Source organism: Sus scrofa, chromosome 3 (genome assembly GCF_054392235.1).
Source record: "Sus scrofa isolate SSC_HxYL_T2T_F1_AM1 chromosome 3, Sscrofa_HxYL_maternal_Yorkshire_Landrace_v2.0, whole genome shotgun sequence".
Classification (NCBI taxonomy): Eukaryota; Metazoa; Chordata; class Mammalia; order Artiodactyla; family Suidae; genus Sus; species Sus scrofa.
In genome coordinates, this window is record NC_139385.1 from 81825931 (window position 1) to 82979363 (window position 1153433).

Genomic DNA, 1153433 nt, shown 5'->3' on the forward strand with positions numbered 1-1153433 from the left:
ATAGCTGTGTAAGCATTTTGTGTAGACATATGGAGGCAACCACCAGGCCTGAAATACAAATGACTGTAAGTGGTTATCCCTGGAGTGAGGGGTAGAGAGGGAGTTTTTTGCTTTTCATCATAAGCCTTTCTGTCCTGATTTTTTAAAAAAATCTGTATGTTATATGTTATTTTAAAAACATTACTTTTAATATAGGCTCTGAAAGTTAAAAAAAAAAAAAAAAAAAGCACAAATTTTCCCACCTCTGGCAGCTACGGATCTTGAGCAGGTTACTTTCTCTAAGCTGCAACTTTATCTTCTCGAAAATATGGATAAAATCCATACTCACCCCCAGAGTTGCTTTGGGTGTAAAATGAGGTACAGTATATAAAGCACACGAACCAGCCAGCACTGGCTGAAATTCAGGATCTGTGATTATTAACCATCGTTATCATTCTTACCAATAAACCAAGCGCAAGCAACACCCGCGGCTCTGCACATAGTAGGCGCTTAATAAGTGCCTACTTACACCCCCACCAGAGCCTAGAATTTCTGCCAACTCGTGACGCACGAGCCCCAGCGCTCCGGGTGAAAGCTTAAATATTGATGTGGTTAGTCATTTATTCATCACTCTGCTCTGCGCCGCAGTGTCCGCCGAGGGCGAGCCCAGCTTCGTGGACTCCCGCGCCGGGTTCTGGCCGCCTTTGGCGCGGGGAGGTGGGAGACAGCGGCAGCTCATCCGCTTTCAGGTTTCTGACGCGGGGCCATCATGTGGCGTAGCGGGAACCGCTTCTGGTTCCATCGGGCATCTTTCCCCGAAAGGGCAGGCTGGAAGAGGGAGAGAGCCACTCGAGTTGAGAGGGGCATCCCGGGTCCGCAACACGCCCACTAGCCAGCGTCAAGGGGATGACTATCCCGGGAGGGGCGGGGCAGTTTGAGGGCGAGGGCTTTCCGGAGCTTGGACGTCTTGAAGGAAGAGTGGGGATTGGCCAGGAGACGCGGAGCGGGCATTTCATACCCCGCTGAGGGTGCAGCGGAGCCCCCAGGCGAGGCAGGGTTTCCCTGGCGCCCCCAGTAGGGGGCGGGACCAACGCCGGAGCTCCGCCCCGCTCTCTGCGGAGGCCGCGCGCCCCGCCCCCGGTTCGCAAAGCGCCCCGCGGCCCTCCAGCTCCTGGAGGGTCTGCGGCTGCGGGGCGAGGGCGTGGTGGTCCGTGTCCCCCAGCTCTGCCGCACCGCCGCGCGGGTCCTGGTCCGAGTCGCGAGTCGCGGGTCACCGGCCGCTGGGCGGGGCGGGAGGCGGGGCGCTGACGTCGCGGCGCGGCCGGCTGCCAGGGAGGCGGGGAGGCGGCGGCCGGCTCGGCCCAGCCTAGCCCGCAGCTGCAGCGGCGGCCGGGTGTGAGGGCGGCAGCGGCGCTTGGAGCCGGCTCCTCACTGCCCTCTGCCGCTGCCCAGTTTCTCATTTTGTCCGGGTGTCTACGCCGGGTTCGGTCAGTCCTCGCTCGCCGCCGCTTCCCCCGCCATGGCCCTGGTGCGGGGCGCCGAGCCGGCGGCGGGGCCCTCCCGCTGGCTACCCACGCACGTCCAGGTGACGGTGCTGCGGGCCCGCGGGCTGCGGGGCAAGAGCTCGGGCGCGGGCAGCACCAGCGACGCGTACACGGTGATCCAGGTGGGCCGCGAGAAGTACAGTACGTCGGTGGTGGAGAAGACGCCGGGCTGCCCCGAGTGGCGCGAGGAATGCTCCTTCGAGCTGCCGCCCGGCGCCCTGGACGGCCTTCTGCGGGCGCAGGAGGCGGACGCGGGCCCAGCGCCCTGGGCCACGGGCTCTGCAGCCGCCTGCCAGCTGGTACTCACCACCATGCACCGCTCGCTCATCGGCGTCGACAAGTTCCTAGGCCAGGCCACGGTGGCGCTGGACGAGGTCTTCGGCGCAGGCCGCGCCCAGCACACTCAGTGAGTGAGGGGCGCGGGGACGCGGAAACGGTTAAAGGCCTCGCCGGGCGGGGCTGGAGGACGCAGGACCCCGAATCTCTGCCCGGGCGGTGCGCCCTTCTGCCTCGCGCTCAAGGGCGTGAACGGACAAGTTGATTCTTCGCATATCCGGGTCCCCATGAGATCGCCAAATTTGCGCTGGTCAGTGCTTGGCCCCTGGTGGGTCCTTGAGAGGCCTGGGGTAGGTGAGAATGGTGGTCTACTGTTAGGGGTAGATTGCCAAGTAAAGTTAGGAGTGGAATCCAGAGATGCGTGGACTGCGGGAACCTCAAGGAGGATCTTGGGGCCATTCCTAGGGCCTATGGGCTTGTCTCACTTTCCTGGAAGGGGAGGCGAATTGCCTGTTCCAAGCCAGGCCCGCAGGGGAGCGGAGAGGCACTGCCTCGCCCTGTGGGGGAAGGAAGGTGCTGTGTTGTCCTGGAGGGCGAGATTGAACGGAAGCGCCCCACCAGATCTAGAGACTGCAGAGGGCATCTGCATCTTGCCTGGTACTTGGATGCCCTCTGCTGCTTAGAGACGCCCTCTTGTCTGGCCCTCTGTGTCCCCGTCTGAGAGCAGGAGAACCTCTAAGGAAAGGGAGGAAACCCTTTAGTCGGTTTCAAGCCTCCTGTTGGAGGTGGAGCAGCCTGTGGTTCATGCACAGCAGGAGGTCATCGCCCAGTCACGTTTACCTAGAAGGGCCAGTGGGTTTACCAGTAGGTTTTTAAAAAAATCATTTATTTTGGCAGCGTTTAACTTTCCCTGTGTTAAGATCAAGGCTTCAGACTTGGAGCCTCATTTCCTGTTTTGGGCTTGGGCAGGTTCTGGAAGCCAGTCCCCAGGGCTGACAACCTGCTGTGGATCACTCAAGTGGTTAACTGAGGTGACACCACCCCTAGACCCTGTGGGGCCCTCGATAGGGAGGGTAAGGGGTTGGAAGCAGGAGTGTACCCAGTGTGTGTAGTGGTGCTGGAAAGGTTTGCCCAAGGCATTCAGCTGAGTAAATCTAGGAAGCTTTGCTGGAGAAGGACGAGCCTGCTACAGACCCAAATGAAAGCAGGATTGGGATAGAAAAGGATCTGTCTGACCTTGAACATTTAAAAAATGTGGGTAGAGAGGGCCTTCATGGCCCTTTGGGGCTGGGGTGGGAAGCAGATTAGCACAGGGCAGGTCCCAGCAGGGCTGTGACCTAGCTCCCTCTTCCCCTCCCCTGGCCTTCTCTCCTTCCCTCATGACTTGCTATTTGGTTGCTGGGTGTGGGATCCTGTGGTGTAGTTTGGCCCTTGTTTTGTTTTTTCCTCTTCTTTTCTGTCCTTTCCCTCCTGCCTGGCTCAGGGAGCCCAAGGAAGTTGCGGGTGGGCAGAAGGCTCTCCTCTGGCTCTCTTAGCCCTTTTTCCAAAGAGCCTCCTGTTCTCAATTTCATTCCACCCCTGTCTTTCCCAGTCCTTGAATCTCCATCTCTCAGCTAATCTGAGCAGGCTGGCAAATAACACATCTGGGGCAGGGAGCAGGGGGAGGGGGAGACTAGAGGGGAGGCAAGAGGGGGACTGGGGGGCAAACAAAAAATGTCTTTAGACTTGTGGGGAAGGGCTTCTGTGAGGTCATTGACTTGCAGGATTGGGGGGAGGGTGTGGATTTTTTTCAGTTCCTGCTCTTGCTTTCCTCTGGGCTCTGCATCTTCCTTAACTGAGCCGTCTGCCTGAAGGCCCATGTGCGCCTGTTTTCAGCCAAGGACAGTCCCTCTTGGAGAATTTGACTTAGCACCCCTTGATCTGAATGGGAGCCTTAATTTACTTTATAGAAGTCATGTTTTCCACCAGGATCTTTCCACACCCACCTAGCTGCCTTTCCTCTGATGCACTGACCTGGGTTATTTATAGAAACTGGAGGGGGCAGGAGGAGGGGGACTTGTGGTGGGCAGCAGAAAAATCTATGAAATCAGCCTGATCCTTTAGTTTACTGGACATGGCCACTGATAGAGGGTGAGGGCTGCTGCCCCGCTCTGGTCTGCACCTTCCGCCTCTGGCTCTAATGGCCACTCTTGGTGGCCTTTCCTGGAGCACCTTGGCCTGAGCTGCTCAGACAGTGAGTCTGCACATTTTCCAGTGGGGAGAGGACTGGGGTGTGCCCTCCTCAGCTTTGGATAGTGGTGGCAAAGAACAGTACCCACTCTTTAACTCCAGGAACCAGCTGTCGTGGTCTCAGGGAGAGCAGATGACAGCAGTGAGTTGCCAAGACTGAACTGGGGAAAGGCAGTCTCCTGGTTAAGAAGAGGGGCCTGGTGGAGTTGAAGGTTCCCTTCCCACACCTGCCGCCTTGTGGCCAGTCATGTAATCCCTTTGTTCCTCAGTTTTCTCATCTGTAAAATGGGTCTAATTTATACCTTCACAAGGATGATGTAAGGGATGAAATGAGTATGCAGTTAAAAGACCTAGTGTGGTTCCTGGGCATGGTTGATGGTCAGCGAACAGCAGATGGAGGGAGGTTTTGGTAGCTGGTCGCTATGGCTGGGGGATGTCCCTTGTTCTAGAGGAGCCTATCTCATGTGATGGGAGCCTGAGAAAGCCCCAGGTCTGTGGGTGGCCCAGGTACTCACAGAAGTATGAGAGTTCCTGATGAAGTGAGCTGGCTCTTCACAGCCATCCACCATTCTCTTTGCTGCTGGAGGTTGGAGAATGGAGGCTGTCTTGGGAGACCTCTGTAGTTCTGAAGCCAGGCTCGGGTCAGCTTGCAGCTCTGCAGCTCCCTCTGGGGCAGGGCAGCATAGTGTTAAAGAACATGGAGACGGAGGTTTCATTCTCAGCTGGATCATTCACTAGCAGGCAAGTTACTTAACCTGTCTCCTTGTTTTTAAGAAGGCCAGGCATGATAACAACCATAGCGTTGTACAAATGAAATAAGACAGCATCTGTAAAAGCTTTAGTATCATTCCAGACACACGGCAAGCTTTTCCAAGTGTTGAGTTACTCTCAGGGTCCTCCGCATGTGATGATGGGGGCTGGGGTGCTAGGTGCCTCAACAGCCCCTGAAGCTCCTTTGTCAGTAGGGTGCTCTTTGAGGTGTGGGATTTCTGGAGGCTTCCAACTGATTGAAGAGAAAATTGTCAAAGCAGAATTTACTATAACATACAAAGAAACTGATTATAATCCTTTCTCCTCAGTAAAACCATACATATGGATCATTATGGGTCTAAAAGTCCCAAGAGATGCTTCTTTAGCTTCTGAGATGTATCCTTTCTGGTTTTTACCCCAGCACCATCCCTAGTACTCCCCAGTGGGTGCTCTGTATGGAGTAAAACAGTCTCTTCTGTAAAGAGTCCCCCATCCTGGCCTGTTGGATGGATGGTTAGAGTCTGGCCCCTGGGTAAGGCCAAGTCTTGGGTTAAAAAAAAAATATCTATGGACAGGCTGCAACTGTAGCTCCTTGGGAGGATCTTTCAGCCCTGTTCAGACCTGTGCCATTGATTTTATGGGGGCCTCTGGGCGGCCTGTGGCCCAGGAGGACTTAGGTTAGAGACAGTCACCCGAGTCCTCCACGAAGAAGGTGGGTTTGGGGCATGGTCTCTGAGGGCCTCCACGTGGCCTGTGTGTTAGTGTTGTAGGTAGCCTCTCTGCTGGTTTCCAGCTGTGACTGCTCCTCAGGAAGCAGCTGAGGCCACGAGGGTCCTCGGCTCTGGCTCCTGCTGCAACCCCAGGCCTGGGGGTGGAGGCCTGCGGGGCTGCTGGGGACGTCTGCTCTGGCTGCCAGGAAGGGTGTGGCTGTACTTAAAAGCCCATAAGGACGCAGGAGGCTCCATCTCCCTGAGTTATGGGGTGGTTTTTATTTGGGGTTGCTGGGGTGGCAGCGTCTGGGGGAGTGGGGAAGGCTAGGAAGTCAGCCTGGGCGGCTCCTCCTGGCCAGCATGGCAGCTTCCCCTTCCTCCCGCATCTGGCCCCGTTCTCCCCTCCCTGCAGGCAGCCAGGGATGGGCGGCGACCTTGAGAGCTGCCCCTTTCTTTTCTCGGGGGCTGCCTGCCCTCTTGTTCTTGCTGCCACCCTAGTATTGTGATGCTAAACGGCTGGTCTGGCCTCGGCCAGATGTTTCCCTTGCCTTCCCACCCTGGGCAGGGACAGATAATCAACACAATGACGGGAGCTCACTGTGCTCTCTGGGAATCAGTACCCTTTTTTTTTTTCCTGTGCAGGGCCAGTCCTCCGCAAAATGGTGTGGTCATCAAGACGCCCTGCCCTTCCCCACAGCCAAGTAATAAACAGAAGTCCCCAGTGTGAGTCTGTCATGCACCTGGCAGTTCTGTCAAGGAAGAGTCTGAGGGTTTCGCTCGTACTGAGCTGGCCGAGGCTCCTTTAGGTTCTTTCCTTCCTGGGCTCGCAGGTCTTGCCGAGGCCCGTGGTTGTAGGGTGGGCTCAGGTCTCTCCTCAGGGAGCATAATAAGCAAGCTCGGCTCCCAGGAGGCAGCGCTGCAGAGCTGCTGGGAGGGCTTTAACCTTCAGCAGACCCCGGGAGAGGGAGGGGAAGCACAACCCTTCATCACGGAATTCTAAGGTCAGAGCCCCGAGGAGTGCTTAGAAGTGCGGAAATTGAGGCTGGGGAGGGACTGTGACAGGCTCTCCGCCACTCAGCAATTAGGGAGGTGGGGCTCCCTGTGGTTCCTCTTAGGCCCTGGCAGCCTGAAGAGCTGTAGAATGGAGAAGAGATGGCATTTGGGGCCCTGAGCGTACATCACAAGGTTTCTGTTGAGAGTGCCTGGGGAGCTTTTAGGGAGAGAGGGACTTTTCAGCTGGGCTGGGAGAGGAGGCCCTGGGGCTTATCTGAGACCTGCAGAAACAGTCTAATCCACAGGCCTTTCTGCCTGGGCACAGGCCGAGGGGGGCCACAGGTTGGGTGGGGGGCTCAAAGGAGGGGAGAACACGGGCACCCCAGCCTGCATGCCCAGAGGGTGCAGTCTTATTAGGAGGATGGGCCCCCACATTTGGAGGAAGGGCCACAGCAGGTGCCATGTTTGGGGGCCTAGCCAGGGAGCTAGGGAGGTGTCCAGAGCAGACAGAATTGCTGGGCTCAGCTCCAGTCAGGGAAGGCCTCCTTAGGGAGGGGGACGTACACCAGGCCCATCAGCCTGGCCATCAGAGATCCCTTCTGCCACCCCACTTCTCTGAGTTCCCGTACCAATAGCGGGTAGCACTGTTTCCGAGCATTGTCATTAGTGTATTGATCTAGCATGCCGTTTATTAAGCCCGAAAGGTGCTGGCACTGTACTTGGGACTTGACTTACATACACTTATGGCAACCCCTAGATGTAGGTATGTTACCGTGGTTAACAAGTGAGGAAACTGAGGGCAGAGAGGTGAGATGACCTTCCCCTCCCTCCTCCCTCCCTCCTTCTTCCCTCCCTCCCTCCTTTCCTTCCTCCCTTCCCCTCCCTCCTTCCTTCCTTCCTTCCTTCCTTCCTTCCTTTCTTCCTTTCTTCCTTTCTTCCTTTCTTTCTTTTTTCTTTTAGGGCCACACATGCAGCATGTGGAATTCCCAGGCTAGGGGTCGAATTGGAGCTGCAGCTGCTGACCTACACCACAGCTCACAGCAATGCCCAATCCTTACCCCACTCAGCGAGGCCAGGGATCGAACCCGCAACCTCATGGTTCCTAGTTGGGTTCGTGACTGCTGAGCCACAGCAGGAACTCCCATTTTTCTAAAGGCAAGCAGCACATGGCAGTTAGGATTGTACCCAGACAGCCTGGCTCCAGATCCTGGGCTCTTTGCTGCCACGCTGTCCCGCCCACCTGAGTCTTCCCCGTGTCTCCCATGGTTCAGCTTTGCCTGGAACCCGGTGCTTAGCAGCTGGCCTCCTGAGGGTTCCTCCCTCCTCCCCAAAGCCAATCTCTGTGGTTAGCCTTGGGGGCTCGCTCCATAAGCATAACTGCTTCTCCTGTGTGTGACCTTGGCTGATTGAGGGAAGTGCATTTAGTCATCAGCTCCATGTCTGCTCTTATCTGTCTTAGGGGATGGAGTACTTGCAACATGCTGGGTACTTTGGGAAGGAGGGTATCACTGCCACTAAACTGTCTCTCAGGAGCCGGGGGAGGCTTGGAAATCTCTCCCCTGGTCTCTGGGCACCCTCCCGCCACTCCCGCCCCAGGGAGATTTGCTCCCATTGGCTTGTGCATTGTAGCAGGGCTTGGGAGCCTCAGCAGATACGAGACTCCTTGACCTTTCCCAAGAAATCACATGCGCGTTTTACTGCGACAGAACACTGAGCCATCCTACAGTCCCATAGCGGTGTGCTTTTCTCTCTTTCTTTTGTTTGACATCTAGGGAGCACTTACTCGGCCACCACTGTGCCTAGGTCAGGGCTTTGGAGGAAATAATAGAAAGAAAATAAATAGCTAGCCCTTTCCTTAGAAGGGTGAAAATATGTTTGAGGTGGAATTTAACCCAAGAAGGATGATACGCAAAGTATGAGGAAGGGAAGGAATGGGTTGGAAGAAGGGCCAGGTCACTAGGGTTGGATGATCAGGGTGGGCTTCCTGTAGGAGGCAGGACCTTGAATGCCACGCTGGGGTGCAGTGGGGGCTGAGTGAGTTTCTGGGAGGGAGACTGGCCCTGGGGAAGGGAAGGTAAGTGTGGTGGGGCTGGGCCAGGAGAGGGAGTGGAGGGGAGCCAAGCTTAGTTTCCTATGTGCCTCTCTCAGCAAAACAGGCCTGACTTGCTTCACTTGTTTATTTTTGAATAGTTCACCTGGTTCAAAACTCTAAAGATACAGAGGGTACACAGCGAAGAATCTCCCTTGCCCCAGCCTCGAGTCACCCAGCCGCTCTCTTCAGAGGCAGACAGCATTAGCAGTTCTTGCATGCTCTGAAAAGCAAGTGCATTACCGATTGTCTTCTCCCCTCCCTCTTTGTTCGCCTTCTTCACACACACACACACACACACACACACACACACACACACACACACACACGTCTGTGCCTGCTGTCAGTCTCCCTTTCCCACATAGGATGTTATTGCTTGTTTCCACCTGCTCTGAGCCTGGACTGAGCCCCTGGCCCGAGGACAGCCGCTGCATAGTTTTGTCCTCCGTGACTCAAGACTCCTGTTTGGGGTCAATGTGGGCTTAGGAGCAAACTGGGGAGGGGGCTGTAGATGAAGTAGAATTTCTTTCTTTTTTTTTTTTTTTTAGAATTTCTTCCTTATCCCCCCATCTGCCAAAGACTCCCTGGAAGAGGTCCTCCTGCTGGTTTTCTTTTTTCTCCTGAGCAAGGTCATCGCTCTTTGCTCCTGGGTCGCCTCACTCCCGCGGGGCAGATGACAGCCCATAAAAGGCCCCGACAGACAGTAAACCCAAATCTTGCAGTGTGGGTTGGCCTACTTTTCCCAGCGTCACCTCATTTCATTTTTCCCTGAGGGCAGGCAGGGTGACCCCCATTTTTACTGATGCGGAGACTGGGGTCTCAGGCGTGGAATGACCTTTCCAAGGTCAAGCGACTTGCTAGTGGCAGCCAGATTTCTGACCTCCAAGGCCAGTGCTTTTCCCCTACATCATGCTTTCAGCTGTGCGTACTTCCTACTGCTGTGTGGTTAGACTTGTCCCCGAGCAGGCATGGGTCCTCAGCTTCTGTCTGAGGCAGGCTTATAGGGACAGACCTTGGAGTCTCCAGCATGAGGAGGAATGAAGTATTGGTGTCCAGGAGAGTGGGAGCCTGGGCCTGGCCGGGCTCTGAGGTGAGCTGAGCAAGCCATGTCCACAGAGGCAAGGTAACTAATGAAAGGACATTTCTGGGTTCCGAGGAGGACTATCAGTGGCAGCCAGGAGCCAGAGTAAGTGATAAGAATCATCTGGCCTGATAAGAAGCACTGTCTCTCCTGCACTTGAGTCTGGCTTGCAGTTCTGCCGGTGATACCAAATCAGAGGCAGGGTTAGGTCCTGAGTGTTGGGAGCCTAAGGGATTGGCCTGAGGCCCGCACACCTCCTGTGATGGAGTGTGAGGAGGACGGCCGAGGAGGGGCTTTGGCTTTGGAGAGGAGGGTGAGCCTCTGGGGACAAGGCTTTTCCAGCTCTTCAAACTCTGAGTAAGAACAGTTTTAGTTGGCATCTTTCTCTGTACCTAACTGGCTTATTTTATCACCCCCTCCTCTTTAATGGAGGTGAAATGACTGGTTGCAAGCCTCTCTGTAAGTCGGATCTAGGACTAGAACCTGGGTCTCTTGTCTTCCAACCTATTGGGGTTTTTCTATTATTCCCTTAAAATCATTTTTTTTTTTTTCAACTTCTTTTGGGACTGAAGCTAAGCCCTGCCGGTGCCATCACGTTTATCCAGCAGATTGGAAGGTGTTCCATGTATTAGGCCCTGTCCCCAGGTTGTGGGGGATAAAAGGTGAGGAACATTCCATGCCATCAGTAAGCATTGAGAGCACAGGCAGAGTGGCTCTGCCTGAGGGCCACTGCAGGGGACAAAGAGGAGGACTTGGAGGAGGGCGCTCCTAGCCCCTCCTACCTTCCCCATTGCTCCTGTCTTAGTTTAGGCATCTCCTCTGGCCTGTTAGCATAGCTGCTACAGGTTTTTTAAAAGCCGCAACGCCAAGGATGAGAAAGACCTGCTAAGGCACAAGGAGTCGCCTGGGTTGGCCGGCTTGGTGTCAGGCTCTGCTGCCTTACCTGTCTCCCTGATGTCCTGTGCTCTTCCTGCAGCCCAGCAGCCAAGGGTCTTCTCCTTGTGCGCAACGCTGTAGTGCTCTTTCGGGCCTAGAGTGAAGTTGCAGCTCTTGAGTGTGACATCTGGGGCATCCTCCTATCTGCTCCGCAGCACCTTTCTGCCTGTCTTCAACCATCCAGCCCTGGGCATCTGTGTATTCTCTTCTCCCACCTGGACGGTCTCTCTGCCCGCCTCCTAGCCTCCTTCCTGCCCGACATTCAAGGCCACCCTCCCCCCCCCCAATCACCTTCCCTTTGACTTCTCTGTGCATTTCATTTGTGTGTGTTTGTGGTGTTGATCGCCATCCCCCTCTGTTTCTGTGGCTATTTCATTTTCCCAAGATGTAAGCTTGGACACCTGGACACTCCCTTTCTTATTCTGACAGACACTTGGGAAGTGTTTTGAGCCTGACCGAGGCCTCCTCTGGTTGGATGGGGTTTCCCCGGCCAGTTCCCTGTGCCTCTGAGACATTGTGAATGTCGGGATGGGCTGTCAGGATCTCACGTGCCAGGCCTTGTGCTGAAGCTACGATCTGCACAAGGCTCAGGGACGAGACCAGGAGTAGGGCTCAGTTGGAGGCCAAGGAGAAAAAGCCTGTGTCCTGGCCCAAGGTCTCCCCCTGGCCTCCACAGGAAGTTAAGAGAAAGGCACTGTTAGTCTCAAGTGGGATCAGAAGGAGAGTATAGATGAGTCACTGCTCCCTAAATGCTTCAGTACTGTTCCCAACCATCTCTAACAGATGTGGGTGCTTTTTAAAAAACGTGACCGTGAGCCTGTGCCACTCAGACAGAATCAGCAGTTCCTTAATAATCATCCAGTCCGTATCCAGTCCATTGTCGAACTCCCCCCTATCGCTGAACTCTCTTTTCATAGGTGGCTGATGAGTCCGGACCAAACAGGGCCCCCTCCCATACTGCGCCCGGCTGTTAGGTCTCCCATGGTGACAGTTCCCTCTTCCTTTATTTTATACCCTTACCTGATGGAGGAGCTGAGTCACCTGTCCTTGGGAACCTCCCGCGTCGTGGCTGTTGGGCTCCTCAGGGTGCCCTTCACCCTAATTCTGCAGCCCCTGGGCGCTAGTTGCTGGGTCTGGAAGGCCTGCTCCCCAGGCCCTGCCTCCTGCAGGAGTTCTTCTGCTTGGGGAGGCTGGCTCCACTCTTGGCCTCAGGAGGCGCACTTGCTGAGATTACGTGGTGGGTTCTGGACCATTAGTCTGACCTAGCCATTGTGATGTTCTCCAGTCAGCCTTTGTCCTGGTGGTTTTGAGTATCCATTGATGATTGCTGCCTGGGTCTCCAGGTCTGTCTTCTTTACCAGCAAGACTGGCATCAGGAAGAGTTTTAGTTAGTTTTCCCTCTCAACTATTTGGTCCTTCTGCCTAGGAAGGGCACGATGGCACAGTTTACCCAGGAACAGAAGGAAGGGCAATTCTTTGCCATCATTTTTCAATTTGTGGTGACTTTCAAATTCAAAATCCATGATAGTGTGCATGACACCAGTCCTTTACATGGCAGGAGCTTCTTACCAAAGCAGAAATTGCAGGACCTTGTGAACCTGGGGAAAGGGGAACAGGTGAAGGAAGCTTAAGGCCTTTGGAGGGGCAGGTGATTTCATCAGTACAACCTTCCTCGAAGTGGCTGATGACTGGGCTGGAGTAGGAAGGTCGGACAGGAGGTTATGTCCATCAGAATGTTATGGATATATAGCTTGGTCTTTTCTCCTAGAGTTTTCCCCAATAGCTACTCTCCCCCCCCCCCTTTTTTTGGCCACACCTGTGGCATATAAAAATTCTTGGGCCGGGGATTGAATCCACGCCACCTCAGAGACAATGCAGGATCCTTAACCCACTGCTCCTCAGTGGGAACTCCGCCAGCATCTACTTTTTGAGTTTCAGGTCTTCTCCCCTCTGGAACCCTATAGCTCCTCTATTTGTGCTGACTCCCTAGTGGAGCTAGATATGGACAGAGTGGGGCTAGCAAAGAAGTGATCAGTATGTCTTTCCTTCACATTGGTTCTTCACTTTTCCTTCTAGAAGATTCTGCATCCAGTACATTGGTCAGTACAGTTGTCTTCTTAGGGCCTCTCGTCTTCATTTGTCTTAGAGTCAGCTTCGATTCCTACAGCTGTCAACTTTGCAGGTCCCTCATCCCTAGCCCGGTGGTAGCTGTTCCCTAGCCTGAGATAAGGCCTTTCTCTGAAGAGGCCAGGGTGGTGGCCATGCCAGAAAAGAGAAGCTGCAGACCTGGTGGGCCGTAGCCATAGCAGGTAAGGCTCAGGCGAGGACCAGCCTGGGAAAGTTAGACATTGCAGTAATGGGGACATGAGCCAGACAAGCTCCAGGAGCACCTGACTGTTTTTGTTTCTCTGGAGTCACCTTCATTGGCATGCAGGTATTTGAGGGTCAGGCTGAGCACTGTGGCGTGACACTCTGGAGCTAGTTCCCTGCCGCTCTCCAGGCTCTTGCAAGGCCCTCTGGTACCCTAGTGGGACCTGAGGTGCAGTGCTTATCCTCTCCTTTCAGATTTCTGCCCCAGTGCCATGCGTTGGGGCAGGAAGAGGATGAGCCGCCTGTCTGCCGCCTTGCGTCCGCCCTCCTCTAAAGCAGGTGCCTTCACCCTTTTCTTGCCGTGGACCCTTTAGCATCTGGTGGAGCCTGTGGACCCCTTCTCAGAACAAGATCTTTAAATACAAAGTCCACCAGTGATCACTGAAGCACATTTATCAATATAGTAAAACATTTGCTGAAGGAACATGTACCTTATTACTGTATTAAATAAAGCCACCCATTTGTGGTCCAATACAGATATATCCCTGCTTTTTAAAAGTTTGCTTTATGCCACCCCATTTTTACACTACATTTGTACCTGTATTCACTATCCAGAAGGAATCTGAAGAAGAATTTTCCTCTTACAAAAAAAGGCAGAAAATGCAAATAGCACTTAGTGTGTTTTTCAGCAAGCCTTACAGAGGCCGTGCATCCGAGCAGTGAGAGTGGCACCGCTCAGCATCTTTTCCCTGAACTACACTTGGCATCTCATATTAGGTCCCTGCCTTAGCTTTGAACCGTGTCTGTAAACACTGGTGCTTTATCTCAATTTATTTTGAGCATCCATTAGCAAGATGCGTCCTAAGGTAATTGCTTCTTCACTTTGTGCCATTTCAGTTTAGGAAAGGGTCTACAAGAATGCTGTGCTTTTAGATAGTGGGGGAAGCCTAGAACTTTAAAGTTCAAAGTCGTGATGAATGTAAACACTATTTTGTGACACTTGCCACAACTGTGATGTGATACGAAAATATCTGGTTTCTCTTGGTGAACATTCATCTTGCCGCTCTACTACTGCTGTTGCAAAAATTCATAATCGGAAGAAATGTTAAATTTCCGTTAAAAATTAGGGGAAATAAAGATGTAATTTTTCTACTGTTTAACACATTCCCTGCTTTAGAGAAATTCCTTGGGTGGGGATGGACATGAGGGTTTCTGAGCCTGGATATGTGTGTGTGCACTTGCAGAGGGAGGCAGTCTAGTGCAGTGATCGAAGTTGGGGGCTCTAAAGCCTGAGTTCAAATCCTGGTTCCCCGATATACTAAAAAAAAAGCATGTGACTTAACCCAGTAGATTTTTCTGTGCCCTAGCGCTTGCATCTGCAAAAATTTATAAGAGCCGACACTTGTGTGGCACTTCCTGTGTGCCAGGCCTTGTTCTGAGTTCTCTGCACATAATCCAGTTAATCATCAGAGTGATCTTGTGAGCGGAGCTGACATTCATTACCCCCACTCTTATAAATAGGTGCAGAAATGTGTAGAGAGATTGTGTGATCTGCCCAAGGTCATGCAGCTGGTATGTGGTGGGCTGGGACTTATACCAGGGAGCCTGGCTCCAGAGTCCATGCTGGTAGCCACACTTAGGTCCTCCTCCATTTGCCCCACTGGGCTGTTACGAGGAGTATTAGGATCAGACTTGGTCTGCTGAGTGCTTCGGATAGTGCTCATATGCAGTGAATGCTAGTTATTAATGGTGATAAGATTTATGGCCTAGTGATGAGCTACAGTGAGATCAACACCCAACCTCCATTCAGGAAGTGGGAACTTCCCAGACTGGTTGGTATGTTCTCTCAGGGAAGTTAAAGAGATTCTTAGCTCAGAGATAGGAGATGAAGGCTTCAGGGTTAAGGAAGGTCCCCTGTTGAAACTGCCCAACTGCATCAACCCTGGCACATGGCTTCTCCCTCAGGGGACTCTTGTTGGGGACAGGAGTGCAGGGGACAGTCTCTTTGCTCTGGGAGCTTCTGGTTTCATGGCTAATACCTGTGGGTTTGTGATGATAGAAACATTACACAGTTGTTCAGTTGTGAACCAAGACAAACAAGTTCCTAAGTTAATTCATGGATTAATTTGTTAGTTCATTGAAAAAATATTTGTGTCCAGTATTTATTTAAAGTCTGGTGACGTAGAGATGAGCTGAATAAAGTTGCTGCCTATAGACCAGGGGAAGACACACATTAAACAGGCATGTGTACATATATTATTTACTATGTGGATACAAGTGTGTACACACACACACACACCCATGTCAAGTAGTGTTACGTATGCTAAAGAAATAACATGGAGTAAGGGCAGTTGTAGTTGGGGTACTCAGGGAAGAATGAGGGGGTTTAGATGAACTGAGACCTAATGAGAGTGAATGAACTGCGGTCTGAAAATCTGGGCCTATGCCCTGGGCAGAGGGAAAAGCAAGAGTAGTGGCCTGAGGTGGGGACACACTGAGGGCTAGTGTGGGATGAGAGATGCAGAGACTCAGAAGACCCAAAAGATGAGTCCTTTCTGCCAGGCTGAGGAGTGGGGTGTGCTGCGCTTCAGTCTCACCTACCTGCTGGGTGCAGCATGGATGGCAGGAGGCAGGGAGGCAGGAAATTGTAACTTTTGGCTTGAGGTAGTGGTGGAATATACCATAGGGTGACAGTATTGAGAAGGGTTGAATTCTGGTGTAGGTAGAACCAACTGAATTCAAAGTTTAGATGTGGGCTGTGAGGGGGAAAGAGAGACAAGGATAGTTTCCGGGTTTGGAGGTTCAGGAAGGCACCATTATTTGGGTCATAAGCTGAGCTTTGGACAAATTATTTTGCTGAACCAAACTTGAGTTGGCTTGTCTGATGTGCAGCAAAGCCAATCTACTGACATTGGGTTGTGGTGAAGGAAAGTACAGTGTTTCTTTGCAGGGTGCCAAGCAAAGAGAACAGGCAGTTCATGCTCAAAAGACCTGAACTCCCTGATGGCTTTCAGGCAAGGGTTTTTGTTTTTGTTTTTGTTTTGTATTTTTAGGGCTGCATTCATGGCATATGGAGGTTCCCAGGCCAGGTAGGCCTCCAGCCTATACCACAGCCACAGCAACACCAGATCCAAGCCACGTCTTTGATCTACACCACAGTTGATGGTAATGCCGGATCCTTAACCCACTGAGCGTGTGCAGGGATTGAATTTGTGTCCTCATGGTTACCAGTCAGATTCACTTCCACTGAGCCATGATGAGAACTCCCAAGCAAGGGTTTTTAAAGACAGTCTTAGGGGAGAGGGACATAGGATGCCTGATCAGCTCATGGACCTTCTTCTGGTTGGTTGGCAGTGAGCTAACAGGGTGAGGTTTTGGGAATTTCAATCACCAACCTTCTGGTTCCAACCAGTCTGGGGTCTGCATGCTGTGGTTATTGTGTAGTCACCATCCTATACCAGGTGGCAATGGTCCTTAGTTTCTGCAGAGTGACTTGAAGATAGGCATCAGACTGTTAATCTACATCCCTTCAGGAAGAACTCCTGAAGTCCTGTGATTCTGCTGTTCTAATCATTAACTGCTTGAGTCTGCTCTTTGGAACTCAGGGAAGGTCTAGGAGACTAAAGCCTTTTTTTTTTTTTTCCCCATACAAATAAGAAGCAGGGGACATGGAGGGGCTTTTGTGCCTGGGAAGTCCCTGCAGGATCCTCCTTGGTTTAGTTTCCTCTTTTCTGTGATACTTTTCAATCCTGGGGGGAATAGGGTGGGACAAGGAAGGGAATAAAGTTTTGGAGAGAGAGAGGTTAATTATAAACTTGGCAGGGGAACTCAGTTTTAAGGGGACTTTGTTTCAATCCCCGCTCATGTTTTAGCTTTATATAAACCTTTGAGGGAATGGGGAGATGACTTCTTTGGCTACTTCCTGCTAAGAAGGGGTGTAGTCCTGCCTTGGTCTGGGGAATGGATGCTTGAGTTGGAAATATTCCTGAGCTTCAGGTCTTGGATCTGGGTCTTGTATGATTAAGGTCTTAGTCTCCTGGTCCACTATTTTGGTGCAACAGACCCAGTTACAAATAGGAGGAAGAATGACGACCCAAACTTTAATAATAAACATTGGAAAACAGAGTTCATTCCTTGAGGAATTCAGGAGAATAATTCTGAAAACCTGTCTGGATTTGGTACTTCTGTTGAGACTTGTCATAGCCAGGTAGCCTAGCCACTTGCCTAATTTTATCAAAGTAGGTTTCAACTTCAGATGTGGTATTAATATATACATAACAGGAGCTATTGGCCACTACACATGTCTCCTTTTTCTGCTAACATCTAATCTAAAATGATTTTTATTGTATAGTACTATTCTGGCCAAAGAATCTAGTGTTTTCTTCTAGGACACTATGACTTGAACTGTCTCATTTGTTTCTGTTCCCAAAGTAAGAAAAAATTTAATAATTACAAGAGAAGACCTTGAGACTGTAAGATTGCATTTGGCAGCTGCTAGCAGATATTGTTTTTGAGAACTGCTAGTGGTGTCCTTGAGTCTGATATAGTTGAGAAAATTCAAGGTCTCTAATGCAAGAATGTGTCTAAAACCAAGTCCAGTGGTCTCCCAGCTCTGTTTTGGATGCCTGAACCTTGGTTACTCTATTTTGATTTTTAAATGAATTCCTTTCTTTAATAGTTAAAACAGGTGTACCATGCACGTTTGATAGGCCACAGGCTGTTTTGGTTAGCACAAAGTTCAAGTTAAATCATGTATTAACCAAAATGACTTGCTCAAACCTCAATACATGAAAATTTCTTCTATCGTTTACTTTTTTTTCTTTTTCTTTTTAAAAAGCGTTGCACCTACAGCATAGGGAAGTTCCCAGGATAGGAGTTGAATTGGAGCTACAGCTGCCAGCCTACACCACAGCCCCAGCAACGTGGGATCTGAGCTGCCTCTGCGACCTACACCACAGCTCATGGCAATGCCGGATCCCCCGACCCACTGAGCAAGGTCAGGGATTAAACCCGCATCCTCATGGATACTAGTTGGATTCATTTTTGCTGTGCCACAATAGGAACTCCCTATCATTTACCCTTTTGATTGCACATCTCTCAATAGTTCAAAATATTTGTCCTTTGATGCCAGAGTGGTTGCTGCCTGCCCTGGGTGCGTCATGTCCCTCAGTGCTAGGCCACCTTTTTGTTTATACATATCTGTCTATCCATGTTGGGGAAAATAAATCAGACATAGTGAACAAGCTCAGAGGTATGCTAATGGGGAAACATTTTAGAGGCTATACATTTTATCAGGTATACCAAATTGTCACACAAGCATTGTACATGTGGTTTTAGTAGTAGACTAAAAGCAAGCGGTGATACATGTCATAAGTAGTTATTTTCTATGACAACTTTACGCTAGAGAATTTTCTTTCCATTCTAAACATTGGAGTCAATAGTATGGTTAGAAGTAAAACAATAAATTTCAGTGTTGATAATAAGGAAATAAGCATTTGGTAGACAGTTCAATTGAATTAGTAGGTAGGGTCTTAATAGGGCTGGTCGGGATTCTTGGGTCAGCTGTCTACCACTGGGATTGTCATCTTCTCATCTAGATGTTAGCGTCATTTAGGGTCAGCTGTCCTTTTGTTGCCGAAACTTGGCCTCTCTCTGCCATTGCCGGATAGAAAAGTGGAGACAGAGTTTTGGGTGAAGGAGAAAAAGATAGCTTTATTGCTTTGCCAGGCAAAGGGGGCCACAGCAGGCTAATGCCTTAAAGACTGTGCCCCCTTTGGAAGGGAGTAGGTGGAGGTTTTATAGTTTGGGGAGTGGGAAATAAGGCCCCAGATAGGGATGGGGTAGAGGCAAGCTTGTATTGTCTTTCAAAGCTGGTGTTTAGTGGCCCCAGGAGTGGTTCTGGGGGTCCCCTTTCTTCCCAGAATGAAGAATGCTTCATCAAATAGTTCTTCCAGTTGTTGGGGGTTTCAGATCCACAGAAAGCCTCAAAGATATTGTTATGTATATTCCTTAAGGGGGAACCAGGACCCTGCCCCAAGGCTGCACTATTGTTTCCTGACTGCTCCTCCCTGGTCTCTGCATCCCCTCCCTTCCCTGATTAGCAGCTTCCCTTTGGAACTCGGGGAAGGTCTTGGAGGCTAAAGCTTATTCCCTAAAAACAAGAAATGGGGGATACAGAAAGGTTTGTGTGCCCAGGAGCCTCACAGGACACCAGTTCAGTTACACTTTCTTTTGACAAGCCCGGTGCCGGTGGAAAACAGGAATCAAGAGTCAAGTCTCTTTAAGTTTTGCTGCACAAGAGTTAGTTAAGAGTACCTAAGGGTCCTTTTACTTAGGTTGGAAATAATCTTTTAAATGAGGCATTTTCCAGTATGCATAATCCCCTGGTTATATAGGTCGTGGGGCATGTGCTCTTTATCTAAAGACAGATTACCGGGATAAGCTTTAGAAATAAAGTTAGGGTGTTCTTTTAATAGTTAAGGTAATTTTACAATAATATAACAACAAGAAGCTAGCTGGGAAGCGAATGTTAGGAGGTAAATACAGACCCTAATTAACAAAATTTGAATTTAATATCCACTGAAATACAATCTTTTGTCTCTCTAAAGTTATCCTCTTTTCTACCAAATATAGTCAAATTAAGACTAGCTTGTTTGCAAAATGTTTAGTTAATTATTACATAGGCTCTTTTTTTTTTTTTTTTTTTTTTTTCATTTTAGGCCCCACCTACACCATATGGAAGTTCCCAGGCTAAGGGTTGAATCAGAGCTATAGCTGCTGGCCGGAGCCACAGCCACAATGACACAGGATCTGAGCCACAGCTTTGACCTATATATACCACAGCTTACTTTGCTGTATAGTAGAAATTGACAGAACACTGTAAACCAACTTTAATGGAAAAGATAAAAAAACATTTAAAAAATTTAAAAGAAAAAGTCTTAAAACACAGTCAAATAGGAGCATAGGTTACTGTGAAACAATCCTGATTCACTTTAACCAAAGTGACAATAAAAAATTTCAAAGGCACATACAGAAAGTTATAATCAGTTCACTTAAAAGGTGAAGAAACTCACAGCCTGTTATCAAAAGCAGCTCAAGGGAGTTTGCATAGTGGCTCAGAGGAAATGAATCCGATTAGTATCCATGAGGACAGGGGTTCAGTCCCTGACCCTGCTCAGTGGGTTAAAGGATCCAGCATTGCTGTGAGCTCTGGTGTAGGCCACAGATGTGGCTTGGATCCTGTGTGGTTGTGGCTGTGATGTAGGCCGGCAGCTGCAGCTCTTAATTCGCCCCCTAGCCTGGAAACTTCCATATGCCATGGGTGCGGCCCTAAAAAGACAAAAAATAAAATAAAGACATCTATATTAATTAAGCCAATAAACTTAAACTAACTTTAATACCAAATATTAATTTTAAAAAATTTTTTGTTTTTTAAGGCCAACCTGTGGCATATGGATGTTGCCAGGCTAGGGGCCGAATCGGAGCTGTAGCCACCAACCTTCACCACAGCTCATGGCAATGCTGGATCCTTTACCCACTGAGCTAGGCCCGGGATCAAACCTGCAACCTCATTGTTCCAGGCAGCTTGTTTCTGCTGTGCCACAATGGAAACTCCCCCAAATGTTAATTTAATACTGCATATTTTCCAGATACGTGAACCTAAAATTCATTTGGGTTAATTTCTTTTTCTGAGAATTATATAAGTGCTTAATTTCCTCCAAGTCAATTAAATAGAGCTCGTTTACAGATTAATTTTGGTAAGATCTTCCAAAGATGAAGACATATTTATAATGAACACATATACATACATCCAGAGATCTCATAGCTTCATTTTATTTTATTTTAAGTTTATCTATCTATTTTTCTTTTTTGGCCTCAGTCTCAGGAATTGGAGAGGGTCTAGATAAGATACAAGTTTCTGAGAGCCCTGGGGGAGCATTTACATCTCAAGGCACAGAGAGAGAAAAGCGAGTTCTCCTAGAAGGACTTGTTCCCTTAGGGTCAGAATTCTGAAAAGGTTATTTATGAGGCTGGCAGAACTAGTTTTATGTTGTCAAATGAGCCTCATCTTGGACGTTTTTCTCCAGAGTCTGGCCATGCAAGGTTACCCAAAAAATGTGTCATTTTGGCTTTAGTATGGAACTATAACTAAAAGTGGTCCAGTTTTGTAGGATGCATTCTATAGGGCTCTTTCTAGGAACCAAACTTTTTTTATTTTTTGGTCTTTGTAGGGCTGCACCTGTGGCATACAGAAGTGCCCAGTCTAGGGGTCGAACCTGTCAGCGTACACCACAGCTTACTGCAATGTTGGATCCTTAACCCACTGAGTGAGGCCAGGGATTGAACCTGCATCCTCATGGATCCTAGTCAGGTTTGTTACCACTGAGCCACAGCAGGAATTCCTAGGAACTGAACTTTTTGTTGCTTATGCATGCTAATTATAATAGTGCATCTCCTTTAACACACACACACACACACACACACACACACACACACACACACACACACACACACACACACACACACACATGATAAAAGCCAAACGAATTTCAAAAGTCAACCAGTTCCAAAAGCTCACTTTGATACAATAGCATAAAATCCTATTCATAGGAATTTCATCTCATTTTCTTTCCCTTTTACAAAACAGTTTGGTTGGTAGATGGGTAGATGATTCTGGTAGGTAGATAATTTAGAGAGCCAGTAGGGGCCATTGTTCTCCAGAATTTAAGAAGTACTGAGGGGAGTTCCTGTTGTGGCACAGTGGGATCAGAACCCGACTCATATCCATGAGGATGCAGGTGCAATACCTAGCCTTGCTCAGCAGGTTAAGAATCTGGTGTTGCTGCAAGCTGAGGCTCAGATGTGGCGTTACTGTGGCTGTGGCATAGGCCAGCAGCTGCAGCTCCAATTCCACCCCTAGCCTGGAAACTTCCATATGCTGAAGGTGTGGCCCTAAAAAGGAAAAAAAAAAAGAAGGAGAAGAAGAAGAAGAAATACTGAGGACTAGCAATGTTACACTAAAAACCATTTTTCCTTTTCAGAGCTGCACGACTATTTTCCCAGTTCTTCAGAATACACTCTAGAGATTTTGGATGGAACAGAGCCCTGATTATCCATTCTAATTATTAATGACTTATGATGTTAAATATCAAGCAAATAGCCAAATCACTGCAATGTCTCTCAGGGTCACCGTTCCCTAATTTAAGGCGGTAAAATTTCCAGTCACCAGTGCAGACAGCGACATATGACTGAACCCTTGTCAAAAAAAGGAGACAAAGCCAAAACAGCTCAAGTCTCAGCCCAAAAGGAAAAGTCTTAACCAATGCAATGCAGTAGGGAAGAATACCCCGGTGTCATTCCATGTGAGCTGTGCCATTTACCAGAGATGTCTCAACCAGCTAAAGCCTCTTTCTTTCATCCCAGAAAGCAAAAGCACTATGGGCTAATGATGCCCAGTTGGTGGCAAGCACTGACCCTGAGACAAAAGTACTCAAGTAGCTGCTGGACTAGATCTCCAGGAGCTGCTACGGGCTGGGGGGCCAGTGTGCCATGGGCCAGATGTCCACGGGGATGGTAGACTCTTTGTGGTTACCAAAATTGTTACCAAACCAAACTCAGGTCCCCTTGCCTGATGTGCTTCAAAGCTAATCTGCTGACACTGCTTGTTATGAAGGAAAGTACAGTGTTTCTTTTTCTTTTTTTTTTTTTGTCTTTTTGCCTTTTCTAGGGCTGCTCCCGCGGCATATGGAGGTTCCCAGGCTAGGGGTTTAATCGGAGCTGTAGCCACCAGCCTACGCCAGAGCCACAGCAACCCAGGATCCGAGCCGCGTCTGCGACCTACACCACAGCTCACGGCAACGCGGGATCCTTAACCAACTGAGCAAGGCCAGGGATGGAACCCGCAACCTCATGGTTCCTAGTCAGATTCATTAACCACTGTACCACCACAGGAACTCCGAAAGTACAGTGTTTCTTTGCAGAGTGCCAAGCAAGGAGAATGGGCAGCTCATGCTCAAAAGACCTGAACTCCCGGATGGCTTTCAGGCAAGGCAGTTTTTAAAGACAGTCTTAGGGGAGAGGGACATAGGATGCCTGATCAGCTCATGGACCTTCTTCTGGTTGGTTGGTGGTGAGCTAACAGGGTGAGGTTTTGGGAATTTCAATCACCAACCTTCTGGTTCCAACCAGTCTGGGGTCTGCATGCTGTGGTTATTGTGTAGTCACCATCCTATACCAGGTGGCAATGGTCCTTAGTTTCTGCAGAGTGACTTGAAGATAGGCATCAGACTGTTAATCTACATCCCTTCAGGAAGAACTCCTGAAGTCCTGTGATTCTGCTGTTCTAATCATTAACTGCTTGAGTCTGCTCTTTGGAACTCAGGGAAGGTCTAGGAGACTAAAGCCTTTTTTTTTTTTTTCCCCATACAAATAAGAAGCAGGGGACATGGAGGGGCTTTTGTGCCTGGGAAGTCCCTGCAGGATCCTCCTTGGTTTAGTTTCCTCTTTTCTGTGATACTTCTCAATCCTGAGAATGGGTGGGACAAGGAAGGGAATAAAGTTTTGGAGAGAGAGAGAGATTAATTATAAACTTGGCAGGAGAACTCAGTTTTAGGGGGACTCAATTGCAGTAAGAATTGGAGACAAGTCAGGTGCGTGTGAGCCTGTGGCTCTCGCGGCTCCCAGTCTGACAAGAGCCACCCCGACGTGTGTGTGTGTGTGTGTGTGTGTGTGTGTGTGTGTGTTTGACAGCTGCCCTAGGACTGCTTTCCCAGAGTGTTGGGCTCCTCTGGTTTTGCTGTGTGACAGCTGTTAGCCCAGTTTACTGAGAAATGTGTGGAGAGCTGAGTATATGGTGGGCCTGGGAATAGGACTAACTAGGGTCATAATCTTGGTGACAGGTGAAGCAACTACCCCTTCCCCCCTTATCCTGCCTTTGTCCTCTGCCCCTGCAGAGGGGGAGACTGAGGGCTGAGTCCTAAGTCCACACTGGGCTTGCTGAACTTCGTCAGGTGGCCAAAGCTTGGGGTAAGTATTACAGCTGAGCAAGAGCCCTGTCAGAGCTTTTCTGTGGTTCTACCCTATTCTGTCCCAGGAAGTCTGGATGCTATAGGCTCCTAGGGGAGGCTGGGCTGCTCTCAGACATGGTTTCAGTGGCTGGAGACAGGATGAACCCTAAGGTCCCCTTAGTGACCTTTGAAGGGGGTCTGGTCTTCATACCCCACTTCCATGTCTCTTCTGGCCTCTGTGCTGTACTCTAGACCTTTTCTAACTTTTGTCCTCTCAGGGTGTCTGGAGGCCCAGTGTTTGCATTCAGTTTGATGGGAAATGCTGCCCTTGAAAGTTAAGGACATAGGCTAGGAGTTAGGCATCTTCATGTTCAAGTTCTGAACGTATCAGTTACTAGCTGTGTGACCTTGGGCAAGTCACGAACCTCTGTGACTTAACTTTCCTCATCCACAGATTGGGGGTAGTGGATCTCGTCTCCTGGACTGTGTAGATAATAAAAGAGCCTGGCACTCAGCGAACACACAGGAAGTCTAGCCCTGCTGATTCTTTAGCCCCAGTCCCGCCACTCAGGTATGGTCCACAGGCCAGCACCCCTGGCATCTCCTGGAAGCTGGGTAGAAATGGAGGCCTCAGGCCCATCTGCACCCGTTGCATGAGACTGCATTTTAACCAGACTCAGCAATCCTTTTGTACTTGGCGCCGACGTGTGTCACTCCTGGAGAGCAGCGGTGCATACCTCTTGGCGCGAGGCCATAAGGTCAGTCCTCTCTTAGGTGCAAGGCATTTTCTCTTACTGCTCCTTTCCATATGGTGTCCATGATGGTCTTGGCTACAGGCATACCTGAGACAAGTCCCAGATAATGATCATCCTCGTCAAAACCCTTATTTCTTGAGCACGTGCTGCCTGGGCCTTGGAGAGTTCAGGTTCAGGGGCTCAGACAGTGCAAGAATTGAGGTGGGCGCTGTGCAGGTGGAGCAGTTAACAGGCTGCTCTTTCACATGCTGTAGGGGCTGAGGACCCAGGCTTCGCGAACTGGGCGTGTGTCAGGGAAGCGTGTTGGGCCAGAATCTCTGTCCTTACCCCCCTTCCTGGTGAGAGCCATTTCAGAAGTGGCTTTGTAGGCCAAGGGCCTTGTTCGTTTCAGCACTCTTTACAGAAAGTCCTTAACGATGCCTGCCCCTCCCCCATGGATGTGTTCCTCTGGTAAATAGTCCCTCCTAGGGGCGGGATGAGCGTGTCTAGGGTCAGTCCTCTCAGAAGAAACTAGTTCTGTGGCCTTTGGAAGGAAAGTCTTAGCAGGGCAGGGGAGAAACGCAGATTTCTTCTGGGCACCACTTGAGTGTCCTCGATGAGGCACCGGGTGGAGGGAAAGTTGGTCTCTGATCCCTGAAGTGATGCAGGGCAGGCAGGGGACCCTCCCACTGTGCTTCTGGCACTGGGTCAGGTGAAATATAGATTTCAAGGCCTGGCCCTTTAATTCAGTGGGTGCTAGGTGGTGTCTTGGTGTATATATAAAAGAAATCCCACACAGATATGTGCAGGTTCAGAACTCTGAAGATGAGACGTCTGTCTTTCAAACCACCATCGAGATGTGTCTTGGGACCATGGTCAGATCCTGGTTGGTTCTGGCCAGATCTCAGCCATGGATGGAGTGACGGGCCATTGTCTGGGAGCTGTTGGTTGTGCCCTTGCCATCCAAGCCTGGGTGGGTCGTACTCCTGGGAGAAGGCCTTCTCTGGTTGAGTCCTAGGGGTGCTCAGGTACCGGAGGGTCCAATCAGTCCTGCTCTGCCCGATAAGGAGGCAGACAGTGGCAGTGACTGGGGGTCCAGAGGCAGATCCCAGCCATTCTAGCCTCACTCTGCAGTGGATGGGGAATCTCAGAAAACGGTGAAGGAAGTCTTTTTTTTTTTTCCCTCCTGGCCTCCCTGAAAAGAGGTCCAGAGAAGTCTCCAAATTCTCGGGGAAGAGCAGGACAAGCAGAGATGACCTTAGAGGGGAGGGAGTCGGGAAGGGTGGAGAACCTCCTCGGAGCCTCAGCCTGGGCTAGCACGGCATCCTCCTTCATCAGGGGGTTGGCGGTTGGAGGGAGAGGCAAGGAGCACATTCTGTCTCAAGCAACGGAGGGGATAGGATAGGATAAGAATGGGAATTTACTTTTGTCTCTTTTTTCTATTATGAGAGTAATCCATGCTCCTTATACAAAATTCAAGCAGGACAAAAATAGACAATGTAGAGAATGACAGTTCCCTGCACTCTCACCCCTCAGAGACAGTCACTGTTAACGCTGTGGGTGAAGTGTGACCAGATGGGGCTGCGGGCCCCTGACCTTCACGCTCAGTGAAGGATGTCTGCCCCTTCCAGTGACTCGGGCCTTGGTAGGTTTAGGACTAGAGTTCATATACTTCTCTTTTGCCTGCCCTCCCCCCCAAGGATCTTTTTGAGCTCAATGAAGCCTACTCCAGACTTGGACAAAGTGACTTGGCCTTGAAAGCGTTTAAGGGTCAGGCCCCTGGGTTGGGCAGTGGTTTGAGAGGCAGGGGTGTGAGGAGGTTGGTGCTAGTTGGTTTGTTTTTATATCAGTGTCTCCTTGTGCCCCAGACACCTCCTCTGCTCTTAGCATCCTTCTCTGCTCCCTTCTCTCCCGGTCCCTCCTCCCCCATCTCTCCTTCCTTCCTGCCCCAGCTTATTATGAGAGCACAGAGACGCAGACACACCCTGTGAACACAGCCCTCCGCCCTCCTTGCTTGTGCCACCATCTGACCCAGCCTTCCCAGGGGAGGGTCTCTCAGGTTTGGGAGGGAAAACCTGCCGCCCAGGCTCACTTCACTCAGGCCATCCAGCAGTCACCAGGGGGAGACCAGGTGCATAGCCCGAGGTGGGCACACAAGGGCTTAGTCTTGATGGACTCTTCCAGAGGGATGGGACTGAAGTGGCCCTGGGAAGACTTTTCTCCTTCCTTCCTTCCCTCTGGTCCCTCCCTCCTTACAGCATTTATTTAAACCTACCACCACGTCCTTGCAGTGACTTAATTCTGGACATTTGGATGTATAGGGACTTTTTATTAAAAAAAATCTCCCACTCCACCCCTTTGCGTTCGTGAGAAGCTCAGGGAGCTGGTGCTGTGGGCTCAGCAAATCTTAAGTGGGAGATGCCTGAGCCAAGTGGAGTGTGGTACAGTGTGTAGTGTGTAGTGTGTGTGTGTGTGGTGTGATACGGAGTGAGGCATGTGTGTGTCTGGTGTGTGTGTGCGCTGAGGGACTTCAAGGTCTGCGATGACCACTTTGACCCTCTCCACCAGGCTTTATTCCATGTTCTTGCTTGATTGACTGGATCTAGAAGACTATGCCAAAAAGCTTTTCTGTCATCATTTTGAAGGCAGGACTCCATGTGGTGCCTGGTCTTGCTAATGAGCACCTGATACTATTCTCATTCCTGAGTCTGTGAACCTGTCGCCCTCTTTGGGAGCCCTCTTTCAAGCCTCTTGGGGCTTGAAACCTCACAGTGATACCTCTTGGCTGGGTCTTTCTTTGTTCGTTGGGCTGCATGCTTGTGGGCCTTTCTATGCTGGTGCTCATGTCCTTCAGCTGAGGAAAACTTTCTTGTATTATTTCTTTCATTGTTTCTTGCTCATTATGTTTTCTGTATGCTCACTGTGTCTTCTTTCTTTAATTAATAAAATTATTTTAGAGCTCTAGTTTCCTCTGTTATTAACATTAGTCTGCACATTTGTTGTAATTGATGAGCTGATATCGATGCGTGGTTATTAATGAGTGCTTTCTTCCTGGTTGCTTGGTCTTGGATGCGTTACTTTACCACTGAGCTTCTACCTCCTGACTCCCGATCTGTAAAACCCAGGCAGTGTCTTGGGCCCGCCAGACTTGTGAGGTGGAAGTGGAAGTGAGATGAGAACCCCTGCAGGCCCCCATAGACCTGGTAGATGCGCACATATGAGTGCGTGCTCTTTCCCTTGCCTGCGTCTCTTGCATAAGGCCCCTTTATGGGCTCTTGTCTGCTCTTCCTCCTTGTAAAGGTGTCCTGGGGCGGGGGGTTTGGGTGAGTAGCTGAGCAGGTGAGGGGTGTGCGCACAGGCACTGGTGTTCCTGGCCCTGGGCCTGGTGAGCTGTTCTTTCCAGGGCTCACTGGTGGCTCAGAGCAGAGCTCAGGCTGGGACCAGCCAGAGGAGATGGTGGATCAGGGGAAATGTGGGTAGGTGTGTCTATACCTGGGGCCTGGAGTTGTCAGGATTCCTCAGAGTTTCAGGTGCAGGGGGACAGGGCAAGGGAGGCTGGCTGTCCTTCCTGGTGGTGCCCAGGATCTTCCCCTACTCAGGATGTGGTTTCCTCCACGACGGAAAAGTTGGCACAGTTTCTTAGCTATTCTTGCGGCCCGGGAGGCAGTGCCTGTGGGTTAGAGCTGGAGCCTGTGGGCAGAGGCTGTGGTGGCCCCCAAAGCAGGGAGGGGCTCTGCGAGGTGCCTGTGACCAGAGCCCTGCCACCCCCGCTTCTCACAGGTGGTACAAGCTGCACTCGAAGGCAGGGAGGAAGGAGAAAGAGCGCGGAGAGATCCAGGTCACCATCCAGTTCACACGCAACAACCTGAGTGCCAGCATGTTCGACCTGTCCGCGAAGGACAAGCCACGGTCCCCGTTCAGCAAGATCAAGGACAAGATGAGGGGCAAGAAGAAGTATGATCTGGAATCCGCCTCCGCCATCCTCCCCAGCAGCGCCCTGGAGGACCCCGAGCTGGGCAGCCTGGGCAAGATGGGCAAAGCCAAGGGCTTCTTCCTCCGCAACAAGCTGCGCAAGTCCTCCCTGACCCAGTCCAACACCTCGCTGGGCTCCGACAGCACCCTGTCCTCGGCCAGCGGGAGCCTGGCCTACCAGGGCCCCGGTGCCGAGCTCCTCACCCGCTCACCCAGCCGCAGCAGCTGGCTGTCCTCCGAAGGGGGTGAGTGAGGGGGCCTGCCACCCTGGGGAGGTGGTGGAGGAGGGCGGTCTGTCCCCTCAGTGCCTGGAGGGCCGGCGCAGGAAGCAGGGCTCCAGTTCAGAGCTGATTCCCCTGTGCTTCCTTTGCAGGCAGGGACTCTGCACAGTCCCCTAAGTTGCTCACCCACAAAAGGACCTACAGCGACGAGGCCAGCCAGATACGAGCCGCTCCACCCCGGGCCCTTCTTGACCTTCAGGGCCACCTCGACGGGGCCTCTCGCTCCTCTCTGTGTGTCAACGGGAGCCACATTTACAACGAGGAGCCCCAGGGCCCCCCGCGGCACCGCAGCTCCATCTCGGGCCCATTTCCCCCATCCAGCTCCCTGCACAGTGTCTCTTCCCGGCCCTCGGAGGAGGGGCCCCGGTCCGCAGATGACTCCTGGGGCAGAGGCAGCCGCCGCACCAGCATCTCAGAGGCAGTACCCGGACAGGAGGAGCTGAGCTCGCAGGCCAAAGTGTTGGCCGTGGGAGCCAGCCGCTCTGGAGAGGAGGAGGGGGCCCGGCCCTCAGAGGGAAGGCCGGTGCAGGTCGCCACTCCCATGGTGGCCTCCTCTGAGGCTGTGGCAGAGAAGGAGGGAGCCCGGAAGGAGGATCGGAAGCCCCGGATGGGCCTTTTCCACCATCACCACCAGGGGCTGAGTCGGAGCGAGATGGGGCGCCGAGGCTCCCTGGGGGAGAAAGGGGGTCCTTCTCTGGGGGCTTCCCCCCACCACTCATCCAGTGGGGAGGAAAAAACCAAAAGTAGCTGGTTTGGCTTGAGAGAAGCCAAGGAACCAACTCAGAAACCCAGGTACGTCCTTAGCAAGACTGGCTTTGATCCTTGGGGAGGATGCTGCGGTGTTTGCACTGACCCCTGGGGCAGGGAGGCTGGGGTAGGTGGGGCCCTTGGGCAGGCTGCTGGGTCTCTGGCTTTGCATGGCTGGGGATTGGGGGTGGTGGTGGGGGAACCCTGTCTCCCTGAGCCAAGGCTTGTTTTCTGCACCTGGACATAGGTGAGTTGCAGAGGCACAGCCTCTGACGGTCCTGTGGGCCTCACTTGCTGAGTTGGCACACCACCCCTGTGTGGGCAGGGGATAGGAGAAAAGCAGGAGAGGCCATTTGTATGAATTCTTTGCTTCCCAGCCTCTGCCTCTTAGCCACTGGCGTCATGAAGCTTTGGCAGGTAGATAGGGAGGGATAGGGGACTGCACCTCGGCCTCCTCTCACCCTCTCTGAAGCTGGATGACTCCCACCAGCTGTCCCAGCTGGCTCTGCGCTCTCCCCCTCTCTGAGACATTGGCGTCCAGTAATTGATGTGCTCACCCCTCCCCCATACACGCACCCCTGCTTGCTACCCTGGCCTGGCCAGCGGCTGCAGGCAGCTCCCCTGAAATCTGCGAGCCACCCTGTGTCCTTGGAGCTTCTTGGGGCTCTGGCCCACTCTGGTGTCCCTTGGTCTTAGGCTATGGCAAGTGCTGATGGCTGTCTGCTCTGTTGTGACTACACCGAGTCCCACCAGGAGAGGGGTGCAGGAGTCTTTCAGCCTAAGCTCTGGGCAAAGCCCCCAACCCCCACCCCGGCCCTTTGGCCTTTTCAGTGGAGGCTGCTGCATTGTCTAGCAAGGCCCAGGGAGGGGCTCTGGGCCAGAAGCAGGTGGTCCCTCCTCCCAAGGGCCTGGGACAGGAGGCCCATGACAACCCCAGCCAGTGTGGCAAGGATGGCTGGCTGTGTTCTCTCAGCCAGCCCGCCCCCTCCACTCGGTGAATATATGAGCTGGAGGTGGGGTGGAAAGACTGGACACAGTGATAAAGGGCCACAGATGGGACAGAGTGAGGAGCCCTGAGCCTCTTCCCCAGCAGAGGGGAGAAGATTCCTGAAGCTCTGGTTCTCCTTTCCCTGTGAAATTCTGAGTTGGCTCAGAGAAGCTGGGAGAGATGGGCAGGGCCTTTCTAGGTTGGGCCCTGGCCGGCCAGCAGCCCTCTATACAGTCACATGGAGGGTGTCCGGTGGGTCAGTCTCTGGGTGGTCCCTCCCCTACCTGGGAGCCGCTTCTGTCCCTACTGCTGAGCTCCTACTCCTGGAGCCCAGGGGAGCTGCTGGCCACCTGTAGCCTAGGGGAAGAGGGGGACGAAGGGGATGGGCCTTTCTCAGATGCCTGGGCTGAGCCTCAGGACCCCGTGACAACTCAGAGCTGTCAGTGGTGGGGTGGAGGGAGGTGGCAGCAGACCTGGGAGGAGCTGGGGGGCTGGGCCCGGAAGGGGCACAGACCACAGGCAGTGCTATGGTCCGAGGGCTATCTCTGGGCCTTTTTCAGGGTCGCACGGATGGGGGGCACGTCTCTCTGTGAAGCTCTTTCTAGGCAAGTGCCAGGCTTTGGGCTTAGAGCTCTGCAGGCCATGACTGAGTGATGTTGGGATTGACGTTGCTCCTGCTTCGAGCCTGTGTTTTCCTTCTGTTTCCCCATGTCTCCGGATGGTCTTTCAGAGTCTAGAGTTTCCCTAATGGACTACGAAAGCTGATGTTGTGTCTTTCTCACACTTGAATTCTGAGCTCATCCTCAGCAGGTTGGAGGGCAGGTGGCTCCTGCCCTCCCCAGGGCCCATTCGCAGACCGTGGCAGCGGGGCCCCTGTGACCTTGCATCCAGACGAGGTGGGAGGGACTCTTCTTTGGGTAAAGTGGCCTGGCCTGCAAAGGAGTGGGACCTGGAAGTTGAGCCCGGTCAGCATTGGCTTGTCTCTGTGTGCCTTGGAGGGGAAGGCTGGCCTGGAACAAACAGCCCTTGCTGCTCGCCCGCAGGGCTTGCTTAGGGTTTCTGAGGAGGAAGCCAGAAGCTGGACGTCTAGAACTGGACTAACTGTAGCTGCGGGCCCCCTTTTGGGCCGAGGGAAACCTGTGTGGAGGCCCAGAGGGCTGGGTGTCTCTGCCCTGGGGCTGCCACTGCAGGTGCTGGGTGTGCCTCACTAGGCAGGGTGGCGGCGCCCTCTAGCGCTCCCACATGGTACTGAGGCCCGTGGTGCAGCCGGAAGCAGTGTGTGCTGTGCTCTGTCTGGAAAGAAGCCGCTGCCTTTGAAGAAGGCAGCAGCTGGAAGAGTCTTCTCTTCCATAGAGACGCTCCTCCTGTTCCTCCTGACCTGGCCCTCGCCTGCCAGGTCCCAAGACTGTCACTCTAGCCCCCACCAGCATGTGCTGGGCAGTGGCTGAGGTCTGGGCCACGGGCCTCATCCCTGCTGTGAGCCATTCCCCCTGAGCTGCAGCACAGGCTACTTAAGGTGTGTTTAGGACTGCCAAGATCGGACGTGTTCAACCCACTGTGCCAAAGTGGGTTGTCTTGTGCGTATCCCTTTCTGACCCCATTAGGGTATGTGTAGACTTCCTGAGATCACCTCAAGCTCCCTGTCCTCTCTCACCTGTGAACTTTGTGCACAGTAGGAGACCAAGTGTTGGAGACAAACATTTTTTTTTTTCAATTGGGAGTAAGAGGCAGGTTTTTTGAGGGGGGCCCCAGCCCCTTACCAGGTGGTGGATAGCAAGGTCCCCATGAGCCTGGAGGGCGCACTGGCTGCTGAGAGAGCATAGGGTCTCAGTGGCCTTCTCAGTGGTGTGATGTGTAACGTGTGTGGCCAGTAACTTAAAGTTAGTGTGGACCATAAGTGTGGCCATAAGTCCTGTTTGTGCCTGTTTTCCTGGCCTAGTTAATAGTGCCCCTTTAATATATTCAAAATATTCTGGTCTGGAAGTTAAATTATATAGTGTCCCTGCTTAGAGCTTACGTGGCCCAACTGTCTCACCTCCTTGTGCCCAGATGAAGGGGGAGGATGTGTCTAGTCATGTTTCCTGGATGTCAGGGCCAGGAGATGGAGTCTTAGGAGGGCCAGCCGAAGGCATGCTGGCTGGGCTGGGTGTGTGTCAAAGGTTGGCTCTGGCCTTTTCGGGGACTGCGTGGTGGAGAGCCTTTGCAGACCCATGAGCCACCTCTGAGACCAGTGCATGGAAATGACAAGGACACAGCTCAGCTCAGCCTAAGGAAGAGCTGTCCACCAGTGAAACCTGGCCTCTAGCTATGGAAGTGGCCTGGTGGTATAGTAAGTTACCCATTGACAGCCGTGTTTAAGAATTTGAGGGGGGCTGTCGGAGTGAACAGATGACTGCTGCGTTAAGTGGCAGGTTCGTCCAGTTGCTCTAAGGTTCCTAGAGGCCCTGAAGTTTTATTCTCTCAGGTGGAAGGGGCAGAGACATTTGGGCGGTGGGTTCTGTCCTCAGAGCATACCCTGCAAAGATCACGGCACTTGAGGACATCCTTCTGATCTGTGCCAGGTGGAATGGTAGGGAGGGGACTTTGAAAAGTGAGGACCTTCAGAATGTGCCCCTGGTGTGAGGCAAGGCCAAGGGAGGCATGGGGGGTGGGGGTGGGGTGGTGTTCCTGGGTAGGAGGGATGAACAAGACGCTCTAAGAGGTTGTGCTGGCTCTGGGGAGCCTGCCAGGCCTGGCACCCGGAGCACCTTCCTCCAGGGAGAGTCCTTTGCTGGTTCCATACCAACGGGTTTGTGTGCACCTCTGGGGAGCCCGTGGCTCCCAGCTTTCCCTGCTGCTCCCCCGCCCTGCGGTTCTGACCGTCAGCCAGATCGCTGCAAGGCTGTGAGGGTGAGTGGGGCCAGGCCAGGGCTTGGGCTGGAGAGCTAAGCTTGGTGCTGTTGGATGTTGATGGAGCTGCTTCCCTCAGACCCCTCTGAGCCACTGGGGAGAGGGGGCTCGGAGACCCCATCCCTGTCCTTGGGGACAGAGACCTGCTGGCGGGGTTTGGGCTGTGTCTGGAATGGGTGCTCCTGTAGTGGGGAGGGGCTGAGGGCAGGACCTTACCCAATGTGATGGCGGGACGTCGCACTCCTCAGTCCCCAAGGAAGCTGTGTCTGCATGAAGGGAGAAGGGATGTATAGGGGTGTTGGGACTCTGGGCCCAGGATCTAACCCTGTTAGTGGCTTCACATGGAAGCAGAGCCGTGCTGGGAAGCTCGGTGGGTGAGAGAAGACAGGACTTTTTACCTCCCCCTTCTCCATCTTTTGACATGGGCATGAGACTGAGAACCCACCCTTGGACGGGGAGAAAACAAAGAGCCAGGAGAGTCTGGAAGCTGCAGAGAAGCCCAGGGGGTTGGGACCTGGCTGTGTCCTGCCTGTGGTGCTGGTTGAACTGGACTTCTTCCCATTGCCCCTGGTGTTTAGGACACACTGGCTCTGCCTCTGTCTGCTTCTCTGTGGGGCCTGCTCTGCCTGGGCCCTGAATTCACAGAAGAGTCCTGGCTCCAGGCTCCTGGGCCCCTTTCCATAGGTGCCCCTTCTACCCCAGCGCTCAGTCCTCGTGGGCTGACTGGTGAATCGTGGCTTCTGCAACCTCAGGGTCGCCCCCAGCACTTCCGGGTGGGAAGAAGCCGCTAGAGTGGAGAAGATGGGTGTGTAGGAGTTCCCCCGGATGTTTCTACCTGGGCTGGCAGGGGTCGAGGAATGGGTCTGGAGGCTTAGAGTAGGGGCTGGAAGATGGGCTCAAATAGCAGGTGAGGCCACTGAGGTCTGAGTCTGACAGGTGGGCTCAGCTGCAGGGCAGTCACAAACTGTTGTCAGACTGATGAAAATGGGGGTATCACGCCCCCCACCTCCTTGCCCTACACTCTTTCTGGCCTCTCTCTGTGTCCTAGGAGTATCCTGGGGAAGCCAGGAGCTCTAGTTTTAGAGTCTGTCCCCTCCCATTCCCCTGAAGCCAGCCTCATGCTGTAGATAAGGTACAAGTGCAGGATGGGCTCCCCCAAGAGGACCCCGGAGGGGACACCCGAAGGCCAGCAGGTGTCTGGGGGAGTGTAAGTGTATTGTCAGGAAGAGGATTTCCCAGGGGGGCCAGGGATTCGTGTGGGGGACCCCGGGAGGCCCCAGGTGATATCCAGAGGAGCTGCTGCTGCTGCCTCTGCTGCTACATCTCAGCCTTTGTCTCTGTGGCAGCCTTGCTTCCAAGGTGGGCCAGTGGGTGCCCTTGGCGAGGGGCACTGCCTGCCAGGTGCCAGGCCAGGTGGATGCCTGGCAGCAAATGTCCTCAGCAGTGTCTTGTCCTCCTGGCCAGGTTCCCTCCAATTGATGCCTTGTCATGGCTGATAACAGCCCCGTCATTACCTCCCATTTCTGCAAGGGCTCTGGAGAAGCCCGGCTGTTTCAGGAGTCAGGATGCCCGGTGCCTGCTGGGTTCCATTATTGTCAGCTTGGTCCCGTTGGATACTTGGGCCTAGCTTTCCTCTGGTCTCTTTAACCCATCCAAGCCAGCTGGGATTTCATTTCCTCTGTCTCAGTCCCTAAAGGGATGTGAGGTGCTTTCGGTTGGTTCTTTAGGTGTCAGTCTGGTGTCGAGTCATCTTCAGCAGGGGATAGTGGTTGGGATCCTGCCTGTTAAATGGGATTATTGCTCCTCAGGGTTGGTGTGAGGATTAAATGGCTCATTAAATGGCCTCATCACGAACACATCAGGGTCCTCCCTCTGTCCCCTGGCCCACGTCCCCGAGCCTAGCCCATGTGGCACTGTGGCACCTCTTCCCCAGGCGGGGGGTGGGGGGCAGGGGTGTGGTGTTCAGCAGGGGCGTTTCCAGTCTTGGCATTAACCAGGAGGCTCACGGTTTTGTCTCCCTCCACAGCCTGGACGTGTCTCCTCAGGTAGAACCTGACCCAGCCGCTCTTCCTCACCACCTCCCCTGCTCCCCCTGTGCTCTGGCCCCCCCCACTCCTGCTCCCACCGCTGCTCCCATGCTAAGCACTAACCTTTTTGCAGCCGCGTCCCCCGCTGCTGCCACTGCTGCCGCTGCCACCGCCATCCCTGAAGCCACCCCATCTGGATTCTTGGGTCTCACCAACCCGTTCCTCACCTCCCTGCAGAGCAATCCTTTCTTCGAGGAGCTCATAGCCGACATAGCACTAAACTCTCCACCTGCTCCCTCTCTCCCCAGTGCCTCCAGGGCCAGCCCCACCCCCCTGGCCTCCCCTGAGAAAGCCCCGCCTGAGTGGGACGACACCTTCAACGTCTTTGCTGCCAGCAGGCTGCGTCCAGAGGCCAGGTGTGAGATCCTGGCCCCTGCAGGAGTGGGGCTGGAGGCGACTGGGCTGCAAGACCCAGGCCCTGGGGCCATGACAGTGAAGGCAGCTGAGCCCCAGGGGCCCCCTGGGGGCGGAGGAAGAGGTGGGAGCAGCGTGTGGCTGGAGCCCAGAGTTCCTCTGGACTTGGGACTGGACCACCAGAGCACAAGTGCAGCTAACCTGGGGCGCCTCGGGTCAGAAGGGGCCCGCCTGACCACCACATCAGCCCAGCTGCACCCGAGAGCCTCGGACTCTGAAGCAGACAGGGAGTTGCCGGCCCCAGGAGGGGAAGCGGGGCAGAGTCCAGCAGACAGTGCGACGACGTCTCTGTTTAGCTCCCCAGAAGTGATCAGCGTGTGGGAGAGACTGCCGGACCCAGACGGTGCCCCCGAAGGCCAGGACGAGGAGGCCTCCCAAGGTGGGAGCCAGCTTTTCTGTGAACTCAACCCCATTGAGGACCCCTGGCCTTGGGATGTGGTCACTGTTTCTCCTGCAGCTGAGACTTCACCAGTCCTGCGAGGAGAGTCTGATGAGCTGCCTCCTCCCCTGATGCAGCCAGAGTCACCAGAACCTGTGCGGCCAGAGTCACCAGAACCTGTGCGGCCAGAGCCACCAGAACCTGTGCGGCCAGAGTCACCAGAACCTGAGCGGCCAGAGTCACCAGAACTTGAGCGGCCAGAGTCACCAGAACCTGTGCAGCCAGAGTCACCGGAACCTGAGCGGCCAGAGTCACCGGAACCTGAGCGGCCAGAGTCACCAGAAACTGAACAGCCAGAATCACTGGAACCTATGCGGCCAGAGTCACCAGAACCTGTGAGGAGTGAGGGGTTTCCTCCACTGGAGCCAGAGCCCGAGTCCAAACCCAAATGGGTGTCGGACAAGGGGCTGCAGCCCAACACACCACCTCCCAAGCCACCACGCCTCTTCACAGCCTCAGATTCCCAGGAGCAGGAGGAGGCAGCGGCAGAGGACGAGGAGGAGAAGGCGGCAGGGGGGCTGAGTAGCAGGGGGTCAGAGACAGGAGAAGACACCTTTCCGAGTGCGCTGGTTGCTGGTCCCCAGGAGGCCACGGACGAGGCCGAGAAACCCGAGGTGGAGTCTGACAGCCATTCTTCCGCAGCCACGCTGGGTGGGCCAGGCCTGGAAGATCCAGCAGAAGATGCCAGTCTTCCTGTGTCTGGGCCCTGCCTCTCTCTGCCCACTAGCTGCCCTCAGGGGTCTGCCCCCACACCCTCTTACTTAGAGAGCTTGGCTCTTCAGAGTCAGCAGATCTGGAGGGCTCCGGAGAGAGAAGGCCCTGAGGCTCCCGAGGCACAGAGCCAGGAGCCAGCCAGAGAGGAGCTTGGGTCCCTGACTGGCAGCTCCCTGCAGGCTGACCTGTGGGCCTCAGAGGAGGCTGCTTTGGACCCCTTCTTGTCTCAGGGGAGCCAAGACCCTCCCAGCCTCCCGTCCACATCCCCTCCAGGGTCCAGGGAATCTTCCATCCATTCTGGTCCAGAAGAGTTGCCCACCCCCCCAGAACCTGCCTTTCCACCGCCCCCTCTCCCACCCTGGGCCAGCCACCGCCACGGGGGACCCAGCCCTCCATGCCCTCCCCTGCCTGGAGCCTGGCCCTTGACCTCTTCCTCCCCACCCCCCGGGGAGCCAGCCTCCCCCACTGGGAGCTCCTCCCCCACCCTACTTGGGGAGGACCGTGCTGCAGTCACCCCAGCCTCCCCGCTTGCGCTTCTGCCCTTGGAGACACGACCAGCTGCGGAGCCACAGCCCAGTAATGCCAGGTGAGCAGCCACCCCAGAAAACACTCTCCAGGAAGAAGGGGAGGGGGGTGCACAGCAGCCCCTAGGCTGGAGCGTCCACATTCCAGCCTCAGCCCCTCCAGGGGTGGCTGAGAGGCTCCTTCACCCCAAGGCAGGATGGTGGAAGCTTTGGAGACAGGAGTCTTCCATGGTCCTGGCTCTGAAGCTGCTTCCCTTGGGATCTTGGACCATCAGGTGCTCCCCATGAGCCAGGGGTCTTGGGGATGATGATGAAGAAGTGCAGGGGGTGAGGAATAGGGTGGGGAGAAGCAACGTGGGCCTACAGGGGAAGGAGGAGGAGAGCTCTGGGGGCGGGGGCCTGGGGGCAGTGTGGCATGTCAGGTGGGGGCCCTGTCCTCCCAGGCAGGCCCTGGGGAGCAGATCATTGAAGGCTGAGAGCCAGCGGGGAGGGCCTGGTACCGAGGTGGGGAGGAGAGCCACGATGCCTTAGAGGACAAAGGCTCAGATGCCCCCCACATACACGTCTCGGAAAAAAGCTTTTCTAGCCCTTCAGGTGCCCTTCATGGGGTGGTCCTTGTGTGCCTGGGATTGTGCTGAGGGACAGTGGATTGGTCTGTTTTGAAAGGATTAGGAGGTCATGACTAGGTGCCTGGTGAGGGGTGACCAGAGCTGAGATCTGGAGACACAGGTCACTGTGGGGACCGAGGTATGACTTAGTGGGGGCAGCAATGTTTTCAGAGGGAGTCTAGCGCTGTAGGAGACCTGAGTGCAGAAGTCGGGGGCTGCAGCCCTCTGGCTTATACCATCGTCATCCAATTTCACTGAGCGTCCACTATGTGTCAGCCACTAAACAGAGATGAAAGACGCTGCTCTCCCCGCTGTGTTCCCAAGGAGGTCCCAATCCAGTAGGGAAGACAGAAGTGAACCTGGGAAGGGAAGCCCCTGGGAAGGGAAGCCCCGGGGCAGCGCTGATACACAGGAAGTGGTGGGAAGGAGTCTGGGCTGTTCCAGTGGGAGGCTGTGATGCTGCTCCCAGAGGTGAGGGACGGGAGGTGGTTACAGCTTCCTTGCTTTGAGGACAGCATCCTCAGCCAGCCCTGCCGAATTCCAGCACCACTTCTAATTCTACTCACCACTTTCTAGAAGTGTATCTGCTTCAGAGTTGGTGTCACCCCTGTACTTGGCACGTTCCTCACATCATAACGTAAACAGGCCACGAAGAGTGGTGCCCATTTCTCAGATGAGGAAATGGAGTCCGTGAGAGTGGCAGGGCTCAGGGTCCCTTGGATGTAGGGGGGCAATCAGACTGAGAGCCCAGACCCCTGGCCCCCATTCAGGATGTTTTCATGCCGCACCGGTTTGCCTCCTGCCCCTCAGCCTAGCCCTCAGGTGGCATGAGGGCGCCTTTACACCCTCATCCTTAACGTGAACTCTGAGATGGGCAGGAGGGACCGGAGTATGTTCTTGTCCCCACTGTCTGCCCCCACCTGGGCTGTGACAGTGAATCCACAGCCCTGCCCCGAGTCCCAGAGCTAGGTGAGCGTCCCTTCAGTGGTGTTCAGGCCTTGGGTCACCTTGCTTCCTAGTCCTAATGGTCCAAATCCTCGGGAAAGTAAGTGTGGATTTTAAGAGGTCTCCTGGGGCGGGTTAGTTGATTTGGAGGCTAATGCCTGCCGTTCGGGGACCTGTGACGAGTCCAGGGGCTGAGGGATCCCAGAGAAGAGTCACCTTAGCCAGCATGGGGGCTTCAGGAAGGGTTCCTAGAGGCGTGGACGGGCACAACTTTGCAACATGAGGGCAGCAGGCAAAAGGACAGTGTTCCAGCCAGAGGAACAGCTTATATAAGAACCTAAACATGAGAGGGAGCACGTTTTCCTTGGGCTGGAGTGAGCAGTGGGGGAGTAGAGGGCCAGGAGGAGAGGGTGGGGCCAGGTGGTGGCAGAGATGGTATTTTCTTAGCCTGCCCGTGGGGAGGCTGAGAGCATTATCCCACAGCAGGATGGACGGGCGGCTGGAGGTGGGCAAGGCTGCCTAGAAGAGCTGACTTAGCCACCGGGTGTGGCTGGGAAGAGGTCCCCCTGGTGCTGGCTTGGAGAGGAGGGGATGGTGCCAGGAGACCAGATGGTGACCTTGGGGGAAGGAGGGCAGCTCACAGGCAAGAGGAGTGGTCCAGGGGTCACCTCGCAGAGAGGTCAGTGCGGTGACAACTGAGGGGTTGGTGGCCTCAGCAGGAACACTTGTGACAGGCCCATGTGGGCCCCCGCCCTGTGCTCATGGGTTGCGGAGTCAACAGAAGGTGGGAGCTTGTACAGGCAGAATGTAGTCCACGTGCTCGGGAGGCTGGGCGAGAAGGAGGAAGAGGTGGGGATGACAGGGTGGGTGCTTGGTAGAGCCAAGGTCAAGGGAGGGCTCCTCAGGCCTGTGTAAGTGCTGATAGCAAGCAGCCAGTGGGGAGAGAGCTGGGCGGCCAAGCATCCTAGTTTCCTCAGACCTTTCCTGATTTTAGCACTGGAGATCCCACATCCTGGGAAGCCCTCCTCCTGGGAAAATAAGCAAACTGGGAGGGTTGATGATCCCCCTAGAGAACTGTTAGAGTAGAGAAGTGAAGGGATTGGCGAGGGATGGAGGGGCTCTGGCAAAGACCGGGAGAAGTGCAGAGAAGTTTGTAGGACCGCCGCTGCTGTCCCTGTGAAGGGAAATGGGGTGGGCAGGTGGCAGAGTGAGGGGGGCAGCCACCACCAGGAGACCTGCTAGCCCCACAGAGAAGGTGGCCCCCTCTTCCTTATGCCACCCATCCCTCCCCATAACGCATCTCCCGTCTGTCTTCACAGTCCCCACCCTGTGAAGCCCCTCAGTGCTGCCCCAGCAGAGGGCAGCCCCGACAGGAAGCAGTCCCGCTCCAGTCTGAGCTCAGCCCTGAGCAGCGGGCTGGAGAAGCTCAAGACAGTCACATCTGGTGGCATCCAGCCTGTGGCTCCAGCCCCCCAGGTTGGCCAGACCGCGGACACCAAGAGGCTGAAGGTGAGGCCTGGCAGGGGGCCAGGGGCAGCAGACCAGACCAGAGGTGCTGGGAAGAGATAGGTGTCTCCAGGTCTGGGGTACAGGGCCGGGCAGGGTGGAGCAAGGAGCGGGCCTGGCTCCCGGAGCCAGAGCCTTGAAGCCAGTTAGGCTGTCTCTGGGAACAGAGACAGCTCCTAGGGCCTGTGCAGGGGAACGGGGTGTGGAGGGGGTGTGGGGGCAGGGGCGTGGTAGGCCTGGGGCTGCCCCGCTCACTCTCCCTCGTCTGGCCTCAGGACTCGGGGGTGCTGGACCAGTCAGCCAAATACTACCACCTGACCCACGACGAGCTCATCGGCCTGCTCCTGCAGCGGGAGCGGGAGCTGAGCCAGCGGGACGAGCACGTGCAGGAGCTGGAGAGCTACATTGACCGGTTGCTGGTGCGGATCATGGAGACCTCGCCCACACTGCTGCAGATCCCCCCCGGCACCCCCAAGTAGCCTGCTTCACCCTGCCCCCAGAAGGGTTGGCGGCGGCCCACTAGCCAGTGGGGCTGGCGCCCTCCCTCTGTCCCTCCCACTGAACTTAGCCCACCCAGACCTGGGTGCAGCCCGGCCTCCGTGGCCACCCCTCGTTTTCTGTCTCTCCTGCCTCGATGGGGCTACTTAGGGCTCCCACTGGCGACAGCAAGTTCTGTGTGCATCGTGTGTCTTTGGGAACCCTGGGTCTTTCTCATCTGCCTGTTTTCATACCCTTGGCTTTGGGGGGGGTCCAAGGAATTGGAACAAAGAATTTCGCCCTCCAGATGGAGCGGGGTGAGCTGCAATTTGATGTGGTATGTGGGACATACTTTATTACCCCTGTTTCCTCCACGGCTAAACCCCTGTCCTCGCCGCCTCCCTCCAGCCCTGGGAGGGCTCCTAGTATCCCTGGGCTGTGGCAGGGACCCAGCTGCCCAGTTGTCTGTGAGTTATGGGCAACCAGGGCACCTCCTCTTCAGCCTCCCGGCCGTTCCCCCAGGAGCAGGGGGCCTGTATGGTCTCGTCTCGTCTCTGCCATGTCTGCTTGTTTTCAGCTGTTGTGGAGTGCGGTGTGGATGGAGGGAGGTGATGTGTGTTCTCCAGGCCGCTCCCTGCCCTCCTCTTCTGACTTTGGCATTGAGAGTGAGTGTGTGAATGGGTGGAGAGCTGGGCCAGGTGTGGGGAGAGCACCTCCTCACCCACCCACCTCTGGGTTTTGGGCTGCTTGTGTTTGGGGGTCAAGCCTCCCACTCTGTTCTCATTGCCTGTCCAGAAGCCAAAAACTCTGTGCTGCTGCAGGGTTTGAACTTTCGAAAACCAATTAAATGTGCCTTTTGTGGGTGGGGTCCAAAGCCTCTGGATGTAGACCTCTCCTCCATGGGGGGTCCCCCTCCCTTCCCATTGAGCACACGGGGTTGGATCTGTTGGGGCCGTGGGGGTGGGAAAGGAGAATGGGGGCAGCCCTGCTGCACACTCTGCCCTCGCCGAGAATTCATTTCAACTAAGGGTCTAGCCAAGCTGCTGCTGCTGCTGCCTCAGCCTCCCTGCCCTCCTCTCCTCCTCCCTCAACCCCAGTTGATAAAGATCCTAAGATAAAAACTACACTCTGCAAGAGGGAGGTCCTACTCTGCGTACACTTAGAGAAAGCCTCTGCTGCCCTCCCATCCCTCCACTAGCTGCTGACCAGCCTGTCCCTCCCGGCCCATGGCCTTGCCTGGCTTGGCTGCAGTGCACTTTGAAACAAAGTGTCTGTCCTTTGGCCCTGCCTCTGGTTTGCTCCCAGAAAACACGACAGGCTTCCCCATGGCACTTGCAGGGCATCTGGGCTGGGGGCACTCTGTCTTAGCAAACAGTGTGGGGTGAGGAGGCGAGGTGGCTGAAGGGGCTATCTTTGGTCTCCGGAGGAGGTGAGAGTTCCTGAGACCACCCCTTCTTCCTGAGACGGCCTGTGGGATCCCTTGGGAAGCCTTGGAAGATGATGTGCTCTGTAGGTGACGTCTTCCTTCTGCCGGGATGAAGCAGAGGAGCCCCGCGCAGGGGGAAAACCCCTGTCCTGCTATCTACCTTAAGAACCCCTCGTCAAAGTTGAGGAGTGTCCGCAGGTGCTCAAGACTTTGGGTGGTCATGGGGGGTTGGATGGGTCTCTCTCCAGGAGGAAGGGGATCACTTTTCCATGAGATGTTCCTCTGGGCCCTGTTCAGGTCCAGACCCTGGTCTTCCACTCACCCTTGATCATGGGCTTCCAAAGTGCCCAGGACAGGGATGCCTTCAGAAGAGTTCTGAGTTGCAGCCCAGGGTTCTTGTCGGCTGTTTCTGCTCCTAGCCACAACTTGGAGGAGAGTTGCAGGTGGCGTGGGCAGGGAGCAGGCACAGTTCTGCTTTGCTTTTGTCTTCCTAGGTGTACCTCCTGTTTATAAAGAGCTTGTTCTTCATGTTTTGAGCACTTTATGAAGAATAAAAAATTAACATACTGCAGGTGGCTCTGTTGTGTTACTCTTTGGATAAGTATATGAAAGGCTTCCTGGGAGAGAAGGAAGCTTTAAATCCAGATGATGGGGTTCTTAGATGACATCGCCCCTGTCCTAACCTCAGAGGCAGCAGCACAGTGTTGGCCAGTGGGCTGGACGCAGTCTTTCTCATTTCCAGGATACCCACACATATTGAGTAATGTGGGGAATGCAGAGGGTTTATAAAAGGCTTGATTCCTACTCTCAAGCTTCTTAGTCTAGTAGGGAAAGATGCGATACAAATCCAAGATACAAATGGTTCTTCCTCGCCCAGCTAGAATCTCTCTCAGCTAGTAAGTTCCATTCCTTGTGATTTAACCTGGATGAAGAATTCACTGCTACAAATCATGCAGTGTCCAGAAGGCACGAGCCAAACTTGCACTTCACCATAAGCCTAAGGAGCCTGGGGGTGGAGGGTGGGGAGAGGTTCCCTGAGGTCAAAACCAGACGTTCCTGCTGCCCTTTGGGGCAAAACAGGCAGCTCGCCCTCTATCCTCCCTGAGTCTGGCTCACTGACCAGATAATTCAGCTGGGAATCTGCTACTCTATTCTGCATGAGTGTGTGCACTATCCACACTGGTGCCTTGCTCTACTGTCTGCCTGCTCCCCTTACCTAAAGTCCTTGGTACTGGTGCTTGTTAAGCACTTCTGAACCTCACCGCCCACTCCCAGTTCTCTTGCTGCCCAGGAATTAGGCCCAGGAGAGATATGTGGTTGGCCAGAGGAAAGTAGAGGTTGCCAGGGCTAAGCCCCTGCTGTTTAACTCATAAAGCAGCAAATATTTGAGCCCCTTCTGTGAGCCCACTCCTGCCAGCACTAAGGACTTAATCAAAAAGTCACAACTTCTGCCCTGTGGCTCTCACAGTAGGAAAGGCAGATACTCAAAACCATAAATATAAATGCAAGGGCTGTAAAAGGAAAGTGCTGGCTACTCTAGGAGCACATAGTGGATTTTGCGGAAGCAGGGTGAGGATCGGAAAATGCAATGTTTAGGCTGAAGTCAGGCGAAGATAAAAAGTTAAGTTCCTCTGGGCAGGGAATGTTCAAGGGGAAGTGGCGGCAAGCACCCAGCTTGCTCCAGGAACTGAGTATCACGGTGGCTGGAGAGCATCGAGGGGCAGGGTAGCGACGGTAGAATCCGCATGAAGATTCCGCAGTGCAATTCTTTGTAGAAATCCTCCCAAGATAATCCTACTCCGTCTGGAGTCTTTGCCCATCTGGTCCAAGGGTCAGCTCCACTTCACTAGGACTCTTCTGGGCTGCAGCTCCAGGAGCGACACCCACTGCAGCAACTCAAACTTCTGGTCGCGTGGAAGCAGCGAGGGGTCTCCCGGTGGTCCCCTATCGAGACCTTAGAGTCGGGTACGCACACTCTTGCCGGACTGCCGAAGCCCGGAAAATCAGCTGCCTGAACCGAGACCTGGTCTAAGTCCTTGCAACTCTCCGCTGTCTGGGGGTGTCAAGTTCCATGACGAGAAAAACTACACTCCCCACAACCCCTTGCGCCTCCGGCTCGCTGCGGTTGCTTATGGCCAATCGGGAGAGGCAGCTGTGGCGGGGGCCGAGGAGGGACATTTTAAAAGGGCCGGAGATTGCGGGCGTCAGTGGCCATGGCGGATACAGCGACTACAGCATCGGCAGCGGCGGCTAGTGCCGCTAACGCCTCGACCGATGCACCTCCTTTCCAGCTGGGCAAGCCCCGCTTCCAGCAGGTGAGGACCGGATTGTGGTTTGCGGGCCGGTGGGTGGCATAGGGAGGGCGAGCAAACTCTTCTCCAAAATCCTCTTTGGCCCCAGGGTCTCCAACCCGCGGCCACCCGGGAGCTTGCAGCTACTGCTTCAGGGGACCTTGGCCAGAGCTGCCTCTTTCTCATTGGTCAACGGGGTGGGCGAGGGCTCCCACCTTAGCTCTCTATTGGCCATCCGCGCCGTCACTCCCCAGCGGCCCGCACCCTCCAGCCTTTGCCTCCCGAGGCGCTCTGTGATTGGCCACTGCCCGCCGCGGCCCGGGATCAGAGCTCCAGGGTGCGAGCTTCTAATGCAGGGTCGCTTGGGCAGTGCTGCCGTGCACTTCAGGTGGAAAGTTGAGTCTGGCCCTGGATGAGAAGTTGGCATGGCCTAGATGCCTTCTAACTTTTTCCCCGGGTGGTGACTGACATTCTTTCCGAGCGCTCACGGAGCCTCTGGGCTGCATCGGGGCCCCGCGGCCCCGCTCCCAGCCCTCCACCCCAAGCTGGTTTCGCGGTGCGCGATGGGTTAGGGCCTCGAGCCTAGGGTGCCCGCCCCTCAGTGACCCCTGTCCCTTCTGGCGGGGGACACGCTGACGCAGATAGTCGGCCGGCTGGTGCCCTGCCGGAGATGGAGCGAGGACGTGGGGGAAGAGCCTGGGTACCGAGGAAACGCTGTGTCATCCCGGGGGAAGGCAGGTGGGAGGGTCCGTGTCCCCGGGAGCCCGTCCCAGCCCCCTTCCCCTCTGCGACCTCTACGGAGGGTCTCTCTCACCTGGGCCCTGTCGCCGTCGAGCGCTTGGCTCTGTCCGACTGGATATGATTCTTGGGGGCACGGTGACAGTGGTCTCTTTCCTTCGGGATCCCCGACACGGCGTCGCTAACTCGCCCTCGGCCCAGAAGACTGGGGTCGAGCCCGCAGATCAGATATACAGCCCGGGCTGGAGGCTGGGAGGGGCCGTTCTCACGCTGCAGACCCCGGTGACCTGCTGCCTCCAGCGCTAAGGAAATGAAGATTGTTAGGAAAAGGGGCAAAGAGACTCGATTATAGTGAACCAGGCTTGCCTCGTGGAGGTGGACAGATAGAAGTTTGCAGGAAGAAAAGGAAATTGCACAAAGGTCGGTGCGTGGTTGGTTGGTGGTTTTGATGGTGGTGGGAGAGGGACGGCTTCCAGCAGAGTGGCGCACTGAGCTTTGCTGATAATTAAGGAGTTGTGCCTTTGCGCCTTCTGAGAAAATGTCCCGTTGTTCTAAAGCAGGACTTTAATCCTTAAAAAAAGATCTCAGCATGTAGGTATCTGAGGCAAGACTCTTGTCATCCTCCCAGGGCAGGGTGCCACCTAGTATGGCCTTTGGGGGCTGGGGGACTAACCGCCTTCCACGCCCTCCACACACATCCTACTCCTCCTTCAAGACTGAGTTAAGCCCGCCTCCTCCTAAATACTTCCTCCCTTCTACCTCTGTGACTTACCCCCTGGTGGGGCCAGGTCTCCCTCCTGCCTGCCTCTTTGGCAACCCCAAATAGGATCCTCAAAGGTCAGCCAGCCCTGTGGTCCTCTAGTACTTTTGTGTCTGATTTCTTGGTCTCGTCAACCCCTGTGCACACCTTTTGGGAGGGGAAGGGTGATCTTGCCTTTTCCTTGTCTCCATCCTACCCTGAGATGGGCTAGTAATGTACTGAATAAAGATTTGTGGGTTGTTTTTCTCCCTGTACCTGTTCTGGGACATTCAGTCACATGACAGACACTTGAGAACCTTCTAGTGGCCTTAATGACTGAGGCCTTTGCTGTGATCACCACTGAAGCCATAAATGCACATTAAAAAAAAAAATTAAAGCATATTTGATATACAGTGTTGTGTCAATTTCTGCTGTACAGCAAAGTAACCCAGTCAAACATATGTATCATAAATGCACATCTGAGGCTACTCTGTTCAGGCAGTCATTACTGGTACGTTTTTGCACCACTCTTGAGGGCAGTAAGTGGTATATTTGCTTTTGAAGCACCGCTCCTCCCGCATAGTGCCCTGCATAAAGCACAGTGCATGTGATATTCATTCATGTTAAGGAACTTCTCTTTCCTCCGAATCTGTTCCTCCCACGCCACTCCCTGCCTGTGTGGCAGCCCAACCCGCCAGCCAGTTGACTCCCAAAAACCTGGGAGTCACCAGTATGCTTGCTTTCCTCTCCTTCACCCTCTAAATACAACCAGAGGCCCAAAGTTTTATCTCAGACAGCTCTCAAATCTACCTGTCTCTACTGCTAGAATCCTAGACCACGCCCCCATCACCTAGCTCCTGAGCCACTGCAGAAGCCTCCTAACTGGTCTCCCTTTCTCCACTCTGGCCCCCTTCCAATCTCTTCCTCTTCCTCATGGCAGAGTTCCAGCAATGCAATTCTGATCTGGTGACTCCCCACCCTCTCTGTCAACATACACACTTTCCAGTGGCTTCCCCCCCTTCATATATATATATATATATATATATATATATATATAGGGCACCTTCACAGCACATATAAGTTCCCAGGCCAGGGAGTGATCCCGAGCCACAGCAGTAACTTGAGCCCACAGCAGTGACAATGCCAGATTCTTAACCACCAGGCTACCAGGGAACTCCAAAAGACCTGTTTTGAAGGGCCTGCATGTCCCACTCCTGCTGACATCTTCTTCCTCCAGGAGAACCTCCACCCATCCTCTCAAACCATGCTTCCCACCACAATGGCTACTTTCAGTCCCTTGAACCCTGAGTGGTTCATAATCTAGGATTCAGTCCCAGAGCCCACTCCAAGAACACCACACTCAACCCCCAACCAGCATCCCTGCTTTCTCCAAGACTGGCGCCATGGTCTTTCCTTATTTCCTGGAATCCCCCCAGAACCCTTCTTCCTTTTATTCCTCAAGGATCTCTCTGTGCAGGGGAGAGGGGTGGAGGGGTGCAGAGCAGTGCCAGAGAATGGAGAAAGACAGCTTTCCTTGATGGGCTTTTGTCCGTGACCATCTTTCTCCCCATAAGTTGATGATGCTAGCCAAGCATTGTTTTAACCTTTTGGGGAATTGACCTAATTTAATTTTCATGACAACCATGTAGGACAGATACAGTTATCCCTTATAGGTGAGAGAACTGGCACACAAATGGATTCAGTAACTTCCTAGGCAGTCGGGCTCCAACTTTCATGTTTGTTTGTTTATGGTCAACTTTTTTTTATTATGGAGGTTTTCAAACATACAAAAGTGGAGGCAATCGTCAATGAACTCCTATGCATCCATCTTCAAAAGCTTCAACAACTACCAGTGTAAGGCCAGCCTGATTTCATCTGTATGCCTTCCATCCCTGATCAATGAATTATTTTAAAGCAAAATCCATTATTTCATAGTACCTGCTAGTAGACGTGTGTGAAAAATAGACTTTTTTGGTTAGTTTTTCTAAATAAACTCTTTAAATTTTGAAATAATTTTTTTTTTTTGGACGTTTTAGGGCTACACCCGAGGCATATGGAGTTTCCCAGGCTAGGGGTTGAATCAGAGCTGTAGCCGCCAGCCTATACACCACAGCCACAGCAATGCCAGATCTGAGCTGTGTCTGTGACCTACACCACAGCTCACGGCAATGCTGGATCTTTAACCCACTGAGCAAGGCCAGGGATCAAACCTGCGTCCTCATGGATGCTAGTCAGATTAATTTTGAAATAATTTTGTATGTATAGAGTCAAATAACAGAATTCCTGTATAACCCCTATCCAGTTTTCCCTAATTTTCTCATCTCAGATTACCACATTACGTTTGTTAGAACTAAGAAACCAACATTGGAGAGTTCCTGTGTGGCTCAGCAGGTTAAGGATCCAGCATTGTCACTGCAGTGACTCAGGTCTGCATGCTGTGGTCGTAGCCAAAAAGAAAGGAAACCCCATTGAAACATTACAATTTTTTTTTTTCTTTTCAAATGCCCCCTCAGCTTATGAAATTTCCAGGGCACGAATCCGAGCCATAGCTGATCCTTAACCTACTTTGCCACAGTGGAAACTTTTGGAACTCTACCATTAACTAAACTCCAGACTTCACTGGATTTCACTATATTTTGCCCTAATGTTATTTTTTCTATTCCCAGGATCCCACATTACATTTAAATATCATGTCTTCTTAGACTTTCCTCCAGGCTATGGTAGTTTCTCAGACTGACCTTGTTTTTGATGACCTTGACAATTTTGAGACATAGTGGTCTGGTATTTTGTAGAATGTCCCTTAATTTGGGTTTGCCTAGTGTCTTTCTCATGGTTGGACAGTTTTGGATTTTAGGGTAATTTTCATCACGAGGTGAAGTGGCTTCTTTTTCACATGGTATCAGGTTTTTTTGAATACTAGGAGCATAAACGAATCAATACACCTAAAATAATTATTTCTTAATATCATCAAACTAGTCATTATATTTGTGTTTATCTGGGCTGCTATAACAAAATACCATAGACTGGGTAGCTCCTAAACAACAGAACTTTATTTTTTGCAAATCTGGAAGCTCCATGATCTCAAAGCATTGGCAGATTCAGTGTCTGATGAGAGCTGGCTTTTTTTTTTTTTTTTTTTTTTTTGCTTTTTAGGGCCATACCTGCAGCATACGGAGGTTCCCAGCCTAGGGGGTCAAATTGGAGCCACAGCTGCTGGTCTATGCCACAGCCACACTGGATCAGAGCCACGTCTGAGACCTACACCATGGCTTATGGCAACGTCAGGTACTTAACCTGCTGAGCGAGGCCAGGGATCAAACCTGCAACCTCAGGGTTTCTAGTCAGATTCGTTGCTGCTCTGCCACGACAGAGAACTCCGAGAAGCAGCTTTCTTTCTTTCCTTTTTTTTTAAATTAATGTAGACAGTTTTATTTAGAAACAGATAGGGGGAGTTTCCGTCGTGGCACAGTGGTTAATGAATCCGACTAGGAACCATGAGGTTGCGGGTTCGATCCCTGCCCTTGCTCAGTGGGTTAATGATCCGGCGTTGCTGTGAGCTGTGGTGTAGGTTGCAGACGCGGCTCGGATCCCCCGTTGCTGTGGCTCTAGCGTAGGCTGGCAGCTACAGCTCCGATTCGACCCCTAGCCTGGGAACCTCCATATGCCGCAGGAGCGGGCCAAAGAAATAGCAAAGAGACAAAAAAAAAAAAAGAAACAGATAGGTACCTGTTTGCATTATAGAAGATAAAGCTGGGTTTACACTCTATAAAAAATAACCAGTATCCAGATTCAAGAGAGCTAGCTAGCATTCACAGTACACACAATGTAGGTATGTAGCTACTGTTCACCATCTTCAGGCTTGATTTAAACAAGCGAACACGCCAAAAACCAAAAACAAAACAAAACAAAAAAAACAAAAACCAACCCAGGGGGATCATTAGAGTACAATGCTTCCTGATGAGAGAGGCAGCTTTCTTGTTCACAGACCTTCTAGCTGTAACCTCCCATGGCAGAGGGAGGGGTCTTCCTGGGATTTCTTTTGTAAGGGCGCTCAGCACAACCATGAGGGCTCGCCCCTCATGGCCTCATCACTTCCCAAAGGCCCCACTTCCTACAACAGTCATTTGGGGGTTAGGGTTTCAACATGGGGGTAGGTTGTGGGGGAGGGGAGGGAACACACATTCAGTCCATTGCCCTCTTCACATTTCCCTCATTGTCACATTTCCCTCATTGTCACATTGTTTTAAAATAATGCATTTGTTTCAAGCAGGATCCCAAAGGCCCACTTGCTATATTTGACTGATGCGTCTCTTTTGACTTGTCTAATCCATTGATTCTTCCCTTGTTCTTTCTTTCTATGTGTCGAATAAACTGTTTTTTTTTGTGGGTTTGTTTGTTTTTTTGTTTGTTTGGTTTTTGTCACCCTGGGCCAGGGAACAGATCTGCGGCAGCACCAGATCCTTAACCCACTGTGCCTGGCTGGGGATCGACCCTGCATCCCAGCACTCCAGAGACACCACTCATCCCATCGTGCCATAGTGGGAACTCCAAAACCGAGTATTTTGTCCTGTACAGTTTCCCTATTCTGAATGTGGCTGAGCCATCTCTACGGTATTATTGAAGAGGGTCCTCTGTCCCGTTGTTCTTATGAACTTGAAGTCCATGCTTTTAGCCACTGTCCCCTATTGCCTAGTGAGGGCAAGATGACCAGAGTGCCCGAGGGGGCCCTGTGGCCTGACTGCTCCCTTTCCTCCTCTGTTTCTGCTATTTCATCTCCTGAGCTCATTCTTTTCTTCCTTCAGGACTGACACTTCTTTTGGCAAGTTGGGGCCCCAGGACAGGAAACAAACACACATGATTCTTCCCATTTGTATTTCAGTCTATCCAGAAATAAGTTTGCCTTATTATTATTTGTCTTTTTGCCTTTTCTAGGGCCGCTCCCGTGGCATATGGAGGTTCCCAGGCTTGGGGTTGAATCAGAGCTGTAGCTGCTGGCCTACACCAGAGCCACAGCCACAGCAATGCCAGATCCAAGCCTCATCTGTGACCTGCACCACAACTCATGGCAATGCCAGATCCTTAACCCACAGAGCAAGGCCAGGGACCGAACCCACAACCTCATGGTTCCTAGTCAGATTCGTTAACCACTGGGCCACGATGGGAATGCCATTATTTTTTTTAGAGTTGAAAATAAAATTTTATTTCTGACCAGATATTATTATTATTTTTTAAACTTCTTGTTCCTTCAGAAATCTCACCTATCTGCTAAGAGGACAAGGTGCACAGATGTGCCAACTGTGTACTGAGTCTAAAATCCACAGAGCGGGTGGGCTGCCTAGGGCTCCCTCTGAAGCCCAGGGAGCCTGTGGGCAGGAAAACACGCTTCAAGGTGGAGAGGTTTGTGTGGGTCAAAGAGTCAGGAGGCAATGGGGAAGTTTCTCCTATAGTTTGCCGGAAATAAGTCCTAAAGTGAAAGTGCTTTGCAGGTAGTTATGTTTTAATCATTTACATCCTATAGGCTAGAGAGTGACTATCGCCCAGGCTGGTCCTGTGCCTTGATTGTGCTGTGAACAAGGTCAACCCCTTCTAGTCCAGTGGCTCTCAACCCCTGCTGCACGCACAGGAATCACCTGGGCAGGTTTTTATGTCTTTTTTTTTTTTTTTTTTTGTCTTTTAGGGCTACACCCATGGCACATGGAGGTTCCCAGGCTAGGGATCTAATCAGAGCTGTAGCCACCAGCCTACGCCAGAGCCACAACAACTAAGAATCTGAGCCATGTCTTCGACCTACACACTGCTCACGTCAACGCCGGATCCTTAACCCACTGAGCAAGGCCAGGGATCAAACCCGCAACCTCATGGTTCCTAGTTGGATTTGTTAATCACTGAGATCCCACTGGGCAGGTTTTTTTTTTTTTTTTTTTTTCTGTCTTTTGTTGTTGTTGTTGTTGTTGCCATTTCTTGGGCCGCTTCCGCGGCATGTGGAGGTTCCCAGGCTAGGGGTTGAATCGGAGCTGTAGCCACCGGCCTACGCCAGAGCCACAGCAACTCGGGATCAGAGCCGCGTCTGCAACCTACACCACAGCTCACAGCAATGCCGGATCGTTAACCCACTGAGCAAGGGCAGGGACCGAACCTGCAACCTCATGGTTCCTAGTCGGATTCGTTAACCACTGCACCACGACGGGAACTCCCTGGGCAGGTTTTTAAATAGACACTGAGGCCTGAAGCCTGCCCCAGGCCAATAGAATTTGAATTCTTGCTCATGTACAGCCTTTTTTTTTTTTTTGCTTTTTGTAGAGCTGCACCCCTGCAGCATATGGAGGTTCCCAGGCCAGGGGAGCTACAGCTTCAGCTGCTGGCCTACACCACAGCCACAGCAACGTGGGATCTAAGCTGCCTCTGTGACCTACACCACAGTTCATGCAACGCCAGATCCTTAACCCACTGAGCGAGGCCAGGGATCGAACCCACATCCTCATGGACTCTAGTTGGATTTGTTTCTGCTGCGCCACAACGGGAACTGCCTGTACAGCCTGGTTTTTAGAAAACTCAGGTGATTCAGTGCAGCTTGGTTGAGAACTACTGAGCTGGTCCAGACTTTCTGCGTTTGGGCTACAGGTTCAGTGCATATTTTATTCCTCATCCAGAAGAATGGTAATTTAGACCTCTGGGTACAGGTGGGCCATCAGTTTCTTCTCAGACTTTTGTTCTTGGCTGCTGCCGCCAAGGCTGCTGTCTGGCTCTGCACCCCCAGGGCGAGGCTAGGGGAAGGCCAGGGCAGAGCTGGGAAGGCAGCCTCCTGCCGCAGGCCCCCTGTCCCTACTGAGAACCAGCTGACTCACCTTTCTTGTGAGGGGAAGGAATTACTTAAATGACTCATCTGGTATAGAAAAAGGGAAAGAAAAACATCCACTGACTGTCTGATGGGATAGAAGTGGGGGCTGAATTTTGGAGGGGAAAAAAAGAGGCTATTCATTTTAAATGACTGAGAAAATTAAAACTAATCAAGCTGAGAAGGTAGAAACCTCCCCTGCCCTGCATCAGGCCAGGAGGAGAGACACACAAAGGCAGCTTCAGATAAGCCGTGTTTCACCCTGAGGCCTGCTCAGCTCTGAAGTATCCCAACCATCTCGTTCTTTGAGTAATTACTTTTTCATAAAATGCACTGAGAAACCACATTCTTCAGATCACAGATTGCCAGAAACTTGGCTATTTAAAAGATATCGGGGAGTTCCCGTCGTGGCGCAGTGGTTAACGAATCCGACTAGGAACCATGAGGTTGCAGGTTCGGTCCCTGCCCTTGCTCAGTGGGTTAACGATCCGGCGTTGCCGTGAGCTGTGGTGTAGGTTGCAGACGCGTCTCGGATCCTGCGTTGCTGTGCCTCTGGCATAGGCCGGTGGCTACAGCTCCGATTCAGCCCCTAGCCTGGGAACCTCCATATGCCGCGGGAGTGGCCCAAGAAATGGCAACAACAACAACAACAACAACAAAAAAGACAAAAAGACAAAAAAAAATAAAAAAATAAAAAAAAATAAATAAAAGATATCGGTAGGAGTTCCCATTGTGGCTCAGTGGAAGTGAATCCAACTAGTATCCATGAGGACGGGGGTTTGATCCCTGGCCTCACTCAGTGGGTCTGGGATCCAGCGTTGTGAGCTGTGGTGTAGGTTGCAGATGCAGCTCGGATCCCACGTTGCTGTGGCTGTGGTGTAGGCTAGGAGCTGTAGCTCCAGTTCGACCCCTAGCCTGGGAACTTCCATATGCCTAGGATGTGGCCCTTAAAAGCAAAAACAAAACAAAACAAAACAAGTATATATATATATGTATATCTCAGTAATGTTGACTTAAAAAAAAAAAAAGCACACCGTGTAAGAACTGAGTTAAGTTCATTCAGTGTCTTACTAAGGACTATAGCCCAGGAGACAGCCTCTCCATAGCTCTGAGAAACACTGAGGTTGGGGGAAGTTCAGTGCATATGTGATTTTGGCAAAGGTATGTGTCATCAAGCACACATTTCTGGAGAAGTTTGCTGCTAGGACCAAGGAACTGATAGCGTCTTTATTTGGGGGTAGGGTGGCAGTGGGGGTCATGCCCAAGGCATGCAGAAGTTCCCAGGCCAGGGACAGAACCTGAGCCACAGCAGTGACAATGCCGAGTCCCTAACTGCTAGGCCACCAGGGAACTCCCAGAACAGGTATCTTAGTTAAGAGTTTTACTGCTTTTCTAACTATAGGAAGATGCAAGGATCCAGGTGTGGCCCTAAAAAGGCAAAAGACAAAAAAAAAAAAAAAAAAAAAAAAAAAAAGAAAGAAAGAAAATTTACTCCAACCTTTCTCCAGAATTCTGCACTAACTCAAAAATTTCCCTTTATTTGACAAAGTGCCTCATAGTTCCTCTACTCTGTGGCCTCTTTTTTTTTTTTGACTTGTCTTTTTAGGGCGGCACTTGTGGCATATGGAGGTTCCCAGGCTAGGGGCCTAATCTGAGCTGTAGCTGCCGGCCGACAACACAGCTATAGCAACACCAGATCCGAGCTGCATCTGCAACCTACACCACAGCTCACAGCAACGCCGAATCCTCAACCCACTGACAAAACCAGGGATTGAACCCACAACCTCATGGTTCCTAGTCGGATTCATTTCCGCTGAGCCATAGTGGGAACTCCCTCTGTGGCCTCTTTTATTAAAATGAATCAGTAATCCCGACTTTGTCTGTCCCTGGGTGGTGGTAGGGTGTTCTTAGGCTGACTGGGTTGGAACATCATCATGTATACTTAGCATTTCCAACTCAGAACCCGTTCCTTGAAACTCAGACCTATGTCTGACTAGAAATCTAGGCATTGCCATGACTGTGTTCTTCCTCATTCCCCCAATCAGGCAACCTTGCTCTTCTCCCAGAACCAAGTATAGTCCTGGGCACACAGTAGGTCTTCAATAGCTATTTGATGAATGAACCACGGGAGCCTGGTGCCGTTTCTGATGGAAGCCTCATGCTTCGGAGCTCTTGCTGATACTCTCCCCTGCCTGGTTAACTCATCCACTCGCCATCCCAGCTCCTCTGGGAAGCCTCCTGACTCCCTCGGGAGAAATAATCTGTGTCTCCACTGCACGTGATGATGCCTCATTTAGGCAATGATCACAGTGGTTTACAGTTATCTGTTTACTTGTTTCTCTTTTTTTTTCTTTCTGCACCTGCAGCATATGGAAGTTCCCAGGCTAGGGATTGAATCTGAGCCACAGCCGTGACCCACGCAGCTCGGGGCTGGGGATCGATCTCACGCCTCCACAGCCACCTGAGCTGCTGCAGTTGGATTCTTAACCCATGGCACCACAGCAGGAACTCTACTTGTTTTTCTCTCTGGATGGTCCCCGCTGCTTGCGGGCTCGTTCATTTTTACTGCTCGCTGAGCTAGTCCAGGGTGGGTTGGTAGATATCTGTGGAGCCAAATGTTTTACTTAGGACTTTCTCCCAGTGGCAGAGGCAGAACGACACAGGACGGCTGGCAGGGCCGGGACAGGAGGAAGACAGTGGCGGACCACAGGGCAAGTCAGAGGCTGGAGATTTGCACTGGATCGTGTTCGGGAAGCTGCTTGCCTTAAGCCAGTCTCCTTCCTGGCCCTCGTCTCTGCCCCTGCTGATCCTCTTCCCTCCTGGGGCCAACAGCTGCTGTACTCTTGTTCCTTTCAAATCCTACCCTCCCTTCAAAGCCCAGCCCGGCTTCACCACTCCCAGAGGCCTCCAGGCCCTTGGCTGCTGGCCAGCCTACTCATTCACCCCTGTGGCTGGTGTGTCTGTGAAACCTCTTCTAGGTGTGTAACACATGATCGGGAGCCAGGGAGGGCACAGAAGGACCTCTACTAGCCCACATCCTTTAGGAACCTGTAGTCAAATAATATATCAGCTTGTATTTAAATATGTATTTTTAAAAATAGCACTTTTTTTTAATGATTTTCATTTTTTTCATTATAGTCGATTTATAGTGTTCTGTCAATTTCTGCTGCATAGCAAAGTGACCCAGTCACACACACACATATATACATTCTTTTTCTCACATTATCCTCCATCATGTTCCATCACAAGTGACTAGATACAGTTCCCTGTGCTTTACAGCAGGATTCCATTGCTTACCCACTGCAAATGCAGTAGTGTGCATCTATTAACCCCAGACTCCCAGGAATATTACTTCTTATACTCTACATAGTGCTGATTTTTTTTCATTTTATTTAATTTCTTAAAAAATTTTTTTTTCATTTTAAAGGCAATGTAAAAGATTCGGAAATAAAAATCAACCCTGTTCCTATTACCCAGAGGCAAACACTGTTAACATTTTACTATATTTTCATCCAGCTTTAAAAAAAAAAATACAATTTTGAACTTTAAAAAATTGAAACAGTTTGAGTCTTACAGAAAAATTACAAAGAGAATACGGAGACGTTCAAGATATCCTTTGCCTGGATCCGTCGGTTTTTAACATTTTGTCACATTTACTTTATTATCCTCTTTGGCAACAGGTAATCAGAAAGTCTGGGAACACAGCAAATGTACGTGCTCTCATCAAGAACATCTCCAGGGAGTTCTCTGATGGCCTAGCGGGTTGAGGCTCCTGCGTTCTCACCGCTGTGGCTCTGGTTGCTGCTGTGCGGTGTAGGTTCAATCCCTGGCCCAGGAATTCCCACATACTGCCTGTGTGGCAAAAAAGAAAAAAAAAAAAATACAAAAAAAAAAAAAAAAAAAAAAAAAAAAACAAGAGAGAACCTGAAATAAACGTTGCAACTCTCATTTTCTAAAAAAAAAAGAAAAAAAAGAACATCTCCAGTCTGTAAATAGGCTAATTGTACTTCTGGATCCTATTGCTGCCCTGTATATTTACACTTGTTATTATTTTTTTACTTTTTTTTTTTGTCTTTTTGTTCTTTCTAGGGCTGCACCCGCAGCATATGGAAGTTCCCAGGCTAGGGGTCTAATTGGAGCTGTTGGCTGCCGGCCTGCGCCAGAGCCACAGCAACACAGGATCTGAGCCACATCCAATGCCGGATCCCCAACCCACTGGGCGAGGCCAGGGATCGAACCCACAACCTCATGGTTCCTAGTCAGATTCGTTAACCACTGAGCCACGACGGGAACTCCTACACTTGTTATTTTTTATCAACCATTCGAGAGTGAGTTGTATTCATTAACCTCTTAACACTTCAGTGTATCCTTAGAACAAGGACATTCTCTTACATTTCTGTCTTAGTCTGTGTGGGCTATTATAACAAAAGTATCATAGACCAGGTGCCTTATAAACAGCGGAAATTAATTTCTCCCTGTTCTGAAGGCTGCGAAGTCCAAGACTAAGTCACTAGCAGATTGTCTAGTGAGGGCTTGATTTCTGGTCATAGACAGTTGTCTTCTCACTGTATTTTACATGATGGAAGGGACCAGAGATTTCTCTGGAATTTCTATAAGAGGATTAATGGCATTCTGAAGGCTCTGCCCTTATTTATAATCACCACCCAAAGGCCTGCCTCTAAATACCATCACTTAGGGGGTTAGAATTTATTGATTAATGGCCATGCCTATGGCATGCACAAGATCGCAGACCAGGGATCGAACCCATGCCACAGCAGTGACCCAAGTCACAGCAGTGACACTTGATCCTTAACCCACTGAGCCACCAGGGAACTCCAGGGGCTTAGGATTTAACATGTGAGTTTTGAGGGGACACTGATATTCAATCTGTAGCAATAACTATAGTATGGTTGTCCAGGAAATGTAATATACAAGGCTTTTATGAAAGGATACAAGGCTTTTATTAATCTGTGATCCTATTCCAGTTTTGTCAGTTGTCTCAGCAATTCCTAGTCCAGGATTCAATCTAGAACCACATGTTGCATTCAGTTGTCTTGTCTCTTTAGTTTCCTTTAATGCGGGGTGGTTCTTCCAGCTTTCTTTGTCTTTATGGCATCAACATAATTGGTGAACAAGGCCAGTTATTTTATGGAATGCTCCTCATTTTGGGTTTGTCTGATATTTCTGCACAAGTAGACTCAGTCCCTCCAGAATACTAAGCAAACACTACAGGGACTTCTCAGAGCATCACATCCCCAGGGTCCCTCTGCCCCTCAGTGTTTTTTGTTTGTTTGTTTTTTGGGTTTTTTTTGGGGGGGGCTTTTTGCCTTTTCTAGTGCCGTTCCCACGGCATATGGAGGTTCCCAGGCTAGGGGTTGAATCAGAGCTGTAGCCACCAGCCTACGCCAGAGCCACAGCAACGCGGGATCCGAGCCGCGTCTGCAACCTACACCACAGCTCATGGCAATGCTGGATCCTTAACCCACTGAGCAAGGCCAGGGATCGAACCCGCAACCTCATGGTTCCTGGTCAGATCCGTTAACCACTGAGCCACGACGGGAATTCCTCAATGGTCTTTTGAACATGCCCCCGTCATTTTGGGGAGTGGCACTTTGTTACTTTCTAGCATAACAAAGTGTGCCAGTCTCGTCCCCTGCCCCAGCCCTGGAGTCAGCCACTTCCTATCTCCTTGCTCTCCATTTAATACCCATCTAGCTCTATTTACTGCTTGTCTATTAAGTTGGAATCATACATTTTTATATGCATGTCACAAATCATTAGCATTATGGCATTCCATGAACATCTGAAAATGCTATTTAAATGGCCACGTAGTGTTTGATCATGTGCATGGACCGTCGGTTTAACAATCCACCCGTATAAATAATGCAGCAGCAGTGTCCTCCGCTCAGACCTCTGACCACACCTTTGAACGTCTCTGATTGAGCATCATGTATAAGTTGGGAACCAGTTTAGGCCGGTTGAGTTATAAGAGGTTAGAGAAGCAAGTGTTTTCGTTAGGGGTAGTGCAGAAGCCTGATGGCTGGCGAAAGGCTGGGGGTGGAAGTGGGGGTGGGGAGGCAGCTGCTTTGGCGGGGGGGGGTGCCAGGGTGAGCAGAGTTGGGGACAGGCATGGGGCCTGGTTTGTGCAGGGAAATGTGCGGTGACCCAGGGCCCATTTTGTTCTTTATTGGGAGGGGGAAGGAGCAGAAACTAGCTGCGGGGTCTGGCATCCTAGTGAGAATGGGGAAGAGTGTTGAGGCCTCTGTTTCCTTCGCGGGGCGGAGGATGGGCTTGGAGAGCTGCTGGGCTCTAGGGAGGACTTGGGGCAGAGCCCGGAGTGTGGTGAGCCGTGAACCCCCAGCGTTTGCAGCATTCCTCTTTGTCCCCTCACTCAGCGTCTCTCTCCTCCCCTTGAGCTTGGCTTTGCTGAGCTGGCTCTGTCCCTAGGGCAGAAGGCCCAGCTGTAGCAGCGTTGCTCGGTTTCCTTTCATTGTGCTTTAATGCCTGGGGTCTGTTTAGCACAAAGCCATCCTTTTCCTGGGCCCCTGATTTGGGCCAAGGTTGGGGGAGGGTGGGGATTGGGCCCCTGGTCCCTGGCCTCACAGCAGCAGCAGGGCTATGGGTGCAGGAAGGCCTGCCATGCTTGAGCTCTGCCTGTGGGGAGCTTTCCCTGGGGGCAGAGCCTGTGCTGGATTTTGGAGAAGGACCGTCCCTCACTCCAGGGTCCTAAGCAAAGCACGGAGGCTGGGAGAGGGCTGGGGGCCCAGCTTCCTTTCCGGCCTGAGTGCCCGGTGGTTCTCAGGAGCTGCCAAAAGGCTTGGAGTTGATCTCTGGGCACTGGTGAGAGAGGTTGGGGGGAATGGGAGGCCTGCGGAAGAGATGTTGGGACAGTCACTGAGTGTCCTAATGGCTTTTCTGAGTTGACTTTAAAAAGCCCTCAGACCACAGACAGCTGCCCTCAGGTCACTGAGAAGGGAGGCCTTGCTGGCATTCATCACCCACTGGGGAGGAAGGGTGAGCTGTGGGGGGCGTCCCCTGGGGTCGAGAGGATGGGGTACAGCCACTCATCTCCTCTTCCCTCCCACCCCTTCTCCAGACATCCTTCTACGGCCGCTTCAGGCACTTCTTGGACATCATCGACCCGCGTACACTCTTTGTCACTGAGGTGAGTCATGGCTGTCACCCTCGATGGAGGCCCCTTGGCCTTTATACCTTGTGACTTTGGAAGACCCATAGGTCATCTGTGCGTTTGCTTTATGCACTTTGTCTCATTTCATCTGGAACTCACAACATCCCTTCAAGGTAGGTATATATCATTATTATTATTATTATTATTTTTTTTTTTTTTGTCTTTTTAGCTATTTCTTGGGCCACTTCCGTGGCATATGGAGGTTCCCAGGCCAGGGATCCAATCGGAGCTGCAGCCACTGGCCTACGCCAGAGCCACAGCAACGCGGGATCCGAGCTGCGTCTGCAACCTACACCACAGCTCACGGCAACGCTGGATCCCTAACCCACTGAGCAAGGGCAGGGACTGAACCCGCAACCTCATGGTTCCTAGTTGGATTCGTTAACCACTGCGCCACGACAGGAACTCCCATATATCATTATTATTATTTCAAACTTCAATAAAGTACTTACTCAGTATATGGATGATATGCTCATTACAAACATTCCAACGGTACAAATGTATTTAAGCAGAACCAAAAAAGGTCCTTCATACACTCTCCCATCTCAGTTCCCTCCTCTGATAGGTAAGGTTGGGTTTATGAAGGTGTAACGTACCTTTTATCGGTGAACCACTCTGTGAAGTTTTTTTTTGTCTTTTTGCCTTTTGAAGGCCGCTCCTGCGGCATATGGAGGTTCCCAGGCTAGGGGTCGAATCGGAGCTGTAGCCACCAACCTGCACCAGAGCCACAGCAATGCAGGATCCGAGCCGTGTCTGTGACCTACACCACAGCTCACGGCAACACCGGATCCTTAACTCACTGAGCAAGGCCAGGGATGGAACCCGCAACCTCATGGTTCTTAGTCGGATTTGTTTCCGCTGTGCTACAATGGGAACTCCATTCTGTGAGTTCTGACAAACATATTCAGTCATGTATAGACCATAATGAAGAGGTAGAACATTCCTGTCGCCCCAAAATATTCCTCATGCCCGTTTATAATCCATTTCCCCACCCCCAGCCGAGCCCCTGGCACCCGTTCCTCTGTTTTCAGTCCCTGCTAGTTTGCTGTTTCTAGCACATCGTATAAGTAGAATCCTAGAGGAGGCAGTCCTGTGGGTCTGGCTTCTCTCCCTTAGCGTGATGCTCTCCAGATGCGTCTATGTCGTTGCAGGGATCAGTACCTTCTCCCTCCTTTTTTCTGAGTAGCATCCCATGGAAAGGATGTTTCCGAATCTATTTATCCATCCACTTGTTGACGAGCACCTGGGCTATTTCCATTTTGGGGTTATTATAAATAAAACTGCCCTGAGCCTTCTCTGTGTGGACGTATGCGTTCATGTCTCTTGAGGGCATCACCAGGATTGGGATTGTGGTAAGTGTGGTAAGTACATTTAACTTCATAGAAAACTGCCAGACTGTTGCTCAGAATTGCTGTTCATTTTACATACATTCTCATCCACAGGGTTCCAGTTGCTCTGCACTCTCACTGACCCTTGATGCTGTCAAATTTAAATGTATTGTCAAATTTATTTGAGACATTCCAGAAGTGTGTCTTTATATCCTTTGTATTGTGTTTACTGATGTGTATAGGAATGCAGGCCCATAGAAAGTGGCAAATATTGGAGTTGCCATAGTGGCACAGTGGGAACAAATCCGACTGGTATCTATGAGGACTCGGGTTCCATCCCCCGGCCTCACTCAGTGGGTGAAGGATCCGGCATTGCCGTGAGCTGTGGTGTAGGTCGCAGACGCAGCTCAGATCTGGCATGGCTGTAGCTGTGGTGTAGGCTGGTTGCTATAGCTCTAATCTGACCCCTCGCCTGGGAACTTCCATATGCCACGAGTGTAGCCCTAAAAAGCAAAAAAAAAAAAAAAAAAAAAAAAAGTGGCAAATATTTCTTAAGCACTTTCTGTGAGCAAGGCAGTGTTGGAGGCATTCTATAAGTATTAGCTTGTCAGATAAATTCAAAGCAACCCTAGGAGGTATTTTCTTCTGAGTTTCGTTATGCAGATGAGGAAATAGGGAGGAGTTAGGTCTTAGGTACATGGTACTGGCCAGTGATGGAACCAGGGTATGAACCCTGGTAAGCTTATCTCCAGAACCCTTCTTTTTGGCCAGTTAACATTCCTGTTTGGGTAACTCAAGTTTAGTGAACTTTCCCAAGATTACTCAGCTGGAAGAAGCCCTGAGCTCCCACCCTGGGGCCCTACAGACCCTGAGGCAAGTCATTGAGCCTCTGCATCAACCCCTGAGTAGACAGCACTTCTCTGCTCATCTTCTCTGTGGGGAGCCTTGGTTTGCTTCAGTTCTGGGAGGGAAAAGGAGCACAAAGCCTGTTAGGCACCTGGACCTAGAACCCTCCCCTCTGTGCCTGGGAGAGCAGCGCAGGAACAGGAAATGTAGGAATTACCCTGAGATGTGATTTCCTGCTGCATCTCAGGAAGGATGAAGGACTCAAGCATTTAACTGGCTGAGCTTACCTGGGTGTACCGCCTCTTAAGGGCAAGGCTACTATACTGGGCCTCATCTGCATTCTCCTAAGGAGTAATCCATGCAATCATAAAAAAAGTTGGAAGAGGAGCTCCTGTTGTGGCGCAGTGGAAACAAATCCAACTAGGAACCCTGAGGTTGCAGGTTCAATCCCTGGCCTTGCTCCGTGGGTTAAGGATCCGGCGTTGCCATGAGCTGTGGTGTAGTTCGCAGACAAGGCTCGGATCTGACGTTGCTGTGGCTGTGGTGTAGGCCAGCAGCTACAGCTCTGATTCGACCCCTAGCCTGGGAACCTCCATATGCGGTGGGTGTGGCCCTAAAAGGACAAAAGCCAAAAATAAAATAAAATAAAAAAAGTTGGAAGAGCACCAAGCTAGAGAAACTACTTACCTAGCCGAGATTATGGGTCTTTCACGAAAGCTCCAGAATGGTGCAGATCAAGAGAGAGTGGCAACATAAATCCGAACGTAAAAGCCACCTGCTTGATAGAGGAGAGGCAGAGCCAGCACTTATTTCAACAGGTGGAGGTACTAGTGGTGGACTTTGAAGCATGTGAAAGAGCCTTGGGAGGTCAGGAGGTATTTCAGGGCTCCCCAGATTGCCAGGAGCAGGTGGGGATTTGGCGGGGGTGGGGGGTGGGCAGCTGCAGAGCTCTCCCCAACCCCCTGCCCTGGGGCAGGGGGCTCACAGCTCTCTCCTCTCTATTCTGCACTCCTCTCTCTCCCAGACCCCCTCATTTTGTTCCTCTCTTCCTGTCCCACATCTTTTTTCTTCAACTCTTGCGTTTTGAAAGGCTCTTGCGTTGCTGTACATCCCTAAAGCATCTTTTGCCTATTTCCCCATCAGTCAATCAAAAAAATCTCATACTTCTTTGCTGTACAGCAGAAATTGGCACAACATCATAAATCAGCTCTACGGTACAACAGTCTCATACTTTACTATTAATTGAACTGTCAAAGCAACTTAGCTGCTTAGTGACTAGAAAATAACTGATGCAACAAACATTTAAGAATATTTTTCAGACTTCACACGTTTCTTCCCCTTATCATAGATTCTGATAAGCTTCCTGACCCCCACCCCACATCCCACTTAGGGACTGTTTCCAACAGTCCTTTGGAAAAGGACTCCCCGCTGACCTTTGGGAAATTTTCTGCCCACGGAAGATCTTCTAGGGCCTAAGAAATCCAGAAGGGCCATGAATGGGCCCTTCAGGCCCTCACTGGGTCCAGGCAGGTAGCTTACCAAGGCTGCCCGCATGGAGGCCATGAGAAAGGAGAGGCACCAGGAGGAAAGGGTCTTTTATCCGAGCCCTCCCCCCACACACTGAGGGGTTGTGGAGGAGGGGCAGGATCCCCCTTCTGTTGGGCTCAGTCCGAAGACCATGGCTCACGTCTAGAAAACACTGCTTCTCTCCCGGGGCCCTTGGCTGGGGTCCTGTGGTGGGGGGGTGGCCGCCCCAGCGGAGGCGATCTGGACAGGACCCTTTGCCTGTGAGGGCAGGAGGATAGTGGGGAACATGAAGAGGTGGCTCTGGAAGCCAGAGTTTCCAAATGTGGAAAGATTCTGGGCAGCTCAAGCCATCTGGTGACCCGGTTCTGGGGGGCATTCGCTCAGTCAATGGATAGACTCCTCTTCAGAGAGGTTTGCCGCTACTTGTTTGCCATGTATAATTGGCCGAGCTTTAAAAAGACTCCAACCCTTATATGTGTAATGAGGTGGAGCAAATTTTATGCACCGTAATTTCTCTTAGGAAAAAAGCTGTCTTTGTTCTAAGACTGTCTGAGCAAGTCTTCCGAGAAGGAGGGGGTTGGCCTGCTTGACAGAGCGGGAGGAATGATGTTTTTTGATCCTCCCGGGAGAGAGGAGAAAGGAAGAACAAGAGGGGAAAATGGTGGGAAGGAGAATAAGTAACCATGATGGACTGAAAAGCCAGTGGCTGGGGGCTCTTTTGAGACTGGTCCTGCGTGCTTGTGAAAGTTGTTGACACGCTGCACTGATGTCCCCTCCACCATCATTCCTATGACATTGTCATAAAATCTGCCTGGCTCATGAAAACTCTGCAAGAGCAAATTCTCTATCTCTCCAGTTTTTTTTTTTTTTTTTAAGGGCCACGCTTGAGGCATATGGAGGTGCCCAGGCTAGGGGTACAATCCGAGCTATAGCTGCCAGCCTATATTGTAGCCAAAGCAACGCAGGATCCACTCCACATCTTCAACCTATACCACAGCTCACGGCAAGGCCGGATCCTTAACCCACTGGGCAAGGCCAGGGATCAAACTTGCAACCTCATGGTTCCTAGTCGGATTTGTTCCTACTGAGCCACAGTGGGAACTCCCAAGAGTAAATTCTTTGGCGGGATCCCGAGGGGCTGTGAGTCTACTGTCAGGGGGCAGAGTGTGCAGGATTGGGCCTGGGGAAGGAAACCACTGGGAAGTGGCAGAAGCCCCAGCTTTGTCTCCACATAGGTCATGGGATTGACTCTAGACCTCTAAGGGCAAGGCTGTACCAGTTGACATCTAAGTTACATTTAATTCTGAACTGAAAATGAAAGGGGGTTTGCTATTCTGAATTCAAAAATTACTTAAAGGAATGAATGGTTGACAGATTCTCATTCTGAAAGACATGGAAAACTAACTGAAATGGGATCACTAGTGTTGGCGTAGTAATCTGAAACTATGTTGGGTGGGTAAGACAAAAACAATCTGATGTTGTATTTGAGTTGGAAGTATCAACATGCACTCATGATTTACACACACAAGCACATATTTCCCAATTTCCTGGCTCTGTTCACTGAAAGTGCCTAGAAGTAATGACACCCCAGTTACAAGGAACACACTTAGCACTCAGATCTTGGTTTCTAAATACTACGACTTACTAGAAGGACCCAGGGCTTCTTAGAGAAATGGCCAAATCCACACCTAAGGCAGAGAGTGTTGCTCTAGAAAGTAAGAAATTATTCATCGAATGAGGGAGACACGGGAACAGAAAGTGGCTACCTTTGGGACAATCTGAGCATTAAGAAGAAGAGCAATGGATTACAAGACATTGAATAATAGTAAGAAGAAGAAGAATCCATGGGTCCATAGTAAAACTAAAAATTGTGGGAGAGAGAAGGTCTTCCTTACAGAAGCATGTCAGCTAATAAATGTAGAAGGAAATAGACATTGTGTAATCCTCAGCGAAATAACTCATTTCGACCCAGATCCATTAATGGATGCTGTTTCCACAGAGTAAAATGTTGTTGGGAAACAGGTTATTCTTCTGCTTTCAAGTGAGTATCACCCCAAAGATTACTTAGCAATTGCAAGGGGAAAGGGTACCCTTAAAATGGAGAGCTTGCAGGACATCCCTTTAACCAGGTGACCAAACAGCATCATTAACAATGAAAAAAACCTGGCATTGTGTGACTCCCGACGTGATGTGATGCTGGTAGTGATCACTAAAACCTGGAATATGTGAAAGTCTAAAACTGAAAATAAAAACTCACCTGCAAGAAATAATCACAATCAACATTCTGGTGTATGCGTATGTACAAAATTAGGATGGTTTTTATAATGTGCATCTATATGTGTCTACAGCTCGCTCTCTCTCTACATGGACAGTCCTCAACTTAAGACAGTTCTATTTATGATTTAGGGACTTTACGATGGTGTGAAAGCAATACACGTTCAGTAGAAATCACACTTCGAATTGTGATTTTGATCATATGGTGGGCTAGTGATATGTGTGTTCTGACCCTCTCTTGTGAGGCTGGGCCATGACAGCCGCAGCTCCCAGCCAGTCACATGATCACGAGGGGACACCACAAGATACTTAAAATCATTCCGTACCCGTACAACCCGTCTGTTTTTCCCTTTCAGTATAGTAGTCAATGAATTACATGAGACATTTTATTGTAAAATAGCCTCTGCGCGAGATGATTTTGCCCAGTTGTAGGCTAATGTAAGTGTTCTCAGCACGTGTTAAGTTAAGCTCAGATGGAGTTCCCGTCGTGGCGCAGTGGTTAATGAATCCGACTAGGAACCATGAGGTTGCGGGTTCGATCCCTGCCCTTGCTCAGTGGGTTAAGGATCCGGCGTTGCTGTGAGCTGTGGTGTAGGTCGCAGACGCGGCTCGGATCCGGCGTTGCTGTGGCTCTGGCGTAGGCCAGTGGCTACAGCTCCGATTCGACCCCTAGCCTGGGAACCTCCACATGCCGCGGGAGCAGCCCAAGAAATAGCAAAAAAGACAAAAAAAAAAAAAAAAATTTAAGCTCAGCTGAGCTATGATATTTGTTAGGTTACATGTACTAAGTGCATTTTCAACTTGAGATGTGATATTTCCGTGTATGGTGGATTTCTCAGGATGAACCCCATCATAAATAGAGGAGGATCTGTGTCTGTGTATTGTGAGTGTGTGTGTGTATATATACATATACATAAATATATGTATATTTAAAATTGTGATCTATGTGTACATGATATATATTGCTTTTTCTGTGTAGCATGTTGTGAGCATTTTTCCTCATCCTTAAATGTTTCAAGATGTGTTTCATAACTGCATAGGAATCCATCATGCGGTTATTTTATAACTTAATCATTTGCACTATTGAGCATTTTGGTGGCTTTGTCTTTTGCCATTATAAATAATATTTATATCTACAAGCAATAGATATCCTTGTACATAAATTCCCCATGTTTCTCTTTATTTCCTTCGGATCAGTTCCTTGGAATGGAATTTCTGAATGAAAGGCATTTTAAGGCTTTTGATGTATATTGCCAAATTGTCCTGCAAATTGTACCAGCTCGTATCTAGACAGTATTAGTTTATGCTCTCAATAGCAGTGAGGAAGGGCATCCATTTAAATGCATTCTAGATAGCATCAGATAGTCTAATTTTAAAAAATTTAGTGGAATTTTTATCTTAAAAATACCCAAATGTCAGTACCCTTCTACACTTCAAGTTTTTGCCCATCTGCATACATTTTTGGCATACTTATTACATTGAACATAGGCTTTTTTTTTTTCTTTTTTCATCTATTTCCAGTCTTTATAATTTTAGGAAATCGAGTCTTACAGTATAAATAACTGTCCCTGTTAGATTTTAGGTCTAACAGGTAGGTAGTTTCCTATTTTACTTTCCTGCAAAAATAGTCTCAGGTATATCACTTTTCACTTCTGCTAAATGTATTTTTTAGAACAAAATTCCCAGTAGTAAGGTATCCAGACTGGAGACCATGATTATTTTTTATAGTTCCTGGGGTAGCTGTACAGATTTATTTTTTTCTTTCTTTCTTTCCTTTTCTTTTTGTCTTTTTGTCTTTTTTTAAGGGCCGCACCTGCAGCATAGGGAAGTTGCCAGGTTAGGGGTCTAACTGGAGCTATAGCTGCCGGCCTACACCACAGCCACGGCAATGCCAGATTCAAGCCACGTCTGCGATCTACCGCAGCTCATGGCGACGGTGTGGATCCTTAACCCACTGAGCGGGGGTATGGATCGAACCCAAATCCTCGTAGATACTAGTCTGGTTCATTACCACTGAGCCACAAGGGGAACTCCCTGGACAGATTTATTTTCTAAAGGGCTCTACTACCTGTCTGCTGCAAGAATTGTATCGGTTTACTTACATCAGTGCCCTAAAGGTGACCAGAGGTCAACTGTAGGGAAACCTCAGAGCCTCTCCAGTTGTGTCCCTGGTTTCCCCTTCCCTTGAGAGGGCAGCTTGTGGCTGGTGGGACCCAAGAACCAGTCTAGCGCAGATAACTCTGTGGATCCTGGAACTGCCAGGAGGGAGCAAGAAGGGGCTTAGGAAGGCCAGGGGAAGACCAGAGAAGTACTCGAGACTGCCTGCATAGAAATCATTAGCTTTGGCCCCCAAGTCCCACCACTAGAGAGCCACAAAGGAATGGTTCAAGCTGTGGCTGCAGACAAGGTAGAAACGCATGTGTTCTTTTTTATGGCTGAGTAGTATTCCATTGTGTATATGTACCAATCTTCTTAATGCATTCATTTATTGATGGACATTTCGGTTGTTTCCATGCCTTGGCTACTGTGAATAGTGCTGCAGTGAACATAGGGGTGCATGTATCTTTTTCAATGAAAGCTTTATCCAGATATATGCCCAGGAGTGGGATTGCTGGATCATATGGTATTTCTATATCTAGTTTTCTGAGGAACCTTGATACTGTTTTCCATAGTGGTTGTACCAATTTACATTCCCACCAACAGTGTAAGAGGATTCCCCTTTCTCCATAATGGAACACTACCCAGCCATAAAAAAGAACAAAATAATGCTGTTTGCAGCAACATGGATGCAACTAGAGATTCTCATACTAAGTGAAGTCAGAAAGAGAAAGACAAATACCATATGATATCACTTATACGTGGAATCTAAAATAGGGCACAGATGAATCTCTCTGCAGAACAGAAACAGACTTGTGGTTGCCAAGGGGGAGGGGGAAGGATTGTGATGAACTTGAATTTGGGGTTAGTAGATGCAAACTATTACATTTAGAATGGATAAGCAATGAGGTCCTACTGCATAGCACAGGGAACTATATCCAGTCACTTGTGACAGACCATGATAGAAGATAATATGAGAACAAGAGTGTGTGTGTGTGTGTGTGTGTGTGTGTGTATGTGTAACTGGGTCACTTCGCTGTGCAGCAGAAATTGACAGAATGTTGTAAATCAACTATACTTCAATTTAAAAAAGAAGAAGAAGAAGAATGCCCGGCTCTGCCCTTGGCAGATTCAAGGCTGGCTCAGGTGAGAGCCACAGGACAGATCTCAGGGCCCCCACCCTCCTCCCACTCCCAGCCCCCCCCACCAGCTCCGTTCCCTCAAGCACAGCCCTACTCTTCTGCTTGCTTATTTATTTCCCCCGATCACTGGCACTCCTTTTTTTCTTTTCTTTTTTTCTTCCTCCCACCTCGCTTTTAAAAGTTCTGCAAGCTTGGGACTCCTACTAAACTTTTGAGTTTGCGTGAAGTGCCCATGTTTCGATTATACCCACTTTTGCTAAACATACTGTCCAGTTTCTCCGAGTCAGGCTGGGCTCGGCTTTGAGTAAGAGTAAAGAAGGCCCTTCTTTTCTGTACCCAGAGTGCCTGGTCCCCATGGGCATCGGCTTTGCAGGTGTAGGCATTGCTGTGATTTCTCTGGAAGATCATTCATTCTCTCTGTTACCCTCATGAGGCCAGGAAATGGCCCAGAGTTGGGATGGAGGGGACTTGTGGCTCCTCAGGGCCACCCACCCACCCTGTGGCCCTGGGCACTGAAATGCCCTTCCCACTTGGGGCCCCAGCTGTCTCAGAGAAAGGAATATGCCCACTCGGTCCTGTCACATACACACATGGGAGGGTATTCTTATCTATGTCCTGTGTGAACCGGACATATCTCTTGGAATCCAGAGATTCTGTAAAACCAGCATCACCATCAAGGGAGTCTGGCCTGCTCGTTTTGGAACCTGGATCCCGAACCCTGACCATACCCTTCACCTCTTCCCCCAGCAGCCTCAGGCATTCATTTGTGTTAAAAATCGTTCTGCAGAGATACCCCAAACCAGTCCCCTGCTACCTGTACTTCATAGTCTCTGCCAGAAAACATGGGCACGTGGCAGTAGGGGGTCAAGGACCTCAGAGAAGGGCAAACCAAATGTTCAGAGGATGGAGGGAGCATTTCTGGAAGATTCCTGGAGAAGATGGTCCTGAGCCTTGAAGAATGGCTGGGGATGTTGACAGACTGTTGGAGAGAAAGGGTGTCTGGGTGACTTGAACAGTAGAGGCAAGATCGGGAGGTAGGGAGTTCCCATGGTGGCTCAGCGAAAATGAAACTGACTAGTATTCATGCAGACAAAGGTTTGATCCCTGGCCTCACTCAGTGGGTGAAGGAGCTGGTGTTGCTGTAAGCTGTAGTGTAGACGCAGCTCAGATCTGGCATTGTTGCAGCTATGGTATAGGCCGGCGACTATAGCTCCGATTTGACTCCAAGCCTGGGAATCTACATATGCCCAGGGTGTGGCCCTGAAAAAGAAAATAAAAAAAACTTTAAAAAAAAAAAGATCTTAAAAAAAAAAAAAAGATCAGGAGGTAGGAACCTGCAGGTACCATCTGGAGAGGAAGTGGGTCCTTCCTCAGGAGGTGGGTGAGAGGTTTCTGGGTACTTCTCACATCCTGGCCAAGTGCCATCGCTCCTGTCATACAGTTAACATATTAAATGTAATTATAAGAAATTAAGTAATTTAAATACTTAAATAATTTAAATCATTTTGACATCCTCCCTTAGCCAAGCAGGGATTATACTCTGCGTTTAGCTTTGGGAGTGGGCTCTAGTGTCCTCCTTTCCTCCCCAAAAAGATCAGTTTTGCTTCTTCTTCTTTCTTTTCTTTTCTTTTTTTTTGTCCTTTAGGACATATGGAAGTTCCCAGACTAGGGGTCGAATCGAAACTGCAGTGCCAGGCTACACCACAGCCACAGCAACGACAGATCTGAGCCGTGTTTGCGACCTACACCACAGCTCATGGCAACACCAGATCCTTATCCCACTGAGAGAGGCCAGGGATCCAACCTGTGTCCTCATGGATACTAGTCAGGTTCATCACCACTGAGCCAAAGTGGGAACTCCAAGATTAGTTTTGCTTCTGATGACTTTCCTTGTCTTTCTCTTTTGTGCCTTCTGTTCCTGTGTCCCACCATCCCCATTCCTGTCTGGCCGGGTCTTCTGCCCTCTCTGCCGCCACCCTAACACTCCATGCCCACCTCTGCTTCCTTCTGCTCAGGGTCTTGGGGTGGCCCTCTGTTCACATTCTCTCCCCAGGAGCAGACCTCCCAGGTGCCTGTTTCCACAGGGACCTTCCGGAGACCATGCCTCATCGAATACAAGGAGAGGAGTTCCCGTCGTGACTCTGGTTAATGAATCCAACTAGGAACCATGAGGTTGCGGGTTCCGTCCCTGCCCTTGCTCAGTGGGTTAAGGATCCAGTGTTGCCGTGAGCTGTGGTGTAGGTCGCAGACGCAGCTCGGATCCTGCATTGCTGTGGCTCTGGCATAGGCTGGCGGCTACAGCTCCGATTCAACCCCTAGCCTGGGAACCTCCATATGCCGTGGGAGGAGCCCTAGAAAAGGCAAAAAGACAAAAACAAACAAACAAACAAACAGAGGCAGGCAGGCCAGTGATGGAATCTGGGAAGCAACAACTTAGACCATCCCTCCCCCCAGCCCGAGACTCCAGAGCAGGGCCTGCAGCCTTGTCTCCAGGCCAGCTGGGCCCCTCTCCATCTTTGCATTCAGAGTCTGGCTGCCTATTTGTTCCTGGTTGAAAAAGACTTCCTGCAGAATTCATGCTGCCACTGACCTCCAGCTTTCCCCAGGCCCAAGGCTTTCCCATCCAGCCTCACAATGCCTAAGGTCAAGAAAGGTTTCCTCCCACCCCTCCAGTCTCCCTGAAAACAGCCCCTTCTCTGCAGGGAGGCATCCAGCTCCCAAACCAGCCTGTCCTCAGGGACTGCTCAAGAAAGTGGCCTGGGGTCTTGCCTGTCCTATAGCCTGGCCACGCTGAGGCCCAGAGGCAGAAAAGCACATGCCAGCTTCCCCGAGTCCTGCATTCTCAGACTTGTCTGGAGAAACAAGTTTTGGTTCTTTCTCAATCCATGCCAAGATCAGGGCTCTTTGGAAGCGTCCTCTTGGGGCAGGAGGCCTCCCTTTGAAGACTGTGTCAAATGAGATGGAACCTGGCCAGGTTGTTAGAGGAACTCGGGAGGATCTCTGTTAAGTGGGAAAATAATGAGAAACTCGGGGGCCATTCACCATTCAGGGTGGAAAGTGGGGCATTCATTGTCGGGGCAGAGGCTGCAGCGGGGAGTAAGCAAACTGGGGCAGGGGACCTTGGCCCATCTCTGGGAGGCTTTGGCAGGGTTGTAGGGACAGCAAGGGTCTGACTAAAGTCTGTGTTCAAATACTGAAGCGCTCACTTTCTGTGTGATCTGAAGCAAGTTAAAACAAACGATGTGAAAAACCAGCATGTTAAATCTAGAAGGAAAGTCATCACCTTTGCAGTGGTAGCTCCGTGATATGTTTACTGGTGATTACAAATTTGTGTGTGTACTTTCAATTTTTTGGACATTTTCTCTAAAACACCATGGACTGCTAGTAAAACTGGAAAAAATGCAAATCCACAAAGCTATCTCTCCTTTGGAAACTAAACAGATTCTGGAAAAGAATTCAGGGATTGATGTGCATGTATTTGAAAGGGGAGGGGCAGTACTTTCCAGCAGTCAGGCTGCTCCCAAGTAAGAAGACTTCCTGGCCCCCTGGTTGCCCTGGGTTAGACCAGCGCTGGCCGCAGGTACTTCACACAAGACGGCCCGGTGGGGCAGAGATGGCCCAGCTGGCTTGTATGGACTGGCAGTTAGCTTTGCTGTTACAGTACAGGAGGTGGCTGTTGGATTCCCATCCTATGTGGCTACTGTCAGCCTGCTCAGCAAATGCCTCATGGAATGCCTCCCCGGGGCTGCATCCTGCCTTTAGATCAGGGGCTTCTACTTAGGTCTCTCTGCACTGCCATCCTCAGCCAGCTTTGTCCCTCAGTCACAGGGGAACAGGGTGGCTTCCCTGGGTTTCTTCCCCCATGATGAGCATTCCTGATGCCTGGGTTCCTTATCTGACCTTGACATAGGCTGCCTTCTGCCCCTGTTGACTATTTATTGTTGATTTTTTGAGATACACCATACATGTAACAAAATACACAAATCCTAAGGGTAGGGCTTATGGGATTTTGACATGTTTATACCACGGGAACCACTAGTCAGATCAAGACGTTGACCTTTCCATTATTCTAGAGGTTTCCCTCATGCCCTTTCCAAGTCAGGATCCCCCACCCAAAGTTAACACCGTAATGACCTCTAGCACCATGGGTGGGTTTTGCCTGTTTTTTTTGCATTTTACATATACTTTTTTTATGCCTGCCCTTTTTTGGCTTCGTATTATGTGCATCAGCCTTCTATTACTATGTAACAAATCACCCCAAAATTGAGTGGCTTAAAGCAGCAAGAGTCAATTCTTTCGCTCACTGATCTTCGGTGTGGGCAGGGCTTTTTCGAGGAGGTGGTTTGTTGCTGCTCCGTGCAGCCTCGGCTATGGCAGCTTGGCTGGAGGGACCATTTCAAGATGGCTCACTTTCATGGTGGGCAAGTTGGTGCTAACCATTAGCTGGCGGCTTAGCTGGAGCCGTGGGCCAGGCCCTCAGGTCTTATCCACATGGGTCTCTCTGTAGCCTACATGAAGATGGTGGCTGAGTTCCAAGAGAGTGACCCTCCAAGAGAAGTGGTATTTTTATAATCTAGCCTCACCTTGGCCATCCTCCATCAGTCACAAAGTCCTGCTCAAGATCAAGGGGAGGGGACAAGGATTCTACCTCTGGATGAGGATGTGGGAAAGTTCTAGAAAAACATGGGGGATGGGAGATATTGGGGTGGCAATTTTTGGAAAATAAATCCTGCCATGTTATATTTGTGAGATTCAACCACATTGTAACATGCATTTGTGGTTTGCTATTTGAATTGCTGTCTAATTCTTCATTGTGTGAATATACCACATTTTACTTATCCAGTCCACTACTGACATTTGAATTGTTTGGCGTTTGGGGCTATTTGAAGAGTGCCACGATGACCATTCTTATACAAATCTTTTGGAGCCAAAGGCTGCCCTCTATTACTATTGTTGTCTCTTTAGCTTTTAAGATTTAAAAAATCTGGAGTTCCCATCGTGGCGCAGTGGTTAAAGAATCCGACTAGGAACCATGAGGTTGTGGGTTCAGTCCCTGCCCTTGCTCAGTGGGTTAATGATCCGGTGTTGCCGTGAGCTGTGGTGTAGGTTGCAGACGCAGCTCGGATCCTGCGTTGCTGTGGCTCTGGCGTAGGCTGGCGGCTACAGCTCCGATTCGACCCATAGCCTGGGAACCTCCATATGCCGTGGGAGCGGCCCAAAGAAATAGCAAAAAGACAAAAAAAAAAAAAAAAAAAAAAAAAAGATTTAAAAAATCATGCAATTGTTGGAGTTCCCATTGTGGCTCAGTGGTTAACGAATCCGACTAGGAACCATGAGGTTGCGGGCTTGATCCCTGGCCTTGCTCATTGGGTTAAGGATCCTGCGTTGTGGTGAGCTGTGGTATAGGTCGCAGACGCGGCTCGGATCTGGTGTTGCTGCGGCTGTGGTGTAGGCCAGCAGCTACAGCTCCAATTAGACCCCTAGCCTGGGAACCTCCATATGCCGCGGGTGTGGCCCTGGAAAAAGGCAAAAGACAAAAAACAAAACAAAAAAAACATGCAATTCTTTTTTCTTTTATTTTTTCTTTCCCCGCCCGTTACTGTAGCCATATATATTTTAGTATATAAATCTCTGCTAGTGTTTTTATTTAAAAAATTTTTTATTATAGCCAATTTACAATGTTCTGTCAATTTCTGCTGTACAGCAAAGTGACCCAGTTATACATATATATATATACATTCTTTTTCTCACATTATCTTCTGTCATGTTACACCACAAGCGATTAGATGTAGTTCCCTGTGCTATATCTGCTAGTGTTTTTTAAATGTTGAAAAGAAATTATATAAGTATTACATAAATATGTTTTCTTTATAACAACTACCAATATTGCAATTAAGATTGAAGTCCTTTCTGAGACTGCTTGCCAAGTCTGGGCCCTTTCCTCCTACCCCAAGGTAACCCCTGTCACCAGTATGGTGGGTCTCCTTCTAGAGTTTTTCATGCATTTACTCACACAAATATTCTCATGGGAAATTTTGTTTTCCGTGTGTGTGTGTGTGTGTGTGTGTGTGTGTGTGTGTGTGTGTGTGTGTGTGTGGTGGTGGTGGTGGTGGTTTGGTACAAAGAATGGTGTCATACAGCTCTGCAATTTGTTTCTCACTTAGAAAAATACCTTGGAGATATGGCCGTGTAGATCTACTTTCCTATTTCATTTTTTTAATTTTTTTTAAATTTTTTTTGTCTTTTTGCCATTTCTTGGGCCGCTCCTGCGGCATATGGAGGTTCCCAGGCTAGGGGTCGAATCGGAGCTGTAGCTGCCAGCCTACGCCAGAGCCACAGCAACGCAGGATCCGAGCTGCGTCTGCGACCTACACCACAGCTCATGGCAACGCCGGAACCTTGACCCACTGAGCAAGGGCAGGGATCGAACCCGCAACCTCATGGTTCCTAGTCGGATTCGTTAACCACTGCGCCACAAAGGGAACTCCTACTTTCCTACTTCAACTGCTGAATAATGTTCTACAGAATTATTATGTCTATGTCACAGCCATTTAGCTATTTTCCCTATGAAAGGACATTTAGGTTGTCACCTCCTTTATTGTTTCATGTGTGTCCCTTGAACTGGAGGACAGGCCTTGCTTGGCATAAATATTGTTGGTACTTGATCAACACTGATGCACCCCTGCAAGGGAAAGTGTTGCTGAAGTCCTGGATCGGTGACCCTCAATGTCCCTTTTCTTTGCCTGCAGAGACGTCTCAGAGAGGCTGTGCAACTGTTGGAAGACTACAAGCACGGGACCCTGCGGCCAGGGGTTACCAATGAGCAGGTAACTCTGCTGGAGGTGGGGAGGGGAAGGACAGTGGCAACTTCAACACCCCTTCCCTTCAGCCAGAACCACTCTCTTCCCTGCATTGTCTGCTTCTACTGCTGCTATGTCCCCTGTGGACTACTGGCTTTTTGGAGGGCAGACTCAGGTCTCTCCTGTAATCTGAGTCTGGTGGGAAGTGCGGAGGTTGAAAAGGCCAGAGAGGCCTAAGGCAGTAGTTTGCTGGAGCAGACACGTGCATCTCTTCCCAATTCCATATTCAGTGACCTCACAGTGATAGCTTGCAATCAGCCATGATGGGAGAATTTACACCATGGAAACTGGCAAATGCTATACATTAGGAATTGTTCTTCAAAGAATCAAGTGTTGAACATTTACCAGCATGCCACTACCCAAAAATTTAGATTGAGGGTGGGAAAAATGGGGGAAGATGGTGGGAATTAGGCTAGGACACAGCAATTTCATTTTTTTTTTATATCATGTTGGAACTTGAACTAGAGCTAATTGAAATGTTGATGGTTTGGTAGGTTTTGGGAAAGGGTAGGGAGATGTAGTATAGAGCAACTCTAGTGATTGCAGAGATAGATGGTTGATATGATAAAGTTTTTCTTTCTAGGAATTCCCATTCCTATTCTCCAGAAGCAAATAATGTTAGCTGTTTCTTCAGATAGAAACTATCTTTTCTCTATTTCTCACCGATATTTCTCAACTAGTTCTTTTGCATTATCTATTATGGTAGTCGAGGATTCTGCTATCTTATCATTCACCTCCATAAACAAATTTATCTCCCCTACCCTCATCACACTCCCAATGTAGTTATCATAGTTTTGGAGTCTATGGATATTCAATATTCACATTATTACGGTTATATGAATAACATTACAAGTTTGTTGTATATGATTGTGTTTCCCCTCCTTTTTGACTTTATGTTTTATCTAGATTTAATAGTTTTTCTATTTCATAATTATTTTATTTTAATCATTTGATGATTTTATTTTATAATAATTAATTAAAATTTAATAATTTTTTTTCACTGACATAGTTTTTTTTTGTACCATCTATAATTCCTACCGCACCCACTAGCAGCTTTTTGATATTTTCAGTGCCTCCTTTCAATCCAAAGACTTGTCCTTTAGTTCCACTTTTTTTCCCCTGAAATTTTCATTTCTTGGGCCCCTCCCGCCAACTCCTTTTGGTGTATACCTTCATTTTGGTGGAATACCTCTTCTGGTAGCTTCCTGAAAACAGGTAAATAGGAAGAAAAATTTGAGTCCTTTTATATCTGAAAAAAAGTAATTTGGGGAGTTCCTGTTGTGGTGCGGTGGTTAATGAATCCGACTAGTAACCATGAGGTTGCGGGTTCGATCCCTGGCCTTGCTCAGTGGGTTAAGGGTCTGGTGTTGCCACGAGCTGTGGTGTGGGTCACAGACGCGGATTGGAACCCGAGTTGCTGTGGCTCTGGCGTAGGCCAGTGGCTACAGCTCTGATTGGACCCCTAGCCTGGGAACCTCCATATGCCGCAGGAGCAGCTCAAGAAAAGGCAAAAAGACAAAAAAAAGAGTAATTTGTAATTGTAATTCTGCACTCGGCTTTAATTGACAGTTTGGCTGAGGAGAAAATTCCAATTTTTAGGTTGACAATCATTTTTTCCTCAGAATTTTGAAGATATTCCTCTTCTGGCTTCCAGTACAGCTGTTGAAAAATCCAAAGCTATTTTATTCCCAATTCTTTGCAAGTGACCTCTTTTCTCTCTTGGGGAATGTTTAGGATCTTCTCTTTATCTATAGAGTTTATTTCTGAACTTCCACAATGCCGTATGTTTAAAATTCATTTTTTAGGGAGTTTCTGGTGACCCCTTTCAATCTGAAGAATCCTGTCTCTCAATTCTGGCAAGTTTTCTTATACTCTTTCTGTGATAATTTATTCTTATTCTGGAATTCCCATTAGTCAAATATTTAACATCTTAGATGGACACCCAGATTGTCTTATCTTTTTTTCTCTTCTACTCCATCACTTTGTCCCTCTGCTTGGCTTTTCGGGAAATTACCTTGAGTTTATTTTCAACATGTCTATTGAATTTTTAACTTCAGCTAGTATAATTTTAATTTCTGAGAATTATTTGGTTGTTTTCATTTTGTTTGTCTTTCTGTTTTTAGGGCAGCGCCCATGGCATATGCAAGTTCCTAAGCTAGCAGTCAAATCGGAGCTGTAGCTGCTCGCCATAGCAACACCAGAGCCAAGCCGTGTCTGCAAACTATACCACAGCTCACGGCCATGCTGGATCCTTAAGCCACCGAGCAAGGCCAGGGATCGAACCCTTATCCTCATGAATACTAGTTGGATTCATTACCACTGAGCCATGACAGGAACTCTGGTTATTTCTTTTCTTTATTCGTTTTAATAGGATCCTCCTTCTGTTTTGTAAATATAGTATCATTTCATCTGTCTGCATTCTGGAAGCCAAGTAGGGGAAGAAGGCTGGAGACCCAATATTCACTTTGCAGACTTTCATTAATGTTCCTGCTTTTAGCCTCACCTGCCCCTGCCCTCCACTGGAAGAGTGTTCCCAAGTCTGGAGTCATTTGGATTCAATGTCTCCAGAAAGATGATAAACTTCCAGTGTCTGGGGGATGGATACAGGTGAGGGTGGTAAGAGTCCCCTTGCTGGGAGGGAAGGCCTATGGGTTCTACTGCTTTGAGTACAGATTTTTCAACCAACTCCCTGTGTTTAGCCCTGTGGTTAACCTTTTCTTCCTGGAATGCTTGGTCTCTGCAAGTCCTGAACTTTGCTGGTATCTTGGAAGGGATGGCCTAGCTTCCTAAGAGTGCCTTCTGGAGTTCCCATCTTGGTGCAGCGGAAACGAATCTAACTAAGAGCCACGAGGTTTCGGGTTCGATCCCTGGCCTCACTTGGTGGGTTAAGGATCTGCCGTTGCCATGAGCTGTGGTGTAGGTCACAGACGCGGCTTGAATCCCGCGTTGCTATGACTGTGGTGTATGTCAGCAGCTACAGCTCCGATTGGACCCCTAGCCTGGAGACCTCCAAATGCCATGGGTGCGGCCCTAAAAAGATAAAAGACAAAAAAAAAAAAAAAAAGGGCCTTCTGCAGGTATTGAGGGCTAACTTCCTCTTCTGTTGGGTCAGTTACTAACACTTTACTCACTTTCCATCCAAAATCATGTCTGCTTTTGCCTCCTCTTCTGTTCTGATTGTGACTCTGTGAGGCATCACTCCTGCCTTCTTTAAACATGAAGCCCAAGCTGAGGCCCTGAGCTGCCCGCACAACACACTGGTGCCTTGGCTGGGTATTCCCTGGGGCAGGGATCAAAGCTATCCACCCTCCCCAACCCAGTTTGTTTCACAATGTATTTTTTATTTTTGGCCACACCTGCAGCATGTGGAGGTTTCTGGGCCAGGGGTCAAACATGCAGCTGTAACCAGAGCCATAGCAGTTACAACACTGCATCCTTAACCTGCTGAGCCACGACGGAACTCCCTCACTATGTATTTATGGAGCATCTACAGGCTAGTGTTGATGCCTCGTGGACTGCCCAGAATCTAGGCACTGATAGTGAAAACACGTGATACTGTGGGAGAGTAGAAAAAGGAGTAACCTGCCCAGACCAGGGATGTCTGGAAGAGATTTCTCACTTGAGATCTGAGGGGTGAACAGGATCTGGTGAGGAGGAGGCGCTGGGTAGGAGCAGTCCAGGCAAGGAAGCACATCATGACCACAGAGTGAAGGGGGCCTTCCAGAGGAAGGAACAGGTGAATGTGCTGAACTGCAGCCCTCACTGTGGATGAAGGGCAGAGGTACCAAGAGAGGCAGCCCCTTGGCCGGATGTGCCTGTGCAGGGCACCGGGAATGATGGGAGATGCTGCCATGCTGCTTAGAGAGGATCCATCTTTAGGCATCTGTGTTGCTGGCCCAGTCGGGGGCAGCTGTCAGCAGAGAGGGTGGGCCCAGATCTCCTCATTTCTCAGCTTGGTGCCACCCTCTGCCTGAGGGCAAGGAGGAGCCTGGCTGATGGTGACCAGACACGCCCCTCTTTAGGCAGAAGTAGTGCTCGGACTGTGGCAGTTCCTTATGGACCTGTCAGGGGTGGTTCAGCCTCCAGGCCCTTCCTGACCTGTGTTGGCTCCCAGCCCAAGCTCCCCTCTAGCTTGTTTTCACCTCCTGGGACTCCTTCCAGCTTTCAGGGTTTGAGGAACGAGGCCATGTTTCTCCTTTTCGCTCCCTTCAGTAGCTTAAAGCTGCCCGTTGTTTTCTGCGCCTCCTTTGTTTTCTATCCTGAAAGCCCCCATGTGCCTCCAGGGAGCTGGGAGGAGGGGAGGTTGGGGCGGGGGAGGACCCTGGCACTAGCTGTACTTCCCAGTTCTGGCTCCTGTTGGTAGTGCCTGCAGTGTCCATCTGGAGGCTGGGTAGCACAGTGCTCTAGGTGTGAGCCTGCTACTTGATCCCACTAATAAGCAGATCCACCCCCCTCCCTGCCCTGGCTCCCCAGAGCAGCGGGATTGGACTCTGCTGCCACTTTCCCAGTGCTTCCCTCCCTGGGCCTCATCTCCAGAGCCATGCCCCCTCTGGCTTCCACCTGCTGCCACCGCTGCAGAAAGAGGGGATAGGTGATGATGTACCTGCTCAGAGTTTGGGGAAGCTGCAAGATCGGGAATTACTGAAGTCCTCATTCCTGGTTCAGGCTGGCCCTGCTCAAGGTCACGCCTGTGCTGTGAGAAGAGGCCCAGGATAGGTCTTGACCTCAGTCTGGACAACAGCTCTGCCTGCTGTGAGATCCTTTGGCAGGTGTGTGTGTTAAAAGCCTGTGGCTGTGTCCTGATGCCTGTGGGCCTGTCCTGATGTTGTGGGTGTCACTGGGTATCCTAAGTGCTAATGTGTCACCTTACCTGCCCTCCAGTTCAATGTCCCACCGGAGGGTTGTGCAAGTGGATTGATAGTTTATTTGCACGGGTGGCTTTGGTGAGTGAGTGGCTGATATCTCCTCCAGAGACTGTTAATGTGTAGAAAGGTTGCTCTACCAATGAAAAATTTGTCCTGAGGATGAAATAAAAGTATAATTTACTCTCTGGGCTTGACAGGTAGAAATTTGATGTGCTAGGAAGCCTAATAAGGGCTGTAACTGTCCGTTAAATAACAAAGCCACAGATGAGAGCAAAAACGTAAGCACAGACTGCTAAGTTCCTGGATGTTTGCTGTGCTGTGTGCATTTGATGAGGCTTTGCTGGAATGGCCTGGGCTGGAGGGAGACGGGTGAGGTTCAATATGGAATGGTAATGAGCCATCACTCACTGCTGGCTCCCCTACAGCCCTGTGCTGCGCTAAATGTTTGCACTTTATACATATTATCTCAATTAATTTTCACAGAAACAGTTTGGTAGATGCCTCTATTAGCCCCATTTTACCAGTAAGAAAACTGAGGCTCAGAGATTCCATTACTAACCTCAGGTCACATAACCAGTATGCGTGGGGTGTGACCCTGGCCCTAGAAGATCTATCTTTCACCCACTACCTGAAGGTGGATTTGGAAGGAAGGTGATACCCTGTGGAGTGGAACGTGTGTGCAGACAACGGGCAGAGTGGGTGGGTGGGGTGGGGTAGGGGTACTGTCAGAGGAGCTCCATGTGTGGGGGGTTCTCGAAGCCCCAGGTACACTGTGCCGTTTATGCTGCCAGGCCAGGCCCAGGGCACCCGTGGGGCACTGGGTACACGAAAGGTGCAGTGGGCAGGGCAGGGCAGGGCAGGGCAGGGCAGGGCAGGGCAGGTGGAGGGATCCTACGCCTGTTTCCTGCCCTCAGTCGCTGCTCTGCGCAGACGCACAAGGAAGCTGGCTGCTGGAGGCAGGCGGGGGCGGGGCGGGGCGGAGTTCTGCTGAGAGTCCTGAGAACGAATGCTGATGCTGAGGGAAGGCATCACCGAGGGAAACTGAAGTGGTTGGAGGTAGAATGTAGGGGGAGACCCAAGGCGGTGGGAGGGACGTTCCCTGTAAGTCACAGGCAAAAGCCCAGTGGTAGAGAGGGGCTGAGAGACAGAGCGTGATGAGAGAGAAAGGGAGAGAAGATGAAACAAAAAGGTGGAGAGGAAGTTGCAAGTTATAGGCCAGATTGTGAAAGTTTTTGAAACCCAAAGGAGATGCTGGCCGTGTTGCGTGGGGCAAGAGGAAGCTGCTGGTGCGGGGCAGGAGCGGGCCAGTGAAACTGTGGTGCAATCATTCTGGGCCAGATAGATTGGGAGGTGTAAGCGCTATAAGGAAGCCAGCTCAGGAGGGGCCGAAGTGGTCAGGAGTGAGGCGGCATGTCTCTGGGAGCCACTACAGGCTTCTGAGTGGTGGTTCTGGTCCCCCATTCCACATTTCCCGGGGCGGGGAACCGGCTTCCCTTATCACCTGCCCACTCAGCATCCAGCACAGCGTATTGGTTGCTCAGAAGTCCCAGATTCTGCCCTGCAACCTGCCAAGGAGGAAGGGCAGCTGAGATGTAAGCGATCCGGCCAGTCTCTTCCTCTGGCAGAGCGGAATTGGGGTCAGCTGTGTTTGGGCTTTGCTGAAAATAGCAGAGAAAATACCAGAGAGTTAAAAATACTTGCACCTGGAATCTTCCCTGGGGATCAGCAGGTTTGTCAGAAGCTGAGCTGACACCTTCCCCCTGTCCCTTACCCTGATCCCTAGGCAGAGACTTCTGGGATCCTTATCAGCACCCAGCAACTCTGAGGCAGCCCCAGGTTGGCCCTTAGCGTTAGCTCAAATCAGACAAGTGATTAGTATTAATTGAACAGTTTGTATGAAGTGCTAGGAGTTTACTGGGTGCTGTAGATACATCTCTGGGCTGGGTCACTGTGGCAGCTGCCTGGGTAGTCTCCGCATTCTACCTGGGCCCCCTCTGCTCATTCCCAGTTCAGCCCTCAGAGTGGTCTGTGAAAACGTCTGTAAGAACACTGTTTGTTCTTCTGCTGTGGGGTTTCTCAGCCTCAGCACAACTGGCATTTGGGGCTCGATAACTCTGTGTTGCGGGGGCTGTCCTGTGCACCGTAGGATATTGAGCAGCATCCCTGGCTTCTACCCCCTGGATGCCAATGGCACTGCCTCCCAATCCTAACAACGAGACATTGCTAAATGGCCCCTGGGTGAAAAATGGCCCTCCTGTTCAGAACCACTGCCACAGTAAAAACTCAGAGTAAAAGCCCCAGTCCTTAGTACAAGCTGCAAAGCCCCCAGGCCTCTGAGATCTTATCTCCCACTCCTCTTTCCCTATTCAGTCTGCCTCGATCACACTGGCCCCCTCGCTGTCCCTCACACATGCTGGAGAGGCCCACTTCTGCCCCAGGGCCTTTGCACTGGCTGTTCTGCTGGACAGAACAATCTCCCGCCAGGTATCTTCACGGATCACTCCCTCCTTCAAGTATTTCCTCCAGTGTCACCTCAATGAAAACTACCCTGACCACCTTAATGACCTCTGTCAGGCACAAAACATCATTTTATTTGGGAATCTGTCCGGGGAAGGGAAAGCCAAGGGGAGCAAAAGAAAAAGCCATTAAGTGCTAGAGGCAGGATAAGAGATGAATCTTAGGGAACCATGGCCAGTGGGGGGATCCTGGGACTAGAGGTGCTTCCTGGGAGTTGGGGATGCAGCCACAGGGTCACCCCCTTCCCACATCCACTGCAGCAACAGCCCTGGCCTTTTCCTTTCATCCCCTCGCCCATGACAGGAGCCTTGGTCATGTCATTGCATTCGTATGTCTCCCAGTGTTCACCATCCTTCACCCCCTCTTTTTGCCAGGACCCCACTATAATAAATTCGTTTTAAAAATCCATCCTGGAGTTCCCGTGGTGGCACAGTGGTTAACGAATCCGACTAGGAACCATGAGGTTGCGGGTTCGATCCCTGACCTTGCTCAGTGGGTTAAAGATCCAGCGTTGCCGTGAGCTGTGGTGTAGGTTGCAGACGCGGCTCGGATCCCGAGTTGCTGTGGCTCTGGTGTAGGCCAGTGGCTACAGCTCCGATTCGACCCCTAGCCTGGGAACCTCCATATGCCGCAGGAGTGGCCCAAGAAATGGCAAAAAGACAAAAAATAAAAATAAAATAAATTAAAAAAAAAATAAAATCCATCCTTTCTGCCAGTACACACTCCCTATCCTTACCCTGTTCTGTTTCCCCATGTTTCCTAAAGCACTCATCCTTCTAACATATCAGAAAACTTCTTTATAATTTTTATTTTTCACTGCGCGTCCCCACAAGCATGTAAGCACTACAAAAGCAGAGATTTTTGGCCTTTTTTCACTGATATGGTCTTAGTGCCTAGAACTGTGCCCAGCACCTAACAGGTGCTCGGTAAATATTTGTTGGATAAATGAATTTTCTTTCATTGTCACAATAACCTTGAGAATAAGTATTCATATTCCTACATTACAAATGAGGAAGTGGAGGCTCAAAAAGATTAATTTCCCCAAATCACATGGCCAACAAGTGGGCAATCTGGAGTTCCAGTTCCCAGAAACGTGTTTGAGTCCAGGGTCCAGCCTCTCAATGGAGAGAAGCTGCCTGTACACGGAAGTCGTGACCGCTGCTGTGTGTTTGTGCAGCAGAATGAAGCAGAGCTTCTCTCTCTTTTCATCTGTGGAACTGGGGGGTACCTTTGCCCCACATAGATTTGCATGTGTACATATTACCTGGGAGTAACCATGGCAACAGAATTAATGGTGAGGAATAATGGGATTGGCCCAAATGATAAATTAAGAAGATTTCTTGTTGTTTTATGGAAGCATCCTCTGCTTTACAGAGAGATCCCCTTCAGGCTCTATTTAATTACCTTCTGGAGGTTGTTTTAAATAGGCTCTGTCTCGTCTGCTTGGAGGTTTGGAGAAGCAGCTTGGAAGGAGGCAGAGGGGAAGGGGAATGAGCCAGACCAGGGACAAGGCCCGGGCAGTCACTCCTCCGTCTGGAGTCTGGGCACTGGAGGTGTGCCCTCTCTGCCCCTCCCTAGCCTCTAGCCCAGGTTCTAATATGTTCAGATGGCTGCTCAGCTGTGACTTAGGCCATTTCTGAAATCAGCAAACTTCTGCATTGTTCCAGCAACCTTTTGCCCTGTTTCCCCACGCCCCTCCCCCGTGTCCTCATTCTCCCAGTTGCAAAATCAAAAAAGGTCCAAAGTCTCACACCCACACTGGTTTGTTGCTGCAGCCAGTAAGTTCCAAGGGATCAGGGCCTCACGTTTTTAATTTTCAGCCCGAGGAACGGAGGGAGATGGCTGAGCCCAAAGCAGATCAGGTCACACTGAGGAATTGTGATTTAAAGTGGAGCTGCTTCAATGGGCTGCCCAGAAGACACCGGGGGCTCCCTGTCCTAGATTCTCAGTGTGGATGGACTGTCTACTGCAGCTCTTCTGGCCTCCCGTCAAATGCTTTCTATGCAAATAATCCTCACTTGTAACCTTGTTGCAGGGCTTTCTTGTTATACTTCAAATAGCAATGAGCTCTTGGCATGTGGGTGGTACCTACCATTTCTGCATCCAGGGTCTGACCCATGGGTCCAGCAGTCCCCAGGGAATAGCCAGACCCAAGAGGTCAGACTCGAGTCCTGTCTTGTGCTCTCTATAAACTGGATCTGACATCATCAGACAGGAAGGGGCCCTGGAGAGACTTGCTTCTACCTCCTGTATGATTAATTTTTTTGGCCACACCCACAGCATGTGGAAGTTCCCAGGCTAGGGATCGAACCCACAGACACAACCAGAACCACACCAGTGACAACACCAGATGCTTAACCTGCTGAGGCCACCAGGAAACTCCATCTTGTCTGATTAATTTTTTTTTTTTTCTTTTCTTTTAGGGCCACACCCACAGCATATGGAAATTTCCAGGCTAGGGGTCGAATCAGAGCTGCAGCTGCTGGCCACCACCACAGCCACAGCAACATGGAATCTGAGCTGTGTCTGCAACTTACACCACAGCTCACAGCAGCACTGGATCCTTAACCCACTGAGCAAGGCCAGGGATAGAACCCTCATCCTCGCGGATACTAGTAGGATTCGTTTCTGTTGCGCCACAACAGGAACTCCCTGTCTGATTAATTTTAAAAAACAGTGTAAGTCTAATGAGTGAAGTGACCTGCACAGGAAGACCATGGGAGTCAATAGCCAAGCCAGCCTCTGCATCTGTGACCCTGACTCTTTTTGCCACAGTCTGGAGATGGGATAAGCCCAGACAGGATCAAGTTGTGACTAGGAATTTCACTTTAAGATGGAACTGTCCCTTCTACCTCACCCCAAAACCTCCTGAGGTGGAAGCATTGCCAGATGCCATGAGAAGAGCTTCAACGCTACTCAGTGCTCGTCCCTTCTTTTCTCTTCTTGAGAGTCTTCCCTGATATCATGGGAGGCAGTTTCCCAAAACCCCAAATGGGTTATCTTAGTTAGGGTTATACTAACTGCTGTAATGAAGTGATCTCAAAACACACCAGCTCAAATAAGATAGAAGTTTAGCTCTTTCCCATGTAATAGTTCAAATTCCAGGTAGGCAAGTGGCTCTGCTCCACAAGATCATTCAGAAACCCAGGCTCCCTCCATCATGGTTCTCCCCCATCTCCTTGGGTCCTCCTCTCTGCATGGGCCAGGCTGGGCTGTAGCCACATCCTTGTTCTGGCTCACAGGCAGATGATGGAAAGTATGGGTTTACTTGGGATGGGATGGACGTTATGGAGGTGCTAGCCAGAGAAAGGCACATCTCACTTCAAAGAAAGGCACATGCCACTGGGGGACTCAGTCGTGGATAAGCCTAACTGGATGCAGCTCGGCTCTGGTGTTGCCACTGCTGTGGTGTAGGCCTCAGTTGAAGCTCCGATTCGATCCCTAGCATAGGGAACTTCCATATGCTATGGGTGCGGTCCTAAAAAAGAAGAGAAAAGAGTGGGGTTTATGGAACCAGCCCACTTGGGTTCAAATCCCAGTGCTGCTGTGGGACTTTGGGCAAATCACTGACACTCTCAGTGCCTCAGTTTCCACACCTAAAAAGTGGGGGATACACTAGTCCTTGCCTCATAGGATTGTTGAGGAGATTAATAAGTTAATATATACAGAACTCTTTGGAGGGTGCCTGACACATAGTGCTTGTTCACTAAATGTGAATGAATGAATGAGAATGAATGAATGAGCAGATCTGAGTCACAGGTCCTGAGCTGTAGGTCTGGCTCCACCTCTAAGACCTTGGATGTGGCTCTGAGCATTGCTTTTCTCATCTGTCCTATGAAAACAGGTTTCTGAGTGTGAGACTCAAATAGTTCATAGGACAGTCGCCTCTTACCTGTGGCTGCATATGGGGGTGTCATTGTGGGTGGGGAACATATGTTGTCTATGAGCTCCGGGCTCCTGGCCTTGCCTGCTGACACCCCTGCTGAACTTCTGCCTTTGCTGCCCAGCCAGCACCTGCTTGAGTCTCCCATCACTGCTCCCTAGGTGGGGGTGGAGGAAGCAGTACTTGAACCTGAAGGACACAGGCACAGCCACAAGTGCTGCTTGGCTGGACTTGGGTAGGAGAGGAGGAACACATGCCGGGGAGGACTGTCTGCTGCCTAGCTACAAAGAAAGGTTCTGGGCCCTCAGATGATGTCAGCCTCTCCTCTTCCTCTTCTTGTGCCTCAGGCCTGGCCTTCATCACCCTGGCCAGATCAGACTTCAGTCTGCTCCAGAGAGCCCATGGAGAACAGGGGGGTGCATGAGCCTGGAGGCCAGGAGCCCTGGGTGCCCAGTTCCATCATGCCACCTGGCTCCTGGAGCCATGCCTAAGTCACTCAGTCTCTCTGATATGAGTTGCCTTGTCTAAAAGTAGTCCACTCATCTCACAGGCATGTTGTAAGTATAACACAAGCGAGATGGAGTTTTTTTGAAAAATAATTCAGTCCTTTAAAAATAATACTGCTCTTTTGAATGACTTCCCCTCTATGTTAGGCAGTTATGGAGCATGATCTATGAGACAGGTATTTTAGATATGCATGTTTTGGGAGTTCCCTGGTGGCTCTGTGGGTTAAGGATCTGGTGTTGTCACTGCTGTGGCTTGGGTCACTGTTGTGGCTCAGGTTCCATCTCTGGCATGGGAATTTCTACATGTCACAGGTGTGGTCAAAAAGAAGAGAAAAAAGATACGCATGTCTCAGTGAACCTCTGTATTGGTCAATGTAAACCAGGTACTGTAACAAACAATCTCTGGATTTCAGGGACTTATAAGTAAGGTCTGTTTCTTGCCCTTGTCAGAGTCCAGTGCAAATCAGGGACTTGACATAAGCCATTATCCAAGGGCCACGTTTCTTTCTTTTTCTTCCTTTTTATGGTTGCACCTATGGCATACGGCAGTTCCCAGGCTAGGAGTTGAATCAGAGCTGCAGCTGCAAGCCTATGCCACAGCTGCAGCAACTCTGGATCCAAGCCACATCTGTGACCTATACCACAGCTTACAGCAATGTTGGATCCTTAACCCACTGAGCCACAGTGGGAACTCCCCAGGCTCCTTTCACCTCATGGCTTTATTGTCTTCTACGGCTTCAATCTCCTCCACCAGATCCTCTGCGAGAGGCTTTGGGGCCAAGCCTGGACGTGGTGAACTCCACTTCCACCCATAGTCATTAGCCTGTGAGCCCACCTGACGGTGGGGGAGGCTGGAAAGTGTGACTTGGGCTGTGTGCCCAAAGGGAAAGGCCAGCTGCTGGGAGCATCAAGCATAGTCCCTGCCCTACCCTTATAACAACCCATTGTACTGATGGAGATCTGAGGCGTTGAGGCCAAGTAATTTGCCCAGGGCCATACATCTAGTAGACAGTTGGAATGCAGGCTGCCTGGTTCTAACACTTGCCCTATATGTTGTCCTTTAATGTCTTAGATCACTGTTTTCAGGCCAGGCTGTTCATCAGAATCATGGAGATTTTTTTGCCTTTATTTATAAGGATTGTATAAAGAGATCTTGAATGTTTTAAAATAAATAGCTGTAGGAGTTCCCATTGTGGCTCGGTAGGTTAAGAACCCAACATAATGTCCATGAGGCTTTGGGTTCGATCCCTGGCCTCACTCAGTGGGTTAAGGATCTGGCATTGCCAAGAGCTGTAGTATAGGTCGCAGATGCAGCCCGGATCTGGCATTGCTGTGGCCCGGCAACTGCAGCTCTGATTTGACCCCTAGCCTGGGAACTTCCATATGCCACAGGTATGGCCATAAAAAGAAAAAATAATAATAAAATAAAATAAAAAGATTTCAATTTGCTATGGGCTTGGCTCTTTGGGATGTGCTGGGGGCTGACACTCAAAGGCAGGCCCCTGCTTTGAGGAGCTGAGCTATGACTCTGCAAGGTGAGGGGCCTCAGACCTGGGAGATTCTGACGTGGGTGGAGACCATGGGGTGTCAGGAGTCTGCGCCTGGGGACAGTGCTGGGACTTGGTGGGGTGCACTTCAGGAAGGCAATTTCTGGACACTGAAGAATTAACCTTTTATTTTTATTTTTTATTTTATTTTTTTACCTCTTTGCTGTTATGTTCTCCGATACCGTCTTTGGCTAACAGCGATTCTACATTTGGTTTTTCTTTCTTTAGTCCCCTCTGTTCCCCAATTATAATTTAAAAAAAAAATCTACTGCCTCTAGTCTTTCTGGATCTGGAACAGCAGACAATCAAATATGTTTGAAATGTATCTAAAATCAGAGTAATTAGGCTGTGAATTAGGCTTGAGCGACTCTGCTGTTAGTAAAACGCATAAACTTTAATACAGATGGTCCTCAGCTTATGATGGCTGAACTTAAATTTGTGGACTTTATCATGGTATGAAAACGGCATATATCCAGTAGAAACTATACGTGAGATTGTGAATTTTGTCTTTTCCCAGCTCACGATGCGTGGTCTGATGCTCTCTCATGAAGCTGGGTGGGCAGTGAGCAGAAGTTCCCAGTCAGTCACGTGATCGTGAGGGGAACCACCGATACACTTAGAACCATTCTGTCCCCATACAACCAGTCTGTTTTTCACTTTCAGTATGGTATTCAATGACTTACATGAGCTATTCAAAACTTTATTGGAGTTCCCGTCGTGGCACAGTGGTTAACGAATCTAACTGGGAACCATGAGGTTGTGGGTTTGATCCCTGGCCTTGCTCAATGGGTTAAGGATCTGGCATTGCCATGAGCTGAGGTGGGGGTCGCAGACATGGCTCGGATCCCATGTTGCTGTGGCTCTGGTGTAGGCCGGCAGCAACAGCTCCGATTAGACCTCCATATGCCGAGGGGGTGGCCCTAGAAAAGACCAAAAAAAAAAAAAAAAAAAGAGAGACTGTAGGCTAATATAAGTATGCTGTGCACATTTAAGCAAGGCTGGGCTCAGCTGTGATGTTCTGTAGATTAGATGTATTAAACAAATTTTTTACTTAATGCTAATTTCAACTTACAATGGCGTTATTGGGACATAACCCCATTGTAAGTGAAGAGGATCTGTATATCAATTTTCTAACTCTATTATTGCTACCCAGTAGCATTCTGCAGCTTAATTCATATAGCAGAGGACAACAGTGCTGTATAAATGAAGTGTAACTATTCTATTCTAAAACTTGAAACATCAATACTGACCACAGTGCCGGTCTTACCTTATACTCTTCTTGCTCCATTAGAAATGCATTGGCCTCTGGTTGGCTCACAATGTAAGTTTTTATTTGCCACATTCTCTTGATTCTAAAAAGTTTATTTTATTACATTTTATCCTCTCTTAACTGGGACATATCTTTTAATTGATGGGCATCTTGGCAGTATGCCAACATTTTCTTTCTTAGTGGAACATAATATATGTCTTGGGATCAGCAATGTCTTAGAATCAATGAAATATCGTATTTTTGTCATTTGAAGGAATTGGCAAATTGTTCTGTTTCTCCAGCCTATCCCCAAGCTGTGCTAGAGGAGACAACCCACTGATTTGAAAGCACACAACCTTCTTATAACAATAACAAAAATAGGAATAGTCATATGCACAGGAGTTAGCACTTGTAAAGCACATATTATGTGTCCCCAACTGTTCCAGGCACTTTTCATGTGCCTATTCAACAATGTTAGAACATAACTATTATCTCCACTTTACATATGAGGAAACCAAGGCTCAGAAATGGCAATCTAGCTCTGAAAAATTATGCTGTACTGCTTCTAGTGATTTTAGGAGACAATTAAGTTAGGGCTTCTTACCTGGCTGTACCTTAGAATGAACTAGGGAGCATTTAAGAAAATGCTGGAGTGCCGAGAGACCAGCTCAGCAAGATGGGGCTGAAGAACAGGTGCTGTGAAACTTAAGGAAAAAAGTTAACATAAAACAAGACACAGAGACATTTATCTTAAGTAAAGGTGGGAACCGGGGGACTCAAGGTCTCAGGGACCAAGAGCACAGCCTCAAGAAACCACACCGCTTTTATTGTGCTCTTTAGGACAGATCAAGTGAGGAGGGGCTATGGGTGGAGGATATAGGGTTTGTTTACTATTTTATAAGTTCTTTTACTATTTTAAAAGCCACTTAGCTGGTAAAAGGTTAAGCCTTTACTTTGACCTTTACAATCATTAGCATTTGAGTTAGCTATCTATGCATAGCATTCCAGAGAATCCTCACTGTGCTTCCGCAAGCGGCACTGTCTATTTGCGGCCACCCAGCGTGCCTAGGTTTGCACCTTTGGTTCTCTTTGCTAATGACTGCTCATAAACCACTTGGCCATGGGGTTCCTCTTTCTCTTATTCCTTAGAGGACATATCATGCTCGTGCAAACGCATGCCAATCTGCACAGGTCCAGCATGCCTAGACTAACGCATTATGTCCTCATTCAGCTGACCCTATGACTAGCTTATGCCTTTACATCTTTGTTCTTAAGCTTAAATTGTTTATCAGCACTGTGACTGTTATTCAAGCAGGAAGAGGGGATAAAGTAAAGCAGGACAAGATGGAGTTTTCAACAAAGAGGCTAAGAAAATATTGTAGAAACATGTCTCGTGACACTGGACGAGTTCCTGTCGTGGCGCAGCAGAAATGAATCCGACTAGGAACCATGAGGTTGTGGGTTTGATCCCTGGTCTTGCTCAGTGGGTCAAGGATCTGGCATTGCTGTGGCTGTGGTGTAGGCCAGCAGCTGTAGCTCTGATTAGACCCCTAGGCTGCCAACCTCCGCATGCTGCTGGTGTGGCTCTAAAAAGCCAAAAAAAAAAAAAAAAAAAAAAAAAAATTGCTGGAAGAATTCTTCAAATAATTTAGTAATTTTGTTTTTCTTTTTCTTTTTTGTCTTTTCTAGGGCCGCACCCATGGCATGTGGAAGTTCCCAGGCTAGGGATCCAATTGGAGCTGTAGCCTCTGGCCTACGCCGCAGCCACAGCAACTCGAGATCCGAGCCACATCTCCAACCTACACCACAGCTCATGGCAACGCTGGATCCTTAGCTCACTGAGCAAGGTCAGGGATCAAACCTGAAACCTCATGGTTCCTAGTCTGATTCGTTAACCACTGAGCCACGACGGGAATTCCATAATTTAGTAATTTTGAAGCGTGGCCAGAGTTGAGAACACTTGTTTTAAATTGTGAGGGAGTTCCTGCTGTGGCTCAGCAGGTTAAGAACCTGGCTGGTATCCATGAGGATGTGGGTTTGATCCCTGGCCTCACTCATTGGGTTAAGGACCCAGTGTTGCTGCAAGCTATGGCATGGGTTGCAGATGTGGCTCAGATCTTGGATCTGGCGTTGCTGTAGCTGTGGTGTAGGCCAGCAGCTGCAGTTCTGATTCAACTCCTAGCCTGTGAACTTCCATATGCCACAGGTGTGGCAAAAAAAAAAAAAAAAAATCAGTGTGAGACCCTAGCCCTGCTCTTTTGGGATCCCTGGTCCTATCCCTGGCGTAGATGCCACACCCCCAGGATGCCAGATCTGGGGCAACCAGGACAATCTGAGCCTCTTAAGCCCTTTGGAGCCGGATTCCTTGGTTAGCAAATGTGTCTTCGAGACCTTAAAGTGATATCTTTTTAATCTTTATTCTTTATTCTCTTTTCCTTTCTCTCTCCCTTCCTTCCTTGCAGCTCTGGAGCGCACAGAAAATCAAGCAGGTAATTCAACTTTCTTTTCCTTCCCTTCTGCATGTCTCAGAGACCCTGCCCCACCCTGCCCTCTCCCACCCCAACACTTGCCCTGGGCTGCCTCACCCCTCCCTTCTTCCCCAGCACCGGGGGCCTGAGTTTCTGAAGACTAGCGCTCAGGTCAGCCTGCCTTTCCCTGGGTCCCAAGCTCCTTCCTCGGGAGCTTCCACAAAATCCTTATTATGTGCCTGCTGTGTGCGAGGCATGGGGGACAGAGAGCCTACAAGGCGGACAGTCCTCTGGGATGCATTCAGCTTCAAGCATTGGTCAGGAGGGGAAGCTCCATTTGCAGCCCATGTGTGGTTTTCTCTTGCCCCGAGTGGTGGGGGAAGGACTGACTGGCCACAAGGCAAAGTGGGATACAGTCACCGGCCCCCTGAGTCTTCCTGATGGAGCACTCCTTACCCCCCCTTCCCATGTCCCTTCTCCCGCCCTGACTGTTACCCTATGCTGTTTCTGGTTCTTGCCAGGCTATTCTACACCCGGACACCAATGAGAAGATCTTCATGCCCTTTAGAATGTCAGGTAAGCCCTTGGGACCCTCTGGTTCTGCCCAGCCTGGGCCACTTAACTATGGTCACAGCTCCAGAAGCCTCTAGATGCACTGAGGCGGGTATGGAGTCCATTCCACACAGAGCCACACTCGTGCCTACACTAAGTCAATCACTTTGGCTCAACCTAACAAGACTCTGATCAGGTCTCAGGGTCACCAATGGAGCTTTTATTTTTTATTTTTTGTATATTTTTTAAATGTTCAACCGCACCCACGACATATGAAGTTCCTGGGCTAGGGATAAAATCTGAGCTGCAGCTGCGACCTAAGCACCACAGCTGTGGCAACGCTGGATCCCAAGAGAGCTTTTAGAATGTGCCTCCCTGGAGTTCCCATCGTGGCGCAGTGGAAACAAATCCCACTAGGAACCATGAGGTTGTGGGTTCAATCCCTGGCCTCGCTCAATGGGTTAAGGATCTGGCAGTGCTGTGAGCTGTGGTGTAGGTTGCAGCCATGGCTTGGATCTGCTGTTGCTGTGGCTGGGATGTGGGCCAGCAACTGTAGCTCTGATTTGACCCCTAGCCTGGGAACCTCCATAGGCCACAGGTGTGACCCTAAAAAAAAAAAGAATGTGCCTGCCTGCCTTTTCTGCCTGAGCGGTTGGGGTAGAGTGGAGGCCTCCACAGGGGAGTCTGATGCCCCCAGCTCAGGTTTATCCCCCACCACCACCTCATATAGCAGCAGCCTCAGGCAGGCCTGCCTCCCTTGAGTCCCTCCTCCCTGACCTGTGCCCACTGCACATGCCTTCCATGCCCTGCTCCCTGCTCAGCCCGTTCTAGCAGTGACTCCCCAGACGAACTCCCTGATTTCTGATCCTGCTTATAACCCGCCCTTCTGAATGGATGCGCTGCATTTGTACCGCTACACACCAGGGAGGCGGATTCCTATTCTGTGGAGACCAGTAGGCAGAGAGCGTAACGGGAGAGTGGGTTTAAGATCCCTGCCCTCAGTAAGTCACCACCCTGCGGTCACTAGAGGGACAGCTCTGTATGTATGAGCTTAATGGCCTAGAAAGCACTCGTCTGCACACTGGCCGGGGCTGGTGTGGTCATCCTGCCCATAGTTCTGAGAGGCTAGAGTCCTTGTCCAGAGTCACACAGCAGAGGTCATACCCACGCCAGTGTGCTGATGCCTCATCTATGACATTTCTCAGTGCGATGGGGTGTACCCGCCCACCCCTGAGTCACGGGGTGGGTGGGAGGGCTGCTGGCTGCTGCCTTGGGAAGCCCTCGGGTGGCTGGAGAGAGGGTCTCTACCTGTGGAGGTTCTCAGCCCAAGGCGGGCAGACAGAGTCCCCACCCTCAGAGAGACTGACCTCACGGCGTAAGAGAATATACAACCACGTGACATCACTGAGCCCAGTGACCCTTGCTTTGCCGTGAGGAACTCTGAGGCAGCAAAGTCCCTGAGCACCTTGTAGCCACGGCTGTCAGCACTCCCCAGTGCCTGCATGGGGCCACAGCAGGCTTCACCCGAGCCTCGCAATCAGTCTGTGGACCTCTCCCCGGAGGGCGGTGGGTAGGAGAGTGGTGGCTCGCGTGTGCAAGTGTGCACACTTGGGACAATGATCTTTGCTTTAGATGTTAACTCATGCACACGTGGTTCTCTGCTGTCTGGCCAGCTGACTGGCTGCCATCAGTTGAAGGCTGGGACAGGCTGCCTACTTATAACAATGAAGGTGGATGACAGAGGAGCCTTGCCTTGGTGTGGGGTCCAGGGGCAGTGGGGAGATGATGCCTGGGGCTTGACTGGTCCGCATGCCAGCCCTTTCTGCATCTGTGAGGATGTCCAGCCAGCATCCTAGAGATCCAAAAAGCTCTGGCCTGTTGAGGCACGGCTCTCTGGCAGGCAGGGAATGCCCTCTCCAGAACTGCTCATAATGCCGGGGGAGACAGGGTGTTTGCTAGGACAGGCCGAGGGAAAGAGGACATACTGGGCCTTCAGAGACATTGTGGTGAATGTGGGCAGGGCTGCTGTGCCTCATGGGAGGACCACCAAGTGCAGAGTGGCCATGCCCCAGCTGTGGGCAGCCTGCCCTTGGGAATGGGGCTAAAGGGGAGCAGAGTCAAGGAGGTTGGGGACCCAGGGGAGCCTCTGTCTTGGGGAGAGCTGAGCTGCGAAAAGGTCTGGGGGCTGGAAGTCCCTCCTGCTTCATTGACCTAAGCCCATCAATTGGGACCCCTGCCAAGACCAAAGCTGAAGTCTCTTCTGGTATCTCAGATGAGAGGTAGGTGGGGCAGAGACAGGTGGGATTATAAAACCTGACTCTCGGAGTTCCCATCTTGACTCAGTGGAAACAAATCTGACTAGGAACAATGAGGTTGCAGGTTCGATCCCTGGCCTCGCTCAGTGGGTTGGGGATCCGGCATTGCCCTGAGCTGTGGTATAGGTCACAGATGTGGCTCGGATCCCACATTGCTGTGGCTGTGGCGTAGACTGGCAGCTGTAGCTCCAATTTGACTCCTAGCCTGGGAACCACCATATGCCTCCGGTGTGGCCCTAAAAAACAAACAAACAAACAAACAAACAAACAAAACAAAACAAACCTGACTCTTCTCTGTTCTCTACAGGTTACATTCCTTTTGGGACACCAATAGTAAGTATTACCGTCAAAGGATTTTCTTTTTTAGAAAAATTTTTTAATGTCTAACTTTACATCATCCTTCATAAATATGTGACTGAGTTGTTGATTTAGGATAAATCCCTGGAGAGGAATTGTTGGAGAAAATCTCATATCTTTCTTTTTATTTCTCTTGATGTGTATTGTCAAACTTCTCTCCATGGACCGTGTGCCCGTGTACACCCAGCAGAGCCCTGAAGTGCCTTCATCCCTGCACATTTTCCATTCTGAGTATTGTCATTAATTAGGACATGCTGGTTTGATCATAGGCAAGTTTTTCCAGAAAGCTTGGGAAGTTGGAAAATAAGGGAAAATTTCAGTTTTCATTTTCCGTTTTTTGTCTTTTAGGGCTGCGCCTGTGGCATATGGAGTTCCCAGGCTAGGGGTTGAATCATAGCTGCAGCTGACTGCCTATGCCACCACCACAGCATCGCCAGATCCTTAACCCACTGAGTGGGGCCAGGGATCGAACCCACATCCTCATGAATACTAGTTGGGTTCGTTACTGCTGAGCCACAATGGGAACTCTTCAGTATTCTTTTTGTTCAGTTTTGAGACCTGGATTAAATTTACTCTTAATTAATATTGGAGTAAAACAAATGTACAGAGAGGTTGCATTTATCATAAATGTACACAAAGTGAGCTCATTCAAGTAAACATCACTTAAAGATATAGAGTATTATCAGCATCTCAGAAACTTCTCATGTACCCATCTCAGACCCTGACCTCCCAGAGAACCACTTTTCTGACTTGCCTCATTATATTCTCATTTTGCCTGTTATTGAACTTTATATAAATGGAATCACTTATATAAATGTACTTTTTTGGGCTTGGCTTCTTTCACTCAAAATTGTTTGTGAGGAGTTTTTGTTTCAGCATAGTAGGTGTCCTGACATAATCTCTGTAAGGATGTACCTTCGATCCCTGGCCTTACTCAGCGAGCTAAGGATCTGGCTGGCATTGCCCTGAGCTGTGGCGTAGGCCTACAGCTGCAGCTCCAATTTGACCCCTAGCCCGAGAATTTCCATACGCCACAGGTGCAGCCATAAAAAGGAAAAAAATCGTGTGTGAGATTTGTTTTGTATAGTATGAGTTTGTTCTTTTTCATTGCTGTGTGGTATTCCACTGTTATAACTATGCTGAAATTTCTATGCTCCTCCTGCTGTTGGTGGACATTTGGGTTGTTCCCAGTTTGGAGTTTACAACAAATTGTCTGCTTTGAACATGATTGTACAAGTTTTTTAGAGGATATATATGGAGATACACACACACACACACACACACACACACACACACACATGTCCTCATTTCTCTTGAATTACACCTAGGAAGCTGGAGAGATAACAACTAAATGAAGTGTGTGATCTTAGAATCAGGATTGGGGAGCTCCCGTCGTGGCGCAGTGGTTAATGAATCCAACTAGGAACCATGAGGTTGCGGGTTCGATCCCTGCCTTTGCTCAGTGGGTTAAGGATCCGGCGTTGCCGTGAGCTGTGGTGTATGTCGCAGACGCAGCTCGGATCCCGCGTTGCTGCGGCTCTGGTGTAGGCCGATGGCCACAGCTCCGATTCGACCCCTAGCCTGGGAACTTTCGTATGCCGCGGGAGCGGCCCAAGAAATAGCAAAAGGACAAAAAAAAAAAAAAAAAAAAAGAATCAGGATTGGGATCAGGACAGGTGTGTATATAAAACAGTACTGCAGTTTCTTTTAAAGTTAAATATATACCTACAGTGTGAGCCAGCAATCCTATAGTTAGGTATTTACTATAAGAGAAATGAGTACATATGTCAACATAAATATCTATACATGAATGTTTATAGTAACTTTTTTCATATTAGCCTAAACCTGGAAACAGACAAGAATGACCAACAGATATTAAAACCACTAAGTACGAAACTGATTGGGAACAGGATATTTACCTAGTCTAAAAATTTCCTTTATATTTTATAAACAGCATTCATTCTATTTTTATTAGTTGGCAGCCTCCTATAAATAAAGGTTTTCCCCTCTGCCTCCCACTTTATTGTTTTTTATTTTTTTAAACTATCAGTATGGTCTCAGTATGTTTTGTATTCAGTGAATAATTTTTGTCATTATTCATTTTACATACAAATTATGCCAAATTTGACCAATTAAAACTCTTCAAAGCAGTTTCCCTCCATTTGACTTTTTATTTTATTTTTTTTTGGTCACCATGCAGCGTATGGTGCTTCCAGGCCAGGGATCAGATCCCACATCCAAGCCACAAGCTTGAACTAAGCCACAGCTGTGACAAAACAACGGATCCTTAACCTACTGTGCCAGCTGGGGATTGAACCTGCATCGCAGAGCTCCCAAAAGGCTGCCTATCCTATTGTGCCATAGTGGGGGCTCCGACATGTCTTTTTTATGTTTGTTTTGTTTTTGTCTTTAATTTTATGCCACATCTGCAGCATATGGAAGTTCCCAGGCCAGGTACTGAATCCAAGCCATAGCTGTAGTAATGCTGGATCCTTTTAACCTATTGCACTGGGCTGGGGATGGAACCTGCACCTCAGTAGCAACCCAAGCTGCAGTCAGCTTCTTAACCCGCTGCACAACAGCTGGCACTTGACATGTCTTTTTTATTCTTTAAGTATGTGTTTCAGTACCTTCTGGTACAATGTATGAATATTCCAGATTCGTCTTGTAGTTTATCCTAATGCTGGAATCATCCATTTCTCCATAGAGCCCTGAACCCTTTCAGAGGGGAATGGTATTGAGAATCAAAATCTGGGTAGCTAGATATGCTTACTGTTATTGGAGTGTTACTGTTTCTAGGACCTTTTAGCAGAGTTGGAACATACAACTTTTTAAAAATCATGAGTTCAGGAGTTCCCATCGTGGTTCATTGGTTAAAAGAACCCAACTAGTATCCGTGAGGACTCAGTTTCGATTCCTGGACTCGCTCAGTGGGTTAAGGATCTGGTGTTGCCATGAGCTATGGTGTAGGTCGCAGACATGGCTCAGATCCCATGCTGCTGTGGCTGTGGTATAGGCTGGAGCTACAGCTCCAGTTCGACCCCTAGCCTGAGAACCTCCATATGCCACAGGTGCGGGCCTAAAAAGACAAAGGACAAAATAAAATAAAATACAAATCATGAGTTCATACTAATACTTCTAAAGTCAACCCAACATCTCAGAGTTTGTTCCCTCCTTCCATTCCATACATACGTCTTCCTTCCCCTTGAATGGGACTCCAACAGCAATGTATTTACTCACTTACTAAATCTTACACCTACAAATAAACGAGTTTCAGAATTGCTATGTTAATGCCTCTCAGACATGTATTAATCTCCCCAAAAATGTATTAAGTAAAGCTCAAGATTTCTTTGAAGTTCTTTTTGTCCATTGAATAAATGCTACTGAGAGTACACAGTCAGAGAACTGCATTCAAAAATTATTTGGATTATTTTCTTCTGTGTATATATGTTGTTATTTGACATACAACTAGGTTTATTTATTTCTGTTGCCATTCAGTTTCAGATGTTTCCCTATTCTCATTGATTTATTTTTGGAAATATATAAAATATCAACACAGTTCAAAAGTCAAAGCTATATAGTGAAGTTCCCCTGTAGTGCAGCAGCTTAAGGATCAGGTGTTGCTGCAGCGGTGGTGCAGGTTGCAATTGCAGCGTGGGTTTGGTCCCTGGCCTGGGAACTTCCACATGTTTCAGGTGCAACCAAACAAAAAAATTAATTAAAAAAGTCAAAGTTGGAGTTCCTGTCCTGGCGCAGTGGCTAACGAATCCGACTAGGAACCATGAGGTTGCGGGTTCGGTCCCTGCCCTTGCCCAGTGGGTTAACGATCCGGCGTTGCCGTGAGCTGTGGTGTAGGTTGCAGACGCGGCTCGGATCCCGCGTTGCTGTGGCTCTGGCGTAGGCCGGTGGCTACAGCTCCGATTCAACCCCTAGCCCGGGAACCTCCATATGCCGCGGGAGCGGCCCAAGAAATAGCAACAACAACAACAACAACAAAAAGACAAAAGACAAAAAAAAAAAAAAGTCAAAGTTACATAAAAAGGCATAATAAAAGTCCCATTCCACTCTGTCCCTTCTATTTCCTTCCCATCCATCCTTTCTAAGTAAATAATTTTATCCTTCCTATTTCTTTTTGTAAAAATAAGCAAAAAATTTCCCTTTCTTATATAAAAGGTAGCACACTGTAATACCCTTTTAAGCAATGTTTTTTTCCACTTTAGTGATATATCCTGGATATCATTTTGTATCAGTTTATAAAGATCTTCCTCATTCTTTTATTTTTTTTTAAAGCAGCATAGTAGTCTCCTATGTGGAAGTACCATAATTTATTCAGCTAAAATTTCCTACATATGGACATTTAGGTTATTTCCATTATTTTTCCAATATGTATAATGCAAGAATAGATAGTCTTGTACAAATATGTTTTGATATTGTTGGAGATACATCTTGAGGATAAATTCCCAGCTTCTATGGAAGAACTAATTAAATAGACATTTCTGGCAACACTGAGCAAGAAAACAGAGAGAAGATGCAGGAGTTCCCATTGTGGCTCAGCGGTTAGCAAACCCGCCTAGCATCCATAAAAGTGTGGGTTCGATCTCTGGCTTCTCTCAATGGGTTAAGGATCATCTGGTGTCGCCATGAGCTGTGGTGTAGGTCGTAGACTTGGCTGGGGTTCTGCATTGCTGTGGCTGTGGCTGTGGCATAGGCCAGAGGCTACAGCTCAACTGGACCCCTGGAAACCTCCATATGCCATGAGTGCAGCCCTAAAAGACAAAAAGATAAAAAGGCAAAAAAAAGAAATGCGAATAAACAATATCAAGACTAAAAAGTACAATAATTACAGATACAATAGAAGTTTAAAAGATCTAAGTGTATTGAACAATCTGGGGTAGTAAATTTGAAGACTTAAAAGAAATGGACATATTTCTGAGAAAGTGTGGTTTACCAAAAACTGCCTCGCAAGATGGTATAGAACTTGAGATGACCTATAAATAGAAAAAAATTAGATAGATCACTTGTTTCAGATATACGCACCAAAGAACCAACAAACAAACCAAAAATTACCACTAGCCTCCCATGACCTTTCAAGTGACTATACTCAGAGGAATAGCCAAACTCAATTTTTATAAAACTCTTGAAAGAGAATAAAAAAGAGGAAATGTTCCCCATTTCATTTATGAGGTACTTTGAGACCATTACCAAAAAGTAATTATGAGAAATAAAAATGACAGGCCAATATCATTTGTGAAATTTCATGTAAATAGTCTAAATAACAGTAAGTTGAATCCATTAATGCATTAATATATCAAATAATTTCTATCAAAAATGGTAACATTAGAGAATGTACTATCATTCACCACATTAATGACTGAAGAAGAAACATGATAATCTCAGTAGATACAGAAAAATCATTTGATAAAATAACATAACTCCAATTAATTTTTTTTTTTTTTTGTAAGCAAGCAATGTCTTTGTTATAGGAAAGCGAATAGCTCCCAGGACAGCTGGGAGTGGGGAGAAGAGCCCCCTTTTCTATTGTCTTATAGGGGTTTTTATCCCTTAAAGATGGGGGGGGTACCAACGTGGGGTCCAGAAAGATGTGGTTTTCTCCCATTGGCCTTGCCCAGTTACCTATATCAGTCCTTGTCCAGTAGGGGTTTTAGGAGTGGAAATGTCCAATAAGTCTCATGGTTTCTTTGCTTTTTTCTTCCTGTAAACTGTCACAGGGTGTTAGAGATTAATGTCCATCTGGGCATAGGTACAATTACAAATTTTTTAAAGATAAGGTTAGTTAGGTCTAGAAAGGGGCTTCATAACTTGATATAGAGTATGCGTCAAAAAAAATCCCAATCCCATAGCAAGTACCATTCTTAAAGATGAAACAGATAAAGGTAAAATCTTAATGTCTGGGGCAAGTTAAGAATATTAGAGGGAGTTCCCTTTGTGGGTCAGCGGTTAGCAAACCCAGCTAACATCCATGAGGTTGTGGGTTTGATCCCTGGCCTCACTCAGTGGGTTAAGGATCCGGCGTTGCTGTGAGCTGTGGTGTAGGTTGCAGACATGGTTTGGATCCCACATTTCTGTGGCTCTGGCGTAGGCCAGCAGCTACAGTTCCAACTGGATCCCTAGCCTGGGACCCTCATACACCGCAGGTGCAGCCCTAAAAAGACCAAAAAAAAAAAAAAAAAGGAATACTTGATAATGGTGCAACATTCTCCTAGGAGACTAACAAGTACAGTAAGACATGAAAAAGGATGTGACTAGCATTAGGATTGGAAAGGAAGAAACAAAATTATTCACGAAAATGGGCAAACTATTGGAACTATCATTTTAAAAGATTTCTGGGTGTGAGACAAGTATACAAAATAATTGTCGAATGCCTATAAACGAACATGATTTTTTAAAGAAAGAAAGCATTTATAATAGCACTTAGAACTCTAAGTTGCCTAAAAATAAATTCAAGAAAGGATGTGCAAAATCTTTATGGAGGAACTTATAAAACTTCATTGCAAGACATTGGCAATAACGAGGTGGCGGGAGGGCATTCACCATATAAACAGTATAACGCAGTTTAGTTTTGGCTTGGAGAAAAGTAAATAGATCAATGGAACAGAATAGAAAGTTTGGAAATGTGCCAATGCCTATGTGGAAGCTTGATCTTTGACAAATCAGTGGAGAAGAAGGATGCACTATCTAACAATTGGTAGTACGACAGTTGGCTATCTATGTGGGAAAGAAAGAAAGTTAGATTTCACCTCATACGTAAAATAATTTTAAACATAAAAAGAAGATATTTGCAGCATTGTTTATAATAGCAAAAAAAAAAAGGAAACCACTGCTATGACCCAAGCTGCAAACAATGATGAAGGAAAAAGCAATAACAGAGTAACAGTGCTGTCTGGTGTCATTTATATAATGTTTTAATATGCCAAGCAATATTACATATATTGATGGGCATATATTTCATGGATCCATAAAAGCATTCATAGGAATGATTAACAGCAGATTCATGATACTTAGCTCTGGAGAGAGAGAAAGAAGGCAGTGGAATCTAGCAGGAGAACAGGAGGTGCTTCATTCCTATCTGTTATGTTTCATCTGTTTTTTCTTTAATCTTTTTTTTTTTTTTTTTTTTTTTTTTAGGGCCACACCTGGGGCATATGGAGGTTCCCAGGCTAGGGGTTGAATCGGAGCTGTAGCCGCCAGCCTACACCACAACCACAGCAATGCCAGATCCGAGCCATGTCTTCAACCTATACCATAGCTCTCAGCAACTCCAGATCCTTAACCCACTGAGCAAGGCCAGGAATCGAACCTGCAGTCTCATGGATGCTAGTCAAATTCGTTTCCACTGAGCCACGATGGGAAGTGCCAGTTTCATCTTTTAAAAAGATAAAATTTGGGAGTTCCCTGGTCACACAGCAGGTTAAGGATCTGGAGTCATCACTGCTGCAGCTTGGGTCACAGCTGTGGTGTGGATTCAATCCTTGGTCCTGGAATTTCCTTAAGCTGTAGGCACGCCACCCCCAAAAAATAACAAAAAAATAAACAAAAATTTTAAAAAGATAAAATTTTCACCAAAATCGACACAATGATAAGATTTGACAATAGGTGAATGTTCATTATGTTATCCTCTAGACTTTTCTGTGTGCTTGAATTAGCTCATCTTGTACCTATATTTTAAATATACATCAACATGTAGAAGGAGTATCATTCACATCTCTGTCCTTCTTGAGTTTCCTTGAAGCTACTACATTGTTCTGAAATATTCTGAAAATGTATTATGAGTTTCTCCCACCATAAGTGTATGTATTTAATTTCCTTGCATTTTTTAGAGTCGTTGCTATATATACTTTAGTGCAGTGGGGTTTGGTGTGTTCATGACATTTTTATCTTTTGATGTTATAATTTGCACCTTCCCATCTCTCGCTGTCTCTTTCTTTCACACATACACACACACAAAATATCTGTTTCATTGAATATTGTGTTGACTTCTACTTCATCTTGTATTAATATTTCTATCCCCATTTTGCTATCTGCCTTGTAAATTATTGCCTACATACTTATTTATATCAGAATGATATTTAATTTGTGTCATTTTGCATATGTATCTCACAATTCAGCTGAATTTTTTACCCAGGTTGAGAAACTGTCTTTAACTTTAATAATTAACAGAACCCGTTCATGTTTATTCTACCACTGGTGATTGTGGTATCCCAGAGATCAACTGGTTTGTTTGCTAGATTGTTTATTAAGTTTTGTTATTGTTTCCATTTAGTTTCCTGTTTTGCACTAGAGTGATAATTTTCACTGGTCCTTTGGTTTCTTTTTTCTTTTTTGTCTTTTTTGGGGCCGCACATGTGGCTTATGAAAGTTCCCAGGCCAGGGGTCTAATCGGAACTGCAGCTGCTGGTCTACACCACAGCCACAGCAATGCTGGATCCGAGCTGCATCTGGGACCTACACCACAGCTCATGGCAGCACTGGATCCTTAACCCACTGAACGAGGCCAGGGATTGAACCTGGGTCCTCATGGATAACAGTTGGATTGGTTACTGCTGAGCCACAACTGTTTCTTAAGCAGTTGTTTGGGAGGAGAACATTCTAATTCTCTCTACTTACCATTCACCTGTAATATTTTACAGAAAGGTTTTGTTTAGTTACCTATCAATATTAATCATTGAATAATAAATAGGACCTCCCTAACCCTTTGCATAAAGGAAGACATTTTAGCATACCATTTTACTTTCTAATTTACCATTTCACCCATACACACCTGCCAAGATTTTGGAAGTAATCTGAAATCTCACGAGATTTTTGAATCCTTGCTTAATACCTATATTAAACTTTACAATTATTGATGCTCTTCATCTGTGTGCGCGCCAACATGCGCTCTGTTTGGCTAGAGTACTTCTTTGAATAATATTAAGAGTGTGTGGGCAATACTTTCTGAGTCCTTGCATATCTGAACTGACTTTTTTCCTCTCGTACATGAACAATAGTTGGCCCAATTCTCTTTTTCTTTATAGGTAAACCTCCCCCATTCCCTTTGAGATACTTTTTTTTTTTTTTCTTTTTATCTTTGGAGTTCAGAAATACCCTCAGGATTTTAAAAAAATCTTCTCTGTATACTTTATAAAATTATACATGTAATACATGGATATGTTCTTTGGAATTCAAAAATATCACCAAGAATTTTTTAAAGAATATTTTTAAAGCTCTACAAGTAATACATGAATATGTTTCTCAGCTCAGAATTCAAACAATAAAAAAAATGAAAGTTCCTCTGACGACCCTCAACTCCATCCAATTCTACTCCCAGAAATTGCCTCCATTAGAAGTTTGGTGTGAACTGTCAGGCTTTTTTTCCTAGGCATTTTACATACATCTGAATCATCACTAAAATTTGGGGTCTTTTTTGTATTTTTTCCATGAAAAATATCAAAATATACTTATTTATCTACAAATAGTTTATTACACTTATCGGTTTGCCTACATAAAGAAATCCTCCCTCCCCCCCTCCCTTTTCCTTTTGTGTGTGTGTGTGTGTGTGTGTGTGTGTGTGTGTGTGTGTGTGTGTGTGTTTTTGCTATTTCTTGGGCCGCTTCCGCGGCATATGGAGATTCCCAGGCTAGAGGTCCAATCGGAGCTGTAGCCTCCAGCCTACGCCAGAGCCACAGCAACGCGGGATCCGAGCCGCGTCTGCAACCTACACCACAGCTCACGGCAACGCCGGATCGTTAACCCACTGAGCAAGGGCAGGGACTGAACCCGCAACCTCATGGTTCCTAGTCGGATTCGTTAACCACTGCACCACGACGGGAACTCCCCTTTTCCTTTTTGACTAGTATTCTTTCCCATAGTGATGGATTTAGATTTAGGTTGTTTCTGATTATTTGCTATTAGAAATAGTTCGTGAAAAATCCTTATAAAGCCCTTTTTGCACAAGTATGAGGATTTTTCCAGAGCCCATTCCAGGAGTGAGTTTGCTGTGTAAAGGCAATGCACATTTACATTTTTGACAGCTATTGCCAACTTTCTCTTCAGAAAGCCTATATTTCACTACAACTTTGTAATTCAGGTATTCATATTTTTCAGGGTTTTTTTTTGCCAATCTGATGAGAAAAGGATAGCATCTCATTATGGCTTTAATTTTTATTTCCCTGGATGCCAAAAAGATTTCACTTCTTTGCATGTATTTATTGGTCTTCTACATTTCTCTTCGATGGATTAGCTGTTAACGTCCTTTGTCTGGTCTTCTGTTGGCTTTCCTAATTACTTTGTAAGCATTCCTTATCTATTTTGGATATTAATCCTTTGATTTACATATATTGCAAATCTTTCCCCAGGTGTTTTTCTTTTACCTCCTGGTGTTTTTGTTGTAGGAGAGTTTTAAATATTGATTTTTAAAAATCAGAATCTTTCTGTAGATCGATTTTCGAGTCTTGTTCCTATTTCTTACCTCATCTCCTTTAATTAAAATAACTGGATTTGTGTGAGTTGTGTCTGGGAATTAGGTCTTGGATGTATTTATTACTTCTGTTTGCATTTCCTAATTTATTCATTTCTGCTCTTGTTTTTATAATATCCTTTTTTCCTCTTTGATTTGCTAGTGGTTGGTTTTTTAACTCTTTGCTTTGAATTTATTGTTAATTTATTTGTTCTTATTCTTTCCTTCTAATGAAACTGTTTAGGGCCCTGAATTTGCTTCTAAGTGTATCAAATACTTGGCTGTGTCTAATATGTTTTCATATATAGCCATCTATGTTTTTATTTTCTAAATAAGTTTGAAATTATAGCTTTGAATCCTCTTTAATCAGATAGTCAGAAGAATGCATTTTAATTTTTTTTTTTTTTTTTTTTTTGTCTTTTTTGCTATTTCTTTGGGCCGCTCCCACGGCATATGGAGGTTCCCAGGCTAGGGGTCGAATCGGAGCTGTAGCCACTGGCCTACGCCAGAGCCACAGCAACGCGGGATCCGAGCCGAGTCTGCGACCTACACCACAGCTCATGGCAATGCTGGATCCTTAACCCACTGAGCAAGGGCAGGGACCGAACCCGCAACCTCATGGTTCCTAGTCGGATTCGTTAACCACTGCGCCACGACGGGAACTCCTGAATGCATGTTAAATCCAAAGTGGTTGGATTTTTAAAGTATATGTTCTTTTGTTATTATTTTCTAGTTTATCTTATTTTCGTAGAGAATGACCTCCACAAATTTGCCATTTGAGATTTATTATGGTTTTCTTTGTCACATAGTACATGATTACATCAGTTAGGAGTAGGACCATTTGCATATATCAAAAAGTTCAAAATAGCAGTAGCTTAAACAAAAGAATTCATTTCTCTCTCACATCAAAGAGGTTTGGAGGTAGGCAGATCTCACCAATGTCATTGGAAACTCAGTTGTCCACTTTTCTACACCATTCAAAGTGCTGGCTTCTACTGTTTGTCACCTCATAGTCCAGGATGGTGGCTGAAGTTCCAGTCATCACATCCGCATTCCAGGAAGGAGAAAGAAGGGAGGAGTAAAAAGAATGTACCTCCTTTCTGAGTTAGTTCTCTTTCAGTCGTCTTCATCAAAGTCTCACAACAACAGTTCTGTTTATATTCCATGTAGAATTTAGCTGGATACATAGTCAATCCCCAACTAAAGAGGTTCTGTTAGTGAGAAGGAAGAGAATAGCTCTAGGTCAGTAAACAAGCATCTGCCATAGTAATTTTTTACCATAATAATTTTAATAGATACTCCATTGATGCTTAAAAATAAAAAAATAAGGAGTTCCCGTCATGGCTCAGTAGTTAACGAACCTGACTAGGAACCATGAGGTTGCGGGTTCGATCCCTGGCCATGCTCAGTGGATTAAGGATCCAGCGTTGCCATGAGCTGTGGTGTGGGTCACAGACGCGGCTCGGACCCTGCGTTGCTGTGGCTCTGGCGTAGGCTGGCAGCTACAGCTCCGACTAGACCCCTAGCCTGGGAACCTCCATGTGCCGTGGGTGCGCCCCCACAAAAAATAAAATTAAATTAAATTAAATAAAAATTAAAAAATGTCACTTGGTAGTTTCATCTCTCCCAAACTAGAGAAGTTGAGTTTGGGTCTTATTCCTCATAAGAGGCCAACTGGACCCTTTCAAAATTAATGGCTGCCATCAACTGGGATAAACTAGCTAATCCAAGGGATCACTGACTCAAGTTCACAGGTGTTACTGAGAACACCCCATAGTTTTCCACTCTCTCTTCTTCTTCCTAAGGCAAAGCAATCCATTCAGGGTCCCTACGGCCTCGTAGGCATCATGGGAACTTGGGTGCTGATCCACTCCCATGTCGTTCAGGAGTTCACAACTGAAGTAGATGCTGTGAATGCCCCATCAGGACCAGCCCTCTCCCAGCCTCGAGCAAACATCCCTCTGCAAATAAATGTGCGAGAAGAGGAATCCCTGGCCTCTGAGATCCTGTAGGAATACGGGATTGAGGTGAATGGGCAGTATGACTGGGATGGCCTTAGGGCAACCAGAGCCAAAATGACAATGCTTGCCTAGCCCCACTTCCTAGCTCCAAATCATATTCCAGGATTCAGAACAGCTGGGCCAGAGATCAGGTCCCAGGAAGAACCATTGGTGGTGGAGGACCGTAGCCTTCCATCTGGGCACTTTGACACGGATGAGCTGTATGAGGACTCACTGGCCACACTTCTTCCCAGGGCTGCTGCCTCACCAGCCACTGGCTTTCTCGCCACTTCCACCTGAAGCTTGGCTCCCCTTAGCCACACCACTTCTCCTAAGACCCTGCCTGGTAGCACTGAACATCTCAGCAAATGCCTGGTCTGAAGGGACGTGAAGGTTCCAGTCCATGCCTTAGGGAAGCCCCTGCTGGGATAGAACGGGTAAGAAATATACACATGCAGAAACCACTAAAATGCTTACCAAAATAGAAACGGGGTGCCAGCGAATGTGCTAGGAACTGGATCCCTGAGTGATAAAGGGAAGGGGTGAGTAAGACTGGCAGGTGCCTCGACTAAGATGCTTCTGGAAGGAACATCCAAGCTGCCTCCTACCCAGGTGAGCTGCCCTGGCCTGACCCCACCCCCAGCCCCCACGCAGTTGCCACCTTGCCTGAGGGTAACCCCGCCCCCCTCCCTGCTCACTCCCAGAGCTCAGGAGAAACGAGCTGGTTTTCTCCCAGAAGCTGGTGCCAGTTTAGTCAGCAGATTTCACAGATCTACTGGCACCCATGTAGTGTCTTATTTTAAACTTAACATTTGAAGATGGAAACTTTTCCCCCTTTGATGTGTGGCAAAGAGATCCCAATTTATACATAAGCATGGCGGCTAAGCCAGTGCACCAAGGCTGTTCCCGAGGCTGGTGTAGTTCATTCTCCCCTTTCTTCGGGTACCTTCCCAGAAGAACCCCACCAACTGTGGTCACTTCTGAAAATTGGCATCTCAGGGGTCAGGTTTCCTCCAAGAGATGTGCAGTCCTGTCCTTTCCGGGCACATGTGGCTGGGGAGAGGCCGGGCCAGTGTCCTGGGCCCCATCCTGTCCTTTGCATTTCCCCAGCTGCCAGCCGCGGATCCAGCCTGTGCCCTTGGCTCCCGCAATGTCTCATGTGCCAGGAGCTGGGTTTCTCTTGTGGGCCCGAGCATCTGCAAGGTGGCTTTGCATCTGTGCCTCCCTTCTCAGCCCTGAGGTCCTGACACTGCTTTCCCCCTTTCCTCTTGCTCTTTCCTTCTGGGACTCAGGGCCCCAACCCCCACCCCACCCCCCACCCCCGTATCCAGCTGGGAGCCTGCAGAGGGCAGACTGCGGCCCAGGAGCATCGTCTCGGTGAGTCCAGAGGCCTCGGGTTACGTCAAACTAGATTTCTGTCTTAGAATGTGCAGAGCTTAGTTCACTCTGAACCCTCTCGTTGCAACGCTGCAGGTGATCATATGGGCTTTGAAAGCCTGTTTCTCTGGAGGCGCAGGTGTCAGTCTCGCCGTCTCTGTGGGGAGGAGGGGTGAGCCACAGAGGGTTCAATTTGCGTGAGGATTTGGCTGAGTCCCAGGGTCTTTCTGATGTCTCCCAACCCTCCTCATCCAGACTCTGCTTTTTCACACATTTCAGCCCCACCCCTAACTTTCTTCCTGACCATTGTAATTGGACACCAGTCGTTTTGGACTAGTTTATCCAATCCAAGAGGTGTTGCTTAATTAAGCTGGAATTGACCAGTCAGAGACAACATTTGACAAAAGATAATATTTTCTTTAACTGATTGGGATCCTTTAAATAACAGCACTCTTAAAGCCCTGAAGTGTTACTTTTCAGAGCATTAGCTACATAAATCAGAAGAAAGGGGTGAAGTAGAAGGACAAAATTGTTGAGACTAGGACCCATGTCCAATCCCCCCCCCACCTTTTTTTTTGCCACACCCATGACATGTGGAAGTTCCTGGACCAGTGATCAAATCCATGCCACAGCAGTGACAACGCTGGATCCTTAACCGCTAGGCCACCAGGAAACTCCTTATGGCAGATCTTTTACGAATGAAGGGGAGCCGTTTAGAATTGAGTGAGTCCATGTGGAGGAAGAGCTAGGATGCCAAAGGACTGTTGCTTTACTAGGGAGGACTCGCAGGTGTGTGAGAAGTGAATGTCAAGCTTCCAGAAGCTCTCGAGGAAGACAGACGTTAAACAGATACTTACTGCTGAGGGATGCATCTTGCAAAGAAGGCAGGCAGGCTGCTTGGAGAGCATGAATACAGGGCCTAGCATCATCTTGAGGGTCAGGGAAGGCTTCCTGGAGGAAGTGGCAATGAAGCTGAAACCTGCAGGATGAGGAGGGATTCACCAGGTGGAAATGGGATGGAGAGTTGGAGAGGACTAGCCATTCCAGCCGTTATCTTGCCAAGCAAGATAATTCCGTACACTTGTAGGCTTCCCCAACTTAAGTTTCTGCTCTCAGTTTTTTGATACACACCCTATTTTCCCGTCTGGATTCTCTACACTTTAAAAATTTTTTTCTTTCTCTTGTCGCTTGAGTCACTTTTGTATGAGTGGCAGCCAAAGGGGTGCAAGTGGGGGGGGTTCCCTCAGTTCTCTCCTATCTGTGCACAGAATTGTGACCAGCAGCCTTGTTCCCCTGTCCTTGTTGGCAGCTGTTTCTGTCCCACTTGTGGCCTAGCAGGTTTAGCTGTTTGGCAGTGCCTCCTTCCCACCCGGAGACCTTATCTTTCTGCAAAGGTTAGAACCTTCTGAAGGAGGAGACCTGAAGTGAAGATGTGACTTTTCATGTGAGCCCATTGCCATATGGGTGCAGTTGGCCCCATTCCTGACTCTGTCCTGAGATGAGGCTCTATCACAAACTTCCCTTCTTCCTGGACCAGCTCGGGAGACCCCAGAATTGGGCCAATGGTCAGCAGGTGGAGTGGGTAGATAAGCTAGGCTGCTCAGGAACCAGCGTCAATAGGGAAGACATTATTCTAGGTACATTAGTGATGGTACAGAATTTTGCCAGGAAGGCCAGCATATTCACCCTTCAGATGTGGTAATTCCTGTATTAATCTGCTGTTGTTGATTATAGTGCTGTGTAACAAACATCCACAGAACTTCAGTGGAAGCCATAAGCATTCATGCTTAGGAATCTGCAGTTACCTGGGGTTTGGATGGTCTAGGTTGGGCTTGACCGAGGCAGGTCTGCCTCTTACTACAGATCTGGGCTCAGCCCCCCAGGCTGGACACTGCTCCTTGCGTCTTATCTTCCTTGGACAAGGACACTGGTCGGGACGTCTCCTCTTGGCAATGTGAGCAGCACAGGAGTCCAGCAGAAACACATGAGGCCTCTGGGACCTGGGCTCAGAACTGCCACACTACCACTTTCTCCCATGTGCCATTGGCCAAAGCAAGTCATATGGCCAAGCAACCCCAAGAGTATAGAAATATATTCCTCCCTTGGCATCAGTATGGATCCAAGGAGGAATGAAGATTCAGGGGAAAAGCTCAATCTACCCCCCTCTCCAAAGGCCAACACCCCCATGCAATCTGACTTTAATAAAAGAAGTAAGGAAAAGATGGGTGATGGCGGTCCTGATCACAGCTCAGCATAGGTCTTTTCCCTGCCAAAAATTAATTCTCTCCCCACCTTTATTTTTCCTTCCTAGGGCCACATGTGCGGTATATGGAGGTTCCCAGGCTAGGGGTCGAAGCGGAGCTGTAGCTGTTGGCCTCTACCACAGCTCACGGCAATGCCAGATCCCCAGCCCCCTGAGCAAGGCCAGGGATCAAACCCACATCCTCATGGATGCTAGTCAGATTCGTTTCCGCTGCGCCACTATGGGAACTCCCTAATTCATGTTCTTAATAATGAATTAGCAATGTTCTTGCAGGGTGTGTTGCGGGTCCAGCTTTATGCTGAGTGCTTTGGGGACATCAGAGAGAAAAGCCCTGGGTCTACTATCAGAAGCTCACCATCCTTTGAGGGATAAGCCTTGTGTTTAAATATAAGATGGGGCTAAATGATACTCAGTTGTATGATGCACGCTGTCGAGTTCAGAGAAATGGGACCAGTGATGACTGGAAAAGAATGAGATGGAAAGAGAGGAATGATACTAACACCTAGCGAGCACTCGTGTGCCAGATACCAGGCCACATTCTTTCCATGCCTTCTTCCTCTCGTGGTCATGTAGAGAAGTCCCAGGATCATCCCCATTTAACAGATGAAAAAACAGAGGCACAAAGAGCTCAGGTTACCTGTGTGTGGTCACACAGTGGGTAAACTCTAGAACCAGGATTTGAGGCCATCTCCTTCTGCAACCAGAGCCTGAGTGTTTATCCCCGGGGCCCCAGGGCTGCCCATCCAAGGGGCAGGAAGGCAAAGCTAGACAGATGTGCCGAGAGCATGGCTGCCGGGGGTGGGAGCTGTGGAGGGGACCCCAGTCGCATTAGGAGCTATAAATGGGAGCAAAGAGAGGATGTGCGATTTGGCCGGGGTCCTGCAGGCTGGGCTGGAAATTCTGGCTGCCGGCTCTCCTTCCACGTTCCCTGGTCCCAGGCGTGTTCTGGGCTCTCTCCACCCGCCTCGTGGCCACGCCTGAAGCGTTTCCCTCTTGGAAGAGGTGCAGCCCATTGGCATTGGAGCCGGTGGACTGGCTCCCTCTATTCATCTCTTTCCTTCTTTCCCCTGCCATGTTCTGGAAAGGGCGGCGGGAGGGAATGTAGGCAGGTTGCACCAGAGATATACATCTGAGAACTGAAGGAACATTTATTTTTAATTTAGACTTAAAAAGAAAAAAAGGAAGTTATAAAATATCTGCTCTTGCTCCTGGGATTGTGCAGATGGTGCCGCGTGTTGCCTAATAGGGAGCGAGGCTGGCGCCCGTGTGCTCCCGGGCCCCCCAGCCTGACGGTCGGACCCCGAAGGCGGGATCCCTGCTCCTCTTGCCTCAGCCTCTGACGGCTCCCCTGGGCCCCTCTGGCCGGTGCAGTGTGGTGCTCGGCTGCCTTCATCCCTCACCCTTCCTGGACTGCTTGCCCCAACCTCCTCCTTCAATGAGGCCAGTCTGTTGGCTGGTCCCAGTTCCTGAGCCTGCACAGGCACCCCTCGGCCCCATCCCACCGCTGCCTTTGGCAGAGAGCCAGGGCACACTGATCTCTCCCTTAACTCCTGCTTTGATGTTAAACTTTATGCATTTTATACACATCCAAATACCTAATTAAACCACCTTGTCATTCCCTTCCTTTCTTCCTTCCTCCCTCCCTCCCTCCTTCTCTCTCTCTCTTTTTGCATTTTTTAGGGCCGTACTTGCAGCATATGGAAGTTTCCAGGCCAGAGACTGAATCTGAGCTGTAACTGCCGGCCTACACCACAGCCACAGCAACAGGGAATCCAAGCCACATCTGTGACCTACCCCACAACTCACAGCAATGCCAGATCCTTAACCCACTAGCGAGGCCAGGGATCGAACCTACCTCCTCATAGATACTAGTCGGATTTGTTACCACCGAGCTGCCACAGGAATGCCTACCTTGCCATTTTCATGCCCCGGGAGTTGTAAAAGTTCTCATACATTTTCCAGACTGGTCTTTGTGTTTACTGTGGTTAGGCTGTATATCCGCCTCTTCTGGCAATCCCCACTGGGAGCAATATGGAACTCGGTGCATAGAAGATGCTTGAAGATGGGCGTGGAAAGTGACTCTGTATTCAGGGAGATGAGCTGGAGAAGGGGGCCCTAAAATCAGAGTCGAGGCCCCCAAGCCAGGAATCAGGTGACCTGACTCTTGCTCTAGTTTGCTTTGAAGCCTTGGGCAAACCACCGAATTTCTCTAAGCTTCAGTTGCCCCATTTGCAAAATATAGAAAGTAATCTCTAGTTTGAGCTCCCGAGTTATAACGAGGGTATGGTAAGTGACATAAGGAGCAATGCTTAGTAAAATCAGTCAATCCATCTCTTTAAGAAAGCATGGGGAGTCACAGGTGCCCAGCATGACATCAGGCTGTGATAGGGCAGGAGTTTGGGATGGAAGCTGAACACACTGGCCAACAAGATAAAAAGCTCTGTGTGTGTGTGTGTGTGTGTGTGTGTGTGTGGCATATCCTGGGTACTAGTTTGGTTAAGTTTAGGGCTCTGGTTTTTTCTGGAAAAGACGAAAAAAAAATTATTTAAAAAATTTATTTAAAAAAAAATTATGGGCCACAAGAAAAAACAAGTGAAGATGAAAATGAGACAAAAAAAAAATTAGGGAAGGAAGGATAAGATGAAACCAGGAGTGAAGTTTGGACACAGATACACACAATGACATCTGTACCCTTGGCAGGTGTGGGTCATGGAGATCCCACCTGGGCTTCTTGACAGTCAGGGCTAAGAGTGACACAGGTCAATGCCCAATGTCTGCAAGACAGATGCAAACCAGATGTTCAAAAGCATCAATTTCTGATCCTGAGATCAGGAAAATTTCCCCCAAGAGGCTTCATAAAGGGACCCTGGGACGTCATGAGCAGTGAGTGTCCTGGACAACAGCTGTCTGGTAAATACAGTGAGTCCCATAGGCTGCATCTTATGATGCTCCTGGTGGCCCAAGCACAGTAGGGGGGTGTGCCATAGGGACTGAGGGGATGAAGGCAATGTCTTTCATAGCACAGGGTGCTTATAAACCTACGGATTAGGGGGAATGATGTGCTGAGGTCCCAACAGTGGAAAAACAGCTTTTATTTCTTCAGACTTTGGGAGGCAGCCAGACAGACAAGTGTATCCGTACATCCACGCAGGCTCTTGTGCGCATGTGCACATGCGACACACCCCTTCAGGCTCACGCTCTTTCCAGCTTCAGGCCTCTCTAGGCCCAGCTTTCTCTCTATGGTCAGGCTCCTGCACCCAGGGACTAGGAGAGGATCTGGTCCCCCTGCGTTCCTTCTCGGCAGGACCGATGGGGGTGAATTCCCTTTACAGACAATGGGACGGTCTCTGTGGATTTCACACCTACTCCGTGGAACCTGAGACTAGGATTCAAACTGAGTTAAGACTCCAAGGGCAGCCTCTTCACTCTGTAAGTGAGAAGGCTGGAACCCCAAAGGGGAATGTCTAATGCTGGAGCTCAGGCGGGGTCAGAGCTGAGGCTGAGACCCAAGCTCTCCTGATTCTCACTCCAGCACACTGAGCTGTCGTTGCAAAGGAACATCGAGTTGGGATCTTATTTTGGGGAGAAGAGTATCAGAAGATAATTCTTCATCGGCACCATGGAATGGCTTTACATTATGTAATTTTATTCAAACTGATATGGGCCAATAAATATAAATGTGTATGCATGTTCGCTGTTTTAAAACATTTTAATGTTTAAAACATGATTTACTAATGCTGCTCAGGATGTCTAGAATTTGATTTACTGCATAGAATTGAATGTTTATACTTGTTCCTTACAGGAATTCTTGCCAAAGAGCCATTTTATCTACAGGAATAATAAATAAGTCAATATGTGGATGGTTGTGCACATTTTTTCCATATGCAGCAGTACTTGGTAGATGTTATTTTGCACACGAGCATTCAGAAGGTAAAATTGAGAGAAGGAGTTCTCTTGTGGCTCAGTGGGTTAAGGATCTGGCATTGTCACCACTGCAGCAGCTCAGGTCACTGCTATGACACAGGTTCAATCCTTGGCCGAGGAACTTCGGCATGCCGTGGGTGTGGCCAAAAAAGAAAGAAAAGAAAAAAAGAAGGTAAATTGAGAGATACCCATGGATCCGTGATGTCCAGGATTTGGTCAGTGTCAACATCACACAATTCATCTTGACTTAAACCTAAAAAGCAAAGACAGTGAGTCTAGATCTAAGGTGATACTTAGGCTTTGGAAATAATGGAGCCACGCCTATGTCACCAGACTTGGCTATATGTACATCTTCGTTCATTCTCTCACACATTCAACAAACACTCATTCAATGGCTTAAACATAGGGTAGGTTTTGCTTCATGGGGGCCCAGAGATAATATACAAATTTCCCAAAATTTGTCTTTGTAAAACCCTTAAGGCCTTTGAAATGAATTTTTCTTTTCTTTTCTTTCTTTCTTCTTCTTTTTTTTTTTTTTTGTCTTTTCTGTGGCTGCACCCGTGGCATATGGAAGTTCCCAGCCTAGGGGACGAATCAGAGCTGTAGCTGCCGGCCTATGCCAGAGCCACAGCAACGCAGGATCCGAGCCAGGTCTGCAACCTACACCACAGCTCATGGCAACGCTGGATCCTTAACCCACTGAGCAAGGCCAGGGATCGAATCCGAAACCTCATGGTTCCGAGTCGTATTTGTTAACCACTGAGCCATGATGGGAACTCCTGAAATGATTTTTATTAACCCTCACAAAAATCCTATTGGATGGCTAGGCTGTGAAGAATTTGGGTTACCTGGGTGGAAGTGAAGGTGATCCTTTTGTTTGTTGGTTTGTTTTCATTGGTCCCCTGCCCACCAACTATGAAAACATGCATGTCTGCTGTTAAAGGAATACAGAAATATTCAAGAAGAATGTGAGAAAAATGCCACGTCACCTGACCTTCAGGGACACTTATATGCTGTGCTACAGATTTTCTTATGCCTAGAGATATGTATATGTATGTGTGTTTGTGTATATGCATATATATGATGAGATTTCTCTTTTTTTGGCCATGCCTGAGGCCTGTGAAAGTTCCAAGGTCACGGATCAAACCTGCGCCACAGTGATGACCTGAGCCTTAACCCCTGAGCCACCAGGGAGCTCCAAGATTTCTTTTTTTTTCTTTTTTCCTTCTTTCATTAAAAAAATGGGGTATATGCTTATAATGAGATTCTATAATTCTGAAACCAAGTTTTTTTCATCATACACCATCTCACTGTGGGCAGTCCTTTTTTTTAGGATTGTGCCCTCAGCATAGGGAAGTTCCAAAGCTAGGGGTTGAATCAGAGCTACAGCTGCCGGCCTGCGCCAGAGCCACAGCAACACAGGATTTGACCTGCATCTGCGACCTACACCACAGCTCATGGCAGCACTGGATCCTTAACCCACTGAGCGAGGCCGGGGATCAAACCTGCGTCCATGAATATTAGTCGGGTTTGTTATTGCTGAGCCATGACGGGAACTCCCTGTGGGCAGTACTTTGTGCGTACACATCATACATATCTGTTTGTACAGATCCAGCTCCCTTTTGTCCATGACTGTGTCATTTTTCTTTGCAAAGGTGTAGGGAATTTTTTTTTTTTTGCCTTCTTCAACCTTTTCTCTCTCTCTCATAGGTGGTTGGTCTTCTCTTGCCCAACCAGACATTGGCGTCCACTGTCTTCTGGCAGGTAACAGCTTCCCAGCAAGCAGAGGGCTCCTGAAGGGGGGGGGGCCTACCAAGTGCTGGTTAGAATGCTCTGTCTCAGTGTCTCCTCTCCATCCAGGCCCCTTGGGGAAAGTCTCCCTGCTTCCTCCTCCTTCCCAACCCAGAAGTCACTGGGAGAAACCCCAGAACTTTGGGCCCTGTTGAGCAGGTCCCAGCAGCCTGAGTCTTGGACCATTATGTATGCTCTAACCTTTGCATGGGTGGCAGGAGGGCTGGCTGGTGCCCTCAACAGGATGCTCGTCCCATGGCCAGTGGCCTCAAGGCCGACGGCCTCATTTTGCCATCAGCCTTACCCAGCTTTGCGGGGAAGGTAACCCCAGGGGTGGCTGGATGGAAAAGCATCACAGACCCTGGTCTCTGCCCTTGGAGACAGTGCAGGTTGTGGCTCTCTGTGTGTGCTGTGTAGAGGAGGGGCAGGAAGAAAAACCTGACTGTCTGCAGAAGAAAATGTCAGCATCTTTCCTGAAAAAGACTCCTCCCAGTGTCCATGTCCGGGCTCTGCCGCTGGAGCAGGACACAGGGCTGGGTATTTCTGGAAGAGCCTCAGGGCTGTCAGTCATTCCAGGACCTGCGTGTCCACCTTCTGTCCAGTAGGTAATGTAATAAGGATGATGTGGCAAAGGCAGCGGGGCCCATTTGGGGCGAACACCGTAAGTGGGGAGAGAGGAGCATCTCTGGCTTGAGATGGGCCACTGGGCTGGGTGGGACCCGTGTCTTGGTTTGCCAGGAACTAAGGGATTTCCCAAGACAGGGGACTTTCAATGCCCAGACCTGCACAGTCCTGCAAACCATGGTGACTGGTCATGCTAACTGGTCAGACAGATGGAACTACCATGAACCAGAGACCCAGGCCTCTCTGGAGGGATGAGGTCTCCCAGGTGCAGGCCTGGCTTCCAGGGAGGTGACCACACTTCCTCTGACTTCTCTTCCCTCCCGCCCCCGCCTTGCCTTTCAGTGGCTGAACCAGAGCCACAACGCCTGTGTCAACTATGCAAACCGCAATGCTACCAAGGTAAGCACCGCAGACCACCACCTGGGGGTGGGCTTCAGGCTGTGACCCTCCCCCTCCCTAGAATGTGGCATGTCACCATCAGGGCTGCCTCCTCTGGGCTCCACTGTCAGGCTTCAGGAGGGCCCCCACTGGGGAGGCCCTCACAACGCGGGGATGAGGAGTTCCCGACATGGCTCAGCAGAAATGAATCTGACTAGGATCCATGAGGATGCAGGTTCGATCCCTGGCCTTGCTCCGTGGGTTAAGGATCCAGCGTTGCCGTGAGCTGTGGTGTAGGTCGCACACCCGGCTCGGATCTGGTGTTGCTGTGGCTGTGGTGTAGGCCGGTGGCTGCAGCTCCGATTAGACCCCTAGCCTGGGAACCTCCATATGCTGTGGGTGTGGCCCTAAAAAGCAAAAAACAAACAAAAAGAAACAAAACTCGGAGGTGAAGAGGGGGCAGTGAAGGGCTAAGCCCCATTGCCTCACCGTTCCCTTCCCCAGCTCTTATACCCAGATCTTGGATCAGGACAGCATCAGCCACATGGGGGCTGAATTCCTCTAAAGTGCCCTCCAAGCTTCCCTGGAAGCTGCCTTGGTGCCCCGGCTGCAAAGCTAAAGGGCTTCTCTTGGGGGTGGGGGTGGGGGTCTGAGAGGATCTTCGTGTCCTCCCCAAAGTCCCCTGCACTCCTGGGACCAGCTCACAATGGAGGTCCTGGCCTTTTTCTCTTGTTCGGGAAGGTGCTGGGTCCCTGCTTGGCTGGCAAGGCTGCCTCTCCTCTTGGTCCCAAAGGCAGGGAGAGCAGAGGAGGATCTAGGTCCCCCAGGGCGGGGGTGGGGGGTGGGGCGCTGTTGGTTTGGAGAGGAGTCTGTGCATTTTCTAACGCTGAGAGGAAGAGGTGGCAGTGGGAACCTCAGGACACCCTCCTTCCTCCCGTCTAATCCTTCCATCCGCGTCTCACTCATGCTTCACCCATGTCCCTGCTTCACTCATGTACGCCTCTGCTTGGATGGCTCCAGTTTACCTTAAACCAAACATCTCCAAAGTTGCTGTTATTGCGTAGGCAAGTTCCGTGGCTTGCTCTGCATTTTCTGGGTTGCAACTTGAGATCCGTTTTCCCATAGAATTACTGAGCGACCGCCTTTGAGGGGCCTAGAAGTCCAGCTGCAGCATGGTTGACCAGACCTGAGAAAGCCAGCCAGACTGTGGCCAGTCTTAACACTGCTATTTTCACCTAGAAAGTGTTCTGGGTGCCACATTTAGCTTCCCAACCTGGAAATGTCCCAGCTGTATAAACGTCTCATTTTGGCCCTCACTATTCTGCACCTCCAGGCGGCAGGGTCTGCCAAGGACCTTTCTAGAATAGGGCAAAAGTGCAGTGGGCCCTTCAGCATCTCTCCAGACACAGCTGCCCTGTGTTTCCATGTGTGGAGCTGCACTGATGGAGGCCTGGATCCCTTTGGCTTCCAGAGGGACTTTCTTCTCGCTTACCCCTCCAGGCTGGTGGGCAGGAGTGCCTCTTGTTGGCTGGGGCTATTTGCAAGGGTGGAGCGTGGGGGCTGCGGGCACCCAGTGGACCTGAAATGCTGTGTCTGTCTTCCAGCCTTCACCTGTGTCCAAGTTCATCCAGGGCTACCTGGGAGCCGTCATCAGTGCCGTCTCCATCGCTGTGAGTAGCCTCGAACTCCCCCTCCCCCCATCTTCTGCATCCTGCTGCTCTGCGGTTGCCCCTCCCAGTATCTCAGGCCAGACCTGGTCTGAGGGTCAGGGCCAGGCAGCGGTGGGGGAGATGGAAGTTTCTGTGTGGGGGCCGTCAGGGCCATCTTCCTAGGCAGAGGAGGGTAGGCCCTGGTGACACTTTCATAGAGCGAGAACACAGGCTGGAGCTCCAGGTTTGGGAGAGCAGGCAGGGAGGTGAGGTGGTGCCCAGGGGCCATGGGAAGGGCTACACACTCCAGCAGGGGCCAGGACGTCTGCCCTAGGGGGGCCCGGATTCACCAAGCATCCTTCTCAGAGGAGCTGCTCTTCGTGCTCAGTGATGTGGCTGTGATGCAGGAGTGGAGGGGCTCGTGATCCATCCCCAAGGTTGATCCAAATGTCACCTCCCCTTTGCTCTTTACCTGAGTTCCCTGAGTCCCCTCTTGGTGGCCTTGGTCATGTGGTCACATGTCTAAGCCCTCCCAGAGTCCTGTGAATTCCTCAAGACAGGTGAGGGAGGCTCATTTTGAATCCCAGAGAGTTTTGAGAATGCAGCAGCTAAGTAGGGGAGGTTTGTAGATTGACTGTGTGAGCACAAGGATGTATCCCAGATGAGGGCAGAGGGCAGGTGACACTGTGAGGAGACTGGGCCAGAGCTAGAGTGGAAGCCCAAGTTCCCAAGACCTTGGCCTGTTCATCCCACCCCTGCACCTCCAGCTGGTCCTCTCTCTATCCTGGCTGGGTGGTCTCCTATAGCCCCCTCCAGAGGCCAAAGTCACAACTTCAATATTTTTATCATTATGTATCACTATCCTTGCATAATAAATACATCTACTATACACGTACTTATTGAGAAAAATAATAAGGAAATGCAAATTATTTTTAAGACTTTTTTTTTTTTTGTCTTTTTGTCTTTTTAGGGCTGCACCCTCAGCATATGGAGGTTCCCAGGCTAGGGGTCCAATCAGAGCTGTAGCCACCAGCCTGCACCACGGTCACAGCAACGCGGGATCCGAGCCGCATCTGTGACCTACACCACAGCTCATGGCAATGCCAGATCCTTAACCCATTGAGCAAGGCCAGGGATTGACCCCAAAAACCTCGTGGTTCCTAGTCAGATTCGTTTCTGCTGTGCCACGACGGGAACTCCAGGGAATGAAAGCTTTTAAAAATTCACAGATAATAATCTTTTTTATGAAACCCGCTTTTCTCATCTCCCATGTCATTAAATCGGTGTAATGACTGTTCATGCCTGGGTACTTTTATTTCACTCTTCTCCTAAAATAGGGATTTGGAGCTGTTTTGAGATGGTCTCGTTTACCCTGTTCCCACGGGGACCAGATCACCTCCAAATGGCTCTTAAGTGGGGTTGCTCCCCATCTCATGGCCAAACTCACTCTCCTTCCCCGAATCCTTATGTCTCACCCCAAGCACGAACGAAGCCAGACCTTGCCCAGTCTATTTCAGTGGCTCATCAGGAGATCACTCACGCACCCTGGTGGTCCCACGGCCTAGCCTGGGACTTCATTTGAGGGTTCTACATATTGGAGATCTCTGATTTTGGGGGGTTACTGCCTGGGGCCAGGAGCTCTTGTGAGAGAGGGGAAGGGCCCTGTCACCTTCTTCCTGCTCCTATGACAAGAGGAGCTGATGGCTCTGTTTAGTTTAGCAGCTTGAAAATCCCATCTTCCTTTTTTGAGGTTCCAGGGAAGGAACGGGGAACTGGGAAGCCACTTGGGGAGAATCCTGAGCTGCCCTGGCCGAGAGGGGCTGGAGTGGAGGGGATCACAGTGGGGGACATCCCCCTTCTGCAGGCTGGGCCTGTGGGCTTCTTCCTCCCAGGCTCTCTGCCTACCCTGGCCTCGCTGTCCCACGCAAGCAGCCCTGTCATTCCACCTGAACCACTTCATAAGGCCAGAGCCAGCCCAGATCGTGGGGTGGGGGTTCTGATGCCCAAGCTGCAGCGTTATGGGGGGCTTGGGTCCCTCTGGGGCTCTCAGACCCAGGGCCTTACCCGCAGGGCCTGGGGGACCCCCCCTTCCGCCTTCCCACCTAGCTGGAGGTGTTCCCTGACCACCCCAGCCCCAAGTCCTAGAAACTTCCATCCTTTTCATACAGTCAGTTATGCCCCATGTCCTGTCCTCTTATTTCAAGCTAAGCAGGGACAGGCCTTGTGTCCTCTCCCCCACAGAGGGGGACCGAGCAGTGGGCCATAAGTACTCGTTCATTAGATTGCTGACCCATTGCGGCCTCCAGGAGGCCCCTCTGAGCTCCGCCCGGAGTGGCAGTGTCCCTCTGCCTGACACCTTCCAGCCGTGAGGGTCTAACTTCGGCAGATGGAGTGGAGTTTCTGACTTGGAAAATTTGCAGCCTGCCTGCTTTTCTTTTGTGTGTGTAAATCACAAAACCTCCAGAAAAAGAGGCTTTATTTTATTTTCCTTTGCCTTGCTCTCTGGAAGCCCAGGCCCCGCAGCCTCATTAACTGATCTCTGCTTCAGTTTGTGACAGGTCCTCCTGCCTGCCCCTCCCGCCCCCCGGGTGAGCCTGTTAAGAGGAGATGACCTGCAAACAAGTGTCACGGCCCCAGTGGTTGGCCCCGTTCTGACATTAATTAAAATGAGTCCCTACAAGCAGGCGGCATGGATGGGGGCTGACAGGCCAAGGGCAGATCCCCGGGACGGAGGACCAGCTGGAGTGGAGGCCAGCCTCCTCTCTGGACCCAGGAGAGCCCTCTTCCCCTCTCTGGAGGGCCCCCAACCTTGGCCAGCAGCCCCAAGAATCAGGGATCCCCAGGGTGCATATCCCCTAACTGCGGCCTCACCCTGGTGGCAGGACCCCCGCCAGGGGCGGTGGGGAGGGGTTAGCAGCCTTTTGGTGAACCCTCTAAATAGATCTGGCAATGTCTGGCTTCTTGCTTGGGAATAAAAAAGAAATTTCGTCTTAAGTTATTTTTGAAATCTAGCAGTTTGCTGTCTTTTAACAAAGGAAGTTCTGTCAGCGCTAACTGTGCATGAGTTTGGGTGTGTGTGTTGAGCACGACTGTGGTGGCCCCCCTGAGCCCTGGGGGAGACCCCGTCACTCTCTTCAGGGGGACAGGGGTGCCAGGCAGTTTGCAGGGGCTGGGGGTCCCACAGACTGGTGTGTCCTTCAAGATGCTGAGAGGGGAAGCTGAGGATACTCTGTGGTGTCTCTGTCATGATGACGAAGGTGATGTGGGTGTGGGGGGGCCCAGGGGAGGGCCCCCGAAGTCACACAGGGCTGACGCTTGTAAGATAAGACTGGAGAGAGGCGAAGGCAGGCTTGGGGGGGTCCAGAAAGAGGGCACAGCACACAAAGAGGCACACGGGAGAAGGAAAGCCTGGCAGATCCTGGAAGCCGTCAGAACATGAGTGTGGCTGCCATGTAAGGAGTAATGGTGATGAGGTGACAATGAAGCGGGGTGGGGGTAGCAGGGACCCATCACGAAACACCGTGACCGCCTTGTCAGGAGTCAGGAGCGTCAGGCCAGGAGCCCCCGCCTGGGCTCAGGGACCTGGGCGTTGCAGAGGGTGCAGGCAGAAGACAGCTGGAGGAGAAGTCGCCGGGGGTTGGCAGGCCCAGCTGAGGAACCCCCCCTCATGGACACAAGGTCCTGGATAAGAGTGGACCTGGGGCTGGAGAGGAAGGCTCAAGGCTAAAGACCCATGTGAACAGTCCGCAGCTGGATGATGGAGCCAGAGTATAAGAGTGGCCTCGTGCCTGATGGTCAGATGCTTCGCCTTCAGCCAGGTCCTGGCTGGCCAAGGACTTTGGCTGGTGGAGAAGTGCTGGCTTCTTTTCCTAAAGGGTCTGGTCCCTGGGGGTCCTTTCTGTATAGGATGCAGAGATTGTTAACCTAGACAGTGGGCACAAATGGTATCCCGGGGGTCCCTGGGCTGGACACCCACCTCTTCCAGCTCCCACTGCTTCCTGGAGCTCCGTGTCCCCGTGAGAGTCATAGCTGCTAACACTTATGGAGCGCCTACGGTGTGCCACATGCTGTTTGGGTGTCCCGCTCCTAAGGTACACCCGAGATACCCCTTGGACCACAGAAGACACCACGAGGGGACCCTGCTGAGGACACTGAGGCACAGAGGTGAGGTCAGTGCTAGAGTTGGGATTCAGTGCAGGCTTAATCAGGAGTCCCTGTTGTGGTGAAGTGGCAATGAACCTGACTAGGATCCGTGAGGCTATAGGTTCAATCCCTGGCCTCACTCAGTGGGTTAAGGACCCAGGGTTGCTATGAGGTGTGGTGTAGGTCACAGATGAGGCTCGGATCCCACGTTGCTGTGGCTGTGGTGTAGGCTGGCAGCTGTAGCTCCGACTCGACCCCTAGCCTGGGAACTTCCATGTGCCGAAGGTAGGGCCCTAAAACGACAATAAAAAAATAAACATCAGGCTTAATCGGACACTACCCTGCTAACAAAAAGACACATTTTTCTTCCTGCTCCCCTGTGTCGTGAGGAGGTAAGAAAAGCTGAGCAGTGTTCTTGGCTTCAAGTTGGAGGAGCTATGTTACCATGTCCCCCGGTAGACAAGACCCTCTGCAGGTGCCCTGAGAACACTGGGGACTGGAAGAAAATTCTTGACAGGCTCTTTAAGTATAATGAGAGGTTGCGCTTCCACTCACCTGCACGTTTGGTTCCTGGGCTTTCTGCAAGACTCTACCTGGCTGGCTCTGTGCTTGGAGGTATAAGTCGGAGTATCCTTGTGATCCAGGGTTTAGTTCAGTGTGTGTTCTGTGGTCCAGGGTGTAGCTCAGGGTGTCCTCCGTTATCCAGCGGTGCCTTGGGGTGTTCTCTGTGGTCCAGTTGTGGCTCAGGGTGTCCCTCATGGTCTAGGGTGTCCCTCCCAGTGTCCTCATGGTCCATGGTGTGGCTCAGGGTGTCCTTCATGGTCTAGGGTGTCCCCCAGTGTGTCCTCATGGGCCATGGTACAGCTGTGTGTCCTCATGGTCCAGGGTGTAGCTCAGGGTGTCCTCATGGTCCAGGGTGTCATCCATGGTGTCCTCCATCATCCAGGGTGTGCCTCAGGGTGTCCTCTGTGGTCCAGTGGTAGCTCAGGGTGTCCTTCATGGTCTAAGGTATCCCTCAGAATGTCCTCATGGTCCAGAGTATAGCTCAGTGTGTCTTTGTGCTTCAGGGTATGGTTTGGGGTGTCTTCATGGACCAGAGCATGTCTCGGGGTGTCCTCGTGGTCCAGGGTGTCGTTTTTGATGTTGTCTATCATCCGGGGTGTGCCTCAGGGTGTCCTCTGTGCTCCACTTGGTATCTCAGGGTGTCCTTCATGGTCTAGGGTGTCCCTCAGGGTGTCTTCTGTGGTCCAGGGTGTACGTCTGGGTGACCTCGTGGTCCAGATTGCATCTCAGGTGTCCTCTGTGGTCCAGGCGTAGCTCGAGGTGTCTCTAGTGGTCCAGGGTATAGCTCAGACCCAGATATTCTTCTCTGAGGCTGATGGACGTAGGAGGCCAATTGCCTGAGAATACAGACCACACTCTTGTCTCACCACTTTCACTCTGCATGCCTTCCAGGTTGGAGGGCCCTCTCTCAGAATCTGAAGTTTTCTGGAAGCCGGCAGATGGTGATGCTGGCCGTGTCAAGTCTGATGCAAATATCAACTCCACAACTGTTTTGGAGAGGGCAAGTTCTTGCCCCTTCCTGGATGCAAGGGGTCTGATGTGACTGGTTTTCCAGCAGGTGGCCAGCAGGTTCCTGTGGGGCATGGTTCAGGGGTCAGGGCTGGTCACCGTTGCAAGCAAAGAAGCCACACAACTGCAGCTGGAGCTGACAGGTGTTTGAACCTCCGCATAACTCTGTCCTGGCGACCTTAGCCCTTTGCTCTTGAACATGCTGCCAAGCAACAGGCTGGCTGAGATTGCAGGATAATTGACCTCCAGAGAGGGTCTTGGTTATTACCAAGAGTTTAATTCTACAATGCACGCCCTCTGGTGGGCATTTTTGGTACCTCCCAGATTCCTTGACCTGCCCTAATCCTTGCTCCCCAGGACCCACAAAAAACCTCCCTGACCATTTTGTTGTATTATTATCCACCACCCAAGAGTAGATCTAAATTCTGACCTAATGCCATCCCTCCTTTCAGACAGGCCCCTTCCATTGTTCTCCAAGGACCCTCGGTCCCACTTATGGCAGCTGCCAGTAGTCTACAGAGCCAGCTGCAGAAACCTGGTATTTCATCCTTCTGAAGCCCACTGAGTCCCCCCTCCCTGCTTACCTGGCTGCCTCCTGCTCTCCCTCAGGGCTCAGTTGGGCTGCCCCTTCCTTGGATGCTTCGTAGCCCCGCCCCCAGGCCCCTCCTACCTCCTCTAAGGCCATCTGCTCAGGTGGCCTTAGAGTTGTGCCCTGCACTGCAGAGCTGTGTTTGCTCAGGTGGATGGCGGTGGTTGCACAAGGCAGCTCTCCTTCGTGGCTCTTTTTTTTTCCTGCCCCTGAAATCATTGACTTGATTTATCTAGCAACATTGATTAAGCACCTACTCATTTCACCAGGCACGGGAGACTCAATGAGGAATGAGTGTGTGCACAGGCCCTGACCTAGCGCTTAGGGCCTATCGGGAGAGACAGGATTTAGTAGAGTCCACAGGTAAAAATATTTCTGTGTGATTCTTTTTTTTTGTCTTTTTTTGCCTTTTCTAGGGCCTCACCCACGGCATATGGAGGTTCCCAGGCTAGGGGTCTAATTGGAGCTGTAGCCTCCAGCCTACACCACAGCCATAGCACCTTGGGATCTGAGCTGCATCTGCCACCTACACCACAGCTCACAGAAACGCCGAATCCTTAACCCACTGAGCAAGGCCAGGGATCAAACACGCAACCTCATGGTTCCTAGTCAGATTCGTTAACCACTGAGCCACGACGGGAACTCCCAGGGTGATTCTATTTTTACTAATATCCCTGTATTACTTTGACTCCCAACATTTTCAGAGGGTAAATGAATATACTTAGAGACTGTGAAAAGTATCTGGAAGGAAGCTTTCCAGCCTCTGCGAGAGGCTGCAAGAGGGGAGCCCCCCAGGGAAGAGGAGGCCTCCCTGAAGGCCTGACATTCAAGATGAAAAGTGAGTAAGCCAAAGGAGGGCAGGGCTGGAAGGTCAAGGACAGAGAGGGGGAGACAGAGAAGGGAAGAGGGACTGGCTCTTGGGCTGAGTGGGGTGGTGGCGAGATGGCTGGAGGCTTGCAAGCCTGTCCAGGCAGTCCTGCAGGGCTGGGTGGGTCTTTAAGTGTGGGGGAAGCCACTGAAAGGCTAACACACATTGGAATCCGTTTTTATTTATGTATTTATTTAGTCTTTTTAGGGCCACACTCATGACACATGGAGGTTCCCAGGCTAGGGGTTGAATTGAAGTTGTAGCTGCAGGCCTACACCACAGTCACAACCATGCCAGATCCGAGCAGCATCTGTGATCTACACCACAGCTCACAGTAACCTGGATCCTTAACCCACTGAGCGAGGCCAGGGATCGAACCCGCAACCTCATGGTTCCTAGTCGGATTCGTTTCCGCTGGGCCAGGACAGGAACTCCCTGGTATCCATTTTTAGAAGACTGCTCTGTCTGCTGTGTAGAGAGTGGATTAGAGGCGTCAAGGGGGGCAAGCAAGGAGCCCAGTTAGGGGGTGAGTGGTTGTCCAGGGAATAAGTGACAGGAGCAGCTGCAGTCAAGATAACCACAGAACACGGAGCTCTGTGCTGTGGGCTGGGCCAGAGCTGGATGTGGGGGGCCAGAGGCTCCTGTCCAGGTTGACCCCTGTGTTTCTGACTTGAGGCGCTGAGCTGGGAATGGGAGAGGCGGCCAGGGGTGGGTGAGGAAGAGCAAGATAACCATTGCTTGCTGTGGCTGCAGGGCCGGCAGAGTGCTTGAAGCCCATCGAGATGGAGGCATCCTGCAGGGGACCGGATGTGTGGGCTGGCGTGGCGACACAGCCTGGGTGATGCAGGCATTGCTCCAGCCCCATCCAATGGCTCCTCGCTGGCCTTGCAGAAGCTGGGCTGCTGTTGGCCTGGAAGGACCTTCCTACTCAAGGAGACGGCCATCAGCTGTCCCTGAAGGTCTGGTATCACGGGAGCTCCCACCCCTCCCCAGTTCTTGGTGCTGGTCAGCACTTACCTCCATTGTGGAGGGAATTGCAGGAAGCTGGTCTTCCCTCCTCTTTCTCTGGCCCCGTCAGTTGCCTGTGGCAAATTCACTGGTCTGGGGGCCAGAGCTTGGAGAGAAGGTAGCCAGAGAGCAGGTAGCCTGCTGCTTCCTCAGGCCAATTCTGAGCGCTCACTGGTCCTGGGCTCTTGGCTTCTCCTAGGACCCCTGTCTGCTGACCACATGGGGAATTCTTGTGCGGAATCCACACCCTGTTTGTGTTCCCTTCCACCGAAATGGAGCCCCTGTTTTGTTCATTTCTATTTTGTGGCTTATCTGGAGGCTGTTAAAACAGACCCCAGGGGACCCACAGCAGTGATTGTTCCATATCTCATTATCTTTCCCGAACCTGATTATTAGCTCAGATTTTTCTGATCGCTAGCTGCTGTTCGTGATGAATTGTGTGCCATTAATGCCAGCTGGTTCCCTTAAACAGGACCCACCATGCCAGGGAAAGTGGGCTGCCGTTCAGAGCCACCAGCCACTTGGCTTTTTAATTTTAATGGGCTCCACCAAATGTTCCAGGCCAAAGGGTCCCCAAGGAACCAGAACAGACGGGCTCCCAACCCCCAGTCTGCAGCCCACCCTGGTTCTCTCCCAGGCTGTGGCCATCCTAGCTGCAGGAACAGTAAGCCCTGATTTGGGGGGTCTCCCCTGAATGCATGCCTTCCTGCCATCAGGCGCATCCTAGGCGAGTGGATGGGTGACCTCACCAACTCTTAGTGAGCCTGTGGCTGCACATGTGCCCAGGCCTTCTCCCCACTTTGCTGGTTGCAGCCCCTTCCCTGGGCTCAGGCCTGTGGGCCATTGCATTTAGCAAAGTGTGTGTGCCTCACTAAATTTCACCTGTCCATACTGGGGAGACCCAGGTGGGTTTCAGGGAAGAGGTGGCCAGAGAAGGGGGACCCAAGCATTGTTTTCTCTCTTCTTTCCTCCCGCCTAGCTGGGGTGGGGGAGACAGGCTGAGTCACTCACCCTGGGCTGTGTCAGTCCTACCTGGTGGCAAGAGCAGCCAGCCAAGGAGGGGAAGGCTTGAGGGTAGGTGGGAGGGTTGAGGGTTTGCTGCAGCCAATGGCCGTTAATCCTTCTCGCCCTCCGCCATGCCTGCCTCCAAGAGGCAGTGAGGGGAAGGGTTCGAGCTCCCTGCTGGCTTGTCTCCTTGACTCCTGCTCCCCATTCCTCCAGCATCTCCTGCATCTTTCCAAACAGATGTGTGAGGTTTTGGACCCAGATCTTCTGTTTTCTAGCTACTGAGGGCAGAGGTAGCTCTGCCTGGAATTGCCTTTCACTCATCTGGGCCCCAGCTCCATGCAGGTCTTTCAGGGAGGCTTTTGCAGTGCACACAGCCAGTTTTAAATGGCATTTATTTATTTATTTATTGCTTTTTTTAGGGCCACACTTGCGACATATGGAGGTTTCCAGGCTAGGGGTCTAATCGGAGCTGTAGCCACTGGCCTACACCACAGCCACAGCAACGCCAGATCCAAGCTGCATCTGTGACCTACACCACAGCTCACGGCAACGCCAGATCCTTAACCCATGGAGCAAGGCCAGGGATCGAACCCGCAACCTCAGGGTTCCTAGTCAGATTTGTTTCCACTGCACCACAAAGGGAACTCCTGGCTTGTAGTAATTTAAAAACAAAATGGCATGTCAGACATTGCTCGCGGAGATGGAGGACCATTGGAAAGCAAGTAGCACAGCGGCTGAGTGAGGCTTTGGAATTAGCAGACCCTGGGTTTGGATCCTCGTTTTACCTGCCTCAGTGTCTGAACTTGGGCAGAGGGACTTAACCTCTCTGAACCTGTCTGAATGTCTCTGAACCTGTAAAAGGGGGTGAGGTGCCCTATCCATAAGCCTGTAGTTAAGCTGGGTCACATGACGTGGTTGGCCCGAGGCATGCCCTTTTCCCCTCCTCTGCTTCACCCCTGATGCCCTCCTGTGTGTCCCCTGGCCTCTCTCCACACTGGCACTCTGAGAGACATATTCCCTGGTATTGAGGGGGGCGGTGAGGGGGACCATTTCTGAGTCACAGAGATAGTCACTTGCTGCTGCGACTTGGAGAGTTCCATCTGTGTCCCAGGGGCAGCCCTGAAGCATCAGGGCTGCCGGGCCCAGGGTGGGCTGGCAGATCTCCAGCCTGCCCCGGTACACTGAAGTGTGTCTGAGCTGCCACGAGTCTCTCTGCCTCCCTGCCTCCCCTTGAATGGGCAGAGAGAATAAGAATTGGGCACTGACCACCAGCTGGAGGCTTCAGATGAGCACCTGAGCGCCCAGGCTGGGTTTGCCTGATGGTGCTCTGGCTCCAGGGTCAGGGCTTGGGCTGCCCGGTGGCTGGCGGTCTAGCACTTCTATCTTCCCAGGTCTCACAGTGGCAGCCTGGGCTGGGCCATTCCTGCCATGCCGTGCTCTGATTTGACTGCTGCGGGCCCCCCACAGCCCTGGAGGCCTTCCCAAGGCTCTGCGGTTCCCCCAACAACCCAGAAGGTTGAGGCCAGAGCCAGGACCTGCTGAGCCACCGGATGCGCCAGAGCCGAGAGCAGGCTGTCCGGGCAGTCAGGCCAGGAGGCCCACAGCCGCCCCTGCTGCCCCTCCTCTCAGGAACGATGGATGGGGGAGGGCTGTCTCTGGCCTCAGTTCGGGGGAACAAAGACCTCTACACACCCAGCTTCTGGTCTGGCCACAGGCATCCTCTTTTGTCTCTGTGCTCAGGCTGTTTTCCTTCCAAAAGGTCCTTCTCCCCAGCCTAACCCTCCCCAGAATAACCCCACCTCCTGCTCCTCCAAAAGCCCCTCTTCCAGCCTTTGCTAATCTCTCCATCTTTTCAGTCGTTCCTTGCGTTTATCCCTCAGCTGCTGCTTTACTGAGCATGTACTACGGGCCATCCATGGCCCTAGGGACCCGGTGTGCAAAGAAGAAGGCACGTCCCCTCCCTGTCACTGCGGAGGGGACATCAGACCGCCAAAGAGGGTTCCTAGAGCTGGGAAGGAGGGGCTGGTGATGTGCCAGGGGGCGGCTTTCTGCCTGGGGGAGGTGACATCATTCCTATACAGCTTCATTTATTGAGGTCTTTTAGGTGCTCATGCTGAGCACTTTACAGCCACTCCTGGAACAGCCTCGGGACGGGACGCTGGAGCTATTACCGTCCCCTTTTACAGACAAGGAAACGGAGGCAGAGAAAGGGGAAATGAGTCCCAGAGTCAGTGACCCTGGAGGCGGAGCGCAGAGGTGGGCCTTAAAGAACAGACGTGGACTGGAGCACAGGAAGGGAGGCACTTGGGGCTCGGGGACCTGCACGAGCAAAGGCCCCAAGGTGGGAAATTCACGCAGCGTTTCAGCTGACTGGATGGGGCAGACAGAACATGGGGTGATGGGGGAATGGGGAAGTGAGTTTATGGAGGCCGAGGCGGCTGCATGAAGGAGTCTGCACCGTCTTGCACAGGCCAGGGGGAGGTGTTGTCCTGGTGGAGGGGACTGGACCTGTGTTCCAGGAAGATGCAGTCAGCGTGGGGGATGGAGTGGAGTGGGAGTGCCCAAGGCAAGGGGCAAGGGGGGCCCTGGTGGCCTGGGCTGGGAGAGGGGAGCTGGAGTCTGAGTGGAGATGGACAGTGAGCCCAGGACGTCCGCTCTGGGCGGCTCTGCTTAGCTCTCTCGTCACCTGTGGGTCTCCCTCTGCTGAGTCCGCCTGCTCTGGCCGGGCCCTGGAAAGGTGCTGCTGAAGAGGCTGGGTGGGAATGACAAGGTCCTATGCTTCATTTATTTGTAGATTTTGTGTTCTAATAGCAGCCATCCCACCATCACTTTTCCTCTCCCCGGAGAGGCTGTGTGTGCGCGCCTGTGTGTGTGTGTTTGTGTGTGCGACTGATGCTCTTCTCCCTCTGGGATGACTGGGCAGTGGTACTTTAAATAGCACTGCGGCTCTGCAGCACCCAGTCAGGCTGAGGATTGAGGGTCTGGGGTGCAGGTGCAGGGCAGGCTGGTACCCCTCAGTCGCTGCTCTTCCCCTAGCCCACCCCGTCCTCCCACAGGTGCTGAAGCATCACACACCCTCTCTGTTTTCTCTTTCTAAGGTGGGCCTTAATGTCCTGGTTCAGAAAGCCAACAAGTTCACCCCAGCCACCCGCCTCCTCGTCCAGAGATTCGTGCCATTCCCCGCCGTAGGTAAGACTTGTGCAGTGAGGAGAGCGTGTGCGTGTGGGCAGGTGGGGCTGCCAGCCTCTGGGGAAACTGGACGGTCCCGCCACACCTCTTCTGCCCCTGGGGGCCTCCCAGCTGGGGCGACTGGAATAAAATGCATGCAGATAGAAGAAAGGGTGACAGGGGCCCCACCTTCCAGCTCTGCCTGAGATACTGCTTTTAGCACAGGGATTCTTTTTTTGTTTTTGCTTTTTTTAGGGCCACATCTGCAGCACATGGGAATTCCTGGGCTAAGGGTCAAATCAGAGCTACAGTTGCCGGCCACAGCCACAGCAACACAGGATCTGAGCCGCATCTGACCTATGCCGCAGCACGGGATCCTCAACCCACCGAGCCAAGCCAGGGATCAAACCTGCATCCTCATGGATCCTAGCCGGGTTCTTAACCCGCAGAACCACCCCAGGAACTCCAGCACAGACATTCTTAACCCGGGGTCCTCAGACACCCTCTGCCTTGCGGTCCGTAGATAAGATGCAGTGGATCTCATGAACTCCGTTGGGAAAAGTATACTAACCTTTAACTGAAATTTAACATTTTCTTCCATCGTGAATATAGGCAGCAAATCACAGTAACAAGCAGGACCTGTGACTGTCAGCAGTAGAAATCACAGATAATTTCATGTCACATTACAGTCGTTACAGAGTTCTTAAAATATCACTTATGCTCAGCACTAATTCAAAATCATGGTACTTGATAGACCCACTGGCAGATCTTGTTTTTTAATTCATTAGTTTTTTTCTTTTTGTCTTTTTTGCCATTTCTTGGGCCCCTCCTGCAGCATATGGAGGTTCCCAGGCTAGGGGTCTAATCGGAGCTGTAGCCCCTGGCCTACACCACAGCCACAGCAATGCGGGATCCAAGCCACGTCTGTGACCTACACCACAGCTCACGGCAGCGCCGGATCCTTAACCCACTGAGCAAGGCCAGGGATCGAACCCGCAACCTCATGGTTCCTAGTTGGATTTGTTAACCACTGAGCCACCACAGGAACTCCATTAATTCATTAGTTTAAAATCACATCTCTTACTGTATCACAATTGAAAAAAAGCATTTGGATAGCTTATTTCAATATAACCCCTTTGTGATTTTACATATTTTGTTTTATGCATTCAGAGACATTGTTTTGGGAGGGGTGCATCGGCCTTACCAGCCTGTCACAGGGGTTGCTGACACAAGGGAAGGTTCAAGGCTCCCGCTAGTCTGGGGCTCCAAGCCTTGTGTGGTGGGCCCTTTGCATTTCAGGAGCCTCCACTAATAGGAAGCTGCATGCAGGGTGTGTGTGTGTGTGCGTGCATGTGTGCACTTGTGCATGATTTCAGCAGAGTTTTTGCTGCTCTTGAAACCCTGAGCTCACAATAGATGCCCTGGGCCTCGGCCCTGGGGTTCCCTAAAGCCCAGCCTGGCCCTTAAGAAGCCTATACCTTATTTTGCCACAGTGAAAGTTAAAAAAAACCCCACAAAACTACAAAGAAATATACAACCCTGAAAGAAACACAAGGCCGACCACCATTAGTCATCAAAAGAGAACAAGTGTTTGAGTCATGACACCAAGTTCCCCATCTGATGGCGGAGGACAGAGATGGGGCAGGGCCAGGAAGGGCGTGAGGTCCCATGTGACCTCCCTAGTGCCAAAGCTCAATCTGGAGAGCCTGGCCTGAGACCCGAGCTCATGGTCCCAACCCTGTTCTTTACTTCCAGGGCTCAGCTTCCCCATCTGTGATATGGGGGCACCCACCTCTACCTTCCTCCAAGCTTGAGCTGAGGCTCAAATGAGACCACAGACCCTTTCCATTCATAGGAAAGTGCTTTGAAGCACCTGCAACGCTCCTGCGAGAAGGTGGGAGATCATTATTGAGCAGCCCCACCTCCTCAGGAGCCCAGAGGCTAATGAACTCCCAGGACCAACCACCCGGCTGGTCCTCAGCCGACCCAGATAATTGCTATAGCAACTCCACACTTTTAATGAACTCTCAGCTATTTCTGGCGTGGGCCATTAATGGAATAACTCTTTAGATCTGACTTTGTTAAGGAGCCTAATTGAGTGAACACAGCTGCCGACCCTGCGTTCCCCGCCATCCCGAGCGGGAGGGTCAGATGCAGCCTGAGGAGGGGCAGCTCTCAGCTGCACTGGACTGGATTTTTGGTCTCCATCGAGATGTAATCTGTCCTTGAGCCAAACTTCAGGTAAAGACTCTGCCAGGGTCCCATTCCAGCCCTGCTCTGCTGGCCGTCTTGCTGTGTGACCTTGGAAGGGTCTTAATCTCTCTGGGGCTCCCTCAGGAGGAGGGTCCCGGCATTCAGGTTGGACCCTCTCTGCCGCCGCCACCTGAGGCTTTCTGGCTGATCCCTCTTTGGGCTCCAGCCATTCCTCTCCTGCCTGCTTGTCAGGGAGGAGCCGCAGCCACTCACGCTGGTCCGGCCACCACGGAGGATCGTGAGATCCTGCGTGTTCCTAGCTGGTTGCACAGGGTGTACACAGGGGTGGTTGGCCGCCTTGACGGTCCCCGCTCGCCAGGATCCTGGGAGAAGCAGGCCCTTTCTGGCTGCTTCCTCAAGCACACTGCCCAAGACCTGGCTGTGTGCCTGCCTGCCTTCCACCCCTGCCCCAGCCTCTCCTTCACCACAGGTGGGCTTCCATCTCTCTGGCCCCTGGTGTCCATCCCGGGCCACCTGTAGATGGGCACTTGCCAACCCCCAGTGGACGCTGATGCCGTGGGGTACAGGGTGAACAGGCGTGCGCCTCCCCCCATCCAGAGGCTTAAAAGGCCCCTGGTCTTCTCAGGCCACCAACTAGTCCTTGCATGTGGCTTCCCTCTGCCTCGGGCCAGACAGAGTGTTCCTCAGCCCCATCATAGGGCCAAGGTCCCGCGGGCGCCCACCTCTGCTTCCCACAGCAAGTGATGCCAGACTATGCCAGGCCACCATTAAGGCCACAGAGAAGCCTGCTCAGGACTTGCTTTACTTTGTAGAAGGTCCTTTGGCCCCACCCTCCCCTGCCCCCTCCCCGACCCCGGCCTGATGGAGAGATAGGACTCACGGAGCCATGAGTGCACACAGGGAGGGGGTGGCTGCAAGTGGGACTGATCGGTTGTTGGGGTGGGGTGGGTGTGGAGCAGAAGGAGGTCTGCAGTTCAGGGTGAGAGAGGGTCGTGAAAGGGCCTGTGTGCCCTGCGTTCAGTGGCCACAGCCCTCCTCCCTCTCCCCCACAGCCCTCCTCCCTCTCCTCCAGTGGGAAGGCGGGTGGGAACCCAGGCTGCTCTGCCCAGCTACTCCCGTCCTGCTCAGGCTCTGGCTCAAGGTCAGGAGGTGGAGACCTCTCTTCACCAAGCTCCCCTGCTGCCCAAGAGAAAGGCCTGACACTCTGGGCATAGGACCCCTGGCTCCCACACCTGATTCCACTACTCCCACCCCTCTCCAGCCTCAGGACAGACCCCCATCAGCCCCTTCCCATGGGGACCTCGGTGACAGTCACTACAGGCCTCCCTGGGTGACCAGAGCCCATGCCTTGGGGCCTCACAGCTCTCCACGTCTCCCCATCAGGCCTCTGCACCCCACCTTTGTCCTCATTCTCTCTCGAGGACCTTCTAGCAGAGCGAGGCATCCCCCTTTACAGAGAATAGACAAATGCAAGCTTGCTATGAGTTACCCAGAGCTGGCAAAGCCCGGGCTGCCCAGGCTCTGGCCAGGGCTCCTTCAATTTCACCCAGCAACTCCCCTCACCCCTGCAGCCGAGTGGCTGAGGGATATGGTCCAGGGGCAGCCAGGGTCCTCAGCATCCCACCAGGGCCCCTCCACCCATCAGCCCCTGGTTTTCCAGCCAGGGTCACGTGCACGTGTGTGGGACTGGTGTGTGCGCATGCGTGTGTGCTGAGCCTACGGGGAAAGCTCCGAGGATGCTCCCTGCAGCCAATTCTCTCCCTCAAGGTGGTGTCAGAGCCTCCCTGTGCCCTGGTCTAGAACAGCAATCATGTGGGAAATCTCAGTTTCTATTTATACAGGGAGATGTTAGGCAAGACGGTGAGCCCAGGAGCATGTGTGCTGGCATTGGAATTGATTGGGGACTGGTAATTAATTTGTTTAGACCTTAATTAATTCTTCAGTTCTTTCTTATTTGTGGACTGTCACGCTTAATTGTGTTCCGGAGCTCGAGCTCGGAGCAGGCCCTCCATTAATTGACGTGTGGTTGCTGTGAGGTGGAAGTTAATGGTTTGGGGAGCTGGGCAAACAGCGTAATTAAAGGTCAGTCGAGGAGGCGTCGGAAAAATTACCCTCGCCCCCAGGTCCAGCCACCAGTCTCCAGGAGCAGACTCCATTCCAGGGGAAGGCAGGCTCCACAGAGTTTTTGTGTGTGGCCTTTGGGGTGGGATGGGAGGAGTGGCAGGCAGGAGGGAGTGACAGGTCCCAGGGCCATGATGAGGCACCAAGAAGAGGTGGACACTCGCCTCGTGAGGAATGGGCAGGGCAGGGGCTGGTGTCACCTGGATGCCAGCACGCCCATGTTCCCAGGCTCTGTGTATGGAGGGATGGGCAGGGTGGGATGCTCTGAGGTTGCCTGGTGGAATCCTCGTGGAGCAGGGGCCCAGCAGTGTTGTGTGCTACTCAAGAGCCCCATCTGGGCCTGAGCTCCCGGTGGGGGAGGCCTGGGCCTCAGCACCAGCTGACCCGACTCCTTGCACAGGGAATAACCCTCCTGCAGCCTCATCATCCCTTGGCTGGGAGTGACTTGGTCCTGTGCTGTCGGCAGCGGTCCCCTTATGTAAAATATAACAGCTTATTTCATCGCCATGCAGATGTCCCTGTGTTTTGCAGTGTGTCCACTCCGGGGGCGGGGGGGGGTGTGTGCCTGGGCAGCCTTTGGGAACGGTCTTCTGTTCGTTCATGCTTGCGTGCCCCACACCTGCCCCCCCCCCCCGCCACCATGCTCCAGACCTGTACTGCTCTCCTCCTGGTGCTCACGCCACCCTGCTTCCTTCGTGGGTGGTGCCCTGGCAGTGTGCCTGAGCCCCACTAGTTCCCAGACCCGTGCTTTTTCCATCCCTCATCCCGTGGCTAGAAGGCAGCAGGGTGAGCCTGTGTCCACTGTGTCCTGGGCCTTGTGACTTACACTCCCTCTTTCCAGATCAGGGATAGTTAATGTGGCGTCTGCAGCCCTTGGGCTCAGGTCCTGGAAGCCCTTGAGTCACCTCCTGGCCGCTGGTCTTGCTCGCACTCCATGGCTCTGTGGCGAATCTCGTGACTGGCTCCCTGCCTCTCTCTGGGCTCCAGGCCTTTGTGTGTGGCCCTCCTTGAGTGGAGTACCGGCTACCTCAGTCCCACCCTCTGCCTCCTCTTGGCTGCCAGGCCATCATTTCCCATTTCAGACACCACCTCCTCCAGGAAGCCCTCCTTGGTTGACCCTGTCAGGGTTAGACCACAACACGTCGCGTGTGTCTGTGTCTATCCTGGAACTACCCATTATGTTTCCCAGTCGGCCTCCCTCCTCAGACTGTGAGTTTGCCAAGACAGGGACTGGATCTCATTCACCACCAACCTCACCCCCCTCTGTGCTCGGCCTGCAGCATTCAGTGTGGGTTTGTTCAGTGATCCAATGAAGGCTTTGGTAGAAAAGATTTGAAACTGGGTTCCGGAGAGTGAAACCCCACTGTGATGATGGTGATTGCATTCTATGGATCTTTGGACATTCATTCTGGTGGGTTTTTTAAATTATTTTTTGCTGTGAGCCACACGGGAAGTCCTTAAATTCTTTTTTGCATGTTCTATTATAGGAGTTTTCGCTGTGACAGTCATTCACTCAGTCAGCCGGCCTAGGGTGGATGAGCAGGTCATCCTGGGCAAATTCTTCAGCCTATCTGGGTTGGATCTGGATGGATAGGTGGGCCATGCTAGGTGCCAGAATCCAGGGCAGCCCTACAACTGGCCAGTGTGTGTCAAGCCCCAAGAGGACAGGGCCAGTGGGGCCGAGTCAACCAAAGGGACGTCTCCAGTGAGGGGTCCTGGGGCTCTGCCTTCAGTCTTATCCCCTTCATTGATCTTCTCACTGCCTTGGTCACTGGAAACCGATGGGTCACGTTCAAGGATCAGGGAGATCAACTTGGCAGTGACTATGAATTCATGGGCGAGAATGCCAGGATCCCAAATGATCTCACACGGTTTGATGTAGCGCCTGCTCTTTAGAAAAAGCAGCTGCATGAGCGTAGAGGCGCTGAGGCCTGATGTGGCTGGAGTGCTTGGGATAAAGATCCAGGGATTTTGTGGGCTGTTGGCTCGGAACTGGTCCACAGTGTGGCGTGTGTCTCTGATGAGGCTCCCTCCAGCTTGAGCTGCATTCTTAGAAATAGAGGGGTCAGAACAAAGGGGTCTGAGTAGTTCCGGAGCCCACACATCCCGACTAGCACGGGTAAGTGGAGCCAAGGAAGAGGAGCAGGATCGTTTGAAAACCTGAGAGTCTGTTCTTGGAATAAGCTGCCTGACCCCTGCATTAGGGAAGCATCCGCATGGCAGCCTGGTTCCACCTGAGAAGGGCACTTATGTGTGATCAAGGCACCCATTCTGGGCAGCTTGCCCAGGACCTGACATATAGTAGGTGCCCAGCGTACGCTTCTTGAACAAATGGCCTCTTCCTTTCGGCTCTCATCTGAAGGGGGAGGGGAAGGGCGGCTCGGAGCCTTGAATGTTAGCTGAGGGTTCAAGATTTTTCTCTTGCTTGATGGGGAACCATTGAAGAATCTCCGTCGAGGGAGCAGCTGTGATAAAAGGGCGCTCGGCAGAAAATGAGTGTATTAGCAGGAACCTTTGATTAGGAGATCCCAAACCTCAGAGTCCACCTACACCGAGATTTAGAGGCTGATCTTTCAATCCAGAAATTTCCCAGTCCTGAGTGTGGGACACTTCAATATGCATTGTGAAACTCTCCCCAAATTCTTGAGCTATTTAAAAGAAAAACTGTGCCATATAGCACTGCCTCTCAGGCAGAATGGTGAAGAATATCATGACATCCAGCAAATATTAGGGTGTGCAGCCCCCTCCGATAACCATCACTCCTCTAAAGACAGATGGGACTCTGATCTCGTGCCATTTGAGTGTGTGCGTGTGTGTGTGTGTATAACAGGTCATTTCATGCATATCTGGCAGGTCTGGCAGGGCCATGAGAATTTGGCTATGGTAGTTGCCTCTGGGGAGGGGATGGAAGCTAAGGGTCAGTGGAAGGAGACTCACTTTTTTTTTTTTGTCTTTTTGCTATTTCTTGGGCCGCTCCTGCGGCATATGGAGGTTCCCAGGCTAGGCGTCCAATCGGAGCTGTAGCCACCTGCCTACGCCAGAGCCACAGCAACGCGGGATCCGAGCCGCGTCTGCAACCTACACCACAGCTCACAGCAACGCCGGATCGTTAACCCACTGAGCAAGGGCAGGGACCGAGCCCGCAACCTCATGGTTCCTAGTCAGATTCGTTAACCACTGCGCCACGACGGGAACTCCGAGACTCACTTTTTATTATTTACCCTTTAACATGGTCTGGATTGTTTACTGTAGGCACTTGTTACCTACAAAATAAAAGAGAGAGAGAGAGAGGAAGCAGAGTCTGGAAAACTTTGTCCAGTGTCAGTCTGGAGGCAAGATGGGAGCTCAAGTCTCCTAGTTTCCACTAGAGTGTTTTCGTTTCAATAAAAATCATCCTAGGCTTTTCCACTGTGGCACAACGGGAGGGGCTGTCTCTGCAGCCCCAGGACACAGGTTCGATCCCCAGCCTAGCACAGTGGGTTAAGGATCCAGTGTTGCAGCAGCTGCAGTGGGGGTCACAAGTCTGGCTTGGATCTGATCCCTGGCCCAGGAACTCCATATGCTGCAGGTGTGGCCCTGAGAAGAAAAAAGAAAAAATTTCCAGATGTATTGAAGACCTAAATGTGTAAAGTAAAAGGCTAAAGGTGGCCAAAAGAGAAAAAAAAAAATTCAATTTTTTTCTGCTAATACATGATCCCTATGTAAGTCAAACAATTGCACTTCTCTCCCTAGAGATATGTTTGTATCTCTCCTTCCAAGTTCAAATAAACACCTAAAAGTGTAGAAATCTCTGCCTACTTATTGCAGCTCTATATCATATAACTATGCCTCTATAAATATCTATTTAATACAAATGAGATCAGATTGTGTATACTGTTTTTCACTTTTTAACCTCACAGTAAATTTGGGGTGTCTTTCCATGACAGCCCTAAAATTCCCACTTATCTTTGTAACAGCTACAATAATTCATTCCGTGGCTGCTTTTTAAAGATCATGAAAGATTATTTTTACACATGGACTACTGCAGAAACTAGAGAAATAAAAATGTGAGATGCACCCAAAGCCTTCTGTGCCCTCTGCCTTTCTGACTCTGGCTTCTTCCCTCTCTGGGGGAAGGCTGTTGACTTGTGTCCTCCGCATTTGTGTTTTTATATTGCATTATTTGTGCCTGTACCAAAACCTGGGCATCGTATTGTTTGTGTGTTCAATTTACTCTGTGTCGTACCATACATATCCTTTAAAACCTGCTCTTTGGAGTTCCCGTCGTGGCTCAGTGGTTAATGAATCCGACTAGGAACCATGAAGGTGCGTTCGATCCCTGGCCTTGCTCAGTGGGTTAAGGATCTGGTGTTGCCGTGACCTGTGGCGTAGGCTGGCAGCTACAGCCCTGATTCGACCCCTAGCCTGGGAATCTCCATATGCCACGGGAGTGGCCCAAGAAATGGCAAAAAAGACAAAAACAAACAAAAACAAAACAAAAAAACCCTGCTCTTTCTTTGTGGTTTTGAGGTTTCTCTGTGTTAATACGGACAATTTCATTTCAGCTGCTCTGGGCTGTGTAGCTCTTCCGCAGACTCACTGGGAACATCTAGGTTGTTCCCAGTTTCTTGCTGTCACACATCATCCTGCACCAGACAGCCTTGTACACATGTCCATGCTTAAGTAGGGCCTCTCCAGGCTAGAAGTTTTTAAACGAGTACCTGGGGAGCTTTAAAAAGACAGGCAGGCATCTGGGTTGTACCTCAGATTTGGTTTCAGCTGTGCAGGCGTTGTTGAGAGCCCCGGGTGTAGGGTCTGTACCTGGGTGTGGAAGGCCCGTGTCGGAAGGCGGGCCCATGGCTGCTCTTCTCCATGCTGCTGCTGCCACATGGGCACACTGGCTTTTACTCTGCCTGCATGGTTTGAATTTTTGCTTCCCTACGTCCTCTTCAGCATTTGGTCTTATCAATCTTTTAAACATTTTATGCATCTGAAAGGGTTTTTCTTATTTTAATTGGCATTTTTCCAATTCCCAGTATGGTTGAGAGTCTTTTCTTAACTTCATTGGCCATTTGGGTTTCCAAATAGGAGAGAGAGACAGGGACAGAGACAGAGAGAGGAGATCCTTTATAACACACACACACACACACACACACATATGCACACACACACATACGTGTGTGTGCACACACACGCACAGATTCCAGATAGAAGTTCCTATTGTGGTTCAGAGGGTTAGGAATCCAACTAGTATCCGTGAGGATGTGGGTTCGATCCCTGGCCCTGCTCTGTGGGTTAAGGATCCAGCATTGCCCTGCACTGTGGTGTAGGTCGAAGAGGCATCTTGGATCTCGCATAGCTGTGCCTGTGGTGTAAGCCAGCAACTGCAGGTCCAATTTGACCCCTAGTCTGGGAGCTTCCATTTGTTGCAGGTACAGCCCCTAAAAAGCAAAAGGAATGAAGACCTAAATGTATAAAGTAAAAATGTTAAAGCTCCCAGAAGGAAACATAGAAGAGCACTGGAGTAGGGGTAGAATTTCTCAATGACACAAAAGTATATATCAGAGAGGAAAGAATTGCTTATTTACCAATACATATTTTGTTAAACTGTATGACAAGAGACACCATCAACAAAGTGCGAAAACAAGCCACACACTATTTGTAAACCATTAAACCAATGAAGATTAGTCTCCAAAACATATAAAGCACTCCTGCAGATGGATTTTTTTTCTTAGACTCAAAAATCTGTCTTTAACTATTAGTAAGTTCATGTTCATTGATTTTTAAAAATATTTAAAAATATTTCTTTTATGAATTTTTACTCGAATATTTTTCAATGATTTCAATTGTAACTTTTTCTTAATAATTGTTGCAACTTTTTCTTAATAATTGTTGCAGCTCTTTATGCATTTTGGGAATGTGTTTGGCTGAAAGTAATAGAAACCCTCAACTCAAACTGCCTTAAATAATAAAGGGATCTAGGAGTTCTCACTGTGACTCAGCAGGTGACGGACCTGATGTTGTCTCTGTGAGGATGCAGGTTTGATCCCTGGCCTCACTCAGTGGTTAAAGACGTTGCCACGAGCTGTGGTGTAGGTCCCAGATGTGACTCAGGATCCTGTGTTGCTGTGGCTGTGGTGTAGGTCGGCAGCTGCAGGTCCGATTCAACTCCCAGCCTGGGAATTTCCATATGCCGCAGGTGCAGCCGTTAAAAATAATAATAATAATAATAATAATAAAGGGATTTATTACTCTACCGAGGTCAAGTCTCCAGTGAAGCATCCAGGGCCATTCCGTCCATCTCTCTGCTCTGCCAGGGGCTTCGTCTTCAGCCTAGCTCCCCTCCTGGTTGTGAGATGGGAGCCGCAGTTCCAAACATCCTATCCAAACCCACCGCTGACCAGAGGACGAGAGGCTCTGTCTGCCAGCTCTTCTTAAATGGGAGGAGACCTTTCCCAGAAGTCCCCTGCAGACATCCCTCCCTGGCTAGGATGGCTTCCTAAATCAATCACTGGCAAGGGAGGGGGTGGTTGTTGCAACTAGTTTAGACGCATCTTTTGGGGGTAGAGTAGCTACTGGGAGTCAGTCACCATGACCCTCCATAGGTTAGTATTGGTAGCCCTTTGTCATATAATATATGTAAAATACATGTATTTTCCCAGTTTCCCCTTTCTTATAAGGAAAATAGATATCAAATGTTACGTTTCTCAGTTGTAAGAGGCCTTGGTTATTAGATGTAAGGGTACGTGTCATAGCCTTTCAGAAGAGGAGAGGACAATGTTTGATACGCATTTGAAGGAATCAACAAGCATTCACTACACATTCAATCCAAGTCGCTTTCTTCAGCACCGCAGAGTCCGAATCTCAGCCTTTTCACACTTTGCAATTCTCTTTGGACATCGACTGTTAAACATCACAGCCCCCGTTGCTTTTTTTGTCATTTCTTGGGCCGCTCCCGCGGCATATGGAGATTCCCAGGCTAGGGGTCTAATTGGAGCTGTAGCCACCGGCCTACGCCAGAGCCACAGCAACTCAGGATCCGAGCCGCGTCTGCAACCTACACCACAGCTCACGGCAACACCGGATCCGGATCGTTAACCCACTGAGCAAGGGCAGGGACTGAACCCGCAACCTCATGGTTCCTAGTCGGATTTGTTAACCACTGCGCCACGACGGGAACTCCCACCGTTGCTTTTTTGTAATTCCTGCCTCCTAATCTTGATCTCTTCAGCTTTATTTATTTATTTATTTATTTATCCGTTCTTAGGGCCACACTCACGGCATATGGAGGTTCCCAGGCTAGGGGTCCAATCGGAGCTGCAGCTGCCAGCCTACACCACAGCCACAGCAACATGGGATCCAAGTCGCGTCTGCCACCTATACCACAGCTCATGGCAATGCTGGATCCTTAACCCACTGAGTGGGGCTGGGGATCAAACCCACGTCCTCAGGGATACTAGTTGGGTTTGTTACTTCGGAGCCACAGCAGGAACTCCTTTTCAGCCCCTTTTAAATTGGCAGTATAATTTCCGAGCATGTACAAGATTATTGGGATTTTTTTTTTCCATTTCCCATTTTATTATACTTGTGATTTCATTTTTTTTCTTTACTTGAAGGAAAACATAGTCTTAAAGTTAATCAGCTTCTTTAGGAAGTTTCTCACCTATAGATGCCTATGTGTAAGACCCATGCTGGCTTTAAAATTTTTATGCTCTTCTTCAAGAAGTTTGACATTTTCTTTTCAATTTTTAGACAAGTAAAGTGCGATTACAGTTTCCTTGTACAAATGCAGGCAGTATAGAAAAATTTAGGGTAAACAAGTGGAAGTCCTTCAATAACCCCTACTTTCCAAATTTCGTTCTCCTTCCCAAGGGGATCACTTGATGAGGTGTGAACCTTCCAGAACCGTAGCCAAGGATTTATGCACACGCCTGTGGGTACATGTACCAGTTATAGGGTTTTACATGCAGCAGATCATCTTGTGTATACTCAGTAACTTTGTTCATATAAGTTTGTTTTGGCAATCTTCCCATATGAGTTCCCTAATGGTGGACATTTAGGTTGTTTCTAATTATTTGCTGTTACAAACAGTGCTATAATTACCATCCTTGTAAATGTCTCTTTGTGCATATGGGCAAGCATTTCTTTAGGGTAGCTATCTATGGTTTGGCAATTTCTGCTGCCTTTAATTGCATTGCCTGGTATCTGGCAGACGATTTTCTGCATGTACAATAACTTTTCATGTCCATGCTCCATTATAGTGTAAGTTTTAAAAAGATGTTTTAGGCAACAATTAGGAATCTAAGTTTAAGTTCAGATTCTGTGTGGATTGCTGTGAGCAGCTGAGGTGACACTGCATGAACAGAGAGCTACCTCTACACGTGGCTGAGTTTACCCAAGCACAGGCAGTTGTGATGGAGAGCAGGTAAGGTCCCCCCTGTCACATGCATTGTAAAACACATGATGATTTTTCTAATGCTATTTTTTAATTTATTTTTTATTTTTTCTAGGGCTTCATCTGTGGCATACAGAAGTTCCCAGGCTAGGGGTCACATCGGAGCTGGAGCTGCCAGCCTACACCACAGCCACAGCCACACTGGATCGGAGCCACATCTGCGACCTATGAGGCAGCTTGCAGCCATGGGGGATCCTCTACTCACTGAGTGAGGCCAGGGATCGAACCCCCTTCCTCATGGATACTAGTAGGGTTCTTAACCCGCTGAGCTACAACAGGAACTCCTATAATGTTAAAATATGAGTAACGGCCTCATAGAACACAGGCGTTGTGGGTTTGATTTTCCCTAGATGAGTAGCCCATTGCTCCACCCCCGTATCTGAATGCAAGTTGACACACAGCCACGTTAACACAAATCCATTTTCCCTGCAGAAGGGGGTGTTTCTGGACCATTAACTCCACTGATCTGTGTGCCTGTTCTTGTGCTAGTTTAGGGGGCAGGCTCCCCTGGAGTCTTCTTTTTGAGAACTTTCTTGCACATTTGTCTTTCTGTCTGCTGCTCTCTCTTCCTCCCCACCCTGTACCTCTCACACGGGCACTTCATTAGCTGTTCACCATCTGCATGATTTTGCATCATGATGGGTCTGATGTGAGAACATCTGCAGCAGCCAAGAGCATGTTTTCCTCAGGACTTGACATTAAACTTACCATCAGCACGAACCTCTCTCTCTCTCTCTCTCCCCACCTCCCTCCCACTCCCTCTCTCTCTTTCATCCACTGACATCTTCCAGCATCGCTGCTCCAACATCAGTTATGCCTGAATCTTGAATGGTGTCAATCTGAGTTGAAAATGTGCCAGCTTTCTTAACATGATCACTAACAGACTGCTTAATTAACCTGCTGATACTGTCAATAATAGATCTTGGGGGTGTGCTAGAAAGGAGACCCATAGCCCATGGTCTCTCTCTCTCTCTCCCCTTCTCTCTTTGCTTAGTCTCTCAGCATCTGTGTCGCTGGAATGGGACTTTCCAGGAGGGTTTGAAAGGAAAATGGCAGAACTGAAAGTTCTGGAAGAGATCGTGGAGATGAAATCACTTTCAGAGGCTGCATTCTCATTTCGCAAAGGCAGAGATAGCTAGTAAGCAGTGCATATAGCAAGTGCTCAATAAACGGATAGCCATTGTATGTAGTCAACAGGAGTGGTTACAGAGTGTGCGCCATCTGAGTAGGCAGTGAGAACTTTGGGTGTTCCGAGGGAGGAGCCTGGGGTCCCCATCATTCAGAGGTGGCTCGCGGGGTCTTCTTTGCCTTTTTTCCATCCCGGTAGCTTAGATGAGAGGGGAACATTGTCATCCCCAAATGCGTCCCAGAGGATAGGGAGGCTGGGTTTTCACTTCCTTTCATGCTTTGTCCTCTTTCGTCTTGAGTGGTTTTTATGTTTGAACCAAAGGCCTGCTCTGTCCTGCTGAGCAGCCAAATTGCATGTTCAGAAGTTTCAGAGAGCAGGTGAGATGCCACCATGAGCCTGGGGCAGCTCCATCACCTCCAGAACAATGCTCTCTCTTGTCTTTATCTGTCTGTCTGTCTGTCTGTCTGTCTCTCTCTCTCACACACACACACACACACAAGTGCGCGAGCGCACAATCGGCTAGCCATGTCTCAGCTTCCCTGACTTCCCTCTACCTAGCCAGTGCCTTGAGATCCTGGGGAGACCCTAAGTGCCGCCGTTCCTTTTACACCAGGCAAAGCCAGGCAGGGGGTGGGCGTGGGGGGCGCAGAGTTTGAAGAATGAGCTGGAGACTTCTGGCTTTAAGCAGTTGCATCATCCCTGGACCACATTCCTGTGGCCTTGCCTTTCTGGAACAGTGGTGGTTGTGGTAGATGCCCTTCAGGGCAGAAAACCACCAGCAACCTCTCTGATGGTTTTGTCCAGTCTCCTGGGTGCCAGAGCGCCAGGCAGTCCCAGGGGTGTGAAGGATGCAGTACATGCCTAATACCACTAGAGGGCGAGTCACCAACACACAGGCCAGCTGCCCCTGCCCAAGGCCACTCTGGGGCCCTTCTGGGCCTTGAGCCCTAGGGGACCCTGGTCCTGTCAGGAGCTTACCTCTGAGAGTGAGGAAGGGGAGGTGCAGAGCCAGGATCGGAACCCAAGCCCGGCTGGTCTGAAACCTAGGCTTGAATTTGTTCTTCCTTTACCTCAGATTATATAGTCTCTGGATGTGTATAAGGGCAAGGGTTTTTCAAGGTCACCACTACTGACATGTTGGGCTAGTAATTCTTGGTTGTGGGGGTTGTCCTCTGCACTGTAGGCTGTTCGGCAGTGTCTCTGGTCTCTACCCACGAGATGCCAGTAGCAACCCCCACCCCCAGGTTGTGATCATCAAATCTGTCTCCAAACATTGCCAAATGTCTCATAAAATCGGCCCCGGTTGAGAACCTCTGTTTAAGGCAGGAGAGTGTGCCTGCTGTGGAGACAGGAGGGACCGATGCCGAAAAGGTCTGCCCATGGTTCCCACTGTGACTGAGTGTCGTGTAGAAACACGAGAGCTACTCAGAGACGGCATATGTGCTGTAAATACATTTTGAAGCTGTATTTGGTCTCCTGCTTTCCTCCTCCAAAGACTGCAGAGCATCTTGGTCCTTCCCTCTGTTTATTCCACCTCCCCACTTTATTGAAACCGGAGATCAAGGCTCAGAGACCCCCGGGGCCTCAAGCTGGCCCTCACCTGCTGAACCCCGCCCCCAGCTGCAAGCGCCCTGGCCCACGCTGCTCCCCCGTGTTGGCCTGAGCACCAGGAGCATCTGCGGTCCTCCGCCCACTCCACCTGCCCACTAGGCCCTGCCGCCCTCCAGCTCCCCAAACCCTGGGGCCCCCCCTCCACTGGAGGGAGTGGGGAAGCAGCAGGTGTTGATGCTAATCAGCGTTCACAGCCCAGAACTGCAGTCGCTCCCAGGCTCACACACTCCCCAAAATTAAACACTCATTATACAAAATTAATTGACATTAATTAGCAAAAATTAAAACTTTAAACACAGCAAGGCGCTTTTGGGGGAGGAGTGAAGCAGGCGGGCTCCACATTTGTCACCCCCCACTCCCCACCCCTCCAACCACCCCCAAGTCCCCCGGCTTCCATCCTGGAGCTGGGCGGTGGGGTTCAGGTGAGGTCAGCCTCCAGCCCGAGGTCAGCCTCCAGCCCGAGGCCAGGGCCCAGCCCCGTGAATTCCAGACAAGGGGAGCTGAAGGAGGCTCCCTGTGCTAGTCACCAATGGATGGGTGGCCCCCCAAACCCTGGCATTCAGTGCTCAGCTAAGGAGCCAGGAGCTCTCCTCCCAGCGCAGGTCCCCAGGGTCTCAGCTGCGATGGGGAGGCATGGCCAAAGGAGGAAACCTGTCATCTGAGCCGTGCCTGACCGCCCACCCCCAAAACTGTCCTGGGTCCCCAAAGGAGTAGGCACTGTAGCCTTTCAGCTCTGTCCCACTTTGTGACCTCAGATAAGTCCCCCACCCCCTCCCTGAGCCTCCCTTTTCCATCCATATGATGAGGGGGCGGTGCTGGGTGAGCATTGAGGTTCCTGCCGGCTCTGGCACCTGCTGTCAGGGAAGCAGATCTCTGGGAACTTGATTTACTCTGAGGAGCGAGGGGCTCAGTGTGGGGGAGGGGGGCTGGCATTTTAAGAGGATGCCCGGAAAGGCAGCCTGAGGGACTGAGCTGCTGCTGGTGAAGCCTCAGGCACCAGTGGGAGATGTGACTTCAGGCCAGAGAGCCCCACCCCTCCAGCCACCAGCACATGGGATCCCCTTTGGCTGCCTGCGGGGCCTGCCCTGAGGACAGAAAAGCAGCCTGGATAAGCGGCTGTGCTCTAAGCCCTGACCAGTTTCCCCTTCCTCCCTTACCCCAGTTATATGCCCTTCTGCTCCCCAGGTGCCCCAAGGCCCCCAGATCCCTCACCAAGCTGAGAGGCAGCAGAACCACACTTTCTCCTGCTGTTTCAACAGGCTGGGTGTTTATTCAGAACCTTTGTTGCCTGGTGTGGGTGGAGCCAGTGGTCTCCACGGGGTGGGTGGAGGGCCATCCTCCCCACCTCACACCCGCTCCCCGCTCCTCTCTCTCTCTCCAGCCAGCGCCAACATCTGCAACGTGGTCCTGATGCGCTACGGGGAGCTGGAGCAGGGGATCGACGTCCTGGACGGTGATGGCAACCTCGTGGGCTCCTCCAGGATCGCAGCCAGACACGTGGGTCGTCTGGGGGCTCGGGGGCTGGTGGGGAGGCTCTGGCTGGTGTGTCCTAAACTTTTTCACTCCCCAGGGGTTTCTGTCCTTGGCGCCCTGGCCTTGACCTCTTAGGCTGGCCTCCCCACCCCGCCCCCACCCCCTCTGTATGAGCCCCAGGCCTCAGGTGTGGCCTCAGCCACACCTGCCCTCTGGACATCCTTGCTTCTCTCCAGCTGCCTTCCTGTCACCACTGAGGAAAGTCCCCATCTCTTGTCCCTCTTGTCCCAGCCCCTCAGGACAGTTTCTCTGACCCGTTAATTGCTGAGGGCAGAGGAGAGCCCCCTGGAGCTTTCCCTTCCCCAAGACCGAGGCCCTGCTCCCGGGGCCCTCCCAGCCTCCTGGGAAAGAATAGTTTGCCAACGGGCACGATGGTTTGTCATTCTGTGCTAATAGGCACTTCGGCAGGTGCTTCCTCACCAGGGAGTGTGGCCAAGGTGGAGGGATTTGGGGCTTGCAGCAAGCCACGGGAGTGGTTCAGGGAAGAATATTTTGTTTCAAGAAGGCCCTCCTTCACTGAGGTTTCACCAGCCTCACCCACTCTAGCCATTATAATTTTTTTTATTCCAGTCTGTTTGTATATCTCCCTGTGCTTTCCAACCTTCATCCTGATGGGGATTAGTGGCTCGTTCTGCTCCGGCCTCCAAGTTCTGGGGCAGGAGGTCCGCCGGGAGGTAGCCAAGCGTTCACCTTGGCTCCAGCCACTGTCCCTCATCCCCGCGGGCCCTCCAGCCCCACTCTGTCCGTACAGCCTTCTCCCTAAGCCCCCGAAGTGGGAAGACCCCTCTCTTGTCCTGGTCCTTCCCTCCCCACTGACCTCAGGGGGAGTCTGTGGCCGTCCAAGGCTTGTGAGGGGCAAGGGCCAGCCCTGCATCCTCTGCTGCTGGCACTGGGTCTGGGCCCCCTGTCATTCCCACCCCTGTTCAGGAGACTCAGTGTGGGGGAAAGGGGGCTCTCCCAGGCCTTCCTGAGGCTGATCACGAAGGATCCAAGGTCCGGGGAGAAAGTTTCAGCCTTGAGCCCATCGTCATCCGAGGGGATACGGCCTCAATTTCCCACCTGCCCCTCACCTCCTAGCCAACCCTGTCCTCCTCACTGATTTGCTGGGAGGGAGGTAACTCTGTCTCATGGTCCACACAGCAGGGAACCAATCCTAAGTACTTCTGCTTTCCTCCCTTATCCTCAATTTTTCCCTTGCTCTCTGGGGAAAGACTCTGATGGGTTACAAGCCGTTGCCGGAGCCTTCTCTTGAGGGCCAGGTGCCCAGGAGGTTAAACAAACGACTCTCACAGTGACTGCCACTGATCTGGGCCTTGACCAGTCCTCACCTCCCAGGCACCCCCCTGCGCCCCCGGAGCAAGGCCCCAGGCAGACCCCACCTGGAGACAGCAGATACTCAGCAGAAGCATTTCCCACTTACGGACCTCTTGTCACTAAGGCTCTCATCCAGAGCCAGGAGATGCAAGATCCTTCAAATCTTTGTCTTTGAGGGATGTCAGAAAGGAAAGGAGTCCCGCAATCCCTGTTCTCCTCAGGTGCTGAGCCTCACACGGCTCGGTTGGCCCCAGCTATGGGTTCTGGTCCTTCCAGCGCCTGCTTTGTTTTCGGAGCATCTCGAGTCCTCCGTACACCTCCTCCCCAGCCCCTGTACCCCTGCCACCCTGAGCGCAGGCAGTCCCCTTCCTGGGGCTCTGCATCTGTGTTGCCAACCCTCCTCCACATGTGGCAGGTGACAGGGATCTGCTCTTTTCAAATGTATGTGGTGGCAAGATGGGGGTGGCTTTTTTTCTGTCGTTTGAAATACAGCTTCGTGAGCACTTCCATGAATTATTCCATTCTGCCAGATGTGCTAGCAGGGTACACACCCCTGGGGGCTCCGGGGTGGAGTCTGCTGCCAGGTGACTCTCCCCTCCCCAGGACCTCCCCCCCAACTGCCGCAGCTCATCACAGCCTCTTGTTTGGCCCTCAGGCCCTGCTGGAGACGGCGCTGACACGAGTGGTTCTTCCCATGCCCATTCTGGTGCTACCTCCAATCGTCATGTCCATGCTGGAGAAGTGAGTTGGGGCCCAGGGCAGAGGCCATCGTGGGGGTGGGATGGGGAACCTGCTGGCCCTGGACAGGGACCCTGGTTTGTTCAGACTCTCCCTGGCAGGGCTGCTGGAATCATCCCGTGAGAGCCCCGGGGTCGGGTGCTGGGGGTGCTGTCCAGACAGACAAGGCTGGTCCTGCCTTGGAGCCAGTGGTTCTGGGGTGTGCGTGTGTGCGCATGTGCTCTGTTAGTGCGCAGAGCAGGGCGGGGCGAAGAGAGTCTGAGAATTTCGGTAGGAAGAGTAGCCTGGGAGCCAGTGCACCCCTTTCGAGCATCTGCCATGAGGCAAGTCAGCACCTCACTGAGTCTTGATTTCTCCAATTACAAAATAATAGTACTAACCTCCCTGCCTCCCTCCGAGGGCTGTTCTGAGAACGCCCGTGTCCTGACTGTAAAGAAATAGGGGATATAAGAAGAAGAACAATGATGGAATGATTCTATAATTAATGAGGGTGAAAGTGAATCATGAAGCCCAAATTACTGCTGAAAGGAAAGGCTGAGGAGAGAAGGGAGGAAGCAGGACTGATCTTCAGGTAGGTTTGGGCAGGCCCTGAGGACTGGGGTCAATCTAGGGGGATGATAAGGAGCAGCGACCGAGTTCTGGGTCAGGGGAGTGAGATGAGCAAAAGCCTGGAGGTCTGGTGCAGGTCCTGGGGGCCCAGCCTGGGAGGGAGTTCCTCAAGGTAGCAGGGATGGGCTTGGGGGCTGTGCAGGGTATGGATAGGGTTGGGGACACTCCATCCAGCATCCTGGGGCAGGGGCTTTTCCCCAGTTTGGGGACCTTCTTATTCCCACAAAACGAATTATAATAATAACTAACACTTACTAAGCACCTACTTCCTCCCAGTCATTTCTCAGCCAGGTCTTTGCCCCAGTGCCATCTCCCAAAAGAGCTCCCCCCACCATCCCACGGAGATAACAGCTGCTGTGATTCCCTACCCCGTCAACACTGCCCTGTTTCCGCTCACAGCACTTATCAGTATCCGAGATGCTTCATCTAGTGTATCTATCTTATCTCTTTGGTCCACTAGAATGTCATCTCCATGGAGGCAGGTAAAACTTTTTGTGTACTGCCCTGTACAGCATCTAGCATAGTTCCTGGCACACTGGCACATGGTGGAGGCTCAGTGTGTGTTGAGTGAATGAATGATCTCTCTTAACCTTCGCAACAGTGCAGTGAGGTGAGTATGGTACCCTGATTTTACAGATGAGGAAGAGAAGGCAAAGAGAGGTGACAGCATCTGCTTATAGTCACACACTAGGAAGGGGCAGAGCCAGGCATGGCTCAGGAATACAGCAGCAAAGCTGGCTCTTCCTATCACACTGGCTGCCTCTTGGATTTTCAGATGACACCTCATAATCAGCACGTCTTTGGGGTCCTCCAGCCTGCATGGAGACAGGAGAAGAGCAGATTTGGGGGGCCTGACCTCAGAAAGACTGTGTTTTGATGAGGGCATGACCTACACACAGGTCAACTGTAAGACCCAGCAGTGTGTGAACAAGGTCAAGATGACCTTCAGGGGAGGACTGGTCCAGAGGAAGGGGACTGCAGCTGTCTGAGAGCAAAGGAGGATTCTGGGGGGAGAGAGGGCTTTCTGGGCAAGGTGCAGGCCTGTTGTGTGGACATGGAAGAGCCCAACCTGACCGAAGGAAATCATGCTCATTGGGCCCATTGATAAGGGGCCCTAGGTCCAGCTGAGGGATGGGTAACCCCTTTCTCCCCTAGAAGAAGGGGGAAGTGGGTACTGCGCAGGGGACAGCGTGTGGGACCCTGGGATTTAAGAAAATTCATCTCCTCGTGGAAGTTGCAAACAGAAATCCTGGGAAGCCATGGCTTTTGCGCCCCTGAACCTTGCATATGCATCTCCCTGGTGACCTGAGGCTGTCCCCAAATACCAGCGACTGCAAGTGCCCACCAGAGGACCACAGGGCAGATGAAAAAGGGAGGGCCTCAAGGCTCTGGAATTTGCTGGGGGAAAAGTATGGTCTGCCTCCCTGGTGACACCTGCACTGAGTTTGCGGGAGTGGAGCCCATTGGTTGGGGACTTAAACGTAGCTTTGGGAGGCATGGGAGGTGGGCTAGGATTGTTCTAGCTCTGAATGTCCTGGCCTGAACTCTACCTGGACTCTGGGCTCCCTGTGTCTGGCTCAGCTCAGGGTCTGAAGAAATCCCTCAGGCAGTAGAGGCAGGTTAGCCATCGATCTCCTGGCAGCCTTGTACTCGGTTGGTCCTTCCCTTGAAGCTCGGCGTGGGAGGGTCCCCAGGGAGGGTCCCTGGGGAGTCCAGCCTGGGATCCCTGGGAATGTCAAGATGAACACGACCCAGTTTTCGCCCTCAAAGATACAACTCGCCTCATGGAAATGGGGGGAGTTACCAGAATGTGAAGTCAGTGGAGAGCAGGGAAGGGAGCAGCTTCCATGAAGACTCCTAGGAGGAGTTCCTGCTCCATCACTGACCTGCGGGGCTGGTCAGTTTCCCACCTGGAGAACAATTGCCCCCTTCACCACCTTGTTGCTAGAGCTTGGCACTTTGCACCATCCAGGAGGTCCCTGGCACCCACAGCCTTTCCAGGCAGGGTGGTCACGGCAGGGCCTCTGCTGATGAGGCTGCTGGGGGAGGCAGCCCCACCCCTCGGGGGAGCCCCTGTTGGGTGAGGGAGTCAGGACAGCCAGGGAAAGAAAGACAAAAGAACGCTTACAAAGCAGCCTACTTGCAAATTAATGGAGCGCAAACTAAAACCGCTCCAAGTGCTGAGGGAATGCACAGCAATGGGGAGACAAGCTGTTGTGTGGCGGCCGCGGCTGGGCCGGCTTCACCCCTGGCCTCAGTGTCTCCCCTGGGGAGGGGCTCTCAGAGCCAAGGGCCCCGGCTTTCCTGCTAGGATAGGCGCGGTGGAGGGCTCTTCGGGTGTCCCTCTCTCTGAGACCGCCAGGAAAAGAGTCTCAAGTCAGAAGCCGAGGAGCCTCCACCCCCAGCCTCTGAGAGCTCCTGGGCTCCTCTGACGGGCTGCACCCACCTGCCCACTGAGGCCCTTCACTCCAGGGGACTCCGGGGGAGGGGGGGCTCACACTCCAGCTTCATCATCCAGAGGAAGCAGGTTTTAGACTCAGGGCTGGGAGAGAAGCCCCGCCCCCTGATGGTCCCCACCCCCAACTCAGAGGCAGGTGTGGGGACTCTCTCCCCATGCCCTGCAGCCCTGACCCTGGCCCTGGCCCTGGAGTTCACTGCCCCCAGGCTGGGTCTCCACTGGGCCGAGGTTCAGGCCACACCCTCGGCGGTGGTGCCTGAGGCCGCTCCCCAGCCTCCCTCTCTCCCTGCGCTCCGGGTCTTTCCTCTCTCCCAGGCATTCGCACATCTCTCCATCTGCATATTTTAGCTCCCCCAGCTGCCTTTCCAATTCCTCCCTGCCATTTCTCTCTCCTCCTCCCCTCCCCCTGTCCTGCTGTGTTCACTCTCCCGCCTGGGCTGGGACTTCAGAGGCTCCCCTTGGCTGCTGTTGGAGCCTGCCTCCCTCCTGAGTGGGGAGCCCAGGCCTGGAGCTTCCTGGATCCCTTTCACCTTGGGGACTTCAGCCAGCCACCCGGAGAGAGGAGCCAAGGTCAACGCCCGCTGTGGAAGGGATCTGTCCAGTGTCTCCACCAGAAAGAGCCCATGGCTTGCCCCTCACCTGCCAGGGAGGGAACCTCCCTCCACGCCCCTTGGGGCTGTGCCTCCAGGGACTCCATATTCTCCTGTCCCCTCCCTTGTGCTCTGGTTCCCCCCGCTTCAGGGACTGAGATCCCAGCCACTGCCACCGGGGCAGGAATACCCACTTCCTGGTCCTGCTGGAGAAGTGGATCTGAGTTGACAGTGATCTCAGGCCTTATTCCCACCCCCTCCATGACTCCCATGGAAGCCCAGGAGGCTGAGTCCATGGGAAGGGGGGAGGGGTGAGGCCCGCCTGGAAGAAAGTGAGACCATGGGGGCCCTGGACAGAGGAGAGGCCAGCCCGACTTGATTTAGGCAACTTCGTCCCACTGTTCTTAATCCTCTGGAAATTCCCCTCCCCAGGAGCTCAGTTCAGGCTTAAACCAACAACTGGACAGATCTTGGGTCTGGGCCAGTGGGGAGGGCTGCAGCCCAGCCCAGTCCCCAGGACCCACCCTACTTCCTGCCCCATCAATGGCAGCAATACTCACACACCTACTGAGCACTTACTGAGTCCAGGTCTTATACTTGCATAGAATTTACAAGGAATTGGATCTTTTTTTTTAACTATTCAATGAATTTTATTACATTTATTGTTGTACAACAATACAAGGAATTGGACCTTTATTGGTACCTCAGCAGGTACATCCTGGGCCAGAGTTTCCCAGAACCATGGTCTGGGGATCACCTGTTTTAGACTCATTGAAGATTCCCAGGTATGGTGCCAACTGAATCAGGATCTCTCAGGAGTAAAGGAATCTGCCTTTTAATTTTTTTTTTTTTTGCTTTTTAGGGCTGCACTTGCAGCTTATAGAAGGTCCCAGGCTAGAGGTCGAATCAGAGCTACAGCTGCCGACCTGCGCCACAGCCACAGCAACGCAGGATCTGAGCCGTGTCTGACCTACACCACGGCTCATGGCAACACCGGATCCTTAACCCACTGAGCGAGACCAGGGATCGAACACACCACTTCATGGATACTAATCAGCTTTGTAACCTGCTGAGCCACAGGAAGGGAGTCTGCATTTTTAACCAGCTGCCTAGATACTAAAGTTTGAGAAGTGCAGTTCCCAATTTTGCTGTCAGCTTAGAGCCGGTTGCTCTTGGAATTGGTGTCCCAGGAGGTGAAGGTGGCATGCTTGGCCTGTCCCTGCACTGAGGCCTGCCCTCCAGGAGGGCCTCTCCCCTGCCTGTGGCCATAGTGGCCCCACTCCAGGAGGGCAGGGGCAAGAGCCCTGGTTATATTTCTTCAACTCAGTCTCGGTCAAGTGAAGGTCAGCACTTCCCAAGGCCAGCATGAGTGCCCACCCAGCATTCCTTGGCAAATAATCCATCCTGTTGGCACGTCCCACCCCAGGCCTCCCCAAGTAGGGTGACTGGTGGTCTTCACCACAGCCTGGTGGATTCTACATAATGAACACTCTGATGGGTGACAAAGTAGAGGTGGGCTCTTAGCTGCGGTGGCCTCTACTCTGGAGAGCCCATTTTGTCATGGGGCTAGGGACCCAGGGCCCTGGAGGGAGGTTTTCTTACCCTGTCTCACCCAAGAATCACACCTCTGATGTTTGCCATGGGGAGAGGTGCCAGCTGTGAGTTGGCAGTGAAGCTGGCAAAGGGTCCTTCAGGCAGGATCTGCAGCAGCTCAGTGATAGCGTTTGTGGGGAGACCAGACTGCCGCCCTGCCTGCCTCCTGCGGACTTGGCCTTGGCCTGGGCCTTGGAAAGGTCACTGCCTCTCTCTGTGGCTCTTGGATAGAAGGTGCAGTGGTGGTCATTGGGGTAATATAGGATTGTCCCCTCCCGGCTATGCATACGAGTGTGCGTGTTCGTGCATGCGGTGTGTGAATGTGTGTGTGGTTTGTTCACTATTTCGATATGCGCTGCCTTCAAGAACCATCTTCCTCTGCTGTGTCCCTGCATCATTCCCCTTCCCCTCCCCGCACAGGAACAGGGCCCGACAGCCTCCTCCATCAGCTCCTCCTCATGTGGCCTTTGCCCAGGGCTGGATACACAAGTGCTCATTTATGATTTACGGTTAAGAATTCAACCAGCCATATTCTTGGGGCAAGGCCTGGGGAGAGGGCTGCCAATGAGGGCGGTCCCCAAGACAGAATTCCTGCACAGCTATTGAGCTATGGGGCTGGCTGGCATTGGGACTCACTGGGATCCAGCATGGTGGCTATCGGCCAGCTCACCCTCACTTTGCATCTCATGGGTCTCCCCACTTCTCTCTCCCCCAACAGGACGGCTCTCCTGCAGGCCCGCCCCCGGCTGCTCCTCCCTGTGCAAAGCCTCGTGTGCCTGGCAGCCTTCGGCCTGGCCCTGCCACTGGCCATCAGCCTCTTCCCACAGATGTCAGAGGTCAGTGGAGGGAGGGACCCAAGGACGCGATGGGGAGGGTTGCGATTTGGTGGTTTATGAACCAATGCTCAGTGCTGATTCCTTAGTGCCAGGCTAGGCCCCGGGGTTAGAGCCATGAGTAAGACAGGCCCAGTTGAGTTGAGAGTCAAGCAGTGAACACACGATGAAACAGGGACTGGAAGTTGTGGGTGAGGCATGTTGGGGGCAGGTGTTCCGCTGGGTGTGGAAGGAGAGAGTAGGTGCCCAGATGAGGGCATTGGCATTGCACGAAGCCTGAAGGATAGGCTAGAGTTGGCACAGTCTGTAAGGGGGTGAGGGATCATGTAGCCTGGGGTCCCCTGTGTGAAGGTTCTGAGGCAGGTGGCCCACAGCTGAGGAAAGGCTGCATCTTGAGCAGAGAGCAAGACAAGGTGAGGCGGGCTGGGGAAGGGGGCCGGGGGTCAGGAGGTGCTGGGAACTTGGAAGCCAGCACGGAGGGGAAGTGATACCAGGATTGCTGTGCAGAGCAGAATGACAGAGTCCTGGTTTTGAATGGTCCTGTGGCTGCATTGTGAAGCTGGGCTAGAGCTCTGGAGGAGAAGGAGCCGTCAGGAGGCGGTGGCGGGTGTCCAGCGAGAGAGGATGGCGGCTTGGACCAGGCTGTTGGCAGTGGGCATGGAGGGAAGTGGGTCCTTTAAGAGAGCGTTAGGAGGCAGCTTCTTCCAGATTTGATGAAGAACTGGGTGTGGCAGGAGGTCAGGGAGCAGGCAGGATGCGTGCCCGGCTTTCTGCTTAACAAGATGCTGATGAGGAAGGAGGACAGTGTGGAGATGGACGGGCCCATGGGCTTTGAGGAGCCTGTGGAACATGCGAACCGAGGTGCCCCGTGGGAACTTGGCTTTGGGTCTGGAATCCTGGAGAGAGGCCTGGGCGGGAGGGTCAGAAGTAGGAGCCACCAGGGTAAACAGGGATGGGAGCTGGGGTGGTGAGTGGAATTAGCCGAGGGGCATGTGGAGGAAAGAGGCCCCTGGGAGGGGAAGGGTTGTCCAAGGACAAGGGGCCAGGAAGGTAAGGACAGAGTTGTGGGCAGGGGGAGCGTCCACAGGGTCAGGCCCTCCCGAGGGGTCAAGTTCCATGAGGTTGCAGAGCGTCCATGGTGTCTCAGGCAACGAGGACAAACTCCATCCTGACAGTGGGGCCCACGGGGTGGCAGGCCGACCATTGGGTCTAGAGGCTCGGCACCTGGGGACACAGAGATGCAGACCCACAGCTGGAATGAGATGCGGGATCAAGAGCGGCTTTGTTTATTTTCACCTTTTCATTTTACTTTATTTTATTTTATTGGTCTTTCTGTCTTTTCTAGGGCCATACCCATGGCATATGGAGGTTCCCAGGCTAGGGGTTGAATCAGAGCTGTAGCCACCGGCCTACACCAGAGCCATAGCAACGCAGGATCCGAGCCATGTCTGCAACCTACATCACAGCTCATTGCAACGCCAGATCCTTAACCCACTGAGCAAGGCCAGGGATCGAACCCGAAACCTCATGGTTCCTAGTCGGATTCGTCAACCACTGAGCCACGACGGGAACTCCCATTTTCACCCTTTTAAATGGGAGAAGACTGGGGCTGTGTACATGCGAAGGGAAGGCACTGGGAGAGAAGGAGGCCACTGGAGGAGGAAGACAGAGCACAGAGTCCAGGCACTGGGGGAGGCAGAGCACAGACAGGGGCTCGGAGGACTCACCTTGGTGGGGGAGACCCCTCCCCACTTTAGATGGAGGTGGAGGTCGGGGTGGGGAGGTTAAGGACAATGTTCTTTTTTAAAAAAAATATTTATTTATTTATGTATTCATTTTTGTCTTTTCAGGCCTGCGCCTGTTGCATATGGAGGTTCCCAGGTTAGGGGTCAAATTGGAGCTGCAGCTGATGCCTACGCTGCAGCCACAGCAACGCCAGATCCGAACCTAGTCTGTGATTTACACCACAGCTCACGGCAACACCGGATCCTTTAACCCACTGATCGAGGCCAGGGATTGAACCTGAGTCCTCATGGATGCTAGTTGGGTTTGTTACCACTGAGCCACAACAGGAACCCCGAGGACACTGTTCTGATGGCTCCTGTGATCTCACGATCCAGCAGAGAGTAAGGAGGAGGGTAGGAAGGGGAGGTCAGAGGTCAGAGGACCATGGAGAAGGTGGAGACAATCAGGGGGAGAACAGAAGAGGAGGGTGGGCCAAAGAAGTCAAGGAGCCTGGTGGGCAGTGGCAGGGCTCAGCCGAGGGGTGGCTGAGGGCAGGCACAGGTCTGTGGGGGTAGCCAGGGCACCTCTACCCAGAGGTGCGGGGCCTGCTCCCATTTTGTCTGGCTGGGTGAGGATTTGGGAGGCTGGAAGGAATTCAGGAAGAGCAGAGGATCCCAGAGTTGTAGCTGGGGTGGGGACAGGGGTGAAGAGGCGCGAGCCAGCTGTTTGGTGCAGAGGTAGACCCAAGAGACCGAAGAACGACCCTGGTACTTGGAGTCCACGGGAAGGTGGAGGCCCTGGCCCTTCGGAATTTGTGATTGCAGGTCTGAGCTGCTCCGTCCTCGACAGAGGGCATGGGAGGGGTGCAGTGTCCTTTAGCAAAGTTGGGGAAGGTGAAAATCAGGGTCCCAGGGTGTCACCTGGGTTGTAAGGCTTGGAAACCCAGGGTCTTAGAGGAGGAGATAGCGGCCCAGCCTCCAGGCCCCGAGGTCTGAGGAAGGTTAGGAGGAGAGACACTTGCCTCCACTGAGCCCCAGAGTCTTAGGAGGAAAGTATAACGGAGTGGGGCTCCTGTCTTCGGTGCCAAGCCAAGGCACCTGGGATGGGAAGCCTGGTGCGCGATGCGTGCCAGCCGCATCCTCATACCCATAGGGCCCAGTCTTGCCAAGAAGCCAGGGATACCCTCCAGCCTCCCCCTCCCCCCCAAAGCTGAATAGCTATATCCTGATGTGTGGGGACTCCAAAGGGAGCTTGAGGTTCCAGGTAGCCTGGAAGCTCTGAAGATGGGAGGGAGGGCCCTTCTCAGTGGTCCCAGCATCCCCCTCTGGAGGGCCTAGGCCCGGCACACCCCAAAGCCACTGCATCTCTTTGTGCAGTTGGGCCGAGTCTGCCGTTCTGAGCAAAAGTCAGAGACCCCATGTGCCTGTAGGCGCCACTGTGTTCAGAAGCTTCAAGCTGCTCCCATTGTTCTATCCCGTTGTACTATCTGGCTGCATGGGGGTGGTTGCCGGGCGGGCGGGGGGGGGACCCAGGGCAGAGAAACCCCATGATGGAATTGGAGCCTGTCCCATTGGAAGGATTTTCAGGATCATCCAGTCTACGGCCCTCCTGGCTCTGTTGGGGAGATGGTGGCCCAGAGCAGCCAAGGGTCCAGTCCCAAATTGTGGAAGCCAGGTGCTGCTATGGGAGGATAGCTCAGAGGCCCATTCCCTGTCCTGAGCTCCAGGAAACACTGCATCTGCTTGTTCTGGGGGATTTTCTCTTCTCATTCAACCACCCTGAGGGTAGAGAGGAGGGAGCGGGGCGCCCACTTGTGGTGGGGAGGAGTCTGGGAGTGCTGTGGGTCTTTGGCAGGTGTTCCTCGGAGGCAGATAATGGAGAGATGGCCACAATCCACCCACTCTGGCCTCCAGCTCTGGCTGCAGAGAGGTGGTCTAAGTGAGCAGCCATGGCCTAAGTGAGTGAACGTCCAGGCTCCTTCCTCCCCCTAGCCTGCCTTAGCAAGGCATAGAAGTTAGTTCTTCAGGATGTCTAACCAAAGTCCCTCTCGTTGCCACCCAAGCCTCTTTCTCTAGATTGGGGAGAATAAGAGTAATTTCTCTAGATTGTGAAATAAGTCTCTTCTCCGGGAGAAGAGGGTAGGGATATGATTTTCAGAGCCCCTCCTCACCTGCATCAGCGCCAACAGGATGCAGGCGGGCCTGTGCATTCTGGGATGTTTTGAGGCCCGTCTGTGACCTGCAGCACCAAGGCCATCAGCCAATTGGCTGAGAGGATCTTGTTCTCCCCATTCTTCCTCCAATTAATTCTCTTTAACGAGGTGCTGCTTCTGCCGTGTGGGAACCATGTCTCACATCCCAGAAGCCAGTGGGATTTGCCACCATCAGTCTGGACTTGCTTGGGCTGGTGACCCAGCCTTGCCAAGAGCCACCAACATTGTCAACAGGAGTGATCACTGGAACATTGATTAATTAATTAGGTGACTTGGAGATAGAGTTTAGGAACTGGTCCCTAGAAGGGCTGGCCTGCGGTGATTGGTGTGGGGTTTCCAAACCACTAATCCCAGAGGTTGAGCAAAGAATCCCCTCTTCAATCCCTGGGCCAGAGTTTTGTCTGGTCTTTTCAAGTTCATATTTCTCCCTATTAAAATGGTGCTTGTTTTAAAATTAAAATAGCAAATAATAATAATAATAGCTACCGCTTGTTAAACATCTACTGGGCCAGGCAGCATGCTGGGAACTCTGCATGCCTCATTGTATTAAATCCTCCTAATGTACCTCAAGGCCAAGATATTATTGTTTATCAAGGGTGGTTGCCTAGACAGTTAGATGTGTGTGTCTCAGGCTCTGGGGAGAGAGTTTGGCTGGAGACATGGAACCTTTGATGCATGAGGGAAACTGCAGCAGAGGAAGGGTTGAGGTCACTATGGGAGGAAGAAAAGGTGTCCAAAAAAAAATAAATAAATAAAGCAGAGTTCCTGCTATGGCTCCTTGGGTTAAGAACCCAGCATAGTGTCCGTGAAGAGGTGGGTTCAATCCCTGGCCTCAGTCAGTGGGTTACGGATCTGGCATTTCCACAAGCTGCACAGTAGGTCCCAGAGGTGGTTCAGATTCGGTGTTGCTGTGGCTGTGGTGTAGGCCGGCAGCTGCAGCTCTAATTCGACCCCTAGCCTGGGAACTTCCATATGCTGCAGGTGCAGCCCTAAAAAAACAAGAAAGACGAAAAAAAAAAAAATGGGCAGGGCTAGCCAGGGGAAGAGCCTCGATGAGCAGTTTCATGGACACAGAGGACAAGGGCGTTTCAAGGAGGAGGGTGCTCTCTGCGAATGAGCTGCTGCAGAGAGGACCAGAAGGAGCCGACAAGACTTGTCAGTGGGGATCTAGCTGGGCAGCAAAATGGTGTCAGGTGCCTCTCTTTGTTCAGAGAAGTGAGCTCAGGGATGGGAAGCCATTGAGAACAGCAAAGAAAATTTCACTCCCAGGGTGTTCTGTGAGATGGGGAGTTGGGAGCCTGGAGAGAGGACAGTGATGAGAAAGGGATGCATACAGCCCAGAGTGGAAAGGAATGGCCTCCTGAGGGGTCCCAGGGTCTAGTAAGTAGAGAGACCTGGCTGACTCTCGTGGTGAATGGGGATCTGGAACCTGACCGTCCTCTGAGGCAGGTACCAATATTATTCCCTGTTTACAGATGGGAAAACTGAGGCATATCACGGTTAAGTGTCTTGGGAGTTCCCATTATGGTACAGTGGAAATGAATCTGACCAGTATCCATGAGGATGTGGGTTTGATCCCTGGCTTCGCTCAGTGGGTTAAGGATCCGGTGTTGCCGTGAGCTGTGGTGTAGGTGGCAGATATGGCTTGGATCCCACGTTGCTGTGACTGTGGCACAGGCTAGCAGCTATAGCTCTGATTCGACCTCTAGCCTGGGAACTTTCATATGCCGTGGGTGCAGCCCAGAGTTGAGGTGGGGTCCAGTGGGCCAGCAGTTAGGGTGGGGAGCTTCCTTAGGAACTTGGGTGTGAGGATGGGAGAGCAAGGTCTGGCCTCTCTTCTGGGGCCCAGTCATGCTGCCCATGCAGGGAATGTGTGGGGTGCCCCGTGGACCCTGTGACCTGCCAGTTAAGGCTGTGGGGCAATAGCCAAGGCCATTTCCGTCGGGCTGAGCTCAGGCATAGACGGGCTCGTCCACACCCAGAATCTCTTCCCTCCCATGGATACTGAGGGGCTTTCCCTTTCCTCTTATAACAGAGAGGCCATGCCACAGCCCCTGGTCTCAGGGAACCTGTGTTCTGGTGGGGCAGACAGGAACCCAATAAACAAGGAATGGCAGGTGATGACACAGTTCTGATGAAAATAAGGCAGAGGAGTGCCTGCTGTGGCACAGTGGGATTGGCAGCGTCTCTGGAGCACTGGGACGCAGGTTCGATCCCCGGCCCAGCACAGTGGGTTAAAGGATCTGGCACTGCCGCAGCTGCAGCTTAGGTCACAACTGCGGCTCGAATCCAGTCCTTGGCCCAGGAATTCCATATGCCAAGGGGCGACCAAAAAATGAAAAAAAGAAAGAAAGAAAAGCAGGCAGAGAGCTGTGCTGGAACTTGCCCAGGGCTGTGCTGGGTCAGGTGGGTTGTGGAGGCCTCCCTGTGGCATGTGGGGACCTGGTTTGTGATGACCTTTCTGGCCCTGCCCTCTCTAGAAGTTGGGGCTCTGGGTTGAAGGCCAGTGTGGTCATCTCTGTTCTCCCGCAGACACACACACACACACACACACACACACACACACTGGGGTCTCAGATCCCCTAAGGGAGATGTCCAATTGGCTGCCCCAAGAGGCTAGATCTGGGGATGGTGAATGTCCCCCAACCCTGACAGGCAATGTTTTGCACCTGGGAGCACTTCCAGTCCCATCTGAGAACCTCATGTCTCCCCGGGGCAGGAAGCAGTACCTTGGCCAAGTACCCTGCCTGTGCCCCTGCGGCTTTCCGGGTTTCCAAGTCTCTCTCTCTCTTTGTGCCTCTTTCTCCCTCCATGCATCTCAGGCTCTTCCCCACCCCATTCCCCTCTCTTTCCTCCGCGAGCCCCCCGGGAGCTCGGGGGGCTGGGGAACTGGGCTGCACATACAAGCCGGAGCCATTGTTCGACAATCTGTTTTTGTCTTCATCTTGTTGGCAGGCGGCAGGAGAGGAGCAAAAGGTTAATGAGACACTGTGCAGCGGGATTACCGCGCGCCGGCGAGCGGCGGGCGGGCGAGCCAGCGTGGTGACAGGGAACTAATTAGGAGCAGTTTAACAGGAGGAAAAAGTGAAATCTCCTCTTCACCAACTGTCAATAATTAGCTGATTTGGTGAGGTTGAAATGTGTCCACAGGAAAAGGTGGGGCTCTTCTGGGGATGCGGGAGGCAGGAAGGTTGGAGGCCACTGGGGGCTCTGCCCTGTCCCTTGGCAGGGGGGGCGGTTTGAGGCCGGGGGCCTGCCCCCTGTGCCCCAGGTCTGCTCTCCTCCCCTCTGGCTGGCATCTGCCAGCCTCAGCTCTCTGTATGACCTTGGTGTTCACCGTAAAGACCTCAGTTTCCCCTGCCGTAAGATAAGGTGTTGGAAGGAAGTGTCTTCCTGGCTCTGCCCACGAGGGTTCTGTTAGTGAAACCATGAACCAGGACCCTGGTTCTGGAGCAGGGAGAGCTGATGGCGGGCTATGTGACCTTAAGTCAGATGCTGACCCTTGGGTGACTCTCTGACAGCGTGGGTGTGACTTCTGAGAGCCACCGCTGGGGCCAGGCATGGCTGGTGAATGGTGCTGAATGGCGAATAGACAGAACCTCCCTTGCAGCACGGCTTGTAGCCCCCAGACCCTTACCCAGCTCCTGTCCTCGCAGCGGCCACAGGGGCTGTGGTTGTGGCACAAGAAAGACCCGGCTGGGTGCCTCTGGGCTGGGCTTCTTCTGCAAGGGCTGCGGGCCCTCTCTCTGCATCAGCTTTGCTGGGGCCGCGTGGAGGCAAGGAGTCAGGTTCACTAGCAGTGAGGGTTGTTTCCTGTTGGGCCTGTTGGCTCTGTCGGCCTGTCCTTGTTCGTTTGTTGACCTCTGCCCTTTGGCTTTCCCTGACATCTCAGCAGGACACCTCCCTCCCCACCCTCCCTCTGCCCCTCCAGCTTCTGCCAAACACTGAGACTGGAAGAAAAGACATCATCTGAGTCCCCCAGGGCTACCTGCTCAGGACCTCCCCTCTCGGACCAGCTAAGCCCCCCAATCCTGTCCATCTCAGCCTAGCCCCTCCTCACTCAGCCCTGGAGGGTCCAGGGCACCAGAAGTCCAAGCCCTCCTTATGTCCTCACGCTATTCACCCTGGCCCCTGAAGTTGGCTCTTAGACGTCACACGTCTACCATAGATGAAGTTCCTGAAGGTCAAGCTCAGCTGACCCCTCCTCACTGCCTTACCCCTTCCTTTCCAGCTTTCATGGTTAAGAAACAAAGAGGCACCCGATCCCTGTGTGTGGGAAAAGAATGAGGGTACCCCCCAGTGACACCAGGGCCTCCACCATCTCTCTCCCTCAAGAAAATGGTGGGTTTGATGAACCAGGTTGGCCGGGAGCTGTGACCTACCGGAAGCAAATGTCTCCCCCCAGCTTGCTTCCTTTTCTCTGAGAAAGCATTTGAACGTTCAGCCAAGAATAGGGAAGAGTTGGGAACGCGCTCAGGTCCACAGTCCAGCTGTTCTAGCGGCCATCCCTCCTCCAGGAAGTCCTCCCTGATAAGCCCCACTAGGATCTGTTTCACTCCATACATGTAGGCTCGGGTCCCATGTGTTTCCTGCATCCCATCTCCCTCCCCAGGACAACCATCCTTTCCCCATCCCTCAACTCAGAGCATGTCCCTCAGGCTGAGAACTGGCGCTCTTTATCAACACCCAATACAAAGCACGGCCCTTCGGGGCTCACCTTGACCCTATCGCGTCCTGCCTTTCCCGCTCTTCCAGGGCTGATATGAGGTCAGAGGCAGTGTCCAGGGCATGACGTGTCCCTCTTGAGTCCACAGAGGTTCCCCATCTCCCGGAGTAGGTGCCTCGTCCCCGCCGATCTCAAATCCATCTCCTCCTTCGCTTGGAGTTGTGTGTTTGGGGCTTTTCTCCTTTACTGCTTTAATCAGTCCCTATTGAACTCCGAAGCGGGCTATTTTTGCCGTGAGAAATCTGCCGCCTCCCCGCCCGCTGCTTTCTTGGAGTTTGCCCACAGGACCCCCCAGGAGGGACGGATGGGAATGGCAAAGCCGCTCGGAGCCCAGGAACGCCAACGCCACCTGTCATGTTGCCTGTTCCCCACACCCCCACCCCAAACCTGCGCGTGCACGCAGGCCCACACACGAGCACATGCACGAACATGCACACACGTGCCCTAGTAACAGGGCTCGGCAGGGCCAGCTCTCAGCCTAACCCTCCCCAGTTCTTTCTAGAACCTTCTAGAACACCTACCTGAATAGAGGACAGGGAAGGAGGAGGCTTGGCTGTGCAAAGCCTCTGCTGAGAGGATTGAAAGCGTCCGTGTGTGTTTAGAACGTGCCTGACCCACGGCAGGGTCTCGGCCCTGGGAGCCATGAGGACACAGGCCAGCAGCCCCGGCCTATGCGATAACCACATGGGATAACCACGGAGTCCTTTTCTCAGCCGCCGAAGGGCGCTCTCATCCTCTCTTGATATTATCCACATCCCAGCCCCAGGAGGAGAAAATCTTCCCACTGTGCGGAGGGGAAACTGAGACCTTGAGACTGAGAAGGTGGAAGACAGAGAATGATTTTGAGATTGGGGCCCATGGGAGGGCACCCAGAAACAGTGTGAAGCTGCAAAAGGGGGCGAGGGGGCCTGAGCATCCCCTAGGTGCCCATCACACCAGGGAGATGAAAAAGCATAAGATAGAATCCCTGGACTCGGGGAGTTTGGATCAGTTTGATGCAGCTTTTACCAAGGACCAGCTATGCACATAGCGCTAGGTGACATGGGCCACCTTGAGTGGCACACGCTGGGGTGGGCTGGGGGACCACCGTATTCACAGCTGGCTGGAGGACAACAAGGGCTGGGGACACCATGGGCAGCAGCAATAGATTTGGTCTGAGAAGATCAGGGGGAGCTTCCTGGAGGAGGCAGGCAGCCTTAGGGGATGAGGCCTCAAAGCCTGAACATACAATGTAGGGGAAATGGAGAGCAGGCAGTGGGTGAGGAAGCTGGAGAGGGTGGCAGAAGGCCTTGAGTGACCATCCAAGGAGCCTGACATGTGTTGGGAAGGCGGTGGGAACCTGCACCAGCACCAGAGGCCTGACCCAGATGAAGTTCCTGAACGTCTTCGGGCCTCAGATGCTCCCCAGCCCCGGCCGAACACTCCCGTCCTCCAGCGACACTCGGGCTAACACTCTGGCCTGGATGTGTGTATCTGAGCCGGACCCGAGGTGAGAGAGGGTGGTATGCAGCTGCCCAGGAGGCAAGTTGGTTCCAGGCCTGGCAGAGGCCTCAGGCACACGGGGTCAGCCAGGTGCTGGCTTGGGCTTAGGACCTGTGTCAACGTCGCCACCACCTGCGGACCCTCAGAGGCCCGGATCCCTGGCCAGGAGTAGGAGGAGGCTTTGAGCCATGTCACAGGGTCATGCTGCACTCCCCACCCCCTAGCCCTTTGCCTTTGAAAAGGGGGCAGAAAAGCCACCAGAAGAAAGGCAAGGAGGAGGAACCTCTTTGTAGTAGGTAAAAGCCCCCGAGAGTGGGGCTTGGGCCGGGGATCCAGTTTCCTGTTTATGTCTCGGCACCTTGGCTCCAGGTTCAAATATGTAAACTATCCCCTGGCTGCTGGCTGCAGGTGTGTGTGCTCCCAGAGGCCACAGAGGCAGAGGTGGCCCCAGATGCATTCCTGACTCTGGCCCCCCACCCAAGATGAGCCAGGAGACAGAGGCAAATAGCTCAGGGTTAACCCTTCCAATGCCACAAAGGAAGCCCATCAGGCTGCTCGAGGGGCCTCTGGGGCCAGCTGGGCCTTGGGGTGCTCCGGGGAGGCTGGGTACTGGATGTGGTGCTTCGTGCTGCCTCTGACCTTAGATGCAACCAGAAGTCTGGGGTTATCTGTTTCGAGGGTCTGAGCTGGGTCCAGAGGCTGAGGTTGGGGCTCTACTAGGGGAGGGCATCTGGGGGAGGCCGTCTGGGAGCCAGGGGGCAGGTCCTACCTCCGAGTCAGGGGGTGCTAGCCAGGCCACGCTGCTCATCTCATGGCAGAGTGGGCCCGTTCCCAGCAGGCCCCTGGGCACCCCCAGTTCTGGGGCTGGTGGGGGGCTACCATCAGCCAGTGCTGACTGATCACTTCAGCCAGGGCTCTGGCTCTCCGTCCCAGAACCCCCTTCCCTCAAGGGCCCCTGCTTACTAGCCATCAGGCCCCTGGGGAGGAGTTCACCTGATGAAAGGAGGGACCCATATGTTCCTGCCGCCCCTCGTCCCCCACTGGATGACCCCTTCTCCCAATAGCCACTGCTTGCCCAGCCTTCTTGCCCCTTGCCACCTTCTCCCCAGAGGAGGCCCCTCCAAGCTTGTCTGTGGTCAGAACCAAGCCCCTGTCCTTGGCGCATTACCCTGGGGCTCCAGCCTTTTCTGGGCTGATGCCAGTGGCCCCTCCTTGCTGCGCCTGCTCCGCTCACTGGGTCTTGCTGCCTCCTTCTGTCCACGAGCCACCTGTGAGCCACTGTGACCACCTCACCATGTGTTCTGCTGCTGACATAGAGCATGAGGCCGGCTTCTGCTTGTTCCATTACCCTAAATAGCAGGGGGACCCCAAGAGAACAAGAGAACAGCCCCCTGCCTGGTCCCTACCTCTTGGACCCTAGAGCTGGTTAGTTAGCCCTCTCTCAATTGCATTCCTTCTTTTTTTTTTTTTTTTTTGTCTTTTTAGGGCTGTATCTGCGGCATATGGAGGTCCCAGATACAGGCTAGGGGACTAATGGGAGTTGCAGCTGCTGACCTATGCCATGGCCACAGCAACTCAGGATTCAAGCCTTGTCTGCGACCTACACCTATACCACAACTGACGGCAGTGCCAGATCCTTAACCCACGGAGCGGGGCCAGGGATCGAACCCACATCCTCATAGATACTAGTCGGGTTCTTTACTGCTGTGCCATGACAGAACTCCCTGAATCACATTTTTTACCAGCATGGCCCTGAATGTGATTTCTGTGGAGGAGACTCAGCCCTCCCCCACCTCAGAGAGGTGATCTTCGAGGGGTCCCTGCCCCAGCCCCCCGCTGGCTGAGCCCAGTGGTGAGGATCCCTCCCTGGTCCCAGCATCCGTGAGCCCTCCAGATGGTGGGCCACTGGCTGAACCCCCAGCTATGACCAAAGGGCTGGAGAGGTCTTAACGAATGACCAGTTGGGTTGGCCCAGGATGGAAGTGAGAGGCTCAGCACTGAGTGGGGCTTAGGAAATCTAGACTCTAGGAGGTCACCAAATCCCACTGCCAAGACTAAAGGTTCTCAGCCCTCACTGGGGCCATTTGGGAAACTCTGTTTGCCTGGTGGCCCTGCCACCTGTGGTCTGTGGTCCCTCTCTCACTGCCTCTACTCCTTGGGCTGGTCCTCCAAGGCCGCCATCATGGGCTTGTTCCCTACACCCGCCCCGCGAATGTGCCTGTTCCCCAGGCCTGGCGCCCTCCCCTGCCATCTGCTCTTCTGGGCAAGCTCCTCCACTCTGGGGCTCCGGCTGCGCTCACGTCTCCAGGCTCCCTCTTGTGCCCAGGCCCCTGTCCAGAGCTCTGCACCCAAGACCTGTCTGCTTCCCTGGCTTCTCAACCTCAGGGGCCTGAGCCCATCCCCCCGCCACGCCCTGACCCCCGCCTCCCCCCTATTCCTCTGCCTCTGAGAGTGGCGTCACCAGCCACCCAGCTCCCGAGCTAGAATTAGGAATCATCCAACGCACAGTCGTCCTCGACACCTCCTTCTCACCCCCACATGGAATTGGTCATCAACTCCCATGGATTTCGTCTGCAGAAAGGATCCCCAGCACGCCCTCCTGTCCATCCTCCACCCACGAGACGGGGATCTTGGCCCACCCCTGCTCAGAAGCCTGCCCCCGGGGCTCCCCACGGCCCTCAGCTAAAGTGCCGCCACCTTCCTGTGGCCCCACCTCCATTTTCTGCCGCATGCCCCCCCCCCCCCATTGCTCACGCCAAAATGCCCTGCTGGCTGGTCAGGGCCCTCAGCTGAGCAAGCCCTTAGCTTTCCCTTCCCCAGCTGGCTTTTCCTGCCCTCTCTGATCAGACTCCTCCATTTCTTCCTGGCCTACCTCCTCTGAGAAGTCTTCCTTCTTGTTCTTTCCTCAGTGCACGGTCGCCCCTACCCCCTCCCCAGTTTCCATGGCACTTTGTTTGTCTCTCTGGGATCCATCTGCCTTCATATCTGACTCCTCCCCTAGACTTGGAGCTTGTCAAGGGCACAGGCGGGTCTTGTCCATCTCCGAGTGCCCAGCCCTGGTGTAGGGAGTCGGCAGCCATAAACACCTGCTGACCTGAGAGCCGACTGAATTGCAATGAGAGGAAAAGCCTTAGATGCCAGCTCTGCCCCCAGGCGCCTGCTCCTCCTGGGTTGGGGGCCTCGACCACCACCCTCCCCCACAGCCTTTCCGTGGCCTGCGTCTCCCACCCCGGCTTCCCGCCTACCTGCAGCCTGCGGCGCAGTGGGGAGCCTGTGGGGGAGCCTGGTTCTGCGGCACCCCCACAGGGAGGGTGAGCCCTCGGTCTCCCCCGGGGCCAGTGCTCTCCAGGGAACAGGCCGAGTAGGCCACGGCCCTGCCTGTGGTCCTGCACCGTGGCGGTGAGCAGCCTCTCTGATTTTAATGTGGGCCTCAGTGCTTCAGTGAAAGCCGGCATGGGAAGTTGCTAATAATGGCACTAAAATAAAATATGCTACATCTGTTATGGGTAGCAGAACAAAATTAGCTGCTCACACCTCTGACATCCAAGATGTCTTAACTTAAAATACTCCTTGGCTTACTTTACATCATTTACTGATTATATTTAAAAGAAATACAATTTTGCAATTACTGTTCTTTCCAGCGTGATATCTATGCATCATTTTCCTTTTATGTTTATATATTTCTCCTTCATTAGTGCAGTCTGAAGGGTGATTAGGATTCTTCAAACATTTTACAGAGGTTAAACGTTGATTAAGATTTAATTATTACTGTAAATAGCTTGGAATGACATATGGTGCAAAAGCCTGACATATGTGCATTTGAATAAATGAAGTGCTATTTCCCAGGATGCCTCAGTAGCTGTTTAACAGCTTTCCCGAAGGGTTATGTTACACCTCATGGTAAGATTGCTGGGATGTTATATTTTGTTGGTTTTTGCAGCTGAAAGCTAAGAACAGTTTTCCAGTTTTTTAAAAACATTGAATATTTTAAATACCTAAATTGTTTTGCACAAATTTTTGCTAATTTGTCTAACTAGGTTAAACATTTTCAAAAGCATTTAGATTTTTAAGCGTGGGCGCTGTGCATTGTGTCAGTGGCAGCATGGGGACGAGGGGAGCTCGTGGGGTGGAGGGGACTCGGAGGCCGGCAGGGGTGTGGAGGGAGGAGGTGGTTTGAAGAGGGGGGTGGGGAAGAGGCCTGGGCCCTGAGCCTAGCTCTTGTCTCTTTGGCCTGTTCAAGTGCCCTGGGTGTTGAGGTACCAGGGGACTATGGGGAAAAGGACCCCTCCTCTGGGAATGTCACCATGCCTACCAGCTGTAGTCCACACCGAATTCCCTCTTATCTAGCCTTGGACATGACTGAGTTCTCTGAAAGCCAGGCCGGTCCATGGCACCTCTTGCCTACTCCCCAGGGTTGACATGTCTTGACATAGAGCAGGCCCCTGGGACCAAGCTCAGCTGAGCTGGGTGACAAAGGCCTGGGGCTTCCTTGACTCTGCCCAGGGCAGGGGTCAGGCTGGGGCCCCTCATGGAGGTAGCTCCATCCAGGCTCCCTCAGGCGTGGGGGCTCCAGCATCCCCACTGTCTCCGTCCCCAGAGCTACAGATCAACATCTGGGCTGCTGCGGAGCCTGTAGGGGGACCCCAACCTCCCAATGCCTTCTGCCTCTCTTCTCTCCACGCATTGGTCCAGCCCTTATGAATCCACTGTCTCCCGGTTCTGGGCCTGGAGGAGGCAGAGACGAGCACGATCACACACGAGCTCAAGCCTCACAGAGCTTGCTCGGAGATCTAATGCGGAGAAGGGGGAGATGAACGAATGAAAAGTCGGCCCCAAACCACGTGCTCTGACGGGCATACAAAGTGCAGGGCGGGTGGCACTGGAGACGTGGCCACCCCCAGCCTGGAGGAGGGAAGACGGCTAAAGCTGAGGCCTGGAAGATAAGCTCAAGTCCAGGGAAGTTGGGTGTGGGTGGCGCGGGAAGAAGTGGCAGAGGGGCAGCTCAGGCAAAGACTCGTGGTGGGAATAGCCCATGGGTCTGAGGTACTGTGATAAGTAGGTGTGCTGTGTCTCCCTCCAAGGCACAGAGTGGTGAGGGGTAGGCAGGGGCTGGATCTTGAGGGATCCAGACTGGGTCCCCATGGGCACTGGAGCCACTGAGCCATTTCATAACAGAGAGAGGCATGATCAGACTTGTAGTTGAGGAGGCTCACACTGGCGGTGTGAGATGGGCTGGAGTGGGTGAGACTTGAGGGAAGGGAGAGAAAGGGGAGGCCCAGAGGCTCCAGGGTCTCTGGCCGGAGCACCACTGTGTGGCTGTGTGGGTAGCCAGGAAGGGGCAGAAGATGAAGAATTCAGTTCTGTTTTATTTCTTTTTTCTTCTTCTTTTTTAGCCATCTGGTGGCACATGGAGTTCCTGGGCCAGGGATCAGATCAAGATCTGAGCCTCAGTTGAGACCTACGCTGCGGCTGTGGCAACGTCAGAGTCTTTGACCCACTGTCCTGGGCCAGGGATCGAACCTGTGTCCTGGTGCTGCAGGGACATCACTGGTCTCTTGCTCCACAGAGGGAACTCCCAGTTCTGTTTTAGATGGATTGGGTTTAGGTACCTCTGGGGGTGTATGCAGGGAGGAGATCCAGACGGAGCCCCAGGGACCCTGCAAAGTGTGCAGTGGGTGTCACATAAAGGGAGCTGGCAGTGACCTTGGAGTGAGAGATTTCTGTGCCGTGTGGAAACAGAAGGCAGATTTGCTGTGGGTTGGGGAGTCAGCGGGTGGTGAGGAGGCGGAGCTGGCCAGTGTGGACCAGGCCAGGTAGAGAAGTGTGGTTGTTGGAGGGGGAAGCGACGAGGTGGTGGCTGGAACATGGCAGGGGCTTCAAGGGAGGTTTTATCAAATGGGAGGTTCTAGTCCATGTTGAAATGCTGATGAGCAAGAGTCAGGGGGCTGCAAAGGTGGGGGGGGGCAACCTGGGAGTGGTCTGTGGAGTGGGCAGGAGGAGGGGGTGCTGGGGAGAATCTGCCTTCCAGGGGAGGGATGGCCGCCTTGGGGCAGCTGGAGGGCCGGTCAGGAGCGGGGCGTGGAGCAGAGTGTGGACACAGGTAGGTCGCTGGTGTGATGAGAATGACGCTCAGGGGTTCCTCCTGATGCCTTCTGTTCCCACTCCGAGACTGGAAGATGAGTGGGAAGCTGAGGGTCAGGGGGCTGAGGAGAGCAGGGGGGATTTAAAGTGGCCTCTGTGGGGAATGGAAGAGGGAGGGGACTGACCCGGTGGCTCAGGGGTGGACATTTTCTGAGCCACTGTGAGGACCCAAAGTCCGGGACAGTGAATGTTGAGTGATCGGGTTCACGTGGAGAGAAGGTGCATGCGTGACTGGGTTTCTCCGAAGCAGGGCTTGTGCCAGTCTGGCTGGAAGGGCCTCGCAGCCCCGAGAGGCTGCAGCCGTGGCCCCTGGCATCCATCGGAGGCGGAGGATGTGAAGACTGAGCTTAGGGAGTCTGGGCCCTGGGGGCTCAGTCTGAAAACAGATAAGGAGAGTGAGCAGGGTGCAGGAAGGATGGGGACTGAGGGATCCAAGAAGAGCAGCCCTGGGGAGTGACCAGGTCCAGGATGTGGCCTGGGAGTGGGTTTGTGCAGCGTTCCAGACAAGGTCCTTGGAGAGAAGACACAGGACTCAGAGGGAAGGACGTTCCCCTGGATAGACGTGCTGGCAGAGGAAGGGGCATGACCTGGCTGGAAGGGGGCAGAAGGGCAGTAAAGAAGGAAGATGTGTCACGTGGTGGCACATGTGGGCCCCGGCTGGGGTTGCAGGGGAGGGGGTATGGAGGGAGAAGCATGGACCCCTAAATGCTACTCCCAGCTCCCCTCCCTGTCTCCCCACCCCCTCAGCCCTCCTCTCTCTGTTCTCACTCTCTCCTCAGATCGAAACGACCCAGTTAGAGCCTGAGATCGCCCAGGCCACCAGCAGCCGGACGGTGGTGTACAACAAGGGGCTGTGAGCAGTGGCCGGCTGGCCTGGGGACAGAGCGTTGTCTGGGCCAGGAGCTGGGGGCAGGGAAGAGCTGCACCTGCAGGGAGAGACAAGCTGACTCCACCCCCACCCCCGAGTCCTGGGCCACCTGGGGGAGCGACCCCCCCCCCCAGTGGTAGAAAGACTAATCTATTCACGCGTTAACACAAGGGAGAGAAATTCTGACACATTTACTATAAAAAATAATCAAGTGCATTTCTGGGCCTTACATAGGGTTGTCAAAACTCTACTTAGCACAATTATATGTGAAGCTGAAAAATTGGAGAGTGCCCACAGGGTAGGATTCGGGTTCTTTTGTACTTTGGTTTCTTTTTTATTTTAATTTTTTTTATCAGAATCAAGCCTTGGTCACAGCTGCCCAGATGCAGCAGGTGGACAGGTGGTGCGAGTGGGAGTAGGCGTGGGAGCTGGTTGATTTGGTGGCCAGTCTGGTAGATTTAAGATAGGACCATGCTCAGGCCTCATAGCTCCCTGGGCTGGGCTGGGCTAGGCTGGGCTGGCCTGGGCTGGGGAGGGGAGGCAGTCTCCACTTCACTGGGTGAACCAGCTATGATTAAGTTCCTTAGGAGGTGGCCCAGGAAGGAAAGGGGCACTGGAAGCCTCTGGAAGCTTCTGGAAGCTTCCTTGGGTAGCTGGCTCTGTGTGTGGCCCGCCTTCATTCATGCCACACCCGCAGAACCAGTTCTTCGGCATGAAGCCCTGTGACACACTGGGGCTGGCATCACCCTTCACGGAGCCACGATCCATTTGAGGCCCTTGCGGTGGCCCCAGCTCCAGGCAGGAAGCCCTGAGAAAGGAATGACATTTGACTGGAACCAGGCCCGCCCTCTGGCCTCTGTGGGAAGATCTCCCCCCAGGCCCAGGCTGGAAGCTGGGTATGGGGCAGAGGATGGGGCTGGAGCTGAGGCCTCACTCCTGAGAGTGCAGAGCCCAGTTCTCTAGGCATCTACTTGAGAGCATCACCCCAGGAAGAGTGGGCCCCCCCTCAGGCTGTGTGACCCTGGACAAATCTACTCGCTCCTCTGAGCCTCCACGCCCTATCTGGAACCACGGAACTGCCCTGAGGGGTTCCCACCTGCTCTTTCAGCTAGACTTCGTCTTTGCCTGTCCTGCTCCGATGCTGGTCATTCCAGGCACATCCTCAGCATGAACACTGGACTGGGAGTGGGGCAGGCTCCTTTGGGAATGGCCAGCAGCTGTCCTCGGAGCCTGGACCTTGCCCTTCTGCATGTGAACGTGCATCCCAAGAGCCCTCAACCTTGGTCAAACCCTTCACCACGTTCTGAAGGAGGAGGAGTGTGCATGCCTGGGCCTGAGAGTGGGCCTGCTGGGGCTTCTGAGGCCCCTTGCTGCTGGCTCTATCTCCCTCTCACTTGTGGGCCAGGAAAGAGCAGGCCTCAAGGCACCGCTTACCCGACCCCAGGTGGAATGAAGCCCTTGATACACAGCTGAAGAGCCTCTGCCCACCCCTGGCGACTCTACCTGGGAGAGACCTGGCTAGAGAGGAATACATGCACTTGCAGGAAAAGGCCAGTGCAGAGCAGCAAGGACGTGGCCACAGGCGGCTCTTGCCATCCTGAGGGCGGGGTGGTTGTAATGAGGTAGGTCCTCCAGGGCGCTGACACCATGCACGCCCCTGCCCCTGAAGCTCCTGCTGCCCTCACCGCCCAGCCAGGCCCTGGTGCCCACCCCAGATAGTTCTTCAGGGTATTGTCCTGTGGGGTCCCCACTCTCCTGAGCTGCAGCCCACCCACTGCCCATCAGGAAAGAGAGAAGGAGGAGACAAGCACAGAGGACTAAACTGCAGAGGGGGTACCACGGTATTGGCAGGGCAGGTCGTTTTTCAGCTAAGTTCGCCAAAATGTGAATGTGCCAATGACTGGGCAGGTGAGGGTCCTCTTTTGAAAGGCTCACTTGGAGCTCGCCTCGCCCCACCTCTCATAGGGTCTTGTTCTTGTGCACTTTACCTTGGGACCAAAACTGCTCACCGCAGCCCCACGCCCACCCTCTCCGGGGGCCTGGCAGAGATGGGGTCTTTCCAATCCACCTCCCTGTGAGCTGCCCTGGCCCAGCCCTGCCCCTGCCCCAGCCCTGGGAGCCCTGTGGCCTCAGCATCTCATAACCTACTTTGTCTCCCACGTGACGTCTGGATGGGCTCCCAATGCAATTTCCCAGGAGCCACGGGTGTTTCTCCTGGGGGCATAGGAGGGGTGGAGGGTGAAGGATCCTTGTAGCTCAAGGTCATGGCAACCAAGGTTCAGTGGGCCATGCTGCTAAGTCTTGGTCTGGCTGCGAAAAATGTCATGAGGGGAAACGCTTGGCCGACATCCATCCTGCACTCTGCTGAGGCCAGAGGAAGGGAGGCCTCGGGGAGCAGACTGGTTCATAACTGGGGGGAGGCTCAACCCCCTGCCCCCCCACTGAGGGCGGGGCCTGGCCTAGCTGGGCCGGAATATAGGGCATTCCTTCAACTGGTTCTCTAGCCCTAGCGTGCCTGCCCGCCCTCTGGTCACATCAAGCGTTCCCTCAGGCTTGGGGGAGGCCCTTCCCTCATACCAGAGAGTAATCTGAGAGCCCAGGCACCCAAAGCCCACGATGTCAAAATGGCCAATGGACCCCTTTCCAATTCCTGACCGTGAGCCAGCTGGTCCCCTGTCCTGGGCCTCGAGCCCGGAAGCAGGGTGACATTTTGAAAAGGAGAAGGGCCGGTGGTTTTCCAGCTCTGGGCCAGTGTGAGGCCCAGTGAGGCGCTAACACACAGGCCTTGGCCACTCCCAGGGGACTTTGCAGTGTCTTTTTAACCTTCTCAGAAAATGTCTCAATCTCTGTGATGTATGTCATACTAATGAGCCGTGGGCAATAAAGGGTGGACTTAATGCCCCAGATCTTGGTTTTGTGAATCGTGGGTGGGAGAGGTGGGGGTGGGGAGACGCAGTGGGAAGGGGCCAAGGGCTGACCGAGGATTCTGGGGGAGGCCCCTGAGGATCGTGCAGACCGAGGCCCGAAGCTCGAGGCAGGGTCAGGCCCTGTGGGAGGCCCAGAGGGAAAGGGAGAGGAAAGGATGGAAGAGCAGGTGAGGGCAGGAAGCTGGACACAGCGGACGAGTTGAAACTCTGCCGAAGGACCCCCTTTACAGAGCAATTGCTGAGTGGACTAAAGGCCCCACTGCAAGAAAGTGGGGAGATAAGGGACTTTGGTAGATTTTTGCACTGCAATATCCAGGGACCTGGGAGGAGGCGAGGCAGGGCCAGGAGCATTCTGGACTGACTGGGGGCTGGGAGCAGCTTCACTGGGAGAGGAGGTTTGAGCCAATTGGAAGGGTACCTGATGTTGGCAGTTGTGCATGGCACCATTCCTTGGAGCTCTGGCCCTTTCCAACTCCTCTGAAGTCCTTTGGGGCCAATCTCAACCACCTCCTGGTAGCTCTGGCTCCTCCAATTCCAGGGAGCCCCAGGGTGCCTGAGGGAGTGAGGCCTGGCCTCTTCTCTGGGACCCCCAGGCGTCTTCCACCCCTGCAGGGAGAAGCCGATGGCTTCCTGTGCCAGGGGGACCGTGTGGTGGAGGTGGGGTTGATGACTGGGGTCAGGCAGACCAGAATTGCAGCCCCAGTTTGGCCCCAGCATGACCGTGACTTCTAGCCAGTCACTTCCTTTACTCACCCATTCATACAGTCAGCAGCACCTTGGTGTCCTTGGCTATAAAATGTCAAGGACAGCATCACTTACTGGACTGGTGTACGTATTAGAGAGATCAGATGAAGAACACACCCAGACTCATCTCGCACCTCCCAGGGGTCGGGGGGCTGCTGCCTTCCCTTGCCTGGGCTCTGGCCTCCCTAGGAAGGTGGGAGCGCATGGGGGAGGGGTCTGTTCTCAAAGTGATCAGGGAGAGTAGGTCAGGGGGCTTCTGGTCCCCCGGGGAATTTCTTTGCTAAGAGCCTCACTGACCACAGCCCCCATCCGGACGGAAATCCTTGACTCACAGGACAGACACAAATCCCTCCTGGGAGCTGTTTGTTGTTTTTAGCTGGTTTGGGGGCTCAGCTCCTGCCCAGCCCGGATCATTAACACCTCAGGAATGCTGCTTCCCCTGGTCCTATCCCCACCCACTGGCCCCGAGGGCCTCCCTCTTCCCACTCAGGCCATGGTTAGAAGGAGAGTCAGAATGCTAGGGGAGGAGGGCAGTGATGAGTGACCCTGTCCCTGGAGAGCCCGACCTCATTTTCAGAATGGAGCTTCCTCCAGTCTCCCCCCGCCCCAAGCTGCTGCTACTCCTGCCATCTCACCCAGCCTGCTGCCACTGATTACAACCCCCCACACTGCCCCAGACAGGAAAGTCTCAGCCACTCCTGGAAGGCCCATGTATCCCTACAGTACCAACTGTCTCTCTCAAGCAGTGGCCCAGAAGTGGTTATTCTCCATGTCCCACCCCCAGGCAGCTGCTGGCAGCCTTGTCCAAGGTCCGAGGCTGGTTCCTTCCTGACAAGGACGCCTCCTCAGCCAAAACAAGAATCTGGAGACCCTCCTCACTCCAGTTCCCTGGGCCTTGCAGAGGGGTGGAGAGAAGGAAGGAGAGAACAAAATAGGGAAAGAGAAGGTGTACAAGTGGGCAGACAGAAGCAGCTGACCCCCCCCCCAAAGACCCCGTGCAAATCCAGTGGGGAAGTGAAGACAGGGGGCCACATCAGTCCCTGGCCCCCTGGGCTGGTTCTCCTCCTCTTCATATGTAAGCACGACAGTACAATGAAGCCCTTGCTCTCTCTGGAGGCGATCTGCAAGAAGCCCAGTGCTGCTAGAGAACAGAGGCTGAGACACTGGGGATGTAAGTGAGCCAGCAGCTGCAGCGCCAAGGACAGCTAGGAGGCTTTAAGTTGGGAAGTGGTTCGTGCAACAAAATGAGATGTAGCGTGAACAGACAAGACTGCTGGGGAGGCCACCGTGGTGGTCAGGGTGAGGGAAAATGGTGCCCCAACGGGGTGTTGGGATGAGGATGGAGAGAAGTCAAGAGATACGGGACTGCTCAGCTCTTGGTGATTGATTGTGGAAAGGATGGCAGGGAAAAGTCAAAGATAGCCCTGGGTTCCTGGCTTGGGCAGCTTAGGACATTGATGAGTGGTGCCATTTCTCAAGTTAAGGAACAGAGAAGGAAGAACAAATCTGCAGAGAAGATGATACATTAAATGTTTTTAGGAGATAATCAAGTCAAGATGTCAGGAGACAACTGGGTATGCTTGTCAGGAGCTCAGGAAGCAGGGTCAGATTGGATATGTAGATTGTTTGGTTTTTTTTTTTTTTTCTTTTTAGGGCATGTAGAAGTTCCAGGCTAGGGGCCAAATCAGAGCTATAGGCACTGACTTGCACAATAGCCACAGCAAAGACAAATCTGAGCTGAGTCCATCCTACACTGCAGCTCATGGCAATGCTGGATCCTTAACCCACTGAGTGAGGCCAAGGATTGAACCCACGTCCTCACGGATACTAGTTGGGTTCATTAACTGTTGAGTCAAAAAGGGGACTCCTGGATATGTAGATTGGCATGTTATCCATTTATTGAGAGCACCTGGAGCTAAAGGAACAGAGGCCACCATCCAGGGAGAGAATGCAGGGAGAGAAGAGGAAGACATGGGTTGGAACCTTGAGGAGTCCCCATCTGTGAGGCTTGGGCAGAGACAGAGCCTTCTAAGAAGCTCAGCCACAATAAAAGTGAATTTTGTCCCCCCTTAATTCATATGTTGAAGTTTCAACCCCCGGGATCTCAGAATGTGACTGTATCTGGAGGTAGGATCTTTAAAAGAGGTAAATTAAGTTAACATGAGGTGAATTAAGGTGAGCCCTAATCCATCATGACTGGTGTGCTTATAAAAAGAGGAAATTTGGACACAGGCATGCATAGAAGGAGAACACTGTGTGAACATGAAGACGGCCCTCTGCAAGCCAAAGAGAGAGACCTCAGAAGAAAACAACCCTATCAGCACTTCCATCTCAGACCTCTGGCCTCTAGAACTGTAAGAAAATTAATTTCTGTTGTTTAAGCCACCCCATCTGTGGTTCTTTTCATGGCAGCCCCAGCAGATGAATATAAGAGGTAAGAGGAAGAGGAGTAGAATGTGAAATCCCAGAGGACCAGAGATAAGAACGCTTCGAGTAGGAAAGATTGTCCACATATTCAATAGGTGCCGAGAGCTGAAGGAAGATGAAGATCAACGTGTGTCTCTTCGAAGGACCTGAAGAGAATGGTCTCAATGGAGTGTGGTCAGGGCAAAAGCCAGATCTCTTGGGTTGAGGAGTCAGCAGGAGCCCCACTGACTGACAGTATAGATAATTCTTTAAAGACATTTGGTTGTGAGTTGGAGGGAAAGACATGGCGATGGCTGCAGCATGACGTGGGGCTAAGGGAGGCTCTTGGGCAGGTCAAAACTCTAATGGGCAAGAGTGAAAGAGACTATAAAGAAGAAGAACCACCCAGGAGCGAGGCCCAAAAGGGCGGGCAGGGAAGGGCCTTCTTGGCCAGATGGAGAGGAAGTCTTAGGTGCTAATAGGAGGCTAGAGGAGAGGATGGGTTGGATGCAGGCAGTGTGGGTCCAAGGCTGAGAAGCTGGGTGAGAGGTTGGCTCCTCTGGCCCCTCGGGATCCACTTGGTCACCTTCTCCACCCACCCTCCCCCAGGAGGCTGACTCGCAGGGCCTCGCTCTCTGGCCCCTCCCACTGGGAGTCACTGGCAGGAAACCAGAAGATTAGCAGAGAGTGAGACTGGGGGCTTTATTAGCAGAGAGTGAGACTGGTGGCTTTATTCCCCTGGACTCCGCTGCAGTCTGTCGGCCTCTGACTCCTGGAGGCCACAGCTCCCATCAGGGCCTTCTCCATCCAGCTGGACTCTTGGGTTCTGGTAACTGTTCTGCCCTTGGCCTCTTCAGGATTCCCAGTGGTTGCTAGTCTTTGGGACCTGCAACATCTCTTGTTCATTTCCCAAAGCTTGTTAATTGTTCCTTTTTTTTTTTTTTTTTTTTTTTTTTGTCTTTTTGCCTTTTTCTAGGGCCGCTCCCGTGGCATATGGACATTCCCAGGCCATGGGTTGAATCGGAGCTGTAGCCACTGGCCTACACCACAGCTACAGCAACGCCGGATCCCAGCCACATCTGCGACTTACACCACAGCTCACGGCAACGCCAGATCCTTAACCCACTGAGCGAGGCCAGGGATCGAACCTGCAACCTTACGATTCCTAGTCGGATTTGTTAACCACTGCGCCACGATGGGAACTCCTGTTAATTGTTCCTTTATTCAACTTTCTTCAAAGTGCTCCATTTGAAGAGACCGTCTCTTCTTACCGCGCCCCTGACTGACATGAAGGTGTTTGCTTCTAGTCTTTTTTCTCTCTGAAGATGGACGTAAAGTCCTCTGCCGAGGGTAAGGGGGATGAGGGGTTTGGGGGAGAACCTTGGGGAGAGGTTTGAGACACAGCTGGGGAGAATGGGAGTGGGCTTATTGACAGCGGTGAGGGCCCCCCTGCTGAGGCCAGGACCTCGAACTTCGAGGGGTGCCATGCAGCCCGCTTGCCTGCTGGGAAAACGGGTTCAAGCAAGTCTGTAATTTTGCCAGGCAGGTGCAACGAAGGCACGATGGGACAAGGGGATGTCAGAGAGAAAGACGAGAGGGGCCCTCGAGGTCAAAGCACGGAGGTGGAGGAACACTGTGTGTGTGACAGGGAAGAACTTGTGGTCTGAGAGGAAGGGACATCTGAACATGGGAGTCGAAAGAAGACCCACTTCTGGGCTCCGATACGCCCTGAGTGCAGGTGGTGATGAGGCGAGAAGGGGATGAGAGGCCGGGGTGCTGGCTCGGTCGTCCATGTAGACCCCCAGGTATTGGGGAGACAAGACCAAGAGCTGTGGCCACAGTCTTTGCCCAGCCACTCCCCCCCCCACCCCCACGCGGTCACACACACACCCCCACAGCCCTCCCAGACACTCCCAGACACCCTCACATGCACTCACCCTCACACACACCCCAGACAGCAGATGGGGCGCGCGGGTAATTGGTGAAACCTGTTCCCGATGTCTGGCTCCGCACTGGCACCGCCTGTCTGACAGGAAAGCTGGCTGGGCCTGCACCGCTCAGCCTGCTGGCCTCCCTGCCCCTCCCCCGGGGTGGCTGCCCCCACCCCACCCACCCCCCAAGCAGGGTATCCCCTGGCTCCCCCCTGAACAGAACGCAGTCCACGAGGCAAAGCTTCCACGAAGCCCCAAAGGAAGCAATCACAGCACCGGCAAGGAGGAGCGGACTTAAACCAAGTGCAGAGATGCCAAGAGCAGGAGCCATGCTGCTGCAGAGGCCGTGAGGACCAAGCTTGGAAAGTTCCATGGACCAGGGGCTGTGTGAAGACCATTCCCCGGAGGTGAGGTGCGTGGCTTAGGCCCTCAGGGCTGAGACCAGCCCCCTGCATTCCCTCCACCTCAGCCACAGGCAACCTGGGCTTCTCAAGGTGCCCAGCAGCAGCTCAGCCCGTGGGACTCTGCCGCCCGGAGGCCAGCCCAGCAGAGGGGCCCTGACATCGGCAAGCTCAGGGAAGGCCTGCTGGGCAGCCTCTGCCCACTGTCCCCACCTCTGCAGGGCCCTGCTCTCCATGGGGGCGGGGCGGCGGGGGGAGGGAAGGGAGCATCATTCCACGGCTCTTTCTCCCCTTCCCGGCTGCATCTGTGTCTCTTCGAGAGAGACTTTGGTTTGTTCCCTGGAGAGGGCCCAAAAACTCCCAAATTAGCAAACCTGGCAAGCCCGCAGCTCAGAAAATAGTTCATCCTGATTCCATGTTTTTCAGGCTCACAGAAGCCTTTATTAATGAAGTCACAACACCAATATTTACCGTCTGCGGGGAGAGGCACAACATGGGTGCATGGATGGGAGTGCGGCGGGGACTCTGGGCCCGCCCCTCGCGGGTCTGGCCTAGGAAGATTGGCAGGTTTCCTTGGGTCCTTTCCAGCCCTTTATCTGGATGACAGGGGGTGCTCTGCTGTGATCATCCTGCACCCCTCCTCCACCCAGAGAGAAAGGACAGTTTACCCATCCTCTGCTCAGCCCCCTGCTGGTGCCCAAGAGATGCCTTTTCTTCTTACCTTCACCCCACATGGGTGTACACGCTCCCCAGAGGTTATCCCACCCATCTGGCAGGGAGAGTCCAGAGGTTCAAGGTAGGACTTTGGAGATGTGAGGGAAGCGTTTTCCTGGTTGATTGGCGGGAGGCAGGGCTGGGTGTGGAGGGGGATGGAACACAGCCCTTTGGTTTCTAGCATTGACGGGACCCCAGAGAGACACGGAGAGTCCCAGCAGCAGGACCTTCTGTGCTTGGACCCCTGCATGTGCCCCCAGGTAACCAGGCTTGGCCTCTGCCATCTTGCCAACGACTTCAGTATCGATCAACCCTCAGGACATTCCAGGCGCCAAGAATAGGACAAGGAAAGGCACTGGGCAGGCAAAACCCACGGCTCCCTGGGGGACGGGGTCGACATGGGCGAGACTGAAGCAGAGGGCAGCAGGAGCGAAGCAGGAGAGCCCAAAGGTGGGAAAGAAGGGAGCAAAGGGGGGGCTTCGGAAGGGGGTGACATGGTCCCATTGGAGCTCGAGGAAGAGAACCCTCACAGGGGTTTGCAGCATGGAGGTCCGCCTTTGCAGTGGGCCTCACCCTCGATATCCGCACACACCTCATTATGCCGCCCACCCCTTCCGTCCCCTCCCAAACCCCGGGATCCATGTACACTGCTTCCCAAGGTAGGAGAAACCTTGGCTGTCTGCGAAGGTGGGCAGTCCTGGCGGACAGCAGGTGGGGTGATGCGTCAGCTGTGAACATGTCAGGTTGGAGGGGCTGGGGGCGTGGAGTGCAGCCGATAGCTGCCTTGGGGGTCTGCAGTTCAGCAGAGGTCTGCTGGAGGCATCGGCCAGAACCAAAGAGAAGTCCTGGAAGCGGATGTGAAGGGCCTGGGCCGGGGGCCGGGGCACAGTAAGGGACATAGGAAGAGCCTGTTCTGGCCCCGGGCGGGGACAGAGGCAACAGGACAGGGATAAGACTAGAAAGACTCAGGAAGAGGTGTCCGAGGTACTGGAGTGAAGGCGGCAGGGATGGGGGAGTCTAGGAGGGAGTGGCCAGAAGATGGGGAGCAGTGAAGTCAGATGAGGGGCCGTTGAGTTTGGCCATAAGGGGGTGGCGGTAACCATGGTTATTGTCATCACAGTCAGCATCAGCCCAGGGGTGGCGCAGAGACAAAGGGCACGGGGGCGGGGGTGGGGGTTGAGGAGCACAGAAACGATGAAGAGAAATAAAGAGGCAGGTGTGGACGTCATAAGGGAAAGGGTGTTAGGAATACAGTCTTGTTTCTTAGGCTGAAGGGAAATGGTATGTGACAAGCAGGAAAGACAAGTGGACAAACTGCAAGCAGCTGAACTGATGAGCGGGCCCTGAGCCTCAAGCCCTGTCTCTGAAGCTCTCACCTGCCCCGGGGCGGGGGTGGGGTGCTCTCAGGGTCAGGTGAGCATCCCAGCTCTTGGGGCAGGACTGCCAGCCTTTGCGAATGGTGCCCCTGCCCCTCAGCCCCCAATGCTCCCCGAGTCCTTTGGTTTTTCCCCAGCTGGAGAAGCCACCAGAGCTCTAAGCATGGGGACGTATGGATGCTCTCTCCTCCCCGACCCATCTGGACCTGATTCCCACTGCTCAGTAAGTTTGGAAAGATTTGAGCACGGCTTCCCTCAGGACACAGGGCAGTCCCTCTCTGTATCTAACTTCCGTTTCTCTTGCTGTGGAGGTGGAGCTGAGACCAGGGTCAACCACCAACAGAGGAGAAGAGTTAATGGATTGACTCTCCAAAGCCCCACCCCAGGCTCCCAGGCCCTCAACAAGCTCGCTTTGCCAGCCCCCCTGGCCCTCAGAGCCAGACAGCAGCCACCACCACAGGCTCACGGGCGCTGGGGTTGGGGCTGGATGTCCATGTCATTAAGAGAGAGACCTTTATTATTCCCATAGGGAAGGGAGACACAAGGGGATCACTAAGAACTACAGCCGGTGCCTGGAAAATAAATTAAAACAGAAATGCATTGAAACAAAAAGGAGATAAGAGAAATGGAGAGTGGCTGGGAGACTGCAGTGGCCGGCAGCCTGGTCAGGCAGACAGGCTCTCCAAGGAGAAGCTAGAGCAGTCCCGGGCCTCAGCCAGCCCATTTCTTGTCCCTCTGTCGGTGGTGGCCCCAGGGTCCAAGCCCTCTGGGGCCATGACCTGAGGCGTCCACGCAGCCCGGCCAAGGAGTGGCCAGAGTCCTGCTGGGCCCCCCGAGGGGGGACCTGGCCAGCAGCGAGCAGCACTCCGCCCTCGTGGGTTCATGGCTGCCCACCCTAGTCATTGGAGGTGACGTCGATGTCCTCCCCGTTGGCCTGCTTCGTGGCGATGCGCCACCGGTTGATGTGGTGGGAGCCCTTCTTCTTCTGCTCCGACTCAGGCCCCTCCTCCTCCAGCTTCTGCCGCTTGTATTTTGTCCTCCGGTTCTGGAACCACACCTTCACCTGGGCCGGGGAGGGAGGGGCACAGGTGAGAAACACCCAGGAGGCCCCCAGAGCAGCCACCAGGGCCTCGGCACTCCGGCTGAGCTGGGAACCGAGCCCAGGGTCCTCTCCTCTGGCGGGTGCCACCTGATGGGTCTGGAGGACCGCCCTTCCAGAGGCAGGTGAGGGGGGCCAGGGAGGGGGCACAGCGGGCCAGAGAGAGGCCATTTTCCTGTCTCTCTCAACAGAAGGAAGGGCGGGGTCATGGAGCTGCCAAGCATCCTGGTTCCCCAGACACCTGGGTTTCTGCCCATTTTCTTTTCTTTTCTTTTTTCTTTTTTAGTCTTTTCGCCTTTTCTTGAGCCGCTCCTGAGGCATGTGGAGGTTCCCAGGCTAGGGGTCTAATTGGAGCTGTAGCCACTGGCCTACACCACAGCCACAGCAACGCCAGATCCGAGCCTCGTCTGCAACCCACACCACAGCTCACGGCAACACTGGATCCTTAACCCACTGAGCAAGGCCAGGGATCGAACCTGCAACCTCATGGTTCCTAGTCAGATTTGTTAACCACTGCACCATGACAGGAACTCCTCTGCCCATTTTCAGAGAAGGGATTAATAACTGCTCCTTCACAGAGTTGATGTGAAGAGTAAAAGGGGCAACATAGGAAAAACCATCACCTGGGTCTTGATGGGATCCCTGATGGCCTGGAGTGGGCCCCACGCCCTGGGCCACCCTGGGCCCTTTGTGGCACAAAGAGGTAGAGCTGCATCACCAAGAGGTGGTGTCCACACCCAGAGCAGTGCCCAGGAGAGCCAGCACTCCTTTGGTCACCAACCCTGCCATTCAAGCCTCTAACTTCTCATGCCACCTAGGGCATTCTGTTTTGCCAGAGGACCCTGTCTTAGCAACCTCAGGTGGGATCCCTGCCTTCCCACATAGGAGGCAGAGCTGGGTGGGTGGGGAGTTCTGGCCAGCTCCTCAGGATAGTCTGAAACTCACCAAAAGGAGGCCTCACCCTCCTTAAACATAGGGAAGTCTGCAGCCCCAGCCGGGGCAGCGCTTGGGCTTTCTGCCCCCACAGCACTGGTCCCTACAGCCAATCAGATAGAGGAACAGGTCACATAAGGGATGGTCAGAAGAAATCCCAGGGGACAGAAGTGAGCTCCTCTTTAAACACAGACAGTCACTTACTTCTGCATGAGGCTGTGAGAGCCCTGACAAGCGGAGGGGTCAAACAGACCAGACGACCATCCTTTGTGACGGGGAGGCAGCGGGGGTCGGGAAGGCAGGGGCAGGTCTGTGATGCTAAGGTCATCTCTTCCCAGAAGGCTCCCCAGATTTAGTCCCATCTCTCATCATCCATCCCTTCTCCCTGTCCCTCCAGCATGCGCTCCGTGTCCAGGACACAGACAGCCCTTAACATCCTCTTGCACATAATCTGGGAGGATCATGCTGATTCCTAACTAGTCTGAGTTCTTGAGGACTCTGCAAGAAGCCTTGGTCAAGTTCTCCTGACTGCAGACCTTGATGCAATGCAGACTTGCGGAACTAGGCCAGACCAGATCACCCTCCCGGGTGGCAGGAGGGGCCCGGGTGCTGATCCTCTGCTACATTCCCTCCCCTCTCTGGACTCAAGTCCCTCATCCACAGGAGGGATGCTTTCTGGGGCCCTTGCAGCTCCAGGGCACCTTCTGGGCTTTTGTTCCAGAGGGTCCCTGGGGAAGGTGATGGGCGCAGGCCAGGGCGATGAGGCACGGATGGTTTCCCGGGAATGAGCATCTTTGAAGAGCAAATAGAGGCTGCCGGCTACAGTCGCAGTGACCCATGGTGCCCACGAGTGCTGAGTGCTAAGTCATGTAGCCAAATGACAGCACCTTAGCTTTGGTCGTAGCAGTGACTACAGAGGGAGAGCCTTGAATCCTGGGTGGGGCTAAGGGCAATCCCCAGAAACACCACCCCGTTCTGCCCCTGCTCCCTGAGAATGGGTGGAAAGCACTGGCCTTCGCCAAAAAGCCAGGCAGTGGCCGCCAAAGCGGGCCTCACCCTTCCTAGACACTCCCTCTGGCCCCTCCATGGAGCCCACCCCACCGGGGGGCTCCCCCTAACAGCAGCCCTTTCCAGGGTTTCCATGGCACCACCTGCCCTACCCATCGATTTTCAAGCATGAGGATTGGTGTGAGGGCAGCTGATGCTCAGAGCTACGCTGAGCAGCCAGCCAGGCACAGGAAGAGATGAGAAACCCAGCCCTGGTGGATGGAGGGAGGGGAGGCCTTCTGCCCTGATTTCCTGGGCAGGTTCAAACCCATTGCCTGCATGGCCCACCTCAGACACGCAGGGAGGACAGTAGATGCTCTAGGTGCGGGGCTTCTGGATTCCATGCCCACCTTCCCCTGGCATGGCTGGCTGGGTCCTGGGTGGTTCTCAGCACAACCAATTGGCAGCCATCCTGGCCCCTGCCCCCCGCCCTGAAGTCCACAGTGACTGTGCCAGCCCGTAGGCGGGTGAGCTCGCCCAGCCTCCTGTGCAAGGCATGTATGTATGTGACTCAGCCTGGATGCAGGGCTGGGGCGGTATTCCTGAGAGCCCGGGTGGGCTGGCTGAGGGCTATGCATGGCCAGCCCTGGGCAATACCAGGGACAAAGGGCTCCTTTCTGCACCTTCTCCCTGCCCCTCCCCTTGCCACATACTCCCCAGTCTCTTTCCAGAAAGGAGATGCGCCTCTAGAGGGATGGACCCAGGCTGCTACCCATGCCCAGCATCACTGACCCAAAGAAGGAAAGCTTCAGTGGTGGAACTTCAGGCACAGGCTATGTTCTCATGCCAGGGAAAGCTTCCTGGCACACCCACATGAAACACGATTCTGAATATTCTCGCCCTGAAAGCTACTAGGGTCAAGGAGGCAGCTCTCTAGAAACAGGGATGAAAACTCTCTCCTCAGGCAGCCTGGCTATCTTCCGGAGAACAGCCTTGGGCTGAGTGTCCAGATGCTGTTTACAAAGACTGTAATAACAAGGGGATGCTTGTGACTTAGAAATATCAGGGAGGATGGCAGGATGCACTATTCGGGCACAGTGTGATCACAACCACAGAAAAACAAAGCCTATGCATGGGGAAAAAAAGACTAGAAGGAAATGTACCCCAAGTATGGATAACTTTTTCTATCTTCTTTCCACTTTCTGACTTTTCTTTAATGCACTACTGATAACAATTAATAGTAATTTTTTTTTTTTTGGTCTTTCTGCCTTTTCTAGGGCTGCTCCCGCGGCATATGTAGGTTCCCAGGCTAGGGGTCGAATGGGAGCTGTAGCCACCGGCCTACACCACAGCCACAGCAATGCCAGATCCGAGCCGCGTCTGCGACCTACACCACAGCTCATGGCAATGCTGGATTCTTAACCCACTGAGCAAGGCTAGGGATCGAACCCTCCACCTCATGGTTCCTCATCAGATTCATTAGCCACTGAGCCACGATGGGAACTCCAATTAATAGTAATTTTTTTATTTGGAAAAAGAAAAGGAACTGAGTGTAGTAAAAGGTAAGAATGACACCCATGAGTTCTTGAGCCCAGCCAGGCAACTCTGGGGTCACCCCAGAACCCCCTCTCTAGAGAATGGAGGATCTAGAAAGGAACCAGATCATGTGCTTATGCTGCACCTGCCACGCTCTGACACCTTTCTTTAAGCCCCAAGGCACACGTGGGATGCTGGCTGGTGGCAGGGGTCTCACCCATATCTGAGTCCTCTGGGTTTGAGGAGAGGGTCCTTGTGGTCTCCCAAGTCCCCACCTCACTCAGTGTCACTCAGTTTTTCTGATAAGCAAGATCCTTCCAAGATTGTCCACTTTTGTCTGAGTCACACCATCTGGAATACTCTTGCTTGGCCTTTGACACACTGTCCCTCCTGTGTCCCTAGACTAGAAGTGCCCCATTGCCCCTCTGTACTTCCTTAGTGCTTTTCTCTGTCTTGGTAACAGCGACCCCAGCAATGCGTGAATTTATTTGCTCAGACCTCGCTTCCTCATCAGACGATGGGAACCTGAGGAACGAAAGCAGTGTATTAACCCGCTTTGGTGCCCCAGTGGGCATGTTCCAGGTGTGCTCAGCAAGCAGGGTAGAGGTGAAGTGACCTAGCTCTATGCTCTAGGAAAGGGGTGCTTGGGTCAACCTTGGAAAACAGGAGAAAATCAAGAGCAGAGGGAATGTAGTCTAATTGGAAAATGGGTTTGGAAAGTGTTAACCACTGGAGAGATGGGATCCTTTTTCTGGCCTCGTTCAGCAGGTGCTTCCACAAGAGGGTCTCTTCTTAATTCTTCATGCTGTGGATTGGAATAACTACCTTTTTTTTTTTTTTTTGGCTTTTATAGGGCTGCACCCGCGGCACATGGAGGTTCCTAGGTTAGGGGTCCAATCGGAACTGTAGCTGTCAGCCTACACCACAGCCACAGCACCACAGATCCAAGCCGCATCTTTAACCTACACCACAGCTCACGGCAACGCCGGATCCTTAACCCACTGAGTGACACCAGGGAGGGAACCCACGTCCTCAGGAATGCTATCCAGGTTCTCTAACCGCTGAGCCATCATGGGAACTTCTGGACTAACGACTCCTGAGGGGGAAGGTGGAGAGGAAGATCCATGGCTGAGGGGACAAGGGTCACCTTGAGTGAGGGAAGATAAAGAAAGTGACACTGCTGTGGATGAATGAATGGATGAATGAATGCAGCGACGGTGCATCCGTGGATTGATCATTGTGCACAGTAATGAATGGAGATATGCTGAGTGAATGGACACATGAAGGTACAGGCAAACTACAGCTCCAGCCACTGGTTCAGAATTTACCTGCGAATGAACCAGGTCTGGATCCCTTCTTTTCAACCGCTCCCCAGTCTGAGCCCATCCCAAATGGAGGAGTCAGTGGCTGCTGGTCCCTGCATACTTTCAGGTGAATACCTGTTCCCTCCTCAAGGAGTTCATCAGATACCTCTATCAAGGGATGTTTGAGTCTTGTAACTCAGATGCGAGAAGTTCCTCCTTATGCCCCGCTGTTATGTCTTCTGCTTTAGGAAGCCTGTGTTCACTTGTTCTGTCATCCTCAGACACAGAGAATGGCCCCAGGCTGGACAGCAGCTTGGAGACATCCGTCATGCCATTTCTCAGCCTGCTCTCCTCCCTGCCCTCTCCCCTGGGGACCCATTTCCTAACATCTGACCATGCGAACTGCCCTTACTCTCAAGGGCAAGCCCGAGGCCAGGCTAAGCTAGACCCTCACCAAACTGAGGGCAGCTCTGACTCCCCATCAACCAGAGCCCTAATTCTCCTTAAGCCTTCCTGTCGCCTCCTCTCTCAGACCACCCCGGATGCTCGCCCTCACCTTCAGGGAGACATCACAGGATGTGCCTGCCTCCTCAGGACCACACTCTCAGGGAACCACTCTGGTCTCCCCTATCTCCCCTGCCTTTTCCCAACTTCAGAGGTACAGAAGTTCTTGGAGAAGAGCCTAGACTTCCCGAAGGGATGAGGCTATCTTGCGACATGCAGTGAGCTAGTAACAAAGGTCTCTTGACTTTTCCCTAAAATTCAAGTTCCTCAGCAATCTCCCTCTCATCTGTTCCTCAAAAGGCAGAATACTGCAGGCAGGAAGTCTTCTTACGATGCCCCCAGCCCCACAGGCAGGTGACCACATACTCCTGTCTCCCAAGACTTCCCACCTTGCTCTCTGGCCCCAAGATGATGACCAGACTCAACAGCTCCCGCTCGTCTTAATCTCAAACCTTCCTCTTCCTTCCCACCTATTCGAACCCTACGCATCCTGCCAAGCCTTCCATGTCTGCGGTCTCCCAGGCACCTCCCAACCCTGAAGCTCTCCCCTGTCCCCCTCAGTCCACAGCTGTGGCTGCTGTGGGACTCCAGTCACTCATTCCTTGCACACCCCACAAGCATGTGCACTTGGCATTTAGGCTCCAGAACTGAATGAGGAATCTCCGAGGCCAAGGACCACATTTCTGCACTCTTTTGCCTCATAAACTCAGTCACAGATGGTCAAGAAACACCTCCTGAACTATTCAGAACAGCTGGAAACACAAATAATTGATCAGCCTGGAGCAACCAAATGCTTCTGTCACTCCCCCTAAAACCAATGTGCTCCTCCGCCCACATGCAATGATCCCTCCATGTCATGTGCCCACGTGACAGAATGTGACTTTTGGGCATCAGTCACACTAAGCCCACCTCTGCCCGCCTGTGGGTGCACACCTATTACATACACCCATTGCACACGCGTGCACACACATTCTCACACTCAAGGCTCTGATCTGACCCAGGCCCAAGTCTGCCTCACCAGCCACCAGGACTGAAGCTTGGATGGGTTCCACCCTGGTCAGACTCCTGGGCTGCATGGCATCCATGAGGAGCAAATAATTAGAGCCTAAGGGGAGAACTGGCCCTGGCCCAGGGTCCCTTCCTCCACTTCCTGGATTAGCTCACAGCCATCCCAGCACAAATACTCCACTCCCAACCAAACTACAGCTCTATCCCAACAAAGAAGCCCAAGTTGTCCACCCCCAACACTCTATCCTAGAGTCTGGGGCACACAGATACCCTTGAACTCTGAATTAAGACCCCCACACTGATCTGCTTACCCCTCCTGAAAGTTTTATCCATAAACTGTAAATAAAACTTGATCATCTAGATCAACAATCAGCTATGAAAGTGCAAGGGAGTGACGGAAGGAAAGGGGCAGAAAGGGAGCAGTGACAGCAGAGAGTAAGGGAAATGATAAAGTTAACAAATGGACAGGTATACAATCTAGAGAAATTTGCCCATTCATTCAGTACCTGTCTATGGAGCTTCTAGTCCTTGCTGGTCCCTGAACTGGGCCCTGGGGCACAGCAAGAAATAGGAAGGCTTGGCCTCCGCCTCCCAGAGCTGAGATGCTCAGGCATATTGCTCATCAAGATCACCCAGAAACCTATTTGCAAAAACTTTCCTGGGTCCCAACCTGGAACTCTTAAGAGAATCTCCCAAGCAGGGCTTAGAATTTGTATTTTAAGATTTCTTTTGAGACATGGGTTCAACCAATGCACAGACTGACATTTGGACATGGCAGATTATTAAACAACAGCAAAGTCCTACACATATGATGACATAGGGGTGATATGCTGTGAGGTCTGAGCACCTGGAGGAGGGATGGATTATACAGAAATACAGAGAAGTAGAGTATAGATGGGCCAGAAGCTCAGGGCTGGAAAGAACCCCAGAGTTCATGTCATTCAATCTTACAGATACAGCAACTGAGACCCATAAATTGATAACCATTACAGACAGACACAGGCATATACTAGCTGTCAACTGCTAAAGATCAACAGAGACAGAAGTTTGAGATGGACGGTAGACATACAGAAGAGAAAATGAGTAGATGATAAAGAGATAATCAACAGTTGGGAGAATAGGAGTTATTGTTAAGAAGATAGAATTAATAGGAAATAGGAAATATAAATTAACCAGCTTTGGGGAGGCAATGTAATGAGAGCAGACAGGAAAGAAGTACCTTGGTAGATATAAAATAGCTATCTGCAAGGGACAGATTAGAGAGCTCTGAGAGACAAATATAGATATTGACAGTAGAAATAGATGGCAGGGGGTTGATAGGAGTGACTGATGCTTGACAAATAGCTGATAGCTAGAAATGACAGGTAAGCTTGCCTGGCAAATACTGAGAGGTGGATAGATGATTAGTTAATTATCTAGCCTAGGTCCAAATGATAGTTATAAGAGGGACAGAAAGACAGTTCTGCTGATGGAAGACTGTACAAAGAGTCAGGAAGCCCAGGTTTGGATCTCATTATAACACTAAAGTGACATATTTCTTTAAACAAAGGGAAGGGAAGCACTGGGGATGAGAATGAATATTATTCGAGTTCATATTAAGCGCCTTTAATCCCTAAGCCACTTATTTTCTGGATGATGAAACCAGAACTCAGAGAGGTTGAGTAACTGGCCCAAGGTCCCACAGTCAGTTAGCAGGGAGGCAGATACTAAAATGCCACCTGCCTGCCTGGGGAGCTCTGCCCGGTTCATTTCTCCATCTTAAAGGCCTTACCTGGAAAGACAGGTGAGGTGGTATAATCTCTATAAGAAGATTTCTCAGGCTCAAACCTCCCATGGGTCTATTATTTTTCTGTTTGTTTCATATGTTTAAACCAGCTCATTTATAGATAGAACAAGATTAGCCATGAGTTTTGAGAGTTTGTGAAGTTGGATATTTTCTCTCTGGTTTTGTTTGGAATATATGGGTAGGCATCTTATAATAAAAATGGAAGAAACAATCATTATGTTTGCTAACTGGCATTGTTAGGAGCAAATATTGACAGGCACATAAGTTCAGTTGAAAGAAAGTCAATTAAAAATGCTCTCACTGAGCTAAAAAACTGCAAGTTTAAAAACAATGACATTATCTCAACAAGTGTTAATCTGTGGGCGGTGGGCTTATAAGCGGTTTTGTTGTCTTACACTTCTGCAATTAAAATTTAATAACTATTACTTTGTAAATGAAGTTAACTATAAACACCATTCTTAAATTGACATCTTGTTTTAAACAACAATTTAAAATAAACAAAGAACAAAACAGTTTGCCAAGAGGGAAATGGGGGTATTGTTTTACCAACTTGACTTTTAAAAAATACATCCTTCTTTAAAACGTTTTTAAAATTAATTCCGTTGTTTTGTAAGCATTATCTCTGCAGTAGAACAGCCCAGCTAGCAAATCTGGAAAAGCCCAGGGTCCAGCAATGGAGACTGGAGCAAGGCACTGATGAAATAGGGCATCAGATAGACAGGGATGGAGCGGAAAGGGGGGGGGGGCAGGGAGCTGGGGACATAGTCTGGGTTCGATTCCCCACCAAGACTTCTATCTAGCCTCACTGCTATCAGGGAGATACCAGGCTGTACCCTGACTCCACCCCAACCCTGCACCCAATCATTGGCTTTGTCACTGTCCCGGCTAGGATGGAGGATGGTACTGTAAATAGGGCGAGGGGAGCAGAAGATGAAATGCTGGCCACAGGGGACGAGTTGCCGAGCCACTCAGGCGACCCCTCTCTTTGCAGATCTGGAAGCTGTCAGGGAGGAAGTGAGTCAAGGTCTCCCAAAGCCCATCCAGAAACCAAAATCTGCCTTCAGGGCAGCAGCCAGCCACACCAGCGCATTGGCCTCCGGCTGGACCAAGAGCTTAGCGGTGCTTCCCAGACAGCATTTATTTATGACAAAGTCTTTGCTTAACAATAAACCCAAACTGTCTCCCTATAACTCCCATCTAGTTCTGTACATATTTTTTCTTAATCATCAATTACAAAAATAACTACGTGGTGATTGTAATTTCACCCAGTTCAAACCCCTTCAATGCCATTGGAGTTTATTTCCGCCGCAACTCAACAGCCCTGCAAGTGATTGAAAACAGGCCCTGAGTGCCAGAATCTACTTTCCCACCATTCCCAGCCCCCCCCCCCATGCCCGCTGATACCCGCGCACACAACCACAGTTGAGAGCCTTGCCAGGCGGCCTGCGCAGAGATCAGAGCCTCCCTCGCACCCACAACAGGGCTGCGCGCTCTCTGGCTAATCCCTCTGCTTCCGATGTTAAACCTGAGGACCCTAGGGCTTGCTCTCCACAGCACAGCCGATGGTGGGCAGTGGAGCCCTGCGCCCGCTTCGCCTCTGCGCACAGCAGCTAAGCCAGGGCGGAACAGGCCTGGGCACCCCGCATATCCCTGAGCGCCCCCAGAACAGTGGCGAGGCAAGGGCTGCAGTAACCGCAGAACTGAGATGGCACCAGAGGGCCCCGATGGGCTCAGAGTGACCGCGGCCTGGGCGCTTCGCGCTGCGCTGGCTCCCGAGGCCGCCCGCGGCCTCTTACTAACTGGCACCTGCTGCGGGCGGTGGGAGCTGGGTCGGGATAAAATTTGATCCCAACCTTCTGGTGAGCCCTTAACGGCTTAATAAAAGTCCTGTGGCCTCGGCGGGGCTGAACGCAGTCGCAGGGAAGACAGGCGTGGCACGGAGAACTGCCGGGGTGGCGGGAGAAGCTGGGGAGGGCTGGGGGCGAGGCCGGCCCCTCCCGCACCCGCCCGCCCCGCCTGCACCTGGCCCCCGGACGGAGCGCGGATCATTACCTGCGTCTCGGAAAGGCTGAGGCTGCCGGCCAGCTGCTTCCGCTCGGCGCCCACCACGTAGTGGTTCTTCTCGAAGGCACGCTCCAGTCGCAGCAGCTGCGAGGGCGAGAAGGCCGTGCGGATCCGCTTGGGCTTGCGCGCGAAGGGGCCGTGCAGAAGCAGCCCGTCCTGGGGCACGTCGCTCGCTGCGGCCGCGCCGCCGACGGCAACACACGCAGATACAGACAGAGAGAAGGGCGCCGTGAGCCGCAGCCGGCTGCCCGGCCGCCCGCGGGGGTCGGCCAAGCCCAGCCCTCGCGCCGCGCTCGCACGCGCCCCGGAGCGCTCCGCTGCCCTCGACACACACACCCCCACTTGTCCCCTCCCCTTTCGTCTCCTCTCCCTGAACTCCACTGCCCTCCCCAACACCTCCCGGATGAGAGCCATCGGATTGGGGGCCGCGCGGAATCGCAGCGGTGCGGATCACTGTTGGGCCAGGAGGTGGGCCCAGGCCGGGGAGGCGCCAACTGGCTCAAATCCACAGGGCCTGGAGCAGCCGAAGAGGCCGAGGGGTGGGAAGCTCGCTTGGTGCTTGCCCCGTCTTATCTCCCTCAAAGTGGACCAAAAGTGGACAAGGGGCTGGGTGTGGGGACGGTGGGAAGAGGAACAGCCAGGCTGCTAGGCATCCCTATCCCAAACCCAGATTCAGGAACTAGAGGGGATGCTCGAGGAACTCTCTGTTCATACTGTTTCAACCAGCCTTGCAACTAAATGCTCAGGCTACTAGCCTGCAGAAAATTCCTGCCAATCAGGTGGGTCTCCACCTTGTAAGCAGTTAGGATCGGCCAGGGGCTTAGTTAACATCCAGGCAGCACCTGGAGGTCTAAAGTCAGGTTTCTTCTTCCCCCTTCTCCCCCTCTCCCCTCCTCCCCAGGCCTTCAGATAAAATTCTCTTCCTGCAGGAGATGCACTGCTCTGTGGTGGGAAAAGGCCCTGCTTCATCCCTGATTAGTTCCATGCTGAAGAAACGTGTATAAATATCGAGATGTCATCTTTCTCTCTAATATATATAGATATAGACATATTGGTTTCTGCATGGGCGTGTGTAAATATATGCTCCAGCCTCCCTACTGTCTTTTTCTCCTATCTACCACACAGGATTTTCAAAGAGTGTACCTGTCCCTTGGCCTTCATGGGGACTTAGCTCCTACAAGCAGGGGGAGGGGCTGACGTTGGGCTGGATGAGGCTGGGGTGATGGGGTCAGGAATTACAAAAGCTGAAACAATCTTCCACCCACAGCTCCTGTCTCAGTGAGCCCCCTACCAGGCCCTCACACAACCTCTGGCTTGGTTGCACTGGCTAACAGTCTGGACATCAACCCTTGGATTCTTAGGCAATGGCACATAGCAGTACCCTTGACCCACCAACAATGCAGAGCATTAGATGAAATGTTTTGACAGAGTTAGCTGTTGGGATTGACTGATCCAATTACTTTCTTCAGGAACAGCCACTGGTTTGACTCAATTTGATTTGTTGTGTGGTTCTTAAGACAATTGTTTGGATAATTCTGATGTGATCTCCCATCTCTGGAAATATCTCTGTGAGTGAAGCAAGGCCCCGTCATTGAGAAGCTGTTGCTGAAACTCTCCAGGTAACTGTTTCTGTCCCTCTGCTGGTGGAAACTGCCAGACATTACTTTCTCCAAGTCCGTGGGCTTTGGACATCTACACAGGCAAACTTTATTGCTGAGGTTTTCTGTGGCCCAGGTGTTTTCTAGGAATGAAGGACCTGTGCCTGGGGGTGGGGATGGGGAGTCTCCGGAGAGGGAGAAGTCACCAACTTCCTGTTGCCTTCTCCATTTCAAGTGGCTGGATTTGTGTTGTTACAAAAACGGAGTGAGATCATATCATGGGGGGATGGGGGGGGTGACACCCTGCCCAGTGGGGCCTTCAAAGTGGGGGCAGACCCAGGACTCTCAGGCCTGCCATTAAGAAGTTTAGCTTGTGGTGGCAGAGGGGAGAGATGATCAGGCGAGGTGGTCTGGCAAGAGGAGTAAGAGGGAGAGAAAGGAGGAGAATGATTCAGGTAGGAATAAGACGGATTAAAGCCTCAAGAAGGGGCCACTATGATAGGGCAGAGGAAGGCGGGGAAAGTGGGTGGGAAGCAAACACTTCTTATTGATAGTAACATGATTTGCTTCAAAAAACAACCTCACTCTGAGCTCAAGTCAAAAACCAATGGGACAAATGAGCTGAAGAGGGAGAAAGCACACCCCTGGGATCGCAGGGTTTGGCCTCAGCAGCTTGACTGGCCCAGGCTGGTCCAGAAATGAGGTGGCAGAGTGGAGAGGCCCCAGAATTGTGCATGAATGGGTTGCAGAGGTGTGAAGGGCAGTGTGCAGTGCTGCCTGGCTCAGCGTGTGTGATCTGATGGCTGTTTTGTAATTCCATGGTGTGTGTTGGTGACTTTGTGGTACGGTTCTCTCTCTGTGTTTGTCTTTATAAACCCAAAGCAGAGGGTGGAAGCAACAAGATCCTCTGTCCTGACATACACATGCCCCTTTACCTCAAGCCTGGCTATTTTAGGGGAATGCTAGGTTGCTTGGGGTCTCCTTCAACTGGGGAGAGAATGGCCCTAGTTCATTGTCACATCCTGAAGGGACAGATAGCACATATTTTGCAGTTTACGTGTGCATGTGCAGAAACACAGGAATCCTTCTCACCCAACCAAGAAGAAGTGGAGGCCAGGAAAAATTATTCAAGATGCTGATTAGTGATAACATTTGATTTCAAAAGAAGCAGGGCTTTTCCCTATAAGGAAGAATATGTTTAGTACAAAACTCACCTTCCTGATAAACTAATCAATAGCTACAGCTTTCTGTAAGAACCAAGGTAGTGCCTAGGTGCCTATGTGCCTGGGCGGCTCTCATTCTGACCTATGGGAAAGGGGCCTCAGCCATCCCTACCAAGGCTTCAGTTTCCCTTACTTGAACCAGAAAGGCAAAACAAGCTTGGGGCTGAGGTGCGGTGTGGCCTGCTTCCATGCAATAATTCTGGGCTGTGAAGAGTGGGCTGTCAGTTTTATACAAGCACAGGTGGAAAGTGGGCTAGGGAAGTCTAACCTGGAGCTAGTAACTGAACCCCACCCCACCCCATCTTCCTCCAGCCTTTCTCTGCGGCCCCCGTAAGGCAACGGCAACGGAGGTTCCCAGGACGAAGGCATCACGAGGTGGGAGGTAGGGATTCCAAGGCCCGGGGCTCAAGCTGCAGTCCTTCCAGGAGAAGCTGTGGCAGGTTGGGGGCTTGGGCCGGATGGCAGGGCGGAGGGGCCTGAGGCTACGAGAGAGAGAGGCACGCCCGGCAGCGGAGATAACCTCTTTCCCCCCTCCTCCTGCTGGAACAAAGGCGCCCTTTGAAGCACCGGCCCATTACCCAGAGGGCCTAGTCTCCCACGGCCCCCTCCCGACGCTGCTCCCCAGCCTGGAAAGTTCCTGCAGTCCAAGGGAAATAGTACCGAAGTGCGGCTATCTCCCCCTCTCTGCCAGCCCCTCCCCTCCATGCCTCGAAAGCTGTCCCCGGCTTCGGGGTCCGGCCGCCTGTCCTGACCATCCCGCGCTGGCATTTCCTCTCCCACCGCCTTGCTCGGCGGAGAAGCCGCTTCCCTGCGCGCCGGGAACGCGTGCTGGAGAGCGCTGCGCACAGAGCGCAGACGTGTTCCTTTTCGTTCGTGTAGGGTTTCGCTTCTTACACTAAAACGGGGCTGAAAAGAGCAGCGCAGAGACCCGGTTCTCTAGAAAACGCGGCGCCGGAGGGCCTGAGATGGCTCGGCTTGCAGCCCCGCGGGACCGCAGGACGCAAGGGCGCCGGGGTCGCAGGGGTCTGGCCCGACGATGGCTGCTCCGAAGCCAAAACGTCTTAGGGTTCAAAAAGCCCTTCAGTGCCCAACGGATTTCGGTGTTCAAAAATGCGGCCACATTTGGCTCCATCTCCGCGTCCAGACACAGTTCTTGGGAGGAAAATGCAACCATTTCTGCAACTCGACAACGTGCCGCCGGGACTGATGGGCTCAGGAAGCGGCGGCAATTTCCGAGAGGGTTTTGCGGAGGATTTATTCGGTCTCGCCTGACGTGGGATTCTCGGAACCGGAGGTGGATCTCTCTCGAGGCGCCCTCGACCCTTGGCGCTCTCGGCCCTCGCACCCCAAGCCCACGCGGGCGAGGCCAGAGGCGGGAAAGGTGGTGCGGAGGCCGTGGGGAGTAGGGTCCAAAGCCGAGGGCGTCGCCGGGGAGGCCATCTCCGGGTGAGCCAAGACCACAAGGGGTCAAGACCGGCTCTGCTTTCTCCTCTTAGCCCCTGATCCTCTACTAGCCTTCTAATCGCCTGTCCTTCAGCTGCCCCGGGCCCTTAGGTTCACAAACAGCCGCGACCCTCAAACTGGCCCGCGGTCTCCAGGTTTAGAGACCGAGGCCTGGGACCCACACCAGAGAGGACTGAGGTGGTTTGCTCAATTTTAAATAAAACTTCATTTTATCAGTAAACATTGGTTTTAATTGACAGGTTTCTTGCCCATAGCAACTGACACCATGGGCATTTTTTTTCCCGATGATTTGGGCAAATCTTTCAAATCCCCAGGGCAGGCTCTTTCTCGAGTAATTACATTATCTTATTTAGTGGGATCTGCTGGGTCAGTGTCTATTGGCCAAATGGGACTGAGAAAATTGTCTGATAAATCGGGACGGGGAAAGCAGCTTTAGGTGAAACAGTTAAGCAACTACAGCTAAAGCTTCAAGGGATCATTTTTCTTCTGATAGCTAGATAATTGTACCAAATATCCAGTTTATTTTGACTGTGTAGACCCAGTTTACCATCACAGTAACTCCAGAAGCTGAAGCTCTAGCCATCTCCTTTTCATTTGTTTCGCTAAAAGCCAGGTTACCTAGCTCTGAGTCATGGAACCTCATAAGACTGAGGTGTGGTCTACCTAGCAAAATAAAACCGGAAACTAAATCAATCGCTTCTCAAATTAAGGCCACTCCAAAAAAAAAAAAAAAAAAGAAAGAAAGAAAAAGAAAAAAAGCAGGAAAGAAAAGAAAGAGAGAAGGAAGAAAGGAAAAAAAAAAAAAAAACTCCCAACAAATTCAAAGAAGACGACGAACTCAAACTAAAGGAACTCTTTCCTTCGGGAAAGTCAGATCATTGAAACCTGTGTGTGTTTGTGTACGTGTGTGAGAGAGAGGGAGAGAGGGAGAGGAAGAGAGAGGGAGAGAGAGAGCGCGAGCAGTGGGTGGGGGGGATCTTCTTTAGCAAACCCATCGCCCAGTGCAGACCTGGGGGCTCAGACTGCCTACGACCTTAAAAGCCCTCTGCCCCCGCCCCCTGCCTGGGAGGACTGCAGTCGGTTCCCCAGCGGCCGGGTGGGTTCCTAGAGTCGGCGAGCGGCGGAGGAAGCCGGTTTGCTACTGCAAACCTTCCCCACCCTGGGTCCGAAAGGCACGTGTGACTTGGAGAAGTCGGGCCGAGATTGCTGAGAAACATCCCAAGACAGCGGAGCACTCAACAGTGAACATTAACTCTCCAGTCTGCCCTCCCCTCTGCCCCTTCTTCCCACAGACCCAGGGCGCGCAGGTGGACTTTCCCCTGCCTCGACGCCCCAGCGAAGGCGGATCCCTGGGAGTTGGCTAGTGGAAGTGCGAACGAACGAAGTATGGTCCCGAGTCCAGCTGGGTCGGAAGGAGGGCGGTGGACTCTGCGTTCTCTGGGATGGGACTGGCCCAGCCGGGAGAGATGAAAGCAGGCCGCGGGGAGGACGAGGAGAGGCTCCAAGGATGCATCCGGACTTGGCGTCTCGACAGGCATCGTTCCTGGGAAAGCCTGGAGGTCCACCTCGTCCTCTGAGAGGGAACCCCGACCGAAGAAGCCCGGATGGATCTGGGGCTACTCTTCCCGGCTTAGGCATCGGCCTCTGCGGACCCGCAGCCTTCTCAGCAACAACTTCTGAAAAGCCCCGTACGCCCCCGAGCCTCCCCCGCTCCACCGCAGCGCGGGCGCTGGCGGACCACCTAAGCGGACACAACGTGGGCACTCACCCTGAAAGCGGTGGCCGAAGAACCGATTCCGCAGCACCCAGGGGTAGAAGTGCAGAGGGTCCCGGTGCTGGGCGCCGAAGAAGGAGTGCGGGGGCTGCAGCGGGGAGGCGCCCAGCTGGTGCGCCGGGTGCACAGTCAGCGCGGGGTGGTTCATGGCCTCGGGGAACACGAGCTCGGGCCCGCTGTAAAGCGAGCGGCCCGCGCCCGCGGCGGCGGGGAAGCCGCTCACGAAGGCCGCTTCGGCCGCGCTGGGGTGAGGGTAATTGAGCGCCGTGGGCCGGAGCGGCTCTTCCGAGGCAGCAGCCGCCAGGGGATGGGAGCCCGCTCCCGCGCCGCCAGTGCCCCCGCCGGTGCCGCCGTCCTTGGCCACCAAAGATTCGATGGTAAAGCCGCGCTTGGCTGTGGGCTGGAACATGGTCGCAGCCGCCAGAGCCGAGCGAGGCAGCCTGGCTCTGGGGAGCGCTCCGCGTCCAGGCGCCGCCGCCGTGCGGGGTGTGCACCCAGCCAGGCACATGCACACACACCAGCACCCCTCACCTCCCCCGCCCGCCCGCCCGCGCTCAGCCCCTGCCCACGAGCCAGGCGAGGAGCGGCGAGGGGCGTGCAAGCCAGCAAACGCGGAAACGGGCCACCGCGCGCAGCTAGGCGCGCCGGCCTCTGCCGCCGAACGGGCAGCTCCCGGCGCTCGCTCTGGAGCGGGCTGGGTGCGATGCTGAGAGCTGCCTCAACGGCCTGGGGGCTGAGCCCGGCCCCCTCCCTCTCGAGTCCAGCCAGGACCGACCCCCGCCCCCGGTCCTCCCGGCACCGTCCAGCCCGGCCTCGGCCACCGCGCTCCGAAGCGAGAGTTAGCGGGCACCTGCCCGGCGCTCGCCCATTGGCCGCCGCTCACCTGCCCCAAGGTGGGGGGCGGGGCGGGGCGGGGCGAGGGACCGCGGGTGGGGAAAGGAGCCAGCAGTCGGAGGCAAAAACCGGACTGGAGCTTGTGCGGGGCGATCTAGGCCTCCTACCCATCTCGCGTCTTCTCGCATCTCCGCCCTTCAGCGGAGTCTGGCGGCCGTCTCAACAGTGTCAACCCACGCGGGAGCCGAAGGAGGAGTCCGAGGACCCTGGGTCTCGGGGAAAACTCCAAACCCACTCCCCAGTGTGTAAATCAGTTGAACCCTCTCCAATTCGTCCCAGGATGCCGCTTCAGCTCTCAGATAACTTGGATCCGAGTGGAATGTAGGTGTTTGGGGTCCAACAAATAGGTTCTCCCGAGAACCAGCTCCCTGCTCCTTCAGCAACCCTCAGGATCACCCACCATCCGTCTCCTGGGCCGCAGTCTGAAGCCGCGGCCTGGTTCGTGAGGTTTCGTATTTTCTGGGTGTTTGGGGGGACAGCTCCGGGAAGGGGACGCGCAGTATTTTTCACAAGGGTCCAGGCCGGGGACAGAGCTAGAGGAGCTGGCGGAGCGGTCACCCTGCAGTCCACAAGCTGCAATACTCGGGGCTCGGAAGCCCCTCCTAGGCCCTGTCAAGGGCACCGCGCCCGGCTGACTGGTACCGGGACAGGTCGATCTGCTTTCTTCGTCTCCTCTGGTCCTGGGGCTCAGGTGCAGGTGGGTCCAGCAAGGCTTGGGCCTTGGCGGCATTATCTTAAATTGGAGGTGGCCGTGAGATCTGAGTCCTTGTCCAAAACATATCGGCTATCCCGGGATCTTAGCGGCTGCCTGGCCTCCCTCGACCTTCGCCTTCCCGCGGCGACCACGGAGCAGCGGAGCACTACTCCAGCCACTTTCCATTTCGTACACTGATTCCCCGGGGTGAGAGGGCAGTTGGGAAGGAAAACTAATGTTCTTCAAACTTTCAACTGGGCCTTTTCAGGCCGCTGGAAACACTGCGTCCAGGTCTAGGAGGGCGCTGGCCGGTGATGAGGGGCTGGGACCGGAAACCTGCCAGTGCGCTGCGAGAAGGGGACCGAAGGGCGATCACTTCCTGGCCTCTGCCGGGGTAGGAGCGGCTTGGCCGTGGCCCGGTGAGCGGATCCGAACTGGACCTCACGGCGCCCCGAGGCCAAGGGGGTCTTCGTGTAGCCTGACTACAACACTCCAGGCCGGATCTTGGGAGTGGCCCGCCTGAGCGCCCGGAGCCTCGGTCCCGGAGAGCGCTCCGGGCGCCCTTGTTGCCACAAAGCGGGTTAAAGTCTATTTTCCACTCGACTGCTCCGAAAAGCCCCCGCGCGTCGTAGCCGTTCCGGCCCCCTTGGGCGAGGTGGAGAGGGGACAGAGAGGGGGTTGGGGGGAGACTGCCGCACCCTGCAGCCGTTCGCTTCCTGGACACACCAGGGCCGAGCACCTCCAAGGCGCCCCAGAAACGCCTGAGGAAGGATTCGTTACCGAATCCATGCGAGCGCCTGTGTCTCTTTTGCTGGCCTCTCTGGATCTTCCTGGCTCACTGTGCTGGTCTCTCCCTCTCTCCCGCTTCTGTCTCAGGCAGTCTGTCACTACCCCGCTTTCCTGTTTCCCTACCCGCACCGCCCTCCACCCTTTCCTCTATTTCCTCCCCCTTCTCCCTTTGCCCCATCCTCAGTCCTAGCTAAAGGAAAGCGGCTCCAAGCTGAGTGGGGACAAGGACCTACCAGGCCCTATCACTAGGGTGGCGAGGGTGCTGAACTGGGCAAAGACATAGAACGAGATTTTCGTCCTATATGAAAGGAGACAACGGGGATTTTGTGGGAGCAATGTCCCCGCAAGAGCGCGGGTTTAGTTGGATAAGCATTGCCTGGGCCTGTGCTCTGGGGCACAGACCAAGTGTTGGGCCTGCGACAGAGAAGACAGGAGCCAGATCAAGATGAACTCGGCCCCAGGGCTTTGTGCCCCTTGCCAGAGGTGAACCTCACCTGTCCAGTTGCAGGCCCCCCATCCTCTACCCCACTGCTATCCTGGACGTTGGGCAGATAGAGGAGCTAGGAATCTTCTGGGCCCTTCCTAGACATTTCTATACTGGCCACATCCACTTTCATTTGTATGGCTCTCCGTATATAAATCGATTGACCTTTATAATAACACCTTCCCTTGTGGTGCTTTCCAAGTACTCTGACATCCAGTTGTCTGTAATGAACCCCACTTACAGATGAAGAAACAGAAATGCACAGGACCAGTGACTTGAGTCTGGTCATGGTCTGGGGTGAGGTAGCACAGGTCAGTGGTCCTGACCTGGCTCAGGTGCCCCCACTCCTCCCCCACTGCACATCAGACTTGCATCAGACTCTCACCCGGTTGGTGATGGGGTACCTGGGTGCCCTGGGTAATGGGAGTTCTACCTTCATTCCCCCCCTTCCCCTCTCCCAGTGCTCCTTTCTCTCATTTTCCTTTCTGGTAATTTCCTAATTTCCCTCTTTCCCTTCCCTCTCTCTGCAGATATTTATCCCTTACTGGTTTCCTCTATTTCTGCTTTCCCTGTTGCAGGTTAAGAGAAGAATTTGTCACACTCAGGAGGTCTCTAAGTCTACCACCGTGATCTGGATCCAGCATAAATGCCCCCACCACACCCCAGGCTTTTCTTGGGCCCTCTCCCCTGTTCAGTCCCTGCCAAGCTCTAAGACCTCTCCCCAAGACCTCTGACTGGGCACACTCCTCTCCTCATCGTGGACAGCTGCCCACATTAACCAAAACCTGTGGCCCCTCCCCCACCTCCATTCCCCAGCCCTTCCTGTCCACCCTTCTGGCCTCCCTCTCAGGCTGCTGAGTTCTGCTGGAGCTCCCTACAGTCTTACCTTTCATTTGGCAGCTGCCAGAGGCCCAGTCCCTTCCCTGGGTCCCCATCTCCCCAAACCCAGCGTTTCTGCAGAGGGGTCAGATGGATGCTTACTCAGAGGATGAGATCCAGACCATCCAGCCTGGCTCTCCCCCCTCCCCCCCACATCAACTTTTCTCCTCCCTCCCTCCATCTCTGGAATAACCTGGGCTCAAATCCTGCCTCATCCATCTACTAATAGAGAGACCTGGGGCCGACAATCTTGCCTGAGCTTGCACCTTGGTGAAATGGAAAGCATTATATGGGACCTCTGCGAGGACCGAGTAAGTCTGTGGTGCACAGGACCAATGCCTGACTCCAGAGAGGCACTCCATGCTCTTGGCCATGCGGGAAACTCGGGAATCATCCCTAAATCCTCATTTTCACTCGTCCTCCTCATCCAACCAACCACCAGGTCTGGTAGTCAAGCACTTTTCAAGCCTATATCCTCTCCCTTTTTACTTCTTTGCTGGCCCACTTCCTTCTTCCCAACTCAGTTCAGCTCCTCCAGCCTCCCCACTCTCACCACTCTGTCATAGCATTTACCCGCTGGGTAGAGGTGTCTTTGCGTCTGGCTACCACCCTCACCCCAGCCCCACCCCAAGCTGGGAAGCTGCGGTGAGCATCCTGACCCCTAGCACAGGCCAAGCAATGTTTATCCAGCAGAGCACCTGCTCTTGAGAGATTGGTCCAAAACATCCCCAGCCATCTCCCTTTTACCTTCCATCTCCCTCTTTCCTCTTCCGCCTACTTTATCTTCATGTCTCTATGTCCTCCTCTTTCCCTTACTCGGGAACCTGTTCTTCATCACCAAACTTCTTGAATAACTTTCAGTCTCTTCCTGGCTCCCTCATTTCCCCTTGACTCAATAAGCCTTTGCCCCCTGGCGTCCACCCCATCACATTAGGAAAATGGCTTGCAAAAGCGCCAACAGTTTATTATGGTGTTATTACAATAGTAACAGGTGCTTATGGAGACAATAATAAGCACATTGACATTGTGGCGCTATCCCGAGATCGAATGAGTTATAATTCCCACCCAATGGGCTTAGAGCAGTGCCTCACATACAGTAAGCACTTGGTAAATGTTAGCTATTATTTTACAGAATTGAGCTATTATTTTATAGAGTTGAGCTTTCCAATATGGAAGCCATGTGGCTGTTGGGTGCTTGAAATGTGGATGGTCTGAGCTGAGATATTCTGTAAATGTAAAATACCAGATTTGGAAGGCTGAGTGTTTTTTTTTTTTAATGTAAAATATCATTAATATTTTCTGTGTTGATTACACATTATGATACTAATATTTGGGATGTTTGGAGGTTAAATAAAATATATTAAGATTATTTCTATCACATTCTTTTTACTTTTTTGGCAAGAAACAGATTTATTAGGATAGGATGCCTATAAGAGGTGCAAATGGACAGGAAAGGAAGCTCTTCCTCTTTTTACTTTCATTTATTTATTTATTTATTTATTTATTTTTGTCTTTTTAGGGCCACACCTGCAGCATATGGAAGTTCCTGGGCTAGGGGTCAATTTGGAGCTAGAGCTGCTGGGCTATGCCACAGCCACAGCAATGCCAGATCCAAGCCTCATCTGTAACCTACACCACAGTTCATGGCAATGCTGGATCCTTAACCCGCTGAGCAAGGCCAGGAATTGAACCTGCGTCCTCATGGATACTAGTCAGGTTCATTATTGTTGAGCCACGACGGGAACTCCCTCTTTTTACCTTTTAAATGTAGCTACTATAACATTTACAATCATTTATGTGTCTCACATTACATTTCTATTGGACATAGTTGCTATAGAAAATACAAGTAATTCAAAACAGAGAAGGAGGGTGAATAGGTGCTGGGGAGGTGAAAAGAGAGGTCTTGTAAGTGCCAAATCTTCTCACTAAGAAACGGCCCCTGGGAATTGCTCCTTCATGGGCTGCCCTTCCTCCTCCTAACAGAAGGTGTAACCTTCCAGTTTTTTCTCTCTGTATGTGTCTCCCTTAAAAGGGAGAGGGTGGTGTCATACTGTAAACAGTTTTGTAAGCTGCTTCTTTATATTTATAACCATCACAAGCATTTTCATATCCATTAAATATTCTCTATTGTTGGGCATTTGTGCTGTTTACACATTTTCAATATTTTTAAAACGATGTATTGGGAGCTCCCATCGTGGCTCAGTGGTAATGAACCCAACCAGTAACGATGAGGATGCGGCTTCGATCCCTGGCCTCACCTCATTCAGTGGGTTAAGGATCCAGATGTGGTGTACGTTGCAGATGCCCTTCCAATCCAGCAATGCTGTGGCTGTGATGCAGGCTGGCAGCTGCAGCTCCTATTGGATCCCTAACCTGGGAATCTCCACATGCCACAAGGTCATACATAAAAAGAAAAAAAATTTTTTTGGCCACAGCCACAGCATGCAGAGGTTCCCAGGCCAGGGATGGAACTGGAGCCACAGCAGTAAACAGATCCATGGCAGTGAGAGAGCTGAGTCCTTAACCATTAGGCCACCAGGGAACTCCAGAGTTTCCCTATTTAAAACAAAATTTTGACCAAGAGCTCCATACCTCTATCTTACCACAAGTCCATGAGTATTACTTTTTAATATAAATTTCTAAATATGTAATGTCCAGATATGCAATATTTTAATTTTTTTGATCCACACTGCCAATTTGGCTCTGGAAATGTTGTACACATTTATTCTCCTAAGAGAGAATTTAAGGGCTTCTCTTCATCCTCTGCAATGCTCATTAGGACTCCTTATTTCCAAATCCCAATCTTTCTTATTTTTTTTGCTTTTTAGGGCCACGCCCACAGCATATGGAGGTTCCCAGGCTAGGGGTCGAATTGGAGGTTCCAACCTACGCCACAGACACAGCAACATGGGATCAAAGCCGAATCTGCACAACCTACACCACAGCGATGCCAGATCCTTAACCCACTGAGCGAGGCCAGGGATCGAAGCCACAACCTCATGATTCCTAGTCGGATGAATTAACCACTGAGCCACGACAGGAACTCTTCCAACCAATCTTTCTAATAATTTTCTAAGATTCCCTTCAGCATTTGACTATCTTCAACTCCCTTTTGTTTTGGTAAGTCTCTTCCCTTCATTTCCCTTACAAGGTACTTGCCCAGATCTGCAGCCTCTGGGAATTGCTCCTTCATAGGCTTGCCTTCCTTCTCCTAACTGTGGGCATCTACTAGGCATCCTTGTCTATTTCAGCCTTCTTATCTGTGTCTGTCTAACGTCATTTACTGCCACAGCTTCAACACCAATACCTGAGGCAGACCCCTTATAGGCTTGTAACACCAACTCCTTAGTTTGCCCAGATCTAGCCACTAATTTTTTGAATGTTTAAAAAGATGCCTTCCCACAGGCTCCTTAGACACTCACAATACCCCTAAACTTAGCTCACCATCTTTCCCACCAAATTTGTGCCGCTCCGCCTCTTCCTAAATGGCTCCACCTTTCTCCAGGACACCTGGCAGCTAGGGGGCCTCTGTGCCATCTCCCTCTCAGTCAGCACCCAGCGCAACCGGGCTTTGCATCCATTCCTCTCTTTCTGTCCCCCATCACTGGCCTACTTTAGACTTGTGTTACCTTCCACAGTGACCCTCCTAGGATAACCATTTGTGGTCTCTCCTCTCTATGATTCCTCTTACACACGACTGCCAGCTTTCTACAACACAGCTCTATCCCATTAAAATGTTTTCACACAACCATGGGATCCAGGGTGGTTTCTTTACCTCTTTCTGACTCAGTTTTTCATCTGCAATCTGCAGATAATAACAATACCTGGAGAGTTGTTGAGAGAATTAAAAGGAAGTGATAGGTCTTAGCTGTACATAGATTTTAGCACATAGAGTAAACACTCAGTAAGTATCGCCCGTTAGTGTCACCATCTCCAAAAGAGTTCAAGCTCCTTAGCTCGGCATTCAAGGCCCTTCATGCGCTCATGTTGTCTGCTCACCGATGGGTAGCAGCCAGCACGGCAGCAACACAGCTGCCACCCAAGGCATGTTAACCAGAGACACTTGCCCCCTGGGCATGCCTTACACATTTCCCTTCCAAGCTTTGCTCAAAAATGTTACCCTAGGAGTTCCCTTCGTGGCTCAGTGGTAATGAACCCAAGTAGTACCCATGAGGATGCAGGTTCAATTCCTGGCCTCGCTCAGTGGGTCAAGGATCTGGCATTGCCATGAGCTGTGGTGTAGGTCTCAGACTCGGTTGGGATCCCATGTTGCCGTGGCTGTGGTGTAGGCTGGCAGCAACAGCTCTGATTTGACCCCTAGCTGGGAGCCTCCATATGCCACATGCAGCTTTGTCCCTAAAAAGACCACCCCCCAAAAAAGTTATTCGAGAGCATGTGTCAGTCCAACTTCTGAGAGGAGGAAAACTATCAAACGTGCACAAATTCAACTGCATAGAATACCAGCTTCATGAGAACTTTATTTATTTTGTTCACTGCTGTGTTCTCCATACCTCGCACAATTGCCTGGCATACAATAGATTCTTCTTAAAGACTGTTGACTGAACATGTAAATTTGGAAAACATAATTTAAGATTATGTTTGTTCTGAGACAGCGTAAAAATGTAAATTTTCTTTTTTTCTTTTCTTTTTTTTTTTTTTTTTTTTTTTGCTTTTTAGGGCCGCACTGGCGGCATATGGAGGTTCCCAGGCTAGGGGTCAAATCGGAGCCGTAGCCACTGGCCTACGCCAGAGCCACAGCAACGAGGGATCCAAGCCACATCTGCAACCTACACCACAGCTCACGGCAATGCCACGTCCTTAATCCACTGAGCAAGGCCAGGGATCGAACCCTCTACCTCATGGTTCCTAGTCGGATTTGTTTCCATTGTGCCACGACAGGAACTCCAAAAGACTTAATTCTTTTTTTTTTTTTTCTTTTGTCTCTTTTGCTTTTTCTAGGGCTGTACCCATGGCATATGGAGTTTCCTAGGCTAGGGGTCTAATTGGAGCTGTAGTCACTGGCCTACGCCAGAGTCACAGCAACACCAGATCCGAGCCGCGTCTGACCTACACCACAGCTTACGGCAACGCCGGATCCTTAACCCACTGAGCAAGGCCAGGGATCAAACCCACAACCTTATCGTTCCTAGTCAGATTCTTTAACCACTGAGCCACGACGGGAACTCCCAAAAGACTTAATTCTTAAATGGAGCAATCCAAGATCCCACGACAGTGTTCTGCATAATGAGAAATGTCTTCTAATAGGATGTTATCTTTGCAGATTACTAGTACTTCAGGGAAGTGTTTTATTTCAACATATAGGTCTATGCTGCTCTGCCCCTGAAAATCAGAGCTCTTTCTTGGGAGCACATATGTGTTCTTATTCCAATAGTTCTTCCATAGAGCATGAAAATGGAGGGCAAAGAGACCTCTGTCATCACCTCCCACTAGAGGGGTCTTGACCAGAAATGCCAAAACTCTCCCTGAGCTACTGATTCTGCTCAATACCCACTCAGAGTTCCAGAAGGAATAATTTAACTTTTTATTATACGCATACGCAAATATACCCCAAAGTAGACAAAATGTATAATGCCCACCCATATTCCCAGTCACTTAGATTTTACAATATTTCTCCATTTTGCTTCATCGCTTTTCCTCTGAAGTATTTAAAGTAGATCACACATTATGATGTGTCACCCCTAAATATTTCACTGTGAATCTCTACGGTGAAATTTTTTTTTTTTTTTTTTTTTTTTTTTTTGTCCCTTTAGGGCTGCACCCACGGCATATGGAAGTTCCCTGGCTAGGGGTGGAATCGGAGCTGCAACTGCCGGCCTACACCACAGCTTCGGTAACACGGGATCCAGGCCATGTCTGTGACATACACCACAGCTCATGGCAACACCAGATCCTAGACCTACTGAGCAAGGCCAGGGATCGAACCCATGTGTTCATGGATCCTAGTCAGGTTCATTACCACTGAGCCATGATGGGAACTCCTCTATGGTGAATTCTTTTTTAAAAAACCAAGACTTGGGAATTCCCATCATGGCTCAATGAAAACAAACCCGACTTGTATTCATGAGGAGGCAGGTTCAATCTCTGGCCCCTCTCAGTGGGTTAAGGATCCAGCATTGCCCTGAGCTGAGGTGTAGGTTGCAGGCATGGCTTGCATCCAGCGTTGCTGTGGCTGTGGTGTAGGCCAGCAGCTGCAGCTCCAATTTGACTCCCAGCATGGGAATTTCCATATGCAACAGGTGTGGCCCTAAAAAAAAAAACCAAAAAAGACCTTTTATTATGTGAAATTTCAAACATTATAGAGAGAATGGTATAATGAATCTCCACATGTTTATCACTCAACTTCAATTATCAATCTTTTGCCAGTCTGAAAAACATCTTTTTGAATGATGGCTGAGTTGGCACAAAAATAAGGAAAATTCTTAATTGCCCAGAAATCATAGAAAGCTTAAATCGAGACAAGAAACTCTTATTTAGAAATAAGAGTTCTGGAGTTCCCGTCGCGGCGCAGTGGTTAACGAATCCGACTAGGAACCATGGGGTTGCGGGTTCGATCCATGGCCTTGCTCAGTGGGTTAAGGATCCAGCTTTACCGTGAGCTGTGGTGTAGGTTGCAGACGTGGCTCAGATTCCATGTTACTGTGGCTGTGGCGTAGGGCAGTGACTACAGCTCCGACTGGACCCCTAGCCTGGGAACCTCCATATGCCGCAGGAGCAGCCCAAGAAATGGCAAAAAAGACAAAAAAAAAAAAAAAAAAAAAAAAAAAAAAAAAGGAAATAAGAGTTCTAAAGCAAGAGTTTATGTTGGAACAAATTCTAATTCACCAATGGTCCAGCACTTGGGCTTTAAAGGGCCTCAATTGAGAGGGACAGGGGACAAAAAAATGGGATAGGAAGTCAGATCAGAGACCTTTGAAAGGTGACATCTTTACTGAGTGAATGAGAAAAGATTTCACCTGCCACAAAGGGAGGTTGTGGACATAAGAATCTGGCTTATCTCTGGCTCTTCGTGGAGGGGCTAAAAGAAAAGAAAACATGTTTTCTTAAGAGTTCCTAACTGTAGCCCCATTATTCTTGGATTTGGGGCCAGAAATTTTAGGAGATCCTAAAAGATTCCAAGCTGAAAATTTAGTATCCACAGAGACAAACAAGCATATTTATCCTCTTCTTTAGAGGAATACACTTGAAAGCCAAACTTTAAATAACTTCCCCAGACAAAGTTCCAAGGAAGATAAACTCAATCAAAAATCACAACATGCACGGGGAAATAAACTACCATGAGAGTTAGCAGATACCACAGACTACAGAATCAGACCTGCAGAGACAGCATATATTAGAATTATCAGATGTAGGACATAAAATAATTATGTTTAATACATTTTTAAAATAAAAGAGAGTATGAAAAAGAAACTAAAAATACCTAGCATGGGTATGGAAAACAGTAAAACTTTGGAATATTACTTGGCAGTTTTAAGTAAAATTAAAATATACCCATCTAGCCATTCTACTTGGGTATATACCCAAGAGTAATGAGTGCATATGTCTACAGAAAGACTTTATTCATAATCACCAAAACCTTGAAACAATCTACATGCCCATCAACTGTAGGATGAATAAATAATTAGGTTCATACAGTGGAATGCAATAAAAATCAACAAAGGCTACATGCAACATACAACAACATGCAACAACATGGGAAAGTCTCTGATACATTATTGGGTTGATAAAAGTCAGAATAATGCTTACCTCTGAGGGATTACTGACCAGAAAGTGGTACAGTAAAATATTCTGTGGTCCTAGAAGTGTTCCATATTTTACTTTGTGGTTTTTACATGGATATACACATATGTAAAAATTCTTCATGAAGTACACTTGAGATTTATGGATTTTACAATATGTAAATTACATCTCTATATAAACAAAAGGGACCCAGCCAACTGGAAACCTACCAGGGAGAAATCTAAACTAAAATCACCGAAATTAGAAACTCAATTTAGGGAATTCCCACTGTGGCACAGTGGGTTAACTATCTGGCTTGTTTCTGTGGAGGCTCTGGTTTGATACCCAGTTAAGGATCCGGTGTTGCTGCGGCTGTGGTGTAGACCGAAGCTCTGGCTTGGATTCCATCCAAAAAAGAAAAAAGTAAAAAAGGAAATAAACTCAATTTATAAGAAATTAGTAGATTAAATATAACAGAGGAGAGAGAAATCATGAACTGAAAGACCCAAAGAATTGAAGAAATATAGCGCAAAGAGAGGCAAAGGTGTAAAAATTATTGAGATGTTAAGAGATAGGGAGGATTGTCCATGAAAAGATTATATCTAACAGGATTCTAGATATAGAAAAGAAAGGTAATGGGCAGAGGCATCATTTGAAGAGCTAAATGGCTAAACATTTTTCAAAATCAATGAATGACACCAATCCTTGGATTAGGAAATTCCATCAAATTTCTACAAGATAAATAAAAGAAATCCACACATAGACAATGTACTTGCAGAACACGTAAGGCAAAGAGATCTTAAAAGCAGCCAGGGCAAAAAATCCAAAGTGATAACAATAGGGCTGACAAGCAACTCTCAATATGAATGCCAGGAAAGGGTGGAAGAGATCTTCAAAGCACTGAGAGAGTTACAATCCAGAACTATAGTATTTCTAGCTAAAAATGGTCTTTCAAGAATAAGAGTGAAATAAAGACATATTTGGGCAAATCGAAAATGAAAATTTCTGCCACCCAACCCTCATTGAAGGAATTTCACGCAGAAGGAAAATTATTGCAGAAGGAAAGTCTGAGATGAAAGGATGAATGATAAGTAAGGTTAATATAACAAATATTGACTGATTCAAAAACAGGCAAAGACTTGAATAGACATTTCACCAAAGAAGGTATACAAGTGGCCAACAAGTACATGAAAAGATGTTTAACATCACTGATCATCAGAGAAATGCCAACCCAAACTACAATGAGATACTGCCTCACACCTGTCAGGATCACTACTATCAAAAAAAACCCCCAAAAAACCAAAAAACAAACCAAAAAAAACACAGAAAATAGGAGTTCCCGTTGTGGCGCAGTAGAAATAAATCCGACTAGGAACCACGAGGTGGCAGGTGTGATCCCTGGCCTCACTCAGTGGGTTAAGGATCCGGCATTGCCATGAGCTGTGGTGTAGGTCGCAGAATCAGCTCAGATCCCGCGTTGCTGTGGCGTAGGCTGGCAGCTGCAGCTCTGATTAGACCCCTAGCCTGGGAACCTCCATACGCCGAGGGTGCAGCCCTAAAAAGACAAAAAGACAAAAACAAACAAACAAAAAACCAGAAAACAATAAGTGTTGGCAAGAATGAGAAGAAATTGGTTGTACACCGTGGTAAGAATGTAAAATGGGGTAGCTGCTGTGGAAAACAACATAGAAGTTCCTCAAGAACTTAAAAATGCAAATGCTACGTGGTCCAGCAATTCTACTTCTGCGTGTATTCCACGAAGAATTGAAAGCAAAGATTTGAAGAAATATTTGTACATCCGCATTCATTGCAGCATTAGTCACGATAGCTAAAATGTGGAAGCAACTCAAGTATCTATCAACAGATGAATGAACAAACAAAATGTGCTAAATGCACAATGGAATATTACTCAGCCTTAACAATGAAGGAAATTTTGCAATATGCTGCAATGTGGGTGAACCTTGAAGACATTATGCCAAAATAAAAAACAATCACAAAAAGTTAAATACTGTGTGATTTCACTTAGAGAGGGTACTTAGAATAGTCAAAATCATAGAGAAAGAAAATAGAACGGTGGTTGCCAGGGACTGGGGGGAGGCAGAAGTGGAGAGGTATTGGTTAACCGGTATAGGCTTTCAGTTTTGCAAGATGAAAAGAGTTTTGGAGATAGGCGGCAGTAATGGTTAAACAACAATATGCATGTACTTAATACCACTGGACTGTACACTTAAAAATGGTTAAGATGGTAAATTTCATATGTGTTTTACCATAATAAAAATTTTAAAAATACATAAATAAATAATAAACAAAGAAATAAAATGATGGTAATAGCAAGTAATGTGTGTAGATTGTAAAATATATCTTTCTGGAGCTCCTGCTATGGTGCAACAGGATGGACAGGTCTTGGGAGCACTGGGATGTGGGTTCGACCCCTGGCCCGGCACAGTGGGTTAAAGATCTGGCATTGCCACTGCTGTGGCTTAGTTCGAAGCTGTGGTTTGGATCAGACCCCTGGCCCCGAAGCTTCATATTCTGTGGGGTGGCCAAAAAATAAAATAAAATATAACTCTGTGACAAAATAAAAACTTTGCCACACACTCCTCTAAAATATAAATATTTGTTATACAATCTTAGTGTTCCTGCATAATCTGTAGGACTAAAAAAAAAACAACCTAAATATTGAACAATATCACATAAATTGGGATGGAGTGGTGACTGATTAAAGCCTATTTGGATCATGAATTTTTCTGAAGAAAGGTAAAGACAGTGATTAACTTTAGATTTGGGGAAAGTACATATGCCTGATAAAATATCTAGGATAACCACCACAGGAACAGAAACTGGGTATTATTTCCAAATCAGTAAAAGAGGGGAAAAATAGAATTTAAAAAATCTAAGCTGAAAAATAATTAAATAGTAACATTTCTTCATAAAACCTGTAGTCAGTGGAAAAATCTGAAACCCATGGTTTCTAGGCTGTAGCAGTAGAATGCCGCTAGGCTGAAAGAGCCCTGCTTTGGGACATTAATCTGGTTAGAAAATAACTGAGAAAACATGGAAAGTGTCATAACAAGAAGTGTTAGAGAATCTGTCATTGGCATTCTCTTCTTGGAGATGGAACACAATCACTGAGCAATTCTAAATAAATACTTAAATCACAGGAATTTAAAAAGTGATGTCAAAACAAAAGTTTGAGTTTCTATTTTTCACAAAAATTTCCAAGAGTTTACCATCAAATTATGATGCCAATAGTACTGTGAGGAGTAATCGCGTATTTCACCATCAAGAGTTAATCAGGGTTGACACAAGGACTGGTAGAGAGAGTAACACATTTCAAGCCAAGATTCTGTACATGGTTTGAAATTTATGAAAGAAAGTAATAGGCCTTATCAATCCAAAAGTACCTTCGCAGCACAAAAACTTCAGGGAAAATAAAAATATTCTTTTAAAACCTTTGTATTCAGATCCTTGATGCATGAGACAGAGCATTATAAAAAAAGTGGCATATATATTTTTTTAATTGTTATTTCCCCGATAGTTTTTTTTTTTTTTAATGCATTCTATGGAATGGGTGTATTTTGTTATCCTCCTGACAAAAATTCAGGCATGAAATAGCCATTGAAAAAATTGCCGGGAATTTCAGACCACCAGAAACAATGTGAAATACATTTATATTGGTGTCTACCTTTTGGCGACATTGTCTTTTGGAAACTATCAGCTGATTAACTGAAGCCTAATGAGGAAGGGAGAATGTATCTGTTGAAAATGAAAACGGTGTCTGTCAAGAGGCTAGAGAATCTAATTTGTGAACAAAAGGAAGTATTTTGAGTTGGAAATCAAAGAGACATATCAGCTGATTTAGGTTGGTATCTACAAACTGTGCACACTTAATATGAAACTTTGGCAAGGTGCTTAATCTTTCAGAGCCAGTTTCCTTTTTTGAAAATGGAAATAAATCATAGAATTTGCCTTAGTGTTGGTTGGGAAGATTCGATGAGTAGATAAAGGCAAAGCACAGAGAGCAGTGTCCAGCACAGAGCAAGTATTGAGAAGTAGTAGTGAAATGGTAAAGCTGGCCGTTGTTTCCGTACATTACTCATGAGATACCATGAGACAAGTGATAGTGTAATAACATTCAACTCTCAACCCCTGCAAAGTTCCTGCAGAAAACCTTGGTCCCAGACCATCTTACCTAAGCAGACCTTCCTGGGTGCCTTAGATATGGATGAAACCATGGGGAGGTTCTTATGCGGGATGATTATGGAAGCTGACTGCAATAAAATGCATGGCTGTGTCTACGTGGGAGCTGCTGACACAAGTGAAAGATTTAATGTTGTTGCTACAACGTTTACGGAGGATGAGCCAAGAGCTTTATACACACATTGTCATGCACATCTTGGGGATTTAATGGTGTTGAGGTTTGTTGGGATATGAAAGAACTCCGCAGTGATCTCGGTACTGTCAAGTCTTTGTATGACACTATTCATGCATCTCTGAAAAGCTGGCAAATTTTCAAAACATTTGTAAGCGGAGTGAAGGCATAACATACAGGAAGCTCTCAAGGGTTGTTGAAAACATGTTGGATTGTTGGTTGTGATTGAAGGACTTCTGCAGACTATTCAGACATGCGAAGTTGTACCAAGCTAGTCTTGAAATGTGCAGGTGGCTGGTGCTATGAGGTCTTGCCTGACTGTGGTTTCCAAATTTGAATTCACCTTTTGTTCACACATTTTACCAAATTTTAAACAATAGAAGCATTGCGGGCAATTTTTTTTCCCCCTAAGGAGCTTCCAAGGAAGCTATAGACAATTTTCTCTTTGCCATCAAAGTCAGAAGCAAAATTTCATGGTTTATCATCTGAGATAAGTGATGAATATGTCAAATCCATTGGGACAGAACAGAGAAATTATGCTAAAAAGCAATCCCCAAAGATTGCAAAGCAGGAAAACTCACTCTAAGGAAAAAGAGTTCACGGTAATGCAGGTAAGACATTTCCCCTGGAATCCCCATCATGGCTCAGTGGTTAAGGAATCCTACTAGGAACCATGAGGTTGAGGGTTCAATCCCTGGCCTTGCTCAGTGGGTTAAGGACCCGGCGTTGTCATGAGCTGTGGTGTAGGTCGCAGACGCAGCTTGGATCCCGAGTTGCTGTGGCTGTGGAGTAGGCCGGTGGCTACAGCTCCAATTCAACCCCTAGCCTGGGAACTTCCATATGCCACAGAAGTGGCCCAAGAAAATGGCAAAAAAAAAAAAAAAAAAAAAAAAAAAAATTCATTTCCCCTACTATAGAAAAAAATTATAATACATATTTATTTCTCATATAGTAGTCACATTGCTAAATTTGTGTTTTCAAAACAAGTAATAGCAAAATGGAAAGAAATTTCAGGAGTTCCCGTTGTGGCTCAGTGGTTAACGAATCTGACTCGCATCCATGAGGACGCAGGTTCGATCCCTGGCCTCGCTCAGCGGGTTAAAGGATCCCACGTTGCCATGAGCTGTGGTGTAGGCCAGCGGCTACAACTCTGATTCGACCCCTAGCCTGGGAACCTCCATATGCCGTGGGTATAGCCCTAAAAAGCAACAAAAAAGAAAAAAGAAATAAATTTCAGAAACAGTATACTATGGAACAGTATATTAAATGAAGAAACAGCTAAACAGGGGCAAGGATTTTAGTGTGCCTGTCTGCTTGCCATGCCCACGCCTCCACACAACCCCAGTGTCCTGGATGGAGCACACGGCCCTCCTCCTGGCCACAGACGGACTGAGGTGGCCACCGTGAGCTTGCCCATGACCTTGACTTGGGGCTGGACTCCAACAATGAGATTGTCTCTCAGGCATCTGAACTGGGTGACGCAGAGAGCAATGACACTTGGTAGTGAGCAGAGGGGCAGAGGATGCTGCCAACCAGGGAGGTGGGGACAGTGCCTGGAGCCCCTGAGTGCTGGGCCTCCGCGTGAGCCTAGGGCAGCAGCCGCTGCAGAGAGGCCATCCTGGCTTCAGTCCAGAGGCCCCGTTGTACTTAAGGTCAGAAGCATAGCCTTCATCGTGGAACTGCTCCCTGATGTGTCTGTCTGCCTTAAGTCTTTGAGAGCAGTCCTTAGGTTTTATTATCTAGTGTCCTGCAGGAGCCGTTCATCAGGCTTCTTGGGAAATGGATGCATGAGGGTCAGAGGACAGTTAGGAGACCCGCTGGGTGAGGGATGTGATGAGTGTGGTAATTCCTGCAGGAGAGGACCCTTGGCCTCCCATCGGATCCCCTGGAAGGTGGCTCGAGCAGTGGTAGCATCAGTGGCTGGGGAGAGGCCTGGAAGAAGACAGGCTTGAGAAGTCTCAGGAGCCTGGTGATGAGGACAGGGGCCTGTTAACACAGACCTTCACTCACAGGCGAGCAGCCCCACCCTCGCCCAGTGCCTCAGCCTCAGCACCTCAAACATATCTGTCATCCAGCCTCACTCACTCCCAACGGACCACGGGCCACCGGGCTAACTGTGTCCCTATCCTCACACAGGGCGCCCATCCTCCCCTCAGGGCTTTGCACCTTCCTCCTCCCCACAGATGCCAACCCTGCTCAACGTTCAAGGCCTGTTCTAGTCTCACTTCTTCCAGGCGGCCTTCCCCACTCTCCTTCCCTAAACAGCACCCCTTAGAGTCTTCAGGCCTCCACATACACTTATCTTGTCTTTTTTTTTTTTTTTTTTGCCTTTTCTAGGGCCGCTTCTGAGGCATATGGAGGTTCCCAGGCTAGGGGTTGACTCAGAGCTGTAGCTGCCAGCCTACGCCAGAGCCACAGCAACACGGGATCCGAGCCGCATCTGCGACCTACAACACAGCTCATGGCAACGCCAGATCCTTAACCCACTGAGCAAGGCCAGGGATCGAACCTGCAACCCCATGGTTCCTAGTTGGATTCGTTAACCACTGCGCCACAACGGGAACTCCCACATACACTTATCTTTGTTGAACTCAGGAAATGCATGTGACCTGGGACTCCCTGGGGCCACAGCAAGGAAAGAACAAGGCAGCCACTGCCCCCTATTCCTACGCCAGGAATGCAGGCCCTCCTCACGCCCTGTTTGCCTCTTGCCACGACTCCCCTTCCCTCCCCCAAAGAGGAAGAGCTAGAAGTTCTTTTTCTCCTACATCCCTGTCTGGGCTCCTGGTCCTCTTGTTCCCATGTCCAGGGAGCCTCTGGTTTCAGCTCTTTTCTCTCCTTCTGCCGCCGCAAAGGCACAGGATGCTTCTCCCAGGTTGCAGCCCATCCACTCACCCAGCCCCGGGACACCCATCTCTCGCCCATGCTGCAGTGGCACCCCGGCCCCACCACCTGGCAGCCAACCACCCTCTAATGAGCATGTTAGTGCTCAGGTGCAGCCAGCCCAGGATTCTCAGTAAGCTGGGGTGGGCCCCTCGTTATCCTAATGAGCTGCCTGGCGGTTCTTCTGGAGACCCCCCCTCTTTCTCCAGGGATCATGGACTTGGTCCCCTCAGTGACACCACTGGGTCTGCCCTGCCCTTCCCTCCCTACCACCACCTGCAGCTCGGCTCTCAATCTTGCTGCTCCCATGCCCTGTATTCTGGAAGTCGGATTCCAGACCCTGACCTGTCTGATGTCCTCAGTACTGAAACTGAGCGGCAGAATTTCTGGTTGCTTAGGCAAAAAAGGCCAGGGCATGCTAAGCCAAGCTCACTCAGTGAAAGCCACATTTCACTTCCATCAGTGCAATTCGCTCCTCCTCCAGGAAGCCTTCCTGAGTACTCTAAATCTAACTCACCTGGATCTGCCTGGTCACTCTGGAGAAGTCTGAAGCCCACAAATGGTTCTGTAACATGTGTTCACCTTTTGCATCTCTATAAGACCTTTATTAATAGACAGTATGATGCGATTATGCACTCTCTCAATATTCAGCAGATGGTGTCTGATGCCCTACTATGTGCTGAGCATTGTGCTTGGTGCTGAGGACAAAGCAATGAGCAAAACAAAGCATGGTAGTCCGTATCATGGAGGTTGGTGTAGCACATTGGTGGAACAGAATGGGCAACCAGACACTGATGGTCCAGTATGAACAGTGCTGAGTGGGTGCCCAGAGGTGTTTGGGGAGCAATATTGAAGGAGCATAATATGAAAGATGCCAACTGTTTCTGGTTCCACTCAAAGCCCGATCTGAGGCAACTTGGTCCCAAAGAGTCATATTCTGTACTGTGTGAGCCGAGCCACACAACCCCCCAGTGAAGGAGACCCAAGGAGACAGGCCCCCCGGGCCAAGCTTAAGCAAGGAGTGGGCCAGGGCCTGGGAATGTGAAGGATCAGGAAGGGAGGAGAGGGAGGGAGTTTCCTGGCGGTAAGAGTACTTGTCATGGCGTAAGACCTCGGCGGGTACGGGCCCCACAACTGCTCGCATCACAGCGTGAACAAGCAGTAGAAATTTAATAGAAACCATAGAGTGACATTCGCTTTAAGCAGAATGCATCTTCCTTCCTCCATCCCTCCCTCCCTTCTTTCTCTGTGTTTATTCTTCCTTTCTCTTCTTTTCTTTTTCTTTCTTCCTTCCTTTTTCTCTTTTTCTTTCTTCCTTCCTTTTTTTCTTTCTTCCTTCCTTCCTTTCTTTCTTTCTTTCTTTCTTTCTTTCTTTCTTTCTTTCTTTCTTTCTTTCTTTCTTTCTTTCTTTCTTTCTTTCTTTCTTTTTCTCTTTCTTTTCTTTCTTTCCCCTTCCTTCCTTGTCACACTTCTTATTACTAAAGAAATGCATTTTCACTATGGAAAAGTTTCAATATACAGTAAAGCAAAAAAGAGCTACATCAAAATTCCACCCCTCTGATATCATTATTGTAAAAAATCACACTGTTCTTAATATTAATAATAGCTAGCATCTATTGAGCTCTTTCCAGATACCAGGCACTGTCTTAAGACTTTCCGTGCATTTATTTACTCCTCATGACACTAACGACAAGTACTCTTTTTTTTTTTTTTCTTTTTCTTTTTTGCCTTTTTAGGGCTGCACCCATGGAGGTTCCCAGGTTAGGGGTCAAATCGGAGGTGTAGCCGCTGGCCTACACCACAGCCACAGCAACACCAGATCCGAGCCGCATCTGCGACCTACACCACAGCTACATCATGGCAACGCTGGATCCTTAACCCACTGAGGGAGGCCAAGGATCGAACTCGCAACCTCATGGTTCCTAGTTGGATTCATTTCCACTGCGCCACAACGGGAACTCCCAAGCACTCTTTTTTTAATTTAACCTAACAGATGAGGAAACTCAGACACAGTTTAAGCAGGAGACAGAATTGCAACATGAATCCAGACTTGAACGGTGAACAGGGTTAAATTTTTTTTTTTTTGTCTTTTTTGTCTTTTTTGTCTTTGTTGTTGTTGTTGTTGCTATTTCTTGGGCCGCTCCCGCGGCATATGGAGGTTCCCAGGCTAGGGGTCGAATCGGAGCTGTAGCCACCTGCCTATGCCAGAGCCACAGCAACGCAAGATCCGAGCCACATCTGCAACCTACACCACAGCTCACGGCAACGCCGGATCGTTAACCCACTGAGCAAGGGCAGGGACCGAACCCGCAACCTCATGGTTCCTAGTCGGATTCGTTAACCACTGCGCCACGACGGGAACTCCTGGGTTAAATTTTTGTTGTATGTATTTAGATCTTTTTAAAAGGATTGTAAATGCATATGGGCTCCTTTTCACAAATGTATTTTGCAAAAATCTCAAGTAACATAGAGTCATACTTAACATACATTATATAATTCAAGTTACATATTTGCACTGCAGGAAAAAATACAGAGGATTATAACAAGGAAAACAAAAACCATTTGTGATCCTCCCACCCAAAAGACCACTGTTTACCCTTAGGCTCTATCCTCCATTCCTGGAAAGAATTTGGGATCAGGAAGACAGCTACAGCTCCTAAACCGGGCAACCTCACCCAGGGAGTCTGTTCATGAGCTGGGAAGCAGCGTGAGCATTCAGCCGTCGGGCGCTCACTCACTGGAGGATTACGCTTGATATATGAATTATGTTTGAAACCCTGAAAAACACTTCCATCTGATGCAGATGAGGAGGCTACAGGCTATACGGTTAAACACCACACGGTCTTTAGAAACACCGGGGTGGCTGTGGAAAGAGAGCTGGTCCAGGGGGTCCACAGCGCTGGACTCTCCTCCAGAGATGCGTCCGCGGGCGACGTCCCGGCCTGCCTGAGCCTCAGTTTCCTCATCTGTACAATGAGCGGCTACGTTTCCAAGAAGGAGCGCACATCAGCCGTGTTTCACTTCTGGGGTATCGGCTGTGTTTTGGACGACTCCTGACACAGTTCCCACCCAGCTCTGGCACGAGAAACAAGAGGGCCGGTATTATGAAAGACGTTGGGGTCAGGGAACACCAAAGGCTTAAGGACGCCCAGAGGAGGGTGTGAGCTCTGTTTCCCTGGAGGGCTGGGCCAGCCAAGCCGATTAGGGGCCCAGAGCAGCTGTGGGCAGAAGGAGGCCGCTGGGAGTGAGGGGATTCAAACGGCTCTTTCCCACCCTCTCCCCCACCAGCCTGCTCTGTGTAAAAATTCCAAACTCCCAATCAAACCCCCATCTCTTTTCTTCTTTCATTCACCTGCCCATCTTCCTTTCCTCTTCTCTCCTTTTCTATCCAAACTCATAATTAATCGCTCAAGGCAAAAGTAATGAATGTTAATTGGCCATCTGTAGGAAGACTAATTAAAATCTACCACGCTGGGGTTTCAAACATACCTATAGCAACGGAGTGAATCGGGAATGAGGCGAGGAGGGACTGAGGTAACAGCTGAAAGACTGCAAAACACCATTGGGCTTAGGTGTGAGGGAACGACGCCAGAGAAGGGCTGTGATGCTGGAGAGAGGGAGAGAGAGAGAGAGAGGGAGAGAGAGAGAGAGAGGGAGAGAGAGAGAGAAATTTAGTTGATTTGCTCGCACCACTGCAGGACCTGGCATTTTGTGGCTTTCTGTTTTGTATTTGATAAACACATTTACACATTTCTTTCTCACTGGACGGGGCTTAAGAGGTGACTGGAGTTTGTCAACACACAATTATTGTCCCTCAGTCACAGACCCGAACACATCTCTTTATCCAAGAACACTTACACCATGTCAAAAATCACACACACACACACACACATGCACATATGCCCACATGTTGATTAAATCTCACACACAGCTTTGCACAGGTTCAGACTTGCAAGGTCATACTCTGTTGCATGCACACACATGCACATCCAGTTATAAACTGAGAAGAACCCAGGGACACAAAATGTGGTTACACACAGTCACACATAATCATGTCTGCATACAGCTGTAATGCATACAATAGTTTAAATATACACATCAACTGTTATGCAAATATAAGTGGGACAGGGCCCTCAGGGTAGCTTATACTTACACTCACATTCACATAATAGTCTACGAGGTATGTCTAGACAGATACCCGAACCACATTTGCATGCACACACTGGCATCTGGCAAGTTCTACAACAAAACTCTTAGACACAGGTATACGCGCAATTACACAAACTCCTCTTCCATGTATAAGCACAGCCAAATGTTGAAGCACCCAAATGACCAATATTAACACAAAGGCGGATACCAATGAACTTATTCGCAGAACAAAAACAGACTCATAGACTTGGAAAATAAACTTATGGTTGCCAAAGGGGACAGGTGGGAGGGGGGTGGCCTAGGGGTTTGGGATGGAAATATTAAAAAGTGAGGTAGTGATGATGGTTGTACAACTAAAAAAAAGAATAAGATTCATTGCGTTATTAAAAAAAAACGCTAAAGTGGTGAACAGTGACACACACATGTGGCTGGGGGCCAGGGCAGGCCTTGTGGGGTTCATATATGTCCATATATGTGCACGCAGAGACCCAGGCTCCAGGAAAGAACACACCCCAGATAATGACTGCTCATCTTCCCGAGGACACAAGGTTGGAGCCACAGACACAAAGCCTAGGCCACCTCGCCTCTCTCAGAACACCCTGCTTAAGCAACACAGGCACCCAGAGCTGCTACAATGTCCCATTCAATCCTTGGGCAGAAAGGATGGTGGCTCTGAGAAAGAGGGAGAGGTGGCTTTGGGGAGCAGGCTGGGCTTTGATGAGGCAGGTCAGGGACGAGGATGGCAGCCTGTGGCTGGGTGGCAGGGCCTTTGTATTCACCATATCTTGACAGCATCAATTCAGTGGGTCTGGGGAGGCTTCTCCTGGGAGGCCTGGCATTGTGGGAAGAGATCTGACCCAGGAGCTGGATCCCTTCAACCAGGGTCCCTGTCTTCTCGTACTTGAGTGGGAAGGCTGCCCTCCTTTCTGCATTGTTTCTGAGGCCTCTTCCTCATTGCTACAAAAATTCCTTTAGGATGAGTTTAGATGAAAGCAGAGGGGGCATTCTGTCGTGGCTCAGCGGGTTAAGAACCTGACTAGTATTCATGAGGATGCTGGTTCGATCCCTGGCCTCACTCAATGGGGTAAGGATCCAGTGTTGCCGTGAGCTGTAGTGTAGGTCGCAGACATGTCTTAGATCCCGACTTGCTGTGGCTGCAGCTCTGATTCGACCCCTAGCCTGGGAACTTCCATATGCTGCACTCTAAAAAGATAAAAATAAAAAATACAAAAAAGAAAACAGGAGGGAGTGCAAACATGAAAAAGAACTCCCTGACATGGGGGCCAGGGGAGGAAAACCTGGAATAGATGAGTCAAGAGAAAGGAGACAGGGCTTCACACAGGGGCAACCCCTGGGACTTTATGCCCTCTGCTCTGGATCTGAGGCTCTCAGACCTCCGCAACCCACAGTCAGTGTCAACTGCATCCTCAGGTCCAGCAAGAAGAGCAGGCCAGAGGAGGGCAAGGCCTAGGTGCTCCAAGAGGGACTGCACACCATATGCGTCCCCGGGGAGTCAGCCAAAGAATCCCCAGCTGTAGGAAGCAGGCTGCAAAGAAAGAATCCCTGAGGCCCCAAGAGTGCCTGACACGCACAAGGCCAGGCATCCATTGCCACCCTCTGGAATCCAGGGGGTTTGGCTGGAGTTCCCTGGTGGCCTAGTGGTTGGGGATCTGGTGTTGTCACTGCTGTGGCACAGGCTTGATCCCTGGCCAGGGAACATCTGCATGCCGCAGACATGGCCACAAAAACCCCCCAAACAAAACGGGGGTAGGGTTGGCTGCTTTACATCCCCACCTGGGGATGGGGGAAGTCCAGCTGCTGCAATTGCCCAGGGCCACCAGCTGTAAGAGGCCAAACCAGGCCACAGAAGCCAAGGCAGGGCGCTGGGCCTCTCCCCATGCAGGCCTACAGGTCCAGGAGGGAGCAAAGCTGCTTCCCAGGGTATGGACTTCCTGGATCCCCTCCGGGCCCTCGGGGATCTCCCTCTGCCAGGCTCTGGCCTCAGCACTCTCCAGGAGGAACAGGCGCACACACACTCTCACACTCGCACTCACACACACAACCCTATGACAGCTTCTACATTTGGAGCTGACAGATGTGCAAGGTAACAGCTCGGCACCGCCTGTGCAGCTGAGGCCCCGCGTCGGAGTGGGATTATTTCCAGCGAGGCTCAGGACGGCTGCATAAGCGCATGCCCGGGTGTGTGTGATTATACGAGTGTGTGTGTGTGTGTGTGTGTGTGTGTGTGGCTTCTCTTGCTCTCTCTCTCCTTCCATGTAAATCTATGCTTCTAATCTTTCTGTCTCTGTTTTCCTCCCTGTTTGTCCATCTTCCTCTCCAGGTCCTGCTCACTGTCTCTCACCCTCGCTGTCTGATTTTTGCCGTCTTGGCCTTGAGATTCCACAGAGGAGGAGAGACCTGCCTGCTCTCCACTCCCACACTTAGTCCCTTTCTGGTCACACTGGGGAGGCCTCAAGGGTGGACTCTGAGAGCAAGCCCGTTTTGTTCCAGATGACAATGCAGCTGTCCCTGCCCTGTGCACAAGGCTCCTGCTCTGGGGGGCTGTCCTGGGCCAAGAGCAGCTCCCCGCCTCCCTCCTTGGTCACTGTCTTCAGGCTGGGCCTACCTCCTCTGCGGAGCTAGCTCGCCCTGACCTCATCATTTACGTGCAGGTCTTTCCCCCCACCCAGTGTTCTGTTCTTTTCTTTTCATGGAGATTTTTTCCTTTATTAAACTCAAGACTTGGGTACATCAAATAAAACCAATTTGTTCCCCAGTTTTCTATCTCCGTCTTGTTATTCCCAACTCCCAGCACAAGTCTCGCCTCACCATGCCCTGCGCTGACCCCACATCTGGACTCACAATGACCCTGACCTTGGCCACACACGGATCCTTAATTCTGACCTCAGACTATCCCCAACCCTTAAGCCTGACTCTGTCCCTTGAACTTCCCCTTCTCTGAGGGGCTGCCTCCTTTGATCACTGCCAATATCACCTGGGTTTGCAAGGTTCACAGCCCACTTTTTAAATGAATGAATTCTCGCAGCTCACTTTTGAATGCTCTAGTGCAAGTGGGGACATACCTAGAGCCATTAATTGGAATCTGTAGTGAAAGAGGGAAAAACGGGAGAGTGTTTCTTAAAACTCCCTGGGCGACTCTGACACAAGCCAGCCCTACCCATGTCTACAGTACCCACGAGGGCTTTCCTTTAGGGATTCCAATGAGGGTTTGAGCCCCCATATAGGGATGTCTAGGCTGGGTGGGGGTTCGTCTACAGGACCCTGACTCCCAGGTACCAGTCATCACAACCAAGCCCTTTCAAATGCTTAAGTACAACCTGGCAGGGGGCCCTTAAAGCATTCACTTGCTCACTCTCATTCATTCATTCATATTTTCATCAAACACTCAACAAGGCCTCAGGAGATGAGGTCTTGGTAAGGTCTGTGGGATACACAGAGCTCCATGAGCCTGAGGCCTGGGATCCCTGGGGTCAAGCTGGGCCTTGGGAGGGTAGGGCCTGGGCAGGAAAGGCCTCTGCAGCAGTTGGACCAAGACCAGAACAGAGTGTGGGCCAGACAGACTCCTACAGCCCTGAGGCGGCACCAGATCTGGAAAGTGGGAGCTGGGCCCCTCTCTTCCCTTGCCCTGGGGTTGGGAATGGGGACATGGCCTATGAACTGAGACCACCTGACAGACTGCAGTCAGGTGGACTCACCTGAGCCCCTGGAGTCAGCTGGGGGTGGGCCTGAGAGGTGGATTCTCTGAAGAAAAAAGGAAACTTCCTTCTCCCTTCTTTATTCCTAAACCTCCCTGAAAATCAAAGCTCACTCCGGCTCGCACACACTAAGGGCAGTTAGGGTTGAGGGGCTGGGTGACATGGGAGCCTTATGGGAAGTTAACTATAATTCTGGGGGGCAGTAGGGAAGTGGGCTTTACTTCCAAAGTCCAAGAGCCCGTCCAGCATTTAGCCCCGCAGACAGAGCTCAGCACTGGGCCAGGGGAGCAAAATGTCTCACTCCTTCCTCTTTCCAGCCACCCTCTAACCCTTCTCACACTAGTTCCAGAGGCTCGGAGCCCTCCTCAGCTAACTTGCCCGCAAGCAAGCTGCTGGTGGCTTCAGGTCCACTCCCCTCCACCCCTCTGCCCGGGATCCCACAAATGCTATGGGGACCCCACCCCGGGGAATGGACGTGCCCTTCACCCACCTCCCTATCACCACACAGGATGTCAATGGTGCGGGAGCGTGGCTGGGTGCTACGTGAGTGGGAACTACCGCACACATACTAGCAGATGAGGCCACATCCTGCAATAAAAGGCCACATTCTGACAGGAGAGGAGGTGGGTGAAGGAGGCCAGAAGGTGGCATCCCAGGAAGCCAGCCCTGAGGTGAAAGGGGCAGACAGCACAGTGGAGCAGAGCCTGAGGAGCCATCCTGGTAGCGAGGCAGGAGCAGCAGGGTGCCTGGCCTCAGCTACGAGTGGCCCAACACCAGCCTGCATTACCTTCCCAGGACGAAGGACAGGACTTGGGGGTGGGGAGGGAGCTCCTGACCAGCCCAGTGGCAGCTGGTCAGGTTCACGGACAGAGGTGCTGGAGCTCCCTGGAGCCGGCCTGGAATATTCCCCCTACTCCTCTGCTCCCCACAGACCAGCTGCTGGCCTCCAGCTCCGGGGTATTAAACACAAAACTGAAAACCTACCCAGCTCTTTCATGCCACAGACAAAGAGCAATCTTGTTTGTCTTTTGGCTAATCCGAGGCCCTGCTCGGCCAGCAGCTGAGCTCTGGGCACGTGCAGGCGTGTATTGTGTGTGTGCTTTGCGGGTGCTTGTGCGTGGTGGCCAAGGCCAGGCCGTGCACTCTGAGAACACACATGGTTAGCCCCTGGAGGCTGGCAAGGAGGTCTCTCTGCCCCAGCAGTGAGGCTGAGTCCAGGACGAGTAGCAAGGCCTGGAAATCCCAGTGGCCAGAGGCCATGGAGGCCTGGGCGGGGTCAGGGTTGGGGGGAGTCCTCCTGGGAGAGTGAGCCCAGCTCTTTCGGCCTTCTTGCTGCTTGGGGGCCCCTGAGTCCAGAAGAGACAGGTGTAGGGTCCTACTCAAGGCTCTTTAATCTCGGAGCTCAGAGCAGATAAGAGTCAGGCATGGGAGGGCCTCGCCACCTTGTGGGGACACACGGTATTCCTCCCTAAGTCCTGGCCACCCAGCCCAGCCAGTGGAGAGGGAGACAACTCCACGGGGCATCAACTGGGTTGTGTTGGTGCCAACTGCTCTCATAATCCCTCGGGAGAAAGGGGCTGGGCCAGGAAATCTGTCCCACATCCACCAGCCAGAAGAATCTAAGAGCTCATCTATTTTTTTATTATTATTTTTATTCCTTTTTTAAACATTATTTTTTTTTTTTCAGCTGCACTTGCGGCATATGGAAGTTCCCGGACTAGGGACTGAATTCAAGCCGGAGCTGCACTATGCCACAGCTGCAGCAATGCCAGATCCTTAACCCACTGCACCGGGCCAAGGATCCAACCAGCAGAGATGAACCCAGATCATTAACCCATTGTGCCACAGCAGGAACTCCAGAGCTCATCTATTCTAGGGAAACTAAAGTCCAGAGAGGAGCCCTGGCCTGAGACCCACATCTCCATCGCAAAGGGAAGTGGGACCGAGGGTTCCTGGCTCCAAGGCTCAAGCATTTTCCTATAGGTCCAGTGCGTTCAGGACAAGCTGTCCAGGCTGAACCCCAGCCCCACCGAGACCCAGAATAGAGGCAGTGGACCCAGAGTTCCTGCAAAGGGGAGGGTGTCTGGGCCATGTGGAGAAGGGGCTGAAAATGGGGCTCCAGGATGATCTGGATCTTGATATTAAAAGGCAGTAAACTGGAGTTCCGTAGTGGCGCAGTGGTTAACGAATCCGACTAGGAACCATGAGGTTGTGGGTTCAATCCCTGGCCTTGCTCAATGGGTTAAGGATCTGGCGTTGCCGTGAGCTGTGGTGTGGGTTGCAGATGTGGCTCAGATCTCTCGTTGCTGTGGCTGCGGCGTAGGCCAGTGGCTACAGCTCCGATTCGACCCCTAGCCTGGGAACCTCCATATGCCATGGAGAGGCCCTACAAAAAAAGGCAAAAAGACAAAAAAAAAAAAAAAAAAAAAAAAAAAAGAGGCAGTAAACAGGAGTTCCCATTGTGACTCAGCAGGTTAAGAACCCAACAGTTTCCATGATGACTCGGGTTCAATCCCTGGCCTCGCCCCATGAGCTGTGGTGCAGGTTGCAGACATGGCTCAGATCTGGCGTTGCTGTGACTGTGGTGTAGGCCAGCAGGTGCAGCCCTGATTTGACCCCTAGCCTGAGAACCTCCATATGCCATAGGTGTGGTCATAAAAAGGCAGAGGGTGGGGAAGGCAGTAAATATTAGCACCTATAGGCACTTACTGCACTGTGCTGAACATTTACAAACATTGGGTCTTTTAATACTTGCAATGCCCCTTTGAGGGAGACATCATTATAATCCACTTCTTTCAGATAAGGAAACAAGCAGAGGAGAGATGCAGTTTGCCCTGGGTTACTAGCCCGGAAGCGGCAAAGTGGGTTTCTGAGCACAGTGATTTTGAATCCACTGAGGGCAAAGGCTCTGCTGGGCAAGAAAGAGCATGAGCTGCTCACTCCCTCTTAGGGATCCTAGCAGGGCTCTGGCCAGGGCCTGCCTCCAGCAAGGTGCTGCCACTGGTTCTCCAGGAGGCACGGCCTCGGTGCGCCCTCTGCTGTACACGAGGAGGAGCAGAGAGAGTTCTACCCTGCAATGAGGGCTGAGGCCTGACATGGCTGGCAGGTGGTCTCTCCTCTCAAATAAGGAACAGGGGCAATGGGCTGATGGGCAGACACCACCTCTGCAGAGCTCTGGGCCCAACATCCCCTGACCTGCATAAGGATGGGTTTGGTCACACCCTTGGTTTCTCAGGGCTTCTCCATTTTAGAATCTTGCTCACCTCCCCCAAAGGCATGGTGGTTCCACCCCACTGAGGACCAGGACCATAGCCAGATGGACGTTACCAAGCCCCCTTAAGAGCTGGGATCCATTCAAGCATTGCCATGTGCGTAAAGGGCAGAACTGGAAATCCAAGAGAGGTGGGGATAGGACCCCTCCCCAAGGGCTGGGGTGGCTATGAGTCAGGCCCTGGAGGCTGGATATTCTTTGGATAGGTCAAGGGTGAAGCAAGGGTAATAAAGACAGGGGTAGGAATAGACTAGAGCATGAAGGAGAGGGTGTCTGATATGTCCACCTAGGCCAACTTTGTTTGCTACCAGGTGAGGCTCAATGAGAAAGAAAGACAGCCCCAAGACAACCCCTGGGAAATGACGACAGCACCCCAAGTTTGGGTTAATTGCCTCAGGAACACCCCTGGGCCCACCAAATCAGGGAGTCAGTCATGGGACCTGTATCAATGAAGAAAGCGACAGGAGTTTCGTCATGGCTCAGTGGTTAATGCATCTGACTGGGAACCGTGAGGTTGCAGGTTCGATCCCTGGCCTTGCTCAGTGGGTTAAGGATCCGGCATTGCCGTGAGCTGTGGTGTAGGTTGCAGACACGGCTCAGATCCCGCGTTGCTGTGGCTCTGCCGTAGGCCAGTGGCTACGGCTCCGATTGGACCCCTAGCCTGGGAACCTCCATATGCTGTGGGAGCGGCCCAAGAAATGGCAAAAAGACAAAAAACAAAACAAAACAAAAAAAAAACAAATAAGAAAGCAACAACCTACATTTTATTTGCAGCTACCATTAACACGTACTTCAGCTCTCAGGGCTCCTCTCCTCATGATGGGGATGGACAGCAGGTTCTGGAGAGAAGCAGCAGCAGAACGAGGACACAAAGTTGAAGAGAAGGTCCAGGAGGCATCCCTGTGGGCTGGGACTTGGCTGTCCTCCTTCCCCTCCAGACCAACTGTGAATCTTCATTTTGACACAAGCTCCCCCTCCTCCCTGGGGACTGACCAGGGGCAGGAGACCCAACTTCCTCTCCTCGGTGTTTCAGCTTCTTGTCCTGCTTTTCCCATCCCTAATATTCTACTCCCCAGGAGAGAGAAACACCAACACCCCTAACTTGTCTCTCTCAAGCCTCCTCCTCACTCAGGGTGCTCAACACCGACTCCTGAGAACTGGGACCTCTACCCAAGGCCCTCATAGCTGCTGGCTGGATCTGAGAGCAGGACAGTAGCAGGAAAGCTTATCTGCATAAGGCTGGCTTGTGGCAGGATGTGGGGATCTAGAGGGCTCCTGGGTGTGCCTGAAAGGGGAGGAAGAAAGCCCCAGGAAGCCAAGCACATGGGCTTATTAATTATAGAAGTCGACATGGGCTCCAGACTTGAATTCATCCTTTTGCAGCAAGTTCAGCAGTTTCTGGGCTGATACCTTGCAATCCACAAGTTCCCCCTTTCTCTTCAGCTCCTGCAGCCTTTTTCGCAAATCTGGGTCCACGGAAGCCTCCCGGGCTATCTGCTGCATGTCTGTGTCCAGGGGACCTAGGGAACAAAGAGCACAAGATAAGGGAACACTGCCGAGGCAGTGGCCTCTATTGTGTGTGAGGACTGGGGTAGAGTCAGATCTGGCCAGAAGGTAACACCTCATCTTGGCTGACATGTGTGGTCAGAATCACCTGTGGTCTCTTCTCCCAAACCTCAAACCTCCATCACTTCCTCCTCCCACCCACTCTGCCCCTACAGCCAACTAGTCACCAGGTAGGACCCTTCTGCTTCTATATTCTACAAGCAGGGCCCTTACTCAACACTGGTTCTCTCCCTGCTTCAACTCCCTCTGTAGCCCTCTCTAAAAATACCTTGCTAAGTCATCACTGGGAGCAGCAAATGGCAGCACAGCAATTTCTAGCCCTGCCCGAGAGAAACATCCATTTGAATAACTAATTGCACATGGAATCATCTTCACCAGAACCAAGGATTCCAGGTGAGGGACTATACCACCTGGGTTGAATCGGAGAAATAAGAAGGGAGGTGGGAAAGCCAGATTCACATGACCCCATCACCCCTCCCCCAAGCCCGGTGGATGAGTGTGGACAGAGACACCTTCCCATGGTAGGAGAGTGAACACCCAACTTCCTTGGGGGCTTCAGAGTCAGCCTAATCCAGCAGCAGACCCACCGCTTTGACCCTAGGTGGCTCCCTGTGGGCTCCTATGAACCCAGGGCCCCAGCTCACCCCAGTGCTTACCAGCTGTAGTGGTCCCAGAAGCCCCAGGCAGCTCCCTGGGCTGCAGGCTCCCACAGGGCCCCTGGGAAACCAGGCCCCTGATCCACTCTGGCTCTAGCTGGCTCCAATGGCCTCCACTGGTTCCCATGGCATCAAGCTCCTGTGAACCCAGGCTTCTAGCACATCCCAGCACTAGCCAATGCCCATGACCACAGATGGCTCCTACGGGTCCAGGCTTATAGTCAGTGTCTGTGAACCTAAGCTTTAAGTGGGTACCCACAAACCCAGGTTGCAGCCAGGCCCAGCACCAGGCTGACCACTGTGGACCCAGGCTTTCGATCCACTCTAGCATCAGGCTGCCGAAGGACTCTAGCAGCAAGCCTGCCATGAAGATCACCAGACGGCCTACCCAGAATCACCGATGGGTCGACTGGTGAAAGGCTCTGCCCACTGAACTCAGTCTATAAAGACTGGAAGAAATGCCTGTTTCCTCAAATGCACAAACATCAATCCAAGGCCACGAGGATCATGAATAACCAAGGAAATAGGACACCACTAAAGGCAACTAATACAGCTGATGCCTGACCCTAAAGAAATGAGATCTATGAACTGCCTGACCAAGAATTCAGAATAATCCTCTTAAAGAAATTCAGTGAGTTATAAGAAAACACAGATGTCTAAATGAAACCAGGAAAACGATGCATGAACAAAATAAGAACCTTGGCAAAGAAATAAAAACCACTAAAAAAAAAAAAAAAAAACAAAACCCAACTAAAATCCTGAAGAAAACAATGTCTTAAGAATTTGATAGAGAGGTCACTAGCATAAAAAACTAGTGAAATAGAAGACAGATCATCTGAAATCATCTAGTTAGAACAGCAACAAGAAAAAAGAATGTGAGCACGAAGAAAGCCTACATGAGGTAAGGTTTACCCTTAAAAGAAACAATCTGTATATTAGGGAGTCCCAGAGAGAAAAAAGAGGAACAGAAAGCTTCTTTAAAGAAGTAATAGCTGAAAACTTTCCAAATCTGGGGAAAGACTTATACATCCAAGTTTATGATGCGAATATATTTCAACCCCAAACTATCTTCTCCAAGACACCAGGGCTAGATGGTTTTACTGGTGAACTGTGTCTGTTTTATATGCCAATACCATACTATTTTGATGTCAAACTATTTCATAAGATAGTATGATAGCAGAGAGTGTGATGCTGGAGAGTTTTGTTCTTCTTCCTCAAGAATGCTCTGGCTACTTAGGGTCTTTTTCTTTTTTGGTGGGGTAGTGCCTATGGCATGTGGAAGTTCCCAGACCAGGGATCAAACCTGTGCCACAGCAGCAACCTGAGCTGCTACAATGACAACGTCAGCTCCTTAACCTGCTGCGCCACAAGAGAATTCCTATTCAGGGTCTTTTGCGTTCTCTGTCTGTGAAAAATGGCACTGGAATTTTGACAGAGATTGCATTAAACTTGTAGATTGTTTGGGTAGTAAGGACATTTCAACAATATTAATTCTTCCAATCCATGAGCATGGCATCTTTCCATTTATTTTGTATCTTCTTCAATTTCTTTCATCAATATCTTATCTTTTTCAGTGTACAGTTCTTTTACCTCCTTGGTTAAATGTATTCCAAGGTATTTTATTGTTTTTGATTCAATTATAAATGGGCCTGTTTTCTTAATTTCTCTTTCTGATAGTTCATTATTAACGGATAGAAATGTAACTCATTTTTTATATTGTTTTTGTATCCTGCAACCTTAATGAATTTATTAGTTCTAACAGTTTTTTGGTAAAGCCTTTAGGGTTTCCTATATATAATATCACCTGTAAATAGAGTTTTATTTCTTCCTCTCCAATCTGGATGTCTTTTATTTTTCTTGCCTCACTGTTCCAGCTAGGATTTCCAATACCATGTTGAATAAAAGTGGGAAGAACAGCTTCCTTGTCTTGTTCCTGATCTTAGAGAAAAAGCAGCTTTTTATCATCGACTATGCTAGTTGTGGGCTTGTCATATACAGCCTTTATTATTTTCGGATACACTCACTCTATACACATTTTGCTGAGTTTTTTTGTCGTTTGTTTGTGTGTCTTGTTTTTTTTTTTAGGGCGGCACCTGCAGCATATGGAAGTTCCCAGGCTAGGGGATGAATCAGGGCTGCAGCTGCTGGCCTACACCACAGCCACAGCAACGCTAACAATTAGACAGCACTTCCCAGTGAGGCATAACTTTCACAAGTATTACCTCCTTCAGTCCTCCAAACTGCCCTGTGAGACAGGTAGCAACTGCCCTGTTTCACATGAAAAAATGAGGTACAGGCCTGGAATTCAAACCCGAATCATCTCTCAGACTCTAACATCTCAGACTCCCTGGCCCCACTTTCAAGTCCAGGCAGCTCCCACTCTCAATCCATACCCTCTAAGTACAGCTCCCTGACCCTGCTAGCACTAACTTCCTTGAAGCCTATATTTCCCTTATTTTCCTGGAAGGGTTAGCAAGAGTAGGCTCCTTGAGCAGGGGTCAGAGAGTAACCCCCTGCTTCTGGAGACAGGGATGGCTGTAGTGCTTCACCTACCTGGGGCATAGCTCAGCACTCTCAAACTAGGGTCCTCTGCAGCCAGAACCTGATATATCATGTCACGGGCAGCCTTCCCTGCACAGTACAGGGCCCAGCCTTTGAAGGGCTTCACAGCACAGATTGATGAGATGTTAACCACCATTCTGCTGAGGCCAGGACTGTCAGGAAAAGCCTTCAAGAAGCTGGAAGTCAGGCAGAGCATGGACGTCAAGTTCAGAGCCCAGTAGCTGTTCACTTCAGCTGAGTCAGTCAGGTCCACAAAGCTTTTGGACACATCTCCAAGAGAGGCTGCAAAACAAAACCTTAGGAATCACCCAGTGTAGGCAGAGTTTTCCCTTCCCCCAGCCCCCTCCAAATTCTTCCAGACACCCCCTTCCCATCCAGACCTAAAAGAGCAATCTCCCTAGTGCTTCCAAAGACGCCTCCCTCTTCCCAGCGCTGCAGACATACATACCTGGGAACCTTCTCACCAGAAACTGCAGCCTGAGAAAGCGCATGCCCTGCTCTGGGACTGGGACTGGGGTTGGGGGGAACCCTGAGGGGCATTTGGAAAGGGGGGAACTGACTTCAGCTGGGAGACCTCACGCCCTAATTCATGCCTCCGCCAGAGGGCACTGAGCAAGACAATCAGAAAAGTTCTACAGGCGTTTTGGAAAACATGGAGTTGAAACGGGGGTGGGTGCGGTGAGGAAGAGGGGAAGGAGCAAGAGGTCTTCCTCAGCACCTCACTGAAACCAGGACTTTCAGGCGTCATTTCTAACTCCCTGGCGGAGGTGAGAGGGAGAGAGAACCAAAAGAGGCCTGCAACAGTATCCCAAGCGCTCACCCTGGGAGTCCGCCCCCTCCGAGGGGCCTCTTACCCGCATTGTTGAAGAGCAGCACTCGCTGCAGGCCCTCGGGTCTGGGGAGCTCGCGCAGCGCGCCCAGCAACTGCTGCAAGCCGGCCTCGGCGCCCAGATCAGCGGGCACCCGCACCACGCGCAGGTCAGGCCGCTCGGAGCCCAACTCGGCCTCCAGGTGCCGCAGCGCCTCGTCGTTGCGGGCGGTTAGGACCAACACGGAGCCAGGCGACAGCAGCGGGGCCAGGAGCTGTGCCAGCGTCCGTCCGAAACCGCGGGAGGCCCCGGTCACCACGCACAGGGCGCGCCCCAGGCCGCCAACCTTACCGACGCCATGCTCCATGCTTCCAAATTCGACGAGTAACTGCTGCGACCCGAAACCAGTCAGGGGTCTGGGCGGCCGTGGTGGGCGGGGCCTTAGTGGAAGTAGGCGGAGGCCCCGCCCCGCGGGGGCGGAAACCAAAGGCGCCAGGCGGAGAGCTGACCCCGTTAGTTTCCTAGGCAACTAGCGGTGAAATTGGAGCTAACTGCGGGGTCCCGGCAAGCGCAGAGCTGCTAAACCCGAGGCTGCAGGAGGCGCAGCCCCCATAGGAAATCCTAACCCAGTGCGGAGAGAGGAGGCGTTATCCTTCGCCCCGCGCGCCCGCAGTTTCAGTCCTTGGCTGGGACGCATGCTTCTCCCAACTCCTGACCCAACTTGCTTGCACAAATGACTTCCTCCAGGTCAGGCAGTGTTGCTCCTTGCCGGGCATCCCTGCACGTGGCAGATGCCATTGTAGGGATAGAGGTCCTTACTGGAACTCACCGCCCCAGGGTCACTCGAGCTACCCCCTGGGGAACACAGTCGCTCCTGCACTCATGTTGCACTTTTCCAAGTAGGCAATTCCATCTACTCCCACCGTCAAGGTTTTGCAGTCATTTGTCTACTTAAGCCCTGTGCTTCACAAAAGCCACATTTCCAGTTTTTTTGTTTTTTTGTTTTTTTTTCCCCGAGAGCGGGAAGAGGGGAAAGTTGGCAGACTGCTACAGATCTCCTTGAAGAGGAGTCTTTTCAGAGTTTAGCAAGGGCGGTAAGGAACCTCCATAGCTCAGGCCGAACTTCACAGGGCTGGTCCCTGCTCAGGGGACAGACTGCAAAATTGCCTTTCAAACTCCTAGTGAAATGCATTTTGCTCCCCTGTTCTGTGGGCTGTCCTTATGAACATCAAAACTATTTTGGAAGCTTTTCACTTTCCACTTAGGTGCCTTTACCATAAACTTTTTGTAACATGTCCAGCCCAGACTGTACATCATGGTGGAACATATTCTAGGAACAAATGAAATAACAAAGAAACCTTAACTTCATGCAGTAGATTTATTTGTTAATATGCACAGTATTTTGAAACTATTTTCTGTAGAATAGAAAAATAAATAATTATGCTAACTGATGTGAGGAGCTGAGATTTTTTTCAGTGTTAGAGAAAAGAGACCAACAATAAATTCAAGGAAGTTAGTAGGAACAATCTCTAAAATGAGTTTGAATTGGAAGTCAGTGCACTGTAAAACTAATTGCAATTGCTTTTACTTTTACGCATTGACACCGGAAAGTTTTCCTTTTTTTAATTTTTATTTTATGTTTTAATTTTTTTAAAAAATTTTTTTCTTTTTAGGGCTGCACCCATGGCATAGGGAGGTTCCCAGGCTAGGGGTTGAATCTGAGCTGTAGCTGCCGGACTATGCCACAGCCATAGTCCCAACCGAGTCTGCAGTCTACAACCACAGCTCACAGCAACACCTGATCCCCAACCCACTGAGTGAGCCCCGGGATCGAACCTGTGTCCCCATGGATACTAGTCAGATTCCTTTCTGATGAGCTGTCACAGGAACTCCCAGAAACAGTTTTCTATTGTGTGACTTATTCAATGCCTATTGTTACAGAGAAAAACAAATCTGATTCCATATTGGATGTATACCTTTAGCTCTAACCCCTGTGCTCTGTTGCTTGTGCTTTGTCATGCTGGCTCTGCACCTTTTGTAAAAAAAATGTTGCCTGTAGTCTGAAATATACAGGGTAGCACTTTCTCACGTCTCCAACCTTTAGAAGTAAAGTATTTTCTCATTCAAATAGAGATAAGAAGTTGCAGGACAAAGAATAATATTTATCTGTTGGAGGTTTATAGGAACAAAGACCAGAGTTCCATGGACAACTGCAAGAATAAAGTCCAGTACAAGTGTGCAACAACCAGCCAAACTCTTTCCCTTTTCAGTTTATTTTTTTTTTTATTTTTTATTTTTTCCCTTTTCAGTTTAAAAGAAACCTGAATTCTAACCTGGGTTCTTGGGACACTAGTCCACCATTTTCCTGTCTGCTGGCTTTCTGAATAAAGTCACTCTTCCTTATCCTCTCTTGACCTCACCTCTCTATTGACCTGTCCTGTGGTGAGCAGTCCAAGCTTGGACTTAGTAATGCTATGATCACCTTTTTAAAGTGTTCTCCTTACACCAATGGCAGAGACTAAAGTGGTGCACAAAGTCTACACTTGTGTTTTGTTTGGCCCATTAACCCCCTTTTTTTCTTTTAAAATTCGAAGTAACATTTCTAAAGTGGAAGATTTTACATCATATCAGAATTTCCAGTTTCTTTTGAATTTGGGAAGGTCTGGCAAATTGGGTACTTTTTTTTTTTTTTTTTTTTTTTTTTTTTTTTAGTGGCCACACCCAGGGCATATGGAAGTTCCTGGGCCAGGGATTGAATCTGAGCCACCGCTATAATCCTACCACAACTGGAGCAATGCTGAATTCTTAACCCACTGTATCGTAGTGGGAATTCCAACTTTAGTTTTTTCTTTTTTGTATTTTAGGTTTATTTGTTTGTTTGTTTGCTTGCTTATTAGGGCCTCACCCACAGCATATGGAAGTTCCCAGGCTAGGTTCAAATTGGAGCTATAGCTGCCAGCCTACACCACAGCCAAGCCATAGCAACTTGAGGTCTGAGTCACATCTGCAACCTAAACCACAACTCATGGGCTCAGGCAACACCAGATCCCCAACCCACCGAGCGAGAACAGGGATTGAACCTGTATCTTCATGGAATCTAGTCGGATTCATTTCCACTTCACCACAAAGGTAACTCCCTCCCCCCACCCCCAACTTGTTTTTTTTCCCTCAAGAGTTTTCTCTAGTAATATTTGAAAGCTCTGCAGGTGATTCTGAAACTGACAGCATTGATGGCTTGAACCTAGCCAGAACCCAGATTGGGACTTGAACCCACAGTTTTTAAATTAGAATCACTCACCCAGTGTCTGAACTTCATGAGGTTCAGGTTCTTTTTGCCTCAGTGCACAAAGGAATTCAAGGAGACAAAGTGATAGGCAAGAAATAGATGTATTAAGATAGGATGCTTGGAAGAGATACAAGCAGGCAGGCAAGGTGACTCTGCCCCAGGATGAGGTGGGCTACAGTTTTATGATCCAAGGGGAGTGTGGGGAGGGGGGGACTACCCCCACTTCCTCTTTGGTCTCCAGTAGCTCCTTCTTGGTCTCCAGTAAGAGAGTATTTGACCTTATAAGGTCAAACTAGGACTGTAATGGTGCTTATTCAAATCAGCAGAAGGGCGAACCTTAAACTCCTGCCCTTGGTCTGAACCTGAAAGCACAGCCCCCACAAAATGACCTTAGGCATAACCCACACCTCCACTAGTCAAGCAAGCCTGCCTTGTTCTGATGGCTTTCTTGAGCAGTTAACTTACAGTGATCTCCCAAAGTTCCCTTGGTTTTGTCTAATCTATGGTCCCTTATTGGGACTTATACAGCTACCTGTGTTACTATCCTACTTTGTCCCTCTCTCTCCTAATGTGTGGACAAGTTTGGGAACTACTGCAATAGTAATTGGCAGTAACGTTTTGGTTTTTTTATTTGTTCTTTTTTTTTTTTTTTTTTTTAGGGCAGCACCTGCAGTATATGGAAGTTCCCAGGCTAGGGGTTGCATTGGAGCTAGAGCTGCCCGTCTACACCACAGCCACAGCAACATGGGACCCAAGCTGCATCTATGACTTATACCACAGCTCACTGCAACGCTGGATCCCTGACCCACTGAGTGAGGCCAGGGATCGAACCCGCATCCCCATGGATACTAGTCAGATTCATTTCTGATGTGCCATGATGGCAATTTCCAGCAGTAAGTTTTTAAGGGCACAAATGCCTGAAAGGTAAGAGATATGTTAAGGTAGATGTAAAAACCTAAACCTGACAAAGGCCATTAGAAGAAAAACTGTCAAAATTTAAATAAAATCTATAGGTTAGTTCCTGACACTGAATTACAGTTAAAAAAAAAAATGTTAAGCCTTGGAAACTGGTAAAAGAACTGGAAAATTCTACATTTTAACAGATATTTCCTGAAATAACTCTTAAAATGTTAGAATAATTCTATACCCCAACAGGTAGTATATATGTATGTCCATTTCATTTTTCAACTCTTTACATTTTAGTAAGATTGTGTACTTTTATTTCTTGTGTGAGTTGATTGCTCATGCTCTGCCCATTTTTCTATTAAGCTTCTTTGCGGTTTCTTTGTTTAATTTTTTTTTTTTTTTTTTTTTTTTTGGTTTTTTAGGGCAGTACCCGCAGCATATGGCTGTTCCCAGGCTAGGGATCTAATCAGAGCTACAGCTGCCGGGCCACACCACAGCCACAACAACGCCAGATCTGAGCCACGTCTGCAACCTACACCACAGCTCATGGCAATGCTGGATCCTTAACCCACTGAGTGAGACCAGGATTCAAACCCACAACCTCATGGTTCCTAGTTGGATTCATTTCCACTGCGCCACGACGGGAATTCCTAAATTTTTTTTCTTTACTCAAGTTTTCTTTGTTCTACTTTTTTCCCTATTACTTTGGAAATTATAGATCCTACTTTTAGTCTACCAATGGTTACTTTTGAAATAAAATTATAAATGTGTGAACTTTTATCTTTCCATCAATATCAATAACAAAACATACTTAGGGGAAAAGAGTGTGACTCTGGTTTTGGAGGTAAACAGGCCTGGTTGGAATTCTAGTCTTACCTCTTACTGTGCAAACTTGGCCAATTCATGTAACATCTTTAAATCTTGGTTATTTAATAGGCTTGTTTATTCAACATTGCACAAATATTTGTTAAGTGGCTGTTATGAACCAGGAAATGGGCTAGGCTCTGGAGATGTAATTATGATTAACTCAGACAATCCCAGTGTTCATAGTGGATGGACTGAGGCAACTAAATATAAAGCACTTAATACATTGCTTGATAATACAGTAAATAGTAGATATTATTATTATTACACTTCTATATTATGAGAGATTTAACATATTTTAATTCCTTTCTCCAAGCCTTTCCATGTACCAGCTTTAGATTCAACTTAATAATATTTTGTTATTATTATTTATTATTATTGTTACTTATTATTACATTATATCTTCTCCTTCAGGAATTATTTTTGATATCTTTACTCTTTCATCTCATCAGCATGGAAACAAAGTACTTAAAGACTACCTCTAGGTTGCAACTAGAGATTATCACACTAAATGAAGTAAATTAGAAAGAGAAAGACAGGAGTTCCCGATGTGGCGCAGTGGAAAAGAATCTGACTAGTAACCATGAGGTTTCAGGTTTGATCCCTGGCCTCGCTCAGTGGGTTAAGGATCCGGCATTGCTGTGAGCTGTGGTGTAGGTCGTAGATGTGGCTCAGATCTGGTGTTGCTGTGGCTGTGGTGTAGGTGGGCAGCTCTAGCTCTGATGCAACCCCTAGCCTGGGAACTTCCATATGTCATGGGTTCAGCCCTAAAAAGCAAAAAAAAGAAAGAGAAAGACAAATACCGTATGATATCACTTATATGTGGAATCTCAAATATGGCACAAATGAACCTGTCCACAGGACAGAAACAGACTCAGACATAGAGAAGAGACCTGTGGTTGCCAAGGAGGAGTGGGATGGACTGAGAATTTGGGGTTAGTAGTTGCAAACTATTACATTTAGAATGGATAAACAACAAGGTCCTACTCTATAGCACAGGGAATTAACTATATCCAGTCTCCTGGAATAATCTTTTCCATGATGGAAAATATTATTTTGAAAATATGTATGACTGAGTTACTTTGCTGTACAGCAGAAATTGACACAACATTCTAAATCAACTATACTTTAGTAAAAAGAAAGGCTAACTATGTTTTCTGGTCGCATGGCTATATATTTCTATGCTGCCACATCTTCCATATGCTTTATTTTGATTCATTCTTCAGTCAACTGGAGTACTTCTTTGAAGTTTTGTTTTTTTTTTTTTTTGGAGAAAATATATAAGTTGTTTACTTTTTGAGGCCTTGAATATATAAAAATATCTTCTGTTACTCTCCTTATGAACAAGACCGTGATAGGGCATAGAATTATTGACTAATAATATTTTTGATACTCTGAAATAAGGCTGTATCACCTTTCTAATATTTAATGTTACCTAAAAAAGAAGTCTGCTATTACTGTTTTTTTATTTTGTAAGCAGTCCATTTTATTCCTGACTGTTTTCATATAGGATCATTTATTTATACCTGAAACTTTGAGTCTAATTGGTATGCCTGGGTATAGGCTCATTTTTATCATTTATTAATTTATTACACAAAGTTTTGCCTTCATTTTTGCTTTTTAGGGCCACATGTGCAGCATATGGAAGATCTAAAGTGGGAGTTCCCTTCATGGCTCAGGGGTTCACAAACCCAACTTTTATCCGTGAAGATGTGGGTTTGATCCTTGACCTCGCAGTGGGTTAAGGAGCCGGCATTGCCGTGAGCTGTGGTGTAGCAGATGCGGCTCAGATCCTGAGTTGCTGTGGCTGTGGTGTTGGCTGGCAGCTGTAGCTCTGAGTGGACCCCTGGCCTGGGAACTTCCATATGCCACAGGTATAGCCCTAAAATTAAAAAAAAAAAAAGGTTCCCAGGCTAGGGGCCCAATCAGAGCTACAGCTGTTGGTCTAACCACAGCCACAGCCACATCCACAGCAATGCGGGATCCCTGACCCACTGACTGAGGCCAGGGATCAAACCTGCATCCTCACAGATACTAGTCCAGTTCGTTTCTTCTGTGCCACAGTGGGAACTCCCTATTACACAAAGATTTATTGAGCATTACCATATTTTTGTGGTAGCTTTGTGGGTGTTTTGTTAGGGAAATTCAAGTCTTTCTTCAGTTTAGGGACATCTTTCTATAACTTACTTCATTATAGTCTCTTAACTAGAATCCCACTGTTAGTTCATTAATCTCCTGGGTCTTTCCCCAATTGTTATATAGTTTCACTTGCTATCACATTAATATCTTTATCTTTTTTATGTGAATTCCATAAGTATTTCTTGAACCAGCTTTTATGTATTTATTTAGAAGCTTTTTTTTTTTTTTTTTTTTTTTGCTTTTTAGAGCAGCACCTGTGGTATATGGAAGTTCCCAGGCTAGGGGGCAAATCGGAGCTGTAGCTGCCGGCCTACACCACAGCCACAGCAACACCAGATCTAACCAGCATCTGTGACCTACACCACAGCTCACAGCCATGCTGGATCCCCGTCCCACTGAGCAAGGCCAGGAATTGAACCCACATCCCTATGGATACTAGTTGGAATAGGGAGTTCGCCATGAAGGGAACTCCCTATTCATGCAGCAGCTTGATGTGGGATCTCAGTTCCTAGACCAGGGATTGAACAGGGCTGCAGCAATGAAAACACTGTATCCTAAACACTAGGCCACCAGGGAACTCCCCTGAACCAGCCTTTTAAATTACCATAGCATGAATCTGTAAGTCTCCTTAGGTTTACCTTGTTGAATGTAGGGCTTCAGATGGCTCTAAGGCATAAAGATGGAGCTCAGTGTAGCAGTCAAATTCAGCACTTTGCAAAATGGATTATTGTCATATACAAGGAGATTATGAGTTTTATATGAATTTTTTTCTGTGCCTGTGGCATGCATGTGGACCCTCTTCACAAGAGAACTACAAGAATTTGATGAAGGGTGTGTGTGTGTGTGTGTGTGTGTGTGTGTGTGTTTAGGAAGTGGTTTCTAGGCCTGTTTTTACTGACCATGGAGAGAAGATACTGATAGTTTGCAAAGTCCAAGCACTCCAGAAACCTTTGAATTAATAGCAAATGGAAAACCCACAGATACAACACAAATAAAAGAAGTATCCCAAACCTCTGAACAAAGAGTGGATTAAACATAACCATCTAATCTTGCTTCCTCCTGAAATATCACTAAAACTAATAAAGCTTTTTCTTTCCTTTCCTTTTATGGCTGGGACTGTGGCATATGGAAGTTCCTAGGCCAGGGACTGAATCTGAGCAGCAGCTGTGACCTAAACCCATTGTGCTGGGTGGGAGATTGAACCTGCACCTGCACAGCAACCCAAGTTGCTACAGTTAAATTCTTAACTCACTGCACCACAGCGGGAACTCCTTGTTGTTGTTTTAAAAGACACAAACATATTTGGCTTGGGAGATGGGAAAGGAGGTGATAACTACAAAATTTTGGAGGCCAGAAATAACACGGAGACCAAAGGAAGCCAAATTGTTGGCAGAAATGGGGAGCACTGAGATCCAACTCAATCTACTGGAAGAATTCTAAAAAGGATCAGAAACTGGTAACACCAACTATCTCTAGATTACAGGTAATGAAGCAGGCTACAACAAATGGGTAACAGCTATTTAAAAGCCAGTGAGGAGTTCCCGTCGTGGCGCAGTGGTTAACGAATCCGACTAGGAACCATGAGGTTGCGGGTTCGGTCTCTGCCCTTGCTCAGTGGGTTGAGGATCCGGCGTTGCCGTGAGCTGTGGTGTAGGTTGCAGACGTGGCTCGGATCCCGAGTTGCTGTGGCTCTGGCGTAGGCCAATGGCTACAGCTCCAATTAGACCCCTAGCCAGGGAACCTCCATATGCCGTGGGAGCGGCCCAAAGAAATAGCAAAAAAAACAAAAAATAAAAAAATAAAAGCCAGTGAGATCCTAAATCCACCCCTACATACACACACACACACACACACACACACACACCCCTATGCCCGTCTAATCCTCCCCTGCCCCAGATGAAGACTTTTATGGACTGAATATTTGTTCCCCCCTAAAATCCATACGTTGAAATCCTAGCCTCAATGTGAAGTGGGACATTTGGAAGGTAATTAGTTCATAAGGGTGGAGCCATTATTAATAGGATTAGTGCCCTTATAAGAAGGAATGCAAGAGCTGGTTCTTGTTCTCTGCCATGTAAGACAATGAGAAGGTGGCCGTCTGCAAACCAGGAAGGGGGCCCTCACCAGACACGGGATCTGCTGGCACTTTGATCTTGCATTTCCCAGCCTCCTACCTGTGAAAAATGAATCTTTGTTGTTTAAGCCACCCAGCCAACGTAATTTATTACAGCAGCCCAAACGGTCTAAGATGAAGACTAAAGGTTAATTTTCTGGAAAGGAACAAACATAGGCTCTCTAGGCTAGAGAGTACCAAGTACAGTTGTGGGTACCAGCACCCCGATAAATGGAGAGGAGGGAATGAGGAGGCAGGGGTAAGTGACCCCCAGCCTTTTCTCCCCCTGGGCCCTAAGAATGATGACAGCCAGGCCTAGATCCTTCACACTACAGATTGGAAGAATCTTCCTTGGGGAATCTAACCACACCAAGAAGAAAGACTGAACATCAGGAGTTCACCAACAAATGGCCTAGCCAAATCACCTTGTAATGAAGTTCAATGTCAACAAGCCCCATTCGCTTACTCACGGTTTTCAAATAAATGTTTAGTTCCCTTACCCCAAGTATAAAATAGCCTATGAATGAAATGAGAACAAGATATTATAAAAAAGGATATTCAGAGAACAAAAGAGTTGTTGGAGATTAAAAATATGATAGCAGAATTGTTATAAAAATAATAGACTGGCAGGAAGATAAATTTGAGAACATTTTCCAGATAGTAGAGCGTAAAAGATAAAATTAGGTAAAAAAAAAAAAAAGAGGCAAGAATATTCGTGGACCAATCCAGGAGATACAAAATTTGAATGATAATCATTTTATAGGAGTTCCCATTTTGCTAGCAGTTGCAGCTCCGATTCAACACCTTGACCGGGAAATTCCCTATGCCACAGGTACAACCCTAAAAAGAAAAAAAAAAAATAGAAAAAGAATTCCATAAAGAGAGAGAGAAAGAAAGGAAAAGGCAAAGAAAAAGAGGAAAAGCAATCATTAATGAAATCATTCAAGAAAAAAGCCCAGAATAAAAGGGCGTGAGTTTCTAGATCAAAAACCACATGAATTTCTAGAGTTCCTGTCGTGGCTTAGTGGTTAATAAATCCGACTAGGAACCATGAGGTTGCGGGTTCGGTCCCTGCCCTTGCTCAGTGGGTTAACGATCCGGCGTTGCCGTGAGCTGTGGTGTAGGTTGCAGACGCGGCTCGGATCCCGTGTTGCTGTGGCTCTGGCGTAGGCCGGTGGCTACAGCTCCGATTCAACCTCTAGCCTGGGAACCTCCATATGCCTTCGGGAGCGGCCCAAGAAATAGCAACAACAACAACAACAAAAGACAAAAGACAAAAAAAAAAAAAAAAAAAAAAAAAAGAATTTCCACTGAGTACCCAGCACAAAGGATGAAAATAGGCTATATGGCAAGGCTTTGAACAATGGAAGTAAAGGAAAGATCCTACAAACTTCTAGAAAAAGAAGTAAAAACAAAAAGAAACATCATGTAGAAACAAAGGATTGCAGTCAGGAAGTCTTTGACGTCCAGACAGCCATGCCAGAAATTCTGAAGAAAAATGATTTCTAATCTTGAATTCTACACCCACACAAACACTAAGTATGCATAAGGGTAGACGACAGGGCCTTTCCAGTTGTACAGCTCTCAAGATAGTTTCTTGCATACCCTTCATCAAGAAGTTCCCTGGGGATTATGGCACTAAAATAAGGTAAATCCAAAAAAAAAAAAAAAGGGAGAGAGAGAAAAGAAGAAGAGGACATGGGATGTAGAAGATAAAACACAAAACACAGGAGAGAGGTACTAGGAACTCCAATGATACTGGCTGAATTACTTGACCGCAGATGGAAGTGTTTATTTCTCTCAGTCAGAGGCAGATTGCTCTGCTAGGAATGTAGGGGGCTCTCTCTTCCATGAGATGGTCCAGGGGCCCAACTCCTTCTTGTTACTTGGCCATGAACATGGTTGTTGTCCTCATGGACATGGTTGAGTCTGGCTAACCAGCACTCCATCTACAGTTCCATCTTCAGGAAGAAGTGGGCAAGCAGCTCCCGCTCCCATCTCATCATCCAGAACTGACTGCATGATGTATGTGCTAAGAACAAAAGAAACCGCATGCTCCTGGGCTATAGCAACATTCCGACTTCATTACTGTCATTGCCCAACAGCTCCTGCCTTTCTTTAGCCGCTTGAGGAAAGGTAAAAGAAATCAGAGCCGATCTGCCCTCCTCTCTCCCAGACCATGTTTGTCCTTCTGCCTCAAAACTCATCTTTTCTGGAGTTCCCGTCGTGGCGCAGTGGTTAACGAATCCGACTAGGAACCATGAGGTTGCGGGTTCGGTCCCTGCCCTTGCTCAGTGGGTTAACGATCCGGCGCTGCCGTGAGCTGTGGTGTAGGTTGCAGACGCGGCTCGGATCCCGCGTTGCTGTGGCTCTGGCGTAGGCCGGTGGCTACAGCTCCGATTCAACCCCTAGCCTGGGAACCTCCATATGCCGCGGGAGCGGCCCAAGAAATAGCAACAACAACAACAACAACAAAAAAGACAAAAAAAAAAAAACTCATCTTTTCTTTATTACCTCCTTTGACCTGGGATTCCTCAACATTTGGCTACCTGGTGACAGCTGCTTTTATGTGTATTCTTTAGTTTCACTCATTCATTTATTTCTGCATTCATTCATCAACATTTTTTTTCTTGTATCCTTTTAGGGCTGGACCCCATGGCATGTTGACGTTCCTGTTCCCAGGCTAGGGGTCAAATTGGAGCTGCTTCAGCTGCTGACCTACTCCACAGACACGGCAACACGTGATCCGAGCCGGCTGCAACCTACACCACAGCTCTTGGCAACCCGGGATCCTTAACCCACTGAACCCTGATCCTCATGGATACTAGTCAGGTTCCTTACCCCTGAACCACAAGGGGAACTCCCCATAACCATTTATTGAATGTCTGTAGAGAGCACTGGGCTTCCAAGACCCCACATCCACACCACATTTAGGCACTAAGGATACATCAGTTTAAAAAATAGGCTGAAACTGGAGTTCCTGCTATGGTGAGATGGAATCCAAGGCCTCTCTGGAGCGCTGGAATGGACGCAGGTTCGATCCCCTGCCTGGCACAGTGGTTAAGGACACAGTGTTTCTCCAATCCCTGCGAGGGAACTCCATACGCCCTAGACAGCCAAAAATAAAAATAATAAAAAATAGACTGAAATGAATGTGATGCTGGAAGTCAACTTCATATCAACGATACCCCAGATTTTTATTTGTTTTCATTTTGCAAGGCACAGGTTTACTGGGGGCTCCATGCACACACAGCATCCCATGAGGACGGCATGGGTACTTGGTAGGTGAGGTGGCCTCCGCCAGCAGAGGGGGCCCAAGGGCCGTGGGGGGCGGCCTCCTCCCTCGTGGCCCAGACCCAGCTGAGTGCCTTCCTCCTGGGCAGCTGAGGGAGGGGGCAGCAGGAGTGGTTCGGAGGCCTGGGAAGGGAGAGCAAGCAGGCTAAGTCCCAGGGAGGAGCCGGGGCTGGCTTGCCCTCCAGGGACTCCAGGGATGGCTGCATCAGCTGCTGTTTAACCATCTTCCTCTGGCTGGTCTGCCCTGTCAGGAACATCTCATCCATGACTGTGTAAACCTTGTACAAGTTGAACACCAGGCCCAGTTCACAGACATTGTGAAAATATTTGTTTAAGACGTATGCAGTGTGGCAGATGGCCTCCAGGAAGGCCAGGTTGTTGCCACTGATGTCCATGCAGAGGCAGAAGCAGAGGCCGGCATATCATCGATGAAGCACCAGACCTCCACAAAATTGATGTATTTGGTTTCATGGACAGTGGCCACGGCGCACACCTCCTCCGTCAGCTTCTGTTTCTCATCATCCTCAAACTGCATGTACCACTTGGGCAGGCGGGTGTAGCCTGCCCACTTCTGGATGAGGATGAAGTGAATCATGGTGACCCCCATCTGGACCCCAGTAGCCCTGGTCCCATGGCTTCTGGGCAATTGTGGCTCTGGCAGCTGCTGGGGCGGTGGGGGGGGGGGGCTTCAATTTTTTTTTAAAAGATGGAAATTCCTGTCTTCTTGAAGCATCCTATAGGCTGGTAGACAGAAACACACACCCGGTAAAACCTGCGGTATGTTGCATGGTGATAAACATCAAAGGAAAATCAAACTAAGGTGGTGAATGTGGAGTGCTAGGCTGCAGGGTGCTTGCAGTTTATTAAAGGGTTGACCAGTGGATGCCACACTAAAAGCACAGTATTTGAGAAGAGAACTGCAGGCAGTGAGAGAGTGATCCAGGCCAATGTCAAGAGGAGGAATAGAATATTTCAGGCATAAATATCCTTTCATGCAAATGCAAAGACTCTGAAGTGGGAGTGTGCCTGGATTGTAGGAAGAACAGGAAAAGGCCAGGGTAGTTTTATTAGTGTTAGAAAGGTGGAGAGAATTTGGAGAGGAGACCAGAGAAATCATGAAAGGCCAGATTTGTATAGAACCTTGCAGACATTTTGCTTTTATTAAGAAATCACTTGAGGGAGTTCCCGTTGTGGTGCAGCAGAAACCATAAGGTTGTGAGTTCGATCCCTGGCCTTGCTCAGTGGGTTAAGGATCTGGCATTGCCATGAGCTGTGGTGGAGCTCGCAGACATGGCTCAGATCCTACGTTGCTGTGGCTGTGGTGTAAGCTGGCAGCTGTAGCTCCGATTTGACCCCTAGACCAGGAACCTCCAAATGCTGCAAGTGTGGCCCTAAAAAGCAAAAAAAAAAAAAAAAAAAAAAAAAAAAGCAAAAAAGAAATCACTTGAAATTATTGCAAGAGTTAAAATTTGAAGTAATTAATGGTGACTGTAAAAGTGGTTAATTTTTAAGTATCAAAACAGCTGTTGAGGAGTTCCTGTCATGGCACAGTGGAAATGAATCTGATTAGCATCCATGAGGATGCAGGTTCAATCCCTGGCCAGCATTGCTGTGGCTGTGGCTGTGGCTGGCAGCTATAGCTTTGATCGGACCGACCCCTAGCCTTGGAACCTCTATACTGCTGGTGCAGCCCTAAAAACAGCAAAAAAAGCAAAAAAAAAAAATACAGTCATTAACCCTTCTTTTCTTTTGTTGGCTTGCTGGCTCATGGCTTGATGGTAGGCAACAATTTGTTGTTTACTAAAATGTCAGGCAACATTTTTTTTTGTCCACACTGTTGACAACTTAATTTTAGACTTTGCCTACCACAAGTGGGAGAGAATAAATTTCTGATCTTTTAGGTCATCAGCTGGCAGTAATTTGTCATAGCAGCCCTAGGAAACTAATGTATACATTAGTTACACACAAAACAATAATTTTGCTAAACATAGATATGTGGATACAGAAAAGATACGAAATATATTTTCCACAAATTTCCATATTTCTTCACAATGAAGTATATTATTATTTTATTTTTAGGGCCACACCTGCGGCATATGGAAGTTCCCAGGCCGGGGTGGAATTAGAGCTGTACCCACTGGCTTACACCACAGCTCACGGCAATGCTGGATCCTTAACCCACTGGGCGAGGCCAGGGATTGAACCTGTGTCCTCATGGTTACTAGTCAGATTCCTTTCCGCTTAGCTACTCTGGGAAATCCTGAAGTATATTATTTTAAAATGTAGGTATAAAGAAGACTAACAAGGGAGGTCCTGCTGGCGCAGCCAGTTAAGACCCAGTGTTGTCTCTGTGGTGTCTGGGGTTCAATCCCCAGCTAGGTGCAGTGAGTTAAGTATTGCTGTAGGTAACAGGTGCAGCTTGGATTTGATTGCTGCTCCAAGAACCTCCATATGCTACAAGTGCAGCAAAAAAAAAAAAAAAAAAAAAAAAGCTACAAGTTGTTCCCTTGTGGCACAGTGGGTTAAGGATCCAGCATTGCCACTGCAGAGGCTCTGGTCACTGCTGTGGCATGGGTTCAATCCCTGGCCTGGGGACTTCCACATGCCAAGGGCATGGCCAAAAAAAAAATGAAACCGGCTACCAAATCTTATGACAGGCAAAATAAAATTTAAGCAAAATTGCCCAGTATTCTCATGGGCAATTCCCTGTGAGAATGCTAGCCACAGTGACTCAGGAAGCCCTTCCAGCCTTGTCTCCTCTTTGCTGCTTTTGATGTTTGGGCTCTTGTTGGGTCTTCCCACTTTCTTCAGATATCTATTTCTCTCTTCTTCCCATCTCCTTTACTTTTATGTTGGGATTGGGTCTCACTCTTCTCTCTGCTGCCTTGGTTTCTACGATTCCTGGTTGTCTGAGAAAAAGAGAATCAGACATTTACAGAGAGAGGCTATTACCCTCTTTCCAATGCCCATGGGTGGTGTCCCAGGCAGGTGGGGGATCAATTGCAACAGCGCCACCATCCCAAAAAGGGTTTAAGTCCTGCCTGTCACACCACCACCAGGAGGTGCCAAAGCGCAACCAGACCTGGGGGTGATTCAGCTGGCACAGCCTCAGACTAGAGATGTCAGGAAAGCAGAATCAGACACTGCAAAGGTCTCCTGAGAAAGGGTCCACCCTGCCCTCTGCCCCCTACCCCCAGAATCAAAACTCCCCTTAGGAGGATCTGAATCCCAGAATCAGAAGTCCCTACTTAAAGATGTGAGATCCCAAAGTGCAGATTCTCTGGGGAGAACTGGGAGGTGTCAACGAAAAGACATATCAGCAAGCAAAGGATGTTATCAGCCATCACATTACCTGATGGTGAACCCTGAGGGAACTCATGCCTGCCACCGAGCATTCCGCCACTGCACCCCACCCCACAGTGTACCATAGGAGACTCAAGATAAGAAAGCACAGGATACTGGCCCCAGATAGCTGAGGTGCACATCAAAGGAATGATTTCAGGAATCCCAGTCTCTTGCATCTTCTCATACATAGAAAAATTCTAAATTCATTAACTTGAGATATATGGTTTTTAAAAAATTAGCAGTCATCTTTTGATGTTCCTACTCCCTGCTCTTTATTGTAAAAACTCCTATATATCCTGGCCCCTCACTCAACCTCTTCTGAGCAGCCCTTTAGAATTATCTGAGAGGCTGCATCTGGGCTTAAGTCCTCAGTCTGTCCACCTAATAAAACATAACTCTCAACTTTTAGGTTGTGTTTTTGTTTGTTTGCTTGCTTTTTCCAGTTGACAGAGGCAGCAGGTCTTGCAGAAGTGAGCCCACGGCAGTCTGGTGAGGTATCAAGATGATGAAAAGACTGAAGGACCTATATTTGCAAAGGTTCCACAAAGGTGGCTGGGAGAGGGCTGGCAGAGTGGAAGTGGCCTTGAGGTCTGGGGCAGGAGTGCGTGTACCAAACCTGCGAAATGTGAGAAACAGCCCATTGAGTTCATGTCTGCCTAGTCTGCAGCAGGTGACAGGTCTAGGAGGGGTTTCCAGGTTTGCCGAAGTGAGAGGCTGTGACCACAGAGCATTCAAGTGACTTCCCTTTTGTTACTGAATCAGGGCTGGTTCCTCACTGCTCAAACATCAATACTGGAGAGAGGCAATGTTGGTAGAAAGGAAAGTTGCTTTTAATCAGAAGGCAGGCAATCTGGGGAGATGGTGGACTCAGCATCTCACAGAAACCACCTCTGAAGATTCTGCTTGGCCATGACAGTTTTTTTGTTTTGTATTGTTTTATTTTTGTTTTTTGTCTTTTTGCCCTTTCTAGGGCTGCTCCTGCGGCATATGGAGGTTCCCAGGCTATGGGTTGAATCCGAGCTGTAGCCACCAGCCTACGCCAGAGTCATAGCAATGCAGAATCCAAGCCGTGTCTGCAACCTACACCACAGCTCACAGCAACACTGGATCCCTAACCCACTGAGCAAGGGCAGGGACCAAACCCTCAACCTCATGGTTCCTATCGGATTCATTAACCACTGTGCCACGATGGGAACTCCGGCCGTGACAGTTTTAAAGAGAAAAGGGAAGTGATCTCAGTTAATCATTGAGATGGGGGTTCAGAGTCATCGCCGTCCCCCACTATGAGCGGGCTTGTGTGAAGGCTTTGTCAACACCTTGTGATCTTCCTCTAAATGCTGTTTTGTTCACATAGTTTGTGAGATTACTGAAGGGGAAGAGATCTGCTCATCTGTTCAGACTTATTATTTTTACTTCTTTGATTGACAGAAAGAAACGAGTTAGGCAAGGCATTGTGTAATCAAAACATTTGAAAGTTGTGCTTGGACTGGAGCTGAGTAGAGCATGGGGGTGCCTGGTTTAAAAGTTCGTTACAATAGAGCTTTGTTAAAGTGACAAGAATAGGGGTTTCCTACTAAGGGGGGGGTTTCCTGCTGGGGGGGGGGTTCCTGCAAAGAGTTGCTTACGCTTTAATGCTACAAAAGTTCCTTGGAGTTCCTGTCGTGGCTCAGTGGTTAACAAATCTGACTAGGAACCATGAGTTTGAGGGTTTGATCCCTGGCCTCGCTCAGTGGGTTAAGGATCTGGTGTTGCTGTGGCTGTGGTGCAGGCCGGTGGCTACAGCTCCTATTAGATCCCTAGCCTTCGAACGTCCATATGCAGCGGGTGCGGCCCTAAAAAGACGAAAAGACAAAAAGACAAAAAAAAAAAAAAAAAAAAAAAAGAACCAAAAGTTTCCTCTGACATAGATACGACCTCCAGTACGAAGGTGGGGCAGGGGGGTATAATTGGTTGGGAAAATCTTGAAAAACCAAAAATGACTGTGTTTACCTGGCAGTGACAAGTATTTGTATATGGTTGGTGGGTTTATTTTTTTAATGGCCATTAGGACTAATAGCCACTCAAAACAGAGGAAAAGTTTTGTAATAGAAAGATAAAGTTACATTTTGTTTTATCAAACCTGGATCTGTGGCCTGTGAAATGCAGTGGGCTAGAAACATTCATAAAAATTGTTGCATGTAAGAAATCTTAACATTCCAAAAGCAGAAATTGTATTGACTGCATTCTGTCTATATTGCAACCAATAAATTGTAACCAATTTATTTCCACTAATAAATATGCCAAAACAAGAAAACGCAGCCACTTGGAAATCACAAAAAGGGGAAAATTAGCCTAAACAACCCTAGAGTCATAGAGAAATCAAGATTACAATATCAGATTCTTGGAGTTCCCGTCGTGGTTCAGTGGTTAACAAACCCGAATAGGAATCGTGAGGTTGCAGGTTCCATCCCTGGCCTCGCTCAGTGGATTAAGGATCCGGCATTGCCGTGAGCTGTGGTGTAGGTTGCAGATGCAGCTTGGATCCTGAGTTGCTGTGGCTGTGGTGTAGGTCGGCAGCTACAGCTCCAATTAGACCCCTAGAAAAGGTGGATTCAGCCCTAGAAAAGACAAAAAAAAAAAAAAAAATCAGATTCTTTAGAGAAAGGATAAGTTGAGAAAACACATCACATCAAGTCCAAGACATATGGACAAAGTTATATTTTCAGAGATAAATTAATAGCTTTAAATGTTTTTGTTAGCTGAGAGAAAGAATTAATCATCTAAATATTCCACTTAACACTTTAGAAAAACAAAGTCCTTAAAAAATGAGTAAAGAAATAACTATGGGAATTACCTGATACCTCATCCAGTTAAGGTTTTGGTGCTGTCACTGCAGTAGTTCGGGTTGCTGCTGTGGTACAGGTTTGATCCCTGGCCGGGGCGGGAACTTTCACATGCCACAGATGCAGCCAACCGCCCTACCCCCCCCCAAAAAAAAACCAACCAAACAAACAAAAAAAGAAATAAAGGGGAGAAAAAAAATTTTTATGGAAATAAATTAATTAGAAAAAAGTACAGCATTAGATGTTTTGTTTTGTTTGTCTTTTGTCTTTTTAAGGCTGCACCCTCGGCATATAGAAGTTCCTAGGCTCAGGGTCGAATTGGAGATATAACCGCCAGCCTACACCACAGCCCCAGCAACACGGGATCTGAACTGGTCTGCTATCTACACCACAGCTCATGGCAACACTGGCTCTCTGACCCACTGAGCCAGGCCAGGGATCAAACCCACATCCTCATGGATACTAGTTAGATTTGTTACCCTGAGCCACAATGGGAACGCCAGGTTTGTTTTTTTTTTAACTAGTAGACAAATTACACTAAGAGAGAGTGCAAAATACACACCGCTTACTTACCTTGTCCTTCAGAAAGCACTAAGCCATCATAAGCCCTTTTATCCCTCCAACTTGCCCACTCTGTCCTCAAAGGAGAGTCACAAAACACCCTTCCTTGCAGCTTAGAGCTCGCTCCCACAGGATCTAATGCAATCTTTAAAGCCCGGAATTTCCCACACCTACACAGCCCAGCCGAGACAAGGAACAGTTCCTCCTGCAGGAAGACAGCAGGATAATAGGAGTTTCCAGGTGGAAACTGCTCATGCCTTTGTGTGTGTGTGTGTGTGTGTGTGTGTGTGTGTGTGTTGTGTGTGTGTGTGTGTGTGTGTGTACAAATGTGGGTGTGTGTTGTTTTCGTTCATTCCTAAAATTGTTCTAAATTGTTGAATCCAGATAGCCTCTGAGCCTCCAATCCCAACACATGTCCCATGACCAGGGATGAACATGCATTATAACCAAGGATTTGCATTTTTCTTTGTTTTTTTTTGGCTTCACCCAAAACATGGAGAAGTTCCTGAGCTAGGGATTGAACCCTTGCCACAGCAGACAACCCAAGCCACTGAAGTGACAATGCCAGAGCCTTAACCTGCTGCACCACAAGGCAACTTCCGTTTTTTTGTTTGTTTTTGTTTTTTTGGGGGGAAGGACTTTCTGATTGAATTTTTTATTCAAGTACAGTTGATTTACAATGTTGTGCCAATTTCTGCTGTACAGCAAAATGACCCAGTCATTTATATATACACATTCCCTTTCTTGTATTATTTTCTATCAAAAATATGGAGTGCTTCACAAATGTGTGTGTCATCCTTGCACAGGGGCCACGCCCTTCTTCTCTGTATTGTTCCAGTTTTAGTACAGGTGCTGCTGAAGCGAGAGCAGATTTTGATTAATTCAAATTGTAGGAGGAGATTGTGGCGTAAGCTGGTTCCAGGTGACTTGAGCTCCAGACAAGATGATCGAGGTTGTTTCCAGTGACTGTCTGGGGAAGAAGGTCTGAGTTCAATGCAATACAGATGACACTATCCGGGACCTTAAGAAGCTGATTGCAACCCAAACTGGCACCCATTGGAACAAGATCATATTGAAGAAGCGGTACATGATTTTTAAGGACCTCGTGTTTCTGGGGGAAATCCATGATGGGAAGGACCTTGTGTTTCTGGGGGAAATCCATGATGGGATGAGGCTGGAGCTTTATTACCAATAAAGCAGAATTCCTTCCCCCCTGCCCTGCCCTTCTCTCTTACCGCATCCTCACCCACTACAACAGTGTGGCTGGTTGTTTTTTGAAAACTCATGTTAATAAAAACTTAGACACTAAAAAAAAAAAAAAAAAAAAAAAAAATTTGTTCGTCCCCCCACCCTGCCCCTAAAAAAAGGATTCCCAGAAAGGAACTACTCCAGTTTCCTCGTCCAACTATATCCATCATCTGTTACAACTGACCACCATATACCAAGGGCTCAGTGCCAAAAAATCACTATCTTAGTTAACCCTTTATTGTGCAGGAGATACTATTATTATTTCCATTCAACACATTGGGCTCACGGAGGGGTTAAAGTGACTTGCCCTGATCACATAGCTTGCCCAATACTGAGCCTAAATGAAGTTTGAATGGCTCTAAACTGGCCTTATCATCAAGCTATAAAAGGTACTACAAGTATTTTTGTAATAAAAGATAAAATATGTTATTTTTTTTCTTTTTTCTTTTTCTTTTTTTTTTGCTTTTTAGGGCCTCACCTGTGGTATATGGAGGTTCCCAGGCTAGGGACTGAATCAGAGCTGCCACCGCCTGCCTATGCCGCAGCCACAGCAACATGGGATTCAAGCTGCTTCTGCAACCTGTGCGGCAACTCACAGCAACACCTATTCCTTAACCCACTGAGCAAGGCCAGAGATCGAACCTGCACCCTCATGGATACTAGTCAAGTTTGCTACCGCTGAGCCACAATGGAAACACCTCTTCTTTGCTTTTAAATGTGTTTTTCCTCTGTTCTTGTTGTATGCATATAAAAAAATAATATGTATGCTTGCCTCGGTCTTTTGGGCCGTAGGTGTGACTGAACCAGGAGCCCCAGCACAATCGGACACGCTGTTGTGGTCTGATTGCCATAAGGTGGGGGCAGAATCCAAAGCCTTTTCATGGACAGGCAGGTTTCTTTCCCTTCTTGTCCTGCCAGAATTCACCCAGGCAGAGGAGCCCTTCTTGACCTCATAATCCTCTGGTCCCTAGTCTGGCTTCAGAGTTTGCTTTTCATCATTCTGCTGCTCTGCTCCTCCCAAGTGAGCAAACACAGTGCTGACTTGCATTAAATCACCACTGTTGCTAATGTACAGTGAATTTTCTATGCTTGAGTCCTATTCAAGATGTAACTTGTATAAAACCGCTACCTTTATACCGAGTGTTATAGAAAGTTACTTATTTTATTTCACAGAGTGTTTAGTTTGATTTAAGTATAAGGTTCTTCTGATCTGCCACTTCAACACTGTCCCCAAGTTTTGGCACCCAGTCTTAAGCAAAATCCACAGACTCTCTAGAACTAGCTAAGTTTGAGTGTTGGGAGAGCATCCCAGGGGTGAGAAGACTAAAACTCCTGAATCTGGAGTTCTTGTTGTGCTTCAGTGGATTAAGGATGCGATATTGTCTCTGTGAGGATGCAGGTTCGATCCCTGGCCTCACTCAGTGGGTTAGGGATCCAGCGTTGCCACAAGCTGCAGTGTAGTTCCCAGATGTGGCTCAGATGTGGTGTTGCTTTGGCTGTTGCGTAGGCTGGAAGCTGCAGCTCCAATTTGACTGCTAGCCTGGGAACTTCCATATATCGCAGGTGCAGTCCTAAAAAGAAAAGAAGGGAGTTCCCACCTCAGCTCAGTGGTAATGAAACTGAATAGTATCCATGAAGATGCGGGTTAAATCTTGGGCCTTGCTCTGAGGGTTAAGGATCCGGCGTTGGCATGAGCTGCGGTGTAGGCCAGTGGTTACAGCTCTGATTTGACCCTTAGCCTGAGAACTTCCAAATGCCATAGGTGCTGCTCTAAAAAGCAAAAAAAAAAAAAAAAAAAAAAATTCCTGTAGCTGCCTTGTAGCTGAGGCTTAGCAGAGCTGGCTCTATCTGCCTGTTAGTATCACCAGTTCTGAAATGTGGCATGAGCTTGCAGTAGTTTGTGACTTTTCTTTTTTGTTCTGTTTCATAGACCCTTACTGAGAAGTTAGAAGCAGCTGCATTGAGGACTGCCAGCTGGAGCATCCTTTTAAAACAGTTGAGCTGGACCTTTGACAGTCCCATGAAACAGCCACATGCTGAGTTTGAAGGTTTCTGCACCAGGGGCAGCAGAATGCAACCCTCCCTCCCTCTGTCCCCACTGTGCTCACTTCTCACCTTCTTGGGAAGGCAATGAGGTCTGGCCTGATACAAGTGTCTGAGAAGAGACTCTCCAGAGTGTAACCCCAGGAGGGAAAAAGCCAGAAGGCTTAGCTAGATGGGTTTCCAAAAAATTCTAGTTTTCACTCTGTGCCGTTAGGGCAGAGGAGGCATCTCCTTGTAGCCCCTTCTCGTTTGTGGTGCTCTAACTGAGCAGGACCTGTGTTCCTGACCTCGGATGTTCTTCCACAGCTGGGTGAAGCTCCCACCCCACAAAGGTCCTTGTCGTCACTGCAGCCACCCTGTCATGACATCTCAGACCAGCATTTGGGAACTTCTGTTTTTTCAGTGTGAGCTGGGCAGAGAGCGGATGACCCCACTTTGAATCCCCTCCTACCGCCATCCTCTCCCTACAGCCAACTGTCCCCACCCCTGACAAGCCTCTAGGCTTCTTCCCCCTCTGAGTTTGGTGGTATAAGGAAATAACCCCATGTTACACTCATTTAGCAGACCCTTTAGTTGGTCTGAGGGGAACAGGAATGAAGAGATAGGTGTTGCAATGGAAGGAAGGTACCTCAGGTGAGGGGCCAGTGTGACGCACAGCTTCAGGGGCTGGCACTTGGACCGTGAGGAGGGAGTGACACAAGGTAAGGCACAAGGTGGAGTAGGGAAGCAGGGGCATGGTGTGTACATTTTTGGTCTTTATCATGATAGCTGCGGCGAGCCATTCAAGGGCTTGAAACAGACTGGTGATATAATCTGATTTGTGTTTTAACAGATGATGAGTCTGTGGAATGATCTGAAGCGCGATCAGCACCTTAGGAGGCTATAGCTATGGCCTAAGTGAGAGAGGATGGTGGCATGAAGGTGGTGGCAGTGGAGATGGAAAGGAATGAAAGATGCGGTCCTTTTCCTGTGACCACACCTACCCTTTGATATGCACTCACACCAACATTTACACTCTCACTCCACCTTCCACACTTGGGACTTAGCTACTCGCATAAACACATGGATGCCCATATCCCTGCTGCCCTTTCTCTGTCAGTCTTGGGAGGGGACTTTTCTCAGTCAGCTTGGGGAGAAGTTGGGAACCCCCCCTCCAGGGCGGGGTTGGGGTAGGGAATAAACCTAAAATAGGTGAGATGAAAAAATCAGATCCCACGGTGTACGTCACTCTAGGTCAACAAATCTGCTCAAGTTCATCTAGCCAGGTCCTCCCTGAGGACCCCGGAGAAAAGCTAGCCAGCTGCTTCCCTGTAGACCCAGCTCCCTGGGTCCTGGTCCCTGGAGAAGCTGCGTCAGTGTGCCATGGTGACAGGGTCACATGACAGGTGTAGGCCCCTGTCTCCATGCCCCCGGTAGCCCAGTGCACCATGGTTAGAAGGAGATTTGGGAGCCGGACCCCTGGGCCTTCTGGCAGGGCCTCTTCATTGTCTAGGTGACAGACATGGCTGAGGTGTGGTGTTTTCTGACTTCAGCCCTCCACCAAGGGCTGGTTTAGCTCAGCCAGAGACAAGGGTTTGGGGGGCTACCGGCCAAAGGACAGGCAAAGCTGGAGGGTGGGGAGGAAGAAGCCAAGTGCCAAGAGCAGGAGGCAAGCTGCTGGCCTCTAGGCAACAGAATTAAAAGTTAAGGAAATGATCAAAAAACAACAAGGAAAGGACCTAGAAACTGACCTGAAATGATCAAAAAAACAACAAGGAAAGGACCTAGAAACTGACCCGAGGATCAAAGCTAGAACAATATGATCAATAAAACAAAATATATTGTATTGGATTATTATCCAAAACATAAACTAAATGCACATGTGTCCATAGCGATAAAAATGTATGTTTGATTACATAAATAAATGGGGGATGGATAGAAATCTTCCCCCAGGAATTTCATTTAACCTAAGTAACCTGTCCCTCTTCTAGGAGGCCACTCCGTTCCCCTTCCACACCTGAGGGTGGACTTGGCAGTGTGTGTACTCCAAAGAATAGAGTTTGGAATCATAATCTATAGGAGAAAAAAACCTGAAAGAGAATGGATGCGTATACATGTATAACGGAATCCCTTTGTTGTACGGCAGAAATTATCACGACATAGCAAATCAACTATACTTCAGTAAAACTTTAAAAATAAAAAAAGAAAGAATCAGAGAAGGAGATGTAATGGTAAAAGCAGAGGTCACAGTGACAGGGTTGTTTGCTTTGAAGATGGAAGGGAGCCCTGAGGCAAGATAAGGAAATGGATTCTCCCCTAGATCTTGCAGAAGGAACAAAGCAGGGCCGAGACCTTGATTTAGTCCAGCGAGATCCATTTCAGACTTCTGACCCACAAAACTATAAGATCAGACATTTCTGTTGTTTCAAACCACTAAGCTGGGGCTTGCGGTAATTTGTTACAGCAGCAATAGGAAACTAATACATAGTAGTTGTGGTCTAATTTTTATATTTTTGAAAGATGGCTCCATCACCTCTTCACAACCGTATCCTCAAAACACTTGCATCTATATACTACTCCCTGTTTCAATGGGAGTAGTCTATCCCTGTCCCTCTAAAAAGCAAGCATTAACTGTCAACTCCCTAAAAGACCATCAGAAAAACCTGTTTATCAAGTTAAGCTTAGTTTGTTGAGCTCTTTGTGAGAAGGGAGAACACCACTTGTGAGAATCTTAATTGTGTCTCAAAATAGAGAAATGAGGACAGACTATATTTTACAGAGTCGTAGGGCCTGGGCTAGATGATTTTAAGGTGGGTTTTGAAAGGAAAAGAATTGGTTAGGATTGAACAGAGTGTATAACTGCTTTGGAATGGTGGACATGAGGTGAAGCCTTCAGTGAGGTGAAGGTCTGAAGGCGTCCTGATGAACAAGTCCTTTTAGGTGGCTCATCGTTTTTTCTCTCTAGAGATCCTCCCCCAGGAATTTCAATCAAAAAAATGAGCAATCAGTAAATTATTTGTACTTGATCTTGTTATTGTTTAACAAAAGGGCAGGAAAATATGCCCAGTCCCAATATTATTGAATATAAGAACAGGAAATTGTGTTGGTATCAACTCTCATCAAAAACTTCCTTGTAAAAGACAAAAAAAAAAAAAAAAAAAAAAAAAAGTGGAGTTCCTGTCGTGGTGCAGTGGTTAACGAATCCGACTAGGAACCATGAGGTTGTGGGTTCGGTCCCTGGCCTTGCTCAGTGGGTTAAGGATCCGGCATTGCCGTGAGCTGTGGTGTAGGTTGCAGACGCGGCTCGGATCCCGCGTTGCTGTGGCTCTGGCATAGGCCGGTGGCTACAGCTCCGATTCGACCCCTAGCCTGGGAACCTCCATATACCGCGTGAGGGGCCCAAGAAATAGCAAAAAGACAAAAAAAAAAAAAGATTCTCCCCTAAAAAAAAAAAGAAATTACTTGTGCAGCTTCTTTTATGTCGCTCCACTTAAAAAAATATACTTGATTTTTATTGTAGCAATATATACATAACTCAAAATTGACCCTTTTAACCATTTTAAGTGTATCATTCAATGACATTAAACACATTCACATTGCCGTGTAACCATCACCACTGTCCATCTCCAGAACTTTTTCATTTTCTTAAACGTAAATTCTGTAGCTAGTGAACAATAACTCCCCATTTCTCCAGCACCCCCAGCCCCTGGCAACCACTATTTAATTTCTGTCTCTATGAAGTTGCCTATTTTCCGTACCTCATGTAAGTAGAATCATATAGTATTTTTACTTTTGCCTCTAGCTTATTGCAGTTAGCATGCCTTCCTGTTTCAGCCATGTTGTAGCATGTGTCAGAATTCTGTCCCTTTTAAGGAATATGTTTAAAACAGATAAATGGAAAAACACAATGCGATACATTTGCTTATCTGTTCATCTGTTGGTGAACATTTGAATAGATTTCCTTCTTTTGCCTATTGTTAGTACTATTGCCATGAACACTGGTATGTACGTATCAGTTTGAATATTGGGTTTCAATTCTTGTGGGTGTATACACAGAAGTGGATTTGCTGAATCATATGGTAATTCCATGCTTAATTTTTTGAGGAACTGTTATACTGGTTTCCACTGTGGCTGCACTATTTTACGATCTCATCAACAATCACAAGTCTTCCAATTTCTTCACCTCCTCGCCAACTCTTGTTATTTTCTGTTTTTTTGTTTGTTTGTTTGTTTGTTTTTTGTAAGAGCCATACCAGTGGGTGTGGAGTGGTATATTACTTCATTTCGATTCTCTAAATAACACTTGTAACTCGCTGAGATTTTACACAGACATAGATACACCACACACACTTTTCCCTCCACCAGTTATGTTGTGAGCTCCGTAAGAAGAGGGACCTTGTCTCTCTTGTTGATCACTGTATCTCCAGCATCTAAGAGGGATGGGCAAGTTGTATAAATGGCAATGATAACAACAATAGCTACAACAAACATAATAACCAACATTATTATGTGTCAGGCACTATTTTATAACAATATAACAATTCTACAGGAGAGGTATTATTATTATCATCCTGATTTTACAGATAGGAAAATGGAGACACAGGGCATTAAGTAACTTGTTCAAGGTCACATGTTGGTGTCACCTTAGTTGATAAAAAAAATATTTTTTGAATAGAAGAGCCAAGAAATGAACGATGGGGAAGGAGGATTTCAGGGAAATGAGTTGGTAGATGATTGTGAAAGTCCTGGCACAGAGGTCAGACCTTGACTTCTGGTAGTGGCCGTGGTGATGAAAAGGGTGGGGAGAATGCAGGCCACTGTGGAAGGAGAATCGTTGACAAGAGTTCATGGTGTGAATGTGTATTCAGTGATGTTTCTCTAAAGAATATTAGATTGCTGAGGTTGGGCACCTAAGTTGTAAGAGGGGTCTTGAGATAGACTTAAGGAGCCAAAGGAAAAACCAACCCCAGACACTCCTGATGACACCAGACATTTTAGTACACATTTAGTGGTTGTTTTCAACTAAGCCCATTGTTGTATTCTGTCTTTGGAAGTTTCCTACTGAAGGAAGAGCAGGATAATGTACTGAGTTTCAATCCTCCTGTCTTTCAATATTCTGATTTCCTTTCCATTCCAAAGAGGCTGTCTGGCTTTGGATATCATTGCCTCAGAGCCATTTGCATATGAAGACAGAAATGAAAGTAGTCAGGAGTTCCCGTCGTGGCTTAGTGGTTAAGGAATCCGACTAGGAACCATGAGGTTACGGGTTGGATCCCTGGCCTTGCTCAGTGGGTTAAGGATCCAGCGTTGCCATGAGCTGTGGTGGAGGATGCAGGCTCGGCCCAGATCTGGTGTTGCTGTACTGTGGGGTAGGCCGGCAGCTACAGCTCTGCTTGGACCCCTAGCCTGGGAACCTCCATATGCTGCAGATGCGGCTCTAGAAAAGACAAAAAAAAAAAAAAAAAAAAAAAAAAAAAGAAATGAAAGTAGTCAGAAGGAAGTCTCAGTTCCTTGATGGGTTGATGATAGGCTATAGAAAGAGGGAGTGTGCTAGTCTCTGAAGGGATCAGGCTGAAGTGGAGAGGGGAGGGGTGAGGGAAGGATTCTACATGATTTGGGGGGTAACTTGGGGGTTCCCAAACATATGGGAACCCTGGCCTGTCCCCTCGAAGCATCCTGCAGAGGTGGTGTAGAAAAAATGGCCACGCAGTGCACCCCAGATGCCAGGGTTACCAACTCCACGATGCTTCTTCCTAAGGGCAAGTGCCTGGAAGATGTGGAGCTGCTTCACAGGACCCCTGGGCTGAAACAATGAGCATCTCATTCCAGCTTCAGGGAGGCCCCCTGGGCTTTTGCTCAAGCCTGGATTGAACTGCATTTTTGCTACCTGGAGGTTGAGGGTTTGGAAGTAGATCTAAAATGGATGGATGGAATTAAAGCAATGCACCATTTCTTGCAAACCAGTTAGTAAAGCGATATTTATACCTGCTTTGGGTGTGCTAGTCAGCTGCCCCAAATAGATGAGACATTTTCTAAATGCAGGGATCACTTTTTATCATTCATTTGGCCAACAAAAATTTCTTAAGCACCTTCTACATGGTAGGTACGTCTAGGTACCTGCAATAGGAATCTAGTAATCTAGATATACATTAAATAATTCAGACATGGTCCTGGCACCCTTGGATTTACAACCTAATAAGGGAGGAGGAAAATAAACAGAGAAACAAGCAAGTATATAATTTTTTTTGTCTTTTTTTTGCCTTTTCTAGGGCCGCTCCCACGGCATATGGAGGTTCCCAGGCTAGGGGTCCAATTGGAGCTGTAGCCACCGGCCCATGCCAGAGCCACAGCAACATGGGATCCGAGCCGTGTCTGGGACCCACACCATAGCTCTTGGCAATGCTGGATCCTCAACCCACTGAGACCAGGGATTGAACCATGGTTCCCAGTTGGATTCGCCAACCACCGCGCCATGAAGGGAACTCCCCAAATATATAACTATAAACTGGGATGAGTGCTATGAAGGAAAAGAACAGGGTCTTCATTATTGTGGCAGAGTACCTAACTCAGAACCTGGCTCTGAAGCCAGTGCTGTCAGTGCTAAGAACTTTGTGTGCTAATATGGTTTGTGCTTTGGCTCCTGGGCTAGATCAGCATGTTGATCAAACTCCAAGTCCTTGAACTTGATGCTGCTTTCTGAATTGCCCAGACCTATCAGATCTTTTCTTTTTTCTCCTTCTTTCATTTTCTCTTTTTATGGCCACATCTGTGGCAGATGGAGTTTCCTGGCCCATGGGTAAAATCAGAGCTGCAGCTGCTGACCTACACCACACTGCAGCACTCCATCTGAGCCGCATCTGTGACCTATGCCGCAGCTTTCAGCATCACTGGATCCTTAACCCACTGAGTGAGGCCAGGGATGGAACCCACATCCTCACAGGGACAATGTGGAGTCCTTAATCCATTGAGCCACAATGGGACCTCACGGATTTTCTCAGTGTGGACTTTTAATACTCAAACACCATGCTCAAGTTGTCAGGCACATTCTCTTTGCTATTCTCTCTGAGGGGGAACTAACGTAGGACCTATTAACTGTGACTCATCGTGTAGGTCTCAAACAGAAATTGCAAAGCCTGAAGTAGTCAAGGTTTTGATGTGTTTGAGGGACTGAAAGAGAGCTTATGGCACTGGAAGTGTTGAACACAGGAAGAACAGGGCTAGATGGGGCTGGGGTAGCCAGGGGGAAGGTGTACAGGGCCATGGTTTAAGTTTAGATTTTGTTCTAAGTGCAAGGGGGAACCGTGTGAGGATTTTAAGTTGAGAAGGGCCTGTCTAATTTTTCTTTCAAACCGTATCCTCTCGTGGGAGGTATGAGGGTAAATGACTGTGTATTTGGTTGTTTGATGGTTTGATGATTACTTGCCAAATTGAATTAAGCTAGGGGTCGGGAGACGGAGGAGAGAATCCCTCTATGGGGATGGCTTCGTCTTGGCTAACAAAGACTGGCAAGTTAAAACCCCCAAAGTTCAGAGCTGAAGGCTTTTTAAGTTTCCAAGCTTGTGACAGTCAGATCCAGGAAACGTTGACCAGTTGTCCTAGTTTCCTCTTGCTCAGCTTTTCCCTTTTCCAGTCTGACAAAACCGCTAGGGAGTTTTTTTTTTTTTTTTTTTTTTTTTTAATAATTCTCTTTCTTGATTTATATTATTGTGTCAGAAATTCCAGGCAGGATGTATATAGCAACGTGCTGAGTGAAGCTTACAATTTTAGGGGACTGGCCAGTGATGCTGGAAAAACAGAAGGAAAGTTGCCCCATATGGAAGGAGACTTCTGGGCAAAGAAAAGGACCCTTAAAATCATGGTCACAGAAGTAGTCTCAGGCAGGGCCGTGTGGGTCTGAATTCCTATGAAAACCCATGGAAACACAGGTGATGTCGGTGTGACTGCAGCCTCTGGGACTTGGCAGAGCAGGAGGCTGACATCACCACCCAGGTGACCCAGTGAGCTCAGACTCCAGGGAGGCCTCCTCACAGCCCCCAAAGATGCTGGAACAGCAAACATGACCAAGAGAGCCCTGGGGACGGAGCTGCTTTCACCTGCTATCCCATTAACAGGCTTCAAGCTTCCACCAGCAAAGACGCCTACCTGAGCACTGTGGAGAGAGAAAGAAGGAAGGAGCAACGGCGCTCTGCTCCCAGAAAACTTTAGACCTTATGGGAAGGCGTATTTTTTTCCCCTAAGAGAGCCATCTGCTGGGACAGGCTCCCGCCTGCAAGGAGCTCATGGAATGTGTGATGAGACAGACTTGAAAACTAATAAAAGCCATCAATGAACGTGTATGAGCTTAGAGGTTAGGTCTGGCAACTAACTTCATTCTGTCGCTTCGTTATTAGCCACTTGACCTTGGGTAAGTTATTTTAACCACACTGGGCTTCCGTTTTTTTCAGCCATTAAATGGAGACAATTTTTGCCCTTAGAGCAGGGAGATTGTGAAGATGAAATGAGAGACATCATATTCTGTTCCTGGAACCCAGCAGGTATTTAATAAACGATAGGTGGTATTATTGCCACTGCGCAAGATTACACTGTGTGACAGGGACAATGTAGAGTCAGGTATTAATACACGATAGAGATAGTGACAAAGGATCCATTGTTCGACTGCCCGTGTTAGGAAGGGAAGCCGTCTTTTCACGGAAGAAGGTCACACAAGCTGGATCTTGGAGAATTATTTCATCAAGTGAGCAAGGAGGAGGGAGGGGAAGAGTATTTCCTACAGAAGGAACAGAATTGCAGATGCAAAGACTGAAAAAGGGGACAGTTCAGTTCAGTTTCACTCAAGCTACATGAACTAAAAGTGCCTTCTAGTCTATATTCTAAGCCCTTTGTTAAAGTGCTGGGAGCACAGAGGTGAGTAATGTTAACACTTATTTTGACATTCCCTTTGTGGCTCAGTGGCTTAAGAACCCAAGACAGTGTCTGTCTGTGAGGATGCATGTTCGATTCCTGGCCTCCTTCAGTGGGTTAAGGACCTGGTGTTGCCGTAAGCTGTGGTGTAGTTCACAGATACAGCTCCCATCCGGCATTGCTATGACTGTGGCTATGGCATAGGCTTGCAGCTGCAGCTCTGATTTGACCCCTAGCCTGGGTGCGGGTGTGGTCCTAAAAAGAAACAAAACAAAACATTTACTTGAAGTGCTTTGTATTTATTAGTTCATTGTAACCTTATGAGGTAGGAACTATCCCCATGTTACAGATGAGGAAACTGAGGCATAGAGAGATGACCATTTGCCAATCACACAGCTAGAAAGTGGTAGAGTGAGAATTTTAATCTATGTCTGAGTCTAGAGTGTCCTCATTACTCCGCTATAAGAGGCTGAGTTTTCCTCAGGGGAAGACAGCGGCAAAATCACATGGTAACTCTTGGGACCAACCAATCCACAGGAGGCTGAGAGCCCAATTGGAGGAATGAGATCATAGAGCAGACTCCCCAGAGGTGAGGGTGATTCTGGAGTTAAGTCTTAAAGAATGAGGTAATTTTTCCAGGTGGAATGAACAACATTAGCAAGATTGGAGGCAATTAGACTGGTGATAACAGTCCTGGTACAAGGTACCAGGACCTGAATTTGGTAGGGCAGGGATGGATGAGACAGAGAGAACTGAACAGATGAGTAAAATTAGCAGGGCTTTGTAGTCTATTGTATGTAAGATATGAGGAGAAAGAAAGAGTTTAGAATGACTCCTGAGTTTCTAGTGTGAACGCTGAATGTCATTAACAGATGGATTTGAGAAGGGAGAGAGTATAGAATCACAGCGAGTTGGAAGCATCTGGAAGATATTCAAGAGCAAATATTCATTCAACAACAGTAGTGGGAGGCTTCATCATGCTACTTTCTTTTTTTTAATTAAATTAAAAAAAATTTTTTTTACAGCCACACCTTTGTCGTACGGAAGTTCCCAAGCTAGGGGTCAAATTGGAGCTGCAACTGCCAGCCTGCACCAAAGCCACAGAAACGCCAGATCTGAGCTGCCTCTGCAACCTAAGCCACAGTTTGCAGCAGCGCTGGATCCTTAATCCACTGAGTGAGGCCAGGGATTGAACCCGGATCCTCATAGACACTATTTTGGGTTCTTTTTTTTTCCTTCCCTTTTTAGGGCCACATTCATGGCATATGGAGGTTCCCAGGCCAGGGGTCGAATCGGAACTACAGCTGTTGGCTTACGCCACAGCCACAGCAACGCCAGATCCGAGCCATGTCTGGGACCTACACCACAGCTCATAGCAATGTGGGATCTTTAACCCACTGAACAAGGTCAGGGGTCAAACCTGCAACCCATGGTTCCTAGTAGGATTTGTTTCTGCTCTGCCATGATGGGAACACCTATTTCTGGTTCTTAACCTAATGAGCCACAATGGAAACTCCCATTAATCTACTTTCAAAAATGGCTAAAACAGCTAGGAACAAATTGAATAGAAGATTTGAACAACAACAGAATACACATTTTTCTCATCTGCACGTGGAACACTCTCCAGAATAGACTATCAATAAATGTAAAAAGAAATAATACAAAGTATGTTTTTTTGCACCACAATGGAATGAAATTAGAAATCAATAACAAAAAAATCCAGGAATTCACAAATATGTGAAAATTAAACAGCATGTTCTTAATACCTTAGTGAAAAAGATCACAAGGGAAATTAGAAAATATTTCAAAATGAGTAGAAACGAAAATACGACTCACCAAAACTTCTGGGATGTAGCTAAAAAGCACTAAGAGGGACATTTATAGCTATAAACACCTATATTAAAAATGAAGAAATTTCTCAAATCAGTAACTTAAACTTTCACCTTAAGAAACTAGAAAAAGAAGAGTAAACTAAATCTAAATCAAGCAGAAGGGAGGAAATAATAAAAATCAGATAAATAAGTGAAATAGAGGAAGTTTTCACGTGGTGCAGTGGGTTAAGTATCCAGTGTTGCTGCAGCTGTTGTGCAGTTCACAACTGTGGCAGGGGTTCAGTTCCTGGCCTGGGAACCTCCACGTGCCTCAGGTGCAGCCAAAAAAATAAAAGAGAGATAGATAGATTGGTAGAGAGAGAAAGAGAGAGAGAGAGAGGGAGAGAGAAATGAAATAGAGAATAGAAAAACAATTGGGCATTAAACCAAAAGTTGGTTCAAAAGTTCAACAAAAATGAAAAACTTTTAGCTCGATTGACCACTCCTCCACCTACAAAACAAAGAGAAGAACTAAATTAAAAAGAATAAAATATTTAAATTTAGTAAAAGAAGTGCAGGACTTGTCCATGAAAACTGCAAAATGTTGTTGAAAGAAATCTAGAAAGATCTAAATAAATAGAAAGATATCCCATGTTTATGGGTCAAAAAAATTAATATGGTTAAGATGGCAACACTCCCTAAACTGAATTATAGAGTCACAAAATCCTGATCAAAAGCCTAGTTGGTCCTTTTTTTTCCTGCAGAAGTTGACAAGGTTATCCCAAAATTCAGTTAGAAATGTAGGCACTGGAATATCTAAACAAACTTGAAAGAGAACAAAATTGGAGGACTCACCCTTCCTAAAATCCTATTACAAAGGTACAGTAACCAAAACAGTGTTGCAGTGTCATAAGGCTGGACATATGGATCAAGGAATATAATTAGGACTCTAGAAATAAACCCTTGCATTTACTGTCAGTTGATTTTTAAGAAGAGTGCCAGTACCATTCAGTAGGGAAAGAATAGTCTTTTTCACACATGGTTCTGAGACAACTGGACATCCACAGGAAAAGAATGAAGTTGGAGCCCAACCTTACAGTATTTACAAAAATAAACTCAAAATAGATCCAGACCTAAATAAAAGCTAACTCAACAAAACTCTTAGATGAAAACATAGGATAAATATTTGTCATCTTGGCTTAGGCATGGTTGTTAAATGTGATACCAGAAGCATAAATAACAAAAGAAGAAATAGATAATTGGACTTCATCGAAATTAAAAACTTTTGTTCTTCAAAGAACACTATAATGAAAGCGAAAAAAAAAAAAAAAGGTAATCCATAGAACTGGAGAAAATATTTACAAATCATATATCTGACAAAAAAATTATTTCCAGAATGTATAAAGAACTCTTACAACTCAACGACAACAAAAATTCACATAAACGAATAGAAATATGGGTCAAGGACATGAATAGATATAGCTTTAAAGAAGATGTACAAATGACCAGTAAGCACATGAAAAGATATTCAGCATCATCGGCCATTAGGGAAATGCAAATCAAAACCATAAGAAGGAGTTCCTGTTGTGTTGCAGTGGTCAATGAATCCGACTAGGAACCATGAGGATGAGGGCTCCATCCCTGGCCTTGCTCAGTGGGTTAAGGATCCGGAGTTGCCGTGAGCTGTGGTGGAGGTCGCAGATGCGTTTCAGATCTGGCATTGCTGTGGCTGTGGCAAAGGCCAGTGGCTACAGCTCCGATTGGACCCCTAGCCTGGGAACCTCCATATGCTGCGGGAAGCAGCCCTAGAAAAAGCAAAAAGACAAAAAACAAAAAACAAATAAACAAACAAACAAAACCGTAAGAAGATGCTATTTCATACTCACCAGGACTGTTAAAATGAAAAAGATATACAAAAACAAATGTTGATGAGAATATGGAGAATATGGAGAAGCTGGTGAGAATGTAACAGGACGCAAACACTTTGGAAAATAGTCTGACAGTTCCTAAAAATGTTTTTTTTTGAAGGTTCTTTTTTTTTAAATTATAGTTGATTTATAATATTCTGTCAATTTCTGCTGTACAGCAAAGTGACCCCAGTCATACATATATATACATATTTTTTTCTCACACTATCCCTCATCATGTTTCATCACCAGTGACTAGATATAGTTCCCTGTGCTATACAGCAGGATCTCATTGCTTATCCTAAAAATGTGAAACATACTTACCATATGACCCAACCACCTGGCTCCTAGGTACATACCCAAGAGAACTGAAAACATGTGTCTGCACAAAAAAGTTTATAAGAATGTTCATAGTGGCGTTATTCATAATAGTTAAAAATGGAAAACATTCAAACATCTGTCAAGTGATACATGGATAAAAACATAAGTGGTATGTCTATATAATGGAATAAATACCTGGCCAAAAAAGAGATGATGTGCTGACATATGCTACAATATCAACCTTAAAATCATTACGCTAAGTGAAAAAAGCCAGTCACCAAAGACTACATTTTGTATGATTCCATTGATGTGACACATCCCAAATAGGCAAATATGTGAGTCAGAGAGTAGATTAGTGGTTGTCTAGGGCAGGGGAGATTTGGGTAATATGGGGGTTATTGCTAATGGGTGTGGGGTTTCTCTCAGAGGTGATGAAAATATTCTAAAATTAATTGTGAGGGTTGTTGCACAATTCTTTGTATATAACAAAACCCACCAAATCAAGGAATTTGTGAGAATAAGAGAAAGGTTGTTGCTTTATGCTGATAAGTTTGGGATGATTTGTAGCAGAGCTATAGTAACTGGAACAGAGCAGTTCTCACCTAATGATGTCTTTTATTATTATTTTTTTTAAGGAAGGGGAATTGTGGAGTGTGTGTGTGTGTGTGTGTGTGTGTGTGTGTGTGTGTGTGTGTGTAATGGAGTTTTAGGAATTGAGCAGATTATTGAGGTGTCAAATAGCTGCTGAGTAAAATGTGAGAATTGACTAAGGACAGATACAAGGCAATTGTGGGGTGGGGAGTGGGCAGCACAAAGACCTTGGCAGAGATTGGTAAGTCAAGCTGGTGGCAATAATAGTTTGCATGTTTGTGCTTTTTTTCTCTAGTTGCCCTTGGCACTTCAGGTGTAGGAATGGAGAATGAATCGATCCCAATTGGGGTCTGTAAGGAGGACAAGGACCAGGCATTGACGGTGATGGTGGAAGAATAGAACTGTCAACCTTCCTTGCTGTAAGGACAGTAGTGTCCTCAAAGAGAAGTCAAAGATATTTAAGGTAGAAGGTGGCAAGAATGTTCTGGGAAAATGTTAAGGGAGCCTGGCTTAAAGCAGGGGTCAGCACTGGGGAAAAATTCTAGAGCATGAGGGAGAGTCAGTCTGATTAGGATTGAAAGCAAAGAAGAAATCATCCTGGCTCTACCTTCTGAATGAAGCTCAGAGGGCAAACATCAGGAGTCTCCTCCCTGCCCCAAACATGTTGGCAGAAGGCATCCAGTCAGTGCGTCAGCTTAGGTGCAGCTATTCACCCCCGGCTGCCCTTGGTTTTGTCAGGACTAGGATGGACCTCTCCAAGTTTATGGCTATTGACTAAATAATGGGTGGCTTTGTTATCTGTCAGAGGGAAGATGGGAAAGAGTAAGAGCTGATTCTATCAAGAAATTTAGAAATTTTTAAAAATATCGAGGTTCGAAGTGGTAGCAGGATATTAAATAGCAATGTCCAGAAGGCAACCAGAAAGCCGGGTCTGAAATTTAGAGGAGAGTGTTAGGAGTCAGCAGTAGATATCATATTGGGAACCTCCAGGATTAAGTGGGATCACTTGGGAAGACTGTGAGATGGCTAGAAAAGGAGGTTGAGAAGAGAACCAAGTGGGTATATAGAATAAAAAGAGTGGTGAAGAAGATTAGGAAATGCAAGCACTGGAGTTCCCACTGTGACTCATTGTGGTGAATGAACCAGACTAGTATCCATGGGGATGCTGGTTCGATCCCTGGCCTCCCTCAGTGGGTTAAGGGATCCAGCGTTGCGGTGAGCTGTTGTGTAGGTCACAGACTTGGCTCAGATCCCACAGTGCTGTGGTTGTGGTGTAAGCCAGAGGTTAAAGCTCCAATTTGATCCCTGGCCTGGGAACTTCCATGTGCAGTGGGTGTGGCCCTAAAAAGCAAAAAAAAAAAAAAAAAAAGGGAAAGAAAGAAAGAAAATGATGCAAGCACTAAAATTACAAGTGAGCCAGGGGAGTCAAGCATCCCAGAAGCTAAGGGAGAAGAAATTTTATAAAGGGAGGTACAGTGTATTAGATAGCTATTGTCACAAAAAATCTGCATAACCAACAACCCAAAAGGCAGTAGTAAAAGTACTACAAGTAAAAGGCAACAGAAGGTAATTTTTCACTTTGTGGTCAGCTGGAGTAGCTCTGTTTCAGGCTGCAATGTGTAGATGAGCTGGGTAGCACTGTTCCATAAGCCTTTCTTTCTTCCTGGACCAGTAGGGCATGCTTTTTCCATGGCGATGCCACAAAGGCAAGAGAGAAAGCCCAATCATGGAAGTACATTTCAGGCCTCTCCTTATCACTTGTTTAGCCCATTGTCCACACCATGTGCCATGATTGAGTCCAAAGTCAAGGATCAGGGAAGCACACTCTACCTGAGAGGAATTGTAAAGTCGCATGGAAGAGTGAAGAACTGGAAAGAATAACGCAATGAATGACATAAAAGTAGTCAGCCAAGCCTGCCCCTTAACATTTTGTGAAGACTTGGGATAAGGGTATGAAAACAAGTCTGCTTTCCTCTCTTCTTATTTCCCGCTCCACTCAGCATGTGGGATCAATGCACTGTTAAATAATGGATAGAGATTAGGTAGGAAGGAGGCTGGAAAAAGCCTTTGGATTTGGTGATTAAGAAGTTCAGGATCTTCTTTGAACAGCTATTTTCCAGGAATAATTAGAGGGAAGACATTAAGGATAAGTGAGAAGTGGAGAGAAAGAGCAAGGATAAAGTACATTTCTAAGTTGTAAAGAAAATGGAGGAACTGGGTAGTTCAGGGATGCAGGATTGAAGGGGAGAGATTTTCTTTTTTTTCCTTTTTCTTTCTCTTTTTAGGGCCAAACCCACGGCATATGGAGGTTCCCAGGCTAGGGGTCAGATTGAAGCTTCAGCTGCCGGCCTGCACCACAGCCACAGCCACGCTAGATCCGAGCTACACCACAGCTCACAGCAATGCCAGATCCTTAACCCACTGAGCGAGGCCAGGGATGGAGCCCTCATCCTCATGGATACCAGTCGGGTTTGTTACCACTGAGCCAGGACCAGAACTCTGAGATTTTCGTTTTTAATTTTATTTCTTTCCAGTTTTATTGAAATGTAATTGACATATAACATCGTGTAAGTTCAGGGGTACAAAATTATGATTTAATACACTTATATATTACAAAACTATTACCATTATAGCTTTAAATAATACCTGCATCATGTCATATAATTACCATGTATTTTTTTTGGCTGTGAGAACATTTAAGATTTACTCTCTTAGCAACTCTTCAGTATATAACATTATATTATTAATTATAATCATCATGTTGTACATCCTCAGAACTTACCTTATTCGTCTGGTTACCAGAAATGGGGGGTAGAGGTGGGAATTGGATGAAGGCAGTCAAAAGGTACAAAACTACAGTTATAAAATAAGCAAGTGCTAGGGATATCATGTACAACATGATAAATATAATTAACACTGCTCTATGTTATATATGAAAGTTGTTAAGAGTAAATCCTGAGTTCTTATCACAAGAAAACATTTTTTCCTACCTCTTTAGTTTTGTATCTATATGACATGATGGATATTTACCAATCTTATTGTGATTATCATTTCATGACACATGTAAGCCAAATCATTATGCTGGACACATTCAACTTACACAGTGCTGTATGTTCATTATATCTCAATCAAATTAGAAGGAAAAAAAGAAGGAAAATGTCTATTTAGATCTTCCGCCCATTTTTCAATTGGATTTTTTAAAATATTGAATTGTATGAGTTCTTTAATCAGATAAATTGCAAATATTTTCTTCCATTTGGTAGGTTGCCTTTTCATTTTATTTTATTTTTTTTTAATTTTTTTGTTTTTGTTTTTTGCCTTTTCTAGGGCTGATCCCGCGGCATATGGAGTTTCCCAGGCTAGGGGTCTAATCAGAGCTGTAGCCACCGGCCTATGCCAGAGCCACAGCAACGCCAGATCCGAGCTGCATCTGCGACCTACACCACAGCTCATGGCAACGCAGGATCATTTAACCCACTGAGCGAGGCCAGGGATTGAACCCGCAACCTCATGGTTCCTAGTCGGATTGTCAACCACTGCGACACAACCGGAACTCTGCCTTTTCATTTTATTGATTTTTTTTTTTCCTAAGCAGAAGCTTACACAGGAGATAATGAGTTGGATGAAAAGATGGTGAACAGTAGGGAAGCTGACTTCGAAAAAAGAATGGTGGTCATTTCAATGAAATGGGAGGCAAATGCATTTTGTAAGAGTGAAAAGGATGGGAGCAGGCCTAGGATTTTAAGTAGGGAGGAAAGGATTGTAAATGAGTGCTGTGAGCAGGAACAGAAGTCAAAGTCAAATGATGGTTTGCAGCCTTGAGGATCCCAAACATATTCAACAACACAAATTTGCAGTGGTGTCTGTTATCATGGTCACAGTTTTTTTCCCCATTAGAATAGAAGGGGGAGGAATTGTCAGTGTTGGTACAATGGAGATTAGAATATTAAAGGAAACTAAAAATTTAGAAAGGGTTTAGACAAATTAGTGGTTCATGGGAGTACATGTGGTGAGTAACTTCTATCTAGTATTTATTCTGCCAGGCCCTGTGCTAGGCCCCCTGACATTAAGTATTTCTAATTCTTACAAATGGCTAAGGTATATGTTATAAACTCCATTGTACATCTGAGGAAACTGTACCTTATGGCATCCTTACTCAAATTCACCTGCTGATTAATGGAGAAGACAGGGATCAAACTCAGATCTCTCTGAATTGGAAGCTTGGATAGAAGAGAATCCAGGGTAGAAGGGAAAAATGCCAATAGATTTAATGACAATCAGGATTAGAGTAATGGGTGGGCCCCAATGAAATTAGACAGAGGACGAAATGGATGGAAAAGGAGCAGAGAGAAATTTCAGAGTGAAGTCTTGGGGACAGAGCAGTGTTTATAGAATGTAAAGGAAACAGCGAGACTGTGAATGCAATGCCTTGAACATGGCTGGCACGGTTGAGGTTCAGGAGGTCAGGGTATTCGGTAGGTTATCCATGTTGATGTTGAAGTGCCTCAGGATGATGGCAGAGAATAAGGTGGATAGCAAATCTGTGAGCAAAGGGGTTAAATTTCTGAAGAATACGGGCGTTAGAAGATGACCATGGATGGCACCACCTGATGCCTTAGACTTCAAAGGTTGAGGAATTAGGCTGTCAGAACAACAGTTTAAAAGTGTCAGTGGGGGAGTTCCCATCGTGGCTCAGTGGTTAACGAATCCGACTAGGAACCATGAGGTTGCAGGTTTGATCCTTGGCCTCGCTCAGTAGGTTAAGGATCCAGTGTTGCCCTGAGCTGTGGTGTATTTCGCAGTTGCAGATCGGATCTGGCGTTGCCATGGCTCTGGCGTTGCCGTGGCTCTGGCGTAGGCCGGCGGCTACAGCTCCGATTAGACCAGACCCCTAGCCTGGGAACCTCCATATGCTGCCGCGGATGTGGCCCTAGAAATGGCGAAAAGACCAAAAAAAAAAAAAAAAAAAAAAGTGTCAGTGGGGAATAATGAGAAGATGATGCCGTAAATCTGCTGATGCAAGAAATGAGAAAATCGGTTCATTTAAAGTGGAAAGAGGTAGCTTTGTGAAGAGGTCTTCAAAGTGATTTAGAAGGGGTCTGAGAAATGGTACAATCCATGGTACCAATGCAGAAGTGGATGCAGAGAGAGAGAGAATGATTTGCTGAAGCTCAGACAATAAACTCATGGCGATGGAGGGAGTGGGTGGGAAAGGTAGGCTGAATGGTTAGGTAATGGGTCTTGGAATGAGATGGACTTGAGTTTGAATATCAGCGTCATCACTTATGCTTTGAGACTTGCGGTATTACCTAATCTTTCAGCTTCCTCATCTGCAGAATGAGACACATCTATAGCAAAAGATTGTTGAAGGACTTAATGAATCAAAGGCCCTGGACTCCTAGTCTAATCCTTTTCTGGTCCTTCCACACAGAGCTGACACTTTGTCTAGTTAGAGGACACCAACATTGGACAGGCCATTATCACCATAATTTGCCTGAACTAGTCACTTCAGACTCGCACACCGTTGCTGGTAACACATGAGATCTCTGGCTTCTGTCTGGGCTAAAAAAAATCTCTGCTGGCTGGTTTAAACCACTACTATACACATCTGGTCTACATAACGTCTGCTTCCTGTGATAGGCAAAGAGTTTTTGCTGAGTGAGACACTGAAATGGTGATTGAAGGGACCCTTTCTCATGTATTTCAAGAGATCTTTAAAAGTAAGAAAGGCTCCTTACTCTCCTGATTCCTTCTCCGTCTATCTGAAATTGAGCATGAATAATGAAATCAAGTGAGGACAGCCAGAGATTATCTCAAAATAGACAGGTTTAGCAAGTTGCTCTGCTCCTGACAAACCAGGATTTGCAACCCATTCTCCTATTTATTTTTAAAACATGTTTTTAGTTAATAACTACTATTTTTTTTTATTGAAAAATTAGTGTATACACTAGGGAAAGAATTCCAAAAGTGCATACATAATAAAAAATTATCTTCTTCCGATTTCAGGCCCCTTCCAGTCAGTCTCCTGGCTGCCACTACTGTTGACAGTTTCTTGGATATTCTTTCAGAAACATTATAGCTATGTAGTATTTTCTGTTTATGTAAGCCTATGTATGATTTTTTTTCTCTGTGATTTTATTATTGAGGTATAGTTGACTTATAACATTAAATTAATAGTTTCAGGCATACAACACAATGATTTAAAATCTGTAGGTGTTGTGCAATGATCTCTGCAATAAGTCTAGTTAACATCCATCACCATATGCAGTTACAGAACAACTTTTTTTCCCTTGAGGTGAGAACTGTTTAACTTAGCGACTTTCAATTATGCAATACAGTATTATTTTGTGTTGTTTTTCCCCTTGGGGTATAGTTTCTGTCTAATATTATATAACTTTCAGGTGTACCACAAAGAGATTCACAATTTTTAAAGGTTATGTTCAATTTATAGTTATTATAAAGTATTGGTTATATTCCTTGTGCTACACAATATATCATTGTATCTTATTCATTTTATACATAGTAGTTTGTACCTCTTAATCTCCTACCCCCAACATTGCCCCTAACTGCTTCTCTCTCCCCATTGTAACAACTGTGAGTCTGTTTCTTTTTCTTTTCTTTCTTGGTTGTGGCATGCTGTGGCTTGATGTGGGATCTCAGTGGATTGAACCTCACCTGCAGCAGTGAAAGCACTGAGTCCTAACTACTAGATGGACCACCAGAAAATTTTGTGTTCCTTTTTTCTTATATTCGCTAGTTTTATTCTTTTTAGAGCCACATATAAGTGAAATAATACAATATTTGTCTTTCTCTGTCTGACTTATTTCATTCGGCATAATACCCTTTAAGTCCATCCATGTTGTTGCAAATAGCAAACTTTAATTATTTTTCATGGCTAAGTAGTGTTCCTGTGAGAGTGTGAGTGTGTGTGTGTGTACACCATGTCTTCTTTATCCATTCATTTGTTGATAGACACTTAGGTTTCCTTAATATTTTTTTAGTGAAGAAATTCTCTATATACAGTTTCATGGATTTTTTTAAAGTCAATTCTCCAATTTGAAGAGTTTCTTATCTAATATAGAGTATTTTCTCCTTCTCCTTAATGAGTGCATAATAATCTATGACATGGCAGTAGTACAAATGACTTAGTCTCAACTTCCAGTTTGGTTCTCACATGGCTTTTTTGGTTGATGGCAACACCATTCTCCCAGCCAAACCTTGCTGCAAACCTTGGAGTAATATCCAAGATCCTCCTTCCCCATACCTAGTAAATCATGCCAATTCTGCTTGTACAATGTTTTTCCTATTTGTCCATTTTTTTTTGGGGGGGCGTCCCATGAATATGGAGTTCCCTGGCCAGGGATCACATTGGAGCCACAGTTATGACCTGAGCTACAGATGCCAGAACACCAGATCCTTAACCCACTGTGCAGAGTGGGAATTGAACAAGCATCCCAATGCTCCCAGCTGGAGCTCCTTGTCCATTCTCTTTTATTCTTGTTGTCAATTCCCTGGTTTAGGCATTAACATTTTCAATAGCATTTTCCTGTCTCCAAATTTTCTATTTCTGTCCACCTTGCACACTTGCTTTTGATCAAGTTTCCAAAGGCCGAGTTTTGGTTTTCGTCATTATACTTCTTAAAAACCTTCAGTGGATTCTCATTCATCATGTTATGTTTTAAAACTGAAGTAGTGATCAATAAGTATGATTTAATATTCTAATCTGGCCATTGTATGAAATGTGGATGCCTAGATAAGAATGTCCATATGTAGGACCTTCGATCAGGATTTAAAAAGAAAAAAAAAAAAAAAAAAAAAAAAGGTTTCCAGGTGCTTCTGATGCAGTTGGTTACTGGGCCAGTGGAACCATTAGAATAAAGTAAAAATTCTCATCCCCCTATTTCTTTTCCAAGGTACTTTTCCAGCCCCATCTCTTACTACTACTACTCTACACTGCAGTACACATAGGGTTTCTCTTTGGCTTTTTTGGTGCTCCTCACACCTTCCAACCACACCTTTTAAAATGTTTAGGCTTAGGAGTTCTCCTTTGTGGCTCAGTGGTAATTAACCTGACTAGTATCCATGAGGACTCAGGTTCAATTCCTGGCTCCAGCTTAGTGGGTTAAGGATCCTGCTTTGCTATGAGCTGCAGTGTAGGTCATAGACACCGGTAGGAACCAGCGTTGCTGTTGCTGTGTTGTAGGTTGGCAGGGGCAGCTCAGATTTGACCACCCCCAGGGAACTTCCATATGCCATGGGGGTGTGGCCCTAAAAACACAAAAGACCAAAAAAAAAAAAAAAAAAAAAAGAGAGAGAGAGAGAGAAAGGTTTAGGGTAGTTACTCCACGAATACTTCGCAGGCAGAAGTGATAGTTGTCCTCGATTTTTTTGAACTGGCTTAGAGCTACATTACTTTTGGATTTCTCCAGCTTTCTCCCCCTGATAACTTGTAAGACTGCTGTCTGCAGAATCTGTTAGTGCTTTCTTGATATTTGCGCCCACCGAGCAGTTTGCACTTTGTGGCAGGGTCTTAAGAATTTGTAGGACTAGTGTCATTGCCTGACTTAATTACCGTTGCATATGCAGTCGTTAAACTTTTCTGCCTTATAATGGAAATTTCCACACGTGTTTGTGGAGCCAAGGTAAAAAACGAGGGTAACACACGCTAACATCACTCAAGAGAACTACAATCCCAGCGGGTATTGCGCAGAACGTCTGCGGACGTGATGACGCTAGGGGGCGTGCCGAGTCTGAGGGAGGGGTCGTCCTGAGGGTGGCCGGAGGCCGGGGCGGCTCTGTAGCCTTGGGTGAGAGAGCTAGCGTAAGGTGAGCTGAACGAAAGAGGGGGACGCGCTGCCGGGCGCCCCCAGTCTATGGAGCGGGGTAAGATGGCGGAGGCGGAGAGCCTGGAGACAGCGGCGGAGCACGAGCGGATCCTTCGAGAGATCGAGAGCACCGACACGGCCTGCATCGGGCCCACGCTCAGGTACCCTCGGTACAGGGGCCACAGATGGGCGGGCACGGGCGGGACCGGAGGGCAGGCTCTCTCGGGGCTGTATGCCGGGACAACCGACCGCTGGGCCGACGCCCGCCCCTCCCTTCGGAGAGGCCGGCGATCGACCTCCACCCTGGGCGAGGCGCTTCCCCTCCGCAATCCCTACGTGGGGTCCCTTCCCGATCGTCGGCGCCCGCAGCCGGATTACTCTGTAGGTTCCCTCTGCTTCCCTCCGGGCTGGGGCAGCCTTCGTTTTCCCTCCGAAGCTAGCCCGGCTCGAGCAGCTAGATCGCGCCCGACAGATGGTGGCTCTTAGCAGTGCTTTCCCTGAGGACATCACCCTTCTCCCTCGGCTCAAACCCGGTCCTGCTCTAGACCAAGTCCTGCTCTTCAGGCAGAGCAGAATTCGCCCCCACGATCTGTTGCTCGGAAATTAAACTTTTGCCTCCTTAAAATCACAACCACTTCTCAGAAACGAGTTCCTGAAAATCCTAGGCCTGGAAGGAAGTAAGTTTCCTTCTCCCCGCGCGCCCCTCTCTTGGGAGGGGGTGCTCGCCGAGCCCTTCAGGAGGACGACTTCTCCCAAAGGTGCAGCCCTCATGGTCCTCTTATCGCTGAGAAGTTACCTTCCCTCCGTACCCCCCTTATCATTACTTCGTCCACACACTCCTCTTTTATATGGAGAAGTCAATGCAAGCCCCCACCTACCTGAATCTATTTAACAAAACTTAGGTACCACTTATTACACACAGTGTAAGACATTTATTAAGCGATTTTCAGATATAACATACTCAAACCGCAAAACAATCCTATTAGGTAGGTGCAGTTATTACCCTCATTTTACAGATGAGGCACAGAGCGGTTAAGGGACTTGCCCACGGTCCTAGAGAAATAAAGTAGGAGAGTCGTGATTCCTACTTAGGCAGGCTGGGTCCGGAGTCTGCATTCTTAACCTGTCTCGTTCGGCCTCAGCTGAGGATTGCCATCTACCTGTACTTTCTGTTAATTACTCATCGAGCGCAATTTCCAATTACCTTTCTCTTTCCCCTCGGTTTACTTGGTGCCTTAGAACTAAGTCTTCATCCTTCCTGTGGCACCTTCAGATCTCTGTGCAGCTTACAGCTAATTATCTTATCTACCTTCTACAGTCTTGGAATAAAAAGTTATTCCTCACTGTTTGTTTGTTCCTGGGAGAGCTGCCTTATCAAAGTGTTTGAAGGAGGGGCAGGCTGGAGACTTTCCTCCTCATCTCTGCTTGCACGGCTTCCTTCTCCAACTGGGCACGGTGTTAGCACAGTTCTCCCAGTACATCCTTGGACATGGGACTTTTTATCCCTTACTGCATTATGATCATGACCATCATGCTCCTCTCTTTTCCCATTTTCTTGAGCTCTTAAGGATGAATGACCCTCATTTCATTATCTTTTCTAAAAACTAAGGACCGCTTACTGGTATTCTACATGCATTATTAGTGGTTATTAATATTTGCGTTTCATAGAACAAAATGGTATTAGAGTTACTGAGAATGCTGTTTCAGTATTCTACAAGAAATCTGGCTACTGAGCTATAGTTGGCCGCCAACAAAGCTCCCACTGAAGCAGTTAGGATTACCAGAGTTTTTAGGAAGGATTCTTCATCAGAAAACCATCAGTGTTGTCTTGAGTTGGTTGTGGTTTTCAATTGCTGTCGGTTCTTGGTTTATATGATAAGTGACTTCATTTAGTGTTATCAGTTTAGTTTGCTTTGATTTATTATGTTAACCCTCTACTGAATAGTAATGCGTATTCGTTCAGCTGAATTTTGGCCTGTAATCATCCATTATCTTGACTTAAGAGTATATGTATGATACTTAAAATATGTTACCCATTCCCCCTAGAACTTACTTCGTTGTTATCACTGGAGTTCTTCCCCTGGAAAGTGGGATTTTGTGGGGGTAACTGGATTAGGGATCTTTTGTCCTAAGGGGACATGGTTAAAAAAAAAAAAAAAAGGTTTGAGAACCACTGCATTATCCTACTAGTTTTAGTTGCTTTTCCTTCATTATTCTTTTCATCATTAGTGGCTTTCCATTTTTGGCCTCATCCTGTCTTTGTCAGTTAACCCTAAATCTTACCATCAGAGCCAAGGTTCAATCACTTGAACATACTATAGTATAAGTAGTACCCTCTGTCTTTGTCTTTAGTCTAACTTGTTCCTGTCCCTATTCATGGGGATGATCTCATCTTCGTTCCTTATCCAATTCGGAGGCAGCAGCATGCACAGACATGAGGTTTCAGATCCCGTGCCTTACCCTGGGTGCACCTCCATTGTCATCATCCTGGTTTTCCATCACAATCATTAAACAGGTTTCATTAAGGCAGTAGGCGCTCTTTGCCAACTTTATCCACTATTGTACATCACAAAAAGTACTCCTTTTTTGTAGTCTTTCCAATCTTTCATCTTTTGAGGTAGCTTTAAAAATTCTTTTTGTCTTTAGGGCTGCACCCACAGCATATGGAAGTTCCCAGGCTAGGGGCTGAATCAGAGCTGTAACTGCCAGCCTACACCACAGCCATAGAAACGTAGGATCTGAGCCACATCTGCGACCTACACCACAGCTCACAGCAACACTGGATCCTTAACCCACTGAGTGAGGCCAGGGATCAAACTTGTGTTCTCATGGATGCTAGTTAGATTCGTTTCTGCTGAGCCAGGATGGAAACTCCTTTTTTTTTTTTTTTTTTTTTTTTTTTTTGAGGTAGCACTTTTAAGGCACCAGATTCTTACCTGTTCCTGAGATAAGTTTTATAATTGAGGAGGAACTACAGAACAGAGAAAAACAATAAATTGATAGCAGATATAAGCTTAATATACCCATCCCTACAGTTCCTGCTTTTCACAAAAATCCACTTAGATGCATTGCCTAGTCAGACTCTTTCGTTTGCCAACTATTATTTGCGAACCATTACTTGGTTTCTTTTCCTGCTGTGATACCAAATTATTCTTCTAGTTTTATCCCTTGTTTGAAGAGCCACAGTGGCTTGACTTTTCCATTATATGACTCTCCTTACTTTAATCTCGAACAGTATATGCCATGTTATTCCCATGTATCTTAAGGGAATGCCTTTCCTTTTTCATTGTACTTCTGAAAGCCCCAAGTTTATCCATGCATACAGAGGCCGTTGCCTAGCAAATTCTTTTGGGAAAGCAGCCACCTCTTCTCTGCCTTCATCTCAAAAATTATTTTGTTAGCTGCAAGTCCTAATTTTGCAGATGAGGAAATTGGCCCGTAAGATGTTTGAGTCTGTCTTGGTTTTAAAATAATATTGATTCCTGTTTGGAGTTCCCACAAGTAGAAACAAAGCGGACTAGTATCCACGAGGATGGGCTTCGATCCCTAGCCTCGCTCAGTAAGTTGGGGATCGGGTTTTGCCGAGGGCTGCGCAGTAGTTCACAAACCCAGTTTAGGTCCTGTGTTGCTGTGGTTGTGGTGTAGGTTGGCGGCTGCAGCTCTGATTTGACACCTAGCCTGGGAACTTCCATATGCAGCACGCGTGGCCCTAAAAAGCAGAAAAAAAATTGCTTCCTGTTCTGTAGCGCTAATACTAAAATATTGATTGTAAATCACTCATGAAGCATAGCTCCCTATTTTCATTTTTCAAATCCCATCTATATATCTCTAGTGTTTTTTCATATCACTTATTCAGAAGAAGCCATTTCCTCACTATTCTTTCTGGATACTAGCAATTAACATTCAGTCTTAATTGCTATTTAAGATTTTGTTTTTAAACTTTTTAATTTAACACTGAAGTGCATTGGTTTTACTTTTGTGTGTGTGTGTCTTTTTAGGGCCATACCCGAGGCATATGGAAGTTCCCAGGCTAGGAGTCGAATCGGAGCTATAGCTGCCAGCCACAGCAATGTCAGATCTGAGCCATGTCTGCAGCCCACACGACAGCTCATGGCACTGCTGGATCCATAAGCCACTGAGCAAGGCCAGGGATCGAACCTGCGTCCTCATGGATACTAGTCAGATTTGTTTCCGCTGAGCCACATTGGGAATTCTTACATTGCCTTTAAAAAGTAGCTTCATTGAGATAAAATTCCTGTACCACACAGTTCACCCATTTAAACTACAATTCAGTGTTTTTTCATTGTATTCACAGAGCTGTGTGACAATTACCACAATGTAACTGTAGAACATTTTTGTCACCCTCAAGTGCAACTCCGTGCTTATTAGCAGTTACTCTTTATTCTGTCCCCATTCCTCAGGCAGTCACTACTTTCTGTATTTATGGGTTTGTCTATTCTGGACATTTCATATGAATGGACTCATATAATGCATATTTTTATAGTGACTCAACACAATATTTTTAGGGTTTAGCCATGTGGTAGCAAGTATTGGTACTTCATTTCTTTTTGTTGCTGAATAGTATTCCACTGTATGACTGTACCACATTCTATGTATTCTATAGTTGATGGACCCTGAGTTGTTTCTGTATATGGGCTGCTATGAACAATGCTTTTATGAACATTTGTGTATATTTGTTTTTGTGTGGACATATTTTTATTCTTCTTGGGTTTATACCTAAGAATGGAATTTCTAGGTCATCTGATAACTCTTTGAATATTCTGAGGAACTGCCAAAGTGTTTAACAAAATATCTGTACTATTCTGGGTTCCCACCAGTAGTGTATAAGGATTCCAGTTTATCCATATCCTTGTCAGCACTTGTTATTGTCTTTTATTTTAGCCATCTTAATGGGTATGAATTTGCATCTTGCTGTACTTTTGATTTTCATTTCCCTAATGGTAACCTTTTCCTATGCTTATTAGTTATTTGTTTATCTTCTTTGGAGCAATGTCTCTTCAGATCCTACTCAGTTTTTAATTGGGTTGTCTTTTCACTGTTGAGTTTTAAGAGTTCTTTATATATTCTGGATATAAGTCTTTTACAGGTATTTAATTTGTAAATGCTTTCTCTAATTCTTTGAGTTTTTTTTTTTTTTTTCATTTTTCTCTATGGTATCATTTGTTGCACAAAAGTTTTAAATTTTGATGTAGTCAGTATATCTAGTTGTTATTTTTTTCTTGGGCCTTTTGGTGTTGAATTGAGGAAACCTTTGCTTAACCCAAGATTATGAAAATTTGCTTTTTTTTTTGAGTTGTATAATTTTATCTCTGCATTAAGATCTGTGATCCATTTTGAGTTAATTTTTGTCGATAGTATAAGGAAGGGTGTCCTTTTTACATGTTTATATGCAGTTGTTCCAGCACCATTTGTTGAGTGCCATCTTTTCTTACCCAGATATATTTCTGGCTGATTTATCTTGATCATTTTACCATGAAATTTGTGTTCCTTGTTTATAGCGGAAATGTAACATTCAAGACCTTGTTATTGTGTTTATTTGACTTTGGTGTTTGGCCTGATCTGGCTCTTGAGTGTTGTCACCTGGGAAGAAGTTTCCTGTAACGTTTTCAGCAAAAGATTTTCTCTTTTTAGCTTAATTGATGCTTTCCATTTCCGAGGTTCCTGTGTTATAGTAATGATGTGATTACTATATTTGATCTTGGAAAAGAACTTTACTTTAGGGACTGATTTTTGTCTTGACCTGATGGAATTGTTTTGTGTTATATTGCTCAGTTTTAAGATGGACATAAAGCGTATTAATGATAGAATATTTTTAATCTTTTTCACTGTTAAAACATTATGTCAACATTATAAGAATTTTGGAAACTGTATTAAGAATTACTTATAATCCTATAACACAGCTGCTGTTGTTTTGGTTGATTTCCTTCTAGACTTTGTTTTGTATATTTTGTTGTTAAAAAGCTATATTCTTGCTTTTCTATCTTGCTTATTTAAATAAGTTGTTTGTAAAGCTGGCTCTTACAGAGAACAAATTGGGGGGATATTTTCAAAATCTGTTTTGCTCAATATCATTTGATAATTCAGTATGGAGCACTGGCTTAACCAGTTACTACTTCTGTGCCTTTGACCGTATAGCTGTGTTATCCATCCTTTGCTCTCCCCCATAACCTAAGTTGTACAGAAACCAGTTAATCATAATCCTTGGTTCATGACACTTTGTCATTTTTGGCCCCTGCATGGACCTCTTTAAGCAATTAAATAATTGTTTTTATTATCAACTTACCACTGGAGTGGATAGATTTTTCTCATCTTTAAAATGGGGATGGGGGAGTTTCTGTTGTGACTCAGTGGAAACGAATCTGACTGGTATCCATGAGGACACAGGTTTGATCCCTGGCCTCGTTCAGTGGTTTAAGGATCTGGCGTTGCCCTGAGCTGTGGTGTAGGTCACAGACGCAGCTCAGATTCTTCATTGCTGTGGCCGTGGTGTGGGTCGGAGGCTACAGCTCAGATTGGACCTCCAGCCTGGGAACTGCCATATGCCGTGGGTGCAGCCTCAAGAAGCAAAAAAAGAAAAAAAAAAAAAGATAGATACATAAAGTAATGATGCTGTTTGGCGATTAGTGTTACATATGGTGGGGTATTGTTTTTGATTAGGTGGTTAGAAAACGTTGTTTGGCAAAGGTTTGGTTTGAGAAGACTGAAGGAGCAAGCCTCTGGGGGTTGTACCTTTCATACAGTGGACACAGTGTGAAAACCCTTAGGAGAAGCATAGTGGTGGTGGGGGGAATGCGATGGTAGGAGACATTACTGAGGGTTCAGAGCATGTAGACTAAAAATGAGACTTTGACTATATTTCTAAGTGTTATGGCAAGGTACGAGAAAGTGACATGCCCTGACTTTAAGGTTAAACAACATTGTGGGGACTGTGTGGAGATTGGAGTACAAGAGGAAGCAGGGAAACTAGTCCAGGATGTTTGAGGTAATAAGAGCATAGTAGTAGCATGCAGTAAGGTTGGTGGGGAGGTCATGAGATTGGATTTCGAATATATTTGGAAAGCAGAGCCAGAATGTTGGATTAGTTATGGATGCTAAAGAAAGAGAGGAATCCAGCATGGTTCCAGGGCTCTTGGCCAAAGTGAATGAATGGTGGTCCCGTTTATTGGAATAGAGAATAAAGGGGGAGGAACTTTTTCTTCATAGCACTTACTACTGCCTGACGTATATAATTTTTGATTGTCTTCTTCATTATAATGTGTATTCCAGGAGGGGAGGAATTTTGTTCCTTTTGTTTGCTGTTGTGTCCTGGGAACCTAAAAGAGTGCCTGACAAACAGTTGGTGCTCAATGAATATTTGTTGAATGAATAGAAGAATAAAATAATTATGCCATGAACTGTTAATTATCTGGGGGGGTTGATTAACTGATTTGCAGATTAACTGTCTTAAAAAATATGACCAGGCTTTTGAAAAAAATTAAGCTGCTGAAAATCTTGAAAACCTCAGTATCCAAAGTGTTTATTCTTTGGAATTACATATGATTTTAGAGTTCTTCTTTCTCTTCATCAAAAGCATAATTTAAAATAATTAGCCTCTAATGCCTGTCATTCTTCAGTATTTTGTACAGTGTTAGAAATTTTCAACTTTATAACTCTAGTGACTAAAATGTTGTAATCTAAGAACACATTGTATGAATAAAGCTTAGCATTTGGCAGTAGGTTAAGATTGTACACTTGGGGAAAAGGAGGTGGATAGTGTTAAATAAATCTCATTACAGTATGGAATAGGATAATGAATTTTTTGTGGTTTGATAAAGAGAAGTTAGGTTTTATTTTAATAACATTTAATTACCAAGCAAATTTCAGAAAAGCTGGAAAAACCCTCTTGTAGCTGATGAGACAATGCTGATTTGGTTTAATCAGCATTGGGCTCTGTGTCCGATTTTATTTGAGCTAAATAAACAAAAATTTTCATTGATGCTCTTCCAGTGGAGGATTATTCTGATGTGTTATCTGATCAATTAGATTCAAACCAAAAAAAAAAAATATTAGTAGTCACAGGGGGAAATTAAATGGGAGGAGTGGCAGTTGGCAGTTATTCCTGTGTTGAAGAATTTATTAGTTATCTCCTGGAAATCTTATCTACTATATAATTCTGAAAATAAAAAATGAATAAGTAAATTATGTTTATTTGTCTGGGCTTGGAATATTTTAACAATGGAGAGGGAAGGATATGAATCATAATAGATCTAATATTTTTCCCATTCCCTCTCTTCCCCCATTTTATTAGTTTGTTGTTTATTCTTACATTGCATTTTTAATGCAAATATAAGCATATAGATTTTATATTCTCCCCGTTTTACAAAATAAATAGTGTACTGTATATACAGTTCTGCAGCTTAGTTTTTTACTAGTCAGTATTTTGGAAATCTGTCCATATCAGTATGCAGAAATTTTCCTTATTCTTTCTTGCAGCTACATAGTGTGAATATACCCTGGTTTATTCACCCAATCCCCTATTTCTGTATACTTGGGTTATTTCCAGTCTTTTGTTCCAGTCATTCCAACACAGCAATGAATAACTTGTAATATTTGTCATTTCTTATTGTACATTTCATGCTGTATCTGTAGGATAGATTCCCAGAAGGGTAAAACATTGCTGGGTAAAATGATGAATGTATCTGTACTTTGGTATTACTCTCTGTAGAGGTTATATTCTTTTGTTCTTCTTCTGGCAGTCTTTGACATTGCTCATTTTTCTGCAGCTTTTTCAACATAATATGTTTTAGACTTTTGAGTTTTTGCCAGTATAATAAATGACAAATGCTATTTCAGTGTAGATTTTATTTGCACTGTATTTCTTACTATGAGTGAGGCTGAATATCTCTTGATATGTATAAAGGCTCTCTCTGTGTGTGTATGTGTACTATCTGTCCATGTCCTTTGCTTATTTTTCTATAGGTTTTTTTTTTTTAATTTGGGAGCACCAGTAAAGAAGCTTTGGTAGTTATGCTTTGCTTAAATGCATCAGGAGTATATAAACTAAAATGGGTTGTGATTACTAAAACAAAGAAACCATTGTTTCTAAGTAATGAAAGCTTCAAACCTTCCTTTTTATTATTTTAGTCATAAAGGGACATGAATAAGCAGACATTTTAAAAGAATTAAAAAAATCTTATGCCAGGAGGTAATGATAATTTGAAATGAGGAGATTTTTTGGGGGGAATGCAGTAACATTATTAAATAATACTACTTTGTATACAAATAAAATTCTTAGCAAATCAGAGGATTTCAGCATTTTAATAACTTTTGTTACTTTAAAATGTTATGGCATGTATTCGTAATGTTTGTATAATTTCTAGTATCAACACAACTAGTATATTAGTTGCAAAAAGTTATAAGGAGACTTATTTAGTATGGTTATGGAAGCACATTTTAGATAATATTTATGATATTACCTTAGTTTGGAATATGATATGTGTGGCTATTTATTAGGTCATTGAGGAAAATAAAGATTTTTGATTCTTTACATCATTGAATTTGGTAGTGTTAGTATTTGCTAATTCTTTAATAATTAATTACATACCAAAATCAAGCTACCAGCTGAAAACAACCTGAAGAAATAAAATTAGTGGGTAGCTTATCTATGAAATGTTTGCATCTAGATTGAGATGCTTAGCAATTATGACATTTAATATTTGCTTGGGGGAAATAGCAAAAATAATGATGGGGGAGGGGTTAGTAAAAGCCAAGATAAAAACAAGAGCTGAGCTTAAACACTTGAGACCTCAGGTGACTACAGTTATTTCTTAGAAATGTCTGCTATAGCTGTGGGAAAAAAGAGTGAAGCCTTTTTTTCAGTGTAGTAGTATCTGCTGGAGTATTTAGAAAACCAAGAAAACAGTTTGCTAACTAGCTGGTATTGCATGGACTTTGAATATTTGAAATAAGTAGAGGTCAGCTGGAGTTTCCGTTGTGGCTCAGTGGTTAAAGAATCCGACTAGGAAACATGAGGTTGTGGGTTTGATCCCTGGCCTTGCTCAGTGGGTTAGGGATCTGGCGTTGCCATGAGCTGTGGTGTAGGTAGTAGATGTGGTTTGGATCCTGTGTTGCTGTGGCAGTGGTGTAGGCTGGCAGCTACAGCTCTGATTAGACCCCTAGCCTGGGAACCTCCATATGTGGCGGGAGCAGCCCTAGAAATGGCAAAAAAGACCAAAAAAAAAAAAAAAAAAAAGACAAGGTCAGCTAAGAAATAAACAATGATCATGAAATATTTTAATACTTTGGCTATTTTAAAAAAGCAATTTGTGATGTGTACCTGTAAATTATATTTATATTATATTTTACATATCTAGATGTCCTCAAAATGTTAACTGGTTTCCTTCAAATTGTGGATAACAACATTAATATTTCCTCCACATTTTAACTAATTTTTAGAATGGTGATTAATTTTTTAAAATTTAATTTATGGCTGCATCCATAGCATATGGAAGTTCCTGGGTCAGGGATTGAATCCAAGCCACATCTGTGACAGTACTGGATCCTTTAACCCATTGCACTGGGCTGGAGATCAAAACCGTGCTTCCACAGCAACCCCACTGCAGTTGGATTCTTAACCCACTCTGTCGCAGTGAGAACTGGAAGGGTGATTAATTTTGTCTTAACTATTTTTGGGTTACTCTCAATCTCTTTCACTTTTTCTGGTTGACAATTGCTTGTTCTTTTTCTCTGATTTCCCCCGGCCTTGTTCTAGAAAGGAATTAGATGGTTTCCAAAAATCTACATGATTTAAAAAATACACATAATAGATATATCAGCTGGCAAAATGGGGTAAGGGAAAGCAAAGATAGGAAAGAGACTATGAAGCCAAGAGTGAGAGTAGTTAAAAGATTATGTTTGTAAAGGTAGGCCATCAGTTTGGCTCTAGGCTTTCCAGCAGCTAGTGCAAAAAAAAAAAAAAAAAGACATGCTTCGTTATTTGAGTGATGGTGTAAAATTAAAAAGTAGTTACTTTGCAGAAGCACAGCTATTCTTGGTTCTGAGTAAGACCGGAGAACTGTTTCTCCCATATGTCCTCACAAAGAAGGCCTTGTATAATATAACTTTAATATCCATATAGTAAATGCAGCAATATGTGACAGGCTGTTTCTTATATTGTCCTTTAGTGAAAGCATATGGCATAACCAAAGCACCAGTTAGTAAAAGCAGTTCTGCAGGGAGTCAAAGGAATGTAGTTCTCAGCTGGTCTTGGTTTCATCAAGGCATAGATTTTATCATACCTACAGTGGAAGTTGAAGGGGCATTATCCCTCTTACTACCTCTTGATTATTGATCACTTACGAATGCTATAGACTCTTTTCTTAGTAAAATGCATGTGACCAGTCTTCGTAATTTCTAATCTGGAAGAGTGAGTGTATTGCATATACATTAGTGAATTCTTTCGTAAGTACTACTTTTAGTAGTTAGTGTTTTTGATAAGTGATGAATATCAGTGAGTTCAAAGGTATGTATATTTTTTGCCTTTTTTTTTTTCCAGCCCATGCCCGTGGCATGTCAAATTCCATGAATAGATTCAAATTGTTGTGTTGTATCAGTAGTTCATTTTTTTATTGCAGAAAAATATTCCATGGTATAGTTGTAGCACACTTGTTTAATCATTTACCCATTAAAGGATATCTAGCTTGTTCCCAGTTTTTGGCTATTAAAATGAAGCTACTATAAACCTTTATGTAAAGGTTTTTGTGTGAACATACATTTTTAGTTCCCTTGGCTATATAGCTACTAGTGGAATTGCTGGGTCATATGATAACTCTTTTTGAGGAACTACTAAACTTTTCCAAAGTGACTGTACCATTTTATATTCCCACCAGCAACGTATGTTTGTTCCGTTTTTTTCAGATCCTTGCTAGCATTTGGTATCATTGTTTCTTATTTTGTCATTCTGACATTTGTGTAGTAATATCTCATTGTGGTTTTAATTTGCATATTTCTAACTGCTAATGATGTTGAAGATCTTTTCATGTGCCTATTTGCCATATGTATATCCACTTTAATTTTTTTTTTTCTCTTTTTTTGGTTGTACCCATGGCATGTGAAAGTTCCTGGGCTAGGGATGGAACCCACCCCACAGCAGAGACCTGAGCTGCTGCAGTGAAAATGCCAGTTCCTTAACCCACTGTCCCGGAAGAGAACTCCTATATCCACTTTGTTGAATTGCCTCTTCAGGTCTTTTGCCCATTTTCTAATTGAATTTTTAAAAAACTGTTGTGTTTTAAAAACTGTGTATTCTAGATACTGGTCCTTTGTTGGATGTGTGATTTACAGACATTTTCTTCCACCCTGTGACTTGTCCTTTCATCCTCTTAACAGAGTGTTGCAGATCCCAGGTTTTTTTATTTTGGCGAAGTCCAAGTTACCTGTTTTTCCTTGTATGGAACATGTTTTTGGTGTCAATTTTAAGAACTCTTTCCTTAGCCCTAAAGCTTGAGGATTTTCCCCTGCAGCTTTTTTCCCCTGAAAGTTTTATAATTTGTTTTTTTTTTTAAATATAAAGCCTGTGATTCATTTTGAGTTAGTTTTTGTAATTTTGTAATTTTTGTATGAGTAGCGAGACTTCAAAATTTCTCTTTCTCTTGGTCTATGGATATCCAACTGTTCCACCCCCATTTATTATTAAAAAGGCTGTTTTTCCTCTACAGAACTGCTTTTGCACCTTCGTCAGCTTACTTGGTGTATTTCTGTGGGTCTCTCGTTTCTCTTCATCTATTGTGCTGGTATGACAGTCTTAAAAGATTACTGTAACTTCATAGAATAAGTCTTGATAATGAATAGACTGATTCTTCTCACTTTAATCTTCTTTATCAAAATGGTTCATCTAATTTAGGCCCTAAGCTTTTCCATATAAATTTTAGAATAATTTTCTATATTCACCAAAATACCTTACTGAGATTTTAATAGGAGTTGCATTAAACCTGTGTATAAGTTTGTAGAGAAGTAACATCCATGAGTTTTCTAGTTGCAGACATAGTATGTCTCTCAATTTAATTTAGCTCCCTTTTGATCTATTTTCATCAGCATTGTGTAGTTTTTAGCATACAAAGTCAGTCCATATTTTGTTGGATTTATACTTCACTATTTCTTTTTTTTTCCAAAGTGATCATAAATGATACTGTGTTTTTAACTTTGATGTCAGTATATTCATTGCTAATATAGAAATGCAATTAATTTTTGGATGTTTAGCTTGTATCTTTGTAACTTTCCTTTTTAATCTAGGAGTTTTTGGGTAGATTTCCTTGAAGTTTTCCATGTGGATAAAAGTGTTAACTGTAGTGGAGATTGTTTTAATTTTCTAGTCTATATGCTTTTTCTTTAACTTCTTTCATTGCTGGAACTTCCAGGACTATGTTGAATAAGACTGGTGAACATGGACATCTTTGCCTTATTCCCAGTCTAAGAAAGCGTCAGTCTTTCTCCCATTAACTATAACGTTGTTATAGGATTTTTGCAAATATATTTTATCAAGTTGAGGAAGTTTCCTTATATTTTTATTTTCTCAGAGTTTTTATCATGCAGAAGTGTTGACTTTTGTCCAATGCTTTTATTGCATTGATTGATATGATCATGTGATTTTTCTTCTTTAGCCTTGTGAGTTATATTGATTGATTTTTGAATGTGGAATGAGCCTGTCTTCCTGGAATAAAACCTAACTTAGTCATTGTGTGTATTTCTTTTTATATACCTTGAATTCTATTTGCCAGTGTGTTCTTAGGCATTTTTATGTTTGTTCTTACAAGAGATAGCGACCTGTAGTTTTATTTTTTGTTGTCGTCTGGTTTTGATGATAGGGTAACAGTAGCTTCGTAAAATGAATTGGGAAGTGTTTCCTCCCTTTTATTTCATGGACGAGATTTTAGAATTAATTCGTGTTAGATTAATTCTGCTTTAAGCATTTTGTAGAATTCTCCAATTACACCCTCTAGGCCTAGTGGTTTATTTTGGGGGAGATTTTATATAATTTCCTTTAGAGTTCTAAGGTTATGTAAATTAGTATTTTCTTTTGAGTGAATTGTGATGTTGTGATTGCTGAGGAATTAGTTTAGTTCATTGAAGTTATCAAATTTATGTCAAAAGAGTTTACAGTTCTCTTTCATTATGCTTTTGATGGCTAGAGGATGTGTCGTGATATCTGTGTGTTCATTTGTTATATTGGTAATTTGTGTCTTTTTTTTCTTTGTTAGAGATTCTGTCAATTTTATTGGTGTTTTTAAAGAACCAGACCGGAGTTCCCGCTGTGGCTCAGTGGTTACCAAATCCGACTAGGAACCATGAGGTTGTGGGTTTGATCCCTGGCCTCGCTCAGTGGGTTCAGGATCTGATGTTGCTGTGACCTGTGGTGTAGGTTGCAGATACAGCTCGGATCCTGTGTTGCTGTGGCTGTGGTGTAGGCCGGTGGCTACAGCTCCGATTCGATCCCTAGCCTGGGAGCCTCCATATGCTGCGGGTGCAGCTGTAGAAAAAGATTAAAAAAAAAAAAAGAACCAGACTATTTTCAGTATTGTTTTTCTGTTTTCTATTAATATTGATTTCTGCCGTCATCTTTATTATTTCCTTCCTGCTGCTCATTTTTTGTTTTTGCTTTTATTTTTTAGGTTCTTGAAGTATAGGAACTTCAAATAGTGATTTGATGTTTTTCCTCTTTCCTAATGTTATAAAATATCTCTGATGCTGTAAATATCTCTCCTAGCACTGCTTTACCTGTGTTGCATAAATTTTGATATTTTCATTTTCATTCCATTTAGTGTATTTGTTGATGTCCCCCCTGCCCTTTTTTTTTTTTTTTGCTTTTTAGGGCCACACTTTGACATATGGAAGTAACCAGGCTAGGGGGTAAATTGGAGCTATAGCTGCCAGCCACAGCCACGCCAGATCCAAGCCATTCTGTAACCTATACCACAGCTCACAACAATGTTGGATCCTTAACCCACTGTGTGGAGACAGGGTTCATTTCTGCTGAACCACAATGGGAACTCCTGTTGATTTCCCTTTAGACTTTCTGTTTGACCCATGAATTATTTAGAAGTGTGTTGTTCAGTTTCCAAGGATTTGAATATTTCCTGTGATCAATTTCTAGATTGATTCCATTTTGGTTGGAGAACACACAGTATATAATTTCATTTCTTTTGAATTTATCAAGGTTTGTTTCGTGGCCCACTATATGGTCTTTCTTGATACATATTTTTGGGACTCTTGGAAAGAATATGTATTCTATTGGGTAGCATGTTTCCTAAGTGTTGATTAGATTCCCATTGGTTGATAGTGGTGTTGTGTTCTCCTCTATCCTTGCTGATTTTTTTTATCAATTGTTGAGAGAGTGGTGTTGAAATCTATTAAATGTAATTGTGAAATTGTCTGTTTTTCCTTTCTGATCTGTCTGCTTTTGCTTCACATACTTAGCAACTCTGTTGTTTGGTACATATACATTTAGAATTGCTGTGTCTTCTTAGGGGATTGAGCATTTCATTGTAGAATGACTTTTTTTTTATCTCTGATAATTTTCTTTGCTATGAAGTCTGCTTCATCTGATGATAAATATAGTTATCCCTATTTTCCTTTGATTAATGTCTGCATGATATATTATTTTCCAATCTTTTTTTTAACCTGCCTATATCATTATATTTGAAGTGAATTTCTTGTTGATAGCTTATAATTATGTTTTTTCATCTACCCTATGAGTCTCTGACTGGAATATTTAGAACATATACAGTTAATGTAATTGTTACATTAAATGTAAAAGGCTTAAAAAAGTTAAAAATGGCTTAGCTCTGTTGTTTCACTTGTTATTTTCTGTTTATTATCTCCTTTTTTTGTTTTCCTGTCTTCTTTTTCATGCTCTTCTTTGACTTTCTTGAACATTTTTATAGAATTCCTTTTTTGATTAGCTAGTGTTTTTGAGTGTATCCTTTTTAGCGGTTTCTCTCTCTAGTGTTAGCATTTTTATTTAACTTACCATTTTTTATTAGTGTGATCATTTCCGCTAGGAATGAAGTGCTGAAACCTTACCTTCCTTTATGTTCTTTTATTAATCCATATTTTTGCTGTGTCTTTTTTTCCTTTCTGATATGATATTCTTAAGATTACTGTTTTTTAAAAAAATCATTTCCTTTCTGTTTGGAAAACTTCCTATAGCCATTCTTTTAGAGTAGGAGTGCTGGCAACAAATTCTCTTTACACGGAAATGGCTCAGTTTCCTTCGCATGAGAATGTCTTGATTTTGCCTTCATGCCTAAAGATTTTTAGGAACATCCTGGGTGTAGGATTCTGGTTCGACAGTTCTTTTCTTTCAGCCTTGAAAAGTATCATGTCAGTTCTTTTTGGCCTGCATAGTTTCTGGTGAGAAATTTGCTGTCATTCAAGTTATTTTTCCTTTATAGGAAAGATGTCATTTTCTTCTGGCTACTTTCAAGATTTTTTTCTATGTTTTTAGTTTTCAGGAGTTTAATTATGATGGGTCTTGGCATGGATTTCTTTGGCTTTATCCTCTTTGGGTTTTGCTGATCTTTTTGAATCTGTGAATTTATGTTCTTTGTCAAATTTGGGAAGTTTTTAGCCATTATTTCTTCAAGTATTTTCTTGCCTTACCTTCTTTCTGTCTTCCTTCTGGGACTTTGGTGTCACAAATGTTAGATTTTCTTCGGTATAGTCCAACAGCTCCTGAGTTTCTGTTCCTTTTTTTTTTTTCTTCCAGTTTGTTTTCTTATGCTGTTCTGATGACAAATTTTTTACTGTTCCATCTTTCATTTCTCTGAGTTTTTCCTCTGTTCCTTCCATTTTGTTCTTTTTTTTTTTTTTTTTTTTTGTCTTTTTGCCTTTTCTTGAGCCGCTCCCACGGCATATGGAGGTTCCCAGGCTAGGGGTCTAATCGGAGCTGTAGCCGCCAGCCTACCCCAGAGCCACAGCAACACGGGATCTGAGCTGCGTCTGCAACCTACACCACAGCTCATGGCAATGCTGGATCCTTAACCCACTGAGCAAGGCCAGGGATCGAACCCACAACCTCATGGTTCCTAGTCAGATTCGTTAACCACTGAGCCATGACGGGAACTCCTCCATTTTGTTCTTGAGTCCTTCCACTGAATTTTTAATTTCAGTTATTATGTTTTTCAGTTCTAAACTCTCCATTTGGTTATCCTTTCCTCTGTTTCTTTGCTGAGGCTTTTTGTTTGTTTGTTTGTTTCAAGTGTATTCATAACTGTTGGAACATTTTTATCATGATCACTTTAAAATCTTTATCACATAATTCTGACATCTCTGTCATCTCAGTTTTGGTATCTAATGGTTGTTCTTTTTCATGAGCTTAACATCTTCTTCGTTCTTGGTATGAAGAAGAATGATTTTTTTTTTTTTTTGGCTGCACCTATGGCATATGGAAGTTTCCAGGGCAGGGATTGAGTCTGAGCTGCAGCTGCAACCTGTGCCACAGCTGCTGTCTGTGTCACAGCTGTGGCAATGCTGGATCCTTAACCCACCGCACTGGGCTGGGGATCAAACTTGCACCTCCATAGTGACCTGAGCTGCTGCAGTCAAATCCTTAACCCACCATGCCGCAGTGGGAACTCCCACATGATTTTTGATTGAAATCTGTACATTTTCATGTTGTGAGAGCTGGCTCCCTTTTAAACCTATTCTTTTAGTTTTCTTTGACACCACTTTGGTAGGAGAGGGTGTGGGTAGTTACTTCATTAATTCTGTGTGGAGTTTGATGTTCATGTTCCCCCTCTTGGCCTCAGTTGACATCTGTGAGGGGCTCCTCATTACTTCTGGAGATGGCAGTTCTGGCTCCTACTTGGTCTTTGCTGAGTGTGGGAGAGGAGGTTGTTACCATCTGGTGGGAATGAAAGTCTCAGCTCCCTTCTTGGCCTTTTCTGACACCCTGACCTGGGTGTTGGGTGCTTTGTTTATCACTTATGAGGGTAGAAGTCTAGGTTTTTTTTTTTCTACCTGTGCTGGTGTGGGTGTGTATGTGGCCACAATTTTTTTTTTTTAATCTTGAATAGAAAGGTGATTATGTTACTTCGTTATCACAACATTGTGAATCAATTATACTGTAGTAAAACTGTAAAAACTGAAAAAAAAAGAGTAGTTTTGTAAATATTTTCTCTCTATTTTCTGTATTTTCTTGGTAGGCTACCCTTTTTGGTTAGAGAGAGCAGACTTTTGTTGGGGCTTTGGCACCTCTTTGTGTTTCTGGGTTGCCGGTCTCTTCAGGTCCAAGTCTGGGACATGAAGCAAAAAGAAAACCTGTGCAATTTACCATTGCGTCATTTCTTTAGTCCTCATGTCCCAAGCCAGTTCACTACCTTCTTCCTTCCTTTAAGATTTTCCTATGTTTGTTTTATATATAATGTGTAGTGTTTTTAGTTATACTTAGTGGGAGGAATGGGAAAAACTATGTCTGCTGCATCTTCCCAGAAGTGGAAGTCCTTTTATAAGCCTTTTAATTTTCAAATTATTTTTCATTTTATAACTATGGTTCATGCTTATTAGTGAAAATAAAATGAAGCAGTATAGAAGAGTATAAAGATAACACAAGTACATATAGGCAAAAATATGCTTCTGAGAAATAGTTAACTTCATGTGATCATCATTCCAGATCACCATCACTTTACACAAATATACAGCAAATAAGAGGAGGAGTAGAAGTGAGTAATTTTTGTAAGATTGGATATACTGTAATGTTATATCTAATTAAAAGTATTATATATTTCTTTTTTTGTTTTTTCTTTTTTGGCCACCCAGAGGCCAATGGAGTTCCCAGGCCAAGGATCAGATCTGACCTGTAGTTGTGACCTAAGCCACAGCTGCAGCAATGCTGGATTCTTAACCCACTGTGCCGGGCCGGGAATCAAGCCTGTATCCCATTGCTCCCAAGACACCACCGATCCCGTTGTGCTATAGAGAGAACTTCAAAAGTATTACATTTAATATCACATGAAGAGGAAACTGAAATGAATCTTATAGGTTTACTGAATTTGAGATAAATGTATTTTTTGTCACAGATGATAATCATTTTAAAAGATCTCTTAAACTTAAGGTAAAAAGTCAGTTAACATATTTTTGATTAAAAAAATCACATCCAATTTTAGGCAGTATTAATTGATTTCCCATTATGGAAGAAAAGAAAAATTATTGTTTTTTCTTTTTTCAAAACAGAGTTCACATACTATCCAGTTTACTCATTTAAACTGTTCAGTGATTTTTAGTATATTCTCAGGCTGTGTAATTTCTTCAGAGAAAAATCCCTGATACACTGTTAGGTGTTTGGCTGCTGGAGTACCCATGTATGGGGTGCATGTATATATAGGTGTTTGGCTCTTCTATATTCAGTCTTTCAGTTAGCTTGTTTGTGTGCAGTGCTTTCATTATTCTTGGCATTCTAAATCCTGACCTTCCCATTGGTTATGGCTGGTAACCAGACTTCCTTTTGGATTTCATTCCCTTGGCAGATACTCTAGGCTCTTTTTTGAACTATTCTGCTTTATCCTCATTGCCTTTTAACAGTTTTTGTCTTCCAGAAATTTGTTGCTGTATCTTGGTAGCTACGAGCTCTTTTCTTTTTTTTTTTTTTAAGTTGTTGGTGTTGTGGGTTTAACTTTTCCTTTAATAGATCTCAGGAGGGGGAAAGATGCAGGCGTGTGGCTGTTTTAGCACATTGAAACAGAAGTCTGGAAGGCAGAGTTAACTCCTGCTGGCTTAAGTTGTTACCCTTGAGGGTGAAGCCAGTATACGATAAATAGTGGATACTTAACTAGATTTTTAAAACTGAAGGAAATGACCCTCTCCCATTTTGGAACTCTTTTACTTTCTCCTAATTTTCTTTTCATATGTGTGTATGTGTATATACATACATATACATGTATAAATGTATATATACACACACGTGTGTATATGTGTGTATAAATATATATATACACACACACTGTGTGTGTGTCTGTATATATTATATACATATATATCTATACATAGCTATTTTTCTCCCCTGTACCTGCATCATGTGGAAGTTCCTGGGCCGGGGATCTAACTGGCACCACAGCAGCTACCCAGGCCACTGCAGTGACAGTGCTGGATCCTTAACCTGCTGTGCCACAGGAGAACTCCCACATATTTTCTTTTTCTCCTCTTGCCTTGTTTTATGCTGGGAGTCATTTCTCATCCAGTGTATCTCAGTTCTCTCTATCCATGATTATCCTGTAGAAGTCTCATTCTGTGTGTTTCCCAGTGTTTGCATGTCTTCTTTTTCTTCCATATTTTGTAAAAAGTGTATTGGTTTGCATGATTTTCCTTGAAACCTTATTTCCTATTTTATGTGAAAATATTTTGTGTCCTATCTGTGAGTGTGTGACAGTCCCGAAGTAATTCTTTTATAGTTTCCTTTTGTTAGTTGAGTAACCTTTATGTTCTAGGTACTTTATTTTTAACTGGGATGGCTTTTAAATATTTAAAAATTTTATAAGCTTATTATAAACAAGAAACAATTTAGTATATAATGTATTTAAGTAGAATTCCCTCTCTTCCCCATTCTGAGCTCACCCCTTCAAAGCATTATTAGTACTTTGATGTGTTTTCTAGACTATTTTCTGTGCTTATATAAACATGTATATATACCTACTAATGTTTCTATATACATTCATAGTCTTGTACTTTTTCTTTTAAAATGAGAATTACCATATACATTTTGATACACCTCAGTTTTTTCTACTTAACAGTATATAAACATGCCAGGTATCTTTATTAATTGAAACGTCTAGCTCTACTTTCATTCTTTTAATGACTGCAGAATATTCTGTTGTGTGGAATTACACACTCCTTTCTTGATGGGCATTTGGGTGGCCTCTTTCTTTTCCCTGCCCACATGGTTCTTATAAAAAACCTTGTATTCTTATAAATATCTCTTTACATGTTGATACTGGTATTTCTGTAGGATAGATTCCCAAATGTGGGACTGTTGAATATAAGCTTCGTGTATTTAAAACTTTGATAGGTATGACCAATTCCTGTCTTACTCTTTTTCCTTCCGAAATTAATTTACTGTGGAAAATTGAAAGCATACAAAATAGAAAAGATAGGATAATAAATTCCTATGTACTCTTATCACAGTCTTAACAGTTATCAGTATACAACAAATCTTCTTTCATCTAATTGTCTCACTGCCTACTCTTTCTTCCCCATGACAACCTTTGCTAATTTGGAAGTAAATCCTATGGATGAAGTATCACGTCATCCGTAAATATTTCCGTATCACCTGTACTACTTCTGGGAAGTTTTGCTTTGACTTATAAATATTTATATCTATTTGCTTCACATCTAGGCTCTCAGGAACTTATTTGAATGCATCAAGGACTGACTATAGTTGGTCCGAAATAATCCTTTCTGGCAGTAATTACACAGCAAAGCCAGTTTTCCAAGGTCATACCTAAAACTATATAATCAGCATATAAGATTAGCATTTCTTTCCATTCTCCTTGGAAGTGGCGATGGGGAGAGAAAGAAAGACATACATTCAGCTCAACCAATAAGACTAAACAACAATAACAAAAATTCTTGTTTATCTCACTGAAAATTATCTGATCTTTCAGAAGGCCTTGCCTGTAGTTCATAGCTCCTGTGCCAGATTTTGGGAATAGACTGTTAAGTATCAGGAAAGGGCTTATTTTGAGCTCATAAAATTTTTATCCAGAGTCAAATTTTATTGAAGTAAGGGTCAATAAAAGCCTATGCAGTTGATATTCTTTCTAATGATTTATTGCATTCATTGAGGATGCTGGCATGTAATTGTAATACATTGTTTAGTCCCTACTAATGGATTATTTAGTAATGTACCGCTTTTTTTTTTTTTTTTAAAACTGAGGATGAGCAAAATGTTGTTGTTTAAAGTAATGACTCAGGCGCTACTCTCCAGACAGAAAAGACCATTCATGTGGAGGAGGCATATTGGCAAAGTGGCTCTTGAATAATTCTGGAAGAAGAACATCTTTCTAAGGCTTTATCTAGCTGGAACTTTTAAATCATTTGTATAGTATGGGGGCCTGTAACCGGTACTTAGAAAGTGCCCTCTTTTCGACATACAAAGTTTTTGAGACTTTATAGAGTTGGGAAAACAACCTCCCAAAGGTATACCAGATTTAAACTGTCATCGTTCCAATTATCAAATTTGGATAGGATGACCCAGAATTTGCCCTTCTTAACTAGACTTACTAAAAAAAAGTCAGAAGTTTATAATAAATTAATTCTTAAATTTCTCAGGTGTCCTTTTTGAGGTTTTATTTCCCATGTCACTACACAAACTTGGTCAAGAGTTTTACTTTTTGCTACCTGAAAGTCTTTGAAAAGCAGGAGAACAAGGTCCATGTCACTTCCTGTCAGTTTTAAATAACCACAGTCATTGACAGAAGAAGCAGAAATTCCTCAAGATATGGAGGCAGAGTTATCAATAAAGGTTTCATTGCATTACAGGTTGTTAGACTGTATTTATTTTTTTATCTTTTTGTCTTTTCTAGGGCCATACCCGTGGCATATGGAGATTCCCAGGCTAGGGGTCTGGTCTAATCTGAGCTGTAGCTGCCGGCCTATGCCAGAGCCACAGCAACGGGGCATCCGAGCCACGTTTTCGACCTACACCACAGCTCATGGCAACCACAGCTCACGGCAACGCCGGATCCTTAACCCACTGAGTGAGGCCAGGGATGGAACCTGTAACCTCATGGTACCTAGTCAGATTCCTCAACCACTGAGCCACAACGGGAACTCTCAGGTTGTTAGACTTTAAAACTCACTTGATCCTCCTGGTTTTCCTCAGTTTGCTAGTCTTCAAAGGCCAGTTTACATGGAGGTTCCTCTGATTCTTTTAAGAGTTAAATGAAGGAGAAATGGTTATCTGTCTGGTCCAGGAGTGTGGAGGGTTTGCAGAATACTGCAAATAGTTGTATACCTGAGCAGATTTATTTCTGGTGTTACTATTTTGCACCATTAGGTTCGGTTCATCAAAGTAAAATTTTAAAGACTATTTCATTCAAGTCATTGCTTCACTGTAGTAATTATTTGCTAGTGATCAGACCACTCATTTCTCAACAGCCTAGGATGGGCTGCATCAGATCCTTTTCTTTCTTTCTTCCTTCCTTCCTTCCTTCCTTCCTTCCTTCCTTCCTTTCTTCCTTCCTTCCTCTCTTTCTTTCTTTCTTTCTTTCTTTCTTTCTTTCTTTCTTTCTTTCTTTCTTTCTGAGACCCTTTTCTATTGCGGTGTTCTTGTTTTTAGAGATATAACAGACAAATCAGGAAACCAGACTTATTAAAAACAAGTAGATAAAAATTAAGTTGGCTCAAGCAAATGAAGAATGTGAATCTGCCGCAAAATTCTCAAACCAATTTTGCTTCCGAAAGTAGTAGAATCCATAGTCAAAGCAGCATCATCCTGTTTGCAGGAAAAGCCAAGGATCAGAGAACAACCTGCCGTTCATTATCTGCTGGAGGCTAGAACCCCAGAGCTATGTAGCTTTGTCATTAGTTACTTGGAAAGATGAGGTTATAGGTTATGTTCGTAGCTGGGAGAACCCTGTCAGTTTAACCTGTTAACTTTATGGTCAGACATCTTCAAGATTTCTAATTCACCATGAAGGTTCAGATGTGATATAAATTAGGTTAATCCTAAGTATGTTCGCATTTCACACTTGTGCAGGTCGTGTGGTGCATAGCTGGGCCATGTCAAAGGTGCTGCTCTTCATCGCACACATAGTGTAGGTTTATATATTCATTAGGACAGTTTTCCAGCAGATGGCAGGCAAGTATCTTGAAGAGGGGAAAGTTACCATATGGTCAAATGTAGACCCTATTTTTAAGTATATAAAAATTTCTTGTGAAACTGTAAATGAGAACTCTTTTTAAAGTTATATTTATAGATGCAATAATTTTAAGTGCACTGTTCATATATATAACTGCTCTTTTCTGTATTTATTGTTTTTCTTACATTTTCCTCATTTTAATACTGACAGTGGTCCCCCCCGCCCCCACCAAGAAACAAGCTCTTAAGTGACTTTGCTGTGAAAGTGTTTGAGACTTATTTTTCAAGTGTTTAGTTTGTTCACAATTTAGCAACTCTAAAGCCTTAATATGGATGTTCTTGTTATGTTGAGATGACTTAATGCTTGGATCCTGTTAATAGCTCCATTGTATGTTGAATAAACCTCACATCTTTGCCAGAGAGGTCTGGGTGTTACTCAGTGGTGATTCTATCAGTACGTGGTCAGCTGGGATTCTAAGTTCATTTGTTATTGCTTAGAGTTTCCAGAAGGTTGCCTTGGGTAGCACCAGGCTTTTGGTAGTATTCACCATCTGGAGCTGCTGTTTCTAATGTTGCATTTGGAAAATTTTGGTATTCTCTTTGCCTGGAGACTAGTCACAGTTCAGGTGGGGTGGTTGTTTCTGATATTACGATTATTTTTGAGGCCTCTATGCCCAAAGTTTATCAGCAAGCAGGCTCTCCTGGTGGAGACATCACCTACATTTGTTTGGATTTATGTGGCACTAGCAATACCAAAAGGAGTTTATTTTTATTTTTTTAAAAATTTTTTGGTTGGGCCTGTAGCATGTGGAATCCCATTTTCCTGGGATCCAGGCAAAGCCATGGCAGTGACACTGCTGAATCCTTAACTGCTAGGCACCCCACCAAGGAACTCCACCAGGAGTTTAAATTGGCCTTTCAGGTCACCAGGTTTTGAGTTTGTCTTAAACAGCGGTTCTCAAACTAGAGCGTGGCTTGGAATCACCAGGGTTGTTAAGCTATAGATTGTGAACTCCATCCCTAGGTTTTCTAATTCGCTAAGTCTAGAGAGGGGCCTGAGAGTTTGCATTTCTTTTTTCTTTTTTGTCTTTTTAGGGCTGCTCCCACAGCATATGGAGTTTCCCAGGCTAGGGTTCGAATCGGAGCTATAGCCACCGGCCTACGCCACAGCTATAGCCACAGCAACGCCAGATCTGAGCTGCGTCTGCGACCTACACCACAGCTCACAGCAACGCTGGATCCGTAACCCACTGAATGAGGCCAGGGATTGAACCCACAACCTCGTGGTTCCTAGTCAGATTTGTTTCCACTGCGCCATGATGGGAACTCCCATGAGAGTTTGCATTTCTAACTAGTTTGAGGTGATGCTTGATGCTGATGCTGCTGGTTTGGGTACCACACTTTGAGAACCACTGTTCTAAGATGAAATTATTTTATTCTTCTCTAAATTTATAGTACTTAGCATTTGTCATAGAGGGAAGTAAGTTCAAGTCTGTGAGAAAACCATCCAAATAATAGATTTCCTTTTTTTATAAGATGAAAGGAATTTTTTCTCTTTGATTTTTAAAATAATATACGTATACAGGAAAATGCAAATCAAAAAGAAAAGCTTAAAGAGAAAAGTGAAAAACATTAAAATTGAATTATCAATACAGTAAACTTGTTTTGGTATACTTCATTCCAGATGTTTTTCCATCCATTTATATACTTTTATATCTCATTTAAAATGATTCAGTTTAGGAGTTTTCACTGTAGCACAGTGGGTTAATAATTCAGCTTGTCTTTATGGAGATGCCCTTTATCCCCAGCCCTGTGCAGTGGGTGAGGACCCAGCGTTCCTGCAGCTGTGATACAGGTTGATGCTCCGGCTCTGACTCATCTCTGGCCTGGGAATTTCCATAGGCCCTGGGGGCAGCTAAAAGGGGAAAAAAAAGGTTCAATTTATATCTGATATTTTGTAAGCTACTTTTAAAATTCAACAATATATAGTAGACACACATGTACATTAAATTAGTATTCCATTATATAGGTAACACAAGTTATCAGTGATAGTGGTAAACATTTCAGTTGTTTTCAATTTTCTAGTGGTTACAAGTTAAACTACACTGTTCTCCAAGGTTTTGCCTGGAAACTGAAAAGTTTTTAAAGATAGTAACTTTCTTTACTCCAATCTTTGTGTGGTTAAAAATGTTTTCTCTCAGCTGGACAATGACTATTCTTGGAGCAAATAAAAATTCTAATAGTTCTGGGATAGAGAGACCTTAGCTTTATCCCCTTAAATTGCATCATAATTCTAATAAGATTACTTATGCATGGTGAGCCTCCAGTCGCTGTCCCAGATATATCTTTATATTCATGGAACAGAAAGGACCTTCTGGATGACGCCTGCACTATCTGTCCTTCATTCAAGTTTTGTCGAAAGTTTCTGAGAAGGACCTTTATTTCAGGGTGGGGACAGTCAACATAAGGCTTTACGAATTTGGTGACCAGTTAAACAACTGAAAATATCCTGAAACTTTAGGGTGTAAAAGAAAACCTTTAAAAGTCAAACTGTCTTTACAGTGTCATAATTTTTTTCTTCTGCTAGTTGTCTGTTCTTTGACCATGTATTCCTCTCAGCAAACAATGAGCACACTTAGCCGCTTAAAGTATATGTATTTGCATATGTGTGTAATTTACGTATTGTAAAACACACAGAAAAATAGAAATTAAAAAGGATATTGACAGTAAGGATGCTAATGTTTTCTTTCTGAACGTCAGTAGAAACTGCTATTCTATGCAGAGTTTATCTCTTAAGCATCATCTTCTGCAGAGAACAAGGGGCTTCCTGATTTGTTGCGTATATCTGATCTGAATTGTTATACCTATCACAGTCATTCCAGGCCCAAATATCTATTTTGGTAGTTTTGTTGTTGAACCTTATGGTGCACTTTATGTTCTTGAGCCCCTTTTGAAAAACTGAAGTTGCTTGTGATCACCACAGTGGAGAATGAGAAGGAAGAAGATACTACTTGTTCCTTTAGGTAGATGGAAAAATTCTACTATTTAAAATCATTGATAGAGAATATATTACTTTGACTTTAGATCCAGTTCTGTTCAGAACAGTAGCGCTTATAAAAAAGTATTGTAGGAATCAGTCTTTTCTCAGAACCCAATCCCAAATTCTGGAGTTAGACTATTGCGGATTCCATTTCTGACTCTGTTGCTTAGTCACTGTGTGATCTGAGTAAGTTACGTTCCCTTTTGTGCCTTACTTTCCTCATCTGTAAAACAAGGCTAATAAGAGCATCTGTCTTAAGAGGGCTATAGTGAGAAATAATGTGTGTCTTGTATTCAGAGCTTTTACTAAATGTTTGCGATTTTTATTACTGTTTATTCATTATTACTACATTAACCTCAAAGTAACATAAAGAGGAGTATTTAAATTTCATTATAAATTAAAGAATTCACTTATAAATATCCCACCAGATATATTTTATGACAAGCAGAATGGTGTATCTATCTGGATATCTGTCTAACTGCTTGAGTTTGAACCTTGGCTTTATTATTTACTAGCTATGTCACTTTGGTCCCATCAGCTTATGTTTGCCTCTAGTTACTTATCATTTATTTATTTATTTTTTTTGCTATTTCTTGGGCCGCCCCTGCGGCATATGGAGGTTCCCAGGCTAGGGGTCGAATCGGAGCTGTAGCCACCAGTCTACACCAGAGCCACAGCAACGCAGGATCCGAGCCGCGTCTGCAACCTACACCACAGCTCACGGCAACGCCGGATCCTTAACCCACTGAGCAAGGGCAGAGACCGAACCCACAACCTCATGGTTCCTAGTCGGATTCGTTAACCACTGCGCCATGACGGGAACTCCTAGTTACTCATCATTTAAATGAGAGATAATAATGTGACTATCCTATAAAGTTGTTATAGAAATGAAATGAATTGTTGCATTTATAGAGCTTATAAGATTGCCTGGGTGTAATGAGTGAACAATAAAATCTATATATTTTATTCTTTACAGATACTTGAAAATATATTTATAAATTTTAATTTTTAAAATAAGTTATTTCAGATTCTTTTAATGCTTTTATTTGATTGCATTTATAATTTCTAGTATCTATGTAGTATTCTACTGAGATACTATGAACCCTAAACAATAATTATCTCACATTTATGTTAGAAGTAAGTTTTTTGCTTTGCTTGCTTCATTTCTTCAAAAAATTTATTATTTTTGTAAACATTTCAGAAATACAGTTTCTCTTGCATACATTTAGACATTAAAATTCAATTTTAGGAGGTCCCATTGTGGTGCAGTGGAAATGAATCCAATTAGTATGTAGAGGATGCAGGTTTGATGCCTGGCCTCCCTCAGTGGTTTAAGGATCTGGTGTCACCATTAGCTCAGATCCTGTGTTGCTTTGGCTGTGGTATAGGATGGCAGTTGCAATTCCAATTCGACCCCTAGCCTGGGAACTTCCATATGTTGTGGTTGCAGTCCTAAAAACCAACCAACCAACCAAACAACAACAACAAAAAAAAACAAAAAACAATTTTAAGCCTTAATTTATTTTATTTTTTAATTTAATTTTATTTTTTTTGTCTTTTTGCTATTTCTTGGGCCGCTCCCGCGGCATATGGAGGTTCCCAGGCTAGGGGTTGAATCGGAGCTGTAGCCATTGGCCTACGCCAGAGCCACAGCAACGCAGGATCCAAGCCGCGTCTGCAACCTATACCACAGCTCACGGCAACGCCGGATCGTTAACCCCCTGAGCAAGGGCAGGGACTGAACCTGCAACCTCATGGTTCCTAGTCGGATTCGTTAACCACTGCGCCAGGACGGGAACTCCTTAAGCCTTGATTTAGAAAACATTTCACATGATATTGAATGTTAGGCTAGATGACCACATAAAATAATACTTGGAAATAGATTCATTGTTGTTGTTATATTATTGTCAACTTTTTCTTGTTTACCTAGTTGCATAGGCTTTTATGTTACTAGGCTGTTACTGAACTTTGTATGTGCATGAACTATTACCTGCATGTTTTCATGAATAATCATGGTGCTGCTTTGGCCTGTGTTCTCTATCTTGTGTGGTTCAGTCTTCAACATTTAAAACATAATTATATATGATATGAACTATTTTACCTAGTTACTATTTGCTGAAATATTGGACCTGGTTATGGTGTATGGGAAACCCATGAGACCAAGTGAGAAAATCTAAACTGTGTGATCATTATATGTATACTTTTCTCCTTAGTGTTAGAACCTGCTTTGCTGTCTCATAAATGTATGGTATTTAGCAGTTTGGGTCTCCAAAAGTGTATTTGATTAGTGATTATAATATCTAGCACATTGTTATTTAAAAATGTTTTAAAAATTAAAGTATAGTTGATGTGTACTATATAAATTACAGATGTACAGTATAGTGATGCACATTTTATAAAGGTTATGCTCCATTTATGTTATTATAAAATAATTAATATATACCCCATATTGTACTCCCCCCCCATATTGTACTTTTCCCCATGTTGTATCTTTGTAGTTTACCTTATACATAATAGTTTGTTCCTCTCTCTTTTTTTTTTTTAAGGGCCACACCCTTTGTTTGTTTGTTTGTTTGTTTTTGTCTTTTTGCCTTTTCTAGGGCCGCTCCTGCGGCATATGGAGTTTCCCAGGCTAGGGATTGAATTGGAGCTGCAGCTGCCAGCCTACTCCACAGCCACAGCAGCACGGGATCTGAGCCATGTCTGCAACCTAGAGCATAGCTCATGGCAACACCAGATCCCTAACACACTGAGCGAGGCCAGGGATTGAACCTGCATCCTCATGGATGCTAGTCAGATTCGTTAACTGCTGAGCCATGATGGGAACTCCTAGTTTGTACCTCTTAATCCCCTGTCTTTATTGTCCTTCCTACCTTCCCTCTCCCACTGGTAGCCACTAATTTGGTCTCAACATCTGTGAGTCTGCTTCTTTTCTGTTATATTCTCTAGTTGTTGTATTTTTTAGGTTCCACATGTAAGTGATAGCATATAGTATTTGTTTTTCTCTCACTTATTTCACTTAACATGATACCCTCTGAGTCCAACCATGTTGCTGCAGATAGCAATATCCCATTCTTTTTTGTGGCTGAGTAATATTCCTTTTTGTACATATATGTGTATATGTGTGTGGATATATATTATATTTGTGTATATATTTACACACTTTTTTAAAATCCATTCATCTGTTGATATACACCTTGGTTGCTTGTGTATCTTGGCAATTGTTAGTAATGCTGCTATGAACAGATACCTTTTCAAATTAGTGTTTTTGATTTTTTTTCGGATATATACAGGAGAGTGAAATTGCTGGATCATATATGGTAGTTCTAGTCTTAGTTTTTTGAGCAACCTCCATACCATTTTCCACAGAGCCTGCACCAAGTTACATTCCCACTAAAAGTGTTTTAGAGTTCTCCACATTTTTGCCAATACTTGTTATTTGGGGGTGTCCATCGTGGTGCAGTGGTTAATGAATCCGACTAGGAACCATGAAGTTTTGGGTTCGATCCCTGCTCTTGCTCAGTGGGTTAACCATCCGGCGTTGCCGTGAGCTGTGGTGTAAGTTGCAGATGTGGCTCGGATCCCGCGTTGCTGTGGCTCTGGCGTAGGCCGGTGGCTACAGCTCCGATTCAACCCCTAGCCTGGGAACCTCCATATGCCGAGGGAGCAGCCCTAGGAAAGGCAAAAAGACCAAAAAAAAAAAAGGAATTCAATTTTTATGTGCTTTTTTCTTTCTTTCTTTTTTTTTTTTTTTTTGCTATTTCTTGGGCCGCTCCCGCGGCATATGGAGGTTCCCAGGCTAGGGGTCGAATCAGAGCTGTAGCCACCGGCCTACGCCAGAGCCACAGCAACGCGGGATCCGAGCTGCATCTGCAACCTACACCACAGCTCACGGCAACGCCGGACCGTTAACCCCCTGAGCAAGGGCAGGGACCGAACCCACAACCTCATGGTTCCTAGTCGGATTCGTTAACCACTGTGCCACGACGGGAACTCCGCTTTTTTTCATTTTGAATTTAGGTAAGGTGAATATGAGTTCAAAGCTTAAGAATTGTGAAGGTCATAGGTACTTATTTTTCTTTGCCCTACAGAGTTATGCAAAATAGAATTATCTTTTCTGTTTGTCTTTTCCAACAGCTAAATTTTTGGGAATGAAAATGGATAAATTTACTTTACTATCCTTAGAGGTGTTCTTTTAAATTTGTTTGGTTTATAAACATTTCTTAAGTATCTACTTTGTCAGTTACTTTTAGTCTCAAGGGATGTAAGGACAAAATTAGGAGAACATAGTTTATTGAAGTTTTCTTTGGCAGTACACTCAGATTCTTAAATTGAAAAATTCTTTTTTTTTTTTTGTCTTTTTTGTTGTTGTTGTTGTTGTTGTTGTTGCTATTTCTTGGGCCGCTCCCGCGGCATATGGAGGTTCCCAGGCTAGGGGTTGAATCGGAGCTGTAGCCACCGGCCTACGCCAGAGCCACAGCAACTCCAGATCCAAGCCGCGTCTGCAACCTACACCACAGCTCACGGCAACGCCGGACCGTTAACCCCCTGAGCAAGGGCAGGGATCGAACCCGCAACCTCATGGTTCCTAGTCGGATTCGTTAACCACTGCGCCACGACGGGAACTCCGAAAAATTCTTAAATTAAAATTTGTTTGAGTAATTTTTCCGTAATGTCCATTGTTTTTCTTTGAAAGGAAAACAACTGTTCACAAAATATTAGGAATATGGGAAGTGAAATAAGAAGTAACATCCTTTATTTTGTGGTTAGTTTTTTCCAGTTGAGGGTGGGAGTAAGGATGAAATAAAATTCTCCACATGCTGATAATTACTGAAGTTGGATGATAGGTACATGTGAGAGATTCAGTTAATCTAGAACTTGAATCAAATGAAATGTTGCTTTGGCAGATGTGGTATTTTGGTCCAGCTTAGTATTTCTAGAAAATATATTTATCTAATTTGTAGTAAATTCCAACATCAAATGCTTTCTCTGACATGTGGAATCTGAAAAAAGGACAGAATGAACTTCTTTGCATAACAGATACTGACTCACAGACTTTGAAAAACTTATGGTTTCCAAAGGAGACAGGTCAGGGGGTGGGGGGATGTGCTGGGGTTGTGGGATGCCAATCCTATAAAATTGGATTGTGATGATCATTGTGCAAGTATAAATGTAATAAATTCATTGAGTAATGAAAAAATAAATAAATTTTTCTTTGTGATTTAGCATTTGACTCAGTTTGCATTTTGATAAAATTAATATTTAGTTTTAACTGAATATTGAAGTTGGAAAATAGATTATTAAAAATCAACATGGAATAATATATTACTTAAAATGAAGCATGTTTTTCTTTTTTTTTTTCAATACACAGAATATATTAAGAATACTGGTGTTTTCTAGGTAATTTTACACTATGGAAATTTTTCAAGCATGCACAGTAGTAGAGAGAAGGCATTGCTTATCTGTGTAGCTAACATGGAAGGGTGAAGGGGGTCTGGCTTAATTTCGGTAGACTGTACAAATGTAAGGGAGGCTATTAACTTGATGGCTGTAATAGATAATAAGATAATAAGAGGTAAGGTGATAAGTTTTCAAAGCACTGAGCAGAAAGTGAACTCTAGTATCCTTGAAACTCATTTCAAACTCTGCATTTCTTGTAAGAGATAAATCAAGGCCCACAGGAGTGAAGTGAATTGTTTGAGGTCATAGAGTTTAGTTAGTTGGAGAGATTGGATTTAAGTTGTTTTCTCTAACCCAACTATGGTGACTTTTCATAACTTTGGCTGTTGGCAAAGTATATTGCTTTAGCTAAGTTTTCTGTGGCTTTGAGTTTATGATAATTTTTTGTAGTGGTGCTGTATTGGAATGACTTTTGAGAGAGTCCTTACATTTCTGTTTGCTTTTTCTTTAGTCTTTTCCCTCCAGTTTATTTCCAACTTAATCACTCCTCCTCTAATACAAGATTCAGATTCTAGGATATTCACCTTTACTCTGCTTTGGTCTTCTTTTCTTATCTTTTCATGAGCTTTTTGCCTGTATTGAGCTGGGAAATTAGGAGCTCCCATCGTGGCACAGTGGAAATGAATCCGACTAGGAACTATGAGGTTTTGAATTTGATCCCTGACCTCACTCAGTGGGTTAAGGATCCAGCGTTGCCATGAGCTGTGGTGTAAGGTCGCAGACGTGGCTCCAATCTGGCACTGCTGTGGCTCTGGTGTAGGCCTGCAGCTGTAGCTCCGATTAGACCCCTAGCCTGGGATCCTCCATATGCTCTGAGTACGGCCCTAAAAAGCAAAAAAAAAAAAAATTGGGAAATTTTATGTGGCTAGCTAGCGTATCTTCCTTTAATGAGGGGATCAGAGAAAAAAGGGACATTTTTGTCTGGACTAGATAGAGGTATAGCAAGAAACAGATACTTTGTAAAAGTTCTTACCTTGTCCCTTGAGAAAACCACCCTTGTGAGGAGGAGGAACACGCTAATGCTGCTTATTTAATATGGGAAAGGATGAGACAGAGAAAATGTTGGCGTGGTCATTGGTGCCACTGGCCTCAGGCATGATGATTCCAGTTTTGGGATTTTCAGGGGGAAGCCATTCCTTTGACTCATGGCACTCCTCCCATTTTTTTTGTTTGTTTGTTTTTTGTTTTTTTTATACCTAAAGTCCCTTCCCACTAGGCTACATGTCAAAAGGGAACTAAGGTTATTGGTGGAACTGAAGTGATTAGAAGTCCTCCCAGAAGCTTAATTTATCTACTCTGTACCTTTTCTCCTGAGCTATACTGTAGCCTGAGGTATATTTGTACATTATTAATTGTGCTCTTTTGGGAAGTTTACTTTGAAATATAACCTTATTCCCTTTTGATAAATTATCTTCTTTTCTATGGGGTGCTCTCCTTCTGTGACCTAAATGAAATGGACTCCGGTCGTGAATTGAGCTAGTTGTGACCAGTGGGGATGCCTGGGAGAGTTCTTCCCCCAAATCTTGACTATCTGGAGTGGCATATAGAGGTAGAGGGCCTATATGTACTGGTAGGGGAAGGAAGGGGACTCCAGAGACATGAAAGTGGCAGTGACGAGAGGGATTCGTTTGTTAAGTCCTTATTTTAGTGCCTCATAAATAATTAATAGTACCTAATAGTTCAGCATAGAGAGGTGAATAAAATATGGTCCCTGTTCTTGAAGAGCACATTGTCTCGTGGGGAAGAGGATTATATAATCATCTGATTGTGTTATAATAGAATAAGTGTGTGTATGTATAAGGGAGGACAGATAAAGTAGTGATTAGTTCTTTGAAATGAAGTACTTTTTTTTTTTTTTTTTTTTCTGGCTGTACCCGAGGCATGTGGAAGTTCCCTGGCCAGGGATTGAACCTGCACCACAGCTGTGACCTGTGCCACAGCTGTGGCAATGCCGGACCCTTAACCTGGAATTTCCTAAACAGAGGTACTTTGTGAGCTGCACTTGACATGTTGAACTCAAAATTTATTTTTAAATAAGCAAGTATATTAATTTTCTATGGCTGCTGTAATAACTTACCACAAATTTATGGCTTAAAATAATGCAAATTTGTTATATACTTCTGTAATTCAGAAATGTGACATGAATCTCACTGAGCTAAAATCGAGGTGTCAATAACTCCTTTCTGGAGGCTCTAGGGGAGAATCCATTTCCTTGCCTTTCCAGCTTTTGGGGGCCATCTGTGTTCCTTGGCTTGTGGCCTCCTTCCTCTGTAGCCGAAGATAGCAACAGAGCCTCTCTCTGACCCTGCTTCCATCCTCATATCTCTTTCTCAAAGTGTCATAGTCTTTCTCCCTCTTCTGCTTTTCAAAACCCTGATGGTTACATTGCATCCATCTAGAAAATACAGGTTAGTCACCTTATGTCACAGCTGATTGTCACTTCAGTTCTACCAATAACCTTAGTTCCCTTTTGACATGTAGCCTAGTGTATTCACAGTTCTGGGGATTAGACATGGGCTTCTTTGGGGGGCCATTACTCTGCTTCCCACAGGAAAGGATAGTTTTTATGTCATTCCCCTGTTTAAAAATTTGGACTTGGTTAACTTTATTGCTTATAAGAGAGGTTGTTATTTTGGGCGCATCCAAATGTGATGAAATGTGTGATTCCTTTCACTGCAGTAATGATCACGTAGAAATTTTGTAAAAGTTTTGGGAGGACCTGTCAGAGGCCTAGCCTGGCTTTGCAGGCCTTTTCAGTCTAGCCCTGGCCTGACTCTAGCTCTCCTTTTCTCCCCACCCTATCTCCCACCCTGGGTAATCTGTCTTTGTAGCCTCGTGCTTCTCAAACCTGGCTATACCTCAGAGATGTGTGTGAAATGCTATAAAATTATGTATCCAAGACTCCTTCCCTTTCCAGCCAGTGTTGAGAACCACTGATACAAGCCACACTGGATTGTTATTCCTGGAGAATTTCATTGCTGTCCTTTCTTCCCCTTTCCTCTACTGGATCCACTCCTAGTATTTTTTTCAAGGTCCAGGTGAGATAGCGCCTCTTCTGTGATGTTTTCTTGACTTACTTCCTATTAGGACTTCTCTGTTCTTTCTTTTTTGCTTAGATTTCATGCTTTCATGCTTTTTGTATTTCTCTTACAGCAGTTAGCTCCTTATGTTTAGTTCACGTTTGTTTCCTGATTAGGCTATGAATTCCTTGCTCTAGCACCCAGTACAGTAAATGAGTCATGTTAGGTACTCACTGTTTATTTTGATCATTTATCAAGTAAAAGTCACTAAACTCATTAGTTTGCTTATGTTTAGTCATAATATATCAGTACTTTCTCTAGGAAGTAGACAGGAAATAGAAATTTATAAAGTGGTAGGAACTGAATAAAGTGTTTCTGATTATTAGGGTGCTTTATATGAGTAAACTTTCTTTTTCTGTTTGTGGGTCCGCACCTCACCAACATATTTGCGTGATATTCACTAAATTTCAAGATTACATTTAAGATTGTTTGACGTTGACTTAGGGGAGCTTCGGAGGGAGGATCACTTGAAAGCTAGGCAGTTATCATTGCAGGGCAGCTGATACCGAGTTAGGTTAAGAGGTACATGTGATGGCCAGTCTGGAGAGTCGTGCTATAGGTATTAAGATGCCATAGACAGAGAAACGATACTTTCAAATATGAGCTCCAAACCCAAAGTCCAATGGCAGTTATCTATGTTTAATCAAAATTGAGCTGCTTCTAACAAGGGCAGCTCTATACAGCCTGAGACAGGATTTCTCTATTTATATAATAGTTAATGAGTTCACTGAGCAACCTGGCAATGGTTAGTGGGAGGGCAATTAGTTATTCATAAATTTTTATTCATCTCTTATCCCTAATACGAAGGAACACCTACCTCCCTTTTGGAATGAGATTTAGAGTAGCTCCTGCTTACACATGATGGCTTTGGTGGAAAGATTGAGGCTGAGTTTAGTTCTCTCAGTATTTCTTCTCTTCCATTTTATTAATACGTCTTCAGACTATCTACCAGCTTTTTGCCCATGTCCTATTTATTGTTCTGGGTACAAGTTATTCTGGCATCTTTTTCTCTGATACACCTTAATCTTCCTGGTCCATCTTTACCTGCCCAGTGGCAAAAGGGGCTCATCCCCTGGTTGAATTTTCCCCCTTGAATGGTGTTTCCTGAAGCTCTACCTGATGATTTCCTCTTATATCTCATTGTCCTTTCAACCATTTTCTGCCTCACAACCATACCTACTGGTCCAGGCCTACTTCAGGTGGCTGTGATCTTTTTTTTCCTAACTTCTCCAGCTGGTTAAGTAGTTGATTTTCTTTGCTTCTAAAGAATATTGTTCATATCTCTGTTACTTACAACATTATTTTTACTTATCAATTCTTCCTTTCCTTCAAGACTAAACATTTTATACTTCTGCGAGTGTTATATTCGGAATCAGTGCATCATAGTAATATTTGGGATGGGTGAGGGGTAGGCCTTTATTTTCTAAAGTTATTATTGTGAGTGCAGCCTGTTCTTAGGCAGATCAGTTTTAAGAAATAGTATATGGAGTTCCTGTTGTGGCGCAGTGGTTAACGAATCCGACTAGGAACCATGAGGTTGCGGGTTCGATCCCTGCCCTTGCTCACTGGGTTAACGATCCGGCGTTGCCGTGAGCTGTGGTGTAGGTTGCAGACGCGGCTCGGATCCCACATTGCTGTGGCTCTGGCGTAGGCCGGTGGCTACAGCTCCGATTAGACCCCTAGCCTGGGAACCTCCATATGCCGCAGGAGCGGCCCAAGAAATAGCAACAACAACAACAAAGACAAAAAGACCAAAAAAAAAAAAAAAAATAGTATATGTGGGAGTTATGGGTCTGAGGTGGATTTTTTTTTGTCTTTTTGGGGCCGTACCCTCAGCACATTGAGGTTCTCAAGCTAGGGGTTGAATCAGAGCTGTAGCCACTGGTCTACGCCACAGCCACAGCCAAGCCAGACCTGAGCCATGTCTGTGACTTACATACACCACAGCTCACCGCAACACTGGATCCTTAACCCACTGAGTGAGGCCAGGGATCAGACTCGAGTCCCCTTGGATACTAGTTGGGTTGGTTAACCACTGAATCATGACGGGAACTCCTGAGAAGGATTCTTGAGAGGCTGTTTGTCCACTTACTATTTGAAAAGTCTTTGCGTATTCTTTGTATACCTTTTGTGTGGTCTGTGTCTGAAGATCACTGCCTTGAAGTAATCCTTGTGCATCAGGTTACATGTAAAGGAAATAGTCATAGCACCAATGTACATAATACCTTAAAACATGGAAACAACTTAAATGTACAGTAGCATTGATAAGTAAATTATTGTATGTTCATAAGGGAGAACATTATACAATAATGAAAATGGATGATACGGTAGAACAATACAGATCGGGCTCTTTATTTGGGATAATACAGAAAAAAAAGAGAGCACAAAAGAATATAGTCTTATATTCCCTTTGTATAATATTCAAGAATAAGCCAAATAACCAGCATTGTGCCTATGTGTATGGTAGAATATAAAGAAGAACAAAGAAATAGTCATCACAGACTCAGGGTAATGGTTACCTCTGGGAGAAGAATGTGAGATAGTGTTTAGGGAGGGATTCTTGGTAGGGAGCAAGTAAATTTGGGCAAATCATCTAACCTTTTAACCTCATTCTCTTTGACCGTAAACTGGAATAATATAACTACTTTGTGAAAGTTGTGAGAATTAGTGAGATAAACTATATAAAGCAGTTTGTGCAGTCTGGATGATAGTTAATACTAAATAAATGGTAATATTTTCCTGTTTTTTTGTTTCTCTCCCTGTAACCTGAAAGCAGATGCTATAGGCTTTTGGTAGGGAGAATATATTTAAAAAAAAAAGTGGATGAAATTGAAATAAGAAGAAAACCTAGAAATAAGGATAAGGAAACTCTGTTATGCAGCTTTGTGTCATATGTTTTGCTAGTTTGGGCACATCATTTTATTTAATCTTCGAAATAACCGTGAGGTCAGATTCAGTTATAACAGCCAGAGTTAACATATATTTTGCGGCACTGGTTTCATTTTCACCATTTTTCATCAGATTGGTTAAGTAACTTTCCCAGCATTCTACATACAGTAAGTGGTAGAGCCGAGATTTGAATCGAGTTTTTTTTTCCACTGTGCTTTTTATTAATAATTAAATATGACTTGAAAGTTGCTGGAAAATAGCTGGTAGTCTACATTCATTGTACATATAAATGCTCACAGAAGAATTTAACTGAGATATATTCCAAGAAAGAGCTATTGAAGAATTTTATTTGTTTGTTTGTTTATTTGGTGTTTTAGGGCCGCACCTGCGGCCTATGGAGGTTCCCAGGCTAGGGGTCGAATCGGAGGTGCAGCTGCTGGCCTACACCACAGCCACAGCAACAACGCCAGATCTGAGCCATGTCTGCACCCTCCACCACAGCTCACATCAAGGCCGGATCCTTAACCTGCTGAGCAAGGCCAGGGATTAAAGCCACATCCTCATGGGTACTAGTGGGATTCGTTTCTGCTGTGCCACAATGGGAACTCCTATTGAAGAACTTTAGATTATATGCATTTCCAGGGAGGGACTCCATTTTCTGTGGCTGTGCAGGAGACGCTGGTCAAACTAATGTAGTTTATTCTGGGCCTCTGGGATTAATTCTAATTTAACAGGATCTATTCTGGAATGCTGAGGCTGGAAATTATTTGAAATTGAAATTTTAGTGAACTCAAGATTACAAGGCAAAAACTAACAACGTCGATTATTGAAGAACAAACGTCTCATATGCTGACTGTCTTAGGTGTTGACCGTAGTGAAGCCAGACGATAGTGTGCAGTCAGATTTACAGTATACTCCAAGGATTAAAAAGATGACTTCATCGATAATTGCTTATCTACTAGGTGCATATCCTTTGGGTATTGACTCCTTCCCAGCTGTGTTTGATCTATCGTCATTGTTATTTCTTAACAAGCGTTTATATAGCCCTTGGTTTTAAATTCATTTTTAATTGGCCTGTTTTCAGTTCAGACAGTATGGTTACTATTGCTTTCAATTTAAGCAGACAGATAAAGTTAAGTGGCTTTTAGAAACCATTCAGAGAGATGTGGTGATATCAAGAAGTATATCCCCAGCTCTAGTTAACTTTTAGTACCAACAGCAATCCTCTAGTCTAATTTTCTAGACCTTTGTTTTCTACTCAGCACTTAGAAAAAAGTGGAGAAAAAAGCTGTTAAAATGGATCACTTGCATCTTGCTTTTTTGTACATTACTTAAGAAATGAGCTATGAACCATTTGTTTACTATTTTAGCTTAAAAAATTTTAGGAACCACAGTAAGCTGCAAACTTTTCATGGAACCGCTTTGTGTCCCAGAAACTATTTGCAGGATCTTTTAATAAGCTAATTATTGAGCTTTTAAAAAAGTCCCCATTTTTACATTAATTTAAGTTTGTTCTCTGTTGAAGAACATATTGTGGATTGGGACGCCCCTGCAGCAGTTGAGGTGTTTGTTGATGGATACTAAGTACATCATTTTTTTCTTATTTGTATTTTATTGGGAAAAAAAAGATCCCTCTTTTGGTTGTAGAAAACTCCTTCCTTACTGCATCTATGTAACTGGTTTTTCTTATGGTTTATTTGATTGTACTCAATAAATCCAAATTAAATCCAAATTCCTTGGATTTAAGCATTAAAAAAGTTATCTCAGGAGTTCCCGTTGTGGCGCAGTGGAAACGAATCTGACTAGGAACCATGAGGCTGCGGGTTTGATCCCTGGCCTCGCTTAGTGGGTTGAGGATCCAGTGTTGCCCTGAGCTGTGGTGTAGGTTGCAGACGCAGGTCAGATTCCGCGTTGCTGTGGCTGTGGTGTAGGCCAGTGGCTGTAGCCCTGATTGGATCCCTAGCCTGGGAACCTCCATATGCCGCTGGATCGGCCCTATAAAAGGCAAAAAGACAAAAAAAAAAAAAAAAAAGAAAAAAATTATCTCAGTAACTATTTCTAGTGCTCCCTTGGAGTGGAGATGTTCTTTGTGGTAGAGGCTGGGAATACACTCAACAGACCAATCCATTTCAACTGTTAGAGAGCAAGGGGGTTTATGGCTGCCAGGTAGAAATTCCTTTTCCTGATTAGCTTTGTGCTGGTCCTGAGTGTGGCACCCATAAGGGGTGAGGGGCTATGAACATCTATAGTTTATAAAATTTATAAAAAAGAAAAAATCAGAGATTTTGCTTTCTGTCAATTTGATGCTATAAACAGTAATCTCTTCCCCCTGAACTCTGGGGAGTATTAGTGTATGAATGTGTCAAGTTCTGCCATTCTGCCTTCTGCTGCCCCAGCTTTTTATCAAGCAAAATTCCTAATTTCCAGAAACATAGAAAGCCGAATCACCTAGATTCAATAAATATTAACATTTGCCATATTTACTTTATACATATTTTCCTCTTTGAGCAGCAAATTAGCTTTTTATTTTACAGTTGAGAGAGAATTAATATGGTTGGTATTATCAGCTAGTAGTTCTGATTTTCACATTCTTCCTGAAAGGTAGAAGATTTTGACTTCTGAGTCAGGAAATGAAGCCGTTTTCTTTCTGAGGCTAATCCTGGTACAGACATTAAACATATAATCACACCCACCTTTTAGGAGCTTGGGAGGCACAGCTAAAACGAGGATGCAGGAGACTGATAGCGTTAGTTCACATTCAGCTCAGGAGATATGGAGTCGTTGTCAAGAACCCCGTGGTCTCCAGGCTGTAGCTCAGCAGGTTAACAGCACACACCCATCCTAGTCTCTCTCCCAGACTTTTTCATCCTCTATTCCCTGGAGGTAGGGATGAAGCAGGGAGAGGAAGGATAGAAATAAACTAGCATTTATTGATTGAAGTTAGATGGATTACAGATCTTAGTTCATTTAATATTATTATTAGTGTTCTTATAGATATTAATATCCCCATTTTAGAGCTGAGGAGACTGAGGTTCAAATAAATAAATAATTTGCCCAGAGTCACATGCTGGTAGTAAGAGGAGGAGGAGTATTTTTGAATTAAAAAAAAAAAAACCCAACCTATATTATTTTCAGGTCATTGTTATGAGAGGATATCAGGCATATTTGAATTAGGGATCTCAGGTGAAAAATGGTTCTTTTAGCATCTTATAGTTGGATAAATTGTTTAAGTCTCACGTGATTTGGCAATCTGGGTGGGACTTGTTAATACTGCTTAGAAGATAGTTGACAAAAGTTTTAGTTCCTTTGGGACTTGAGAGGGCTTGATAGTGCTAAGTGAAGAACTTACAGTTATTCATGTTATGCTTTTCCTCACCCTGATAAAGAAATAGTGGAAAATTACAAGCTAAACCAGCCTAAATGTTGCTGAATTCCACTACATCAGCATTCTCAGAAGAGATGGTGCCAAATATGGCACCACACCCAAAATCAGCCAGTCACACCCAATTAAACAGCCTAAATCAGGACTTCAGTGGAGAGGCTGTGACTCATCCCAGGATCCTGGAGAAAAAGCTGATACGAAGATCTAAGGAGGAAACTCAAGCAAAGAATGCTCAGGGTTTTGCTGGTAAAATGGGAACATTCTTGATATTTCTGAAGGATATAGGTTGCTAAGAATCTCCAGTTCTCTGGAATTCCCATTGTGGCTCAGCAAGGTTATGAACCTGTCATAGTGTCTGTGAGGATATGGGTCGATCCCTGGCCTCATCCAGTGGGCTGAGGATCCGGCGTTGCCCCAAGCTGTTGCTGTGGCTGTGGTGCAGGCCTGCAGCTGTAGCTCTCATTCGACCCCTAGCCTGGAAACTTCCATATGCCACAGGTGTGGCTATAAAAAGAAAAGGGGAAAAAAAAAAAAAAAAAAAAAAAGAATCTCCAGTTCCAGAGTGCTGCTAATACAAGTGTTGATGCAAGGTAGTTTGCTAGGTTCATGCACAGGCTAAATGGCCATAGCCTTCACCTTCATCTTTTTTTTTTTTTTTTTGTCTTTTGTCTTTTGTCTTTTGTTGTTGTTGTTGCTATTTCTTGGGCTGCTCCCCCGGCATATGGAGATTCCCAGGCTAGGGGTTGAATCGGAGCTGTAGCCACCAGCCTACGCCAGAGCCACAGCAACGCGGGATCCGAGCCTCGTCTGCAACCTACACCACAGCTCAGGGCAACGCCGGATCGTTAACCCACTGAGCAAGGGCAGGGATCGAACCCACAACCTCATGGTTCCTAGTCGGATTCGTTAACCACTGTGCCACGACGGGAACTCCAACACCTTCATCTTAATACCGATATTTGTACTAGATATTTTAAATAACAAGAATAGATGACATTTATTGAGTACTTACTTTGTGCAGGCCCTATTCTAAGCAGTTTTACACATATTAACTCTGTTAATACAACAGCCCTATGAGGCAGATCCGAGGAAACAAGCTCAGAGAGGTTGAGTAATGGAAAGATCATGGCTAGGTAAAGAAACTGGAATTTGAATCGAGGGAGTCTAGGTCTAATGTTTTTGCTTTTAACAACTGTGCTGTATCAAAACTGTTATGCTCTATTAGAAAAACACTATAAGATAGGTATTATCTCATTTTTAGTAAGTTTTTTAAGGTGAAGCTTGAATAGGAAAAATGTGAATATTGAGTATTAGTAAATTTTTTTAATCATGTCTTTCTTATCTATTTCAGATGGCTTGAGGAGTCTTTCTTTTAGTCTTTTGAATTTGTAGTACCGCATCCCAGAAATTAGACAAGTAATCTCTTTCTGGATCTTAACTACAACCTTCTTGAAGTTAGTGTTATAATTAAAAGTAAATTGTAATCTTGAATTTCACTCTTACGGAAAATGAGGAAGAAGAAAAACCTTAGAGATTGAGGCCTGTAGGCTTTTTCACAGATCTTCTGAGATGAATTCACAATTGGTATTAGTTGAAAGAGTCACTGACAGTATGCAGTATATTTAATGTTGTTAGGTACTTGTTCAGAGTTCTCTGTGAGGTATCTTTGTGACCAGATTGCCTCTCTAGTTTCTAGCTGTTTTCTCTAAGTTTCTATAGCTCATAGGACATAGAACTTAGCATTTAAAGACTTAACTCAGTGTTGATGTCATCCTCACCGACCCGTCATTAGCCTGATTAAGGTGCTTATGTTCTACTTGGAAAACAGTGTCCTTGCTGGTGTTTCTGCTGCATTCTTTTTTTTTATTTTTTCAACAAATATATAGTTACCAATGTCTGCTAAGTTTGAGATGCTGTGCTCAGCACTGAGTGTATCAGCAGGAAACAAGACAGATATCATCTTGCCCTGGCAGACTCTATTGTCTGCTTATTTGGTCAGTCCATTTTCTCTACCATTGTCATTCACGGTTTCTAAAATTCAGGTCTGATCTCTGCTGGTTCTCTTTTGCCTACATCAGACTTGTCATCATAGTCAAGTTGTAGCATACCTTAACAATTCAAGTGACTTTCCCAAAGAAGCCATCCTTGATCTCTCCTCAGAAGCATAAATAATTATTTTCTTATCCTTATCCAGAGAACTTTGTAAAAATTCTTATCAGAGTATTTATTGTATTATATTATAGTTGTTTGTATCCATTTCCTCTCATAGTTTATGAGTTTCTTGAAATCAGTGATAGTATTTTATTTATTATTGTTTTATCCTCAGTGTCGAATATGGAATCTGTACTGTAGGTGCTCCGTGAAAATTTGAATTAAAGTATATTCTTAGTACTTTCTATCATATCATGTATGTGTCTTGTTTTTCCAATTACTAGGTTATATAGACTGTCTTATAATTTCTTTGCATTCCTTCTGATATCCAGGCTGATGCAAAGAACACAATATGTCCTTAAAAATATTTACTGATTATTATTAGTCTTTCAGTATCTTCCATTTTACCTCTGTTGTTTAGAGACCTCTTGTTTTACAGAATGCCTTACTATATTTAAAAAATCCAGTTTATATAAAAGGGCCTTATTTCTATGATGTTCCTGTCTTAAACAACAGCTTGTTGCTATTGTGGCTGGTAAGCTGGATCTTGCTTGCTTGCTTCTGTTTGGCTGCTAGAATACTCAGAAATTTGTGGCTCACCTTCAGAAAAGATATGATTTCTTGATACACATCTTGTGTATCATCTTCACTTTTAGTCTGAGGTTGCTGCCCTTTGTATTGATTGCTTTCCTACTTTTAATTTTATTTAATGTTATATTGTTTATATATATCTATATAAAAAATATACATGTATATATTTTTAGGGCCACACTTAACGGCAAATGGAAGTTCCCAGGCTAGGAGTTAAATTGGAGCTGCAGCTTCCGGCCTACAGCACAGCCACAGCAATGCCAGATCCGAGCTGCAGGTGTGACTTATGCTGCAGCTCGTGGCAACACCAGATCCTTAACCCACTGAGCCAGGCCAGGGATTGAACCCACATCCTCATGGATACTAGGTGGCTTCTTAACCCCCTGAGCCACAGTAGGAACTCCCTCAACTAGGAACTTTATCAATATATAAAATGACAGTTCTTTCATTACTAGTATTAAAGTATATTATGATTTGATTTTAAGTCTCTTTATTATTGTGCTCTGCAGAATGACCAATTTGTTATTTGCGCTACACGTGTGGGATTTACTGTTGCTGCCTGTTTATATATTTATGGATATTGAATGTTACCCTCCTAAAAGATTGCTGGTATTTATGAATTTTTCATATAGAACTGGGTGGTGATGTAATGAATTGAATAATAAAATATGTCAACACTGGCAAGATCTGCAAAACCCAGTGAACCAGTGTTTTTCAAATGACCAATGCCTGATGTTATAAAGTCATGCATGGATAAACGATTCATTTCACATGTATGATGGATGAATGAATTTAATCTAAAACTCATCAGGAGTTCCCGTTGTGGCGCAGTGGTTAACGAATCTGACTAGGAACCATGGGGTTGCGGGTTCAATCCCTGCCCTTGCTCAGTGGGTTAAGGATCCGGTGTTGCCGTGAGCTGTGGTGTAGGTTGCAGATGTGGCTTGGATCCCATGTTGCTGTGGCTCTGGCGTAGGCCAGTGGCTGCGGCTCCGGTTCGACCCCTAACCTGGGAATCTCCATATGCCACGGGAGCGGCCCAAGGAAATGGCAAAAAGACAAAAAAAATATAAATAAATAAATAAAATAAAACTCATCAGATTTTGAGGTCGTATCATAAATCTGTAGATATATATATGTGTGTGTGTGTGTGTATATATATATATATATATATATATAGAGAGAGAGAGAGAGAGAGAGAGAGAGAGAGAGAGAGAGAGAGAGATCTGAAAAGGCTTTAAAAATACTTTGTTTTTTTTCCAACTATGCAAGCCTGGGTTTTCTTTATACTCAAATCAAAACCCCATATTTTAATAGATTTAATGCAGAAATAGTTACAGAATCCATGTCTTCTGATAAGCCAGATATTAAAGATATTTGCACAAATGCAAAACTCATTCTTCCAACTATTTTTTGTTTATTTCAGAATATGTAATTTTTCATAAAGTATATTTTTTGATAATATAAATGTTAATATTAAATGAGTTAATACTTTCTGATTTTCAGTTTTCTTTTCAAACACGGGAAATATTGATATATAAAATCAGTGTAAATAAAAGTTCTTTAGGGTTATCAATTTTCTTAAGTAGTATAAAGGGGTTCTTGGTTTAAAATGTTTAAGACTAAAGGAAACTTAAGAGACATGACAGCTGAAGGTAATTCATGATTCTGGACTGGATACTCTCCAGGAGGAAATGAAAACTCTTTAAAGAACATAATTGGGACAGTTAACAGGATTGGAATATGGACTGTGGATTAATTATAATTATATCAATTAAATTTTTTGAATTTAATAACTATTATAGTTAGGTAAGAGAGGAAATACACACTGTAGTTTTAAGGGTATAAAACATGCAACATATTCTCAAATGGCTTAGAAGAATAAACATACATGTATATAAAGAGATTGATAAAACAAATGGCAAAAACAAATTGGTGAATTTGTGTAATGGCTAAATAGGATTTCTCTGTATTATTTGTAAAATGTAAAATTATTTAAAAATAAAAATTAAAAAATTATGAAGCAATGAATCTCTTAGAAGTAGATTTTACAGATTAATTGGTGAGTATTTTATTGTACTTGTAAATGACAGGTTTTGAGCATTTGATAGCTGGCTGAGTCCTTTGGCGTTTTCACCGTTTTTCCTTGTACTCTGCTGCCCCCTAGTGACTTATATGCTCATCAGCAATTCATTTTGCAGGCACAGTAAGTGGGGAATTTAAATCACTGTAGTCATCATTTCTTTCCTTTTCTTTTTTTTGCTTTTCAGGGCTGCACCCACAGCATATGGAAGTTTCCAGGCTAGGGGTTAGATTGGAGTTGGAGCTGCTGGCCTACATCACAGCCACAGCAATGCAGGATCCGAGCTGCCTCTGTGACCTACACCACAGCTCATGGCCATGTAGGATCCTTAACCCACTGAGCAAGGCCAGGGATCGAACCCTCATCCCCATGGATCCTAGTAGGGTTCTTTACCACTGAGCCACGACAGGAACTCTTGTAGTTATCATTTAAAAATAGCTTAGTAAAAGTAAAAAAGTAAAAAAAAAAAAAATTTTTTTTTGGTGGGGGTTGAGGAAGATACTGCTGTGAAGCCACATTTCATGATCTTCTTTTTCTCCTAATTTTTAAAAAATCGTGTTTTTGTTCTTGTGGTTCCTCTCTACTTATCTCCCTTTTTCCTCTTCTTTTAAAGATAGTATTTATTGGTTCCTCATCTGGCAGAAATAGTAAAACTCACGGTATTTTCTTTCCCTCTCTCTTTTTCCTTAACACAAATATTAGTCAAAAATGCTATCTTAATGTTTTACTTTATAGTCTTAAAATGTTTAGAATTCTGCTCACCCATAATCTCTTATTTGCAATTTGAAAATTCCAAAAGCTCTGAAAACATTTGTGGTTAAAGCTGTCTAAATTCATTTGACCACAAAACCTGATGTTAGTTGACATGAGGCAGTGAATATTTCCTATGTTTTGTTGCAGAGTTACCAATGTGATTGATTGGGGAATGCTTCTTAAGATCTCCCTGGGGATGTTATGTATAATAAATGATATGTGCACTGTATTTGCTTTTTTTTTTTTTTTTTTGTCTTTTTTTTGTTGTTGGTTGTTGTTGTTGTTGCTATTTCTTGGGCCGCTCCCGCGGCACTTGGAGGTTCCCAGGCTAGGGGTTGAATCGGAGCTGTAGCCACCGGCCTACGCCAGAGCCACAGCAACGCAGGATCCGAACCGCGTCTGCAACCTACACCACAGCTCACGGCAACGCCGGATCGTTAACCCACTGAGCAAGGGCAGGGACCGAACCCGCAACCTCATGGTTCCTAGTCGGATTCGTTAACCACTGAGCCACGACGGGAACTCCCGTATTTGCTTTTTAAAATAAACAAAATTCTGAATTATGAGGAATTTCTGCCTCAAGGATTTTAGATTAGGGAATGTAGACTTTTACCTATAACTTAGCTTTGACTCCCAGTTATTAGGTATGAAGCACCACTAGCTTATACTATGTTCTATCTTTTCTCTCTTATTTATTTCTTTATTTTTGGCTCTGGGCCAGGGTTTGAACCTGTGCCACAGCAGTGACTTCAGCCATAGCAGCGACAACATCAGATCCCTAACTTGCTGAGCCACCAGGGTTCTAAGTTGTATAATTTCCACATATTGTTTTTATTTTTATGTATGTATGTATTTATTTATTTATTTTACTTTTTTATTTGCTTTACTTACGCTGTTTTTAACAAATAATGTATTACATTACAGAATTTTAAAATGTACAAAGAAAATAAAAATCTCCCATAATTCGAGCACCAAGACATAATTAGTATTAATGAAATTGTAGTATATATTTCCCTGCAGACATTCATATGTACATAGTCGTATTTTTAAGATTTTTAAGACCATTTTCTGAACATCATCAAAGAATTATCTAAGAAACAAAACAGAATAATTTTGAGAAGCAATAGAATTAAATATAAAATTTTAAATTAGTTTAAAATATTTACAAATTAGTAATATAAACTAATTCCAAAAGTTAAAAAAAATATGTGTTCTATTTGTGAAAGAAAATAAACCGAAATTCAAAGTTTTTAAACAAAAATTTGACAACCACCTCCTGAGTTTTCCTGCAGTCTTAAGGTCCCTAGAAGAGTTAGGATACTTTCAATCAAAGGAAGAAAGAAAGGTATGTATAATAGTGATATCCCAAACTCGAAGGTAATGCTAATTGCTAAACCCTTGGGTTGAATAAGGAAGATAATTGTAGCAACCATGTTTCCCACCATTAACTCCAAGGAAGGGGCTATCATAGCATCAAGAGCTATATAGCTTTAACATTTAGAAATACAGCCTGGTTTTATGTCTGAAGAGTCATAATGGGGCGGGTGGGAGAGTCGTTACAATAGGACACATTTTACAAAAGGCCTCACTGTTTACTTTACTTAAATGGCAAATTAAAAATTAATTTACAAAAGCTTTTAAGGAAAATATGACATATAAATTGGATATTAAATTTGTTTTACTGTACTCTAGATCAATTCAACTACTAGCATTTTTAAATTAGGACATTCCAAATATACTGAATCAATATAGCATTATAGAGTTTCTGCTGTGGCGCAACAGGATGGGCAGCGTCTTGGGAGCACAGGGAGGAAGGAACAATCCCCGGACCGGCCCAGTGGGATAAGGATATGGCATTGCCACAGGCTTAGGTCAAAGCTGTGGCTCCGATCTGATCCCTGGCCCAGGAACTCCATATGCTGCAGGCCGGCCTGTAGCAGGGTTAAACAAAGTTTTCCAGCGCTAATTCAAGAACACAGATGCCAACAAGAACAAAGGTATCACCTGGGGAGAGGAGATGCTGATGGAGTTCTTGGAGAATCCCAAGAAGTACATCCCTCTGAGAGAGATGCATCACCCTTGGAAGAAATTTTCAGGTCTAGCCATGGCTGGTAGTTTTCAAGGAGCAAGACAGGCCTATGTCGTTTACATTTCACTTCACCACAAACAGCACAGCTACGACTTTGAGGAACCAACTCTTGAAGTCCTCACTGCTTGGGTTTATATTTTATCGTGAAGAGTATATTTGAAGAGGGAATCAGGTTCTAATGAACAGTAGAATGTGACAACTCCAGCAACAAATGACCAGAAGATCATTAAAACATGAAGATAACCTGTTGAGCAGGGAGGCGGCGCTGAGGCACAGCGGCAGCAGGCAGAACACTGGGTACTGGCGACAAATCTCGCGTCCCACGTCCAGCCGCAGACGCTGCTTCAGCGTCTCCCCCATCGTCCGCATCCAGGGCGCCATCTCCGTCGGCGTATCTGAAGCTGCACTGCAGACTGCGGCTGAGGTCGAGGGGAACCCCCATCAACCACCCGCGACGCCCCCCCCCACCCCCCCCCGCCTCCCCCGAGCACCTCCGCGCGGAGAGCTGGCGACCAGCAGACGGTCAGCGGGCTGCAGCCGCCCACCAAAGCCCCACCCGAGGGCGCCCCCTCACATACATACTCTTTTTTCTATACTATATTTTGTCACTCTTAATCAGATCCTCTTTTTGTCTTAGAGTTGCAGATAAATATGTGCCTTGATTCCTGCCAGTCTTTTGTTGACGTTTCTCCTGTCATTTAGTTTGGTTGGAGTTTTCTTCTCTAGCAGTTGCCTTCAGAAGGACTTATGTGAACAGCAATTTTTGAGTTATTGTATATTCAGAATGGCTGCTATGTTGACTGTACATTCAAAGTACAGCTTTGTTGAACTTAAAATTCTTGACTCATTTTTGTCTTCTGGTGTTCAGTGCTGTTGTGGAAAGGTCTGATGCCTCTGGATTTTCTTTTTCTGATAATTGACTGATTTTTTTCTCTTTTTTCTTTCAGTGTTTCTTTTTCTAATCTTTAAGAATTACTGTAAGGGTTACAACATGCATCCTTGTCACATTAGAGTATAATATAAATTAATTCTTTTATCACTTCCTTGACACCACTAACACCATATAGCACTTCATTTTCATTTATCCTTTCCCATGTCTTAATCTATTGCTGTCATGAATTAAAAAAAATTTTTTTTCCACTATGTCCATGGCCTGTGGAAGTTCCTGGGACAGGAATCAAATTTGTGCCACAGCGGTGACTCCAGCCACTGCAGTGACACCCCTGAATACTTAACTGAGCAACACAGGAACTCTATGAATTTTAATTTTGCATGTCATTTAGTGTCCACAGCACATTATGTTTATTATTTTGTAGAGTCAGCATTCACTTATGTTTACAATTTTTGGTTTCCTGCTACATTTCTATGCCTCATTGTGAGATTGCTTTCTTTTTGCATGAAGAACTCTTTAGTATTTCTTTGAATGCAAGCCTAATACTGACACATTCTCTCATTTTTTTGCTTGTTGTGGGAAATGTGTTTTAATTCTTTTGAAATTCTGGTAAAACATACATGACAAAATTTACCATTGAACCATTTTTAGGTGTACAGTTTAATGGCCTTAAGTGTATTAACATTATTATGCAATCATTGCCATCCCCCATCTCCAGAATTTTCCTAGTGTTCTCAAACTGGAACTCTGTACCTGTTAAACAATAACTCCTCACTCTCTCCCTCCCCCTGCTCCTGGCAGCCACCCTTCTTTTTCTTATCTCTATGAATCTTACTATTCTGTGTACTTTATATAAGTGGAATCATGCAGTATTTGTCCTTTTGTGACAGGTTCATTTCACTTAGGATAGTCTTCAGGGTCCATCTATGATATGTGTCAGAGATTCCTTCTTTTTAAAGGCTGAGTAGCATTCCATTTTATGGATACACATTTTGTTTATCCATTCATCTGTTGATGGACACTTGAGTCGCTTCCTCCTTTTGGCTCTTGTGAATAATGCTGCTATGAACATAGATAAGAAAATATCTCGAGTACCTGCTTTCACATTTTGGGGATATGTATCCAAAAGTAGAATTGCTAAATCTTATCGGCAAATTATTTTTAATTTTTTTAGGAACTGCCAAACTGTTTGCCATAGTGGATGTACCTCTCTATTTTTTTATTATTATTTTTGCTTTTTAGGGCCACACCCAGGTTAGGGTTCCCAGGTTAGGGGTCAAGTTGGAGCTACATCTGCTGGCCTATGCCACAGCCACAGCAACGCAGGATCTGAGCCTCAGCTGTGACCTACACCATAGCTCACAACAACACTGGATCCTTAACCCATTGAGCAAGGCCAGGGATCAAACTTAGAACCTCATGGTTCCTACTCTGATTCATTTCCACTGTGCCACAATGAGAACTCCTGGATGTACCATTTTACATTGCCTGCCTTGATTTATAAGGAACTTTAAAAAAAACTGGTTTTAGGATTCTAGGCAGTTCATTTTTCCCCCCTGCACTTTAAGGTATCATTCAATTGTTGTTTGACATATATTTTTGGTTAAAAAGTCAGCTCTTAATGTTGCTCTTTTAATTTTTTCCTTTGTTTTTGGCTTTCTGCAGTTTTACTATGAGGTGCTTAGGTGTAGTTTTCTTTGTGTTCATCCTGGTTGAAGTTTGTAGAGCTTGACATTGGATTAATGTCTTTCTTTTTGGGCAATAGTTGACCGTGGTATTTTAAATATTACTACTGCCCCATTACAGAAAGACTAGACCTCTTCCTGGTGAGTTACAAATTCAAAACTATTTTATAGAACCACTAAGATGTTATTTACTTCTTTTATTCACATTCTTGAAGGAGAATATACTGAAGTATCCCAGAGGTTATAAAGTACATGAAGACAATCATTGTTTTAATAAATGGCTAATGTAGTATTGCTTGTGCATTCTTATGTTTAAATTCTTATTCAGTTTTAATTTTTAATGTGATAAATGTCAATAAATATAACCACACATATAGAAGTTCTCAGGGACCTCTGTATTTTTTGAGTATGAAAATGTCCTTAAGCCAAATAGTCTCAGAATTGCTGAGATAGGCATTTTAACTCTATCCCATATATTTCATATTTTTTGTAGTCTTTGTATTTTACGTGTTTTTATTTTCCTCTTTATGCTTTAATCTGGATATTTTATTTTATTTTGGCTACATCCATGGCAAGTGGAAGTTCCTGGGCTAGAACCCATGCCACAGCAGTGACTTGAACCTCTATGGCGACAATGCCGGATCCTTTACCTGCTGTGCCACAAGAGAACTCCTAATCTGGATATTTTCTATTAATTGATCTTTAATAATCTCCTCTTACTAATAATTTATGGAGCTCCTAATTTAAAAACTTACGTTTTTCTCTTCTGAAATTTCTGTTTTTAAATAGCATAGATTTCAAGGCTCTGGATTGAAATAGCATAGATTTCAATTCTCCATCCTTTCATCTGTTTTGTTCATCTTTTTCTTTTTTCCTAATCATTTTAATCATAGTCATTTTAAAGTCCTCTTCTCATAACTTCAATATCTGGATCATCTGTGGATCTTGATTTTCAGTCATGTGTTCCTGTCCCTTGGCATATGTGGTAATTTTGGACTGAATGGGGACTAAAAAATTATGGAGATTCTGGATAACCTTATCTTCCTCTCTCATCCCACTCCCCCTTTTTTGGTAAGGTGGATAGAGTTGCCGTGATCTCAGTCCAGTCAGGGACAGAGCTGACTACCTCTGGTTCAGTACTGCCTTTCCAAAGAGCTTTGGAGTGATCCCTTCCCAGGATCATCAGGGTCCCCTCCAGGACTAAGTGGAGAAAGCAGCCAGCCCAGCACACCTCTGCTTGATCGCGTTCCTCAGGTGGACACATTCTATTTTTTATTTCCTCCATACCTCGAGACTACCCGAAACCGTGCTCTGCTTCTCAGAGGCTTTTTGCTTGTCTTCTTAGACATGGGAAGAGGGAAAAACAGAAGAGTCCCCAAGCCAGGGATCAGATCTGAGCCACAGTTGCAACCTAAGCCACACCTGGTCCCTAACCCACCGTGCTGGGCTGGGGATCAAACCCGTGCCCCTGCATTCCCAAGGTGCCTCTGATCCTGTTGTGCCACAGCAGAACTCCAAGAATATACATGTGTTTTTAACCATTTTTTTCCTCTTCAGGACCTTTACCTCTTAAGTCTGTATTTTATGTCACTTTAGTGCCACAAAACTGTCAAAAACTGATTTCTCTACCTCTTCTGCTCAGTCCCTTTACTGGAATGTAGCTGCTTGTGTGCAGATTTGGCAGATGCCTTAAGTGGAAAAAGTGACTAAAAAATGTTGGTGCCCCCCTTCTCATTCTTCCCCTCGCCTCCAGCATTCTGTTCCCATAATTTCTGATCACCTTAACAGGTCTGTGTGTCAACCAAGAAGGAACATCACAAATAGGTATACGGAAAGCCTGGACAGTTTTCAGTTCAGATTGGAGCCGGGGAGCCAGGAACATTGAGAGAGTGTTTCGGAAAAAGGGGGGTTCCAGTAAGAAAGGAATGTAACCTTAGTATACAACTTGGCTTAAAAGTGAAGAACATTTATTATAGTTAAAATAATACAAATGTTGTTTATTGGTTTTCAAAGACAAAGCATTGGTAAATCATAAAAGACTATTATGATTCTGGAACAAAATATATGTATTATCAACCCAGTCTATGTAAAATCATTTCAGCAGTTGGAAGAAGGTGAGGCATAGAAATAAAGAGAAAGTTAGGGAGAGCTAATGCCTCACTTTTTATAGTTAGAGGGTCGAAATCTATATCTATTATCTATTATCCATAGCTAATGATATAAGAAATAAAAGTATATTATTAAAAAATATAAACCATAGTAGTAAGCATAGTATATTAAATTACAAAAATAATCTTTAGAAGAACCAGAAGTGGTATAAGTATATTGAGAGGAGAGAAAGAGGAATCATATAATATGAAGAGGTAAGTCTCCTCTGATTATAGCAGGAAGTAGACAATATCTAAACTGAGAAATAGAAAGCAGCCATATTATCATATTTTTTACAGATACGAGTTTACCTCTCCAAAATTAAAACCAGAAATATTTGTAAAAGCTCAAAGTAGTTTTCTCTGGCATATTAGAATGGAAATCCAAGAAACTTAGATGTCCTTAAGCAGGAGAAATACAAGCAAGAAAACTACAGAAAGGTACTATAGAAGGAGTCACAACAGTAGCTCAAAAGACGAGAAGGGGGAAATGGAAATCTGCTAATTAAAGCAGGAAAAGAGGAAATCATTTACATTAATATAATTACCTATTTGACTAGGTTTTTTATTTTATCTTATTTTGTCTTTTAGGGCCGCACCTGTGGCATATGGAGGTTCCCAGGCTAGGGGTCGAATCGGAGCTGTAGCCACTGGCCTACGCCAGAGCCACAGCAACGCGGGATCCAAGCCACGTCTGCAACCTACACCACAGCTCACGGCAACGCTGGATTGTTAACCCACTGAGCAAGGGCAGGGATCGAACCTGCAACCTCATGGTTCCTAGTCGGATTCGTTAACCACTGCGCCACGATGGGAATTCCTGACTAGGTTTTTTATTTTATCTTATTTTGTCTTTTAGGGCCGCACCTGTGGCATATGGAGTTTCCCAGGCTAGGGTTCCAATTGGAGCTGCAGCTGCCGGCCTACACCATAGCCACAGCAATGCAGGATCTAAGCACGTCTTTGACCTACACCACATCTCACCGAAACTCCAGCTCCTTAATCTACTGAGCGAGGCCAGGGATTGAACCCACATCCTCATGAATGCTAGTGGGGTTCATTAACTGCTGAGCCACAGTGGGAACTCCCTGTTTGACTAGGTTTAAATTTATTATCTATTTATTTTTCATTTGTCCCATCTGTTCTGTCATTTTTTTTTTCTCTTTTCTTACTCTCCTTAGAAGAGTAAATTAGGTTAACAAATGTATTTTAGGATTCCATTTTTCCCCACTGTTGTCTTATTCAGTATACCTTTTTTTTTTTTTTTTAGTATATATTTTTAGTGACTGCTCTAGGGTTTATAGTGTGCGTCTTTAACTCATAACATATGCTATTGCCTGAAAGTTTGGTATCCCTTCGAAAATTGATATATTTATATCCCCCCGCATGTGATGGTGTCGGAATGTGGGGGCCTTTGGGAGTTGATTAGGTCATGAAGAAGTCACGAGGGTGGAGCTTTCTTGAGTGGGATTTGCGTCCTTATAAGAAGAAACATGAGATCTTGCTCTCTCCTTCTCTGTTCTCTGTGATATGAGGATACAGTGAGAACACGGCTGTTTGGTAAACCAGGAAGGTGGAAATACTGGATTTTCCACTACCTTGATCTTGGGCTGCTTAGTCTCCTGAACTATGAAAATTAAATGTTTGTTGTTTAAGACACTCAATATATGTAATTTTTATAACACCTTGACCTGATTAAGACAGCAGTCTACCTTTGAATGATATCATGCCTATTCGTGTCTAACATAGATCCTTATGACAGTATACTTTCATTTCCTCCATTGACCTTTGAGATATACCTAACATATATTTTATTGTTACCTATGTTATGAAATTCACAATTCATTGCTATTATTTTTAGTTTTAACACTCACTTATCTTCTAGATAATTTAAAAAAAACGATAATTATCTTTACATTTATTGTTTCCTGTGCTCTTATTCCTTTATTTTTATTTTTGTCCTTTTAGGACCACACCCATGGCATATGGAGGTTCCCAGGCTAGGGGCCAATTGGAGCTGTAGCCGCCGGCTGAGGCCATAGCCACAGCAATGCTGGATCTGAGCTGCATCTGTGACCTACACCATAGCTCACGGCATCACTGGATCCTTAACCTACTGAGCGAGGCCAGGGATCCAACCCGCATCCTCGTGGATGTTAGTTGGGTTCGTTAACCTCTGAGCCATGATGGGAACTCCTCTTTATTCCTTTATGTATATTTTGACCTGATTTTATTTTTTTTTTGCCTAAAGACTTACCCTAATTTTTCTTTTAGTGTAGGCATGCTGGCAACAATTTCTCTAAGATTTTCATCTAAAAAAAAAATCTTTATTTGACCCTAGGTTTTGTAGAATATGTTTGCTGTATATAAAATTCTAGGTCTACAATTTTTCCTTCAGTACTTTAAAGATATCTTCTCATTATCTTCTTGCTTACATAATTTGGATGACAAATTTACAGTCATTTCCTTTTTCTTTCTTTCATTTTATTTTGGTTTGTTTCTTTGTGTATAAAATGTTCTTTTTTCCCTTCTCTACTTGGTTTTCAGCAACTCCAAGAAGCTTTTTTTTTCTTTCTTTTCTTTTCTTTTTTGGCTTCACCTGCAGCATATAAAAGTTCCCTGGCCAGGGATCGAATCTGAGCCTCAGCTGAGACCTACACCACAGCTATGGAAACACTGGATCCTTAAACCACTGTACTGGGCCAGGGATCAAACCCATGCTGCCTCAGAGACAATGCCAGATCCTTAACCTGCTGCACCATGGTGGAAAGTTCCAAGAATCCTTTTCCAATTAATCAGTTCCACACTGAACATTATTTTGCATTATTATTATATAAAATGTATGGATTTAAGTGTACATATTTAAACATTGTATTAATTTCTATACATGTTTATAATTACCTTTAATTATGTTTCCCTGGGCTTTTCTTTACTAATTATAGTATGTGCTCACTCAAAGGGAAACATTCTTGTCATCTTTTTAGCAAATTTTCAGTAAATGCTTACTAAATGAGCCTGTGATGGTACAATGTCAATACCATCTGGTATAGACAGTTTTCTTAAGTTTCTGAGAAAATAGTTTCTATTTAACTTGCTGTGGTCATTTTATTTTATTATTTGCTTATTTTGTTGCTTAATAGTCAGTTTTCTCCTGCCTGCTTAAAGGTTTATTTCTTCTAGTTTACTGCATCTTGAACATTAAAAGAAGTTGCTCCCATTTCCCTTTGTTAAGTAAATAGTCACATTACTCCTTAGATCAGAGAACTAGAGTGTGATAGAGATATTTCATAGCTTTGGGAGAGTGACCTAAACATAACCCTTTGGAAAAGTAATTTACTGGTAAGCAATCTTTGTTTCTGTAGTGACGTTTGGGGCCATGATAATCATTTTGTTAACTTCAGAGTTGACCTGTATAGGGTGTCAGATTTTCCAAAGAGGTTATATGATCAAGTCCAGATTGACTGATAATAGGTAATTGATAATAGATGAGTAATGAAAAGGCACTAGGCCTCAGACAGATATCTGAAATTATCTAACAAATTTTAATCATAGGGTCATTTCTGAAAGGAAGGCAATTTACTTTCCCCACAGTTACCCATTGTAATTTCTTAATGTCTTATATTGAATTGATTGTGCATATTTAGTGGCCTCTTAACAGTAAGCTAGTCTGTATCCAGTCTATTTTCTGGTTTGAGTTTTAGTATCGCTCATTCTGTTAAAGTTTATTTTGATTTTTTTTTTTTTTTTTTTTTTTTTTTAGGGTTAGGGCCGCTTCCCACGGCATATGGAGGTTCCCAGGCTAGGGGTCAAATCAGAGCTGTAGCTGCCAGCCTACACCAGAGCCACAGCAATGCGGGATCCAAGCCGAGTCTGCGACCTACACCACAGCTCACGGCAACGCCAGATCCTTAACCCACTGAGCAAGGCCAGGGATTGAACCCGCAACCTTGTGGTTCCTAGTCAGATTTGTTAACCACTGCACCACGACGGGAACTCCTATTTCGATTGTTTATGGACCATTTTTTTCCCCCAAATAAGTCCATATAGATCAGAGCTGTTTCAGATCTTATTTTTATCTTTTAGAGTACTAAGATTAAGATCATTTTAATATCATTTATGTAGTTGAACATTTATTTCTTGGTCTAGGTAATAAAGCAGAATTATTGATTAGAGTGGATGCTAAGATGACTCCATGCAGAGAAAGTTAATGACAGAAATAAAGTATTAAAGACCATGACCGTCATTTAAACCAGTGCTGTTTTGGAACCAAAGGACTATATAGCAAAGCGATTGTGATGTGCCATTGTTTTAGAAGTATGATCCAGATCATTGGTTCTGGATGCTAACATTTGAAAATGATTTCTTGATGGAGCATATGTGACCGAATTATGAATTGTCTTAGAATTTCTTTTCAAGGGAAGGAAGCATATGAGTGGGAGAGTAAACAAAATATTTTGTTAATAATTTGCTGTAAAGATGATTTATTACAGTTTAATATTAAACAGCTCAGGAGGCCTAAAATTTATCTCACTTGGGTTCTAACTGGTGTTTCTCTCTGACACATGGTGTGAATCAACTGTCCTTCCAACTTGAAAGAACAGAGAGCTCGCTGACGCAACTCCTTTGTTCTGGGGAATTGTTTCCACTGTGCCTTCAAAAGGGAGGGACATTAAAAGCTTTGGCTCATACTAAGTTCTCTCTAAGTTGGACACAGTTGGGGGGCTGAATGTTGGCTAAAAGAAGGTGGAGTTGGTGATTTGTTCTTTATCCTAGACTTTTTTTTTTTTTTTTTTTTTTTTTTTGAGATTAAACATTAACTTTTTCAACTCTCTACTAGACTTTATGTGATTAGCAGGCTTTCCTTCCCCCTTAGAATAGAACCAGAAAATCTCATAAATGTTGGCGTTTTCCAGGATTATCTTTTCTTAGGTCCTAGAGTTGCTTGGGTTTTTGCCCTTCCCCACAGCTGGGTTTTCTTTTCTTTTTTCTTTTTTTTCTTTTTAGGGCCGCATCTACAGCATATGGAGGTTCCCAGGCTGCAGCTTCCGGCCGATACCACAGCTACAGCAACGCAGGATCTGAGCCGATTCTGTGACCAACACCCCAGCTCCTGAAAGTGTTGGCTCCTTAATCCACTGTGTGAGGCCTGGGATCGAACCCGCATCTCTGTGGATACTAATTGGGTTTGTTACTGATGAGCCACAGTGGGAACTCCCCTCTCTTGTGTAAATATCCATGTACCTACTTGACAAAGTGAAACATGGAAATGGAAGATTGAATGACAAAATCATGTCTCAAAAGATCTCAGAAGACAGGAAAAAGAACTTTAATTGTATTAAGTAACAAGTAGCAGATTCAGAATATCAATTTAAAAGAGTATAGCAATATATGAAAATAAAGTTTTATGTGACTTTAAGCTCAATATACAGTGTGACATGACTGCCAAACCTGCTACAGAATTATTGTTAGGCCCTTTTTAATAAAAGCCAAGTAACAAAGTTAGAGGAGATGTGTCTTATTTTCCTAGTTTAACCATGTTTGATTTTAATTTTAAAACTGCTTATATTTATAGCCTGCTTTCTGTGTGCCATGTACTGTTTTGAATGCTTTACTCATATCATACTGTTTAATTTTTATACAGCAACTATATGAAGTGGTTGTTATTATCTGTATTTATAGATGTGGAAACTAAAGTATAGAGACATTTAATAACGTTTTCAGGGTCACACAATAACTAAGACTTGAATCCGGGAAGATTGGCTTTGAAGCCTGCGCTCTTTACCACTGAGCTATATACTGCCTGTTTTGTTGTCCTTTAGGAATGCGGACTGCCAGAGTGTGTCCCAAGAGTAAAAGCCTGAATTGAAAGGCTGTTGGTGTGTAGAACAGTTGAATAATTTGGATTATTTAGTCTGGAGAAGGGAAGGAAGGGATCAAGGACTTGTTTTTTATGGCCCTTTGAAGGTCGAAAGTAAAATAAATGGTGCAAATTATAGGAAGGCACATTTCATTTTTTAGAAGAACTTTGCAGCAGCTGTGGAAATGGGATTGGTTGCCTTGTAACGAACTTCCCATTACTAGAGATGTTTCAGCAGAAGCTAGACAAGTATGTGATAAAAATGTTCAGTAAAATTGAACTCCTGTCTGTGAATTTGGGCTCAGTCATCTCTGAGTTTCCTTTTTTCTATACATTTCTATATTTCTGTGTTAAAGAGAGAGCGTTAAAATGAGCTAGTCTATATTGTTGTAAAGCAAATGCTTCTATCAAAAAGACACAGTATTGATTTCTAATGGACATGTGGACTCATAGTGTGAGAGGGGTGTGTCCTGATTTATTTTTGTCCAAAACATGAAGGTTTTTTGTAGAAAACTTTATGGTATTGGTAAGGAGTCCTTTGCATATCGTGTTAGTGGTGTAGGAGACAACAGAAAGTGGCCTACTTTTCCAATTCAGAGATTCCATCAGAATAATTATCGAGGCTCCCTTATTCCCCTCCCATTTGAATGATCATGAAAGAACGTTAATTGGTAGACTTCATAGTTACTATGATGCGAGGGTTCTAGGAAACGGCCATGTCATTTTTCAAATTAAGGATTTCAGGGTATCAAATATAGGTATGTTTTAAATACATTTTGAGATTGTGGTCAATAATGAGAAGGTTAGAATATAGAAGAAATACTGAATTTAAAAAATTCTGATCAGTAGTTTGGGTTTGTACGTGACAGGTTGTGAGAAGAATCTAATTCTCTGTTCTATTTTTTTACATTTATTGGATTTTTGGGTAATTTTAAAAATTAGCTCCCAGGTTATGCTAAAGTATTTGTTCTTACTTGCCTTTTATTTCAATTAATATTTCATTGAGCGTCTACTATCAACCAGGTACTGTTCTAGACTTTTTATTATTTTTATTTTTATTTTTTTTTGGCTGTGGCATGCAGAAGTTCCTGGGTCAGGGATCAAACCCAAGTCACAGCAGTGACAATGCTGAATCCTTAACCACTATCCCATCAGGGAACTCCAATTTTAGACTTTTTAAAGTGCATTTCCTTTTTCAATTATAAAAGCAATACATGTTTAAGAAAATAAAAAGTATAGAAAAGCAGAAAGAAAAAAATTACTTTATTCAGACATTGTCATTTGTATATATATATATATATATATATATTTTTTTTTTTTTTTTTTTTTTTTTTTGGTCTCTTTAGGGCTGCACCCGAGGCATATGGAGGTTCCCAGGCTGGGGGTCGAATCGGAGCTGTAGCTGCTGGCCTATTCCACAGCCACAGCAACACCAGATCTGAGCCGTGTCTGCGACCTATACCACAGCTCACGGCAGTGCCGGATCTTTAACCCACTGAGCGAGGCCAGGGATCCAACCTGTGGCCTCATGGATGCTAGTCAGATTCGTTTCTGCTGAGCCATGACAGGAACTCCTGTTTTGTTGTTTTTCTCCTCAGCTTTCTCCCTCTTGTCCTCATCGTCTCTGTCTCATTTTCCTTTCCTCTCTTTCATCCTTTTTCTTTCATCTTTTCCTTGATATAATTGCAGCAACCTGGAGAAGGTAGACGTTTTTGTGTGTTGGCAATGTCAGAAAGGCTGCCTCATGTTTGAAATAATGATAATGATAACTACTCCAGTAGGATAATTTTTGAACAATGAGTGAGTGTATGAAGAATGTTCAACAGAGGACATGATACATGTTTTAAAAATGCTTATGTTCATCATTATAATTTAGAGCTGGGTTTATCTTTTAATGTTCTGGAGGATGTTAGATTTCCTAGACTGAGTTGGTGGGTGATTAAATGGTTGGCCTCTAATTTTCTGTTTCTCTTATAAGTAGATACTGTAGGTAACTCCCCCCCCCCCCCGACCCCAGTGTTGTTGAGCCATCATTACAAACGCAGGAGCACGTCTCAGACTTTTTTCAAAATCACGATCAGGTATAAGTCAACTTAGCTGCCCCACGTGAAGTGTGGTAGGATTTCTCCGCATATCCCTATGATGACCATTTAATAAAACACTTGATCCCAGTCAAAATAAAGTGATGAAAAATTGCTAAATAGTAAGCCTTACAACATTGCCCTTTGCTCAGTTCTCAATGATTGTACATTACAGTGTCTGGGTATGAGACTGATGTTTATTATTACGATACAGAATTCTTCACTACTTTTATGTTCTACCAAATTCAAATCTTTAACAGACTCCACTCTGCCCTCCCCCTAGAAAAAGAAAGACTTTGCCAACAAATTTTTCTCTCCTTTGAGAGTCAGCTTGGTAATTTGGAGCATATAACCATGATGTTTGGGAGCTATCTAACTGTTTCCATTGTTGCTGCCTGATTGTCCATGGTTTAATCATCAGTAGTTAAGAAGGAAAGCAAAAAATGGCTCCAGGCTGCATAATACCATAAAAAATTTCCACCTGGAAGCAATTTTTTTCCCCAAAGCCCTTAGGGACTGCTGTCACCCTCCCCCTTCTATTGGCAACAAGGCCCAGAAATATCAGTTCCCTTCAGAGCCAGGTCTTGTTGCAATTTAATCATCTTCCTTTCTCTTAGCTTCCAGAGAAGGTTTGTGGAGAGCTAGGGAAATAACAAATTATTCCCAGACACTTCTCTTTTCCTACGGTAGATTTCCTTGAACCTTCTAAGAAGTTCCTTCTTCCTTCTTTCTTCTAATTCCTTCTTTTTCTAGTTAGCGTCTTAGCTGAAGTACAAATTATTTGCACTGCGAGAACTTGCATTTACTTTTTAAGCAAGAATGTTTGTTATTAACTCTAGTGCTTGTCTTTGGAGAAAGTCTCAATGTTGAAACATTTGTGGGCACTGCTTTATGCCGTTTGTTACTTTGTAATGTCTTCTCTGTGGGAGGTGGGCATTGTTCCAGGTGTAAACCCTCAAGGAACTCATGGTCCTGTAGGGCAGATAGACATATAAATAAATCATTACTGTTAGAGGGCTCAGTATTGTACCCTTTCAAAAATATGAACAAATAAACATTTCAGAACAAAAGAGTATCAACTCAGCTCTCCATCAGTGGATATCATTAGTGCTGGTGCCCATTAATTTCTAGGATAATACTAGGGATTTGTTCAAGAACTTTAAGGCAAAACAGGATGATAGTACTGCTGATGAAATTTACCTCAAACCACACATGGTTTCATAGGTTCAAGGACAGTTCAGCTTCACACAGTGTCAAAATGAGAGCCAGATGGCGAATGAGGATACCGTGACTGTTAAGAAGTACCACTTACCTTGCGGCACTTCTTATCAAGGATAGGGCGAGGTGTTTCAACAGATCTTGTGTCTTCATTTTTTAAAAATAGAATTTTAAATATAGTCCTTAAAAATAAGCTATTACATGCTCTAATGGGTTTTTAAATGTTGTTGAAGTTGGCTTGAGAAAAAATTCATAGCATCAGCATATCTGTGAGTAGGAGAAAAGTAACTTTCAATATCAATCTTCAGATGTTCAAAGAATGGACTCATAATCCTGTCTGGTGTAAATGCCTCCAGAGAGTGCAAGCTTAAATTTGTTCTGGCTTTATGAACAGTTTCTTAGGTTCTGTGTAGTTTGTAAGGCGGGGAGTTTCTATACCAGGTTATCATAGTTGTAGTAGGAGGGGAGGTTTTACTGGATGGGTGCTTTGTGAGCTGAATCTTGAAGGATGAGAAGGAATTTGCCAGATAAAGTGATAGTAAGGAGATTCTGGGCAGAGGCACCACGTGGTACACTCAAGGAGCTTTAAGTAGAGTCGTAGAGTGAATGTGGAAAATACTCAGAGATGAATATGTATGTGGAAGGGTCTTATAGACTGCTAGGGACTTTGGACTTCATCCTGAGTTGTGTGTGTTTCATGATCATATTTCATTTAAAGAAGATTACCGTGAAAGAAATATCAAACATGAATTTTTAGAGAAATAGGAAGAGGGAGGTGAAAACATTTGCTTGGGAGAGATAATGACAGGCAGTAGCAGGGAAGACTAGGAGGAAGAAAAGCATAGAGGAGATATTATGAGATTAGACTTGGGAGGTCTTAGAGACTGATTAGTTGGAGGTGGTGTAAAGTGGAGTAGGGAGTCAAGGTTAACTTAAACATATTTCTGGTTTGGGTAACTGGGTGGCTGGTGGTAGCTTTGCTCGAGATGTTGAACATAGAAGGGACGTGTAGGTTTGGGTAGAAAAACTAACTTGACATGCACAGTTTGAGATGTTTTTGAGGGTGTATGGTGGTTGGCTGTTGAGGTTTATAGAATTTGACCAAGATACGCCCTGTTATTGATTTGGCAACCAAAGATATTTGATGAGCAATGAAAGCTGAAGAAGTATTGATGGTGCCTCTAAGGGAGTAGGAAGAATGAGAGGAGATGAAGTCCAAGTAGGTTTTGAGGGCCAAAATGAAGAATTATTTGAGATTGAGAGAGGAATGTAACGGAAGCCCTGGGAATAGATATTTAAGAGGGAGGAAATGGTTGGCGGTGGCACAGACAAAAGAGGAGTCAAGTAAATGATGAACTAAGAATGAATATTTGATTTGACCTTAGTAAGAATAGGCTTTTATTAACTTTAGTAAGAATAAGTTCATTGGGGTGATGTGGGTAAGAATCAGGCTGAGTAGAAGAGCAAATCCACTTTAAAGAGATGGAGGCACTGCATATAGACTGCTCTTTTTAAAAATTAATTAATTTTTCTTTTTAGGACCATACCTGCTGCATATGGAAGTTCCTGGGCTAGAGTCGAATTGGAGCTGCAGCTGCCAACCTATACCACAGCACAGCAACGTGGAATCTGAGCTGTGTCTGTGAGATACCCCACAGCTTACAGCAACCAATGCGAAATCCTTAATCCACTGAGGGAGGCCAGGGATCTAACCCACATCCTCCTGGATACTAGTCAGGTCCTTAACCCACTGAACCAGACGGGAACTCCAAGTCTGCTCTTTTTATTTATTTATTTATTTTTATATTTTTTTGTCTTTTTGCCTTTTCTAGGGCCTGGCATATGGAGGTTCCCTGGCTAGGGGTCGAATCAGAGCTGTAGCCACTGGCCTATGCCTGGCATATGGAGGTTCCCTGGCTAGGGGTCGAATCAGAGCTGTAGCCACTGGCCTATGCCACAGCCACAGCAACTTGGGATCTGACCCGCGTCTGCAGCCTACACCACAGCTTATGGCAACTGGATCCTTAACCCACTGAGCAAGGCCAGGGATCGAACCTGCAACCTCATGGTTCCTAGTCAGATTCGTTAACCACTGCGCCACGACGGGAACTCCCAAGTCTTCTCTTTTTAGAATCTTAACTGTAACAAGGAGAAAAAGAAAGGATGCCAGAAAGAAAATTATTGGAAGAGATTTTAATTTAATAGTACTTTTTTTTCTTTTTTAGACTGAGTCAAGTTATCGTGAGAGGGGACATATTTTATTAAGAAGTCATTAGAGCTGAAACATGAAAAGTACAGAAATTTTAAAAAGTATCGATGGGGTAATATTCCTGGGGTAGAGGAGAAATAAGATTTTTTGAACATGAGATTAGTTTTAGTAAAGTAGGATGTCTGTTTTATCAAGATAGGGATGCACAAGTGTAAGAGTAGATTGAGATACAGATAGACTTGTTATGTTGGAATGCAGGAAATCAGGATTCTTTGTCTAATAAGCCTACATTTTCTTTGTGAGATAGGTGGCAAAGTCATTTATTGTGAAAGTAAGTTGCAGGATCGAGGTTGGGGTCTTAAAAAGAATGGCAGCAGTTTGAAAAAATGCTGTAGTTGTGGAAGAATGCATTCATAAAAGACACACCAAATGGTGCTAAGGGCCCATGTATTTGTATAATTAGCTCCATCAGTGTAAGGATCTATACGCTACTATAGTTGAGTCATGACGGGAATGGCAGCCTGTTTCAGTGTTGATAGATGTAGCTGAACAGAGAGGAGTGCCTTTCCTCCATTGTGAGACTCCTTTCGGTGAGGCTTATAGACCTGTCTTTTTATTTTGAGGATAACAACTTACTTGTATTGTTTATCAATTCTGGGAAATCCTCTGCTATTTCCTCGAACATTACCTGTTTGTTATTTCTTCCTAGAGCTCCCATTAAACCCGTCCTGTTCTCATGTTCTCTGTCTTTCTTTAATGTTTCCTACTATAAATCGAGTTTTTGTGTCCCTTCAAAATTCATATGTTGAAATCCTTACCCCAGAGGTGATGGTGTTAAGAGTATTAAGAGTTGGGAACCTTTGGGAGTGATTATGTCAGGAGGGTGGAGGCTTCGTGAACGGGATTCATGTTCTGACCCTTTATGAAGAGGCTCCAGAGAGCTTGCTTGCCCCTCTGGCTACCCAGAGTGGGTCCTCACCCGACTCTGCTGGCACCCTGATCTCAGGCTTCCATCCTCCAGAACTGAGAGAGAGAAGTTTTTGTTGTTTATAGGATACTCTATGGTATTCTGTTATCGCAGCCCTGTAGACTAAGACATTTTACATCTTTGGTGCTGTGCTGCATTTTATGTAAGTTTTATATCTACTTCTGGAGTTCCCGTCGTGGCGCAGTGGTTAACGAAGCCGACTAGGAACCATGAGGTTGCGGGTTCGGTCCCTGGCCTTGCTCAGCAGGTTAAGGATCCGGCGTTGCCGTGAGCTGTGGTGAAGGTTGCAGACGCGGCTCGGATCTGGTGTTGCTGTGGCTGTGGTGTAGGCCGGCAGCTACAGCTCTGATTCGACCCATAGCCTGGGAATCTCCATATGCCGCGGGTGCGGCCTTAAAAAGCAAATAAATACATATATGCATACATACATATATCTACTTCTTAGCTAAATATTGTCCCTTCCCACTTCCTAATTTTAAAATATCAGTTATAGTTTTTATTCAAAAATTTCTCTTTTTCAGTGTGTCTGTGTTTGTTTTTTTTGGTGAGGATAATCTTACATTTCTTTAAACATATTACACATTTATTTTAAACTTATAGATATTTATTTTCAATCATTTGCAAGTCTGATTCTGTTGTGTTTTTATTGATTCTTGTTTACTTGCTTTGTTTCCTGGTGTGTTTTATGGTGTTTGATGCTTGAGTTCAGCTCCAAGGAGTGTTATTTGTGAGAATAATTAGAAGTATGGGTTAAGATGTATTCCTCTGCAGAAGATTTGCCTTTGTTTCAGTTAGTTTTCAGGGAACACTATAACAACCAGACGGGGACTACTTTTAAAATAAATTATCAATTTGAGATATCTCAGACAACACAGATAATATTATTAGTATGAACATGGGCTCCCCTTCTTTGGGTGAGAAGGCCAGGTTGTGGTTTTAAATTATCACAGGAATCACACTGCATCCCCCCACCCCCCACCCCATGCCCTTGCAAGGCAGGTGTTTCCTTTCAGCCTCCTTTTATGGGGAAGAATTTTTCTACCAAGGGCTTTATGCATTTGGAGGCTTCTGATTAGAGTCACCATCTCTTGTGCAGCCTAGGTTTTGTCTCTTGTTCTCTGTATGGCTTTAAAATAGAGACATTAAGTTATAGGGGATTGGTAGAATTTGGATTCCTGTTCCAATTTTGTTTTGGCCTCTGGAAATTTTCCTTATTTTCTTTTTTTGATTAGCCATATACTAAAGAAGATTTAGAAACTTAATCTAGCAGTTTTAGGAGTTTAGTAGTATTAAAGTTTTTCATGGTATATCCAGTCTTGCATATTGTTCATGAAACTTTATCCTGTTTTCCCTACTCTGCTCTCTCTCCTTCATTTTTTAGGATGGAAACTGTTCAGATACCTTTTATCCATCCTTCTTTCAGGGTCTTCATTGCTTATAGGCTTAAGATGCCTTAAATCGTAGTCATTTTTGGCCATGGGGTTCAAAATTGGACCAGGAATTGAATGTGATGTTGGCAAGTCTGTTTCTTTCTCAGAAATTGAGAGAAGTGTGTGTGTGTGTGTGTGTGTGTGTGTGTGTGTGTGTGTGTGTTTGCTTTGTGCATATATGTGTACAGCACACACATACGTATTGTATATACACTATGTAATATACACATGTATATGTATAGAATGTATACCTATGTAGGTACATATATATTATATACAAAATGGCTCTTTGGCTAGATGCCATTTACAAATGATATCACATTTATTATAGTTTGATTTAGTGATTCTAGGAAACTTGGTTGTTCTAGTTTTGTTTGGCCCACATTAAAACTCGATGCATAAGGAGACCAGGACTCCCTCACTTAAGTGTTTCTAATACCCAACCCCACTGGTTTGTTTTTCTGTATTAATAGTCTTATGATCCTGTCATTGGAGCCATAAAGATAGTTTAAAATGTGGTGAGTCTGAAGTATTTCTTCAATTGAAGAGGAGTCTTTTAAAATATTTTTATAGCTCTTCAGAATAATGATTTAAATTAAATACTTGATATCTTTTGTGAAGGATATTGAAAAGTTTTACTCACATACCCTAGATTCAGACACATTACAATGGCGCTAGATAGTAAGTGAATCAGTAGTTTCATTTAGTTCCAGTGGTGCATGTTTAAGTATGACGCTTGACATTTTGAATTCTGTGCAATGAAACTGGAGCTAACCTACCAATGTTACTTACAACCCTGTGTATACCAACTATATTACTACTCTGCTTTTTAGCAGTTTTCCAGGTTAGCTTCGATTGGTATCACCAGGCTGTAGATGGATTCTTTCTTTTATTTGGCAGCAGCATCTGAAGCCCAACTTGTAGCTGCTAGATTTTATGACCACCACTGAAAACTGCTGTGGAATAAATCTTTTTGCACTTAATACAAATTGACACAGCGGCCAAGATGAAGCCACTAGCATACCTGTAGTGCCTTTGGTATCTTCAGTTACTTATGATGATTAATTGTTCGAACAGTGTGACATTATCATGGTAGTAATTAGGGCAGTCTCTGTATCCTTAATTTGGTATTTCCTTGCTTTCATTAGTTTATTCCTAATAGTCTGTTGGTGATTTGACTGGAGTTTTGTGACAGGGTCCCCTTTTCCACTTTTCCTGTGCTCTCTAACCAATACCAGGTTTTTAGTAGGCTCTTTGGCTAGAGGCCATTTGAAACTTCTCTCTCTTGTTTTTATCCCTTTGAAAAGAGCCATCATGGAAATGTGGGGTTCCCTCCTGCCTTGAGGGAAAGCTCCATTCCAACTTCTTTGAGTTGAATGGGCTATCTTGGTGAAGCCAGTTGGATACCACTGGTATCTTCAAGGGTGGAAAAAGGATTTGAGTGATACCTTGTGGCAGTACAGAAACATTTGGATATAGTGTTCAGCTTAGACTTCATTAATTTGCACATGCTTTCCCGTCATTGCTGATGATATACAGTGATCTACTTTCACCTTACACAGAGCATCCAAATTCCTTAGTAGGGTCTGAATTGAATTGGTAGACAAACTGAAGTAAGGAAGGGAAGGGACTTTAAACTCCTCTTGACCTCCTGCAGTGTCTCTTTCAACATCATGCTCAAATCTGTTTTTCCGCTTTATTTTTAACTTTTGGAATAAACAGAAATACTAATGATGCTTTCATGGAGCTTAATGAGAAGAAAATGTTTCAGGACTAAAACCATGACAAAAATTAAAAAACATATATATGAAAAAGAAAAGAACAAAACAAACTCTGGAATTTTTTCCTGGATTAATCAAAAACAAAAAGCAAAATGTTCAGTCTTTTGTGTCTTGAAGTTCTCCTTGCTTCTGAAAACATCTCAGCAGATAAACTTTGTTATGATCTTCTTTTGCATCCATTTTTGAGACTATCCGAAAACCACATCTTAGTTTACTGCCCTTCCTTCTCTTTCTCTCTTTAGCATACATGGAGGATCTCTTCTGTGCCAGGCTCTGTGCTAGGAGCTGGAGATAATATGGGTAAGACACAGTCTCAACCCACAAGAAGAGTAACGTTTTAGTATGGCGAAATTGTCAAGTGAATGGGTATCCACGATATGGTTAAATTCGGTGATGGGGAGTTCCCGTTGTGGTGCAGCAGAAATGAATCCGACTACTATCCTTGAGGATTCTGGTTTGATCCCTGGCCTCACTTAGTGGGTTAAAGATCCAGTGTTGCAGGTTATAGACGTGGCTCCGATCCTGCCTTACTGTGGCTGTGGTGTAGGCCAGCAGCCACAGCCCTGATTCGACCCTTAGCCTGGGAACTTCCACATGCCTCGGGTATGGCCCTAAAAAGCAAAAAAATAAAAATAGAAAATAGAAAATTCTGTGATGGTATTAATTACAAGAGAGGAATGCATAGCAGAGTCTGTGTGATTACATTTTTTCCAGCAAAAGTAAGGTGCAAGCTGAGATTTGAAGAGTGAATGCAAGTTAACTCTTTTTTTTTTTTTTTTTTTCCTTTTTAGGGCTGCACTTGCGGCATATGGAAGTGCCTAGGCTATAGGGGTCAAACTGGAGCTGTGTAGCTGTCGGCCTGTACCACAGCTACAGTAACACCAGATCCAAGCCTCGTCTGTGACCTACACCACAGCTCATGGCAACGCTGGATCCTCAAACTCTTAATTAAATTGGAAGAAAAAGGGGAAGATCAGTAGAGGTCCTGGGAATACGATTCCTTAGCAATGTGTAGACTTTGACTTGCTGCTGGTTGTTTGATTTGCCTGCTACCTTTGAAGAATGGACAATGTTGTACATTGAGGATACTTTCCTTTGCAAATAGCAGAATATTGAGACAAAGTGGAAATAGAAAATTTCCCTTAAAACAGGAAATTTATTAGCACGTTTAACATGAAGTCTGGGCATAGGACTATTTTAGGATTGGTTCATCATTAAGGACCAACATGTTTTCCATCTTTCCCCTTATCCTCAAATTATTGGCAATATCTCTTATCGCAGGATGGTTGCTGTACAGGACAATGTCCTGCATCCTTCAGGAAAGAAACCTTTTCTTGGATCCTCATTTCCAAACATCCTTTTACTTGTATCAGTGAGTTGTGTCACCTGTTAACTGGCCATGGACATGGAGAATGGAATTTCCATGATTGGTTTACAGATTAATTAGTATTTACCCTTGCAGTAGGATGGAAAGATGAAATACCAGAACAAATTGGGACTCTTCCAATAGGAAGAAGAATAAATATCTCTTGTATAGGCACAACTAACAGGAGGTTGACTCATCTCGAGGTGTGTGCGTGCGCGTGCATGTGTGTGTGCGTGTGTGTGTGTGTGTGTGTGTGTGTGTGTCTTTTTTAAAAACCACTTAGCTTTGTGTCAGGCTTCATATTGCATTAGATTTTCCTAACTGTGTTTTCTTTGGGAGTCAGGCCCACATGTATCAGTAACAAGCAGTGTAATTTTGATTAAGGCATTTAACTTTTCTTGGCTTCAGTTTCCTCCATTGTACAATAAAAGCTTTGTATTCCATCTCCAAGGCCTCTTTCAAGTCTAATGTTTTTGGGGTCCATGTGATTTTCTTGCTTTCCTTTGCTCTGAAAGGAGACAGACTGATGTACGACAGAGGACACTCCCTAGCTGTGTGGATTTGGCAAGTTACTTCATCTTTTTGAGTTTTAGGTTCTTTAATTATAAAATGGGAATGATGTCTCGTTTATAAGGTGCCTGTGATTTAAATGAGATAACATTTGCTTATTACATTATTATTACTTTTCTCTTTTGACAAACAGATTGGAGCTGATATAGGTTCTAGCTGGTGGTATAATCCTGTAATGATTCAGTACCAGGGAATGATGGAATGATAAATATTTTTGTTGAATAGAATTCCTGAAGTGTTTTATTTCTCTTGTAATCTAGGTGGAATGTTTAGAAGTATGTATTAGATATGGACACTAAGATAAAACATTTTACTTTTTGCAAAAACCTGTGGTTTACTTTGGTTTTTTGGGGAATTAGACTCCATGGGGCAGATTTATGTGGTCAAAATTTAGGCCATAAAAAAACTGATAATTTTCCAGGAAGTCTTTTTGTTTACCTTTTACTAGATATTAGAATATCCTTTGGATATCATAAATAATTAAACCAGTGGTAGTTTATTTCGTAGGCTTTAACTGTGGCACACATGTGCCAAAAGCATATGATTTTGTTCTCCTTTCTATTGGAAATTTAAAGATTAGGGTATTTTATATAAAATATCATTTAACAATAAGTTATAAGACTTTGCCTAGCAAGTATCATAGAACATAGTTTTTAGATTTTTAAGCAGTCTCTTGGCTACATCAAATTTAAGTTTCAAGGAATGCCGTCACTAGATGGCAGTCTTTCTCCAGTTTAAGCCATTTGTGGTGGAGGAAGGAGATACCCTGTTCAAGAAGTATAATTTTTTTGACAACCAATATTAGGTTAACTTCAGGAGATCTATGATCTTTCCAGAATTTAATGCTTGTTTGTTTCAGGCATTTTTTATCTGATAGATGTGTTGGTTAGGACTAAGTCTGAGTTACATGTGAAATGCTAATGTAAGTTGAACTGTTAGGTACTGATCTATAATTTTTTTTTTCTTTTTTTGGTCTTTAGGGCTGCACTTGCGGCATATGGAGGTTCCCAGGCTAGGGGTCAAATCGGAGCTGTAGTCGCTGGCCTACATCACAGCCACAGCATCGCAGGGTCCGAGCTGTGTCTGCAACCTACACCACAGTTCATGGCAATGCCAGCTCCTACAACCCACTGAATGAGGCGAGGGATCAAACCCGTGTCCTCATGGATGCTAGTAGGGTTCGTTAACCACTGAGCCATGATAGGAACTCCCTGATCTATAATTATAATTGCCTTTTTCTATGTTAGGCAGTTTGAAACAAAACCTTTAAATCAGTGTTTTTCAACCTTTTTGATAACCAGATGAAAACTGTGGATCATTTTCCCTTAAAATTACATTTCTGTGCTTCTGCCTCTATGCATAAAATCCATATAAAATCTGGAAATTATGGGCTTCCTGATGCATACTTATGGAACACAAGTTAATTAAATATAGTCCCGAACTCCTGTTTTAAATGTGTGGGTTTTACATTCTATTCTAACTTTTAAAATTCCCAAGATACTTAAAGGATCCACTATAAACTTTTCATTTTATTCAACATTATTATAATTAAAAAGAATATTAGAATCATAAAGGCACTAAGGCGAAACAGGTGAGGCCCAGTGGTAAGGATGTAGAAAATTCATTAAGTTGTTTTGACCTACCCCTTTACACTATTCTGAAAATATATGGTCTTTACATTATTAGTGACTGAACTTGAAAGTGGAAGTGAACTGTAGAAATTTAGAGCTAGACTTCTACTAAAGAGAATTTCTAATTGATTGCTTCCTATTTTCTGATGAGAAAGGGTCAGAGAGATCAGTTGAGTTGGCCAAAGACTCGTTAGCCAGTTAGTTACTTGCATTGCTAAAAGCCAAGGCCACACAGGCAGCTAAAATCCACTTTTACTTTCTTTTATTTATATATTATTTATAGAAAGTTCACAATGCTAGGAAGGCATTATTAATGTAAGTTATGAATGTCTGAACTTTGGGATTTTCTTCTCTTTGAGGTTTTTTTTTTTCATAATCACGTAAATCTTTGTAGGGAAAAAAAACAAAGTTTTACATTGTAGGTGGAAGTATACTTGTTGCTTAGAAGTATTATTGGGTCAAGATGTACTGAATTTGAAACCAAGAGGTTGTGTAAATATTGAATAACATCTTATGCCGTTTACTTTATTTATTATTTTTCTTTTTATGCTTCCACCTGCGGCATATAGAAGTTCCTGGGCTGAGGGTTGAATTGGAGCTGCAGCTTCAGGCCTATGCCAGAGCCATGGCAACAGTGGATCCAAGCTGCATCTGGGACCTATGCCACAGCTTGTGGCAATGCCAGATCCTTAACCCACTGAGTGAGGCCAGGAATTGAACCCACGTCTGGAGAGAGACAGCATCAGGTTCTTAACCCACTGATCCACAATGGGAACTCCCACATCTTATGCCATTTAGATTGATGAATTTTCAGTGGTTATCATCTTCTTCAAATGGCAGGACCTACTGGTACCTTCACATGGAAACCTTTCTTTTTCTTTTTCTTTTTTTTTCCTTTGGAAGGGAGAAATTATGCTTATTTGAAATTAGTTCAAATGTCAATGGTAGATTCTGTCTTGTGTTTTCTAAATAGCTCTTTTAAGGCAAGTAGTTATTCTACAGTGTGTCTTAATTGTCAAAACAGATTATTTTAATTTATATAAAAATCTCTTCCCTTTATTTTAAAGGAGGAAAATGAGTTGTTCTGCTTTTTCTGAAGTGTTCAGAATTTTTACTGGAAGCGAAACTTGTATGTGTATTTTCTATGGTTACTACGAGTTTTGGGCAGTGGAACTGATCTGCTCTCTTATCCACAGGATCAGGGTCGTGATCTGGTACCCACAAATGATTATGAAACCATAAAATGTTGTTAATGAGCAAATGCGTATTTGTTGAATAAATGTCAGAGATCAAAGTGGCTTTTTTAAAAAAATTTTTTATTACTCAAATGAATTTATCACATCTGTAGTTGTATAATGATCATAACAATCCAGTTTCACAGGATTTCCATCCCACAGCCCAGGCACATCCCCCCACACCCCAAACTGTCTCCTCCGGAGACCATAAGTTTTTCAATGTCTGTGAGTCAGCATCTGTTCTGCAAAGAAGTTCAGTCTGTCCTTTTTTCAGATTCCACATGTCAGTGAAAGCATTTGATGTTGGTGTCTCATTGTACGGCTGACTTCACTTAGCACGATAGTTTCTAGGTCCATCCATGTTGCAAAAAATGCTGGTATTCTCCTTCTGGCACCCCTATAATACGGATGTTGGTGCGTTTAACGTTGTCCCAGAGTTCTCTGAGACTCTCTTCATTTGTTTTCAATCTTTTTTCTCTTTTCTATTCTGCATCCGTAATTTCCACTAATCTGTCCTCCACCTCACTTATTCGTTCTTCTGCCTCCTGTATTCTGCTGTTAGGTGCTTCTAGTGAATTTTTTTATTTCAGTTATTGTATTTTGCATCTCTTCTTAAGTTTTATTTCTTGTATCTCTTTTCGTCAGTGTTTCCTGTAAGTTATCCATCTTTGCCTCCAGTTTATTTCCAATGTCTTGTATCCTCTTCAGCATCAACAGTCTAAAATCTTTTTCCTGGAGACTAAGAATCTCCTCCTCACTTAGCTGTTTTTCTGGGGTTTTTCCTGTTCTCCCTCATCTGAGTTATAGTCCTCTGTCTTTTCATTTTTATAGGTTTTTGGTGTGGTGACCTTCTTACAGATTAATAGAGTTGTAGCCTCTCTTACTTCTGATGTCTGCCCCCCTGTGGCTGAAGTCAGTATGGGGGCTTGCTTTAGGCTTCCTGATGGGAGGGGCTGATGCCTGCCACCTGCTAGGTGGAGCTGATTCTAATCCCTCTGGTGGGTGGGGTTTAGTCTCTGGATGGGATTAGAGGCAGCTGTGTGTCTGAGGGGTCTTTAGGTAGCCTGTTTACTGAGGGGTGGGGCTGTGATCCCACCTGGATTGTTGTTTGCCCTGGGGCTTTTCAGCAGCTGACTGACAGGGGGCCAGATTTTCCCAAAATGGCCCCCTCCAAAGAAAGGCAGCTGCTGAATATTCCCGAGAGATTTGCTTTCAATGTCCTTCCCTCACAATAAGCCATGTTCACCCCTGTTTTCCCAGGATGTCCTCCAAGAACTGCAGTCAGGTTTGACCCAGATTCCCTTGGAGACTTTGCTTTGCCCTGGGACCCAGTGCATGTGAAAGTCTGTGTGAGCCTTTTAAGAGTGGGGTCTCCGTTTCCCCCGGTCCCGTGGAGCTCTTGTGCACAAGCCCCACGGGCCTTCAATGCTCTGGGGCTCTTTCTCCCAGTGTTGGATCCCTGCACGTGAGGGTTTGATGTGGGGCTCAGAACTCTCACTCCTGTAGGTGAGTCTCTGTGAACCAGTTTCCAGTCTGTGGAGCTTCCCACCCAGGAGGTATGGAGTTGTTTATATCATGAAATCGCCCCTCCTACCTCTTGATGTGGCCTCCTCTTTTTCTTCTGGAGTAGGGTATCTTTTTTAAGGTTTCCAGTCCATTTGGGTGAAGAGTGCTCAGTCTTTAGTTGTGAATTTTGTTGTTTTTAGGAGAGAAGGTGAGCTCCAGCCCTTCTATTCCACCATCTTAATCCCGTCCCCCAGAAGGCTTTACTTTTTCTGCTCAAAGTGGTCTTAAAGATAATGTTAGTTATTCATTTAGTCGATGAATGTTTACTCATTGCCAACTACTTGTCTGGCACTGTTTTAAGGGGACAGTGGTGAATATGGCAGACAAAGCTCTTGGCTGGAGTTTACAGTCTAATTGGGATGTGTTGAGGGGAAGATAAGTAACAAAACATGGATGATGGGAAGGAGAAACTTGTTTGAGGATATAAGGGAAGGTGTTACTAGCATAAGAACAACAAAAACAGGAAGGAAGAAGGCTGAAAAAAAAAATCCAGTGTAGCAGGAGCATAGAGGATGGAGGAAGACAAGGCTAGTGGTGGAATCTAGAGAGAGATGAGGTTAGAGATATAATCAGAGACTAGATTATGTGGGATCTTAAAGGCCATGGTAAGCATTTAAGATTTTTATTCCTTTTTTTATCCCCCCAGGACTGCATCCATGGCATACGGAGCTTCCCTGGCTAGGGATCGAATTGGAGCTATAGCGGTTAGCCTATACCACAGTCACAGCAACATTTGATCCATGTCTGTGACCTACACCATAGCTCACGGCAACGCCGGATCCTTGACCCACCCACTGAGTGAGGCCAGGGATCGAACCTGCGTTCTCATGAATCCTAGGCAGAATCATTTCTGCTGTGCCACGACGGGAACTCCAAATTTTTTTCCTTTTTTAAAGAAGAGGTATTGGAGAGATTTAAGCAGGTGGATAAAAACTGAACTATTGCTTTATAAAGATCATTTTTTCTGCCGTGTGCCTGCATTGGGATAGGGAGTAGGAGGGATGTGCAGTGCAGAGTAGAGACTTTTAGGAAGCTGTTGCATTGGTTCATTGTGGCAATGATACAGGTTTGGACTAGGGTTTTAGTGAAGTGGTGGGATGTGGTCAATTTTAAGACATCTTTTGGAGGTTGAGTTTTCAGGGTTTACTAATGAATTGGATGGGGTGTGTGATGGAAAGAGGTGCATTGGGAGTGACTCCTGGATTTGGATTTTTGACTTAGGCAACTGGATAGTGCCATAGCTGCAATGGGGTGGCTGAGTGGTAGGACAGCTTTTGGGAGGAACAGGTTTGGGAGTAGAGAGGGTTTGGGAGTAGAGAGTGTTTGGTGATAGATGATTGTGTGTGTGTGTGTGTGTGTAATTTGAGATGGCTTTTAAAAATCGAATTGGAATGGTATATATTAAACAGCTAGACATTTGAGTCTAGTGCTCAGGGAAGTGCTCTGAATCGAAGGTGTGGATTAGGAAATCATCACTGTATAAAGCCATGGGATTAGCTGGCATTGCTTGGTGAGAGAATATAGGTAGACAAGAGAAGAGATTTTAGGAATATTTAGAGAAAGAATAGAGGAGGAGCCCAGGAAGGAGATTGAGAAGGCAAGTCAGCGAAAGGATAAAAACAATACTGTGGTATCACTGATGTCTAGAGATAAGAGTGTTTGAAGAAGGAAGGCGTATTTAAAGCACAGCAAATGCAGCCATCAGGTACAGTAAAATGAATGCTAACTATTGGAAGGTGAGGAAGTAGAAAGAAGTTTTACTGGGAAGAGGAGCAGAGAAATAAGTTGATAGCTGGAGAGAAATGTGTAGGTAAGGACAGGTGTCTTAAAATCCTATTTTTACCCACGATAATAATTTAGCAGAGTGGGAGAAAATATAGAGTAGGGATAAAAGGGAATAGTTGCAGGAGAAAGTTCTTAGAGGCAATAGGAATGGATGACTATAGATAAGAGCTTGAAATACTTTTTTCCATTGTTACAGGAGGGCGGACAGAGTAGGAGTTTCAGATGTAAGTAGGCTGGTTGATTTCAGTGAGAGAAGAGGAAATATTTTTATTTTTTTCTTGTGATGTGTATAGTTAGTCAGCAGCTGAAAGTGAGAGGGTAGACACTTGAGGAGAGCAGAAAGCAAGGTTTTCACACATTTTGGAGACTACAAAGTGATTTTTCAGTGGTGATGTTGGCGGGATAGTTTTAGTAGTAACTAGTGAGCGGTGTTGGACTGCCCAATTAAAATTTGTCATCAGATGGAGTTCTCATCGTGGCACAGTGGTTAATGAACCCAACTAGCATCCATGAGGACACGGGTTCGATTCCTGGCCTTGCTCAGTGGGTTAAGGATCCCGAGTTGCCATGAGCTGTGGTGTAGGTCGCAGACTCAGCTTGGATCTGGCGTTGCTGTGACTCTGGCGTAGGCTGGCCGCTACCTCTCCGGTTGGACCTCTAGTCTGGGAACCTCCATATGCCGCAGGTGTGGCCCTAAAAAGACAACAACAACAGCAAAAAATTGTCTTTAGATACCTAAACTGAGTCCAGCAGCACAGCTATGTGGTTTTTCTCCAGCAGCATCAACTTCTTGGGTATAGTCTTGTAGTGATTGGATAGTTGGGTTTATCCAAAAGTAAGCTTTTCTAGATTAGTTTAATTGAGAAAGAAAGGTTCAAAGAGTTTGTAATTCAGTCCTTTCATTCTATGATGAGGATTCTGTAATGAACACTCTTGAACACTTAAATATAAAGAAGCAAGAATTTAGATTTTCCTAAACAAATACTCATCTAGCATTGGGTCAACATTAATACAATTGGATTACACTATGGATTGTGTAATTTAAATATCTAATTTCTAAACGCATTTGCTTCTAACTTTGTAATTCTGTTTCTCTCTCTTAGATATAAATCTAGTATAATCTTCATGCCATTTTTTAAAAGGTCTGTCTATGATGGTGAGGAACATGGACGATTTATGGAGAAGCTTGAAACTCGTATCCGCAATCATGATCGAGAAATTGAGAAAATGTGCAACTTTCATTACCAAGGCTTTGTGGACTCTATAACGGAACTGTTGAAAGTGAGAGGAGAAGCCCAGAAACTCAAAGTAAGGAGACTCTAAGACTTGTTCCTCTGTTCTGTGCTGGGGTCCTAACATATAAAGAGGAATACATTGTGGGTTACCTATTTATACTAAAGAATTTTGAATAGTTAAGAAAGGAATTTGTACTGAAACATCGATAATTGGGAATATGGCTTTTAGCTAAAAAGAATACTCTTTTAAGTTAAAATTCATTTGGGGCATTCCTGTTGTGGCTCAGTGGTAACGAACCCAACTAGTGTCCTTGAGGACACGGGTTCAATCCCTGGCCTCCCTCAGTGGGTTAAGGAGCTAGCATTGCTGTGGCTGTGGTGTAGGCTGGCAGCTACAGCTCTAGTTTGATCCCTAGCCTGCCAATTTCCATATGCTGTGGGTGCAGCCCTAAAAAGACAAAAAAAATTTATTTGGGATAACTGCATGTGGATGAGAACCAGTAACAAGAGTCAGTAACAGTTTCTTTCAAACAGAAACTTGGTTGACTCTGATGTCACTGTCTACTTCCTTGCTAGATAAAAGCCATCACTGCTGAATGACAGAATTGCAAAGCATGGCTGTAGAGGTCTTTGTAGCATGGTCATCTGAGCTAAAAGAAAAAAATTAGTGATAGTTGTGGAGTGTCTTCTACCAAAACACGGTCTTGATATGACAGATTCGAGTTTAGGAAAGAGGCTGGCCATATTCACTTTTCTTGAATAATTGACTTTGCTACGGAAATATTAATGTGTTTGATTATGAAATGCTGTCCTACTACCCATTGAGGGGTGTTATATAGTAAACAATTTGTACCGTATTATCTGCGTAAAATCTCCAAAATTCTGAAGTCCAAAACAGTGGGCCACAAGGTTCCAAATAAGAGTTTAATGGACCTGTACAACTCTCCAGCCATCTTAAGAACTGTATTGCCAAGCAAATTAAATCTCTCTTTGTACTCTTCTCAGTGGCTTTCTTCACCATCCTCTCCAAAAGTAGCAACTCTTCTGATTTATCGTTAAGGTTCTTTAATACGTAACTGTTTTAATTAAGTTAGACTCCTTTCTTAGTCAATGTACCAAATTTAATTTCAGATGAATTAAAGAGTTAAGTGTAAAAGACAAAATCATCACAGAACTAGCAGAAAATATAGGTAAATATTTATGTGATTTTTGGGAGTGAGGTATACATTTCTAAACACAATTCTTAAGCCAGAAAGAAAATGTTGATACATACAGCAACATTAAAATGAAAAAACCTTTCTACATACAACTTAAAAATTACAAAGTAAATAATAAATGAAAATATTTGTAAATACATATGACAAACCTTAACATAGAGAAAGTCTTTGTAGGTTAATAGGAAAAATGTGAACACTCTTAATAGAAAACTGAGAAGTACATATTAATATTAAGTTTACATAAGAAGAAATACAAAAGAACTCTACAATTGAGAAATAATAATAATAATTATTATTATTATTATTTTTTTTGGTCTTTTTGCTATTTCGTTGGGTCGCTCCCGCGGCATATGGAGGTTCCCAGGCTAGGGGTCCAATCGGAGCTTAGCCACCGGCCTACGCCAGAGCCACAGCAACGTGGGATCCGAGCCGCGTCTGCAACCTACACCACAGCTCACGGCAACACCGGATCCTTAACCCACTGAGCAAGGGCAGGGATCGAACCCGCGACCTCATGGTTCCTAGTCGGATTCGTTAACCACTGCGCCACGGCGGGAACTCCACAATTGAGAAATAATTAAAGGGATGCAAATTTAAATAACAAAATGCCACCTAATAAAATGACAAAGATGAAAATGTTAATTAAGATTGGAGATGATACCTATCAACTTGGGAATGGCTGGTTGGAGTATAAACTACTTCAACTTTTAAGGAGAGCAATTTTATTTGAGTACTGAAAATTCCACATAGTTTTAAGATTTATTCTAAAGCTACAGGTGCATGTATAAAGATGTTCATACGATTTTTTAAGAAGATTAAAACTTTAAAATGTCCCTGAAAGTTGGGAGTTCCTGTTGTAGCGCAGCAGAAATGAATCTGACTAGTATCCACAAGGATGTGGGTTCAACCCCTGTCCTCTTCAGTGGGTGGGAGATCCGGTATAGCTGTGAGCTATGGTATAGGTCACAGACACAGCTAGGATCCTGCACTGCTCTGGCTATGGCATAGGCTGGCAGCTATAGCTCCCATTCGACCTCTAGTCTGGGAACTTCCATATGCCACAGGTATGGCCCTAAAAAGCACACCAACCAACCAACCAACCCTAAAATGTTCCTGAAAGTCATTTAGCAAAGGATTAGCAAAATAAATCATAGTACATTCATTTAAAAGAATAATAAATTACAATATATTCTAGAAGAGTATCTGAGATGTGAAAGTATTAGAAATGTTTGCTTAATGTACAAAGCAGATTACACATATGAACAATATGATCTTATTTAAAATAAAAAGTTACACCAAATTTTTGGGATACTAAAAAGCCCCAAGTGGACAAAAGTGACTGAAATGTGTGAGAACAAAGATACGGGGCTTTTGCAAGAGCAGTTTGTCCTCACTGAGCCATCCCAGCTTCCCATTCATTTATGCTCACTTTGGGCTGTTGTTGGATACCTGTATTCCAGACTTCTCCTTCTGCTTCCTGGGCCCCTGTTCCATGATGGGCAGCAGGGTGCTCTGTGCCTGGTTACTGAAGTGGTCATATGGAAGAGTATCTGAGTATTGCCTGTAATGCTCACCAGTTGCTGATATGACCTGCTGGCTTGTACTCATCTTGTCTTCCTTCTTTCAGATTTCAAGTTGCAAATTCTCTCTCATTACTCAGGATGCCCCTGAGTGATGTTGCGAGCTAGAGACTACCAGTTAAAGGTTTTGACTGTTTCAGGTTCCACTCACTTTGAGAGCTGAGGGGATTAAAGTGTACCAGCAACATCTGGGAGACTCTGCTTTAGGGGGATCCGTTCAACCTGTAGTAAAAGCCTGTGAAAGATTCTTGAAGTCTAGAAAAGAGTTTACAAAATGGAAAAGGTTAAGTATTACCTACTGTCAGTATTATTTGAACATAACAATGAAAAGAAAGTATACTCTTAAGGATACCTACTATTTCTTTTGATTCACAGTATGTATGTATGTATGTGTGTGTATGCGTATGTGTATATATATCCATATATATGTTCTCTGAATCAAGAATAGCATCCTTGATAGGCAACATAGTTTCTTCTCATTGTTATGTTCAAATAGTATTGAAATAGTATTTTTCTTTCTCATCAGAAGCTTTGGTTATGCTCCTGAGGATGTTTAGAAATATGGTTTGCATGAAATCAATTTAGTGGGCCAGGATCAGTATTTTTAATAATAATTGAAACAGAATAGAAAAAGGAATAGTAAGAATGAACATTGTTTCTTGAAAATTTTGTTTCAGCTCATATTTGTGTGTGTACGTATGTATGTATGTATGCATGCATTCCCTATACTTGTATATTGGGTTGCAATGTAAAATATATTTATTTTCTTTTTTTTTTTTTTCTCTTTTTATGGCCACATCTGCAGCATATGGAAATTCCCAAGCTAGGGGTCCAGTTGGAGCTGCAGCTGCTGGCCCTATGCCACAGGCACAGCAATGGCAGATTGTAGGTCACAGATCTGGGCTGCATCTGTGACCTATACTGCAACTTGCGTCAATGCCAGATCCTTAACCCACTGTGTGAGGCCAGGGATTGAGCCACATCCTCATGGACACTATGTTGGGTTCTTAACCTTCTCAGCCACCATGGGAATTCCTAAAATATGTTTCTTACAGTGAGTTTGAAGTAGAAAAAGAAAGTTTCAGAATTGGTATCTTTATAAGGTAAACAAAGTATTCTAGTAGAGCCAATCATGCTGAATTTAGTAGTATTTATGGAAGGTTGAATTTTGTGAGATCTCCTGTTTAAGATGAAAAAAATTATTTTTGAATAATGATGACTCAAGGCAACCCACCCCATTTTTTGTTCACATTACTTAAAGACTTTTTCTTATATTGAGTTGATATTAATGCTATTTTTTAGTAACAGCCATTTATTGGTTTGAATAATAAACTCTTCAGATATCACTTATTCTAGACCAAGGATCAGCAAGTTATGTCATATTGCAGGCCAAATCCAGCTTGCTGCTTCCTGTTTTTGTAAATAAAGTTTTATTGGAACACAGCAACTCCCATTCATTTATGTTATGTTTATTGCTTCATTTTTGCTATAATGGCAGTGCATGTGGTAATCTGCTCAGAAAACCATAGTCCAGGTATAGTGTGTGGTGTATAATAGTTCAGGGCAAAATTTTCAGGGGTGTGTTCCTAAAAACCTAGTTTCTTGAGATGATCTTCAGTAAAAGGGTGTTGTAGAAAATAAGTTGGAAAACACTGTATGATGGTTCCTTCTTGGGCATTTACAATGCTGTAGAATATCAAATGCTTCAAGAAGTCCTGAATAAACCTGTTTAGCAGTATGTCCCATATGTATTAATATGTGTATGTATGCACACTTGTGCACTTCTCTGTGCATGTGCAGAGTACCTATTAATTAACATTTCTTGGTGTTTTAAGGGAAATAATAGGAAATGCTGGATTAAGGGAAAATCTTAAATGTGTAAGGAGTGGCAATTGTTGGTGAGAGGGTAGGAAGCCCATTAAAGAAAGCTTTAGAAGTTAATGTGGCTCATGTTATGCTAATGTTTCAGAAAGTGAGGAGAGTGTTATTCTCTATACCTAATTTTGCTGTACAGTCAAAAATTGACAGAACACTGTAAACCAACTATAATGGAAAAAATAAAAATCGTTAAAAAAGGTAAAAAAAAAATATCAATTAAGTCTTCAAAAATGGCTACCAAAATAAGGAGTGCTAGTCCTGTAAATTATGAACTCTACATAGTATTAAGGCTTGTGCACTTGATTTTGACTGTTTGATGGAGAGATTAATTTAGAAAAATGGAAGCGTTAGGAACTGGTTTTTTTTTTTTTTTTTTTTTTTTGTCTTTTTGCCATTTCTTGGGCTGCTCCTGTGGCATATGGAGGTTCCCAGGCTAGGGGTCTAAGCGGAGCTGTAGCCACCAGCCTACGCCGGAGCCACGCAGAGGCCGCAGAGCCCGCAGAGCAGCGCGGGATCCAAGCCGCGTCTGCAACCTACACCACAGCTCACGGCAATGCCAGATCCTTAACCCACTGAGCAAGGGCAGGGATCGAACCCGCAACCTCATGGTTCCTAGTCGGATTCGCTAACCACTGAGCCACAATGGGAACTCCCAGGAACTGTTAAGAATTAATGATACCCCAAATTTAAGATGAAATGTTTTCTAAAATTTAGAATAATATGTAGAAAACTTTGACCTGAGTTAAAAAGTTCAACTTATATTCAAGTTTTCCAGGAATACATTGGTGAAGTGAGGAGTATCTGTCATAAAATTTGTTCTTTCTATATGTAATAGAGATGGTAAGGTTCTTTATGGGTTATTTTTCCTGTTATAATGTTTTTCTTTCCTTTTTTCTATTTCCAAAATTAAACTGTGATCTTTAGTTGTTATATTATTTTAATCTGTAATGTTTCAAACTGAACATATTTTTTAGTAATTTTTTTTTATTGCTTGAAATGTCATACAAAAAGTGGAAAAGTTGATATCATTTAATCCCAAGAGAATGCCACTAAACCAAAATGTGGTGGAATATGGAAACTATCCGAATACCTATTCTTAGTCTTTTCATTTTAACATTTTGATCATCTCCAACTATTGTCTGTTTATGAATTTGATTGTCTTCTCTCCACAGAATCAAGTGACGGATACTAATAGAAAACTACAACATGAAGGAAAGGAAGTAAGGCCAGTTTATCTTTTGAAAAAATCTTTTGTTTCTTGTAATTCTGTTTTTATGGACTATGTTCTTGACTTAGTGGCTTATAAGACCATAAGCAGCATGTGGGAGGAACTTGGACATTATGTTGCTTTTCCTATTTATTTGAAGTAAATGAATATAGCCATTAGAAAGCTTAATGAGAGAGTATGTCACCTTCCTCAGCTATGTTTTTGAGTCAGTTGAGTGGTTGTAATATGAGCAATGCTGTTTCCTCTGCCTGGAATGTTCTTTCCTCAGTGTCTACCTATTTCAGGTGTTTGCTATGTTAGTTCCTTAATGAGGTCTTTTCTAGCCACTGTATTTAGAATCGCAGTCTCATTTTCACCTCCTGTATCCTTTTTACCTTTCCTGCTTTATTTTTCTCCACTGCACCTATCATGCTCTGATATTTTAGAGTTTCTTTATATGTTTGTTTTTTGTCTGTCTCCTTTCGTTAGAAATTCAGCTCCCTGAGGTCGGGATTTTTTATTTTTATTATTATTATTTTTGTCTTTTCAGGGCTGCACCCGTGGCCATATGGAGGTTCTCAGGCTAGGGGTCTAATCGCAGCCACAGCTGCCGACCTACGTCACAGCCATAGCAATGCTAGATCTGAGGTGCATCTGCGACCTACACCACAGCTCTCGGCAATGCTGGATCCTTAACCCACTGAGAGAGGCCAGGGATCAAACCCGAAACCTCATGGTTCCTAGTTGGATTCATTTCCACTGTGCCACGATGGGAACTCCAGGATATTTTTTTTTCCTTTTTTTTTTGTAATGCATTGCCGTATCCCATCTACCTACCTAAACAGTGATTGGCGCAACATGAATGCTCCATAAATATTTGTTAAAATATTATTGATTCTATTAATTGATATACTCACATTTAAGTCATCATAGTTTGTAAGATTTTATATCCATTTTCTCATTTAATCCTCATGGCAGACCTAAGACAAAGTCAGGACAGGTATTATCACTTAATTTTATGGATTAGGAAAGCAAAACAGAAGATGTTCTAAATTTTACATAGTAATTGGCAAGGCTGGGACTAAAACCCAAAGTTTTCTGACTTGGAGTCTATTACTGTTCTCTATATCAGAGACCTTCCTTATTGCCTAATACTTATTTAATGTTTAATTTCAATAATCTTTAAGGATAGCCTTTGATTGTTTTATCAGTACATTAATCAGGACCATTCGCTTTTGTTCTTTTTTGCATGGTATCTAAGTGGATAACCTTTTTAGATATGGGTATGAGATGAATACTGTAAGAGACTGTGTAGATTATTGCTTTTTAAAAGTTTGTCTCACATATTTTAAATTAAGGAGTGCAATGTAGTTATATTGTGGTATGACCTCAGATGGAAGACTTTAAAACAGCTATGGGAAGAAAAGTGAGTTACTTTTCACTAAACTGGAACTCTTGGAAAAGCCACAACTTCTAAGTGTGTGGTTTATTTGTTGAAATAGAGATTTAGTTGAAGATTATTTTCCAGATTCATTTGAAGCTGTATGGCAAGGACTGTTTTCCTCTAGGAGTCTAGCACTGATGAAAGAAATATAGGATCTTCTCAGAAGATTTTTACAATCGTAAATCATGAAGTGTCTGAATAGGGTTTGGAGCAAAGTCTGCAAATTTTTTCTTTTCTCCTGGAGAGCCTCTGAATTTTAAGATTTCATTTCACCTAGCTTTTCCTGGTTTAGTATGTATGGATCTTGGGGAGAAAGTGGGAAACCATGCAGGGATGTTTTACTGGTTGAGAAAGGCAGTACCTTAGTCTGCTTGGCAGGTCTTACTATGAAACTGTCTGGAATTTTCTGATGAATTGAACATAGGGGGGAAAAATGTGACTGAAAGCTTTTTATTTACAGCTGTTGGCATAATTCAGTTTTTTTTTTTTTTTCCCCTCTTGCCAAGCTGGTAATAGCAATGGAAGAGCTGAAGCAGTGTCGACTACAACAGAGAAATATTTCTGCCACTGTTGATAAATTAATGCTGTGTCTTCCAGGTGAGGAACTGGAAATAGAGTAGGATTCTTGATGTAATTCCTTTAGCTTTAATTAGTCTTTCACTTTCTCTAAATAATGCATGTGTGCTCTTTTCTCCCTCTCTTTCAAGTCCTGGAGATGTATAGCAAACTGAGGGACCAGATGAAAACAAAAAGGTAAGATTTTTTTTTTTATTGAATACTTTTTATTATCTAAAATTTTTGTTATTTAGAATTTTTTGAAAGTCCATATTAAGCATAACATTTCAAAAAATAATTGTCCGTATAACATCATCTCTCTCCTTTTGTATATCTGTTGACTGGGACATATTTCTGAGACATATTTACATATGCTAGTGGTATGCTGATGTATTTTGTCATGTTTTATGTTTAATAAAAAATGCTACACATAGTTTGATTTTTTAGAAGACCCAACCTTTTAGGGGAAAAACATGTAACTGTTTTAGTGATAGTGAATTTGAGAAACATACTTTGGTTTAGTATTGTAGTAGAAAAAATAAGTTATTGGTTCTGGTGCAGGAGTGAATCAGTCAGGGTTCTTCATTTAAGCAGAACCAATATGGTGTGTGTGTGTGTGTTGGGGGAAAGGGGGGACAGAGGGGGAGAGAGGAGGAGTCGAAGAGAGGGAGAGGGATACTGATTTTTATCCCTAGGGAACCGGATCAGATGATCAAGCATAGCTGGCTGGGAGGCTAGTGTCAGGGAAGAGTTAATACTATTGCCGGAGTCTGAAGACAGTCTGCTGGCAGAATTTCCTCTTCCCCTGGGAAGGTTAGTCTTTGTTCTATCAGGACCTTTAACTGATTGAATGAAGCCCACCTACATTATGGAGAATATTCTTCGTTACTCACAGTCTACTGATTTAAGTGGTAATCATCGCATGTGAAAAATACCTTCCCAGAAGTTATCTAGAATAATATTTGAGTGAATCTCTGGGTACCCTGGCCTAACCAAGTTGATATATAAAGTTGACTGTCACAAGGGGGCAAGGTCAAGGTTAATAAATTCAGAGGACTCCTCTCCTGTGTGTTATTTTCATCTGGTTTCATTCCAGAAGAAACATTATAGTGACTGGCTCCTTTTTCCAAATTGGAGTAAGCATCCCTACCCTCTCTGCCCGGGGGGTGCCTTGCAGTATGATGAGAGTATGTGAAGCAATAGGATAAATAGGACACATCTCCCAGAATGTTAATTTTACCTAGTTTTGAGGGAAAAAAGTCTGGAATTTAAATGTATTTAATACTGAAATAAGAATAAAAATATTAAGAATAAAGATTCTAAATTCTCAAGAACTTGAAAGCTAAAGTATGAGGCATGAAGAGTTTCTGAATTTCTTAGGATTGTTTCCCAGACTGCCTTCTCCCCAGGAAGACATGTTCATGTCAGAGAACAGAAGTTGAACAATGTGAGAAATTCTGTTCAATGAGATGGAAAGTAATATGATTTTCCTGATAACCTTTCTGTGAAGTTCTGAAGTTATAACAGCTTTTCTGACTTAACAGATAGTAATAATTTTCCAGTTTTGATTCATATGTATGTTAATATTTATGGCATCTATATTAACATATTCATGGACACAGAGAGGTAAAGATGAACTTTTAAGAGATTACAGATAAAACTCATATCCCTTTCCTCAGTCCTATTTCCTCCCTACTCCCCTGAGGACACCAGTATCATAAGTTTGGTGAGTGTCCTTCTTGCCAATGTTGTTATATCCATAAATCATATATTGTATTTTATGTTTTTAAAAACATTTACATGAGTAGTTTTCAGTCCTGATTTTTTTTTAAACTTTATTCGTTCATTCAACAAAAAATGAATCGAGTACCTACTGTATTGCTAGGCGTTGCTCTTAGTCTTGGGGTTATGCCTCTGAACAAAATAGACCAAAAAATCTGCTCTTATGGGGCTTACATGCCAGTGAAGAGCTGTTTAAAATTTATCCATAGAGATCTAATTCACTTATTTTAATTGCTCAGTAGTGCAATATATAATATATAGTGCATTATATAAATCCACATTTCTTCTCAATTCCAGTGATTGTTATAAGTGCTGTTCACCAGTATTTCTAGCTCAGCCTTCTTCTGGCACATAGTAGGATTATATTTCCTGGCCTTCCTTGGGCTATATCAACTCCACATATTGAGTTGCTCTCCTTTCTGTTATCCTCCTTACTCCAGTTGGGCTCTGATACCCTGTGTTATGCTTCTGTCCTGCCTGAATGTCCTCCTCATCCAGTTTCGCTCTGATATTCCCTGCCAGGCTGCCTTCCTATGCAGACATTCTTACCTTACTAGGTCCCTTGTATCCCATGATGGTCTATCTTACCCTCACTCATCAGTATCGTAATTTTTTTTTTTCAGCAATATTTGTAGTTTTTAGTGAACACGTCTTACATTTTTTTTTTGCATGCCTGTCCCTAAATGTTTCAAATTTTATGATGCTTATTTTAAATGATACTGATTTTTAAGTTTTAATTTTCAGTCATATATTACTAATATACCATTAATTTTTGTTTATCTTGTATTCTGTAAACTTACTAAATCACTCACTAATTCTAATAGCTTTTTTTGTATATTTCATTGGATTTTCTATGTAGATGATTATCTTGTCTGCAAGTGAAGACAGATTTCTTTCTTTCCAATTGGGATACTTGCTTTTTGGTTTGTTTTTCTTGTCTTTCTGAACTGGCTGGAGTCTCCAGTGCAATGCTGAATAGAAATGGTGAGAGTGGATGTCCTTGTCTTGTTCTTGATCTTAGGGGAAAAGCATTTCCCCATTAAGATGCTTGGTGTAGTTTTTATGTACATGTTGTTTTATAAAGTTGACATTTGCTTCCATTTCTAGCTGTTGCAAGTTTCTATCAGGAATGAATATTGTTTTTGTCTAACGCTTTTTTTTTTTCTATGTCCGTGAGATGATCATATGTTTTTAATTTCTTTTTTAGTTTATTAGTATGGATTATATTGATTATTGAATGTGAAACCAAACTTGGATTCATGGAATAAATCCCACTTGGTCATGGTACATTATCCTTTTTCATATGATATTGTATTTGATTTGCCAAAATTTTGTTGAGGATTTTTGTGTCTGTGTTCATGACAATATTTATCTGTAATTTTCTTTATTTGTAATATCTTTGTCTGATTTTGGTATTAGATTAATGCTGGCCTTGTGAATAACTTGGAAAGTTTTCTCTCTTTGGTTTTCTGGAAGAATTTGTATAGTGTTGGCATTGTTTTCCTTAAATAGTTGGTAGAATCTACCACTGAAGCCGTTTGGACCAGGAGATTTGTTTTTGGTGAGATAGTTGCTAACTACAAATTTAATTAAAAAAATAAATACATGGATGTTTGCATTTTGTGTTTCTTGAGTAAATTTTGCTTATTTGTGTCTTTCAAATAATTTGAGTCGTTGAAATTCAAGTTGCTGAATTCATTAACAAAAGTTATTCATAATATTCCTTTATTATTTCAACATGCGTAGGATCTATAGTGATACTTTCTTTTATTGCTTATATTGATAATTTATGTCTTTTCTGTCTTTGTTTCTATCTCTCTGATTATTTTGGCTAGAGGTTTATCAATTTTTATTATTATTTTTTGTCTTATTAGGGCTGCATCCACGGCTATGAAAGTTCCCAGCCTAGGGGTCGAATCGGAGTTGTAGCTCCTGGCCTATGCCTCAGCCACATCAATGCCAGATCTGAGCTGCATCTGTAACCTACACCACAGCTCATGACAATGCCAGATCCATAACCCACTGAGCGAGGCCAGGGATAAAACCTGCATCCTCACGGGTCCTAGTCACATTTGTTTCCGCTGAGCCATGATGGGAACTCCAATTTTTATTAATTTTTTTTGAAAAAAAGCATCTTTAGGTTTTGTTGAGTAGTTTTCCTTACTTTTCTATTTTACTAATTTTTGCTGTTATCTTTAGTATTTCCTTTCTTCTGCTTACCGGGGGTTTAGTATACTCTTTTTTTATTTTTTTATTTTTGTTGTTGTTGTTGTTGTTGTTGTTGCTATTTCTTGGGCCACTCCCGTGGCATATGGAGGTTCCCAGGCTAGGGGTTGAATCGGAGCTGTAGCCACCGGCCTACGCCAGAGCCACAGCAACGCGGGATCCGAGCCGCGTCTGCAACCTACACCACAGCTCACGGCAACGCCGGATCGTTAACCCACTGAGCAAGGGCAGGGACCGAACCCGCAACCTCATGGTTCCTAGTCGGATTCGTTAACCACTGCGCCACGACGGGAACTCCTATACTCTTTTTTTAAATTGAAGTATAGTTGATATACAATGTTGTGTTAGTTTCAGATGTATAGCAGAGTGATTCAGTTATATGTACATATATTCTTTTTCATTATAGGTTATTATAAGATATTGAATATAGTTTCCTGTACTATATATAGGTCCTTGTTCATCTATTTTGTATATAGTAGTGTGTATCTGTTAATTCCAAATTCCTATTTATCTCACCTTCTTTCCCCTTTGGTAACCATAAGTTTATTTCCTGTGTTTCTGAGTCTTTTTCTGTTTTGTAAATAAGTTCATTTGTATCATTTTTTAGATTCCATATACAAATGATATCGTATAATATTTGTCTTTGTCTGACTTCACTTAGTATGATAATTTCTAGGTCCATCCATGTTGTTGTAGATCGCATTATTTCATTCTTTTTTATGGGTAACGCATTGTGTATATATACCACATTTTCTTTATCCATTCATCTGTCAGTGGACATTTAGGTTGCTTCCATGTCCTGGCTATTGTAAATAATGTGCTCTTTTTCTAGCTTTATTAAGTGGAAGCCTAAAGCATTGACTTTGGTTCTATTTTCTAATGAAGTGTAGTAAATAAAACTGTACATGTCTCTCTAAGCAGTCCTTTAATGGTATCTTAGATGTTTTATGATGTTATGGGGTTTTCTACATTTATTTCAATTATTTTCTAATTTTCGTTGTGATTTTAAAATTTTATTGCACTGATTATTTAGAAGTGAATTGGCTAATTTCTAAATATTAGAGGATTTTCCAGGTTTTCCAAAATCAATTTGTAGTTTTAGTTCATTGTGTTCATAAATGTAAAATTTCAACCTTTTATGTCTGTTGAGACTTGTGTTATGGCCTGGCATATGGTCTGTTTTGGAGAAAATTACATGTGCGCTTCAAAATAATGTATGTTTCATTGAGGAGAGCATTAAGTCACTTAGACATACTTGGTTGATGGTGGTGTTCAGGTTTTCTACATCCTGATGATTTTGCATTTGTCATTTACTGACAGAGGAGTGTTGAAATTGCCTATCATGATTATAGATTTGCTAATGTCGTCTTTCCGTTCTTTCAGTTCTTGCTATGTGTACTTTGAAGCTCTTTTATTGGCTGCATACACATTTAGCATGGTGAATCTTTTTGATGAAATAACCCATTTATTATTAGAGAAGATTCGTTTTCCTTGATAATATTCCTTTTCCTGAAATATGTATATTTTGGTATTAATACAGGTAGCTGCTGCTTCTTTCTTTTGGTTTCATTTTTTACATTGTCTATTTTTAATATCCTTTTTGCTAATATAATATATATTTTGATTTTTTTTTTAGGGCCACACCTGTGACATATGTAAGTTCCCAGGCCAGGGGTCAAATTGGAGCTGTAGCTGCCTGCCTACACCACAGCCACAGCAACGCCAGATCCTAGCCACGATTGCGACCTACTCCGCAACTCATGGCAATGCCGGATCCCCAACCCACCGAGCGAGCCCAGGGATCAAACCCACCTGCTCATGGATACTAGTCAGATTCATTACCCCTGAGCCACAATGGGAACTCTCTCTAAAATATTTGTAACAGCTTCATTGAGATAGAGTTCACATCCTTTTCACTTCATCCATTTAAAAAGTACAATTCGGTGGCTTTTATTGTATTCAGAAATGTGTGACCAATCACCACAATTAATTTTGCAAAGTTTTTATTCTTCCCAAAAGATACTCTGAGCCCCTTGGCCATAACTACCCAATTTTCTCCTGTCCCATTCCCCTTTTGCAACTATTAGGAACCACTGATTCACTTTCTGTCTCTGCAGATTACTTATTCTGAACATTTCATAAAAATGGAATCATGCAATAAGTAGTTCTTTGGATTGTTTATAATTTGGAGCTTTTGCAAATAATGCTGCTATGAATTTTTGTTTATAAGTTTTTGTGGGACATACGTTTCATTTCCCTTGACTATATATATACCTAGGAATGAAATTTTGCTTGATCATGTGGTAACTCTGTTTAACCATTTGAGGAACTGCCAGGCTGTTTTCCAAAGCAGCTGTGCCATTTTACCTTCCTACCAGTGGCATATGAGGACTCCATTTTCTCTGTATTCTAGCCAATACTTATTGTCTATCTTTTGATTATGGCCGTCTTGGTGGGTGTGAAATGGTATCTCACTGTTCACCTTCATTTTTTTTTTTTTGGTCTTTTTGCCATTTCTTGGGCCGCTCCCACAGCCTATGGAGGTTCCCAGGCTAGGGGTCAAATTGGAGCTGTAGCCGCCAGCCTACACCAGAGCTACAGCAACGTGGGATCTGAGCTGCATCTGCAACCTACACCACAGCTCACAGCAATGGCGGATCCTTAACCCACTGAGCGAGGCCAGGGATCGAACACGCAACCTCATGGTTCCTAGTTGGATTCATTAACCACTGAGCCACGACGGGAACTCCTCACCTTCATTTTTAAATATGTCTTTGATGGGTATATGATGCTAGGTTTATATATTTGTTAGTTCTTAAGATGCCAGTTCTTTGTCTTTTGTCTTTGTCTTTCTGAGGGAGAATTATGTGAACAGTCTTAACCTTTCTGCCACTCTGTCCTTAATATGTCTTTTTTCCAGCTGTTTTAAAACTTTTGTCCGTATAATTTGGTCTCAGCAATTTGATATTGATGTACTTCGGTGTAAATATGTGTGCATGCATGCACGTGTGTGTGATTTATCCTGCTTGTGGTTTGTTTAGTTACTTGGCTTTGTGGGTTTATAATTTTCATAAAATCTGGAAAATGTCCAGAAATTATTTTTCCAACCTTTTTTTGTCCTTTTTCCATCCTCATTCTGAGATTTCAGTTATATCTCTGTTGGACAACTTCATATAGTCTCACGGGTGACTTGAGGATCTTCTTTTTCCTCAGTCTTTTTCCTCTGTGCTTTATATGGGATAGATTTTATTGCTGTTTTTCATGGTCTAGTCTTTTAATCCCATCCAGTAAAATTTTCATTTCACATGTTTTTCATCTTTAGGAGTTCCATTTGGTTATTATGTTAATTTCTCTTGTTATTTTTGAATCTTTCTTTAAATACATGTTGCAGAACTCTAATATTTATTTTTATCTACTTTTTTTGCTAGTTCTGTCACTCTGAAGACTGATTTTGTTTTTCCTACTTATAGGTCAGTTTTTTATTCTTATCTTGCCTAGTAAGTTTTGATTGGATCATAGTCAGTCTATTATGTTGCTGAGTATCTAGATTTTAGGGGGCTTTTTTTTTTTTTTTTTTTTTTTCCCCCTTAGGGAGTGTTGGTTTTTGTTTTGGCAAATAGTTGAGTTGTTTGCAGATCCATTTGATCCCATCAAACCCCATTTTTAAGCTTTGCTAGGCCTTCCTTCATTCCAGGGGTCGCTCAGAGTAGTATTTATCTATTTTGAATAACTCAGAAATCCCCAGGGACTCTTCACTTTGGCTGTGCAGAGTTCAAATGTTTCTCTGCCTTATCTGAGCTTCTTGAACTGTTTATCTTATATCTTGCTGGTATCTGTCTCTTCCTCCTTCTCTTCCCTCCTTGCCTTCCCTTCTCTTCCTTCTTTATGCCCGTCCATGTGGAATTTCACTTTTCCTGTTTCTGACCTAGTACTTGGCGAAGACTCAAGGGAACCCTTGTGCAAATTTCTGGAGGTTTTTTTTTTCCTCACATTGCTCCCCTCTTGGGGGGAATTTTGCTACAGGACCTTAAGGTTCATCAGCTTTCCTGAACTCCTGTCTCGCGTGCTAACTCTGCTAAGTTGCTGGGCTCTGTTTGGGTTTTCTCTGACTGTGTCCATGATCTAGAAATCATGTTCAGGCAGACAACCCAGATAACTCTTAAATTCACCTTGTTCATTTCACTTTTTTCAGAGATTACAGTTCTGTATAATTGATAGGTAGTTGTTTTATAATTTTAGCTAGTATTCTACTTCCTAATTTTTTTATTTTATGTTATTAATTTTTAAAGATTTTTATTATTTCTTAAATTATAGTTGATTTAGAATGTTCTGTCAATTTCTGCTGTATAGGAAAGTGACCTAGTCATCCATATATATATATATAAACACAGACACATACACACACACACACACACACACACATTTTTTTCCTCACATTATCCGCCGTCATGTTACATGTTGGAGCATTCTACTTCTTAAGAGTGAGAGTTCACGTCCGTTCCTTCATAGCTGGAAGCCTAGATTTTTCTCTTTTTTTAAATGCTGTAAATATTGATTATGCTACTAGGTTTTATACTCTCTAAGGAGAGATATCTGACCACCTTTCAATCTCTAACACAGAGAAAATATTAAATATTTGTTAATGATGCTCTTTGATTAGAAAAAGCACTAATATTTTCTGTCGTGAAACCTTTTGTTTCATATTCTTATCATATTCTGAATTTTAAAAAAATTCTCGTGGGTAGTTGTGACCCACTTTAAAAGATTATTTACTAGAATTTTAAAAACCATCATTGTGAAAGAGTTCCATACCATGGCAAAAATACCAAGATTTAATTTGCCTAGAATCAACATTCCTCTTCTCAGGATAGCATTCGACCATGTCTAAGTTATTCTGACCTGAAGTTATCCAATTTTTAGGATTATTCAGACCTCTTTTCCTGCCTTATTATTATTATTTTTAAAATGGCTTGCTTTTATTTCATTTACTTTCTTTCCGCTCATATCTCTATTAGGAAGCCTGGATGAGGGAGACCAGGGAGGGAGGGGGAAAGCTAGCACACGTGCAAATGAAACTTAGGAATTTTTGACTCAGTTTTAGTAATGTTTAGTGGTTATTAGAGGTGATGTCAAAATCTTTTTTTAGATTTCCATGGCCCTTGGAAATAGATTTTTTTCTTCTGGTGTCTGCTATAAAATGTTTAATTGGCTATCATTTTTTAATCTGTCACGGATACTGAAGTACACTAGAAATTTGAATGAATCTTCTGATCTGTTATAGTTGGAATATGAGTGTATTATGGAAAGGACAATGGGGAAATAAAGCAACATTCTTTATTGCCAGAAATCACTGGTTTTTGTACTAATTAGCTTTGAAAAATGTGGAGTTATTTGACAGACCAGATGTTTTCAGCTTGCAGCCATGTGTCTCATCAGTGAATGTGCCTTGTGTCCGCAGGCAACACTGTTAGATTTTTCTCATTCTATAAACAATGTTCCAAAATATAACTAAACCCCAAAGTGTGTTTATCTTTTTGGCTTAATTTCTGGCTTTCTATCCATTCTAAAGTTTCTCTCTAGAGGAATTGCATTTTATTGCACATAACTCTTCATACCTAATTGTAGTATAAACACCGTTCTGTTTACACTAAACCATGTGAATTGTACTGTTTTTGAGTCTGCAAAATTTTAATAAAAGCAACCATTTCAGATTAAACTAAATTTGTACTTTTATTTCTAAATTTAGAGGAAACAAATCTCTTTTATCTTTCACTTATTTGGACTAAGATTTTGATTTTTGGAACACAGGAAGGAAAAACATAAAAAATAGGTAAAACCAACCTTTAGTCTTCAGTGTTTGTGGTATTAAGTGCATTGGAGTAAGAAGACCTTATGTATCTACTATGAGATTCATTCTTAAAATCTAAAATAGAACTAAAGTTCTTTTATTTACAGAAATCAGGATCTGAGTTTTTCCTATACTAAATATATCATGGGAAATGTGGAAATTAGGAAATTAAAAATATGAAGAGAATATTATCAACCATAATGTTTCTACGCAAAGGGAAAAAAATCATGGTTGACATTTTTGTATATGTTTTCCTAGTCATTTTCTGTGTACTTATGTTTGTGTGCTTGTAATAGTGTAGTGCACACGTGCATACATATTCATAATTTACATACATATTTGTAATATATACATATTTGTAAAATATTATGATACAATTTATATTTTTTGAAATAATTTTCACTCAGCAATATTGTAAACACTTTGCTATTTTATTAGTCTTTGGATATGCATATTACATGGATATATCATATTGTTTAACAAATTCCTTATGAATAGACATCTAGATTAATTTTTTATTTGCTAATGTAAATAACTGCAATTCAAGAGTCATACATATTTTTGTATATCTAATATTTTTTTGGGGAAATGCAAGTTTAGAATACTTGTTTAGTAAAATTTTTCATTATTTTTCATTGAAAGCTTGTATCATTAATACAAATTTGTTTACCAGCAGACTGTGAATTCTTTTTTTTTTTTTTTTTTTTTTTTGTCTTTTTTGCCATTTCTTGGGCCGCTCCCGTGGCATATGGAGGGTCCCAGGCTAGGGGTCTAATCGGAGCTGTAGCTGCCGGCCTACACCACAGCTACAGCAACACGGGATCCGAGCGGCGTCTGCAACCTACACCACAGCTCACGGCAACGCCAGATCCTTAACCCACTGAGCAAGGCCAGGGATCGAACCCACAGCCTCATGGTTCCTAGTCGGATTCGTTAACCACTGCGCCATGATGGGAACTCCTATGAATTCTCATTTATTGAAACTCCTAATAATAATATCCATTATTTTTAAAGAAATCTTTGGCAGTTTGAGTGACAAACTTTTTTTTTTACGGCTGCACTTGTGGCACATAGAAGTTCCCCAGCCAGGGATCAAGCCCCCACTTCCACAGTGACCTGAGCCGTTACAGTCGGATTATTAACCCACTGTGCCACAGCGGGAATTCTGACAAAATTATGTTTTCGATTTGTATTTCTTCACCTCCCAACTTCCCTTCCCATTAGTTAGTCTTTTTTGGGGGTGTTTTGTGCCTTTTCTTTGTTCTCTGCTTAAAAAAACCCCTCAAGTGTATGTATTACAAATAATCTTTATTCTTATTCTTATTATGTTTTTACTTAGTTTTACTTAGTTGTTAGCAATCTTAGTTTTATTTGTGCTTAAGGAAGTTTTCTTACCAATAAGATAAATATTGTCCCTTTTTATTTTTTGTCTTTTCAGGGCCACACCTGAGGCGTATGGAAGTTCCTGGACTAGGGGCCGAATTGGAGCTACAGCTACCGGCCTACACCACAGCTGGAGCAACACAGGATGTGAGGTGCATCAGTGACCTACACCACGGCTCATGGCAACGCTGATCCTTAACTAACTGAGCAAGGCCAGGGATTGAACCTGCATCCTCATGGATACTAGTTGGTTTCATTACCACTGAGCCACAGTAGGAACTCCTCTATTATTATTGTGAAACATCCTTCTGCGTTTCCAGCAATATTTGTTGTCTTAAAATCTGTGGTATCTGATGTTAATGTAGCCTCGCTTTTATGGTTACTTCTTGGGTATATCTTATTTTGTCTTTAACCTTTTTGTACCTGTGAATCTAAAGTATATTTCTTGTAGGTAACATATAGTTGGATTATACTTTTTAAATCCTATCTGACAATGTCTGCCTTTTGATTGAAATGCTTATTAGTCCACTTGCATTTAATGTAATTATGGATATAGTTGAGTTTTACTCTTTGTTTTCTATGTTTTTCATGTCTTTTTTGTTCTTATTTATCTTTTACTCCTTTTTGGTACTATTTTAATTCCTCTATAAATTTTTAAATGATATTTATTTTTGAGTTCTTTTCTTTTTTTTTTTTTTTTTTTTTTTTTTGTCTTTTTTGTCTTTTCACCACACCTGCAGCATATGGCGCTTCCCAGGCTAGGAGTCCAATTGGAGCTATAGCTGCCGGCCTACGCCAGAGCCACAGCAACGCCAGATCCAAGCCGAGTCTGTGACCTACACCACAGCTCACGGCAACGCCAGATCCATAACCCACTGAGCAAGGCCAGGGATTGAACTTGCAACCTCTTGGTTCCTAGACAGATTCGTTTATTGAGTTATTTTCTTAGCAGTTACTCTGTGAATTATAATCTTCTTCTTCCTTTGTCACAGTCTGTTTTAGGTCATTGCTGATGTAGTTTTGACATTGTATATAGAGGCAGTTTTGCTTCAGTTTAACTCCATTTCTTCCCTGCACTTTTGTGCTATTATTGTCATTTATATTATATCTATATATTTTATAAACCCAATAATACAGTGTCATAATCACTGCTTCTAAAAAAACTTGTCCTTTAATGAAATTAAAAGAAGAAAAGAGAAAAACTATCTTTGTGCAGTCTTTTATGTTTAGCATATATTCATTGTTTCCTATGCTCTTCATTTTTTCTTCTTCTTTCTCTTTGTGAATTCAAGTTACTGTCTGTTATCATTTCCTTTCTGGCTTTTTCAAATATTTTTTTATAAGACAGATATGCTAGCAAGGAATCCTCTCAGTCTTTGTTTATCTTGGAATATATTTCACCGCCCCCTGCCCCTTTTTTGGCTGTTCTTGTGGCATGCAGAAGTTCCTGGGCCAGGGATCGATCCTGGGCCAGGGATCGATCCTGTGCCTTAGGAGTGACAGTGCCAGACCCTTTAACTGCTAGGTCACCAGGGAACTCCTTCATTTTCATTTTTAAAGGAGAGTCATCAGCTAATGTTTTTTTGGTCCTGCATGCTCAAAGAAACATGAGCTGATAAGGTGTCTACCCTTTGCCAGTGGACTTGTTATGTGGGTTAGGAAGTCTGCTGAGCTTTTATTTTCTGCCAGGCCTTTTCTTATGCACATGCCTCCTGGCTTATACTCATCCAGGGCCCTTTTAGGTGTTCATTACTTGTGCACAGCATCTCCATTAGCTAGGGCTATACAAAGAGCTATCAGGTGCTTCTCTGGGTCTCTTTTTTCTAGGACTTCCCTTTTTTAAGTTTTTGGTTAGTCCTTTGCTGTACTCTTTGTCCCAACCTAGAGAAACTTCAGGCCAGTAGAGCTGGAGGCTCCTCCCCTCCTTTTTTTTTTTTTTTTTTTTTTAAACTATATTTGCTACTTTTCCTAAGAGCACCAATCAATTTTGGATTTTCATCCTCTGCTTCACATCGTGTCGGCCCCTAATGGCAGAGAAGCTGCTGGTTTTCCTGACAAGTTATAACCAATGATGGGATTGTGGGGGCATCATGGAGAGGGTGTTGTAGGTAGCCCCAGGCAAAACCACCAAAGAGTCCCTCTGTTTAGCAGTCTTCATGAATAAATCCTTTCCAGTTTGTTCTCCTTTTCAGAGTTCTTTCCAGTTTTCAGAGTCCTGAAATGGTTGTTTGGTACAGTTTTTTCTAGTTTATATTTGCTTTTTGGGCAGAAGATTTGCTAAGTTCTTCCTTATGTCATAGTTGGAAGTCTCTCCTTGGGTACTTTATTTTATAGAATTATTTTTGTAGCATTGATGTGATTATTTTATGTTTTCCTTTATTCTTCCCTTCCCCATCATTGACCTTTATTCTATTCAGTGAATATCATTGATGGATTCTCTCAGTTTTCTGTATTCTTGGGATAAAATCTTTTGTGATTATAATTTATTAAGTCTTTAAAAAATTTTTTGGCCGTTCCTGCAGCATGTGGAAGTTCCCAGGCCAGGGATGGAACCTGTGCCACAGCAGTGATCCAAGCCACAGCAGTGACACTGGATCCTTAACCCACTGAGCCACCAGAGAACTTCCATCAAGTCCTTTAATGCATATTTTAATTTTTAATAATTTGACACTTATTTCTCCATTGATGTTTTTATTGAAACAATAACTGGATTTATCTTAAAGTAAAAACTAATTCAGGCTAGAAATTTTGCCTGAGAAATATATCTGTGGCTCTAAAGGAGATTAAGTTGAGCTAAAGGTGATACAATTCCTTTTATAGGCATTATCCTGCACTGAAAACTCTGGAACATCTAGAGCATACCTATCTGCCTCAAGTAAGCCACTATCGATTCTGCAAGGTGATGGTGGACAATATCCCCAAGCTTCGAGAAGAAATTAAGGATGTTTCTATGTCTGATCTCAAAGACTTTCTGGAGAGTATCCGCAAACATTCAGACAAAATTGGAGAGACTGCCATGAAGCAAGTAGGTCTTGGGTTTATAATAGATTGGCCAATGACTTTGCAAGTATTGTGTTAAAAACGGGTTTCTCTCTGTTAAGTGCCTTAATTATTTCTTGTCATTTTAAGGAGGACCTTCATCTTTATGGGAATACATAATTAAAAAATATATTTTATTTTCTTAACAGAGCAGTCTCCCATTTACTAGTATGTTGTTTTGCTCTGTGGCTGTTCAGTAAATAATGATCGACTGTGGTGCTTTATATTGGGGCTTTGAAGAGGTTTTTCTGTATTTTGAATACTTTCATTGGCTTTGGTTTAAACCCCAAGATTTAAGTTCTCTTTCTAGGTAATGAGCTAAATTGTGCTATAGGCACCTTTGGTTGATTATTTACTATGTAAGCAGGATGTCATGTTATATATGAATGTTTCTGTAATTGTTATTTCTGATATCAATGGGCAACAATGAAAAGAGGCCTACTGGGAAATGCTGTTAGTTATGGTCACAGAAAGAGATTTATTTACAGCTTATAAATTAACAAATGTGTTGGAGATATTTAATTTTTTTTTCTTTCAATATTTTCATTTCTAAGTTATGAAAGCCACAGGAACATCCAGAATTACTTTGTTCTCATGAATAAAGAATAGTAATAATTTGCAGCATTACTTGCTCTTTTGAAATTTAAATCACATTGATTTTATTAAAATTTCTCAGTATACCTTATGATGTAACCTGCAATAATAAATAGAAGGTTCAGTTGTTTATGGAAAGTGTTTTTGGTTCTGTAAACAACTGTGTTCTTGACTAAGTCATTTGTAATTCTTATCATTCTGTAAAGAATGAGAGAGTAGTCATATTTTGGGTCATATTTTTGGTCTCAGCTATAGCCTTGGTAATCTTTCAGGTATCTATTTGATTCTGCAAAAGAGATCTGCCTATTGGAAATCTCTTCCCTAAGGAGATGCGGATATTCTTTTCTCCTTTCTTCTTTTACATTTTCTTCATGTTATAGTTTATAAAGTGGAAAGTTTAAAGCTAGTTGATGATACACCTGATGGAAATAGTATTATCCTGTCATTTTTTTTTCAGTATTGAAGAAACAGAATTAATCATTGAAAATAGACTTTTTTTTTTTTTTTTTGCCTTGCTGTGCATATGTTTTGAGTATAGGAATGAAGGTATCTTGTAAGATAAGTCTTTATGGTGGTTGATAAATTTTTACTCAGCTTTCAAAATGTGGAAGAGTATAGTATAAAACCTCAGGAATCTTCCTTTTTAAAGTTGCTTTTTCTAGACCGCTGCTTGAGAAATTACTTCCTCTTTGGTGAAAAAGGGGATTCCATGAAGAATATTATTTCATTTAATGTGAGATTATCTGTTCACTCCACTTAATTATCTGAAGAAATTAAAGCCTGGTACGGGGAAGTGATCTGCTCAAGTTCAAATAACTTGTAAAGGTCAAACCCATAGTAGAATTCAAATAACTTCTACTGCTTCTAGTAGCTAAATTCTAATAGCTAACAGTTTATAGACTGTTAGTTATTAGCTATATTTTTGTCATATAAAGAAATGGTGAAGAAACCTTTTGTGAATTTAGGACTTTTTAATTAACTGACAACCCTTTCTTCCCCGTGTGTGTGTGTGTGTGTGTGTGTGTGTGTGTTTACATGTATTTGTTTATCTCAAGTATAGCTCTTAATGCATGTTATTACTCTCCTATGCTATGGTATATATAAAGTCATTGAATAAAGACATCTTATGCATTTAAAAATCTTCTGTAGTACTTAAAAAGTAAGGAAAGTAGGAGGGAGAGAAACTACTGTATACTTTGTACAAATAGGTATTCAAGAAATATTTGTTTAAATTCATGGATGTTGGAAAAGAGGGAGAGGATCTGGCTTATTTCTCACTTCTGTTAAGGCCAAAATGATGTTTCTTATTTGCAGTGGTGATTTAAGGAAACTTTCTGCTATGTGGCTCTTCTATTTTTAATATGGTTTTGAAGGTTGCTGCAGAAGGAGAAAGACCAAAGAGTATTGCATGTGGCAGGGTTTTTAAGGGCAAGGCATGGATATGACACATCATCACTTCTTCGATTTCATTGGCCAGAGCAGCATGGCCATACCAACCTGCAAAGGAGGCTGGGAAATATAATCTCACTCTGTCCAAGAGAAGAACACAGGTTTGGTGAATAGTAGCTAGTCTCTGACACAGTCTACCCTTTTGGTCATTGAGTATCTCTTGACTCTTCCTCTCATCTGTAGACCATATTTGCCCCTTCCCTAAGGAATGTAATCTAGTATCTCGTCTAGTCACTACATCCACCTCCGAGTATGGTTATCTTCCAGGGGTGCTCAACACTCTCATATCCAAATGTGTCTCTTCAATGGGCTGCTGACTAGGAAATAGAATGACAGGTTATCTGCACTCGTGGCCCTCCTGCCCTTCCCCCCAGTATACTATGGAGAAACTGGAACAGTATAGCTAAAACAAAAACTTCCATTTAGAAAAGGGAAGAATGGGAGATGTATAGTATTCCTTGCTTCATAGCAAATCATATAATCCTTTTAGACCGTTCATTGGGAAATCCTTCTGCATTTGTAACAGGGGAACTTCCTTGCTTAGATGTTGACTCTCTAGAAAGAACTCCTTTGCGCATTGTTCTCCTGGACTCCTGGCTGCATCCTGGTTTTTCTTTCCCTATTTTTTTCTGTGTGCATTTTTGAAGTGGATACTGGGGTATATAGATTTCTTTGAAGACTTCTGTCTCTTTCTCTGTAGATATACACATACATCTCTATCTATACTTATATCTACAACCATATCTGTATCTCTATGTATCTTTCACTGCCTATTTTCTGCTTCTGCAAGTTTAGGAAGTTTAGCTTCTGAACAAAGATTTATTTAGTCCAAATTTGTGGGGTTTTGGCATTAGCGTTGCCTCAAAACTTAGTAGGCCTCTAATTTTCCTCCCCAATAGATTCTATTCAGACCTTACCCAATGTTCTTTTCTAAATATAATGTTCAGGAATGATTTTTTTCTCCTTCCCTATTTGGGATGGTAGTGAAGTTGGGGGTGGGGAGGTGCATAGCCCTTGCCTCATGCCTCTTTCTTACTTTAATGGCCCTACTTTGAGGTTATATGGAATACCTGAATCTAACTTTTGTCTTAAGATTAAGTTACTTTGTTCAGAAATCTTTGTACTTAACTGCTCCAACTTTACCATCTTTTTCTTTTACTGTTTGGGATCTGTATGTGTTTACCTTTCTAACTCTCTGAAGCCCAGGTTTTATATATGTGTATATATATATAAATATATATATACACATATATATATATATTTTTTTTTTCTTAATTGTCCAGGCTTGTAAGTGATACTTATCACTGCTGCCAACATTATACTAGCTGTAGCTTACACATTTCAAGCAAGGCTTGGAAATACAGTCTATCTGTGTGACCAGGAGAAGGAGGAAATAGATTTAGTGAATAGCTAGTCTCTGCTACAACCTGCTGTTTAATTGCCTAGAAAAATTCATGTTTACATGTCTCTTGCCTTTTTTCTCACAATTTCATCTCTTTGACGTTTCTTTCTTGTATGTTTGCCTTCTAAGTTACTAATCCAGTTTTTAGTATTGTCTATGCTGCTATTCAGAGCCTTATCATCATCATCCTTAGTTCAGCAACTGCAGTTTTGGCTTTAAAAATATATTATTGTCCTGTTAAAAAAGTATTCTAAGCATTTCTGCTGTGGCGTGTGGGACTGGTGGTGTCTCTGGAGTGCCAGGACGCAGGTTTGCCCCAGCCTGGCACAGTGGGTTAAGGATCCAGTGTTGCCACAATTGCAGTGTAGGTTGCCACTGCAGCTTGGATCTGATCCCTAGCCTGGGAACTCCATATGCTGCAGTGTGGCAAAAAAAAAAAAAAAAAAAAAAAATCTAAGTAGCCTTCTTTAGAATCATACAAGTAAACAGATTTGAAAGTAAACAGACTTAATATTGATAGCTGGTTTGGGTTCTTCAAGAAATTATGTAAATGATTGTGCTTTTTCTTGGTGGACATCTCTTTTTTTCTTTTTTTTGGTCTTTTTTTGCTATTTCTTGGGCCGCTTCCGCGGCATATGGAGGTTCCCAGGCTAGGGGTTGAATCGGAGCTGTAGCCACCGGCCTACGCCAGAGCCACAGCAACGCGGGATCCGAGCCGCGTCTGCAACCTACACCACAGTTCACGGCAATGCCGGATTGTTAACCCACTGAGCAAGGCCAGGGATCAAACCCGTAACCTCATGGTTCCTAGTCGGATTCGTTAACCACTGCGCCACGACAGGAACTCCTCTTTTTTTCTTCTTCCACTTATCGTATCCTGAGTCGCTGCCTTGATCCCTGGGTGGGTTTTGTCCTTTGTAAAGTAAAATGATGGTGGTAGGTTGTAGACTGGCTTCTGTTTGAGATACACCAGTCAAACTACCAGAAAGACGCTACCCTAATTAGGGTTTAATGAGCAAACCAGGCTCCAAACTTTTATCTTAGATTATAATCTCAAACTATTTGTTATCCAATTTTATCAAAATACATGATGCAAAAAGCACTGTCTGAGGATGATCTGAAGGAAATGTAGTTTATTCCTCTTAGTCCAAGTACTATATTGTCTCTGGACAAAGCTTTATCTGCAGGAAGCTCTTTGCTTTGATTGTATGTGGAAGGCAGCATTCTAAGATGGTCCCTAGGATTTCTGCCCCCTGGTCCGTGCATCCTGTAAAATCCTTTCCCTTAAGTATATGGACCTGATGTATAAGGTGAGTACCTTTAAAAGAGGATCTGGAGGTCAGAAATAGAAGTTGGAGAGATTAAAAACTCTAGCAGATACTTTACTCTTGGTCTTGAAGAAGCAGACTGCCATATTTTGGAGAAGGCCATGTGGCAAGGAACTGTAAGCAGCTTTAGGTTGCTGAGAGCTATTCCCAGCTGATAGCCATTGAGAAAATGGGGACCCAAATCCTATAACCACAAGGAACTGAATTCTGCCAACAATATGAGTGAACTTAGAAGAAGCCCTGAGCTCCAAATGAAACCATAGCCCTGACTGACACTGTGATTTTAGCAAAAGACCCTGAGCAGAAGGCCCAGCAAAAACATGCTAAAGTCCTGATCCATGGAGACTTTGAAAACAATTGTGTGTAGTTTTAAGCCATTAAGTTTGTTGTAATATGTTACACACAACAGTAGAAAACCAATATATTCTATTATTTTGACCTTGAATAGAATTACTTTTTATTAAACTGTACATTTTAATTTTGCCTTTGAATCTAGGAAACAATGGTATAGTCAGTCTAGTTTAAAAGGTATCTAGCTAGAAGTTTCTGAGTCTTTCATCAGACTTCCAGTATACCTGGGAAGTTGCAGAAAAGTAAGAAAATTTACAAGTATGAAAACTAGGATAGAAATTCAGTCATTTAGCAGAATCTGAGGAAGAATTAGAAAAGTATTCATTCTACTGTTTATTACTATATCAAATTTTAAGTTAGGCAGTTATATTTTCAAAAAATCTTTCATATTCCAATATATATCTTTTTAACATGGCAATGGATTAAAAGCATTTACTGGGTCCCCTCCCCCCCGCTGTGGGTTCTGCCATGGGAAAATGAACCATCTTTAAAGCCAGTAGAAAATTCTCTCTTTTATCCTATCCCATTTTCTATGTTGATATTCTTACAGTGTGTTTCCAAAATACTATTTATGTCTTTTTTTGGAATAATCAATTTAGCTTGAACTGATTTTATTAAAAAATGTCTAAAGTAGTTCTTTGTTAATTGTCTACTGTTTTCTAGTTCTTTTTAAACTGATTTCTGTAATTCACTTGTTATGGAATTGATTTGTGCAGGAGTGAAGTTCTGTATTTCTTATTTTGATTAGTTTGCCTTAGGCTTTGCGGGACTAAATAACATTTGTAATGTAAACATTCTTGGCTAGGTTGATTTCTATGTGAAGCCCTTTAACAAAGAGAAGGATTTATTTACTTTTAAAATTCTAACTTGGCGTTGCCAAATTATATGGGTTATATAACCGATGCTTAGAAAAGCAACTGGTTGCTCATAAAAGAAATTGAAGGCTCCCAGGCATTCTTCCTTTAGTAACTAGTTTTAAAGAAACTGATCCTTGTGTAAGATTAGTTGTCACCATGGTTCTTTCAGCCCAGAACTTTGTTTGGTTAAGTCTTGACTAGAGCAAAATGTGCTCTTTCATTTATTGGGTAGAGCATCTTTTGACTTAGATCAGGCACGGTACTACTGACTGAGTTCACATAGGCCATGTAATGATGCCAAGTAAAAGAAGTATTGCCCTTGAAACCTCTTTTGTGCTGGATGCTATGCAAAACTCCCACTGAATAGGGCCTTTAGAGTCAAAGAAGTTGATGCTCACTTGGTTTGGTGTTCCTGGATTTACTTTTTATTTTTTCTTCTTGATTTTGTTATTTATATATTTGTATGATTTCTTGTTCCTTACTCTTTGATGATGTGGATGGCCTGGAGGTAAGGTTGGGGGGAATGTGAGAGCTGTTTTATAGGGATTCTTGGGTAGGCAACAATCAGCTTGTGATAGGCAGTACAATTTTAGAATCTGGAGGATAGTGAGGATTTAGTTTACTGTTAAGTAGTATGATAATTAACAGAATAGACTTTGGCATTTGGGTTAGATGCCTAGATTTTCAATTTGCTAGCTGTGTGACAGTGGGCAAATTACCGAATGTCTCATTCAGTCTTCATGACTCTGTAATTGGAATTTTTAATCTTCTTTTCAAAGATGTGGAAACATTTAGGGAAATCAAGTACATAGTTCCAGGCTTAAAATAAATGTTAACTTGGAAAAACAAGAACTCTTCCAGATGAATGGTGAATGCATATTCTAAGAGTATGGAGAAGGAGGTTAAAATTCAACTTGATGATTGTAAATAGATAATGCTTAAAACTAAAAAGAACACAGTAGCCGAAAGGTAGAAGCAACCCAAGTATCCATTCATAGGTGGATGGATAAACAAAATATGGTATGTACATATAGTGGAATATTGTTTAGCTTCAAAAGATATAATTTTGACACACACTACAACATGGATGAACCTTGAGGACATGCTAACCTTAATGCTAAGTGTAATAAGCCAGGCACAAAAGGATGAATATTATATAGTTCCATTTTTATGAAGTTCCTGAAGTAGTCAAGCTTATAAAGACAGAGAGTATCATGATGGTGTCCAGGGCTAGGGGATGATTCGTGTTTAGTGGGTATATATTTTCAGTTGGGGAAAATGAAGTTCTGAAGACAGGTGGTGGCAGTGGTTGTACAGCAATGTGCAGGTACCCGATACCACAGAACTGTACAATTAAAAATGGTTAAAATGGAAAATTTTATTTCATGTATATTTTACCTCAATTGAAAAAGCCTAAAGAAACAGACAGTGGTACACACAAGCATGGTATGTAGAAATAAAGAGGTAAGCAACAAAGCAGTGCTTGCTTCTGGAGAGCAGGATTTGGGGGCAAGGAAGAAGGGAGGAAAGTCTTGTTTCTCAGAGTAAACTCTGTGTGTGTAGTGGCTATGCATAGATTTGTAAGTACAATTTAGAGAAGACATATTGAACAAAAAAAAAAAAAGAAAAGAAATATAAGTCAAATTTGGTATATGTATAGCAGGCAGGGTCTGTTGGTGGACTGGATATGAAGGTGGTAAAAGGGTATAAAGGAAATGTTCCCTTATTTAAGGAACTATTTATACCTATCTATGGCCTTACTGAGTTTCTTTTCTGCTTTGTGTGGGTAATTGAGGAATCTCCAGTTTTTCAGATTTAGAGCTGTAACAAGATGGACTACGAATTATGTGTTAGATATAAATTAAATAAATTTGGGTCCATTCAAATCTCTGTTGTATGTATGCCTTATTAAAAGAGTGAACAGATAAATTTGATAGAATGGGTAACAAAGCAAGTGTTTCTTAAAATAATATAAAAATCTTGAGGGTGATGATAAAAGTTGTAGGTTTGTGATAACCAGCATGTCTTTTTCCCTTGCCTTTTTTCTTTTTTAAAACATTTATTTAATTGATTTATTTTATTTTATTTATTTTATTTTATGGCTGCACCCACGGCCTTTGGAAGTTCCCGGGCCAGGTATCTGAGCTGCAGCTGCAGCAATGCTAGATCCTTAACCCACTGTGCTGGATTAGAGATTGAACCTGTGCCTCTGCAGGGACCAGAGCTGCTGTGGTCAGATTCTTAACCCACTGTGCCACAGCAGGAACTCTGCCTTGAGTTCTCAAGATAAATATTTATCCTTATTCAGAAGAAAGTATGAGTTCGTCAACACTCTGTTTTGATTGCAAAATGTTATACTGCCTCGCCCCTGCTACTACTGCAGGCCCACACACTCATTTTGTACTGGACATGTACTCTGGTGTGTGAATAGTACCTGTGCTGCTGCAGGAGAAGATGGGGAAAGAGCAAATTAGAAGTGCCCTGGGAGTTCCCGTCGTGGTGCAGTGGTTAACGAATCCGACTAGGAACCATGAGGTTGCGGGTTCGGTCCCTGCCCTTGCTCAGTGGGTTAACGATCCGGCGTTGCCGTGAGCTGTGGTGTAGGTTGCAGACGCGGCTCGGATCCCGCATTGCTGTGGCTCTGGCATAGGCCGGTGGCTATAGCTCCGATTCAACCCCTAGCCTGGGAACCTCCATATGCCGTGGAAGCGGCCGAAGAGATAGCAACAACAATAACAACAAAAGACAAAAAAAAAAAAAAAAAAAAAAAAAAAAAAAAAAAAAAGAAGTGCCCTGAAGGAAATGATGCTGATAGGCTTTCATATAATTGGCTTGGCCTCAGAATCTTGTGGGAGAGAGCCAGTTGCCTCGTTATTATTTCATTGGGAAACTTAACTTTCTGTTAAATTTGAAATAAAGGAAAATTACTTACGCTATGAAATTTTTCTTGGGTGGTTTGTGCAATAACTGTACTTCGTTCCATTACAGTACTCCTGGGACTTCCCGCTGCCTCTAAATATCGTGAATAATTGTACCAAACTAATGTGGAAATGTTTAGTTTACTAAACTCACTGGAGACCAGTACTATAAAGTTTTGAGGTGGAAATGAATTGACCTTACTGATGTAAATAAGATGCTGTGTTTTTATTACATAATTTAGGCTCTGAAATATGTAAAGATATGAAAGATTATGTAAAATGTTACCTCAAATATAACATGCAGATATGTAGCCTAAGTGCTGTTAAATATTACCATACAAGGGGCCGAGAACAACCATTTTATTATCTTTATTATTAGATTAAATTTAGATCTTGTCAGACACAACCTCTGTCTGCCCTTGAATGGAAGCAAGATATATTTGTCACCTCATTGGAATGAATTATTAAAGCTTATGTTTAATAGACAGTGATCTCTCATTACAGGTCTGAATGAATCTGTATTACAGTTATTTTTAAAGTTATGGAGTTCCCTTTGTGGCTCAGCGTTTAACGAACCCCGCTAGGATCCATGAGGATGCGAGTTGAATCCCTGGCCTCACTCAGTGGGTTAAGGGTCTGGCATTACTCTGAGCTGTGGTGTAGGTTGCACATGCAGCTCATATCCACTGTTGCTGTGGCTGTGGTGTAGGCTGGCAGCTGTAGCTCCAGCTCGACCCCTGGCCTAGGAACCTCCATATGCTGTGGGTGCGGCCCTAAGAAGCAGAAAATTAAAATAAAAAAATAAAGTTACTATCTTCCTTTGCTTGTGAATGGATGGTGCTTTTTCAAGTCAGATATAATAACTGCATGGTTGAAATATGGAATATATATTTGAAAACAAATACTTGCTTCTCTTTTACTTGCACCTGTTTATATGGTTAGAATTACCTCCCTTTCTTTTTCCTTCTCTCCTTTTTTCCATTTTTACTTTTTCTTTTTTTTTCTCTTCCTCCTTTTCTCTCTTAGTTCTAGAAATTCTGCTTGTAAGACACAAGAATTCAGCCTCATCCTGAGCAGCCTTACATGCTGACCATCCCAACTGAGAATCTTTATTTTAAAAAATCAGCCATGATATGAAATCCGAAACCATGATAAAATTCAAATCAAGTTTGAGAATCATGGTATTTACTCTCTGCTATATATTTGTTTAGCTCTGTGGATAATGAATGGTTCTCTGGTCTAGAGAACTGTTCCAAGTATGACATTTTAAAAGGATTTAAATTTAAGGATAAGGACTAATTAGTTCTGGTTCTTCCCAGATCCCATATTTCCTTGATGGTCTGATATTGTGTCACTGTTAATTCTAGATAGATGCTAATATCTAATCTTACATTAACACAGTGAAAAATCTGCAAAGCGAACAAGGACACTAAGGACATGTTTTAAAATGATTGTAACTTCCCGTTGTGGCACAGACTACTATCCGTGAGGATGAGGTTCGATTCCTGCCCTCGCTCAGTGGGTTAAAGGACCCAGCATTGTCAGGAGCTGTGGTGTAGGTTGCAAACGTGGCTCAGATCTGGCGTTGTTGTGGCTGTGGTGTAGGCTGGCAGCTGCAGCTCCAATTTGACCCCTAGGTGGGGAATGTCCATATGCTGCAAGTGTGGCCCTAAAAAAAAAAAAAGAAAAAGAAAAAAAAAGAAAGGTTGTAAATCTTGCCCATTTTTACTTAAATGTGATTAATCCTTGGACCCTGCCTACAGATAGTAATTTATCCTACCATTTGAATTCCATCTTAAATTTGGCGACTACTTTCTCACATTTAGTTCTTTATACCCTAAGTTTCGATCTGTGTAACATAATTTTGTAAAGTAGATCTTGTAGAACATGACTTGTCATTTGGTCTTTTCAACTTTTATTTTTTTAATGCTTTTACTGGGTTAGCAGAAATCATTAATACCCAAGAAAATAGGTCTCATGTAATTGACTATTGAAGTTACTGTGACATTTTATAAACGGGAGAATTATGAGTTATAAAATGTTATAATCAAAGGGAAATTAGCACAATCAAAGGTATTTTTATTTTAAAAGGATTGAGTTAGATTATATTGGTTATAAGAACACTTTGAGATAGTATTTTAAGAATGTAGACCCTTAAAAAGATTAGGAGAAAGGAGACCTGATCCATTGCCAACCTTCTCAAGGACCATAGGCATTTAATTATTATCAACTTGGCTGCACTAATTGTAATAGAAGAGATTAGGCCTTACCATGTCTTTGTCATGCAGTTAATAGTGATAATACAGAATGCAGAGCAGCAATCACCCTCTTTGTAATAATTTTTTAGAGAAAGTAAGCGTATATCTATTACTTCTGGTCATTATTATGAAAAAATTGTGTATCTTCAGTATTAAAGAATGTAGGTTTGGAATCAAGGAAGCTGCATTGAAACCTCTCACTTGTAATGTGTCTGGGCAAAACACTTAATGTAAGCCTTAGTTCCCTATTTTATTAGTAAGTGTCAAATAAGATCATGTATATAAAAAACTTAGCACTGTGTTCAATATGCAGTAGGCATTTAATAAATATGGCATTTTTGGATGTTTCTGTTTTGAGATCTATGTGATTTTATCAGGCAGTTAAAATCCTCACTTGGTGTAGCTTAGATATTGATAGTCTAATACCATCTGTCTACCATCATAACTACATTTTCCAGGAGTATTTTAATTTATGTATATATTATTTTATTATTTTATATCAAAGTATAGTTGATTTACAGTGTTGTGTTAGCTTCAGTTGTACAGCAAAGTGATTCACTCATACATATATCCATTTGTTTTCACATTATTTTACTATATAGGCTTTTACGGAATATTGAGTAGAGTACCTTGTGCTATGCGGTAGGTACTTGTTGATTATTGATTTTGTATATAGTGTTAATCCCAAACTCCTAATTTATCCTTCCTCCCATCTTTCCCCTTTGGTAATCATAAATTTGCTAAGTCTGTGAGTATATTTCCATTCTATAAACAAGTTCATTTGTATAATTTTTTAGATTATACATATAAATGATATCATATGATATTTGTCTTTCTCTGACTTACTTCACTTACTGTAATATTCTCTACGTCTGTCCATTTGTTGCAGATGGCATTATTTCATTCTTTATTATGGCTGAGTAATATTCTATTGTATGTATGTACCCCATCTCTTTATCCATTCGTGTATCAGTGGACATTTAGGTTGCTTCTGTGTCTCGGGTATTGTGAATAGTGCTGCAATGAATAGTGGGGTACATACATCTTTTCAAATTATGATTTTCTTTGGATATATGCTGAGGAGTAGGATTGTTGGATCATGTGGTAGTTTGTTTGTTTATTTATTTATATTTGGCTTTTTGGCTTTTCTAGGGCCGCTTCCTGCGGCATATGGAGGTTCCCAGGCTAGGGGTCCAATTGGAGCTGTAGCCGCTGGCCTACGCCACAGCCACAGCAACGCAGGATCCAAGCTGTGTCTGCGACCTACACCACAGCTCATGGCAATGCCGGATCCTTAACCCACTGAGCAAGGCCAGGGATCGAACCCACAACCTCATGGTTCCTAGTCAGATTCGTTTCTGCTGTGCCACGACGGGAACTCCGGTAGTTCTATATTTAGTTTTACCCTTCCTCTTTTGATCTCTTAGGATTTTATGACTATCTCTTTTTTTTTGAATTTTTAATTAGAATATAGTTGATTTACAAAGTTGTGCCAATTTCTGCTGTACAGCAAAGTAACTCAGATATCTATATCTCCCATCATGTTCTGTATATCTTTCGTCATGTTCTGTCCCAAGAGATTAGATATAATTCCCTGTGCTATACAGTAAAGCCTCATTGCTTATCCATTCTCAATGTAATAGTTTACATTTACTAACCCCAAACTCCTAATCCATCCCACTCCCTCCCCCTTCTCCTTGGCAAACACAAGCCTCTTCTCTGTCTGTGAGTCTATTTCTAGATTCTATGTATAAGTGCTGTGATATGGTATTTGTCTTTCTCTTTCTGACTTACCTTACTTAGTATGAGAGTCTCTAGTTGCATCCATGTTGCTGCAGATAGCATTATTTTATTCCTTTTTATGGCTGAGTAGTATTCCATTGTATATATGTACCACATCTTAATCCATTCATCTGTTGATGGACATTAGGTTGTTTCCATGTCTTGGCTATTGTGAACAGTGCTGCAGTGAACACAGAGGTGCATGTATCTTTCTGAATTGTACTTTTGTGTGGATATATGCTCGGGAATGGGATTACTGGATCATATGGTAATTCTATGTTTGATTTTCTGAGGAACCTTCATACTGTTCTCCACAGTGGTTGTAACCAGTTTACATTCCCACCCTTTTCTCCACACCCTCTCCAGCATTTGTTATTTGTAGACTTATTAACAATGGCCATTCTGACTGGTGTGAGGTAGTACCTCATTGTAGTTTTGTTTGCATTTCTCTAATTAATGATGATGAGCATTTTTTCATGTGCATACTGGCCGCCTGTATATCTTCTTTGGAGGAATGTCTGTTTAGTTCTGCTAATTTTAGGACTGGATTTTGTTGTTGTTGTTGTTGTTGAGTTGTATGTGTTGTTCGTGTATTTTGGAGATTAGGCCCTTGTTGGCTCATCGTTTGCGGCTATTTTCTCCCATTCTGTGGGTTGTCTTTTCATTTTTCATATGGTTTCCTTTGCTGTGCAAAAGCTTGTAAGTTTGATTAGGCCCCATTTGTTTATTTATTTATTTATTTTTATTTCTAAAAATAAAGACTTATCTAAGAAAACATTTGTACAGTTATGTCATTTTGCCTCTGTTCTCTTCTAGGAGTTTTATGATGTTATGTCTTATGTTTAAGTTTTTACATCATTTTGAGTTCATTTTTGTGCATGGTGTGAGGGTGTGTTCTAGAGTCATTGATTTACAAGCAGCTGTCCAATTTTCCCAGAGCCACTTGCTAAAGAGACTTTTTCCCATTTTGTATTCTTGCTTCCTTTGTCAAAGATTAATTGAGTGTAGGTGTCTGAGTTTCTTTCTGGACTCTCTATCCTGTTCCATTCATCCCTATGTCTGTTTTTGTACCAATACCACACTGTTTTGATTATTGTAGCTTTGTAGTATTGTCTGAAGTCTGGGAGAGTTATGCCTCCTGCTTTGTTTTTTCCCCCCCTCAGGTTTGCTTTGGCAATTCTGGGTCTTTTATGGTTCCATGTCAATTTTTGGGTTATTCTAGTTCTGTGAAAAATGTCATGGGTAGTTTGATATGGATCTCATTAAATATGTAGATTGCTCTGGGAAGTATGGCTACTTTAACAATATTAATTCTTCCAATCCAGGAGCATGGGATCTCCTTCCCTTTCTTTGAGTACTCTTTAATTTCCTTGATTAATGTTATAGTTCTTAGTGTATGTCTTTTACCTCCTTTGTTTGATGACTATCTTTAATGCTGCATTTAGATTCCTTGTGTGTGTGTGTGTGTGCACATGTGTGTGTGTGTGTGTTTATTGTAGATTTTTGTTTTGTGACTACTGGAAGGTTTTGACATAGCCGTCTCTCTCTCTTTGTATGTGGTTATATAGATATATAACAATATTGTTTTTAGGTGCTGTTCTCTTAATTTCAAATGCATTTCCAGTATCCAGCATTTGTTTTGTCCTCATGATTGCTGGTTTTGGTATCATATTTGTATGTGGATGATTTCCTACCTTTACTGTATATTTGGCTTTACTGGTGAGCTTTCCTATTTGTAATTGTCTTGTTTCTAGTTGTTGCCTTTTCTTTTTGCCTAGGAAATTTCTTTTAGCATTTGTTGTAATGTTTGTTTGGTGGTGCAGAATTCTTTTAGTTTTTGCTTATCTTACTTTTGCTTTTGCTTTCATTGCTTTAAATATATTGTGCTTGTCCCTTCTGGATTGCACAGTTTCTCCTGAAAAATGATGGTCTTAGGGGGATTTTCTTCTATGGTATTTTTTACTTTTCCCTTTTTTCTTTTGATATTTTCTCTTTGTCTTTAATTTTTGTCAGTTCATTTAATATGTGTTTTGGAGTGTTACTCCTTGGGTTTATCCTGTATGAGACTTTCTGCACTTCCTGTACTTGGGTGATTGTTTCCTTTCCCATGTTAGGGAAGTTTTTGGCTATTATCTCTTTAGTTATTTTCTCAGAGCCCTTGTCTCTTGTTCTTCTGGAACCCCTATATGTGAATGTTGCTGTGTGTAATGTCCCAAAAGTCTCCTAAACTGTCCTCCTTTCTTTCCACTCTTTTATTCTTTATTCTGTTCTGTGGCACTGTTTTCCACCATTCTGTCTTCCAGCTCACCTAACCATTCTTCTGCTTCATTTATTCTACTGTTGATTTTTTTCCAGTGTATTTTTCATTTCACTTATTGTATTATTCAACTCTGTTCTTTAAATCTTTTAGCTCTTTGTTAAACATTTATTATATCTTTTGGTCTTTTGCCAAGATCTTGCATCTTTGCTGTATATTTCCTGTCTCCACTTTACTTAGTTGTTCTTCTGGGATTTCATTTTGTTCTTTCATCTAGAACATTCCTCTGCCATATGTGTAACTTTCTGTGTTTGTGGTCTCTGTTCTGCAGGCCTGAGGATTGTGGTTCCTCTTGCTTCTGGTGTTTTCCCCCTAGCGGTCGGGGTTGATCCAGAGGCTTGTACAGGCTTCCTGGTGGGAGGGATTGGTGCCTGCCTACTGGGTGTGGATCTGGGTCTTGTCCTTCTGTTGGGTAGGAGTCAAAGGGTGCTTTCATAAGCCACTTGGGCTCAGGACAACTTTAGCTAACCTATCTGCTGATGGGTGGGGCTGTGTTCCTGCCCTCTTGGATTTTTGGCCTGATGCATCGCACACTAGAGCCTGCAGACTTTTGGGTGGTTTCAGGTCTTGATGGCAAAATGGCATCCTCTGAGAGAGGTCATGCCAATGAGCACTGTCTGGCATCTTCACCATCAGTGTCTTTGCTCCCACAGTGAGCCTCAGCTGCTACCTGCCTCCCCAGGAGACCCTCTAAGACTAGTAGGTGAGTTTGGTGGAGCCTCCTATGAAGTCACTACTCTTCCTGGTCCCAATGAGCAATGGACCTTGTGTGTACCCTCCAAGAGTTTCTGTTTCCCCCAGTTCCTTGGAGCCTCTGTGATCAAGCCCTGCTGGCCTTCAAAGCCAAATGTTCTGGGGGCTCTTCCTTCTGATGCCAGACCCCTCAGCTGGGGAGCTTGCCATGGAGCTCAGAACTCTCAGTTTTGAGGGAGATCCTCTGTGATTTATTGAGTTTGTGGGTAGCCCACTAGGCTGGTGTTGTATCGCAAATGTGCCTTACCATCTTGTTGTGCCTTCTTTGTGTTTGGATGTAGACTGTATTTTGATAAGTTTCAGCCTTTTTTGTCCGTGGTTACTCAGCAGTTAGTTGTGATTTTGGTATTTTTGTGAGAGGAAGTGAATTCAAGTTGTTCTATTCTGTCATTTTGTCTCCAGCTCCCTTCCGTGAGTATTTTTAAACACACTGATGTGTGAAAGCATGAGCCACTACTTTCTGAGGGGAAATTTTTTTTTTTAATCTTAAATGTTTTCCTTATTTTTTTCATATTTCAGTGTGAATAAATGTAGGGTTTTTTGGTTTGTTTTGTTTTTTGTACTATATTTGCAATGATTGCTTTAATATCAGTGAGAAACCAAACTTTACATCTGCTTAAGTGAGCATTTCAGACCATGGAAATTAGTGAGATTTAAATAGCTAGCTTTATTTTGTTGTCGGAAATTGGATTTTGGGCTCTGAGCCTTTCTACAGTCTCTTCGAATAACTTCAGCATGCTTCTAGTGATTGAGCTGTATTTTCTAGGAGCACAGTGTATTTTCTTATTTCCTGTGCTGATAATTCTTGGTATGAAAAAGTCAGTTTACCGGTCTGTTGTAATTATTATTATTTTTTTTTTTTTGGACAACTCTAGACCCTTGTCACGTGTATAAAGTGTAGTGTAGTCAAGTTTGAGGTTTGGATATACAGCCCTCCTCAAATCCCCATGATGTGCCCTTTGACCTGGGGTAGTTCTTACTAGCCCTGGAGAAACCCAGTTGAAAATTCCTAAGATTATTGTGCTTTCAGCGAGTGCTTTATTCTGGTCCTGGGCCAGATGTTTTCTTTACTGAGTACAAAATCTCCATCAGAATAATGGTAAGGGAAGTGATATGTGAGAAAATATTTAGGAGGGCCAGAGAAATGGACCTTACAAGTTCTAGAACAAGAGGAGTCTATTTCTCAAATCCTTCTAGATCTCCCTGATAAAAGTTTTAGCAGATAACTCTAAAGTAGCTTTCAAGTTTAAAAAATTTATATTCAATAAACTGCTTTGTTTTTTGTTTCCATAAGTTTTAAAAACATGCATAGATTCATGTGACCATCTGCGCCATGAACAGAACAATTCCATCACCTCCCCACATTCCTTTATGCTACCCCTCTGTAGTTAAACCTTCTCCATCCCTTCTCTGGAGTTGGGCCATGAAGTATATCAAAAGTATAGAATGTGGAGTTCTCATCGTGGCTTAGTGGAAACGAATCTGACTAGCATCCACGAGGATGTAGGTTCGATCCCTGGCCTTGCTCAGCGAGGTAAGGATCTGGCATTGCCATGGGCTGTGGTGTAGGTTGCAGATGTAGGTTGGGTCTGGCATTGCTGTGGCTGTGGTGTAAGCTGGCAGCTGTAGCTCTGATTAAACCCCTAGCTTGGGAACCTCCATGTTCTGTGGGTGAGGTCCTAAAAAAAAGACTGAAAAGGGAAAAGTATAGAATGTGAAGCACATTGAACATGTAATGAGGACTACCAGAAATTGGTTAATTAATTATTGCTAGGCCACTCACTGATTGGAAGGAAATATGGCATTTCTCTTATTCCCTCTTGTTTAGGATCTCAACAGAGAAGTGAGCCCTAAACTAGAAACACAGAAAAATTAAATTTTTGGGAGTTCCCATCATGGATCATTGGTTAACGAACCCAACTAGCATCCTTGAAGATGCAGTTCAATCCCTGACCTTGCTAAGTGGGTTAAGGATCTAGCATTGCTGTGAGCTGTGGTGTAGGTTGTAGATGCAGCTCAGATCCTGCGTTGCTGTGACTGTGGGTAGGCTGGCAGCTACAGCTCCGATTGGAACCTTAGCCTGGGAATCTCCATATGCCACAGGTGCCTCTCTAAAAAGTCAAAAGACCAAAAAAAAAAAAAAAAAGGAAAATTAAATTTTTGCAGTGGAATAGCAAGCTATGATCACCTAAGCTGTTGCTTTTTCTAGGTCTTTATTATTCAGAGCTTTTGGGCTTTATGATCTTTGAACCTGGCTGTATACAGCTGGATTCTTTTGGTCTTCATTAGAAAGTAAATGGGGAGAGTTCCCGTCGTGGCGCAGTGGTTAACGAATCTGACTAGGAACCATGAGGTTGAGGGTTCGGTCCCTGCCCTTGCTCAGTGGGTTAACGATCCGGCGTTGCCGTGAGCTGTGGTGTAGGTCGCAGACACGGCTCGGATCCCGAGTTGCTGTGGCTCTGGCGTAGGCTGGTGGCTACAGCTCCAATTAGACCCCTAGCCTGGGAACATCCCATATGCCGCGGGAGTGGCCCAAGAAATGGCAAAAAGACAAAAAAAAAAAAAAAAAAAAAAAAGGAAAGTGAATGGGGTAAGTGACTGTACCAAGATGGCTGGGGAAATAAGTGCTGACTTAGGAAGTGGTTAGATCTTTGATTTTTTTGCTCACACACTCCTTTCTTTTTTGTCCTTTGTGAGGCTCCTGAACAAAGCAATGGCAAGAGTTTATACTGTGAGCTGAAAGATTTCAACTGACTATATTTTATTTGTTTTGAAAGCTTGCAAAAAAAAAGGTTGTTTTGTTGACGAGTTTAGGCTACTTTACCTTCCTGACATAATTTTGTAATTGCATATCTATAGCAAATTGAGAACAGCTTTCAATTATTTCATTTGTGTATGCATGTAGAAGAGAAAATTCTCTGCAGATCAAGGCAGTTGTTTGGAGGGAAGGAAAGGGCTTTGTCAGGTTGTGGTGCCTATTTGTACGTGTGCGTTTGTTTAAGTTCAGAATTCAGCCAACCATTGAGGCCTCTCGTGTGGTTAGCCATTAAAACCGAACAGTGATAATGGATCTTTATATAAATGTTTAAGTATTTGGAAATTTTTAAAAATTGAGAAAGTACTATTTTAGAAATCAGGGTGGCCTGTCAGGGGAGATGATTACAGTCTATAACAGTGAGATGTTAATGAGTTTGGGAAGGAAGTAGGGAATTTAAGAGCTCTTATTTTTAAAAAAGCCTTGCAGTGCCAATGCTTAAGATGTATTCTGTGGCACACCATCATAAATCACAGGGGACCCACTTGTAAAATATTAGGTAGTAAAAAGAATCTGGGTAGGTGTTTGGAGGAGGGGAACCTATAGCTAAGATAGAATCCAGGAAGTAGACCTAAGATGATAATCATTCACTGGTATTTTCTTGAGGGCATGTGTTGGAATTGGCTCCATCTTTTTGTTCCCGTAGAACCTAGAACACTGCTTTTTACAAACTAGGCATTTAGCAAATTCTTGTTATATTATACATACATACACTTTCTTTTTTTCCCATTGGCAGGGTACTTACACATTTCAGGAGAGAGAACTTTCATGACTATCGTTAGAGTTTTAATATTTTCCTGGCCTTTTTAGGCTATTAATTTGCTGACGAAACCTATGACTGTTATGGTAAACCTTGATATCTCAAGATACAAATATCTTTGAAGTCCCACGTGAAATTTTTTCACCTAGATATAATTTGATCCTGATTGTTCTCCAGTGAACGTTTCTCACTTTTGTGTACCAGTGCTTTTTTTCTTTTTCCTAACTGTGGTAAAATATGTAAAACATGGAATTTACCTCTTTTTTTTTTTTTTTTGCATTTTAGGGCCAAACACATGACATGTAGAAGTTCCCAGGCTAGGGGTAGAATTGGAGCTACAGCTGCCGGCCACAGCCACAGCCACGGCAATGCCAGATCTCAGCTGTGTCTGTGACCTACATCACAGCTTATGGCAACGCCGGATTCATAACCCCCTGATTGAGGCCAGGGATTGAACCTGCATCCTCATGGATCCTAGTTGGGTTCATTACTATTGAGCCATGATGGGAAATACAAATTTACCTTTTTAATAATTGTTAAATGTGCAGTTTTTGTGCCATTAATTACCTTCACATTGTTGTGCAACCATCACCACCATCCATCTCTAGGAATTTTTCATCTTTTTTTTCCCTTTTTTGGCTACCCTGTGGCTCGTGGAATTCCCATGATAGGGATCAGATCTGAGCTGGAACTGCAACCTACACTTTAGCTGTGTCAGTGCTGATCCTTTAACCCACTGTGCTGGGTTTGGGATTGAACCTGCATCCTGGCACTGCAGAGATGTCGCCAATCCCATTGTGCCACAGTGAGAACTCCTTTTTCATCTTCTAAAACTGAAGCCCTGTAACCTGTGAATCATAAGCCTGTGATTTGTGCTTCAGTACTGATTGAACAAATAGTCTTTTATATATGTGTTGAGGAACTTGTGATATCTTTGCAGGGAAGAAGGAAAGGCAAAAAGCAAGACTGAAATTCAAACAGATTTTAAATTTAATTTAATGAGAGGTAGCTTGTAGTTCTTGAATTTTGTGGATAGGTTTTTCTTTTCCTCAGTTTCCTTAAGGAGTTTGTTGAGAAGCAACAAATTGGGATTGCCCTTACTCTCTCAAAGTATTTCCAGTTTCTCTGTGTGTATTTCTATAGTTTGTGTATTATTAAGAGGTACAGAAAGCTATGTTTTTACCTTAGATTTTGTTTTTAGTGCCATTACTGGCTGGCTTGAACCATGGTGTTCTTAACCTACTTTTGAAGGCTATGCCCTTGAAAATGGTGCTTTTACTCTGTTGTTAGAGAATTTAAGGATCAGTACTGTAATCTTACTTTTTGACTTAGGCTGAAGTCTGTTATTAATTTGTACCTTTCCCTTACTTTTGAATAACCCATATACTAAAACAAACAAATGCCAAAGTATAATATAGCCACTTTCCAACAGAATGACTTTAGCTCTCCTCAGTTCGTTAAACGTATGAATCTCCTAGCTGCCCTGATGAAGAGGATGTGATCTAGCTGGGCATGCGTTCTGTTTGTTTTTATTGGTAAATCTTCAAGCAGAGTTGGTCTTTTAATATTGGACAAGAGAGATATCTATAGCAGTAGTTCATAAACATTTTAGGGACATAGGGGGTTCTGTTGTGGCTCAATGGTTAACGAACCCCCCTAGCATCCATGAGGATGCGGGTTCGATCCCTGGCCTCACTCAATGGGTTAAGGATCTGGGTTTGCTGTGAGCTGTGGTGTAGGTCGCAGACTCTACTTGGATCTGGCGTTGCAGTGGCTGTGGTGTAGGCTGGCAGCTACAGCTCCGATTCAGCCCCTAGCCTGGGAACCTCCATATGCCACAGGTGTGGCCCTAAAAAGACAAAAGATAAAACAAACAGACAGACAAACAAAAAACCAAAATATTTTAGGAACATAAACCTTTTGAGAATCCGATGAAAGTCATGAGCCCTTTCCTTACAAAAATTTTTGTGTGGACACAAATTTTTTATAAAATGTCAGGGGATTTAAGCTCCTTGTGGAAGCCATCTGGACTGTTAAGTCCACTACCAGTGTCACTCACATTCAGTAGTGTATTCTGCGATGCTCCTTTTCTGGTTTCATCTAGTGGGAAAACTTGATTAAAATTATAATAGTCTCACAGTTCAATTTTACATCATTAGTGAAATTGGATGCTATTTTTACTAATACATTGACAGGTGGTTTCAAGATGTTGTTAAACATTTATGAGTTGCGCAGAGGAGTTTAGGTAGGAGATAGGTGTCTGAGAATAAGTTGACCTATAATGTATACTGTAAAAGTTGGTTAAGGTTGTATTTCCAAACTTTGGCTTGGCTGTGATTTCTCATTACGTATTTTATTTAATTTATTTTGCTTCATACTTCTGTTGTGTAGGTAGTACAAAAGAAATAGAGAAGGACAAAATAACAATGAACAAAAATCAATTTTGCCTTGAAATAACTAGAAATGGCATAATATGAGTAAACTTAAAATTGGTATCCATTTAAATATTCAGTATGACATAAAAAGACATTGTACTTTGGTGAAGACTTTACCTTTTTCTTCACAGAGAAAATACTTCTCTTTCTAAATCGGTGGTCTTACCTCTTAACCAATGTCATAGAAAAATGGAGGGCTTTTAAGCAGAAACTCACTCGGCTTTCAGTAGTCTTATTCTTTTTTTTTTTTTTTTTTTTTTTTTTTTTCTTTTGTCTTTTTATGGCTGCACGCGCAGCACAGGGAGGTTCTCAGGCTAGGGGTTGAATCAGAGCTGTAGCTGCCGGCCTGCACCACAGCCACAGCAACACCAGATTCAAGCCACATCTGCGACCTACACCACAGCTCGCGGCAACACCAGATCCTTAACCCACTGAGCAAGGCCAGGGATTGATCCCGCAACCTCATGGTTCCTAGTCGGATTCGTTTCTGCTGCACCACGACAGGAACTCCCTTTTTTAAAATTTATTTTTTTCTTATTCTATAACTATATTTTCCCATTATTCTTTATTGCTTCAATTCCATTTTCAGAGAAAGAGCATATTCCTCCAATTTAAGACCATTTCTTCCACTGTGCTCAGATTATTTCTTTGCTATGTCAAGTGTTCTTTCTCTTCCTTCCTTTTTTCGGCAGTCTTTTCCCTTTCAATGACTCTTTCCATTTTACACTTGACTTGCTTAGGTCTCCCTTTCTTTCTTTTCTTTCTTTTCTTTTTTTTTTTTTTTTTTTTGCTTTTTGCTTTTTGCTTTTTAGGGCTGCACCCACGGCACATAGAAGTTCCCAGGCCAGATGTTGAATCAGAGTTACAGCCTCAGGCCTATACCACAGCCACAGCAATGTGGAATCTGAGCCGCATCTACAACTTACACTGCGGTTCACGGCAACACCAGATCCCTGACTCACTTGAGTGAGGCCAGGGATCGAACCTGCATCCCCATGGATACTAGCTGGATGTATTTCCACTGTGCTGCAACGGCAACTCCAGGTCTCCCTTTCATTGGTCATATCACCGTAATCCCTCTTCCTGTCATGAGACTGTCCAATGCTTTTTTTCCTGTCTGATTATGTGATATCACTGTTCATCCATGATAGAAATCTGCCATGCTTGAAGAATTTGATAGTTGCGTGATGATCTAAGTGCAGGAAGTAGTTTAGTAAGTAAACTATTGTGGGATGGGGAGAAGTATATATATAATATTGTAAAGTGAAAATGCACTGTATTAGTGAAAGCAAAATATTAGAATTAGGAAGACTCTTACTTCCTGGGATAGTTTGGAACTTGTAATGTCTGGTGATACAGGTGGACTGAAGAGCCTGCTGAGGCTCTTTTTTCAACTTTTACCTCATGTACTAGTGCATGACAGTTCTTGAAACTAGAATTTTTCAAAAATTTTTGACATCCTTCAAAAGAAAGTGAGCATTTATGCCCAATAGCTGTATATTTGTGTTTATAAATTATATGTGTGTTACTTTCAGTTGTTGTACACATATGGTTCTAAACTTTTTTGATTATGGACTGCCTTCAGCAAAACATTTTTGTGTATACATACCTTATGTACGTTTATGTTATTTATAAGTGGTGTGTGTGTGTGTATCCATCTACATATGTATATATATATGTATGTACTACTATTATTTGCTACTCTCTTAAGGCTATATATGTGTGTGTGTGTGTGTGTGTGTGTGTGTGTGTAGAGAGAGAGAGCATGCGCCACCATTGTTAAGAACTCATTTAAAAGCCCTTTTCAAATAGTCGTTTTCATAAGTTCAAATTTGGGGTGTTATTTTCTGTCAGATCTGCTTTGATCCATTCTCATATTTGCCACATGATATATTTAACAGGGGACTCTTATCAGGTATATCAATTATCTATTGCTGTTTAACAAGCCACCTCAAACATAATGGCTTAAAATAACACTGATGTTTTTTCTTATGATTCCTTGGATCAGCACTTCAGCCCAGGCACAGCTAGAGAGTTTGCAATCCTCACTTGGAAATCACTCATGTGGCTGACAGGCAGTTGGTGCCAGCTATAGCCTTGGTTCTGTACATGACTTCTCCCCTCCCCTCCTCTCCTTCCATTAGGCCAAGTTGTGCATCCTCATAGCATGGTGGTCTCAGGATGTAGACAGACAAAGAGAGCTGAAGCTGCTAAGCCTCCTAGAACCTTGACTCCAGAATTTGGCAATGTCCTTCACATTCTGTTAGCCCTAAAGCCAGTCCAGATTGAAGAGGGTGAAGAAGTGTTCTCTACCCCTTGATAGAAGCAGCAGAGTCCCATTGTTAAGGGGCATGCACACAGGAAGGCTTGATTCACTGGGGATCCTTGATTCATAAGGATCTCACCACACTAGGATGAAGACAGGTGTTAACCCCATTTGTTAGTATTATTTCAAACTACAGTTTATTTGTAGGAATATGGTATAATCATTTGCCCATTTTTCTACAAGTTTAAAACTGGATAATATATTCTAATTTTATTTAACTGAGCACATGTGATCTTTTATATAGCACAATGAACTGAAAGGAAACAACAAATGAGGATATTACTATCAACTACTCTGCACTGTTTTTCCTCAGTATAATATATCTTGAATTCCGTAGGTGGTGCTTGACTCTGTCAGAGAGTGAGGGTGTCAGTGTCATTTCTTAAATCAAATGTTAATAACTTTGTTTCTTTCTTTCTTTCTTAAAACAAGTGTATATATATAAATATTAATAGATTGTTTTTGTGTAACCTTGGGGACAGGCACTGCCCCATTTTGGAAACCATAAGTCTATCTGATACAGAACAGTTATATGCCACAAGTCTGTGGCACTGGTATGCCTGGTAGTGTCCACTCTAAATGAAGTCAATGATTCACCATGGCACTCTTGCCACTACCCTAGACTAAGCCTTAGAGTCCTCAGTGGTCTAGGCCAGCCGTTATCTAGGGCAGCTTTCACAAATAGATCATAGATGGCATATGAGATAAAATGAGTTTGTTATTCTGGTTATAAGAGGTTAATTTTCCTTGTAGAAAGATAGAGTGTTCCTTTATTTTGTAGTTGACATTTGGGAACGATCTTATTAGCAGTATGTGTGAGGTGGGGAGGGTTTGTATGAGGAATTTAGGGAGATAATGGCCTTCCATCTGTGCTTTAGTAAGTGTCTTTTTTTGGATGTTTGATCATCTTTTGGTAACTTGCCTTTGGTTTCCATATTCAAAGAAACTTCAATAGTACTTTAATATATTTTAAACTTGTGTTTAGATAGGAGATGAAAACAAGTGTTTATTTCCAATATATGAGGTTTGTTTTATTCCTTTGTTTCTGCAAAATCCAGTTCACAGTTACAGTTTCCTGATGTGTGAGAGTTTGCTGATCTGAGTTCTTCAGCTTTTGATATATGATTGTCCTATTGTACTGCTGGAGTTTTGAGCTTTTACTAAGGAATTTACTACTTAAAAAGCTTTGATAGAATTCTAATGTGCTCACAGCTCATTCTCTTATAGCTGTGGTTTTCTATGTCCTGGTGACTATGGAGAATGCTTCTTCCATGCAGCCAGCAGGATTAACAAATAGCAGGCTGAACCCTAAAGCATTCAACCTTTTTTCCTGTTTTGACCCCATAACCTCCCTCTGGTTGGCAGTGTGTTGGTGTTGACAGTTCTCCTGGTTCAGCCAAAGGTGAAAGATAATTTGCTTGTGGAATAGTGGCTGGGATGGTATGTGTTTTTGCAGTAAGCACCCCCATCCCCGTCCCCAGGCAAAGCTTTGGATCTGGTGCACATTTCAAAGCATGTGTTAAACTTTATGTGATACTGATTAAAATAGAGGGCTCCAGGGTGAATTGGCAGAGCCCCACAACTGCATCTGCCAAATGACATACAGAGAAATGTCTTGCTACAAATGGAAGGGCTGAATTCTGTCTGTCTTAGCAATATGTAAGCCTGCAGAAGGAAAGGTGACTCTGGGCATGTATACACACACAGCTAGTGGAGCATCCAGGATTCCTTAGTAACGCCTTTGTTCCTATGACATTTTAACAGGAAAGAAAGCCTTTTCATTTTCCTTCTCTTTTAAACAACAACAGCAAAACTTATGTGGAAATAATAGTTTGTATTACCATTGAACATTTATGAAAACCTAACTTGGACTAAAGACACAGAGGTGGAAGAACTATCTACCTTCTGAAGCTAGACTTATGGATCTTTGGGATGAGATCTATGAATGTCATTGTTGAAGGAAGCAAGCTTTTACAAAGCAGCTAAGTTTTGTGCAAAATGTTTTAGGTTCAAGGTCTCCTCAGGATTTTTTTCTAAAGATGTATGTGTTTTTGTCATACGCATAGATCAACACTTCCCCAAAGGGAACATAAACAACATTAATATCTCAGGTCACAGTTCCTTAAATATCTTACCCTGCTTTTATGACAGGGTTAGGATAGAGAGACCATCAGTTCTTAATGAGATTTAGACATTTTTGTTAGGAAAATGCAAGGCATTTAGAGGAGTAAAAAGTGTAAGTGGCACACATGCATGAAAAAATAGAAGAAGAAGGAGGTTGAAGAAATTGGTGGAAAGAGGAGGGTGAATAAAGAGATCATCCAGGCTTCTAATTCATGGGTGAACCAGAGCGAACAAATATTAGGGCTTACAAAATGTGGAGTGGGTTTGAAGTGGCAACAAAAAGTCATAACTGTATTATATTGATTCATGGATTTAAATAACCCCACTAAACATAGATGTGTTTCATCATATTCATTCCCTGCTCCGGAGAATGAAGAATTGTTTGATCATTTGCAGTATCCCCTTCTCCTGAATGGTGCAAAAAGATGGCTTTGGGGACTTACTATAGGACTTCGTTGTCACCTAAGTTTATACTTGAGGCATAACACGAACAACTTCATAGGCAAGGAAAAGCACTGTGTACAGCAGAGCCTGGATTGGGAAAACAAATACATTTTATTGTTCAGAACTTGCTTTTATAAGCTCTATGTAAAAAAACAAGCACAAAAAAGCAGACACTATAGACATGGATCTATTCCAGTTTTCCAGGTAAGACCATCAGATCTGTTCTGCTTTTAAATGTTTTCTGTGATGTATCATATTTCTTTATTAAATCAAATTTTGTCCTCCCCTCCTCCTCCTCCCCCTCCCCTTTCTCCTCCTCCTTCTCCTTTACTCTTTTGAAGGAAGGGTGGAGAATGTGCAGGGAGCAGAAAGAGAAAATGCTGGCTGTTTGCCTACCATTTTGGAGCTTTTATTGAATTTCGTATAGTTTCTTTGTTTTTCTCTGATATTAAAGCTCAGTGTTTCAGTCATGAAGTTATTTATTTCTAAAGAGTATTCTTGACTAAACTTTTGTTTAAGAGTGGTTTGGGGGTAGGAGTTTGAAAATCTGTTTTTCTCTCTGCTAGAGTTTTGGTAGGGTCAGATACGATTTGCCCTGAGGATATTAGTATTGACTTCATGTAAAAGATGTTTGAAACCTAAGATTCCACTTAGTTTCCTCTCCTGGGCTTTTGTAGAATATTTTGCACAGAAAGAAAAATGCAACTGGAATGTAGTTAGCCACCAAATCTTAGTGAATGCCACTTCTTTCCAAGGATCATCATCTTAGAGTTTCAGATGGGTCGGTTATTGAATGGAAGCTTCACCTTATATACATAAGCAATCTTAATTGATGGAGAATACTGTGAAAACAGAAGAGGAAGATTCCACACACTTCTTTGTGTCGTCAACGTTGTAAAACAAAAGGAGGAATAATTGAAAAGGAATTTGGAACTTGTCAGTAATCACATAGTATTCTCCTTATATAACACATTCGACTCACTAATTTATGTGTCAAAGATTACCCTTGCTTAGAATTTGAATATAGTTAAAAAAAGGTCAAGATTAATATCTTGATGCTTTACACTCATTTATTATTTCAGTCCATAAGTACCTATTGAGTGTGTTTTAAAAAAACTCAGTTTAGTCTGTCAGATGGTGATATTTGCTATGGAGAGAAATCAAGCAGGGAAAGGGGAAGGTTTAGCTATTTATTTTGAGGTTGGGTGAGGTGTTCAACCCTTTAGTGTTTTATAGCTAGGTTGGTAGACACATTTGTATTGCACTGCTTTATTCAGGGCTGGAAAGTTTCAAACCATTCAGTCTTTCGGTTGAAACTTCTAAGTTTTCTTGTTTTACTCTTTAATAGGGTTTTGGAGATGGATTGGGTGAACCCCTTGAAGTGCCTTCATATTTTGTCCTTCTGTGTATATGTGCATTATCTTGGCTCATAAATTTTATGGACTCTCTGAGCAGTCTGTGCATCAGTCCAGGTTTAGTCAGAGGAGTAGAACCACGAGCAGGGTGCATACCCAGTTCTCATAATTGCATAAGTCAGTCCTTCTGTAGAGCTGTTACCTTTGTGTCTGGTATTGGAGTTTGAAGTCCAAAGGGAAGGTAGTCAGGAAGGGAAAGTAGATAGAAAGATAGAGAAGAACAGGGACAAGTTGGAACTCACAGGCATGAATGGAACCCAGGGGAATGGACTGAAACTCATTACTTTTTGCTGCTTCTGATCTTGATGATGTGCATACACTGTAGGAGAAACTGGTGCCCTTTATCTTGGAGCTAAACACACACCTGGCCTTGGAGAAGCTGAAGGCAGATCCAGGGGGAAGTGGAGTAATTGCAGGTTTGGCTGCTGTCTTCATGCCAACAAGCTTAACTGGCAGATAAGTGCAACGTGTGTGAACTACAGATGGCTGCTGTTTCATTTCTAAGTCTTGCACAGGAGTATCTTTTAGTGCCTCACTTTTAAATAGAATCGCATAGGGAGGGGAATTGTGGGAAATGTAGTTCAGCCTAGCCAAATGGACTCATTACAACTCTGTGTCTGTGATTCCAGGACAATTAAGAACTATTACTATATAGCTGGGGTTGGAAGTACAGCCTATGGGCAGACCACCTGTTTTTGTAAATAAAATTTAGTTGGAATGCAGCCTTGCTAATTTGTTTACATGTTGTTTAATCTTGTGCTGCCAAGGCAAAGTTGATGGTTACGATAGCCACTGTATGGCCTGGAAAGCCTAAACCATTTGCTCTCTGGCTCTTTAGGGAGAAGTTTACTGACCCTTATTTTGTGGGAACTAAGAGATTCTTTGGATCCCAGAGCACTCATATCTAGAAACAGTTCTCAGGAGCTCTAGAAAATTGTATTTATCCCTAGAAGACTTGCTAGTTTATATTTTCTTTTTGCAAGCATTCCTGTTAAAAATTTGTTTTTCTTTACATGTGTATTTTTTAAGTTTTCTGAAATATTCAGTAATAGAATAAAGATTATTTATAAAATATTATTGATTGACCTTTTATTAATGATTTTTTTTCCATTGTAGCTGGTGTACAGTGTTCTGTCAATTTTCTGCTACACAGCAAAGTGACCCAGTCACACATTCTTTTTCTCACATTATCCTCCATCATCCTCCATCACAAGTGGCTAGATATAGTTCCTGGTGCTATACAGCAGGATCTCATTGCTTATCCATTCCAAATGCAATAGTTTGCATCTATTAACCCCAGATTCCCAGTCCATCCTACTCTCTCCCCCTCTCCCTTGGCAACCACAAGTCTGTTTTCCAAGTCCATGAGTTTCTTTATTGTGGAAAGTTTCATTTGTGCCGTATATTAGATTCCAGATATAAATGATATCATATGGTATTTGTCTTTCTCTTTTTGACTTACCTCACTTAGTGTGAGTGTCTGTGGTTCCATCCATGTTGCTGCAAATGGCATTATTTTGTGCTTTTTAGTATTCCGTTCTGTATATATGCCACATCTTCTTAATCTGTTCATCTGTCGATGGACATTTAGTTTGTTCCCGTGTCTCGGCTATTGTGAATAGTACTACAATGAACATACAGGTGCATGTGTCTATTTCAAGGAAAGTTTTGTTCAGATATATGCCCAAGAATGGGGTTGCTCGGTCATATGGCAGTTCTATATTTAGTTTTCTGAGGTCCCTCCATACTGTGTTCCATAGTGGTTGTACCAATTTACATTCCCACCAGCAGTGTGGGAGGGTTCCCATTTTTCCACAGCCTCTCCAGCATTTGTTATTTGTGGACTTATTAATGATGGCCATTCTGACTGGTGTGAGGTGGTACCTTATAGTAGTTTTGATTTGCGTTTCTCTAATAATCAGTGATATTGAGCATTGTTTTTTCATGTGCTTGTTGGCCATCTGTATATTTTCTTTGGAGAAATGTTTATTCAGGTCTTTTGCCCATTTTTCAGTGGGGTTGTTGGTTTTTTCGCTGTTGAGTTATATAAGTTGTTTGTACATTTTAGAGATTAAGCCCTTGTCAGTTGCACCATTGGAAATTATTTTCTCCCATTCTGTAGGTTGTCTTTTTGTTTTTTTATGGTTTCCCTTGCTGTGCAAAAGCTTGTGATCAGCCTTCTTTTTAGAGCTCTATAAATTTATTTATTTAATTAATCTATTTATTTTTTACTTTTTAGGGCTGCACCTGCAGCATGTAGAAGTTCCCAGGCTAGGGGTTGAATCAGAGCTACAGCCATAGCCACAGCAATGCGGGATCAGAGCCAAGTCTGCCGTGTACACCACAGCTCATAGCAACGACAGATCCCTGACCCACTGAATGAGGACAGGGATTGAACTCACATCCTCACTGATACTAGTCGGATTCGTTTCTGCTGCATCATGACAGGAAAATTTAACTGCATATGTATCATGGTTTTTCTATAAGCTTTATAGCTATACTGTATTACCTGTGGTTTTTTTTTTTTCCTTTTAAATGTCTTCCCTTAATTTATAGTTAAATTTCTTAAAGTAGGTGTATTAGTTTTCTAGGGCTATTATAACCAAGTAACACAAATAAGATGGCTTTAAAAAAACCCTGAAATTCACTCTCTCATAGTTTGGGGAGCTAGAAGTCTGAAGTCGAAGTGTAGGCTAGGGTTGATTCCTATCTGGAGCCGGAGAGAGAGAATCTGGTTCATGCCTCTCTCCTAGCTTCTGGCAGTTGCCAACAATGCTTGGCCTTCTTTGGCTTGTGGCAGTATAACTCCAATTTCTGCGTCCTCCCTTACCTGGCATTCTCCCTGGGGGTTTGTGTCCCTTTTCCTCTTTAAATAAGGATTCCAGTCAGATTAAAGCCCACTCTGATGATCTCATCTTAACTTGATTATGTTTGCAAAGACACACTTTCTAGATAAGATCACATTTACAGGTTCTGGGAGTTATGACTTCAACGTATATTTTGGGGGGACATAATTTAGCCCATGACAGTAGAATTTAAGTTGTATCGAATGCCTGACATGCCCTTCTTAGCAGATTTCTCTGTGTTGTCATGCTACAAGGAAAATGTAGAACTGAGCTCTAAACACTCTAGAAATTTTTAGCAAAAGAAATTTGTACTTTACAAAAAACTGACAAAAACTAAGTGGGAACAACCGGCTCTACATTAAGAAACTCAGACTGATACAGTATAAAGAACATTGTCAATTGATTAGAAAGACTGATTCATGATTTATTACTGGTGTTTGTCACCAAGCTGTGCCTTACTGCTGTCAACAAGTCAATAGTGATCAGTCATTGACATTTTTGTGTGACTATTAAGTACAAGGACTTAAAAAAAGAATCTCTTGAGAACCTTTTCAGGAATGGTGAATTGATATATGATCAACTGATATAGCTATTGAGACAATTTGGGAATAAAGGAATGATGAGGTTAGTTTAATTTAGAAATAGGATACTCCTCTTTATTTCTTGTCCGATGGAAATAAAATGATGGGAGTATGCATGGGGATATGAAGAAGGCCATTTGTTAATTTGTCATTAGTTAATTATAATGTCGCTATCCTTGGCTATCATGTACCCAGATGGTACTCAAATGATGAAAAGATTATGGATGATATGAAACATCTGTTTAGAGGTTTTGTAGTTACTGTTGAAATTTTTGTGAAGTAGGTCAGTGTTTTTTCCTCTTTGCCTTATTGGCTGTGAGGAAAAGCAGCTTTTTTGAGCAGGATGACTATAGGAACTTGATAATAAACTGATTTGAGCTGAGGGTTTAATTCTTGAGTTTTAATAAACCATCTCTGCCTTCCTGATGTGAAGACTTCAAAACTGTATAACAGGTTGTCTTATTTTGGCAGAGTCAGAGCTAGAATAAATTAAGCAATAATCCCTTGGATGTCTTACTGTCCCAGGAATCTTAGGGACACTTAAGTGGCACCTAGCTGTGTCCCTCTTCATCTGGTACATCATGGACCACATAGGAAAGAAAGTAAACACTGTGCACAATTGTGCGTACTTAAATTGAGATAAGGCGATCAGATTGCAAGGAGGCACAGTGGAGCCCCCCAGGAGAAACAAAGGATCCTGGCATAGTGAGCCAGACATTGCCCCAGGACCTGAATATTAGAAAGGGGCATTGATCCAGTCATTGTGATCTAGTCCTCTTCCTTAACCGCTCTCTGGAGCCAAGCAGTTGTATACTTTGGGATATGAAACTTCAAGATTATATCATTAGGAATCGCAGTCCTTCTACTGTGGGGTACCCATCTTTAAACAAACTACCTACTAAAAGAAGAAACATTTCTACAAAGAGGAGAGATAGAGATTCCGGCAAAGTGGGCTCTGAGTGAGAATCTGATGCGTGGAAACTGAGGTCTAGCCACTTTAATACTTGAAGTTTTTGAGCCAGTGGGTTCAGAGACATAATATTGTTAGAATAGCCTAACAGGATACTTAGGTTGAGGAGCCTAGGAGACATTCAGGTTGCTTTTACCTTTCAGAGATTTCATGTTGCAGCCAGGTATAATTTTTAGTTTTGTTTACCTGATTGTGAGATAAAGTAATGTACCTCTCTGGCTCCCTGCTCTGGGCTACAGTTCTTGGGGCTGGGCATTGGCATGTTCATGTGAATGTGAAAGTTATCAGGCTATACGTTTTGAAGTTTAAAATGGGAGCTATGAGTTTAATTTTACTTTAATTTACTTTTGAACCTAATGCATCTCTCTGCTTCTTTGGACTCATTGTCCCATTGGTGAAATAGGGATGGTTAATAGTATAGTACAGAGTGGCTATCATTAGTCAAAATAATGTACCGTTTTGACTAGGTAATTTCGTAAAAGTGGTTGATAATGTTGAGATTCCTATCATTTACTTCCAAAAGACAATAAAGAAAAGTATTCAAGAGTGAACCCCAAAGAGACAGTGTTTTACGTTGAATCAGATAGTGATACAGATTAGCTCAGTCATCATGATGGATGCAGCTGATGCTGTCTGTGACCTGTTTACATCCCTTTAGATCTTAGCCTTTCAATATGTGCCTACTGAACTGCCAATTCCAGTACCTGCATTTCTTTGCCTAAGGGCTTTCTTTGGATGCCAGAAATGGGGAATTAATGCCACTTCCTCCTCCCACAGCTTCCGTCCCAGTAGCTCTTGATCAATAATTGGTAGAAGTTGGGGTGTAAATACCTCATCTCCCTTGCCTGTCAGGTGGGAGGGTGGTATAGAATACTACTGAGGGAGGTATTCTGTATTATTTCCGAGTAGCTTATGGAATTAAGTTTCAGTTGACCTTACTTGATTGATAATAAACTCTTCATTGGCTTCTTTCTTTTCATTGTCTCACTTACTTCTTCATATCCTTACCAGTCCTTCCTGGGATCCTCTCCTGAATAAATTCCTTAGACTGAAATTCTTGTCTCAGGTTCTCCTTTTGGGGGAATTTAAATAAGACAGTAATCAATAGCAATAAGAAGTCTGGACCCTGTTTCTCAGCAGTAAATGTGCATTTCTAGCAGATCCAAGACTAAGTGTACTTACACAGCTGCTTAACTCTGACTCCTGTTGAAGTTATTCACACATCTCCCCCTCCCCATCCCCCATCTGTAGGGTGATCTGGATGGACAGTTTCTTTAGGGGGAAACTTCCTTTGTCAGATTCTTTTTTTGCTTTTTAGGGCCACACCTGAGGCATATGGAAGTTCCCAGGCTAGGGCTTGAATTGGAGCTACAGCTGCCGGCCTATACCACAGCCACAGTAATGCCAAATCCGAGCTGCGTCTGCAACCTACACTGCAGCTCATGGCAGTGCTGGATTGGATCCTTAACACCCTGAGTGGGGCCAGGGATTGAACCCTCATCCTCATGGATACTAGTTGGCTTTGTAACCCGCTGTCAGATTCTTGCAGTGATTGTGTGTGTGTGTGTGTGTGTGTGTGTGTGTGTGTGTGTGTGGCGGGGGTGGGGGGTGGGGGCTGGTCAGAGTACCCCAAGTAGAAGCTTCTGTAATCCTTCTTGCCTGTCAGCATTTTAAGGAGTCCTGGTGGGAGGAAAAGATTGGGTAATCTCAGCATTCAGTAAGAAAACTCACAATTAATCTCCCATTTTCAGAATGAAACTTATGTTCCCATTTGTGACAGCTATCCCATAGTCCAGAGGCTTTCTAGCCTTTTGCTGTATGTAGGGAGGGAAAGATAGGTAGCGCCCAGATGAAATCAGAAAGAGGAGCCTGAGGGTCTGTTGCTTCTCAAGCACAATTCCAACTAAACCTATTCTGTTCTCCCTTCTGGAGATACACCTAGTGCTACCGATAGGGTGTGAGCCAGGCTACCACTTGGCTTTCCCTACTACTTGCTCTGTCTGGTTACCAGCTGGGCCCACTGCTTTCCAGCTCCTAACATTTTGTTGCTGTTGGTTCTTTTGTATTCTTTGATTTTTGTGGGTTTATGCTATTTTAAAGAAAAAGGCTGTTTTCGGTTTTACTTGAGTGGAATCTTGAGGAAAGAGTGCAGCTCAGTGCACAGGCTCAGTCTCCCATCTTTAACTTGAAAGCATAGAGGTTAGTTTTCACTAAAGAAAACAAAATAAAAGAAGGTTTTACAGCCAGCAGTATTGAAAAACATGGCAGGTCATGTATAGTGCCCAGTAGTTAACAATTTATATATATCTGAACATCTGAGGAAAAACATTCCAAGAGATTATTTCTTTTCAGACTATAAGATACTATTAAGAAAAACATAGAAGTGATGAAAGTGAGGGAAGAAACTAAGGTCTAGGATTTTAGCTTGCATGGGATGTGTTTCTCTATCTGTATAGATATTTGTGCTGAGTATCATTGTTTGGGATGTAAGTACTATTCATAGGTATTGTACAGGGCCTCTTCTTTTACAGTGGGAAGAAATAAAACTATAGCAACAGTACTTATCTACTGTTGCTTACATGAGATTCGAAGTCTTTAAACATAAATAACGTGGAAAGTTTGGTTAATTTTATTGATGGAGTGAATAAAGAATTCAGAATCTTGCTTACCGGTACGCAGAAGTCTCAAACCAGAACACTAATCCTTTATTTCTGAAACCTCCACTTTTTAAGATACTACTGCTCCTTGGGAAAATATCCATGCCTTATTCATAAGTTGCATTACTTTAGTAAGATTTATCAGATCATAATTGTACATCCTAAAATACCTGTCGACTAGTAATTTTTCCCTAAGAGAATATCTTCTCCCATCACCTGTGGTATTGTCTGTTTTATTCTGTCTTAAACTTTATTAACTCAGTGAATTTTGTGTATGGCATATTTGTTAAGTTCCAGAATTATGTGGGTGGTTTTTCTATCATGACTCTTACCTCTTAGACTTAAAAGCCTGAGCCTACCTAAGGAAATTCACTTTCCAAAACTCCAGGCTTCATGTATGATGGAACTTAAAAGAAAAACTCTTGGCTGAGCTTGAATGCTGAGAACCAGCTAAGTGGTTTTCTCTGCCTGGAGAAAATTGGGAAAAGGGAATTATTAAGCCCAGCAAATGTAGTTGTTGATGGAAATGCTGACAGACTGGTCCTGCTTGGTGCCACTGTTGTAAGAAGTCCATCAATATTAGATGTATTGTAAGAGCTGCTGCTTATGTACAAGTTGTGTCTTGTAGACCTTGTCACACATAAATAAACCCTTTCAAAAAATGTTAAGTGATTTCCATAAAAAACATTTATTTTGTTCTCCTTCTTAAGCCAGATTCTTGTTGTTTATGGCTTCCTGTACCCAACAGTTCCTGATTGTCTCAAAAAGCAAAACATGTCCTATGTGGATTAAGCTGCTGAAATGCCTTTCAGGCATTGTTTATGAGTCTGCGCTCTTTATTTTCAGAGAGAAAGCGAATACTTTAATGTCTTCCATATTCCATAAATCTGTCCCACGCTGCAATTCAAAGCTGTGTGTGTTTTTGTTAGAAGGTACTTCTGGTTGTACTTAGGGAAGAAAAACTGCTGAAGAATGTTAGTGAATATTTGGGTGGTGGTGGCAGACTCCCCTAAAGAGGATTTGTACTGGTTGAAAGTGCTCTTGATTTTTTAGCTCAAGAAAGAAGTCACCAAATGTGCTGTTACTGGTAGTAGTGTAGTAGCTCTTTGATTGCTTTGCACCAGTGAGTTTCCTGTTTGGCTCATCCTTTGGGACCCGTCTTCGTCCAGGCAGGCTTGCTGATTTACCACTTTAGGCTGCACTGCTAAGTAGCATATTGAGTGGGCCTGTCTAGTGGTCTCAGTAGAGGGAAGTTGGACTTCACTAGCCCCCAAAGGAGGTCTACCTCTGGAGACTGAGCAAAAAATATTTTGAGTTGGAGGTCCAAGTTTACTTTTTTTCTTAATATTTTAGTTTGAAAAATTTCAAACTCACAGGAAAGTGAGATTAATTGTACAGTTAACACCCATATTTACACCAGCCGGATTCTACAATTAACATTCTACAATAGCTGCAATAATAATCTATTTATTATTCCTTAACCCATCACATCTTTTTTTTGTTTTTCAAAGTAGGTTTGAGACTTCAGCATGTGTAACATTAGCTACAGTTCAATATTTAATAATTTTTTATTTTGAGGTAAAATTAAAATGTCAGAATGTACACAAATCTGAAGTGCATTTTTTTTTTTTTTCCTTTTTTGGCTGCCCAGTGGCATGTGGAGTTCCCTGGCTAAGGATCACATCTGAGCTGCAGTTGCAACCTAAGCTGCAGCCGCAGCAACACCAGATCCTTAACCCACTGGGCCAGGCTGGGGATCTAACCTGCATCCTAGCGCTCCCGAGACGCTGCGATGTTGCGCCGCAGTTGGAACTCCTGAAATGAATTTTTGATAAATGTATACACTTGTTTAACCTAACCCCCTGTCAAGATACAGGACATTGCCATCTCCCCAGAAAGTTCTGTCATGCTCCTTTCTTCTCAGTTCTCTATTCTTTTCTCTCTAGTAACAACTGTTTTTTTTTTCCATTTTAATGAGTAGATTAATTCTACCTGTTGTAGAACTTTATATAAGTGGAATCATACAGTATGATTATACTGTTATAAAAGCCTTTCAGCATAATGATTTTAAGATGCATATGCATTGTTACATGTCTAAGTAGTTCATTCTTTTTCATTCATTTCATTCTTACATGAATTTAACAGTTTGTTTATTCATTCCTCTATGGATGGACACTTGAGATGTTTCAGTTTTTGACTGTTGTGAATAAAGCTACCCTGAGCATTCTTGTGTAAGTATTTTTGTGGACATGTTTCATTTCTCTTGGGTAAATATCCCTGGGAGTGGAATTCTGGGTTAGAATTTTATGAGTTGCTGCTAAACCTTTTTGCAAAGTGGTTGTACCATTGCATGTACTTTTAATATGTGAAGGTTTCAATTGCTTTACCTCCTTGCTAACATTTGTTGTTGTCAGTCTTTTAAATTTTAATCATTCTAATAGGTATGTAGTGTTATCTTATTATGGTCAACATTTATTTTTGTTTTAATGTGGGAATGATAAATAAAAGATGGAAGGGACATAAAAATAAATTGGTAACTGCCCACATACTGAATTTTCTGCCCTGCAGTTAGATGTGGATGAAGCTGTGAGTGAAGAAAACACAAAGAAAAGTCAGACAGAAGGTGGAGTGGTAAGGCAAGTGACAAAGGACCCGAGGGCTACCAGGGCTGAAGTCACTTCAGGGATTTAGGAAGAAGAATAATTGTTAACTTAGAGAGTTAAATTTAGTTGAAATTTTTTCCAAACATGAAAACATTTTAATTGTTTTGATATCCATGGCATGGATTAATATTCATTATTTTGAAATTTCATAACTATAGAAAGGTGTATATAAGTAGGAATGTGAGAATGATTAAAAAATCCCACTGTTCACAGATAACCTTTCGGTGAAAAGATTTTTTATTTTTATCTATGGATAAATGAGAACCATATATAGATGTATGTGTGTGTGTATACACAGATATATGTAATATATATATACACACACATATGTGTATATACATTCATATAAAACACACACACATATATATCAGTATATACATATATACAAAAAAATGAACTTGAGCTATATATACAAATTATATAGCCTTTTCATTCACATCTTAAACATCGTTAAAGTCTGTAAGTGTAAATATACCAAATCACTTTAAGTATTTTATATGGTATTTATATAATGATTTATATAATTATGTAAATGCCATAATATAACTTTTCCCTCTATTTCTGGACATTGGATTGTTTCCGTATCTGTAACGCAGCCCTTTTGTTGTGTGTAAAGCTCTATAGTAGGCAATGGGTGGGCAAGGTTGAGGAAGGCAGAGAAATCAGAAGTGAAAAAGACATAGTTCTGACTTCTAGGAAATCGTAATCCAGTAAAGCTGAATCAGATGCTAAAAGCTTTCAACATAAGTATTTTTCTTACTTTGAGTGTGCAGAGAGTGTGTGGTAGTTTGTGCAAACACTCTTTAAGTCACACTTAATTTGACTCTGTTGCTTGCCAGTCCTTCGTTGATGTACTTGGGCAACAAGGTTGCCAGATCTTGATAGAGTTTGGTATTATGAGAAGTATTGTGAAATAGTTGCAGTTGTGAATGAAAAACTTTTCCTGTGGTTTTTGGAGTTTCTGTCATGGCGAAGTGGTTAATGAATCCGACTAGGAACCATGAGGTTGTGGGTTCGACCCCTGGCCTTGCTCAGTGGGTTAAGGATCTGGCGTTGGCGTGAGCTGTGGTGTAGGTTGAAGACGTGGCTTGGATCTGGTGTTGCTGTGGCTGTGGTGTATGCTGGCGGCTACAGCTCCGATTAGACCCCTAGCCTGGGAACCTCCATATGCCGTGAGAGTGGCTCAAGTAAAGGTAAAAAGACCAAAAAACCCCCCCAAAACAAAAAAACCCCTTTTCCTGTGGTTTTCATATGTGGGTCCATAGAACCCTAGAACTGCATGAGAACCTTATGGGGGCTCACTGAAAGAAAGAATTTTAGAGAGTTTGTCTGTTCCAGTGTTTACATGTAATCCCACACTAGGGTTCTAAGATTTAGATTATAAAGCAATACCAGAGAATAGCTTTACTGTATATGGAATCAAGATGGATTTCTTCTTTATGGTTTTCTTCTACGTTATGCTTATAAAATCAGAACAAAATCAGTTCAAATATTAACATTTGGTAATTTTGTTATAAGATGATGATTTTTAATCTTTTAAAATTATTGAATGAGTGAATAGTTGGTTTTCTCCTGCACTTTCTCCTTATCTCTTACGGTTATCCTCTGGTTTGTGTTTGAGCTCATTGTCTCTCCTTTCAGAAGTAGCCTGAAACATGCTTCCTCCCCCGCCCCCCAAGAATCTTCTTATTGAGTTTTGTTATGGAAGGGATAACAAAGGCAGTGGAGAAAATAATATAAAAGGAAAAGCAATAAAATATGTCTAGAGGTTGTGCACTTTTAATCTTACTACTGTCTGAATTTTATCTGGTTTAAATTGTGACCTTCAACTTTGAGGATCTTGTTTCTTGTATGGAATAAATAATTTCAGCGTATCCATTTGTGAAAAAAGAATCTTAGCAAGAAAGAGCAGATGGTTGGAGCCATTGTGTTTCTTACCCAGCTGGGAAGGATCCTATTTTCAAATGTTATTTCCATTGTGTTTAATATGGCTCAAGGGCCTATTTCCAGCACCTTTTTTATTTGGCCATGTGTTTTGCCCAACTCATGGTGCGAAAGGGAACTCTGGTCAAGACTTTGATTATAGGAATTAACCAGGCATTGTGAATCACAAGATTAAAAGCCTGTGCAGACAGATTGTACTAGTTCTCTTTTTTCAGATAGTCTATTTAGAAATAACTTCATGAATTGAAATTAGACTGTCCTGTTTCATTGCCAGTGGAGAGAAGGCACTTAGAAATTTGTCATTTTATATGCATGCTTCTGGCAGCAAAAGCATTTTCAATTATTAATATTGTTTTTAACAAAATAAGACCACAACATTGCTGTGACTGGTGTATATTTAAAAATCATTGAGCATGTGTTCGGGGGAATTGCCCTCTTACCAAACTACACACTGCCATCTATATTTTCTGAGCTCTTGAGACGTGGAGCTTGCTTTAATGGACACTTGTGTACCTAACATTTTTTGTGCTTGGTTAAAAGCATAGATTTGACTTAAACATTAGTCTTCTGCTTTCAGCAAATACATTCTCATGCTACTCAATAGATATCCTGTGTCTATTAGAATACCTTGGCAAGATTCTTTTTTTTTTGTCTTTTTAGGCCCACATGCATGGCATATGGAAGTTCCCAGGCTAGGGGTCAAATCAGAGCTTCAGGTTCTGGCCTACACCACAGGCACAGCAATGCCAGACCCAAGCCATGTGTGCAACCTACACCACAGCTCATGGCAATGCCAGATCCTTAACTTGCTGAGCAAGGCCAGGGATCAAACCTGTGTCCTCATGGATACTAGTCGGGTTCGTTACTGCTGAGCCGCAGTGGGAACTCCTCTTGTCAAGAGTCTTATCAAGAAATTCATTCACTCAACACTAATTGAAAGCCTGTATTATATCAGGTTTTGTGCTTGGAATTCAAAGACTTAATGTACATAGCTCTTGCCTTTATGAAGCTTAGAACCTAATGAACATGATAGACTGATCAGTGATTAAAGTATGATACCATGGTGGAGGTGTGCATGTATGGTTTTTGTGTGCTCAGAGAGACATCTACATCGGACTTTTTTGTAATATTTGTAGTGAGGCCTGAGTGAAGGGTATATTTGTGGCAGTGTGTTAAGAGATGAGAAAAGGTATGCTGTAACTAAATCATGGTAGGATTTATGTAGTAAATTAAAGGAGTTAGAATTTTATTCTTTTTTTTTTTTTTTTTTGCTTTTTCAGGGCCACACTTGGGGCATATGAAAGTTCCTAGGGTGGGAGTCGAATCAGAGCTGTAGCTGCTGGCCTATACCACGGCCATAGCAACTCGGGATCTGAATGCCATCTGAGACCTACACCACAACTCACGGCAATGTCGGATCCTTAACCCACTGAGCAAGGCCAAGGATTGAACCTGTGTCTTTCTGGATACTCATCGGGTTCGTTATCACTGAGCCACGATGCGAACTCCTAGAATTTTATTCTTAAAGCTAATATTTAAGATTTTAAGGAAGGCATCATCAACATATCAGCATTGTATGTATAAAAAATTGCATATGTAAAACCCCATTGACAGCTCTGATTCAACCCCTACCGTGGAAACAGGGAGCCCATGCAGAGGATCACCTTGAAACTAAAGATGAAAAACCATGACTTTTTCCACTGTTTGTTTTGGTCTTTTTTTCTGTAATTAGTTTGGTCTAAGACAGAGAGTGGTAGGATGAAATGGGGCGGGAATAAGAATAATATTTGGAACGGAATAATAATAAAAATAATGATTAAGCTCGGGGTGTTTATTAGTCAGACACTGTTCTAATAAACACTTTACATGAATTATCTCATTATCATTTTATTCCTTACAGTAACTTGGGGCAGTATGATATTATCCTTATTTTATAATGAGGAGACAGAAGCAAAGACAAAGTTAAAAAACGTACCTAGTATCACATAGCTAATGAGTGACAGAGCCAGGATTTGAACCAAGGCAACCATGCTCAGAGCAGATGATTTTTAAATATTTTTTTTCAAATAATTTCAGACTTAAAGAAAAGTTACAGAAGTTGTACAAACAAGTCCAGTATACTTTATCCAGATTGCCCAAATGTTAACATTTTACAATTTTTGCTTTATCCTCTCTCTACAAATAATTATACATATTATTAGTTTTTTTCCAAGTGGTTTTAGAGTTAGGTGTAGATTCAATTCCCCCTTTAAAAAAATGCATTCTCATATATAATCAAATTATCCAAATAAGGAAATTAATGTATGATCCAATCTACAGATCTTTTTCAATTAAAATTTTTTAAAAAGGTCTTCTTTGGCTTTCTTCGGTGATTCATGAATCAGGTAGCATCAAATCTAGCAGATAGAAAGGAGCTCTACCAAGTATTATAAAAGAAAAAAAACTTGATCCAAAATCCAACCCAGGATCACCTGTTCAGAGTTTGTTCTCTTTTTTTTTTTTTTTTTTATTTTCCCACTGTACAGCAAGGGGGTCAGGTCATCCTTAGATGTATACATTGCAGTTACAGTTTTTTCCCCCACCCTTTCTTCTGTTGCGACATGAGTATCTAGACATAGTTCTCAATGCTATTCAGCAGGATCTCCTTATAAACCTATTCTAGGTTGTGTCTGATAAGCCCAAGCTCCCGATCCCTCCCACTCCCTCCCCCTCCCATCAGGCAGCCACAAGTCTCTTCTCCAAGTCCATGATTTTCTTTTCTGAGGAGATGTTCATTTGTGCTGGATATTAGATTCCAGTTATAAGTGATATCATATGGTATTTGTCTTTGTCTTTCTGGCTCATTTCACTCAGGATGAGAGTCTCTAGTTCCATCCATGTTGCTGCAAATGGCATTATGTCATCCTTTTTTATGGCTGAGTAGTATTCCATTGTGTATATATACCAAATCTTCCGAATCCAATCATCTGTCGATGGACATTTGGCTTGTTTCCATGTCCTAGCTATTGTGAATAGGGCTGCAATGAACGTGCGGGTGCATGTGTCTCTTTTAAGTAGAGCTTTGTCCGGATAGATGCCCAAGAGTGGGATTGCAGGGTCATATGGAAGTTCTATGTATAGATTTCTAAGGTATCTCCAGACTGTTCTCCATAGTGGCTGTACCAGTTTACATTCCCACCAGTAGTGCAGGAGGGTTCCCTTTTCTCCACAGCTCCTCCAGCACTTGTTATTTGTGGATTTATTAATGATGGCCATTCTGACTGGTGTGAGGTGGTATCTCATGGTAGTTTTGATTTGCATTTCTCTTATAATCAGCGATGTTGAGCATTTTTTCATGTGTTTGTTGGCCATCTGTATATCTTCCTTGGAGAAATGTCTATTCAGGTCTTTTGCCCATTTTTCCATTGGTTGATTGGTTTTTTTGCTGTTGAGTTGTATAAGTTGCTTGTATATTCTAGAGATTAAGCCCTTGTCCGTTGCATCATTTGAAACTATTTTCTCCCATTCTGTAAGTTGTCTTTTTGTTTTCTTTTGGGTTTCCTTTGCTGTGCAAAAGCTTTTCAGTTTGATGAGGTTCCATGGGTTTATTTTTGCTCTAATTTCTATTGCTTTGGGAGACTGCCCTGAGAAAATATTCATGATGTTGATGTCAGAGAGTGTTTTGCCTATGTTTTCTTCTAGGAGTTTGATGGTGTCCTGTCGTATATTTAAGTCTTTCAGCCATTTGGAGTTTATTTTTGTGCATGGTGTGAGGGTGTGTTCTAGTTTCATTGCTTTGCATGCAGCTGTCCAGGTTTCCCAGCAATGCTTGCTGAATAGACTTTCCTTTTCCCATTTGATGTTCTTGCCTCCCTTGTCAAAGATTAATTGACCATAGGTGTCAGGGTTTATTTCCGGATTCTCTATTCTGTTCCATTGGTCTGTCTGTCTGTTTTGATACCAGTACCACACTGTTTTGATGACTGTGGCTTTGTAGTATTTCTTGAAGTCTGGGAGAGTGATGCCTCCTGCTTGGTTTTTGTTTCTCAGGATTGCTTTGGCGATTCTGGGTCTTTTGTGGTTCCATATAAGTGTTTGGATTGTTTGTTCTAGTTCTGTGAACAATGTCATGGGTAATTTGATAGGGATTGCATTGAATCTGTAGATTGCTTTGGGTAGGATGGCCATTTTCACAATATTAATTTTTCCAATCCAGGAACATGGAGTATCTTTCCATTTCTTTACATCTTCTTTGATTTCTTTGATTAAAGTTTTATAGTTCTCGGCATATAGGTCCTTTACCTCTTTGGTCAGGTGTATTCCGAGGTATTTGATTTTGTGAGGTACAATTTTAAAAGGTATCATTTTTTTGTATTCCTTTTCTAGTGTTTCATTGCTGGTATACAGAAATGCAACTGACTTCTGAATGTTAATCTTATATCCTGCCACTTTGCTGAATTTATTAATCAGTTCAAGGAGTTTTGGGGTTGAGTCCTTAGGGTTTTCTAGGTATACTATCATATCATCTGCATATAGTGACAGTTTGATCTCTTCTCTTCCTATATGGATGCCTTTGATTTCTTTTGTTTGTCTAATTGCTGTGGCTAAGACTTCCAAAACGATGTTGAAGAGCAGTGGTGAGAGTGGGCATCCCTGTCTTGTTCCAGATTTGAGTGAGAAGGCTTTCAGTTTTTCCCCATTGAGGATTATATTTGCTGTGGGTTTATCATAAATGGCTTTGATTATATTCAGCAATGTTCCCTCTATACCCACTTTGGCGAGGGTCTTGATCATGAATGGATGTTGAACTTTGTCAAATGCTTTTTCTGCGTCTATTGAGATGATCATATGATTTTTGACCTTTTTTTTTGTTAATGTGGTGTATGATGCTGATTGATTTGCGTATGTTGAACCATCCTTGTGAACCTGGGATGAACCCAACCTGGTCATGGTGTATAATTTTTTTGATATGTTGTTGGATTCGGTTGGCTAAGATTTTGTTGAGAATTTTTGCATCTATATTCATCAATGATATTGGCTGATAGTTTTCTTTTTTGGTGGTATCTCTGTCTGGTTTTGGAATGAGGGTGATGGTGGCCTCATAGAATGTCTTTGGGAGTACTCCTTCTTCTTCAACCTTTTGAAAGAGTTTAAGGAGGATGGGCACCAATTCCTCTTTATATGTTTGGTAAAATTCACCTGTGAAGCCATCTGGTCCTGGACTTTTATTTGTAGGGAGTGATTTTATGACCTCTTCAATTTCATTTCTAGTGATCGGTCTGTTCAGTTGGTCTGTTTCTGCTTGATTCAGTTTTGGCAAGCTGTAAGATTCTAGAAAATTGTCCATTTCTTCCAGATTGTCAAACTTGTTGCCATATAGTTGTTCATAGTATTCTCTTATGGTTTTTTGTATTTCTGCTGTATCCGTTGTGATTTCTCCTTTTTCATTTATAATTTTGGTTATTTGGGTTCTTTCTCTCCTCTTTTTAGTGAGTCTGGCCAGGGGTTTGTCAATTTTGTTCACCTTTTCAAAGAACCAGCTCTTGGTTTTATTAATTTTCTCTATTGTTTTTTGAGTCTCTATTTTATTGATTTCTTCTTTGATCTTTGTAATTTCCTTCCTTCTGCTGACTTTAGGCCTTTTTTGTTCTTCTTTTTCTAATTCGTTTAGGTGGAGGGTTAAGTTGTCAATTTGGGATCTTTCTTCTTTTTTGAGAAAGGCCTGTATTGCTATAAATTTCCCTCTGAGCACTGCTTTCGCAGCATCCCATAGATTTTGAGAGGTTGTGTCTTCATTATCATTTGTTTCAAGGTAGTTTTTAATTTCCTTCTTGATTTCCTCATTGACCCATTGGTTTTTTAGTAGCATGTTGTTTAGTCTCCATGGAGTAGGTTTTTTCTCTTTGCTTTTCCCATGGTTGATTTCTAATTTCATGGCATTGTGGTCAGAGAAGATACTTGAGATAATTTCTACGTTTGTTCTCTTAATCGCCATACTGTACAGCCTTTCCACTGGCTGGTTGCCATTGTACTATCAGAATCATTGTCTTGAGCTAAACGTTGATTATATTCCATTTTTCCTAATAATTTCAAGGTTTTTTTTCCCCCCTCATCTTCAGATTTTTTTTTCTCCAATTGTAAATGTACATTTACTTTTTCTGTCACTTTCTCTCAATTCATTTTCCACCTTTTATACCATCAGTGAAAGTCCCATGAAATGATCAATGTTTAAATGTTAGAAATGGTATTCTTTCTCTTGAACTTCCTTTCTTCTCTTATTAAAAATGTACTTCCAAAAACATAATCTTAACAGATTATAACAAGGAAAACCCACATTTCCTTTGTTTTCCTTAAAAAAACTTTTTTTTTTAAAGAATTGGAATTCTTAATTTGTGCCCAATGATCTATAGGTCCAGGAGGTCAATTAGCCCTCTGTAATATATATATATATATATACACACATACACACTCTCTCTCTCGTTTTTTTTTTTTTTTAGGGCCACGCCTGTGGCACATGGAGATTCCCATACTAGGGAGTCGAATTGGAGCTGTAGCCATTGGCCTGTGCCATAGCCACAACAACGCCAGATCCAAGCTGTATCTGTGACCTACACTGAAGCTCACGGCAATGCCGGATCCTTAACCCACTGAGCGTGGCCAGGGATCGAACCTGCATTCTCATCAACACTAGTCAGATTCGTTTCTGCTGAGCCACGACGGGAACTCCAAGCAAGTATTTCTGAAGAGAGGGTCCTTACCTTTCATTTTAAAGTAATTGATTGCCCAGACAATTTAAAGAATTATCCTGTTAGTTTGTTAGCTTCTAGAGGAGAGAGATTACATCTTGAAGTATTTTTGTGTGTCTTATTAAATCCTAGTAGGCAACAAACATAGGTCCTGGCAAATTCTAATAAAGTGCACATTTTGAAAATTCACACTGCATGCCCGTTTGATGTGTGCATGTCCACATGTTAGTATATCTATGTTGCTGGTTTAAATAGACTTCTATTGTGTCTGTTTTAGGTATTAGTTAGCTTCAGTTCCATAATAGGCAGCCCTATCTGCTTCCCATTGTTACCTCTTCCAGGGAACCAGTGCCAATCCAGCCACACCGTTTTACCACTGGGCAGTGAAATCAGAATGTACACTAGTGGCAGCAGCATTCATAGTTATTGAAACAGAAATTGGTAATCACATTACAGATGTTCAGCAAACCACATTTCATGACCAGCTTTACAAGAAAAAATTGAAAGTGTGAACAGCTGTTGGTTCATTGCATTTGCATTTCTGAAATTTCAAGTGAAGATAAAACATTAGCAGCTGTGATAGATAGATTCCTGCATTTGACCTTGTGCCTCGGGGTGTGTAATACATTGAGTCATCAGGTTGTCAGGGTCCTGGTGAGAACTGTGGCGAGAGAATCTAAGTGATGAAAATTAGGTTTATTATTCTTTTAGGTTTTTACTTTTTTTTTTTTTTTTAAATCTAGATAGTCCTACTGGAATCTAGCAATTCCCATAGTCAGTACAGAGCTTTTGATATAGAAATTCCAGTGAGTGATTGTCCTTAGACCGTGTATGCCTTAAAAGTATTAAAATAGTTATCTCTGTCATGGATTGCCCATTTAAAAACTTTTTCTATCCTGAATTGTATGCCTTTATGAGATTTTAATTCTGCTTTCAATGTGTTTGGGTTTCCTCCTCTGTCTTCACTTAAGGCACTGTTGAGGTACTCTCTTATGAGATCCAGTGCTTGAGGGCAGAATTAAACTTTATTGGTGAAATTAGTTTAAGCCTGCTTCTCATAATATTTATTAATAAATTATATTTTCTCTCTCCTCTAGGAGTTATGAAATAAACTGTCAAGGAATATACCACTTTTTGACTTGTGAGCCCACTGAAGCACAACGTGTAATGCTTTGGAGAGGGTCCAGATAAAACTATGAAACAAGATTAAAAGTGTGAAGGGTAGCCTTGAAGGTGCTGAGTGCCTGAAGCTGTTAAAAAAAAAAAAAAAAAAAAAGGAATTGGGGAGGGGCTGGAAAGGATCAGCCTTCAGTATTACAAGCATCTGTTTCTTAAAAGTTTGGAGGTACTTAGTTATTTTTTACTATTGTGTACTCTTTGTGCCCACCCTATTGAACTACAGAAAGGAAGGTCTAGGGTTTATGATCTGATAGCTTAGAATCAGGTTAGAGATTAGCACTGTACGGATTCTGAAACACTGACATATATTCCAAGAATTAGCAGATTTTTGATCCAGCAATATTAAGAAGAAGAATAAATCTAACGTTATGTCTGGAATGGCTTTGTTTTGGAAAATCCTCGAAGACATTTTAGCCCAAGATTATTTTAGTCTTAGGTACTAAGACTTAGTGGAACTTAGGGTAAGAGTGGAAAGTCATTAGAGGTTTTGTTTTTTGTCTTTTAAGGGCTGCACCCACAGCACATGGAAGTTCGCAGGCTAGAGGTCGAATCAGAGCTGTAGCCGGTGGCCTACACCACAGCCACAGCAACTTAGAATCTGAGCTGTGTCTGCGACCTACGCCACAGCTCACAGCAATGCTGGGTCCTTAACCCACTGAGGGAGACCAGGGATGGAACCTTTGTCCTCATGAATGTCAGTCGGGTTCGTTAACTGCTGAGCCATGACGGGAACTTCTCATTAGAGGGTTTTTGTTTGGTTTTTTACTCCCCCTTCTGGTTCATTTGAGTCCATAGTGTCATTCTGATGTGTCATTAGGTGGGTTAACCCAAAACTTCTTTGTTTTTGTTTTTTTTTTTTATGATCCTTCCCCTCTTTGACTGCTAAAACAGTCATGCAGTCAGTGGTGGTGTCTTCTTCAGCTGTCGAGGAGGCAGGGAGATCTTATGATCTGAGTCATTTTTCAAGGATACAGTTGACATCTGATTAGGTGGAGATGATTTTTCTTGCCTTCTTTTAGTTTTGAGAATAGTGTTTGGTGGTTCCCCCTCCACTCTCAACCACTAGACCTGTTAATGTTATGGAAGACTTGAGATTTTATGTGCAGCCTGTGCAGGTAGCCAGATGCCATATGCTGTTAATTTCTGATTCCATGAAGGCCAGATCACACAGCTGGAAATGATTGAAAGGAAAAGCATGTTCTTTTGTTTAACAAGACAAAGCCTATTGTGTACTCTGCTTCTGATGCTTAAAAGATGTATTTTTTTTTTTCTTACTGCATAGTATGTAGGGCTAAAAGTTTTGAACTCTTCACTTCAGAAATTACTTTTCCAGACAAAAGAGCAAAACAGTGTTTGTTTAAATTGTTCTCTGGAACATGACTGATAGTGTTTACAACATTTCTATGACATTTTGATCCAGTGGGGAGTACTTGGAGAGGTATTTAAAGTGCTTTTCACTAAATCAGATGCTTTGTAGTGTTTGAACCTTTAAAAAAAAAAAACTATTTGAAAGGTTGAGTTGAGAGACAGAAAATGGCCAGGGCATTCTTTAAAGACTAAGGATGGCTTATCATAAGCAAAACTAACTTTTTTCCTTCAAAAATAGAAAACTACTTCTTTTTTAACTTGAACAAGACATACACATACTGGTTCAGAGCTTCGTCTGTTTATGCCAGCCCTTTCTTAAGGATTGGTTTTCAGAATCTACCTTCCATTAAGTGAGAATTTCTTTGGCAAATTTGGCAAAAGCCATTGAGAGTGTGTGGAGTGGTGTGTGTGTATGTTTCAATTCTGCTACAGAGGAAGCTATAGCTTGATTCTGGTAACAGGGACATATTAGTGGAACATAGAGACAAATACTACTACATAAGTGTCTGTATTGAGCCAGAGAGTATGTGTAGAGAAATTTTTGTTTTGCACCTCGTTTTTTCTGATCCTAATGTTTGACAGGTGAGTTCAAGGCATTTAGCTGTTTGAAACTGCCTCGGGGAGCTTAGGAGCATTAAAGATTCCACAATGTAACTATTCAAGTAATTGACTCAGTTTTTATAATCTGTTACTTACGGAGAATCCCAGTTTTTAATGGTAGATTTTTCAGGGCATTCTATTTAATAACATCAGACTAGTAGAATATTAAATGCTGTCTTTAAACTGGGAGAGATCGTGTTCAGCTTTCTATTTTATTTTTTAATCAGCTAGAGAAACGTTGCATTATGGAATTTCGGATGTCAAAGTCAGTATAACTTTCAAAGAACCTGTTAGTGATATGCCCTGATCATTTAGCATTGATCAGAAACACCCCTTGGGATTGGACTATGCTGTGTATTTACCTATATAAACCATGGCGGTGCAAGATATTTTAGTTTTGCTTGTTTTGAGTGGCATATAATGAAACATGCCAACCTGATTTTGTAGATAGGATATACAATTGAGGTGGCTATTGACCTAAAGATGTGAAAGGAATGTATTTAAGAAGCATTCAAGCATCATTATTAAACACACTTATTGTTGTGTATTGGGTAATTTAGATAGTTAAATTGACATTGTCTGCTCTCTAGGCTTTTGTAGCTAAAACAGATAAGCATTGTTTAATATTGTTTTTTTTTTCTTGTCAAATGCACAGCCTTTTTAAAGGTACATAACTCATTACTCCTGGATAGATGTAAATGATTGAAATAAATGGGCATTTGTAGAAATGCATCTTTGTGTGTGGAAGAGTGTGCAAAGTAAGTGAAGAGCGTCAAAGGTTGAGATAGCATTGGTTATCTTATTAATGAAATGCTTTGTATTAGACTTAGGACTCTGGATTTGAAAGAATGTTGAAGGTGGGGAGCTTGATCATTTGTAAAAGACGGGCCTTTCCTAATTGCAGAGCAAGACCTGAGAGAAATCTCAGAAGAGAGGTGATGTCATTGAAGGGAGATTGTGAATATGCTTTACTGACAGCTATAAAGGACCATACTGGGACTTCCTAGTGAAAATCACTGAAACAAATCATAGATTTGGATTTACCTGGTGGTGTAGTGGGTTAAGGATCCAGCATTGTCAGTGCTGTAGCTTGGGTCACTGCCGTGGCATGGGTTCGGTCCCTGACCCAGGAACTTCCATATGCTGTGTGGGTGTGGCTAAAGGGGAAAAAAAAAGAGAAAACATAGATTCATAAAATCAAAGTGATAAGGGAAGTCTTTTAAGTCACATAATTTAACATTTCTGCCAATGCCGAAGTCCTTCTTCAGTATTACCGGCAATTGAAGGGAAGGTTTTTTTTTGTGTGTGGTTTTTTTTTTTTGTTTGTTTGTTTGTTTTTTGTTTTAGTGTCCACCCTGTGACATATTGAAGTTCCTGGGCTAGGGGTTGAATCCGAGCTGCAGCTGTGAGTGCACTGCACCAAAGTGGGAATTCTGAATGGAAGTTTTAAATGCTTTTTTTAAAAAAACTCTTTTGGTCAGTTGATACATATTTATTGAGTAGCTGTTATGTGTCAGACACTATACATGAATTTTACTAATTGGAAATCGATGGTGGAGAAAGATAATCTTATGAAATTTAGAAACTAAGTATATGCTTATAATTGTGATAAGAATTGTTTTTTTTCTAGTGATAGAAATCTAACTCTAATTACCTTCACTGGGCGGGCGAGGGGGGGAAAGGGACAGGGAGTTTACCATGTTCCTAATCGAAAGTTCCAAGAATGGATCCACAGATGGATCTAATGTGCATTTTATATCAGCTTTTCTTTGTGATGACTTAAGGAGACTTTTTCTATAGGGTGGCAAAGATGGCTGCCAGCAGCTCTAGCCATACATAATGTTAAACATTAACCATATACAATAAAAGTTCAGAAAATAATTCAGCTGGAGTCATGTGCTCAGTCTAAAACCATGACCGGAAAAATGGGGTACTCTGGGTAGCCAGTGCCATATTGGCACTTCTGTGGTGGGGAAGACAGAGCATATCACTGATGTCACATTCATTCGTTCATTCTATAAATACCAATATCCTACACTCTAGACCAGTTGAATCTGAGTCATTGAGGATGGGGCCTGGGCATTGGTGTATTTTAAAATTTTGTCAACTGATTCTGTTTATCCAGCCTTGATTGATACAGTTGTAGGCCTTGAGAGTTAGTATAAAGACTTACTTTTGAATGAGCAGAAAGCCATTGGAGGGTTTTGACCAGGAAAGATTTGACTCCTTTTTTGACCCTTTGGATATATTTCACTCTCACTGCTGTGTGGAACATAAAGAGAATAAAAGTTGAATAAGAAGATCAGGTAGGAGAGAATTTTTTTTTTTTTTTTTTTTTTTTTTTTTTTTTTTTTTGTCTTTTCGCCTTTTCTGGGGCCGTACCCGTGGCATATGGAGGTTCCCAGGCTAGGGGTTGAATTGGAGCTGTAGCCACCGGCCTACGCCAGAGCCACAGCAACGCGGGATCCGAGCCTCGTCTGCAACCTACACCACAGCTCACCGCAACGCTGGATCGTTAACCCACTGAGCAAGGTCAGGGATCAAACCCACAACCTCATGGTTCCTAGTCGGATTTGTTAACCACTGAACCACGACGGGAACTCTGAAGAGAATTTTAATATTGCAGCCATGAGAGAACTACAGCTTAGATCAGACTGTAGTGGTAGAGATGTTTAGAAGGATTATACTCTGGGTCTAGTATATTTAGAGCCAATAGGTGGATTAAGTAGGGTTGTAGAATAAAGAGAGATCAGGAATGTCTCTAAAGCTTTTGGTTTGAATAGCTCAAAGAATGGAATTGCTCTTTACTAAGAAGGAGAAGAATGTGGGTTTGGTTGGGGAGGAGGGGTTGGGAGAGGAAGTCAAGAGTTTGATTTTGGGTATGTTAAGTTTGAGATGCCTGTAGGACATTCAAGTACAGATGTTGAGTGGGATGATTGGATTTATGAGTGTGCAGTTCAGGGGAGAGGCCTAAGCTTGTAATGTAATTTAGAGACTCATCATACAACTGGATGGAATCACCTAGAAGGGCAAGCGTTGAAAAAGAAGGGCTAAACACAAGAACCTCTCCAACATGGAGAGGATTTAGAAAGGAGGTGTAGCCAGCAAAGCAGACTAAGAATGGCATTCAGTAAAGAAGCAGGAGAGCTAGGAGAAAGAGGTGTTCCAGGTTCTTTCATCGTGAAGACAGTTTTCAATGTGAGGGGAGCGAAAGTTCCTAAGAAGAAATATTGTTGGGCAAATAATAGTATCATATTATATAGGGTCTTGAACGCCATTTTGAGGAATTTGGGCTTCAGCCCTACAGAATATTTATAAACATCACAGAGGCATGACAAGGTTTGCATTTTAGGTAGGCTTACCGGTAAGCAGTGTGATGGCCAGATTACACGAAAAGGGAGAGACTATTGCAGAATTTCAAGGGAGAGGTTTTAATGTACTTGTTCACTTCTGTCAGAACTAATGCTGCCTATAAGGAATATTTTGTAATACTCCCTTTATAATCTTTAATAAAATAAGTAGATGATATAATCTACCTCTATACATAGTTCAAAAACTAATATAATACTCTAACTATAGTATAAAGGAGAAACAAAAGCAAAGTAATTTATAGTAAAACATTATCATTACATACAAATCATATTATGATATAACTTACTGACTTGTATGGTGTTGTCATTACAACCCATTCTGGCGGCATGAATGAATCTGAAGCAGACACCATTTAAGACTGGTGATCTATAACATAATTCCTACAGATGTGAATCCAGAAAATGGGACTGATCCTGTGTCTTTTAAGAAAGTTTATTAAGCAGCTTATCCCAGTGAGGCTACCACCAGAAATTTTCCTATTTGGTCTCTTCTGACACTACAACCTTGAGGAAATGATTAGTAATTGGGAACTGAGCGTTTATAAGATGGGGGTAGGAAGTATTACTGTGGTGGATTCTGGTCATCTGTCTGTGAGGAGAGCTTTGCTTCAGGGGCAGGGGTCTTATTTTATCTCTGCAGTCTGAACCCACTTCCCTTTCTTAATATACATATAAAATATGAATTCTGGACATATTTATATAAAAGACTCGCTTAAGGTTTGTAGAAATGTCATTTATAGATCTTCTAATATAGAACACAAACATTCCATAGATAAAATATTATGTATTTGCTATCTAAAAATGCTTGAAGACATTACAGAATATATTGAAGACATAATGAAATAGATACTTGTTAACTCTGTATATTATAGCTATACATGCAGACTCATACCAGCATGCTGTTTGTAACTTAAATACCAGAAGCAGCATTATCACTGATGCTTAATTTTCTGAATTAGTGAACAACTCTTTGTAAAGTTCTGGATTCCCCACAGAACACAGTTTTCCCTCAGTTTACATGGTCCCTGCATTTGAGAGAGTTCAGTGTATATTAAAGCTGTGCGGAAGCTTTAAGTTGCATGTTCTGGTAACTAATTATAGTTTTTTGGCTTACGGGAATGTGCATTGGGGCCTCAGACAGTTAAGGGTGATGTGGGCCATTTCTTCCTTTTGTGGGACTCTTCCACATATTCAGCATGTCTAGCCTTGCTGGCCCTGCTCACTAAGTGTTAGTAGTGTCTGGCTGTTGTGATAGCCAGACTTCCACCACAGAGTTCTTAAATGTCTCATTACACACACACACACACACACACACACACACACACAGAGTAGAGATTCTGGCTGTTGTGATAGCCAGACTTCCACCACAGAGTTCTTAAATGTCTCACTCCACACACACATACACGCACACACACACGCCCAGTAGAGATTCCCTAGTTTAAGGCATAATAGTACGTTTGATTTCCTTATGTCTAGGGTTCCTCTCCCCCACCCCCCTTTTTTGGCTGCACCTGTGGCATGTGAAAGTTCCTGGGCCAGGGATCACATCTGAGCTGTAGCTGTGACCTACACCACAGCTGCGGCAATGCTGGATCCTTAACACAGCAGGAACTTCTAGTGCTCCTCTTTTTAAAGAACTTGGAGGGGAAAGTTATCCCATTGGATTATAGTGTTATGTTGGAGCTTTTTATGTCATCAGAAATGATCCTGTTTGGTTTGGTGTTTCTATAATTGTGTAGATGTACATTTAAATAGTTTGTGACCCCAGGGTTAACTATATATTTATTGTAGTGTTAATTCCTCATTTTATTTTGAGCTTTGAAGCATTTTATAGAGAAGAATCATTTTTTTGACTTTGATTTTTGCTCTTATTTTATAAAAGTTTGAATGCTCTTTATTAGTGTAGAGTACAGTTACATTTGGGGTAAGAGAAGCTTGACAGTGAACCTCCCGCTTGTTCCTTGAGCATTGTGAGGATTCCTTGGCCGCTTGTAGTGGTTGGAACTTTCGGCTGCTGTCTTGTTCTTGGTGACTAATGTTCCCAGGATTTATAACTTTTTTTCCATATTTGAACAGTGGGTGCCTTTTTCTCTTGTATTTTTAGAAATAATATTTAAATTTTAATTAAATTGAATTGAATTAAATTTGATTAATTATAAAATAAATTAATTAAATAAATTAGACTTTATTTCTTAGAGCAGTTTTAGGTTTATTGAAAATATGAGCGGAAGATACGGAGTTCCCATACCCTGTCATTGCATCTTGCATTAGTGTGGTACCTTTTTTGTTCGTTTTTTTTGCAATTGATGAGCCAAAATTTATACATTACTATTAACAAAAGTCTATAGTTTACGTTAAGGTCACTTTTTGTATTGTATGTGCTATGGCTTTTATAACAATATGACTAACAAGTATATAATATGTATCCACCATTTGGTATCATAGAGAATATTTTCACTGCCCTAACAATTTCTGTGCTCTACCTATTCATCCCTCCTCCCTCTCTCTTCCACCCCCTGGCAACCCCTGATTGTTTTACTGTTCCCATAGTTTTGCCTTTCTATAATGGCATGTATTTGGAATCATTTACATTTCCCTGTAATCACTATTTTTCTGCATCATACAAATTTTGGTAACTTGTATTTTCATTTAGTACAATGTATTTTTTTCATTTTTCTCTTGAGAGTTTCCCTTTGACTCATGTATTATTTAGAAGTGTGTTTTTTAATCTCTAGTTATTTGAGGATTTCCCCAGCTGTCTTTTCTGTTACTGATTTCTTTCCTTTTTTTTTTTTTTTTTTTTTTTTTTGGCTTTTAGGGCCTCAGGTATAGCATATGGAAGTTCCCAGGCTAGGGGTCCAATGGGAGCTTCAGCTGCCAGCCTATACTGCAGCCACAGTAATGCAGAATCCAGGCTGTGTCTGTGACCTACAGTAATGCCAGATCCTTAACCCACTGAGCAAGCTCAGGGACTGAACCCACATCCTCATGGATACTAGTCTGGCTTGTTCTTGCTGAGCCATGAGGGCATTCCATCTGTTATTGATTTCTAAAACTCCCTTGGCCTGTTCTTATAATTTATAGTCCTCTCCCTATCACTGACAACCACTGATCTGTTCTCTATCACTATAGTTTTTTCTCTTTGAGATTGCCCTATAAATGGTATAGGGCATACATACACTTTGGAGGCTGGCATATTTCATTCAGCATAATACCTTTGATATTCTTCCAAATTGTTGCATGTGTTGATAGTTCACTCCTGTTTATTGTTGAATATTATTATTGCATGGATGTACCACAGGTTGTTTATCTGTGAGGCCAGGGCTCATTTCCGCTGCATCGTGATGGGAACTTCTGTCTGGTCAACTTTTAAAGGAATTTGGGTTATTTTCATTTTGTTAAATAGAGCTGCTATAAACAGCTGTGTACAGGATTTTATTTGAACATGTTTTCATTTAGCTAGGATAAATGTGATGGAGTGAGATTGCTGGTAGGTGTATAGTTAACTTTATAAAATATGGTCAAACTGTTTTTAGAATGTGCCCCACCAGCAGTGTCTGAAAGTTCATTTCTCTACATACTCCCCAGCGCTTGATATTGTCAGCTTCTCCTCCCAACCCTGGGCCCCTTCTGTAAATTTTCCCTGTATGGTGTTATGTTACGGTTTAACTTTGCCTGTCTGTACTGGCTAATGATCTTGACTATCTTTTCAAGATATCCAGGTGATTTTGGGTTTTGTTTTTTTGTGAAGAGTCTGCTCAAATATTTGTCTTTTTTTTTTTTTTTTTTTTGGTCTTTTTGTCTTTGTTATTGTTGTTGCTATTTCTTGGGCCGCTCCCGCGGCATATGGAGGTTCCCAGGCTAGGGGTTGAATCGGAGCTGTAGCCACCGGCCTACGCCAGAGCCACAGCAATGCGGGATCCGAGCCGCGTCTGCAACCTACACCACAGCTCACGGCAATGCCGGATCGTTAACCCACTGAGCAAGGGCAGGGACCAAACCCGCAACCTCATGGTTCCTAGTCGGATTCGTTAACCACTGTGCCACAACAGGAACTCCTATTTGTCTATTTTTAAATTGGGTTGTTTGTGTTCTTATTTTGATATTTGGGAGTTCTTTTTGTATTCTGGATACAAGTCCATCATCAGATAAGTGAGTTGCAGATAGCTTTTCCCAGTCTGTAGCTTGTTTAAAAATTTTTGTGTGTGTGTGTGTGTGTATATATATGTATAAGATTTATAGTTAATAATTGGCTCATAATTATGGAGGCTGAGAAGTCCTAAGATCTGCAGTGTGCAAATTGGAGACCCAGAAAAGTTGGTTTAGTTTTTTTTTTTTTTTAATTTTTTATTGTAGTTAGTGTGTTTTACACAGCAAATGTTTTTTTTTTTAATTTTTTTTTATTTTCCCACTGTACAGCAAGGGGGTCAGGTTTTCCTTACATGTATACATTACAATTACATTTTTCCCCCAGCCTTTCTTCTGTTGCAACATGAGTATCTAGACAAAGTTCTCAATGCTATTCAGCAGGATCTCCTTGTAAATCTATTCTAAGTTGTGTCTGATAAGCCCAAGCTCCCGATCCCTACCACTCCCTCCCCCTCCCATCAGGCAGCCACAAGTCTCTTCTCCAAGTCCATGATTTTCTTTTCTAAGGAGATGTTCATTTGTGCTAGATATTAGATTCCAGTTATAAGTGCTATCATATGGTATTTGTCTTTGTCTTTCTGGCTCATTTCACTCAGTATGAGATTCTCTAGCTCCATCCATGTTGCGGCAAATGGCATTATGTCATTCTTTTTAATGGCTGAGTAGTATTCCATTGTGTATATATACCACATCTTCCGAATCCAATCCTCTGTCGATAGCAAATGTTTTTAATATTGATGGAGTTCAATTTATCAGATTAAAAAAATTGGTCATGATTTTGGCCATGAAGATTTTCTTTTATAAAACATTCGTATAGTTTTAGGTTTTGCCATTAGGACTGTGATTCATTTTTAGTTTATTTTTATATAAGGTATAAAGTTAAGTTCAAATTTTTTTTTTGTTTTGTTTTTATGGACATACGAAAGTCTAGGACTTCCAACATCATTTGATGAAAAGACTATTTTTTCTCCAATTAATTGTTTTTGCATCTTTTTCAAAAGTCAAATGGCTGAATTGATGTGAGTTTATTTTTGTCATTTCTATTCCATTAGTTTATGTATCTATCCCTTCACCAATAATATACTGTCTTGATTACTGTAGTTTTAAAGTAAGTCTTAAAAAAGTAATGTAATTATTCTTACCTTATTCTTCTTTTTTTAAAATTAAAAAAAGTATTCTAGTTCCACTGCCTTTCTATATAGAGTTTAGAATCAGCTTATCTAATATCTACAAAAAATTTTACTGTTTTGTGTGTGTGTGTGTGTGTGTGTGTGTGTGTGTGTGTGTGTGTGTGTCTTTTGTCCTTTTTAGGGCCGCACCCATGGCATATGGAGATTCCCAGGCTAGGGATCAAATTGGAGCTGTAGCCACTGGCCTACGCCAGAGCCACAGCAACGCCAGATCCCAGCTGAGTCTTCGACCTACACCATAGCTCATGGCAACGCCGGATCCTTAACCCACTGAGCTAAGCCAGGGATCAAACCCTCAACCTCATGGTTCCTAGTCAGATTCGTTTCCGCTGCGCCATGATGGGAACTCTTGGGTTTTTAAAAATTGATATTGCGTTAAACCTATGATTCAGTTCTTGGGTCGTCTAACACATTAATGTGGTATATCTTCATTTTTTAGGTCTCCTTTGATTTCTTTCATTAGCATTTTAATAGTTTTCAACATGTGGAGGCTATATATATTTTGTTAGATTTATACCAATTACTTCATATTTCCTTTAAGCTGTTATAAATGTTAAGTTTTTTGCTTTCCAGTTACTTATTGATAGTTTGTAGAAGTGTAGTTGATGATTGTGTGTTGACCTTATATTCTCAAAGCTTGCCAAACTCACTTTTTGTTGTAGGAGGGTTTTTTTTTTTTTTTTTAATGGATTCTTTTAAAAGGAATATTTTTTTTTTAAAAGGATTATCCTAGGTAGATAATCATGTCACCTGTGAAAAGCAATGTTTTTTTAATTTTTTTCATTCTAATCTGTATGCTTTTAATTCCCCATTCTTGTCTTATTGCATTGACTAGGTACTTTTCAGTTCCCAGGCTTTTTCTTTTTTTTTATTTCTCTGGCTAGAAAGCTGGGACTTTTGTTACTCTACTTTGCTGGGGGACTTCCCCCCTCCCCATCCTGAGCCAAACAGTGGGAAGACTGAAAGAATTAAGAACTGGATTTGGCACTGGATTTGGCCCCACCCTCTTAGAACCACAGCTCCACTGTATGAAGGGCAAAGTTCCTCTTCTTTAGAGTTTTATTTCTTGTGGGCTCCCACTAGTGACTAGGGCCACTGTTGCTTAGATATTGCTTATAGGCCATGGTGGGATGGAGAAGAGAAAGAGAAAAAAGGTGGGATATTTCTGTACTCTCTGAATGTTAGGTAGTCCCTCTCCTATTTTGCAGCCAGAATCAGAGGGCGGGTCCTGAAGCTTCGTTGCTCACTTCCAAATTCCTGGTACATTTGAGTTCAGGCTAGAAGGTTCCAGAAGGAAGAAAAATGTAAATTTATATCAGTTTTGTGCTTCAAATTCTGGTTCTCTTCTCCAGTCAGCCTACTACAATTTAGTTTTCAAAGTCCTCAAATTGCTGCATCCTTTGGTCCATATTTTATAGCTGTATTCAGTAGGAGAGATAGGTTTGAGTGTGTTTCCTCCATTTTACCTTACAGATGGAGCTAACCCATCTCTCTTGTGTAATCAAGAATGAATGAGCTTATGAGGTTGCCATAGTTATAACTGAAAATATTCTGTGATAGGGCAGTTAATAGACAAATGCATTGATGGAGACAAAGTTGCTGTTAGGAAGAATTGAATCATGTGCTGATTTCAATCATGTTCTGATTCCCTGCTCCTGAAGGGAATTTCAAGGATACTGTAGAGAATTTATCTTTATCATGCCATTAGAAAAAGCTACATTTCTATGTATTTTTTAATTGAAGAGAATAAAAAAAGCCTAATTATCATTAAGACTGAGAAATGAGGGAGTTCCCATCGTGGCGCAGTGGTTAACGAATCCGACTAGGAACCATGAGGTTGAGGGTTCGGTCCCTGCCCTTCCTCAGTGGGTTAACGATCCAGCGTTGCCGTGAGCTGTGGTGTAGGTTGCAGACGCGGCTCGGATCCCGCGTTCCTGTGGCTCTGGTGTAGGCTCGTGGCTATGGCTCCGATTCAACCCCTAGCCTGGGAACCTCCATATGCCGAGGGAGCAGCCCAAGAAATAGCAAAAAAAGACAAAAAAAAAAAAAAAAGACTGAGAAATGAGAGTGTTTTCTGAATACCAGTCTACAGATGTCCCTGGAAGTATGTGCAATAAGTATGTATTGTTAACGATATTCAATATAATGAAATAATTACAGGATTTTTTTTTTAGCTTTTTTATTAGATGTCATAGTTTTTAAGAATTTGGATAGTTCTGCCTATTGGCACACTGATCCTTCATTCTTACTCTAAAAAATATTTATAAAAGGAGAGAGTGAGATAGTATAGTAAAGAAGAGTATTGCACCATTTTATGCTGTGACTCCTTATTTTTGGTTTTGTTCAGACCCATCTACATGGAATAGACTGTTTTCAGATTTTGCTGTTTTCAGATTTCTCTTTAGTAAGCTAAAGCTTTTAAGAATTTAACATTACAAATACCTTAGGTTCATTGGCATATGCAGAACAAATGTGAATCAAACACAAAAATGATTCTTTCAAGAATTTTATTTGTTGATGTGGTAGCGAAATACTACACTGTTTACAATAAAGAACTAAGTGGGATTTTGGGTATGCTGAGAAGTTGACAGCTTGTGGGTCTTGAACAAAAATACTGTCTCTTGTGGGATAAAAGAAGAAGAGATTATGTTCTTGAAATGATTATTTATAAGTTATTTGAAATCTTGTTCTGCTTCCAGCTCAGGAGGCCTTTGCCAGCATTGTGGTCATTGCAATAGTGAATTTTGGATGCAAAAAAACCAAAAAAAACCCCCAAAACACAAAAATCCAACCCAAAAAAACCCCGCACAGAATTTGTTTGCATTTGAATAACAAGATAAAGAACTCTCATGTGGGTTCTGGTAAACAAAATATAGTTGTTTACACAATTCTTTCACTTTCTTTTAATGGTAAAGTAATTATGAATTAGAATGAAAAATTGTAGTAATTCAGTGAAAACTGAATCATAGTTAGGTGGAAAGGATTTTGCCTTTTATACAGTGGGTAAGAGATTAGCAGTCACTTGATTGAGGGATCCCATGGAGAGATTTGCTTCTTGTGTGACTTTATCGTCTTCAGAAGAGAGGATAATATCTCATTTTATTTTTTTTATTTTTTTATTTTTTGAACTTGGGCTATAGTGAAAAGACTGCGTTATTTTCATATTGTGTATATTTCATTTTTTAATTAATTTATTGTATGTTTCTGCCTACTTTCAAAAACAATTTGAGGTATATATGGGAAAAGACAGACCTACAAATACTGGGGTTAGATGAACAGTAATATAGTAATGTAAATGATGGTGGAGGAGACATAACTAAAAGGAAGAGGAAATAATTATACCAGGAAATTGATTGTCAAATAGTTATTGTATTTCTGTATGTAACCTTACCCTGAATTTTCTATCAGTTAAGGTTAGAAAAAGACAGCATGGGTTGTGTAACTTTCATCATTATCAGATAAAAAGTGTAACTTTTTCTCCTCGAAGTTTCTAAGAGAATGCAAAGGTTGCTTTTTGTTTTGTAACTAAAGATTGCTCTTGATCATTGGGAGAGGGCATGTACCACAACTCTGGTTAAAACCAGTTAAAGTATATTTGTGAAAAAAATGAAAATTACTAACTCAATAAAAATATATACTTAGGAGAATTTTAAAAAAATTTCTTGAACTCTCTGTTGCCAATCAGAATTGTAACCATCAATAGCCAGTCACATAGGCAAGGCAAGCAAAAGCTTTCTCTTCTGTAGTTCAAGTGTCAGGGCTATGAAGGTCAAAGAATTAGATGATGCAGGAAAGAAACACAATGGGAAGGAGGGAACATTGCAACTGGAACTGAGTCTTTGCTCCTCCCTGGATCCATTATAATATTTGAAAACAAGAGCTCAGCCATGAAACTAACAACGATTATTTAAACACATTATTTTAACAGATGGAAACATTTGTTGCACTTTGCCATCAAGAAAATTTTTTTTTGAACTTTTATTGATTTAAAATTTTTAAGTTGATTTTTTTTTTTAAAACTAGTTTTTGCTTTTAGTGTGAGATGCTATTACCTTCGATTTCACCCATCTCCTGCTCCTTCCCTCCAGTTATCTGAGAATACACCAATCCTTTAAAAGTCCAGAACATAGCTATATTGGGTCTTTGAATATATTTTTGTGTGAACTTCAGTATAGTTTGATAGAGAAATTTAGAACTAAAGAGCTGGACTGGATAGTCAACCTCCTCTTTGGATATTTTCAATATCTAGTGCCTTATATTAATTATAAATTATAAAAATAATACTGGTTTAGGTCAGGGCATCTGGAAATAAATGAAATAAAAATTGCATATAATTCATACTTAGATGTGACTACTGATAATATTCTTGTGTGTTCTTATGATTCCTTATAAGTCTGGCTTTTAAAATCTAATAGTATGTTGTGAACATTTTTTGGGTAAGAAAACATTCTTCAATAATAATAATTACAATTTTTATTGAGTACTTTATTTTTCTCTTATGTGAAATTCTTATGGTAGGCTTTCTAAGACTAATGTAATGATTTTAGTCCATAAAAAAAATCAGAGAGCCAGGCTTCTTCTAGCTTATGTATGCTCTGTCATCTGTCAGTGCTACCTCAGGTTGAAGATGACTATCTGAGTTCCCTTTGTCTTAGACATATTCCAGCATGGAGGAGAATTGTTCAAAAGTGGGGGCGGGGGGAGGTGGAAAGGAAAGGTCTAACATTGAAAAGTCTTGGTAATATGGCTGAGTTCTTAATAAAATAGATATTGATTTGAAATTTCATTAATTAAAAAATAACAGATTATGTACAATTGGCCCTCCTACTCAACCAATTGCAGAGCAAAGATCTTTGGAAAAAATATTCTAGAAAGTTTCAAAAAACAAAACTTGAATTTGCCACACTCTGGCAACTATTAATATAGCATTTAGACTATATTTGGTGTTATAAGTAATCTAGAGATGATTTAAAGTATAGGCATATCTCAAAGATACTGTGAGTTTGGTTCCAGACCATGACAGTAAGGGAATATCACAATAAAGCAAACCACACAAATTTTTTGGCTTCCCAGTGCATGTAAAAGTTACATTTACACAATACTATAGTAAGTGTGCAAATAGCAGTATGTCTAAAAAACCACAATGTACATACCTTAATTAAAAAATACTTTATATTGCTAAAAATGTTAACGATCACCTAAGCCTTCAGTGAGTTGTCATCTTTTTACTGGTGGAGGATCTTGTCTTGATGTCGAAGGTTACTGACTGATTAGGGTGGTGGTTGCTGAAGGTTGGGGTGGCTGTGGCAATTTCTTAAAGTAAGACAACAGTGAAGTTTGCTCCATCAGTTGACTCTTACTGATTTCTTTGCAGCTTGCAGTGTTGTTTGATAGTATTTTACCCACAGTAGAACTTCTTTCATAATTGGAGTTAATCCTCTCAGACCTGCCATTGCTTTATCAATAAACTAAGTTTATGTAACATGCTAAATTCTTGGTTGTCTTTTCGATAATCTTCATGGTGTCTTCACTAGGAATAGATTCAATCTCAAGAAACCACTTTCTTTGCTCATCTATAACAACAACTCCTCATCCATTAAAGTTTTATTATGAGATTATAGCAATTCAGTCACATCTTCAGGCTCTATTTCACATTCTGGTTCTCTTGCTATTCCTACCACATCTTCAGTTCCTTCCTCCACTGAAGCCTTGAACCCCTCAAAGTCATCTGTGAGAGCTGGAATGAACTTCTTCCAAACTCCTGTTAATGTTGATATTTTGACCTCTTCTCATGAATCAGGAATGTTCTTAATGACATCTAGAATGGTGAATCCTTTCTTGAAAGTTTTCAGTTTACTTTTCCTGCATCCATTTGAGGAATCACTGCCTATAGCAGCTATAGTCTTATGAAATGGGTTTCTTAAATAATAAGACTTGATAGTTGAAATTACTGCTTGATCCATGGGCTGTAGACTGCAGGCATGAAAATAACAACCTTGCTGTCCATCAGAGCTCTTGGGTTATCAGGTACATTGTCAATGAGCAGTAATTGTTTTTTTTAATATTAGAATTAAAGTACAGCAGAAATATTTCAAAGGAATCCTTTTTTTCTTCTGAGCAATAGGTCTCAACAGTGGGCTAAAAATACTCAGTAAATCATATTGTAAACAGATTTGCTGTCATCCAGCCTTGTTGTTCCATTTATATAGCACAAGCAGAGTAGATTTAGCATAATTCTTATGGGCCTTACCTCAGAATCCTAGGTAAATGAACATTAGCTTCAACTTAAAGTCATCAGCTGCTTTAACTCCTTACAAGAGAGTAATCCTATTCTTTGAAGGTTTGAAGCCAGGCATTGACTTCTCCTCTCAAGCTATGAAAGTCCAAGATGGCATCTTCTTCATTTCATTTTGTTTACAATGAAAATCTGTATTTAGTATGGCTTCCTTCATTAATTATCTGAGCTAAACCTGGATAACTTGCTGTAGCTTCTATATCAGCATTGCTGCTTCACCTTGTACTTTTATATCATGAAGATGGCATCTTTCCTTAAACCTCACGAACCAACCTCTGCTGGTTTCAAACTTTTCATCTGTAACTTGCTCACCTCTCTTATCCTTCATAAAATTGAAGAGAGTTAGGGTTTTGCTCGGAATTAGGTTTTTGGCTTAAGGGAATATTGTGGCTGGTCTGATCTATCCAGACCACTAAAACTTTTTCCATACCAGCAATGAGACTCTTTTGCTTACCATTTCTGTGTTCATTGGAATAGCACTTTTAATATCCTTCAAGAACTTTTCCTTTGCATTTACAACTTGGTTGATCCGAGCCATGTCTGTGACCTACACCACAGCTCACAGCAATGTGGGATCGTTAACCCACTGAGTAAGGTCAGGGATTGAACCCACGTCTTCATGGATGCTAGTCGGGTTTGTTAACCGTTGAGCCATGATGGGAACTCCTGGCCTCTTTCAGCTTTAGACATGCCTTCCTAAGTTTAATCATTTCTTGCTTTTGATTTAAAATGAGCCATGTGACTCTTCCTTCCACCCGAACACTTAGAGGTCATTGTAGGGTTATTAATTGGCTTAATCTCCTTGTTGCTGTGTTCCAGGGAATAGGACGGCTCTAGGAGAGGGAAGAGAGGTGGGAAATGGCTGGTTGGTGGAGCAGCCAGAACACACAGAATATTGATTAATTCACTATCTTATGTGGCTTTGGTTCTTGATGTCCCTAAACAGTTACAGTGGTAGCATTAAAGATCACTGACCACAGATCAGTATAACAAAAATAATAATAATGAAGAAATCTGAAATATCGCTCGAATACCAAAATGTGACATGGAGATGCAGAGTGAGCAAATGCTGTTGGCAAAAGGGTGCCCATAAACTCGCTCAATGCAGGATTTGCTACAAACCTTTAATTTTTAAAAACGGTATTATCTGCAAGGCACAATAAATAAATACCCGATTTTATCGAGGTATGCCTGTATACGGAAGGATGTGTGCAGGTTTTATGCAAATACTATATCATTTTATATGAGCGACCTGAGTGTCCATGGATTGTTGTTTATATAGGGGGTCTTGGAACCAATTCCCCACAGATACTGAAGGACCAACTGAATTTGTATGTGTATGTATGTATAAATATATATATATCTGCATATACACCCACACACCAATATCATATTAGTAGTTACCTCTGGGTTGCAACTTTATGCATTAAAAAAATTTTTTTTTACAGTCCTGTGAGGATCATCCTGGAATGGATATTTCTTAGTTTCATCAGTAAATGACTGAGTGTGACTTAGGTAAATGAGTGTGACTTTTTGTCCACACTGTTGGCAGCTTTTAAAAAAAAATTTTTTTTTAAATTTTATGTTTTTTTTTGTCTTTTTGTCTTTTCTAGGGCCATACCCGCGGCATATGGAGGTTCCCAGGCTAGGGGTCTAATCGGAGCTGTAGCTGCCGGCCTTTGCTACAGCCACAGCAACATGGAATCTGAGCTGCACCTGCAACCTACACCACAGCTCATGCCAATACTGGATCCTTAACCCACTGAGCAAGGCCAGGGATCAAACCTGAACCCTCATGGTACCTAGTTGGATTCGTTAACCACTGAACCACGATGGAAACTCCGGGTTTTTTTTTTTTTTTTTTTTTTTTTAAAGTAAACTTTTTTTCTCATAGAAAAAAGAGAAATTGTTATCTTACTGTTTTGATTTGTAATTTTGGGGACTATTTTACTTCGTCTTTTGTGAATTGCTTTTCTTGCCCTTTCCATTTATTTGTTGGAATTTTTGTTTTGTATAATCATATTTGATGAGCTCTTCTTTTGTTTTCTGTTATAAAGTCTTTCTCCCTTAAAAGATTAAATAGTTGTTCTCCTTTATTATGGTATGAGATAGAAACCTTGGCATTGTATATTTTCACTAAAGTTTGTTCATTTATTCTATTTACTAAATAATTAATCTTTTTCTTGCTGATTAGAAATAATACCTTTAGAGAGTTCCTGTTGTGGCTCAGCAGTAAACAAACCCAACTAGTATCCATGATGACAAGCATTTGAGCCCTGGCCCTGATCAGTGGGTTATGGATCTGGCATTGCTGTGGCTGTGGCGTAGGCTGGCAGCTGCAGCTCTGATTGGACCCCTACCCTGGGAACTTCCATATTGTGCAGGCACGGGCCTAAAAAAAAAAAGGGGGGGGGGAGAAATACTACCTTTACAATTTTTTTCTTCTGTTTATTGCACACCATTTTAACCATTATTGCTTTAAGTATACTCTAACATTTGGTATTTTAGTTTCATTCTCATTATTCTTCAGTTCAAAATGATTTTGAGTATTTTCATCATTTATTTCTTCGTTTCCAATATTGTCTTAGAAAACATTATCACATTTCATTAGAACTTTGTTAAATTTTTGAAAGAAATTACCTTTTATTTCTAATTTGTGAATGAATAGACATTTTGCAGTAGGGGTGTCTTCATTTATTCTGGTCTTTTTTATGCCTATTATCTCCATGTTTGGGCTCTTAATTTTGATGTGTTTTTGTTTGACTGGAGTGTATCTTTGAATATTTTTTCAGTAAGTTTATATGGAGTGGAATTTCAGTAAGTTTATATGGATGAAAATCTTTTGCAACTGTTGTATATCTGAAGAACTTTTTTACGCCTTTTTCTTTCTCTCACAAATAACAACTTTGGAGTTCCCTTTGTGGCTCAGCAGATAATGAACCTGATTGGGGTCCATGAGGATGCAGCTTCAATCCCTGGCCTCACTCATTGGATTAAGAATCCGGTGTTGCCTGAGCTGTGGTGTTGGTCACAGATGCGGCTCGGATTCCATGTTGCTGTGGCTGTGGTGTAGGCCAGCAGCTACAGCTCCGATTTGACCCCTAGCCTGGGAACTTCCTTATGCCGTGGGTGAGGCCTTAAAAATACAAAAAAGGAAAAGAAAAGATAAATATATTGGTATGTAAAAATAAATTAATTCTTTATTACTACTTATATGATGTTATTTTATTTCAGTCAATATTCCTGTCTCTTTTTTGGAGAATATTTAAGGTAGTTCATGTAGAGTAAAACCCAAGAAAACATGTTCAGCCTGTTTTCTGCTTAATTAACCTGTAAAATCAAACAGCCTACTAACTTGCTAAGAGATTTTGTGGTTGGAGCATTTGTGGCTATCTTGATGTGTGGGTGATAACAGCTGTTGCGAATTATATTGGGGAACTTTGAATTTAAAATAATCCTTGCATAAAGATGTGTGGTCAAAAAGAAAAAAAAAAGAGGAAGAAAGAAAAAGAAAGATAAAGAAATTACTTTTGTGTTCAGTGTATAAACATTTCATGTATTCAGAAAGGAATTGTACTTAGTTGTTTAATTTGTATCTCTGGAGGGTGTCAGAAATAATAGGACAAACTCTATATTTCAGTTTTAAAATCTAGTCTGCCCTCAACCCAAAGGATTGTTGTTAAATCCTCTGAGTTTTCCTTGGTTAACCCAGGTAATTACCAACACAAGAGAAATTAGGAAACTTACTTCAGGATTCAATATATACACCTTTGGGTAATAAGATAGACTTGTTAGAAGACAATTGTTAAAGACTTCTATGTGGTTTGAAAGCAGGAAGAAAATCTAATGTCTAAAAGTGTGTTTTTAAAAAATTAAATGCAGGATATTGTGCAATGGTATGTTACCAAAGATAGTCTTGTAATCTTTGGGATATTATTAATACTCAATATCCATTTAGATTTGTTTCTAGCAATCCAAAATTATTGCCTAAAGAAACTTGAAATACCCACTGAGATATGTATGTGGGAAGATTTATATTTGACAAAGTGTTGCTAAATGTTAGGCTCAAATATTAGTTATCAAATCAGTAGCTTTGCTCAGCCATTACTATTATTCCTTCTTTAGAGAGTTTTTCTATACTCAGGATGAGGAAGTAAAATCAGGTGATTTTTTAAAAGTCTCAACTCAGTGTCAATTGAAAGTCATTGCTTTAATATTGCTTTCTAGAAAAAGGCAGAATGATTATATGAGTAAGTAATTTTGGGGAGTTCCCTTTGTGGCTCAGTGGTTAATGAACCCAGCTAGGAGTCATGAGGGTGCAGGTTCGATCCCTGGTCTCACTCAGTGGGTTAAGGATCCAGTGATGCCGAGAGCTGTGGTGTAGGTCACAGATGCAGCTCGGATCCTGCGTTGCTATGGCTGTGGTGTATGTAGGCCAGCAGCTGTGGCTCCAAATCGACCCCTAGCCTGGGAACTTCCATATGCCTTGGGTGCGTCCCTAAAAAAAAAAAAAAAGAGTAAGTAAAAGTAAGTAATTTTTCCTTTTCTTTATAGAATTATATATATGAAATGTTTTATAATTATATATGATATGTACATAATGTATGTGAGTACAGCATTCCCCCACTATCTGAAATTACAGCATTCCTATGAAACTATTTGTACATGTAAATGGCAAAAAGCAAAGAGTATGTTCCGCTTCCTGAAAGTTAACATTACACCACTTCACTTTTATGAAAGTACAGTAATGGTTTTTTGCCATACAAGCAAAAATCTTCAGATTTGTTCCCATTGGTGTAAACAGATATGTATGTAGCTTATTTTTGTGGAATTTTTCCTACTTAGGTAAGCAATAGACATTATAATTAGATTGTTTGGTATAGCAACAAATAAGCTTTTTTTTTTTTTGCTTTTTTAGGGCTGCACCTATGGCATATGGAAGTTCCCAGGCTAGGGGTTGATCTCGGAGCTGCAGCTGCCAGCCACAGTCACAGCCACAGCCCCAGAAACACAGGATCTGAGCCACATCTGCAGCCTACCACAACGCATGGCAGCATCCAGGCAGTGGAATACCATTTAGCGCCAAAAAGAAATGAACTGTCAATGCGTGAAAAGATGTGGAGGCATCTTAAATGCGTATTGCTGAGGGGATGAAGCTAGTCTGAAAAGGTTATTTACGTATGATTCCAACTATATGATATTCTGGAAAAAGCAAAAATATGGGAGACGATAAAAAGATCAGGGGATGGGTCTGGTGGAGAGGTTGGATAGGTGGAGCATAGGGGATTTTTAGGATAATAAACGTATTCTTTATGATACTGTAATAGCAGGTACATGGCATTATGTGTTTGCCAAAACCTACAGAACTATACAACATGGAGAGTGAACCTTAATGTAATCTCTGAACTTCAGTGAATAATAATAGTTTATCATTATTGGTTCATCAGTTGTAACTAGTGTACCACACCAATGCAAAATGTTAGTTTAAATGCCTAAAAAAATCAAAGGCAAGACAACTGGAAAGCGTTTGTATTATGGAAAGTAAAGAAATAGTTAATATCTTTAACTTTAGAGAACTCTAAAGACAAAGAACCTCATAAAATGGGCAAAGAACATGAACAAAAGAAGATAAGTTTGGAAAAATTAATAGAAATGTACTATGTTCTAATATGATGTTATTTGACTCCTGTGAAACTGGCAGAGGCTTTCAAAAAGTGATAATGTACTGTGACCATAATGTAGAGAAACAACCTTTCTTATACTTCTGATTAGAGGAAGTAGTAGTGAGTGAAAGAAAATTTGAGAACACAAAACAGAGTTTTAAAGCCTTTACCTAGAATTTCTAGGTTGAGGGATTATCCCAGTTAAAATGATTAAGGATGCACACCAAGATCTAGTTATAAAGATATACTCTGCCCTACGACAGTACAAATTGGAAACCACCTGAATATCCATTAAAAACGTTATTGTATGTTTATACAGTAGAAAAATATGCTGAAATAGTTTTCTAGAACAGTGGTTTTCAAACTTGAATGTGCCTCAGAATTTCTAGAAACCAATCTCCAGAAGTTCTGTTTTGGCAGGTCTGGGGTGTTAGCCGTGAATTACACTTGATCAGCATGTTGATGCTGGTCTGGGACCATATTTTGAGAAACACTTTTAAAGAGGAATATTTAAGGAGAGAATATAGATTATAAAATAATGTTTATGATGTGATTCTACTCTTAGAAGTGAAATAAATAACATAAAAATGTTGGAATAATACACACCCAAAATGTTTGCAATGGTGGTTTTGTATGATGGAAAGATGAGTGATTCTATTTTCTGCTTTATGTTAATGAGTTCTTAAACTTTCCATAATGAAGAAATTTTTAAATAAAGGAACAAATTGAAACAACTTTAAAAACAAAAACACAAGGTAGAAGACAATTCTTTTCAGGTTCAGCATGAGAACTAAAAATTTTAAGCTAGTCAGGATTCCCTTCTCTTCTATCATCTGCCAACACAGTCACTTATAAAAAGTATCAATTTTACTTCCTGAATGTTTCTTTAATCTTTCCTTAGTTTGCCATTCCTTCTGCCATTACTTCAATTTAGTCTGTTAAAACTTGTTGGATTTTTGGAATAGACTCCTAATCTGGTTCCCTTACTTCCAGTCTTAGTCCCTTCCAGTCCATTCTTTACACAGCAGACAGAACAATCTTTGTAAAATTCAGATTTGAAGCGTTAAGCACTTCATGTGTCCTTAGCTGCCAGAATAAAACCCAGACTCTTACCTCTCTTGCTTGTCTTTCATAATTCTCCAGGTATACTTTCCAGTCATTGTGAGCTCCTTTTTTTTTTTTTTTTTTTGTCTTTTCTAGGACTGCTTCCCACAGCATATGGAGGTTCTCAGGCTAGGGGTCTAATTGGAGCTGTAGCCGCCGACCTGTGCCACCACAGCACAGCAACACCAGATCTGAGAGACCTACACCACAGTTTACAACCCACGGAACAAGGCCAGGGATCAAACCCGCAACCTCATGATTCCTAGTCGGATTCGTTAACCACTGAGCCACGATGGGAACTCCCTGAGCTCCTTTTATTTTAGATCATGTAAAATGCATTTTAGTTTCTCCATTCAGGTCTGAACACTCCCCCCACACCCCCCACACACCATGTGGGGCTTATCCTCCTGCTTTACCCCTGGCCTGATTAACTCCTAATGAATTCAGCATAAATATTGTTTCTTTTGGGGAGCCTTTTCTTTTTCTTCCCCACACTTATTCCTAATTCTACACCAAGACCCTTTCTGTGTACTTTAATGGCATTCTTATTATAGGACCTTCCACATTGCATTTTAGTTGCCTCTTGTCCGTATTACCTGTTTGACTATAAACCCTCAGAGGGTAGGGATCAGTGCCTGATATAGAGTGGGAGCTTCAGAAATAATTTTGATGACTGAGTGAATGAATGAATAAATGAATGGAATGAAAAATGAAACATGAAGATGAGATGTAGAGATGCATTGATGCATGGGCTTTAAGTATAACTCATATAACCTGCTCTGGTTAGACTGGAATTCTGTTTACTTCTTTTGCGCTCCCAGAAGTTAAACTTGGAAAAGAATTTGGGAGAGAATTACCCTGATGATTGAAGACCTAGAAAGTAGAACCAGTGAGGCAAAGTTAAAGGAACTGAGAAAACCATGAGTAGCCTGAAAGTTAGCAGTAGAATCTAAAGCCATATTTACGTATAGGCATGCGCAGTTAATTTTCTAAGAATATTGATCAGCTATTCTTCACGATTGCATCAGGAAAAATGGTTGATTCTCTAGCAGAATTAAAATTCAGTATATGGTGGAAAACTTAATGACTGACAATAAATCCTGGATTTATTTACTAAGCGAGGCAATGGGAAATGCCAACTTTTGTTTTAATTTGTAAAAATCCTTATAAATAGAGAAGTATTGTAAAGAAAATGGATAAAGATGGTTTCTGATGTTTATTTTGTCAGGCAATAAAGTACAGATAATTATCGTACCTCATATACTATGGAAATTTAAAACTAAAATTTCTCCTCCAAAAGAGCTGTTCAGAATTCAATACTGGAGTTCACATTGTGGCGCAGAGGAAACGGATCCGACTAGGAACCAAGAGGTTGTGGGTTTGATCCCTGGCCTTGCCCAGTGGGTTAAAGATCCAGCGTTGCCATGAGCTGTGGTGTAGGTCACAGATGCGGCTTGGATCTGGCGTTGCTGTGGCTGTGGTGTAGGCTGGCGGCTACAGCTCTGATTAGACCCCTAGCCTGGGAACCTCCATATGTCGAGGGTGAAACCCTAAAAAGAAAAAAACAAGAATTCAGTATTGTTGATAGGGAATAGTTTTCTGACTAGTCTCTAGGGCAGCCTCACTAATTTCCTCTCAAGATTTAAGAAATTTTAGTCTTAATTTATGGAAAAATTCTGTCAAAATCTGAGATGTTACTAATCAATATATAGAAAGCTATTTTTGGGGTAACATGAGCCTCGCCAATGTTGACTTGAATGAGTGAGTGATGTGTATCCTATATAATCAGTAGAATGTAAGGCTTAACTTTCTCTGCAGCTGCAGGGGACATAATTAATACCGATGCAATTATCTTGACAAGTAAATCAAATTCAATTAGATCTCAATTAGAACATTAACATTTTCTTAAATATTGTATGGTTGCCAGATGGTTACACTTTTTTTTTTAACCCCTCTACCTCCTTTTTCTTCTTTTAATGATTGACTGTCCCACAACTGTGTTTATTAAATATGATCACTCAGTTTTGTTTTCTTATTTTTGGAAGGAGATTTGAAATTTAATATATATCCAAATTCTCTTCTTATCAATATGTGTTTTTTTAATAGAAATTTGCAAAAGTAACAAATATTGACTCATTTATAAAATTAACAAATTCTAATTACAGATTATGGATCATGTGGGAAGAGATTTTTAGAAGGTTTTTAATCCATACCGCTGCCAAAAGCAGCTCAAATTACAAATGTATCTATATGTCATTATGTCATTCCTATATTTTGTCTTTGAGAAGAATGAAATCAGTGTTTTTTAGCCTTATATATAGGCATTCGGATTATAAACTGTTACATAATGCCCACTTAAATAAGAAATTATTGTAATGTCTTCTACTAACCGGTTATACATAAAACAATTTTGTCTTCAGAGGATTTCCATTCAAGTTTCTTTTCAGAGGTCACCTAAATTTATGTCAGTTCAGGTCCTGCTATGTCACCTCAGTCATCAGCTTAATTTCTTACATCTTACTTGGTAGCTCACTCACAGATAATGGTGGAAGATAATATAAGAGAGGCAGTGTTGAATCATGTATAGAACCTGAATTTTGAGTCCTGGCTTTCCCACTTCTTTATAGTGAGGCTTTGGGCAAGGAACTTAACTTCTGTAATCCACAGTTTGAGGTAATAACCCTAACTTAAAGGATAGTTGAAGACTTAAAGCAGATAAAGCGTAGACAGTGCTTATTGTAATTGCTGGTACATAGTAACATTGAATAAAATTTTTTTGTTGTTTTTGTTGTTACTATTCATTTACTTAATGGTTGGTTTTCTTCATTTACTTTTCCAGTGAACACTTGGGTATACTAGTCTTTAGATAATATTAGTTCTTAAACTTAAGTATTCTAGATTTTATTGCTTGGAATATGTATAAGATTTTCAGGAAATATGAAATAGTCTCTTAAATTATTTCCTTGTTTCTGTTTTTGTTACTCTTCTACCCCTTCTCCAAATACTCTACATCAAGTGTTGGCATATACTGTGTTTAAAGAGCAAGAGAGTAAATACTAATAGTAAATATTTTAGCCTTTGGAGGGGCACAGTGTTTGTCAAAAATATAATTATTTTAACTTTTTACTCGGACATGATTACAGATTTATGGAAAGTTACAGAGAATACAGAGAGGTCTCATATACCCTTTGCACACTTTCCCCAGTGGTTACATCTACCTAATTACATTATAATTGTAAAAGCAGAAAATTGGTATTGGTATGTGTGTACAGACTTGTTATTTTATCACATCTGTAGATTCCTGTACCTACCACCTCAATCTGCAGTCAAGATTCAGAATTATCTCATTAACTGCAAAGAACTCCCTCATGCTACTCCTTTGTAGTCACACCCACCTCCTCACCACCTCTAACCCCTGGAAACCTCTAATCTGTTTCTGTTTTTGTCATTTTGAGAATTTTATATGAGTTGAATCATACAGCATATGACTTTTGGGGATTGACCTTTTTTGCCTTTTTTTTTTTTTTTTTTGTCTTTCTAAGGCTGCTCCCGCAGCATATGGCGGTTCCCAGGCTAGGGGTCTAATCGGAGCTATAGCTGCCAGCCTATGCCAGAGCCACAGCAACGCCAAATCTGAGCCGTGTCTGTGACCTGAACCACAGCTCACACAATGCCGGATCCTTAACCCACTGAGCGAGGCCAGGGATCGAACCTGAGACCTCATGGTTCCTAGTCGGATTCGTTTCTGCTACGCCACGATGGGAACTCCTGCTTGTTCTTAAGATACATTGTCTTTTGTTTTTATGAATACAGTTTGTTTATTGTGTATAGTTTTCGAGGAATTGATCCATTTCATATGTTGTATAGAGTTGTTTGTAGTATTGTCTGTACAGTCTGTGGTGATGTCTCCTGATTTCATTCCTGAGTTTCATTGTCAGTTTCATTGATATTTTCTAGTGGATTACCTTTTGTTTCATTGAGTTTTTTCTTATTATTTTCCTGTTCTTGGTTTAGTTGCTTTTATCATATTTCCTTCCTTTTGCTTGTTTTGGGTTTATTTTGCCCTCCCTCCTTTCGCGTCTTGTGTTCGATTTGAAATTTTTCCTCTTTTCTACTGCTTACATTTAGTGCTATGAATTTCCTCACTCTCTTAGTTGTATTCTACAAATTTTGATGTGCTTTATTTTCATTTTCATTCAGCTCAGTGTATTTTTGAATTTACTTTGAAACTTTCTCTTGACCTATGTGTTGTTTAGAAGTGTTTTGCTTCATTTTCAGGTGTTTGGGAGTTTCATTGTTTTCAGAGATCAAACCCTATTATTTCAGTTCTTTCAATTTGTTGCCATGTGTTTTATGGCCCAGAATATGGTCTTAGTATATGTTCTGTGGATATTGAAAAGAATGGATATTTTATTGTTATTGTGAGGAGTGTTCTATGAATGTCAGTTAGGTCTTGTTGGTTGATGGCATTTTGAGTTCTTCTCTATCCTTGTTGATTTTCCGTCTGTTGTTCTATCAATTGTTGATATAGAGGTGTTGAATCTTTAGCTATAAGTGTGAATTTGTATATTTCTCTTTCTGTTCTATCATGTAATTTCCAGTGGCACTGTGCAGGAAGAGATTGTTTATTACTGCCCTGACTCCCTACCCTGCCTTTTTGGACAGCATTTGTAAATGAGGGAGAAGTTAGAGCACCTCATTATAGTCTGGCAGGGTCAGATGGCTTGGCTCCTCACTAGGCCTTTGATGAGGTAGTGGTGGGTGGGACTGCAGTTTTTTCTGTGGTGTTTGTCTGTAGTAAAGTGGGTACTGTGTTAAGTTTTCTGTCTTGGTAGACTGCTCCTTTCCTGGTCCTTTGACTAGAGACAGGGAATTTTTGGACTTTTTTGGGTCAATTTTCATGGGCTCTTCCAGATTGCTGGCTTCCCTAGTATTCAATATGGTATCTATGGTCAAAATGAAAAAAAAAAAAACCAAAAAAGAAAAAAAAAAAAAGTTTCTGTTGGAGTTCAGAGATAACAAATTCAACCAATAATCATGGGGACATGGGTTTGATCCCTGCCTCCCTCAGTGGGTTATGAATCTGGTGTTGCTGTGAGCCGTGGCTCAGATCCCACATTGCTGTGGTTGTGGTGTAGGCTGGCAGCTACGGCTCCAGTTTGACCCCTAGCCTGGGAACTTCCATATGCTGGGAGTGTGGCCCTAAAAAGCAAAAACAAACAAACGACAAAATGAACTCACTGCCATATTGTTTGTTTCTATGTAATGTTTAGAATTTTTAGCCATACTTGGGAGAATAGGAAAAAGTCTATCTATTCTGTCTTTCTGGAAGTGGAAGTCTGCTTTTTTTGTTTTGTTTTGTTTTTTTCCCTAAGACTTAACTTTTTTTAGAGCGGTTTTAGGTTCATAGCAAAATTGGGAAAAAAGTACAGAGATTTCCCATATATGCCCTGTCACCACATATGTGTAGCCACCCCTTTATCAGCATCCTCCACCAGTGTGGTACATTTGTTAAAATTGATGGGCATGTATTAACACATCATAATCACTTAAATTCTATAGTTAACGTTATAGTTTGCTGTTGGTGTCACACATTCTATGGATTTGGACAATGTATCTACTATTATAGTATCATGCAGAGTATTTTCACTGCCCTGGAAATCTACCATTCTCATCTATTCTCCACTCATTTCCACAGCCCTTGGTAACCACTGATCGTTTTATTAATTCTATAATTTTACCTTTTTCAGAAGAATATCATGTAGTTGGAAAGTAGGTACTCTTTTCAGATTGGCTTTTGTCTTTTAGTAATACATGTTTAAGCTTCCTTTATGTTTTTTCATGTCTTGATAGCTCATTTCTTTTTAGTCCTGAATAAAGTTCCTCTGTCTGTACGTATCACAGTTTATTTCTGAATTCACCTACTAAAGGACGTCATAGTTGCGTTTACATTTTGGCAATGATGAATAAAGCTGCTGTAAACACTCCTGTGTAGGTTTTTGTGTGGACATAAGTATTTAGCTCCATTTTGGGTAGATACCATGGAGTGCAGTTGCTGGATTGTATTGTAAGGGTGTGGTTAGTTTTGTAAGAAACTGCCATACTGTCTTCCAAAGTGGTTGTACTGTTTTGTATTCTCTTCAGGAATGAATGAAAGTTCCTGTTGCTCCCACATCTTCCTAAACATTTGGTATTGACAGTGTTCAGGATTTTGATCATTCTAATAGATAGGTAGTGGTATCTCATTGTTTTATAGTGTTTTTTGTTTTTTTTTTTCCTCTTTTTGCCATTTCTTGGGCTGCTCCCACGGCATATGGAGTTTCCCAGGCTAGGGGTCGATTCGGAGCTATAGCCACCGGCCTACGCCAGAGCCACAGCAAGGCAGGATCCAAGCCGCGTCTGCGACCTATGCCACAGCTCACGGTAACTCTGGATCGTTAACCCACTGAGCAAGGGCAGGGATCGAACCCGCAAGCTCATGGTTCCTAGTCAGATTCGTTAACCACTGTGCCACGACGGGAACTCCTATAGTGTTTTTTTTTTTGTTTTTTTGTTTTTTGTTTTTTTTTTTAAACAACCTTTAGAATATTAAAAAAAATTTCTTAGCTTTAGGACTACATGAAAAACTGTGGAGTGGATTTGGGTCATGGGACTTAGTTTGCCAATATGTTAGCTGTCTTTGTCTTTTCAGTCTCATCCTGAGTCTTCCTCCTGGTTACTCAGTATATTCTAGCCACTTGATTTTTTTTTTTTTCAACCTGCCAAAACTTTGCTGTCTTTCAAACTTCCAACATGCTCCTTCATTCATTGGGATCATTCTTATCTCCATTATCCCCCACGATATCTCCTATTTATCCTCTTGGCTTCAGCTTAAATATCATCTTTTTAAAGGAATCTTTCTTGACCTTAAGCAATCATAAGATAGGTCCTCTACACTACTTCATAAAACTGTCTGACTTTTCTTTTATGGTGCTTAAGACAGTATCTTACTGTAAAAATTTAAAGTGTGCCTATTTGTTTAAACTTTGTTTTTATTCTTACAAAGTTTAGTGTTCTTCAGTGGAACAGACCCCATCTGTTTTATTTAGCAGCGTACACTGCCCTAGCACAATACTTCGTTGTTAATGTGGTAGTTGACACTTCTGCAGTTTATTAAGGGGACGCTCAAATTTTCATTTGGCTCCGCTCCAGGATATTGTTTTAGGTGTTTCACCCATGTTTCCTGATCTACTATTTATATAAATCTAGAAGGCAAATATTGTTATTCCTTTTTGTAGGTGAGGATGCTGAAGTTTAAAAGTTAGAGAGTTAGAAAGGACCAGAGTCAAGTGGTGGCCTTAATCCAAATTCATTTTCTTTTTAATTACACCAGTAGTTCTCACTGAGGTCTTAGACTCTTGATGGCAGTAGGGAATGGAGAAGTGATATTAAAATAATAGCAATAACAAAACCAAACACTGTATGATCCGAACTCTTTCCTTTCCCAGTTTGGGGGTAAGAAGACAGGTGGCCAGGAGTCTGCTCCTTTGTTTTAGAATCCCTGCACCTCCACCTGCTGGCAGACAGAGTACTTTTTTTTTTTTTTTTTAATTTTTATCTTTTTAATTTTTTTTGTCTTTTTGCCTTTTCTAGGGCCGCTTCCCGCGGCATATGGAGGTTCCCAGGCTAGGGGTCTAATCGGAGCTGTATCCGCCGGCCTACGCCAGAGCCACAGCAACGCGGGATCTGAGCCACATCTGCAACCTACACCACAGCTCACGGCAATGCCAGATCCTTAACCCACTAGCAAGGCCAGGGATCGAACCTGCAACCTCATGGTTCCCAGTTGGATTCGTTAACCATTGAGCCATGGCAGGAACTTCTCTTTTATTTTTATTTTTTTATTTTTATTTTTTATTTCAGAGTACTTTTTTTTAAAGGGCTTAATATTTGGTGAGAGAGAGACACGTTTTATATTTTATCTTTTGTTATTGAGCCAATAAGCTAATGAGGCAGAGTCAGATAAATAATATAAAATAAAAAAGGATATATTCAGGGTTATTATGAGGAGGGTACAGTTACATTCTAGCTGGACAGTTTAAAGAAGCCTGTTTCCATGCCATTCCCTTCATTGGGAAGCCATGGTATAAATTAAGAAGCTGGTATCTGGGTGGGACTTACTTCCTAGAGTCCAGTTAGTATAGTCTCTTAGCGGATGTAACATTGGGTAGAAGGCAAACCAAATAGACTGTGAGATACTACTACCATTACTGAATTTGTGCTTATTTTCCTTGAAAATTTTTGTCTCCCATGGCTGTGCTTTTAAAAACAATTATACTTAATTAAACTGTATGTATTTTATACACATCAGTTTTTTTATGTTGTTACAAGTGATTCCAAGTAAGCATCACTTTTAGCGAATGTTCTGTATTCATCTAGAGAGCCATTATGCTATATGTTAATTATTTTTACTAAATGAGGGATATTTAGATTGTTTTTAGTTTTTTAAATATTAAAACATCAGTGATGTGCCCATAGCCTTTTCCATATTAAGATCACCTCTTTTAGATTCTGAGAAGTGGAGTTATTGAGGAAAGAATATATAAATGTCTTTAAAGCTCTTGCTACTTATTAAAAAATGTTTTCTAAATTGATTTTCTGAGTTTCTGTTTCATTGTACTCTTGCCAGTAGCATGTATTTTTATTTTTACACCCTTTTAAAATTTAATAGACCTTGTTTTAGTTTGCACTTCTCTAATCACTAGTAAGACTAAACATTTTAACATGTGTTTATCCACTAGTTATATTTCTCTTTTGTGAATTGTGTGTTCATTTCCCTTGTTCATTCTTCTGTTCTACTGGGAGATAGTATCTAGGTTTTTTTTTTTTTTTTTTTAATCATCAATTTCTGTCCATTCCAATATTTTATTCTTTTTGCTTTGTGATTTCTTATTGTTTTAATATTTGGATATTTATATTTGATCCTTTTTTTTTTTTAATGGTTTGAGTGTTTTTTTCTCCCTTAATTTAACTCTTTAATCCATCTGGAGTTTATTTTGTTGTGTGATATAATATAAAAATCTAAATTGCTTTCTGAGTTAGCAGTATCATTTATTGGATAACCCTTATATTCTGTTATGAATTTGTGCATTTCGCAGGTTTGATGTTAAAAGTTATGACTGGATGTAGTAATGGAGTAGAGCAGTTGGGGTCCTTAATATTAGTGATGTGGGATTATGGATAATTCACCTTTGACTCATTTAAGTTACATTCTTTTATATACACAGATATACATGTACATACATCTATAAACACATAATTTTATGCTTTTGAACGATTAAGTAATATTAACTCTGCCATATTGCCTTTTTACACTGTGATATATTTTCCATTATAAATAAACATTAAATTTGGTAGGATGATCTGATTAGTGATAGTAATGCAAAGTCATGATGAATGTGCTATTATGTAGTTTGCTGTGTTAGGACATCACTTTGGGATTATTTAGTTTCGTTTGCTTATTTGATGTGGTGCCAGCATTTCTCCTTTAGGGTTGACCTCTAGCATTATTATTCATTTTGCTACATTCTCCTGAGATTTGCACTTGAGCATTAGAAATTTTTTTTCCAGGGCAAAAATACAGTTAATATGGTTTAGGATTGCCAGTTCTTCTACTGTAATTGTTTACTTAGCTAGCGTGGGATTTCTTTTCTCTCTTATTTTACTTGAGAAGTAATCATGTATTTCCTAACTTCTGATAGCATTATTACTTTCAAAAATTTTAAAAGTTTTTTTTTTTTTCTGTTTGGGAAAATATACACACATTTATTGTACAGAACAGTATGTAAGAGTTTGATAATCTCAGAATAAGATTAAGAGGTCACAGACATGGATAGGGCTAGGTCATATTGGGACAGTGTATCACATTTTCAGTTAACTCCAGTAATTAAGCACATGTGTAAATGAATGCGGTAAGGATTGCGCAGTTCTAAGGGGATTAGCTGCTATTTAGCTCCAGCTGATTATTTCAGTGAGGCTTCATGCTACCAGACTGTAATTTTTTTTTCTCCAAGAGATTTTTGGAAACATGGATATTGTGTGACTTCTCATAATTTTTAAATATTGGTCGATCATAATTTGTGATCTCTTAGGAGATCTCGAGAACGTGTGAGGATGGCAGTCTGAATGATTACAAGAGGGTTAGACTTCAATTACTGATGTTAAGAGGTGTGAGGTGATAATTTGGTCCTTGAAGCTTTTGAAATGATAGTGGGTAACTAGATTTCTTGCTCTGGTCCTGAGTATTTCTTTCTGAACTTGTTGGCTCTTTGATGCTTGGACAGAAGTAATGATACCATGGCTAAGGGTGCTTCCAAACAAAGGCCTTCAGTCTGTTGAATATAAAAAACAAGTAAAGAAGAAATTATAACAAAGTGCAGTGAATGCTGTAATAGAGGAGTGTTGTAGTAGAGATTTCTGAATCTCAGAAGAGGGATAACTAACCCAGCTTTGGATGATCAAGAAAGACCTCCCATAAAAAGAACAGGTGTATTTGCTGAGAAAAAGGCATTTGATAAAGGTGGGGTGGTGGGCAGGCATGTTGGAGATAGAGGACAAAGTTTACAAAGGCCTGAAGGCTACAGAGGATGGTGCATTTAGAAATTGGAAAATAAGTCACTTTTTGTAACTATTTCTGATTTTTAACATTTTAAAAATATCATTGGCATCTTAGTCACTATTTATAAACAGTGAAGAACTATGAGTTGAGTAAAATTACCAATACATAGCCAACTGATTGAATATAAGGTACAGTGATAAATGAATCTGTAAGAATAAAAGATTGTTGCTATTGCTACTGTTGTATAGTAGGCTTCTTTATGTTTAATGCTGGCTTTTCGTCAGAATAAAGATGTAATGAATAGCATGAATATCAGAATCAAGATTCTGAAGGCTCTTTATAGGGTGATGTATCTGTCTTCATCTGATAGAACAAAATTTTGTCTTAAGTTAAAATTTCATCTTGAGTACCTTGAACTCTCTTAAATCTGCAATAATTATCTGTTAAGTACAGTACAGAAAAGTTTATAAGCTGTGTGTATATGTGTGTGTGTGTGTGTGTGTGTGTGTGTGTGTGTAGGTGTGTGTAGGAATGTTTTCATTCAAGAAGCCAAGGCAACATGAATAGTTTTATTACTGAATGAGGGTTTTCTGTTTGGAATACACCTGGAATGTTATATTGAGCTTTTGGTGCAGCACTCGGATAGGCTGCAAGTGAAGTACAACATCTTCCGGGGAAAGGAAATTGAGTAGCTATCCGGTAAAGCACCATTGACTATGAGTAGTAGTTCAAGGACTAAAAGAGGTTTTGAATTTGAAAAACGGAGAACTTTGTGGGCCGTTGAGGTGGTTTTATATTTTGAAAGGGTTAAACACGGGAAACTGATTAGACTGGTAATATTTCTGCACTGAGAATAGCATTATATCAGATGGATAGACGCTTTGGGGTTGGGGAAAAATTGGGTTACAGGAAGAACGTGAAGGGATGGGAAGTGACATTTCATACTTTATTATTATTTTAAAAATCAGGTTTATTTATTTATTTATTCATTCATTTGTTTATTTATTTATTTTTGGCCATGCCCATGGTACATGATCATTCATGGACCATAGCAGTGACTCAAGCCACTGTGGTGACAATGCCTGGTCATTAAGCTGTTGTGCCACTGGAGAACTCCATTTCATACTTTAAATGTATTATATAATATAATCCATAGAACACCTAATACATTAAAGATTATTTTAATAATAATTTAATTTTGTATATAAATATTTTTATAATACAAAATATTTTTTAAAATTTGTGAATTCCGTGTTTGCTAACAACTGCATTTAAAGGCTAATCCTTGGGAGTTCCCATTTTGATCCAGTGGGTTAAGAATCTGACTAGTATCCATGGAATGTGGGTTCGATCCCTGGCCTTGCTCAGTGGGCTAAAGGATCCAGTGTTGCAGCGAGCTGCGGTGTAGGTTGCAGACACTGCTCAGATCCTGCATTGCTGTGGCTTGGTGTAGGCTGGTAGCTGCAGCTCCCATTCAGCCCCTCACCTGGAAACTTCCATATGCTGTGGGTGCAGCCCTAAAAATACACCCCCCCCCAAAAAAAATAAATAAATAAAAGAAGCTAATCCTCTACTTCAAATGGCATCTATGCTCTGCTTTGCAAAACTAGCAAAGACCAACAAATTCATCTACAGGAATAAATTTAATCACAAAAATATCTCATCAAAAAAATGAGAAACTGAGAAATGTTAGCCTTCTACACACTTGCATGTGTTTCTTGTGAGCAGATTTTCTACCCTTGGGATTTAATGAATACAGAGACCTAAAGAACCAGGGATACACTCTATCATCTTCTTTCCAAATAGAAAAAAAAAGAGCTTCTGCCAGGCCTCCACAGAGACATGCTTCCAAGGTAGCCAAATTATGTATGGCAGTTCAATAACAGGAGCAGAAGCAATCAGTGTTTTTCATTAACAACTCATGCAAGAGTTTTTATTAGTAACTTTTTAATATTTTCTTTGCATATAAAAACATAGCATTTTCTGCTTGAAGCTAATGCCACCAAAGAGCTTTTATGCCTGAGGAATGATATCTGTGGATGAAGCACTGGTTGCTTAAGAGTGTACATCATACTCTGTTAAACTAGAAAGATTCTGCTCTATGAGTGACAAGTTATTATGCAATTGGACAGTGATCTTTAATGTGCCACCAGAAAAGAGAGCACTGCTGAAATTGAGAGTATTTTTAATATGTACATTTTAAGGGTCTTAGACTTAATTAGAGAAGGAGTTTTGTTTGTAGTTTTCCCTGACTTTCAGTAACCTGAGAAGCAGAGATGAAGAAACAGTTTTGCATGCAGAGTAGCATTCAGAACAGCTAACAACAACAACAAAAGACACTGATTTTTTCATTTTGCTTACTAAAAAGCCTGTGCATGAGTTCTGTCCCCATCATCTATCTTTATAATAGCTTAGAGGGCAGTTTCTTTTTATGCAATTGCAAAGTATATGATACTTAGCAATATTTCATGGTATGTGTAAAGAATTGTGTGAATTAGGTGCCAAAAAATTATTAAAAGGTCATGATGTTGTGTTTAATACTGTTATAGTCAATGGGAGGACACAACTATTATGTGCAGAAAGAAACAAAGATGATTTTATGTATGACAGTGAGAGATCACTGGTGGTGGAATGGTCAAGGAAAGCTAAATCAGAGAATTCCCAGAATTACATAGTTTGAAAGGACCCAAAAAATCATCTTGTCTAGTAACTCATTTAAGGGTGACCGGTCTATAGTTATATACCTCTGAAGATTGGAAACCTACATCTTTGGATGAGACTAAATCATAAAATATTCCTCAAAATAGATTCGGGAGCTATTATGCCACCTTTTTATTATCTTAAGAAGAAGTGTATACAATTAGGGGTCTTTAGTATTCCTTTTTTTGGGGGGGGGGCTTTTTAGGGCTACAGCCACAGCATGTGGAAGTTCCCAGGCTAGGGCTTGAATCAGAGTGGGAGCTGCCTGCCTATTCCACAGACATAGCAATACGTGAACTGAGGCGTGTCTGCTACCTACTTCATAGCTCACGGCAATGCCAGACAGATCCTTAACCCGCTGAGTGAGGCCAGGAGTCGAACCCGCAGCCTCATGGGTACTTGTCAAATTTGTTACTGCTGAGCCACAGCGGGAACTCCATATCCTATTGAACTCATTTCCCAGAAATGAGTTGTGGTTTTTGAGAGAGGCAATGAATTGGAAAATTTAAAAAAAAAGGAGAGTTATTTCCTGTGGAAAGTTGATTTACCTTTTTTCTGATTCAAAGACTAATGAAGAGGATAAATCAGAAATGTAGCATTGTGCCTTCTTTTTGGACTGTATCCAAACATTTAAGCGGATCATATTTAATTAGCAGATTATCACTGTTTCCATTCCCATAAATGAGATAGTAAGATTTTTAACTTTTCCTAAAATTTTGATTTTTTTTATGTATGAATCCAGGCACAAATGAAAGATAATTTGGCACGCAAAACTTAGCCCATAAAATTTGGTTACCCTGAATAATGTTTGCTTCTTCTATTAGTTAGCATTCATTAAAAATCAACAAATAATGCCATTTTTAATGTCTTGAGACATTCTGATGGCAATATCTAAGACAGATTTCCCCTTTACTCTTTTTTTTTTGCTATTTATTTTCTCTATTTTTTATTGAGGTATATTGTTGATTTATACTATAAAGTTTTGGTTGTACAACATAGTGATTCACAATTTTTAAAGATTATACTGCATTTATAGTTATTATAAAATATTGGCTATATTCTTTGTGCTATACAAATATATCCTTTTAGCTAATTTATTTTCTATGTACTAGTTTATACTTCTTAATCCCCTACCCCTTTCTTGCCCTTGTCCACCTTCCCTTTCCCCATAGGTAGCTACTAGTTTGTTCTTGATATCTTTGGGTCTGTTTGTGTTTTGTTATACTAACTAGTTTATTTTTCATGATCCAAATATAAGTGATGCTATTACAGTGTTTGTCTTTATCTGTCTGATTTACTTTACTAAGCATAATACCCTCTAAGTCCATCCGCATGGTTGCAGGTAGCACAATTTTATTCCTTTATATGGCTGAGTAGTCTTGCATTTTGTGTGTGTGTGTGTGTGATGTGTGAGTGAGACATCTTCTTTATTCTTTCATCTGTTAATAGACTCTTAGGTTGCTTTCACATCTTGTCTATTGTAAATAGTGCACATATCTTTTCATTTCCCCTTTACTCTTAAAGGATAATTTTCACTGGATATAAAATTTGCGGTTGACTTCTTTTCATTTCAACACTTGGAAGATATGGTATCATTTTCTTTGTTCGCCATGGTTTCTGATATTTATCTATCTATATCTATATCATAGATTATGTATGATATATATATATATAGTATTTAAATTGTATTTTTCCTATGATAAGGTTTTATTTTTCTTTGGCTGCTTTGAAGACTTTTTCTTTGCCTTTAATTTTCAGAAGTTTAATTATGTGTTTTTGCATGGATTTCTTTGAGTTTCTCCTGTTTGGAGTTGACCCAGTTTCTTGTATCTGTAAGTTTGTGTTTCCTGCCAAATATGGAAAGTTTTAGCCATTATTTCTCTAAATACTTTTCAGCCCCACTCTTTTTTTCTTTTCCTTTTGGCATTCCAGTGCTAAGAATATTAGGTCTTTTGTTACAGTTCCATATGTCCCAGAGGCTCTGTTTGTTTGTTTGTGAGTCTCTTTTCTCTCTGTTGTGTAGGTTCAGTAATTTTGATTGTTTTGTTCTCAAGTTAACTGATGTTTTTCTCCCACGTCTTCTCCATTTAGCCGTTGAGCCTATCCATTGAGGCTTTTAAGTTTCTTGGTTATTGTAGTTTTTAATTGTAAAAATATTTTAGCTTTCCTTATTGAGAGGAACAGGGAGAAGTGCATCCTTTTCATGAGTTGGGTTTTGTATAGTACTTTACAGTTTACAGTCCATTCGTTTCAAGCATGATTGTAATTGTTTGTTGAAGCATTTTTATGATAGCTGCTTCAGAATCCTTGTCAGATACTTTCAACATCTGTGCCATCTTTTGTTGTTTATTGATTGTCTTTTAAAATTTTTCCTTTTAAGTTCAAGTTAAAAGTTTCCTGGTTCTTGATAGTATGTATGATTTTTGACTTATTCTATGCATTTAATGTATCATGCGAGTGGATCTTATTTACATTTTCAATTTTAGCAGACTTTTTGGACAGCTATTCAGCAGGGAAATTGGCTACTTTTTGTTGCCAGTGGGAGTGGGATTCTGGGTTCCTCACTTGGCTTCCTTTGACACCCTGGAAGGAGCAGTGCTTTGTTATAACTGGGGTGAGGGGTGGTTCCCCTCTAGGCCTCACCGATGCCTTCTTGGCTGGGAGGGGTAGAGTCACCTTGTTAGTGTTCCTCAAGTGGCCTGTACTGGCACTGCAGAGAACAGGATGATAGTGAGAGTTCTGACTTTCCACTAGGCCTCTTTTGACCCCACCATCACAGAGGGTGGGGTAGGGAGTACCTTACTACTACTTTATGGGGTTGAAGTCCAGGATCCCCTCACGACCTCCACTGACACCGCAGAGACGGACCTCGTTACTGCCTGATGAGGGTGGAAGTCTGTTTCCCACTTGGCCTTTTCTCATGAGGTAGGAGTGGAGTTTGCATTTTCCCTCTGATTGTTTGGCTGGAGTAGGAATGTTACTTTCTAGAAGTTTACTGTCTTGCCCATTTCCTAGTCCTTTGGCTAGAAAGAAGGGGCTTTTCTTTGACCTTTGTCCACTTTTGTTGGTTTTTCCTGATCCTTAGTTGTTTCTCTTAGACCCACTCTGGGATATATGAGACCAAAACAAAGCAAAAACAAAAATAACAACAATAACAGAAACCCCAGGAAATTTACCTCCATGCTGTTCCTCAGTTTCTGAAGTTCCTAGGCAGATTTTCTCCTCTGTACATTTCAGAATCTTCTTATGTTTGTTTTGTACATGCTATTCAGGATTTTCAGCTCTATTTAGTTGAAGGAATAGGAATCTTTCATTAGTTAACTTGTGTACATTACTTATAGTTTGGCAAAATACTGTTAAATACATCATCTCACATGATTCACTTGAGAAATTAATGTGGTATAGCTGTTAATATTATCTATTTCTCATAGATTTAGATTTGGGTTTGTAGGTTTAAAGAAAAATTAAGGAGCAGAGCTAGAATTAAATATTCAGCCTGCTTTGATGCACTTGTAATAATGTCCAAGTTTTGTTCTTGGCCACTTTTTAAATTTGTACTGTAGGTTTTCTGCCTAAGGAATCGTAAAAACTCTCAGGACTTCAACTGTCATTTCTATGTCATTGACTCCCAAATGTCTTTATGTGCTCTGAACTCTCACCTGAATTCCACTACTGTTTTCTGACTGTTTGAAGGACAGCCTCACCTTGATGAAACTCGAAATTACACCCAACATCCAAAATGTGTGATATTAAATTTATATTCATTCACCTTGTAATCTTGAACAAAGCTTTCTCTTCTCTTTTCTTTCTCAGTTGATGGCTGCACTAACAAGTCTTTCAAATTAGGGACCTAGACATTTGTCCTTCTCCCTCTGTCTTTTTACATCTGTTTCATTAATATAGCCTGCACTACCATTACTACTGCCACAGTTGCCAAACCAATTTTAGGTATTTCTGCTTTGGCACGCACTCTTCCTAGCTCTTTACATGTGTTCATTCTAATCTTCACAGCACATCTTTGAAGTATGTGCATCTCTATTTTACAGATGAAGAATCTGAGATACTGGGTGGATAAATTGCCCAAGATTATATAACTAGAAAGTGGAAGAGCTTGGCAAATTTTGACAGTCTGGCTCTAGAACCTCTGCTCTTACTGAGTCTTAGAAGATATTTTTTGAATCTTCCACTTCATACCCACCTCTACTCCTAATGCCTTAGTTTAGACTCATCATCCTAGGTCTAGGTTAACCACCTTTCCAGCCTTCAATTGATTTCTCCCTCAGGTCCATTCTCTACATAGTCACTAGCATGACAGCACTAAAGAGCAACTAGCGGTGGCTCTGAACACCTGAACGTGATATCCAGGCGTCCTAACCCTCTACCCAAGGCTGTCCTGTCTAGTTCTGTTGTCCTTCTTCTACCTCTTATGTCTCTTTTCATTCTAGCATCTGTGAACTTGCTGGTTTCTCAAGTTATGTTGACCAGAAACTCGTTATGTAAGCATTCTTTTTCTAGTTGGTTCAAGGACTCTTTGGTCATCCACTTTGGATGTCCCACTTTAGTCTGTGAATCCTCTTTATATTCTTGCCACTATACCCTTTCTTGCATTCTTTGTGCTTGGTTATGTTCTTTTCTTTTGGCTGAACAAATGTAGAAGATTCTGTTCCAGGTCACCTCATCTTAAAAGCCTTCCCTGAATTCTTTCTCCCCTTTCCTCCCTTTGTGGGCTAGTGTAGTGCCCTGTACGAACCTCTGTCATTGCACTTAGTCTCCAGTGCAGTGATTTGGTTTTGTTGGTCTTGCCCACATACTCGGGGCTCTTTGAGGGTAAAGACCATATCACAGTGATACTGTATGTAACATTGGCAAAGTGCTTGACACACAATAGGTGTTTTTAATAAAAGTTTGTAGGATTGAACTAATTGTTATATTCATTTTTATGTTTCTACTGTTAGCCACTATATGTGTCATATACTTGTTGCTGTCTTGATATGTGTTGTACAAATTCAGTTGTTGGTATAGAGTTGTGAGTTTTTTCATTGCACACAGAAATTTGACACTAAACAGAAGTACATGTGGTCAAGTTCATTGCTAAAATAAATTTTGAAATGTTTAATTTATTCTTCTGAATATCAGGAATCAATCACTTTAAGGCAAGTAAAATGCTTTTTATAGTTTTTCACTGGACACATGGTAAGTTGGATGTAGTAGTTCATAGCTTGCTTCTGCTTTGCTAAGTGATGGTAGACCAGTATATGTTTCTTTGAACTTTGATTTTCTCACGTGGAAAAACGGGCAGTTATTGCTAATAGCCCCCATGGACCAATGTAAATACATGCTATGGGAAATTGCTAGGCTATTATCAGTACTTTCATGAATGTTTATTTTTATCCTCATCTATTCTGTGTATATTTTCTCAAACTTTGCTTTTTCTTATGGCGACTTGTTCATTTCACTGAGTTGTTTTTTTTTTTTTTTTTTTTAGGATCTCTTGGGAATCATTTAGCCTGTGGTTTTTGATGATTCTATTTTATATATAGTCTAATTCTTGCCTCTGCCCTTGTATTTATTTATTTTTTGGTCGGTTTTCTCTCTTTGTCGTTGATGACATCAGGACTTTGTTCCTCTAGGATAACAGCACTCCTACCATATCCCACCCAAATTGTTTTACAGCTGTTTCAATCTGGTCAAATAATACCCCATGTTATTTTTGGATACTTGGCAAGTAGAACGCTGAGAAGAGCTCTTCGCATTTGTTACATAGCTGTAATCTACTCGTGTTCAAAGTCTTTGCATTGACAGTATTATCACTCTCACATCTTCATGATTTATATTGGATAAGATGAAAAAAATGACGTGATTAGCCTTGTGCTTACCAAATTTGTCAGAAGAAAAAGAAGTGCTTAGCTTTTCTATGCTGTGCTTATTCTCTCTTCTTTGAGAATGACATTATCTAAGACATTTTTACCATATTAATTTTAATTGTTTGAGTTTGCTGTCCACTGTCCATATGAGAATATGTGTGAAGCAGTGTATCGTAGATATTATGGGTAGATCCTAAGCAGTTTGCATAGCATGTAAAGAAGAATGTTGTAGATGTGTTAGATTCTAGTTTTGCCCTAGACTTGTGACTTTAGCAAAGTTATAATTTAAAATTCTTGAATGTGTTTACTCAACCATTACCTGAATAGGTCAAAATTGTGAGAACTGCTAGCAGCATTAACAAGTCTGGGAATACTTGCTAAATTCTTTGAGAGTGTAAGCCCTAACCTTTTTGATCTTTAATCAATAGATTCTAGTATAAACTTTTAGGCTTAGCCTTCAAACTCAGGTGACTTTGTATTATATTTGCACTTTGCCTTCTTATTCTTTGCACCTTTTTTTTCCCTTTCTTTATCTGCTTTTCTTCAGCCTCATGCTTCTTCCTACAACAACTGACCATAAAATGAGTACTTCATCTCCTTCCATGACTATGAGAGTATAGAATGATCCAAGGGATAAAGAGAAGGAAGACAGGATATCAGCCTTTGTTTCACCTTTTATCTCTTGGGAATACTTTAGCTTACTAAATTGCCTACCTGTTTGTTGACCTTTGTTGATCTTGCATGGACATTATCAGTGCTATGTAACATCGGTAGATAGTTAACTATCAATTTGCACAATGTGCTTTTAGGAGTCATATGTTTTTGACTTTATCAAAAATAGAAGTATATGTTAAGAATATTTTTTCTACATCCAATTTCAATTGTGGCTATTTGGAATAGTTTGTTACCCACATCTTTTAGTTTTTGTTGGGGCTCTTGGCCTGAGAACATTGTGACCATTTTATTTTGGTATTCCACTATTTTCTAAAGTGTACCAAAGGCTACATGATTAGGACTTTCCTTATGAAAGTGTTGTTGTTGTTTTTAAAATCACAACCATTTTTAAATTAAAATCACTTGCAATTCCAGTGAACAATCAGTCAGTTAAATTTCCAAACATTTGCCTTGAGCTGTTGTTTCTATTTTTAATTTTATGGAAACTTTTTTTGATTATAAAAGTAATATATGTTCATTCTAGAGAACTTGGAAAATGCCGAGTTAAAATGAAGAAATACACATCAATAATGATATATAAACCAGAAAAAGATTGTGAACATTTTAATAGGTTTTACTTTTTTGAAAGATATATAAGGACACATTTATTTATTAAAAACATTGTCATATTTATAAATAGGTTATTGGAAAAAGTTTAGTATTTACATATTTAACTTGTTATGAAATATATGATACATTAAAGTGTAAAATATTTGTAAATTATAAAACATAAACATAAGCTATCTTTATACTGTGCTCTAGCTTGAAATAGATATTTTATGCAACTTTGAACCTTTCTGAGCAAATCAGTTTCATTATATCCCAACTTCCTCCTCTACAAGAGATAACTAGTATGCTGTTTGTGTACATCATTTACCTCTGTTTTTTGTAGTTAAGTGTCTAACCATCTATAACGTATTATTTAGTTTTCCTTGCTTTTGATCCCTTTAAAGGGTCACACTCTTTCCTTATTGCACTACCCCTTTTTCATCTTGCTTCTCTAAATTTTACCTCTCTTCCCTCTTCTCTGCATTCTCCTCCCCTCCTCAGAATTGTATTTTATAGTCAACATTTTGTTGCTACCATCATCTATTTCTTTGTGGCTCATTTATTTTTATTGCTTTCGCACAATATCATCATGTACTTCACCGTTTATCTGAAGGTGGACATTTGAAGGTGGCAAGTTTGATGACCTGCAGGTAATATCTTTGAATCATATTGTAAGATTATTTTTATTTTCAGCAATGCTTTTGTCTTATATTTTGTATGATATTAAAAGAACTATGCTCATATGTATGTATCTTTTCACTTCTGGTTAGTATTTTTATTATTTTCAGTTTTTTGGAAATAAGTTTTTAGATGACTCTCTTGTGAATAGCATATGGGTGGACTTTGAAAACAATCCTGTGTGATCTAGTATCAGTGCTGTTTATTATTTATTAGCAGGGGCATTCAGTCTGTTTGCATTTAATGGAGTAGTAGTACAGTCACATTTTTATCTACCATCTTAATTGTTCTGTTTTTTGGATCCTCTGTATTTCTTTTTCTTTTTCTTTTTTTTTTTTTTTTGTCTTTTTAGGGCTGCACCTGTGGCACATGGAAGTTCCCAGGCTAGGGGTCAAATCTGAGCTACATCTGCCGGCCAACACCACAGCCACAGCAACGCAGGAGCTGAGCTGCATCCTCGACCTAACCACAGCTCACAGCAACGTCGGATCCCCGACACACTGAATGAGGCCAGGGATGGAACCTGCGTCCTCATGGACACTAGTCGGATTCGTTTCCATTGTGTCACAGCGGGAACTCTCATCTAAGTTACTTTCTTACCTTTTCTGGCCTCCTTTTTGGATGGATTTTTAAAAATCATTCGTGCACCACCACTAAAACATTCCTCTATCTTTTGAAAGTTTTACACATCTTTTATTGTTTCCCTAGAAAATGCAGCATACACCTTTAACTTATGAAAGTCTAAACTTAATCAGACTTTTACTTTCCTCCCATATAAGGGCCTTTGAACACTGGAATTCATTTTACTTTCCAACTGATTTGTGGTATGATTATTTTATATTTTAATTTTCTTTTTATCCCTGCTAAACATTTGTTTTGTAAAATAGCATGCATTTTAGCTCTTTATTCCTTCTTTCCCTTGATCTTAGACATCCATTTGAGACCACTTACTTTCTGCTTGATGAATGTCCTTTATAATTTCCACTGATGGAAGTCTGCCTGCCCCTAACATCCCCCCTCCCTTTTTTTTTTTTTTTTACATTTTTCGCCTTTTATTTGGCTTAAAATTTCTTTATTTCACCCTTATGGTTAAAAGTTAGTATCTAATTTTAAGCTTGCAGTTATTTCATTTAATTTTTTTTATTTCATTTAATAATTTACATACAGTATTTCTTGTCTTGTAGCTTCTATTTCTTTTGCTGGTTTCAAGTTAGCTGTCGGTTTGACTTCAACTGAGTGTATTTTTTCTTTTTTCTCTGTCTGCTTTAAATTTTTTTCCAGGTCTTTGGTTTTTATTTTTATTTTTTGTCTTTTTTTTTTTTTTTTTTTTGCCTTTTCTAGGGCCGATCCCACGACATATGGAAGTTCCCAGGCTAGGGGTCTAATCAGAGCTACAGTTGCCGGCCTATCCCAGAGCCACAGCAGCTCGGGATCTGAGCCGTGTCTGCAACCTACACCACAGCTCATGGCAACACTGGATCCTTAACCCACTGAGCGAGGCCAGGGATTGAACCCGCAACCTCATGGTTCCTAGTTGGACTCGTTAACCACTGCACCACGACGGGAACTCCTCTTTGGTTTTTAGATGCTTCATTGTGGGTAGTTTGTGAGTAGATTCCTTTTCATTTTTACTATTTTGGTTTTATCGTGTGGTTGAATCTATGGATGTCTATTAGAGTTTTTATCGTGTGGTTGAATCTAATGAATGTCTATTAGAGTTTTTCATCAGTTCTGGAAAATTCTCAGCTGTTCTTTCTTTAAATATTTTCCTTGCCTCAGTTTGTCTGCATTCTCTTTCTGGAAATTTATTCAAATACATATTAGATTAATATCACTCTAAATTGCAAGTTTGTTATTTTCTGCTCTATATTTTTCATTTCCCTCTGATTTGATTCTATATAATTTCTTCTGATCTATTTTCCAGTTAATTTATTCTTTCTTCTGCTGTGTCTCATCTTTTACACTGAATTTTAAATTTCAGTTTTTTAACTATTTTTCAAAGTTTTGTTGTTTCCCCAAATTTGGAATCTCCCCTCCCAATAATTTTCTGTTTTTTAAAAATATTTTCAACAATTTTATTTTCTTTAAACTGATTGAGTAGTTGTAATATTTGTGCCTATTAATTCTAAACCTCGAAGTCTTTTTTTTTTTTTTTTTTTTTGTCTTTTTGCTATTTCTTTGGGCCGCTCCTGCGGCATATGGAGGTTCCCAGGCTAGGGGTCGAATCGGAGCTGTAGCCTCCGGCCTATGCCAGAGCCACAGCAACGCGGGATCTGAGCCACATCTGCAACCTACACCACAGCTCATGGCAACGCCGGATCGTTAACCCACTGAGCAAGGGCAGGGTCCGAACCCGCAACCTCATGGTTCCTAGTCGGATTTGTTAACCACTGCGCCACGACGGGAACTCCTAAACCTTGAAGTCTTTATGATTATTTTTCTCCTTATTGATACTCATGAATCTTGATTTTTTTTTTTTTTTTTTTTTTTTTTGCCTAGTTTTCTTTGTCTCACTCATGGCTATTACCCTTGGAAAAATGTATGTGTATATATGTGTGTATTCCTTGAGGCCCAAGATGAAAGTTCTTCCAGGGCTGAATTTTATTTGCTTCTGTCTGATAACTAGTAGCACTACCAATAAGGAACTTTCTTAATCCAAACTCATGTGGTTCATCCAGTTATGGGCTCCAAATTCTTGTGGGGCTTTGGCTATTATGACAGCTTGTTCAGCATCTTTTGTTTGTTTGTTTGTCTTCCTTCTCTACTCCCTGTCCCACGATCTTCATATTTGTTTCTGTTTTTGTTTCTGTTTTTATTGTGCTCTGCTCTACACAAGGTAACTTGCCTTGGATGCCTCTTTGGATAAGAATTTAGTGATGTGCTCTTACTTCTAGGGTGTAGGGGTCCTTTGAAGCTTTATGTGGAAGAGAAGCTTGAATTCTTGGATGGTTTTGAGCCTTAACTTCTGCCTTCCTTGCCCTTTCAGGCTTCCAGGATGAACCCCAAGTTTCTGGAATTGCAATTAGCAAATGTCTTTAATTCAAAATTAATTTGGTTCTCTAGTATTCTCCTTACTTCTCTGGGTGTAAGAATTCTTCTGGAATTGCCATTGGCAAATGTCTTCAATTCAAAATTAGTTTGGTTCTCTAGTATTTTCCTTACTTCTCTGGGTGTAAGATTTCTTCTGGAATTTGTCCTGGCGTTTTCCCAGTAGCTTATTAACACTTCAGTGCTTTCTACTTGATGCTTTAAATCTTTTAGCTAACATTTACTTATTTGAAGAAGAAATAGTGGTTTGAGTACCAAGCTTTCCAGTATGAGAAACAGAATTTCTGTTGTGATTTGTTGTTAGTGTTAACTCGATTTCTTTGGAACTTTATTTATGGATGCGACAGTCCTTATGGGAAAGGTGTATTAGCAGGTGCCATGGAGTGGGGACACTGATTACTTGAGCCCAATTTAAATTAACTTTTCAACTTGGTAGTTTTTGAGCCCCAGATCCACAGGCAGACTGTGTAGAGGCCCCAAATACTCAGGGAAAGTCCTCTTCTTATTCCCTAGTCACCTGCCCTTGCTCCTTGCTCCATGACAGTTACTGTGGAAGCAGACATGTTTCTGTGCTATATGATTTTTGGGGACATGTATTTTTCTAGTTCACTTTTGATCAAGTGTGTAGCCCTTTGTTGTTACTGCCTTTTTACCATATCTCCAATACAGTTCTTTGCCTTGTGTGAGCCAGGCTTTGTTTCCTGTCCCCCCTTGTGTAGTCATTAAAAATGAAGCTCTAAGCCAAGGGTTGGCAAAATTTTTCTGTAAAGGGCCAGATAGAAAATGTTTTAGACTTTGCAGGTCATGCAGTCTCTACTCTTGTGATATGAAAAGTAGCTGTAGACAATGCTTAAATGAATGAGCGTGGGAGTGTTGTCAAGACCTTCATTGATGGACACTAAAATTTGAGTTTCATATAATTTTCACTGGTTAAGATTTCTTCTTTTTTATTTTCAATCATTAAAACATTTAAAAACTATTCTTAGCTTATGACGCTAAGCTGGATTTGGCTTGTGGACTGTAGTTTTCCAACCCCTGCTTTTGGCCATTTAAGATCTATTTCCTCCCTGCTGCTCTCATTCCTGGCCCTTTTAGAATTTTTCTCACTTCCGTGGAAGCTTAGAAAAGCTTAAAATTCATTTTAATATGAAATTTAAAAAGTAATTTTATGTTTTATCCAGCATTTTAGGTGTTTCGCAGTGAGAACATTTCAGTATGAATATATATATGTGTGTGTGTGTCAGAGTGTTATGTATTTCATTTCATATTAAGTAATAGATGGTGAAATATTAACAAAAAGGCAAAACAATTCCTTTTTTAGATTTTATGACCCTGTCTGAGCCTTATTTTACATTCTTTGTTTTTATACAACTGTAAGAGTGTATGTACATTGTTTTTGTTCTGGTTTTCAATTAAAATTCTTTGGGTGTTTCTACACATGTTTGCAATCTCCATATTTATTATTTAATGAATGTATAATATCCTTTGTCTTACTATACTACAGTTTCCTCAGTTAACTTCCTTACTTGGGAATTAGGTTTTTTGCCCCTTATGTGTTTGTTTTTATTGTTGGTTGTAACTGAGTAATAAAGCAATTTGAAAAAGTGGAAATGTCTTCTGTCTCCCATCATGGTTCATTTTATTAAGATTTTTAAAAAACATTTAAAAGTAGGATTATGAGCTTCCTAAAGGGAGAATCTTTTTTCATTCCTTTCTCACTCTAAATGACGTCTGCAGAGCAAATGCCTGTTTAATAAAATGTTTTGTTAGATGAACACTAATCATGAAGTCAGAGTAAACTGAGAGATTTATCTCTGGTTTCATTGTCATTGTTTTAATGATAATAAGACAGATCTTAAGTTGTTTGCCCTTAGCCTTCTCCCAACAAGGATGGAACAGTTCCTCTTCCATCTGTCTCAGGCAACTTGAGCTGGTATTTGCTGAGGCTTCACAAATATCAGATACTACTGAGCTGAATTACTTTCTTAAAAGTAGATTTTGGTTCTCTTTTCAGGACATCTCATTAGAAAACTTCGTGGTATAGGCATCAGTTCTTTCATGTTTGGATTGTATACATGTACTCAGAAAAGAAAATTTGAAATAATGGTTCTTAAAAAATAAGGGGTTTTATTTTTCTCTTGCAACACAAATTATGGAGGGTAGGCAATCCAGATCTAATGCAGCTGGGGCTGAGGCTGCTTCTGTCTTTTTGCTCAGAAAGCCATAACTTGTAGCTTTTACCCACATGTGTTTTCTTCTTATAATTTCAACATGGCTGTTTTGTTTGTAGCATTATATCAGGAGGAAAAGTAAGGGTAAGAGGCAAAGGGGAATGCAAACTGGTCTAAGTCTTTACCCTTTTAAGGAACATTCCTAGAAGCCTCATCTAATGACTTATATATATAATCTCAAAATGTAGTTTTTTTTTTTTTTTTTTAACCTAAGCACACTGCTACTTCTAACAAAATTGGAGATCTTTTCGAATGGAAGCAGAGAATTGACCATAGATAGGCAAATATCAGCCTCTGCTACTTTTGTCAAAATCTCAAAGGAGAGGTCATAAAATTGGAATTTTTACTTTTGAGCGTTTTATGCTCATTAAGAGAATTTTAAAAAATATTATGTGAAAAATATATAGATTCTTTACTTTGTTCCTTTTCCCTTGCATTTTTGTCAGTGTTGTCGTGTATACATTTTACAAGATTTATTCATGTTATTCATATAGTTTTTAATCTTTATTTTCATACAATGTTATTTAATAAGCTTTTACCACATTAAAATTCCTTTTAAATATTTAAAGGCTAAACATAGTATCCTGTGATATGGGTGGCCATAATTTGTTCATTGGTTCTCTTACTATTAAACATTTATTTACTTATTTTGATTATTTACCATTATAATTATAATTTGGTGGAAATAGTTTCAAGTGTATGGAAAAGCTTCAAAGATAATACAGAGAGTTCTGGTATGCTCCTCACCCAGTTTCTCTATTGTTAACATCTTATATTTACACTCACCAAAACTAGAAATTAGCATCAACATATCACTGTTACCCTAACCTCAGAATCTATTTGTATTTTACCAGTTTTTCCATTAATGTCTTCTTTCTGTTTCTGGATTTAGTTCAAGATAGTACATTGTTTAGTTGTCCTGTCTCCCCAGAACTGGGGTTGTGGGTTTGCGGAAAGAATGCCACACTGCCCTTTTTAATCTCATCATATAGGAGAATGTGTGATATCACTGGCATCCACTGCCACTAACTCGTGACATCACTGGCAGTGGTGACCTTTCATCACTTGGGTAATGTCTACAGGTTTCTTCACTGTAAAGTTAACGATTTTCCCTTTCCTTCCTCTTCTTCGGAATCACTAAGTGATGCTTATACTTAACATGTATATTGGAGGGTGGGGTAAGGAGGAGCAGATTAAGCTTCACCTGCTGGAAAGAGTGTCTATATAAGTTATCTGGAATTCTTCTTTCAGGAAGACTTGTCCTTCCTTATAAATTAATAATCCCCCATTATTAATTTATTGGCTAAATCTTTATATCAGCATGGACTCAAGTATATTTTATCTGTTATACTTTGAATTTTAATCCCAAACTGTGTTACTTAGTTGCTCAGATCATTCTAGTTTAGGCCATTGTGAATTCTTTAAAGACTGCTTTCTATTTTTCTTTGATGTACTCCCAGGTTTTTTATTTTTTAGCACTTTCTTACCTTTTAGTACTGCAAGATGCTCCAGGCTCATCTTTTGTTTTTTCTTTCTTAGTCCTAGAATCTTCCATTTCTCTGGGTAGTCCTGGTTCCTTTTTATTGGCGAAAGATATTTAGAACCCAAAATTTGGTTGCTAGGAGTACTCGTTGCTACCAGGGTATTATTACTTCCAGTCTCTCAGTGGATAGAGTCCCACTGTGTGGAACTCATGAAAATACACATGTGTATGCCAAGTTTTATTATGTCTTTTAAATGGTTTGACCATTTTATTATTATGAAATCTACCATTTTCTCTCTGGTAACATGCTTTGGTTTGTCTTGAGATTAATCCTGGGTCTTTTATAGTTCTATATAAATTTTTGGATTGTTTGTTCTAGTTCTGTGAAAAATGTCATAGGTAATTTGGTAGGGATTGAATTGAATCTGTAGATTGCTTTGAGTAGTATGGCCATTTTATCAAGATTAATTCTTCCAATCTAGGAGCATGGAATATCTTTCCATTTCTTTGAATCCTCTTTAATTCCCTTGATTAATGTTTTACAGTTGTCAGCATATAAGTCTTTCACCTCCTTAGTCAGGTTTATTCCTAGGTGTTTAATTTTTGGGGGTGCAATTTTAAAAGGCATTGTATTTTTATATTCCTGTTATAATACTTCATTGTTAGTATACAGAAATGCTATATGATTCTTTTTTTGAATTTTATTTTTTATTTTTAATCACTCAATGAATTTATTATGTTTATAGTTGTACAATGATCATCACAATCCAATTTTATAGGATTTCCATCCCACAACCCCAGCGCATCCCCCCACCCCCTGAACTGTCTCCTTTGGAAACTATAAGTTTTTAAAAGTCTGTGAGTCAGTATCTGTTCTGCAAAGAAGTTCATTCTGTCCTTTTTTCAGATTCCACATGTCAGTGAAAGCATTTGATGTTGTTGTCTCATTGTCTGACTGACTTCATTTAGCTTGATAATTTCTAGGTCCATCTGTGTTGCTAAAAATGCTGGTATTTCATTCCTTTTAATGGCTGAGTAATATTCTACTGTGTATATGTACCACATCTTCTTTCTTTTGGATGGAATATCCTATAAATATCTATTAAGTCCATCTGGTCTAATGCTTCATTCAGGGCCTGTGTTTCCTTATTGATTTTCTGTCTGGATGATCTGTTCATTGCTGTAAGTGGGGTGTTAAAGTCCCCCACTATTATTGTGTTATTGTTGATTTGTCCTTTTAAGGTTGTTAGCAGTTGCCGTGTATATTGTGATGAACCTATGTTGGGTGCATAGATATTTAAAATTGTTATATCTTCTTCTTGGATTGATCCTTTGATCATTATGTAGTAACCTTCCTTGTCCCTTAAAATATTCTTTAAAGTCTATTTTGTCTGTTATGAGTATTGCTACTCCAGCTTTCTTTCGATTCCCGTTTGCATGGAATATTTTCTTCCATCCTCTCACTTTCAATTTGTATGTGTCCCTGGAAGTGAAGTGGGTCTCTTGAAGACAGCAAATATATATGGATCTTGTTTTTGTATCCATTCAGCCAGTCTATGTCTTTGGGTCGGGCGTTTAGTCCATTAACATTTAAGGTAATTATTGATATGCATGTTCTTATTGCCATTTTATTAATTGCTTTGGACTTGTTTTTGTTGCTCTTTTTTCTTCCCTTCTTCTCTTGTTCTCTCTTCTTCTGGTTTGATGACTCTCTTTAGTGTTGTATTTGAGTTGATTTTTCTTATTTGTTTGTGTATCCATTGTAGATTTTTGGTTTGCAGTTATTCTGAGGTTTTGATATAAGAGTCTACATATATATATGAGATTGTTTTAAGTTGTTGGTCTCTTAACTGCAAGTTCATCCTCAGTGTCCTGCATTTGTACCCTCCTCTTCTCATGATTTCTGATTTTGGTGGCATAATTATGCATGGATGATTTCATACCTTTACTGTATATACACCTTTACTGGTGAGCCTTGTCATTTGTGGTATTTTTGTTTCCTGTTGCAGCCTTTTCTTTCTGTCTAGAGAAGTTCCTTTAGTATTTGTTGTAAATCTGTTTTAGTGTTGCTGAATTCTCTTAGCTTTTGTTTATCTGTGAAGCTTTTGATTTCTCCTTCAAATCTGAATGAGAGCCTTGCTGGGTAAAGTCATCTTGGTTGGAGGTTTTTTCCTTTCATCATGTTAAGTCTATCATGCCACTCACTCTGGCCAGCAGAGTTTCTGCTGAAAAATCTGCTGATAACCTGCTGATAATCTGCTGGATTTGTTGATCAGTTTGAGTAGTTGTTGTGTGGATTCCTTAGGGTTCTCAATATATAGTATCATGTCATGCATAGAGGGACAATTTTACCTCTTTTTTTCCAATTTGGATACCTTTTATTTCTTTTTTTGTCAGATTGCTGTGGCTAGGACTTCCAATACAATGTTTAACAAAAGTGGTGGGAGTGGGCATCCTTGTCTTGTTTCAGATTTTAGCAGGAAGGCTTTCAGCTTTTCTCCATTGAGTATTATATTTTCTGTGGGTTTATCATAAATGGCTTTTATTATGTTAAGGTATGTCCCCTCTATACCACTTTGGTAAGAGTTTTTATCATGAATGGATGTGGAACTTTGTCAAATGCTTTTTTTTGCATCTGTTGAGATGATCATGTGGTTTTTGACTTTTCTTTTGTTAATGACATTCATTGATTTGCATATGATGAACCATCCATGTGAAGCAGGGATGAATCTCACTTGGTTGTGGTTTATAATCTTTTTTATATGTTGTTGGATTCGGTTGGCTAAAATTTTGCTGAGAATTTTTGTGTCTATATTCATTAAAGATATTGGCCTATAATTTTCTTTTTTGGTAGTATCTTTGTCTGGTTTTGATATTAGGTGTCATCATAGAATGTCTTTGGGAGTGTTCCTTTTTCAACCTTTTGGAAAGTTTAGGAAGGATTGGTAGAAGTTCTTCTTTGTATGTTTGGTGGAATTTGCCTGTGAAGCCATCTGGTCCTGAACTTTTGTTTGTAGGGAGTGTTTTTATTACATATTCATTTTCATTTCTAGTGATCAGTCTGTTCAGTTGATCTCTTTTTCCTTGATTCAGTTTTGGCGGGCTGTATGTCTCTCAAAAGTTGTCCATTTATTCTGGGTTATCAAATTTGTTGGCATATAAGTGTTCATAATGTTCTCTTAGAGTTTTTTTTTTTGTAATTTTGCAGTATCCATTGAGATTTCTCCTTTTTCAATTCTTATTTTATTTGAGTTCTTTCTTTCCTCTTCTTGGTGAATCTTGCTAGAGGTTGGTCAATTTTGTTTATCTTTTCAAAGAACCAACTCTTGGTTTTCTTGATTTTTTTTTTCTATTGTTTTTTGAATCTCTGTTTTATTGATTTCCTCTCTGATCCTTATGATTTCCTTCTTTCTAAAATACACAAACAACTGTAGTTCCCGTCGTGGCTCAGTGGTTAACGAATCCGACTAGGAACTATGAGGTAGCGGGTTTGATCCCTGGCCTTGCTCAGTGGGTTAAGGATCTGGCGATGCCTTGAGCTGTGGTGTAGGTCGCAGACGGGGCTTGGATCCTGCGTTGCTGTGGCTGTGGCATAGGCCGGTGGCTATAGCTCCGATTAGACCCCTAGCCTGGGAACTTCCGTATGCTGTGGGAGCAGCCCTAGAAAAGGCAAAAAGACAATAAATAAATAAATAAATAAATAAAATTAAAATAAAATAAAATAAAATATACAAACAACTTATGCAACGCAATGGCAAAAAAACAACAACCCAATTGAAAAAGGGGCAGAAGACTTGAATAGGTATTTCTCCAAAGAAGATATTCAGGTGGCCAATAGGCGCATGAAAAAATACTCAACATTACTAATTATTAGAGAAATGCAACTCAAAACTACAATGAGGTACCACCTCACAACAGGTCAGAATGACCATCATTAACAAGTCAATAAATAAAAAATGCTGGAGAGGGTCTGGTGACAAGGGTACCCTCCTTCACTGTTGGCGGGGATGTAAATTGGTATAACCACTATGGAAATTAGTATGGAGGTACCTCAGCAATGGTGCCTTGCTTCTCCTGTGGGCCCAGACCTCATCCCAGGTTCCCTCAGCTGTGGTGTTCTGCTCCCCAGCATGCAGTGTTCAGCTCCCCAGACCATGGTGCATCACTCCGTAGCCCCTCAGGCCACACAGCCAACCTTAGCCCTTCCCTGGAACTAGTCTCTGGAGTCTAAATGTCAGCGCCCGGCCCCTGCCTGATCGTCTCAGGTTGTGGTGTCCAGGGTTGGTGGCGCAGATGCTCCATACAGCTCTCACTTTGCTTTGCTCTCCTCTGTCCAGCTGCTGCCCTTTTCTTCACAACTTTGAGGTCTCTCTGTCTCGGATGATCTCCCTTTCAGTTACGTGGTTTCCCAGGGTGTGGGTTCCTTTCCTCTTTAACAGCTCCCTCTCAAGAGTGCTAGTCCCATCCTGATTCCTTTTCACTTTCTTTTTTGTTTTGTTCTACACGGTTATGTGGAGGGTTTCTTGACCTTTTTGGAGGTTTAAGGTCTTCTGCCAATGTTCAGGAGATGTTCTGTGTGAATCGTTCTACATATAGGTTTTTTTTTTTTTTTTTTTTTTTTGGATGTGTTTGGTGGGAGAAGGTGAGTGCCAGGTTTTACCCCTCCGTCATTTTGATCCTTCCCCCTTATTTATGGTCTTTTGATGATAGCTTTTCTGACACACGTAAGGTGATATCTCATTGTTATTTTGGTTTGCAGTTTTCTGATAAATGGTGATGTTAAACATCTTTTAATGTGCCTGTTGGCCATCTGTATGTTTTCTTTGGAAAAATGTCTATTCAGGTCTTATACCTATTTTTCTCTCCTTTCCTTCTTTCCTTCCTTCCTTGTCTTTTTAGGGCCATACCTGCATCATATGGAAGTTCCCAGGCTAGGGGTCGAATTGAAACTGTAGCTATTAGCCTACACCATAGCCATGCAGCACAGGTTCTGACCTGTGTCTGTGACCTAAACCACAGCTCATGGCAACACTGGATCCTTAACCCACTGAGCTGGGCCAGGAATCAAACCCACATCCTCTTGGACACTAGTTGGGTTCATTACTACTGAGCCATGATGGGAACTCTGAACACTAGAATTTCTGTTTGATTATTTTTAGTTTTCATTTCTCACTGAAATTGCCTTTTTTCCTCTCATTTCTCTCGTTTCTAAATTCTTCACATATGCATAGTACTTGCTTAGGAGATGTGTCTGCTTATTTGGACAACTAGGTTATCTGTGGGTCTTCTTCTATTACTGTTAGTTCTCTTGATTGTGAGTCACTTTCTTTTCTTTATTACATGTCTCATAATTTTTGCTTCTTTGCTCTTCTAGCAAGATCTGGGTTATAAGTGTTGTGATGCTCTAGATTTCCGTGTGTTTTCCAATATCATCCTTATCTTCCCACGTGTTGCTCACTTAGTAATGTGAGCAGAGGTTGGATGGTAAGAATAACTAGTTTTATATTTGAGTCATCTGTATATCCCAGGCCTTCACAGCAGCCTATGTGTTAATGTGAAAAATTTGTGTGGTTTCTCCTAGCCCTACCAATGTCTCTCTACCTATGGCAAGCTTACTCTTCTTACCTGTGATCTGGACTTGACAACCATCCCTGTTGAAGACACTGGATGCCATTCTCTGCTAACCTTGAGAAGGGCTTGTCTTTCTGGTTCTTTGTTCATTTAAATTTTTTTTCATCCTTGTCTCTTGTATATTTTTAAAGGAAAAATATACTTACTTTTTAGTGTGTATTTTTTATTGTTATTAACATGGTGAAATCAGTAATTGTTTGTGACCTTCTATAGCATAAATTGAATTGAAACTCCTTTTTCTTCTTTGAATTTAGTTCCTTCTTTTTTTTTTCTTTTTAAAAAAAATTTCCTGTGCATGTGGCATGCCGAATTTCCTAGGCCAGGGATTGAATCTGTGCTTGGCAAGGATCTTTTACAATGTTAGATCCTTAACCCACTGAGCCACACATGAACTCCTGAATTTAGTTTTTAAAAATTTCTTTCAGCTTTCACATTTATTGCCAAAACATTGTTGAGGGAAAATAGTCCCAAAGCTCATGATCTCACAGCTGCTGTGTGTGTGTGTGTGTGTGTGTGTGTGTGTGTGTGTGTGTGTGTGACTATTTTGGGGAGAAGAGATGAGTTGGATTTATCAGGAGGAAATAAACCATTAAACTAAGAAATGCAAAAGTCTTATTCGGTTATTTCTGATGTATGAAAATTCATTACTCAGTGAAACTACTCAGTGATTTATAAAATCAAAGATTTTTTACTCCTTATAAGAAGGACCTTCTAGAATTTAATTATCTTTAATATCTGGAAATCTTTCAGCTTTATTGTTTGTTCTTATTTTCTGCTTTTTACACCCATTTCCCTTTCATATTTTCTTCGTGATGGTCCTGAGCACCTTATTAAAAGGTTCCTTAAGGTTTGTGCCTTTGTGCTCTAAATATTAATGCTCTGCTCTGAGATCCATGAAACTCATTAGTTCAGAGAGAGAATTTTAGAATCTTTTATATTGTGTTCTGTTTTCATTTATTTAACACTGTGCATTCAAGTCTAAATAGCATTATTTAGTTCATTTAAACTTGTTATTTTTGATGCCTTTCTTTCATATTTGCTGGATCTATGTAAAACTATCATTTCTTCAAGTAATATTCCATATGTTTTGGGTCATTTCTGGTAATTTACTTTAATTTGTTCACTTTGAATTGGAATCTTTTTCTTTGTCTATAGCAAAACTTTCATACTTAGTCTTTTAATTCCATCATCCAAACAGTTATGAAAATTTCAGTTCTAGACTTCTGACCACCCACTAGAAAATCTTATTATAATTGTATCTGATGTCTTTGAAAATTGGGTATGTGACCTATCAGCTAGCAGACTAGTTTAACACTGCTGTAACCATGTTTTCAAAGATTGTCACATTGAATACAGTCACATATTTGGTTTATCATATGTTGGCTCTTTATTAAGAAAAATACGTCTGTCTTTACAAATAGACATTTTTTCAGCTTTTGAGGTATAACTGATAAATAGAATTGTGAGATATTTAAAATGTGTAACGTGATGATTTGATGTACATGCACATTTTGAAAGGATTCGTATTATTGAGTTAATGAGTACATCCATCACCTCACATATTTCCTCCTTTTTTTTTTTTCATGAAAACATTTAAATTTTACCCTCTTAAAAATTTCATTTATTATGAGAATTCCTGTCGTGGCTCAGCAGAAACGAATTTGACTAGGAACCATGAGGTTGCAGGTTTGATCCCTGGCCTTGCTCAGTGGGTCAAAGGATCTGGTGTTGCCGTGAACTGTGGTGTAGGTTGCAGACACAGCGTAGTTCCTGTTTTGCTGTGGCACTGGTGCAGGCTGGCAACTGTAGCTCCGATTTGACCCCTAACCTAGTAACCTCCGTATGCCGCGGGTGCAGCCCTAAAAGGATAAAAAAAGACAAAAAAAAAAAATTCATTTATGTAGTGCTGTGTGATCAACTATATTTGCCATGTTAGAATCTAGATCTTCAGACCTTATTAATCTTATAACTGCAAGTTTGTACTTTTTAGCAACCTGTTCATATTTCTCCCATCCCTCACCTTCCAGCACCTGGCAACCACTTTTCTGGTCTCTGTTTCTATTATTTTTTTTTTCAAGCTACACATATAAGTGATATCAGCACATAGGCATTTAATTGACTTATTGTGTTTTAAGAATCTTAGAAATGTTAATTTATATATAAATTTTTCTGAAGTTAGGAAAATTTATCATGTTATTAATTGTCCAGTTATGTATATCATTAAAAAGGAAGAATGCTTTTTTTTTTAAAATATCTATGGACCAGGGAATGACTGACTGTCTGGATTCCAGGATAAACATTCATTTTTCAAACATTCACTTAAAGACTTAGATTGAACATTATAATATATTTTAAAGATGTTGCTATGGCTTCAGAGAGAAAGTTTCTATAATGTAGATGATTTAAAAAAATTGAACTGGGAGTTCACATTGTGGTGCAGCAGAAACGAATGCAGCTAGTATCCATGAGAATGTGGGTTCAACCCCTGGCCTTGCTCATTGGGTTAAGGATCTAGTGTTGGCATGAGCTGTGGTTTAGGTCGCAGACACAGCTTGGGTCTGGCGTTGCTGTGACTGCAGCATAGGCCAGCAGCTGTAGCTCTCATTTTACCCCTAGCCTAGGAACTTCCATATGTTGTGGGTGTGGCCCTTAAAAAGAAACAGAGCATAAAAAATTGAGTAGATACATTTTATTTTCAACAAATTATGAGATACAAGGCTGTCCTAATTATTTGAGGAGGTAATTTGAGATTTAAAGCTAGATTTAGGTCACATCTAAGTGTATTTGGGAAATAGCTTTTTAAAAAAAATTATAATTTGTGTTCACTCTCTTTCTTAATGCTATTCTGAGAATGACAAAATGTTTAAAATGCCATGAGAAAATAATTTCACTGTAGTAAGCTTCTTATTTTCTTGCGTTACATGCATTAGTCAAAATGGTAATTTTATTAAGTTTACCTGGAATATTTGTTAGATTAAATTGTAGTAACAGGTTAAAATAATGTGAATGTACCGTATTTATATTTTGGGGAATTGGTTATCTTCTAAACTTTTTATTATGTATCATCAATAATATTTGGTTTATTGTGGAAGGAGGATAGGTAGAATATTATCCTAATATAGAATAGACTTTTAATGTTTAGTCCATAGGCTTATCTAATAGTATGTGTGTATTTATTTATTTGTTTATGGAGTGTGCATACACTCATATATATATATGTCTGTGCACATATATAGTTGTATATAAAAATCCTTTTTTCTTAATAAGACATTAGATTTAAATAAGTTTGGTAAGTGACCTTATTGGACCCTTAAACAATTTCATTTAAAGAGTCGAAAGCACATAGAATATTTTGTTTGAAACTTATGTAGATTAAAAATGAGAGCAATTATTATTATCCTACCTAGAAGATAAAATTGTGTTAATGTATGATAACTGAATATGAAAAATCTTTATTTGATTCTCTTTTCTGATTCATTCCACTAATGGCCTGTAGAGGGCATTATGTGAATAGTAAATACTGTTTTGTATTTTCAATTTTCTTTTGAAGTCATTGTACAAAGTGAATAGGTTCAAAGTTACTCACATATTCTATGATATGAAATAAATATTAAGATTATTATCTTTAGTGATATTGGATTGAGGTAAAATATAGCTATGAAACTGTAAATTAATTACCATGTATTTTTTGTTACAATATTTTTCATTAACCATGATTTCATCTTTTCTGAGGCTAAATGCGTAAAGTAGGCTTAAAGGGATTTTGAGAACGTATTCAAAAAGCTTCCTAAGAGATGTTTGCCTAGAATGGATTAGTTAATAAATCAGGCTTTTAACATATGTGTGCTAGACTATTCTTTCTGAAATGCCACCTGAGCAATCCCTCCAACCGAAACACAACAAAAAGAGTAAAGGTTTTTTTCTTATTGCAGACATTTTGTGAACTTAAAATGCAAAGAAAATAATTTAGTTCTCATCTTTGAGACAAGTTAATATGATAATAGTTAGAACTAGTAAAAACTTATAAAATGCTTTTCCTCTGGGCTAAGAGAACTGTTATACAATCAAAATAAGAATAGGAAGAGTCTGTTAGACCTGAAAGTTATGAAGCCTTCCTCCCCCCTTTTCGTCACAATGGAAGCTGATTAAGTGACATTCCTTCTTACCCTGGGGTTATATTGTTCCTTTCTGTGAACTGGAGATTACTAATTGTAACCTTTATAGGCAGTGTTTTGCTTTCAAATTTTATAAGGTCCTTAAGTGCATTAAGAGATGCTTGTATTTTTGTACACATACCATTGAATGATTACATACATAGGGCTACCATTTTTTTTTTTTTTTTTTGTTTAATGGTGTCAGTAATTGGGAAACTGAGTAAATGAATGAGTGATTTTGGTAAAAGTTTGTATTAACAGAATGGAAAGATTTTTTTCTTTTACCTAGAATGTTTTAATTTCTCTTATCCTTTGGTATAATGTATGCCAGACTCAGGATTAAATAATTTTAATCTGATATGATCAGTAAAATATGTTCAAATATTGTGCACATGATAGTATAATTGTAGGTGATTGTGTATAGTCATTATTGTTAGTTTTGTCTTCAAATCTTGGTTGTGCTGCTCTCTGGGGTTTGTAACCTATGGCCAATTAAAGAAACCTTTAGATTCCTTTTCTCTAAAGTGGGAGTAACAAAAGTATCGACTTTATAGAGTTTCTTTGTGGTTTAAATAAAATTATCTGGATTACGTGCTTAGTATAATGCCTGGTGTATAAAGCACATACATAAACATTTTTATTATTATTATAGGATTCTTTCTGTAATTTTTTAAGGCAAAAACGAGATTTTCCTAATTTTAAGGATAAAGTGAATATTGTAAAGTATTTTTGAAGGACCTGAAACCAGAGTTCATTCACAGGTTTTTTTGATAGTCAATTTAAGACTGAAAACACTAACTCTCATGGGGCAATCTCCAGGCATCTATGATATCTATTTCAATAACACTGACTTTGGGTTTTGTATTATATTTCTTCCAAAGGTGGTTAGGGTCAGTAAATCATTTGGGGAATCTACAAGATCAGTGTGACAAAACCTTAGATCAGCACTAAGTGTCCAGGCACTAATAAATCTAAGATTTTTTTTTTTCCTGGTACAATTAATACTTGTTCAGAAACTGTCTTGATGGAATGTACAAATGAAAAAAAAGTTTTAACAAATCAAGAATCTATTCTTGATATTAAAAAAAAAAGTCCATGTCATAAGGGGAAAATGGAGGAAGTCCTTGAAAAGTTGTTAAGTTGGATAAGGGAAATACCAGTATCTCTGTAGTCTTTCAGGAACAAAAAAACATCTTTTGCAGAGAGGGCCTAGAGTTTGAGCCAAGGTATAAAGTGACCTTCATGGCTGGCTCAACCTCAGGTTTTTCTAGGGAGAGTCAGTTAGCATTACTTCAATGCTTGACCGTGGGCAGCAGAGCATTCATCAGTGGGAAGCAAGGAAATGATGGCTGAAGCAGGGAATGGCTCTTATTTCTCACCAGCAGATAGGTACACATCACTTGCTGAAATGATTCAGCAGTTTAAAGTTGAGAGCTGTGAGACTTTGTGAGTTACATGTGGGGAACACAGGACCCAGGAGGGTCAGCTCTGTTGGAATACTTGTGGGATTGCTTTATTCCCTTCTGCTTTGAATCACAGGCTGATGTCTGTAGGCTTTTTCTTCTTTTTCTCCTCCCTCCTAGCCCTACCCCCAAGGTTCCTTAACTGTTTATAACAGAGTATTCTAGACAGCAGCAGGTAAAAATTTTCAGGTGCGAGGGGGCCAGGGGAGGGTTGGGAGAGGAAGGAGGGTGCTTCAGCTATCCCACCAGTGTTTCAGGGACTTCCATCTTCTCAAACTGACATCATTTTGTTCCACCCTCACTCTGTGGAAAAAAACAGGCCTCTTGTCTGGATCTTTTCGTTTTAATGATTTCCATGAAAAAGCTTTTACCTAGGCTCTGACATGACTGTCAGAACACACATTTAAATAAATATGAGACTACTTTAAAGGCCATTGATATTCCCTGGTGGAAAAGAAAGTGCTTAAAAAAACTCCATCTGTCCATACACAAGTTAACCCTGACTATTTATTATTCCCTTTATCCCTCCCTCCCTCTCTCTCCTCCTCCTCCTTTTCCTCTTCTCCTCTACCCCCTTTTTTGGTCAAAGACGTAGTTTAAAGCCAGATCCTCTGTCTCACAAAATTCATGTGTCACCATCTCCTAGAAGCTGTCATTTTTATACATGGATGTCGCTGATTAATTTAATCCAGATTCAAGGCTATTGAATAGGGAGGAAGGATACTTAATTTTGACCTAAAGCTGCTCATTAGTCTCCGCAGACTGTTCCTTTTGAGTCTGGGGCTCATTTCTCTTTGTCTCAGCTGTGTTAACAGAAAGTCAGTAATCTGTGAGATAAGATGCTATATACAACAGGAATTGTATATAGTATTTGAAATAAAAAAACATATTGGGCATGAATTTACTAAGAGTTAGTGGGAACGAAAGTTCCTGTCAGATTGCTGTACTATGTAAGCAGTCTTGTATGGCAAATGGGTTCTGAAGTAACAACCAGGTATTTGATAAGATTTTAATTAATTGATAGACATGAGGATATGGATCTCTCAACATAGTTTGGCTGTTCTGCTGATGAGAGAATGTTCTGTTAACCACTATATGTTCATTGCTGCCCTTTCTTCCTCACATGGAGAATGATGGTTTTATTGAACAAGCAGGAAATGTAGGCAGTAAATTCCATAGCAAGAAAAAAAAAAATGTTGCTACTGAGTATTCCTGCAAAAGGTAATTATCCAGATTGTATCCATTATAATCATGCTACCTGAAGTCACTTAGATATTTATGGCTACTTATTAATATTTATAATTATCTCAAAGGTCCTGATTTCTTTTTCTGGGATGACTATTCTAAATTTTCTGGGGAGTTCCTGTGGTGGCGCAGTGGTTAACGAATCCGACTAGGAACCATGAGGTTGCGGGTTCGGTCCCTGCCCTTGCTCAGTGGGTTAACGATCCGGCGTTGCCGTGAGCTGTGGTGGAGGTTGCAGACGCGGCTCGGATCCCGCGTTGCTGTGGCTCTGGCGTAGGCCAGGGGCTACAGCTCCGATTCAACCCATAGCCTGGGAACCTCCATATGCCGCGGGAGCGGCCCAAGAAATAGCAACAACAACAACAACAAAAAAAAAAAGAGACAAAAAAAAAAAAAAAAAAAAAAAAAATAAATTTTCTCATGTTATTTAATCCCACAAATTTAACTGTATCCTGTATTTCAGCAGATGATCTTTTACTTAGAAAAGGGAATGATTACGTGGAGGCTTAAAAGAGATCTAGGCCATTTAGAATAACTTTCTTAAATTCCTTCCTTCCTTCCTTCCTTCCTTCCTTCCTTCCTTCCTTCCTTCCTTCCTTCCTCCCTCCCTCCCTCCCTCCCTCCCTCCTTTGTTTTTTGTATTTCAAATTCCTTCTGGATCATCCATCACCCTTCTTTTCCTATTTCACAGAAAGAAGTGCCTGGCTTCTTTACTGAGGCTAATAGCTCAAGCTTTTTGATCTTGCTTCTTCCTCATTTTTCTAAAACATTGTTTCCAATAGTATATTCCTGTTTTCTTTAATTTTAAGTCCCTTAGTTGTTCTGTTCTCTATGTCTGTGAGTCTGTTTCTATTTTGTGTATAGGTTCATTTGTGCCATATTTTAGGTTCCACATGTAAGTGATAACATATGGTATTTGTCTTTTTCTTTCTGGCTTCACTTAGTATGAGAATATCTGGTTGTATCCATGTTGCTGCAGGTGGCAATATTTTGTTCTTTTTTATGGCTGAGTAGCACTCCATTGTGTGTATGTATCACATCTTAATCCATTCATCTGTGGATGGACATTTAGGTTGTTTCCATGTCTTGGCTGTTGTGAATAGTACTGCAGTGAACATAAGGGTGCGTGTATCTTTTTGAATTGTAATTTTGAATAGAGGTATGTACTCAGTGCAACAGGAGGGTACCCTGGCACTCACAGCATGTCCTCAATTTGGCTTTTCACTTTTCATGACATGCTGTTGAATATTTGATGACTCTCTGAATGAAGGATAAATAAATTAATGCACTTATACCGTACCTGTTTTCTTTTCGTCTTTTTTATTTTTTATTTTATTATTTTTTTAATGGCTACATCCGCTACATATGGAAGTTCTCAGGCCAGGGATTGAAGCCAAGCTGCAGCTGCAATGTTTGCTGCAGCTGCAGTAATGCTGGATCATTTAACCTACTGTGCTGGGCCAGGAATTGAACCTGCACTTTTGCAGCAACTCAGACCGCTGCAGTTGGATTCTTAGCTCACTGAACCACAGTGGGAACTCCTCATCTCTCTTATTATCTTTTTTCTTTTGGAGGGCATGAGTTCTGGCTATAATGGTAATTAAGTTATTTTTTTATGTAATATGAAGTTTAAAAAATATTATAGTTTTTATGTAATATAAAGCTTCTACTAATTACAGTAGTTTCATGTTGTTTTTTCAATGTGTGATAAATTATTTAGAGCAAATTCAATTTTAAAGTAATTGTTGTTGCTGTTAATTATTTCATAGCCAACTTCCTTAGTCATAGGTACTTTATTTTGAATCAAGATTAGTTGCATTTCTAACTTCAAGTCGAGTTTTCAAGAAGGATTCATAAAATATGATTTTTTTTTTTACCCCCTAGGGATTTCTTAAAAAAATATATGAATATGTCTCCTTGATAATGTTATTTTTAAATAACTTCTTGGCTTAAAAAAAATTACTAGACTGTATTTTTGGTAAGTTTTAGTTTTATAGAAAAATTGAGCAGATAGAATGTTCCTGTTACCATGTACCTCTTCTCTCCATGTCACGATTTCCCCTATTATCACGCTCTTTCATTAGTGCAATATGCTTGTTACAACTGATGGATCAGTATTGATTTCATGAGATATAATTATGTAAGTTTAAGGTGTACACCATGTTGATTTGATCCATTTAATGTGATTATCACCATAGTTTTGGCTAACACCATTACCATGTCACATAATTATAATCACTTTTTTGTGGTGAGACTATTTAAGATCTAGTCTCTAAGCAGTTTTGACATTTATAATACAGTATTGTTGACCATAATCACTGTGTTGTTCTCTAGGACTTATTTATCTATTAGTTGCAGATTTGTACTCTTAATATCTCTCCAAGCTCCCTCCTGGTAACTACCCTAGTGGTAACTACCATTCTATTCTCTGTTTTTGTTTTTGTTTTTTTTTGCTTATTTTTAGGGCTGCACCGGAGACACATGGAGGTTCCCAGGCTAGGGGTCAAATAGGAGCTGTAGCCATTGGCCCACACCACAGACACAGCAATGTCAGATCCGAGCTGTATCTGCGACCTACACCACAGCTCATGGCAATGCTGGATCCTTAACCCACTGAGCGAGGCCAGGGGTGGAACCTGTGTCCTCATGAATCCTAGTCAGATTCGTTTACACTGTGCCATGATGGGAACTCCTATTCTCTGTTTTTATGAATTCAGCTTTTTAGATTCCATATATAAGTGATATCCTACAGTATTTGTCTTTGTATTTATCTTGCTTAGCAATAATGTCCTCAGAGTCCATCCATGTTGTTGCTAATGGCAGGATTTATCCAATTAAATGAAAACAAGATATCAAAAAGATAACTGCCATCCCATTTTTATTGCAGCATTTATTCACAGTAGCCAAGATATGAAAACACTTAAGTATTTCTCAGTGGATGAATGGATTAAAGAAGATGTATAGAAATATATATAATGAAATATTACTCAGCCATGAGAAGGAAGGAGATCTTACCATTCGTGTCAACACGATATATTATTATTAGCTAAAATTCATAATTTATAGTAGGGTTTATTCTTTGTTTTGTACAGTTCTATAAGTTTTGAGAAATGCATAATATCATATATCCATCATTGTAATATCATACAAAATAATTTCACCATGCTGAAAATTGCCTATGCTTTACAACTGTTTATCCCCTCCTCCACCCTAAGCCTCTGTAACTCTGATCTTTCTGCTGCTTCTCTCTCTCTCTTTTTTTATTAGTAATGTTATATAGTTAGAATCAATGAATATGTACCTTTCAAGCTTTTTTCACTTGACAGTATGCTTTGAAGATTCTTCTGTGTCTTTTGATGGCATGAAAGGTCATGTCTTTTGATTTCAGAATAATACTCCATTGTATGGATGCACCACAATTTATTTGTCCTTTTATCTCTTGAGGGCTATGTTTTGGCAGTTATGACTATAGCTGCTATAAATATTTTTATATATGTAAATTTTAAACTCTTCTGGGTAAATAAATTGGAGTGCAGTTGGTGGCTCATATGGTAAGACTATGTTTGGCTTTGTTAGAAATTACCAAGCTGTCTTCCAAAGTGGTTGTACCATTTTACATTCCCACCAGCAATAATTGAGAGCTGTTACTCCACTCCCTCACCAGCACTTGGTATTGTCAGGTTTTTTTTTTTTTTTTTTTTTTTTTTTTGGTCTGTTGTCTTTTTTGTTGTTGTTGTTGCTATTTCTTGGGCCGCTCCCGTGGCATATGGAGGTTCCCAGGCAGGTTTTGTTTTTTTTTTAAATTTTTTAAATTAAATTTTATTTTCTTTGCTTTTTAGGGCCATACCCACATCTCGTGGAAGTTCCCAGGCTAGGGGTTGAATCAGAGCTACAGCTGCTGGTCTATGCCACAGCCAAGAGCAATGCAGGATCTGAGCCGTGTCTGTGACCTACACCACAGCTCATGGCAACTCTGGATCCTTAATCCATTGAGTGAGGGCAGGGCTAGAACACGCATCCTCATGGATCCTAGTGGGGTTTGTTAACTGCTGAGCCATGAAGGGAACTCCCTTTTTTTTTTTTTAAATTTTAGCCATAACAGGTCTATAGTAGTATTTTGTTTTTGTTTTAATTAGCAATTCTCTAATAACAGATGATGTTGAGCATCTTTTCATATGCTTATTTGTTATCTTTGGTGTAATTTCCTTGGTGAGAATATTTGCTCATTTTGTAGTTGGGTTGTTTTTTGTTGAGTTTTAAGAGTTCTTTACATATTTTGGATATCAATCCTTTTACAGATATGTGTTCTGTGGAGATTTTCTCCTGGTCTATGGGTTGTTTTTTAATTCTCTTAACAATCTCTTTCACAGAGTTGTTTTTAATTTTAATGAATTCCAACTAACCAATTTTTCTTTCATGGATCCTGCTAAATAGTTATCACTAAACCCAAGGTCACCTAGATTTTTGTCTAATTATTTTCTAATAGTTTTATATTTTTGCATTTAACATTTAGATCTGTGATCCATTTTTATTTATTTATTAATTTTTGGTGAATGGTATTAAGGTCTGTGTCTAGATTCATTCTTTTTGCATGTGGATGTGCAGTTGTTCTAGTACCATGTGTTGAATTGGCTATCCCTTTCCTATTGAATTACCTTTGTTTACTGTCAAAGATCAGTTGACTCCTTGTGTGGTTCTCTTTCTGGAATTTATATTTTGTTCTATTGATCTATGTGTTCTTTTTTAATTTAATTTTTATTTTATATTGGAGTATAGTTGATTTACAATGTTGTATTACTTTCAGGTGTACAGCAAAGTGATTCAGTTATAAATATACATACATCCATTCATTTTCAGATTCTTTTCCCATATAGGTTATTACAGAATATTGAATAGAGTTGCCTGTGCTATACAGTAGTCCTTATTGATTATCTGTTTTATATATGGTAGTGTGTATATGTTGATCCCAAATTCCTAGTCTGTCCCCATCCCACCGCTTTTCCCTGTTTGTCTGTTCTTTTCCCTATACCACACTGTATTTATACTCAGTGCCAAGCTTTATAATCAGTCTTGAAGTTGGTCATTATCAGTCATTTAATGTTTTTGTCTTCAGTATTACTTTCAATCTTCTGTGTCTTTTGCCTTTCAGTAAATGTTAGAAGCAGTTTGGTGATATCTACAAAATAACTTGGTGGGATTTTCATTGCTATTGTATCGAATCTATAGAACAAGGGGTGAAAAACTGATATCTTAACAGTGTTGAGTCTTCTATCAATGAACATGGACTATATCTCTGTTTGTTTAGATCTTTGATTTCTTTCACCAGAGTTTTGTAGTTTTCCTCCTGTAGGTTGTGTGTGTGTGTGTGTGTGTGTGTGTATGTTGTTAGGTTTATACCTAAGTATTTCTTTTGAGTGCTAACTTAGGTAGCCTTGTATTTTAAATTTCTAATTCCAATTATTCATTTTGGGAATTTAATGAAGCAATTAATTTTGGTATATTCACCTCTATCCTACATCTTTGCTGTAATCACTTAGTGTTAGAATATTTTTGTGTTGTTGTTGATTTTCTGGAAACTTTTACATAGGTAATCATGTCATCTCAAACACAGTCTTATTTCTTTATTCTCAATTTGTATACATTTTATTGCCTTTTATTGCTGTATTGCTTTAGCTAGGACTTCAAATATAATGCTGAATAAGAATGGTAAGAGGGACCATCTTTACCCTCTTCTTGATCTTAGGAGGAAAATGTATAGTTTCTCAACATTAACTATAGTATGCTATAGAAGGTTTTTTTTCTTTTGTCTTTTTGCCATTTTCTTGGGCTGCTCTCATGGCATATGGAGGTTCCCAGGCTAGGGGTTGAATCGGAGCTGTAGCCACTGGCCTACGCCAGAGCCACAGCAACGCTGGATCCGAGCCGCGTCTGCAACCTACACCACAGCTCACTGCAACGCCGGATCGTTAACCCACTGAGCAAGGGCAGGGATCGAACCCGCAACCTCATGGTTCCTAGTCGGATTTGTTAACCACTGCGCCACAATGGGAACTCCTATAGAAGTTTTTAATACATGTTTTTCCTTAAGTTTAGAAAGTACGTAATTAATACATGTTTTTCATTAAGTTTAGGCAGTAAATATCTTTATCCTTGATAATTTTCCTTGTTCTGAAGTCAGCTTTATCTGAACATAATATAGTTGCTTGATCTTTCTTTGGATTTGTGCTAGCATGGTATATCTTTCTTTATTTCTTTCCTTTTTTTTTTTTTTTAAACTATCTGTGATATTATTTTCAAAGTGAGTTTCTTGTAGGTAACATATAGTTAGGCCTTGTTTTTAATCCATTCTTTTGGTCTTTGTATTTTAGTTGGTGTATTTAGACCATTTACATTTAAAGTGACTATTGATATAATTGCATTAATATTTGTTCTTGGTTTCTTTTCCAAAAAAACCTCTTTTTCTGCCTTCTCTAGCTGAAACTGAGTATTTTATGATTCTACTTTGCCTCTACTCTCAGCAAATAATTATACATTATTTAAGACACTTTTTACTGATTGTTCATGCCTTTGCAGTATACATTTATAATTAATCAAGTCCACTTTCAAATAAGACTGTAACACTTCTCAGGTTGGGCAGATATCTTAAATCAGAGTATTCCAAGTTCTTCTTCTGTTCCTTATATCATTATCCTGTTATACATTTCTCTTACCAATAGACTATAATAACCCAATGGATATCTTTATAAAAATTTTAAAATCTATTTGTTTAATTGAGGTGAAATTCAGATAATGTTACAGTTAACCATTTTAAAGTGACTGATTTAGTGGCATTTAGTATATTCTCAATGTTGTGCACCCACCACCTCTGTTTACTACCGAAACATTTCCATTATCCCCAAAGGAAACCCTGTACCCATTTATTCCCCATTTTACCCTCTCTCTAACAGACATGATGTATCATATAATAGGAACTGAGGAAGATTAGATTTTAATGTGAGTGTTTGTGTTTATATGGGTAGGAGTTAGACTGTATTTAATGTTTTCTATGACTGTTGTTGTCAGAAGCTTCAATTTTTTGTTTTGTGTTTGTTTGACCTTTAGTCTCTGTATTTCCCTAGTCACTCCTTTTTAATTAGAATTATTTGTCTTCTAGCTCTCTCAGTTGTAATTCACTAATTACACTGGAGCCCTTTTGATGTGGTGGTAAGGTCTTGGGAAAGGAAGTATTTTGTAGTCTTATGATTAGATCTCCATTTTTTTGTTTTGTTTTGCTTTGTTTTAAATTGGACAAAAGTCTTTAAGCTGTGAGTTTCTGAGTTTCTTAACCTTTATTGTTCTCTCTCCTGTGACAAAGCAAGGCTAGAGGGGGTGTATTTCAAAATGGTTATTTTTCCATTTCTACTGAGGTAAGTATGAGAGGATTTTTCTTAGATGTCCTCCATGAGAGCCTTGAAAGGTTTCTGAAGATAAAACTCACATATGTGTAGGTAACCTTTTGTGACTGAGTCCCGAGGAGTTTTAACTCTCAAGCTGTCCCAAGCCCAGCCTCCATGACATCTTTCATTATTGAGGAGAAGCCCGAGATATACTTGAGTTTTCCTTTCTTCCCTCCTTTTTGATGTTGTGTGCTCCTTTTGACTGAGTGATAATAATATCTTTAAGCTTAAACTTTTGGAATCTTACTATGTCTTATCTTGGTATTGATTATTTTTTGGGGGTGTCATGGTAGTTTTCTCTGACATAGAAATTTAGAACTTTAAAAGCTTTATACACTTCAACATTTTTATATTCTACTTGTTCTTTTTCTTAGTCTGAAATAGTACTAGCTGTGTTAGTATTCCATTGTTAGTTTTCAAATTTATCATTTTACTATTTTTTTCATATTTTTGTCTGTTATGTGTGTGTATGTTTTCCCTTTAATTTATGTCTCTGCTTCTTGTCTCTAACTTCTTCCTTCTAATATGTTTTCAATTATGTAATGCTTTTAATATTTTACTCAATTTCTTTCACCAGCTCTCATCACTCTTTAAAAAGATATATTCTTATGACAAGTTACTTTTTTGGTATATTGTTTATCTTCTTTGATCACTTGTTTTGTAATATGTATGTTTTCTTAATTTCTGTTTTTGTTTCTTTTACTACATCAAATTGTTTCTTTTCTTTTCTTTTCTTTTTTTTTTTAGGGCCTCACTTGGGGCATATGGAAGTTCCCAGGCTAGGGGTCAGATAAGAGCCACAGCTGCTGGCCCATACCACAGCCACACCAATGCAGGATCCACGCTGTGCCTGTGACCTATACCACAGCTCATGGCAACATCAGATCCTCATCCCACTGAGCAAGGCCAGGCACTGAGTGCACATCCTCATGGATACTCGTTGGGTTTGTTACTGCTGAGCCATAATGGGAACTACTGACAGTTTTTTCTTTTAACAAAATTATTTTTATTTAAAAAATTATATTAGCCTGTCTTTTGATTTTATGTCTTTACTTTCTGTTACTTTTTTCCTTCCCTATTGGTTTCTCTCCACTTATTAATTATCTTTGAATGGACATGTCTATTCCTAGTCCTGTAATTTTCCAAAAAATATTGTGAATAGATTCTCTTTGACTTCTTTCTTAACTGTATACTATTTGAATCGTCCTTTTTCACTTGAGGTAAAGAATTTAAAACTTTGGTTTCATCACTACTCTTGTGATTTACAGTAATTATTAAATAAAACAAGAGTTACTTGAAAACAAACACTCTGATACTTAAATAGTCAATTTAATAACTGAGATGGCCACTAATTGACTAGTGTGCAAGATATGCTGGACAAAGAGACAGTTTATGTCTTGGGCAGAAAGTGGGACAATGAGAGATTTCATAATGCTACTCAAAATGGCATGCAATTTAAAACTTATGAATTGTATGTTTCTGGAATGTTTCACTTAGTATTTTTGGATCTCTGTTGGACGTTGGTAATGAAAACATGGAAAGTGAAATGCAGATAAGGAGGGACTGTCGGCATCATTTCTTGAACTGTCTGAGATATTCTAGCAAATTTTGGAACCTGAAGAAGGGTCATGGGCTTGTTGGATCTGTAGTGATGTCCTGCGTTTGAATCTTTAAAGCCTTTATCTAATAATTACAAAATTTGGAGTTGTGTTATATTTTCTTCATCTGTCTCTTTGCCCCCTGTTGCCTTTTATTCATGTTGCCTCATTTCCTTATATGCTTGTTAACTTGATTGTGTGCTGGACATTGAAGTTTTAAAACTGTTTGTATAGACTATTTAAAGTGTAAGATGATAATATCCTTCTTTGGAGAGGAGTCATTTTTGCTTTATCAAATACTAGTAGACAGTATTATTCTGAGATGGTGGGTGACAGTGGTACTTTGGGATCACCTTTATCCAATTTAATGCTTAGTATGAGTCCCTACAAGGGCTTGTCTAATCCTAGCTTAACTTTGTCAAAGAGTACAGTGTTCAAGGTTTTAGCCCATAAAGAAGTGTATTCCCAAGGCCATTCCTCCCTGATGAAATTTGACTTTTATACCCTTTTCTAATCTTTTGGCATTGCAAAAAGTGACATATAGCCAGTTTGTTACCCTCTCAATATTGGTAAATGCCTTAGAAGGAAGAATGGCTATAGATGTTGGTGTCTCTTCCCCATGCGCCTTCCATTTCTGATCCTGGCCTACCTAATACATTTTCATCATCTGTTACTTTCTGACTTTTATAGTTTTTTCAGTTTTTCTTATCCAAATTATCTAGTTCACCACTACATGAAGTGGGTATTTCTTTACAATTGTTTATATTCACATCTATTTTATAAAATTTTGATCGTATTTTATATATAAACTATATCTTGATTTTTAAGCTTAATATTTTTTCTCCATACAGCTAAATATTCTTTAAAGACATATTTAATATATTTATTGAATAATATTTCTTAATATTAATGTTGTATAACTTTCCATTAATTTTTCTGATTTAATTTCTTATTAGTAGACATTTTATATTCCCTCTTTTTATTTGCTACATAGTGCTATTTCTATATTCAAAATTATTTAGAGATCCTCTACTTTACACATTTTATAAATGTAAACTTGGTCCTCCTTACTGGAATAGATATATGTGCTGTGACAACAAAATTGGATTTTTTTAGGAAGATGCATTGAAACTTTTAATATCTTAAGAAACACCTGCCTTTTAAGTTAAAACTGGAAACAGAAGCTTGTGTAAGTGTATAGTTTTACACCTAGCAATAAGAGAACACATGTCCATCTGATTTGAGGAAGATTTTATGTTTCAAATGGGTCTTTGGCTTTGAGCCATTCTTGCTGTCATTTTTTATTATCTTTGTTCTCTTTTTCTTCTTATAGAATTCCTGCCTTTTATAATATTTAAAAATACAATTCTGTTTATAAGGATATTGTAAAAATGGTATCTTAAAATAGTGTATCTCAGTCTATTAAAAAGACTCATAAAACATCATAACAAAATATCCAGTAACTAGTCAGAGCTGCAGAGTTACCTTAACCTTCTTTTAGCTATTTCATATTTATCAGCTCGCAATGATTATCACAAAACAGCGGATTAATTCGTTTTTCTTTTTGAAACAAGCAAGATAAGAATGAGGCATTTAAAATCACATTTGGTAGATGGATGGTCCAAATTGGCAATTTTAGTAATTGAGATTAAATCTTACAGCTTGCTACTCAGTTTTTTGTGACGTTTACATCAGCCTTTTAATTTATTTTCATAAACCAGGTCATATTTCTAATGTTTGGTCTTTCATAGATTGGCTAAATCTCAGTTATTGCTCTTCTTTTTTCTGGCACATTCTTAGGAGTAAGTATCATGTATGTTCTCTCTATTCTATCACACTGTCCCTGTCCACTATGTTTTTTCAAAACTCAGCATTGTGGGAAATTGGGCTCACTTTTTAATTAATTTTTATGAATTAGTTCATGGTTATATTTAGCAGTTTTTCATAGATTGCCTAAATTGTAATTATGCTGTTCCTTTTTCTATGGCACTTCTTCAAGAAGTGGGTAGTAGAGATATGCTCTTGCTATCCTGATATTCTTAGTACCTGTCTAGAGTGGTTCATGAAAAACATATCTTCTGTGTGATAGAAAGCAGTTGATAAAGAAGAAAACAATATGTTATGGAAGGAAGAAAGAAACTGTTATTTTTCAAATTTCCTTTCACATTTTACACTGTGCCAATTATAGTGCTTGGGACTCTCACATAAGATGAAGAGAATGGTTTGCTTAGAACTGTTGATATTTTAATGAAAACTTCCCAAAGTGGTTGGAACTTAGCTTTGGAAACCTTAATTTGTGCAACATTTTCTTTGTAATTTTTATTTTTTCCAAAGGCTATGAATTAAGTACAGCATAGTAACTTATGTAATTTTTTGTAAATATCCCTATTCTTCTTTTTTTTGGGGGGGGTCTTTTGTCTTTTTTTAGGGCTGCACCCATGGTGTGTGGAGGTTTCCAGGCTAGGGGTCTAATCGGAACTACAGCTGCTGGCCTACACCACAGCCATAGCAACGGTGGATCCAAGCCGTATCTGCGACCTACACCACAGCTCATGGCAACGCTGGATCCTTAACCCATTGAGTGAGGCCAAGGATTGAACCCGCAACCTTATGGTTCCTAGTCAGATTTGTTTTCACTGAGCCGTGATGGGAACTCCCCTATTCTTTATAGATTGGATCCCTTAGTAGCTTTTCTTTAAACAATCTTTGTATTACAATATGGACTTAAGCTTAGTATTTTCACAACTTTCCCATTTATATCATATTTATATCATATATATTATATTATATTTATATTATATTGTATTACTCTGTTATCTATATTATTTTTCCAGATTTGCTTTATTACCAGTAGTTTATATAATGTATGAACTTTACTAGGATTGTAACCAAGTTTTTCCTTCCATGGAGTTTTTTGGTAGGGGAAATTGTCTTATATACATATGAATCCCCCATCCTTGGTCTCATTAGCACTCTTCATATCCAGTGAATTGCAGCCAGTAACTTTACTGCAGTCCCAAGATTGTGCCCCAGAGTCAAGGTAATTTATAGGATAGGAGAATCATACCCTGGCTTTCCTAGTAAACCACACTAAAGGTATATGGGTTTCCTCTGTTAAAAACTGGCTTCCTTCATTATTCTCCCCTCTTTAGAGGGCAGTTTGGAGTATTGCCCTTCACTTTGATGTGGTCTCTAAATTTCTTCTCTTCATTGGACTTCTTACAGAAGCCTTTATTTGAAACAGAATGTTTAAATCCAAATGTGGGTTTCTAACACATCATTTTTTTTCATTCAATACCAAGTCAAGTAGGGTATGTTGGATCTGCTAAATCATTTTCTTGGTGCAAAGCCATGAGGAGAAGAGCATATGTAGGTAGAACTACTTCCTACTACCACAAGGAAGTAGTTCTAGTGACTCAATGCATGTACTTGGAGCAACTTGCTTTTAGATTCCTCTTAATTTTGCTACCAGAAAATTAATTTTTAGGCAGACAGTATGTCATATTGGATCTATTAGGTACAAAGTAATTGTAGATATACCTTAACTCCTGCTTCTTTCCAAAATTTAAAACTTTTAACAAGAGAATAGTCTTCTTTAAACAAAAGAATTGTTTTCTTTATCTAGACCATGTGCTTAAGTGTTTCAGTCAACATATACTATTGAATATTTTCTATTTTGATAATGTTTAAGAAACTCAGAGCTCTTTGTAACATTTTATTGAAGAAGATGGAAGGAAGAAAAATTTCCATTTACTTAGAACTGCAGTTACTATCTTGACTTCAGTTTTTTCGATATTAATGATTACAGCAGTAATTAGCTTTGTGTCATCTGACTATGGTACTATAAAAATACTGATGCCTTTCTTCATTTTCAAAGTGTGATAATTATTTGTTATACACCTTTTAAATAAGTTTATGTTCTTCCAGGAGTTGAAATAATAAATATGTACAATTTTTAAGCTAAAATTATATTTAGAGACTCAAGATTTTCATTTTTTTCAGCAAACAAACCAAAATTATATAAGGCTATACAAATAATGAGAGGAGTTAGAACTACAACTTATATCTCATGACTCAGTCCAATATTTTATCTTTTTAGTCATGCCATTTTTCTGTTTTGTCATAGAACTTTCTTAATTTTAACTTCCTTGTGAAGAAATTGGTCATGAAAAAAATATTCATTCTGACAGACAATTAAAAACTGGGGCATAATTGGGTCCTTTTCTTGTAATAGGTAGGTCACATCTTTTCCAGAGAGAAAACCTAATGGTAGATTTGAAAGGAAGTATTATACTGGATTGGAATCTTCAATATAATGTTTTTACAATGAAAAGCATTTGTCCTTTGGGTTTTATTAATAGTGATACCTGATTTTTTGGTTTTTTAGATTTACCTAACATTATTTTCCCGCCTCTTACTCCTACCCTTCTCAGCTCCCTTCCTGCTCTACCTGTACTCAAACAAATAACAAATAATCATAAAAGTTTGGAAAGGTTGACGAAATGTGGTAACAATACTTGCCTTTGAGTAAACGACTTGTACCTGAGAAATTTTGAAAAGATAGGTATCGGAGTTCCCGTTGTGGCGCAGTGGTTAATGAATCTGACTAGGAACCGTGAGGTTGCGGGTTCGGTCCCTGCCCTTGCTCAGTGGGTTAATGATCCGGCGTTGCTATGAGCTGTGGTGTAGGTTGCAGACGTGGCTCGGATCCTACATTGCTGTGGCTCTGGCATAGGCTGGTGGCTACAGCTCCGATTGGACCCCTAGCCTGGGAACCTCCATGTGCCGCGGGAGCAGCCCAAAGAAATGGCAAAAAGACAAAAAGACAAAAAAAAAAAAAAAAAAAAAAAAAAGATAGGTATCTTCTCTGCTTCTGAGAGCTCTTAGGACTCTGGATTTTATTATGAATACCATTCTAGAATTTAAAAGTACAGGCAAAGGCAAGAATTACCTAATTTCTGGAAAAGAAGAGCATAAAGATTGATAAATTGCATAAAGAGTTTATACGTTGTGAAGAGATATCTCAAAAGTGGTTAGGATTAGGGTTAGGGTAATGATTAACATCATTAATCATCATTTTCCTGATGATTAATGATGTTGGATATCTTTTCATGCACCTCTTGGCCATCTTTTTGTCTTCTTTGTAAAAATGTCTATTCATATTCTCTGCTCATTTGTTTATTGGGCTTATTTTCTCTTTTCTGTTGGTGAATTATATGAGTTCTTCTTCTTCTTCTTTTTTTTTTTTGGTAGTACCCGCAGCACATGGAAGTTCCCAAGCCAGGGATTAAACCTTTGCCATAGCAGCAACTTGAGCTGCTGCAGTGACAATGCCAGATCCTTGACTTGCTGCACCACAAGGGAATTCCATGAGTTCTTTATATATTTTGGATATTAACCCCTTATTGGGTATACTATTTGCAAATATCTTTTCCCATTCAGTAGGTTACTTTTTTATTTTATTGTTGGTTTCCTTTCCTGTGCGGAAGCATTTTAGTTTGATGCAGCCCCATTTGTTTATTTTTTCTTTTATTTCCCTTAACTTTGGAGTCAGATGCATAAAAATATCTCTAAGACTGATGTCAAGGAGCTTAGTATACCTGTGTTTTCCTCTGGGGGTTTTATGATTTCAGGTGTGACATTTAAGTCTTTATAATCAATTTTGAGTTATTTTTTTATATATAGTATAAGATAGTGGTTCAGTTTTATTCTTTTGTATGTAGCTGTCCAATTTTCTTAACACTATTGAAAGGGTTGTCCTTTCTGTATTGTGTATTCTTGTCTCTTTTGCATAAATTAATTGATCACATATGCGTGGGTTTATTTCTGGGCTATTTATTCTATTCCATTGATCCATATGTCTGTTTTGGTACAAATACTACACTGTTTTTATTATTATAGCTGTGTAGAATGATTTGAAATCAGGGAGCATAATACCTTCTGCTTTGTTCTTATGCCTCAATAGTGCTTTGGCTATTCAGGATATGTTATGGTTCCATACAGATTTTGAAATTACTTGTTTTGCTTCTGTGAAAAATGCCACTGGAATTTTGATAAGTATTGCATTAAATATGTAGATTGCTTTGAGTAGTATGGACATTTTAACAATATTGATTCTTCCAGTCCAAAGGGACAGATTAACTTTCCACTTATTTGTGTCTTCAGTTCCTTTCATCAATATCTTACAGTTTTCAGTGTACAGATTTTCATGTCCTTAGTTAGATTCATTTCTAGGTATTTTATTCTTTTTGATGCAATTATAAATAGGAGTTTTCTTGATTTCTCTTTCAGATAGTTCCTTATCTATAAATACAAAAGACTTTTGAATGTTAATTTTGTATCCTACAGCTTCAGTGAATTCATTTATTAGTTTTTTTGTGGACTCTTTAGGTTTTCCTACATATAGTATCATGCCATATACAAATAATGACAGTTTTACTTCTTTCTTTTTAATTTGTATGCCTTTTATTTCTTTTTTATTTCCTAATTGCTATGGGTAGACTACCAATACTATGTTGAATAAAAGTGAGTATATTTCTCCTGTTCCTGACCTTAGAGGAAAAGCTTCCAGCTTTTCAATGCTGAATATGATATTAGCTGTGGGTTTGTCATATATTGCCTGTATTTTCTGAGGCCAGTATTTCAGTAACATGTTGTTCAATCTCCACATTTTTGTGGTTTTTCCCGTTTTCTTCTTGAAATTGATTTCTACTTTCATACCATTGTGGTTACAAAAGATACTCGATGTGATTTCAGTCTTCTTAAATTTATCAAAAGTTGTTTTTTGGCCAAGTGTGTGGTTTATCCTGGGGAATGTTCCATGTGCAGTTGAGAGGAATGTGTATTTTGCTGCTTTTGGATGGAGTGTTCCGTACAAATCTGTTAAGTTCACCTGGTCTAATATTTCATATAAAGCCAGTGTTTTCTTGTTTTCTGTCTGGATGATGTATCCATTGCTGTAAGTGAGGTATTAAAGTCTACTTTTATTGTATTGCTGTAAATCTTCTCTTTAATTTTGTTAATATTTGCTCTCTATATTTGGTACTCCTATGTTGGGTCCGTACATATTAATGAATGTTATATCTTCTTGCTTGATCAACCTTTTATTGTTGTATAGTGCCTCTCTTTGTATTTTATTTCAGTCTTTGTTTTAGAGTCCATTTTGTCCCATATGAGTCTAGCTATACTAGCTTTCTTTTAATTCCCATTTGCACAGAATGTCTTTTTCCATCACTTTACATTCAGTCTCTGTGTGTCCTTATTTATGAAGTGAGTCTTTTGTAAGCAGCATACATATAGATGGGTCTTTTTTTTTTGAAATCCATTCTCATTCTGTCTTTTAATTGGAGAATTTAGTCTATTTACATTAAAGTACTTATTGATGGATATACACTTAATGGTATTCTGTTCTTTGTTTTCTATTTTTATTTTATTTCATTTCATTTCATTTTATTTTATTTTATTTTTTGCCTTTTTTTAGGGTTGCATCTGCAGCACATGGAAGTTCCCAAGCCAGGGGTTGAATTAGAGCTACAGCTGCTGGCCTACACTATAGCCACAGCAAGGTGGGATCCAAGCCACATCTGTGACCTATACTACAGCTCATGGCAATGCCAGATCCTTAACCCACTGAGCGAGGCCAAGGATTGAACTTGCAACATTATGGATCCTAGTTGGTTTGCTAACACTGAGCCAAGAGGGGAACTTCCTTCTACTTTTATAGTTTTTTTTTTTTTTTTTTTCTTTCTCTCTTCCCTTGTGGTTTGATGATTTTCTTTAGTGCTGTGTTTAGATTCCTTTCTCATTTTCTTTTGTGTATTACTGTAAGTTTTCCCTTTGTGCTTATCATAAGGTTCACATATATCATCCTGTGCATAGAAGAGTTTAAGTTGATAGCAATTTAAATTTGAGCATATTGGACAGTTCTACATTTTTTACTCTCCCCAACTACATTTTATGTTTTTGATGTCATATTTTACATCTTTTTATTTTATGTTCTCTTAACAAATTACTGTATTTTTAGCTAATTTTACTTCTTTTGTCTTTTAACCTTCATGGTAGCAGTATAGTACTTGATGTGGGGCAGCAACCCCTCGCTCCTCCAGGAGAAGCACTGGGCTGTTATGATCTCTTCATCTTGTGTGTCACTGCACTGAGCTGGGCTTTTTGCCAAGACCATGTCTCTGCCTTTCCTGTCCATCTTGATGTGGTTCTTCTATCCCTTATTGTGGAGAAGAAGTTCATCTCATTTTCAGATCTTTTCCATAGGAAATGATCCATATGTAGCTGTAGATTTGGTGTGTCTATGGGAGGAGGTGAGTTCAGGATCTTCACATGTTGCCATGTTGACTCCCTGTAATATATCTATTAGGTGCTTACTTTTTAGATTTACTTCAGTTGGGGCAAACTTAAGAGGTGTAATTTAAAAGTCATGTGGAGTTCCCATCGTGGCGCAGTGGTTAACAAATCCGACTAGGAACCATGAGGTTGCAGGTTCGGTCCCTGCCCTTGCTCAGTGGGTTAAGTATCCGGCGTTGCCGTGAGCTGTGGTGTAGGTTGCAGATGCGGCTCGGATCCCGCGTTGCTGTGGCTCTGGTGTAGGCCGGTGGCTACAGCTCCGATTAGACCCCTAGCCTGGGAACCTCCATATGCTGCGGGAGCGGCCCAAAGAAATAGCAAAAAGATAAAAAAAAAAAAAAAAAAAAGTCATGTGAGGAGTTTCCTTGGTGGCTCAGCAGTTAATGATTCTGAGTAGGATCCATGAGGATGTGGGTTCAATCCCTGGCCTTACTCAGTGGGTTAAGGATCTGGCATTGCCATGGGCTGTGGTATAAGTTGCAGATGCGGCTTGGATCCAGCATTGCTGTGGCTGTGGTGTAGGCCGGCAGCTGCAGCTCTGATTCGACCCCTAGCCCGGAAACTTCCATATGCCATGGGTGCAGCCCATAAAAGCAAAAAATAAAAATAAAACAAAATAGAACAAAATAAATAAAAGTTATGTGAGTTGTTAAACTTTACCACAGAATATGTATAGTTGGTGGATATATGCCTGTATTCCCCCACCCAATTTTAGCACTTGTCTTCTGAACAAAAAATAGGTTTCATAATCTTATTTTTTGGTATAATTTTATTCCATTATGATGAAAGCCTAGAATTTGGATGGAAAATTGGCAACTTGGCGTTCTCATTGTGGCTCAGCAGGTTAAGAACCTGAAATCTTGTCAATGATGATGCAGGTTCAATCCTTGGCCTTTCTCAGTGCGTTAAAGATTTGACATTGCTGCAAGCTATGGTGTAGGTTGCAGATGTAGCTTGGATCTGGTGTTGCTGTGGCTGTCACATCAACCTGCAACTTCAGCTCCATTTTGACCCCTAGCCTAGGAACTTCCATATGCTGCAGGTGCGGCCATTGAAAGAAAAAGAAAGAAGAAAATTGAAAATTGGCATCTTTGTTGATACCATAGTTGCAATTCAAAATATTGCTTCCATTGAAATATTGATTGAATAAGTAGTTTAAATTATAACTATTTTTGCCTTTTTCAGTTGGGATGGGGTGGTCCTTGGGGGAAACTGCTCATATATGCCTTATCTTTTCTGGGAGACTTGGTTAAACCATAAAATATTAATTGGTACTATTCTAATAGTAGGTATTTTCTACTATTGATTTTTTTTTCTTCCCAGCTTTACCTATATTTTTGATATTAGGTGGTCATTTTTATAATCACCTAAAAATTGGCATTGGTAAAGTGTATAAAACTGAAACTGATGTATGGTAAAAAATATTATAGAGAAAAGTTAAGGCTGTTTGCTAATATTAAGGTTTAACTTGAAATTTAGTTTATTCACTGACCAACTTATCTTAGAATAATACATGGTGCAGTGGAACGAATCTGACTAGTATCCATGAGGATGTGGGTTCGATTGCTGGCCTTGCTCAGTGGGTTGAAAGATCCGGTGTTGCCATGAGCTGCAGTGTAGGTTGCAGATGCTGCTTGGATCTGGTGTTGCTGTGGCTGTGGGTAGGCTGGCAGCTTTATTTCTAATTCGACCCCTAGCCTGGGAACTTCCACATGCCATGGGTGTGGCCGTAAAAAGCAAAAAAAAAAAAGAAAAGGAATAATGTATAAATGATTTGAGTGATCTTCTGATGTGCTAGACATTTAGCAAACCTACCTTAATACACCTGTCTTCAGGTCACTGGCATTCTAAAACAATGTTGTGTTTGAAAATGGCTGATATTCTTGAAATATGATTAACATGATAGATATTGTCATATATATTACAATATATTATAATGTTTACAGTAGTTTAAAATCTGTGTAAAAATTTAGGATTAACATATTAACAACACATATGTCACTCTTTTAAGTCTCTACCAATATTACATAAATGAGTACTAATGTTTGAAACACAAAAGCCATTTATGAAAGATATTCTCCTTGATCACTCAGTATTAAAAAAGCAAGCTCTCTTTTCTTCTTTTGTAATTCCTAAACTATTTTCCATTTTCTATGCATTCATTCATTCATTCATTCATTCCTAAGAACCTGAGTTTCCATCTGAAATCATTTCCCTTCAGCATAAAGAACTTCCTTTAGCATTTTTTATAGTGCAGATGTGTTGGTCTTAAATTCGCTTAGTTTTCTTTTATCTGATAATGTTTTCCTTTTGCTTTTATTCCTTTATCAGTTTTCTAGGGCTGCCATAACAAAGTACCACAAACTGGGTGACTTATTAAAAAAATTTACTGTCTCATAGCTCTGGAGGCTAGAAGTTCAAAATCAAAGTGTCAGCAGGGTCATGCCTCCTCTGAAACCTGCAGGAGAGAATCTTTCCTTGCCACTTCCTTTCCTCTAGTGTTTTGCCAACAGTCTTAGCATTTCTTTGATTGTAGTTACAGCACTTCAATATGTGTCTCCATTTTCACCTTATATTCTTCTCTATGTCCTCTATCTTTGTTTTCACTTCTTCTTACAAGGATATCAATTATATTGGATTAAAGGCCCAGCCTGCCACAGTATAACCTTATCTTAAATACATGTGCAGTGACCCTATTTCTAAATAATATCACATTCTGAAATGCCAGGGGTTTAGGACTTCAATCTTTTTCTTTCTTTCCTCTTCCTCTTCCTCTTCCTCCTCCTCTCCTTTCCTTCCTTCCTTCCTTTCTTTCTCTTTCTTTCTTTCTTTCTTTCTTTCTTTCTTTCTTTCTTTCTTTCTTTCTTTCTTTCTTTCTTTCTTTCCTTCCTTCCTTCCTTCCTTCCTTCCCTTCTTCCTCTTCTCCTTCTTCTTCTTCTCCTTCTCCTTCTTCTTTCTTCCTCCTCTTTTTCCCCTTCTTCTTCTTCTTTTTTAAAGAAGACATGATTCAGTGTATAACAATTTCTGTAGGGTATTTGCTGAATTTAAAATTCTGAGTTGATAGCCCAGCCAATCCTGCTGTGGCACAGAGGGATTGGCAGAGGCTTGGCAGTGGCTTGGGAGCACTGGGATGCAGGTTTGATCCCTTGCCCGGTACAGCGGGTTAAGGATCTGGCATTCCTGCAGCTGTGGCTTAGGTTGCAACTGTGGCTCAGATCTAATCCCTGGCCCAGGAACTCCAAATGCCATGGATTGGCTAAAAATAAAATAAATAAAAATAAATAAAATAAAATAAAATTCTATGTTGATAATTTTTCCATTTCATTTTTATTTCTGTTACTTTCTGGCCTCTGTATTTTCTAATGAGCAATTAGTAGTCATTTGTATTGTTTGTCCACTGTATATAATGTGGTGTTATTTTCCTGTGGCTTTCAAATTTCTCTCTTGTTCTTTGATTTTCAATTGTTTGACTGTGATATTCCCATTGAGATTCACTGAGCTTCTTGACTCTGGTATTTTATGTCTTTTATAAAATGTGGTAAATTTTTATCCATTATTTTTCAAATTTTTTTTTTGCTTTATTGTTTCTGTCTTTTTTTCTAAGACTCTAACATTCTCAATATTCTAGTTCTACTTAGATTAGACTTTTAAGTATCGTCGCCCATATTCTTGAGGCTCTTTATGTTTGTTTTTTTTTAAAATCTTTTATTTCTTTTTTTCCTCCCCTGATTGGATAATTTCTGTTGATCTGTCTTCAAGTTCACAGATTCTTTTCCTCTTTTATCTCTATTTGATTGCTAAATGATAAATACTTCATTTCAGATAGTATATTTTTCAGTTCTGGAATTTACATTTGGTTGTTTTGCATCATTTTTATTTTTCTGCTGAGATTTACTGTCTTTTCATTAATTGTGAGCATATTTTTATTTACCACCTCAAGTATAGTTATAAGGACTGCTTTTAAATTCATCCAGTGAATGAATGGAATGAAAATGATAAAGAGAATATAAAGGACATAACATATCTTTGGCAGAATGAGAGTGGAAGTACACTCTCATTCTGTTAAAGCACCTAAATATGTTAAGCAAATACTAACAGTTTTGAAGGAAGAAATAGACAATAATATAGTAATAATAGGGAACTTTAAATATCCCACTTTCAGCAATGGTTAGATCAACCAGGCAGAAAATCAGTAAGGAAACATTGAACTAGAACTAAACCTTTCACCAAATGGGATTTAAAAAAACATATACTGATTGTTCCACCCAATAGTAGCAGAATACATATTCTTCTCAAGTGCACATGGAAATTTTTCCTGGATAAATTATATGTTTGTTCACAAAACAACCCTTAATTAATGTAAGAAGTTTGAGATCATACTAAATATTTTGTACAATCACTATAGTATGAAACTAGGAATAATTAACAGACGAAAAACTGGAAAATTCATAAATATGTGGAACAACCTAGCAATAATGAATCAGAAAGAAATTGAAAACTTGAAAGAAAAGAAAATTATGAGTCAAGAGATTGAAACAGTAATTGTAAACCTCTCAGCAAAGAAAGGCCCAGGATCAGATGATTTCACCAAACATCTAGCGAAGAATTCACATCACTTCTTCTAAAATTCTTCTAAAAACCTGAAGAGGAAGGAACATTCCCAAACTTACTTTAGAAGGTGAGTCTTACCCTGATAACAGAGCCAGGTAAAGACACCACTAGAAAAGAAAATTACAAGCCAATATTCCTGGTAAATATAGATGCAACAACTGTCAACAAATACTTGCAAGCAGAATTCAACTGTATATTAAAAATATCATACACCATGATCAAGTGTGAGTCGTCTCTGGAATGGTTCAGCATAGGCACATTGGTAAAGTGCTATACACATTAGTAGAACAAAAGTTACAAATTACATGATCATCTCAATAGCTGAAAAAAAGCACTTGACAAAATTTAACATCCCTTCATCAGTAAAACTCTCAATATATTGGATATAGAATAAAATATACCTCAACATAATAGAGGCCATATGTGACAAGCCCCTAGCTAACATCCTACTTAATGGTGAAAACTTTCCCACTAAAGTGAGGAGGAAGACAAGAGTACCTATCTCACTACTCCTATTCAACTGAGTAATGAAAGTCATAGCAAGAGAAATTATTCAGGAAAAAGAAAGAAAAGGCATCCAAAGTCATAGCAAGAGAAATTATTCAGGAAAAAGAAAGAAAAGGCATCCAAATTACTTTGAAAAGGAAAAAGTAAAACATTATCTGGTTACAATATGATCTTATATATATAGAAAATCCTTAAGATGCCATTAAAAAAACAGAACTAATAAATTTAAATAAATTCAGTATGCTGGTGAATACAAAATTAACATAGAAAAAAATTGGTTGCATTTCTTTACAGTAACAGTGAAGTATCTATAAGAGAAATAAAGAAAGCAATCCCATTTATAATAGCATCAAACATAAAAAAAATACTTAGGAATAAATGTAACCGAGGAAGTGAAATATCTGTACACTAAAAATTACAAGAGATTAATGAAAGAAATTGAAGCACAGATAAATGGAAAGATATCCCATGTTTATGGATCAGAAGGATTAATTTTGTTAAATGTCTGTCCTACCTAGAATGACCTACAGAGTCAGTGCAACCCTTATCAAAATACTAAAAGCATTTTTCAAAGTATTCTCAAATTTATATAGAAACTCTAAAGAGTCTGGATAGCCAAAGTGATTCTGAGAACAAAAAAGCTGGAGGCATTAATCACAATAGCCAAGATATGAAAAAAACCTTTGTCTCCATTGATGGATGACCAGATAATGAAAACATGACCTATGGAATATTTTTCAGCCATAAAATAAGGAAATCCTGCCTTTTGCAAAATATGGAATGACTTTGAGGGTGTTATGCTAAGTATGTCAGGTAGATAAAGACAAAAACTCCATGATGTCTCAGATGTTGAATATATAAAACTTGACCTTACAGAATTAGAGAGTAGAATGGTGGTTGCCAGGGCCTGGGAGGTGGGGGAAATAGGGGAGATGTTGGTCAAGGCTACAAACTTCCAGCTTTAAGGTGACTTAAGTTTATAATTCAAAATACTTTGATATATACCTGGAAGTTGTTAAAAGAGTAGGTTGTAAATGTTATCACCACATACAAAAACGGTAGTTATGTTAGGGGATGGAGATATTAAATAACCTACTATGGTAGTCATTTTGCAATAAATATGGGTCTCAAGGCAGCACATTGTCTACCATAAACTTTGTCTAGATACTCATGTTGCAACAGAACAAAGGGTGGGAAAAAAATGTAATTGTAATGTATACATGTAAGGATAACTTGATCCCCCTGCTGTACAGTGGAAAAAAAAAACAACTTCCATATATTTATGTCAATAATTTATCTCAGTAAAGTTGGAAGGTAAAATAAAGAAAGTGGAGGGAAGAGTGGTAGCTAATATACAGCAGGGTCTATTAAACCATAACTGAAAGTACAAACAGGTACACATGGAATGGAGAAAGCTGTTCAATACTGATTACTCCAGACAAGCTGATTCTTTAGAAATGTGAGTTATTATAGATGATGAGGGTAATATGAGGGGGCTTAAAATTGAATGATTTGTTGAAAATTAGTATATAAAACAGTTAATTCCTCTACTGCTTCTCTCCCTTGCATGGAATATTTGCATTTATTTTCTTAAGTGGGAGATTGGAAGATGCTTTTGAGAAATTAATAAAGGACTACCACAGAGTGCCATTTGGATTTCCTCATCAAAGAGGTGATGTCTTTTGTAGAATTCTCTAAAGTGAAGCTTGCTAGTTGACAAGTCTTCCTACGCCCATAGACTATTCTACAAAACTCTTAAGTGATTTATTACTAAATATGAATAACTAGCCAAGGATCAGTAGATATTTGAGGAAAATAATGAACTGGAAAGAGAGAGACAATAATACCTGTATGAGAAAACAAGTAACAATAAAAAATACCTGGATGGAGCAAATAATGGAGAAAAAAATAATATGTCAGAAAAAGTTCATTGGTAATCTTAAAAATTAAAAATTACTATTTTGATTAGTTATATAAAAATGTTTCAAAGATCATAGGAGGCATACAAATGTTTTCTTAGGTTATTCTCCTAAGGCAATAGAAATAAAAGCAAAAACAAACAAGAGGGACCTAATTAAACTTAAAAGCTTTTGCACAGCAAAGAAGACCATAAACAAAATGAAAACCACAGAATGGGAGAAAATCTTTGTAAACAAATCAACTGAGAAGGAATTAATTTCCAAAGTATACATCTCATGCAGCTTTATATTAAAAAAAACAACCTAATAAAAAAATGGGCAGAAGATCTACAAAGACATGTCTCCAAAGAAGACAGGCAGATGGCTCATTGGTATGTGAAAAGATGTTCAACATTTCTAATTATTAGAGAAATGAAATCAGAACTACAGTGAGATATCATCTCACACCAGCCAGAATGGCCATCATCAAAAAGTTTACAAACAGTAAATGTTGGAGAGAGTATGAGGAAAAAGGGGACCCTCCTACATCGTTGTTGGGAATGTAAATTGGCGCAACCACTATGAAGAACAGTATGGAGGTTCCTTCAAAATCTAAATACAGAACTATGATATAATCCTTCAAAAACTAAATACAGAAATATGGTATCATCCAGCAATCCCACTCTCAGGTGTATATCCAGAGAAAATCATAATTTGAAAAGATGCATGCACCCCAGTGTTCATTATTATTTAGAACCCCAGCACTATTTACAATAGCCAAGACATGGAAACACCCATTGACAGAACAATAGTTAATGAAGATGTGGTATACAGTGGAATATTACTCAGGCATAAAAATAATGGCTAAATAATGCTGTTTGTAGCAACGTGGATAGACCTAGGGATTTTCATGCTAAGTGAAGTAAGTCAGAAAGAGAAAGACAGCTATATGATATCACTTATATGTGGAATTTAATAAAAATGATTCAAAGGAACTTATTTATAAAACAGAAACAAACTCACAAATTTCAAAATCAAACTTATGGTCTCCAAAGGGGAAACCACAGTGGGAGCATAAATTAGGAGGATGGGATTAACATATACACACTATTATATATAAAATAGATAACTAACAAGGGCCTACTATATAGCACAGGGAAATCCACTCAATATTTTCTAATAACCTATATGAGGAAAAAAGAATAGATATATGTATAACTGATTAACTTTGCTGTATACCTGAAACTAACACAATATTGTAAGTCAACTATATTCCAATAAAATTTAAAAAACAAATAAAAAACAAATGTTATTCTCTGTTCTGAAACTTTTAAATCTAATAAACAAGAAAGGGAAAGGGGACATTAATTTCGTCTCCATGCTTCCTTGTGGCTTTTAATACTTTTTAACGAATCCCATAAGCAAACTGACATCATTATCCCTTTTACTTGTTCAGGGTTCTAAGCATTGACTTTAGCCCTCTGAGGTCTAGGTCCTGGCTGAGAGGAGGGCTCTCTGTGTGGGTAGGTTACCTTGTTCAAGAGCATTTGTTCAGCACCAAATCTGGGTCCTCCAACCAGTGCGCTGGCCTGGATGAAGAGGTAGATGTGAGCTGCTAGTGCTTTCTGGGCCAGGTCCTCAGGCCCTGCTCAGCTGTTATCACTGAGGGTTGCAGGTTGCCCAGGACGCAGCTGGCCTTCAAGCTCCTCAGGCCAAGCACACTGTGCCCTGGTCTTGTGGACTGTGACCAAGGGAGGCACTGTAGCCATTAGGTTATGGAGGTGGGACCCAGTCATGGCCAGTGGGTGGCTATAGGGAGGGCTTTAGAGCTCTGCAGGACACAGTTTTAAGCCTGTTCCAGGGCCCCCAGCTCGTCCACTGGCCTGAAGCCAGAGGGCCTGGAGGGCACTGAGATCTGCTTCTCATAGCATTCTCCATCAGAACCACTTAGAGACTCACTGTTGGCAAAGTGGGACCTCTGACATTTCCATGCTAACAGCCAGGAGCTAATGGTCTTGCATTCACAGCTGCCTGTTAATGGCTGAGCACCCTTGTTTCAAGCTTGGTTCTGTAGTTCATGGGACTCACCATGGGAGGGATGAAATGGGGATCTGTCAGCTCTTTGGTCAAGGTTTGCCACACTTCTGGTTTGAGAATCATCAATGCTGGAGTTCCCATTGTGGCTCAGTGGGTTATGAATCTGACTAATATCCATGAGGATGCTGGTTCCATCCCTGGCCTCACTCAGTGAGTTAAGGATCCAGCGTTGCCGAGAGCTGTGGTATAGGTCGCAGACGTGACTCAGATCCCACGTTGCTGTAGCTGTGGTGTAGGCCGGCAGCTGCAGTTCCAATTCGACCCCTAGCCTGGGAACTTCCATATGCCATGAGTGTGGCCCTAAAAAAGAAAAGAAAATTAAAAAAAGAGAATCATGAATGAATGCTAAATAGTTCTTGTGGGAGTCCACATTGTGGTGTCAGCAAAGCCTCTGGGCAGGAAACTAGAGGTGTGGTATAAATGCTAGAGCTGGTTTCAGTTTACACTATATGACACTTCCAAGGCTGCGCAGAACAGGTTGCTGTTGTTCTAGCTGGAATAAGAGCTGAAGTGAAAGTACCTGAAGTGGAGCACAAAGGCGTGCAGTCCAGATAGCTAATATTTGGAATGTAGTACAAATACAAAATTAAATGGCAGTGTGAAGCCGTATTAGATGTCATTAATGATTATGTGTCAAGTATTGCTAGATCTAGGATACTTCCAGACTAGACAGTGAAACAAGATTCCTATTTCATTTTTCAGAGGGAAGACAGCTTAAATTTTTAGTAATTTTTTTGTTTGGCTTATATTTTAACTTAATATACTGTATGTATATCATCTCATTTAATACTTGTGGCAGTTTTGATGTGTATTTTATTAATTTTTTAAATGGTTGTTGAATAGAGAAGAACCTTCCCATGATTATAGAATTAATATTTTTCAGAGGTTAGATTTAAATACTTGTCTTACTCCAAGGTTTCTTCTTTCTCTTCTTCTTCTCCTTCTCTATCTTCTCCTCCTCTTTCTCCTCCTCCTCTTCCTTCTTCTCTTCTTCTTCTCCTCCTTCTCTTTCTCCTCCTCCTCCGTATCTTCTTCTCCTTCTCCTCCTCCTCCTTCTTTGTTCTTCTCCCCTGCCCCCTTTTCTGTCATAGCACCTTGTAATTGAAGTCCATGTAACTATATGAGGTCATAAACCTCTATGCCTAGACCTCTCTTCCCTTTGAAGTAGTTTCTGATTCTCAAGGTCATTTGTATGTGTTCCTGTTGTCCACTAGAGGTCAGTATTTGGTTGATAAAGACAGGAACCTTTGGCATTTGATTCACAGAATTTTAACTCCTTGAGTCTTATTTTTAGGTGTCTGTGTTTTATTTTTATTAACAATAAAACTTTATTTAATAGTGTGTGTAATGACAGTTGTAAAAGTTTGAATAGCTGCGTTTTTAGGTAAATAATTTGGATTAGGTAATTCTAATTGGTTTATTCCCCTCTTCTAATACATATGAGAATATCCAAATCATGTCTTTTACAGATATCCCTTTCTTTTATTGGGCCAAATCTCATTCTCACATAGATTTCTTTTGTTATCTTTTGCCATTTTATAGTAAATATTTATCTGAATTTACTGTGTTTTTTCACTATATCTGGACTTGGGGGAGTCTACGAATAGCAAAATATGTTTCCTATCATCAAAAACAAAAGAGTTAATACACTGAAATACTGTACTGTCATTTTTACCTGAAAATCTGACAGGTTGCTGAATTCATCTTCTCTATCTTGCTCTCAACTTATTATTTCCATGTTTCCTATCGTTTGGAGTGACTTCATCTTATAGTCATGAAGACCAGAATACTTGGAATTATTATTTCCGTCCCCTCTTCCATGTACTACATTTAAATCAGTAAATTCTGTTGCTTTTACTGCTACCTTTAATTCAGTCTTCATATTGTTATTTGGACTGTTTTAGTGATCTATATTGGTTTGGTTTTCCTGTTTCTGCTCTTTATATTCTCTCAGGTGATCATTCCTCTGCTCCTAGAGGATTTGCCTAAATTGTAAAGCCGATCCTGTTCTTCACCTGCTCACATTCTTGTGTTGTTTCTCCATTGCCCACTAGCCATCCTCGAAAGGGCTTTGTATGGCATCTTTAACTTTATCACTTGTTAGTCCTTCATAACCTATATTTTTAAACAAAATTACTTATTCCTTGGGTGGATAATGTTATTTCAAATGTAGTGGTCTTTTCTCATGTGATTTCTTTCTCCTGGAATGGACCCTTTATACCTGCTTCCATTTTGAAAAATCATATTCATCTTCTAAGGGCACAGTTTGCCACATCTTTTTCTGTGAACCTTTTCCTGAAATCCCTCCAAGCAGATATGATTACTTTCTTCTTTGTCCAATAATTGCACCTGTGTTTATTTCTACCATTATACTCATTGCAATGAATTTCAGCCATTAATATGCCATTCTATATCTAATAATAGAATGATACATGGTTCATGAGTCAGAGAATCCGTCTTATTCTTTGTGTGTCTAGTATGCAGCGCAGTGCCTGATGCCAAGTAGATAGATATTCAATACATATTTGACTGAAAGTAGGAATACAGAGGGAAAGCACTGTGAGAACTGTGAGAGGAGGCTTCCTAAAGGTAGAAGAATTTTAGTTCGGTTTTGGAGGAAGGGTTAGAACAGGCAGAGAGAGGTCATCTGGTAGGGAAATGGCAAAAGCAAAGACACAGTAGTGGAAATATTCCAATATATTATAAGGTAGAGTCTGATCCAAGTCGGCAATTCATGTTGGAGAGTATTGGATAATATATTTGAAAATTAGGTTCAGTTTCTATAATGGGGGAGTCTCAGTGATAAGATTATGAAATTTGAATGTGTACTTATTTAAATTTTTTTCTCCCAGTTTCCCTCATACGTAGGGTGATAAATAATGTGGTTTAAGAAGAACCAGTGTTCATGGGTGTTGTAATGAGAAGGTGGTGAGTTCCATTTTAGGTCTGTTGGAAGTGAAGAGGTGTTTGAATACACAATGGTAATAGGAAACTAGAGATACGCTATTGGATATTGGGAGAGTGGAAAGTGTGGTAGAAGAAGAGGAGTTGAGGAGTAAACCTTGCTTACTTTCTGTGCATTAGGAAACCAAAGAACATGTAAGAAGTTATCTTAAAGAAGAGGTTGTTAAATGTGTAAAGATTATTCGTAAAGAGAGTGAATAAGAAAGAAACACCACCTACATGCTTTTTAAGGTTTTTTTTTTTTCTTTTTTCTTTTTCCCTTAGGGCCACACGTGCGGCATATGGAGGTTCCCAGGCTAGGGGTCTAATCTATCTAATCTTGATACCCTCTTTCCCCCACTCTGATCTAGGCAGCAGAAATCAGTCAGCTCCAAGGTTATCTTCAGGGGGACAGAATAAACGATGCTGGTGAGATGGCTTAGCATGTTAGAAAAGAGCTCTGAAGAGCTTTTATTGTTGTTTTTAAAATAGACTTTATGGAGTCATTTTAATTTTAATATATATTATGTATATGTACATATTTACATCTATTTTTATGCTTCCTCATTTCCTATCAGTCCCGTATTTATTTTTTGACTAGATAGTAGTTTTATTTGCTTCCCAGTGGGTAGTATCTGAGTGTTTATTTCATTTTTCTACCTGTTTTAGTGTTTCTAGCTTGGCCACTTTCTGCTTGGCAGATCTCCCCTGGCTGCTCCTTTATGGACTGGAGAAGTCTTCATTGTTGTTGGTGGTGTTGTTTTTTAATTTTAATGATTTTCATTTTTTCCATTACAGTTGGTTTACAGTGTTCTGTCAATTTTCTCCTTTGTAGCAAAGAGACACAGTCTCTCTCACACACTCACACACATTCTTTTTCTCACATTATGCTCCATCATGTTCCATCACAAGTGACTAGATATATGGCAGGATCTCATTGCTTATCCATTTCAAATAGACTAGTTTGCATCCATTAACCCCAGACTCCCAGTCCATCCCACTACCCCTCCTGCCTTGGCAACCACAAGTCTGTTCTCCAAGTCCATGCATTTCTTTTCTGTGGAAAGGTTCATTTGTGCTGTATATTAAATTCCAGATATAAGTGATATCATGTGGTATTTGTCATTCTCTTTCTGACTTACTTCACTTAGAATGAGAGTCTCTAGTTCCATCCATGTTGCTGTAAATGGCATTATTTTGTTCTTTTTATGGCTGAGCAGTATTCGAGAAGTCTTGATAATTCTGAAAGAGACCCCAATTTCTTATTGAGCCTTGGAATAAAACTTGCAGTGCTCTCATTTCTAGCATAGGGTTTTCTGTTTTAATTTGCTGTTTGGCCTAAACTATCTTATGCTTCTTCAAATTGATTGCTAAACCAGGCTACACCTAGAAAGAACAAATCACATAAGATCTAAAATTACTTCCATAGGATGCTTTCAGCTTTGTATCATTTCGAGTACTTAAGTGTTGCTCCTCTTGATTGCTTTTGGTTCATTGGTAGTATTTTATTAATTATGAAAGAAAAACATTTAACTTCAGATTCAGTAAAATAGACCAACTTATGAAAGGTTTTTGTTTTGTTGCACTGAAACAGAGGATAGAGTTAAGAGAGAAATGATCACTCTTTAGTTGAGGGGTTGCTTTTTTAAATATGAAAGCTTTAGCTCTCTAGGGTCCTTGATCCCTTTTTGTGTGGTTTGCATTGGAGGTTAGTGGAGAGAACTTACTTTTGAGAGGAATAGAAAGAATGTTCTATCTAATTTGGGGTCTCAAATGCTTGGAGGATATGTATGTCTTGTGTACAAATAGATTAAATATGTTTGGGTACCCTCTGTCAGTTTGTTACTGAAGCCATGTGTTTTATATAAGTCAAACCAAAATATGGACGAGTCCTATGCAGAGAAACAAGTTAGTCCATTGATTCAAATCTCTGGAATGTAGATTCTTTTCATTTTCTTGGCAGAAACTAAGTCACATAGTTCAAGTTTTTCTCTGTCCTGTTATAATTGTCTCATTTAACCAGTACCTGGACTAACACATTATTTTTAATACATGAATTCCTTGATCTCATTTAGAATCTTTATAGATTCTGATTTTCTCTTGAAGTAGTGTCCACTCATCACTGAGAAATATCATATATTAAGGAATGTATATTCTGTATATTCTGAGAGGTTACATTTCTTAAACTTTATTTCTTGGGATAATACTAAGTATTATCATGATTTCTTTTAAAAAAGAAAGCTCCATTGGGAAATACTTTGAAACATGCTGGGTTAAATCATATTAAAGAAGTTTCCTTAAAATAGGACTTCTCCCACTTTTTATTCTGTTAATATACATTGAATAGCTACAAGAAGGACTGCATAACATATAGTTTTTCCCATTTATTTGACCACAGAATACTTTTTTTGGGAAACATTTGGTCATACTCTGAGGGACTCTTGGTGTATTGGGAAGATCACTGATATGGAATTTAAGGGATCACACTTTGGGCTTCTGATTTACCACTTACCAGGTTTGTGACCTCAAATAAATCCTTTGTCTTCCAGTCTGTTTCCTGAGTGGTGACTAAGGTCCCTTCCAGCTCTAATACTTTGGTTTAACTTCTGCTGTTGACTCTTTATAGTCACACTTTCCACCTCTTTGGATCTATGGAAACCACACCATCATTCGAATCTGTTTTATTAAGCTGAGGGAATTATACTTTTCCATAAAAGTTCAGAAAAAGAGATGATTAAAACTCTGTTTTCCTCAGATGAAGGTCATGAAATCGTCCTATTGGATTCTTTACTTCAAATTACTCTATTAGGATATTTCATTCTCCTGGTTACATTTTATTGGTCTCTTATGTACACGTAACTGTGTTTAAGAGTCCGCTAAGCTTAAAGGCTCCTGTCCCTCTTCCCCCAGTCACAGTGGTTCTAGTATAGCACTTAGCTATTAAGATATAAACATTAAGCCATTTGCACTAATCTCTTGGCTATTTAGGTGAAAATTAGTAGATATCATTTATCTTTTTTGAATGGGAACTGGGAAGATGATGGGTTAAAATCTATACACTAATATGTTTGGTTTGATTTCTGGGACTAAAACTTTATGTGTTAAGGTATTTTGTTGTATTTTATTTAAGATAACAGTTAGTTCGAAACCGACATTCTTTGAATGTTTAATTAAATTTTGTTCCTCTTGTTTCTTTGTGTGTGTTTCTATCCTAGGCCCAACAACAAAGAAACCTGGATAACATCATCCTGCAACAACCGAGAATAGGTAGCAAGAGAAAATCTAAGAAAGATGCATATACAATTTTTGATGCAGAGATAGAAAGCACTAGCCCAAAGTCTGAACAGGATTCAGGCATTCTGGATGTTGAAGATGAGGAAGATGATGAAGAGGTAATCAGCATTTGAACTGGGGAAGTGAACCTATTGTTGCATTTAAATCTGGTGTGTTTGAGATGTGATCAAGAGTATATCCATATAATAGGAGTTCCTGTTGTGGCTAAGTGGGTTAAGAACCCAACTAGCATCCATGAGGATGTGGGCATCATCCCTGGCCTTGCTCAGTGGGTTAAGGATCTGGCATTGATGTGAGCTGTGGTTAGGTCACAGATGAGGATCGGATGCCATGTTGCTATGGCATAGGCAGCTGTAGCTCTGATTCGACCCTTAGCCCTGGGAACTCCCATATGTTACAGATGTGGCCCTAAACAGAAAAAAAAAAAAAAAAAAAAGAATATATGCATATAATAAAGCTTGTATGTGATCTCCTAGATGTTAAGTATATTAAGTACAAATAGGCCCTGATTCAAGGAAATTGAAGATGTACTAAGATACCTTAGATTCTAATTCTTTAGATTTTAATTAAAATTTTTTTTTATTTACAGTTTATTTTAAATAGACTCATCTCTCTCTTTTTTTTTTTTCAAAGTTTCAGGGATCTGCCCCCTTCCCATGCCTGTAGCATGTGGAAGTTCCCATGCCGGAAAACAAACTGGTGCCACATCAGTGACAATGCTGGATTCTTAACCTGCTGAGTCACCAGGGAACTCCAGTTTCAGGGTTTTTCGATTGTATACTGACCTGGGTACTATAGTAAGGGAAGAGTAGAGTTTACCTGACCTAAACAAAGAGATCTCTGGTTTCCTTTACTGAGGGAATACATTTCTATAATACAAGTCAATAATTATATTTATAGTTTATCAGGATGTATAGAATATGTAAATGGGTACCTTAGTAATTAAGCATGTATGAAAATTTCATTGAAATCCATTTTGTACTTAGGTAGTAAGAACTTTTATTAGCAGTTCCCATCATGGCGCAGTGGAAACAAATCCAACTAGGAAACATGATGTTATGGGTTCGATCCCTGGCCTCATTCAGGGGGTTAAGGATCCGGCATTGCCGTGAGCTGTGGTGTAGGTTGCAGACATGACTCATATCTGGCTTTGGCTGTGGCTCTAATTAGACCCTTAGCCTGGGAACCTCCATGTGCCGTGGGTGCGGCCCTATCAAGACAAAAAAAAAAAAAGAACTTTTATTAACTCTAAGAAAATGCTAAAGAAAATCCCTGATACCTATGGAAACAGAAAGGGACAAAGAAAACTTGATCTTCTGTGTATTTTTTAGCATTCTCTCTTGCCTGGAATAATGGATATGGTTGGATATAGATTCACCCTGATGACCAGATTGTCAGATATTAGGCCCATCACTGATGACTTGTTAACAGTAGTAATAAAGAATCAGGATCAAGAAAGTCCAGTTAACACTTTGAGTTCACACTTTGGGTGCCCATCAAGGAAATTAAATTCTATTGAGCACTGTAGCTCAAGGAAACAGTAGTTAGATGGAGTTTATACCCCTGGAGAATACACACCCTAAAGAGATGGTTATGTGGTAAGATGATGAAAGAATAAAATATGTACACAGTTGTGAGAACCTTCTGGATAGGAGCCATTCTTTATTGTTAGCTCACTGAAGATCCTGGGCAAGTCCTTTTTAATTTTTGTGCCATATTTCTTCATTGTTTTTCTTCTGAGGTTCTTAGAAAATGACTAGTAAAATGTGTTGGGCTTCCTCATAAAGGAAGTATTATAAGAATGCACTTGGAAGTTAACATTTTGAAATGGCTGTGTATCCCAAGTCAAACAGAATTTGTATTAGATTTGCTGATTGAGCTCTTACAACAAGAATTCAGCAGTTTGCTGTCATCTAATGGTATCCTATCTTAAAAAAAAAAAAACCTATCTTATATTTATTTACTTCTCAGTTTGAATCTTCTTCAAGTGCACATTCTTAATCTCAAACCTCATGTAGAGAATTATTTATTTAGATGTCTCCAAACTGGTTTCTTGGCATAGTTCTTGCATGGTGTGAATAAATTCTGCAGATAAGGTCTTCCGTGACCCACTGTGACGTTCTGACCTTCATTCTTGTCATTCTTCAACAGACCTCATTGAGAGCAGCGTAAATAGTTTTTGAAATATTTTGACTTTTAAACTGTGGCATAGAATAATAGTTCTTAATCTATTTGGAGGTCATATATTTCTGTGAGAGTTAGGTAAAAATATATGGAGTCTTTCCCAGTAAAATCTCTATATATTGACTCACAAAAAGTTCTGCCTGAAATTTCAGGGAATTCATGATACTCATGTTGCCACTGGGACCCATAGTTAAGAACTCAGATTGTAGGGCGAGTGCTTCTTGAACTTTAATGTGCATAGGAGTCACCTTGTAATCATATAAAAAAGCAGATTCTGATTCTGCAGGTTTGAGGTGAGTCCGAGAAACTGCATTTTTAACAATCTCCTAGGTAGGGTTGGTGCTTCTGGTTCCTGCGGGGTGGGGGGGCCACTTTGAGTTGCAAAGCTATGGTGGGCCATGAGGAAGCATTTTTAATACATAAAGAAAACAAACTCATTAACATTTGCAGCATTATTTTTTATGAAATTTTATGATTCTAATTTAATATACTTAAGTGTATTCTTTTTTCATTCTGTGAAGAACTTTTAAATCCTTTTCTGTCCTTTTAATGGAAGTATACTTAATATATTCTTTGAGTCAAGTGACATTTGTATATTATATACTTTGTTTCTAGCTTGGTGATACTTAATAGCAGACCATAGAATGAGTTGGGTAAGGAAAACCAAACACCTAGAAAATAGTTTTGCACACAGTAAACAGATAGTATATTGTTAAACTGAAATGTAGTTTGTGCCAGAAATGGCAAAAATTTAATAGGCTGGGGAACTGAAGATGAAGTCACAGTAGTAAATTGTCATCTTGGATGAAAACCTGACTACATGTTGAACTGACTGACAGTCACACTCTTGATTGCTGAGGAATCTGTTTCAGGAAACTGTTCCCCTGTAAATTCTCTTCCTATTTATATTTTGTTTTTGTTTAAACTAATGAAAGAGTCATCTTAAGATAAGGCTTTTTGTTGTTGTTTTCACTTTTGGCCACCCAGTGGCATATGGAGTTCCCACGCCAGGGATCAGGTCCAAGCTGCAGTCTTGGCCTAACCCACAGCTGCCACAATGTGGGATCTTAACCCACTGTGCTGGGCCAGGGATTGAACCCGAGTCCCAGAGCTCCTAAGATGCTGCCAATCGTGTTGCACCACAGTGGGAGCTCCAAGTAAGGTTTTTTTTGTTTTTTGTTTTTTTTAACTTGTCATATATTAAATTTGAATCATATAAACATAATATTTGACTATTTTGGATCAACAACTTAATTCTGTTAGTTTTCTATGGAAATGTGTATGATTTTGGGAATTTAAAAGTTAGATAAATTTCAAGTGTACAGCATTATAATTTTAGATCTATATACACTACAAATTGATCACTTTCAAAATAGTCACACCTGTCACCATACAGTTGACCCCTTTAATGATTGCGTTCGTTCCCCAACCCATTTCTCCTCTGTTTACCACGTATCTGTTCTCTGTATCTGTGTTTGTTTTTGTTTTATTTGTTCTGTTCTAGATTCCACATGTTACTGAAATCATACAGTATATGTCTTTTTACTTCTGACTTATTTCACTTAGCATAATACCCTCAAACTCTGTCCTTGTTGTCCCAAATGGCAAGATTTCATTCTTTTTACATAGCTTTATAGTATCATTGTGGATATACCTGTATATCTATATCTTTATCTAAATATCATATCCCTTTTTTTTTTTGGTCTTTTCAGGGCCACACCCATGTCATATGGAGGCTCCCAGGCTAGGGGTTGAATTGGAGCTGTAGCTGCCAGCCTACACCACAGCCACAGCAATGCCAGATCCAAGCTATATCTGCAACCTATATCACAGGTCACGGCAACAGTGGATCCTTAACCCACTGAGCAAGGCCTGGGATCAAACCTGCATCCTCATGGATGGTAGTCAGATTTGTTTCCACTGAGCCATGACAGGAACTCCCCATATATTTTTTATCCATTCATCCATAGATGGACACTTAGGTTGTTCCCATTATCTTGTAAATAATACTCTAGTGAACATAGGGGTACATATTTATTTTTGATTTAGTGTTTTAGTATTCTTTGTATATGTATCCAGAAGTGGAATAGCTGGACTATGTGGTAGTTCTATTCTTAATTTTTTGAGGAATCTCTGTATTGTTTTCCATAGTGGCTACACCAATTTACAATCCAACCATCAGTGTATGAGGGTTCCTTTTCTCTATATCCTCTCTAATAACCTGTTATTTCTTACTTTTTTGATAACAGCTATTCTAGCAGGTTTGAGGTAGTATCTTATCGTGGTTCTTATATACATTTCTCTGGTAATTAGCGATGTTGAACCTCTTATAATGTGCTTTTTGGCCATCTCTATGTCTTCTTTAGAAAATTGTCTGTCTGGATCATTTTCCCATTTTTTAATTGGGCTATTTTTCTTTTTCTTTTTTTTTTTTTAGTTGTATGACTTCCATATATATTGAAGATATTAAACCCTTATAAGATATATGATTTGCAAATATCTTCTCCCATTCAGTAGGTTGCCTTTTTGTTTCAATGGTGGTTTCCTTTGCTGTGCAGAAGCTTTTTAGTTTGATACACTGCCATTTGTTTATTTTTGCTTTTTTTGCCTCTTGCCTTTGGAATCAGATCCAAAAAACATCATTAAGACAGAAGTCAATGAAATTGCTGCCCATGTTTTCTAACAGGAATTTTATGGTTTCAGGACTTAACATTTAAGTCTTTAAACCATTGTGAGTTAACATAAGGTGTATGGTGAAAGATAGTGGTTCAGTTTTGTTTTCTTGTCTGTTACTGTCCAGTTTTCTCAACATGATTTATTGAAGAGACTGTCTTTTCTCTATTGTATGTTGTTTGCTACTTCATCATAAATTAATTGTTCATATATGTGTGCATTTATTTCTTGGCTTTCAATTTTGTTCCATTGATCAACATGTCTGCTTTTGGGCCAGTACCATACTGTTTTGATTACTATATTTTTGTAGTATAGTTTGAACCTGGGAGCATGATACTTCTAGCTTTGTTGTTTGTCAGGATTATTTGGCTTTTGGGATCCTTTGTGGGGTTCCATACAAATTATGGATTTATTGTTTTAGTTCTCTGAAGTATGCCTTTGGAATTTTGATAGGGATTGCTTTGAGTCTGTAGATTGTTTGCAGGTGTTAGGAACATTTTAACAATATTAAATTTTCTAATCTACGAGCATGAAATGTTTTTTCACTTATTTGTGTCTTAGGTTTCTTTTTTTGAAACTTTTAAATGTAACTTTTTATTAAATATGGTTGATTTAGAATGTTGCACTACTTTCTGCTGTATAAAGTGGCACTCATACATCTATATATCTATGTTTATATCTATATTTATACATTCTTTTTCTTATCTTCCGTCTTGCACTATCCCAGGAAATTGGATATAGCGCTATATGGTAGGACCTTATTATTCATCCATTCTAAATGTGATAGTTTGCATCTACTAACTCCAAACTTCCAGTCTATCTGATTCCCTCCCCTCTTTCCCTTGGCAACCACAAGTCTGTTCTCGGTATCTGTGAGTCTGTTTATGTTTTGTAGATAGGTTAGCTTGTGGCATATTTTAGATTTCACATAAAAGTGAGATCATATGGTATTTGTCTTTAACTTGTATGATCATCTCTAGTTGCAGCCATGTTGCTGCAAATGGCATAATTCTGTTGTTTTTTTTTTGTGGAAAAGTAGTATTCCATGTATATATGTACCACATCTTTTTAATCCATTCACCTGTCAGTGGACATTTAGGTTGTTTCCATGTCTTGACTATTGTGAATACTGCTGTTATGAACATAGAGGTGAATGTATCTTTTTTTTTGTCTTTTTAGGGCCATACCCACAGCATACGAAAGTTCTCAGTCTAGGGGTTGTAGCTGCTGGTGTGCACCACAGTCACAGCAATGCTGGATCCTTAACCCACTGAGTGAGGCCAGGGATTGAACTTGCATCCTCATGGATACTAGTCAGGAACATTAACTGCTGGGCCACGGCAGGAACTCTGGCCTCATGTGGCTTTTTAAATTTTGGTTTTGCCTGGATATATACCCAGGATTGGGATTCCTGGATCACATGGCATTAAAAAGAATACCTAGGACATAAAAGGCCTGTACACTGAAACACAGATGAAAGATACTAAACAAGATGGCAGAGGAGTAGGATATAAAGCTCACCTTTTTTTTCACAAAAACATCAAGAAAAAAATCTACATGTGAAACAAAATAAAGAAATGAAAAAGGAGAAATCTCAATGGCTACTACAGAAATACAAAAAAAGTAAGAGAATACCATGAACAATTATATGCCAACAAATTTGACAACCTAAAAGAAATGGACAATTTTCTAAAATCATACAGCCCATCAAAACTATGATCAAGTGGCATTCATCCCAAGTTCAAAAGGATGGTTCAACATACGCAAATCAGTCAATGTCATAGATCACATTAATAAAAGTCAAAAACCACATATCATCTCAATGGATGTAGAAAAAGCATTTGACAAAATTCAACATACATTAATGATTAAAAACCTTTCCAAAATGAGTATAGAGGGAACATATCTCAAAATAATAAAAGCCATTTATGTCAAACCCACGGACAATATAATACCTAATGAAGAAAAGCTGATAGCCTTCCCACTAAAACATAGAATAAGACAAGGATGCCCACTGTCACCATTTTTATGCAACATAGTATGGGAAGTGTCAGACACAGCAGTCAGACACAAAAAATGAAAAGAAATAAAAGGTATTCAAATTGGAAGAAAAGTGGCAAAACTGTCACTATATGCAGGTGACGTGATACTGTGTATAGAAACCTTAAGGAATCTACACAAAAACACACAACCTGATCTACAAATTCAGCAAAGTAGCAGGATACAAATTAATATTAAGAAATCAGTTTGTGGAGTTCCCATCATGGCTCAGCAGTAATTAACCTGAGTAGAATCCATGAGAATGCGGGTTCGATTCCTGGCCTCACTCATTGGGTTAAGGATCTAGTGTTGCCGTGAGCTGTGGTGTAGGTCTCAGACTTGGTTTGGATCTGGCATTGCTATGGCTGTGGTATAGGCTGGCAGCTGCTGCTCCAAATTGACCCATAGCCTCCCAAGGCAACAGAAATAAAAATAAACAAATGGGACCTAATCAAACTCACAAGCATTTGCACAGCACAGGAAATCATTAAAAAAGAAGAGACAACCTATGGAATAAAATAATTACAAACTATGCAACCAACTAGAGCTTAATCTCCAAAATATATAAACAACCCATACACGTCAACAACAAAAACAAAACAACACAATCCCGTCGTGGCGCAGCTGAAATAAATCCGACTAGGAACCATGAGATTGCGGGTTTGATCCCTGGCCTCATTCAGTGGGTTAAGAATCTGGTATTGCCGTGAACTGTGGTGTAGGTTGCAGACACAGCTCGGATCTGGTGTTGCTGTGGCTTTGGCATATGCCAGCGGCAACAGCTCCGATTTGACCCCTAGCCTGGGAACCTCCACATGCCACAGGTTTGGCTCTCAAAAAAAAAAAAGAGAAGAAAAACAGGCAGAAGACCTAAAAAGACATTTCTCCAAAGAAGACATATGGATGGCCAGTAGGCACATGAAAATATGCTCAATAACACTATTTATTAGAGAAATGCAACTCAAAACTACAGTGAAGTACCAACTCACACCAGTTAGATTGGCCATCATTAATAAATACTCAAGTAACAAATGCTAGAGAGAGTGTAGAGAAAAGGCAATCCTCCTACACTGTTGGTGGGATTGTAAATTAGTACAACCAGTATGGAAAACAGTATGAAAGTTTCTCAGAAAACTAAAAATAAAATTTTTGATGCAATTGTAATTTGGATTGTTTCCTAATTTCTTTTTCAATATTATTGTATAAGAAATGCCACACATTTTGTTTTTTTCTTTTTTGGCTGCTCCATGGCATATGGAGTTCTTGGGCCAGGGATATGATCTGATCTGAGCCACAACTGCAGACTGTACCATAGCTATGTTAGCACCTCATCCTTTAACCCACTTTTTCTGGCTTGGGATCAAATCTGCATCCTGGCACTGTAGAGATGCCACTGGTCCTGTTGTGCTATGCCATAGATTTCTACATATTGATTTTGTATCTTGCAACTTTGCTGACTTCATTGTTTAGTCTAACAGGGTTTCTTTTTTTTTTTTTTTTCGTACATTATATAGGGGTTTCTATGTATAATATCATGTCATCCTCAAACAGTGACAGTTTTACTTGTTCCTTTCCAGTTTGAATGACTTTTTTTTTTTGCCCTTGCCTAATTGCTATGGTTAGGGCTTTGAATACTTTGTTAAATAAAAGTAGTGAGAATGGGCATCCTTACCTTATTTCTGATCTTAGAAGAACAGCTTACAGCTTTTACTTTTGACTATGGTACTAGCTGAGGGCATGTCACATGTGGCCTTTACTATGTTGGAGTACATTCTGTGTGTACCTGCTTTATTGAGAGCTTTTATTATGAAAAAATCTTGGATTTTGTTAAATGTTTTTTTCTACATAAATTGGGATGATCATATGGTTTTTATTCTTCATTTTATTTATATATTTTTGTCTTTTTGCCATTTCTTGGGCTGCTCCCGCAGCATATGGAGGTTCCCAGGCTAGGGGTCGAATCAGAGCTATAGCCGCCGGCCTATGCCACAGCCACAGCAATGCGAGATCCAAGCCACGTCTGCGAGCTACACCACAGCTCATGGCAATGCTGGATCCTTAACCCACTGAGCAAGGCCAGGGATCAAACCCACAACCTCATGTTTCTAGTCAGATTCATTAACCACTGCACCATGACAGGAACTCCTATTTTTTGTTTTATTGACATTGTATATTATATTGATTGATTTTTGGATGCTGAACCATCCTTGTTCCCTGAATTTAATCGCACTTGATTGTGTTGTATAATTCTTTCATTGTATTGTTGAATTCAGTTTGCTAAAATGTTGTTGAGGATTTTTATATATGTGTCCATCAGGAATATTGCCCTGCACTTTTTCTTTTAGTGTTGTCCTTGTTTGGCTTTGGTATCAGGATAATGCTGGCCTCATAAAATATTTTTGGGAGTGTTTCCCCCTGTTCACTTTTTGATAAAAGTTTGAGAAGGATAAGTTTTAAGTCTTTTTTGATTAATATTGGCATATTATTGTTCATAGTATTTTCTTATCATTGTTTGTATTTTTGTGGTATCAGTGATAGCTCTCATTTCTGAGTGCATTTATTTTAGCCCACTTGCTTTTTTTCTTGCTTAGTCTAAAGGTTTGTCAATTTTGTTTACTTTGTTAAAAAGCCAGCTCTTAGTCTCTGATAGTTTCTATTGGCTTTTTAGTCCCTTTCATGTATTTCTGGGCTAATTTTATTATTTTCTTCCTCTTACTAACTTTGGGCTTTGTTTGTATTTTTTCTAGGTCCTTAAAGTGTGAAGTTAGATTTCTCTTATTTCTTGAGGTAGTCCTATGTTGCTATAAACTTCCTTCCTAGAACTACATTTGCTGCATGTTACAGATTTTAGTACATAATATTTCTTTTTTCACTTATCTCTAGGTATTTGATTTCTTTTTGACTTCTTCCATCATCTACTGGTTGTTAAGTAACATGTGGTTTAATTTCCATGTTTGCATGTTTGTGTGGTTTCAGTTTTCTTCTTGCAGTTGATTTCTATTTTCACAGCATTTTGGCCAGAAAATCTGCTTGATAGATATTTCGGTCTTCTTAAATATATTGAGACTTTTTTTTTTTGGCCCAACATGTGATTTATCCTGGAGAATGTTCAGTTTGAAATTGAGAAAAATGTGTATTCTGCTGCTTTTGGTTGAAGTGTTTTGTATAAACCTATTATTTATTTTATCTAGTTTATGTATCCATTGCTGTAGGTTAGGTGTCAAAGTCTCCTACTTTTATTTTATCACTGTTAATTTTCTAAGTTTGTTAATATATGCTTTATATATTTTGGTCTACTTGTGTTGGGTGTTTGGTCTACTTGTGTTGGGTGGCTACATATTTTAAATGTTATATATCTTTTGCTGGATTGATCCCTTTATTGTTATGCAGTGTCTCTCTTTGTCTTTTATTACAGTCTCTTGTTTTCAAGCCCATTTTGTCTTATATTACTATAGCTGTACTAGCTTTCTTTTCAATTCCACTTGCATGAAATGTCTTTCCCCACCACTTTACCTTCAATCTCTGTGTATCTTTACTTATGAAGTGAGTCTTTTGTAGGCAGTAGATGGGTCTTTTTTTTTTTTTTTTTTTTTGAAATCTATTCTGCCCCTCTATCTTTGATTGGAGACTTTAGTCCATTTACATTTAAAGTTGTCATTGATAGATATGTATTTATTGGCATTCTGTTACTTGTTTTTTGGCTATTTTTATAGTTTCTCTCTGTTTTTTTTTTTTTCTTTCCTTGTGGTTTGATGATTTTCTTTAGTGCTGTGTTTAGATTCCTTTCTCATTTTCTTTTGTGTATTATTATAAGCTTTTTATTTGTGATTATTTTGAGGTTCATATATATCATCTTATGTATATAACAATCTATTTTAAGTTGATAGCAATTTAAATTTGAGTACATTTCACAATTCCACATTTTTTACTCTCCCCCACTACATTTTATGTTTTTGATGTCACATTTTACATCTTTTTATTTTATGTTCCCTTAAGAAATTATTGTATTTTTAGCAAATTTTACTTCTTTTGTCTTTTAAGCTTCATGGTAGCAGTATAAGTGATTGATCTGTTTACCTTTTTCCTGTGTGACTTTTACTTTCATATGTTTTCTCTTTATTAATTAGTGCCTTTTTAAAATGTGTTTTGACACACTGTGCTGGTATATACTTTATTTTTCTATTTTTAGTTTTTTTTTTTTTTTTTCTTTTGTCTTTTTAGGGCTGCACCCGTGGCACATGGAGGTTCCCAGGCTAGGGGTCTAATTGGAGCTACAGCTGCCGGCCTATCAGAGCCATAGCAACACCAGATCCTAGCCACATCTGCGACCTACACCACAGCTCATGGCAATGCTGGATCCTTAGCTCAATGAGTGAAGTTAGGAATCGAACCCACAACCTCATGGTTCCTAGTCAGATTTGTTTCTGCTGCACCATGACAGGACCTCCAGTGCCTTTTTTTTTTTTTTTTAAAGCTTAGACAAGTCTCTCTTATGTTTCTTTTAAGGCTGGTTTAGGAGTGATAAACCCTTTTAGTTTTTGCTCTTTTGGAAAACCTTACCTCTCCTTTAATTCTGAATGATAACCTTGCCAGGTAAAGAAGTATTGGTTGGAATTTTTTTCCTTTGAGCTTTTTGATTATGTCATGCTATTTATTTCTCTTCTGCAAAATTTCCTCCCAAGAAATCTACTGATAGCTTTATGAGATTTTTTTTTTTTTTTGGTAAGCAATAAGGTGTTTTTCTCTTATTGCTTTTAAGATTCTCTCATAGTCCTTACTTTTATCATTTTAAGTATAATGTGTTTTGGTGTGGTTGTCTTTGATTTCATCTTGGAATTATCTGGGCTTCCTGGACCTGGATATCTTGTTTTCTTTCCTAGCTTAGATAAGTTTTTCAGTGATTATTTTTGCAAATATTTTTTTCTGACCCTTTCTCTTCTCTTTGCCTCCTGGGACCTCTGTAATATGAATGTTGTTCCACTTGATGTTGTCTCAGAGCTATCTTAATGTGTACTCACTTTGTAAAATTATTTTTTCGCTTTGCTGCTTTTTTTCTGGCTTATTTCTATTGCTTTTTCTTCAAGCACATTGATCATTCTTCTGCTTCATCCAATCTGCTGTTGAACCCCTTGATTGCATTTTTCAGTTGTGTTAAAACAGCTATTTGTTCGTTTCTTGTATTTTCTCTTTTTGTTGAGGATATCACTGTGTTCATTCATTGCTTTCCTGAATTTGGTATATACCTGTATGGCCATTACTCTAAACTCTTGACCAGGTAGGTTGCTTATATCTGTTTCATTAAAGTCTTTTTCTGGACATTTGTCTTATTTTTTTTGGTTTTGGACATGTTCCTCTGTCTCCTCATTTTATCTGAGTCTTTGTGCTTGTCTGTATGTATTAGATGAAGCAGGTATCTTCCTCAGTTTTGAAGGCATGTTCTTGTATAGGATGTGATCCAAGGAGCCAGGAAGCAGTGTCTTCTCTGGCCACTGGAGTCTGGTGCTCAACAGTTGTCCTTCATGTGAGTTGAGCATGCCCTTCAGCTCTGGTGGGACCTCAGCTGCTGTGTGGGGAGGGTGGGATATGGTGCACTTGCCTGGCCTGGTTATCATGTTGGAACTCTTGTTTTTAATCTCTGTATCATAATGTAGTATATGCAGATGTTATTGCTTTTCTCTAAATGTCTAGACAGAACTTAAAAAATATTTTCAAAAAAGGTGAAAATTTTTTATTCAGTATATATTAGATTCATTAAGAATATTATTTTTGAAATAGTCAAAGATCAACTATCAAAGAACCATTTAAGGTGATATATTAGTTGTGAGAAAACAGATAATAATACCTATAGAGGAGGGTAGGATTGTTGTGAAGATTGACCAAAGTAATGTATATAATGCTCTTGTTACAGTGCTTGGCACATACAGTGCTGCCTTTATATAAGTGTTTATCATGGCATTCTAACTAGTGCTTTTTTGGGGAATTAAAGGTAGAATATAAGTTGGTATGGTTTTTGATGATGTATAGAGTGTTGAATACCATTTACTGTAAACAAAATTGGCTGAAATAAAGCAGTATTGAATAAGAAATAGCTTGAAGAAAGAGCTTATGATTTATCCTTTGTTTATATGTTACTTCAGCTTTTCTGAACTCTTTTTTTTATTTTTTATTTTTATTTTTATTTTTTGTCTTTTTCTTTCTTTCTTTTTTTTTTTTTTTGTCTTTTTGGTATTTCTTGGGCTGCTCTCGTGGCATATGGACGTTCCCAGGCTAGGGGTCGAATCGGAGCTGTAGCCACCAGCCTACGCCAGAGCCACAGCAACACTGGTCTGAGCCACATCTGCAACCTACACCACAGCTCACAGCAACACCGGATCGTTAACCCACTGAGCAAGGGCAGGGACCGAACCCGCAACCTCATGGTTCCTAGTCGGATTCGTTAACCACTGTGCCACGATGCGAAGTCCCAAGATCTTAAATTTTTAAGGTCATTGATTTAAGATCTTTTAATTTTTTTTTCATTTTCTGGTAATATATAGTTCTTATTATGAAATTATTTGCCCTAATTATAAAAGCCTACCTTCCTTTTCAGGTATTCTCAAATTTCTCCTTTATATACTCATTGCTCATTCAACCACCCTCTTCACTCTGTACTAAGTTGCTAAAAACCCCAACTAGGGAAAGTACTCCTTTTCCCCTGCTTCTTTTCTAAAATACCAAATTCTACCTTTCCTTGAGGACTAACTCAATCTCACCTCTTCTGTAACATCATCTTTTTACTTATTTATAAGAATCTTTAATTGTGGTATAATTGGCATATAACATTATATTAGTTTCAGGTATATAGTGTAATGATTTGGTGTTTCTGTGTATTGCAAAATGATTGCTGTTAAGTCTAAGTTAACATCCATTGCCATACATAGTTGCAGTTTTGTTCCTGTGATGAGAAATTTTAAGATCTACCCTCTTAATAACTTTCAAATATGTAACATAATATTATTAAGTATAATTGCCATATTGTACATTACATGACCCTTACACTTATTTTATAACTGGAAATCTGTACCTTTTGACCTCCTTCACCCATCTTGCCCTTCCCACAACCCACACCTCTAGAGTAATACCCTCTTTTTAAAAACTTTATCATTTTGGCCACACACATGGCATATGGAAGTTCCTGGCCAAGGAATCAAACCTCTGTCATAGTAGGAACCCAAGCCACTGCAGAGACAATGCCAGATCCTTAACAAACTGTGCCACCCACTGCTGCCCTTTGAAAACTTTTTTATAAAGCATTTTAAATCCTTAGAAAACTTACCAGAGTGGTAAAATAAACATCCATATACCCTTTACTTAAATATTCCACTTTTTAAATTTGGAGCTTTTTCTCTCAAAAAGTTGATTTTGAAAGAGTCAATTTTATTCCCCATCCCCCCACCCCCAGCTATAGTTGAGTCATTTGAAAGAAAGTGGAGCTTTTTGATTCAAAGGGCATGTATAGTTTTGCTCCATAGAGGTTGTACCATTTTCTATACCTCCCTGCTACAAGTAATGTATGAGGATCCTATTTTCTTACAACTTCTTTAAGAGAGCATCTCGTTAAGTTTTTGAATTTTTGCCATTGCATAGATGAGAAATGTTATCTCTGTATAGTTTTAATTTGCATTCTGTAATAGGAATATATGTTACCATACATAGTGATAAATAGGTGAAATGTAGTCTGATAAATTTGAAGGCTTTTTGTATATTTTTTTCCCAGTAAACTTCTCATGTTTATTGACCATTTTTAAAATGATTTTTTTTTCCTTTCAGTTTTTAGGATTTCCTTATATATTAGTTATATTCGTTCTTTACCTATAATAAGGTTTTTTTTTCTACCTACTTTTTGGTCACCTAAATTTTTCCTTCTCTTAGAACTTTCATATTTAACACCATGTAAAGTGCTAAATTTTCTTTTTTGCCCTAATAGTTTAGAATTTCTTAGCGTATATTAGACCAATGTTAAATAAAGACCAGTTGAATTTGTATTACCTAAATGTTTAGCTTCAAGCAGAGAATTCTTGAGGGATTATCTTGATTTTTGCCAGAGGTTTTTTGTGGTGCCTCAGTTAACAAAAATGCTGATCCCCCCCACACCCTGATTTCTTTCCATTTAGTGCAAATACTTGAATAAATTAAGTGGTAATCTACTTAGGGATTTCTCAGGAAGAATCTTAGTAATCTGTGAGAAACTCAGTAGAAAAATTCTGTTCTTCTTAGGTTAGGGCTCTGCTCAGGGTATTCTTATACATTTTCAAATGCTTAAACTTTTTTTATACTTTTTGCTAATTCTTGTCAGTTAGAATCTTAGGCTTTCTGGTTTGTTGGTGTGCCTGTGTTTAGTCCAGCTGTATTAAAGCTTAGGTCCAAATGATGTCTATCCTTCTTTTCTCTGAAGTTTGGAAGCCAAGTAGTTCAGAAAAGCACAATATGAAAAATGTTTGCCAGATATTTCCTGGTTTCCAAATATTATGTGGACAATCAAAATTATCCTCTGGGAATTCAAAGGCAGTGCCCTTTTAGCTAATCATTTGTTGTTTTCTCCCTTGAGAAAAATGTCTGGTACATTTTAATGACTTGAAATCCAACTAATAGTTGCTCAGTAATAGGCACCCAGACCCTACATTTATTTACCAATACCAAGAAACCAAAACACTGTTTTGTGTTAAGTGGTAATCAGGAGTATTTTCAAGATGGAGAATGACTCAAATAATTATTGAGAAACATATCTAAATTCCTTGCAAACTTCCATCATACTCTTTTTGGATGATCCACCTACTTTGAAAGCGTTCTTAAGGGAAAAATAAATAGTGTGTGTGCCTGAGTGTGTGTGTGTGTGTGTATATCTCCTGGGACGCCTGTGTGAACACTCAAGCTCACTAATGCATTTCTGTTTTCATGTGCTATCTTTATCAGCAGCCTAGGCAAATCTCTCTTAGTTACACTTGTTACTCTTCTCGAGTGGAGGGAGACAAGCGATCTTTTCTTGTACTCTGTTCCTCTTTTCTAATGATACGCTTACCTAGTAATGAAGCAGGTAGATTTGTCAGATTCTTACCTGCAGGCACTCTCTTCCCTTCACTAGTGAGCCTTTAAAGATAGTGGAAAGAACTACTAACTTCTAGCTCCTTTTTTTTTTCTTTTTTGAGGTGGGGGGAAATATGTATTATTAAAAATATTAGATGAATATATCTGTTAGAACTTGAATGTCATTTACTTTAAAATCAAAATAGCTTTTCAAAATAAAACTATTTTCCTTATCGTTTATGAGAACTTAGCCACTAACCTTCCCATTTTCAGAGATTTTTTTTTGACTTGACCCAAGCTGTATTAGAAAAGAAGAAAAACATCATAAAAATCAGATGCTAATGTTTTATAAGAATTTTCATGACCAGTAATATTCATGTTTCTTTTCTTCTTGTCCTATATTAATATTTCCATTTCGCCTCTGAATTTTTTTATGATTAAAAACTTGATTAGTTGTCATAGTTCATGCATGTATAATGTTTACCAACTTTATCCTGTCGTAAATGACATCACGCAAATCTGAGTGGAAAAAAGATCAAAATCATAAGGAGTATGATTTTTCCGATCACGGTTCTCCTCTGAATCTTTATATCTCCTCTATATGGTATGCAGAGGTTCATAAGACTATATTTTCAGGGTACTGTTCATTAATCCTCTTTATGAATTTACTTTTCTTCCTCTGTCTACAGACTCTTTTTGCCATCTGTACAGTGGCATCATGTGATAGCTGGTGTATTGGTGGATATAATGATATTTAATGACAAGTAGTTTATAGGCAGTAATTAGGAAGTATTACTTTGACTGAAGTTGTTAATATTTATCATAGGAATATAAGATTGAAACAGACAGGTTAGCCATATGTATGGTATCTACTGGTATATGATGTCTAGTGAGTATGTGAATGTATCATTGTTGAATGTAGTTGTTACCTCCATGATAGTTTATGGCAGTTCAGTCCCCCATAAATTCTTTTAAGAGCTTATTATTATCTGTTATTTTAAAATATGTCCAAGTTCCCTTAATTTATAGACTACTATAAAGTGCTCTGAGGCATAGATTTCTTGTTTACATAATCTAAAATTTTACCTACTATTTGCTCCTCCCTGAATATAAAGAGGTTTGAAGCATCAGAAGTCACTCTATGCAGAAACTATATAGAGAATTAGGCAGCTGCTGTCCTTGGTGATGAAATTATTTCATGTGGCTTAAGGAAAATAACAAGTTAAAAAAGCAGGGTAATGATAAGTATATTGTTTGTGGCTACTGTTGGTAGGAGGATAGATCTGTTTGAACTAGAAAAATACAGACTCCAGTATCTTAATGTCTTGAGTTCCTGACTGCCCTGCAGAGGAAATGTTTAACTATTTTAATCATGTTTCTGTATCTCAGAAAGAAAGCCCTTATGAGAGGAAATGACAATGTCCCACCACAAAGTTATCTCTTATCAGTTATAGTTTCGGTCGATAATGATTTGTCAAACTTGGACATGTGTAAAATGCAAGGGCTGTGTTATTTACTTTGGAAAGGAAAAATTAGATGAAGCTGATAAAGATGGAGTCATGGCTTTTGTTAGGAGACAGAAACCATTAGAGGCAGTCATTGTTAGCTTAGGAAAGTGTCCTTGGACCCCTCCCGCTGCCCCAGCTGAAACCTAAACCTGCCTGAATCATTCTTTGCAGCTTGAGGGGAGGGAGGGCAGTGGAGAAGAAGGAAGACAGCGCTGACAGAGATTTAGCATTTTAAATGAGAAGCAAAATGTGGACCTTAAAGCAGACCTATTTATTATGTGAGTCAGGAAACATTCCCTTTTGTTCTCGTACTCTTCCTCACTCCTATTTATTTAGATTTTTGGAAGTTCATTTCTTATCCTTCCAATCGTGAAGCATTCCTTCACGTACAGTGTATGTTGCTCGCCTCCTTTCACCTTTCTGTAGATGTAAGTAATTCTTTTTCATTAGTGGAAGCAGAGAAAACACATCTAGCTCAAAGCAACATGAGTCAGTGCATGCTTTACATGCCTTTCCCCTCACAGCGCTCTTCTGGGTTCCTCGCAGTGTTCCTACTGTTCCTCACAGAAGGGAGCATGGAGGAAAAATGATTTCTAAACAGTAGGCTGGGGGTGGAAATAAAGTTTGTGAACTGAAGCCCCCTTCGGCTCCTTCTTGTCTAGATTGCTGGGTACCGATTTCAAAGCAGAAAGGACTTCACTGCTTAGGAGGACTTCACTGGATTATGATTTCAGAGGCCGAGAAATAGCAAAGCCAGTACTTCCAGGTCAGGGCACTTTTAAGCAGCTTAAAGCTGAATATGATGGTGTTAAGGGAGCCTCATGGAGAATAGGGTTGGTCGTAAATATTTGTTGGAGATGACAGGAAAGGCCTTTGTCTCCTCTTTAATTATATCTATTTTGTGGTTGGCCCACATAAACCAATCTTCTTACCCATTAGTAAAGTGCCCCATTATTTATCTGTCACATATTTCTGTGGAAACTGTCCCCCAACATGTATGTTCATTCTGTAAGAATGGATCTGACATGTGAAAAGGCCAAGGCTCTGTCCTTGGAATGGCTAGAAGCAAGTTCCTTTTGAGTGAAAATAGGACTCTGAGTTCAAAGCAAAACATAAGAAATAAATTTCACAAAGAACATGTAAACAGTTGTGAATAAATATGTTATTCAAAATTAGGTAAATTTTTCTTAAACTTCTTGTAAGTGTATATTTCTAATAAATAACTTTATAATCATTCATTCTAAATAAAAAGGTTTCATTTCTTACACAGATTAAAAATTTTTTGTGCATTTCTTTCTTGGCTTTTTTTTGTGTGCACCTGTAATTTTTAGATAATTTAAATACTATTGTAAATATAATTTCATGGAATTCTTCTATGTTTCTTCTTATGAGATCATATTTCACTTAGCTGTCCTTTTCACTGGAAGGCTCTGGTTTTCTGGAAAAATAAAGTAAATTTTCTTCAAATCTCCACTTCAAAATCAGAGGAGAGACTGTAAAGATAATTTAATGCTATGGTCACTTCAAATAAGAATACCTGAAATGACCATCTGTGGCTCTTTCGATGAAAATAAGTATCTATTTGTACTTTAAAGGTAGAATTTTCACATGCTTTTTATTTTTTTACCTCCTTTAGGGCTATTCCTGTGGCATACAGAGGTTCCCAGGCTAGGGGTTGAATTGGAGCTGCAGCTGCTGGCTTACATCACAGCCACAGCAACACCGGATCTGAGTGGCATCTGTGACCTGCATCACAGCACATGGCAATGCCGGATCCTTAACCAACTGAGCAAGGCCAGGGATTGAACCCGCATCCTCCTGGATACTACCAGAATCTTTACCCACTGAGCCACAGTGGGAACTCCCTTTTAGGTGCTTTTTAATCTTACTTTTTCTTTACTTGCTGTCCATCTGCCCATAAAATGTTTTTTTTCAGTAAGTTGTCAATGCTAACCTAAAAAAAAATTTTTTTAAGTAAAAGTATTCTTTGGCCATGGTGTAGGATCTTGAATCTTTGGATTCACAAAAAAATTTGTTTTGAGTGATTACAGAGTGTGTACCACTATGAGGTTCCCAAACATAGAAAATTTAATCTCTGCTCTCTTGCATGCAAAATAGATGCATAGAATGGTCAATAAATTTGAACTGATATATAGAGAGATGTGATGCTTTTGGAGGAAAAATAAAGTAGGTTTTGTACTGTTGAATTGCAGAATAAATAGATTTCATTCGGGAAAGCATCTTGATGAAGAATCTGTGACCCAAAAGATATGAGGCTTGCTTTAGGAAATAAAGGAAACTGACCCTGTACTCATGGATCAGCCCAACCTAATTTAGATGTGCTTGTGGCTTACAGGCTGATGAATCATACAGTTACCATTGTTACAGAAAAATTTCAACTAGGTCTTTATTTTGATTATTTCTTTATGTAATTTTGTCTTTTTTGTTTCATGTCATATTTGCTTTAACTTTTTCCTTTTATTCTTGTTCAGTTCCTATAGGTCAACTAATAGTTTCTTTTTTCAGATAAGGAAATTGAAGTCAAAGTGAATTGTGAATTATACATTGCCATGAATTTAATGAATCAGTTTTAGCACTGTGACTATACTGCACTTCTTAACGGATGGTTTTTGTTTTACTTTCTTTTTTGGTGTATAGGTTTAATCTGTACGCATTGTTCATGTATTATAATTTGTTGACATTACTCTAGGTTTGACTTTTCCATTCATTATCTTATTTTTTTAAAATGTTATATCCTCTCTCTTCCTAGCATATTTTTAATTGCATGCTGACTTAAGTAGTCACTGATTTGTATGCCCTTCAGAAGTTACCTGGCAGGCCATTCAAGTGGCAAGTTTTGTTTTTGACCCCTGAAACTTAGTTTTTTATGTAGAGTATCATGTATCTAAGAAGACAAAGTCAGATCACCCAAATCGCATTCTCACCTTCTTTTCCTTCAGAGGCTTAGGACCCAAAATGTGTCTCTAAAAGTAGATGCAGAACCAGTGATACCCATTACTGTTCTCTACTATCTATTCTTTTGTTCTGTGTCCCAACTTTGGGACATAGCTTATTAATTCCATGACTAAAATGCCAAAACTAGGTTTCTGGAAGAATAGTTTGTTTTTTGTTTTTCTCTTAAAAGCTAGAACTGGCTTTTTTTTTTTTTTAATGCCTGAGTGTTAAAATTGAGTGAAGTTGCTTTTAGTAGCCTTGTTTGAATATTTTGTGACAATCTTGATTGTTTTTCAGGTACCTGGGGCCCAAGATTTGGTTGATTTTTCTCCTGTTTATCGGTGTCTGCACATATATTCTGTCCTGGTGAGTCTTTATTTGTCTCTGCCTAATAAGTTGTTTATTGAATTCAGAACTCTGCTTTCTAATTTTTGATAGCTTTTCTTTTTATTACCAAGAGTTAGGAATGAGAAACCATTATTTAAGGAGTATCAATTATAAAAAGTTCCTTTCTCTTCTTCTTTAATATTTTATTTATGATTGCCATGTGATATGCTATAGCTAGTAACATCAGTCCTCAATAAATTATTTGGTTTATAGTGACACACAAATTCAGATTTCTATTCTTAATTTAATAATGTAGTTATTTATTTTAAAATAGCCTTCTTTAAATATTAAAATAATATTTGTAAAGACTGTTCAGTGTTTCATTCTTGATGGCAGTTATTCTTTTGGAACATACATATGGAAAGAGGAACCTCTCTGGGGAGAAATATTATGGGTATTAATGGTAGTTTTAAGAATGGCCCTGTCTTTTTTTTTTTAGGGCACCCTGTAGCATATGGAAGGTCCCAGGCTAGGGGCTGAATCAGAGCTGTAGCTACTGACCTACACCACAGTCACAGCAATGCAGGATCTGAGCCATGTCTGTGACCTATACCACAGCTCACAGCAACGCCGGATCCTTAACCCACTGAATGAGGCCAGGTATCGAACCTGCATCCTTATTGATATGAGTCAGGTTCAGTTCTGCTGAGCCATGACGGGACCTCCAAGAATGGCCCTATCTTCTTCTTGGTAGTATACCTACTTGCAGATATGGATACATACAAAGTCAATCAAAAAATTAAACTATGAAGTTAAACTATTATCAAGGACAAATTGATGAGAGAAGTCCATTATTAATATATTTTATAGCAAAATTCAGTGAAACGTCAACCTGAGTTGTTTTGAGTATGTTTGAGTATATTTTATTATCCAGTGTGTTATCCATTTTCTTTCCTCATATGTTAACATAGTGTCAGTTGGTCATTACTCCAGACACTTTGGGTGGACTTTATGGCCTGAAGTATTTTTGGTGATCTCCAGTAGTTTGAGCAAAGACCTGGTAGCTTCTTCTCCTCTCTTTTCTTTCCCCCTCCCATTTCTCTTCTTCTTCCCTCTTCCCTTCTCTCTCTTGTCTCATTCTGTATTCCTTCTATTTATCATTCTTATTATATAAAATGAAGCAAGATATAAAGTTGTTTGAAAGCCTCTAAGTAGACACTTTATTTTCAATCTCATGTACAGAAAATTAAATAAATTATATTAGTTTGTGAAATACTGTTCATCATTTCATACACAGTCCCCTATTTTATTTTATTTTATTTTTTTCCGTAAGCCCACTTGTCTCTTATCCCCAAGTACACTAACTCTAATATGTTTAATACGTAGTGATTGGTTATGTTTGTGTCCTTGAAAAATATATAGTGACTGTGTATGTATATGTTTTTAACTTGTTCTAATGGTATGTTCTTATGGACCTAGCTCTATTACTTATATCTTCTTTGGTACTATTTTTAATATTTATTCTCATTACAGTCTATATATCTAACTCATTGCCTCGCAGTTCTGCATGATATTTGTTGGTTTGTATGTAGTGCATTTTAATTATCTATTACTTTAGTGATCAACACTTAAATTGCTAATGACATTCAGCTGTAACAAATAGTTTCCTCTTATGGACTTGTATATAAGTTTCTGTGGTTTGTATACCTAGGTATGGAATTCTTGGGTCATAAAGTATATAGATATAATATTTAATTTCACTGTTTTCTAGTTTCTGCTAACCTGATGGATATTGATATTGTTTTAATTTGCATTTCTCTTTGTACTAGTAACATTGTGCTTCTCTTTATAGACTTACTAATCATTTAAGATTTTTCTTTTCTGAACTGCTTCTTTTAACTTTTGCTTAATTTTTTATTGGATTTCTTGTTTTTGTCTTTTCTGTTTGCTAGAAAGAGAAATTTCAGAAATTCTTTTCTATGTTGTTGATATTGACAGTTTGAGATATTGCAAATATCTTTTTTCCACTTTGCCACTGGACTTTAAACTATATCTATGTTTTCTTTCATGAAACAGAAATCTCTTGATTTTAATATAATCAAGCCGATATAACCTTATATACAGTCTGTGCATTTTGATTCACATTTGTAAAAAAAATCCTTCTCTCTTCCAGTGTCCTAGAGCATTCCTCTCACATTACCTTTTACATTTTACCATTCACATTTTGATTTTTAAAATTTTTATTTTTATAATGATTTTTATTTTTTCCACTATAGTTGGTTTACAGTGTTCTGTCAATTTCTTTCTTTTTTTTTTTTTTTTTTGGTCTTTTTTTTTTTTTTTTTGTTACTGTTGTTGTTGTTGTTGCTATTTCTTGGGCCGCTCCCGCGGCATATGGAGGTTCCCAGGCTAGGGGTTGAATCGGAGCTGTAGCCACTGGCCTACGCCAGAGCCACAGCAACGCGGGATCCGAGCCGCATCTGCAACCTACACCACAGCTCACGGCAACGCCGGATCGCTAACCCACTGAGCAAGGGCAGGGACTGAACCCGCAACCTCATGGTTCCTAGTCGGATTTGTTAACCACTGCGCCACAACGGGAACTCCCGTCAATTTCTATTGTACAGCAAAGTGACCCAGTCACACACATATATATATACATTCTTTTTCTCACATTATCCTCCATCATGTTCCATGATAAGTGACTAGATATAATACCCTGTGCTATACAGCAGGATCTCATTGCTTATCTACTCCAAATGCAGTAGTTTGCATCTATTAACCCCAAGCTCCCAGTCCATCTTACTCCCTCCCCTTCCCCCTTGGCAACCACAAGTCTGTTCTCCAAGTCCATGAGTTTCTTTTCTGTGGGAAGGTTCATTTGTGCTGTATATTAGATTCCAGATATAAGTGATGTCATATGGTATTTGTCTTTCTCTTTCTGACTGACTTCACTTTGTATGAGGGTCTCTAGTTCCATTCATGTTGCTGCAAATGGCATTATTTTGTTCTTTTTTATGGCTGAGTAGTGTTCCATTGTGTATAGATACCACATCTGCTTAATCCATTCATCTGTCAATGGCTATTTAAGTTGTTTCCATGTCTTGGCTATTGTGAATAGTACTGCAGTGAACATACAGGTGCATGTATCTTTTTCAAGGAAAGTTTTGTCTAGATACATGCCCAAGAATGGGACTGATGGGTCATGTGATAGTTCTATATTTAGTTTTCTGAGGTCCCTCCATACTGTTTTCCATAGTGGTTGTACCAGTTTACATTCCCACCAACAGTGTATTTTGACCCATCTTATTTTCACCATTGTGTATAGTATGAAGAAGGAATCCAACTTAATTTTTTTCTATATGATGGATTCAGTTTTACTAATTCTATCTACTACATAATCTATACATCACCCAGTAATTCCTGGTAGTACCTCTGGCATACACTAAATATTCATATTTATACGAATCTGTTTATTAGCCTCTATAGTTTGTTATATTTGATTTTGTAATATATCTACTACATGGTAAAAGAAGCACCCTCTTGTTTGCTCTCTTTAAATTGCCTTTATTTTATAGACCTTAATTTTTTGTTTATATTTTAGAATCAGTTTGAATTTACATACAAAATCCTTCTAGAATTTTTATTTGAATCTGTTGAATTTATAGGTAAATTTGGGGAAGAAGTGACCACTGTATAATGCTAGGTCATCTCAATTTTGGAAGAATAAGATCTACTCCCTCTCACTCCTTTTCAGCTTTACCTGCAGCATGTGGAAATTCCCAGGCCAGGGATGAAATCTGAGCCACAGCTGTGACCTGTGCAGAATCCTTAACCCACTGCGCTGGGCTGGAGATTGATCCTGAGCCACCTCAGAGATAATTGGTTGTATCCTTAACCCACTGAGCCATAGTAGGAACTCTGAATAAGATCTACTTTAAAATTATTTAACTGAGCTTTTTTCCCCTATGTTAATAGTCTTGGGCAGTCTTTGCTAATATCAACATACAGTTTTTCTTGCTCTTTTCTACTTTATTTTCTAATATTATTGCTGATATTGATAAATGCTATTGAGTTTTGTAAGTTAATCTACATCTGGCAATCTGCTCAACTCTTGTGTTAGTTTTTACAGTTTGTTTTTTGTTTTACCATAGGTTTTCTATGTAGTTGATCATAATGTCTGTAGATAGTGACTTTGTTTCTTTTCTTCCTAACAATTTGTCTTTCTTCGTTTTACTGTTTTATTGTATTGACCAGGATCATCATTACTTTGTCATTCAGAAAGGTGATAGTGAATATCCTTCTCTGATTTCTAATCTCAAAGGGAATATATCTAAAGTTTCTCCATTAACTGATGTTTTCAGTAGGATATTGGTGAATATTCTTTGTCTATTTATTCCTAGACTTGTGAGAAGTTTTAAACATAAATGTGTATTGAATTTTATTGAAAAATTTTTCCAGATATATTGATAAAATCCTATGCTTTTTATCCTTTAATTCAGGAAGGTAATAAATTTCATTGATAGATATTTCTAATATTAAACAGTTCTTGCATTCTGTAGATAAATCCAACTTGATGATGATGATGTATTACAGCTTTTTTAAGAAATACTTTGTGGAATTTAACTCCTTTTAGTTTATTTTAAAATTTTAATCCTTTTTTGTATTTTTATGTAAGGTCATAAGCAACAGGCCTATAATTTTCTTTCCTTATATTATCCTTATGTGGTTTTTAAGTCAGTATTATTTTAATCTCATAAATTGTTGAATATCCTTCCCTTTTTCCTACTTATGAAATGACTTATATAAGATAGGAGTTATCTTTTTATTGAAAGTTGAGTAGAAATCATACATGCAGTAATATGCATTTTTCCTTTGCTGCACACTTCCTCCTTTCTCCTTATCATCTTGCTTCCATGCTCCATGATTTTATTGTCTCTTTAAATCTGGTTAAAGAACCATATTTGCTCATATCAGGTTTCAAAGTTTATTGTAGTCCTTATAATTGCAAAATCAAGTGACTCTTTCCCCTCAAATAGTGTTAAGTCCATGAAAATGGGTAGTTTGTTTCATTTAACGTTATATCCTCACTGCCAACCACAGTTCCTGGTGTAGTTAATAAATATTCGTTGAATGAATAACTAAATAAGTGGTACCTAAAGAACATAGTACAGTTATCTCTTAGTATCCATGTGGGATTAGTTCTAGGAATCTCCTCTGATACCAAAATTCTCGAGTGCTATATAAAGTGGCATAGACTGCATATAACCTCCACATACCCTATCATATACTTTAAATCATCTCTAGATTACTTAAAATACCCAATACAATGTAAACGCCATGTAAATAGTTGGAGAGTATGACAAATTCAATTTTTGCTTTTTGGAACTTTCTGGAATTTTTTTTTTTAAATATTTTTGATCCGTGGTTGGTTGAGTTGTATGTTTGTTTGAACATATGCTAACTCAAATTTTATTGTTCATTTACTTAGTAAGTAAACACATTGATTTTCTCTTCTGCATGAATGGACTTGGAGAAGCAAAGATAGATAAATTTGTCAAGGATTTATGCTTTTACAAAATCTATAATCTACCTGGAGAGATGTTATAACCTTTGAATGATTATAATATGACAGTACTATATTTCATCACTGTGTGTATGCTAGTATTTTAAGTTTCATTAAGATTCAGTGATACAGAAAACGTAACAAATTTTCCTCAAGATCACTCTAATAGCAATTCATAAGAGTACTGAAGTAATTTGTTTGCACACTAGTGGTATTAAGAAAGTCACCTAAACCTTAGCTTTCTTATATATAAAATGTGATAATAATGACTGCTTAGTGCAGTTATAGATACTGTTTGAGGGTCCCTAGCTCAGTCCCTGCACAGAGTTGACATTTAATAAATGGTGGTTAATTTGGCAAAAATTACGTGTGTCTGATACTGGCTATTAGTTACATTATTGGTATTTTTCAAAGTATATGACAAAGTGTAAACATATTGGTAGAGGTTCTAGTCTCTGCCATCAACATGCAAAGTTGATCAATTATTAAAATTCACACATTCACAGAGACTATGTAGTCTTAATTCTGTAAGAACAAAACAGAAGGACCTTAAACTTCCAGTTTCAGAATAAACTGTACACAGTGGTATCCTGTAACATTGAGATATTTAGTGTTCATAAGTTTTAAGGCATTTTTATTGCAGAAACAGGCCTCTTTCTCAGTTCATAATGTTTCAAATGAGATTAAATAGGTACAATTCTCGACTAGAGTGGTGAGAATTCAGCTCTCTCTCTATTTTTTTTAAACTTAAAACATGAAATATAGGATGCTTTAAATAAAGTGAAAGAAAAAATAAAGTTAATAAATCCCAAAAGAAACAATGGCAGGGGAAGGGATTTAAAGTTCAGGTGAGGGCGTGGTTTCATGGTGTAGATTCAGAGCTGACAGCCATGGCGATTGCAGAGATGGATCTACCCAGGGAGACAGTGATTCCTGACACATTTCTGGGTCTCCTACAGGTGCATGTGTAGGTTTTCCCTACGGGAGTGGTGGGTTCTCATCTGGCTCTTGGTCAGCTCTATGTTTTTGGGAATACATATTTACTTTTTAGACATTGCTGCTGTAGACCTATAGGGACTTTTACAACAACTCAAATATCTCATTTGCTAAAGCAAAGCCCAGAGCATTTTTAACTTCTAGGGTTGACTCTTTTCATAGCTTCTTGGGGGCTGTAATTTGTCACTTTTCTGTATTTGTTTTCCCCTTCTCAAATCACTATTTATATTATTGTGTGATGAATGATAACTCCTCCTAATAATAATGACAAAGATATTTGAAACAATATAAATATTTGTAATATTTTCTTATTTCCTGATATTAACATTAGGCTTTAAGAAAAGATATAATATTAACATTAGGCTTTAAGAAAAGATTCAGGAATGGAGAAATGAGGACTGAGGAGAAAATAAACCTCTCTCATTCCTTTCCATTTCTAAACTTCTACTTCTTCACTCTTCATTCTCTCATTAACCCGGTATATTTATCTTTTGTTCATACCGCTACCCTGAATCTGGACCTTGCTGGACCTTGCAGCATCTTTTGACTTTGTTGATAGTTTACTACTTAAAACTCATAATCCCTTCCTTTTTTTCTCAATCTCATATCTAGATGTCCAGATCTTGCAAATGTTACTCCTAAATGTAATTTTACTTCATCCTTCCCTATCCTAAAATGATTGCCCCAGCTCAGATTCTCATCAGGATTATTGAAAGCAGTCTCCTAACTGTTCTCCTTACCTTTTATCACAAACCCCTCAGTCACTTCTCAGCGTATTATTAGTGATCTGTCCTACAAATATGATGTATATCGTCTGCTTAAAATTCTCTAATTGGTCATCTGTGGAGTAAAATAGAGCAATATAGAATATATAGCTTACAGAAGTACAGCAGGTTTTCCATGTCCTGTCTGCTGTGTTTCCTGCTACTTAATCACCTTGCCTCAGTGATACTGAAATGCTTTTAGTTCTTTGAATGCACCATGCTATTTCATGTAGCTCATCCTTTCCTCATGCTAGTCCTTCTGCCTGAATTAGTATTTCCATTTCTCTTTATTTTCCTGATTCATATTTATTTCCTATGTGTTTCCTCCAGAAGATTTTCCTGATGTTTTAAGTTGAGGTCAGTGCACTCTCTTCTTTGCATTATGATAGGACTCAGTATATATTTGTATTAGTGGTTGCTATATTATATCATTGTATGCTAAGTATATATTCTTTTCCTTCAATAGACTACAAGTCTTTTTTAGGGCAGGTACCATGTTTTATTATATATATATATATATATATATTTTATCATATATATATATATTTTTTTTTAGTCCTAGCACTTAGCACTTAATATTAGTTGTATATAATATTAACGAAATGTTTGCTTTTTATTTTGAAACATAACTACCCTCCTTTTGGCCTGAAAATTAATCCAGTGTTCTAGTCTCAGTCAGTGTTATACAATATCAGGGCTGGGACTTATACAAGGGGAAACAGTTCTATTGGTGTCCAACGGAAGGTTCATAACAGAAGTAACAAAAAGTTCTAATATTTGTCATTTACAATAGTGTTTATCTGAACTTTTGGCCTGGAGGATAACAAGGCACACTTTGAATAAACATGGCAATATTTATTATTTTTAGTGAAACCGACCTTCCATTCACCCCCCTTTTATGGCTGTGCTGCTTATAAATTCCCAAAGGATTATTTGAAAAATCCTACTTATATCTGCCAGCCTTATCAGTAGGGCAGGAGTTCACGTATTGTAACAGGAGGTCAGATTTCGGTCATGGTCTTATAGATGGGGCCAAGCACCTGTAAATTCTTCCTTTGGTGACTAAAGTGAAGTACAATATCAAACAGGCTGTGAGACTTTTCTAGGAAGTGCTGAACTTTGGCAGGAAGGGCAAACTTAGGCAGGAGGAGGGGAGGGAAGAAAGTGAACAAGGGTCAGATAGTGGTTAATTGAGACTTGGTCCTTGATGTAGTAATGCAAATGGAAGTGTACAGGGCAAAGGTAGGTGTATTTTATAGAGTTGTTTTAAACAACTTATACTGTTTAATCTTCATGTGCAGTTTAGAAATGGGCAAGTAAGGGACAGTATATAAAACATTTTACAGTCATTAAAGATAATATTTTTAAAATGGGAGAAAATAACATAAACTAAAAATTTTACTGGGAGGGAAATGATGAGTAATAATATCTGAGATTCTTTTACGTAGTGTAGTCATAGTTAAAAAGATGGACGGGCTATCTGTCTAATGAAACAGAAACCAATCTGTCTTGAAGATTTTTTGAAAACTCTATCAACACACTGGTGTCTGCCATGTTTATGGGCTTCAAGCCTTGAACTCAGCTCAGTTTGGACAAAGATTTATATGTACTTTAAGCTTCTCTGTATACTGTAACATCTTTCTGACTCTTCTCCAAATTTGCTGCTCACTCAGCTTTCTATCGCTGAAAGGATATACATGCCCCATAACAAGGATCTTGGGTACCACTAAGAGATCTGAGGAGCAAATCTGTAAATATAACTATACTCCCAGTTTGTGGGCCTCATTTATGATCTTTTTGTGGTATATTGGTCACCAGTGATCTGCTTATTAACAATTTATAGCACAGGGAACTATATCCAGTCACTTGTCATGGAACATGATGAAGAATAACATGAGAAAAAAAAATATATATGACTGGGTCACTTTGCTGTACAGTAGAAATTGACAGAACACTGTAAACCAACTATAAAGGAAAAAACAAAAATCATTAAAAAATAATAAAAGATTTCCAGATTTAAAAATGTTCATAAATGCCCACCTTTGAAAACTTTTCTGCATGTGTGTTATGCTTTCATAAAAAATTCACTTTAAAGATTTCTGACATCTTGGGACTAGGGATAGCAATTGAAGCAATGTATGGGCTTTTTTTTAAGTAGGCATTGACCCCTCAATATTACATAAATCATAAGAACCATAGTTTTATCTGATTCTTCTTTAGTTACTAAAGGACACTCTTAAATAGCCTAAGATATAAGAAGGACGTCAGTGTACAATGAATTCATTATTATAAAGGCTCTAGCAATTGCAGTATTTCTTTCAACTTTCTTTGCCAAGAGACCTCTGAGAATTTGATGAAAGCTGTGAATCCTTTCCCCAGATAAAATGCACATAAATACATGCATCTGATATTTTGCTTAGAATTTCAGAGTCTTCCCTGATCATAACTCCTGGATCTTATCCATAGACTTAGAAAGAATTCCTCATCTCAAGGGAACTACAGATTGAGTTAGGTTTCAGGTACTGACTACAGACCTATGCCCCTGAATAGCTTACCCCAATTCTATTTGAGTATCCCCCTTTTTAAGCCTCCTCCTAAAGACTCCTTACCACCTTGTCTTTTTCTTAGATTTGGAAGCCTTGCCCAAATCTAAATTTAAAAGCACATTTCAAAGTGACCTTATTTCTGTGTCATAAATCTTTATTCCCTGGGCAGTCATTATATATGGCAAGCTGACGACCTGTTTTTCTGTTAAGAATGTTAGCCCTTGCACCTAAAGTGATAGTTTTGTCCTCTTTATTCTTCTCCTTAGAAAGATTCAGAGCAGAGATTTAGAAATAATTATGAGGACTTTAGTTAGTAGTTTATCTCTGGGAACATAACAACAAATTGTGTTAAATTTCAGAATATTTTCTCTCTTACTTGCTTTTAATAATATCTCTTTTTAAGTAGATGGCTATAATTAGGAGAGGTGAGTCAGCAGCAGAGTTAGATTTTTACCCACAATCTCTTTACAGTCCTTCATGGTCATTGCTGTGGCAGGGGATGAAGTGGGGTGGGGTGGGCAGGAATCTTCCTGAAACATGTTTTTCCCTTTATGATCTGAGGATTTCTGCTGGTATGGTCTGTACTGACAGCTGGGAGAACTTACAAAATCCATGGTCCTGCAAGATAATAATAAGGATAAGATAATAGTAAGGAAAGGATTTGGAGAGTGGAAAAAAGTAAAAGACATAAGCAGTTCTGAGTGACACATGTTTTCTGAGGGGTTAAGGGAATTAATTACTTGATGAAATTAGTTAAAGAACTTTGTGGTAGCAATTGGCTATTATATAAAAGTACTTGAGGAATAAATATTTGAAATGTCTAAGACAGACACTATTGGAATTTTCAGTTAAAGAAAAATTATTTGTTTTGACATTCTCCAAGTTAGACTTCATAATCCTTCAGTTGCAGTGTTGTTGCTTATACATGTATTTATAATAATATCTTGGATTTTATATAATACTTTGTTCAGCAGTCTCATACATAGTGCTATACAAATTTGGCTACATTAAAAATGTGACTCATTCCTATGGTAAATGTGAGGAAAACCCCACTTGGTAGAGAATAGCTTCACCACAGGTAAGGTTTTAAGGTTCTTATTCCTGTGCTTTTTATCAGAAGGCACGTTTTCTCTTTAGTAAAAAGTAAATTTAGTAGCAAGATTTGGAACATAGACCTAAAGCAGATCAGAAGGATTGGGTGTATTTTCGGCCATCAGATTTTTTTCTTATTTTTATTGATTTTTTAAAAAAAGATACCCCCTTTAAAAAAAACAGCACAATATCTCTGCTACATCATGATATTAAGATGGTCGATTTGCAGATAATAAAAAAAGATATTCATACATCAACCTCACGTAGCTTTTGGAATGCTTCTCATTGACTATTGATCCAGCAGTGAATGCTAGTAAATAAATTGAGCTCTGACTGGGTTTTTAGTTTTCATTAAAATTGATTGTACTTTTACCATAGTCTAATGTGTATATATATATATATATATGTATGTATGTATTTATTTGTTTGTTTTAGAGCTGTCCTGATTCTACTTAAACATTGAGACCACTGACTTATATTTGTTTTATATAACTGTATTAAAAAATCCATTTTTTAGATTCTTTAAATTTTTTACAGAGATATTTGAATAAACATTTAAAAATGTGGTTTGAGTATAAATACAAGTGGGGTCATTTACTACTTCTATGGTAGAAATTAAGACAAATGAGAAAGGCCTATGCGCAGAATTCTAGGTGTTTAGAGTTTGTGAATAAGGATTTTTTTTTTCCTTTCTTCCTTGACATTTCTAAAGATGGTGATACAGAGAGAGGGAAACATCACTTTATTTTGTCAGTCACATGAAATTGAAAATTGTATATATAGAATTTCAGCATTGCCAGAGGCATATTGCTTAATGATCTAGGTCTCCTTAAAGTTATTTATGGAGCTGTGTTTCTGGGGAAAACCAGTTTTGTCAGTTGATCTCTTTAGAGGGGTGAAAATGAAAGAGAGGAGGGAGTTCCCCAGTGGCCTAGTAGTTAAGGATCCAGTATTGTGAATGCTGTAGCTGGATTCAGTCCCTGGCCTGGGAACTTCTTTATGCTGAGGGTGCATTAGAAAAAAAAAAAAGGTGGGGAGCCCTGTTTCAAATGGATTAAAACTCTGTGTACTTTAGTTATGTCTTATGTTTTTTACAGTTCACTTTAGTATATTCTGAGAAGATCTGTAAATAAACATGTTATATTTTATTTAAACATGCATTTCCTAATGCTAAAGATGTGGAAATGATCGGGTTGCTTCCTATTCTCAAAAAGTTTATAATGTAATGGATCTAGAGAAAAGCTTCTTTGTAAGAGACCCTGAAGAGGCTTTTTTTTTCTTTTTAATCCATTATGTTTATTTGAAATATATATATATATATATTCCCCCCCCCCCTTTGGGAAATAAGAAAAGAAAGTTGAACTTTTCATCACAAAGCCTTCCTGAGAACCGTAGTTGGAAATGAGTAGGTACGTTTTTCAAATCTTTATATCGTTAGAATAGAGCTGGAGGCTTTCTGGATTGTTTCCATGGTGACCTTGAGTACTTCTGAGCAATAAAATGTATTTTAAGTATTTTCTTTAGAGAGATATATATATATTAATGTGGAAAGTTTTGCCCTGAAATATTTGGTGACTCCTAGTCCATCTTTGACACTTAACAGATTGTCTCAGCACTCTCCTGCCATATCTCACTGCCTCCTAGTTTTACTGACCTACCGGTGCCTGGTGAGGTTAGATAGGCGTAAACACTACATAGATCATAGAGAAAAGCTGAGGGTGCGATACTTTGTGCACTGCATTGATAAGGACACAGGAAAAGCCATTTTTTAGTGATAACTTTCCTGTAGTATGGGCTAATGGGCCCTGGTTTGTAGTAACTGTAATCTAACTTTTTATAATTGTCATATTGCTCTTTTAACCTGGTGACCTTATTACCCATGGGCATACATATCATTTGGCTGTGAATAAAACAAGGCGCAAAAAAAAGTGATTAAAAATCTTTTTTTTTTCTAGATTTGCTTGCGTCTGTTTTTCAAAATGCTTACTTAGGAAAATAGGAGTTTTTTACGTGTGCTTTTTTTTTTTTTTAACAATAATATCTCACTTAAAACAGCTTTAGACACCACAATGATTATTTTTTAAACCCTGACAAAATGAACAAGAAATAATTCACTTTCCATATAATGCCCAGTAATCTATCTAAACAGTTTAAATCATATCAAAACTGTGCTTTAAATACTTGAGTTTCTCATTGTTCTCAGAATAAAGTGAACTTCTTGATTTTGTCTATATAGTTTTCCATATTTTTCTTAGTTCATTCCTGGTTGCTCTTTTCCTCCTCCCTGCTCATAGTATATGCTCCAGATGTGCAGACCCCAGTGTTCTTTCTCTGTGATTCATTTGCACAAGCAGTTCTTTCCTGAAACATACTTTATATTTTCTTTTTTTCTTTTGATGTTTCTTCATATTTATTATGCCAGATCTTGCCATTGCTGAGATCTCTGGATTTGGCTTATATAATCGTCTCTCCCTCATCTCATATATCCAGCCACATATCTTACATCTTTTTCTTCCTTTTCTTTTCTTTTTGGTTGTGATTGCTAGGTAGGTTCTTTTTTTTTTTTTAATCAGTTTCTAATTTTAAATTTTTAGTTTTTTTAAATGTTTCCTTAAAATGCCTTCTATACTAGATCATTAGTTTAATACATTGTCCTAACAGTTTTGGATATTGTGAGGAGAGGGCCATAAATGTTGCCAGAATCTTGTGATCTAAGTAAGTAAGAGGGGATGTAGGGGACAAATTTCCTTTTTTTTTTTTTTCCTGCTTTTTAAGGCCACGTCCGTGGCATATGGAGGTTCCTAGGCTAGGGGTTGAATCGGAGCTGTAGCTGCTGGCCTACACCACAGCCACAGCAACACCAGATGCATGCTGCATCTGTGACCTACATCACAGCTCATGGCCATGCCAGATCCTTTACCCACTGAGCAAGGCCAGGGATCAAACCTGTGTCCTCCTGGATACTAGTCAGATTCGTTTCCACTCAGCCATGATGGAAACTACTCCTTTTATTTTATAGGGGAAATTTAGTCATTCATTTATGTAAGTTGTATGTGCCAAGATGATCTTCTAATGAGAAACAAAGCATAGCTGGAGCTCATGTTTATCTGTGATTGGTTGTAGCTGGTATAATGAAAATTTTGTTTTTAAGCTACAAATATAGATGATTTATTTTAATTGTGGGGGGTTATATTTAGTTACATTTAAAACTAAAATCCAAGTAGAATGGTTTAAACAAATATAGAATTTGTTTTTTACATGTATGACAAGAAGTCCAGGTGTAGGCACTTCACTGTTGGTATGGTGGCTGTACACTGTCATCAAAGACTTAGATTCTTTTAGTTGTTCCAGCCCCCCTTCTTTAGCATATAGTTGTTGTCTTCATTCTTGAAAGGTGGATCATTTTCATATTTTAGAAAGATGGGAAGGCCAAAGTGCAAAAGCTGCATTCCATCTGTGTCTAGTTCTATTCAAGAAAACAGTAACTTCAAAGAGCAAACAATTTTGTAAAAATGCTGAAGTCTTTTGTAATTTTGAAACAATTAAAATTAGAAACTAATTGATTTCTAAGTCAAGGTTTTTTTTTTTTTTAAGTTGGGGACAAGTCAGATAAGCTTGAATATAGATCTTTTTTTTTTCTTTTCTTTTTCTTTTTAAAAATTTTTTATTTTTATTTTTTTATAATTTTTTAATTTAATTTAATTTTATTTTTTTTTGTCTTTTTGCCATTTCTTGGGCCGCTCCTGCAGCATATGGAGGTTCCCATGCTAGGGGTCGAATCGGAGCTGTAGCCACCGGCCTACGCCAGAGCCACAGCAACGCGGGATCCGAGTCGCGTCTGCAACCTACACCACAGCTCACGGCAACGCCGGATCCTTAACCCACTGAGCAAGGCCAGGGACCGAACCCTCAACCTCATGGTTCCTAGTCGGATTCGTCAACCACTGCGCCACCACGGGAACTCCTAAAAAGGACTTTTAAAGAATGCGGTGCAGAAGGAGTAAGGGACTAGGAACAAGGCTAATGCACGTGTAGACATACAGACACAGATGTAAGAAACAATACAAGAAAACCTGTACACGTCCTCCCGCAACCCATCCCCATTTAGTGTTACCTTTATAAAAATTCTAATCTAGAAATTTAAAGCCATGATCTATTAGGGCTTTGTATACCCTTTCTTTTAATCATCCCTTTTCACAGAGGGGGAAACCTTGGCCTGGGACACTTAAATAATTTTCATCTAAATTCACCTAGTGGTAACTAAAAACTAGATAAAAATTCTGTCAGTTTTCATTATCATTAAATCAGCTTAATGTAACATACCTCGTGTAAAGTCCTGTTCTGAGCACTTAAAAGAGTTAAGCTAATCAGTGTATTATATGGTACCTTAATGTGGTATATAATAAATATGTGGACTTTATAAGCCTAGTCAGCCCATGTTTTTCTTATTCTACTATAGTCAGGGACTAGAGTATAGTATCACTATAGTCCTATCACTAATGCCTGGAAAATAGAAGTGGAGGTGAGAAAGCCTTCTACATTTATTAGCCTACCTTAAAAAAAGTCTTTTCTCTTTCAGCATTACCTTCAGTATATACTTTAATATTTCTGTCTTCTCAGTTTTTATGTAACTGTGTTTGTCCAAATTCTTACTCTGGTTGTCCAGAACCATCTTTTGGGGATGCCTGATGACTGTCATTGTTGTAGGGAAAATAACAAAATTTTCCTTTCTTACACAGTAAGATTGGTTACTTTTCTTCTATGAAATGGTCTTTTACCTCCTAGTTCTTTTTTTTTTGCTCTTATAACTTAAAAAGACACCATTAAGGAGTTCCCAGTGTGGCTCAGTGGAAACGAATCCAACTAGTAACCATGAGAAAGCAGGTTTGATCCCTGGCCTCACTCAGTGGGTTGAGGATCCTGTGTTGCCATGAGTTGTGGTATAGGTCGCAGATGTGGCTTGGATCCCGTATTGCTGCAGCTGTGATGTAGGCCAGCAGTTACAGCTCTGATTTGACCCCTACTCTGGGAACCTCCATATGCTGTGGGTACAGCCCTAAAAAGCAAAAAAAAAAAAAAAAAAAAAAAAAAGAGAGACCATTGAAACCAGTATCTATAAGAGAGTGGCTAGTCCTCACCTGACCACACTTGGTTGCAACTGGTTTTGGGCTTAAGCAATCAACAAACAACTACTTGTGAGTTTGTTTTTTTTTTTTTTTTTTAGCTTATTGTTCAGGTTTTTAGGAGGGCCTTGAGGTCACTTACCCTAAGTTTTAGTTGCATGTGGCCTATTGTGTTTCTATATTTTCTTATTCAGAAGTTGACAAATATAATTTCTTCTGAAAATGACACAAAAATGTAGTTAGGCCCTGCAATCTTAATGACAAATACAAAAATAGGAATATTTGTGAATTTGGGTATTTTTATTGGGGAAGAGTAGAAAAACCAGGAATCTAATAGTAAACAGGTATATAAGTGAATGAATGAATGAATGCATATATACATACATGCATGTAGAAATAGAGCAGAATGCTGTGGTCTTATAGTAGGATGCTACATGTTGTCTGTTGGGAGACACTTATGAATGTCTTGTCCCTCTGTTCATCTTGTGAGCAGAGACATAGACTTTGTTCCAGATCATTTTTTCAAGGTTGTTTATGTAGTCAACAGCTTTAAAGGTAGGGATGATATCTCCCACCAAAGACAAAAGCATGCATGCTTCCATGGTTAAAAGTTTGAGATAGTGTTTTCCTATGGAATAAAGATATTTGGGTTCTCTACCCTCAGGGATTCTCTCCTTTGAGCAAACCACCGTGTGCCCAGGTGTCATCTGGATTCCTTCACATTGCCATGTGGAAATTGGGACTCTGGGGAGTAGTATAAGTATATAGGCTGATACTCTGGCCAGGGATCTTGATACCAGTAATAAAATCCTTTGTCTCTGATCCAAGGACTTTTTTGCCTTAGGCTAGCATCCATGAAACTGTGACATGCTAATTTGTTGGCTTCCAAGTAGGTAAAATCTCAGACTCTTCATAGTTCTTCATTTTGCCGTCATTGTAATAAAGCCTTATCCAGGCAGAAGTCATTAACAGATATTAAATCTAGTGGGAACATTGGTAAAAGTGGTTTATTTGTATAAATTGTGTCCCCAAGATTGCTTATCAATAACGAGGCAAAAATTGTAAGCGGATACCATCTTTACCAGGTGATGAAAATTAACATCACAGCGGAGGATCATCGTTTGCCTCTGAGTGAGATGCCCTGAGAAGGATACAGCATTCCTTATATATATTCTGACCTGGAGTGCATAACTGAATCTAACTTATGAGGAAACATCACAGAAATCTAAAATGAGGAACATTGCATTATGAAAGAAAGAAAAGAAAGAAAAGGATGCAGGGAATATTTTTCAAAAATACCAGTCGTGAAAAATAAAGAAAAGCTGAGAAACTGTTTCAGGTTAAAGGAAGCTAAAGAGGCATGACAGCTAAAGGCCCTAGATCTGGGATTAGCAAACATTTTCTCTAAAGGGCCTGACAGTAACTCTTTTAGGGCCATAAGGTTTCTGTCACAACTACTCAAGTTTACTGTTATAGCTCAAAAGCAGCCAGACACAATATGTAAAAGAGTGAATGTAGCTGTATTTTAATGCAGCTTTATTTGCATTAACAAGTAACGGGATGGATTTGACCCATGCAATACAGAACATTTTTGGATTCACTGACAAAATGAGAATACAAAGAGTGGATTAAGAAAATGTTGTATTTTGTGTTTAGGAGTAAAGAGATCTAGTGCATATAACGTACTTTCAAATGGCTGAGGAAAAAATATATTTAGAAAGAGCAATTGATTATAGGATATGGGACAAAATATTAACAGTAGGTGAATTTGAGTAGAGTATATGGGTGTTTTTTTCATGCTATTCTTACTGTTTTTCTGTAAATTGAAATTGTTTCCAAGTAAAAAGTTAAATGAGTAAATGAGTAAATGTGTTTATATACGTGAATTTACACATATATGCATTGCCCATAGAGAGAGAAAAATATAAAAAATTTGGTAGCATCTTTATACTCTTTTGATAGATACCTCTAAAAAAAGAGAAATTAACCAGAACATGAATTGAAAATAAAAATCTGTGATTGATGTAACAAGGGAAGCCAGCAGACATCATCCTTGGCCTAATCTGAATGCACTTAGTTACCAAAAGGCTGTAGTCTGGGGGCCAGAGGTTTTTTAGTGCGGTCTGAAAACGATGGTGGAAGCCACATTTTCCAGACTCTGAAACACAGGGTACCTTGTTTAGTCAGCACAGTTTAGGTCAAATGTGGTTATGAAAAACAGATGAATTCTGGTGATCAAGTTGTACTTTGACAAATATTCCATTGTTTGAACATGCAGTAATTTCTGAAAAATGTGAAGCAGCCTGGACTGCAGAGATTGAGTTCTCTCTTCTCAACTCCCTTGCCTGCTCACAAAGGTCTTGTCATCATGGGGAGTAAAAATAACAGGGCAGAAGAAGTATGTTAGATACCACCCCCCCCCCTTTTTTTTTTCTTTTCTTTGCTGTACTGGCAAATCAAGCAGTTTGGGGCAGGCTGTTTTGTCAGCTGGAGGTCTTGCACTACTCTGGACTTTGGGGACAACTTTTGCCCTTCAGTTTTATGGGTAGTGGTGAGGTCTAGTGAATTAGATACTTTGAATTTATCCTGTTAATAGGAAAATGGTACTTGAGGTTTAGTGAGACATTGCTATATTTCACTGGCTCCTCTGGTCATGACGTGGGAGTCATGATTTCATCTGAGGTCTACCCCTAGCTCAAGAGGCTCATCGATAGAGCTCTGTTCCCATAACTTAAGAGCTGGAGTAACAGCAGAGCAGGCCAGAGATGCTTGACGTAGAGAACTCCACATAGAGTCAAGTCTTCTCTGATAGCTTCTTTTACCATTTATATACCTGTCTTGTACTTTTTTTTTGTTGGTCCTTTAGGGTTTTTTCTTACTTTACTCACTTTATTCATTCATCCATTCAGTAAGTATTTATTGCATACATACTGTATGCAGAGCACATGATCCAGCCTTCCGCCTTTGGGTAGACTCTTCATTTTGGATGATTTAGACTTGTGTTATTCAACATGTTGGCCACTTAAACATGTGGCTTTTGAGCACTTGAAAGGTGGATCAAGATTTAAGTTTAAAATACATGTCAGATTTCAAAGACATATAAAAAAGGAGTATAAAATCTTTCATTAATAACTTTATATTGATTACTTTTTTTTTTTTTTTTTGTCTTTTTGCTATTTCTTTGGGCCGCTCCCATGGCATATGGAGGTTCCCAGGCTAGGGGTCGAGTCGGAGCTGTAGCCACCGGCCTACGCCAGAGCCACAGCAACGCGGGATCCGAGCCGCGTCTGCAGCCTACACCACAGCTCACGGCAACGCCAGATCCTTAACCCACTGAGCAAGGCCAGGGACCGAACCCTCAACCTCATGGTTCCTAGTCGGATTCGTTAACCACTGCGCCACGACAGGAACTCCTGATTACATATTGAAATGATAATGTTTTAGATACATTGGGTAAAGCATATTATTAAATATTAATTATATATCATATCAGTACATTTTTAAAATTAAATTTTATATCACTTTTTTTGTTTTACCGTGGCTTCTAGAAACTTTAAAAATTGCTTATGTGACTAACATTTGTGGCTTGCATTATATTGCTTTTGAACATGGCTGCTCATCAAATATGAATAGGGTATTTTTTTTTCTCCTTTCTCTCTTTTTTTGTCTATGCCCACAGCATGTGGAAGTTCCCAGGCCTGGAGCTGAATCTGAGCCACAGCAGTGACAATGCCAAATCCTTAACCACTAGGCCACCAGGAAACTCCTCTCCTCTGTCATGTATGAGTGATCCTGGTCATTTCTAATATTAGTATAATTAACATTTTTACATTAAGAATAATCATCCACAGTTAGTTTACCCTTTTTTTTCTTGCAATTTTGATGATGGTCAGTATATCTCAAAAATACCACTACTTCTTGTCAAATTGGTATATCATTTATGAATAAATTTATAATCTTTTTTTTTTTTTTGGTCTTTCTGTCTTTTTCTAGGGCTATATCCGCAGCATATGGAGGTTCCCATGCTGTGGGTCTAATTGGAGCTGTAGCCACCAGCCTACACCAGAGCCACAGCAACACCAGATCTGAGCCACATCTGCAACCTACACCACAGCTCATGGCAACGCCGGATCCTTAACCCACTGAGCAAGGGCAGGGACCAAACCTGCAACCTCATGGTTCCTAGTCAGATTCATTAACCACTGAACCATGACGGGAACTCCTAAATCTACAATCTTGATGACTGTTTTAGTCAGATACATTAATAAACTGACATTTGTAAAAATGGTGAGTATTGCCCAGAAATCTTGAATGTAGTGTGCTCATGAATTCTGCTTGAACTTTTATATAAGCTACTAAAACCTTAAGGAAAATTTCCATTTATTTTTTTTTTAAACTACTCTAACTACAGGGAAGTAAGATCATGGTAGTTGCATAATACAATTTTATTGTAAATTATGAAAGAAGGAACTCATCTCTAATCTTGAACATTTAGTCATTTATAAAATTAAAAGTAAGTACAAAATGATTCAGTGCATGGTTAATATTTATTTGTAAAGATTATATTTTGTTGTTGAAATCTACAGTGCAATCTGCTCTGAGAATAGACTGGGGAAAGTTTTTTGATGGCTGCCTGGCTGAGTCTTTGGAAATGTTGGTTCTTTTATGCCCTGGGAAGGCTGCCAAGATATAAATGTATTGCAGTGCCCTACAGATGGCTTTATTTTTTAGAAGCTAAATCTTCATTGTATATATTACATGTGTACACACACACACACACACACACACACACACACCAGTGTTGGAGCTCTGCAAATGATTGTAGCAATCTTAACATCTTTTGTCATTATAGCCCCATGGTTTGGATTTAGTTTGCCTCTCATTAAGTAAGTCATATGTGGTGTTAGTGGCATACATGACTTTGGGAGAGTTTATAATCACTCTAAGTCTCAGCTGTGGTATAGATACTTTTCAGGGCTGTAGGGGCTTCTGTGACTTGAGGCACCATCAGGGAGTCTTGATGAGGAATGATGCTGTGGACATGAAAGGAACTTTAAGGGGGGAGAGAAAAAATAAACTCCCACTATAGAATTGTTTAAGCCGAGGGTAGATGCATGATTTTTAGCCAAGAAGAATAATACCCTTCTGGATGAGGGCAGCTCCATAGTAGGTAGCCGGAATAGGAAATACTATCTTTTTGTTGTTGTTATTATCTGATATTGACACATTTTTGCAATGAGCTGCTGGGTGAAAGACTAATCAGCCTGAGAATATTACTTTTATACCATGTCTTACACATTGTGGAGAGGCAAGAGGAGTTACACTCAAGAAAAATTGATATAGATAAGACATGAGATGACTGCTAGTATGTACAGAAGTTTCTTAATTTGGTGAAGGGCATGTTTGAAAAATCCATGGCAAAAGTCATACTTAATGACTAAACTTTTTTTTTTTTTTTTTTTTTTTTTTTAATGGCTGCACCTGTAGCATATGGCATTTCCTGAGTTGGGGGATTAAAATTGGAGCTGCAGCTGAGGCCTATGCCACAGCCCGAGCAGCGCCAGATCCAAGCCACATCTGTGACCTCTGCTGCACCTTAGAGTAATGCAGGATCCTTAACACACTGAGTGAGGCCAGGGATTGAACCCATATCCTCATGGAGATAACATTGGGTTCTTAACCTGCTGAGCCACCACGGGAACTCCTAATGACTAAGCTTTAGGATGATTCCCAATAAATCAGGAAAAAGACAAAGACAAATACTTATTCTCAGAGAAGGATGTCCACCACCACCCATCGTGATAACTTCCCAAGGTTCTAGGCCAATGAAAAGGGGAAGATTTGAAAAATTATACAGCATAACCCAGTAGCCATTCTTTAAATCAGTTATATCCATCAAGAAAGTACAACTGAACATAAACTTTTGATAAGTTATATATGAATTAACCTGAAAAATGTACAGCACCTTTGTGGTGAAACTTTTAAATTTCTGTTAAATGACATGTAGGAAGTATGAATAAATGAAGAGAGATACTCTTTCAATAGATAGAGTGTCTGAACATTGTAAAGTTGTCGGTTTCTCCCTAATTTCATTTGTAAAATCAATGAAATTCTTATCATAATTCCACTAGGAATTTTATGGTAACTTGGCAGCCCTTTAATTCATCCGAAGTTACTCTATTGTATGTGTCAGCTAGTGGCTTGCTCTCAAGACTTGAGGCCACATCATGATGCCCCCTATCTCACACAAAGCTCTTCTTTATTTCCATAAGGATACATATATGAGGGTGTTTATTTTGGCATTGTTTCTGGTAGTAAATAGTGGAAGTAATCTAGGTGCTCATCACTGGGTACTAGATAAGTAAAATTAGTATTTACACATGAATTTACATATAATTGAATGTAATATGAAGCATATACCAGGCAGTTGTAAATAGCGTCCAATACTTACACATTGTAATATGTTATAAAGATTTCAGAAATATGGTGCTGGGAGATCAAAGTAAGAATCAATGCACTTGATAGCTGAATATCATTTATATACATTAAAGCTAATGTGTAAAATAACCTCATCTGTATTTCAAAGACACGTTTTTATATAAATAACTATCTAAAAGTTGTTGAATGACATGTCATATATAGTAAGATGGGCACTTGTGTAGACAAGGGGAATGGGATTAGAATGGGGCCTAAAAGAGAAAAAAATCAAAATGTATAATATTACCTTCTTCAACAGTATGCCTTGAACTAGGGTAGTGTTATGAAGTCAGTTCTTTGCAAGTGCTGCCCTATGAAGTCAGTTCTTTGCAAGTGCTGCCCTAGTAAGGTGTTGTAAACTGCTTCTACTTGACCATCACATTATCAGAGAAATCCCATTAGCATTTGTCAAAAGGCTGCTGGGAATTTATTGCAGCACTATTTTTACCCTGAAAATCTTAACAAAACTGCCCCAAAACACAGGTGGAAGATTTTGTTTATTTCTTTTTCTTTTCTACACTTGAAAACCAGTAGTTCTTTTTGAGGTCACTGATGTACATGTCAGGCCACTCAATGTGGTTTTCCTTATCATTTTTGAAAGGCAGCTTTGCTCACCACTGTACCACCAACGCTCCTTATCAGTTTTAGAAAATGAAAATAGAAAAGACTGATGCTCACTCAAGGAGTGTGTACATTTCTATATTCCTACAATTAATTTTAGTCACCATACCTTCTTTAAAGGTCACTTTTTCAAAGGAAAACAAGTATACCTAAAAACTAAGTTAACTAATGATTTAATATAGTTACTTTATTTATTCAATAAATTCTTACTTGAATATATTTTATTCTTTGAGGGTGGGTTTTAAACCAAGTAACACTCTGGATTCTGAAGAGGTATTAGAAATTCCTTTCTTTGAAAAAATACAAAGTCATTTATTTGCTGAAGGTCTCACCACCTTTGTAAATGTAAAATGGCCTTGAGAAGGTTTTTGTACCTTTAAGGAGGGAAAAAGATAGAAATGATATGGTTAGCAAGTTTTTCCTTTTTATTTTAAGCTTTTCATATCTAACAAAGGGGTGAAACATTCTTTCATTAAAACAATTTTGATGGAAGTTCCTTGAAACCACACTGGGCCTATCTACTTCCCCTGAAGTTTAGTGACTTAGTCTCAGAAGTGTGATTGGGGGAAGGGAGAGTTTCAGGAGAAAATCTTCATCCATTCCTGAGGGAGAAGAAAAAAGCTATCTTTATTAGGTTTCTGGAAGTAGAGTGTTGGGAACTAGGCAGAACAACTTGCATGAAAACGGGTTCAGTAGAAACAATGTAAATTAGTATCAGAGAAAGTTGTCTTGCTATCAGTGAACTTTGTAACTTTGGTTTCCTTATGGGGTAAGAAAATGTACTTGAAAGAGTTGTTGAGAATAATAAATGAGATAAAATTGTTTTTATAAAGCATGTAATAGGTATACTGGTTGCTCAGTATATATTGTTTGTAATATTTATTTCTTCTTAGTGCAACTGTAAGCTTGCCTCGTTCACTTCATCAAATCTTAAATCTAACCCACCTCATCAAGATTCTTAGGTAAAGTTTATTTTTAACTATATATTTATGTATAATTTTATGTAGGTATATATATTTATATGTATGTATATATTTAACTATATATTTATAGTTAAAATGTACCATCTTTAAGAGGAAATTTTACTATATGCTTTTTAAAACCCGAAGCATAAGTTATTTCAGTTTTCCTTTCTTTTTTTTTCAGTATAGTTAAAAATATTTCTTTCCTTATTGCTTCTATGAAATATTCTTTGTGAAAATGGCAAGCACAGAAGATCCAGATTAATTTTGAGCAATATCTATTTTCTCCAACAGTTTTTGAAAGCATGAAAATAGAAAAGGAGTTCCTGCTGTGGCATAGTGGGCTGAGAATCCAGTTGCAGTGGCTCAGATCATTATGGAAGCCTGGGTTCCATCCCAGCCCTGCACAGTGGGTTAAAGAATCCTATATTGCCGCAGGTGTGGCATAGGTCTCAGCAGCTTGGATTTAGTCCCTGACCCAGGAACTTCGATAAGCCATGGGTACAGCTATTAAAAAAAAAAAGCTCAAATTATAATCCTCTTTAGAGAAAGTTAGACAAAAAAGTCTTTTTTTCTCCATTTGACAATATGAGCTATAGCTGTAAGGTATTCTACTGTCAACACCCCAAACTGCTGAGTCCTTTCATGCTAGGAGCTTTGGGTTTTTCCCACAGCACTTTCACACACTTTATCTCATTTGAGCCTCAGAATACCAGTCTGACATAGTGAGCAACTTACATTGACTTGGTGGTTGAGGGAACTGAAGCTCAACAAGATTAATTGAGCTGCCCAATGGATGACAGTGCTAGTGATGGGCAAAAATAAGAGCCAAGCTTGATTTCACATTGTGTTTGAAACTTCTTTTTCAAACATAAAGAGGTTTTTTTTTTTTTTACTTCAGTGTATTATTAATTGTTCTCTTGCAGGGCAAATGTACAGTAAGTAAAAAGACTTTTTTCATAAATATACATTCTGAATGTATTACTAAAAAATAAATGCACTGCCCTTCTTTTACATTAATATCCAGTCTTTGAAGTTTGAGAAGGTTTATTGTTTATAAAATTTTTAACTGAGAAAGCAATGCTCTTGGTAGTTTCTGGAAAAAAATATGTTGAAAATAATTGTAATGGCCTATCATGTAATATTGGAAAAGACCTGGAAATTAGGTATGAATACCTGGAGAAAGTCAGTCATATAAGCCACATAGGTTATGGCTTAGAAAAATGACGGGGGTAAAGAAAGAAGATGGACAAAATACATTTAATATTTTGCCACTTATATTGGGAGTATTGGCTTATGAGGAACTCTAATAATGTGTTAGTGTCGTCATAAGGTCTCTTTGGGCCTGTCAGGGTTCTGCCACTGCCATGTAAAATTTCAGCTTTGCTGGAGTAGTTCTCTACAGTTCATCCTAAGGGTTTGTTTTTAATTAGAAATTACCCTGTGCTCTCTCTCTGCTCTTCGCTCTAAACCTGGCTTGGGAAAAATCAAGAGGGGAGGGGCAGGTGCTAATGATGCTGTTTTAAAAGGATCACTGCCAGCCCTAGGTTAGGCAGAGCCAAACTCAGTCTGGACTACTCTTAGGGTAGATCATCCTTCCTTGAGTTGCCAAGTAGCCTTTCATAATGCCAGGTTATTGTGCAGTTTGTTCCAGGATCAAGCTTCATTTGGACTTTGCCATTCAGAAAAGAGCAAAAATTTCCTCTTTCCAGGCAAAAGCTTTATTATTTTCTTAAGGGAAACTTTCAGATCATTGGCTATTTCAAAAGACCTTTTGTTGAAAGTTTCTACTGTGTAGGTTGTCTTCTGTTGCCTAAAATCATCCTGTATAGCTATGGTAGAGTTGCATCCTTGATGTTTACAGGTTTTGATAAAAAAAAAATAGAATTGGTAATGTTAACACTAATGAAGTAGACATCAGAACAGAGAAGATTGCCAGAGACAGAGATACATTATATAATCATAGAAGGATCAATCCATCAAGAAGACATATAAGCCTAGGTGAGTATACCCCAAACAATAGAGCTGCTAAATTGTGAAGAAAAAACTGAGAGAACTGAAAGGAGAAAGAGAAAAAATTTGCAATTAAAGACTGATACTCCCAAGCTCTTTTCTCAACTTCGATAGATAACTAGACAGGAGATCATCAAGGATATGAAGAACTTAAAGACACCATCAGCCAAAAAGGTGATGGCCATTTATAGAACTTTGTACCCAACAACAGCACAATACACATTCTTCTGAAGCATACACAAAAAGCACATACCTAGTTAGACCATATCATGGGCTACAAAATAAATCTCAACAAAATTTGAGATCAGAACAATGAAATTAGACAAGAAATCAATAATAGAAAAATCTACAAATGCTTTGGAGGTAAATAACGTACTTTGATATAATGCTAAAATCAAAGACGAAGTCTTCAAGGGAATAAAGATATATATTGAACTGAATGAAAATGAAAGTCTGTGGAAGACAGCTGAAGCAGTGTTTGGAGGGAAATTTATAGCACTTAATTGCATACATTAGAAAAGAGGAAAGATCTCAAATCAGTAATATATGCTTTCACCTCAAAACCCTGAAAAAAAAAGGCCATCTCAATGCAAACAGAATGAAGGAAATAATAATAAATGCAGAAATCAGTGAAACTGAAAACAGGAAAACAATTGAGAGAACAATGGAAGAAAGAGCTCATTTTTTAAAAGATTGGTAAAATGGACAAACCTCTAGTAAGAGTGGTATAGAAGAAAAGAGAGGAGAAACAAATGATCAGTATCAGGAATAAAACAGCAGGTATCAAGGATATTACCATATAAATTACAAATATCAAAAGGCTAAGTGATCACTGTGGGCAGCTCTACACACATACATTTGAGAACTTATAAAATATCAACCAATTCCTTGAAGAACAGTACCTGCTACAATTCACCTATTATGAAACTGATAATTTAAACACTACTGTAGCTATGAAGGAAACTGAATCCATAATTTAAAAACTCCCTTATATTTCTAGGGCCAGGTGTTTCATTGGAAAATTTCTTCAAACATTTATAGAATAATTAACGCCAAATTCCATACAGTCTCTTAGATGATATAGGAAAGAGCCCTTTCCATTTTACTTTGTGAAGCTAATAATACCCTGATACAAAACCAGACAAAGATAGTACAGAAAAGTACACACCAATATCTTCATGAATATAGATGTAAAATTTCTTAAGAAAATATTAAGTAGAATTTAGTAATATGTAAAGAGAATATATTACCAAGTAAGGTTTATTTCAAGCCTGATAAGGCTGGTTCAGTGTTTAAAAATCAGTCAATGTGGAGTTCCCCTCGTGGCGCAGTTGTTAATGAAACCTACTAGGAACCATGAGGTTGCGGGTTCGACCCCTGGCCTTGCTCAGTGGGTTAATGATCCAGCGTTGCCGTGAGCTGTGGTGTAGATTGCAGACGCGGCTCGGATCCTGCGTTGCTGTGGCTCTGGCGTAGGCTGGCAGCTACGGCTCTGATTAGACCCCCTAGCCAGGGAACTTCCATATGCCGCGGGAGCGGCCCAAGAAATGGCAAAAAGACAAAAAAAAAAAAAAAAAAAAAAAAAAGAAAAAGCATCTGACACAATTCAAACCCATTCATGATTTAAAAACAAAGCAAACCCCTCAAATGAATAAAGAGCATATGCAAAAACCTACAACTAACTTTGTATTTAAGGGTGAAAGACTGAATGTTTTCCAAGATCAGGTACAAAGCAAAAATACCTGCTCTCACCATTCTTTTTCAACACAGTGTGGAAAGGTCTAGTCAGTGTGGTTAAGACAAGGAAAGAAGATAAATGGTGTACTGATTTGAAAGGAAGAAATATATGTCCCTGTTTATGATTATTTATGTTGAAAATCCTAAAGAATAAAGATAAAACCAAAATATGATTATTTATGTTGAAAATCCTAAAGAATAAAGATAAAACCACCTGATAAAAATAGGTAAATATAGCAAGGTGGCAGGATAAAAGATACGAAAGAAAAATCCACTGTACTCCTGTGTGCTAGCCATGAACATATATATATATACCAGTACTAAAAATACAATACTATTTATGATTGCTTTTTTAAAAGATATGCTTACATGTAAATTTAAAAGACCATGTACAGGATTTGTATGCTGAAAAGTACAAAATGCTGATGGATGAAATCAACAAAGATACAAAGATACAAATACATGGAAAGACATATGTTCCAGTCCTATGTTCAAGGATTGAAAGACTCAACACAGTAAAGATGTCAGTTTTAGCAGCTGATATTCAGATTTAATGAAATTCTTATTTAATGAAATTCTTATCAAAATCCTTAGGAGTATTTTTTGTGGATATGGACAAGATTATTCCAAAATTTTTATGGAAAGGGAAAGGAACTAGAATAAAAGAATTTTGAAAAAGAAGAATAAAGAGGGAAGAATCAAAGAATAAATTTCAAGATTTATTACATAGCTACAGTAATCAAGGCAACATGCTCTTCTTATACCATACCCCAAAGTTAACTTAAAATAAACTACAGACTTAAATGTAATCATTGAAACCATAAAATTCCTGAGAGGAGACATAGGCAGTAAGCTCTTGACATGGGTCTTGGTGATGAATTTTTGGATTTGACTACAAAAGCGAAGGCAACAATAACAAATGGGACTACATCAAACAAGAAAACTTCTGCACAGCAAAGGAAACAACAAAATGAAAACACTGTCTACTGAGTGGGGAAAAGTATTTGCAATATGAATACTCGGTGAAGGATTAATATCATTAATATGTAAAGAACTCATGCAACTCAATAGTAAAAAACAAACAATTCGGTAAAAAAGTGGTCAGAGGACCTGAATAGATTTTTTTTTTTACTTTTCTTTTTTTAGTAGCTGTACAGGGTGAATGGAAATTTCTGGGTCAGGGATTGAATCTGAGCCTCACCTGTGACCTATGCTATAGCTATGGCAACACTGGATCTTTTAACCCACTGTGCTGGGCCAGGGAGCAAACCCATGCCTCCAAAGTGACCAGAGCCAGAGCCACTGCAGTTGGATTCTTAACTCACTGTGCCACAGAAACTTCCTTAATAGATATTTTTCTGAAGAAGATATACAGATGACCAACAGACATGTGAAAAGATGCTCAATGTCACTAGTCATCAGGAAAAAGCAAATTAAAACCACAATGAGCTATTATCTCACACCTGTTAGAATGAGCATTACCAAAAAAGGCAACAAATAATGAGTGTTGGTGAGGATGTGGGAAAAAAAGGAACCTTCCTGCATTGTTGAAGGGAATGTAAATTGGTGCAGCCATTATGGAGAACAGTATTGACTTTAAGAGCATGACTTTAAGTATGACTTTAAGAGCATGATGCTAAGCAAAATGATTCAGACAGAGGAAGGCAAATCTATATGTTTTCACTTACATGTGGAATCTGAAAAACAAAACAAACAGGCAGACATAACAAGTCAGAAACAGACTCATGGGTTCTAAGAACAGAATGGTAGTTCCCAGAGAGGAGGAGCGTGGCTGAGGAGTGGGTGAAGTCGGTGAAAGGGGTCAAGAGATGTAAACTTTCAGTCATAACATTAAAAAATCTTAGGGATATAATGTACAGCACAGTGACTCATCAGTAATATTACAGAGCATACTTGAAAGTTTCCATGAGAGTAAGTCCTAAAAATTAAGTTTGTGTGGTGATGGATTGTAGCTGGACTTACTGTGGTGATCATTTTGCAGTGTATGCTGATATCTAATTATCATGTACACCTGAAGCCAACATAATGTTGTATGTCAGTTATATCCCAATAAAAATCTTTTTAAAATGTCTACTGTTGGCAGAGGAATGGACAGATCAGTGGGAAAGAAGAGAGAATTCAGAAATAGACCCATTAAGATATTTGATAGTATTGCAGAAGCAGTTCAACAAACGGTGCTGGAATCATTGAACATTCATACACCAAATAGTGAAACTTGAGCTACTTCTCACTTCTTTATAAAAAGTAATTCAAAGTTGATCATGACTTAAATGTAAAATGTAAAACTATAAAATTTTGGAGAAAAAAATAGGAGAAAATTCTCAGAATTAGAGGTAAGCAAAGAGTTCTTAGACTTTACTCCAAAAGCACTTAATAGAAAAGAAAAAAATTGACAAAGTGGACCTCATTAAAATTAAAAGACCCCAGGAAGAGGGTGAAAAGCCAGGTTACAAAGTGGGAGAAAATGTTTGCAAACTGCATATCCAGCAAAAGGACTAGAATCTAGAATGTGTAAAGACTTTTCAAAACCCAACAGTAAAAAAAAAAAAAAAAAAAAAATGGAGTTCCCGTCATGGCGCAGTGGTTAACGAATCCGACTAGGAACCATGAGGTTGAGGGTTCGGTCCCTGCCCTTGCTCAGTAGGTTAACGATCCGGCGTTGCCCTGAGCTGTGGTGTAGGCTGCAGACGTGGCTCGGATCCCGCATTGCTGTGGCTCTGGCGTAGGCCAGTGGCTACAGCTCCAATTCGACCCCTAGCCTGGGAACCTCCATATGCCGCGGGAGCGGCCCAAAGAAATAGCAAAAAGACAAAAAAAAAAAAAAACCAAACAAAAAACCCAACAGTAAAAAACCAAGAAGTCCAGTTAGTATATAGAAAAAAAAGACATGAATAAACAATTCAATAGCACAGATATACAGATGGAAAATCAGCACACGGAAACATCTTTTGTTCAGCATCATTAGTCATTAAAAAGAATTTAAAGCCGCAATGAGCTATTGCTAGACTTCTATCAGAGTAGTGGCTACACCAAATTCCATTAAGATTTCTGGTGGGAGTTTAATGTTTCAGTTACTTTGGAAAACAGTTCGGCAGTATAAAAAACTAACCATGCAGTTACCGTCTGACCCAGCAATTGCACTCTTGGGCAGTTATCCCAGAGAAAAGAAAACTTTGTTCAGGTATTTTACATGCCTAATAGCAGCTTTGTTCTTAGTAGTGCCAAATTGAAAACAATTTCCATACCTTTTAGTAGGTGAATAAACTGTGGTACATTCATATCATATCATCATGGCATATTACTCAGCAAAAGAAAGGAAAGAACTGGATGAATCTCCAGATAGCTGTGCTGAGTGAGATAAGTCAATCTCAAAGGTTATGTATGGTTAAAAATTCCATTTATGTATCAGTTTTTAAATAACAAAATTATAGAAATGGAGAACACATTACTGCTTGCCAGGAGTTAAGTCAAGATGGTGATGGTGGGAAGTAGATATGTCTATAAAGAGGACTCTTGAGGAATCCATAGTTTTGGAACTGTGTGCCTGGAATGACTGTATCAGTGACAATGTCTGGGTTCAGTAGTGCACTCTACTTCTCTAGGATGTTCACCATTGGAAAAATCCAAGTAAAGGCACATGGGATCTGTCTCTGCTATTTCTTATAATTGCATATAAAACTGCAATTCTCCCATAATAGAAAGTTTAATTAAAAGTTGGTATTAAAGTAAATTTTATTCGATTTTGTTTCCTTTTTTTCCTCTTGTATTCCTACATTTTTTAACCAAATGTTGGCTGAATATGTGTACATTTATCCATTTTTAGGTAGTCTATTTTTCTGCACATCTGAAGTTCAGTATGACAGATTTTTTTATTCTTACATTCTGAATTTGTCTCATTTCTTAATGGGGAGAAAAGGCATAGTTTTATTTATATAAAATTTCCCCCATCCGCACTTAACTGTATAAAGGGCTACTTTTGGGGGTGTGTGTGTGGCAAATTTGATTTTGAAATGTAGGGAGCAGCCATGTGTCTTTAATAAAGCAGCCATTACATACATTTATATATCATAAAAACAACGTGTATAGCTCTTTCAGTTTATAAAGTACTTAGGCTGAGCCTCAGATTTTGTGCTTTTCCTGGCATTGACTTCCTTTAATATACATGAGAAGTCACTTAAAAGCTATATGCCTAGTTCTTTTTGTATAAAATCTTATATTGTCCTTAAGCCAGCACTTTCCATTTACTTATTGTTAATGGAGAACTATTAATAATGTCTCATTGCCTTTCATCTCCATGAAGTGACTGTGTGTAACAACTGTGACATGATGGTATTATTTTTATTTACATTTTTAGATGCTACATTTTCCTGTGAGTTCTTTTGTAATTTTTCAGAGGCCCTATTCATTTGGCAACATGAAACAGATTAAGAGATTGTCTGGGAAATTTTAAACTTCTAAATTGTGACACACTTCAGTAGTTTTTAAAAGATTGACAGGTGTGAGTTAGCAGAGACTTCTAGTCATCATAGTCAAACCATCATGCTGTACACCTTAAACTTATACAGAGATGTTAAGTCAATTATTCCTCAATAAAACTAGGAAAAAAACATGAAAAAAGCAAAATTCTCTTGCTAATTGTTTATACATTAAATTATAACATGATTAGCACATTGTATGTGCATATAATTGTATGTATATTCAGGTTATTCAGGTTAGCAGTTCCCTAACAAAAGGGACACTTACCTTAAAAGTGAAATCTAGTTCTTTTTCCTAATCGATTACCTTAGTCATAAAGGAAGTCTGGGTTTTTGTTCTAGCCAGGTAGGTAGGCTGTAATTTTAAGCAGTTTGGTTTGCTAAGCATGATTAAGACACTGTTCCCTTTGAGGTCTACCCTTTTGCTTCTAAGGTATGACTGTTTATCATCTTGGGTCAGAGGTTATAAAAAGTAGTCATCAATTAAAGCTTTATTGGTTGTAATTGGTAATGCTATGAAAGGAGCCAGCCAAACTGAATCTGATAATAAAAGACTCTTTGTTAAAATATTTAATAAATTAACACTCTCTCATGAAAGGGGGAAGCTAATTACAAAGCCCAAGTTTGTTAATCATAATGTTTACTTTCTTCAAAAACACAGACTCAACTACTCCATAATCATTAGACATCAGATTTCTTTCTTTTTCTTTTTAAAAATTCTGCAGACTTCTGTCCTTCCCGGAGGGGATTGTTTTTTTCTATAGCTCGGGCTTAGGATATGGCAGAAAGAGGAAATGCCAAGACAAACATAAGTTACAAGAGCCGTCTTAAAAATAAACAGGATTCTGTTGGAAAGAGGGACTGCCTTTGCACTCTTCAAAAAGGGTCAGAAGTTTATATAGATTTACTTTGTAGCCTAATTGAGTGATATCAAGAATTGCGACATTTGGAAAGTAATGGTTTTTTTTGTTTGTTTTGTCTTTCATAATTATCTAAAATGGCAAGTATCCTTTCCTCATGCTTAGATTTTTTTTTTTTTTGAGGTGTTTGACAGTGTTGTGGTTCTTGAACTCTAGACATTTTTCAAAGCCCTGTTATAGGTTAAGTGGAGCTATGACACATGCCATCTCCACCACACTTGAATGACCTTGCCATGGGAACTTTCCGAGTGGGCTTTTACATCTGTGAATCAAATGAATGTTTCTAGATTTAAGCAATAGGCGACATCTTGGGTTGGTTCTTTACATGTGTTTCTGTAGTCTGATCTTTAGGGCAGTTCTAATGAAAGAAAATCCTGCTGTGCAAATTAGCCATATGGTGAAGTGTAATATCCCGCTGAATGTCATTACAGGGCCCTATGATATGTGCTCCCCTTTTCACAGGGAAGCAAATTAAAACGGCCCTTTCAGGGTTCTTTTTTTTTAAACACTCTGTATAAACCTGTCTTCACTTGGATGCTGGACAGTTAAAAGGGAGTTCTCCAGCTGCAGTCAGGGTGGTGAAATTACAGGCTTTGCCCAAAACCAAATGGAAATATTGCTTCCTGTAGGCAAAGCCTGAAGAACAATGGTGTGTGCTTCCTTCCTTCCATTTCCCTCCCTTGTTCTTTGTGTGCTTGTCTTTAGCCATTTCTGAATCCAGGGGTTAATTTTCTGTTATTGTGATGGATGAGAAGTACTCTACCTACTCTCTAGTAGACCTCATATCCATCTCTACAGGAATGCAGCACTAGATGAAGTGCTGTTTAGCCAGATAAATGGCACAGTAAATATTTAATGAAGATAGAAGGTCTGTACCTCTTTCCCAGTTGTGTAGACATATTGCCCATATGAAGTAGTGTTGTCCCAGCATAAGTTTTTTTGTTTTCACAAAACTAGACATGTAGATTTCCACTAATGTCTGGAGACGTGGGACTTGGAAATTGTATGAAATGTTCAGGATATTCCTGTGCATGGGATACATTGTTATTTTTATGACGAAAAAGAAATCCAGGGAAGGTCTTTCATTTGGACTTCTGTTTCCCCACTGTGACCAAGGATCACATGCACCTGACTTATTTGATTACTAGGGCACCTTTGTGGCCTATAGCAGCTAAAATTAGACTTAGGTTTGTTAGTAACAGATTTTGTCACTTTTACATACAAAAACAAAAAGCCTCACTCATTTGCCCACATTAAGTGGCAATACTGTGTATGTTTCCTATGTTTATATCCAGACAAGTGTCTAGACGCATGGGGAATTCAAAGTTGTCACTTGTGTTTTTATTTTTATTTTTAAACATTTATTCAAAGCCCATGTTTGTTCCAGCATTTTTGTGACAGTTTATAGCATGTGTTTGAAGAAAGGAAGTTGGAACAGTGTTGTGCAGGAAAAGTGGATCATACTGAATTATGGTGTTCTAGAAAACATTTTTGCATGCAAAAGTGAAAAGAGTATGTACAATATGATCCTACTTGTATATGTGTATATGCACATGTGTGTATAAGTGAAATATCTGTCTGTTTGGAATCAAAAAATATGTGTGAGGGAGTACAACAAATTGTAAACAGCAGTTATCTCCAGGTGATGGGATACTGAATGACTTATTTAATAGATTGACGTACAGGTGATTTTCAGTATTAGTTTAAGGTATACAACATAATGATTGAAAATTTTTATAGGTTATGTATATGTATTATAAAATTTTTTATAGGTTATATCCACTACAGTTATTAAAATATTGGCTTTGTTCTCTGAGCTATACAATAAATATATCCTTGTAGCTTATTTATTTTATACCATTGGTGGTTTGTACCTCTTAATCTCCCACACTTATCTTGCCCCTCCTTCCTGCCCTCTTCCCACTGGTAACCACTAATTTGCTCTCTATATCTATGAATCTGTTTCAGATTTGTTGTATTCTTTTGTTTATTTTATTTTTTAAATTCTGCGTATGAGTGATAACATACAGTATTTTTCTTTGTCTGACTTATTTCACTAAGCATAATATTTTCTAGGTCCATTCATGTTTTTAAAAATGGCAGAATTTCATTATTTTTTATGGACGAGTAATATTGCATTGTATGTACCATGCAGTCTATCCTATGATATGTATATATGGCAACTCATCTACTGGTTGTGATTTAGTTTGCTTCTGTATATTGGCTATTGTAAATAATGCAACTCTGAACATTGGGGTGCACGTATATTTTCAAACTAGAGTTTTTGTTTCCTTCAGATGTGTACCCAGGAGTGGAAATGCTGGATCACATGGTAGTTCTATTTTCATCTTTTTGAGGGACCTCCATATTGTATTGCATAGTGACTGAACCAATGTACATTCCCACCAATAGTGTACTAGGGTGTGAATGGCCTATTTTTCCCCCTCTTTGCCTGATACGTATTATCTGATTTTTAAAAAAGTTACATGTTTTACTTTTGTAATTAACAATAATTAAAAAAGAGGGAAACAGAGTTCCTGTCGTGGCACAGCAGAAACGAATCCGACTAGGAACTGTGAGGTTGTGGGTTGGATCCCTGGCCTTGCTCAGTGGGTTAAAGATGTGGCGTTGCCATGAGATGTTGTGTAGGTTGCAGACTGGCTCAGATCTGTTGTTGATGTGGCTCTGGCATAGGCCAGTAGCTGTAGCTCCGATTCGATCTCTAGCATGGGAATCTCCATATGCTGTGGGTGGGCGACCCTGAAAAGACAAAAAGACAACAAACAGAAAAAAAGGGAGACAATATAGAAAACACAGCTAAAAGCAAAAGATTTAAAACAATAACTATTTCTAGTGTAGCCTGAGGAGAAATAGGTTATTTCCTTATAAAATTTAGTGCTAGAATTAGATTTAGATTAGATTTGGGGAATTGGTAGTAGCTTTTGGAGCATTTGTGTTTTAGTGCCTTTCTCCAAATTTATCATACAAGGTGATATCATATTTACATTAAATATGAATTTATAAAATAAAGCACCCAGTGAAGTGAAGAAGTGGTTAACAGAATATGGATAATATTTTTTTCTTTTGTTTTGGCATTAAGTAAAAATAGAATACATTTTGGAGTTCCTGTTGCTGCTCAGTGGGTTAAGAACCCAACTGGTATCCACGAGGATGTGGGTTCGATCTCTGGCCTCGTTCAGTGGGTTAAAGATCCAGCATTGCTGCAAGCTATGGCATAGGTCGCAGATGCGGCTTGGGTCTGGCATTGCTGTGGCTGTGCTGTAGGCTGTGGTGTATTCTAGTTTTAAAAAACTAGAATGTGTTCTGTGACTATTGAGCTCTTCTTACATAGTTGTTCTGTAAGTGAATGATAAATTTGTCGTGAAGACTTCTTTATAATATAAACTATAGTATTTAAGTTAAATTTCAGATGTAATGTACACAATGTTAGAAAACATTAAATAAAGCCTTGGCTTCTAAGTCTTTATTAACTTCTAAAATAATGTAGATGCATTAAAGTCTGAAAACTTGTAGCACTCGATAAATAGGCTGATAATTCACATGACATTGAATTGAAATAAAATTTTAAATAAAAATGGGACAAGGGGCATCATCCTAAAAATTGAGAGGAACCATGATTCTAAAAATGATTTTCTGTAGGAACGAAAAGAAAATTTAGGAAATTTGTTTGATATGAAAAAGATATAACCTCCGTAAAATGGGGACACAAATCTTTAAAATAATAGAGATAGAAAAACAACGGGATGAGTAGGAATAATTATAAAGAAATAATTATTGCAATAGCAGATAAAATACATATATAAAAATGGAGTCATAAAATATTGAGTAATATTTTATTCATACTTTTAATCAACTTTCAAACAAATATATGTTGAATGGCAGTTATTCTAGTGTCTATGAACACAACAGTAAGAGAAACAAGAAACTTGTTCTCGGGGAGCTTGCATCTTAGTGAAAGGAGGTGGGCAATAAACAAATAAACAATATAATGTCAAAGGGAGATATGTGCTATGCAAATAATTCAATGAGGTTTATATATTAAGTAAGACTTTCCATTTAAATTGCGTGTAGAAAAATCTTCTCTAAGCAGGTGATATTAAAAGTTATATACTTACTATAAGAAAGAGCCAGGCATATCCAATATGGAAGTCATTATTATCAGTTTTTCCAAGTACAGTCAATTTTTGATATTCATGGTAGTTATATTCTGTGTAGTTACTGTAAATACTGGGTTAACGAATACTGAACCATTGCTCTTAGGAGAAATACAAGGTTAAGTTCCTATGAGCTTCTGATCCCAACATTTTTTTCAACCAATCCCAAACCAATAACCTTGTTTTGTGTGTGTGTGTGTGTGTGTGTGTTTCTCTTTAAAGATACCTTATTTAACATATATTATTGATTGATCAGCATTGAATTCGTGGCCAAAAGAACTATAATTCATGCCTGAATAAGGCTTACCTAAAATGTGCTTTCCCTGTAAGACACATCTTGCCTTCTTGAGTTTAAAGCCCTAAATAGCACTTCAGTACTTTGTTTGGGGGCTATTTTAAATAGCAAAACCACCAGGAAGAAATACAAAAAATGCAAGGTATACTGAGAGCCAACAGGTACATGAACAGGAGCTCTATATCAGTAATTATCAGGGAAATGCAAATCAAAACCACAATGAGATATCACCTTATCTGTTAGAACAGGTGTTATCAAAAAGACAAGAAATAATGTATTGACGAGAATGTCGAGGAAAGGGAACTCTTGTGCACTGTTGGTGGCAATGTAAATTGGTTCAGTCACTATGATGAACAGTATGGTGGTTCTTAAAAAAATTAAAAATAGAATTACTATATGATTCAGCAATTCTACCTCTGGGTATTTTTCCAAAGAAAACAAAAATAGTAACTTGAAAAGATATTTGCATACTCATGTTCCTTGCAGCATTATCTATAATAGACAAGATATGGCAAGAACCTAAATATCCATCAGTGAATGAATGGATAAAGAAGAATGTAGTATATATATACAATAAAATACTATTTATTTATACATAGGAATGATATCTTTACATTTGCGATAAGTGAACGGACATTAATAAGTCAGACAGGGAAAGACACATACTCTATAGTGGCTCACTGTATGTGGAATCTAAACAAATGAACAAAACCCATCTAGACACTCAGATACAGAGAATAGATGGGTGGTTGCCAGAGACAGATGGTAGGGGTTGGGGGAATTGAACGAAGGTAGTCAAAAGGTACAGTCTTTCAGTTATAAAACAAATAAATCCTGGGGATATAATATATAGGATGGTGACTATAGTTAGTTATACTACATTATATATTTGAAATTTGCAAAGAGTGTAGATCTTAAAAGTTCTCATCACAAGAATAAAACTATGCGTAACTATGTGGTGACAAATGTTAACTCGTGATCATTGGTGATCATGGTGATGATTTCACAGAAAATACAAATATTGAGTCATTATATTGTACATCTGAAACTAATAAAATGTTGTCTTATTTATATCCCAATTTTTCAAGAAAGCACAAAAGTTTGAAAAACTTGGCACTACATTGCCCATGAAAAGGCTAATTGTTTATAGTTTGTGAACTGAAATAAGAAGAGAGAGTGTTGCCTTGCTTGGCTACAGCTAAGAACATGTGCATTGGGCAACTCAGAATTTTCACCCCTCTGAGCATGTCCTTGAATACAAGTGACATGAGTACTGATTTTGAGGATACAAAGAAATTTTAGCAGGTAAGCAAATATGCAAATTTGGAATCCATGAATAATAATCGACTCTATATCCCTTCAGTTTCCTCTCTTGTCAAATGACACCACCAATCAAACCAGTAACTTATGTTAGAAACCTCACATCAGGCTTCTTTCCTTTATGTCCTTTACCACATATATTCACTCAATCATCAGCTTGTACCTCCAAAATGTACCTCAGACTCTGCCGATGTTTTTGTAGCTAATTTTTCCTTCCTTCCCTCTACTCACTGCATTACAGCTTCCAGGTGTCTAAAACTGAAGTCCACATATCTTAACATTATTTACAAAGTCCTCCAGCCTCATCATGACAGGATCTCATCCCTCTCCCTTACACTCTGAAGTTCCAACCATGAAGAATTTCTTTCAATTTACGGAATATGTGATAACATTTGTCTTTGAACCTCTCTGTCTCTACAATGAATATTTTCCCCCCTTTTCTCCTTACCTGATTTATTTCAATTATGAGTGTAAATGGAATTTTTTTCTTAACATCTTTCTCTGACATTCCTCTTACACACACCACTCATACATATGACTCCAATCCATAGGATTCTCTAGTTTATTTTGATATAATTACTTGCTTAATTTCTACCCCCCACCGAAGACTATAAATTCAGTGAGAAGATTCTCAGTGCCTATCACATGGTAAGCACTTTATTTACATTAAGTGACTTATTTTTCTGTAATATTGTGTGTATTGGTGCATAAAATTTTACCCAGCCTTTGGAGCACTGCAATACTAATGACAAAATGAAAAACAAAACAAATTTTGACTTGCCTTTCTATTGTTTTACAGCCATTTATTTATATCTTTTAGGCTTGAGGTAGCTTTCTTTGGCTTGTGTTTTCTTTGGTTTTTCATGTGAGTAATTAAAGTAGCTTGAGGCAAAACTCTATAGTTCATTGTCTGTTGACCTATTTGTGAATAGGCAGGCACTTCATCAGTTGCTCAGCTGGATTGGTCAGACATCTGTTTCTCAAATTCCACCTGTAAGCATTGAGTTGACAAAATTGGCAAAGGAAATAGAATAATCAGAGGTGAATTTATTTAGCATCTGCTAGGGAAAAATCTAACTCATTTTCGTAAATGGGGAAGCCACACCTATTAGATAAATTGGTCTTTTCTTATGTTTTAATTTTATTGAAAGGCAAAATATATATAGTTTAGAATTAAGCAGAGGTTCATGATTTTTTTTTATATAGAATTTCATCTCGTGTATTTTCAATCATTTATGGCAAATAATTAACTTAGTATACTATGTTCTAATTAGGAGGTTTTCCCTAAATTCTCAGCTAAGTGTATCTTGGCTCCAAAACATGTTGAAAGTGTAACGTCACACTAAAATAATAAAGGGCCTTTAGGGCTGTTAACCTTAAAATGAAAAGCCCTTCAGTGTGTACAGAATGTAATTGACATTTAATAATACCACTATGCTGTGAAATGGTGACAAGTTGGGAATAAATTTAACAAACCAACAGGCAGTTTCCACTTCTTATTTTTAAATAGAATTATTTGCTACCTCACTCACTTATGGACTAAGAAAGCCTTGAAATAACTGTCTTAATGCTTGATTTTTCTCTGTTATAGGCAGAACAATTCAAATGTGTATAGTTATAATCAATTTAGTGTTTTAAAACCTTTGTTTTTAAGCTGCACCAGGGGTTAACAAACCATGACTCATGGGCCAAATCCAATGTGTATGCAATCTGTATAACATGTAAATGTTTACATTTTTAAATGGTTAGGTTAAAAAAATTGTAAGAGGAATTAATATTACATGACAGGTGATAATTATATCAAAGTCTCATTTCAGTTTCCATAAATAAAGTTTTATTGGAACACAGCCACACTCATTTATGGATTGTCTACGGCTGCTTTTGTACCACAGCAGCAGAGTTGAGCAGTTGCTCACCAAGTCCATACATACTATCCTACTGTTTATAGAAAACATTTGCCAACCCCTGAGCTACCCTATTGAGTTTGCATGGTTTAGTACCTTAAATCAATATTCCCAGTTTAGGGATCCAGCAAAGAAGTCACGTTGAATAAAATTCTTCACACTTTTGGGAAAGTGATGGAAACTGAACTAGGTATTGCATGGAATTTATCCTCACATGGGCAGGGCTTTCACTTCATCACTGATTTTCATCTTACTTATGTTTTAAGTAAGCACTTGCGTGGTGGTTATTATTTATCAGACATTATTCTAAAAGCTTTATAACTCTTCTAAATCCTTGTAAGAACCACATGAGGCTGGCATCTCTGTTCCGCAAAGGTATAAACCATAGCTCCTCTATTAGCGAAAGTTAAAGAGTTAAATAGTGGAAGTTAAATGAATGAAAGGGAAGTTATACAGCTAATCATATGAGCTATACAGCTAATAAGGGGCAGTACCATGATTGGAATAAAACTTTCTGCCTCCAAAATCAGCACTCTTTCTTAATTTTTTTTTTTTTTATGTTGTGGCCACATCCATAGCATATGGAAGTTCTTGGGCCAGGGACTGAATTGAGCTGCAGCTGTGACCTATGCCACAGCTGTGGCAGTGCTGAATCATTTAACCCACTGCTATGGGCCAGGGTTCACACCCACACCTCTGGAGGAACTGGAGCTGCTATAGTTGGATTCTTTTTTTGCTTTTTTAGGGCTGCACCTGTGGCATATGGAAGTTCCAGGCTAGGGGTTGAATCAGAGCTGCAGCTGCCAGCCTACACCACAATCACAGCAGTGTGGCATCTGCAACCTACACCACAGCTCGGGGCAACGCCAGATCCTTAACTCACTGAGCGAGACTAGGGATCAAACCTTTACTTCATGGATACTAAAGTTCGTAATGTGCTGAACCACAGTGGGAACTCCATGTAGTCGGATTCTTAACTCACTGCACCACAGCAGGAACTCCCCAAATCAGTACTTTTAACCACTGTACAATACGGTCTCTCCCTTTCTACTCTTGTTTATTTAGAAAAGTTTTGGGTTGAGAGTAGAGTTTAATAGTAGGGATGCATCATGTTTTAAAAGCTTTGAGCCTATATCACTTTCCTAGGACTGCTGTAACAAAGTACCATAAACCGTGTGGCTTAAAACAAAAGAAATTTGTTCTGTCACAATTTTGGAGGCTAGAAACCCAAAGTCAAGATATTGGAAGGCCATCCTCCCTCTGAGATTCTAAGTAAAATTCTTCCTTGCCTCTCTTTGTTTCTGGGGGTGGCCAGCAGTCCTTGGTGTTTCTTGGCTTGTAGCTCATCACTCCCATCTCTGCTGGTATTACCATATCATGTTCTCTCTGTGTTTCTGTCTTCATACAGCGTTTTCCTCTCCTCGTGAGGACACCAATCATATTGGATTAGGGCCCACCCTACCGTAGTATGACTACGTCTTAATTTAACTAACTGTATCCGTAATGACCCTATTTCCAAATAGGGTCAGATCATGAGATTCCCAGAAGGACATGAATTTTGAGGGAGCATTATTCAACCCCAGTTATAGGGCTCATGAGTTTGCTCTATTCTCTAGAGCATGTTTCAGTTTAAGCCCGGAAACCCTAAATGAAAGGTGGAAACTGTGCACTAATAATTTCCAGGGGTTTGTTTCTTCCTTTTTGGTATTAATTCTATGCTAAATTATATTCCATCTGGGAAGACTGAATTATTGTTCTCAGATCATACCTTTTTCCTGCCTCCCTTTGGCCCTTCGCTCATGATTTATTTGAGACTAGTTTTCATTTTGCATTGTTCTTCTGGAATGTTCTATGAAATTTTTTAGAACTATTTAACTATTTTCTCAACAGTTATAACCTATAAGACTGTAGGTTTGTCTTCATTCTGTGAATCTGTGATAATTGATCCAGAAACCAGCTTTGGTGTGTTGGGCATTGAGTTCTGGTAGTTTCTTCATAAGAATCTTTTGTATCCAGATCTATTGGGATTTATAACTAAGGTTCAATAAATTGTGATAATTATTTTTATTTTTCAATGATATCATTGTTAAAATAGCCAATTTTGAGAAATATGGGCTGCTTCAATTTCAGATCTGGGAGTGTCTCTTTTTCCATGAAATACTAAAATAAGCGGCCCTACTGCATGAACCCATTTCCTTTCGTTTGTTTTATAGGGTGCCCGGGAAACATTTGAGAACTACTACCGAAAACAGAGGCGAAAACAGGCTCGTTTGGTGCTCCAGCCTCCATCTAACATGGTAGGATCATCACCTTTACTTTTTCCCCTTTTTCACTTTTCTTCTCTGGTATCTTTTTAATTATTTTGCATATGTGCTTTTTCTTTTTTTAAATTTTTAAATTTTTTTATGTAAAGATGGTTTTTTTTTTGGGGGGGGTCTTTTGTCTTTTGAGGGCTGCATCTGCAGCATGTGGAGGTTCCTGGGCTAGGGGTCTAATTGGAGCTGTAGCCAGCAGCCTACGCCAGAGCTACAGCAATGCAGGATCCGAGCCATGTCTGTGACCTACACCACAGCTCACGGCAATGCCAGATCCTTAACCAACTAAGTGAGGCCAGGGATTGAACCCTGCAACCTCAAGGTTCTTAGTTAGATTCATTTCCGCAGTGCCATAATGGGAACTCCTGGATTTATTTGTAAATGATTTTTTTTTCCCATTATCACTGTTTTACAGTATTCTGTCAATTTTCTACTATACAGCAAAATGACCCAGTCACACATGCATATTACATTCTTTTTTCTCACATTATCATGCTCCATCATAAATGAGTAGATATAGTTCCCAGTGCTGTACAGCAGAATCTCACTGCTTCTCCATTCCAAAGCAATAGTATGCATCTATTAACCCCAGATTCTCAGTCACTCTGGGGACCACTTTTGGTAGGTGTGACTTGCACTAAGAAAGTAGCAGCTAACATCTGTTGATTGCTCTCTGTCAGGCATTGTTCTAAGTACTAGATATGTATTGTTCCATTTCAGCCCCACTGTAATGCTATAAGAGAGGTGCTAATAGTATATTTAACTTATAGACTTGGGAATTGAGCCTTAAGAAATTAATTAGTTGGTTTTTACTGTCTTAATGTATCAAAGCAGAAATAACCTTTTTCTTCTTTGCTTCGTTGCAGCATGAAACTTTAGATGGCTACAGGAAGTATTTTAATCAAATTGTAGGGTGGGTATATATGTGTGTATTTTTTAATTTATACACTTTCAATATTTTACATGCTTTTTGTGAGACTTGAAAAAATATCACAAGTGTTCTTTGGGAAATTCTTTTTCTGTTTTAAAATTCTTAGAACAAGATTTAGTTTTGACTATGATGATTTTAGAGGAATGTCTATTGGTTTCAACATTATATTGTTGGAGAATACTTTTTGTGGCTTAAGGGAGAAAAACATTGAATTGTAATCTTATTATATTTGATGTTTTGTTTCCCCATTCTTGTTAAGAGGGAACCAAATAGTCAGCAAAAGCTGGCAAGCTTTTTCTAAAAGGGCCAAATAGTATAGTATTTTAAGGCTCAGCAGGCCATATGGTTTCTGTTATAGCTCTTCAACTCTGTTATTACAGTACGAAAGAAGCTATAGATAATATGCAAATGAGGGATCATGGCTATGTTCCAAGTAAACAATATTTATGAAAACAAGCAGTGGGCCTTGTCACCTTTATCTAGAGTATATATGCTAGTATGGAATTGCAGTTCCCAAATAAACATCCTAAATATAGGCAGCTTATTCTAGTTGCAAAGAAAATGACTGCAGTGAGAAGAAAGGGAAGTGAGTTAGATTGTTCCATAAGATTTCTTTTTTTTTTCCAAATTTAGATTTTTTCAATGTACTTGACAGCTTCGATTAAAATGTATCATAACAATTTAAAGAATTTTTAAAATTAGTATACATATTGAGGCAAGATAGCTGAAGACAATTTAAATGCATAAAAATTGGGAAGCCGCAAAAAATGTTTAGTTTTTTAAATTGGCTTTTTTTTTAAAATTTTTTTTTACTTGTAAACATTTTTCATCCTTTTGAAATTGCTGGATGACATGGTTAACATTTAATAGAAAGGTAAGTCCAATTTTTGTAGACGTGGTTAGGATGATATCATGATTAGGGGTATAATTCTAACCCTAAGAAATCTGATTTTGTTTGTGATATCAAGCACTATCCTTAAGAGAAAATGACTAGTATTAACTTCAGATTTGATGGCAGCTCTTAAAATGTTTGTCATATCCTGAAGATAGTAGTCAAACTAATTTCTGACAGCTGTGCTTTCTTTTTTCCTCAATCTTAGCTTTTTTGTGGTTGAAGATCACATCTTACATACAACCCAGGGCTTAGTAAATAGAGCCTACATAGATGAACTGTGGGAAATGGCACTTTCAAAAACCATTGCAGCACTCCGTACTCACTCGGTATGTACAAAGCCCGAGAGAAGTTCTTACTTCAAGCTGATTATCTCTGTACCATTCAGTCTTCCTACTGCTTTAAAACCATCATATGTGTATTGTTTGGAATCACCTATTTGGAGCCATTTCCGTCAAAGATACTAGAAGTAGCCATTTAAAACTGCATGTTCTCTAACACTAAGCTCTCTTTTGTGGATGCTCTATGCAGTAAGAAAACAACAGCTAACATTTACTGATTTCTCTTTATGTCTTAAACATTGTCATTATATTGTGTACTTCATATGTATTTCATTCCCAATGCATCCCTATAAAGTAGGTGCTATTTTTATATATACCATATATTCTGGGGAACTCAATGTCAGAGAAGCTAAGGAACCGGCCTAATGTCACCCAATAAAGATGGAGCTTGGTTTCAAACCTTGATGGTATGATTCCAGAGCCCACTGGCATTCTTAGCCTCTACTCCATACTGCCTCTAAAATGACTATTAATACTCATTTGGAGTTCATAGATTTATTCTTACTATACAGCATTTCAATAAGTTGCCTAATTATGAGTTTCCACAATCTATTGATCTATTTTATGATAGCATAAATTTTTGATGATAATCTACTTTATTTCAGGTAGTGAATTAACTATACTTTTATTCATTGTGTTGCTATCAAAGAGTTATATTTTAATTGAGGGACATTCCCAATAAATAAAAAGAATATCAGACAATGATAATGCAATGCAGACAATTTAAAACAGAGTGATAGATTAGGACAAGACACTTGTTTTTGACTGGTTTATCTGAAGTGGCATTCTGTGATCTAAATATCAAGAGTCACTATTTATGTAAAAATCAATTGAGAACATTCCAGGTATAAGGAACAGTAGTGCAAGGGATTTGAGGTACTCTTATGTATGAAGTGTTTGAGGAATAATAGTGAGGAAACATAAATAAATTAAAAAATAAACCTTTGAAAGAAACAGAATTATCATTTTTGCAAATGATATATCTTTATACAATGAGAATTCAAAGCAATTTATAGAAAAATTACAATTAATGGAAGGGGTTAGTGAGTTTACTGATACACAGTCATTATGTGAATTCAATTGTTTTATAAACCAGGAATCAAAGTTGAAAAAATTTAAATTTTTGAAAAATCAAATTGATTCAATAGCATACATAAAAAGTAGTAGAAATATCTAGCAAAGATATTTAAGACCTCCATGGATAAAATTCTAAAATGTTTTTGAGAAACTAAATGGATTAAAGAAGAATTAAATAAAATTGAGAGAAATACCATGTTATTGAGTTTTTATTGTAGCTATCTATTCTCTCAAAATTGATCTATAAATTTAATTAAAAGTCTCAATAATTTTATTTTTGGGAGGGTGAGTACCTTTCCAACCTGATTTAAATATTTTTAAGCCAGTACAAAATCCAAGAACAGCTAAGAAACTCCCTAAGTTTGAGATAAGGTAGGTCATTTTCCTCTACCAGTTATTGAAACATAATTTCAAAATCATATCAATATAAGACACTCTGATACTGTCATTAGATAGGCAGTGGGATAGATTATAGAGCCTCTGAAAAAGATCTTTGATATTGATAGAAGAGATGGGATTGCAGATCAGTGGGCAGAGGACAGACTTTTCAATGAATAGTACTAGGACAACCAACTATTAGTATGGAGACAATAATATACCAACACATGGGTTTCAGGTTGATAACATATCAAAATGTTAAGTAAAACTATAAATCTTTTAGAAGATAGTGTTAAAGAATATCTTTATGATTCACGATAGGGAAGGAATTCCTAACTAAAATACGAAAGGCACTAACCATATAGGAAAAGATACATACATTAAATGTCAAGCTACATTAAAAACTATAAGAAAAAAACAAAAAGTGTAAAAAATAAGCTATATAATGAGAAATTATATTTTTAACACACAAAATCGGCAAAGAACTTACATAAAATATATAAAGAATACCACTACTTATCATTAAAATAAAGACAGAAATCTCAATAGAAGAAACAAGCAATGGATTTAAAGAGGTACCTCACTAAGGAAGGAATTCACTTGGCTGAGAAACATGTGAAAGGTGCTCAGATTTAGTGCATCAGTGACATGCAAATTAAAACCAAATGAGGTAACACATAAGAGTTAGTAATAAAAATGTTGATAAAGACATGAAGCATTTAGAACACTTATTACTACTAAGGGAATGAATTTAAATTGGTAAAACCCTTTGAAAAATTTTAACATTATCTTCTAAAATTAAAGAGCCTCATGAACCAGAAATTCTTTTCCTAACTATACTCACTTGAGAAATTTGCCCTAATTCACCATAATACACATTCAAGAATATCTATTCTAGCATTGTTGAATTTTCAAAATTAGAAATGATCTAAATGTCAGTTGATAATAAAATGAACAATTTGAGTTAAACTCTTAACAGAATATTATACAACATGAAAGTGACCATACTATAGCTATATACAATAGCATGGATGAATTTCACAAGTAAATATTGAATTATAAAAGCAAGACATAAAATTATCCATAGTTTCTTCCATTTACATAATGTTGAGAAAGAAAATATTGAGTGAGGCCGAGTATTTATGTGTTACAAAGAAATAAAGAGAATGAACTGACAAGCCACAAACTGGGAGAAAGTCTTTGCAAAACATATCTGATAAAGGACTGGTATTAAAAATATATAGAGAACTCTTAAAACTCAACAGTAATAGAGGGCTGGTATTAAAAATATATAGAGAACTTTTAAAACTCAACAACACAAGAAAGAAGGGACAAAAGTTCTGAACACCAAATGGCAAGAAAGCATCTTTTTATAAAAGATGCTCAACAACCATGTCATTAGGGAATTGCAAATTAAAACAACAGTGATCTACCACTGCACACAACAAGGAGCCACATTAGTATGGCTAAAATCCAGAATACTGACAACACTAATGTTGAGGAGAATGTGGAACATCTAGAACTTTAATTTCTGAGAGGAATGGAAAATGGTACATCCAGCTTAGAAGGAAGTTTGGCAATTTCTACAAAAGAAAATAGTCTTATACAATCCAGCAAGTGCAATGTAGGTATTTGCCAAGTAAATTGAAACTTAAGTTACCACAAAAATCTTCCCACTCATGTTTGTAGCAGCTTATTCATGATAGACAAAACCTGGAAGCAAGTTGTCCTTTGGTAGGTGACTGGATAAAGAAACTCTGGTACATCCTTATAATTGAATATTATTCAATGGTAGGGAAGAAATAAGCTATCAGTCCCCAAAAAGACATGGAGGCAGCTTAAATGTATATTGCTAAATAAAAGAACCCAATCTGAGAAGGTTATAGTCTCATATGATTCCAACTATAAGACCTTCTAGAAAAGGCAAAGTTATGGAGATAGTCAAAAGAGCAAGGTTGCCAGGACTTGGGAGAGGGGTGGAGGGATGAATAAGTGGAAGACAGGGAATTTCTAGAGCAGTGAAGCTAATTCTCTATAGTATAGTAATGGGATGAAATATGTCATTATACATATGTTAAAGCCCATAGATTATATAACACAAAGAGTAAACTCTAATGTAAACTATGGACTTTAGTTATTAATAATGAGTCAGTATTGGTTCATCAGCTGTACCACATGTTACCACCAAATGTTATGCAAGTTGTTATAATAGGGGAATCTGCGCATGAGTGTCAGTGTAAAGATATACAGGGGGACTCTCTGTACTTTCTGCAAAATTTATCTGTAAATGCAAAATTGCTATAAAATAAAGTTTCTTAAAAGTACAAAGAAACAGAAAATGAAGGAAAAACATGGAAATAATTATCATATATGTCATGATATTGGTTTCCTGAGTGGGGAGGAAATAAGTTGTGTTAGAGCATCTGGGTGCTTCTGGCATGCTGGTGCTGTTCAGTTTTGTTTGCCTGGTAAAATTGTACATACAAGTTCTATTCATTATTTTTTATATGTTCTATATTTATAATTTAAAAAAACTATAGAAGAAGGAAAAGGAAAGAAGGAAGCCAAAAAAGGGGGAAGTCAAAAACAAACGTTATTTTCTTTTTTTTTTTGTCTTTTTTGGCCGTTTCATGGGCCGCTCCCGCGGTATATGGGAGGTTCCCAGGCTAGGGGTCTAATCGGAGCTGTAGCCGCTGGCCTACGCCAGAGCCACAGCAACGCGGGATCCGAGCCGCGTCTGCAACCTACACCACAGCTCACGGCAATGCTGGATCGTTAACCCACTGAGCAAGGGCAGGGACTGAACCCGCAACCTCATGGTTCCTAGTCAGATTCGTTAACCACTGTGCCTCGACGGGAACTCCGACAAACATTATTTTCTTGGAAATTTATGACTACCATAATAGAGAAATTTAATTCAAAGATTAAGTAGATAAAACTCTATATCATTCTCTAATCAAAAAACAAAGTCAGATATATATCCTAAAATATAGAGCAAAGACATGAAGAGTTGGAAAATACGGATGGAAAATTAAGAAACATGGATGATCGATGTAGATTTTTGGTTGTATTTAACGGATATTTAGAAAGAAGGGACCGTCACAAGGAGGGGAATTTAATAATTAAAAGAAATAAATTTTCCTGCAGTGAAAAAAGACTAGATTATGAAAGTTGAAAGGATGCATGTTTTTGTCAGGCCGGGTAAATGAGGGCAGGTAGTTTTCTCACATCTGAAATTGTGTATTTTAGTTTGAGTTAAAAGAAAGGCATTTCCAAACACACGAGGATTCAAAGTTTACTTTTCACCCATCCTGTCATATTGGTGTTTTACCACAAATGAAAAAGAAATCCAAAATATAAGATGGAATAGGATTAAATAAGATGTGTGTAAAAAATGAGCATAAACCTCATAGATAAATCTAAATAACTGATTGTTTGATTATTTGTAAAGTTTAATGTTATTAAGAATCCCTACAACCTATTATATTGAGATAGGTGCTCTCAGTGCCCACTGGGTTTTGTGTGTATGTGTGTGTGTGTGTGTGTGTGTGTGTATCTTTTTTAGGCCCACACCCATGGCATGTGGAAGTACCCAGGCTAGGGGTCAAATCAGATCTTCTCAGATCCACCTCCTAGAATAATGAAAATAAAAACAAAAATAAACAAATGGGAGCTAATTAAACTTAAACGTTTTTGCACAGCAAAGGAAACCATAAACAAAATGAAAAACACCCACAGAATGGGAGAAAATATTTGTAAATGAAGTAACCAACAAGGAATTAATCTCCAAAATGTACAAACACTACCCACAGTCCAATATTTAAAATAACAGACATCTCAATCAAAAAATGGGAAAAAGATCTAGATAGATATTTCACCAAAGAAGACATACAGATAGCCAAAAAACACATGAAAAGATGCTTAACCTCACTAATTATTAGAGAAATGCAAATCAAAACTATTATGAGGTGCCAACTTACACCAGGCAGAATGGCTATCATCAGAAAGTCTACACAAGATATGGAGTTCCTACTGTGGTGCAGTGGGTTAATGATCCAGCATGTTTCTGTGGAGGTGACCGTTCAGTCCCCAGCCTGGCACAGTGGGTTAAGGATCCTTCTTTGCTGTGATGTAGGTTGTAGCTCTGGCTGGGATTCAGTCCCTGGCCCGGGAAATTCCATATGCTGTGGGTGTGGCCCAAAAAAGAAAAAAAAAAAAAAGTCTACAAACAATAAATGCTATAGAGAGTTTGGAGAAAAGGGAACTCTCTTTTACTGTTGGTGGGAATGTAAATTGGAACACTACGGAAAATAGTATGGAGGTTCCTCAAAAAACTAAAAATATAACTACTCTGTGATCCAGAAATCCCACTCCTGGGCATATATCTGAAGAAAACCATAATTTGAAAAGAATTATGCACCCCAATGTTCATTGCAGTATTATTTATAGTATCCAAGATACAGAAGTAGTCTAAATGTCCATTGACAGAAGAATGGATAAAGAAGAGGTGGTACATATATACAATGGAATATTATTCAGCTGTAAAAGTAATGAAATAATGCCATTTGCAGCAACATGGATGGACCTAGAGATTATCATACTAAGTGAATTTATTCAGATTGAAAGACAAACATCATGTGATATCACTGATATGTGAAACCTAAAAAAAAATATTCAAGTGAACTTATTTGCAGTGCAGAAGAAACTCACAGACTTTGAAAATAAACTTATGGTTATCAAAGGGGACAGATATCTGAGAGGGGTAGACTAGGGGTTTGGGGTTGGTATATGCACACCATGGTATATGGAATGACTGGCCAACAGGGACCTGCTGTATAGCACGGGAACTCTATCCAGTATTTGTGATAATCTATAGAGGAAAAGAATTTGAAAAAGAGTTCATGTGTATACACAAAAGTAACTGAAGTACTTTGCTGTACATTGTAAATCAACTATACTTCAATAAGACTTTTTAAAAAATGAAAAAAAAAGTATCCCTACAAGAAGAGAGGCTTAATGTTTAAAACATTTTTAAAATGAAAACTCCAGATTGTTTCAAATAAACAGTGGGCAGAAAGTATATAACATATTAATAACCAGTATAAGATAATTTGACAAAACTAATCTGGTGAAAAATGTGAAAAGAAGTAAAAAAAAATTAGAAGAAGTAATTGAAAATAGAAAACTTACAATAAGATGGCTGGAATAGGTCCAAATAGGTCAATATGCATGAGAAATATCAGACGTAGAAAGTTTTATAGTTTCGTTCCTGAGATATTCCTCCGTTTAGAATGCACAGAAAGATTGGAAATAAAGAATGAGAGGCAGAAACAGCACTATTCTACAAGGCAAACAGGATTGAAATTGAGGACCATTAAGAGAAGAGTGAAACTTTTTTTTTTCTTTTGATACTAGTTTTAACCCACCAAAAATAAACAGCACTTTTACTGTTTAGGAACAAACAAGCATCAGTAGGTATATAAACAGGAACTGTTGATAGTGGGAAGAGAAACTGATGGGCCAAGCCATTGTGAGAGAATTCAATGCACCTTGTTCAGGAATTGAGTGATTTAGTAGAGAGCAAGTATAATTGTGAGATTTTGAATGTCAGAATCACAGAAAAATAATAGCATATGTGTCTTTGTAGCTTGCCTATAGGAGATGTCCTCCATGTTATTTCAGTATTCAAATTTGCTGATAAAAGATTGTACATGGGCTTTATTTGTAATTTTCATTTTCCTCTGTATTTATATTCATCTTTTTTATTCTTTGCGTTACTTAGTTTTGTTTTCTCTTCGTTGTTTAATTGGACTTACCTATGATTTGTCTACTTCTTTTTGTCTATTTTTAGGGCCGCACCTGTGACATATGGAGGTTCCCAGGCTAGGAGTCAAATTGGAGTCATAGCCGCCCGCCTACGCCACAGCCACAGCAACATGGGATCTGAGCCGTGTCAGCAGCCTACACCACAGCTCAAGGCAATGCCGGATCCTTAACCCACTGAGTGAGGCCAGGGATTGAACCCGCATCCTAATGGATGCTAGTCAGGTTTGTTAACCACTGAGCCATGATGGGAACTCCCAGATTTGTCTATTTTATTCATTTTATTTTAACTTGAGCTTTTGGTTTCATTGATCAAATCTTTCATTTCTTTTTTATGTCATTAATTTCTGCTTTTTATTTTATCACTTTTGTTCTCTCATTTATTGTTCATTTTGGCCCAGCTTTGTGAGTTAAAGTGCTTAGTTAATGTGTTAAAAATATAGATCATGGCTCATTGGAATCTGTACTCAGCTCTTCCCTGGTCGAATCTGGTGTTAAACCAGGAAGGCTTTCCAGAGAGCCTTCACCAGGTGAAGCATTAAACAAAGTAAATCAAAATTTAGTTTTATTTTTAATAAAAACGTTTCTTCTCATTGTCTTTTATTTCCTTTAGTCTTACTGCTCTGATCCAAACCTCGTGTTAGATTTGAAGAACCTCATTGTGCTTTTTGCTGACACACTTCAGGTTTGTAACTTCTGTTTTATATTTTTATCTAGATGAGTATTTCATCAGCTGTAAATCTTTTCATTGTCTGTCTAAGGTTGAGCAAATCTCTTTTAGTTTTTAGTTGTGTTTCTTCTTTTCCTAGAGCTTTTTATCTCTTTTTATTTCTGTTTCCTAGTCATCACCTTGACCATTCATGTTCTTATAAACAGTTCTTATCCCCCTCCTTTTTTTCCCAAATCGAGTCAATTAAACTCATTACCTTAGTTCTTCAAAATGTCCTTAATTTAGATGTAGTGTCTGAGTGGTTTTGGAGTTCCTTAACTACCATTTTGAATACTGATTGTTGTTTTGAACCACATATTGTATACAACAGAATAGCATTAGGAGTGGATGAGATTGGTAGCATTTTCGTTTTTTCTCCCTACTCCTAAAGGTTGCTAAGAGTTATAGAAGGTGTTGTAGAGGAAAACTTAGCTGACAGTTATACCCAGTGTATATTATCTTTAATGTTCATCTTTTAATTTTTTTTTCTGACTGGCTTGGAAGTTTGGGTATACATCTTTTAATTCTGGATTAAAAACACTAGGTATTAGGTGAGAATGAAAGATTCTTTTATAATGGTTTTACTTCAATTGATCAAAAAACAATATCTTTCAATGCCTAATCTCTCTCATGTTGCTAAAAAAAAAATCACCTTATAAAAAATGAAGCTATTTTCTTATTTTGTTTCAGGTGTATGGTTTTCCTGTAAATCAGCTTTTTGACATGCTCTTAGAAATCCGAGATCAATACAGTGAAACTTTGTTAAAGAAATGGTCAGGTATTTTCAGGTAAGAAATTATCTAGAGTTGTGTGAGAATGTATGTGTGCATGCATCTACCTTTGTACCTAAGGTTTTTCAGATGTTATAAGCAATAAGTATATGTGGCTTGTATTTTCTAGCTGTGATCCAGGTTATGATTGGGAATTCAAGTAAATTACAGTGGTGTCCTGAATATATATATCTTATTTAAAGAAAACCGCTTTGCCTTGTCCAGAGCTCACATTCCTTTTTCTACTTCTCACTTACCTTAAGTCATTAACATGTTGCCTTAAATCTTCTGTCTGATCTGTGAACCTCAGGTACTTTGAGGTCATGTTTATAATTGTATTCCATTTGTTTCAGAATATAATTTTCTTTCTGTCTTCTTTTAAAGATGTTTTTACCTGAAACCAAATAGTTGTATGGTAAAAAGGAATAGAATAGGACAAGGAAACGTTTGAGTTGTGTTGTATATACATACAACTATTGGAGTTCACCTGAAAATTACTTAAGGTCATTATAGTGATTAAGCCATCCCTCTTTCCTTTTTCCCTCCCTCCCTCCCTTCCTTCCCTCTTTTGTTTTCTTTATAGAAACATACTTGATTCTGACAACTATAGTCCTATACCAGTAACAAGTGAAGAGATGTATAAAAAGGTGATAGGACAATTCCCATTCCAAGATTCAGAGCTGGAAAAGGTAAGGAGTACTTTAAAATAAGTTTCTCTGATTTGGCATTCTCTAAAAGCTTTCATTGTATGTCTCATTAACTCAATGGTTAGAAATCTAGAACACCTTCAAGGGATAAATTTTGGTCTTAGAAGAACAGAATTTCCTGTTTTCATATCAGTAAGTGATTTTGGGGTCCTGTCACCTCTGAAGTGCTTGGGGGATTTCTGGGAGTGTCCCATTTTGGCTTGCACTTTGAAATATTTGCTTTCATTATACTTTTAGGACATCTTAGCCCCAAAACATAGAGTAAAATTTACCATATATGCTGTATAATTCTGTTGGTTTTGACAGTGTGCTGAGTCGAGTATGTGCTACCACAAAAATTATACAGAACAGTTCCATCATTCAAAAAAATTCCTTCTTAATGAAACCCTCCTCTAACCCTAAGCCTTTGGCAACCACCAATCTGGTTGCTTTGTATCTACTTTTAACTTTTTGAGAATGTCTTATAAATGGAATCATACAGTATGTAACCTTTTGAGACTGACTTCTTTCAGTCAACATAATTCTTTTGAGCTTCATCCAAATTGTTGCATGAATCAACATATCATTCATTTTTATTGCTGAATATGTATCACAGTTTATTCATCCTTTCAGGTTTTGGAGGACATTGAAATTATTGTTTATTTAATTTTATCTTGTTCTTTTCAGTATCAGGAAACTTTTAGAAATATTTTTAAAAATTTGAGATTGTTAAGCATACAGTTCACATGTGGAAGAAAATTTCTTTTTTGTATTTTAAATAATTTAAATATTTTCAATGTATGTTGGTTTGTGATTTCCTCTCATTAATTCTTTTACAGCAACCGTTTCCAAAAAAGTTCCCATTCTCTGAATTTGTGCCAAAAGTTTATAATCAAATTAAAGAGTTTATCTATGCCTGTCTGAAGTTTTCAGAAGATCTTCATCTAAGGTAGAGTATGAAACTATGGGGATGTAACAGATACTGAAATTATGGCTCTATGCACATAAATATTCTGGAATTCTTTTGATATTCCCTTCAGCTCTAATTTTGAAAGTATTAATATTAGGTCATCACAGTATGGCACTGCTTTATTTGTATAGTCATGGTGAAAGGGAAAGCTGAAAATTCTTAAACAATTTGTTTTTGTTTATATTATGTATTTTATTCCCTATTTTCCTTGCAGATTTGCATTTCAACACTTTGTATCTAGTGAGAATTCACTGGAACAGATTAGTATACTAATTTTTACATTCTATTTGATAAAATTTTAGGTTCCGTAATAGTGAGGAATATTAAATTAAATTAAATCCTTTGGACATACTCTTCTTTCCAAATGTTCTCTGGACTTGTTAAAGGAATCCATGTCTCCTTTAATTTAATTATTTAACTGACATATATTTAGCCTATTTGTGTACCAGATACAACCTGCTTTGGGGAGGGTACAGAATTAAAAGATACACTTTTTTTTTTCCTTAGATATCATATTTACTGATGAAAATAGACAAGAAAATAGACCATAACGAGTGTTGTAGTATGTATAGTGTGCTTTCAAAACATGGAGAAAAATACTTAATTCATCTTAAAGAATTTGAGGGACAATAGTTTTCCTAATTGGCTTTCTAAAGAAACTTTCTCCTCTCAGTGAATGATACCACTCTTCACCCAAAGTAGACATCTGAGAATCATTTTCAACTCCTATTTTCTATTAATAACTTTCTGTAAGCAAAGTTTCAGGCATTGGGCTAAATTTTTATAAACGCTTCACAAATATGTTATCACATCTATAAAATTCAAGGTAATACTTCCCTTACCTGTGATGTACTAGGAGGCATGCTCCATTGTTACAGAGGAGGATGTAAGGCAAAGAGAGGTTAGGTAATTTCATGAAGGTCACACAGAGAGTAAGCATTCAAGCCAAGATTCAAATCCAATCAGCATCAGCATCAACAAAATAATTATTGCCATGTTTATAAATCTTATTCTTTGGCAGTCATCTTATTAATGTATTTTATATACATTAATCTCAGTTGTCTATTTCTTTTGAGTTAAGCACTAATTATTCCCCTTTAATGAGAGCAGTGCTCATTTGTAAGTGAGCCTCTTTAAGTTTAATTGATGACAAAATTGTATGGATCTGTTTTTCCAGTTTTTTTTTTTCTTTAAATTTTTCTCTTCCCAGTATGGCTGCTTTAATTCATGTTCTAGTCATTTTTGTCTTGGACTGTTTAAGTAGTCTCCTAGTCGTTCTTCTGTCTCTAACTTTACTTTCCCTACGATCCATCTTTTTGTTCTCATTCTATTCTGTATGTCACCTAGAGTAAGTCTTCTGAAATCTCATTATTTAACTTTATTCTTCTCATCTCTTAAGGGATTCCTCATGGCATAGAGGATAAAGTTCATATTCCTGACTGACATATTTATCTGTCTGTCTGCTCCCCCATATCTTGACCTAGTCTCCTCTATACCTTTTCCAGATTCATATCCCAGATGTAATTTTTGTGTCACCCCATGCTTAGGTCATCCCAACCTATGTATTGTTTTCTGATCATAACATGCTATTCTATATCTCTCTTACTTTGCTCATGACTATCTCTCTACTTGAAATAATTTCTTCTCTTCTGAAGCTTTTGACTCAATTCTAACCATTCAGGACTGGTTGGTCCTGAATGAAGCCTTTTTGACTACTTCCATCCCTAATGGAGTTGATCTACTGACTCCTTTGTGCTTCTTTTCTGTACAGTATGAGTACTATCATTATAGCTTATCTCAGATTTTATTGCTCTACTGTATCTGTGTGTTTCTGTGCTAGACTATAGCCTCCTTTGTTTATTAGTTTATTCATTATGCATTATGAGTATTCAGTTATTTGTCAGATGATGCTTTGTAGTAAGGATGTTAAGATCCTGAAAACATAGTCCATGTCTTCAAAGAGTGCCTACTCTAATTGAGAAAGTAGACAATTATTGATAAGTGCTGTGATGGAAATATATAGGAACAACATAGGAACCAAGCCTGAGGACAAATTGAAGTTGTGAGAAAAGGCCTCTTGAAGGGTAGAAACATTTAAAATTTTTTCAGCGCAGTATCCACGACACCAACTTAGTATATTAAAAATAAAAAAGGAAAGAAAGAATGAACGAATGAGTGGAATGTAGGGCATGTTAGGCAACTGAAAATAAACAATTGGAAAATAGTTTGGATAACTTGTTTGATAGCCATTCTTACTAGGTAGAAAATGAAACGGGGTTTGTACAATTAATTTGTTCTTTTCTCTGAAAATGAGATTGATTTCACTGAAATGTTTTCTTTGGAAGTTATAAACCAAAAGTGTGTTTAGCCCTCAACTTGATGTATTTACCCCATCAAGTTGACCTAGTACCAGAGAATGGTCTCTAAGGTCATGTTAGGTACGCTACCGTATGTAAAAAGTATTTATATTGCTTGACTGCATTAGATATTCAGTTGGGAGAGGGATTACAATTGCCTTTTTCTCTTCCGTTGCCATTTATCTTATTTCCTGGGTTATGTTTACATTTTAACTTGGACTGACCAAGGTCACTTTGACAATCATAGCTGTCATTGTGGGGAGATTATAATATAGGATGTAAAACATAATATGTATAAAAATAATTAGTTCTCTTAAACATAAGGTTTTCAGATAAGAAAAACTGCTCCATTGAGATTTTTATGAAATGTAAGGACAGTATTCTCTTAAGTCAAATTTCATTTCTTTCTAGCAAGAATTTTCTCCTTTACATTCAACAGAAGGAAGCAAATAGGTGACATATATTGAATACATACGTAATTGTATGAATTCTAAGGACATAAAATTTTTTCTCTTGCAAAGTTCTTTTTGAAAACAGCAAATAGTGAGTTCTTTTGTGGCTCAGAGTGTTAAGGATCTGGCTTTGTCACTCCTGTGACTCAGGTTCAGTCCCTGGCCCAGGAACTTCTGCATGCCATGGGAGTGCCAAAAAAGCAAATAAGTCCCTTTTATATAGTAAAATAACATTCTGACATTTGCACTTGACTGTAGATGTATTTTTGATGTATTTGTGGGAATAGATTAGCTTCACATCCTATTTTTCCACCATCTTTTTTATTTTCTCTCCAATCTCTTTCCTTTTGCTGACTTTAGATTTTGCCTGTTTTTATTTTTCTATTTTTTTAAGGTCATAGGTTAGGTTGTTTATTGAAGTCTTTCTTGTGTTTTGAAGAAAGTGTGTATCACCATGAATTTACCTCTAAGGACTACCTTTGCTGCATCCCATCAAATTTATTTGGTTGTATTTTTATTGTCCTTTGTCTTCAAGTATTTTTTAATTTCCTCTTATTTCATTATTGACACATTGGTTTTTATGTTGTTTAATCTCCAGTAATTGTCTTTTTCTCATTTCTCTTTCTGTGGTTGATTTCTGGTTTCATGGTGTCGTAGTTGGAAAAGGCTTGAACTAATTTCTAACCTTTTAAATTTGTTGAGGCTTTTTTTTTTTTTTATATCCTCATATGTGATCTTTCCTAGAGAATATTCATGTACATTTGAAAAGAATTTGTATTCTGTTTTTTTGGATGTAATGTCCTGAAGGTATCAATTAAGTCTTAGTGTTTTGTTGTGTCATTTAGGATCTCTGTTGCCTTATTGTTTTTCTGTGTAGAAGATTTGTCCACTGAAGTGAGCAGGGTGTTAAAGTCACCTTCTGTTATTATAGTCCCATCAATTTCTCCTTCTAATGTTTGTTTAGTTTGTTTTATCTATTTAGGTTCCCCATATTGGTTGCATATATGTTAATGAGCCTAATATCCTCCTCTTGTATTTATTCTTTTATCATTATATACTATCCTTCTTTATCTTTTTTTTTTTTTTGTCTTTTTGCCTTTTCTAGGGCTGCTCCTGTGGCATATGGAGGTTCCCAGAGTAGGGGTCTAATTGGAGCTATAGCTGCCAGCCTACGCCAGAGCCACAGCAACATGGGATCTGAGCCATGTCTGCAACCTACACCACGGCTTACGGCAACACTGGATCCTTAACCCACTGAGCAAGGCCAGGGATCGAACCTGCAACCTCATGGTTCGTAGTCAGATTTGTTGACCACTGAGCCATGATGGGAACTCCCACTATCCTTCTGTATCTTTATTTATAGCTTTTGTTTTAAAGTCTATTTTATTCTATATGATTACTGCTATGCTCATTTTCTTATCATTTCCATTTTCATGAAATCTCTTTTTCCATCTCCTTACTTTCAATCTATTTGTGTCCTTTGCCCTAAAGTGGATCTCCTTCCTTTTTTATCAGTCACACCCATGGCATGCAGGAGTTCCTGGACCAGGTGTCAAACCCATGCCACAGCTGTAACCAGAGCCACAGCAGTGATAATGCCAGGTCTTTAATGTGGTGAGCCTCAAGGGAACTCCTAAGATGGGTCAGTAATAGGTGGTATATTATAGACTCTTGTTTTATTATCCAGTCTGCCACCCTATGTCTTTTGATTGGAACATTTAGTCTATTGACATTTAAAGTGATTATTGATAGATATGTATTTATTGCCATTTAAAGCCTTAATTCCAGTTGATTTTGTATTTATTCTTTGTTCCTTTCTTTTTCCTTTTGTTTTTCCACTTGTGGTTTGATGGTTATGTTTGCATTATGTTCTGTTCTTTTTGGTATTAGTGAATTTATTGTATGATTTTTATTTGTGCTTACACTGTTTTTCAGGAAAGTTAACCCATCACTATATCTGCTTGCTTTTAGACTGGTAGTCATACAAGTTCAAACACATTATCAAAATGAAAGACCTTCATTTTCATACTTCTCTTCCCCACATTTTATGATTTTGATGTCACCTATTACATCTTCATGTTTATCTATCCTTTTGCTCTTCATTGTAGTTATTGCTTTCAGAAATTTTTAAAAAAATTTATTTTACTCTGTATACTGACTCATTTAAGTGATTTACTTTCCAATTATGATTTTCTCTTTTCTATAGATTGTTCTTTTTTGTGTTTAGAGAAGACTTTTTAATACTCCTCTTAGGATAGGTTTAGTATTGCTGTATTTTTTTACTTTTTGCTTGTCTCAGAAATTCTTTATCTCTCCTTTTATATATGATAATCTTCTGGGTAGTCTTTTTTGCAAGTTTTCAAAGGATTTTGAATATATCTTGCCAGGCCCTTCTGGCCTGAAAGGTTTCTGTATGGAAATCAGCTGCTAGTCTTATAGGATTCCCTTATAAGTAATTCTTTGTTTTTTCTTGCTGCTTTTAGAATTCTGTCTTTAACTTTTGCCATTTTAAGTAAAATGTATCTTGGCGTAGGTCTGTTTGGTTTCACCTTCTTTGAGACCCTTCTTTAGGTTTGGGAAGTTTTCATCCATCATTCATTCAAATATATTTTGTATCCTTTTTTCTCTTTCTTCTCCTTCTGGGATTTCTATTATACATGGATTGACATACTTTATATTATCCCTTAGGTCTCATATATTGCTTTCATTTTTTTTCATTTGTCTTTCTATCTGCTGTTCTGATTGGATGATTTCCATTTTTCTGTCTTCCAGATCACTTATCATTCTTCTGTGTTTTTCAGTTTTCTGTTTATTGCCTTTAACTCAGCTTTCATTTCAGCAGATGAGTTTTCCAATTTTAATTGGCTCCTCTTTATACTTTCTAGGTCCTTTTTACAGTAATCTACATTTCTATCCATAGCCTTTCTTAATTCCTTCAGTATTTTTCTTACCTCTTTTTTGAATTCAGGGTCTAATAAACTGGAGATGTTTCATTTTTTATTCTTTTTTTTTTTTTTTTTTTTGTCTTTTCTCGAGCCGCTCTCACAGCACATGGAGATTCCCAGGCTAAGGGTCCAATCGGAGCCGTAGCCACTGGCCTATGCCAGAGCCACAGCAACGCAGGATCTGAGCTGCGTCTGTGACCCACACCACAGCTCACGGCAACGCCAGATCCTTAATCCACTGAGCAAGGGCAGGGATCAAACCCACAACCACATGGTTCCTAGTTGGATTCATTAACCACTGTGCCACTATGGGAACTCCTCATTTTTCATTCTTTAGGGTAATTCTCTTGATCTGATAACTGGGAGCATTTCTTTTTGCTTCATAATTTACCTCAATCTGTGATTTTAGGAGAAATATTTTTCTACTGTGATCTTGAAGGTTTGTTTTTATGTGGGAATGTTCCTGTGTAGTCTGTGTGAATCTAATATTTTTGACATGTGGGCTGCCATGTCTTTCCTCAGTTATGCTGGTCATTTTCCCCTTGGTAGAGGGTATGACTTGTGTTGTGACTAGAGCATGCTGGGGCCTCCTCTTTGCTCTGTGGTTGTCACAGTTCTTTCAGGGGCAGGGCCTGCTGCCCAGTTGTTGGAGTGGAAACCCCCAGATCTATTTCTGAGTTGTAATGTGAGCTAGCACTCCTGGTGGTAGAGTAGCCCCTGAATATTCCTCCATAGGAGCTGTCCACTGGGAAGTGTGCTCTGTATTGTCACCTGTCACCCATTGTGTAGATTCAGCAAGATACACTATTTTTGGTACTTCCCTTGGCCCTGCTTTAACCATTGGCATGCAAGCATTCAGGCAGGGTGTACCTCAGGTGCTGTGCTTGCAAAGCTACCAGTGCAGAGCTGTTAGTCCAAGTTAGGCACTGGGACCACTGAAATTGTGCCCTTGGACCCACTGTGGGAGCTATGGAACAGCCAAACACCAGCCATGCTTCTGTATGCATACACAAACAACACCTGGAGAAGCTAATGCCAGATCTTCCCCAGCCAGAGGAGCACCAGTAATCTGCACAGATGTCTCACAGGTGCTGATTTTACAAAGCTGCTAGCTGCAGAGTGTATCCCTGAATCAAACAACCTCTGTGATACTGCTGAGCTTTAAGTCATGCCTTTGTTTGTGGGCAACCAGCCAGGGCTTGAGTACTCCCAGAGCTCATACATTCAGAGCTATGACTGCTGTGAGCATGCCACGACTCAGGCTGTTATGGTGGGGTCCCACACCACCCTTCGCATGCAGTAACAGTGGTGATTCTATGGCAGACCTGGGCTTTCTCCTGCACACACCCATCATTGCTACTCAGACCACACTTCAGCCCTTTAGGCTGTCTCTGGGCAGCCAACCCTAGTTTTCTTTCCTGGTCTATCTGGTGAAGCCCAAGTTCCAGCACCCAGCCCCCTGTGCACCAGCAGACCTGAGACTCAGACTGGGAAGCGCAGGGTGGTGGCCAGGATAATCTATGCTGGACTCTCCCTGTTCTCTCCGCCACAAGCTGGCTGTTATACTTTCCTCTGAGCCTCTGAATCTCTCTATTTTGGCTGATCTCCCAGCCCATGAAAGTGATTCCCTGTGTGAAGGAACCTTTCCCCTTTCACAGTTCCCTACTAGGGACACACTTCCCATCTTGATTCCCTTTTCTTTTTCTTTCATCCTACCTGGTTACTTGGTGATCTTTCTTGCAGTTTTGATTATATGTTATCTTCTGCCAGAGTTTGGTAGTTATTCTGTGACAGTTGTTCCACATGAAGATGTGTTTTTGATGTATTTGTGGGAGGAGGTGAGCTCCATGTCCTTCTATTCTGCCATCTTGATCTGCTCTCCCATTCATAAAATTTTTATCCTTTACTTTGTTAATGTGGTATATCATGCCTATTGCTTTGTAGATGTAGAGCTGTACTTGTATCCCTGGAATAAATATCACTTGATTGTTGGGTATGATTGATTTGATAGATTGTTGAATTCAGTTTACTAATATTTTGTTGAAGATGTTTGGCTCTATGTTCATCAGTGATATTAACCTGTCATTTTTGGAGTTTTTTGTGTGTGTTGTCTATGTCTAGTTTTGGTGATGCCGCCCTCAGCATCATCTAATTTACCATTGATTCCTTCTAGGTTATATTTTATTTCAGTTATTTTATTCTTCAGCTCTGTTGGGTGATACTTTTTATTTTTTAGCTCTTTATGAAACCTCTTACTGTGTTTATCCATTGTTCTCAAGTGTTTATCAAGCATCTTTATGAGCATTAACTTATAGTCTTTATCTAGATTGCTTGACATAAGCATTTTGCTTTTTTATTCTTCTCATGTTTTGTCTTATTCCTTCATTTTGAACGCTTTATTCTGTTTCCTCATCTTGTCATATAATCTCTGTTTATTTCTATGCATTATGTAGGTTAGTTATGTTCCTAGTCTTGGAGACATGGTCTTATGTAGCTGACATTCTGTGGTACCCAGCAGCACACTCACCTGAGCTACATGCACTGGGGCACCCCACTTATGGGCTCAGTAAGCCCTGCTGTTGTCTTAGGGCTGAGCACTCTGGGTACACTGGCAGAAAAGGCTTGCTTTTGGCCCTTTGGGCTGTTAGGGCTTGCTTTGTGCAGTGGCTCCTGAGTTTTAGTGGACTGTGCCACTAATACTCCCTGTATTCAAATCTTTTTTTGTTTGTTTTTGTTGTGTACTCACTCTATGACCTTGAGAAAATTACTTTTCTTTACCTTCATTTCCTCATCTGTAAAGTAGGGATAATAATACAACTACTTTATATGGTTATTGTGAAGATTAAATGAATTTTTATACATTAAAATATTTAGAATAGTTTGATATACCATAAATGTTATTTCTTGCTATTATTATTATTACAACTACAAGTACCACTGGTACCTTTTTATTTGCAAAATAATTCTCATGCCTTGACACTTCCTTTTCAGCTCAACTGAAGTTGATGACATGATTCGTAAATCTACAAACCTGTTGCTAACTAGGACTCTGAGCAACTCTCTACAGAATGTCATTAAAAGGAAGAATATCGGACTTACTGAGGTAAAGCTACTCTTATTGGAGGTATCCAAGGCAATATGTACACAGATGTCCTAAGCTCTGGGGCTTAGGTATGAGTTATTATGACTTTCTATATGTTCTGTCATGTTCTTTCTGATGGACTCATAGTGAAAGTGCATAATAATTCCCTTGTAGTTTTCTTTTGTTGCCTTGGAGAAATCCATTATTATTATTGTATTTTTTTGAAAAGTCATTTTTTTTTCTCTCTCTCATTGCCTACACAGGCTTAATTGGTTTTCCTTTCTGAAACTGTTGGATTAAATTTGTATTTTTTGCCACTGAGTATATTTTAAAAAGTGTTGGTTGGTGAACAGAGTCAGCATCAGGGCCCTATTGAAAATAATGGCAGTTCAAATACAACATACAATATGAAGTCACATTTTGTCTGCATATGTCATTGATGTCAGGCATCTTGGCATTCATAGTCATTTGTTAGTGTTAGACTCAGATTTTGTTTTTGAGATACATCAGGTATATGAGAGCTGAATTACTCTTTATTAGCATCGAAGTCTGGGGATATATCACTGAGGAAACATGAGAGAAAGGCTGTTTTCTTGTTTCTGTAGAAGCTTGTGCAGTTTCACAAGGGGTGGTGGGATGTTGTACACATGTTGAAAATAGTATCTTGGTAAAGTGAAGATTTGGTGCATTGTTGTGAAGTCCTTAAATTTACAAGAATGTGAAGTTTCCCTTCTGTTAGAAACCCAGGTTTGCTTGGAGCCTCAACCTACCCTTTTGTGGAAATTAGAGTGCCCAAAGTGAAAACTTGGAGGAAATTTTTTGCAGGTAAAGAGAAAGGCTGTTGACCATCTGTTTTACCTATAGAGGTGATATAGTTCCAAAGTCAGCTGGTCTAGGAAAATTTAAAATTCTCAGATATATATTGTCAAGCATTATAATGAAAGTCAGTAAGTGGTTAATGATACTGACTCCTAGGTGAGTACAGCTGGAAGCCAGGTGAACATCTACTTCTGATTTTGGAATGATTGTTTCTATCCCTGTGTTAAAGATTTTTAAATACTGTATTATAATGTGGGACATTGGCTGTGATTGAATTATATTTATAACAGTAGATAAATTGATAAGTAAATAGATAAATTTAAAACAATAGTTTTTTAAAAAACAATTTAGGAGTTCCCGTCGTGGCGCAGTGGTTAACGAATCCGACTAGGAACCATGAGGTTGTGGGTTTGGTCCCTGCCCTTGCTCAGTGGGTTAACGATCCAGCGTTGCCGTGAGCTGTGGTGTAGGTTGCAGACACGGCTTGGATCCCGCGTTGCTGTGGCTCTGGTGTAGGCTGGTGGCTACAGCTCCGATTCAACCCCTAGCCTGGGAACCTCCATATGCCGTGGGAGCGGCCCAAGAAATAGCAAAAAGACCAAAAAAAAAAACCCAAAAAAACAATTTTAAGTCAAATTTGCCATCATTTGGGACAATCCCCTGACTTTGCACAGCTTGCTTTCTCTTGCCTGGTATAGTAATAGTGGGTATTGTCTTTGTGTGTCAGAGAATAGGCTAACTTCCTTTTGTAATCAGGAGTGCTATAAAAAAGGAAAGTTGGGGTGAATATTCAGATATCCTCCTGGTTTTGTTAGATTATGCTGCTCTCCTTTTCTGAATACCAAGTACAGCTGGAAATTTGTTATTTATTTTATGAACCACTTCGACATCAAAACTCTTGATATAATTCTTATAATGCCATTTGATTTAGCAGTCTCTTAAAAAGCTATTTTATTTGATTAATTTATTTTTTATTAGAGTATAGTTGATTTACAATATTGTGTTAGTTTCAGGTATATCAAAAAAAAAAAAAAAGGCCATTTTAAACAATTAGCATAGCAGGAACACGGTTTATAGAAACAACTTTGGCCTCAGAAGAGTCTGGAGATTAGTTGTGACTATGCCACTGATTTACTGTGGCATCTTGAAAGAAGACCTAACTTCAGTTTTCCTGACCCTTTTGTCCTTTCACAGGTGCTTACAGGTCAGGTAAGAGAGGAAGAGGCAGTAGGAGCTTATCAAAGAAGGACTATGTCATAGTTCTTGGCATCATTTCATGAATGATAAATGTTATTTCTGTCATTGGATCTTTTTAGGCAAATGTACTTCCATTATCAAAATCTTTGCTTAAGAATGAAGGAACATCCACACACATTTATTTATTTTGACTCTTATGGTGGTATGTAACAGTATAGACATATACACAACCATAAATTGTATCTATCAGTCTATCTTTGACTAACTGTATTATTCACCTTTTTTTTGAAAGGGAGCACATTATATCCTTCTTTAGAGGTAACGCAACTAAGTTCACATCTGGAATCATCATCATAATAGTCACATTTGTGGAACAATTTATATTCTTCAAAGTCCATTCACAAATGTCACCTCATTTAGTACAGTAACATTTGAAGCAGGCTGGGCAAGTGTTCTTATTTCCATTTTACAGAAAGTGTAATTAAAGTTCAAGGAGAATACCCCAGCTAGCAAAATGTTAGAAATGAGACCTAAGTTCAGGGTTCCCCACCCCCCACCCAATCTTACTGTTACTAAAATGTACTACCCTCCATATTTATTTAATTATTTCATCATAGCAAAGAGATTTTTTACATCATAACAAAGATGGAAATTGTTATAGTGAGAGATGATTCTGTAACAGGGAGCAGATTTCCACTCAAATGATAGAAGTATTAAAAGTATTCAAAAGTCACAGAATCCTATTTCAGGTTGCCAGAGAATTCTTTTAGTACTTAAAAGTTCCTATAAGCTAGTGTCTGTATGCCTGCCTTGATTTGAAGTTATATGGTCTCATCTCTTATTTTTTTCCTGTCCATATGTTCTATCCTTTTATCTTTCTGTATACTCATTTCCATGCCTTTTTTTTTTTTTTTTTTTTGTCTTTTTAGGGCCACACCCACAGCATATGGAGGTTCCCAGACTAGGAGTCGATTTGGAGCTATAGCTGCTGGCCTATGCCACAGCCACGGTAACACAGGATCTGAGCTATATCTGCAACCTATACCACAGCTCACAGCAATGCCGGATCCTTAACCCACTGAGCAAGGCCAGGGATTGAACCCATGTCCTCATGGAAGCTAGTCAGGTTCGTTAACCACTGAGTCATGATGGGAACTCCCTTCCATGCTTTTTACATGCCTTTTTTTACTTCCCCATCTTAAGCCAACTGAGCATTACCTTTCAGTTCTAGTACCTCTTGTAACTTGAACACCTTGTGCTCTTGGATCCTAAGTGGTGATCTCAATCAGTCAGCAGGTACAGCTGTTTTTCTAGGGCTGCTTCTTCCAGGTGTATGAGAAGATCAGGTGAGCAGTAGTCGAGAGTGTATGTTCTAACGCAGACTGCCTAGGTTCTAGTTCTGGCTCTCCCCTTAAATATGTTATTGGGCAGATTACTTGACTTTATGTGTAAAATGGGGACCATAATAGCATGTATTTCATAGAATTGTGAGGATTAAATGAACATGTAAAATGCTTACGTTGGTGCTTGGTTCATAGCAAGTACTCAGTGCATATTGCTTAGTAATAAGAAAGAGATCTAGGGAATTTGCTTGTGGTACACTGGGTTATGGATCCAGAATTGTCACTGAAATGGCTCAGGTGGCTGCTGTGACATGGGTTTAATTCCTGGACAGAAACTTTTATATGCCACGGCACAACCAAAAAAAGAAAAGAAAGAAAGAAATAGGTCTGGGCAGGTAAACAGTGGTCGTTAGGGCTAGTACAGAGATGGAGATTTTCAGTTAAGACAAGTCAGAAGATTAGAACAAAATGTCCTGTTAAAATAAAAACAATTTTTAAAATTAACTTTACCACAGTTATGAGTACCTACTGTGTGATAGGCACTGATCTAAGTCTTTAAGGATAAATGAGTGAACAACAATAAGAACAATAATGAAAGAGATTCTAGTGGTAGAAAATGATAATAAATGATAAACAAAATAAATAAGTAAATCATCTAGTATGATGAAAGGTTGTGAGTGCTCTGGAGAAAGAGAAAGGACCTGGATTAAGGAAGTTAGGAGTCTGGTGAAAGTTCAAGGTTAGTCTTATTGAAAAAGAGCAGCATCTTGACAGTGAGTTATCATTGAAGAGGAAGGAGCATTCTCGGCAGAAGTTAGGAGTAGAGGAAAGGTATGAAGGTAGTTAAGTTATTGGAAAGTCCAGGGAATAATAAGGAAGCTGGGATTGCTAGAGTGGAGAGGGCGAGGGGAAGAGAAGCGGGAGATTAGATTAGAGAGATGCCAGGGGTTCATGGTAGGCCATTATAAAATGTTTGTCTTTTATTTTGTGTGAAATTGAGCCATGGTAGAATTTTGATTATGGCATGATCTGACATATTCCAGAAGGATCACATTGACTATGGATTGAGAATAAACTAGCATACAGATGGGGAGACCAGTTAAAAGGCTTTGACAGTAATCCAGCAAAATCTGATGCAAGCCTGGTGATGCAGTGGTGACAAATTGTCCTATATGGAGTGTACAGCCAGCATGATTTCCTAATGGTTAGATATAAAGGAAGCAAGAGAGCAGGAATTAAGAGAGCAAGGAGTTAAAGATAACTCCAATTTTTTTTCTTTATTTGAGTAATATACATATGTACTATATGTAGAAGGCTACAGATACCATGTACTATGATGGCAAAAACATAAAATAGTGCTAAATTTGGGGTAGAAGAATATTGGGAATTTGGTTTTGGACATACCAAATTTCCAGTGTTTATTAGACATACAGTTTGAGATATTGAATTAACAACTGAATATATGAGTTTAGGGTTTGAAAAAGCAGTTTGACCTGGAGAAAAAATTGGGGAGCCTAAAAACTATGTTTATAGCCACTTGATTGAATAATATTACTAAGGGAATTTGTAAAGATGGAGAAGATTAAAATTGAGCCCTTGTGTTCTTCAATAGTAAGGAGTCAGGAGAGGAGTTCCGTTGTGGCACAGCAGAAACGAATCTGACTACCATCCATGAGGACGCAGGTTCTATCCCTGGCCTTGCTCAGTGGGTTAAGGATCTGGCACTGCTGTGAGCTGTGGTGTAGGTGGCATATGCGGCTTGGATCTTGTGTTGCTATGGCTGTGGGGTAGGCTGGCAGCTACAGCTCTGATTCGACCCCTAGCTTTGGGAACCTCCATATGCCATGGGTGCGGCCCTTAAAAAAAAAAAGAAAAGAAAAGAAAAGAAAAGAAAAAAGAAAAAGAAAAAAAAATTCAGGAGAAGATGGGAATCTGGGCTGGAGTTTGGGAAGGAGCTAGTAGGGAAGTAAGAAGAAAACAAACAAAAGCAGAAATAAGACAGTATGGTGTCCTGGAAGTCAAGTGAAGAAAGTATTTCAATGAAGGAGTGGTCATTCATTATAAACACTGGTGATACATCTAGTAAGATGAAGAGTAAGACAATGGCAACTTGGAGTCAAGATAAGAGCATTAGAATAGAAGCAAATGATGGTAGGAAACTCCTGATAGAGTAGATTTAAAAGAGAATGAATCCTATATAGAAGACTTTCAAATAACTTAGGTGGATATTATCCCCTCCAGGGGTGCAGTTTAGCTTCACCCCATTCCCTTCTAGATTTTTCTTAGTGACTGTCTTTCTAAGAGCAGATTGTAGAAGGAGGGGGCAAGTTACTTTACAGTGAAGAAACCTGACAAACACAGGTTAGTCAAATGGTAAAGGTTAATATCATCTGTGTTAAGTTATGTTGATGACATGTGCCTTTGAGTTGATGTGATGAGATGGCATTTCGCCTCTGTGTTCTTCCTTCCAAAACCCATGACTTTTGTCCGATCATGGGACAAACGTTAGGGCAAGTCCAATTGAAGAATATTCTGCAAAATACTTGACCAGTACTCCTCAAAACTTAACCGTCATCAAAAACAGAGACTATGAGAAAATGTCACAGACCAAAGGAGGCTAAGGAGACAGGACAGAACAAATAAATGTAATGTGGTAGCTTAGATGAATGCCTGAAAAAGGTAAAGAACATCAGGGGAAACCTAGTGATGCCTGAATACAGTGTGTCATTTCATTAATAGTGATGTACTGATGTTGGTTATGGCAGATGCAACCATGAAAATGTAAGATGTTAACAGTAGGGGGACTGGAAGTGGAGTATTTGGAAACTCTTTGCAACTTTGTAAATATAAAACTATCCTAAATAAAGTGTTTATTTACATTTAAAAAATTTAAAGAATGGAAAGAGAGGAATTGGAGGCAGTGAATATGAGTCTTTCAGGGAATTTTGTTACACAAGTAAGGAAGGAAATGAGGTGGTAGCTGGCAGGGGAAGTGAGTTAATTAAATTTATTTTTTCAAATAGGAGAAGTAACAGTGTATTATTTCTGATGGGAATAAATGGAATAGAAAGGAAAATGTTGATGTAGAAGAAAGGGGAAAATCTCTGGATTAATGTGCTTGAATAGGAGAGAGAGTTTAGGATCTCACCCACAATTGAAGGGATTGGTTTTAAGTGAAGTTCAGCTGTGGTAACCGATGAGCAGCAGGTGCATGGATGCAGACGGTGGTGCTTGTGTATATGTTATGGTGGCAGTGTCCAAATGCTCAGCTTCCCAGTGAAAGAAAGGCCTTCAGCTAAAAGTGGAGATTTAGCGCAAATGTTGGATTTAAGGGGAGAGACAGTATCTCTGGGCCTTTGGAATAGCATCATGCTCAATACTATGATTATTTCCTAGCTTTAAGTGCCCACTTTGGCTAGTGGATATGAATTAAAGCGAAACTAGCCAACATGGTTATGTATTTTCTTAAGTCATATTTAGCTGGAGATATAATAAATAGTAAGTCCATATCAATAATAGTTCCCATGAATTAGATACATTTTATATTCAACACCTTATTATTATTATTTTTGGCTGCAGCCCCAGCATGTGGAAGTTCCTGGGTCAGAGATTGAACTTCCACTGTAGTTGCAGCCTGTACCACAGCTCCAGCAATGCTGGATCCTTCACAGACTGCATGCCACATGGGAACTTTGACACCTTATTATTTATTTTAGTATTTGTATTTAAGTATTTATAATATATTGTAATATATTTATTATTTCATTGGTATTACTTCAATGCCATTATTTTGGTTTTAAGATGATGAAAAATACTACCTTTGCTTAAAGCCACCCAACTGATAAGTAGTTTGGAAATAAGATTTGAAATAAAAAGATTGAAATACATTTTCCTTTAAAAATAAGATTTGGGAATTCTCATTGTGGCTTAATGGGTTAAGAACACAACATAGTATCTGTGAGGATGCGGGTTAGATCCTTGGCCTTGCTCAGTGGGTTAAGGATCTAGCATTGCCACCAGCTGTGTCATAGGTTACAGATGCAGCTTGGATCCATTGTTACTGTGGCTGTGGCATAAACCTGCAGCTGTAGCTCTGATTGAACCCCTAGCCTGGGAACTTCCATATGTCATGGGTGCAGCCATATTAAAAAAAAAAAAAAAAAAAAAAGGATTCGGAGTAAGTTTAGTTTTAAAATAAAATTTCTTTTGTTCTAAAATTTTGCTTTTTCAGTATTTTAATTTAAAAACTGTTTTATGGAGATAAAGGAAATAAGCCTCTAGTTTATTAATCTCAGAACATCAGAGAATTAGTGAAATTTGAAAGAAGGTTTTAAAATGAATCGGAGGATATTCTACTTTGCGAAGACTATTCTGATAGAAAGGCTTAAGGTATAAATTAGATTAAGAAGATTATTTATTACAGATGATGGAAATTTACCTTCGCTTTATTTAAGTCCCTACTCAAATGTTATCTCCTTGAGGAGGCTTCCTTGACCTCCCTATCTCAAAATAGCCTAGATCTACTGTCCTCATGTAACTCTTTATCCTTCCCTTCTATTCCCAGTGCTTATTCCCACCTCTATTATACTGTATGTTTACACGTGTATGTGTTTACTATGAGCTTCGTAAAGCCAGAGACTTTGTCTTGTGTATAATTGTGTGTCCCAATTCCTTTGGCACATATGAGTCCTTAATTAATGAAAGAAGAAGGGAAAAAAAAGAAAGTAGGCAGGTAGGTTCTTAAAGTTAAGGAAATTCAGCAGTCCTGGTAGTGGTACCATATTGAATACTTAGATTTTTATGATTACAGTAGTGCCCCAGGTCTGAAAAAATGACCAGTGCTTTGCATTCGCCCTCTGTTTTTACTGTGGTCTAGATTGATGACCTCATGGCCCTGTCCTTAGTTATTTATCTCCCGCAAAGCCTGCGTCTCCATCTCCTGTTGTTAACAGCAGTGATATTGCTAATATTATGTTAAAACATTTTATCTTGTCAAATATAAGCTTTGTACTAGACCTTTGAATTTGAAACCAGTGGTTCCTAGTATTTTAGGTGTTTGCTTTAAAGATAATATAAAATAAGTAGTTGACACAGTTTTTGGTCCCCTTGCTGGGGTGAAATGGAGGTAAAATTCTTGGAAGTCTTAGGGACAGCTTATTTTTGTGAATGAGAACCAGGTTTATTATTTACTTCTTTATCTTTGTGCAAATCTGTAGTTGAGAAGCATTGGTGGTGTGGAGAGGGGTCATTTTCTTGGTTTGGATTAGTCCATTTGGAGGTTCAGTACACTAAATTCTCTGCTTTGGGAAATAGTATTGACCCTAGTATAAGTAGATGTATGTACCCCAGAAGTCGTTTATAACTGGGGATAGAAACCTCTTCTTGGAATTCAGGACTAGTTTTAAACTGTTGAAAGAAAGTGATGAAGACATTTTCTTTTCTGGAGTTTGTCAATAACTTAAGCATCTATCTGTGATCCTGGTTCAGACTCTGCGCGGTGTTTGGAGCAGGGTTGGAAAGGAGGTGACCTCCATAGTGTAATCTTTGCCTTCCTCATTAGATTCTCTTGGATGCTGAGAAGGAAAGACAGAAGAAATATCTTCTTCTTAATGATTTTTAGCATAAGTGACTTCTGTCATTTTGTTTTGAGAGGCATTTGCTTTATAAAACTGTTTTCTTTTTTAGATGATTCTCATAGAACTTCACTTTATATAAGACATAACGCGGAGTTCCTGTCCTGGCTCAGTGGTTAACGAATCTGACCAGGAACAATGAGGTTGCGAGTTCGATCCCTGGCCTTGCTCAGTGGGTTAAGGATCCGGCGTTGCCATGAACTGTGGTGTAGGTCACAGATATGGCTTGGATCCCACGTTGCTGTGGCTGTGGGGTAGGCCGGTGGCTATAGCTCCTATTGGACCCCTAGCCTGTGAACCTCCATGTGCTGCAGGTGTGGCCCTAAAAAGACCAAAAAAAAAAAAAAAAAAAAAAAAGACATAATTCACATCTTAATATGTTTTTAGTTCCATGAAAACTGTTTTCTTTTTAGATGATTCTTATAGAACTTCACTTTATATAAGACATAACGCTTATCTTAATATGTTGTTAGTTCCATATCCTTGAAACAGTAAGGACAGTTTGGATATCTGCAGTGGTATATATTTTTGTAAGAGAGTGGGAAGTAGGGGGTAAAAATATCAAAGGAGCTCCATCCAACTCTGATGGAAGTTGATGTCTGAAATTGCTCCATTTCATCCTTAAGTTCAAAATTACTCCCGAAGCATCTGGCTTTACATTTGTAAATGCCCTTGTAAGGATTTTGGTTAGCTGTCATTCAGGAGTAGACATCACTTAGACCTCATTAACAGACAATATTCCCTTAGATAATGACATGGTATCTACTGGAATCTAGAGTGTTTTAATAGTCTATTCTATGCTCAGCAATGAAACATTTCAAAAGTGACTGACAGCCAGTTGATGTAATTCATGATGATCTTTTGTGTTGACAGATCTTTAAAAAGTCATGGGAAATTACTACTGTACCCAGTGAAGCCGCCTCCTTTTTTTTTTTTTTTTAAACTGCCAATATCCTGCAAAACATGACAATTTTCTCTTTGACTGCCACTGTTTTTTATTTCTATAACATGACATGATTCCTCCTTATTATTAGAATTTCTTTTGATAGATAGAATGTGTTCCCTCTATGTAATGCTGATTTTAAAGTAGAAGTTTTCAGTTCCCCAAATTAACTCTCTTACTTTTCTGACATCCGCATCAAGACAACCTTGCCAGTAGCCACTTTCCCACTCATGAAGAAGAGTGATTTAATGTAAACCATTTAAATATTTTAAATGATTTAAGTCTTCTTCTGAAAGAGAAACATGTTGAAAGGAAGAGGGTGAGGAATTAATTATTTTGATGAATGTTTTTTTTCCTAAAGAACTCTAAAGTTAAAAAGCTGGTGTCTTGGGTAATTTTATAGGTGATAGTATTTGTGTCCAAAACACAAAGTCTCCAGATTCAAACTACTGAATGAATGGAAAGGGACTAGTAATTAATATGAACTTGTCTGATGAGTTGTGGGGAATAATACAAAAATTTAGTCCTAATGTTTCCCTAAATTTTCGTCTTTAATTGGGTCTTTGACCTTTGTCTTCATGTTTCAAAAGCAGCTGTTTTTTTCCTCAGATATTCTGGCTAACCTTGGGTGGGGAGTAGAAGTTAACTTTTTTCCTTACTCTAATCTATTGCTAAAGCATTGTCATTATGAGTTGAGTTAACATATATTTTTGGACAATGAGCTGTGTATTTATCCCTGGGCTTAGTGCTGTTGAGATGGTAAGAATGTATTTTCTGACTATAGTCCTATTAATCATTTTGTTTAATATTTTGCGGCATAATACAGTGACTTCTATATAATTCTACCTTCTAGACATTGTTTTGAAGTATCATTTTATTATAAAAATGTGTAGTACTTCCTTTCATCTTTAATTCCAATTCCCCCCTTGGGTCATCAGCCCATTCTCCCTGGGATTAAAATTTCATCCATCGCCTTATATACCAAAACTACCCATATGTGCCACAACCTTACCACTTGACTTATTCTTGTAAAAAGGAAAAGTTAAAGATGTAGAAAAAGAAGACCCCCCAAAAAAAGTTCATTCCACTTTTTAAAAAAATTTCTTTTAGGCTTGAAAATATGAATACCTTATTATATCATTGAAATAAGTATAGTAGTTGTCACTCCTTTAAAATTTAACATACTTTTTTACATAGAGTAGAATCAAAGCATGGAGAGGTCTTGTTGATGTTAGACCCTGAATCTGATAGTTCAGCCTAAGGAACAGAAACCTGCAGCACTTCAGGGCTGCCCATCTTATGCTTATGCTAAAAGGCGCTAGACAGGCCCATTACTTGAAGGTTGATGACTTTGATTTGAATCCCTTGTTTTAAATGTAATGTGATCTAGAGAAAATTATTTCATTTTTGTTTATCTTACAGTAGAATGGAAGTAATAACTATTCTTACTTCTTCAGGTTGCTGGGAAAACAATGTAAGAAAATGAATCATGAAGTATTTTACAAACCTTAATTCTATACTGACCATAATATTCTTTCTCCTTCTCCTCTCAAAGTAATTTATAGATGACTCTTTATGTTATCAGTACTGTCATCTTTAAGGATCTGTTCCATAAGAAAAGGAAAGTAGTATTAACAAAAGGATATTTAATCTTCACAATAACTCTGTGAGTTAGAAATTATTAACATTTTACTGATAAAATTACAGACTTAGAGAAGTTAAGAAACTTTCTTTGGATCAATACTTTATAAGTAATTAATCCTAGTTTCTCTGACTTCAGTGCTCATGTTTTTTCTTCCATAAACTAATGTAGTTTGTTAATATTCTGCAAGCTATTCCAGTATTCCTTTGTTCATTATGCCTACTTTTGAAACTTCTTGCTATTTCAGTCACTCTTGTTTTTTTTTTTTTTTTTTTAAATTGCGAGTTCATTGATTTCATTATTTGGCAGTTATTTACTGCTAGGCACTATGTTAAACACCATCAGTTTTTGATCTTAGTGTAGTTGTTGTCTTTTTTTGTTTGTTTTTTTTGTTTTTTTTGAACAGAAGAAAGCCAGTTTAGGAGTTCCCGTCATGGCTCAGCAGTTAACGAACCCAACTACCATTTATAAGGACATGAGTTCGATCTCTGGTCTCGCTTAGCAGGTTGAGGATCCAGCATTGCTGTGAGCTGTGTTGTAGGTTGCAGGTGCAGCTTGGATCTGGCATTGCTGTGGCTGTGGCCTAGGCTAGAGGCTACAGCTCCGATTCAACCCATAGCCTGGGAAAAAGAGACAAAAAAAAAAAAAAAAAAAAAAGAAAGCTAGTTTAAATAGTGACAATTGCTTTGATAGTAGTTGGAATTACAAGGTTCTTTGGGAAGTTAGGAAAGGCTTCATGGAGGAAGTGATACCTAAGCCTGTGCTGTAGCATACTTTTTATAGAAAACAGATTGTTTCTGCCATTATGCGTTTTGTTTTTCTTATACCATCAGATGCATATTGAGCCATTCATTATGGTGTAGATACTCAAAAGACAATTACATGTTCTCGTTATTTTCTAGCTTGTCCAGATTATTATCAATACAACCCACTTGGAGAAATCCTGTAAGTACTTGGAAGAATTCATCACCAATATCACTAATGTGCTTCCAGAGACAGTACACACCACCAAGCTCTATGGCACTACAACTTTTAAGGTGAGAAAGCCCTGTATTACTATAGAAGTGCTTCTGTGGGCTGGGGCATTCTACCTAATATGGTGTTGTTTTTGCAATAGATCATACATGGTCTTGAGAATAAATACTCATGATTTTCTTAGAAAAACAAGTATTAATGAGAATTTTGAAGAGAAAATCATGGACTTGGAGAAGAGACTTGTGGTTGCCTGATGGGAGGGGGAGGGAGTGGGAGGGATCGGGAGCTTGGGCTTATCAGACACAACCTAGAATAGATTTATAAGGAGATCCTGCTGAATAGCATTGAGAACTATGTCTAGATACTCATGTCGCAACAGAAGAAAGGGTGGGGGAAAAAACTGTAACTGCAATGTATACAGCTAAGGATGACCTGACCCCCTTGCTGTACAGTGGGAAAATAATAAAAAAAAAAAAAAAAAAAAAAGAATCCATATAAAAAAAAAAAAAAAGAATTTTGGTGTGCTTAAACAAACTAATACCTACAAATGTGTCCACTAATTCTTCCTTATATTTTATACATGAAAATGGCTATTTCCTCAGTTGACTTCCTGATAGTCAAGGATTCTTAAGAATGGTCTAGATAATAGTAGTTATAATTGAAATCAACATCAATTAAAAGTTATATTTATCAGTCCTTTCCTATGTCTGGTGTCCTTTTTTTTTTTTTTTTTAACCCTACTTTTTAGTGAGGAAGTTCTGTCTCTTGCTATTGTAGTTAGCAGTTTTATAATCATCTCACAAGATGAAAGCACTAGTTTTCATCTAATGTTGGATCAAATAGGAAGAATGACACTCTTGTAGAGCAAAAGAAGAACTGACGGTAGATGAGTTTCTGGAGAGTAAGTGCCTTTATGTTAAAGAGCCTTAGGAAAACTCCTTTACACTGCCATGTGAACTTTAAATAAATATTAAGCAGGAAAAAGTAACAGGGCAATATCCTAAACTAGAACAGTAGATTGTGACTTAAAGGACAACACGTATGATTTGGGTTTTTGTTATTGTTATTATTTGATTATTTTAGTTTTGAAACAAATTTATGTCATCATTTTGGAAATCCATAAATTGATGTTATGTTGTTAAAATCATGGCTTATGTCCATGTGTCTGCTTTTTCTTATCATTTTATTCTCTTTCCTTATTTACTGGTATCCTCCCTTTAGAATAGGCTTAATAGAAGTCAGACTTGATTCGAATTGCTTATTACACTTTATGAGATATAAAAGTTTTTGGTATGTGCTCTTTTTCTATGATAAGAAAAAAAATTTGAAAGATCCTGGCCAAAACAATTTTGAGAGAGAAGAGCAAAGATGGGAGCATCACACTTCCTGATTTCAATTATATTATAAAGCTACAGTAATCAAAATGATATGATATGGGCATAAAAACAGACACATAGATTAATGGAATAGATTGGAGAGCCAGGAAATAGACCCATGCGTATGTGGTCAATTAATTTATGCCAAAGGGGCCAATAATATACAATGGGGAATGGCTAGTCTCTTCAATAAATGGTTTTGGAAAAACTGAACAGCCGTATGTGAAAGAATGAGACCATTAATGCAAATTGACTAAAAATGCATTAGAGGCTTGAATATAAGACATAATCCTAGCAGAAAATGTAGGGAGCAGCTTCTGTGACATTGGTTGTGGAGGTGATTTTATAGGCTTGACACCAAAAGCAAAGACAACAAAAGCAAAAATAAAGAAGTGGGACTTTGTTAAGGCAAAAACTTTCTGCAAAGCAAAGGTCACTATCAACAAAATGAAAAAGCAACCAATGGAGTGGGAGAAGTATTTGCAAATTCTGTATCTGATAAGGAGTTAATATCTAAAATATATAAAGAACTCATACAACTCAATAGCAAAACCAAAAAATCTGCTTTAAAAATGGGCAGAGGAACTGAATAGACCTTTTTCCAAAGAAGGCATACAAACAACCAGCATGTAAATGAAAAGATGTTCAACATCACAAATCTTCAAGGAAATGCAAATCAAAACGACAGTGAGATAATACCTCACACATATTAGACGGCTATCATCAAAAAGACAAGAGATAATAAATACTGGCTAGAATGTGTAGAAAAGGAAATCCTGTTCTCTGTTGGTGGAAATATAAGCTGCTACAGCCACTTTGGAAGACAGTATGAAGTCTCCTCAAGAAATTAAGAATAGAGCTATCATGTGATCCAGCAGTTCTACTTCTGGGTGTGTATTCAAAGGAATCAAAATCATTATCTTGAAGAGTTACGTACACTTCCATGTTCATTAATCACAATAGTCAAAATATGGAAATAATATAAGTGTTCACCAACAGATTATATATATATTTTTCTCAGTATATGAATCTGTGTATATCTATCTATGTGGATAGATATGAATATTACTCAGCCATGAAAAATAAGGAAATTCTGCCATTTGTGATAATGGGGATGGACCTTGAGTGCATTATGCTAAGTAAAATAAGCCACACAGAGAAGGAAAAATACTGCATACTATCATTTATATAAGGAATTTAAAAACTAAGAAAAGAAACTCATAGAGACAGTAGAAAAGTGATTGCCAGGTACGGGTGAAGTGGGTTTAGCAATTGAAAGAAAGGTACAAACTTTCAACTGTAAGAGAAATAAGATTGAATGTAAAACAATGTAAAAAATAATTTCCATAGTTGATAATACTATATTGTATAACTGAAATTTGCTAAGAAAATAGAACTTAAATTCTTCCCCCCTCAAAAAAGATAAATATACGAGTTAACCAATGTGTTAAATAACTATATGATGAAAGTTCTTTCACAGTATATGTTATATCATATCACCACAATGTACATTTTAAATATTTTCTTTTTTTTTTGCTTTTTAGGGCCACACCCACGGCATATGGAGGTTCCCAGGCTAGGGGTTGAATCAGAGCTGCAGCTGCCGGCCTATGCCACAGCCACAGCAACTTGGGATCCAAGCCATGTCTGCGACCTACGCTGCAGCTCACGGCATCACTGGATCCCCAACCCACTGAGCGAGACCAAAGATCGATCCCGCATCCTCGTGTATACCAGTTGGGTTCACTTCCACTGCGCCTCAATGGGAACTCCTAAATATTTTCTTTTTTGTTTTTTAAATTAATGATTTTTATTTTTTTCCATTATAGCTGATTTACAGTGTTCTCTCAATTTTCTACTGTACAGCAAGGTGACCCAGTCATACCTACACAAATACATTCCTTTTTCTCACATTATAATGCTCCATGTTAAGTGACTGGATATAGTTCCCAGTGCTATACAGCAGCTAAATATTTCCAATTGTATCTCAGTGAAGCTGAAAAAAAAAATGAGATATTTAACAGTAAAATATTCTTTATATATTTATGATTAGATTAGCTGCTAGAGGAGTTGTATTTTCACAATGTGACTATGGGTTTTTTCAAATCATCTATAAATTACTAAAAACAATTAATTATACAAGATATTATATTGTTATCACTATTTGTAAACTTTTCAATAATATCTTAATTGTATTAATATTGATACCCTTTTAGTGAGGGAAAGACTTAATTAATAAAGAGGCCCTAAATATAAGTATGAAAATGACAAGAGTTTTAGGAATTTCAGGATGACCTTCAATAGTTTCATAGGAATTATAAGTACTCTTAAATGTTAACATTACTATGGAGCATGGTTAATAATTTTTTCAAAAATATTTCTGCATGATTTGCTATGGAAGCCAAAATTTCTCCAGGAAAGAAAATGAGGGAGGGGCTACAGTTGAAGATTCAGCAGAAAATAGGAGTTAGGGATTTAGAATATGGTGTTCATTTATACTTAGTTATCATATGGGGAGTATGTAATATGTACAGCTATTCTTCCTCTAACCCATCTCAATTTTCTTATTTCAGGGGCTTTTCAAATTATGGCCAGAAATCCTCCCAAAGGATGGCTTGTGTATTTTGTTGTTGAGGGAAAATTGCTGAGGGAAAATTAAAGGCAGACAGGAAGCCATAGGGGTTGAGCAGCCAGTTAAATACTTAGTAAAGGAGAAATTCTGGAGACCACTAAATGTCATGTTGACACTGCTTATTGGAAACACGGATTGCTTAAAACACATTGAAAGTTTATTTTTACCAGGACTATTTCAGACTAGCTAACCCAGAACTCAGTATAAACATGGCAATTATAACAGCTACATATTGTGTATTTTCCTAAGCTACTGTTTCCAGAAAACTTTCCTTTGCAGATGGAAACCTTAATTCCGAAAAAGGGGGCAAGAACAATCAGAAGGTCTTTAAGGTATTTTCTTAGAAAATTCCATTTTGTTTTCACCATATGTGACCTAATCAAGCTGGCATCCTTAGCTTTCCTTGTTCATAAAAATTTCCACACTCACAAAAATGAATAAAGATATTTATTAATTTACCTCATCACAAATATAGTGTGTGTGCCTACTATAAAATCTGGTAGATTTTTGGATAGAGGAAGAGAAAATACTTACTCCTTTGGACTTAAGAATTTATAATCTGTGGGGTGAACAAACACTGTAAGTTCTGTAAAAACCTGTGCAGAAAATGCTAGAATACTTCAATAAATACATTCCATTTCTCATTGATTCTATAAGTTTTTAGAAAACATCTACTACATACCAGGCAATAAACCAGTCTCCTGACTTCCAGAGCTTATATTCTAGTGGGGATGATAGATGGTACCACAAACAAAAAATATAATTAATGTCAGATGGGTTAAGAATTCAGAAGGAAAACAAATGACCTAAATGGAATAAGAAATTAATCACTTGAATTTCTGCTAGGTAGGCATTCTAGATAGAGGTAAAGTGCAATAGAAAGTATTGGTATAGTCAAGGTGATTGATATGGAAGGGGGTCAGTGTGGCAGGGATGTGCTTATCCTTGGTGGTACAAATGGTAACAGAAGCGTTGTCAGGAGTCAGATGATTTCTGGACCTGTTGGTCACAGTAAATACTGTTGATTTTATTTTGAAATGAAATGTGAGGCATTAAGAAGATTGGAAATGGTGGTGATAATCTGATTTTTACTGGGTAACAGTGGCTGCTGTGTGGAAGATATGCATGAGGTCTACTAGTAAGAGTGGCAGAGGAGAGTCCAATTCAAAGGTTGTTTGGTGGTCTAGGTAAGAGATGATGGTCACTTGGCCTACAGTGATAGAGGTGGAAGTGGTAAGAAATTTTTTGAATGTAGTGATGGCAAGATTTACTGCTGATTGGGTATGGGGCTATAAGAGAAAGAGTGGAGTCAAGGATAATTCCAAGATTTTTAAACTGGATGAATAGTGATGCTATTAACTGAGGTGGGACTAGCAAGAAAATAACAGATTTGGGAAGTGGCAGTAAAACCAAGAGTTCCATTTTTGACATATTAAGCTTGAGATATTTGGTAGTCATTTATCATAGCGTTATTAAATTGACAGTATAAAGCCATAGTTGGAGATAGAAATTTAGAATTCATAAGGGTAAAGATGGTATTTAATGGTATAGAACTTACTATCTTCTGGAAATTGAATATAGATAAGAAAAAAGATGGGAGGATTAAGCTCCAAGGAAAATCAGCATCAATAGGTCCAGAAGAAGTGAGTGGTGCTTATCTCAGCTGTAAGCCCTTCAAGGAGGATTTACCAGAAAGGGCTCAGTAGGAGGTGTCCAGCAGGAGGATCTTGGAATTAGCAGAAGGTGTATAGACAGAAAAAAGATGAGCAGGGTGTAAGGGACATTTGTAGGAAAGGCAACTTCATGTACAAAAATGAAGTAATGAAATAAGACCAGGCATTGCAATGTAGGATACGGGTAGCAATGAGAAAAGTAGGTAAATGCCGACTTCTGAAGCACTTTGTTATATAATGATAGATAATTTGGACTACTAAATTACCCTACTAAAGTCATTGAGAGACTTCAGGCCAGGCTGTGTTGCACTTTAAAAAAATCATCGTTTACCTTGTCTAATGAGAAAGAAAGAAGAAAGTAAACAGGAGAGAAGTACTGAAGGAAGGGTGGAAGGAAGGAAAGGAAGGAGAAAAGAAAGAAGAAAGAAGGGAATAAATAAATCACACTTACTTGAAATTCATAATCAGGGAAAATTAAATACCCAGTATACTTTGTGTAACTCATTGTTAATTGTGGATTTATAGGAAAAGAATTGATTAAAGAGTGATTCAAGAAGACATAGAAAATTGACTAGTACCTATGAAAAATATGCAAAAGTTATTAAAGACTTCTTACAATTGAGGAAGATTCACACGATTTCACCAGTGAATTCATTTGGGCTTTCACAGAACAGACACACACACACACACACAAACACACACACACACACACAACTTGGTTATATATATGATTCAGTATATGTCACTTTGCTTCACACCAGAAACTAACACAACATTGTAAGTCAACTAAACTTCAATAATAATTTTAAAATAGACAAGAGGTAACAAATGCTTATAAGGATGTGGAGAAAAAGGAATCATTGTACACTGTCAGTGGGAATGTAAGCTGGTATAGCCACTATGGGAAATAGTATAGTGGTTCCCCAAGAAATTAAAAATAGAACTACCATATAATCCTGCAGTTCCACTTATGGGTGTATATTCAAAGAGTCAAACTGTCTTGAAGAGTTATGTATATTTCCATGTTCATTACAGCATTAATCATGGTAGTCAAGATATGGAAACAATCTAAATATCTATCAATGGATGGATAAAGAAATTATACACAGACACACACAAACACACACACACATACACACAACATACACACATTGGAATTTCATTCAGTCTTTAAATAGAGGAAAATCCTAGTCATTTATAAAAACACGGGTGAATCTACAAGATATTATGCTACATGATTTAAACCAGACAGAGAAGGAAAAATAGTTCATAGTATCACTTATATGTGAAATTTTTAAAAAAAAGTTGTATTCATAGAAATAGTAGAACAGTCATTGCCAAGGGTTGGGGGTGAGGGAAATAGGGAGAGGTTGGTGGAAGGTAGCAAGCTTCCAATTATAATATGAATAGGTTCTGACGTTCTAGTATATGACAATGTGACTATCGTTGATTACACTGTATTGTATAAATGATAATTGCTAAGAGAGTAGAATTTAAATGTTCTCACACAAAAAATAAATATGTGAAGTGATGGATGTCTTAATTTACTTGATGTGGGAAATTCTTTTGCAATGTATACCTATATTTAATCATTATGTTGTACGTTTTAAGTATCTTACAGTTTGTCAATTATACCTTAATAAGCTGAAAACAGTGTACCTAATATTTACGGTTGAAATTTTACCATCTCTCTATAGTATTCTCCAGAAAATAGAAGCAAAAAAATATTTCCTAACTCACTGTATGAGGCCAGCATTACCCTGATACCAACCAGACACATTAGAAATGAAAACTAGACTAGTATTTCTCATGAACATAGATGTAAAATCTTCAACAAAGTATTATCAATTTGAATCCAACAGTGTATCAGAATTATATACTATAACCAAGTAGGATTTATTCTGGGTCTGTAGGGCTCATTTGGCATAAAAAATCAATGAGTGTAATCCATCATATCAATAGGCTAAAGAAGAACAGTCATTGGGAGTTCCCACAGTGGCTCAGCAGTATTGAGACTGACTAGTATCCATGAGGATGCAGGTTCGATCCCTGCCTTGTTCAGTGGGTTAAGGATCTGGCATTGCCATGAACTGTGGTGTAGGTCACAGACTTGGCTCGGATGCAGCATTGCTGTGACCAGCAGCTGCAGTTCTGATTTGACCCGTAGCCCTGGGAACTTCCATATGCTGCGCATGGGGCCCTAAAAAAGCAAAAACAATAAGAATAAGAATCGTAGAAACATATCCATAATTGTAGAAAATGCATTTGACAAAATCTAACACCTATTCATGAAAAAATCTCTCAGCTAACTAGAGAGTGGCCTTCCTTAGCTTGATAAAGAGCATCTACAAAGTCGTATGGGTAACATCATATGTGGTAGATAGAAAGTGGAAGCCTTCCCGTTAAAAAGGACTTGGGATAAAAGATTTACAAATTGGGAAGGTAGAAATATAAATGACCTTGTTTACAGAGGACCTGATTGTCCAAGTAGAAAATATGAAAGAATTAACAACAACAAAAATACCTGGAAGTAATCAGCAAGATTCAGGATATGCTTGATACACAAAGTCATTTGTTTTATCATTATACCAATAGTGAACAAGTGAAATTTGTAGTTGAAAACACAATAACATTTATATTAATAGTGAAAAAAGAGAGAAGTCGATGTAATTCTAATAAAATAAACAAGATAAGTTTCCTTTTACAAGGAAACCTGTAAAACTCTGATAAAAAGAACTCAGTGAGTTGCCATCATGGCTCAGCGGAAATGAATCTGACTAGCATCCATGAGGATGCAGGCTTGATCCCTGGCCTTGCTCAGAGGGTTAAGGATCTGGCATTGCCATGAGCTGTGGTGTAGGTCGCAGATGCGGTGCGGATCCTGTGTTGCTGTGGCTGTGGTATAGGCCAGCAGCTACAGCTCTGATTCAGCCCCTAGCCTTGGAACCGCCATATGCTGCAGATGAAGGCCTAAAAAGACAAAAGAAAAAAGAAAAAAAAAAAATTTGAGTTTGTTAAACTCGAAACATTTGAGTTAATTGAGTTAAGAATTAACTCCAATGAGATCATGGATGTACATGTAAAACAGAACACTGGTTAAACCCCTTGAAGATGGCATAAGGGAAAATGTTAGTAACCTTGGGTTTGGCTATGACTTTTTTGATACAACAACCAAAACATGATCCTTGAAAGAAAGTATTCGTAAGTTAGACTTCCTTAAAATGAAAAGCTTCTTCTGTAGAAAAGACACTGTTAAGAGAATGAAAAGTCAAGGAGAAAATGTTTGCAAAATGCATATCTAATAAAGGAATTTTATATCCAAAATATACGAAGAATTGTTAAAACTCAACAATAAGAAAATTTAAAAAGTGGATTTAACATGGATTCACTTTAAAAGTGGGCAAAAGCTCCGAATAGATATCAGATGGAGAGGGAATTATAAATTAAAACAGCAGTGAGATACCACTGTATAGCTCTTAAAATGGCTAAAACCCAAAACCCTGACAACAGCAAATATTGGAGCAGTTACAGCTCTCGTTCATTGTCGGCGTTAATGCAAAATGGTAGTGTTATTTTAGAAGACTGTCACATTCTTATAAGGCTAGCAGAAGTAGTCTTATCATTCATTTCACCAGTCATGCTCCTTGGTAGTTATCCAAGTGAGTTGAAACCTTAAACCACACAAAAACTTACACTAATGGTTACCACAGTTTTATTCATAGTTGCTAAAACTTGGAAGCTACCAATAGAATAGGTGAATGGATAAACAAATGGTGATACAACTTGACAATGGAATATTATTCAATGATGAAAAGTAATGAACTATCAAGCCACAAAAAGACACGAAGGAAACTTAAGTGCACATTACTAAGCAAAATAAGCCGATCTGAAAAGGCACACACATGCTTTTAAGACATTCCAGAAAAGGTCAAGTTTTGGAGAAAGTTAGAAAAAAGAAAATCCGTTGTTTCCAGAATTTGGGGGGATGAGCAAAGGTGGATAGAGCAGAGTGGAATTTTAGGTCAGGGAAGCTATCCTATATGATTCTGGAATGATAAATACATGAGGTGTTTTTTAGTACCTATAGAACTGTACAATGCAAATAGTAAATGATGATGCAAATTATGGACTTTAGTTAATAATAAAATATCAACATTGGGTCATCTGTTGTAATAGATGTTCTACAACAATGCAAAGGCTTTTTAAATAGGGGAAACAGTAGGAAGGGCCCAGGGCTTCATTATCTGCAAATGCTCTGTACTTTCTGCTCAATTTTTCTTTAAGCCCAGATTTCTCAAATATGATGTTTATTGATGAAAAGAAAATTTAGTAAAATGGGAATTTAAGGTCAGTATTATATTATTACACACATATGTAAAGATGTAAGCAAAGAAATGCTCTTGAAACACTGTTCAAATAAATAAACATAGCCAATTCCTATATATAGTATGTAAATACCTTGCAAAATTATGCAGCCATTAAGAAGGTGAAAATAGAGATGAGGGAATGATTTAGAATAGAATTTTGAGGTTAGAATTTGTGGATCATAGTGACTGAATATGGAGGAGTAAGTGGAATCTGATATGTTGCTTAGATCTCTTCCTTGGACTGAATGAACAGGTGAAGAGTGGGGATTATGATCATTCTAGACCTGGAATGTGTTTAAAGTATCCTTTGTGTCATATGCGCAGGAAGCAATCAGATGTATGGGTCTTTAACAAGCATAGATTTGGACAGAGATAGTGGAAGCCATAAGAGGTGATGAAATCACCCAGTGAAAGTGTGAAGATTGGAGACCAGAAAGGTCAAGGTAAAACCATGTCCTGAATGTCAATGGAGAAGAGGGTTATAGCAGAGAAGTTTTAATAGAGATCAAGAAAGATCAGCTGAAAAATGAATATTCGGTGTGGTAGCACAGAGGTCATGGGTTACTCTGGAACAGTCCATGTTGATGGGTTGTTAGCATTGCAATGTAGGCTTTTTTGTCCTGAAAATGTTTTCCTTGAACTTTAGTCCCATTACACTTCTCAGAACCTTTTATATGCCAGTGTACTTCTTGAATCTTTTAAAAAAGGGTTTCCCCAAACTTATTTGATCTAGGAACTCTTTTGCTGTTGTTTAAGCATTTTTCAGGACTAGTGTTCATTGAGCACAGTATTGGAAACATCAGAGTGTACCATTCTTTGAAGAAACTTGATTACAGAGTATCTAGAAAGGTAGGATAGTAACTTGTGGGAAATACAGCATTAAAGTTGAAACTTCAGGATACTTACAGTAAGCAAAGTGCAGAGTCTAGTGATTATAAGAGAGGTTGAATTGCAGGAAGGGAGGTTCTTGGAGTCCCAGAAGAGAAGAAAGAGAATAAAATCCTGGGAACAAGTGTAGTTTTGAACTGAAATAAGAAAGTGAAAAGAATGTGGATAGCCAAGGGCAGTGAAGGAAACTAATCTGTTTGATGAACCCAAATAATAGCTTGTCTTGCAGACACGAAAATGGAAGAGGCTTCATGGTGCTTTTGAAAATAGAGGAAGTAATGGATATTGTGATATTAACAGTTATGTTACTTAATTTGAGTTGTCCCCAAGGAGAAATTTCTGCTTTACTTTACTGGAAGTCTGAATGATTATTAAAATTTCATATTTCACAGGATGCCAGACATGCAGCTGAAGAGGAGATTTATACCAACTTAAACCAGAAGATTGACCAGTTTCTACAGCTGGCTGACTATGACTGGATGACAGGAGATTTGGGCAACAAAGCTAGTGATTACCTAGTAGACCTCATTGCCTTTCTTCGTAGCACCTTTGCTGTATTCACACACCTTCCTGTAAGTGACAGTTTCTTTTATTTTGTCTGTCATATACAAGAATGTTTTCTTAAAATTAAGGTTGGTGAAAGGTATTTGTTTTTGCTTTAACTAGTTGGGAAACTGTGGATTTAAAAGCTCACACTATAATTGTAATCATTCCTTAACAAGATTTAGAGACTTCTCCCATCATCTTTGCATTGTCATTTACATTTTTTATTCTCAAAATAATTCCTAATATTATGTTTATTTGCATCCTTCCTAACTTCAAGGTAATTTGTGCAAATACGTGAATACCTTGGTAGATGTATAGGAGAAACTTAGGAGTTAGAATTGTAGATATATATCTTTTATATCTAGAATGTCCATTAAAAGTTATTCTTATAAGCGCAAATTCTCTGGTGAAATTACCTTTTTTTTTTTTTTTGTCTTTCTGCCTTTTCTAGGGCTGCTTCCCGCGGCATATGGAGGTTCCCAGGTTAGGGGTCCGATCGGAGCTGCAGCTACCGGCCTACGCCAGAGCCACAGCAATGCGGGATCTGAGCTGCAACTGCAACACACACCACAGCTCATGGCAACACCAGATCCTCAACCCACTGAGCAAGGGCAGGGATTGAACCCGCAACCTCATGGTTCCTAGTCGGCTTCGCCAACCACTGCGCCATGACAGGAACTCCCTATCCATCTTTTTTTCTAATTTGTTTATCTTTTCTCTATTTTCTTGAGCTTATTTATAATAGCATTTTTAAAAATGAAATGTAGTTGATTTACAATATTAGTTTTAGGTATACAGTGTAGTGATTCAGTATTTTTACAGATTATATGCCAATTAAAGTTATTACAAGATAATGGCTATAATTCCATGTGCTATGCAATATATCCTGTTGTTTACCTGTTTTATACATCATAGTTACAGTTCTTAATCTCTTTTTCCTTGTTCTTCCCTCTTTCCCCCTCCCCTCTGGTAACTACTAGTTGGTTTTTGTTAGTTTTGCAAAATACATTCTTTTTTAACACTCCACGTGTAAATAATATTATATAGTATTTGCCTTTGTCTGACTTAGTTCCATTCATGTTGTTGCAAATAGCAAACTTTTATATCTTTTATGGCTAAATAGCCTTCTATTGTGTATATATCATATCTTTGTCCATTCATGTATTGATAGGAACCTAGATTGCTTTCATATCTTGGCTATTATAAATGATGCTGCTATGAACATTGGGGTGCATGTATCTTTTTCAATGCGTGTTTTCATTTCTTCAGATATATACTTAGGAGTTTAAGTGCTAGTTCTATTTTCAGTTTTTTGAGGACCCTCCATACTATTTTTCATTCCAACCAACAGTGTACAAGATTTCCCTTTTCTCCACATCATCTCCAACATTTGTTTGCAGACATTTGAATCATAGCCATTCTGCAGATAGGAGGTGATATCTCATTATTTTGATTTGCATTCTCTGATGATTAGCAATGTTGAACGTCTTTTCATGTCCTTGTTAGCCACCTGTATGTTTTCTTTCGTAAAATGTCTATTCAGATCTTCTACCCATTTTTTTCTAGTTGAATTGATTTTTTTTCGATATTGAGTTATGCGAGCTGTTGGTGTATTTTGGATATGAACCCCTTGTCAATGCCATATTCCGCAGATACTCTCCCATTGTGAGGTTCTTTTCTTTTGTCAATGGTTTCCTCTGCTATGCAAAAGCTTTTAATTAGGTCCCATTTGTGTATTTTTGCTTTTATTTCTTTTGCCTTAGGACACTGCAAAAAACATATTGCAGTGACTTCTGTTAAAGAATATCCTTCTAAGAGTTTTATGGTTTCAGTCTTTAGATCTTTATTCATTTTGAGTTTATTTTTAACATATGAAGTGAGGAGATGTTCTAATCTCATTTTTTACAGTTCACTGTCCAGTTTCCCCAGCACGCTTATTGAAGAGACTGTCTCTTGACCCATGTGTCTGTTTTTGTGTCAATGAAATGCATTTTAGCTTTGTAGTATAGTCAGAAGACCAGGAGGATACCCTCTAGCTTTGTTCATTCCTTTCATAATTGTTATGGCAATGCTTGGTATTTTATGGTTCCATATAAACTTTACAATTGTTCTAGTTTTATGAAAAATGTCATGAGTAGTTTGATAGCAATTGGATTAAATCTCTAGATAGCTTTGGGTAATGTGGACATTTTAACAGTATTAATTCTTCCAATTTAAGAGCATAGGATAGCTTTCCATTTCTTTCTGTCATCTTCAATTTCTTTCATCAATGTTTTATACTTTTCATAGTCTTTCACCTCCTTGCTTCAGTATTCCTAGGTGCCTTTTTCTTTTTGATTCAATTTTTAACAGGATTTAAAAATTTTTTTCTCTTCCTGAGAGTTTGTTATTAGTGTTTGGAACAGCAACAGATTCTGTATATTTTGTCCTGCATATTTATTGAATTATTTATTAGTTCTAATTCTTTTGGTGGAATCGCGAGGGTTTTCTTTATAAAATATCATCCCATCTGCATATAGTGACTGTTTTACCTCATCTCCTCCAATTTGGATGCCTTTTATTTCCTTGACTTGTTTGATTGCTGTGTCTTGGACTTCCAGTACTATATTATATAGAAATGATAAGAGTGAGCATCCTTTTCTTGTTCCTGAATTTAAAGGAAAGGCTTTCATAGCTTTCACCAGTGAATATGATGTTAATTGTAGGTTTGTCATAAATGGCCTTTATAATGTTGAGATATGTTCCTTCTACAACAACTTTGATGATAGCTTCTATCATGATTAGATTTTTTTTTTTTCTCCTGTCCTTTTAAGGCAGCACCCACAGCATGTTTCTACATGCTTAGTTCAGGCTAAGGGTTGAATCAGAGCTGTAGCTGCTGGCCTACACCACAGCCATAGCAATGCAGAATCCGAGCTGCATGTATGACCTACACCACAGCTCATGGCAATGCCAGATACTTAACCCACTGAGAGAGGCCAGGGATCAAACCTGCATGCTCGTGTATGCTAGTTCCTGAGCCACGACAGGAACTCCCTAGATACTGCATTTTGTCTAATGCTTTTTCTGCTTTTATTGGGATGATCATGATCTTTATTCTTCCGTTTGTTAATGTGGTGTTAGCACATTGGTTGATTCACAATCAATCCGTGCTTCCCTTGAATAGATCCAACTTGAGCATGTTATATGATCCTTTTAATATATTGCTGGATTCAGTTTGCTAATATTGTGTCAAGGATTTTTGGATCTGTATTCATCAAAGATATTGGCCTATAGTTTTCTTTTATTGTATTGTCTTTGTCTAGTTTTGGAATCAGGGTAATAGTGGCCTCATAGAATAAATTTGGGAGTTTTCCATTCTTTTCCTTTTTTTGCTATAGTTTGAGAAGGGATAGGTATTAGTGCTTCTTTATGTTTGGTAGAATTCCCTGTGAAGGTGTCTGGTCCTGGACTTTTGTTTGCTAGGAGTTTTCCTACTACAAATTCAATTTCACTACTATATCAAATCTGTTCAAATTGTCAGTCCTTGCAGGACTTATGTTACTAGGAATATGTCCATGTCTTCTAGAGTGTCCAGTATGTTGGATTATAACTGTTCACAGCATTCTCTTATGATTTTTTTTATATCTCTGTGCTGTCAGTTGTTATTTCTCCTGTTTCATTTCTTATTTTGTTTATGTAAATCCTCTCTCTTTTCTACTTGGTGAGCATGGCTAAAGTTTTATCAATTTTATCTTTTTAAAAAAATCAGCTCGACTTCATTGATTATTTCTTTCTTCTGTTTTTATCTTCTGTTTTTATCTCCATTTATTTTCTCTCCGATCTCTATTATTCCTTCCTTCTGCTGACTTTTGACTTTTTTCTTCTTTTTCTTTATGTGGTTGACTATGTATTTCAATTTAGGTAAGTTGTACCCATTTTTGAGAAAGGTCTGTATTGGTGTAATCTTCACTTTTAAAACTGTTGCGCATTGCCATGGGTTTTGGAGTGTTATGTTTCCATTTTTATTAATTTCAGGGGATTTTGTGATTTCCTCTTTGATGTGTTCATTGACCAGTTAGTTTTTTCGTCACATGTTGTTTAGTATCACATGTTTGTGTTTTTCCCCTTTTTCGTCCTGTACTTCATTCCTAATTTCATACCATTGTTGTGGGGTAAAATACTTGATATAATATGTGCCCTCTTAAAATTGTTCAGCCTTGTTTTGTGGCTGAGCATAGGATCCATCCTAGAGAATGTTCCATGTGCACTTGATAGAATATGTATTCTTCTGTTTTGGGATGAAATGTGCTGTAGATATTTTTAAAGTTTAATTGTTCTCATGTGTCATTTAGGACCTTATTTATTTTCTGTCATGATGATATGTCCATCGATGTAAGTGTGGAATGAAAGTCCCCTATCAGTACTGTATTATTGTTAATTTGTCTTTATGTCCTTGAACATTTGCTTTATATATGTTCAGGTGTTCCTGTATTTAAAGTGTAATATCCTCTTCTTGTATTGATCCTGTTTTCATTATAAAATGCCCTTCGTTGTCTTGTTATATCCTTTGTTCTAAAGGCTATCTTGTCTTAAATGAGTATTGCTACTCTGGCTTTCTTACTGATTCTGTTTGCATGAAATATCTTCCTTCATTTCCTCACGTTCTTTCTGTATATGTATTTGACTCTGAAGTGAGTCTTGTAGGCAACATTTAGAAGGGTCTTTTAAATTTTTTTTTATTTAATCAACCACAGTATGTCTTTTGATTGGAGCATTTGTCCACTGACATTTAAGATAATTAATAATAGCAATATGGTACTTATTGCCATATCATCACTTGTCTCTGCTCCCCCCATGCTGTGGTGGAGCCACACTGCAGAGCCGTTGTTGCCTATGTGGGTTCTTGAAATGTATTAGGAGTTGAGCTGTGGTCAGGTGCCACCATCAGAGATCTGGACTACTTGTTGATAATGTTGCTTGAGTAAGCACCAACAATAACTGCAGTCTCACCCAGGTTCTACCCAATGACCAGTTGTCTTTGTACCTCAAGATCAAGGTTTCTCCAAGGTCATGGCTGCCCCAGATTCAGTGACCAGCTGTAACATGGAGTTAGCAGCACTGGGGTGTTGGCTTGGCTCAGGCTGAGGCACTCACCAAGGTGATTGTTGGAAACTTGGCAGCCACTAGAGCAGACGTTTTTTCCATCATGCCTAGGAGCAGCCCAACATGTGTGTGCTAATGAGCAGAGTCCAGGCTTTCCACTGCCTTTCTCTTAGTCCCAGTGGCCCTCCAGCCAGCCAAGGGGACTTGTCTTCCCTATATAGGACCCCAGACTGTGAGGTACAGTATTCTCCCTTTTCGCCTGAGTCACTTTCAGGAACATAGGTCCACAACCAAATGCTTTCTTGCCATTCTACCTGAATACTTGTGTATCTTTTTTCTAGCCTTGGTTGTACTAGATTCCTTCTGCTAGTTTCCAGTTACTTTTCAGTGAGAATTGTTCCACATGTAGATGCATTTTTAATATGTTCATGGGGAAATGTGAGCTCCATGTCCTCTTACTTCCACATCATGATCCTCCTCTGCACTTGTTTTTTAAAGACATTTATTAATGCCAGTGTGTAGTTTCACTTATATATTCATTGGATTTGTTCTGAGGTTTTTTTTTAATGATCAGTCATGTGGTGCTATCTCTTCCTAATATTTTTTAGTGTATGTTAGATATTGTTTGTAAAACATGTAGAAGTTCCACATGATAGCTCCCCACTAGAATAGGTTTACCGTTTCCCTTACTAAGTATTTAGAATATGTGAGTGGGTTGTGGTTAGAACCTCATCACCTTAATCCAATCATGGACTGAACCTGGTTGAGCTGGGGTTGCACTTGTACTTTTGCTTGGCCCCTGTTGCTAGGATTTGATTCTTCAGAGCTTTCAGTGACAGCCTGCCACATCACTGTCTCTTCAGTACCAAGAAGACTAGGGACAATTTCTACTTTTCAGAGAAACTTACTTCTTCAGTCCTGCTTTTTACAATTTTAGAATTTGACAAATATCTTGAATAGGAGTCTTACTCAGATTAGCAGTTACCAACAGGAAGAAAATGTGGTTGTTGATTGTCAATATCAATTCGCTACTCCCTCACGAGCTTTCAAGCTCCCATCTGAGATTTTCATGAATCTTTTCACCAGTGAGTCTTTTATTCTGAAATACTGAGACTGCAGGAACTCTTACTTTAGTTTTGAAAAGTTTTGGGTTAGACCCCTATTTTCCTCAGCTGTGTAGCTTTAGAATTCAGAAAATGTCTTGAGAAGAAAGTTGGCCCTCAGATCTCTAATTTTGGCACTTTACCCTCATAGAAGTGACAAAAATTCATTGATTTTTTTTTTTTTTCCTGATAGTTACTCTTTGCCTGGATCCAACCCACATTCTCAGTTGGTTCCTATTCCTAGGTTTGCCAAATGCCTCCAGGGACAGCATCAGATCCTTAGCTAAGCTTTAACAGGTCTGCCCTCTTTGCAGTTTTATTCCCTTTAGTCTTCTTTGCTTCTCAGCCTTCTGATATGTTTAAATATATATTTTCTCTGAGTTTTTTAATACCTCTTCTAGATTTTATTGGGAGCAGAGGCCTGTAGAAAACTAGGTCATTTCATTAAGATTAAACTTGTTTAATCTTAATACCAAAGCCAGAAAAAGTAGCATAAAAGACAAAACTGCAAACTAATATCACAATTATGAATTAAAAAAATTAAGCAAGTTAATTCAAAATGTTTAAAGAAAGTAGTACTAGAGTGTAGGTTTTACTCTAGAAATGCAAGGATGGTTTGATAATTTAAAATCTGATAATATAATGTATCACATTAGTAGCTGAAGGAGATCAGTATATGATCATCTTTATATATTCTAAAAAGACATTGTGTAACATCCAGCCTGCATTTCTGATTTTTTAAAAAAGTTACTAAAATACAAGCAATATTTCAACAACATGATAAAAACATCTACATGAAATTCAGCAGCTACTATAGGCTTAATAGTAAAACACTAAAAACATTTATTTGCATCAGCATTGGAAGAATGGTGAAGACGCTTCTCACCATTGCTTTAGAATTTCTACCAAATAAACAAGGTAAATTACAAATATTCCAATGATCAATATATATTATCATTATTCATTGATTTTTATTGTGTAAATGGATAACTCGAGAAAATCAACTGAAAAATAATTAGGACCAATAAGACTTTTGGTTACATGGTACGCTTAGAAAACAAATCAACTTCTCTTATATTATCAATACCCTTATGGAAAATGTTGCCCCCAAAGTGCCCTATTTGCAGGTATACGATCTCTGACTATACCTAATAAGTAATATGTAGCATCAGTGTGAAAAACATGTCAGAGAGTAATTTAAAAGATACTTCATTTTGTATAAATACCTATAGTTTCTCAGATGGGAATATTTAATATTGTAGAGAGTTTTCCCCCAAAATTAATCTTACTGAAATTAATATCAAGCAAACTTGATGGTGGTGGAGTATCTTAATGAAATGATTCTAAAATTCACTTAGAGACAAAAATGGACTATATTTTCCAAAAAAATATCAAAGAGAAAATTAATGAATGTGGTCTTTTCCTTTCAAATATATAAATGTTATTATTAACCAAAAATAATGAATTAACATTCTTCCTATACTGTATATATTAAAGGAATAGTTAAATATAAAATCTATAAATATTTCAAAGTATAAGTAAGAATTTAACATATGATAAATATGGCACTTAGCAGTTGGCTGTTACCAGTACTGTCTGCTCATTTGGTTAAAAAAAATATTAAGTCCATATCTCATATATCAAAATGAATTCTAGATCAAATTAATGTTTATCCTTTTTAAAAGAAAGAAATTATGGAGAAGCCAGTCAACATATTAGCAGATATTTCCATTATCTGAAAGGACTCACCATCATAAGGATGACACTAAAAATTGAGATCATTAAGGAAAGGTTAATGATTTGACTACAGAAAATGATTTTTAAAGTACTTAAAAAATATTAATGAAGAAAATAGAATGTAAGCTTATTAGTAAAAACAATTATGTTGAATATTCCCAGAGGTTAATATCTGTAATGTACAAAGTAACACATTCTTTCACATTTAAGAAGAATAAGACACATAACTTGATTGAAAAGTTTGCAGAAGTTTGCAAGGTAAATTAAGTAAAAGAAAGACCGATGACAACATGATCAAAATGTATAATTCTAGTAATAAGATATACATAAACATTGTAGGACAATTTTGCCTATAAACTTGCCAAAGTAAATAAGAAAATCATGACATTCAATATTTGTGATTAATATTTCAGGAAATAGCTATTCTGATACATTTCTGGCAGGTGTATAAATTGGTAGAGCCTTCTTAGCACTTAGTTTTTCAATGTCTCTAATAAGTCTCTTAATATTTCTTTTTTTTTTTTTTTGTCTTTTGTCTTTTTGTTGTTGTTGTTGTTGTTGTTGTTGTTGCTATTTCTTGGGCCACTCCTGCGGCATATGGAGGTTCCCAGGCTAGGGGTTGAATCGGAGCTGTAGCCACCAGCCTACGCCAGAGCCACAGCAACACGGGATCCGAGCCGCGTCTGCAACCTACACCACAGCTCACGGCAACGCTGGATCGTTAACCCACTGAGCAAGGGCAGGGACGGAACCGCAACCTCATGGTTCCTAGTCGGATTCGTTAACCACTGCGCCACGACGGGAACTCCTCTTAATATTTCTTTACTTTTTATCCTGCAGTCCTATTTTTAGGAACTTACCTCAATGAAATCATAGGTTTATTATAAAATTCAGATGTAAATATGTTCAACATAATATTATCTTTTGTATAATTAAGAGTTGGGGATAAATTAAAAGCCCAATAATGGTTATATTACCTAAATAAATTATTGTATATTCACATAATGTGATATAAATCATTCATTAAATTAATATGAATGATATTTATTCATTTCAAATATGTTATTCATCTCTCTCTTTTTTTTTTTTTTTTGTCTTTTGTCTTTTTTGTTGTTGTTGTTGTTATTGTTGCTATTTATTGGGCCGCTCCCGCGGCATATGGAGGTTCCCAGGCTAGGGGTTGAATCGGAGCTGTAGCCACCAGCCTACGCCAGAGCCACAGCAACGCGGGATCTGAGCCGCGTCGCAACCTACACCACAGCTCACGGCAACGCCGGATCGTCAACCCACTGAGCAAGGGCAGGGATCGAACCCTCAACCTCATGGTTCCTAGTCGGATTCGTTAACCACTGCGCCACGACGGGAACTCCTGTTATTCATCTCTTAAATTGAAAAGCAAATTGAAAAATACTGTAACAATATGATCTCATTTTTATTAATATAGATATAGGCACATTAATCACCTGTATCATGTATAGTAAAAATCTAGAATTGTATACCCTAGTTTACCTCTACTCATCTCTGCATAGCCTATAGTTTTCCCCTTTTGTGTATCTGTGTTAAAGAATTATTATTCTGTCATGAAATATTTGATGCTTTTATAATCCTAGGTTTGAAGAAGAATCATTTAGAATCATTTCTCTCTTTCAAGGTATTAAAAAGTTTTATTGATGAAAGACTATTTTTAAATGTGTTTCATATTTTGAAAGGAAAATGGCCAGTGGTATTTTGGTTATTATGTCTCCCCCCTGCATTGTACAGTTATTTGAGTGAGTAAGATTTTGGAATATAGTAAAGTAAGAATACAGTACTTCAAAGTCAAAACTATCCTCTATAGGTGTTCTCTATCCAAATTTCTCTTTTTTAAAATTTCTCTCTTAAAAAATAAAAATGAGCAGTTCCTATTGTGGCTCAGTGGGTTAAGAACCCGGCATGGTGTCCATGAGGAGGTAGGTTCAATCTCTGACCTGCATGAAAATGTCATCCATGTTAATTTAGTGAATGATTTATATCACATTATATGAATATATAATAATTTATTTACATAATACATCATTATGGACTTTTAATTTACTCCCTCTCAGTGGGTTAAGGATCCGGCATTGCCACAAGCTGCGGTGTAGGATGCAGATACAGCTCTGATCCTGTGTTGCTGTAGCGATGGCTTAGGCTGGCATGCAGCTGCAGCCCCGATTCAAATCCTAGCCTTGGATCTTCCACATGCCACGTGTCCAGCCATAAAAAGAGACACTTAAAATAAATATTGCTGTTTATATATGTTATATAATACAGTGGTTTCCATATAATAGCTATCATGTGTCAAAACCGTACTTCAACATCCAGGCCATTTAGAAGTAGTACTCTGAATTAAACTCATGTCTAACTCCAAATACATGCTTTTTCCACCTGTAGAGTTGTGATCTTTGTTACATGGCTGTACTGTAAGTAATTAGTTGAGGGTTTTTCTCTTTTTTTATTTGTTCTGAGGTGCCATTGCTACCTAAATATATAGCCTCTTAGTGTAGATTGAGTTGATCCTATCATTCAGAATCATCTCACCACCTACTATTCAGAATCAAAGTGGGAGGTAATTCACAGCCCTGAAGCCTCAATATGGCTTTCATAATTGCCACATTTCTGTCCTATCTAACATAGAGATCTCTTTCTGAAGCCACACTTTCAGCAAGTAGTCATATTCACCAACCATCATACTCATTAGGATCAAAGTAGAATGACTTCTAAAACTACCCCTTGTTCTGGTTTTCCACAGATGGGAAATAAATCACTTAGCATTTATGTTCATGTTCCCCCACATGCTAGATAACTTCTTCATGGAACCTCATTTTACTGAAATGTATTAGCAAAACAGAGCTGTGTCGGAGATTCACTCTTTTGCATTATTAGCCAAAAATCAGAGTGGAGAGAGCTAGCTAGTTCTGAGAAGGAACCAGAGTCATTCGTCTTTTCATTAATATGGATACTTCTTTTCATTTTAAAAAGTTCCTAGCAAGAATGGCTGTCTGTCAAAGAGGGACTGAATGATAGGAAATATGGATAAGGAAAGAATTGTAAAGAAAAAGCAGAGATTGTCTTGTTCTCTTATGTTTTGAAATCCTTGGTTTTTCTTAGTTCTCAGGGATGTTTTGTCACCACAATAACAATAAAGCTAAAGGTGTATGTCAGTGTGTGTGTGTGTGTGAGGGAGAGAGAGAGAGAGAGAGAGAGAGAGAGAGAGATGATGATGTCCTAGGTTGCACTCCCTTAGACAGGGAATGATCAGGGGGAAATTATTGAAATTTGCAACCATTTCCCCTTGAAGTTTTAGTGAGTGAGGTATCTTACCTCTTTTCATGAGGCACCCAGAAATGATTATAAAAATAAGTTTTTCGACAGTTGGACTTCTAAAATGTTGCTGTGTTCTTTGAATTAACAGATGAGGTAAGCACACAAACATTTCTTCAGGCTCCGATCGTATAATTTACAGTTGCATGCATAGCTACTCATTTTGCATGCTCAGCCTAAGAAAGAACATAGTTTTAGAGTTTATCCTTGTGATCCTGATAATTATCTTTCAGAAATGCTTGGGAGAGGAAATGCTGTCTCAAGTAACACATCCAGAGAAAGGAATCCTGACTTAGTTTTCTCTGTCTGCTGTTAATGTTAATTTGTATGACCTGGGGCAAGAGCTCTCTTAACCCACCTTGGTTTTCCTTCCTTTCTTTGTCTTAAAATACAGTAGTGCCTGTCCTTGGTCATCTTTTCTGGGTGGTTACTTGATGGGTTGCCTTTAAGGGAAAATTATTTTGTACTGCAAGTTTGAAATTTTTCCTGTCTAAAACCGTTTAAAAACTGTTGTTTCTCTTAGCACACTATTTAACTCTCTAAAATGCTGCCATCTCAGAACTAACCAAATGATTCTGCTATGTAAAAACTCTCAATCGGAGTTCCCTTCATGGCACAGTGGAAACAAATGCGACTAGTAATCATGAGGTTGCAGGTTCGATCCCTGGCCTCGCTCAGTGGGTTAAGGATCCGGCATTGCCATGAGCTGTGGTGTAGGTCGCAGATGCAGCTCGGATCCCGAGTTGCTGTGGCTGTGGCTGTGTGGTGTAGGCCGGCAGCAACAGCTCCGGTTCGACCCCTAGCCTGGGAACATCTGTATGCCACTAGTGCAGCCCTAAAAAAAAAAAAAAAAAAAAAAGGACAAAAGACAAAAAACAAAGAACAGACTCTCAGTGCCTTCCATTAAGTACAAAAGCTGCTATGTGACACCAAGACTTTCTGTAATGAACTCCAAACTACCTTTTGTCTTTATCTCTCTCTCTCAATTTTCTATTTGCCCAAGATAGTCCTTCCAAACTGAAGAATTGCTGCTTGTCAAGTACGCTCTGCTGTTTTCTACCCTGTGTGTCTTTTCATGCCTTTTTTCTACTTTAACTGCTTTTGCCTTTTAACTGTATTTATTGAAAACTTACTCATAGTTCAAGGCTCGTTTCAAATCCCACACCTGCCATGAAACCTTCTCCTGTTTTCTTAACCAGATAATGACATCTTCTATTTTTGTGGCACTTCTTTTATGGGACTAATTCTTGGGTTGGATGAAGGGGGAGTATGGTAATTAAGATGTTTGTGTGCCAGATGCTTTATATGTGTTACATGTCATCCAATGAATGAAAACTCAAAATATCTCAGTCAGATAAGTATCATTATTATTACATTTTAGTAATGAGAACATGAACTCAGAGAAATAATGTACTCTGTAAAAGATACCACTTATAGGTGGCAGGGTCAGGATTTAAACAGATCTTTGTGACTTTAAAACTTCCATTTTACCATCCTGCCTACTAGATTGATTGTCAGCTGTAGGACTGAACTCTGTAGATACAGACTTTATTTTATTCATCTCTATCTCTGTGTACAGTTCAGCACCTTGCATGAAATAGTACACAGTATGTTTTTATGGAATTTTTGCTTTGAGTGGTGAAATAAGTGAATTCTTACCTGGGGATTAAAAAGAATTTTTGGATCATATATAGTATTTAAAGTAATGATTTAATTATGGAAAAAATCATTTAATTATTGAAAAGTCATAAACAGTCTGAAACAAGGACGAAAAGTTTGGGTTCAAATTCTGAATTAGTTTTTCTCCTTCCATATTCTCTTAAGCTTACCCAAACAAAAGATACTTGTTTTTCAAGTGGCAGAATGTTACATATAAAAATGCCTTGCACTTGTATATTACTTTATAATATTCAGAGTCCTTTTACATATTCTCATTATTTCATTTGGTTTTTTAAACAATGTCTTTCATATATGGATAGTTATTATTTTCCCCCATGGACAGATACGGAAACTGGGACCTAAAGTAGTCTTGCTCAGGGTCAGAATGTAAATCAGTAGTAGGGGTAGGTTTTAAATCTTTTTTTACTCTGGGTCATGCTTTCTCCACTATATAAAACTTTCTTCCAATATTAATAATAGCTATATTTTCTGAGTACATTCAATGTACCAAGTACTACATTAAGCACACTTTCTGTGTGTGTGTGTGTGTGTGTGTGTGTGTGTGTGAATTTGTGGCAAGGAATAAATGACAATATGTTCATACATACATTATATGTGTATGTATATAAATGTAAATACATATGTACATCTTATTTATCCCTTGTAACAAATTTGCAAAAAAACCTATTATTTTCCCATTGTACAGATATGAAAGGTTAAGCATACAGAGGTTTATTAATATGTCAAAAATTAATCATTTAGAGATAGTGGATCTGGGGTGTGATCTGTCTTCAGAGCCCATGTTCTCCTCCCACAAGGCTGTACAACCTCTAAGCTATACATGAGGAACACTAGGCTGTGTTCCATGGAGATATGGTTTAAATACCATTTACTTTGTGAGATTCTTTTTCTTTCTTTCTTTTTGGTCTTTCTGTCTTTTTTTTAAGGGCTGCACCTGCCGCATATGGAGGTTCCCAGGCTAGGGGTCTAATAATCTGAGCTATAGCTGCCAGCCTACGCCAGAGCCACAGCAACGCCAGATCCAAGCTGAATCTGCGACCTACACCACAGCTCACGGCAACGCTGGATCCTTAACCCACTGAGCGAGGCCAGGAATTGAACCTACAACCTCATGGTTCCTAGTCGGGTTCGTTTCCGCTGCGCCATGATGGGAACTCCCCTTTGTGAGATTCTTGATCAGCATTTTTTGTTAAGGGTATACAATTTTTGACATTCTTTACTACAATAATTCCCAGTAGGAGAAGTGAATTATGGTACTATGTCCATGAAGTGGAAACTCTGAGAGTGGGAAGGATACTAGTAAGTGGGTTGCCTGTTTCTAACCTAGCTAGTCCCTTAGCTGAAATCTTAGGTGGAAATTTTCTCACCTACTGGTAATAATGATTCTCTAAGTCAGCCCAATCCCTGTGGTTTTCTCTGGAACAAAATAAGGAAGTTTCATTTGCTGTATTTAAAAATGTGAGATCTTCACAGCTTCTCTTCCACTTCATCTTTGCCATTGCTGATTTGTTACGATAGTGAAGGAAAAAAAATCCACATTTTAAAGTTCATTTATATGCCAATTTCCTTCATTTAGCTCATTTCAGTCTGGAAAGTAACCCATTTTTACAGATTAAATTTAGGGATAGATAAAAATCAATATCCAAGATTATACAAGTAATATATGATAGAGTCTTATGTTGAGATGTCTCATGCCAAAGCCCATGATCTTTTGCTATAGTAAACAAGTTGTTTTTTCCTAAAATTGTAAAGGCTAAAGAAAGGTGTTTGGAATATGTAGGGATGCTGTAGAGTTGAGATAAACTAGCAAGTTCTAGGAAGAGGACTGAAAAGCATGATGGAGATCAGATCAGGGGTAATAAATCATTAACTGAGGGCCATTTAGGGTATGTGCTCATTAATGGAAGAACATAAGACAGAGTTTCTCTTTATGTGAATTTATTTCCAGATTTATATTCCAAAAACACTAGTGTCCATCATGACCTCTGTTCAGAATTTTTAATGATTAGATGCCTTCTATTGTAACTCTTGTCCATAATATATATATTTCCCATAATTCCTCTTCATAACTCCTTGGACTTCAGCCAAGTATATCTATTAATTGTTCCCAAACAATGTTTATTCCTGGCTGTAGCTTTTTATGCTTTTTTTTTTCTTCTTCTCCTTGGAAGGACTTCTCATCTCACTTAAAATCTTTCCTTTCTTCAAAATACAATTTAAAGCCCATTTTCCTCATGAAGTCTTTTAGGACTGGCCCCCTTCTTCCCCACCAGCCATGTCTCAAGGGTATGACTTTCTTCTAAATGACTATAGATCTTATTGTGTCCATTCTCCATATTACCTTTATTATTTTTCTGTATATTCCCATTATCATCAACTCAGGTTATGAGTTTTTAGAAGGAAAGAGTCTTGGACTTTTTAATACATCCAGTGCTGAGTTAGTATCCAGTGACTGTCATGAAGAGATTGGAGATGCCTATCAGGGACATATATATGGAACAGTGATCTCCTGAGTTGGACCATTTGCCATCACACAACATCCTTTCTGCTTCCAGCTCTCTATTATAAATTTATTTTGTTTTAAATTCCATTTCAATGCAAATGAGATTGGGAAAGCATGGGGAAAGTATTTATCCAAGTTCCCAAGGAAGAAAATACTGCTGCTTGGGCATATTGCAGCTAGGTCATTCTAAACTACTTTTTTATTTCTTTGACAAGATAGCAAATTTGAGCCTGCCGATTGGTGCCGAGATACTCCAGCACATCTAGTGCACATATTGTGGAGGTGAGAAGTTCACCGTTAAATTAACAGGAGTTTGGTACATGCCACTGTTCTGCAATACTTTCATGGTGGCTTATAGCAACAGTTTTAATATAGTTTAGTAAGTGCTTGAACTTCTCCAAACAAATAACATACATTATTGGAAATTAGACACAGTGCATACTTTCCCTTGGGACTCCTCCTACTTAGAATTAGCAATTGCAGGCTTGTTACTTTTTAGCTGTCTGGCAGTAGATGAGATCCAGGCTCTTCTTAAGAACTATAGTCTTAAAGAAATGATTATAGTGACAAACACTACATATGTATACAAAAGGCAAAAAAAAAAAATGAATTTTCTACCCTGAAATGCTGCCATGAAGACATTACATTATATTTTTAAAGTATAGTGTAAGGTATTTCTGTTTATATTAAGAACATCTACTTGTGCTTTTTATTTCATTTTGGAAAATTTTATTAGTCTTACAATATTCCTGCAAATGGATTATTTACTACCTCTGACTGTCCAAGATGGAGACTTTTTGTTAACACTTACAGTGACTGTCAAACTAGGAAAGTGAGAAAGTTTTACATTGTGCTTTTGAATATGGGTGTTTTGGTGTTTGGGTGGGTGTTTTCGTTTGTTTGGTGAATTCAGTTTTTTGTTTGTTTGTTTGTTTGTTTTTTAAGATTTCTGTACTAGTTTTGTATCTTGAAAACTTCTTTGGAAGATAGTCTTAGGATCAAGAGTTGACAAGGACCTGAAAATGGGAAGCCATCTTTCAGTGTAAACAGGCCTTAACTCTGCAGTCTCAAAGAGTCTCCTGTGACCTCTTGGTGAAGATAGTTTTCTTCTGTGCCTGTTTTTCCTAAACGTGAACATAGATTACAACTGGAATTGTGTAAAATCTGGGGACTGTTCTCCAGAACTGTATTTTTGGTGCCATGTTAACCATACTATATTTCTGCTGTTGTAAAACAGACACAGTGATCCCTGTAGCTCGTTGTTTTAATTTGAGGCTCTTGAAAAAATGTGTTTTTTAAATACTCCACCCTTTAGAAAAGGAAGTAAGTTCATTTATTTATTTTTAATTGAAGAATATGAAACATATAAAAATAAACAAATCATAAATGTATAGTTTGATCAGTTTTCACAAAGTAGACATAACCTGTGTCATCAGCACAAAGGTGAAGAAACAGAATATTTCCAGTTTCCCAGAAGACCCTTCTAGCCTTTCCTCTGTCAAATCTTCACCTTTCTCCCTGAGGTTAAATCTTTATCTGTATTTCTAATGTCATAGCTCGGTTTCGCTTATTTGGAGGATGATACAGTATGTATTCTTTTGTGTCATTTCTGAGGCTCACCAAAATTAATCTATGAGATTCATCCATTGCACACAGAAGTAGTTTGTTCATTCTTATTCTTACATAATATCACATTATATGAATCCACCACAGTTTTGTTATTTGATTTGTTTCAAGGTTTTGGTTATTAGAAATAGTGTTGCTTTGAAACTTCTTGTTTATGTATTTTGATGGACATATTTCAAGTACATACTTAGGTGTGAAATTGCTTATCATAGTGTATGAAAATATTTCCTGCTAAAGAATTTTCCAGAGAATTATATCAACCTATATTTAGGTTTATTTGTCTTTATCATTTTAACTCTTCTATTGGATATATATTGATATTACATAGATATTTCGTTTCCATTTTTCTGAGGTCTAATGAAATTGGGCAACATTTCACATGTTTGTTGGTCATTTGTATACTTCTTTGTAAAGTATCTATTCAAATATTGCCCTTTTTTAACTGGGCACCTGCCTTTTTATTAATAATTTTATGTTAATTATATATTTCATTTAGCAGTTGTCATGGACAGAAAAATGATCTCCCAAAGGTATCTATATTCTTATCCCCAGAACCAATGAATATGTTAATGGAAAAAGCAATTTTGCAGATGTGATTAAGTTAAGGTCCTTGAATTAGGGAGATTATTTTGTAATATCTGGATGTACTTAATGTAATCTCAAGGGTGCTTATAAGAGGGAGGTAGGCAGACTCAGAAAGGGAGATGTAATGAAGGAGGCAAAGGTCAGAGTGATTTAACAAGGAGCCAGGGAATGTGGGCAACCTTCTAGAATCTGAGAAAAACAAGAAATAGATTTTCTCCTAGAGCCTCCAGACAGAAGTTGCTTAATTTTTGCTGCATAAGGCATTTTGGATTTTGGACCCCCAGAACTGTAAGGAAAGACATTTATATTGTCTTAAGTCACTAAATTTGTAGTGATTTACTGCAAGAGTGATAGGAAGCTAATACAGCTATATTCAAACTTTTTGGTTTTCAGACTCCTTTTTATTGAGGCATCCAAAGAGTTTTTGTTTATGCTATTTATACCTATCAGTATTTATCAATTTGAAATTAATACTGAGAAACTTTAAAACATTTATGTATTTATTTAAAAATAACAACAAAACACCTGTTATTTGTTAACATCAATAATATAGTTTCCAAGAAAAATAACTATTTTCTAAAACAAAAGAAAATTAGTAAGAAGAATAGCATCATTTTATTTTTGTATAACTTAATGTCTAGCTTAATACAAGACAGATGGATATCTCAGATTTGCTTCTACATCAGTCTGTTGTGATATATTGTTCTGGTTGAAATATATGAAAAAAATCTAGCCTTATACATATGTTGATTAAAGGAGGAGACTTTAATATTTAATAGCCTTTTTCAGATAATTGTTGATATTTTTTGATACTATAGCTGAGAACTCAACACAAAATAGTTTCTTATAGGTTGGTTGCAATATGGAATCTGAAATTTTTCATACTCTGCTACCTTAAAATTCACTGGTCTCTTTTGTACTTTGAATAACTCTTTCACCTGTGCATGATTTTGTAGCCATATAATGATCATATAAAAAGTATTAGTTCACTGAGCTATCCAGATTTTCCAATGTTGACATACTCTTACATGAAACTGGCATTTGTTTTATCATGAGTGCCTGGCATTGAAGAATACAAGAATTACCAGCACAGTTTGGTGCCAAGCCATTAATTCATGTTAAGGCATCAGGGGTTTTGCCCATTATTGCCTTTGAAAATGTCAAAACAGGTGAAATGTCATCAGTGCAAATGTCAACACAGTGAAAAAGGCAAATAACATATTAGTGTTACTGTGAACGTTGTTTTGACTTTGTGGATCCCTTGAGAGAGTCTAAAGGACCCCCAGGTATTTGCAGACTATACTTTGAGGACTACTATTCTACTTACTAGTATTTTATGGGATACCTATATCGCAAATATTTTCACCTTTTTTTTAGTTTCCTTTTCACATTCTTAATGATGTCTTTTGACAATACATATTTTTCTTTGAGGAGTATAAATTTCTTTGTAAATAAAATTTTCAAAATTAAACTTTTTCCTCCCTAAGGGATTAAAGTATTGGCCATGACAACTTGATCATGTTATCATTTCCCTATTCTACTTCTTTGTGGTACATCTCTGTTGTCCATTATGTACTGTTGATGTGTGTGACCTCTGCTTCTTATGGGTCTGTACTCTTTAATTATATGTATTTAGTATACTTTACTTTATGATTCAGACATTGTAGGTAACCTGAAGCATTCGTAATATTAACTGGTAGATTTTAGAGGAAAATGGAAATGGAAAGATTACAAAATTAAACCTCAAATATTTACAAGAAGTTAGGTTCCTCTAGATCACAGTTAGTTATTCATTTATAATTGTAGGTCTAGAGAAGTTTTATTTTAGTAATCCTTATGCAGGATTATCCTAAAGCCATGAAAACTTCTATGTAGTAAATAATAACATTGCCTAAAATGAGGCAAACATTAAATAAATATTAACCATAGGAGGTTCCTGCTGTGGCTCAGTGGTTTAAGGATCCGATGTTGTCTCTGTGAGGTTGCAGGTTTGATCCCTGGCCTTGCTCTGTGGATTAAGGATCTGGCATTGCATCAGGCTGGGGCATCAACTGCAGAGATGGCTCGGATCCATTGTTGACATTGCTGTGTTGTAGGCTGCAGCTGAAGCTCTACTTTGGGAACTTCCTAGCCTAGAAACTTCCACATGCTACAGGTGTGGCCATAAAAAGAAAAAAAAGAGAAAACTATAATATTTGTAATAAATAATGTTAAATTTTATGTAATAGATATAACAGATATTTTATTGTTAGAACTTAAATATTCTTCTGCAATATATATTTAAGAAGCATTCATTAGTTTGAGATCATTAAAGGAATAGTGTTGATGTACTACCATAGCAAAGGATATACGAGAGGTCATTTCCTGAGGGCACATTTAATTGTGATCTTTCTTTAGAGTTTCTCTTTCTTTTAACAGTGGTCCTTGGTGATCCATCCAGTGTTTTTTCTTTGTATCTTTACCTTCCTTGTGGAGTCTGGCTCACATGTGTAAAGCAGGAACTGAGTCTACTGAGCTTAAGCTTTATAGCATGTTGAATTTCAGTAGTTCCTCTTTGATGCTAGTTCATGGCCCCAGTCTACTGCAAATGACATGGCTATGGTTAGCCCTAATCATACCTGTTCTGTGATATTGAAGGAAGTTTGCTAGACCTGGCATAATTTTATTGCTGATGCCAACTTAGAAAATCATAAGGAACATTTGGTGATCTTCTGTCTGATTCAATAAATTCCTCCAATTATTTTATATAGCATTTGATCTGCTTTTGAATAAAAACCAGCACTATCCCACACTACCAAATTACAGTGTCTTTATGGACAACTCACAAATATTTACTTGTATTATAACTCTCCTTGTCTCTCTTTGGCCATAGTTAAGTAATCTCTCTAGTTGTTTAATTCCTTTATTTTTTTAAAAAAATAATCATGTAGAAATCATCTGATTAATCTTTAATATGTTTATCCCCTCTACAGTATATGATCTCTACCTCTGATGGCCCTCTAGTAAACTTGTCATCTCTAGTTTCATGGAGCCTGAGCAGATACTTGGCTCAGTTGCTTCTAGTCCAAAAGCCTAGGAGGCATTCTTAGAAAGTGATATTGTCCGAATGCCAGAGTTTAGCTTCTTCTTTCTCTTTCCTTCAGCTCCCTTTAGAGTTCCTTTTATCCTGTCTGCATTAACGAGGTATGTGAATCCTGACTGAGGAGCCTTCTACAATTTTCTGGAGTTATTTTTTTTATTTATTATTTCCCCAAAGGGTAGACTTTCAAATTGTTATGAAAAGAAAGTAATTTATAGCTTGCAGTTGTGAATATTGTTCCTGACTCTTACCATTAATTTGCTGCCTTTCAATTAGAATAAAATTTGGATAACCTGTTTGCTCTTCTACAGATAGAAAAGCCAAATGCTGGAAAAGTGGCTGTATGAAAGATAGTTTAGACCTGTTTTGAATGGATCTAAAAAGTGGAAGTTAGAGAGAAATAAATAAAGTATGAACTAGTTAATTCATCATCAGCATTAGAATAGAGTATAGGTTTTTTTTCTTGGCTATGCCCACAGTATACCAAACTTTCCAGGACAGAGATTGAACCTGTGTCACAGCAGTGACCTGAGCTGCTGCATTGACAAAGCTGGATCCTTAATGCACTGTATCACAGGGAAACTCTATAAGTATAAATTATTTTTTATTGCTAATATCCTTTATGAACACTGAGAAAAAAGTCCTCCACAAAATACTAGCAGTTGAAATCCAGCAGTGTAAAAAGAATTTTACAGTGTGACCCTCATTCCAGTCAGTTTATCCCAGAAATGTGAGATTGATTCAACTGATGAAAATGAATCAATGTAACATAACAATAGGTTAAAGTACAAAAACAATATAATCATCTCAATACAGGCAGGAAAAAACTGTTTCTAACAGTTAAATACAGACTTATCATGTGACCCAGCAATTCCTTTCTTAGGTACCAAATGTAAGAGAAATGTAGAGATTGCATTAAATTTGTAGATTGCTTTGGGTATTATGGCCATTTTAACAATATTAATTCTTTTAATCCAGGAAAATGGGATCTCTTTCTATATCTTTGAACTCATCTTCAGTTTCCTTTATTAACTTTTTAGAGTTCTCTGCATATAAGTCTTTTACTTCCTTTGTTAGGTTTATTTTAAGTATTTTATACTTTGGGGTACAATTTTTCAAAGCATTATTTTTTTATGTTCCCTTTCTCATCATTCATTGTTAAAGCTCATTGTCAATGATTTCTGTATGTTAATTTTGTATCCTGCTACCTTGCTGAATTCATTTATCAGTTCTAGTAGTTTTGTGTTGAGTCTTTAGGGTTTTCTATATGTATATAATATCATGTCATCTGCATATAATGAGAATTTTACCTCTTCCCTTCCATTTTGGATACCTTTTATTTCTTTTTCTTGTCTTTTTGCTATGACTATTTCAATACTATGTTGAATAGAAGAGGCAAGAGAGAATATCCTTTTCTTATTGTAGATTTTATTTGGGAAGGCTCTTAGTCTTCCAACTAGCAAATTTAAACTATAATTCAAAAAGATACTTGTATTCTGGTGTTCACCACAGCACCATTTATGGTAGACAAGATGTAGAAACAACCCAAATACCCATCGAGATGATTTGTTTTAAGAAGAAGTCTTGTGTTTGTATAATATTATTTAGCCGTTAAAAAGAATGAATATTGCCATTTGCAGCAACATGGGTAGACCTAGAGAATATCATGCTAAGTGAAGTAAGACAGACAAAAACAAATATTATATGATATTGCTTATGTGTGGAATATAAAAAATAATACAGATGAATCCATATACAAAATAGAAACACACGCATAGCATGGAAAATAAACTCATGTTTACCAGAGGGGAAAGGGAGAAGGGAGGGTCATAGATCAGGAGTTTGAGATTAACAGATACAAACTACTATACATAAAATAGATGAGCAACAATGATTTACCATATAGCACAGTGAAATATATTCAATATCTTATAATAATCTACATGGAAAATAATCTTAATAAGACATCTAACTGAACCACTTTGCTATACATCTAAAAATGACACAATCTTGTAAATCAGCTATACTTGAATTTAAAAAAAACTAAGATCTGAAGTGTTAATGAGAAGAGAATGCATTAAATGTGAGTTGATGATTTCTAAAAGAGTAAGGAGAAAAACAAACACATGGGTCTATAAGAACATTTCTTTATAAAGATTGAAAACCACAGGTTCAAGTTTCAGAATTACCAAATTTTCCTCTCTGGCGTTTTTCCAGTTAAGTTTTAGTATATCTTCATTGTGTAATGCCTCAGATAAACTGATGGTAATGCAGTTCTAATTCAACTACATTTCCTTTTCATTGTTTAGTATGTTTTATTATTATATGCATTACTTGAGAATAACTTGAACTCCTAGGATCTGAAGTTTAGTTCAATAAATATTTATTGAGCACCTTCTGTGTACATAGTGATATGCTGCTTGGTAAGGTTATAAAGATGAAATCTCTTTTCTTAGGAAGACTGTAGTGTAATAAATGGGTATTGCTTATTTAACCACAGAGGGTGCATTTGGAATCCAGCAATCCTAAAGATGTTCTTTAAGAGTAATTGATCACTGAGATAGGCTGATGTCAGTAAATAAAGAGATTTATTTCAGGTTTAATTTTTTGCCTCACTAAAGATCTAGGTAGAAGCACAACCTGATCCTACTCCTATTCTTATAGCCACATCAGAAAAGAGCAGCTTCTTAATGACATGTTCAGTGTTGGTTGAGGTAATGTGCAGGAAAATTTAAAGAAATAAGCCAGTCATCAAAGTAATTGTTGGAAATTTATTATGAAGTTTTTAGTGAATTTTATTTGAAGCTCAGATATCAATTCTGGAAAAGTAAGTGCTAAGTGAGAGTTTCTGCACAAGGTTAAAATACTCAAAAAAAAAAAAAAAGGTACTGTGGTCTTTTTAATGCTCTAGGAAGTTAGATCAGGCAAGCTCATCTATCTGATCTTTTGGTCTCCATTATGACTTATGATAATAATAGCACACAGCACCTGACAAGATAGTTTAGTACCTGCCTTTTACAGTGGAGGAATTTAGGAGCCTTATCGTTATTTATCCTGTTCCCATAGCCATGAATTAGTTGGCCCTCAGCAATCTCAAATTTCTGGCTCTGAAGTTAGTTGTCTTAAGAGTCCAGTGTATTGTAATTCTCACTGGCAGGATTGGCAGTGTTGGCAGCTCAGTTTCTTTGAAGAGTTTAACCAAAATAAAGATATTCAGGATTTCTGCTTTTTTTACTTTTATTTTAAATAATATTATTTGTTTCTTTCAGTGAACCATAGTTGCTAATGAAATGATATCTTAAGGGAGTTATAAAGTTAAATTTCCTTCTAGTATGACTTTTCAAGATACCAAGGAGTTTTTATAGGTTCCTATTTTCCATTTATTTACATGCCCCCCCCACCAGACTTTATCATAAAAAGTCTTTAAGACTTTTAGGGAGAAACATATCTTCCATCCATACAGTTGGAAGCAAAGACCAACTTTATAAATGAGCAGAAGATGTTGGCAACAAACACAGTTTATTTTTGCTTTCTTATAAACCCTACAGGTAATAAGAAATTTAAGAAATTTAATCTTATTTTCAGTTATGTGTCTTTAGGAGTGTGTGTGTGGTTTTTAAAGTAACCACATCATAACATACTTCTAAATAAAGTACATTTTGTCCTTCAATATAATCTTCTCGGAAACCTATACAATTTTCCCCAAAACAGTATATTTAGAACCACTTTGTGAATTGCATTGTTCTGTAGTTATTATCACAAAGAGTGTCATTCACTGAGTTTATTCTTCAACCAAGGAGTAATTGTTAAACGCCTATAGAGTGTAAGAAACCTTGCCTAAGCAATTTCCATCTTATTCTTCAGTCTTGGCTCTAAAGCAAGGATTCTCAACCATGGCACTGTTGATATTTTGGGCTGGGTAATTCTTTGCTGAAGGGGCTGTGCACTGTAGGATGTTTGGCAGTATCCCTGCCCTCTACCCATTAGATGCCAGTAGTCCCCCCTGCCAAAATTGTGACATCCAAAATGTTTCCAGACGTTGCCAAAGGTCCCCTGGAAAGCAAAATCATTCCCAGTTGAAAATCACTGCTTCTAATGTCTGAATTAAAAATTAAAAAGAAAACCTCAGACAGTGAATAACTGCTACCACTGAAGATAACAAAAGTAATGTCCATGATAACTGTTTTAAAAGACAAGTTTCATGAATATGGAGGGAAATGATTAGAAATATTGTGTAACCTCCCATAGTTATCTAAGATCTGCAATGTTTTTTAAAATAAGTAGAGCACTTTATGCTTATATTTTGTATCATTACTTACTCTCAATGATTTATTCATTTATCCTAATGTGGCCTGTTTGCTTTTAATTATGCTTAATTGTCTAAAACAATATTCAACTTAGAAAATGTTTCAGTTATCTTCCAATATCTTCATCTTTTTACCTGCCTTTTCCATTTTGGGTAGGGGTAGGAATATTCCAATGAAAACAATTGGGTACTTATTTGACAGAAAGTACCAGACTATTTCTAGGCGTTAAATGTAAAAACATCAGTATATGTGACTCCATGATGATTTTTAGAAAAGTTATTGGACCGATGACAGTGTCATTGAAACCAAACAAAAACTAAAGATAACTTTTTGTGGTTTGCTTGTACTCTTAAAGGTACTAACTAAGTCAATGAAATTATCTCAGATCACTCCAAGTTCAGCATAAAATTCAAATGTAAATACCACTAATTACAAAGGCCTATTATTTGATATCTGAAATTCATTTGAAAATTGAAATTTGGGAGTTTCAGGAAAGACGGCTGGAAACACTCTATAAAATGGACAGAAAGAAGCAATAAGAGAGATGTGAGCTTCAGCCATAGAAGAAACTACGACTGAGCTTAGCCCCACTCTATGTATTGCAAAGACTATTTTCTAGGTATTAACTTAGAGGTAGGAGCACTAGGGATACGAGTGGGAAATACGAAATTGATGCTAATTTTCTTACTTGAGAATACTGAATGACAAGGAGGAGGAACTGTTAGAGGATCATGCTATACTATCTTTATTTTTCTCAATTTGACTTCCTCTTGTAGAGAAGCCCTTCCCATTTTTCTGCTAGCTCTGAAGTAAATAATAGCTAACATCAGAGAGAATTACCTCATGGAACTGATTTAAGACAGAAACATTATCCAATTGGTTAAGAAAGTATTTGGAGACAAAAAGCTTTCAAAATACAACAACAACAACAACAACAACAAAAAATCTCAGAACAAAATACTGAGATTAGATCATCTCAGCTAGGTTGACTTTTTTAAACCAACCTCTAAATCCTTTCTCAGAACATCTAAAGGAGTGAACACGGATGTTATATCCAGTCAATTTTAGCTTTCCAGCTCAGATTATAAAGTATATTTTTATAAAATGACTGAGAAGCAGAAGAGTCCAACCGCTATAATAATAATAATAAATAACAAATGCAACCAACCACATTGCTCCTCTTCTTAGCTAAATGACAGGCAAAGCTTAGAACCCGTATATGAGTGCTACCCAAAATAAATAAAATGCATGGGAAATAAAAGGCAAATGGGGGCTATATTTTGGAAGAAGAATTGCTTCAGGAAACTAAGGAACACTTAAAGAAAAAATAATTTTCAACACTCTCAAGGAGATAAAAGTAACCATAGACTCTATGATAAGAGATCAAAGAAGAGATTTAAGAGATTAAGATATAGATAAAAGGACACCAAAGTAAGATTAAAAGAGACCTGGCAGAGAGGGATGAGTAAAACTATAAAAATAATTAAGACCACATTAGATACAGGAAGATGTAGAGTGAATGATGCAGCAGATGGACTTAATGACTTCTTAGAGGGATTGCTTAAGAAAAATCACACAAAATGCAATGAGAAAAATTAAAACGTATTAGTGGAAATTTATTAATACAAAGGGAGGAAAATATGCCTTAAGTACAAGACCTCAGTTGACAGAATTGAAAGAGTTCACTAAATACCAAGAAAAAATAATAAAGTTTTAGACTTTTCTTGGTGATTTTTAAGGTTAAAAAATTTCCTTAAGTATTACTATAGTAAGAAAAATTGACAACTTTTTTTTAAAGTTGGCCTCCTATTTTTTTCTCATATCCCAAATAACAGTGGAATAATATCTATAGAATGGTGAAGAAAAAAATTAGGTGACTTCATTTAAAAAGTAAGAAATAATGAACCATTCTTACAAATCTTCTTGGAAGATAACTCAAAAGAAATACATAAATGCTAAAATTGCCGTGTAGAAAGATTGGTGATGAATATGTCAAACACAGAATCAGACTAGGAAAAAGGGATGAAATGTTTGAATTCTTCAATAGAATATATATAATTTAAGGATGATATTTTGATGATTGTTAACTAGGATAAAAAGTTTGGAAAGAGCCATCAAAATGGAGTTTTTTACATGGTGGGACTGGGAAAGAAGGTAGTATTAACATGCTAATTACTTTACCCTACCTAGGGAAGTTTATTTTTGAGATGCATAAATGGAAAATGTGGCTTCGGCAGACTAGTGTATTTCATCGGTTGTGAATAACATATTTTTAAAACATGTTAACATCCCTGGAATTAGAACATGTCTTCTATAATAGTGACTTGTAGTTGTTATTGGCACCATATTTTCTTTCATGGTAACTTTATATTTTTTATTATTTTTTTTTTGTCTTTTTGCCTTTTATAGGGCTGCTCCCGTGGTGTATGGAGGTTCCCAGGCTAGGGGTCGATTCAGAGCTGTAACCGCCAGCCAATGCCAGAGCTACAGCAACGCAGGATCTGAGCCACGTCTGCAACCTACACCACAGCTCATGGCAATGCCGGATCTTTAACCCACTGAGCCAGGACAGGGATCAAACCCGCAACCTCATGGTTCCTAGTCGGATTTGTTAACCACTGCACCATGACAGGAACTCCCCATGGTCACTTTAAAATAACAATGCATCATAGAGTTACTGACATTTTTGAGTGCATTAAATATCAATTTTGAATATATGAAGTCATTGCTAAGAGAACCTAAAACAGACAATTTTATGTACTTTTTAAATTAGTGTTTGAAGGAAACAAGAGGAATAAAAAATGAATAAAATACAGACCATAAAGCAAAAGATTGAAAACCCAAAAAATGCTGGTAAAAGGAACAAAAGAAAATAATAATAGATTAACGCTCTAACTATGGAGTCACACTGAGGTGTGTTCACATTGCAAAGTCAATCAAGTTGTCTGTGTAACAGTAACATGGACAATTACAAACTTTTCTATTAAACAATTCTGTGATTGTAGAAGTCAAAACTGTAACTTCAGAATATTTTAAAGATAATGATAATAAAAGCAAGACATATCTTAGCTTAAGGGCTAAAATTAGAAGCATTCTTCAGGGAAAATTCATAACCTGAATGTTTTCGGTTTTAATCTAGCAAGAATGAAAAATGAAGAATTTCTTTAAAAAAATCAGCAACAGAGGGAAAGAAACAGAACTAATTACTATTATTTTTTGTCTTTTTTTTTTTTTGCCATTTCTTGGGCCACTCCCGCAGCACATGGAGGTTCCCAGGCTAGGGGTCCAATCGGAGCTGTAGCCACTGGTCTATGCCACAGCCACAGCAACGGAGGGATCCAAGCTGCGTCTGCAACCTACACCACAGCTTACGGCAATGTCAGATCCCTAACCCACTGAGCAAGGCCAGGGATCGAACCCGCAACCTCATGGTTCCTAGTCAGATTCGTTAACCACTGAACCATGATGGGAACTCTGCAGGAACTAATTATTAAAGATGAAATCATTAATCAATAAATGAAATAGCAATTGAATTGATAGATTTAATAGCTTTTTCTTTGATAATGTAAAAATCATTAGCCTAAATTTGGGGAAATAAAGGCCAAAAATATGAAATTTATAAAGGTAAGAATTGGGAGATGACACAAGATGCATAGAAAATTGAATGCTGAAACTTTGCACAAATATGTCTACAAATTTGAAATTTTAGATGAAATAGATGATTTTCTGGAATATTTTAAGCAGGTTTAAAAGGAAAGGCAGATTTAAAAGGCATAAAACTGCCCCAAAGAGCTGTCTACACCTACCTTTTAATTAAATGTCTTCTAGTTGGCTTCGTGGGAAAATCGTGCTTAAATATCAAGGAACATAAATATTAATGCTGTTTAAACTGTCCTTGATCCTAGAGATAGAAGAAATAATTAACAATTATATTTTATTGATGAAAATAATTTTTAAAAATTTAGCAAATGAATATAGCAGTGTATTAAAAGACAATTACCACTCACATCAATGGACAGATCCTCTAGACAGAAACCCAATAAAGCAACAGAGATCCTAAATGACACAATAGAAAAGTTAGACTTAATCAACATTTTCATGGCATTACATCCAAAAAAAAACAGCATATACATTCTTCTCTAGTGCACATGGAACATTCTCAAGGATCAATCACATATTGGGGCACAAAGCTAACCTCAACAAATTTAAGAGTATAGAAATTATTTCAAGTATCTTCTCTGACCACAATGGCATGAAAGTAGAAGTCAACCACAGTAAAAGAAATGACAAAAAAACTAACTACATGGAGACTAAATAACATGCTACTAAAAAACCAGTGGGTCAATAAGAAAATTACGAAGGAAATTAAAAAATACCTCGAGACAAATGATAATGATGACACAGCTACTCAAAATCTATGGGATGCCACAAAAACAGTGCTCAAAGGGAAATTCATGGCAATACAGGCATTCCTCAAAAAAGAAGAAAAATCTCAAATCGACCACTTAGCCCACCATCTAAATGAATTAGAAGAAGATGAACAAACAAAACCTAAAGTCAGCAGAAGGAAGGAAGTCATAAAGATCAGAGAGGAAATCAATAAAATAGAGATTCAAAAAACAACAGGAAAAAAAATCAATAAAACTAAGAGCTGGTTCTTTGTAAAGGTAAACAAAATGGACAAACCTCTGGCCATACTCACCAGGAAGAGGAGCGAAAAACCCCAAATAAATAAAATAAATGAAAAAGGAGAAATCACAACAGATACTGCAGAAATACAAAAAATCCATAAGAGAATACTATGAACAATTATGCCAACAAATTTGACAACTTAGAAGAAATGGAAAACTTTCTAGAAACTTACAGCCCTGGTGCTGGGAAAACTGGACAGCCGCATGTAAATCAATGAAACTGGAACACACCTTCACATGATGCATGAAAATAAACTCAAAATGGCTTAAAGACTTAAATGTAAGACAAGACATCATCAAATTCCTAGAAGAGAACATAGGCAAAACATTCTCTGATATCAACCTTACAAATGTTTTCTCACGTCAGTCTCCCAAAGCAACAGAAATAAAAGCAAAAATAAACCAATGGGATATAATCAAACTGACAAGCTTTTGCACAGCAAAGGATACCGGGAAAAAAAAAAAGACAATTTACAGAATGGGAGAAAATAGTTTCAAATTATGCAACTGACAAGGGCTTAATCTCTTAAATATACAAACAAATTATACAACTCAACAGCAAAAAAAGCCAAGACCCAATTGAAAAATGGGCAAAATACCTGAATAGACATTTCTCCAAAGAAATGGCCAACAAGCACATGAAAAAATGCACAACATCACTGAGCATTAGAGGAATGCAAGTCAAAACTACTATGAGGTACCTCCTCATGCCCGTCAGAATTGCCATCATTAGTAAGTCCACAAATAACAAATGCTGGAGAGGCTGTGGAAAAAAAGGAACCCTCTTGCACTGTTGGTGGGATTGTAAATTGGTACAACCCCTATGGAGAACAGTATGGAGGCACCTTAGAAAACTATACATAGAACTACCATATGACCCAGCAATTCCACTCTTGGGCATATATCTGGGCAAAACTTACCTTAAAAAAGACACATGTACCTGTATGTTCATTGCATCACTATTTGCAATAGCCAAGACATGGAAACAATCTAAATGCACATTGACAGGTGAATATATACACAATGGAATACTACTAAGCCATAAAAAAACCAAAATAATGCCATTTGCAGCCACATGGATGGAACTAGAGACTCTTCTACTTAGTGAAGTAAGTCAGAAAGAGAAAGACAATACCATATAATATCATTTATAGTTGGAATCTAAAATATGGCACAAATGAACTTTTCCACAGAAAAGAAATCATGGACATGGAGAACAGACTTGTGGTTGCCAAGGGAGAGGGGGAGAGAGTAGGATGGACTGGGACTCTGGGGTTAATAGCATGCAAACTGTTGCCTTTGGAATGGATAAACAGTGGGATCCTGCTATATAGTCCTGGGAACTATGTCTGGTCACTTGCGATGGAGCATAATGATGTGAGAAAAAAGAATGTATACGTGTATGTGTGACTGGGTCACCTCTCTGTACAGTAGAAAATTGACAGAACACTGTAAACCAGCTACAATGGAAAAAATAAAAATCATTATAAAAGTAAAAAAAAAAAAAACAATTAGCCATGGCCAATTTGAGTTATACTAGAATGCAGGGTTAACTACTTCAGTATAATTCTCAGATTACATTAAAAAAATAGGAACCATGAGGTTGCAGTTCGATCATTGGGTTAAGGATCTGGCTTTGCGGTGAGCTGTGGTGTAGGTTGCAGACTTGGCTCAGATCCCGCGTTGATGTGGCTCTGGTGAAGGCCAGTGGCTACAGCTCCGATTAGACCCCTAGCCTGGGAACCTCCATATGCCACGTGTGCTGCCCTAGAAAATACAAATAAATAAATTAAATAAATAAATAAATAAAATTTTTGGTATCTAAAAAACACTTTGTAATTGAATATTCACTTGTATATAAAATCCTTAGATTTTATGTATACCCATGAGTGCATAAACAGTACCTTAAAAAAATCTGTGTTTAAAACAAGACAAAGCACTATTATTAAATGTTTGTTCTCTGGAAGTGTTAGCTAAAGCAGTTATGTTAGAGCAACAAGTTTAAATATTGGGAAATAATAGGTGAAATTATTACTACTTACTAATTATGTTATCTAATATTTAGACTACCATGAGGCTTACCTAAGAAACAGTTATTAGAAAAAATATACATTTAATATTATATAACAATACATTAATTTTTAATTTTCTTATGAATAAACAAAACCTACCAAATGTAATGGATATAAAGATTGCATTAATTGGAGTTCCCGTCATGGCGCAGTGGTTAATGAATCTGACTAGGAACCATGAAGTTGCGGGTTCGGTCCCTGGCCTTGCTCAGTGGGTTGATCCGGCGTTGCCGTGAGCTGTGGTATAGGTCGCAGATGTGGCTTGGATCCCTGCGTTGCTGTGGCTCTGGCGTAGGCCAGTGGCTACAGCTCCAATTTGACCCCTAGCCTGGGAACCTCCATATGCCACGGGAGCGGCCCAAGAAATGGCAAAAAGACCAAAAAAAAAAAAAAAAAAAAAAGATTGCATTAATAATAGCAATAAAAAGATTGAAACATTGAGTGATAAACATGAAATATGTGAATACTTTATTAAGAATTCGTGAAACTCTACTGAGTATCATAATCTTTCCATATATGTTTGTAAAAATGTCAATTATCCACTACTCCAATACAGCACAGTAAAAATTCCAGTAGGGCTTGCATTGTAACTTATTAAAATTACGTAAAATTTGTCTGGAAAAAAAGAATGTGAGAAACGGAATGATCAGTAGAATTCAAGGAAGAAAATCACAGAACAGACTTTTCCTACCTAATTTGGAAGTTTAGACTCATTCAAACATTGGCCACTTATGAGGATTTGAATATGTATTTTCATGAAATAGAGTAGATCATCCAGAAATAGAGCCAAGACTAGTTGGGAATTTAATATATGATAGAGATATCTCAGATCACTGGGAATAAGGATAAATTACGGAATAAATGTTATAACAACAAAGTTAAGATGGGGAAAAAATGGATTTCTTTCATTGCCTTTACACCATAGATTTAAATATCTGTAACAAGTACCAGGAGAAAAATGGAGTGGAGATTTTCTCAGCATGGTTCAAAGCTCAGGAGCCATAAAGAAATTCTATTTAATTTGATTATCTAAACTCAGTACTCTCTGTCAAAACTACTATAAACAGGAGTTCCAGTTGTGGCTCAGTGGTTAACAAACCTGACTAGTATCCGTGAGGAGGTGGGTCCGATCCCTGAGTTTAAGATCCATGTTGCCATGAGCTGTGGTGTACATCGTGGCTCAGATCCCGTGATGTTATGGCTGTGGTGTAGGCAGGCAGCTACAGTTCCAATTTGACCCTTAGCCTGGGAGCCTCCATATGCCACTGGTGCGACCCTAAAAAAACAAAAGACAAAAAAAAAAAAAAATCACTATAAATAGTCCGAAGTCAGGTAGGGACAGACAGGGCTAATTTCCTAATAATCAAGATGCTCTTATATATTAAAAGCATATAATCTTTAGAGCAAATAAGATTCCTGTATAAAATTGCCCATAATGATGTGTATGATCAAGATAGATTAGACACACATGTGCAAATATTTTTAACCCTCCAATTCCATAAAATAATAGAGCAAATATACATTTTTCAAATGAAAATAAGTAACAGTGCAAGGATATAAGAAAGAATGTCTTTGGCATACGAATATTAAGCAATTTTGAAAGATACATACATAATCTCATATATATATATATATATATATATATATATGCGAAATTATTTAGATCAAGAACACTGAGTAAACCATCCTATAAAGGTCAAATAAGAAATCACTCTGATTCCAGTCTACCAAGCTCAGAGTCTGCATGCTGACTCTTTAATCTCTTATTTTCCTGCTAACTGGTTCAATTCTAGGGCAATTAGGATAAGGATACTGAAAACAATCTAAGCAGAAGGCTCCTTGGATTTCTTCAGACTCCAGCCTATTTATATATCCAGGAGAGAATGTCTGTGGGTCCATGGTTCTTCCTCTGCCATGATGTCAGTGAATAGAACGGGGAGGACAACATGGATATGTAACTTCATGGCACCCGTGATAGCACTTCCCAGAAGCTATCTTGATTAATTAGGATAAGCTTAACCCTTTTACAGATAAATCGTATTCTTCCTTCTTTTCTTTATTTTTTTCCAATGACATAACCGCCCTCTCAAACTCTTCACCAATATCCAAAGTATGATTAAAAAGAGTATATTTGGCCCAGTTTCCATGTATAGTTTCTTTTTTTCATTGCCATAGTGTGAGGTCCTCTTGCCAGAGCAGCTGGGAATGGAATTATATGCCATGTGTCTTTTACTAACACTTTTGATTCCTCTTTGGATAATTAGTTCTGTTCCCCTACCTATGCCATGGAAGAGTTGAAATCATTCCAAGGTTTTGAGTTTCGTAATAGTTGTACTCTTGACTTTCTCCAGAAGTTCTGACTTTCTTTCCACAAGTTTGTCTTAACTTGAGAATCCTTCCAAATTTACTGATGACTTGTTAATGTCTTACCCTTTTCTCATAATAGAAATCTTTTTTTTTTTTTTTTTTTGCCACATCTGAGGCATGGGGGAGTTCCTGAGCTAGGGATCAAACTGAAGCCATGGCAGTACCCAAGCCACAGCAGTGACATTAAGCCCTTAACCCCTAGGCCACCAGGAAACTCCTAAAGATATCTTTTTCGATTAATTCTTTCTACCCAACACAGTTGATATAAGTAGGAAATGAACTCTAGGACACTGGTTTTGGGTGTGTGTGGGGGAAGGGATATTGGCCTCTTGTTGATCACCTAACCCTTTCCTACTTCCACCCACTGGGCAGTTGAAAAGTGCTCTATGTATCTAACAAAGTGAGTGTGGGTACCACAGATGACCTGATAAGACAGTCCCTACATAGATATTGCCTCTTAAGGAGGAATGGGCATCACTCACAGTCAGAATGTAAACTACCAATTCATTCTTCCTAGAAGTAGGTCTCATCCGTTAGTAGTCACTGATGGCATATTATTATAGAAATAAGTAACATTAGTGGAAAGATAGATTCCTAGATACAAAGCTGAACAGACAAATCAAGCCACTAATTGAGAAAATGAACAACATGAAAGGTAGGCACTAAATGACAAAGAGAAGAACTAATATCTAACTTAAAGGGACTTTCAAAAATAAGTTTAAGTCCTTAGAAAAATTCAAAGGAATGGAAAATTTAAAAAGTAAAAGTAAGCTAAGTGAATTTTTAGAATATTTCAATACATTAACTGAATAGAATAGACGCAGGTGAAGAACTGTTCAGTAAGTTTGTATAGGTGAGTATTAGCAATGCTGGATACTAGAAAAAAGGCAACAATATTTTTCAATTTCTGAAGGAGGATCATTTTGAAATTAGACTTCTATCACACCTGAAATAGTATTACTATGGCACAGCAAGAAAAAGACTTTGTTGGGTGTGAAAGCTTTCCATCTTTCCCTGAAATCACTTAAAAATAGTATCAGCAAAGTTTAACTCAAATCTAGGTAAACAGCAGTGAGCAAAGAAGCCAATATAATTTGTATTTAAAACTAAATTTATGTATATTGTAAAAGATAAAAGTCAGATAATCTCAACATACAGCAGATAACTAGTGGTCAGGAGAAAAGTCAGAGAACGTATCCCAAGATTTTTTACTAGAGAGTCTTAATTCTAGATACTAGCTGAAATATGTTTTTTAAATGTTTGCAAAACTTAATGGTAGCAATTAAAAATACTAAAACAATATAATAGCATATACAATATATGTTGTATGTACATATTGTATAAACAAGTAGAGCAGTGGGGAAAAAACAGAAACAAGAAAATTTGGCCAATATATATTCAGAGAAGATAAAAAGCATGATAAAAGAGAAAATGTAAAATAAGATGATGATAAATCCAAATGCATAAAAATCACACTAAATGTGAAAATAATAAAATTCCACTTTCAACATGGAACTGTCTGCTTTGCTTTAAATCAGAATTTGGCTTTGTGTCACTTGCAAGAATTATTACCAAATTAAACAAGTTAGAAAGACATAAAATAAATGCAAGAAGCAGTTCAGGCTGGTGCTACGACAAAGAAAGCATAGGCAGCAATATGAACATTATTTGGTTAGCAGCTATTTTGTCCTTTCTCAAATGTTGATACACCATTTGGTCTATGCCAAAAGGCTCTGATACTTTGCTCTATTCAAAACTATTTGGCATGTTCATGGACGATGTGTATAGGACCAAATTTCAAGAATCTTTTGGCATGGACCACATGTCTTAAGGACATTTTGGACAAACCACGTATCCTGGAAGGCATTTTATAAATGCAGCTTAAGGCATACAACCTCAAAGTTAGATAAGAGCAGTGTATATCATACTGTAAAACAAATCAAAACAAAACAAAACAAACCATAACTACAAAACAATGCCAGGCAGATTAAAAGGGAAAAACTATATGATGATCTAAGTATTGAAAGCAATTTAACATTTTTAACATAAAATTAACAATTTAGCATTTGATATACTTTAATGGACATTCCCAATTGAAGCTGAACAAACTAATACTGGACAGAAACTTTTAAAAAATTTTTAATTTTGGGGGGTAGTTCCCGTAGTGGCTCAGCAAAAACAAATCAGACTAGTATACATGAGGCAGGTTCCATCCCCGGCCTCACTCAGCAGGTTAAGGATCAGGTGTTGCTGTGAGCTGTGGTGCACGTTGCAGACTCAACTCGGATCCCGTGTTGCTGTGGCTGTGGCGTAGGCTGGCAGCTACAGCTCCAATTTGACCCCTAGCCTGGGAACCTCCATATGGCGTGGATGTGGCCCTAAAAAGACCAAAAGAATTAAAAAGTAAAATTTTTCATTTTTTATTGAAGTATACTTGATTTAAAATATTTCAAAAGTGATTCAATTTTATGTATGTATCTCATCAAGAACCACAAATATAGTGATTGAGCTGTAAATTCTTCAAGAATCTTCCTTCCTGTTGGAATAAAAAATTCTTCTTTTGTGATTTTGAGTTGAATATTGTATTTATAAGAATCTTCTCTTGTTTTTACTGACTTTTTATCCCTTTAGTTGTTTTCAGTAGTAACAGTAATACTTAATAGTTATTCCCTGTGTACTCTGTGTCAGGCACGGTGCATTACAAACAGTGTCCATTTTAATCCTACTAATCCTTGGATTATTACTATCGTTTGTTCTTTATAGCAGTAGTTCTCGAACTTCCTGGTTTCAGGAACTGTTTATACTTCTAAAAATTATTAAGGACTCTGAAGAACTTTTGCTTATTTGCATTATGTCTATTGATACATGTTGTATTAGAAATTGCTTTGACATCTTTTCAGTGTTATTTCATTTTAAAAGAGCAGTAATAAGTCTAATATGTTAACATAAATAACACTTTAATGAAAAATTATATGTTCTAAAGAAAACTTTACTTTTCTTAGTAGCACTTTCGCATTTTTGCAAATCTCTCAACTGTCTTGCTTAATAGAAGACGGCTGAATTCTTATACATGCTTCTGCATTCAATTTGTTATGCTTCATTGTTTTAATAAATTGTATTGTTCCTAGTTATTCAGTTCCCTTCCATATGTCAGGCTTGGCCATGTGACTTACTTTGGTAGTAAAATCAAAGTGTTTCATACCTTACTTTTCAGAGGAAGCTTCAAGAGCCATTTTGAGGTTCTTCATCACTCTTTCCCTCTGTTATGTGCATAGAATTCCCCAAAGAGTGGCTGCCTCTTTTCCAACTTTGTTCTACAATCAAAATGTCATGAAACAGAGCAATTGATGCCTAGCTAACAATATGTGAGGAAGGATTAAACCTTGGTTGTAAGCCATTGAGATTTAGTGGTTAATTTGTTAATTTGTTATTGTATCATAACTCAGTACAAGGGGACTGATATACAAATTGAGATACTGCTGTAATAAATACACATTCAAATATACCTGAAATATATGACATTGATTTGGGGGCTAAGCAAATTGTGATTCCCATGATAAAACTTTTGGGGAAGCTGTCTCTTGACATAATCAGAAATCAGATAATGTAACAGATGCTTAATATGTGGCATTAATCAAAGAGTTTGGTGAACAAAATATGACCAGTGTTCTTTGGTTGCTATTGGCTTCATTTGATTGGACAAGAGAGATGAGCTCAGGGAAGTATAAGCAGGGTACAAAGGGAATATGGAGAATCTAGAAATTTCAAGAATTGAAGGGTCAAAAGGTACTTTCTCACCTGATAAAATATATAATTGAAAAATTATTTGAATGGAGAGGAGCCTGTTATATTTCAGCCACCTATCAAAGACCACATGAGGGCTAAAGCCAGCATCGTTTGTTTTTTTTAAACTCAGATTCAGTTAAAGTAGGTACCTAGTAAATAATTTCACTTGATTGACATGGCTCAGGATGAAAAAAGTACTGAGTGTGCAGCTATCCCATAGAAACTTGCTCGCCTCAAGGAAATTGTATTTAAGTCTAGTGTAAGAGGCATATCCTTAAAAGGTTTATGAGTATGACTGTTGATATAACAAGATGACCACAATTAAATAAATAAAAAGCTGACTAAAATTTCCAGCAAGTTGTACCATTCATTGAGCTAGTAGGTTCCACTAAAAGAGATTTGATTGTTTATGACTTTGTGCTTTCTACCTTCTATGAATGATAAGTGGCCTGAGAAAGCTGGTCAGCCACTTATGTGATGGTAGTAAGGCATATTCTTTAATACCTTAACTATAGCTCTAAGGAAGATCAAGGAAAATGAATGACTTCCTATAGGACAGAGCTGGCAGCCTCAGAGAACAATGAACTAGAAAACCATCCCAAGAAAGCAAAACCAGGGCCAGTTACAGAACATTCCCTACTCCCAGTTTTGAAGCTCCCCTCACAACTTCAGAATTCACATTGATAAGTGACTTCTGTTTGTTTCCCATTCTTCCCTTTTCCAAGCTGAAGTTGTATTCCACTTGTATTATTCTCATTCTATAATTATATGTTCAATATTTGAGGGGCAGCTAACCTGTCTTTGTGTTTATTGACCTCCAGAATAAAAGGGCCACAACTGGATTTTAAATGGAGCCTAACACAAGATCCTGGACTTTGTAAGTCTATTGCCATGATTGGATAAGACTTTGGGCTGTCCCCCCTTTGAGCACAGGGTGTGTTTATTTTATGTGCAGAAAGAAACAGCAAATATTTGTGATCAGTTAGCATATGGTGGTATTATTATTTTTTCCAAATATTTGCTGCTTCTGCCTGTGGCAGAATTGTAATTCTCCACCTGTGACTTCTTGTGTCCAATATAATGTGAAGAGAAGGCGTGTACCTCTTAGAAACAGTACATTGTTCTGCTATGGCTTACTTCCATTTGCTGTGAAGTTAGTGTGTCCCAAAAAGGGGCTGCTTCTTTTAGCCTCTAACCCCCAGCTGACATGTAACATGGGTAAAACATAAGTCTTTGTAGGTCTAAGCCACGAAGATTTACCTAGTATAAGCTGTCTGATAAAGCAATAATGGTCAAAGTTTTTGTGTTTACTGTTAGAATCCCGGAGATAATAAGACTCCAAAATGTCCTAGAAGTTGCCTTTTTCTCTGCACTTTACCACCAGAAGATAGAGAATGAAAATTACCATTTTTATTTGGCACTTCATATACACCATGTGTATTGTTATTTTTTTCACAGCTCCATGCTGCTACTCGCTATGTCATAGGCTCAGAAATTTCATTTTGTGCTACCTATTCTTCCCCATTAGTGGAGTGAAACAGTCTTCTACAATAGTTTTATTCAATTGGCTTTTACATTGGCATGTTTAATTGTAGAAGCTATGATCTAAATTTGTTTATGATACTTTGGCCACTTAGAGACAGTGAGTTGGAGCGGCTGTCTGTGATTGAATACTGTCACAGAACACATGGAAAGGTCTTCATACTTTTCAAACTACAGTGTCAGTACATTTTTAACAGTTTTCAGGATCTGATTCAAACTCAGGTTTTTGTTTTTTGTACCTGGAGAAAACCTTGCTACTTTCCCCCACTGCCTTTTTGCCCCAGTGGCAGTGTTATGGACTTTGATCAGTGTATTCTTTGGAGGACACCAGGCTCAGCATCTTTTTCCTTTTTGATTGTAAGCTTTCAGAACTCCACAGCTAAGTTTGGGGCAAACGCTTCAGTCAGGCGATTTGTTTTCTTTAATTTAGCTGAATTGTAGAACATTGTGGCTCATTATCTTTCTTGACTTGAAAATACAAATGAGTACCTGAGTTATAAGAATCCCTCAGGATGCTGTAGCCATTGATGATGCTTGATAAGAGAAACTGCAGCCATTAATGATGCTTGAAGAAATGAAAGCCATTGATGATGCTTGAAGAAATGAAAGCTACAGCAAGAAAGTGCTGTAGCCATTGATGATGTTTAATAAGAGAAACATATATAAAAACATAGCATGTTCATGTCCTTTACAAAAACATTTTCACCAATTCAGTAACGGGAAAATGCTTATTAGTAGGTTAATTCAGGCAAGGCTATGGGCACAGATTCTTAAATTAGTTGAGGCAAAAAGGAATCATAAAAGTTGGATTGTAATCTAACAAAATGTCTCAATATTGATTCTCTGCTAACCAAAACATCTTGAATTGAGCTGAGGATGTACAGAGCTGGGCAATTTTGGTGATCTGGTAAATTTTTATAGACTTGATAGTATTCTTGGGATTTGTCTTAAGTCTGTCAAACTAACTTGAATTGAACTGTGTGCTCAAGAAGTTGGCAGACACATGCAAAAACTAAGCTAAGGTATGTGAAGGTCATTAATTTCTTAAGTTTAACCAGTTGTCACTGAAGCACATTTGTTATTTGAAAGGCTGTACTCTATGCATATTAATATGCCTGCACAGTGCCTCTGTTCATATTATGTGAAAATGGTAGGATTATTTATCTTGTCACATTAGTTAACTGGAGTCAAGTGCTCAAATTTGAAAGTAATTTTTTTTCAGTTTGGGGTATTTATAAAACTTTTTTTTGGATGACTCATTATTAGACAGATAAACGATTCATACAGTTATGAAGGAAACAACATTTATCTTTCAAGGGTTTTGGGGAAAGCATTGTACAGTTAATTCATTGCTTTTTGACATGCCTAGCAATTCTGTTGTTATGGTATTGAAAAAAATAATTTGTAGAATGCTCAGTGCAGAGCACCTTTTAGTTTTCTTATTATCAGGAAACAGACACCAAGAGACCTTAACAACTGGCTTGCTTATATATTAATGATGACAGAGGTCTGGAACTCCTGTTAACTTGATGAACTAAAGCTAAAATATAAAGAAAAATATATTCTCTTTCATGTATGAATATGTCATTAATTTTCTGTCATACATAGCATGCATTTTGTTGATTTTTTTAAAAGAGAGATGGAAAACAAGGAATGGGAATGTTTAGTAGGTTCTTCAAGTCAATTGTACCTGTAAAAAAATAGCTGGAGAACGTGAATTGATTGCAAATTCAGATTAAATAATCAAGATGATCTACCAAAAAGCTAAATTGATCTGAGATTTTGTTATAGAAGAAAATTATCTAACAGTTTTCAAAATTTCTCTAGAACAATCTTGTCAGTGTTTTATAAAAAATGTGTAATCTTGGGCCCTATCCCATACATAATGATTCAGAAACTTGACTTTTGCTCTAGCATTCGGTGTTTTAGTAAGTCCTCCAAGGGAATTATGATTTATGCTACATTTTCAGAACTACTGATCTACAACAAAATCCTCTTCTACCTGATGCTTATCAAAGCATTTCTGGATCAATTATTTTGCTTTTATTTTGTAGTCTAAAAAAGATGCTTCCAGCTGAAGTCTCCTAAAGGAAAATGCTGTGGCATAGAAAGGACTAGAGGAGTTCCTGTCGTGGCTCAGGGGTAACGAACCTGACTAGCATCCATAAGGATGTGGGTTCGATCTCTGGCCTCGCTCAGAGGGTTAGGATCCATTGTTGCTGTGAGCTGTGGTGTAGGTCACAGACAAGGCTCAGATACTGCATTGCTGTGGCTGTGGTGTAGGGTTGACAGCTGCAGCTCTGATTTGACCCCTAGCCTGGGAACCTCCATATGCTGCATATGTGGACCTAAAAAGAAAGAAAAAGAAAGAAAGAAAGAAAGAAAGAAAGGACTAGAAACAGTCATATAGAGTTATTTGAAAAATATGTTTATCTAGGCTAGAGAAAAGAGGCTTAAGGCAAATAATTGTTTCCTTCATTTAGCTAAAAGGCCACCTTAGCTCTAAAAGGTAAGAGTTAACATAAAAACCTTCTGGCAAAAGTTTTATATGATATCTCTGTTATTTAGTGATCTTCACTTTCTTGGAGACATTTGTGTAAGTTCTAAACATCCTCCTAATGGCAATGCTGTAGTAGTCATTCTTGTAGTGGTTTGAATCAGATGGTCACTACTAAAGTATTTTCTAAACTTAAAGATATATATATATATATATATATATATACCTATAACTAGCAATAAGTTACCATATTTTTGGTGAGCTTCTGGTTATTACTTAGAGTAATATTCTCAGACTTAAGTGATGTATGAACCCCTCTTATCTGAAAATTCTGTCATTTCACATCTGTTCATCTCTAGCTAGAATTCTAGAATTAAACCTTATTTTTCTTCTGTGTATAGAAGGTATTATTTCACTATCTTCTAGCCCCTTCTTGTTGGTGTCAGTATAATTTGTTGTTCCCTTATAGGCAGTTTGTCTTTGCTTTCTTGCTAATTTTAAGATTTATATCTTTTTATAGCTCTGACTTATTTTCTGGGTAACTCCTCAGATCTATCTTCCAGTCCAATCTATTGTTTATATAATATATCAAGTTTTAAATTGAAGTGACAGTGTTTTTCTAGTAATCCAATTTAGGTATTTTTCTTTTTTAAAATAATTTTAATTTTTTCCATTATAGCTGGTTTACTGTGTTCTGTCAATTTTCTACTGCACAGCAAAGTGACCCAGTCACACATACATGTATACATTTTTTATTTTTTTAAATGATTTTGATATAGTTATTTTTCTTATCTGTCTGTTTTGTAGTGTTCTGTTATTTTGTAATGATTTGAATCCTTTTTATCTTATTTATCATCTTAAATGTACATATTCTAACTACCAAAAAGTTATTTTATCTCAAGTCTCTGCCTAGTGCTCTTTTTTTTAAGTCTTTAGATTCTACCTCATGAAAAAAATCAGTTCCTTATGCAGTTTTGAATTTTGACCATGAGCTTATCTTGGACAAGAACTTCTTTTTACATGGGAATTCATGTTTCTTAAATTTTAAAAGTGCCCATATTGAGCTCTTTTACATTTGCTTTTACTGATTATCTGGCTGATCTTGGACCAGGGTTTTGTTCATATTTTAGCTTAGGGCTTCCTGTACTACATGTATACTGTAAATTCTGACAGCATATCAACACTTGGATTTTGATTGCTCATGGGAGGCTATTTTTTCTGCCAATGCCAAGTGCACACTTAAAACCGAGGTTCCATGTCACATTAATCTCATTCCTTTTCACTGGAAGTGTAGCATTTTTAAGGTACCAAAAGTATGCTGATGCTATGGACTGAATTTTTGCGTCCCTCTAAAATCCACATGTTTAAATCTAAACTCCAGTGTGGGGAATTGGATACAAGACGGCAGAATAGAAGGACTTGAGTTCACTTCCCCTCACAAAACACCAAAATCACAACTACTGAAAAATATAATGCCTGGAACCCACCAAAAAGATATTCTACATCCAAACACAAAGAAGCCAGCATGAGATAATAGGAGGGGCACATTGAGGATATAATTAAATTCCATATCCACAGGATGGGCAACCTACACACTGGAAAATAATTGTATCACAAAGGTTTTCCATAGGAGTGAGAGTTCTGAACCTCAAGTCAGGCTCCCAATCTAGGAGTCTGGAATCAGGAAAAGGAGTCCCAAGAGCATTTTGCTTTGAACACTGCAGGGCTTGAGTGCAGGAACTCCACAGGACTGAAATATACAAAAACTCCACTCTGGGAAGGTGCAAGCAAAGTCTCACATGCACTGGGAACCAGGGCAAAGCAGTGACTCTGTAGGAGCCTGGGCCAGAATACCTGTGGGTACTGGAGGGTCTCCTGGGGTTAGGCATGGGAGTTGGCTGTGGCTCATTGTAGGGAAAAGTACACTGGTGGTGGAAGTGCTGGGGAATATTGACTTGCATGAGCTATCCCAGAGGTCACCATTTTGGCACTGAGACGTGACCATACCCAACATCCTGCGGAATCTATTGCTGGTATATTTTAGGCAAGACAATCAACAGAGTGGGAACACAGCCCCTCCCATCACCAGACAAGTTGCCTAAAGTTGTCCTGAGCCCACAGCTGTCTCTAAACACATCTCTTGACACAGCCTTGCCCACCAGAGGGACAAGACCCAGCTCCACCCACAGGGGGCAGTCACCAGTTCCTCTCATCAGGAATTCTGCTCAAGCCCCTAGACCAGACTCACCCACCAGGGAGCAGACACAAGAAGCAAGAGGAACTATAATTCTGCAGTCTGTGAAATGGAGACCAAAATTACAGAAAGTTAGATAAAATGAGGTGGCAGAGAAATATGTTGCTGATGAAGGAACAATTTTTAACCTCAGTAGAACAACTAAGTGAAGTGTAGATAAGCAGTTTACCCAAAAAAATATCCAGAGGAATAATAGTAAAGATGATCCAAGATCTCAGAAAAAGAATGAAGTCAGAGACTGAGAAGATAAAAGAAATGTTTAATATGAACTAGATGATATAAAGAGCAGAGATGAAGAATGCAATAACTGAAATAAAAAATATACCTGAAAGAATCAATAGCAGGATAAATGAGACAGAAGAGTAGATAAGTGAGCTGGAAGAGAGAATGGTGGAAATTATTGCCACAGAACAGAATAAAGAAAACTAAATGAAAAGAAATGAGGACAGTTTGAGAGACCTCCAGGGCAACATTAAACACACCAACATTCACATTATAAGGAGTCCCAGAAAGACACAAGAGAGAGAAAGGGCCTGAAAAAACATTTGAAGATATAATAGCTGAAAACTTCCCTAACTTGATAAAGGAAAAAGTCAGCCAAGTCCAGGAACTTCAGAAAGTCCCACACAGGATAAACCAAAAGAGGAACACACCAAGACACATATTGATCAAACTGACAACAATTAAATAAAAAAATATTAAAAGCAATAAGGAAAAAGCAATAAATAACATACAAGGAAATCTCCATTAGATTATCAACTAATTTTTCAGCAGAAGCTCTGCAAACCAGAAACGAATGGCAGGACATATTTAAAGTGATGAAAGAGGAAATCTGAAGCCAAGAATACTGTACCCAGCAACCTCTCATTCAGATTTAATGACAGGCAAAATCTAGGAGGATTCAGCACCACCAGGCAAGCTTTAAAATAAGTGGTAAAAGAACTCCTCCAGGTAGAAAAGAAAAGATCACTGCTAGAAAAAAGGAAACCTCACTAGTAAAGGGAAACATACAGTAAATCTAGGAAATCATCCACACACAAATATATTAAAACTGTCAATCATGAGGAGAGTATAAATGCTGGATATTGGGATTGCATTTGAAATTAAGAGACTAGGAACTTAAAACATTCCTGCATATATATAGACTGCTATATCAAAACCTCATAGTAACCGCAAACCAAAAATCTAAAATAGATATACACACAAAAAAGAAAAAGGAGTCCAAACAAAACACTAGAGATATTCATCAAATTACAAGAGAAGAGAGAAGCGGTGGAAAGGAAGAAAAAAGATATACAAAAACAAATCCAAAACAATTAACAAAATGGCAATAACAGCATACATAGCAATACTTACCTTAAATGTAAATAGATTAAATGCTCCAACAAAAAAGATGTAGACTGACTGAATGGATACAAAAACAAGACCTGTATATGTGCTATCTACAAGATACCCACTTCAGTTCTGCGGCCATATAGAGACTGAAAGTGAGGAAATGGAAGAAAGTATTACATGCAAATGGGAAGCAGAAGAAGGCTGGAGTAGCAATACTCTTTATCAGACAAAAGAGACTTTAAAATAATTAATGTTACTTTGTTAGAGACAAAGACACTACATAATGATCAAGGGAGAAATCCAAGAAGAAGATACAATAATTGTAAATATATATATGTACCTAACATAGAAGTCATTAAAATAATAATAGGAGTCATTAAAAGAGAAATCAAGAATACCACAATAATAGTGAGAGACTTTAACAGCCCAACTTACATCAATGGACATATCATTCAGGCAGAAAATTAATAAAGAACACAGATCTTAAGTGACACATTAGGCCAGATGGACTTATCATTCCATCCAAAAGAAGCAGAATAGAATTTCTTTTCAAGTGGACATGGAACATTCTCCAGGACAGATCACATGCCAGGCCACAAAGCAAGCCTCATTAAATTTACAAAAATTGAAATCGTTATTAGTCATCTTTTCCAACCCTAATGCTATGATCTTAGAAATAAACTATGAGAAAAAAACTGTAAGAAACACAAAGACATGGAGGCTAAACAGTGGTACTAAAGAACCAAAAGATCACTGAAGAAATCAAAGAGGAAATTAAAAAAATAACTAGTATAAATGAAAAGAAAAACATGAGGATCCCAAATCTATGGGTTGCAGCAAAAGCAGTTCTAAAGGGAAGTTTATAGCAATACCATGTTACCTCAGGAAATAAGAGAAATCTCAAATAAACAACCTAACCTTATACATAAAGCAACTAGAGAAAGAAGAACAAACAAACCCAAAGTTACAAAAGTCAAGATCAGAGCAGAAAGAAATGAAATAGAAATGAAGAAAACAGTAGAAAAGATCAATGAAACTAAAAGCAATACTAATCCAGAAAAATCCAATAGTACATGAAAAGGATCATACACCTTGACCAATGGAATTTATCCCAGAGATGCAAAGATTTTCCAATATCTGCAAGTCGGTCAGTGTAATACACCACATTGATGAACTGAAGAATAAAAACCATATGACCATCTCAATAGATGCAGAATTTTTTTTTCCAGAATTCAAAACCCATTTATAAAAGCACTCTAGAAAGTGGACATAGAGGGAACCTGCCTTGATGTAACAATGGCCATATGACAACTCTACAGTTACCGTCATTCTCAGTTGTGAAAATCTGAAAGAATTGCCTCATAGATCAGGAACAAGGCAAGCATGCCCATTCTCCCCACTTTCATTCAACATAGTTTTGGAAGTCCTAGCCACAGCAATCAGAGAACAAAAAGAAATAAAAAGAATCCAATTTAGAAAAGAAGTAAAACTGTCACTATTTGCAGATGAAATAATACTGTATATTGAAAATCCTAAAGAGGCTACCAGAAAACTACTGGAAGTTTTATGAATTCAATAAAGCTGCAGGAAACAAAATTCATATATAGAAATGTTACGTTTCCATGTAGTAACAACTAAAAATCAGAAATAGAAATTAAGGAAACAATCCCATTTACTTACCATCACTTCAAAAAGAATAAAATGCCTATGATCAAACCTACCTAAGGAGTCAAAAGACTTGCACTCTGAAAACTATGACATTGATGAAAGAAATCTAAGATAATACAGAGATGGAAAGATATACTATGTTCTGGGCTTGAAAGAATCAATACTGTCAATCTGTACATTCAGTGCAGTCCAAGTCAATCTACACATTCAATGCAAGCCTCTCAAGTTACCAATGGCATTTTTCACAGAAGTAGAACAAAAAAAAATGTGGAGTGTTTATAGAAACATAAGACTCCCCCAGCCAAAACAGTCTTGTGGGGTGGAGTGAAATTAAGCTGGAGGAATCAGGCTCCTTGATATATAATCCTTTAGATTATACTTCAAAGCTACAGTCATCAAAACAGTATAGTACTGGAGTTGCCATCATGACTCAGCAGAAATGAATCTGACTGGTATTCATGAGGACACAGGTTTTATACCTGGCCTCACTCAGTGGGTTAAGGATTCCGTGTTGCAGTGAGCTGTGCTGTAGGTTGCAGACGAGGCTCAGATCTGGCATTGCTATGGCTGTGGCATAGGCCAGTAGCTACAGCTCTGATTTGACCCCTAGCATGGCAACTTCCATATGCTGCAGGAGTGGCCCTAAAAAGACAGGAAAAAAAAGGGGTATGATACTAACACATAAATAGAAATGTAAATCAGTGAAACAGGATAGAAAGCCCAGAAATAAACCCCCACACATATGCTCAGGTAATCTATGACAAAACAGGCAAGAATATAAGGTGGCGAAAAGACTATTGTAGTATATCTCTGTAATGTTACTTAACATGTTCCTGTATGCTCTGTATTTCCTTTAAAGGTATTTTGATATACATGTAACTTTGATAAAAATTCTTCATAGATATTTTTGTATACTTTTTAATTGTATTAAATTTGGAGACTTATAATATCTGATTTTCTCTGTTTTGTGATGTTACAATTAAGCCATAGGTTCAGTTTTATTTTAACTTTCATAACCAATGTATGGAATTTCAGCTTGCTCAAAATTCTGGTCAACGTTCGGTGTCATCTTTTTTTATGTGTGTAGTTAATTTTAGTCACTCTAATGAGTATGTACTGACATTTCTTTGTGGGTTTATTTATCATTTCTCTAATACCTAATGATACTGAGCACTTTCCATGTGTTCATTTTCTAATCATATATCTTCTTTCATCAAGTCTCTGTTCAATTCTTTTCCCTGTATTTTATTTCTTTTTTTCTTTTTTCATTTTTTCTCTTGTCTTTTTATGGTCACCCCAAAGCATATGGAGTTGATGGGCCAGGGGTCAAATCCAAGCCAGAGTTTTCTCAAGATTAATTTGGCTATTCAGAGTGTTTTGTGTTCCCATACAAATTATTATTATTATTATTTTTTTAGTCCTATGAAAAATGTCATTGGTAAGGTGATAGGGATTGCACTGACTCTGTAGATTGCCTTGGGCAATATAATCATTTTAACAATATTGATTTTTTTCTAATCTCAGAACACAGTGTATCTTTCCATCTCTTTGTGTCATCTTTGATTTCTTTCATCAGTGTCTTAAGTAAAGATCTTTTGCCTCCTCCTTAGGTAGGTTTGTTCCATGGTTGTTTTGTTTGTTTATTTTTGATGCGATGGTGGATGGGATTGTTTGCTTAATGTCTCTTTTTGATCTTTTGTTGTTAATGTATAGAAATGCAAGATATTCCTTATATTAATTTTGTATCCTGCAAATTTACTAAATTCATTGATGAGCTCTAGTAGTTTTCTCATAGTGTCTTTAGGATTTTCTATGTATAGCTTCATGTCATCTGCAAGTAGTGACAGTTTTACTTTTTTCCAATTTGAATTCCTTTTATTTGTCTTTCTTCTCTGGTTGCTATGGCTAGGACTTCCAAAACTATGTAGTCTTGTTCCTAATCTTAAAAAAAAATGCTTTCAGCTGTTCTCATTAAGTTATGGTATTAGCTTCGGGATTGTCATATATGGCCTTAATTATGTTGAGGGAGGTTCCCTCTATTCCCACTTTCTGAAGAGTATTTATCATTTTTCCTTCCACAGCTCCATGTCTTTTGTTCCACTGGCATCTTTGTTTTAGTTTTGCAGTAGAGAAATCTAATTTTGTTCTTTTGTTATCATCCCAACTTTTCTGCCTGAATGTCTGTACTATTTTGTAACTTTTTTCTTCTGATTATTCTTGGTGTTTAATTTTTCTTCTTGGCTCTCCTTTATAAGCATCGGCTGACCTGATGTTAACTTAATCTTCTGTATTCAAATTGATCATCCTGTTACGATTTTTAGGTTTATACTAGTTTTATACGTTGTGGAAGAATGTTTCATGTTTGTTTTCCACGCGACTTGGGTAATATTTCACAGCATAAATTCTAAACTTATTCCTTCCCATTTTCATCCTAAACTGATTATTATACTTTGGGGGCTTTTATAACCCTATATCTTACTCATCTTCCTTTGTATTCCTCCTTGACTTTTTGATTTGTCATGCTATTATTTCACCTCACATTATTTTCTCCTTACTGTTTTATCCTTCTCTTTTATTGGAAATGGTTAATTTTTACTCTAGATGATAATATCAAAGGGTTTCTTGAAATTTCTTTTTCAGTCCTCTAATATACAGTTTTCTGAGGCTTGATAATTCTCAAAGTCTTTCAGCTCTTTTGTTAGTAAGTCTTTCACCAGAGAAATAAGAATAATAAAATATGTGTGTATACATATAAAAAATTTGTTATGAGGAGTAGGCTTATGCAGTTACAGAGGCTGAGGAGTCCCATAATTTCCAGCAGGAAGATCATGGAACTCGGGAAGTTGGTATAAGTTTCAGTCTGAAAACTAGCATGATTAAGAGCCAGTAAGAAACATGATTCTGCTCAAAGGAATCATGTGAAAGCTCTAGGCAATTAGTCAGAAGGAACTCCCTCTTACATGTGAATAGTCTTTATCCATCAGGCCTTCAACTGATTGGATGTGCTTTCCACATGAGGGAGGGAAATTTACTCAGCTACTGATTTAAATGTTACTGTCTTCCAAAAACACTCTCACATCCAGTATAATGTTTGACCAGATATCTGGGTGGCTCATGACCCAAACAAGTTGATACGTGAAATTAACTGTCACAGATATTGTATGCTTTTTTTGGGGGGGGCAGTGTTTTTACTTGGGGTGTGTGCTAGTATTTTACTTTCCTCCTTATTTGACTTCAGATATAAAAGTCCTTTACACTGCATAATTGTCCCCTTGTCTAAAAAGAAGGTGAATAGATAGCCTTTGGTTCTTTTCTCCAGACTATTTCTGTGCATAATAATGTGCACATCTATCATTCAATTTCCTGACTCTACTGCCTTTCATTGGTTCTCCACTGTCAATAACAGCTAAACAACTTCAGTGGTTTGAATACCTAAGAGTGTGTTTTCTCCTATAAAAGTCACTCCAGAAATGCTAATGGTCTAGAGGCTCAGGAATGTCAGAGCTAAGATCTTTGCCTTTCTCTTGACCTCTTCCTCATGGCTCCAAGGTAGCTGCTTGAATTCTAGGCATCACATCCACAGTTAGATAGTAGAAAGAAGAAAAGGCCAGGACAAAGGGCTTCTCTTGAAGACATTTCTACTTTCAATTCATTTTCCTTCCACCTGTGACAAGAAGATGAACAACTAATTATCCTAACTTTTTATATTGCCAAGGATTATTTTTTTTTTTTTAGTGTAGAAGGGAGCATGAGTAGTAAGTAGGCAAATAACATATTCTGCAAATATATTATTTTTTATAAATAATATATAATATGTTTATATATTATTTTTGGTGATAGGAAAAATTCTCTTTCCTATTACCAGTGTTTGGTTTTCTGAGAAATTTCTCAACTTGTGGGATACAGTGTAAATGATCACTTTGTACCATGTCCTGTTACAGAGATCCTTCAGTTCTTGTTCTTACTCTGCTTAAGAAAACTATACCTCTGAGAAAACCATTCTACCAGTTTTTTTTTCAACTATAACTTTATGCCATCTCTCTAAGATTTGCAGCTTTTTTTTTTTTTTTTTTTTTGGTCTTTTTGCCATTTCTTGGGCCGCTCCCCACAGCATATGGAGGTTCCCAGGCTAGGGGTCCAATCGGAGCTGTAGCCACCGGCCTACGCCAGAGCCATAGCAACGCGGGATCCGAGCTGCATCTGCAACCTACACCGCAGCTCACGGCAACGCCGGATCGTTAACCCACTGAGCAAGGGCAGGGACCGAACCCGCAACCTCATGGTTCCTAGTTGGATTCGTTAACCACTGTGCCATGACGGGAACTCCTGATTTGCAGCTTTTGATTAAATAAGAAAGTAGATGGCAGGGAGTAGATGAGGGACTGCCTAGGTATAGGGAGAACCACATTCTTACTTAATGGCTAGACATAGCAAACTATAAAGAGTAACAACATACAGAATACCTCATTCTGTATTCTATGATGTTCAGGATCTCTGAGAGCAAGGGATGGATGGTAGAGGACTTTTCCAGAATGTTTGATATCTCCTATGCTGAATTCCTATGACAGTTATCCTTAAGTCAGCTTCTGCCTTCTCCTTAGGATTACTTTATCTCTGGGCTTGTCAGTCTTGGTTTAAGCAGTATTGTGGCTTTTCATCTTTTTTTTTTTGGTCTTTACTGTTGGAAGTGTTTGTAAAAAGCTGTATTAGAGGGGCTGTTAGCCAGGCAACCTTTATTCAGTAGGTATTTATTTTAATAGCCATTTGGTTTCATTATGTTTTAATGAGTTCTTTGATAGAAAGTTCCTTAATTAACAGAACAGTCATTCAAGGTCTCCTCTTCTCTAATTGTTAACATATTTCGGTGCATTTACACAGATACACTGTGATGAAAAGTTTCCTCTTTTATAGCTCCAGTAGGGCCATTTGGAAGGGAAAAACAGAGGGATGGGAAGAATATGCAGCATGTTTCCTTTAGATGTAAATGGTTTAAGAGCATTTGTACTCACAAACTGAGATATATTCATACTTTATCCTCAATTTCCTGCAACATGATTAACTCAGGGTGAGTTTCTAGGAAGTCGATTCCAGCTCACATTAGAATTTATATGTTGAGCTTTTATATAACCACTTTCCAAGAAATGTGGAATACTTAATTCTGACTGGGACCCAAATAAATTTTCCTTTTAAATTTTCCTTGAACTGTCTGCAGTACTCTTCAAAATGTCAGGAATATTTTATAATAAAGTACCTACTATTCACTGAGCCTCTGCTATGTGTCAGACACTGTACAGAACTCTATGTTAAATCACCTCGTTTATTGCATACAGTTTCTTTAAGGTTGGTGTCATTATCTTCATTTTACTGATGAGGAAGCTGAGTCTAACCAAGATTAAACAACTTTCCTAAAGGTCATATAAGTGATAGGGCGAGGATTATAACCTAAGTTAATTTGAACTAGAGTTCTTACTTGCTGAGAAACTGTGTCTCACTTCTGCTCTAGCCCTATCTTATTTTCAGTACCACTTACCATAAAATGGATGTGATGGTTCATACATTGTTTTCCCAACAGTGAGATTAATTACAGGGCTAATTAAATTCTTGTGAAGAAGATCTTAAATTATTTCCTTCAGAGAAACGTTAAGGTTTTAAATATTCTGAAGTGGAGCATTTGTTATTGGCAGAAAAGAACAAACCAAAGCGCCTACAGGATACGTTAGCTCAAAAGAGCACAAAAGAAACTCAGGCTAATGAGGTGTTTGGGTGGAGAAGTGCTCTTATTTAGGGTATTGACCAGTTAGGAACTGAGTAATAAGTTGTATGTGGAAGTTAAAAGCAACTGGCTGGCAGACAGTCAGGCGTCTGTAGCATTGTGTTTTGTAAACTTTCTCCTATGGCTGTGGTGTGTTTTTTCCAAGCCCACTTAATTTTTTATGAGGTTTGTAAAGGTCTTGAATAAACAATTGAGATTATAGAGGTTTTCCTGGAAGTTTTGGTTAATATTTTAATACGTTCTACTTTGTCACATTATTAAATAGCTTATTGGAAATTTTGAGAGGGTTTCTTTTTTATTTTTCCTATTTTTCTTTTTCTCCTCCCCCTTTTTTTGTTCTAGTAGTTAAATATCAAAATTGGACGTAGTTTTTAGCTAATTCCCTCTCTTCTTTTTATTTTAACTTTATACCTCTACAAGTCACCCTTGGAATGGGAATCCAGCATCTGGGAGGCCTCCACTTAAAATACACTTCAAGTAAAATTACACTTTAGAAGGTATATCTTGAAACTAAGCCAGTGATTGTAAATGTATGTAGTAAGAGAAGACTGGAGTAAGGGAGAGGGAATTGGATAGGGTCAAAAACCAGGAACTAATAGAACTTTGGAGATTACCTCATCATGACCTTTTGTCATTAATATTTGAATCTGATTCTTTGGCATCTTTGGTTGCAATCTGGTGAAATGTCACACATGGTGAAGACTGAATACCCTCACAGGTATTTCTGTGTTAGTGAGATGACTTGATGACATTGACCCTTGAACCTGAACAGGAGTTGAGAAAAGAGAAAGGAAAGTTTTTATTTTTCATTATGAGGACTTCTTTATTTTATGGAGGTTTGTGTCGTAATAATTGTTATTATTTGTAGAGTACATTCTATTACCTCATTTCAAATCGGAGGCCACTTGAAAACATTTCCATGTTGTTGACAGGATGCAAGGAGGGGCACTCAGCAAGTCCTATAACTTTTGTGAAGCCTTCTCTGATTATTTGGGCCTCATAACAAAATCATATAGTACTCAGAGTTTATTCTGCTCAATTTAGCACTTAATTGCATGTTCTCCTTGATTTGCTTCAGGATAGGAAGTACACTTTCCACTTTTTTACATGACAGAATTTTTTGGTTTAAAAATCATTTGACTCTATAAAAGGCATAAAAGCTTACTGAAATACTGTGCACTCATAAAATACTTACATTTTAAGCAAATATATCCAATGTCTTTTCCAACTGTTTTTTTTATAAGAATAAAAATTGTAATAATTATAAGACATTCACTTAATATAGTTAATATAAGACAGGTACTATGGTAAATGCTACGTAAGAATTATCTTTAACTATTCCAACAATCCTATTTTGCACGTGATGAAATTGAGACAAAAGTTAAAGTTCGTGTTCTGGGGCATTATATTTAATGTATGTTGATTTTCATTAAACCATATATTTGTACTTCCCTCATTTACTTTTATATATTTTGCTTTGCTTTGCTTTGCTTTGCTTTGCTTTGCTTTGCTTTGCTTTGCTTTGCTTTGCTTTGCTTTGCTTTGCTTTGACATGGTTTTGGCCTATGGCAATAGTACCTACAAGGAAAGATTTTTGCTGGTGGTAGTATTGTTGTTTTTTAATGTGAGTATCCTGATTATTGGCTACACCAGTTATTCTTTATTATAAATTTGAGTTCAAAAGTCACATATATGTATGCATTTGCTTTATCAAGCAAAAATGATTGCCAAGCTGATAATAGAAGTCAAGACTAAGGCCTATAAAATTATTAGACACAGATAAATTCTTTATTTTATTTTATTTTATTTTATTTTTTTGTCTTTTTGCTATTTCTTGGGCCGCTCCCACGGCACATGGAGGTTCCCAGGCTAGGGGTCCAATCGGAGCTGTAGCCACCGGCCTGTGCCAGAGCCACAGCAACGCAGGATCCGAGCCGCATCTGCAACCTACACCACAGCTCACGGCAATGACGGATCGTTAACCCACTGAGCAAGGGCAGGGACCGAACCCGCAACCTCATGGTTCCTAGTCGGATTCGTTAACCACTGCGCCACGATGGAAACTCCAATTCTTTAAATGGCTATTCGAGTTTTTTCTGGTTGATTATAAATTGGCAAATTAAGGTTCTTCGGGGGCTCTAGTTGTGATGCCATAGCTAGGCTTAGCCTTATACTGTAGTCATAAATAATTGTATAAACTAGACAAGATATAAAATGAGAGTATTGTCAGAAGAAGTGGTTGGTGTTGGGGTGTCAATAAGGATAGGTTGTAGAGAAACAGAATACCAAAGAAGAGAGAAAAACTGAAAAAGCAACACTCCAAATGTCTATAAAACTCCCCTTCAGTCCTCGTCCAGTTTCTAAGCTGCACATGAATAGGGCACAGTATGAGATTTTAGAGGACTTCAGCTGCTAAATGTTAATAGCTGAACAAATATTCTAGAAGTTGCGCAGCAGAGATGTTGCGCATTGGACTCACCGAGAGACCTGATGAACACCATGCCCTTTCACAGTAAACATCAGTAATTAAGGACAGGGCCCTAAGAGCAAGGGCAAAATTAAAATGGACCCACTGTAACTTTAAAAACAAGCCCAACAAAATCAGGATGATCCTCTAATAATTTAACTGACTGCCTGAACGAAACTCAAAACTATTGAGGAAGATAAAATAATCTAAAGCCTCTGTAGTGTCGTAGATGCAATGTTGCAACATGAGGCATATAAAACAAAGTTTCTTAACATGATAATAAGCAGAAAAAATTGAACTATACTCAAAAGTTAAAAGAGTCAATAGAAGCAGATCATTAGATAATCTAAACATTTTTGCTAAGAAAGATTTCAGAATACCAATGATTAATATGTTAAAGAGGAAAGAATGGACGTAATACAAAAATAAGATTATTTGTAGAGATATTAAGAATCAAATGTGTATTCTAATACAGCAAAATACAAAATCTATAATCAAGAACTCATTAGGTGAGGTTTTTTAGTTTCTAATTTTTTTAAGTATAGATGATTTACAATGCTGTGCCAATTTCTGCAGCACACCAAAGTTACTTATATATATGTGTGTTTGTGTATACATGTATGTATACATTTTTTTAATGTTATTTTCCACTGGTCTGTACTAGGAGACTGGATATAGTTCCCTGTTCTATATAGTAGGACCTTTTTTTTTTATCCATTCTAAATGTAATAGTTTGCATCTACTAACCCAAAACTCCCAGTTCATATCACTCCCTTCCCCTGTGAGAAGTTTTAAAAATTAATTAAATGGGTTTGACAACAGACTCAACAAAGAAGTCAAGATAAGTATATTCAAAGATTCATTAAAAAATCTTAAACATAGACAACAGAATAAAATTTTATTTTTGGAGAGAGGACAAGATGGTGGAGGAGTAGGGGGACACGCTCGCCCTCTCCCACAAACACAACAAAAAAAGCACATCTACAGAATAAATGACTCGCACAGAACAGCAACCAATCGCTGGCAGAGGAACCTAAACTCCAATAACGGCAAGAAGTTCATGACATTACTGGGCAGAACGGGAGAAAAGAGGAGAGTGAGAGAAGGTGAATCCGAGCGGGACGGGCACTCCCGAAAGGGAACTGCAGAGGAGAAAGGGATCCCGCACCCTGGAAAGTCACCTACACGGGGGAGAGATCAAACGAACCGGAGGAATCTCCAGATGCAGAGAAGAGTGTAGCAGTAAGTTGGAGTATGGAAAAGCCAATCAAGAACCAAACGGACCATCTGAACTACGGGCACAGTCACCAAAAATTGAGACACGTGGGTGGGGGCTGGGCACCGAATCCTGGGCTCCAGAGGTTAGTCCCTGAAAAAGGGCCGGGGGATGCCTGGGTGGGGGCTGGGCACCGAGACCTTGCCTCCGAAAGTTAGTCCCCGAAAAAGGGCCGGGGGACGCCTGGGTGGGGGCTGGGCACCGAGATCTTGGCTCCAGAAGTTAGACCCTGAGAACGGGCTGGGGGGCAGGGCGGAGCGGAAACTGCTTGGGAGGTCTAGAAACCATTTGACGGGGCAGAGACTGTCTGGGAGACTAGGAAACAAAGCTGTCGCAGAGAAAGGGAGCAATACTCTAGGGGCGGGGAAGTGGAAAGCCGCATCAGAGGGAACCTGGGAGAAGAGTCTGGTCTGCGCCCGTGCTGGGGAGGGGAGAGAAGAAGGGGTGGGTCCCCATAGAATACCCCCCACGCCACAGCAAGCTTACAGGCCCGCTAGCTAGCTGAAAGCTGTGCTTCCCAGTGCATCCCCTCCCCCCACCCCTGCCACCCCCTACGCTCTCACGGACCTGGGGCTGCCTGCCATCCAGGAGGACTGGCCTCAACAATTGCCTGAAGCCTACCACCACAGGGGCTGTCCCTGCACAGGCCTGCTTGCCCTTGGGGCTACACCTCCACAGAGCAGCACCAAACACCACCAGCCCCCGAGAAAAGGCCTGCAGCCCAGAAAAGCTAGAACAAGCCTAGCAAGGCCATGAATAGATCTGCCTAATTCTCGGATGGTTTTTCTGAGTTGGGCTGCCCCGGGGAGGAGCCTCTTGGATTTCCAGCGGCCCTGCTACCCACCCAAGCCCCCAGGGGGTGCCCTAGTGGATCAGCTGCATAGGACTGCCAGCTCCAGGCAGGAACCCCTGCAGCCCAGAAAAGCTGCAATAAGCCTGGCCGAGTCGGGAAACGATCTCAGACGGTTTTTCTGAGTCAGGCTGCCCTGGGGAGGAGCCTCTTGGGTCTCCAATGGCCCTGCTACCTGCCCAGTCCCCCAGGGGGTGCTGAGACCTAGTGGATCAGCTGCATAGGACTGCCAGCTCCAGGCAGGACCCCCTGCAGCCCAGAAAAACTGCAACAAGCTTGGCCGAGCCGGGAAAAGATCTCAGACGGTCTTTCTGAGTCGGGCTGCCCTGTGGAGGAGCCTCTTGGGTTTCCAGCGGCCCTGCTACCCGCCCAAGCCCCCAGGGGGTGCCCCACTCCCACGGAATAGCTGCTCAGCACCACCAGCCCCCTGGAAGAGCCCCTGCAGCCCAGAAAAGCTGCAACAAGCTGGGCCAGACTGTGAAAAGATCCGCCTACATTCTCAGGCCATCCTTCTGAGCTGGGCTGCCCTAGGGAAGAGCCTCTTAGGTTCTCAGTGACCCAGATAGCTGCTCCAGCCCCCAGGGGGTGCTGCACTCCTGAGGAACAGCTGCCCAACACCGCCAACCCCCTGCAAGAACTCCACAGCCTAAAAACACCAGAGCAAGCTCTGCATGACCAAGTGAAATCTGCTACCATCGTGGTGTGGACCTCCCAGTCCTGTCTGCCCTCAGGAAGCCCTCCTTTGCTTCAAAGAAACACTGTTAGCCCCATCAACACTCCAGAAAAGCCACACTGCCTCAAAAAAGATTGACCAACAACGCCAGCCCTCAGGAAATATTCCACGGCAGTGACAAGGCAAACACTGCCTGATAACGGAGAGTACAACTCTCTCAGGAGAAAGAAAACAAGAAGCAAGATGAAGAAGCTGAGAAACCACCCCCAGTCAAACCAACAGGAGAACTCACCTAAAACAGTCAACAATGAAACAGATCTCTGCAGTCAGACAGACCTGGAGTTCAAAAGAGAAATAGTGAAAATACTGAAGGAATTAAGAGAAGATATGAACAGTAATGCAGATACCCTCAGGAAGGAACTAGAAAATATAAGGAGGAGCCAAGAAAAACTAGAACATTCATTTACAGAGATGCAAACTGAACTAAGGGCAGTAAAAACCAGAATGAATAATGCAGAAGAACGAATCAGTGATATGGAAGATAGAATAATGGAAATCACTCAATCTGGTCAACAGCCAGAAAACCGAATCAAAAAACTGGAAAGCAATATAAGAGACCTATGGGATAATATAAAGCAGGCCAATCTACGTATAATAGGAATTCCAGAAGGAGTAGAAAAAGATAAGGGAATGGAAAATATATTTGAAGAAATTATCGCTGGAAACTTCCCAAATCTAAAGGATACTGGATTCAAGATACAAGAAGCACAGAGGGCCCCAAACAAACTGAACCCAAACAGACCCACACCAAGACACATCATAATAAAAATGGCAAAAGTTAGTGATAAAGAGAGGATCCTAAAGGCAGCAAGAGAAAAACAGAATGTTACCTACAAGGGAACCCCCATAAGAATATCAGCTGATTTCTCTACAGAAACACTACAGGCCAGGAGGGAATGGCAAGAGATATTTAAAGTGCTAAAAGGAAAAAATATGCAACCTAGAATACTCTATCCAGCAAGAATATCATTTAAAATAGAAGGGGAAATAAAAATTTTTTCCAACAAATAAAAACTTAAAGAATACAGCAACACAAAACCCAGGTTAAAGGAAATATTGAAAGGGCTTCTCTAAACCAAAAAGAAAGGAAGGAAAGGGAAGAAAAAAGAAAAGAAAAAAAAAAAAAAAAGAAGAAGAGGAAGAACTAGGACTGAGGAAACCGCAATCAGAGAGCAGTCAGTCAAATAAGCCAGCATACAGATTTAATCATGAACATGCTTCAAACGAAATAAAATTAAAAAGAAAAAATAAAAAAGAGTCATCAAAACCATAAAATGTGGGCAAGGGATGTTAGGAAGTAAATAACCCTTTTTGTTTGTTTGTTTGTATGTTTCTCTTCTTAATTTTAATGTAGTAATGAAGGGTTTGAACTTACAGGACCATCAGGCTAAAACACACAATTATGGGAAAGGGTTAGCATACTTAAAAAACAGGGCAACCACAAGCCAAAAGCAAATATTGCATTTGCAAAAAATGAAAAAAAATATACACTCAAGCAGATAATAACAGGAGACCATCCAACCAAAAAAAAAAAAAAAAGAAAGGAAGAATGGAGAACCATAGAATCAACTGGAACACGAGGTTCAAATGGCAATAAACAATCATCTATCAATTATCAACTTAAATGTCAATGGACTGAATGCCCCAATCAAAAGACACAGAGTGGCTGAGTGGATAAAAAGGCAAAAACCTTCAATATGCTGCCTACAAGAAACTCACCTTAGGACAAAAATACATATAGATTGAAAGTGAAAAAGTGGGGAAAAATATTTCACGCCAATACACATGACAGAAAAGCAGGAGTCGCAACGCTCATATCAGACAAAATAGACTTTAAAACAATAGACATAAAGAAAGACAAGGAAGGACACTACTTAATGATTAAGGGATCCATCCAAGGAGAGGATGTTACTATCGTCAACATATATGCCCCAAATATAGGAGCACCCAGATACATACAACAAATATTAACAGACATAAAGGGAGATATTGATGAGAATACAATCATAGTAGGAGACCTAAATACCCCCCTCACATCAATAGAGAAAATTAATAAAACCAAGAGCTGGTTCTTTGAAAAGATGAACAAAATTGACAAACCCCTGGCCAGACTCACTAAAAAGAGGAGAGAAAGAACCCAAATAACCAAAATTATAAATGAAAAAGGAGAAATCACAACGGATACAGCAGAAATACAAAAAACCTTAAGAGAATACTATGAACAACTATATGGCAACAAGTTTGACAATCTGGAAGAAATGGACCATTTTCTAGAATCTTACAGCCTGCCAAAACTGAATCAAGTAGAAATGGACCAACTGAACAGACCAATCACTAGAAATGAAATTGAAGAGGTCATAAAATCACTCCCTACAAATAAAAGTCCAGGACCAGATGGCTTCACAGGGGAATTCTATCAAACATATAAAGAGGAATTGGTGCCCATCCTCCTTAAACTCTTTCAAAAGGTTGAAGAAGAAGGAATACTCCCAAAGACATTCTATGAGGCCACCATCACCCTCATTCCAAAACCAGACAGAGATACCACCAAAAAAGAAAACTATCAGCCAATATCATTGATGAATATAGATGCAAAAATTTTCAACAAAATCTTAGCCAACCGAATCCAACAACATACCAAAAAAGTTATACACCATGACCAGGTTGGGTTCATCCCAGGTTCACAAGGATGGTTCAACATGCGCAAATCAATCAGCATCATACACCACATTAACAAAAAAAAAAGTCAAAAATCATTTGATCATCTCAATAGATGCAGAAAAAGCATTTGACAAAGTTCAACATCCATTCATGATCAAGACCCTCGCCAAAGTGGGTATAGAGGGAACATTGCTGAATATAATCAAAGCCATTTATGATAAACCCACAGCAAATATAATCCTCAATGGGGAAAACCTGAAAGCCGTCTCACTCAAATCTGGAACAAGACAGGGATGCCCACTCTCACCACTGCTCTTCAACATAGTTTTGGAAGTCCTAGCCACAGCAATTAGACAAACAAAAGAAATAAAAGGCATCCATATAGGAAGAGAAGAGATCAAACTGTCACTGTATGCAGATGACATGATACTATACCTAGAAAACCCTAAGGACGCAACCCCAAAACTACTTGAACTGATTAATAAATTCAGCAAAGTAGCAGGATATAAGATTAACATTCAGAAGTCAGTTGCATTTCTGTATACCAGCAATGAAATATTAGAAAAGGAATACAAAAATACGATACCTTTTAAAATTGCACCTCACAAAATCAAATACCTCGGAATACACCTGACGAAGGAGGTAAAGGACCTATATGCCGAGAACTATAAAACTTTAATCAAAGAAATCAAAGAAGATGTAAAGAAATGGAAAGATATTCCATGTTCCTGGATTGGAAAAATCAATATTGTAAAAATGGCCATAGTACCCAAAGCAATCTACAGATTCAATGCAATCCCTATCAGATTACCCATGACGTTTTCCACAGAACTAGAACAAACAATCCAAACATTTATATGGAACAACAAAAGACCCAGAATCGCCAAAGCAATCCTGAGAAACAAAAACCAAGCAGGAGGCATAACTCTCCCAGACTTCAAGAAAGACTACAAAGCCACAGTCATCAGAACAGTGTGGTACTGGTATCAAAACAGACAGACAGACCAATGGAACAGAATAGAGAACCCGGACATAAACCCTGACACCTATGGTCAATTAATCTTTGACAAGGGAGGCAAGAACATAAAATGGGAAAAAGAAAGTCTATTCAGCAAGCATTGCTGGGAAACCTGGGCAGCTGCATGCAAAGCAATGAAACTAGAACACACCCTCACACCATGCACAAAAATAAACTCCAAATGGCTGAAAGACTTAAATATATGACAGGACACCATCAAACTCCTAGAAGAAAACATAGGCAAAACACTGTCTGACATCAACATCATGAATATTTTCTCAGGTCAGTCTCCCAAAGCAATAGAAATTACAGCAAAAATAAACCCATGGGACCTCATCAAACTGACAAGCTTTTGCACAGCAAAGGAAACCCAAAAGAAACCAAAAATACAACTTACAGAATGGGAGAAAACAGTTTCAAATGATGCAACTGACAAGGGCTTAATCTCTAGAATATATAAACAACTTATACAACCCAACAGCAAAAAAGCAAATCAACCAATGGAAAAATGGGCAAAAGACCTGAATAGACATTTCTCCAAAGAAGATATACAGATGGCCAGCAAACACATGAAAAAATGCTCAACATCGCTGACTATAAGAGAAATGCAAATCAAAACTACCATGAGATATCACCTCACACCAGTCAGAATGGCCATCATTAATAAGTCCACAAATAACAAATGCTGGAGTGGCTGTGGAGAAAAGGGAACCCTCCTGCACTGCTGGTGGGAATGTAAACTGGTACAGCCACTATGGAGAACAGTTTGGAGATACCTTAGAAATCTATACATAGAACTTCCATATGACCCCGCAATCCCACTCTTGGGCATCTATCCGGACAAAACTCTACTTAAAAGAGGCACGTGCACCCGCATGTTCATTGCAGCACTATTCACAATAGCCAGGACATGGAAACAACCCAAATGTCCATCGACAGATGATTGGATTCGGAAGAGGTGGTATATATACACAATGGAATACTACTCAGCCATAAAAAAGGATGACATAATGCCATTTGCAGCAACATGGATGGAACTAGAGAATCTCATCCTGAGTGAAATGAGCCAGAAAGACAAAGACAAATACCATATGATATCACTTATAACTGGAATCTAATATCCAGCACAAATGAACATCTCCTCAGAAAAGAAAATCATGGACTTGGAGAAGAGACTTGTGGCTGCCTGATGGGAGAGGGAGGGAGTGGTAGGGATTGGGAGCTTGGGCTTATCAGACACAATTTAGAATAGATTTACAAGGAGATCCTGCTGAGTAGCATTGAGAACTTTGTCTAGATACTCATGTTGCAACAGAAGAAAGGGTGGGGGAAAAATGTAATTGTAATGTATAAATGTAAGGATAACTTGATCCCCTTGCTGTACAGTGGGAAAATAAAAAAAGTTATTAAAAATTTATTTTTGATTTTAACAATGGAATGGAGCATAAAGGAGAGGTAGAACACAGTTGAAAAGTGTAACGTATGTTTTTGAAATGTCGGAAGGATCAGAGAGAATGAAAATGGTACTGGAGCACTTTTTAGAGAAATAATGCTTGGTCATTTCTATCTTTGAAGAAACGCATCAATCCACAAATTTTGGAAGCACAACAAGCTTTGGGATCTCCCTGAAACTTTGGTTGAATACTAACTGTTCATGAATAGGGTGAACAAAAATCTCTGAGGTCAAGCAAGAATAACTTCCAGGACACAGGAGCTGAGCACAGTTGCCAGAATTCTCATAAAGAAGGGAGATGTTTAAATTCTAACTTGTAAGAAGGGAGAGACCCCACTGAACTCCTGAAGTATTCAGTAGAGCTGCCAAAATCGTGGCTAGTAGAGAGTCTAATGTATCATTTATACTGGGCCTAAAGTAACTCTAGAGAAAAGGTGGTTCTAATCCCTACCTAAAAGTACTTGCCAACAAACTTCGAAATTTCAAACCAAAACAAAGGAATGCAACAGTTTGCTGTAACAAAAAAAATACTCTTTATAGAAATTCAGCAACATAGACATTTAACAACCTAATACCACAATATCCAGTGTTCAGTAAAAACATATTAGATACTACAAAAAGCAGGAAAAGGTAACCCAAAACAGGAAAGAGAGTCAATCCATAGAAAAAGGTGCAGAACTGACAGAGGTGACAGAATTAGCAGAGAAATCCTTCAAAATTGCTTACACATACACACACACACGTACACACACATGCTCATTATGATTACTATTTAAAGGTAAATATAAAAACAGAAGTTATAAACAGTGAATCTAATGGAACTTCTATAGACAAAAATACCAGAAATGAAAAACATAGTGAATTGAATTAGCAGAAATCAGCAATTTGAGAAGAAAAGATGGAGAAAAAAGATTGAGCAATGGTAACTATCCAAAGTGAAGTGCAGAAAGAAAAGGAGAGAGAGGCACATCATAATTAAAGTGCTAAAAAAATACAGATGATAAAAGAAAATCTTTGAGGCAACCAGAAGAAAAAAAAGATGTATTAATCTAGAGAAACCATGATGAAATAAGTGCAAGCTTCTTTTTCATCAGAAACTATACACATCAGAAGATAATGAAACATGTTTAATGTGCTGTAAGAATGTACTTTGTTAACAAGCATCACCATGGTATCTTATACCTAGCAAACAATGAGGGTGAAACACTTTTTCAGTCAAAATTTGAGACAATTAGTTATCCAAAGATCTGATTTTTAATAAATGTTAAAGCAAATTTTTTAGGCAGAAATGAAAAATATGTGGAAAATATAAAATAGTTTTCTCATTTTCAAAAATATTAAACAGATAATGGATTCTTGATTGTAACATTATGATGATGTTTATAACATATGAAGAGGTATAATATATGAAATCAATCACATGGAAGGGGCAAATGGAATGATATTCTTCTTATATTATGTATGAAATAGTATAATAGTATTTGAAAATAGACTGTGATAGGTTAAAGATGCATAATATAAAGCCTAGAGTAGCCCATGAGTGTATAAAACAAGGAGTTGTAGCTCATCAGCCAAAAGTGGGGTTAAATAGATCCATAAAAATTCCATTAATCTAAAATAAGACAGGAAAATAGGAAAAGAGCAGACTGGATAAAAAGGAAACTAAGATCAAAACTAAGAACTAATCTAACCAATACTGTTAATTATATTGTATGAATATTCTAGATAAATGACAGATTGATTATTCTAGATAAATGGAATTATTCAACTGTATTCTGTCTATAGGAAACTTTATAAAGACACAGGTTAAAAGTAGCAGGAAAAAAAATCAAGGTACATCCTGCAAACCCTAATCATAAAAGAGTTGATTTTCTATATTAAATATATCAGGTAAATTAAATCTTGAAGGAATATTCTAGGGATTAAAGATTGGACATTTCATGATAAAATGGCCAGTTCATCATAAAGCTATTATGATGTTAACTCTGTCTGAACTCAGCAGTGGATCTTCAAAATGCATGAGTGGAACTTCAAAAGAAAAAAAAAAAAACTCGAGAACTGAAAAGGTAAATAGACAAACTCACAATTGTTGATTATTTTAGCATTCATTCAGTAACTGATAAAATGAGTAGACAGAATACTGGTAAGGATATTGAAGACTTGGACAACAATATCAAACAATTTGACTTAATTGACATGTATAGAAGAATTCACCAGCAACCACAGCCTTATTTTTTTCCAGTATAAAAACAGATCATTTACTAAGCTAGAGCATATTCTGGACCACAAAACAAGTCTCAGTAAATTCAAAAGGAATAAAACCATATTGACTGTTTTACCATCTACTACAGAAATATATTGAAATTAATAACAGTTACATTTATATAGACACAGTGCATCATCTTTCTTGTACCATGGCTGATTTGATTTGCTATTATTATGTTAAAGTTTTGTGTGTGTTTATGAGAGATACTGGTCATAGTTTTCTGTTCTTGTTTGGTCTCTGCCTTTGATTTTGCTATCGGGGTAATGTTGATTTCATAAAATAAGTTTAGAAATACTTTCTCCCCCATCTGTTTTGTGAAGGATTTTGTTTAGAATTGGTTTAATTTCTTCCATAAATATTTGATAGCATTTACTAGGTAAATAATCAGGGATTGGAGTTTCTTCATGGGAAAGTTTTAAAATACCAATTCAATTTCTGTATTAGAAATAAGTGTATTCACTGTGTTTGTATATGTGTGTTTGTGTGATCATCTCAATAGATGCAGAGGAAGCATTTAATTGAGCACCCTTTCAAAAAACAAAAACAAAAAAAGCCTATCAGCAGATTTATCTGGTCTCACCTAATCTAATAAAGGGTATCTAGGGTATCTTTTTCCTTTGAACTTCTTTTTTTTTTTTTCATAACAAATTAAGTAGGGATTGTTTTCCTTTTTCATGTTTTTCTTGTTTTTGATTTACTAGAGGTCTACCATCTCATTGTAGGTTCTACTAAGGCCATCAGATAATACCACATATCAGGCCCAGGGTATTTTAGCTATCATTCTTGAGCTTCATTTTCTTTGGCTATTAGGAACCATTTGTTTGTTTGTTTGTTTGTTTGTTTTTTGTTTGTATAAAATGAGAATTTGTGAATCTCTTAATGAGTGGATATTTATGTAGATTCTCTAATTGAATTTAAGAATGTTCTTCAAATAGGAGTATAATCCTTCCGAAGACATGGATACAGTTGTGGGAAAATCTATATGGAGATGTGTGATTTTTCAGGTAGTTTAGGTATAAAGATAAAGTAAGACTTTGACATATGGTTTCTGCAGCACATGGGGACCAAAGTACCAGGCATAGGTCCCAGATAATAGGAATATATGGGAAGATCCAGAAGTCTGTCTTCTGAATGGCTCATTGAATGTCCATTCTAAGTAAATAGGAGGCTTAGTGCTCTGGGAATGAAATGGCCTCATCCTTGGCTGTGGGAATTTGAGGAAGAAGGAATGAGAGAGCTTCCTTGTTCAAGTGAAAGAAGGGGCAGGCAGAAGTAAGACAAGGATCCATAATGAAGGAAATGTCTACAGTGGTGGTCAGGATAGACAATTTAGGAATCAGAGGGACAGGTATACAGAGAGAACAAGCAATTTATAGGGTGGCTTGACTTTTCTCTGAGTAATTTTTCTTGCCTTGCTAGATCGGTTTCTGTGTCTGAACTTTTCTCTATATTTCACTGTGAAAGAATTCATTAAATCACTAGAAAAAGATAATCTTTCACACAGCAAAATGTTAGCAAGGGAATGTTCCTCAGGAATGACAGGAGAACGTTGATGTGAAAAGACATTTTTTCCTTCAGAGAATAGTTCCTGGCTCTCTTTTACATGTTCCTTACTTTGAATCTTGTTAAGATTATGCAGAGGAAGAGAAATTTGGCTTTGACCACTTGAAGTCATTTAGTTAAGATTCTCGATGATCTGGAACTCCGATCTCATCCCAGTGTGTTAACTATGGCTGGAGTCAGTTCTAAACATCTGCTGTGAATTCAGTGTTCTTTTGATGCTTCCTTAGATGGAGAAGGGAGGAGAAAAAAACTCACTCAGTATCCTGACCTTTTAGATTTGTGTGATTTTTATCTTCTTGTCCTCTTCATTCCCTCACTCAGAGTCACAAAGCAGCAGAAAGATGTAGCAACTACCACAAGGCCCTTTACTCTGGAAGGCAGAATCAAATGATTGTTAAGAGCCTTTGGAGTCTGACAGGCTGGATTCACATCTAGGTCCATGACTTATAGGGTATATTCAAATGGCTTAAGCTCTTTGTTCTTATCTATAAATCAGTGGTTAAATACCTCATGGGGTTCTTATGAAAACTATGTGAGAAAATATTTTCAAAACATTGGCATGTAGTCTGTGCTTAGTAAATGGAAGCAGCTGCTCTGGTGATGGTGGTGGAGATAGTGGTGATTTCGAAGATGGTGGTGATGATGTTTTCTCTAAGCTCTTTACTCGTGTTTAGCACTATGAGGTCGCATTTAGGACTGTGTATTTGAATTGTGTAGTAATTGAAAGTAATGGATACTGTGCTTCCTCTGTTTCTTTGAAGGAATTTGTAAGATTCCTACACATTTGTCTTCATTGTGTTTAATTTTGTCTTTGGGTAAGAAACCATGGATGACTTCTCCCTTTTTGTAGAAGAGAATTAGACACCCCCAAGACATAGAGGTAGGAGGCAGCGTGTACCTACTTTATAGTCTTGAACAGTGCTTATTTATTCATTCATTTATTTATTTATTTTTAGGGTCACACCTGCGGCATTTGGAGGTTCCCAGGCTAGGGGTCGAATTGGAGCCACAGCCACTGGCTTATACCACAGTCATAGCAACGCTGGATTGAAGCCGCGTCTGCCACCTACACCACAGCTCATGGCAACGCCAGATCCTTAACCTTAACTGAGTGGGGCCAGGGATTGACCCTGCGTCCTTGTGGATTCTAGTCGGATTCATTTCCACTGAGCCACGATGGGAACTCCAGAACTGTGCTTTATTTAGATATACAAAAATAAAAATGCTGTAGTTTCTTTCCTTGTAAATCATGTACTTTTCAAGGAAAAATCATCAATTTTTATTGCTTGGTGTGTTGATTACTATTGCCTGAGTCTGTGTTTATCCTTTCTTAGAGAACCTCTGGTTACTGTGGCAGTTATGGAAACCAGAAATGAGAAAGAGAATGGATAGTGGGCTGTGAATTAGCAAAGCCCCAAAATGCTTTTTAGCATTAGAAAAATATTGAACAATGAAAACACACATCTTTGTGATTATCACTTTGTTGGAAATACAGAATTAGCTTGAGGAAGTAGAGTGGAAGGTGATTGGAGGGCACTTCAGTAACTCAGTAGGCTAGGGTAGTGAAACATGATCATGCATAAGTGCATTTGGCTGTATTGATTGATAAATATTGATAGAGACTTGAAAACCAAGTCTGTGTTTCATGTTAATATTAAAGTTAATAAACTAATATTTTGAGGTGATTAATGAGTCTGAAGTGTCAACTAACTTATGCCCAATTACATAGCTAATGAGTGGTAGAGGTAAAAATTCAAACTTGGGACTTCCTGACTGTGAGCTATCTTATTTTCACTTTACCGGGCCAGCTTTGCTTCTCCTTGGAAAATCTGTTTGGGCACTGAAACAAGCCATTCAAATGCTATCTTTTCAGCCTCAAGCTTAATTGGGCTTATAATTCTTTGATTTTTACAACTCCATGTTTAATTTGTTGGCACCTTTAAGTGTGTATCTTGGCCTAGGTGATTATGTTGGACCACAAGTTAAAAAACATGCCCCAGCAGATACTCAGTATTTGAAGAGTTGGCTCCTGAACCACTACTGTCTTACCTGTTTGGGTCTAGTTTTTATGTCTTGGATAACCTGTTAACTATGTTATTATCTGGACCTGTTTTTGCCCAACTTGTTCTGGTATAAGACAGTGTAATACTTAATATTGCTTTTTAGGTGGTGATTTACTGGAAAGACACAGATTTAGGATTGGGTAGAAGTACCAAATTGCCGTATAAGTTTGTCTAAATTTCTTAACATCATGGAGAACCTTAGTTTATTCATCTAAAAGAAAGGAATAAGGAGTTCCCGTCACAGCTCTGCAGAAACGAATCTGCCTAGAATCTATAAGGATGCAGGTACGATCCCTTGGCCTCACTCAGTGAGTCAAGGATTCAGCATTGCCGTCATCTGTGGTGTAAGTTGCAGACACGGCTAGGATCCAGCGTTGCTGTGGCTCTGGTGTAGGCTGGCAGCTGCAGCTCTGATTCGACCCCTAGCCTGGAAACCTCCATATGCTGCAGGTACAGCCTTAAAAAAATAAAATAAAATAAATAAATAAATAAATAAGTAAAAGAAAGGACTAATGCCAACTTTTGAGGGGGTGGTTGTGAGAATTAAGTGAAATAACATAAGATGTTGACTGCCTTAAGTATATCACATCTTGGACATATAGTAGTGTCCAAGAGTCAGCAGTTTCTTTGCCTTTTCTCTGCCTTCTGATCTGCATTGTTGTCTCTGGACCTCTGCTTTAGTCTTCATTCTTTCACTGCCCTCCCACTTTCACTGTTGAAAAGCCGTAGGGCTTCTCTCAACTTTGATCTGCCCCCTCTGATTGGTCACATGCGGGCACAGTCTGACAGTTATGTTGAACTCAGTGGCTCCTTGGTGGTACCTCTTACAGGTTTACAGGGGGTTTAGTTGAAAGCATGCCATTTAATGTAGATTTCTTTTATGTGACTTTTCTCCTTAGGATTCTTTATGCTTCCATTGGTTTGTTCCCACTTGGTCTCTACAGTATTCCCTAACTTAAGTATTTCCATTTGTTGTCTCAAATCAACCACAGAATGGGGGTCATCCGAACATACAAACAGAATCATATAGACAAGGAATATTTTTAGAATGTGTAATATAATACATCATTGTTTATTATTCTATTATTTTTATTCTATAAAGTGATATGTTAGTCAAATAAAAATGTAAAAGATACTCAATCTCACAAAGTAATCAAAGACATAAAAATCAAAAAATATCTCTGGTTTAATTAGGAGAAAAATTTATAATAGTACTCGGTGCTGGTGAATATGCAATTAAGTGGTGCCCTTAGAAGTATCTAGGGACTTTGTAAATCAGAATATACCGTAGGCAAAGCAGTTTATAATTAGATATTTGGAAATCTGGCTTCTATCTGTGTTCCTCTTCATATATACATATATGCATTATGAATGCAATATATTGATACCCTTCATATTAGTAGATTTGAGAAATAATCTTAAAGAATTATCCAAAGTATTATAAAAAGACATGCAAATTTTAAAATTCATTATAATATTATTTGTTATATTTTTTTCCATTTAAAGTATACTACTTTTGTGGAAGGACTTGGCCCAGTAAAATATATGAAAAATATGTAAAAAAAAATACTATAGTCAGAATCTGGCATTTTCATGGAGACCTGCAGTACTCCATAAGCTATTCTGTTTATACTAACAAAAAGAAGAAGCGGGGGGAGAAGGAGAAGGAAGGAAAAAAAGAAACAACCTAAAACTCCAACAAATACATTGTGATATACTAAATGGAATGCTGTGGAGTAATTAAAGGAATAAACTACAACCACATGTATTTCATTTAAAAAATTTATATTCATAGCATTGAACCAAAAAAGCAATTTGTAGCAGGATATACTATATAATATTATAGAAAGTTTCAAGTACATAAAATAATACAATATATTGTTTCTCATTATATACTTGTCATATAGTATTTTTATAATGCACATGGTATACTTAACACAAGAAATGGTCACCTCTGGGGAGAGGTAAGAAATGACTTAAGGAGGTCATACAAGGGTCTTAAACTATATTTGTAATACTTAGTGGATTTAGTGTTCATCACGTAAATCTAACTACCTTTCTGTATGACTGAAATATCTCGTAATTTCCAGACAGAAGGATCCACTAACTAATTTGAGAACTCAGACTTTTTAAAACATCCTGTTTGTCAGAATAGATAGTAAATAACAAATAGAATGGATATATATTTGGGAAAAATGGATATATCTTCCATTATAAGTGTATACCTTAGACCTAGGACCGAGATAGATATTAAGTATTTAAATATTTTAAAGAAGATAGTAAAATATTAATTTTAATATCAGTATTTTAAAAATTAGCTTGGAGTTTGTGTTCATAAACCTCAATGTTTATTTTTATTGTTTATTTTTTATCCGTTTAATTGTTTTTTTCAGAAAATCTTTTTAAAAGGTTATTTTCATTTTATATATGTTAAATCATACTGGTAGTAGTAAGGACTGGTTTCTAGATAAGTTAGGAATTGTTATTTACATTTTTTAAAAGATATTATGGTAGTTTTAGAAGGAACTTTCTGAAATGTATTCTCTGGAAAAATTACTTCTCAGTTTATTAAAATTTCAAATGTTGTTTATTGTTGTTTTAGGGAAAAAGTGCTTCATGAATAAATAGCTGGGCTTTATGAATTTTTACTGAGCATTATAGTGACATGTGTGATGATAATGGAGCAAATAGTTAAGATGACTGCCATCAAGTGCTGTTAATTCCAAAATATTTGAATGCAAGGCTTATCATGATGCAGAAAACCTTAAAGAAACTCTTAACTGAAAATTAAATGATTTTAATTTTTGTTGGAATTTCATTTTAATTCATCACCATTATGATTTATATTCTTGCATTTCAGGGGAAGGTAGCCCAGACAGCATGTATGTCAGCTTGCAAGCATTTAGCCACGTCTTTGATGCAACTTTTGCTGGAAGCTGAAGTAAGGCAACTCACCTTGGGAGCATTGCAGCAGTTCAACTTGGATGTCAGAGAATGTGAACGTAAGACAGTAAACCATCTCTTCACTTGTTTGTTTTATCTACATACTCAATTCTGCGGGGAAAAAAAACATGTTTGGTCGCTGGGATTTTGGTCCTAATGGAGTCAGAGAATACCTAGATGATAGCAATAATTTGTAGGACATCTAGAAATAGAGTCTATCAACAAGTTAATTCAAGTAACCCAAAAGTGCCATAGGTCCATATGCAGAACAGAGAGGATCCCTGGGCACACGGCAGTTTGTAATCTAGAGGGGGTTATAAGGCAGACATGCATTTAATATACACCAGAGAAAACCTAATTAGTCCAAAGTCTTCAAAAGAAGGCAGTTCTCCACCATCTCCTTTTTATGTTATATTTTAAAACTATTTTTTCATCTTATCAGCAGATGCTTCTTAGATCTAAAGAACAAATGGGGTGTGCATTTATCAGTCAGAAATGCTTTCTCTGAGAGGTAGAAACAGAAAACCAAAGAGTGATTAAAACAGGTTTTATTTTTCTCAGAGGCAGTGAATTGCTATATTAATTTATTTTCTCAGTAATGTCATCAAGGACTTAGGCTCTTTTGTTCCCTCTCCTCTGTCATACTTAAGAGTGTAGACTTTTCCTCTTTGTGTATATTATAGTCACAAAGGGTTCACATTCAGTGCAGGGAAAAGATGTCAACATCACCTATTCTTTTTATTAAAAAAAATTAAAATCTTTTCAGGAGACCCCTAACAAACTTCCCTGTATGTGCCATTGGTCAGAATATAGTTGTACGGTCACTTCCAGCTCTAAGGGAGGTTGGGAGATTGAGTATCTGGCAAAGTGAAAGAGGAGCATCATTATTGACATAGTTGATTTATCATCAATCTGCTTTTTTTTTTTTTTTTTTTTTTGCTTTTGAGGTCCGCACCTGAGGCATATGGAAGTTCAAGTTTCCAGGCTGGGGGTAGTTTGGAGCTACAGCTGCCTGCCTCTGCCACAGCCATACTAATACAGGATCTGAGTCACATCTGCGACCTACACCACAGCTCACGGCAATGCTGGATCCCTGGGTCACTGAGTGAGGCCAGAGATCGAACCCACATCCTCGTGGATCCTGGTTGGGTGCGTTAACCACTGGGTCACAAAGGAAACTCCTCATCTACTTGCAGTTGAACACAAAATCAGCCTTTGCTTAACAGGGAAGAAGGAAGGAATGAGTGTTGTGTTTATTGTGCTGTCAGTGAGAAATGAAAATGAACATATGTCTCCTGGAAACTTTTTTTGGATTCTAAGAAAATTAGAATAGTGGGGAATTTCGTGAGTCTGCTAACTCTTCTGCCCTACCTTTTCATTTTTTACTGCTTATTGGTTTCCCTTGGTTAACTTCTGATGCTGGAAATGAAGGTTTTCTTGGCTATACTGTTTTTAATTAATTAAATAATTAAGATGTCCAGTTCTAGCTCTCACGGAGTAACAGGTATCAAAGTCACCCTCCTGCTATAAACAGCTATAAAACTGGATAAACTGTGTGAAGCAACTTTTTCTGTTCATTAGACAGCCAGCAGCACAAGGTGTGATCCTTCAGAGGAAATACATCAGGTAGACTTGACATTTACTCTTGTTTTCTGTCTGGGGGCACTATCCACACACAGTGCGGGAAAGTAGAGCTCAAATAAAATGCAAAGTTTTGTGCAGGGAAAAAACCCCAGAGATTAGCATATAGTACTGTTGAAGCAGCTGAGGTTTGTGGGGCCAAGGTATCAGAGAGCAGAGAATTGTTTATAGAAGTAGTTTTAGGAGTTCCTGTCATGGCTCAGTGGTCAACGAATCCGACTAGGAACCATGAGGTTGCGGGGTTGATCCCTGACCTCACTCAGTGGGTTGAGGATCTGGCGTTGTGGTGACCTGTGGTGTAGGTTGCAGACACGGCTTGGATCCTGAGTTGCTGTGGCTCTGGCGTATGCTGGTGGCTACAGCTCTGCTTGGATCCCTAGCCTGGGAACCTCCATATGCTGTGGGTACAGCCCTAGAAAAGGCAAAAAGACAAAAAGACAAAAAAAAAAAAAAAAAAAAAGAAGAAGTAGCTTTAGAAATCTGCTTAAGGAGTTTCCAACATGGCTCAGCAGAAACAAATCTGACTAGCATCCATGAGGACTTGGGTTCAATCCCTGGCCTTGCTCAGTGGATTAAGGATCCCTTGTTGCCATGGCTGTGGTACATGCCTCAGCTGCAGCTCTGATTAAACCCCTGGCCTAGGAACTTCCATATGCTTCAGGTGTAGCTGTTTAAAAAAAAAAAAAAATGTTATTCAAGCTCTGTTGTATAAGGGGTAATAACAAGACTTGACAAGATAAAGGTAATCTTCTGATTAAAAAAAAAAAAGTTGTCTTCCAAAACACTCAACAATCTTTGAAGGAAGAGGAACATTAAAAAGTTTTCAGATTTACAACCACATACCATCCACAATTTCACATCAAAAGGCTAAAATCTGACATACAAAGAAGTAGGAAAGTAGGACCCATAGCAGAAGAAAAAATAAGCAATAGAAATAGACCCACTGATTACACAAATGTTGAAAATAGTGGACAGGGCCTTTAGAAAACTGAATATTAATATATTCATTATCTTAAAGGAAAGGTGGATATAATGCATGACTGTAGCTGAAATTGTCATAGGGAAGAACAAATCTGACTCCATATTAGATCCGTTTCTTTTACGTTAACCTTTGTGCTCTGTTGCCCATGCTTAGTCATGCTGGTTCTGCACCTTTTGTAAATGAATGTTGCCTATAGCTTGAAATGTATAGGATGCTTAACCATGACCTGGCCTGAACACAGAATAATAGAAACAGTGTGACCTAACTGTGACCTGATATACCTGGACAGCTACAAGAGCGAAAGATCCAACACCAAGAAGTTTGCAACAACTGACCAGGTCCCTCCCTCACCATGCCTTTAAAAGTTTCTTGCTGAAGGTCTTCAGGGAGTTCAGGCTTTTTAAGGCATGAGCCACCTGTCTCCTACCATGACCCTGCAATAAACCTTTCTTTGCTCCAAACTCTGACATTTCAGTATTGTTTGGCCCTAGTGTGCATAAGGCACACAGACTTGCATTTGATAACAAAATTTTTCAAGGTTTAATAAAAAATATTAGCCCACTGATTCAAAAAGATCAACAAATCTTTAGCAAAATAAGCACATAGCCACACCAAGGCAAATTGTGGTCAGATTGCTAAAAATAAAAATAGTAAAAGAAAAAAATCTTAAAGGCAGAAGAAAGTACCCATTACATAATAAAAAGCAATGATAAGAATTACTGTAAACTTCTTATCAGAAACTGCAAGTAGAAGAAACAAGGCAGGAGAAGAAGATCTGAAAATATGAAAATGGAAAAAAAAATGCTTATCAAACTGAACTCCGCTGTGAAAAATATCCTTTGAAAAGAAAGGTAAAATAAGACATTTTCAAATAAACAGAAGTTGAGAAAATTTCGCATCAGAAGGTCTGCACCACAAACACATTTAAAGGTAATTTTTCAAGTTGAAAGGAAATGATACTAGATGTCAGCTCAGCTCCACAGTGCGGATTACATTATTCAGAGATGTTTACCACACTCTTTTCCCACATCTTTTTCTAGAATCTCGATACTACCTTATTAAGAATCAATATCTATTAGAAGGAAATCCACAGTGTTGTGTACACATTCAAAATTTTTTAATTAAAAAAAAAGCATTGATATCTAACTTCCCTTACCTTGCCCTTATCTGGTCAAGCTTGTGACTTGATCATAAGTAAGAGCGTGTGGGAGAAGTCACCTTTGTGACTTCTGTGGCCGGATCAGAAAAGGCAGTGAAAGCAGCCTCCATCTCCTTAGTTAGCTCCTGAAGTCTTCATCCTGTGTGGAAGCCTAAAACCAGTTCATGTGGCGAGAGCACATGAAGAGGCTCTGATATGTGATATTTTAAATTTTATGTTGTTGGTGCTGTATTTTGTTGTGTTCCTTTAAATAGTGCTAGGTTTTGTCCTGACCTGGATTTATGTTACTTGGTTGGATCCTTTCAAGGCTTGCTTTTACATTTATATTGGGTCCAGAGCAGTGTTTTGTTTAGGTCGTATTTAATCCCAAATCTAAAGCAACACTGTCTGAAGGATTCTATCCCATGTACCAGGGATCTGAAGATCCTTCAACTCTGACTGGTGGAAACCCAGAGGATATCCAGCTCCACAATCACTCCGCAAATTATTCTGGTGATTTTTTTTCCTCAGCCTTGGGTAGTTTTGACTTATACACACACAGATTAGTATCCAGCCAAATATTAAATGGGACCCTTTTATAGTTTTCCTAAGAATTCTCTTTTGCAATTCCCTCCATCTGGTAATTGGCCCTGCAAGTTCAAGTTGCTTTGGCATTCTGGATTGCAGTCTCTGTCTTTTCAACTCAGGCTGCCGTGCTTTGTTTGGGTTCCCTCCCTTTGCCTTGTTATACATCACAGCCTGGAAACTGCTGCTAAGCATGTTCACCTGAATTGTTTTCTTTCTTTCAGAGATTACAGTCCTGCACTGATTATTGTCTAACATCTAAAGCCATTCTTTCAGATGCTTTGCCAGTTTTCCAAGCTTTTTTTTTGGGGGGGTGGGCAATGGGAAGATAAGTCTTCTTCCTATTATTCCATCATGACCAGTAGTGGAATTAATATCTTTTCAAGGTTTTATGGAATTAATACTTGCTCTTTGTGGAAATCTCTAGGGAAAAAAGAAAAGTACAAAAGGAAAATAACATAATCTCACCATTCAAAAATAAGTACAGTTTCAGGGATTACATCCAGACATAACATCCAGCAGTCACAGAATAGTTTCTAGATGCCATCCACTAGATTCCTTGCATCTAGTTAGCCAAAATAATCTTCCATGACCCTGCCTTAACCAGTTATTTCCCTGGAGAATGACACATAATGGTTGGCTAAACCAATCAAGATCGATTCTTGATGTTGAATATGAAGTCATCCCTTTCTAAGTTTTGGGGAATGGTAGAACCTCATTCTGATATAAATAAAAGGGAGAAAAATGCTTTGAGGTTGGCAACCAACCATTATTGGTTGAACAGCAGAGTCTGGTGAATGATTGAGAATGACTCGTGACTTCTTTTTTGTAGAGCTAAAAAGTAAAGAGCGATGGAGTATAATAAGCTAAAATATTGACGTGGAGGAGTAATGGTCTGAGAGAAGCACTGATGAATAAGGAAAATACCCATTGTATAGCCTGATTCTGAAGGACATTTTGTGTAGAAGAATGAGCAGCTTCTGCTTTTGAGACCCTTAGGCAAATTGGTATCCTGAGCAGAGAGGCAGCTTTCAGTTCAGACTAAGAGGTAAAGAGATCATTTAATGAAAAGGTGGAAGCATTTTAGATTATTAACTATGCAAAAGGGGTTCCAGAGAGCCAGTGTCTTATCTGAAAAGCCATTTGATATTTGTAATAGGCTTTCAAACTTAGGATCAGCTTGATCCTAACATTTGTAAGGTATGACAGTGCCTCTGATAATCACATTACCACTGAAAATTTTTCTCCCTGTATTGTAGAGCCACCAGGGTTCATTGATTTAGAAGTTAATGTTTCATTTCTGATTGGCATTAATTTGTCTGTCAAAAACTTTCCATGGACATTTATTTTAATTTAAAAGAAAGAATTCTATTCTGTGTCTTTTGCTATACCATCCCCCTCATTTTTTTCTTTAGATGCTCAGTGGTCTATAAAAAATCTTAAAGAAATGATACATAAGATTCACATAACTATACAGAGGCGTATAAAAGCAGCCCCAAATGACAAGATAATTAACACTTACATCTTTCTCCCAGTGGTGTGTGCGTGAGGTATTTTTGCTATTGTCTGTGAGTCCTTGAAAGAACTGTATAGGACCTGAAAGAAATAAAACTTTGGACAAGGTAGAATGTGAATGGTTCTTGAGTGTCTGACTTTGAGGCCTGGGCTCTACTTTCTTAGATCCCAAATACATAGGGGGATTAAATGCATTATCACAAGCCTGAGATATTCAGCTCATTTAATATAGTCATTAAGAACACAGATTTTAAGAGTCAGCTCAACCAAATGGATTCAACTCACTACTTCTTTTCAGTGGGACCATGTGTATTTAACCTCCCACGGCACCATTTTTCAAACAGTAATAATAATAGTACCTAATATTATAGGGATGGGGCCAGAATTAAATGAGATAATGTATGAAAGGGTTTATTTCATGAGTGGCAAAACATTAAATATGCCATAAGAAGCAGCTTCTCCTGTGGTTATCATTAGCAGCAGCAGTTATTAAATATCCAGCAACTCTCAGAAGGTCTTCTGCAGGCTACTCAAACCTTTGTCTGTAGTTTGTGACTCAGTTTTGGAGACGCCAGGTTATTTGGTGTAAGAAATTAAGTTTTGCTTCTTGGTAGTTGTCTGTCGAACTCCTGTGGTTGTTCTGAAGGGTGTCATCCAGAACTGATGATTTCCTGATTCTCATTTTATGCTTTTGCAAGAAATCAGCGCCAATGTTTACTAGAGGTGATAACTACTGCTTTGGATGCCACTATCTAGTAAGAGCGTTGTTGTTAGGTGATTCTTACTGACAAGCTAGCACCTTTAAGGTGAAGATGATTAGGAATTCGGGAGATATGAAGAAATTATTCCTTCCCCCTTAAAAACTGACATTGACCTCTTGAGTGTTTGTGCTTTGTACATATTTCACCTATCCCCATATGTTCATATATCTTATATTTGGTTTTAAATATTAAAATACTAGATCCTGGCAGAGAGGCCAGATTTTAAATACTAGTAGATCTTTATGACCTAATCCTTATCTTCTTGATCAAACTACTGTATCTCATTCATGTACTAAGATATTCAGTCTGACTGGGTTTGGAATTTCCTAATAATTCCAAATAATTTTTATTTTGTGTCTCTTAAAAATAAGGAGGTCTAGGTTCATATTCCAGCTCAATTACTTGTTAATAGCACTCATTCAGTAATCTGTTGATTCATTCAGCATATATATGTGGCATATATATGTGCCCCTACTCTGTGCAAAGTGCCATGCTAGAGGCTAGAGACAAAAATGGGAAACCATTGATTTTTAAATAGGAGCGTGACTTGATCAGATTTGTGGCTTTAGACAGAACTCTGCAATTTATCAGGAGCCTCAGAGATCAGTTATAAGGCTGTTGCAGAAATTCATGGTAGAGATGATTTGGGAGCTTCAGCATATTTACGCGTCATAATTTAAGCCATTGGAGTGGATGAATCAATTCATCTAACTGTCCTGAGTCCACCAGTAAACTCAAAATGCTCATCCCTGCTGTTTTTGTCTCTCAGTGTTGTTCTAAAGTCAAACGAGATAATATACATAAAATCATTTATATACAGACATAGGAATTTTATTTATTTCAGTTATTTTTTTATCCACGTGCTTTCATTTGCTTTTGTCTTATTTCTTTCCCACTGCCATGGTTATATAGTTTGTATTGTATGTTAAATATTTTCTGTTTTTAGTTATCTGCTCAGGTTCCTAAATTATTCAAAAGATTGCAATCCTAAAAATATAAGACAGACAAATCCAGAGGACATTTTGTTGCAAGGAAAAGCAACAACAATCGCATCTTTTTAAATTTAGTGTAATCCACTAGTTTCTGTGTGGTTTAGCAGATTACAAACCCAACTAGTATCCATGAGGATGCAGGTTCAATCCCTGGGCTCACTCAGTGGGTTAAGGATCAGCATTGCCGTGAGCTGTGGTGTAGGTTGTAGACACAGCTTGGATCCTGCATTGCTATGGCTGTGGCATAGACTGGCAGCTGCAGCTCCGATTCAACCCCTAGCCTGGGAACTTTCATATGCTCCAAGTATGGCCCTAAAAAGCGAATAAAATAAAATAATAAATAAATAAATTTAGTGAAATCCATCTCTTCCCAGGGCCCATCAGCCTTTCTGCACAGAACACACTGGGTATCCCAGTAGAGAAAGGCAATAGAATGCATCTTGCCCAATTCTTAGTTCTTTAATGGTTGAATTAATCTGAGCTTGCCTTACTATTTTGGAAAGGAACAAGGGCTCCAAAGCCTTCCATTTCACCCTTCTTACCATACTAGCCTTCACTTTCTTCACAGGTCAGAAAACCAATGTGGAGAATCTGCCTTAACTCAGGATTTAATGAAACAACTTCAGAGCTAATTCCTGATCTCAGTAAACCTACTGTGATATGAAATAATCCCAGAAAACCCTTTGTCACCTAACTCCATGCATCCCACTCTAACTAAAGATGAGATGGCTTTCCGCATCCCTGGAGAATTAGTTTTAGCCCAAAGTCAGGATCCACCAGTTACTGAAAAGTTTGAATATTTCCATCTCTTTGTATATATGCACTAAAATAAATGGCTGCAGGTTCCCTTGTGGTATAGCAGACTGTCCTCTGACTCAAAATGAGATGTTTTAGCAAGTCTTAATCAGGCACACCTTAAGAGGCTTGCTCATGATTTTGCTGCTGGGGCTTCTGAACTGAAGAATCTTTATGAAGTGATCTCTCAGAACCCTACGTACCAGGCCCAAATGCCTGCCATTTGGGGTATCTGTACTCACTTATTTTGACCTTCTCCATTACTAAAGCCCAGCTATCCTTGCCCTTCTACTTCCATATAGTTAACTATCTACCCTTAGTCACTCCCCACAGAGTCTGTCTTAGAACTTAAGGCATTCCTTTACCGATCTCTTCCTGATGTGAGGGAGGCAGAAGACAAGTGAGTCCTCAGGACCTTGGTGAGAAGTGTAAGGGAAGCATATGTGACAGGTCTCACTATCATTTTGCTCTTGCAGCCTCTGAAGTTTACATTTTGCAAAGCAAGTTTTGGTCCTTAATAAATAAGCCCATACTAAGCCCAAACTACATCGGCCAACCAAGCAAACTCTTAAAGTGACTGCTAGCTCTTACATTAAATCAGGCCTCCTTGCCGGGATGCTATACAGTAATTAATTTGTCATTCAGAATTGTGTTTAGGAGTTACCGTCGCGGCGCAGTGGTTAACGAATCTGACTAGGAACCATGAGGTTGCAGGTTCGGTCCCTGCCCTTGGTCAGTGGGTTAACGATCCGGCGTTGCCGTGAGCTGTGGTGTAGGTTGCAGACGAGGCTCGGATCCCGCGTTGCTGTGGCTCTGGCGTAGGCCAGTGGCTACAGCTCCGATTCGACCCCTAGCCTGGGAACCTCCATATGCCGCAGGAGCGGCCCAAGAAATAGCAAAAAAAAAAAAAAAAAAAAGAATTGTGTTTAGTCTTCCTTAAATAGTGCAAAATGCTATTCACACAGCTTTTCCCCCTAAGATTCCTTAGAAGAACTCTTACATTTCCATCTGAATATAATTCTTTTCTTCCCTGCTCTTATTTTGAATATCACCCTTGAGGCCATGTTGTGTTTAGATCTTAGTCACAGGACAAGATTCAGTAAGGGATAGAGGGAGCTCCCTGGTGGCTCAATGGGATAAGGACCTGGCATTGCCACAGCTGTGGCATGGGTCATTGGTGTAATGCAGTTTATACTATCTCACAGACTTGTTGAGATAATTGAGTAATTAACACATAACAAATGTCCAGTAACTGTTAGTGGCCATCCTCATTGTGAGTGACATTATTATCATCAGAAAGAGTCCTAAGCTGGAAGGAAATTTGTATTATAACCTCAGTTTTGCCATTAACTTGCTATATTATGGTCTTGGGAATTCATTAAGCCTTTTTGGATCTTAGGCTTCTCATTTGTTAGAACATTAGACTAGATGATTTCTGGGTTTCTATTTAGTTCCAAGGTACTAGGATTTATTATGGGAGGAAAGACTGTATGGATATTTTTTGTCTATGGAGAGTTGTTATAAGAATTAAATGAGGTAATGTATATGAAATGCTTTACAGAGCCTAGTACATACATACATATTTGTAAGTACTAATCAATATTAAGTATGCTTATTATAGTTTTCATTATAGTTATATAGGATAACATACATGGTCATCAGGGGTCTTAGAGTATATGAAAGCAAAAAGCAGGTTTTGAGTGATTGCCATCAGAGGCTCTTGTAAATTCAATGACCTTTGGAATACAGTCAGTAATTTTTTTTTTTCTCAAAGAAACCTTGTATATAATTCGTTAAGACAAGATTGTCCCATAGCTTTATGCTATTTACTTTTGGATAATACTAGTTTAGAAAGAAACTTGTATATTCAAGATCTGGAGCACTGTAGTAGCTTGTAAAAATGTCAGTGTGGTTGTGGGTAAAATCAGAGTTGCCATGATGAAATGTGTTAATTAAGCAGTCCTGAATGTCAGAAGACTCTAAAGAATATGAATATATTTTCTTTTGGAAACTTAGTTACCAGGACCTTAGTACTGAGATAGTATTAAAATGACAAAGAGATTTAAGGAGAAGCTGGCTTTCTATGAGATTAACTTTAATGTTAGAAATGTTAAATCATTATGGCAAGTAGTACCATCTCATACTGTGGGATTCTTGTGGCAAGTTTTGAATTTACTTCTTTTCTATTAAAGTATATATTCTATATTTTATCCAAAAGATGCTTTTTAAAAAAATTTTTTAATTTTGCCTTTTCTGGGGCCGCTCCCATGGCATGTGGAGGTTCCCAGGCTAGGGGTCTAATCGGAGCTGTAGCCACTGGCCTACGCCAGAGCCACAGCAATGCCAGATCCAAGCTGCATCTGCGACTTACACCACAACTCACAGCAGCGCCAGATCCTTAACCTACTGAGCAAGTCCAGGGATCGAACCTGCAACCTCATGGTTCTTAGATTTGTTAACCACTGAGCCATGATGAGAACTCCCCCAAAAGAGACTTTTAAAATTATGTCTTATCTTAATTATTATCTCTTTAAGTCTTATGAAGAGAACTGTCTTAAGAATGAAAAGTTTAAAGGGAGACACATGTAGAAAGTTTGAGCCCATTAAAATTTTAAACCTTATCTCCCTAGGTTAGATCAAAATAGCAGATGCCTCCTTTGTTTGAGGATATGTAATGCCTGAAGATGTAGATTTCTTGTAGGAAGGTGACTGAAGGGCATTTTGTGTGTTTCAGTATCATTAATTTTAGATCCCTTAACTTCTATCCTCAGCCTCATCTTTCTGAATTACAATTTTAAAACAAGCTTTCCCTTTCCGCCCTCTCCCATCTGAGAAACATTAAAATAAAAAGATTGATGATAGTCTTTGAGTTTGTATGCAAAAAAATAAACTTGCTTCCTATAATTTGCAGTGTTCTGCACATGTAAAAATCTAGAGATAATTAGTTGTTATTGCTTTAATGTGATGGAGACAATAACTTATTCTATGAGACAAGCTCCAGGGCTAATGAATTTTGTCTCTTGGTTGATTGACTGGTTAATGGAATCAGAGAAATATTTTATGCTTCTTCTTTACAAAAATGCTTTTATTCTCTACTAGAAATGTATAAGGAATTGGGTAACCAGACATTGTTAGAGTACATACTTCTCTGTTCATTTTATCATTTGTTTTTCCCTTTTCTCAGTTTTGTTCAGTATTCTTGTTTCTAATTCTCATTTTTTAAAAAAATTTATTTGAGTATAGTTGACTTACAGTGTTGTTTTAGTTTCAGGTGTACAGTGAAATAAATCAGTTATGCATATGAACATATCGATTCTTTTTTCCCATATGGGTTATTACAACCTATTGAGTGGATTTTCCTGTGCTAAACATTAAGTTCTTAATCATCTATTTTATACTCTAGTGGGTATATGTTATTCTCACCCTCCCAAATCCTCCCTCCCACCAACAGTTTCCCCTATGGTAACCATGAGATTGGTTTTGAAATCTGTGAGTTTGTTTCTGTTTTATAAATAAGTTCTTTTGTATCATTTTTATTAAACTTCACATATAATACTATCATATGATATTTGTCTTTCTCTTTCTGACTTACTTCTCTTAGTATGATAATCTCTAAGTCCATCCATGTAGCTGCAAATGGCATTATTTCATTCCTTTTGGTGGCAAAGTAATATTCCATTATAGATACATAAATATGTACCACATCTTCTTTATCCATTGCTCTGTTGATGGACATTTACATTGCTTCCACATCTTGAATATTGTAAATAGTGCTGCATTGAACATTGGGGTGCATGTATCTTTTCGAATTATGGTTTTCTCTAGATAGATGACCAGGAGCGGGATTGATGGATCTTATGGTAGTTCTGTTTTTCTTTTTTTGAGGAATCTCCTTAATATCCTCCTTACTGCACCATTTTACATCCCCACCAACAGTGTAGGAGGGTTCCCTTCTCTCCACACCCTCTTCAACATTTGTTGTTTATAGACTTTGTGATGATGGCCATTCTGACTGGTGTGAAGCGATATCTCATTATGGTTTTGACTTGCATTTCTCTAAAAATTAGTGATGTTGAGCATCTTTTCATGTATTTTTTGGCTATCTGTCTCTCTTCTTTAGAGAAATGTCTATTTAGATCTTCTGCTTTTTTTTTTTTTTTTTTTTTTGGTCTTTTTAGGGACATCCCAGGCTAGTGGTTGAATCATAGCTATAGCTGTGGGCTATGCCACAGCCACAGCCACATGAGATCCAAGCTTATACCATAGCTCATGTCACTGCTGGATCCTTAAGCCACTGAGCGAGGCCAGAGATCGAAACTGCATCTTCAGTAATACTAGTCAGGTTCATTACTGCTGAGCCACAATGGAAACTGCCTTCTGCCCATTTTTTGATTTTTTTTTTTTCCTGATGTAAAGTTCCATGAGATGTTTGTACATCTTGGAGATTAATCCCTTGTTGGTTGCTTCATTTGCAAAAATTTTTCTCCCATTCTGTGGGTTGTCCTTTCTTTTTTTTTTTTCTTTTCTTTTAATGATTTCCTTTCAAGTTTAATTAGATCCCGTTGGTTTACTCTTATTTTTATTTTCATTGCTTTAGGAGGTGTATCAAACAAGATACTGCTATGATTTATGTCAAAGAGCATTCTGTTCTACCTATGTTTTCCTCTAGGAGCTTTATAGTATCTGGCCTTATGTTTACATCCTTAATCCATTTAGAGTTTATTTTTGTATATGGTTTTAGAAAATGTTCTGATTTCCTTCTTTTACATGTAGCTGTCCAGTTTTCCTAGGAGCACTTATTATTTCCTCCACTCTTTGTTCCTGCCTCCTTTGTTATATAGATTAGTTGACCATAGGTGCTTGGGTTTACTTCTGCTCTCTATCCTGTTCCATTGATCTATATTTTCGTTTTTGTGCCAGTACCATACTCTTTTGAGTACTGTAGCTTTGTAGGACTAACAGCAAAAGATCAGAAGGAGAAATTAGGGAAAGAATCCTATTTACCATCATATAAAGATACCTAGGAATAAACCTAAATAAAAAGGCAAAAGACCTGTACTCTGAAAACTCTAAGACACTGATGAAAGAAATCAAAGATGACACAAATAGATGGAAAGATAGATCATGCTCTTGGATTGGAAGAGTCAATATTGTCAAAATGACTGTACTACCCAAAGCAATCTACAGATTTTCAGTGCTATCCCTGTCAAGTAATCAGTGACATTCTTTATAGAACTAGAACAAAATATTTTAGAATTTGTATGGAAACACAAACAACCCCAAATAGCCAAAGCAATATTGAGAAAGAAAAATAGGACTAGAGGAATCAGGCTCCCTGACTTTAGTCTAATTCTCATTTTGATACAGTATTTGCCATGAAACTTGCAGGTTTCCAAAGGAAAGTCATCAAGTTGGTAATTGTACACACACACACACACGCAAACAAACACACACACACGTGCGTGTGCACACACATGCACACACACACACTGTGATCAACAATTCATTCCTTCTCTTCATTCCTTCTTTTCTCTGCAAGACTTGGAACACTGTAGATATTCTATATATGAAATCAGATTTAAAACTCTGAATTTGTAGGATGAAAACAGAGGCCATAGTTTGGTACTTTGTCAGGCACACAGCTCTCAATCAACCTTTGCAAAAGACTTCTCTAGAATCTTTTGGATTGTAGGGCTTTGTCTCTCTCCCACTTACCAGACCCTTATCAGTTCTTTTTAAAAGCATGTTGAGCTTGGATTCTCACATCTGAAATGATGTGGGAAGAGCACAAACTGCAAATATCTTCTTCCTGTCAAAAAGAGAGGCAGTACAAAGCCTTGCTTTGTTTGCTATTGTCTTCCCACACCTACAAGGTTTGTCATGCTGGGTGCTATGCTGGTATGATGTGCCTTTCTTGGGCTACGGGAAACCCCAAAAGAAGGCTTTCCTGCCTTTTAAAATGGCTATGTCACTTCTCTTTGACTATGGATGATGGACTCTAGAACAGCTTTTCTCAGACATGGATCAGTGAGTAGTGCCCACTCAGGGTTATTTTGGTTTATGGGCTAAAGTTCCTTGAATTCCAGGAGATAAGGCAGTTATTGTCTCTCTGAGTCCATTGCCAGACACCCAGTCATTTGATAGTAGGTGCTGCCAACCTGAGCAGTGAAGGCAGGCAACCTGCTCTTCCTCACCATGGCCTAAGATGCCATCCTTGTCAAGCAAATGGAGATGGATCATGCTGCTCTAACCTTGTTATACATCACTGTCAAATGCTGCCATTGGCTTCCAGAGATTGGCCAATAGAGAAAATAGTTTTTCTGGTAGCAAATGTTACCTCGTTTGGGAGGCATTTTAATGATGGGGAGTACAAAGGACCCACTACATGAAGAATCATATTCCCAGTTAGGCTTCTTTTTCTGTGGCAAATCTCCCAATACCCCAAAATTTGATTGGCTCTTTGGTAAATATGGTACTTACCCCACTCTAAATAAGAACAGTGACTGATTCCTCTTTGAAATTGTTCAGATTTTTCTTCCTGGTTTTATTTCAAGGGGTGTTTTGCTGTGGGGGTCGGGGGTGGAGGTAGTAGCAGGAAATTTAACTTAAAACAGCTAGTAGTTTCCAAAAGTCTACTTCCTTGCTGTACGGTTTTAAAAAGGAGAGGACCAAAGCTCTTTGAGACGATATTCCAAACGTGGTGCTCCTTTCTTCTCCTTTTCTGTTTTAGCAGTTTCAAGTTTCATTCCTTATTTTTTCTCAACTTTGAGACCTTATACACCCTGGAAGTTTTAGGGACTAGAAAGATAAATAAATGCCACTTCAAAGAAGAAAAAGGTTTTAAAAATATATCATGGTTATTGCTGTTTTCTTGTTACTTAACCCTAGTTCCAGACTAGGTAAAACAGATTTCCTAAAGTTAAAGTGTTTGTTTGTTTGTTTTACTATTTCTTTATTAGAAACTTTAAAAAACAATGATTTTAAACTTTTCATTAATCTTCATGATTTGCTTGAAAACACCCAGGGGCATTTTCATGGAGAAATGAGCCCACTGAAATAGCAACTTGTCTTTGCCTTACCATTAGCCCAAGGGCAATGTACGGCCATCTCTTTCTGCTATATCAACTAGCTAGAAACATCACCTCAGCTGAAAATTATTTCTTTAGCATTGTTGCCTCATTCCTTCCAGCCATTTGCAACTCTCTTCTACTCACGTAGGCTAAAATCCTAATGTTTGTCGTAAGTCAGAATCTCCCAAGAATCTCTGATGTATTCACTGCTCTTGCTATTTTTTTTTTTTTTTTTTACAGTTTATATTTTCTTTGGCCCTCACTTCATGTCTTTGGGGCTGAAGCCAACAAACTGTTTATTTTAATTGGGCCATTTTATAGGGTGTAAACCAGGAAATCATATCAAATTCCATGTCTATTTAAAAATTATTTTAATTGTTGAAAGCTGACAAACTTTCAGGCCTACAAGAAGTTCCTGTAACATTCTAACCCATACACTGCCTTTAGGTGGGATAGTATCTTATACATCTCAAAAAATTGATTAAAGTCCTAACTTTTATAAAATACTTTAAAAGAGAAAATTTCATTCCTTTCCATTATTACCTACTCTAGCATTTTGGCATTTGACAGATTCTGATTTGAGTTCTGTCATTTTAATTAAACCACCTATCTAGAAATTATGAATTTTAGAAATTTATCCTTTCTTCCTTTATCTTACATGTGCGTATGTGTTTGTGTGTATGAGAGAGAGAAACCACAAAATCCCCTTAGCATTCCCAATTTCATGTTTCTCAGATTGAAATTTAGAAAATGTGAGGAAGATATCACTGCCAACACTTCCATTTAGAAAAGCTAAAGTTTCAAACACTTGTGAGTCAGTGTACAGAATTTTTTAAGTCCTACTCCATAATGTTCTATAATGGTGGTTGATTTGTGTTTTAACTCTGTTTTCTACTCCTTTCCTGGGAAGAGAAGTAGGTAAGGTAGGGTCACTGGTGGGATAATGTGCACTTGAGTGGGTGAATTGAAGTCTGTGCCTTTGTTTGATCATGAAGTAGCTGTGAATTGGACGGTGCACTTAATCTCTTTCAAAATTTTTTAGTCATTTGTTATGTGTGACTGGTTGGACTAGGATATCCAATTGGACTACATGCTCGTAGTTAGCCATTCAAGTAGGATGAGGTAGACTGGGAAGGGTGTGCTGATAAAGGCAAGTGTTTATATAAATTCTGGGAGGAAATAAAGAACATGGCATATTAGGGACCTAAACAAGTTCATTATCGCTGAGGAATAGGGTGAAATGAAGTGGGGTGGCCGGGAGAAGATGATGGAGATAGAATCAATGTTAGTAGACCCAAAGCAGATTTTAGAGAGGGGACTTTTAGAGAAAGTGGGGTAATGGGGCACATTGCAGAGAGTTGAGGAATGAATGGAAGATAAAGAAGCTGAATCAATGCTTGTAAAGGACTCTTTCAGAAATCAACATGGAAAGAGAAGAAAGAAGGGACTGTTTATGTCATTGCCTCTGAGAATTTGTGATTACTTTCTTTATGTTGCCAATGTTAAGCCTAATAATGGGGACTGTTTAATTGTAAATAACACCAAATATTTTCTATAATGTAACCAAGAATAAAAGAAAAATAATTCTAATTTCTTTGTAGGTATCAGTAAAATTTGCCTAGCAATCATTCTCTTCCATCTTTCTCTGCTCTCTCTTCTTGAATGATGTGCCTTTCTGAAGAAATTCAAGTCTCCTCAGTTTTCCACCAAATCTTAGCAGTCAGATGGCTTAAGTCCTGCCCTTCCCCTCTGACTCACAGGAATCACTTTGTCAGCTGTCTGCCTGTCAGTGGATGGAAACAAGGTGTAGCATCAGCTCCTGCCCAGGCAATTAACCAGGGCAAAGAATGAATTTCTCTACTCTCCTGTAGAAAAGCACTTTTGAGGGCCTTTGAACAGTTTAAAGACACCATTTTCAAGATAGGAGAGCTTTTAATATTTGAATGCTTATTTATCTCCTATACTTCCTAGCAGTTAAGATATTCCTTTAACAGCACCGGTTTATCATGGAAAGAAGTTGCTTATGTACCATAAGAAACAATTACTTTCATTTCCATTTACTCCAACTAACCTAAATTCTCTTAAAACACTAATCTCCCCCTCTCTTGCTGAGGCCTAGGAGTTAAAATGCCTAATGCTTCCTCTAGTGTTCTTGTTGTGGCTGCAGTCTATTCCTTGATCTAGTAACAACCAGTCTAGGGTCTTAGGTTTCACTAACAGAGATTCTCTTCTCCTTTCTTTGTTTTGCCTTTGTTTGTTTTAGGGGGAAAAAAAGAAAGAGGGAAAACACACAAATTGAACTATTAGTGGCAAAGTTTATGTTCTTTACTAAGATGGAGCCTAAGTTTAGATCTTGACCTCTGAAAATAAATTCATTAGTCTCTGTAACCATAATGGCAGGCCAGTATTTGTGTTCATATTGATCTAACGCAAACATTTAAGTGGGGGTTGGACCGTTGTTTTAATATCTTATAGTTCCACTTTGACAGAAAATTTTTCCAACTAATACTGCAACAGTTACATGAAGCAAAGCTAGAAACTATAGAAAATGATATATTTCTCTGGGTAAGATATGCAGAACTTTTTAATTTTGCCATATTGAAAATGATCTCTCATAATGAAGACTTGCTTTAATGTTTTTAAATTTTTGATTCATTGAAGAATTGGCCATGTAAGCAAAAAAAAATGCATATTATTATTGTATCCAATTCCAGTAATTATCACATTAATTATGCTGGGACACATCTGGCTATAACCTAAATATTAAAATGGAATCAAGTTGTATTGTGCTTGATCTGGGTTGGACCTTATGTTCCAACAGCAGTTTTACAACACCAATTGGAAAATCCAATTCTAACACTATCTACCTGGAGTTAGTGCACACTTCACAAGTTAAGGGGTCAGTCCCAGGAGACTGCCTCTCTTCAGACATCAACCCCAAGTCTCAGGTGTCCCCAAGCCACTGCACTTCTTCCTAGCTGACTACAGATTTGAGGCTCACCACACCTGCTTTCAGTTCAGCAGTTCACTAGAAAAACACACATAGCTCACTGAAAACCCTGCACTTTTGTATAAATCATCATGTAAAAATGGTTACAGTTTTATTTTAAAGGGTGCATCTCAGGAACAGCCAAATGGAAAAGATGCTTGGGACAGGATCCTGGGAAGGAGGACCAGAACAGTTTCCATGTCCTCTCCTTATGGAACCCAGATGTGTCAACCTTCCTGCACATCAGCATGTTGACCAGTCAGGAAGATCCACTGAGCTTCAGTGTCCAGAGTTTTTATATGGGATTTCATTACATAGGCATGATTGAATAAATAATTGGCCACACGATTGAAGTCAGTCACCATCCCCTCCCCTCCCTGGAGGTTGGGGTGGGGCTTAAAGTTCCAACCCTCTAGTCACAGGCTTGGTCTTTCTTGCCTGTCCAGCTCCTCCTTGAAAACTACCTAAGGGCCCACAAGGGTCATCATCTCCATAGTGTAAATTTAGATGTAGTCAAAAGAAGCTCATTATGAATTGCTCAGGAACTTTCCTACTGCTTAGGAACTTTCAAGGGTATTTGAAAGGTAGTATCTACGCCAGGAGCTGGGACCAAAGACCAAATACATCCTTTGTTATAGAATGGACCTCAAGAGTCTGTTTGATTCAGTCCCATAGCTTTAAGCAAGTGAAATATTTTCACCCTCATTTTGCAGAGGAGACAACTGTCACTAAAAATGTACATGAATGGCCCAAGGTCACAAAAGTAAATTCTAGAAAGGATTGTAATCCCAGTAACCTTAGCTAATGATATACTCTCATTTTCTGTGGACATCAGTCAGCTGAGACTATGAGACAGTTTTCCTGGCAAATTGTGAGACTGTCCATGAAATATATACCAGAGAAACATTAACTATCTATTTTTTTCAGTTTAGAAAGAATTACAATTAACTTTTTAAAGAGAAAAATCAACTTGGGAAACATCCCATGTGGAACCTACCATAATCATTTCTCTGACTTTCAGCATTTTTCATAGTTTAATATGACATACCTCCACCCTGTCGAGGAGCTCTGACAGTGCTTTGATGCTTTTCCTTCTAATGAGTCAGTGTTTGTTTTATATTGTATACTTATAAAACATTTTACGAATCAGGATTGCTACTGTCATCACTCACTGGGGAAACTAGGAGCCAAAGAGCTCTGTCCAGAAACATAAGCTGCTCAACTATCATTATTTAAAAAAAAAAAAATTATACCCTAATATTTTCCAAAAATGATTCAAGACTATTTTCAGCAGGATATGTTGAAAAAAATTAATAAATTAGGAGTTCCCTTCATGGTTCGGCGGTTAACGAGCCTGGCAAGGATCCATGAGGATGCAGGTTTGATCCTGGCCTTGCTGAGTAGGTTAAGGATCCACCATTGCCGTGAGCTGTGGTGTAGGTCACAGAGGTGGCTCAGATCCCACGTTGCTGTGGCTGTGGTGTAGGCCAGCGGCTACAGCTCCAATTCAACCCCTAGCCTGGGGAACCTACGTATGCCATGGGTGCAGCCCTAAAAAGGAAAAAATAAATAAAATAAAATAAAATAACCATCCTTAAAAAATTTAATAAATTAGGTATAAGGAAAGTGGGATGAAGAGAAGAAAGGTAAGATTACTCTTAGCATAAAAATTAATAGAGATGTAATATAAAAATTTACTGACAGGCATGGTGAATAATATATAAAGTATATAGCTCTCTCAGAGGGTGACATATTTTTAAAATACAAGCTGAATAGAAGACATTGTGTAGTATCAGGGACGTTTACTTCAATCCTAATTTCATAGCCAATGTAAAAATAGAATTCCTCTTGCTATAAATTAGGGAGTGCTCTCTCTTTGTCATTTCAAAGCCTGAAATCATTCCTTTCATTTGAGTTTTTATTCTTTACAATCAACATCATCTAAAACTGTACTGTCCAAATAACTATAGTTACCACCACAGGCAGCTATTAGAGGATTTGAAATGCAGCATGCAGCTCAGAAATGAGCTGTACTGTAAGACCTAAGAGTCCATACTAGATTTTGAAAAAAGCCTCATGAATAATTTTAGACTATTAATTTCATATTGAAATTAAAATTTTTTAGATAAGTGGGTCACACAAGGTATATTGTTATTAATTTTAAATTGAATTTTTCTTGTTCTTGTAATGTGTCTACTAAAAATTCTAAAAGTACATGTGTGGCTTATATTTCTATTTGGATAATGCTTTTCTAGAGAATTGATTTTTCTCTGTTGTGTTAAATGCCCTACAGAATCCTTCTCAACGTAAATTTCAGCTAGCTATAGCTCTGAGTATATGTTCATACAACAAAATAATCAGGGCTGAACAAACACATGGATATGATTAAGTCCGTAAAAGCATAGTAAAAAATCAAGGATATAAAATTTCTACTTTGGTACACCAGTCTTTCTCATCTCTCAGGAAACCCACCCCTTTTATGAGAGATCCTCAGCTTTCTTAGAGATTACACACAAAAGCACTATTGATTGCTAACTGGGGGAGGCTTCTTTTCACCATAGTTTTAAGAGATCAATTGTGAAATTGGACATTATTTTGCAAAATCATGAAGCATCTGGGAACTTTAGAGGAAAATTTTTACTTTACACAGATCTATATAGCTTCATGATTTTATTATTCTCCAAAAAAAAGATATTTAATATGTATATAAGGAACATGTAAAGTGAATATTTGCTTTCAGAAATTCTAGGTGGGGGATGCATATTGAAATGGGATTAGATTTTGACTGGTTCACTGACTTACCTTGTTTGGCCTTAATTTTTTCATCTGTAAAAATCCTCAGTAGTTACAAATGTTCCTTTCGGCTTTAGGATTCTAGGTTGTAGACTTGAGTCCTAGGACATCTTGTGCTATTTTTTGGCAGTTCTATTTCAGTGGACTATTAAGAGAAAGTCTAATGCCATGTAGATGACATTGTTCCGTCACTTGTCATGGTCTTGACTTTCCTTAACCCTTCTTCCTCTGCAGTGCCAAAGACCCTCTGTTTAATTTAATAAATACAGCCAAAGAATTATTATCCATCATTTAGCATATTATTCCCTTAAATAAAGAAGAGCACTTTATTTCTATAAAGGCACCCAGTGCCCTCCTGGCCTCCATGATATGATAGGAACTTACATCATCTTTTAAATCTTAAATAGAATTGTCTTCTAGTTTACTTTTCTAGATACAGTTAACTTCATTAAACTGCTTATGGATTTTCCTCTTGTTAGATATGTTAGGCAAAACAGAGAAATCAGCTTCTCCAGTTTTCTAGGTTTATTCCACACAGGACAGCTCTTCTCTTTAGGGAAATGTGTGCCATCATTGATACCAGTCACTACCAATGCCTGAATCCTCATTTCCTCTCAATGGTACAGTTTAAGGGACTTTCAGGTGGAGGTTGATTGGCCTGTTTACTCAGCAGCATCATGAAAGTGATGCTTCTGGCCATTTCTTCATTTATAGGGAATTAATCCCTTATTAATTTAAAAGCCATGTCTGGCTGTCCTAGGGTTCAGTTGTCTTTCAGAGCAAAAAGGAGCTAGGGGAATTGAACTTAAAAAATTAAACTTCGAGAACAATTTATAAATCTTTTTAGAGTGCTCGTTTGGTATTGCCACTAGACTTTGTTATTTTCAGTTCTAGTCATATTTCTTTCGTGGAAACTCAGAATATGTTACTTTTTCTGCCCTTCTGGAGTTAGGAGATCTAGTGAGGCACTTATTTAAAATATGTAACTTGGTCCCCATGCTGTACAGCAGAAAAAATAAAAATAAATAAAATAAAATATGTAAAAGCAAAGAATAATTTACATCACAGAATTATACCCTAGATATTTAAAGGTGGCTGTTTTTCAAGATCACATGTTCATACAAGCACATTTATACATGTGTAGTCAGTTGAATCTCCAAGGAGCTTTTCCCTCCCACCAGACCTCCCCACCTCCCCGTCTCTTTGATAGTTCTCTCCTTGGTGCGTATTTCCTTATGTTCTGGTCTACCGTTCTCTGACCAGCAGGGCCTTGAGTGGAGTCCCTATGGAGTCCATCAACTCTTCTCTGTAATTAGCTTAGTGAAGCCACTGTGAAGTGATGCAAGAAGGCGTTAGCTTCCCCAGGGCCACACTTCGTAGGCTAGCACTCCTTATCTGTTGCTCCAGGGACCCAGATACCAGGAAACCATTATGTTAATACAGCAACAGCAACTCTTATTTTTGTAATCCCACAAAAATTCCATGTGACCTGACATGATCTGAAGATTAAAAACAAGAACCCAACATACTTTGGACTCCAGAGTCCTGAGTTTTCTTTCTCACCTGACATTTTGGCCAAACCAAACCCAGTCCATTCATTGAAAGCTGGTGATGCCATCTCGTCGATTGTCTGACCTGGAACTTTCCTGGGAGTACATGATGCTAACCAGGGACCTTTGGATAACATTTTGCCCACTGCCTTGTCAGTTTTTTTACTTGAACAAATTGTCTTCTCCTCTAAAAACTGCTCTTTTACCCATTTGGCAGATATTGTACTAGTTTTGATTTTCTGAAATAAATGTTACCTTGTTCATCTTCCTTTGAAAATTATTCTTGTTCTGTGGACCATTTGCAAAGATTCAGAAGAATTACTTTTATATTCTGTTTCCCACAACTTCCTTTTGATAAATTCTCAAATGTTCAGTCTAGTTATACAGATTACAGACTAAGGCAGTCTTTTTTTTTTTTTTTTTTTGAGAGTTATGTTTTATTTGGTGGTCTTACTGAGGATGATAGCCAGGGAGATAGCCTCTCAGGTAGAACTGTTCCAAAGGGGTAAGGGAGGGGCCAAATATAAAGGAATTTTACTGGGGAAAAAGCCAAAAAACAAAAACACAGAGAGTCAAACGTCAAAGGATTACAGGTAATCACAAAAAGTAAACATCTCGAATGATTTTAGTGTTTGGCTATTTATGGGAAGGTGCAAAAGTCTGGGCTTATAGAAGTGGTTCCTTTGATATACATTTTAACCATCTAGGGCCAGTACTCTGTTTTTCTTCATCCTGAAATCCCCTCAGGGTGCACTGTATATAGTATGGCTGCAGTGGCTGGTGGCTCGATGGTAGGCAATGTTCATTGTTTACCAAATTGGCAGGCAACATTTTTTTGTCCATGCTGGTGTTAAAACTTAAAAGTCCTGTATCCTGGCAACTCTGCATGCACGTAGAAGTGCCCGCTGCCCCCCCAAAAAAAAAAAAAAGCATAGGTTAAGCGCTTCCATGTCTTTACTAGCCAACCTCATCTATAACGTCTTAAGGTTTATCCTTTCTGATTTTAATTTCCTTCCCTCTGCTCTCTCTGGAGGCCTTGAACTCTGTAAAACTAGAGTACTTTTCTTTTGGCTGTGAGGCAGTTATTTTGGCTCCTCAAAGCCTCTTCTACCTCTGACTCTCCCATTTCATTCTAATCAGGATCCTGTGTTCTTTATAAAATGTATATTTTGTTTTTCTCAACCAAATGTGAATGTAACAAATAGTTTTTATTTAAACATTTTTCTCTCTCCCCTCTAAGTAACAGCTAATTTTAAGATCAGCCTTCAAGAAGTCTAAAAAGCATATTGAAATTAGTGGAATCCTCCATTTTTCTACTTTGGTAATTTCATTTTGTTATAATATGAAGATTATTAGAAATGTAAGCCTATGAGATATTTTTGAGAAACTAATGTTGCTTTGAAAATGATTGCCACACTTCATAGATTTAAGGGCATATGAGAATGTGAAGGATTGTTGGATATTTGTTAAGTAAAGTAAGGGTTTTTTCAGTGATTTTCTTTCCCAGTTTGTACCTTCACTTAACAATATGCCTTGTACACCTCCTTTTCGTTGTTTTTTAATAATGATTTTTATTTTTTCCATTATAGCTGATTTACAGTGTTCTGTCAATTTTCTGCTGCATAGCAGGGTGACCCAATCACACATACATGTATACATTCTTTTTTCTCACATTATCATGCTCCATCACAAGTGACCAGACAAAACTGTAACTGCAATGTATACATCTAAGGATAACCTGACCCCCTTGCTGTACAGTGGGAAAATAAAAAAAAAAGAAAAAAAAGAAAAAAAAGAAAAGCACTTAAAACATACTAAAAAAAAAAAAAAACAAGTGACCAGACATAGTTCCCAGTGCTTTCCATTCCAAAGGCTATAGTTGAAAGATTATTATTTTTTTTTTAGGACCGCACCCGTGGCATATGGAGGTTCCCAGGCTAGGGGTCCAATTAGAGCCACAGCTGCTGGCCTGCACCACAGCAACATCAGACCCGAGCTGCATCTGCCACCTACACCACAGCTCACAGCAATGCCAGATCCTTAACCCACTGAACAAGGCTGGGGTCAAACCCGAAATCTTTCCATTGCACCATGATGGGCGCTCCCATTAAAACCTTTCCGTTGCACCACGATGGGAGCTCCCATTAAAAGATTTTGCACATTTGCAAATTAGATCTTAGAGTCAGGCCCTGATGCCAGCTTCACCTCTTGAGAGTCCATACTGTGATTGGACAAAGGCAGGGAAGAGCTGCTGGGGAGAGCTGAGCTCTCTGAAGGACGGCTTGATGCTGGTCAAGGGCTCTGCTATGCTGAACAAGTTTTCCAAGAGGAAACTTTCTTGCCAGCCTCATCGGAACCTTGCCTCACTCCCCAAGTAACACAAGATAGTCGAAGGTAGGTTTTGGTTCTGTGTTAAGTGGAACAAGCACCTTGATATTCTTGTGAGGCAGGGCGTCACTCTGCCAAACTCCTTTGGAAACTCTGGCACCGGCTTAAGCCTCTGAGAGACTGAAAATCTCCTACGGATCTTGGAATCCAGAGACCTGGAAAGGGACTTTTCATTGTTATCTCATATGTCCATTCATTCCACTTGGCCACTAGTGCATGTATGTCCTCCTTTTTATGATGTCAAAGGAGAGAAGGCAATTTTTTATTCATGATTCTGAAGAAAAGCTTCTTATGTGTACATGCAATCAATTTGCATGTGTATCAGCCTATTACGGCAGACTGGAGGCTTCTTGTCCCCCTCCCATGGGTAGTTTTCTTCCTCTCTGTCAAGCAGCCTCTGAGAATATAGGCGTGCAGATCAATCCCAGTTGCCTGTAATGCTAAATTTTGAACAACTTGTATCTCTTGTCACTACTGAAAATACCACTAAAAATTTTTGAGGTGTGTAAGTAGGTTCTTCTATTTCCTTTTTTCTGATTATGAAAGTGATCTGTACTCATTTTAAAAGTTTATAAATTATAGAGAAGAGCAAAATATTTTGTAGTCTTTAACAACTCCAGTTAACATTATGAAATAAATGAGTGCTTACTGTCATGTTTTCTATACATATTTTATATAGTTGAAGTCAGACTAAATACAAATTGTATTTTTTTTTAAATATTCACTTTCTTATGCTGTTGACAGTTTTCTTATATGTAAAAAATTGACTCTATGAGAACAGGCATATCTTTAAGGATATGTCACAAAATTTTAGAAGATCTATTTAATGCATTTATTCATTTTCTGAAGAAATACCAGTGAAAATTACTGTCCTGTAGCTAATATATTAGCAATTAGTATATTAAGCACTAAGCACTTAAAATATTTGCTTATAAATAAATTTGCAACTCACTAACTCATCACTGAATGGTAGCTGAATTTTTTCTGATGTTTTGTCCTGGATATAGAACAGTGTTCCTTAAGCTTTGTTTGGTCACCAACCCTCTAAGAATTCAATGAAAGCTATGAAACAACCTTCTTCACAGAGAAATACATATTCTCACAAAAAACCATGACTAATCACACAATCATTACTAACTGTAATGATAATTAATTATGATATGCCAGGCACTCTGCCAACTATTTTATGTATGTTATTTCATTTAATCCTCATAGCAACACTAAAAAATATATGGGGAGTTCCTGTCGTTGCTCAGTTAACCAACCCAACTAGTATCCATGATGTTGCGGGTTCGATCCCTGGCCTTGCTCAGTGGGTTAAGGATTTGGCGTTGCCATGAGCTGTGGTGTAGTTACAGATGCGGCTCGGATCTGGTGTTGCTGTGGCTGTGGTGTAGACGTGGCTCAGATCCTGTGGTGTAGTCTGGCAGCTACAGCTCCGATCCGACCCCTAGCCTGGGAACCTCCTTATGCCGCAGGTATGGCCCTAAAAAAAAACAAAAGACAAAAGACAAAAACAAAAACAAAAACAAACAAACAAAAAAAAGGAATATAGTTATCCTCAGTATAAAGGCATTGAAGCTTTAAGGAGATTAAGTAGTTTGCACATGCCTGTAGAGCTAGTAACTGGAGCTCAAAACTCTGATTTTTATGATCCCAAGGCTCATCTCCTTGATCATTGTGCTCATACATTCCTAAAGCTTAATTACTGATACTCCTGTTAAGGACACCTTACCACTGGACTCCAAAGATTTTCATTGGCAGTAAAGAGTATGTGTAATTAATGAATCTTGTTATTTCTATAAATTTATATATAAGCACTTGTTGGACATATACTCTTTTGTTATCCCTCAGGACTTTGCTGTGTACATGAGAAGACAAGAGTTACATACATAAAACAATATGGAAAAATATATGAAATTAGGTATATATTAATTAGATGTTTCTGTAAGTTATAGAGAGAAGTTAATCTAGTTACCTTGTCACCCCTGATATAATTGTCATTCTTCGATCCCCTGATTTATAAAAGGAAAAACAAATCTAAAAGGCTGCCCTGTCCTTTGGGAACCTGGAAGAGTCAGTGTGTCATAAAATGAGGTCTGAAAGTAAGACTGACTACATATGTATCACGTCGAGATTCCTGAGTGGTTTCATCAGCATCATGTCAGCCCCAGGGAGCGTGCCCAGTAAGGAAATTCGAGGATGTGTAGCCAGCTCTCAAGCATTCAAACTGTGTATCATAGAGCAACTCTGTTGAGCTGAACATGTCTAGGGCAGCGGAACACCTTGATAGTTGCTGTGTCTTGACTCACGTAGGGTTTCTACTGACACAGGGGGCTTCGGTACTTCCAGTGATGCAGCATATCCTTATGTCATACACGAGCAATAGTGATAATCTACCAATCTTGCATGAAATGAGCAGACATAGGAAGCTTTCTTAAGCTAACTGACAGTCAAGGCTGTCAAAAACAGTGGCTGTGGCTACAATTTCAAAGAACTGCATTCTACGGGAGCATAGAATGGGAAAGTTGTACATCTGATTGAACAGCTGCTGTATGCAAGATTATTGCAGATAATGGCTATTGTAAGATATGAAGGATGGATTATGTTGAGCTTCTGTTAACATGGCCTTCCTCATGTGTTTGTACAGTTTTAGAATTTTACTCTTTTAAAACTTTAATCATTTGGGCTATTTATATGGTAGAATTAATTTATAAATTGCATATAAATTTTCTTTCTAAAGCAAATAGAAACTTAGTGTGCTAATCATTCTGTATAGTTTATCTCCTGTTTATTAGTTATCTTTATCTCTAAACTAAGAATATTTTATATTATAGTTATATATAACACATTTGTGCTACATAATTCGTTTTAGAAACTGTTTTAAATTTCATTTCACACAGTGTTTTTCTATTTCCTGGAACTTAACTTGTTTACATTCTTTTTTAAAGTCGGGCAGGGATTTTATGAAAACCAATTAGACATTTCCTAGATGGAAAATATTTTTAAAGAACAGAAATTACCATCATTGTTCTGAAATCATCATTTAAATGTATCCAGCTACTAGTTATTTGAAGTAATTTTCCAGACTTATATGCACATAAATATCTTGATGGATTTTATTTAATTTCAAAAGAAAACTATGATACTAATTTTCTGTAATTTCTTAAATTCATTCCTGGAGAAAAATATAAGTGAAAGGAAAACATTCTTTCCATATTTGATTCGAGCAGATACTGGCGTTGTTTTTGAAGTGAATAGGAGTTGACGTTAAATGCCTGTCACACTTTGGCTTCACAGAGAAAATTCAAGGCATAGTAACTTTTGAATTTTCTGTGTGTGTGTGTGTGTGTGTGTGTGTGTGTGTGTGCGCGCGCGCACGCGTGCGCACGCAGATGTGTGTATATTGTATGTATGTAGGGGCTTCAACGAGACCTTTTTATTTCATAAGAAGCAGGGCTTAGGAACAATAAAACTTGACATTCTTCACTATTTCTAGTATCTGTCCCTATAGTCCTGTGCAGTTGTCTTCTTGTAATGATGTAGAGGCCAGAGTCATAAACTGAGCATGTACCCAAGGCGCTACTGTAAATTGCAAATAGCATTCATTTGATTTCTTTGACCTAAGACTAAATGGGGATAGAGGGAAGATAAAAAAGAATTTTTGAGAGGGGAGTAGAAGTAGAAGTCAAGAACAAAGAGCACACTTCGGATGTTTAGGATGTTTGGATGTTTAGGATGGACATGACAAATGCTTCCTAAGTTTTTGCCGTGAGATTTATTTAGATGGGTCGTTTCATATCTGCAAACATTCCTTCACTCAAGAGCCAAGCATTGGATCCTGGATTGGGGCGGCCTCTGCGGCTGGTGTGTGTGTGTGTGTGTGTGTGTGTGTGTGTGTGTGTGTGTGTGTGTGTGTTGGCAATAATGCACTCATGAGATAATACAAATAATCAGTGAGGGAATAATTAATGATGTGGCAGGGAATATTTTTGATAAATGCTTGGGGAATGAGGTGACAGGCGTGAAATTAGAAAATTCCTTCAGCAATCTAAAATATAAATAGCTTCGGAACTGAAAAGAGTCTCACAGCTGAAGATTTTATTGTGTTGAGAGGAAAAACTTTTTTCTCTCCCCCACTCCCTCCTCCTTTGCAAGTTGTTTGTCCATTCACAAAACAAATACTCTGAAGCCCAGCGCGGCTCATGGGAATAAATTTCAGGTCGAATTAGTACAGTTTCCTTGCTGTCAGGATGCTGGAATTAATGGTGTTTTGATGACACAAATTTTGAAGGGCAAACAAAGAAGCTGAAGGGAGAGAGACATGACTCCTTAGAAGCTTGGTCCTCCTCTCCCCCAGCCTCTCTTGTCTTCCCTGTCATCCGTCTGCCAATCTCCCTGTCCATGGTTAGTTAAAGGCGCTTTTTATCCTCTTTTCTTTCCCACAGAGTTTGCCAGATCCGGCCCGGTGCCTGGGTTCCAGGAGGACACGCTGCAGTTGGCCTTCATCGACTTGAGACAAGTAAGTCTTTGTGTTTTTGTTTTTTGTTTTTCTTTTAAGATGTGTGACTGAAGACCATCAGGTCTTAAGGAAAAGGGGAGGGGAGGGGGATTGGCATTGGCGATTCAAACTGGAGACCTAAGGGTTTTTCCCTGTGTTTGAGGCCACCTCTTTTATTTAGCTATCTGGGATCCTTAGCTATGGTGGAGTTAAAGGTTTTGTGGGCAGAAGGGAAGGCAGGAGGTGGGAGGAGGGACCCAGAATGTAGAGGGACTCAAGTGACCCTCAAGTGATGTGACCCATTGTGCTATAGTTGGCTTTCGCAGACACAGCAAAAAGATAACTCGGCAAACCAATGCTAAGCAGGTGCATTGATGCAGAGACTGCCTGCCTGGTAAACTTTTGTTAGCAGATAATGGGGGCAGTAGGATTTAAGAAAAATGAAACATTTTACAGTCTGGATTGTTGGTTTGATTTGGTGACTTTTTCCTGTTGCTTTAAGTCTTCCCATCCCCTCCTTTGTAGAATGAGGTCAGCCATGAGTAACTAAGTGGTCACTTTAGATGACTAGCAAAGGCCCTGACCAGTCGTGCTAACTGAACAGGCGACCCTATTAAAGTCATGTGATGAAAGGTAGTATTAGATCAACCTGAGTTCTGCAAGCCCATCAGATAGAAAGAGTTGTTCTATAGGGCTGTTGATTGCAATTTGAAAAGGGTGGGTTGGTAGGCCTTGGTGGATTGGGTATAGAAGAGCAGTATGGGGGGGCTGAAAGAGGGAGAGAGTTAACTGGGCTCTGTCATCTCTTCACTCTGAAGATGGATGGGGTTGGATAGAAAGTGTGAATGAAGTAAGAATCAATGACTGATGTTCTCTCCTATTAAAACAATCTTTTTTTTTTTTTGTCTGTTTTTAAAAGGGGGCTGGCTTTGTTTCTGCTGCCATAATGATGCAGTGCCTCTTGTTTTCAGAGCTGACAAAGTTTGCATTCTGAAAACTTTTAGATGCCCAGGGTATTTCTTAAAGCTGTAGGACCCCTTGTATTGGTAGTCTCCTTACCACTGTGACTCGATTCATGCTAGAACAGCTTTTAACCCATAATGGATGGCCTGAGCTACCCCTGAATCCTTGTGGATGGGTGGTGTAATCTGTCATCTGATGACAATTCTGGAAAGCCCTGTTAAGCAGAAAACAGAAAATTGTGTCTCTATAGATCCGCCAAAGTTTGAGGATTCAGACCGTGTCCTGGAAACGTGTGTCAACTTAATATTTAGGGGTTGAGGTGGGGGGTTCTCTTACACATAAAGGCTTTCCCAGCATGGTCCCAAATGGAGCTGAGTATGTCCTTCCACACGTAAGGCCTTCTACCTGTGGATTCAGCAACTCAACTGTGACTTTTAGGTTTTAGCCCCTTGGCTAATGTAAGGCTGAGAGATTGGGATTTTGCTTAGGGTTTTATGGAGTGGTATCTGTCGGACTTTACCCTGGCTGTTTCTTCTCAGAGACTTCTGAGCCAATTGGCTTTTCTTGGAAAGCAGAAATTGAATTTCATTGGAGAAAAACATCCAAGGAAAAAATTTTCCCTTCTCACTCTTCATGAAAGGGAAATGTGGTCATTCTCTCAAGTTTGTGGTTTTGGTCCCTATGGAAAGCAACTGGTGTTCACAGAAAATGTTAACTAAGGGAATAAGTTAGAAAGCGCAGCCAAGATAAGGTGGATCTGAGCCGGGGATGAATGTTCAAGTACTTGTGAGCTCTCAGTGAGCACTGTTTTTTATGCTTAAGTTCCTATTTTCTGTTAGGTTTCTGTTCTCAGAGCTCCTTTTAGGAAGTGTTAGCACTGAAAATCAAAACTCCAAAATTTCACTGAATCATGAAAGAGTATGCTTCTTCCTAGTGAATCTATCACTTAATCTATCACTTCTCTTTATATCTGTCTCTCCTAAAGCAGCTTACCTTTTTCTTAGATGATGTGAAAAACGTCTCTCGCTCATGATTAGCAAGCCTCAGGTAGGTTGAATCAGTGCGAGAAAAATTATCTTTCCACATCCCATGCTGAAAATATTTCTCTCTCTGCTGTTCATCCTAGTCATTCTCAGAACTTAAAGTGAGCATCATTTTAAAGGGATCATATGATGAACTATATAAGAGATGTTCAAACTGTAAATAGAAAGCCTGGAACTATGTTTTCAAAGGAGATATCTTGACCCTAAATAAAACATGATTAGGTATTCTTGAATATGTGTCCTTTTGCCTATACTCTTTGGAATCCTTAAATAGAGTTATGAATGTGGATGGGGGGCAGGGCGCTGCTGGGTGCTGATCTTAAATGTCAAATAGTATAACTATATGATACTTGACTATAAATGATACTTTATACTTGAATCCCTATTCAGCACCCCCGACTGTGCTTGACCCTTCTCCTTGAAGTGAACTTGCTGTCCCAAAGCAGCAGGGTCCACTTTAGGACAATCTGATTATAATATAGGTATTTCTTAAGTTGGCTAAAATCTCTCTCACTTAACCCTGACCCTTTCACTCTTCATATTTTTATTAATGCATCAGTTTGTGGGACAGTTTTGCTATCCTGATTTACTGAGCTTCCTGTCTGCTAGTAATCGGATCTTTTTCATATATAGCATTGTTACCAATTCCTTATCTAGTCCGTATATGTGATTTTATAGACCAACATTGAAATCTCGCTCCCTTTAACCTCCTTTTTTTTAGACATGTTATTAACGACATAGATTTTTTTTAATCATTCTTATTTATTTAGCCTGTCTAAATCTTTTTAAGGTCCTGATTCAGTTATCCACCTTACTATCTCCTTAACCATTATGCCCTCTCGAGAAGTCAAAATAACCATATTATAGCCGAAGTTAAACAAAGAAGTTAAAGTTGAGGCAAGTTATAGGATTCATACAGGCACCCCAAACAAAAAGAGGATTTGTCCTCAGTTCAGTGCAGCAAGGATATTCATTTACTGTCGTTGAGTGTATTTTCCTCACTGGTTTATGAATATCTTTATTCTGATCATGCTTACATGTTCTTTTGCTTCAGAGTGTTTCAGACCCTATCAATTGAATGGTAATTTTTAAAATATTCAAAATGTGGAATATTTGATGAGATCATCTCTGTATAGACCATTATAGCCGTGTCATTTAAAAGCCATAGAATTTTATTAGGAAGCAAATTAGATGTGGCTAGCAAAACTATTCATCCTTTCTCAGCTGTCCTGTCTATTCCGATTTTTCTACTTCTTAAGGAAAAAAGTGAAATGGCATTTTGAATACACAGGCTTTCATGATATTTTACATTTCTATAGCACTTAAAGTGTATTTACATACATATCCCATTTGTCAGGTTTCTGGGTTTAGAAAACCAGCTGTTAATGTGAATTACTGCAAATCAAAATCTCTGTCTTTGCCAGCTTATAATTTCTGTATTTCCAAGCTCATAAAAGCAGAATTGCAGTACAATGCCCATTCATGTATCAAATATATATGTGCATATTTTTATCAAAATCCTAATTTCAGTTAATGCTAAATCTTGAGAAGGGAACTTAAGGCTCACTTATTAACTTTCTTGAAGTGCCATGTATATTCCAAGTACTAATAGTTACTGGCCTGTAATGGTTCATAATGAGAATAACAATATAAGGCCAGTATAACTCTCAGTAGTTATTTGATTCTTAAACAGTTACTGTGGTTTGTATTTCCTTTTGTTGTGAAACACTAATAATGCCGGTGAACAGCAGAATTTGAACTTCATTTGACATTCATTTCAGTTTATTAAACTCTGAGTGCCTACTATGAACAGAGTATAACTTAGGTGTTGTGAGAATACACAAATGAATATAATACAGATACTTGATTCTAATAGAAGGCACCCTGTGATTCTAATATAAAGCACACTGTGATTAAGATAATATAATATATATTATAATAATAATATATTATTAAGATAATATAAGGCACAGTGTGATTAAGAATTTTTTTGGAAGAATAAAACTATTGTGTATGTTTCAATTATTCAACAGCTTTTGCTACTTAAATCACCCCAAAACATATTGTCTTAAAACAAGTACCTTTTCTTTGGCTATACCTGGGCACATGGAAGTTCCCAGGCCAGGGACTGAATCTGAGCCGCAGCTGCAACATACGCCACGGCTGCAGCAACACCAGATCCTTAACCCACTGTGTTCTCTGAGGAATTCCAAGAACCATTTATTTAGCTCAAGTTTCTACAGATTGGTTAGCTTCAGCTGGGCTCACTCATACTTTGAGATCAACTGCTAGACTGGTTAGGGACCGCCTGATCTAGGGTGCCTTAGCTAAGCTGACTCTTCTCTGCTTCTTGTGATCTCTCATGTACCAGCAGCCCAGGCCAGGCTTATTCATATGGCATCTTGGCAGGGTTCCAGGAGAGCAAGAGGAAATGTGAAAACCTCTTGAGGACTACACTTGAAGCTAGCAAGCCCTCACTTCTTCCACATTCTGTTGGCTAGAGCTAGTCACAGGATCAGCCCAAATTCAAGGAATGGGGAAATAGACTCCAGCTTAGGAGTTCCCGTCGTGGTGCAGTGGTTAACGAATCCGACTAGGAACCATGAGGTTGAGGGTTCTATCCCTGGCCTTGCTCAGTGGGTTAACGATCCGGCGTTGCCGTGAGCTGTGGTGTAGGTTGCAGATACGTCTCAGATCCTGAGTTGCTGTGGCTCTGGTGTAGGCTGGCGGCTACAACTCTGATTGGACTCCTAGCCTGGGAACCTCCATATGCTGCGGGAGCGGCCCAAGAAATGGCAAAAAGACAAAAAAAAATTTTTTTAAAATAGACTCCAGCTTACCCTCTAGTTGGAGTCTATAAGACATATAAATGATGCGAAATAAATAGTGCAAATCAGGACCAGGATTTAATCTCTAAGTGCAGCAAAAAGCCATGAAGTACAGAGGCCTTTGTAGGGCTGAATAGTTATAAATTACTTCATGGAAAAGGTGGATTGTTAAACTGAGAGAAAGTTAGGTGTTGATGAGAAAATAGCTGGAATTAATTTTGTTTGTAAAAATGTGTGTGTGTGTGTGTGTGTGTGTGTGTGTGTGTGTGTGTGTGTGTGTGTGTGTTGATTTAACCAGGATCTAGACTATCTTTCCTCCCTTAAGGATTAGGCTAATCTCTTTAAATAGCCGTTTCTTAATTTCTCTTCTTTATTCCTTACTTTTACTTTTCAGCTTCTTCATAGACCTCTTTTTTCATATTCTGTATCTCCTCATCAAATGCTGCCTAATACAGGCTACCCTGAAACATCTCACTTTTCTGTTATTCTGTCCATCGTGAAAGAATCTTAACTTCCCCAGATAATTATCACACTGTTTATTTAATTTATAGCTCTTTGCCTTCTGTGTCTGACCAACAGGAAAAGGCCTGACTATGTTCTTTAGTTATGTCACATTATTTTTTGTTCCTTGTCACCAGCTGTTATTTACTTCCAATATACATAAGTTTTTATAAAGCTGAATGAATTAGGTTGTGACATTGCATCAGATGTCCTGAATGGAGCTTGTTGGCAACAACTCTTATACTGCAAAGCCATCCCAAGATATCTACAGCTTTTTTTAGATTGAATTGGTAACATTCCCTCTAGGCCAGTTATTCCCCAATTTCTAAACCTTCAGTCTAAAGTAAACACGGTGCATTTCCATTGCAGGAACTTAACCCGTCTTGAAAATAGCTATAGCACCTAAGAGAAGTAATTATGTATTTCTTTGGAGATGTTGAATAAATTCTGATGTTATGCGTGGCAGAGGTACATAGGTAAAATCAGTGTTTTCAGCTAGTCAACATCAGGTAGGGAAACCTGAAAACAACTCCAGAAGATGGCTATGTGGAACCCCCCCCCCTTTTATTTCCCCTCCTATCTTGATCCTATTCAATAAAATTCTGATTTTCAAATGAAATTGTCTTCCCTTCTCTTTTGCCCTACCCCCCCAACCTGGTCTAATGAACAATATTCCCACTAAAAGAAACATGTCCCCTTTGCTTGACTTCTTTTGGCTCTTAGGGACAAAATCTTAACTTTGCTTAATAGTCACTTATGCTTTAGCCTCAGTAGAACACCCCTTTGTATCGTAAACTGATTCTGATACAGTACATATCAAACTAATATGTAGTCAATAGAATTTCTTTGATAATATTTCACCCTCACCAGTCTAAATGACCCCTAACTAGAACACAAGAGGCTGGAGTGGGGGCCAGGGCAGGCCCACATAAAAGGCCCCAGGAGGCAGCCTTCATCGCAACCCTTAAGCTGTATGAAAACAGAAGAAGGCCCTCTCCCACATGTACGTCTCAGTAGGTTGGGGTGGTAGCCTGCACTTGATTACTAAGCAATCAACAAGTCATGTGAAGAAGAGAGGGATGAGTGTAGATAGTACGGAAAAGATTTTATAAAAAGGATATTCTTGGTGGAGGAAAATGGAGTGGTATATGAACCTGCTAGGAGTGAAATATATAGATCAGTAATTTTGTCAGTAGAAAGTCCTTAATTGAAATATTTTGTTGATCTTGAATAATGGTCTGTAAAACTAGGGGTCATCTGCACCAGAGTTAATAATGAAATAGTCTGATAGTCATGAAATTGGATGATACCATTACTTTGACTAATGTGGACGGTGGGGTCAGAAGGAATGGTTTAAGCCATAAAGCACGTTATCTTGGAAAAGACTATCTGTATAACCAATATGGTAACATTTATAGCATGTACATCTGGGTAAATGTCATTTCAGAAATGAAATGCAGAGTTATATCCCAAAGGCATTTGTTGACTTAGAAGAGCATGTAGTGATATATTAGAACACCTGCACAAATCTCTTTGCTGGTACAAAGCCACTGTCAGTTCCTGCAGACTATAATCCATGTCTTGACACAGGCACAGCAAACACTTGACTATGACTTTCTTTATCAGGGAGTATTTATTCATTCATTCATTCATTTTGTGCCATGCCTAGCACTGCTGTTGTATGTGCAGTGAATAAAAGATGGCCCCTGCTCTTGTGGAGCTTACACATTCTGGTGTAGTTTGCCCACACTGATAAAATGGGCCTTTTATTTTATTTTATTTTATTTTTTAGGACCTCACCCATGACATATGAAAGTTCCCAGGCTAGGGGTCAGATCAGAGATGTAGCTGCCAGCCTACTCCACAGCTCCTTAGCCCACTGAGCAAGGCCAGGGATCGAACCCGTATCCTCATGGATACTAGTTGGGTTCATTATCACAGAGCCACCATGGGAACTCCCTAAAATGGGCCTTTTTAACATTCTGCCTTTCCCAAAATCTCTCTTCATATGGCCCTGGCACTTTGAGGGAATGCCACTTTATCTAGATTTTTGATTTTTTTGTATTGATGCTATATTTGTCAGTTTTAGGGACAGCTGCAGAGTTTTCAGGAAAGATCCCCATAACAAGACCAAGTGCTATATACCGGTAAACTTTCAGAATTGATAGACTTTCAGAAAATAGATAAACCGATAGACTTTCAGAAAAGGACATTTAGCTATGGTTGGCAGCCTGGCATAAATAAGATGGTCACCTTGAAATACTTCAAAAGGCATTCATTTGGTTTTTGAAGCAGGGTTTTCTGGTAATATTGAAAAAATTATTTTCCCAAGTTAAAACAACAGACACTCATAACCTTCAGATTGACACCTCTAACCTTAAAGAAGTTCTGACAGCACACAATTCCTATTCCCAAGGAGAGGAGTGCTGATGCCTCTGGCTCTGGTTCTATAAAAAATAAAATAAAAACAGGAACATTTATGAGAATAGAGTCCACCAAGCTAGACCTTTAACGTCATATAAGCCAAGGCCAGATCAGCATACACAAGGATGGGGCACAGGTGAAGAAGGTCTTCAGCTACCGGGATGTGACTGCCGGTCTGCAAACCAGATAAATCCTCTTACCTGGCTTGGGACATTAGTAATAAAACCATTATGGAAAAGTTATAGAAGGAATTGCCAATACTATATAACACATTCTGGGATTTACTGAACGTCCTTTGTTGATTGGAGGGGAGTTTATTCTAGAACAGCTGAGACTTTGTCTCACCACATAGACACCTCTTAATCAGGGAGGAGGTGAGCTCAGAAATTCTATCTTAGGGCTTTTTTCGATTTAGCACAGAATTCATTTTTTCCAGACCAGGATCTCAAGAAATAATATCCGAACAGAGCACAACTCTTTGGTATAGAAAATCATGTTAAGATGTCACTTAAGAGCTAGGAAAAGACCCAGATAGTTAATGGGCCAAATGACATCAAAGCATGTTAGGAAGGCAATTTTCTATTCATTATCCTCTAACTGTGGAAATCGTTTTAGCAACTCAGGGGTCTAATTTCTTAAGGTCTCATGGAGTTTTTTCAGGAGGTTGAAAGTCAGAGGAGAGGGAGCAAGTATTACTAGTGGGTGCTAACCACATTGAGACCAATGTATTCTCATAAGAGGTAGACCCCCTCATTGATTTTTGGAAATAGAGAACAGTTGGGGTTCTTGAAGAGAAGGTGGAAGGTATGTTGAACTCCATTGAGTATTTTCCGGGAGATTTGCTTTTCCCCAGAGAGGAAGTATATTCGCTTAGCAAGAATATGGACAACTGGAGTTCCCGTCGTGGCGCAGTGGTTAACGAATCCGACTAGGAACCATGAGGTTGCGGGTTCGGTCCCTGCCCTTGCTCAGTGGGTTAACGATCCGGCGTTGCCGTGAGCTGTGGTGTAGGTTGCAGACGCGGCTCGGATCCTGCATTGCTGTGGCTCTGGTGTAGGCCTGTGGCCACGGCTCCGATTGGACCTCTAGCCTGGGAACCTCCATATGCCGCGGGAGCGGCCCAAGAAATAGCAAAAAGACAAAAAAAAAAAAAAAAAAAAAAAAAAAAAAAGAATATGGACAACTGACACTTGATTCTTTGCACAGTTGTGCTTGGTAGAGAGGTAGCTTCTGAGTCTCTTTGAGGGATTTCCTCTTTAGATAGTTTGTGAGTCTGGAAATTCAGAATCATTAATGACAGCCCTGTACTGGTCCTTAATCTGTCCTTAATGACAGGTATGCAAACAAGCAATGGGTGAAGAACCTTTAGTTAGAATGGACAATCTTTTGGGTAGCAAGAGGCAAAACATCAGGCTTTTGACATATTTTCCCATGAATAATACGTTGGATTTGGCCTTTGACTTATGGGTCTCCGGGCTAACAATACCCATTGCTATTGTCAATCCATTTGGGGATTGTCTTGTGTTAAATGGGAGTCTGATATAAAGCTTGGTCAACAGAATTTGACTTACTTTAAACTGGAGGCAGAGAGGTTTGCCACGAAGGGTTCCACCCGAGTATAGAACAGCCTTTCCAGTAGTGGCTAGAGGACCTTTTCCAGAAGTGTGAGTCTAGTCTGTGACAACTCTCTTACTCCTTTGTTCCAGTAAAAGAGCTGCATCTTTTAATGTGGACATAGTACCAGCATCATTCCAGGTAGCCTCATAGTGATGTCTGTCAGTTCAGGGCCTAGAGTTTCAACTCATGTATGAAGAGCTAATAAACATAGGATAGTAAGACATCTGGTTATTTCTCCCTCAGCTCATAGACAGCGTTTGTGAATCTCTCATGCTAAATCGTAAGGGACCTAGGTAGACTGAGGCTAGCTGCTAGACACTGCATCTGAGACACTGCATCTCTCTCTACTTTCCAAAGAAACCAAGTGAAGAGGTTCTCACTTACCTTCAACAAGCTGTGTGAATATGCATTCCCATAAACCTGGAATTTGTGAATGTCTTAGATAATCTCAAGTTCAGGAGAAAGAACAGGATAGTCATCACCAATGAATTTCTCTGGGAGTTGCAGTGGTTTCAGAGGCTGTTGTGATGGCAATGCTGGCTGGGTTAAAGCCTGATGGGTTCTGAATACAAATCTCATCTCCATTAACTATACTGTCTAGTGTCCTACTAGAAGACACTCATGGGCCAGAGAAAGGGCAGGAGAGCCTGGTCTTGGAACTCATTTCTGACTAGTGTAATCCTATTGATAGACACTGGAGGGCAGCAGAGAGTGACAACAAAGGCCTCAATTTAGGGAACTGGGGCATCTTTCAGTCTGCCAAGAAAGAAGCCCCCATAACTACAAGAGAATTAGCTCTCTGTAAGTCCCTTTTACAAGCATAGGCCCCTGGAGAACAAGGAAGAAAAAGAGCATCTAGAACCCTGATCTGAAGGTTGAAACAAGTTCAAAAGCCATGATTTGGTAGAGAAATGAGGTAGAACTGACTGCGAAAGGGGAACCAGATTATTAGTAAAGCTAGGGAACCAAAAGGATGGTCCGAAGTATCAAGTTTCAAGAGAGCAAGCAAAAATGGAACAGGAACCAAATGAAAGAAAGAACTTCAGTGGGAAGCAGGCCAGGGTAAATGAGTTGAAGAGGCAAAGGGACAGTCAGGAAAGATTGTCTCTGAGGCAGCCATACCCAGGAAGGAGCCTTTTGTAGGATGCCTGTCAGCAGCAGGGAGCTGCCAAGAGACCGACTTCAGACACAGTCACACAGTCATATCAATGGGTTGCTCATCTATTAAAGTAGTTCCTCCTTGATTAACCAGGATTGTTTCTTTCTTTGTCTTTCTTGATTTCAGGAGCAAAATAACCCATTGAGCATGTCGGGGGAGAGAGACAGATGATACAGCATTTTAAGATGTGACTAAGGGATTCTTATACATGAATGAAATTAAACTTGAAGCCCTTCTGAATATCATTGGTGTCAAAGAACAGCTCACTTTCCTAGAATAGCTTCTGGTGTTCCCTTTTGATATTTTACACTGTAACATTTGCTAAGAATATCCAGTGGAAAGTGAGAAAAGGATTCTGGTGACTAGTTACATAGGCAAGATCCCAGTCCACTCAAGGATTTAGGATCTGTTCCCAGTGGGTTAGCAGAAAGCTGTTTGAGTGTCTTCTAATTACTGTTTAAGCAGTTTTCCAAACCCCTTAAGTATGGAGAAAGAAACCTTTCTTAGCCTGTTAAAATTCTATTATCTCCCTTCTTTGTCTCCACCCCTAAAACATTAGGAAAATGGGACTTTTGTACCTGAAAATTCTAGGAACTTTATACTGGGTATTAAGACAGCATCATCGTTAGGAAATTTGGAATTGGACAGACCTGACTTTCTAGCTGTGACATTTGGCAAATTATTTGACCTAAGATGTAGTCTCCTACTATCTTTGATTACATGCTTACCAAATATTAAATGATGTAATTACATCATCTTATTTAATGCTTATTCCAGCATGATGTTATAAAATCATTTTTTATAGCCTAAGACATATTTCCAGTTGGTTAGTTCATAAATATAGCAGGTAAATGACTAAATAAATTTATGCTAAGCATAAAGAAGTATCACTCATCAATAAAAAGAAGGAACTCTTGGTACATCTGGAATGTATGTAAAATACCAGAAAATATAAACTAATCTATAGTAACATAGTAGATCAGTGGATGCTTGGGGGCAGAGGGACAAGAGTGAACACAGAGAAGCACAAGGAAATTTTTTGAGATGATGGAAATGTTTTTGGTGGTGGTGATGGTTACACTGGTGTATGTATTTATCAAACCTCATGACACGCTACAGTTAAAATAGGTTCATTTTATTGCACATACAATTATACCCAAATTAAATTAATTTTAAAAGTAGCCATCTAAAAATGTGTATTAAATTCTCTATATAAAATTCTAGAATTTATATTTTTATACCTTTTGTGTCTGTCTTCTTTCATCCTAAAAGCATAATGTTTTAAGATTCATCCATGGTATTGGATGTATCAATAGTTCATTCATTTTTATATATAATGACTTTTATTTTTTTCATTATAGCTGGTTTATGGTGTTCTGTCAGTTTTCTACTGTACAGCATGGTGACCCAGTTACACATATATGTATACATTCTTTTTTCTCATATTATCATGCTCCATCATAAGTGACTGGATGTAGTTCCCAGTGCTATCCATTGCTTATCCATTCCAAAGGCAGTAGTCTGCATCTATTAACCCCAAGTTCCCAATCCAGCAGGATTTCATTGCTTATCCATTCCAAAGGCAGTAGTCTGCATCTATTAACCCCAAGTTCCCAATCCATCCCACTCCCTCCCCCTCCCTTTTGGCAACCACAAGTCTATTCTCCAAGTCCATGAGTTTCTTTTCTGTGGAAAAATTCATTTGTGCCATATATCAGATTCCAGATATAAGTGATATCATATGGTATTTGTCTTTCTCTTTCTGACTTACTTCACTCAGTATGAGAGTCTCTAGTTCCATCCATGTTGCTGCGAATGGCATTATTTTGTTCTTTTTTATGGCTGAGTAGTATTCCATTATGTATATATACCACATCTTCTTAATCCAATCAACTGTCGATGGACATTTGGGTTGTTTGCATGTCTTGGCTGTTGTGAATAGTGCTACGATGTCAATAGTTCATTCTTTTTTATTGATAAGTGATTTTTTTTTTTTTTTGGTCTTTTTAGGGCCACACCCACAGCAGATGGAATTTCCCAGGCTAGGGGTGGAATCAGAGCTGTAGCTGCAGGCCTATGCCACAGTCACAGCAATGCATGCCTGTGACCGTCAGTGCAGCTCACAGTAACGCTAGATCCTTAACCCACTGAGTGAGGGCAGGGATCGAACCTCCATCTTCATGGATACTAGTCGGGTTCACTACCACTGAGCCACAATGGGAACTCCAAGTAATATTCTTTATATGGATTTATTGTACTTTATTTGGTCATTCACTTGCTATATTTATAAGCTTTTTGTTGTTTCCAGTTTTGCACCATTATAAATCGGACTGGTAAAGATTCATGTATAAATGCTTGGGTAGATATGTTTTTACTTCTCTTGAGTGATACTGGGAGTGGAATTGTTGAAGTATATGTTTAACTTTATTTTTTTAAATATCAAACTGTTTTCCAAAGTAGTTGTACCTTTTTCCACATCTACCAGCAGTGAATGAGATTTCAGTTGTTCCACATCCTCTTCAACATTTGGCATGACAGTCTTTTATTTGTTTGTTGGGTTATTGAGGCATGATTAACATATAATAAAATTCATCCTTCTTAGATATACAGCTATATAACATTATTATTATTATTATTATTATTATTATTATTATTAATTGTCTTTTGAGGGCTACACCCAGAGTACATGGAGGTTCCCAGGCTAGGGGTCTAATGGGAGTTGTAGCTGCTGGCCTACACCACAGCCACAGCAACACCAGATCCAAGCCTCATCTGTGACCTACACCACAGCTCACAGGAACACCGGATCCTCAACCCACTGAGCAAGGCCAGGGATCAAACCCACAATCTCACGGTTCCTAGTCAGATTCGTTTCCGCTGTACCACAACAGGAACTCGAACAGCTGTATAACTTAAAAAAAAAAAACTTATACAGTTGTGTGACTCCTAACAAAATCAAGATACGGATTGTTTCCATTACTCAAAAAAGTTCCTGTATGCCTCTTTGCAATGAGGCTCCTCTTCCCACTCCCAGCTCCTGGCAGTGACTTTTCTGATCTCTGATGCTACAGTTTTTTCATATAAATGGTATCATACATATAAATGGTACCATACTTTGAATTTTCACCTCTCTCACTTAGCATGATGCTTTGGAGATTCTTTCAAACTGTTTCATATATTAGTAGTCTCTTTATTTTTAATGCAGAATAATATTCCATTATGGGGATTATTTGTTTACTCATCCACCAGGTGGTGAATATTTGGATCATTCCCAGTTTGGGGATATTATGAAAACAAGCCACAATAAAGATTTGTGTAAAGGTTTTTATGTGGACGTATGTTTTCACTTCCCTAGTGTACTCAGGAGTGGGATTACTGAGTCATATGGTAAGGATACGTTTAACTTTATAAGAAACTATCAAACTGTTTTCAAAGTGGCTTTACCATATTACATTTTCCACCAGCAATATATGAGAGCTACAGTTGCTCTGTACCCTCTCTAATATTTGATATTGCCAATTTTCTTTTTGTTGGCACCATTCTAATAGGTACTTAGTAGTATCTGTGGTGGTTTTAATTTGCATTTCTGTAATGACTGTTGATCCTGAGCATTATTTTTGTGTGCTTAGTTGACATCCTTATCTCTTCTTTTATGAAGTATTTGTTGAAATCTTTTGTCTGTTTTTTTAAAATAATTATCATTGTTGAGTTGTAAAAGATTTTTATATATTCTGGTTAACAGTTCAGTAATAGAAATGTGTTTGGCAACTTTTTTCCCCTAGTGTGTAGGTTTTAATTTTCTTAACAATATCGCTCACAAATTTTGAGCTTTTGGTCTTAAAAAAATGTAGTTCACAGTGATAGCATTTTTCTCTTTCATGGCTCATGTTCCATGTGTCCTATGTTAAGAAATTTTTGCCTAATCCAAAGTCATACAGATTATTTCCTGTGTTATATATAGTGTTAGGTTTTAGATTTACATTTCTGTTGATCCATTTGGAGTTAATTTTTCAACATAGGTAAGATATGGTCAAGGTTCAAATTTATTTTTAGATAGAATGTACAGTCATTCTAATACCATTTGTTAAAAAGTCTATGCTTTTTATTGATTTGCCTTGACACCTTTGTCAAAAATCAATTGACCATATATGTATTGTTCTATTTCTGGACTCTATATTTTGTCCCATTGATCTGTGTCTATCCTTTTGCTGTCTTGATCTTACTTTTATATTATGTCTTGAAATAATCAGTAATGTGGTATGAGTCTTCTAACTTCTTTTTCTTTTATAAAATTGTTTTGTTCCCTCTAGGTCCTTTATGTATATATTTTATTTTTATTTATTTTAATTTTTTTAATTAAATTTTTTTTTCTATTTTAGAATTAGCTTGTCAATTTCTACCCCCCCAAAAAAAGCTTGGAATTTTGACTAGATTTCAAAATCATAGATCATTTTGGGGGGAATTGACAATAATGAGTATTCTAATCAATGTACATAGTCTATTTTTCCATTTATTTATAACTTTGAATTCTTTTAGAAGTGATTTGTAGTTTTTAGCAAATCTTACACATATTTTATTAGAATAAATCAGAGTATTTCACATTCATTTTAAATGCTATTGTTTTATTAAATTTTTAATTATTCACTGCTAGTGTATAGAAACACAGTTGGTTTTTATATGTTGATGATGAATCTCAAACTTTCTAGACTCACTTATTAGATCCAGAAGTGTTTTATATATTCTTTGGGATTTTCTAGGTAGACAATTATGGCATCTATGAATAAAGACCATTTTATTCTGCCTTTCCAATATAGATGCCTTCTGGTTCTGCCTTTTACACCAGGACTCCAGTACAATGCTAAATAGAATTATTGAGAATGGACAACCTTGCTTATTCCTGATCTGAATGGGAAAGTAGTCAATCTTGCGCCATTAAATATAATGCTGGGTGTAAGTTTTTTACGCCTTTCATAAAGTTGGGGAATTTTCTTTTAATTCTTAATTTGTTTAGAGTTTTTATTATGCATGCTACATCAGTTTTATATACCATCATTTAATTAACCATTATCATTTTTGAACACATAAGTTATTTCTAATATTTTCTTTTTATATTTCAGATGTAATATATATGTTGATACTTAAAGCCTTTTTTAATCAGAATTTTTACTTTATGCAAGAGTTACAAAATCATTTTTACAGTGTTTAAACGTATTGCTGTTTCCTATAACAAAGTATTACACCAACTTAAAGGACACCTAGCAGTATAGTCATGCACTTGTTTTACAACAGCCTTACCAACACTGAGTATGTGAATTATAAATTTTAAGTGTTTTGGTTAATATGATAGGTATAAGAGATTACCCTTATTTTTTTTTAATTCCATATCTTTTTTGTTATTGTTGTTAAACACACACACACAAAAAGATTGAGCAGCTCATACACATCAGTAAGGGCTTGAATTTACAATGTCTAGTTTTCAGTTCTCGCTGCTCTGTCCTGTGATAGGTTTTTTTACAGTCTGATTTGATGCATTCCTAATTTATCTTTAGTTTATTACAAGAAAGGCAAGAATGATACTTCTAAAAATTTAACTACTAGTAAAAATCAGCATATGATTAAGTGCCAAATTAAGCAGTCTACAAGCATTGTAAGAGTTTAAAGGGGGAGTGCATTTAAAAGTGATGATTCTTGCTTTTTTGGTTTGGTCAATAGGAGTTGATTTTGTTTCTTAGTTTTATTTTGGTTATTTAGTTTTATAAAAGCATTCTGTGACCAAAACACTTGAGATTCACTGTAACGCTGTCTCTGAAAATTGTGTGTGAAATTTAATTCCATGCTAATAATGAAAATTGTTTGAACTGTTGCTTGTCTCCAGTGTTACTATAGAAAGAGCAAATTAGCTTGCTATTGACTCAAAAAGCTAAGATATGACCTTGGTATTTTCCAGACTATGCTAAAAAAGAATATGCTCGAGAGACTTAATCTGAAGATTGAGGTGTAGGTATTCACCTAAGCTAAACATCAATCAGAAAGAGGCCTCCCAAATTCTTCCCAGAGCTCTGATGCTTTGGGCCTGATGAAGACAAGCAGCAGGTTCTCTATAGCAATGTTTGGGATGCCTTCAAAGTTCCTGCTAGGGTAGAGTCTGTAGAATTCCTTGACTTGGAACCACAAGAGATTTAGAGAGACAGTGGGGAGAAAGTGGTTCTCAGAAGCTATGGGTACACCAAAGCTATACTCTAAAAAAGAACTGTCTCAGACAGAAATAGATTAGCAACATCACTGAAAATGAATGTGTGTTATGAGGTAAGTGGAGATGTGTCATTCTTTTTAGAGTGCGCACCGCTGATCGTTTGTCAATATAGCGCTGGTGGGTTTCCCTGTCCTACATCAAAGTGGGGTTAGAGTTCCATGCTCTTGATTTTTCCTTTCCTTATAACCTCTGATAGAAATCATTAAAGGAAAGGAGATGGTTTTTCATGTGTTTTGTCTGGGATACCAACTTCCTATATCTATCTGTCTGTGTGGACACCTTTTCTTTCACTGCCTGCTTGATGAAATGATAATGAAAGGAGACAGTTAATGTCATCAGAGGAGTGATGACAGGTTTAGGGGATGGGGAAGGGGAATGGAAATGAATCGTGGATCTGTTCATGGTTCTTTCTGTTAAGGATGAAACTCGATTTTATTCTTGCTTTTCTTGATCTGTCTTGTGCCACTGCCATTGAGAATCGTGTCTTTCTTTTCTTTCATTCTGCTACCTACTTTTTTTAAAAAAACTATGGTTATGATCATGTCACTTGCCTGCTTAAAAAGGCTGAGAGCTCTCTGTTGCCCAGTGAACAAAGGACAGACTCCTAGCAAAGCAAGTCTCCTCCCAGCTTGTCTCTCTAGTCTCCTTTTCCTGTCACTCTTCCCCATGTCACCTCTACCAGGACCACTCTTTACACCTCCCTGATCCCAAAACTGGACAAGCCCTAGGCCCCTCCTGCCTGTCACACAGTGATCTCTCTTGATAAAGTGGCAAACTCCTTCTCTTCTTTCACAGCTTGGCTCAAATGTCATCTCCTTTATAAATTCTTCCCAACCTCCTCCGACAGATTTAATTGTTCCCCCTTTGGGTCTCTGACATTTTGTATGTCCCTTTATTACTAATTCCCTTGTAATTACTTGTTTAATCATCTACCTTCTCCATTAGATTCTGAGTTCACCAAGGGTAGGATCCCTGTTTTATTTATCCTTGAATTCCCCCTACGCCAGTGGGTAACATAGTTCCTGTTAGATATTATGCTTTCATAGCTGCCTTTTGAATGCATTGACTTAATATTACTTTGTGGCATTTCAGAAGTAAATGGAATTAGGTTGCATTTCTGATTAATGTATTTACTCAAACTCCTTTAAATAAATAGTCTTCATTATTTTCCTCTTACACCTTGCTCTTCATTTTCACTTTACTTTAATCTTGTTAAATGAAGTACAGGGGTTACAACCCTGAGGAAAGTAGGACCACATATGGGGAAAGGGAGCTTGGCTCCTAGCACAGGAGGACTTTCTGTAGTGAGAGCCATGAAGGAAGGCTCCCTGGGAAAAGCACCATGCAAGTAGATGGTTTATACTGGCAAGAAAAATAGCTCCTCACCTGAAGGGTTCTTCTTACTGCTTCAACAGGAGGTAATTTCTCAGATGAAATGCTTGGTCATATTCTTCCAACCCTGGTGAACACATGGGTTCAAGTGTCAGGTGTTGCCTCTCTATTTCTGGTACCCAAACTGGGGCTATTTTTCTCAAAGCAAATGCATCCTTAAGGTTCGTCCAGAATTTCATCCGTGTTAATATCCCTCTGAGAGGTATCCCACCTAGCTAGGCTGAAAAATTAGGCCAGAATGTCACTGCAAACTCTGAAACAAATTCAAGATGTCGAAATCTTTTTCAGGATGACTTCTAAACTAGTTTACAAATAATTCTTGCTGAGGCCTTGAGGAATTTTGAATGAAAGTAATGAATGAGTAAAGTAAGTCAGACAGAGAAAGGCAAATATCATGTGATATCCCTCATATGTGGAATCTAATTAAAAATGACACAAAAGAACTTGTTTATAAAACAGAAGCTAACTCATAGATTTCACAACCAATCTTACCATAGGTGACACCATTGTGGTGAGGGAAGAATTGGGAGGATGGGAATAACATACCCACACTACTGTATAAAAGAGATGATTGACAAGAACCTATTTTCCTGTATAGCTTAGGGAAATCTACTTAATAGTTTGTAATAACCTATATGGGAAAAAGGAATGGATATATTCATATGTATGACATTCACTTTGCTGTACACCTGGAATTAATACGATTTGGTAAGCCAAATCTACTCCAATTAAAAAAAATACCAAAAAGGTTAAAAAAAAAAAGTAATGAATGTGTTGAAAATGTAACATGGCCTTATTCTCCATGCCAGAAATATACTTATCTTCATCATGTATAATAATAAAAAACTCACTGTGTTAGACTCTTTTATAGTTTAAAGTGTCCTAAAAGTAAGTTCCCAATTTCCCTATTCCTCCCCATAAAAACCTAGCCCTTCTGCAGTCTTCATCTCAATTAATGGCAATTCTGGTTCTTTCTTCTAGGAATAGAAATCTTAGAGTCATCTTTCACTCCTTTCTTTCTCTCACATCCCTCATCCAGTCTGTCAGCAAGGCATGTTTTCTCTTCCTTCAAAATATAGCCAGAAACTGGAGTTCCCATCGTGGCTCAGTGGTTAACGAATCCAACTAGGAACCATGAGGTTGCGGGTTCCATCCCTGGCCTTGCTCAGTGGGTTAACGATCCGGCATTGCCATGAGCTGTGTGTAGGTTGCAGACGTGGCTCGGATCCTGGGTTGCTGTGGCTCTGGTGTAGGCTGGTGGCTACAGCTCCGATTAGACCCCTAGCCTGGGAACCTCCATGTGCCACAGGAGCGGCCCTAGAAAAGGCAAAAAGACGAAAAAAAAAAAAAAAAAAGGCCAGAAACCATCATTTATAACCACCATTTTTTTCTCTGATTCAATTAAGATTTATCTCTCGTTATATTCTTGCAGTAGTTTCTTACTGCATGGTTAGTCTCCATGATTGTGACTTTGCTCCTCTGCAGACCAGTCTTGATATGGCAGCCAGCATGAAACAGTTAAAACAGAAGTCAGATCATGTCAGTCCTGTATCTAAAACCTCACGATGGCTTCCCATTTCACTCTAAGTAAAAGCCAGTTCCTTTTAATGACCTACAAGATACCATAGAATCTTCATGCACACATATGCCGCTTAGGCGATGTCTAACCTCATCTCCTGATACTTTTCTCCTCACTCTGCTCTTGCTCTGATAGCCTCCTTGTTAGTTCTCAAATATACCAGGTACAGGCTCATCTCAAGGCCCCTGCACCTGATAGCAACTCTTCCTAGAAGGCCCTTTGCCAGATGTCTGTATTCTTTGTTCTTTTCTCTTCCTCAGGTCTTTATTCAAGTCATTTTAAGTTCACCTTCTCATAGAGGCCTTTCCTATTTAAGACTGTGATTTCACTCTCTCACTACCCCCGCCACTCTACCACCAAACCGAAATCAAAGCAAAGCTCTATCCTTTTCCCCATTTGATTTTCCTCTGAAGAATTTGTTTTCCTCTACTAATTTCATATCTTACATATCTTGCTTAATTTGTTCCCTCCACTAGAAAATGATATTCATGAGAGTAGAGATTTTGCCCATTTTGTAAACAAATTTATTCTTAGTGCCTAGAACAGTTCCTAGCTCATGATAGGCCTTCAGTAAGTATTGCTGAAGGAAGAGGTGTAATCGCTACCTGTTTGCCTTAGTTTTAAGTACTGACAGGATAATGGCCATTTCTATGTGAACTGTTGTACAAGGCAATCTGATGTGTCATTAACAGTTGGGATTTCTAAAAGTTTTTGATCAGTGGTTTAAAGATGTGTTGTACATATTAGATATAAACTTTGTACCTTTCAATGAAGCAGAAAAAGGATGTATCCTAAAAGTGTTCTTGGTTTTGGATCTCTTCACTTCACAATATAGATTAATAGATACCCGATGATAAAGATCTGTCTCTGATAACCTGTTATCCAGGATGATGGTGATGATGATGATACTAAGTATGGAGAGGTAAACTTTGAGCCAGTGCCAAAGTTTCTGATCACAAGTTGCTAGTAAGACTCAAGGCAACCGGGTTTATCAAGAAATGCAGAAGCCACTTGAGAATGGTCAAAGTAGCTCAACAGAACATGTTGGAGAGCAGAGTTTTAGTAAACGGACAGTTGGCTCCCAGTTGGAAAAGTGTGTTGTGACTTTTACAGAGAACTTAATGTCTCTATATAGGGACAGAGTAAACCTCTTTTTTTCCAGCAGAGTACAGTAGAGCATGATGAGATATGGAGAGTTTGGGAAATCAGTGGATACCAGATGAATGGGACAGCTTGGATAATGCATGTCCATATACCCAGGAGAGAGAGGCAGGAGAAGTCCTCCCTGCAGTTGTGATAGGCCACATAGAGTATTTTGTGTAACAACAGCAGCAAAAGATACTCCACCCCTGTAACCTAAAATTCGAATCTATAACTTCAGTAGCTCGTCTTGAGAAGTGGCAGAGATATCTGAAGTAAGATAGCCAGGGCTAATTAGTCCCCTTTGTTGCTTGCTTCATATCCTTTTTCTTCATCTCCTTTCTCAACATTGTTGTCTGTGCTTAGGAGGGCTTTAGACCCACAAAAACCCAAAGAAAGGAGGATGATCGGTGAAGGATCTAGGCTGTTGAAACTCCCTCTTATTTTACAGAGGGCAACTGGCAACAGTTCACTATTCTTAAGAAGTAAATTGCCTGGACAGGGATCATAGGATTTAATGGTTCAATGTGTGACTGGCTAATTGCATAAATGCTAGGGTTGGGTGGCCTAGATAGGACAACTGACTCCTTAAAATGTGGACTTTTTTTTTTTTTAATTTCTCAATCTGGAACAGAAGAAAATAGCTGTGGTTTTATTTTAGTTTTACTCTGTAATGTGCTAGGAAGCATAGGTTTCAGGGATTTCTTTATTGTGGCTCCTGCTCTTTATAAGGTGATGGAACCAAAAAAAAAAAAAAAATCTTGGCAAAAAGTCAGATGTGGCAGAGGTGAAACCATTAACCTCTTTTCCTACTTTCTCTTTCCTATTTTCGCTCCCCAGAATCCAGTGGTAAATCTCTTATGCAGAGCTGTTGAGTTTTGAGTTGTGAACTGTCTTCTGGTTTTCTAGGTATGATGGCCCCTGGGAGAGAACTAGAGTTCATTGGTTTTCATAAGCCATCCCCTAGTACATTGGAAAAGACATTCTTTAAGCTCAGAGATGATAGAACTGAGTTTCCAGTAGAGCGGGCTAGAATTGCTTACAGTGTTTAAAGCAATGTGAGTGGCAGTGTTTCACTCACATTTTTATCCACCTCACTGAGGCCCCGGAATAAAGTAGCTGAGAGAAAATAATCCATTTAGCAACTGGTAGTAGAGCCGTCAGCTATGGACCATCCCAGGAGGTAGAACATTGAAGGCGAAGTCAGGAGACCTGTGATATTGCCAGCAACTAGGTTATTTTGGAAAAGTCCCTTCCTTGTATTTTAATTTCCCCAATGTAAAATGAAAAGATTGGGTTAATCTTCATGTTTCCTTTGATCTCTTGTGTCCTGTGATTTCAAATCATCCTTACTAGCTTTGGACTTATCCTCCTCAAGATCACTTCTTTCTTTACTTCTCATATATACTTGCTTAGAATTTCTATATTCCTGTATTTCAGTTTTAGAAAATATTGGTGTATTTGATGGAAACCTCTCTGACTTCCCTATCACTGAGGCTCCTTAGATCCTCAGCTTATAACACCGAATCCACTGAAATATTTTTGTGAAATTAATACTTATCAATACACAAGTCTATATCTCATAGAACTTATGGACTCAGTTGGGGGGAAAAAATAATATATTGACACCAGCAGATTCCCTGCTTGGTCTCTCCTTTTGAAAACCCGAGGTCAGTATCTTGCTTGCCAGCAGTGGAATCTGCCATCAAGGTATTGCAGCTTTCCACAGCTACCTTGCTTTAGGGAGTTCTAGCATGATCTATTATTCTATTGCCTGGAGCAAGATGTTCCTGGAAAAGAGGTCTCTGAATGTTCAGCCAATTTAGCAATTCATTGGCTCAGTGTTCTGAGATATTTCAGGATATTATGTGCAAAATTGAAATTTGTCTGGTCACTGCCCAAGAATCAGCACCATCAACAATGACTGGATTAGGAGGTAAAAGAAGGGGCAGGAGTGCTTGGAGAAAATTGTTTCCAAGTTAAAAGAGGAAATCAGTAAGTTATGAACAGGCACAACTTCACACAATAATCTTTAAGATTAGTCTACCTTTGAATCTACCTCTCTGATTGCTTCTTCTCAGGCTCTTTTTTTCAGGGGGCAGGAGTAGGGGGTTTCTTTTCCTCTGCCTCTCCCTTGATATCATACTTCAAGGGTTCTATCAGTCTTCTCTTCTATGAGTTCTGTCAGTCCTCTGTTCTTCTTACTCTATGTATTCTACCTAGCTAAGGGAAAAATATAGCTGTGTGTATGTGTGTGAGAGAGAGAGAGAATAAATGCCCTGTTCTCCCAAAGATGTCCCCATCTTAATCACTGTGACCCGTCCATGCTACTTTAGAACAAACGAGTTTTCACAAATGTGATGTGAAGGACATTGAGCAGATTATCTTGGATTATCTGGGTGAGGCCAGTATAATCCCAGGAGTCCTTAAAAGCAGAAGAGGGAGGTAGAAGAGTGGGTCAGAGAGATGAGATGGAAGAAAAATGAGAAATTCAAAGTGTGAGAGGAATTTGGTTTTGAAGATGGAAGAAGAAGGTTGTGAGCAAAGGAACCTCTAAAGACTAGAACGGCAAGGAATAGCTGACAGCCAGCAAGGAAATGGGGCTCTCAGTCCTATAACCACAAGGAACTGAATTCTGTCAACCCACCAAATGGGCAAGGAAACAAATCCTCCCCTGGAACCTCCAGAAAGGAATGCAGCCCTGCCAACACCTTGATTTTAGCTGGTAGAAACCCATATTGTACTTCTGACCTGTAGAACTATAAGATAATAAATTTGTGTTTCTTAAGCCACTAAATTTGTGGCAATTTATTATAGAAGCAATAGAAAACCAATACAACATACATTTCCTCTTTTGTTGCCAAAGTCAAAAACTTTATGTTATGCTATTCAATAATGAAACGTAGTACAGTAGAAAAAGAGTGTGGTCTGTACAATTAGACAAAGCTGGATTTGATTCCTCCTTCTATCATATCCTACTGAATGACTTAGAGAAAATTTCCTTTTTGAACTTTTTTTTTTTTTCTCTAGAAAATGGCCCAACACCAACTAGGTCAGAAAGAGAGAGAGAGGGAAAGAGAAAAATGAAAGAGCACACACAAAGGAAATGAAATACCAGGCATATGGTAGCAATTTGACAAATGATAGTGATTAATATAATAAAAATTAAAGCCAATATTGACGTATTGTAGCTATCAAAAGAAGCACCACAGTTAAATATGGTATCAAAGAAATAGGTAACAAAAGAAAAATAAATAAGACTTAATCAAAATTGAAACCCTTTTGTTTCAAAAGACACTAGCAAGAAAATGAAAGACAACCTATACAATGGAAGATGACATTTGCAAATTATATACCTGATAAGGAGCTAGTATTGAGAATATATCAAAGAATTTACAATTTAACAATAAAAAGATAGCCCAGTTTTAAAATGAGCAAAGGATTTAAATAGGCATTTCTCCAAAGAAAGCCAATAAGCATGTGAGAAGATGCTCAACATCATTAATCATTACGGAAATGTAAATTAAAACCACAATATAATATCACTCTATACCTACTAGGTAACTATAATCAATGAAGTAGAAAATAACGGTTCTTTATTTGAGGATATAGAAATTGAGAAATTAAAACCCTTGTACATTGCTGGTGGGAATGTAAAATGATGCTGCCACAGTTTGGTGGTTCCTCAGAAAGTTAAAAAAAAATTACCATATGATCCTGAGTATACATGCAAGATAATTGAAAACAGGTGTTTAAACAAAAACTGTGTGCTTAATTATCCATATCAACAATGTTCACCATAGCCAAAAGGAGAAACAACCCAAATGCCCATCAAAAGATGAATAAATAAACAAAATGTGTGTGTGTGTGTGTGTGTGTGTGTGTATGCAATGGAATATTATTCAGTCATAAAAAGGAATGAGGTACTGATACCTGGTACAGCATGGAAGAACTTTGAAAACATTATGCTAAATGAAAAAAAAAATCAGATACAGTAGCTCACAAGGTATATGATTCTATTTATATGAAATATCCAAAATAGCCAAATTCATAGACAGAAAGCAAATTAGTGGCTGTCAGGGATAGAGGAATGAGGAGTGACTGCTTAATGGATATGGATTTTCCTTTGAGGAGATGGAGAAGTTCTAGAACTAGTTAGTCCTTAGGAGTGGATTGTACAACATTGCGAATGTACAGCTGAGCCTTGAACAACTCAAGGGTCTGGGGTAGTCGAAAATCTGCGTATAACTTTAGAATTGGCCTTCTGTATCCAAGGTTCCACATCTGTGGATTCAGCTAACTGTGGATCATGTAATACTATAGTATGTATTTATTGAAAAGCTTGTGTAAACAGTGGGCCCACAGAGTTCAAACCTCTGTTGTTCAAGAATCAACTACTTGTCAGAGTTCCTGTCGTGGCTCAGTGGAAATGAACCTGACTAGTATCCTTGAGGATGCGGATTGGATCCCTGGCCTTGCCCAGTGAGTTAAGGATCCAGCATTGCTGTGAGCTGTGGTGTAGTTCACAGATGTGGCTAGGATCTCGCATGGCTGTGGCTGTGGTGTAGGCCGGTGGCTGCAACTCCGATTCAGCCCCTAGCTAGGGAACTTCCATGTGCTGCAGATGCGGCCCTAAAAAGACAAAAAGAAAAAAAAAAAAAGAATCAACTACTTGACAGCACTGAATTATGTACACTTTAAAATATCCTAGATGGTAAACTAAGTTTCACTTTTGATACTCCAGGAGTTATAAGGAGCAATCAACTCGGTGTTTGTGTGTGTGTGTGTGTGTGTGTGTGTGTGTGTGTGGTGTGTGTACATGTGTGGACATGTGTGGACAGAACTCAGATCAATGAATGGAAGAATTTAAAAAATCTTAGAACAGGATAGATTACTAAAAAAATTGAAATAAAGGTTGGTACAGATTTTATAGCATGTTGGGAAGTATTCTAGGGATGGGATTTAACGTGGATACTATTATGATTTAGTGTCCAGCTGTTATTATTTAGAGGGTTTGATTAGGGAGTAAAGTAGGCAGGAACCAAAAATGTAAGGATGTTTGTTCAGACTAATTTTCAGTAATTCCACGTTTTAGTGAGGGGTAGATAACCAGAGGTTTACTTGAAGGCAGAGTCTCTGAAGAGATTAGAAGATTGTCATTAACTTGTCACCAATGGTGGGAGCCAAATGAATCCCTTATAGTAGCCAAATCATTCTCTCCTCCTTCAAGTTCTCTTTCTCACCTCCCTGTTTTCGGTCCGTCTCTTCTCCTATAACCATCATTAGGTGGCCATTTAGGATCACTCATAGAAATGGAGAAAAATGAAAGCAGGAAAACTTCAGGGTAGTTTTGTGTTGCTGTAGAAAGCACCATCACCTCTTGGTCAGAGGGAGTCTTGGTCTGTTAGGGCAGCTATAACAAAAATACCACAGACTGGATAGCTTAAACAACGAACCTGTATTTCTCACCATTCTGAAGGCTGGGAAGTCTAGTTTCAAGGCATTGGCAGACTTGATGTTTGGTGAAAGCCTATTTCCTAGTTCATAGATGGTCATCTTCTTACCATGTCCTCAGATGGCAGAAGGAGTGAGGGAGCTGTCTAGTGTGCCCTCTATAAGGGCACTAATCCCATTTATGATGGCTTCACCATCATGACCTAATCCTTTCCCAAAGACCCCACTTCCAAAAACCATTAAATCGGGGATTTGGATGAGTTGACATAGGGAAACAGAACATTCAGTCCTTAATGTAAGGTTATCCTTTGATTCCCCTTGATTCTGCTTGAGATGACTTATTTTCTATTACTCTTCCTCTATCAGATTTGCCATCTTTTATGTTAGAAGTATTTTTATGACAATAAAAGCAATTTAGGTACTTCCCTTATACATTCAGACTCACCGTCTTTATTTAAATGACAGAAAACACTTTTCCTATTAATCAAAAATAAAAGAAGTAGACGAAAATTTTAACAAAAATAGTTTTCGATGTTATAAGGAACTTCCTGCCTGTTAGGATGGAAAAAGTAATAAATAGGTACATTTAGAAATGTGCATATATAGAGACTGTCATCGGCCACAAATAAACTAGGAGGTATACCTTCTTGGCCCCTTATCTTTCAGCTTATCTTTCAGCTGCCTAATGAGAAATTTAAAAATGATATGATGATATTGCCAGGCACAAAGCATTTCATGTGCATTAACTCATTTAATTCTGACAATACCTCAGTGATGTGGATACTACTGTTATCCTCATTGTACAGAGGTCCTCTCAGTAGTAAAAGTCCATAGTTAGAAACATTTTACCTTAATGTGTTCCTTTGTACTTATCTGCTCCATGACTATCTCATTACTTATTTATCCCCAGCTGCCCCTCTTCTGCCTTTCTTAGATCTCTTGGTTTAGGCTTTCAATGTGTCTACATTTCGAAAGTTAATAATGCCAGAAAAAAATGAGAATCTAGGGCTGAGATGTTTAAAGAGATGATCCACTGTTATGGAAACAAGGTAGTGTTCCGACGTACTGGTTGGGCATGTGACAGTGGACACAAGGGCATTTCCTGGAGACTTTAGAATTACTTGAACTAAATGAAGTAAATGGAAAAAGCAGAAAATATTTAGGTATTGTGATCTTTGCTGGGTATTCCTTCTTTGAAGTCTCTGCAGAGGAGATTTCTTCACCTCAAAGTATTTAAAGGACTTAACTCATTCAATTTTATAAGCCTTTTAAATGAGTCAACTTTTTATTATTATTATTACTATTCTTATTTTTTTTTTGGCCACTCGCGCAGCATGTGGAAGTTACCAAGCCAGGGATCAAACCTACACCACAGCAGTGACAACACGGGATCCTTAACTGCTAGGCCACCAGGGAACTTCACTGAGTCAACTATTTTAACTCAGCATTTCTGATGAATTTTCAACAGTGGACTCTAGAAGTCAGAATGGCAGAATGTGATGTAGGATTGACTCTTCTAAAATATTAAGTATTTGCCAGACACAGACTTTACTAAGTTTGCTCTTTGTATTACATGTCGATATAAATCCAGTGAACTCTTCTTAATTGAGTGCAAGATCCTGTGCTTCCACCAAAGTTTTTGGGTAGAAAGAGATCTCTAAGAACTGGTCCTTATCCTTGGTTTATACTCTGGAGGGGAGACAGTTTATACAGAATCAAGTTCTTAATCTCCTGAGGTAAAGGATGCTTGCTTGCTGCTCACCTGAAAGGGGGTCTTTGTCCTTAGAATTTTCTACAGTTTACCAGAGAGATGAGACATTCAAAAAGTAATTTTGAATAAGGCGAGCTGGACAGTGAGGGAGCTATAACCTGGTGGTAGATTTCAGTGACATTTAAGAGTAGCTCAGTAAAATTTAGCTAGGAGAGGGAGTGGAAGTCCCATGGTGCATGCATTTGAAGACCCCAGAGTAGGAGAGGATGAGTTATATATGGCCAGATGTTCCAGAACCATATAGACCAAGTTAGGATTTTGGACTATATCACAAAAGTAACCAAAGACCTTTGAAAATTTTAAGAAAGGGATGTGATGAGACTTGAGTTTTTTTATTATCATGTAGAGGAATTGAAGGAGGGTTATGACAATCTTGGGAAAACAAACTAGGAGATTCCTTGGGTTATATGAGATAAATTAAATATGGTCCTGATCCTAAAATGTGTGCTAAAGTGAACACCTAAAAAAAGTGACATGAGAATAATCTCATTTACAAACATAGATGTAAATACCTTAAATAAAATTGAGTTCAGCTTTAGTAGAATTATCTAGAAGTTCATGAAATAAGGAGAAACTAAGATCGCATTTTCCCAGAATTGTAGAGATTGAGAGCATATGGAAACTTACTACCAATTACAAGAGGGAAGGATTTTTGTATATGTAGGCTTAGATATAATTGAGTAAATTGCCAGTCTTTTTGGAGAGGAGTTTAGTAATATACAATGAAGATCACAAAATGACCACTATTTTTGACCTAAAAATACTCTTTTTTTCATAAAATTACCTAAACAGGGTAAAAGAGAGGTACTACATAAGATATTTACAGCTGTACCATCGCTACTTTTAATAAAGAAAAAATGAGAAAGTATAAATATCTAAAAGTTGAAAAGAGTTAAACTGTTGTATGTTAATCAAAATTGAATATCATAATTAAAATCATAAAACTATGGACCGGATTAGGGCATTTGAGAGGTATAATATATATGAAATGTACAACAAAGTAATGTTTAAAAAAAAATCAGAAAATGGCACATCCGTAATGACACAATTACATAAGAGTGTATTTTTGTAATGGTAAAGATAGGAAATACTTAAGTCACTTATGTCTTTTAGACTCAGTTTTTGTCAACTGTGAAATGGGGGTATTGAATTACAAAGATATACATTTTCTTTTCAATTCTGATCAATGAATTATTTACCCCCTTTTTGATCAATATATTTAAATGGTAATATATATGCATACATCTTGAGATATATCTTCATATGAATCAGCCTATTAGGGGTAGGAAAATTCCTCCTTTCCTTCAACTGGGCCTGCTCTTCCCAAGAGGGAACATGTGTTCAGAATTTTTAGGTCTCTGGGACCATGCTGCTTGCTCCCCCTTTTGGAAAAGAAGGACAAGTCAGGAGGCCCTAGTCATGTGCTATATAAATAGCTGCAGATTCTGAAACCCTGAATTAAATCCTCTTATTTCACTGTCTTCTTGGAATAGGTTGAATCTAGTCAGATAGTGTTCAGAGTTTTAACAAACCTAAACTCCAGGTTTGAAAAATCGGTGGAGATTAACTCCTAAAATTTGGAGCATAATAACGTGTTGAAACTTGCTGTTCATTAGAGCAGACAAGGAATTTGGTGGATTACACGGAAACCATGTAACTATATGCTGGAAGTATCTTCTTACTGATCCTTCATGTTGAACAGTCTGTATATTTTAGCATTGTAGGCTACTTATTCTGCAGCCTTAGGTGGATAATTTTGATGGTATAATTTTAGTATTCACATGTACACAGTTAATATTCCATGAAGACAAAACCCCTAGCCTTCCTTTATAGGGTTCAAAAGGAACAACTGGATAAACATATAGCTGACCAAACATTGAAGAGGAATTAAAAAAAAATCATACACACACCTACGAACACATACTTCACACACTCGCTCTGACACCAAATATTTTTCAACTTAATTGTTTTAGGCATCCCCATGAAATCGTTTCCACATTAGCCTTAGAGCCAAAGCTAACCTGGCATTCACCTACATCAACTTGGCAGTATAACCCTGGACAAGTTCATAATCCTTCTGTGTCTCAATTTCTTCACTTGTAAAATATGAATAATAATAGTAGCTACTTCATATGCTTGTCATTCTTAAACAAGCTAATCCACGCAGAGTTCTTAGCATACTACTTGGCGTATCATAAGCATTCAATAAATGTTTGTGATTTGTGTTGTTTTCATTTTACCTTTCAGAAACTCTGTCCGTTAGAAATAGCCTCACATAAGATGCATTGAACAAAAATGTGTGATACATCTGCTCCCAGTCTCTCTACTAGGACTCTCACAAATTTTCAAGAAATCTTGTTTTCAATCTCAGTTTGCCTAATATTGACCCAAATAACCTAGCCCCAGTCTTACTGAATTTGTGCCTTGTTGCCTAGGGGCCCTTGCAACTTAAAGGCTGTCAGGTTTCCAAACAGTAGTTTTCCATTTGGGGTAAAGGAAAATAATAATAATAAAACTGGTATGACCAAAAGTGAGGATCTGTTGAGTGCAGAGCTGACTAACCTTTTCATGTCGCAAAGAGGATTTCGTATTAGAGGGCTGATCTTCAAGTTGACCTTCTGCTGTGTAAAGTTCATTCCATTTTCTCCAGTCTATGTAAGTTAGCATGGCTTTTGAGAGCCCTCCTTACAGACAGACTAGAAAGAGATAAGTCATTAAGCCCCAGAGAGATCATCACCTCACACTGAAAGAAACGTTTGTTTTAATTTTACTACATAAAAAATAGGAAGTCACCTAATTTGTTCCAGTTTGTATCAGCTGAGTTTATCTCTTCTGCATCTCCTGAAAGCAGCAGTCTAGAACTTAAGGAAATGCTCTGTCTGAAGGACTGAGATATACTCTTGCTCACAATGAAATGAAGTATAACTGTACTAGAAGCATGAGAGGTATTTTAGTCTTTGTTTTGATATTTTATTTTAATCTAGATGTTGTTAATTTGGAGATAAAGCATCATTTGTTGTTGCTGTTAATGAACTTGGTGTATCTACTACACATTTTATCATAAACATTTCCCCCAAATTATTGCTCTGAGCTGCCTCCTACCCTCGTCCTTGCCCAATAGTGTTTGGACCTGAACCACAAAGATAACTTCCTAGATGGGAAGGCAGTGACTGTGTCTTTGTTGTCCTCTCCCTGGTGAAAGGAAGGTGCAGGAATGACTAGCTTTGATATCTTGTTTCATATTTTTATATTTTTCTTGCTATATTGCTTGTTTTCTTTCTCTTTGGCCTATTACATTTTCATTTTTATTTTCTCCAGTAAACAGAAAATGTGTATTATACTTTTATTTCTACGGTGTTTAAATTTATCATACTTAATTTTATTTTCTCATTCATGTATAAAACTAGTTATTCTTGCTCCTCTCCCATATAAATATGAGTAAATAAGCATGATTTTTTCTCCTCCTAATCTTTTCCCTCAAGCTTGCTTTTGCTTTTGTTGCTATAGATATTTGTATATATACTAAAATAGTATATGTACATGTGTGTGTGCATATATAAAATATATTAATAATATAATTAATACATAATATATATTAATATCAGTAATATATATGTATTAATATCAGTAAGAAACCTGGAGGGGAGAAGGGGTAAGTGGCAGCAGTTTAGTGAGACAACTAGAAAGTTAAATGGGAGATGATGATACAGTGTGACAAATGCTATAAAAAGACATCACAGGGCACACAGTACACAACTAACCTGAATTAGGGTTGGGAGTCCTTTCAGGAAATAGCGTCGGCATTTGCATCCTGTTTTGTAGCTGTATTTGTAACAATTTTCAAATGTAATATGTTGACAGATTTCTGTGTTCATCATGAGTCTTTGACAGTTCATGATTTTTCCAGTCATGAATTCTTGGTAGACTGGTGGGTGTCTTTGGGTAATATTTTCAGGAGTAGTTTGAAGCAGGTTTTTAAAGTCTTTTTATACTTGAAAAATCTCTCCCTTTTAGTGTCACATGGCAATAACAGCCTGAAGAACATAAATTTCTTGGGTCATTTCCTTTTTTTCTCTTAGATGTTTGCTCTGTGGCCAGCCTGATTTTTGTTACTTCGTTATTTACTTGAGCTGCCAGCATATTTATAAGCTTATTTATTTATCATTGATGTTTAACAAATTCCCCAGGATATACATCTAGGTATTGGTTTCTTTTTATTAAGTTTGCTAGTTATAAGGTAAATTTTTCCAATCTGTATGGTTAGGTCTTTACACGGCTGAATTTTTTTTTTCTATTTTATTATTTTCTATGCTCTTCCATAGATTTGAATAATGTATATATCATAAAACTTTATATTCACTATTATGTTCTTCCTGCCCTCTCCTCTGCTTTCAGGGGAAGCATTTTGAACCAAATGGTTGCATCTGTTGGGTGTTTTATTTTTAATTTTTCATTATTGATTCTATACTTCACTTTGTAGGGCAGATTGTAGTTTTACTTGTATTTTTTTTTATACCATCTATTGTATTATCTACCTCATTTTTTTCATTTTTTATTAAAGTATAGTTGATTTACAATGTTCTGTCAATTTCTGCTGTACAGCAAAGTTACCCAGTCATACATATATCTATATATTCTCTTTCTTATATTATTTTCCATTGTGGTCTATCCCAAAAGACTGGATATAGTTCCCTGTGCTATACAGTAGGACCTCTTTGCTTATCCATTCTCAATGTGATAGTTTGTGTCTACTAACCCCAACCTCCCGGTCCATTCCACTCCCTCCCCCTCCCCCTTGGAAACCACAAGTCTGTTCTCCATGTCTGTGAGTCTGTTTCTGTTTTGTAGATAGGTTCATTTGTGTCAGATTTTAGATTCCACATATGATACCATATGGTATTTGTCTTTCTTTTTTTTTTTTTTTTGACTTACTTCACTTAGTATGAGAATCTCTAGCTGCATCCATGTTGCTGCAAATGGCATTATTTTGTTCTTTTTCATGGCTGAGTAGTATTCCATTGTGTAAATGTACTACATCTTAATCCATTCATCTGTCGATGGACATTTAGGTTGTTTCCATGTCTTAACTATGTGCTACAGTAAACATAGGGGTGCGTGTATCTTTTTGAATTGTAGTTTTGTCCAGATTTCTGCCCCAGAGTGGGATTGCTGTAGCATATGGTAGTTCTATATTCAGTTTTCTAAGGAACCTCCATACTGTTCTTCATAACAGTTGTACCAATATACATTCCCATTGACAGTGTAAGAGGGTTCCCTTTTCTCCACAACTTCTCCAACATTTGTTGTTTGTAGACTTATTACCGATGGCCGTTTTGACCAGTGTGAGATGGTACTTCATTGTAGTTTGGATTTGCATTTCAATCTGGCTTATTTTAAAATTCCAGGAAACTAAGACTCTTTGTTTTGTTCTTTATTTTTATTTTTCAACTTCTCTCCCCCCAGAGAATATATCATTCCTTGAAATCTATTGAAAACAAAAATTTTCTTCCATCCTAAAATTTTTTTATTTAGTTTACTTTCTTTTTATTGTAAATTCCATGTATATTCTTTTAAGCTACAAAATTTTTCCATGTCTTTCATGTTTCTTTCCTTCTTTTCTGTAAAAGTATGTATTTGAGTCTGAAAAGAAAGATCTATTTGGATCTATTATTTGCTCGTGAACAGTTGTCACATAATTACCAAAGTATGACCTGCCCAGTTCTCATCCAGGAATTGTTAGAAGTACAGAATCTCATTCCCTACTCTGGATTTACTAAATCAAACTCTGCCTTTAAACAATTGGGTGACTGATATACATATTAAAGTTTATAAAGCACCAATCTACATTAATGCTATTAGAATACTTACAGTCTCAAGTTTGAGGGGTGATTGATATAAGCATCTTCTAGACCCATTTGATTAACTTCTTGATTTTCTTTATGTAGGGAAACCATCTGCAGTTCTCCTTTTACCATAAAAATTGGGGGAAGAGCAGGAATAAAATCAATAATCAAATAACCTGCAGAGTACACCACTCTCTCGGGTTTTCCAGACTCATCTTCCTCTTGTTGACAACTTTTCACTCAGAGGTGAAGCTGTGCCCTTTCGCTCTTTCACCTTCAAACTCTGTATTATTCCTGGTGTAGAGGGAATACTTTTCCTCTACTCTCTTAGGTTCTATTCGGCCTGTAAATTATACTGACAAAAGACAGACTAACAGGAGAAAAGGCATATAAATTTTAATATTTTTACATACTTGAAAGTTTCATAGAAAAGAATCGAAAACCCAAAGAAGTTAGACTCAGCGATTTACATATCATTTTAACAAAGGATGATAAATTGTGGAGAAGTGACTAGATAAAGGAAAGGGGATTTGAGCTCCTGTGGGTGGTGAATTGTGGGATGGTGACTGGGAAATGTATGATAGTTAAGGGTTGTTTGTTAAGATTTGCTTATGCAGACTCATCTGGTGCCATCTCTGGTCTTCTGGGCATGGGAGAGGAGGACACCTTTACAAATGGAAATTTATGTCATCTTTACAAAGGAAACATTGTGCCCTGCTATGAGACTCAAAGTGGGAGGGCAGAGTGCTCTTCTGTGTAAGCTGTTTCTCATTTGCCTTCCGTTCATAATAATCCTGAATAATACGAAAGCGGCATATTTCAGAGTGACTTATTCTGATCTCCTTCATTGGGAAACATAGTCCTTAAATGCCCTAGTCCATGCTTTATGGCCTTATCCATCCTTTGAATATTGCGAATCCTTCCTGAATCCTGACAGATAAGTTTCTTACTTTCTAATAAGATTGTGGCTTGTCATCACTTACTGTATTTTCATGAGAATTGTAATGCGAACGTGAGGAAGGGCAAACAGGTCATTGTTAACATTCCCATCATTATCTGAGGAGTCCTCACTATAAAAATGCAGGAGCCAGATGGCCATTTTGAGGATGCTATATGAAGAATTCCTCACTGATGGAAGATGGCATGAATGACTTTGAGTGATCCTCCCGCCCAAAAACGTGAGGATTCAGCGGTCCTTTTGTTGTGTGTAGTCCAGTTTATATGCCGCTCCCTAACATAGAATCAAACAAAGATTTATAAAGGCATACACCTTACAGAGTGTGTAACTATAAATACTGTTGTTTTATTTTAAGATGGTGGCCTTCTTAGAGAGATTTATCATTTAGGTTGTTGAGTCATTCCTAGTATGTAGCTTATAATTTACACACATTACCTTAATTTGTATTTCCATGTTGTTACTCTTTTGAGTCACATTTTACAATTGAACGAAAATGTAGCCAAAGAGATTAAGCAACTTGCTTAATTAACATAATTTAGCTGTTAGTTGCAGAACCTTAATTATTTACTGGCTGTATAACCCTCTCAGGTACCTAACCTCTCTGTTTTTCAGTTTCCTCATTTATAAAAAGGACGTCATACCTTACAGCAAATAGCTGTTGTGAGGATCGAGCATTTTTAATGTATGTCAGTGTCTAGCATAGAGTCTGGTAAATAGTGAATGTTAAATAACTATTTATTTTTCCCCTTTTCCCCAGTTGTGGTTTCCTAGGCACACTTTTGTGCCTTCCTGATTTCATGTCTCCACTACCTCTGTTCTCTTTGGCACTATCTCAGTCCATTGAACAGGAAATTTAATTTAAACTAAGGAAATAATCACACAACTGCACAAAGGGTATGTACCAAGAAGTTTGTCACAGTATTGTTTATAATGACAAATATTTGGAGCATTTTAATAAAATTTTTAATTTAGTTAAATTAAAATTTGGTTTGTTTAACCCAAGTTTAAATTAAATTATTGAATCAAAATTTGATTTCTTTAACCCAATTAAAGTATGATACATACATAGCATATGGTATAGTATGGAATATACCTCAGATGTAATGAGGATTAAGTGAGTTGGTATTTATCAAACACTATACCTAGTACAAAGTAATCACTATGCTTTTTAAAAGTGGTAGATTCAGGAGTTCCCTTCGTGGCTCAGTGGTTAATGAACCCGACTTGTATCCATGAGGATGCGGGTTCAATATCTGGCCTCGCTCAGTGGGTTAAGGATCCAGTGTTGCCGTGAGCAGTGGTGTAGGTCCCAGACATGGCTCGGATCCTGCATTGCTGTGGCTGTGGTGGAGGCTAACAGCTGCAGCTCTGATTCAGCCTCTAGCCTGGGAACCTCCATATGCCTCGGGTGTGGTCCTAAAAAGACAACAACAACAAAAAAGGTAAATTCAAACCATGGAATGTGATGCATTTGTTAAAAATGATTTTTTCTAAAATCTGATTTTATTTACATTCAAAATGGTCACAAAGAATAGGTCATAACACATTGTCTATGATAACACTATAAAATATGCAGAAAGACGTATTAAAAATATTTTTTAAAGAGTACAGAGCCAGAAATACAGCCTGATTAATGCTTGACATCCTTGGCAATAAGTCAGAATTGGGTTATATATGACCTTGAGAGATATATTTAACAGTGAAAAATTTTTATCAGGTAGTAAAAATATCCCCTAAGTGTAGAGGCAGTAGTGTAGTGATAACAGGGCCTAGAACCAGACTACTGAATTTTCAGCTCTGTCATTTGCTAGTTGGGTGACCTTGGCAAGATACTTAGCTCTCTGTACTTTTGTAGTAGATATAATCTGGAAAATGGTGATACTAACAATTCCTACATCTTATTACTAGCAGGATTCCATAAGTAAAGATATGTAAAGTTCTTAAACCAGTACCTAACACACAGTAAGAATTCACATATGATAGCTATTATTCAAAATGTTCTTAGCTATTCTCATGTATTGTATCTTCCAGATTAGGTTGTGAATCAGTCTATCAAGTTTCATAGAAAAAATTCCACGGGGGTCTTTGATTAATATTTCACTAAATTCACTGATTAATTTCAAGGAGAAAGTATTGACAAAAGTATTGACCAAATTCATAGATCTGCCAATCCAGGAACACGTTGCAGCTCTCTATTTATTCTTCTTTTTTTGTCCTTTAGCAAAGTTTTATAATATTGTCCCTCTAGATGCTGTAGACTTCTACTTAGGTTTATTCCTCAAATTATGATTTGGTACAAGAATAAAGCTGGCACAATAGAATAAAACAGGCCCATGGGAATTTAACTTATTTATGGTGAAGGGGCAATTTCAAACAGTCAGAAGATGTTGGTAGATGGTGCTGAGACAATTCATTGTCTCTTTGGGGAAAACTTTAAGTTAGATCCCTGCTTTATACCATTCCTGCAAATAAATTCCAGATATATTGAAGACGTCAACATAAAAGGTATTAAAAGAAAAACAGGAGAATATTTTTATGTGCTCAAGGTGGGGAAAGTCTTTCTAACTAAAGTGCAGAATTTAAAGCCATCGAACAAAAGATCGACAAGATTTAAGACTTTAATGTGATAGAAGACTGTGTAAAAAAAAGTTCAGTCACAATCCGAGAGAATAATGGCAATATCTATAATGAAACAATGATTAATATCCAGAATATATTAAAAACTCCAAGGACTCTAAGGAAAAAGGCTAACAACCAGTTAAAAAAAAAAAAAAGATCATAGTTTATGAAATAAGAACCAAAAATGTCCCCCATAAATATACTGACCATTATAATGGAAATTAAAATAATAATAAGGTGTCATTTTTTAGTTATCAGATTAGGAAAAAAAATTAACTTGTAATATCTAGAGTTGAAAAAAGAGTGAAGAAATTGACACTATTTGAAGCTGTAAATTAGGGAATGAATTGGTGTAGCATGTTTGAGGATGGTTTTGGAGGTAACTATCGATATTTTAAATTATACCTTCCATTTGGTCTGTAGTAATTTTACTTCTAAGACTCTAAAGAGATACTCTCATGTGTACAAGAATATAAGTATAAATATTCATTATAGTATTCTGTATAAGAATGAGAAATTAGGACAAATCTAAATATTCATTAGTGGAAAATAGTTAAATTATGAATCATTCCTAGTTGGGATATTATACGTCCCTCAAAAAGGTCGAGGCTGTCATATACATGTATACATATATATATATATATATATAGGCACAAAAATATCTCTGAGACATATCAAGTTTAAAAAGGTATACTCATAGTATAATCCCATCTGCACCCCAAAATCTGTCTATATTGTGTGCATTTATGCATGTTAACAGTTAACTTATTCTTTCATCTTAAAGAAGAAAGGAAGTCTCAGAAGGGAGAAAAGGGAGAGTTTCAACTTCTACTTGATAGCCTTTTTTAAACTTTTGAGAATATGGTCACATATTCCTTGTGTACTTTTTCAAAATGCAATTGCATATAGAGCATAAATTTAGAGGTAGAAAATTCCTGTAGGATAGTTTTGTTCATCTTTTGTCTTTTTTTCTGTGGGTGTGTTCTCTGAAATAGTACAAAAAAAACAGTCTTTCACATGACTGCAAGCCATCTTCCTCGGAGAATTTTTAGTTCATGAAACATTCCATTTATCCTGCATTTTTCTTTTCTATTTCCATTGTTAAATTATTATTGTACATATATCTCTTATCATGAAATACCTAGAACATTTTTGGGAAGCAGGCAAAATAGGTCAGTAATCATAATAAATTATGATAGCTTCATCTATCTGTTCTACTCTCATCTACTATTTAAATGTGTGAATGTATATGTATATATACTATATATGAAGCCCTCAGTAAATATTGATTAATGATCTTTTTCCATATATTTAGGGGATTCTCTAAAACTCCCTTCTTCCCTGTCCATGTGCACCATAAAGAGAACAGTGGTATTGTTAGTAGAAAGGCCAAGGAAATTGGACCCTCTGGTGTTGGCAACTCAGAAAGCTTTTCACTGGGAAAATTTGAAAGACCCATGTTTCTACTCCCCCAAGTATAGCAAGGTATCATTTCAGCTAGCTCAAAATAGAAGCAAATCTACTGTATTTAATATATTTTTATTTAATATCACATAAAAGTGAGACATATGTGTTCAGGATTCTGTTAGAATTCTGTGTCCTCTTGGACAGACTCATTCAGTTCATCTTTAAGAGGGTATCTTTGTATTTATTTTACAGAAAAATTCTGAAGCATAATTCTTATTCCAAAGTCTCCTTATGAATATTTAACTTCCACCTCCTCTTTTATACAATATCTTTTCACTGCTTTCTAAGAAAAATACATATTATTAAGTCTGCTTTTTTCTTTTTAATTTATCTTCAATCATGTAACCTTTTTAAACAAATATATTAAAGAGACTTCAGGATGTCATCTGGTCTAATAGTCAGGTAAACAGATGCTTCAAGAACCCAGGACAGAGTCATTTTTCCTCTTCTTAAAAAAAGCTAGGAAGAGGCGTTCCCGTCATGGCTCAGTGGCAACGAATCCTACTAGGAACCATGAGGTTGCAGGTTCGATCCCTGGTCTTGCTCTGTGGGTTGAGGATCTGGTGTTGCCGTGAGCTGTGGCATAGGTCGCAGATGTGGCTCAGATCTCATATTGCTGTGGCTCTGGCTTAGGCCAGCACCAACAGCTCCAATTAGACCCCCAGCTTGGGAATCTCCATATGCTGTGGGTGTGGCCCTTAAAAGACAAAAGACAAAAAAAAAAAAAAAAAAAAAAACCTAGGAAGATACAACCTTACATCTTTCCTTTTTCAGTCTTTTAGCATGAGACCCTTGAGACTGAGTGGTTCTTTAAGCCCTGTTTCAGTTCTTACTGTTTTAATAAACACCTATTGTGATGCTCCTTGACCATAGAGAACAGCTCAGTGTCTACGCATATGAACATTCTTATACATAGCGGACAATTTTATCTTACCCATTAATCACTTCTATTAGGTATTTCCTGCTGCATAACAAATTACTCCAAATTTAGTGACATAAATTTTTTTTTACTTAAATAGTTTCAAAGATATTTTTATTTTTTTCATTTTATAATGATTTTTATTTTTTCCATTATAGCTGGTTTACAGTATTCTGTCAATTTTCTACTATACAGCATGGTGACCCAGTCACACATACATGTATACATTCTTTTTTCTCACATTATCATGCTCCATCATAAGTGACTAGATGTAGTTCCCAGTGCTATACAGCAGGATCTCGTTGCTTATCCATTCCAAAGGCAATAGTTTGCATTTATTAACCCCAAATACTTTTTTTTTTTCTGCTATTTTAGGGCCGCACCCACGGCATATGGAGGTTTCCAGGCTGGGAGTTGAGTCAGAGCTACAGCTGCCAGCCTACACCACAGCCACGGCAATGTGGGATACGAGCCACGTCTGCAATCTACACCACAGCTCATGGCAACACTGGATCTTTAACCCACTGGGCAAGGCCAGGGGTGGAACCTGCATCCTCATCGATCCTAGTCAGGTTCATTAACTGCTGAGCCACGAAGGAAACTCCACATTTTTTATGCTATAGTTTCTGCGAGCTAGGAATAAGTGTGATGAGCTGGGTTCTCTGGCTCAGGGTCTCCCACAAAGCTGCAGTCATTTCAAAGCTTTACTGGGAAAGATTGACCTCTTTGCTTACTCAGTAGTTGGTAGGATTCATTTCTCTTTAAGTTGCTGCACTGAGACCTCAGTTCCTCAAGAGCTGTTGGCTCCAGACCTTCTTTAGTACCTTGCCATGTGAGCCTCTCCCTAGAGCATCTTGAAACGTGGCAGCTCTTCATCAGAGCCTGCAAGTGGACGGGTAAGAGAGAGTATGAGGGCCAGATGGAAGTCACTGTGCTTTGGAATCTGATCACAGAAGTGACATCCCATCACTTTCCCTGTATTCTGTTCTTTCCTTCTGGTCTGGGTTTAAGGAAGTGCTAATAACCTGCCTACTGACATGATGGCAAACATCCAACTATTTCTTACCAAAGCAAATAAGTTCACTTACAGGTAACTATAGAAATTTAAGATCTACACCAGTTTGTGGTCAGCTCAATTTACACCTAGGACCAGCTTTCAAACTAGGAATTGATTCAGCACATCACCTGACATAATCTTGAATCCAAATATTCCTCATGTCTTCCTCTTTTCTCTGGATACCTAAAAGTTTGGAAAAAAAGATAACTTGAGGCACACGTGTCCGAGATGGAATATAGAAACTTATATAGATGATGAAGCATCTTTACTTCAGATTGTATCAATACATGTTGAAAACTAGGCTTATTTCTCTCCTGTAGAAGTTATCACCTGTAATGAATCAGGCAGTTACCATGGGAAGATGTACGTATGAAACAAAGCAAATAAGACAGGTTTTGGTAAGGAAGGTGGTTCTTGAGGTCACAAGCAGGGGAATCTCCTCGAGGTCATATTGAAGTTTCCCTTTCTTAGGAAATTAAAATAATAGTTTATTAGGTAGGAGGGAATGGTCATCACTGTTTTTGAGAAAAGAAGGTCTGCTGTCTCCTGGTAACTTTTTCCCAATATTTTCAACCCTTCAGTTGAAACCTTTTTCTATTATTCTGGCCTTGGTTGAGCTCACAAACCATTGCAAACTATTATTGCATTAATTTGGACCACAGTCGGGGATGGGCACACATACCACTGTATAGACTGGTACATACATATGAGAAATTTTCCTCTCATCCTTTCTTCTCAAGGTTCAAATCTCCCAATTTTATTAGCCTCTTCTGGAACCTATGTTCCATCTCTTAAATCTTGTGGCTTAAGGCATTCTTTGAATTTTTAGTGGATGTTTTTGCTACCTCTGTGGTTCTGACGGCCTTAGTTTCAGGTATTTTTACAGATATTTCATATAAAAGTGAGTTTTGTTTTTTGTCTGCAACCCATTTTATCCGGTCCCTCACTCTAATCTTACTCCTTTTTTTGGTTACTAGAGAGGAATTAAAGGATTTTATTTCTATAATATAGGTTCTAGACATCCCCTCAAATGTATAAAAAGATAGGTAGATATAGAGAGAAAAAAGATAAATGTATTTGAGAGCATTTATTCCTAACTTCCACTTTATAGCAAATATCTTTTCTCTAAAGTTCTTATGATTAAAGTATAAAGAAAAAGACTGTTAATACCTTTTAAGGATTTTATTCTGTCAAATCTGCAGTAAATTTAAGAAAGATGAGAAAAGAGGCAAATCAAGGATATCTGCTCTGAAAATCAAGACAGTTTCCTTGTTCCTATTTTTAATGGTATTTTGAAACTAAAATTTTGTGGATTCGTTCTGGCTGTGCCTCTGGTTGCATTGAACACTGGTCCCACTAGATTATGCTGCATATTTGTCTGGATTTTTGGGGAGCGTCCCAGAGCTCTACTTTCTTGGGAACTGACTCCTGATGACTCTCCCTTTCTCCTCTGACCATCTGGAAGACACACATCTGCTGATATGATTTCACTTCCAATTGCTTTCTTAAAATTCCAATTTGGTAAAATCGAGAGCCCTGCCCTTAGAATCATTGAAGGCATCATCCATATCATTCTAAGGTGCCTGCAGATCTTTCTGAATTTATTTTCCAGTCAAGTTCAGGGTGAAGACAAGTTTGAAGTTATTACTTTTCATTCTGTATACACTCTGGGTTTGTCGTACTCATAAAGAACCTTTAGGACTCACCCTAAAGTAAGGCTTTGTTGTTGCTACAGCCATCAGAGTGGGACATAGGACAAAGTCTTAGGCCTGCTTTTATTTTACAGAAAAACTCTTAGAATGAACATGTCAGAAGAAATTAAGCAGACTCTCAGAGATTATGTGTTTTAAAGAGAACATATTTGGTCATTGAAAATACTCACTGAAGCTCTGGTTTTACTTTAAAAAAAAATCACAGTAAATAATGACTGAATATCTATTAGATTTGTGGTTCAGTCTCTGTTTCTATGTACCAAAGGAAACAACATAACAGAAAATAAAACAGAATGCATAAAATCAGCTAATACATACCAAACATACTCATCATGATAATAAATATAAATAAATTAAATGTCCCTACTAAAAAGCTCAGATTGGCTTTAAAAAAAATCTAGATATCAAAATATAAATCTGACATGTTAATAGGCAAATAAAAAGCAGAAATTCAAGCAAGTACAATTTAAAGGGAAAGAGAAACTGTAGTATTAAAATTAGTGAACATGTTAGGAGTTAGTATTTTGATTTTGACTTGAAGAAACTGAGGGGCAACAGCATTTAATTTCACTAAATATTATTACTGAGTTGCTGATGAAGCTAGATTGTTCAAGCCTATCATTATGTTAAAAATGTAAATACTCTCTGGAAGTTACAGTATTAGCTTTTGGATTAGGGCATAAATGTGTGAAAGAAGAGTCTGAGTTAAGAGCTACAGAATATACCCAAGTTCCTGAGGAAAGAAATCAGACACGGTGATTATTGCCTATCCTCAACATGTGCCTTCCTGATTCTGAATGCCTCGAAATTACAGCCACATTGGTCACAATTCTAGAGCTAAGCAATTGTTATCAGATTCTCAGTGGTGTATTGTAAAGAGTCAACCTGAGGACAGGAGTTAATGTTAACTTTGGAGAGTAAACAACAAACATTTATTCAACTCTTAGGTCATGTCTCCTATACAAATCATTTTCTCTTTCTCTTTATTCTCTCCCCTATTTTTCATCTCAGCACTCTTATGAAAGTTATTCAGCCTTGTCCTTTATATCTATTGTTAAAGTCATTGGAGTTATGATCATTAATACCTTTCATATTTATTGAAATTCTACTCATATATTTTTTGCATTGTTTCCATTCCCCTTTATCATGACTACTTTCATTGAGGACCTCCGCTTCCTTGAATCATATTGAGAATGCAGATTAATTTTTGTTCTGGTTTCTTTATTAAACGCTTTTCAGAAATATGCTTTCTCTCTTGAACTTTAGGAATGATCCCTTCTATGATCCTAGAGGGTTTTTCTGAGTTTTTTTTTTTTCTGATGATTCATCATGGAAAGAATATTTAGATGCATTGTATATCAACAGATGAGATATGTAGTTTACCATCCATCGTCCCATTTACTTAGATTTGTTTGCCATATAGTGTCCCAAGAAATATCAGGAAAATAAGTTCATGGTTTCTAAGTTAGGAGTCAGTGCAGTAGCATGTATTACAAGCATAGAGCCAAAAAAAACAAAAAAAAGTTGGCTCAGAAGCCACTTCTAAGCCAAAAGCTCAAGTACAAGACTTTCAGTTTTAAAAAACCAGACACCCATTAACCCTATTCTTGAGTGTGATTAACCTCATCTTGGATTCATAGCTGGAGAACACATGGATATACACAATTCCTATCAAAGTACCATTAGCAATTATTCATCTAATGCAACATCAATGGCTTAATCATAAGCCTAAACATACATTGTTTCTTTCTCTGACATTATCCTGAAGGATGAATGGAAACTTTCTTGCCCCAGTATGGCCATTTCCTGGGATCTTTGATCTGTGCTCACATTGTGACGCCATAATGTATTGCATCACTCAAGTCCTCTTGCCTTCTGCCATGTTATAAAAGCATAAGTTCTAGGTATAGGTTTAGAAAAAAGGACCATCCAGCTCTGTGCACCTCAGAAAGCAGCAACTGCTAAATTGCTGGTGAGAATGCAGCATAGTTGGATCTCTCATGTATACATTACTGGTGGGAATATAAAATGGTACTGTCACTCTGGAAAACAGCTTGGCAGTTTCTTATAAAATTAAATATATACGTAACATATAAACCAGCAGTCACACTCCTGGGCATTTGTCCTAGAGAAATGAAAACGTGTTTACACAAAAACCTGTACGTGAAGGTTCATAGCAGCCTTATTTGTAATCACCAAAACCTGAAACTTCCAATGTACAATCAAAATGTATGTGTAACTGGGTCACCATGCCGTACAGTAGGAAAAAAAATAATGTATTGGGGAAATAAAAAAATAAATAAAAAATAAATTTAAAAAATGTACTTCAAAGACTGAATGAGTAAACAATCTGTGATACATGTATATACAATAGAATACTACTTGACAATAGCCAAGATTGACTTATTGATACAAATGCAAAAGCTAGGATGGCTCTCAAGTTTGAGTAAAAAATAAAAGCCATTCCCAAAGGGTTATCTACTATATAATTCCACTTATATAACCTCCTCTAAGTAAAAAAATTACAGTGATAGAGAATAAATCCATCATTATGGTGGCATCACCTCTGGTGGTTGCCAAAGGTTAGATTTGGGAATTGGAGGAGATTTGACTAGTCAGAAGTAAAATGGGAGTTCCATCATGGCTCAGTGGGTTAAGGATCCAGCATTGTCCTGCTGTAGTGTGAGTTCAATCCCTGGCCTGGGAATTTCCACATGCTGTGGGCGTGGTCAAAAGAAAAAGTGAAACAAAGGAGTTCTTAATGATGATGGAACAGTTTTGCATTGTGATCATAGTGATGGTTACACAAATCTACATATGATAAAATCTTATACAACTGTTTAAAACACACACACACACAAGTTCCTGTGAAACACATACACAAGAATGTGTATAAAAACTGGTGAAATCCAGATAAGGTCTACACCCGAATTTATAGTATTTCCAAAGTCAGTTTCCTGGTTTTGACAGTGTATTCTGGTTATATAAGGTACTATGGGAGGAAGCTGATTGAAGAGTTTATGAAAACCCTTTGCACTGTTATTGAAACTTCTCATGCGTCTATCTCTTAAGTTTTATATTTATTTATTTATTTAGCTTTTTAGGGCCGCACTTGCAGCATATGGAGGTTCCCAGGCTAGGGGTCAAATCAGAGCTGTAGCCGACAGCCTACGCCACAGCCACAGCAATGCAGGATCCAAGCCATTGTCTGTGACCTACACCACAGCTCACGGCAACACCAGATCATTAACCCACTGAGCAAGGTCAGGGATCAAACCCTCAACCTCATTGTTCCCAGTAAGATTAGTTTCCACTCCGCCATGACAGGAACTCCTAAAATTATATTTTTAAAAAGCAGCAAGTATGCAACAGAGGAACACCCACCTAATTTTTGTGATTGGTATAAACCACTAGTTTTCAAACCTGGGAGATCATCAGATTCATTTAAAGTACTTTATTAAAAAGAATAAAATTCACTGTCACACAACTCCCCCCTCCCTGCCCCACCAGACGTATTGAATCAGGATTTCTAGAAATGAAGCCAAGGAATCTGTATTTGCAGAAAATTGCCCAACGTTGGGAAACGCTGTTATAGAACCTGGTTTCTGAGCCAGGGTTAGGAGTGGAAAAGACTGGTAGGTTTGTTCTATATGAGCCCTGGATTGTAATTCTCAATTCTGCTCCAATCTTGTTAGTTTGAAAATCCTTCTGAATTCTGGCAATAGTTTAACCATTCGTTTTAGATTTTAACATTGTTAAGAGTTTTTTCTTTTCTCAGAGTTTTTATAGCTGTTTCAGTGGGAAGTGTCTTGAGGCTGTGTCTTTAGCTACTAATCAGTTGCCAATTTAAACCAGAAGCAGGGCAGTAGTGCTTTTATAGATGGACCTTGTCTTTGCTTTATCCACATGTGAATGGTGACTTGCTTCCAGATTTCCCCAGTTAAGCTGCAGAGTTCTACTTTACTTGATCAGATTTTCACATTGATGTGGCGTCACCATAAATCATGTCTCCCCCAAGATTGGCTAGTGAGTGGAAGATAGCCAAGGCACACCACAGTGAAGACATCAGTTAGGAAAATTACATCTAAAGCCTGAAAGCGGCTGTCACTGAAGTTTTTGTTTATGAAAATTGGAAAAGCTCTCCCCTCTCAGCCACTGACATCCCTGATTTATTGTTTCTCTGCTGAAAATTATCCAAAGATGTTTTCAGACGTTAGCTGGTGAAAGCCAAATTTATTGAAGGTGGAGGAAAATGTGGAGAACTATTATATTTGTGAATTTCTCAGTCAGACATAGTAACCTTTTAATAGCTACAGTTGACCAGATTCTTTTTGTACATACAGAAAATCATTTGAGGAGCTAATATGATCCATAGTGCTAGAAGAGATAGGTATCTTACGCTGTGGTACAAAGAATTCTGGACCAATAATTAGGATGCTTGAGTGTTTACCCTGATTCTACCATGAACTAAAAGTGTAGTCTTAATTGAATTGCTTAACTGCTCTAGGTCTTGGTTTCCTTATCCAAATTAGAACCAGATCCACTGATAGGAGCTGCTTGAAATTTTAAATTTTGCATATTAAAAACCAATTTTTTAAAAAATATTCAAATCGTGTTTCTAAATTAAATAGAAAAGGTAGTTCATGCTGGTAAGTGCAAGTATTTCTCCAAAATGTGACTAACCCTTAAATTCTAGTGACTACAAAGTCAAATTAAATTAAACATATCCTCTCTTTTAGAATTATCAGTTTTTAAAATACTGAGAGTATTTCTACATGCATTATAAAATGTCTGATCAATGAATACAACTACCACTTTAAGATCATAACGTTATAATAATTTTATGGTCTTTATATATATATATATATATATTTCAATATCCCTTATGTTTTCTGCCTTTAACAATCTATTATGAGCAAAATTAATCAACATATGAGTGTATTAGTGTTCTCCAGAGAAATAGGTCCAATAAGATGTATGTTATGTACTTATTTACTTACTTATTATAATAAATTAGCTCATGTGACTATGGAAGCTGGCAAGTTTTCCAGGATCTGCAGTCGGCAAGCTGGAGACATAGGTATAGTTCCATAGGAATGTCTTCAGGCTTGAGAACCAAAATCTGATATTTTAGTTTTAATCCAAAGGCCAGAAAAGCCTGATATCCCAGTGCTGGGCAGTTAGGAGGAATTCCCTCTTACTTTCAGGAGGGGGTCAGCCTTTTAGTTCTATTCAGTCCTTCAACTGATTGAATGGGGTGCACTCACATAAGGGAGAGCAAGCTGCTTTACTAAGTTTATCAATTAAAGGGTTGATATTATCCAGAAACACAGACACACCCAGAGTAATGTTTGACCAAGTGTCTGGCCTAGTCAGGTTGACACATAAAATTAACCATCACAATAAGTAAAAACGAAAATATTTCCTTTTTAAATTTTTATTTATTTATTTATTATTGTCTTTTTTTTTTTTTTTTTTAAATCTTCCTTAGGGCCGCACCCACAGCATATGGAAGTTCCCATGCTAGGGGTTGAAGCTGAGCTGTAGCTGCCAGCCTACGCCACAGCCACAGCAGTGTTGGATCCTAGCCACATCTGCGACCTACACCACAGCTCATGGCAACGCCAGATCCTTAACCCTCCGAACAAGGCCAGGGATCAAACCCGCGTCCCCATGGATACCAGTCGAGTTCATTACCATTGAGTCATGATGGGAACTCCCTTCTTTTTTTAATTCCTTTTTTAATTAGAGTATTGTTGATTTACAGTGTTGTGCCAATTTCTGCTGTACAGCATGTTGACCTAGTCGTACATAGATATACATGCTTTTTCTCGTACCATCTTCTGTCATGGTCTATCCCTAGAAATTGGATATAGTTCTCTGTTCTGTACAGGAGGACCTTATTGCTTATCCATTCTAAATGTATGAGTTTGCATCTGCCAAGCCCAAACTCCCAGTCCATCCCACTCCCTCCCCATCCCCGTTGGCGGCTACAAGTCTGTTCTCTATGTCTGTGAATCTATAAATGAAAACATTTCCATGTTTTATGATGGTAAAAATATACATGTGCACACACACATACACACACACACACACTTTCATATCACAACATCTAGCTGTGTTCAGCTAAGGGGAAAACCAACCTAGTGACTGGATCATGAACACAGTCTTTTGAATTCCTTTGGGTGCTACTCCTAACTTACTCTCTACCCACTTGGATTATCTCAAGCCATACAGGTTTAAAGCAGGAAATTAAGTATTCCTTTTCTTGACCTTTTAAAGTAAACGTTATCTTAGAGCAGAAAAAGCTATAAATCATAATTATGCAGCTTGATGTGTTTTTGTAAAGCGAATGCACCCATAAAACCTAGATAAAAAATAAAACAGTATTAACATACTCTGAAGTTCCCACTCTGCCTGCTCCCAATCCCTAACACCTCTCATCCAATAGTAATCACAATGCTTATTTCTGTCAGCATTGAATAGTTTGACCTGTTATGAGATGTATCTAAACTGTTGCATGAAATTCTTTCCCATTGCTGTAAAGTATTTCATTATATGAATTTGCCACAGTTTATTAATATCTGCTTGATTGTTGATGGATATTAGTGATATTTCTTGGTTGGGGTTTTCATAAATAGTGCTACCTTAAATAGTCTTATAGATGCCTTTTGATGTGCCCATTTCTGTTGGATATATACCTAAAGTTGGAATTACTGGTCATAAGTTAGGATATATGTATGTCAGCTTTAGTAGATACAACTAGTTTTTAAAGGTGATTGCAATCAGTTTATACCAAGCGTGATGACAGTTCAGCTTGCTCCACATCCTCAACAACACGTGGTATTGTATTCCTTCTAATTTTAGCCATTCTGATGAGTTTATACTTTAGTGTATTACACTATAAGTTTATTTTATATATCATATTATATAGCATAATAATTAGTATCATTTCCTTAACACTAATGATATTGAGCAACCTCTTTGTATATTAATTATGTTTTGATATCTTCTTCTGTAAATGCTTTTTCAGCTATTTTTCCCAGTTTTCTTTTGGATTTCTTTTCTTATAATGGTCTTTTGGTGTTTTGGTATCAAGGTCATGCCAGCCTACTAAAAACTGTAGGAAAATTTTCTCTCAGTTTCTTTCTTAGGAAGAATTTGTGTAATATTAGTGTTATTTTTTCCTTCCATGTTTTGAAGATTTCACCAGTGAAACCATATGGACCAGGAAATTTCTTTCTGGGAAACTTATTATGGACTCAACTTCTTTAATATACAAGTGTCTAGTTAGATCTTCAGTTTATTCTTGTGTCAATTTTGAAAAACTGGTTTTTTTTTTTTCTGAGAATTTGTCTGTTCCATCTAAATTTCCATAAGGTTATTCATAATATTCTTTCATTGTATTTTCAAAATCGACAGGATCTGTAGTTATATGCCCTTTTTTTTTATTCTGACTCTTGGTAATTTGTGCCTTCTTTTCTGTTTTTCTTAATTACTATTGATACAAAGTCTTATCATTTTTACTAGTCTTTTCAGATAACTATTTTTTTACTTTATCGATTCCACTTTACATTTGTATTCTACCTCTCTGATTCTGCTATGATCATCAACAGCAGTTTGCTGTTCTTTAACTTTTTTTTTTTTTCCTTTTTATGGCTGCACCTGCGACATATGAAAGTTCCCAGGCTAGGGGTCAAATCAGAGCTTCAGCTGCTGGCCTGTACCACAGCCACGGTAATACCAGATCTGAGCTACATATACCGCCTATGCTATACTTTGTAGCAATGCTGGGTCCTTAATCCACTGAGCAAGGCCAGGGATTGAACCCATATCCTTATGGAAACTCTGTCAGGTTCTTAACCCACTGAGCCACAATAGGAACTCCATGTTCTTTAACTTCTTGAGATGCTTATCTAGATCCATCTTCTTTCTTCTTGTCTTTCTTCTTTTCTTTTCTTTTGTTTCTATGTCTGCACCTGTAGCACATGGAAGTTCCCAGGCTAGGGGTCAAATCAGAGCTGTACCTGAGGCCTACACCACAGCCATGGCAACATCAGATCCAAGCCACATTTGCAATCTATGCCACAACTTGCAACAACGCCAGATCCTTAACCCACTAAACAAGGCCAGGAATCAAACCCACATTCTCACAGAGACAACTTTGGGTCCTCTACTCACAGAGCCAAAATGGCAACTTCCAGTCTTTCTTCTTTTTTAAGGTATTCATTTAGAAGAATAAAGTTCCCTTGAGACACAGCTATATCTTCATCTCAGAGATCTTGGTACATCATATTTTCATTAACATTCAGCTCAAATATCTTCTAATTTCTATTTTTATTTCTTTTTTGACACATAAGTTATTTAGCAGGGCGTTATTTTCCATTTTTGGATTTCCTAGCTGTCTTTGTGTTTTTGATTTCTGCTTTGATTCCACTGTGATCAGAGAACATAATAGAGTGATTTCTAGTCCTTTGAAATTTGTTGAGACTTGTCATTTGACTCAGTGTATGACCAGTTTTGGTAAATATTCTACATGCCCTTTAAAAATGTGTGTGTTTTTAGAGTTATTGGCTTCAGTGTTCTGTAAACATCATTTAGATCAAATTTGTTGATCACTATGGGTAAAACCTCTCCAATCTTTTTTTTTTTGGTCTTTTGTCTTTTCAGGTCTGCACCCAAGGCATATAGAGTTCCCAGGCTAAGGGTCGAATTGGAGCTACAGCTGCTGGCCTACACCAGGGCCACAGCAACACCAGATCCAAGCCGCATCTGTGACCTACAACACAGCTCATGGCAACACCGGATCCTTAACCCGCTGAGCAAGGCCAGGGATTGAACCTGCAATCTCATGGTTCCTAGTCGGATTCATATCTGCTGTGCCCCAACGGAAACTCCAAAACCTCTCCAATTATGATGGTGGATTTACTTCTTCTAGCCCTGTCCATTTTTTCTTTGCACATTGAGGCATATATTACTAGGTGCATATAAATTTAGGATTGTTGCATCTTCTTGGTATATTGACTCTTTTAACATTATCGTATGTCCCCATGTATCTCTATTTATTCTCCTTGCCTTGAAGTCTACTGTGTCTATATTAATACAGCCACATCAGCTTTACTTTTGTCTAGCATTTGCATGACATACATTTTTCCATCAGTCTACTTTCAACTTTTCAAGATGGTTATATTTAAGGTGTGCTTTTCTAAGTGGCATATAGAATGTTTCTGTTCTCTAACAAATTTTGTTTTTGAATTGGAGTATTTAGTTAATTTTCATTTAAATTAATTGCTGATATTCTGGGACTTATAAAGCATTATACTTCTTCCTTTCTACTTTTGTCCTCTTTTTTTTCATGTTTTCTTTCTTAATAATTGTATTTTATTATTCTACTTTTTCTCTATTATCTTGTTTGTTATACAGTCTCTAAATGATTACTCTAGGCTCTACAACATGCATCTTTAACTGATTAATAGTCTGATATAACTTAACAAATCCCACAAAATGCTAGAACTTTACATTGCTTTCATTTAGTTTACTCCATTCCTCCCTTTTTATTATTGCTGTCCTGTTAACTTCACAGATATTTTAAATCCAGAGGAACATTAGCATTATTACTGATAATATTTATTTACATATATATATATTTGCTTTTGTTTCTTTGCACATTCTTTTTAATATTTCTTTTACTATAGATCTGCTGATAATAGATTATCTCAGCTTTTGTCTTGAAATTATATATATTTTTACTGAATTTTAAGTTGCCATTTATATCCTTTTAGCATGTCAATATGCAATTCCATTGTTTTCTGATTTCCATCATGTTTCTTGATGAAGTCAAGTGTAAGTCTTATAGCTACTCCTTTGAAGGTTTGTCTTTGGTTTTGGAAGTTTTACTCAAATGTTCATGGTTGTGTTTTTCTTTATGTTTTTCCTCTATGGACTTCAAAATTCCTCTTGGATCTATAACTAGGTATCTTTTATAAGTTTAGAAATTTTGCAGCTATTACCTATTACCTCTTTGAAATTTTCCTTTCCACTATTCTCTAGCTCCTGCTTTTGGGACTCCAGAGGCACATCTTTTGGCTCTTTTCACTACATCCCTTATATTCTCTATTTTTGCTTCAGTCTAGGTATTTGCTTCAGTCTAGGTATTTTGTATTCACCACTATTCCAATTTTTTTTTAATGTTTCATTTGTGTGGTGAAATTCTGCATTTTCCCCTCTATTGTATTGTACATGTTAGTCACAGTTATTTTATAGTCCATTTCTGAATTTGTTCAGCCATAGGAGCATTTCTATTGTCCAGTTTTCTCTTACTCCTGTTTTTGGCAGGTCTAAATTTTTATTGAATTCCAGTAACTGTGAATGAAAAAATTTTAGTGGTCCAACGAGATGGTATTTCACTCCAGAAGTATCTAGTGTGTAGGGCACATCACCTCAACCCATTCAGGAACTTTGCAGACTTGTGGCAGTGATGCAGTTTTTATGAAGTTCAGTCTACACTTTGTCCATATCTACTATTATAGCTATCCCTCTTTGTGTCCCAGAAGAGAGCCTAAGGTATTGTAGGACCTGAACTCCAATTTGGTTTGCTCAGCGCAAGAATCTGTAGAAAATTATTCTCTGCTTTTCAGCCATTATCCACTTGGCTTCCCTGCACATGCCGCTAGGCTCATTTGTCTGTTCATCTCTTCCCTCTGCAATCTTGATTACTTAAATTCTTTCTCCCTTGGTAACACCAAACCTCAATTTGAGTCTCTCCAACCCCGTGAGTTTGCCAGAAGTTCTTCTGGCTTCTCTGACTTTCTTCCAACATCAAGACCCTGGTATGCAAAATTTTGGGTCATCTCAAAGAACTTTTTCTTCCAAAGTCTTGTTTTCTCAAATTCTGAATGCCTCAGCAGCCTGCTGGTGCTTTGCTTTTTTTTTTTTTTTTTCCTCCTAAGTTTAGTTTCTGGCTTTTCTAATCATTATTGGCAGAAGCATTGGTCTGCTACAACTTACTTTATTATAGTAAAAAACCTGTTACAGATTTAAAATGGAAATTCTTACTGATGCCATTACCACCTTTAGCACTTTGAAGCCTCAGGGGTTCCCAGCCGTGTCTATGATTAAATGATCTCTGAAGTATATTTAATTTTAACTTCCAATGATTATTTCGAGTTAATGCCATGAATTTGAATACCCATACTGGTATATGGGAAATGGTCATTTCTTTTTGCTTAATTCTAACAGCTGTTTTATCTCAGGGCATTTATTAGAAAAAGTTATGAACACAAGAAACGTGAAAAAAAAAGAGAAACAATGGTGAATTCTCATGGTTGAAATATATCTGAATTAATTTGTGAAGCAGTCATAGGCAATGTAGAGACTCCTGGAAAGGAATACGAAATGTAATAGAAAAATAAAAGTACAGAAAGGAATGTCAGGATATTTTATTTCAACCTATCTCATGAATAAAATACTTTATTAAAATACCATTTTTTTTTTAAGTGTGAACGGAGAGAATAGCAAAACAGAACTAGAATGATAAGATGAGTTTAATGATGACCGGAAGTGGTAGTGACTAAGACCATATGCAAATTAGGTACTTAGTACGTACTTGCTGTGAGAGAAATGAAAAATGTACTTTTAGGAAGCATCACTTGCTTCAGTAAAGCAGGATTTTGCTGTCATTGTTGTTGATAATGATGTTCCTTAGTCATCTGACTGTTTCTCAGTGACTCAGTACCTTTAGAGAAACTGTTTATACTTATTGTGCTAGTTGACCCAGAAGAGAAGAGTATGTTTAGCTGAAGTTCCTTTATCATCACAGCTTTGAGAGAAATAAAAAATGGCTTCCAGCTCAGAATTATATTTTATCGCATACAAATGCAATTCTTTAGCATTTGGACTCACATATAATTTTTGTGTGGATCAAGATCCAAATTTTCTAAGCTACCTAGTCCCTTACCCTAACCTTTTTTGTCTTTTTTTTTTTCTTTCTAGGGCTGCACCTGCGTATGGAAGTCCAAGCTAGGGGTCACATTGGAGCTACAGCTGCCGGCCTATGCCCACAGCCACAGCAACGCCCGATCTGAGCCATGTCTGTTACCTACACCAGTGCTCACGACAATGCTGGATCCTTAACCCCCTGAGTGAGACCAGGGATCAAACCCAGATCCTCTTGGTACTAGTTGAGCCACAGCAGGAACTCCCAAAAACCCTAGCCATTTGGATTCTAATCTAAAAGACTGGGTCAGATTATCCCTGAGGGGAATTTAAAATGTGATTTGGTGACTGCAGAAATTTTGACGGAGGAATAATTAACTAAAGAAACAGATCTTAACATTGGTAAGTAGGCCTATGACTTCTTCAATTCTGAGAATATTTAGTCTCTGTTCTACTTCCACGTGTAAAAGAAGGAAAGAGAAAGAGAGTGATAGCAGTGGGAAAGATGTGATGATTGAAATAAAAGTGCTTTTCATGTCACGGGGCAACGATCAGTGTGATTTCCCTACAAATCAAATGTGACTCTGGTTCTGCCTTCAATCTTAGTAATATTCTGAATCCAGTTCAACGGTATATATCCTGAGGCTTACCTCGGAACAAACCCAGAGCTCTGGGTTCCTCCCACCCCCATCCCACAACCTTAATCCCTGAAAGCTACACTTGTACCCCTGAGCCCAATAGGTGTTAAAATACGAATTGCCTGGATAGTTACCTTATGGCCGTTGTTTAGCCACGTCACAATACATTTCTTTATTTCTCTCCTTTGCCTCTTTACATACTCAGGATCCCATACAGGATCCTGATTCAGTTATATGCCAGGAACAATGCTTGCTATTGCCCTAAATATAATCTTTTATATCTTGAAAATAATCTTGTGAGGTAGTGATTATTTTTCTACTTGCAGCGATGAAGAATCAAATCTTCCAGGTGCTCTGGATCAGTATCTTGCTATAAAGTAGTAATCTTAAATGTAGGCTCTAATGTTCTAACTTGAAGTTCAGTGCTCTTCTTAGGAACACAAAGGATATCAGTAAATACTTGGTTGATTGTTGACTGAAAAGGAACAATTTTCCAAAACTCAAGGCGAACTTCAAATGACTTCTTTGCCTTGGTTTAACACCCACCACCCCCTTTTGAATGCTGGACAAGGGACATGATTAGTTTGATTGTTACCATTTACAAATGGGAAAGTTGAGACCAAATAAACTTTATTGAAGGCCTCAACTTTCAATTGTCATTCTGCATTTCTCATTAAGGAAAGATGAGATGCGTGGAGGTTGTCACCTTGTTGGAAGGTCAGATGCAGTGTCTGTGATGAATAGAGTCTGATAAGATGGCTTGTTCCTTGTGTCCCTGTGATGACTAAGGATTTCTGGGTGAATACAGAGTGAGGGAGGTGGGAGATACTATTTTTGGCCCCTTAAAGCGTATTCTACGTAGAAAGTAATTTTTTCCAACCTGAGGGAAAGTATTGCACTGCAGCATTTAGTCAACATTGAGGTATTGTGAGGGGCATGATATAAATAAACAAGCCAAAGCTTTTGCCTTCAAGAGATGGTCATTTAATGGGGAAAAAAAAAAATGTTCTAACATGTTCATTCATACAGGTCTGAGTTAAATAAGTTAGAGGAAATGACTTGCCACTTACAAATACCTACTTTCTAATTACTACCAACACCGTGTCTCAATAGCTTTTCCATCTCTTGGATGTGGTTCTATACTGTGGTGGTAGAGGTTGGGGAAATGGAGAGACAGACAGGCTGAGTTGATAGGTCCCTGGATGATTTATCCTAAATTTGCCTAAGCAGCTTTGATCTTATATGTTTCATATATTGGGCTTCTTCATAACTTTCAGTTGGGAAGGGTTTTTCTTAACCGGCTCGGCAACTAAAACATTTAAATCACTGGGTAATGCAACAATAACAAAACATTCAGGCTTTGTGGTGGTGCACTCATCTAAATGCCTTGTGGTCCTTCGGCAACCAGAAATTACCTCCCTCATTTGAAAAGCAGTATTGAGATAATCTGCGGTTAAGTTTTGAGAGTGAAAAAGGCTGTTACACCACCCACTTGTTTGCCAAGAAAGGATCTTCTGAAGAGAGAATGAGTGAACCTTATAGAAATTGTCCTTTCATTTTATCAAAAGGGATTGACAAACCAGATCAGGTTGTAAGAAAGCAGATGCAACGCAGCCAAGTGGGATCTAAATGCCAGGGAGGATTTCTCTTAAACGACTTGAGGCAAAGTACCATGCAACTAACAGTTGTTTCAAGGGGAAGAAATGGCTGAAAATGAAATAGGCTAGCAAGGTCACCACTTATTTTTGGTCTCTCCAAGACAGCTCATAGTATGAACAGTACTATGAGCAGTTGAGTCATTTAGATAGTTTGGAAAAAATAAAAGAATTAAAACAAACAAGAAATAGTTAAGCTCGGTGAAATGGAAAATGAGATTTCCATGCAAGATGAGTGATGCCTTATGCAAAAAACATTCCTGAGCAAAAGCTCAGGGGCCACTTGATTTTAGTTTCATTTGGTTTTTAAATGGGAAAATGGGTCAGTTGGTCTTAAAACATTCCCACCAAGCTTATCATTCTGACATATGATACAATATAGGCAGCAGGAATGTGAAAAATCACATCTGAAATGACTCCTCTCATTGATGTTACCTGGGCTGCTTCAACCTAATTTATAAGAGAAAGAGCCCTTGTCTGCAGAAAACATTTACCCCTCTGAGAACTTTCTTTTCTGTTCCTACTAACTGAGAAAGCAGAAGAAAATCAGTATTTGTCCTGGTTGCCTTCAATGCAAAAATCAAGCTTCCCCTGTTGTGAGCACTTCAGAATGAAAACACAAGGCTGCTTTTGAGCCAATTTTGTTTCTGACCATGATGCAGTCTTCTAGTAAGTTGACCTAGAAACTCCTGTCAGGCTACACCTCAAAAGTGCAAGGCCTTCCCACATGGGCCAGAATCAGCTAAGATGGCCACTGGCAGTGAACCGCACAAGACTCCAGAAGACAGGAGCCACAGCTCTGCTTCCCTTTTCTACCCTCTCCCTTCCTCATCCCCCACTCCCTACTTCCCTCATAGCTCCTAAGTGCTCTCTTTGGAATGTTTGAAGGTGAGGATTTAGGTCTGGGCAACCTGTTAAAAATATGAATTGTTACCATGAACTCTGTGTGGCCTTTCAGCTTTGCTGACAGAAATTTACTCCATGTAGACACCCCCCCCCAAAAAAAAAAAAATTAAGCAGGTAAGGTCATTTGGAGTTGAAACAAGCATGCAGTCGGTGTGTTTGAAAATGAAATTATAATTAACCTGCTGATGGCTGTGAGGTGTTACCTTGAACTCTCTGTGGCCTCTTGGTACAGCGGCTGAACTTGCTTTATTGAATACCCAGAGACCTGAACAGGTGAAATCAGGATATGTCCAGGGCCAATTGTACTTTTAGAAGGAAGATTATGTCTCTTTTAGTGCCAATTGTAAGAGAGTTGAGGGTTAATTGAGCAGCACTAATCAGAAAATAAAAATGAGTTTTGACCATCCATGTCTATGTAAAATATAAAATTGGCTACAACTGCTGAGGAAAATGACTTTACTTGCCCACTTTGTGAATTGATTCCTGAAATGATGAGAAATTCCTTGGCGTGATAGTGGCCAGGAAGATTATTGCGACTTGAAAATCATATATTATCTACATGTTTAGGAAAACATTGTAATTACCAGCTAAGAGCGATGAAGTGTTGCTCGAACTCCAAGTGGTCTGTTGACACATGGGTTGGACAACTTTATGGAACTGTTCAAAATGAGGTAGGTAAAATTATATAGCAGTAACTTAGCATTGTTAATGACAAGGTGGAATGGTGAGGTCATTTATGGTGTCGAACGAATGAGTCTGAGATAAATTTTAACTCTCTCTTATCCATGGAAAATCATTTTAAAGGAACTGTGACGCTTATTGCCTTATATAATCAATAAAATTGAATGATGCTGCTGCAGTTATCACGTAGGTATTGGGTTAAGGGAGTACCATAAACAACTGATTTATTGGCAGAGTCAGCTATGACCAATACCTTGACACTGCTTTAAACTGGCAAGAAGTCCATTCCATCCCTTGTCACACTGAATAAAAAGGAACTGCATTTTTCTGTTGCTTTCGTCTTCATGTCTCTTCCCTCTCATTATGTAATGCTGCATGGTAAAGTCGTATTTTATAAAAGCAAAAACTGGGGGATCCTCCTTGTTTTGGCTGAGAGCACCTATTGTTAGACTAAACAAACTGTTTAGTTCATCTTATACTTTTGACAGGCTGGCTAAAATGAATGCTCTTGTTGGTTTAATAAACAAAGGATAATAATCCAAAGTGGGTTTTTATTACTGCACGGAATTACTCATTCATGGAATGATTTACTTGTTCACATCTCTGCCTAGCTGAGGCAATAAATGTATAAGTAACATGAAGGTTTTTCTATTTCAAAAGAGTTTCAGGGAGTTCCCGTCGTGGCTCAGTGGTTAACGAATCTGACTAGGAACCATGAGGTTGCAGGTTCGATCCCTGGCCTTGCTCAGTGGATTAAGGATCCGGCATTGCCGTGAGCTATGGTGTAGGTTGCAGACGCAGCTCGGATTCCGCGTTGCTGTGGCTCTGGCATAGGCTGCTGGCTGCAGCTCCCATTAGACCCCTAGCCTGGGAACCTCCATATGCCACGGGAGCAGCCCCAGAAAAGACAAAAAAAAAAAAAGAATACCTGCCCAAATGTATAGGGCCTCACATAATTTTATTTCTCTTGCCTTCCCCATCAGTCTAATAGGTATTCTCCAATACACAGATACATCATGTTTCTATCCTGCATTTAGAAGCATCACATGTTATTTGCATGACCTCTGCTTTTGCACAGAGTTCCCCTTCCCTTCCCATTACTGCCAAAGTGACCTTTCTAAAATACAAATTCAAATGATCATTCTTCTAGATAGGCCCATCACCTCCAGGGAAGAATGCGAACGCCCTTGGCTCTAAGTATCTTTTTAGCCTAGCTCCTGCCTGCCTTCCAGCTGCATCTTCTACCACTCTCATAGTATACCCACACAGAATTTGTTGCTGTCCACCCAACATGACATAGCAAAGTTTCTTTCTTTTACCTAGGCCCTGATTCCCCTGGCAAACATTTACTCAATTCTTAAGACTCAGTTAGATGTTTTAGATACCCTTGGAAACTTTCCCTAACTCTCCCAGGCAGTGACTGGTCTGCCCTCCGCCCTCTTTAACCCCTTATACACTGCTCTGGTGCAGCATGTATACTGTATTTATTTTCCTGGATGTCTCCTCTACTAGCTGTGAGCTATTTGAGATAGAAACTGTTGTCCTACTCATTTTTATATCCTTACCTCTCTTTCTGGCATATAGCAGCTCTTCGATAAATGTTTGTCAAATGAATAAATGAGGAAATGAACAGAGGAAATGTTTTTAAATGAAAAATTTTTAAAGCCAAATAATTTCTAATGAGAGAGGTACTTAGAACGTACAGTATTTTATATTAATAGATGCCCTACTTTCATGTCAATATATGAACGACTTGTCTGGAGGTCTGGGCACATACCCTCTGTTGTATTGTCGTATTTCAACAGAGAATCCAGTCCCTTGAAGTGTGTCTTGACCACGAATCCTTTAACTGGAGAAGGTCTTCTAGTTTTAGTAATAATAGTAGTAACAACTATTACTTTCATTGTTGATCACACCTAGATTCCCAACTAGGTCAGCTAGGTGTAGGACAATTTGACTATAACTGGAAGGGTAGAGTCTTTAATCTCTTCTGTTACCTCCTTTTTAATGCAACAAGAGCTTCAGAGAAGTGAACACTTTTCCTAGTATTTTGTAAAAATTTCAGCCAAGACCTTAGCAGGAGGGAATCCGTCAACATTCCCACCTGCTTTATAGGCATTAAGGAAGATCTAAGCAATGGCTATTTCTACCCAAAATTAGCATAAAAGGACCATGCTACAACCATCCTATTCAGGGCCAGCCATAGGGCTTCAAACCCTCAACCTCCAAATCTGGAAACACAAACTCGGAATTTGATCTTGTGTTTCTTTTTCTGTCACGGAGACTTAGTCATTCTGCTCTCCAGGGCTCTCCAAGCAGGTGATAGGAGCAGCTTAGACATGGACAGTGAGGACTGCCATTTTATAGAAGAGGAAAACACCGCACACCAGGGGCATGTAGTTTGTGAGATGATGTTGGGTAGGTTCAGGCATAGGTCAGAGCAGTGCTGAGGAAAGCAGCCAGGTATCCTTGACAGATAGTACCCTGGCTAAACACCCAACTCTTCCACCCTGGGCAGTTTAACTTGCGCCCGTGATCCCAAGGATTTTCTGAATGAATTACCATAATTGGATTTAATTCAGGAGGGGGAGGTTTCCTGTACACACCAAACAAGGCGCATACTGGATTCTTTTGCCTAGATGACGGGGAGGAAGAAACCCAACAGGAAATACATCTTAGCAAATTAGAAAAGTTGATGAGCTGAGTCCTGCAAACATTGGGCACGTATCCAAAGTGAACTCCTAGTGACCCCTTGGCACCTTGGCTCACCTCACCGCACTTCACAGCCAGCGGCATGCCAGGTGGATTCCCGTTCCTACCTCCCTGATAAGGCAGCAGGACCTTGCCACACCCATACTCACATCCAGTCTCCTTCCCTGCTTTCCCTGACCCCAGGCCTGATAGAAATCCAGGGTGATAATGCTGTTGAGGTGCAGGCTGTAAACCATATCAGTATGTACGTAAGTGGAGGGAGGGGAGATGGGGAGGAAAAAGCAGAAAAGGCCAAAGAGAGAGTTCAGCTTCACCTCTAGGTGACCTTGGCAGCATGTGGAGTAGAAGGGAAATTGCCAGGAACTTGCAGTCTTTTGTTGAGCATTGTTTTGACTTGGCTTTGCTACAGAGCAACTTTGGGGGACTGGGGCAAAAAATAGGTCATTGTGAACTGCAGGTGCGGTTTTGATCTTGAACTATAAGCTGTTTGTTGCAGTATATGTGCAAACCTAGAAGTATTTATCAAGATGAAAATGAAGCGTTTCCTCACAGGTACAAAGACCACGTTCCATTTTATTAGCAACAACACAAGTGTTTTTTTCCCCAAAAAAATGGAAGGATGTCATGGCATTCTCTCCTTTCCTCCCCTGCTCCCCCATCCTCCCTTCTTCCCTCCCTCTCTCCTTTTTTTCCCCCTCCCTTCCTTCCTCCCTCTCTCTGTCTCTCTCACCTTCTCTCATTCCCTCTTTCCTTCACCCCCTCCTCCGATAGACCATGCTTCTCTGTTGTGAAAAACCTCATGCGACAAACCAACTCTTGACCCTCAAGATACCCTCCCCAGGAGATGCTGAATAAGATAGACTGACTCATTCAGAGATCCAGTGACAGACAAGGTATTCAGGAGGCTAGGATCTGAAGTGTTACCCCCAAATAGTCAGCATGCACCATGATCATTGCCTACTTAATTTAGACCCTTGAGACTATGCAGGCCAGTGTGCAGAAAGAACATGGCCCAACAAATGAAAGGAGGAGCGTTTTTCAACCCCTTGCTCTTGGCCTCAATCATGTCACTTAATCCCTCCCACCATCTGTTTCCTCATTTTCTAAACGTAATAGGAAACATGTCAAAGCACCTGGCTGCTAAAATGATAGGCACTGTCTCTGGACTAAGAAGCAAGTCTGGAGAGTATTGCTCGAGCAATTTTGTATTCCAGCACTGCTAAAAAACACTGCTGGGGTTCCTGATTTCTTCCTTCCAAAGTATTCTGTACACACAAAGAAGATTAAGAGAGCAGAGGTTTAAACTTCAGCAAGAAATACTTAGATTAGCCTGGAAATGCCCTGCCACCTATTTGTCTAGGGAAGGAGCCATTTAGGTGAGGCTTAATACAAGGAAAGTCAGTTTTATGTATTTTCTGATCATTGTGACTTTTGAAGGTTAATAACTAGAGGAAAATAGGAATCTGCTCCTGATGCTTTTTGCATAAAGTTGGAATCATCGACAGAAAATACTGTTGAGAAACACAAAGAGCTAAGAAAGCAGTTTTGTTGTGTTTTCAAAAGCAGCTTGTGATGTGATCTGGGCAGTGTGGGTAAGAAGGTGGAAAAGGAAGGATGGGTAGTCAGATGGACTCCACCAGAGCTTTCTTCAAATTTTTATGATTTAATATGCTTGAAGAGTTCAAATTTTTTAGTTTTTTATTCTGTACCTTTATTGATATTTGGAGGAAAGAAACATAGAGCGTTGTCTGTCTTTAGGAGGAAGGCGAGACTTGGGGCGGACCGATATCATAGGACAGCCTGTTGGCCCTCATATGAGATTCCTGCCCTGCGATTCAGGGTGGGGCCCCCTGAGACCATGAGGCTGCTTAGAAAGAGTACCAGACACCATCACCCTCCAGTGCCCCAGAATTTTGTCCACCCAAGAGATTTAGCTCTTGCCAGCAGGAAGTCTCACATTTCTGTGATCTCTGGAATCCAGGCTCCCAGAGGGACCAGTGATCTGGAGTTGCCACCAGCTACGCCTCTGTTGTTTTAGGAGCCTGAAATCCCCAGGCCTGGATTCTGCTAAACTAGAATAGTGGCTCTCAGTGATGATGGCAGGGCACGAGATTCGGGCACATCTAGAAGGCTTCCTGTCCCTGGTCACCGCCCCACATCATGTACTTATTCATTCACCGCCCCCGCCCCTGCCCCATATCTCCCACTGTTAGCATGGAAACCTCTCATGTTCATCATGTATGTAGAATTAATAAATGAAGGGTTAACTTTAAAAAGTCCATGTATAACAATAAATGCTTCCTCATCCCCTTCATTTTCCCTGACCATTCTTTGACTATTTCCCATGTGCAAGTCAAATACTAAGCAGTGTGTTCCTATATCAGCTCAGGAAATTTTCCAAAAACTATGTGAGATAAGAATTTTATGGATGAGGACATTTAAGTTCAAAGAGGTTAAGTGGCGTAGCTAAAGTCACACTTAGTAGCTGAACCAGGATTTGTACCCAGATCTGTCTGATGCCAAAGCTTCTTAATTGTTACCCTGTTTTGCCTCCTCTTGCCAATTACCTTTCCTAGAACCAGTATAGCTGAATGGCTGGCCCATGTCTGAAGCAGCAGAATGTTCATTCAAATAGCCATGAACTCTTTGCCTTTAAGTTTCAGAGGAAACATTAAACAGTGCTAAGTCTTTACTTATGTTTATAATTCCTAACATCCAATAGATACATTTTTCCATACCTCAAAGTAAGTACAGTCAAGTGATTGGCCCTTTTAAGATCTAATTTGGGGAGGGGATATTTAAATATAACAATTATCCAGACTTAAAAACTAGCATTTTCATTTGTTTCATCTTTATTTTTATTTTTAAAAAATTGTACAATCGGTAAGAAATAGGAAAAGGAAAATAGTTAAATGAAAATAAATAAAAGAAGTAAAACACTGTAACATAGAATACATGCTGTTTGATTCTCAAGTTTAGGCAAGCCCATTCCAGCCTTGAATTTGGTAATTATCCTGTAAGTTTATGTTTTAATATTTTTAAGCCATATACAGGTATCTGTGAATTATATATAATGTTGCTTTGTGTGTTTTTCTAAATGTATGCATGTAGATCATGCTATATATATTCTGCAACTTTTTTCCATTCTGTGATATTTTCAGAATTTCTTCATGCTGATGGTAAGATATAACTTGTTCCTTTTATCTGTTATATAGTATTCCATTGCATTATTATGTCACATTTTATTATCCTTTTTGCTATTGATTTGCGTTTCAGTTGTTTCCATCTTTGTTGACATTGTTCCAAATAGCATTGCATAGAATATTCTTATGTTTGTTTTCTTGTGCCTACATATGTGTATTTCTTGAGAGTTTCTATCTAAAAGTAAGATGACTGGCTCATGGAGTCATCTTGTCTTGATGCACATGAGATTTTTATACTTTGAGATGAACCCAAGTGAAACCATAGGTGTGTATTTACAGAAAGAGAAGAAGGGTGGAGGTCGTGTCAGCGTAGAGTGTAGAAATGAGAGACCCTGGCTCCCATGGCTTCTGTCGCAGTGTTCCCATTCAGCAGACAGAATGTCAGTGTTCAGCTCTAGAGGCGGGAGAGATCCACGTGGTTCAGTTGATTATATGTGGCATCTTCTCTTTATTAGCACATTGGTCCTTTTTTATATGCTTGGGGTTAGACACATTCCTTGATTCAGAAAAAGGAAATAAAATGTTTTATGCCCCAAATTCAAACATCAGCCAGCTCTGTGGTGTTGTAAGTAAACTGCTTTCAGATCTTCATGGTATTCTGTCTGTTAGAATGCTTTGCTGTGGTGCCTCCAGCAGAACCTAAAAGAGAGAATTCCTCTTTGCAGGAGTGGCTGAGAACAGCAAGACTATGCATTGTCTGGGCATTCTGCTTTATTTATACAGTATTTATTTACTTTATTTGGTGGCTATGACTGTGACTTTATCTTCTTCTAGCTCATTTTCCAGAGTAACAAGATAAGACCACTCCTGCCATTATGATTTACCATGCAGTAAACAATGAGGGCTTTTGGATTGTATTTTACAGAATTGCTTTATTCTGCTCTCCCTCCAACCCCTTTGGGAAACAATTGACAATTGATATTTCTCCTTTGGATTTCTCAGTGAATTCAGCATTCCTAGATTTGGTTTCTATTTGTTATTTGGCTTGTAAAATCCATTACTTTAGGGGTAAGAATGGCTTGTATCCAGCATAATAGCTTTTTGCTTACTAATCTGCCCAGTGACAGGAGGGGAAGGACAATGTGCCTTGCTCTGGCTTTATCTCAGTTGTTCTTTTCATAGTCTGCTCCAAACGTAGCAGCGCCCCACTCCCAAATAAACAAGGACTGAGTATCACTTTTGACCGTGGAGCATAGTCTCTTCCCAGCAGCCCATCTTCAGCCATGGGAAGTTCAGGTACATCCCAGTCAGAGTACTGCCCAGCTAGCTGACCACACTGGGATTTGCAGGCCAAGCCTGGCACTGGCTGCTCTCCTCCTGTTAAACGATTCTGGCAGCCTGTTCTGCAGACAGACCTGCTCATCTTGGGGCCAGCCTATTTCACAGGGCAAGTTTATTCCATTCAGAGAAGAAAGGGAGTTCCTGGCTCTTTTGTGTTGTGAGTCTTTCCTGTAATTTTCAATCTGATGTCAAATGGAAATTAATCCCAACTTTAAATTATCCCCCAACTTTGGCTCTTGCTTTCAGAGGCAAAGCTTCACTTTAAGTGTGTTTATATTTTATGCATCCGTTTTCTCTCATATCAGCATACCTTGTTTATTGTCTGCATGTATGTCTTTTTTAACGTTAGTTGCTGAGTTGCTTTAAGGCGGGCCTCATTCTTTTTTGTGAGTTTCAATCCTCAATGCCTTTTGTCTTGTTGATTTGCAGTAAGTTGATATTGAATTAATTCCATATGTATTTTGAGGAATGAATGCAGAACTTATGGGAAGTGGGAAAGATACAAAGAAAGCACGTAAGCCAAATCCCAACCAGTATGCAAAAGAATGCTATTTCTTCCAATCCTCTCAAACTTAATTTTAACTATTGCCCCAGAGGTCATATATGTCACTTAATTCTGTGCCTTTGCTGTGTATATTTTATATTCAAAATTCTGATTAAAAAGTGAGTACAGCTTATATACCAGGGCTTCACCCTGCCACCACCCAGGCCAATATTTGTCTTGAATTTCTTCATGATTTGTAAGCTGTCTTTAATGTTGGGGGATGCCGTTGCCTGACTAAGTAAGTGTTGGGATTCCAGTTGGGAGGCGCAGGGCGCCCATTTGGGCCCCACTGGATCTCTTAACCAAAGACCAGGGAATACTCACTCCGATGCTTTGATCCTCTGCTACTAGATCCTTTAAGATCCTTATCCAAAGAGGATGTGTAAGAATACCTTTTGTCTTCCTTTGTGGACAGGAGTGGAGATCCAAGAAAGGGAGTTAAACTGGCCTAGAAAAGGAAGTTCTTGATCCTAAGACTCATTGTTTCCCATTCGTTCCTTTTGTTACAATCATGAAAATTCTGTTGTGCATGTTGAAGAAACATATTTTTCTATCCAACAGGTTATCTTCAGTGTGATGTAGGGAAAGAATTCCAACCTGAGAATAGAGAGATCCAGCTCCTATTTTTGTCTCTGCCACTACCTGCTTGAGTAAATGTGAGCAGATAATCAACCCAGCCTTTCTTGTCAGTTGTAACTGGAGGCAGTTAGCTATGATAATAAGCCCCTTCCTAAGGCGTTGCATTTGATTTGGAGCACCACATTTTAAGCAGGATGCTGATAAAGTGCTTTTAGAAAAGTAAAAATTAATTATCAGGAGACCTGGACTACTCTGTTTAAAGAACTGGAAAAGAGAAGACTATGGGAGATTGATACTATTCAGTTTCAAATATGTGAGGACTTGTAGAGAACTGTGAGTAGACTTACTTTTGTTTTGCTAACTAGAATCTGTGACTGGAAGTTAAAGGGAAGCCGATTTCCTCAATATTGGAGAAAAACTTATCAACAACTGGAGAATTTAAAAATTGGAGCAGACTACATTTCCTATAACTCGAGGCATGCAAGCAGGAAACAGATTCACATTTATAAGCGATGTTTTATATTGGGTAGCAGATTATACTAAATGATTCCCAAGGTCCCTTCCAAAGCTGAAAGTCTATGTTTTTGTGAGTAGACAAACTCAAACGCCTTCCACCCTTCACGTCTACAGACCCTAAAAGATCTGTAAATTTTAACAACCTTTTCTTAAAGTCAGAAGGATGAGAAGAATTGATGAAGCATGTTGTTTCATTACTTTCCAATCTGGCAGAACATCTCAGTTTCTGATATGATCACAAGTTCCCTGGAGGGGGTGCTCCAAGCCCGTTCTTCCTCTGCTCGTTCTCCCTCCCTCCAAGCACATCTGCCACGTTTTTTTCCCCCTTCTTCTTCTTCTTCTTAGTGATTTTTGTATTTCTTTGACTATTTACAGGTGGTAGCAATTTTGGTTCATCTGACTTGATGGTATGAAATTCTAAATAGTTGGGGGTCATTTGGAGTGATTACTTTTTTCTTTGTATTCTGGGAGCCTGGGGGAGTGTTTTTGGAGCTGCTTAGTTTATAGTCCTTGTCAACATAAACTCTTTATTCATCTTCCCATCTCTCTGAAGAGCAGACAGAGGAGGTTCATGATATCACAGATGTCATGCAGCAGACACATACAGAGTCAAGCAGAATTATAGTAGGCTCTAAACTGGATAAATTTAGTTACTTATTTCTAAGTCAGTGGTTTAGGGAAGAAAAATCTGTAGCTTATCACCAGATACAGAATAAGACCTCCGTTTTGGTGGACAGTATCTCTAACGTGAAATTTGTTGAAATATGCTCTTGCATGAGGGAATATCTTCACCTCACCATCCCCCCCACCCCCCTGCCCAAGGATTAAGTTACCGAGAATTGCAGCTATTACAATGAAATTGCCAAGATCTTCTCTGTTCTCTTATCAAATTATCTGGATGGCTGGTTTTTTTTGTTGGTTTTTTTTTTTTCCCAACTTCCCCCACTCCCCTTTCTGAAATCCGCTGGAGCCCACATTTTATATGAAATTCTTTTCCATTATACCTCTCAGGGTGTTTGAAATCCTGTCCAGGTTATTGGCCATAGGGCAGGGAAGGAGAATCTTTGAACTTGATCTCTGTGACAACATATTTTAAAACAAGCTCTTCCAACTTCACAGAGGTTGTACTAGTGACCTTCTGCTCATAATTGTTGCCTCATATCATCGAAACTAGTTATGACTGCTGTTATCCTACAGCCTAGCTCCAATGCATAAATTTTCAAAAGTAGATTGCTATTCTTTCATAATGTCCCAGGCAGCCTCACCATACCCTATGATATCCATGAAAGCCCACCAGTCTCTGTGGGCCACAGTATTCCTATTAGATATGCACACACAGTTCAATTTCCCTTCATGTGCCTATATTTCTTTAAGGTATAATTAAACATACTACTTTATTATTAACTATAAACTTTATTAACTATAAACTTGAAGGAGGAGCTCAGCCACTGCTCCTCTTCCTAGGTCGAAGGAATCCAGAATGGAGTGACAATAGCTGGAGCTAAATTATTCAGTTAAAAAAAAGGGGGGGCTGATTAGAGCAATCAGAACGTTCAGATATTGTTGATAGGAGTGCAAAATGGTGTATCCATTTTGGAAAATGGTTTGGTAGTTTCTTAAAGTAAACATGTGCCTACCTTATAACCTAGCAATTCTATTCCCAGGTATTTATCCAAGATGAAAACATATGTCCACAGTAAGACCTTAAAAAAAATGGTCATAGTAACTGCATTCATAATTGTAAAAAACAGAAACATTGGAAGCATCTGTCAGTAGGAGAATGGATAAACAGTAGTATATTCATGCAATGGAATAGCATAGTTCAATTAAAAGGAACAACTGCTGATACATACAACAATGCAGATGCATTTCCAGCTGAAATAAATTTTATGCAAAATAAAACATATTGCATGCCATTGTTTACATGAAATTTCAGAATAGGTGACTATCTACTTCAAAGTATTCATGGAGAAAGCAAAACTAATCCCTGGTGGAAAAAAATTGAAACAGTGGTTGGCTCTGAGGGGTAGGGACTGAGTGATGGAAATATTCTATCTTAATAGGGATTTGGGTTACACTGGTGTATGTATTTGTCAGAATCCATCTGTATGGTACACTTAAAATTCATGCATTTCATTATTTGTTCATTTTATCTCATAAGATAAAAAAGAATTATAAACAAATATCAAACTTAATGATATGAATGAAATTGTCTACAACTTACTTTGAAATGTACCCCCCAAAAAAATAATTGATGAATATGTGTACATTAAAACAAATATAGTAAAATATAAATTGTAGAATTTAGGGATAGGTATGTATTTGTTCACTGTTAAATTACTTCAACTTTCCCCATGTTTGAAAACTGTTATGAAATGTCGGTGGAGGTCGTTGGGAAGCAGCCACGATGACAAGAAAAGCCAAGTTTAAAATTTTCATTGGTGTAATTACTGTCTATCTGTATATATTAGGGCCTTCTACTACTAGGGTTGTTATATTCGCTCATCTGAATTTAAAAATAAATAATTGAATGAATGCTAGGCCATTTAGGTTTAAAGAATGCATAGGATTCTAATCACATGGAGGGTTAGCTTTAAAATACTTAAAGTCTCTGAATGTAAAATCTAGTGGGTGAACCAGCCTCCTGCTGAAAATCTCAGGGGGGACTTTCCCAAGGGGTGTCCATTTTCCAGGACTTAACACAGAACCGTGGGAAGAGTCCCCACTGCCTGAATGAGATATTTCTGTGCCCATTGAGCTTTAACTCTTCAAAGAGTCTTCAAAGAGAATGGGGTTGTCGGAATCCGAATGCTCTGTGTGGAATGATGCAGTCCCTCCTCATCAGCCTCATCCTGTCCTGTGCCTGTGGTAGTTGTGGTGACTAGCCCAGCACTGGGCAGTGGGGAGGTTGGAGCAAACAGAAGGAATAACTCCTGCTTTGATCTTCCTGGAGATAAGGAGGCATCCCTGTTCCATTGATCTTTCTAGGTCTTCCTAATTCTGCAGAATTCACCATCCTGTCTCCATTAAAGATCTTCTGGTAGCTGACAGACGTGTAATTCAGGCTGTATGTGTTAACAGGCCTTGTTAACACACCGTATTCAGCAAATGGTAAACATCAGAATAATACATTGCTTTCCATGTTGACTTAATGGCCAGACATTCGTAGTGATTTTTCATTCTGCCAAGACTGGGTTTACTCAAGATCAACAGGTTTTAATTATTAAATGTAGGCTTTAATACAAATGTAAAATTTCCAATTCTAATATTACAGTGATACATTAAATTCAAGAGGGAAAAAAAAGGTTGAACTTGAGAGCCAAGAAGATAAGCCTGGGTTTAAAAACAAACAAACAAACAAAATGTGTTTAGTCAAACTAGACCTTTTCTAGAGGAAGATGTGTTTTATTTTCTTTTTTTGTGAAAGCTATTTCTTTTGAAAGATGGAAAAGATTTTGTGAATATTATTCTCAGATGTGACAAATCCACATTGACAGTATTAGCTTATATGCAGACACTTTGAACAATACCTGTTTCACTTGGCCTGTGTTGTGTCACATATGTGCTTTCTCTTGTGGAGAGAAAATACTTTTGCACAGTCGTTTTGTTCACAGAACATGATAAGATGGGATAGGACGGAGTCAGCCTAAGGACAGTGACTGGTTATACAGAACAAAGGATATTAAGGGTTACTTTAGGCCCAAATTCCATGCCCCTGGAACCTGGAATAAATAGGTTCCAGATACTTGCTTTTACATTCAGCCTCTTTATGATCATAGATACACACAGTCCTCACCATCCAAATACTGAAGTGTTGAAAACTGCGGGGATGGGTCTCTAATTCAATATAAAATTTAGCACTAAAAGGGATTTGATAATCATCTTGCTCTGTGATTCCCAAACTTGGTTAGTTTTGAATTACCTGGGAACTTTTTAAAAAATCCGTTTCAGAGCTGCAGTGACTCTTATTAGCAGGTTGGAAAGGACTGGTATGATGAAGGCTGGGAAACTGTAGTTTCATTTAAGCTCCCCCATGTGTCAGCCAGTTTTGAACCATATTCACCAATACTCGTCATTCCCACTCTCAGTTTTACAAATGAGGCAGCTAATGCCCAGAGCAGTTATGACTTGTCCAGAGTCACACAGCTAAAGCCAAAACTAGAACTCCCGTCTCCTAATTTTCATGCCATTCTCTTTTTACTCTACCTTGAAGCAACAATTGCAAGGTCAGTCTGTTTCATGCTTCTTCCTTACACTGAAATCATTCAAGTTTCTTTAAGCATTATTTACCTCAAATTTGCAAAATGACTTGATAATATCTTAGTTGCTGTATTAGTTTCCTGTGGCTGTTGTAACAAATTATCACAAACTTGGTGGCTTAAAACAGCAGAAATTTATTTTCTAACATTGCTGGAGGCCACAATTCCAAAAACAAATGTCAGAAGGGTCACGCTTTCTCCAAAGCCTGGAGAGAAGAATTACCCCTTGCCTTTTCCAGCTTCTGGTACCTCCAGGGGTTTCTTGTCTTATGGCTTACATAACTCCAATTCTTGCTGCTGTATTAACATGGCCTCTCTTCTTCTCCCTGTCTTCTCCTTTGTCTTTCATAGGAATAATTGCCATTGGATTTAAGGCTTACCTGTTTAATCCAGGAATGGTATTTTCTTAAGACCCTTAACTAACTTATATCTGCAAAGAATCTTTTTCCAATTAAGCTCACATTCAGTCACTAGAGTTTAGGACCTAGATGGATCTTTTGGGAGATCATCATTTAACCCACTATATTATTACACCTTCTGGCTTTCAGAAATTCACAGCCGTCCCATGTTCCAAACATACTCACTCTATTCCAACATCTCCAAATGTTCAACCCATTATAACACTTATCCTGAAATCTCATTTAAACATCAGCTCCAAAGTCCCAAATTTCATTATCTGTATCAGATGTGAGTAAGAATATGGGTATGATCCTTTCTGGAGCAGAATTCCTCTCTATGGCTCTATGAACCTAGAAAACAAGTTATCTCTTTCTAAAATACTAGCAGGACAAGCACAAGATAGACATTTCCATTCCAAAAAGGATAAAATGAGGGAATAAAGGAATTGGCAATCCCAAACAGTTCTGAAATACAAGGAAAATTCCATTAGGTTTCAAGGCCTATGGCTCTCAGCTCTGCCCTCTGGACTCCATGCTTCTGCCCTCTTTCAGCCTCTGCTGCTGCATCTGAGTCTCTGTCCCAGAAGCCATTCTTTTCTTTTCTTGAATGGTGGCACATGTTTGCATTTAAGTAGCTCTTTCAACACATTTCCTGCCTGTAGAAGCGTGAGAGTCCAACACCCTTCCTTCATTTCATCCTGTCTCTGTCCCCTTCAGTTCAGGCTGACAGCATTTCTGCTGATAGAACATTCCTAAAAATGTTGTAGGTTTCCTGTGTATGTTACCAGAATCCATACCATTAAATAAGAGGGCCTGCCATAGATCTTACCTGGATAAACCTATCTCTGTTTCTGGCTTCTGCTGAGGTATTTGGATGAATTGATGAGTCACACACAGAATCTCTTCAGTAAAAGTTTGTCCAGGCACACCCTTGTCTTTCTCCCAAGAGCACACTTTCCTAACAGTAAATTTCCTGGTTTTGGTATCCTTTGTAATCTGAATTGGCCAAGAGCCTCCCAAATTATCCAACACTTGTCCCTTTCTACTTAACAGTTCCTTTCCCCTTTTAATTTAAAATTTTTTTTTCTTTTTTTCTTTACTCTCATGTTTTGCAATAAACAGCAAGGAGAAATCAGGCTATACCTTCAGCATTTTGTTTGTAAATCTCTTCAGCTTAATTTCCAAGTTCATCCACTTATTATAAGTTGTACTGTAAACTGTAGAACATAATTGAGCCAACTTTTCTGCCACTGTAGTTAACAAGAATCACCTTTCAAAAAACATTCCTCATTTCCTTCTGAGACCTCATCAGAAGTACCTTTAGTGTTTATATACCTACCCCCTCATTCTGCTCACGAGATCTATGTGTTATCCAAGGTAATAATTAAGATGATAGCTTTTTCTACCATGCTCCTCACTTCTTTCTGAGTCCTCATTAGAATCACCTTTAGCATTAATATTTCTACCAACATTCTCTTCAAGGCAGTCATTTCCCTCAGAGTTTTCCCATCCCCTGCCCATTACCTATTTCCACAGCCACATCTGCACATTTGATACACCAGCGTTCCTTTTCCAGGTATCAGAATCTGTACGAGTTTCCTATTTGTTACCAGTATAGTAACAAAATTACTCTAGACTTGCTGTCTTAAAACAACAGAAATTTCTCTGATGGCTCTGGAGGCCAGAAATCTGAAATCATGATGTTAGCATTGCCAGGCTTCTTCTGAAGGTTCTAGGAAGGCACCTTCCTTGCCTCCTCTCTCCTGGTAGCCCAGACATTCTTGGCTTGGGGCTTGAATGACCCAGTCTCTGTCTCTATCTTCTCCCGTGCCTTCTCCTCGTCTGTCTAAGGATATTGGTCATTGGATTAAAGTTTCACCCAGTTAATCCTCAGTGAGCTCATCTTGAAGTTCCTGATGGCATCTTTGAAGACCCTTTTTCAAACATAATCACATTCATAGGAACCGAGGGATAGAACCCCCCCCTTTCAAGGTTGGCATTTGGCCCCCTACAGTTTCCAATGTAAGGGAAACACATTATTTCTGAAGCACCCTTCTAGAACGGTGATAGATGATTTTTAAGACTGAAACTATTAATGAACTATTTAATGAAACTATTGATAATATTATTAATTCTGTGTCCTTATGCTTTAATGTGTGTGATTTCATTCAATCCTCATAATAACGTATAAAGCAGGTATTATTTTTGCCATTGTATAGTTGAGAAACTGAGGCTCCAAAGTGTGAAGTGACTTGGTCAGGATCACAAAATATATGGCAGCTCTTAGATTTGAACCCAGATCTGTCAGATAAGAAAGCTGAAAGTTTTGCTCTTTACATGGTATGAGACTATAGCTTATAAGGGGCCGTATGTCACTCCTGTGGTAACTGCAGACAGTAGGAATGCATAGTCCCCACAACCAAAGCACACATGTACAGGATTGAGCAAGAAAGAATGCTTACGTAAGGCAAGAGGGGCAGACTTTTCACCCTTGTTTATATAAAGGCAATTAAATAAAATTGTGTAAGTTCCAAAAATAGCTAAAACCCCTTCTGTGCTCCAGTGCCCTTTTCCCTTTCCTGTGCCCTGATATTTCTCAGGAGTTATCAGGTTGAGAGATAATGTAACATGGTTGCGTGGTGATGAGATTAATAAGGACAGAAAAGTTGGTTCTAAAGAGAAAGAGGGCATAATTACAGGAACAAAGCTTTTGAGTAAACAAAAAGGAGAGGGATTTGCACACAAGTGAAGGTTTGTTCATTATAGCAGAAAATACTGATATAAATGCAAGGGTGCTAATGGAGTCAGTGGTGATAAAATGGTATAAACAAAAATAATGTTCTAACATTGATATGGATCAGGTGTGAAGTTATTTGAGCTTTGCATTTGCTAAATGTTCAGCGAAAATCTTACATTTTATTTCAGTTATAGTTATGCTATTAATGATTGTGCTTAATGGATAAAGTTACAAAAGAGTAGAAATTCTAAGTGTTTGTTACACTCAGTGACTAATACATTTATGTATTTCTCCTTAGGGACGGTCACAATATGGGTAAAGTATGTTTTCCTAAGACCCAATTTTCTCAAGTGATGTTGAACTTATGATTTCAAACCTTATTCATGTCATTTCTCTTTACTTAGAAAAGTAAAAATTAAAGTGCTATCCTCAAACTTACACATATATCTCATTAACTAACCTCAACACTTCTCTCTTGCAAATGCATACCTTTTGTTTCAAATGAATAACACTGGGAACGGATTAAGTTCATATCTATTCATAACACTGGAGAAATAACCCCGCTTACATTCGACAACAGGTGTGTCATCGTCATACTTACTACTTTTGTATAAGGCATTTAAATTAAATTTAGTGTGTTTCGCTTTTTGTTTGGCTGTTAGGAAGTCAGTAAAACTGTTTAGTGCTCCATCATAGTGCTAAATTTTCCCAGATTCTCAGTTTCTCTTTCTTTCCCTCTTTTTTTTATTTTTAATCTAAATTTTTATTATCTTATATATATATTATATTGTTATCATATATTTATTTCTATTGTTCTATTATTCTTTAGATTATTCTGTTATTCTTTAGGTTATGAGATTCTGATGAAGAACAAATTGTGTTACCTAAACATAAATTCCCATGTACATCTTGAGCCATTCTTTGTGCCTAGAAAACCTAATTCCAAGAGCTTAGTTTATGATAAAAGAATCGAAGCAGGAAAAGTTCATCAAAGAATAAGATTGGGGAGTTACCTGGTAGCTCACTGGTTACAGGCCTGGCATTGCTATAACATGAGTTCAATCCTTGGCCCAGGAACTCAGAAATGCTGTGGGCATGGCCCCTCCACCAAAAAAAATGAAAAAGAGAGAACTAGATCAGGAACAAGCATACTAAGGAAGCTTACCTTCTAATGGATAGTTCTAAATAATATCAGTAAACATTGATCTTTCTCACCCTTGATGTTTAATGTAGATAACTTACTAAAGCTATTATATGAGATTGAACTGTATGAAACTACCAATGTTCAGTAAAAACAGCAATTTCATGCAGCTCAACCAGCTATTAATTGGGCGAATGCATAACTATTATATTAGAAAATAGGCATTCTTCTGCACCTTTAACATAGATTTTATTTAAATTTTGTTTATTTAACGTATTCAGTGTTTGTTTATTTAAAACATTTTTATAAACCTGAAATGATTAGAAGCATGTAAAGCCATTGGCTAATAGATCACCCATTTAAATTCATCTGTTTATTCAGCAAGCATTCACTGAACACCTTCTCTGTGCTAGGCACTCTTTCAAGAGTTAGGTGTATAATGCTGAACAAAACAAAGGCCCCAGTCTGTTTACCAGCTGATGGAGACAGACAAAGGGCCATACAAATAAACAGCAAGTTATCCGGTAGTGATACGTTTTATGGTGAAAATCAACCATATACATTTGACTTTCAATGCTGATTTAAGAAAAAAAAAAAGATGTATACATATACAATGGAATACTATTCAGCCATAAAAAGAACAAAATAATGCCATTTGCAGCAGCATGAATGGAACTAGAGATTCTCATACTAAGTGAAACAAGTCAGAAAGTGAAAGACAAATACCGTATGAATTCACTTATATCTGGAATCTAATATACAGCAAAAATGAACATTTCCACAGAAAAGAAACTCATGGACTTGGAGAACAGATTGTTATTGCTAAGACAGCAGGGGAGGGAGTGGGATAGACTGTGAATCTGGGCTTAGTACATGCAGACTATTGCCTTTGGAATGGATAAGCATTGAGATTTTGCTGTATAGCATGGAGAACCCTATCTAGTCACTTGCAATGGATCATGATGGAGGACAATGTGAAAAAGGAGAATGTGTGTATGTGTGTGTGTATGTCTAGGTCACTTTGCTGTACTGTAGCAAAATGACAGAAATGTAAACCAACTATAACGGAAAAAAAATAAAAATCATTTAAAATGCACACACGCACACACACACACATACGAAAACACTATTGACAGAATAAAAAACAACTCACCATGGGGGAAAGAAAAAAAAAAGAAAAAGAAATACCCACTTTACAAATCTTTTATAAAATTAAAGACAAAAGCCATGTATGCTTTTTTGTCTACCATGCAAAAAAAAACTTCTCTCCTGGAATTCAGTGCCAGGAAAATGTATGCCTATTCAGATAACTCTATAGAAACGAGAAATTTAGTGTGTTTCTCTTTTGTTCGGCAGTCAGGAAGCCAATAAAACTGGTTAGAGCTCCATCACAGTGATAAATTTGCCCAGAATCCCAGTTCCTCTCTCTTTCCCTCCTATTTTTTTAATTTCTTAATCTGACTTTTTATTTATCTTATATCTATTATAAAATTTTACTGGTATTTTTATTTGTATCACTTGGTTATATGTTTACTATGTGTATTTATATTTTGAATATTTTGACTATTTATTTATTTTCTTATTTCTACTTTTTTGTATTTTCTATTTTTTTCATCATCTTATTTTGTATGCTTTAATATTGCAGACAACCTTTTGTCTTTTTGGTAGTAGATAAGACATGAATAATAATTTAATTAACTGCTAATACACAGCACTTCTCCATTTATTCTACAAATACCCTTTGGATGCCTCTACAATGTATATGGCACATGGTTGGTAAATTGGAGCAGCCTTCAGCTAAAATGCCTCTGCCTCCAAAGAGCTTAAAGTTCAGCAAATCCAGATATAATGTTATTCCTTAAGTGTCTCTAAGTGCTGTTTACAATAAAATAATGATTTATCAAAACTAGATCCTATCTTCAAGACAATCAATCTTGTTGGTAAATAAGAACAGAAATCTAAAATTAAAGAAACTGAAAGTATAGTATCTCTAGCTGCCATGGGATATGGACTTAATAATCATAAAAAGTTCTAGGGAGAGTTCCCATCGTGGCTCAGTGGTTAACGAATCTGACTAGGAACCATGAGGTTGCGGATTCGATCCCTGGCCTTGCTCAGTGGGTTAAGGATCTGGTGTTGCCATGAGCTGTGGTGTAGGTCACAAATGCAGCTGGGATCCCGAGTTGCTGTGGCTCTGGCGTAGGCCGGTGGCTACAGCTCTGATTAGACTCCTAGCCTGGAAACCTCCATATGCCGTGGGTGTGGCCCTAGAAAATGCAAAAAGACAAAAAAAATGTTCTGACACACTTTTAGGTGTTGTCATTGTTTTTTATGTTATCTACGTACTTTAGGTTCTGGCAGAGGGAGTCAGGTAATGTAGAGAAATGCTTCCAAGAGGATTAGAGAACAGGCCAATATCCCAGGGCCACTGACAAGCATAACCAGCAATAGGTTCACTCTGAAATTTATGTGTTATTATTATAGCATCTTTGGTGAAGGGCTCTTCAGGAAAAATTAGTCCATTTCCCATTCTCCAGGCATCCTCCACTTATACTGCAAAAAAAGATAACGATCTTTCTAAATCCCCAAGATTCCTAAGAAAGAGAATGCCTTGTAAACTTTTTCATAAGATGGATCAAAACAAATCAGTAAGCAGAAGTATCAGCTTAGAAAAATCTACCAGATATCCTTCTCTCCTCCCCCTAAAGAGAATCTCATCTATGAGCCAATCATGTTCTGATAAATTTGCAAATTTCCCATATTTGCCTTCCAAGCAGCTGTAGAAAAAGAGATGGGAGTTTACATGAGTAGTTACAGTCACCAACTCCAGCCTGCCAAAAAGTATCTCAGTTTCATAGCACATCTAAGAGGGAGGACTTTTGACATCTGGATGGAGCTGGAAAGGCCAGAGGCACATCATCAGGTCAGCACAGTATGTTATCCTTGGGAAACTCTGAAAGAGGAGCTCAAGGAAGAATAGAAACTTAAAAGACACTAGGCAAACAACAGCATTTCTTTGATAATGATGGCATCCCCAAGTATCCTTTTTCTCTCAGTCGGTAGTCTCTGCTGACTTTTTTCCCTGCCACTTCAGGGGAATTGTTGACAGACTTCTGGCTTCTCACAGGAGGGGTCATATTTCCCTGTCTTGTACACAAGGTGGTATCAGTAGCACAGATGCTGGTATCTGCTCAAGTCTTGCCTTTTTACCTCCTCATTCCTGAGACAGGGATAATAAGATGGACTAAGTAACTACCCCCACTGAACAGAATCTCTGTTTCATTACATAAAAAATATTTATCAGAAAAATTCTCTTCGCCTTTGATGACATCTTGATATTTGCCTTACAGCACAGAGTCTTACCTACTCTATTTTGAGGTGGCAGGTTTTCTTACCATCTTCTAGAAATGTCTTTTGTACCATGTGGGCCACTTTTCCTCTTATTTAGATAACTATTAAGTTGTTAAAATTGGTCACACTGGGGAACTCTGTTGTGGAAATACCAAAACCTCAACACAACAGATTTTTAGAAGGTCATCTCTTTCAGCTCCTTCCTTTCGTAGATTTACAATAGAAAGTGATCTCAGAGACACATTGCCCAGTCTCTTACCCAGTATTCCAGTCTGTTCACTGTCTCCAGGATAGCATATCAACTGCTTCCCTAAATGAACACCTTCAACTAATCTATGACAAAGGAGGCAAGAATATACATTAAGTGGTACTGGGAAAACTGGATAGCCACATGTAAAAGAATGAAATTAGAACACTTCCTAACACCATACACAAAAATAAACTCAAAATGGATTAAAGACCTAGATCAGTCAGTCAATCAGTTAGTTAGTTCTGAGTACCTACCATATACTAGGCACCATAGATATAACAATGAAATCTGCAGACCCTTGCCTTCATGGAGCTTACATTCTAGAAAACAAAACAGGCAGTATGTGATCAGTATGACAGATGCTATAATAGGGGAATTATAAATTATGGAAGCATAATTTATAGTTACCTAGCCTAATCTGAATGAGCTGGAGATGGCCTTTGGAAAAAGAGATATCTAAACTGAGTCTTGAAAAATGAAGGGTGACAAAGACTGGTACATATGAAAGAATGCTGTGTCTTTGGAGCTTGGTGAGATGGATGGATGATGTGTTTGTAGACAGTCATGGCTTTGTAGACCACGTTAAATTTTTAATATTTAAAAATTTTTATCCAAAAAAACAATAAGCTCTTGTTGTGTTTTAAGGAAGGCACTAATGTAATATGATTTATAAAACAATCAATAAAAGTACAAATTGGGAAAGTGAAGAACAAATGTCAGAGACCAATCTGGAGGTTTTTACAGCAGCGCAGTTGTGAAAGAAAGAGAAAGAGAAGGGAGGGAAGGAAGGAAGAAAGGAAGGAAGCTTGAACTACTATAAAGCAATAGAGATAAAGAAAAATAAATGGATTAGAAAGAAGACTTGGCAATATTTAGCAAAAGATTGAGAGTCAGGGAAGAAAAAAGAATCAAGGATGACGGTATAGTGTGTAAACTGTGAGTTCCGAGAAGGGTCTATTTTGTTTGTTAAGATGTGTTTAGTTTTTGTTGTATCCTTAGTATGCATCATATGTGAGGTATTTAAATAATATTTGAATGGATAAATGCACATGTGATCATATATCCAAGATTCTAGCTTGAACATTTGGCTTGAGAGTGATGCTATTTATTTAGATAAGGAACAGAAAAGAAGGAAGGTGTTTAAGGGGAATGAAAGTTCAATTCCTTGATTATTCATGTCTAATTATTAAAGAGATATGGTAGACATAAAACAAATATCTCACCTTCTTAAAAATTAAGGCCATTTTTTAGAGACGTTTTAGTTTTAGTGAAAAATAGATCAGAAAGTAGAGTTCCGCGTGCCTCTCTCCTCTCCCAGCCATTGCTTCTCTTATTTACATTTTTATTAACTAAAGTCCATAATCTACATTATGGTTCTTTCTGTATTGAATGTTCTGTGGGTTTTGACAAATGTATAATGGCATGTGTGCATCATTATATGTCCTGCAGAATAGTGTTCCTGCCCTAAAAATCCTCTTGTGCTCCACCTATTTTTTCTTTCCTCCCTCTATCCAAATCACTGGCCACCACTGAACTATTAGCTGTCTCCAATAGTTTTGCTTTTTCCAGAACATTGTACAGTTGGATTCCAACAGCATGAAGAGTTTCCAAATTGGTTTTCCTCACGTAGCAATATGCTTTCAAAGTTGCTCCGTGTCTTTTCGTGGCTTCACCACTCATTTATTTTTTCATTAAATTCCACTGTAGATGTATCCCCGTATACTTGTCCATTTACCTGGTGAAACACCTAGATTGCTTCCAAGCTTTGGCAGTTATGAATAAAGCTATTGTAAACATTCCTATACAGGATTTTGTGCAGACATAAATTTTCAACTCATTTGAGTAAACACCAAAGAGCAAAATTGCTCAATTTTATTCTACGGTTATGTTTAGGTTTGCCAGAAGCAAACTGCTTTCTAAAGTGGCTACATGATTTAGCATTTGCACCAGTCATGAGAGAGTGTTTGTTGCTCCACATCTTTACCAGCATTTGATGTTGTCAGAGTTTTGGATTTTAGCCATTGTAATAGGTCTATACAAACATATCTCGTTTTATCGTGCTTCAGTTTATTGCACTTCACAAACATTGAGTTTTTTATCTGTTGAAAGTTAGTGGCAAGTCTGTTAGCACCATTTTTTACAGCATTTGTTCACTTCATGTCTCTGTCATATTTTGGTAATTTTCACAATATTTCAAACTTTCTCATTATTATTGTATTTGTTCTGGTGATCCATGATAATGATCTTTGATGTTACTACTACAACTTGCTGAAGGTGATGGTAAGCATTTTTTAGCAATAAAGTATGTTTTAATTAAGGTATGTACATTGGTTATAAACAACACATAATGCTATTGCACAATTAATAGACAACAGCATACTATAAACATAATTTTTATATGTACTAGGAAATCAGACATTTTTGTGACTCACTTTATTGCACTATTTGCTTTATTGCAGTGGTCTAGAACCAAACGCTCATATCTCTGAAGTATGTCTGTATTGGTATCTCGTTATGGTTTTAATTGCAGTTCTTCGAATTATGATTTTCTCTGGATAGATGCCCAGGAGTAGGATTTCTGGATCATATGGTAGTTCTGTTGTTGAGTTTTAAGAGTTCTTCATATAAGTTAGATACCATTCCTTTATCAGATACGTGTTTTGCAAATATTTTCCCTGAATATGTGATTTATATTTTCATTCACTTAACAATGTCTTTTGCAGAGCTAAAGCTTTTGATTTGAATGAAGTGCAGTTTATCAATCATGCTTTTGATGTTGTATTGAAAAAGCCATATAATTGCTTATTAGTTCCTGTAATATTTCTTTATTTGTCCTATTTTCCAGCTTTATTGGGAAGCAGTTGACATATAACTTTGTGTGAGTTTAAGATATACAGTATAGTAATTTGATATTCACATATATTATGGAATGATTGCCACAATAAAGTTAGTTATTTTATATATCACCTCACATAGTTACTATTTTTTGTGAGTGTGATGAGAACATTTAAGATCTACTCTGTAAGCGGTTTTCAAGTATATAATACTGTTAACTAAAGGCACCATCCTGTACATTGGATATCCAGAATTCATTCATGCTATAACTGGAAGTTTGTTCCCATGACCAACATCTTCCATTTCTCTAACTATCCCCCCAGTACCTGGTAACCACCAATCTATTCACTCTTTCTGTGAGTTGGGCTTTTTTAGATTCCACATATAAATGAGATCATACATTACTTATCTTTCTTTGTCTGACACATTTCACTTAGCATAATGCCCTCAAGGTGCGTCCATAATGTCACTAATGGTCGTATTTCTTTCTTGTTTATGGCTAAATGATATTCCATTGGGTGTGCGTATATATGTGTGTTTATATGTGTGTATGTGTGTGTATATATATGCACATATACCGCATTTTCTTTATACAGTCATCAGTTGACAGATGCTTAGGTTATTTCCATGTCTTGACTACAGCAGATAATGGTTCAGTAAACAACATTGGGGTGCAGATATTTTTTCAAGATAGTGGTTTCATTTCCTTAGGATATATACCCAGGGTGTGTTTGCTAGATTGTATGATAGTTCTATTTTTATTTTTTGAGGAACCTCCATACTGTTTTCTGAAGTGACTTACCACCACAGTGGGTTAAGGATCCAGCATTGCCACAGCTGTAGTGTAGGCTGTAACTGCAACTTGGATCTGATCTCTGGCCAGGAACTCCAAGTTTCTTTGTTGAACTTCTCATTTTCTTCATGCACTGTTTTCTTAATTTTGTTTAGTTGTCTGTGTGTTCTTGTAGTTCACTGAATTTCTCTTAGAAGATTATTCTGAATTCTTTGTTAGACAGTTTATAGATCCCTATTTCTTTAGGGTCAGGTATTCCTCTTACTCTCCTAATGGGGTAAGAGGTGCTCTGTGATTTAAAGGGAGGGGACTGCTGCTGGACTCTATGATTGAGAGGACCTTCTGGCCATGGTCAGATGGGGCCAGTAGCTGGACTTGCAGTGAACACATTGTGCTCCCTGGAAAGACAGAACCACTACCAGGACACTGATTAGGCAGCACTTCATTCTATGCCCTGCAGTCATTCTTGGTCAGGTGGGGCTTCTGGCTGAGCTCTGAGTTTAGGTAGGGCTGCAGGGAGGGCTTCTTGTAGTTCTATCAGTTTTGCCAAACATATTTTTATACTCTGTTTTTGACACATATATATTAAGATTGTTATATCTTTTGGAGAATTGACCTTTTGTCATTATGCAGTCCCTTCATTATTCTCTTTTATATACTTGGAGTTCCTGGCCAGAGATCAGATCCAAGTTGCAGTTACAGCCTACACTACAGCTGTGGCAATGCTGGATCCTTAACCCACTGTGGTAGCCAAGCCAGCCAGTGTGAAACCTATATCCCAGCCTCCAGAGACACCACTGATCCTGTTGCACCATAGTGGGAACTCCTCTTTTTTTATTTGAAGTATAGTTAATTTACAGTGTTGTGTTAGTTTCAGGTGTACAGCAAAATGATTCAATTGTATACACACACAGACACCAAGTCTTCTTAATCCATTCATCTGTTGATGGACACTTGGGTTGCTTCCATGTCTTGGCTATTACAAATAGTGGTGCTGTTAATATTGGGGTGCATGTATCTTTCCAGTTTAGACTTTTCATCTTTTCCAAAAATATGCCCAGATGTGGGATTGCTGGATCATGTGGTAACTCTATTTTTAGTTTTTTAAGGAATCTCCATACTGTTCTCCGTAATGGCTGCACCAACTTACATTCTCACCAGCAGGGTAGAAGTGTCTCCTTTTCTTCACACTCTCTCTAGAATTTATTATTTGTAGACTATTTGATGATGGCCATTCTGGTATGAGGTGATACCTTATTGTAGTTTTGATTTGAATTTGCATTTCTCCAATAATTAGTGATGTACAGCATCTTCATGCTTCAAACATAAGCTTATATATAGTTGCCTAATATGATGTTGCTATTATTGTTTTGGATAAACTGTTAGATCAATTAAGCTTAAGAAAATAGGGAGTTCCCACTGTGGTTCACTGGGTTAAGAATCTGGTTGTAGTGGCTTGGTTCACCACAGAAGTGTGGGTTCAACCTCTGGCCTGGCACAATGGGTTAAAGGATCTGGCATTGCTGCAGCTGTGGTGTAGGTTGAAGCTGCAGCTCAGATTCAATCCCTAGCCCAGGAACTTCTATCTGCCATGGGTGTGGCCATAAAAAAAGAGGAGCTCCCGTTTGTAGTTAAGAGGGTTAAGAATCTGACTAGTATCCATGAGGATGTGGGTTTGATCCCTAGCATTGCTGCAAGCTGCAGTATAGGTTGCAGATGCAGCTTGAATCCCATTGCCATGGCTGTGGCGTAGGCCAGCAAATGTAGCTCCAGTTCAATCCCTAGCCTGGGAACACCCATATGCCACACGTGCAGCCCTAAAAAAGAAAAAAATAAATAAATAAAATGGATTTTACATTATTCCCTCTCTAATGCTCTTATTTAGGACTGATTTTTCTGATGTATATAATTTTCTTCCTTTTAGGTACTTTTCAGATTTATTGCCAAACGACTACTGGCAACAAATTACCTCTATTTTTATCTTAATGAGAAAGTCTTTATTTCTCCTGTACTTTCAAAGGATAATTGAACTGGGTATAGGATAATTGAACTGGGAATAGGATTTGGGGTTGGTGGGTTTTTTCTTTCAACATTTAAAATATTTCATTCTACTCTCTTCTTGCTTGCATAGTTTTTTAAAGAGAAGTTCGAAATATTTCTTCTTCATGTTCCTCTATTGGTAAGATGTTTTTTCCTCTGACTTGTTTTGGTATTTCTCTTTGTCATTGATTGTTTTCTGTTTCTTTCTGTGTGTGTGTGTGTGTGTGTGTGTGTGTGTGTGTGTGTGTGTGTGTTTAGGGCCATACTTGCAGCATATTGAGGTTCCCAGGCTAGGGGGTTGAATTGGAGCTACAGTTGCTAGCTTATGGCTCAACCACAGCAACAACAACTGTGTCTTTTGACCTACACCATAGCTCATGGCAGTGCCAGATCCTTAACTCACTGAGTGAGGCCAGGGATCGAACTAGTCATGGATCAGTCTTAGTCATAGATACTAGTCAGATTCATTTCTGCTGAGCCACGACAGGAACTCCTGTTTAGTTTCAATATGATATGCCTAAGTGTGTTTTTTATTTCTATTTATCCTGCTTCCTATGTCTGTGGTTTGACGTCTGTCTTTAATTTTGGAAAATTCTCAGTCACTGTTACTTCAGATATTTCTGTTATGTTACACCTTTTGTAATTGCCCCAGAGTTCTGAGATACCAGTAATCTCCACCCATTCTATGAAAGTTCACACTATACCACTTCACTTTTTCAAAAGATCTGCACTAGTACCTGTTTTCACTAACCAAAATAAATCCAAAGGAAACTTTTGGTTTTATAAAGAAAAAAAATACGTTACCATCCCAATGTAGGTCTTTCATGAAAGTAAAATGTCATGAGGCTAACTCTTGGCAAGCAGGAGATACTCATTTTATGCTATTTTGGCTCATAACAATTATCATATGAATTCTCTGCTTTCACATGGTGGGAGAAATCTGTATTCTGTTCTTTTTCATCTTTCATCTCTTTGTATTTCAATTTTGGAAGTTTCTATTGACATTTCTTTATTTTTTTATTGTTATTCTCCCAATTTTTTTTCTACTGTACAGCATGATGACCCAGTTACATATACATGTATACATTCTTTTTTCTCACATTATCATGCTCTGTCATAAGTGACTAGACATAGTTCCCAGGGCTACACAGCAGGATCTCATTGCTAATCCATTCCAAAAGTAATAGTTTGCATTTATTAACCACAAATTCCCAATCCATCCCCCTCCCCCTTGACAACCACAAGTCTATTCTCCAAGTCCACGATTTTCTCTTCTGGGGAAAGGTTCGTTTCTGCCATATATTAGATTCCAGATATAAGTGATATCATGTGGTATTTGTCTTTCTCTTTCTGACTTACTTCACTCAGTATGAAAGTCTCTAGTTCCATCCATGTTGCTGCAAATGGCGTTATTTTGTTCTTTTTATGACTGAGTAGTATTCCATTGTGTATATATACCACGTCTTCCTAATCCACTCATCTGTCAATGGACATTTGGGTTGTTTCCATGTCTTGGCTATTGTGAACAGTCCTGCAATGAACATGCGGGTGCATGTGTCTTTTTTAAGGAAAGTTTCGTCTGGTTCTATTCCCAAGAGTGGGATTGCTGGGTCATATGGTAGTTCTATGTATAGTTTTCTAAAGTACCTCCATACTGTTCTCTATAGTGGTTGCATAACTCTCCCAGACTTCAGGCAATATTACAAAGCCAGAGTAATCAAGACAGTGTGGTACTGTTACCAAAACAAACCTACAGACCAATGGAACAGAATAAATAACCCATAAATAAACCTAAACACCTATGGTCAATTAGTCTTTGACAAAGCAGGCAAGAACATAAAATGGGAAAAAGACAGCCTTTTCAGCAAGTATTGCTGGGAAACCTGGACAGCTGCAGGTAAATCATTGAAACTAGAACACACCCTCACACCATGCATGAAAATAAACTCAAAATGGCTTAAAGACTTAAATATAAGACAAGACACCATCAAACTCCTGGAAGAGAACATAGGCAAAACATTCTCTGACATCAAACTTACAAATATTTTTTCAGGTCAGTCTCCCAAAGTAACAGAAATAATAGCAAAAATAAACCAATGGGACCTAATCAAACTGGACAGACTTTTGCACAGCAAAGGAAACCAAAAAGAAAACAAAAAGACAACTTACAGAATAGGAGAAAATAGTTTCAAATGATGCAACGGACAAGGGCTTAATCTCTAAAATATACAAGCAACTTATACAACGCAACAGCAAAAACACCAATGACCCAATTGAAAAATGGGCAAAAGACCTAAATAGACATTTTTCCAAGGAAGATGTACACATGGCCAACAAGCACATGAAAAGATGCTCAACATCCCTGATTATCAGAGAAATGAAAACCAAAACTACCATGAGATACCACCTCACTCCAGCCAGAATGGCCATCATTAATAAGTCCACAAATAACAAATGTTGGAGGGGGTATGGAGAAAAGGGAACCCATAAAGGAGAAAAGGGTTGGTGGGAATGTAAGCTGGTACAACCACTGGAGAACAGTATGGAGGTATCTATTGACATTTCTTTAAGCTCACTGATTCTTTCCTCAGCATGTCCAGTCTAGTGATGAGCACATCAAAGGCATTCTTCATTCTGCTCAAAATGTTTTTTGATGTATAGCGTTTCCTTTTTATTTTTTCTTACAGTTTTCATATTTCCGCCTACATTACCCATCTGCTCTTATGTGTTGTCCACTTTCCTTACTAGAGCCCTTAGCATCCTAATCATAGTAGTTTTATTCCCAGTCTAATAATCTCAGCATTTCTGTCATGTATGAGTCTGTTTCTAATGCTTGTTCTGTTTCTTCAAAGTGTGGTTTGCCTTTCAGTATGCCTTGTAATTTTGTTTGCTGTCAGACATGATGTACTGAGCAAAAAAAACTGAGGTAAATATGCCTTTGATGTGAGGTTTTGTGAATATCTGGATAGGAGTTAGGTTGTCACAGGCTAAAATTTTCTCTGGTGTCTTTTTATCTCCTTTATTGTGTTTGGATTTCCTTAGAAATTCCTTTTTATTTTTTATTTTTTTATTTTATGGCCTCACCCACAGCACATAGAAGTTCCGGGGCCAGGGATTGAATCAAAGCCACCACTGTGACTTATGCCCCAGCTACAGCAATGCCAGATCCTTTAACCCACTGCGCCAGGTTGGGGATCAAAACCACACCTCTTCATTGACCCAAGCCTCTGCAGTCAGATTCTTAACCCAGTGCATCACAGAGGGAACTCCAAAACTGCTTTTTTAAAAATAACACTTGAGATATCCTGTTTTTTTGGTTATATCACTCTTTTATTGTGCAAGACCTCTATCGATATGGTCAAAAGTGTGAGGAAAGGAGACGGGTTCTATAGTCCTAGCATTTGGTCTCAGTCATTCAGTGAGCCTCTTGCTCTTGGGATATTACTTTCACAAGCACATCTCAGCTCCCCCCACCTACTGTGATGAAACAGGAAGGCTAGAGAAGGCTGGAGTCTGATATTTTCCTTCCTACAGGCTAGAAGGAAAAACTTGGAACAGTCTGGAACATTTCCTTTCCCCAGGATTGTTAGCCTCTGATAAAACCCCAGTTAGGAGTTCCCATTGTGGGGCAGCAGAAACGAACCCGACTAGGAACCATGAGGTTGTGGGTTTGATCCCTGGCCTTGCTCGGTGGGTCCAGGATCCAGTGTTGCCATGAGCTGTGGCATAGGTCACAGACGCGGCTTGAATCTGGTGTTGCTGTGGCTGTGGTGTAGGCCTGTGGCTACAGCTCCGATTCGACCCCTAGCCTGGGAACCTCCATGTGCTGCGGGTGTAGCCCTAAAAAGAAAAAAGACAAAAAACAAAAAGTTAAATTCGTGTAAAAGAGTTTTCCTTGAGAGCGAGCCTTGCTAGGTCAGAATGCTCTGAGAGTTTTTAAAAATGACTACTGAAAATAACTACAAGAGTGATGAAAATGTTCTAAAAGTTATTGTGGTATTTGGTGCACAATTATGTGAACAATATCCTAAAGATCATTAATCTGTGCACCTTAAGTGGGTGAATTATGTGGTATGTGAATCGTATCTTAGCTAAACTACTGAAGAAAAAAAAAAAAAAAAGCAAATGCTTCCTCAAGTCCAAAAGTGAGAAGAATTTTTGTTTCCTTCTTTCTTTGGCCTTGGCTTTCTCCTGCCTCTTCTCCACCCACACTTCAAGACAGTAGCCTCTAAGGAGCACTCAGTTTACAGCCCCTGCTGCCACAATGTCAAACTCTGTAGAAATATGTTATGCAGAACAGAAATCAAAAAGTCATAGTATGTGAAGTCCGACACAAACTGGCAATTACACAGACACTCAGAGGTCAGGCAGGGGGCGAGGGTAAGAAGAAGGACAAGCTGACTCTGGAACATATTTAAATTCCCTTTGCCATGTAACTTGTTTTATATTGTCAACTAGAAGCTTTATTTCACTTATAGTCAGTTTTCCAGTGTTCCGTGTGTTTTGTTCATAATCGGTACGTTGAGTTCTTTGTATATTTTATTATGCACATCTGTTGACTCTTTTTGTCCCTATAGTATTTGCCCTCTTTTTCTATCAAACTTATTTGATTGAGACTTTCGTGTGTACATTTTCAACTTCATAATTATATTCACAGAGGGAAAAGTACACTTGGCCAAGATAAAAATCACTGATCAGAAGTGAAGATAGCATCTCAATTCCCAGATGCCTGTCACACAGCACAGATACTTTCCTAGTTTGGACTTGACATTTACTCACCTTAGAGATATATTGAACTTTAGGATTTTAACAGCTTGAATTCTCAGTACTTAATAGAATCCCTAACCCCTCCTATGTGCTACATAAATATTTATGAATGCATTAATTAATGAGTGAACTACCTAGATAGTCTCTACCTAGCACTAATACTTCCATTCTCTTCTTTTCTCATTATGCCCTTTCTTCCCCAATCCCACCTTTCTGCCTTGAAGCCTCAGGTAATATTGACTCTATTTAAAGTTTATAGCCACGTCGTCTTTCTATCCAGAAAGTAGAAGATCATTCTAGAAGAAAAGAAAAATATGACAACGTACTTCAGTTTAAATATGAGACCAGGGGAGTTTCCATTGTGGCTCAACAGAAGCGAATCTGACTAGCATCCATGAGGATGCAGGTTCGATCCCTGGCCTCTCAGTGGGTTAAGGATCTGGCATTGCCATGAGCTGTGGAGTAGGTCACAGATGCAGGTCACAGATGTAGGTCAGTGGAATCACTTAAAACTGAAGAGGAGAAATTGAGACCACCTGTGGTCTCCTGAATTTTGATGTCCCTTTTTGCTTGCAATCCCACTATATATCTGTTTGCACTACATCGGGCTTAACGAGAGTTAAGTCAAAAGTTGCCAGGAAAGGGAGTTCCTGTTGTGGCGCACAGGAAACAAATCCGACTAGTATCCATGAGGATGTGGATTCAATTCCTGGCCTTGCTCAGTGGGTCGGGATCTGGCGTTGCCATTAGCTGTGGTGTAGGTGGAAGATGTGGCTCAGATCCCACGTTTCTGTGGCTGTGGTGTAGGCAGGCAGTTCTAGCTCTGATTCGACTCCTAGCCTGGGAACTTCCATATGCCACGGGTGCGGCCCTAAAAAGCAAAAAAAAAAAAAAAAGTTACCAGGAAAATAACCACATCTTTCAAGACTCTTCTGCTGAGTCACAGAAATCCCAGCCACTTTGCCGGTAGAATAGCTTCACTAATTGATTGAGTCATGGACCAAACATGTCAAAACAATTCAAAGACAGGGATGATGCTGGTATGAAGTTTCCAGGGGGGGGGGGTCTGCAGAACTTAAGAATACTTGAATTTATTGGTAGCTGTCTTGCAGGAAAGAGTGTTGAAAGTTACACTGTATATGAAAACCAAATATTTAGTGATTTTGGAAGTCTGAATTCAAGACAGTCATGAGAAGTTAGTGAATAGTGTATCCAGAAAGCTATTTTCCAAACTCAGAGAAAAGCAGAATTCTGAATATTTCAAACTATTTCATCTCCTCTTGTGTGTGTAGTAGCTTGATATTACAGCCCTACTCTCCAGCTGCCATGTGCCTGCAAACATGCATCGTTACCTACAATGCTGAAAAGCAAGCAGTATTACTGAAGGGATTAGGTACTTGGATTTGCCAAGAGGCTGCCTGCTCCAGTGAGGAGAGACGCATTCTTAGGGTTCCGCTTAAAAATCTAAGGGAAGAAAGTTAACTCTTCTAGGTGTTACTTTTCATTTCCATAAAAGTTGCGTAGGAATACTTTCTTCTCAGGAATGATCAGAATGGTTAATACAGCATTTGTGAGATGCTTTAAGCTCCATCCTCAACTGTTATGTTAGGCAATGTAAACCTTGGAGGATTTAGAGTCCTCTCCATGAGGAGGCAAAATATACCTATAAAGATAAGGTGGTATGCGGAGTTCCCGTCATGGTGCAGTGGTTAATGAACCCGACTAGGAACCATGAGGTTGCAAGTTCGATCCCTGGCCTTGCTCAGTGGGTTGAGGATCTGGCGTTGCTGTGAGCTATGGTTTAGGTTCAGATTCGGCTTGGATCCGGCGTTGCTGTGGCTCTGGCGTAGACTGGTGGCTACAGCTCCGATTAGACCCCTAGCCTGGGAACCTCCATGTGCAGTAGGAGCGGCCCTAGAAAAGGCAAAAAGACCAAAAAAAAAAAAAAAAAAAGATAAGGTGGTATGTGGTAAACGCCAAATAAGTGGTACAAGCATTGGGAAGAAAAGGTGATAGTAGAGGCTGCAGTAGTGTTGAAAGGCTGGAGAGACCAAGGGTCTCAACCATGCAGCAAGGGGGAGGACAAGGGTGCACTGCAGGGAGGAGCACAGTGCATACAGAGAGGATGGCTGGGAAAGAAGACTGTGGAGTGAAGGCAGTTATAAGCTCAAAGCCCCATACCTAGCCCTGTGAAATGAGGTTATTCTTACGTTTCACTCAGTTTCTAGATACCACCGTTTAGAAGCTATCGTTAGCAATCCTGCCTTAATTTCCTGGTCCCCGTTGTTTAAGAAAGAAAATTTGGGTGAGTTCCCATCGTGGCACAGTGGAAATGCATCCGATTAGGAACCATGAGGTTGAAGGTTCGATCCCTGGCCTCGCTCAGTGGGTTAAGGATCCGGCATTGCTGTGGCTGTGGTGTAGGCTGGCAGCAACAGCTCTGATGGGACCTCTAGCCTGGGAACCTCCATATGCCATGGGTGCAGCCCTAAAAAAAGACAAAAGACCAAAAAAAAAAAAAAAAAGGAAATTTTCGGTTCCACATCTTTTGAAGTTCTTGGTTCCATTGTAGCTTTTTTATGGGTGTCATATTTAGTGGGATTTCTTTCCCTGATTATAACTATAATACCTGTTTATTATAGAAAACTTGAAAAATGTAAGAAATTATAAATTTGAAATAATATTGAGACATTGTTTATAAAGATTTGTTTCTTAAATTTTCACCTAATATTATATTATGACCATCTTCTATTTTAGTAAAACCTATATAAATATGATTTTTTATATTTCACCTTGGGGAATATAATTTTTAACTGTTTTAGTCTGCTAAAACATTAGATTGTTTCCAGCTTTAGTCTAGTATAAATAACACTGTGATGAACATCATATATATATATGATATGTCTAGATTTTCTGATTAGTTCCTTAGAATTGATTCCTCAGAAGGAGAATTGCTGTTAAACACTGTGAATATTTGTGGCTCCTGATGAAGAAGAACAAATTTGCTTTCTGGGATGGTTTTACCATTTTACCCCCATTTATATTACATAAGAGGGCCCATTTTAAGCTCATGTTGACCAGTATTAAATATTCTCAGTTTATAAAAACAATTGTTCAGAGTTCCCTTGTGGTAGAGTGAGTTAAGGATCCACTGCTGCACTGCTGTGGCACGGGTTGGTTCCCCGGCCTGGGAACTTCCACATGCCACAGGCACAGCCAAAAAAATTTTTTTTGCTGATAGTTTTAATTGTTTTAATTTCCATTTCACATTGTTTTAATTTGCATTTCTTTGTTCTGAAAGTTGAATATTAATATTTATTAGACATTTGTGTGTTTTTTTAATCTGATGTATCCAATAGTGTGCTTTGTCTTTTACCCATATTTACCCGTGTTTCATAGGAGGGTTACATTCTTATCAGTTGCAGCTCTTCAGATAGTAAAGTTATTACTTCTTTGTCACATTACTGAAGACATTTTCTGTGGTTTCTCTGCCATTCATTTTTGTCTTTCTAATATACTAAAGCTATAAATCTGTAGGTACTCATTTGTAATTTCTCTCATTACTTTTATTCTTCAAAATTCCCTTCACAGTCAGAAATAAAACGAATAACTCCATTTCTTTTCTTTTCTTTCTTTTTTTTTTTTTTTTCTCTTTTTACGATCGCACCTATGGCCCATGGAAGTTCCCAGGCTAGGGGTCAAATCAGAGCTGCAGCTGCTGGCCTACACCACAGCCGTGGCATCATCAAATCCAAGCCACGCCTGTGACTTACACTGCAGCTTGTGGTGATGCTGGATCCTGAACCCTCTGAGACACAACAGGAACTTCTCCATTTCTTTTTTTATTGTTCCATTTTTAAAAATTAGATTGCAAATGCATCTAGAATTTATTTTGGAGAAATTAGAATTGAAATTAGGATTTCATTTATTTTTGTCTCATGTAGTTAATTTTCCCAGCACCATTGTTGATGAATCCATTTCCCCATTTCCGGCAGTCCAATCTTTTAAATTTACAATGCTGTGTGTAGTCACCACCATCTTTTAAATTTACAATGCTATCACTTACTTAGAGAGAGAGGTACTCTGTGTGTGTGTGTGTGTGTGTGTGTGTGTGTGTGTGTGTGTGTGTGTGTGTGGTATTTTTATGGGAAATAGGAAGTTTGGAAAGTTGGGGAAATCTTCCACCATATTAAACCAGAACTAGGTTCTATTTTCATCAGGAACTTTTAAAATCAAACATTCTCAATGGGTTTGATTTTATCAAATCAATATTTACTTTATTCTTTATCTCCAGCTGTTCTCATTGATGGCAAAAGCATCGTAACTGTTTCTTTGTTGATTTCCCCCTTTTTTAAGTCACTATTCTCCAACACATACTGGTAAGGAGGCCTTTTTCTTCATTCTTAGGAGTATGTCACTTTTATGCCTGTGTTCACTCATAGTGGTTTTTGCCTGTAAGACCCTCTTTTTAGTCATCTCCCAACAGTACTTCAGATCAAATCTTTTTTGTTGTTGTTTTTGTTTGTTTGCTTTTACTTTTTAGGACTGCACCTGCGGTATATGGAAGTTCCCAGGCTAGGGGTCAAATCGGAGCTGTAGCTGCCAGTCTACACCACAGCCACAGCAATGCCAAATCTGAGCTGCGTCCGTGACCTACACCACAGCCCACAGCAGTGACAGGTCCCTAACCCACTGAGCAAGGCCGGGGATTGAACCTGCATCCTCATGGATACTAGCCGGATTCATTTCCGCTATGCCACAGTGGGAACTCAGATCAAATCTTAATTCTTCCAGCTGGCTATGTTTGGTCCTCTGAACTTCAGTATCACTGATAATGTATCTGGAACAGTTGAGCACATTCATTCATTTTTATCCCAGGTGTGAGTCTCGTTTTATCAGATGTTGTAAGCTTCTTGCAGAGACTATTTCTTATCTTCCTTAAAGCCTGGCACTAAGATTTTCTTTTAATCCCATTTAAATATATAGATGGGTCATTAACTAAAATGTTAGAATGCAGAGGCTACATTTCTGTGTATTTACTACCCTCTCTGCCAGCATCTCATACAACTAGTATCAAGATCTCTGTAAGACAGAGGCAAAATAAATTATTTTCCTCATTTGACACCAGAAGAATTGTAATTCCAAAAAAGTACTGTCAGTTACTTGAAGACATCACTCAGAAGACCTCCCAAATTCAGTGTTTGTGTCTTTCTACTGGTTCTTCCCTTTCCAAAGCTACTTTACTCACAAATATACATTTTTAATGTGGCTTATATTTGTCAAAGTGTGTTCATTAGAACCCTAGCTATCTAGCATGCTAAGTATCTTGCAGTTAAAGAGTTTCATACTAAATATATTTGGGACATGCTGAGTTAAACAAATTTCAAATGGGTTTCTTTGCAACAGAAACCTTCTTCAGAACCCTTAATATGGTTCTTAACATGGTGAGCTAAACTTACTGTCTGCAGAACTCTTTTTTTTTTTTTTTTTTTTTCTTCCACAGAGCATCTGTGAACATACTTTGGGTATACTGCTCTTCTATTCCTTTCCCTCTGCACTTGTCCCTTTCTTTCCTGTTTCTTATGCTCCTTTTTTGTTTTTTCTGTCTAGAGTATACTAAACAGTAGATGATCCTGCCTTTATAAGATGCTGTGAGTTGGGAATGCCTCTCAGAAAGAATCCCTTTTCTTGATAGAATTACATCTAGTACAGCAGAAATAGCCAAAGCTTTATCATTTTAAGGAATGTTATTAAGTGGTGCATGGTATCTGTTTCTCTGAAACAGGCAGCTTTTCTAAAGGAAATATTTTGAGTTAATGTGCCATAATTTACTGATTTGAATTTTGGGGGGCATTTAGATGATTTATCATTTTTGCTATTGCAAGTGACTCTATAATACATATTTTCATGCAGTATTAACTATGGAAGAATGAAAATGTAACGGATGTTTGAATCTGTGGATTATCTCTCTCCTTTCTTCCCTTCATGGGATGCTCTGCAGCCTCCATTGTGGAACTCCCTGCCTTGTCTTCCTCTGATAAATACTTGATTCCCTCCAGACCTGGAAAAGATGTCTTGCTTATTATTATAGACCATAAATTGTCGGACTAAACTTGTCCTATTGTCGTAAAGATTGCAAATGGCAGACTGATTCTGGTTGTTCAATGTCTACCTACTTAAATCTTTCCAACCTCTACTCTCCACCTGTCTTCTTTTTGCTTCCTGCTGCTTCTTCTAAACTCTTCCATCACTGTCAAAGTAGATCTTTTTCAAGATTCCCCACCAGTACTTCAAATGCAGTATGTTCTGAATTTGATGCTTTGTCTTCTCCTCTCCTACCTGCCTTTCCTTTTTTCTTCATTCTTTCTCTCCGTTAATGTCATCACTACCCGACCCATCACTCAAACTAAGAAATCTTACATTTATCCTTGATTCCTCTTTTTCTCCCACTTATTACTCATTCTCCTAGACAGAATTTTCAAGTGATGTCAACTCTATACCCTTACTACATCTGAGACCAATTGGTTAGTCTGTATCTCCACTACTTCTGTCCCAGTTGAATCTCTGTCCATTTATCACTTTCTTGATTATTTCTTTAGTGTAGTTCATTCTTGACAATGGAATTGAATGATCAGAGTTATCAACGCCATGTTTAGATGCCTTTGATCACTTCCCATTGCCTAAATGATAAAATCCAACTTCCTTCTCCTGTATAAAATCCAAACTTGCTGATTCCAGTCTACCTTTTCAGCCTCTTTTCTAGTTTTCCCCTCTTAACCTATGTATGCTTTAATCATACTTTCACCCTGAATGTCTTCCTTACTCACATGTTTTTACCTTTACAAACAGTCTTCCTCCATGAGCAGTACTCTTCTTGACTTGATAAATATGAGTTGTGAGCAACATTAGTTATGTAAGGCTGAAATGAATATATCACCTTCTTAGCTTTTAGTCCACCAAGTTGTTTTTCTCAGTTGAGAAAATTATAAACTCCCTGATGAAAGATTGTCTTATTTAAAAAGAAAGACATGCATCTTCAAGTTATTTATTTGTAATTGTATTGCAGTGATTCAAAGAATGTGGTATTTTTTGAGGTTTCCTTTATAGCATCTTTGTGATTGATTTTTGTAAACCCCTCACAGGATGTTTTCTAATTAAATAAATTCAGGGTTACATATCCAAATGAATCAAACTTAATAATTGTGCTGCATCTTTACTAATTTTTTAAAAATCTGAATTATCAATTACCAAAAGAAGAGTGTTAACATCTCCCTCAATTATTATGGTTTATCAGTTTATTCTCATAACAGTGTCAGGTTTTGCTGTTTATATTTTATTGTACATTTTGAGACTATGCTCTGGGTATATTATAGTTCGGAAATTTTATATCTTGGTGAATTATTCTTTCACCAGTATATAGTATCCCTCTTTATTCCTGATATTGCTTTTTTCTTTTATGGTCACACCTGTAGTATGTGGAAGTTCCCAGGTTAGGGGTCTAATTGGAGCTGCAGTTTGTGGCAATGCCCGATCCTTAACCCAGTGAGTGAGGCTAGGGATCAAACCCACATCCTCATGGAGACTTTGTTGGGTCCTTAACCCACTGAGCCACAACAAAAACTCCTAAATATTGCTCTTTTTTTGTCTTATAGTCTATACTGCACCTGCTTTCTCTCTTTCTCTCTCTTTTGTTTGTTTTTTTTTTAGTGTGTGCTTGGTATATCTTTTCCATTGCTTGACTTTGAACTTTCTGTGTCCTCATAGTTGTTTCTTTTTGTTTGTTTGTTTCATTTTGTTTTGTTTTGTTTTAGATTTAGCTCTTATAAGCAGCATATAGTTGGATTTGCTTCTGAATATAACATGAGAACCTTTAACTGATTACTTTAGGCCATCCATTGCAATCACATTATTACTTCTAATATCTTATTTGTACTATTTACTATGCCTTTTCTTTGTTTCTTTTTGTCCTTGTCTTTCCTGCTTTCTATTTTTTATATTTTGGTTTTAAAATGTTAGCATTACAAACATGAATTTATAGAATGTACATATTTTCTAAAACCATTTTCTACCTGGAATTACTTTCAGTCTTAGACACACATATCAAAGATTATATCTTTTTTCAGTTTTATGTAATGACTGTCAGTTCTGCTGCTTCCTATTTATCTGACAAATACACTGACAATTTGCTTCTGGTTAAGAAGGCAGAAAACATACCATCCCTAATTTCAAAGCATTTATTTTTCCTTCTTTCATTTTTTTATTTGAATGCCAGAGATGTCAGATTTAATATAATCACCACCACTTCGCTGTTCGCATAATTTGGACACCAATTCACTGATGTACCAAGTCTGCTGACTTAGTCCCTTTGTACTAATGTCATACTACCAGAATGACAGTGGTTTGATGATGGTATGAAGATTTAATAAAATGTCCATAAAACCTAAATGCATATTTCTTCTTTAAAACATGAGAACTCAAGTGAACCTAGATCAAGATATTTTAGAGGGATGTTGCAGAAAAAGTAATAAGTAAGCCACTCAAACATTCAGAAATGTAACTTTTCTCTTTGGCAGCAGCAGGCTATCTCTAATTCCTTGTGTGGATGGTGCTATTTCCCCCTCTGTGTCTTTGCTGATACCATCCTCCTCCCCTGCTGGGATGGACTTCCCCTTCCCCTCTTTTTGATATAAAATTTGGACAAAAACATTTTAGATTTATAAAAAAGTTGCACATCTAATGCAGAGAGTTCCCGTATGCCTTAATCCAGATTCCCCTAATGTTAGCATCTTTTTTCTTCCCATTTACCATGGTACATTTGTCACAACTAAGACTTTAGCCTTGGCACATTATTATTAACTAACTGTAGACTTGATTCAAATTTCATCAGTTTTTCCACTAATGTCCTTTTTTATTTCGGGATCCAATTCAGGATATATTTAGTCATCGTATTTCCTTAGACTCTTTGCCTTCTTCTATTTGATTATTTTATTCAATCTCCTTTTCCTGTTTTTCCCTTTGGTTTGGTGGTTTTGCATTCTATTTCTGTTTTTTAGAAGTTGCCAACACCTCATATTTCTTGGGCTATGGATAGACTGTCACATATGTTGCTGTGGTTGAAGTATAAAGTGGTACAACTTCTAAGGAGGGAATATAGTGTGCATATCTTTTGATCCAATACTTGATCCATCATTATTTATAATTGTTTAATAGGATACTAAGGAAGACGTTTTATATACCGATATGAAATGATGCCCAATATGTTGTTAAATGAAGTTCAGGGAAGCCAAATTCAAACAGTGTATTTAATACACTTTGATAAACCTTGTTTCCTTATGCCTGCTAGATGTGTTTTCTGATCTGCTCTTTCACTTTCAGCCCTTGAAGAGTTTTATCTTTACACAGTAATCTCAGTTCTAACCTGGCTGCATAGACAAGTCCATGTCGTGGTCTCCAGGCCCATGTGAGCTTGAAAGCCCAAGCTTTAGGCACCTCCCTGCCCTCTAGGGCAACCAGATGAATTTTTCATTACTGCTTGGTTCTGTTAATGACTTGTTACAGCAAAGTAAAAAACTACTACCTAGGGATATGAAAATTAACATATACAAAGAACTTGGCTCAATACCTGATCTATAAAGTACTCAGTAAACATTACTGTTTGTTAAGATGCTTTTTCTAATTTCCTTTTTGTTTTGAGACTTTCTATTGAAACTTATCAAACTTTCAGACTCACTTCTTTTTAATGAACACAAAAATATCATATCCTGTTTAGTATTGTTTAAAGTTATAAAGTAAAGCAATTTTATATCGAAAAGAAAATAAAAGCATTGGTAATTCTCAGTATCCTTTTCAAACTACACATGTATTCGGTTCCTTTCCTCTTTACCCCGGGGAAGATTCTGATATACTGTCCTCTCCTATAAAAAAAAAAGGGTGCTTATACCCTAGTTGAGATCCAATGATTTACCTTGTTTCCACTTGTATACATTTTAGTTTCTTTTTTTATCCGGAGAATTCTGTAATGTACATCTTCATATAACATTTTTAGTCTGCTAAATTAGTCCCTTCAGATAAACTTCAAGAAGTGAAATCAGTTGTGCCAGAGGGTAGAAATAGTTCTGTGATTTTCAAAACATAAGGTAGTATTTCTTCCTAAATGATTTGCCATATTATGGTTTTATTTGCAATGCATGAGTATACTGATTTTACCAAAATTTAGCAAGCGTTGAGTTAATATTTAGTATATTTGCAAAACCTTGCAAGCATTGAATAAATATTTAATACATTTGCTAACTCTGAGGTGTAAAATGGCAACTTCTCCTGGCTTTAATGTCAATTTCCTTGATTACTAGTGAGTGCAAACTAGATGTTTATGCAACATACATTTTTGTTATTTTTTATTATTTTAATGTGTTTCACCAGGCAGTCATCTAAAAAATAAAATATTGAGACTTTTGCACTCTGAAAAGACTTGGAGCTTGAACAAACTAAAAAAAAGGAGAGAAATTAAACTAGAAAGTGGCTGTGTTTATAAACAGGCAGTCTTGAAACACAAGATCATTGCAGTAATTGGAATGGTCTGTATCCCAGAAGGTCCTGTTTAATAGATGCCAAGTTCACCAGCTAGTGGGGAAAAGGCAGAGCAGTGTATTTACCCCCAAGGTGGTCAGATGAGGCAAATCTGAATTCCTGCACTCCACAATTACTCTGTACCCAAAAACTTATCACGGCCCTCACCATCTAAGTGTTTACAGTAAGGATTCTGTTTTCCTGAAGTTTTACAGGACTCTGGCTCTTAAAAAACAAACAAACAGGGTAAAAAAAAAAAAAAAAAAAAAAAAAAAGGCATCTACTAGAACTGAGAACATTTTCTTTCTTTATAAATGTATTTAATAATAAAACAGAAACACATGTTCTTTTTCCGAATACCACGTTAATTCAAAAAAGGCCTTTTCATTAGCTGATCTATACACAAGGGCTAAAGATTACAAAGGCAAAAAATTAAATTGTAAACTATACAAGGATGCTTAGGAGCAAACCTTAACGGGGTCGTAATCAGAGATGCTATCCCTCTGCTTGCTCTGTTTGCAATCTGACATTCATGGGGAATACTGTCTAGGGAGAGCCTGAAATGATTTCATAATCTGTAACCACAAAGGGATGACTCAGATCTTTATCTTTTATAAACTGTGCTCATAACTTGGTGCTTTACTCACTTTCCCAAAGTCTAAATGTTTGGCCCAATGATTTGAAACAAGCTTAAGGATTCTTTTGGTTTGGGGTTTTTTCCCCCATTGCGTTTTCTGAATAGTGGTTTCTCAATAGCTGTTAGCTATTGAAATCTGTTGACCCTCAGACTTTATCTGCTTACAGGGCTCTTTCTACCATCTGACCAAACTGGAGAGGAGCCTGGTTCTTTGTGGGGAGGGGTGCAGGCAGAGGGGATGGACTTCAGACATACTGAACACAGATGCTCTTGCCACCACACATTTTCAATGCTGGTGACTCACATAGAAAGCAGCTAGTTTCTGAAGAGAGTGTGAGTGTGTACTGCAGGCTCACACATGAAAGTAAGTATCTCTTCTCCTCTGAGTGTCTTAGCCATCAGCTTCACATTATTGGTTCAGTTACTAAAGGAATGGAAAGTACCTGAGGGGACCCCTAGCATGAAAGTCTCCTCTGCCCCGTTAGGGTTCAGAGTAGCTTGTGATGAGTTATTTGAGGTGTCGGGCATACGTTAAATCATATACACAATTCATTGTGCTATTAAGAGCATTTTCCAGGAGAATTACTTATGAGCCCAGGGAGCCCCACAACATAGGCCAGTATCAGATATTTCCTGAGAAAGGTACCAGTGCCCCCATACGGACCCAATTACAAAATATTCTACCATGAGAAGAAGGGCTGTGTGCTCTCCCCCACTGGTCATCAGCTCAGCTTCTAGCCCAGAGCTGTTTGTTTTTGAGATTCTGTAACTAGGTAAAGTGCCACTCAAATGTATCATGAAGTTTTTTTATATTAAAAATGATCAAGAAGCTTCTTGAATTGTTCTATGCCTTAAGCTTTGTCTATAAAAATATGATTATTACATAGTTCTTGTGTCTACCAAAAATATTTCCTTCCAGACTTTAAGGCATACCTTTCCTGTAGAAAGGTGTCTCCAATACATTCGGGGCACAAAGATGGCCTTTTGAACTATTCTCATGCAAAGCACTTCCCTGCTGTAGCGAATAGATGTTAATCTGCTTGGTTTAGCACTTGCCTCTTTTTTTTAGATCTGATTCTGTTTTTCAACTCCAATCCTAGAATCCCCTTTATCTTATAGGACTTGTTATTCAAGTGCCTAGGACATGCCAGGTGATGGGGTCTGGCCAACAAAGGGACAGAAGTTATAATTGTTTAAAAGACACTCCATCTTCTTTGTCTATTTCATTAGTGAATCTCCTAGGTTCTGTGAAGCTCTTGATGACTCGTCTTGTCATTGTGAGAATACTGGCTGTTCTGTTTCTCGGTTATTCTGGATCTTGGCTCAGTCATCCCTTACCTTTTCCTGCATATTCTGTGCCTTTGCCCAGCATCACCTCCCCAGTTTGGTAACCTGTCTTACCTAGCTGGTTAATTCATAAGGGTTTCCTAAAACCAAGAGGAAGACAGATAAAAGAAGGCAGTCACAGAGTTTTAATGGTTTTCAGGTAGATCTATCAGTCAAATAGGATGTGTTCTGGGCCAGATGTCTTCTGGGCCAAAACCCTGAGTTGGTTATAGTGACACTCCAAAGAAGGTAGCCTCTGCCCTCAAGTACTTTAAACATAAATTATTATTTTTCAAATGAAGCAATGGGATGTACCAGCTCAATATCAGCCCTGGCTTGGAGTGACTGTCTTTGCCTTGGTTTTATAGATTGGGAAAAGTTAGTGTCATCACAGGGTTTGTCTTCCTTGGGGTGTAGAGATTTCTTTCTTTAGATATTGATTTTAGATATTTTCTTTGGTATGTTAAATTATCACCAGTTTCCCTATGTGATATGACATATTTAACCTTGATATAAAGCCAGTTAAATGAATTTCAGTGAAGAGAAGGAAACTCTAGCCTGGCAAGTCTGGGTCTGGGTCATTTCTTAGCAGCACTGCCACACTGTACATGCTTTAAATGCCCTGGGAATTATTTAGGATGTCTTCTTGGAGGTCAGAGTGCCCATCTGGAAGGTCTGGAGGGAGTCTGCTTCTGATCATCTCTGCTGCCCCAGGGGGCACGAAGAGTCAGCCCTCCCCCAGTATTTTCTCACTGCCTTGGCTGGATGGAGAGCAACCATCTGCTTTGGTTCAAGTGAGAAGGACCAGCAGAGAGAGGGCTTGCAAGTAGCAGAGCCAGCACCTAGGAGCAGTTTAGAAAGAGCTGAGCATAGTCGTTAAGCTCAATCTATATTTTGTAGACCCTGGAAAATATGAGCATTCACGGATAAATTCATCTCATTTCCACACTTGGGTACCCAATGGAGCCTTAAAGTTAAAAGTTTAGTAAAACATTTATGTAACATTTGAAATCTCCCTTTACAATTGTGTATTGGCTAATTAAGCTCTGCAGCTTCCCTGGGAAGCAAGTTGGTACTTTCATCCCTATTTTAGAGATTAGACACAAATAGGTTAAGTGGCTTAACCTGAGGCTGTACTGAGTCAGGTCCCCAGTACATGAACCACCAGCACAAATTACTTAACCTCTCAGACTTTATATATGCGATATTAATGATCTTTGTCTTACCTATTCTAAAGAATGATTGTGAAAATAAAATGAGGCAAACCGAAAGTACTGTAATGCTAGTTGTAATTAGGTAATGGATTAAGGCAGAGGACTCAAAACCTCTTTATTTAGTATTTAGGGAGTGCTCGTTGTTTGGAGTCAGAGTGGGAAAAAAATGAAGAGAGACAACTTGTGGCTGCCCCTTTAACAAACTGAGTCCTCTCTCTTGTTTGACTCAGATTAGAATAAGGGAAGATGGAGTTCCCCTTGTGGCACAGTGGAAACAAATCCGACCAGTAACCATGAGGGGGCGGGTTCAAACCTTGGCCCCGCTCAGTGGGTTAAGGATCTGGCATTGCCGTGAGCTGTGGTGTAGGTCGCAGATGAGACTCAGATCCCGCATTGCTGTGGCTGTGGTGTAGGCCGGCAGCTACAGCTCCGATTTGACCCCTAGCCTGGGAGCCTCCATAGGCCTCAGGTGAGGCTCTAAAAAGCGAAAAGCAAACAAAGAATAAGGGAAGAGTAGTAAATGAAAGGTTAAAAGAGGGAGTAATGCTAAGAGGAGAAAAATGGAGAGGTAACATTGTGAGTCTTCACAAGATTAGCAATCAACTGCAAATCTCGACCTAAGCATCATTGTCTGAACTCAAGCAGTACTGCAGCATTACAGGGAGAAGCTTGAAATTCCAGAGCAGAGGATGCTGGCTGGATTCTGCTGTGCCAACCCTTGGTCTGTGTCTCAGATCTGGCAATGACCTTTCAAGATCATGTAGTCCTGTGCTCCTTCCCTCCCGCCTCACTCCCGCCTGCCACTGCCTAAACCACGTTTTAGAAAATGAGACCGTTACTCAGTTGACGGTATCCACACACTACCCGATGCCTAGATGATTATCTGGCCTTGAGAATTCCAACTCTTTCTTTCAGTATCATCGCTGGCCAGTGCTGAGGCCTCTTGCCTGTAGAAAGCAAGGCCCCCAGATATAGGCAACTATAGGTACTATCAAGTTGCGAGATCATTAGCCTTCTTTTCATTCTCTCTGGGTCTTTCTTTTTTTGGCCTTTTTTTTTTTTTTTTTTTTTCTTTTCTTTTAAAGTTGGGCCATGTGAGAATAGAACCAAAGTTTTAAGGAAATAGAAAAATTGGAGTAAGCAGTGAGGGATACGTGCAAAAGGAAAGGTCCTGGGAGCAAAGAAAAACTCAACAAGGTGATGGATAGTATTGGACAACGGTGGACAAATACATTATTACTAGTAGGTTACTCTGGTTAATTAACCTGATTAGTAATTGCTGTGGATATAAATGCATACACATACATATGCACTTGTGCATGCACGCACACACCGTGTTATAAGACTTTTGTTAGGTGCCTTTTTTTTTTTATTTTCAGGGCCACATCCCACAACACATGAAGGTTCCCAGGCTAGGGGTCGAATTGGAACTGTAACTGCTGGCCTACACCACAGCCACAGCAATGCCAAATCCGAGATTCATCTGCGACCCACACCACAGCTCACCGCAACACTGAATCCTTAACCCACTTAGCGAGGCCAGGAATCGAACTTGTATCCTCATGGATACCAGTCAGATTCATTTGTGCTGAGCCACAACAGGAACTCCTAGGTGGCCTTTTTATTCTAGGTTGAGTCCCTAGAATTTAAGGCAGGATCGAAGAATTTGTTTATATGCATAAACGCGAAAGTGTAAAATGTCTTTATGCTTAGGATCAAAGCTCTCAAGCTATTAGAGCAGGAAGCAACCTGAAAATTTTACCTTGCTGACCGGCCACTAACACTAACCGGCCACTCTACAGATCGTACTCTGCACATCCACAGATAGCTAATATATTTATGAGGTATTTCCTCAGTTGACACAAGGTAAGTTATATTTTTCCTCGGCGTACACAATGACTTGTAAATGGCAAAATTTTCTCTCTTCCTTGTTATCAGTAATATGCATTTTCCTTTTTCCAAAGAGTCCTCCAGTGATTTAGAACAAGTTACTTAACCTCTCAGGCTTCATTCTCTTCATCTGGAAAGCGGACTTATTAACAAACCCTGCCTCATAGGATTGTTTTGAGGATCATTCCCATCGTGGCACAGTGGAAACGGATCCGACTGAGGTTACGGGTTCGATCCCTGGCCTCGTTCAGTGGGTTAAGGATCGGGTGTTGCCGTGAGCTGTGGTGGCTCATATCTGATGTTGCTGTGGCTGTGGCAAAGGCCGGCAGCTGTAGCTCCGATTGGACCCCTAGCCTGGGAACCTCCATATGCTGTGGGTGTGCCCTAGAAAGCAAAATAATGATAATAAATTAATTAATTAAATGACATATAAAAATGTCTGGCATTGGGAGTTCCTGACATGGTGCAGAGGAAACAAATCCGACTGGTGTCCATGAGGTTGCAGGTTCGATCCCTGGCCTCGCTCAGTGGGTTAAGAATCTGGTGTTGCCGTGAGCTGTGGTGTAGGTCATAGACGTGGCTCAGATCCCACATTGCTGTGGCTGTGGTGTCAGCCGGCAGCTATAGCTCTGATTAGACCCCTAGCCTGGGAACCTCTATGTGCTGTAGGTGCAGCCCTAAAAAGCAAAAGAATAATAATAATAATAATAATAATAAAATGTCTGGCATGTAGTAACAATATTAACACTTGTCACTGATGGAATGCCTGTTAGGCTCTAGGTCCTTTTCAAGGCAGTTGAGGCACAAAGAAAATAAAGCAGAATCAAGGAAACTTGAAGATACTCATCCTCTCTTCAATGTATAGAAACTCCTAACTAAAAATGCCTGGTATCAGTCCCTTGAAGCAGACCCGATGTGCCTAAGCACTCAGGTGCCCATATTCACACTGTGATTGTCTTCTGTCTTTTTCCCTGACATCCACTCTTCTGTCTGGCCTCGTAAAGGTAAGCTTCCTCTCTTCAGCCTTGAACAAGGAATGCCTATGATGGAAGACTGTGTCTTGGCCACTAGACCAGAATCTCCCCAGTTGGGGAACTTTTCCTTCCTCAGCGGCAGGCACTTGTGTGCACTCTGAATACACCCACTCCTTTTTGCAGCTGAGAGTGGTCAACACTCTCATTCTATGCCACTGATTTTGGAAGTTCAACTTGGGTAGCCATGCTATCCCAACTCAGGAAACCCTGCTCCTCCTCTGTGTTTGTTGTGTGTTCAGTCCTTATCCTAATTTGAGTCAAAGGAGAGAAAGTAGCCAAGAGGGAGGGATTGTGAGGCTTAGGTACCAGAATTGCACAATGTTTTTAATCCTTAACTTCTCAAGACCTGCAAATATTGGTATTATCCAGGGCGGGTCTGCAGTGGGAAAACAGGATATAACAGTGGGATTCTATGGGAAACACACAATGGAAACCTTTAATCCCCAAAGCTCGGCCAGCAGGAGAAGAGAGACACCTCAGTTCAGGCCACCTGCTTCTCTTACCTCATTTTCTACAACTTTCCTTAATGGTCTCCCGCTGCCAGTCTTATTGTCTGCTGGATTATACTCCATGTTGCTGTCAGATGGACGTCGTCTCTCACGACTCAAAGATCTCACAACCATAGCGCTCTCTTTTGAGAGTAATTGCTTTCTGCCTTGTGTGTAGAACTGGGTGTGAAGACTCTGTCGTCACCAGATTAGAAGGCTATGAGGTCACTGTGCTGCAGTATCTTTCCCTCTCCCTTTGATTATCAAGGCTCTTTCTTTTATGAGCGGTCCAGCCTATACTAGTCTACGGAATCAATCACCTCTATTCAAATCCTGGCCCGGCCACAGGCTCGCTGTCTGATCCTAAGTAAGTTTAACCTTTCAGGGCCTCGGTTTCCTCATGTATAAAAAGAAGATGGTAATAGAATCTTGTAGAACTACCAAGGATCAAATAAGGAGGTGAACAATACCTGGCATGTAGTTAATCCTCTATAAATGTAATTGTTGCTGTTACTACTCTGTGCTACTGTTAGTCAGATGAGTGTTTTTCCTCAGGGCTTCTGAGTTTCAGTGCTTGCTTGTTAGGTGACGACTGACCCATAAAGAAGATTCATTCTTGGTCATAGGTAAGAGTACCTGCTACAGCACTAGCTCATTAAAAGCAGGGCCTTTTGAAGTTCCCTGATGGTTTGGTGAGTTAAGGATCCAGTATTGTCATTGCTGTGACTCTGGTTACCGTTGCGGGGGGCAGGTTCAAACCCTGGCCTGGAAACTTCTGCATGCCATGTGCGCAGCCAAAAAATAAAGAAACAAAACCAGAATCTGCCCTTATTTAACTTTGTATTCTTTACAATGCGGTGGAAGTGGATGCTAATTAATGTCTTAAGGTTTATTTTTCCAATTTTAAAACTAGCACATGTTCATTAAATAAATTTAGAAAATGTGAGGTTTGATTCAGAAAGAAAAAAATATTACCCATTGTTACATTACCCAGAGATAATCACTATACCTATTTTGGTATATCTTCTTTCCTTATTAATACGTAATCTTTATAGTTGAGCTCATAAACCATTTTATACCCAGATTTTTATACACTATTTTAAGAACATTTTCTTATTTTTCAAACATACCTAAACTTGTCATGGCTGTACTATAAATTACATAACATTCCCTTATTGTTGAATGTTGACAATTTGAAATTATAATGAGTAAATCTCTAGTGATCATTTTGGAATACAATGCTTTTTTTGAACCATGTCAGGTGATTCAGTACTATAAGCTATCAAGAATAAAATTATGGTGTCAATGGGAGTTCTCTAGTGGTCTAGTGGTTAAGGATCCAGCATTGTCACTGCTGTGGCGTGGGTTCAATCCTGGGCCTGGGAACTCCCTCATGCTGTGGGTGCAGCCAAAAAAAAAATTCATGGTGTCAAAGAATATCAGTGACAGCGAATGAAATGTCAGTTTTAGCTTTCAGCATTTGTTTTCTTCCCCTTTCTGAAAGGGAGAACATTTAGTCAACTCTAAGCTTCCATCATTCTTGTTTTCCAGTAGTCCTTAAGCATTTACGTATGAAAAAATAAAATTAAGGGTTGAGGAGGCATCTGCAGAGGCATGACCTGGGAGGCATGTCAGCATCTGAGCAGGGTGAGGAGGCTGTCTGCGAGGAGGGTGTCCTGGCATGAGGAACCAGAGCCCAACAAGCGTTTGGTTCCAGGTGTCAGTGCCCATGCTGGTGGAGGAGAGCTCACACTCAGAGGGCTGGCCTGCCATGGGGCAGCATAAGGAAGGCTTGTTCTTGAGAGAGCTGTTCAGAAAGGGGAGTCAGAATCAAACAAAAGGGGGATATTCACGTGAGGGAGAAAGTAGAACCTGAAATAGACTCATTACATAAAGGAAGATTGATTAAATAGTGGAAGCTAGTTTCTAACTGTCAGAGAAGGGGGTTACAGATATGGAAAGGGAAAAAACTCAAAGGAACCCTATGTGGTGTGAATTCATGGTCTTTATTGTAGGTAAATATAGAAGGAATTGAGCGTGTGTGTTCATGTATCATATATAGGAACAAATAATAATACATATATTCCCTAAGTGTGTCTCGGAGCAGTAATACCCTCATAGCAATGAGCAAGCCTGTATAGTGCTACATCTTAGCTTCTCAATATAATTTTCCTCTAAAAGGAACTAGCACATTTTGGACCAATGACTGTTTCCTGGGAAGGTACAAGATGAGCCTAGGACATCTTTTTGTACCACAAATAAAGTGCTCAAGCATGATGGATTATGTCAAGATGATACAGAAACCAGCCTGAAAGGGCTCCCACTGGCTAATTTGGGACAATTTGTCCACCAAAATAAATTGTTACGGTCACGAATTATATTGAAATATGTAAGAAATCAAAAGTCCATACAGACGTAAATAAAAAACTGGATGCATTGAAAGTTTAATGAAGAGTGGAATGCTTATGTAATTTCAAAGTATGTACCATCCCCACAAAATACTTACTAGTTAAGAGGGAGAAAACATGCCATTACGTTGGAAGGCCTAGCAGACATCACCTTAATCAAGTGATCAAAATGAACATCATCAATAACAGGGCAGTTTGAAATCACATGCCACTTGATAGGATACAGTGGTGGAAAAAGCAACACACTTGTATAATATTCTTGCCAAAAATGAATCATCTGAATCTAGTCATGGGAGAACATCAGACAAATCCAAATTGAGAGACATTCTATAAACAAATTGAACTGTAATCTTCAAAAGTACCGTGGTCATGAAAGCCAAATAAAGTCGAGGAACTAACAGTTCCAAATTCAGGGAGTCTAAAGAAATGACAACTAAATGCAACTCATAATTCTCAACTGGATCCTTTTGATCTAAAAGACAGACAATTGGTGAAACTTGGATGGAATTTAAGGATTGGATGACAGCAACCTATTAATGTAATTTTCTGACTTTGATACTTTGATACTGTTTGACTTTTCTTGACTTTGTACTTGTATAGAATAATGTCTTTGTTTATAGGAAATATATACTGAAGTATTTGCTAGAGTTATGGCATCGGATTGGCATATTACTCTCAAATGGTTCAGGAAATTTTTTTTAAAAATTTGTACTGTACTTCCAACTTTTCTGTAAGTTTGTGAGTATTTAAAGTATAAAATATGTAATTAAATCAAAAATGGAAAAAAGTAAAGCAGACTCAAAAGTTGAAAACTGAAATAAAAACAAATAAATTCATCTAATTGTATATTAAATTAATAGCTTGACCATATAGAACAAATAATAATTTCAAGGTTTTTTTTGGGGGGGGTGGGGCCTTCTCTGCCGCATATGAAGTTCCCAGGGGGTTGAATCAGAGCTACAGCTGCCAGCCTATGTCACAGCCACAGCAACGCCAGATCTGAGCCTCGTCTCGTCTGGGACCTACACCATAGCTCACAGCAACACCAGATCTTTGATCTGTCAAACCCGCATCCTCATGGATGTTAGTTGGGTTAGTAACCTGCTGAGCCACAACAGGAACTCCCTCAAGTTGCTTTTGAAAACAATTCTGTACTTTCCATAAAACAACTATAAATTTTTAAAAATTTTACTCTAGGTTCATTATAGTTGGTAAAATTGATGTAAGACTTTGAATTAATATTTTTTTCCTGCTATGTAGCACTGAAAACTGTCTAGTCACTTATGATGGAGCATGATAATGGGAGAAAAAAGAATGTATACATATATGTGTAATTGGGTCACCATGCTGTACAGTAGAAAAAAAAATTGTATTGGGGAAAAACAAAAAAAAAATTTAATGAATTAGTTTTTTAAATATTATAGGTAAGCAATTAAATAGATTAATGTTAAGAACAAAGACGTTTACTAAAAGAGAGAAACTAATTTAAAATAAGTAATAGAGGCTTGAGGACTGAACAGCACTCTGATGAGTTTTTTTCCCCCCACTTAGTAAATAATCCTATTTAATTTATGCCCATTAATACTATTTAAATTACATCATAAAACATAAGAAAAAATAGAACATTTTCCCAGTTCACTTTATGAAATTAACCTAATTCTGAAAGTTGCACTTCTAAAACCACAAAAAAGCAAACTATCTTTTTGAATTAAAAGACAGATTTTTTTAACCTCAGATAAAATACGGATGAATGAGTTCAACATTTTAAGAGAATGATCTATTTTGCCCAAATAAGATTTATCTGAGAAACACAAAAATATTTCACATTATCAGTAGATAATTAGAAAAAAAATAGAAAAAAATCACTAAAATTAATTAGAAAAGTAAAGGTAAACAAGCATGCTCACTGTCACCAGTATTGTGGTATGTTATTCTGATTAATGAACAAGACAAGCAGAAATAAGAGGCACGAAAAAGAAAAGACATTGTCCTAAGTTATAAATAATACAATGTTCTGCTAAGAAAACATATAAGAATAAATTGAAAAATAATTGAAATTTAATGAGAACTTATCAAGCATAGTTAAAAGTAACAAACTGGAAGAAAATATCACCAATATCTACAACTGACAGAAGATCAATGCAGAATAAAGAACTCTCACTAATGAAAAGGAAAAAGCCCACGCGTGTGCTAGTCCACACTCAGACTTTGATAATGCATGACGACTTTAGCTGACTTCTTCCCAGCTTGCCTGGCACCCGGCATCTGTTCCAGGTAAGCAAATGCTCATGTGCCATGTCCGCTTGGAGACGCCTCTCTTCCTGTAGGTTTCAGGCTACTTGGTTTTGCAGCCTCAGCTATTTGGTAGGTTCTGCTATGTTCCTTCCAAGTGTTTACTCCGCTTCGATGTCCTTGGCCATTTTTGTGTAGTACAATGGTTTCTTTCTTGGGAGTTAAGTTCAGGTAATAAGCACTGTGTTAAGTAGGGGGTGAGACATGTTGCAGAGACAGAAGATGCATCAGCTTTGGCCTTCTTGGTTACTGAGTGATGGTAGGGTGGTAAATCAAAGGGACGTGATGGAACTTGTGCCTAACCCAAGGCATTCCCAGAATGAAACAAGACTTCTCCTCCGTAACATCTTACCAGAGGAGAAGCATGGTACTATAAGCCTTAGGCACTTGAATGCCCATCCCTTTTTCTGTGCCTAGCCAGCCCAGGGGGGTGTTCTTCAGTGGGGACATGGAGAGAAGTTGTAGTTGCTCCTCTCTCACGGTTCAGCAGAAGGAGAGATGTGATGGCCTCCTGAGTAGCTCTTGCTCCCCATTTCCAATGTAAGCCAGACTCCTATGATTAATGTGATAGGGCATTCACTAATGCTTTTAAAAGATGGATCATTGTGAAAAGGCCCAACCCTGTTTGCTGCATTTCCTCCCTAAAAGCAGTCAGTCTTGACAGAAGCTATGCGAGTCATCCTGTCTCCCATTAACAATGACCTCAACTGTTTGTTTTAAAGAGTTCACAACCCCAAAGCAAAATTTTCACATACGAAAACATAGCATCAGCCAAATCCTTTGGGAAACCTTCTCCTGAGCCCTCAGCCTGTGCTTCTGTTCATTAAGTCAAATCAGCCCTTTATGGTAGGTGGGAATCTCCCATCAGTGGCGCTGATATGATCTGAAAGTGGCCACCTCTCCATGTGCCTGATGCTGTCCAACCCCACATCAGCTGATGAGTATAAGTATGGGGAGCAGGAAGGAGATAGAAGAGGTGATTCCATGGACGCAGAGTTGATTGGCTAAGGAATCCTAGCCTGCAACAGACAGTGAAAAGGTGCTTGGGCTACCACAGTGGTGTGTGGTAACAAATAGTCATGAGGGATGATGCTTGAGAGCACATCCTATGGCCCAGGTACCAGTAACAACAATTCTTAATAATAGCAAATAACAGGAGGAACAGAAATGACCCGTTCTTTTTTTTTTTTTTGGCCGCCCCACTGCATATGGAGCTCCCAGGTCAGGGATCAGATCCAAGCCACAGCTGCAAACTAAGCTACAGCAACTGTAGATGCACCTGTGCCAGGCCGGGGATCAAACCCACATCCCAGCACTCCCAAGCCACTGCCAATCCCATTGCACCACAGCGGGAACTCCATGACTCATTCTTCTCTTAAGTTTTCCACAGCAGAGAAAGGCTCTAGGGGGTAGTGGGCAAAAGAGCATCATAGGAGACCCTTCTTGAGCAAGAATGAAGAGTTTCTGTTTCAAGAGCTATTGGCCTTCAGAGAAAAACCAGTTTCCCCTTGAAGGCTTCCAATCAGGAAGTCCCATGCAGAAGTCCTAACAAGACTTACTACAGAGACTCTAAGAGAGCTCTTTCCTTGTTTTTCCCTATGTTTAGTGGATTGCTAAAACCAGGAAGATGAATTTGAGGCCTCAAACTGTCTCTGACTGAGTTCCCAAAACAAGTGACTTTCTAACCTGTTCCTAGAATTTGTCTAGAAGGATTTCCAACAGTTTTGATTATCTTTTGCCATATTAACCAGCTGCCCAAATTTAGTGACTTCAATCACCAGCTATTTTTTTGGTTCACAGTTCTGTGGTTCAAGGCTTTGGCCAGGGCTCAGCTGGGAAATTCTTCTGCTTTCCATGGTATTTGCTAGGGTCTCTCATGAGACTGCAGTCAGATGGCAGTTGGGGTTGGAGTACCAGAATGGCTCACTCATAAGCGTAGCCCATGTGTAGCACCAGGCTAGGAGGCTAGGATGACTTTCTCTTTCTTCACATGGATAGCTTGGCCTTCTCTGCATGGCAACTGGATTCTAAGAATGAGTATTCCAAGTGGTGAATCAGAAGCTATGATCTCTCTCTCTCTCTCTCTCTCTCTATCTTTTTTTTTTTTTTTTTTTTTTTGGCTTTTTAGGGCTGCACCTGCAGCATATGGAAGTTCCCAGGCTAGGGGTTGAATTGGAGCTGTAGCCACCAGCCTACACCAAAACCACAGCAACGTGGGATCCAAGCTGTGTTTGCAACCTACACCACAGCTCACAGCAACGCTGGATCCCTAACCCAACCAGCAAGGCCAGGGATCAAACCCACATCCTCATGGATACTAACTGCTGAGCCTCAAAGGGAGCTCCCAGCTCTGATCACTGAAAGCTCAACTACTGAAGATACAAATGTAACATCGCTCATCAGTCTTTTGATGAAAACAAGCCCTGGGGGTAACCCATATTCAAATGGAGAATAGACTCCCTTCCTTGATGGGAAAATGGAAAGGTTACTTTGTAAAAGAGCACATAAGGGATGGGAGATATTGTTGCAACCGTCTTTTGAAATGTAATGTACTGTACCACCTAGTGCTCTCCTTCCAGTGCCTCAGGTTCTGCTCCAGTCTAACCTTTTTTAATTTAATGCAAGTATTCTCTACTGTAATTGGCTTTCCTGCTTTTTCACTTTATACTGGAGATGGAGAATATGAGCATCATTCCCCCTCCATACCACCCTGAAAGGCTGCTTATCCAGTAGGCTGGAACTCTGCTTAAGTAAGATGTAAGAGTTGCGAGGAAAAACTTCAAAGGCAACAAGATGCAAATTCTTGGTTCATTTTCCCCATTCATATCTAAATCAAGTGCCTTTTTATTATTATTAAGTTAAAGGTGTTTTATTATCCACACAGGGATTTTCAGTTCAGTTAATATGCTTGATACTGACATTTAATTTTTTTTTATTACCCTGTTCTTTTATCCCTTCTCCATACCGGCAACTCCAAGTCCTCTTTTATAGGGCTATTATTTTCTAGGGCTCTTCTATTCCTGTGTGTGTTAGAAATTGGGTTTATTTCTGATATGTTAGTAATTAAAGCAAATTTCTGCAACAAGCCATAAAACAGCCTGCCCTGCCCCAAGAAACTGGCACTAGGGAGCAGACTGAGTGAGAGCTGAATCAGACAAAGATAAAGAGCTGGGTTGGTAGCTGATTGCCACCCCCCCACCAATGAAACATTGAAATATTGATTCCCCCCCCCCAAGCTTTGAAACAATTTCTCCTCCCTATATCTAGACATGCTTCCGGTTTCCCTGAGGGCAAAAAAGCCACCTTTCGACAAAAAAAGGCCTAGGCCAGCCAACTCCCTCTGAAATGGCACTCATTTTGACACAGCATCCTTGGGCCAAAGGGAGAAATACCCTCAAGCATGTTCCAAAGCAATGGAACCTTTTTTTTTTTTTTTTCCACCTCAACACACCTAAGGGATTCCGCACACTCTATCGGTAGTCGAGACTCATTAAGGCAGTGAAGCACTCTATGGTTTGGGAAAAGTCCACCACTGAGATTCACTGGGATAAAACTTTAAACAGCTGAAGGTAACACTGGATAGCAGAGAAAGGCAAACCAAAGGAACAGGTCCACCAAACTGATCTACAACCTCCTAAATCGTTCGCACAGCCTCTGAGGTTAACAAAATATAAAAATACTTTTATCCCAAATCACATTGGTTTCATAGTAATCCCTGATTATGTGACCTGACCACATAAGACATTTACAATGAGAAGTGGGGAGTTGGGTAATTAAAAGCCATCCATAAGTCTGCACATCATCTTCTGGTAACCTCGCCATGCACAGGGCCTCGTTAAAATCTCCATAAAACCTGCCCTCTGGTGGGTGTGGTATAATGATCCATCCTAAGTAGTGACCACATTTTTGCTTCTGTTATGGCTTTGCACCCTTTGGGGCCCATGCTTGATATTCATTATAGGTCTTTGTCAACAAGTAGGTGAGAAAAGGAATGTATGTGTGGAAATAACTCTGCCAACCTTAGTCCTGACCTTGTAACTGACTTCTCTAAAGACTTCCTTTCCACTAGCCATACAGCTCTAGCAGAGGAGGGGGGCTCGTTTTCTCACCTCAGCCTCTCGTTGGAGAGCACGACATATTTCAAGATCAAGTTTCAGAGCTAGAAAAGGGCCCTTAGAAATCAATTAGCCCCAAAACTTCATTTTACAGATGGGGAAATTGAGTCCAGAAATATTATGACTTTTCCCAGCATCACCCGCCTGTGCATCTGTAACTGAATCTCTGCAAGGGGGCATGTAAACTGGTCCACTGAGGACTTGAGGCCTAAAGCTCACAGGTGCCCAGACAATTGGTGCTGGCAGGACATGTTTCAGGTGGAGAGGGAGGAGAATAAAGCTGCTAACCCTTTCCTGGATCAGCTCTGCAGATCCTTCTACAGAGACCGTTTGACTCAGCCTGTGACTCTAACAGCACCCTCAAGTAAGTGCTGAGTGAAAACCCTTGGGGGGAAAACCTTTATAAACCAATGTTGCTCTCTTGTAACCCAGAACTGATATCCAGGATTTCATAGCTGAGTGCCCTCTCCCACTTAGCAAAAAGCTGATAAGGGTACCAGCCGCAGGGTCTCCCCTGGGATGCACGCCTGCTTTGCTGAGGAAACAAGCCTTACCAGTGGAGACCTGTATCACCACCTACAAAAAAAGAAAAAAGAAAAAAACCCAGTCTCATTAGAAGTGCAAACCAAGCTCCCATGGGCATTGTCCCCCGAGAAGCAGCGCACACTGACTTGTTAGATGAGGCATATCCCCCTCTGGGAGAGCTGCCAGAAAACTGCACAACCTTATGGAAATTGTAATGACTCGGGGGCCCTTTGGGCAAGGTAGATGTCCTGGAAAACACCTGGTCCCTTAGCTCTGCAATAGATGGCAGATCAGGAGAGGGGGAAATTCATTCTATAAATATTTATTGGGTGTCTATGACGTGTCAGGCACTGTTCTAGGAAATGGGTATCTAATATGAACAAAATAGTGTTACTGTCCACTGCTCGCTCTTCTAAACTGTGGTGATCCATATCTTCCTGCACATCGCTCTGCTCATTCCATTTAGCATTAATGGAATGTTAACAACATGCCAGCCATAAAAACCGTACTTTTATTGATTTAAATATAGTGATCTGAATCCGCAATTAAATTGTAGCCTCCTTGAAGGCAGAGGCAGGAGCTTCTCTTCCCTCTTTGCTTTGTGGCCCTCATAGCATTTCACATGATGGTAAGTGCAGAGAAAATAATAAAGGGTGGTTGATTAGATGCCTAAAGAGTTAATATCTGGAGACAAACCAGAGAAAGCTAGGGAGGAGGCTGAGAGTGAGCAAAGGTTTAGGACCCAAGAGAACAGCACACCCTAGACACAGCAGCTGCAGACACCCCCAAAACACAAAGCCTTATCATTTACAGTAGCTTTTTTAAATGTATGCCTGCTTCTATGTGATAACAGCCTCATGAGGTGCAGCAAATTTGAATGTGAAGAGCAACTATAAAATATTATCACTGAAAACCAAAATTAAAGAAATACATTTTAAGAAAGAAGGACCGCCGTGAAGGTGGCCGTCGGTGAGTATGAGTGTATTCAGATGCCCACAATTGTATTTGCAGTGCGCTTGTCCTGATTGTAATACTCAGGACACAGGTTACGGCATTCATTTTCTGATGTTAGACATAAGACTTTACTTCAGCAAATCTTGCAATGATCAGAAATGAAACCACAGCCCAGTTTTTAAACAAGCCACTTGTTCTTTTCTGCTGAGTGTCAAGTCTGTCTGCACTGGGTCTTGGGCTTGAACACATGTAGCTGCTAATAGAGTGGAGTAGTTTCACTTCTTAGCAAGGGAGGGTGCTAGGATGGAAACATTTAGGGAGGTCTCGAAGACATCAGGCTGAGCTTTGCTTCTGTAGAGACCTGGAAAATGAAGAAAGAGTGGCTTTGGGGAAGCACAGAGCAGCAGGACAGACATAGCTAAGGAACTTTGACTTGTTAAATTCTAGCAAATGCTCACCCTTAATGAAGTGAAAGACAACAAAGTAAATGAAAATATTTCAAGCTAGCTTAGGCAGCAAGATTGTGTTTTTAACTCCTTGCCTATGTGTCCATTTGATACAAGGGTTACTATAGAGAAGAGAGCTGTGGTTGAAAGATAAAATCCAAAGAGAAGAAGGTTCTCAGTGCTTGGTTAGTGACAGTGGACAAATAAGAGAGCCTTAGGGAGCTTTTGATGAGGTGAAGTGACGGGTACAGGCAGCCTGGGCCTATTTCGTTCAGAGTGCAGGGTTGGGTCTTAAGATCTGGAAAAAAGAGGAGACTTGGCATCCATTTTTATTTTGTAACCTAATCATCCTTCACTTGTCCTGGTTGTAAAGTATGAGTGTTCATAGCCAATAACTTACTATTTGTAGAAACTTACTGTTTTTACTACAACACGAGGATATTATTCGAAAACGTTTTACAAATTATAAAGCACTGTCTAAATGCAAGTTAGTGCTCTTCTTCCAAAATGTGCCAGATATTTTCAACATGTTCTCTGAATTTTCATTACATTTGTATGATTTAGAAATTAGAGCCGAGAAGCATGGGATTTTGTGGTAGAAAAAGATCATTGAGGTCCCTGAAGCTTTTCGTTCATCTAGGCTCTATTCAGGTGTTTCCATTCAAAAACACTCTGATACATGTTAATGGGAGAATAAATTGATCCACCATTCTGGAGGGCAGTTTATCAATGGGTGTCAAAAACGTTGAGACATTTGCTACCAGGAATTTATTGTCAAGTCGTCATCATCAAGGGCAGGAGGCTAACATTTGTTGTGCATTTACTATGGGAAAGACCCTGTTCTAAGTGCTTTGCATGAACCGCATTCAGTCCACACAGCAATACCATAATATGTGTATCAGTAGTCTCCCTGTTATATAGATAATAAAACTGGATTATAGAAAAGTTAGATAACTTGCCCAAGGCCACAAAGCTGGTAAGTGAAGGTGCTAAGAATCTAAGGCTGTCTAGATTCAGTCAATGCTTTTACCTATGCTGTATTGTAACTTGTGTTATTTCCTAAGGAAACAATTGAAGAAGTGGACAAAGATGTATATTCGAGATTTTCATCAAGGCTTTGAGTAATATAGGAAAGGATTGCGGGGGGGAACCCAAAATATCTACCTACAAGGCATCTGTTCAACTTAGTATGATGTGTAGCAATAAAACAATAGATACTGTTGTGTGTATAAAAAGATTAAGTTCATCTATATGTATTTACATGTAAAAGATGTCTTGCTATATTAGTGAAAAAAATCGCCTTTTGAAAGTATGAATAATTTCCTCTGTTTTGGTGAGAAAAAAGTCTTGAAGGCTAGATATCAAATCATTGACAATAATTATCCTTCAGAGATGAGATTATGGGTGATAGTTTTTCCACTATTCTTTTTTGAATTAAAGAATTTTTGAGGAGTTCCCGTCATGGCTAAGTGGTTAACAAACCCAACTAGTATCCATGAGGATGCAGGTTCAATCCCTTGCCTCGCTCAGTGGATTAAAGATCTGGAGTTGCCATGAGCTGTGATGTAGGTCGCAGACACGACTCAGATCTGGCGTTGCTGTGGCTGTGGTGTAGGCTGGCAGCTGTAGCTCCAATTCAACTCCTAGCCACAGGTGTGGCCACCCTAAAAGGACCAAAAAGAAAAAAAGAAAAAGAAATACACAGTAAAGCTACATTATTTGGGGGAAAATTATATTTAAAAGAAGTAAATTTCATTCTACTCTCACGTGCATATCCCTTACACCTTCCACTCTAGCACATTCCACTGATGAACAACTGTCTTCATTCTAAAATGTTTCTTCATTTTGGACACTGAGAGTTTTTTGAGTTGGTTTCTGGGAGCTTCATCACACGTGTATGGAGGCCCCACTCTGTGTCCCTTGCTGTATCAGGCTTTGTGGATCTCTGACTGCCAAACATTGACTTTCTATTCTGGGAGATGACATCAAACACTTAGCTTTGGGTTTCCCTTTCTGTCAACATCTGGTTTACTGACCTAATCAAGTGTTCAGTTGTGAGGGACAAACAGTTGGAAGAATAGAAAAATCTGTGATACAGTTCTTCCTGTGCACCATAAACATTCGGTACAAACAGAGTTCAGAGAAGGGATAAATCTAAGAAGCTGAGAGGAGCATTCAGGTTTTCCTAGAGGCGATAAGGACTCAGACAGGGTCTTGAAGGATGGTAGGAAAAGGAGGAGGACGTTTTATTCAATCTTACCGGCATGAACTTCTGTAGATTTCCTTCCTGGTTCTAAGATTCTATTCTCCTATTTAAAGATGCACTGAGTCAAATAAACCTGGGTTCAAATTCTGACTTCCTTGTTTTTTAGCAGTGAACTTTTGACCACTTGCTCTGTGCCTCAGTTTCCTTATCTTCAAAATGAAAGATATCTGCCTCTCAGAATAACATTAAATGAGACAGTGCCCATAAAGCATTTAATATAGTGCCTGGCCCATATTAGCTCTCAATAGATGTAACTTTGATTATGCTTCCCACCCCCTCAACTCCCAAGTTTCCACCAAATAATCTAATCTCATGTTTTCTATCTCTTAGCACGTATTCACCTTCCTTCTTCTCATGTTTGCTTTCACAGTTCCTAGCTGCCCTGTTGAGTCTGACGCGTTGCTCTTAGCTGGTACCTGTGTGTTGTGCAACTCTTTGCCTGATTTCAGGCTGTTGCCTTCAGTACAGTCCCCCACTTGCTTACCCCCCTTTCCCGGGAGTCTCCTATCCTAGTCTCCATATGTTCAGACCCCTAGACTCCCCACCAAACACAGAACTTGAACGGAGAGGCAGGAGTCCGTGTTCTTTCTACTTCAAGTCCAAGTCCAGGCTAGAACTCTGGACACTACCCTCCCCACTCCCTGCCCCAGGACCAGAGACTGACTTCAGAACTCCCAATACTGACTTGGCTCTGTGGCCATTTCACCTCCCCGCTCAGCTCTGTGTGTCAGAGGCAGTGCCAGTGCATTTCCAAAGGCCTGATTCTTCTTCCGAGCAGTGAGAGGTCTTGCCTAGAGTAGAAGCTGAGCTAAGCCATCAGCTGCTTTCCTCGTGTGAGGGACCCTGGGCTTTGCTGCTTTTATGGTCCAGGCCTTGCCAACTGCAGAAACAATGAGCCTCTTTAGCACCCCTGTCGCTGCCATAGGGTAACCAGAGACAGGAAAACGCCTTTCCAAAGGTGACTTTGCTGGCCAGAGCCTATCACCTCAGTCTGGGCTTCCTGACCAATTTTTACAATTCTTTTGGATCAAATCGAGTACTCCATGGCCTTTTCTGGTTATAGAGGTCTCATTGTTTAATGATCAGTGCAGGCCTTTTGCAGGCATGTCTTGGCTTTGGAATCCTAGAGAGTTTAGCAAACTTTATCCTTCAGTGGAACATCCTTTTTTTTTTCTTTTTTTCTTTTCTTTTCTTTTCTTACTTTAAGCGTAAAACAATGAATCATAGAAATAAATGTCCTTTGGGTCATCTGGTCAGTCTCCTGGGTACAGCTACAGGGTGTTTCCTTAAGAGTAAGGTCTAATCTTTGTCCAGTCACTGTTTAAATGTCCCAGATGTTGGGGCATCCTCATCTCTCATAGCAGCTCAGAGAACAGAATGAGCAGTGTTTTCTTGCAGGCTCCTCTCTCCTGCCTGCTGTTCTGTCAGTTTGCTCCATACTATGTAGCAAACCCAAGGAAGAACGTCTCTCTCAACAGACCGAAGTATTGCTTCAGGGATGCGCTTCCAGACAAGCCAGGAGCAAGGGCCAGCAGGTTGTATTCACCTGTGCGCCTCCACACTGCCTGGAAATGGGAGCAAGAGCAGCTCAGCTCTTCTGTCCAGTTTGGGACTTTTGAAGTTTTCCAGAGCTTTCATTTCTCTCGCATGGCCGAATTTCTTTCTCGTTCTTTCTGGGACACCTAGGCAATGTTTTCTCTTTTGTTTGGAGCTGTGAAAAGGAACTGTTTGTTTGACTCTGAGTTTCCCTTTCTGTAACTCCCCCCACCCTCAACCCATGGCTCTCTTCCTCTCCCAAAGAAGAAAGAGGAAAGCAAGCCACAATAATACTTCTGTAAATTTATGGCCACTCTGTAATGTTTAATCACAGCTACGTGACTGGGGGCTTCAGAGCAGGCGTACAAGTTCAGCGCAAGGTGAATCTTGTCTGAGATAATCTGAAAGTTCATTCAGAGGTGAGGGCAGCAGCCTCTTGCAGACGGGTGAGGTTAACAGGAGGTCACCTGCTTTTTTTTTTTTTTTTTTTTTTTTCCCCTTCTGGTCTTCTCCTCTTTAATGTGTAAACAAAGGGAAAATGTAACTTCCAATGAACTTGGCATATGTTGTGCTCACGCTAATCTTGGCCTGGCCAACTGTAAACAGTCCAATATCCTGTGGCTGAGCCTTTCCACCCATTCCCCGCCTTTTGGAGAGCATGAAGAAACACCCACAGAAAGTGGAGGCTAGCACCTTGTGGGGAGGCCCTGGAGAAGACCTCCAAAAGGCCAGTGTCTTTGCTGGGATGTATTTGAAACTCACACCCTGGCCTCCCGTGATGCTTTACTGACAACTGTCAGTAGCATACATTTACCGAGCTCCTGTTCTGCCTCACTACACACCGCTGACCACGAAGAAGATGAACATGGATGAGCCCTGAGGTGCTCACAGGCTATGATCTGGCCCTAGAGGTAGGATGAAAGAGAGGATGTTGCTATATCCAGAGAAAGCTGCAGACAACTTCTGGAGAGGAAACCCTTTAAAAGTTCCCCTCCGTTGTAAAGCTGTACTTTGGTTTCCATCCCATTTGCAATTCCAGGCCAGAGAATTCCAGTAGCCTATAGCGTGGAGGCCCATGGTGAGCATTCATATCCTACAGCAGAGCATTGGCTACTTGGTGATTTTTGACCAGTTCTCATTTGCAGCAAACCCCACTTCTTGAGAGTCCAAAGGTTCTAGTGCTTGGGCAGCATACTGCTGCCATCCCTTAGCTGCCTCTTGGGAATGTGGAAGTGTAATCAGTACTCCAGTATCCAGAGCAGGAATTCATAACGCATTATCTGTGGCAACTGTTAAATCTCAAACCAGATTCTAGAATCCCTTACTCAGTTGAGGAGTGTTTAGGGAATGTGGACTTTGCTGCTTTCAGCCAGCATGGGACCATTTTAGTAATATGAGGGAGTAGGAAAGCTCAGAGGTACTGGGCAGCGAAGAAGACCCAGCCTTTAGTTGTGAAATTCCCTTTGCACTGTGCTTTGTATCACCCTGTGACCAAGAAATAGAAACGTCTTTAACCACACTTGACACCAAGTACTTCTTAGGCTAACATGGGTCCAGACCTATCCCAGGTAGAAGTAGAGAGAAAGATTCTGCCCTTGAGGAGCTTATCATCTCCCTGAGGAAGCAAGACTAAACAAAAGTCATAATAACTGGGAGTTTTACGATAGGCTGCCATACTGCCAAATGAGGTATTGGCGATGCAGGCTTCTCAAGGGTCTCTTTAGAAAGGGAAGGATCTGGATAGGACAAAGAGCAAAGGGGAGGTATTCCAAATCAGAGATCGGGATTGAGGGCATCATGGGGGCTCAAAGGAATTGGCCAGCTCCCTTGTCATTTTCTTCTTCTCCTTCTTTCGTCGTCATCATCATCATTATAACTAATATGTGCAGAGCATTTATTCTGTGTGTGCCAGGCACTATGCTCAGTACTTTACCAAGGTAGGTATTGTAATTTCACTTTAAAGAGACTGGTATCTTAACTCATAGAAGTGGGAAACAATGAAATTTCTGAACTAACTATAGCCCCTATAGGCAGAACGACTTGAATTTCCTCAACACCTCTCATCTTTGTAACTGAAGATTTCCTCTATCCCCTGCCCCCAGCCCAGTGTTGTAAAATGTATAAATATTTTGCGATGCTTACCGGGGACAGGAGAAGGTGTTGGGACACAGTTTAGCTGCTGAAGACGACACTTTTAAAATCAGGAACCGGGCTCTTGGCTAGATGGCGAGGAATTGTTAAGGGGTGACAAGATGATGGTGATTTGCCAGTGCCCTGGGGTATCTAATTTGGGGTTATTTTCTTATAGACGTGGGAAAGATCTCAGGTAAAAGGATAGATTGTTTTTCCCACAGCTTGCCCATGGTTTTTAAACTGTGGGTGGTCCCCTCCCAAAAACCACTGCTTGTGATCTGGCCATTGAAGGAGCTCTGCTCTCGGGGAACAAGCCACATGGACAAATGCTAATCTGGAGAATGTCCATCTGCCCCTGGCTCACAGAGAAGCTGGACACGCCGGCCCTGGGGTCAGGAGAAGGGAGTTGTAGCTTGGATGAAAGCCAGGGGCCCTGGGCTATATGACATTGAAGCAAAAGTCAAGACAGTTTTTGTTGCTTTAAAGTTCATGAAGGGTAGTGTTTAGTTGCTTTTTAAAAAATATCTTTGAATAGTAATGATAACCCTGTGATAAGAGTGTTATTAACTATAATAACAATGTGAAATTTCCAAGTGGTTTCACTTACTATGTCTCTTTTCCTACTTTATGCAATAAATTGGAGCGGGTTTTTTTCTTATCAAATTCACATCACTGGATTGAGAGGCTGGGTCAGAAAACTATAATGATTTGTTTGAGACCTCACAGCAAGCCATACTATAACCCAGAGATAATAAACACAAAGATCTGGTGTTGGATAAAGCTCCCATGCCATTAAAGACTAAAGACCTTATTACTCTGCCCATACGTGAAATTAGAAGATTGAGTTTATCTTTGCAAAATAGAAGAATCTTTCTCTCCTGGGATCTCTGAGAATGACACCACACTCTCCCAAAAGGAGGCTTCCTTTCGTCTCCTAATTTCTCATTTCCACCCAACTCAAACACCAGCTAATGGGCCTTGAGATACTTCTTGGAAAATTTCAGAGACAATCAAGGACAATCTATTCAAGGAGATAAAGGATAAGTGGCTGTAGAAGCAGAGTTTGCCCTTCTCTGCCATCCCAGGTCAGCCTCAACTATCTTTGAAAATCCTGTAGAAACTTCCTGACCCATTCCCAAAGGCTCCGAAATGGAAACGTAACTTCCTAACATTACTGTTCAGAGAAGAAATAGTCTGTGTTTATCTTTGTTCTCACCAGAGTGGGCTTAATGACTACAGATTTACTGTGCCTCGTTCTTGAGTCTTCCACATGTTCTTTTCCGAGGAAAGATGGAAACCCTTTCAAATATCTCTTTAAGAGTCTTGGTCTGGACTGATCTGCGTTTCCCCTGTGCCACCTGCTGTGGAATCAGATTCGGGCGGCATTTAAGGTGGCCCACTGAGTGACCTGATATTCTCACATCATTTCAGCTCCGTCTGGTAGTAAAGATAGACTAATACTCCTTTCTTACTCTGCTCACCTGGAACACTCCCCATTCCCTAGGGACAAGCAAGCGCTGCAGAGATTCCCTATCAGCCAGAAACGCAAGTGTGCAAATTCCTATCACTTAATGAATTTAATAAATACACTATAGTATATTTCAGTATACTTACACAGTCGAGAATACTCTTTAGTAGTCAAAATCAATGAACTAGGTTTACATGGATCAACATGGGTTGATCATAATATTGGGAACGTAATATTGCGTGAACAAAGCACGTTAAAGAATGTCGTACACACTATTATAATATAGATGTAAAAGAAAACCCAAAACATTACCATGTATTGTTTCTCTACCAAAAGCACAAAACATGTAGAGGTTACATAACAAAGTCATGATAGGGATCTCCTCAAAGAAGCAGAAGGGAGGGGGAGTTCAGCTTTATTTACAATGTGTTACTTCTTGAAAACAAAGGAAGGATCTAAATTAGACAAATTGTTAACTTTTATTCACTTAGGGGCAAGATGGACTTTATGTCCTTTTTTTTACTGTATTTTTTCCCATGTAAAAAAACCAACTCTTTCCTTCTCCTTCATCTCTCCTGGCATCTGACTTGCATTCCGTTCTCATAGCTTTTGGTTCTTCACCAGCTGGTTAAATTACATCATATAATAGAAAGAAAAGTGGACTAGAAGTTAAGGGCTTATGTTCTATAAACCCGTTCCCCATTCACGCTAACTTTGTCTGTGATCATGAATCTTTCTGAACCTCAGTGTCCTCCTCTGTAAGATGAAGAAATGGTCTTAGTCTCTGCAATTCCTCACTGTCTGCCCTTTTAGCAGACTCATTCCTGCTAAGTGATGAAAACTGCTCTCTCTCTCTGTCCCATAGCTCTTCACTTATGAATAAAGACTTCGCTAGATTTAGAATCTCAGAGATGGGAGGGACAATAATGTCGTTGGTCATCAGCAAAGGTGATTTTTAAGAAGAATCCTACTTGGAGTTCCTGTTGTAGTGCAGCAGAAATGAATCGGACTAGGAACCATGAGGTTGTGGGTTTGAGCCCTGGCCTCGCTCAGTGGGTTAAGGATCCGGTGTTGCCATGAGCTGTGGAACTATGGTGTAGGTCACCATAGGCATGGCTTGGATCCTGCATTGCTGTGGCTGTGGCGTAGGCTGGCAGCTGTAGCTCTCATTCAACCCCTAGCCTGGGAACCTCCATATACTGCAGGTGCTACCCTAAAAAGCAAAAAAAAAAAAAAAAAAAAAAAAAGATGCAGTTCCTGTCGTGGTACAGCGGAAATGAATCTGACTGGAAACCATGAGGTTGCGGGTTCGAGCCCTGGCCTTGCTCAGTGGGTTAAGGAGCTGGTGTTGCTGTGAGCTGTGGTGTAGGTCGCAGACTCGGCTTGGATCTGGCATTGCTATAAAAAATTTAAAAAAAAAAAAAAAAAAAAGGAATACTGCTTAGTAGCAGGACTGACTGCTAGTGACAGATCCAGGGCTACAAAGCTGGTCTGCTGGTCATCTGTCTTTTATTTGGAGAGTCTGAAAACCCTTCAAAAGCCAAAGGAATCCATCTAAAGAGGGCAGTGGAAAGCAGGGTGACTAAAGGTATGTTTACCAACCAAGAGGCAAATAATATAGGACAAATCAAAAAGGTCTGAGGTCCTGAGCATTTTCAAACTGGCCAGAAGCATTCAAGCAAAAAGAGTTCTTCCTTCAGAGGAAAATTCTGAGAAGTAGCTTTGTGACACTTTCTGACATAAGGACAATTTTAGAAGGAGATGCTGATATGAAAGGAAGGATATTCACAGTGATCGGGGGGCAGAAGTGGAGGTGGAGAGGAGGCTCTTCTAAGGGTTTAGATAATCTCTAAGATGTCACTGTTTCTCGGAGCCTTAACTGATTTTGGTCACATTGAAACCTGCCACAGGCCCCTGGCCAGCCTGACCCTCTCACCTGTAAAACCCACATCAGCCAAGACAGAGAAAAGCAAGACAAGTGTGTGTCCATCCTCCATAGCTTAAGCAAAAGGCAGGTGGGAGAACTCAGAGACATGTTGATTCATCTGCTTGTGTTTGGAATGAGAGCAGTTATAGGAAGCATCTGCTTGATTGCTCCATTCGTATTACTTGCCTGGTCCCTGGAGGAAACCAATTTTGAAAACTCCGCCTTGGGGTCAACCACGTAGTCTTCCCTGTCCCCCTCTGACAAACCGCCTTCGGTCACTCACCTGGACCTGGTAAAGTCAGGAGCCGTCCTTTTCTCTGTCGTCCTCTTACTGGCCTCCTCGTCTAGATCCTCATCTCTTCCTGCCAGAGCATTTTCTCCTCCACTCTGTTGTTCTCACTAATAGATTGCTGCTGAAATGTTCCCACCCTCCACGGCGTACAAATGTTTTAAAAAGTCCTTAGCTTGGAGTTCCCGTTGTGGCGCAGTGGTTAACGAATCCGACTGGGAACGATGAGGTTGCAGGTTCGGTCCCTGGCCTCGCTCAGTGGGTTAAGGATCTGGCGTTGCCGTGAGCTGTGGTGTAGGTTGCAGACGCTGCTCCGATCCTGCGTTGCTGTGGCTCTGGCGTAGGCCAGTGGCTACAACTCTGATTCGACCCCTAGCCTGGGAACCTCCATATGCCGCGGGAAGCAGCCCTAGAAAAGGCAAAAAGACAAAAAAAAAGAAAAAAGAAAAAAGAAAAAAGTCCTTAGCTTGGCAGTCAGTATTCTTCATAGTCTAACTTAACAACTGCCTCTTCAGGCTTTCCACTCCTATTCCTTTACAGGCCACCTCTGCTCATCCAAGCTGTGCATCACTAGGGCCTTGAAAGAGGCCATAAAGGGGAAAGAAGGAAAAAGCCCTGTTTGGGGTGTCTGACTATCCTGAGTCCAAGCTCTGACTTATTTAATGTGTTCCTTTTAGTCCATTCTTCTAACCTTTGGGGGCCTTCATTTCTTCGTTTGTAAAACTGAGGAAATACCTCTTAGGCTGTTGATTTTCCTGGAGATTAAATGAAACAGGTGAATAAGTTGCCTGGCCCAGCAGTATCTGTCACATAGGTATTCAAGAAACGTCCAAGTTCATCTTTCCGTGAACACATCTCAGCAACTCCTCTTTTTGCACCTAGGCTTCCACTCGTCTCTTTGTTTGAAATTCCCTCTGCCCTCTTCTGTTTGGTCTAAATTGTGCCCATCCTTTTGAAAGACCAGAACCTGAAATCTTTCCTTGCTCTGAATGCATCCCTTACTTCCAGCCTGGGCCCTTCATTTGGCCCTCAAGGGCAGATGCCATGCTCAATAGGACTTTTTATCAAATCGGTTTAATTCCACCTATTTCCAAAATGGCCTTGAGGTGACTCATTAAAATGGTACATAAAATATAATTAGGAAAATAGAATTGAAAGGAAGGAAAGAAACTTAATGGAAAAGGAACCCAGCAAAAACGCCAACCCCACGGGGCCGAGTCTTTGGCCTTCCTAGAAACTAGCTTTTACTTAACACAGTCTTTGGGAGGCAGAACTCTTTTGCAGATTGGAGCTTATAGAAGGGAAACAAACAAGCAAAAAGGATCTCGTGGTGGTTGAGAATGATTTTATCATCTAATACCTCTTTTCTTGCTCTATTGATTAGTTCCACAATTTTGCAATGGACTCTGAGTTGCCTTTTACTCAATCTCCAGCCCCTCACACACAGACCAAAATAGATTTTAAATGCATGTCTGACTGAGCCAAGGGTGTTAAGAAGCCAGCTATCTAGTGCCGAATCTTTACCCAGAGCCATGCATATTCCCAGACCATTAAGATTCTAACTTGTTCTAAACATATCCAGGGTGTAAGGATGCTTCCTGCTTTACTGTCCTTTTGATATCAGATATGTTTCCTTGTGCTGATCAGAAAGTTCCTCGACTGTAATTTGTAATGACTCCTACAAGATAAGAGGTAATTTTCCGCAACTGATATTTCTCATTTATCTGTGGACAAAAGAGAACCCAAACCATTTTCATTATGAATGTGTGATCGTTCTTCCTGCAGGTTATCTAACCAGTGTCTCCAAACTTTTTGGATTGGCCACTGCTGTTGACAATGAACTCTTGAGGACTCATTCCTAATATATGTTTATGTATAAAAATGTATTATCAAACTGTGATTAGATACCGAAGAGCTACAAAAGGATAATCACACACACACACACACACACACACACACACACACACACACACACACACCCTTCTCCCCACTGCAGTTTAGGAAACAGAATGTCATCATTACCTTTGAGAGTTGGCTTGCGTGAAGGCCCCTGCGCGGGTACCTACCCACGTTGCTATCATTCATATTTGAAGGCACAATATGTACTTAGGCTAAGTAACGTTCATTGCTCACAATGGCAGATACAAATGCATATTTTAAGTAGTCTTTTGATAATTTCACCTTTTGGAGGACCGCTTTATCAAATCGAACTAGTCATTGTTTTGACTTTATAAAGTGATGACAGAGAGCTTGCGCATGACGGTTTGTGAGCCCTGCCATGTTCTTGATGTTTGCTTATACTTATATTGTTAATATTATCTTTAATTCATGATGTCTTTGCAATGGTATCTTTATACCATTTATTCATTTTGCCCAGAGAGGGAAAGTGGTTTCGTTTCGAACTCAGCAGTATAGTCCCTAGTCGGCTTAACGTAGCAGTCTTTAACGAATCGCAATGTGCTGAAAGAAAACAGATGCTGGCCCATGGCTCCTACCTCCTTCTCCCACCACATCTGTGGCAGCAGCTCCATCCAAAACCCACACCTGCCTGCCTTTCCACCCCGACAAGGGGCAGCTCAGTCAGCCCAGGGCAGAGGCCTCCCATCGTCCCCTCGAACGTGTATTTCAGTGTGGTTATTATCACCCAGTGTGACGATAGGTTTCCCTTCTGCCCCCTGCAGCAGGGTAGATGCTGTCATCAATGAGAAATGGCCTTACAGGACAGTCTCTGACGCAAAGGAATGCATGGCATTAGCTTTTTTTTTTTTTTTTTTTTTAATTTGGGAGTCTTCCCTCAGACACCAACTGATGACAGTGGGAAAGCCTTAAGGCTCTCTGGCTTTCTTTTTCTCTTTACCAGGGTAGTGTCAGAGGTGAAAAGTTTAGAGAGCAAACCTAAAAACCCACACTTAGGAAGTAAGTGAATATATCTCAGAACAACATTCTCTTTCCAGGGAAGCTGCTGATGGAAAATTGGTCCCTGATGAAACTCTGAAAGATGCTTCCATCCACCTGGCAGCGGGGCTGGCAGGAAAGCAGGAAACGGCATAGCCACTGCTTACTCCTTCCCTGCCCTCACTCAGCCAGGGAGAGAAAGGGGAGGAGATCAGAGCTTTCTAGGGGGCCCCTGTGCCAGCCTGTAGAGGAGCCACTGTTGCAAAACTCAGGTATAAGCCAGATCCACTTAACCTATAGAGACCCAGAGAAATTTGGAACCTCTCCCCACCCCAGTTTCAAAGCCTGTGGAAAATCCAAAGGCCCCTTGCATTTGTCTTTGGACCCCTAGAGACCTCTAGTTTTCTTGTTTCTTGGGCTTCCATTTCCACTGTGTAGTTTTGCAGCTTTCTAAGTGTGAAACAGCCTTTTTTAAGTCACAAAGAGAAAAAAATTGGGGGAGGGAGTGGGGTGGATTGGGAGCTTGGGGTTCATAGATGCAAACTCTTGCCTTTGGAATGGATTGGCAATGAGATCCTGCTGTGTAGCACTGGGAACTATGTCTAGTCACTTATGATGGAGCATGATAATGTGAGAAAATAGAATTTGTACATGTATGTATAACTGGGTCACCATGCTGTACAGTAGGGGAAAAAATGTATTGGGGGAATAATAATTTTTAAAAAAATTTCTTTTGGAAAAAAATTATTCACCCAAGCATATAAAAGCAGAGTATATTGTCTAAAGATTGGGAGTGAGGGCATGGATTTTTATATCTCACACTAGACCACAAGCCACTTTGAATAAGTCACTTATCAGATATCCCATGTCTCCAGAGTTTTTGGGGCCATAAGAGCAATAGGAATTCCCTTCTTAGCCATTCTCACACATACTAGTTAAGTCTCTTTTCTTTAGATTAGCTCCCTGCCTCTGAAGAACCAAAGCAACATGGAGTTCCTGCTGTGGTACAGTGGGTTGATGATCCAGTGTTGCTGCAGCTGTGGCATAAATTGCAGCTGAGGCTCAGACTCGATCCCTGGCCAGGGAACTTCCATATGCCGTGAGTGTGGCTGAAAAAGGAAAAAAAACAAAAGAACCAGAGCAACAAATTCTGTCCCCCTTCTGTACCATAGGTCTTGGCTCGTTGAGGATCTTACAAAGCAAGATGTTTCCTCCAAAAACATTTCTCTGTCCTAAAAGAATGCTAATGCCAGATGCTGAGATAATGAAGTTTTGCCACCTCTTCATAATCAGAGGGTATCTCTGAAACTATTTTCCTTCCTTCCTTCCTTCCTTCCTTCCTTCCTTCCTTCCTTCCTTTCTCTCTCTCTCTCTCTCTCTCTCTCTCTCTCTTTCTTTCTTTTGTCTTTTTTCTGTCTTTTTAGGCCCACACCTGCAGCACATGGAGGTTCCCAGGCTAGGGATCAAATTGGAGCAGTTGCCGGCAGCCTACACCACAGCCACAAGCAACACCAGATCCGAGCCGCGTCTGTGACCTCCACCACAGCTCATGGCAATGCCAGATCCTTAACCCACTGAGCGAACCCAGAGATCGAACCCGCAACCTCATAGTTCCTAGTCAGATTCATTTCCTCTGCACCACAATGGGAACTCCCTGAAGCCATTTTCTTTCCTTCTTTTCTTTAATTTTGTAGCTATTGGAATTTTATATCTGAAAGAATTTCAGACCACACTGCCCTTCCTGGCCTGGATCTAGAGGCAGACTTTTTCTGTCAAGGACTAGACAGCGAATATTATAGGTTTTTCAAGCTGTAATGGTCTTTGTCCCAACTACTTAACTCAGCTATTTATGACGGTATAGTCATAAACCATATGTTAAACAGTGAGCATGGCTGTGTTCCAATAAAACTTTATTTACAAAAACAAGTGGTGGCTATGGTTTTCCATCCCATGTTCTAGAAGAAAGCAGGTAACAGCTTTGACAAAAACAAGTGGAGGAGCCTCCAGACTAAATTCAGTCTTCTTAGCCTATTAGCATATGAGGCATTTATCATTCGCTTCATTTGGCCTGCTTATTCCTAAGGCAATTCCTGTCTAGCTCAGGCTTAGATGCCCTCCCTCTGAACTTTCTTTGCACCCTGTTGGAGTACCTCTCAGGGTGCTCATGTTGCTCTGTGTATGTTATTCACTAAACCTAGTTCCTCAGAACTAGAGATGCCTTATTCATCCTTTCACCTGCCTAGAAGAGTGCCTGATACATTGCTGGTACTCACTTTGTGTTTGTTAAAATAAAAAAAATAAAAAATTCATGCTTTCTCTTTCCTCTCTTTGCCCAGATTTCTATGTCAGGAAGTGTTCCTGAGGATATGTGGGAGCAGGCAGATGCTCTTTGAATGAGAGTGGCCCCAGAAACCAGGGACGAGGAGTTGGGGGAGATCTTGGGCAATAAACCCCAATGAGTCATTAGCCAACTCTATGCTTTTTGGTGGACTTTCCGCCAAACGTTCTCTTGATCTGCCCTCATCTGTTGATAGGAGCTGTTATGTTTCCATATCTGAACAAGAAAACCAGATTAGGTGACTTACCTGGGCTCACACTGTCAGTCAGGGGACCCTCAGCCTGAGGGCCTTTTGCACTGCTAAACTGCCTCTTAAAAGGCACCTGCACATCAGTGATCACGAAAAATATTTTATAATGTTGTGCTTGGTTTTATCCTGTCAAAGGCTGGGAGTGGCCAAAAACAACAACAAACAAACAAACAAACAACCCACCAAATCTCCTGGCTGTTGTCTTGAGTAAGTAGACTGCCCTTTGTATGGTGGCCATGTTCTAAAACAGGAATGTATGTAGAATTTTGTCATTTGGATTATAGGTGAAGCATTCCAGAGGAGCATGTTATTTGAAATTGTTTTGTAGTCTAAGCTGTTCAACGTGAAGACTACTGCTGGAAAGCATATAAAGTGCAAATTCAGATTTTCATAAATCAAGTTTCCTTCAAGGTCATACCTACTTTGGGAGGACACTTCTCTACAGGACTCAGTGTGCCTGTTCAAGAGAAAACGTGGAAAGAAAATCACCCCTGGGGAAAGAGGTGTGGCGCTTGTCAGTCTATCTGTGTCTGTGTGTGTGTGTACCTTCGCTCCTACAATCCTTGGCTCCCTGTGGAATCTTTTAAGAGGAGGCTGTCCCTAAATGAGGTTGACACCTTGAAGCCAACACCTGTTATCTCTCCTGTTGAATGTTTCCTTCTTCCTCCGATAACCTTTCTTCTAGTGCTGGTCAGAAGGGCCCTAGGTTTGGTCTTTTTGGAAATTTTGTTGTGAGAAAGGCAAATTTGAAGTCGTTGCCACTCTCTAGCCAATATTGGTTCCTATAAAATGTCAGTTCACCTATTTTAATTAAATTTAACATGTTTTTTACTGACTACTCGCTAAAAATCTAGCCCTGTGTAGCAGTCAGGAGAAAACAGGTTCCCTGTCTTTGGGGAGCTCCCAGTCTACATGGGAGATGAAGCCCATGTTACAGGAATCAGCAGCAAGAATGGGTAAAATAATTTTCCTCACCAGAAGTAGGTGTGATATGAACTGGTTTGGTAACAAACACTGGGCTAGTAGTAGGAACAAGAGGGCATTCTTCACCGGTCTTTTAAGTTTTACTTTCTGAGTCCGTTGGGTAATCCTTTCTGTCTACAAGAACACAAGGGCACTCTCAAGAGTGTTTGCTTGATGCCTAGAGTTCCTTTACCCGTGAATAATTCATCCACTTGAATTAGTTCTGCTTTTTCTCTTGGAGAAAGATGTATGTTGGTATGCATTAATAAGGATCAACAGAGTCCTACTTTACCTTAATATCTCATTTCAAAGATCTTTCCTACAAGTTTGCATTTGTTCTGCTATTCTAATGCTATCTGTACTCCATCCAGTTAACCCACTCTCTGGCCTTGGACTAGTTTTCACGTTGACTCATTTGGATATTGCTAGTGTTTCTTAGCTACCATTGCAAAAAAGAGAGTCTGTTCAGAAGTTTGATGTAGGCTTAGGCAGATGCCTTACACCCAGAGACCAAATCAATGGGGATTTTTACAAAATAAACAACTGTGGCATCTTGGGGAGTGTAAACCATCAAGCCATCTCTACCACTGGTCTGCTTTGTGATGTGCAGCAATTTGCTCATCTTTCCAGGGTCTTTTCCTCACCTCCCCATTTCCCTACCTCCATGAAATCAGAATTATAATTTGAGTCCCATCACAAAGATATAATCATAACACATTTCTTTTCGCTGAAATGATTCTCATCACCTATGAGGCATTGTCTGATAATCAAAATAAACTTAAACCCAGCGTGTGTGTGTCTGTGTTCTGAACCACAATTTATATTTGCTATTTAATTATTATTATTATTATTTTTTTTTTGCCTTTTTTAAGGCCACACTTGCAGCATATGGAAGTTCCCAGGCTAGGGGTTGAATTGGAGCTACAGCTGCCAGCCTACACCACAGCCACAGCAATGCCAGATCCTTAACCCACTGAGCAAGGCCAGGGATCGAACCCTCATCCTCATGGATACTAGTTGAATTCGTTTCTGCTACACCACAGTGGGAACTCCCTGCTGTTTAATTTCACTATAAATGGAAAACTTTGTAAAATGTTCCATTGACAGATCAAAAAGAAGAAGAATATCTCACTTAATAGCATTTAATTCATTTGGCTTGGTTACAGTTACTTAGGTTTTTCTTTTATTCTCCCAAGTGAGGGAAATTCACACATTTTAATATCACTTGAAAGGCCAGCCCCTGTCCTTGCATGTATTGGATGCTTTTAAAAACATTTGTTGAGTTCACTAGGTTTATATCTTCATTAAGAAAGTCCAAGACAAGCAAATATGTTTTATTATTCATGTTTCAAATCCTGTGAGTAAATATTAGAAGTCACTTCACTTAAACTTTTCAAACTTAGGAAGGTTATAATTTTTGTGCAACTCTTAAGAACTATAAATAGAATGAACACAAGTGCAAGCCCAAAGTGTGGTTCTGTAAATTCAATCAGAAGTCATCATATGCAGAATCAAGAAATTTAACAATGTCCTGATGCAGAACTCATCAAAAGCCAACCTTAAGGAAACCCATTAATGGATGAAGATACCTGGTGATGAGGAAAATGAACCATCCTTGTGGCTGTGTAAGCAAATTGCCCAGTCCTTCAAGGCTCTCCCGGCCTCACCAGCCAAATCCAGCACTTGGCCATGGGACCCTCCTGACCAGCCCAGGACATAGAGCCCATGTGTATACTGATAATCTCTCATAAAGAGGCTAATACTTGGCTGAAACTTCTGTTATAGGTGCTTCCTTGTACACATATACCACTTAACACTATTCCAGGCCACAGTCATCATCACTCAACTCTTGGCTGAAGTCACAAACTAATCCCAGGGTGGATGGAATCCTCAAAGTACAGAGGCCATATGAAGTGGTATGAGATACAGGTTTAGTTAGTACCCAGATGCACCATTGAACACTAAATCGTGTTGGAAGGAAACTATTCCTCTATAGTCTTTGTGATGACGAAGAGAACATCTCATGTGGTGCTTGTATTTGAGTTATCTTCTATTTATAACAAGTGAGAATGGTTTCCCATTTATGATAGTGATGTAAAGTGTTCTTTTAAATTTTTCTTATGACCAAAATATGAATCAACACAAACGAAAAAATGTTAAGTAAATAATAATACATGTAGCATGTGGATATGGTACAAATTGCAGGAGATACTCAGTAAAGTCTGAGGAATGATGATCGTAAAGCTCAGTCTCCTACCTATGACGCTCCTCTTTCTCCTTCTCCATCCACCACCTACTTATAAACATCAAGAAATAAGATGCCTTAAAGTGCATACATATAATATGCTACTTTCTGTGAAAGAAAGAAGAGAAAATAAGAAAGCATACGTGTATCTGCTTATCTTTACAAGTAGACACATAGGAAGGACAAATCCAAAAAACAATGAAATTGGGCATGGTAGGGACTAGTGTAAAAGGCAAACAACAAATGAAAAAGTAACACTTTTCTGAGCTAATGTGTTTGTAAAGTTTTGACTTTTGGAAGCATAGTGACCTGCCTATATAAAAAATTAAATTAACAAGGATGGGAAGGAGGAGCCTAAAACTAAAAGCAAATGGAAACAAATGAACCTCGTTGCATGTAGATGAATACCGTAACCAAACTGAAGGGAAAATAAAGCAAAAGGACTAATCCAGGTGACTTATGAACATAGGATTTGATTGTACCCTCACTCTTAGGTTGGGAAAGAGAATTGCAAACAAGACTTGACCTCTTTTTTTTCAGTAGGCTTTTTGTATAGTACTATATACAAGCAATTCTGAGCCTATTTTAGATATATTATAGGACTGAGCAAATTGGTAAATGAGGTGATGTGGAGAGCCAGGATCTCACTGTGCAAGAAAGCACGTCAATATATGGCGTAGAGGAAAGAACTCTGTGGGAATGGTTAGAATTGGAGGTCCTGGTGTGATAAACTCATGATTTCTGAAATCTTTGTGTGTCCCTGCTTATGTAAGTCCACATGCATGTCTGTATATGTGTGCATATGGATACATTTACATTCATGTATTTCCTAGCTCTTTCCATTAAGAGGGTGTTAACTCCCCCCAGATTATCCCCCAGTAGAAGTGAACACACCTAGCGTCTAAATCTTGATCACTAATAACATTCCCACTGACAGAAACCAAGGCTCTTAAGAGAAATGGCTGATTTCAGAGCTGAGCGTGGTAGATATAAGATGAACCTGCAACATCTCATTATGCCAGAAAGTAAGGAAGCCCTGACAAAAAGTATGCGGGCATGTCAGAAGGACACAGGTTCTAGCTTGAAGGGTCTCCCGCTTGCCAAATCTGGGGCAATTTGAGCACCAAAGTAATTAGATATCATAATGAGTGTAAACCATTGAGGAAATGGATACCCATGAGTCCATTCAATAATAAAACAGATAAATTACCAGGGGAGAAGGAATGAGCATTTGCTTATGGTAGAATGCTGAGTGACAACTGATAAAGGCGGAGGGAAGGATGGAATTAAATGTCATCAGTTTGAAACCATCAGAGTAAAGACTAAAGAAGAGAAGAATCGTCAATAGATGCTAAATCTAAAGGGAAATTTTTAATCAGGAGCAGTATATCCACCTGATCTTAAATTGTCTCCTCAATTTAGTTGCAAAAGAAAATATGATATCTTGGAGTTCCCTTCGTGGCTCAGCAGTTAATGAACCCAACTAGGATCCATGAGGATGTAGGTTCGATCCCTACCTCGCTTAGTGGTTTAAGGATCCGGTGTTGCCATGAGCCGTGGTGTGGGTCACAGACGTGGCTTGGGTCTGGCGTTGCTATGGCTGTGATGTAGGCTGGCAGCTGCAGCTCCGATTCGACCCCTAGCCTGGGAACCTCCATATGCCGTGGGTGTGGCCCTAAAAAAAAAAAAGAAAGAAAGAAAATATAATATCTAGATGGTGGAGAAAGAAGACAACATCTTGACTGGGTGATCAAAATAAATATCACCAGTGGGTGACAGAGGAACACTGCATATTGTGTACCTGTAGATGTGATACCCCAAGGAGGAGACAGCATCACATGTAGTCTTCTGGCCAGAGATGCCACGGCTTATATCTTATTATGAGAAAGCATTAGGGAAATAAAAACTGGGGAGGGGGAGGCAGGGAACTTTTGAAGAGTTGACATTCTTCAGAAATTTCACATCATATAATAAAGAGAAAGGCTGTGGAAATCGTCCAGATTAAAGGAGACCCAATAGAAAACTAAATGTAATACCTAGTCCTCAACAAGCCAAAAGGCTATACAGGACATTATTGGGTCAGTTTATAAAATTAGACATTGGAGGAGGGAGTCCCCTGGTGGTCTAGTGGTTAGGACTCAGCACTCTCACCACTTCAGTCTGGGTTCAGTCCTTGATCTGGGAACTGAGATCCCACATCAAGCTGCTGTACACTGTGCCCGTCCCCCCAGAATTAGATTATGGACAGTATTAATATTAAATTTATGAAAGTTAAAAACCATACTGTGATTATATATGAGAATAGCCCTAATTCTTAGGAACACTGACATATTTGGGGATAAAGGGCCATGATATATGTAATTTACTCTCACGAGACTCCAAAAAGAAATACTGTATAAGCAAAGAAGGAAAGAGAGAGGAAACACCAATGATGGAGCATGTGGGGTAAGATTCTGACAATGGATGGATCGGATCTGAGGGTATGTGGCGTTCCTTATACTATGCCTCTTCCTAGAACTTCCCGATAAATTGAAATGATTTCTAAATGAAAAAATTTTAAAATATGAAAAGGAGTTCCCATCATGGCACAGTGGTTAACAAATCTGACTAGGAACCATGAGGTTCTGGGTTCGATCCCTGGCCTCGCTCAGCGGGTTAAGGATCCGGCGTTGCCATGAGCTGTGGTGTTGGTCACAGACACGCCTTGGATCCCACGTTGCTGTGGCTGTGCCTTAGGCTGGTGGCTGCAGCTCCGATTCGACCCCTAGCCTGAGAACCTCCATATGCCGCTGGAAGCAGCCCTAGAAAAGCAAAAAAGACAAAAAATAAATAAAATAAAATACGTAAAAATATGCAAGAATGTGATCTTTAGTGATGACTGGCTATTCTGCATCCTTGGAAGAGACTTTATGGCGATCTAAGAAGGCCATTGTATGCAGAGAACCAGGCTGAGAGGGCCCAAGTCATCTTTGAAAGTCATAGGCTAGAAACCAAAGTGCTGCTTTGATAAGCAGGCTTGCTGGTTTTCTTGTTCGCTTATTCTAACTTTGTTCTAAGGAATCCAGGAGAACTGCGCTCCAAGGCAATTAATTTAGCTAAGTCTCACCCCGCCCTTAGTCTGCGTCCACCAGAAGGACTGTGGGCAGCAGCAAAGACCCAGAGAGTGATCTGCAGACTCATACTGGATGAATTTACTGAGCCGTGTAGCTTCCATGCCCAGAATGGGATAAATTAGGTAGCTTGTCATCCCACAGCTCTTAGGCTTGGTACTGGCATTGAGAGACTTTGGCAAGAATTTAAAAGTAGAAAACTTTAAAGCAAAGTTATGAGCTGCCCTCCACACCCCACTGGTGATTTTACCCAGGTCTCATCAGCCAGAAAGACATGGTTATCTTTGCAGTAAATCAGGAAATACTGATACCATTCATTCCATCACAGAAATTAGGGACTCATTAATAGAGAAAGTCGTTTTATTAACTGCATGTATATGTCCAAAGTAATACCTAAAATAGTCTTACGAAACCATGTTTTCAGATTTTTCCAATTAAACATACTTGTTATTCTTTCACGTTTCTTACATTAGCTCCCTAGGATACAAACAGTAAAAGGCTCCCAGAGGTTTTTTTAATTTCCTGAGAAAAAATTGTAATGAAGAAAGTGCTATCTTTTTGCATAGTTGTTTTTTTTTTTTTTTCCCCATTGGGATTTGGGGGCGGGGAAGCATAATTGTATTGGTAGAAGAACTTGAGAACAAGGAACACGCCAAGTGTCTATCATGCTTTCTAGGAGAAACTGTCTTGAGTGGTCTTTTGGACACTGTAGGGTAGAAATACCAAGATGAGACTAGGAAGTCAGGGAAAATTCTCTTCTAAAGGAGAACTCTGTGAGGCCTTGGGGCAGCAACAGGAAGTTGTAGAAGCCCTTTTCCTTGCCAACTAAAATAACCATAACCTAAAAGAGGCCTGAGAGGGGAGTTACTAGTGTGGTGCTTTGGAAACGACCCTGATTAGTTCCATGAGGGCGTGGGTTTGATCCCTGACCTCGATCAGTGGGGTAAGGTCTGGTGTTGCCGTGAGCTGTGGTGTAGGTTGCAGACACGACTCGGATCTGGCATTGCTGTGGCTGTGGTGTGGGCTGGCAGCTACAGCTCTGATTCAACCCCTAGCTTCAGAACTTCCATATGCTTCAGGTGTGGCCCTAAAAAGACCAAAAAAAAAAATTTTTTTTTAAATATAACAGAGATTCTGCTGTATAGCACAGGGAACTATATCCAATCACTTGTTATGGAACATGATGGAGGATGATGTGAAAAAAGGAATGTAGGAGTTCCTGTCGTGGCTCAGTGGTTAACGAATCAGACTAGGAACCATGAGGGTGCGGGTTCGATCCCTGGCCTTGCTCAGTGGGTTAAGGATCCGGCGTTGCCGTGAGCTGTGGTGTAGGTTGCAGACGAGGCTCGGATCCCACGTTGTTGTGGCTCTGGTGTAGGCCGGTGGCTTCAGCTCCAATTGGACCCCTAGCCTGGGAACCTCCATATGCTTCGGGAGCAGCCCCAGAAATGGCAAAAAGACCAAAAAAAAAAAAAAAGAAATGTATATGGATGTATGGCTCGGTCACTTTGCTGTGCAGCAGAAATCAGCAGAACATTGCAAATCAACCATAATTAAAAAATAAAAAATAAATGAATAAAAGAGGCCTGAGAGAGCCCTTTGGGGCCATGCTGATCCAGACAACCCAGACCCAGTCTCTCTTCACCTCTCCTCTTCCCTCCCCCCCCTTTTTTTTGGTCTCTTTAGGGCCACACTCGGCATATGGAAGTTCCCAGACTAGGGATTGAATCTGAGCTGTGGCTGCCAGTCTACGCCACAGCCACAGCAATGGCAGATCTGAGCCATGTCTGCCACCTACACCACAGCTCACAGCAACTCCAGATCCTTAACCTACTGAGCGAGGCCAGGGGTCGAACCCACGTCCTCATGGATGCTAGTCAGGTTCGTTAACCACTGAGCCATGACGGAAACTCCTCCTCTCATCTTTAGCATCCTTTTCTTGGCTGAGGGTGTAGGGGCTTTTCTCAGTTTCAGGTTTGGGACTTCAGTCAATTCCCAGCCTTCCTGAGGAAGCTCCTAATAGCTATTCTATGAGATGGAACAGGAACCTAGGCCAAGCAGCCATGGCCCCCATGGCCCCTTTGCTCAGCCGTGCAGTGCACATGGACAGGGGAGAAAGGCGTGCTCAAGTGCTCAGGGCCTGGCATTGGATTTGACTCTCAGCCTCTCTACCTTTGTTCTGTACAGAGAGATGGCCATCCACTTAACTTCATGAGCAGGTGTCTCTTGGAAAGGGAGAAGTAGGGAAATGTCTCGAGTCCAGAAGCACTTCTATATATCTCATTGCCAGGAAGACTGCTTAGACGGTCCTTCTGCATAATGATGTGAGTCTAGTAGACGTTTCTAGAGAGGGGCCAACAGCTTCCCTTTCCTCACCCCTCCCTTTGTAAGGCACTGATTTTCTCTGTTCGTTTTTAGCTTTACTCAGTCATGATTTTTAAATATTTGTTAGAGCGATACCCGAGGCGAAAACTGGCTGGGAAGGAAAGCCTTTGCCAAAAGTATTTAGGTAACAGGTTTCTATCTGTTCAGCCAGTGTCCACACAGGTGTAGCACAGTGCCTCATGTAAACATTACATGGCCGGTTTATGCCTCGGCTGGGTGTTTCTGTGTTGCCTGGGTGCCCTGGCCGTTTATAGGCACATGCTTGTGACTTTATCAACTGAGTGACTTGGACAGAGTCAATGGAGCAAATCATGAAACTCGTACGCGATCCCAGACCTTTTGACCTCCGTAGTTGTGTACGTGGCACTGGGCACACCCACCTTGGTTTGTTTCTTGTTGACTCTGAGCTCCTGGAGTGGTGCTTGGCACACGAAAGCTACTCGATAAATGTTTATGAATTGAACGAGTGATTATTCCAATGATATTCAAGATGCACTATGAGTCTTGTGTCTTGATTCAGTCCAGTGTTAGTTTCTTTACAGGCTGCCTCTGAGAGCTATCTGCTAGTATGTCCTGCCAGCAACAGTGCTTAGGGCAGAGGTGACTCTGCCTTCTCCTGAGTACTCGTTTTAGTTTCTTAGTTGCCTTATGGTCTGTAGCCATTTTTTTTCTCTTACTACATTTTTATTTTTCAAATCTAATATAGCTGTGAAGGATGCTAGGGGGTTCTAAGATCATGTTTTGTCTTTTCTGTCTGACTAATCCTTGGGATGGGATGTTTTACAGCTTCTGGATCTCTTCATCCAGTGGGACTGGTCAACCTACCTTGCGGACTATGGTCAGCCCACCTGCAAGTACCTCCGGGTAAACCCCGTGACAGCGCTGACCCTGCTTGAGAAGTGAGTACCCCGTCCAGGGGTCTGTGTTGAGAGGTGGGGAAGTGGGGGTGGGGGTTGTTGTAGAGGCTAATGTTCTCTTTGCCAGTACCTCGAAAAGACAGCAGAGCGGTCCCATTCTTGAAGTTGTCAGAGAGGCTGTCAGCAGTCTCCATCATTGCATTGGGCGGGCCAGTCTTCCTCTTGTAGCCTCTTAATTCCTGAGCCACAATAGGCTAGGGCAAGTCCAGGTCAGTTGGACTCTGACACCAGCTTGGAGCTTAACTAGAGATGACAAGAGGAAAAAGGAAGATGCCTTCATTTGCAGCTCAGGCCAGCCTGGGCCACAGAGTGAGCCTGGCCCCGGCCATCTGGGGCATGGTGATGGATGCAGAACAGCCCCACAGAACAGATGGCTTCTCTGGTTCCTAGCAGAAGGAGCTCCTGAAATTACTGAAACCTTCACCTGCCCCTTCACACATCCCCCCCATCCCGCCCCCGCCAGATTGAGCCTTATTGTGCCAACTTTCCCAAGAAAGCTGTGTTGGAGGTATCTGAGTCTTGCCTTTGGCAGGCACTGGCCAGCAAATGTTGCTGCTGCAGGGTTGTAGCATCTCTGAAGCAGAGGTGCTGCCACTGAGATTGAGTTAGCCAGCTCCAGAACAGCTCCCTAACCAGTGTGTCACCCAGATGCTGGAATCTGCTATGCACCGTAGCCTGGCTCAGGCTTTGGCTTATCCAAGTGAAAGCTGGCAGACCAGAGACCAAGACCATGTGAAAGGGCAGCTTTGTCCTGTCATCACACCAGATAACCCCTGGCTTCTTAGAAGAGCACCCTGCATCCAGACAGTGTAGCCCGTCTACGTGTAAGGCCAGTCAAGCAGGTCCCCAGGCCTGGGAGGGCAGGGATCAGAATCTAGGAGGCCAGAGCAGAGCCTTAAGCAGAAGGAGAGGCCAAACTGTACCTTCCCACTGTGCAGTCCGGTGAGGGAGAGGGAGGGGAGGAGGTAGAGAGTGGGCAAGAGCAGGAGGTGGAGGTATGTTTGGAGCCAAGAACTTAGGAACCCACAGTTCAGCTTTCTCCAGACCAAGACAGAGACTGATGTTTCCATTTTAACTTTGTTTCCCATGGTTCTCTCTCCCCATGACCTTCTTCCCTAGGATATCTAGAGAGTAAGTATATTATTCACTTGGGCCTTTTCCATCACTTTGAGGCAAGTCCTTCTGGTTTCCTCATTGACACTAATGACTACACTAAAATCCCTACCCTGTGAGTGGTCCCCACCCTGACATACTAATCTACTAAACCAGTCTGGTGCCAACTGGCTGGCTGCCTCCTCTCTCCTTGGTCCTCTGAGTGACCCTTGGCTTACCAATTCCTTTGGGGCTGGGAGTGGTGACAGGGATTTTCCCCCATTGGTGCCAGGTAAAGGGTTGTTCCCACCCAGTTTCCTGGCACAGTCAATACTCTTGCTAGTCCAGAGCCTGAAACTCAGCCCTGACAGAAGGAAGCTCCTCGGCCCTCTTCCCTCCCTCCCAGTGGTGAGGCCCATGGCTTTAAGATCTGGAACCTATATCTCCCATGGAAGGCTCCTTACCAGAGGCAAGGCCTCATCACAGAGTTCTCAGTACCCAGCTGAAATGGCTTTTGAGTTGGTGCTTAGGCGCCGTATTCATTATGTGTCCACATGGGCTCTCCGATTCCCTTCGGCCAGTTACCTCTCTCAATAATTCTTTCCTCCTCTATTCCTGAGACGCTCTAGACCCAAGAAGTCCTGGCTCATCTACTTCCTATGAATCAACAATAGCCGAAAAGAATCAGCCTGTCTGTAGCATTCTGGGGGCCTGGCCGGTAATAAAGCCACGTGCTTAGCCCTAGCAATCAGCAGGGTTAAAAAGCTTCGTTCCATACACAAAGGTCAAAGGCCACCCAGGTCACTACCATCTGTATTTCCCAGCCTCATAGGAATCATCCCCTTGCCCTGACCTGTCCCAACTTTCCCCACCACCAGCTGTACCACCAGACCTTAATACTCCCCTTTTCAGCCCAGCCTTTCTTAGCAGGGGGAGACCTGGAAAGACCCAAAGACCTGGAGAGGACATTCAGGACAGAGAGGAGGCCCCTGTGTCCCTGGGAGGTGGCCAGAGCCAAAGGAGATCAGGATCCTGGGCTCACAGACTACGGCGGGGGTTGGGGGGAGCTCTCCCTTGGTTTTAGAACCTCCCAGGGGAAAAACCTGTATGCCACCATCAGCCCTTAGGGCACTCGAGCCGATCTTTCAAGTAACCCCAACTCTAGGCCTTAATGACCCCGCAAACGCTGGCCGCTGGGGTGCAGAGACGACCCTCTTTCCCCCTTTTTCCTGCCTTGTTTCCAGAGCTCCACCATGGGGCTGAAAGCCAGCTCTGCCTGCCTGTCTCTGGGCTGCTTTGAGGAGTCAGCACACTAATGATCACATAGGATGTTACAGTAAATGTCCTATAAAGTCAGGAAGCATTTTCCTTCCCTTCTTTCTTTTTTCTTTCGCTTTGGGTTGATTTGATTTCGATTTGTGGTATATCCAGCAAAAGAAAAGGGGTTGGCCTCTGGGATCAGTACTCCTAAACCAAGCCAGTTCCACAGACATAACTGGGCAACGAAAGTGTCAGGGACAAGATACAGTAATCATTCCTAGCCTTGGACCCCTGTCGACCGCAAGGTTCTTTTCCACCTAAACCTCTGTCACCTCTCCTCCTTCCCCCCTCCCCAGCACAGCCTCCGCATGTGGGTGGTTGTACCTTATATGCAGTGTTCTAAGTTTGCTGGATGAGTAATTCCAGCCTGCAGGCCCTAAAGCTTAGATCAAAGAGAAATCTCCATTCGTTTGTGGCTGTCACTGTCAGCCAGCGCCACAAAGCTATGGCTCTCATGAGAACCTCCTTACCATATGGAGATACATGTCCCTGGCTTTTTGACCAAAGGCATCTAGTCTGTCCCTCTGCACAGGGCTGCCCACAGGAAAAAATGGGGCCAGGATTGGCCAAAGGCCCTGAGAAAGCCTGCCTGGGATACTTGACTCCCCCAGGGCCAGGTTCTTCCTGTCCCCGCTCCCAGCCTATCTCCATGGAGGCCGGAGGGCTCTGAGGTCAGAGAGCTGGCCAACCTCCTGCAGGAGGGTGGTGAGGAGGTGCCTAGCCCTTCTCCAGGGAGAAGTGGGTCTGGCCAGTGGTCTTAATTCTCTAACATTAGAACTATCTGTGGACTGGAGGTACAGCATGTAGAGTCCAGGGCCGGAGTTATCAATCCCCAGCAGATATCAGGGGCTCTGCACCCTTTTCAGGGAGTGACAGCTTCCTGGGTTCTGTCACCATGGCCCAGTCAGATCTGGGAGTTTCTCTGCCAGCCTCAGCCTGGCCTTGCCCGTCTCCATCCATGCTTCCCAGTGAGGTCTCTCCATCTGGCAGCATTGGTGGCCAGAACTGCCCACGGTTTGTGCACCAAGACTCTGCCATCCCTGGAGCTTTATCATGAGCCAGTTCAACAGTTTTCCAAAGGTCAAGATCCAGGATGTAGCAGCCGTTGAGATCTTGGAAGCTCCTCTTACCTAAAACCCGGGCTTATCAAGTGAGAGGCTGGCTCAGCCTTTTGGTACCCGCTTTCCTTAGCACCATGCCCTCTTGGCCACCTCGCTGCCTCTGGGCCCCTTCTCTGAGACAAAGGAAAAGAAATCAATCAAGCCCTTAGTTTTGTAGGGGGAAGATAGAGTAACGGGCTAGAGTGGGGTTTAGAAATATACAGTGGCTTTCAGGTACTCACATTCTTCTGGAATTGCTAGTGAAGGACATTGTTCTGCCTTCCCTTTCAAATACGGGCTCGCAGGTCGGAGCAGGGTTTGGTACTTTTATGAGGTAATGAGAAGACCTTAGAGGTCCTCTAAGATCCTGTTGACCATCAGGGCTATAGCAGGTCCCCATACTGACAGCAGGTGCACAGCTGGGCATAGACGGGAATGAAGTTGGTGGGGTGGGAACGAATGACGAGGGAATTGGCCAGAGCTGGCTCTGGATGCTTTCCAGAGGTGACTGAAGTTGGGATGGCCGTGGGTGTGCCTCCAAGGGCATCTTCCTCAATCGTAGGTGAGTATGGGCCTGACAGTGACAATATTCTGCAGTCTCTCAGCTGCAAGTGGTGGTGAAAATAGGCTCTCCACCATTGTCACCGCACGCATTTTGCTCTTTCTTTCCTTCTCTGCTCAGGATGAAGGACACGAGCCGCAAGAACAACATGTTTGCACAGTTTCGGAAAAATGAGCGAGACAAGCAGAAATTGATTGACACTGTGGCCAAGCAACTCCGGGGACTCATCAGCAGCCACCACTCGTGAAGGCTGGCCTCGGGCCGACAGAGGCCGCTCGCTGCAGCCCCGGATCCCTGGAGCCAGCGCTGGCTGGCCCTGCATTTGTGCATTCTTCTTCAAAGAGAGCAGATGTATTTTTTTAATAACCCATGTACAGTATTCGCATAACCCTTCCCTTGAGTAACAGAGGCGCGAGAGTCAGCAAGTCCATGAGAGGTTGCTAGGCTGGGATTCAGGCAAAGTTACAGCACACTGTCTGTCCCTTCCTAGGGATGGTCGTGTCACCTGTCCCAGTATGACCAGCCACCTTTCATCCATGGCTCTAGAGCTTAGGTCTGGGCTCAGGAACTACACAAACAAAATGGGTGCTTGGCACTGGGAGGGAGGTGAGTAGGCAGGAAGTACATCCTGTTGGCTCCTAGGTGCCCCATTCACTGCAGAGGGGAGGCCGATTCTTCTTGACACAAAGAAAGAGCCTGGAAAACAGTTCTGTTTAGCGTAGGAAAGACCAGCGCCCAGTTCCCGAGTTGTGAGGTTCAGCTTCTCAGTGCACTGACTTTCACTGATCAGGGAACAAGTGTGGCAGGTGGCAAGATGATGGCTTCACCCCAATACCCCCCGCCCCCATCCCGCTGGGGATGGCATTTTTTAGCCTCGATCTGACCCAGTGCTTTTACTTCTAGTTTTTCTGGGCCAAAGAAGAGCTGAGTGTGCAGTGGGAATAATCGGACCTCATGACTAACTGTAGGTGCCCCCCACACCAGGAGGAGTTTTACTGGATCTGGAGAGCCAGTGTGAATGGAATCAGAGTTCCTTCCCCCTTCCTCTCCTTGTCTTCTTTCAGGGTCAGGGCCTAAGTCAGCAGTTATTTCCATAGACAGAGTCTCAGACGTGCCCTCCTCCATCAGCGTCACCTGGGATAGTCAGATTCCAGAAGCCTGAAAATGGTCCTTACTTTACCCTTAGGCGAAATCTGAAGATGACTTGGGATTGTTCCTTTGTGTTTTAAAACCAGCTTTCTGGCCCCCATCATTAGAGGAAATGGCACCAGCTCTGTACTGTGGGGACAGCCGTAACTGGACTGGATGCCTCTAGGGGTGGAACCACTGTCACCGTGAAATACAGCAGGTCGACCATGGCTAGTGGTTTCTTTCCTCTGGCCCAGCTGTCCTTCGCTGAGTCATATCCTGGAAAAGAAGCTCTTCTTGCTCAAGCCTGACGCTTCCATCCCCTTTTGAGGTCCCCATAGCTGTCTTGTGGCTTCACCTGAGAAAAATCACCTGTTATCCCATCCCTCCAGCTCTGGAGTTTGCAAAAGGAGCCTGGCCCCGTTAGCTCGGAAGCTGTGTCCACTCTCTGAAATGGGCTCCCGAGACCTAATGCAAGGGCTTTGCTGGGAGGTCAGACAGAGAAACCTGCCCTTTAAAACACTTCAGGAAGATGCTACTAAGGCTACTGGCAAGAGTATAATTGTGGATCACCAAACTATGACAAATAAGCCACACAGGCATTTCCAGCTTGGATTAGTGGGAGGAAAGACTCATCAAACAGAATTCTTCACCACCTTTGTCAGCAACTGAGTTGCTTCTGGGGAAGGCAGTGTTTCCTTTTTCACAACCCTCCCCCCCCCAAAAAAAAAATATTGTACCACAGCTTGGAAACCGTGGGGAAGAAAACATGCACTCAGACGTGCAGGTTCCCTCAAAGCTGGAGAGGCCAGGCTGCATGTGGGCTCTGCAGAAGCCTCCCGAGCCTCGTCCTAAGGGCTAGACAGTCGGCCCAGGGCCTTAGCTTGAGGCTCAGAGATGTAGGGCTGCCACCCAGAGCCTCGATAGCCATGGGGAGGCAGGGAGCCATGGGAATAAGACCCCAAGTGCCATCCCTCCCGCTCGAGACTTTATTAGAAAAGAGCAAGAAGAGTCACTCTCATCCTATTGCTTAAGAAGGGACCCGAACACCCTCTTGCACTGGACCGCAGTTGGAACAAGGTCTCTTCAGGTTTGAGTGCTGAGACTTTGAAGTGGAACTGAGAGAACCTTAAGCAGGTCACATGGTTTTTTTAAGCATTGTCATTGCTGCTCTTGTCTCAAACCCGAACCCTGGAAACACTGTGCTATAGAAGAGAAGGTGGATGGGGGGAGAGGAAAGAGGGTAGCCTGCCCCTTGCACACACAAGTCCTTCTGCCAAAAAGGCTTATCCAAGCTCAAGGCTCCTGGGTGGATCTTTGTTAGATCCCTCTCCCCTCTTGGTCTGCCTTCAGTCTTCCCAAACAGAACCAACATACAGCCACTGCGCTGTCTGTGGAGACATGCTGTTTGAATTGGTGAAGTCGGATTTTTCAGTTTTGTCTCGAGGCCTCTAGCTGGGCCAGCCCTTGAGAGGACTTGTGCAAAGCATGGGTGCCCAGACTCCTAAGATCTGGCCTCAAAATGCCCAGAGATGTACAAGTGCCCCGGAGGTCTCTTAGAAGGGCCAGAACGTGGTGCCCAGGAGACTTCCAGTCCTCTAGTTGGCCAAGTTCTTGGCGAAATCAGGTCCTTATTCCTGGAGGGACAGTCCAGCTGGGGACCCTAGTGGGTTTCAGTCATAGTTTAGGCAGCTGGCTTGGTTTCAACCTATTTCGTAGCGCAGTCCCTTTGAGGAGAGTGTGCCTGGAGCTCTTGGGCCTGGGGAAGAGCAGGCCCTCAAAAGTGGGGGCAGCGGCGCATCCCTGTTGGTAAAGGGACTATACAGTTTCCGGGCAGCAGTTGCCAGTATTTTCATCGTGTCCCAGGCCTCCTCCGCGTCAGCCTAGCTTCCCTGCACACTTGACAAGTGCTTGTTCAGCAGATCCCAGACCCAGGGCCCTTTACCCAGGATTGGCATTGGCTGTGGCTTTCCCTGTAAGGCCTCTGAGCACCCTCCCTGGGGCCTTCTCCCAGGACTCTGCACCTGGCTGCCTCCGTTGCCTCTCTCTCTTTCTTTTTTTTTTTTCCCCGCCTGGGTGTGCAGTTACTTTTCACTAATGTGTTCGAAATGGCCTTTTTTATTTTGCACATGTCTGGGGGAAATTTCAGAAAGTCCATTTTTAACTCTAAAGGGAACCTTCTTCTTTAAAGCTCACCAGTAAAGCTACTGATACCGATGGGCCTGGCAATGAGTAGAAAACCTCCTCTGTGAAAAGAGCATGTTTATCCTCCTGTACGTTTGCCTCTTTTAATTGCTATTAAATGACACAGCCTATATATCTGTTCAAAAGCCACAGCGTTGTCTCCTGACTTTTCTGTTCTCCCACCCCTTTTGCACAGTGCAGCCATGGTTGGGGATCTGAGGACTGACCCTGCACCCCCTCCCCTGGACTGAGGACTAGAGCAGGCAGAAGCCTGGTGGGGAGGAGAAAGCCTGCCCGCCAGACACGGCAAGGAGTCGTATTGGGACCTTGGAGACATTGCGAACTGCTAGGTTAGGCTTTCCCGTCTCTACCGTTGACACTGGCATTGTCGTCATCATCATCAAGAGAACTGACTCTTGAAAGGCCTGATTTATGCGGGGTATCAGGCTAGGCAGCGGGGGGCTTTCAGTGTGTTTGGAACACTGGCCCCGCCGTGGAAAGGCTCCTGGTTAAAACGGAGCCGTGCGGGATTCTCCAGAATGAAGCCAGGGTGGGGGAAGGAGGGTAATGAGCCCATCGTGGAGCTCAGTGGGGGAGAGGGACAGGCCTTCTGGCCTGGTGTTGGGACAGCTCTGGTCGGAGAAGACAGTGCAGAGAAATCAGGATGTTAATGAGCCCGGCCTTGAAGGAATTCAATTCGGACACCATTAAGCTATGGGATATTTTAGGTGCAGAAGTCAGAGATGAGAGTGAAAAATTACTGCAAGCCTGATATAGGCTGGGAGGGTCACGGGGAGCCCAGCAGGCATTATGTGCAAGCATGGTGAATAAGGCCCGACAGGTTTGTGTCACAACACCCAGCCTTCTTGGCCCCGGGGCTGGCATGGAAGCCATGGGAACAGGCCGGAGAGAATTTCTTCGGTAACGAGTCTGACTACGGCAACTGGGCTTTGATGCCTGAGAGACCTGGGCTTCAATTCCTGCTGTGCCACTTCCTAGCTGAATGACCTTGAACAATTAACTCCCTAAGTCTCATTATCCTCATCAGTGAAAGCAGAATCCAGGTGCCTAATTTACAGGGTTGTTGCGAAGTGTACCTGAGCTATGGGTGATCAAAACGCTGAGCCAGTTGCCAGCTTCAGCACGGAAACTCTTTCAGGCCAGGCCTTTCCCTCCAGCCCCTCCACTTCCACAACACACTCGGAGCTGAGCCTGGAACAGAAGTGTCCAGAGTTGGTCTCCTGGCTTCTCTTCCCCAAACCCATTCCAGGGTTAATGCTACTGAGGTCCCTTGCGCCCCTGTGCAGACACAGCGCGACAAGCCCTTCAAATGAGACAACCAGCTGCCTGCTCAGAGTAGTGCCAGTCCTTCAGGTAGAATCTGCCCCTCAAGACCACCTGGCATCTTCTCTGCCAAAACATATACCTCCTAGAATTCAGGAGTTCTGGACTGGAGGTCCATGACCTTTGGAGTGTGTGTATGTGGGTATGTGTGTGTGTACGTGAGTTCAGGCTTGCATCCACTCACTTTTCTGGCGAGAAGGTACATGGCTTTCCTCAATGTCTAAGGAAGATTCATGACCAAAATCCTGAATAATAACCAAATCCCTTTCCAAGTATAGATCTCCTTCTGAGGGAAAGCCAGATGCTCAGAGCGGTTACCCCCCTCCCTGCCTCACGGAGTTCTGGCAGGAAAGTTTTGGTTTTTTTCTTTTTTTTTTTTTCTTTTTTTGTCTTTTCTAGGGCCACTCCCGTGGCATATGGAGGCTCCCAGGCTAGGGGAAAAAGTGCCAATCGGAGCTGTAGCTGCCAGCCTACACCACAGCCACAGCAATGTGGGATCCCAGCCATGTCTGCCACCTACACCACAACTCATGGCAACACTGGATCCTTAACCCACTGAGCAAGGCCAGGGATCAAACCCAGAACCTCATCATTCCTAGTCGGATTCATTAACCACTGAGCCGCGACCGGGAACTCCTGGCAGGAGAGTTATAAGGCCTCTTCCAAGAGCCTCCACTTGAACCCCAGGTCGCACCCAGAGTCCCGTACAGCCACCATTCCTAGCATTATCTCCCCAAACCCGTTTAGGGGACTGAGGTGGGCACGAGGACCCTGCAAGTCTATGAACACAGAGACTCCCAGCTGGTTGAGGAGATCGCAGACCAGAGGGTCAGGTATCAAGGCTTTGGGCCATCAGCGCCAAACTGACCCCGACTCAGCCCAGCATGTTTTCCACAGCTTCTGAGTCTAAGCCCTGATGGGTACAAAATCTTGCCCAAGCCCATGCTCCGAGGGTAACCAAACCAAACCAGGAAGACAGGTGAAGCGGTCACCAGCTCGCCCCTTTTCTCACCAGGCAGGATGGGGAGCACAAGGGGAGGGAGGGAAGGAGAAAAAGTGCCAGACCCTTTCCCCAGAGGCCTCCGTTTGGAATCGAATGGACAGTATTTGCGGGGAATGAGAGAGGCTGCAGGCCCAGGAGAGCCGAAGACAAAGGCTCTCGAGGAAGTGTAGGGAGGGGGAGAGGGAAAGGGGGGGGCCTGGGCATTGTGTGAGAGAGCCACCCCTCTATCTGTTTCAATCACTGCCAGGGTTAGGGTTACCCTGCATTTGGGGCCCCAGCTGTTCTGTGGGGTCTGTGACACCCGCTGTTGTGATGCTAATGGAGGGGGTCGGGGGCACCCCTGGGGTAGCCGACCCACAGCAGCTCCTGGGGAGAATCCAAGGGCCTATTCCTTCAGGGAGGGGGCACTCTGGGAGCCCAGAACGGAGCCCAAGGCCACAGCCCCCCCTCCCAGTCTGAACCCACTGCTAAGTGTACCTTCCAAGCCCAAGCTGTGACCTTCCTCTCTCCAAAGCTCCAGAAAAGGAATGAAATCTGAACATTGAGGCGCTTTTCTGGCCCTAAACAATCCTTCCATTCTCTAGGCTCAATGATGGGTCTATTTCCTCCTGTAAATGGGTCTCGTAATCTTCAACTTTTACCTTTGCTTCTAAGGGTAATTAATTGGCTCTCCCTCTTGTTCTCCCCACACACTCCCCTCTCTGTTACAAGGCTCAGGTTAAGCTGGGTGGATGGCTTTTCTTTCTTTCTCTTCCACGGAGTGCTTATTTTTAAAGCTGATGGAGTAACGCCCTGCCCTCTCCAGTGAACCTCTTCTCCAGAGAAGCCTCCTGGGGAAACACCACTTCCCTGGGCAAAGGACAGGGGCCTCCGACTGCCCAGCTCGTGGCTGTTTAGTTAGCCAATTCTGTTAGCAGCCGTTTTGCCGGGGATGTCTCCAAGGTTTTAGGGGAGATACCAGGGAAGGAGTTTTCAGGTAACACCCAGGAGCAGAGTAGAAGGTTCAGTGGTGATCTGAACATGGGAGACAGAGGCAGAGCTGGGTGTGGGAGAAAGTGAGACCAAAGGATCAGAGTCTTGGAGCGCCCCCCTCCCCATGGAGAATGAGGAAAAACAGTAAAGCCTTGAGCGCAGGGCTGCTTAAGGGCAACGAGGTAGGAAGGGTGAGGGTAGGGCCATCCAGGGCAGCTGGCAGCGAGGCTGCCTTGAGGAGTGGGTGGTGCAGGCAGGAAGCTGAACCAGAGAGACACTGATGGTTTCTAGGGTCTGCACCCTTGTCTGATGCCTCTGCTTTTCGAAGGCAAGAACGACACCGTCCGCCTGTGTGAATCTCCTACAGCCCCTTGGCCAGCAAATGGCAAATGGGCACTTCGAGACCAAATGCATCACACTTGGTAGTGATTCACTGCCATGGTGGGGGCCGTGAGAGCAGCACTTCTTGCTAGGAGGAATTCATTGTCATCGATGCTCTTTAGAAAGCACGTATGGTGATGATAAAAAGCAAACCAACATTTAGTCCGTTTTACCATGGCTTAAAATCCTCTGCCAACATGTTCCACTCCACTCTTGGTATGCTGTGGAGTAAGACACGAGCTGAAAACAGATTCAGGTGAGAAACCAGGGTAGCAAATGTAATTCCTGATGGGCAGGACGGGGTTTGAGTGGTGATGGTGAAGGCGTGTGTACAGTTTCCCGTGTATGTGGATGTTGGTATCTGACAGAACTGCTGGAGGATTGCCCCACTGAGTCCTAGTCCCATTTCTCACAGGATGGCCTTGTTCTTTGCAATCATTTATATAGATATATTGGAGCTCCCATCATGGCTCGGTGGAAACAAATCTGACTAGTATCCATGAGGATGCAGGTTCCATCCCTGGCCTCGCTCAGTGGGTTAAGGATCCTGTGTTGCTGTGAGCTGTGGTGTAGGTTGCAGTCGTGGCTTGGATCCGTGTTGCTGTGGCTGTGGTGTAGGCCGGTGGCTACAGCTCTGATTCGACCCCTAGCCTGGGAACCTCCATGTGCCATGGGTGCAGCCCTAAAAAAACAAAAACAAAACAGACAAAATAATAATATACATATATATACTTTTCATAAAAAGTATATAATTACAGAGTATTAAATTATAGATTTTTCCCCCACTTAATGTGTCTTAAACATCTTTTGTGGCATCTTCATCCTCTGTGAAGCCCCTAAGTATTTCCAGTGCATGGATGTACCTTGAATTTATTTATATCTAATTCAGAATTGAGGAATATTTGAGATGTTTCCAGTATTCACAATGATAAACAACATTTCAGGATATTTGTATATATCTTTGCCTTCTTGCTTAGGTATTTCTATAGTGTAAAATTTCAGGAGTGGAATTGATTGGTTAAAGGCTGTAAACATTATAGATATTAGTGAAAAATGAATATTACTCTCTTGAAAATCACCAACTGACACTCTCTCCAATAATACACAAAAGAGTTTGTTTCTTTATATTATCTTCAGCCTTAAGGAATTTCAGTATTCCTCATTCTTGCCAACCTTATAAGTAAAAAATGATTTCCCTTTGTTTTGTTGATATTTCTCTAATTTATAGAGTTCAACCATCCACTTATATTGTTTATTGCTCATTTATATTTCCTCTTGTATGAAGTATTTATCCATTTATTCTTCCTTTAAAAAGTACATTGTTTCTGGAGTTCCCTTTGTGGCTCAGTGGCTAACGAATCCGACTAGAAACCATGAGGTTGCGGGTTCAATCCCTGGCCTTGCTCAGTGGGTTAAGGATCCGGCGTTGCCGTGAGCTGTGGTGTAGGTTGCAGATGCAGCTCGGATCCCGCGTTGCTGTGGCTCTGGCATAGGCCAATGGCTACAGCTCCGATTCGACCCTAGCCTGGGAACCTCCATATGCCTCAGGAGCGGCCCAAGAAATGGCAAAAAGACAAAAAAAAAAGAAAAAAAAAAAAAAAGAAAAAAGTACGTTGTTTCCATTTTCTTTTTTAAAGTATTTTGGAGGTTTTTTTCAATTAAAGTATAGTGTATTTAGAATGTTGTGCCAATGTCTGCTGTACAGCAAAGTGACTCAGTCATACATATACATACATTCTTTTCTATACTGTTTTGCATCATGGTCTATCCCAGAAGATTGGATATAGTTCCCTGTGCCATACAGTAGGACTTTGTTTTGGGGTTTTTTTTTTGGGGGGAGAGGTGTCTTTTTAGGGCTACACCGGGGGCATATGGAGGTTTCCAGGCTAGGGGTCAAGTTGGAGCTGTAGCTGCTGGCCTATACCACAGCCACAGCAACACCAGATCCCAAGCCAAATCTGCGACCTACATGACAGCTCACGGCAATGCCGGATCCTTAACCCACTGAGTGAGGCCAGGGATGGAACCTGCGTCCTCGTGGATGCCAGTCAGATTCGTTTCCACTGACTGGAACTCCAGGACTTTGTTTTTTATCCTTGTTTTCTTTTTCATGTGATTTGTAACTCTTTGTTTATTAGGAGTTTTAACTATGTGCCTTTTGCATAGAAAATATTTTTCCAAGCTTGTCTTTTGAATTTGTTCACGGTCTGTATCATTTAGAACTCTTTACAAATAACAAAAAACCCAACTCAGAAAAGATTTACTGATTGAAATTCCAAAGGGTTGGTTTGTTCCAACAACTAAAAAAATGTCAAGGTTCTGCTTCTTTCCCTCTCTCCACTCTGCCTTTTACAGTAGCAAAGCTGTCCTAGGTTTTACTTTCCATCTGGTGGCTCACTGGCTGTCATTTTCCCAGGTTTCATGTCTCCACACCACACTGTGCAGAAATCGACTTCCACTGGCCCGCTCAGAAGAGTGAGGAACCTTCTGTCCCACATGCCTTCAAAATGCAGAGACCTAAAGTGGATTACACAGCATTCTGTTTGATCAGGACCAATCTTGGGTTTACTGCTTAGGCTAAAGTTACTTGTAGTAATTACAGTGAGAAAGGCAACAGGATTACCCTGGTGGATCAAACCAATCAGTTCTTACCCCTGAAATATGGTGTAAAGAGATATCAACTCTCACCCCCAAGCAAACTGCAAGACACCCACACCATGGGGAAAGAATGGAAGGAATATTGAAGAAACAGGCCATAATATTCACTGCACATTTTTTTTTTTTTGCCATACAGATTTTCCGTTTTTGAAATATCAATTTATCAGACTTTTCCTTGATGATGTTTAGATTTCACATCATACTTAGATTTTCCCCTCCTAAAAATTGTAAAACGATTAACCCGTGTCATCTTCTGATATTTCCCATCTAATACATGAATCATTTATCAATTTGAAAATTACTTTGAAGTGAAAACTGTGACAGAGATCCAGCTTTTTCTTTTTTCTTTTTCCCAAATGGCTAACAAGTTTTCCCACAATATTACTGATTAATTTTTTTCATTGAAATGTGGTTGATTTACAATATTGTATTAATTTCTGCTGCCCAGTAAAGTGATTCGCTTATGCATATATATCTACATTCTTTTTTAAAATACTCTTTTCCATCATGACTTATCGTAGAATATTGAATATAGTTCCCTGTGCTATATAGTAGGAACTTGTTTATCCATTCTGTATATAATAGTTCGCATGTGCTAGCCCCAGATTTATTTTTAGATTTTTTTATCATATAGTAAATTCCCATTTATTCTTGAGTCTATTTCTATTTATTTATTTATCTATCTTTGCTTTTTAGGGCCATACCCCTGGCACACGGAAGTTCCTTGGTTTGGGGTCAAATTGGAGCTACAGCTGCCAGCCTATGCCACAGCCACAGCAACTTGGGATCCAAGCCACGTCTGCGACCTACACCACAGCTCACAGCAATGCCAGATCCCTGACCCACTGAGCAAAGCCAGGGATGGAACCTGCATCCTCATGGATACCGGTAGGGTTCATTTCTGCTGCACCACAATGGGAACTCCTGAGTGTATTTCTGGGCTTTCTGGTCTGCTCCATGATCATTCTGTTTCTGAGCCATTACCATGTTGTTATAGTTACCATGTCTTTGTAATCTATTTGAATATCTAGTTGCCCTTTCGTACATCATGCTTTTCTTTTTCAGAATGTTTCTGAATATTGGGTATTTATTCTTCCAGATCATTTTTTTTTTAATTTTTCAAAGGTCTTTTGTGGTTTTGATAGGAATTACACTGAATTTATTAAAATAATTTGCAGGTAAATGACTTTGATAACACAAAGGCAGTCTATGCAATGATGAAAGATTTCCATTTATTCTGCACATTAATTCCTCTGACGATTTTAACATTTTCTGCATTTGGATTCTTCGCATTTCTTTTTTTTTTTTAATTTTTAAAATTATTTATTTATTTTCTTTTTAAGGCCACACCTGTGGCATATGGAAGTTCCTGGGCTAGGGGTCGAATCGGAGCTGCAGCTGCCAGCCTTCGTCACCGTATGAGGATTGAACCCACATCCTCATGGACACTGAGGATCCTTACCCCACTGAGCCACACTAGGAACTCCGGGAGTCTTCACATTTCTTATTCAGTACATTCATAGATGTTTTATGGCTTCATTACTGTTATAAATGAGATCTCTCCTTCCATGTTCTGTGTTTTCCTTGGGTTTTAATTACAGAGGTAATACATCAAAACCTCTAAGATTAGTAAAAATGCTAAAGTCTGATATTACATACTATATGGAGAAACAATGGTAGGAAGATAAATTAATACAATTACTTTAGAAAGCAGATTGGTGATGCAGATCCAAAGCCCTTAACCACAACTCAGAAATCCAAAAAGCTCTGAAAACTGAAAGTTCTTTCCTAACAAGTAGCAAACCTGATCTTATGTGAAGCTATTTATCATCTTTATTTATCACACTTAATATGAATACTTATATTTTCAACACAGGAAAAAGTAGGATATTTGATGATAGAAGACTTCCCCAAACCCTGCTGAGAGTGTTATATGTGGCATATGCATTATATTTTCTTTCTAAAATCAAAAAAATTCTTATCCTGAAACGCATCTGGCCCCAAGGGTTTTGAACAATGCCTTGTGGGCCTGTATCTAATAAAGCCAAAGATGTGCGTATCCTAGGACCCAGCAATTTGACTTCTGAGAACATTCCCTTTGAGAAATCTATCCACATGTGCACAAAGAGACATGTATAAATTGCTCATTCAGGCATTGTTTGTAATGATGAAAAGTGAGAAATAATCTAAATGTCCACCAAAGAGAGAATAGATAAATTGTGATACACTCATTCAATGGAATACTATACAGCAGGTAAAATGAACCATAGCTACATATGTCAACAGGAATAAACCCTTAAAAAGTTTTTCCTTTAATAATCAGCATCCTGGAATTCCTGTTGTGGCGCAGCAGGAATGAATCTGAGTAGTATCCATGAAGATGCAGGTTTGATCCCTGGCCTCGCTCAGTGGGTGGGGGATCTAGTGTTTCTGTGAGCTGTAGTGTAGGTTACAGATGCGGCTCAGATCCTGCATTGCTGTGGCTATGGCGTAGGCCAGTAGCTGTAGCTCTGATTCAACCCCTAGCTTAGGAACTTGTGTGTGCCACAGGTGCAGCCTTAAAAAGCAAATAAATGAATAAATAAATGGCATCTTCATTGTAGTTTTAATGTTCATTTCCCTAATAATTGATGATACTGTGAATCTTTCCATATGCTTATTAGCCATTATATATCATCTTTGCAGAAATATCTGTTCAAATTCTTTGCTGCTTTTTTAATTGCGTCATTTGTCTTTTTGGTTTTGAGCTGTTATTTTTTACCTAGTATGGATACTAGACCCTTACCATGATTGCAAATTTTCTCCCATTCTGTGGGTCTTTTCACCTTTGACACTGCCCTTTGTTACAAAAAATTTTTAATTTTGATGAAGTCTAGATTTATCTTTTGTTTTTGTTATTTGCATTTTTGGTGTAATAGCTAAGAATATAAGAAACTGTTGCTTAATCCAAAGTCATGAAGATTTATGCCATTATTTTATTCCAAGAATTTTATAGGTTCAGCTCTTACATTTGATCTTTTTTTAAAATTTTTTTATTTTTTATTTTTTTAGTCTTTTTGCCATTTCTTGGGCCGCTCCCGCGGCATATGGAGGTTCCCAGGCTAGGGGTCGAATCGGAGCTGTAGCTGCCAGCCTACACCAGAGCCACAGCAACGCAGGCCCCGAGCTGCGTCTGCAACCTATACCACAGCTCACGGCAACGCCGGATCGTTAACCCACAGAGCAAGGGCAGGGATCGAACCCTCAACCTCATGGTTCCTAGTCGGATTCGTTAACCACTGCGCCACGACGGGAACTCCTTTTTTTTTTTTTTTTTTTTTTTTTAATGCTGCACCTGTGGTTTATGGAAGTTTCTGGGCCAGGGATTGAATCTGAGCTGCAGCTGTAACCTGTCCCAGAACCCGGATCCTTTAACCCACTGTGCCAGACACTAGATCCTTTAACCCCTGTGCCAGGTCAGGGATTGAATCCATGCCTCCTCAGCAACCTGAGCCACTCCAGTCAGATTCATAACCCATTGTACCACAGCAGGAACTCCCACATTTAGGTCTTTGACGATCCATTTTGAGTTGGATTTTTGTATGTGATATATGCTAGGAGTCCAAGTTCATTCTTTCCCCACAGAATGGTCTTGGCACCCTATTAAAATCAATTGACTATAAACGTATGGGTTTATTTCTATACTCTCAGCTCTATTCCATTGATCTAAATGTCTATTCTTTGAACTTACATATTTATTTTATCTTTTGGGTTATAATCCAATACTACTGATTATTTCATTGCTCAGGTTATTCCAGGTTTGGTCATTGGGAGCTCTTTCAGGTTGGCTCCAGTGTACCTTTGATAAACTTTCATTCTTTTGTTAAAAATATTTCTTTGCTTTATGAAACGACAAGATGCTCTAAGTGTATCGTGTCCTTTCCTTTTCCAGCCCTGGAGTTAACCAATTCTTTAAGGAGCCCTGGTTCCTTGTATGAGAGAATGATATTTGGAAACCAAGATCTGGGTGCTTGGTGTGCTCATTGCCATTGAGATGTCATTTTTTGGCTCTCAGCAGTCAGAGCTAGATTCTTTATTATGTATGATAACCCATGTATATGCACATATCTCTCATTGTTTCTGTATCTATACATCTATCTGTATATGTGTGTATGATGAGGCACATATATGCATACATGTATACATATGTCCAACTCTAGTTTAGTACCATAGAGATAATTCTAGCCTTTCCTATTTGTTTATCTCTCTCCAACAATGAGAACCTGGCTCCCATCATCTACAAGCCATTTACTTATTTATTCAACCCCAATATACAGTTTCAGAATTGTTAACCCATACTCTCACTTTCATCTATTTTTAATTGTTTTTACTAGCTTTCCACATAACAGAATTTTGAAATTTGATATTGTTTAATTGTCAGTCCTTTCTTTTTTAAGCTCCTGAGTTTTGTCTCTTGCCTAGAAAGACTTTCCCACCCACTCCCCACCCAGATAATAAAATTATTTTAGTTTTGTTTTACATTTAGATAATCTTTCTGGATTTTATTTGGGGGCTATCTAAGATACAGATATAACCTTTTTTTTTTTTTCTCAAATGACTATCTGAAGCTCCTAAGCACATATTATTATTAGTCAGTCATTACCTCACTGATTTGCAATGCATGGGTCCATTTGTGGATTCAGTATTCTACCAATCTGTGGGTCCATTTCTGTGCCAATAGGGACATTTTAATTTTTGTAACCTATAGAATATGTTCTGCTATCTAGAAGGGAAATCTCCTATCATTGACCTTCTCCAAAAATTTCTTGGCTCTTCTCATATGGTTACTCTCACAGATAAGCTTTGGGATTATCTTGTGAAGTTTTATTTTTTAAAACCCCATGGGGATTTTGATTGGATTACATTGAATATACTTAGTTTTGGAGAAATTGACTCCCAACATTGTGAGTCTCTATTTAGGTATTCTTTTATGCCTTTTTTTTTTTTTTTTTGGTCATTTTTGTCTTTTTAGGGCCACACTGCTGCATATGGAGGTTCCCAGGCTAGGGGTCCAATTGGAGCTGTAGCCACTGGCCTACGCCACAGCCATAGCAATACCAGATCCAAGCTGAGTCTGCAACCTACACCACAGCTCATGGCAATGCTGGATCCTTAACCCACTGAGAGAGGCCAGGGATCAAACCTGCATCCTCATGGATGCTAGTTGGATTTGTTAACTGCTGAGCCACTATAGGAACTCCATTCTTTTATGTCTTGAATAAAGTTGTGTGTTTTTCTTCCCATATGTGTTGCATTATTCATAAATTCACAATATTTGCTTTACTCACATAGATCCACATGAATATTCATGTTATTATTTATGATATATTAAATTAAAATTTCAAATGTATTAATGTTAACTTTCAAGAAATCTATTGATTATGTATTTGTCATGTGCCTGAATAAGTTACTGCATGCTTTTATTAGATGGAATAGGTTTTCAGTTGATTTCCTGAGACATTCTCTTCTAGGTAGTCCTAATATCGCAGATAATGACAATCTCCCATTCCTTTGTAAATCAAAGAACTGTTTATTGGTGAGGGTGTGAAACGCACAAATCACTAAGCAAAACTAATCAAAGAAAAAGAGCATTAAAAGGATACAGATACACTCCTGATTTCTAAACAAAATTAGGAATCAGAAAATGAAAATCGCCTCAGAAAAGGAAGTTTAAATAATAATTTAAAATAGTAGTTTAAATATAAGTAAGATTGAAAATAATTTATGTACTTTTGTGGAACTAAGCCTATAAACCTAAAGAAAGCTGGCTGATGGTTCTAGAAAAATATATATTACCAAGATTGACCCAGAAAGGGAGAGAAAGCCCCCCAAATAAATAATCTTGAAATAAGCTGAGAAAATTGTCCAACAGCTACCTCTAATACTTATACTCTTATAATTTTTATTTATCCTTGCATTTCTGATTTTTTTCTTCATTTAATTAGCTATGACAACCAGACAGTATTGAATAGTAATGGTAACAGTAAGAATTTGTCTCTTTTCTTGCTTTAATCAAACTGCTTCTAATGTTCAGTTATTAATTATGAGGCTTGCTGTAGGTTTAAAGTTAAGGGAGTTTTCCTTTATTCCTAGTTTACTATAAGATTTTAGAAGAAATTAGTGTTGAATTTACTAAGTCTGGGTTTTTTTTTAGCATTTTCCTTCAGTTGTTCATATAGCTATTCATATTCATATAGCAAAGTCCTACTATTGAAACATTTTTTGGTTCATTTATGAGTTCAACCCCAGATGGTCATGACGTCTTATTATTTTGATGAACTTTTGGATTTTACTTAGTAGCATTCGACTTAGGATTCTTGTATCAGTATTCAAAAGTAAGATGTGTCTGAATTAACACTGTTTGTGCTGCCTTCAAATGGTTCGTTTGGGTACACAGACGAACTCTTTTTTGGCGAGCGCTCATCTTTCTTCTTTGTGCTTTTGTGTATCTAGAGTTATCTGTTCCTTTATATAACTTACAAAATTCGCTTCACCTGAGGCAGGGGGAAGTAGCCAGAGTGCTAGTCATTGGGGGCTGTGCTTCCTCTAAGCCATCAGAGGAGTGTGGATGGGAGAAGCAGTTAGAGTGGGATGTATCTGAGAAGATAGATGACTAGCGGACTTAGCTTATATATATTGTCTTTAAGCAAACTCTACCATCCCAAAGATTCCTCTACTCCGAGGACTGTGGAAATGGAGGGAGACGAGGGATAGATTCAAGGATCAACATGGAAGGCGAATCAGTTGATTTTGGTTTACTAAACAGCCAAGGGGGTGGGAGATGTCAAGTTAATGTCTCCTTGATTTACTGGGAAAAAAAAAAATGGCAGAGTGGTTGAAAACGAGAGGTTCCAGAGGAGGAGGGTTGGTTTTAAAGAAGAGGAGGAATTCAGTTTGGTACATGTGTAGAAGGCAGCTTTCAGAAGCTTGATGAAGGAAAGAGGCCAGGCACAGAGTGCTGCCAAATGGTGGATGTGATCCTCACAATGAATCTGTCTTCCATGTGCAGATCAGTAACCCAGAGCTCCAGAAGGACTGAGTTCTTCCAAGGCCTTTTAATTCTAACAATCACGCTCTTTCCACCGCACCCTTTATGAGGTATCAGCCCAAAGTAGATTGACACCGAGGGAAAGTCTTTTCAGGCTAAGAAAGATATTGGCTTGTTTATAGGCAGGAGAGAAACATCTAGAAAGGGCTAGAATAAAGTTGCTTGAAGTGAGTAAAGTCCTGGAGTATGTAAGATGGGACTTAGTGAGAACATAGACACTGGGACTATGAAGAGGAAACATGCACAGTTTTTGTCCTTGAAGTCATTCTAATCCATCAAGAGAAAGGAGCGTATCCTGAATTGCCTGGTTTCCCAGATCCCACCAGGACCCCCCACCACTCCTTCACTCTTCTCCTCCCTGTCCTCTCTCCAGTGCTTCTAAAAGGCAGGAGCTATCCAACGCAGAGGGTGGTGTGTGAATGAGAAAGGATTCCGAGGAGCTCCCATCGTGGTGCAGCGGAAATGAATCCGACTAGGAACCACGAGGTTGCAGGTCTGATCCCTGGCCTCGCTCAGTGGGTTAAGGATCCCATGTAGCTGCAAGCTGTGGTGTAGGTCGCAGAGGCGGCTCGGATCCTGCGTCGCTGTGACTGTGGTGTAGGCGGGCAGCTACAGCTCCGATTGGACCCCTAGCTTGGGAACCTCCATATGCCTTGGGTGTGGCCCTAAAAAAAAGAAAGGATTCCAATGATTTGGTAAGTGCTAGGGTGGTATGTACAGAATGTTCTGGAGCACCAAGGAAAGGGTGACAAACTGGAAAACTCCACAACAAATATAATACTTGAACTGGGTTTTAGAAGATAAGTGGGAGTTTACCAGTCCATGAAAGGAAGATATTTAAAGCAAAGGATATTCAAAATAGTGGTGACTGGCATGTGTGAAGGCTTAGGTCACTTTACACCTAACAGACCAGCAACATTGGAAAGTGGAAGAATGCAAAGCAGGGGAGCCAGGCACCTTCGTGCACGGCTAATGAATGTGGACCAGCGCAGCCCATCTGGAGTCGCGCAGCAGAACTGAACCTAAATGTGCCCATCCCCTAGAACCCTGCAGGCTCATTCCTGGAGAAAATGCCACTCGCTGTACAATGTTTGTAGAAACAGGGAGTTGGAGGAACTCTCGGTGTCTGTTACCAGGGCAAAATGCTGAAGATACATATTGTGGAACACTTTACAGCAGTCAGAGTACCAAACCAGAAGTTCATAAATCAACATACATAGATCTTGGAGTTCCCCATGGTGGCTCAGTGATAAGAACCAGACATAGTCTCAGTGAGGGTGCTGCAGGTTTGATCCCTGACCTCACTCAGTGGGTTAAGAATGGGGCGTTGGTGCAAGCTGTGGCATAGGTTTTGGATGAGGCTTGGAACTGGTGTTGCCATGGCTGTGACATAGGCCGGCGGCTCCAGCTCTGACTCGACCCCTAGCCTGGGGACTTCCGTATGCCACAGATGCAACTGTAAAAAGAAAAAAAAAAAAAAAAAAATAGATCTCAAAAATGGTTAAATTTTTAAAAACCCAAAACAAACAAGATCTATAGTGCAAGATCATTTGTGTTAGTTAAGAATACACATATCTTAAAAAAGAGTGCTCTTTTCAAAGATGCTCGCACATCACTAGGGGCTTATCCCAGTGCAGTGGAGAAAGAGTCCAGGGGTGAGGGTACAGGATCAGGAGTAGGTCTGGGGCTCCAATGAGAGTGAAACCTACACTGACTGATATATCCAGGAGCTGAAATGTATAATGATCAATTTCTTGCCCCTAAAGTCCAATAAAGGACCTTGAAGTGTCAAAGTATATTAGGTATGCTTTTTGCCACAGAAAGGGCTGGGTGGAGGGAGCCCCAGAGCTGAGGCTGGGGTCACAGTGCCAGCCCAGGCCCCATCCTGAGGGCAACAGGGAGCTGCTGACAGCTTTTAAGCAGAAAAGAATATTTTGTTTTAAAAGATCCCCTCTGGTGACCTAGAGAAAAGATAGGAGACAGGGTATTGTTTAAAAGGCTACTTTACAATGACAGGAGAAAGACATGGAGAGGGTGTGGGTGGGTGGGGAGGGACACTGAGGGTGGTCTGGAGTGAGTGCCACCTTGGCTGGTGGCAGCCTGAACTAGACCACCTCCGTTTAAAAAAAAAAAAAAAATTATTGTAGTCGATTGAAAGTGTTCTGTTAATTTCTGCTGTACAGCAAAGTAGCCCAGTGATACATATATATACATTCTTTTTCTCACATTATCGTCCATCATGTCCCATCACAAGTGGTTAGATAGAGTTGAAAGGAGGCAGTCAGCGGCTTCCCTCCCTTCAGTAGATGTCTTGAGGAGTAGGAGCCCTTCCAGCTGCTGGGGCCACAGTGATGCTATAGCGCCTCTCCTAATCCCTGTCCCCCGATCATCTCTGGCTACCCGGGCACAGAAAGCAGGAGACACGAGTGCTAAGTCCAGCTCTTGCCTCTGGTTCCAGAAGGCACCTTGGACCTGGTTCTCTCTGGGCCTCACTTCCTCTCCCGTCCCTTCCGGGTGTGCCTTTTCTTTGGCTCCATGTTATTTCCCTGGTAATAGCGCCAACAAGGAACCCGGGCCCCCGCCTCAAATTCCCCCCAGGTGTCTCCAAAGTCCTGATATCCTCCTTAATCTTCCAGCTCCCCTGCCCCACCCTGGTGAGGTGGAGCAACAAATTGGTATCATAATGGCCCCGCTGATCGCATTATGGGTGTCTAATGCAATATGCCCGCACGAGGACCATCCATCAGGGCAGGGCCCCTCCCCAAGCCCCTGCCACCCCAGTCACATTAGTCAGGCAGCCCATTCATCACTACCACACACCTCCATGGAGACTGGCCGAGACAGATGAGGGCCCGAATCAGATTTATGGGGAGGAATCGTGGAAAAAATCAGCCCCATCCATCTCCCAGACACTGAGGAGAGAGCCCTGTGTCCCCACGCCCTCCAAGGCTCCTTAGGGAAACGGGTGCTTATGGAGAAGCCAGCCAAGTGGCTTTTGTTCTCTTGAAGGCCCATTCCTGAGCCCTGGTGTTGCCTAGCAGAGCCCTAGAACTGGCTTCTCTACAAGTTGATAATTTTGGGAGCAAAGCCCCTGCGGGGACAAGGACACAGTGCCCAGAGCCAGCACAACTGAGAATCCAAGGAATTCACTGACTGGGGGCCCAGGTTGGGTGAGCTGCTAGGAGCAGACGATGGGGAGGAATGGGCACCAGGCCCAGTTCAGGGATGGGGCTGGCCTGGGACAGGCGTCTCAGGGAAGGTGACTTCCCAGGCCTCCCATCTGGGTGAGGCCTTGCCCTGGGCTCATTTCGGCGTGTCCCGCCCATCTGGGCAATTCTCCCAAGTGAGGAAGAGACGGAGAGGACTGAATAGAGGACTGAATGGAGTGGAGCGGGAAGGGGGAAACTACCTTTCCGCTCCTAGGATTTGTGAAACCCGAAGCCTGTATGACATGGGGGACCCTCTTGAAGAAAATAATGCAGAAATGACTTGCAAAGGCTCCAGAAGAAAGAGCCTGTAGGAGTGAGAGATCCCAAAGCTTTTGCTTTCTCAGCTGCGCCAAGGATTTTACTTGGAGTGTCTTTTATTTTTATTTATTTATTTATTTAGTTAGTTAGTTATGTTCAGGGCCGCACCCACGGCATATGGAGATTCCCAGGCCAGGGGTCCAATCTGAGCGACAGCTGCTACCTACGCCACAGCCACAGCCACAGCAATGCCAGATGTGAGCTGCGTCTGCGACCTACACCACAGCTCACAGCCACACCAGATCCTCAACCCACTGAGCGAGGCCAGGGATCAAACCTGCATCCTCATGGATACTGGATGGATTCTTAACTCGCTGAGTCACAACAGGAACAACCCTGGAGTGCCTTTTAAAAAAATCCTTCTACGGCGAATTGTCTAGTAAGGCAAGACTTATGCTCCCCATTTTCATAAGGGAGATGAGTCTCAGAGGTGAAGTGACTTGGCTGAGAGGCTTCAGCTGATGAATGGTGGGACTGACTCCCTGGCTGGACCAGGTAACTTCTCCATGGCAGCCGCTTACCCCTGATCGAGTGCCTTACCTTGGGCTGCCTGACCTGGTGCTTTCCTAACTAGAAGTGGAGGCCTTATCTAAGGACCTCCGTCCTCCTCCCCTTCCCTGTCCCACCTCTCAGCCTCTCTCCTGTGTTCCCGTAGGTGCAGGCTCCTCCAGACCACCTCTGCCCCTCTGCTCGTCCTCCCACACACAGGCCCTCCTGAATGGGACAGAAGAGTGTGTGGGAAAAACCCCATCCCTCTCTATGCATGCCTGATTTTCTTCCCATGCTTTCTCCACGCCCCATCTCCACGTGGGGTTTCTGTGTGACCACTCCATCCATTAGTTTGTGGTCCTTCCTCTGACCTCACTGGATCCTCATATTCCTTGCTCCCAAGAGGCCCCCTTCCTGTCTCAGCCCTGAGCACAGAGCTGAAGCCTACAAAGTCAGGTCGTGTTCCCTAGGAATCCACAATCTGCTGGGGGCTGCACTGGGATGGGAATGCTCTAGCCTGTGAAAGACATGGGGCCTAAGTGGAGGCTCTGTCTGGGGCAGGCAAGACCCAGACCCATTTAGGGGGTGCCCCTAAAAGTATTTATGTCCCTGTATGATGTGGTGAAAAGCTCAGTGAAAACAGATGGTTTTATATACAAGTATAAGTTGCCAAAATTAACTCAGCAGCTGGATAGAGCATCCTATTGATGAGAGTTCATAGGTCAGGAAGCTGTGTGTGTGTGTGTGTGTGTGTCTCCCTAGATTAGGCAGAGGCAAAATTACTAACCTGAGTTCTTTGATAACCCCGAGACTCTACGTGCTGAGGGGAAACAAAAAAATAGGATAATTACTCTCAAGTGAGGTTAACTCAGGTGGGTTTGGGGCAGAAGAAAGAGGTCCGTCTTTCTCAGATTCCATTTCCTCTGCTCGTGCCTTACATGGTGATGTTTCTTAGGGCTCTATCCCAGGCCTCCTTCGCTTTCTGTGTAGGCTTCCCTACGCCCACATCTTCCACTGGCATCTGACTGCAGATGAGGCTTAAATCATCTCTGACAGCCCACCAGAAAGCTCCATCTGAACATCACTTAGTCACCTAGGCCCTTCCAGGGCAAAACCAAGCTCAACTTCTGGCTCCCTAGGCCTCACTCTCCTCCTGCATTCCCTCGCTCGGTGGGTAAGACCCCCCGCCCCCCCCCGCCCCCGCCGCTGCAGCCAGGTATCAGCCGAAGTCCTAGCCCCCTTCTTTTCACACCTGGTCAGTTGTCAAATATGTCGACTTCTTGGAACTCGAAACACTTCCACCCTCACTGCTGCTAAGCTTGAACTAGTCCATAGGATACTGGCTAAGCTCAGACTAACCCAGGGGATCTAGAATTCTAGAGAAGATGAAATGCAGTCCCTAAAGGGCCACAGGATTCACGTGGGCAAAAGGTCAGATCACTTGGGGCCCCAGAGTCTCTGTCGGGAACGTGGGAATAGAGGACCTCCCACCTGGGGTTCATGTGAGAATTAAATGAAATAATATGATGAAGTGCTTCTAAAAGTGCCAGGCACATGGGAAGTGTGAAATACGTGTTAGCTATTATTACTGTGTTATTGTGTTCACTCTGTTACTCTCACCTGAGTTATCGCCAGTCTCCTGACAGGACTCCCCGCCTCAGCTCCAGTTCATTTCTCATCCATTCATCCCTGGAAAAGTACCTGAGGCTCGGCTGGGGAAAGTTCAGCACTCCCGGCCATAAGCGATGGAGTAGATTTGGGGCTTAGGTTGCATGGATTTCCAAAGGCACACTTCTTAGCTCTGAAGCCACTCTGCCTGTTTGCTGCAAGGGTGAAGAATGCATGGATTTGGACTAGCAGGACAGCGAAGAAGAAAGGAAACCAGCGGAAGGAAAACCAAAAGCCAGAGTCAGAGGAGCTCCAGACTTTCCACAGTGAAGGGATTTCAGGATGGCAATCTGGTTGCAGGGGTGGGAGGCCAGGGGACTTGTCTTGAAGCTTTTTGAAGAGGAAGCATAACAGAGTTCTTGTTGTGGCTCAGTGGTTAACGAATCCGACCAGGAACCATGAGGTTGTGGGTTCAATCCCTGGCCTCACTCAGTGGGTTAAAGATCCGGCATTGCCGTGAGCTGTGGTGTATATCGCAGATACGGCTGGGATCCCACATCTCTGTGGCTATGGTGTAGGCCGGAGGCTACAGCTCCAAGTAGACCCCTAGCCTAGGAACCTCTATATGCCAGGTATGTGGCCCTGAAAAGACAGAAAAAGACAAAAAAAAAAAAAAAAGAAAGAAAGAAAGAAAAAAGAAGCTTAGGGTTTGGTGGGGATGCTGATGGAGAGAAGCTGATGGGGCCCAAGTCCTCCCTAGGACCTCCTGGGACCTCAGAGTGGTCAGGCCCAGGCAGTGAGGACCAGGTCAAATCCTGGAAGGATCACAGGTATGCACTGGAAAAGCCCTGGCCAGCAGAAGCATCTAGACCACTGGCCATCTTCCTGGCATTCTTCCTCTCATCTTTGACCACCTCATCAGTGTCTGGGGAGGAAACCCATTCAAGCTGCAGCATCTGGGACTAAGTTAGCTTGGAGCTGGAGAGGCTGATGTTGGCAGAGGTGTGGGAAGAGAGGCGGGAAATTCAGATGGGCTGCCCCTCGGCTTCCTGGCTCTGCGTCTCCTCCACCTCCTTCCTTCTGAGAGTCAGCGGGAGCCACGGCCTCACACGGGAGGAAGCGATTTGGACTCTGTGACAGGGAGCTCTGCCAACTAGCTTCTCAGGTTAGCTCGGCTCTCCGAGCTTTCTGAGCAAGGCTGCCAGTCGGCCGGCCTGCCTGCCTGCGGGGTGGCTTCTGGACCAAAGCCAGCTGGGAGTGGGAGGCAGGGCCAGGGGTGGGCTGGTTTTAGGCACTGTCTCAGAACTCTAGAGAAGGGGGTATTCTTTCCAGCTCGTTCTTCTTCATCCAAGGCTGTTGGCTGGGGTCGCTGCCCTCCTTCTCTTCCCAAAGAACGGAGACCTTTGGGAAAGCAGTCCAGTGATCCCATGTACTTTGCTTCAAGCCCCAAACTACCTTGACAGTTCATTCTTCTCCATCTAGCCATCCTCGGAGGTCAGGTGCAGGGCAGAACTTTGGCAGGGAAAAGCTCGCCCCATCCTTGGCCCAACCAGACCCCAGCCGAGAAGCTGGCTGCACAGGCCAAGATGGAGCGGGGGTGGGGCAGAGGGTATGGCACTTGTGCGAGTGACATTGAGAAGGCAAGAAGGTGTCCCTGGTGTGGGGGGCTGAGAAGGGCAGCCCTGGTGGGAGGAAGCTGTGCTCAGGCTTGTCTCCCTCAGTCCATGTGAAAATGAACACTGTACCTTTTAAAAATCAACAATCTTGCAGTTTCTAGGATCCGTGGGGGTTTTGCAGCTGAGGTTGAACATGGGGTGGGGGTGGGGGAACCGTTTTTAACACCACACAACATGACGGCAAATTCACTCAGAGCCACCCGACCACATCCCTGCCTTTGACATCAGTGCTTTACCTTCCACAAAAGCCCTGCGTTCTCTGTCATGCCTTTCTTTTCTCTTCCTGGATCCCCAGTTGTCAAGCCTTCAAGAAAATGCACTTCAGTCCTTTGTCACTGAGTGTAATTTGATAAACTGAGCAGAAACACACTGCTCTCCTCATCCTTTCAAAAACTGTTACTGCCAGAGAAAGAGGATGAGGGAAAGAGATCTGAGGTCTTTGAATGGAAGTTTAAGCACGAGCGCATGCACACGCGCACGCGCGCGCGCGCGCGCACACACACACACACACACACACACACAGAGTGTCATGCACATGCCAGGACATAGAGTTGCCCGGGATGGGAGGAGGTTGAATCCCAGATTCTTGTGCGTGGGGCCTGGACCTGGGGTCCTGGGGCAGATGCCCTCCCAGCTCCTAGCGACTCCCCTAGTTGCAGGCCTGGTTGCAACCGCCCAGTGGGCGGTGCCAGGGCAGGTTTCAGGCTATAAAGGGCTCTTGGCTCCCCGGGCCTGAGGGAACGCCATCGCTGCGGCAGTGTCCCTGCCAGCCTCAGCCAGCTTGGGGAACTGCCGGTGTCCCATCGCCACTGGGCAGCGTACTCTTTTCCAGGCGGTGCCGACTTGGCCACTGTCAGCTGCATTCCTCATCCCTACCTCGCTCTCTCCATCGGCAAGTCCCCCTCTGCGTTGCTTTCGTCTGGGTTGGGTGTGGGGCGGGAGGACTCGGACTCTGGGTGTGGGGGCTTTAGCAGTGGAGGCTAGGGGTATGTCTCTTTCTCTGAAAAAATTCCTTCTAGGGCAAGTGTCTGAAGCTAAGATTTCTGAACTGAGGTATGGAGGGAGGCTTGTTCCATATGCTGGCAAAGGAGAAAGCAAAGTTCTTTCCTGAGGGCTAGAGCTGCCCCCTCTCCCAGCCATGGTCCCCTGAGCAGCTGGGAGTGAGGTACCAGGCTGTGCCCGCATCTGGCACTGCCAGGTAGAGACACTTAGGTGGGGGTTGTTATCTTAAAAAACAAAAACAAAACAAAACAAAATCCCAAAAGCCAATGATGAGAAGATACTGGAGTGGGTGGGCTGGCAGCAAGTCACACTAAGGGACAAAAAGAAGAAGGAGACCTTTTAAGAATTAAATATCTAGGATCCAGACTCTAGCTCGGCTTCGGAAACATCATAAGGAGCCAGGATGGCGGCTCCAAAGTAGGTGACTGGGCTGGCTGGGACCCCGGCAGGTGGTGGTTTTGAGGGGGTCAGTCCATATTCTAAACTGCAGCCCCAGAACCCTTGAAGCGGCAAGGTGGGAGGTGGGGGGTGGGGCTCAGCCCCTGGGGCCTCTAGAAAGGCAGCATCCATGGCACTGTGGTGCTTTCCAAGCCAAGTTGGATTAAGTCCCTCCCCCACCAACCAGGCTGGAAAGCAGGGGCCCCAGCCCCTCTCAGAATAGCCAAGGCAGTCAGGGAGCGTCCTCTAAACTGTCCTTGAAGACTGGGTGTCCGAGGGCCACTGTGGGCCTTGTGGTGCCCATTCTGGGGGGAGGGGGCAAGCAAGCCTACCCCAGGAGGAATATCTGGGGCCACAGCTGGGATCCAGGGCCAAAGCGGCACAGCTAACCTGCAGGGCCAGCAGTTTCTGTTCCAGTTCTGGAGGAGCTTGTCTGAGCAGAAGCTCGGGGGAGGCCCTCAGGGGTGGGGATGGGGGGCCCTCTCCACCGCCCCTCAGAAAGAAACAGAATGTCACTTCCCCACTGGACTCGACATGGGGGCAAGGGGTCCCCGTGACTGGCATGCGCGTACAGAGCAGCCTCCGTGAACAGAGAAGCCTCAGGATGAAATGAGGACCAGCCTGAAGCTCCAGGGAAGATGAGAGCTGATTGCCAGGGGTTTCTCAGTGTGGGCAAGGCCGGACAGGGCTAAGAGCAGAGCGAACTGCCCCAGGTGAGAGTCTGAGCTTTAGTCCTCAGGCCAGCAGCGGGGCTGGGAAGGTCCTGCAACCTCTGGAGACCCCCACATACCAGCCCTGCTGCCTGCCCGCAGCCTCCGGGTCTCTGCTCTGGGCCCTGGCCACTCCGATCTTTATCCTGGGCTTTTTTCCCTTTCCATTTGGCTCTGGTTGGAGGTAGCAGAGGTTGTTTTAGGGAAAAGAAAGTAAATAAGTGTCAATGAAAAAAATTAATAACTTGGGGCCCAAACTAGGCAAAATTACGTGCAAAACTAACAACTCTCTCCGTTGTCAGCCGGAATGGTCAGAAGCGTGGAAACAAAGGGGCAGCCGCCATGTGGGACAGGACCTCGTGTTTCCTGGGGCAGCGTGTGGGGATGGGGGTGGGGCAGTGCGATGGGGAAGGGGCAGGGGGCTCTGGGCCTCAGTTTTGTCATCCGTACAAATAGTGATATGTAAATCTAATAACTAAAAATAGTGTAATTTTACAGGGCTGTGTGTCGATAAGAGATCTGTGGGCTTGACAGGGCTGACACAGGGAAGGGTTGTGAAATATGCAATGTCTTGTTCCTTTGGCCATAGAAAGGCCAGGGCACTCCTGGGGAGCTTTGCCCCAGATTTGCCCTGGAAGAGGGTACAGAAGCTGTGCCTTGCCCCCGGTCTGTATATCCCAAGAGTGTCTGATGCCTGCCATCCGTATGCTCCCAGCCCCTCTGCCAAGCCTTGCAAAGTCCATCGAGGCAGAACCCCCCTTGAACCAGCATCCCCACGACTGATCCCCCAGTCTGCTCCGACTGATTTCAAGGTGATTATCAGGCTTCGGGAACGTGGGAGGCAGACCGTGAACCAAGGCTCCAGAGCACTTGGGTGGTAGCTCAAGTCCTATCCTGCTCCCAGAGCCTCATGGGTTGAGCTGTACCCCATCACCCCATCTTTGAGGCAGTCCACAAAGGAGTATGGGCCAGCTGTACTCCTCTCACCAAAGGCAGGGTTGAGTGATGCTTGAGAGGACCGGGGTTCAGTCTGGAGTCAGGGACAGGGTCACGCCATGACTGGGATTAAGCATCAATCTGAGGTTGGGCTTGGGGCTCTGTTTTAGGTCAGGGTTTGGGGTCAGACTGAGGTCTAGATCAGGGCTTGGTCTGGGGCCAGGGTCCTTCTGAAGTCCATTTGAAGTGGATGAAGAAATGTCCTCAGATGGACTCTGACTGGTGAACACAGTGGACCCCCCTCTGTCCTAGCCTGGCTCTTAGCGGGGCTGTTCCCCAGCCCCAGGAGTCCTACTCCTTCCAGCACCTCTGGCAAGCTTTAGAGAATTGTAACACCATGGCTTTTCTTCTTTTTTTCCTAAGTACTCTTTGGGATTTGAGCAGAGAGATGGTTCCAATTGGGAAATCCAGCGACTATTGCTGTGAAGCCACGCTGTCCCTCTGGTCATTCCCCAGGACCCCACTTGGTGGCTGGCCACTGAGGACTCAGATTGATTCCCCTATGACCCTTCCCAACTTCCACCTGAACAGGAGGAAAGGATGAAGTGTCCCAAAACCAATGGTGAGGCAGGAGCAGGGGAAGGGAAGGCAATGGGTTTGCGGTGATTTCTTGGACTGTGATTCCTGCAGAACAGACACCTCCTGTGGTCTCTTGTTGAGGTTGGAGGCAGGTATTGCATGAATTCATTGACAGTGATTCTCTAAGCGTATGTGCCTGTGCCTCCGTGTGTGCGCACGTGTATCCATTTGTGTGCTCAGTTTTGCCTCTGTTATCTATTTGCATTTCTATAAGGCTGTGTTCCCATTCTTCCAGAGGTTGCTGTCTTCACAGGTGGGTTCCTCAGGGTCATCTGCCCCCTATTTTGCCACCTCTGGAGAGTGCGGTGTCTGCGGGTCAAGCTAGACTCTTAGGGAGCTTCAAAACGGCAGAGCCTCAACAATCTCCTCCAGCACCATTCTTGTCCAGCTTCACCTACCCACCCCCCACACAGGGAATGGTGTGGTTTTGGTTTCAGGGTTCCTGGGTACCCAGTCCAGAGTTGACAGTCCTGTAAAACCTCCCTGTTGTGAGGATGTGCCCCAGGTCTCTATTTCTGGAGTCAGAGTGGTCCTGATCCGGACTTTATGAGTGTCTGAGCCCCAAGCCGCATGGGGCGGAAGTCTGAGGGCACTGAGACAGGAGTGGGGCCACTTAGGAGCCTACAAGCGGGGGCCCTTTAGGGGTGATCTTCCATTGTGAACCGAGAGGAGGGAAGGGGGAGCAGGAATTGCTTCCCCCTAAACCTGTAGTGCTACAACTGTCCACCAGGTGGGGTTCCAGGGCAGAGAGTGAGAGGAGAGATGACCCAGCGCTCAAGCAAGAGACCAGCTCTTAAACCTCCGCCCGCCACATCAACCTCGGAAGCGCTCACACAGGGAGGGATAACGCCGATGCTCACCCGATACTCGCACACATTCTTTTCTGGTGGATTCTAAAGTAGAACTCGTATCGGGTGCAGGGGAGCTGTTAAAAGGGGAATCTAGTTTCGTTTACACACATACCATCCTAACTAAAGGTTAGGTCTTCTGCTCTGCAAGTGTGAGAGTGAACGACGGAGAAAGGGGGCCGGCTGAGGGAAACGACGCGCGGGAGAGGGCGAGCCAGGCTCAAGCTAGACAATGTCGGGGCTGGCACGCGGCACGCGTAACTCCGTGTATCACAGACATGCAGGAGGAGAGGCCGGATGACAGACGGGTGCACGATGCACAGACACACGCAGAGCACCAAAGAGAACACCCAAACCCGCAGACATACCACACAGCTCCACAGACGTCGGGCCGACCCGGGGACACACGCGCGCGCGCACACAGGTGCGGCCCCGGGCCACACGCACATCTCGCACAGGCACGCGCTCTGGGCCCTGAGCGGCCGGCTGGGAGAGGGTGGCAGAGCTCACCCGGCATGTTTATTTACTAATTCATCAATGAACGTTTGTACCCAACTCCTCCCGCCTCCGGGTGCCCGGGCCGCCGCATTTGTCCTCTGCGTGGGACAGTCACTGGGACCAGCATCGGGGTTCCTCTGACGCTGCGGGGGTCTGAGGGAACTACAAAGTTAGGGGGTCTCGAAGTATCTGAGAGGAAGGCTGCAACGTCAGCTGCCCGGAACGTGGATGGGGAGAGGGGAACTTCGGGGTCCTGCAGTGTAAGAGAAAAGATGTATGGAGGGGGAAGGAACCTTGGCCTCTGAAGTTTGGAGATGTCCGGATCCAGGATGGGGGACCCCAGCTAGGAGGGGCTGGGAGTGGCAAAGGAGAGGATGAAGGGGTCCAGGGAGATAGGAGCCAGCGGGGTTCCTCGGGATAGGAGCAGGGGTCCCTAAGCACAGGTTCAGGGGCTTTTGGCGCCCCACAGTAGAGGGGTAGTCCGGCCAAGACCTGCGCTGCTGGGGCGACAGCCCACTCGGGACTGCCTGGGGTGGGAGAAGGAGTCCGGGGCCCCGGGAAGGAGGAAAAGAAGGAGGGAAGTATCCTAGCAGCCAAGCGGGCACCGTGCGAGTGCGCACCGTGTGTGTGTGTGTGTGTGTGTGTGTGTGTGTGTGTGTGTGTCTCATCTTGTCCGTCTGTAGGTGCCGGGCTCAGCGAGACGCCGGCAAGAAGGAAGAGAAGGCGAGAGGTGAACTGAGTTTGATCCTGCTGCGGCTACAAGTGGGTCCGGGGCAGGCGGCGGGCGGCGGGCGGCGGGCGGCCGGGGCGGGGCGGGAGGCCGGCGGGCGCTCACACGCTCCGGCCGCCGGCCTCTCACCACGCCTCCGGCGCAGGGGGGTGGGGGGGTGGGGGGTTGGCGGAGCGCCCACGGCGCAGCCTCCCGCCTCTATATAAACACACGCATCGCCTGGCTTTCCAGACAAATTCAAATTGAGAGAAGCTTTTAAAACCATCAACCCTGAAATCCTGCCTCCTGCTTTTCCTCCTCTTTCATTCCTTTTGCCTTCCTTTCTCCCCCCACCCTTTCTTCCCCCAGCAGCAACTCCAGAGCCGAGAGACTGCGTCCCGGGACGGACTGCCTTTTCTTAATTGATACAATAGCCCAGCTCCGGTTTTCACCTCCTCCCCCAACCCCACCCCGCCTCACCCCTCCCGCCCGCCGCCGCCGCCGCCTCCGCCGCCCCAGCGCCCGCCCGGGGCTCTGTCGCCGGCTGCGTCCCGTCTGGGCCGCGGTCCGCCGGCTCCGCACCCGCGCCCGCCGCGCCACCTCGCCCGCCGCGCCCGCCTCGGGGGTGCAGCAGCGACTCTGGGGCTCCTGCGCGCCGCCCGGGGCAGCCCAGGGGCGCTGGGCTCGGCCACTCCTCTCGCCTCAGACGGGGAGCCTTCCCCCTCGCACCCAAAGTTTCTGGGTTCGTTGGAATTTGGGGATTCAGAATTTTTTTTTCTTCCTTTTTTAAGCTAGGAATTTGAGGGGAAAACTTTTGACAAATCGATCGCACTTTCTCTCCGCTAGTTCTCTGTCCCCCCTTCTTCTTCTTCTTTTTTTTTTCCGAGCAGGGGAAGGGGCTTACGAGAGAGGCTCCTGCTGGACAAAGTTTTCCAAAGTTTTCCGAGTGTGATGGTTGCGGGGAGAGCTAATCCACCAGCTTGATTCACAGCTTCATCTCACTACCCCTCGAGCAGCCCCTAAGCCCGCTATAAGGGAACAAACAAACAAACAAACAAAGTTACACTCCGAGTCGCCTCGTGTCTCCTCTCTCTCTTCTTTTAGGCGATTTCCCCCGGTCTCTCCGCTCCCCTCGCAGCCTCCACTTCCCTTCCCTCGGCCCCTCGCTCCTTCTCTGTTTCGGCTGGAGGTGCCAGGACCCCTGGCCGCAGCCTCCCCTCCCCCGCCGCTCCGTCCCTTCTCGTCCGGCCCTCCCCTCCCCCGCCGCGGCCCGCACAGCCAATCCCCCGAGCGGCCGCCAACATGCTCTTTGAAGGCTTGGAGCTGGTGTCGGCGCTGGCCACCCTCGCCGCGTGCCTGGTGTCGGTGACGCTGCTGTTGGCGGTGTCGCAGCAGCTGTGGCAGCTGCGCTGGGCTGCCACCCGAGACAAGAGCTGCAAGCTGCCCATCCCCAAGGGTTCCATGGGCTTCCCGCTCATCGGAGAGACCGGCCACTGGCTGCTACAGGTAAGGGCGCAATCGCTCCATTGCTCTCCAGGGTCCGCTAGCGGCGAGCACCCGGCGGATGGAGCCGCGGACCGGCCAGGGGGCGCCGGGAGCCTGAAGGCACCGGTCCCCGCCCCGCCCCTTCCCTCCTCTCCGCCCGAGCCGCCTGGGCTTCCCTTGCCCGCCTTCGGCGCGGTTGGGAGCCTGCAGGCGCCAGGCGAGCAGGTTCAGAGGGCTGGTAAGAGAGGTTCCCGGACCCGAGAGGGCTCCGAAGACCGACTTTTTCCAGTCGCGAGCGACTCACAGGGGTACGTGGAGCGTGCCCAGGGCTCCCCGCGCAGCGCGAGCCGGAGGGGGTGTCCAGTCGTGAGCCGCTTTCGCCCCGCTCTCCATCCTTCGCGCTTCAGGCCCAGTCACCGTCGACTTCTCGGGCTTTGTCAGTGTCACTGGGACCCCAACACAGAGTCAGGGAGAAAAAGAGAGGGCCAGTGGCAGACAGAATTGCCCCCTTAAGGCCCAGGCTGTGTTCCCGCCGTGTCACCAGCCACGCCAGGTACAATTGCCGCGGTCTACGGTCCGAGAAAGTGTGTGTATTTTGTGGTGGGGGAGGAAGGAGGTAACTCAAGGAAAATGAGAAGCCTGAGACCGAAGTGTCTCAGCTTTCGGAGAAAAGGGTCTGTTTACCTACTGGGTGGGGACAGTGTAGCAGGGGAGAGTAACTTGGGAGTAGTGTGCGATCCATAGAGTGCATATGTGTTTGTTGTTAGACGCCGCCGCACAACTCACACTGCTGGCGATAATGGGGGTGGGCGCGTCGGGGACCAGACCCAGGTAGGTAATGGGGTGATTAACCTGTAATTAACCTCCTCAAGTGCTAGACAATCGCTTTTGCAATTTGATACAGGTCAAGTTTTTCTTTGGGGAGGGGGGTCCTCTGGGTTAACCGTGGGAGGTGTGTTGTATGCGCGTGTGCACGCGTGCTTGTCCAGATGCTGATGGGAGTTAGCAGAAGGACCGCGGTACTGAAATAGGCAGCCCAGGCGCGAGAGAGCTGAGGCGGAAGGTGAACGCAGAGACCTGTGGGTTTGGAAACGCGAAAGCTTGGCTTGAAATTAACAGACGCGTGCAATCCGCGCGAACACACAGACACCCTGCGCGGCCCCGCCCCGCCTTGCCGCGCGCCAATTGACAGTAGAGCGGGGGCGGGAGGGGCACGAGAGGTTCCTCTGCCCTGTGGTCTTCCCAAGTCCCCGAAATCAGCCCACCTCTTTTAGGGGTTGTTCTTGCAACAAGGTGGGGCTCACTTCAACCAGTGGGATCCCGATCCGCCATAAGGAAATCCCTAGAGCCTCTCCCGTGCCAACATACTTAAAGGGTTAACTGCAGCGGTGGTCTAGGCTTTTGGCCGAGAATTTAGGAAATAGACTAATTCACTGGGGCTTGGGCACCCCTGACTTGTTAGAGTCAATCTGCAGAATTCAAGATCTGTCACCGCCCCCTCTTTCCTGACCTCCACCCCTCCCCAAGTCCCCCTGACCTTTTCTCCGAATCCCACAAGGGCCCCTGGAGTTCCGCATCCAACTCCCACGTAAGGTGGGGAAAGGAGAGGAGGCCTACGCCTGCTGGTCCATCAGCCACCGGGACTCTTGACTCTGCGGTGGAAGGGAAATTAGGGATGCATGTAGAACAGCACTGAAGGGGTTAATGGGAGCCCTCTGAATCCCAGCTTTATTTTTTCGGAGTCATTTATCAGATTTTACGGGGGGACCTCCAAGGGCTCTCCGTTTCCACCGTGCACCATCTAAACAGAGCCCAGGGCTAAAAATACAACATTTTTGTATAAATTGGACTCACGGCTCGAGCGGCCGCCCCTATGAAAGTCCTCTTTGTGAAGACCGTGGAAACGGCGGACAAATAACTCTTTATTAATGCCACAAAAAACGCACTTTAATTATAGTTAGGCAGATCAGAAGCGGGGGGGGGGGCGGGAGAGAGGCGGCGGCGACTTCGGAAAATTCACAACCCAACTTTTGTGTCGAAAGAAAAGAAAAACAGAGGAAACGCAGGAGAGGAGAGGAGAGTCAGACGCTGTGAGAGAGACCCGTACAGCCGACCGAGGGAGGGAACCCCGCTCCTCACCCCCCTCTTGTCACACCTCCACCCTCGCCCAGATTTCTCTTAAAGGGGTAGGCGCCGTCTAGAACCGCGGCACGGTGGCGGGAGTCTCCCCTACCAGCCAACCTGGGAGTGGGGCGTTGTCCCACGCGGCCCAGCCCCCCTCCTGGAGGAGCGGACGCTCGGGGCCCGCTCCCTGTCGCGCGCCCAGCCCGGAGGCACATGTGGAAAAGTGATTAGGGCTCCAGGTTCTGCAGAGTCACTTTTCAGCGGGGCTGGGGTGTGTACACATCTAGCTGGAGAACACTTTTCTGTGGAAGAAAGGAAAGTGGGGAGGGGGACCAACCCAGGAAAAGAGGAAGCCAAGTAGTCCCTTCGGGGGGGCATGACCCCTCAGGTCTTGGAGCCCGCTTCCGCGAGTCTGCCGGCGGGCAGGCGGGACAGCCTGACAGGTGGCGCGCCTCTCCTTCTCACCCGGTGCTGTCCTGGCAGGAGAAGGGTTAATGTGGGGTAGGGTGGCAAGCAACGACGTCAAAGGTGAGCGGGACGCCCCTGCCCCCGCCCCTCCGAGGTACCCTTGGTTTCCGGTACCCGCGCGGGGCCGACAAGCCAGCTCCTCCGAGCGCCCGGCCGGGGCCGGGGCCGGGGCCAGGGCCTGGCCCTGCTCTGCTCGCGCCGCTGCTGCAGCCGCCGCCGCCGCCGCCGCCGGGGATCCGGTTACCTGTGACAGCCGCCCCGCCCAGCCCAGCCCCGCCCCGCCCTTCGGGAAGCGCCTTCCTCCTTGCTCGCGTTCCAAACTCCAGGGCGGCGACGAAAGTCCTTCTCAGTTATTTCCAGGGCAAATTACATTTGGAAAATCGCGGCTCCCGGCCCGTGACCTTACCCTGCGGAGCCCTCAGAGGGCCGCCGGGTCCCTTCGCGGCCCACACCCGCGAACGGAGGAAACCCCAACCCCCATCTGTAGTGACTGCCTCTGGGCACCGACCGCTCACCGCTATAAATAATCTTTGGCCTGCGGCCACCCCGCGGGGTCTCGCCAGCCGGTGGCCGGGAGCCTGGAAATATTTATTCCGAGAGTCTCCCGAGCGCGAGGCGGCGGAGGGGGAGGCGGAGGCTCTAGCTTTGGGTCCCGCCGTCTGGGATACCTTTTCCCTCCCGCATGTCATTACTAAAAACCAGCCTCCCGCGGGGTGCCCTGGGCCTCTCGCCCCCTTGCATTATTTATTATCCTCTAGGCCCTACTTCCCAGTTCTTGTGCATGCTATGAAAAATAAAACCTGAGTGTGTGCGTGTATGTGTGTGCTGGGGGGGGTGGGGATCCGAGGACTGGTGCCCCTGGGGGGGGGTCCTCCGTCCCTCCCCCCCGCAGGCCCTAGAGGCTGGGCCTCCGGGACGTCCCATCTGGAGATGTGGGCCTTGAGAGGTTTCTTGCGTGGCCCCCGCAGGGTTCTGGCTTCCAGTCGTCGCGGAGGGAGAAGTATGGCAACGTGTTCAAGACTCACTTGCTGGGACGGCCGCTAATCCGCGTGACGGGCGCGGAGAACGTGCGCAAGATCCTCATGGGCGAGCACCATCTCGTGAGCACCGAGTGGCCACGCAGCACACGCATGCTGCTGGGCCCGAACACGGTGGCCAACTCCATCGGCGATATCCACCGCAACAAGCGCAAGGTAAGAACTCTGGGCGACTAGCCCCGCAACCCAATGCGGTGACCCTCTTCTCTCGCGCACCCCTCTGCGAGTAAGGAGTTACGGGGGTAAGGAGCCCCGGGGAGGTCCCCACCAGAACCCCACGCGGGAGGACTCTGAGTTTCCTCGCCTAGACGGCTGTGATCCTAGATCCAAGGCCTGCAGAGGCCTCCTGCGGGTCTGCCCGCCTGTTGACCCATCAAGCAGAGGTCACTACTAGGCTCGACGGGTGGTTATTTAGCGGTGGGGGGTGGTTTGGACAACTTGAACCTGCGGCGATAAGGGCGTCCAACGACAGTCTCGTCGTGCTCCATAAAACTGGAAAAAAGAGGGCGGACGGTAGCCAGCGCTTACCCCCCCCCCCCCTCGAATTCCAAGAACTAGAGAAGGATCGTTCTAAAATCACACCTAGCCCTCCTGTCACCAGTTGCTTTAAGGGCGACACGGGCAGGCGCGGGGAGCTGGAGGTACCTTGTGGGCAGCGGGAGCTGGGGCCTTGCCTGGGAAGGGTGAGGTGAAATTTGGGCCACTGTGCGCCATCGGTCTGCACCGAGGGGGAAGGGCGACTGGTGGGAGAACGGCGGAGGCGCGGCGGAGAATCAAAGCGCACCTACCCCTGCCCGTAAAGAGGAAGAGAAAGTGGGTGTTTATCCCGTGGATTTCCCGAGCGCCTGGAAGAGGCGCGGAGCAGGCGAGCCAGCGCGCAAGGAGCGAGCCTCCCCGCCCCCTCCCGGGGCTGCGCCGCCGCGGCGGCTCCGAGCGCGGGCGGCACGTGCTGTTTGAACTGCAGTAACCCGAAAGCTGAGCCGCCAGCGGGCGGGGCGCCGGCCCGCCGGCTTAAAGCGGCCGCCACTGGGACGAGGGTGGGAGGGGGCGCTGCCGGACCTCCCCTCCCTTCGTTTTTTTTTTTTTTTTTCCATTGGATCAGAGGACTCACCAGGTTTGAAACCTGAAGGAAGGGGAGAGGCAGCCCCTGATCCCCAGGAAGAGTGGCAGAACCCGGGAGAGGGGAGAGGGCGACGATGGGCAGGCCCGCCGCCCCGAAGCCAGTGTGTGAAGTGGTCTTGGTGAACCGAGGAATTCATCCTGTGTAGTAGTTGGTTTCTTCCGAACTGCCAGTGACGGGTAGTTCTAAGCAGACAAAAGGAGGAAAAATCAGAGGTCTGCCCGTATCCCCATCCCCCCACTAAAGCCTGTATTTCAGGGTCTGGGAAAGGGGCTCCTTAAAGTTGTCTCCCATCTGCTTCCCTAGAGCAGGAAGCTGCTAACAGAGCCCCCCCCCCGGGGGGGGGGAGCGCAGGTGGGGAGGGTTCTCTGAAGTGGCTGGGAGGGGGCTCTGGGCTCAGGAATGGGGGGTTTTCAAAAATGCCTAACACTTCTTTTTTTTCTTAGTCTTCGTGACTTCCCCATAAGCTTATTTCAAAGAGTTAGGAGAGAGCCTGAGACTTAGGAACCCAGCCCCAAAGAATATGGCTGCTTCCTCATTTTATCTTTATAAAGGCTTTGACAAGAAAGCAATTATTATTTATTTGACAGTAAAGCAATTATTGTCCCCTTCTGTGAGAAGGGGACCCTGAGGCATAGAGGGCTTGAGAGATTTGAACCAACCTCTGTCTGGATAGGAAGAAAAGGCAGGGCGGGGCCTGCAGCACCAGCGTCCATCAGAAGAGTTGTTTCTAAGCCACTCAGCGGAGCCTTACTCAGGCCAGCTGCCCCCACCCCCGCCCCAGGGCCTTGCCAGAAGCTGAGGTGGCAGAGGTGGGGAAGGGGTGCTGGGAGGAAGAAGGCTGGGTCAGGACCTGCGTTTGAGACTTTGGGAGTGCAGAGGGCTCTGTGGGAATCCGTTGCCCTTCAGTTCCCATGCACCCTCTGCCTAACTAGGGGTTGGGCCTCCAGGTGGGGGGGGCTCTCATGGGAAGCCCCAAGGTTTTAGCTTACACCTTCCATTTGGGAGGAGGGGGGGAAGGGGGAGCACAGATGAATGCTGCTGGAGGAATACCCCCAGAAGTGGGAGGGAGGGACAGGGAGAAGGGCTGGGACAGAGGTGGGGCCAGAAAGGAGGACCACAGATGAGGCACAGATAGCCTCCCCCTTGGGGACACCCTTGCCCTCTAGCTCCTTGCAGCTGGGGAGCAGCCAGAAGCCAGCTCACCCTGACAGAGGCTTGGGAACCCAAAGCACACCATCTCTGTGTGTACCAGTTGTGTGCTAGCTGTGTGGCATGTGTGTGGTCCTATATTAAACGGGCGGATGAAAAAGGTCCTTTCCCCCAAATCTCTAATTGATGTTCCATAAACTTAAGTGTACTGAATTAAATGGCAAGCCTTGGGTTAGGTACAAACATAGAAGCAGGAAACATGGTCCGTGCCCTCAGACATGGAATCTAGCTGGAGGGATAAGAAGAGAATACTCCAGGGCACATGGGTTGGTTCTGGAGAGAATGGCCAGTCTGCTGGACCCAATGTTCAGTGGACCCAATCTGGCTAGGGTAGGGGCACCATCTGCCACTCACATTGCCTTATCCAGCCCACACTGCAAGCAGAGTCCTGCCTGGAGAGTGGGCTGCCCTGGCCCGGTTAGGATGTACTCGCAGGATGTGGGGCCCAGGTGTGCTGGGGCCCTGCTGGCAGGAAATCGAGAGCGTCGCGTCACTATTTCCATTGGAGCTGGTACCCCCCCCTTCTCTGGGAGGTCTGACCAGATGTGCTGGGAAGGGACTCCTCACAGCCATCACTGCACTCCAGGTGTTTGTCCAGGCTGCCCTGGTGGTCTAGGGCCAAGAAGGATAGGGTTGCCAGGGAGAATGTCCAGAATACCTTGCCCAGTCTAACAGAATCCTCTCTGGAAGCCAGGCCTGTGTCCCTATAGCCATGACCTCAGACTCTGTCCCTCCTCCTTTGTTACCCCTCCCTTACTTGGGGCCTGGGGTGTCTTTGACTGATGGGGGAGGGTCTGCATCCCTCTTTGTGTACAGAGAGGCTGGCAACTGGGCTACAAGGGTGCATGGAATCTGATAGGAAGACTGGGGTGGGGGAGTTGTTAGAGACACAGAGGAGGATTTGAGGGGGGGAGTTGCCACGGCTAATTCTGGAAGCATCCAGAGCCCAACCCCACACACCAGGATCAGGCATTTCCTCTTTTCCTTCAGAGAGAGGGCTGGGCCTCTTTGCACCAAAGGGCCAGCATCTTCAGGGCATTTCAGACAGTGAGATTCTGTCAGGGAACTTGGAGGGCATCCCAGGGGTGAGCTTACCCTTGGACTTCTGGACTGGAGAGACCCCAGGAGTGGTCTTCTTGCCCCTCCTATCCTGACTCCTAGCTTCAGGGACCTCTGTGCCTGTGATCGAGGTGGGGGAGCAGCTCCCCAGGCTTGGGGGGCTAGGGGTTAAGAAGCCCTGCCTGTCCACCAGGGGCTCCTCACTGACTTGGCCTTTGGGTCCTGTCCTGGGTGGGGTGGAGCTCAGGCTCAGGGTGGCTGCCTTCCTCTCAGGAAACCCTCTATATGATGGGTTTTGTGTCAGGATGAGAGACCAAGTAGCAGGAGGGCAGAGCCAAGAGGGCCCATTGTTTAGGGGTCCTGGGGAAGGCTCGCTTGGACTGGCTCTAGGTGCCCTTGGAACCAATGCGCAGCCTCTGGCTTCGAAGTCATGTCTGCTGGGCTCAGCTCGGGGCAGAAGTTCCCACCTGCCTTGGATGGGAAGGCAGTGGCATGGCCAGGCAACCCTGCTACTGGGAGCTCTGCCCCCACTCCCTGGCATAGGCACAGAGCCTTTGTTCAACCAGAGGAGGTCCTTCACCCAAAAGTTACTGTAGCACCAGGGTCTACCGAGGGCGGGTGGCAGGAGCGGATGTCTCTGAAGGTCAGTGGGGGAGGGTGCCCAGGGCCAGCCGCCAGGCGCCTGGAAGTGGGCTCCTCCCTCTGTGTGCCCTTGTGCCAGGCAGAGGTGATGGCTGGTGTGGGAGCCATCCCCTCCCCTCCTCTTCCCCTCCCTTCTGAGTCTTTCTTCCAGTGCAGGGCAGGGCCCAAGGCTGTGATGCTGATGTGTTTGCTCCCCCTCCCAGCCTTGGGAGACAGTTGTGGCCTTGGCTGGAAGTGCGGAGGCTTGGCTGGGGTCTGCGCTGGCCCTGAGCCCTCTGTGCTGGTTGTTGTATCTGCCCCAGGTTCCCCAGGCTGAAGGGTAGGGGTCGGGGCTGCGCCTCCAGAGGCGGACAGGTTTGGAGAGCAAACTGGAATAGTCAAACCAGCTGGCCTTACCCTTAGAATAGGGCCATAGAGGGGTGTCCTGGTCAGGGCTCTTAGGCACATTCAGAGCCCTCTGGGGACAGGCAGAGGGCAGCTCAGTGGGATTTGGAGTGGTGGGAGGCAGGGCACTTAGGGATCCTCATGAGTGTGGCCAGGCATGCTCCTGTCTGTGACTTTGGAAGGGCTCTTCCTGCTTTGGGCCTCAGCTTTCCCAGGGGGTTTCTCTTTGGCTGGAGGAGGGAGAATAGGGTCTGGGCAAACGTCCTCAGATTCTGTGGCCCAGCAGGTGTGCCAAGTGCTGCCCTCTTCTCGCCCACCACCTGCTCTTGTTGTGCGTGGAAGAGTTTGGGCAGCGTCAACTGGGGGACAGACTGCCACAGATGCTGAACCCAGCATCTGTGAACCCAGAAGGGGCGAACACAGGCTGGGGGAGGTAGGGGGGGTGGTCTGCCAGCCCCTCCCCCCCCAAGTCAGAAGGGCCGAGCAGGGAGGCAGCCAGGGTGAAGTTGAGGTCCAGTGGAAATGCCAGGCAGCTGGGAGGATGACGTCCTTTCTCGTCCCCCCCCCCCTCCTTGAGTATAAAGTACACACCTTGGCGTCACCCCTGTGCTGTGCGGACAGCTGCCTCGGCGGCTGCCTGACCTCTGTTATTCTTTCCACTCCGCAGGCCGCGGCTCCGGTGGCTTGGCGGGGTGGCCTGCCCAGGCCCCCACCCTCCGGGCAGCCACTTCCATTCCTCCCAGTCTGAGTCACTGGCCCGGGGAGTGGGTTCCCTCTCGGGCTCTTCCTCCTGCTTTTGAGGCCACCCGTTCCTCTCTCCATCCATCCACAGCCACCCGTGGAGAAGGGGCAGTTATCAGGCTGAGCCGGTCGGCATGCAGGGCCGCGGGGGTCCAGGGAGCGACGTCCCTCCCAGGGCCACTGGGTGAGAGGCAGGAGTGTCGAGGGAGGCCGGGGGGGGGGGTGTGGGGGAGCCACTCAAAGAAACATTTATAGGGTATTTGAGCCTTGACAAGCCCCTCGTGGTTCCCCCAGACCCTGGTTGTGCAATCAGCGTCTATTCCAGGCAGAGGAGAACCGGGATGCCCGCTCTTGAGCCAATGGCATTGTGGGGAAAGGGTTTCGGAGCCAGCCCATCCTTCAGTGTGGGAGCCCATCCTGCCCTGTGCCTGGAGTTCCCAGGTCTCCTGCACTTCCGCCCTGCTCCCCCAGCACCAGCCCTGATGGCAGGATGGCCGTACCTGCTGCTCCCTGTGCAGGGCTCTGGCCGGGCCGGGCTGCTTCCCGGTGACCTTTGTCCAGCATTCTTGGCTCACTTGTGGGAATTCCCAGGGAAGCCCCAGAGGGAAACAAAGCAGCCCTGGCTCCTGCTACAACTGCGGTCAGGCCCCGGGCTCTGGGGCCTCCAGGAACCCTTCCCCTCTTCATGAGGAGCTGCATGGCCGGCACCTTCCCCTGTGCCCGAATCCTGACCCAGCCTGTCCCCACGTGCCCAGGCCTCTCTCTGCCCGGCCAGCACCTCCGCCTCCTCCTGGCCTTTGTGGTGGGCGGTGGTTTCTGGGCTGCCCCGGCTTTGGGAAGTGCCCGCGTTGTTAACCCTGGGCACAGTCCCAGGGATGAGGCCCTGGAGTTTTCCCGGTGCCTGGGAGGCCCCAGTGCCTGTGGAACAGCTGGGCGGGAGGCAGCGACGTGGGCTTGGAGACCACTGTGCAAATACCGTGGAGCCTGCAGTGCCTGCAGTCTGGCTCCTCATTTGGGTAATTTCTCCACCTCGGGGTGGGGGGGATCTCTACGGAGAATCATGGGACAGCCAGGGGGAAAGGGATCCCAGAACATCCAGTTAGACTCCTGGATAAGAGCCCTTTCACAAGCCCCACCCTGGGGGCCTGCAGATGCAGGGTGTGGGTGGGCTGCCCAGGGTCATTCCAGCTCTGCGCCGTGCTCAGGGCCTCTTCCCACCCAGATCTGTGTGGACTCCCTGCCCTTGGAGTTGCTCTGCTCAGTCCCAGGTCCCCTTGGGTCCTTCCTGTTCTTCGTGGCCCCCCAGACTTGAGAAGGAGCAATTCAGCCGACAATCACTAGAGGGCGCAGGGAATGTAAGCTTTGGGGCAGGGCAGGGCTTGTCCCTGGGTCTTGCCTGGCCAGTCTTTGGGGTGCAGTGCGGGGACCCTTAGAGCTCCTCCATTTGTAACCCTGGGGTGGCCTCTCCTAAGCCACCATAGCCCATGTGCGGTGGGAATGGAAGTGGAAGCCCCACAGGCACTTCCCAGGTGACTGAGGCAGTGCCAGATTCTGGGCTTCTTTGAGGGGATGTCATCAGCTTGGGGACACATGGATATTGATGTTTATGTGATTTGCGCATTGAAATGAAATGCAGAGATCACCCGGTTCACCCTTACCATTTTACAGATGAGGAGACCGAGGCCAGGGGGTGACTTGGTCATAATCAAACAGTAAATTGGTGGATGATCTGGGATTAAAACTCAGGTCTCTAGAGTTCCCTGGTACTTCAGTGGGTTAAGAAGCTGGCATTGTCACTGCTGTGGCATGGGTTCAATCCCTGACCCTGGAATTTCTGCAGGCTGTGGGCCCAGCCAAAAACAAACAAACTGAAGTCTCTGGGTGCCCAGCCCGCCTTCTTCCACCACCTAGTGCATCTTGGACTTTGGCTGGTCTTGGGTGGTGTGGCCTCTGCTTGATTCCCTCTCTACATGCCCACCTTTGGGTCTGGGTGTCTCATGTGCTAGGGGCCCTAGCTGATCCCTGTCCCCTACCCTCCATGGCAGTGCCCTGACTCTGCCCTGGGCTGGCTGGCTCTGGGCACACACGCCCCTTGCCCCTGCCTGCTCTACCTCCAGCCTCCCCACCGAGGCCCGGCAGCCACAGAATTATCATTCTTCACCTCTCATGAGCCTACTTGGCATCCATGGGCCACTTTCTGCCCATTCTCTAGGCTCTTTGCTGTTTTGCAAGGGCCCCTAGTTGGCCAGTGTTGGGCTCTGGAGCAGGGCCTCACTCCTACCCATAAAACTTTGGACCAAGTGCTGAAGCTGGAATCCTAAGGACACGGGGGTGGGGGTGGGGGCTGAGGCAGAGAGCATCCTGAAAGGGGGTGGCAGCTGAATTCCTCCTCAGAAATTCCCAAGGCACCCCCTCCCCCACCCCCACTGAGCAAGGTGTGAGTGGCTTATCCAGGCCCGGCTGCCCCTGGCCACCTCCCCTCAGCCTTCCACATTTCAGCTGTCCCTTCATAGGAGGAGCAGGCCCAAACAGTGCTGGCTTCTCTGCCCCTCACCGGCCTCCTTCCCTCCCTCCCTCTGCCCACCGGGAATTTCGGAATGAAAGTGCTATTGTGAATGCCTGGCTGGGCCACTGAAGGGCCAGCACTGTTATTTCTGCAAAGCAGCCCTCCCATTAGCCATGCAGGGCTGAGGCCAGGAAAATGTTACCTTTTCCTCCTTGAGCTGACTGCAGGGGAAATTCTCACATTTACAGTTTGTGCGGTGGTTGTGTTTGGGGGCAGGAGGGGCGGGTGGGCGCGTGTGTGTGGTTTGCGTGGGGCTGGGGCAGGGGAGGCGGCTAGAGGGGCATTTGTCTCCCTCCTCTGTGTCGCCCTCCCCCTCTCTGCTTCCCCCCTCCCACGCCCATGACCTTTCCCTCGGGGCTGGTGGGGGCAACCCCTTCTGCTTTGGACTTGGGGGGGGGGTTGGGGGTAGAGGATTGCAAGTGAGAGCCACAGGGCGTCAGCATAAGCCTCGTCCTACCCTGTCCCGTACACCCCTGAGCGGGTGGCAGCAGGCACAGAACCTGTGCAGGGGCAGCTGGGTGAGGAGGGGCAGGACGGCTGAAAGCAAGGGACTCATGGGCTCCTTAAAATGGACAGGGAAGATGCAGGGAATTAAAAGGGCTTCTGTTTGGCCTTCTGATCATTTGGGGTGGAAAGCCCTGCTCCCATCTCCCTGCCCCCAGACTGGGCCACCCTGAAGACCTGTGGACCGCAGAGCTGTTAACAGACTCCCTAGGTTCTCCACCCAGTAGGTGGTTCCCAGGGTGTGAGAGCAATCTTGGGTCTCAGGACATCCTACTTGCAGTCTAGCCTTAGACTGTCTTACTTTCCCACCTACTGCTTTCCACCTCTTCCTTGTTCAGTTCACTTGCCTGTATTCCATTCTTGCTGGGCACTTGTGCCCTGTGGCCTGGGCATTTGGGAATGGCCCCTGCAGTGGAGGGGAAGCCTCCCTTCCAGCTCTGCCCAGCCCCCTCTTGTGGCCCCCTCTCCTCCCACCCCTCCGCCCTCCTGCCCCGGCCATGACTGGCTGGTATCATCACCTGCAGATCCCTGGCCCTGGGCTTTGCCATTGTCTGGAGCACATGCTTTTCCGGGGCTCAGGGAGGGAATGACAGCTCAGGTCACCCTGTGAGTGATGAGGAAGGTCCCGGCTTTTTGAATTATGTTTTAATCCTGTCCTTTCCCTGCCTCCCTTGCAAGACATAGGCAATAGGAAGCGGGTTCAGAGTCAGGAGCCAGGAGGGGGACTGCGTCTGGAGACGGAAGGGGTTGAGCTCCATCGGGGTGAGGACCTGGCGTTTCCCCCGATCGCAGTCATGGACCCTGTGCTTCAGCCAGGCCGTGTGAGCAGGCCCGGCCCATCTGACCGCAAGACCCTCTGCCCTGCAGGTCTTCTCCAAGATCTTCAGCCACGAGGCCCTGGAGAGCTACCTGCCCAAGATCCAGCTGGTGATCCAGGACACGCTGCGCGCCTGGAGCAGTCACCCCGAGGCCATCAACGTCTATCAGGAAGCACAGAAGCTCACCTTCCGCATGGCCATCCGCGTGCTGCTGGGCTTCAGCATCCCCGAGGAGGACCTCGGGCACCTCTTCGAGGTCTACCAGCAGTTCGTGGAGAACGTCTTCTCCCTGCCTGTCGACTTGCCCTTTAGTGGCTACCGGCGGGTGAGCCCCCAGGGCCCAGGAGGAGAGGAGATGGGTACCCATGAGCCCACCCTGAGGGAGGGGCCGTTGACCGCTAAGACAGTCCCACAGACAGAGGGGAGGTCTCAGCAGGAGGGGCAGGGGGAGCCTTCACCCCGGGGCTTTGCAGCTTAGATGGGTAGTTCTCAGAGGGGTTCCCTTCCTACCCTGCCCGGCCTGGGAAGGGAGCCTTGGTAGCCCTGTCTTCCCCCTCAGGTGACCAGATGGCCTCTTTCTCCCCTCAGGGCATTCGGGCACGGCAGATCCTACAGAAGGGCCTGGAAAAGGCGATCCGGGAGAAGCTGCAGTGCACACAGGGCAAGGACTACTCGGATGCTCTGGACATCCTCATCGAGAGCAGCAAGGAGCACGGGAAGGAGATGACCATGCAGGAGCTGAAGGTGAGCCCCCCCCGCCGCCGCGGGCAGCACAGGCGCCATGCTCCCTACTGAAGCTGCCCAGGGTGGGAGCACCCGCATGGTGGGGCCCCTCCTCCCCGCCCCATGGCTTGCTAGGCACCCAGTCCTGGCGGAGAGCCGATCCCCATGGCGGCTGGGCCCCCCAACTCCCCATCCCATCCACAGTCTCATCTACCCTCTTGGAAAAGATGCCAAAAATTGGCTCTTAGAAACACTGAACCGACTCGGTGACGGTGGTGTTGGTGGCCCCTCACCTCCCCACCCCTTGCCCCAGTCTTCACTATTTCAGTGCATTTCATGGTCACTGTAGCCTTTGGAGGTTGCCTAGGGAAAGGGAGGCCCAGACGGAGAAGCCAGTTCCTGGAGGGCAGCCTCAGCCCTTGGGAAAGAGAAAGGAGATTTGGACCTTACTCGGGTCTCCTCCCATCTCACCAGCTTTTGACGTTGGTGGCACTTCAAACTCTCCCAGCCTGGCTGGCACTGGCTAATGGCACTGAGACTCTCCATGCTGGGCTCCAAGAAGGGCTTCCTGTCGGCCCTTTCTTAGGCCGGGGTTTCCCGAGGAGGGAGCATTGTTTCATCCTCATCTAGACCCTGCTGCCTATGTGCTTGCCAGGTGCCTGTGGACACCTGCCGCCGTCTGCTCCCTCCCCGCTGTCTCTGCTTCCCGTGTATTCTGGCTCCAGTCTTCTTCCTGAAGGGACCCCAAAGACTTTCCCATTTCACAAGAAGTTTTGTTGATGTGTAGGTGACACCATGGCAAGTTAGGGACCCAGGTTCCTTCACTAGTGCTCTCTGGGCTCAGCGTCCACATGTGCACAATGCAGCGCTTAGAATGAGATGACTGGCTGGGGCCCTTCCTTTGGGGCACTGTTGCTCCCCAGAGAACCCTGGAGGGGCTCTGAGTCTCCCAGGGGGCCGCCTCCCCTCAGCCTTTGCCCTGCAGTCCCATCCTAGGTCCTCTTGGGACCCCAGACTCCCCAACCCCTCAGCTCTCCTGATCCTCCAGCAGATGTCCTTCTCCTGGGGGTGGAGGAAGGGGCTGGGGCTCCCAGTTGGGGGTCTTGCACCTGGCCCCCACTCGCTGGCACAGTGCCTGCTTCTTTGAGATTTGTTCTTTTTCTCCTGTGAGCTCCCTGCACAGATGAGGGCTGCTGGGGCTGGCCCTGGGATCCAGCAGTGAGTGAGAAGTGGCCCTACCCCAGAGGACTTTCACACCATGCCCAGCCAGGGAACCGGCCCTGTGTGACCTGAGCCTCTGGCTCAGAGGAAGCAGGCAGGGCCCAGCTAGATGACTCTAGGGTCCCGGGGGCACACTGGCCCAGAGGGGCTGTTGGCAGGCTGGTCGCAAGCGGGACCTCCTCTCTGCCACTGCAGGACGGGACCCTGGAGCTCATCTTCGCGGCCTACGCCACCACCGCCAGTGCCAGCACCTCGCTCATCATGCAGCTGCTGAAGCACCCGGCCGTGTTGGAGAAGCTGCGGGAGGAGCTGAGGGCCCAGGGCATCCTGCACAGTGGTGGCTGCCCCTGTGAGGGCACGCTGCGCCTCGACACGCTCAGCGGGCTGCACTACCTGGACTGTGTCATCAAGGAGGTCATGCGCTTGTTCACGCCTGTTTCTGGTGGCTACCGCACGGTGCTGCAGACCTTCGAGCTGGACGTGAGACTGGGTCCCGTGGGGCTTTGGGGGGGTGGGGACTGCAGCCCCCCACGGGGTGCCTCAGCCCGTGGCCGCACAGTGCTTGCCTTCCGGGAGCTTTCTGGCTGATGCCAGAGATTCTGCAGCCAGCCTAGGCGTTCTGTGAAGCTGCTTGAGGACCTCTAGAAATAGAGGGACTAATATGCCGCAAGGGAAGCCTGGCCAGGCTCGGGGACCACAGTGGGTGCCTCTAGGAACATCTGGGTGGGGAGCTGGCAGGCGGAAGGTCCTGGGGCCCCTCAGACCTCCTCAGATTCTCACCACCCCATCCCACCCCGCCCCCTCCTCGCCTCCAGGGTTTCCAGATCCCCAAAGGCTGGAGCGTCATGTACAGCATCCGGGACACACACGACACGGCGCCCGTGTTCAAGGATGTGAATGTCTTCGACCCCGATCGCTTCGGTCAGGCGCGGAGCGAGGACAAGGATGGCCGCTTCCATTACCTCCCTTTCGGTGGTGGAGTCCGGACCTGCCTCGGCAAGCACCTGGCCAAGCTGTTCCTGAAGGTGCTGGCGGTGGAGCTGGCCAGCACGAGCCGCTTCGAGCTGGCCACCCGGACCTTCCCACGCATCACCCTGGTCCCCGTCCTGCACCCTGTGGACGGCCTCAGCGTCAAGTTCTTTGGCCTGGACTCGAACCAGAACAAGATCCTGCCGGAGACGGAGGCCATGCTGAGCGCCACGGTCTAAGGCGCCAGGCCATGGGGGATGGGAGGCGATGGAAGGGTACAAACCTGTGTGTGGAGGGGGCTGGAGGCCGGGAAAGGGGGAGGCCCCCCAGACCTCGCCCTCCCCCATTCCTCTCCCTGGCAAGCCCCGCCCCCAGTCGAAAGGGCCCCATCCTCCCTGTCCCCTCCCCCCCATTCAGGTGGGGCCCTCCCCCCCTTCTCTGGGGTCTCTCCAGTTCCCTACAGCTTAGCTCTGGGGAAAGGGCCTGGCCTGGGCTCCGCATGCCCTTCACAGTGTTAAATGTCAGTTGGCTGTGCTGCAGCCTTTGCTTGTGATGTGCTGAACTGGTCTCTTGACTCCCTTCTCTTTTGGATTCTTTTAGTTTGAGGTCAGGTCGGGGAGGGAGGAAAAGAGGCCCCCCTTATGGCCCTCTCTCAGCACCCCCTCCCCTCCTGCCTTGGCTGCCAGGGGTGGGGAGGGCTTCAAGGGTGTGGCCACCCCCCACCCCACCCCCCACCCCGTGGGGAGCCGCATCCTGGGTATAATGGAACACCAGTCACCCTTGGCACTGGTGGGCTGGGGCTGAACCAGCCTGCAGGCCCCACCCCTTGCCATTTCGGACCTTTGAAATTACCTATTGCTGCTACTTTTTCTCTCTTCCGACCTTGGGGCAAAGGAGCCCCAGGCCCTGTCCTCCCAGCATCCTCCCCCCCCGCCCCCCCCAGCCCTGGGCACGCGCACTGACATCCCCACCTCCCCGCCAGGCGGCCTGGAGCCCACCCTGCTCCCTGTTACACAGGCACCCAAGGCCCTTGGCTCATGGGCTGCACCCCACCCCCATATTTATTCACTGATGTAACCGAATTTTGGTGTTACTGGGACTGGAACAAGCGTCTGCTCCGTCCCTGGCCTCTGTCCAGCTGTCCCGGGCAGGACTTCTGCAAGTGACGCGCCCCCCCAATCCCCCTGCCCAGGCAGGCAGCTCCCCAGGCATCAGACCTTCTGTGGGTTCAACCTCAGAGCTTCATTCCCGGGGTGAAATCCAGCGCGTCTTTGTCCCCTGGTGGAGATGGGGAGCTGGCCCTCACTGCTCTGTCAGAAACCTTGATCCCGAGGGTTTGGAGGCCGCCACCATCTCCCATTTGGTCACTGTTCCCCCCGGTGCCCCCCACTCTGGCTAGTGAGTATGGGGAAGGATACGGGTTCTTTCTTCTGACGGGGAGCCAGGGCCTCCGTCAGTCATCCCTCCCTCAACCTTTGCCCTTTGCCCTTGGAAAGGCGTCCCTGAAGTCCCTTCCCACCTCTATGCCACTCTCTGCTTAGCCCAGCTCAGGGGTGTGGGGACCACATGGAAACACGGGAGGTGAGGGCAGAAGGCAGCCCCTCCTCCAGCTGACTCGGGCCCTCGCCTGGCCTGGAGGCAGCTGTGGGGGGCGCTGCAGCACGAGCTGAGGAGGTGGGTATGTGAGATTTGTCAGACGTGATTTGGTTGAAAACGGCCGGTCAGGGGACGAAAGGGGAGGAGCTCCTGCCACTGGCATTTTGAGTGTCGGCAATTCGGGATGCCTCCTTGGGATGGTCTGGGGGCCTTTGGTGAGTCTCTAAGTGATTTGGTCTGTTTTCAGAGTTTTCTTTGCTTTTTGTGTTTCTCTGTTGGCTTTTGATGTTATCAAAGCAACGAATCCTCTTTACGAGAAAATCCAAAACACACAGAAGAAGAATGCGGGATGTCCATCCCTCTAATTGCCCCTCCGTAGCAGGGACCACTGTGAGCAGCTCAGTGGCCCTCCCCAGCAGTGTTCTGTGGGTGGGAGCAGACCCTCAGTCCCGCCCCCACTCACGCCTACCTTGCGGTAGGCTGTCCAGGAATGGCTCATGCCTCCCGGCCTGTTCCGTAACCCCCCTTCTCATGCATTTCATTTGGTTCCTCCCTTTTCACGGTTAAAAAACCCAGTGCAGCTCAGACATTATTGGCAAAAATCAACCTGAACAAACGTAGTCATCTCGCAATCCCGCCACATTCTAAAAAACAGGCAAACGTACTTAAAGACTCATCTGAGCTTGTGAAATGGCTGCATGGTGCACCAGCATTTGCTACCTACAAAAAACCCAAAAACCAAAACCCAGAGTTGGGAAGGTTCCCGCTCCTCTAAGTTGATCCAGCCTGCCCCCAACCGATTGTTTTTTGACTGAATATCTAGGATGACAGCAAGTGCAGCTTGAAACGGGGAAGCCCACCAGGCCTGGCTCCGGTGAAGGGCAGGGAGGCTGGAGGGCGGCGGGAGGCCTCCGAGGCCTTTGGTTTGGGTGCCAGCCTGGGAGGGGCAGAGAAGGCAAGGCTGAGGGGATCCTGGTGAGGGAGGAAAGAAGGAGCGTGGCCCTGCTGGGTCTCAAAGGTGATAAGGAGAGAACTGAAGAAAGTTCTTGCTGGCTGACAGGAAGGTTGCAGTGTTGCAATGTGGAAACTCATCCATCTCCCCTCCCTACGTCCATCTGTGCCGTGTCTGTGTGTAGGTTTTCTAGAGGTAGCATTAGATGGGTGACGTTTTCTCCCCATTCCTAACTATTGTAACTTGATATGCAAAAGACAAAACCCCACAAAACTCTTCCTGCCATGGGCTTGCAGATTGAAGCACTTTCGATGTTGGGCGCTGGCATCTGTGTTCTGGGCATCATCCTGACCCTGCCTGGATCGCTGTAATTTTATACACCAGACTTTTTTTTTTTTTTCCATAAATGTTATAATTTTGTGTCTGTCTTTATAAACTATTATAAGTACTATTTTTGTTATAATTCAAAATAGATATTTAGTATAAAGTTTTTGCTGTTAAATATTTGTTATTTAGTAAAATATGGATTTTTTCTCTATTGTAAACATGGTTCAAAATATTAATATGTTTTTATCACAGTTGTTTTAATATTGAAAAAGCACTTGTGTGTTTTGTTTTGATATGAAACTGGTGCCGTGTGAGTGTTTTTTGCTGTCATGTGGTTTTAATCTGTATATAATATTCCATGTTGCATATTAAAAAATGTTGTGCATTTTGTGATTTTGGAAATACTCAACGTGGCTCTTTTATAGGCTTCCATAATAAATCGTGAGGAGTCATGCTCGTGTGGCTCTCTGGTCTCTGCCTCCCTCTGCAGCTCCCTGAAAGGCTCTTCCCATCCACCCACGTTCCCCTCAGCAACACCCAATCCCACTTGTCAGGCAGGAAGTTCTTTCCCACAACACTTGTCCTGAGAGGCCAGCCCCCCATTCCTTGTGTGAAGGCACAGAGAGGTCCTGCCGTGTCCCCAAGGAGGAGTTGGTTCCCCAGGGAGGGGAAGATACATCTGGTTGGCCACTGTACCCAAGAGGCCTGCTGCAGGGCTCTGGGAGCTGCCTCCCCAGCTCTGTGGCCAGGCCTGGCTGGGCCAGATGTCTCTGTCCTGGACACAGCATCTCAGAGCGCTGAGGGCCTGGTCTTAGAGTCCATCCTATTTACCTGAGTGGGGACACTGATGTCCACAGCCACTTGGCAAACTGGAGAGCAGGATTCAGTTCTCCCAACTTCCAGCCTCATGTCCCATGTGGCACATCTCAGAGCCTGTTTCACCGGTGTTACAGGAACAAATGGATTCTGGGATCAAATCCATTTGGAGAAGGGGGGAAAGTGTTGGGCAGGTTCCTTCACTGCAGGACTTCTCAGGACCTTGAGCCTGAGTGGCTGTACCATGTACAACTCACAGGTTGCAGGGCTCCCCAAGCCCACTCAACAGCCCAAACCATGTCTCCTTTGCCCATTATCACACTCTGTGAAAAGCTCTTCTGCACCAATGGTCGCAGAGCCCAGAGGTGACCTGGCAAGAGGCACATCGTCCAGTGCGAGGCAAGGAATAGCCAGGGCAGTCCCCGGAGCCGAGGGGCTGTGGGTGGGGAGGGAGGGCAGTGAGTGGCAGAGCTGTGAGTCCTGGAGCTGCACCGGAAGCCAGGCGGCCTGGCCAGGGCAAGGCCTCTCAATGCCCAGGTCAGTCCAAGTCTCTGTTTCATCTGGTCCCCTCCCCACAAGTCAGGAAAAGAACCTCCACCCCCACACACACCTGAGCTGGCCTGAAAAAGGCCATTCGGGGGCTGCGGTGTTTCTTTTTGATAGAGTCACTCAGACCCAACCTTGGCTCAGAGCCCTGGCGCCCAGGACATGGGGCCTCTCTCAACCTGGGTCACAGAGCCTGGCCACCCAGAGAGGCATCACCAACAGCTCCTGAGTGGTGGTCCCAGCAGGCTGCTCACCCAGCCCCGTGTCCCTGTCCTTTACCCTGTGTGGTCATTCTGCCTCACCTGGCCCTCCCCACTGCCCAGCTCGCTGCTTCCAGAGCCCTCACCTCCAGCCTGAGGAGAGGCGAAGGGGGAGCGAGATGATCCCTCGACTTCTGCAAAATGAAGTGTCTTCTGTGCCAGAACGGGACATGCCCCATGAGGGGCTCCCTCCAGGGTCAGCAAGAGGCAGCCACGGACACCCTTAGCTTCCACCGGGAAACGGGCCAGTGGAAGGTAGTAGTTTTTCAGAGCGTAAATTCCAAATTCCATCCCTCCCAGAGGAATGTCCTGTGTGGCAGCAGAGGTAAAGGAAGCCTGGTCCCTGGGCTGCCCTCTGTCTGACCGCCCTGCCTCGGGGTGGGAGGGCCCAGCCGGGCGGGTGGCTGGCCTGTCATCACACAGTCTGTCCTTGCCTCTCCCCCGTGGGCCCAGTGGGTGGGTGACATCCCCTGCGCGGCTGCCTGCCCCCGGGATCTCCTGGCCTGGAAGGAGTACACAGGCCATCGTGGACAGGCCAGCACGGCTGCTGTTTGTCCAGGGGTTGGGGCGCCAGTTTGGAGGGAACTCACAGACCGCACATTCTGCCACCTCCCAGCACTTTTCCAAAACAGCCCGGCCTTGGTTGGGCCTGGCTGCCTGGGGTGGCCGGGGGCTGGGAGCCAGGGACAGGGCAGGGGAAAGCAGGGCCTTGGAGCCAGCAGGGTGAGGTGACTAGGTGAGGGCAGAGATAGCGTTCAGCCAGGGCCAGATGCTCAGCCTTGGGGGGAAGGGAGGTGGGAGGAAGACTGTGTGTGTTTGTGTTGGGGGCTAGAGGAAAACAAACCTGACTTGCCTCAAAGTCGTCAGGATGAGCCAGCCAGGAATCCGTCCCTCATAGAGGCTCCGGAGCAGGGAGCATGGTGTGGAGGCAGTGATGGTCAAACAGTAGGCTGGCACTGGGGTTTGCTTCCCTTATACCCAAGGGTCTGCCCCAGGGTTAGGCCTCCACTGGCCCCTACCACCCCAGGAACTCTAGTCTCCCAGGAGAACACTTACTCCAGCCCCTGCAGTCTTGGCCTTCCCGAAAGGTGAATGCCTCCCCCCAATTCCTCAAGCCCTGGTGCTCTAAGACTCTGCCCCCTTTCAATTGATCCCCCATTCTGCACAGCAGGCAAATGACAGGTGAGCCCGCAAAGACTTCCATGGGAGTGTGGCACAGTGGCACCACCCCTGGAAGCAGCCTGGCCTGCCCTGGCGGCTGTTGGAGGCACAGGAAGGCTTCCATGTGGCTGGCAGTAGCCATGGGGCCAGACTGCTGGTTCATGGGAGGGCATCGGGCTCCCTGGGAGGGAATGTGGATGGCCTGAGAGACAGATATGCCTGTGCAGGGCCCTCCTGCTTGGCTGCAGTTCCCTCTTTCCTGTCTTGTCTGCACCCAGAGAAGCCCTCCTCGGCCTGGTGTAGACTTGACTTTATTTTTTAAAGACTTGATATTTCCCTAAATCCTTCCTTCCCACAGATTCTTCCCCTGGGACTCAGACTTAGATTCCTTCTGAGCCAAACCTTGTATAAAACACTTTGCGAGTGCTGTCCTCAAATGTAGGCAGTGGGAATGCCTCACCACTAGGCCATAACTGCAGAGGTCACATAGCAACCCCTTGTAAGGACTCTAATCAGTCCAACTTGAGTCACATGGCTATTCCGTGGGAAGAAAGATGACTACCTCTGATTGGTTGCCCTGAGGTGGGGGGTGGAGAGGTGGCATATGATTGGCAGCCCAAGGTAGCTGTGTGAGAGCATTGTGGGAGGGGACAGATGAACATGAAATTTACCCCAGAACACAGGCAAGGAGGGAAGGAAAGGACCTAGCAAGGTGGGGAAAATCAGGGCTGAAGTGATGCACCAGGAGTGTAGAAGGAGGATGGATGATGAAAACTATTTCAAGAGAAGAGAAGAGAAGCTTTCAAGTGGAAGCCTTGGCTACTTCTGGTGAGGTTGTTTGAACAATTATGATGTCAATTCCTCCTCCCTCAAAATAAAGTCTGCCGTGCTTCTGAGGCTTTGAGGGCCTGCATGGGTGTGTTTTACTTTGAAATAGTTATAGATATACAGGAAGTTGCAAAGATAGTAAAGAGAGGTCCCATGCCTGCTTCGTCCAGTTTCTTCTAATGACTTCTTACATAATTATAGTACAATATCAAAATCAGGAAATCGACACTGGGAAAATGTGTATGTGTAGTTTGATGCTATTTTGTCACACCTGAAGATCTATATAACCATTATGGAAATCAAGATACAGAATTATTCCATCACCACAAAGATCTCACTTAGGCTTTATAGTCACTCATTAACTCCCACCGTCTCATACTATCCCTAAGCCCGGCAACAACTAATCTGTTTTCCATCTCTATAATTTTGTCATTTCAAGGCTATATAAGTGGAATCTTTCCATGTGTGATCTTCTGAGATTGGCTTTCCCCCCCGCTAGCCTAATGCCTTGAAAAGCCATCCAAGTTATTGCGTAGATTATTTGTTTGTTTCTTTTGGTTGCTGAGTAGTAGTCCATGGCATAGCTGTAGCACAGTTTGTTTAACCATTCACTCACTGAAGGATATTTTGGTTGTTTTCAGATTTGGGCTATCAAAATTTTTATGTTGAGGTAATTTCCTTCTATTTCTAGTTTGCTGGGTGTTTTTACTACAAAAAAGTGTTGAATTTTGTCAAATGCTTTTCCAGCATCAGTTGAGATGATATTGTCATCTGTCCACAATCATTCTGTTAATATGATGTATTATACTGATTGAGTTTTATATGTTGAATCATCCTTGCATTCTAGAAATAAATCCCACTTCATCATGATGTATAATCCTCTTAATGTGCTATTGAATTCTATTTGTTAGTGTTTTGTGAGGAATTTTACTTCCATATTCATCAAGGATACTGATCTGTAGTTCTCTTATAGTGTCTTTTTTCTAATTGTGGTATCAGGGTAATGCTGGCCTCATTGAATGAGTTTGGAAATATTCACTTCTGTTCAATTTTTAGGGAAAGTTTTGAGAAGAACTGGTGCTAGTTATTCTCTAACTTCTGTTCAATTTTTGGGGAAAGTTTTAAGGAGAATTGGTGCTAGTTATTCTCTAAATATGTGGTAGAATTTACCAATGAGTCATATGGTCTTGGAATTTTCTTTGTTGGAAGATTATTTACTAATATTTTGTTGGGGATTTTTTGCATCTATGTTTATGATTGTATTTAGCAGTTTTCTTTTTTTGTACTTTCTTTGTCTGATTTGGGTGTCAGGATAACAGCCTAATAAAATTTCTTGGGAGTTCCTGTCGCGGCTCAGGGGTAACAAACCTGACTCGTATCCATGAGGATGCAGGTTCCATCCTTGGCCTTGCTCAGTGGTTTAGGGACCTGATGTGGTCACGAACTGCGGTGTAGGTCTTAGATGTGACTCAGATCCGTGTTGCTATGGCTGTGGCATAGGCCAGCGGCTACAGCTCTGATTCAACCCTTAGCCTGGGAAATTCCATATGCTGCTGATGCAGCCCTAAAAAGATAAAAAGACACACACACACAAAATTTCTTAGGAAGTACTCTCTCTTCTTCAATATTTTGGAAGTGATTGTGTAAAATCCGTGTTGATTCATCTCTGTTTGGTAGAGTTCTCCAGTGAAAGCTTCTGGGCCTGGACATTTCTCTTTTGGGAGAAAAAATAAATTCCATTTCTTTCAGGGTGATGGGATTATTTTAGACCATCTGTTTGATTTCAGTTGAGTTTTAGTAAGTTTATGGTTTGAGGAATTAGCACATTTCTTCCAAGGTGTTGGATTTGTGGCTGTAAAGCTGTTTCTAGCATTCCCTTATTATCTTTATAGCAGTTTCAGGATTTTTAGTGATAGTCTGTGTTTCATCCTTGATATTGAGGGTTTGTGACTTCTCTCTTTTTATTTTGGTTGGCTTTTCTAGAATTTTATCAATTTCATTGATTTTTTTTTCAAAGAAGAACAACTTTTGACTTTTTTAAACTTATTTTCCTGTTTCGAGGTCATGGACCTTCCACTTTTCTTTTTAGGATTCTTTAAATAACTTTTCCTTCCAATTTTGTTGACATATAATTGACATACAGCCCTGTGTATGTTTAATGTGTACAGAATAATAATTTGACTTATATAAAACATGAAATGATGATCACAATAAGTTTAGGGAACATCCTCTTGTCATATAGATACAAAATTACAGGAATAGAAAATTGTTTTTCTTATGATGGTACCTCTTACCATTTACACTCTTAACACTTTCACATATAATGTACAGCAGTGTTAACTATATTTTAGCATGTACATTATATCCCTCGTACTTATTTTTTTTGGAATTGGAAGTTTGTGCCTTTCAAATGGCTGAATCTGTTCCTTCTCCTGCCATCCCCTGCATCTGGTAACCACATATCTGATCTCTTTTTTTCCTCACTCTTTTGACAATTATGTAATGTTCCAGACACTGTTCTAGTATCTGAACCACCATCATTTCTTGCCTGAATTGACACCGTTCAGAAATCTCTTCTTTGTTTTTTGACCACAGCGTCCAGCTGGCTTTATGTGCTATCTCAGTAAAAGGGCCAAATACCAACCACCAGACTACCTTTGTTCAGCAATCTCTTAACTGGATTCCCTGATTCTGTTCTTCCCTACTTCATCCATCCATCCATTGAAGCTGAAGTACTCTCCATAAAATGCAAAAAAGCTTTTTTTTTGTCTTTTGTCTTTTCAGGGCTGCATGTGCGGCATATGGAGGTTCCCAGGCTAGGGGTCAAATCCGAGCTGTTGCCGCCGTCTTAAGCCACAGCCACAGCAACATCAGATCTGAGCTGCGTCTGCGACCTACACCATAGCTCACGGCAACGCTGGATCCCTAACCCTCTGAGCGAGGCTAGGAGTCGAACCTGCAACGTCATGGTTCCTAGTCAGATTCATTTCCGCTGCGCCACGACGGGAACTCCAAAATGCAAATTTGTTACTCTTCAATTTAAAACTCTTTAAGGTTTCCCATTTGATTGAGTCCCAAACCCTTTAGTACAAGAGACCCTCCATCAAAACACAAGCAAAGGGGTTCCTGTTGTGGCTCAGGGGTAACGAATGCTAGTATCTATGAGGATGTGGGCTCAATCCCTGGCTTTGCTCAGTGGGTTAAGGATCTGGGCTCAATCCCTGGCTTTGCTCAGTGGGTTAAGGATCTGGCGTGGCCATGAGCTATGGTGTCGGTCACAGACAATGCTTGGATCCCATGTTGCTGTGGCAGGGGTGTAGGCCAGCAGCTACAGCTCTGATTCAACCCCTAGCCTGGGAAACTCCATATGCCGTGGGTGCAGCCCTAAAAAAGAAAAAAAGAAAAAAAAAAGAAAATAAAAGCAAGCAAAGAGGTGGAGAGGCCCTGGGCTGGATCATCCTTTCTTACCCTCCTACTGTGCTCAAAGCCCAGGGCTCTGAGTACAAAGCATCCCTTAAATGTTCCATATTCAAGGGGTAGAAAAATCTTCCATAAATCCCCTTCTTGGTGATTCACAAAGTATACATGGTTGAGAAATACCACCATAGAGAAAACCTATTTGACTTTTTTTTTTTTTTTGTTACTTTTCACAAAAAGAAAAACCTATTTGGGGCAGAGAAGGCTTTCCTCTAAACATTAGTCTGAAGGAAAAACTGGGAAAATCCTGGCGTTTGGACTCATCGGCTCGGACACAAAGTCCCCTGTGCTCGAATGGTCATCTGCACTCCTTTCCGAGGGTGAGCAAGCAAAACAAAGTAATATTATTGGAGCCCGTGTTTGCAGAGGCTTGCAGAAAGAGGCATTAAGCTAAAACGACTGCAACGTGCCAAAACCACGAGGGTGGCCAAAAACTGTTCACAGGAACTTAAATGTTACACTGCTTTTCTTATGAAATGGGTTGTGATGCGTATTCTGTCTTATCTCAGCGAGACTTTATTAACACGGCCGTCACATGTGCACAGTCCCAGCTCAGCTTCTGGTGTCTGACTGCCTGTGCTGCATCCTGACTCCGCCACTTTTGAGCTGTCTGACCTTGGACAAGTTACTAAACCTGTCAGCCTCCATCTCTTCATCTGTTAAAAAGAGGGTATTAAGAGGACCTGCAGAAGTTCCCCTTGTGGCGCAGCAGAAATGAATCCAACTAGGAACCATGAAGTTGTGGGTTCGATCGCTGGCCACGCTCAGTGGGTTAAGGATTCGGTGTTGCCGTGAGCTGTGGTGTAGGTCGCAGCGCAGCTTGGATCCAGTGTTGCTGTGGCTGTGGCTGTGCTGTTGCTGATAGCTGTAGCTCCAATTTGACCCCTAGCCTGGGAACTTCCATATGCGAGGACTGGAAGCTTTCAGGTCATGAGGACACTTTGTTTTCATGGGAAATGATGTATGGGGAGAACACTCAGCTCAGCCTTGGGGCTGGAGGGAAATTCAAGGTGGCCAGGTCGGCAGAGAATGTGCTATAAATGGGGCATAGGGATGATGGGACAAATATAGGGGCAGGATGAAGAAATAAAACTCAGTGGTGGACCAAGGGAGAACAAGCAGAGAGACAGAACAGAAGAGATAGACTCTCACTTTGCTAAGACTGGATAATGAAAGAATCGGCATGTACACGGTCAGGAGTGTATAACTCTTGTGTACGCTCCCCCCTTATTAAGATTAGGATTCTTTTAATATTTTTTGAATTTAATTCTATTGGCGTATAGTTGACTTACCATGTTGTATTCGTTTCAGGCGTACAGCAAAGTGAATCAGTCACACCCATAATAGATCCATTCTTGTCTCCCATATAGGTTATTACAAACTATCGAGTAGAGTTTCCGATGCTGTACAATAGGTTCTTGCTAATCATTCACTGACTACAGTAGTGTGTATATGTTATTTCCACCCTCCCCAGAAAGAAACCAGCGGGACCTAGTTAAACGTAAAAGCTTTTGCACAGCCCAGGAAATCATAAAAAAACACAAACACAAGCAAAACCAGAAAGACAACCCAGAAAATTTTTGCAAATAACCGGGGATTAATCTCAACATATACAAACATCTCACGGAGCTTCAAAAAACCAAAAAACCCAAGTATCCCCCCCTTCTTAATAGTTTTGACACCGCTGGTGGCAGATACATCCATGAGGGCACTTTCAATTGATTTATTACAATGTTCCTCCTCTTTAAAGAGACTACTTCCCAGTTTGTTTTGTTTCCTTTTTCCGGCCGCACCTGTGGCAAATGGAAATTCCTGGACTATGGGTCCAAAGGGAGCTGCAGTAGCTGGCCTATGCCACAGCCACAGCCGCAGCAACACAGGATCATAGCCGCATCTGTGACCTATGCTGCAACTTGTGGCAATGCTGGATCCCTAACCCACTGAGCGAGGCAAGGAATTGAATCCCCGTCCTCGTGGATACTACTCTGGTTCTGAACCAGCTGAGCCACAACGGGAGCTCCCACTTCCCTGTTCTTTATCCCTCCCCTTAGGCTGAGACAGGTGAGAAGGCGGAAATGAAAGTGACCACATGACTGACAGACCTCTCTCCGCAAAGTGATTTAAATTGGTTACAGAATGACTACTCCTGGAGTTCCCTGGTGTCTCAGTGGGCTAAGGATCTGCCATTGTCACTACTGCCATTCAGGCCATGGTGGTGCAGATTCAATTCCCCACCTGGGAATTTCCACACTCAGTAGGTGCTGCCAACCCCCACCCCAAATCCCCCAAAGCCAAAACAAATACTTCTGGAAGGATTATTCTCCTGCTAGGCTGTCAAGGCCACCAGTACTTCCTGGACCTCCTCTGTTGTGGGCAGCAGACAATCTCAGATGAGCTGCGGCCTCTGCTGGGGGCTGAAGTCCTGAGGCGTTTTAACAGGGAGATGCCCGGCCAGCTCACAGAGGACAGCATGAACCCCTCACCATCCTTTCACCCCGAGCTGGACTTCCAGGCCCACAGAATTACTCAGACCCCTGTAAGGGCTGAGGAAGATGATGTCCTTCCAGGTGGGGCCCCTGGGTCATTGCAAGTTATGGGCAATCTCGTGGTCCGTCATTTAGTCCGTGGCCGGACAGACCCTGCTGATCAAGGCTTCCAAGTTGGGCCCTGACCTGCTTGTGTAAGAGAGGATGTCAGGAGCTGGGAGGGCCTGGAGCAGATGCAGATGGACCCCAGGGGCCAGGGGTTCGCTTGAGGCCCCCTCCACAGGTTGACTGTGGGACAGGTGCTAGCCATGCAGGTGGAGGTGGTTCCCAGAGGCTCCGCCGTCCAGGCTGTTGAAGCTGTGGAGGAAGTTGGGTGTGAGCTCAGCAGCCCAGCTGTGACCCTGGCCCACAGTGCCCTGACAGCAGGAGCTGGGAGAGCGCTCAGGCAGGCTCGGGTACCAGCAGCATGTAGCCCCATCCCAAGGGGCTGACATTGATCACCACGAGCTTATCCTCTGGCTGGAGAGTGCCTGGGGGGATTGGGCTCCTGGTGCAAGAGGAAGCGGACTTCTGGCCAGATCTGGTCCAAGTTAACCCGTGTAGGGTCAGACGCTTGCCATGTGCTCTTGATGTTCTGGGGGCACCTTCTCTGCACACCTCCCTCCACATTCAGCTGAGCCACAAAACCCATGGCACCAGCGAGGGTTTGGGTCTGCAGGGTGGTAGTGAAACAGCCCCAGCTCCATCTGCGGCCTCCAGGCCAGTCAGAGCGCAGAGTCGAAGCGAAGACAGTGGTAGAGTGTCCAGGAGGCTGAGTGCATCCTCAGTCACTGAATCCCTACTGACACAAGTTCCTTCTGCCCGTAGGCAAAGTCAGGCATGCCGTGCCCTTCCTGGTCCTTGCTGTTTGGAGGTAGCAAATAGGAAGTTTCATTTGAATCATGGGGCTGACTTCAGTAGAATCCCTACAGTATGAGTTTGGGTACCCTCAGCCCTGCTGTTCCAGAAATTTTTGGAATAGTGTAGGTTCATTAATTCATGCGTACATCCAATAATTATCGAGCACCTAGTAAGTGTCAAGCACTGTCCTGGCTGAGCTGTTGTAAGAATCAAAGCTAATGATGCTCAGTGCTTGGTAATGGTTGGGTCCTCAGTAAATAGCCTCAGTAGGCAGCAAAGTTATGGTTATTTCTGTATAACCACAAGGGTTGCGACATGTTCAGCAGGTGCCCGGTGGTTAAGTCTGGGTGCAAAAGCCCTCCATGGCCAGAGGGACGGCTGACCGCCTTGGACCACTCTGGGAGTCTTGAGGTTTCTCAGTCACCCTGGCTCCAGGCTCTTCCCTGAATACCCTCTCCAGACTCTGCCTACCGCCACCCCCCCCACCCCATATCTGATCTCTTTTAATATGAGTTGGTTTGGTTGGTTGGTTTTGAAGTATAATTGGCTTACAACACTGTGTCAGTTCCTGTTAAACAACATAGTGATTTGGTGTTTTCGTACATTTCAAAAGGATCACTAAAATGAGTCTAGTTGCACCATGACACTGTAAAAAGATATTACACAGTTATTAACTATATTCCCCACACTGTACATTTCATACCTGTGACTCATTTATTTTGTACATGGGAGTTTGTACCTCTTAATCGCCTTCGTCTATTTTTTCCTCCCCTTAACCCCCTCCCCTCTGGCAACCACCTGTTTCTTCTCAATATCTATGACTCTTTTAGTTTTGTTAACGTTGGTTCATTTGTTTTGTTTTTAGATTCCACATGTAAGTGAAATCATACAGTATTTGTCTTTCTCTGTCTGACTTATTTCATTTAGCATAATACCCTCTAGGTCTATCCATGTTGTTGCAAACGCAAGATTTTATTCTTGTTTATACTCCATCGTATATTTATACACCACATCTTCTTTATTCATTCCTCCGTTGATAGGCACTTGGGTTGTTTCCAAATCTTGGCTATTGTAAATAATGCTGCAACTGGGGTGTATATATCTTTTCTATTTAGTGTTTTTGCTTTCTTCAGACAAATACCCAGGCATGGAATTGTTAGACCATATGGTAGTTCTATTTTAAACTTTTTGAGGAATCTGCAGACTGTTTTCAATAGTGGCCGCACCAGTTTATCTTCTCACCAACAGTGTACTAGGGTTCCCTTTTCTCCACATCCTCACCAACACTTGTTATTTGTTTTCTCCTTAATAATAGCCATTCTGAGAGGTGTGAAGTAATATCTCACTGAGGTTTTGAGTTGCATTTCCTGAATGATGAGTGATATTGAGCATCTTTTCATGTGCCTATTAACCATCAGTATGTCTTCTTTGGAAAAATGCTCATTCAGGTCTTCCACTTATTTTTAAGTCAAGTTGTTTTTTTGATATTATATTCTTTGAGTTATTTGTATATTTTGGATATTAGCCTCTTATCAGATATGTCATTTACAGATATCTTCTCCCATTCTGTATACAGCCTTTTAATTTTGTTGATGGTTTCCTACACTGTGCAAAACCTTTTTAGTTTGATATAGACCCATTGGTTAATTTTTGCATTTGTTTTCCTTGCCAGAGGAGACATATCCAAGAGAATACTATTAAGACTAATGTCAAAGAGCTATGTTTTCGTCTAGAGGTTATACGGTTTCAGGACTTATATTTAAGTCATTAATCCATTTTAAATTTATTTTTGTGCATAATGTGAGAGAGTAATCCAGTTTGATTCTTTTACATGTAGCGCTCCAGTTTTCCAGATGCCATTTATTGAAAAAATTACTTTCTTCCATTGTATATTCTTGCATCCTCTGTCAAAGTTTCATTGACTGTATACGTGTGGGTTCATTTCCTGGATCTCTGTTCTGTACCATTGACTTTTGGGTCTGCTTTTTTGCCATTAACATACTGTTCTGATGATTGTGGCTTTGTAGTATAGTTTGAAACCAGCAAGTGTGATCCCTCTAGTTTTATTCTTTTCTCTCAAGATTGTTTTGACTGTATGGGTTTTTTGGTGTGTGTGTTTCCATACAAATTTTGGAATAATTTGTTATAATTCTTTGAAAAGTGCCATTGGTATTTTGATTGGGATTGCATGGAATCTGTAGATTGCTTTGGGTAATATGGTCATCTTAACAACAACATTAATTCTTCCAATCCATGAATATATTATGCCTTTCCATCTGTTTATGTTGTTTGCAATTTCATTTCTCAGTTATCATATAGTTTTCCAAGTACAGGTCTTCTACATCCTTACTTAGATTTGTTTTATTATTATTATTATTGTTGTTATTATATTATTTTTTATGGCCACACCTGTGGCATATGGAGGTTCCCAGGCTAGGGGTCAAATTGGAGCTTTAGTTGCTGGCCTACGCCACAGTCATAGCAATGCCAGATATGAGGCTGTGTCTGCAACCTACACCACAGCTCATGGCAATGCCGGATCCTTAATCCACTGAACAAGGCCAGGGATCAAACCTGCATCCTCATGGATGCTAGTCAGATTTGTTAACCACTGAGCCAAGGTGGGAACTCCTGTTTTATTATTTTTGATGCAAAGGGAAATGGAGCTGTTTCTTAAATCCCCTTTCTGATAGTTTGTTGTTAGTGTAGAGAAATGCAACAGATTTCTGCACACTAATTTTGTATCCTGAAACTTTACCCAATTCATTGATGAGCTTGAGTAGTGTTTTGGTGGTATCCTGAGGATTTTCTATGTATAGTATCATATCATTTGCAAACAGTGACAGTTTTACTTTTCCTTTCCAATCTAGTTTCCTTTTATTCTTTCTCTTGTTTGATTGCTGTGGCTAGGACATCCAATATGTTGACTTAAAGTGGCGAGAATGGGCATCCTTGACTTGACCTTAGAGAAAATGCTTTCAGCTTCTCATCATTGAGTGTGATGTTAACTGTGGGCTTATCATATAAATAGCTTTTAGTAGGTTGAGTTATGTTCTCTCCATACCCACTTTGTGGAGAGCTTTTATCATAAATCAATGTTGAATTTTGGAAAAATTTTTTTGCATCTGTTGAGATGATCATATAATATTTATTCTCAATTTGTTACCGTGATGTATCACATTGATTGATTTGTGGGTATTGAACCATCCTTACATCATTGGAATAAATCCCACTTGATCTCAGTAGATGATCCTTTTAGTGTGTTATTGAATTTAGTTTGCTAATATTTTGCTGTGGATTTTTGCGTCTATATTGTCAGTACTGTTGGCTTGTAGTTTTCTTTTTTATGTAAATTCTTTGGTTTTGGTATCATGGTGATGCTGGTGTTGCAGAATGAGTTCTGAAGCACTCCTTCCTCTGCAATTTTTTTGGAATAGTTTGAAAAGGATAGTTTTTGACTCTTCTCTAAATATTTGGTAGAATTTACCTATGAATCATCTGGTCCTGGACTTTTGTCTTTTTGGAGTTCTTTTATTACTGATTTAACGAATGTTCTATACACATCTATTAGGTTCAACTTGTCTAATGTGTTATCTAAAGCCACTATTTTCTTTTTGACTTTCCATCCCTTTGGTTTGCTCCCATTCTGCTCTAAAAGCAAGCAGAACTGGAAATTCCCCTAACAGTCCTCTACCAGTTTGAAAAGTGAATAAGGAAAAAGAGGATGAAATTAAGTCAGATGTAGCAGAATGATTTCAGAATAGGCCCATGGATGGGTGTGGATTGTGTAAAAGCCCTGGTCTTCTCAGCTCTTCTCAGAGAGGCAATGTCAATCCTCCCTATAGAGAGAACTTACCTTAGAAGTTGCCTCCACAAATGCTTTCTCGTTCCCACACTCATTTCATTCTCCAGTCCAGGATTTAGGGCCAGTTTTCCAACCCCTTGAAGGGATGAGAGATTAGAGAAAAAAGAAGAGGCGCTTGAACCAGTCCAGTACCATCACCACCACCACTCCCAACTAAACTTCCAGACTACAGATCTAACCCAAATGCACCTACATCCCAAGTAAAGCTGCACAAGGACAGATCTTAGTTCTTAAAAAAAAAAAAAAAAAAAAAAAAAAAAAAGAGGTGGGGATATATCTTTTGGATCTGATAGCAGAAGTGAAAATTCATCCTCAACTTTGAACATCCCCTGCTGTTTCCACCCTGCCTGGGGGTTGGAAGATGCATCAAAACCCTCTGGGAGGGCTGTCACCTGGCAACCCCTCCCAAGATGTTCAGACCAACTGATGTCAAGCTTGCCTACCATGAGCCAAGTGTCTCCTCTTTAATAATTTCATCATTCAAATAATAACTCATGAATAACTCAGTCCCCCAGTGAAGGTTGGGTTTGGTTATAACAAAAGCATTACAAATTTCTACGTGCAAATATATACTCTTCAGGTAGCCAAGATGACTTCAGGGCTCATAAGCTAGAAACAGTGTAGCCCAAAGAAAAGAAGGGTCCAGACTACCCTTTCTAGAACTACCCCTTCAGCTTACTTCTTCCCCTCCTCCTGTCAACCTTCAGGGCAGGTCTGGAGCAAATGGCCTGTGGGGAGAGGGTAAAGTGCAGAAGAAGCCTGGCCCCACCCAGGGGCACCCTGCCAGTCTGATTCTAAGCTGGCCATCCTGGGGAAATTGGTATAGGATAGAGAGAGGCCTGAACAAATTTTTGCTGAGTACAAAAAGGATCAGAAGCAGACAAAAGCAAGCAGAAGAGCCCTAAAGACAGGGAGCTCAGTGGAGGTCACTAACCTGCCTGATGCTTCCTGGCTTCTAGGGGGCATTTGACACAAGACCCACAAGACCGCGCCCCCCTACATTGCAAAGGGCTGAGTGAATCATAACCTCAGGGGGGGTCACTTCTGCTACCCTTGGCCTAAGGAGGTGTGGTGTGGCCCCCTGGGCACAACGAGAAGGCCCCGTTCTCTGGCAGGGCTTCCCAGTTCTGGTGGCAATATACATTGAGCAACCAGCCCCAATTGCCTGAGACATTCCTGGTTAAAACCAGGTAGTGCTGCAAGTCCTGTGTCCCAGGAAATCCTTCATTCCTGGGCAAATGGGAACAATTTTTCACCAGACTCTTGTGGGTGACTCTGAAAGTCATTTGTAACTCACTCAGTGGCAGCCCTGAATAACCTGTCTGGGGCTCATAGTTTGGCTGAATGCACCTTAGACAGTCTCTCAGGGATGAAGGGTATGGAGTGTGATGGAAGATGCCCCTTCCAGTCAGTTGCCTTCGACGGTAGCACTTCCACCTGCGACATATTCTTGAGGAATCTGCGCCCTTTCCAACCCAAGCTCCCATCTCCTAGAAAGGCAGGCAGATCCTGCCCACCTGACACTAGGACACCAGGAGCCCTGGTGCCCTCGCCCACAGCCTCATAGCTTTGCCCTCTGAGGACAGTTACTCTGCCCAGAGCACCAGGGCCAAGATGCTGTGGGAGAGAGACCCCCACAGGTGGGGAGGGGGAGAAAGGGGAGCTGCACATCCCGCAGGCCTCCCACCGCTCTGCTGGGAGAGCTGCTGCCTTTTTCAGGCCCTGGTTAGAATGGACAGCAAAGCCGTATGGCACTCCTTTCTGCCTTGCCAGTCCCTGAGAGTGTGCCCCTGGATGGGCAAAGAATGAAACAGAAAAGGCGCTTCACTGCAGGCCCAGAGTGACCATGAATGCTGGCATCAGACAGCCCTGAGCTCTGATCTTGACCCCAGACTGCATTTGTGGAACGGATTCCTAACCTGGGGTCCATGGATGGGTGCAGAGTCCTTTCCAACCCTAGGATGGTTTTTACAGTGTTTGTGTGATGTGCCTTCTTAGAGGTGAAAGTTCATACCTTCCTGAGCTTCTCAAAGGAGTCCAGAGCTCTTTAGAGAGGTTAAGAATCACTAGGCATATATCTGGACAAAAGTGTGATTCAAAAAGATACATGCAGCCATATGATCATGGCCGCACTACTCACAATAGCCTAGATGAGGAAACAACCTAAATGTCCATCCACAGATCAATGGATTAAGAAGACGTGGTACATTTACACAATGGAATACTACTTAGCCACTAAAAAAAAAAATGAAGTAATGCCATTTGCAGCAATATGGATGCAACCAGAGATTCCCAGGCTAAGTGAAGTAAGCCAGAAAGAGAAAGGCAAATACCATATGATATCACTTACATATGGAATCTAAAATGTTACACGAATGAACCTACCTACAAAGCAGAAAGAATTCCCATCGTGGCTCAGTGGTTAATGAATCGCACTAGGAACCATGGGGTTGTGGGTTCGATCCCTGGCCTTGCTCAGTGGGTTAAGGATCTGGCGTTGTCATGAGCTGTGGTGTAGGCAGGTGGCTACAGCTCCGATTGGACCTCTAGCCTGGGAACCTCCATATGCCATGGAAATGGCCCTAGAAAAGGCAAAAAGACAGACAAACAAACAAATAAACAAACAAACCAGAAACAGACTCACCAACACGGAGAACAGACTTGTGGTTGCCCAGGGGGAGAGGGAGGGAGTGGGGTGAACTGAGAGTTTGGGGTTAGTAGATGCAAACTATTATATTTAGAATGGATAAGCTATGAGGTCCTACTGTGCACCACAAGGAACTATATCCAGTCAGTCTCTTGTGATAGACCATGATGAAAGATAAGAAAATTTTGGTGGAAAATTTGTCAGTTTTCCAGCAGAAATTGATACCACATTGCAAATCAATTTTAATACAAAATTTTTTAAAAAGAAAAGAATCAGTGCTCTATATCCGTGTCTGTAATAGTCAAACTAGAAAAGACAATCTACTCATCTTCTTCTAGGTCCCAGGCCCCATTCTCCCTTTTTACAGATGAGGAAACTAAGGGTCAGATTGCTACGTAATTTGTCCAGTTTCCCCCAGCTGGAGAGTTGGAGTCCTCAGACAGAGGCTATTTCTTAGGGTTTTCTCCTGGAAAAGGAAGGAGAGGGGTGGGCCCCCGTGTGCAGCTTGCAGGACGCCCTGGGCTCTTCTGGCTCAGCACGCAGACAGCAGAAATTGGGATGGCTGCCCGGTGGGCCCCGGGTGCTGATGTGAAAGCTCCAGGTTGCTGAAAAGCTGTCAGGCGTGGCCTCCTCCTTCCCCTCCTGCAGAGGGGAAGAGAAGGGGCTGAACAAAGGGACGAGTAGGCCCCTCCCAGGGCCCATAGGTAGCCAGGGAAGAAGGGCTCCCCATACCCCCTTCTCTGGCCTTTCAGGGGTTGCAGGGCTGGAGGTGACTCGGGCGGGGTGGGGGTGGGGGTCCTTGGAGTGGCAGGCTGGGATCTCACCCGGGAGGCCGGAAAGAGTGATGTGAGCATGGAGGAGAGTCAGGGCATGTTGGGCTCCAACTGGAGAAGCAGCATTAGGTGTGTCCTGAGGGGCCAAACCGGCAGTATTAATACGGGGTGGGAGAAGCCGATGAGGCACACATGCTTAAGAAAACGACCTGGGGGTCAGGGCTGGCCCCAAGCTGGCAGCCAGCAGCACTTAGAGAAAGCTGGTTGTGGGGTGGGGCCCGTGACAGGGTGTGGAAGGGTTGAGAGCCAGGAAGTGATCTTTCCTCAGCCCTCAGCATCAACCCCACCCGCCCTGCAGTGTCCTGTCCTCTCTCTGGCCTGGAGTTGGCGGACCACTGGGCTGGTCACTTGCTTGTGCATGGAATGGGGGGGTGGGCTTCTCTGTCCCTCCCAGGATCACAGGCACATTCAGCCTCTCAGACCGAGGAGGGAGGTGAGGAGGCCTGCAGAAGGCCCTTCGGGGCTGGGCCGAGGAGGGTGCCCTGTGGCGGGAGGCTGCCCTCAATGCCTCCCTTTCCCGGCACTTTCACTGCCTCTTGTCTGTCGGTCCCCCGTCTGTCAGTCAGCAGGTTGAGTCAGAGATGCTCCAGGGCTGGGGGCCACCTGCCAAAGGCCTGACTCACTGAGAGTGGCTGACTGATCTCCCCAGGCTCTGTGCCTCCCTGTCACAACATGCTGAGGGGGTGAGGGCTGGGGGAGTACAGGCACCTCTCTCCCTGGTGGCTCCTCCCACCGAGAGGGGCACCCGGGCTTCTGTCCTGGATAGGATCACGCCCCTGCTGCTGGGGCCCCAAACGGCTAGCAAGCCCTCTTATGCAAGCTTCTCCCCACTCCTGAGCCCCACGCAAAATGTGTGTGTGCTCAGAACACATATGGTGACCGAATGGGGGATGCCCTCTTCACCACTGGCTGAAAAGGATGCTCCAGCCCTCCTGGCCCACGCGGGATGGTGTGGCCCCCTGGCTGCCTCGACTCCACAAGATGGGAAATGCTAATTCTTGAGCTGTGGTCCATGTGGTCCAAAACGATGTTTTTCTAACATTCCACTTAGTCCCATCCTTGGTTCTGGTTTCACATTTTATCTAAATGAGAAATAACTCACCAACTTCAAGCAAAGGATTTGGGCGGGGAGGAGGCCTCTGAGTTACGTGCTGCGGAGCAGCTCTCTGAACACTCTGCATTCCTGACTTGGGGACCTGGGGCTCCTGGCTGAGGCCAGGCAGCTGTGCCCAGACACCACCCAGCCCCTTGGGACCGGTGCGTGCCACGCCCCGGCTGTGTCTCTGAGCTGCAGAGGGGGCCAGGCTAGGACCCAGGTCTCCATCATGTTCAAGCCAGGGCCGTAGTGCTGCACGGTGGGCTGAGGTGGGTGGGGGACAGCTGTGAGGAGGGAAGGTCCAGGCACACGTCAGTCATCCTGTATTTCAGGCTTGTGTCCATCAAGACTCTCATTTGTAGGACTTCCCATTGTGGCTCAGTGGTAATGAACTCAAATAGCACCCATGAGGATGTGGGTTCAATCCCTGGTCTCTCTCAGTGGGTTAAGGATCTGGTGTTGCCATGAGCTCTAGTGCAGGTTGTAGATGCACCTCCGATCCAGCGTTGTTGTGTCTGCGGTGTAGGCTGGTAGCTACAGCTCTGATTCGATCTCTAGCCTGGAAATTTCCATATGCCATGGGTTTGGCCCTAAGGAGACCAAAAAAGCAGTTCCCATCATAGCTCAGTGGAAACAAATCTGACTAGTAACCATGAGGTTGCAGGTTCGATCCCTGGCCTCACTCAGTGGGTTAAGCATCCGGCGTTGCTGTGAGCTGTGGTGTAGGTCACAGACTTGGCTCAGATCTGGTGTTGCTGTGACTGTGGCCTGGCAGCGACTACAGCTCCAATTCAACCCCTAGCCTGGGAACCTCCATATGCCTCAGGTGCAGCCCTAAAAAGACAAACACCAAACCAAAACAAAAATCTTATTTACAAGAAACAGGAGACAGAACTCACTGGCTTGCGGAGCACCAAGTCCAGCTCAGATACCACCGTTTCCAGGGTTCAAATGGGATCCCCCATCTGATTGTCTTTGTCTGGGTCCATGGTGAGCGAGTAGGAGGCAGGCTGGCCATGGGCCGCCCCGCCCTGCCCATACAGCCCTGGTGGAAGAAGGGCTCTCCCTGATTGGCTCAAGGATCCCAAGGAAGGCTGTGGGCAGGGCTTGACCATGCAGTTGGCCTGTGGGGTCATGTGCCCCCTCGGGGTGATGGTGGGATGTGTGACCGTCAGCTCTACCTTGAGTGCCTGTAAGGGGAGAGGGGAGCTTCCCAAATGAGCATGGAAGTGGGGAGCCTGCCTCCAACCCCTCTGGGATGCTTGGTGGGTGAGGCACACATTTGCAGCTCTGGCCCTTTCTAGCTGTGACTGAGTAAATTCCGACCTGTCGTGAGGCTAAAGGTTCAGGGCAGTAATAGACCTGAGGGGACTCAGATGGCAGCAGAACTGCTGGCTCATTGACAAAGAGAATTTCCATCCCAATAACCTCTGGTGGGGAAGGTGTCCACCGCATCCACAGGAAACAGAGACCCATGATCAGGCACACACATTTGCTGGGTCTTCTGGGGGTGTTGATTTTGGGGAATCTTCCAGCCCAGGGCCAGCAGGGGTGTATGGGTCCATGTCCCCGTCTTGTTTGGGGCCGGTGGGGCCATATGGGGCACGTGGGTGAAGGACCACGGTTGTGGGGCTCACAGGCTCCACGGTCAGCACCTGTCCATCCCGATGGGTGATAGTGCTCTCTGCCCCCTCCACCTTCTCCTAGAAGTGGCAGCTCTGAGCACTGGGCGGAGGCTAGTTTTGGGGGTGCCCTGCAGGAGGCAAGGCCACAGAATCCCCCTTGAGCAAGTTCACCCTTACCTCCTATCTCCCTCCCTTGGCCCAGCCACAAACCTCCAGATCCTGCACAAGCATCCTCCAAACATCCCACCAGTTGCCAGATGGTGGAAGGCGGGCAGTGCAGAGGCCCCGGTGTTCCCTGCCACTGGCTCTGTCCGCTGCCAAATCGGGCTCAAACCCAGCACAGCTGCTGGTGGCCCATTGCTGGAACATCCTTAAGCTTTTCTAGAGACTGAGCATTCACCCAGCACTGGGGAGTGTCTGACAGAGACCCTGCATCCTGCACCCATCAAGAGAGTCTCACGCCCAGGAGTCTGGACACGGAACCCCTCTAGAAACCTGGCATGCTTCACACACCCTTCCACTCCTGGCTGCACAAATTCCCACTCCCTGAGGGCTTGCTGCTGCATCAGCCCACGCTCTTCCAGATCTGAACTCGCCTCTCACCTCTCTCCCTACCCACACTTGGTTCTTGCCTTCCCTGAGCCCACAGGACACTTGGCTCCAGGGGACACCCACCGTGCCACCCCCTTCTCTGAGGGCCCATGTGCATTTGTGCTGCTGTCTGTGAGTCCTGTGTGGTCTGTCTTCTCAAAGAGAACACAGGACCTCTTAATGACTCTCATCACTAAAGTTACTTTGTCACTCATCAGTGAGCCTTGCACTCTGTAAATACTCACCAAGGGCAGACCACGAAGTAAAAATGGACGTGAACTTCTTTTGGTCCAAACTTTTCACAGATGAAATAACTGAGGTCCAGGGAGGAAAAGTGACTTGCAGGGAACCATCCGGCAGTTGAGGCTGGAACTTTTGGTGAGACCTGGCTGCCCTGACTCTTAGTCCAGTGTCTGCTCACCTGCCCATGCTGCCTGGGACACTGATTCAGTGCATGAGTTCCTTGCTCTGAACCAGCCACTAGAAGGATCTAAATTAAAATTCTGAGACCAGAGTTCCCATTATGGCTCAGTGGGTTATGAACCTGACTGTTATCAATGAGGATGTGGGTTTGATCCCCAGCCTTGTTCAGTGGGTTAAGGATCGGGCATTGCTGTGGCTGTGGTGTAGGCCAGTGGCTACAGTTCTGATTCAGTCTTTAACCTGGGAGCCTCCATAAGCCACAGGTGCAAGACTAAAAAGAAAAAAAAATTTTTAGACCTTCTTGTACATGTCAGAATGGGTCATTGGAGGAATACACAATAAGCAAACACTTATGTGTTATTCAGGATTCTTTCTGTTGCAAGTGACAGAATCCCCACTCATATTAGCTTACCCACAAGAAGGAGTTCATTGCCTCTTGTTCGAGGCATTCTGGGGCCCCAGAGGGGTCAAGCAGGTGCCAATCTGGATGGACAGAGGGGACTCTTGAGACTGAGGACCAACTATTGCAGCTCCTCCTGGGGAAGGGGGTGGGGGTTCTTGGCACAGGAGGAGGGGGTGCTGCTAGCTGTGACACTTGAAGGGGGGGCAGGGGAGGAGTGGAGTCACTGGGGAGTTGCCTAGTCTAGAAGGAAGTCTTGAGTCAAGAAGCTGTGCAAATCTTTTCTTTTTAACTTGTTACATTGTGAAGTATTTCTTATACATTGAGGAGCATTAAAGAATAACAAATACTGTGGAACTACCACTAGGGGACGAGTAAATGAATTCTGCCAGGTCTGGGAGCAACCCAGTGAAACTCACCTCAATTGCACACTTTCCTCTTCCTGCCCTCCTCAATTTTGAGTTTACTATTCTCTTTTCCACCTTGGAATGTAGCTTTAAGCAAGACAATACTTCATGTTGCTTGCCATTTTGCACACGGAATAATTCTTTTTTCTTCTGCTCCACATTATGACTTTTGAGATTCTAAAGATTAGGTTGATATGTGTAGTTGGGGTTAATTTTTTTTTGTTACTGTGTAATATCTCAGTAAATGTAAAAACATACCTTGATTTATCTATCCTTTGACAGTGAATTGTTTCCAGATTTTTCTTCTACCATAAGCTGTGCTACGATGAATGTTCTTGTGGCCTGATGCACAAATTCCAGGGTTTCTTTAGAAGGAGATTGTAGTGGGAGTTCCCTGGTGGCTCAGTGAGTTAAGGATCTGGCATTGTCACTACTGTGGCTCAGATTCCGTCCCTGGCCCAGGAACTTCTGCATGCCTCGGGTGCAGCCAAAAAAATAACAAAATAAAAAAAGGTAGATTATGGGATATGTGAGGATGAGCGTTCAGCTTTACAAGATGATGCCAAGCTGTGTCCCGAAGTTTGTCTTTCCTATGTAGTTATTCTCTCCTCATACTACCTTGATGCTTCCATCTAGAACATAGTCTAAGAGTTCCCATCATGGCTCAGTGGTTAATGAAACTGACTAGCATCCATGAGAATGCGGGTTCGATCCCTGGCCTCATTCAGTGGGTTAGGGATCTGGCATTGCCGTAAACTGTGCTGTAGGTTACAGATGCGGCTCAGATCCCATGTTGCTGTGGCTCTGGTGTAGACTGGCAGCAACAGCTCCCATTCGACTCCTAGCCTTGGAATTTCCATATGTGGCAGGTGTGGCCCTAAAAGACAAAAGACCAAAAAAAAAAAAAAAAAGAGAGAGAGAGAGAGAGAGAACATAGTCTAAATTCTATGGTGTGAATAGTTCATTTGATGGAGATTGATGGGTTTCATGACAGGAAAGGGGGTGTTTGGCTCTTGAATGCCTTGCAATATGAACTTGCTGTGTCCTGGAGCAGTGTTTTGGAGATGCAGTGTAGAGTCTAGGGAGATCTCTGCAAGAAAGAAAGAAGATCATCACTGTGGCTCCATGACTGGCAGAGACGGAGAAAAAGGGCTGGGGAGTTTGCTGGCTCGATGCTTGGGAGCCAGGAGAGGTCCCTGCTACCACTAGCATTAAAATAGACCCAGATAGAAAGCCCTCTGCCTAGCAAGGAAACACTTGGTACTAGGCTTTCTAAGCCACAGAAAGCTCTGTGCTCATCATGAACAACTTGACCCCTGGACAGGAAAAGTACAGCTGCAGCAGAGCTCAGTCTTTTTCTTCTCTCTCAGCAAGGACTGAAAGCATTGAACAAAGACCCTCATACTTTCTGGCAGACACAATCTCAAACCCCAATATGGGGTAAATAGAGGGAAAGTAACATTTATTGAAATGGGCATTTGTCCAAGAAGTTCAAAAGAAAGAGACTGTATTGGTTATTGGTTATCTATGGCTGCCTAACAAATTATCCCAAAACTTAGTGGCATAAAAGAATAATAAACATCTATGATCTTTCAAATTTCTGTGGGTTAGAAATTTGGGAGAGCCATGACCTGGGGACTCTCATGAGGGTGGTCCTCCAATATGTTGAATGGGCTGGTGTCATCTGAAGGCTTGATGGTTTGGGACAACTTGCTTCCAAGGGTAGCTCACTTGCAGAGCTGGAAAGTTGGCACTGGCTGCCGTTGGCAGGACCCCTTGTTTCCTCACCAGGTGGACCTCTCCACAGGGCTGCTTGGGCACCCTCATGGAACAATGATAGGCTTCACCCAGAGGGAGAGATCTCAGAGCACAAGAAGGAAACCACAGTGCCTTTATAAACTTGCCTCCAAAGTCACAAACCATAATGTCCTCATGGTGGTGGGACACCATTGGTTTCACAGGTCACCCTGGTTCCCTGTGAGAGGGGAATGCAGGGGGCAGGCAAAGCTGGAGGTGGGGCTTTTGGGGAGACTTTCTGGACACTGATGACACCAAAGAAACTGAACAAACATCCCCCTGTGGAACAGAGTTATGGCAAGAAACAAGAGAAAACAAAATGGGATGAAATGAAATAAAATATGATATTTCTCTGTAGAGTGTCTACATTTTTCATTGCACCCTTGACAAAAGAGTGATTACAATTACAAAATTTCTTTTGTATGAAAAATCACTATTATAAAATTATAAGAGTATAAGATATGGCTAGCATACAAACAAATGATATTAGAAAACTAGCATGAAAATTTCTTTTAAATACCAGAGGAAAAGGCTAAAATGAGGAGGGAAAACATGAGAGAGATAGGGAATTCAGGGGATTCAATATTTGTATCTCAGGAAGATGAAGAGGAGAAGAAGAAGAAAAGATTCATGTATTTATTTGTCATTCATTCAACATATATTTGTTGAGCCTATTATGAGCCAACCTCTAGGGGAGATTGTTTTATAAGCATTTAAAATTTCTAATTAAGTACAATTATACATGTCATAACATTCATTGAGTAATTAAAAAATATAAAATTAAAAACATTTTTTCAAATAAAAATAAAATCGATCGACTCAAATAAAAATAAAATTTCTTTCTAGACAAACACAAATACTTATAATCTCACTTATACATGAAATTAAAAAAAAAAACAAACTCCTAGGAAACAAGGTGGTTCCCAGAGGTGGGGGTGGTGAGTGGGGGAATTGAAAGGAGCTGGTCTGGAGGTATTAACTTTCTGTTATGGGATAAATAAGAACTGAGGATGTGACGTGGAACAGGGTAACTATAGTTAACACTGCTGTGTGGTATATTTGAAAGTTGCAAAAAGCATAGATCTTAAAAAAAAAATAAAGAATAGATCTTAAATGTTCTCATCACAAGGAAAAAAATATTCTCTGTTTTTGGCAACTATGTGAAGTGATGGGTATTTACTAAACTGTGTTAATCATTTCACAATATATGTAAATCAAGTCATTATAATATACATTTCAAACTTTTGCAGTGCTGTATGTCAATTATATCTCCGTAAAACTGAACAGGAACAAAAGTCCAAAAAAAGCTTCTAGTTAAAGATTGTGTTTATTCTCTGCACTCTCATTTCTACCATCAAAGACATAAGAGAAGAAATTTTCTCTGACGCGAAGGAAGGTGTAAGCCATCAGATTCAAGGTGTGAAATTAATACAGAGAGACCCAGAATTCCCATTGTGGTGCAATGGGAACAAATCCAACTAGGAACCATGAGGTTGTGGGTTCGATCCCTGGCCTTACTCAGTAGGTTAAGGATCCAGCATTGCCTTGAGCTGTGGTGTGGGTTGCAGATGTGGCTCTGATCTCATGTTACTGTGGCTGTGGTGTAGGCCAGTAGCTACAGCTCTGATTCGACTTCTAGCCTAGGAGCCTCCATATGCCACAGGTGTGGCCATAAAAAGCAAAAAAAAAAAAAAAAAAAAAAAAAAAAAAAGAGAGAGAGAGAGAGAGAGAGAGAAAGAGACAGAGATCCGTGCATACTTATATCTTTATAAAATCTCAAGAATAAAAGAAAAACATTGTCATTATCAAAGTGGGAAAGAAAGAATTTACCCACACAGGGAGGGAAAAATGGACTTGTCCCAGACTTTACTTGGGTAACTCTAAATTCTAGAAGATACTGCAGCAATATCTGCTGAATTTTCAGGAACAATAATCGTGAAGAATTCTTTAAGTAGCTATGATGTCATTCATACATGGGTCAAGAGAAAGACATTCTCTGACATGTAAGGACTCATGGAATCTGCCTGAAAAATAATGCCCCAAAAAGTCCACCAATCAACCGAGAATGAGTCAAAATAAGGAATTCAAGAATGAAAGAAGTTTTACAAAAGAAATAAGCATAAGTAATTAAGCCAGTAAAGAATAGTTAATGTCTAAATCATTGTTTGGTACATGGTTGTGAAACCAAATGCAAATGTCAAAAATAATTCTTGAAGGGAATGCAATGTAAATCCTAACTATGTAATTATTTTGACACAAATTTAAGATGACGGAAAAGCAAAGAAGGAAGTGCCCTAAATTTTTCATCCAAATTCAATGTGGGGATAGATTTTGTTTAATACTTGAAATTGGTAGAAATGTTTTCCTTTAAATATTCTGTTTTATTCACTGTGTACATTTTCAAATTATTACAGAAAAGGGAGCCAAGAAAAATCGATCAACTAAGGAAATTTCGGAAAAAAGAAAGAGCAAGGAAATAGAAAGCAAGCACAAAATAATATTACAAAAACAATGCTGAACATATAATTTTCATTTGAATATGAATGTATGAAATTCTACTATTAATAGATGAAAGATTTTGGACTGTGTAAAAAAAATCAAAGTATTCTGTAACAGAAACATAGAGGGGAGTTCCCTGGTGGTCTAGTGGTTAGGATTTGGCAGTTTCATTACCGTGGCCTGGGTTCAATCTCTAGTCTGGGAATGAGATCCCACATCAAGCCACTGCAAAAAAGGAAAAGAAACCTACAGTGTTATGGAAAAAGTGAAGAAGAAATGAGTGTGAAAGTATTATACAGAGGAAATGCAAAGCAAAATTAGCAGAGTTAGTGAGATTGGAAGTATATAAGATAAACTACAAGAGAAAATGCCATTAGAAGAGTGTTAATATGGATCAAAGTGTGAATCCACAATAAAGATACATGATATAATTTTATGAACAAAATAACATCTAATTAAAACAGCAAAGAGCAACAACAACTACAAACAAAAGAAGACATTCACAAATACTATAGTGTTAGTGGAGATTTAAAGGGTATGATTCCCTGTGCTGGAAAGATTGAGGAAACTAAAAAGAGCTGTAGAGAAACAGAATGCCATGGATATAACACTAAATGGGGCAAATGGAGAGCCCTGAGTTTGCCTCTGAACAGGACAGAATCAGCTTGCAGGCTGCCCTGCTCCCTTCGGAGTCTGTTGGGAGAAAAAGGAACACAAACCCTTCATCCTAAACCGAGCCCAAGATTTTGTTCTGGGATTAAGTCACACTCTCACCTCCGTGCCTTTCCACCAGCTTTCCCCTAGTTTGGAATAGCCTGGCCTCTGCCTCACCCATATTTACCTGACTCATCCTCACTTCATTTTCCTGAAAACTCGAAAGTCACTTCTTCAAAGAGGCCTTCCCTGTCTCTCCAAGAGAGGATTTCCCTGCCGACTGCCGGCCACTATCTTCTGATCCTGCTTAGATGCTCAGAGTGTGGTCCTCTGATCAGAGGCAGCGACATCACCTGGGAGGGAGCTTGTTAGAAATACTGACTCTCAACCCCAGGCTAGACCTGCCGAACGAGGACCTGCCATTTAACCCGCATCCTGGGCCTGTCACAAGCACTTCTGAGTTTGAGAAGCACTGGGTTCTCATTCTTTTTTAAAAAAATCTTTTTAGGGCTGAACCCACCGCATATGGAATTGCCCAGGCTAGGAGTCTAATCAGAGCTGTAGGTGCTGGCCTACACCACAGCATGCAGGATCCAAGCCTTGTCTACTACCTAAACCACAGCTCACGGCAGCACCGGATCCTTAACCCACCAATTGAGGCCAGGGATGGATACTAGTTGGGTTCATTACTGCTGAGCCACGATGGGAACTCCTGGGTTCTCATTCTTGGCTGCTCATCAGAACCACCTGGAGAGATTTAAAAATCCCAATGCCCAGGCTTCACCCCAGGCCAATTAAATGAGAATCTGAGGCTGGGCCCCAGGTGTTGGTATTTTTCTCTTTTTATGACCGTACCCACGGCATAGGGGAGTTCCTGGGCCAGGGATTGAATCTGAGCCACAGCTGCGACCTATACCACAGCTGGGGCAATGCCAGACCCATTTTGCCCACCGCGCCAGGCCAGATTGAACCTGTACCTCTGCAGCGACCTGAGCTGCTGTAGTTCTTAACTCACGGTGCCATGGCGGGAACTCCCAGATATCAGTATTTTAAAAAACACTTCGGGTGATTTCAGTGTGCAACCCAGTGGTGAACCACTGTAGAGACCCTATGTGGATGTTACAAAAAACTTAGTAAAAAAAAAAGTAACGCTCCAATTTTTGACCCAAGCGTTGGGTATTAAATAGCATCACTCTGAATAAAGTTTAAAAGGCTGATGACAAGAGTCAAGGAGCCTTCTGATGCCAGCTGTGATCCAGGCCCAACCTGGGGACTACAGTTCTTTTTAGGCCCAGGGCTCTGTCTGGAAAGGGGGATGAGGGATTCACCAAAGAGATTCTGGATCCTTCTGTATAATCTAGTAAGGAGAAGACGAGAAGGGGTTGGGATGAGGGGCAGGAGGGAGAGAATGGGGAGAAGGGACCTGGAATGCAAGGCAAGGACACGGCCTGATCCCCGAGAGGCCTGGACCTGGGCTCGGCAGTGCCGGGCGGCCAGTTGGGAACAGCCTGGGATGTATTGCTCTGAGACCCATGAGGGAGAATTCTGTCCCGGTCTCTCTGTCCCTCTCTGTCTCTCTCTCTCTCACACACACACACACACACACACACACGCACACGCACACGCACGCGCACATGTTTGGATGTCTATAACCGCATCACTTACTTTGTCTTTTTCTAAACAAGACAAAGAAGTTGAGCCAAGGATGGTTACTCCTCTTTCCTCTGAGTCTGGGTCAGGATTAAAGGACATCCCTCCTCTCCCCCCAGCCCCCACCTCAATTCTAATGTCACACTTGAGAGTGAAGGGTCAGGGAGGAGCAGGCCTGCTTTCAGCGAGTCTGGTTGGTTCAGGAGACATCTGGGCTCTGTTTGGCCATCTGCCTTTTCTTATTCAAAAAGCAGACAAAACTGGGACCCTGAGCAGTAACAGAATGCTCCTAGGGGAAGAATGTTCCTGGAGGGGTCCCCACACCCACCCACTGTCTACCCCAAGCATCCCAAAGGGGAGCTTCCAGGCCACCCTCGGTCCTGCCTCAAGCAGGGCAGGAGGACAGGATGGGGTGGTCTTGTGGACCCCCACTTCTGGTTTCTTTTCCTCCTTCTTGTGCTAAGGGGGCTGATTTGACTGCCTGGGGTGGGGGGTGATATTTTCATGTATTTATTTTTTTCTTTTTTCTTTATCAGCCATACCCACGACATACAGAAGTTCCTGGGCCAGGGAACTGAGCTGCTGCAGAGACAACGCTGGATCCTTAACGCACTGTGCCACAGTGGGAACTCCAGGCAGGTGATTTAAAATCCCATAGTCTCCATCCTTTCCACTTGCTCAGGGGTCATCTGAGAGAATTCTACAAAGAGATATACATTCTCTGCAGTCACTATTGAAAACATTTTCAAAAATCATTTTCATGCCAGGTCACAAACACATGATCGATAACCTCTAGGAGTTCCCGTCATGGCTCAGCAGTAATGAACCTGACTAGGATCCATGAGGATGAGGGTTTGATCCCTGGCCTCGCTCAGTGGGTTAAGGATCTGGTGTTGCCATGAGCTGTGCTGTAGGTCGCAGATGCGGCTCAGATCCTGTGTTGCTGTAGCTGTGGTACAGACCAGCAGCTATAGCTCCGATTCCACCCCTAACCTGGGAACTTCCATATGCCACAGGTGTGGCCCTAAAAAGACAAAACAAAAAACAAAACAACAAAAAAACAACCCTCCAGAATGTACAAACTGAACAGGTCGCACTCTCTGACCAGAATTCAGGAAAACTAGAAATTAAAAACCATAGGATAAACAAACAACAAAAACATCAAACCATTTGGGAAATTAAACATCAATTTTCTAAGTCACTCTTGAGTCTAAGAGGGAATAAAAACATCTATAATGAGCAGTATAAAAAGTCATGATCATTATGACAACATAGAAAACCAAATGAGCCAAATATTTCTCTCCAGATGCCAGAAAAAGAGAAAAGCAAACCACCACCACCACCACAACCCAACGAAACAAGACGGAGACGCTCATAATGAAAACTCCCAGAAATTAATGAATTAGAAAATGGGAAATGGAAATTGATAAATACAACGAGAGTCTTCTCTTTAGAAAGACCAGTGACTTAGAGAAACCATTCATTGGCAAGGCTAATCAAGAAAAGGAAAACGTGATAGACAGTGCAGAAATGAGAAATAGTATGCAGTAAATGAAAAATAGAAAGGAAGCGATTTTATAACTTTATGCAAATAAACTTGAAAATCTCAATGAAGTGGATCGTTCTCGGGGAAAAGAAAAATGATCAAATTTGACTAGAAACGTGGTAGAAAAGCTGAATAGCTGAGTAATCCTAGAAGAGGCTGAAAAAGTGCTGCAGAGAAAGTACTAAACCCAGACCATTGCAGAGGTGAATTTTTTCCAACCTTCAAGGACATTGGCGCCATGCTGTTTGAACAGGCCTAGCAGAAAAAGATGGGCAGCTTCTTATCGCCTTAGTGAGCTAGTGTTGCTCCTGCCCAGAAGCCAGCCAGCCAGATGGACAGAGAAAGTGCAGCCCACACTTACAGAGATACAAAATATTAGAAAATTGCATGCAACCAAATAAGTCAAATACTATACTCTGAGATGAGCAGGGCTGATGCCAGCAAAGCAAATGTTATTCAGTATCAGGGAATCTCTTCCTCTGATCAATTACCACATTACCACATTACCACTGTTGTAATTGAGGTTCTGAAATCAGAAAGCCTGAGTCCAAATCTTGCCTTTTTTTCACTTCCTAACTGTGGGCCTTGGGCACTTTCCCTATCTTCCAGTGTGGAAAATAATGTCAGAAGTCAGGATCATGTGCAGGTTAATTAAATAATGAATATAGTAAACGCTTGGCACAGGGGGGCACATCATCAGAGGTTGGTACATGAGAGTTTTAGAAAAATTCCAAGATATTGCCATCCATTCATGGTGATGTTTTGTAAATAAAACAAGAGTTGAAGGACAGAGTCCTTTAGTATTAAAAAGATAATCTCTCTTGAACCAACGCCACATCATAATTAACTGCAAAAACATTAGTGACAACCCAATTAAGTTCAGGAACACGATAAGGCTGCCTCTCTCTTTCTGCTATTACTTATTAATGTTTGGGAAGTCCTAGTCGTGGGATTAAACAGGAAGATAAAAAAGCGTCACGAATATTCCCAAGGAGGAAATATTATCATCACCTTTTGTAGGGAATATGGTTTATTGTAATTTGAACCTCACAGAAAAAAATCAATTGAAAAAGTCAGAGAGCTAACAAATGAGTGTGGTAGGGTAGCAGTCACAAAATACAGAACTAGAGATATAAAAACCAAAACCTTTTTTATGGCCATGAGCAAGCCTTTTTAGAACATACGAAAATATATTGCATTTACAGCAACAAAGAAATTCATGGGAGTGAACTCAACAAGAAATGAACAAGATTTAGTTAAAGAAAACAAAAGCTCTTATAGAGAGAAACTCAAAATAAGACACACCAAAGGAGAGACAAACTTCCTTTTCTAAAAAGAATACGCAATATAAGTTTTCAATTGTTTCAATGAATCTATGAATGAATAAACTCCAATCACAATCTCAATGAGGTTTTTTTTCTTTCTTAGAGAAATCTTGAAGAAATTATTGCAAATGTCTCTGAACGACTAGAAGGGTGAAGAGGAAAATGTTGCAGAAGACTAAGGTGGATGAACTCGCCCTACCAGATATTAAATATAATTAGAGACTCCGATAATTAGAACAGATTCACTGGTATATAAAAACAGATGGATGGATTCATGGGACAGACTAGGAAGGCAGGAACGGATCCAAGTGTGTGGGAGAATTTATTACTGATTATGGAAGTATTTCTTTGACCAGTCAATAAACAAATCTCAGCTTCTAATTATGCATACTTTGATTTTTGATTTTTGTTTTGAAAGGATTTCAAATTTTTAGAAAAGGTACGAGAATAGTACAATAAATTCCATCATACCCTTCATGATGATTCACCGACTGTTAACATTTTACAATTGCTTATAACTTTATGCTAATAAACTTATAAACCTTATGAATTCAAACCTTGGCTTTTTTCCATTTCCTGACTATGGAATTTACACACACACACACTCTTTTCTGCAACAATGGAGAGTAAGTTTCAGACACGCACCTTTTATCCTTAAATACTTCAGTGAGATTCTCCAAAGAACAAGGGCATTCTCCTTATGTAACCACAGCACAATGATCAAATTCAAAATATTTAACACTGGGACAAGACTACTATCTAATGCTTAGCCCCTGTGCAAATTTTGCCAAGTTGCCCATTCATATCCTTTATGGGCATGCCCCTTCCTCTATCCAGTTTCCAACTTAGGCTCACTCTTTGAGTTTAGTTGTCATGTCTTTTGGTCCATTTAATCTGGAATAAGCCCTCAGTCTTTCTGATAGTTTTAGAAATACACAGGCCAGCAGTTTTGAAGAATCTCCCTCCAACTGTGTATATCTTCATAATTAGAATCAGGTGATGGATTTTGGTGGAAACACTGCATAAGACGTGTTGTGTCCTTCTCAGGGCTGGGCTCCGGGAGGCCCATGACATAGGTTTTTCCATTATTGGTGATGTCAACTTTGATTGATCACTTGATGAAGTCGTGTTTAACAGATTTCTCCACTGTGAAGTAAAGTCCAGTTCCTTTTGTGATTAACACAAAATCCGTGGGAGAATCCTTTGAGGCTGTGTGAATATCTGTTACTCGTTTTGCCTAAATTAGTTGCTGCTATGCTTGCTGTAAGGTGGTGGTTTTAAACTCTCTTATTCCTTCTCTGTTTAGTAGTTGGCACTTGATTGTTAGGAAGAGATCTTTCTCCGTTTCCTCTTTCCCTCTCTTCTAGCCTTCCTAGCTTTCCTGTCCCTCTGGACTCATGGATTCTTATAGCATCCAAAGGGCCATCATACATTCCTGTCATTATTCATTTCGATGTTCAAATTATCTCATATTTGGCCAGCAGTCTTTGGACCTTTTGACCTGTTACCATCATTCTTTTTCTTTCTTTTTTTGTCTTTTTGCCTTTTCTAGGGCCGCTCCCGTGGCATATAGAGATTCCCAGGCTAGGGGTCGAGTTGGAGCCATAGCCACCGGCCTACACCAGAGCCACAGCAACGCGGGATCCGAGCCGCATCTGAGACCTACACCACAGCTCACGACAACACTGGATCCTTAACCCACTGAGCAAGGCTAGGGATAGAACCCGCAACCTCATGGTTCCTAGTCAGATTTGTTAACCACTGCACCGTCATTTTTTTAGAGCCCTCCTTGGCTTTCTGGCACCACAAGATAGTCCAGGCTCATTTTGTACTTTCTCTGCCCCACACTTGGAATCAGCCATTTCTCTAAGGGATGTCAGTTCTTTTTACTGGGAAATGACATTGAGGAATAAGGATCTGGACATAATTGAATATGAAAATTTAAATCATGCAAGGACCGTAGATGAAGAGTTATATCATCTTTGAGTGAGAAAGTGCTTTTAAATATAATATCAAAGGCAAACTCATAGATTTAAATATATATAATATCAGAAAATTCTCTAGGAAATCATCATAAACAAAATATTGACAGATCCAAGACTTGTTCCTTGGGTTCCTTCTCGTCTCTTTCCACACTTGTTCCCTTGGTGATTTCATTTGATATGATGGCTTTAAGGACTATGATGTTTTGATAATGAGCAAATTTGCATCTCTAGCCTGGACCTCACATAAGGACCCCAGTCTTGTGTGTGCAACTGCCCATTCAGCATCTTCGTTCAGAAGGCCACTCTGAATCCCAAAGATTTTATCCCTTCCCAGATTGCTCGGATCACATTTCTCCATCAGACTCACCACCCTGCCCCCTCCCAGTACTTAACATGGCTCTCATACAGCTTGGATAAGAAGTCCAAGTCCTTATAATGGACCATCAATGGTTCTTAATGGTTCTTATCTCTGGCTGCACCTTAGAATCATCTGGAAACTTTGAAAGAAGTAGAGATGCCTGGAACAGGGCCCATTAAATAAGAGTCTCTGGAAGTGGGGCATGAGCATTGGGAGTGTAGGAAAGCTCCAGGGGGTCCTTATGGGCAGAGTGGAGAAATCAATTACCTCTCTGTCTTCATCTCCTGAAACTTCTCTTCTCCTCCCTGTTCACTCCGTTCCAACTGAGCTGGCCTTTTCACTGTTCTTGAGTACATCAGGCATGCTCCTGCCTCAGGGCCTTTGAACATGAAATTCCTCCCGCCTGGAACTTCTTTCCTCAGAGATCTGAATAGCTTGGCTCCCTGCCTTCCTTCAAGTCTTGCTCTGACTTGAGGACGTGCCCTTCTCAACAAGGTCTTCCTTGTTTGGAGTTATAATCCCCATCTCCCTACCAGCACTCTTTGTCTCTCTTCCCTGGTTTACGGCTTTTCTTTTTTATGATTAAAGGATTGTTGATTTACAATGTTGCGTCAATTTCTGCTCTATCGCAAAATGACCCAGTCGTGCATATGTGTATATATGTATACACACACACATTCTTTTTCTCACATTGTCTTCCATCATGTTCTATCACAAGATGTTGGATATAGTTCCCTGTGCTATACAGTAGGACTAAATGTAATAGTTTGTATCTACTAACCCCCAACTCTCAGTCCATCCCACTCCCTCCCCCTCCTCCTTGGCAACTACAAGTCTGTTCTCCATGTCTGTGAGTCTGTTTCTGTTCTGTCGATAGGTTCATTTGTGCCATATTTTAGATTCCACATATGAGTAATATCATACAGAATTTGTCTTTCTCTTTCTGACTTACTTCACTTAGTAGGAGACTCTGGTTGCATCCATGTTGCTGCCGATGTCATTATTTCGTTTTTATGGATGAGTAGTATTCCATTGTGTATACGTACCACATCTTGCTTTATGTTTTTTTTCTCTAGCACTTCAATAGTCTAGCACTTCAATACATTTTACATATGTATTCATATATTTATTGTATGTCTCACTCCTCCAGAGCATGGTTTGGCAAACTACTGCATGTGGGTCAAATTCGGCTCACAACCCAAGTTCCTATATTGGTATATAGTTAAATCTCTGAGTTTCCCTTTCATCGGCCAGGACTATAAGCTATGAAGACCCAGTCAGAGTACTTTCCTCTGCCTGTTCTCCCCTCACCTGCCAATGACTGCCTCCTTGTCCCATCTCCCAGCTGCACAGGGACCTCTGGTTTTCATCTACCTGCTGCTGGCAACTGCCAGGCACCCAGTGGCAGAATCTCAGTCCAGGGGACAGTGACTTGGCAAGTGGCCTCCCTGCTAACCAGCTTCTCTAGTTGAGATGGCAGGCTTTCCTGGAAAAGGAAGTGTGTTGGGATTTGGCTGTCACTGGGGCAGAGAGTGAAACTACCCATTGTAGGTGCGTCCCCCTCTCCTCCCTGCTGCCGGCTGCTATCCCCTCTTTCTTAGGATGGTCACGTCTTCCCAAGAATGTCTGCAGTGGATGGCTGCCATCGCAAATTGTGCCCATGCCTTGGCAGTGGGTGTGGGGCAGAGAGGAGTTGGCCTTTTCTCTCTTGTCACCTAAGTATCTATATTACATTTTGCCTACTGGTCTAAAGTATTTAGTGTTATCTGGTCCTTTTACAGAAAAAGTTTATGAACCCTTGCTTAAGGGTATAAGCTTCATGAGGGTATGGTTTTTTAAATCTGATTTTGTTCACTGATGCTCTTTCTGTGTCTGATAGAGTGCCTGGCATCTAGTTAATTACTCAACTGATAATTAACAGATGAAGACAAAACAAATGATAAACTAGAAAACTATATATATATAAGTATCATATATAACAAACACCCTTAAAATATGCAGTCAGCAAACATCATTAAGAAAAATACAAACATACTAAGAGAAAATCAGGTAAAAACGGAAGATAAAGATTCACAAAATAGAAATACAATGACCAGTAAGTGTATGAAAACTTAAATCCCAATCAAATAAATCCAAAATAGAAAAAGATAAGTGTCACTTATCAGGTTGGCAAAGATTAAAACAATGAGCATATCTGGTTTTAGGAAGGCTGTTGGGAGTCTTGTACACTCCTGGTTAGTGTATTAAATTCTGGGTAGTGAGGTTATGAGTGTGTTTTTTTTCTTTTTGCCTTGTATGCATTTTTATGTTTTTACACCGAGCACATTATTTAAGTAACGATTTAGGAAGTGATTAAAGAACAGGATGGAGTTGCTGATTCAGCTGGATATCTCTATGGAAAGAATAAATATCAACCCTTACCTCTCATCATAGATAAAAGTTAATTCCAAATGAGTCATGGACCTAAATATTTGAGGTAAAATAATAAAGTTTCTAGGAAAAACAATATTTTGTGACATTGGCTTAGGTAAAGATCTCTGAAACAGGACAGGCCAAGCATGAATCCAAAAAGAAAACTGATACAATGAACTTTATAAAAATTAAATTTGCTTTTCAAAAGACATTAATAAAAGGAAAAGGCAAGCCACAGAATGAATATATTTGCTACACATACGTCTGAATGAGGACTAGTATACGGAATATTTAAAGAACACTTACTATTTAATAATAAGACAAATAACCCAATTTAAAAATGAGCAAAATCATTTCAAGAGACACTTTACCAAGGAAGACATATGAATGACCAATAAGCACATGAAAAGATGCTTGACATCACTAGTCTTCAGTGAAATGCAAATTAAACCCACAGTGAGAAATTGCGATATGCCAGCTTGTATGTGAATGTTCACAGCAGCTTTATTCATACATGGCCCAAACTAGAAACAGCCCAAATGTTCATCAACTGGCAAGTGGGTAAACAAATCATAGAATTTCCATGTAATAGAACTTAGAAATAAAAAAGCACAAGCTATTGATACATAGGAACTTGGCCTCTGCGCACCTGCATCATCCTGAATCTCGGAGACATAGTTTGGGGTGAAGTAGAAAATAATAGCTTTATTGATTTGCCAGGCAAACGGTGCCACAGTGGGCTAATGCCCTCAAAATTGTGTGTTCCTGCCCTGGGATGGGGTTTGTGAGGAGTCTTAAAGCAAAATGGTTCAAGGGGCAGGGTTGATAAGGATCAGGGTGCAAGCAGGGCGTGCATCCTTCAATCTCGAGGTCCTGTGGCGACAGGTGGTCTCATGATGGGCTTCTGTGGTTCTTGGGGTTATCAAACTGTGACCTTCCCTCTGGAATGAAGACTGCTTCATCAAGTAGTTAACATCTTCCACTTGGTAGCCGTTTCAGTTCTGCAAAAGAGCTCAAAGACGTAGTTAACTGTAGTCCTTGAGAGGGAACCAGGACCCTGCCTCAAGGCTGAACTATTGTTTCTTGACGGATCCTTCCTTGTTTCTCCATCCTCTCCCTTCCCTGCTCAGCAGTGGTTTGAACCTGCCCTTTGAAACTCAAGGAAGGTCTTGAAAGCTGAATGAAGCCTATTTCCTAAAAGCAATAAATGGGAGATACAGAAAGGCTTTTATGCCCAGGAGCCCCATAGGGTCCTGCTTGCTTTTAACAACAGCAAATGCTAATCTCAAAAGCATTATGCTAAATGAAAGAAGTAAAGACTACATATGATATGATTCCATTTATGTGATGTTCTAGAAGAAGTAAGATTAGAGTGACAGAAAGTAGATCAATGGTTGCCTGGGCCTCTGGATCTAAAGAAGGGAACTGATACAAAGAGACCTCAGGAAATGTTTAGGGTAATGCTTCTTCTTTTTTTTTGCCTTTTCTAGGGCCACTCCAGCAGTATATGGAGGTTTCCAGGCTAGCGGTCTAATTGGAGCTGTAGCCACTGGCCTACACCGCAGCCACAGCAATGAGGGATCCGAGCCGTGTCTGCGATCTACACCACAGCTCACGGCAATGCCGGATCCTTAACCCACTGAGCAAGGCCAGGGATCGAACCCGCAACCTCAAGGTTTCTAGTCAGATTCATTAACCACTGAGCCACGATGGGAACTCCTAGGGTGATGCTTCTTATCTGGATTGGGATGGTGGTTACCTGACCAGATATAATTCTCTAAACTCATCAAACTTTATACTTAAAATGAATATTAATATGTATAAATTATACTGCCAATAAAGCTGGTTTTAAAAATCATGGGGACAAAGTATCAAAATAATAGGAAGGACATTGAAAGAAGAGGGAACTGTGAAACGATTTCCTGCTCATCCTCAGAGTGGCAGGGATCACTGGAACCTGAGGAATATCGTGTCTGGAGACAGAGAACAGTGCTTTTGGTGAGAAAGTGGTCTTAGATAAATGCCTAAACTAAAGCTGTCAGCTGCCCTGAGCATACTCCAGCAAGATAACTCTCAAGAAAAATACCAGCCTAGACAGAACTCCCTTCATTCAAAGTTGAATAATAAACAGAAAGGAATAATCAAGAAAACTGTTGGGAGTTCCTGTTGTGGCTAGTATCCATAAGGATAAAGGTTTGATCCCTGGCCTCTCTCAGTGGGTTAAAGATCTGACATTGCTGTGAGCTCTGGTGTAGGTCGCAGATGCGGCTCAGATCCGTGATGCTCTGGCTGTGGCTTTGGTGTAGGCTGGCAGCTGAAACTCCAATTTGACCCCTAGCTCGGGAACTCCCCTATGCTGCAGGTGTGGCCCTAAAAAGCAAAGCAAAGCAAAACAAAACAAAACAAAAAAACCTGTTAACAACAGAGGAAACAGAAAAGATACCTAAGAGTAAAAAGCTGATGAAGCATGTGTATCAGAAAAAGACTTCCAGGGAGTTCTCGTAGTGGCGCAGTGGTTAACAAATCCGACTAGGAACCATGAGGTTGCGGGTTCAGTCCCTGGCCTTGCTCAGTGGGTTAACAATCCGGCATTGCCGTGAGCTGTGGCGTAGGTTGCAGAAGTGGCTCGGATCCCGAGTTGCTGTGGCTCTGGTGTAGGCTGGTGGCTGCAGCTCTGATTCGACCCCTAGCCTGGGAACCTCCATATGCCGTGGGAGCGGCCCAAGAAATAGCAAAAAAAAAAAAAAAAAAAAAAAAGAAAAGAAAAGAAAAGTAAAAGACTTCCAGAAACAGAGGAGCATTTCAGGAAAATATTCAGTTCATGACCTCAGAGAAATTAATGAGAACATGAACTCTTAAGGAGGAAATGCAAGAAAAACAAGAGATAAAAGAGATTGAAGAAGCAAAGACAATGGAGAGAGACAGAACGTTAGCCAATAAAGATTTAAAAAATAGAAATGTAAGCTAAAAATAAATGTGTTAGAAACATAAAAACCTTACCACAAAAACTGAGTATATTTTTGAAAGCAGAGTAAGATGCATAGTAAAGAAGTATGAGAAAAAAAAATCTCATAAAATGAGAGAAGAACAAGTAGAAAAAATTGGTAGATAGTCCAGATAGACCAAAGAACTCCAGCATGTATGCAACTGCTCTTCCATTTCAAGTGACAGAACAGAGTAGAAAAAAAATCAAAAGTCAATAAAAACTGGAGTTCCCATCATGGCTCAGAGGACGTGAATCTGCCTAGCATCCATGAGGACACAATTTTGATCCCTGGTCTTGCTCCGTGGGTAGGAGATCTGGCATTGCTGTGAGTCAAGGTGTAGGTCGCAGCCTTGGCTTGGATCTGGTGTTGCTGTGACTTGTGGCGTAGGCTGGCAGCTATAGCTCCGATTCAACCCCGAGCCTGGGAGCCTCCATATGCCACAGGTGTGGCCCTAAAAAGACAAAAGAAAAAAAAAAGTAAATGAAAACTGTCCTGTAAAGGAAGACCTGAAGGTACAGTTAGAAAGGGCATATTTATGTTCCAGGAAGAACACATCCTAGTGAAGTAATTAGGTATGAAAGCTAAAGAAAGAATCACATGTGCATCCCGGAAGAAAAAGCACGTCACGCACAAGGGGGCAAACAATGTCGGCTGGCCTGAGGCTTGTCCCTGGTGGAGCACTGTCTCCAGAGGGAAGTATGGCTCGACAAGTTCTCCCTCAGCCCGTTGTCACTCACGTCTACGAGCAAGAGCCACTCACAAACCTGAAACTATGCCTGGACGGTTGCATCCTGCACTTCTTGAAAAACTACCTGGAGATGGAAGCCAGTTAATCAAGAGATGAATCTAAATAAAGAACCCTGCGATGGAGAAGCCATTACATTACATGGCGGGTGATGAATCTTTAATAAATTTGCATGTAGAACTATTAAGCTTATATTATACACATGATATTGAAAATGGAAAAACTCTTCTTGGAAGCCACTGAAGTTTGGGGATTGCTTGTTACTGTAGGCTGCACTGGCACAGGCTAATTGATGCACCACTATTGGTCCAATAAGCCGGAGTATGTGTGAGAGATGGGGTGGGGGTGGGGTGGGGGGGTGCGATTTCTGGGAAAGAGTATGTCCTAAGATTAGAAAGCTCTTGGTTGGTCTTGGAGAGGCTAAGGATGGTGTCTATTCCTTACATATGTCTTGACTACCTCCCATTTACTCACATCTTATCCTTGGGGAGAGAGAGCTGCTGTGCAAGGAAAATATCTGTTTTGCTAAAAGTTTGAAAGATATTGTGGCCAGAGCAATGAGCTTTGAGATTCTCTCCCAGAGCATAACGGGAGCGGGGGAAGGCAGTGTCTGCCTCATTGCCCTGATCCTCTGATGGCTTTGCATCTGGAGGGTTCCAGGATACTGGTGGCCGTGCTTCCACTTCCTAGCGGAAGTGCTGTATACAGGAGCCACGTGCAGGGGTGGAGATCAGATCCCAGTGGGAAACGGCGAGTCCAGTGGTTGTGTGGCATCCTGTGTTGGATAGTGTAGCCGGCCTGTACAAAGGATGTAGCAATGACGGTTTCAGTTGCAACTAACAGGCTTGTTAACAATGAAAACAATAAAGGGAGTTTATAAGCTTAGTATGTGGAAATGTCCAGCAATGCCGTAAGATTAAGGCAGTTTGATCTCGTGGCCTAAAGATGTCACTCAGGACTTGATTTCTTTTCCTCTCTCTGTTTTGTTTCTGTGAGACTGACTTCATCCTTCAAATGGGTCCCCTTGCATTTATAAGATGGATTCCTATGTTGGTACGTACCACAAGCAGGTAAGAAAACAAGATCACTGACCACAGCTGCCAAACTTCATTTTAACTGGACAAGTTTAAGTCATGTATCCAAACTAATAATGCGAAAGGGGATGACATTGTGTAATTGGCTTAGACCAGCCGCTCTCATCCAAGGGCGATTTTGCCTCCCAGGGGACATTTGGCAATGTCTGAAGGCATTTTATCGCGAGCAGTGTGTGTCTATGTGACTGGCATCTTGTGGATAAAGGTCAGAGATGCTGCTGAACATTTTACAAGGCACGGGCCAGCCCCACTCTCCACCCCAAACAAAGAATTATCTGGTCCCAAATGTCAGCAGTGCTGAGGTTGAGAAACACTGACTTGCCAATAGGCATCCACTTTAGTGTTGTGATGGGGTCAGGACCTTCAAACTGCCTGGCTGCTACACAGGCAGGAAGGATGGAATGGATGCGGAGAAGGCAGTGTGATCTCTTTTGCAAGCACTGATGGACCACTAGGTGGCAACTGGACTTGTGTGTAGACATGGGCCAGACACTCCTGGGATCTCCCAGAAATTCTTGGAATGGAGGTTGTAAGATGTCAAATTCTTGCATAACATGGACCAGAGAAATCAGGGTTATTATCAGCAGGTTGACTTCATTTGTTCCCAGAGGCTAGTGAGGCCTTGGCCAACCCAGGTTGCACAATTGTAGGATTTCAGAATAAGACCTGGAGGCTTGGGTACCATTACCTACTTGAGTTGGGGAAGGTGATCGAAAATGAGCTCTGGGGCAGAGCAGCTTCGGAACGGGAGGGCTGCAGCCCCGGCCGGGGATGACCATCTCCTCCCAAAGATGATGAGGATCCCTTGAGCGATGTTAAAAAGGGGGAATGACATCGTTAGATTTGTGTTTTATCAAAACGACTCTTTGGAGGAAGAGCTGGATTGAGAGTGGGCACGGGGGTGGGCGGGATGGGCTCCAGTCAGGAGACTAAGGCAGTGTCCTGGGTGAGGCCAGATGCCACCTGGGATGAAGAAGGCGGCAGACAAGGACAGGAGTTTGAGAGCTACTAAGGAGGAGGCACTTATAGGATTTGGAGATGGGTTGAATGAAGGAGGAAAAAGGAAGGGAGGAGTCAGGAATATCTTCTATGCTTCTGGCAAAACTGCTTGTCGGGTGATGGCACCAGCAGTAGATGAACCATGGAGGAAGGCCTGTGGTGTTGGCATGGGGAGGAGCCTGGGTTCTCAATCTGTTGGGTTTGAGGGTCTTGTGGGATTTAGATCTGGAACTAACCCCAACCTTAACCCTAACCCTCCAGTCAGAGTCTAATCAATGGATTTGATTCAGTGGGGGGGGTCTGCCTGTGAAAGGAAAAGAAAAGTCACTTGGGAGAGAAAGTCAGGGAATGGCCACCTCTAAGGACAAGCTAGAGAGAGAGCCCGAGGGAGGGCCGAGAGGAAAACCACAGAGGGAGAGACACTCGGGGGAAGCAGGGCGTTGCCAGGTATCCGGGACCACCAAGAAGGCCTGAAAGCAGCTGTTGAATTCGGCACCAGGAGGCTGTGGGCGCGCTGGGAAACAGTTTCCCTGCAATGGTAGAGGCGGAAGTCAGATTGCAAAGCACTGGGGAGAGGATGGGAGGTGAGGAGACAGAGGCGGGGAATCAGGCCCCTTAGTGGAGAAGCTTGATGGGGCGGGGAGCAAAAGGAGATGGTGGCAGGAGGAAGGGAAGTTGGACACAGAGAAGCTGCAGAAAAAGCCGAAAGCTGCCTCTATTAAATTGAAAAACCAAACAATCAAAAAAGTTCACAGTGAGCTAATGCATTCAGGAAGGACTCCCACGGAGGGAAAAAAAAAAACATGAGCATCATACAGACTTTGAAAAAGTCAATGCTTTTAAGCCAATATTTTTAGCTTTTGTTAAGTAACCTGATATTTTCTTATTCTAAAAACAATGCATGTTACTTAAAACTTTCATTTTTATAGCAGAATAAAATTAAATCCCATCATTTTACATTAAATATAATTTATGGGTCTATTTTATTTTTATTTTATAATGATTTTTATTTTTTCCACTATGGCTGTTTACAGTGTTCTATCAATTTTCTTTCTTTTTTTTTTAGGGCCACACCCACGGCATATGGAGTTTCCCAGGCAAGGGGTCGAATTGGAGATACAGCTACGCCACAGCCACAGCAATGCCAGATCTGAACTGCGTCTGTGACCTACACCACAGCTCACGGCAAAACCAGATCCTTAACCCACTGAGCGAGGCCAGGGATCGAACCCGAAACTTCATGGTTCCTAGTCAGATTTGTTTCCTCTGTGCCACCATGGGAACTCCCTCAATTTTCTACTGTACAGCAAGGTGACCCAGTCACACATACATGTATACTTCTTTTTTTCTCACATTGTCATGCTCCATCATAAGTGACTAGATATAGTTCCCAGTCCTACACAGCAGGATCTCATTGCTAATCCATTCCAAAGGCAATAGTTTGCATCTATTAACCCCAAATTCAATTTAGGGGTATATTAAATACAGATAAATATAGTATATATTCAATCATTTTATAATTTAGGTAGCTGTTTCTCTCTGGATGAAGCCATTTTCATTTATTAAGATGGTCATAACTTTCATGTTGAGGGGAAGTGATAGCGGAGGGGAAGAGAGAAAAAGACACCCCGTTTCAAGTTCATGGTCCCACTAGGAGCTTGAAGTCTCCTGTTCCCAGCTCAGGGAGCCCTTTAATTTCCCACGTGTTTGAGGAAGAGGTAACTAAGGCCAAGGAATGGGCCAGCCCTGGCCAGCTAAGTCACCCTCCTTCTCCCATGTCCAAGGCTGCTCTCTCGCCTTCCAAGTGAGATCATTTTCTGGAAATTTAGCATGCCTGCTTACATCCATGTTTCGAAATGGGCAGCAGCAACACGGAAGACCTATAATAGTCATCTTCTCACAAGAGGCAGGGGAGTTTGAACGTGATCTTACCGAATGAGTGAGAAACGGGCTCCCATACAAACACCCTCCCCATCCCCGAGTCCTATCCCCCCCCCTCCGCCGTGTAAGCAGCCCTCCTCCTGTTGCCCCTGGTCTGAAAGATCCAGAACACAGGCAGATGTTCAATTCCATCCCTGCCCTTTCGAACCGGATGACTCAGGTGATACCCAACCACTGCCCCAGGGTGATCAATCGATGTGCCAATGTCCTGTTGTAAGGGGCAGTCAGGACCGCAGGCCCAGAGACAGCTGTGCAATTGCACAACAGCAGGTCGTCACGGGAGCTGGGAGGGGATCAGGAAGCCCGGGCCCATGCCGTTCTGAATTTAAAACCTGGCAAAGGGGATCATGAGCAAGCAGGCTCCTTGATTGGATGAGTGTGAAAAGGAAAGTGATCCCCACCAGGAATCATGCTGGCTGGGCTCACAAGACCTGGGAACTTCCTTCATGTTCATTTTTGATGGGTTATGAATTCAAAGAGGGGGGAAGATACGTTTTTGCCCCAAGTCTCTCAGGTCATCCCTGAGGGGCCAAATGGTGATCCTGGGGGGCAGGGAGGACCTGGCCCTTCTCTGAGCCTGCCTCTTTCCTTCCCTTACAGCTAAGACCAGGTGGGTGTCCAGTTACCTGAAAGGCTGATTCAGGAATAATTCCCAAGCAAGGTTTTGGGAATTTTTTTTTTTTTTTTGCCACACCCACAGCATGTAGAAGTTCCTGGACCAGGGATGGAGCCCACGTCACAGTGTCAACCTGAGCCACTGCAGTGACAAAGCTGATCCTCAACCCATTGCTCCACAAGGGAACTCTGGGGTTCGGGGAAATGTAAGGAGCTGAGTGTGAAACTGGTTAAACTGGCACAGTTATCTCTTGTTTTCAGCCTTGCTCTGATCCAATGCCTCAGATCCAGAGACAAGGGGTTGCCTTGCAACCAGTCTAAACAGGGTCCCTCTTGTCCTTGAGCCCTTTCCGGACCTCTGGACCATCCACAGGTTAGAGCTGTGTCTTGTCCTTCCCTGTCTGCTCCATCCCCTCTTCTCAGAGAGCCACATGCTGTGCCATCTGTCCTGTCAGGACTGCCACTGACATCTGCTCAGTGTCCATGACACGGGCCCCCTCTTGCCGGGTCTCTCCAAGGCTGGCCCTTTTGGGCAATATCTGCAGCCAGTCTGCTCTTTCTAATGGCCCGACTGCACTTCGTGCCCCTGGTGACAGCTTGTGGGTCCTGAGCAAATGGCCCTTCCAGAGTCCTGTCTGGTTCCTCATCCCAGAATTCCCATGGCCGCCAAGCCTCTGGCTCCTGTTCGCACAGGTTGGAGCCTGAAACGCTGGTCGGTGGAGCGCCAAGTGCCCACTGCCCCCTTGTGAAGAGAGCAGCCTTAGGTAGCTGCTGGCAAGTGGCCACGATGAGTTGGCCCAGGAGTCAGGATTTGAGCAGAAGGAAGCCATTTATTGGCTGGATGCAGGGGAGACTGGCGGCGCATGAACCACCCTGGTGGCGAGATTTTTCGGCAGAGCTGTTCTGTCTTGGCCAGATCAGCTCTTCTCTCTTGGGAATTTTGAAAGGGAGCTAATTCATAGAAATCAGGCAGCAAAAAGGAGAAACAAAGGCAGAGGTAGGGCAGGAGCGATGCCAGCCGTGAGACTGGGAAGACACACTCTGCAGCCTAGTTGAGCCCTTCTGGGTACCAGGGGTCAGTCTGGTTCCCCCACCTGGGGACCAGACAGGGCTGAACCCCTGCTGGGGCACGTTTCTCTCACGTCCCCATCTCCTGAGGTTATCCTGAGCCAGGCTTTGTTCTTACCCAGCCTCTGCAGGAGTAAATGGCCACACCCAAAGGGTGGTTATTGGAGAAAAGATTGAGGTCAGACGAGGGAGTTTTCAGCAGAATGTTTTGGCTTGTTATTGGTTTTAGTAGCTAAGGCAGATGAAGACACAGGTGATATGCTAATCAAAAGCGGGTGTGACCCAGGATTGGGAAGGATAGCAAACTGGGGATCAGGGTCAAGCGTCAAAGAGACCTAGCGTCAGGCTGGAGAGATGGGCCAAATCCAACCTGATGACACGCAAAGGACACATTGGAAATGCTCCCTCCACCCAGCCTGTAGTACTCCAGCTCTTTAAAAATGTGTGGCCTGTCTCATTGGCTGCAGGAAAATAACCCACAGAGGGAGGGAGTTACCTCACATGGACACTAAAATGTTTGAGTCCTACCATAATGAGAGTATAGTGTCTAGTTCAACCTTCACTGATGTCATGCCCCAGGAGATCCCACGGGGCTATTCCAGGAGTGGGCGGAGCTTTTCGTGGGAGGCGTAAAGGGGTTGACAGTGCCCCCGGCATCATCCTCACCTTTCCTTGTTAATCCCTCCTTGTTAGTCCTTCCTTTTTCTTTTCTTTTCTTTTCTTTTCTTTTCTTTTCTTTTCTCTTTTCTCTTCTTTTCCTTTCCTTTCTTTTCTCTTTCTTTGTTTCTCTCTTCCTCTCTTTCTTTCTTCCTTCCTTTTCTTTCTTTCTTTCTTCCTTTCTTTTCCCTTCTCTTTCTCTCTTTCTCCCTTTCTCCCTTTCTCCTTTTCTCCCTTCCTTCCCTTCCCTTTCCCTTCCCTTCCCTTCCCTTCCCTTCCCTTCCCTTCCCTTCCCTTCCCTTCCCTCCCCTTCCCTTCCCTTCCCTTCCCTTCCCCTTCCTTCCTTCCTTCCCTGTCTTTTTAGGGCCATACTTGTGGCATATGGAAGTTCCCAGGCTAGGGGTCAAATCAGAGCTTCAGCTGCCAAGCTGCATCTGGGACCTATACCACAGCTTGTGGCAACACCAGATCCTTAACCCACAAAGCGAGGCCAGGGATTGAACCCACATCCTCGTGCATACAAGTTGGGTTCGTTACCACTGAGTCACGATGGGAACTCCGAGTCCTTCCTTTTCTAACTTCCCTCTCCACCCTCTCCCTTGATCAGACAAGGACTGAACACTTCTGGTCTGGCACCATGACTAAGTATTTGACCTCTTCGGAAAACAAAGAGGCCAAAGAAGTTTTACGGAGAAGCTTGTGTCTTGAGAGGTGAGTAGGAGTTTAGTTTTGCCAGGCAGATTTAGGGGGTGGTGGGATGGAGGAAAGGGCATCCAGTTTGAGAGAATGGTGAGGTTATATTGGTGGGAGGCTGGGGAATGGGGGAACAGAAATCATGATCAAGCAGCAGAAGACATTAATTAGAGAGGCTATGCTTTTATCCTGAGGTCGATTATTCAAAGTTTTTCAGCAGGGACAACACAATCACACCTGAGATGAGCAAGATCTCTCTGGTGGCAGGATGGAGGATGAACAGCAGAGGAAAAAAGAGGAAGGATGGGTGATCCAGTTGACCAGAGTGGCAGCCTTTCCTCTCTTGCAGGCAGAAACTACCTCCCAGGTAAAGGGTTGAAAACGTCAGACACATGCTTTCCCAGCCCTCTTTGCATCTGGATGTGGGCATGGACCTCAACTGCTGATGGAACCCAAGGGGATCCTCCTGGGGACGGAGTTTCCAGGAAAAAAATTCTTCCTTAAAAGAAGAGACTATTAAGGCAGAACATGCTTTCTTATTTGCCTTGAGTGAATGTGATGCTGAGATATAAAGCCGTTGTTTTATGTGCTCCAGGGGAGAGCCATGAGAATCAAGGCGCGGCTGACCCTGAACCCTACCGCTGGGTGGCTGAGTTAGCCAGTCCTGGCTGTCTGCCTCTTGGCTGTCTGTTGTAAAATAGTAGTCACTAACATTTATTGAGTGCTGTCCCAAGAACTTGACCTGTATCGATCCTTTAATTTCTCATAATAACTTCATAGGGAAATTAAAGAAACAATACAGGCATCATGACCTGTGCATGTAACACATGTGGTTATTATCTGCACCTTACAGATGAAGAAATGGGTGACCAGAGGATCAAAGCGACGTGAGCACAGAGTAAACCCAAGTTCAAACGATGAGGCAGTAAAAGAGGGAGCATTCCTCTGGAAACCTCTTCCTTGGTTAAGCCTCTGTTCCTTGAGCATCTTGTAACTGAAGAGCGAGGCATCCTGACTGATGGAGGAGGCCACTGCTGTGGTCTAGGGAAGAGAGGAAGGGGTCTTGAGCCTGGACACTGGCCCTGGGATGGGAAGAGGTGAAGAATTAGAGAGACATTTGAGGGGTAGGTTGTGAAGCTTGGTGCCCTGCTAGGGGGCGGAGATGAGGGAAAGGAAGAGATCAGAGTGTGTGCTCTGCACCCCTGGCCCTTCCCTATGGGGAAGGCAACAGAAGCTTGAGTGAACAAGCCAGTCCACAGCGGTGCTGGAAATAGAGTTCTCAGAGAAGGGAGCTCACTGCAGCACTCAAAAGGTGGCTTCCTCCAGGCAGCCTTCCCAGCTTGGTGGGGAGCTGGCAGATTCCCACACAGCTTACATTTTGCACAGCAGCCTTGGTCCCCAGTACTTGGTCTCATGGCTGTGTTGTGTCATCACTTTCCTTGATCCTGGCTCTCACCTTGGCATCGCTGGGGCAGGTGCGTATGTGTCTGTGAAAATGGCTTTCTCCCTCGAGACTGGGCCCTCCTTTCTCCCCGAGGCACACACCAGGTGGGAGGTGGGCTTGGGGGATGGCAGGCTGGGCAACCTCCCAGGGGTTTGCTGGAGCCCAAGGACAGCATCCTCCTAAGGAGGACTTCAGGAGTTCCTGTTGTGGCTCACTGGGTTAAGGACCAGAGGTAGTCTCTATGAAGATGTGAGTTCAATCCCTGGCCTCGCTCAGTAGGTTAAGGATCTGGTGCTGCTGTGCCTGTGGCATAGGCCAGCAGCTGCAGCTCCGATTTGACCCCTAGCCTGGGAACTTCCATATGCCGTAGGGGTGGCAGTGAAACTAAAAAAAAAAGAGGGTGGACTTGAGGGAGGTGAGATTCCTTCCGGGGCTATGGGGGTGCTGAGTTCCACCTTCTGCCTCCAAAGCTGAAGCTTGGCTGAGTTCCACGCCTCTGCAGCTGTCCTGGCTTGGGGGAACCCTTGCTGCTCCAATACCCAGGTACTGGCCAGGAGGAGGCAAGCTGTCTGCTGGGTGGGCAGGACAAGTGGCCCAGGTCTGAGGGCTGCCAGCCCCTCCTGCCTCTCAGTCCACATCCTCTTTCAAGGGACCTCAAGGTCCTGGAGGCCACTTTCCTCTGTGGGCAGCAGTACCTGGTGCAGAACAAAAACACTGACCGATGGTCCAGGGTTGGTTCTGGAGCCAGACTGCTTGGGTTCCTGAGTTCAAATCCTAGCTCTGCAGGTGCCAGCAGAGAAGCTTATGGGCATGTGTTTTAACTCCCCTGAACTTCCATTTCCATTCATAAAATGGGGCTAATAGGGAGTTCCTGTTGTGGCTCAGTGGGTTAAGAAGCCAACTATTATCCATGAGGTTGCGGGTTCAACCCCTGGCCTCACTCAGTGGGTTAAGGATCTGGTGTTGCCGTAAGCTGTGGTGTATGTTGCAGGTGCTGCTCAGATCCCTCGTTGCTATGGCTATGGCAGTAGGCCCGCAGGGACAGGTCTTATTGGGCCCCTAGCCTGGGAACTTCCATATGTGTGGGTGTCGCCCTGAAAGAAAATGGGGTGAATAATTGTACCCAATGCATGATGTTAACATAAAGATTTGGTCCATGAGCCAGGCACTTGTATTTTTGTCCTTCTGTGTCCTCATCAGGGGCAGCCCTGTTCCCTGCCTGCTCAGGGCGCCCTCCGTCCTGGAGGGGCAGACAGACAGGAGACAGCGCTGTCTGAGGCTGACTGTGCATGTGTCCGAGAGGAGTTGATCCATGAAGCGGAGCCTGGAATTGTCTACACTCATCTGCTGGATCCCAAAGCCTCTGTAAACAAACACGGCGTCTTAAAAAGAGAACAAACCCATGAGCCGGTCTGAACTGGAACTGAAGTGCTGGGTTTTCTGACCATTTTCTCTCTAAATAGAAACTTCCCCCACCCCACCCCAGACCTGACTGGCCTCCGGGCCTGGATGCCCGTGGTGGCTGCTGCTCCTCCTCCCGCAGCCCAGCCACGTGCCGGGAACTCTCCAGCTGTGGAAAATTCTTCCAGCTGCCAGTGGCTTGGCTTCTCGTATTGTCCCAAACCGCTGCGAGGGGAGATGATGTGGCCCTTGCCCCATGGGGGACCGAGGTTAACAGACTCCTTCCCCCTCCAGCCCAAGACCCGCGAGGTTGAGGGTTCCCACGCTCCATGCCCCCGTTGGGCACACATCTCAGAAACGGAGGTCACTGGGCAAGACTACGGGTATCGCTTTCTTCTGACTCAACTCGGGCTCCTGCATCCTCCCCATCTGTCTTGCCTTCACATTTCTTTCACCTCCCCTGAGGCTTGTGACTTGCCTCCAGCCCCCACCCCCCCACCCCCCGGCTCCCAAGGCCGGTCTCCCACCTTCACAATCGATGCCACCATTTGTGTCCTTCCCCACCCCAGCTCATGCCGGCCTCCTCTTGCATGGGACAGCAGCTGGAGCTCGCTCAGACACTGATTCAAATGGCCCACAGGCATTTATTGGCCTCTGCCAAGGGCCAGGCTCCAGGCAGTACCTGGAAAGTCATGGCCTTTTCTCCCTGCCTTCCTCCCAGGCCAACTCTCCGCTCTACCAACTCCTTTCCCTAAACAGCTCTGACCGTGTAGCCTGTCCCCACAGGGCTCCCCACCTCCAAGACGGGAAAATCAGGGTCTGTAGCGGGTGCTGAGGGCTCTTCACAATCTTCCTATTTATTTATTTATTTATTTATTTCGGCCATGCAGCAGTTCCTGGGGACAGGGATGGAACCCATGCCACAGCAGTGACCCGAGCTGCAGCAGTGACAAAGCCAGATCCTTAACCCGCTGAGCCATGAGGGAACTCCACAAGCTTTCTGCTTTTACCTTCCAAATGCTTTCCCATACGCTACCCAACTTCTGAGCTCAGCACACATCTTCCTCCCGCCTGGTGCCCTCAATGGGCAGCGGGCTCTGCATTCACTGCTCTGGAGTCTTCCTGTTTATGTCCAGGCCTCAGCTCATGTTTCTCAAAGTGTGATCTTCTCCCAGCCCCTGCACGGACTCTCCTGGGAGACGTGGTAGAAACACAGATCGAAGAGTCCGAGGGACTTGCAGACTCAGACCCTCCGGAGTCTCCTCTTAGCCTCTTTGCCCTGGGGGTGGTTCTGGTTCTTGCCAACTTTTTTTTTTTTTTTAACCACTTAAAAAAAAAATCGGAGTATAGTTAATTTATAATATGTGTTAGTTTTAGGTGTATAGCAAAGTGATTAGCTTTATATATATATAACTAATATATATATTTGTCTTCAGATTCTTTTCCGTTGTAGGTTACTACAAGTTATTGAATCTAGTTCCTTGTGCTGTGCAATAGGTCTTTGTTGATTTTCTCTTTTATATATAGTAGTGTATATCCGTTAATCCTAAACTCCTAATTCACCCCCAAGCCCCCTTATCCCCTTTGGTAACCATACATTTGTTTTCTCTATCTGTGAGTCTATTTCTGTTTCGTAAATAAGAGCATTTGTATCATTTTTTTGATTCCACATATAAGTGATACCATACTTGTCTTTCTCTGACTTATTTCACTTAGGATGATAATCTCTAGGTCCACCCATGTTGCTGCAAATGGCATCATTTCATTCTGTGTTATGGCCGAGTAATGTTCCACTGTACATATGCACCACACCTTCTTTATCCATTTCTCTATTGTTGAGCATTTAGATGGCTTCCATGTCTTGCCTATGGTATACAGTGCTGTAGGGACTGTTGAGGTGCATGTATCTTTTTGAATGAGAGTTTTCTTCAGATACATGCCCAGGAGTGGGGTTGCTGGATCATATGGTAATTCTATTTTTTTTTTTTTTTTTTTGTCTTTTCAGAGCCAACACCCACAGCATATGGAGGTTCCCGGGCTAGGGGTCTAATTGGAGCTGTAGCCACAGGCCTACGCCAGAGCCACAGCAACTCGGGACCTGAGCCGCGTCTGCAACCTACACCACAGCTCACGGCAATGCCGGATCCTTAACCCACTGAGCAAGGCCAGGGATCAAACCCGCCACCTCATGGTTCCTAGTCAGATTATTTAACTACTGCGCCACAATGGGAATTCCTGTTTTGTTTTTTTTTTTAAGGAATCTCCATACTGATCTCCATAGCTACTGCACCAATTTACATTCCCACCAACAGTGTGGGAGGGTTCCCTTTCCCCCACACCCTCTCCGTCTTTCTGACTTTTGAGGAGATTCGTGGGACACTTAGGGAGACGGAAGGGTGGTGGGGGACTCTCTTTTGGTCCACCCCTCCCACAAAGCCCAATGCAAACACAGCTCAAGGAAAACCATGTTGCATATGAGGCCTGAGCCTCCACGGGCTGAGCCGGCCAGCAGAGGGGGACTTGGCTATGACCATGAAGGAGCCTTATGCAGGAGGGAACCTCAAGACTCCAGTTTCCTCTATTAGAAGAAGACGATGGCCAAGAGGTCTTTCAGGTGAGGGTCTACCCTTGTGATGCCCCCAAGCTAATGGGTATAAAACACCGACCGTCCCCATCCTGGGGGTGCAAACTTGAGAGGAGGCCCATGAATCTTTTTTTTCTTTTTCTGAGAGGGTGACAAGTGTGTGGTCTCAAGAGGGAGGGACCAGCTGTCCAGCAATTCCTCAGGTGCTCATGACCATGGCTGATTCAGCCTCCAAGCCAATCATCACTACCTGGGAACAGGTAAGACCGCACACCCCCACGGCACACTGCACCCTGCGGACGGGAGGCTGGCCCTGCAGGCCAAGCCGGGGCAGGTGCAAAGGGGGTCTCCACGCCCATCAGGCCTGACACGAGGGCAACCCTGGCCTTCTGTCCTCCAGCCCATTCCTGGCATCCTGTAGCCCAGGCTCCCATCACTCCCGGCAGCCCCTAACCCCCGAGGTCTGGCTCTAATTCTGTTGTCAGCGCTCCATCAGGGCCAGAACCGCGGTGGTTACCGGCAGCACTCAGAGCAGCAGCAATAGAACAATGCGTGACTCAGAGTTGCACGCTTCTGTTGTGGGTTCTAATTTTAGGCCATTGTTCCATTCCTCTCTTTGCTTTTCCCAGAATTCTAACGGGTGGGGGCAGGCCAGCCTGCCAAGATGGAGACCAAAGAGGGACGGGGTGCAGGGCCTAGAGGTGGGGCTGAGGCCCTTGCTCTGGGGGCTGGCGTGGGAGTGTTGGCTTAGTCAGGCCTCGGGGCCATGAAGAAAGATGTCTCTTATGACTAGGATCTCTGTCACCTTCTAGAGAGCAGCCCGAGGGTCGGGAAACTGGTGGCTCTAATTCTGGTGACCTCTCTCTGATTACTCAGCAATGCCATTTGAGCTACAGGGAGGGAGTTCTGGAAACCCCACAGCTCTGAGTCACTCTGATTGGCAGGCGAGTGAAAAGCCCCACAAATCTCAGAGGGATGACAGGCTCGTGCACAGGTGCGGGAGTGCGGGTGTGCTTGTGGTTCATGCGTTCCGTGGCTGCGGGGCAGGCTGAAGCGTGCCTGCACGGCCCTGGCCTTCCTCACCCCGTCTGTAGAGGGACCTGCACCTGCCCTGCTCACTATTGGTCAGACCCCGGAATCCTTGCAGACACGACTTCCTCCCTGGGCTCTCAGCATCAGTGTGGGTAATGAAGGGTGGGTGGGCAAAGAGCTGGTTTGGAGCAGACTGCTTGGTGTTCCCGTGTTTCTGGAAAGTTCTTCAGAGCCCACATTTCCCCAGAGCAGAATGTGGTGTGTGATTCATTGCTCCTTGCAGTCGGATACATGAATGTGCGCACGTGCGTGCGTGTGCGTGTGTGTGTGTGTGTGGGGGGGGGGGCAAGCGCACATGCATGCCATCGCAGTAAACTCCCTTCCTGAATTGTGAATAACCGTGGACCTTCCTGGAAACCAGCTTTGAGCTGGGATGTGAACCACCTTGCCTCACCTCCCCATTCCTCCCCTCACTTCCTCTGAGATGGTTATTTAGGTGCAATCCAGTGGAAAGAACAGGGCTGGGAATCCAAGAACCCTTGCCTCCAGCTCCACCCTTGGACTGGTTGTGTGGCCCTGGGCAGCTTCTCATTCACCCTGGCATTGGTTCTCCCAGAAGCAGGAGCCTTGCCCGACTGTCCTTTTCTCCTCAGAGAGCGTGGGAGGGTGGAAGGGCTCTGAAGGGTGCTGTGGGCCCCACCACATATGACTCTTGGCTCTGGGAGGGTTTCCCTGCTCAGTGAAGATGGCGCTGGTCTCTTGCTGACATGGGCAGGGGACACAGCTGGGTGGGTGCCCAGAACTCCTCAAGAGCTCAGAAGCCTGGTGCCCCCTTCCGCCTCCTTCCTGCTTCCCTCCTCTGAGCTCCCTGCTTCTTCACCCCTCATTCAAGGAGGTTCTTTCAGCCCACAAACCTTCTGCATCTCTGTGCCCCTCACCCCTCTTCATCATCCTTAGGGCTTGTCTTCTCCCAGTCCAGTGCCCCTTTTCCTCACCCCATTTTCTACCCCTCAAGATCAGAAACATTTTACTCTGTCTCCTCCCCCGCAAGTTTCCTCTGCCCCACTAATGTAAATGCAAACCATTCACTCTAACCCACAAAGGCTTTCTGCACTTGTCCTGGCCTGTATGGTCTGCCCCAGTTATCTACTGCCGTGTAACAAATTACCCACAAATTTTAGAGGCTAAAAACAACCACAGCTTTCTTATACCTCACAATTTTGTGGGCCAGGAATTTGCACAGGGCTCATCTGGACAATCCTTCTGCCCCTCATGATGTTGATTAGAAAGATTTATCTGTCCTCAGCTGGTGAAAGGCTAGTCTGGAGGGGCTAGGATGCTCTGCTCAGACATCTGTTACTCCCAGTTGACTTTTCCCAGAGCACATGTTCCAAGAGGCCTACTGGAAGCTGTCCCACTAAGTTCAGCAGGGGGGGGGGGGGTCCCCTGGAGCACTTATGGGTGACCTCTCCAGCCTGGTGGTCTCAAGGGTAGGCCTTCTGGGTGACAGCCTCAGCTGAGTCAGTCCACATCCAGGAGGAGGGAATCAGATTCCGCATGTGGGGACTAGGAAATTCTTTCAAGCCATCTTTCATTTGCCAGAACATCTTTCAAGGTCTTTTTTTTTTTTTTTTTTTGTCTTTTTGCTATTTCTTGGGCTGCTCCTGGGGCATATGGAGGTTCCCAGGCTAGGGGTCAAATTGGAGCTGTAGCTGCCAGCCTACGCCAGAGCCACAGCAACGAGGGATTGGAGCCGCGTCTGCAACCTACACCACAGCTCACAGCAACGCCGGATGCTTAACCCACTGAGCAAGGCCAGGGATTGAGCCCGCCACCTCATGGTTCCTAGTCGGATTTGTTAACCACTGCGCCACGACAGGAACTCCCTCTTTCAAGGTCTTGAGCTGAGGCCTCTCCCTTTGCCCTTGCTGATGAGCTGTTACTTGGTAACTGTTTTCTAGGCCCTTGGTCTTGGCTTTCCCAGCTTGTCTATGCCTTTGACCTGGGAGGGAAGAGAAGGAGGCCTTGGCCAGGGGCTGCAGGCAGAGGCAGATGTTTAACAAAGACAGCAGGAGGGACCCCAGGGAGCTGGAAGGTGAGTGGTACAGGTCAAGCATCATGCCAATGACATATTATCCACATGCTGCAAACACCAGGTACTATCATAGGACCCTGAAATCCTAGCTCGGAGGCCTTGTTAGGGAGCAGGGATGTGGGGCCCCAGGCAGATGAAGTAACAACCACCTGGTCACAGTGGGCAGGGTGAGTGTGGTCTTTTATTTTATTTTTTTTGTCTTTTTGTCTTTTTAGGGCTGCACCTGTGGCATATGGAGGTTCCCAGGCTAGGGGTCGAATTGGAGCTGTAGCCACCAGCCTTACGCCAGAGCCACAGCAACGAGGGATTGGAGCCGCGTCTGCAACCTACACCACAGCTCACAGCAATGCCGGATCGTTAACCCACTGAGCAAGGCCAGGGATCGAACCCGCCACCTCATGGTTCCTAGTTGGATTTGTTGACCACTCAGCCACGATGGGAACTCCGAGTGTGGTCTTTATGATGGCATGTCTCACTCACAGGTTCTTGGCTGCTGCAGATTCAAAGGTGGCTGACTGGAGTCAGACCGAAGCATGTGATTTCCACCCGCTCGGCAGCAGGGATCTGTGCAGCATGAGGGGTTGGTGCAGAGGCTCTGGAATCACAATGCCTGCCTTCAAAACCCGGATCCCCCTCTTGCTATTCTAAAACCTGGAAGAGACGATGGCATCTTCCTGAACATCAGGTTCCTTTTCATTAAGATAGAATAGTTAGTTGTGCCTATCTCATCATGCTGTTGCAAGGATTTACTAGGCTGATGAAGGTTAGCAGCTATCATTACTGTCAGTATTGTCCTCAATCATTAGCTTCCAACGAGAAGGAGAGGGAAAGAAGAGGAAAAAGTCAGGAAAACCAATAACGGCATAAACACTATTAATTAAAGCGTATAAAGAGAAAATGATTTATGACAACATATATGGCTACAGTACTAGTTAATTTACAAAAGGCTGTCACAAATGTCAACACCTAACTTACACATGTGTTTTATTTGTCAGCGTTACAGTTGCACATGGTTAAAAAAGTCTAGCCGTTCCACCTCTCCCCTTCTCTGGATCCCACTTTCCAAAGTGAGCCACTTTTCATTTCTTCAGGGACATCAGTCTCCATATTTTTAAATATCATGCTCATGATATATTTGTATTGTTTTGGTTGGGCTAATGTATAATCTGGACATTGTGACCATTTAATCCATTCCTCGCAGTTGAACCACGTCGTGTACTCTGATTACATGTCCTTTCTTGTGTAACTTTGTTTTCTCTGAGGTCAGTAATTGTCCGTTTGGGTTAGCTTGGTTTCTATACCTATCAATTATTAATCCCTTGGCTCTCCAAAGGAAGTGAAATCTCTTAGTATGTTCAGACACATTGTAATTAACATTTGTAATCAACTCCATTTTATTCTTCTTTTTTTTTTTTTCTTTTTAGGGCCATACCCACAGCATATGGAAGTGTCCAGGCCAGAAGTCTATGCCACAGCCACAGCAATGCAAGATCCGAGATGTGTCTGTGACCTACACCACAGCTCACAGCAATGCCAGGTCCCCCACCCACTGAGCAAGGCCAAGGATCAAACCTGCATCCTCACGGATACTAGTTGGCTTCATTGCTACTGAGCCACAACAGGAACTCCCACTCCATTTTATTCTTGTCCACATTCTTCATCATATGTTGGTGATCTTTGGCTGTCTGCTCATATTTAAGAGTGGGGCACTAAAAATCTGCATGAAAACTAGGTGCATGGGTGAAGCTTTATGACTAGAGGTGAGAGTCTAAGGTAATCTTTCTGAGCTGATTTGCTGGGGGTACCATTGAATGTCAGTATCTCAGGTCTTTTCTCCTGGGCTCGTTGGTTTAACTAAAGAGGGATCTGGAGTTCCCACTGTGACTGCAGCAGTGTGGGTCCAGTCCCTGGCCCAGCACAGTGGGCTCAAGGATCCAGCATTGCCACAACTGTTGTGTAGGTTGCAGCTGCAGCTCAGATTCAATCCCTGGCCTAGGAACTTCTGTATGCCACAAACGTGGCCACAGCCATTAAAAAAACAAATAAAAAATAAAGAGGAATCCATCGTTTCTTGCCCAAGGGTGGGAGTGGTGCCTAAATCTTGCTGCAGGAATGTGGGAGTGGGGTTAGAGGAAGGGACTGCCTGCCCCCCTTCACTTAGTTCCCCTCCTTACAGCTTGGAATCTTCCTCCTGATCCTTGGCTGTTCCCATTGCTTCTGAATTCAGAACTTCTCTGTTTCAATCTTCTGCCAGGATAGGGGAGAGTCCCCTTCATAAAGACTTATTTATTTATTTATTTAAATTTATTTATCTTTCCACTGTACAGCAAGGGGATCAAGTTATCCTTATATGTATACATTTTTTTCCCCACCCTTTGTTCTGTTGCAATATGAGTATCTAGACAGTTCTCAATGCTACTCAGCAGGATCTCCTTGTAAATCTATTCTAAGTTGTGTCTGACTAGCCCAAGCTCCTGATCCCTCCCACTCCCTCCCTCTCCCAAACTTCCTATTTTCAGCCTCATCTGCATCCTCAATTTCAAAGGTAGCGGGTACGTCCATTTCTTAGATTTTTCGGGGGCACTGAAACCCAATTAACCTGTCATTGGTCTTTCCCAACAGTTTGAGCTTCAGCTTTCCAGAGTCTATTGTCCGCTACCATTTGGTTACCCACTGTTCACCTTCCACTATTTTGTGGACTTGACTCCTCTATTCTATTTGTCGTTGTGAGTTTGTGCCTCAAAAATGATCACGTTTTGGTGTTCCCGTCGTGGTGCAGTAGTTAATGAATCTGACTAGGAACCATGAGGTTGCAGGTTCGATTCCTGGCCTTGCTCAGTGGGTTAAGGATCCGGCACTGCCATGATCTGTGGTGTAGGTCGCAGATGCGGCTTGGATCCTGCGTTGCTGTGGCTCTAGTATAGGCTGGTGGCTACAGCTCTGATTCGACCCCTAGCCTGGGAACCTCCATATGCCGAGGGAGCAGCCCAAGAAAAGGCAAAAAAAGCCAAAAAAAAAAAAAAAAAAGAAAAGAAAAGAAAAGAAATTATCACTTTCGTTTTAGTGGGACTTCCAGGGAGGGTGGCTTGGTCTGTCATGTCTTGGTTTAACTGGAAGTTCCAGGGGGCATTATTTAGTCACTTTGTAATGAGGAAATTCAAGCTCACAAAGTATGATGCCATAAGAGAACATAAATTTATTCACTCACATTTCTGGAGGCCAGATGTTCAAATAATTTCACTGGGATAAAATCAAAGGATAAGCATGGCCCTGATCCTTTTGAAGGCTCTAGGGAAGAAACCATTTCTTTTCGTTCTTTTTTCTCTCTTCCTTCCTTCCTTTCTCTCTCTCTTTCTTTCCTTCCTTCTTTCTTTTTTCCCCCTTTTCTTTCTTTACTCCTTTCTTTCTTTTTTTCTTTCTTGGTCATGCCCATGACATGCAGAAGTTCCCAGGACAGGGACTGAACCTGCACCATGGCAGTGACAACAGCAGGTCCCTAACCCTATGAACCACGGGGGACTCCAAGGGAGAGCCCATTTCTTGTCTCTTCCAGATCCAAGAGGCTGCTGGCGTTCCTTGGCTGGTGGTCACATCACTTCAGCATCTTCAAATTTCTCCCTGCTCAGTCTGCATATCTCCTTCTCTGCTTCTCTGTATGTCAAATCTTTCTCTGTCTCCCTCTTATTAAAATATATGGGATTGCATTTAGGGCCCACCTTGATAATCCAGGATAATCTCCTCAGCCCAAAATCCTTACGTGTTTTAAAAGGGTTTATTTTATTGAAGTATAGTTGATTTGCAATGTTGTGTTAATTTCTGCTCTATAGCAAAGTGATTCAGTTTATATATATGTATATATATTCATATTCTTTTTCATATTCTTTTCCACTATGGTTTATCACATGACATTAAATATATCCCCTATGCAGTAGGACCTTGTTGTTTATCCATTCTATATACAATAGTTTGCATCTTCTAATCCCAAACTCCCAATCCATCCCTTCCCCCCTACCCCTCCTCCCCTTGGCAACCACTACTCTGTTCTCTATGTCTGTAAGTCTATTTCTGTTTCAAGATAAGCGCTTTTGTGTCATATTTTAGATTCCATATGTCATATTTATATAACTAAATATCATATGGTATTTGTCTTTCTCCTTATGACTTACTTCGCTTAGTATGATAATCTCTAGGTCCATCCATGTTGGATGCAAATGACATTATTTCATTCTTTTTTATGGCTGAGTTGTATTCCATTGTATATATTACCACATCTTTATCTATGTATTCGTCAATGGACGTTTAGGTTGTTTCCATGTCTTGGCTATTGTGAATAGTACTGCTATGAACATAGGTGTGCATGCATCTTTTTGAATAGTTTTGTCTGGATAGATGCCCAGGAGTGGGATTGCTGGACCCAGATCCTTGATTTAATCACACTTGCAAAGATGCTTTTGTAACATTTGCAGGTGCTAGGGATTAGTATGCGAATATCTTTTAGGGGCCATTTTTTTCAACCATAGCCTCAAACTAGAAATAATCCAAATTTTTGTCAACTGATAAACATATTTTTATATATCTATACAATAGAATACTACCAGTAATAAAAAGGACAAACTCCTGGTATATGCATGCATAAATCTCAAAAACATGCTGAGAAAATGAATTCAAATATAAAAGACAAATTTTATCTGGTTCCATTCCTACAAAACTCTAAGAAAGTCACAGTTACTGTAATAGAATTCAAATCAGTGGTTGAATGGGACAGGGTTTGGAAGAGGGCATTGACTACAAAGAGGCATAGGGGAACTTTTTTGACATGATGGAATTACTCTATTTTTGGTGGAGGTTGCAAGAATGCATTAGTTTGTTAAAACCCATTGAACTATACAGTTAAAATGGGTGACTTTTTTTTTTTTTGGCCATACCTGCAGTGTGCTGAAGTTCCCGGGCCAGGGACGGAACCCATGCTACAGCTATAGCAAAAGCCAAGCAGTGGCAATGCCAGATCTTTAACTGCTGAGCCACAAGGGAACTCCAAAACCAGTGAGCTTTTAAAAGTAAATTATACTTCAATAAACCTACTATTAAAAAGGAAAGACTAACAGGCTAAGAAATTTGAAAATCTAGATGAATTGGTAGTGTTTTAAGGAACACATAACTAAACTAGAGTCAAGAAGAGAAAGAAAGTCTGAAGAGAGCAATAAACACAGACTAAATCAAGAAGTTTGTGAAAAACTTTGCTCCTTTCCCCCATATCCTCCAGACTGTACCATGGGAATAGAAGGTAGATCTGCGTACAGGTGATTTATTTCAAACTGAGAGTCTTTCTATGCAACTTTAATAGCTCAAGTGAATAAGTAAAGAAGGGAGAGCTTTCTGTTGATTTAATGAAATATATGTAACCTTAATACAAAACCTTATAAAACAGCACAAAACAGAAAGCTACTGAATAATATGCACTTGAATGAGACATTAATAAAACATTAGCAAATCAAGTACATTCCTTTGTGAAAAGAATAACACTCCACTAAATTGGAGTTCATTCCAGACATACAGACTGAGTCTGAGGAACAAAGAAAACTAGGTAGAGATGAACCTTGGACTTTTGCTTCACCACTGCACCCTCTCCAAGTCCCCAGGGCAAATGAGTCTCTATCTGGTGGGCAGGGGCACTCCTCATACTGCTATTTCTTTCTGGGGTGTAAAGAGTGTACGATGCCCAGCCCCAAAGAACTGTTTTGTGGGGCGGGTAGTGCTTGAGATGGATTTCTGATGCTTTATTTCCTCGGTCCAGGACCCTTGCCTCCTTCCCTCCGCAGCGGGACTCACATAGACAGGAATCTAGCTTCCTGACAACAGAGAAGGCAACATCCTCAGCAGCAAATGGGCTCCAGCCCTAATAATACAGGAATCAGAGCTATTTCACAGAGACAATAACACACAACTGGCGTACAGACAGGCTCCTTCAGAAGGAGAAAGAACAGACAGACCATCCATTTAGAATTAGTGTAGTAAACTAACAGTGATAAGGGAAGATTTTAGCAATATCTAATATCTCAGAATAAGAACAAAAACACATTAAAAAAGGTGAAGCATAAATATTAGTATGAAAAATATGGTAGTTAAAGAATAGAATATGGGAGTGGCTCAGTGGTTAATGAATCCGACTAGGAACCATGAGGTTGCAGGTTCGATCCCTGGCTTTGCTCAGTGGGTTAAGCATCCGGCGTTGCCATGGGCTGTGGTGTAGGTTGCAGACGCGGCTTGGATTCCAAGTTGCTGTGGCTGTGGCCTAGGCCAGTGGCTACAGCTCCGATTGTACCCCTAACCTGGGAACCTCCATATGCCTCGGGAGCAGCCCTAGAAAAAAAAAAAAAAAAAGACAAAAAGACGACCAAAAAATAAAAGAAAGAATAGAATAGTTCAGATAAATACCGTACAGGATCTCTCTGGAGGAGAAGCATGAGTGATGTGGAAGACTAGACAGGGATCATCTCTAATAAGGAAGGGGAAAAAGACAAAGAAATAAATAAAAAATGAAATGAAAAGTCAAGATGTGGGAAATAAAGTAGAAGTGCGAACATCCAGATGCTAGAAGTTCCAGAAAGAAAGAAGAAAAAAAAAAAAGGAGAGGAGGACATATTTGAGGAAACAATGATGATAACATTTCCAGAATTAAATAGAGGGAAAAGAGGAGGATAAGAAAGAGGAAGGGGAAGGGGAGAAGAGAAAGAGAAGGCAGAGGAGAAGAAAGGCTTCAGATGGTGAGAGACTGCAGAGGCTAGAGAGGGAAAAAGGAAGGGGAATATGAAATTTAAGAACAGCAAAGTCGAAGAGGAAATTCTAAAGGTTTCCAGTGAGAAAGAATAGTTCACACATAAAAAACAAGAGTTAGATTGACCCTAAAAGATTTTTCGAATAAGCACTGGATACAGGAAGTCATCATGGTATCATTTAAAAAAATATTAGAAGGAAAGAACTTAGACTTTAGAATTTTATATTTAGCCAAGACATTTACATATGAGGGCATGATAAAAATACTCTTAGTCCCAGAAAGCTTCAGAAGGTTTGTCACAAAATGATCCACACTGAAAGCTGTTCTGGATGAAGTATATAAAGAGGAAATGCAAGCCCAGATTTGGCTACCATATTGAATAGCACAAGTGTAGATCCTTGCTGTTCAAAGTGTGGTGTTTGAACCAGCATCAGCATCACCAGGAAGCTTGTGAGAAATACTCAAGTCCAACTCCAAACATGCAGAATCAGAATCTGCCTTTTAATAAGAATCCTAGATACTTTGAGAATTTGAGAAGTACTGATCTAGAAATTTCAATAGGATTGGGGCTGGGATGGGGGGAAAACTAAGGGAATATAAGAATGTGCTAAAATTCTTGTCGAATTAGATGGTAAGGAATTGAAAAGAAACATTTAAAAGTAACACAACTGGGAGTTCCCATTATGGCGCAGTAGAAACGAATTCGACTAGCATCCATGAGGATATGAGTTCGATCCCTGACCTTACTTGGTGGGTCGGGGATCCGGCGTTGGGGTGACCTGTGGCATAGGTCACAGACATGGCTCGGATCCTGCCTTGCTGTGGCTGTGGTATAGCTCTGATTCGATACCTAGTCTGGGGACCTCCATATGCCGCACATGTGGCCCTAAAAATAAAAATAAACAAATAAATAAATAAATAAATAAAATAAAAAAAGGCAACATAACTGAAAAATTAAGATGGTAAAAACTAATCCATATATTATATATTATATTTTATATAAAAACGACTTAACTCACAAGTTAAAAAGCAAAGGATTTAAAAATCCAGATGTGTATTATTTGCAAGACACACTTAAAAAGCTAAGCCCAAGTTAATAGTAAAAAGGAGGAAAAAGATATATCCACAGTTATTAAACCTGAACACAATAGTTATAGCAATATTAACATCAAATAAAATTAACTTTAAGGCAAAGGGCCTGATTAGGGATGGATAGAGAATGACATAATGTAATGATAAAACGTTCATTTTGCTAAGGAGATACAGCAATTTTAAAGATGTATGCATCTAACAAAAGAACCACAAATATCCATATAAAGCAACAATCAATAAATAACATGGAAATGATAAATCTACCATCATACTAGGAGATTTCAACTTTCTCAATTATATCAGCATGGATATAAAATTTGTATGAATAATACAAAACATTAGATTTAACTAATGGGCATTTATGAAGTTCTGCATATGAAAATTAGAAAAAGCACAGTTTTTTTTCTCAAGCATATCAGAAATACTTACAGTTTCAAATAACAGATATAATTCAGGAAATAATCTCTGACCACATTATACTTAATTTTGAAGAGAGTAACAAAAAGATAAATAAGAAACTTTACATATTTGGAAACTTGAAACATACACTGCTAATTAACTTATCAATAAAGAAGAAATTGTAATAGAAAAGTAAAAATACCTAGATCTTAAAGATTGTGAAAACACTAAATATCATGGCTTGTGTAACTTAAAACAAAATTTAGTTTTAAATATGAGTATAAGAAAACAAGACATCCTCAGAGTTAATGAGCTATGTGTCTAGCTTAAGAAGGAGGGGAAAAAAAATAGAATAAAATAAAAGGAAACAGAAAAACATAGGAATAAAAAAATCAAGAAAAAAGAAAAAAGAAGATAAAGAATATCAACAAAACCAAAAGTTGGGTCTTTGAATGACTCGCAGGACGGACAAATCTCTGTCAAGGCTAACCAAAAAGAGAAAAGACACATATAAACACCGACTATGAATTTAAAGGGAGGAGTAACTTCACATAGAGATATTAAAATAAGAGGATACTATAGGCAACTGTAAGCCAACAATTTCAAACATGTAGACAAAATAGGCAAATTTCTAGAAAATTACAACCGAAAATGCTGCCTAAAAAGAATTAAAACAAAGTGTCAGTCCCAGATGGTTTTACAGATGAGTTCTACAAAGCTTTCACAGAACTCATCATTCCATTTTATACAGCTCTTTCAGACAGTAGAAAAAGAAGGAATGTAAGTTATTCTATGAGGACTGTGCTACCGCGATAGCAGAGCCAAACAAAGACATATTGAGGAAGAAAGAAAGAAGAGGAAAAGGGAAGGAAACAAGGAAGGAAGGGGGTGGAGGGAGGAAAGACAATAGGCCCACATGATTCAAGGGTATAAATGCAATATCCTAAACAAAATGTTTTCAAACAAGAGTCCAACAGAATCTTACAGTGTTTAAAAAAGATTAACAGGAGTTCCCACCATGGCTCAGTGGAAACGAATCTGACTATGATCCATGAGGATGCAGGTTCTATCCCTGGCCTCAGCATTGCTGTGAGTTGTGTTGTAGGCTGCAGATGCAGCTCAGATCCCGAGTTGCTCTGGCTGTGGTTCAAGCTGGCAGCCGTAAGCTCCAATTCTACCCCTAGCCTGGGAACTTCCATATGCCACAGGTGCATAAAAAGACAAAAAAAAAAAAAAAAAAAAAAGATTAACACACTACAGCAAAGTTGATTTCATTCTAGATGAGCAAGGGTGATCAATATTTTTAAAATTCATCTACATTAACATATCAAAAGAAAAATTGCATAGTCATTCTAAGAGTTGTAAAAGAAGTTATTTGATAAAACTCATTCATGATTAAAACACTTAAATCGGGATTAGGATAGAAATTTATAAGCCTTGTAAAGAGCACCTATAAAAAGCCCAGAGCAAATGTCATCCGAAATGGGGGAAATGATTTCATTTATAATCAGGAACAAGACAAGGATGCCAACAATATCACTACTAGGTCTTATTTTATTGAATGACCTAGTCAATTCAATAAAACAAGAAACAAAAATTAGAGGCATAAGGATTGGAAAAGAGAACTTAAAAGTGTCATTATTTGTAGATGATCATGTAGTTACATTAAAATACCAAAAAGTCTGCAGACGTAGAATTAGTAGAATAGATTCTAGCAAGATGATGAACATAACAGGAATAAACACAAATCAGTCGCATTTTTACATCAGCAGCAAACTAGAAAACACAGTTAAGGACATCATTTAAAATATTATCAGAGAATGTCAAATATCTAACAAATGGTATACAAACTTCTACAGGGAAAAGTATAACATTACTAAGAGAATTTAAAACGGTATAAATATATGGAGAGATATATTCAAGGGTAAGAAAACAATATAGTGAAGCTGTCAATTCTCCCTAAATTAATTTATAGATTTAAGGCATTTCCAATCAAAATTCCAAATGTATGGACCTTAAGTACAAGAAAGAAGTGGCATAGCACATAAGCAAGCAAAGAAGTGAACAGAGCTGGAAAACAGTGGTTATCTGTACAGAAGAAGATGAAATTGTAATCCTGCTTTTCACAGGACTGAAGGGGATTGAATCCCTTTTCACTCTAAAAGGGACTGAAGATTTATGCCTTAATATCCAAAATTCAAAAATCCTAGTAGAAAAAAAATATATGTATGTATATATATTTTTAGGGTTGTACCTGTGGCACATGGAGGTTCCCAGGCTAGGGGTCTAATTGGAGCTACAGCTCTCGGCCTACACCACAGCCACAGCAATGCCAGATCTGAGCCGCGTCTGCGACCTACACCACAGCTCAGGGCAACGCCAGATCCTTAACCCACTGAGCAAGGCCAGGGATTGAATCTGCAACCTCATGGTTCCTAGTCAGATTCATTTCCAGTGCGCCACAACGGGAGCTCCTGAAAAATATTTCTTGAACAAGATGTAAAAATGTCAACTGTGAGGAAAAGATTGATAGATTTGTCTATAATAAAATAGGACTTGGTGCTGGAAAAAATAGACATCCTTTACAAAAATTAACTCAAAATAAATCACTGAACTAAAAGTAAAATGTAAAACCATAGAACTCCTAGAAGATGACATAGAAAAAAGCCTAGATGATGTTGGGTATGGTGATGACTTTTAGATATAACACCAAAGGCATGATCCATGAAAGGGTTTTGCTTTTAAAAAAATTAAAGACTTTTGTTTGGTGAGAAAGACAATGTCAAGAGAATGAGAAGACAGGCCATACACTAAGAAAAGATATTTACAAAAGACACATCTGACAAAGATCTGTTATCCAAAATATACAAAGAACTCTCGAAACTCAACAATAAGAAAACAAACAATTGGATTAAAAAATGGGCCAAAAATCTTAACAGATGCCTCACCAAAGTAGATATACACATGGAAAATAAGCATATGAAAAGATGTTCCACATTGTATGTCACTGAGGAAATGCAAAGTAAAACAATTATGAGGTATTACTATATACCTAATTGGAATGGCCAGTACTGCTGACAATACCAAATGTTGGTGAGGATGTGGGCCAACAGGAACTCTAGTTTATTGCTGGTGGGACTACAATATGGTACAGCCACTTTGGAAGATAGTTTGGTGGTTTCTTACAAAATTAAACACACTCTTACCAAACATTCCAGCAATCATGTTCCCTGATATTTACCATGAGTTGAAAACGTATGTCCACAAAAATCGGCACATGCGTATAGTAGCTTTTTTCATAATTGACCAAATTTTGAAGCCACCAATATGTCCTTCAGCAGGTGAATGGATAAGCTGTGGTACAGTCAGACCATGGAATATCATTCAGCATTAAAAAGAAATGAGCAACCAAGCCATGAAAAGACATGGAGGAAACAAATGCATATTACTAAGTGAAAAACAGCCCATCTGAAAAGGCTATAGACTATCTATCTGGTTCCAGTTAGATGATATTTGGCAAAGGCAAAACTATGGAGACAATGAAAAGATCAGTGGTTACTAGAGGTTGGGTGGGAGGTGGGGGATAGGATGAATAGGCAGAACACAGAGGGTTTTCAGGGCAGTGAAAATAGTCTGTATGGTGCCTTATATGGAAGGTACACATGAGTATACATTAATCAAAGCTCATAGAATGTGCAATAGCAAGAGCGAACCCTGATGTCTCCTCTGGACTTTGGATGGTCACGATATGTCAGTGCAGGTGCATTGATTGTAACAAATGTATCACTCCAGTAAGGGATGTTAATAACGGGGGAGGCTTTGCATTTGTGGAGTGATGGGGTATAATGGAAATCTTTATACCTTCCCTGCAATTTCACTGTAAACCAAGAATTGCTGTTGAAAATCTTTTTAAAAGAGAGAGAAATTGAAACAATATGGTAACATATTTTAAAATTAGGAATTTTAGTATTCAAAAAGACTTCTGAAATAAAGTAGAAAGTCAAGCTAGAAACTGAAAGAAGATATTTATAATATCTACAGATGATAATGGATTTGTATCAAGAATAAAGAATTCTTACAGAATAATAAGAAAAGCACATACAACCCAAAAGAAGATTGTCCAAAGATGTGAAGAGACATTTCATGGAAGAGGAAACACGTATCACCCACAAATAGATGAGGAGAGGGTCAGCATCACTGGGAGTAAGAGAAGGCCAATTAGGACTATAATGAGATAGCATTTAATACCCATTCAACTGGCCAAAATGAAAAAGTCTGACAATACTAAAAGTTGGAGAGGCGATGATTCTGGAGGATATCTTTCTTACACGTTACTGGTAGGAACTGAAATTGAAATAACCACTGTGGAACACGATTTGGGATGACCTCCTAAAATTTATTATCTCTTTCGAGCCAGCAATTCTATGCCCAAATATATTCCCAAGAGAAATGTGTGCATGTACAACAGGAAGCATCCGTAAGAGTGTTCAGAGCAGTATGGTTCACGATAGCAAAAATCTGGCACTCTAAGTGCCCATCGATGGAAGAGGGGATGATTAAACTCTGACATATCTACATGATAAAAAAGCACATGGCAGACAGGACAAATGACCTAACATGATACACAGCCATATCTCAGTAATCTACTGTAATATTAAGGGGAAAATGTAAGTCCTCGAAGATGACACAGTGCTTGATACTTTGTTAGCTAAAATAAAAATACGTGCAATTTTAATGAATATATGTGCAATAAAACTATAGTTTTCATTTAGAAAAGATTAAAAAATGATGAATACAAGATTATGAAAGATGATTAACTTGAGTTGGGGCAGGAAGGGGGGAGGATAGAGGGAGATAGAGGGACAGGATAGAGGGAGACTATGTAGTTAGATGCAGGTTATTTTCAAGGTCCAAGCTTTTGCTTTGGATGGTGGGTTCACAGACGCTTATTTAATTATTACAACTAACTAACCAACTAAGTAACTAATTTCCTACCCATTTCAATTATGTATTGCTGCATAACGAGCCAGTCCAAGGTTAATGGCCTAACAGAACATTTGTTATTATCATACTTCATGATTTTCTGGGTCAGGAATTCAGACAACGCACAGAGGGCTTGTGTTCCACAATGGCTGGCTGGGTCAGTTGGGGTGAGTCCAACGGCAGTGAGCTGGAACTGCAAGGGGCCGGCCGGGTGTTTCTCTGTCCCCATGGAGTTAAGCTTTCTCACAGTATGGCAGCCCCAGGGTACCTGTACTTCTTACATGGTGGCTGAGGACTCCAGAGGGACTTGATGGATGTTGCAAGGCTTCTTCTGGTGTTGCCTCAGAAATCAAGGGGGAGGGAAGCATAGATAGCATCCCTCTCCACCCCTGGAAAGAGATGCAGTATGAGGAAGAAAGGAATTGATGGCAACCAGCTTTAAGTAAAAGCCTATGGGAAGAAGGTATCATAAATAGATCAATTCTTCCCCCAATTAATCTTTTAATGTGATATGATTCTCATCAAAACTCAAAGTTCTGGAGTTCCCATCGTGGCACAGTGGTTAACAAATCTGACTAAGAACCATGAGGTTGCGGGTTTGATCCCTGGCCTTGCTCAGTGGGTTAAGGATCCGGCGTTGCCCTGAGCTGTGGTGTAGGTCACAGACGCAACTTGGATCCGGCATTGCTGTGGCTGTGGTGTAGGCCAGCGGCTACAGCTCCAATTTGATCTCTAGCCTGGGAACTTCCATATGCCACGGGAACGGCCCTAGAAAAGGCAAAAAGACAAAAAAAAAACCCAAAAAAACAAAACAAAACAAAAAAAACCCTCAAAGTTCTAAAATTTATTCAGTGAGTCAACATGAAAGATGTTCTAAAGTTTCAATATGAAAGGACAGTAAATCAAATTATAAAAAGAAAAGTAATGAGAAGATTCTTTCCCTACGAGATATTAAATATATTCTTCAGGAGAGGGAACACTGGAGGGACAATACAGGAATTGGAGATTAAGAGGTACAAACTAGTCTGTATAAAATAAGCTGCAAGGATGTATTGCACAACACAGGGAATAGAGCCAACATTTTATAATAACTATAAATGGAATATAACCTTTAAAAATTGTGAGTCACTATATGGTACCCCAGTAACTTATATAATATTGTATATCAACTACACTTCAATTAAAAATTTTAAATTCTAAAACTATAATAAATAGAAGAGTGTAATATCAATATCAGAATAGACAAGCATAAAAGTGGAAGTAAATAGAAAGTTCAAATCCAGACAGGTGTTTCTAAGGACCTAGTATAAGATAAAGATGAGATTTCATATCAGTAAGGGAAGGACTGGCTATCTGATTAAAGGTATTTGCATCATTGGCCTCTTCCTTAGGGCAAAAATATGATTCTATGCCCTTCCTTACTCTCTTTACTTTAAAATAACTTTCATATTGAATTTCATTTAAATAAAAAATTAAAGAAGAATATAGAACATTATTTTTACTGTTTCAGAATGGGGAAGCCTTTCAGCTCTTGACAGCAAAAGCAATAAAGTTAAATACTGATGGATGTGACTACATAGAAAGTACAAATTCATGCTATAAAAATGACTATCCTGAAACATTGAAAAGATAAAGATATCAAAGTGGGATTTTTTTGCAATAAAAGTACATAAGGAGTTAATATTTTCTCTATAAAGGACTCTTAAAAATCAGTTAAAAATGAATAGCCTAACTGTAAAAAATGAAAATGGCAAATTACACAAGCAGGCAATTTATAAAAGTAAGAGCCAATAAATATACAAAAAAAGTTGATATTCTTTTAAAAATGCAAAATGCGGTATCTTACCCCCCTCTAATGGATTGGCAAAGGTTAAAAGGAGTAAAACTAAATAGTGCTTATCAGCATATAAAGAGGCTGTCACTTTCATATCCCATTTATTTGAGTATAAATTAGTACCACTTTCCTGGAGGGCATTTTGGCCATCTCTTCTAAAAGCCATAAAATGAAAGCTAGCCCTTTGACAAAGTAATTCCACTTCTGGGAAGGAATCTATCCTAAACAGATAATTGAAGAGCTTCAAGCTAAACACGGTGGATTGAAAAAAAAAAAAAAAAAAAGAATTAACTCTGCCCCCTCCTGAAACCCCAAGACCAAAACAAAGTTAAAAGAGAAGTGCAAAGTAACAAGGAGATGACAGTGGGATAGAGTTGTCAACATAGCTTTGGAAGTTGAAAATGGATGAATGAGCAGAGAGTGGCAAATTGAACACATGCATTTAATTTTCCTCTCTTCCAAAAATCCCACTAAAGCTACAGTAAAGGGATTGTTTAAAAAGGCTTAAACCCACAAGGGTGGGGAAGATGGGAGAAGAGAAAGGAGGAATTTTGTAAGCTAGAAAGTCAATGGATGAGTCATAATTTACTTGGTGAACCTGAGCATGCTGAGGACTCACCTGGTTTATACCACAGAATCTTCAAAAGACCAAAGAAGTGGAAGCTCTGTTCCTCTAGAAAGAAACTGGGGAAGGAATGTGTGTGACTAACATAGGGAGGATTGTTTGAAAGCTGCTTAAGTGGCAGTTAGATCCCTATGCCCCCTCTTCTGCTCTGTGTCACTGAAGACCTGCCTCTCCTCTAGCCAGCAGATGACTGGAGGTTTCTTTTCCCTGGAGAGGGCTGTTTGCATTTCTTGACCTGTGGCCATATCATTCCAGTCTCCGCCTCCGTGGTCACATGGTCTCCTTCATTTCCGTGTCAATCTTTCTCTGCACAAGGACATTTACGATGGCATTTGGGGGCCACTTGAATAATCCAAGTTTATCACCTCATCTCAAAATCCTGGACTTAATCTAACTGTAAAGATCCCTTTTCCAATTCAGGTAACATTTATAGGTGCCAGGAATTAGGATGTGAATCTTTTAGGCAGCCATTTTTCTGTCTGATGAATTAAATTAAATCTATTGATTTTCAAAGTTAAATCAACCTTACGTTTCTGAAATAAACCTGTTTGATCATACTCTATGACCCTTTCTGGAAATATGTTGTTGGATTCAATTTACTAAAAATTTTAAAAGATGTTTTCTAGATCAAACATCATGAATGTCATGAAGGACACTGGGCTGAAAGTTTTGGTCTCTGTTCAGTTTAAGATGTCTTGGTTGTGGCGTCAGTTTTCACTTCATGTATTTTGAATAACCAGTTTTTGGTTTCATTGCTTTTTCTTTCTTGTTTTCCTACTTCCCTTTTCAGAATTGGTTTCCGTTCTTTATTATTCCCTTCTCTTTTCTTACTTGGATTTAATTTGCTTGTCTTTTGTTTATTTTAGTTCCTTAAGTTTAAACCATTACTTCGCAACCATTCCCCACCTAGCCTCCTCCCATATATAAGAATTTAAAGCTACAGATTTCCCTCAAGATGCTGCTTTACTTGTAACCCATTTATTTTGACTTATTGTTTTGACTATTTAAAATTCAAAATGTTTTTATTTCATTTGTGAATTCTTTGAAGCATAGGTTATTTAGAAGTGTGTTATTTTATTTCCAAATATTTGGAAATTTCCCAGTATTTCTTCTGTCACTGATTTATAATTTAATTCTGCATGGTAAAATAATTTTATTTGCATGATGTCAAGTTTCTAAAATTTACTGAGTCTTTCTTTTATGACCCAGAATATGGTCTATCCTGGTAAATCTTCCATATGTCCTTGAAAATAATTTGTACTTTGCCCAGATGGATGTTGTGATTTAAACGTGTCAATTAAATCGGGTTAGTTGACTTAAAATCTTCCATGTTCTTACTAATTTTCTACTTGTTCTGTCAATTACTGGATGAAGACTGTTGAAAAATTGTAATTATTTCTTCTTCCAATTCATTGTTTTTATTTCATTTATTTTTAATCTCTATGCATAAAATTTTAGGATTGTTATCCTTTTATTCTGTCTTTATCCCTGGCAATATTCCTGTTCTGAAGCCTATCTGTACCTGATATTACGATAATTCCTTCACCTTTCTTATGAATAGTGTTTGCAAGATACACATTTTTCATTATTTTACTTTTAATCTGTGCCTTTGTAGGTAAAACTGGTTTCTTTTAGAGAACATATTGTTGGGGCTTGCCTTAAAAAAATTGAATCTGGAGTTGCCATTGTGGCTCAGTGGTTAATGAATTTGACTAGGAACACTGAGGTTGTGGGTTCGACCCCTGGCCTCGCTCAGTGGGTTAGGGATCCAGCGTTACCATGAGCTGTGGTGTAGGTCCCAGACGTGGCTCACATCCCACGTTGCTGTGGCTGTGGCATAGGCCGGCAGCTACAGCACCCTATTAGACCCCTAGCCTGGAAACCTCCATATGACATGGGAGCAGCCCTAGAAAAGGTGAAAAGACAAAAAAAAAAGAAAAATTGAATCTGACAGTCTCTGTCTTTTAACTTTTGTGCTTAGACCATTTATAAATAATGTACACTTCATTTTTCAGTTTAAATATACCAACATCTTCCTTATTTTCTTTTAATTCTATCTGCTATTTGTTCCTTTTTCCTCTTTCCTTCCTTCTCTGGATTACATTTAAAAATTTTTATCTCCACTTGGTTTATTGCTATATCTCTTTGTTTTAATTTTTAGTTATTGCTTTATGAGTTACTATAACCACCTTTAACTTATAGTCTAATTAGAAGTAACAGATAATACCACATGTAGCTGTAGAAAACTTAAAGTAGTACATTGCCATTTTCTCCCTCTATCCTTTCCCTGATGATTACTGATGCTCAACATGCAAAACAAAATCTCGATGAGCTATCCCTTCATGATATCATGAGATATCACTTCATACCCATTAGAAGGCTACTAGGAAAGCAACAACAACAACTAATCCAGAAAATAACACATGTTGGTAATGGCGTGGAGAAATTGGAATCTTGTGTACTGCTGGTGGGAAAGTAAAGTGGTGCACTTGCTGTGGAAAACAGTATGTGGCTCCTCAAAAAATTATACGTGGAATTAGCATATGGTCTAAAAATTTCACTCTAGCGTATGTACCACAAATGATGGAAAGTAGACACTCAAACAGATATTTGTATACATAGCATCATTATTCGCATTTGTCAAAAGGTGAATGCAACTGAAGTGTCCATCAATGGATGAATGGATAAACAAAATGTGTTATGTACATATAATGGAATATTATTCTGCCTTTAAAGGGAAGGAAATTCTGACACATGCTACAATAGAGATGAACCTTGAAAATATTATGCTAAGTAAAAAAAAAACAGTCTCAGAAGGACAAATCCTATATGATTCCATTTAGATGAGGTATTCAGTGGAGAGAAATTCATAGGAAACAGAAAGCAGAATGGTGGTCACCAGGGGATGGAGGAAGAAAGGAATCGGGAGTTGTTTAATGGGTACAGAGTTTCAATTCTGGGAGAAGAAAGTGTTCTGGAGCTGCATGGTGGTGTGGTTGCACAACAATGTGAATGTTACTTAAAACCGCTGAATGGTACAGTTAAGTATGCTTAAATGGTGAAATTTATATTTTGCATATTTTACCACAGTAAAAAAAAAATAAAGCAGAGATCCTGCTGTGGTGTAGTGGGTTGAGGATCTGGCACTGCCTCTGCAGCAGCTCAGGTCGCAGCTGTGGCTCCTGGCAGGGGAACTTCCATATGCCACTGGTGCAACCAAAAAAAAAAAAAAAGAAGCATTCTGCTTTGGACAAGGAGACATTTTTGCTTTTCGTTTTTTTTTGTTTTTTTGCTTTTTAGGGCTGTATCTGTGGCATATGGAGGTTCCCAGGCTAAGGGTCAAATCAGAGCTGTAGCTGCTGCACTATGCCACAGCTACAGCAATGCACGATCTGAACTGCATCTGCAACCTACACCACAGCTCATGGCAACGCCAGATCCTTAACCCACTGAACAAGGCCTGGGATCGAACCTGTGTCCTCATGGATGCTTATCAGATTCTTTAATAACCGCTGAGCCACAATAGGAATTCCTTGGACAAGGAGAAAATTTTCATCAAACAAACAAACTATGCCCATCCCCACTGAAGACCAATTAAATCAGATTCTGGGGTATCAGTATATATATCTTAAAGCTCTCCAGTGATTCTAATATAAAGCCAGTATTGAGGACATCCGACCTGAGTTACAGATCTCAGTGATGGAAGAAGATTTTCCTGACTTTATTTTTATTTCCCTTATGTTTTTTGAGTTTGACCAAAAGATATAAATTGGATTTAAGATAATTTTTCTAGGGTCTGATTATGTTTTAATAGAAGTAACCTTTAAAACCTAAAGTTAGAAATTTATACCCTCCGAAACTATTAAACAATCTTGAGGGTAGAATAAAAGCAATTCAGACACTGAATCCCCCCTCCCCAATTTTATCTCCTATTCTTTATAAAGAAACTACAGAAAATTGTGTGCCAACTAAATAAGGGACCAACCTAAGAAAATGAAAACAGGGGAACTAGGAAACTAGGCTGGCCAACATAAGAGAGAACTCCAAGCTTGGTTAATTATGAAAAGAGACTATAAACAAATTATTTATATATATGTAGTTAAATACTAAGAAAAGCACTAAAGGCACTGTGCCGGTCTTGGTAGAGGGGGAGGAGTGAGACAGGGCATTGCTGATTTTCACTGTGAGCGGTTTTTTAACTTTTAAAATTATGTTCAGGTTATTTCTCTGGTTGAAGAGCTGTTTTTCAAATACACATGTGCATAAAGATATATGGATAGGGAGTTCCCATCGTGGCGCAGTGGTTAACGAATCCGACTAGGAACCATGAGATTGTGGGTTTGGTCCCTGCCCTTGCTCAGTGGGTTAACGATCCGGCGTTGCCGTGAGCTGTGGTGTAGGTTGCAGACATGGTTCGGATCCCGTGTTGCTGTGGCTCTGGTGTAGACTTGGCAGCTACAGCTCCGACTGGACCCCTAGCCTGGGAACCTCCATATGCCGCAGCAGTGGCCCAAGAAATAGCAAAAAAAAAAAAAAAAAAAAAAAAAAAAAGATATATGGATAAAGATGTTCATCTCATCATTGTTTATGACAGTGGGAAAATTACTATTTACTTCAGGAGATAATCTGAGTGCCTATCTTACAGGCAACCACTCTGCCAAGGAAAATAACAGTTGAAGCAGACAATAGAAGGAATGTGTGTGATTAGCGGCCAGATGGCTTATGCAGTTCCATTGTTGTAGGATTTCAGACGAGGTAGAGAGCACCTTCTGGCTGGGATTGGCTTGGGGAAGAAGATGATGGCTGTGCTTGGCTGGTAAGATGGGACTTAGGGGGCTCTGAAGCTGGGGCAGGGGGCTTATGAAGGGCCCGGAAGAAGGCAGGCACCCAGGATCAGGAAAAAGTGGGCACACTGGCTTGGCAGACGGGGGAGAGGATGGTGAGGAGGAGACCCAGTCATGCAGGGCGTTAGGGCTGTGCCGGAGAACCAGGGCTGCGAATGGCCAGTGAGGTCTTTTCCACGTGCAGCTAAGCATCCTTCCTACCAAGCCCTGCAGCGGGACTCCCTGCAGTCTTTCTCCAGCAACATCTACATGCTCTTTTCTTCTACCACTGAGATCAAACATATTGTTTTAAGGTGGCCGGTAGCCAAGATTAGGCTCCGTGAAGCCGGAGGAGTTTGGATTAGGGTAAATCTGAGGACAGGTTTAGCGGCGAGCCTGTGGCCAGGTTTAAAGTTCAGGCTGAGGCCAGGCTTAGGGTTCAGTCTGCGTTCAGGGTTAGGGTTTGTCTGCAGATACTGGTTTCTGATTGGATCCTGTTTTTTTCCTGTGTCAATAAATGTTGCTTAAGGTCATGGATGAATTGCAGATTTTGGCCAGCTCTCCTTCCCAAAGCCTTTCAGCCTCTGCCTTTCTCAGGCCCTTCTTTTGGTTTTTCTGCCTCCCTCTTATCACACCACACACCCAGGCGTCTCCCCCAGACCTCCCCAGGCCCAGATGTCCTATGTCCCAACCCACCCCCTCCCCCTTTTCTCATTGGCAGGGGTCCAAGCCCTCAACAGTGGGTGCCTGGCCTGTGTTGGGAGGAAGGGGCTGCATGGTGGGGTTGGCGGCGGTAGAGCTCTGCCCAGAGGATGCTGGACTCTCTGTCCCCTTGACCATCTCACCGCCACCAAGCCAGTGGCTCTTCTCCCCTCATCACGCTGGGTTGGCTGCCTTCCTCATTCCCTGGGGAATCCCAGCCCATAGAACGCATGGGTGCTTCTGAGGCAGGTCACTGAAAATTTAATCCCAGCTTTCCTTTCATTCCTGACCGCCTCCCACCCCCCGCCCCACTGCCATGGTCTCAGTTGGGCCCCTCCCTCTCCCTGTCCCCAGCAGACACTGGAGTCAGGCCTTGGAGGAGGGCTCCCCCATTCAGCCCAGCTTGGCCCTCTGGGTGCGGGATGGTCTGTCCCTGGGCAGGGTTGGGGTGCATGGAGGTAGGATGGTGGGGGCCATGGGACTGGGCAACATCTCCTTGTTCCAGTGCTACCCCCCGGGTGCATGCCTTCCCGGCCTTGTCCTTGGCTGCCTTCCAGCTTGGCTGCCTTGCTCCCGGCCTTCCTGCTTCAACATGCAGGAGTTTCAGGAGCGGCTTGGAGGACGCAGAGCACCGTCTGGCACTGAGGCAGCCAGGGAGGGAGGGGCCCACGCGCTGGCTGCCCTGCTGCCTCTCTCAGCTCCTGTTGGACTTCCTCTCTGTCATCTCTGTTTGCTTTCTCTGGGTCCCAGCCCCACCCAGGCCCTGGCCTCTTTCTGCCTCCGCTCCAGCCTCTCTTCTTTCCATGACTCCGTCCCTGTCTGTCCCTGTCACTGTCTTGCTCCTGCTCTGTGTCTCTGCTCCCATCTCGGCCTGGTCTCCACCCCCTGTCTTGTTGTCTTCTTCTTTTTCTTTTTTTCCCTCTTTTTAGGGCTGCACCAATGGTATATGGGAGTTCCCACGCTAGGGGACGAATCGGAGCTGCAGCTGCCGCCCTATGCCACAGTCACAGCAATGCGGATCCAAGAGTCTGTAACCTATACTGCAGCTCATGGCAATGCTGGATCCTTAACCCACCGAGTGAGACCAGCGATTGACCCTGAGTCCTCATGGATACTAGTCAGATTCATGACTGCTATGCCACAACGGGAACTCCTTTTTTTTCCCTTTTCTTTTTCTGTTTGCATCTCTCTTTTTTTAAATTTTATGGCCACACCTGGGGCATATGAAAATTCCTGGGCCAGGGGTTGAATCTGAGCCTTAGCTGGGACCTGCAACATAGCTGTGGTAATGCTGGATCCTTTAACACACCATGCCAGGCTGGGGATCAAACCCAAACCTCTGTAGCACCCCGAGCCACTACAGTCAGATTCTTAACTCACTGCACCATGGCAGGAACTCCCTGACTGCATCTCTTGCTTGCAGACTCCATCATCACAGAATGGATGGGCAAGTCTCATTCCCTGGTTACTTGGCAAGAAAGACCTATGACAAATTCCTGTTGGTGATGATAATAATTTGGTGGAGGGACACTTCCCCTAACCTTGCCTCACCCATTTATCCCCGTACAGGAAACTTTATCACCCACTCACTTCTTGGGGCCAAGGGGTGCAAAACCGCAGGCTGTTCTGCTTCTGGGGTCTGTGAAAGCTGGGTGCAATTTGCAGGTGAAATGAGTGCCTCTGGGGAGTGAGGTGGTCCTTTCAGCGTGGGGAACGTGAGCAATGGTGCAGAGGTAAAACCATGCACGAGCCAGGGTCCTGGGACGTTCGCCTGCTGAGACCTCGATGTTATGATTGTGAACAAATGGGAAGAAATGGAGAGGCCACTTGAGCCCAGATAGTGGACTTGGACTTGACTTTTTGGGCAGTAGGGAGGCAAGGTGGCTTCTCCAGCACAGGGATGCTGGGCCTCAGGTGGCCATCAGGAACCTGCTTCCTCCCTTGACACACGAGCACCAGACGGCTTGGACCAGGGACATTATCCATGTCCAATGCAGGTGGCTGTGCTGATCCCGGCCTTCGCAGAGGGCTGAACTCAAGGCCACAGCATCTGTCTCTGGGGGATGGGGTTTCTGCAGGGATGGGGACCATTGGGCAAATGCCCAGGCAGGTCAGGGAAAGGAGTTGTGATGGCTGTGTCTCCTGTACTTTTGCTCTTCAGCAGCTTCTCCTGTGCCTGGAGCAAAGCTTAGTTTATCATTTCATTTGCTTATTTCTTTATTTGTTCTGGCCACACCCATGGCTTGTGGAAATTCCTAGGCCAGGGGATCGAACCCCTTCCACAGCAGTGTCCTGGACCACAGCAGTGACAACGCTGGATCCTTAACCTGCTGAGCCACCAAGGATCTCTATTTCATTCATTTTTTATTTCTTATGTTTGGCTGTGCCTGCAGCTCCTGGAAGTTTCCTGGCCAGGGGTTGGACCAGAGCTGTAACTGGAGCCACTGCAGTGATGATGCTGAATCCTTAACCACTAGGCTACCACAGAATCAAGCTTAGAATCTGTGCAGAGGTTGCAGGCCCGGCCTGGCCTGGATCTTGGGTCCTAGTGCATATCCCCATGGTGGGGTTTTCTCAGTGTGCTCAGACGGTCTCCACACGTACTCTCTCAGCCCACTCCTTCTCATCCAGGGGTTTCTGCTGGGAATTCTGCCCTGCCCACTGAGGATGAGGTTTGGTCCTGCCCCTGTGTCACACTTGAGGAGCCCGGGCTCCTCAGCAGGCACCCTCGGGTGGGGTGCCCGGCTGCTAATTGGTACCTGTAAAGCCCTTGAAAGAATAAAGGATGACACCAGTGAGGAATGCAGCTTCTAATCCCAGTGACTCTTGAGTCAGAGGAGGAACTGGGGAGGGACAGTCCGGAGAGGCTCCTGGACTGGTCTCCTTTTCATCTTCAGGAAATCTGCCCCTTCAAGATCTGCACCCATGGGGAGGCCCCAGGAAGCCCTACCCCCTTTCCAAGGAAGCAAGGCCTGAAGAGCGCCCCAGTCCTGGTTGCTTCTGTCCCTCAGGATGAGCTAGAGAAGGACCCCAGTGCAGTCAGGAGACCCAGGCCCCGATTTCCAAAATAACTCTGAGGTCTGAAAAAGTCACATCTTGTATCCCAACCCTCATGGTGACAAGTCACCAAAGGCGCACCTCAAAGTAGCTTAAACAGGAGAGTTTGCTCTCTCCATTAATGTAGGGTGATCCCAGGCAGGCTGACCTAGCAGGCCAGTAACCCCTCAAACCTCAGGGGCCTGGGGACCTCTCATCCTTCCTTTGCCTAAAGCGGCAGTTGGCAGTGTCTTCCTCAGGGTTGTAGGTGGTAAAATGGTGCCTCTCTCGCGCTCTCTTTTTTGGACTAGAAGACAATACCTGGGATCTTTATTTTATTTTTTTAGTGGGATACAATCATTTAGTTATTTATTCGTTATAATTTTTTAGTAAGTTGATTTACCATGTTCTATCAATTTATGCTGTACAGGGGTTCCCGACATGGCTCAGTGATGAATGAATCTGACTAGGAATCATGAGGTGGCGGGTTCAATCCCTGGCCTCACTCAGTGGGTTAAGGAGCCGGCGTTGCCGTGAGCTGTGGTGTAGGTCGAAGACGTGGCTCGGATCTGACATTGCTGTGATGTAGGCCGGCGGCTACAGCTCCGATTAGACCTCTAGCCTGGAAACCTCCATGTGCTGCAGGTGTGGCCCTAGAAAAGGCAAAAAAAAAAAAAAAAAAAATTACGGTGTACATCAAAGTGACCCAGTCATATGTATATATAATATATATATATACATACATTCTTTCTCTCACACTATCCTCTGTCATGCTCCATCGCAAGTGACTAGATATAGCTCCCTGTGCTATACAGCTGGATCTCATTGCTCATCCACTCCAAATGCAACAGTTTGCACCTACCAACCCCAAACTCCTCGTCATTCCTACCCCCTCCCCGCCCCCTTGGCAACCACAAGTCTGTTCTCCAAGCCCATGAGTTTGTTTCTTTTCTGCAGATAGAAAACTCTCCCTCAGGCCACCGCTTCCTTTCCAGGGCACACTGACCAAGATGTTGTTAACACGCTTGGGCCGGGGAGGGAGACCCTGTCATAGGCTTGCACTGCTTGCTTTCAGAGGCAGGTCATGGCAAGTTGTGAGTGTCCTGTGGCATTTGGAGACAGGGGGTTGGGGGCCGGGGGGATTGGCAACTGGAGATGGCCTGCCATGGTTGGAATGGTTCACATCCTCCGTGGCTTTTTTTTTTTTTTTGTCTTTTTGCCTTTTCTAGGGCGGCACCCGCAGGCATATGGAGATTCCCAGGCTAGGGGTCTAATTGGAGCTGCAGCCACTGGCCTACGTCACAGCCACAGCAACGCAGGATCCGAGCCATGTCTGCAACCTACACCACAGCTCATGGCAACGTCGGACCCTTAACCCACTGAGCAAGGCCAGGGATCGAACCTGCCACCTCATGGTTCTTAGTCGGATTTGTTAACCACTGAGCCACGAGGGGAACTCCCTCCGTGGATTTGAGCGTCATGTGAGTCATTTATGAAGGTGAAAACCTTACTTTTACTATGCGAGCGTAGGCCCTAACTCCATGTTATAGGCGTGTTCTTACCCAAGATTTACCATGTAAATTGAGGGAAACCTCTCTGTGGTTTAGAGCCGCCCACCACTTGGGAGGATCCCAAAGGCAGTGTGGCTCCGCAGGGCACAAGTGACTGCCACCCCATCACAACATTCGTCACTGTCACAGTGCATCCTCTGGGGTGATCCCGCTTGACCATGTAACTTATCAAAGCGCAATGATCCTATCAGAAACTGCTTTTCCTGTTATCCCGCCTTTACGTTAGGTATGGCATTTCATTGATTTTTTTCTTTGAAACTATGTATTATCTACAGATTTTACTTCCAGATAGAAAAGAGGCTGGCTCAAAATGTCAGCTGTCAAAAGAGGGTGCTAGATTTGAGAGGGTTGTGAGCTGCTGCCTTAGGCTAATAGAGTTTGTTCCTGGGACTGACAGGGGGCAAGCTCCTTGGACATAAACTTCAGAACAAAATCGGGGGTACCCAGAGACAGAGCCTTCTTTGGGGTGGGGTGGGAGGTCAGCTGGGAAGCTACTCATGCCTCTGCTCTACTTAGCCCATGGGGGCCTCAATTTGCTCATCAGTGAAATAGGTTGATAATCTCAGCTCTGCTTCCTTCCTCCCTTGTGAGACTCTAATGCAGGGAACCGAGAAAGTTCCTGGAAAAGGGAAAAGTGCCGATCGACTAGGAGGGCGCTGCTGTGTCTTTCCTGTTTCATGGCCTCAGGAGCCCATGTCCTCACAATCCCGTATTGTTACCCCAGATTCATTAACGCCATTCACATCAAATAGAAAGGCAGGTGCCAAAGACATCTGCGCCCCCACCAACATGTGGTGTTTCTTAACCCACCTCCCCTGGGGGCCAGCACCTTCTCTTGGCCTGCCCCTCGCAGGGCACACCTGCGTGCGGCCAGGCCCTGGGTTCCATAGGAGAGAAACAAATGGAGATGGTGAAATTCCAGGTGTCAGGAAGTGTGGAGGTGGCACAGATGCTCCTGCTTGGAGTCCATCCTGCTCCCCCATCCGCTGGAGATTTAGATGCTGGCTCTCAGCTTCTCCCTGGAGGTGGGGGTGGGGAGAGTTTTGGTGAACCCCGAAGCTTGCTCTTGTGGGGTGGGGGTGGGGTCCGTTTCAGTCTTACGTGGCGGTTAAGAGCAGGACTGAGCACCTGGGTTTAAAACAAATGCCGGGGAGTTTCCGTTGTGGCTCAGTAGGTTAAGAACCAGACACCATGTCTGTGAGGATGCCAGTTCAATCCCTGGGCCTCGCTCAGTGGGTGAGGAATCCAGGGTTGCCCCAATTGCGCTTTAGGTAGCAAATGTGGCTCAGATCTGGCATGGCTGTGGCTGTGGTATAGGCTGGCAGCTGCAGCTCTGATTCCACCCCTAGCCTGGGAACCTCCACAGGCTGCAAGTGCAGCCCTTAGGGAAAAAAAAAATTAAAATAATGCCTGGATTTAAATGCAGGGGCTACGTATTGAACCACTCTGTGCCTCAGTTTCCCATCCATAAATGGCATAAGAACATATCATTGTAATTAAAGGAAACAATGACTATAAAGCTTTAGAACCATGCCTGGTGCAATGATTTAGTCATTAGCTGATTTGTTGCTGACACATGAAGTTCTGGGGCTGAGAGCAGCGTGCTGCTGGGGTACCCCCATCTTTTCTAGGCCCAATAGCTGGAGTCCTAGGGATCATGACTCACAGGTCCTCTGGGGGAACCGCCTTAGAACCTTGGCCTCCCCTCCCAGGCCCGAGGTGGCCGGGCCCAGGGAATGACCTCAGCCAGCAGGAATGGGGAGTCTATAGGGCTGCCTCCCCTAGGGCCTTCCTGATGCTGCCTTGTACCTGCTTCCTAGCAGGTGACCCTCAGGACTCCAGAGGTCACACCAGGGACTCACTGTGGCCTCCCGATCTAGACACCGTGTGTGGGACCCCTCAGCCCCTCCTTTCTGCAGCCACATGGTGTGCAGCTGATTCCAACCCCAGCCTCAGGGGCGCCATTGACCCTGACCTCTAGCCGATACATCAAGCAGACTTCTGATTGATGCACGACTCTGACCTTTGTCTGATCTCTGTCTCTGGCCACGGATTGACTTCTGGGCTCAAACAGTCCCAGTTCCGGTCTCTGGCTGGGCTCAGGCTTTGGCTACAGATTGACCCATCTCTCAGACATGGAAGATGGTCAGGGGGCTTCTTGGATGAAGTCCTTCTCTCTGCATCACTTGTCCCTCCCTTCTGATCCCTGGGCTCTGGGCTGGGGTGGTCCCTCACCTGAAGGTGGGGAGTGCCTGCCTGGCTCTGCTTGCTGGGAGTGGTCACATGAAGAGGGGATCTTGGCCTGAGAGGAGAAGATACTGGCTTTGTTTCTTAGTCCATTTCTCAGTGATGCTCACTGAGGAGCACCCCTTCTGACTGCAGCTCCCAGATGGAAGGGACCAGACCTCCCCACCAACCCCCACTGTTAGCACAGGAGCGCCCCAAGAGCAGCCGCGGAACTCCTCAATTGGACCAGATGTCTTAAGGACAGAACTGAGCCTCTTCCCTCCGACTGGGGCACCCCCAAAAGCTGGAGCTGTGTCTCCATCACCACAGGGGAGTCCCTAAGAAGGGGAGATGAGCAGCTTGACCGCGGCAGGTGTACAACCTTGGATTCAAATCTTGACGTCGCTCGTTCGTGTGTGTCCTTGGACCAGTCGCTTAACCTTTCTGAGCTGTTTCCTCACCTATGAAATGGGGCCAGTGACATTACTGACCTCATAGATTTGTGAGGATTGAATGAAATGAGCTTCAGGAAGCCCTGGGTGTGGCGTCAGGTGCTTGCAGGTGCCCTGTGGATGTCAGAGGTCACAGATATGATACTGCCATCATGTTAGGGGTTCTGCAAGGGCAGGTAGACACAGCGAAGCTGAGGTCTTTGCCCTCTGCACTCAAACCAGGTTTTTCTCAGTGGGGAGGGATCAGATGGGCTCCCCTGCCACCCTCAGGGGCTCTGGGCCTGCAGAGCTTGGTCCAGCCTCTCCATAACACTTCTCTCTGTCCTTCATCCTAAGAAGGCTTCTCCTCCTTGGCTTTACCCCCACCCCCTATATCTACTTATCCTTTTGAGTTGCTGGCCCAGCCCAGCCTCTCCGGGTAGTCTCTTGGCTTGACATCTGCCAGGGCCTAGCTCTCTAAGGCTAACTCACAAAAGCCAGGGCTGATCCTCCACTGCAGATGGCCTTGCCATGATCCATGGCTGCCTGGATCTCCAGGAACAGTGAGAGCCTGGGGCTTGGCCTGTCCCTCTACCATGGACCTAGGGCAGGGCTGGGGCAGAGGTGGGGTGTGTCCTCTGAATAAGAGCCACTGTGCTGGGGATGTCTCTGTAGCCCTTGTGACCCAAGCAAGTATCCAAACTGTCCCAGGCAGGGTTTGGGATTTGTTCTCTCCCTTTTCAATTAAGTAAGTCAATTAAGTCATCTTGAATCACTCCAGTGGCTACTTGGGGCTTTCTCCTTAGTGAAGCCTGATTCATTAAGACAACAGGACAGGTGCCAAGTTCAGCCATGGCTTCATGAGCTCAGGGCACACTTCCTGAGTTCAGGCTGGGGGGTCCTGCCCACAGAACATGACTCAGGAGAGAGAAGAGCAAGGCAGGCACCTCCATACATGCCCTAGGACTGACCTCCTGGGGAGAGACCAAGAAAACAAGGATGTGATGCCCCATGGGTCACTTGGCCAAAGCAAGATGTGAACTCGGGCTGCCCCAGAGACTGGGGCATCCATTTTTTCCATCAGTCACAAGCATTCTTCAGTGGTCTTCTAGGTGCAGGTTTGAAGGGAAGGTAAAAAAAAATGGCTCTATGACTCCTGGAGCCACCCTTTTTACCTTGGCTGATGGGGAACTCAGCTATTAATTTAATCCATAGTCACAAGGATCTGTGTCAGCCTGTCTGTTTGACATGTTTGTGTCTTTTTCCTCTCGAGTTTTTGTTTATTATTATTTGCTAGTAGTGACATAGGAGTACGCATGTATTTTATTATAAGCCACCTCATGTCCTCTCGGGAAGTAAGTAGAGTCCTGGAGTTCCCGTCGTGGCACAGCAGAAATGAATCCAACTAGGAACCATGAGATGGCAGGTTTGATCCCTGGTCTTGCTCAGTGGGTTAAGGATCCGGTGTTGCCGTGAGCTGTGGTGTAGGTCGCAGACACGGCTCGGATCCCAAACTGCTGTGGCTCTGGCGTAGGCCAGCAGCTACAGCTCCGATTAGACCCCTAGCCTGGGAAACTCCATATGCTAAAAAAAAAAAAAAAAAAAAGAGTGGGGTTCAGAGGAGCCCACAGACCGTTAAGGAGGAATCATGGGAACATCCTGCATCTCTTCTCGGTTGAAGGTAAACTCAATCTAAAGAGTGTAGATAAAGTAACATTTCTGGGGCCTGAGGACCAGAAGACAACTGCAGCTGCAGCTTCTGCTTGGGGTGAAGAGTAGCAGGGGCTTGGCCCAAACCACAGCTCTCTGAAGAGGGAAAGTGGTCTGGGTTGAGAGCTGCAAGCCTCGACTTTTGGCCCCAACTCCACTATTCTCTAGCAGTGGGACCAGGGTAGCTCCTCTGTTTATCCGGGTGCTAAGTGGGTATGGTGGTGGTGGGGGGCTGCCTTTGGCTTTCTGGGGGCTCCACCAAGTCTCCCTTGGGCCAGTGGGTGATTTGAACAATTTCTCCAATCAGGACTGGTTTGCACACAGCTCTTGCGGCTCAGAGAAGAAAATGGGACTGGGAGGGTTTGCTCAGGCTATAGGGCCAGAAAGGCCCCCACCCCATGTCCTAGAAGAGGAACTCATGTGTTATAAGAATGACTGCTCCTGGTGTCAGAGACCCACTCACCACTGAGGCCAGGTGCTCCCCGGCCACTGTCTTCCCTGCTAGCCTAGATCCCTGTGTCACGTTCCCAGCATCCTGTGGTGACCCAGAGGCTGTGTCACAGTCACCTAATTCCCTTGGAGTCCCGGTTGGCTTCCAGCGTGGGGAGCCCTTCCAAGACTCTGAACAAGAGGAGCCTGCAGAGTCAGCCAATGGAAGCTTCCAGGAACATCCTTACCCTGGGAATGGGCTGAGCGGGCCCTGACGCACCTGCCTCCCCGTGGTTCTGTGCAGATGGTGTCATGGGCACAGTCACCGTTTACTTGTGCACACGTCACATGCCACCTGCTGAGCTGAACGCCTTATTTAATCCACACAACATTCCTATGAGTCAGGTACCATTATTAGCTTAATTTTATAACGAGGGAAACCGAGGCACAAAGGTTGGGTCCCACAGTTAGGAAATGGTGAGTTACCAAAGTTCTCTTAACCATTATGGTCTAGGGACTCTCATTCATTCATTCCACAGTGTTTATGGACTGCTTACCACGCCAGGAGTTCAGGCTCCATTAAGGAGTGAAAGAGACTAGAAGCCCCGCCCACCTGCAACTGACATTCCAGACGCCACAGAAAGACCTCAAACAATAGACAGAGTGGACCAGAAAATTATACCACACTTTAGAAGGTAATAAGCGGTGTAGGGAAAATAAAGGAGAGTCAAGTGGACTAAAGATGCCGAGGAGAGGGGAGGGTTGCAATGAAGCCGGGTGGCGAGGAAGGCCTCGTTTTAGGGAACACTTAAGAGGAGGAGGTGGGGGAGCCATGTGGTTCCTTGGGATAAAGACACACAGGGGCCCAGTGGGTGAGCCTGGCTCCTATAAAGACAGCAAGGGGGTGTGGGCGGCTGGAGGGAGGCTGCGGGGCTTGAGGGCAGAGAGAATAGGGGACACTCACTGGGTGTGGGTCCCTGGAGGCCATTGTAAAGCTTTTTTTTTTCCTCCCCAAATCCTGTTGGTTTTATGATGCAAATAGGAGGATGGCTGTGTCTTCAGGGCTTTTGTGGTTTCTGTTTGAGAGCAATGGGCAGCCTTGTAGATTTCAGCAGGGAGGGACTAGATTTGATCATCTGTTTATAAAGGACCCTCTGGATACAGACCAGACGGAAGGCTGGGCACCTGCAACGGTCCAGGGCAGCCCCTGGGGCCTGGCCTGGCTGGGGAGGAGAGGAGCAGTGAGAAACAGTGAGATCCTGGATGTGTTTTGAAGGTGGGGCGGAAGGACTTGCCACTGGATTGGATGTGAGTGGGAGGGAATGAGAGGAGTCAAAAATTTGTGGCCTGAACAACTGGTAGGATGAGTTACCATTTACTGAGACACAGGGTGGAGACGTTTCTTTTTTGGGGTTTGGGGGATGATCCAGGGTTCAGTCTTGGGTGTGTTGAGTTTGAGCTGCTTATCTTGCAACCCAGGCAGAGCCGTGGAGCCGGTGGCCGGGCCTTCTGGATCTGGAGTGCTGGGAGAGGCCAGGCTGAAGCCTTGTCATGGGGTGTCCCAGCCTCAGAGCTTAGGGGTGACTGAGGGACTGGAGCAGGGCGAGGTCAGGCCACGCGGTAGGTGGGTGGCAGGGCTGGGACTCTCACCTGCTGCCTCCCAGCGACAGCCAGGACAGGAAGGGGCTGGGGCTGGCTGAGCCCCCCATGCTCGCTAACAGAGAAGGGAACAGAGGCCCATGTGACTTGCCCAGGCCGGCAAGGACAGGCGGCAGAGCTGGACCCTAGGCCTCCCTGACGCAGGGCTCAGAGATTTGTGCATGACAAGAAAGCACTCGCGGAAGCGCCCTGACAGGTCTGGAATGTGGGAGTGAGTGCGGTGGTGATTGTTATTTGCCCCATTGGCTGGCCAGGGGCGCATTTCAGCAGGATTTGCCCTCTTACCCAGTGAGCTCCAGGGACCAGCTCACGTTCTTCCTGCTGGGAGAGGCCCAGGCCCCTGGGTGGGGGCCCCACTCTCAGTCCCTGCCTCCCTGATTCATTCCAGCTCTCCTGGCAGCCTGAGTCACTTTCTTTCCAGGCGAGAGCTGCTGCCTGTTTGGCAAATCCCTGGATCCTGGGGTGGGGGGTGGGGGGAGGAGGAATGGGCACTAGAGCCCAAGGTTAGTCTTGTGTATAGGTGAGGCAAAGCAGCCACCCACACCTGCTCCAGATCCCTGCCCCAGCCTGGAATTCACTCACTTGTCTTTCTGTCCATCCCATCAGCGATTCCTGAGTAAGCATCTCCTTTCAGGTACTCAGTATGGTGCAGGTTACAAACCACTTGCAGATGGTCCTGTTTTGCAGCCGAGAAGACCGAGCCTCTGAGAAAGGAAAAACCTGGCTCAAGAGAGCCCAGCTAGTTAACAGGAGAGCCAGGGTCCAGCCCCAACTTGTCTGACTCCAAGAGTTCTTCCATGTACCGTCATTCCTGTCCCCAAGCTTGGCTGCCATTTTCCAACTCTTGGCCCTGATTTTCTGCTCTGGGAAGCAAGCTATGACTTTAGGGAAATCTGCTGATTCACCTTGCACTTTGGGTAATGGAAGAAGGAGGAGACAGGGGCCAATGAGGAATAGCCTCCTCCATGACCAAGCAGCAGAGGCTGGACAGTGGTGGTGGGAGACATCTCAGTGGGAGGGTGCTTAGCAGTGGCTCCATGGAAGCAACCAGAACATCAGAGGAGAAGTCAACTGGTAGAAGGCATCCTGGGGAAGGAAATAGCCAGAGGCATGGAATGAATGGTATTCTTGGGTCAAGGTCATAGGTGTGTGCATAGCGTGGGGGAAGGTCAGATGGCAGAAGTTTCTGAATGCCTATGGAACGTTCTGGGCCGTAATGTCGAGGGACTAAGGTGCCTCCTCTTCTAGGAAGCCTTCCTGTATTAAGTCTCTTGATTCCTCAGCCCCAGGCGGCTCTCCTTCCTTCCCTGGCATAGCCTGTATTTCAGAAGGAAAACATGAAACTTCCTGGGTCGTACCCTCTGTCCCAGGGAACAGGGCATGAAGCAGCTCCCAGGGATGGGGGCCCACACAGATGTTAGAGCCCTGACACTTTCCCAAGAAGGATCAAACTCGGGGCCAGCCCCATGACAGGTGGATTGTGTTTTACTTGAGGTGTAGCCAGAAGTCTTCTCTCCAAAGAGCCCCAACCGAGGGTTATGATGCCTAGAATCTGAGCAAAGGAGATTCACCCCTTTGGACTCAGGCACATGCCCTTACTATAGGCAGATCTTCTGCTGAAGGCTGTTGCTTTTCCTATCATCATGAATGCCACAAACTAACACTTTCCTCCCTATGTGGGGCATGAGGGCAGGATGGGGGAGCAGAGAAAACGAGAGTGGCCTGAGACCCCCACACGAAGGCCAGGCAGCAGAGGCACCTTGGGCCATTTCACACCTGTGCTGTGGGAGGACCGGGTCCATTTGGAGGCTTCTCAATAATCCATCCCCATGTTTCACCAATGCCCCATCAGCTAGGTCAAAATTTGCCCTCTTTCGGTAAGACTCTTGGTGGGTCTTGAGTTTCCTTGTTAGAGGCAGATGTAGGGGCTGATTTAGGGGGACTGAAAAGAGGGTTCTTGGAGTGCCCTTTAGCAGGCAGAGCCTAATTCTGGGAAAGGAAACCTGTGCACCTGTCCGATAGCCAGTCTGCAGAGGGCACAAAAGAGTCAAGCTGTAAAATGGTGCCTTCTCCCGTTTCCACCTGTGACCCTATCTGTAACTGCCCAGTGCTCATTAGCTCCACTCCCACTGAAATGGACAGTGCCCTTGAACAGAATTAAAAACACATAAGACTGACCTGTCTTGACTGTGTGTTCCTGAAGTAAGTATGCACATGCCGTATGATGCATTTACATGCCATGCATTTCACTCGGGACTGAGTCAAAGCTGCAATCAACCAAAATCTCACAACCAAACAATGCATGGTGCATACAACATGGCTTTGGGGGAAGGAGGGATTTATTTTATTATATAAGGTTAAGGTTTTTGACGTGACCCTCAAAAGTGGGTCTGGTTTACAAAAAAGGAAGTCTGAGAACTTGAGTAACATGGCCAGTGGATGACTGTGAGCTGGAATAAAAATGTTTAAATATATTGCAAATAAGGCTTCAATAAGTTAGAGAGTGTGGCTAATGGTGGCCACTTATGAGTAAGAGAAATATTGTGAAATAAAGGCAATTTCAAGTAAATTGAAATAATTACACTTACTGCAAATAGTTGATTTCTTATTTTAAATTTGGAGAAAAGATATATCCTTTATAATAACTGAAAATCTGTTTCCTCAGTTCCACTGAATAAAACCGAAAAAAAAAATGTTTAATGGTTTATTGGGACATGAAATTATTAGCTTTCTTGTGTTGACTGGGTGCCTTGTTCTTCACTTCGGAGAATGGCTGGCAGCATAGATGCTGCTTGTGGGTGATTGGAAAGCATCAACTGGGTATGTTGCAGCTCCAAATTTGTGACATCTCATTAGTGCTTTAAATAATAAGATCTTGCAGCAGGTTTAAGAACCTTTGCAACTTCAGTGTAGTGATGAGCATTTATGATATTTGAGGCTATGTTCCCAACACGTGATATGAAAGTATCTGGTTCCTCTTGGTGACCAAGTCACAGGAACTTTTGTTTACTTCTCTGGTTTGTGACCTACAAGCGTAATTAAAAGAGAATTCACTTAGAGGTTAGTGAAAATAAAGGTATAGTTTTGTTCCCCATTCAATTCCCAAACCCTCTACGTTCTATCCATGGGGCCTAGAGACCCTGGGATAAGGATCCTGGCCCTTGAGGTACCATCTCAGTTCCAGCCCACTGGGCACATGCCTAGAGGGTCTCTTCCAACCCTTCCTTGGTCTTGGTATCTTGTCTATACCTGTGTCCTGTCCACTTCCCTCTCCTGGTGGCTACTCCTTTTGGCTTCCTGCTTTGCCCTCATCCTGCTTTGCTTTCAGGATGTAGACCTGCCTCTACGTCCCCTCCAACTTGAGGCCTGTTCCCTGGCCTACTGCTGGAGCCTCCTGCTCCTCTCCGCCAGCTTCTCATTGGTCCTCCACATGGTAGCAAGGGGGATGGCAAGATGCAAATTCATACGTCACCTGCTTAAAATCTCTCAGTAGCTTCCAAGTACACAGGGTAGGAACAAGAGGCAGACCTTGGCTCTCAGGGCCCAGCCCCACTGTCCCCCCACACCTGCCAATCTCATCCCCCACAGCCCCTTTCCCTTCTTGGTTCAGGCAGTGGGCTCCTCTGCCTGGCCCTGCTTCTAGCTGCTCCCTCTGCTTGGGGTGCTCAGCTCTTGCTCAGATGTGACTTTCTCCAGGAAACCTTCCTGCGTGATGCAATGCTTCTGTTCCACATGGGCTGCTCTCAATGCCAGATTACTATAATGCGCATTTTCTCTCTCACACTGGGGATGGGTGGAGGTCCTTTGATGGGACACAAGGGCACTGGGAGCATCCTGCCACCTGGGAGGACTGAGCGGCACAGAGAATCCTGGCTCAAGGCTTGTGCTGACTTCAGAAGATACCACAGTGCTGGGAACCCAGACCCATAGACTGTGGGGTGGGGGTGGGGGTGGGAGCAGGCTTCCCTCCACACCCCCATGTGCGCTTTCTCAACACGGGCTCTCCTTGCAGTGGTCTAAAGTCCCTAATACAGTTGTTGTTTTCCTTTTCCTTGATGACTATCATCTTCCCATCTAGCCTGTTAAGTTCGGAGGAGTCCCAGATCGTGTCCTTGCCTGGCCCCTTGCAGTCTGGCACACAGCAGAGTTCAACAGTTGCTGTTGATGAAATGTGCGTGTTCTCTCTTCCCGAGGGCGGACAGGAAGAGCCTGTGTATGCTCACTGCTCTCCGGGCCTCTTCAGGGCCTGCCCGCTCTCCCCTGGGCTTACGTGGATGTTTCTCCACTTACCAGCTAAGTCATGGTGTACTCGTTTTGTAGGAGGGTTGCCAGTGACTCAGACCCGGTGTGACCGGGCCTGGCTCTGAGGGGGCTCCTCAGAGACCAGATAGGTGCTCAGGAAATGTGTGCCGAGTTGAGTGTAAGCCAAACTTGGAGGCAGAGTGTTGGGCGGGATGGCCTGTTTGGAGGAGGGTGGGCCTTCTGAGGAAGGAACAGACGGGACAGGTGTCTGAGGTCAGGGTTCGATTCAGGGTCAAGTGGCGGGGCCCGGGCTCAGAGAAAGGGGCTGGGGAGTCCGGGGAGTTCCACACCCCACAATCTGGGCTGGGTGCTCCAGATAGGATCCCGGCACACCCCCGGCGGCCTGCCCCCACCTGCTCCTGGGGCGGGGGCAGCAGGTGGGGCCCACTTATCGCCAACCAGGCCAGAGGGTGGAGCCAGCCTGGCTCTGGGGAGATGGCAATCACGCAGGCACTCCTTAGTGGAAAATCACCTCATAGCACAGCCCCTTCCTGGGAATGGGAACAGAAAGGACCTGGGAGACACAGGGGCAGAGGGTGTTGGTGTCTGGAAAGGTGTTCAGATGCCTCTAAAACCGGAGCCAGGTGGGTCTCTCTCTGGGGAACAGGCAGGTGGACAGTGCTCAGACTGGATCAGTCCTGGGTTGTTCTGGTCTTGGCCTTCTGAGGTCTTGGGAAGCAATTAAGACCTCTTTCTAGGCCCCTGGTGGGGTGGGGGTTCCTCCAAACAGTAGATCTGGACCAACTTCAGTTATGGTCTTCTGAGAGCTCCTAGGCCCCCAACTTAGAGGTGACAGTATCCTTGGCCAGGGTCAGCTTGTGGGATGCGTGCTCTGGATACTTTTTCATGGGGGCTGTGGCTGCTGACCTCTTTATGGTCAGAGTGGGCAGGCTAAAGAATGTTCATATCACTTACTAATGGATTCGCTTAAACTTTTACATCAGAGCATGTGCTGGTATGGGCTTTCCCATGCACATCCACAAATAAAGACAAGCTCTCGTGTGACCACAGACATATCCAGGGTCGCGTGCACCAATGCATAGATTCCACGCAGAGGTACGGGCACGCACCAGTCTCCGCATGTGGGCTTGGCACCCCAGTCCTGTTCAGGAAGGTGGGAAGTCATGCAGATCTCCTTTCAGCCTGTTTTCTAAGCAATTCAAATTTGCAGTTGAACTGTACGATTTTGTATCTCATGCCATGAAATCTCTTTATAAACATCATTTAAAATCATTGCATAATCTACTGTCATATGGGTGGACTATAATTTATTAAAACCAATCCCCTATTATTGAACATGTAAGTCATTTTCAATTTTTCACAAGACTGCATATATCTCTATGTACCTAACAGATGATTTCCTCGGGCTAAACTCCCATAAGTCACAATTCTGTCAGAGGGTAAGACTTTTCTCCCCCATTTATACTAAGATATAACTGACATATAAAATGGTAAGAATTTTTTAAAGGCTTTTGTAAATATTGCCAAATTACTGAGATGGTCAATTTATATGCCCACCAACAGTGCTCACTTTCTCATTCCCATGCCAATACTCTTATTTCAAAAACTGCTAATTTCATGTGAAAAATGTTTTTTTGTCATTCTTTTAGTTTGCCTTTGTGGCTTATTAATAATTACAAACATTTTATATGTTTGTTGGTAATTTATATTTCTCTTTTTTCTGTTTAAAATATTTCACCATGTATCTATTTTGAGCCTAGCTTTTTAAAAAAAATATTGATTTGTAAGAACTCTTTGTATACTAAGAACCTATGGCCCTTTACTGGTCATAAACATACATATGTTTCCTACTTGATTTTACATTTTGCTCTCTTTTGTTTTGGACATAGAGAAGAATTACATTCTAAGCAATCAAACTTAAAATGTTTTCCTTCTGAACTGTTCCATTCACTTTTAAGAATGCTCTTGCCTATTCCAGATACTGATTATCACTTCTGTTTTCTTCTCGTGTATGTGTGACTTCATTTTACATACAGCTCTGTAATCATTTGGGAAGAGATGACATTATCCCTGCCCTCAGGAGTTTGCAGGGAACAGAGGAGAGGGAGCACCAGCCTGTGTTATCACTGCTCTCATCATGTGCCAGAGATAAGATATGCAGATAGGGGTTCAGTGAAAGGAGAAGGAAGCTGCTTGAAGGAGATGGGACGTTAATGGAGTTCTCAAGGTTGCACTGGGCTGAGAGAGGTTATTTATCAAACACATACCTAATCTGATTATGTGCCAAGCATTGTTTGAGTGCTTTATAAATATTAAGGGATTCAATCCTTATAATCACTTAGAATTATCTTATTATGAACACCCCCATTTTATAGATTAAAAAACTGAGGCCCAAAGAGTATAAAGAACTTACCCAAGCCCTGCTGTACAGCACAGAGAGCTATATCCAATCACTTGTGGTAGAACATGATGGAAGATAATATTAGGAAAAGAGAATATATATATATATATATATATATATATACACACACATATATGACTGGGTCACTTTGCTGTACAGCAGAAATTGGTACAACATAGTAAATCAACTATACCTTAATAAAAATTTTTAAAATAAAAATGAAAATAAAAAAAGAACTTAGCTAAGAGAGTATATGGAAGGGCCAGTATTAGAACTCATAAAATCTAGTGGGTTGGAGGGATGTAGGGTTACTTAAGACTAAGGAACTTGAATGTTCGAAGGAAGAGTTTAGACCAGCAGTCAGCAAACTTTTCCTATAAGGGGCCAAATAGTAAATAGCTTAGACTTTTCAGACCAAGAGAAAAAATCGAGTGTATCATAGGTACTTATACAATGTGTGAGAAAACAAATTCCCACAATTGTTTTTTGCTTTTTAGGGCCGCACCCGAGGCACATGGAGGTTCCCAGGCTAGAGGTCTAATCAGAGATACAGCTGCTGGCCTATGCCACAGCCACAGCAATGCGGGATCCGAGCTGTGCCTGCAACCTACACCACATCTCATAGCCAGATCCTTAACCCACTAAATGAGGCCAGGGATCAAACCCGCACCCTCATGGTTCCTAGTCAGATGCATGTCCACTGTGCCACAACAGGAACTCCAAATTCCTGCAAAATTTTATTGATAAAATCTAAAATCTAATAATAATAATAATAATGATAGAGTACAATTAAAAATAATACATGTTGATTAAGGGGAAAAATGGAAGTATTTTTGGAGGGATAGAACACTTTGCTTAAATGAGATTTCCAGTTAGTGGTCCTAGTCATCTAACTGATTGTGAATGTTCATCTGTAAAAACCCTTCTCGGCTTGTGGGGCCTTAGGAACACAGGACTTGGCTTTGCACGACTTCAGCTGACCCCAGTGTACACCTGTTGTTGAAGGGCTGAGCTGCATTGAGAAATGATGGGTGCCTTTGAGCATCTGTGCACTGGCTACTGCTGGGGCCCAGGGGTCCACTTCAGGCCAGGGCAGTGTCAATGGGGAGGCAGGATGGATTTGCTAGACCTTTCGGAGGTGGGCTTCCAGGTGACGCGGTGTGGGGCGAGGGAGAGGGCCCAGCGGACAGTGTGAGGGCCCAACCTGGCACAGGGAAGCACAGTCCCACCCACTGAACTGGCAGCACCTGCCTTCTCTCAGATGGCTGGGGTGCAGGCAGGGGCCGAGCCCATTCAGAAGCCTTGGCTGAGACACAAAAGAAGACAAGGACATTGGTCCTGCGGTTGTGTGGTGGCCTTTTGCTATTACCAGGCATCAGGAAGACCCTGCAGCCAGAAACATCCTCCACATTTGCTGGCCACAGCACCAGCCATCTGCCTGCAGAGCCACCTCTCTTGGGCTCCAGCGCCACCCCTTCAGATTCCTTCCACAGCTGGCGGGACATCCAGACCTTCCCTTTCGGGGTGGATGAAGGGAGGGGCTGGAGGGTGAGTGAGAGGGTGTTGCAGAAGTGGGGGAAGGAGCACAGAAAGGGAATGAGAGGCCGTCTGGGAAGATGACACCTCTGTGGTCACAGTTTCGACCGAGGCTGGTCACCTTATTGGGAAAGGCTCTGGGACTTCTTTCCCTGACACCTCCTGCTGGAGCACAAGCCTGCCCCCTCCTCTGCCCCATGTGGAGGCGGAAGGTGGACACTCACTGCGACCGGGCTCTGTAATTAAGTCTGTGGCAATGGGCGAGGGGTGGGACAGATCTCATCCCCACGTTCTTGCTGTCAATGGGCTTAAAAACAGACAGGTAGCTTGCGAAACGATCCTGAGAAATCGTCCTGACTGAGCCCAAGATGTGCCAGATGAGCCTCAGGGACAAATGCAGGGCACCTCTGTGCTGGGTGCAGTCACCTCTCCTGTCCTCAGGTCCAGGGGGGCTGAGGAGAGAGGCCAGGGAGGAGAGGTCCCCACCCACAGCAGTCAGCATTGGGCTGAGAGAGTATCACTCCCCACTTGCAGGCCAGTTCCTTAATCTTGATCTCAGAGTGACCCTGTTTTAGCCTGACTAACCCTTGACCTTGGCCTCAGACAGAGTTTAATCCTCTTCCCTCCACCCCAGGCTGACCTTTGAACCCTATTGATCTTACAAAGCAAGCCTTCTGCATTGCAAGGGAGATTGGGCAGAGTGGTATGGCAACTCCACGTGGATCCAGAACACCCAGCTCACAGCCTGAATCTTAGTGCCTAGAGGGTGGGTGGTGGATGGGAAGTGGAAGGTCCAGGACTGCGGATCGGGCCCAGGCTGCTCCCCCTGCTCTCTTTCAGCTGGATGGCTCTCAGCAACTCTCTTGAACAAAGTAAGGTTTCGGATCTCAGAGACATGTACATATCTGTCCAGTGGGTACAGTGATACCCAGGACCTAATTTGTTATCTCTTGAAATGGTATGAATGCTCAGTGGAGGGGAGCAGATGTGATTTCAAAACTGTAGAGCATTATGATGTAAGGCTGTAGTATTAAAACAGAATGGGTCACCTGCATGGACTGCCTGCCATCAGTCCATCAGCACTCTGGGCTTCCAGATGCTTCTGCATATGGTGGCTTATTGCATTTTGATTCAGAAAAGTTCCCAAAGAACTCAAAAGCAAATAGCATAATGCGTTAGTAATGTGGTGGCCCAGGACCTCATACTGCAGAGGCCCTCACTGACCTGAGGTCCAACTGCTGGGCTCTGGTAGCTGGAAGGCTGTACCTCCCCAGGCCAGAAAAGTAAGGCAAACTTGCCTGCCCTGGGAGAGGTAGGCTCCTGTGCTGGCAACTCCCACCTCAGGGCTCCCCTATGGCTTTTGCAACTGTGCTCAGACTCCAGGTCAGCCCTGAAGTTGCAAGCACACCTCCCCAAGCTCTCGGCTCCCTCCTTCACTTAGGGGCAGACTTGCATTTAGAATGATGGTTCTCCCATGTGGGATGATCATTGTACAATTACAGGTGTGATAAATTCATTGAGTAATAAAAAAAAAAATAGAATGATGGCTCTCCCAGCCATCCTGCCCTTTCCCATTATTTCCTCTAAAAAATAAAACCTTTAATCCCATCTTGGTGTCTGCTTCTTGGAGGACCTGCACTAACAGACCTGATAGCCCATATACCCACCTTCCAAGGTCAATAGTTATCAATATTTTCCCACATTTGCCCCATCTAGTCTTTCCTCACCCTTTTTCCTCCCTAATGAACTCATCTAAAGCAAATCCCAGGAGTTCCTATCGTGGCTCAGTGGGAACGAACCTGACAAGTATCCATGAGGATGCGGGTTTGGTGCCTGACCCTGCTCAGTGGGTCGGGGATTTGGCGTTGCCGTGAGCTGTGGTGTAGGTCGTAGCCACTGCTTGGATCCCATGTTGCTGTGGCTGTGGTGTAGGCTGGCAGCTACAGCTCTGATTTGACCCCTGGCCTGGGAATTTCCATGAGCCGTAGGTGTGGCCTTAAAGAGACTTAATAAATAAATAAAGCAAATCCCAGACACAATGCTATTTCACACTTAGAACAGTTGTTACTCATTATTCACGGATTCTGAATTCGTGAGTTCACCGACTGCTAAAGTTTACTTGTAATGCCAGCATCAACACTGCTGTGCTTTGGTGGTCATTCATGGACATGCACAGAGTGGTCAAAAATCAGCTGTCCTGGCTGAGGTCAAACAAGCCAATGTTCTGCCTTTTCATTTTTTCCAGCTTTATTGAGATATAGTTGACATAGCACATTGTGCAAGTTTAAGGTGTACAGTGTGTTGATTTGATACACTTATGCATTGCAAAACCTCAGTCACATTCACTAACTCCTCCCTCTCATCGCATAATTACTATTTTCTTTGTTGTGGGGAGAACATTTAAGATCTACTCCCTTAACAATGTTGTTCTGCCTTTTTGTCTCAGCTCATACCATCCGTAGCAGGTGGCCTTTCACAGTCTTTCTAGGGCCACATTTTTTTGCATGTTTGTGCTTTTTGTTGCTGATTTTTTGTTTGAAATGGTCCACAAACATAGTGCTGAAATGCTGTTTAGCATTTTGTTGTTGTCATTTTTAATGTTATGGTTGCACCCACGGCATATGGAAGTTCCCAGACCAGGGATTGAATCCGAGCCACAGCTGTGACATGCCCTGCAGCTGTGGCAGCACCGGATCCTTTAACTCACTGCATAGGGCTGGGGATCAATCCCACACCACCACAGTGACCTGAGCCACTGCAGATTTCTAACCCACGGTGCCACAGTTGGAACTCCCTGTCTAGCATTTTTGAGTTCAAGAAGGCTATGTCGTGGCTTAGGGAGAAAATGTGTGTTTGGTAAGCTTCATTCAGGCTTATGAAGTATTCACTCTCATAAATTATAGTGCTATTGGCCAAATTCAATGTTAATGAATAAAAGGTATCTATTAAATAAGGTGTCTTTAAATAGAAATACACATGAAACAAGGCTATGTATGGATCTGTTGATGAAAATGTGACCTGAAGCTCATAGGAACCTGAGCTTGTATATCCTCTGGGAACAGTGGTTTAGTATTTGCTAACTCAGAGTTTTGCTGACTTTATTTAAGACAGCTTTCAAAGATACTGAAAATCAACAGTTAGCATGTAATGAACACTTCCTTATAGGACCACAATACCATTATCACATCTAACACAATTTACATCGATTCCTTGATAATATCTAATACTCAACTCATTATCAAACTGCTTCAGCTGTCTCAGAAGAGTCATTTTATGGTTGATTTATTCAGACTGGGTGGATCTAAACGAGAGCCTCATTTCATATTTGATTGTTATTACTTTTAAGTTTTTGATTCTAGAGCATTTCTCCCTCCCCCTTTATTTATTTTTTTCCCATGCTGCTGACATGTTGTAGAAACCAGGTCCGTTGCCCTGTGAAATGTCCCACGTATTGTATTTTATTTGTTTGCCTCCTCTGGTATCATTCCTCATATATTTGGGGCCAATGGAATTTATCTCAAGAGGGTTCTGTTACTGGTAGCGTCAGGGCATAAAGGGTTAAAGGTGAGCATGGAAGTTAGGGTTGTATTGAAGAGAGTTGATGTTAGGGTTGGGTTGGGTTAGAATTTGAATTCAGGGCAGGGCTAGATTTGGCAGGACCATCCAGTGCTTAGCAAAGACTCAGGATCCTGGATTTCTGGGTTCAGATTGTGCTCTGCCACTTAATAGCTATTGACCTTGAATGAGTTATGTAACCTCTCCTTGTCTTAGTTTCCTCATTTTACAAATGAGGATAACAAGAATCCTTACCTCATTGGGTTGTAGTGGGGTTTAAATGAGTTAATATATCTAAAGCATTTGGACTGGTGCCTGGCACACAGTGATTGCTACATCGGTTAGCTATTCTATTGTTATTGGGGTTAAACTGGGGGTTGGGGCTGGCTGAGTTGCAGGGTAAGGGTGATTTCTAGTTCACGATTCCACCCATTACTGGAAATTCCACTTCATGGTCAGAGGGATTTGGGGGTGAGGAGTGCTAGAATCACTTTTCTTTGGGATGGCCTTCCCTTACTCCCTCTCTGGAGACCAGTTTGGGACTGAATAGGGGCAGGTGGGGCTCCATCTCACTTCCCCTTGGAAGTCTTCTTCCTTAACCAGTGCTGACTCTGACCCTTCTTCTTCCTTGCCCATGTGCCAACAGAGCTGTGAAGGTCCTTTGTTTGATACAACCACAATTCAGAATAGGGTTTTGGAAGGGGGTGGGGGGAAAGGTCTTAGCCTCTAACTCACTGCTGAGAAGGAAACTCTGCAGAGTGAAGACCCTTGTGTGGACATTTGGACCAGATGCATGGAGCTGCAGTGGAGAAGGTTAATACAATTCCAACCCAGGAGTAAGACAGATCATACAGTGGCCACTGGAGGTGTTGGTGGATATGGGTGTAGTATACATCTCTCTGTCTATATGCCAACCAACCAACCATCCATCCATCCACCCATCCATCCATCCATCCATCCATCCATCTGCTTATTCATCTATTCATCTATCCATCACCCTAACAAAGACTAGGCACCCACTCCGAGTCAGGCACATCCTCCCAGCACTCAAGAAGCTCATTGTCTAGTGAAGAACGAGGCATATGTAACGACTACATGCTGTGCCAGTAGGGGGATGTACGATATGTGAAGAGACATCTGGAGAAGGTGAAACTATCTATGGCTGGGGCCAGGGGCTAGCTAGAAATGAGGCCTCCTCCTTCCTTCCTTGGGTCTGATTCTTCTGCCCTGCTGGCAGTTCCTATCCTGGGGCTGGGTCCAGTGGCAGGTGAATTCTTCAGTTTCCTTGTTCTAAATCACCAGGTTCAACTTGAGAAGAGACCTGTTCCTTCTGGGAAGGAATTCTGGACTTACCAAATCACTCCACCACACCTTGCCAGGCACCCTGAGGTCATAGCCAACTCTGGAGATAGGCGCCCTTCCTCATGAAGATTCCCTTGGGGAGGTGTGGACCTGGGGCCCAGGCCACGTCCACCCACGGAGTGCCAAGGCCATGGACGTTGCTCTGCTGTCCCAGTTTGGAAGTGCCTCCGCTCCCTGCTACTTGGGGCAGTGGACAGCGGGCTGGAAGCCCCTCCTAGGCCCTTCTGCTCTGCTGTCCCCACCCCAGCCCACCTCTTGGCCCTTGGCTTAGGTGTCTTAGTCTCTCCTTGAGTACCCTCATAGGGAATATTTTGCCTCTAACTAATTGCAGGCTCCAAGAATCAGAATGTGGGGAATTCCCACTGTGGCTCAGTGGGTTAAGGACCCAACTAGTATCCATGAGGATGTGGGTTCTGTCCCTGGCCTCACTCAGTGGTTAAGGATCCAGCATTGCTGTGAGCTTCGGTATAGTTGCAGATGCAGCTTGGATCTGGCATTGCTGTGGCCATGGTGTAAGCCCGCAGCTGCAGCTCTGATTCGATCCCTAGTCTGGGAACTTCCATATGCCTCATGTGTGGCTCTAAAAAACAAAAAAAGAATGAATCAGAATGTGGGAAATGTGATTCCCCCAAATAAGATAAGGGCCCGCAAGGCTGCTGCACTGGCCTGGAGCTCAGATGGCAGGGGCTGTGAGTACTCCATCAGCCTAGGGCTGGGGAAGAGGCCGCACCCTTGGTGTCTCCCCAGCTCCAGAGCAGCAGCAAGCCCACGGAACCTTGCAGACTGGTCTGTTTATGGGGGAGAAGCTGGCCAGGGCCTGAGGTGGTTTCAGCACACTCTCCCTCCCTCCATCTGTCTGACTAATACTCCCATCTGCGAGCCCCAGGTGAGAGTCGGCCGCAGGCCCCAGTGAGCGAGCGAGTGAGCGGCTGCGTCTGCGTCTGCGGTGTAACTGCCTGATGGTATCACAGAGGGTGGTTTGGGTGAGCTGTCTCTTGGGAGTGTCTGCGTGTTGTTTGCTTCAGCCCCCACTTTCCCCCACCCTCACCCCCAGCCCCTGCCTGAGCTCATTGCATTATTCACAGAACCGTGGGCCCAGCTCCCCTGCCCCTGGCTCTGTGAGAGATCCCTCCCTGGTTGATGCTGGTGTGTGTGTGTGTGTGTGCGTGCACGTGCATGTGTGTGCTTTTCATGGAGCGCATCCTCTTGGCACCTCCTCTTGAACTACCCCCAGGTGTTCTCCTCTGCTATGTTCCTCAGCAGAAGCTCTGGGAACATCATTGCTGCCAGGGTGTCTCTAGGAATGGGAGGCATCGTTTCGACCTTCTGCCTCACAGAGGGTCCCAGCAATGAGCCCCCATTCCTGAATGGCCCCTAAATGCCGTTTCTTGCACCAATGGGTTCCCACCTCCTTATTCTGGGAGATTGCTTCTCTGCTTCCCACAGCTGCAGAGGGCCTTTTCCTGACCCCAAGTCCCTCCTACAGGAAGAGAAGTCTAGGGACAATGCCATCCACAGGACTTGGCTCCCAGTTTGCTGAAGCTCTTCCATCAGCTGTGTGAATCCCTGCCACCCGCTCACTCCTCCCACTGGGCCTAAGTTTCCTAAGCTGTAAAATGGAACACATAATATGCAGAGTCCCTTTGGGGTTAAAAGAGTCCTGTGGGAAAAGTGCTGGATGCAGGAGTTCAACGTCTGAACATTCTTCCTCTTCTTGACTCTGTCCCTTCGATTCTATCTTCCCCAAGGACTGTCTCCCGGGCAGCAGTCAGGTACCAAGTGTAGCAGAAGGGAAACAAAACCATGAGAAGAAAAGGAGGGAGACGAGCCCCACCCTGTGGGATCCTCTGAGCTGATGGAAGAGATACGCTGTCTGGCAGGAGAGCTGTGTGTGTGTGTGGGGGGGGGGAGTGTTGTCCGGGGGTGGGGGCAGATACATGTATCTAGGTTAGGCCAGCACATATCATGTCTTTTTAGCAAGCAAGAGCAATCAGCAAATTCATTAAGTTCCTGTTTACCATCTATTGTCAAAGCTAATAATTTGATTTAACTAAGCTGATTATCTTCATTAAAAACCATTAGTTCCCATACGCAAATATTCCTAGGTTTGCATTTTCATAATTATGTTGACATTTCACAACTTGCATTTCAAGGGAGGCCTGTGCTCAAACTCCTCTTCCCTTCCAGCCGACAGAGCTCTCTGTGTTGAGCTCTTCAGTCTGGGGTGTCAGGGGACAGTGGGGAACAAGACAGGCCTGACTGTCCTTTGCCTGCAGCCCACACTTGGTGTCCATCACGCACTGCCTCTGGTGTCCTAGATGGTCCATGCCCTTCTGGCTGGGGACAGGGCCAAGGCCAGCCTGACACCCTGCTTCCATGAACCTCTGGGTGCCCAGTGGCCTAACTGAGCTTCTTGCAAGTGGGACAGGCCCTCAACACAGCCTCCCGAGGGCACCAGTGATTGACATGTGTACTATTAACTAGGAGAAGGGAGGTTCCCTGGGTCCCCCTTCAGGGAAGGGGAAGGAATCAGTGTTCATTGAGCACCTATAGCTGTCAGGTGCTGGCACGGTGGTTCCATCTCCAATCCCTCCAGGAATGCATTCGCGTCTCCTTTCTGCAAATGATGAAATGGAGACTCAGAGAAGTTCAGTAACTTACCCAAGTTCACATGGCTGGGAAGAATGCCGGTGGGTCCTGGGTCCCATTTCTACTCCCATCACACCTTCCTTCCCAAGAGAAAGGTACCCACAGTTGCAGGTGCTCCCTGTTCCTGGCTCCCTGGCGTTCCAGTGCTGGCTTCCCTGCTCCAGTAAGAGGAGTGGGACCTGACGACATTGCACTCCATGAGAGCAGGTCTCAAGGACACTTGCCTTCCTCCACTGCCCAGTGGTTTCCCCTTGGGCCACAGGGCCTGGGCCCAGGAGGCACCCGGGTCTTAAAGAGTCTTGCGATTCCTTCATTTTGGGTCCTGGGCTGCCTCCCCCTTCTAGCCTTGCTATCCCCCTCAAGCTGTCCCCCTGACTGTGAATCCTCCCCCCCCCCTCCCCTGTGGCCTATATTCCAGACCCCTAAAGCCCACACTTAGGCTACACTTAGGGCAGCTGGAGCCCACCATCTATCCTCCCGCCCCTCTGGCTGGTGCCCTGGTAGGTTTTCTTAGATGCCCATGCCTCTGGAACAAGGGCCAGGAGCTTGGCCAGGGAAAACATGGGGACCACACACCCTGGGGGGGCTCCAGACTTCTCAGAGGGTTCTGACTTTGTAATCATGGCAGCCAGAACTGACACACATTGAGCACCGGCCGCGTGCCCAGGCCCTGCTTCAAGTATTTTGCTGCCAACAGACAGGAAAATGTGCCTCTCGGAGCCTCGGCATCCCATCCCCGCCTTCCCACCCAGGGATGTGCCCTGGGGGAGCAGAGGGCTCTGAGCTTGGATTTCCTGGCCCCGTGGACACTGTGATGGATTTGGGGCTGTGTCTGCCGGAGTCTCACTCGCTGGCCACGGGAGTGGGGGCAAGTCTGAGGCTGGAGGAAGGAAGGCCCCCGTGACGAGGGTGGCGTGAGGGGCCAGCCCCTGGAGGCCTTCCCTGAGCATGCCTCTTCCTTTCCTCCTGGCCTCTGTCTCCTCTTCCCATGTCCCTGCTTCCTGCGGGGCCACCTCGCCACCTCTGTCTCTCCTCGCCTCCTCTCTGACTTGCTTTTCCCAGGCCTTCCTTGGAGGTGCTGTGCCCAAGGACACCCCTGGCAGCCCCAGGATGCAGGAACCCTGTCCTGCCCCTGCCCCTGGCACAGCACAGTCCCTTCCAGGACCCTTTCCCTTGCCTCTCTCTTTGCCGCCTCCCCTCTTTCCTCCTCTGCCTCCCTCTTCCAGCCTTTCCACCCCCTCCAAGCTGTCCCCCTGACTGTGAATCCTCCCCCCCACCCCCATTCTGTGCCCTCATATCTCACAGTCCCGGTCCAGCTGCCCTCCGTGCTCCTCCCCCTCTGGCCTTTGTCCTGTCCCAGACCCCAAACTGCACCTCCACCAGCCCCCACCCCGCCCCCCCAGACCTGAGCCTGGAGCAGCCCCTACACGCGCAGGAGCTTCTTGACTTCACTTGAGAGGAAGCTGAGGGCCTGTCCTGAGGAGTTGGCAGCCGCGGGTCTTGGACGTTCCGAGGAGCCAGGGAAGCCGGCAGAGGAGACAAATGTTGCTCAGAACCCAAGAGAGGCTGTGGTACTTCCTTTTCGTGTGTCCCTGAAGGAAATCTCTTGCTCCTCTTTGAGGACAGAATTGATCTGAAAAAGAAGGGTAAGGTTATCGTGACCCCGGCGGTGAGTGAGGTGTCACAGAGGCCTCTTGGGGGCAGGAATCTGGGCCTGGCAATTAGAGAGGATGGCTTTGTGGGCCATGGCAGGTCAGTCCTGTGCTCTGGGGGGCCGGGAGCCACAGCTGGCCTTGCCTGTCCTCCGGGGCTCACGCCCTGTGGTCGGGCTACCTGAGGGCTGCTGGGAGTGCCTTCTGCGTATGAGGGAGAACAGCTCAATTCCCACCTGGGGGGACAGCAGGTGGAGATGTGGGAAGTCTGGAAAGTGCTGCTGGCATGTGAAGAATTGGGAGCCACGGTGCCAAGGAAGTGGGCCTGGGGCACCAGCCTCGTGTTCCAGCGCCACGGCTTTGTATTGTGTCACCCTGAACATGGGACTTGGATTTACTCAACTATCTATCTTTCTCTCTTCCTTCCTTCTTTTCGCTCTCTCTCTCTCTCCCTCTCTTTCTTTCTTTTTTCTTTTCTTTTTAGGGCCACACCTGAGGCATATGAAAGTTCCCAGGCTAGGGGTCGAATCAGAGCTGCCACTGCCGGCCTACACCACAGCCACAGCAACACCGGATCAGAGCCACTTCTGTGACCCATACCGCAGTTTTCAGCAATGCTGGATCCTTAACCCACTGAGCCAGGCCAGAGATCAAACCCTTCATGGATGCTAGTCGGGTTCTTAACCCACTGAATCACAACAGAAACTCCCTTTCTCATCGTTCAAATGGGAATAGCGTTCGTACCAATCTCCTAGTGTTTGTGTGAGGCGTTAACAAATGAAAGCGTCCGATACATTTTTGCTTTGAAAAAGGACATTTCTAAAAAGTGTCCCAGAGTTCCTGTCATGGAGCAATGGAAATGAATCCAACTAGGAACCATGAGGTTGCAGGTTCGATCCCTGGCCTTGCTCAGTGGGTTAAGGATCCAGTGTTGCTGTGAGCTTTGATGTAGGTCGCAGACACGGCTTGGGATCTGGTGTTGCTGTGACTGTGGCTGTGGCTATTGCCGGCAGCTGTAGCTCCAACTAGACCCTTAGCCTGGGAACCTACCTACTATGCCGCAGGTGCAGCCCTTAAAATCAAAAAATCAAAAAATCAAAAATAAATAAAAAAATAAAAGCGTCCCATTTCAAGAACATTTTTAAGTGAAGCACAAATAGCTTCCCAAGCAATTACTCAGGAGTCCAGCCATTCTTTGGCGTGCCCAAATGGAAAAGCTGGATTCTGTGCTGTCTCTGCCACTCACCTGCTGGGTGCCCATCTGGAAGATGATGAGGCTGTAATAGATGTTTCTCAAGTCTCTGCAGGTTTGACATGACTTCCTAAGAATCCAGTGTCACTGTGCTTTTGTCACTGGCTCATGGCGGTGGGAACGGTCAAATGGGGGATGGGGGTGGGAAGACAGCCTCCTCCAAAGAGTCTGGATCCAGGAAACAGAGTCCCACATAGGAGAACGCTGGTCTTGAGTCACCTTCTAGAAGGAGATAGGGTCCATGCGTGCCCTGCGGCCCCAAACCCAAATATTTGGAAGTTTCTACAGTTGGGGTGTGGTAGGGGTGAGTCACCCAGCAGGGAAAAAAAATAGGGAAAAAACATTCCTCTTGTTCTCTTCCCTTCTCCCTCCTTGGGCTCACCAGCAGGGAGCTGGGCAGGATGAAGCCCACACACACCTCTGAGAGAGGACATTGAGATATATATATATATAGTCATCCTGGCAAGCCGGTGGGTGTGGGGGCTGTGAGGGGTTGGGGTGGAGAGGCTATTGGAGGTTGTAACAATAAGAACACACATGTGTGCTCCTGCTCCCCTGCCACCACCTTGCAGGGGCTTTCATGAGCTCCTTGCAAAGCCATTGCCCTTTAAACAGATCACGTCCATCCACGTCGGAAAGAAAGCATTATTAATAAATTGCCCTGGGCACCCAGTAATGACCGGGAGTGGTGGTGAGCCAGGGTACACCAGGGCACTGCCACTTGAAAGGGAGCATTTCCCAAAGGGAGGTGATAGGTCTTGATAATTGTTATAATAATAGCTCAGCGGGCCTGGGTTGGTTCCTTTCATCCTGTGAGGTCATAAATGGTTTTCTCCATCAGGGAAAGGACAGGGCCTCCACCCACCACAAACACCCTCTTGCCCACACTCACCCAGCTGGGGATGTGCCCAGCTGTTATTTCGGAGCTGGGAAAACTTTGGGATTGTTAAAGCAGGGTGAGCTAATCACGCCTGCATGCGCCCTTCTCCCAGGATGGGAGTGGAAATTCCACTTGTCAAGTAGGTTCTTGAGTCCTCTGCCAGGAAGCCTGTTCCATTATCCTGTCTCGGTTTTCCCTGTTGTCTTGCACGCAGAGCTGGAGTGTGCAGGCCGGCCAGTGATTTGTGTGCTGTGCGAGTGGCCACGGATGCTCGGCTGATTGACCTGCCCTCAAGTGTGCTCAACACTCGGAGTTGAAGGTTGTGTCCTGAGGACAACACAACTCTGAGAGTGAACACAACTCTGACTTACACCTTCGTTGGGCTCAGGGCCTCAGGCAATACCAGTGAGCACCTGACAGGGCCAGCAGCCAAAGGGGTGGTCAGAGTACCAATGACTCGAGAGTAGATGTCATCCAGACTGGGTATTAATTTAAGGCTCCTGGTCCTCTACCTGTTTTCTTTTACGCTGCTCTGAGATGGCGAGATGACAAGAAGCGTGGGCGAGGGCGAGTCAACCCGAGGCCACAGTCCCGTGGGAGCTCCCTCACCCCCCCAGCTCTCCTGCCGAGGAGGTGGCCACGTTCACGGTCACTGCTTTGGAAAGTGATCGCCTTCACCTCCACTTTGCTCCCGCCTCTTCCCTGGTTCGAAGCTGCTTGCCCTCCATGGAACATCTTCCCAGCCTTCAAGTCTGCCCCCCTCCCCAAGGCCTTCACAGAGGCCCCTCTGGGGTCGTCAGCCCCAAGATCCCAGCCTTGCCAAACAACCATGACCGTCCCTGTGAGCCTTGTGGAAACACACCCCCCGGGCTTTCCTACAAATCTCTCGATTCAACGTTCAACCCTACGTCACATGCTGGGCCACGTTTAGAATTTGGAAAAATGGCCCCTTGACCTTCTTCCACGCCAGACGTCATTATGCACGTGGGTGCCATGTGGGGCCACAGACGTTCGGGAGCCATCGCTGGCTTGATTTTTTTTTCACATTAAGTTCTGTTCTCTTGTCTGACTACCCAGACAGGGCCACAAAAAGGGCTTCTGGGAGAGGCTGCCGAGACTGAAGGGAAGGCCATTTGAAGATGGGAGAGCTTAGGAACACGGGTTCAAATTCCGACCCTGCCACGCGGGCAAGTTATTTAGCTCTGTGTCTTAGTTTCTTTAACTGTATGATGGGGATAAGACACGTGTGTCACAGGCCTCTGAGGAGATGAAATGAATTACTGCACGAAGACCATTTAGCACAGTGCCCGGACCGCGGACCATCCGCTGCAGTAGCAATAATTATTTTTATTATTGTGAAAGTGGTGGAGGAGTTCAAGGCTGTCCTTTCTAAGTCCCGTTATCCAGGACCAGGGCCTCCCTGATTCAGTGTGGAGGGTCAAGGATCTTGTTAAAGCCGCTGAGACCATCTTTAACTCATGGGCGTCAGGTTCCCCTGCCAGGAGGATCCCCTTAGGTCAGGCTTCCAGCCTGCCTGCTGCAGCCAAACTACATCTCTGCCTCCTTTGTCCTTCATTCGGAGAAGGAGGGCCGTGTTTCCCAGGTTACGAGGTATCTTGGTTACCAGAGTCTAAAAGGTGGGGATGGGAATTTCCTTCGTGGCGCAGCAGAAATGAATCCGACCAGGAACCATGAGGTGGTAGGTTCGATCCCTGGCTTCACTCAGTGGGTTAAAGATCCGGCATTGCCATGAGCTGTGGTGTAGGTCCCAGACGCGGCTCAGATCCGGTGTTGTTGTGCATTAGGTAGGCAGCTGTAGCTCTGATTAGACCCCTAGCCTGGAAACCTCCATATACCTCAGGTGCGGCCCTAAGAAGACAAAAAAAAAAAAAAAAAAAAAAAAAAGTGGGGACCAATGCCAGGGTAGTCGCTGAGTATGCCAGCCTGCTAGCCCAGTGCCTGTGGTCCCTGTTCCCTGGGCCCAGCCCTTAGAATAAGAGCAGCCCATAAAGGCTTTGGGTACAGATCCTCGCTGTATCCACCACTCACCCCAGAGTAGCCTCTGACTGCAAGGGCCACACATGTGTTCCTTTATGGTGGCTTTCTCTCCATCACCATGACTACACGAAAGTATGTTCTCCCAAACATCAGTTCATTGTCAATGCAGGTACCACTGCAAGGTGTGTTCTCTTCACTCTGAGCTGACTCCTGTCCATCCATCATGGCTCATTCGCATGTCCCCTCCACCAGGAAGCCTTCTCTGACTCCTTTGGTCTATACTCTGCTCTCCCTCTCTGAACTCCTCTGGTCCTTGGCATTAACGTGAGATAGGTGAAAGGTGTATTAGGGCCTATGGCACCTATTTGTTCGTGATGTCTGAAGTCTGTGGCCAGGATGAAGTGACAGAGTGTCACAACATATTTCCAGAAGCCAAGAATGCATTCTTGCCCTGGGGTGGTGGATCTTCCCCTGCACAAAGCTGTGATGGAACCCTGGCCACACCTGCTTCTGGAAGGAGGGAAAAGTCATTGGCCCTCACTTTGAACTTAGCGTGAGATGCTTACAGGGTTCAAAGTTAAGTGTTGGAACAGGAGAGGGCAGACTGGGCTCCCTGGGTGTTGGATTTGGAGGTCAAGTGTTAAGAGAAAATGATTTGGGAAGCACCCCAAAGACTGCCCTGTGGCTGATGCAGCCTCCCCGCCGCCGTCCTGATGCTCTGGGGATCTTTCTTTGTCAATGCTGTCTTTCAGTCTCTGTGCCCCTGTTCCTCTGCCTTCTCTTAAGGCAGGTTCACAGAAGAGCCCAGACTGACGGTTCTCACACACCGACCAAAGGAGGGTGGAGACCCAGCCTTGGCACAAAGAGTGTGATGCCACCCTGTGCGGCCAGACCCCCATCTAACTCCGTGTTGTATAGAGCCAGGGCAAAGCTGACTCCCGGATGTCCACTTTCCAGGCAGACGCTGGAAATTGCTGAGCCTGAAATGCCAACCTGACATGTTCCCCCACACCCCAGATCATACTGGAGTGAAACACTCACGGCTCAGAGGTGCCTCTTCCTTCCTTCCTTCCTTCCTTCCTTCCTTCCTTCCTTCCTTCCTTCCTTCCTTCCTTCTTTCTTTCTTTCTTTCTTTCTTTCTCTCTCTCTCTTTCTCTTTCTTTCTTTCCCCTTCCTTTCTATTCCTTCCTTCCTCTCCCTACTTTCCTTCCTTTCTTTCTTTCTTGGGGGAGGGTCTGGGATTACCTACATCACAAATAGAAAAGAGAGAAAATAACTTCCACCCAGAAGAGGGAAATCGGGATTCACCACAGGAAAACAAGGATGACCCAGTGTCAGCCTCTGGGGTGACCAAGCTCTGACCTCTGCCTCGCTTGCCACAGCTCTGACTCGGCAGGCAGCCACGGGGAGCGAAGGAACCCTGTTAGGTAACTGGGCAGGGTTGGGGTAGGGGACGGTGGGCAGAAAGGGGTGACCTAAATAAAGGTCAAAGGGCAGCAGAGGCATCCGGGTTAAGACCACTGCCGCCGAGGCAGGACTCTGTTCCCAGATCCTGGCATCTCTCTCTGCTTCCTGGCCAGACACACCTTGCCTGTCTCTGGGGATCTCCTTTCCCCCAGGAGTTTTCACACACAATGGTTGGCAGACTCTGGCACTTATTTTCATCACCGATTTTAAGGTGAATGGCATTTGTCACATTCCTTCCTGGCTGGCTTTGATGTGGGGCAATTTCCCACTCCTTAATGACAGGTGAGGCACAAACACCCAGCACCTCTGGGCGGCCTCGCCATCCCCGCCAGATCTGGTTCCCACAGCAGCTGCTTGTTTTCAGCATCGGCTCCCGGGGACCTTAATTAAGATCCTCTGTAATGATGGAGAAGGACTTCTCCCGCGGTGACCTCGTCACTTTTACATCTGTCTTTCTCCCCGCCCCCCCCCAACTCCCACAGGCTCTGGTCCTCTCCCCGATGCGAGGAGCAGAGGACACAGCTCTTCTTGAGGGTTCGGGGGGCTCACGTGAAGGTTTGGGGAATGTTTAGACATTCCAGCGATGCTTGAGTGCAACCTAATAATAACAGGCGAGATCATTTTAATGCCTGTGCCCTAGAGAAACTGTAAAACTGCAGTGCAGCCCAGAGCCTGGGGCACACGGATCTCATTACGTGTGGGTATGATGGAGTGAAATGAATGAAAAGATGAGCATGGGGGTGACTTTAGGACTGAACACAAAATGTTGATGTTCGGGACAGAACACATCTGATTTTCTGACAGGAAGCAGCCTTTGATTCCAAACCTCTCTTCATGAGTTTCTCCCAATCTGGGACATGGGAGTCTAGTCATGAGGTGGGGTATGTTGGGGCCAAGGCCACACAGTGGCGAGAGCTGAACTGGTCCAGCCCCTGCCACCCCCGCTTCTGTTCAGGTTCTGTTCTGACTTGGCTTTTGTGGCCTCTATTTTCTTTTCTTTTCTTTTCTCTCTTTTTTTTTTTTTTTTTTTTTCAGTCTTTTTAGGGCTGCGCCTGAGGCCTCTGGAGGTTCCCAGGATAGGGGTTGAATTGGAGCTATAGCTGCCAGCCGACACCATAGCCACAACAACACGGGATCCTTAACCCACTAGGCGAGGCCAGGGATTGAACCTGAGGCTTCATGGATACTAGTTGAGTTCATTACTGCTGAGCCATGATGGGAACTCCCCCAGTTCCGTTTTCTTATCTGCAAGTTGGGGCTCTCAACGCCAAGGGTACAGGTCAATTGTGAAGCAGTGATCACACCCTGCCTATAAAAATGTGCAGCAAGAGCCATTCCAGGTTGATCAAATTCAAGGTGGACCTCGGCCTCTCCATCTGGAGGAAGAAGGAACTGGACATTCCAGGGCCTGGGCTGCAACCTCACGGAGCCCTGAGCGCACGCCTCCACCTGCTCTCTGTCTTCTCCCCAGCTCAGGGCTCCTGTTCCCCTTTCCTCTCAGGGTGCCGCCTCCTCCTGCTTGCTTCAAGGCAGCCTTCCTCCACCCACCTCCCACTGCAGCCAACCCTTATGTGTTCATTCAGACCTGCCATGATATCTCACCTTACTCGGCCACCTCTCATTTCTCCAAGGGGCTTACTACTTTTTTTTCTTTTTTTGACCACCCTATTGCACATGGACTTCCCAGGCCAGGGATCAGATCCAAGGTACAGCTTCGACCCAAGCTGTAGCTGTGGCAAAGCCAGATCCTTAACCCACTGTGCCAGGCCGGGGATCAAACCCACATCCCAAGACATCGTGGATCCCGTTGGGCCATAGTGGGAACTCCCTGGGCTTACGACTCCCCACCCCGCTCCCCCATTTGGCCACGATGTGCAGTGGCTTGATGTGGAATCTCAGTTCCCAGACCAAGGAACAGAACCCAGGCTGCAGTGGTGAAAGCGCCAAGTTCTAACTGCTAAACCACCAGGGAACCTGGCCCCTGGGCCCAAAAGACCTGGTGCTCATTCAGGTCAATTCTTTTGTGGTAAAGGCTGAGAACAGACTCTCCAAGGTTAACGGGCAAGGCCAAGGCCATACAGATGGTCTTGCCTGGAAGGAGTCGATAGCCAACCAACACTATGCTCTTTCCAGAAGACCTGGCCAACACCCTAGTGGCCAGGTTGGGGCTGACACACAGGAGGTGGAGGGGAGGTGTGCGAGTGGGTGAGTGAGAATCTGAGCTCCCCAGCCTTCGCCGAGGGGTGCTCCATTGTCCCCCAGTTCTGACTGAGTCCTGCACTTTGCCCGGCTCTGATCATGGCTTCGGCACTGCCTAGGAACCCTCGGCTTGCTTCTCCACTCTCTGAGCCTCAGTGTCCCCAGCTGTAAAGTGAAGGGTTACAATAGGAAAACTCTTAAGTTGCCTCTGGCTGGGTCATTCCTGGCCCCATGAAGTGCAGCAGAAGACATGGCAGTGGGCATCCCAAGACCTCCACCCCCCACAACCTTGCCCTGTGCCTCCCTCACACACCCTTGTCCACCCTGCATTCCGGTTGCCCTTTGGTGAGGCTGACCTGTTCCGAACAGTGGCTGGCTTTGGGCAGGCTTGATGAGTTACACGCTGGGAGCCTGGATGTCTGGCTCTGTTCCCTGTCTGGACACTCACTTGAAGCATGGACTTGAAGCATGACTGTGAGAAGACCATGGGTTGATTTTTTTTTTTTTTTTTGTCTTTTTAGGGCCACACCCACAGCATATGGAGGTTCCCAGGAAAGGGGTCAAATCAGAGCTGCAGCTGCTGGTCTACACCACAGCCACAGCAATGCCAGATCTGAGCCAAGTCTGTGACCCATGCCACAGCTCACAGCAATGCTAGATCCTTAACCCACTGAGCAGAGGCCAGGGATCAAACCTGCGTCCTCATGGATGCTAGTCAGGTTCGTTTCCACTGAGCCACGATGGGAACTCCATGATCTTTGATTCTCTATTTGCGAAACTGAGATAACAATTTGCCTCCAACCACCTGCCCCCTCATGGTTGTGGGGCAGATCTAAGGAGATCTCCCACCACTGAGGAGTTATTGTGACTAACCCCAAAGAGCCAGTGAGAGGGTGGAGAAGGAGGAGAACATACCTTCAGGTCAAGGCCAGAGGCCAGAGGAGGTTGGAGGGCACAGCTGAGAGCAGGCAGGGCTGAGCCTTCACAGAGGCGGTTCTGCTCAAGGGGTGGGAGGTCCAGAGGCCGTTCTGGCAGAGCCACCTTTCAAGGTGGCCACGCGTGAGACGGGGGACTTCCTAGGACTCCAGATACACTAGATTTTGGCCATGGAAGGTGCTCGATATTTGTGGATTTGACAGGATATTTCAATCTGTGTCAAGAAAAAGTTAGGGAGGATCCCAGAGGGACCAGCAATCCATTTCTTCAACTTGGTTGTAAAGCTGAAAACTTGGTTTCCTGGAGCTGGGGCTCTGAGGGAGGCGGTGGGGTGGGGGTTGCTGGCAGGCCCAGAGCCCGCCCCGCTGTCCGGGGAGCCCTCGGGCTCTATTCAGGGCTTGGTTTTTGTTTGCCCAGTGCCTTCCTTCCCAGGACCGTGGAGGAGGGGCACTTGGTTATCTTGGAAACTTTCAACACCCAGGAAGAGACTGGGATCCTTATCAAGGGTGGGGCACGGGCCTGGTGGGGGGGGACCTCATCTCTGCTCTAACTTCTATCAGCCCACAGCCTAGATTTTCTGGGGCAGCTTGATTTCAGCATTTGGGCTCAGGAGACAGCTGTGCCTGCTCTCAAATGATTGCCAGAAAGAAAAACTTCAGATCAAATACTCCATCAGTAAAGTCACTGCTCCGGGTGCTGTCCCTTGTCTTTTAACGCCAGCGAGTCATCGCTGAAGAGAGCTTGGATTGCCTTTCATGAATGGTTGATCTTGGAAGGTTTAGCAGGAAGGAGATTGTTCAAAGCTAGGCATCCAGAAGACTCTACTGACACACACAAAAAGGGGGCTGACGTTTGGCTGGCTCTGCTTAAAAATGTTCCCAGGCACAGGTCACTTACAGCATGGTTCATTGGGTCCATCATTATGTTCTGGGATGAATCTTGGACCTGGTTGGCATTTTTGATTTTCACAAAAGGCTGTCCAACCTTTCCCCGGTTTGACATCTGGTGGATCACTGGGTCTCATGCAAACTTTATCACCCAGAAAAGCTTCAGTGAAGTTGCCAGTCATGAGAACTTACAGTTCCCCAGTCTACGCCTGAATCCAGCCCAGACACTCTCCTTCAAAAGCATTACTTTAGGGATGTGGAGTTCCCTGGTGGTCTAGCAGTTGGGGACCTGGCATTGTCCCTACTGTAGCACAGCCTCGATCCCTGATGGCCCAGGAACTTCTGCAAGCTGCAGGCACAGCCAAAACAAACCAGCGAAATATCCCCAAAGTATTACTTTCGGGATCTGCAGACCACACCCTTCATTCTCTGCACTTACACCTACCCCCGGACAAATCAGAGCATCAGGAACTCTTGTAGCTGAATGGAACCTTGTGTCCCTAGCCCTTCAATTCACTGCATTTCACGTTAGACAGCCTCCCCTATGCTCCGCTGATGAATGTAAGAAACAAAGCTCGCAGCTCTGCCTGCTGCAAAGATGCCTCTGAGCGCTTTGCTCATTGTCTTATCCATTGTCCTCTGTGTGCGTGCGTGGTGGGGGCAGGGAGGGGGTAAAGGAGACATTTCTCTCTGTTCTCTGGGACATCAGGAATGCTGGTGTTTCTCCTAGGCAAGTAGTTTGCTTTAATCTTGAGGATCCTGGGAATTGTGCAGCTGATCGTGTTTCATCTTGGCACTGGCTGTTAGAAGTTTTAGAGCCAAATTTGTGGCCCACCCCTAGCAAATGGATCAAAGTTTATGGTATGTTTATTTTGTATTAGTCCCATCCTTGGCTCCATTTTATGGCTTTACCCTTGCTTTTTCATTTTTTTCTTTCTCACCTGCTTCTAATTTATGTCATCTTGCTGAATTTTATGCATCTTTGTAAGCTGCCTTAAATCCTTTTTTGAAACAAAGAGGGGTATACACAAACCAACGCACAAACAAATGAATATTCCCCATCACTAGACAACATGTCATCATTTTTGGTTTGGGAAATCACGTCCGTAGAGCTCCTGCTGTGCCACAAGCCCTGGCAAACGGAGCTGCTGTGAACAAAGCTCGACATCTACTGTCCAAGTGTTGGGAGACAAAAGCAAAGTAATGACAAAAAGTCAGGTGATGCTAAGAGCTCTGAGGAAGATAAAGCAGGGTAGGGAGACGAGGGCACAGACAGCCTGGCCAGGGGTTATCTGGCTGAGATCCCAAGGAAGAGACAGAGATAATCAGGTGTCCATGCTGGAAGAGCATTCCAGGCTGAGGGACTGGCTAGTGCAAATCTTGGTGGCAAACTGAAAATGTTGGAGGAATTCAAGAAGGCTGGTGTGCCAGGAGCTGACCGGGGACGAGGAGAGTGGCGGGAGATGGGGAGCAGGGCCTTGAGCCCGAGGGCCACAGAGAAGACTCGATGTTCTGAGAGGAGAAGATTTGATGGGTCTGGACAGGGGTATGACATGATCTGACTTACATTTCAGCATCATTACTGTGACAATCTAGGCAAGGACGAAGGAGGGAGATGAGTTTGGAGGATGCTGTAGTCCAGAAAGAACTGATGAGCATTTGAATTATCATAGGAGCATGAGAAGACGTAAAAAGTGGTCAGATTCTGGATCTTTCTCCACACCGTATCACCCAGTGAGAAGTCTGTTTTGTCTGCTTTCCTTGTCTACATGTCCTTTTCATTTCCAAACCGTGTGGACAGGCTGCTGCCCTCAGCCCCTCACAGGTCATTAATGACTCCTCTGCATGACTGGGCGTTCCGGGGCCCTCACTTATTCTGTTTCTACCACCCACCTCTCCTGCATCTCCTCCCACCTGGTATAGGCTTCCCTTGTACCACCCACCTCTTTCAGAATCTTTTGTCTTTGTCCTTCTTACCTGCAAAAACTGCTCCCTAATTTGTTGGGCTCAATGCAAAATAAATGGGGTGGGGGTGGGGCCTCATTTAAAAATGAAGAAAACCAAGATGGTGGCCACAGAGCACTGAAGCAAACATGGGGCTTTTCTGAGCACAGGGCCGTGTGGGGTCACCCACCCACGAGGCCAGCCTCACTCACTCTCCATGTTCCTAGGACAATCTCATCCATGTTGCCATTAACTACTGTACCCACGAATGACTCCCACATACATCTTTCTTTTGGACACAACCGATGGCCCAATCTATTGGCATCAACACTTTATCACTTTATAGGCAACTTAAAAACAATAAGTCCAAGGATGAACTCATTATCTTCCCTCCAAACCTGCTACTCCTCCTGTATTCTCTATCTTGATGAATAGAAACATAATCCTCTGAGTTGCCCAAACCAGAAACCTGTGAGTCATCCCTAACTCTACCCTCTGCCTAACCCCCCGCCCCATGTCCAATAGGTCTCCAGGTTCAAGTGGTTATGGTTCTCTATTATCTCTGGAATCCATCTCATCCTGTCAGCATCCAGGCCACTGCCCTAGTTCAGGTGCTCAGCATCTCCTGCTTCCTCTGGTACAGTTGTCTCCTCCCTGCCTCTTGTCTCTTAGCATCCCTCCACCTTCCTCCACCCTGTCACCCCAGTGATGTTTCTAAAACACAGAACTCAATTACCTCACCTGCAACTCCCAGAGTCTGTAGAACAAAGTTCAAACTCTTTGGCATCATACACCAGCTCTTAGGATCTGACTTCTGTTGATCACCATCTCTGGATCCCGATCTAGGCCATACCCCTACAGTAACCTACCAGTGATGGTCCAGCTATTCCTGTCTCCCCCTCTGATGGTCATGTACTTTCATACTGCTTACCTTTGTGCATCCTGGTCTCCTGGCCCAGAGCTCACTCCCCAGCTCCCTCTGACTGCTGCACTCCTTCTAGACCATCATAATGCAGCTCCAGAATGGCACTTCTAACCTCCCCAAAGTACACTGAAATGACTAATGAGAAAAAGAATTAGAAAAGGTCCATAGCAGCACAAATAAACAGAGGAGGCTGCCAAGAAAAAAGAAGATATGTGTAGGAATTTCAGGAAGAAATAAAGCAGATAGAGTCAGGTCGAAGGGACACCTGACCAGCACACAGGTGAGCATGCCTTATAGGTAAAGAGGAGGCTGCTGAACGTGAAGGCAGGGCCTTCCCTACAAAACTTTGAAGAACCCAGTGCTTACAGCAAGAGGGTCAGCTAACAGAGGTGTGTGGGCAAATTGAAAGGACATGACTGGAAACTGAGTCACTTCCCCATGGTGAGAGTGGTGGGTTCATTTTATGTGCGTTCTTTAGCAAGTCTCAGTGTGGACTAAAGAGTGAAACAGGTGTGTTAGGGCCCCAGTTATCTCTGAGCTGTACCACAAACATGGAGAATTGAAAGGAATCTGAAGGATGGTGAAACCCCCTCAGGCATCCATAGTGCAACTCCTTTCCTTCTTGCTGTTGACATCAATGGCTTGGCTGAAGACATATGTGTGTACAGTGAAGGTTTCCCAGTAGGAGGTCAGGAAGCCATCAGCAAAAAGCAACCTGAAGCTCTTCCAGGGCTGCCCAGAGCTCTTCATTCCAGCTGTTGGCTAAGGACTCTACAGCCCCCAGGCTACACCCCACTTGAGGATGAGGATGGGAGCTCTTATAGCCATGAGCCACTGAGAACTCTGAGAACAGGCCTGCTGCTCTGTTCTTAGCACACCCAGCCTGAAAGGAAGCCTCCCTTAGTGTGGCCCAACTCAGTCCCTGCCCCAGGAAGACCCCACCCCTGGAGCCTGGCAGCCATCACTCACCTGCCTTTTCTAGGGGGAATGATGGTGACCTGGAAATCTCTACAAGCCCAACTGATGTTCATAAGTGAGAAACGAAGAAAGGCATTTCTAGAACTCACAAGTCAAAAAAGCTGCATGCCTTTTCTGAAAGGGTGAGGCAGAGGGCTTGAGAAGAAACGAAACAGTTTTAGTGAATCAGAGAAAAGTAAATCCAGGTAAAGGGAAGATCCAGGTGTAAGAAATGGTTTAAGCAGAATAAATGTGTTAGTAATGGGATTTGGAAATTTCATGCAAATATTATGGAAGGATTATATGTAAAAAAAGAAAAATATAAATGTAAAATCTGGGAAGTAGGGTGACACAGGAAAGAAATTTTAAACAGCATATTCAAATTTTTCTTTTGGTTTTTGAGATAGTGTGTATTTATTGAGGTGTGTATTTTATTCAGATGTATTTATTTAAATTTAGAAATAACCAACAGTAGGCTGGAAATAGGAGGTAGGACTTTGAAACTATGGCACAATAAAAGGAACCAAAAATTTATTCAGTAAAACTCAGGAGAGGAAATAGGATAAGGACAAACCAGGAGATAAAATGTCAGGAATGAGATCAAACATAAAAATCACAACAATGTGTAACTAAATTAAATTCTCTATTTAAAGAAAAAAAAATCTCAGATTGGCTGTAAAAGTCAAATCCAGTATTGTACTGGAAACATGTAAACCAAACTGATACAAAATGTGGAGAATAATGATATGGATTATGGGGAAATATACGCACACCAGAGAGGGAGAGAGATTGAGAGGAAATTAGGAAAAGGCATAGAAGCAGGGTTGGCAATATCCATATCAGAGAAAATAGAATTCATGGTGAAAAATTAGATTGGAATAAATGGAATAATACATATTTATAAACTTTAAAATCAATGGAAATATTCAACATTAATGAAACTTTGTGCATTAAAAGCTAAGTATAGAAAGGCATAAACTGCTAGAAATGCAAGAACTTAATGAAACCATGACCATAGTGGGAAGTTCCAGTACAGCTCTGTCAGACCTGGACGGACACCCAAAAAGATTTTGGTAGCACAGTTATCAAATTTGGCTTAATGTATATAATAGAACTTTATAGCCAATACATAAAAAAAAATCTTTTCAAATACATGCGAATCATTTACAAAAATTAACCATGTACAAGTACATAAAAAAATTCTCCATAAGTTTCCACCACTCACCATGGTGCAGTAAAACTAAGAATAATTTTAAAAAGCCAAAGTTTTCTAAAAACTACATCACTTAGAAAGAATTTAAAATTTATTTTCTACTCTATCGAAAAATTCATAACAAAGGAAACAATATCAAAACTTGTGAGGTGAAGTCAAAACCACACTTAGAGTAGAAGTCGTTGTTTTAATTACCGTATTAAAAAAAAGATTTAAAGGGACTGGCTGAGAGTTTATTTCAGAAACTAGAAAAGAAACAACAAAACATTAAAAGAAAGCAGGAGGAAGAAATGGATACATTAGAAAGAAAGAAAAAAAGGACATAGAAAGCCCAAAAAAGATTCTCTTGGTTTACCCTGCCAGTAAATATTTATCATGAGCCACATTTGTCCAGGTACTGCCCAAAGCCACTGGGGATCCCAAGATAAACACAGCAGATGTGGTTGCTCTTTTGTGTGGAGTGTCTAAGAAAAAAAATTTTTTTTTAAATAGAAAAATAACTCTTTCAAGACTGGCAGGGAAAAAAAAAAGAGTGAAAAATACGAATACACAATATTATAAATAAAAAGTGGATATACTTACATATATGGAGGAAAAGTTTTTTTTTTTAATTAGTGTCATGTATAGATTTATGTCTCAAATTAAAATTCTGGATGAAATGGCACTTTTTTGGACAAATATAAATAGCAAAATTGGTTCAAGGGAAAACAGAAGACCTAAAAACATCACTAAACACAGAAGAAAGTATAAATGTAAACACAGAAGAAAGTATATACGTATCCTCAGGCCAGGTGGTTTTATAAGTGAGTTATATCAGATCTCCAAAGGGCAAGTATTTATCTATACTTAGAGATAAAGCCCTTCTGGAATAATTTCTTGAGACTCATTTAACCCTAATGCTAAAATCTGACAAAGATAGTATTAAAATATGAACCTATTTATGGAAGTGTAAAAATTCTAAAGAAATCATTGGAAATTTCAACATAGCAATATAACTTTTAAAAAATTTAAAATACTAAGCATAAGCATTCTGGACTTTTAAGACTGGTTCTATATTAGAAAATTAATTACTTTATGTTAATAGATTAAAGAAAAAATTATGATGCTTTCAATAGATATCAGAATGTTATTTGATAAAAGTTAAATTCTGGCCTTGATGAAAGCTCCTCCTAAGCCATATGGGCTTCCTAAATAGCAGCAACAACCTGTTAGAAAATAAAATGTAAAAAAAAAAATCATTCCAAGAGCATGCTTAACTACAAAGTAACCAGTAACAAATGTAACAAGAAATGTGTATGATCTATATGCAACAAATTATATACTTTTAAAAAGAATATAGGGAGTTCCACAGTGGCTCAGGTGAAAGGAATCTGACTAGTATCCATGAGGATGCAGGTTCAATCCCTGGCCTCACTTAGTGGGTTAAGGATCCAGTGTTGCCACGAACTGTGGTGTAGGTCTCAGATGCAGCATGGATCCTGCAGTTGCTATGGCTTTTGGGAACTTCCCTATGTCGTGGATGTGGCCCTAAAAAGACAAAAAAATAATACAAATAAAAAAATAATAAAAACATAGTCAAAAGCTGGAAACAACCCAAATGTATTTCCATAGATGAGTGCTAAACAACTGTGTTACATCATAAAATGGACTACTACTCAGCACTGAAAAGAAGTTGATACAGTAAACGTAGATGATCTCAAGAAAATTATATGAAGTAGAAAAAAAAGCTTGCCTCAAAAAAAGATTATATACTGTATGGCTCCACTTGTATAACATTCTTGACATAATAAAAAAATAAATAAAAAGAATGTAGAAGAATATTTGAATTAATAAATGGAGATTTAATTGTGTAAAAATGTCAATTCTTCCCAAATTGCTGTTAATTTAATTCCAATAGAAAACCCAATGGGATTTGAACATTTGAACTTTGTAAATCAATTATAGTTTTATAAAAAATAATAATAATAGGGAAATTGTTTTATGAGCTATCAGAAAGAAATATAAGATATAGCAGAGTCACAGAAAAAGAAAACTTGATTAATCAAAGAGAATAGAGTACAAAAATAGATGGATGTACTTGCACATATCTAAAGAAAGAAGTATGTATAGCATGCAAAGAGTTTATAATCATATTAATAGGGGAAGGATCTTTTAAATAAAAGACACCAAAATATGTAGGCATCTATTTGAAAAAAATATAGTGTCTATAGCTACTTGACACCATGTACAAAAATAAATTTTATTAAGTAATTACATATAACATATCTTACTGTGAAAGCACCATCTTTCCATTTGGAGCACATTTCTAAGCATAACTTAAAAAGTAAAAATTATAAAACAATGTCAGATTTTATTAGATATTTCTGTCCAGTGAAAGACCTAAATAGATTTTAAAAGATACATGCAAAAGTGGAAATAATATTTGTAATATATATGAGAAAAAAATAATTGACAATTACAACATATATGCATAAAGAACTTGTATAAAATATTGATAGCTCATATAAAAAAGGGCAAAGGTGGAGTTCCTGTCTTAGCTCAGTGGTAAGGAACCTGACTAGTACCCATGAGGATTCAGGTTTGATCCTTGGCCTCACTCAGTGTGTTAGGGATCTGGCCTTGCTGTGAGCTGCGGTGTAGGTCACAGATGTGGCTTGGATCCCTCACTGCTGTGGCTGTGGCACAGGTTGGCAGCTGTGGCTCTGATTCAACCTCTGCCTGGGAACCTCCATATGCCCTGCAGGCTGTGGCCCTAAAAAGACAAAAATAAATAAATAAATAAGAATAAAAACTCAAAAACATAATGGGCAAAGATGATGAAGAGCATTTCCTAGAAATCAATAACTATGAGAAAAGATGCTCAAACTTACTAATAATCAAATTCAAATTAAAATAATTTGTCAGTTTGGTAGAAATGATTAAGACTATTGGCATGGATGCAAGTATAAATTGAAGTGAATTGTTGAGGTGGATTAAGTTTGCAGTGTCTGTCCCATCCCTTTTAGTCAGCAATTCCATTTCTGGGAACTTAACCTATAAAAACATGTGCATAAGGCCCCAAAAGTTATATATAAGGATGTTTATATGTATGGTTTGTAAAAATGAAATATTAGAAACAACCTGAAATTTCATCATTTGGGGACCTTATAATCAGCAAATTATGGTCAATTCAAGTACCAAAGTGTGCAAATGTGTATAAGAAGAGTGAAGAATTGGGAGGGGAAAACCTAGCAGCAACATAATTAGTTCCATGTTTGAACATCATACTCTTAATTCTGCAGCCCAGAGATCATACTCTACTTGGACACTAGGAAAGAACTTCAGAGATTTAGCTGACACTCTTTTAAAGATTAGGGATCTGATCCTGAAAAATGTTCATTCATCTTCTGTGTGACACTCTAGTGTGGAAACCTTGTTAAAACCTTCCTTTCTTAAAGCAAGTCTGACTTTTTGAAACCTACTTGTCAGAGAAGCTGAGGAGACTGGGAATGAGGGATGGGAGTGTAAGGAGACAGAGCTCCGTGTAATGAACACAATCTTTAGGACTGACCGAAGGTGCCATGGTGGGCTGACTGCAGGGAAGCATTGGAGATGGAATGTAGATGTTATTTGTGGAAGTTAGTTTATTGACCATCAAGTCACTCCTAGCCTTACGATGGCATGACTCTATGGTTCCATTCATTGGACTTAGGTTTTGTCCTTTGGAGAGACACGGATTTAGCCTGATCTCTTTTCCCTTCACACCTTTCAGGTCATTGTAGAAGACTCTCCAGTTCACTGCTAGTGTTTTCTTCTTTAGCCTCTACACCTTCAGTTCCTTAAATTAAATATATGTATAAATATATCTTATTTATTGTGATATATATTATATATATCTTACATATTATATATATATATATATCTTATATATTATGACTTATTGATTCTTCTTTCTCCTGTCCAACTTCCTTTGGTCTTTGTGTATCTCAAACTATAGAACCTAGAATTTAACAAAGAATTCCAGCTGTGGTCTGACTAATAGAGAATACAGTGAGATTTTTGACTTGGGACACACAGGTCCTATTTGTATAAGCTACTTCTTCAACTGCCATTTTACATAGCTGGATCTTACCAGACTCACAGAAGTGATGCCCTAATGTATTGTGAGTTCACATACTGCACAACTCTAGGGGGCTCTATTTACAACAGATTCTAGATTTATATGTTTCTTATAATCATTTTCCAGCAGGTGGCGGTAAAGTGTCTGAGACTCTTTAATGGGCTAGCAATGACCCTGGTTCATAGTCAATGAAAGCAGTTGGCATTTTTTAATATGCATATACTACCTTATGGAAGACTCCCCTTCTTCCTCCCTAACAAGCACAAGTTTTGTTCACATACCAGTCTTACCCATGTGACTTTTGGGGAAGACAATTTTTTAACTCCACCAGGTGTAGATAACTCTAAATAAGGTTTTTGTAGCACTATTGACATTTGGGCCAGATAATTGTTGGAGGCTCCTATACTTTGTAGGATGTTTAAAGCATCCTTGGCCTCCCTTTCTCCACTAAATGCCAGTAGCACACAACTTCTCCCCAGTTGTGACAACCAAAAATGTCTACAGATATTGTCATATATCCCCTGGGGAAATTGCTACCATTCCTCTCTCCTATTGGTTAAGAAACACTTTACTTTCAGAGAAGTAGAACTTTCACACATGTGGCTACTTTTCCTGTGTTTCTTTGTTTTAGGAGATGATAAATTGCCTTCTCCATCTTGAATCATGTATTTTCGTTACATGCAGCCCAAAGCAGGCCCATCTAACACAAGGAATTACAGCTAACTCATGTCAATTCTTCCTGTGCGTATATCTTTGCTTTATTTTGTTACTTAAATCAAAAACTTCTATCTCCTTTCACTTTGTTAGTGCTAGTTTTAGCCCAAGTTCCAGTCCATCAAGAGACTTTGGAATTCCAACTGTGTCATCTAAATTATTAGCTATCCCTCCCACTTTGGCATTCTTGACAAATCTGGTAAGCATATCATAAATACTCTTGTCTGAGTTGCAGATTAATAACATTTTATCGGCATCCTTTAGGTATAGTTGTTTAGCCAGTTACACATTTACTTAGTGTATTAGTAGCCAACCCATATGTCTTTATCTCATATACTATCTCATATACTAAAATTTCCAAAGATGCTTTGTCAAATGATTCACTAAAGCCAGGAGGAGCAACGCCCACAGCAGTCCCTAACCTGTAGGCCAAATAACCAAGTAGAAATAGACCAGGTTATTTGGTTATGAACTAGTCATTCCTTGAGAACCCTTGTTTATACATAATGATTTAGTGTGCAGAAACGGTCTGTTTATTAGTCCATTCTGGTGTTTTGCTGGTAAAAGATGTCACACTCATCAATCTGCAATTCCCACATGTCATGTATTTTTCCAACATGAAAAATATTCAACATCTGTTGGTTTCCTGTCTTGTGGCTGGTCTCTGGTTTTCTATGAACTCTCAAACACTATCAACAGTGGTTCAGTGATCACATTTGCAACGATATTTTGTGCTCTGGCACTTAATGCATCTAAGACATGAATTCATTTAAACTTACCTCTTGTGTAAAAGATACTAAATAAAGGAGCCTATACTCTTAATCAATACCACAGATGAAAAGGAGTGTCTACTAAACAGTGCTGATGGGCCTGATTAAAAACACCAAAGAGTTGTCAGGCTCCACCTCTGCATCCAAAACAAATAGTCAGGATGTTTGGTAAACTAAGGGGAGAAAAAGAACCCTTGGAGAGCCTCATGGGCATGAGAAAGGACTCTGCTGAGAAAGGAAAATAAAGAGAAATGAGTCAAGCTGGCAACCTCCACTGAGCTGGATCAAATTCCCTTCTCCCTGTCCCCCTGATCAATCTCTTCCCTCAGCTTATTCCTGCAGCCCCCAGAGAGACCTCGTTGATAGGGCCTGCTTAGTTGTCAGAAGTGAGCATCTGCAGCTGATCCCAGCCCTGGGGGATGAGCCAGATCCAATAGAAATAACAATGTCTAGAAATGAACCAAAGGGACCACACCCAGTGGTTCCCCTTGACAGTGGGGAAATGGTGGTCTAATAACAGAGCTGACTACATGAACTATGGAAGGACACTGACTTCTCAGTCTGCACCAGATGTCATGGTACCCACAGTGTGCTTTGGGGGAGGAGTGGATCTTCAGTTTATCTTCTCCCCAGGATGGGTTCTCACTCCCCACCTGTACATCTCAGTTAAGGGGGCCAGAGCCTGTCTGATTGGGTTCAAATACTGGATCTCCAATTTATTAGCTACAGGTCCTTGGGCAAACTACTTCACTCTTCTGAGTTTCCCTCTCCTTGTTGGAAAAGAAGTGAGCATACTTGGTGTGGTGCCTGGCACACACAACTCAGGGATGATAGCAAATATCACTTTTATACCACCTGCTTTGGAAATTTCCTCCTTGCTGAGGCTTCCTCTCTTGAAGGAATAGAGGGTGAAGACATTCTAAGCTTGATCCTCAAACCAAGAATTGGTCCTAAGGTTTACACAGTTCTGGTAGAACAGGTCAAAGCTGGAGCAGCACTGTGATGTCAAAGGTTAAAGAGATTTTCTTTGTTGCTAGAGGTGGGTTCTTGGATTTGTTATTGGGCAATAGCCCTTCTGATTAAGCAAAGAGAATGGATTTCTAAAGAGCTAAATCTCTGCATAACAATGTTAACAAGTTATCTTGAAAGAGAGTGATGGAGGTGGGGAGGGGTGGACAGAGTTACACCTGTGCAGAAATACTTCCTTCCTTTAAAGAAATGCCTCTTTCACAACTACTGGATTAGGCTGTCTTTCTTAGTATAATATTGCTTGTTCTCAGGAGGCGTTTCTTGGAGAAGACCCTGAAGATGTCAGAGATCCTGTGCAAATCTGGTAAACACTTGTTGCTGGAGAAAAGAAGAGAGAGGAGTGGTTTTGGCTTGGCTTGGACTGTTGATAGTTCACAGATGGTATTTTTCAAGACTAAATAAGTTAGAGTTTGGGAAACATCTTCAGTTGTAACTTTAGGTCCAGAAGTCTTTTAAGAGTCAAAGGGAAAGGCCATATCCTTGTGGATTGGGTTGGGCTCTTCTTGAAGGAGACTGGTGTCTCACTGTCACTCATGCTTACAAAAGATTAATCATAGGACTGAAAAATTAAAACTTGGAAGGTGGGCCCTGGAATTGAGTGAGGAAAAACTGCCTCCTGGCCTCAGGCCTGGGAATATGACTCAGTTGGATCTTGGGTTGGGTAGTCATGCTCAAGGATACTTCCTTTGGGGTTGACCTAGTGACAGGTAGCAGATGGGGACAGGGCAGGGATGCTAGCCCCTGCCCCAGTGATAAGGCCCAGTATCAAGAGAAAGAGGAAGAAAGTAGTGGGTCCCTGGGAATAGACTGGGCCTGTGGACCCTGGGTAGCCGTCACTAATATTCGATATAAACCCATTATACAGCAATCCTGCTTGTCACAGCCCACCCTTCAGCCAGCTTGTGTTAGGTTCTGTATCAACAGAGGAATGGCAGGAGGGTTATTCCCCTACTTGGGAAAGAGTTGGTTCCAGGAGAGCAGGAGCATCTTGAGGGAAGCAGCTCTTGAGCCTACAAAGGCAAGCATGCAAAAGAGCAAGCAGTGTTCCAGAACCAGATGATGCTCGGAAGTGAGAAGAACTCAGGAAGCAGCTGGTGAACACATCAATATTCCCTGGGAAGCCCAGGCAGAGCTGGGAAGGGGCAGTAGCTTAGAGTTCTAGGAATCAGGGATTGAAGGGAAGCAGAGCAGATGTGGCTTCCTCATTTCGTAAAGCTTGGGATGTCAGGAATGTTACTGTCACCTTCTGGCTGCTTGGCCTTATGCAAGTTACTGATCCTTCTGAGTAGGGGATCCATCTGTAAAATGGGGATGATAACAATGACTACCTCATAGGATTCTTGTGAAAATTAAGTTAGCTACAGTAATAACTCAATTCATAGTAACCATTGGTACAAACTGCAGGAGTGCTGGGAACAGAGGATTAACATACTAAGAAAAAGCCATTACAACAAACTGACAGGCAAATTCCCACAAGGTGCGTAGATAGAACTGCTGCTTGGAGGAGAGGTGCTCTCAGCTCATCACTGACTCAGAGGTGAGAAAATAGCCCTGACCTAGGGATTCTGTGTACCGAGGGGCCCCCAGAAGCTCTCTTCAGCTGAAAACCCACAGAACTGGGTCTTGTAGCGGCTTCTCAAGGCCTTGAATCTCATCTTCCCTAAGCGAAAATCTACTTGCTGTGGCCCAGAGATGATTCAAAGGAGAGAGTGCTAACACACCCAGAAAACTCTGCTGGAAATGGCTGTTAAAGATTTAGTACCACGCTGCCTCCACCCAGTCTTATCAACTCAACTTTGGCAGAGGCCATGGAACAAAATTTTACCAGAATTCTACTTGGACACCAAGCTTCACGCTGACCCGGAAGCCATTCCCAGCCCATCCTTGCTTGTCTCTTCCAGCAACTTCTGGCCAAGAACCCTGTGGTCTCCCCTGGGGCACCCGGGCTTCAGCCACGGGGCCCTGCTTGCTACCCCCAGAGCTGTTCCGTCCCAGCCTTGGTGCCTTCTCTCATGGGGTTACTGCGTTCTGGAAGTTTCCCCACACTGGCACCTCCAAATAGGCTGAATTAGGCAGAAGTTCCCCTCCTCAGTACTCCATTAGTGTATGATATTTAGCAGTGTCACAGCATTCTAGCTAATCACCGACTTTCTGGTCCTTTCTCCTGTTGGAATGTTGGCTGCTTTGGGAGAATGGGCCATGTCTTCTTCATTTGTTCCAATTTCTAGCTCAGTGTTTATTCCTATTTCTAGCCTAGGAAGCACTCTTTAAATATGTGCTAAGTAAGTCCTGAGCATATGTAATGAATTCAAGTCTAGAGAAGTCAAACTAGAAAAGGCATTCACTGATAAATTCACCCAAGCTTTAACTGAGCACCTGTTGTTTGCAGACATGCTTCCAGACACTGGAGACACAGTGGTAAACTCTAGATCCAAGCCCTGCCTCAGCACATGTCGAGTTCAGTGTGGAGGCCTGGAGATAAGTCAGTAGATGATAGGCTCCTTGTTGGCAAAGTGTGTTATGAAGAAAATAAAGCAAGGAAAGGTGGTGTGAGCCAGAATTATTGACTGAGCATTTTTAAGACAATGATTATAAGCAAACCATGCTTTAAAATTAAATAAAAATTAAAAAAAGACGATAACAATTATATTTTAGAAGCAAAGAATGGAGTTCATAACACTGGATTCAATTTTTTTTTTTTTTTTTTTTTTTTTAATGGCCATACCCGCAACACATGGAAGTTCTCAGGCTAGGGGTCGAAATAGAGCTGCAGCCATTGGTCTACACCACAGCCATAGCAACACAGGATCCCAGCCACATCTGTGACCTACACCACAGCTCATGGCAAGGCCAGATACTTTAACCCACTGAACGAGGCCGGGGATCAAACCTGCATACATGTGGATACTAGTTGGGTTCTTAATCCACTAAGCCACAACGGGAACTCCTGGATCCATTTTCTTTGGTCTTTTTAGGGCCGCACCTGCAGCATATGGAGGTTCCCAGGCTAGGAGTCAAATCTGAGCTGTAGCAGCCGGCTTACACCACAGCCAGAGCAACGCCAGACCTGAGCCAACTCTGTGACCTACACCACAGCTCACCACAACGCCGGATCCTTAACCCACTGACTGAGGCCAGGAATAGAACCTGAGCCCTCATGGATGCTAGTCAGATTTGTTTCTGCTGAGCCACGATGGGAACTCCCTGGATTCAGTTTTTTAAATGTCTGAAGTGATTTAAAAGATGGAAGACACAGAAAGAACTAATTTATTTAATCTCATAAAAGGACTAGAAAGTTCTTATTTGGTCTTTGTCTTCTAAAGTTATTTAATTTCTTTATGTGCATAAAGTCATGAATGTATTGCTTTTATTTCCCTTTTCGGTTTGGGATCTTTTTCCCAGCTCATTCCCCTGCTCTCCGTAATAGCACTCTAATCCACATTAGTGAACTAGTATGTAACCTTCCATATTTTTCTCTGTGTTAACGTGATTATTTACATATGCATGCACATACACACTCCTGTACATAGTAAGAATTTTTTAGTTTCTCCGTTATTTTTCACAAAAACATAAAGAGGAAATATTATTCACCCTCTTTCACATCTTGCTCAATAAAACTCATGTAAATCCCTTTAGGGCACAATGTATATTTCCAGTCCCAACTTAAAATTAAAAAAACAGCTGCATAATATTCCATGGCATGGCTGAATTATATCTTCTCAGCTATTCCCCTATTTATAGATATTAACTTTGCTTCCAGTTTTTGTTTTGTTTTGTTTTGTTTTCCCCATAATAGCAATGCTGCAATAAATGCCCCTGAATATATGTCCTTGTATGCAATAGTGTTCTTAATGTTATGGCCAGATTCCAGCAGTGAGAGTACTAGGTTACAGCGGTGTGTGTGTGTGTGTGTGTGTGTGTTTGTGTGTGTAGTAAATATATATGTGTTTTAATTTCATAGGTTGCTTTTCGTAAGAGCTATAACTTTTCATCAGCAATATGTTAGAGTTCCTTTTCCTCCACGTGTCCTCTAGGAAGTCCTCTAGGAATAGATGTTGTTGAAAGAAGTGACATTTCATTATTACTTTAATCTGCATTTCTTTGTCTACAAGTAATTTAAGATTTCATATTTGGGTTTTGGTAATTCAATGAATATAATTTTTAAGTAAATTTTTTATAGAAGCAAAACAAAGTACACACATCCTCGTCTGCAGCTCAGTGGACAAATCCTTAGGACCAGCATCCAGATAAAAAAATACCAGCTTCCCAGAAGTCCCTTCATGACTCACCAATCACAAGCCTTCCTTGCCTCCAAGGAAAATCACTATTCTGCCTTCTATCACCACAGATGTTTTGTTAAATTTTTTTTTTTTTTTTTTGGTCTTTTTGCCTTTTCTTGAGCTGCACCCACGGCATATGGAGGTTCCCAGGCTACGGGTCTAATGGGAGCTACAGCTCTCGACCTACACCACAGCCACAGCAATGCCAGATCTGAGCTGCGTCTGCAACCTACACCACAGCTCACGGCAACGCTGGATCGTTAACCCACTGAGCAAGGCCAGGAATCGAACTTGCAACCTCATGGTTCCTAGTCGGATTCGTTAACCACTGCGCCATGACCGGAACTCCAAGTTTTGTTAATTTTTGAAACTTATATAAGTGAATCACGCAGTCTATACTTTTGCCCAACTTTTGTGAGACTTTTGTGAGATTCATCCATATTGATGCAGTGAAGCAGTAAATCTTTTTCTTTCTTTGCTGTAAAGATTTACATTATGTAGGAGTGCCTGTTGTGGCTCAGCAGAAACCAATCTGACTAGCATCCATGAGGACTCAGGTTCGATCCCTGGCCCTGCTCAGTGGGTTAAGGATCTGGCATTGCCGTGAGCTGTGGTGTAGGGCTCAGACCAGCCCAGATCTGGTGTTGCTGTGGCTGTGGCTGTGGCATAAGCAGGCAGCTGCGTCTCTGATTCAACCCCTAGCCTGGGAACCTCCATATGCCATGGGTGTGGCCCTAAAAAGACCAAAAAAAAAAAAAAAAAAACAAAAAACCCAAAGATTTACATTGTATAAACATACAACCTCCTTTCTGTTCAATTGTTGATGAACACTTGGGTGGTTTCCAGCATTAGCTATTATGATTACTGCTGTCCTGAGCTCTTTGGTCTGTCATGATACTCTGTTGACACATATCTAGCAATAGAATTGCTGGATGATAGGCATATCCATGTGTTCGTTTTCAGCAAATACTGGCAAAGATCTACTGGCAAAAACTACTGCCAAATTTGATTCTTATGAATTTATACTACTTGAGTAGTGCTTGAGCGTTCTAATTGCTCTACATCTTTGCAAGCATTTTTATAACTTTAGCCTGTTGGGTGAGCTTTTAATTTACATTTCCCAGATGACTAATGATACAGCACACCTTTTCATGTTTATTGGCCATTTAGATAATCCTCTTTTGTGACATGCCTATTCAAGTCTTTTGCCCATTTCTCTAATTGTTTATCTGTCTTTTTGTAATTTACAAGAGTTCTGTATATAAATATATTCTGGAAAAATGTACTGTCTTATATCTATATTTTAAATGTCTCCTCCCGTTTTGTTGCTTCTCTTTTCTTTCTCTTGATGGTGTTTTTTTGATGAGTAGAAATTCTTAATGTAGTGTGATTTATCTTTATTTTTTTTTTTCCTACTGTGCTTAGCGCTTTTTGTGTCCTGTTTGGGAAATCGTAGCCCACCTCAATATTGTGAAGACATTCTCCTGTGCTTTTTTCATTATCACCTGTGACACAGACTCCAAGGTGGTCCTCGTAAGCTCCACCTTCTGGTATTTGTGCCCTTGTGTCATCCCCTCCCCTCGAGTGTGAGAGGGACCTGTGACTTGCTCTAGCCAGTAGCAAAGGTGATGGTCTGTCACTTTCGCCACTGTTACCAAAGATTGCTAAGGGACTCTCCTTTGCTGATTTTGAAGAAGCAACCTTCCATTTTGTAAGCTTCCCAAGGAACTCAGCGTACCCTCAGATGAGAGCCAGGGAAAAATAGAAATCTTCAGTTTCAAAATCTGCAAATAACTTAGTTCCACCAATAACCATATAAGCCTGGAAGCTGATAATTGCCCCAGGCAAATTTTCAGATCAACCAGTTCTGGCCAATGGCTTAATTGCAGTCTTCAGGAGCCCAGGTTAGCCATGCCTGGAGTCCTGGTCCACGAAAACTGTGACAGGTATGTGGCTTTAAGGCACTAAGTTTGTGGTAATATTACTTAATATTTGCAGTAATAGATAAATAAAATATCACACCCCCAAGGGAGACCTCTTTGACATTTTTTTTCCCTAATCACTACCCCTCGTCCACTGTGCAAATTTAATACTACAAATACACTGTACATCTGTTTAGGTACTATATGTATATCTGTATTTTACACATAAAAAGAATAAATTTCCGGGAGTTCCCGTCGTGGCGCAGTGGTTAACGAATCCGACTAGGAACCATGAGGTTGCGGGTTCGGTCCCTGCCCTTGCTCAGTGGGTTAACGATCCGGCGTTGCCGTGAGCTGTGGTGTAGGTTGCAGACGCGGCTCGGATCCCGCGTTGCTGTGGCTCTGGCGTAGGCCAGTGGCTACAGCTCCGATTCGACCCCTAGCCTGGGAACCTCCATATGCCGCGGGAGCGGCCCAAAGAAATAGCAAAAAGACAAAAAAAAAAAAAAAAAAAAAAAAAAAAAAAAGAATAAATTTCCCCCACATACACCCAGAAAATCATTTTCGACCCCCTGAAGGCAATATCGCTTTTGTTGAGAATGCATATAATGGCATTGGCAAATTAAAGCCTAGCACCAATTTTGAAAATAAAATTTTATTGAACCCAGCCGTGTGTGTGCATTAACATTTTGGCTATGGCTGCTTTTGTGCTATAGCAGCAGAGTTGAGCAGTTGCAACAGAGACCATATAGCCTGCAAAGCATTAGGTATTTACCATCTAACCCTTTAGAGAAAATATTTAGCAACCACTGCCTTAAAAATTTTATTTTACCTTTCACATTTAGACCTACGATCCACCTGGAATTTAATCTTAGCCAATGATATTAGGTAAAAGTCACGACTCTTTACTTTCCTTGTGGATTTCCCAACCTATCCATCATTATTTACTGAAAAGCCATCCCTTCCCCACTGCATAGCAGTGTCACCTTTGTCTAAGTCAATGACTGAATATGTGTGGGTCTCTCTGTATGGGAGACATAGTTTGGACACAACTGATATCTTTCTGATATTAAGCTTTCTAATTGTTGACATGGTATACACTTCCATGTATTTAAATCTTTTAAAATTCTCTCAATGATATTTCTTTTTCTTGTAGAGGTCTTATACCTGTTTTATCAGATTAAGTCCTAGATATTTGATTTTTTAAATCAATCATTAGTCATGATATAATCATTTCTATTCTTTATTTGTATGCTGCTAGTATATAGTGGTACAATTAATTTTCCTTGTTAATTTTGTTTATAGTGACATTGTTAAATCCGTTGGAAATTGTATTAGTTTACCTACAAACTGTTGCTGATTTTCTATGAGTACAATCATGTCACCTGTGAAATGTGACATTTTTATTTCTCTTCCCTAGTTTTCAAAACTTTTAATTTATTTTTTATTTTCTTGCCATAACACATTGATTACAATCATTAATAAACCTTAAATAGGAATACTAGCAGATATCTTACCTTATTCTGAGGCTCAGTGGGAAAGCTTTCAATATTTCATCATGTATGATATTTACTGTAAGTCATTTGTTGGTACTATTTATCAAATTAAGGAAATTCCCTTTTACCCTTAGTTGCTAACAATTTATATTTATTTTATTATGATTATATATATTAAGCTGATATTTTTTCTACATCTACTGAGATAATAATTTGATTTTTCTTCTCAATTATGATTGATATAATAAATTACATTGCTTGAGTTTTTGAATGCGAAACTAACTTTTCCACCTTGCATTCTTGGAATAAACCCACTATGGTTTTATATACACATCACTGGATTCGCTTTGCTGTAATTTGTTTATTTATTTATTTACTTATTTTGCATTTATCTCCATAAAACAACTTGGGAAGTACGTAATTTTTTTTTCGTTTTGTGGAACAGTTTGTAAGATATTGGTGTTAATTCTTACTTAAATGTTTGGTGAAAACTTCTGGACCAGAGCTTTGTGGGCAGTTTTCAAATTCCAGATTAAATGTTTTAAATATGTGTGGTATAATTCAGATGTTCTGTTTCTCGTTACGTCCACTTTGGTAAATTATATTTAATCTAGGAAGATTTTTTTAATGAAATTAAACTTTTTTAGCATAAAATTATTCATAATATGAGCACATTATCTTTTTAATGCTTATAGAAGCAATAATAAACTGCTCTTTTAATTACCGAGTTAATAATATCGTGTGCCTCATTTTTTTGTAAATAAATTTTTCTAAGGTTTTAGTAATTTTTATTAGACTTTCGAAACAAAGAACTCTGTTTTCTCTATTGTATGCCTTCTCTTTCACTGATTTCTGATTTCATCTTTATATTTCTTTTTTAAAACTTATTTTTTATATTTAATTTTCTTTTCCTAAGTGCTTGAGGTAGGTACTTAGTTCTTTAATTTTTAGCCTTCTTTTTTTTTTTTTTTTGTCTTTTTGCTATTTCTTAGGCCGCTCCCGCAGCATGTGGAAATTCCCAGGCTAGGGGTCTAATGGGAGCCGTAGCCACCGGCCTACGCCAGAGCCACAGCAACGCGGGATCCGAGCCGCGTCTGCAACCTACACCACAGCCCATGGCAACGCCGGATCGTTAACCCACTGAGCAAGGGCAGGGACCAAACCCGCAACCTCATGGTTCCTAATCGGATTCGTTAACCACTGCGCCACGACGGGAACTCGTCTTCTTTTTTTTAATATATGCATTAAAATGATCAATTTCCCTTGAAACCCAACTTTGGCTGCACCCACAAAAATTCAAGTTTTTTCCCTAATTTTTATTACTTCCTTTTTGTTCCATGAATTATTTAGATGCAAATAACTAAATTTTGCAGTATTTGGGGATTTTCTACCTTTTTTTTTTAGGCCTACACCTTTGGCATATAGAGGTTCCCAGGCTAGGGGTCCAATTGGAGCTGTAGCTGCTGGCCTGTGCCACAGCTACAGCAATGCCAGGTCCAATCCGCATCTTTGACCTACACCACAGCTCACTGCAACGCCAGATCCTTAACCCACTGAGCAAGGCCAGGGATCGAACCCACAACTTCATGGTTCCTAGGCGGATTTGTTTCTGCTGTGCCACGACGGGAACTCCGATTTTCTACCTTTTTCTTATTGATTTTTATCTTAACTGCACTATGATCGATAACATACATAGTCTGTCTTTTTTCTTTTTATTTATTTTTTTATTTTTTTTTATTTTATTTTCCCACTGTACAGCAAGGGGGTCAGGTTATCCTTACATGTCTTTTTTCTTTTTTTTTTTTTTTTTTTTTTTTGAGATTTGTTGAACCCTGCTTTATGGCTGAGCATTTTGGGAATTTTTTTATCTTACCAATGTATTGACACTTTAATCATTATGAGAACTGCATATGGTAGTACTTTTTGCCTTAAAGTTTTTTCTGTTATTCGTATAGCTACACCAACTTTCTTTTGGGTAACTTGCATGATATATCATTTTATACCATTTTACTTTCAATATTCCTTCATCCTTATGCTTAAGTTCTGAACTTGTCTCTTGTAAGAAATGTGGATTTAAAAACATACATTGTGTAAAAATATTCATTTCAAATATGTTAAAATCATAAATATTCTATAACAATAAATATATAAGCATATACATATATAAGTATATATAAAATATGTTTATATGATAAATATATGAATAATAAATAAATAGTATAATAATGTAGGTTAAAAATAGAAAGATAGAAAGAAGGCATACCAATCCTAAATGCTTTTTCTGCATCTATCGAGATGGTTTTTATTCTTCCTTTTGTTAGTGTGATGTATCACATTGATCGATTTGCAAATATTAGACCATCCTTGCATCCCCAGGATTAATCCCACTTGATGATGATATATTTTCCTTTCAATGTATTGTTGGATTTGGTTTGCTTATATTTTGTTGAGGAGTTTTGGATCTACGTTCATCAGTGATACTGGCCTGTACTTATCTTTCTTTCTCCCTTCCTCCATCTCTCCTTCCCTCCCCCTCCCTTATTCCTTCCTTCCCTCCCTCCCTCCCTCCTTCCTTCCTTCCTTCATTTCTCTTTGTCTGGTTTGGGTATCAAGATGGTACTGGTCTCATAGAATGAGTTTGGAAACATTGCTTCCTCTTCAATTTTTTGGAATAGTTGGATAAGTTTACATGTTAACACTTATTTTTAAATGTTTGGTAGAATTCACTTATAAAGTCATTTGGTCTTGGACTTGGTTTGTTGGTTTTTTAAAATGACTGATTCAATTTTATTACTAGGCAATTTGTTCAGATTTTTTATTCATTCTTGTTTAGTAGTCTTAGAAGATTATATGTTTCTTCAAATTTCTTTCTTTCTTTCTAGATTGTCCAGTTTGTTGGCATATAAACATTTGTAGTAATCTCAGGATATTTTGCATTTCTGTGGTGTCAGTTGTAATTTCTCTTTCATTCTTGATTTTACTTATTTGAACCTCCCTATTTTAATTAGTCTGACTAAAGTTTATTAATTTTATTTATCGCTTCAAAGAAGCGATAAATATATATATATTTGGCTTTTTAGGGCTGCTCCTGCAGTATATGGAAGTTCCCAGTCTAGGGGTCGAATCTGAGCTACAGTTGCTGGCCTACACCACAGCCACAGCAACACAAGATCTGAACTGCATCTATGACCTATAACACAGCTCACAGAAATGCAGGGTTCCTGACCCACTGAGTGAGACCAGAGATTGAACCTGAGTCCTCATGGATACTAGTTGGATTCATTTCTGCTGCACCACAATGGGAACCCCTTTATCTTTTCTATTTTTAAGTCACTATTCCATTTGTTTCTACTATGATCTTTGTTATTTCTTTCCTTCTACTAACTTTGAGTTTTGTTTACTCTTTTTTTTTTTTTTTTTTTTTTTTTTTTTTTTTTTTGGCTTTTCTAGGGCCGCACCCACAGCATATGGAGGTTTCCAGGCTAGGGGTCTGATCAGAACTGTAGCCGCCAGCCTACACTACAGCCACAGCAAGGCCAGACCTGAGCCACCTATGTGACCTACACCACAGCTCACAGCAATGCCAGATCCTTAACCCACTGAGCGAGGCCAGGGATCGAACCCACAACCTCATGGTTCCTAGTTGGATTCGTTAACCACTGAGTGACAATGGGAACTCCGAGTTTTGTTTATTCTTATTTTTCTAGTTCCTTTAGATATAAGATTAGATTGCTTATTTTAGATTTTTCTTGTTTCCCGAGGTAGGTCTATATCATTATAAACTTCCCTCTTATAGCTTTTTCCTGCATCCTGTAGATTTTAAAACTTCATGTTTCCATTTTCTTTTATCTCAATGTATTTTTAAAAATTTCTTCTCTGATTTCTTCAACAACCCACTGGTTGTTTAGGATCATAATGTTTAGACTCCCCAATGTTGTGTTTTTTCCACATTTTTCCTTGTAGTTGATTTCCAGTCTCATACTTTTGTCATTAAAAAAGACTTGATATGATTCAAATCTTTATATTTATTAAGAATTGTTTTGTGACATAGCATATGATCTATCCTGGAGAATGTTCTTTTTGGACTTGGAAAAAAAAGGGTATTCTGCTAATTTTGGATGGGATGTTTTGTAATCAGCTATAAGTCCACCTGGTTTGATGTGTCGTTAAAGCCAATTTTTCCCTTTTGAATTTGTCTGGATGATCTGTCTGTTGATGTACCAGTGGGATGTTAAAGTCCTTCACTATTATTGTATTACTGTCAAAGTTTTCCTTTATGCTTGTTAATATTTGCCTTTTGTATTTAGGTACTCCTATGTTGCAGTGATTCCTTAGGTGCTTCTTGTTTCAATCACTTTAGATACTTCTTGTTACATGATTCCTTTGTCATTATGTAGTGCCCTTATTTGTCTCTTGTTACAGTCTGTTTTAAAGACTTTGTTTTTTTTTTGATATAAGTACTGATAGCTTTCCTTTCATTTTTATTTGCATGGAATATCTTTTTTATCAGTTCACTTTCAGTCTGTGTGTTTAGATTTGAAGTGAGCGTCTTGTAAGTAGCATAAATTTGAATCTTGCTTTTATCCATTCAACCACTCGAAGTATTTTTTTTTTAATTTATTTTTTTCCCACTGTACAGCAAGGGGATCAAGTTATCCTTACATGTATACATTTTTCCCCCACCCTTTGTTCTGTTGCAATATGAGTATCTAGACATAGCCTCAATGCTGCTCAGCAGGATCTCCTTGTAAATCTATTCTAAGTTGTGTCTGATAAGCCCAAGCTCCTGATCCCTCCCACTCCCTCCCTCTCCCATCAGGCAACCACAAGTCTATTTTCCAAGTCCATGACTTTCTTTTCTGTGGAGATGTTCATCTGTGCTGGATATTAGAGTCCAGTTATAAGTGATATCATATGGTATTTGTCTTTGTCTTTTTGGCTCATTTCACTCAGTATGAGATTCTCTAGTTCCATCCATGTTGCTGCAAATGGCATTATGTCATTCTTTTTTATGGCTGAGTAGTGTTCCATTGTGTATGTATACCACCTCTTCCAAATCCAATCATCTGTTGATGGACATTTGGGTTGTTTCCATGTCCTGGCTATTGTGAATAGGGCTGCAATGAACATGCGGGTGCATGTGTCTCTTTTAAGTAGAGTTTTGTCTGGATAGATGCCCAAGAGTGGGATTGCGGGGTCATATGGAAGTTCTATGTATAGATTTCTAAGGTATCTCCAAACTGTTCTCCATAGTGGCTGTACCAGTTTACATTCCCACCAGCAGTGCAGGAGGGTTCCCTTTTCTCAACACCCCCTCCAGCACTTGTTATTTGTGGACTTATTAATGATGGCCATTCTAACTGGTGTGAAGTGGTATCTCATGGTTGTTTTGATTTGCATTTCTCTTGTAATCAGCGATGTTGAGCACTTTTTCATATGTTTGCTGGCCATCTGTATATCTTCCTTGGAGAAGAGTCTATTCAGGTCTTTTGCCCATTTTTCCATTGGTTGATTGGCTTTTTTGCTGTTGAGTTGTATAAGTTGCTTATATATTCTAGAGATTAAACCCTTGTCCGTTGCATCATTTGAAACTATTTTCTCCCATTCTGTAAGTTGTCTTTTTGTTTTCTTTTGGGTTTCCTTTGCTGTGCAAAAGCTTTTCAGTTTGATGAGGTCCCATGGGTTTATTTTTGCTCTTATTTCTATTGCTTTGGGAGACTGACCTGAGAAAATATTCATGATGTTGATGTCAGAGAGTGTTTTGCCTATGTTCTCTTCTAGGAGTTTGATGGTGTCCTGTCTTATACTTAAGTCTTTCATCCATTTGGAGTTTATTTTTGTGCATGGAGTGAGGGTGTGTTCTAATTTCATTGCTTTGCATGCAGCTGTCCAGGTTTCCCAGTAATGCTTGCTGAATAGACTTTCTTTTTCCCATTTTATGTTCTTGTCTCCCTTGTCAAAGATTAATTGACCATAGGTGTCAGGGTTTATGTCCGGGTTCTCTATTCTGTTCCATTGGTCTGTCTGTCTGTTTTGATACCAGTACCACACTGTTTTGATGACTGTGGCTTTGTAGTATTTTTTGAAGTCTGGGAGAGTTATGCCTCCTACTTGGTTTTTGTTTCTCAGGATTGCTTTGGCGATTCTGGGTCTTTTGTTGTTCCATGTAAATGTTTGGATTGTTTGTTCTAGTTCTGTGAAAAATGTCATGGGTAATTTGATAGGGATTGCGTTGAATCTGTAGATTGCTTTGGGTAGTATGGCTATTTTTACAATATTGATTTTTTCGATCCATGAACATGGAATATCTTTCTATTTCTTTACATCTTCTTTGATTTCTTTGATTAAAGTTTAAAGGACTTATATGCTGAGAACTATAAAACTTTAATCAAAGATATTGAAGTATTTTGATTGGAGCATTTAGTCCATTTATATTTAAAGTGATGAGCATGTACTTAATGCTATTTTATTAATTGTTTTCTAGTTGTTTTGGTAGTTGTCTGTTCCTTTCCTCTTTGTTTGCTCTCTTTTCTTGAGGTGTGATGATTATTTTTAGTTTTATGTTTGGATTCATTTGTCTTTATTTTTTGTCTGTTTCTTAATAGGTTTTGGTATCTTGGTTACCATGAGGTTCACATAAAACAACCTCCAAATAGATGTATATTTGGTGATCTCTTAAGTTTAAATACATTCTAACAGCTCTACAATTTTATTCTTTTGTTTTTGAAATCTTTTTAAAATGTTGTGTATCCCTTATTGTAATTACCAATGATTTTACTACTTTTGTTTTTAATCTTTTAACCTTCCTACTAGCTTTGTAAGTGTTTGATCTGTCACCTTTAGTATATGTTTGCCTTTACCAGTAAGACTTTTCCTTTCATAATTTTATTTCTAGTTTGGCCTTTCCTTTTCTTCTTAAAGAGGTCCCTTTTAAATTTCTTGTAAGGCCAGTTTGGTGGTAATGAACTCTTGTAGCTTTTGCTTGTGTATGAAAGTCTATTTAAAATTTCTTCTTCAATTATAAATAATAGCCTTGCCAGATAAAGCATTTATGGGTGTAGATTTTTTTCTTTTCAACATTTTGACTATATCATGCCACTCCCTTCTGGCATGCTACATTTCTGCTGAAAAGTCATATGCTGTTCTTATGGGAGTTCCCTTGTATGTTAACTAGTTCTTTTCCTCCTGATGTTTTGAGGACTCTCCATTTGTCTTTAATGCTTGCAATTTTAATTATATGTCTTAGTGAGGACTTCTCTGGGTACATCATGTCTAGGACCCACTTCCTAGACCCGAGTATTTATTTCCTTTCCCAGGTTAGGAAAGTTTTCAGCAATTATTTCTCTACCTCTTTCTCTATTTTCCTTCTGGTAAGTGCAAACAATTAGTATGCTTGATGTTGTCACATGGGTTTCTTAAGCTGTACTCATTTTTTTTTTAAATTCCTTTTTCCTTTTTCTGTTCAGATGGGGTTATTTCCACTACTCTATCTTCCAGATTGCTGTAGTCATTCTTTATCATGTAAATGATAAATGTTGATTCCTAGTGTATTTTTCATTATGGTACTATATTCTTTAGTTCTGGTTTGTTCTTTTTAATATTTTCTAACTCTGTTGAAATTCTGCCTGAGTTCACCTGTTCTTCTCCCACATTCAGTGAGCCCCTTTAAAATCATTACCTTGAACACTTTATCAAGTAGATTGCTTATCTCCATTTTGTTTAGTTCTTTTCTGGGGTTTTATCTTGTTCCTTCATTTGAAATGTATTTCTCTGGCTCCTTATTTTCCCTAATTCTGCTTATTTCCAAGTATTAGATAGGTCCACTACACCTCCCAGTCTTGAAGGGACTTTTGTTGGAGACATACAAAAAGGGTCCAGCAGCATGCTCCTCTCTGTCCACCAGAGTTAGATGCTCCAGGGCTGAGCTCTACATGATCTGCATGTGCCCTTATTTTATGGCGGGGCTGACAGCTGTGGGTGTGCTTGTAGGTAAGCTGGACTCCAGTCTAGCTGGCTGTGAGGCTCTGCATCACATGGTTGCTGCAAACCTTCTGATGAATGGAACATGCCTCAGTGCTAACAGGCTAGTTGGAGGATTCCAAAATGGTGCTTGACAGTGCTGGTGTCAGCACAATAGAGTGGGACCCCAAAAATGGCTATCACCAACATCTCTGTGCCAGGGGAAGTTTCTGCTGCCTGCAGCCTCTCGTGGAGCCTCTCCGAGATCAGAAAGTAGGCCTGACCCAGATGTCTTTCAAACTACTGCTTCTACATTGGGACTTAGAGCATGTGAGATTTTGTGCATACACTTTAAGAGTGGAGTCGTTGTTTTCTATAGCTTCCAGCTCTCCCAAACATAAGTCCTGCTGATTTTCAAAGCCAGAGAGTGTTTTTCTTGTGCAGGAATGATGAACAAGCAAGGCTAATATGGGGCTTGGACTCCTCACTCCTTGGGAAAGAACTCTGTGGTTGTGATGGTCTTCCAATTTGTGGGCAGCCAACCCAAAGATGGGGTCTTGATTAGACTGCATCTCCATCCCTCTAGCTATCTTGCAATTGCTTCTTATTTATTTATTTATTTATTTATTTATTTATTTATTTAATTGTCTTTTTAGGGCTGCACCAGTGGCATATGGAGGTTTCCAGGCTAGGGGTTGAATCAGAGCTGTAGCTGCTGGCCTACACCATAGCCATAGCAACATGGGATCTGAGCTGCGTCTGTGATGTACACCACAGCTCATGACAATGCCAGATCCTTAATCCACTAACTAAGGCCAGGGATTGATCCCATAGCTTCAAGGATACTAGTCAGATTTATTACTGCTGAGCCACAACAGGAGCTCCTCTTCTGTATATCTTTAGTTGTTGAAAATTATTTCTGCTAGTCTTTAGATTGTCCTCAGAGATAGTTGTTTTGCACACAGTTGTAATTTTGATATGCGCATGAGAGGTGCTAAGCTCAGGAACTTCCTGCTGCACATCTTGAGCTTGCCCTCTGAGCTCACGTTCTTATTGATTGTTCATATTATGTTCACCTAGATATACCTATTTTGAGTTATATACTAAGTTTTAACAAGTATAAAAGAATCAAGATCATACAAAATATGTTGTCTGACAATAAAAGAATGTTCTAGAAATCAATAAAGAATATCAAGAAAATCTCTGAATATATGATCATTAAACATTATACTTCTAAATAATGCATAGATCAAACAAAGTCTCAGGGATATTAGAAAATATTTTGAAATGAACAAAAATGTAAATATAACCTAGCAACTTGCAGAATGCAGCTAAAAAGAAAGAAATAATATCCTTTTTGAATATAGAGGCAAAAATCTTTAACAAAATATCAGCAAATTGAATCCAGAAATATATAAAAAAGAGTAATACACCATGATCAATTTGGGTTTATCCAGGAAATTCAGATTTGTTCAATCTTTGGAAATCAATCAATGTAATCTACCACATTGACAGTCTAAATAAGAAAAATCATGTGATCATATAAATTGATACAGAAAAATCATTTGATAAAATTCAACATCCTTTCATGATAAAAGCTCTCAGCAAACTAGGAGTAGAACTATACTTTTTTTAACCTGGTAAGGGGAATATGCACAAAATCTATATCTAACATTTCACTTCATGATGAAAAATTGAATGTTTCCCCCTTATAATCAGGGACAAGGCAAGAAAATTCTTTCAGGCCATTCCTACTCCATAATCTACTAAACATCCTAGCTGATGCAATAAAGCAATAAAACTTAAAATTTAAAAGGAAGAAATAAAATTCTCTCTATTCACAGCTGATACAGAAATCTCAAGGAATCTAAAGGAAAACTTTTTTTTTTTGGCTGCACCTGTGGCATGCAGAAGTTCCTGGGCCAGTACTGCACCACAGTAGTAACAATGCTGGATCCTTAACTCATTAGGCCACCAGGGAACTCCAAAAAAAAAAAACCTTCTAGAACTAATAAATGAGTAAAATGACAGAGGATACTAAGTTAACACATAATTTATATCTCATGTATAGTAGCAATAAATAATTTTAAACCATTAGAACTGAAATTTTTTTAATAAAACACTTAACAATAGCTCAAAAAAAAAAAAACCCTCTTCCATACAAATCTCACAACACATGTAGAGAATTAGAAAATTACAAAACATTTATGGAAGAAATAAAAAGGATTTAAAAAATTGGGAAGACATACTATGTCCATGGATTGGGAGACTTAACAAAGTAAGAATTTCAGTTCTGTCTAAATTGACTTATAGATTTAATATAATTCCAATCAGTAGCCCTTTCAGATAATTTTGTAGACACAGATAAGCCAGTTCTATTTTTTTTATAAACTACATACCATATACAGTTAACTCAAAATATATCAAAATTTAAATATAAGAGTTGAAACTATAAAAACCCTTAGGAAAACATAGGGATAAATTTTTATGACCTTCAATTTGGCAAAGGAGTTTTATATATGACACCAGAAGCATGAGTAACAAAGGAGAGAATGGGTAAATTGGACTTCAACAAAATTAAAATCTTTTGTGCATCAAAGGACACTATCAAGAAGGTGGAAAGGTAACCCACAGAATAGGGGAAAATATTTACAACTCACATATCTCATAAGGATCTAGTTTCCACAATACATAAAAACTCTTACAGAGGTTCCTACTATGTATGGCTCAGTGGGTTAAGAATCCCACAGTAGCAACTTGGATCACTGTGGAGGTATGGGTTTTGTCCTTGGCCCAGGAACTGCCATATGCTGTGGGTATGCCCATTAAAAAAAAAAAAAAAAAAAAAAAAAAAAAACCTCTTACACCTCAATAATAAAAGGACAGGAGTTCTGTGGTGGCCTAGCTGTTAAGGATTCAACATTGTCACTGCTGTGGCTCAGGTTCTTTCCCTGGCCTGTGAACTTCTGCATGTGACAGGAGTGGCAGGGAAAAAAAAAAAAGCCCAATTTAAAAATGGGCAAACAATATGAATAGACATTTCCTTAAGGAAGATATGCAAATGGCCAATTATACACATGAAAACGTGTTCAACATCACTAGTCATTAAGGAAACAAATCAAAACCACAATGAGATTCCACTTCACATGCACTGAGATGGCTACAATCAAAAAGTCTATAATTACAAGTGTTGGTAAGGATGTGGTGAAACTGGAACCCTCATTGACTGCAAGTGGAAATGTAAAACAGTGCAGCCACTTCGTATAACAGTTTGGCAGTTCCTCAATAAGTTAAACATAGAGTTCCCATATGACTCTGTAATTCCACTTCTAAGTATACACTCAAAGGAGATGAAAACACATACACAAATGTTTATAGCAGCATTATTTACAATAGCCCAAAGGCATAAACAACCCAAATGTTCCTCAACTGATAAATGGATAAACAAAATGTGGTATATCCATACAATGGTGTATTATTCAATTATCAAAAGGAATCAAGTACTGATACATGCTCCAACATGTATCATGGACCATGAATGCTAAGTGAAAAAAGACAGTCACAAAGGAGCATGTATTGTATCATCTTTATATGAAAGACCCAAACAGTGAAATCTACAGAAATAGGGAGCAGATTAGTGGTTATTTAGGGCTGGGAGTACAGAGATGATAGCTAAAAGACAGAGATTTCATTTTGAGTTTATAAAAATGTTCTAAAATTGACCATGGTAATGGTTGCACCTATATGTTAATACACAAAACCATTGACCTGTACGCTCTACATGGGTGAATTTAAGTGATCATGGAATTATATATCAATAAAGCTGTTAAAAGTTTGTGTAGGGAGTTCCCGTCATGGTGCAGTGGTTAACGAATCTGACTAGGAACCATGAGGTTGCGGGTTCAATCCCTGGCCTTGCTCAGTGGGTTGAGGATCCAGTGTTGCTGTGAGCTGTGGTGTAGTTTGCAGATGTGGCTCGGATCCCGTGTTGCTGTGGCTGTGGCATAGGCTAGCTGCTACAGCTCCGATTAGACCTCTAGCCTGGGAACGTCCCATATGGCATATCCACAGGAGTGGCCCTAGAAAAGGCAAAGAGACAAAAAACAAAAAACAAAACAAACAACTTTATGTGAAAAAAACAAAGGAGCTAGAGAGTACCCAAAATAATTTTGAAAAAGAAGGATAAAGTTGAAGAAATCACACTACTTGATTTTAAAATTCATTGCAAAAGTTTAAAATGTACTAAACCTACAGCAATCAGTAGTGTGAAATGAGTGAAGGTGTAAACACGTAAATCAATGGTACAGTGGAGAGTCCAGAAATCACCCACACACATGTGGCCAATTGCTATTCTTGTCTGTGGTCAAAATACACATAACATAAAATTGACCATTTAAATCGTTTCAAAGGGGTACTGTTTACTGGAATTTAATAATTCACAATGTTGTACAATCATCACTATCATCGAATTCCAGAACAACTTGATCCACCTCAAAAAGAAATGCTGTCCCCAGAAAACTGTTATTCTTCATTCCTCTCTGTCCCCAGCCCCTGTCAACCACTAACCTGATTTCTGTCTCGATGGATTTGCCTATTCTGGATATTTCATATAAATGGAATCACCCAATATCTAGCTTTTTGTGGCTGTTTTTTTAACTTAGCGTGATGTTTTCAAGGTTTCTCCATGCTGGAGCGTGATTCATTCCTTTTGATGACTGAATAATATATCATTGTATGGATATGCTGCGTTTTGTTGATTCATTTATCAGTTAATGGACATTTGAGTTATTTCCATCTTTTGGTTAGTGTGAATAATACTGATATAAATATTTGTGTATAGGTTTGAGCATAAGTTTGTGTTTGAACATCTGCTTTCAAATCCTTTGGATATATACCTGGAAATGGAATTGCCGAATCCCATGGTAATTCTATCTTTAATTTATTTATTGAGGATCTACCAAATTGTTTTACATCGCTTCTGTAACCATGTACATTGCCACCAGTAGGCAATGAGGGTTCTAATTTCTCCACATCCTCACCAACACATTTTATTATGGTCACCGTAGTTGGGGATTGAAGTGGACTCTCATTGTGGTTTTGATTTGCTTTCCCCAAATGGCTAGTAATGTTGAGCACCCATTCATGTTTAAGTAGGCCATTTGTATATCTTCCTTCAAGAAATGTCTATTCAGATCTTCTGCCCATTTTAAATTAGGCTGCCTTTTAAATTATTATGTTGTAAGGTGTTTTGTTTTGTATTCTGGATACCATAACCTTGTAAGATTTATTTATGATTTGTAAATATTTCCCTTCTCTTCTGTGGGTTGCCTTTTATTTTCTTGATAGTGTCCTTTGACGCATAAAATGTTTAAATTTTGTTGCAGTCCGATTTATTTTTTTATTCTATTACTCCCGTTTCTGTTGTCATATCTGTGAAATCAAGGTTATAGAGATTTACAACCACCTTCTTTTAAGCATTCCATAGTGTTAACTCTTACATTTATATATATTTAGGTCTTTGGTCCATTCTGAGTTAATTTTTATATATGATGTGAAGTTGTCAAAAATTGATTTTTGACAAAGGTGCAAAAGCACTTCAGTGAAGAAAGGGCAGTCTGTTCTAATTGAATCGTCCTGTAACTATTGGATATTCATTCGCCAAAAATGAACCTCAACCTATACCTCACATCTGTACCTCAGGAGAGAGAAACCCATCAATTAGTTTAAAGAGAAACTTAGAGAGAGTCCAGAGTTGTTTGCAAATCAAATAGAAAATTGATGGAAAAGGGATCATTTCCCTCCTTTTTATGTAAAACCCAGCAAAGCTTTGTTACTCCAAAGACTGGAAGCTTCAGCAGCACATGGACGATGCACCTTGGCATGGATAATGAGAGTTCATGCTAGGCAATAACAATGACAAGTTGATATTTTATTTTATTTTATTTATTTTAATCTTTTTAGGGCCGCACCTGCCCCATGTGGAAGTTTCCAGGCTAGGTGTCAAATTAGAGCTGTAGCTGCTAGCCTACACCACAGCCACAGCAAGCCTGGATCTGAGCTGCATCTGCGACCTATACCACAGCTCAGAGCAATGCTGGATCCTCATAGATACTAGTCAGATTTGTTACTGCTGAGCCACGATGGGAACTCCCATCTCGGCTATTTTTAGACTATTTTTCATAGTGCACCCACAAAGTGCTGGTCCACAGCAGCTTCCTGAAGGTAAGCCCAGGACCGTACACGTGTGGAGTCCTTGTTAAATAAAAATGGCAACCCCGTGATATCCAGGAACTGGATACATTTATTAGGCCACTTCATTTTCTTGAAAAGTATTGAAACAATCCCAAGTTCCTAGAATTCTTTGCTCCAACTGCTTGCCATCAGGAGACAAAGAAAAATGGAATTCCATTGGGGAATGTCATTTTCTCCGAATCAAGAGAGTTGTTAAGATGGTGCCTGGAAATGGCATGTGAGTCATAAATGTTTGACTTTGTGCATGATGTATCTTAGTCTTCCAAGGCCTCTTTCTTTGACGACAGGAGGCTGACGTTCTTACGTTTCCTATTACTCATAAATCCCCAAAGCCGAGGGCTCTGGCCCTTCCTCAGAACTGCAGAATGAATTCCAGTTGTAAACAACAATTGCTATGATGACAAAGTGTTCTGGTTTATCTATTTGTTCCTCAAAGGCAGACGGGTTCTAGAAAATACGAGGCAGTTGCTTGCTCTTGGCCTGGTTGGGAGTCTCTTCTCTGATCACTTATCTGGTTGGGAGTCTCTTTTCTGCTCACTTATCTCTCAGGAGATCGACATGATGGGAACCTGAGCTCTGCCGTCAGATAGATACACCCTGTTTCAAGCCTCAGTCTAGGCAGGGTTTGAGCTGTGTGACTGCGAACATGACTCTTAAGCTAACTGAACCTCAGTCTCCTCGGAAGTAACAATGTGGATAATAGTACCCATTTCGCAGGATTATTGGCAAGATTAAATGCAGTAATATAGGTGGAAAGACATAGAAGGTGCTCAGAAAACATTAATCTCATTTTGTTTGTTTGTTTTTTAGGGCCACATCCATGGCATATGGAAGTTCCCAGGCTAGGGTTTGAATCTGAGCTGCAGCTTTGGGCCTACACCACAGCCACAGCAACACGGGATCCCAGCTGCACGTGCGACCTACACCGCAGCTCACGGCAACGCTGGATCCTTAACCCACTGAGCGAAGCCAGGGATCGAACAGGCAACCTCGTGGATACTAGCTGGATTCTTTTCCCCTGAGCCACGACGGAACTCCCAAAAACGTTCATCTCTGTTCTCTTTTCCTCTTAAATGAATTACTGAAATTCTGGCTTTTGATATCTGTAGCCGTTAGGAATTAGGTTTGATGAAACATTGCAAATAACATTTAACTTAAACTTGAGAGAAAAGTTTATGTTTTCCTCCCTTAGTGTCTGGAGACAAGCAATCCAGATGGTCTAGGGACCCCATTGCTCCAGCATCCCTATGGTCCAGGGTGTCTCCACATCCATGCTACACAGCACAGTGTAGGAATGAGAGAGAAGCCTCATGTTCCTTCCTTCAGGAAAATCAATAGCATCACCTACATCACTTCCCTGTAAATCCTATTGGCTGTGTCTTATTCCCATGGCCACTCTAGCTATAAGAAAAGCTGGGAAATGCATTTATTCTGAGCCACCATATGCCCAGGTGATAACTGAAGGTCCTATTATTATAGAGGAAAGGGAAATGGGTATTCAGGGAGAGCTTATGGCCTCTTTCCAGTGTCTCTGCACTTTTCTCTTAATCTTAGCTCACAGCTGAAAATTTTAAGTGCAAGCTATGTTGATAATAAATATAATCAAATTAATCTTACACCATTAGAAAATCTGTAGACTAAATTATATTAGGAAAACATGTAAATCAGAAAAAGGAGAGTTAGAGAGAACGATGAAAGGTCAGTTCCTATTGATGAGAGTTCAGATACATAGGGATGTTTTGACAGTATGGAGTCTTTGTGCTGGACCCCTGTGTTCCCCTTTGGATCCACTCTTCAACTCCTCACTTCTTACCTGTAGGAGCCACATTGCCAACTCCCTTGCTCTTTGCTTGCACTTGGGTTTGGCCAATAGAAAGTGCCAGCAGGAGACTGAGGGAGAGTTGGAGGCTGGGATTGGGTGCTTGCTTCCCCAGAAGCCTTCCTGCAAGAGTTATCTTAGTCCCTCCCCTGAGGCCATAGTTCCCATAGGGGAGTTCTTTCCATATGGCTCCTTATTTCCAGGTTCTCTTACCTGCTCTCACCCTTGTCCTCTCTGGCTTAAAGAAAATCATGGTTCCCTGCTGGGTCTAGCCCTAGGGTGCTGTGCTACCACTGGGGTTTCACTGCACCAGGACCACACCTTTGCATGTAGTGTCTTCATTGAACCCTCTTCAAATTACCCACTTACCATGGGCCATCTGTTTCCTTTCGGAACCTAACTGATGTTTAATGCTCCAAACACTACAACTTCAAAAGGCATAAAGCAAAAACCTATCAGCATTGGAGGAAAAAATTTATGAAAGCAAACTTTCTTGAGATCTTTTTAACTTACCACTATAAATCTAAACAGTTTAAGCAGTAATGTAAAATTTGAACCCAGAATATGCACAATTTTCAAATGTCCAGCTTAGAACATTGAACAGTATCTCCAATAAATATGGCAAAAAGAAAATGTTCTTAATACAAAGAGCTTTGAAAAAAGTTGTGAAAGGCTAATAAACACATTTAAAATCTCTTTAACATGGCTGGCAATCAAAATATGCAAATTAAAACAATGAAGTGTCTTTTTTGCCTGTCAAATTAACAAGATAAAAAAATAGTTCTTGCAAGATTGTGATATGACACTGTTATTTACAGCTGGTGGGACTATGAACTGATAAAAATTTTCTAGGAAAAAAAAATCTGTCCTCTATGTAGCAAGAGCCTTATAAAGATTCATAGCCTTTCAACTAGGAATTTCACTTCTAGAAATTTATTATAAAGAAATAATAAATAATGCAGATGTGTTTAAGAATGCATAGCACATGTTGTTTATAAGAATCAAATTGGAATAGTCTAGATAATCGACAATAGGTGATGGTTACTTTAAGGTATATCTATGGAAAAATTCAGACACTGAAATAAGGTTTTCAAAAAAATTAAACAGGATAGTAATCCCCAAATAACATTAACTTCTCATAGCAGGATATGAAACTATAGAAACAGTTTGATTCTTCGGTTTAAAATATTCATAGAAAATATAAACAGTGTACATACAAGTAGTGAACTACAGATAATTTTTTTCTTTTTACAGCCACACCTGCAACATAATGGTAGTTCTTGGGCTAGGGGTTGAATTGGAGCTGCAGCTGCCAGCCGAGGCCACAGCAATACCAGATCCTAGCCACATCTGCGACTTCTACCACAGCTTGCATCCACACTGGATCCTTAACCCACTGAGCCACAATGGGAAATTCCAAATTACAGATAACATTTACATCTCTCTCTCTCTCTCCTTTTTTTTTTTTTTTTTTTTTTTTTTTTTTTTGCCACAGCCATGGCATATGGAAGTTTCTGAGCCAGGGATGGAATCCACATCCCTGCAGCAATTGGAGCCACAGCGGTGACAATGACTAATTCTTACCTGCTAGTCTGCCAGGGAACTCCCTTGTCTCTCTCTACTATTTTGCATGTTCCAGTTGTTCTGCACTGACTGTGTATTACTTTTATCACATGTTATTTTTTTTTATTAAAGAACAGCAAAATTCTGAAAGGGTCAATGTACCTAAGAAGTAAGCCATTTTCATAAAACTTTAATGTTTTAGGAGCCCAAGTGATTTTTCCACTCCCCCCCCACCCCGAGCTACACACACACTCAGTGCACCATCTTAGGAAGAAGTATTCTTCTCACTCTGGGAGAGACTTCAAGTTATCTCAGTACAATTTGAGCACATTAGTTTCCAGAGTGAAAGGTCAGGAAAAAGCCCCTGAAGGAAGGAAAGACTGTAGAAGGAGGGCAGGAGAGCTACAAGGAACCACTGGGGTCGCAAATGGTGTGACTCAGAGCAATTGGGGACAACTTAAACAGCTTGGCTTGGCGGGGGACATGGGATGCAGAGCAAGGTAGTGCAGTCCATTAGCAGCTGTGTGTTTTGGAGCAACCAAGGCCAGCAGCGACCAGCAGCCTGAACAGATTCATAGCAGCATTTATAATATCCATGGATGGGTCTTAGGAATGCTTGACAGGCAGGGCTGGTGCTATACAGGCTGGGACTTTATATATAAAAGGTATCATCCTTTTACTATTTTTTTTTTAGAAATCAGCCTCTTCCCAATTCTTTTTTTTTGTCTTTTGTCATTTTAGGGCTGTACCCACAGCATGTGGAGGTTCCTAGGATAGGGGTCTAATCAGAGCTGTTGCTGCCAGCCTATGCCACAGCCACAGCCATAGCAACGCCAGATCCAGGCCATGTCTTCGACCTACACCACAGATCACGGCAACACCGGATCCTTAATCCACTGAGCGAGGCCAGGGATCGAACCCACAACCTCACAGTTCCCAGTTGGATTCGTTTTTGCTGCGCCACAATGGGAACGCCCTAAATTCTTTTTTATACTCCATCTTTTTTTTTTTTCTGCACCTTACATAAGTTGTAATGATTTTAACTTGAAGAAACCTTTGAAAATTTAGTTTTGATGACTGCTAGTATAACTGCATCATATGAAGCAAAGATATATTGAAAACTTTATTCTAATTTTTCAATTTTTTTTCTCCTATGGTTCATGCTTAGCCCAAAGTCATGCAAATTATCTCCTATGATTTCTTTTAAAACTTTTATAGCTTTGGTTTTTGCATTTAGGTTGCTGATCCAATTTGAACAATGTTTTAGTATGGTATGAGGTAAGGGTTGAGGTTAATATTTTTTTCCACACGAATACCAAGTTGATCCTTAAAAAGGATCTATCCTTCCCCACCTCCTTGAATTAGCTTATCCACTTAGTTGCAACCCAGTTGGTCATATATGTGTGGGTCTAGTGCTAAACTCTTATGGTTTTTTTTTTTGTTTTTTTGTTTTTTGCTTTTTAGGGCTGCACTCGCGGCATATGGAGGTTCCCAGGCTAGGGGTCGAATGGGAGCTACAGTCGCCGATCTACACCAGAGCCACAGCAATGCCAGATCCAAGCCGCGTCTGCAAACTACACCATAGCTCAGGGCAAGGCCGGATCCTTAACCCACTGAGTGAGGCCAGGGATCGAACCTGTAACCTCATCGTTCCTAGTTGGATTCATTTCCATTGTGCCATGATAGGAACTCCCTGAATTCTTTATTGTGTTCCATGGATTTACATGTCTACACTTAAGCTAATATGACACTGTCTTATTTCCTGCTACTCTATAATAAGTCTTAAAATCATTATTTATTCATTTTTAGCCTCTTGAATTAATAGTTTTTTATATTTCCCTTTTTAGTTTTTCTTGTTTAACAATGAAAGCATTTAGGATTACACACGCAAAGCAACGTCAGATCCTTAACCCACCGAGCCAGGCCAGGGATCAAATCCGCATCCTCATGGATACTATTTGGGTTTGTTACCACTGAGCCACAGTGGGAACTTCCTATTTCTAGGAATTTGTTCTAAGTGAAGAGTCATGTGCATGAAGATTTGCCTATAGAAAATTATAAGAAATTGGATAGCGCCTAAATAGTCCCACTAGAGAATTAGTTAAATAAATGATGATATACATAGATACACAACAGAATTCTATATAGCTGATAAAAATATTGTCATAGAAGTAAAACATTCAGGAGTTTCTGTTGTGGCTCAGCAGATAAGGGACACAGTGTTGCCTCTGTGAGGACGGGCGTTCAATCCCTGGTCTTGCTTGGTGGGTCAAGTATCTGGCTTTGTTGCAAGTTGTGGTGTAAGCCTCAGCTGCATTTCCAATTCAACACCTAGCCCAGGAACCTCCATATGCTACAGGTAAGGTTGTAAAAAAATAAAATAACTAAATAAATGAATAAAGAAATAAATAAAACATTCACATGAACAGACATTTATAGTACTGTGAACATCAAGTTATAAAAAATAAGTACAATAAGATTCAGTTTTTGCCAAATAGGGAAATATTTATGAAAGTAATATAAGAAAGGCATTGGTTTACCTCTGGGAATTGTGATGATAGTTTATTTTCCTCTTTGCACCTCTATGCTTTCTTCATGGTCCTAATCTATTGGCCTAGTAACTCTATCAAAGAATGATCTAAGTTTTTATGGGTTTTAAGGAGTACCGCTCATTTCCTAGAGAACTTGGTCTAGATCTCTCTTTTACTCCTCCCCTTAGCTCATCTAGCCTTTATGACTATGCACCTGACCAGTCATGGTTCCCTTTCTTTGCCCTCCTGTCTTTGAGGAAAGAAGCCTTTCTGGCTCTTCTCTGAGCCCAGCTCCTGGATTTAGCATGACTTCAATTTCAAGTGGTTCTTAACACACTAATTGTCTATTTTCTCTCCTTTATCCTTCTCTGCTTCCCTAATCCTTTCCTATTTTCCTATCTCTCCTATTCCTGGAAGACTCTTTTGGTTCCCCAGACTCTTAGCTTACAAATCACCTGCTTTATGCCCCAAGCCTTCCCTCCTTCACCACTCTCATGTTGCTCACCCCTTGATGCTTAGGCTTTCTGGTCCATAGCTTTTGTTGAGAACATCAGAGTGGCAGTTGATTCTTTCTTCCCAGAATTTCTCACACACACATACCCCATATCCCCTTCCAAAAAGGAACAATTTCTTGGTCATAGTCGTGTGAGGTCAATGTAGATCACAGCATTTTGGTTAGGTATTGGAATGTGATGCGAGATGGCGAATCAAAACTTCTTTCTGGGAAAGCCCTCATGGACCAAACCTACAAGGAAAGAGGAGGGTACACCTGTGGCCATGTGTTAAAGCCAATCTGAGAGAATCGAGTTCACATACAGAGAAAAGAGATGCATGAAAGCAATAGCCAGATATGGTATCTGGTCCCTTGATCCAGTTCTCCTTGAAGGCCAGTTCCTTTCCCATCCTCTCTATGAATTGATTATGTGGATTGCCCCCTTTAATGCCTTGAGTTGGTTTGAAATGTATTTCTGACTCTTCCGACCCAGTGTTCTAGTGTGACCATTCCAGACCTGTCAGCATCCCCATGATTTAACGTTGCAATAGCCCTTTGCCCTCTGCCCTCTGGAAACTGTCTTGTCCATCTTCATGCTCTCCGCACCAATCTCTTTGCAGGTGCAGAAGTTCTGGATTAAAAGGAGAGAGACCAGTGTTCTAGTTCTGGTTCTACCTTAGCAAAATCTGTGTGAGCTTGAGGAGAGCCCTGAACCTATCTGGGTTTCAATTTCCTCACTGATAAAAAGAAGGATTGGATTAGGTGCGGTCTAAAATTCCTGCCAGATCTAACATCTCATAATTTTCTGATTACAAATTCTACATCCCTAGACCAGACCTCTGGTCCTAAACCTGCTTGCCTAGCATTTCCAGTTGTATGTCCCAACATGATCTCAAACTCAAAAACTCTGAAACCAGTGTCATTCCCCCCACCCCCAACTGGTATTTGTTGTTTCTGCTAATAGGACTGGTGTTCTTCCAGACAGCAAGATTCAAAGATTTGGAATCATTTTAACTGCTTACATGCTTTTATCACATATATTTAAGTGTGCAGCAATTTCTGTCATTTCTTCCTTAAAAAATTCTGGTAATCATTCTAGTTTGGCTCTTCTGGCCATTTAAGATAACTCTAGATGTGTCTACCTCAATCTCCATCTCTCTTTCTCATGTATATCTATACTGATATTTTTATTTGTCTTGTATCTATATCTACGTTTATATCATCTATATCCCTCACCTGTCTCAAGTTTCAGACCCATATCTTCAAATATACATTGAAAATTTCTACCTGGCTAACTCTCAGATTTCTGCAACTCATTATCCTCTCCTCAAATGCCTACTTCTCCTTTTTGCATTACATTTCTTTTTTTTTTTTTTTTTTTTTTGTCTTTTCGTTGTTGTTGTTATTGTTGCTATTTCTTGGGCCGCTCCCGCGGCATATGGAGGTTCCCAGGCTAGGGGTTGAATCGGAGCTGTAGCCACCGGCCTACGCCAGAGCCACAGCAACGCGGGATCCGAGCCGCGTCTGCAACCTACACCACAGCTCACGGCAACGCCGGATCCTTAACCCACTGAGCAAGGGCAGGGACCGAACCCGCAACCTCATGGTTCCTAGTCGGATTCGTTAACCACTGCGCCACGACGGGAACTCCCTGCATTACATTTCTTGAGTGGCGTTGTCACCATGCACTGGATTTCCCAAGCTATAATCTTGGACATAACCGTAACTCCCTAATACTATCAGCTCTATCTCGGAAATGGCTCTCTAACCTTCCCCTTCTCCTTTGAACCCATCTCCTCAAATTGCCCTAAGTCAGGCTTTTGCTATTTTTCACCCAACTACTGCAACAGACTCTCAGCAAAACCCCTGCCACAATTCTCAGCCTACCCTATTCTTTTTTTCTTTTGGGCTGCCCCTGAGGCATGTGGAAGTTCCTGGGCCAGGGATGGAACCCACACCACAGCAGTGACCTGAGCCGCTGTAATGACAATGCCAGAAACTTATCCTGCTGCACCATAGGGGAACCCCTTTAACCTATTCTTTACGTTTATGTTAGACAGTTCTTTTCTGGGCCCTAGACCCACAAAGTCTATCCACTGCTTGGCAGCTTTCGAGGGATCATATCCAAATGTCTTAACATAGCCTGAAATGACAAAAAAATGATAAGAAAAAGGCATCCTGAAGAGGATAAGAGGAATTCAGAAAATATTTCAAATTATTTCGTTTAAAGCTCCCAAGGAAATTCTCTCATGAACGCAGATAAAATAAGATGTAAGCTGGGGCTCCCCCGTGGCATAGTGGTTATGATCTAGCATTGCTGCAGCTGTGGCATGGGTGACACTGTGGCTTGGATTTGATCCCTGACCTGAGAACTTCCATATGCTGTAAATGTGCCAGAAAGAAAGAAAGGAGGAAGGAAGGAAGGAAGGAAGGAAGGAAGGAAGGAAGGAAGGAAGGAAGAAAGGAAGGAAGGGAGAAAGATGTAAGCAAAGATAGAGACTGGTGCATCCGAAGACAACCAGATTTCAGAAAGAAAAAAAGTGCAAAATGTTTACTTAAGTATTAGTCTGAAGTAGGAGGACCAGGCTTCTATCTGATTTTCTCCCTCCTCCTCCTTCTTACAATGAAGATATTCAAGGTTGAAGTGCCACAGTGCCACAGTAACCACCACTGGTCAAGGTGTGGTCTGCTTTCTCTTCTGAATTCAATGGTGACTTAACATTCACGGCAAGTTGGGTAAACCTGGTGATGCTCCCACTGCTGGGCTTCGCCTCCCAGATCACTGGGCTCTGGGGCCAACACCTTCTTCATTGCATACCCTCCTCTTCTTCACTGGGAAGGAGGGCTCAGGATTGCCCTTCCTCACATGGTAACAGCCCCAATATCTGAGACTGGGCTCACTGGGGGAGCGGGTGGCCCAGGGCAGCCAAGGGAGACTTGGCTCAGCCCTGCACTGGGGTCTGGGACAGAGTCCCCACTAGGAACAAAGGCATCGTTTACCTTATTCTGTCTTCTGTGCTTACTTACCCTTTGCGGGGGTTGGGGCATTCTGGGGAAGGCTGGTCATTGAAAGCCAGATTTGGGAGCTCGCACTTGGCCACCTACGTCTCTCCATATATCCATCACTACATCATTCTGGTCCAATCCAAAACTCTCTTTATTACTTTGTGTCGTACAAAGCAAGATTAATAAGGAAGGGATAGGAACAGGTTTTCTGGCAGATGGTATCTGGGAACAGATGACAAAGAGAAGACAGGTCAGTCAACTCCTACTGAAAGGGAAAAATTGGCTTTCTCTGCCCAAGACAGAGATCTTCATTCTTGGAAGTATAGAATAAATATGGTTAGGAAGAAAAGCGAATATAAAAATAGAAGTAGGTGGTAAGAGAGCAATTTGAAAAGTATTTAATGGTAATTTTTTAAACTTTAAAGAACAATTTGAAACTGAAATGTAGAAAGAAGAAAAGTCCCACCAGCTAGAGATGACCCTTTATTAACAAATATTATCAAGTTCCTCCCACCCCCTTTCATACATTTTTCTTCTATTTATTTTATAAACTGCAATCTCAATATACACAAAATTTTGTATTCTGTTCTTTCTGAGAACATTACAGAATAACCATATTTATGTTTTATTGCACAACTCTTGTAAACTTTCATTAGTTCACCAAATACTTATTAAACACCACGTATGGGCTGGTCATAGCCAAGCATCTTCCCTCATGATGTTCAGTAAAGCAAGGCACCCAGACATGAGGTTAGCAAGCCTGCAGGAGCCCAAGACACAGAGAGAGAAATACAGGATCTGGGGGAGTACTTAGGAGGGGCACAGATGTCTGTGGGGCAAGGGGCATAGTTGTCTGTGTGGCAAGTGTCACAGAATCTTTCTGGAGGAGGCCCTGGAGAAGCTGAGTCCTACAGAGTGAATAGAAGTTGGCCAGGAAGTAGGCACATGAAAAGATGCTCAACATCACTAACTATTAGAGAAATGCAAATCAAAACTACAGTGAGTTACCACCACACACTGGTCAGAATGGCCATCATTAGTAAGTCTACAAATAACAAATGCTGGAGAGGGTGTGGAGAAAAGGGAACCCTTCTATACTGTTGGTGGGAATGTAAATTGGTACAACCACTAAGGAGAACAGTATAGAGGTTCCTCAGAAAACTGAATATAGAACTACCATATGATACAGCAATCCCACTCCTGGGCATATATCTGGACAAAACTACAATTCAGAAAGATACATGCAGCCATATGTTCCTGGCCGCACTACTCACAATAGCCTAGATAAGGAAACAACCTAAATGTCCATTAACAGATGAATGGATCAAGAAGATGTGGTACATATGTAAATGGAATATTACCCAGCCTTAAAAAGAACAAAATAATGCCATTGCCAGCAACAAGGATGCAATTAGAGAGTCTCATACTAAGTGAAGTAAGTCAGAAAGAGAAAGACAAATACCATATAATATCACTTATATGTGGAATATAAAATATGGCACAAATGAACCTATCTAGAGAAAAGAAACAAACTCATGGACGTAGAGAATAGGTTTGTAGTTGCCAGGGGGATGGACTGGGGGTTTGGGGTTAATGAATGCAAACTATTTCATTTGGAGTGGATGAGCAATGAGATCCTGCTGTATAGCACTGGGAATTGTATCTAACTACTTCCTTGGAACACAATGGAGGATAATGTGAGAAAAAGAATGTGTGTGTATATATATATATGTGTGTGTGTGTGTGTGTGTGTGTGTGTGTGTGAGACTGGGTCACTTTGCTGTTCAGCAGAAATCAGCAGAACATCATAAATCAACTATAATAAAAAATAAAAATAAAAATACAGTCAGGTCCTTGTTAGTTATCTATTTTATATATGCAGTGCGTATGTTCATCCCAAACTCCTAACTACTTAATATTCTCTAATAACCTGTATGGGAAGGAGTTCCCATTGTGGCTTAGCAGTAATGAACCCGATCCATATCCACGAGGATGTGGATTTGAACCCAGGCCTCGCTCAGTGGGTTAAGGATCTGGTGTTGCTGTGTGCTGTGGGGTAGGCCAGCAGCTGCTTTCCGATTTGACCTCTAGCCTGGCAACTTCCATATGCCATGCATGTGGCCCTAAGAAAGTAAAACAAAGCAAAACAAAACAAAACCAAAAAACCAAAAAAAATATGGGAAAAGAATCTGAAAAAGAATGGAGGTGTGTATATGTATAAATGATTCACTTTGCTGTACACCTGAAACTAACACAATATTGTTAAGTCAAATATACTCCAATAAAACTAAAAATATATAAAATAAAATTTTTAACAACCCAACCAGAATTCTGAAAAGGGCTCATGATGGAGACTGGGAAGATGCAGCCAGAGGATAAGCCAATGCCAGGGCGCTGTGCCCAGAAAAGCAGGGAAAGGAGTGTGGCAAGATAGAGAGACAGGGCCACAGGCTGCTGATATTGGATTTAGCAACAAGGAGGATTTGTGGGGTACTTGGAGAAGGACATTTCAGGAAAGTGGCGGGGACAGAGGCAACACTACCTGGGTTGAGGAAAAAGTCAGGGCGAGGAAGGAAAGCCAGCAAGTGTGGGCACTTCCAAGAAGTCGGCCGTGAATGGGAGAAGGGTGGGAGCTGGTGCTATGTTGTTTTCACATGGCAGACACTTGAGCATCCTAAGTGCTGATGGGAAGGGCAAACAGAGCAAGAGATTAAACCATGGAGGGGGCCCAACAGTGCTGATTGCAAGAGGGGTGTCTTGGAGGAGGCAGGAGGGGACACTTGTGTGACTCTCACTGGGGATGGAGCCCAGAGCAGGCAGAGGCTTGGAGCAGACCTCTCCCCCCTGTTAACTGAGGTCAAGAAAGGCTCGGTTCAGGGAGCCCTGTGGGTCTGGGGACAGGAGATCCAGGGGCTCCCATCCTGCTGCCTCCCCTCACGGAGGAGGGGGGAGCCAAGGTCCTCAGATCCAAGGGCTGGGCAGCGGAGAAATAAATGCTTTTGGCTCCCATCCTATTGGGACACTGAATTCCTACTAAGCTGGACAGGGACCTTCTGGGGCCAGAATGTCACTGGTCCCTCAATGAAGCCCTGAAAGTGTTCATTTCCATCTGGAGTCTTTGGCCAAAAGGAGTTTCCTCTTCTTTAGGAAAAGACTGCTTCTTAAGCTCTTCTGAGCCTCCTCCTCGTGCTCCCTCTGGCGCAGGCGCTGCAAAGGACAGAGTTCTCACAGGTGGGCCTTGCTCTGAGGAGCCCCCATATAAGAAGACTCTGGCTCTTTAAACTGGGGCCAATAAAAGAAATTGCCAAGAGGGTCTTTGAAGTAATGACCTCCCTCGTTAGGGCCTTGAAACGTTATTTTTACATCTTGGAGGAGAGATTATGAGCTGGGGGGCCGAGAGCTGTGGGAGGGTGAAAGAGCCCGAGGGTGGCAGAGTCTGGCTCCTGTCCAGAGGCCCCACCAGGCGAGCGAGGCTGCTGCTCAGGGAGGGGCCCGTGGCCTGGGGAAGGCAGCTTCCCGGAATTGGACGCGTCTAAGCCCAGCTCCTGTGCAAAGCGAGGTTCATCTGGATGAGACCTGTTTATTCTGCACGAGCCCAGCCTAGCCGGGCTCTGTGTGGGGCCCAGGCCAGTGGAAGCCGTATCGAGCGGCCCCTTTCCCTGTGTCCTGTGAGGATGAGGAAGGTGGGGACAGAGGGGTGTGGCGGGAGGGTAGAGGTGAATATGGGGAGATGGGTCCAGAGGGTGGCAGACCCCTGTGATGGTAAGAATCTTGAGCGTGATTAAAAAATGGTCTGGCTTTCCAATCATTCATTCATTCATTCATTCACTCAGCAATTCTTTATTGAGCACCTACTATCTGCCAGGCTTATTGCTGGGGATTAAATAGTGAGTGAAATAGGCCTGGTCCTGGGCCCATGGAATTTACATTCTGTGGGAGATTCAGACCTTAAACAAATAAGTGGGCCAATTGTAAAAATGGACCATGAAAGAGCTTCAGAGTGAAACAGCTGTGCGTCACAAGAATGTACAATAGGGACCTGAAATACGGAGGGTGCATTAGCTGGGGTTCTGGGGACGCCACCCGTGAGCCGGAACCTAAGGATGTGAAGCTGAGGGAACAGTGTGGGAAAAGGTCCTCAGGAGCAGGTAGTGGGCTGTTCCAGGAAGCAGAAGACCGTCAGGATAGGGGGACACAGAGGTGGAGCGCTCGGTGTGGAGGCAGGTGAGAGGAGAGAGGCTGGCCGGGGCCAGAGCACGCCGAGGCTCATGGGTAGCAGTCAAATGTCTGGATTTTATTCAGGGCATAGATAGGAAACTCTTGGCTGCTGCTCAGCAGACGGCAGAGCTTGGGGTGTTGAGGCTCCCTCCTGGCAATGACAAATGGCCCCGCTACTCAGAAAATGGGAACAGAAGTCCGTGTCACCATTTCTAGCCTCCCTCTCCACTTGATTTCTCGCCACCCAGGAATGCTCCCCAGGGAACAGCTAGGAACAGAGGGACACCCAGCTTTTCCCTGCTCTCAGGTTTGCTCGCACTATCCCATCATCACCTGCAGGAAGGTGTTGGGTGCAGAGAGGGGCAGCCCTCCTCCTGTTTTAGGGGTGTACAGACTGATGTGGGAGGCAGGTGCAAGCTCTGCAGCCCCTACAAGGCATTCTAGGTGCCAGAAATGCTTCACTCAGGGGCCTCAAGTGCCTCCTACCTGCATCTTCGGTGAATCCTTGTTGTGAACCAGATGCTGTAGGAGGGGGGGAAGTATGCAAGGTGTATGCATGCAAAGAAGCTCAGAAATGTCATGTGATGCCTCCCATCTGAGTATTGCTTTGAGGTTCACAAAGAGGTTTTCTGAATCTTAGCTACTCTGTGAAATATGGACAACCTTCACTTCAGAGGTGAGGAAACAGAGGTTCAGAGAGGTTAAGTGATTGGCCTAAAGTCACACAGCCAATACATGGGGAAATTGGCCCCAACCCTCAGACTTGGTGTCTATCCCTTGAACCTTTCCACAGTGGCCGTGGGAGAAATACGAGATGCTAAGAGAGCCAGAAAGGAGGGCTTCACCGGACAGGACTCCAGAGTCTGATAGAAGTAAGTAGAAGAGACAGCCATGGAGGGGGGGTCCAGAAGGTGTTGGTCTGTACAGAGGGGGCAGTCAAAGACATCAGGCTGAGCATACATTGGAGCCGGCAAGGTAGTTTTTACCTTATTTATTTATTTATTTATTTAGGGCCGCACCTGCAGCATATGAAGTTCCCAAACTAGGAGCTGAATCAGAGCTGCAGCTACTGGCCTACACCACAGCCACAGCAACGCCAGGTCCGAGCCATGTCTGCGACCTACACCATAGTTCACAGCAATGCTGGATCCTTAACCCACTGAGTGAGGCCAGGGATTGAACCCACATCCTCCTAGATAGTTGGATTCTTAACCCGCTGAGCCACAACATGAATTCCTGGAGCCAGCAAGTTTTGGAGGCCAGACTAAGGCAGTTTAATTTCTTTGAAGAGCTCAGAGCATAGTGACCCAAGCCAATATTAGGAATCTTGTTTGGTGCTGGATTGCAGGATGAGCTGGGGGTGCAGAGAGATAGGAGGTAGGGCCAGTAGTTCCAAGGCTGCCGTGGTCCAAGAAGAAAACAGTCAGGTATGATTACAGGGGAGGCAGGGAAGTTGGGGAGGAGTAGAGGCTGGGGCAATGCTGGCAGAGGCCCCAGTGGGACTTGTTGAGAGATGAGCTGTGTGTGTGTGTGTGTGTGTGTGCGCGCGCTGCTGCTGCTGGTGGTGGCGGCAGCGTGAATCCCAAAGGATTCCAAGGCCAGAGTCATGCACTTGGATGACCGTGGCATTTGGTGACAGATTGGGGTGTGGAATGTGCATCCCTTTGGCCAGGCCCAGGCTGAGGTACTGAGCAGACATTCAGCTGGGGAAGCCAAGTGGCGAATTGGAAAGTTAAGTCTAGAACCCAGAAGGGAGAGGCTCTGGGATTAACTAGCTTCTGGTATGAATTAATCACCAATTGACTGATTATTCTATAAGCTAAGTACCGCCTCGGTGAATTCCACTTCCCAGTCAAACCCTGTCACCCCAGTTATTGAATTCTAGTTTGTCATTCCTGATGTCAACCCCACCCTTGACTATCATAACGACAACATTGGTTCATCCTTCATTCTCTAAAGCTCTGCCCCCTACTCTTGGCCAACCCTGGGTGGAAACATACAAGAAACCTCACCTCTCCCTTCCCATCTGACTTATCTCCTGAGCTTCCCTAAGGTTGCCTTGTCATCCCAAGGAAAACCCCATGACCCGGTCCTTTATCTTCTCACCCACATTTTTGCCCTGGCTGCCTTTCTCCTGCCTTATTTGAGCTTTCCGAGGTGGCAGCCAATAGTTCTTGTAGGCTATGAGATCCCTGCCCATTTTCCAAGGTCCCTCCCTAATTTCACCTCCTCTGGGCTCTCTCTCATGATTATGCCTCAGCCAGCTCCCCTAGCAAGGCCAGTAAGGTGCCTACTCTCTGTTACATGGATTTCTCAGTTTGCACGTGACCTTTGCCCAGCAGGCTAGACCTTGGTCCTCTTCTGCTTGCGTTTTCTTCTTTCTGTTCATGTCTTGTGGTAGGCTGTGCAAATCTGACTAGTGCAAGGCCAGGCTCTAGGGGAGGCAATCGCTTCATTCTGAAACCTCAGTGGCTTCACAGGATGCACGTTTATTTCTTGCTGTTGCTGACAATGAGGCTCTAAGTTCCCTGGGTTGCTGGGAGGCACTGTTCCTTTCTTACTGGAGCACCTGGGCTGAAAGGGGCCTGAACTCTTGGAGCTTCACCCCCTGGAATGGTGTCGTCCAATAGAACTTCCTGCAAGTCTGGAAATGTCCAGGATGTGCTGTGTGATGCCATCGCTGTCTGCCACATCAAGAACTTGACAGGCGGCTCGTGTGACTAAGAAAGACAATTTGATATTTTTTTAAATGATTTTTATTTTTCCATTATAGCTGGTTTACAGGGTTCCGTCAATTTGCTACTGTACTGCAAGGTGACCTAGTCACACATACATATATATATATATACATTCTTTTTCTCACATTATCCTCCATCATGCTCCATCACAAGTGACTAGATATATACTTCCCAGTGCTATATGGCAGGATCTCATTGTTTAAATTTCATTTCTTTCTTTCTTTTTTGTCTTTTTGCCTTTTCTAGGGCCGCTCCCATGGCACATGGAGGTTTCCAGGCTAGGGGTCTAATCGGAGCTGTGGCTGCCAGCCTAAGTCAGAGCCACAGCAACACGGGATCCGAGCCGCGTCTGCAACCTACACCTCAGCTCACGGCAATGCCGGATCTTTAATCCACTGAGCAAGGCCAGGGATCGAACCTGCAACCTCATGGTTCCTAGTCGGATTCGTTAACCACTGAGCCACAATGGGAACTCCTTAAATTTCATTTCATTTTAACTAATTTAAATTGCCACACGCGGCTAACTGGTCCCACATCGGGCAGGGCCTATGTGTACCGGGAGCTCTCCGCATTGGTCTCCCAGGGGTCAGGAGTAGAGCGTATGTGGAGAAGCTTGCCTGGTCTGTGCTCCACCGAGAAGTCATCACTGGTCAGAGCTGGACACAGACCCCATCTGACTACAAGCTATCTAGAAAATGTGGGGGAGCCCATGAATATTCAGACAGCAAGAAATAGCTTCACCACAAAATTCTCATCAGTGCAATGAAAACTTCCCAAGATTAAGATGCATGGGACTGGGGCGGGGGCGCAGACTAAGATGGTCTGGTTGGAGAGGAAGGGCGGGGATGGACTGAGTTAGCACAGAGGGGTTGTAGCTTAGAGTTGCAGAGACAGACCCAGAGAGGACAAGGGGTCCAGTCCCTACTACACAGCCAGGCTAGAGTGTTGAGGTCTTGGCTCAGAGAGGAGGGAGGGGGGAGGCGGGAAGGTCTACCTGCCCCTGGGGAACAGCAGCCCTGGCTGGGACACATCTAGCCTTTTACTCTATGTCCCTGGGAAAGGAAAGAGCTCAGAGCTGCCAACAGCCTGTTCTCGAAGCCCTTGGATGGAAAGGGCCCCATAGGGCTTTCAGTTTTCAAATGGCCTTGGCTTTCTCCCCCTGAGGTGAGTCACCGTGCTGCCTGCAAGGGATGAATGGATGAACAGCAGGGCAGGGGCCCAGCATGAGGTCATCTGGGCCATACTTCCCGCCTGACCCCAGCCCCGGGGGCCAAGTTCAGGGAGTTTCCCAAGGTCAGCGAGGAAGGGGTCATGGCCAGAATAGTGCAGAGCTCCAGCCACTGTGCAGGGGTGGAGGTGGGTGGGGCGGGTGCTGTTGGGATCAGGGCCCAAGAGCTGAGGAATGGATTTCAGCAGTGACTCCGCTGGGGTGGGCCACGGAGGCGCAGAATCAGGCGCCAAGACGCTCAGGGAGTTAGCAGTGCAACCATGACCAGCGCCCAGGGCTCCTTTGTGAGGCCCTTTGCACGCCACACGTGGGAGCCCCTGAAGCAGTGTTGCCCAGATTTCATCCTCACAGACTTCAGGTCGGTGCCTGCTCCAGCTGTTTTCATTTTTCCCAGAGACCCACGTAACTCAGGCTCTGTCCACTTCTGATTTCAATCCTTGCTGCTGTTGGAACCCGTTTCTTTTCCTCTCATCCCCCCAGGACAGGAGGCAAAGCTCCAGATGGCAGTGAAAGACCAAAGTGAGCAAAGGAAACGGAGCCAGGGAAGAGAGTCACCAATAGAGGCTGACACCAATTCTGCATTATAAAAAAAAAAAAAAAAGAAAGAGAAAGAAAACAACAAACAAAACAAAACATAACAAAAAACTACAGTTGGAGAAATTCTCCACTTTACAAACTACTCTTCCGTTTAGGACTCCATTAAGGCCAGGAATTCCTGGTGTATTTCATATGGAATTTGATTCACAAACCGTCTAATTCCATCAGCAACATGTTATTAACAATGACCATCTGTGAGGCACCAAAAGTTTTTAAAATATGGCCTCCCATCAAAGTTACGCCTGCCTGAGGGTTCCTGGAGCTTCAGGGAACCCCAAATCAATTTGGAGTATGCCTGGCCTCTGATCCGCCCAGATCAGGAGAATTTAACCCCTGTCTCATAAAGGGAAACCGGATGTTGGAGTAAAGCACTAGCGCTGAGATCCACAAAACTCTCAGGCCTCTGCTGTGCAGGGGAGCAAGTACTTGGAATCTGGTCCATGTCGAGCTTCTCCGTTCCTCATCCTCCCACCGACTCCCACCTCCCATCGACTCCTGTGTCCTGCGGGCTTGGGGCTGCCTAACGCATTGATTGGCTCCCACTGAGCCAGAGGCTGCTGTGCCTTCCAAAAGCAAACTCTCTTCCCTTCTCTCTCAATGCTGTTCAGGAAGCCCAAAAGCACAGCCCAATCTGACCTGCCCCCTGCTGGTATCGTCGGCGGATGGCATTTTCTACAGATTTCCAAATATCTCTGATCCACCTGTTCTGCCCTGTAACCGTGAGATCCACGAAACTCTCAGGCCTCTGCTGTGCAGGAGAGCAAGTGCTTGGAATCTGGTCCATGTCGAGCTTCTCCGTTCCTCATCCTCCCACGGACTCCTGTGTCTTGCCCCACGGAGGGTGGCATCTAATTCCCCTTCCCTCGTTTCTGGTTTCTTCCCCTTCCCTTGATTGCTTGAACAACAGAGCACAGTGAGGCATCACATGCTTCCGGTGATGCTTCAGAGCCTGGGTCAGAGACGGCGGTGCAGCTTCTGCCTGCTTCCTATAACTCGGAAGAGGTCCTGGACACCTTAGACCAGCCGCCATACTCTGAGGAAGCCAAGCCCCATGCAGAGCACACATGCAGGTACTCTGGCCATCGGTCATGGCCCAGGTGCCAGATGTGTGACAGAGGAGCTTTCGGATGATTCCAGTTCCCGGCTATAGAGCCATTCCCAGCCTTGGGCTCTGCCCAGCCGAACCCCAGGCAGTGTGGAGCAGACTAGCCATGCCCACCGTGCCTTTCCAGTTCCCAACCCACTGATTCTCTGAGCATAACGGAGGGTTGTTTGCAGCAGAGGTGTGGAGTCATTTGCTCCGTGGCCATAATAATCTGAGGACACCTCACCCAAGGTCTCCAGGCACCTAGTGTTCTCTTCTGTAGCGCTCAGTGCAGTGGTAATTAATGAACCCAGGATCAGGCGATTCTTTCTTGACTGTCTTTCCCGTTCAACTCCAAGTTCCAGGAAGACAAGCGATGCTGTCAAGCCCATCACTGTACTCCTCGGGAGCTGGCCAGGGAGACGCTCAGTGAATATTTAACGGATGACTGATCTTAATACTGTCCTCAGGCTGACCCCTAAACTTGACCTCAGAATGACTCGGGCCCTGGATTCAGACTGATTTTAACCCTGGCCACAGACCAACCCCTAATTCTGGCATCAAACATCTAACCCTGGCCACAGCTGGAACGCAGCCTCTTGCTCTGGTGCTGGAGCACTAAGCCCAGTTTCAGACCGACCCCTAAACTTGACCTCGGAATGACTCCTAGCCTCACCATGGCCCAGATGGACTGGCCCCAGCCTGCCTCTCCTGGCTCGCCTCTCGCTTGCCGCATCGCACCCCCACATTCCTGCCGATTGGCCCTTCTTTGAGCCGCTTCGAGGACTGCAGCTCCTTTAGGCGTCAGCACCCCGAGAGACATATACTTGCCCCTGTCAGGGGCCCACTTTGCCTGCTAACACTACCATTTCACGTCTCGCTTAAATGCCACTCCCTTAAGGATCAGCTCATTTAAACGTGACCCCTTTATAAATGCTGTGAGCATTTTCACACTTTATAACTACATATGTATATATAAATGTTTCCTAACATGTGTTCAGTGCCTTTCTTTTCCTAGAGACTGGATTCCGTCCGTGGGTGTGGGGACCACATTCGTTTTGCTCACTGCGCTCTACACAGTGTACCCAGCACCAGGCCTGGCACCTACAAGGGGGCTCATCATTAGCTGTGGGATGACTCAGTGAACCAATGACTGGGCAGCACATCCTCTGGAAAGCCTTCTCTCGGGCCCTCCCGGCCACAGAGAAGCTCCTGGTCTTCTCTAGTCTCGCCCTGGGGTCCTGGGAACAACCGCGTGGGAGCGCTCAGCCCCTCTCGGGGTGATTTCCGTGCCTCTCCCACCAGTGTGTGGCGGTCTCGGGCCCCGAGCCCGGCCTCTCCCCTCTGCAGCTCCAGCACGCACAGGCCTGGGCAGCTCCATAAATGTGGCTTGAACTGTTGAACTGAACCCATCCCTTCTCTCCAGCCTCCTTTCTGGCCTCAGCTCTCGACTGATTCATGTGAGGGGCCATCAGGAGCAGCGCTTCAAACAGAGAAGAAACAAATGAAGCAACGGAGAAATCGGCAGTAGGAGACAGGCGGAGACATCCATCTCCTCCTGCCCTCTGTCCTCATCACCATCCCCCTGAGGGTTGCAGGCAGTCAAAAGTTCAGGCTCCACGTTTTCTGGAAGAGGGAGGGAAGTCTGTGTGTGGGGGGGATCAAAAAAAAGTCCCCAAACTCAAATCACGCACGCAGAACAACAAGCCATAAAACAGAACACCATTGGGAGAAGATGGGGTCACATGGTGGGAATCTGGATTGCAAGGGGGGGGGGGGCGGCACTTGAGAAAACGCAGCCTGCTCAATGGGAACCAGATGGGCTGCGCGTTCTTAAATAGAATCCCAGACTTGCTGTGCTGGCGGGAGCCGGGCCGGGGGGCTCTCCCCTTGGCCCCTTCATGGGCAGAGGGGACAGGGAGGCAGAGGGAGATGGCAGAGGGCCCCTGAGGCTGTGACAGAGCAGCAGCTTGACCCCGGCTCCTGGCTCTGGGTCAGGGCTCCACTCACCCTGCCACGCTGTCTCCCAGCCTTCTGCCAGGATCTCCAAATTAGAAGCATATCGAGAAGCATTACTGTCATTTCCCCCTTTTCTGGACTTTCTGCTAATTCTTTCTCTGTGCAGTATCATTTTAGAGGTGCCGGAAAGGTCACCTTGTTCCAACATCCCCATCCCTGTCCATACAACCCACGACAAGACCTGTGACGGACACTGTGCTGGGGGCTTTACACCTCTCCTCTCGTGAGGTCGCCCCAGTGTCTGCAAGGGAGGTGCTGGTCTCTGAGTTCGGTTTCCCACAGGATGGAAGGGAAGATGGGGTCAGATACTGTCATTTTGCCTTTTGCCGATCACTTAAGATTTAGTACCTTAACCAGAGATCTTTGTAGCAAAACAAGCATGAAATAAAGCTGTCCCTGCAGAAACCATTGTGTGAAGACCTGAACGTGGCCACGCATTGCCTTTCCTCCCTGACTTCTCCTCCAGCACCAAGCCATCACTGGTTTCTTTTGCAGCTCCCCTGAGAAGCAGTCTCCAGCAGTAACTTGCACGGGGTGCTGCACGTGACCCTGTAGACTGTGTACCTAACAGGTCCCAGGGCACCACCCCCGGTGATGTGAACGACAGCCCCGGCCTCCCTGCTGAGCCTTCCCAATGCCCACCCAGGCATGAGGGACGGACCTCAGCCTCCTCCGGGCATGGGCTGGGGGAATCCCTGCTCTTCTGGGAACCCAGAGTGGTCTGTGTCTCCTACCAGGAGGGATAAAAAATGCAGCCTCTGATTAGGGTTGGAAGCAGTCCCCTCTGGGCTGCCTTGGGGCTGGTGAGCCTTCCTTTTGAAGCGCCCCAGAGCTGACAATATCTCTAACAACCAATCCCTCGGTCATCCAGCCAGTGCTGGCCAGCACCTGGCAGTGTGCTCCTGAATGACAGGTCAATGAGCGGCCAGAGGCAGAGTCATGGGGAGGGGTTCCTGGTGGAGGAAGAGCCAGAGATGAAAGACCGGGAGGGGAGAGGGCGGTCTTGCCTGGGGCTGATGTGGCTGTAGCGCAGGGAGTGAGGAGGAGGCAGCAGGAGAAGCAGGAGGTGTGAGGCTGGTGCAGGGGCTCATTGGAAGGGTCTGGAAGGCCAGGGCCAGGAGCCTGGATTTTATTCAAAGAGCGGTGGGGACACCTTTGAAAGGCTTTAAGCAGGGAAGTCGTGCAACCAACATTTTGCAACATCAGTCTGGCTGGAGCGGATGAGAGGGAACAGAAGGGGAGCAGCACGACAAGAGAGGAGGCTGTTGCAGGGGTCCAGGGGGGTGAAGACGATGGCCTGGACAAGGCACCATCTGCTGGAGGGACAGAAGTGGATGGGTTTGAGAATGTGTTGGAGAAAGACTTGGCTGGACTTCCTGCGGGCTGGATGTGCGGGTGAGGGGTGAGGAGTGCCCTGAGTTTGGGGCCCAGATGAGCGGGGGAGTGGGAGAGGCCGTTCCTAGGGACGGGAAGGCCGGCCTCCTTCCCTGACCCTGTCCCCAAATGCCACAACCCGTGACTCCAGCAAGTGAGTAACATGTGCTGTGGCCTCTCTCTGCTCCCTTCCTTGCAAAACAGATGGAGAGAGAAGGAAGAAGGCCAAGCCTCCGCGGCTGTGAGTGTACTTTCCACTTTTAGCTCAGCAGTTGGGAGCCCGTGGCCTTGCCGTTCCTTGCCTCCCACTCCTGGTTCTCCCAGCTCTGCTCTAAATCAAATTTGCCTCGGCATCATTTATCGACACCTGCTGTGGCTCAGCCACATGAAGGCACTGTGGGCTTCATGGGAGAAGGAACACTTGTGGTCCAGCGGTTACAGTGTGGGGAACGCCAGGGGCACAGACCGAGAAGGGCCCAGGCAGTCAGGGAGGCCTTCCTGGAGGAAGCAGGTGTTTGGCTTGGTGCGAGGGATGGGTATGAGCTGGGTGGTGGAGGGACCAGCATCAAAGTAATTTTACGGGTGAGAAAAGGAGTCCTAGAAAGCTGTGGACACTAAGGTGAGGTCAAACAGTGGGAATAGGAGGCAGAGTCAGCAGTCCGGATGAGCCCCTGGGGCAAAGAAAGGCTGGTGCCAACCCCATCACACTCCCCCTGCCACCACCCTCACATGCACATGCGCACGCATGGGTACTTCCAGTGGGCCACTCCTGAGCTCTCACCTTAGCCTTACGCCTCCCTCATCCCCACTGAGATGGAAAGAAGGAGGGAGATGGGCTGTCATTTGTCTACTTCCCTCCTTCCCATCCCAGACAGCCCCCTGAGAGCCAGGAAGAAAGGTTTGAGGATAGCCATTTGCTGATCTTCTGTTCTGAACGTCCTCAAAAGCCGATCAGGTTGTCCATGCTTCCAGAAAGCTCCAGTGCGTCTCCAGGGGTGGGGCCCAGACCAGCAGCATCAGCATCAACTTGTGAACAATGAATCCTCTGGGCCCATCACCCCGCAGACCTGCTGAATCTGAAACTCTGAGAGTGGGGCTTCAGAATCGGGTCCTCGCTGGTCCCCCAGGGGCTTTGTGGGACTGCTCAAGTTTAAGAGCCTCACTGCCCTGGGACAAAAAAGCCCCTGAAAGAGACGTGTCTCTCCTGCTGCTGCCCCTAAGAGGAAGCCCCCACGCGGCCCCTCCAGGTTCTAACCCTGTTCCTCCCCAGAAGCCGTTTCCGCCCATATGGACTCTTTAGTTCTTCAAGTTTATTGCCCTCTCCCACCCCAGCTGGGGCTGCAGGAGTGAAAGCCAGGTGGCTGCATCTGCCGCTTTCTCACCCTCCCATCCCACCCCAGACTGTTCTGCCACATCCATGCTGTGTCCGCTGAGAAGCCAGCATCGTCCATGGAGAACATTCCAGGAAGCAAAATGAATGGATTGGCTTGTGAGAAGCGAAGGCGTTCCCCGATGGCTCTGTCTCCGTTGAGTTTACCTGGCTCTCACTTCCTCCCCAGGGCCCTGTCCCTCACCATGGAGAAGGACAACCACAAGCCTTTGCCATGGTGCCAGCCTCCTGTAGGTCAGAGATGAAAGGCCGGCGTGAATGCAGGCAAAATCAGTTGTCTCCCGGCTGCCTCCTGGTCTGGGAGAGCTTCATGGTCCCTAGAGAACTCATTCTGCAATGTTACCTTCAATCAAGGTCCCTTGTTTTCCTTAAAACTACAAGCAGGGACTGCCTACTGAACAGTTACCCCTTCATGGAGCCTCTGCTTGGTAGGGCTCTTGGCTGCGCCCTGCGGGAGGCACCAGGATGAGGAGGGCTGTTTGGTGCTACACAGGGCAGGGCCAGGAAGGAGGGGGCACCCACCGAGCAGGCAGAGAAGGCTGTGTTTGTGAGCATGCCTCTGCCCAATTGGCCCCCGTCGGCAGAACAAAGAACCAGGGTGTCTCGCCCAAGCTCCATCACCAATAGACTGAGTGGCTCTGGGAGCGTCAGCCTCTTTGAGCCGCAGTTTACTTGACAGACAAATGGGAAGGCTACCAGATCTGTCTCCCCTTCAGGATCATCATGCTACCCCAGCGAGCTAGCATCTAAAAGGGCCTTGCACATACGGATGGCTGCCTAAGCAAGCAAGGCAACGTGATCACAACAAGGTCACTGCCTCTCCTGTGCAGGCAAAGACTGTGGCGTTTCCATGTTGTGTATTCCCCAGGGCACCTGGTGCCACCCATGGCAGGTGGTCAATCAATCCTTGCTGAGTGGATAAACTAGAAGACATGGGCCCCGTCTCCATGGGATTGAAGATCTAGCTGGCGGGCAGTGATGGGAATGAGAAGTGCACAATGGAAGAAACTTAAGAAGAGTGGAGAGGCCCGTGTTAGCTCAGACACCTCTAATTTAGAATCTGTGATGCTTTTGCAAGGCCAGGGAGGAATTGGACCCTGCTGACTGGAACGTGTGCTGAACAAACTCCTAGTGGGAACGAGATAATAATAACAGGCGCTCCCGGCCTCCGGGTGTGGGTTGTGTTCCAGATGGCAGAGGGAGCGCTCTGCCCTTTGGCAACACCCGCGTGCAAGGGAGCAGTTAGCACGCCAATCACAAGTGAACTCTGACCTCATCTCTGAGGCAGCCAGTACCTTTCCTTGACCACACTTTGTTAATGGCCGTTCGGGGTGACTTCATGTATTTCAGGAACATAAAATTTTATTTTGTTAAGACTAGATCATTACTGGCCTCCTCCGTCTGCCTCCTCCCAAGCATCTCAGATCCATTCACAGTTTTCAAATGGACTTGGTGAAAAGGAGCCTGCGACCAATGCTCTCTAGTCTTCCCTGGAGGAGCAGACAGGGGCTCCCTCGACAGCAATCTGGGGGGCTCGTGGGCCTGGTGGTCTGTTGGGAACCTGAGCCAGCCACGGGCCCTTTCTGGGCCACAGCTGCCCCACTAAAATAAGGAGATTGGATCAAAGAAGCCTGAAGAGATGTGCCTTCGTCAAGGTTGATTTGATCCAAACTCTAGAGCCATGGGACTCCTTCAGGGATGCCCAACCCTAGAGGAGAATGAGAATATGGCCCCCCTGCTGACCCCTGCCTCCTCCTGCCTGGTTCTCTGTCTGGGAGAAGCTCTGAGCTCTGCAGAATAGAGGCAGAGATGGCCCAGGTTTTTTGTCCATCCTTCTTGGCCCCAGATGCTTGGGCCCGGCTCCCAGTGGGGCTGGCCTCAGGCAGAAGGCATGTCCAGGTAAGGCCTGGCAACAGGGGTGGGAGAAACCGAGAGCCCAGCTCCCAGAGAGAGGGGGCCGTGGGCAGCTGGAGATACATGGGTGCGAAGTCTTTCAGCTCCAGCGAGAGGGGCTCAGTCTTAACTGGTAAGAGGGAGCCATTGCAGGCTGTGAGTGTGGGCAGGCTGAGATGGAGGTCCTGAGGGCTGGTCTGCAGCCATTCCGCTAAGCTGGGGGGAGCCTGCGGTCTCTGGATGGGAGATAGGAGGACTGGCTGTGGAAGTCCAACCCCAAGGGCTATGGGGCAGATGTAGACAACCAGTGCTGGAAGGTCTGCTAAGGTCAGAACTGCTCATCAGGGGCCCTGGAGAGACTGCTCTGCCCAGAAACATCTCAGATGATTGAGATTCAGTAACTCTGACCCCAGCGCCAGTTCCCACAAGGCCTCTACACTTTGTTTCCATATTGAATCCTCACTCAGCCCTATGACACGTTATCCTCAACTTGTGAGTGATAAAACCCGAACCAGGACTAGCGCCATAACTGGAGGTCACATGCTGTAAGGGTCAGAGGCAGCCTTTGGACCCCCTGCCTCTCTGACTCCACAGCCCCTGGTCTTTCCATGCTCCTACCCCTATGCCTGGGGGGGCCCATGCCTGGGGGGGCCCTACCCCATGCCTGGGGGGGCCCTCGGGTCCAGGCCCAGAGATGGCCTGGGGATCAGACTCCTAGGGAGGGTGTGGGAACAGCCTGGGCAGAGGAGCTTGTCCCACACCGCAGCCCTGGATGGAAGCTGGGGGTTCTCGTGAAGGAGGCGGGGCTGATCCTGGTGGACCCCACCCTGGAGTCTCTGGGTCTGAGTGGCAGAGGGGGCCCAAGTGACATCTTGCTCTAAACACACCTGGTACTTTCTGCTCTTCATGCCCTTCCTCAGAGGTGTTCTTCTGCCAGTTCTGCCCTTTTCTGGCTGTTTTCAGGCAAGTCGCCTCACATAGCTTCAGATCTCCGTTGCCTCGTAAAGCAGGTGGGACTGGGTGTGGTAGTGGAGCATGGCTGGGAGTGGATAAATGGAATACCGTCTGCTGAAGGGCAGCTCGTAAGAGCCGCTTTATTCACGGGGCAGACTTCTCCCCACTTCCACTTGCCCACCTGTTACACATTCCACATCTTTTAAAGCCCAGTGTAAATGCCTCTCATCCCACTTGGCAGAATCTGTTTCCCTGATTTCTGTCCTTGCTAGAAGCTTGGTAACAGCTTTATTGCATGATTTATCATGGTCTGGCTGTAATCAGCTGAGGCTATGTCTGTCCTTCCAGACAGGGAGCCCCCGAGCGCAGGAGCTGGACTCACCTCCTTTGCTTGTCCCTCCCTGGCTCAGGAGGGGGCAGCTGTTGGGACAGTCCTCAGTAGTCCCCAGACACGTGCCCTCTGGCTGGGCCCACCCTGGCTCCCTCCTTTAGTGGGAGCGCTCTTCTTCCTCAAGTCCTCCTCGTCCCCCAGCTCCTACGGCCTGCTTCCTGCCTCTCAGGCCACCTGTGACCCCCACCACTGTTTTTTATCTTGCCAACTCTTTCAATGCCTGATAACACAGACCACTGCCTTTTTCTAGAGATGAATTTCTCCTTTGGTCTGTGGTACTATTTTCCCAGGGTTTCTCTTGTTCTGACCATGCTTCTCTCTCCACCATATCAGAGATGGGTGTTCAGAACCCTTCAAGGTGGTTCCCCCTCAAGGCAGTTCTGAGAAAGGTCCCCCTACATGCATCTTCCACATGGCTGTCCTTCCATCGTATCTGCATGGACTTCTGCTCTGCTGCTGTCGCATGAACAGATCTAGACAGCCTGACAGCAAATACCATGGAGCTGTCAACATGGAGTGAAAGACAAAGCCGATGTGTGCTCATAGGCAGGGACGGTGATGTGTTCTCCAGACCTTACTTCCTCTGCCTCCTGGATGAGGCATATCCCACCTCTCTTGCAGGGACTAAATTCTGACCAACAGGATCTGATGGGGAGCATCATCCAGGCCTGGCCCTGGGAACTTCCCTGATGATATTCCATCCTGGCTGGATACGGAGAGTCCAGCAGAGAATTCTGGAACCATGGAGTTGGCAGATGCCACATCCCTGAATCCCTATAGGAGGAGAGTCACCCATGCTTGAATTGAACTGCTATAGTAGAGAGAAATAAACTCTAATTTCTCTTGAGCCATTCAATTTGGGAGTTATTACCATAGTTATCCTACCCTGCTTATTACAACCCCAAGAGTACTTATGTGGCTCATTATGTGTTTGTGTGTGTGTGTGTACATATATATACATATATATGTACACACACACTCATATATATATACACACACACATATATACACACACACATATATAGCAAGAATATAATATAGCTAAGGAAACCAGATGGTGGCAAAACAGATTAGGGAAGTAAGATAAAGTCAAAAAAAAAAAAAAGGAAGTTGACAGGTCCTGCACATCTTAAGAGAAAGAATAGTATTCCCATAGAAAAAGAGACAAAGGTTCTGAGTGGGTAGCTTTCAAATGAGTTGACTCCAAGGCCAAGGCATATATGAAAAGATGCTCCTAGTAATTGGGGAAATGCAACGTAAAGAAAGAATGAGATACCACTCTTTGTTCCAGGAAATACTAAATACCTCATCTTGGCAATAATTAAACATTGTGATGGTACTCAGTGTTGGGGAAGAGAGGGAGAAACAGGAACCCTGGGTCCTTCGATGGGAGTGTGGATAGCTATGACATCCTTGGACAGTAATTTGACAACATCTAGTAAAGTCGAAGATGAGCCCTCGGTTATTCTACGGAAACTCTCACACGTGCACAATGGATACAGAAGAGATACTAATTTGGCTCTGAGCTTCCTGCCAGCCAGAGCAAAGAGGAGTTGGATAGTTAAATACAAGATGCTCAATGCCCCTATAATAAAAAAAAGACTCTGGCTTTTTGGCCATGAGGTCAGAGAAAATTTTCTCCTCTGGATTGCTTCTGGGAGCAATGTGTACTTTAATAGACAACCTCTTATGCAACAGTCCCATAATAAATAGTAAATTGCTTGCAACTTACCGAGTTTCAAAGCACATATACAGTTATACGAAACTTACTATTGATTATAGGAATGAAATTCAAGCTGAGGCCCCAAATGGCAATTCAGTAACAGCAATTATAGGAGAGTTCAAAGCCATGTGGTCCAAGTATGAGCTCTCTGATGGCTTAGGATAGCCTGGATTCATTCAGAAATAAGATTTTTAATAGCACCAGGAACCCTCTCTCCCTGCCCCCATGATGACAATTTCTCCAAACCAAGCTTTTGCATAGAGCTGAGTAGCAGCTAGTTCAGGTTACAATTTCAGGCAACAACCAGAGTGAAACTATCCTCTTCTGTGGATTTAAGACATGGCCATGAGCTTTGTTGAGGGCACAGGCCAGAAAATGCCTGCCTTTTCATGAAAATTAAGGTGTCCTGATCAAGAACAATTTCTAGATAGATAGGCCCAAAATCCAGAGGTGTGTGGAGGGAATATAGGTAAATAAAGGAAAATTATATCAAGAAATCATATAAATGCAAGCCATAGCTGGTTCCTCATCACAAAATGTTGATAAGAAACAGACTCACAGACACAGAGAATAGACTTGTAGTTGCCAAGGGGGTAGGGGAGGGAGGGGGATGGCTGGGGAGGGAGTGGATGCAAACTCTTATATTTAGAATGGAAAAGCAATGAGGTCCTACTGCATAGCACAAGGAACTACATTAAGTCTCTTGGAGTAGAACCTGATGGAAGATGGTATGAGAAAAAGAATGTATATATATATATGTACGCCTGGGTCAATTTGCTGTACAGCTGAAATAGATACAATATTGTACACCAACTCTACTTTAATATAAAAAATGTTAAAAAGAAAAGGGGAAAAATGTTGATAGGTGCTTCCTAAAGGAAAATATACAATGATCACATGGAGTTCTATCTTGCATGGCTTCTCTGTGAGAGTTGATTGACATGTGCTCTGAAAGTTCCAGGTCGTGGTCCAAGTGCCCAGTGTGGTGGTTCATGAGTAAAGCTGGGAGCCCCTGGAGGAGTGAGTACTTGCCTTGTCCCTCAGCCCAGTCTTTTTGGTGGTCATGGCAAAGCTGCACATCTGAATCAAATGCTCGGTTCAGAGCCAGGAGGGTCCTCCTTTATCCTGTTCCATAAAGGGAGTCTCTGTTAGGTGGTTACTCCTTGGACTCCCAGTGTGGTACGGTGGTCTCAAAGGTTCTCAGGACACATCATTTGGACACATCCAAAATTCCTGCAAACTATTCCATTTCCCAGGTAGGAGCCAAGGCTGAACCCAAACCATTGTCTCTGGTCTGTAGTGAAGGGGCAACATACTGAAACCACACAATTGGCCCCAAAGTGGTTCCTACCTAGGAGTTAAAGGCCAAGACAGTGGGACCCATACTGGGAAGAAGATGTGTGGTTTTCAGCTGTTGCCCATGTTGGGTGGAATGGGGTGACAGATATCAATGAGGCGGGTCATTGTCACCCCAGATTTGAAGCTTACAGGAGAGGAGGCTTCCATCTCTTGCTAAGCTTGAAAGCAGTGGGCTGGTAGGTCTGATACTCAGAGCAGAGGTGTTGCCCCTTCACTACAGACCAGAGACAATGGTTTGGGTTCAGCCTTGGCTCCTACCTAGGAAATGGAATAGTTTGCAGGAATTTTGGACCCATAGCTTAGGGCAAAAGTTTAAGAACTCTGGGAGCAAAGAGGGCTTTCAGCTCCTTTGCTTAGCTCTAGGGGGCCATCTTTCATCAATGACGTTGCCAGGTGAAAAGGATGCTTTGGGGCTCCACCCAGTTTTTTGCCAGTTCTTTGTGCCCATCCCCCAGCTCTTGAGCTTCACTCCTCAGAGTCTGTACCTTGCAAGGCTAATCTTGGGTCACTGGAGCCATTTCACCCAGACTCTTGGAGATGTAGAAATGCTGAGTTGCTAGCCCCCCTGCCCCCTACACAGGGAAGACTGAAGCTGCTGCCTGATTGATGGAGGAATATGGTGGCCCAGTCTCCTTGCCTCCTAGGGGAAGAAACTGTGGTGTTACTGATGTTCCAGAGCTCCCTGCAGGATCAGGCAGAAGCTGGGGCCTCACCTGAAATTGCACCATTGTTGAGCTTCCCCTGACCTCATCCTGTTTCCCCTACTTCCTTTACTGGTCTCTCCTGGGAATGTTTCCCTGATGAATCACTTGCACATGAACCCCCATCTCAGGTTCTGCTCCTGGGAGATAGCAGGTCCACTAAGGGGACTTTCCAGGGCCTGATGCAGAATGGAGGGGGAGACTTGGTCTTCATGGACTTGTCCCCCTATACCTCATTCTTCTCCCTCTGCCTGGGTCAAGGGCAGTAGGATCCCAGGGTCTCTATTCATTAGCAGCCCTCCATGATGCAGCCAGGGACCTCGTCTGAGACTCATGACAACTGGCTGGGGTCTTGGGGCTTTTTTGAAACACGTTGCTCAGAGCGACTGCGATGCAATGCATTCTGGCAGCAGAGCATCTTCAGCTGAGCTCCTCTGGGGCTGCCCTGGTAGGCTTGCCAGGGGACTTTTGGCTTCCCAGACAACCTCGTAAAACAAGAATTTTATAGCCAGAGTCTCTGCTGCCCAGATCAGGGAAGTCAGGCAGACATCAAGCAGTCCCCATTTGTGCCACGTGGCCACAGGGAAAGTGCCACCGAGAGACACGGCAGTGAAAACGCGTCCACCCCTCACACGACAGGGTGGTTCCTCCCACCCACCCACAATATCTTCACAACCACCCACCGGACCTTTCTAGGTCACCCAGGATTGATCCCAGGCTGCCTGTGTGCAGAAGGAGCTTGCAGGTTGATGGGCTCCCTTTCCAAGGGCTCTAGAACGCCCACTTCAAGATAGGGCCATTATTGCATCATCGAGGACACCAGCCCTTTGGCTGAACTGTGAGCCCATTTCCCATCAATGTATGCCATGGGCCGAGTTGAGCAATAATGTGTCAGTTGGATCAGATGGCCCCCCTCACTCACGATGACTTTCCAGAGGTGTGGTTCATGGGGAGGCTGTCTTCGAAGGCAGCTTGCCTGCAGATGGGACCCAGCCTGGGCCTTTTTGAGAAAGGCATCAGCATTTCTGGCATCTAGGTCATTCCTAATTAGCAAGGCAATTGGGGATGTGCCGGATGGGGAAGCTGGGACCCTGCGCCAGAGGAGCCTCTGCTGCGTCGCGACATAGGAACACGGATGCTGAAACTAGTCCTGTTGGCTTCAATCAGATGCCTAAGATTCTCCAGGGGCAGGACGGCCACCCTCCGGCAGGTCACCTTGTCAGCCAGTGACCGGGAAAAGTGGAAAACCCAGGGTTCTTACAAAGAGCATCTGCTTGGAAAGAAGGGCTCTGCCCTGGTCTTCACATGGAGCTCCCCCCACTCTAAGCCCGTCCACTTCTGCCCTGGTTCTCACATCCAGAAACACCTTGCCTCCCATCTCAGAGCAAATATCATATCATATCAGAGCAATATCCCATGCTCTCCAGGGCAGCGGCCTTCTGTGCAGAGAATCAGCTCGCTACTGCCTCCTCTGAGACCATGTCCCAGCCTTTGGTTTTGTGATCCCATGTCATTGTCCAGTCTGTGATTTAATACCATCCTCAGAGTGACACACAGGCCCACCCGCTGAGGTATGGCCTCTGCTTGGTCTCCTCACACCCCCCAGAGGCCATCAGCTTCCTCTGCTTCCAGGGATGGAGGCATGTTGATTGTCAGTGCATGGTCCTCTCTCAGCCTTGGAGGCTGTTGGATGTGTCCCTCTTCTTGACACCACCTTCTCTGTGCCCCCTCCCCCTGGCCATGCCTTCTCTAGTCTTTTGCAGGCCCTTCACCCCCTGCCCTTGGCCTGGGCCCCTCCCTCCTCATTCTTCTCACTCTCCCTGGATAGGTATGGCTGGACTGTGGTCTGGCACCAGTGACCATGCCTGTGCTGGTGCCTGCCAGAGTCCCCTCCTGATGGTATCCCCACTAGAAATCTCCCCAGAAATACAACAAAGTCTTGGCCAGCTCACTTGCCTAAAACTAAACACATCTTAGCTCCACTTTCCCCCTAAACTTGCTCTTCCTAGGTCAACTCATCATCTTTCCCCCTAAACCTGCTCTTCCTAGGTCAACTCATCATCTTTTGCACCCACCTGACTCCTTCTCCCACAACACTCCCCATCATGGCCAGTAGCATCACTGACTATACAGGTGCTCCACCCCAGAAACTGGGGTGCTGACCCCCTCCTCCTTTCACTCCTTGGCCTTGAATGGAGTCCTGTTGGGTTTTCCTATACATTACTTGTTCTTTCTGCTCTGTCTCTGTGTGGCCAGGGCCCCCCCCTCCAGGAGTGCTTCCAGCCCCCTCCAGGAGTGCTTTTGCCACCAATTGCCAGGAGCAAGAGGTCTGTTCCTTGAGGGAGAACAAGGAATGGGCCTCCAGCCTCGCTCCTTGCTGGGGGACCTGAAGCCATGGACCTAGGGGATGGTCCCAGTCTGTCTGGAGTGAGGTGAACCTTTGCTTGCTGGTGGTGTGTGGCCAGAAGCCTCTCTTCCCAGACCAACTCGGTGCTGGGGCATCTTCCCTCCACGGCCATCCAAAGCTCCATTCATGGGGACTTGTCTGGTGGAGGAAGGGAATGGAGGTTCCCCAACCGTGACCTTATACGGATGCGAACTCTGGGCAGTCCCTGTGCCTCCCCAGTAAAGCAACACAGCCTCCACCCCAGATCACTGTCCCCTTCCCCAGCCGCTCTTCCCCAGCATCTCCAAACTGATTTAAAACTCTTGAACCACACTGGCCCAACTACCAAATGTCCAACTCCTTGGAAAAAGATATAGCCTCTTCTGTACCCTCACTGTAGAATGAATGAAGTTGGGGGCCCTGGGAGTGTAATGAGACTCACTGGACCCCAAGAGGGGCTGCCTGTGGTGGTTTATTTCAGGAAAACTCCCTCGCGCCCCCCAAACGCTCTGACTTGGTGCAGGGGTCTGCGGCCCTCTCACGAATTCTGCATCTGTCTGGGGCGAGTACTACCCAATGCAGGCAGAGAAGTCCCATAGGTTTATCAACAGCCATGACTAGCCCTGCTGAGAAAATGGACCTTGGCCTGAGGGGTGTACTGCATCAAGGGGAGGCTTGGAAAAGGCAGGGCGAGCACCCCTGGGGATTCACAGGCTGAGGGGGCGCCATATGGATACCCTGGCACCCCTGGGAAGTGGGGGTGCAGGAGAGAATCCCCAGGCCTGACAGGCTTTGGGAACCAAGCGTGGTGGCCTGGGGGAGGGGTGGGCGGCTGGTGGGAGAGAGGCTTTTCAGACTTTCAGGGAACGTAAATTTTACCCCCGGCTACTTTCTCTGGGATTTATTTCTTGGTGAACTTGAGACTTTGCCTAATTACGTTTGGGTCTCTTTCAAAGCACATAAATTGCATCCAGTTCTTCTGCCTCCTTCTTAGGAATAAATTGTCCCCGTGCAAGGAGGGGTCTGGGGGAGAGAGTGAGACTTTATTAATTCGACACAGAACTCTGTTCCCCTGCCCTCCCCTCTGCCCCCTGTTGAATAATAAAATAATGAAGATTTGACTTGGACCAGGATGTGTGGATAAATATATTGGTGACATGAATGGAAATGGATTTATTACATAAACAGGAGACTTCATCAATTTAAACCTGGCCTCCTTTCAATGGGCATAAATTACATTTTCTTTTCCTACCAGTTGCTATTTTTTTTTTTTTTTTAAGAAACTGGATTTATCGGAATTGAGATTTCACTAATTTATTTCATGGAGCCTCGTGCTTCCTCTTTCTGCCCAACTCATTAAAGACAGGTTTTCTTCCAGCCACCCTTCTCCAGTCTGCGCATCTCAGGCCCAGAGCAGCTCCAAAGCCTGCCAGGAGGTCAGGGGTGGGGGTCCTGCAGTGTGGGCTGTCTCCTTGGGCCCTGGGAGAACTTCCTACCTCTCCTCCTTCTACAACTGTCCAGTCCACCTTAGGAGCAGGGCTACAACAGGGCATCCAGGCCAGAAGCAGCAGCAGATCCCTTTCCATGTCCCTGTGAGGGCCAAGGTTCCCCCAGGCTGGTCCCAGGATGGGTCAGCAAACAGTGGCAGAGAGATCCTGCCAACAGGAGAGAAAAACAGCAGAAGTCTATATACCTTGGACCCGGAACTCATAAGAAAACGATTCTTGCATTGTGAGCATTCTCCCTTTGGTCTTTGATGGAACCTTCTAGCAAATGGGCATTTGGATCTGCCCCAGCCAAAATGTTCGGTTGGAGCAGAGAAGATGACTTGAAGCTGCCATATAGTAGATGATGCGGGCTTTGGGCTCTGACTTTGCTTTTTTTTTTTTTTTTTTTTTTTTTTTTTTGGTCTTTTTATCTTTTCTAGGGCTACATCCACAGCATATGGAGGTTCCCAGGCTAGGGGTCTAATCAGAGCTGTTGCTGCTGGCCTATGCCAGAGCCACAGCAATGCCAGATCCGAGCTGCATCTGCGACCTACACCACAGCTCGGATCCTTCATCCACTGAGCGAGGCCAGGGATAGAACCTGCAACCTCATGGTTCCTCGTCAGATTCGTTTCCGCTGTGCCATGATGGGAACTCCCGACTTTGCTTTTTCTGTATCTTTGCTGGCATGTCAAGGTTATGTCCAGCCTGGGAATTCCACGTGGAGCCTCCTATCTGCCTCGCCCCAGGCATCTCCTCTGGACCTTAGTGCTGAAAATCTTGAACATTCCCAGTGATTTAAAGCAGTACAAAACTCATTCTGTTGACACTCCTGCGGATGTATGGCTGATAAAGATGCGTGGCTGCCACTTTATTTAAAGAGCTTGAAGAGGAAAATGACTAACTCGGAAAGGTGACTTATGGGCGGGGCAGGTGGCAGTTTGGGGCACCATGAGAACTAGCTGATGAGAGATTCCTGTTCAGTGAGCCTTCCTGACACCCCAGTCTTACGGGCGATGGGGAGGGTGCTGCTTCAGCAACGCTGGCTCTGTGGGGGCTCAGGGAGGAGGGGAGAGGGAGGGAAGACACTGCCCCCACCCACACCCTCACCCCCATCTCCCGTCCCACCCTTTTCACCAGCCCTGGGATTGGCAGGGGGAGGCAGTGGCGGCTCTGCAAGCTGTCATTCACCAGGCCCGCCGTCTGGCGCAGGTGTTTCTAATAAGGGCTCCTTCAGGCTTGCTTCATCCAGGAGGATGTTTACAAGAAGGTCTGATGAGAAATTGTCTCCAAATGCTGTCTTGTAAGCAAGACGTTAAGGGGGGTGGGGGTGAGTGCCTTAGGCTCTGAGCAAGCCGGGCTCCTGGAATGGGGCCTGGCCAGTGCGCCCTCCACCCCCAGTGCTCTTGGCCAGGACTGGCAGGCTGGGGCCTGGGCAGGTCTGGGCCCACTGCCAAGGGTGCTGAGTGCCATGGGGGTTGGGTTTCAGTAAACAAAAGCCATAATGTTGGAAGAACCTCCATGCTAAACAGAGACTGGGACATCGCAAGCAATATTGCTCCCCAAGCCCTGAGGCCTTTTCTCTGACCCTGTGATCTTTCTTCAGCTCCTCCTCCACCAGTTGGGGGCAGGCAATCACAGGTTTTATTATCATCATAATGAACAATCCGCACATCATTAAGGGGCATCTCCCTGGAGAAGTCCAGAGAAGGAGGGGAGGTATCCTGTATCTGAGCCATCACACTCAAAATTCTCCGGAGGGATTCAACACTCTGGGAGGAAGGCAGGGGTACACAGCAGACAAGGCAGACCTTTTCTGTAAGGGCTGGGTAGTAAATATTTTTGGCTTGGAGCCTCATATCACTTCTGACTCCATCTTGCCACTGTGGTGTGGAGGTGGCCACAGCCAACAGGTAAATGACAGAGCATGGTCGAGTCTGGTCCACCAGGAGTGGTTTGCTGACCCCTGATGTATAGGATCAAACAGGTCCCGGGGTGGTGAAGCCATCAGCTGAGATCACTCAGCCTGTGGGCAAGTAAGCAGGACAATTGCCCAGACTCCTGACCCCGTGCCCAGCAGGCGGCATGGGTTAGCGACTGAGATGGTTCCCTGGAGACCTGAACTTGGCACCAGGGAATTGTGTCCCGTGGAAGAGGTCAGTATACTCAAAGTTGGAGAGGAATTTGAGACTGAGTCAAGTTAGATGTACAAATAATAGGAGGAATGTAGCTGGTGATCTCAGTGTTGCTGGGCAAGGGCTTCGGGTGCCTTTCTGAGTAGTGGAGCCTGATCCTAAGGAGAGCATCAAGGACCCAGGTCTAGGTGTTGCCGCCCACAGGAGTCCAGAGCTGATCCCTCTTAGGTACCGTCCCTGTGTGTGCTGGCTTGTGTGGGGTCATGGGCTCCACGAGGTCAGGCTGTATGAGAAAATGGGGCGCAGTTGAACTTGGGCGGTCTCTGTTACGATGGAATTGCAGGTCCCTTGAGGAGTGAGTGAGGTTGACGGGCACAGAATGAGGCTGGGCTGGTGGCGTTTTGTGGAGGGTTGATGTGCGCATGGGATTTGAAAGCCCTCGTAGCTGGGTGTTCAGTGTCGTTGGGGGAACAAGTGAACGGTGAACAGTGGGTGGGCTTGGGACTGCTGTCAGAGCGCCCTCTCTGTGGAGGGGCAGTGATGTTTGGCTTGGGGTGTTAAGCTTGTTGTCAGGTTGGGGGTTAGTGTGGTGTTTGGCTCTGGGGTCAGCAGGGCTTTGCTGGCTTGGGCCGGTAATAAGCGTGCGGACGGGCGGTGAGAGTCAGGCTATGCTTGGGTCATGGTCAGTGTGAGGTTAAGTTTGGTGGCTCGCCCTTGGTAGGGCTGAGAGTGAGGTGGAATCCTATGGAGTATGGCCTTGTTTGGGGGTCACAGTGCCCGGTCTTGGGGGAGCTGGGACTGAAGTATTTGTTTGGCTGAGGTTCACGACTGGAATTGAGGTCAATGCTTCAAGGTCATAGGGTCAGTGAGTGTTCAGCTTGGGGTGTCTACGTCAATGACTCGAGTGGTGGGCATCCATGTGGGGCTTGAGTTGGGAGTGACAGATGCTGACTGGGATTTGGGGTCAGCTTGTGATTATAAATCTGGCAGCCAGCACCCTTTGGGCTTCGGGGGATTGGGGTCTTGTTGAGTTGAGAGGGTTAGCATGTGTGCTCTTTGGAACTGGGGGCTGTGTGTATTGGGGATCGGGGCACCATGGGTGTGACTGAGTTTAGAGAAAAATGTGTGGCTGGACTACATATTCGAGTGTGGCTGTGGCTGTGGGTCAGCACGTGTAGTTAGGGATGGAACTGAGGGGTCAGTGTGTGGTTGGCACTGGAGGCTCAGTGTGGCTTGGGGTCACTCCTGGTTGAGGATTCAAGATATATTTGGTCTTGCAGGACGTGGATCTCTGCAAATTGTGTTATCATGTTGGGAAGTCAAGGCAGGCAGGTTTGTGTGGTCAGCGTGGGTTTGGGGACCAGCTGGTCATTTTGAGATTCAGTTAGCCTGTGGCTGAACTTGGGGATGGGGAATGGATGAAGGGTCTTTGGGGAAAACTCCCAGAAGAAGGTAAACCTGCAAGCAGAGACTCCAAGGCTGTGCTGGAATCAGCCAGTGCCTTGGCGGTGGCTTCCACATTGGGTGGGGTTTAGAGGCCAGCTGGTCAGCATGTGATGATGAGGGCGAGAAAGGGTCATAGGAAATGGAAAAATTGTATTTGGAGAGTCAGTGCCTTGTTTGGGGTGGAGAGTTCTGGGTGTGGACTTTTCACGCAGGGCTTCTCAGAGCATGCTGAAACCAGGGGATACTTAGGAGTCAAGTTGATTTGAATATTTGGGCAAGAGCACAAATAGGCCCTACTGTTCCCTGCCCACACCCACTTAGTCTTCATCATTCCTTACATGCTGATCGCTTTTTGCTGCAGCACCTGCAGCTCTGCCTGGGCATGTGGTCTGGCTATGGGAGCAGGTTCTTCTTCACCGGCAGGTGCCATCAGTAACAGCCCAACGCTCATGACGGGCAGGAACTGGTGGAGAAATAACCTGGCCTCAGGTCTTTAGCAGGACTGAGTCCCTTTCCAAAGGAGCTCCTTGCTCATCAATTCACCCTGGGTGGCTTCCTTCCCTGCCCGCTCCTGGCCCATGTCCCCACACTCCTACAATGCCTCCTGGAATCAAGGCCCAATGTGTTGCCCTCACATCCTTCTCTTGGGTTTGCTTTTGAGGAACTGGGCCTAAGAGAAACATTTTTATGACAAAGCTATCGAAGATCTATTGAATTCCACATGACTTTTCAAGATAAAGCAAAACCATCATGGAGTGTGCATGTCCCCCACTCACCTCGCTAAATAGGGACTCCAATTTGGAAAGCTGGCTGGAAACCAGAGGGCAAGGGGAGCATGAGACAGTCCTAGAGGTCAGCCTCCTGGGCCCAGATGACACAGACAAGGGTGGAACATCAGTCTGGGAAGGGAGGTGGTGTGCAGAAAATACTGAGCAGAGCTATGCATTTTTTAGGGGGTCAGCAAGTGGCTGAAGTGCGGTAAATATGGAATTGAGATTTCCTCGGCTGCTCCTTCTATTGTCAGGTCAGTGGGGGATGGAGGTGTCCCAGTTAAGGGATCAGTTGCATTGGGGTGGTCTGTGTCCCCATGACTTTGTGAGGATGAATATGCTTTGCTGTGGGGATGAATATGGGTTGCTGTGTGGTGACCAGTTTTGGTTGTTATGAGATGAGTTGGTAATTAAAGCACACTTAGGATTCCGGGGGGTGGAGGGGAGATCAGCATGTGACTGATGTCAGGAGTTGACAATTGTCATGGATTTTGCTGGTAGGAGGGCTGTGAAATTTGGGGTTCAGTGAGTCACTGGATTTGAGGGGTCAATATTTGAAGGGCTCAGGGTAAAGATCTGGATTTATCCAAGGGGGCTGTGGGCATGGCTGCCAGTCAGATGGGTTTTAAAAATGCCCCACTCTGGGCAGATGCAGCCCTGTCCCAGGGAACAGATGTGATGAACCGACCTTGGGCTAGATTTCAGCCCTCCCTTCTCCTTACATGGGTGCCTTTGAGCAGTGACCCACGTGCGTGACTCTACACAGCAGCCCTGGGGTTTGTTGGGGTCTCTGAGCCAGGGCTCCCCACTGACCCATCGTCCACTACCCTCTCCCCAGTCGTCTCTTCCCAGTGCCCCGATCTTCCAGAGGAAGCTGGGCAGGTTTCCACAGCATGAGCCCCTGCACCCTGTGAGGCTTGGAAGCTGGCTTCCTGGAGTGAGGGTCAGGGTCAGAGTTCGAGTCCTGGCCACGTCGTATATGTGTCAGAATGAGCAATGCCTTTTTAGGTCACATACACTTTGGACTTCAACACTGCTTTATGTAGGCCGTAAAATTAATAGGTGGGAACGAGATTTATGGGCCCCACTGGGCTGTTCTTTGCTTGTTAGGTTAAACACACTGATTTCCTGGTACAAAAGTGCTTGTTAAAATAATCTCCCCCAGCATGTTCAGAGGGGACATATCTGTCTTGTTGGGGGGGGGATGGGGAGAGGACGGGGGCGCCCCATCCCCTCCTCCCGGCCGGCCGGCCCACCTGTCATGGCCTCCCCCAGCCCCAGCTGTGTGTTTGATGGAATGAATGATGATGTTTCTGGGTGGAGGCGGCCCAGGGAAGGAATGTGCCTCTGTGCAGATAACACAGAGCCAGACGTGCACTCCCATCACCCCCGCCCACCCTAAAGAGCCACCGGCCTTTGTTCCCGCGGTATCTTGAGAGGGAAGACTGGAAGCACAGGGGGCTGGGTCGGGGAGGCATGGCGTCATTGGAGCAGACGGAAGGATGTCCTCACGGCCCCTTCTGAAGTCTTGGAAGTCAGAAATGGAAACAGAGAAGGAAAGGCAGGGTCCTGCTGCCTGAGCACCTCTCCACTTCTTCCTGCTGAAATAGCCTCTGGTGGCACCGTGCTTGCAGGTATATGGGGCTGGACAACACACCTCTGCCCGCCCCCTTCATCTCTCACAATGTCTCGGGGCGGGCACCTCTGAATGTCCCAGCCACCCCGGGGAGTGGAGACTGTCTTGCCATCTCCTGCCCTCGTAGGGTACCCCCTCTTCCCCTGGGGGTGTGATTTTCCGGAGGTGGTCACAAGTAGAATGGATTTGCAGAGTATGTCGGGAACTCCTGGCAGATCCAGGTTGCTCACAGAGGTGGGGGCAGAGCTGGGAGGTGGCCCTGGGTGGCAGCGGCGGTGGGGCGGGGGGGCTGATCCAGTTGAGGGCAAGACAGTGCTGTGTGCGGCTGTGGGACTTGTCTACAGAGCAGAAGAAGGCCCGGGCTGAACCAACGCAGACTGTCCTTAGTATGCCCGCAGGGACGCTCACTGACGACAGCCTGATGACTTCGGCACTTGAGTCTTCTGCTTCCTCGTTAAAGTCTGGGTCACTGTGAGACCTTGTAAGTTCCCAGCCTTGGCGCCATGGTGGAAGGGCACTGTCAGAGTTCCTCTCCTGCTCTTTGCGATCCATGCCCTCTGGTCAGCCAACCGCCCTGCCTCGGAAACTCATCTCACCGGCCCCACTCTGGATCCCCTGGGCCTTTTGTGTTTGATGCCTGTGGTCATCTCAGTAAAGGACACAGCTTACTCCACGCCTGATTCTTCTCCCATTTGACCCTATGAAATCTGTGTTATACCGAATTATAGACAGAGGGAAAGGAATTGGATCCCTAAGGCTGCCTTACACTGAGCAGAGGAGCTGGTCTGGACCAGGTCTGAGGACCTGGTGGGTGCCTGGCCCCTCAGCTGCTGCCGTGACTCTGCCCACCTCCATCATCCAGGGGCATCTGTGCTCCCACGCGGGGATACTGTCTAGACCACGTTTGGGTCTCTGGCCCCCGGCACAATACTCAATGCATTTGGAAATTCAGCATATGCTGTGGACTGAGGCGCGATGTTACTTCTGTACAGAGTTTAGGTCTGGATCTGGAGTTAGGCTGCCAGAGTCAGAATCTTGGTTCCAGCACTTCCTGGCTCTGTGGTCTTGAACAAGTTACCAAACCCTTTTCAGATGTAAAATGAGGCTGATAATTGTACTTATCTCATTGAGTTGTTGTGAAGGTTCAGTGAGATGCTCTGTGTAGAACATTTGTCACAATGCCTTGCGCATAGTAAGAGCTCAGTAATTCCTTTCGGTCATGGTCCTTACTTATCACCTTCTTGTTCTGAAATACTGCCACCTGCTGGTTGGTTCCTGGTGCAGCCACCGTGTGCCACCAGTGCCCAGAGCAGCTGAGCGCCCCAACTGGCAGTCCCCTGGATTCCTTCATTTCTTTCTTTCTTTTTCTTTCTTTCTTTCTTTTTGCTTTTTCTAGGGCCGCTCTTGCTACATACGGAGGTTCCCAGGCTAGGGGTCTAATCAGAGCTGTAGCTGCCGGCCTACGCCAGAGCCACAGCAACACCAGATCCGAGCCGCGTCTGTGACCTACACCACAGCTCACGGCAACGCCAGATCCTTAACCCACTGAGCAAGGCCAGGGATTGAACCTGCAACCTCATGGTTCCTAGTCAGATTCGTTAACCACGGAGCCACTTCGGGAACTCCTGGATTCCTCCATTTGGACCATCCTCCTCCCTCCCACACAGAGACCTGCTCCTCTCCTTCCTCCAGACCCTGCGTAACAGCACCTCCTTCTGGCAGCTTCCTTGATTAACTACCCTGCACACGGGAGCACAGAGCCATCTCCAGCTTTGCCCCTCTGTCCTCTCATCCTCTTTTTTTTTGTTGTTGTTGTTGCATGGATTTTAGAGCCAAGCAAATGTGGATTCTGACCCTGGCATGATGAACACGCAGTAGCTGGTGAGATGGCGTAAATGAAACTCCCTGAACTTCATGAGTAAAGGACCCCCTCCAATAAAGAGCCACTACTGTCATTAATCATTTTCTGCCCCCCCCCATCTCATTCAGCCCCTGGTGTCCCCACATAGGTCCCCACGGGGCACCACTGGTTGCCTCCTGGTTCCTAATGGCACATACCCTTGTGACAGGTCATTCCCTGCTAGTAACCACAGGGAAAAGGGAGGAATGTGCCTGCAGAGAAGAGGGTTGGTTATTATAAAGGTTACAGCCCATTGTGAAGGTCTCAGGAAGGGACCCAGTCCCCACTCTCTTAGTTCTGTTCTTGCGCCCATGTGTTTCATCATAGGCCTTGTTTAGAGGGCACCCAGCCTTCCCGGTGTCTCCTGACCACATCCATTGCTCTCCCCAGCCAGCAAGCCTGAGGAGCTTGCCTTGCTCCAAATCCTTCTGGAGTGGGGTCTCATGAGAACTGATCTGTAAACGTGGGGAATGCACCACAGCGTTCTTTAATGTCTGTCCTAACTCTGGCGTGCTTTGCATCTGAGACAACCTTTTTTTTTTTTTTTTTATTTTCCCACTGTACAGCAAGGGGGTCAGGTTATCCTTACATGTATACATTGCAATTACAGTTTTTCCCCCACTCTTTCTTCTGTTGCAACATGAGGATCTAGACATAGTTCTCAATGCTATTCAGCTTGTAAATCTATTCTAAGTTGTGTCTGATAAGCCCAAGCTCCCGATCCCTCCCACTCCCTCCCCCTCCCATCAGGCAACCACAAGTCTCTTCTCCAAGTCCATGTTTTTCTTTTCTGAGGAGATGTTCATTTGTGCTGGATATTAGATTCCAGTTATAAGTGATATCATATGGTATTTGCCTTTGTCTTTCTGGCTCATTTCACTCAGGATGAGATTCTCTAGTTCCATCCATGTTGCTGCAAATGGCATGATGTCATTCTTTTTTATGGCTGAGTAGTATTCCATTGTGTATATATACCACCTCTTCCAAATCCAATCATCTGTTGATGGACATTTGGGTTGTTTCCATGTCCTGGCTATTGTGAATAGGGCTGCAATGAACATGCGGGTGCATGTGTCTCTTTTAAGTAGAGTTTTGTCTGGATAGATGCCCAAGAGTGGGATTGCGGGGTCATATGGAAGTTCTATGTATAGATTTCTAAGGTATCTCCAAACTGTTCTCCATAGTGGCTGTACCAGTTTACATTCCCACCAGCAGTGCAGGAGGGTTCCCTTTTCTCAACACCCCCTCCAGCACTTGTTATTTGTGGACTTATTAATGATGGCCATTCTAACTGGTGTGAAGTGGTATCTCATGGTTGTTTTGATTTGCATTTCTCTTGTAATCAGCGATGTTGAGCACTTTTTCATATGTTTGCTGGCCATCTGTATATCTTCCTTGGAGAAGAGTCTATTCAGGTCTTTTGCCCATTTTTCCATTGGTTGATTGGCTTTTTTGCTGTTGAGTTGTATAAGTTGCTTATATATTCTAGAGATTAAACCCTTGTCCGTTGCATCATTTGAAACTATTTTCTCCCATTCTGTAAGTTGTCTTTTTGTTTTCTTTTTGGTTTCCTTTGCTGTGCAAAAGCTTTTCAGTTTGATTAGGTCCCATGGGTTTATTTTTGCTCTTATTTCTATTGCTTTGGGAGACTGACCTGAGAAAATATTCATGATGTTGATGTCAGAGAGTGTTTTGCCTATGTTTTCTTCTAGGAGTTTGATGGTGTCCTGTCGTATATTTAAGTCTTTCAGCCATTTGGAGTTTATTTTTGTGCATGGTGTGAGGGTGTGTTCTAGTTTCATTGCTTTGCATGCAGCTGTCCAGGTTTCCCAGCAATGCTTGCTGAATAGACTTTCTTTTTTCCATTTTATGTTCTTGCCTCCCTTGTCAAAGATTAATTGACCATAGGTGTCAGGGTTTATGTCCGGATTCTCTATTCTGTTCCATTGGTCTGTCTGTCTGTTTTGGTACCAGTACCACACTGTTTTGATGACTGTGGCTTTGTAGTATTTCTTGCAGTCTGGGAGAGTTATGCCTCCTGCTTGGTTTTTGTTTCTCAGGATTGCTTTGGCGATTCTGGGTCTTTTGTTGCTCCATGTAAATGTTTGGATTGTTTGTTCTAGTTCTGTGAAAAATGTCATGGGTAATTTGATAGGGATTGCATTGAATCTGTAGATTGCTTTGGGTAGTATGGCCATTTTTACAATATTGATTTTCCCAATCCAGTAACATGGAATATCTTTCCATTTCTTTACATCTTCTTTGATTTCTTTGATTAAAGTTTTATAGTTCTCAGCATATAGGTCCTTTACCTCCTTGGTCAGGTGTATTCCGAGGTATTTGATTTTGTGAAGTACAATTTTAAAAGGTATCATATTTTTGTATTCCTTTTCTAATGTTTTATTGCTGGTATACAGAAATGCAACTGACTTCTGAATGTTAATCTTATATCCTGCCACTTTGCTGAATTTATTAATCAGTTCAAGGAGTTTTGGGGTTGAGTCCTTAGGGTTTTCTAGGTATAGTATCATGTCATCTACATACAGTGACAGTTTGATCTCTTCTCTTCCTATATGGATGCCTTTGATTTCTTTTGTTTGTCTAATTGCTGTGGCTAGGACTTCCAAAACTATGTTGAAGAGCAGTGGTGAGAGTGGGCATCCCTGTCTTGTTCCAGATTTGAGTGAGAAGGCTTTCAGTTTTTCCCCATTGAGTATTATATTTGCTGTGGGTTTATCATAAATGGCTTTGATTATATTCAGGAATGTTCCCTCTATACCCACTTTGGTGAGGGTCTTGATCATGAATGGATGTTGAACTTTGTCAAATGCTTTTTCTGCATCTATTGAGATGATCATATGATTTTTGACTTTTTTTTTGTTAATGTGGTGTATGATGCTGATTGATTTGCATATGTTGAACCATCCTTGTGAACCTGGGATGAACCCAACCTGGTCATGGTGTATAATTTTTTTGGTATGTTGTTTTGTTGAGAATTTTTGCATCTATATTCATCAATGATATTGGCCGATAGTTTTCTTTTTTGGTGGTATCTCTGTCTGGTTTTGGAATGAGGGTGATGGTGGCCTCATAGAATGTCTTTGGGAGTATTCCTTCTTCTTCAACCTTTTGAAAGAGTTTAAGGAGGATGGGCACCAATTCCTCTTTATATGTTTGATAAAATTCACCTGTGAAGCCATCTGGTCCTGGACTTTTATTTGTAGGGAGTGATTTTATGACCTCTTCAATTTCATTTCTAGTGATTGGTCTGTTCAGTTGGTCTGTTTCTGCTTGATTCAGTTTTGGCAGGCTGTAAGATTCTAGAAAATGGTCCATTTCTTCCAGATTGTCAAACTTGTTGCCATACAGTTGTTCATAGTATTCTCTTATGGTTTTTTGTATTTCTGCTGTATCCGTTGTGATTTCTCCTTTTTCATTTATAATTTTGGTGATTTGGGTTCTTTCTCTCCTCTTTTTAGTGAGTCTGGCCAGGGGTTTGTCAATTTTGTTCACCTTTTCAAAGAACCAGCTCTTGGTTTTATTAATTTTTTCTATTGTTTTTTGAGTCTCTATTTTATTGATTTCTTCTTTGATCTTTATAATTTCCTTCCTTCTGCTGACTTTAGGACTTTTTTGTTCTTCTTTTTCTAATTCGTTTATGTGGAGGGTTAAGTTGTCAATTTGGGATCTTTCTTCTTTTTTTGAAGACAACCATTTTTGACTTAATGACTCCCAAGTGTCTGCCTGGGAGAACTCGTCTTTGCAGGAGTCCTTGACCCTGAGCACCATTCACGCTGACCCCACATTGCTGGGTCTGAAGGTGGTAACTAGGTGCTTTGATGGAAGATGGGCTCTTTGTTCAAAGCCAATGCAAGCAGGTCCGAGGCTGAGAAATAACCGGAGAGACCGGCCTGGCAACAAGGAATGCTTCTTCCTCTGATCACTTATTCTGAGGTGGGCATGGCCCCCACTGTGATGGAGGCCTCATGCAGGCCCCTTTGCCCCCAAAGATCTTTCTTTGCCTAGAGTCTCATGATGAGTGTCCTTCCTTTGGGATCACCTCTACAGGCTCATCTCAAACTCAGACTTATCTCAGGAAGGATGGAATATTTGGTGCATCTCTCCAGACACTTGCAGGCAGCCAGAGAGCCCCTAAAGAGTAGAAACCAGTGGGGAAGGGCTCCAAGGAGTCCAGGCCAGGGCGAGGCCATTCAGGCAGCACTCACCATGGCACTGAGTCTGCACACAGGCCTGGTGGATTAGAAGGGGTACTTGGTGAGCCCACAACCAGTCCGCAGTGGCGGGAGCTCTGCTCAGACTTTGTAGACCCTCCAATGAGCTCTTTCAAAACAGGATTTTGATGAGTTAAGCATAAATGAATCAGAAACACATGGGTTGGATTTCCCTCCAAACACAATGGGGTTTGAATACAGCTCAGGGAGGGAAGGGCAAGGGTGTCTAGGGAAGAAATTCATGGCTTAATCAAACAGGTCTTTTCTTTTTCAGTTCACATTTGCTACCACTGCCCCGGGGGCTCCCTGTTCTCCACCACCTCCCCCACCCCCATCCCCAGGGGTGGGTGGCCTGGGTCTCTGCAGCCTGTGCTCAGCAAAGGACCCAGGGCCAGCCCTGCTGGTGTCAGAGTCAGGGAGCTGGATGCTCCTAGCCTCCCTCCGGTGGCTGTCCAGGGTGCCTGGCAGAAGCAGCTGGAAGGCTTTTCTCTGGAGACTCTGCTTTTCTGCTCATCCTAGACTTCTGAGGTGGGTAATGGGGTGGGAGGGGGAGCCAGGGAGAATGCAGGGCCCTTGAAAGGGTGGCCCCCTGGAACTCACAGGGATTAGACCCCCTCTAAAATGCAGCACCCCATGAGGAGGCAACTTTTTTGACGAGACTGTGTCCTCATCTATTTAAGTCATATGTATTATTTTACTTTATTATAAATATCATTTTGGGGGCTACAAATCTTAAAAGCATGGAAAAGCAAAATAAAATAAAAGCTACCTGTAACCCCACCCAGAGCTGACTTTGTCAGCATTTTTGCGCAGCTACTTCCAGGCCCATGTTGCATGATTTTTAAAAAATACAGATTTAAGAGTTCTTGTAGTGGTTCAGCAGTAATGAACCTGACTAGTATCCATAAGGACCCAGGTTTGATCCCTGGCCTCGCTCAGTGGGTAAGGATCCAGCGTTGCCGCTAGCCGTGGTGTAGATCACAGATGAGACTCGCATCCTGCATTGCTGTGACTGAGGTGTAGGCAGCAGCTGCAGCTCTGATTCAACCCCTAGCCTGGGAACCTCCCTGTGCCGTGGTACAGCCCTGAAAAGACACACACACACACACACACACACACACACACACACACACCATACAGATTTAGAGTCACGCGGCATAGAGACAGTAAAGTGTGCTGGTTGGAATTTGGGGTCTAGACTAAACTACCCATGTTCAAATCCATACTCCATCATTAGCCGCAAGTTACATCAATTTTCCCAAACCCTGGTCTCACATCTCAAACCAATAACAACAGCAGTAATAATATGGCAGTCCCTGGGATTGAATGGAATATTATATATAAAGGGTCCCAGTGCATGGTAGCTGCTCAGTAATTATTGGCTATTAGTGTTTCTATTTTGTATCCTGTCTTTTCATCTCATATATAGGACATCAACATCTCTGCATGTCATTAATATTCTCTATAACATGATTGAATGGCTGTATTCTTGCCATATGTTATTCACCAACTTTTCCCTTTAAACATCTATTATAAATAACACTGCTGTGAGCATCCATCTTCATTCTAAGAGAGTATAAGCTTGAGTCTGAGTTATTCTCACACAAGTTTCTTTTTGCATAAGTTAATTTGCATGGAGATAATAAACTTGGAGGATATGTATGCTTATGAACTTGAAGGAGATATAGAAGATTTCTAATCCCTCTAGTTTTGCCTTTTCTGGACTATCAAGTGAATGGAATTATACAGTATGCACCATTTTGTGCCTGGCTTTTCATTTTGCATAGCTCTTTTGAGATCCACTCAGGTATCAATACTGTGCGCATCAAATCCTGCATTTCTTTCTATTGCTGCGCAGTATTCCATTCTATTGATATAAGGTAATTTGCTTATCCATTTACTAGTTGATAGACTTTTGGATTATTTCCAATTTGGGCGTATTAAAAACGAGACTCCTAAAATTTTATGTACCATTCATTGGGATGACATGTGTTTTCATTGTTCTTGGGTAAATTCCAAGAAATGGAATTTCTGAGTCATGCGTGACAGTAAATGACTCTTTAACTTTAAAAGAAGATGACAAACTGTCTTTCTCAGAGGCTGTACTATTTTTTACTTCCACCAGCGATGTTTGAGACTCCCAATTAACCATATTCCTCATCAGCACTTGGTAATACCGGTTTTTAACATTTTAGCCACTTTTGGAGTTCCTGTCATGGCCCAGTGGAAATGAACCGACTAGAAACCATGAGGTTGCAGGTTTGATCTCTGGCCTCACTCAGTGAGTTAACAATCCGGCGTTGCTGTGAGCTGTGGTGTAGGTCACAGACGCAGCTCGGATCTGGCGTGTCTGTGGCTGTGGTCTAGGCTGGCAGCTGTAGCTCTGATTGGACCCCTAGCCTGGGAACCTCCATATGCTGCGGGTGCGGTGCCCCCCCCACCCCAAATTTTTTAGCCACTTTAATAGGGGTGAAGTGGTGTCACATTGTGGTTTAATTTACATTTTCCTGACTGTCAGTGATGTTGAACGTCTTTTCCTGTGCTTATTTGCTATCCATATATGTTCTTTGTTTAAGTGTTGAAATTATTCGTACATTTTTAATTGGGTTCATGTTTTCCTATTAAGTTATAAGGATTCCTCATATAGTCTAGATACAGTTCTAAGAGGATATAAGCTTGAGTCTGAGTTGTTCTCACAGAAGTTTATTTTTGCATAAGTTAATTTGCAAATATTTTCTCACAGCCTGTATCCTATCTTTTCATTTTCCTAACTGTGCCTTTTGAAGAGCATATTTTTTTAAATTAGGTAAAGCTGAATTTATAGATTTTTTCTTTTACGAATTGTGCATTTTAGGTCATGGCTAAAAAAAACCTTGCTCAACCCAAAGTTACAAAGATTTCCCCCCAAATTTTTTTAGAAATTTTAGAAATTTTACATTTTTAGAATTTACATTTAGGTCTATGATACATTTTGAGTTAATTTTTATATGGAGTGGGGTATGGATCGAAGATAATTTTTTTGCATATAGAAGTCTAATTGTTGAAAAGGATATCCTTTTTTCTAATGAACAGTGTTTAAGCCTTTGTCAGTTAACCCTGTTTGTGAGGATGTATTTCTTGACTCTCTTTGTTCTGTTGACCTAGGTGTCTATCTTCTTACCAATATCATTGTCTTGATTATTGCAGCTTTAAGTCTTAAAATCAGATAGTATGAGTCTTTCAACTTCCTTTTTCAAATAATTTTGGCCATTCTAGCTCCTTTGCTTTCCCATATACAGGCATACTTCAGAGATATTGTAGATTTGGCTCCAGAGCACTGCAATAAAGCGAATATCACAAAAAGCAAGTCACATGAACTTTTTGGTTTCTTGGTGCATTACAAAAGTTATGTTTATACTATATTGGAGTCTTTTCAGTATGCAACGACACTATGTCTAAAAAACAATGTACATATTTTTATTTTAAAATACTTTATTGCTAAAGTATGTCAATCATTATCTGAGCCTTCAGCGAGTGGTTATCTTTTTGATTGTGGAGGGCCTTGCCTTGATGTCGTTGGCTGCTGACTGCTCAGGGTGGCGGTTGCTGAAGGATGGAGTGGCTGTGGCAAGTTTTTAAAATAAGACAACCATGAAATTTGCTGCATGGATTGACCCTTCCTATTATGAATGTTTTTCTGTAGTATGCAATGCTGTTTGATAGCATTTTACTCATAGTAGAACTTCTTTCAAAATGGGAGTCTATCCTCTGAAACCCTGCTACTGCTGTATCAGCTAAATCTACATAATATTCTAAATCCTTTGCTGTCATTTCAACAATCTTCACAGCATCTTCACCAAGAGTAGCTTCCATTTGAAGAAATGACTTTCTTTGCTCATCCATAAGAAGTAACTCTTCATCCATTAAAACTTTATCATGCGACTACAACAATTCGGTCACATCTTCAGGCTTCACATCTCATTCTAGCTCTCTTGCTATTTCTACCACATCTGTAGTTATTTCCTCCCCTGAAGTCATCCATGAGGATTAGAATCAACTTCTTGAAAATTCCTGGTAATGTTGGTATTTTTATCTCTTCCCATGAATCACAGATGTTCTTAAAGACATCTAGAATGATGAACACTTTCCAGAAGGCTTTCAATGTACTCTGCCTACATCCATCTGAGAAATCACTATCTATGGCAGCTTTAGCCTTATGAAATAGTTCTTTTTTTTTTTTTTTTGTCTTTTTGCCATTTCTTGAGCCGCTCTGCAGGATATGGAGGTTCCCAGGCTAGGGGTCGAATCAGAGCTGTAGCTGCTGGCCTACACTACAGCCACAGCAGTGTGGGATCTGAGCCGCGTCCGTGACCTACACCACAGCTCACGGCAACACCAGATCCTTAACCCACTGAGCAAGGCCAGGGATTGATCCCGCAACCTCATGGTTCCTAGTTGGATTCATTAACCACTGAGCCACGACGGGAACTCCTGAAATAGTTCTTAAATAACCAGACTTGAAAGTCAAAACTACTCCTTGATCCATGGACTGAAAAATGGATGTTGTGTTAGCAGGCATAAAAACATTAATTCCATTGTGTATCTCAATCAGATCTCCTGGATGGCCAGATACCTGATCAATGAACAGTAGTATTTTCCAAGTAATCTTTTTTTTTTTTTCTTACCAATAGATCTCAACAGTGGGCTTAAAATATCCAGTAAACCATATTGTAAAACAGATTTGTTATCATGTAGGCTATGTTGTTTCATTTATAGAGCACAGACAGGGTAGATTTACCAAAATTCCTAAGTGCTCCAGGATTTTCCAAATGGTAAATGGGCACTGTCACCAGCTGCATAGACCCCTAACAAGAGAGTCAGGCTGTCCTTTGAAGATCTGGGGCCAGGCATTGACTTCTTTGTAGCTAGGAAAGTCCTAGACGCCATCTTTTTCCAATACAAGGCTGCTTCATCCACACTGAAAATCTGTTGTTTGGTGTAGCCTCCTTCATTTATTTTCTTAGCTAGATCTTCTGGATAACTTGCTGCAGCTTCTAAATCAGCACTTGCTGCTTTCCTTTGCACTTTTCTGTTTTGGAGACAGTTTCTTTCCTTAAACCTCATAAAATGATCTCTATTAGCTTTAAACTTTTCTTCTGTAGCTTCCTCACCCATCTCAGCCTTCACAGAATTGAAGAGAGTTAGAGCTTTGCTCAGGGTTAGGCTTTGGCTTAAGGGAATGTTGTGGCTGGTTTGATCTCTCCAGGCCGCTAATGTTTTATCCATATCAGCAATAAAGCTGTCTTACTTTCTTATTATTCATGTGCTTATTGGAGTAGCGCTTTTAGTTTCCTTCAAAAACTTTCCCACTAGCTTTTAGCTTATTTCAGCTTCTGACATGCCTTCCTCACTAAGCTTAATCATTTCTAGCTTTTGATTTAAAGTGAGAGACCCATAATTTTTCCTTTTAGTTAAACAATTAGAGGACACTTTACGGTTATTAATTGAGGGAGAGAGATGGAGAACAGCCAGTTGGTGGAGCAGTAAGAACACATACAACATTTATTAATTAAGTTCACTGTCTTAAAAGGGCGTACTTCATGGTGCCCCCAAACAATTACAATGGTGATATTGACGATCACTGATCTGGAGTTCCTGTCATGGCTCAGCGAAGTTAATGAACCTGCTAACATCCATGAGGATGCAGGTTCGATCCCTGGCCTCACTCAGTGGGTTAAGGATCCAACATTGCCGTGAGTTGTGATGAAGGTCACGGATGTGGCCCGGATCCAGAGTTGCTGTGGCAGTGGCATAGGCTGGCGGCTAAAGCTCTGATTGGACCCCTAGCCTGGGAACCCCCATATGCCGCAGGCGTGGCCCTAAAAAGACAAAGAGACAAAAAAAAAAAATCACTGCTCACAGATCACCATAACAGATATAATCATAATGGAAATGTTTGAAATATAAAAGTATTACCAAAATGCAACAGCTACATGAGTGAGCAAATACTGTTGGAAACATGGCACTAATAGCCTTGCTTGATGCAGTGCAGCCACAAACCTTCATTTTATTAAAAAAAAAAAGCAATATCTGCAAAGCACAATTAAACACGGTATGCCTATAAATTTTAGGATTAGCTTGCCAATTTCTACCAAAAACTTCTGGGATTTCTATTGGGATTTCATCAAAACTATAAATAAATACAGGGAAAATTTTCTATTTTCTGCAGTTTGACTAAAATCTATTTCAATATTATTTTACTTCTTTTTAATATATTTTTCTCCAAGTTTCTTGGTCCTGTGGTTTGTTGTCATTCAGTAATTTTGGAAAAGTTTTCAGCCACTATCTCTCTAGATGTATCTTTTTCCAAGTCCTTTCCCCTTTCTTTTTTTTTTTTATTTCTCCCCTGATTTTATTATTTATTTATTTATTTATTTTTTCATTTTTTATTACTCAAATGAATTTATCACATCTGTAGTTGTATAATGATCATAACAATCTGATTTCACAGGATTTCCGTCCCACTCCCCTTTCTTTTGAAACTCCAATTTGATATCATCCTAGGGCTTTTGGGTCTTCTTGATTTTTAATCTTTTTCTCTCTTTGTTCTTCAGTTTGGAAAACATTTATCGACCTACCTTCAAGTTCAGTGATTCTTTTCTCTTCTGTTCTAGTCTACTGATAAACCTGTCAAAGGAATTATTCTCTGTCGCTGATATCATGTCCTCCCCACACCAGCATTTCTAGTTGACTTTTCTTATAGTTTTTATCTCCACGTTCAAATTCTCCATCTGTTTATGCGTGCTGTCTACTTTTTTCCCACTAGATCCTTTAATGAATTAATCAGTTATTTTAAGGTTCCTATTTGTTCATTCTAACATCTGGGTCATCTCTTGGTCTGGTCCTACTGACTGCCTTATTGCCTGAAAATTTTTTATAGCTTTTTGGTGTATCTTGTAATTTTTTATTGAGTGTTGGACATGGTGTATAGAAAAATACCAGAGACTGAGAAAATAGTACTTTTGCCTGGAGATGGGCATATATCTTTTTCTGTGAGACCACTGGTGCATGCACGTGTGTGTGTGTGTGTGTGTGTGCGCGCGCACGCATTGTGTAAGTTGAGTTAACCTAGTCCATATTTAACTGGGTTTAAGTATTGCCGCTGCTATAGTTATCTTTATAATATCACGTCTTGCAAATTCCTGTAGCAGTGGGCCACTGCTACCTTTCTTCTGCCCTCTAGTTCATGTGTGGTAGCCCGTGATATCAGCTCTCTTATAGGTTCAGGAAAACTGATAATTTTGTAGATTATCTAGCTCTTCTTAAGCCATTGTTGTGGAGAGAAGCAGTGCTACTTGCAACTTTCTGCATCCTAAGAGAAAGAGCAGATTTTTTCTTGCCTTTTCATGCCTATCTAGATAAGCAGAGGGTTTTCTCCTTTGCCATAGTTTACATTAGGATTCACTCTTTGTGATTTACATTCTGTAGGTTTGGGCAAATGTATAATAACATATACTCATCATTATATTATCATACAGACTATTTTCACTGCCCTGAATAATCGTCTGTGCTCCACCTACTCATCCCCCCTCAACCCTTGGCAACCACTTATTCTTTTTCACTATCTCCATAGTTTGGCCTTTTTCCTTTTCCAGAATGTCATATAGTTGGAATAATACAGCATGTGGCCTTTTCATATTAGCTTCTTTCATTTAGTAATGTGCATTTAAGATTTCTCCATGTCTTTTCATGGCTTGCTAGCTTATTTCTTTAGTGCTGTATAATATTGCATCACCTGGGTATACCACTTTATTTATCTATTCACCTATTGAAGGACATCTTGGTTGCGTCTAAGTTTTGGTAATTATGGATAAAGCTTCTATAAACATTTGTATGCAGGTTTTTGTGTAGACATAAGGTTTCAGCTCACTGGGGTGAATACCAAGGTGTGTAATTGCTAGGTTGCATTATGAGAGTATGTTTAATTTTATAAGAAACTGCTAAGCTGCCTTCCAAAGTGACTGTACCATTTTGCATTCCTATTATAAATAAGTAAAGAGTTCCTGTTATTCCACATCCTTGCCAGGTTTGGTGTTGTCACTGTTCTGTCTTTTGGCCTTTGTAATAGGTGTATAGTGGTATCTCATTGTTGTTTTAATTTGCATTTACCTGATGACATAGGACGTGGAGCATCTTTTCATATGCCTATTTTCCATCTGTGTATCTTCTTTGGTGCAGTATTTGTTAAGATCTTTGGCCCATTTTTTTAATCAAATTTTTTTCTTAATTTTTAAGAGTTCTTTATGTATTTTTGGATAACAGTTTTTTATCAGATGTGGAGTAGTGTTTTATGATTCTTTGTTTTTCTGTGGTGTCGGTTGTAATATTTCCTCTTTCATTTATAATGTTATTAATCTGAGTCATCTTCCTTTTTTTCTTAGTCTGGCTAAAGGTTTGCTAACTTTGTTTATTTTTTCCAAAAACACCAGATCTTAAGTTTTGTTGACCTTTTATATTGTCATTCTAGTCTCGAATTCATTAATTTATCTCTATCCTTTACTGTTTCCTTTCCTTTGCTAACTTGGGGCTTAGTTTTTTCTTCTTTTCTAGTTTCTTGAGATGCAGGTTAGTTTGGTTATTTAAGATCTTATTTTTTCTTAAACATTTATTGCTGCAAACTTCCCTCTTAGAACTACCTTTGCTGCATCCCATGAATTTTGGTATGCAGTGTTTCCATTTTTTGTTTTTCTCAAAATATTTTCAATTTTCTTTTGATTTCTTCTTTGACCCACTGGTTGTTCAAAAGTATGCTCTTTAATTTTTACATATTTGCGAATGTTACAGCTTTCCTCCTGTAATTGATTTCTAGTTTTGTACCACTGTAGTCAGAGAAGTTACTTGACATGATTTTTATTGTTGAAACCTGTCTTATGACCTAACATATGAGTTATCCTGGAGAATGTTTCATATGCATTTGAGAAAATATATTCTGTTTCATATGCATTTGAGAAGAATATATTCTGTTTTTGGTTAGAATATTCTGTATATGCCCATTTGGTAAAAAGTTTATTCAAGTATATTGTTTTCTTGTAGATTTTCTGTCTGGATGTTGGAAGTAGGGTATTAAAGTCCCCTACTATTATTTCATTTCTGTCTACTTTTGTCTCAAGTCAACATTTAAAATAACAATAGCATTTTTCACAGAACAAGAACAAATAACAATTGGTTAATAAATTTCTATGAAAATATCTCATTTCTGACAAATTTTGCTGGTTAAAGTATAATTGGTTGATAGCTTTTTTTTTTTTCTTTCTTTTGAACATACTAGCCTACACTCTCCTGGCCTGCAAGGTTTCTGCTGAGAAACTGGCTGATAGCCTTATTGGGATTTCTTGTATGCAATGTCTTTTTTCTCTTGCTGCTTTCAAAACTCTCCTTGTCTTTGATTTTTGAGAATTTGATTATAATGTGTCTCAGTGAAGATCTTTGTGGGTTGAAACTGTTTAGGAGATCTTTGAGCTTAATTAATTTTTATAATTCTGTTTTGCCTCTACTATTGATTCATTATCTATAGCTCTTTGTTTTCCTTTTAGAGATTGCTCTAGTGTTTTTTACATATCTCTTTAACTAATTAAAGTCTACCTTCAGACAGCATTATGCTGTTTTATGTATTACATAAGACCTTATAACATACTTCCCATTCTTTGTGCTGTTGCTGGCATATATTTTATCTGTTAATAGATTATAAACCCCATATTCCATTCTTATTATTTTCTAAACAACTACATTTTTAAAAAATTATTCTTCCTTACAGTTCTATTGAAATATAATTGATATACAGTACTGTATAAATTTAAGATGTACAGCATAATAAGTTGAAGTACGTACTTCATGAAATGATTATAACAATAAGTTTAGTGAGTATCCATCATCTCATATAACAAAATTAAAGAAATAAAAAAGAATTTTCCTTATGATGAGAGCTCTTAGTATTTACTCTCTTAATAACTTTCATGTATAATATACAGCAGTGTTAATTATATTTATCATGTTTTATATTACATCCTTAGTACTTACTTATCTTATAACTGCAAGTTTGTATCTCTTGACTGCCTTCATCCAATCCACTCAACACACACCCCACATCAGGTAACCACAAATCTGATCTTTTTAAAATAAATTTGTTCGTTTGTTTTTGAAGCATAATTGACCTACCACGCTGTGTTAGTTTCCATTACACAAATAGTGATTCAATATTTCTATACATTTCAAAATGATGGCCATTGTGAGTCTAGTTACAATATGTCACCATACAAAGATATTACAGTTACTGAAAATATTCCCCACATTGTATATTTCATACCTGACTCATTTATTTTGCAGCTGGAGTCCATACCTCTTAATCTAATCTACCTCACCTATTTTTTTCTTCCCCCCACTCATTGCAGCCACCTGTTTGTTCTCTGCTTATGTTTTGTTATGTTTGTTCACTTGTTTTGTTTTTTTAGATTCCACATAGAAGTAAATCATACAGTATTTGTCTTTCTTTGTCTGATTTATTTCATATAACATAATGCCATCTAGGTCCATCCATGTTGTTGCAAATGGCAATATTTCAAGCCTTTTTATGGCTAATTTTCTATTTTTTATATATAAAATACATCTTATTTATCTCTATCTATTGATGAGAATTTGTGTTGCTTCCATATCTTGGCTATTGTAAATAATGCTACGATGAACACTGGGGTGTGTGTATCTTATCTGTTTAGTGTTTTGTTTTCTTTGGATAAATATCCAAGAGTGGGATTGCTGGATTACATGGTAGTTAAGAACTCTCCACACTATTTTCCATAGTAGATGCACCAATTTACATTCCCACTGACAGTACACAAGGTTTTCCTTTATCAACATCCTTACCAGTATTTGTTATTTGTTGTCTTTTTGATAATTGTCATTCTGTGATGTGATTGATATCTCATTGTGGGATTTTTTTTTTTTTTGACCATGGCGTATGACAGGGATTGAACCCATGTCACAGCAGCAACCCAAGCTACTACAGTGACAATCCTAGATCCTTAACCCACTGCAAAGCAAGAAAACACCTCATTGTGGTTTAGATTTACATTTTCCTGATGATTAGTGATGTTGAGCATCTTTTCATGTGCCTGTTGGGCATCTGTGTGTCTTCTTTGGAAAAATGTCCATTTAGATCCCCTGCGCATTTTAAAATCAAGTTGTTTGTTTTTTGATGTTGAGTTGTATGAGTTCTTTGTATATTTTATATATTAACCCCTTAATAGATACATCATTTCCAAATATCTTTTTCCATTTAGTAGAAATGGTTTGCTTTTTAGTTTGCTTCCTTCACTGCAAAAAATCTTTTTAGTTTGGTGTAGTCCCATTTGTTCATTTTTTATTTTTGGTTTACTTCCTTCACTGCGAAAAATGTTTTTAGTTTGATGTGGTCCCATATGTTTATTTTTTATTTTTTTCCCTTCCCTGAGGAGACATATCAAAAAAAATGGTACTAAGACAGATGTCAGGAGAGTAATATTTTTTCTTGATGTTTTATGGTTTCAGGTCTTACATTTAAGTCTTTAATCCATTTGAATTTAATTTTATGGTGTGAGAGAGTAGACTAGTTTGATTCTTTTGCCTGTAGCTGTCCATTCTCCCCACACCATTTCTTGAAGAGGATGTCTTTTAAAATTATATATTCTTGCCTCCTTTGTCATATAGATTAATTGCCCATATAAGTGTGGGTTCATTTCTGGATTCTCTATTATGTTTTATTCATCTGTGTGTCTGTTTCTGTGCCACCACCATATTGTTTTGATAACTAGATTTGTAGTAAAGTTTGAAATCAGGGAGCAAGATATCTCCAGCTTTGTTCATTCTCAAGATTGTTTTCGCTCTTCAGAATCATTCATATTTCCATATACATTTGAGAATTATTTGTTCTAGTTCTGTGAAAAATGCTATTGTTATTTTGATAGGGATTGCTTTGATTGCCTTGGGTAGCATGATCATTTTAACAAAATTAATTCTTCCAACCTAAGAACACAAGATATCATTCTATTTATTTCTGTCACCTTCAGTTTCTTTCATCAATGTCTTATAGTTTTCTGAGTACAAGTCTTTTTCTTCCTTAGTTAGCTTTATTTCTAGGTATTTTATTCTTTTGGATGCAATTATAAATTGATTTTTCCCTTAATTTATCTTTGTCATAGTTTGTTGTTAGTGTATAGAAATGCAACAGATTTCTCTATGCATATTTTGTATCCTGAAACTTCACCTAATTAATTGATGAGATCTTGCAGTGTTTTGGTAGCATATTTAGGATTTTTCCATTTATTTTATCATATCATCTGCAAATAGTGACAGTTTTACTTCTTCCTTCCCAATTTGGATTCCTTTTACTTTTTTCTTCTTATTTGATTGCTATGGATACAACTTCCAATACTATGTTGAATAAAAGTGGGCATTCTTGTCTTTCTCTTGATCTTAGAAAAATGTTTTCAGGTTTTCAATGTTAAGTGTGATGTTAGCTGTTGGGCTTCTCATATATGGCCTTTGGTACGTTGAGGTATGTTGCCTTTATACCTACTCTGTTAAGAGTTATTATCATAAATGAATGTTGAACTTTGTCAAAAGCTTTTGTGAGCTATTGAGATGAACATATTGTTTTTACTCCTTATATTGTGAATGTGATGTGTCACACTGATTGTTTTGTAGATGTTGAACCATCCTTGCATTTTTGGAATAAATCCCACTTTATCATGGTGTATGCTCCTATTGATGTATTGTTAGATTAATGTTTTGTTAAGTATTTTTGAATCTATGTTCATCACTGATATTAGCTTATAATTTTCTTTTTTGTGATTTTTTTGGGAGTCTGCTTTTTGTAAAAGGGTGATGTTGGCTTCAGAGAATGAGTTCAAAAGTATCTTTCCTCTGCAATTTTATAGTAATAGTTTGGGAACAATAGGTCTTAACTCTTCTCTAAATGTTTGGTAAAATTCACCTATGAAGCCATCTCATCCTGGACTTTTGTTTGTTGGGAGTTTTTGTTTGTTTGTTTTAATCAATGTCATGAGAAAGTGGATCTGTTCATATTGTCTATTTTTTTTCCTGATTCTGTATTAGAAGATTTTACACTTCTAGAAATTTGTCTGTTTCTTCAATGTTGTCCATGTTAAGGTCATAGTAATCTCTTACGATCCTTTGCATTTAATAATGTCAGTTGCTCTTTCTCCTATTTTATTCTGATTTTATTGGTTCGAGCCCTCTCTTTTTTTCATAATGAGTCTGCCTAAAGGCTTATCAGTTTTGATAATCTTTTTAAAGAAGCAGCTCTTAGTTTCATTGATCTTTTCTATTGTTTTCTTAGTCTCCATTTCATTTACTGCTGCTCTGATCTTTATGATTTCTTTCCATCTAACTAAAAAGAAAAACTTTTTCTGCAAGTTTTCAATTCTTTCAATAATTGCTCTGTAAATAGTTGCAATTTTGGTGTGCCCTTGGAAAGAGGTGACCTCAAGGTCTTGGGAACTCCTCCTAAAGAAATTTAAAAACTTTAAATGAGAAAAAAATATTTATCCACACTTGTATCCTTTACAGTGGTCTTCATTCTTTTGTATATGTCCCAATTTCCATTATTATTTTTATTCCACTTCTTTTAACATTTCCTATAGTAAAGTATATAAATGATGAACTATCTCAGCTTTTGTCTGAAAAAGTTTTGATTTTACTTACAATTTTAAAATAAATATTCTCTGAATTTAGAATTCTAGTTTTACACTTGGTCTCAGCACTTTGAAGATGTCATTTAATTGTTTTCAGGCTTGATATGTCTTTGATGGGAAGTATGTGAGTATATGCTTATCTTTGTATATAATGTATGTTTTTTCATGTGATACCTCTAAGGTTTTTCTCTTTATCATTAGTTTTTAGACATTTTAGGTTTTCTAAACCTAAAGGTTTTCTCTTTGTGTTAATCTTTTGTGGGGTTTGTTACATTTCTTGAGTCTATAGATTTATAATTTCCATCAAATGTGAAATATTTTTAGTTATAATGTCCTCAAATACTTCTCTGCCTCTGTCTTTTTTCTTTGAGATTCTAATAGAATATGAGTATGTCATGCCCTTGATCTGTTGATATTACCTCACACATCATTAAAGCTCTGTACCCCTGCCCCCTATCTTTTTTTCCTCTCTGCTTCATTTTTATTTTCCTTTGCTCTATCTTCAAGTTTTCTAATTTTTCTTTTGCTGTTTGTAGTATGCTGTTAATCCCATTCAGAAAAATTTTCATTTCAAATGTTCCATTTGAGATATATCATCTATCTATAGATATATATCTACCTATCTATCCCATTTTCTTTAAATTCTTGAACATACTTATATCTGAAACATCTATCATCTATACCATAGATGAATATCTTTCTATTGAGTGATTTTTTTTTCCTGGGTTTGGGATCACATTTTATATTGGAGGCTGGACATTGTCAATGATACATTCTTGAGCACTGGGATCTTCCTTTAAAGAGCACTGAGCTTTGTTGTAATAAGCTGGGAAATTCCTAGTGGCTTAATTTCATCATTTCAAGGCTTGTTTTTAAGCATTTTTTTTCTGGTAAACCTTTAATCTAGGATTCAGTCCTACCATTAATGTGTGAGTCTTCTTAGGATCTTTACTGCATGCTCTACATGTTCACCAAAGACTCTTCTAGTTCTGTTTGATATCTTTAAATTGTTCAGCTACAACCCCCTGATTACTCTTGCCTCACCCTCATGGACTTTATGCACAACCTATCTTAGTATATATCAAAGATACAGGGGAGTTCCCATCGTGGCGCAGTGGTTAACGAATCCGACTAGGAACCATGAGGTTGCGGGTTCGATCCCTGCCCTTGCTCAGTGGGTTAATGATCCGGCGTTGCCGTGAGCTGTGGTGTAGGTTGCAGACGCGGCTTGGATCCTGCGTTGCTGTGGCTCTGGCGTAGGCCGGTGGCTACAGCTCCGATTCAACCCCTAGCCTGGGAACCTCCATATGCCGCAGGAGCGGCCCAAGAAATAGCAACAACAACAACAACAACAACAACAAAAAAGACAAAAAAAAAGATACAGAAGACCCCCATGCAAATTTCTCAAGCTCTTTTTCTAAATAGCTTACTTCAATCTGGAAATTCTTCTCCTCAGCACTCAGATACCTCAAGTTCCTTAACTCTAATCTCTGTTTCCTCATCTTAGTGAGACTGCCATACACTTCTTGGGATACTCCTCCCTCTTTTGTAGTCCAGAAGGTGCCTCGAGGCAGAAGCCAGTGCAATCATAGGGGTCTTGTTATTTGTTCCCCTGCTTCCCAGGACCACAATCTTGATATTCTTGTCCTTTTTATTTGAATAATTATAGGACTATAGATTTAAATAAGTTACAGAATTAGCTTTGTGGATTTTTCTGATATTTGCTGCAAGTTATGACAAAGATAATAACCACTGTTGATATTTTGACATCTGTCTTCACAACTATTGTCTATATTTGGTAACACTCATAGACATGGTTTTATAACTAGCTTCGTTGTGGATGACAAAGCCTTGGTAGTTAAACCAAATACAAATAAGTAGTATAAATCTTGGAATGGAGTTAGAAATGTTATCATTATTTACAGATAATAGAATTGCTTATTTATAAAACCCAAGAAAATAAACTAAAAAATGGCTGGAAATGGTAAGATTTTTTCAAAAAGAAGAGTTTATGTGCCAATATTAGCTAATTAGAAAATATAATGGGAAAAGATCTTGATTACAATAGCAACAGATGTATCCAAAGATACAGTCATTTTTAAAACTCAAAGCTCATTTGAATTTTTTACTGAACTAGTGAGAATATTGTGTTCTAATTTGGAAATACTTATAATTTGTCCATTTTTCCACATATTAAACTATAAATTATTTATAATCCTCACAAAAATCCATATGGGATTTTTTTAGAACTAGGCAAAATGATTCTAAAAATCACTGCAAAAAGAAAGTTTGAGAAGATCCAGGGGGAGTTTGAAAAAGGAGAGTAATGAAATGGGAGTTTCCCTACCAAATATTTTAAATGTATAATAAAGTTACAGTACTAACACTCATATGGAACTAATGCAGGAATAGACAAAACAGATCAGTAGAACAAAAGAAAAGCCTAGAAAAAGTCCAAAAATATTCAAGAATATATTGCAAGATAAAAGTAGCATTTTGATTCTGTGGGGAATGGGTGAATTTATTTAATAAATAAATTTGAATTTACTATCTAATGTATTTGGGGGCAAGGAATATGTGAGGAGTTAAAACATAATTTATGTCAGAATAAGTTCAGATATATTAAAGGCTTAAATGTAAAATATTAAGCTTATCAAGGGGGTGGGAAACAGGCACTCTCATATACTTTTGGTGGAGAGCCATTTGTATAATTCTTTGGAGGACAGTTTGGCAATATCCACTAAATAATAAATAAAGGGATGTTCATATACATTGGCCCCACAATTCCTCTTCTGTTCATTCATCTGGTATTTCATGCAGATATACTGGTCCACGTAAACAGATAAATATCTTTGGACGAGAATATTAATGGCAGCCTTATTTATGATAGCATAACAAAATATTGGACTGGAACTCTTCTTGGCTCAGGACACCAAAGTGAATGTGCCATACATCCCTCCCTCTCCCTAAATCGGCAAAGGAATTTGGCCAAGAATCTGTTCAATGATTCTTGGACTGCTCAGTTACCTCAAGGATGAAAACAAGGTCTGAGACTATAGGGTGGGGCATTTTGGGAGGGCATTCTTTTTTTTTTTTTTTTTTTTTTTTTTTTGCCATTTCTTGGACTGCTCCCACGGCATATGGAGGTTCCCAGGCTAGGGGTCAAATCGGAGCTGCAGCCGCCAGCCTACGCCCAGAGCCACAGCAATGCGGGATCCGAGCCGCATCTGCAACCTACACCACAGTTCACGGCAACGCCGGATCCTTAACCCACTGAGCAAGGCCAGGGATCGAACCCGCAACCTCATGGTTCCCAGTCGGATTCGTTAACCACTGTGCCACAACGGGAACTCCTGGGAGGGCATTCTTTACAGAGAAATGTTGCTTTTCTGCATCCTCACACCGCATAGGGGGACCAATGAGGGAGGCTACTGTGTAGACTAGAAGGAAGGTTTTCAGGAGCCTCTTGGAAAGCTTCAAAAGGCTTTGCCTGGGAGTTCCCATTGTGGCTCAGTGTTTAACGAACCTGACTAGCATACATGAGGATGCGGCTTCCATCCCTGGCCTTGCTCAGGGGTTTAAGGATCCAGTGTTGCCATGAGCTGCAGTGGAGGTCACAGATGCAGCTCAGATCAGGTATTGCCATGGTTGTGGTATAGGCCAGCAGCTACATCTCCAATTAGACCCCTAGCCTGGGAACTTCTATATGCTGCAGGTGCGGCCCTAATAAGCAAAAACAAACAAACAAACAAAAAGTTTTGCCAGCAGTTGGAGATTCAGAAGACCAGTGCCTCTCCTGAGAACTTCAGATATATTGTGGCTTTGATGGCAAAGCCCTGCAATCACCACTATGTTGGGACCAGAGATTGTTAGGACAAGGGTTCCATGAGTGTTTCCAGATACAGGTCACGTACCAAAGAGAGGACCAGCATGGGGTTCCCCTGAGGCTGGTTCAGTAGAGCTGCCCAGGCCAGGGTAGAACAAGGGTGAGGAGACCTCCACATGCTCACGCCAAGGAAGGAGCCCCAAGGGACTGTTAGGAACAGGTCAGGAGAACTGCAGGGAGAGGGGCTTTCTAGGGAACCTCCGACAGCTCCCCAAATCTCCCCAAGGGAAAGAGGCAGCATGAGCCATCTGCCAGGGACAGAGAACTCCAAGTTCCCCAGCCAAATAGTAACAACCAGCTCATTCCTTGAGCTTTCTTTGATCATTTATCCCCCACCCCACCCCCACTGAATCTTGTGGGGGAGTAAAACAGCAACTAGTGGGGAGGTGATGAAAAGAAGAGAAGCAGACAGACTGAGGCCCCTTCTCCACTGCAGGCTTCCTATTGGACGCTGGCCAGGGTCAGGAGAGGGAAGAAGATAAAACACTAAAAGTCAAGTTCAGGGGGTTGGTTGATTACATGGGAGTAGATATAATTTCTGAATTGAGGCTGTGTTTGACCAAAAATGAAAACCCATGAGAATTTCCCAGTGTTTCCAAACAAAGGCAGGAAATGTTAACCTAAAGAAATACTTTTAAAAGGATGATGGAAGAAAAAATAAAGTTTTATTTTGATTATGTCATGAGGCACACTTGTTCAACATACCAGTTACAGCAGTAAAACACTGGGAAAATTAAAAGTCCAGAACATCCACTGATGTGTCCAGATAGTAGGATATTAGGCTGTTAAAATAACAAGACAGATCTTTATGCATTGATAAGGAAGGATCTCCAAATAACACATTCAGTGGAGACAAAACAAAGTATAGAACACTTTATGGAGTGTGCTACTCTTAAATGGGAAAAAAGGGTGGGGGAAAGACATGTATACATATGGTTTATGTTAGAGTATTTCTGCAAAGTTACCAAACTGGACACACAATTGCTTCTGAAGAAGACAAGTGGGATACCAGGGAACAGGTGTGGAAGGGACAACTACTTTCTATGATGTGCATTTATAGATATATTGTAGGGGTTCCTGTTGTGGCTCAGCAGAAACATATCCGACTAGCAGCCATGAGGCTGAGGGTTCGATCCCTGGCCTCGCTCAGTGGGTTGAGGATCCGGTGTTGCCTGAGCTGTGGTGTAGCTTGCAGACGCAGCTTCGATCTGGTGTTGCTGTGGCTGTGGTGTGGGCTGGCAGCTGTAGCTCCTATTGGACCCCTAGCCTGGGAACTCCATGTGCCACAGGTGCGGCCCTAAGAAACCAAAAAAAAAAAAAAAAAAGTAGAATTGTGAAGATGCTAGAAAAGGTGATTATCCAAATAAAACCTGCATAGTTTCATAGTTCAATCATGACATAGAGTAACAGTTAAACAGAATCCATACAGAAAAATAGGATTGGAAAGAATTTAAATCTTACCTTTGTAAATACCAACGGGCCGTACTGGCAGTGTGTATGTGTAAGAGAAGTATGTTTTTAGTGAACCCCAAAACATTTTAAAAATTCTCTCTGGAGTTCCCGTCGTGGCACGGCAGAAACAAATCCGACTGAGGGTTTGATCCCTGGCCTCGCTCAGTGGGTTAAGGATCCGGCGTTGCTGTGGCTGTGGTGTAGGCCGGCAGCAACAGCTCCGATTCCACCCCTAGCCTGGGAACTTCCATATGCCCTGAGCGCGGCACTAAAAGGACAAAAGACAAAAAAAAAAAAAAAAAAAAAAAGAGAAAGAAAGAAAAAAAGAAAAGGAAAAGAAGAAGAAAATGTAGGACATTCTCTTTATGATCTTCAGACAGGAAAAGCCATATTTAAAACACACACACAGAGCCCAAACCCTGAAGTAAAAGATTGATACATGAGATTACATTGAAGGTTAAGATTTTTCTC

General features: G+C 42.5%; 6 protein-coding genes, 7 long non-coding RNA genes, 1 other non-coding gene and 1 pseudogene across 29 annotated transcripts; 10 read left to right on the top strand and 5 right to left on the bottom strand.

Annotated features, from left to right (window-relative positions):
* Positions 1 to 1319: 1319 nt before the first annotated feature.
* On the top strand, positions 1320 to 43225 carry RAB11FIP5 (RAB11 family interacting protein 5). Of its 5 annotated transcripts, none has more exons than XM_085018908.1 (6): positions 1320 to 2109; positions 28418 to 28854; positions 28983 to 29682; positions 35541 to 37754; positions 40565 to 40754; positions 41027 to 43225. In XM_085018908.1, exons 1-6 carry the CDS (start codon positions 2087 to 2089, stop codon positions 41228 to 41230), a joined length of 3768 nt encoding a protein of 1255 aa, XP_084875034.1. In that variant the 5' UTR covers positions 1320 to 2086; the 3' UTR covers positions 41231 to 43225. The 5 variants fall into 5 exon arrangements, with proteins under 5 accessions (XP_084875034.1, XP_084875035.1, XP_013851483.3 ...); XM_085018909.1 differs by having other exon boundaries at positions 35850 to 37754; XM_013996029.3 differs by having other exon boundaries at positions 1320 to 1929.
* A 1635-nt stretch (positions 43226 to 44860) lies between these two features.
* SFXN5 (sideroflexin 5) lies at positions 44861 to 178829 on the top strand. Of its 4 annotated transcripts, none has more exons than XR_014841694.1 (14): positions 44861 to 44969; positions 60354 to 60422; positions 76410 to 76487; positions 93550 to 93576; positions 94077 to 94131; positions 96730 to 96755; positions 118507 to 118560; positions 119554 to 119610; positions 121194 to 121259; positions 133525 to 133615; positions 150485 to 150600; positions 152606 to 152691; positions 158657 to 160725; positions 164329 to 165066. XR_014841694.1 is itself a non-coding variant. In XM_003354772.6 (14 exons), exons 1-14 carry the CDS (start codon positions 44868 to 44870, stop codon positions 175912 to 175914), a joined length of 1023 nt encoding a protein of 340 aa, XP_003354820.2. In that variant the 5' UTR covers positions 44861 to 44867; the 3' UTR covers positions 175915 to 178829. The 4 variants fall into 4 exon arrangements, 3 of the variants coding, with proteins under 3 accessions (XP_003354820.2, XP_084875042.1, XP_084875041.1); XM_003354772.6 differs by lacking the exon at positions 164329 to 165066 and adding an exon at positions 175837 to 178829 and having other exon boundaries at positions 158657 to 158774; XM_085018916.1 differs by lacking the exon at positions 164329 to 165066 and having other exon boundaries at positions 158657 to 158866; positions 160148 to 163464.
* On the top strand, positions 126837 to 132767 carry LOC146404728 (uncharacterized). The gene is made up of 4 exons (XR_014841695.1): positions 126837 to 126945; positions 128247 to 128380; positions 129164 to 129369; positions 132613 to 132767. It is a non-coding gene; the product is annotated as an uncharacterized LOC146404728 (long non-coding RNA).
* Positions 142905 to 149384, top strand: LOC146404729 (uncharacterized). Its single transcript, XR_014841700.1, has 2 exons — positions 142905 to 144013; positions 145257 to 149384. It is a non-coding gene; the product is annotated as an uncharacterized LOC146404729 (long non-coding RNA).
* Positions 178830 to 183240: 4411 nt separating the features above from the next.
* On the top strand, positions 183241 to 184345 carry LOC146404730 (uncharacterized). The gene is made up of 3 exons (XR_014841696.1): positions 183241 to 183352; positions 183545 to 183807; positions 184154 to 184345. It is a non-coding gene; the product is annotated as an uncharacterized LOC146404730 (long non-coding RNA).
* Positions 184346 to 184752: 407 nt separating this feature from the next.
* Positions 184753 to 204571, bottom strand: EMX1 (empty spiracles homeobox 1). Its single transcript, XM_021087381.2, has 3 exons — positions 203699 to 204571; positions 197634 to 197818; positions 184753 to 187487 (listed from the first exon to the last, which is right to left on the bottom strand). The coding sequence occupies exons 1-3, from the start codon at positions 204210 to 204212 to the stop codon at positions 187320 to 187322; spliced, it is 867 nt and encodes a 288-aa protein (XP_020943040.1). The 5' UTR covers positions 204213 to 204571; the 3' UTR covers positions 184753 to 187319.
* A 29743-nt stretch (positions 204572 to 234314) lies between these two features.
* On the bottom strand, positions 234315 to 239551 carry SPR (sepiapterin reductase). Its single transcript, XM_003125032.5, has 3 exons — positions 239211 to 239551; positions 238348 to 238638; positions 234315 to 235092 (listed from the first exon to the last, which is right to left on the bottom strand). The coding sequence occupies exons 1-3, from the start codon at positions 239530 to 239532 to the stop codon at positions 234905 to 234907; spliced, it is 801 nt and encodes a 266-aa protein (XP_003125080.1). The 5' UTR covers positions 239533 to 239551; the 3' UTR covers positions 234315 to 234904.
* Positions 239552 to 251700: 12149 nt separating this feature from the next.
* On the bottom strand, positions 251701 to 252362 carry LOC110260123 (AP-2 complex subunit sigma pseudogene; annotated as a pseudogene).
* Positions 252363 to 259256: 6894 nt separating this feature from the next.
* On the bottom strand, positions 259257 to 259363 carry LOC146404731 (U6 spliceosomal RNA). Its single transcript, XR_014842683.1, has one exon. It is a non-coding gene; the product is annotated as a U6 spliceosomal RNA (small nuclear RNA).
* A 24693-nt stretch (positions 259364 to 284056) lies between these two features.
* EXOC6B (exocyst complex component 6B) lies at positions 284057 to 891670 on the top strand. 3 transcript variants are annotated; one of them, XM_085018912.1, is made up of 22 exons: positions 284057 to 284282; positions 363071 to 363236; positions 369011 to 369058; positions 370996 to 371086; positions 371197 to 371242; positions 385104 to 385308; positions 529976 to 530152; positions 550775 to 550843; positions 594025 to 594108; positions 594993 to 595039; positions 596158 to 596278; positions 604182 to 604253; positions 604968 to 605065; positions 605631 to 605736; positions 606573 to 606682; positions 615449 to 615560; positions 628019 to 628153; positions 639420 to 639599; positions 711816 to 711957; positions 741546 to 741619; positions 884004 to 884120; positions 888329 to 891670. In XM_085018912.1, exons 1-21 carry the CDS (start codon positions 284170 to 284172, stop codon positions 884118 to 884120), a joined length of 2313 nt encoding a protein of 770 aa, XP_084875038.1. In that variant the 5' UTR covers positions 284057 to 284169; the 3' UTR covers positions 888329 to 891670. The 3 variants fall into 3 exon arrangements, 2 of the variants coding, with proteins under 2 accessions (XP_084875038.1, XP_084875037.1); XM_085018911.1 differs by having other exon boundaries at positions 884004 to 884116; XR_014841692.1 differs by lacking the exons at positions 711816 to 711957; positions 741546 to 741619; positions 884004 to 884120; positions 888329 to 891670 and adding an exon at positions 651547 to 651720 and having other exon boundaries at positions 639420 to 640121.
* On the top strand, positions 335030 to 345326 carry LOC146404732 (uncharacterized). The gene is made up of 2 exons (XR_014841697.1): positions 335030 to 335633; positions 342010 to 345326. It is a non-coding gene; the product is annotated as an uncharacterized LOC146404732 (long non-coding RNA).
* LOC146404733 (uncharacterized) lies at positions 731118 to 734195 on the top strand. Its single transcript, XR_014841698.1, has 2 exons — positions 731118 to 731806; positions 731853 to 734195. It is a non-coding gene; the product is annotated as an uncharacterized LOC146404733 (long non-coding RNA).
* LOC146404734 (uncharacterized) lies at positions 868614 to 876592 on the top strand. The gene is made up of 2 exons (XR_014841699.1): positions 868614 to 869272; positions 873489 to 876592. It is a non-coding gene; the product is annotated as an uncharacterized LOC146404734 (long non-coding RNA).
* Positions 891671 to 913002: 21332 nt separating the features above from the next.
* On the top strand, positions 913003 to 938445 carry CYP26B1 (cytochrome P450 family 26 subfamily B member 1). 7 transcript variants are annotated; one of them, XM_085018918.1, is made up of 9 exons: positions 913003 to 913157; positions 917115 to 917262; positions 918020 to 918098; positions 919150 to 919551; positions 923091 to 923315; positions 932255 to 932530; positions 932794 to 932949; positions 934345 to 934629; positions 934965 to 938445. In XM_085018918.1, the coding sequence occupies exons 2-9, from the start codon at positions 917117 to 917119 to the stop codon at positions 935355 to 935357; spliced, it is 1962 nt and encodes a 653-aa protein (XP_084875044.1). In that variant the 5' UTR covers positions 913003 to 913157; positions 917115 to 917116; the 3' UTR covers positions 935358 to 938445. The 7 variants fall into 7 exon arrangements, with proteins under 7 accessions (XP_084875044.1, XP_003125081.1, XP_084875046.1 ...); XM_003125033.6 differs by lacking the exon at positions 917115 to 917262; XM_085018920.1 differs by lacking the exon at positions 917115 to 917262 and having other exon boundaries at positions 919361 to 919551.
* LOC106509788 (uncharacterized) lies at positions 921460 to 924042 on the bottom strand. The gene is given in 3 exon segments (NR_201402.1): positions 921460 to 922130; positions 923148 to 923651; positions 923948 to 924042. It is a non-coding gene; the product is annotated as an uncharacterized LOC106509788 (long non-coding RNA).
* Positions 938446 to 1153433: the final 214988 nt, after the last annotated feature.

Coding starts and splice junctions, on each gene's coding strand:
- RAB11FIP5 (XM_013996029.3), top strand. CDS start 1,499: ATGGCCCTGGTGCGGGGCGCCGAGCCGGCGGCGGGGCCCTCCCGCTGG. Junction 29,683..35,540: donor GAACCAACTCAGAAACCCAG/GTACGTCCTTAG, acceptor CTCCCTCCACAG/CCTGGACGTGTCTCCTCAGG. Junction 37,755..40,564: donor CCACAGCCCAGTAATGCCAG/GTGAGCAGCCAC, acceptor CTGTCTTCACAG/TCCCCACCCTGTGAAGCCCC.
- SFXN5 (XM_085018915.1), top strand. CDS start 59,876: ATGGGTGCAGGAAGGCCTGCCATGCTTGAGCTCTGCCTGTGGGGAGCT. Junction 133,616..150,484: donor CGTGCCATTCCCCGCCGTAG/GTAAGACTTGTG, acceptor CTCTCTCTCCAG/CCAGCGCCAACATCTGCAAC. Junction 158,775..175,836: donor TCTTCCCACAGATGTCAGAG/GTCAGTGGAGGG, acceptor CTCTCTCCTCAG/ATCGAAACGACCCAGTTAGA.
- EMX1 (XM_021087381.2), bottom strand. CDS start 204,212: ATGTGCCTGGCTGGGTGCACACCCCGCACGGCGGCGGCGCCTGGACGC. Junction 197,819..203,698: donor CTTCGGCCACCGCTTTCAGG/GTGAGTGCCCAC, acceptor GCGCGGCCGCAG/CGAGCGACGTGCCCCAGGAC. Junction 187,488..197,633: donor TCAGCCTTTCCGAGACGCAG/GTAATGATCCGC, acceptor TCCCCGGCCCAG/GTGAAGGTGTGGTTCCAGAA.
- SPR (XM_003125032.5), bottom strand. CDS start 239,532: ATGGAGCATGGCGTCGGTAAGGTTGGCGGCCTGGGGCGCGCCCTGTGC. Junction 238,639..239,210: donor GCTGCTCTTCAACAATGCGG/GTAAGAGGCCCC, acceptor TTTGTTTTGCAG/CCTCTCTTGGAGATGTGTCC. Junction 235,093..238,347: donor AGTGCTGAGCTATGCCCCAG/GTAGGTGAAGCA, acceptor TTTGTTCCCTAG/GTCCCCTGGACACAGACATG.
- EXOC6B (XM_085018911.1), top strand. CDS start 284,170: ATGGAGCGGGGTAAGATGGCGGAGGCGGAGAGCCTGGAGACAGCGGCG. Junction 371,243..385,103: donor GACCAGATGAAAACAAAAAG/GTAAGATTTTTT, acceptor TTCCTTTTATAG/GCATTATCCTGCACTGAAAA. Junction 711,958..741,545: donor GGATGTCAGAGAATGTGAAC/GTAAGACAGTAA, acceptor TCTTTCCCACAG/AGTTTGCCAGATCCGGCCCG.
- CYP26B1 (XM_085018918.1), top strand. CDS start 917,117: ATGCAGGAGGAGAGGCCGGATGACAGACGGGTGCACGATGCACAGACA. Junction 917,263..918,019: donor ACACGCGCGCGCGCACACAG/GTGCGGCCCCGG, acceptor GTCCGTCTGTAG/GTGCCGGGCTCAGCGAGACG. Junction 918,099..919,149: donor TGATCCTGCTGCGGCTACAA/GTGGGTCCGGGG, acceptor CTCTTCTTTTAG/GCGATTTCCCCCGGTCTCTC.